Here is a 1,153,433-nt window from a genome sequence, read left to right as displayed (position 1 = left end):
ACATTCTTTGCCAGGACTGGAGAAATGAAAATAAATAAGACATTGTCCTTGTCCTTGAGAAATGGCAAGTGCTGATAGGAGAGCCTTACGAGATCTGATAATAAGGTTCACGAACTCATCCTCGGTATAGTGCTACACACCTCATTCCTGAATATCACTATGATCACCTGTGAAGTACTCCCCGTGGGAAGCTGTGCACTGATGCCAGCGCCTAGTGTACCCTTCAAAGCAATTTTGGAACTCTTTTTCTGGAATGGTCATCAGAGCTGTCGTTGTATTACCCTGATGTTCTGAATGTCATCAAAATGTCTTCCTTTCAATATTTCCTTTATCTTCCAGTAAAGAGAGACGTCACTGGGGGCCAGATCCGGTGAGTAGGGAGGGGGTTACAAAACAGGTATTTGTTTACTGGCTAAAAACTCCCTTTGCTTTTGTTCATCGGTGAGCTCATTCGGGACCATTTTTACACACACCTTTCTCATGCCAAGATTTTCAGTTAAGATTTTCCTGTTTCTCTATTGATGTTTACTTGGTCTGCCATGTTTCTCACAATCAGCTGACAATTTTGACACACAATTTGACGAATTTTTGCAATGTTTTTGTCAGTTCTGCTCCTTACTGGCCACCCTGACCTCCCTTCATCAGTGACGCGTTCTCTTCCCTTAGAAAAATGTTTAATCCATTTGTACACTGCTGTTTTCTTCATGGCATTATCCCTATAAACTTGGACTAACATGTCCCTGATTTCACTTCCACTCTTGCAAGTTTAGCAAGACGTTTAATGTTTGTTCATTGCTCTGATTCAAGCACAGATATTCTCGCCATGGCACACAAAACACACAACAACACTAATGAACGCCACTCAGCAAGATACCACCACATGTCGACAGGAACACAGCTGTGAGACACTGATACTGTACCAAGGTTATGAAACCTTGCTGAGCTGTTTGTACAGAGCTGCCGATGTAAGTGCACATTGGCAAGTTCGTGAACTTAAATGTCAGAGCTTGTATGTACATGTTATTCATTTGAAGGAACCTGGTATATGAGTTTTTAAAATAACCACCCCCACCATATAGTTTGCATTTGTTCCATAAGCAAATGCTTCATTTTATTTACCATTATCTAAATTTCCAGTTTAATTTGCATGTGAAAATAGTCTGTTTTAAGGTACATGGTTACTTTCACAGATTTCCACATGCCAGGGCTGATATTTAGCCAGTGTACATGTATGTCATCATGACAAGTGTTTGTTCTGACTGACAAGTGTCTAAAACATACTTGCTGTTAAATATTTTGAGTGTTGCCCAGACATATACAGATATATCCTAATCTTATGAATGAGGCAAACCAGCTAAAGAAGGCAAAATTAATAGTGAGAAAAACAGTAATAATAGTATCTAATGTTTAATGAGTGCTATGTGCCAAACAAGATAGTATGTGCTGTAATACGTATTATCTCCTTGAGTCCTCAAAACACACTTCATCATATCCATGTTATGGAATAATGAAGGCAGGGAGGACATGCGACTTACCCAATGTCACATAGCTAGTGAGTAGTGAAGGATAGATTTGAATTCAGTCTATTTGGCTTCCAAGTCTGTGCTCCTAAACTATATGCCATTTATCAGGCTGTGCGTCAGCCAAAGAGGTAAAGATATGAAGAGATGGGAAATAAATATTCCCTGCTTTTCTTAGAGAGATTAGAACAGGAAAATTCATTCGTCTTTGGCTGAATGAGGAGTCATATTCTGATATTTTTTCCAGAAGGCAAAACAAAGAGAAGAGCTCTAACCTTAACCTTCATTTCATCGTATTTCCCACTGCCCAGGGTGCAGCCCGATGTATCAGCCAAATTGATCATTTATGTTCCTCCTCCACATTCTGTGATTTTCCTCTTATGCACTGTTGCTCATGCCTTCTGTCTCGAATTCCCTTTCTGGCCGACAAGAGTCCCTAATTCATTCTTCAACGTCCAGGTCAAAAGTTGCTTTCTCCATGAGAACTTTTAACATTGCTCAGCAGCAAGTAATCGCTTCATTTCTTCAACTGCAGCAGAATTTGACTGGTGCCTCTCTGAAGTACATATCGTGTTTTCCCTTGGATCATTGACATGCAGGCTTAGTACACAGTCAGTGGAAATAAGCTACTTGTGTTTAAGTCCCAAATCTGTCACTTGCTACTGTGTGACCTTGTGAAACTCACTTCAGTTTGCTTATCTTTAAAATTGCTATATACCTCACAGGTTTACTGGGAGGATACAATAAGTTTAACATATTGGTATTTAAAGTTCTTAGCATATTGGCTTGCACACAATAAGTGCTATATATGTGCTTGCTATAATTGTCATATTGTCATTGTTATATATTTTCCTACTAGATTTTAAACTTCTTTAGAGGAACACCCATGACTGATTTATCTTTATATCTTTTAATTTGCTTAAAACAATGCTCAGCATGTAAGAAGCGTTCAGTAAGTTTTGTTGATTGAATGAAGAAGAACACAGAGGCAGGAGAACACTTTGATTAAAAGCATGGGCTTTGGAGCTGGCTCTGAGGTCTGGAGTTCCTATATCTTACTCTGCTGCTATGGCCCACCTAATGCCTCTGAATCTTAGCTTCTTTATTTATAAAATGGGGAAAATAATGGCATCTAACTTGCAGGGTGGTTATGAAGATTGAATGATAATCTGTATAAAATATTTGCTCAATAAACTTGTATGGTAAGCATTTAATGCAATTAGCTATGGTTTTTATTAAGCTTTATTCATAGTTGAAAGGTAGTGCTAAGAGGGCAAATCAATGCCTTTCCATTGGTCTTCCTGGAAGCACGAAATTCAAGCTCACACAGCAACAGGGGCAAAACTGCAGCCTGAAATTCTGGAAACTGATGAAAGAGAATAAACAAAAGTCTCTGAACCAAAGTCAAGATTCAGAGTGATTTGTAAAGTTTAACTTCCTTACTTTCTAAATATTAGGTTTAGAAAAGTGAAGAAATCTGTGTACTGTGTTTTACATTTCATTTTGCTGAGATCTGTTTTGATATCTTCTGATGCTTGGCTACTTTATAAAACTATTTCTAATACAGTATATGCGGAGACACATGGTTGCACTTCACTGGGGCCTCGAGGAGGGAGAACCGTCTCAGATCTGAGGGGAAGGCACATCACATCCATCGGGCACCTCCTCTGTGCTTTGCAGACTTCCTCTCAACTATTTTTAAATACATTTTGCAGACAAAACCATGTGAACTCAGCCAAGGCCACAGGGCCAGGCAGTAAGTGTGGAAGGGATTTGAATGCTATTCATCATCTCTCTGCTTCGTAACCTGCTTTCTGTGGAACTTGCTCCACGTGACCTGAGCAGGCCTTTTTATCTCCCTGCTGCGTCCACTTCTGTCTTCAGAGTCAGAGTGTTTAGGACCAGGATAAAGAAAAAGAATCCCCTGGCTCTCCTCAGGCCTCCTGCTATGATAACGCCAAGACCTCCATCAGGTTCTCCCTCGGCCTCTGACCTGTCCTGCTTTCTTATTCCCCCTTGTTACAAACCTCTTGCACAGAAGGTTCCTTACCACGGTGTTGAGGAAGTGCCATTTCCCATGACGAAGTGATTAAAAAACACAAACTGGGTTTATTACTGAAGGCAAAATGATCTGGAAGTTTCCAAATATTGGTGAGTAGACAAGTTGCTCAGGAATCACATAGGGGGAGTTCCTTAAATACAACATCTCAGATCCCACTGCTGGAGAGATTGATTTGGGAGGTGAATGGTGAGGCCAGAGAATTTGAATTTTTAAAAAAACCTTCCCTTGATGATTCTGTCACATAGCCAGATATATGAACTTATGGTCTAAATAAACCTCACTGTCCAGATTAGGGGAGAAACAGATTTCCTCACCACTGATGCAAAGCAAAGAGACCCTTGTTCTTCCTTAGAATATACCTATATGGGAAGTTGTATTATACTGGGAGCCAGAGCACAAGAACCTGAATCAACAATGCCTGAGACTGGCAGTGCGGCTGCAGGAAGTTTTGCGAGAAGCTGCCTGCAGGAGCTAGGCTTTGCTCTGGGTGACATAATGAGTAATAAATCATGGGCTGTGCCTCTAAGCAGTTTGCAATCTCCCTGTGAGAATATTCCCAGCATACATGATAAGACTGGTGATTTGTAAATCATATTAAATCCAACATTATAAACTCAGACAGTAGGATTGGGAATTCAGGGTGATTTAGATTAAATAGTGGATGCCTTCACATAGTGAGACAGCAAAACTGGTTTTAACATCAGTGAAATTTTGGTCACATTCTGAGTGCCTCACTTTAGGGGGACAGTCTCAAGGGACGAACTGGGAGGTAAAGGAATTTGAAGCCCTGTGACTGGGTTATTTAGTCTGGAAAGGTGACTGACATCTGGGAGGTCATGTGAAGAGGAACTTAAACTTGCTAACTGTGGACTTAGAAGGCTGAGAAGTGGGGTGTCTAGGTCCAAGATTCATGAAGGCACAGGTTGGCTTGAAAAAGGGAAGGGATTTCTAACTACTGAGGCTCGACATTCATTTGGAAAGCATGGTACAGAGGGGATTCAAAGGTCAGAGAGAGCTTAGGTTAGGCTCCACCTCTGATGCCACAATTCTAAGGAGGCAGTGATGAGAAAGACAGAGAAGGGAGGGAGTGAGAGAGAGAGGAATAAAAGGGAGCTAGTGAACAAAAGAGAATATGTGAGGGAAAAGTGAGATAGAGCGGGAAGAGGGTTTGAGAAGGGGCACATAAGAGAGCAATGTTAAGGTATTTGGGCAGCCTTGTAGTAGCCATCAGAATTTAGGTTGAATAATGGAGTTTTAACTGGAGTGGAATCTTACGTATCCAAAAGCAGGCTCATATGAGTAATCTAGGGACATGGATGATATTTCTCTTTTGACAGAATACCCTTGAATGTCAAACTGTATGTTTCTGCTCAGTCTTTCCTGAACTTGTAATCACTGCTGCTCTTTGTGTCATGAGAGAACACAGTTGCTGAATTTAAACAGGCTGTTATTTAAAAAAAAAAAAAAAAAAAAATTCAGGAAGCATGTAGCTAACGGAAGAGAGAATAAAGAGGAAGATTTACAATGAATTTACCTTTTTCCTGTCAACCAATAGTATTCTCAAGCAAAACCTGAGGGCATATAAATGTGAAATGTTATTTCAAGTGACTAGACATTTATTTTAAACAGTTTTTCTCTTTAAGCAGACATGGTGAAAAGTGTAAAGTACATCCTTAAACAGTTATAAGGTGTTTGATTATGAAAGAGCAGCATGTAATGTAAGGTGCCAGGAATTAACTTCTTAGGTAATGACTTTGGAGACTTTCTTCTTTAATTATAGATTAAAGCAGAACTTGGCAGAGTCCTTTTGAATCAATATGAAATAGAGAGCGTAAATCAATACAATTACCCAGTATAGTGTAGAAATTCTTAAAAAGAAAAAGAAAATTACAAATTGCGTTAAAGGAAAAATGATTTTTACTTGACAATGAATCCATTTTGACCAAATTAAAAATGGTGCTGTATAGATGCATCTGTACTTATGTAGATTTCTTATTTGTTAATCAGGATGTGCTCCTTTTTCTCTTTACTAAAATGACCCAGGTTTAGAAATCAGTGTTCAATTCTGCCATTAATTAGTGGAAAATTATTTTAATTTTCTAGGTCCTGGTTTTCTTAACTTTAAGAGAGTTGGACTAGATGATCACGGAGAGCCCCAGTTTCTTAAATGTATTATGATTCTCTTATAAGCAAGATTTTTTGAAACTGACTGATTCCAACGAGTTTGAAGAAATATTAACATATGTGAAAGCATTGAAATAAGAGGAGGGACATTTGGTGAAAAAGAGTAAAAGTGTTTATTTGCCTAGAACAGGGATGAAAAGCTGGTGTGGAAGGAAATATCAACTCAACTGGTGGAGTCGTTGAACCTTCTACTTATATTGGATTTCATACTTTGCAAAAAAATTTCTGGTGTATAGTTGTGTTTGAGACCCTTGATAAGGAATTTTTAATCTGAGAGGCAACTGGAAACATTGCAGGTTTTTGAGGAGGATGATATGTTTGAAATGCTGCTTGAATAATTGGTGATTTCTTAAGGTAATATTTGTAAATCAAAACAGTGCCTGACATATCAGAAGTGTTTGTGAGATAAAATAAAATGGATGTTTTGGTAAGAAGAGGGGAAGGCTGGTGGGGAACCACTGCTAATGTCATCTTTGTGCTGAGATATGAAGCAAGTGAAACTTGTTTTCTGAAGGTGCCAAAGGCACTTGCATTTCTCTGGCTCCCCTTGTTTTCTTTCTTTCTTAATTTTCATCAGAAGACCATACGTTTTTCTTTTTCTCTTTTCTTTTCTTTTCTTTTCTTTTCTTTTCTTTTCTTTTCTTTTCTTTTCTTTTCTTTTCTTTTCTTTTCTTTTCTTTTTTCTCCTTTCTAAGTATGGTCTCAGCTAACTGAAGCTGAGCCATCTAGTAATTTTTTTCTTTTCCAAATTTCTTTTTTTAAAAATACAAGAACTGTATAGTATAGAGAACTATAGCAGAGTCCAGAGACTGGGCAAGCTTTTATTAAAAAAAAAAAGCAATTTATCTTGACTAATAACCATAATTACATTTGTAAAATACCTTTGCCATATAGCCTAACATATCCACAGGCAAGATATCTCATTATATTCATAGTCCCAGGAATTAGAGCAGGAAATCTAATAGAGGAGTGATATAGGCAAAGAAAAGCTGATTGGAACGGGTTGAAGAGAGAATGGAAAGTGAGGAGTCAGAGACACAAATTACTGAACCTTTTCAGGGGCATTTTGCTGCAAAAGAGTGCGAAGAAATTAAGCAATAACTTGTGGGGAAAGTGAGTCAATATACAGCTTTTCTTCTTTTTTTGGTTGGGAAAAATAATGTCATGTTTGTGTTCTGTTTGGAAAGATTCAGTAGAGGTAGAAAAATTGATGAGGGTGAAATTTCTGCAGAAGTTTTTGAACAGGGCAAAAGGGGTGGAGTTTAGTGTGAAATCTGAGGGGAAGGAGTTAGATAGGAACGTGTTTCTATCTTAACAGATGGGAAGGCAGAGCATGCGGGGTGATGCTGTCAGGTGGATTAATATGCTAGCTGGAATCTGAGTATTTCAGTACTTGGTAATGACAAGGTTCAGCATGTAACCATGGGGGTCAGTGTTTGAGGTAGGATAAAGGACAAGATGATGAGGGAAGAGGGAGTTGAGGAACATAGCAGCCAGAGTATTAGAAGGATCATTTATATGTGTATTGAAATTGCCGAAACATTAAAACAGGAGTAGTGTTAGAATGATAGTGAACCAAGAGCTAAAATCAGTGAGAAACGAGGTGGGATTGGTCAGGGGGTTGCTGGTTGACAGTAGCAATGACGGGGTATGAGGTGATGTAACCTGATAACTTCAACTTCAAAGCTGGAGGTTTTGTAGAGAAGTAGGATGGAGACTTAAAATGGTAATGAAGAGCAAGGATGACACCTACTAAAGTTATATGTCCAGTGGTCTGATAGCTGTGGAAGAAAAAGAAGGCTCCCTTGTGTGAGCTTCAAGGAAGCAGCAGCCTCATGGGAGACAGGTTTTATTTAGAACAAGGTAGTAAAAGGAACTCTCAGAGAGGTAGACGTCGAGGCAGAAAGTAGAGGGGATTTTGCTGATGACTGAATTCCAGAAAGCACAGCAGACTGGTTTCAGGAGTTTAAGAGGGTTGGAAAGGGGGAAGAAATAGAAGGTGTATAAAGCCTGATGAGTATTGGAATGTGGGTAATGACGGATGATTTTGGAATCTGGAGATTCTTACAATGATTGATATAATCAATTATAAAGGGCTTAAATAGATTAGTGCTGGTGGATTCAAGCAAATGGCTGCAGCAAGGCTATGAGTGTTGGGGAGTAAGGATTGCAATTATTGACATATTTTTTGTCCATAATGGCGTGCTCTGTAGCCAAGTTCAACATGATCTAATTTATGACAAACAAACAACCCTCACTTGCCTGTTGGAAATGCCAACTCCCCAGTGCAAAGGCACCAATGGCTCAGCTTTCAAGCAAAATGTTAAATACTTGGCTGATTTTAACTGGGGAAAAAGCAGGCGAGCAGAGTTTCCTCTGAAGACATTCATCCCCCAGCTACGTTACCGTTACCTGTGATGTTTAGGTAAGAGGTGACAGGAGAAAGGCAGGTATTGTGGGTATGGGTGACTCTTCACTTTTTGGAAGGAAGGAGATCGTCTTCAAGCAATGACACCCAGACATGAGAATGCCGCAATGAGCCCAGATGGATACACTTATAATTTACTGGGAAACCTTCCAAATTTAACAGTTTCTGGTACCTACATGAGAAGCTTGTAACAACTTCGTAGCAAAAGCTGAATGTGGAAAACTTCCTTGGGCATGAATACTCACAACAGTGTTGATAGAAGCACCAAGTATTAGAACTAAGAAGGACCTTAGCAACCACTGGAGATTTAGTTTTGTGGTTTCCAAAATTTTATATTTTTCAGGAGAAGCTTTATTATACTTTATTTTTTTAAAGAAATCTTATGAGGAATCACAGTCTATGTAAAACAGATAAAAATAAAACTGCCTTGAGTGGTTTTTGACATGCTTCTGAATTCCTATTATTTGGTCTCTACCACTTTATGGGAGCTCATGAGTACCTTTGGGGAAACTTAAGGGATTGTGTCACACACAGTTTTGATAAGCATTGATCTAAATGTCTTGTCTTGGCTTGGATTACCCCCCAAAGCATACTGTGCAACAAGGATTTGGAAGCCAGCTGTTTATTCAGGAGATGATCCCAGGGACAACATGTAGGGGAGGGGGAATGACATGGGAAGGGGAAGGCAGCCAGTATGGGGTGCACTAATGCGTAGGTTACACTGTGAAAACCTGGGAAGACAGTGTAGGACATACCTCAGAGTTACCCCACCTAAGGGAAAAATAAACTGGTTTTATTTATGTATCAACTACCATGTGACATCAGTCAAGAATTGCTCCAGGGTGTTAATTCCTTGCCCACTCTGTGTGTGGCAGAGTTCACCCTTGTGGCCAGGGAAAGCCTTTAGGCAGAGAGTTGCATGTGTCTGCAGTAGGAAAACATGGGGGTGCACTGATGGCTGAGTATGAAGGACAAATGGGTGGTGCACCAAGCGTGTCTGCAACATCTTTCTTTTGAAAGGTAGAGAAGAGGCGGTCCTGAGGAGGTAGAACATGATCTCGGATACTTGTTTTCTGATGGCTCATGCTATAAGACAGTCTCCTGTCTCTTAAAAAAAAGCACACCTGTCAAAATATATATGAAGTTGTTCAACAAACATTCATTAAGCACTGAGTATGTGCCAGGCACTATTTTAGGCACTTGCGATATATCAGGAAACAGAACATTCCTGGTCTAATTATGCATGTAATCTAGTAAAAGAGATAAGGCAATAAACCATACATGTAACAAATAAATGAGTTACATAATAAGTTAGAAGGTGAAAAGTATCATGAGGTAAGGGTAAGGGAGTTAAGCAGTAGATGATTGCAAAGGGGGGAAAACAGATTCTGGATGAAGTTTGAAGGTAGAGTCAACAGGGGTCGGGAGTAAGAGATGGCTGAGGGAGGATTGTAATTTTCAATAGGGATGGTCAAGGGAGTTTTCATTGAGGGGCACCATTCATGGGAAGTGAGAGTTGTAGCCATGTGGGTATTGATAGGCAGAGGATTCCAAGCAGAGGGAACAGTCAGTACAAAGGCTTTAAGTAAGGGGCCTATTTTAGCAACAGCGAGGAAACCTGAGTATCTGGAGCAGAGTGAGTGAAGAGGCAAACAGTAGGATATGAGGTCAGAGATAAAGAGGAAGCCAGAAAAATGGGAGGCTTTATAAGACTCTGGGTTTACTCTGAGTTGGTTGGGAATCACTGGAGAGTTTGAGCAGAGGAGTGATATTATCTGGCTTAGGTCTTAAAAGAACCACTTTGATTGTAGTTTTCAGAGTAGACTTCAGGGGCCAAAGGTGGAAGAAGAAAGACCAATTAGAATGTTTCATAGTCATCCACGTAAAAGATGAAGGTGGCTTGACCTAGGGTAGTATTACAGCAGGGGACATAATGAGAAGTGGATCGAATCTGGACAGATTTTAAGGGCAGTGACAGCTATTGGACATGGTTTTGGATGTAGGGTATGACAGAAGAAAGGAATCAAGTATAATGCCAAATTTTTGGCCTGAGCACCTAGAATAGTACCATCATTGAGATGGTGAAGAATGCCAGTGGAGTAGATTTCTGGGGGAACAGGAATCGAATTATGCACTTTTTAGTTTAAGATATCAAGTAGACACTAAGTGGACATGTTGAGTAGGCAGTTAGGTATATGAATCTGGCATTCCGAAGAGCTGTCTGGGCTAGAGTGTGAAGTTGAGAGAAGATAGGAGGTAGATGCTACTTAAGTCATCAAACTGGATAAGATCCCCAAAGAGTAGGAATAGCTGAGGAAGAGTTCTGGGGCGCTACAAAACTTACAGGGTTGAGGTAAGAGGAGAAACCTACAAGGAAGCTGAGACCCGTGAGGCAGGAGGAAATCGAAGAGTGTGGTGTTTTGGAAGTGTCAAAGAGATGAAGACTAAGATCAGAATTAGCACCATTAGCACCGTGGAGGTCATTTGTAACCTCTCCCTGACAAGTGTTGGTGGGGTCACATGGGCAAACATCTCATTTGAGTGGGTTTAACTGAAAATGGGAAGAAGAATTTATGAAAACAAGCATAGACAACTCTTTGGGAAGTTTTGCTACAAAGGAGAGCAGATAATTGGATATACAATATCAGGGGATGTGGGTTTAAAAGAGTTTGATTTTTAAAGATGGGAGGAATAAAACACATTTCTGGTAAGCAAGATCTACTGGAGTGGGAAAACTGATGTGGGAGAAAATGGTGAGAATAGTTGGAGTGATGTTTATGATTGGGCTTGAGGGGATGGCATCTGGTGGATAAGTGGAAACATTGGCTTTTAAGAATAGGATTATAAATAGTTGAACTTTGGAACATGCAGGAATGCAGTGTACAGATACTGTAGATGGATAAAGTACTTAGGATTTTCTTTCTTTTTTTTTTTTATTTAAAGATTTTATTGGGGAAGGGGAACAGGACTTTATTGGGGAACAGTGTGTACTTCCAGGACTTTTTTCCAAGTCAAGTTGTTGTCCTTTCAATCTTAGTTGTGGAGGGTGCAACTCAGCTCCAGGTCCAGTTGCCATTGCTAGTTGCAGGGGGCGCAGCCCACCATCCCTTGTGGGAATCAAACCGGCAACCTTGTGGTTGAGAGGACACATTCCAACCAACTGAGCCATTTGGGAGCTCAGCTGCAGCTCAGCTCAAGGTGCTGTGTTCAATCTTTAGTTGCAGGGGGCTCTGCCCACCATCCCTTGCGGGAGTCGAGGAATTGAACTGGCAACCTTGTGGCTGAGAGCCCACTGGCCCATGTGGCAATCAAACCAGCAGCCTTCGGAGTTAGGAGCATGGAGCTCTAACTGCCTGAGCCACCGGGCCTCCCCCTAAGAATTTTTCTTTTAAAGCAGCAGATTTTAAAAGAAATCCAGCAGGAAACCTAAAGTGTAAACGGCTGCAAAGGGAGCTAGGTGTCTGTTACTAGGTGAAAAATGCTAGATGGAGACTTCTAATGTTTTGGCCAGGCTTAGCACATTATAGATATCTTGGATGACCCAGAGTCTGGCAATTTTGGTCAGCTCGGCTGACTTCCCTCTCAGAGTATATCTGACCAGTACGAATTTAGGGAGCGCAACCAGCACAAACAAAGGATTTCCACTCCTAGATAAGGTGACCATGATTTTGGCTGGCAGAACAATCTGTGGGGTCTGACAAGTGGTTTTCAGTTTTCCCCTTGACACATTGTGACAAAGGCAACGAAGATGACCTACTCCTTGCCAGCAAGCCAGGCATGTGACTGCAAATGATACTAAATTCCATTACTAATGCTAGTGTGGACTCAAGCGACCTCTGTGCGAGGAGTCTGATCAGTGAGCATCATGGCGAGTTCGAAGCTGGGAAAAAGAACTGTTAAATAAACGTTATGTGGCCTTTTGAGCCACCAATGGTTTGATGGGGTGAGATGGACAATGAATCAAGAACTTTTTCTAAAAGAAGGGGCCTGTATGACTCCTGATATCTCCCTCTTCCTCTCTTAGTTCTCCTAGAGGTACAATGATCTCCGGATTCAGACAGAGTTGGGTTTCAATCCCAACTCATTTACTAGTTGACCCTGGGTATGTACCTTAATAATTTGGTGTCAGTTTCTTCAATTGTAAATGGAATAATAACAATTACTTGGCTAGGTGGTTGTGAGGATTAAAGGAGACGAAATATGCAAAAACACTTGGCACATACTTCTTTCTCACTTCCATCCTCCTCATCTCCTGTTCTCTTTAGTTTCCGTCTATTTGGCAATTCCTATGATACATCTTTCCTGTTTAACTTATTAATTATGTCTTCAGAAGTTCTGTGGGCATCACTTTGCACTCTTAGGCTCGGAGGACTTTGGAAAGTTCAATCTTTCAATATTTTATGAAGATGTGTGTTCAGGATCCGCCTTAGCTGTCGCCAACTGCCTATTTGCATGGCAGAGATAACTAGTTGCAGTTTTTAACAAGAAGGAGGTCTTGGAGTACAGTCAAGTGTATTTATCCTAAAACTGGCTCTTAAAACTCTGCGTGCTGAGTTGGACACATGGGGAAGATGACTGATAGGGCATCCTCAGCCCCAGGGAGAAGTTTCCATAGTGTCCTGATACAGTGGCATTCACCCTTCATTTGCTGGATGGGGTAAAAATGGCAGCCAGGAATGGGGTATAGAGATCATAAGAGGTCCCAAGTTTGTGACCTGGGGAGGTCACTTCGATTTAAAGTGAGAGCCATATCTGATGAGAGGGCCTGGAGCTTTTAGGAGTGGGATGAACGACAATGCAATGAAAACAGAGCAAGATTTAGAACCAGAGGACCTGGTCTTTGTTCTTGACTTCAGTACTGATCTTGAGGAAATTTTATAATGTTATTGACCTTCAGTTTGCTCGTCCATAAATCAGAGACAACATAATTTAAGAGCACTGTTATGTGCATTAAAGAAGATATCTGTGAAAAATATTTTGTGGCGTCTAGACTACTGTATAATTGTTAGGAGTTATGATGATATCACCACATCTGTTACTGGTGAAACATATGAGTAATACCTACAGGGGGTCCAAGGGCCACATGAAGCAAGAGGCCTCAGGGGCAATGTCTCTGAGGCAAGGCTGTACCACTGTCTAATATACTTGACATGACTCCTGTTTGGGATTGTGGGACCCACAGTACAGTTGTAATGAGTAACTTGATGTATATTTTGTAGAAACTTAGTCACAGAGTTGAGACTAGAATTTATACTGAGTGATTCCCTGTATCGGGTTAGTCAACTAGTGATAAGAGAGTAGGAATGAGACTATAATTGGGGTAAACACATAATAGCTCTGCAGTAACATCAGTGTGGATTCTTGCATGTCTAGATAGTGGCTTTCCAGAGAACATGAACCAGATAAAAGGCAAATCCTTTTGTAATGAATGTTGACAAGATTTGAAAAAAGAATCAGAGGTTATCATTTTCCTTAGGTCTTATATTCTACACCCATTGTTTAACTGCTGTTGGGATTTGTGCTATTTCCATCACTAGAAATTGTCACCTATTAAAGTATTTATCACCCACTTGTGGTTTTATCCAACAAACACATACTGAACATTTCTGTGCTTAGACTGCTTTGTTAGAGAGCCATGGATGATTCCCCCCCAGCCCACCCAACATTTTGTTATGAAAATTTCAACCACAGAGTAAAATGAAAAGACTTTTTGAACCAGCACTTGGCTTGTGCAATTCTATATCTGAACACATCTGTACTTCTATCTATCCATCAATCCATCTATTGTTCCCCCGAGATACTTAAGCATGCATATCAGAAACCATGGAAGGTTTTAGGGCAGGGGTATAATAAGACTCAAGCTGCATATTCTGCACATATCTCCTAGGAAAATATGGATGTGATGTTCTGATCCTGGTGAATGTGCCCTTCGCATTGCCTTTGTCCTTCCTTCTTTTAGGAGACACAGTCATTGACTAATATGGTGGGAAGGGGAGAGAGTTTCCATAAGGTGACAGGATGGGAATGATCTACACAGTCATGATTTCACACATGTACTGGAAAGATGATACTGGGATGCGATCATGTGGTACAGGGCTCCTTCAAGTTTGTCGGCCTAATTTACCCAGATCATCATTTTCCAAAATGTGCAGCTACTGTTCTAAGAATTTTGTCTGTATTATCTTATGTTATCTTTGCAACAGCCCTTTGATTTGGCATCACTAGTCCCCCTTTTCTGATGTGTATACTGAGTTTTAGAAAGTTTAAGTTACTTGCTTGAACTACTTGATTGGGTGTTGGTATTATATAACTGGACTCAGATTCTGGAGACAATGTTCTTTCCCCTTCATTGGCTGTTGCCCCCAACGGGTACTAATTCTACCACTTGCAAGCTACAGTGCTTCAGAAGGAAGTGTTACAAAAGCAAAGGAAATCAGCAAAAATTGTGTCTCTGCTCATAGAATCCCACAGTCCCATGGTAGCAATTATCCAGTGTTCTTTGAATCTATGGACATTGGTGAGGAAAGATTTCCCTGTAGGGCCGCCTGCAGATTCTGTTGCTGACGTGGATATACACCTCTCTCCTGACTTGGCTTCTGCTGATCTAATTGGCCTCTGTTCGCCAACAGTACACTTTCACACTCATCTAAGGCACTCACTGCCCTTCCTGACCTAACCTTGAAGGTCTCCCAACCTCACCAGGGGCTATAGCATTTTTCCAATGTTCATGTCCTAGTAACACAAGGTCAGATTAGGGATTTGCTTCTTGAGGCCAGTGCTCTCAGTTTATGAGTCAGTTTTGTTTGGTGGTAAGAGGTGGACAGAAATAAGGAGAGCTTATTACTCCTGAGAAATTTATATCTGCCTCTTTTTTAAAAAATTACTATAAAAAACATATAACAAAATTTACCACCTTAATTTTTAAGTTTACAGTTCAATAGGGTTAAGTATATTTACCCTATTGTGCAACAGATCTCCAGAACTTTTTCATCTTGCAAGACAAAAACTATTTACCTGTTAAACAACTCCCTATTTTTCCCCTCCACCAGCCTCTGGCAGCCAGCTTCTATGAGTGTGACTACTTTAGATACCTCATATATTAAATGGAATCATACAGTATTTGTCTTTTTGTGACTGGCTGATTTCACTAAACATAATGTATCTAAAGTTTGGCCATGTAGCATATGACAGTATATCCTTCCTTTTAAGGCTAAATAATATTCCATTGTATGTTTATATCACATCTTGTTTATCCATTCATTTATCAATGGACACTTGGGTGGCTTCCATCTCTTGGCTATTGTGAATAATGAGGCTATGAATATGAGTATGCAAATATATTTTTGAGATCCTGATTTTATTTCTTTTGGATAAATACCCGGAAGCGGCGTTGCTGGTAGTTCTATTTTAAAATTTTTGAGGAATCTCCATACTGTTTTCCACAGTGTCTGTACCATTTTACCATTCCCACCAACAGTGCACCAATGTTCCAATTTCTCTACATCCTCTCCAACGCTTTTCTTCCTTCCTTCCTTCCTTCCTTCCTTCCTTCCTTCCTTCCTTCCTTCCTTCCTTCCTCCCTCCCTCCCTCACTCCCTCCCTTCCTTCCTTTCTTTTTTTATGGTAGCCATCCCAATGGGTGTGAGGTGATATCTCCTTGTGGTTTTGATTTGCATTTCTCTAACGGTTAGTGATACTTACTATCTTTTCATGTGTTTGTTGATCATTTGTATACCTTCTTTGGAGAAATGTCTATTCAAGTTCTTTGCCCAGTTTTAATAGGTTTATTTGTTGTTGTTGAGTTGTAGGAGTTCTTTATATATTGTGAATATTAACCCCTTATCAGATATATGATTTGCAAGTATTTTCTCCCATTCCACAAATTGCCTTTTAACTCTGTTGATTGTGTTCTTTGATCACATCTGCCTCTTTTTTTGAAGATTACTTTCTATGCTCAGTATCAGAAAAGCATCTCAGATTAGTATGTATTATCTACCTCTGGTGTAGCATCTGCTACATTTAACTATTTATCATTTAATTAAGATTTTTAAAGGCAGATACTATGTACTATTCAACTTCCTACCATTAAATGCTTAGATTAATAAATATTTAAAATGAAAATGAAATGAAATTATTCTTCCCATTACCTCTCATCTATATACTTGGCCTTCCTTCACCCAGAGTCAACTTCCTCCCCACACTGGGGCTATCAGAGCAGGCCAGTTTATTAGTTAGGCCTGGACTGGGAGTATTTCAGCAAGGAGAACTCTTAGGAACAGGAAGTGGTCACCGCTCAGTTCCATTGGTGAAACTATTTCTAAAGTCCGCAGACTCTGGTGATTTGACTTTAGCTCTTCATGGGGAATAAAGTGATCATAGTTCAGAATTCTTTCTCTCCCTAAGGATAGCAATATGAGCAAGAGAGTTCTAGTAAATTCCTGGTTGGTCATCATTGGGTTTTCATTTTTGTGGCTTCTTGAACACTTAGCATAGGGCTAGGCATAGAGAGTACCAAAATAGTTCAGGAACTATAAAGAATGTTGGACAAGAAGTAAGAAGATTTGGATTAATCTAAGAGATGTCAGTTACATGAGATATGACCTTGGGCATGTCATTTAAGCTCTCAATTTGTTTCCTTGCTTGTAAAAAGAAAGTTTTGAGCTCTAGGTGTCTTTCAGGTTTCATAATTAATTGGTGATTCTCATAGGCATTTTCCTATTGTTCATGCAATTGAGTGATGACTTGCTTTTTCATCAGATTTGACATTCTAGGTGTTCCTGAATTTGTCTGTAATCACTATCTATATCTATATCTATATCGGTATATTTTTCCTGAAGAGGAAATAGCCAGAGTTGCTAAGGCAACTAATATCTCTTAGTAATCTTCATTTAAATTCTTGTAATATCTGTGATACAGCATTCCTTCACAAAAGAGTACTAATGTTATTTAATAGCTACCTGCCCTATAACTGGTCCTAGAGGCTAATAAATTCATACTAACTATGGCACCATTTTCCTTTCTTTATTGACTCTAGCAAACTCTAATCATGATTTTATTCTAGGTTGACATTTGTTTGCTTAGTTCCCAGATTTTAAGGTAATTGGAGGAACTGATTAAATGATCCCACATAGAGTTGATGTTGATATATTGAATCGCTTTTTGCTTTTGTCCCTTAAATTTTGGAAAATATTATGTTGTGTTTGAAATGTCTCAGAGGTCTAGAAATACTCATAATTTGTTCAAAAGGACTATGAGATGGTATGATCTGGAAAGCAGAGAGTCCTTAGCTGTAGTTGCTATTCCCAGTGGGATCCTGCTGCCGTCAATTATATTAGGGAAGAGTGCAAAGTCATGGCTTGTCATTGCTAAAAATAGTTCAGACACTGGATCAGCTCCAAGTCACTGCTTATGCTGCAGCTGCATACTCAGGCTTGTTTTGCTCCACCTGAACCTAGGGAATACTGAAGCCAGGGATTCAGTCACAAACCTTCCTCTACCCCTACCCCTACCCTGACTCCCAACACACACACACAGCATACACATACTACACCACACCACACTCCCATACATATACCACACAATACCCCCCCCCCCCACACACACACACAGGAACTTTGAGATGTGATGCCTCACTGAGCATCTGTGTGTGGAATAGAAAGCCTATGAGCAAAGGCATGTAATTAAGGCAGCCAACTCGCTGTCAGGAACCTGTAGGCCTCCCTTCTTCCACCTTTCTATATGTGCTTCTGCATATGCTCTGTTCTCAAGGTCTTTGTTTCCTCAGTGCTCAGAGTCTGTGACTGAAGAATTAATGGGTCTTTGTGGTATCAGACATTTCCACCACAACCTGGTATGAATTACCATGTGTCGAGGATGGAGCCAGAGGCCCACTGAGTTCACTCATCTTCTGGGATCCTCTCTGAATGATGCAGCAAGTTATAGCTGTGCTACCTGACAAAAAGTTTAGTTTTCTTTGAGTGACTGACACTCTTTCTATTAGTTTTATCAGCCAAGTCCTTTTCTTGTACTTGAGGGCAATGTTTTTAGGAGCTTTGAATAAGTGGAAGCTTTTCTAGAAATTTTAACTCCTTGTCTTTTTTTATCTAATGCCCTAGTAGTCCGTCTTCTTGGATTTTGGGCTGGGTTTAAGGTGGCAGGTGAGAGATTACATTTCATCTGGAGCATGAAGGCAGTCTCCTTCTGCGTCATTTCATTCATCAGTCCTTAGGGGAGGGCAGGTGGGGGTGAGACAGAGCTCACTGGAAAAATTCTGCGATTTTTAATTTAGACATTTTTACATCCTCCAGTCAGGTGGAGAGTGTTGGGCTGAGTGTGACAAAACCAGTTTTGGCTGATTCTGTACAGTTCCTGCATAGATGGTGTATTAGTTTCCTAGGGTTGTGATAACAAGTTACCATAAACTAAGTGGCTTAAATCAACAGAAACTTATTCTCTCAAAGTTGTGGAGGTCAGAAGTCCAAAATCAAGGTTTTAGCAAGTCCATGCTTTCTCTGAAGGCTCTATGGGCGATTCTGTCTATGACTTTCTCTTAGTCTCTGGTGTTGTCTGCCAGCACTCCTTGGAGTTCCTTGGCTTACGGATGTCTCTGTCATCGCAGAGTGTTCTTCCTGTGGGTCTCTGTCTCTGTCTGTTTCATCTTCTTATAAGAACACCATTCATGTTGGATTAGGGCCCACCCTAATTAAATATGACTTCATCTTGATTACATCTGAAAGACCCTATTTTCAAGTAAGGTCATATTCATAGGCATTGAGAGTTATGACTTCAATGTAACTTTTTTGGGGACATCATTCAACTCACGACAGATGGGTTGGCAGGTGAGGTTGCCATCCACAGTCTTGGACCATCTATCAAAACATAGACAAAAACAAATTTATTTTCTTCATATTAAGATTTATCAAACTTCTTGGATCTGTGGGTTTATAGCTTTCAACAAACATGGAAAATGTTTGGCCTTTATTTCTTCAACTATTTTTTCTATCCACCCTCTCTTCTATTTTTTAGGGACTCCAATTACATGTATTGTAGGTCACTTGAGTGGCACAGATCACTGATGCTCTGTTAATTTTTTTCTGTATTTCATTGTGGATACTCTATTACTATATCTTCAAGTTCACTAATCTTTTGCAATAGCTAATCTGCTGTTAATATCATATGATGTATTTTTCATCTTAGACATTATAGTTTCATCTCTAGAAATTCTATTTCGGTCTTTTTAATATTTTTCATGTTTTTACTTAACACGTTCGATCTTTTTTCTAACTTCTTGAACATAAGGAACACAGTTTTAATAACTTTGAATATCTTTCCTTACTAATTTCATTATCTGTATAATTTCTCCATTGGCTTCAGGTGATTGATTTTTCTTTTCATTATGGATTTATTTTCCTGGTTGTGTGTATTCCTGATAAACTTTGATTGGATGCCAGACATTATGAATTTTAAATTGTTGGCTGCTGGATATTTTTGTATTCCTAGAAATATTCTTGATCTTTGTTGTGGAATTCAGCTAAGTTATTTAGAAATGGTATGATCCTTGAAGGCCTTGCTTTTAATCTTTGTTAAGTAAGACCAGAGCTGTATTTAGTCTAGGGCAGTGTTTCTCAACTTCGTCACTATTGACATTTTGGGTTGGGTAATTTTTATTGTGGAGGGCTGCCTTGTGTATTATAGGATGCTTAGCAGAATCACTTGTCTCTACTCACTATATGCCAGCAACATCTCCCTAGGGTGACCATCAAAAATGTCTCTAGACATTGCCAAATGTCCCTTGGGAGGCAAAATCTCCTGTGATTAAGAAGTATTGGTGTAGGGCTAATTTTTTTTCCCTATCACTGAGGCCAAACTTTTTTGTGTACTCTTCAATGCTGTAGAACTTAGGAGGTTTTTTACTAGTGGGAACAAAAACTATTTCTGGCTCTGTGTGAACACAAAAATGTTTGTTCTTGTTAACTCTTTCAGGTTTATTCATTCATTCATTCATTTATTTATTTATTTATTTATTTTAAATCCTGGCCTGAGGTAGTTTCTTCACATGTGTATGCTTACTTAAAACTCGAGGGGGACACTTTCCAGATCTCCAGAGTCCTCTTACTTTTTGTCTCTGTCTCTCTGGGCAGCTCTATCCTCTCTGGTATTTTTCCCTGCGGATTTTAATGCCTTGGCTTTCCAGCCTCCCAACTCTGTCTCATTAACTAGGAGAATCAGCATGGTCTGCCTATGTTCCCTCTTTTTGTATCACAGCCTGGAGACTCTCTCCAAGCAGTAAGCTGGGCCAATCGTAAAGCTCACCTCATTTGTTTTTTAGGGAATCACTGTTCTTTTATTGCCTGAGGTCTAATGTCTTGAAAAATGTTGTTTTATGTATTTTGCCTTTTTTAAAAAAAGTTGTTTCAACTGGGAGGGTAAATTTGGTTTCTGTTACTCCATCTTGGCTGGGAGCAGAATTTGAAACTACTCCATTTTAACACACACATATACACAGAGTGCATATATGTGTACATCTATGGATACACATATATAGAGTGTGCTTGTCAATGTTTCTAGAGACTCCAACATTGGCTCATTTCTCCTTTCACTTGAGAGCTTTGTTATCCAATATGGGAGCCACATGTAGCCATTTAAATTTAAATAAATCAAAATTAAACAAAATGAAAAAATTTGTTTCTCAGTTGCACCAGCTGCCTTTCAAGTGCTCAGTTGTCACATATGTCTAAAGGGTACTGTAGTGGACTGGGTAGATACAGAACATTTTTATTACCACAGAAATTTATATTGAACACTGCTGCTCTAGAGTCTCTGAAAGAACTAATTCAAGCTTACGACTTTAATTATTATTTGTTCCCTAAGTAAGCTATAATCTCTACTTTCATAGTAGATTTCCCTCCCACATTCCAGGCCTATATACCCAACTTCTCTACATCTCCACATGGCACCTCAAACACATTTTAATCTCAAATTAAACTCATCATGGTCCTTCTTCGGCCCAATTATGCTCATATTCTTTCTCTCAGTGAGCAGAATCATCCACTGCTACCCAATTATGCAGGCCAGAAACTAGACATTTGCTCTCACTCAATGTCTCATCCTATCAGCACTGAGTTCTATCATCTTAAATCTCTAGTAGCACAGGCTCTACTGGTCCACCCCTATTTCTGCTTTGGTGAAGGCCCTTTTGGCTTTCTGCCTTGATTTCTGTGTAGGCCTGTAACTGGTCTCTCTCTTTTCAGTTTCCTGGCACTGGTAAAAATGTTGTAGTGCTACCTAACTTCAAGGATATGGAAGAGTACACTCCTACCAAGCTCCCAGAAGGCAGATAACCAGACTAGTTGTTAAATATTACTAATGACTATCAAAGAGTATAGGAAGATACCTATTGATTCCTTGTTTTTATACTCTGGATTTTGAGTTGATTTTCTTTCTAGATCTGGAGAATGGGTTGATCTCAACTATTTATTAATCTTTCTTGTGCCTAATGTCACCCATCCTTGGCTTGACTAGCTAATGTGTGCAATCAAACTGTCATTACTTTATTAAGCATGGTGGGGCTCTTTAAGCACTCTATGAAAAGAAATAATTGCTATTATTCGATATTCAGGTATCTGCCCTAGAGAATTTTAAGTTGACTTTTCAGCACTTAGCACAGTGCTGGAAACATAAAGGTATTTAAAAATATTTCTTGAGTGAATGAATGTGCTCTGCATATTAAATATTAAGTATTTTATCCTTTCAACTTTATTATAATAGATATTTTAAAAATAGCCACCCCTGGAGAAAAGTGTGGAAGGATTGAAATATTAACACTGATTATTTTAAGAGGTAGAATGGAGGGATAAGGGAGACTCTTAACTCTTTCTTTGAAAAGAGTTTCCTCTGTATTTTTTGACTAGTTACTAAAGGCAATGTTTTTAATTTAAGAAATCCAATGAGATGAAGCTAATTACAATAAAATTTCTCCGAACTCCAAAGTAAAATTAAAATGAACCACTAGCAGCAGCTGGGTTCAGGACTATCTAATTAGATGGGGATCCAGACACTTTCTGGAGTTAAGACTATGGCTAGATAATAGCCCTGAAAAGGGAAGCAGGGAAGACAAAGAGGCGAATGAATGCAAGTGATGGAGAACGTGTATTAATGGTTTTAACTTGTCAACTCTGCCATCATATTGAGAAAGCAGCCATGGACAATATGTGGACAAATGGACGTGGCTGTGTTCCAATAAAGCTTTATTTACAAAACCAGGCAGCTGGCTGGATTTGTTCCACATGCCACCATAATTTGCTGACCACTGTTTTAGAGGAAGGGAAGGATTGAGGTAAAATTGGCAGCAGTCTGGGACCTCACCTATCAGGCCTGCCTGGAGCAAGATGTTCTCTGCATGCAGGTGATTCCCGTGATATGCTCTCTGGTTCCCCATGATGTCTAGCTATACTGATGTGAGGTGCTGATACCATAGCTATTAGACATACTAGCCATCATACTGTCCTTTGAAGGGATGTATGATTAATAAATTCATTCAAACAGTTAAATATCTTAACTAATATACCTTACTTTGGACATGTTCTACAAAGGTGAATTTAGTTGTTATCAACATAACCTTCTCACACAGAGAGTTGATGAGGAGCTGGGGCCAGGCCAGGCTAGGCCAGTGCCAGTCTAGCTACTTTAATGTCTACTCACTTGTTATTTCCCAGTGGGTCTTGCAAGGAGTTTATAGCATCCCTCTGTAATGTCTTTGTGTCTGTGGCTTTGCTGACCTCCTTGAAAAACTCATTGTTTGTCTTGGTTATTGATGTGTTTTCTTTTTCGCAGTTTCTTGCCTGCTCTATCTCCACTTGGGACAGGGTCTCTCTCCTACTCCCTTTGCTCTTCCTCCTACTATTGTGACTTTAAGTTGTCATCTTGTAAAGGGCTCTTATTATCCACTCTCTTGATGCTATTTCTGTTGCCTGGCTGCTTTCTCATGATACTCACTGTAGATAGTTTTTCTTTTTCTGCTTCTCAGGACAATGTAGGCATAGGAAGGATGGTCCTGAGGCCCTCTTCTTAACTAACTCCACAAAAAGTACTCCCATAATTTTGGAGTAAAATGTTTAGGCTCCTATTTATGAGATTTAAGGGCAAAAGAAAGACTTTCCACATTGTTCTGATCGCTCGGATGTTTTGGGGGTCTCTTCATTTCAAGCAACCTTGAAAGATGATAAGATCAAAGAGTTTGTCAGCCCCTGACTGTTCGTAGCTGTAGAAGAGCTAGTTGCTCGTAATTCTTTACTGAATTCCTACAGTTGCTTCTCCTCTCTGATGCTCCCTTGCAAGAGTGAATTTAAGTTTTGATACTGCCATGCTGAAGCCTGGTAGAGGGCCCCCAGGGTCTTGGTTTGTTTTGTCCTAGAATATATACTAACGTTGATTCTGCCTCTGTTAGAGCCCCAAGAGAAGCTCACCCACCCTCAGAAGGTCTTGATAGAGGCAGATAAAACTTTGTTGTCTCTAGTGATGTGTCATGAAATCTGAAAAACGTTCACCTTCCAGGAGAGTTCCCACTGCTGATATTATTTGTGTCATTGGTTTCTTTGTATGGACTCAAATCACATGGTGTCTTAGTTGCCAACATAAACTGAGGAGAAATAATAAAATATTAACCCGCCCTTTTATGCTTGTGTTGGATTGTTCTATATATAGGTAATGTGATGAAAGATCCATTGCATTGAGAGTAAATATTTTACAAATGTAAAGAATCAGAAGATATATAAAATGGTCTCTTTGGGACTGATCCTAGAACATGACTAAAGAGAGGAATGGCCTGATCTGAAGTTGTTCGCTCATCCTAATGTTTAGAAATGAGCACTGGAGCCCAAAATTCCACAAGTTCTCAGCTTGCTAAGCAGCTAAGATTAGTCCAAGAAGGATATAAAACTGTCAAAAAGCATTTCCCTCAGTGTTGGGGAAGAGGTAAGGCTATTACGGGATCCAGAGTTGACTACTGAACTCCATGCCATAGGTCTTGATTTTTAAAATGCTGAGGTGCTCTCCACTCCTGAAAGAGAACATCAGAGAGAAGAAGCAGATGTTATGATTTCTAATTTCAAGGAATGTAGAGGTGCCTTGAATTTGAGGGGGTGACCTGCTGTTTTTAGGTTTGGCCATACATGAGAGGTGTGGGATGGAGCCCTTTCTCAGAGTAGAAGCTTAATCCAAACTGCTGATGGGACTGCGGGTATCTAGTATACAAAACACAGTTGGGGGGATGAAAGGTATCTAATTTTTATAAGAATCATAGAAGAAGCCCAGGGGGTTCAGCCACCTAGGTCCCTATGCTTAAATCTGTTCACTTAAGACATACCTCCAAGTCTAGGTGTAGGATGCATGTTGGGGGTGGAGGGCTTCTATTAGATGAGGGTTTGCCTGAGAATAGAACTCCAGGTTGCATGAGGGAAGGAGGGAAGATCAGTGTCACAGAAGAGTGAAATGCAAAGGGCCCTAGACTCGTCTGGTCCTAGGGTTTTTAGACCTGGCTCTGCCACTTAGCGGCTGTGTGACTCTTTACCTTTCTGGGCCTCACCTTTCTTCCTTTACTGGAAAATGAGGGAGTTGTATTCCATAAATTCTAAGATACCTTTTAGATCTAGGATTCAATAAATATAAAGGGTTGGGATTTGACAGAAAAATTAAAAAAAAACCAGCAAAGAGAGGGATGACTCCTTCAAAAATGCCCCAGATGATTGCTGGTTACCATGGTCCCTACTGAGTATTCTCCTGTGCTTTCTTGGAATTTAATTAATTAATTAATTATCTGTCTAAGCCAAGACCTTCAGCTCTTAAATTTGGGGGAATTGTTGAACAGATGTCTCCTCCCTAGTCTCCCCAAGTTATGACTATGATTGAGTTGTGTTCTTATGTCAAAACTTATCATTCACCTGTCCTGCTACAGCCTGTGTCAAGATTTGTCACTTAAGCAGTTGCAGGCATTACTTGGCTCTCTCTTGTACACCAGGACAGACTCTATCAATAGGTCTAACCAAGGCACAGAGCACAAAAGGAGCTTTTGTATTAGGAATCGTAGATATGTGGGCTGTGGCTCCCTGCTGTTACACTCATGACAGACACAACCTCAGAATCATGCTCAACACAGCAGCCCAATCAAACACTCCCAGTTAAATTTGGCTTATAAAATGAAACTCACATGTCATTCATATTCTTCATCTCAGTATTGCAATGACATCGCTGACAATTTTGTTTAACTCTGTTCCTAAAACATACTGGTTACTGACCCCAGGGAACGTAGTCCTCCATAATTCTTATTAAGGTTTTCATATACATCCATCACTATATCGCTGTCTTTGTTTTGCTGTTGTCTGTGCATGAGAATGATACCTAGACTGTTTGCAGTGACTGTTAGTCCTTACCCCAGGGGGAAACGCACCGCTTCCACCAGCAAATATCTGTCAAAATTCAATTAGTACTATTGATATATAGCAATTGATGAGAAAGAATATGCTGCCAAGTGGTTTCTATGGTTTCAATGACCTCTAGTGAAATTTTTTTTTTTTTTTTTTTTTTTTTTATAGAAAGATGGTGATTTAAGCAGAGCACAACAACGCTTCTGTTATGGAGACTGCAAATGTTTAGTATTTAGATAAACCAATGAAAACACCTGCACCACTATTTTCCCTTCCAAACTTCTTTCCTTCCTTCCTTCCTGTCTTCCTGCCTTCCTTCCTTCCCTCCTTCCCTTTTTTTTTTTTTTTTTTCCAGAACAGAAACTCAACTTAAGGTCAATTCTGACCTTTAATTATTGGAAACAAACATATCTATATATTTATTTTTAAGAAATTTTAGTCCCAATATAATAAATAGCATTGAAGATATCAGCTGCTGAGATTGCATAAAGCAACACTCCCAAACTAAGTATATTATAAGTTTACCTCCTTCTCCATAAGCATAAACTGTTTAGGATATCTTCTGCATCCTACCACAAAGTATGTTTACATGTTAATTTTCAATAAGCCATCAGGAAAAGAATGATTGCTACCTGTTTGAGAAATATAATTAAAAACAAAATCTTCTCCCAACCCCCAAATCCTCTTCACAAAGGTAGGAGAGCAAGAAAACACTTTTATTATTGAATAAGCATTAAGACGTAATGTGCCACACATCACAGACATTCCACTAACAGAGTGCAAAGGCAGAAAGGAATCACGCACCCTTATATATCCAAGTACGCAGATACAACCCATTACATACATGTTTTCAGGATAAACAATAACTGGTTCTCAAGTAAGAGGATGTGACAATACCATTTGTAATATGTAATTCATCCTAACTTTTACTTAATTGGGGTGACTGTGTTAGCTAAATTGCTTTATATGGAGGCAAAACAAACTTCTCATCTCTTTATGACAGGAGGTAGTATGCAACTGGGAGCAAGGTGCCCACTGAAATTGTATTCCTGTCCTTCACTAGAAGCTAGAAGATTGGGGTGCTATCTCCTTTGATGTTTGCATTTCAAACAGATCGCTGCCAGGTCCTTGAGAAAGACATTCTGGGTCATAAAATAGACAAAAGGCCACTGACAAAAGGCCCATCTGGTCTTCAAAAGGATTAATAAACATTTCAAAGAGATGAGAAAATACTTACAATTCTGTTTTCTAAGGTAAGTGCTCAAAGAATAAGGAAGAAAGGGAAATATCTTCTAATTTTCAACAGGGAGATTGTCTTTTTTTCTCTTTATTGCTTTTATAAACTTGATAGCATTTAACATACTACTCAACACATAGTAGTGTCCTAGTGATAGTTAAGTTGAATTGAGATTTCACTTCAGATTTTGGTTGTACGGTAATGTTCACATTGAAATTTTCCAACCACTAGCATAGAAAATCAATAGCTTGAAAAATGTTTGAATATCAATAAGCCAGAATCATTATAGTGTTATGTCTCACTGAATAATGTTAACTGCCTGGGTATGCATGGAATTAGACTAGGCATAAATTACTCAAAAGACAGAATTTATGCCTCCTAGAAAATTATATTTACATCAACATTGCATTTAATAAACATAATCTTTTAGAATGGCAAAGATTTACAATAAATTTTGATATTTTCCCATATAACAACGTGGGAAGGAATAAAATGATTTTACTGTGCAAGTGGTAAACATATTCATACAATCATTGGTGATATACTGTCTATGCATATACTTTATTCAATTTATTGGGGTGACATTGGTTAGTAAAATTATATAGGTTTCAAGTGTACATTTCTATAATACATCATCTATATATCACATTATCTGTTCACCACCCAGAGTCCCTTCTCCTTCCATAATCATATATTTTACCCCCTTTATCCTCTTCTACAACCCCTTGCCCCCTTCCTCTCTGGTAGCCACTAAACTGTTGTCTGTGTCTGTGAGTTGTTGTTTCTTTGTTTCTCTTGTTCATTTGTTGCTTTCAGTTTTATATCCCACATTTGAGTGAAATCATATGGTTCTTGACTTTTTCTGTCTGACTTATTTCACTTAGCATTTTAATCTCAAGATCCATCCACGTTGTCACAAATGGCAGTATTTCGTTTTTTCTTATGGCAGAGTAATATTCCATTGTATATTTTTAATATGTATTTATCCTTAGTCATCTAAACATTTTAGACTAAGAGGACCTAAGAAGGATGAACAAAGCTGTAGGAGCTAGAATGGTAAAAGAGAAGAATCCATATAGAAAATTGTGAAGAAGAAGGTAGACCAAGTATTTGGCTCACCCATGTACATATCCAAATAGACTCTCTGACATAAAGAGCCCTGTAGGACCAAGAAGGAAACGGACACTCAAGAAAGTAAGGGTGATACTGCCAGGGGTGAGAAACCAATTTCACTGAAGCCCAACCCACCACTTTCTTCACTCTTGTTCCCTTGTCTAGAGTTGCGGCTGATATTATTTAGTTGATTTCTTCCCTTTGATATTAAAGACATTTCATTATGCAGCTTCTTTCCATCCTTTCTATGTTTACTTTTTTTACCTTTGTCCCATTTTTTTTCTTCAAGCCTCAGCTTACTACAGGTTTTAGCCGATCTTGCACTATTTTGTTTTTTTGTAATTCTAAGACTTCTTTTGTATTCATACCTGTTAGGCATCTTATTTCCAACTTTTGTACATTTTAAAGATTCTAAGCTCACCAGAAAACCTCCTGGGCATCTACACTATTCTTTTCTTACCTAGATACTTCTCTCCCACCTATTTCCATTTTGAAAAAAATCCCTTATTTGACTATATTGACATAACACTTATTTGAATATATTTCTTATCCTTTTAATCAGGAATTGATACTATGTAATCAAAATTACTTTAAAAATCATACAAATTTGTGAGTCACTTTCTTTTATGGAGACCAGAGTGTGGAATCAATGCTGCCTTTCTTTTAATGTCTTGGACTCTGGCTGCTCAAATAGTGTATATTCTTGACTGGGCCAACTTCCCCTTTTCCCAGCTTTTGCAAAATCCAAGACTATATGGTTCTGACATTTTTGTTTAACCAACTCTTTATTCCTTGTTAGAGAAGCAGTTTCCACAAGTTACTTTTCTATCATTTCAGAGAGAAACGCATTTTGAAAGCAAAGTCCAGAATTTTTCAGATAGGACTTGACCAAATGAGATGTCTTGATTGTTGATCTCCATCACTTGTATAACTTCTGCCTATAAAGTTTTAATCTGTATCAAAATTTAATTAATCACATATTTTCTCAACCTGGTATATGATTTATTGTTTAATTTTGCAATCATTCACCCCTCCCTCCAGCACTGTTTTTCCTAAAATCAAATGATCTGCAGCTTCCTTCCACTCTCATTTTTCTTGTAGGTACATATTGTCTTGACATGGAATTTACATTATCTTTCCTAATGAGCTGTTCCTCTTTAATCTGGTCTCTATTTCCTCTGCTGTATTCTAGCTTTGTTCCCCTACCAAGTGTTAGTGAGGCAGACTTACCACTGTCTACCTCATAAAACTTGTTTTAATACATTTATTATCATGCTGCAACTAACATAATGGGTAGAATCTGTCTTCATTTAAATTTTTCTGTATGACGCATTGCATAAGGTTTGATACATGGGTGATTGATAACTACAAATAAATGAGTGAAGGCACAGCCTGTTAGTCTTAATTACAAATTAACATAATACTAATATTTGAAAATAACTTTTTTCTCTTGTTGAGTCTTAATAGAATAATCAGACAGATAAGGAAGCAGAGTAATTAATCTAGTAGCAAAAACAGGGCAAGCAGCCCAAAATCACTTGACAAATCAGAGACAAAGAGCAAATAGGACTAATATAGCTATGTTTATAGGAATCAGGAGCAAATAAAAAATGGAAGTAAATTCAGGGCAGAGTGATTTATAAACCAAACCTATTTTAGAGAGCCTTTTATAATTTTTTTTGAATCCATGCATGAATAATATATGCAGCAATAGTGAACATAGTGAGTAGATTGTTACCCTCCACACTCAGAATTTTGAACAGAATAATGTCTAATAGCTTGATGCTTTGGACTCTCTAGCTTCTTTTTGCAGGGAATCTTTAAAAGCCCTTTTTAGTTAATCCATTCATTAAACAACTATCTATTACTTACGTGCTTCATTCCTAGGCACTCTTCCAGGCACTGGAGATATGTAGATGAACAAGACGGAGATGGTCACAATTCTCATAGATCTTACATTGTAGAAAGAAAGGGGGTTGGTGGAGGCCAACAATGAATAAAGCAGTAAGTACGTGTATGAAAGCTGTGATATAAATTAGGATGGTGTACATGCTCTGAAAAAAAAATAAAATGGGATAATAGTATAAAGAAAATTGGAGGTGGGATAGAAAACACCACTTCACATTGCATGGTCTGGGCAGATATCTTTGAAAAAGTAATATTTGAGCAAAGACTCCAATGACAAGAAAGAACCAGCCCTGGGGAGATCTGAGGGCACAGGTAGAGGGACTATCAATGTCAAATCCTGGTGTAGAATGAGCTTCAGGCTCAAGAAACTGAAGGCCAGCATGGCTAGAGCTAGTAAATGATAAGAAGATTGGGAGAGGATGGAATTTGAGAGGCAGTGTCTCAGGATGATCTTAACTGTAAGAAATCGAGAACCATGATTCACATTGGTTTAGACAATAAGGAAATCATTTGTCTTTTTGTGGGATGTTTGCAGATAGGGTGGGCTCCAGGGTTAGTTGATTCAGTAGCTCAAGGATATCATCAAAGATGCAGGCTTTTTCCATCTCTTTGTTATGCCATCTTTCGGTAGCTTCTCTCATGATCTCAAGCTGGTTGCAATTGGTTTAGTCATTATATTCAACATGCAGAAGAAAGGGGTCCATGCCTTCTTTTTAGGATGAATGTTTTCCCTGAAGCAACACATCTAATTTCCTCTCATGCATCATTTGGCAGGGTTTGAATCTCATGCCCATTTCTAAAGTAACAATGGTAAGAATGGAGTTACTATGTTTGGTTTTGTTCAGCGGTTCTCAAAGCGTGGTACTTGGAATAGCGACGCTGGTATTACCTGGCAACTTGTAAGAAATGCAAGACTTAAGGAATCAGAAACTCTGGAAGTAGCATCCATTTATCAGTGTTTTCATAAGCCCTTTAGGTGATGCTGATGTAATTCAAGTTTCTTTTTTAGCTTTTAAGCATATATTCAAAGTAGAACAAAATATAAACTTGAGTTCTATTGACAATTGTGACAGCTTTATGTTTGAGAAAGTAAAAGAGAGGTGATTATCAGAACTTCTTCAGGTGAACACAGGCTGAGGAACCTCAGACCACTTTTTCTATGCCTTTGGGGAGAAGAAGAGAGGAAAGTAGATTCTTATTTACATTTGGATCATTAAAACAGTGTCTAGTCTTAGTACGTTTGTGGTGTAAATCAGAAGTCTGCTGGGATTTGAATGAGATTGACTCAAACTGCCATTTCAAGTTGAAACAATCCACTGCCTTCTCAAAGTTTGTAACTTCCCCATAAGCTTTGGCTTTCTATTTTTTAACTTTTATAAAACAGACATTTTTCTTTTAGAACAGTTTTATGTTTACAGATAAATTGAACTGATAGTACAGAGTTCCCATATGCCACCCACCAGTTTCCTCTATTATTAATATTTTACATTAGTATGCTACAGTTGTTACAATGACTAAACCTATTTTGATATGTTTTTATTAACTAAAGGCCATAGTTTATTCAGATTTCCTTATTTTTATCTAATGTCTTTTCTTTTCAGTTCCAGGATCCCATCCAGGCTGCCACATTACAGTTAATTGTTGTCTCCTTAGGTTCCTCTTTGATGTGATAGAGTCTTAGATTTTCTTGTTTTTGCTGACTGACTGTTTTGAGGAGTACTGGTCAGGTACCTTGCAGGATGCTCCTCCAGTGGAATTTATTTGATGTTTTCTCAAGATTAAACTGAGGTTACTGGCTTTGGGGAGGAAGACCACACAGGTAAATTGTCATTTTCATCAAGGGTACATACTATCAACATGATTATCACTGTTGATGTTGACCTTGATCATTGTTGCCTCCCATGCCACGAGGGTTGTGGGGAGCGAGGAGGGCCGCGCAGGGTTAAGAAAAGACAGTAGCCAATAATAGATTGTAAGCGGGGCCAAGGGACCCCAGTCTCAAGGACTGGATGCCCGGAATTGGGCCTACGCATTAGCTTTTATTAGTTAGGTGGGGAAGTAAAGGAGATAAAGCTTGTCAATCTCAAGATCTGTGAATCCTATACATCATGATAGGAAACTGATTCAAGCCAATCACCCTTGCCTGCAGGCAGCTGAACCCTAAGTCTCAGGATGCATGTACTTCCCCAAGGGACAAAACCTTTATGCTTATGAATAGATGGAGAACACACCATGGAATCTCTTCCTTTGCAGGTTGTGGGAAGGAATGCAGCCACTGAGGCAGAGGCTCTCCTTAGCTGGGGGAAGGCGGGGGGCTGTGCCCACCTCTATGTACGCCGTGGGTTCTCCTGTTGGTCACCACTCCACTGAGCCTGGCTTGAGTTGTTCCCCCCACCCCCGACCGTGGGGAATCTTACTCGTCATTGGTTGACCAGCCATCTTTCTGGGGCCAAATAAGGAGACATAAGGTGTAAGCACAAAGGTGAAGCAAAGTCCCTGAAAGGATCCGTCTCACAGACTCTCCTTTCTTTAGGGGCAGGTATGAGGAGGCAGACACATAGGCTGCTGCATGGCCACAGATCATCTTGCTGAAGTATTGTTTCTCGGATTTCTCCTCTAGGGTGGAGTATATACATAATTTATTTGGAATTCTTCTTCATGGGAAATTTGTCTCTTCTCCCCTTTATTTACTCATTCATTCATTTATATTGGTATAGACTCATGGATTTTATTTATTTATTTATTATTTAATTTTATCTTTCAATTATAGTTGACATTCAATATTATATTAATCTCAGGTATACACGATAGTGGTTGGATATTTATATAATTTAAACAATGATCTCCTGATAAGTCTAGTACCCTCTTGGCACCATACATAGTTATTACTATATTATTGACTATATTCCCTATGCTGTACTTGACATTTCTGTGCTGTAGTTGACATTTTGTTAACCACCAACTTATACTTTTTACTTCCTTTACCTATTTCACCCAGTCCCCCAAACACCCTGCCATCTGATAACCATCAGTTTGTTCTCATGGATTTTATACTTTGAGTTACAATCCATCACCACTTTATTTTTGCTCAAATTATCCCAGCTTTGGCCATTGGATCATATGCCCTTTGACATACTTTCATCAGTGTGTGTGTGCTGTGTGCATTTGATACTCAAATTTGAGAACCACTGCTTTAGGATACTCATTTGAAGAAAGACTATATGTTAGGGAGGAAAGCATAAAGATCACCACAGGATCATTGGAAATGTAGGCCAAAATGAAAAATTAGGTGTTGTTCCAAGTATAATTAAATGCCACTGGAAGTTTTACTCAGGGGAGACATATTCTCTGATCTATGCATATTTGATTTATCTGCTGAATAGAGAATAGATTGTAAGGGAAAGAAAGAGTAAAAGCAGACAGGCTGAGAGACCATTTAGGAATGCTGTTACACTTAGAGACAACTGACAATGGTTTGAACTAAAGTGGGAGCAATGGAAATGGTGAGAGCTAGCTCGGTTTGGAATGTGCTTCAGTGATAGAACCCAAAGTGTCAGCTGATGGATTGATGACTGGCATATAGGGGAAAGGGAGGATGGGGGGTTGAAGGCAATGGAGACAAATTCAGGATAAAGGTAAAGAGCAAAATATTCAAGGAATCAAGAGCAGCGGGTGAGTGGTAATGCTATCAAGTGAGGTGGAAAAGCTTGCAGAGGAGCAGGTTTGAAAATCAAGAGTTCTGTGTTGGACATGTTAAATTTGAGAAGCCTATGAAACATACAAGACACATTAGGCGGGCAGCTTGCAGGTTTTGCAAGTAGATATGAAGGTTTGAACTTGGGGAGAGATCATGGCTGGAGATGTATATTTGGGACTGTTTAACACCGAGATGATATTCAGAGTCGCAACTACATGGGGGAGAATTTTAGCAGGCTGGACAAGTGAATGAGGGATAATACTCAGAAGTTAGGCAGAAGAGGAAGACCTAAGAAAGGAGACTATGAAAAAGCAACCAATGGAAAAAATCCTGGAGCCTGGTGTCACAGAAGCCAAGGAAAGAACATGTTTCAGGAAGGATGTAGTGATAGCACTGTAGAATGTTGCTGGGAGATTGAAGAAGGTGAAAGCAGAGAATTTCCCATATAATTTGGCAAGGAGGAAGTAGTTGGTTATTTTGACAAGACCTATTTCAGTGGAGTGGTGGGGATAAAGTTTGTTTGGAGTGGTTTCAGAGAGATGAGAGAGTAACTATCAACAACTTTAATTTTATTGTGTCAAAAGTGGGATACTAGCTTTAAGGTAATGTAGACTCAAAGGAGATTGTGTTTAAAGATGTGAACTGTTCGAATATGCTTGCATGCCAGTGGGAATGATCCAGTTGAGCGGAGTAACATGATAATGTAGAAAAGAGAGGAGATTGTTGTTATTTAGCAGAGAACTAAGGGACTTCAGTCCTGGGTCGTTACATTTCAGCAGGAAAAGAGGAACATAAAAAGGCCTGAATAGTGAGAGGTCCTAGTAACTACAGAAAGTGTACGCCGAAAACAAACTTTAATTTAAATTAAACTTGTATCTAGGACTTGGGCTTGCTCCAGTTCTGACTCTTAAGTATGTAAGTCTTGATAGACATCTTTTCTGCACGTTTCTTAAGCTGAACGGTTACATAAGGATGAATGTCTTAAAACTATGCAAAGAAGTACAAATGAAATTCAGTTAAGTTGAAAACCATCCTGGCTAATGAATTTACCAAGGGGTATTGCAGGAATTAATGACAACAAGCTAGCAGACACAGCATAAATAGGAAAAGAGGTATATTCAAAAAAACCAAGTGACAATTGTAATTGGCTTCTGAAGAAGAGATAACTTGGATCAAATTGAAAGACAGAGAAGGTAGAAGGTTAATTGAAAATGGTTATTTATAGGTTTGCATCTCTTACATTCCTTAGTGTCCAGGAATACAGACAATGTTATGCTTATGTAGGCAAGAATTATGTATTAAAAAAAAATAAGCACTTTCTGGTGATTTTTCAGAAATATGCTGACCGTACCATCTTTGAATAATTGCACCCAGGCCTTCGAGGACAGGACAGAGAGGTTTGTGATTGACAACTTGGACGGAGGGAAGAAAAAGAGCAGGACGATTTCTGGGATGCTGGCAGCACATGTGCCACACCACATCACTAAAGACATGACTCTCCCCTTCCCAATACCTCAATCCCACCCCGTATGCACACTGATATTTGTCTTTCATGGCAAGGAAGAAGGTAGCTATTTTAGAGAAGGGTAGATTGAGATGGTTGATAATTTGGGCTTGGGGGTTAGATAACTTGCGTTTGAATCTCAGCTTTATACTCATTATTTAATCTTTTTTGAGCTTCAGTTTTCTCATCTGTCAAACTGGAATAACAACAATAGTCCTACACCATGGGATTGGTGGGGGGTTTACATCCAATCATACCAAGCATTATGCTGATTATTTTTTTAATTTTTTTTTTCTGATTATTTTTTTAAAGAACATATGCCTTCATACATGAAGAGGAAGCAAATAACATTTGATTACCTAAAATGTCTAAGGTGTTTACTTGTATGTACATTAAAAAATTTATTATTCTTATAACCATTTGAATTCATTGGTTTTATCTTTATTTTATGGATGAATAAACTAAAATTTTTCAAGATTAAAAACTTGCCTCAATCCACTCAACCACTGGGTGAAACCCCAGGTGTGCCTGATTCAACACTGATGTTCTTTCTCTTACCTGATACTTCCTTTCACTCAATCAATTTTGGATGGAGACCAAAAATAAATTAAAAACCCATGATTTTAGAGCCAAGATAATTGTAATTTGTATTTGTTTCAGAATGCTGTTTATCTAGAACTGTGCACTGTTATGCCCACTATGTATTTTAGAAGTGGTTTTCAGTGTTAGCTGTAAATTGGAATCATCGAGGCAGATTAATGCACTGTGGTTGCTTGGATTTGACCTAGAGATTATGAATTAGTTGTTCTGTAGGGTTTAGGCATTGAGATTTCTAAAGCTCCTAGATTATTCTAATGTGCAGTCAAGATAAAGAAGCATTGCACTAAAGGAAAATGTATTCCCTACAGCATTTGTGAGTAGCACTGGTTACTTTATGTTTTGGATCATATAATTCCTCAATATTCACTCTTTCCCCCACAACTGATTGGATTGAGGTTAATCAATTTATGGAATGATTAAAGGCCCATGTCATGCCTTCCTATAAAAAGGTAAAAGGAGATTAATTGAATTCTTTATTTTTTGAAATTTAATTGGGAAATACCAAGAACTGAAGGTTGTAAACTACTAGTTCCCAGACTTTATTGGATGTTAGAATCACCTGGAAGCATTTAAAACTTCCAATGGCTTATCTGGCCTCATATGCATCAAGGCGGAATGTCTAGGGTGAGAGCCAGGCATTAGTATTTTTTGAAGATCCCAGATAATGACAAGGAACATAGAAATTTGTGAACCACTGCAGTAAGTGGTGGGAGCTTCAGCCCATGGTTATGATGTGGAGCAGCATTTCTCAAACTCAAATGCTGATTCTGAATCAGTGGGTCTGGGGTGGGGCCAAAGTTCCACGTTTTTGACAAGGTCCCCAGAGAAATTATTGGTGCCGGTTCACAGACTTTGAGTAGCAATGAGAGAGAGTCTGATAAACTCTGGGGAGAGGCACAAACCAGAATAAGGGAATGGTGTTTATGAGGTTAACAACAAAAGACCTAGAACAATAAAGTGTGAGAAGGCTGGACTAAAGGAAGAGGAGACTGGAACAGATGTTTGTTGAGTTGGTCTATGGATCAGCACTATAGTAAAGATCCCTGAGCTCCTGATGCTGACAATCCTCGAGGTTCCTGGATATGGGAAGACCATTAAGTTCCTGTTGTTCCTTAAAGTCCAGTTTGGATTTCCAGAGTTTCTTGGCATGTGTATTTTTCTAGTAAACCTTCTTTCAGTGAAGCAAGCTGCACCAGAGACTGTTGGTTACACAAGGTGGTTTCCCCTTGGTGTCCTCACTATATGTCATTGGTTTCCTTCAGAGTGAATGATTCAAGAGAGATTGACCAAGATGGAAGCAGCAACGTCTTTTGTGGCCTATGTTTGTCATACACCATCACTTCTATTTTATTCTATTTGTCAGAAGTGAAGTCTAACTAAGCCTTGAAGTCTAACTAAGCCATGAAGTCCAGCCCACAGTCAAAGGAAGGGAAATTAGAATCCACATTTTGAAAGAGGTGTCAGAAATTTTGCGGATATATTTAAACGACCACAGGCATTTACTCTTTCACATAGCTCTATGTTTTAGGGAAGACTGCTTACATTCTCAGTAGGTGGTCCTCAACGTGCATCAAAATCATCATAACTTGGGAACTGAGTATGCAAATACTTGGGTCCTACCCTAGAAGTACTGAATATAAAGCAGCGGATAGAGCTCGGTGATCTGTGGTTTAACAAGCTCTCCAGGTGGTTCTAATACACAGTCAAGTTTGAGAACCGTAAACCGCCACTGGTCTTGGTAATTGACAGCTTCAATCCAGGTTGTGGCCAATTAGCTATGAGTGGTTATATGCTAGGGGCTTCTGGGAAAGCTTTTATTGCGGTGTAGAAGCGGTTGCTGGGTGTGTTTGGGTATGTGGTGTTGAAGTGGCCGCAAACCATCTTGTTACCAGCCTGAGGTGGAAAGCCTCAGAGCGAAAATGGCAGAGCTTTGCAGATGCATGGTTGTGACCCGGATCCACCTTTACAGAAGTTTGTCTGCTATGGACTCATGGCTCGGTGAGTTGATAAATTCCCTCATTGTTTTTGCCAGTTGGAGGCAATGTTTTCTGACACTTGTTGTCAAGACTATCCTGACAGTCTAAGTGAGTACTTGTAACTAAGGTGGTGAGCTCAGTGACTTTTCTCAATACTATCCGCACAATAGAATTAGACGAGAAATCTTTAAAAAATACCACTCATGGGCTCACTTCTAGAGAATCTGAGTGAAGTAGCCCAGCATGGAACCCTGACGCTGGAATTTTTTGATAGGTGGTTCAGAAATGCAGACCGCTTTGAAAACCTTTGGTGACTACTGCTACTGAGGGTCTGTTTGTCCTGGTATTGAAAATAGGTTTTCCCCTAACATTCCCAAACTATCCTAGAATGAGAACTGCACATAAACCAAGAAGAAGGTGGGTAGTATCCTTATAAATGGGATAGGGGTTACTTTTTCTTATAGAGTTGCTACTAAAGTAACATTTACTGGGTTAATGTGACTACTTTTCTAAATTTACAAACTAATTCCTTCTAATTAAGTGGCATGTCCTGAACTCCCTGATACTTCTAGTTTCTTCTCAGCCCATGTGTTCTGGATGGTTATAGGAGCACATTTGTGAGGAAGAATTTCTTGTCAGTTTCTTGAAGGAGTCATTTTTGTTGCTTTTACTTTGCTCACCATAAGAAGGCAACTCCAGCAACACTTCATCTAATGTAATTGAGAAGTTATTTACTGCATAAGTTTTGAATTTTTCTGTTTTCTCCATCTACTTCCTACCATCACTTCTCATTTTGTAATTTTTATTTGAGTCTGAAATAGGCCACTAGGAGATATGTATCAGAATTTTCATTATAACATTGCTGGAAGTTATTGGGTATCGGTGGTAACCTCAATGTCGATCAGTTGGGGAATGGAAAAACAAAATATGGTAGATGCTTTCCATGGACTAATTTGCTGCAGTTAGAAGTAATGAACTAGATGTATATTCAACTGCATGGTTCGAGTTTAAAACTATAATGTTGAGTGAAAAACAAAGCAAAGTCTAGAGCATAATGGAGCTTTTAGAAGTTAGAAACACATTGACCTCAAAATAACATGAATATATTACGTTTAAAGGACTATATACAGTTTTTGTATGTTTCTATGCACATACATAAATTTGAATTTATAGTTAGTATTAAAAACAGTATGATTCCTGTAAGGGAGGAGGAAAAGGAGGAAAACTAATGATGAAGAGGGGAAAAATGAAACAATCTTGCCAGGAACAATAGTGAGAGTATCCCATCGATAGAAGATGATTAAACAATCTTTGTGCCTGAGATTTCCCACCCAACCTTGTAAAGACCTCTAAAACCCTGCGAAAAACCTTGTAGGATTTCAAAATCCATGGTTGAGCTTGACAATTGTTTAGTAAAGAGGAATAAAAAAGACAAAGCTTAAGCCTAAGGGCTTTGTTTAAGCAAGAGTCTCAGAGTAACTGTCTGCTTGCGCAGGCTGTATCCTATATAAGGGGCCAACCCAGGATGAAGGAGTTAAAATGTAGCCAGGGCTCCACTTGCCCTATGGGGAATTTTTCTGATTATAGGAAAACACCACATGGATTAATGGAGCCTCTCTTGCAACTTTTATTTTGGGAGTTTAGTGTAAGCTTCAGGAAAGCAAAAACTGCTTTTCTCATACAGTATGCCAGTACTTAGCTCAATGCTGGGTGTCAGGAGGGTCTCTGGTCCCACTCCCCACACCAGAACGCAGGATATGGTGAGGCCGAAAACGAACACCAACAGAGCCATAGATGGGGGAGTCATACCACTATATTCTCAATGGCGGCTGGTCGAGACACAAAAGCAAACATCCGCCAGTACCCCAATGAGGGGTCTTCCTGCACCCCCATCTTGCTGGCGGCGGGCGAGACACAGGAAGTAGGATCAACACAATCTGCAAGCCACTGTCAGTCCGCTTCTCTGCAACCAACCAACCCCCAACTTGCTAGCTGCAATCTGCACTTGCTAGCTTAGCCATGGCAGTTATATTAGTGGCTAATGGCTAACTGGGTACAGCTGACGGCCAACTAGTCACAGCTGATGGCCACCTACTACCCGAGCCAGTAACTTTCCATGTGAGGTAGAGAGCTTGGAAACTGCTCTCTGGGACTCTGTCCCTACATTGGGTCATGTGGTTAGTTCCTAATAAACGTTCATTGAAAGCAGGAATTATAAGTGTTTGGCATAGTATTTGGGCAGGTTGAAGTTTCTTTTAGTGGAGTATTATCTTGGTGAATCTTGTTAAAGCCTTTCCTCATGTATATGCATATAAATTAAACACACTTTTGGTAGTTTGAAAAAAATGCTTTAAGGAAAACAACTTTATCTTAGTATGGCAGGCAATATGCTCTAGCAGTCAAGGTTTTGCACCCCGGACATGGGCAGGGGCAATTTTAGTCTTACCCCTGGACCACCATCACACCAACACCTGGGAACTTGCTAGAACAACGTTTCTTGGGGTCTTAGCCAGGCATACTGCGTCCAACTCTAGAGGTGGGCCCTCAGCAATCTGATTTAACAGACTCTCCAGGTGATTTTGATACAGGGTAACATTTGACAACTAGATTTGAAACATATTGTATTACCTTTCATTCTCTCTGTCTTTTCTTCTTTTGGGACCTATGCTTTTATTTTAACATTTGCTTGGGGACTCAAAATAATTGCTGTATTCTGACTGTATCTATTTTTCCATTTGTAGATAATGAATAAGATAAGTCTTCTACGGGTTTACCATAGTGAGGTTGGTTTGGGATTCATGGGCCTGATTATACGCACTGTTCAGTTTACTTCCACATATATGGCTGCCCGACTAAAAGACATATTAGAAGAATGTGAAATAAAAACAGTCAACATTTCATTGTAATGAATATTTCTTTCTACTCCTTTATTCAAGTTGGCTATGTACGTTGTTTTAAAATACCCAAATTATGAGTTACTTAGGAAGAGATGGCAAATATTTAATAAGGTCTGAAAATCATGATGAGAAGAAAAATAAACCAATTATTTGGAAATAAGTAAATATTAAGCAGTAATAGTAAATCAGTAGTGAAATAAATATATGCCAAGGAGGCAGTTGGAAATAGTCTTGTTAAAGGGAGGGTCGTTGTACTGAATTGATTATTGAGTTAAGGAACCTTGTTTCATCTTAGTTTGCTTTGACAAATGAAAGCAATGACTACCAATTAATAGGACATACTACAATATCTTTTACTGCCACAGACTGAGAAACTTCTTTGAAGTGAAAAATTAACAGTAATACACCAGTTAACAAGATGTATCATATGTGTATTATCATTGATGCACATAAGTCCTCTTTTATTTTTCCTTTTATATCTCTAACTTACTCCTCCCTTCCGCTTCTTGGGTAATCATTCTGGTGCATTTTATGTATATTCTCCATTTTTTTGGTAAAATTTGTGTTTTGTACACATGCATTTTAAAAATTATACAACATTTACGTATATAAAAGTAGAGAGAAAATTATAATAAACTTTCTGTACTCATTACCAACTTAAATAATTATAAACTCATGGCCCAGATTATTTTATCTATAACTTCTCCCAACTCTCCACTCACCCCAACCCTACCCGGATTATTTTGAAGCAAATTCCAGACTTCATTGTTTCTTATCTATGTAATTTAAATGATATAAATGATATTTTTATAGTATGTTGTTTATTTCTTAACGCTGTTTTTTGGTGACCTACCTTTGTGGTTGTGGGTCCATCTAGTCTATTATTTCTAACTCCTTCATGTTATCCTGTGGTGTATCATATGGTGTATATCCATTTCTCTCGGGTGGGAGTGGGGAATGTGTCTGGATTGCTTTCATCTTCATCGTATCACAAATAGAGCTGCAATAAACATCTTTATACATATCTCTTAAGGGACCTGTGTGAGAATTTGTGATATAGGCTCATGTGTAGAATTTTGAGGTCAGAGTATGTAATTATTTCATTTGATTAAGTGCTGCCAGAGATTGGTGCAGATATCCTAGAGAGCAGTCTGTACTGCATCAGGAACAGTTGGCATTGTCTAGCATTTTCTCCCAGTTTATCAGGCATAAAATGATATTGCATTGTTGTTTTACCTTGTATTTTTCTGAATACTAATAAAGATGACCATTCTTTAATAAGCTTATCAGCTTTTTGGGTTTCCTCTTCTATAAAGTCTTTATAGCCTTTGATCATTTTCCCACTGGAGTTTTTATCTTAGTGATTCACAGGAATTCCTTTGTTTTAAAAAATATGTTAGACCTTTGTTAAGTTTAAACATTGGTAGTGTCTTCAAATCTGCCATCTGCTTAACTCTTTTCATGGTGTCTTTGTATAGAAATTCTTAATTTTGGTACAAATTCAGTTTTTGTGTCTTGTGGTTTGTGTTTCTGTCATTCTAAGAAATTCTTTCCTGCCTTTATCTTGAGGCTATCCTTCCATATTTTCTTTGATTGACTTTCTAGTTTCCCTTTCATGTTTAGATCTTTATTTCATTTGGAGCCCACCTTAACTTCATTTGGAGTTAAGCAGAAATCCATTTTAATTTTCCTCTATTCATGAGTCAGTTTTCCCAGCTCTAGCATAATTATCATCCTTTCACCATTGATTTGAGGGGACATTTTAAAATTACATACTAAGTTTCCATATGTAAATGAGTCTATTCAGCTCTCTATTCCATTAGATCATTTGTCTGTTTTTGTACTAGTACCATACTAGTTTTTATCAGTGTTTATAGTGTATCTTCATGTCTGTTGTGGAACATCATAACATTTTCTTAGTTCTTTCTTTTCAAGACTGTTTGTTATTCATATACCTTTCTTTTCTTTTTTTTCCTCAAAACAATCAGTCATAATTATTTTTCTCTGTTAGCTAGAAAGTCAGAAAGAGCTGGAACAAGAACTCTTTGAAACAAGAACTGAGTTGGAGCAATAACCTTTTCCCCCCTTATAAACATTTCTTATTTCATTATAAATGTTATAATAACTGTCCAAGAGTCTCAGAGTTTAATCCATCATATTTTTCAAAGTTAATTTAACATAACACAGTAGAACCTTGACTTTCAAATTCCTTTTCCTTTAATAGTGAAATAATATTTATTTTATACTACTTTTTATTAAAGTTTTTTTAGATACTATTTTAGATGTACTTAGTAAATAAGTTGTTTTTATTATTAGTTTCAGGTGTACAAAACAATGTAATAGTTAGCCATTTATGCCCCTCACAAAGTGATAACCCCCTCCCCCAATCTACTACCGCTCTGATCTTGTATATAGCTGTTACAGTTCCACTGATTCTATTCCTTATACTGTACTCTACATCCTGTGACTATATATGTATATATTTAATTATAGATGACATTCATTATTATTCAGCTTCAGCTTCAGATGTACACTGCTGTGGTCAGGCACCTACAGTGTCCATGTAGTGGTCTCTCTAATAAGACAAGTGTCCATCAGATACCCTACAAAATCTTTACAACACTATTGATTATATTCCCCAAACTGTCTTCTGCATCCCTGTGGCAATCTGATGGTTACTGATGGTGCTTTCTAATACCCTCACCTTCTCCCTCATCCCCATCCCCCTCCTATCTAACAACCCTCAGTTTTTTCTCTATATCTTTGAGACTGTTTCTGGTTAATTGTTCATTTATTCTATTCTTTAGATTCTACATATAAGTGAGATCATATTGTATTTGTCTTTCTCCATCTGACTTATTTCACTTAGCATAATGTTCTCTAGGTCCATCCATATTGTTGTAAATGGTAAGATTTCATTCTTCTTTATGGCCGAGTAATACTCCATTGTATAAATGTACCACAGTTTCTTAATACAGTCATCTACTGATGGGCATTTTGGTTATTTCCATGTGTTGGCTATTGTGAATAGTGCTGAAATAAACATAGCAGTGCATAAATTTTTTCAAATTAATGTTTTGGATTTCTCTGGGTAGATACCTAAGAGTGGAATTGCTGGGTCACAAGTTAGTTCCATTTCTAGTTTTTTGAGATATCTCCATACTGATTTCCATAGTATCTGTCCCAATCTGCAATCCCACCAGCAGTGCACGAGGGTTCTCTTTTCTCCACATCCTCACTAACATTTGTTGTTTGTTGATTTATTTATGATTGTCATTCTGACAGGAATGAGGTAATATCTCATTGTGGTTTTTATTTGCATTTCTCTGATGCTTAGTGACATTGAGCATTTTTTCATAAGTCTTTTTGTCATCTGTATGTCCTCTTTAGAAAAATGTTTCTTCATGTCCTCTGCCCATTTTTTAATTGGGTTTCTTTTTGGTGTTCAGTTGAAAGAGTTTTTAACACATTTTGGATATTAATCCTTTATCTAATGTATCATTGACAAATATCTTCTCCCATTCAGTAGGATGCCTTTTTTGTTTTATTGATGGTTTCCTTTGCTGTGAAAAAACTTTTTAGTTTGATGTAATCCCATATGTTTATTTTTTTTCTCTTACTTCCCTTGCCCAAGGGGATATATCAGTAAAAATGTTATTAAGGGTAATGTTTGCAAATTTACTTCCTATATTTTCTTCTAGGAGTTTTATGTTTTCAAATCTTACATTTATGTCTTTAATCCATTTTGAATTTATTCTTATCTATGGTGTAAGGAGGTGGTCAATCTTCATTTTTTTGCATGTGTCTGTCCAGGTTTCCCAGCCATGTACCTTTATTTTCTTACACATTTTAGAGTAAATGAATCACTTGAGTCCAGCTAGAGTTTGAATTAGTGTTACGTTTAATTTGATTAATCTGCGGATGAAATAGTATTTTATGATTCCTCTCACTTGTTGATTATGGAAATCTCTAAATCATTTATTTATATCAGTCATATTCTTTGTCCTTTATTAGTTTTTTAAAAATTTTCTCCATAGAGGACTTAGTTTCTTTAAACTAAAGCCTAAGTACTTTTTCGTTTTTGTTGCTATTAAAAATGGTAACTTATTTTTATGTTTTCTAGATGGTCACTTTGATTTTGAGAAATGCTACTGATATTTTTTGGTGGGTCGATTTTTTTGTTTTTTGAATCCAATTTTAGTGAATATTTTAATTTCTTTTAATTCTCTTTCTCCTTCTCAATCTTTTCTGCAGATTTTTTTTTGTAGATACTCAGTCAGACTTGGGAAATTCTTTTCTATTCCTGGATTGCTATTGTTTTCCTTTTGATTCACGAATGGAGATTAATTTTAGCAAAAACAGTTTTGTCTCTGTTGAGATGATTATAATTTTTTTGCTATTAGGCAGTAGTTGGCACTTCTATCTTTGGTACTCTGTATCTTTTGAAAACTTTCTCATCTTTTCCTGTTGTGTTCTAAGTTCTTTGATCTGAATTTCTGACTCCCTAAGTCTTCAGCGTTTGCCATACTATTTATTCCAAATATCTTGATTTTTAAAAAATGCATCTATTGTAACTTACAAAGCTTTTTTTACTGTGGTAAGAACTCGTAACATGAGAACTACCCTTTAAACATTTTTGGTGTGCAATACAGTGTTGTTACCCACAGGCACAGTGTTGTATAGCAGATCACTAGAACTTACTCATGTTTAGTTGCAACTTTACACGCCTCCCCAAGTCCCTGAAAACCACCATTCTATTCTGTTTCTGTGAGTTTCACTCTTTTGGATAACTCAAGTAAGTGGAATAATGCAGTATTTATATTTCTGTGACGGATTTATTTCTCTTAGCATAATGCTCTCCAGGCTCATCCATGTTATCACATACGATTCCTTTTAGGGCTGAATAATGTACCATGGTATTATATATATGAGTATATACCACTTTTTTAAAAATTTATTCATCTGTTGATGGACATTTAGGTGGTTTTCATATCTTGGTTATTGTGAGTATTCCTGCAATGTAATGAACATGGGAGTGCAGCTATCTCTTCGGAATTTTGATTTAAATTCTTTTGGGTATTTACCTAAAAGTGCAATTGTGAGCTCATTGGTTGTTCCATTTTTAACTTTTTGAAGAACTACCATATTGTTTTCTACAGTGCTGGCACCATTTTGCTTTTCCAGCAACAGTGTATATATAAACTTTGCAATTTCTCCACATTCTCACCAGAACTTATTCTTTTTAAAAATTTTTTAAAAAAATTTATAATAGTTGTGCTAACAGGTGTGAGGTGATATCTTATGGTTTTGATTTGCATTTCCCTGATGATAAGCATCTTTTCAGGTATCTGTTCACCATTTATATGTTGTCTTTGAAGAAATGTCCATTCAAATCCTTTGCCCATTTTTTAAATCAAGTAACTTATTTTTGTTTTTGATATTGAGTTGTGGGATTTCCTTACATATTTTGGATACTAACTCCTTATCAGATACAGGTATACCTTGTTTTACTGTGCTTAGCTTTATTGTGCTTCACAGATACTGTTGTGTTTTACAAACTGAAACCAAGACCCTCTGCCAGGTGTCTGGAATCGAATCCATAATATCTCTGAGGTATGCCTGTATGTGGCCTGCAAGTATTTTCTTCCCTTTTGTAGGGTATCTTTCACTGTTGATGGTTTCTTTTTCTGTGCAGAAGCTCTTCGGTTTTGTAGTCCCACTTGTCCATTTTTTATTTTTGTTGTTTGAGCTTATGATGTCATATCAAAGAAGTCATTACCTAGACCAATGTCTTGAAATTTTACTTTGTTTTCTTCTGGGTTTTTTTGTAGATTTAAACATAATACACGAATATTTAATCTATTTTGACTTGGTTTTTGTATATGGTATAAGATAAAGGTCTAGCTTTGCTCCTTTGCATATTGAAATCCAGTTTTCTCAGCACCATTTGTTGAAGAAACGGTCTTTTCCTCATTATGTGTTCTTGGCACCTTTGTTGAAGATCAGTTTACTGTGTGGATTTATTTCTGGGACCTCTATTCTGTTTCACAGGTCTATGTCTCTTTTTGCTAGTGCTGTTTTGTAGCTTTGCAATATAGTTTGATATTAAGAAATGTGATGTCTTTAGCTTTCTCAAGGTCACTTTGGCTATTCAGGATTTTCTGTGGTTCTGTGTGAATTTTAGGAATTTTGTTTGTTTGTTTGTTGATGTAAAAAAATGCAATTGATTTTTGATAAGGACTGCATAGAATCCGTAGATCTCTTTGGGTAATATGGATGTTTTAATAACCTTGCTTCATGTAATATATTTCTTTATTCCCTTAAATATATTTATCAGGGCCTATTTTAAATAATCTATATGTTCTAACCATTTGGTTTCAGTTGATATATATCAGTGTCAGTGTTTTTTTCCTCTTTAGTTGTATATATATTTTTTCACTCACCTCTGATAAATATTAGCTATTATGTGTAATCATGTATGCATACTGGAGAAGAACCAAAGGCCAAGTGCTATCTGCATCTCTCCCTGTGAACGTAAAGGAGAGAAGAGTGGAAAGGTGGTAGTGGGGGAGGTGAGAGTCTGGGCAGAGAGCAACCAAGCACACGAGACCACTGTTTGCTACCACCACCTCTGCAGGCAAAGTTCTGGTCAGGCTTTTGCCTTTAAACTATAGAGATGTTGAAATTAGGATATGGGGGGATTGGGATTAGACATACTTCTCTTGGGGTTTTAGGGAAGTAGTAAGTATGAATTAATGAATTAATTAAGGCTTATCTCCTTTTTTCATAAATTCCTCAACTTAGGAGGGTTTTATGCAACTCTAATTTTATTCTGTCCATGCTGGCCCCTGTGACCTAATGATTTTTATGATGAAAAAGCTGGCAAATGCAATTTGGGGAGAGAAATGAGCAGAATTTAATTTCAACCTATCTTCTCACTGTCACTCTTACCCAGACACTCATCCTGCAGAGAACTTGATCCTCCAAGTACATAAGCATGAGAGAGAAAGAAAGAAAAAGAGTAAGTTCATCGAAGTCCAAGAGTAACAATCTTTTCCATGAGGCCAATAGTGAAAATTCAATGTGGCTATGAGTTACATTTAAAAAGGAAAGTATGCTTGTTTTCCTCAGAAAATTGTATTTCTATCAGTAATAGGACTTAAGCTAATTTATGGCTTATTTGGGGGGCTAAAAAATACAGGAACAATATAGTTATAAAACTCTGCAGAATCTGTCTATAATGTTCTGACTCTGAACAAATTGTGGGTGACATTAATTTGGTGGAATTCACCTGAAGACAGTGATTGGTGGGTGAAGAGAATTGGCAGGAAGGCTACATCTTGGGGTAGATAGGAGTTAGCCCAGGGAAACTGCAGGCCGGGGGGGGCAGTGTGTGGGAGCACAGGATAGTGTGTGGTACATCTGTTTAGGAGGCCACATGTAGTCTAAAAAAAGAGAATGTGATTGGGTGAGAAATGACATTGAGGAATGAAGTTGGGGTCGAATCAGAATAGGCTTTGTATAACATGCTAAGGTTCAGAGCTTTATCTTAAAGACAATGAAGAATCTTGGTAGTATTGATTAAAAGTGAAATATAGCAGACAAGGGGAAATTATTTGGTTAAGTAATATATGTGACTAATATACCTTGTAAGTGGTTTGGACTTATAAAAAGACACAGTTATTTGTGTTAAGTACGTAGGTAAGTATGTTCCGAATATTACATGGGTATATTTATATTTAAATATTATTCATTGTTTATCTGAAATGCATATTTAACTGGTTATTCTGTTTTTATTTGATTGGGAAACCTTATGAATAGGATGTATTAAATCAATAGAATCAGGTGAATATGACCCAGGCAACAACAACTTGATCAGGAAAATAGGAGAGATTCTTGTTAAAGAGATAGTTCTTGATATTTTAGACCACAACAGAGGGAGGATCTAGCTTGGAGTTTGGGAATGAATTTGTGCAAAAGACAGTGACCAAGTACCTATAGTGAGGGGCTCAAATTGTGACTGAACTTTTGGCTGTGAGTAGGTGAGAGCCATTGGATAACTACTTTCCCCTTTCTTCTACTTGGCATATGGCTTGAGATGCATCCTGTGAAGGTCTTCTGGGGTGGATGGAGCAAGCAGTCCCTTGGTGGCAGCCAATTCTACCGTTCCCTGTCCTGGTTCTCCACCCTTCTGATTCTGCTTTTACTATTTGTTCCCTGAGCTCCTGTTGTAAAATAAAGGACTTTTACATAAGGAAAAAATGGACGAAGAAAAACTCTCTACCAAAATAAGGAAAAAGTAACAAGGTAGAAGTAAATCCAAATATTTAATTAATAGTTTCAATAACCAGAGTAAAATCATCAACAAAGAGATTTAGATTAGGTTAAAAGAAATCTTTATCATGTTCATAAAGGCTAATATATGCCAGATGTGTACTAAACAAAAATAAAGCTATAGTTGCTAAATAAAAAAAAAAAAAAACAGTTTTAAGGATATAGAAGATGCCTACAAATTTAAACTTAAGAGAACCTAGTTTGCCCTAAATATTTAAAACAAAGGTGGATAAATCCAAGGAGATTGACCACCATCATAGTCAAATTAGGATTGTGGCAAAATGGACAGCCTCCTTTGCTCTCAGTAAATCTAATTTCTTAAGGCCAGCAAGGAAGGGTGAGACCACCTGGAGCTGCAAGTTGAGAGGGTAATTATCCACAGTCACATGTTGATGTGTCCAATAGAATGAACACTGAAAAATATAGAGTAAAAAAAAAGTCACTACAGACCTTTGGAAAAATGATTTTAGAAGAGAGCCGAAGTCAGATTTCAGAAGGTCTAAGACTAAATGTGAAGTGACAGTGTAGCCCCAGCAAACTCTTGCTTCTCTTTCATGCTACAGGCAGCCAGGGGAACCTTGGCAGTGATAATGAACCTTCCTGGGCCTGGATGTATCATATTGCTATTTCTGTTGCCCTTACCATGCTCAAATTGGGGCTTCTCTCTGAGGCAACAGCTCTTGAGTACCCGGCCATAAGTGAGGCACAAAACCACTCAATTCTGATTTCCAAATTCAAAGGAGAATGTTTTATCCATGTCTATTTTTCTCCTTTAATCAATCACTTGACTAAGTGACAGTGATAGGGGAGGACAGTATCAATCAGGTACCATCAAGGAGAACAAAGAACCCATATCCGATAACTCAACAGAAACAATTTAATATAGGGAATTGGTTCCGTAGGTAACAAAAGAACCAGGGGATTATGCAGAAACTCAGGACCATCTCAGGCTGGAGGAAGGCGCAGAGGAAGGTGGTGGTGTCTAGAATCCTGGAGAGGGCTGCCTATGGGAGCTAGGCCTGCAAAGGGAAGTGCTTTCTAGTGGCAGCTGGAGCCAGGGGTTAAGTAAAATCATTGCCTGACTTAGAAGAGGCAGAAGTACTCTAGTTTTCCCTCCTCACTTCCTCCAGTCTTTCATCGGTGCCTCCCATTAATTGACAGTATCTGGAAGGCAGGGGGCAAGGGAGCTGAGACAGGAGAAGGGTGGGGAATAGATCTGAGAACCAACAAGCAGACGACCAGCCCAGGTAGGCAGGAGTAGAGAATATGTTCCTGCCCTTCTCTCTTGCTTCTGCTCTAGGATAACACTCTTTCTCTCCAGCTAATCAGGGCAGGAAGAAATACCTGATCTTCTTTCTAACCAGCGCCTATTATTTCTATGTCCTACAGCATTTTGAACCTTTGTGCTAAGGTTCCAGTTTTTCTGCAGTCTATCCCACAGCACTAAGTTGTTGCATTACCCATCCATAAATAAAATAAAAGGAGGGCTACCTACTGGATAGTATTGGTCCCAGAGTCTGGATAGGGCTTGAATTTTCAGGTGGGATTTAGATGACATAAAACACAGATCCAGCACATAAAACTGTATGTAGTGATCTAGATGTGACTCACCTGCTTATCAATGAATACATTGTACCTTTACTAAAGGTATCCATCAAAATAATATGGCTCCATCAGAAAATTATACCTCTGTTAAATTAGCCTGGGTTTGCATTAGCTTTTTTAGGTGTTTCAACACAGAGTTACTTGAAGTTTGTCCTCATTTTGCATCATTTACTATCAAGCTTGGCTTCACAAGACATTCTTGGATATTTTATTCTCTTGGTCATAAAACCAAGGTTCTTTTATCTCTATTAATTATCTTTAGGAGACTATTAGATCTTGATTGTTTCCTATAACAGATTTACTATTCCTCCTAGCTTACCCACAGAGTTGATAAACATGCCTTTTATATCTTTTTCTAGGATGTTGATAAAATACTGATGCTGTTGGATTTCCTTAACATTTATTCATTAACTGGCCCTCTTTGGGCATAGTTCAATCAGAAACCTTCCTAGCCACATTTTCTGCCAATCTACATTTCTCCATCCTACCCAGGGATGGGATCTATAACATATCCATGATCTATCAATATCACAAACTTATTTTTTAGGTAAAGCCAATAATTTGACAGGACTTGTTCTTAATGAATTCATACTGCTTAATAGTGATAACTACTTTCTGTAAGTAAGTGCTCAAATCATTTTTTAGCCTATTAGTAGAATGTCATGGAAAAATGAAGTAAAGCTACTGGTCATCTGGTTTCTAGGCCTTTTGTTTCTTTAACCTTTTAAAACCATTTCCATTTTCAATGACTTTACAAAGGACAAAATTAGTACTGGAAACGTATAGGAAAAGTCTTGTAGTATTATGAATTAGTAGTACAGGTTTTCTAGGGGTGGAAACAATGAGATGTTCTTTTCATGTAGGACTTCTTTATTTTTTTGTTTGGAAAACTATAAGGCATAAAGAACAAAGAGAATCACATAGAATTCTATTGTATCAGGCAATGATTACATTCAGTGGTGAGTAAGAGAAACCCAAAAAGCTATGGTTTAAATTTGACCTTTTATATATTTGGTAAAACCTCAAGAGATGGGCAGTCCAGAGCTGGAATAACATTCCATGATGCTGTTGGACCCAAGCTTCTGTTGTTCTGCTCATTTCGTAGCTGCAAGATGGCTGCTCCACCTTCATCCTTCCATGCACATCCCAGGCAGGAAAAAAGAGGTGTCAGGCAGGGGAAAAGAGGTGTGTGCCCACTTTTCTGGCATATGGTGGGAATAAATATAAATTGTCTCAACTTGCGACAGGATTGTATGCACTATCCCTCTGATTTACAAATGAGAAAATGGAGGCCCAATTTCCCAAGGTACACAACTAGTGAAGCAGGAACACTGGGGTACAATTACACATTTCTTTGACTCCCAGGTTCATGCTCTTTCTAATATATTTTATCATTTTACTAGCAATGGTTTAAGTTGTTTTATGACTTTTAAAAGATATCAAAATTCTTGGTTTTTGTCTTATTTCAGGAAGCAAAGTAACCCCCACTCATTCAAAACTAGAATTACCTCATGTAACTACCCCCTCTACCTCCATTTATAACTAGAGTTGTCTCTTCCTGGGAGCTACAGTTGACATAATGTGGGAGCTATCTCAGTTAGGTTTGCCTGTAGGTGACGGGTTGTTAACAGCACAGATTACTGGACCTGATCCCAGATCCAGTGAGTCAGACTCTGGGAGTTAGGTCCCCTGAAAATGCATTTTTAATAAGCTGGACAAGTGAATTGCATGACCATTAAACTTGCAGAACCACTGTACTAGAGGATAATTTTTGTGAGAACACATTTATTCTCTGAGTTGCAGCTGCTTCCCGGTCATAGAGCTCTTGGAGTAAAATTAAGCAAGAGTATCATCCTGTTTTACAGCAAAGAGTTTCTTACCTCTGCTCTGGGAAGTAGTCCCACTTCCTAGAAGCTATGAGGAAATAATTTCTGCTAGAAAACATAGTTGGTGTGACTTGTATGTGTGTGTTTTAGGTAACATAGCATCCTGGCTAAAATTGTAGATTCTGGAGCAAGAATGACTAGGTTCAAATCCCAACTCTTACCACTGAACTAGCTGTAAAACTTTGGGCAAATTACTTACTTCTCTGTCTCACTTTCCTTATCTGTATGGTGGCAATAATAGTTATACCTAACTTATGATAGGATTAGGAGAGTCAATATACACAAAGCACGTAGAGCAGTGTCTAGTGTAAGTTCCCAATAGGTGTTAGCTGTTAATGATGCTTTTACGATGTCATGGTCAGAGTTTCAATATCTGTGTGAATGTCTACCTTATTGTAAGGTCTCTTATCACCTTTACACCTGCTATTGGAAGGTCTCTTATCACTCTGTACCTGATCATCTGTTTTTTTTCCCCTCAAAAGTGGGTGTGCATGTGCACAAATGCATGTAGAAGAGACAGATCTGCATGATCGCATTTATTACTGACAGCTTATGGCATAGAGACTGTTACTGATGAAAAGAACATGTGGAGGTTCTCATGCAGACTCTACTTATAGCAGAGTTCAGCTGAGATCAGTTGGCTGATTCTTTAGCTGCTGCCTCAGAGCAAGCAGGGGTTGGGAGGTAGGTCACGACTTTTCTGAACCTCAGCTCTTAATTGAGGAATATTTGATAGCATCCCTCCTACCATGGAGGAAACCTGAGGCTAATTAAGCTATTTCTGTGGCTCAGCATTTTAAGCTCTTAAAAGAGTGAACTAGGTTAAATCACTACCATTGCAGCCTGTGGTTTATGTAACTACGATGCTTGAAGCTCCCACTACTTCCAGTTTGGAATGTGCACAGTAATCCAAAATGCGTGAAGGTGGGTTAATCATGAGAGGGTGAGTGACTTTTGTGCATGGACAGAAAAATGCACTTTACAGTTTCAGTCCAGTGATTTGATTGGGCAGAAGCCAGAATCAGAGGACTTAGCTCAAGTATCTATTGCCGTGTGTTAAAAGAGAGACTTTCTTCTTGGTGTGATGCTGAAGACAGGTGAACATAAAATGGGTCTGTCATGGTCACGAAGAGGGAATGATAGCACCGTCACCTATTTGTGAGGAAGAAAACACTTTTCCAGGTATTATTACTCCCACCCACCCCATCTATTCTGTGCATTAATTCTGTAACACTTTCATTTTGTCGTATAGCAGCGGAACAATCCTGCTTGGATGCCTTTTAATGATTGGTTACATAAACCTTTGTGCTGCTATGAGGGTTGGTAGTAGAAGCATCATATGGCGGTGACTTCTGTGTTACCTTCATTAGTGACTTCCTTTTTGTTTCCTGTCACACTCACGTATTCCTGATCTTGAAGGGAGGGGTGGGTATTCTGCTTATTCGTTAATGCTGCTTTCCAACCACAGTTCATCTCTCCCTCACCCCATCTCAGGGCTTCTGAAGCATCTTATTGCCCACCCCTCCTTGTAGTAATTTCTGACTCTAATATTCCCTTATATTTTGATGACTTCAGTACCTGATTTACTGTTTGTTTCTTGCCACTACTCTGTCACCATTTGTAAACATTAATACCCACAGGGAGGATATCCATCCAGTGTCCTGGCTTCCCAGTTATTTGAACTCCTGATCTCTACTGTTTCTGTCTCCCACACAACCTCAACCACTCCTCTCGTTTGCATGTCACTTAGAGCATCCCACTCCAACCATAACCTCCTACTTTCCCAACATACTTGATAGGGTGACTCCTCCAATAACTTCACTACCCAGAAGATCCCACAGTTGACCTTACCACTTTGTAACTGTTCATTAACTCCCTCGAAGGGACTTGTTCCCCTCATTTTCCTGTTTAGAGTGCATCCTCTATTACTGCCGTTCCTTAGCATCTGAACTCAACTCCCTTGAGACTTTCTTTACCTCTGCCCAATTTCACACTTTCATCCAAACACCTGAATGAGGCTGGAAGAACAACAACCCACAACCATGCTGACTAGTCTCATATTAAATTAATAAATGCAGCAAATATGCAAGTGAGCTTTCAGTGCTGCCAAACTATCCTATTGCATTGTGTGTGTGTGTGTGTGTGTGTGTGTGTGTGTGAATTCACCCTTCTGCTCTTATCCTCAGAGACTATCTCATACCTCTCTCTCAGTCCCAATACCCCTTCCCTCTCTTTACTCTTTAATGACCTTGTTGCAACGTGAAAATAGAAATACCAGAAGAAAACACCACATCTTCCCTAGCACAAAATCTACCAACATGTATGTATCTGTACCCCTATACTCTGCTTCCAGCCAGTGTTGATATCTAAGGCTTACCTTTCAATTTGTGCACTGGATCCCATTTCCTCTTACCTGCTTAAGGACTTCTTCCATCCATGTACTATTCTGTTCTGCATCACTTCTCTTTAAAGTACCATTCCCACTAACACATGCACATATGATAATATTTCCCATCTTAAAAATGTCTTCCATTTGACCTACACACATTACTTCAATAACAACCCCATTTATCTGCTTCTTTTATAACAAACATTCCAAAATGTTGTTAATAGAAGTAATTTTGCCTCCTGTCTTCTTTTAAATACATCTATTGGATCTTCATTGCACTGAAACTGTTCTTTTCAAAGTTACTGCCTCTTCCCATGTCAATTCTGTTTTGATCTTTCTGTACCACAGCTTGTTTAACCATTAACCAATTAAGTTTTTGACTATTACAAGTAGAGATGCTATGAACATTCATGTAGAGATTTTTGTGTGGACAAACATTTTTATTACTCTGTGACAAATGCTCAAGAATGCATTGTTGGGTCACATGGTAAGGAGCTGTTTTAGTTTTTTAAGAAACTGTCAAACTGTTTTCCAGAATGGCTGATCATTCTATACTTTCACCAGCTATGTATGACCAATCCATTTTCTCCACATCCTCACCAGCATTTGGTATTGTCATTTTTTAAAAAATCAACCATTCTGATTGTGTATAATGTCTCATTATGGTCTTAATTTCCATTTCCCTAATGACTAGTGATGCTGAGCATCTTTTCATGTGCTTATTTGCCTTCTGTATGTCTTCTTCAGTGAACTGTTTCTTTATGTCTTTGCCCATTTGTTTTCCCGGGATATAATATATAATTTCTATGAGTTTAAGTGTACAGTGGGGTGATTTGATAAACATATATTGCAAAGTGATCGCCACCATAGCATTAGCTAACACCAGTATCCCGTCACGTAATTGGCAACATTCAAGTATACAGTACAGTATTAGCTATAATCACCATGCTATACATTAGATTCAACAGACCTTGTTAATCTTCTCACTAGAAGTTTGTATCCTTTGACCAATATTTACCCATTTCCCTCACGCCCAGGCCTCTGGTAACTAGCACTTACTCTGAGTTCAGCTTTTTTAGATTCTACTTAAGTGAAATCATACAGTATTTGTCTTTTACTGTCTGACTTATTTCACTTAGCATAATACCCTCTAGGTTCATTGATGCTGTAGTAAGTGGCAAGATTTCCTTCTTTCTCATGGATGCATAACATTCCATTGTGTATATGTAAACCACATCTTTATCCATTCACATGTTGATGGACACACGTTATTTCCATATCTTGGCTTTTGTCAATAGTGCTGCAATGGACATTATGAGGTGAGTTCATCTTGGAGTTTTCCTCATTAAGTACCCTGCCAAGCTTGGCAATTTTTCTTTCAAGTCACCTTAAATGACTTTTTCTGTTAGAGAGGTTATAAAAAGGGCATTCAAATCTTCATAAGTATCTAGGTACCAGTGATGGCTGAGATACCAATTTAGAACTTGCTCTGTCAATCAGAAATTATCATACGATGCCATCTCATTCTTTCTGGGTTAGTATGTGGGAAATAGTTTGATGTATAATTCTTGTTCCTACCTGCTATTGTCATGTGGTTTTCCATTGGTTTGTAGTGTTGTAGGCTGCTAGCAAAGACAGTAGATGAAATGAAGGAACAAAAATCGATTTTATTCAGTCTATGTGTATATATGCAATCCTGACTGTCTTGTCATAGGAAGGAGTGCTGTAGGATGCTCAAGAAGGAAATGGAGAAATGTAAAAACAATATGTCTGTTCTACTTGAAGGTGAGCTTTTCTTTGAGGAATGGTTAAAATGACCTATCCTCAAATTTATTCCTTGTTCTCTTTGTGGTGGAGGGTCCCCTTAACTAATAGCTTTCATTAAGGCTATTTAAAGCACAGTTTCTTTAATGATTTAGGGGAAAATGATACATAGGAACTCTTAAAGATTTCCTGGTTCAGAAAACCAGAAAAGAATGTGGAACAGAAGTCCAAATAAGAAATAAAAACTATGGTTATGTGAATGTTCTAACTGCCTATTTATAATAATGCGTAATAACAACCCCAAAGTTTAGTAGCTTACCAAAGTAAGTAGCGCAGGTCCTCGAATGTCGTTTTGTTCACGTTGTTTCATTATAACATTGCTGAGGTACCATAGGAACTGAACGCTTGTTCATATCAATGAGCCGATGGTAAAACTGGTTTTATTATATATCATTTTGCTTAAAGTCAGAGAACCTATTGATAACATTAAGTGTGGACGTACTGTCTTTATTTCTCACTCATGGGTTAGTAGGTTTTGCTATTATAGATTTCTTGGGCTTGTCTTGAATTGTTTGGCCTTGGTATAGATAATGATTTGGCTTTGGGTCTCTTCCGTATCTTTTTATTCTGTGACCAGTGGCTACCTGAGGCATTATTTCTCATGGTCGATGGCAGAAACTCCAAGAAGACTGTAAGAGTCTTGCCAGGCCTCCTTAAGACCTCAGCTTGGAACTGGGACACTATCCCTTCTATCCTTATGTTCGTGATGCAAGCAATTGCGTGACCAAGCACATCAAGGGGGTGAGGAAGCATTTGCATACTCTAATGGGAGGTACTTGCAAAGTTATGTGGCAGATGACTTGGATTATGTGTTCAGTGGAAGGGATTGAAGATTTGAAATCAATGAGAATTTCTCAGGTGGCTTCTCAAGAACTTTAGGGGTTGGGAAAAGACAGGATGGAGCAAGGGGTTCAGTGAGGGTAAAGGGCCTCCTATAACTGGCCTTACTACCAACTGTATTAGTTTCTTATGGCCACCTAACAAAGCACCACAAACTGTATGGTCTAACACAGCAAAGTTACTGTCTCCTAGTGCTGGCGGTCAGAGTCCAAAATCAAGGTATCCCCAGGGCCATGCTTCCTCTGAATCCTTTCTTGACTCTTCCTGACTTCTGGTGGTTTGTTGGCAATTTTTATCATTCCTTGGCTTGTAGGTATATAACTCCAATCTCTGCCTTCATTGTCGCATGGCGTTCTCCCTGTGTATCTGTTTTCATACTGCATTCATTTTACAAAGTTATCAGTCCTACCGGATTAGGGGCATACCCGCTTCAGTATGACCTCAATTAATTACGTCTGCAACGACCTTCTTTCCAAATAAGGTCACTCTAAGGTACCAGGGGTTAGATCTTCACATCTTTTTCAACTTTTCTTTTGGTGGGGACACAGTTACATCTATAACATTTCCACTGTGAGATTGTTATGCCCCGCACTGGGCCAAATGTTATAAAGAAATAGAATAAAAATGTGTCATTACCTCAGATACTTTTTCTACTTATTACCAATAGACTTGAGCAAGTGAATTTTTGTATATATGTGAGTAATCATTTATATGTAGATTTATTCTCATTAAAAATACAGCTTTTAAAAATAGTTGGGTCTACCTAAATAAATTTCTGTACCAAGGGAGTCTGAGAAGGGGGTACTTGATTCCACAAAATATTTTTGGGGAAAAAGATACTTTAAGGGATAAAAAAAAGAAGGTACTCTGCTCTACTGGAATTTCTTAATCACCATTTTTCTTGAGTAACACTGTTCAACACTGAAAGCATATAAATAGCTTTAAAAAACTGTTCATTTTTCAAAAAAAACATTTCAGGCACCATAAAGGACAGAGGATAGTAGGTCCTAAAGCTGATTTATTAACCCTGCCTTATCCAATCCATGAATATTCCTAGGATAAACTTTCCAAGGATCTAAATTTATTTTTCTTTACTAAAATACACTATTCTATTGTGTGATTTTCTCCCCCCCCAAGTCCTACCAGTTTTTCGACAGGAAATGTTCATCTCAAACTAAATTAGTAATGCATATACCTACTATACATTTTAGCTCCTTAGCTCCAAAAACTCTCAAATATTTTTGGCAGTCTTCTGGGGCCTAGTATGTGCTCACAAACAGTGTTCTCATTTCTTTTTAGATTTAAGCTGTCTCCCTCTTCTGCTTACTCATTTCTCCTGCCTTTACAGCTGTGCCGAGGACATGCGATCCGTGCCCTCTGGTCCTCACAGGACAGCCTTGATGCTCGTACTCTTAGGATCTCTGCCCATGCGCCTAAAGCTGCCCAAGCTAGCAGTTCCCACATGCTTCGCTTGCCCTGGGGCCTCACTGTGCCTTGCACGTAAAGAGGGAGCATTCCTCTTCTCCACTCTATGCAGCATTTGACCTCTGAGTTGCTAAGGAATACTCTGGGATCCCTTGTCCTTGTGAAACCCAGCTTAAGAGGCTGCTCTCCCCAATGCTATGGAATGCTTTTTATTACTGTGATAAGAACACATAGTGTGAAATCTACCCGGTTAACCAATTTAAGTGCACGACCTCATAATGTTAACTACAGGCATAACGTTGTACAGTAGATCATTGGAACATACGCATCTTGTATAACCAAAACTTTATACCCACTTGAACAAGAGTTCCCTGTTACCCCTTTCTCCTAGCCCCTGGAAACCACCATTCTACTGTTTCTATGAGTAGGACTAATTTAGATACCTCCTGTAAGTACAATCATATAATATTTGTGCTTCTGTGACTAGCTTGGTTCACTTAGCATAGTGTCCTCCAGGTTCATCTATGCGGTCACGTATGGAAGAATTTCCTCCTTTTTAAAGGCTAAATAATATTCCATTGTATGTATATACCTCAGTTTCATTATTTCTCCATGGATGGGCATTTGGGTGGTGTCCATATCTCGGCTATTGTGAACAATGCTGTAATGAACCTAGGAGTGCAGTTATCTCTTCAAGATTCTGCTTTCAACTTTTTCTGAATACATACCGAGCAGTGGAATAGCTGAATGATAATGGTAATTCAACATTTATTTTTTTGAGGAAGGTTCATAATGTTGTCCATAGCAGCTGTGCCATTTTGTGTTCCCATCAATAGTATATACAAGGTTTCAATTTTTGTGACATCTCATTGTGGGTTTGATTTGCATTTTTGCATTTCTCTTATAATTAGTGATATAGAGCATTTGTTTGGTGTACCTGTTGGGCGTTTGTAATTCATCTTTGGAGAAATTATGTAACATTTTGACCTGAGCTGCTAAAATTACCCTCAGGGAGACGGTCTTAAGGGTGTTGCTCCACCTGCTTTCCCCTAATTCTCTGAGCTGTGCACACAAAGTCCTTCCCTTGTTTTCCTTCCACAAAAGCTCAACACAATACAAAGAAAAAAATGAATATAAAGAAGTTAAAACTCAAAGACACCTTCAGGAAAACTTCTGGAGGTCACATGCTAATCCCAATTTATAATTTGTGTCTGAATATCCTTATAGACTTGTCCTTGATCTTTAAAGAAATATCACTACTTTAATATACAAAATGTCAAAATAGATTAACAGAAAAAAAACTCAGGAGTAGTTTTGGGGGGAAACTCTCCCTAGAGACAATAGCAGAGGCTGGGTAAAAAATGCCCAACTCTGAATGAAAAGAGCTGACAGTAGTTGCAGCCTGATAATTTTTGGCTGATTGGTCTAAAGGAAATTTAAAGCTTAATTCCCTGATCTACGAATATGAAGGAGTTGGACTCAAAACCACTACCACTGATATTTTTAGAACAAAATCTGAGATTAGGGTGGGATGAAGAAGTAGGGTGATACAAAAATGTATCATTAACTCATTAACGTAAGCTCTGAGAGTAATCTGGCTCCAGATGCCTCTCCTAATAAGTCCATGAATGACCACAGGCACTTCAGCTTGGAGATACAGGTACTCTCTTCCTTCACCTTTCTGCTTTATGAGGTGAGCTTAGGCTAGTTTCTCCCCTAGACAGTGCCAGCAGAGATCTAAGTTGTGGGTAGAGCATAAGTTCTGTTATATATATATATATATACATATATACACACATACACACACACACACACACACACACACACACACACATATGAAAGCCTGTCATGGCTTTTGTTCAAGTTATAGGAGAACAGTTTTGGCAGTGGGTACACTATCTGGTCTAGTTAAGCTGACAGTAATAGAAAGTTGAAATGCAATGGCAAGGGCAGTAGTCATGTCACAGAGGCAATTTCAACTCCAAAATTCACCCTGTTTTCTATTTTCACTGTGACTACCTCTGCAAGCCATATGACATTTCCTGGTGACTGCTAAGATGGTCTCCAAGTGGGTCTTGTTGTTTCCACTCTTTCTCCCAATTCCAATCCATTCTCCCCACAATGAGTAGAGGCATACAATTGGAATGTAAACATCTCTGCATTACATACAAACCTCGACAGCATTTAGAAGAAAATCCAAAATATTGAACACAGTCTCTAAGACCCTGAATAATCTGGCCCCTGGTTATTCTCCATTCTTATCCCTCCGTACTTCCCTCATTGCTCACTATGACCTAACCTCTTGGTGTTCTTTCCATTCTGCAAATGAATCATTATTGCTCCAAAGCTTCTGGATGTGCTATTCCCTTTGCCGGGAATGCTCCCCCCACTCCCTGTGTTTGCTGTGTGCCTTTGAGTAGACTCCAACTCCTGGCAACCCTGTGAATGAGTGATGTCCACAAAGTCCTGTCCTCAAAAGCTCTCTTTAGTTCCTGTGGACTTAGGCCTATGGCTTCTTTTAAGGAATCAGTCAATCTCATATTTGGACTTCCTCTTTTACTGCTGCCTTCTGTTTTTCCCAGCATCGTCTTTTCCAAAGAACCCTGCCTTCTTATGATTTGCCTGACATAGACCAGCTTCAGTTTTCTCATTTTTTGCCTCTGGTGATGTTTCAGGCTTCATTTGCTCCATGAACCACTTGTTCATCTTTCTGGTGGTCAGGGGTATCCATAGTATCCATTGAGCTCTCTGTCAACACCATATTTTAAATGAATTTAATCTTTTTCCTATCATTTTCTTCATTGTCCAACTTTCACATCTGTACGAGTTCTGACAATTAAGTTCACAAACTTGTAATGATATTGCTAACCTTTTTTTGATATCAGAGGGATTATTCATTATGAATTTGTACCAATTGGACAAACAGTTAACCAAGTTTATTATTTGAAGTGCAGAAAAGGCTGCGTGAAAAAGTTAGATGAAAATGACCTGAACTTGTCGCCAATAATTCATGGCTCTTGCATCACCACAATGCACCAGCTCACATGGTACTGTCTGCGAAGGAGTTTTTAGTCAGTAGACAAATAACTGCATTGGAACACCCTCCCTACTCACCTGGTCTGGCTCCCAATGACTTCTTTCTTTACCCAAAGATAAAGGAAATATTGAAAGGAAGACATTTTGATGACATTTAGGACATCAAGCGTAATACGACAACAGCTCTGATGGCCATTCTAGAAAGAGTTCCAAAATTGCTTTGGAGGGTGGACTAGGCGTTGGCGTCAGTGCACAGCTTCCCAAGGGGAGTACTTCGAAGGTTACTGTAGTGATATTCAGTAATGAGGTGTGTAGCACTTTTTCTAGGATGAGTTCGCGAACTTAATTCTCTCACTTTCCATACATAGTAATTGGAAATACGAGGGTGTGGATGATCTTGGCCTTGGTCTCTAATGACTCATCTTTATTCTTGGTGATCTTTCATAATTCTTCCATTGCTGCCCTTCTGAGTCTCAGCCTTCTCTTGATTTCTTGGCTGCAGTCTCTCTTAGATGACTGAACTAAGGTAAGAAAAATCTTTAAGAATTTTGGTGTCTTTATTGTCTATATTAAAATTGTATATTCTGTAGTCATGATTTTTGTCTTCATGTTGTTCAAATTCAGTCCTGCTTTGGCCCTTGTCTTCTTTCACTTTTGTCAGAGTCATTTCAAATCATTACTACTTTCTGCCAGTAAGGTGATACCATCTACATATCTTAGTTATTGATATTTCTTCCACCAATTTTCACTTCTCCTTCCTGAGTCTAGCCCAGTTTTTCATATGATGTATTCTGCATACAAATTAAATGGGGAGATAAAATGCAACCTCATCTGACACCTTTGCCTACAGGAAACTATTCTGTCTCTCTGTATTCTATTCTGACAGTGGCTTCCCATTCACAGTATAGGTTACGCATCAGGACAATCCAGTACTGAGGCATGCCCAGTTCTTTCAGAGCAACCCATTGGTTTTCATAATCCTCATGGTTAGTGGCTTTAATGTAGTCTGTAAAACATAGGCTAACCTGATATATTCTTCTTCTGAAACTGCCCCCCATGTCCCATTTCTTTTGAATCTTGTCTTAAAAGGCTTTCTATAATTATTCTATCAGTTAGTTAGACTGGATTATGCTGTTTTAACAAACCTAAAACATCGGTAACTTAAAATAACAAAGAACTATTTTTGTTTACATTATTTGTTAATGTGGGTTGGCAGGGGGGCTTTTCATATCTATCACTCAGAAATTTAATTTGAAGGAGGTTTCACCATTGAATGGTACTCTAATTTCAATGTGCCCAAGCTTGTTGCTGAGGCAGGGGAGGAGGACACAGAGGATTGTAAACTCCTTGGTAAAATAAATGCTTCTGCTTAGGGATGATGCATCATTTCTGCATACATTTCATTGGCAAAATGCTGACACGTGTAATTTTAAGGGGCTAGCAAAGCATAATTTCCCATAGGCTTAGAAAAAGAAAAGAACTGGCAATATGGGTGATCTGAACCCTGGTATTGTCTACTACACTCACTATCTTTGTTATTTACTTCTCATAGCACTCTGTTGTTTGATTTTTTAATTGTATTTCTCAGAATTTGAAATTATATTTATTTGTGGGTGTTTTCAATGCCTGTCCGTCCAATGGGTTCTGAGTTCCATAAGGTTAATGTCTATGCCTATTTTATTCATTACTAGTTTACCCAGTGCCTCGCACAATGTCTAGAATACAGTAGCTATTCCATAAATACTTTGTGAATGTTGATGAATATTCTGGATATATAGACTATCATTTGATATACAATACAAAATTCAGATCTAGAGCAAGTAAGAGAGATCCTTTTCTTCTATCTCCTGGGTAATTTGAGTTTTTTTTTGTTTTTTTGTTTTTTAGTATTCCATTTTTATCTTTCCTATTAATTTCTTGTTTTTGGCTATAATTCTAAGTGGTGGCTCTCAAGAATGCAGTGTACTTCATTAACTTAATCTACCTTCAAATAGATCACAATGCGAGAACTTTGTAAAAGTATAATTCTATTTATCCCAACTTCCCATCCTTAGTGCTATTATTGTCACATATTTGACTCTATATGTTTTGTGCCCACCACATGTTGTATTTATTTTGGCAGAAATCAAAATAGTGTGGTATTGGCAAAAAGATAGACATACAGTCATTGGAACAGAATAGAAAATTCAGAAATAGACCCACACAAACATGATCGGTTGACTTTTTAAAAAAAGGTTGATTGAAGATGACAGGTAACTTAATGGTGAAAGGATAGTCTTTTCCACAAATGGTGTCAGAAAATTTAGGTATCCATATGTAAAAAAGTAAACCTGACCCATATTTCATGTGTACAAAAATTAACATGAAATATATTACAGACCTAAATGTAAAACCTAAAACTACAAAACTTTTCCAAAACAGGAGAAAATCTTTGTGGTCTTGCATTAGGCAAAGATTTCTTAGAAAGCACAAAGGTTAAACCATAAACAGAAATAGTATGGATTGGAGTCCATCAAAATTAAACACTGTGCTACTTGAAAGATGCTGGATAAAAAGACAAGCTAAAGACTTTAAGAAAGAATTTACAAAACATGTATCTGCCTAAGGAGATCTATCGAGGATACATACAGAATTCACACTCAGTAAGAAAACAAATATCCCCATAAAATCACAAAATATTTGAACAGACACTTTAGTAGAGAGAGATGGATGACAGATTAAAAGATGTTTAACATCAGTAGTCATCAGGGACTTGCAAATTAAAACCATGATAGGCCACTGCGTATCTATTATAATGATTAAAATCGAAATGTCAAGTTCCAAGAGGATACGGAGCAACTGACAGTCTCAGAGCTCTTGGACTTTCCCGGTGAGAATACAAAATGGCAAAGCCACTTTAGAAAACAGTTTGGTAGTTTCTCATCACATCAAACCTGTACTTATAATGTAATTCAACAATTATACTCCTGGGTATTTATTCAGGAGAAATGAAAACATGTTACCAGAAGGACTTGGTAGGCAAATGTTTATAGCAGCCTTATTCATAATTGTCCAAAACTAGAAGCAACCCAAATTGTCATCAGCTAGAGAATGAATGCACAAATTGTGGTTCATCCATACAATAAAATATCCAAGAATTAAAAGGATTAAATTAGTGATATATGTGACAACATGCATGAATATTATGCATTATGCTAAGAAAAGAATCTGAACACAGAAGATTCCATTTACATAACATTCTGGAAAGGTCAGACTATAGGGATAGAAATCAGATCAGTGCTGGATTGGGGTTGGGGTTGGGGCTAACGATTGACTACAAAGGGGAATGAGAGAATTGCTAACACAAGTCCACATTCTTGTCATTCATCAAACTCTACACCTGAAAAGGATGAATGAGTGAATTTTACCATATGTAGATTATACCTCAATTATACCTCAATAAACCTGACATTTAGAAAAGATTGTGTGGGTATACACATACAACATACACATGCATAGGTATGTATGTGTATGTGCTTATATATGCACATATATTTTTTATTTGCCAGAATGTTTTTCCCACTTGGTATCTTTCCATTGTTTTCTGGCCTTCACTGTGTCTGAAGAGAAGTTAACTTTTGTTCTCAATACAGTGTTCCTTTATGTAATGTCTTTTTTTTTCCTGTCAGTGCTTTGGAGATTTTCTCTTTATTTTCTAGCAACTTGACTATAATGCTCCCAGGTGTGGTTTTCCTTATCCTGCTTGGGATTCTCAAACCTTGTTTATTCTCTACCAATTTTTTTATTTCTTTGCTTCAGTTTGAGTAATTTCTATTAGCCTGTAGTCAAATTGCCTAATCCTTTTTCCTGCAGTGTATTCATTATCTATTATTGCTATAAACCACCACAAAACTTAGTGGCTTAAAACAATAACAAGTTATTATTTGTCACAAGTGTATGAGTTGGCTGTGCATTCTTCTGCTGGGTGCATCTAAGTTCACACATGCAGCTGCATTCAGCAGGTGGGTTGGCTGGAAGCTCAGCTCAGCTGGGAGGGCTGAGAGGGTTATATCTCTGTCCACACAGTGTTTTATCCCAGGCTTCTTCATGGCATGGCACTCTCAAGGTAGCATGCCAAGAGGTTCAATGTCTTTTCAGGTCTAGCTTCAGATTAAGGCCTCGTCTTAGAAGACAGACTATCACTGCTGTTTTTTTTTTTTGTTTTTTTTTGCAAAGCAGTTGCAAAGCCAATTTATATTTAAGGAATGTGGAAATACCCTTTGTCTCTGTAGAGGAGAATGGCAAAGTCATATCAAAAAAGGGTATGCTTATTGGGTTGGGATTAATTCTGGCCATTAACTTTCTATAAGCTGTGTTCAACCTGCTTCTAAGTTATCCAATAGTGTTTTATTTCATATACTCTATTTTTTTCTTTAGCTCTAGAATTTCTATTTATGTCAATTTACATTTCTCTTCAGAAATACCTTCTTTTCATATATTGTACCCATCTTTTCCTATAAATTCTTTAACATTTTTTTGATTTAAAGTCCTTGACTGCTAATTCCAATGAATGGGTCTTCTGTGGTTTTTACTGGTTGTGCTTTTCCTTGATTATGGGTCACATTTGGCTGGTTCTTTACATATCTCAACTTTTAATTGCATTATACATACTATCCAATTTATAACAGTGGAAGCTGAAGTACAGTGATTCGGTTGTTTCTAGAGTGTGATAGCCTTTACTCCGTGAGGTGCTTAGGGTAAAGGGCTAACCATTTAGATTCTTCTCAAATCCAGTTGAACTGGGTAGGTAGCAACTTGAACTAGATTTAATTAATCTCTATTCAGCCAAAATTCCTACCTCCTGTACCACCACAGCTTCTTTGATTTTGATATAACTTTAAGGGTAGAAATAGCTACTGGACTACAGAGGCATTGTTCTATATCCTGGCGGTTTCCTAGTTTCACTCTTAGTGATTATTGTATTTCTTTTAATGGCTGTAGTTTTATGCCAAAACATGTTTGGGTAGCTAGCAAGAAATTGTTTTTGCTGCAATAAAGATGATTTTTTTCTTTATGTGGCCTATGGGGATCCAAAAGATCTGAGAAAGTAAAAGAAACATGGGGAAAAATAAATTAAAATTAATGAATACCTATGGCTAAATGGCATTGCAACTAAATACAACTTTTTTTGTAAAAATTTCCAGGCATATCAATGTAGACAAATTGAGTTACAGCTCTGTATTATAATAATGTAAACTGGTCCCTAATATACTCAGAGCAGATTTCTTGCCTTTGATAGTGGGAAGTAACTCAGAAGGATGTTCTTCTCCAATGGAAAAAAAAAATAGGGTCTTTATTTTCACACCTGAAAGAACCACTTGGCTGAGGGGCCTCATGACTTTCTATGGTGGCTGTGAGAGTAGAGTACCATGCAGAACTATAGAACACACACACACACACACACACACACACACACACACACACACACAGGAATATAACTCAGCGATAAAAAGAATGAAATCTTGCCATTTGTACAAGGTGGGTAGACGTAGAGGGTATTATGCTAAGTGAAATAAGTCAGACAGAGAAAGACAAATATCATATGATTTCTCTTACTTGTGGAATCTTAAAAACAAAGTAAGTGAACAAACAAAAAAGAAACAAACACATAGATGCAGAGAACAAATTGATACTTGTCATATGGGAGGAAGGTTGAGGAAATGGGTGCAAAAGGTGAAAAGGTGAAGGGATTAAGAAGTACAAATTGGCAGTTACAAAATAGTCACAGAGATGTAAAGTACAGCATAGGGAATATAGTCAATAATATTGTAATAAGTATGTATGGTGTCAAGTGGGTACTAGACTTCAGGGGGTGATCACTTAATAAGTTATATAAATGTGTAATCAGTATGTGGCGCATCTGAATCTAATATAATATTGTATGTCAACTGTAATTTAAGAAGAAAATTTTGACATGACATAAAACAACAACAAAAAACCCTATAGAACGCATCTGGAAGAGGAAGGAACTGGGCACCAAAGACTCTGTTTGGCAAAATGATAGTATTGTTGTCCAAATTGTCTTTGGAAATATAGCCTGGAATAAATGTTTCCAGAATGCACAGAGATAATGTTTTTAGGATACATACCAGCTCAGTGCCAACCGTGAGAGTATTGTCTCTTAGAGATTGGTTGGGCGCTACACTACCTGCTAAATGAGCTCAAGTGTGGCTCTGCATGCTCTCCTGCAAAGAGCATGTCTGCTTCTACCTCCCATCTTCCTGTCATCACTGTCCTTTCATGTATGAAATCGAAGCCTTAGTAATGTTGCATCTTTTTTTTTTTTTTTTTGGTCAGAATATGTCACATGGTCCTAGTCCCTAGAGGTCCTGCTCTAGGTTCTTTTCTCTTTTTTTCTCTTGTCAGTGACAATATTAATTATTACCATAGGGCCAGATACTCTTTTTCTCTGCCTTGCCACCCTTTTAAAAGAAGTGTCACTAACTGCTGTGCTACTGGTATTTTGTTATGTTAATCATGCCCATGGATAGAAAGGGCTATAAAGTTGGAGTAAAGCAAGAAATTTCAAGCAAGAGAGAGTCTCAGAAAGTGAAAGGGGCCAGGATATCAATGTTTTAGGAAATGTTTTATTTGGGATTGAGTCAGAGAATTTTGGGGGAAGTGTTGCCATCAAGTGGAGAGTGAGAATGGCCAAGACGGACTAAAGCATTTTAAAGATTTTTGCTGTATATTAAGCAGGTAGTGTAGGGGAGGGAGAAACTTCTCCTCTACCCACAAGGTTCTTTTGGCTGATCTAATAATCAAATAGACATGGGACAGATTAGCAAGAGAAAATGACCACATTTAATTATATACAGCAGTATGGGCACCCCACATACATGAGAAAGTCAGAAGCACCGCATACATGAGAGGTTCAAAGACAGAAAGGGAAAATGCATGTATGTGACATTCTGAGCTAAGGATCCCCTTGAATCTTCAGCGGTGAGAAAGGTCATGGCAGATGTAATTGCAGAAGAGCTGATGTTCAGTAAGAGGTAGTTTGCCCTGACGTATAGGTAGGTCACAAAAGGTTATCTCTGATAATTAAAATTATTCCAGGGAGTTAAGGAAAGGACAGAAATTTCTCTTGATCCTGCAGGGTCTTGCTTGCCTTTAGCTCAAAACAATCCACACACCACAGAGGCCCATCTGGGAACCCCTACCATAGTTACCCCTATCACCACAGAGTTAAATTTTTCAGTTTTTAAAATTGTGAGAATCAAAATTTTCTTTTGACACTGTTACTTGGGGTCTCAGTTATAGTTGGCATACACTTTCAATCGGTACTCTACGTGCGTGCTATAGTCAGTAAGACATGATTTATAATTCCTTCTCCGTAGCTCTCTCTGGAAAAAAACAAAACCAAAAAATTTCCTGCACCCCTTCACTCATGGACAACTGTATTTCCACTAAGAACTTAATGCTTTTTAATTTAAAAGCTTTGTTCCATTTGAAAATGTAGCCTTCACAGGGTTTTAAACTAGTATGAGGTTTTTCTACTTCCGGGTCAGGGATGTATTTTATACTGGTGGCAAAGCATGGGGATTGAGATACCCTAAATTGGGCTTCACAATGCCAGGAAAAAGGGGCAGAAAAGGGAAGCCAGAAAGAAGGATGAGAAATGTGGCCAATTTCACAGCTTTGCCAAGAGCGGGTGTTATTGCCAAAGTGTAGATTCTGGCTGCAAGGCTCTGAAAGCTTATTATATTTTATTTAATATTTTATGAAGTTAGGTCATTTGGGGACATAAAGAAAGTAGGAATGGGGGGGGGGAATGATTAGGATAGGGAAGGGAGTTTTCCATCAGGACTAGTTTGAGCTCTTTTGTTGGGAGTTAATTAGGGAAGACTAACATTGGGCTAATAATAAAAAATAACATCAGTAACATGGACAGTAATTACTATAACGTAGGAGCAGTTATGTGCCAGGCACTCTGCTACACACTGTGCTTCCTGCACAACAATGACGTTCAGTTGTTTAAAATGTATAAACATGAGTTTCTCTGCAGTGCTAGAGGTCCTGAGTTAAAACACTATCTCCGACTTTTACGAATCCTCTTCCTTACTTTTTTTCCTTTAAAAGTTTATTTAAACTTGCTCTGTTGTATGACTCTTTGTAAACTGCTTTAAAGCTTTTCTGAGGGAACAAGAGAGGATATAAATAAATAACCTATATACAAACTAGGAAAGCTACAGTTGGATGGATATTTCTGCCTCTTGCTATTCCTTCTAGAACCAGAGTTTGCCTTCGTACTTCTTTGGGCCACTTAGGAAGTAGCCTTTTGTTATGCCTCCAGGTTACCTTCCTCATGCTCCTCCACATCCTGAATCATCAACTGCTGTCTTCCTGTGAAATGTTCCTTTGGTTATTGCTCATGATTTCTTGTTCTCTAAGGTCTCTTTGACTTTAAATCCTGTGTGACTCTCTGCGCCTCTGATACTATAACTATTATCCTTGGTGGGCAGCATCTTCTAAACACGCTTAGATATTTGCTGATTCTAGGATGCCTAGGAAGATGGGGATGAAGGGTCAAAACAAACAAACAAACAAACAAACAAACACACAAACACTTTGAGTCAAGAATACTTGCTTTTAATTCTCTACTCTCTTTTGCAAGGATTACTCTAAATACTGCCAACTCTCTGGCTTCATCTTCATATTCATCAGTTTTTTATAAAACATAAGCCAAATTTCCATGTGTTTGCATTTTCAAAATTAGTTGGTGGAAGAAGTCACTGAGTCACCAGCAAGCAAGAACATTCCTCATGAAACATGAGATATTAGACGCCATGTAAAATGTGGATGCACACAGATGATGAAGCTAAATCTCTAAATTTTACAGATACGTAAACTGAGGTCCATCACATGTTAAAGGGGCTGACATTGGATGAGGGGGGGAACGGAGGACGGGCATCTGTGCCATGTGTAGTCTTAGGTGAGCCATCTCCCTGCACAGTGACATCCTCGGAGGCAGCCTCATGGAGTCGTGTGGGAGCCATAACATTGGTGAGAAAGTGCATGATATGCTTGCCACTGAAGATAACATCTGTACAAGCACAAAACATCGTTATGGTGACTTGAAGTACTTCATAGCACATATGACTGCTCACAAGCGAAACCTAAAAATATTCCAGTACGTGGGATGTAACTTTGTAGGTGTCTGTGACAATAATTGCAGAACCAGAAATAAAACGGGGGGTACAGAATGTTGCTTAGCAATACAAATGAAAATGGGATGAAAATAGAGTACTTCAGCAGAGGAAGAGTTGTTTACTAGAAGTAAAGACACAGTGGGGGCTGACTTTTCCACTTTAGGGACAGTGATGAATATGAACTTGGTTCTCTGAAGTTCTGGGCTTACCACTGGCACGAGTAAAACCAGAAGGAATCTTTCATCCTTATTTATTTATTTTTTTCCTGAGGGAGGTGTGTGTGTGTGTGTGTGTGTGTGTGTGTGTGTGTGTGTATAGTTGGCCATATGCACTTTGGAGATTTAAAGAGGTTGTTTCCTTTCTCAATGGACATAGCAGCTAGTGGAGGAGAACAGAACCAAAATACATAATATACAAATTACTAAGATGCAGACTCTCTAGTACCATAAGTGAACACATCTCAATGTAAAGGAAATTGAACCATTATATATATATATAAAAAAAAAAATCTTTGTGCTGGTTACATGAAAGTGTTAGTTTATTTGTCTCAAAATTTCACGTGGTAAACATCTGCCAATTTTACAAATGAGGAAGCTGCGGCTGAGAAAAACTGACTTGTCAAAGTCATAGAGTTAGTGGGGGCAGAACCAGGATGCTAATTCAGATTTGTTTGCGCAAAGCTTTGGCTTTTTGCACTCTGCTAAATCACCTCAAGTGGAGTCTCCTGGGTGCTGTAGTCTGCGTTATGGTGACAGATGAATCTGTGCACTGGGAAAGCTTCCTGTAGAAAGTTATTCTTGAATTGGTTTAAAGGACTGCAGGGAAGAGGGGATAAGACAAGGATATTAGATGAAAGTTGTGCTCTTAAGAATGATAGTCTTAATGTCCAGTTGAAATCTCTGATTGTCATTTAGGTTTTCAAAAGTTGATTAGATAGTAAGCACCGTGGATGCAATGATCTCATCTTAAGGTTTTCACAGTTTACAAAGTGTTCTCCCATTAGATACTTGATTTATATTTGTTGATATTACTAGAGCTGCCACCCAGAATTTCAGGGAAAGGCTGAATATCAGAGTTTGCAATGACCAATCTTATAGTCAGGAAGTGAGTTTGACATAGAGTAAAAGTGACAGGAATGGCTTTCAGGATCCAGTTTGATTTGCTGTATCGGTGATAAAAAGGCACAGGTCAAAAGTAAGAAGAAACATTAAAGAAAGAACAAGACATTCCACTTTGGATGGATATCCTTTTGACACTGAAGATAATACCATCTGCAAGCCATGAGTAAAGTTGTCACTCACTGGAAACTTGATCATAACTCTAACTTCTTGCTCAGGACTCTAACTTTCTACATGATTTATAGATGGATTTATTAGAAAATTTGAGCAGTCATTCAACAAATAGCTGACACCTGAGTGTCAGACTCTGTAACTATAGAAAAGAATAAGAGATACATCCCCTTCAACATACATGTCTTGTAAACAAGTAGGTGTAGTGTCAGGTGTTCAGTGTAGTATCGGAAATATATAGGACATAAAGTTAGTTCTGGTGTATCCAGAAGACCCTGAGACAGTCTTGTTGTTGGGCTGAGAGTCTTTGGGGATTAGTCATTGATAATTCTCCCTTCTCTTTGGAAAATTGAAACTACTGTTTCTGAAATGTGGATGACTATTTTCTAAACACTCCATGTCAAGAGAAAATGTACGTTTTTACTCTAAGTGAAAGGAACTGAGAGGATGTTGTGTTCTGACATATGTTTAAGTGATTTTCTCTCTGCTTAGAAATTAATGTAGTGTGCTTGCTACATTAATGTTTCTTAGAAAATTGAGGGAAAATTTCTCTTAGTAGCATGCATGAGAAAACAAATATTAAAATTAGATATCATCTCTATAGATAATTTCTACTCTGGGATAAATAATGAGAAGAGTTCAGAAAGCCTATCCCCTTTGAAATAGACTCTAAGTTGAACCCTTAAATGTTGGCCTTTGGGGAAATCTTTCTGCTCTTATCAGGTATCTAAGACTGCTTAGACTTTTGAAAAGGGGAGTCACTATCACCAGCAGAGGGCTGAGGAATAGATTGGTTAATACTCAATTGGTCTTTGTGTCCAAATTTCTCCTTTTTATAAGTATACCAGTTATATTGGATTAGGTTCCAAGCTAACCATCTCATTTTAACTCGATTATTTCTGTAAAGACCTTATTTCTAAATATGGTCATTTTTTTGAGGTACTAGCTAAGACTTTGTCGAGCTAAGACTTTGTCATATATTTTTGAGGGACACACTCAACCCACAATAGAGAAAATGGAGTTGTTAAATAAGGATATACTGGTGTCTCCCCTACGCTATGTAAAAGAGCAAGTCCTTCACTAGAGAATATGAATATTCTAGTTTGGGAAGAATATCTCTACAAAGGAAGAGTGTTTCACCAGGCTACCCCTGCTAGGTGGAAAGAAACACCTTTTGATTGTATCCAGTGCGTTTTGCTCTGCTGCTGTATTTTTCCAAGCAAATAATGGATTACCTATTAGTTTGTTGATGTATTTCAAACTCAGGAAGCGTATGTCCTGCCCAATGAGCAAAACTTGCCAGTTGTCATGAGAGGCCACACAAAGCCTTTTCTTAAGTTGTGATAAGAATGCATAATATGAGATCTATGCTTTTCCCCAATTTTCAAATGCACAGTACTTTAATGTTAACATAGGCACCATTTTTGTACAGTGGCTCTTTAAAACTTATCCATCTTGTATAGCTGAAACTTTATCCTTGTTGAATAGCAACTTTTATTACTAGATAAACTATATGACTTAGTTTCAGCAGTTGCTTTCATTCCCACAATCCAATTCAGAACCTCCAATCAGATGTCACTGTGTTGTCAAGCTGGTTTCTATTTGCTATTTTATGTGGTTTAAGGCCAAGTAACTAGCCACAAATTTTTGCACAAAATATAAATTTGTTTTGAATGAATATGACACCTGCAAAATCTGCTTGCCTGTCCATTCTTTCTTTTCATTTTAAAAATGTGTCATGGATCTCATGCTAAATAAAACAAGTCAGGCAGGGAAAGATAAACACTGTATATTTTCATTTATATGTGAAATCTAAACAAAAGAAAACGGGGAAAAATTCATAGAGAACAGATTGGCGATTGCCAGAGTTGGGGGTGGGCAGGGGAAGGTGGAGGTGAGAGAAATGGGTGAAGGTTGTCAAAAGGTATAAGCTCTCAGTGATAAAGTAAGTTCTGGGATTAATGTGCAGCTTGGTGATTTTAGTTAAAATTACTGTATTGCATATTTGAAAGTTGCTAAGAGAGATCTTAAAAGTTCTCATCATAGAAAAAATTGTAATTGTGTGGTAATGAATGTTAACTAAACTTAATGTGACCATTTAGGAATATATACACATTTCAAATCATTGTGTTGTGCAATCTTATGTCCATAATTTCAATAAAACAGGAATAGGGAAAAAAACACCAGAGAGGAGACGTGGGACCAAACTGAAAGACCACCAGACTAGTAAACATTGGATGATGTTTACTTTGGAAAACAAAATAAAATCCTCAGAAAATGGGTCCTCATTTCTGGCAGCAAAATAGAACAAATGCCTCAGATTCGTATCTTCAAAACCTTTCCATTGCTGAGCTTTCATACTGTAAAATGTGTATTTTTCCTCATGAGCTCCCACAAAAGTGCTTTTCTCATTAGTTCATTGTCTCCATTATGAACCATCTCTAAATGTTTATTTCCATGTCTGTGAATTACAACGGCATTTAAAACTTCAGTCATCTCTGTCTTTTTGGATTTTGGCCAAGCTCTTTACCTGGAGATACTTAACCTCCTATGGTGCTTTCCTGCAGGTTAGTGTGTCCTGATCATTTTGGTGATGAATGAATTCTGGTCACTAAGAGTTGGTGTGAGAAAAATGTCCCTTTTCTTTCAAGTTCATTATTACTGCCTGAGCTGTTCCAAATAGTTAATTTCCTTCAGACAATAACCTTTGACTTTCTTAGAATCACCATGTTACTGGAACTTTGAAAAAAATTTAACCTGCTTCCTTTCCTGAGTCGAGCTGCAGTCTGAGGAAGAACACTAGGAAAGTGCCCGTCTTCACAGATAAACTTCATCCCTCATTATCACGGGAAGGCCTGAGAAAGCAGCAAGAAACGACTCTTTTGGAGTGCTTTAATCTCTTCTCCATAGCTGAGATTGGTTGACACTTTGATATCTTAAGTTCCTGGGACCACTTGCAGCTCCCACAATCTGTTTTCCATCTTCACTAGGTGTTATCCTGATAACCACCTCACCTACAGTGAAAAAAGGCAAAGGTCAGGGATTTGTTCAATAGCTCTACTGTGTTTAGGCTTCTCTCCTTGTGTTGCCATGACAGATAAGGAGCTATGAAGCTCTGAAACCTCGTTATTTAAATTTTTTTTATTTTTTTATTTTTTAATGTTTACCAGTGATGGATCCAGAGCAGTAATAACAAATGGCTCCCAGAGTTTCTCTGTAGAATGAAAACTCGCTTAGTCATTTGGCTTTTGATCCTGCGAAAAGGCTACAGAAGATTCATCTTGTTATTTTTTTCCCCAGGGCATCAACAGAAATCCTTGTGGAAATTCAGATTTTAGTGTTTGCATTAGACTTAGAAATGTAACTGTAGCTTTTTGCTTGGCAGCGTTGTGCTTATTTTCTAGCTCATGAGAAATAACTCGGTGTTTCATTTCATCATCCTGATGTAAGTGGTCACTCTTTGAATCCCCACCTTTCATCAGGTAAAATGATGGTGTCTGACCTGCTGGTTGCAGTTAAAGCACTGCTGCTCAGGTCCTCCTTGTTTGAGTGGCTTTTCAGAGTGGCAGGTTTCTCTAAGGCGTCAATAGCCAGGGGTTTATCCTGCGATGGATAATGATTAATCTTCACCCACTTTGTGTCTTGTAATAGTCTAAGTAGTGTTTCAAGTAATTCCCTCATTTTTCAAGTCAACCTTTGCTAAATCTTTTGAAACAACAGAATTCAGTTTGGCGACACTGTTTTAAGTATTACATTTGGAGGCTACAAAGGCTAAATTTTCCTTACGGACAAAGCTTTGGCACCGAGTATACAGCCTTAGGTCCCTTCCTACAGAAGGGTTTTCTGTGGCCTTGAGCATAGTATTGCTTTTGTGAGTTTTGCCTGCTTTGGTCTTAACCGTTAACTATCCATGGCAATATTCTTTCAAAAACTAAAGCTTGTATGTCTTTTTTTCGTAGAGCCCATTTTTAAGGTGCCTATTCCTCCCATACTGCAAACCAGAGCTTACACAACAGACCTAAGATTATAGACTTTATCTGGGGAAACTTCGTAAATGATTTCAGCTCAGATCTCCCCATTTGTAAGTGAGCTTGGCATGACAGCAGCATCCTGATGCTGCCGAAGGGCATCCAGCTCAGCCTGATGCCAACCTGAAGACCCTAGAAATGCAGGGCTGACTGGGAATCCTGCACCAATCGAGGTCCTGGTTTGGCAGCCACTCTTGTCCCCAGGCAGCCTGAAACTTGACAACTGGCCTGGAGGTGAGCAGACCTTCCTAAGTAGCAGCTTTGTATAGGAACCTTTTTTCTTGCTCACGAATACAGAATAACAGGCAGGATAGTAGCTTGGATGCCAGGATTCTAGTTGAATGCTATGTGTTTGGAGAGCTTGAATAAGTTGCATAACCTCTCTGGGCCTCAACCTCTCTCTCTCTCTCTCTCTCTCAAATTAGTTTCAGGTGTACAAAATAATGCAATAAGGTTAGACATTTCACCCCTCACAAAGTGATAACCCCTCTCCCCCAATTTATTGTCCCTCTGACATCGTATGTATCTATTACAATTCCATTGACTCTATTCCCTATGCTGTACTCCATATCCTGTGACCATATATATATTAAATTATAGTTGACATTCAATATTATTCAGCTCCAGCTTCAGGTGTACAGCGCCGTGGTCAGGCACCTACACCGTCCACGATGTGGTCTCCCTCGTAAGACATCAACATCTCTCCTTTAATGAAGGAATTGTGTTTACTTATTGTTACCGGCTGTGAAATTCTGCAAGTCCAGCATGCCTTTGGGATCCCATGCAGCTGTCAGAATGTGAAGCTGCTTCTCTTCCTCCACTTGAATGTTAGAAAAATTTCCTATCTTTTAGGAAGTTGCTGGAGGCACAGCATAGATTTCCACATTGACTAGTTTGTTCAGACTGACCGGTAGAGACCTTGCCTTCACAAAATCATTTAAGGAGAGTCTGATGAGAAAGGCATGCATAATATGCCTTTTTAAGTGTCAAGAAGTAAGCAAGGTGAGTAATAATTAAGAGAGAATGCAGAAGGAGGAGACAGAACAAGGATTAGGCATGATTCTATTGACATGGTCTTTTCAGAAATAATGTAAGAAACGGTTTTAAAATGAACTGAAGCTTGCCTGTTGAGACCTAAAGGAAGAACTCTCTGGCATAATAAGTAACTTGGCAAGACCTGAATTGTCTGTCTTATGAGAAAATGATATCAAAGTTGCCAATTCCTAATGAAGTCAGAATCTTTATAGTCCCTGATCTATGTTCCAAAAGTGTCAAAAGAAAGCTGACTAAAGTCTCTGTCTTAAAGGTGGGTTTCAGGTAGAGAAACATGTGACATACACCATGTAGCCCAAGTATGAGTGAGGAAAGGTCAAAATAAACTGCCCATTCCAGAAGCTACTGCCTTGGTGAATCACAGGTGGTAGTGATGCCTGGAGAGGTCTTTCTGGAAAACAATCTGGCAGCAAGTCCAAACGTACTAGAGCAGTTTTGTTTTGATTGGGGTTGGGGGAGGGAGCTAGGGGCTTTGCATGGATTGATAACAAGTGAGCTGTACTTTCAGGCGTCAAAAAATTTGAGGAAAGAAATAAAACATTCTGAGTCAATGTATTCAGCAAGATGTCTTTTCCAGCAAAATACTGCGGGGCTCAAGTGAGGTAAGGAGACCATTCAAGTGAACTATGGAAACAATTGGAATTCAATCAAGTGGAATAGAGGCTTTCCCAGGTTGAACTGGTGGGAAATACACCCAACGGCTTCAGTTATGATGTCCCTTCCTCCTGTTGGTGATTTTGATGTGACAGCCACATACATTATAAAATAAACATTAATGGTGGGAGAACACTAGCTAGCTCCATTTTGAAGTTGTATGCAATAGACAAAGAACGAGATCACAGGGCTGAAAATAAAAGTGTTCTGAGCCAGCAAACACAAACAACCTTCTTTTCCTTTGAAGAAAGCCAACAGACATTGAATGGAGATACCTGTCCTCCAGGTAAGACTTTAGCCAATGGCCTGCAGAAGTATCCTCTCTTGTGAGGAATAGCTTATGGATGGTAGAGCTCAGTACCCCAAGATGTGAGTCCCTTATCAGGAGAGACCATTCACCTTGATTGAGCAACCTGTCAATTTCCCTATAATTCCATCCTAACTATAACTTTAGTTCTGCATGCTGGAGAGAAGGCATCTTTACATAGAGTAAAAATACTTGGGAGAATGCTTTATCCTAAGAAAAAGCCACGAGAGCATTTAGAGAGGGTTTATGGATATATGGATACCATGTAAAAGGAGTAAGGGACATTTACACTGCAACTCTCATGAGTGGATATTTAGTTCCCCTAATGTTAGCAGTAAAAATACATGAAAGTGAGTGTTTTTTAGGGAACAGGAAGTCCAATGGAAGGACTGAAGACATTATAGCTAGTGTTGGGGTAGAGAAATCTTAACCTTTGAGAATGATAGTGCTGGAAAGAACAGAAAAGTTGGCTGACTATCTGGGACTCTTAGGGGACAACAGATGAAGAAGTGACTGAGGATTTGGAGGTACTTAAAAATAAATGAGGTGGCCTAACATTTTTTTCATCTCTCACGGTTCATAGAATTTTAGATTTTAGAGAGCATGAAGGTCAATCATTCGTAATCTATATGAGAGAAGTAAGATCTAGAGAGATTAAGTAACTTGGCTAAGATCACAAAAACCGCCAATGGCAGAACTTAGGGTAGAGCACAGGAATTCCAGTTTCTAAGCTGATCCTGTTTCCAACTTATCCAACTGTACAGCAGTGTTTTCTATTTCTTTTTCTGTTCATAGCTTATATGTTTTGCTAATAGTTCCCTTTAAGCCATAGCCATTGAAGCACAAGGAAAGAATGGAATTTTCTTTTTATTGGCTACTAGGTGTCATCATACTCAGCCCACAGTATTTATCATAACCACTCTCACTTCATTCCCTTCAGTTCTCATCCCTGCTAACCCTCGCCCTGAGCCTCCACTTACACAAGACTTGTCCCAAATGACCAGAAAGTCAATGTGGAAGTTTCAAATTCTGAGGACTTCCCATCCTACCACCCCTTCTCCTGTGGTTGAAAAGAATTTCCTAGTAAGTTATTTTTTGAAACATGTAACTGCCCAGACCTTGGAAGATGCCCTTTGTAACAGAACCTGTAGCTGTGGAGGGAAATGGAAAACAATTGAAGACAATTGGTTATTCTAGAATAAATGCCAAGCGCGTGCGTGGGCCAAGGTGGAAATCTGCATATCGACTAATATTTGATTAACTTCATTATACAACAGATGGTGTACATAATAAGGCACTTATGTGTTTTGTAGGTTTTTTTCCAAATTAGATGAAGTCTTAGTGCTGCTTCTGGAATGGGCAGTTGATTTTGACCTTTCCTCACTCATACTTGGGCTACATGGTGTATGCCATGTGTTTCAGAATCAGTTCCAGTCAGTATACAGATACCAGAAAGGATAACTATTCTGAAAAGTGTTCTTCCATCATTGCTTACTATCTAAGATTTACCATACTTCAGACTCACAGAAGGTGAGTGTAGAGCTGCAAGGGCACTTAGTCATTATCAAATCTAATTCCTTCATTGTATAGGTGGGGAAAGTGAGAAGGAGAATGTAATCTCAGCTATTCTGAATGTATTGGGGTAAGAGAGCCAACTTCTGCTTCCAGAAAGTTCTCATGTTGAATTCCCGCCTTTCTATGCTGAGTAGTTCCCAGTTTTTTGTCAATGGAGGGTGAAACTCTTGAGGCTCATAGAACCATGGCATTTTAATGAAGGTAGAGTGCCCTAGAGGTAAAAGGTCTTGGCCATCTACTCAGGAGTGCGGTGTGGTGAGAAGAGTATAGGTTTTGGAGCCAGATTCCTAGTTCCACCACTTCAGAGATGCGTGTCCTTAAACAAGCTTCTTAGCCTGAAACTGGTTCTTCATGTGTGCAAATGGGCTAACAGTAACTTCTTACTGATTATTTGGAAGCTTAAATTAATGAAAGTGAGAGTGCTGTCATAAACAGACAAATAATGTTAGTTCCCTCATCTGGTCTTTCTGTAGTCTCTCTCCATTGGATGGTTCTGCTGAAGGTCTGTGCTCTGCAGAGGCTCCCTGGGAGGAGTGTTGATGGCAGTCTGGTCTTCCAGAGAGGACTTCTGAGTATTTTAGCAAAGTCTTTTCTTCCATGGCCCAGGTTCCTTTTATGTCTAGGATAGAGATACTGAAGTGGATCCGTGGGAATTAAATCTAATGATCTTGTTAGATTATTATTCATACCACCTTCCAATTTGCTTTCAGAAACTGGAACAGAATACTCTTAACTTTCCTTTAGTCAGTTTTCTCTCAGACACAGGAGTTACTCCCTACCTGCAGCTAATTTCTGTGTCGATCATTGTACCCTTGTTGTTGAATAAATTCACTTATAATCTGTTCACTTTTGTGTTGTAGGGGCTTCATTTTCTCAAGCTTTATGTGTGTTTCCTTTGTTGTCACAAACAGAATTATAATGCTCTTGAGGAAACAGAAGGCATGTTGTATGTTTTATTAGAAATAGTCTCTACATACCCTGTTTCCCCAAAAATAAGACCTAACCAGACAATCAGCTCTAATGCGTCTTTTGGAGCAAAAATTAATATAAGACCCAGTATTATATTATGTTATATTATATTATATTATATTATATTATATTATATTATATTATATTATATTATATTATATTATATACCCAGTCTTATATTATAGTAAAATAAGACCGGGTCTTATATTAATTTTTGCTCCAAAAGATGCATTAGAGCTGATTGTCCGGCTAGGTCTTATTTTCTGGGAAACAGTAGCATGTAGTGTAAGGTATTGTGGGTGACTAAGAAATACCAAGACAGTCCTAACAGTACAGATAGAGTCACATTTGAACTTTGGCTGAGCTAGGTTTCTCTGAGCCCACGCATGGTGGAATTTTTCTTAGTAGAAGGTACAAAGGTGGTTGTTGCTCAGTGAGCAAGTCTACTTAGTTCCATGGCCAGAGTGTGAAACCATATGACGCCAACATGACAAACACCCATGTAGTTTTTCATTCTTTCATTGATTCATTTGTTTGTTCATTTTGTTCATCATCTAGTTTGATGACCATTTAGTTCTTTCTACGTGCAAAACACCACAGTTTGAAGAACAGATAAATCAGTTGAAGATGCCCAGTGTGCTCACATGATGGGGGCAGTCTGGTGACCTCTACATTTTCGGTGTGTCAAATACTAGCATAACAGCTTAGGTTTTCTTCAGAGTCCTATTTCCATACAGATGGGCTCATGTAGGAGGAGAAGTTAATTAGCCAACATGTAGTCTTGATATATTGCTTACATGTGGATGTTTTAATAGTGACCTCCGTTGGCCTTCCCCTGCCATCATGTATCAGGTATACGTGTTGGAGTCTGTACAGGGCATTGGTTTGGTTCCGATATTAGCTGCAGTTCCACTGGCCAGAAATGCAGGGAGGTAACATAGACAGGGAAGGAGAGGGACAGTATATCTATTTCTTACAATATGAATTTCAGCACCTCAAATTTTGATGATGGCAACTTAATACTTATTTTTTATAAAACAACATAGTACACAAGACAATTTGGAAAAATTCAAAATAGACAAAAGTCAAAATACAACAAAAATCATTTAGTTCCATAGCCCAGACTTATACAAAACTAGTATTTGGTGTATCTTTTATAAACTTATATATGTCCTATACATTTGTTCATAAATATGTAGCACCATTTAAAAGGATTATAAAAACAATCGAAAATGAATACTAAAAACAACATGGGGCTTGGGGGAGGTAGAAGAGGGTAAAGGGGATCAAATATATGGTGATTGAGTCTTGACTTTGGGTGATAAACACGCAATGCAATATACAGATGATGTATTATAGAATTGTACACTTGACACATAATCTTACTAACCAGTGTCACCCCAATAAATTTAATAAAATTAAGAAAATGAATACTAAAAAGCAACAGTATTGAATTGTATGAAATAAAAAGTTAGTCTTCTGTCCAACACCATCCCATCCTCTTTTTTTGTATATGCAGTAGTTTTTGACCATTTCTGTTTTTATTCTTATGATACCTACTTTCATAACTCCAAATAATAATCTCATAACTCCATTAGGGATTTATCAGAGGATCCCCACACTATGAAAAAAGACTTAGCTCACGTATACTAATACCCACCTCTCTAATTTACAAATTTTATTAAAAAAACATTGGCTTCCATTTGCTTAATATTATAATTTTAAATAATAAACTTAAGTATGCTTTATTAATCCAATAACCTTAAATATAGATCTTGACTCCTATTAGGTTATATGTATAAACGTGCATCTCTAACAAACCTTCATTTTTATTTTTTTCCACGAGTTGCGTTAATTTATTCACGGCCACAGTTGATGGTTTTGCAAACAACTCCAGGGGGCGCCATTCATTCATAGTTATCACATATTTCTATATCTATTGCCGTAAAATGTCTCGCGGAAGGGGTACTACTTTGTAATTCACACAAATGTTCCGTGTGGCTAACGATAGACAAGACTGATGAATTTTGTGCAGTATATTCTACAAGTATGATGAAGTCTTTTGTCCATATGTTTGTTTATTCTGAAACCCGAAAAACAATAAATATGATAACTTTGTATATTTAGTCACTATAGACCTGCAAAGTGTGGTATGATCCTTCTGGAAAAGTAGATTCCCGTGTGACCAAAGCTCTGTGGCTTGTAGAGGAATGTCCTAAGCATTCCTTGTAAGGAATGTCTTGTCTTACATGCCTTCACTTGGTTCAAAATTATGTTATATTTCAGTTTGCTTCATATTTTAACCATAATTTTTTGGTTCGGATTTTTTTCCCTTGAGTTTTTAATTTCAATTTTTGTGGTTGTTGAAAGCTCATCACTAAATCTTAAATGAGATATTTGTTAAAGCTACTTTCTTAAAGACCTCCTTCTAAGAATGCTTTGATTTTTGTTGTTGTTGTTGTTCTAGTTTAGATCAACTAGGTTCAAATGTCTAGGTCTGCAGTTCTTTTTTTTTTTTTCCTGACGTTTGTGATGATTCCAGCCTTATCCCTCCCTATGGTTATGTTTACCATTTTTGGGATTCCATGTTTTCCTTTATTCTAAAATTCTTACTGTGTTTGCTGGAATACATCACCAAATTTTTTTTTTTTTAGAAAATGTGCATGACAGATAATTTTGAGTTTTTAAATGTCTGAATTTCTTCTCCCATTCCAAAGTCAAAATAAGGAAAATTGTACTCTGAAAGTGCGAAAGTCTTACCTTTCCCCATTGGTTAATGAGTCTTTAAATGTACGAATTTCTTCTCCTATTCCAAAGCCAAAATAAGGAAAATTATACTCTGAAAGTGAGAAAGTCTTACCTTTCCCCATTGGTTAATGTGCTTTCTTTTAAACAGCATGTCTTCTTTTTAACCCTGGGTATGAATACCATGCTGCCAGCCTTCCTTAAAGTGATATGGTTCTGCACCATCATTTTTAATGGCTTCTTAGTAGTCCACTATTTATATAACTAAATGATAATCAATAGACACCTAGAATGCTTAAAAAAAAAACTTTTGCTATAAGAAACAATGCTATATAGAGCATGCTTATCCTTAATTATTTAATAACAGCAAACTCTTATAAGCAGGTTACCGTATGCCAGTATCCACTTTACATATACTAACTTATTAATTCCTGCAATAGCCCTAGGAGGTTGTTACTGTTGTTATCCCCATTTTACAGATGAGGAAACTGATGCACAGAGAGGTTAAGTGACTTACACAAAGTCAAACAGCTTGTAAATGGCAAAGTTAGGATTTAAACTCAGGCAGTTTGGCTCCAGAGTCTCTGCTCTAAACACCATTGGCTGTTATTTCCTTAGCGTAAGTCTCTGGAGGTGAAATTGAGGGGTCACAAAGAGAGCATCCTGTTTTTATTAAAGTAGAAAGCACTCCTGGTAATTATTTGCTAGGCACATATTTGCTAAGCAGTGGACTGTTACAGGTGATGTAATCTGAAGTTTAGAGTTTCATAATGAAAATTCCAAAGACTGGATCAAGAGTGGCTTAGAGGGTTTCTCGGGGTACAGGACCCAGCTCTGAGAATGGAAGGAATTGTATCCATTTACAGTTCTGTTGTGGAAAATTGCGTTCTCGGCTAGCAAAAGTTGATTTTATCATCTCTGCCCTGTAGGGAGCTTTCCGTTGTCCTGTTTATTTCCTAGAGAGGAAGGGCAAAAAATAAGCAGAATAGAAAATGAGTTTGGCTATGGCCTTGAAAGTGCACCATGTTGAAAGTGGCATTTGGAACACCTCATCTGAGCTCGTACTTGTACATGCCACTTTAAATGTGTAATCTACACTTTATAAGATTTTATTAAAAAGGGCTAATATGTTTAGGGAAGTAGAATCCAAGGCAGGGGATGGGATGTTGATGTCTAAAAGCCAAAGGGCTGTCAAAACAACCTTGCAGTTATCTAATATTTATACTGAGATGATATAGCCGTTCAAAGAGAGTTTATTGCTGAGCAGCTGAGCTTGCCCCCCACCATTTTTTTTCTTTTTTTTTAAGAATGAAGGGGATTTGAATGGCTATTATTTATTCACTAGTTTCTGCTGCCAGCCTTCTGTATGCCAAGAGATGAAATTTTCAGAAGCTGATGCTATAAAGAATGTGACAATTCTAAAAAATGTTTGCTTTATCTCTTTATTTGATATCAGCCAAGTGGTAACCATAAGAGACTACTATGGCTGAAGGATTAATTGTAGGTAATGAAATAGCCATTTGAAAGGGTCAGTGTGTTTAAAAAATGTGCAAATAAAGATGCCCAAGAAAGTGTATTTCCAAGGAAACAGTCATGACCTAGAATTACCATTACCAGCCCTGATCTTTTCCTTAGTTGCTGAGTTTTGTGGAGTGCAGAAAATAGTTTTCCTCCCATCTTTCTAAGTCCTTCTTGCTGGACTAATAATCAAATTGAAGAGACAGATCAACAGGAGGAAATGACCGAATTTATTATGTATAAACATACCGAGTTTCCACAGGAATACTGAGACCCCAGGACATATTGGGCCGTTGAGGCTCAGATGCCATTCTGGACAAAGGAGGCGGCAGGGGTCTAGGATTTCAAAGGGAAGGTAGGCAATTCACAGGTAGAATTCAAACATGTGGTGAACAGATTCTTGTTGGGCGGCCCAGAAACAGTGGGACACAGGGGAGTCCAACAAACAGACTTTGCTAGATTTCTCCCTGTCTGCCGCACTTAACATAATTCATCGATGCTAAGGTGAGTATGCTAAGGTTCCCTTTCTGAGGAAGTGTTTTCTCTCTGAATGTTTTTAGGCAGGTAAAGGGGGAGGTTAAAAAGCTCTTCTTGGGCTTTAATTATTTTCAGCTCAAAGTAGTCTGCAGGACAGGGTGACACATTCTGGAGAGACCCATTCTAGATCACCAGAGTTTCAACTCAGGGACATTTACATGTACCGTGTTTTCCCGAAAATAAGACCTCACCAGACAATCAGCTCTAATGTGTCCTTTGGAGCAAAAATTAACATGAGACCAGTCTTATTTTACTATAAGACCCAGTCTCATAATATAATAATATAATAATATAACATAATATAATATAATATAATATAATATAATATAATATAATATAATATAATATAATATAATATAATAAATACCGGGTCTTATATTAATTTTTGCTCCAAAAGACGCATCAGAATTGATTATCCAGCTAGGTCTTATTTTCAGGAAACATGGTATTGAGGGTATTGAGCAAAATTTTGTCTGTGAGAGAATTTTTGCAGAGATATGCATAGGAACATAGAGAAGGAAGGCTAAGGTGTCCCTAGAGAATGGAAAGAGAGAGAGATAAGCTGTATTCTTCAGGGCCAGACTTACTAAAGTAATGATGAGGGGAGATGGCCCAGGCCTATGTAATGAAGCCTCCATAAAACCCCAAAAAGATGGGCTTCAGAGAGCTTCTGGGTTGGTGAACATATGGAGATTAGGGTAGAGTGGTGTGTTTCCAGAGGGCATGGAGGCTCCGTGCCCTTTCCATGTACCCTGTCTTATGCATCTCTTCTATCTTGGTGTTCCTGATTCGTATGCTTTTAAAATAAACCGGTGATCCAGTAAGTTAAATGTTTCTGAGTTTTGTGAGCTGCTTTAGCAACTTAATGGAACCCCAAGAAAGTGTTCCTGGGAACCTGATTTATAGGCAGTTGGTTAGAGTTCAGGTAACAACCTGGACTAGTGACTGGTGTCTGAAGCCTAAGGAGGGGTTGTGGGAACCTCCAATCTGGAACCTGTGGAGCTTATGCATCTTGCACAACTGAAACTTTATATGCGTTGATCAGTAACTTGCCATTTACCCCCTCCCTCCAGCCCCAGTAACCACCATTCTACTCTGGTTCTATGAGTTTGATAGTTTAGATAACTCATGTCAGTGGGATCATGCAATATCTGTCCTTTGGTAACTGGCTCATTTCACGTAGCATAGTATCCTTTAGGACCTTAGCTGCTAATTTCCTGAAAAAAATTGTGTGTTTTTCCATGTTTTTCTGTTTTCTGGGTATATGCATAAGTAAATTAGAAAAATGAGTTTGGCATGCCCACAAATACTCATGAAAAACTCTTAAGAGAAAAAATCAAGGTATTGAATAATATGGGAAATCTGATTCTATTTTGGTTAAAAAACAAAGAAACATACATTTAATAAATTTTACCAATATGTAAATATTTGCACAAGGAAAAAGTATGGAAGGACACATACTAGATTGTTACTATTGGTTACCTCAGAATGTGGGATATTGTAGGGGGAAAATCGGATTAGATTTTCCTTTATATTTTTTTCTGATGTTTCACATTTTGTAATACTAATCTGTTGGAAATCAAAGTACAAAGCCTTACAAATATTAAACAATAAAATGGATGTAAAGTTGTTGACACCCTGTTTCATTTGCCTTCATTCTCTATTTTGTCCTCTGGTGAAATTTCCTACTCCTTCCGTACCTTTTCATTTCCTATCAGGCTTCTGCAGACTGTGGAAGGAGGTAAAGTAGCTCTTTGCTTGTTGTATGGGGATCCTTGAACTGTCTCAGCCTGAAGTTTCAAGTTTCATTCTTGTTTATAGTATATATATAGAGGGTGCCAAAAATATATATGCAGATTTTAAGAAAGGAAGAGACTGCATTAAAATTGTCATACTCAATATATATCAATAACAAAAGATGAATACAAGTCATGTGTATACATTTTTTTGGCACTCCTGGAATGTATATATTTTTTCACTCAAGAATTTGTTTTACAAATATCTGTGTGACTACTATATTGTAGATAGTCTGCTAGGCCCTGGTGATACAATAGGGGAATAAGCTAGGCCCATTTTCTGCCCTTACGGAGGTTACTTTCTGGTGTATGTACCCAAAGGGGACAGGAGTAGTTTCAAGTAGAGGCATTTATTTAAGTTATTGTCTAAAAGGGAAACTGAGCCAACATGTTTAAAGTTTTACAAATATAACAAAACCAGTCATTTAATAGAAGCCTTCTTGCTAAGAAAGAACAAGATTCAGTCTTACCAAAGACTTTAGTGCTTGAGTTTAATTTGGTGAAAATGAGGTTAATATTCTATTATTGGCAACGAATGGCAACCATTATTATAAGCTGTGCTTATGGGGTTTCTGCTTCAACTGAGCGGTAGGCAATACAGCATATGCAGTCTCCGTGGGATGCTCCGAACTCGCAAAGGACATGAAACTTGCTTTAGGAACTCTCCCCCTTCTTGGCAAATGTATCGCACAGCAAAAACTTCATCCGGCTTCATGTAGACCTTCTGCTTCAGCAGAAGTCATCTTAAAATTACTTCCCTATTTACTGCTTCTATTAAAAGTCCTTTGTGGCCACACTCAGTAATCTCCAGATGACTAGAAACACTTCAGGGGCATCTGGTACAATATGCACATTTGAAACATGTTGAGATGTTAATCTCAAACATCTGAAGTTACCCTGCTATCAGAGGACTTGAGGAAATAGTCATGTGGCGGAGAAAAGTACAACTGTAGCTCAGAGAAAAGAGATTTGCGTTTGAGCTGGTACTATGTGGTATATTTAAGAAGGCGGGATGGGAATCCCATCTGCTTTATGTAAGTAAGCCATTCATAAAGCATGGAAACTAGCTGCTCAGATCATATGGTTTGAAGATGATTAGAGACCTGTATTCAGTCTTTCCCACTGCCTGTGTGTGTTTCCTTCTTTTCAGTTTTTAGAAGTTCTGGGTTGAAAAGAAAATACCTGTCAGGAAAAGCTGTGAAAGGTGTTGAACTGGGTGACGAAACATTAGTGGGTGTCTTGCCTCACTCATCTTTCTGGGTTATTGCTGTCTTTCATTGTTTTGAGTTATTTTACAACTCTGAAAATTGTAGAAAACTGATAATAATTGATTCTTGTCCATAGAATTGCAAATTAATTGTGTCCAGTGAAATGCAGTTATTTATTGCCTCATGGATGGCCCATTTTGCATTATTTGCAAATGCATTTCAGAGTTCCCTATTCTCTACTTGTGTGTCTGCTCTTTGCAGTCTCCTCTGAAGTTATGGTAACATCTTACAGGCTCCCTCGTTAATTAAGGAGTTAAATATAATCTGTGATACATTTTTTTTGATATTTGTATGGAAGTCATAATTTAAGCTTTAAAAACATCATCCTTTAAAACACTTCTGGGAAAGATAAATCATTATGTCCTGAAGCATATCCCAAAGAACATTCTACAAAATTCTAGTTCCACTGGATGCTAAGAGGAATTATATGTGAAGATGGGTGACTAGTACTATGATCAATTATAGTTGGGAAATGTAGGATTGAACAAAATCTTCATTGTGGCATTTCTCAGCCTTAAATGCCAAGGTTCAATATTAATCTCCAGGAAGAAGATGTAATTTTCTGAGTTTCACCAAATCACTTGGCCAAGGAATGCTTTGGGGAAGGCACTTTTGAGAAATCCTGCCTGAGGGAGATTTGCTGAGGGAGTGCTGAACCCAGCTTGCCTCTAGTTGGGGAAGGTAGAGAAAGTACAAAAATTGGAAAGAAATGAAAGGAAAGGTGGAAAAAGAGATAAAATGAATGTTACCTTTGTGGACCTTTGTGTACACTTGGCTTGATCAATGATTAGCTCCAAAAGGTGTGCCCACCTCTGACACTTTTGTGATCAGAGAAATGTGTGTGCCCTTTAGCATATATCTTAGGACAGGGACCGCAGACAAGTTCAGTATCATGATGAGTTTTCCTACAGCATACAGGGCCACTAAAGTCATGCCCAAAGTTTGGCTTGATTTAGGACAGACCTATAAAGCTTGCAACCAACCAATTTGGGCAGGTGTGGGTATTTGGAGGTGTGAGGAAGTCTGGTGTGGTTGGTGGAAAGGAAGATCTTTGTCTGTAGCTCCTGGTCATTCCTGAATATCTGGAAGGTTTCTGGGTTTATCAGGTCATCATGCATCCTTGATGGGATTTTGTACCTAGAATTGCTGGGGTGGTGGTTGGGGCTAGGGATTAAGTGACATGAGCTCAAGGAATGCTATTTGCAAGAGCACCTGAAAGGCCTTCTCTAGGCTCTGATTTCATGGGCACACCACGAGTCTTTAGTATCAGTCTAGGCCTAGTGCAGACTTCCTGGCCTGAAAGTCTTAGGGGTACAGATTGTACCCCCAAGCACGTCTCAGTTTCCTGACACTTCTCTGCGGCCCTGGATTGGGCTGAGAATACAGAAATCTGATCGGACAGTTGTAAGATAATTTTCACTGGCAACTTTGGAACCAGAAATGCGTCTTGTGATAATAGATGAATACTTCTCTCTATTTTTTTTTTTGACAATGGAAATGGAAGCTTTATGTAACCTTATAAGTCTCCTGGAGAATTCATGGGTTCCATGAAGCTCTAGGTGTGAAGAGTAGAGAGCTGATTCATGGATACCCTTGGTGGGAGGTGCTGGTGTTGTAAGAAGTAGTAGAGTTGGTGAAGCCTTGCTTGGGTAGTGCTTGAAGAACTACTTTCTCTTTACTCCAGCTCTGGGTTTCCCCTTTAAATTCAGTAGGACACTCCATGAAATTTAGGGCTCTAATTTTTTATTTTCGAGAGTAATTTTTTTCTTGATTTTTAAAATTACTTTTCCACATAATGAAGAATGAATAAATAGAGATAGAATATGTATGGATATATTTGACACCGGGGGGTGCCAAAAAAATGTACACAAGTGGACACTTTGGACAACGTTGCTCAAGCAATAGTTTGTTGTAATCAGAAATGTCTGGACGCTGATGGTAACCACTTTGAGCACCTCTTGTAATTGCAGAAGTCAAACGTGACTTGTATTCATCTTTTGTTATCGGTATATATTGAGTATTACAATTTTAATACAGTTTTCCTTTCTTAAAATGTGTATATATTTTTTGATACCCTCTGTATATATACACACATATAAAAATGTGCCAACCACTACTCATGTTCATTTAAAATATTTTAGAAAATAATGAAAAGAATAGATACAAATTAAATTACTGATTAATCCCATTACATCAAAGTAGCCACTACTGAAAATTTTGTGTATGTTCTTCTAGTCTTTTCCTTGTGTACACATGCATTTTATATATATACATATATATACATATATGTATATATATATTAACTGTATATATATATTAAAGAATTATAACTATACACTATATTGAATTTTTATATGCTGATTTTTTTCTACTTGAATTATCATGATCACTTCCCCATATTAACTGTTGTTCAGGAGTATATGTATTTTGTGCTTAGTAATACATAATTTTGTTGCTCTAGTATAATTTAATCAAATTACTATTTTGTTTCCAAGTCTTTGCTCTCATAAATAATAATCCAATTATCACTCTTTTGCCCAGAGCTTAAATGAAATCTCTGATGATTGCCTTAGGATAAATTTCTTAATGTGGAATTACCATGTCAAAGCTCATGCATCTCTTTCATACTCTTGAATGTTTGGGTCAGATTACATTCTCACCAGCACAGTATGAAAATGCCTATTTCACTAGTACTGATATTTTTATGGCCTGGCCGTAAGACTGTGAGATCGCAGTGTTGGAAAAACTGAGCAGGAAGGTAGAGAAGGTCTTGATGAGTGGATTGTCCTTTTTCTCCCTGATGAGGCTTCACCCTTGGGAAGGGAACATGACTGGAAAGCAACTGTATGTGGTGCTGTCCTATGTAGCCTGTTCCCTGGCTAACAGCCAACTGATTGGGGTGGAGAGGGGGCATCTGGCTAATGGGAGGCTGTGAGTTAAAGGACACTCTGCTCCTGGATACACAAAGCTGGTCACTCTCTGGCCAAAACCCCCCAGGGATTCAGTCAGCACCAGCCTGTCCCTGCATTCCTTCCTAAGTGGCTGAGGCCTGTTTCCCTTTGGCAACTGCTCCGATTGTCATACTCCTTGAGGTGTGCTGAGCCTTCAGGAAGGCAGGAAAGCTGAAGAAGCCACACTCAGAAATAGCAAAATTAACCAGGGGAGGGAATAAGGCCAAGGGTCACATGGTCTCTGTGTCTGCTTGGCTTTCGTTTTCAGATGTGAAACTTGGGCTATGCATTTGTCACATCTTTGATTCTGATGCTTTTGAGAGTGGAATTTTGTACACCTTATTCCTCTGTGTATTCAAGTATTGGTAATCAGTGCCACTTCTACATTATATCTATTTGGTGCAGATGCCCAAGTAGGCATAAAACCTGGTACAGTGTTAAGCAGTTAGTCAGCATAAACCCATGAGAATCTTGTTTGGCAGACTTGATATAATATTTTTCTGCATTCTTTTACTAGGAATTTTTTAATAGGCCAATATTTTGACAAGCTGCTCGTGTGTGTGTGTATGTGTGCGTGCTTCTTTTTAATATAAACTTTTAGGCTCAATTTCTTTAAACTATTTTCTGAAACACAATATTAATTTTATGTTAATTTAGGGAACTTACCTGATCATTGTGTGTAAATACAGGTATAATTAATTCAATAATTTACCGAATGATCCACTAAAAAAAACCTGTATATTTTGTGAATTTGTTAAAATCAAAACCATCTATTTCCAAAATACAGCAAGAGCTTTCATTTCTCTTTTTCCTCCTAGTCTCCATCCCTCCCCCACCAGCCTTCAAATCATGATTCTAGGTCTATTTGATATAAATAAACCAAAGAGAACCAAATAGGTATTACTGTCACATTTTTCGTTAAATATACTTCAAAGGCATTTGCTAATGAAATTAGAAACAAAAACCAAACTTGATGAATTAAGCTTTACTTTTTGCCTCTAACCATAATTGAATTTATTTCTAGTTTTTCTCAAAAATATCAGAGATAAAGAGTAGTACTTAAGGGGGGGTAGCTGTTTAGCTCAATTGGTTAGCACGCGGTACTCTTAACAACAAGGTTGCGGTTCAATCCCCACATTGGCCACTGTGAGCTGTGCCCTCCACAACTAGATTGAAAAAACTACTTGACTTGGAGCTGATGGGTCCTGGAAAAACACACTTAGATAAGTAAAAGTTTGAAAAAAAAAAAGAAAGAATACTGTGTTTCCCTGAAAATAAGACCTAGCCAGACCATCAGCGCTAATGTATCTTTTGGAGCAAAAATTAATATAAGACCCGGTCTTATAATACTTTAAAATAAGACTGGGTCTTATATTAATTTTTGCTCCAAAAGACACATTAAAGCTGATGGTCTGGTTAGGTCATATTTTCGGGGAAACACGGTAGTACATAAACACAACACTAGAATTAAAGGGACCTCAGCAATTACCTAGTTTACATGTTCTTATTTTATAGATGTGGAAACCAAGTGCTGTTCTGAAGAGTGTTTCACATGTAATATCACACTTTTGACTGCACAAAACAAATAACAGATTTGGTTTCACTCTCATAAATTCTCTACAAAGTACTTTCAGTATTTGCACAATGAACTTCAAATGCTTTTTCTTCCTAATGTGTCTTTGGGTTGTCATTAGGCAGCTAAGTTTTATGCATTTAAAATATTGAACATAAGTTCTGGGACTGAAATACAATATACACAATCAAATAAAATGACTTTATTTCAAAAAAAATCTATAGTTTTAAATATGTGTATGTTAAGTATAGTCATTTAGAGAAAGGTTTTAAAAGACACTTAGTCCTTACTTAATACACAAATCATACCAGTTTCTCAAATTTTTGCAGCAGATTTTAGAGACTGGGCACTAATATCCCAAAGGACTCCTCTGAAACAGAAGCTTTATAGGTCGACTTTCTGTGATAGATGCTAGACATTGATTCTTTTCCTTTTATTCCCAGCCTAGCAGAGAGAAAATCATGGATCAATTTACAGAAAAGCTGGAGCTGTTATCAAAGAATTACTTGTACCTAAATCCACATTAGAGCCTCTTTTCCTGACACAAAAATGAGTTTTGTGCAGAAAGGAGTTGCATTTTTGAGACATATTAGGATATTTTTTCCCCTATAATAGTGGTTTAAATGAATAATTGTCACAGTTCATTATGTAGCTATTTTTATTTTAAGTTTTGCTTTGGGAAAAGGGATTATAAGACCTTTTGGTACATTATATGTAAACTTAGTGATGAATTAAGAATGGTGGTAAATGAAAGTCTGTGTTTTTAGATAACTGATCATTAAGTAACTGTGGAGAGGCAATCAGATGAAGGAAACATTGGAATTGGAGAGTGTGAAGTACTGGGAGCCTTTTGAGAGCCACTTTCTAGTGATGAGGGAGGTAGATGTTGGATTTATAAATTCTCTCAGTGAGTCTGATAATGAGCAAAATTTAAGAACTTCTGCTTCATCTTCCTCTTTTTCTGCCAGGCAATGGATGGGAAGATGCGGACTTCATAGGACTCAGGAAATTAGCAAAAACCAAAAACAAAACCCCAAAATGTTTAGAATGTCAAACCATGGCTTTCTCTAACAAAATCCAAGAAAAAGCAGAGAAAAACTGCTTAGAGTATGAATGCAAGATACCCAGTAAAGAAGTACTAGGAAAAAAATCAATGTATGGTTGGAGAAAGAACTAAGAAAATAATTTTCAGTATGCAATGATTGATGTGCTCAATAAAAGTAAGAAAGTATGAAAATGCATTCGAGTTTTCATATTTTAATATTTTTTCCTACAAGACTATCAGTTTTGTCAGAATTGCACAAAAATTCATGCTAATTGTTCAGTTAATCACCTGACTTTTCAGACACAAGGCCATATCTGAGGTAATCGTTGTGATGGCTTTTTCGTCTGCCCAGCAGCTTTCTCCACCCTATCATCACGCTTCTGATAGCACCACCCCTCTTCCTTTGAGGAACTGGTCAAACCTGTTTCAATGGTTCCAATCACACTAAACCTGTAAGTCCCTCCTCCTTAGACTGTGAGCTCTTAGCATGTGACCTCAGAGCAATCAGTAGCTATGTTCTCTGCCTCAGGGAAGGAAACAAGCACACAGAAGCTGGGGTGGGGGTGGGGTGGGGTGGGGGTGTGTGGGGGGTGGGGGTGTGTGGGGGGTGGGCGGGGTGGGAGAGCGAGGGGGGGGGGAGGAATCCGTAATGCCCTTTGAGTCCTTGGATGCAACTGATCTTAAAGCCAACATTACCCATGTCCTTAGGATTTGATTATGTGGTTAAGTTAGTTTGAGTATCTTTTTGTCCTCTGCAAAAATAATTATGATTAATACCTAGTGATAGCTTATTCTGTTTGTACAATTAGCGCTTTAGAAGAAATGTCAAACTTAAATTAATAGAACCGGCTTATGGGAAAGTTGAGAGAAAATATAATAAACTCTGCATGAAGCTTAGAGTGTTAGGAGGAAATGGTGCTTATTTAAGTCCAACTCAGTTGTTTCTATGAACTCTTTGTTGTACATAGATAGGTTTTGGGAAATGTGATCTGACAAATGTACATTTGAATCCATGCAATAAAGAGGTCATATTTTAAGTAAGTTGCTGGAGTAGCCAGGGAGCAGAAGGTCAATGAGAGACATGTGCTTTTAAGTGTATGAAGAACTGTTTATTTGAGGAAATAGACTGGTTATTTTCAACCTCTTGCTCTTGATTTGTTTTATTAGTTACTGGCTTAAACAACTGGCTGGGACAGCTCTGCTTTTACCTCATTTCTTTTTGTCCTTTAGAGTAAGAAACAGTCTTTTTATGGCTAATGTTGTTTGGGTAAAATTTTTACCAAAGGAAGGTGGGTATAGTAGACCAATGGAGTCTCCAAAGATATTAATATCTGAGAGCTATTTCCAAAAATCCTAAGGCTAATACATCAAAAAGTCAGTATGTTTGGTAGGAAACAACAAAACAGAACATCTAGAACATGAGGGGGAGATAGTAAAGGAAGTTTTGTGAAAAGTTCAGAAATTACAACCAGATGATTGAGTGGCACATTTTCCCCCATTAAGCTCACTTGATTAAAGCCAGAAAATTTTCAGGCAGTCAGAACTTCTTTGCACAGATTTTTTAAAAAAATGTTTCCTTTGACCCAAGACATTCTTTCTCAATGCTGATTTTCATAGGGTTAATGAAGTAGATTAAGAAGAAAATAAAACATTTTATCAGATAAATTTGTCTTCGCATTTAAAACCATTTACCCTAGCTTGCCCATTGATGAAGTTCTGTTTTCACCTATGGGTTAATGATGGACAGAACTGTATTTCCCAATCCGGAGTCACCAATTGTCTTGTATTCCTGCTCCTGACATCAGCCTGAAGACTCTCATGTCTGCTGCTTTGTCCTCACATCTATTTAACAAGCCTATTTTTTACTGCCTTCATGAGAAGGCTACCTTGATGAGCTCTGCCCTGGGGGTCACTTACTAGGCTGATAGGTTATCAGCTTAGTAAGGATGCCAGTTTGTGTGGGTAGTAATGGCAGATATTTGTTGTAGGGAATTAAGTTTGTTACATGGGAAGAAAATGGAGTAAGATTTGGAAATGCTAAGTAGACTTGGCAGCACGATGGTGAGCAGTGGCCTTCAGCAGCAGGAAAATTGTGCAGGTAGAGGGCAGACTAAAGGAAGGGATGTTGACTGGCAGGAAAACTGATTTAGGATGATGAAGTTTGGTAAATGCAGGACATGTTAGAGGGCCATTGAGCATCTGGTACAGAGCGTGAAGGAAGATGAGCTAGTAGACACAGGGAAGTAAGGCAGAGGTAGGTTGTGTGGGTGCCGAGGGTCATTTAATCTATCGACTAACCTCCTGATATTTAAAAACAGTAGCTTGAAGTCATGAGTGAAGATTTCTGCATTTTTCGGTAGTACCTGAATGATTTGGATGCCAACCTTCCTTTGACATGATAGTATTTGATTTTATGTTTGGATCACACATTTGGCAGGACAGATATTATTTTTAAAAATATTTTTGTTAAAATATAGTTAACATATATTAGGTTTCAGTATATGCCATAGTTATTCAACATTTATATAGCTAAAGAAGGGATCACCATTATAAGTCCAGTAACCATCTGACACTGTATCACACTGTCACAATATTATTGACTTGTATTCCCTGTGCTGTATATTACATCCACATGACTTAACTTGTTTTATATCTGGAAATTTGAACCTCTTATTCTCCTTCACATTTCCCCCCGTTTTAAATTTTTTCAATTACAGTTGACATTCAATATTATTTTATATTAATTTCAGGTGTACAGCATAGTGGTAAGACATTTATATAATTTAAGAAGTGATGCTCTAGTCTAGTACCCGCCTGGCACTATACATAATTATTACCGTAGTATTGACTATGTTCCCTATGCTTTATTTTACATCCCCATGACTATTTTGTAACAACCAATTTGTACTTCTTAACCCCTTCACCTTTTCACCCTGTCTCCCAAACCCCCTCCCATCTATCATCCTGAGAAATCTAGTACCGATTGGACACCATACATAGTTATTACAATGTTATTGACTGCATTCCTTATGTTATGCCCTACATCTCCATCATGTCTACTGTGCGACAACCAACTAGTACTTCTTAATTTCTCCCCCCTTTTCACCCACAGCCCCAACCCCCTTCCCATCTGGCAACCATCCAAATATTCTCTGTATCTATGAGTTGGTTTCAGTTTGTTTGTTTGTTTTGTTCTTTAGATTCCGCATATAAGTGAAATCACATTGCATTTGTCTTCCTCTGTCTGACCTTCCTCTGTCTGACATACTCCATTCAGCACAATACTCTAGGTCCTTCCATGTCACTGCAGATGGCCAGAACCCATTCTATTCCATGGCCAAGCAATATTTCATCATATATATGTACTAACTCCTCTTCATCCATTCCTCCAATGAAGGACACCCAGCTGCCTCCACATCTTGGCCATTGTAAACAATGCTGCAGTGAACATATGGATGCATATATCTACTCAAAATAGCATTTTGTGTTTGGACTTCTTTGGATAGATACCTAGAAGTGGAATTGTTGAGTCCTTCTTTGTCTCTTGTTATAGCCTTGAAATAGTGATGGCCTTGTTTTAAAGTCTTTAAAATAGCCTTGTTTTAAAGTCTATCTTTTCTGGTGTAAGTATTGCTATGCCAACATTTTTGTTTGTTTTCATTTTCATGAAATATCTTGTTTTAAACTTTTACTTTCTGTTTCTGTGTGTCTTTTGATCTGAAGTGAGTCTTTTGTAGGCAGCACATGTGAGGGCCTTATTTTCTTATACATTCACCCACCCTATCTTTTGACTGAAGAATTTAATCTATTTACATTGTAAGTAATTGTTGATGTCTATGCATTTATTGTCATTTTATTTTTCATATTTTTGATTTTTTTTTTTTTTTTTTTCACACTTTAAAGAAGTCCCTCGAAGATTCCTTGTAATACTGATTTGCTGGTGATGAACTCCTTTGACTTTATTTTTGGTCTGGGAAGCTCTTTATCTGTTGTGAATCTAAATGATAGCTTTGCTGGCTAGAGTAATCCTTGCTTTAGGTCCTTGCTTTTCATCACTTTGAATATTTCTTACCAATCACTTCTGGCCTACAAAGTTTCTGTTGAGAAATCAGCTGGCAGTCTTACGGGAGCTCCCTGGTAGGTAATTAACTGCTTTTCTCTTGTTGCTTTTAAGATTCTCTCTTTGTCTTTAACCTTTGGTATTTTAACTATGACATGTCTTGGTGTTGACCTCTTTACCTCATCTTGTTTGGGACTCTGTATGCTTCCTGGGCTTGAATACTCATTTCCTTCATCAGGTTAAGGAAGTTTCCATCACTATTTCTTCAAAAAGGTTTTCAATTTCTTGCTCTCTCTTCTCATTCTGGTACCCCTATGATATGAATGTTGATACACTCAATGTTATCCCAGAGGCCCCTTAAACGATCCTCAATTTTTTGGATTCTTTTTTCTTTCTGCTGTTTTGATTGGTTGTTTTCTGCTACCTTGTCTTCTAAATCACTGATTTGATCCTCTGCTTCATCTAATCTAATTTTGGTTTCCTCTAATGTATTCTGCATTTCCATTATTGTATTATTTATTTCTGACTGGTTCTTTTTTATATTTGCTATCTCCATTTTTATGTTTCCTAGCTCTCTGTTGAAGTTCTCCCTGAGATAATTGAGCATTCTTATAACCAGTGCTTGGTACTTTGTATCTGGTAGATTGCTCATCTCCATTTTGTTTAGTTCTTTTTCTGAAGCTTTATTTTGTTCTTTTATTTGGGACAAGTTTCTTTATCTCCCCATTTTGGCTTCCTCCCCGTGTATGTTTCTATATATTAGGTAGGGATGCTATTCCTCCTGGACTTAGTATAGTGGCCTTGTATAGTAGGTGTATTGTGGGGCCCAGTGGCACAGTCTCCTTGGTCATCTGAGCCGGGTACTCCAAGTATGTCCTTTGTGTGAGTTGTGTGTGCCCTCCTGTTATAGTTGAGACTTAGTTGGGGTTTGTACATCAGTAGGAGGGATTGACCGTTGGGTTAATTTGTTGTGAGGACTGGCTGTGACTACAGTGGTGGAGCTGTGGTGCAGAGGCTGACTCTGCAGAGCAGGATTCACTTTAGTAGGGCTCTGGTGCCTGCCTAGTCGGCCCTTTGCATGTGTCCTTCTTAGAGGTGGCTGGGTGATGCTCCAGCTTGGTCTGAAGATGGCCACCAGGTGTGTCAGTCCCAGGCCTCCTGGAGGAACCCTGCCACAGGTCAAGTTTAGCCACAGGCTGTGCCCTGTTTTGGAACACCTGCCATGAGCCACAAAGCAATCCACAGAAGGGAACCACCTGTGCTGGGCTTGCAGCTACCACAAGAAGCCAAACTGTGAACACAGATCGGCTGTAGCTAGTGCCAGGCTTGGGGCTGCTCAGCAAGAGGTATGGGACATTGCAAAGCCTGATGCTGCTTGTTTGGGTTTTGTGAACGTTTAAGAGATTTTAGGAATGTCCAAAGCATGAGCCAAGACAGGCCTTTTGTAAAAAAAGCCACTGGAAGCAGCTTGGGTGGGTACACAAGTTGGGTGGGGTAGAGTCTCAGGCAATCCCCAGGGCAGAACAGACAGTAAAATGGTGTTAGCCAGTTTAATGGAGACTCAGATATAGTGGCTGCCTGCATCTGCACTCAGGGAGAGGGGAGGACTCAACAAAGGAACAATGGCTTTTGCCCATTACTCTGTCTGGGAGAAAGCTGCCTTTCCAGCCCTTATTCTGAAGCCAGACAACATGGTTCCTCCCTGTATGTCCCTGGTGCCTTTCAAGCTGCTGCCCTGGTGTTGGAGCTCAGAGAGAGTGAGTAAGTCCATGTGCAGGCCCTTAAAATGATCACCTGGGACTGCAGCTGCCCTCATCTCACTCAGCCAAAATCTCCGTTGGTTTTTACAGCCAAAAGTTATAGGGACTTCTTCTCTCAGCACTGGAACCGTGGGCTGGGGAGCCTGGTGTGGGGCTGGGATACCTCGTTCCTTGGGGGACCTCCACAGCTGAGATATCCCTCCCAACTTTTAACTGCCACATGTGGCTGTGGGATAAGTGAGCTCCCCATCTCTGTCCCTCCTACCAGTCTTGAGATGGCTTTTTCTGTATGTCCTTAGTTGTTGGACTTCTGTTCATCTTTCATGTGATTCTTAATGATGGGTGTTCTATAGTTTAGTTGAAATTTTGATGTGGTTGTGGGAGGAGGTGAGCACAATGTTTACCTACTTTACCATTTTGACTAGAACTCCTTAGGATAGATCTATTAAGGAAATCTTTTACATTTTTAAATTCTCTATCAAACTGTTTTCAATCCCCATGGTCAAATACTGTTTTATTTACTTTCCTAGTACAACTTGTGACATTTTCTGGCCAATAATGTAGTAGCAAGAAATACCTTTTTGGGAGCTGTAACAACTTTCATGGTGCTGTGTAGAATCAGCCGGTAGACTTACTCCACTTAGAAATGACTGATGTGACACAGGGAATACATACAATGCAGTATGTTTCTCAAAGGGTTGACCTCTGACTGCCTATATAAACATCACCTGTATAAGTTTCTGAAAATGTGTGTTTCTGGGCTTTAATCCAGAAAAGACCATATTTGAAAATGTAAAATTTTTAACAGTATCCACAGATAATTCTATTCATGTTATAGCTTGAGAATCTTTAATCTGGAAAATTAATGCATTCTCAATAAAAGAGAACTCTTTTTAAAATCATAATGTTACTATTCATGTTGACTCTTCCTACCACAAAAATCTAGAATAAGAATGGTATATAATTACCCTTATGTTCATTGCTGCATTAGTTACAATAGCTAAGATATGGAAGCAACCTAGGTGTCTATTGATAAATGAATGGATAAAAAAGATATGATGTGTACACACACACACACACACATACACACACACACACGGAATATTACTCAGCTATAAAAAAGAAAGAAATTTTGGCATTTGCAACAACATGGATGGATCTAGAGGACATCATGCTAAGTGAAATAAGTCAGACAGAGAAAGATAAATACCATATGATATCATTTATATGTGGAATCTAAAACAAACAAACAAACAAAAAAACCCAAAAATAAGCAGACAAAACAAACAAAACTCATAGCTCCAGAGAACAAATTGATGGTTGCCAGATGGGAGGGGCATGAGGGGATGGACAAAAAAGGGGAAGGGGATTAAGAAGTACAAACTGGCAGTTATAGAATTAGTCACAGGGATGTAATGTACAGCATAGAGAATATAGTCAATAATTTTGTAATAACTATATATGGTGTTAGATGAGTACTAGACTTATTATGGTGATCACTTTGTAAGACATATAAATGTCTAATTATTATGTTGTCCACCTGAAACTAATGCAAAATTGTATATCAACTGTAATTTAAAAAAAGAGGATGGTATAATTGTCTAACGTTGGCATATGTAAATGGAATGATCTATTACACAAAGTTGTGCTTACCAATGCATCATACGTTTCATGGTTTCTAGGCATAAAATTTTATTAGAATTCTAATTAACACCATACAATAGTTCAAAGGTTGATATGTAAAGCTAGCCGATCCTATTTTCCCTGTTGCTTAATTATTGAGCTTTCTCATCTCACAGCTTGTGATATCATGAATCTTTGCGTTTGGGCTATGTCTCCTGCAAAGAATATTCTCTTGACACAAATTCAAATGCGGACATGGGGATAAGGTCAGTCCCTGCAAGTAGGTGAATATTTTCTCTTCTAAAATTAGGTCACTTAAACTAATGGGCAAATCTTAGCTGCAGACCAGTTTTCTTTGTCTGAAGCCTGTGGAATACAGAAAGGATATACATTGACTTTGATCTTATTATTTCCCTTCCTTTTATTAAAGTATGTTCTTCTTTCTTGAGTTGTCCCAGGAAGACGGTCACCTTGGCATCTATTATGGGCGTTCACTTAGTAATCCACAGAGCTTTCTCCATGCAAAACCTCTGTGACTTTTCATTTGTCTTTCTGAGTCATGCTTGTTCATAGAACTTGTTCTTAAGTTATAAATAAACACAATTTACAATGTTTATATAGTGAACCTAAGGGACAATCCTTAGGTTTTTGCAGTTGCCGCCTGTCTGGTTCTTGCCGTGGGTTTGCCTCAGACTGCCTGTTACAGTAGCTGAGCCTGGTGTGTTCTGACTACAGACTCAGCTCCTTTTCAGACGTGTGTAAACATCTGGTCTGGGTTGATAGTTCTGGCTCCACTAAAAGGAAATTAACCACAGGACTCACTTGGCCCAAGAGCCTAAGTAAGCTCTGTGCTCAACTTGTGATTCGAATGCTTTGATGTCTTTCCTAATGAAGAGTAAGCCTGGAAACTCTTCAGTTTCTCTGACACATCAGTCAGTAGCTTTCATCTGCTTTTTTTTTTTTTTTTTTTAGGACTTTGCTTAACTTTAGTAATAATGCTAAAGGATTATTTTTTGCAGTGTTATTCAATTTAAATTTTGTGGTGCGTTATTCAAAACTTCCCTTTCTTCTGTTTTCATGCATAAGAGTAATGCTAGGGGCAAGCTCTTGTCCAGTGATATATACCTTGTTCTCTTTCTCATGTGAAATAATCCCACATAGTCTTTCCCCTTAAAAAGGTTATTTTGTGGGGAAGAATGATGCCCCATGTTTATCATTCAAAGCTCCAGGGATCTTATCGAGCATGCACACTAAATATCTCCCACAGAGAGAGCCACAAAGACAACCTTAAATACAGTTCACAAATGTGATTACACAGAATTATTTTATATTATAGAAATATATCAATTGCCTGAGGATGATGAAAAGAGGGAGTGATGGTAATAGAAGGGTCTCAGGGCAGTTCTTCCACAAGTTCAATTTTAGAAAAGATTCAGGTTATGCTGAATCTCTCCGTGAGACGTTGGAAAGAGATGCAATAGAGAATCCTTAAATAAGTAATTAGAAGAGCTTGTACACTGGTCTAAAATAAGCCTGAACTGCTTGATCTTCTCCATGACTACAGGACTGGAAATGGATAATTTTATATTTAGTTTGCTCAATTCCTTTTTCTCACCATGGAATGCAAGGAGATATTGGCCAGGGTCATGTTCCCTGCCTATTTTCTCCTGCTCGAATGGCGATTTCAGAGCAGAGGCAGACATGGGTCTGTTGGGTTATGCCACATTCTCAACAAAGATCCCCAAACATTGTCTGATATATCAAGGACTGATTGAATTCTAAGCCTTTAGAATAAAGATCTTGAAACTTATTTTGATCCTGCTAGGTTCCAGTCTTCCATGAAGGAGTTTCACTAAATTCTGGTCTTACGGGATTAGAAGAGATCTGAAGTTTGAGTCCCTTCTCTATCTCACTTACATTCATCCTCTGTGGGAATACTTCCATTGTACTGCTCATCTGAGTTATTTTTCATATGCGATTGGAAAGTCTAGCCCCTAGTTTGGGATTGTATAGAAAGTTCTATGGAGCACAGCAGGGAGGCCAATAGATGCAGAACTTGTCTCCTCTTCAGATAAATAGTGCTGTATATTTATTGAGCTGTGACACCCTCATATATACCATTTTTTTCTTCCTCTTTGCTCATTCTCTTCCCTGTTCTTGACCTAATGGAAAATCCCAATCCAAGCTTCACGTGCCCTTCTCCATTTGGTCGATACAGGAATCTGAAGCTTTTTGAGTCATTTGCTCAAGGTCATACAGATAGGCAGTGCTAAGGCAACAGACTCGTCGATATTCTTGGAACATCCAATAATACTATAAGAAAACAAGCCTGCTTTTGTTCTAGTCAGTTTTCAGGATGTTGTGACCCTTGGATGAGAAACCATAGGTGTCTTTAGGATAGGAAGCAATAGGATTGAGGTGAGGGATGTATTCCCATCCCTCCCCATTAAGGGATTCTCATCCCTTCCCATTAAGAGAAGCCCAAGTAATAATCATGATTAACACATAGTGCTTACCATGTACCAGGCAGTGTTCTAAGTGCCGTATCTATATTATCTGATTTAAACCTCATAAGACCTCTGAGGTAGACACCATTATTACCATAATTTTACAACAAGAAGAAAAACAAAATAAAAATGTTCTGGATTAGGGAGGGAAGGAAAACCATGCCTGGTACAGAGAAAGGCCCCAGGCACAACGGGGTCAACTAATGAAGACACTTGGCTGCTGATAGATTAAGTCCAATTACTTTGAAAATAATTGAAACAAAAACATCCTCAGAGTGTCTTCTAAGAAGGACATACTGAGAAATTGACTGGTGAACATGTTTCAGACATACTCAGTGAAGGAGAGAAATGTCAACTAGGGGACAGAGTAGGACTTCCAGGGTCCACAGCCACAGACCTGGGGACAGAATGATGAGGTGATTGCAAGGCAGTGAAGAGGGACCTAAAGCCAGTGGAGGACTATTTGAGGATCTCTCAAGAGAGGAATTTTTCCAAAGAGAGATCAGGGTAGGACCTATTGACTTTCAGAGGACTACAGAACATCTATTTTATGCATCCCAGGATGACAGGGCACAGCTTGGAGACCTGTTCTGGGAGGGGCTGGAACAGAATGAGCATCCTACGTAATCCCTCAGGGATGCTATTCTGAATTTCCCCTTCATTGAAATTCTGAACAATTACATTAATATTTAATGAATGGGTGAAAGTATAAAGAGAAAGCAATAAACATTTGTCCCTGAAAAATTCTTTATGTCCAAGATAGTTTTGGCTAGATTTATGAAAACAGAATTTTTAATTCCTAAAACTGCTGTTTTCTCAATAACATAGGCTTTTCCCTTTCTTGACGTCTGTGTTATTGTCTGCTGTGAAGTACATCCATATTTTTTTGTCTGCTGTGAAGTACAAACCAACTGAGGTGTTTTTTATTTTTTTGTGGTTTGTAAAAATTGTGGTAAAATAAACGTCACATAAAATTGACCATTTTAACCACATTTAGGTGCATAGCTGAGTGGCATTAAGCACATTCATATTGTTGTGCAATGACTACCATCATTCATCTCTCAATTTAATTTCAGAAAAGACGTGTACTCCCTCTTTGTCCAGCAAGAAAAATCACTCCACTGCGATAGTATCCATTTTTCCTTTGTCTTCATTTCTGCTGTCACTTGAAAAGTATCGATTGTTGTCAAAGTATTTGGCTATTATGAATAAAGCTGCCATTAACATGCATGTACAAGTCCTTGTGTGGACAGAGGTTTCATTTCTCTTGGGTAAATGTCTAACAGTGAAAGTACTGGGTTATATGTCAAGTGTATGTTTCACTTTTTAAGAAATTGTCAGTGTTTTACAAAGTGATTGTACTGTTCTCCATTTCCACCACCAATGTATGAGAATTCCAGTTGCTTCGTATCCTTGCCACGACTCGGTAATGTCAGTCATATTAATTTTAGCCATTCCAGAGGCTACACAGTGGTATCTCATCATGGTTTTAATTTACATTTCCCTAGTGACCAATGATGCTAACACACCTTGCATGAACTTAGTGGCTATTTTTATAACGTCTTTGGTAAAATGTAAATGTTCTTTGTGAGTTCTGTACACAAGTTCTATATCAGATATATGCATATGTATTGTAAATATCTTCTCCCCATTTTTGGCTTGTCCCTTCATTTTCTAGTAATGTCTTTCAAAGGACGAAGACTTTAATTTTGATAAAGCCAAATTTATCAATTTTTTATTTATGTTTTCATGACTTTGTGTCTTGCCTAAGATTTTTTGTCCTCCCCAGGTTCACAAAGATTTCCTCCTATGTTTCCTTGTAGAAGTTTTATGTCTTATGTTTCGGTCTGTGATTCATTTTGAGTTAGTTAGTTTGTTTTTTATTTATTTATTTTAAATAGTACAAGGTAGGGATTGAGCTTTTCTTTTTTCCCCCAAACAGATATCCAGTTGTTATAGCATTGTTCGTTGAAAAACTGTCTTTTCCCAATCAACTATCTTTTGTCAAAAACCAAGTGACCATATGTGGGTGACTCCCTTTCTGGACTCTCTATTCTGTTTCATTGGTGCAAATGTTTTCTGCAACAATCCTATATTGTCTTGATTACTGTAGCTTTGTAGTAAGTTTTGAAATCAGAGAATATTACACTTCAACTTTGTTCTTTTTTAAAAAAAAAGTTGTCTTGGGGAAGAATTGATATCTTAACTACGGTATATTTCCCCATTTATCTAGTTCTTCATTAACTTATTTTAATAATATTTTGTAGTTTTCATTGTAGAGGTCTTGCACATATTTTGTTAATATATAGTTAATTGCTATTCTGAATTTCCCCTCCTCTGTTCTTCCTTTTTCATACTATTATAAAAGGTATTTAAAAATTTTTTTCCCTACTCATCACAGCTACCATATAGAAACACAATAGATTTTTGGTTATTGATCTTGAGTCCTGTCTTTTTACTAAGTTCTTATATTCTAATATTTTGTTTGCTTAGATTCCTTAGGATTTTCTATGTATATGAGCATATCGTCCGCAAAAATTATAATTTATTTCTTCCTTTCCAATCTGTTTGAGTATCTATCATCTATTATATTTGCTTTGTTACACTGTCTAGACCTCCAGCACAATGTTAAGTAGATGTAGTGAGAGTGGATATCATTGTTCTACTCTTAGAAGAAAGCCTTCAGTGTTTTGCCATTAAGTATGATGTTAGCTGTAGATTTTTTTTGTAGATGCCCTTATTAGAATGAAAATTTAATTCTTAGTTTGTTGAACTTTTTTTCTATCATGAATGAGTGTTAAATTTTGTCAAATCTTTTCTGCAATGATTAAGAAATTTTTTTCTCACTTAAGCTGTTAAAACTGTAAATTACATTAATTGGTTTAACATTTGAAAATATAACATTATTAGTATAAAGCCTACCTGGCCATAAATTATTATGTTTTAACATATTGTTTGATATTATTTTCTAATTTGTTAAGGAATTTTGCATCTATATTCATGAAAGATATAAATATTTTCTCTTGATAATGTATTTGACTAGTATTGTATTAAGGTAATGATGGCCTCATAAAATGAGGTGTTCTCTCATTCTCAGTATTTTGTAAGAATTTCTTTGGTAGAATTTGCCAGTGAAACCATTTGGCTTTGTGTTGGACACTTTTTTGGTCTGAAGGGAAGGAAGGCTTTTTAATTATGAATTCAATTTCTTCAGTAGATATAGGGCAATTCAAGTTTTCAAGTTATATACATATATATAAACACACACTATGTATATATAGTGTGTATATATACACACGAAATATATATATATTTGCTTGTGATGGTCCACAGGTCACTGAGTCTCCATTATTTTTTCAGACTTATTTTTCTCTGTGCCTCCTTTTGGATAATTTCTATGGATATATTTTCAAATTTACTAATATTTTCTTCTTCAGTCTTTAATATGTTGGTATTCTAATCTGGCAAAAGTTCATTTCAAGAATTGTAATTTTCATCTCTAAAAGTTCAGTTTGGGTCCTTTGTGTATCTTCCATTTCTTACCATGTTTGTTTTCCTCTTAATCCTTGATCACCTTTCTTTTACATATACCCACAGTAATTTATACTTCCCTTTCTATAGTATCTAGTACAATTTAATTACTCTATTTAAAAACCTTGTATTTATTCATTGTTAGTTTCATGAGGCGAGTGACCAAGTCTGTCTTGTTCACCAAGATACCCTCAGAATTTAACAGTATCTAGCACAGAGTAAATTCAGAAAATATGAAATCAAATAATTAGTGAATGAATGACTTTAAAGAAGTCTGATTTTCTGTTCCTCAAATTCTAATCTCACTCACATGGAAACTTTAACTATGGCATAAAGCTGCCAGAAAATCTGAGAAACAAGGACCAGATTCATCTTAATGATTAGAGTGAAAAATTATTTCTTAACAGCTGGGGTAGAAATTGATACTCTTGGGGAAAAGGTTAGCAGAAACAGAGCTACAAGTGGAAGACAAATCTTCTCACTTAGTAAGTAACTGGAATCTAGTGAGAGTGTAGGGAAAAGGAGAAAGACAGAACACAACCAAGAAAGACTTCTGTAGTTTGGAGCTTGAACTACAAAATAGGCCAAGGGACTTTATAAGAACAAAGATGGCTAATACAGATTTTTAAAGATGTTCAGTTCGTTACAATATAAATCCCATTTGTTATTCACACGGAAAATATATGCCTAAGTGATGCATGCATATATTCTGTGTGTGTGTGTGTGTCTGAGAGGAGATATGAATGAAAATTAGTATTAATCAATTGAAGGAATTGAGTTCCATGTCTAGCAAGTGCTCTTGGGAACAGGGATAACGTACATGGGAGAGCAAGACAATTCATAAACTACTTGAGTGATAAATTGGGGCCAGAGACAATAAGAATATAAGCTCTTCCTGCCTTCCTAGGAGTTCTCAGAAATACTGTGAGGTCATAAGACTTTCTACTGATATCAAAGTGGGAGCTTATGCCAATCTTACCTAGATTTTTAAGCGGCCTAGTAACTAAAGGCAACATCTGAGTTATACATAATAGTTATTATTAATTGGGAACTTATGCTACATATCAGGTTAAGTGCTTTATAAATATGTTATGTTTTAATTCTCTTAAAACCCCTATGAGGAAAACACTGTTAAAACCCAGTGTTAGTGATGAACAGATGCAGCTTAGGGTATTGTCACTTATTTAAGACCACACAACTCGATAAGAGGATATTAGTAGGAAATATTCTGGCAGGTCAATCAAAGACAGGCGATTGAAGCAGTAGAGAAAAGAGGGTAAATACAAAACTACAATTCCTTTTTCTGGGGAAAGGCCCACTAATGGGGATGATTTGACAATCCAATTATTTTAATTTTTAAATATACTCATAGAAGAGTCCCAAGGCTGCTATTATTTCATTGCACCTCCTTGCTCCAGATGCAGCTATCTCAGTGAGGCTGATGGTATGGGAGCTAAGAGAACAGATACTGGAGTTAGAATCCTAGATTTGAATCTGACTCTGACACGTATGGGTATGTAAACTTGTCCTGGCTATTTAACTTCTGAGCTTCAGTTTCCTTGTCTCTAATGTAGAGGACACTCATTAATACTGAGATTGGCTCTTATGAAGATTAAATGAAACAATGAGTATAAAGAGCTTAGCACTGAGCCTAGCACATAGTCAGCACTTAATATCTTACAGTTGTTATATCTCCACTATTGTTTTCCTACTTGATTGAGGGATAAAAAAGATTGGTAAGAGAACAATACTTATTCAGGACCTGCAGTGAGTCAGGCATCCTTTTACATAATTTGTGTACACTATTTAATTTTGCATTCACAGAAGCCCTGTGCTCTGCTCTCTATAAATGACACTGTGCAGTGGAAAAAACTTGAGGTTAAAGGAGTGGTAAAGCGACTTATCCAAAATGACGTATCAATGTCAGGTTGACTATGAACACAATTTTCAGATGAGAAAACTAAGGCTGATAGAAGTGAAATGCATTTGTATTCATATACTCATTTAACAAAGATGTGTTGAATGTACATTGATGCCAGAAGTTCTCTAACTTCAAAGCTTATCATACCCCGCCATTACATACTAGTTTCTCTAAACTGTGTCCGCATTTGAGTGCAGTAAGTCTGAGCACTTTAGGGAGATTAGTGGAGGCCTGAAAAGGAGTCTATTTGAATGAGATATACACGAAATCTTTATGTCTGAAGGAAGAGGGATTTTTTTGGGGAGACATACTTAAGGGGACAATATGCTATCTGTTCCCAAGTCTAGCTCAGGTTGGATCCCAAGGGTGAGACCACTTCCTGAATGAAGGTACTTCAGCCCCCAGTTGACAAAGCACAACCCAGAGTAGAGGAGATGGACCTACTTGCTATACCCATGTATGGAGCACAGGAAAATTTAGATGGAAAGATCACTAAAGAGAATACCGACTAGCTTTATACCTACTTTAACAGGATTCTCATTTTCCTGGAGAATATTGGCAGCTATGGCATTGATGCTGCATTGCACTTCAGGGTTTTTCGTGGGCATTGAGCTTTAAGAGGAAAGGGGCAAGAACCTGGTGAGATTGCAGGAAATCTTGTTTACCAAGCTACAAGGAGCCAGCTCCAGGCAGCATGCCCAAGTGTGTGAGAGGGTAGCTCGGTTGGTGTAATGACCACTGTGGTCAATGCCCCGATAGCATTTCCACCTCTTCCTAATGGGATTTGGAGAATTATTCTCAGATCTAGCAGTGGGCTTGATTGGCCTAAAAGTATTTTCATCCCTTTTGTCAATGATTCATTCAGGAAAGGACATGTAACTTAATGAGATGCAAAGAAAAATATGTTGAGGCTTCTGGGAAAGTTGTCTTCTTCAGAGAGCCTGAAGGGAAATTGGTTTTTCTTGGCCCATGTATAAATGAGGAACCGATAGCCCCAACTTGTTACTGACTTATAACTACAAGGAGAACTAGAATTAAGATAAACCTGTGCCTGGCAGTGGAGACAAAGCATGCAGGTCCAGGATGAAGTAGCTGAAATGGTAGATCAACCAGGTGGAAACTGTTCTACTTCTCCTGTTTTGAAAAAAGTTTTTTTAATTGTATAAGCTGATTTGAGTTGTCTTTTTATTTCAGCTGAAAGCATCCTGATTTAGATAATGCAATTTGACAAAGATTTTCCAATTTTGTTTTTTGCAATTTAGGTATTAGCCAGCTTGTGGTTAACAAATGGGCCTTGGAATAGGAAAAATAGCTAAAATATTTCTACTAAATTAATAGGAGGGCTGTGCTTACATTAAAGATATCTTATTTGAGATGGAAGTAAAAGAGAAAATTATTCTTAGAATTAAGACTGGATGCCGAAGAGATAACAATTAACTTAATGCCTTAATGAATTTTGAGACTTGGTTATTTATGGAAAATGAGGGATAGAATTTGGAGGATTTTAGGAGGATTGTAAATGTTTTAATAGCTACTATTTGAAATGGGAAAAGAATCAGTGAAAGATCAGTGCTAAGAAGCACTGAGAAACCCAGCTGAGGATGGAGGTCATAAATTTATAATGGAGATAATCAATTTCTGTATAAAGTTCTCTCCAGCAGGACTGTCCAAGTGAGAAACAGAAGTTGAAGGAGAGTAAAAGGATAGTAGGAGTTCTCCATAGATGGGGATTGGAAGAGCAGGTGTAGTGGAAGGACAAAGGCCAAGAGAATTAAAGTTTCTAAAAAATATGATAAGTATCACTCTTTTTAAGAATAACTAACATTCTTTGGCATTTTAACTTTCAACAAAGATTTGAAAAATGTAATCTCACTTGATTGTAACAATGATATTGTGAAGCAGGTTACTAATTTTAGTTTACTGATGAAGAATTGGAGATTTGGACATCAAATCAATCACTCATTCATTTAACTCATTTTTTAAACTCTTCTTAAAAAAATGTGTCCATTGTATGCCAGATTCTACTTTGGGCACTAAAAATTCAGACATGAGGGACATGGAACAGGCCCTCAAAGTGCTCACTCTTTGCTGGGAATACAGACAATATAGTAAAACAAAAACAAAAACAATATAGAAAAAGCCATGACTGGATTTATGGAAACACAAAAAAGGTCCCCGCACCCAGGCTATGGAGGGAGAAAAGTTTTACCGGGGTTGGTAACATGTGAGTGGGATTCCAATGAAGAGTGTGAGTTGGCTAGGTAAAGGAAGGGCCAGGGAAAGGGGATTCAATCAGAGGGAGCAGCAGGTATAAAGTTATGGACTTGTAAGAGAAGGATGCATTCTAGCAACCGTAACAGTTCTGTAGCTGGAGAGCACACTGGGAGTTAAGTCTGGAAATGTAGGAAGGATCTGGATCACAGTCATATTGAGGAGTTTAGATATTATCCTAAAGATACCTGGGTTCCTCTGAAAGAGTTTAACAAGAGTGTTTGATCGTATTTGGTGGCAGTGCAGAAGCTGAAGTGTAGGTATTATATACGAGATAGAGAAATCAGGTATGAGATCATTGTGTCTGGTAAGAAATGAATGAGGTTTAGAAGACAGGAAGACTATGAGAGTCATTAAAAAAGAACTGACTGAATTTCATGGTTAAGTGTAGGTAGTAAGAGAGGGAGGAATGTAGTATGACTTTGGAATTATTCGGTGAAGCATAGTGCTTACAAGTCAGGTTATAGGAGGAACTTAGGGACTGATAATTCTTTGCATGCTCTTTCCATGATACCACATTGATACCTGAAAGGTGTCCTCACGGTGTGGCTCCCCAAAGAAGCAATGCTGATGTAATTAAAAGTGGAGTAAAGAACCAACTTTTGTAAAGTCGAATTTTATGAAGAAAGACATAGTGTTATTAACCCATCTGATCAGGCAAGACCTCAGTCCCTGCAAAGTCGTCTTGAGACTTTTGTGAATTCCTCTCAAAACAGCCTGTCAGCAATAATACTGCGGAGACCTTGTATTCTTGTTTCAGCGTCCTTGTGTCTCTTACCCTCTAATCCATATGAAGGAGTTTCAGTATTGTCTGCGCTGGCACATAAGGACACTAGTGTCTGTCCCCAGGGTGCTTTCTTCTGGTGTCCTCAGAGCCACTGTCTTTTGCAGGTGGTGGAGGTGGGGTCTCAATGAAGATAGTTATGTTCTCTGTCTCACTTTGTCATGTGGCCCCTGAGCAGCAACCCCACTAGTGCCAGTAACTCACATAGTCCCTTCAGCCGCTAGTCCTAAGCCCTTTTCTTCTTGATATGTAAAACCAGTCTCAAAGGCTGGATGGGGAGTGTCTCCCCTTCCTGGACTGTGCTAATTTTCCAAATTAGACAAAAGCCCCAAATAGAGAAACTTGAAGCATATAATAGCATGCAAAGGGGTCCCAGAGGTCTCTAAGTCTCCATTAGTTTTACGAAAACTTGGGTCATGTTTGACTCCCCTGAGACATCCTGCTGTATTTCGTTTTCCTTTTTTATCTCCAATCACTACCCCTTCATGTTTCCATCATTTGTGTCTTCTCCTTTAGAATATACTTTTGTATTGAGAGTTGTTATTACCTGAGGGGACATGCCTTCTCCACGGCAGATTCCCGGGGAAGGGAAGAGCATTCTTTATATTAGTTTCATCCGAATCCTCTGGAAATCACTCTGTAAAGATGTTCTCACTATCTTTTGCCTCTTGGGCATCTGGTATGAAGCCGTAGCTGGTTTTCTAGCATATCTTCTTTCTTCATTTTCTGTAACTTTGCTATATTATTCTCAGTATGTCCAACTCATTTTTAGTCCCTAGAGTATTTGTGCTGTAAGGAACACTGGAGAGAGCTCTCTATCCACCTCTCCTCTCTAGTCCCCGTCCATGTATAGATAACCGAGTCCCAGATAGGGCTCCTTGGTGTCAGAACCAGGCTGGTTTGGACTTGCCTGATCCCTATTCCCGTGTACTTCCCAGGCGCAAGAATGGGGGAATATGGATCAAACTGATACTCACAATAGCCCAGTGAGTAAGGGACTTGTGAATTCCTATCACACGTGAGAAAATGGAAACTCAGACATCTCCAAGTTCATAAAGTCAATTGTCAGTGGAGCACTTTTGAATCCATCTTCTTTAGAGTGGTTCCCTCTGACTTTATGAAAATTTGAGAAACTGTGATTTTAAATTAAACTCATAACCTGAGGTCCACATTATCTAAACGTGTTGACAGATATACCACATATAACCACATTTTTTTTTTTTTTAACCAATGTGTTTCCTGAAATCTGGAGATTTATTTCTTTGAATTTGCTTTAAAAGAAATGAACTGTTAATTTATCAAGCCTCAAAAATGCCATTGGAGAAAAACTTTAATAAAAAATCCGTCAACTTGGCAGGAGGATTTTATTTCTGAAAGCTCACCTGTCTTTGCTGGATGAACTTGGAGGCTAGAGACAGTGAAAATATTCAAAGTTTATCATTTGCATTTTCTCTCTAAAGATGGGAAGTTTTGTCTGATTCGGTCTGGTTATATCTTTTATGAAGGGCTGATTGACATGCCTACTTAAAGTAAGAATTTTTATAGTTTTTCATTTTTGAGGGAAATTAGATCTGTTTTTCAGAGTGTGGGAATGTATGAACCTTTCCATCAGCCTCCCGTGTGGTTAGAAAATCCAACCAGTAAAAGGATGCTGCAAATTTAATCCTTTCTAATGAGAAGGAGAATCTTTGACTTCATGCAAACACTGGGTTGCAGTAGAACTGACCTCTTCCCTATGCCACTAGCTAGATGGGTGTCCTTGGTTAAACCTGAGGCTCTCGGGGCCTCTGTTTTCTGTTCTCAGAAACTGGATAATCTCTGAGGTCCCTTCCAGCTGTAGGATATTAAGTTCCTTGACTTTCTGTGGTGTCACCTGACTGTAAACTTAGAGTAGAAGGTCTGTCTTGTCTAGTCAGGAACTGCATACTGTTTCCCTGAAAATAAGACCTAGCCGGACCATCAGCTCTAATGCATCTTTTGGAGCAAAAATTATATTATACTAAAATAAGACTGGATCTTATATAATATGATATGATATAATATAACGTAATACCAGGTCTTATATTAATTTTTGCTCCAAAAAACGCATTAGAGCTGATGGTCCGGTTAGGTCTTATTTTCAGGGAAACGTGGTAGTTGCTATAAAGAATAAATAAGATAATGGATATGAAAGCTCTTTGAAAAACAAAAATCATGAATCAAATGATAGGTATATAATTATTATTTAAGTACCCAGGCTATTTTTCATTTTCTTCCTAAGTAGCTAGCTGCTTAAGTAATAGACTCTTTTCTAAGAAGACTTGATATGAGATGTGCTTTTCTTTTCTTTTGGAAAGAAAAGGATTGCAAGGGGTCGTATTCTAAATAAAGTCTCTAAAACTCTGAATTTTTATTTAAAAAATTGATACAGATTACAAAATGCACAGAAATGAGTCCCACCTCCCACCCAGGGGCTCGGTGTGTTCTGTGTGGCAGGACTGAGCTGCTGGGCTGATAGTCTCATTGAACCAGACATATTCTGGGCTTCTGAAAGGAACAAAGAAATAATTATGTGGGGAGAGAGGCCCAGGGTATGTGTGAGAAGACAAGTCTTAATCAAATTTACAGTAGAAGGAACTATAGAGTTCATCTGGTCAAAGTCCATAAAATCAAATGCCTTTGGGGTTAAGTGGGTTACGTTAGTGAGTCAAGTGGGACAGTGATGGACTATGTTGCACTGATGGGGGCAGCTGCAGCTCACCTCCAACTCACTGATACCGTGCGGGGAACGTGGGACCAATGTCAATGGTACTTGAAGAAAGCTGAAAATCTGGAGTTTTGGGGTGAACTCTTTTGATTTCTAAATGTTGGAGAATATGCTTCAAATGAGGACAAGATCTAGTCTGTGGACGACTGATGTTAGGTCTCTGATCTAGACCAAACCCTATCACTTGAAGTAATATTTTTATTCTTTTATCCACTATCTATATATTGAGTACTTATTATGTGTTTAGAAACTTTCCTAGTTCTAGGGATACAAAGATGAGTAGAGCCCAGTTCTGGGGGAGTCATTCATACAAGCGAGCGTAACCATATAATATGGGGGATTACTACAATAGAGGTGTGTCCAAGGTAAAGTAGGAGAGGACACGTGAATATAATCCATTGTATTAAGTGTCCTGTACCTCTCACCACAATTTGGATTAGTTTACTTTTTAAAATGTACCTTTGCTAATACTTATGCCAGAGGTATAAAAATTCAACATGGAGCCCTTCGACTCCAAGAAGACCCAGAGGAGGGCACTGTCTCCTGGTTAGTACTGTGGAGACCTCCATGCAGGACAGTTCTCCCTCCCTGGGCTTCTCCCCTCTTGCCCATGAATTCCTTTGCCTCTCCAATTGGAAATCCTGGGCTGAGGTGAGAGCAGGCTTAGGGACAGTGATTACTGCTGAAGAGCCACATTCGTGATCAAGATGGTAGAGGTACTGACAACAACTGACTCTTAGAAACTGCTATACCAGCTGAATGCCCCATTGGAACAGGAGTGGAAATGTCAGCCAAAGTTCTACGGCTTGAAACTAATTGAATCTGCACATGATAATGGCCTCAGGATGTCTGCAAGGCTAAGGGACTTTGAAGAAAAAGATCGTAGTATAACTCAGTCGGTTCTTTGGCTTTGACATTGAGACATGTTCTATAGGTGTGAATTTTCTTGTTCAAAATGAAGGTACAGTCCAAGCACTTTGGGTGTGTTGGACTTAACTATCTCTACTTGGCTATAAATTCTATAGAATAGGAAAGGAACGTCCCACTGGCAACTGACTTGATCCGAATAAGCCAGTATAGGTTCATAGTTTCACACATGATGAGAATGGAAAAGATTGTGTTGAAGAAGGTGTGTTGTCAAGTCAAAGTTATTAGATTGGTGCAAAAGTGATTGCAGCTTAACAGGTTAAAAATAATTGCAAAAACCACAATTCCTTTTGCACCGACCTAATACTATTGCCTTTCAATTTCTGCAACTCTATTCACTTATTAAAGAGAACTTGCCATTTGAAAAGAGGAAGAGCCTTAATTTTGTAAGACTAGAGGCCCAATGTACGGCATGCTGCTGCAGGATCATATTTTGTAAAGCAAAGCCTTCTGTGTTGGCATTGTCTGTCATTGCATTGGAGATCCAAGCACAGAAGTGTGTAGAGTTAACAGAAGGAGCACGATGTGTTTGGAAACATTCCAAGATAAATGCAGCCATTTGACCTGGCAAGAACTCGTATCCAAGTGTTTAACTGAATATTCATCAAACAAGTGTCCCAAACCAGAAGTTGAAAAGGATTGTTTCAGGCCATAATGCACAGCGATTGAAGAATAGTTACTACAAAATAACCCACCTTCCCACCATTCCTGAAACGGTCTCTTAATTGGATTATTACAGCAGCAACAAACTCTTCTATGAAGTCTTTCTCCATGATCCTGAACTATAGTTTCCATAATGTTATCATGGATTTAAGCTTTGAAACCTCAAAACATCACAACTAGATTAGCATTGATGCTCTCAGATTTGGGAATACTGCCTAATTAACATTATGCTATCATGGAATTATGCTTAAATTTGAATTTATCTGTGAGGCATACAAACAAACGGAGAGCATAAATATGAAATGTTAATGACAAGTCTGGGAGGGTAAACAGTGAATCTTCATTTCTGATGTTGATCCAACTTTTGATATTGAGTCAATATATGATTTTTAGGTGGTATTAAAAATGATAACCTACTTTAAATTTTAATTTTAAATTATGAGGTTTACATCAAAACCAACATTACACAAATGCACTTTTAAGGAAAAACAAGGGTCACTTTCTAGGCAATGAGAATGGTTTCTTGGCACCTGTAATGCAAGTCATAGTTAATTCAGAGATGTAGACTTGATTGCTACATGGGATTTACATTTAAATTTGAGAGTATTTTATATAAAGCAAAACTACACACCTAGCAATTTTGGCATATTAAGTTATATTTAATATTTTTACCAGAAAGCAGGTGATATTCATATCCCTGATAAAGTTTTTATACAAAATCTGCTTCAATATAGTTTCATCAAGAAAATTAGTTTTCATTGTATTAGTAGCTCGAAATAAATTAACATCACTCTGAAAACTTGCTGATTTAACGCTCCAGAAGTTTTTACTAAGGACTGCTTTTATAAAACTGCCATTGTTTCTAATTTAGAATTTTGTTTAAAATGAAGAGACTGTACTTTCATGAACTGCCCCTAGTATGCCAACAGAAAGTCTCAAGAAAAGTAAATAAGCATCTTTGTAATCATGAGGTGGCTGAGGTAGTGTACAGGATTTTTTATTAAGTCAGTGAATATACGGAGACCTGCAGTGTTAACAGTGCTGTAAACAGTTACTCAGTGCAATGTGTAGACAGAGTCCATCCAGGATGGCTGTACCCAATTCGGCATCCTGTTATGGGTAAATGTGCACTGTAAAATAAACCAAAGAATCCCAGTGTATCTTATACTTTGTAAACCATGTGTTGTAGATAACTTTTCAGTTTTTCCAAAAAGATGATATATTTCAATATTTTGATTACATTGCTATTAATTTTGAGTTGGCAGACGTAATCTGACCAACTACTGTCATGCTTTGGAACTAAGGGACACACATTTCAATAAAATTACTGAAATGCAAAAAAAAAAAAAAAAAAAAAAAAGAAATACAGCAAGGCTACTTTGAAGAAGCACTCCTTAATTTCATCAGGTATGATTATTGTTAAATGAAAGATAACTTTCCTTCTGCTTGGAAAAAAATTATTTTACGTATTGAAAAATAATGTAGGTGAGAACCCCAGAGCACCAGTAATCATAAGCTTTGGGAAAGAATTGATCAAATCATAATACATAATTAATGCTTGTGAAATACTTTACATTTTAAAAGGTGCTTTTTAGTTTTTAAATAGCAGCGATGAATAGTCATAATTGAGAAGTATTTGAAAACACTGGTACCTGAGCTGGTGGGTGGTCCCAGCTGAGCTACATATGGATGAACATGTCTACTGTTGTTTCAAGGAATATGCAAGAGAGAATTTTTCTTTTGACTGAATCAGAAAGGGGGAACTGTGTTTCTCAACTTCTGGGGGGATGACCATAGAGGGACTAAAATGATCAACCCCATAAACCTTTTATCTCTTATATCTTTGGTTCATCAGAGAGAGCTAGTCCAAGGAAATCCAGTAGGACTCAAGCCATTTTTCTTCTTTATTGAACAACATTTGACATGTAACATTGTGTAAATTTAAGGTATACATTGCATTGGAGATCCATGTTGATTGGACACATTTATATACTATAATATGATTGCCATTGTGATAATTAACACTTTTATCACATCACATAATTTTTTTTCTAGTGGTTGGAATAATTAAGATGTAGTCCCTTAGCAAGTTTGATGATTGTCATGCAATATTATAATTCATTATACTATGCATTAGATCTTCAAGCTATTTTCTTGAATGGACATTGGCTGGTGGGGCCTGGGCAGTTTGTACAAGTCTATCAGAAAACAAAGCGTGACAGTAGGGTAAAGAGGGAAGATTTTTCCAGTCTCTTCTTGGAATGTTGCATTTTGCAACTTGAGAAGTGATGCTGTTGGGGATGTGGAGTGGACAGCATGTTTGCAGACATTGGCATTCTTTGGGGATAAAGACCATCAGGCAGTGGAAGCCTAAAGTACTGCCATGAAGTGTATTGAGCAAAGGACATCCGTTGTGGGAGAGCAGGAGAGAAAAGTCATGGCAGCTGCTTAAGGGTAACTGTAGTTGTTAGACCAGCCTGTGTATGTCAATCACCCACAGGCACTTCAGAAATACTGGGAGCCAACAAGGGGGATATTTTTAGATTGCAGATACTCTTCATAATCAGATGAGGGCAAGGGTAGGAAATTGGGTTTGTAGTTGTTAGTATCACTTAATTTGTATTCATAATGGTATGTGGGCTAGGGACATTTAGATTACGTTAAATTTCTAGAGTATATTCACTTTTTGTTCACAGCATTGCTATACCAACACGGAGCACAGGAAGTTTTTGTACCTGCTATGAAAGACGACATGATTTCCAGATCCTATACTTTTCCCCTTGGTTCAGAGAGCAGAAACTCCCTACTCCATGTGGTTGTAATTTTTAAATAGCAGCGATGAATAGTTTGACACATCATTTGGAAAATCAGACTATGTGAATAGCATGGATGCACTAGGGTGCTATCTTCTTAGGTAAGATTTTAGTATACTCTTCAGAATCACTTGAGAAATTGTCATGGGCCTGTGAACATTTGATAGTGGCAAGTTGGCACCATCTGGATATCACAAGATGCTGTGGGGTGAGTCCAGAATTATGCAGTTATGGTTAATACAGAAACTGTTGACAGGTGGTTGCTTGACAAAGATTTATGAAAGCTAGTAAATGTTGGAACATTTACCTTGTAGGAATAGAAGTTATTTGGCCATTTCTTCCCCCATGGGAAAATGGGGAAATAAGCAAAATATAGATCTCCAGTCTATCTTCAAATATGTCCCTGATTCAGAGGTATCGCATCAGTTGTTCCCCTTGCCTGCATTCTAGTCTGCTGTTCCTATCTCATATTTTTCTTATGTACATTCTTATATGTTTCTTTTCCTTCTTCTGATGGGTATCAGAACATGTCATAAAGGTGGCCCTGAATCTTTCCTGTTTTGCTCACCACTTCACCACTGTATTCCTGTCGTAAGGTGAAACTTTGGCAGGTGGTAGGCACTCAAAAATATTTATTGGAAAGTGAATAATTTTGGTACACTGGCAATATTTTAATAGAAAACTTGGTAAACAAAAGTCATGTTAGGTTATGATTTTTCTTTTTATTTAGAAACACTATTTTGAACTAATTTTAGAAAAGTTATGAAAATTCTATAGAGAATTCCCATAAAACCTTAGCCCATCTTCTCCTATTTTAACATCTTACACAAACTTATAGTACAATTATTGAAACCAGTAATATCAATGTAATACCGATACCAGTGTAACATTACTAACTAATCAATCTACATACCTTATTCAAATTGCATCAGTTTTCTTATAATGACCTACATTGATCCAGGAACTAATCTTGAATCCCACATTACTTTTAGTTATTAGGTCTCCTTAGTTTACAACCTGTGGCAATTCCTCAGGCTTTTTTTCGTCTTTTTTTGACCTTGATACATTTGACAAGTACTGACTAGTTTTTTAGAGAATGGTCCCCATGATGTCTTGTTATGATTGGATTGAGGTTATATATATTTGGCAAAAATACCACAGAAGTGATGTTGTGATGTTTCACGCATCATTTTAGGGGGTATAAGATGTTGATCAATCCCGTTACTGTGATGCCAACTTTGAGCACTTGGTTAAGGAGACGTGTGCAAGTATCTTGACTGTAGAGTTACTGTTTCTTTCTCTGTAAAAATAGAAGTATGAAAATCCATCATAAGCATGATAATAAGTATCATATAAATGTAAGCTGGGAGTTTCTTTGAGACTGCAAATATACTGTTACTCATCACACTTTTGCCTAATTTAACAGCCATTGGTGGTTCTCACCTATTTATTACTGTAGTGTTTGCTTAATGGTGATTTTTTCTATCATTCCTTCAACATGCAGTGATCAGAATTCCTCTATAAGGAATTGCTGCACCTTCTCCCCCATTTATTTATCTTTTCAGTTATTTATTTATGTTAGTATGGATTCATGGATATTTATTTTAAGTGGGATATAATCAAATATTATCTTTCTTTTATTGCTCTGATTGTCCCAGATTTTGTCATTCAGAGCTCCTTCACGGTGGCTCCCATTTCCCATCATTGTGGTCCATCAGTTTTTGAGCACTCCCTGACTTTCTGGCTTCACAAGATATTTCAGGATCATTTTGTATTTTGTCAGCCTCAGATCTAGAGTCAATCATTTCCCCAAGGAATCCTGATTCCTTTTTTTGGCAAATGGTGTTTAGAATCCATGATCTTGGCTATAAATTTACTCACTGCTTCTAGGGTTTTCTGCATTCTAGGCCATGAGGAACCATACATACAATATATGTATGAATAATAACACATGCACATACATACATCCATACTTATTTCTGTATCTAGCTTATTGATCTGTTTTTATTAGTTTCAGGTGTACAAAGCAATGAACTGGTTAGGCATTTACACCCCTCACCAAGTGACAGCCCTTCTCAACCTACTACCCCTCTGACATCATATATAGCTGTTACAATACAATTGGCTATATTTTCTATGCTGTACTCCACATCCTATGACTATATATATATATGTATATATATATGATATATATATGATATATATGTGTGCATATATATATATATATATATATATATATATGAAATTATAGTTGACATTCAATATTATTCTACTATTCCAGTTGACATTCAATATTTTTCCATTTTACTTCAGCTTCAGGTGTATAGTGCAATGGTCAGGCATCTACACAGTCTAGGAAGTGATCATTTGGGGTGCTATTAAATTGATAAACTAATTTAGGGAGAAATGACATCTATGAATGGTGTCATCATTTCTAGTAATAGGTTAATTTCCTTCCATTTGTTCAACTTTGTTTTTGTGTATTTAACAATTATCCTTATATAGGTTTTGTATATCTATTAAGTATGCACATTTACTAAGCATGTAGTCTTTGTCCCTATTGTAAATGGAGTTTCTCTGCTATTATGTCTTCCAGCTTTACTGCCCATGTGTTGTGAAGGCCAAAATGCCTTCCTCTTCTGGAGGTGGTTTTAGATTGCCCACAGGTCCTTTTGCTAGTGTCCTCTTCTGCACTCCCAGCAGTTTTTCTCAACCTGCCCTTGTTTGCCACAAAGTCTCAAGGTGAAGCAAAAGTGGGGCAGGATGATTAGAAATTGTGTCCTAGATTTGGAGATTTTTCTCTTTTCTGTTATTTTGAAGTATCTGCTTGCGTGTCCTTAAATTAAGCTGAGTGTGTGGGGTTCTGTAGATAAAGTTTACTGTTCTTGTTCTGCATTGTTTTATGGAGGAAATACTGAGACACAGGTAGCTAGGTGGTTGTCGTCATCTTTGGCTACCTGGAAATCCTATGTTGAATTTTTAATTTTTGAAAAGTTTGAGTCTCAGTCTTGGCAGGATTGTAGTTTATTTCAGTTTATACTTGTGTTTTCTAAGTGTTTCTTTTCTTGCTTTTCCTCTCCTCTATGTAGGCAGAGTAAAATATAAATAGATTAGAACTTAAGCTTGAAAATTTAGAGGCTGACAGAGGCAAAGAACAAGAATAAGGTCTGAAGAGTTGTAGGAGAATAAGAGGTTTGGAGAAAACTGAGAAGAATATGGAAATATAAGTTCAGAGCAGGAGAAAAAGCTTAAGTGAGATTGATAGGGAAGAGGAGGAAAGCAAGGAGGGAAGAGGGCAAGCTGACTTGCTGTGCCCCTTACCTGTCGTCCTTGGGCCTCAGCATGCAGGGCTGTGTCCCCATCTGGTGTGGGGTTGCCTCACTCCCACTCCCTTCACTCAAAGCCGGGCTCTACCTTCGTGCAGATGAAGTCCTTTTGGATCTTTGCCAATGGACTTTATCCATTTTCATGGAGGGAAAACTGTTTTCCTAACAGATGCTCTGAAAATCCTAGGTATATACTTGTCTGCATCTTTTCATGTGCACTGGTGGCACTTATAGGGTGAGAAGTGCCACCATCTTAGTCCCTAGAATCTCCTCTTCTCTTCTGTTGAACCGTGTGTATTTGAGGCTTTGCTTCAATGGCTACTGGTACTTTACTACCCATTCTTATGCTCTTCACTCTCACCTCGGCATTATTTCATTTGCGTTAACTTGTTAATAATTAATGGGCTCTTATAAATGAACCTAATAAATATCAGTCTCTGTGCTAGCAGTCATGATGAACATAGAAAAGAATTTTGTATAGTTAAAACCCTCAGATTTAGTATGAGACAAAGCATAACCATAAAAAATATAGTATAAGGCAGTAAGGACAGAAAAAAGCCTTGACCGTCTTTTCTGTGTTTGTTTTATGCCCAACTTGTGGAAGGGGAGAATGGAGATGGCTTTGGGGAGGATGTATCATCATTCCTATCCCCCTCCCCCCTCCTCCACTTAGTCTTCTTGCTTTAGAAGATTCTCTCCCCGTCTCTAATCTGACCATTGCCCGGCAGTGTCTTTGTTCTTTATCCCAGGTTTCCCTGACCACAGAAACAGGGAAATGGCCTGTCACCATCATTCAAGCCCATTAGTTTCTCACTGAACTCCGTTTGCTCCATCTGGCTGTCTGGAACTATTCTTTCATTCATGCTGGGGGTGGGGATGTTGGAACTGTCAGCCCTGAGCAGGATATTTAACAACTGTTGACCCTTCTGGATGGTGAACCAGTGTATTAGAGACTGAAGGAATCTCGTGAGACAAAAGATATCACCCTTTGCGTCATTTCAAAAAACAGTTTCAGGTAGATTCTCCTAAAGGATATGACTTGGACCTGAGGCTAAGGTGAGCTCTTGTTCTACATTTTTCACCCCTAAATTTAGACCTTGGGGGCAGTCCTGGGGAAGATTAACCACAACGTGTGAGCTCCAAGCATACTCTTCTAGCCTCATAAATAGAGGTTTGAAGTGTAAGTCTCATTACACTTACAGGACAAGAGAGAAAGTAGACTTGCTATCAAAATGGTAAGACCCAAAAGCACCTTATTTTGTTACCATCCCCTCAACCGACATTGTTCTTTGCAATGTTGGCCTTGATTGGGAAGTAGGCTATAGAAAGGAGGACCCACATAGAAACACAAGGACAGTGGAATATGACTCCCAGCCTAATGGAGCCCACGTTAACCTGTATTTCATGCCTATGCACAGCGCTGCCTCTGTGTGTCTCTGTCAGATAAAACCATGGCTGAAGCTGTACCTGTTAACCTTTCATCCTGGGCTGATATGGAAACTTTCTTTTTATTTTTTGTAACTCAGATAATAGCACTTTTCAATAGTTTACCTGGCAAAAAATTATGGACCAGTCCATGTCTAGCTTAATTAGGAAGCTAGCATGTATGTGTAAATTTTTCTCCCCACACAGTGGTTTAGAATGTTAATGGAATTTCAGAGGGGAAGAAGCAGAAACCACACCCACTTTTAAGATAACATATCTCTGGAGGCATCTCATGGACTTCGATGAAATTGTGTAAAGTTCCATCTGCCTGATCTCATGCCTTATATCCTATGGAATGAGGGATGAGGGCAAGCAGTCATAATTTCTCATGTTTATGGAGTCATTTCTGGACTACAGTCCTCTCTGCTTCTTAGCCCACAAGTGGGACTTTTAGGTGTCTCACATAAATGTTTATTCTTTCCAACACTATCTCGAATTCTTTCTGAATTTCAGTTTTCTCTGTTTTCATGATTCTCTGGTGTCTTCTTCTCACAACCTCTTCAGTGACCTTAGTCTTCACTTTCTGACTTAATTTCTTCTTTTCTTCATTCTTGAAACTTTTCTTCTTCACACTTGAGCATGGAATCCAGTCTTTAGACCCTTTGAGTACTTTTGGCTTTTGCTAGGTGTTAAAGAGGGATTTCCTCTTCCTTTATAAATTACCTATGATCTCTATTTACCACTACAATGAGCATTAATGTTTTTCCAAAGTCCAGTTCACAAAAGAAATGAATGTTTCTTCAATTAGCACACTCCCTACAGAATATTTACTCTGGTATTCATGTGCTAAAGTGACATTCACCTTCTTATCATAATGCTTTTATTATGAAATGCCCCTGCTTTAACTGAGAACGCTCTCATCTAACATTTTGAACTTTCTAAGACAATTGGCATAGCCCCTCAATAGACTTTAGTTCCTGAAATTTCTTCCTTGTTTGAAGATGCATGTGCTTAGGTCATCTCAGCTTGTGAACTACCACAACCAAGAATATTTTTTCAAACACAAAGTTTTAATTAAAACGAAAAAGAGAAATTCTTCTCAATCTTTTGGAAATCCCTATAGTTTTGATAGGATGTATATCACCAGCAAGCATGCAGTGAACTCCACTTGATGGTGATAATCATGACTCAAAAGAATTGAATGATTCATTCAAAATAAAATAACTACAAACCATTTTCTGTAGATTATCTGGGAAAGCAGTGTTGCCAGAGACTGAGACTCATCCTTAGATCATTTTCCTGGAAAACCTATCATACTCTGTTGTTCCAAGGTATTTATGCAGTGTACAATGCTTTCACCAGAACCTTTGAAATATATAAGGCTTCAAGAGGTTTAAATTAATGTATTGAATGCCTAGGCTATATGAGCACAAATTTCTAGCTCATTTGGGAATAGTTTGAGTGACGGTAAAACATTAAACAGCTTTCAGTGTATGATTAATTCTATCCTTCTATGCAAATAAAGATAATAGAAATGTTCCATAAGATAAATGTGAGGCAAAAGGAATGTGTTTTTACTCCTCAATGAAAAACAGCGATGTTGCATGAGTAGTAATGAAAACAAGTATCTTGAGTTCTAACTCTTGGTGCAAGGATCCTTCATATATTTTATACCAAATAGAGTTTTATAATGTGTTGTGAAAGGTAAAATGGCAGGATGTCTTTTTTCCCATTGGAAGTTTGAAAGGTTTATGGTTCCAGTCCATTAAGCAAAATTAAGTAGGAAGAAAACAGTTTTCTGATGGTATTTTTCAGTAAGATAGTCAGTAAAACAATAGTGTGCATGAGCAAGCAAACAAAAGTTTGTCAATCTAGACTCACCATTTAGATGAGGAACCAAAAAATGAACCAGAAACAAATAGAAGTACAAACAAAAAACATACAGCCTTTTGAAAGATCTTTGCTGTTATTACTATAACATATAACAGTCAGCAAGACATAGCAGAGAAAACACAGGACCAGTTACAGCTTTCAAATGAATTTGGATAAGTCATCTAACATCTCTGGGAGTATCTCTTCAAGTATTCCCAGTTCACTGCGTTCTCTCTTTTAGGAATTCTGACTAGTTGTAGTCTTTCTCATTCTGTCCGCCATTGTCTCTGATGTTTCTTTCATTCTTTCTATCTCTATCTCTCTGTGCTGCATTCTAGGCAATTTCTTCAGTTGTGTGCACCGCAGAGACAAGTGCTGGCTCATGGATTATTTGTCCATGAGATAAACACAAAAAAAACCAGAGTAAGGAGTTGGAGAGTTTTATGGCCATTGAACATTGTTGTGACATTACTACTGTTATTGTTTTAAATAAAAGTATCAGCCTCCAGTAGTTTGCAAATTTAAAAAGTGCTACTTCACCAGAGTTTGACATACACAGCTGCTTGTACGTACATACGCATTTGTGTGTATTTTTCCTGAACTGTCATGGTGATTATTGTCTTCAGGAAAAGATTGAGATATTGGATCTTCTTTGTGTTTATATCAGTTATTTTCTCTATTTTTAACTCTTCCTGGTCATTTTTGCTTATTTTTCTCATCTCTCTCGTCCTGTTTTTAATCATGTCTGCTCGGCCTTACGTTGTTTCCAATGTGATAGTCATCTTGATAATGGTTTTTAGTTTTCCCGCCCACATTATTTTCCTTTCTTCTCAAGTTTCTGTCTTTATCACTTATTTCCATAGCTTTTATGCATCTTTTGAGCTATTGTTAAGGTGGCAATTATTTCAATACTTTTAATTCAGTTGCTATGTTTGTTGACTTTTATTTTCTCTGTGGCAATATTTTTGTTATAATTTTTCTTAATTTCGTATTCTTTACTCCCAACATTAAAAAAAAGTTGTGACTTGCTTGTATAGCTCCAGTGAATTCTTTGTCATTTTTGAATGAGGTGAATTCTTTCTGCACTATTTGTGGGAGGTTCATGTTAGAAAAGAACCAGAATTATGTTTTAGGCTGGCCACCAGAAGGCTTCTGGTTCACAAAGTTTCTCATAATATACTGTGTGTATGTAAGTCAGTTCTTTTGGCCTTCTCCCTGGTCGTCAACAATTGGAAGCTGTGGGGTCTGGCAGACATTGCACAGACCAGGTCCTTATTAAACTCCAGATATTGTTGGTTTTGCCTTTTGGGTGTGCCACCTACTTGGAGACTTCATGTCTGCCAGCTTTCTCTGATATTGCAGCCTTTGATGTCCTCTCAGCACCTTTTTTTGTACGCTTGTTAGACCTTAGGTCATTTGGTAGCTCTTTCATATATTTTGTTGTTTGAGGGTGACTTACCTAGTTTCATTAAAGATTTCCTTCATTTGTTTCTTGTTAATACTTATTTTTAGGTGAGTTTTGAAAGGAAATTGCCTCTAATTTTGCAGTTAGAATCTGATAGTTTATTTTCTTTTAATGTGATTTTTATGATACATTAGATAAATAGAAAAAGATTCATTTTGTAAAAATTTAGAATACGCCATATTTAAAATTAAAAAAAATTTTTTTTTCAGTTACCATTGACATTCAATATTAGTTTCAGGTGTACAGCATAGTGGTTAGACATTCATATAACTTACAAAGTGGTACTCTGGAAAAGTCTAGTACCCACCTGGCACCACATAGTTATTACAATATTACTGATTGTATTCTCTATGTTGTATTTTACATCCCCATGACTATTTTGTGAATGCCAATTTATACTTCTTAATCCCTTCACCTTTTTCATCCAACCACCAACACCCGCCCACCTGGCAACCATCAGTTTGTACTCTGTATCTATGAGCTTGTTTCTGTTTTGTTTGTTGACTTTGTTTAGATTCCACATACAGAGGGTGCCAAAAAAAATGTATACCCATTTTAAGAAGGGAAAACTGTATTAAAATTGTAATATTCAATATATACCGATACAAAAGATGAGTACAAATCACCTTTGACTTCTGCAATTAGAAGAGGTGCTCAGAGTGGTTACCATCAGTTTCCAGACACTTGTGTTATAGTGAACTACTGCTTGAGCAACGTTGACCAAAGTGTCCACTTGTATATCTTTTTTTGGCATGCCTGGTATAAGTGAAATCATGGTATTTGTCTTTGTCTGACTTATTTTACTTAGCATAATACCTTCTAGGTCCATCCATGTTGTCGCAAATGGTAAGATTTCATTCTTTTTAAGGCTGAGTAATATTCCATTATATATATGTACCACTTCTTCTTTTTCCATTCATCTATTTACTCATGGACACGTAGGTTGCTTCTTGGTTATTGTAAATAATGCTTCAATGAACATAGGAATACATATATCTTTTCTAATTAATCTTTTGTATTTCTTCAGATAAATACCTAAGAGTTGGATTGCTGGGTCATATGGTAGTTCTATTTTTAATTTTTTGAGGAGCCTCCATATTGTTTTCTGTACTGGCTTCATGGATTTGCAACCCCACTAACAGTGCATGAGGGTTCCCTTTTTTCCACATCCTCGCCAGCACTAATTGTTGATTTGTTGGTGATAGCCATTGTGATTTTAATTTGCATTTCTTTAATGATTAGTGATGTTGAACATCTTATCATATGTCTATTAGCCATCTGTATGTCCTCTTTGGAGAAATATCTATTCAGGTCATTTGCCCATTTTTTAATTGGATTGTTTGTTTTTTTGGTGTTGTATGTGTTTTTCTTTATTTTTTATAAATTTTGGATATTAATCCCTTATCAAATATATGATTGGCAAATATCTTCTCCTATTCAGTAGGATATCATTTTGTTTTGTTGATGGTTTCCTTTGCTGTACAAAACCGTTTTGGTGTAGCCCCTTTTGTTTATTTTTTTCTTTTGTTTCCCTTGCCTGAGGAGATATATCCAAAAATATATTACTAAGAGCAATATCAAAGAGTTTACTGCCTGTGTTTTCTTCTGGGAGCTTTATGATTTCAGGTGTTACATTTAAGTCTGTAATTCATTTTGAGTTTATTCTTGTGTAGGGTGAAAGAAAGTGGTTTATTTTTATTTTATTTTTATTTTTTTGCATGTGTCTGTCCATTTTTCCCAGCACCATTTATTGAAGAGACTATCTTTATCCCATTGTATTTTTCTCCCCTTTGTCATAGATTAATTGACCATATACGCATGGGTTGATTTCTGGGCACTCTATTTGTTTCATTGATCTATGTGTCTGTTTTTCTGCCAGTATCATATTGTTTTGATTGCTATAGCCTTGTAGTATAGTTTTATATCAGATAGCATGATACTTCCAACTTTGTTCTTCTTTTTCAAGATTCCTTTGGTTATTCAAAATCTTTTGTGGTTCCACATAAATTTTAGGATTATTTGTTCTAGTTCTGTGAAAAATGCCATTGGTATTTTGATAGGGAATCCATTGAAGATATAGATTGCTTTGGGTAAAATGGACATTTAAACGATGAGCACAGTAAATGTTTTTATTCATTTGTATATTCTTCATTTTCTTTCTTCAGTGTCTTATAATTTTTTGAGTACAGGTCTTTTAATTCCTTGGTTAAATTTATTCCTAAGTTTCTTTGTTTGTTTGTTTGTTTTTTGGATGTAAATGGAATTGTAGTCTTAATTTTTCTTTCTGATAGTTTGTTATTGGTATATAAAAAGGCAACCAATTTCTGAATACTAATTTTGTATCCTGCTACTTTACTGAATTCATTTATCAGTTCTAATAGGTTTTTGGTGGAATCTTTAGGTTTCCCTATAAATAGCATATGCCATCGACAATTAATGACAGTTTTACTTCTTCCTGTCCAATTTGGATGCCTTTTATTGTTTTTCTTGTTTGATTGATGTGGCTAGGTATTCCAATACTGTGTTGAATGTAAGTGGTGAAAATGGACATCCTTGTCTTGTTTCTGATCTTAAGAAATATGCTTTTTAGCTTTTCACCATTGAGTATGATGTTAGCTGTGGGTACACCAAATTTATTAATACCCCAGTTGTGTAACAAAACACACTTATTGGCTCTTTATTGTTATTTTTGATAACTATGTCTAGGTAGGAGCAATTTCTCTATCACCTTTTCTGGGGTACTTCATTTCCTAGTCAACTAGAAGAGTGTGCCATTTACATTAATAAAAGAATTGTATAAGCCAGAGAGATGAAAGCTAAGAAGCAAACAATTTGATTAGCTTGACTTTCTCACCACTATTGTTTTTCAATGTATTGAGTAACAAAGTTCTGTCAGTCTTTTATTAAATATTTTAATATATTTCCTACATCTATCAAAATCCTACTTGTGCTCCAGGCATTATGTTAACTAAGGCCTATGAAAATCATAAAGGAATGACTACTTTTGTTGTTACCTACTTGGCAACTGGCATAATTATGATGACCTGTGAGACTTGTCAGATTAGAAAATATGGGGTGCATAAGGATTCTCTATGACGCATGACAAGTTTCTGTGATACCAGATTTTGATACCACAGAGTTGGATGACTAGGTATTTGACCCTTATATGAATACTGTGTCTCACCAAAAGGCTAGATTCAGATTCCCAGACATTTGTTGGGTGTTTGCTATATACCTGAAGTTTTCACATCAATAACCTTATTTAATCCATATAGTAACTTGCAAGATAAATACTGTTACTCTCATTTTTCAAATAAGAAAAATGAAAGTCAGAGAAGTCGTATGGTTGTCACAGTTACACAGGCCAATTCTTGGCAGGGCTGGGCCTGAACCTAAATTTTTAGACTTCTATTCCATGGCTCCTTCCAGTCTCTCATCCTGCTTCTGGGTGCCTAGTTTCCTGCTATATGACTCTTACACCAAATGTACTCTCTTAGTTCAGTTTCCATTAATTTTACATTAAACTTTAACTTTCTGACTCTCAGCTGTTGTCTGATCCCTAGTGATGTCGGAAACCTCAACAACTTGCTGAAGTTAAGTGATTGAACCTCTTCTGAAGAGGCTATATGGGGTTGGGAAATGACACTTTTCCACTGTTCAATCTTGATGTGCCTGAGGCTGCCTAGATTATTCTTCCATCAGTCCGTTAATATTTTGGGCACTGTGCATGACCAAAGAAAGTTTTGAGGCAGTGAGGACAGTTTAAAGACATAAATGTGAGGCTATCACATTTTGAACAGGTAGCATGCAGGACCAAAAGAATGGCAACTCGACAGAGGGGCAGATGTATAATTATATGATTCTTAATAATAAAGCCCAAGGAAGAAGACTCAGTTGAAGAAAAAAACACACAAGTGATAAAGCTTTTTTTTCCCCCCTCTAGTTTTAGAATCTCAGAGGTGACTTTTAATCGTGCTTATAAGGAAGATAGTCTTTTCATACTTTCTTACTGTTCGTTAGCTTATGTGACTTGATACAAAGGGCTGAAGGACAATGTAGGGGTGTTAAATGTAGTGATAGACCTCTGCTTTTCCTCCAAAATCCTCTAGAGGGCTCACTGCCTCACCATGTTTACCTTTCAGGAGTCATCAGTGTTTGGGGAGCATGTTTGAGTATGTGGGGCAGTTGTGGGTACAGACAAGAAAGGCACATTGCGCTGGTGATTACATTGCACTACACCCTCTTCAATTCAGATAGGTCTGTCTGTGCAGAGGAAACCAAATTCTTCTCCCACTGCACTTTGAGTAAGGGCTCTAAGAGCTTGGAGGTTTTTTGTTTGTTTGTTTTTGTTTATTGAGATCTAAGAGTTACTAACAAGGAGATATGTTTATAAACATAAACCCATGACCTTCATATAAGCTCTCCAAGGCAAAAAAAAAAGGAAGTTAAGGAAGAAAACAGAGGGGACTTCAGGAGCTGACCTGACTACACCAAAGTTTTCTAAGCACCCTGGATACCAGGGTCAAGTTTTGTATTGAACCAGACACACTACTTGTTTTATTCTTTGCTTTCCCTCTGTCACAGGAAGCCCTTAACCTAGGATTTTTAAGGCCACTAAGCTGCTTTTAGAATATTCCTTCTATGGGACGAGGGTCATATATATATATATATATATATTATTTTTTTGATTAAACTTTGAGTTACTTATTGACTTTCCATATCACCAGTCATAGATTATTATGAGTGAGCTGTCATGATTATGATTGGCTACATCTCCTCAGGAACACACAGCACTATTGAGTGACCATGGCATTCTGTGGAGAACTTCAGTCTTAGGTCACTGGTGTTAAGAGCTCCGGGTTTCACATTCCTGCAAGTCCTCTTTGAAATGACTTTCATTTATATTTAATTGAAGCTTGTATATTGCTATTGGTAAAAACCTTGAATTTGTATGCAAGATGCTAATAAAACAGAGGTGACAAAGTGTCCATTTCCTGGCACCCTCAAGTTCTTCAGACTGCTGAGATCACTCTTTCCTGAAAATTTGAGTCCAGTGGCCCAAGTTCCTATTCTACATGTTGTAGGAAATCCAGCTTCCTCCCCAAGATACACAAGGACGTGTAGGGGGTTTGTTTCTCCTGAACACCTTTTGCTCCGGTCTCCTCCATCCAGGGAATTCTTGGTCTCAATATGTTTCTTGTTTCTGTGACTGCTGTTCTCTTTCTGCAACTGTCGTGGTCATGTTGAACATTGTGTCTATTCCTTCATTTCCTGACAATACCACAATAAGGCGATCATGTGTGGCTAACCTTTAATGAAACTTTGGGGAATGGGATCACTGGTGAATGCACAATACCAATTAATGCATAATCAGATAATATGCTATTGTCTGATTAATAGACAACAAGTTAAAATTGAATATTAGATATTGTCCTAAACCTTCATTGATCACTCCTCTCTGAGGAAGGGAGCACTCAGCTATCTTAGGTCCTGAAGCTACACATCATCTTCTATCTCTTTTTCTCTTGAGACCCTCTTCCTCACCTCTTAAGCTGCCAGCACACTACCCTGAGTTGTTGTTATTCTCTTGTTTAGAGATATTTAGGTCTTTACCTCTTTCTCTCTAAACCACATCCCAGGTTTGCTTTTGTGTATTCAAAAATTACTTCAGCTGCTCTGTTTACCCTTATTAATGTAAAACTTGGATATTAAAACTATTCTTTAATATGTCCCAGAGCTCAACCATTCTCAACCAGACAGGGTATATCTGAGGGATTGGTGTGTGTAACTATCACTTATTGAATGTCTCGGCATTTCCATTTAATCTTCTTTTTCATTGTGAAATAAAATATACTAAAAGTACACAAAATTTAAATGCACTCTAATGAAATATTATAATGTAAGCATCTATATAATCTTTATAAAGTAAGCACCTATGTTTCGTGCAGCTACGTCTTGTGTATTTTCTGACTCTAGTATTCCAATATGTGAACATACCACAATTTATTCATTGTATTAATTTGTGTATCATAATTAATAAGGCTGAAGGAATTATTAACATGTTTTCTGGAATACATATACATTAAATTTTGTTTTTGCATATAGTTCAGAGTAAAATTGCTGTTCATCCAATTTAGTCTTCTCAATATCTTTGCAAGGTGGATAGGAAATGAGGGAGATACTGTTAAAATGCAGAATCTGACTCAGTAAGTCTGGAGTGGACCTGAGATTCTGTATTTGTATAACGATCACAGGTGATGCTGATGGTACCTGTCAACAGACCACTCTTCGTGTAGGAAAGATTAACACAATATCATTACATAAATTAAACATAAGACATCAGTGATACTCATTTTTTGGAATCCATATGTTATGGTTAGCTTTGTGTCAACTTGGCTATCGTACCCAGTTGTTTGGTCAAACACAAGTCTAGATGTTTCTGTGAAGGTATTTGTGGATGTGATTGACACAATCAGTTAACTGGAGGTAAAGCAGGTTACCCTCCATAATGTGGATGGACCACATCCAATCAATTGAAGGCCTGGGGGCAAAGATTGAGGTTTCCTGAAGAAGAAGCAATTCTTCCTTAAGACTGAAATATAAAAATCCTGCCTGAGCTTCCAGTATGTAGATTTTGGAGTCAAGACTACAACATCAGCTCTTACCTGAATTTCCAACCTGCTGGCTTGCCTGATCTCATTCTTGCCACCCTTCACAATTGCTTGAGTCAATCCTATGAAGTCGTTGTCATTATCTGTCTGTCTGTCTATCTATCTATCTATCTATCTATCTATCTATCTATCTATCTATCATCATCATCTACTCTATCTCTTTCTACTAGTTCTGATCTCCTAAAGAACCTGGACTAATATAACATACAAACACAAAGAAGAGCAGTAAAACAAAATGCAGTGGTTGCCTGTGGGGAAAAAGAAAAGAAATGAGAATGTGATGAGAGGAGACAGGAAAATAGAGGCTTTGCATGGGTCAGTGATGAAAATGTACCGTGAACTGGGAGTCATTAAGACAAGCTCTACACCTGGAGGCTTAACAAAAAAGAGGGTCAATAGTGAACATGTCCTCAGAAGCAAAAGGGGATTGGACCTAAAGCGCAGGCAGAAGATTGGCTTTAGGTAAAGGGGAGGCTCATCTGCTCTAATAGGAGGGAGAACAGGATAGATGATGCCGCACTTTACTTCCGTGGCTCCCGTTTTTGTAGTTTCTGTAAGATGGATGTCGGAAGCCCATATTGTTTGGAGACCTGAATTGCATAAAGAGGGGTAGAGAGCCTTGGGTGGCCACTGTGCAGTTCTAGATGACATTATAAGCAGGTAATAGCTAACAGAAGGAAAGGAGTCTGGATACAAAAGGCAACTGATGTTCTATTATGACTTGAGGTAAAACACATAAGGAGAATACAAGGCGATGCAGAAGGGGAGGCTACACATTAGTTAATGAAGGAGTGGGGCTTAGAAAGAACCATTATTTAGCTAACTGGTATTTATGCGGTTGTCCTAGAACCAAAACCTCTCTTATTAGGGACAAAGAACATTATAGTAAAGTATTTTTGATGTAAAGGTAAGTAAACATGTCAGCTTTCCCCTAATTGAGCTAGGCAGTTTTATCCACATTTTACAGATGAAGAGATTTCCTAGTTTTATAGAGCCAGTGGCAAAACTAGTATTTGACTCTTAGTTCATAATGCCAAGACTTGTTAATGGGTTTGAACTCTTAAGTTCCGCAGACCCAGATTCAAATCTTTGGCCCTGCCCCTTACTAGGAATGTTCTTGAACAATCTGTCTATGCTTTAGTCCCTTTATCTATAACATTGGAATGGAAATAGTTCTTTCCTCATAAAAATTGAGAATTAAATTAATTAACCCAGGTAAACTGCTTTGCTTTGCTTAGCAGAATGCCTAGCACACACAAACTGCTTAATGCGTGTTATTTACTAATACTAGCTGTTAGAAACAGTGATCCCAATATTAGGAGACACAGAAATTCATTTTTCCACGTATGACCCATTGTGTTCTTGCCTATTTTTCTGGTGACTAATGGCAAGCCTTCTTCGTTCAGTGAAACAAGTGACCTACGATAGTTAAGAACAAAGCTCTTGTTTTGAATCCTTCGGTACTTGACCTCTTACAAAATAAAAAGATAAGAATCATTCCATATTTTCTATCCCTCAAGGTTTCAGTTAAAAATACTTCCATCAAGCAAAGCAGTATTACATGATGAATAATGCATTATGCCGTTTTAGAGACAAGAAAGATGCAAAGGACCAAAGGCATATATTTTGCTACTCAAAATAGTTACCTGATATGTAGAAGGAATATCTAATTTTGACCTCAATCTATATTTTTCCTCTGTTATGTTTATGGATACTTTTATCTGAATCAGGCTTTTAACATTATTTTTGTATAATTGCATAAATAGAAATATGTCACCCTCCTCCCTGTTTTTTTTTTTTTTTTTTCTCTGCTAAGTGTATGTATTAAATCATTGAATTCTTGGTCTCCATTGAAGGTGGTTTTCATATGTGTTATGTGTTGAATTGTGCACTTCTTTCCCCAATTCATATGTTGAACTCCCAAGATCTGGTACCAGCAGCAACAGCTGCTGCTTCTTTCAGGTGTGGCCTGCTAGAAAACTTCAGGTTATTTGGTGCTGGGAAAGTGACTGGGCCACTGACATTTCAATACCTGACTTCTGAGGACAGAGGACAGAAACAGAGGTAGGCAGGACACGATAACTCAGGGAATTTGCCTTTGTCTTTTCTGTCCCCCCCTCCCCCCCCTCCGCTGTGGGAGCCCCAGAGTAGGCTGGAAACAAAATGGCCTGGAGTGGCTTGAGAAGTGTTTCTGGAGAGACGCTACTATAAGGTGGTGAAAAAGTAATTGCAGTAAAAATGTGGCCTTATTTGGAGATAGTCTTTTCTCTCTTTATGGTGGTGATAAGTATGTTCATTACATTGACTGTGGTGATGGTATCACAGGTGTATGCATATGTTAAACTCGTCACACTGTATATATTACACATGTGCAGTTTTTATTGTATATTAATTATATCTCAGAACTGTTAAAATAACTGTAAATATAAAATCAAAACAAAAACATCAGAGCAGAACTTAAGTATCCTATGTGAATTACAGCGAAGTCTTTGCCAGCTCAGTAGTTAGCATGAAGGACTGTCGGGTGTGTTTTAGCCACGGTAAGTCCAGGGCTTGAATTTCTTTTGAACGACTTTTCCTTTGGAAAAACATTAGGCAGGGCTTGATGACATTTCATGAAATTCCTCAGCAATTTACAAAACCAGAGAAGATAGGAATAATCTCTGATGGTGTAAAGAACAGTGTAAGAATTTAAATGCATAATCAATTTCTGGAGAGATACACAGGTACCTGGTAACAGCAGTTCCTCAGGGGACGGTGACTGAAACTTGCAGATGTTGGACCCAGGATATAGTGTCTTTATAGAGACAGTGAATTAAAATGGCATCATTAGGATAGACTTATCCAATATGGCAGATATCCTTATAGAAAGGGGAAATTTAGAGACAGATACACATACAGGGAGAACACCAGGTGAAGATGAAACCAGAGATAAGGGCGATGTGTCTACAAGCCAAGAAATGCCAAGATTTCCAGCAAACCACCAGAAGCTAGGAGAGAAGCGTGGAACAGATTTTCCCTCACAGCCATTGTTGAGAAGGAATCAACTCTTCTGACACCTTGACCTGGGACTTTTACTGTCTAGAACTGTGAGACAATCAACCAATTTCTGTTGTTTAAGCTCCACCCAATACATGGTACTTTGTTACAGTAGTCCTAACAAACAACCTGTGTGCAGTGATTTGGGAGGTGGCATCTTTAGCAGAAGGTTCAGACTTGTTTTTATGTTCCAGCTTTGCCGTACACTAGCTGTGCTACCTTAACTTCAAAAAGTATCTTTCTTACATTGTTATTGGCCTGACCAACAGTCATTCTTCAAACCCACTCATCATCTTCTTTGCTGGCGGAAATTATACTAGAGCCCGAGAATCATGATACTTGCTTTCTCAGCCTCCTTTATTGTCTGAGAGACATAAGGAAAAGTTAGCTGAGGAAGACTTTCTTTCCTCTTAAAATGAGAAGCATGGGATGAAACAGCTTTCTTCTTCCTTTTTTATTTCTTTGGGGGTCAAAGGACATTTGTATAACGCATGAAATGCTTGAAACTGGCCGTCATCTTATCACATGAGGCTAACGGCCAACACACTGAAGATGGCAGGACAGAAAGATGGGAAGCTGACATTGCAGAAACAGTGAACCAACTCTGGACACACCTCGCCCCAGACTTCCTGGCTTTTCCAGGCTCAGTGTTAATTGCCTTGCATGTGTTAACCTTTTGCATCCTCACAACAATCCTAGGGTAAAGGTACCATTATTTTTCCCATTTTAAAATGGAGGAAGCTGAAGCAAAAAGCACTTTAAGCAAATTGCCCTAAATTCTGCATATATGTATTTAACAGTAGAGCAAAGATTTGAAAACCATCATTCTGTCTTCTGAAACTGCACTCTTCACCACCACACCAAAAATGTATAAAGCACTCTCAGTTATGCAGTGCTGAAAGCACCATCATGGACAGCCCCCCTCTAATATGAGAACAAGAGCCCTGCACAGATTTGTTGTGAGGGTTAATGAAATACTAGGCTAAATGCCTGCTGAAATACCTTGTGCACAGTAGGTGCTCCATAGATATTCTAATTATTTTCCATCCAGGAAGCAAGTTGTATAGATTGGAGGAACTCCCAATATTCCTCCCCTCCTTTAGAACACTGGGCCCAGCACTGGAGCCTGGCCCTGGGTGGGAATTCCACTTTCAAAAGTGGCTGTTGGAGTATGGAACTGGGACAGCAACAGCTGCTGCTTCTTTCAGGTGTGGCCTGCTAGAAAGCTTCAGGTTATTTGGTGCTGGGAAAGTGACTGGGACACTAACATCTCAATATCACCTGACTTCTGAGGACAGAAGACAGAAGCAGAAGTAGGCGGGACGCGATAACTCAGGGAATTGGCCTTTGATTTTTTTTTTTTTTTTCCCCCTCTGCTGTGGGAGCCCCAGAGTAGGCTGGAAACAAAATGGCCTGGAGTGGCTTGAGAAGTGTTTCTGGAGAGACGCTACTATTAGGTGGTGCAAAAGTAATTGCGGTTTAAAAGGCTAAAAATAATTGCAAAAACCGCAATTACTTTTGCGCCAACCTAATAATAAAAGGAGCCCGGAGAGGCACGAGGCGCCCTGTTCTTGGATTCTGGAATTCATCCATTAAGAACTACTAATTTTAATGCCACACATGTTGCTGAGATCCACAGTTAGTATGAAAAAGAATGCACAGAGAGGTCTTGACCCTCACACAACTCGGGAAATATGAAACCCTTTCCATGTGCATCATTCTGGTCCCAGTGTGAGCTGGGATGTGGAACAAAGCCAAGTCTTATGAAGACTGAAAGGGACATTACATCCAGTGGCTGTCACTCCTGCATGGTGGGGATCTTGCTCGGAATAAGAAATTCATGTCTCATATACTATATACTGACACCATGGGAATCATTCTGATAAATGTAACTTCGCTCTCTTATGTGCCAAAACTTTCAGGAAGGGATTTGAACCCTTTTTTTTTTGTCATCCCATTCATATCACCTCCTAACCAGGAACAACTTTCTCTTCCTGTCATAGACTAGGTTTTGTTTTTGTTTCACTATTACTGTATCCTGGGGAACAGCTGAAACCCATGACCGATAGCAACTTACCTAACCCTATTAGAACGGTTTAAACATTTCCTCGACAAACAAAAGTCTTTTTCTAAGGGGTATTAATATAATAGCTACTCAAGTACATATTTAAACATCGACTGTCACAATGCTTTTCTGCTTTTTCAAATAGGATGAGAAAAACCCTAGTTGTTTAGTCTTGGACATTTATGTGAATGGAGGTGATTACCCTCGCGGTAATTCTCTCAGCACTTCCAGGACTATTGATGTAAGTGGCTCTGTATAAAAGGATCACAGATAAATAGGCTTTATGAATTCTAGCAACTTTTCTAACCTTAGTCCTTGATTTATCTTACACATTTAGCCTCTTTTCTTTTTACTATCCGGCCTCTGTTCTGCTGTGAAGCAGAAAACCAGGAAACAATAAGAACAATAATAGCTAGTTGCAATCAAAGAGGTGCCAGTTCTGTGCTAAGCACTTTATCTGCACTATCACACAACAACCCTGAGATAGATGTTCTCATTCTATTTTTTTTTTTTTTTCCAGAGGATGAAAGGAAGCCATAGAGAATGAAGTAGCTCCCTCCAAACAAGCTGACACAATGAGTAAGTGGAGAAGTCAGGATTGAAACTCAAAGGTGTCTGACTCTGGAACTCATCATTTTCACTGCTATACTGTACTGCTTAAATTGTGCATGAAGTGAGAGTAACAGTTTTTTGGGGAGGGTTAGGTGGTTTCCTACAAAGTACATTTATTTTAGTCCATGGAATTTGTGACATTTATATTATCCATCCAAAAAGACTGTTAACTCATTTATTGGCTCTAAGGTTTGGGGTATTGGTGTGGGTCGAGGATCAGGGAAGATTTCCTTGAGACTTTGGGACTGATACTTGAGCTTCACTATTGTCATTTATTATACATTCATCCACTAAGCACTTACCATGTGATCAATACTAATAGATGTGAAAGCTTAATAGTGTCAGATGATTTAGTGATTGTCTTTAAGACTCCTTCAACCTCGCTACCCTGTTATAGAATATTCTGTCTTTCTCAAGAAAGGTCATATAGGAGAATGAAGATAGGGTAGAATCAAGAAGAAGGTTAAGAATGGGAAATAGGTCTACTCAGGACTGGGGATAAAAAGAGATTAAAAGGTTGAGTCACAGAAAATTATGACATTGAAGAGAAAAATTAAAGAAAATGCAAATAAGTGAAAACATATACCATGTTCATGACACATATACCATATACCATACCATAATATAGTTAAAATGTCCATACTTCCTAAAGCAATATATACATTCAACACAATCCCTATCAAAATCCTAATGGCATTTTTCACAGAACTAGAACAAATAAACCTAAAATGTATATGGAACTATAAAAGACCTCGAATAACCACAGCAATCCTAAGAAATAAGAACAAAACTGGAGATATCACGCTACCTGATATCAAACTATACTACAAGGCCATAGTAATCAAAACAGCATGGTATTGTTATAAAAATGGATGCATAGATAAATGGAACAGAATGGAAAGCCCAGAAATAAACCTATGCCTATATGGTCACTGAATCTATGACAAGAAAGCAAAAATTTACATTGGGATAAAGACAGTCTATTTAATAAATGGTGCTGTGAAAACTGGACCACCTTCTTATGCCATATATAAGAATAAACTCAAACTGGATTAAAGACTAAATGTAAGACCTGAAACCATAAAACCCTAGAAGAAAATATAGGAAGTAAACTCTCAGACATTACCTGTAGTAATATTTTTACTGATATATCTTCTTGGGCAAGGGAAACAAAAGGAAAATAAACAAATGGGACTACATCAAACTAAAATGTTTTTGCACAGCTGAAGGAAACCATCAACAAAACAAAGACATCCTACTAAATCGGAGAAGATATTTGCCAATGATACATCTGATAAAATTTATTAAAAAACTCATATAACTCAACACCAAAAACCAGACAATCAGATTAAAAAATGGGCAGAGGACCTGAATAGACATTTCTCCAAAGAAGACATACAAATGGCCAATAGTCATGAAAAGATGCCCATCGTCACTAAGCATCAGAGAAATGCAAATAAAAACCACAATGAGATACCACCTCACTCCTGTCAGAATGGCCATTATCAATAAATCAGCAAAGAACAAGTGTTGACGAGGATATGGAAAAAAGGGAACTCATGTGCTGAACTCTTGTGCTGTAATTTGGTGGGATTGCAAATTGGTGTAGCCACTGTAGAAAACGTATGAAGGGTCCTCAAAAAATTAAAAATAGAGCTACCTTATGACCCAGCAATTCATCTTTTTGGTATTTATCCAAAGAAATCCAAAACACTAATTTGAAAAAAATATATGCACCCCTATGTTTACTGCAACGCTATTTACAATAGCCAAGATATGGAAACAACCAAAATGTCTATCAATAGATGATTGGATAAAGAAATTGTGGTACATTTATACAATGGAACATTATTCTGCCATAAAAAGAACGAAATCTTACTATTTGCAACAATATGGATAAACCTAGAGGATATGATGCTCACTGAAATAAGTCAGACTGAGAAAGAAAAATACCATATGATTTCACTTATATGTGCAATCTAATGAACAGAATAAACAAACAACAAAAACAAACAAACAGAAATAGACTCATAGATGCAGAGAACAAACTGATGGTTGCTAGATGGGAGGGGGTTTGGGGACGAGTGAGAAAGTTGAAGGGATTAAGAAGTACAAATTGGTAGTCACAAAATAGTTATGGGGAAGTAAAATACAGTATGGGGACTATAATCAATAATGTTGTAAAAACTATGGTGGAAGATGGGTACTAGTCTTATTGGGGGGATCACTTCATAAATTAAATAAATGTCTAACTATTGTGCTGTACATCTGACACTAATATAAAATAATATTGAATGTCATATATATATATATATATATATATATATATATATATATATATTCATTCATTCACAGGATATAAAGTACAGCATAGGGAATATAGTCAATGGTATGATAATAGCTATGTACGGTGTCAGATGAGTAGTAGACTTGGGGTTATCACTTTGTGAGGTATGTAAATGTCTAGTCATTATGGTGTTCTGTACACCTAAACTAATAATAAAAAATCTGTAGCTAAAAAAACTAAAGGTTGAGTAGTAGAAGTAAGGCTTGAGTCAAGAGTTTTGTTTAGAACAAGAGAAGTAAGGCTTGAGTCAAAACTGTTGTTAGGAATCTAGAAAGATGATGGTTGCTTCTAATTAAAATTCAATAAAGAAGAGATCTAAATACTGACTTCATTCATTTATTCTTTTATTCATGGGCCAGATTTGATGTTAGAGACCATGGAATCAGATTCCTTGTTTTTGAAAGGCTCGTTGTTTTTGAAAAAAATGGAGTAAGTCAATTTTTATATAATGCAATAAGCTAAAAGACATATTAGAGGAATGAACATGGATTTGAGAGTAGAATTAGGGAATCAGTCCAGAAATGTTTTGTAAATGAAATTAGACATAAGCTGGGATGTTAAATAGGAGATTGCTGGGCACTGAGGGGGTAGAATAACAGAATCAGATAAATGTTTCTATCTGGTATGTGGAAATAGTTTGTGTTTGTTCTTTTTACATTTTGTTTGATAATTTGTAGAAATTACTTTTAGTTACAAAAGTAATACAAAACTATTGTCATTGTAAAAATTTTAACTGAAATAGATAAAATCAGCATTCTCTTTTTACCAACCCCCCCCTCCCAGATCCTCTCAATCTCAGTTTTTTCCTCAGCATGAACCACTGCTGTCAGTGTCATCGGTATCTTTTTTTTATTTATTTTAAAGCATAGAAAAACAAATATTGTTTTCTACATTAAAATACAAATAGAATCACAACATATGGATTGTTCTGCAATTTACTTTTTTAAACCTCAATTTTATGTCCTAGATCTAATTTTTTTTTAATACTGCATATTGTGAGTATGTAGAATGTGGGTACAATAATTTAACCATTCCCCTATGAATGGATATTTATTTTTTTCTTTAGTCATTACAAAGAATACTGAAATAATTTTTTTTGCAAATGTGTGCAAGCATATAGAAAACAGAGTGGCATTTCTGGGTCAAAATGAGTGCACATTTAAAATACTAATAGATATTGACAAACTGCTTTCCAAAATGTTACCTCAACAACAACAAAAAATGAGACTACTTATTTCTCCACATCTTTGCCAGGACTCTATATTATCAATCTGAATTATTAATTTGTTTTTGATAAAGTGATGGACAAAATCAGAATTTTTATGTTAATTTCCCTATGGATTAGTGATATTGAGCATATTTTCACATTTTTATTGGTCATTTGGATTGTTTTGAGTTTCCTGTTCTCATTTTGTTCACATTTTTAATATTTGGTTATTATCTTTATTAATTTGCATGGTTTTAGAAAATATGTACACTCATGGATAGAAATAGTTTATTATCTATGGTGCGAAAGTTTTCTCCCAATCTATCACTTCTTTTAACTTTGTTTATGGTAGATTTTGAAATATTCAATTTTTAATTTTTATGTATAATAGTAAAATACATCGGTATCTTCCATTATGGCTCTTGTATTCTTGGATATGTTTAAGAAATTTTTCTCTTCCCTCACTGATATGACCATCTTCTTCATTGCAACAGTGAGCTGGAAATTAATATGGATAGTTCAACCCATTTTTAAAGCTGTAGAATTGTGATGAATTCCTATTAGCACTTATAAAAATAAAACAGAATGTGAAGAAAGAAGACATAAAGAGACTTTAACAACTGTATATTATCCATCTGTTTCTAAGCACTAATTAAATTTTTTTTAGTGAGTTGAGTTGATGAATCTCAATGTTGATTTGACCTAATTTTAAACACTCGTTGAATAAAAGAGAATTCCAGAGAGATGCTAAAGCATTTAATATTATTTTCAGTATTAGTGGCTGTGAGCTCTGTTCTTTTAGGTGCTAGTATTCAACTGCCTGGCTTTCTGTTTGTATCGATCAGTGACAAAGATAATTTCCAGATTTTCTAGGAGAGGTTTGCTTTCCAACTTCAGGTGTCAATGCTGAATTGGCTCTCAACCCTTACTGAAAGATACTTAGCCACAGGATATAAAGTAAATAACATTTCCCACACCATCCTCTCACTGTGAGTGGGAACAAAACATAACTAGATTCTAGTTAAAGTTTTTAAAAATGAATTCAAAGAATGTGTCCTTTAGGAAAAAGTCCCCATTCTTAGATACATATAAAGCAATTGTAAAATCCTAAAAATATCACTTAGTAGTGGACTTAAAACTGAAGCATGTTGACTTCTTGGAGAGAGAGATCAGTGAGAAATAAGAAGTAATTAGCATAATATAGCATGGGGATGATACAAGAATCTGTCTCTGGCAGAACATCTCAGTAGCCCAAGGCAATACACTGATTGGAAAACTGGGCATTGGTTGGGCAGACATTGGCATGAGGAAGATCCAATATGTAAGTGAGCTCAGCAGTGGTAGAAGTATGTCATGATATTAACATGGATCACCTCCCCTCTGATGAAAGGATCCAAAACTGTATTTGGGGTATGAGGAGCATGTAACAAACCTTCAGTAGGGCATTGACAAATGGCAGAGTCTTCGAGTTCCAACCAAGTAGGCTGGAGTTCAGGGCTGGACTTTGATCCCATCAGAGGAATTGAAGAGCTAGTTGGAGAATAAAGGCAGAGGATAATTTCTATTAACTGGACTAATATATAGTTTTCAGCTCATTCACTGTTTATTCATTTAGTAAATATTTCCTGAGCATCTACTATATCACAGGCATTGGGAAGAGCAGTGAAAATAAGACAAAAATCTCTGTCTCTGTGGAGCTTGGATTCTACTAGAGGAGGCCATACAATAAATAAGTAAAATATAGTCTGTGTTACATGATGCTGTGGAGCAAAATGGGGATAGGTGCCAGTGTTGCAATTTTAAACAGAGTGGCTTAAGAGTCTTTCTGAGAAAGTAGCACTTGAGCAAGTGTCTGAAGGAAGTAAAGGAGTGAGGCACCCATCCTTCCAGGGAAGAGGACTTCAGACAGGCAAATATAAAGGCTTCTGAGGTGAGCGAGTGCTTGGTGTATCAGTGAGGATTCAACCAGAGAAGCAGAACCAGTGTGAGAGAGATTTCCTTATTACAAAGATTTGATTGGCTTATGTGATTATGGGGGTTGGCTAAGCAAGTCCAAAACTGTAGAACAGTTAGGAAGGGAAGAGTGTGAATATGTTGGAAGTCCATGGACATAGGTCCAAAGCTATTGTGCACAGCTGGAATTTCTCTTAAATCCTTCTAACTGATTAAATTGGGCCCACCCGATGATCCGGGATAACTTTCCGTACTTAAAGTCAAATGGTTAGCGGTTTTAATTACACTTGCAAAATCCCTTCACAGCAGCACCTAAATTAGTGTTTGAATAAGTAGAGACTGTAGTCTCATCAAGTTGATACATCACGACGGCCATCACAGCAGGTTCAAAGAACAGCAAGGGGTCAATATGATTAGAGGGATGTGAGCATCTGGAAGGGCCAGAAGATGAATCAGAGGTAATAAGGGAGCCATTGTAAGGACTTTGAAACTTGCTCTGAGAGGGATGGAAACCATTGGAGAGCTGTTGGCAGGGAGAGAGAGGATCTGACTAATATTTTAAAAGGATCACTCTGGCACTGTACAGGGGAATAGACAGAGGAGGGCAACATAATGTAACTAGAGGCGATGTGGTGCTGGGCATCTTCAAGAAATGCTATGCACATATTTAGTGATAATGTGTTGTTTTCACAGCCTCACTGGACCATATCCTAGGCTTAACCAGGAAACATTGTGCATTGACCAGGTTATAAGAACTGTAATAGGCACTAGGGATCCCAAACTGATCAAGACAAAGCAATGTATAGCCTTTTGTTTCTCAAGAGTGGTGCCATTTACAATGAGCTTTCTTATTAGTCAGGCACCAAAGGGACTAAAATGTTAGTGATGTTGAATGCATGGTGTGTGGTGGGGTCCAGGTCTTCCTGTACCCTGTCCCTCCTGTGCAGGCTCCTGAGATACATGGTACAGGGGACACTCCAGCCTAGGCATGGATTTTGTCATCTTGATTTCCTGACTTCTTCATTATCCTTTGGGTTAAGCTGAAACAACCACCACCACCATCACCACAAAAATCCAAAGAAACAAGGACCTGACAAAAAACTAGAATGACATAACGAAGTGTGGTGACATGCCACCTGTTGTTGACCCTTAGCACCATGCCTGCTCCTTTTATGGTCACCTCCCTCAGTGTTGCCTGGGAACTACCTTTGCCAGCGTGGTAAAAAGAGATCCTTGTGTGATGTTTGCAAGACAGGAGGGTGGTGGCTAGTCTTCCTCTCGCTGTGGTGGATGCACACCAGTGAGGGTACCAGCAGTGGTGTGGCCCTGGCTTCCTTGGGCTCCATGACTCACTGTCCGTCTCCAATTTTGGCGCAGCAGGCAATTGTGCTTTAGTTGCAGCTTCTTGCAGTTTCTCAGTTTCTGGATAGAGAGACCTTATCCTCCTAACTTAGTTGCCTTCAGCTCTTCTGAAAATTTACCAATGACTTATTTCACCGTGTTATTAAATCGCGTTCCATTGGAAATATGATAGCCGTCACTGACTCAAAGGTCTTTTCTGCCTCTCCTGCGGCCTGGAGAAGGCGCCAATCTGCAAACTCCTTCCTTCCCTTCCTCAGCTGCCAACGCTGGTTCTTCTACTCTCCAAAGAGAAATGGTCTGCAACAGAAGACCACCTCTGTCCAAAATGAAGGAAAGGAAGGGTTGCTAGGAACCTTAGGTGAGGGCAGAAGGTGGTGGGAGAAACGGAGCAAGAGACTTGAGAGTGGAAGAGGAAAGGGAAAATAAAGCCAACCCTTTTAAACTTTGCATTTCTTAAATCCCTTAAACACTTCCTATCCTCAAAGCTTGCGATTTAAAAGTGAGTGGAAGGAAAGAGGAGCGAGTGAGTTGTCTCCTTTATCTATGGCTACACTTTACTTCCTCCTGAACTCTCCCAGACTCAGTGTGTTTTCATCCCTCTTCAGTCTATTCAGTTTTCTTTAGGGGGGATGGTGGGGAAACACACAATATTTCATTTATCCAATATCCTTAGTAACACTTATATATGCGTTAGTTCATATAATTATCTCATATGCTAGGTTTTATTATGTTTTATATTAAATATAAAGAAAACTATTAAAGAAAAATAAAGTTGGGGAAACTTGAGATCTTGCATGGATTCACATAGCTAACAAAAGACAACTTAAGATTTGATCCCAGATACAAGACTTCTAAGTACAGGCTTCTTTCTGTCAAGACAGGGTTGTTTCCCTGGTGGAAAGAAACTTGGATTTGGAAATGGGGCCATGAGTAAATTAGAAGGAGTTCTAGTATATTTTCTTACACTTTATGCCTTAGGAAGAGTAGCATAAACAGTGTTCCTGGGGTGCCCTGCTGAAAGTCCTTTGTCTATAGAATTAAAATAATTGGAAAAATTAAAAAACAAAAATAAAAGATTAAAAACTGTTGTATTTAATTCTGAAACTTGGCTTCAAATTAGCTTACAGGAACCATTATCAATATGGTTTTATGTGTTTACTTAATTCAAGCAATTAAGGCAGCAAAGTAAAATTAATATTGCTTTACACCGTCTTCATTTAGTGATAACGGTTAATGTGCAATTAAATTCCTCCTACTCTTCCTTGCTCGCTAGAATTTTTTGGATTTCAGTAAGTTGTTTATAAATACATTTAACATTGCTTCAAATAATATGCAACTCAGATGTTTACAAAATACAGTCTATTTTGTTTAACTGTACAAAGACTTATTTTGTGGTTGTTCTTTATTTTTTATTTAATTTTATTGGGGAATATTGGGGAACAGTGGGTTTCTCCAGGGCTCATCAGCTCCAAGTCGTTGTCCTTCAATCTAGTTGTGGAGGGCGCAGCTCAGCTCCAAGTCCCGTTGCCATTTTCAATCTTTAGCTGCAGGGGACGCAGCCCACCATCCCATGCGGGAATTGAACCGGCAACCTTGTTGAGAGCTCATGCTCTAACCATCTGAGCCATGAGGCCACCCCTCCAGAAGCTCAACTTCCCCTTGCTCATTGTCTTCAATCTAGTTGTGGAGGGCGCAGCTCACTGGCCCATGTGGGAATCGAACCTGCAACCCTGTTGTTCAGAGCTCGCGCTCTAACCAATTGAGCCATTTGGCGGCCCCAATTTTGTGGCTGTTCTTGATCAGTCTCCTATGTCCACCCTGACCACAGATACAAAAGCAGTTTTGATGTTTGACATGGAAAAGGCTTTAGAGATTGATTTTAATTTCCTTGTTATAGTTATTTCTCAATTTTATTTTTCTTAAAAACAAACCTGAAATCCTTTGAGTATTTATTCTTATTGTATCCTGGGCACTGTTCTAAGGATTTGACCTGGATAAACTCATTCAAACCTCACAGCAATCCTTTGAGGTGGGAGTAGTCATTATTCCCACTTTGCAGATGAGGAAACAGGCACAAAGAGATTAAATGACTTACCTAAGGTCACACATTCAGTACGGAGCAGACCTAGGATTCCCCTCTCAGGCACTTTGACATGAGAGCCTGTGCTTCTAACTGCTGCTCAGAGAGCCTCTATGTTCAGGGCTGTGTTGCCTCAACACTGCCCAGGACGACCTCATGCTTGAATCGAGGTCTCTCATTTTTCCTACTCTTCTGAAAGAATAGGACTTGTGAGTCTCTTAGCTTTCTGTCCTTCTCTTAAAGTTTCCTTACAGAAATTCCACTTGTGCCTTCTTTTCTATTCCTAATTCCTAATTCCTAATTTATTCTCCCTCTCTCCCCCTATAACTCTCTCTATCAGTTTCTTACAGAATTGATGCTTGGGTCTTATACACTATGAATGGAATTCTATTTCGTGAAAAGTCTTAGAGGTAAAGCCTTTGTATTGAAGAACTCAATTATAAGAGACATTCAAAATTAGAGAGCAATTACTGCTGCCATGATTTTTTTATCACTCAGACGTAATGCCAAGAGAACTCTTTCCCTCAAAATACTTAATTTTAAAGTACATATAAACAGCTTTTTATCTAGTTATAAAAATAACATGTGACTGCATGTTATTTTAAAATAACATACGAATATGACTGTATTGTGGAAATTCAGGCAATGCTTAAAAGTATAAAGATTGTTAAAATCACCCCACATTCCTAACCCCCAAAGATAATCACTGTTAGCATCTGCGGATGGAATCGCTGGAAGTACTAATGATGACTGACCCAGCAGCCTCCCTTGAATGTGTACTTCCAGTGATAGGGAAACTATATCGCAGGGTAGCCCACACTCTAGGTGAAGAGCTTTAGTAGTTAGAATTCTCTCTTTGGAAGACAGATGGAAATACTTGGCAGGCATGCATCCATTCTTGTTCCCGCATCTTGGCAGATATCACTAATTGATCATGGTGCTTTATCACTGAGCCTCTAGGCAGACACTACCAAGCCTTATCGATGACATTCAAGATAAAACCTCTTTGCCATCCTTGTTCTATGTTGACACTGGGCCATTAATCTGTTTTGAGGACTTTTGTTCAATTTTCTGTTGATATCTAAGGGTTCTGGGAAATTACTTCTAGGGATACAACGAGCTTTGTAACTTGTTACAGGAATGGAGCGTGACTTGAAGGCTTTTATAGCATCACCTAGATTTTTATCTTTCTTTTCTTTTCTGTCTTTTGATAACATTGAGACCCAACAATTAACAAGACATCTTTGTAAGATGAAAGGCGGTTTCACATTCAGCTGTAACTTATCCAATGCTCACACAGTTTTTGCCTCTATGAGATCTACTGCAGGTCTGTACAGTGCGGGGAAAGCTGGGTCCTGCTCCCAAAGTTGACACTGAAGCCTTGTGAATACAGAATTCTGCAATGATAGGTGCCCACTACAATGCAACTGAGTCCCTTGCTAAGGTGAGCAGCTGGTGTGCCCTTTGCTCTGTGTCGTGTTTACTTGAAGAAGTTCTCTTTCTTGCTTATAAAAGAAAAGTTAAAGAACTGACAGCTCCAAGACTGTGGGTATGCCTCCTTGGGGCATATCACCCCAAAAGAGTATTTGCAGAAGTAAGACCAAGGAGGGGTGGAGAAGTTGGTGTCATCTCTGATTTTCTCTTTCTCTCACTCCCCACATCCAACCCAATAGCAAATCCAGTTCAATCTGCCTGCGAAATTCATCCTGGTTCTGAGCACTTCTCATCAGCCTCTGATTGCCTCTGTTGATAGCTTGGCTTCTCTACTTGCTAGCTGTGTAAGCTTGGGCAAGTTCTTTAGCCTCTTTCTGCCTTGCTTGTCTCTAAAGCGGAAGTAATAAAGCACTAACCTCACAGGGTTGCATGAGGATTAAATGAGTTTAAGACAAGTACTAAAAAGTAGCTGGTATATAGCGTTATTATTTCTATAACCCTAGTTCAAACTACCATCATTTCTTGCCTTTATTAGTAGCCTTCATTTTCCACTCTTCCCCCCCTCGCCCTGGAGTAGTCACACCTGCCTTGAATATTCTAAGTATTCTCTCACCTCAGGATATTTGCACATGCCATTCTCTCTTCTCAGAATTACTTTCCCCAAATCTTTGCATATTTACTCCCTCACTTTATTCATGTTTCTGCTCAAACGTTATCTTTTCAAAGTGGCCTTCCTTGGTCATTGAAACTAAAATAGCCCCTACCTTTCCTTGTTTTATTTTTCTCTATGGCATTTGTCACTACCTGGCATTGCATTGTATTTATTTGTTTTGTTTTTCCCATTGGAATAAGAGCTCTGTGAGAGCAGGGACTTTACCTATTTTGTTCATTGCTGTTATATTGCCTGGATTTCCAGAGCAGACTCTTCAAGTTTATTAGTGACATGATTTTTCATGCTTTTACAAATGTACAGATCATAAAGTATCCGTGTTACAAGGGACCTCAGGGATGAACGAGCTTAATACTCTGGTTTTCAGAAAAGCAACCTGGGGTCCAGAGAGGTGAAATGTCTTTCAGTTCACACAATGACTTGAGCTGAGTTTGGATGAGGATGTAGTTCTCCATAATGTATTGAGGACACTGACTGAGCATCACAAATACCCTGCCTGTATGACGTCTCAGCTTCTGTAATCAGCAGCTCAGGGTATGGGCTTGCCCAGAGAGCGTCCTGATCTTTAGTCATCAGTGAGGATTGTGTGAGCATTGCCCAGCTTTGCACAACTCCTTAAGTGCCTGCTCTGTCACCTTTCCTGTGGGATTTCTTGAGGCTCACTGGTCCGTATTTTCTGTTTACAGATAAACTCCCGATCAGATGGATCTGACTCATACTTTCCTCTTCAGTTTCTCTATTGCTTTGGTGACACCCCAAATTCCCACTTCCCTATTATTCTGATTCCTGACTAGGCCCAGCCCTTGGAATCTCCCCCCACCTTCATCCAGGACTCTGTTCCTTAGTGTGCTGTTTCTAGCCAACTTATCCCCAAAATGCAGGTAGGACCCAGGCTATCTCCTAAGTGTGCCCAGCACTGTGCTAAATGCTGGTAGAGACTGGAAACTTGATCACAGCTTTTGATCAGTTGCCTAAGGAAAAAAGGCAACATTTTTAGCATGGATTACAAGGTCCTTTTTCATGACTTGGATCTGTACCTCAAATCAACAAGTCATGGTGTTCCCTGAAAAAAATGACTGTCCCTCCAATTCCAATCACACAGATTACATTCTAGTCTTTCCCCTCTCCATACTTGTTACTTCCTCTTTCAACATTAAGAAACTTAGCTCCTCTTACAAATTCATTTTGTAAAACACTTTTGATTTTGAAATAAAGTTAGATATGCAGGATAGTTGCACAGATAGTAAAGAAGAGAGTTCCTATATACTTCTCACTCAGTTTCCCCTAACGTTATCATCTTGATTAACCCCGTTAGGTTTGTCAGAAGTAAAAAAAAAAAAAAAAAGAAAAAAAAATGGGTATGTTAATACTAACTTAACTCCAGATTTCCTTCATATTTTACTGCTTTTCCATTGATGTCCTTTTTTCTTTTCTAAGTTCCAATCCAGGACACTGCCTGGCATTTAGCCCTCACTATTTTAAAGCTACTGTGCAAATAGTGTTGGTTCTGCAGCCAGAAGGTGACGTGTGGGCCTGTTTTCTGTGCCCTTTGACATATAAATTCAAATCTGTGGCCTCCCCGAATAAAACTGAGTTTTGATCTCAGATTGAAGTAGAGATATTTAGAGATGTCAAGACACGGCACAAAGAAGTCAATGTGAAACAGGCACTTTTCTTTTCCACCAGTAATAAAACTTAAAGATCACAATATTTTTTCCGCCACAAGAACATGAACAATGTGAATGGTGGCTTTATTATCACTGAGTGTTTTCTTGGGCACATTTTTGAGTCAATTCATGTTTTAAAATTCCAGGCCCAGAAAAAGTGAGGTTGGCTAAGATTGGCAAAGAGAACTCAGCTCCCAGTAGATTGTGGTCGACCCTTTCCCCTGAAATGAGCCAGGCATAGTGCTGAAGATTTTTATACATATTATCTTAATAGTGTAAAACATGTATAGGTGATACTATCCTCATTTTTGGACACGAGAAAATTTAGCCTTCAAGTATTTAAAGTTTCTCAACATGACATAGCAGGCCAGCATCAGGGAGGAGAAGCGTCAAACCCAGATTTCCTCAATTCCAAAGCTGCGTTCCTTCCCACTGTGTCACTTTGCCACTCCCCACCATGGGGTCTGTGAGAGCCACATGTGTATATGTGAGTTTACTTGGAACTCTCCAAGTCAAATACAAAATTAGGATAGTTATGGCAAGTGTTAACAATTTTTAAATTTGTTCTAAAACCTTCTTAGATCCTTGCATGTGTGAACTTATATGTTAGTGAACCACAATTAGGTGTCACACTTTGAAGGGGTTTTGAGCAGACACTTTGTCCTAAAATATAAACTTTGTTATCTCATGCGTAAGCACAACAGAGAGCCTCTATTTTTATATATTGTAGATGTCTAGAAACTTCTGCTAAAAATTAAATAACAGGCTTAATAGAAAAGGATTTATGTTCCTAGAATACTAAAAATATGAATACCCCTACTGGTATTTTGACTTTTAGACATCATGTTAGAGAATGTGTTACAGCAATTTTGTTTAATATCTTTAAGTTTATTCTCTTTCTTGCCAGTGAGGGCACAAATAATTGCTTAAATCTGTTGAGCCTCCAGTTGAGGATAAAGATACTTGGCTTCCAGTATATAGGAACATACTTCTTTATCCAATTTATATGCTGCCTATTATCTTCAGAAGGATACCTAACCTCTTTGGCCCTAATTTACTCATCAGTAAAATGGGATGTAATAATCATACCTACTTGATAGGGTTGCTATGATGATTCGGTACAGAAAATTTGTAAAGCTTCTTTTTTTAAAAAAAAAAATTATTGGGGAATATTGGGGAACAGTGTTTTTTTCCAGGACCCATCAGCTCCAAGTCAAGTCGTTTTCAATCTTGTTGAGGAGGGCGCAGCTCACTGGCTCATGTGGGAATCGAAGCGGCAATGTTGGTGTTATGAGCGCTGCACTCTAACCAACTGAGCCAACCGGCTGCCCCTGTAAAGCTTCTGGAATAGTGTTTGGTGTATAGTAAGCACTACATAAATCATTTGTTAAACATTTCGATAAGATTAGAGCTCCATTATAGCAACACCAGTGGTAATAACCTTCATTGATTTCTCACTACATGCCATATTCCACCTAAGTACAATGGAGGAAAGTAACTTGTCTCAGTTGTACAAACAGCTAGTGCTACCGTAGAGCTAGGAGTCACATCAAGGCTTGGAATCTGAAGCCTCCTCTCCCTCTTTGTAAAACTGCTACTTTGCTGAAAGACGAAACAATTTAACATGCTTCTTCAACTTTGCTCATCTCTTCCTCAAAATGTTTGTCATGCTACTTTCCTTTCCACCTCTGAGCTCCTTCTCTCGTCTCAGAGATGGTGTATCCCCTTTTCTTTCTACCGTGAACTAGTTTTCATTGTGGATAATCCCCTCTTTGGGGACTCTGCCTTGCTAATTTCTCATTGGATCTCCAGCCAGTATCTTTTCACCTGCTCCTTCGCCATCTTCCCCATGTTTAGTCTGCATCCTCACCTCCTGAGTCCAGCATGGCATAGGACTCCTGTTCTAATCCTAGGTCTGCCCCTGGCTGTGTTCATTTAGATACACAGGTTCAAAGGTTCTCAAATCCCCTGCATAGACAGCAAAAGACAACTCCTAGTCTACAATTCATTTATTGTGCAGAATAATTTAACTTATTGTCAAATCTCTCACATCTGAACTCTGCCTAAAGGTGGTGGCCTCATCGTTCATAACCAAGCAGTTGTCTTCCTAACTGGTTGGAACTATAACCATCGTATCATTGACTCTTTTTCCCTTCCTACACATTTTGAGGACACAACGAGAATGACTTAGTGCATCAGGGTGCATATCAGAACATTATTCGATTTATAAGGCTATAAAGAAATGCGTTCTATCTTGTTTAAACTAGCATTTCCTGAATGTATTTGTGCACTGATGCTTTTTTATGGCATTAAATGAATATAGTATTAATTATGGTTATTTAGACAAAAAGAACCAATAGGCAGTGGTGGTGGTGGGGCAGGAGGCAGAGTGCCAGAGGGAGATATTTTAAGGCATTGGCTCCCACAATTGTGGAGGCTGGCAAGTCCAAAATCTACAGGGCAGGCTGGCAGGGGAAGAGCCCCTGCTGCAGTTTGAGTCCAAAGACAGTCTACTTGGAGAATTCCTTCTTCCTCAGGACAGGTCTGACTTTTTTTATTAAAGTCTTCACCTGATTGGATGAGACCTACCCACATTATAGAGGATAATCTGCTTTACAAAGTCTACTAATTTAAATGTTAATATCATCTTAAAAAAAACCTTCACAGAAATATCTAGAATGATGTTTGACTAAATATCTGGGTACCATGACCCAGCCAAATTGACACATAATATTAACTCAAAACCAATTAACCCAAAACTTAAACCAAAGCTAATTAAACCCAAACTGGTATTTTATGGACAGCATATTTCAGAAATATAGACCAACGGGCCTTTAATCCTAGGCTAAGTGGATTGGGACTTTATTCTGTAGGTGAAAAAGAGTTGTAAGTTTTGATTAGAGCTGTGACATGTACTTTGGGAAGACTGTTCCCAAAGTGTCTGTATTTAAGATGGACTGGAGAAAGAAGAGACAAGGTAGGAAGAGAAAAATAGGAGTCTATTTAATGATTTAGGCAAGATGTATAATATTGTGGGATAAGTAGGGGAGTGACAGCAGAAGTGGGGACGGCAGAGTGACTTGCAAAAATATTGGAGGTTGCCACTAAGAGGTTGGATCAAATAACTAGATTTGGAAGCTGGAGAAGGGAAAATTCAGTTAAAATGCTAAGGCTTTAAGCACTGGTAACTGAGACGATAGCAGTGACATTGAAAGAAGCAGGAATATTAGAGGAAGAGCAGACTTTATAGGTGTTGGTAGGCCCTCATAGCTGGATAAATAAAAAACCGTCTGGCTTCTTAATAGATTAACATATGCTTGATAGTTTATAAAGACAATTGAGAGTTGGGATTAATAACATCATGGGAATTCCATGAGAAGAGTACAGCTATGCATATCATTTGATTATTGTGTCAGGCCAAACTGAGTGTGTGTGTGTGTGTTTTCTTCCTAGAGTTGAAGAATAGAATAGTAGAAATTGTCCAGAAAACCAAATGCTCTGTTGCTATCAGCTTTTTGCTCAAACGTGATAAATACTGACGAGTGGACATTTACAAAACCAACCCAGGTTCTCAGTTATCAGGTAGGGCTACCTAATTCATCACAGTAAACATTTATGAGTCTGGGAAAATTAGGGTCAAGAGGCTTGTCAGGATTTGATAAAGGAAGCCACTGGCCCATGGTAATAACAGTTCTATTTTTCTTTTCAATTCGTTTCGCCTCCATTTGTTTTCCTTCTTTGTGGCAATGAGTAAATCCCCAAGCTTGGCTTAAACCACTGGCTGCAACACAGATACTATTTTTTTACACTGTTTTCTGTTATTTTATTTTTGTAAGGTGTCTTTGACCAATTGAAAACCCTCCTAGCAAGTTTGCACAAAGAAACTCTACCAACCCTGGAGCCCTAAGATGAGGGTGGGAACGTTATTTGCATAAGCCTGTTACTGTCAGTGTGCATGGGTTGAAGGAAGTCAGGAAAACACAAGTTAGAGTTAAAAGAGGGCATCTAGGCTATTCCCCTCATGCCACAGATGAGCAAGCAGAGGTCAGGAGAAGTGAAAAGACAGTGTCTAGGGTAAAGGCGGGGCTTGGAGCGGGAAGCGTGTTGTCTGACTTCCAGGCCAAGCATCTTTCACTGTGCCATGATCTAAGTACCTGGCGTTGTGCTAGAACTTAGGGAGGAAGCAACAGATGTCCAGGCATGATATTTGCCCTTAGAAGTATTTGTTTGAATAAAAATAAGTTCTGTAACATAATAAAATGTGCTGGCCCTCATAATACTTCACAAATTGGGAAAGTTTTAGGTTCATTTCTGACAGATCATCTCAGTCTGAATTTTTCCAACAGACTTACAAAACATTATGACCATTGGAAAATGCTTTTCTTATTAAATTCCTAGATTAGGGGTAGGGATAGGACTACTATTACTTGTTTGGCAAAAAAACAAATTGCCACATTGTCCTGTACTTTTCCCAGTTTACCACATAAATGCCAGCACATGTTATGACCTCTGTGCTGCCTGGGATATATCCAGAGAAGAATTAGATTAGTTAGTGTATTGACATCCCCTATGAGTTGTGGCATAGTTTTTGACTCTAGGGAGTGTTTACAGTTGTTGACTTCTGTTGACACCTGTTGTTGAGCTGCAGACTTGTCTATAAAATTTCGCCGACAATTCATGGCTCTTGCATCAGGACAATGTACCAGCTCACAGGGCACTGTCTGTGAGGGATTTTTTAGCCATTAAACAAATAAGTGTGTTGGAAAACCCTCCCAACTCACCTGATCTGCCCCAACCCCCATGACTTCTTTCTTTACCTGAAAATAAAGGAAATATTGAAAGGAAGACATTCTGATGACATTCAGGACATCAAGGGTAATACGACAGCAGCTCTGATGGCCATCCCAGAAAAACAGTTCCAAAATTGCTTTGAAGGGTGGACTAGGTGCTGGCATTGGTGCATAGCTTCCCAAGGGGAGCACTTTGAAGGTGACTGTAGTGATATTCAACAATGAGGTATGTAGCACTATTTCTAGGATGAGTTCATGAACTTAATTGTCCAAACTTGTTTGTGTGTGACCTAGCAGAAAGCAAAGCAAATCTCAACCTATTTAGGTGGGGAAAATATACACAAAAAACCCTTTCATTAGTTTTGGTTGGGATTTAAAATGGGAATTATTTTCATTGGAAAATATGTTGAAGGATTAAAAATGTATGACAGAGGAGTAATTTTTTTGTAAGAGCCCACTATGCATATATGTGCATGAATAGATTATATAAAATGTAAAAGTGGAAAGATGCTGGATTCTTGGCCAAGTGTAGCAGGGAAGCCAAAGCCAGAATTGATAGGGGAGGGACTAGGTTTGATGTCTCCTGGGAAGGATGAAAAACAAGGTCTCAGAAGCCAAGAACTGATATGTCATGGCACAGATTAACAGGGCAGTGTAGGCTCTGCAACCAGGGTTAGCAAGACCAAGAGCAAGTCTAGGCTGGACAGGTGAATAGGATACATATGGCTTTCTCTCCATGGTTGAGGACGATTTAAGGTGGGGTATTAACGGTGCCAAGCTGACTGCAATTGTGAGATCCAGAATTGTTGGGTTTGAGTTCTAGCTCTACTATGTATAATTTTTGTGACTTAAATTTATAATAAATACAATTCATAGAAAAATATCAATTTCTCTGAAACTCAGTATCCTCATTTTGAAAACGAATATCATGATGCTGTTCTGTGTTGTCAATAGAATTAAACGAGATTATGTAAAGTCCTTTGTGTTTAGCAACAGACTTTATGAATGAAAGTTATATTTCACTTGTTATACAGTAAAAGTGAAAGGCTTTTTTAGGTTATATGTGGCCATTCCATTCCAATAAAACTATTGTAAAATAATTATGAATTTTATATATTTCTATTACAAGGTGAGAAAGTGGCACGAGAGGCTGATTCCTTTTCTAAAGTAACCAGAAACTAGTTTCCAAATTTTGAAGACCCGCACTTCTCTTATCGTTTACTCGCTAAATCAGGACGACATAATGACAATTTTTTTTTTTTTTTTTTTTTTGAGTTTAAACACTTTAATAGCAAGTGCTGACAGTGGCAGGCCTCCCTCACCTATGGGTAATTTGGGGGACTAGATGAAGCTGTTGATGAGGTCTCACCAGGCTCTGGGACTCAGGAGTCACCACTACTTCCTGAATGGGGGCATCCCATCAATCTGAGGGTTGGTGTCATCCTCAAAGATGTGGCTGAGGTGGTTGCTGTCCATTACCGTCTGCACATGTTCTGGGGTGATGAGCGTCTTTCGGTGGTTGTAGGCCTCCTTGCCCGCCAGGTCCAGGATGTTGGCCGTCAGGTACTCCATAACGCCAGCGAGGAAAACAGGTGTGCTCCAGCTCAGGCGCTGGAAATAGCGATCTTCTCTATCTTCTCGCAGGAGGCGGTCCACGCGGCTAACCGGGAACTGCAGCTCGGCTCTTGTGGAGCGGGAGAGGGAGTGCTTCTTAGGCCTATGAGAGTGTTGGCGTCTTCTTTTCCCAGACATTGTGTTTTTGGGTGTTGCCCAGATCGGCCCAGCTGGATTGTCCGGCTCGGCTGGGCCTCTCAAGATACCAGTGCTTATCCCTGCTCACTGTATCCCTGTGGTCCAGCCTCTCATTGGTCAAGGAGATGCCTTTGTGACAGCTCAGACTTTGTGATGTCATTGGTGACCACTCGGCCCTGATCAGAACTGGCCTAGACATGTCTGTGATGTGAACCTGATCTCCCTGCTAACCTATTTGTTTCCTCTATCATATTGTAATAAAACCATATTTGCTTCCATTTGCACATTTAAATATCCCTTTTATTATTAAAATTTTTAACTTAAAAAAAAGTGTATCACTCATATTCTTCCCTCTTTTTTTAAAAAATTAGTTTCAGGTGTATAAAACAACATAATGATTAGACATTTACACCCCTCACAGAGTGATAACCACAGTCTTCTACCCATCTGACATCATATATAACTATTATAATACCATTGACAATATTCCCTATGCTGTACTTCATATCTCGTGACTGTATATATTGTGACTACTAATTTGTGCTTTCTAATCCCTTCATCTTCTCCCGAATCATGCAAGCTCCCTCCCCTCTGGCAACCATCAGTTTTTTTTCTCTGTATCTATGAGTCTATTTCTGTTTTGTTTCCTCCTTTATTCTGTTCTTTAAAACCACATATAAGTGAAATCATATGGTATTTGTCTTTCTCAGTCTGACTTAATTCAGTGAGCATAATATCTTCCAGGTCCATCCATATTGTTACAAATGGTAAGATTTTACTTTTTTTTTTTTGAGGCTCAGTAATACTCTACTGTATGTATGTACCACTTGTTTATCCAATTGTCTATTGGTGGGCATTTTGGTTGTTTCCATATCTTGGCTGTTGTGAATAGTTCTGTAGTAAGCATAGAGGTGCAGATATCTTTTTGAATTTGTGTTTTGTATTTCTTTGGATAAATACCCAGGAGTGGAATTGCTGGGTCATAAGGTAGTTCTAGTTTTAATTTTTTGAGGAACCTCTATTCTGTCATCCATAGCGGCTGCACCAATTTGCAATCTAATACTACATGAGTGTTCCCTTTTCTCCACATCCTCACCAACACTTGTTGTTTGTTGATTTATTGATGATGACCATTCTGACAGGAGTGAGGTGGTATCTCATTGTGGTTTTTGTTTGCATTTCTCTGATGCTTAGTGGCGTTGAGCATGTTTTCATGTCTCTTGGCCATCTGTATGTCCTCTTTGGAGAAATGTCTATTCATGTCCGCTGCCCAGTTTTCAACTGGATTCTTTGTGTGTTTTTTTTTTTTTTTTTTTTTTTTTTGGTGTTAAGCTGTATGAGTTTTTATAAATTTTGGGTATTAATTAATCCCTTATTAGATGTATCATTGGCAAATATCTTCTCTCATTCAGTAGGATGTTTTTTATTTTGTTGATGATTTCCTTTGCCATGCAACAACATTTTAGTTTGATGTAGTTCCATTTGTTTATTTTTTTCTTTTGTGTCCCTTGCCCAAGGAGCTATATCAGTAAAAATTTTACTCAGAGTAATGTCTGACAGTTTACTTCCTATATTTTCTTCTAGGAGTTTTATGGTTTCAGGCCTTACATTTAAGTCTTTAATCCATTTTGAGTTTATTCTTGTATATGGCATAAGAAGGTGGTTCAATTTTACTTTTTTTTTTTTGCATGTATCTGTCCAGTTTTCCCAGCACCATTAATTAAATAGACTATCTTTACCCCAGTGTAAATTCTTGCGTTTTTGTCATAGATTAAATGACCATATAGGCATGGATTTATTTCTGCTCTCTTTATTCTGTTCTATTAATCTCTGTGTCTGTTTTTATGCCAATACCATGCTGTTTTGATTACTATAGACTTGTAGTATAATTTAATATTAGGTAGTGTGATACCTCCAGCTTTGTTCTTCTTTCTCAGGATTGCCGTGGTTATTTGGATCTTTTATGGTTCCATATAAATTTTAGGATTATTTGTTCTAGTTCTGTGAAAAATACCATTGGTATTTTGGTAGGGATTGCATTAAATCTACATATTACTTTAGGTAGTATGGATATTTTATTTATATTAATTCTTCCTATCCATGAGCATGGTATATGTTTCCATTTATTTTTATTTTCTTTAATTTCTCTCTTCAATGTCTTATAATTTTCTGAATGCAGGTCTTTTACTTTTTTGGTTAAATGTATGTCTAAATATTTTATTTTTTTTGATGCAATTGTAAATGGGACTATTTTCTTAATTTCTATTTCTGATAGTTCATTGTTGTATAAAAATGCAACTAGCTTCTGAATATTAATTTTATATTCTGCTAGTTTACTAAATTCATTTATCAGTTCTAATAGTTTTTTTGGTGGAATCTTTTGTGTTCTCTATATATAGTATCATGCCATTGGCAAATAATGACAATTTTATTTCCTCCTTTCCAATTTGGATGTCTTTTATTTCTTTTTCTTGTGTGATTGCTGTGGCTAGAACTTTCAGTTCTATGTTGAAGAAAAGTGGTGAAAGTCGACATCCTTCTCTTTTCCTGATATTAAGAGGAATGCTTTAGCTTTTTTCCATTGAGTGTGATGTTAGCTTTGGGTTTGTCATATATGGTCTTTATTATATTGAGATATGTTCCCTCTGTTCCCACTTTGCTGAGAGTTTTTATCATAACTGGATGCTGGATTTTGTTAAATGCTTTTTTTGCATCTATTGATATGACCATATTATTTTCATTTTTTTATGTGGAGCATCACGTTAATTGATTTATGGATATTGAACCAACCTTGCATACCAGGAATGTATCCCACTTAATCATGGTGTATGATCTTTTTAACACATTACTGAATTTGGTTTGCTAATATTTTGTTGAGGATTTCTGTATCTATGTTAATTAGAGGTATCGGCCTGTAGTTTTCTTTTTTTGTAATGTTTTGCCTGGTTTTGGTTCAGGCTAATGGGGGCCTTGTAAAATGAGCTTGGGAGCCTTCCCCTCTTCTGGAGTTTTTGGACTAGTTCGAGGAGAATAGGTGCTAATTCTTTTTTCAATGTTTAGTAAAATGCACCTGTGAAGCCATCTGGTCCAGGACTTTTGTTTGTTGGGAGCTTGTTGATTATTGATTCAATTTCATTGGTAGTAACCGGTCTGTTCAGATTTTCTGTTTCTTTTGGATTCAGCCTTGGAATATTGTATGTTTCTAAGAATTTATCCATTTCTTCCAGCTTGCCTACTTTGTTGGCATATAGTTGCTCATAGTATTTTCTTAAATTTTTTTTTGTATTTCTGTGGTGTCTCTGATCACTTCTCTTTCATTTCTGATTTTATTTATTTGGGTCTTGTTTTCTTATCCACTTATCTACCCTATATATTTTGATTGGAACATTTAATCCACTTACACTTAAAGTGGTTATTGATAGGTACAATAGTTATTGCCATTTTATTATTTGTATTTTTGGTCTTTGTTACTTTGTTTTCTCCTTTCTTCTCTTATAGAAGTCCTTTTAACATTTCCTGTAATACTGGCTTTGTGATAATACATTCCTTTAGCTTATTCTTATCTGGGAAGCTATCACTCCTTCCATTTTAAATGATAGCCTTGCTGGGTAGAGCAGTTATAGGCCCTTGCTTTTTTTTTTTTTTTTTTTTATCACTGATATTTCCTGCCACTCCTTTCTGGCCTACAAAGTTATCTGTAGAAAAATCAGCTGAAAGTCTTATGGGAGCTCTCTTGTGAGTAACTAGTTGTCTTTCTCTTGTTGCTTTTAGGACTCTCTCTTCGTCTTTAACCTTTTCCACTTTAACTATGATGCGTCAGTGTGGACCTGTTTGGGTTTATTTTGTTTGGGACTCTCTCTGCTTCCTGGGCTTGTATGTCTATTTCTTTTACCAGGTTAGGGAAGTTTTCAGTCATTATTTCTTGAAATAGGTTCTTGATTACTTGCTCCCTGTCTTCTCCTTCTGGTACTCCAATGATGCGAATGTTATGCTTGATGTTGTCCCACAGGTCCCTTAAACTATCTTCATTGTTTTTTATTCTTTTTTCTCTTTGTTATTCCAATTGGGTATATTCTGCTACTTTGTCTTTTAAACTGCTGATTTGATCCTTTGCTTCTTCTAATCTGCTGATGATTCCTTCTAGTGTGTTCTTCATTTTTATTGTATTCTTTATTTCCAATATTTTGTTTTTGTTTCTATGTCCTTCTTTATGCTTGCTATCTCTTTGTTGAAATTCTCACTAACTTCCTTAAACATTCTTACAATCAGTGTTATAAAATGTCTCTGATAGGCTGGTTTCCTCCATTTCATTTATTTCTATTTCTGGATATTTCTCTTGTTCTTTTATTTGGGACATGTTTCTTTGTTTCCTCATTCTTGCTGTTACTCTGTTTGCTTCTATGTATTAGGTAAATCTCCTATGTTTCTCAGTCTTTGCTTGGTGGCCTTATGCAGTATGTGTCCTGTGTCGTCCAATTGTGCAGTCTCTCTTATCTCCTATGTGTGTGTTCCAGGAGTGTTGTGTGTGTTCTCCTGTTGTAGTTGAGGCTTGATTGCAACTGGCACTTCAGTGGGTGGGATTGACTCCCAGGCTAACTAACTGTGAGGCTTGGCTATTCCCACAGTGTATAAGCTGCTCTGTGAGGGCTGACCCCTCAGAGGAAGCTTTGCCCCCATGGGCTTTTTTGCCCATGCTGAGACTCCCCTTTGGGTGTGTTGCTTGTGGGGCTAGCCAGGTAGTGCTCTGAAGCTGGCCTCTGGTGTGTTTTTCTGGTGTACCTTGGGAGAGGCTCCCATGCAGGCCAATTTCAGCCTTGCCCATTACTGGTCACAGCTACCTGGTAGGAGTCACAAAATTGTATGTGCTTGGCTGCTGCCTGTGCTGGACCTGGAGGCATGTAGGAGTTACTTTGCTGTGAACTGAGGCTGGCTGCCACCAATAGTGGGCCTGAGGCAGTTTAGCAAAAGGCCCAGGGACCCCTAGGCCTGTTGCCACCCTCCAGTTGCCCGTAAGGCCCAGCCATTGAAAGAGGCTCCTTAGGTGCATGTGTGAGGTTGGTTGACCTGGTGTTGAGACTACCCTTGGCGATGAGGCACTAGCTGGGTGAGGTGGAGTTCAAGGGAGTCACAAGATGTGACCAGTTGTTTTCACAAAGTTAATGCACATTCAGTTCTGATGCCAGTGCCCAGCCTGTGACCACTTTGCACAGCACTCCCCAAAACACTGCAGCCTGCCACCACTCACCTCGGGGCAATGCCTGGTCTGTGACCACTTCAAGCAATGCCCTTAGAACATTGGAGCCAGCCACCGCCTCAGGCACTCGAACTCCCAAGAACTGCCCCAGAGTGGTTGCGGTGCAGTTTTTGGGTCACTGTCCACCACCAAAATCTCCCCAGGCTGCAGCGGATTGTCTTCTGCTTTAAAAGGCCTCTGTGGCTTGTGGTGGGGCTGGCCACCCAGGTGCCCTGAGTGCCCCTGTTAGTACAGCTATAGGTTGGCAGGGTGGGGTTCCAGGGAGGTAAGGGGTGTAGCTGGTGGTTTCTACAAAGTCAATGCACTCTCAGCTCCCACCGGTCTGGGCCCATGACCACCCCACAGAAAATCCCTGAGAACACCATGGCCCACTGCCATCCATCTCAGGCCTGCAGGTTCTCAAGAGCTGCCCGAGAGACACTGCATTGTAGGCCTTGGGTTACTACCCGCCAGCAAACATTTCTGGGCCACTGCAGGTCCTCCAACAACTTCAAACAGGCTTCTGAGCCTGTGGGGCATCGGGTAGCAGCCCAGTAGTTGTTTCCTGGGCAATGTAGCACAAGTTGTATGGGGGGGGTGGTGGAGACTCAAGGCATCACCAAGGCACTATGCATATGCAGATTGCACCAGCCCAACGCAGTCCCAGCCTTGGCCCTTTGGGGAGGGCTTAACACTGAAAAGATGGCGCTTTGCTGTAGGCCACACATGTGCCAGGCTCCATACAGGGACAGCAATGGCTCCTGTCCCTCCAACTCCTGTGCTGAAGCCACACAACTCTGTCCTTCCCTGCACATCTCTGGGCCTCCCGAGCTGCCGCTCCTCCACCAGAGACCAGATGAATGCTCAGAAGCAAGTGAGTCTGTGTGCTGGCTCTACAAAAGGGCATCTGGATTTTTGGCTGCCTTCTGCCACGGAAGACAGATCCTCACTGATTTTCACTGCCAGATGGTGTGGGACCTCCTCTTCCTGGCACAGGACCCTGGACTGAGGAGCCTAATATGGGGCTGGTACCCCTCCTTCTTCTACACCACGGAGGTGTCCCTTCCAGCATTCAACCACGTGGGTTTGGGGTCAGCTCGTTTTGCATCTCCGCCCTTCCTACCAGTCTTGATGTGGCTTTTTCTTTATCCTTAGTTATAGGGGTTCTGTCCAGCTAGTCTTCAGTGGATTCTTGAGGCTGATTGTTCTGTAATTTATTTGTAATTTGGCATGGTCCTGGGATGTAGCAAGCGTAGAATTTACCTAATCCACCATGTTGGACCGCTCCTATAATGACAATTTAAAAGTCAGAATTCATGTATTACTTTAGTGCAGAAATAATTATCATACCCCCTAAAACATCAGTAGTAACTATCATCTATGCATTTTTTTATAGACTCATTTGGGAAATGTCATGGTTTATCAGAGCCACATAAATCAGTTTGCTAGATTTAATTCAATTTTTAAATGTCACCTGGAGATGAGAGAATAATATTGAGTCAGTTTGTGTGTGTGTGTGTGTGTGTGTGTGTGTGTGTGTGTGTGATTAAATAAAAGCAGGTAGAGAAAGCAACGAAAATTTGAGAAAAAAATTACTTGAGCTAGGAATAGATATTGCTGGGTATAAGAACTTGCAAACTTTTAAAAAATGTAGGCTTCCCTTTCTTTTTATACACGTAAGCAATGACAGTTTTTAACTACTGTTCTTTTTCATAAATGTTTCCAGTGTTCTGATGTCCTTCTATTGATGTGCAATCTTTCCCTTGCCACATATTGAAATCCTGCTGGATCAGCCAGGGTAGGGTAAAATATGCTGCAGTCATCAACAGTTTCTAAGTTTCGGTGGTTTACAACAACAAAGGTTTATCTCTCCAGTGGTATCACAGGGCCATCCATTGTTCTTACCCAGTCAGCAGGAGCCCCTCGGCTGCAGATTGGGTTTGGGGTCTGCACAGGGCCTGGACTTGGCAAACTCAGTCCTGACAGGAAGAAAATGTTGGCAAATGAGGTTAGCAAACATGGGCTGCTAGTGAGAGCAATGAAAATGGGGAGGAAAAATTGCTATCTGTGGCCTTGGGAAATTTTCTCTTAGTGAGTTGATGGCCTTTGGTAGTGGCTTAAGGGAGCAGCAAGAGAGTAAAAGAGAGGCCTCAGTGGACATCACTCTGGTATGTGACAGCTGATAGAGTGGTCTCCATGTGGATATCTGCAGGTGTCCCAACCACAACGGGGAAAGAGCCAAGGCAAGCAGAACACATATTTCCACTTCCCTTCATGGCAAAGCAAGCCACACAGACATTTCTGAATTCAAAAGGGCAGGGATATGTATAATTCTCCCCCAGTGAGGAAAATTGTGAAGAATTATAATTGTGAACAATACTCTGATCTAAACTTGAGGTATTTTCTCAAGTGGCATTGAATTCATGAAATAGTTCCTGGGCCTCAATGAAAGGTTCCTTCTGTAGACACCTGTAGTATTTTCTCCCCCTTTTCATGGCAAATGTCATTTTTCATCTTATAGCTACTTGTGAATGTCTTATATTTCTCCTACTAGGCGGTAGGTGAAATATTGGTGGGTATAGATTATACCTTTTTCATTGACCTATGTCTATTAATAGACATTGTACTTAGTGTTTAATCTTCTTAGTGAACTAATGAGTAGGGGTAAGAAAATAGTCTTTTGTGTTTCTACACATGTATAAGAGAAGGCATCTTAGGTCAGTCACTCTCAGGTGTTCTGAATTGGCTAAGAGGGCAGTTTTAACAAAAATGGAACAAAATCTGTCCCTCACTCCATAAGCTTTTAATTCTAATATATATTAAAATACATATATAATATAGTGATATAACTGACAAATGAAATTGTAATATATTTAAAATATACAAAGTGATAATTTGATGTATGTATACATTGTGAAAGGATTTTCACCATCCAGTTAATTAACACTTTACATAGTTACTTTTCTTGTTACTGTTCTCTTAAAAAATTACAATTATGCAATACAGTGTTATCAACTATAGTCATGCTGTACCTTATATCCTCAGAACTTATACATTTTATAACTGAAAGTTTGTACCCTTACAAACTTCTCCCCATTTCCTCACCACCCAGCCCCTGGCGACCACCATTCTACTGTTTCTATGAGCCCAACGTTTTTTTTGGTTTGTTTGTTTCTTTTTAAGATTCCATATAACAGTGATCCTATGCAGTATTTGTCTATCTCTGTGTGGCTTATATCTTTTAGCATAATGCCCACCAGATTCACCCATGTTATTGCAAATGGCAGGATCTCCTTATTTTTAAACTGAATGATATTTCAGGGTATTTATGTACCATACTTTATCCATTCATCCATCTACAGACACTTAAGTTGTTTCTGTACCTTGGCTATGGTGAATAATGCTGAAATGAACACGGAGGTACAGAAATCTCTTTGAGTTAGTGATTTCATTACCTTTGGATATATTCCTGGGAGTTGAATTGTTGAATCATATAGTACTTCCATTTTTAATTACTCAAGGAAACTCCATACTGTTTTTCAGTGTCTGTACCAGTTTACATTCCCACAAACAGTATACAAGGGTTCCCTTTTCTCCACATCATTGCCAGCATATGTTATTTCTTGTCTTTTTGATAATAGACAACCTAACAGATGTGAAGTGAAATCTCACTGTGGTTTTGATTTGCATTTCCCTGATGAGTAGTGGTGTTGTGCATCTTTTCAAGTACCTATTGATCATTTGTATGTCATCTTTTGAGCTATGTATGCTCAGTTCCTTTGCCCATTTTTAAATTGGGCTGTTTGTTTTTTTGCCTTTGAGTTGTATGAATTCCTTGTATATTTTTGATATTAACCCCTTATTGGATGTGGTTTGCAAATATTATTATATCTCCCATCCATAAGTTGCCCTTTTATTTTGTTTATGGTTTCCTTTCCTATGCAGAAGCTTTTTAGTTTGATGTAGTTCCACCTGCTTATTTTTGTTTTTTGTTGTCTTTGCTTTTAGTGTGAACTTCAAAAAATCATTGCAAAGACTGTTGTCAAGGAGCTTATCCCCTGTTTTCTTCTAGGAGTGTTATGGTTTCAGATCTTACATTAAAGTCCTCATTCTATTTCAAGTTGATTTTTGTGTGGTGTAAGATAGAGGTCCAATTTTATTCTGTATATGGATATCCAGTTTTCCCATTACCAGTTATTAAAGAGACTGTCCTATCCCCATTGTGTATTTTTTGGTGTCCTTATCAAAAAGTGATTGACCATACAGCACAAATTTATTCCTGGGCTCTCAATTCTGTCCTATAGATCTATGCCTTTTTTTTTTTTTCTGCCAGTGTCACACAGTTTTGATTACTCTAGCTTTGTAATATAGTTTGAAATCAGAAAGTGTGGTGGCTCCAACTTTCCTCTTTTTGCTCAAGATTGCTTTGGCTATTTGGGGTCTTATGTTAGTCCATACAAATTTTAGGATTATTTTTTCTATGTCTGAGAAATGCCATTGGCATTTTGATAGGGATTGCATTGACACTGTAGATTGCTTTGGGTCATGTGGATGTCTTAACAATATTTAGTCTTCCAATCCACGAACACAGGAGTATTTTCATTTATTTGTGCCGTATTCAGTTTCTTTCACCAACACCTAATAGTTTTTTAATGTATAACTCTTTCACCTCCCTGGTTAAATTGATTCCTAAATATTTCATTCTTTTTGATGCTATTGTAAGTGGGATTGTTTTCTTAAACTGTCTTTTAGGTTGTTGTTTGTTGGTGTAGTATGTTGAAGAGAAGTGGTGAAAGTGGGGCACCCTTGTCTTGTTCCTGGTTTCAGATTTTCACCATTGAGTATGAAAGCTATGAGGTACATTCCATCTATGATTGAGGGTTTTTACTATGATGGATGTTGAATTTGGTCAAATGCTTTTTCTGCAGCCATTGAAATGATCATATGACTTTTATCCTTCATTTCGTTAGTATGGGGTATCACATTGATTGATTTGTATATGTTGAACCATCTAGCATCCCAAGAAAAAAATCCCAGTTGATTATGGTGTATGATCTTTTTAATGTGCTATTAAATTTGGTTTGCTAATATTTTGTTGAGAATTTTTGTATGTATTTTCATCAAAGACATTGGCATGCAATTTTCTTTTTGTGTTGTACCCTTTTCTGGCATTGGTATCAGCATAATTCTCGCCTCATAAAATTAGTTTGGAAGTATTCTTTGCACTTCAAGTTTTTGGAAAAGTTTGAGAATTATTGGTATTCATTTTTCTTTAAAGATTTAGTAAAATTCACCAGTGTAGCCATCTAGTCCTGGATTTTTTTTTTGATGAGGGGTGGTGGTAGTGGTTTTTGATTCCTGATTCAATCTCTTTACTCATAATTGGTTTGTTCAGATTTCATTGATGTTTTCTATTGTCTTTCTAGTCTTTATTTCATTTTTTCTGCTCTGATCATTATTTCCTTTCTTCTTCCTAACTTTGGACTTAGTTTGTTCTTTTTCTAGTTCCTTGAGGTATAAAGTTAAATTTTTTATTTGAGGCTTTTTTCTTTAATGTATGTATTCTCACTATAAACTTCCTCTAGAACTGCTTTTGTTGCATCCCATAAATTATCCATATATTGTGTTTCCATTTTCATTTATCTCAATATTTTTTTTGACTTCTTGTTTGAATTCTGTTTTCACCCATTGGTCTTTCAGAATCACCTGATATTCTTGTCTCTATATACTAAATGGAAATCAAGGAATGGGTGGAAACATTGCAAATGATGGGTCACTAGGGAGGAGAGAAGACGTGCTGTATTTTATCATGTCTTGTTTGGCTTTAGATTGTGCAAGATATTCAGGGCTGTTTACTTATAGCCAGTTAGGCACTACTCATGGCTACAGCTAACCAAAACAACTGTAAACTCAGATCTGAACAAATAAGGTTCTCCTTATTTGTTAGTATTTTCATAATTGCCGCTACATTGAGTCCTATTGATTTTTTAAATAGTTGTCTAGAACAGTTTTAGGTTCACGGCAAAATTGAGCAGAATGTACTGAGTTCCCATATATTCTCTTTCCCAGTCTTATTAATCTTTACTCTCAGGCTTCTTCATATATATTTAGTGAATAGATTGATCCCATAGCAGTTTGGGTTAGTCCTTTACCAGGCTGACCAAGTCCTGAGAAACACAAGGCTTTTGTTAGCAAACATTGCCTGCTCTGCTTGCGAGGCAATAAAGATGAGTAGGCAAAAGCAGAGCCTTGGAGAAATTGCCCACGCCTTAGCAGTAGGTTTCAGGAAGTAGGGATGTGGGAGTGAGAGTGGGCTGGGGAGAAGGCTTAGGTAACTTCAAGAGGATTAGAGGTTTTTGAACATTCCATTCTATAACCTTTTCCACCCCCCAATTATTGTATTGTCTTCATCTTTGCCCTAATTCTTTCTTTGTAGCTAGCTTTCTTACCTTTTCATTTTTCCTCTTGGAAGCCAAAGTCCCTCTTCATTAAATGGATACAAATGTTGAATTTGTCATTTTGAGACTTTCTCTGCTCTTAAACTGTCTGGGTTCACGCTCCATTGGCAATGGCCAACAACTTCCTCAAATGTCAAGTCTTCTTTGAGACTGGAGGCTATACTTAAATAATACTGTGCATATATCCTTTGAATCAGTATAATAACAAGTATGAAAGCTCATAATAGTTCATTAAAAAATGACTTAAAACATGCATCATAGAAAGATACCTTAAATGTATTCTTTCCATAAACCTCTTACCAGTCTATCAATAATACATCCAGGTATTATATATCCATATTTTGAAACAGTACTTCAAGTTTCTAAGTACAAATAAACATTGGTTTTTAACTTTTCTATATCAGCTCCTTAGGAATCTAAATCCAGCTCACTTAACAGAGAGAGAAGTATTTCATATAGGCTGAAAGCATTTGACATAATTTAAAAAGTAAAACAGTTACAGATTTGACAATATATGTGTATAAAATGTTGAATTTGGGAACAGAAAACAATAGTCAGAAAGCACAGTCAAAATCAGTATCTTTGAATACAAATGTTCAAAATATCTATTGAAAAAAAGAAGTTGCTTCTTTTTCTTGAGGTAAGAAGCTACAAAAGGCCATTCTGGAAGAGTGCACATAGAATTAGTGATCACCTGTCATAGATGGCTAGCTAGTTCAACATATGCTAACTGGGAATGTTTCTTACATTATTAATGATTTAAAAAAAATATTTTTATTGCTATTTACGCTCTCCTTGTGGTGTTGCTTTAGGCTTCAGAATGAAGGTAAGACGTTCTCACTAAATAGAATGTAGAGGTTTGAATTTGAAGTATAACAAAGCGTTCTTTCTTTTTGTCTGTAGACGTAACTTGTTTTATTGCACTCACAGATGTTGCATTTTTTTACAAATTTAAGGCAAGACCCTCCACCAGCAAAAACATTACAACTCACTTTAGTGTGGTGGTCTGGAACCAAACCTGCAATGTTTCTGAGGTGTGCCTATATTCTCCTCTGGTAAGAAGTTGTATTTGATGCAGGAATAAATACAGATCCATCTTGGTTACTTGCAAAGAAAATTTTCTTTTTTTAAATATCTTTACTAAATTTATTGGGGTGACGTTGGTTAATAAAATTATATAGATATAGATTTCAAGTACACGTTTCTATAATATGAGGTCTGACAATTAAGTTTGCGAACTTGTTGCAACGATGTTGCTAAACTTTTTTGATATCAGAGGGATTATTCATTACGAATTTGTATCAAAAGTTAACCAAGTTTATTATTTGGAAGTACTGAAAAGGCTGCATGAAAAAGTTAGACGACCTGAACTTTTCACCAACAATTCATGGCTCTTGCATCACGACAATGCACCAGCTCACATGGCACTGTCTGTGACAGAGTTTTTAGCCAGTAAACAAAAAACTGTATTGGAACACCCTCCCTACTTACCTGATGTGACCCCCAATGACTTCTTTCTTTACCTGAAGATAAAGGAAATATTGAAAGGAAGACATTTTGATGACATTCAGGACATCAAGGGTAATACAACGACAGCTCTGAAAAAGAATTCCAAAATTGCTCTGAAGGGTAGACTAGGCGCTGGCATCAGTGCATAGCTTCCCAAGGGGAGTACTTTGAAGGTGACTGTAATGATATTCAGCAATGAGGTATATAGCAGTTTTTCTAGGATGAGTTCATTAACTAAATTGTCAGACCTCATACATCATCTATATGTTGCATCATGTGTTCATCACCCAGAGTCAGTTCTCCTTCCATCACCATATATTTGACCCCCTTTACCTGTTTCTACCACCCCTTTTATCATTATGAAATGTCCATCTTTGTGTTATCCTTACCAGGTTTTGGTATCAGGGTAATGTTGGCCTCATAACATGAGTTAGGAAATATTGCCTGTTCTTCAATTATTTAGTAGATTTTGAGGAGGACAAGTATTAAATCATCTTTGAACGTATGGTGGAATTCAGTAGTGAAGATATCTTGTCCTGGACTTGGGCTTTTGGGGAGGTTTTGGATGATTGTTTCAATTTCATTACTATTGATCAGTCTATTTAGATTTTCCAGTTCTTCATTATTCAGTCTAGGAAGGTTATATATTTCTAACAACTAGTCCATTTCTTCTGGGTTATTGAACTTGGTGGCATATAGTCCTTCATAGTATTCTTGTATGATCCTTTGTATTTCTGTGGTATCTGTTATAACTTCTCTTTCATTTCTGATTTTGTTTGTTTGTGTCTTTTCTCTTCTTTAGTGAGTCTAGTCAGGAGTTTGTCAATTTTATTAATCTTTTGAAAGAACCAGATCTTTGTTGCATTAATTTTTTTTCTATTTTTGTTCTCTACTTCATTTAATCCTGCTCTAATTTTTATTATTTCCTTCCTTCTGCTGACTTAAGTTTCGTTTCATTTTTTTCTAGTTCTTTATCATGTAATGTTAGGTTGTTTATTTGGGATTTTTCTTGTCTCTTGAGATAGGCCTGTACTGATATAAATTTCCCTCTTAATACTACTTTCATAGTATCTCAATACTTTTTATAAGATATATTCTCTTATTTATTTCTATATATCTTTTGATGTCTTATTCTATTTCTTCTTTGACTCAGTCATTCTTTAGTAGCATGTTGTTTAATCTCCATGTGTTTGTGATTTTTCCCTGCTTTCTTTTTTTCATTGATCTCCATTAGAAGGATTGTGGTAGGAGAATATGTTATGATTTTAATCTTCTTAAATTTTCTTTGGCTAGTTTGTGTTCCAACATATGGTCTATCCTTGAGAATGTTCCATATGCACTAGAAAAAAATGTATAGTTTGGTATCCTAGGGTGAAAGGCTCTGTAAATGTCAATTATGTCCATGTGGTTGAATGTGTAATTTTAAGTCTGATATTTCCTTACTGATTTTCTGTTTGGATGGTGTATCCATAGCTGTCAATGGTGTATTTAGGTTCCCTACTAAAGCTGTGTTTTTGTCAGTTTCTCTCTTTAGTTCTGTTAGTAGTTGCTTTATATATTTTCATGCTCCCTTATTGGGAGTATATATATTGATATGTGTTATGTCTTCTTATTGTATTGTCTCCTTTATCAATGTCAATCTTTGTCTCTTGTTACCATTTTTATACTGAAGTCTGTTTTGTCAGATATAAGAATGAATGCACCTGCTTTTCTCTGGATGCCATTTGCTTTGAGTTTTGTTTTCCAGCCTTTCACTTTGTATCTATATATTTGTCCTTGCAGCTGAGATGTGTCTCTTGAAGGCAGTGTGTGGCTGGGTTTTGTTTTTTGATTCATTCTGCTACTCTGTGTCTTTTTATTGGTGAGTTCAGTACATGTACATTTTGGGTGATTATTGATATATGAGGATTTCCTATAGCCACTTTATCTTTTGTTTTCTGGTAGCTTGGTGTCTCCATTGTTTCTTTGGCTTTGTGTTTCTGTAGTTATTTTAGTTTGGTGGTATTCTATAACTTTTTTTTTCTCTGTTTCCTCTATGTTATGTGTCTCAGTTCTGGATTTTTTTTTTTTTTTGTAGTGGTTAGCATTAAGTTTATGTAAAGAAAGTTTCATGTATACAGTTGTCCTTTTTCTTCAACATGCTTCTTGTCTCCATTCCCCTTTGCAAATTCAGACCTTTACTCCCTCCCCTTTTATGTTTGTCATGGATTATACCTGTTTATGCTGTGAGTTCATTTCTGAGTTGCAGTAAGAAATTACCTTATTCTATTTTTCATTTTGGTGTTTTTATCTCCTTTACCCTTTATGTTATGTTTAAGTGTATAGTACCCTATTCTGTGTAGGAGTTGTTATTTCCTGCCTCTGTTTGTCTGGTTAGTAATCTTACTCATAGTTTTGTATCCTTTTGTCTTTTTGTTTCAGTTAGAATGGTCACTGTCAGTATTTCCTGTAATGTAGGACTTGTGAAAAATCCCCTCAGCTTCTATATATCTGGAAAAGTCTTTATTCCTCCTTTATATCTAGAGGATAACTTTGCTGGCTATATTATTCGTGGCTGATAATTTCTTCCTTTCAATAGTTTGAATATTTGATTCCACTCCCTCCTGGCTTGTATAGTTTCTGCTGAAATATCTGATGATAATCTACTGGGCTTTCCTTTGTTGGTTACCATCTTCTTTTCCATGGCTGCCTTACAAATTCTTTCTTTGTCATTAATTTTTGACAGTTTTAATATAATGTGTCTTGGAGAGGGCCTGTTAGGATTGAGGTAATTAGGTGTTTGCTTCTTGGATTTGAAGATCCAGTTCATTCCCGAGGTTCGGGTGGTTCTCATTGACTATTTGCTTGAAGAGGCTCTCTGTGTCCTTCTCCTCTCTTCTCCTCTGGTGTGCCCATTATTCTCACATTACTCTTTCTGATGGAGTCAGATAATTCTTGTAGAGTTCTCTTATTTCTTTTAATGCTCTGTTCTTCCATCTGCATCATTTCCAGATTTCTATCTTCGATATCACTAATTCTTTCCTCCATCCGGTCAGCTCTATTTCCTAAGCTGGCTATTTCATTTTTCATTCCCTTTATTGAGTTCTTCAGTTCCAGAATTTCTATTTGGTTCTTTTTGAAAATTTCAATCTCTTTGGGAAAGTATTTATTTTGTTTGATTTTATTTCTGAGTTTATTAAACTGCCTATCTGAGTTTTCTTGTGTCTCATTGAGTTTTCTCAGAACTGAAATCATGACTTTTCTGTCATTTAAGTCACATATTTCCATGTCTTTAAGTTTATTTTCTGGAGATTTTAAATTTTCTTTCTGAGCTGCTCGTTACCATGGTTATTCATTGTAATTTATGAATTATTTCTCTTCCTGGGCATTTATGGGAATGGATTCTGCAGCAGGTTGATATGAAGAGGTCTTTTTTTTTGTTTTTCAGTAGGTAGTGCTGGAGTGTTTTATTAGGTTGGTGCAAAAGTAATTGCAGGTTAAAAGGTTAGAAACAATTGCAAAATCCGCAATTACTTTTGCACAAACAATATTTTATTTTGTTCTATTCTGGCTTCTTGTGGTGGAAGATTTCCTGGGGAGGTGAGCATCTCCTCTGTGGAGACAGGTTAATTAGCATGTTGTTAGGTAGACAGGGAGGTCTCTGGTGGAATAAACAAAAGGCAGCCATATCCTGAAACTTCAGATTCTGAAATAACACCTGTACTCCAGGACAAAATGTAGCAGTGCCTTGAAGTTAATAAATTATCTCATAAAATTCCTTTTGCCCAGACAAACGGAACACATCTGGTAGATAAGAATGGGTTTGTTAATCCCTTTAGGGTGGGCAAACAGGACAAACCTTGTTGCCACGCAGCAACTTAACTGTTTGTTTCTTTCTCCCTGCCCCCAAAGAAAGGAGAGTCTGTAAGATGATCCTTTCAGGGACTTTGCTAAACCTTTGTGTTTGCACCTTATGCCTCCCTGTTTGGTCCCAGAAAGATGACTGGACAATCAATGATGAGTAAGATTCCTCATGGAAGGAACAACTCAAGCCAGGCGCAGTCGCGTGAGGACCAACAGGAGAACCCACGGGGTTCACAGAGGTGGGCACAGCCCCCCACCTTCCTCAGGCTAAGGAAAGCCTCAGCCTCTGGCTGCATTCCTTCCCAGAACCTGCAATGGAAGTGATTCAGTGAGGTGCTCTCCATCTATTCATATGCATATAGTTTTGTCCCTTGGGGAAGTTGAGACTTAGGGCCCAGCTGCCTGCAGGCAAGGGTGATTGACTTAAATCGGTTTCATATTATGATGTATAAGATTCACAGATCTTGAGATTGACAAGCTTTATCTCCTTTACTTCCCTATGGAAGTAATAAAAGCTGATGTGAGGCCCGATTAGGGGCGTCCAGTCCTTGAGATTGGGGGTCCCTTGGTCTGCTTAAACTCTATTCATGACTACTGTCTTTTCTTAACCCTGTGCCACCCTCTTCGCTCCCCACAACTCTTGTCGCGCAGGACGGACAAAACCTGATAGACAAATTCCAGCAGAAGGCACTAGCTCCCCTTCCCCAAACAGGCAAGGGAAGGTATAAAAGTAAGAGCTTTTGCCTCAGTCAGGGAGAATCCCATTTAGGAATCCCCTCCCATTCGGGAGCTGCAACCCTTTGCTTTTAATAAACTATCCTTTTTGCAATTCCTTGCCTCTCCTTGGTCTATGCATCCATTCTTAGCTTTCGTGAGATATGATCTTGGCAGTCATGGAAATATTCCTACATCACTGTGACCAGGTCACCTTGGTCTCAGGGAACCACTCCCAAGGGAGAATGTGGTAGACAATGGGGTTCTGAGCCCCTGAATTCCCAGTGCTGTCCCTGCAGCCAGATGCAGAGCTGTGCGTCTCAGCAGCCCTGTGTGCTCCTTCTAGGATCAGCCATGAAAGGGAAGGCCAGGGGGGCGGCAGCTGGTGTGTTTGTGGCTTTGTTCACCTCTGAGCCATGGCGACTGTAAGACCACAGATGCCTTGCTCCTATAGCTCCTCCCTTGTCACTGGAATTAGCTGCAGTGTGCATCTGCTGCTCAGGAACTGTGTCTTCAGTTCTTAGGGCTGCAGATATTCTGCTCTTAAATCGGACACTGCTACAGTTTTTTTCTCTGGGACTCACTGCTAACATTGGGAGGGTGTGGGGGGAGATGGTTATGCTCCATCACTTTGTTTTCTGCCTGGCAGTGGGGGCTGTTAGACCACAGTTTTGGCACTTCTGTATTCAGTCTTTGCCCCAGTTGCTGGGTTCAGCTCTATTATATGTGATCATTCAGGCAGCATTGCGGGGGCCACAGAGAATGCACCTGTGGTCTCAATCCTCTCCTCTCCCAGGACCACAGTGAGCTCTGGGCTCAATCCCACGCCCCCGTTTCTGTACTTTTCCCTTCCTGCCTCCCCTGTTCACCTCAATTTGCCCACCTTCAGTTGTTTCAATGTGTGTATCTCTCAGATGTGTTTGTGTTGTGTGGGAAATCCTTTGTTGAATTATAGCTGTTCAATGTGTTGTAAGTGATCAAGGGGGACCCCTCATGCTGCCATGTTTCTGACATCACTCTCAGGAAAATTTTCTTATTTCCTCTTCTATAAAACTTTAAAAAGTTGGATAATCCAATCTGATTTGCTATTTTATAAGTTTCCAATTTGTAAAGTCCATAGCCTCTGAAATTCTAATTTCAGTGGAAATTGATGCATCAGTACAGGTAGCCCCAAAGTGTTGAAACTATGCATTTGAGTGTGTGAACATTGGACAGAAAGTTAAGTAGGGGAGTGAAGACCAGGGAGTAGATTCCTTTAGAAGGGGCAAGGAAAATATTATTGAGTGACACTGTGTGCCAAGCACTGTGCCTATGTTTTGCAGGTAATATCTTATTTGCTCTTCATGCAAACTTTTAAAGTTAGTAACTATCATTTCTATCTTGGAGAAGAGAAAGTTGAGGTTGAGTGAGATCAGGGAACATGACCAACATCATGCAGCCAAACAGATCCAAGATTCCGATTCAAATTTTTTTTTTATTTTTATTTTTTATTATACCTTGCATTCTGTGGTGAAGAGCTTCTGAAATGAAACAGAAAAAAGTTGAGGCAGGATGTTGCAGTTTTAGGGTTTGAGGCAAAGTGATTCCAATGTGGGAGGTTAAACGCCTTGGGCTTTTTTGGTTTTAGTCACTGCTGAGTTATTTTTCCTGGGCCAGTCTAAGTCTCAGTCTATGAGTCACTGTCAGCTCTTTGAGAACATACTTTATACCCATCGTTTTACTAGGGTCATAGGAAGACATCACAATGGCCTAGCACTTGGCACCAGATCTCTAGAATTAGAAGGTAACAGTTACGAGGAAAATGGTCTATCAGCTGACTAAATTGTGTGGCATGCACTTGTGTTTCCTCCCGTGTGGGCTGTGGATGCATAGTGTGGGAAAGTATGCAATCTATGTGCCCATAGGATTGTTTATTTCCTGTGGAATGCTGAAAGTACAACTGCTACTATGCAGGATGAGATATTTTGACGTTAAATGGGACTGTAAGGAATCATTAGTGTAGACAGTAATACATTTTGCAGATGAAAAGTACATTAAGGGATCAGAAAGGAAAGAGGACAAAGGAAGCTGGAGTCATGGGGGATTGCTTCATAGGAGAAGTGGAATTTTTATTGGGTCTGGAAGCTTGAGCAGGATGCAACAGAGAGGGAGACAAAAGACATTTCAGGAGTGTGGAACTACATAAACAGAGGTATACCCTCAACAGTATTCCATATTCAGTTCATTCATAATAATTTCTGTTTTATTCAATCCCAAAAAGAATTGAGGCATATTTAAAAATACCGATTATTACAGCTTAAATAATGTTAAACAGAGAGCTAAATAAACAGTTAAACAGACAGTTAAATGACAGACAGTTAAAAAACAACAACTCTCCAGGAAGGGCTGCCATAGACAGAAAAGTAGGTGAATAACAGAGAAATTGGCCTTCTATTTAGCTCTAATTTCCTGGCAATGAAAGAAAGAATGGGAACATGAGAGTATGCCTGATAAACGGAAGTATACTAATTCTTTAGATGAGATATGATTTTGTGTGCTTGCATTTCAAGAGTTCAAGTTGGGGAAGATAATGATCAAAATGATACATTAGTATAGCAATATTTTGAATGTCATAGACCAGAAACACTATAGGATTGAAATAGTACCTGTTTAATCAGTGAAGGATTCTTGGTTAATTGGCCCCATCCATCTAGCAATCTATTAAAAGTCTCGGCATCATTACCTAATCTTTCCTCTCTCTCCCCAAGAACAGGCTTGGCAAATAAGAGTTTGGCAAACAGTAGATCTTACAAATATTGTTATAAAAAACAATACTAAAACATTTTGTTTCTCTGATATAATGGCTTTGTGATCAGAAAGCAATTTTATAATACTGACTTTGAAATTTCTTTTTTTATGGTCTACCACAAGATCTATACTTGTAAATATTCTATCTGTCCTTATAAAGAATGTGCATTCTCTAATTATTAAATGTGCCAAAAATTAAAAATGCTAACTGTAGTACTTAGATGTTTTATTTACTTTTTAAATATTTGCCTATTTATCACTTACGCAGAAATGTTAACTGTCATACAACGAAGGTAGATTTGTCAGTTTCAACTATAGTTCTGAACTAGGATGGCTTCAGTTTCACTAAAATTTAGACAGGCTCTTTCCTGACTCTAGGTCCCGGATCGCTTTTTTCTTAGAGTATTTACTTTAGAAAACTTATTGTAAATCCTTTCTCTGTCCCTGTGATATATAAATATTTAAAAAGTTTCTTGTCAGTTTTATAATGCAAGGAGTCTTTCTCAAGTACCTGGGGGATGTCCCTTTGAAATACAAACATCAAGGATGATAGTGCCCTGTGTGTGTGTTGGGGGGGGGGGGGGTAGGAGCCTAACTTTGGTGGGTGCCTGGCTCCAAGTTGCAAAACTGCTTGAAGATTCCAGAAAAAATTTACCTTTTCTTTGCTAAAGCCAGTTAGCAAATACGGAAGCCCTTACAATCCTCCCACCCCCTTCCTAAAAACCTTCCCACCTATTGGTGCAATAGAATTTGGACTGCGTTTTGGTCTGTGTCCCCCGTTGCAATAATCTTGAATAAAGTCTTCCTTTATTTATTTAATTTTGTGCAGTACAATTTTTTTCTCTTGTGATGTTTGCAATCAACCTAATTGTAGTTCCTTGTAGATTATCTGACTTTTCTCTCTGACACCTTCTTCTCAGGACCACTTTAATTTTTTGAAGGAGACATTTCCCTACTGTGCAGATAATGTAAATTTGGATTGCATAGCCTCTTGAGAGAAGGTCTTTGTTTACAAATACTCAGGGGAGAAGGTTATTGTTGCTGTTACTTTCCACTCACAGTGTTAGCATACAAGTTTCCCATTATTGCAGGCAGGTGGATTTGTCCTACCCTTTAGGGGTCTTGATTGTAGGTGCAGGTCTCAGATTCAGCACATTTCCCCCACATATGCAAACATTTTGCCAAACCCAAGCCTAGTTTCCTGTTTTCTTATAAGCAGTAAATCCCTAGAGCTCTAATTTCCAGCGTCAGTGTTGTTCCAAGATAGCTCTAGCTTCTGAGATCACTTGTTATTATTCCAGCTCCCTGTCTTTCTGTCTTTGCTTTTTTTTTTCCTCTTTTTTTTTTCACCTTTTGGAAAATTTTCTTTTTCAGGGAATTGGCAATGCATTTAAAGTATATTTGATATAATCTATTTATAGGCAGACCTTGGAGATATTGCAGGTTTGGTTCCATACCACTGCAATAAAGGAAGTATTGCAATAAAGTGAGTCAATCTTTTTGCTGGTGGAGGATCTGGCCTTGAATTTGTAAAAGCTGCAACACCTGTGGGGTGCAATAAAGCAAAGCACAATAAGTGAGGTACGCCTCTATTACCTTGGTACTGAACATAAAATTCCCCAAGTACAAAAAATGGACGTAATGAATGAAAAGTTTGGATTTGATCCAATAGATTATAGGAATCTTGTGAATGATTTTCTATGGGGAATGCAGTATTTTGGACAAGACTGTGGCCTGGAAAGAGGTTTATGAGAGTTTGGGAGTAATAAAAGTTGTAGTGATTAAACTTTGACTAGAAAAGAAAGCATACTGGATGAAGGTGACATGAGGTATTTGATCCCCATATGCCAGGAGAATGCATTGGTGGCATCCTCCCAGAGACAATGGCTTCCATTATAATTTGACATTCAGTACACATATAATGTTTCTAATTCTTTTTCATTATATTAGCAGTAGACTGAAACCCAAAACTGACCCCCATCCCCCTTATTGATGGTTTAGCAGTTGCCAAAAAACAAAGAACACCAGTCCCTTGGGCTGCTTTACTCCATTTCAGGTGCAAACTATTTCTGAGATGTGAAATGGGTCATTTTATGACCCCTCTTCTCCCTTGAGGCATGTTAATGGTAATGGCCTTGCAGTTCCCAAAAAACGTGACACAAGGCTCAGTTACTTAATTGGTAAGTGGTTGACAGCACTGAAGGAATATGTCCTCTTCAGTCTGAGTGCTGCCCCAGAAAATGATCAATAAATAGCATTTTGATATGTCTTACAATCTGTCAAAGCTGAATGATGGAAAAAAGAAACAATTCTAGAGTCTCAAGAATTATAAGGACAGAGGTATGAGGCATATTAATGATGAAAGCAGTTCAAAATTATTTTCTGGTGTGTGTTCATGTGTCAGAAACTTAGACATTTAAAAATCTAATTGGATGGCTATGGAATGAAGATAACAGGTAAGTAGATAAAACAAGTCTAAATTAAGTCTCACATAGGTTCACTTGTTTTTTTTTTTGTAGAAGATTGACAGCAGCAGGTATAAAATATTAGCTCAAAGAGAATACCGCCATGTCTTTCTGGCTGATTGCTTTCTGTGGCTTCATAGAGACACCCAGATTGACATTTTTGACCAGTGTTTGTATTTGGAGATAGTACGAGTTCTTTTGATATTGGATTGGCCACAGCTTGGAAGTGGCTAGACGTGACTATGATTAATGCATGACTAAGACTCGTGAGTACATGACAGCTACAAAAATTCTTGGTTATGTAATGAATTGAGTTGGGTGAAGTCTATGAGTTTCCTGCTCCTCAAGTCTATACCAGTGGTGTCTTCAGGATCTCTATGAGGAGAGGGCTTTTGTCCATCAAGAGTAATGGCCATGGTGCGGTTGCAGGAAGGTTGGGAGGTTCGTTCTAAAGTGGCATTTGTTTCACAAGCAGACTGTTTTAATATCTTGCAAATCAATAAAAATTAGGTATTTTTAGTCATGCTTAGTACAGGATTGAGGAGCCTCAGTGGTCTATATAAAAAAATGTATTATTTTAATTTGGGAGGTCTTAGGGAGATTGATGGAGATAATGAGGGTGTTTACCCCCCAAAATTGCTATTAACATTGCTATTAACACAGACTTAGGCATATCTTTAACATTATGAAACTGGTTTACCCTCACTCTTTTCCATATTTTCTTGCTTTTTTGATGGTGGAATCTTTTGAAATACAGGTTTGGGGGATTAAAGTAATCACGAAGTGATAGGCTAAATGTATCATACTTGGTTTTTAACCATCCAAAGCTCTATATTTTTTCACAGTAATAGATAAATAGGAAAGAATTTCAAGGGATCTTAGAGATCTCCTGGTCCAGCCTCTTCGTGCTGCAATAAACTAACATGCAGAGAAATGACTGAGTTGGTCTCCGATTAGTTATTGGGGGAGAGACTGCTGAATGCTCCTAATATGGATTCACTGATTTATAATATGGATTCACTGATTTATATCTGGTGACAGAACTGAGAATGATGAACACCTTAGGATATGTGGTCATGTGACTAAGTTATAACCATTAAGCTAAAGTGCTATGTAATATTTCCAAGATGGCATGCCCTTCATCCTCATTTTCTTTTCTGCTGAACTATGGTAAAAGATCAAAGGAATGGCTGGAGCACTAACTTCCATTTTAAAACATGAAGACAAGAATCACAGCTGAGAGTTTAAAGGAGCCTCAGTCTTGATGACAGTGACTGCAGAACTGCCATATTGGCACTAGGGTGCCTAACTCTAGACTTGATCACAAGAGAGAAACACTTCTAACTTGTTTAAACCACTGTTATTTTGGGTTTTCTTTCACATGAAGTTGAACCTACTCTTAAATGGTAATCACTGTCTAGTGATTTTTATCACAGTGCTGTAAAGCTCTAACACAGATTTAATCTGTGAAATTATGAGTCATTTTATAATATACTATATTTTATTCAGTCATTAATTTAATATTTCCTTATCTCTTATTTGATGTCAGGCTCTATGCTCTGTATCAGAAGTGCAGAGATAAACCCCCCCCCCAAAAAAAAACAACCCAAAAACAAAAAACAAAAACATAGCACCTACCTTCAACACGCTTGTGGCTTAGCCAGGGAGGTTGATATGTAAACAAATAACCATGACATAGAGTTACAGTAGTTGAAAGTATCTGCAAGTTCTTTGGTGGAATAAAAGAAAAAGTGATCAATTCTGCTTTATAGGTGAGAAGGAAGGTTCACAGAGGAGGAAGTACCTGAGCTGGCCCTTGAACGATTTGTAGGAGTTCTATAGGCAAGAAAGGGGGAGAGGTAAAGTTTTTGTCATAGAAAACTTTTATAAAGACCTGGAGGTATGGTACAGAATGACAGATACGGGGAACTCCAAGTGCTTTGGGGTTGGTAAAAACTAAAGTTATTGAGAAGACAGGAGATTATGCTACAGATAGCCCAGACCATTTTATATCCGGTGAAAATATTTGTCATATCCTACCAGCACTTTACTTTAGTGGTCCATGGAAGAAAAAGGGTATCATCTGTGTCCTGAGCAACATACACTTTCATGACGATTTGTATTTTGGAACATTTGATACTTTTGATTAAATTAAGGAGTTAACATTTACCAAGTACTTACTATATGCTAGAATGATATTATTTATATGCATTATCTTATTTAATGCAGCACTTTCCAGAGGTAAGTATTATTATCACACCTATTTTACAGATGGGGATATTAAAGCTTAGATACAACAACTGATTTGTTCAACATTACATGTTTAACAAGTAATATAGTAGAGATTCAAGTCAGCTCTTTCTCCTTCCAGAGGCTAAGCTCTGATGCATTAAGATTTAATCCACTTGTTTTACTATTCATCTCTCCATCGCTATCATCTCTTTCTAAATCATCACTCTATTTCAGTAAAAGGAGATCATTTATTTGAATATTGGACACATTTAATCTGGATGGTGCTAGTGATATTGACGTTATTACAAGGAATTCAAATATTTCAAAAGTAGATGAATGATCATCATTCACATATTGGTCATTGTAATGGCAATTTAAGACATATTACTAACCCAAATTTGGTGATTTATGAAGACATATCTGTGTGTGTGTGTGTGTGTGTGTGTGTGTGTGTGTGTGTGTGTGCGCGTGTTTGTCTATATAGCTATCTAATTACAGAAACCAGGTCCTGGAAGCAAACTTAGAAACCAATCTAGCAACTCTCTCAAAGCTTTGGGAAACCAGTGAAGTCTTCCAAGAGTATTTGAATTTCTAAATTTTTGGCTCCTTGGTGAATAACACCTGCAGAGAATTTCTGAGTTACAGACATAATTTATTGATGAAGGTAACCAAGAGCCATTTGTAATAGGAGAAAGCATTTGCAGTTATAAATAGTGCAGTCTAATGAAGATGCCAACTGGATGATAATGATTGTTCCAAGGAGTGAAGAGTCACTGCCTATAAAATGATATTTTGGTTTCTTTAGGAAACTTAACTCCTAAACATCTTCATTGGGAAATTGTAATTAGACAGGCTGATGCTGGAAAATGGTAGAATCATTTTGCAGAAGAGTTGGGTCAATGATAAAGACGCAGACAACTGAAACTATGAATGTTACAGAATCCTAGATCTGACCCCTGTACTTTTTCATTTATAATGTTGGAAAATATGTAACTTTTCATTAAGTACCATTTTATAGTCTTTTCTAGTTATTTTATTGTGACCCTTATAACTCCTCCAGGATCATACCTTTCTTGAGGACATTGTGCTTTTGTTTGTTCTGTTTTGTTTATTATTTTTTGTATTCTCATATGAGAACCAAGCTAAGTATTAGTCAAATATTTTTTAACTTAACTCCAAAAACAAAGTCAAACCTATATACCATATAGAAAAAGAATTTACTAAAAATGAAATTAAGAGAAAGATGATATTGTTTGATTCTCTATTATCATTTTCATTTATTCATTTCACAAATATGTATTGAGAATCTGGTATATAAAAGGCACTGTGCTAGATCTTGAAGGAGATGCAGATAGCAGCTATGATCTTCTTAGGAAGCAAGAGGTCTAGTAATAGAAATAAGACATGGACATAAAAACAAACAAACAAACAAACAAACAAACAAACAAACAAACAAAGTGTAATACAAGATAAAGAGAGGAAAGTGCCAAGACAGGGCCTATTTAATAGAATGCCCAGATTGGGTTGTACTAGTTTCAAAATAATGGAGTTAAGATTCTAACTTTACCACTTATTGTATAAATTAGGAGAATTGGCTTTATCTCCTAGTGCTGTGATTCTTCATTGTAAAATGGGGATAATACTTGAATACTAGTTTCTATATTATTGAGTTAAGTGAGAAGTGCTCAGAATAGTGTGTGGCACGTAATTCAGCATTCAATATTTGTTTGTTAATTATCATTAACATTGTTATTATTTAACTGTTAGGATTATTTGGAAAGCTGTACCATGAGGCATGTTTACAGAGCTGTTAGTAGTATGGAGAGACTCAGTGATGTATTTGAAGAAAAACGAATAAATGAAAAAGAAAGATAATGGTAAATGTCAAGAAAAAATGTACAAAAATAGAAATTTTATCATAGTATACTAGTTGGGTAAACAGTAAGCAATATTTACACATTTCTGGCAATTATAAAATGGTAAATGATTATATTGGAAAGCTGACAGGAACAGATTTAAGTGAGATAAAATCCTTATATATCATAATAGGAAACCAACAATAATTTAAAAAATTTATCTAGGGAGTATTGAAGGTTGATGCTGTTAGTCAAGTTTGGTGGACTACATATAAATGAAAACAAATTTTTCTCAAATTGTAAAATCTATTTCTAAAAGGAAAAGACTTAGATTATTTCATTTAAAAACTCTGTGTAGATCTACATATCTAATATGAAGTGATTCAATCATTAAGTATTTGCAACAATGTCAATTATTTAATCATTTAAGCAGTATGTTCTCACCTCATCTTTAGAGAAAGACACAAGATTACGGGGGGAGCACAGGTTCTCTTCCTGTCTACAGGATGAACAGAGGGTTTATTGAAATAGAAACGTGAGCTCAGTTGCTATGGTTTTTAAAATTTTATTTGATTTTTTGTGGCAAATGCTGTGGTTCCCTTCTGTGTGGTGAAGGATCAAAATTTCTGTTAAATAGTCAAGTGCTAGTTCCTTATTGTTCTCAGGTGTCAGACATAAATGACTTCAGGGGATAGATTGAGGTAAAAAGTATTAATAGAATTTTATAATGTTGGGTTGCTGAGCTAGCTTAGTGAAGAGGTGGCTTGAGAGTGTTGTATGTTTTAGAAAATATGTTGAATAATTTTGTCCATAAATATTATAGAAACGTAGTAATTATCCAGAACATAAAGAGTGCCCCTGTTTTCTTCACTTCCCTTTGTTATACATGCAAAAATGCACTCATTTTATGTAGTCAAGAGATAACTCCTAGAATGATTTTGATATGCTATAATTTGACTTTGAAAGAGCAGTTAACTTTCAAGTATAAGGTTTATGGCTCATTTTTCTCACCTGAAAGAATGTCTCACACTACTGTACTCCTAAAATCACTGATAAAAATACAGCTGTTCCTTCTGATCTGAGAACATTAGAATTGCACTATAAATGCCATCAATTTTCTTTAAAAATTTCAGAGAATTAATTCATGAGACAAAAGTATTTATGCTATTCATAATAAGTCAAAAATTCAGCCAGTGTCACCCACCACTTGGTGTAATGATTTACAACATTACTACTTGCTGTGAACAGTGGTAGAGGTGGGTACTTTTATTCAACTTATGCCATCTTTCAAGATTCATGGAATCACAAAAAGCAAAGCATTTTAAATTTCTGATATTGACTAATTAATGTTACTATATTTTCCCTACATATATTACTGTTTTATTACTTTTTAACACATTACAGAGTAAGGGGCCCCAAGCACCCTTCCTTAGGTTATATAACAGGGAAGAGTCAGTTGACTGATTAAATCAACTCTTTTTCCCAAAGAACAACAGTATCGTCTTAAGGAATTTGTCATACTGTGTGATGATTTCCTGTTCTTAGGGTTTCCCAAGATTGCCCACCCACTAAAGGTAAGACCACGCCATTATCTTCTTTGTGTCTCTAGTACATGATGAATTGCTTGGCATCTGAGAAGCACTTGATACATTTCTGTTGAAAGGATAAAAATATGAACAAATAAATACATTTACGCACTTTAATTCACTCACGAAGCATTTGACCTATATTTGCACTAAGTATATACTGTGTGTACACCATGGGCTCCAGATGCCAGGGATTCAGAAATGACTAATTATGGTCCCTGACTTCTAGATGTTCATAGTCCGTGGTGGAGAAATATAAACAGATAAATGTGGTAAGTGCCTGGACATCGTCACATAAGATGTAGCGTTAAATTGAATCGAAAACACTGAGCTGTGATTTGTAAAGCAGAGAAAAAGAGATCAAAGGAAACAGGGAGAGAAAAGATCTGTGTGAAAAGGGAAGAATTGAGTGTTAGTGCAGAGTAATTGGGAGAGAGAATATTGGCAGAAAATATGTTAGGTAAAGCACTTTTTTTTTTTTTTTTGATAGTTAATATTAGTATCTGTGGTCTCCATTCTAAATGAGATGGGAAGATTTTTGGGCTGGTTATCCATGTATGTATGCATATGGAAACATCTCAAATTTTTTGATAAAAATGCCCCAAGTTTGTATATAGTACATTAGAAATACCAAAGTCAAATGACAGCAGTATGAGAGTATTAAAAGAACTTTTATAATTTGGTATAGTTTTGAATACATATCAACAAAATTATGTATTCATTTTGTATTCATTTAATTTCCATTTTAATATCTAAGTCCAAAGTAATAAAAATAATTTTGCCTGAAAGAATTCTTAGCTCTACCAATTAACACCTTAAATTGTGATTAAAAATTTACAAATTACATCTTTCTCCAGGGAGCCTTACATCTGGGGGATATATCCCTTCCATAGACATCTGTTGTCATCTAAACTTACTTCATTTTATTATTCAAACATAACATGTTTTTTTTAAAACCATAATTCTCAAAAAGAAGAAAAAACAGGATATGAACAAGTCTATTGACTTTTTATTATGTATTTGAAGTTCCTGAGCTGAAAAGTAAAACAATATAAATATTTGACTAATTCCATAATTAATAATATCAAAGGTTTAGCTTAACATTGCTGTATAAACCTGGAAAAAAACAACTGTTCTTAAGCAGAAGTGACAATGGGAAATTAATTGGAGTAGTTGCCATCAAATTGATAATTGGGGCTAAATGAGTTAACATACATAAAGTATGCAGAGTAGTACCAGTCACATAGTAAGTGTTTGATGAATTTTAGTCCCTGTTGTTACATAAGTTGTTTTCAACTTGTTATCACACATTATTTTCATAGAATACAATTTCCTTCATAGTTGATAGATTTTAGATTTACCAGAATATGCACTGAGGAGATAATGTAGGTACAAACTAATTTGTAAATTAAAGTGGTATATAAATAAAATTAATACTTTCAGTGGGGAGAGATGTAGTGTTGTCAAGGCAAATTTTAGCACTGGGAATCAGACAAGTCAGGAAAAGCTGGTTGAATGTTGACAAGTTACTTTTAGCCTTAGTGCCTATTCTCAAAAAAATGGAAAAATTAACATAAAATTCACAAGTTATCTTTAAGAACTGAATGAAATAACATGTAAAATATTTTAAGTTTGCAGTGTTCCAGCACAGGAAGGAATTGTTTCCTTTTTTATTCTTATTATTGAGTATCAACGATGTCCTGTGTTTTACTTTTCTATTGTTGTCATAACAAATTACCACACACTTAGTGGCTTCAAACAACAGAAATGTATTATCTTACAGTTCTGAAGTATATTTTATTTTACAGGTGAAGTCTGGTATGGCCTCATGGACTAAAATCAAGATGTCAGCAGGCTGGGTTCATTTCTGGAGGTTCTAGGGGAGACTTCATGTTCTGATCATTTGGGTTGTGGGTGGCTGCTGTAGGACTAAGATTCCACTTCCTTGCTAGGTATCATCCGGAGGCTGTCCCCAGCTTCTAGCAGCCAACCACATTCCTTGGTTCATGGTGCCCTTCCTCCATTTTCAAAAGCCAGAAATGGCAGTTTGAGTTCCTCTCATGCTTTAAATTTCTCTTGCTTCCTCCATATGATTTCACTGATTGCTTCCTCTGCTTTTAATATTCAGGCAATTAGATCACGCCCACCTAGATAATCCAAAATAATCTCCCTAACTGAAGGTTTGTAACCTTAATCGCATATGCAAAATCCCTTCTGCCATGTAAGGTAACATATTCACAGGTTCCTGGGATTAGGGGCCATTGTTCTGTCTAGTACAACTAGGAATTGTGGTAAGCAATGTGAAAAACAAAAACAATGTAACAAAAATAATATTGATATTTAGCAAGCTCTGTGCTAAGTATTCTACATATAAATTTAATAATCAAGACAACCCAGTGAGTAGGTACTAGGATGGGCCTTAGTTTGCAAATGAGGAAACTGAGGTATGAAAGGACAAATCACTTGCTCAAAGTCACCAAACCAGTAAGCTGCGGTTTGAACCCAGGTGATCTAGTCTTCGAGATCAAAACTAACATCTCCTCCTCATTGAATTTTTTTTTTCCAAATGGGTGTTGAGGAGATGGGGAAAGCAGTAATGAAGTGTCACACATAAACACGATGTTGTAATTGTGGTAAGTTCTAGGAAGAAGATGTGCACTGTACTAAGAAAGCCTGAAGTTGAGAGATTTGACCCAGCTGGAGACATGCTAGAACACAATGGCTGCCTGAGTTACTCTGACAAATGCATAGGCGTCAACTAGATAAAGTCCATGGGGGAGAGCATTCCAGGCAGAGGGCTGAGAATCTGCAAAGAGCCTGTGGCAAGAGGGCACTTAGCCAGTAGGGAAAGACTGAAAGAGGGCCATTATGGCTAGATGAGAGGGACTAAAGGGGCATGTAAGACTAAACTAAGGCTGGAAAATGAAGGTGGGAACCAGACCACAAAGGGTTTGAGGCTATGTTAAAGGCTTGTGTTTATCCTAAAAGCTCTGGGAAATAGATTAAGTCCTGAATTACAGGAGCAGATTCATGTTCCAAACAATAATTTAGGCTTTAATAGGGAAAATAGGTTGGAGAAGGCAAGGGTGTTAGCCCAAAACCCCAGGGGAGAATACTGCAGTGGCACTGAGGCTTGATGTTAGGACCTTGGACATGAGCGGCCATGAGGGGCCATGGAGAGATGTATAAGTATTTCAAAGAGATTTGCAGGTGAAATTTAAAAAAATGGGTGATGCACTGAATGTGGTCGGACGATGAGGCAGGAGACACAAAGGCCCCAATGAGTATTTATTTCCTTTTCCTTTCTCATCCTTTTTGGGATTCATTGTAATGTTCTTGGAGTCTTGGAAGTGGTGGTTCTCATTCTGAGCCTCTTGATTCTTCTTCCTTTTCTGGAGCCCCTGATTCTGGAGGTCTGGCGTAAGGCTTGGAATTTGGGGATTAAGAATTTTTTTTTTTTTAATAGACTTTATTTTTTAGAGCAGTTTCAGATTCACAGCAAACTGAGGGGAAGGTACAGAGGTTTCCCATATTCCCTCAACACACACACACAGCCTCCCCCATGGCCAACATCCCCCCCTGGAGAGGGACATTTGTTACAATAGACGAATCTACATTAATACTTCATAACCACCGGAGTCCAAGTTTACGTTACTGTTCACTCTTGTACATTCTTTGGGTTTCAACAAATGTATAATGACACGTACCTGTCATTATAATATCGCACAGAGTAGTTTCACTGCCCTAAAAATCCTCTCTGCTTCACCTCTTCATCTCTCCTCCCCACTAATTCTTGACAACCACTGAACTTTTCACTGTTTCCATAATTCTGCCTTTTCCAGAATGTCGTATGGTTGGAATCATATACTATGTAGTCTTTTTAGATTGGCTTCTTTCACTTAGAAATACACTTTCAAGTTTCCTCTAGGTCTTTACATGGCTTGATAGCTCATTTCTTTTTAACACTGAATAGTAGTCCATCATCTGGGTGTACTACATTTTGTTTATCCATTCACCTACTGAAGGACATCTTGGTTGCTTCCAAGTTTTGGAATTATGAATAAAACTTTTACAAATATCCGTATGCAAGTTTTTGTGTAGGTACACGTTTTCAACTCTTTTGGATAAGCACTAACTAGTGTGACTACTGGATCATACAGTAACAGTATGTTTAGTTTTATAAGAAACTGCTAAATGATCTTCCAAAGTAGCTGTACCATTTTGCATTCCCACCAATAATGAATGTTGCTCCATATCCTCTCCAGCATTTGATGTTGACAGAGTTCTGGATTTTGGCCATTCTAATAGGTGGTTGGTGGTCTCTCATTGTTGTTTTCGTTTTCGTTTTCCTGATGGTATATTATGTGGAATATATTTTCATATATTCTTGTAATCTGTATCTCTTTGGTGAGATGTCTGTTAAGGTCTTTGGCCCATTTTTATATCAGGTTGTTTTTCTTATTGTTGAGTTTAAAGAGTTTTTTGTTTATTTTAGATAACAGTTATTTCTCAGATACGCCTTTTGCAAATATTTCCTCCCAGTCTGTGGCTTGTCTTTACATTCTCTTGACAGTGCCTTTTGTGGTCTCTCTTTTTTTTTTTTCTTTTAAATATTTCACTTGAACATTCTTATATCAAACAAGTTTGAGAAACGCTGGTATAGAAATTGTGTGAAGTCAGTGGTTCTTAGAACTTGCTGCTCATTAGAATCACTTGGGGTGTTTTAAAAATATTTATACAACGGCCTTGCCTGGGACAGTTAAATAAGAATGTCTGTGAGTTGGCTCTGGGCATTGGTGTTTTAATAGGTGATTGCTATACTAGTATGTAGCCAGTACTAAACTGTGACTTAAATTACGATTCTAGAGGGCATCTAAAAAATAAACCTGGTTTAATGTAAAAATAGAAGCATATCAGATATATGGTAAAGATAATTTATAACTCCAAGCAGAGATAAATTATTCAAAGTGAAATTTACAAAGTAGTAAAGGAGCTGAATTATGCTATATCCACTGGGATGCTTCCAACCTTTTCCAAATGAATGTTTAAAAATGATCTGTGCTTCTTTCAGCAGAAATGATTAACTAGTATATCAAATACTATACACTTGTGTTTTCTTTAAACCAGACAGAAAACAAATACATTACATTTAGAGTACCTCTTTATAAAAGGACACAAATCATTCAAATGAAGGGAAAGGAACTTTGGACACAATCATTGGCGTACTCTGAGATTACCCACGTAAGGCAGAACCATCATTTCTGACTTGTAAATTTTTTATTTTGACTTTTCAAAGGTTATTTTAAAGACACTAAAAACTTGCACTTTGTTATTGCATACTGGTGTCCAATGTTGAGAAAGTTTTACATTAAAGCCAAAGCATAAAAATCTAACAGTATGTATAACTACAAAAATGATTTCTATAATAATTAAATTTAAAAATAATAATGCCAAAGACGTAAGATTATCTTCCCATTCACTAGTGACTTACACAGGACAAGCTAGGTATGTGATGGTTCAAAATACCAATCTGAATTTTAAAGATGAGAAAGTCTGGAGGATCCTTGGCTTTTCACTGCAATCCTTTGCTTCCATACTCCCTTGTTCCCCACCCCCCTTTCCCTCATAAAATGTACCCTATTTTTGTGCAGCTTTTTTTCACCAGCATAATTATTTTGAGACTCATTCATGTTGTTGCGTGTACCATTAGTTCATTTCTTACTGTTGGTGAGTAGCAGTCCATTGTATAGGTACACCACATTTTGTTTATTCACTTCTTGATGGCCATCCAGGGTGATTTTAGTTTTTGGCTATTTCAAATAATGCTGCTATGAAAATTATATATAGGTGTTTAAATGGCCAGATACTGCTTTTCTTTCGGGACCTAGGAGCAGGATGGCTGGTTCATGTATGAGTGTGTATTTGAGTTTTAAGAAACTGCCAAACTGTTTCACAAGGTAGTTATACTATTTCACATTCCAACCAACATTTTGTCCAGTGAATAACCCTTCAAATGCCTAAATCAGAATATTGCAAAATTTGGGTGAGGGAGGGGGACCAGATATAGCACTTTTACTAAATATTCCTCTTTCTAGTATGGTTCCTCACTCTGACATTTACTGCGCCCCAGGTTCTGAGACTCTTGGCCTCAATTTTTCCAGAGAACATGTAAACTATTTTCTGGGGGGTTGAAGAAAGGGGAAATCACTTGTTTGCATGGGGTCAGCAAAAAGACATAGAGTCTGCTTGCTCTTGTACAGACTGTCAGTCAGTTCCTGATTTTCAGAGTCATGCCTCACCATTCCTCTCCTCCCCCACCTCTCCACACACATGCACACCTCAGAGGCACAGACATCTCCAATGCTTGAAATTTTCCAGAATTGTAAAAGATGAGTCAGCATATTTCTCATAGGCATCTTCCTTAACATTCACTTAGGTTACACTTCTCTTTTCTACAAAGTCATCATCACTTCATTCATAACTCTATGTTTACAACGTTTGAGAAAATGACCTAGAACACCCTAAGAAGACATTAGAAGGAAGAAGACAGGGCTGACATTTAGCCAGTGTGCATTGTAATGGCTATCCAACTTAAAATACTAAAATACTTTCATACAGATTAGTTATTAGCTGCTACCCCAAGCCCCGTACCCCTTCTGTGGACCTGTGCGTATCTCCTGTGATTTAAAACTGATGAGCTTATGCCTGGCATAGCGGGGGAGGGGGGGGGGGCTTCCAGGATGCTGCTCTAGCATTAACCTCTGTCTGTCCTGATTGGTTGGCACATGTTCTGATCGATCTGTATCTTTTTCCTTTATTCAGCATCTGGTTCTGATTGCTCAGTGTCCATAATATACTGTGTTAAATAATTGTAATATTACTCCTGAATGAAGAAACTCTAACCCATATCATCTGAGGAGAAGTTGGAAAAAAAAAGAAGTAGTAGTGTGAAGTAAAGTAGATTCAGAAAGGATATTTTAATTTCAAATCAAGTAGGACTTGTTGACTTGTTTGAGATAAACTATGGATTTAGGTCTAAGACAGGTTTAATCTCAATATAGACATGAATCTTCTAAAAGTTAAATCTTTCCAAATTTCAAATGAGCTGTTTTATTTATTCCCTAATCTTACCAACTATTACATCTAAATTTAATACCTACATGGAATATACATAACATAGACATATGATTTTTAAGTATACCTGTTAGGATAGCTATTAGAAAAAGATGAGTGGTAAATAAGTATTGGCTAGAACATAGAGAAAAGGGAACCCTTGTACACTGTTAGTGGAAATGTAAATTGGTGCAGCCACTATGGAAAACAGTTTGGAAGCTCCTCAAAAAATTAAAATTAGAATTACCATATCTCTCTTCCAGCAATCTCTTTTCTGGGTATCTGTCCAAAGAAAGTGAAATCAGAATCTCAAATACTACCTAAGTGTCTATCCGTGAATGAATGGATAAAGAAATTGTGGTATATATACACAATAAAATGCTATTCAGCCTTTAAACGGGGGCCCCTGTCATGTGTGACAACATGAATGACCCTGGAGACATTATGCTATGTGAAATAAGCCAGACACAGAAAGAAAAATACTGCATATTCTCTCAAATACGTAGAATCTAACGTTGAATACATAGAAGCAGAGAATAGAGCAGTGGATACCAGAGACGGGGAGGTGAGGAAAATGGGGAGTTGTAAATTTTTATTTACATATCTATTATCTATCTGTCTTACATGTGTGAATGAATATATTCATTCTCATTTTTATTTTTTACCTAACCTAGTGTTTTTGAAAACATGAATTTGTCAATCATGGTGTTGGCACTTTGGACTCTTTTTAGATACTACTTACGAGTAATCTCTGTGTTGGAGATAGTTTGTAGCAGAAGTCTGCTCAGAAGAAGGGAGAATTTATCTGGGCCTTCAAGGGTTCATTTACTTTCCCAGCCTACACATCAAACAGGACATGCAACAAACCAAAATTCTATTTTCAGATTTGTAACATAGCACCTCTGGGGTTGTTTTTGGCAGCCTCTGCAAGTATAAGCACAGATTGCAGTGTCATGTAGCAGGCCATTCTAGAAGTCAGTGGTCAGAAAGGGAAACTGTGATGTGATGTAACTGACTACAGAGAAAGCATTGTCAGAGGAGGGGCCTGAGAAGGGAAGTATTTCCCTGTGGGAGGTAACTCAAGGGATGTTCTGAAAGCTGTGTGGTAGGAGCTTGAGAGTCACAGAATGTCAGCAAGCAGATGAGTCGTCTCCTGGGGGTCTTGGGGCACATGACTGTCATGGGGATATGACTTTCCCTTAATACATGTTTTGTCTGGCTGGCATCCCTTATATTAATTGCTTCCTCACTCAATGTATGCATTTATTAAGTTCCTACCAAAAGGGTAGGGACCTATTTTCTTTAGAAGTTCACTGATTCCCAGGGACCAAAACACAACAGTGATTAAAAGGATCATGTTCAAAAGGTAGCTATCGGTTATTTCTTTTCTCAGCTACACATAAAATGTTCACCTATCTTGATTTTTAAATTAATGCTAGAAATAGAGAGCGGGAATCCTCAGCTCATATCTCAGTGTCAGATCCTGAAATTGAAGGTGTTTAACAAAATGATCTATAGGATTCATTTCAGCTTTAAATTTTGATGGGGGCGCTGTGATTTATTTTCCTAAAACAAGCACAAGGTTATCTAATCAAGCATTGGACTACCTGGTCAAAAACGTGCAGTGGCTTTGAATTGACTCAGCTTTTAGCTCGATAATCAAATACCTTGGATTAATTTGTCCCCAGTCTGTTATCTTCAACTTGCCTCCTACGACTCCTCAATACAACTGCTCCACTGACACTGTTGGTTTCTTAATGATGTTACAAATATCACTTGTTGGTTTTCTCCTCTTTTCTTTGCTATATTCTTTCACCTCCTTCCTGTAACATTTTTGTTTCTTATCCTAATGCTTCTCAACATTCTCTTTTCAGGGACACTCAAACCTTTTAGCCCTTTGGGAAGACTTGGGGCTTTGGAGTGAGAGGAATCTCTGATGTTTACTAACTTAGCAACCTTGGACAGGTTACAGTAACACAGGTTACTTCTCTAAGCCTTATGACTCATTTGTAAAATGAGATTTATAAGAGAATTGGGCTCAAAAAGGTTTTGTGAGGCTGTATGGAAAGCGCTTAATCTATTAGTGGTCCACAGAAGTGCAGTGAATGATGCTGAGAGGTGTTAGTTGTTATTGCATATTTAGTCTTGGTCATAATGGGTCTACATTACATTTTAATTTTACATCAGTTTCAAAAATTCTAGTACTTACTCTTCCTATATTAAACTGAATGTGAATATACCCCCAAATGTCTTCCATCTATGTGAGGAAAATAGGCTGATCTTCATGAGAAAGCAAAGTATCCCTGCATCTGATAGCAAGCAGGCTATTTTACGACCTCAATTCTTTTGGCTGTTTGCCTTAGCTGTGCTTTATTTCTCTGAGAGATTTTTAGCCCATTACACTTCCTCTCCACGCCTTTCTGGCTCACAGTAGTAAACTAGCGTACATGTTACAGAAGTGAGCAGGAATAATTATACCATCCTTTTGATCTACCCTGTTTCTCCGAAAATAAGATCTAGCCGGACAATCAGCTCTATTGCTCCAAAAGGCGCATTAGAGCTGATTGTCTGGCTAGGTCTTATTTTCGGTGAAACACGGTACAAGCCTGTGAGTTTGGAGGTATGTCCTGAGGATACATTCAATGGAGAGATGATTGGTAATCAATCCACCTTGCCTTCTTAGATGGCACTGAAATCGTCTCACTCAAATTCACATAACGAGAAGAGAGTATTTCCAGTGAACTGTTGGGCATTATAATTTGGTGACTAGCTATGCAGAAAAATTGTGGAACATTTTAATGAGACCCCCTGCTATTGAATGCACTTTATGAGCACATTGAAATCACCCTGGTTTCTAAAGGTTCCTACAGTTGTTCCTACAGTGAACAAAACTAACACACTTGAGTGGGTCAAATTTCCATTCAATTCCAAGTTTGGGTGGTCTAGTGGCTTATTTTTGGAAATGCCTAAGACATTGACAGGATTGATTCATAGACAGATTATTTTTTGACTTGGTAATTATTATGTCCACTCAAATTATAGGGTTTTTCTTTTTTTTTTTGCTCTGAATTTTGCCAGGACCCCTAGGACGCATTCCCCTCTGTTTTCTCAGTAGAATGGGATAGGCATTTCATAATGGAGATTACAACTGGGCCCGTAGGTGTTCGTGTTGTAGGAATCAGTAAAGTTTCTCAGCGCTCTAGGCCTGTGAGTGCCATTGCAGTGAGATGGAAGCATCCATTCCTTGCCCAGGATTAGCCAAGCCATCCCTCACCGCAGAGCCCGACAGACACTCAGGCGCTCAGCCATTTCTCCAATCTCTCATTCACCAAACATCATTAAACTTCGGGGTATCTGGCACTGCCCCACGTCCCCATAATGCAAGCGTAAACAGAGCATGTTCTCTTCACTTTACTGCAGCAAAAGTGTGACTTATCACAGCGGAAGATGACATTGGAAGCTTTCCAGCATCAAAACAGTGTGATCTTGGGCAAGTCCGAACCTCTCTAATCTTAGCTTCTTCAACTATAAAATAGAGATAATCATACGTAGCCTGATTAACTTGTCTTCGTATGATCAGATAGGCTAATGCATATGGGAATACTTTATAATAGGCAGTACAAATGTAAGATTTTTTTTTTTTCAATTAACATAGCAAGCTGGTGGTCTGTAAGACAAGTGTTCCTCCTCAAGGATCCAACTTGCTGGAAAACCAGGATGACTTCTATTATGTCATAGGGTTGAATGTGTCTTGTGTCTTTTAAAGCTAGACTCATCCCTCGAACTGTTGTTAAAAAAAAAAAAGCAAATGGACACAACAGAATTTAGGCCTGTCAAAAAACACTTAATAGAAAAAATACTTCCTTTTGACTCTTTAATACTATTAGTTTAATACTGTTTAGTTTTATTTTCCACAAAATGTAAAATGTTTTTGCATCTTCAGAGCTGTATAACTCCTAAAGTCATCCAATGTGCTCCCTAATTTCACATGCTTTGAATTTTTAAGCTCCTCTGTATTTCTCCATTTATTGCAACTTTGAAATTCATGAATACATAGTAATGCTTTCAGATATCCACTTGTTTCCTGAGTAACTTGTTTTTTTTTTTGTTTTTTTTTATTAGTTTCAGGTGCACAAGACAAAGTAATATTTAGATGTTTATCATTTATATCCCTCACACTGTATGAACCCCCCTCCCCCCATCCACTATCCCTCTGATATCGCACAGAGCCATTACATTTCTACTGTCTCTATTCCTAATGCTGTACTCCACTTCTTGTAAGTATATACATATATATATATATATATATATATATATATATATATATATATATATATAAAATTATAGTTGGCATTCATTATTATTCAGCTTCAGGTGTACAGTGCAGTGATCAGGCATCTACATCATCCCTGAGGTGGTCTCCCAATCTCCCAAATGGGACAAGTGTCCATTGGATACCCTACAAAATCTTTACAACATTATTGATTACGTTCCCCAAATTAATTTTCAAAACCCCGTAGCCATCTTGTGGTTACCGACTGTTTTCTAATCCCCTCACCTTCCACCTTATCCCCACCCCCCCACCCATCTAGCAACCCTCAGTTGAGTAACTTGTTTTTTTATTGGTAACATATTGAACTAATGTGATTTAAAAACACCCAGCTTGGTAAATTTGAAGGGCATGACTAGATCTGACCCCAGGGGATATTATTATAAATGATTAATAGGATAGAAAAAGAAAATGCTGAAGGAAAGGGTGCTACTATCATGTATTTGGTTATAATTTATTAAACTTATCTTGCCCAGATTAATTACTGAGTGAATGAATTTTAAAATGTCACGTAAGTAATGTGTCAGAATGAACCTGTGAAATTAAAATGTGGCTTACCAATGCCATTCCCCCTGTTATAAATTATTGACGTTGTGACTACATTAGTGCAGCTGTGTTAATTTCTCTCCATTTAATGTCTGCTTATGGGGATAGATTTACTTATAACATTAATGAACCACAAGGTGGATGGTGAGACTTTGCTATAAGAGTTAATGTGATTTGGAAAAAGCTAATATATTTATGTGAATGCAGTATTATATTTACTTTTCTGTATACTCATCTAGTAGCTAAATGGATCTGAGCCCCTTTGGTTGGTTAGATACCCATACAGAAGAGCAAAAAGTTGGGGCCTGGTCATGGGCGGAGGTTAAACTGGAATGGGTGAAATTATGAGCATGGGCAAAAATAAGTGCGTGGGAATATGTAAGCTGAAACAATCTGGAAGAGTGGAGACACTTTGTCAGTTGGAAAAAGTTTAGGGACAGGGCTTCAGCAAGATGCTGCATTTGCAAAGATGAAATCCTGATAGCTACTAGAGTGAGTTGATCTCATGGGTATCCAATCCATGTGTCACATCCACTGAGTAACATTATATGCATGTATTTAATTCATAAGAATTCAAGTATTTGTAGTGATCAAAACAAACAAACTGACCAAGTTTAAAAAAAAAAGGAAGGAAAAAATTATTTCTGTTGCACAGAGTTTTTCCCTTAATGAGCAGGGTCTCAAGGTCTTATGCCTGTTGTACTGTCAACACCTTGCTGTGCTGAGTGGACCATTAGTATTTAAAGATGGTATTGCTTTAAAGGGACAATGTGTCCTCTTAAATGAAAGCCAAATGCTTCAGGGAGATTGGTTCAAATGCTGGAATTAAAAACCGCAGTGATGCATTTGTTAAAATGTATCAATTTTTTTGCTCTTCTTTTTGGATTTTCAAAGGTAATATTGATGATCTAGTTTTTGCCTTTTAGACTGATGTTAGAACCTAACCTGGGAGTAAGCTGTGGCTCCTCTGTATTCTAATTAAGAAGAAATAGAGTTGGCCAGGACAAGGTGTCTAAGTAAGTCAGATACTGGACACTGCTGGATATTGCAGGTGTAGACAGTGGGTGCTTCAGGTCAGCGGGTAGCTGATAGAAGGAGCAGTCTGGCAGGTCCAGGGTGGGAAACAGGTTTCAGAAATAACAGCAGGTAGGAGAGAGAGCACAGTTACTGGGATTTCAGACTTGAAGCAGATTTCAGAGATGGAGAGAGGAGCAAGCACAGGGAGGAGAAAACAAGAAAGAAGGGCTAGCAAAAGGTATGACCTCCTCATGCCAGTGTAATGGTCACTTGATATTGTTATGTATTGGATGAATTTATGTACCAACTATGTACAATAAATATTTCAGCAATTTCTTTGTCACAAAACCCTACATTTTCTATTCCATATTTAGATTCTTTTGTCCTATTTGTCTTGGTTCTTTAGCTACCTTAAATATATGATTATCTTGGGAGAATCAAGGATTATTTAAGAAATAATCTTGTGTAGTGCATCTCTTGTTAGAATATAAATACATTTGAGGGGAAGTTTTTCTTTGCTCTCTGAAAGACCTTAAGAAGAGAAAGAAAAAATAGAAAATATTGCAAGGATAAAGAAAAAGTACGGCCTAAGTAAAATAACAAGATTAATTTTTTCTTTTAATCTGGCAGGGGTACATCAGAGTTTCCTTAAAGGGAGGTTATTGTTGCCCATTGTTTACCCAAGGAAGCAGACTCTAAGGAGGAAAGAAGTATGCAGTTTCTTAGGGAGAGGTCTTGGGATCAACACCCAAATGATGGTGGAGGGAAGAAAAGGAAGCAGGGTAGGGCATAGGAGGAAGAGGCTGCCACAGGACTCAGCTCTGAAGCTGGGAGAGCCCCTTCAGAGTTGTTGCTTTTCGGGGAGAGGAGTTGGGCTTTGTGTTACCATGCTCCCGTTGCTGGGTAGGGGCCAGCTGGGGAAGAGGGCATCTCCTGAAGGAGGTAGGGAGGGTCTCTGGGCAGTGCAGCATCATAATTGTCCATCTTTTGCCCTCAGATCCATTTGTCTCACGTAAAATCTGGGAGCATCTCCTTCAGGATTCTGGTGGGCCTCTTTTTTGGGGAAACTTGTAAGAGAAAAGTTAATGGGAGAAATGGTAACCTCTGTTGCCATAGCTGGGCTTAAGGCCAAATTCCTTTATGATCCATTCCAGATCCATTATCCTTGTTTAGTCCCTCTGCTGGTTGAGATGGCTTTTGTGTGGGTGGCCAGATCTTCATCCCTGAGGGGACCCTGCCAGTCCCTGTATACCATACCTTTCTCAGACTATGATTGTGGCAGTTGTGGATTTATCAACAAAATTGGGTGAGGGAGTACTAAGATATGCCAGTCACCTGACTGCCCAACATGCTCCTCCCTCCTCCAATGTATAACAGCAGCTATACCTCCTGACAACAAGGTCAATTAGTTACCCTCACCAGGATGGCGAACCTTCCTTTGTTTGTTGTTGGCCCTGGACACTGGATACCCAAAGTACCCAAGCGACAGCCATATCTTACGTCCAATAGGATGTTTGCTCTATCTGCTGGTGGAAGGGGTCGCTCTAACTCTGCAGAGCCCAGGGTTTTGGAAATGGGAAGCATCCATTCCCCTGAGTCTGTCACTGGTGGTGATGATAAATGGGGCTGCTATTGTGTCTGTGCCTTGATTCTGAAACGCAGATATTCTTTCTTTGGGGAATAATGCATCACATGATGGTCATTGATTTGGCATACTAGAAGATGGTGCCCCTTGCTGGCAGGATATTGTCTCTAATCTGGGGCCTCTGCAGTGGCGTCAACAGCCCATTCCAACATACTGTTAGGCCAGCAGCTTCTGGGTAGTGAAGTTATTAAGGATCAGTGGATTTCATGGCCATGTGCCCACAGCCTTATGTCCTTTGGTGTAAAGTGAGTTCCTGGGTCTGATGTGAAGATGTGGGGTGCCCTGCTCTGAAAACCCTTAGAGGGTGGTGCTTATTGAGATCCTATTTAGAATGTGTGATGATTCCTGTGAAAATTACGTGTTGTGTCTTCTGGGGTAAAAAGGGTCCTGTATAGCCAGCTGACCCCCAAATGGTCAATTGATCTCCAAGGGATAGTGTTGTATCAGGGCTCATTATTGATCTTTGTCACATTTAACAGTGTCAGTAGCCAGACAATACCTGTTGAGTGAGATTGTATGCTATTTGGTTCATGCATGCCTTTGTTTCTTCCATAGTACCAGAGTGCTTATCTTGAGCACATGGGAATTTTTTATTTTGAAAAGAGAGTTAAAGGCTTAAATTTCTGTTAATTGCATCAAGACATAACCTTGAGCATTTTGAAACACCTTCCTGCCTTAAGAACTCCTGTTCGAAATCCCCATGGGTTGTGCTTCTGTGAAACACCCAGGGACCCTGGTCTGCTCTTATCAGTTGCCTGTTCATATGCCATTTCCATTTTTTTCAAACAAAGAATTTGAACAATTGGGCATCTTATTTTCAAGAAGAATCAAAATCTGATACTAATTCAGAGTCAAATTTATAATCAGCCTGATAATGATTAAATGTTTAGAGATTTTTTTTTTCCACATTACTAGAAATTGATGTCAGTATTATTCAAAGTTTTTGGACACTGCTTTGTGAACACATAATCCAATGGAAGACTGCTGGGAAGAGCTCCTAGGAGCATAAACAATTTAAACCAAATTTGCCACTGTTTATCAAAAGCCCTGTTGATGGATACAATTTCCCAGGGCAAACAATATACTTTATTTGTCCTAAATTTTTCAATCTACTTTGCTCCACAGTAAAATTAGAATTTAAAACACTGTGTCTGCCAATTCAAGGGAGTTAAATTGTGAGTAGAACTTTGGCTTCCCAATTCTAATGCTTTAAAAAATAGCCTGTCAGTTATAAGCTTCAGGCACTTCCTTGAAAATGTCACTCTAATCACTCTGTTGAAAGAGTGCAGTCTTATTACAGGGGAAGAGGATCCTGATTCACTTTGATGTAAAGCAAAATACAGTCAAAGTTGAGTTAGATAAACCCATGAGCCCAAACTAATCAAAATCCTCGACGAATTGATTTTTTTTGTTGTTGTTCCTGGCCACATTCAGATTTCATGAGAAGAGGGCAAAGAGTAAGATATATTAATAGTTCATACTCAAGATTTTATCTCCCTCCAAAAAATCTTCCAGGGATGTGTGAGCCCTTTGAGGATTCAGTCCAATGTTAGCACATTCCATATCTCCATTCCCTGTGAAGGGCTAATGATGTTTATTTAAAATAATGACTTGGAGTTACCGTAGGACCTAAAATGATCAAAGGAAGATTCAGTAATATTCAGGAGACTATTCCTATTTAGGAAAGAAAACTTGCCTATGTACTTTTTAAAAAAAACTGACCAGTGAAGAGTCGAGAGACTGAGTTTTCCAAATTAACTCGCAGTCAAGCAGATCACGCATTTCTCAAGCATTCTACTCACTTATGGTCTTCCTGTGTTTGAATTAACCCTTACCTCACTTGGAGACATTCACGTCCTGAGAAATTTAGGCAGATTTTTCTTAAAACTCCCATTTCGCAGTTTTGGGGCACTTCTGACTTTACTTCTTTATGGTTGACACTTCTTCCCTTTAAAATTTTTGTTGCTACATGGTTGCAAAAAATATTGTTTATTTCTGGAATGTATGATAAAAAAAAATCTAACCATACCAAACATATAAGAATTTTTGTGGCTCTGGGTAGAGAGCGCATATTAGACAATAAACAATCAGTGACCATCTTGCTGGCCCAACCTGATTTCCACCCTATCTCTCGGGCCATCCCTCACCCAGAACTGTCACAGGATGGCCCTCATCCCCACTGAGTGCAGCACCTGGTCTAGAAGGGAGTGACTTTCTCAGGCTAATCAGTTTTATACCCATCCTGGCCTCCTCCTCTCTCGGCCCCATTGGGTTTTAATGAATAATATCTACATCAGATTGAATTTTTATTTCTTATTAGATGATTATTTTAAATTGCCTCCTCATCCCCCATTCCTTGAAGAGTAAATAGCCCTTGATTTCACAGTTCTAAAAATCTTAATTCAGTTCAGATGCCTCTTCCTACAGATAAAACTGAAACTCAGAGAAGGGAAGTGATTTACCAAAAAAATTCAGCTTACTTTAGAAGCAGGGCTAAAGCCAAAACCTTGGACTTCTGCTTCTTAGGCCAGCACGCCTTTCTGTATATGTCAGTTTTTGCTCCATTTGAAACTGGGATGATTGTAATGATAAGGGAGTCACAGGATTGCCTATACACCTTGTACACTTGTTTATTAGAACTAAAAATCTGAATGTATGCTTTCTGCAATATTTAATCATGTAAAAGAAGGAGAAAAAAAAAAGGAGATAATCTGATTTCCTGTTCTTCAAATCATGAAAAAATACCTCCCACATAATCTTTTATTAATATTTGACATATTGTTATTCTTAGAGTATAAAAAAAATTGCCATAATGCAATTGGGCCTGTAGATTCTGCCTGTTTCTCTCTGTTAGTAGATGCTGATACAAAGCAATAGTTGGATACATTGCATTAGGAGAATAACATGTATAAGAATATCACTTGCCAAAAAGTTTAATGATAGTTATTTTTCTCCCTTTTCTTTTTTCTATTCAGTGCAACAGTGGTTTTTGCAGCTGGGTTTATTTTAGTCATAAGGCAATCAGGTGGCATGAGAGTGTTAAAGAATTGCAGGATATTTATATAATTTACAAAGTGACCCCCCTCGTTAGTCTAGTATTCTCCTCGCACTAAAAATTCTTATTACAACATTATTGACAATATTCTCTACGCTGTACTTCACATCCCCATGACTATTTTGTAAGTGTTAATTTGTACTTCTTAATCCCTTCACCTTTTCCACCAACCCCCAACCGTTTTCCCGTTTGGCAACCATCAGTTTGTTCTCTGTATCTATGAGTCTGTTTCTGTTTAGTTAATTTATTTTGTTCTTTAGATTATATAAATGTCTAACCACTATGCTGTAAACCTGGAACTAATGTAAAATAATATTGACTGTCAACTGCAATTAAAAAAAAAAAAAAAACTGCAGGAAACCAAAATCTAGCAGATCAATTTGAAGACCATATTCACTCTGAATAAATAAAGCCTTTTAAAATTTCCCAACTTTTAATAAAATTTTGACCCCACAGAAAAGTTGAGTAGCAGTACAATAAGGGTACAATAAGGATACATATACCCTTTACCTGTGTTAAATATTTTTCTGGTATTTTCTCTCCCTCCCTCTCTCCACCTCTCCTTTCCTCCTTCCCTTTGTACACACACACACACACACACACACACACACACACACACACACACACACACACATTTTGGGGGCTGCACTACTTGAAAATAAGTTGCAGACATCACGACACTTCATCCCAAAGTACTTCAGATGTCCTTCCTAAGAACAAGGACGTTCTCCTATATAACTACAAAATAATCACAGAACAGATATTTGCCACTGATAATTAATATTATGTAATGTAGAGTTTAAATTTAAATGTCTCCATTTGTTCCTAAATGTTTTTTATATCAGTCAGGGGTCACACATAGAATTTTCTTGTCATGCTTCTAATCCCTTTAGTCCAAAACATAGCTCACTCCCTGCCTTTTTGTTGTTGTTGTTGTTTTGGTCTTTCAAAATGTTGACATTTTTGGAGAGTCCAGACCAATTGTTTTGTGGAACATTCCTCCAACTGGATTTGTCTAATTGTTTCCTCTGGATTAGATTATAGTTAAAATGTCTTGGCAAAATATTACGTATTTCCTATTACATTACATCAGTAAGTTCATAATGTCAGTTGTCCCAATATTGGTGAAGCTATGTGTAGTCTCTTCATTTTAAATATAGCTTTCCATCTTTGTAATTAATAAAAATCTGATGAGTAATAATTGGAGAGTCTATCAGTATCCATTTTCTATTTTTTTTAGCAATCTTTTAGCCTACAGTTTTAGGATTAATTTCTTGCCTGCATCTTGCATTACATTAGTGGTTGCAAAATGGCGATTATTTAATACAGTCCTTCTTCTAGATCAGAGGTCCACAAATTTTTTTAGTAAAGAGCCAGTTAGTAAACGTTTTAGGCTTTCTGGACCATATATGCTTTCTGTTGCATATGACTTTTTTCTTCTTTTCTTTAAAAATGTGAAAAATATTCCTAGCTCACAGACTGCACAAAAGCAGGATGCAGCAGGATTTAGGCCACAGGCAGTCATTTGCAGACATCTGTTCTAGATTATAAAGAAGAGTCTTCTCTTGTAACATGTGGAAGCGTGCGTGTGTGCGTGTGCATGTGTGTGTGCACGTGTGTGTGTGTGTATCATTGTAGACTCATGGATTTTTAAATTTATTTAGTGTGATATAATTCATTATGATCATTATTTTTTTTTGATTCTCAAACTGTGCTAATTTGTCCAGTAGGAGTAACAGCTCCTGTGATTTTAACAGGTGTCCTATTAGTGTTTGGACGCCTCCTTCCTTGTTTAGGTAATATTTTGTTTTCCCCTACTTAGACTTGAACAATAAAACCACCGCATTTCTTTAAAGAAAGCACTTTCATTTTAGTATGAATGGTATTTAGAAAACCAGCTCTAGGAGCTGTATGTGCTCATTTCTACTAAAGTGTCATCATTTCTGTGTACTTTCAGTAAACAGAGCTAGGAGGTGTGTGTATCTGTACATAACTTTTCATCTTTCCTCATTTCATATTTTTCCTTCTTCCATATTGAAAATTTTGGTTCTCAACACTATCAACATGTTTGCTATATCATAAAGTACATGCAAAATAATTTCAGAATTACTACTACTTCCGGCAATAACAAAACTACTAAGCTAATTTCAAGATTTCTTTATATCTCCTTTTTTCTTATTATATACCTTACTTAAGGTGTATAGAGTACTATGTTATTTGAATTATTTTTCCTGTGGTTATCAAATTAATGTATAGCTAGGTAAAAGTTATTTCTATTTCTTTTTAATTTTAGTGTTTGTTTTACTTCATTTTTTTTAACTTAATTTAATTTTCGATACGAAAACTACATAGCTCAAGATCAAAACAATAAAAATAGTGTATACTCAGAAAAGTCTTACTCTTATCATTATCACTTTCATTTATTTCTCATCTACTCTATAGGTAAATATTTTTGTTACTTTTTATTTTATCATTCTTGTTTTTTTTTTTTTTGCAAAAATAACTGAAATTCATGCATATGTGTATAAATGCATACATGCCTAGACACATATTTATTTTTATTTTCATTTTCCATGCATAAGAGCATGATATATGCATCTATATATGTGAGTGAGTGTGCTTTTATACCTTTTCCATTTAACACTATATCTTGAAAATAATTCCTATCAGCTTTTAAGGATCTTTCTCCTCTTCTTTGATGGCCTGCGTAATTCCCTGTTGTGTTAATACAGCTTAGAACATTAACCCAGTCTTCTGTGAATGGGCATTTAGGATTTTCAGTATTTTGCTATTACAGATGAAAACATGAGTAACTACATGCAAATATTACACAATTGTGGAGCTATATTTTCAGGGTAAAATTTTTAGAAATGGAATCATGGGTTAAGGGTAACAATATAGATTTGTTAAGTTTGCCCTTTCTCCTCCATTGTTGATGCTCCATTTTGAATCTCCACTATGAATGTATGAAATTATCTCTTTTCCATATTCTCGTCTATGGGATGTTTACTGAAAATTTAGTTTCAACAAACTAAATTTACCCAGTTGATGGGTAAAATTTTGATGACATTTTAATTTGCATTTCTCTTGTTATGAGAAAGGTTGAACATTTTTCATTTTAAGAGGCATTAATATATCTTTTGTGACTTTGTTGAAGCTTTTGTGCATTTTCTTCTTCTTTTTTTTGCTCAACTTTTAACAGGTCTTTGTAAAAGTGATTAGCCTTTTGTCTCTGTTGCATATTGCAAATGCTTTCTCACAGGTTTTCTACTTTTTAAAATTTTTGTGGTGATTATAAAGATAGTTATGTTTTAAAAATTGAGATGTAATTGACACATAATATCACATTGGTTTCATGTGTACAATATAATGGTTCTATAATGTATATATTGTGAGTGATCACCACAATAGGTCTAGTTAATGTCTGACACCATACATAGTTAACAAAAAGTTATTTTTTCTGTGATGAGGACTTCTAAGATCTACTCTTAACAACTTTCAAATATACAATACAGTATTATTAACTAAGGTCACCATGCTGTAAATTATATCCCCATGACTTATTTATTCTGTAACTGGAAGTTTGTTGCTTTTGACCTCCTTTATCCTTTCTGCCCAACCCCAGACCCCACATCTGGCAACCGCTAACCAATTTATTCTCTGTATCTATGCACTTGTCTTTTTTTAAAATTTAAATTCCACGTATAAGTGAGATCATATGGTACTTGTCTTTCTCTAACTTATTTCACTTAGCATAATGTCCTCGAGGTACACCCATGTTATCTCGAATGACAAGATTTCATTCTTTTTAATGGCTAAATAAAACAATTTCTTTTCATTCATCCATCAATAGACAATTAGGTTGTTTTTATATCTTGGCTATTGTAACTAATGCTGCCATGAACATGGGGTTGCATATATCTTTTTTAATTAGTATTTTCATTTTCTTCAAACAAATACCCAGAAGTGGAATTGTTAGATCATATGGGAGTTCTATTTTTAATTTTTTTGAGGAATCTCCATGCTGTTTTCCATAGTGGACTCACAGCTTTACATTCCCACCAATAGTGCACAGGTTTCCCTTTTCTCCATATCCTGGCCAACACTTGTTATGTCATCTTTTTGATAATAGCCATTATAACAGGTCTGAGGTGCTATCTCATTTTGGTTTTGATTTGCATTTCCCTTATCGCTAGTGAAGCTGAGCATCTTTTCATGTATCTGTTGGCCATTTGTATGTCTTCTTTGGAAAAATGTCTATCAGATCCTCTGTCTACTTTTAATCAGATTATTATTATTTTTACTATTGATTTGTATGAGTTCTTTGTATATTTTGCATATTAACCCCTCATCAGATCTATAATTTGCAAATATTTTCTCCAATTTAGTCTTTGGTTATCAGTATTAATTAGTATTTATTTCTCTTACTGCACATGTTTCTTTATAACTCAAGATATAAAACTTCTGCTCACATTTGCTTATAGTTCTTGTATAATTTCAAAGCTTTTACATTTAGATCTCTGATCAATTTGGTGTTTATTCTTATTTGTGGTATGGATCCACTTTTACCTTTTTGCAAATGGCTATCCAGTTATCCCAATGCCATTTATTAAAAAGTCTAGCTTTTCCTCAGTGATTTGAGAAGGCATTAATGTAATTAAATTTTTATATGTACTAACCATATGTAAGTAGGCCTTTCTATTTTTCTATTCTTCTATTGCTGCCTTCCTTTATTATTTTATGACTTTCTAGTAATTTGGCTTGATTCTTTTCACTTTTTCTTTTCTGTACCTTTTACAGGCTTTCTTCTTTGTGGTTGGCTTTAGGTTTGCATAAAATATCATGCAGCTCTAACTGTCTTTTTTAAGTTGATATTAACTTCAATCACATATAAAATCTCTAGACTTTACTTCCTCTCTGTGCGCTCACATTTTTGTGTTCTTGTTGTCAGTGTTTGCTTCTATTTTATATTGTGTATCCATTAACAATTTTTTTATCTCTTAACTTTAAAAAGTAATTTTTTGTCCTCTTGATATTTTTTTCCTTTGGCTTCCATGACCCTGCACATTACTGGTTTTCCTCTTTTCTCTCAAACTGCTTTTCAGCTTCTCTTGCTGGATCATCACTGTACCTTATTGATAAGCTCTCTTTTTTTTTTTCTCTTTAAACTTTCTGCCTACATGACTTCATCTATGTCAATGGCTCTAAATGCCATTTATATCCTGTTCTGATCACTCTCTATTCACTCCACTGGTGAAGGAGGGACTCCAGGCCCTAAAGAGCATGAGACGGTTGAGCACCCAGTATCAGAGTGGTAACAAGCAATAGAGTGGAGTTCTAATCCAAGATTAAACCCGACATATAGTATTACCAATGCTTATTTGATAAACATCTGTGGGCCTTAGTTTCTTCCTCTATAAAATGGAGATAACTGTACCTTTCTCAGTTCTTCTGTGATGAAGATACATATATTATGACAGGTGTAAAGAAGCTGAAAAAAAATGTTAGCAGAGGTAGAAAATACAAGCGGTTACTTTCTTCTCACCACCATCCCCTTTCTCTAGCCCTGCCTCACAAAATGAATAATGGATGCAGGATTTTCTGTTCATGTCACTTCTTTCCTGGTACATTTAATTTTTCATTATACCCTTAGGGCTAGAGGAAAAGTATTGGACTGAATAATGGTTTGTGATGGTCTCTATTTCTATTGGAAAGTGAGGACATAGTTGAAAGAAACCCTGCTGTGAGTTTTGGAAAATATATTTTCCATGAAATTCAGATATTTGTATAATGAAAAAAACAGTCAGTTGCACTCTACTTCAATTGCTTCTCTATTCACTAAAAAAGAAGAGATTAAGTGGTTGGTCCAGCAATTTAGCTGCCTCTAGCAACAGACACCTCGGTGCCATCAAGACGGTCTTCTTTAGCAAGATGTTTCTTATACAGAATGAACTATTAATGTCATGACAGTTTTCTTGTTTTACAACCCCAGACTGTTGCTGTACTGTTTTGCATAGTCTTGCTTCTGGTAAACTTCAGAGGCTTATAATATGCAACACACCTATAAGTCACCAGATTTTGTAGTGCAAATGATAACTGTAATATTTCAAAAGGTATCATTGTTTCTTTATGTATTTAACAGACTAGAAAATAAAGACAACAGTAGTGCTGATGTCCAAATCCTCACAATGGCCAGATTATAAACTGGATGTGTTTCCAAATTGTTGGTACCACCAGATTTCCTGATTCAGTAGGTTTGGGATGTAGTCCTAGAATTTGTATGTCTTACAAATTCACAGGTCCAGGCCCACATTTTGCCCAGTACTACAGGAGCCTGATAGAGCTCATGTTTTCAGGGAGAGCTCAGCTCAGACATACCATGCTTCCGATACTTACTACTCACTGTGTGACCTTGATTTCTCTATGCCTCCATTTCTTCTTCTGAAAAAGTGGGAATAGCATCACAAGGCTATTGTAAGTGTTACATGGGATAAGGGTCATGGGGTCTGGACTGGTGAGTGTTCTATAGTTTTCAGTGTTTTAAATAATTCTCTTCAATGTTGAATTCTCTGTATGTCTGCAAAGTAGATATTTTATGTTGATGATTGACAATACATCTGTAAGATATAGCTACCCAACCAACAGATGGGAAGTCTGACAATGCAATGCAAATTGAGACTGGCTTATTTTCTGAATGCCAGTGAGTGCAATCTGCCTACTGCATTTTTTTTTCCAACCAAAATTTTATTGGCTCCTCCACACTCTGTACAATATTTTGGCTCAAAATGAACTGCGTAAGTGCCTTGGAAGTTATCAGATAGATCAAATTCTTTTCTGTATCTGTGTTGATTATCTTATCAAATGGGGCCTCTCCTCTAGCCTTCACACTGTCATCCATAGACGTGAAAAGGGAATGCCAGGGCTTTAAATATTCTTGCTAAGAACCTCTCCTCCCTTCTCAGCAACACACACTGCCTCCCTACGGCATCCTGCTTAAGGATCCAGGTCTACTCAGATTGTGCTTTTCAGTCTTGTTTCTATCAACACCCTGTTGTAACCCCAACGTTTCTAAGTCATCCCCCATCACCCATATATATATATCATTTTAGCAATTTCATTATCCATCATTATCCGTCTCCGCCACCTCCGGTCCTTGACCTCCTCTCCTCCAGTGATCATGTCCCTTATCCTGTCTCAGTCACTGACTTCTATGGTTATAACCTAGATGTTGACATTACCAGTAATCTTCCATAATCTTCATTTTAAACATTATACTCTCCAAACACCACTCCTCTTTTTCCAGCTAACTCCGTCTAGTGCTCTGACTCTAAGAATTCTTAAACCCTGTGAAGATCTACAACCCAGTGATTTTATTACTTTTACAATATCTCCACACACTACATGTTCTCAGTTCCACTTTCACATAGAGTTCTTGGTCCATCATTACAATTTCTCCCTTGCATATGATTTCACGGCCTCTTTCTAACTACATTGTATGTTTCCAGAAAATTCTCAAACCTGGCTAAATCCAATTCTCTTCCTGCTTCACAGAGCTAAAACAATGTCCACTGCTTTTGTATCTATATACACTGCTTCTGCTCTTGTTATTGGTGAATATCTGTACCTCTGTTGAAGGCTATCTCCTTTGCTTTTACACTAGATCTCACCCCTTTCAAGGACATGCCTCCAGTAATTGTTCTCTCTCTCTCTCTCTCATCATCATCATCATCATCAATTTCCACTCTTTATTGGTTTATTCAAATGAGCAGTAATATTCTCATTTAAAAATGAAACTTGCTCAACCTCACATTCCTTTCCAGTTCTTGTTCTACTTTTCTGAGCTTCTTTTAGCAAAACTCCTAAAAAAGTTGCCTCAATATGTAGTCATCTTATTCCCACGCTTGTGTGAACGTACTTTATCAGGGCTTATCTCTACCACTCTACAGAAGTCTGAAATTACTACCTATCTTTCTGAGCCCAATGGCCAATTCCTAGTCTTTGTCTTACCTAATTTACCAGCACTTAATCAATCACTTCATTTTCCTTTAAAATCTTTATTAACTTGGCTTTCTGGAGACCAACCTCTGGTTTTCTTACTTTACTGGCAGTTAATTTTCAGTTTGCTTTTTCTTTATTTCCTAGACCTTTGAATGTAGGAATATTCCAAGGTTCAGTCATCACATCTCTACCATTCTGTTTCCATACTCACTAACTAGGTGATATTATCCACTGTAAAGACTACATGCTATCAAAAAGCTGATGAGTTCCAAATTTATATCTCTACCTTTTTGCAGAATGTAGCTTCATACATTTTATGATGTATTCAACATCTTCCTACAGATGTCTAAAAGCTATTAAAATTTATCATGTCTATAAATGAGCCCAGCCACATCATACTTAGTTTCATTCTGCCTTGTCTTTCATATCTGAGTTGATAACATTTTCATCCTTCCACTCTAAGCCCAACACTATGAAATCATCCATCATCCCCACGTCCCCTTTGTCAGCAAAAGCTGTCAGCTCTATCTTCAAAAAAAAAATTTAGAATCTGACCACATCTCACCATTATTATGCGAACAACCCAATTCAAGCAGCATGATCTCCTAGCTGGTTTATTGCAATAGCCTCATATCTGGTCACCGGGCTTCTTTCAGCCCGAAACTATGCTATATATTTTCAATCTGAGTTGTCCTTTAATAACATAAGTCAGATTATGTCGTTTCTCTGTTTAAAATTTCTCGGTGACTTCCTATATTTCAGGGTAAAAGTTCAAGTTTTTGTAATAAACCCTAAGGCTCTAAACATAACAGCTGTGTTCTTTCCACTCTTCATTTAGAGCACATGTGTTCTGGCTTCCATGTTTCCTGAACAAACCACGTGTGCTCCTACCTCAAGACCTTTGTACTTGCCTTTGCTCTGCCTTGAATGCTGTTGCCCCAGATATTTGCATAACTCACTTTATCATACGTCACTTTATCATCCTGACAATAAGATACCATTCCTCCTTGCATACTTCTTTGAATTCTCTTTACCTTATTTTTCTCCATAGCCTTTGTCACCATCTGATAAAATGTGTTTCATATTTACCTTTATATTTATTTACTACCTGCCTCTCATAACAAGAATGTAAATTCCATGAGGGCTGGAGTTTGAGTTCTCCTCTACATATATCCTCAGTACATTGAGCTGTCCTTGGCACATAGCAGGTGCCTAATACCTGTTGAATGAATTGAATTGAATGGGCAAAAGACATGAATAGATAATTCACAAAAAGAGAAAAGTTGGCCCTTAAGCATATAAAAAGATGGTCAATTTCACTCTTACTAAGAGAAATGCTAACTCTAGGGAGAACTTCTGATGAGAAGCAGCATAGTTGTTTACTCTTAAAGTGTCTCTCTCAAAAAATATTTATTAGTTCCAAGGGAAAAGTAGTGATTATACAGTGGTGAATTGGGCCAACACCTTGACTAGGTGATCGAAAATTAATATCACTACTAAAGGGTAAAGGGACATCCTGCACCTCCAGCTGTAACACCTTGAGAAAGACACAAAATCACCTATGTAGTGTCATACACTGGCCCAAACAATAATTAGGAACTTTCCATTAAACAAGAGGATACTGTATTCTTTTAAAAAGTCAACATTAAAACAACAGCAAAAGTTGTGGAAGTGTTTCAGATTAGTGGAGGTTAACTGATATGTGAAAATTAAATGCGGTACCTGACTGCAGATTGTATCCTGTTTTTGGAGAAGACAAAAATCAGTCAATGGAGAAAATTGGATTTTGGATGGTAAATTACCTTATCAATGTTAAATTTACTGAGGTTGATAACTGTGCTGTGGCCATTTACTATCTCTATTCTTAGAAAATGCATGCTTAACTATTCAGGGGTAAAGGGCCATGATACACGTAATTTACCCTCAAGTGGTCCAGAAACAAACAAAAAAATGCATACCCAGAGCACAAATGCACAAATAGTAAAGCAAATGGAGTAAAATGTTATCAATAGGTGAATTTGAGTAAAGGGTATGCAGGAGTTGTTTATTATTTTTGCAACTTTTCTGCAGTTTTAAGTTATTTCTGTATTTGGAATTATTTCTAAATGCAATGTCAAAAACATAAAAATAATGAAATTAATTGAATTAGAAGGATATTATGAAAAAGGACAATTTTGGCCAATATTTTCATTTATTCATCCATCCATTTCCAAACATTTTCTGAGTGCTCACTGGAGGTTAGCATTGAGTTTAGGCAGTGGAGAAAATAAGGAATGTGGTCATTGTCCCGTGGGAAATTGCATAGTGAGAGGCAGGTATTAAACAATAACAGTAAGAACTGTATACATCAAATAGGATAATACTATAAGGAACAAGAGCTGGATGTTGTAAGAGCACTCTTGAGTCACTCTTTAGTGATTTAATCTCTTGGTCATATCTGATTGAATGGAGAAGGAAACTAGGTAAATAAATCAGTTAGAGTTCATGCTGGTCATTCTTCTTTTGTCTCTCCCCCTATCTCCTCTCCCCTGCAGTTCTGTTCCATCATCCTTCTGGTCTCTATAGAATGTATTGCTGGATTTCTCTTGTCCTCTGGCTTCCAGTTGTGTTTGGAGCATGGAGGACAGAGATTTGGGTATTACATCCCTTGCTCTGTTTCATCCTCATCACTATGGTTCTCACAGTGGTTGCATCTTTCTTTAACTATAGCTTTGTTGGGAAACCCCATCCCCCCAGGCTCCTTCTCCTTACTCCCTGAAACCTAGGTGATAAAGCCCTCCTCCTGTTGCTAGATCTTGGGTCCCTCATCCTCCCTTATTTGTTCTTTTCATTTGTCCTCCATCATTTAAACATGTCCTTAATTAAATTCTGCTGAAAAAATAACAGCTGAGTAACCCTTCTGTTTTCTGTTGGGAATTTGATTGATACAGAGACTTCCTCTGTTAATTTGGAATTCACACTAAGATTCATGCATCAATTCCATATTTGATTTCTTAAATAGAAGTTACATGAAAAACTCATGAGAGATGTTTAGTTGTATGCAGTCTATTAATATCTCATATGTATATGAGCTTTTACCATGTTCGTGGTGCTTTCATATGCACAATTTTATTTGATTCGTACAAAAGTGGGTATAGCAGAAATCATTTTCTCCACTTTTTTCAATATGGTGAAACTGAGGTTCGGCGTTTTTTATTACTACAGCAGTAACATTACTCTAGGTCATAATTTTTTGAGTACTAACCAAGTGCTGGGGCATTTTAGTATGGTTAGATGATTTGTGCACAAACGTGCAGTCATCCAGTGGTGAGACCTGGACTAGTAACAAGGTCTTGTGACAGCCTTGTGTGTTTTCCACTATGCCATTGTGAATTTGGGATTTATACACTTTATATTTGATGATGTGTTAGATCTATTCATTAAAGTATATTCAGATTCATATTTTATGCAATAAGAGTTTTATTCTGAAATCCTATTGGAGAAGCAATAGTTAATTTGTGTTAGACTGGAGAAGGGTATGAAGGGGGAGCTGGAGAGATTGACATCAGAACGGCAAATGTATAGCGGGGAGGATGTTACTCCCTTTGTTGTGCTCAGTCAGGCTGTGAGTAATATGGGATGCCTGACTCTCTGAGGCCCTCAAAACTCCCACCATCCTTACCTACTTTAAGTGCTAACTTCTTTGATCCGGGGAAATAAATGATAGCCTAATTCCTGGGAATAAATACTTGTTTTCCAACCTTTCAGAAAAAAAGGCAAAAATATGAACCCTCAGGATGCCTCATGGTATTGGGAGACGTAGTCAACCCAATTTATGATAAACAGACAAGGATAATCTATTAATATCTTATATTTCTATCAGACTTTACCTTATACCCAGTCATTTCATGTTTATAACACTGTTTGATTCTTGCCAGAGTTCTGAGATATAAGTATGAAGGAAATCATTCTTTTTTGTATGGTGAAAATGGGGTGCAGATGTTCTTACTACTACATCAGTAGTAATGCTAATAGCTAATATAAATACTCGTAGCATTTAATGAAATGGAAGGACAAAGCGGGAAGACAGACTGAATTCAGTGACTGGTGATTCTTTAGGAAGCAAGTGGTAGGAAGAGATAATTAACAACTTGTCCCTATAGGTCAGCAGTCAAATTCTTATTGAATACTTAGGTAGGAAAACACTTTGAGCATGGACCTCCATATTTCAATTTTGAGTGCCAGTTATACAGTTTTTTTTTCAATGTATGTAGAGAATTTCCATCTTCTCCTGTGTCAGTTAGTTACTTGTTCTCACAAAATACCTAGAAGGTGCTATCTTTTTATATTTTTTAACAAGCGAGCCCAGAATCCACTGAAGCTTTTTGAAAGATGTTGAAATCAGAGTATTCTGTTTCCAAATTTTTAAAGTGAGTAGATATAGCATTTTAAAATGCTTAACATACTTAGATTATGCTAGGCATCAAAATGACAGTAGAAAAATTTCCAAATTTAATTTCCCAAATTACACTTGTTGAAGTATGACTTTTAAAAAACACCACTTTTTTTTCACTCATTGTTAAAGTACTTTATCTTAATAGGATAAATGAAATGTGTGTATATTTAAAAAAAAAACTGCTTGGGAGCACTGATCATAGAAAAGGTTAAGGACTATTCTCTCTGTGAAAGAAGAATGTATGACTCATCTCTAAGCTTTGCAGCTCTTTTAATTGCTTTGCTATGATAAAAATTCTGTGTGTACAAAACTTTAATGCTCTATCTTCACCTCATTATCAGGTATTTTACATATTTTACTGTATTTTAAAATTCTAATTTTTACACTATTAGCCACAGCATGACTTCCTTTAGTACTTTGTGCATTTTTTGGTTCAATTTTTTTTGCTGCAATTGCTTTCCAATACAGTAAAATAATATGCCATTACCATAGAATAAATGAATAGATGATTAACTGAATGAAATTTAGTTATCTATCTATCTGTCTATCATCTATTATCATTTAAAGATTCTAGTTAAAGTACAACTCTCTCAGTATATCTACTTGTGTTTTTTTATTAAGCCTTATATCTCTTTAAGTTATAGAATATGTTTATGTTTGAGAATGTGATGTGTGTGGTCTTTCATTTGGTGTTTCACACACACACACACAAAATAGGTCTTGATGTAATTTTGAAACAGAACCTAGAAAATATCACATGGTAAGATGTTAGAAATATCTGCTCTTTCATCCAACCGTGTAACAAATCTCCCATATTTATGTAACTTACTGCTTGTTTTTTCAGAATTTCAGCAATGTATCTCTGAAAGCATTATCTGCTAGAAATACATGATAGTTGCTATTATATTCATTGTGTTATTTCAGCCATTTTTATTGCTTCAGGTAAATCAAGGGCTGTCCCCCAAGCCATGCCCCTCTTTTGTCTTGCACTGTGACCTGAGAAATCTCAAAAGGAGCTTTTTAACTTTTTAATTACATTTTATGAAATGTATCTTGGATTAAGAATCACGTGTCTTGTAATCTTGTAGAGATTTCTCTGAAGATTCTGGATAATTAATTTTCAGTGTGGTGATGGTACATCGTTAGCTACTCTTTCAAGGCACAATGTATACCTAAAACAAGGTTCACTTATAGCAACAGTGGATGTAGGTGTCGATCTACATTGAAAATATTCTTGATAAATCCAAGTTTTCTGAGCCTACTTTTTGTCAGATGTGATTAGAATTGTTGTATTTTTATCTCAAAACTGATAAAGAACTTAGAGAAGAAAAAGTATAGACTGTGCTTTTGTTTGTTGCTCTCTTGTGCTTTCGTTAGTTTCATATCTACACTGAGGGTTCTTTTGCCAGAATTTTTAAAAGTTGTTATTCTCTTTGTGAGGGTTAGTTCAGTCAAATCTACACAATACAAACTGAAAATTCATTTAACGAGATTTGCATTGAATGAAATATATTGCACTATATTGAAAACAAGTTCATGAGTGAGGGTGCCACTCTCCTCTTCTCCGTGTGGGAGGATTTCCCCGCCTACTCTAGAGTGGACAGTGCTGGAAATGTGACAGCTGACACACAGAGGTGGTGTTGATTCCTATATTAAATGGAATTTAGTTCTGTGTTCATTTTTATACAAGTGTAACTATAACTGTATGTATAATACAAATTCTGATATTTTATCATGCTGCAATGGATCATCTTGCCCTTCTCCTAGGATATGAGATAACCCAATGGTTGTGCCTGGACTAGACAATTTTGTGTGGGAAAGATCAGCAGCAAATGTATTCAGCTCCAACGAGTCTGGTTCTGCATCTTGGGGCTCCTAATACCAGTTAGTTTGGCCTGTCTTTCGTCTCGCTTCCTCCTTCCCTCCCTTATGGTAATAAGCATTTTTATTTTCTGCTTTTATTGAGATATAGTTGACATACAACATCATATAAGTTTAAGGTATACAACATAATGATTTGACATATGTATATATTGTGAAATGATTACCACAGTAATTTTAGTTAACACCCATCACCTCACATAGTTAACCGTTTTTTCTTATGATAAGAAATTTGAAGAGCTACTCTCTTATCATCTTTCAAATATACAATACAGTATTGTATTATCACCACCACTCTGTGTACATTAGATCCCAAGAACTTACTTATCTTTCAACTGGAAGTTTGTAACTTTTGACCCCCTTCACCCATTCCTCCCACCCCTCACTCCCTGCCTCTAGCCACACTACCAATCTATTCTGTTTCTATGGGTTTGGTGATTTTTTATATTCCATATGTAAGTGAGATCATAGTCTTTTAATCAACTTATGTATTCCTCAAGGCACAAAGTCCTCATAAGACAAATAACTACATACTTTTTACCAGTTACGATTGTTCTCTGAAAGAGGGATGTGTGATTGTGATGTAAGAAATCCCTTGCCCCAAAATCTGTCATTCTTGTTTCAATTTCATAGTAGATTTACTCCACTGCATCAGTAGGAGGCACATGTTCCTCAGTGTATAGGAATTATCCCCCACACAAAACCAAATTTATTTTGCTAACTCTATTCTATTCTGGATATTCATGCATGGATATTTTTCTGTTTTGTTGTTGTTGCCTATGTCAGACCAATTAAGATATAAAAAATGAAGCCACCTATAGCTAATGTAAAAGCATATATTTCCTGCTTGGGTTCACCTTCTCAGCATGAGATTGTCTTCTCTCAAAAAATTCTAGTAGCCTCTAGAAAGTGAAGTATCACGGCTATGACTTAACCATAGTGACTTTCATTATTTCCTGGTTTCTTAGATTTAATGATAACTACTACTTCATGACACTGATGTCCTTCAAAGGCACTGCCATTTAAGCCTGGCACTGTTGCTTCTGCTTTCTGCCAGCCAAGGTTGTCTGTGCCCAATGTCCAGAGAGCTGATACCTGAAATGAGGGCACTGGAGCTACATATTCTCTCTGCAAAGGGCACTGCTACTGTTTCCACCTACTGGTACCATCACTGAGGCTGTAGCAGATTGGTGAGGAGAGGGTGTGCCCTATCCATGTCAAGAAGCTTTATATTTCACTTGAGGACTATAGCTGCACTGTATCTGGACTCATGTAGATGATCACAATATATTAATTGAGGAAATAAATGAATCTTATGGCAAGAAATTACACTATAGGTTTTAATAACGCCATGCTTTTATTTGTAGAATTTAATTGGATTTGTTTACCCCCAAGTTCTAAAACTACTTCCCTCCCAAGTAAGCTTCATGAGTGTAGAGATTAATGCCTCTGGCACCAGTACCACCTTATTTCCTTTCACACAGGCATTTTCTCTAATAAAACCCTTACATGTTGAATCCCATTGCTGTATTTTCTTCTTGGAAGATCATGATTAAAAAATGGGCCATAAGAATCTTCTCAGTCTGGTCCACTGCACCTGATCAAATGTGTGTGCTCAGCTTTTATCAGGATGGAATTTTTTCCCTTGAGGCTCCTTGGTCCTCATGTGTATAAACTCCTGAAATGCTTGCTTTCAAATTTCTTCAGACTTGCCTAGACACCCTGCATCCATAGCCCGGGTATGTGCTAGGGCAATACACGTGAAAGTACAAACTTCTATGATTACTAATGAGATAGTGAAAGACAGGTGACAATTTATGTTGAGCTACTGTGACTACAGAGTTGTGAGATACACAAAGCCTTGTGCTGAGTGCTGGATGACACATTAGAATTGAAGGTTTGAGAAATCATGGATTTAAGCTTTTTCATAAACGATGACTAGGAAGGATGATATTTTTTTTGTAACCCTTGGCATTTTCACATTTATTGCTTTGAGTAGACATAGGCCGTTTTGTAAGAAAAAACAGAAAAGACAAATGTTCTTTGTGAGCAGCAACGTGACAAAAAACATTAGTGGCCAAAATGAGAATATATGGAAGAGCCAAGGGCAAAGTTAATATGATGGAAAAATACTGAGTATTCAGGCTCTGAATTTAGAACTGTGTGGGATAGCTTTCTAATTTATATCGATTTCTGGATTGTATCGGCCTAGTAGCAGTATCTGCTGATATCACATAAATTGAATTTTACCAATGGCAAAATGAAACTTATTTTATTTCAAAATAAAACTGTAGTGTTGTAAATTCCAGTTGAATTAGGTGAGTGAGGAACTTAGTTGAGGATCAGAACAGAAAAACACAATCAACAGAAAATGGGAATTTAGAGAAGGTAAACAAGTAGATTGCAAAAAAAATGTCTGTCACTCACTGTCTGAAAATTAATAATTTGGTCACTTAATGAGACTGAAAGATCCAAGATACAGTGTATTTCCCAAATTCCTCAGAATTGCCCAAAATTGGACAAGTGGCTTTCAGTTTTCATGTGTGCTCTGAATGCATAGTCAATGGATGGTGAAAACCTTTGGGCTCTTTGGGAGAGATGGTCAATCTCATAGTAAAGACACTGGGAGGATATCCTCTTTAGGCCCAGGAGTAAAGGACTGAGGTATTTTCTGAGCAGGATTAAACCTATTTGAGAGTGATCTGAAGGAACTGAGTTATACTCTTATTGTAAGAATAAGAGTATGTATGTGTGTTGCCACCATGTAACTAATCACCTCCTAGATCTAGAAGGGTGCTCCTCTAACTAGTAAGCACTCTGTAGTTTCTTTGGGAAACCATAGCATCATGCCATCACTGGTGCATTTTAACAAGCTCTAAGTGAAGTGAAATGTGGGCACATCATAGGACAAGTGGTGGTACCCAGGACCTGAACTCAAAGAACCATGGACCAGAAGCTAAGAACTGAGTCATAAAAGGATATAATAATTTGAGGAGTACTGCGCTTTGTCTGTCTGTTTGTTTCCTATTAGCCTATTGGGTTCATCTATTTCCTTTTAGGTAAATCTAGGCTTATATTTTTGCAAAGTCTGAGTGAATGATTTTCATTCAGGCTACCAGGCTGTCTAGAAAACGGATCAAGCAAATAGATATATGACCTTTTTGAAAGACCCATTTATTTCTTAAGACCATAAAAATCTCTTAACAAAAATATTAACTTGCAAGTGCAAGGACCATGTTTTTGTGTGTTGAGTCTGGTATATATCACTGTGGGCTGTAAGAAATAGAGCAATTGATTATAGATACTGGTAGGTGGAGATTCAAGAGCACAGTTTTCACTCAGGGTCTGCCAGTGATCCAAAATGGAGGGTTGACTTTTTTTTTTTTAGCTAGTAAAAGCTAGAGAGAAAGAAAAGAAAGGACAGAAGAAGGAAGGAAAAAAGGAAGGAAAGGAAAGGAAAGGAAAGGAAAGGAAAGAGAACCAGATAAAATAAAAATTAAAAGGAAAGAGAGCGGGGGAGGAAAAAAATCATGTATTTCCTCATTTCCCTGCCTAGATATTTTTCATATATCTCAAAAAATTTAATTTGTTATTTACTATCAAGGACAATTTTTAGTCTTTCTCATAATAGGGATCTCTGCTAAGAAGGTTTTTGTCTATTGAATACACATAATTTATGTGACACTATTTCTATTTCTATTTCTATTAAGCTTTCTGAAATATTGAATATAGACTGGGGACTATAATTTCTATTCTTAGAGACTCTAGATTCTAACTTCTGTGTTAATTTGGGGAAGTTAATCCTGTTAACTCTGGAACCATAGTGTAGGATATAGCACTGCTGAAGAGTTCTCTGGATCTGACAGAGTAGGCTGTGGGCCACTGGGCATTACCTTACTCTATTGCGCTTATGAATTTGCTGATTTGTCTTATGCTAGGACCCTCCTAGTCCCCTTGTACAAGGAGGTCATCTGAAGCAGTCATTCCTGTTTCTTTCCACCTTTTGATTCCCTGAGAGCCTAAATATACCCTCTCTGGCTCTTAGACATTCTCTTCTTAGCATTTAGCATGGTGAAAGTAGGAATCAAACTATTTACAAATAGATAGCTATATTATTGTATTATCTTTTAAGTAATTATTTTTGGTAAGCCATGAATGGAAAATGGATATTTGACTCTTAAAACAATGTTCTAAAATTTTATAGTCTCTGAAAGACATGACCTCTTCTAATTCATGTAGTCTAACATCGTGTCTATGATGGGATTCAGCATATTGATCATATAGATCAATTTACGCCTCTGTGAGGGGTAAATTGGATGCTACTGCATTGTATCTTAGGTCTCCTAAACTAAGAGGAAAATGGCCTGAAGTAATTTTCTCTGGAAAACCACAAACCCTCTTCACATTTTAAACTTAGTTGATTTTGAAATGAATATTCCTTGACCCTCTTTCCCCCAGTACAAAGTAATATGTTGCATTGAAAAATCATTAGTGCTTACAACTTTCTTTGAGTAAAAGGCTGTGTTATTACCTTATTTTAATATCAAATTGTTTTTCTTGGTGAAATTGAACTTACATGACATTTGAATAAAATATACAAAATTTTGGCTAAAATCCAGATGTTTCCAAATATTTTGATGTTTATCATTTAGGAAAAAAATGTCTGTATGATAAAAATAACTTTTAACCATTTTTAAATAATGTTTCTTTTCCTATAATTATCTGGAAATTCAGAGGGATGCTAATCCAGAGTCTTTTGGTTGCTATAACGATGAAGTGGCAAAAAGAACTAAATGTTCCGACACCAACCCTCTTTGGAATAGTTCGCTCAGCCACCCTTCTTGAGGTCAACACCAAATGTTGCATGTTAATCCAATGTGTGATTAATTTCAATTTCATTAATCTTGCCACATGGAGTTCAAGAATAAAGCCAGATGCTGCAGAAATATTGTTTAATGTACGAAGTGAAAAAACTTTCACAGATGAAAAACTTCAGTGAGATTCAGGGGTATATTAGGTGGTGATGGGTCAATGATCATAGTTCTTTATGCAATTTTAATGAAAAAAAAGGTAATTCTCAGCGCAAAAATAAAACAAAATAAACGGAAATAGAACTTTGAGCAGGAAAGATAGAAGAAAATAGAGTGGCCTGCTTCTAGACAAAATGAGTGCACCTAAATTCTAGATGCTTGCATACATGTATCACTTATTCATTCATGCCACAGATAGATGTCAGAGTTTAGCCTACCTCCTGGTCACAATATATATTAATTCATGGAGGGAGTAACAAACATTTTATGTGATTTACAAAGAAAATCTCCTTAATCTTATCCAAAGTCACAGTTTAAAGATTCCTGTAGGCTTGGAAATATAGAATTTTAGGATTTCAAAAGATCTTAGCAATGATCTGGCTTGGTCGTTTTGAGGGAAGCAGGGGCCAGAAGCCTGATGTGACTCTTTTGATTATGTTGACATGGATCGGGAGCAATTTGGTTCTGACTCTCAGGACAACATCCCTTGTTTCAGTGCTCTACAGGTGCCAGATCAATCGCCCCCTTTCTTCAAGTATATGAGAACTACTGTGAACACAAACAATAAATTATAGTTATCATAGCCACCATTTGTTGGATGTCTTCTGTATACTCCCCACTTGACAATATTATTTATACATCTAACAACTTCTGAGCTGGTAGCTCTTCATTTTCTCATTTTGCAGATGAGGAAATCAAAGTTCAGAAAGGCAACAAACTCACATACAAAGTAAGTAGCTGAGCCAAGGTCTGGTCTTACCATTTCTAACAGTCTCAGGAGAAGGAGTTTGGAGGAAGAGGAAATATGAATCTTTCAATAAATGTGTAAAATATCACCATGGTGAGAATTTACCTAATGGAAGATTTGGTGTGACTGAGGAAACCCCAATATCAGACATAGTGCTGGTTTTTAACAGTTGGTTAAGCCTAAATTTAGGACATAACACTTATTCTGTGTAATTAAATGTATGTAAAAACCAATATATACCTATGTAGCATTAAACTTTTCTGTTTGCCAAAGACAATTTTACTCTTTTTTTGTTTTATCTCTTTAATGCATTTTTCATTTGTTCATGCATACTGCCCACCCTTTCTGCTATATCACTTAACATATTAATCATCGCTATTTTTAAGTCCTTGTCTGAAAGTTCCAACATCTGGTTCATCACTGGGTCTATTGGATTGGTTGCTTTTTCACTTGATAATGGGTGATTTTTACTTTAGCCTTTTTGTGTGTCTCCTACTTTTCCGTTAAATGACAAACCTTGTGTAAAAGAATGGTGGAGATTGAGGGAAATATTTACTCCTGGAAATTGGCCCACCTCTTCTGTCAAAGCATTAGTGTAGAGAGTTGAGTGAATATAGTTTGTAGTTGAGCTGGGTTTGAGTTTTGTTGTGGCAGTTACTTCAAATACTTCCAGCAGGGGACTGTTGCTCACCCTTGGGCATCGACTTGGGGTGCCACCGAGTTTTTCCCAAAGTTCACTTTCCACTTTCATGATCCACCTTGCATATCTGGGCCACAATGGGAGTCTCTCTCCACACTCTTACCCCTCCCTTAGTAGGAGACAACTTTTGCTGCCATCCTTCTCCCAGGCTGCTAGAGACAGTATGATTTCCTAGCCCTCTCCCACGGTGTAAGGCTTTTGTTTCACAGAATGGTTCAGAAAATGGACATATTTTGTGCCTGTGTACCACCAAAGAGTCTCATTTGGACCTCCTGCTCTGATCCCAGTCTTCTTGGTGAGCACCTGGTGGAGGCTTATGGAAGAATTTATGAGTGAATGCCAGCACCCCTTGTGTCTCTGCTTCCAGGGATTACAAACTGTCACACTAATCCACAGCCAGGCTAAAGAATTAGTTAGTTTGCTGATTTTTTCTTATTCTCTTTCATGGTAGTTGTCTCTTTCTCTTATGTTTTGTCAAAAATGAAACAGTTCTGGTGTCCCATCTCTCTTTTGGAACTCAATTCACCTAATTGTTCTGAAACCTCAGCTCTCTGACTGGCTCAAGAAACTTATGATTTTGTAGATTTTCTACTTTTTTCTTGTTAGAATGAAGCTTTCTATTAGTGGCAGGAGAGACCACTGTCCCATTCATATTAAAAACAAGTAAGTATAAATATCTATCCACTTACTTATTCTTGGGTCTAGGTATTTATGCAATAAATAGCTGAATGAATAGTCTCAATTTGGGTAATTTTTAGCCCTTAAGCACATTCCGTGTCATTTAAAAAATATGTCAGCGTTGCAATGAGAGTGAGTGTTACGTTTAACATAGAAGCTTGTATATATAGCCAGACAGTACTAGGTGAAAATCATGGTTTTACCACTAATTATCAGGGACCATTTGCAAACTGACTTAACTATTTGGAGCAATAGTCTACTACTTTGTATGTAATCATAAAATGGCATCATTTTCACACTACTGTTGTGAAGATTAGAATATACTTGTTCATTCCTACGTGATCATCTATAGTGTACCATATGCCACGGAAGGTGCTGGGGACACAGGGATGACAAAAGGGAAGCAAACCCTTGCCCTTAAAAAGCTTGCATTCTATTGGGAAGAGACAGATGCTAAACACATCAAATAAATTCAGTTCGTAATAAGTACCTTGAAGAAAAATAAAGCAGGGCGGAGGTGGGAGATGTTTTATATTAGGTAGTCAGCATATCTGAATAGGTGGGACTTTTGACTAGAAATTGAATGACAGACAAGAAAAAATCAGCCTTGTGAAGGTCAGTGAGAATTGGAGAAGCCCAATTTAGGCACAGGAAGCAGCAAGGGTGAAGCCCTGAAGTGGAATGAGCTTAGTGTACTTGAGCAGCAGAAAGCCTGGTTGGCGGCTGAATAGTAAGAGAGAGGGGAGAGTGGACTGGGGTAGCTTGGAAAGAGAGGCGGGCGTGAGATTATATAGGGTTTGTCAGGCCAGGTTAAAAAAAAAAAATGTATGTATGCCTGACTTTATCCTCAAGACTGACAAATACTGGGTATTTAAGACATTTTACTTCCTTTATCCTTATCCATTGTTACTCATCCCATGGATGAGTCTATTTAGTCTACCCCAAATAAATGACAGGCAAAAAAGCGATGGTGATACACTGCTCTGAAATTGTGAATTTGGATAGATAAATCTAGATTGAGAACAGAGCATTGAATTTAGGAATCTAAGAATTTTGTCCTCCAAATTGATCCTGATATCAATACTTGTCTCTGTGCTGGCTGCCAACTAGAATTCTGGGCAAAATTTCAGAATGATCCGAGTTTGTGTCTTGATTCCTTAATTCCCTTAATTACCACTTTCCTTTAAATGGTCTTCTGCTTTATCTGATAGATATCAAATGTTATTCATATCACTTCATGAAAGCTCTCATTCCTAGAGCCAATATGTTAATGAGGAAATGAAATAAAATTAAGAGATGAATAACTAATAGGCTTTTAAACTGCTAAGCCCTAGTTCATGTAAACACACTCCAACAAGGATATTAGCAACAAAAGTTGCTAACCAAAATATGGTTATAACTGATAAATGTGAGAAAGATATATATTTTTTAAATTTATTTTTTGATTACAGTTTACATACAATATTATATTAATTTTGGGTGTACAACATAGTGATTAGATATTTATATACCTTACAACCTGGTCACCATGATATGTCTAGTGAGAACAGATATGCACATTTTTTGAGTGAAGGTATCTTGCATATTTAGACTTACAAACCTCAGTCTGTATGGTGACTGAAAAGACAATACATTTAGCATTGTAATAAGTAATGTTAATAAGACATGAAATCACCCTATCTACTTTTCCTCCATTCTCTTTAAAATGTCTTTGCATCAAAACAACAAGCAAACACTTTCTTTTTATTTCCGGATAAAAATAGGCACGCCACAGAGAGAGGTCTCAAATCCATTTTCTCATACAATCCTTTTGTTTCCTATTTTAATAGGAAACTTATATTTCAGAATAGAAACTTAGAGCCAAAACTGAAAAGACAACATAGAGGTATCTCGTCCTATTACCATCTTTCAAATCTGCTCCTCTGTAGTACCGCTATGTCTCTCTGGCTCATCGTTGTCGGGACAAACTCCTCTGGTCACTCCAAAGCATCCAGTGTCTCAAGAGGTGGCCCATTGAATCTTGGATTATTTACTTTAAAGTTCTTCACAGAGGTACACAAACATACACCCCAACCTTATAATTCTCTTGTCTGAAAGTATTTATAAACATTGCAGGTTGGATTCTGATAAATTCACTGTTCTCAAAATGCTGGTGTTTTTCCATCTGTTATTTTATCTTCCTCTTGTGGCTAATGTCTCTTAACCTCATGATTTCTTCTCTGGTAACTTGTGCATATTTATTTTTTTCTGCATTTCTATTGCCAACTTGTCAGCATTGTGATTTTTGTTTGGTAGTAGAGCATAACATATTGTTATTACTACTAGTACTATCACCCAGAAAAAAACAAATTCATTCATTTTTTACCTAAATAAATAAGTACATCTTCAGAGTGAGGCATTAATCTAGGCCCTGAAGGTACAACAGTGAATGAAAAATTTTGTAAGCCAGATGTTCTGACACCTGTCCCCATGTGTGCACACATTTACTTTTTTATGCCCCAAACTTTACACAGGTCTTCTACACATATCCGTATCATATAAAAGTATAATTCCCTTAGTTTTTAAGAGTGAGATATTCTGGAAATTCTCTAATTTATCAATTTGAATTATTGTTATATCATAAATATCAGGGAGAATAAAGTAAGAACCTCTTCATACATTTTTTATTATTGCTGAAAATTGGTCACTTTTTTCCCCTCCTGTAGTCTCAGTAAATTAATCTTCAATTCTGGTGTCTTCAGAGTCTTAGTGCTTTGGCTTTCCACCTCCTCAGTGTGTTCTACTGAAGGTACTCTCTCCTGTCTCAGAAACTCAAAAATGTGTTTGGATTTGCGTTTTCAAAGCAATTTACTCCAGATGACATTTCTGCTCTGAACTGCCTCTTAATTTCTTTTTCAGTTTCTAAGAACGTTAGAATCAACAGCTATTTTATGAAGGTTGGAAACCTCCTTTGCGATTTCTTTGCATAATCCTTTGCTGTCTCTCTTTCTAAATCCTCAGGCTGCATCCTCATTCAAGTCATCTTTTTTCACTTTCATGTGTTACCTTGTTTTTAACGTGAAAAGTATTTCCTCTTTAGTGAAAAAAATCTCCCTAATAGTCTTTCAAAACCGGCAAGTAGAATGTGGTGAATGATCCACAATTGTTATCATACTCTGCTTTTTAATGCAGAAACTTGGAACTCCTAGGCCCTGGTTTTGCTCAGCCGGCCTTTCTCTAGTTACAGATACACAGTGCACCTTCTGGTCAGGTGAGCCTTGTGTTTCCATAGGACTATAAGGGACCCTGCTGATAGGAGCTGTCACATCTAGTTACAAGGATAAAAGGGGCACAAGGACCACATCACTTTCTGTCAGCTAGTAGATTCTCTATAAATATAATTCCCTTTCTACTTATTTCCATTTCTTTTTTAATAAAGGACAGAAAATAATCCTTTTTGGCTCCCTCCACCATTGCAAACAGAATGCAATTCAAATAATTTCTGGGTTCTGATCCATGAGTCCTTGATGTCTAGCTTTCTCAAGCTTTAATTTCTTCTTGTGTAAAATGCAAAGATAACTTTCAGGAGACTGAAATAACAAAAATTAGAGAAAGTGTATATAAAAGTTGGTTATAAATACATACACATATTAGAGATAATGTATTTGAAACATCTAACAGAACATCTAGCCCATAGAAAGCATTCATTAAATGATCAGTATTTATTATTGCAGCAAATGAGTGTGTTAGATGTGTTCCAATTATAAAGTAACATTGGTTGCATAATCTCTTATATCTGGTGTCTCAGCTAATTTTTCTCCTCTTCCAGAAGTTTTATTGATTTTTTTTTTTAAACTTTTGTTTTTTGTGTTATCCTTTTCATTGGAGATACTAGGATTCAAAAAACCGAAATCGTCAAACCAGATCTTTGCTTTACATTTTCCCTTCCATTTCTCTTTTGATTTCTATTTTTTCTCTTTCCTTTTTTAGGTTTCTAATATTGTACTGTTTTTTTCTCTTAGTTTCCATTTTTAAGTGACCCTGATCTCTTGCCTTTTATTAACGAGGGTCTGAGAGGATGGGAAGAAGGAACCTGTAATATGAGGTCTCTGCACAACCAGTCCTCAACAATTAACCTGGGTTTTTTGTTTTTTTCCTTATTGTACTGTTTTTCTGTCTCCTTAAGAAATACAAGCCACAAGGCTCTCTTCCCACACTGTGGCTTCCAAATCTTCCTCCTATCGTTGGTCACTTTTGCCTTTTCCCTGATAGAACTCCCTGATTTAGGAAACTTATAACCTACAAGTGTCACTGTTACTGTCTTAAACATAAAATTAGAATCCATACAAGATATTTGCAACTGGGAAATAAAATTGGCAGGCATATCTGTGTTTCAACTGATTCCTATTACAAGATATTTTCTATCTGACCAATTGATCTCCCTAATTCAATGTTTCTGAAAACTGGCCCAACATGAGAATCACCTGGGAAGGTTTTAAATAATACTAAATGCCCAAGACTCCCCACAATTGATTCAGAATTACTGAGGGAAGGGCCCAGGCCTCTGTATTTTTTAAAACCTCCCCACTTGGTTCTAATGTGCAGACAGGGTTGAGAAACATTGCTATAATGTATTACATAGTCTCCAAGTCTACTTTATTTTTAATTCAATCTCAATGGTTCTAGAACCAAAGAAGTAATTTTCCAAATACTGGTTTTTTTTTGGTTGTGTGTGTGTGTGTGTGTGTGTGTGTGTGTGTGTGTATTTCTTCTTTAATAAAAGAGGAAAAAGTGGAGCTGCTCGGAAGTGAGTGTGTGAAGGTCCACCTAACCAGCATCCCTAGTCTGCCTGTCAAACCCATAAGGCCACACTGTTTGAAAACCTTTAGCCCAGAAATAGTGCTAAGGGTTAGGAATAGCAGCAGAAGGTGTATAGTAAATACATTACCGGGGCATGTGGACATTTATTCCTTCAATCTTGGGTCAACTGGGCAGGACCTAGACAGCAGTACTTCTTAGCCACTTGGCTAAGAAGTACTGCTGTCTAGGTGCTGTACAAACATTCCTATTTTCTATGTAACTTAGGATGTGAAAAGTATTGGTAAGCACTGGTCTAAGAAATCATTTTCAAGTCAATTTTATCACCATAGACATGGCTACAGATTTCACTGCACAAGCCCTACAGCAATTAATAGTCCAGTGAACAATATTTAGCATCTTTAAAAATGTTTTGCAAGGCTATCCATTTCCTGCTTATGTGTTCTTTTGTTTTGCATGCTTTCCGGTGTTTATCAGTAATACTTTCAGAAAAAGTATGGACTGTAATTAAAAATCTACAACTGGTTATAACAGGTGACACTAAATGAAGAATCATTTTCCATCACTATTTCTCAGGATTTCTCAGTGGGTACTAGCCTTGTTTATATGTATTTTTTTTTTTTTGTAACAGAAACCTTTCTACCCAGAGTGAAATAGATTTTTGCTTCTAGCTGGTCGCCTGCTTGCATGAGATTCCCAGCAGGCATGAACACTCTGGGTCATTGATTCTCATCTCATTTCATACATATAATGAATTGCTGTGGGGTGTAGGTTGGGGGTATGAGTGAATTTCAGCTGTCATCTCTAGGGCAGCTTACCCTAGAATTAGATCTTGCCATTTCAAATGCTATTTGTCTTCATTAATCTTTATTCTTGCTCCAATTGTCCTGTGCAGGTAATGTGACCTGAACAGCTTAATGGTGTTCGTGTGCTGGCAGGCTGGCTAGGACTGAAATACAGACATACCCTCCAGACGCCGTTACCTGTAAATCTAAATAATATTCAATCGATTCTTTTGGTATACTTGTTCATTTAGCTTTTATTATTATCTTTTTGGTAATTTGGTACCAAGATTGCTGTTGTATTCCTATTTTATTTTTATAGCACAAGAAGCATGACATGCTCTTGAAATCTAAACCAGTCTAAAAATTTCTGTTTAATTCAACAAGTATTTAATTACACCCAACTATCTTCTGGGTAGTTTTTTTACTAGATTAAAAATGCTTTGAGGTAAGGGCGCATGTCCTAATCTCCTTCATACTTCAATTTTAGCACAGTGGGTAATAAACAGGCCCTTGAGTAAAATTTAATGATAAACTAATGATACGAAGAATACAAAAGAATTACATGTTAATTGTACTTATGGAGTATAAAAATTTCTGCAGAAGAATAATCCCTGGAACAAGAAGCTTTGCATATATTGTCTATTTTAATGTTTTTCACATCATTATGAGGTATTATTATGTTCATTTTTAGATGGATAACAAGGTTTAGAGAGGAGGGAACTTAAATAGGTCACATAATGTATCAGTGGAGATATATTTGTTTAATTTGAAATATAGTTCATACAGAAAGGCAAGATCAGTGTTTGATTCTTTTTATCTTTGTTAGTTTCAGTGTACAAAACAACATAGTGACCAGACAATTATATATCTCACAAAGTGATAATCCCAAGAAGGGCCAACTGACATTGTACATAATTATTATAATATTATTGACTATATTCCCTATGCTGTACTTTATATCCCATTACTATTTTTAAAATTATGGTTGACTTCCAATATTTTATATTAGTTTCAGGTATACAGCATAGTGGTTAGGTATTTATGTAATTTGTGAAGTGATCCGCCCCATAAATCTAATACCCATCTGACACTATACATGTATTAAAATAACATGAGTTTGTTGAAATTTTTCTTTGGGCTTGATCTATCATTTACTAATAATGTTAAAATCTGTTACTATTCTAGTATTTTCCTTTACTCCTTGTAATTCTGTTTCATTTTGTTTAAGGTGTGTTATTAGGATAAAACTTTAAAATTATTATGTTTTCCTGGTTTGTTGAAGGGTTTTATTATATGTAATGAATCTTTTGATCACTAAAATGCCTTTGCTTTAAAGCATGTATGAGCTAATATTAATATAGTTTTCTGAGCTTGTTTTCTTAGTATTTGCCTGGTGTGTTTTTATCCACAATTTTATTTTTACCTTTTTATGTAGTTGTATTTTAGGTGTGGCTAGATGACATTTTAAAATCTAGTTTGATAATTACTGTCTTTTAAATGAAAAATTTAAGCCATTTATTTTTATTGAATTTACCAGTACACTTGGATTCTTTCTTGTCAGATGCCGGTGTGTGCTGTCAACTCAGGATCACTTTAACTTAATTTATCAAAAGTAAGAACATTTACAAGATATAAATATAATACCTTTTTTTTTTCTTTTACCATGTAGGTGATATGAATTCATTTAAACTTATTGAGCACTTGCCTTTGGTCGTAATTGTTCTTGGGAGGCTTCCTCTCCTGCACTTAGAGTCTAGGCCAAGTCAGACAATTTCTCTATCCCCCTTTATTGTAGAGTTTCCCTCCTGTTCCCTACTACTGAGTGCATACCTCATTTGGAATTCTGTATTTATGAAAGGGTCTATCAAATGTTGACAAGACCAAAGGTTTTATTTTGCTCTCTGTGTAGCCATGAAAACTCAAGATCCTGTGTTACTGGCAGTATAAAATCTCAGATTAGACTTTCTTCTGAACACTCCACTCACATATTCAATCAGTAAGTTCTTCTTTCCACTGGGATATCTCGCTGGAATATTTGACACTGAATGTTTCTTAAACTGAACATTTGCTCTGACCTTTCACACTGGATCTCCCTTGGTCTTGCCAGTCTCAATCTCAGTCACTAACTCCACCATACATCCAGTTACTGGAGTTGGCAACTGAAAATTAACCTTGCCCTTCTCTGTTTCTATTGCTGCATCCAACCCATCAGCCAGGTGTATTGATTTACATCCAAGTGTATCTCAAATCGAATTCTCTGCTTCACTCTAGATAAAAATCGCCATCATTTTTTCCATAGACTATTTTAATAGCCACCTGACTGGGCTTCTCTAGAGCCCCTTTAGTCTATCCCCCACACACGGCACACAAAGATCTATTTAAAGAAAATAAATTTGATGTTACTCCTATTTAATGATTTATCGTAATACCAAAAATAAAAACTATATTATTTCCAATGTAGCCCTGTGATATCAGGCTCCTGTATTTTCCTACAAAGTAGATTTTTCCTCCTAAAAATTCCAATAAAACAGATTTTCCCCCAGTGCTGTCTTAAGTGCTCTAGTCCCAGCAGTTCTCATTAGAGAAAAATCCTTCAAACAGCTATGCTAAGAAGCTATATATTCTTTGCCTTTCAGCTTAAATGTCATAGCTCTGACTATCTTATCTAAATTATATCTAGGTCTCTCCATCTGGTCTTGCTATTTATTCTTTTTAATTAAATCCTGATTGTTTTCTTTGTAGTACTTATATTGTGAAGTTATATGTTGTTTGGGGAGTTAGTTTTTTTTTAATTTAAAAATTATTTTAAATGATCTTACCCCTCGTTAGAGTGTTAGAACCTTGAGGTCAGGGATTAGTGTGTTTTGTTCACTCTTATAGTCCCAGTATTACTAGCATATCAAATTCTCAATTTTATCTGCAAATAAAAGGCTTGAGTTATTTAACCCAACTGCCCTTAGGGTTTTGAGGTGCTATACGCAGGGAGAAAATTGTTTTTTTTCCATATAATCCTTACCATGCAGTGGGAATCAGACAATGGCTCCATTCATCTAACCCTGTCTTAGAAAGGAGAAATTCCATTTCTATTTTATAACTTCAGTAATATTCTATTTCTTGTTTCTCAATTGGGTCCCTTTTTCATTTCCATTTAAACCTATATAACTAAGGGTAGAGAGGAAGATCCTGATTTCTACTTTTCTCTAGAGCTTGTCTTCTTTGATGTCCCATGATTTATGACAACTAAATAGATCATGAAGAAATTACTGTGCAGTTATGCCAGGCATCAAAAATCGTAAATTACTTATATTATACATGTCGTATAGGGCATTGTTCTATCTGTGCCTCTGTTAACAGAATTCTGTAATTGGCTCCAGGAAAGGTTGGTTGTCACCATGGAATTCTGTAGCAATTAACAGGTACTAGTGAAAAGTTTTCAGCAAATATATACCCTTTCAACTTTATAATGCTGTGAGGATACAAAATCAAATACCAAATAGAGAATAGGCCAAGGGTCAGTTTCAAAGTTTTTCTGTTTGAGTGCACTCGCATTTTATTTTAATATTTGAATTCTTAATTAATATTTGGACTTTGCAGTAAGAGGCTTTTAAAAATTTTAAATTATTGGTACATTTATAGCTTCTAGAGATGTGACTTCTAAACCTAATATTCTTTTATCCTACTCTGAAATATACATATAAAGTTTTGATAAATTGATTTTTTGTAATACTTTAGAATATAAATTAGGTTATCAATAATTTGTGTTTATATGATGATGTGTCAGTTGCACTTTAGAAACAAGTCAAAATAACGTTATAACTAAGAATTACAGAACAATGTAGGGAATTGTGTTCTAGATTAGAATATAGCAATATATTTCTATAATATTGTATTGAGAAAAATAGCATTGAAATCGGAAAAACCTACGTTTGAATTCCATTTCTAATATTTAACACTTAAGTGACTTTGAGATCCCTAAGTGACACGTCATCTCTCCTCCCAGATTTCTAGATACTTTTCTTTTTTCTACTTAAAATGATAAGTACTACTTTTAGTCCAGGACCAACAACTGTTAGAGTCATATGCTTAGCGGTCAATGAACAGGTTTGTATCATTCCTTTTATTGTTTAAATGACTGCAAATACTTCTGCTAATTTGGAGGAATGACTCCCAAATGTATACTGAATATTAGATTCCCATTCATTTCCATAAATTGACTTTTCTTCAGGGGCATGATGAATGGGAACTGGGGTAGAAAACTCAAATGTATTCCACACACAGGAATTTTTGGTAAAATCAACAATGATCTGTTTTTACTTCTCAGAAGTAGCAGAGCATTACGTTTTATAGGTCAGACTATGGTGTGAATTCTAGCTCTGCCATCTGTTGGTTTATTTATTTGTTTAGGATGAATGACTTGATCCAACATGTGGGAAATGGACTCAGAGAGGTTAAATTCTTGTCTGAAGTAACGAAGTCTTTACTGGTAGTGGAGAGAGGACCTAAGCATTCTCCATTCCACTCCATACTTTAGAAAAAGTCACGTGTATACCCTTTATGTGATCTTAAATGTTAACCACAGAATTTCACTGAAGGCATTTCAGGTATTCTGATAGTCCCATCGTGGTGAACTGGCACTGTTTGTTTGTTTATTTATTTATTTAATTTATTGGGGTGACATTGGTTAGTAAAATTATATAGGTTTCTAGTGTACAATTCTATAATGCATCATCTATTAATATACATTGTGTTGTGTGTTCCCACCCAGAATCAGTTCTCCTTCTATCACTGTTGCTGTGAGTCCCCGTTCCTGGGTTATTCCTGATCCCTGTGTTTTCTTGGTTGTCAGACCCACAAACAGCCTTGTGGGGTGTCATGGTCTGTATTAGGTATATTTTGCTCAAATATTGGTCTTGATAGAGACTTCGACTATTATGGCCACCTCTAATTGGCATCTGAGAGCTGGCCATAAACATTCTTTTAGGGGATTCTAACCTATTCAGGAAGTTTGTCAGTGGCAGGGATTGTATGCGTGATATGAAGGATATTTTCCTAACAGAGTTTCGGAAGCAATGGAAATCAGTCTGACTTTCTGAGTGTACGTTTGTACATTTCAACCAAAATGTATTTGCCGTTCTCCTCTCCCTGTGCCTCTTGATCTAGTAAGCACTGGATCTGACCTGAACTTTATAGCTTTCTAATGCTCAGTGAGTTCTGGAAAATTACTGGCCTCTACAATATTTCTTTAACATTCAAATATCACATGGGGGTAACATATGATTTTTTAAAAATTATTTGTAAGATGTTGTTCAGAAATTTATCAGTAGAACTTCCTACTATCATTGTAAATATCCCTGCTCTTAAATTATCATTTCCATTTAACTCCATTCTGAACTCCATGCTTGTTCTGCAAAGATTTGGTCAGATACCCAGAAGCCGACTTTTTTTGTACTTTAGTATTTCTTTTTAAAAAGAAATGTGTTGCGAGAAACATGTTTTGGCATCACCTCTCCGCACATTATCTGCTGTCCCACTAGCTAAGTGGCTTTCAACTGCTTGGGACATTCCTGGTGAGGAGCCATTGTTCTCAAACTGGCCAAGGAATCCCTCAAAAAGAGACATGCAAAATTCAGTTCTTACTTGTGAGCTCATGCCTCCTACAGAGTTCAGAAATCATGAAAAGTTAATTAAGGCTTTGTCATAAAGAGAGGATGACAATATCCAGTGTTTGGCTGGTGTTACCACCTGCATACACAATTATACTCCCTGTGCATGGCTAATCCAGACCTGTGAGGCTAAGAGACTGGTGCTCTGTCAAATGCTTTGTTTGGTGGACAAATACCAAGGCAGGTAGGAATGGGCATCAGAACCAGACTAACCTGCATTCTAATCCCACAGAGCTCTGCTACTTACTGAATGCTTGACCTTGCTAAATCTCAGAGTCTCAGCTGATGAAGGATGATAATGCTCTTTATTTTATGCATCTGTCATGAAAATGAATAATATAAAGTACCTAAAAGCTTCACAGTTTCTGACACATAGTAAGTACTCTTTAAACAGGAGCAATTACTATTACGGAAAGAAAATAACGCAGTCTTTGAAGATTTCCCAGACTCTGTGTTTCTTGGAGCTTGCAATGTAATCAGAGACATTGTTCCTTCCCAACAAATTGTTGAACAAACTCAAAAAGAGTCTAGAGGCTTTGCTAGAAATAAATGATAGAGATTTATTCAAGGGTCTTAGAGTCCGCAAACTGGAAGCACAGCTAGGTAAAAATCAGGAAGTATTTCAAAAAAGAGAGAAAAGTTAAGAATTCTTGTAGTAAAAAAATACGTTCTAAAGAGTAATCAGTACTGCATTCTTAGACCTAAGATTGGGCCAGGATGGTTATCAGTCGATGCCAGGCAGGCTGGATGATGGATGTCAGGTGGTACAGAAGAGGGGCACCAGGAGGTCTGGTCACGTCTGATAGTCTGGAGAATGTATATTAAGTGGACATACATGTGAGTCCTTCAGGGAATGATCATTTGTCCTGGATACTTGAATCCTTCAGAAGGTAATTAGAGGGTTACCTGGAGGTCCAGATGCATATCTAGGCATTGACATATGACCGGAAATTTGATGTATATACAGACATTGACAAAGGACTGGAAAGTAAAAAAAAACACAAAAAACAAAAACAAAAACAAACAAACAAAAAAATTAAGTTCCCAGGCTAGTTAGAACAAGAATGGAGTCTTTCCTTACGCCTTCACCTTAACCTTATAGTGTTAAGTTTAGCAGCTTGGTTAAAGTGACTGCATTTTATATATTCCCGATCGCTGCTCCTCAAAATGATGGTCATAACTGTGAAGAAACAATTTTTCAAATTCTAAATATTTTTTTCAAAAATTGCTAAAGTCAATGGGAGTAGTACAATATTTGAAAAGGGGCTACTCTAATATACAGCTGAAGTTGACTCCTGGTGGTCAATTAATACCCTTCCATATTAAAGAAAAGCCAGGGTTGATTAACACCCATCACTGGAAAAACTTAATTTGCAGCAGCTACAAATGCACCACTTCTAATTGTACAATTGCCCAGTGGTTCCCAGAAAGGAACGTTCTTATTAGTAGTCAGAATAGATTAGACCTAATTCTAGACCCATCACTGGTTGGATGATCCTAAAGGATGTGCTGGGACAGACTGCAGACCATATGTGCTGGGTGTGTGCTGGCAGCTGCCTGGAAATTCTTCTCCATTTGGAACATACATAAAGCAATAGTGAAGGTCAAATGCCCACTGACATATTCAATCATGATTTCCCAATGTCCTGAAAAACACCTGGATATAGTAATCCAACTGTTTTTAGGACTTTGGATATCATTTTCTGGCATTTTTTCTGTAGTGAGTCCAGAGTGAACTAATAGGCCCACAGACTAGAGTCAAAGGAAGAGTAAATGTCATGTAGGATTACATTTCAGATCCCTGTGTCAATCAGCCTGGCTTAACAGGACCCTAAGAATAAAGTCAGGCAGGAAAAGTAGGTGTCATTCGTGATAGTGGAAACAATATCTTTTGTTTGTGGCTTCCATTTTAGTGAAAAAGATGTGTCTGTGGAAATGATCTCATTCTGTTCCTTCAAAGCTAGCAATTTCAACAATAAGGGCTGGAAATCGTTGCATAGAAATTAATGACATACTGTCTTTGCTGAATATTCTCAGTCTGCCTTTCCAACTTTACTCTCCAGCTTTATTTTGCTCTATGTTTTGGGGAGTTGACCTCCATATTGTATGAACAGGGTTCCACTGCCTTTCAGCTCTTGGTTGGAATGGCCAATTGGAGGAACCAAAAGGAGATGGGGAAGATAGAGAGGTTGGAGTGTTTATTCTTTGGTTCACACTGTGTGTCTCTCTGTTTGAGGTCACAGCTCCTGTTGGGTGACCCTTACTTAGAACTGTCAATGGTTTATAGGAACCATTCTATTTGCTTCCTGTTGTTGCTTACCCCAGGATGCCTCACCATCCTTTGTGATTTCCCTTAACTTGCTCTACCTTTTGTGAATACTCCCTTTATTCAGCAATCTTCAATCATCCCTTTAGAGTGGGCTGTCTGTTTCCTGCGTGCCATTGTTTCTAAAGGAGCTGAAGATAGAAGAAAGGGTGGCTCAGGATAATCATGAATTTCTAGCAACTGTCACTCAATGTCTGTTAGCAATAAGATAATTTAGTAACCTCAGCCTCTATATATTGCTGACTGTTGGCTCACAGCCTGAGAGGAATCGAGCACTAGAGTACTTGGCAGTGTGGTGCTGTGAGCAAAATACAATCTTGAGGAAAACAATACATATTTGGGAATTAATACATTTTTAATTAAACCATGGGGCAAAAAAGAAATCATAAAAGAACATGAAAATATTTTGAACTGAATTAAAATGAAAACAAAACAAAATTTACAGTGCTAATATTTTTGCAGGCTGCAGGTTTAATACATAAAAGATCAATTATATAGTCTAGCAAAGAACATTTAGAAAACAAAATTCTAAAAATTATCATTTAAAGTGACATCAGAAAATAAGAAATTATTTAGGAAAGTTTTAATAAAATATGTGCTTGAAAACTGAAAACTATAGAACACCGCTGAGAGAAAATAAAGACTTACATAAATGTACATGGATCAGAAGATTCAGAACTATTAAGATGTCAGTTCTCTTAAAAATGCTATACAGATTCACCACAATGCCACTTAGAACACTTGTAGTCTCTCTCTCTCTCTCTCTCTCTCTCTCTCTCTCTCTCTCTCTCTCTCTTTTGGTAGAAATTGAGCTGCTTCTAAAATTTACATTGAAAATATAAGGGAAAAAAAGAAAATATAAGGGAATTAGAGTATCCTAAATCATTTTGAAAAAAAAAAGTAGAAGACACATATTACCAAGGATTTCAAGGATTTCTATACTTACAGTAATCAAGACAGTGTATTATTGGTATAAGAATAAACATAGATCAAGAGCACAATAAAAACAGAGTAGAAAATCCAGAGATAGATACACATTGTGTGTATGTGTATGTAAATGGAGATTATATATATAGAGAGAGCATATGTGTGTGTGTATAAATAAAAATAATTTTTAAAAAGTATTTTAATCCTTACACTACACACAAAAATTAATTCAAAATGTATCAAAGACTTAAACATAAAAGTTAAAACTGTAAAACTTCTCAAAGAATGCATAAACTAAAAAGGATAAAATCCTCTTGATCTTAGTATAGAAGATCTGTTAGGACACAAAAAGCATGAACCTCAAAAGAAAAAGTTGATAATTGGAGTAGATTAAAATTAAAAACCTCTGCTTTTCAAAAAATACTCCTGAGGAAATAAATAGGTATGATACGGAAGACCAGGATAAAAGTGTACATATTTGTTTGTGCATGTCTCTATGTGAATATATATATATATATATATATATATACATTATATGTTATATATAATATATATAACATTATAATATATAATATATATATAATATTTTATATAATATATATACACACACACAGAGGGTGCCAAAAAATGTATACACATTTTAAGAAAGGAAAACTGTATTAAAATTGTAATACTCAGTATATACTGGTAACAAAAGATGAATACAAGTGACTTCTGCAATTACAAGAGGTGCTCAAATGGTTACCATCAGCGTCCACACACTTCTGATTATTGCAAACTACTGCTTGAGCAACGTTGGCCAAAGTGTCCACTTGTATACATTTTTTTGGCATCCCTGGTGTGTGTGTGTGTGTGTGTGTGTGAGTGATTGTGTGTGTGTGTTTGTGTGTGTGATATATATATATAATTTTTTTTCAACCCACTTATAAGATAACCCAATTAAAAATGTGCAAAGATTTGAACAGATTTTTGCATAAGTGACTATGCAAATAGCTAATACATACATGTAAATATGCTCACTATCACTGACCATTAGGGAAATGCAAATTAAATCTTCAGTAAGATATGACTGTACATCCATTTGAGTGACTGACTTTTAAAAACTGATAAAAAGTGTTGACAAAGATATGGAACAATTGGGACTCCCATACATTTTTTTTTAAATGTCAAATAATACAACCACTTTAGTAAACATTCTGGAAATATTTTATACAATTAAATAAACGTACATTTACCATAAACTCTAATAATTCCACTTCTAGGGATTTATGCACAAGAAAGGAAAACATGTAACTATTAATACACAAATTGGACCCTAATAAGCATAGCAACATGATTTATAGTAGACAAATGTTGGAAACAATTTAAGTATATATCATCAAGGGTAAGGATACATAAGTTCCATTAAATTGAATACTACTCAATAATGTAAATAAGCGAAGCACTGACAGATACATTCAACAAAGTGAATTAATTTCAAAAACATTAAGTTGAATTTATTCTTTCAAGTCAACACAAAAGATACAAACAGTATATTCCACTTACATAAAATTCTAGAAAAGACAAATTGAATTTATAGTTATAAAGAGCATGTAAATGGTCTTGGTACCAGGGTCAGGAATGGCAGGGTGACGGGAGGGATACAAGGGAACTTTTTGGTGTGATGAAGTGTTTGATATCTTTATTGTGGTGTTGGTTACTTGAGTGTATTTGTCCAAACTCATCAAACTGTACTCTTAAAATGGGTGCATTTTATTGAATGTTAATTATCCCTTCGTAAAGTTGACAAAAAGTAAAATTAAGAATATATATAAGTATTTCTACTGTTTGTGTTATGTTACCAATGAATAACAAATGAAACACTAAAATGAATTTATCATGTCCAGAATACAAGCCACACTATGGTTGACAGTACAATTTTTCTTTTCAAATGAAAAATAATTTACCCTTCCAAGAAAAATAAAATCTTCCAGCCATGATGGATTTTGCTAATTAACTGAGTTTACCTTAAAGTTTCATTACAGTATACTGTTTTTCAGGGGGAGGGGAGAACTAAATAGTAAAAAAACAAGGGTGTATTTTCATGATGTAAAGAGATACTGATAACTTTAGATAACTAGGTGGAGTTCTTCCATAAGATTTCTGTGGGTATTACAAACCAGTTATTTAGCATTCTTTTCTCATATCTTCCTGATAACCTGAAATGTTTTGTTTAGCATTTGTGTGTCTTTCCCCTGTAATCCAAGACTTTGTATCTAATCTGTCACTCAAAAGTTGACCTCCTACTAAAGCATATTTTTCTCATGAAATAATTGTTTTTGCATCTATATTTAAAAAATTTTTCTTTGTAAAACTATTCTTTATGTGTTGTATTATAAAAATGTGTGTGGGGGGCTATTATTACAATTAAAAAAATAAGAAAGCATAAATCTAAAAAGTGATACTTTTCACCTTCCTTTTTTCCTTGAGGAAGTAAACACCATTAACAGTTTGCTGTGTACTCTTTTTTATGCTTATAGAAACATAAACACATATATAAGTTGTTTACATAGAAGGCTAATAGGCAGTCATACTTTATGTAGTATTCTACAACTTCTTTATTTAACAGTATAAAGTGGACATCTTTCTAATGCGTGCGCGCGTAATTGTTTCTGCTGGCTGCAGAGTATTTTACAGTGTGCGTGAACCACAATTTATTCAACCATTTGTCCATTAATGAACATTTGGTGTGTTTTACTTTTTTGTTCTTTTCTATTATAAACAATGTTGCTATAAATCTCTATATATACTCAAACTTTTGTTTGAGGCGGAAATCAAGACAGATCTGAGCATTAATCTGAGAGCCTTCCGCTGTTTGCTCATGGCTTTCAAAAATCTCTGTGCGTAAGGAGACAGAGGTTCTTTTTAAAAATGCTAATTCCTGGGGCTACCCACCTCCCATGATTCTGAGATGCAACCAGTACATTCTACCTTTTCATATGCATTGTTAGTAACTTTAAAACAGATATTTCTGGAATCATACTTTAGGAAACACTGTTCTTAATTATCCTGGGCAAGTTGCATGGCGTTTTTGAGTTTCAGTTTCCTCATTTTCCCACACTAGAGTGTAAAATCCACCAGGGTGAGTAGTTCTTATCTGTTTAGTTCACTCATGTAGAGCCTATAACCATGCCTGGCACAAGCACACAAGTATTTAATAAATTAAAAAATAAATACATGAACAAATAACTGTGAAATGGAACTAATACCTACTGCACAGGATTGCTTTTAGCTTTCAATACAGTAACACATCTGACATTATTGTATACTGTAGGTACTTAGTAAATATGAGCTCCTTATTTCCCCTTGAATTTTCAGTCATGATGGTACACAAAACTCCAGCTGCAGTTCAATGGAGGGTGTTATTTAAAACAGTAATTAGAACAAAAGGAAATAAGTTTGCCATTTCAATGGCACAAACATGATATGCTTTATTTTTTAATGAGAGGGCTATTTAAATCAATCCATACTGTGCCCTTTCTTTACCACAGAATCCATCAAGACGGGAACACTTAACATTAACTTATTTCAATAGCTGTATGAAAGTGTGAAAAATGAGTCAGGAAGCACTATAGTAATGCTGCTAGCTATTATAGGTCAAACTCTGAGTGTGTGTTTATAGAATGCAGAGGGATATTTCTGAGGGTAATGGAAGATCTATTTAGGTTTTAGAATTAGCTAGTTAAAATTTAGGGCAAAACGGATTATTCCAGATAAAATATTATAAAATTATTTATCCGGATATTGACTTTATAATTTTTTTTTGTCCAGGTAGTCAAGACTTCCTTACTATTGTTTACCTTGGAAATGTGTTGGTTTAAGAAGTAACAAAGCTTTGTAAAATTTTAGGTTTGCTAGGTTATGACCCAGAACTTTCACTTTTTCATTAATATTAACTTACTATTTATTTGGGCATTTAACTTCATACTTGGGGAGCTTCTATGAAACAGTATAGTCATTCAAGAAGTTGTGAATACAGTTATATTGCTGGAAAAAAATGCTGGAATGCTAAGTCCCCCAAATAGAAAGTTAAGATGTAGCCTTAAGAACTTTAGAGACAAGATATGCAGCATTTCAATACAATATCAAATCGGTGGTATTGTATTGAAAGAGTAAAAGAAAGTCATAAGTTGGTTTTTTTGGGGGGAGGGATGGCAGGAGGTCAAAATAGTATGCTTTATCATAAAAAATAAAAGATAGTACTTTCAAAGTGTCAGCTATTTCTCTTCAAAAATGAGACAAAGGTGACTTATTTTATACATGAACATAATGTTAGGATCATATTTTCACAGCGAGATAAAGTGGAATGTCATGGAACATCTTGACTAGGCAGACTAGTTAATTTAGTCCAGGTAATTGAGGAAGTCTTTTGGGAAGACGACATGCAGGGAGATGTCACCATGACTGATGAAGGATGTAATTTTATAGAGCTGATGTTGGTTAATGTATCAATGTAAGAAAAGAGGTAAGGAGCTGCATTTTTGCCCTAAGGGGATTATACCCCATTGCCATATGTTTCATCTTGGAGGTGAGACTAAAATTGATGCAGAGAGAAGGTAAATAACTTGCCCAAAGTATATAACTGTTAAGAATCACAATTAGCGCGCGCACACACATACACACACACACACTCACACAAAATGTAATTGACACAATAAAAAAATAAAATCCTTGAAATTTATGACTCCTATTAGATTTATCAATGAAACTGGCTGCTAAATAATCTTACATTATTTCTTAGGTGGAGAATATTACGTTAGTCAGCTGCATGTGGTTTCCTAGACACCTTTCCCATGGAAAGGCTCATCTGGAGTTGATCTGACACCATAGTTGGTGGTTGCCAGTTCACACAAGTAGGCCTTTCTGGTACATTTTTGGTACCCAGCAGCCCTCACCACATTGCCTCTTCTAAAGCCTGTTGTTATCAGGCTAACTGTCTAGATTTGTAACCTAACTTCTGCATTTACTTTAGACATTGAGTGTTTTGTTCACTGGCAGGGATTGTGACTGGATGAGATTGCAACGTATAGTTTAAAACTCCTATATGAGAAAGCAAGTTTGATTTCTTCCTTGGATATACTGAAATTAATTCTGATACCCATGACGAGCAACACTTTCAATGTTCTTTGTGCAGACAGAATGTCCTCTGGGCTCTGATGCAGCATCTCAGAATGTCCTAACGTTATCTTACTCACCACCACTACAGAATCTGTACATTCAGTTTGACTATGGCTGGACCAGTTTGAGCCAATAGGTGGAAACTTGATCCAGATAAATAGACAGGATTAGGTGATGTTACCAGCTGAGATAGCTCAGAGATGGAACAAAAGCTCAGAGATGGAAGTAAGTATCATATGAGTTATAGGTGGTGGGGATGAAGTGAAGAATGCAAGGAGATCAGCCTTGTTAAAGCAAGCAATACATGTGTGGAAAGTGGACTTACTACTAGGGTGGTGGCAAATTTCTGCCAGTATTAAAGGATTGCCAGAAGGCAAGAATTTTCAACGTGGAGTTGTAGGTAGTGTTTCAGAATGGATTAGTAGTAAAATAAAACATAGAGACCAATGTAGTACTATTATCATTATCACATTCTAGGCTAGAAGCAATGTGAATGTGACCTGAGAAGAAAAAGCAAATTTCTAAGCCATTGTTAATAAAAATAACAAAAATTAGTAGTTCATATATCACAAAACTCATAATCAATATGTAACATGTACCTCATTTCATTCATTGGGTCAGATTTGCACATTGGCGAGATAGTTATTGTTATTTGGTGATTAAAAACCAACATGATAAATAAGCTGTTACTGGAAAAGTGGCAAATGATTGGAGGATGTATTATTATACCTGATGCAGACCACAGACTGGACAGTCTACATGGAACTTCGAAAAGGAAGAAAGGCAAGCACATTTTTCTTCAACCTCCAACTCACTCCTTTACTCCAGCTGGACTTCAGATGCCAGAGACCTCCTTAGCTGTCAGGCTGCTCATCCTGGTGAGAGAATTATCCTGAAGTTCACACAATTTTCCAATTTTCGAAATGTTATTACATTACCAGCCAAATAAATTAGACTTGGCTAAAGAACTATGAAAATAATAAGGTGATAAAACTCTTGAAACATCTGACTCATATTAGAGTTTTATATAACTGGCTGCCAAGTAGTGAGTCTTAGATGTTTCTTAGAGAAAGGACCCTTGTCAGGTCACCTTTGGATACCATACTTTGACAAGGAAAGTGTGAATATTTGAGGCTTTCTTAGTCCTGTCCTCTGTGCAGCTGTGTCTAAGGGGAACTTCTGATTTGTTCATTTGATATTTTTTTGCTTATAAATTCAAGAAACTTTGAGAACTATTCCAGGCTCAGGATGCAGAAATGAAGGTTTAATAGTGGAAATAGATAAATAAACACACACATAGGACAGGAAAGAGGAATCTGTTTGTGTGTGGAGTGGGGAAGATACCAAGGTTTCCTACAGAAATATGGTTTCTGGACTTAAAGGAAGGCCATTGGAGATTGACCAGGTGAGAGGATGAAGGCAAGAACATTCCAGGCTAAGGACAGTCCTTGCAATCAATTCCTACCTGGACATATTCTTCTGTCAGGTCAAAGAGATGTTTACAATATCGTCAGTACATTTGACAGGCATTTTGTTCCCTGAAAGCTTTATTTTTTTCTTATTCAAAAATAAGTGAGTTGTGGCTCCACGGGAAGGCTAACAGTGGCAGAAAACGTCTGAAGAAGACAGCTCCTTGGAACACATAGTGTGACTGGTCATAGGGTTACGCCCTCTAAGACATGGAAGAATTGGTGACTCTGAAATGTCAGTGAGTTCACTAATAATTAATTAGAAAGACTTTCTTAACTTAAAGGTTAAGGAAAAGCATAAAAGTGCCTTCTGTAGATTTCTTAAATCAGCTTGTTTGTATTTATTTCAAAGGAGATAGTGTTTATTTGGTGAGGATGTGTGGGATTCCTCACCCAGCAGGGAAGCAGAAACCCTGAAAGTAAGTTGGCTGTCCAGTGGGAAATGCACATTAATCTGTCTCCAAAACAGTGTCTTCAGAGAGCCATCATAGAGTTCAGGAAAAAATAATCTTTGATAAAAAAGACATCTATCTCAGGACTTTGGTTTCTCTTCCTTCCATATTTCAGTGCAGCTTCTTCTGTAAGAAATAATTATATTTGAAAGATTTTTCAGAACCACACACTGACATTAGGAGTCATTAAAAAATAATCAATGAAAAAGGACTTAATATTTCCAATATTAGGAAACAAGTATGTTTGTAATTGTTTAACAAATAATTAATTAGCTTACAAGCTAATCAAGCTAATTAATTAAGCTATTAATAACTTAAATAGCTGTTACAATTTTGTTAGAATTTTTCCAGTTGTTCAATGGTAAAAGACACAATAAAACTTTGACAGCAACTGTCTGCATGATATTAATGAAAGGCCATCTTCAAAGTGTGTGATTTTTTTTCTGAGATGACCTTTAGCAAGTGTCATGCTCTGTTCTCTAGAAGTTGTAGCTCTCATTACATACTTCACACGACCTCAACATCAAACTTCCCAAGTTATTTGTGCATGTCTCCAATCACAGAATGTTCTTTAAACAATGCTCCTATTCTAACATTTCTATTTTGACATCTCCTTTTAGAGTTGAACGCAAATATTTTTTTTCTATAAATCAACAAATAGAAACTTATTTAAATCTATTCAAACACCTTATAAAATCCTTTATTTAAATGCTGTTCAAAATGTAATGTAGTTTTTTGAAAACAAAGTGGGGAGGGAGCCAATATTTATTGAGTGCCTACTTTGTGCCAGGGGCATTATTTGTATTTTCCTAATCAATTCTCAAAACAAACTCATGAAGTAGGTATTGTTCTCTATTTACAAAAGTGGAATTTGAAACAGAGGTAAACAGTTGTCCAAGTTCACACAGTCAGTTAATGCTGAGCAAGGATCTGAGCTGGAGTCTCCATGGTGCCAAAGCTCATCCTCATTCTCTTATTGACAGCACATCTGTCAATAGCAGGAATCCCAAAACTTTAGGGTGCCATGGACTCTCCAACTATGCAGAGAAGCGTTGATATATATATTTATGTTTCAGGAAAACTTAGTGCCTAGCATCTCAAAATTATTAGGGTGGCGCAAATGTAATTACGGATTTTGCAATTTTTAACCTTTTAAACCACAATTACATTTGCACCAATCGAATACTAAAATCAAACAACAGCACATCAAACAACAAACAATAAGACAACCCTCGCCTCACATAAATCCTCATTCCTTCTCACAAAGTATGAGATTTGAGATGTTTTGTCCAGACAAAACTTTTGACTGGTTTTAAAATACCAACCCAAAGTGATATAACTTTAAATTATCTAATTCCAGAAGCAAAAACCAATAAAATTATTTAAACAAATAAATAATACTCCCACAGAATGCTCAAAGACAGGAGATATTTGTTTGAATCAACTCGTTTTCTCCACAGAAGTCATATAATTATTTGGCACTTGGATAACATTTTAGTAACTCAGATCATGTATAATAAGAATTACAAATGCTAAAAATCCTTAAAGAAGTTATGGGCACACAAGAAATGCAGGTGCTCTTGTGGGATGCTTTTTTTTTTAAAAAAATGGATGATAATTAAATATTGTTCTATTAAGCACTTAAACATTTCTGAGTATCTAAGATAGATGTTTTTTATGGCAAGAACACACTGAAGTTAGTAAGAAGGAGAAGGATCAGAACAAAAAAGTAAAGGTCAAAATCAGTATATTCAGACAGGTCAACTCGGTATATTCAGACAGGATTTCAAAATCTCATACACACTATGTGGAAGCTTTACAAGGTTCTTTTATTCCTGAAGATGCACTTTTTATTTCTTTTTTTTTTTAATGTTTATTATCCTGGGAAAAATAAGTTTTTTGTGGACTTTTCTGGTCATTCAGTTTTTCTTTTCTTTTTCTTATTTTTGTGTGAAAGCCTTAACCTTTGCAAAGGCCACTACTATCAAGGAATAAGAGATAGTGTCGTTGGTTCAATTAAGACTCCTTATCTACCTGACAGAATTCAACTGTATTTTTCAAGATAAAAAACAAAACAAAAAACTATCTTTAAAAATTACCCATAATACTAGTTGTAGGGAATGAAAAACACAGAAGAGTAAAATAAAGAAAATGTACATAACCCTAGCACTCATTATTAATATTTTAGAATATTCATTTATTATATCTATTTAATAAGTCTGTCTCCACATATTCATCTATATCAGTGTCTACTAGGTGCCAAGTACTGCATAGGATTGCAATAATTGGTGAAATAGATATAATCCAGGCTCTCAGAGCATCTAGTGTGTGTTTTGGAAGAGGGCACAGATAAATACTAACCAAATAATCACACAAGTATATAATTGCCACTTTGATCTAGTGTTATGGAGAAAAATATATGACACAATGAGATATCATGAGAGGAAACAATTTTATCAGTTAAGTTGCTTGATAAAGAAGATTTGAGACAAGATCTTAAGGCTGAGTAGAAAATAAGATGTAGAGAGGAAGTGTGGAGTAAAGAGAGAAGGGAGGAAAAGAAGTTTCAGGCAAAGGGAGTGATGTATGCCAAGGCTCTGAGGGGGAGTGCAGAAGGTGCATTTGATGAACATAAACATCAGAGAATCTGGAGCATAGAATATGATGTGGAAGAGGTACCAGGGGCAACTATAGTTTTCCTTTTAGGTTGTGTTACTAATTTTGATCTTTATGTAAAGACAACGGGAAACCACTATACTGTTTTAAGCAAAGGACTTGCATCAAGAGCTTGGCTTTTTAGAAAGTCATGCAGGTTGCAAAGCTGCAGAGGAGACTGGAGGAGAGGTCAAATGGATTCAGGTAGAAAGGTTTGGGTAGTAGTACGTAAGGGCTATGACAGTCGTGTAGACCTGGGTGGTACTTGAGAGAAAGAAAAATGTGGGCAGATTTGAGAGCTACTTAGAAGTCTAAATAAATAGTATCTGGTCATGGACTGGGTTTGGGAGGTGAGGGAGATCACCTTAAGTTGATTCCTAGGTTGTTGGCTGGCCTAACTCCGCAGAAGATAATTACTGTGATAAGAAAGAGTTAAGGTAGTCAGATTTGAAGGGAAGTTCCTGAATCCAGCTTTGGGCAGGCTGAGTTTGCTGCTTCATACTTTCATGCTGAAATATCAGCAAGCACTTGGGTTGAATGTTTAGGGTCCACAGTTGTAGTCTATGATGGTAAAATGTTTTTGGGTGTTCTGGGGCCAGATGGTAATTGAAGCTATAGGTAGGGCTGAATGTGCACTGCTGGGATTTTTCCTCTCCTTCCCCCTCCCCATTAAAGTGATGGTGCTAAAAGAAGATTGTCTAATAAACTTGTAATCAGATGTAATTTGTTTTAAATATTTTAAAATATTTTGTCCAATGCATACTCTAAAATTTGATTACCTATCGTATAGAGGAAATCGCACGTATCAGTTAGGATTAGGTTGCAGTCTATATAACAATGACTTTAACACACAAGGGATTATTTTTCTTCATGTAAATGGAGTCTAGAAATTGCTGTCTGGGGCAAGTCTACTGAATCCACAGTCATCAGCGTTCTAGGCTTCGAACATGACTTAGGACTTTAAAGTTGCCTCCTGATCTAAGCTGACCGCTACACGTCCAGCCATTATACCCACATTTCTGGAAGCAAGTATAAAGCAGAAGAGAAAGGGCACTGTCCATCTACAGCTACAAGGGAAGCTGAGAAATATCTTTTAACAGGGTACTTTGCCACCTGAAATAATGTCTATTCTTCTCTTAGTGAGAAAGAAGGGGAGAAGGAATATGAGTAGGCAAATAGATCATTAAATCCCTTTGCCACAGAACACGTGGAAATTGGATTTAATTCCAGGACCTGCTGTCAATGGCCTTTGTTACCTTTGAAAACCCCTTTGTGAAGAATAAATAACATACTGTATGTGAAAATGGTGTTGTGTCAATGTTATATAATTTTAGCTATTGTTATTGTTTCCAACGTGATAAACTCAGTAGGTACTTACAAAGCAGCTCAGTTTTTGTTTTAATTATTGAAAGACTATTTGGATTTCAAAATTATTGTTCAAAAATAAAAGTTACTCTTTTAAAGGTATAAGTATTACTTTTCCGTAGCTATACTGAAATGTAATTTTTTGGCTTGCTTTCCTATTTTAAGATTATATTCTAGGCATTGTCCTGTGGTTTCACAGAATACTCACAGCCATCAATTTTAGTGCCTATATAAAACAACAAAATCATTATTTGTAAATCTGCTATTTCAGTAAATTGTATGAGTAAACAGAGAGCCCACTTCCCTTTTTCTTTGATTCGTGCATTATTGCATTCTTTTAAAATTCCAGAAAATTATCAAATATTGCTGAAAGTAGGAAAATTTGTCTATTTCCTCATTTTAAAGAAGCAGTTTCTTGTGATGACAGCTATTGTTTCACTCCTTATTTTCTCTAAAATTTTATCTCGTGTATTTGTTACATCTCAGTTTGTAGTATGTAATGAGGTGATAATTTTATTTTATATATCAAAGTGATACGTTTTATTAATGGAATTTCTAATACTTGATCTTTGTATTCGTGGAAGAAATTTACTCTGGTAAATAACTTTCTTACAATGCCATTGAATACAGTTTGAAATAATTCACTTACAATTGAAATTTTATTTAAAATTGAGATTAGTCTATTATGGCATGATGGTAATTTTAAGAAATATATATTACTTACCATGTTTCATTCATTATTTAAGCATTTTGCATAATTCATTTAATCCCCTCAGTAACTCCAACACTGGGATATTGCTATTGCCACTTTGCAGATGAGATAGCTGAGACACTATTTCAAGCACAGTGGAAATCAGTGTTAAATTCATAAAGTAAATTGAATTGTTTCCTTCTTTAATACTCTGTAATATTTGAGAAGATATGGGTATGAACTGCTTCTTGAATATTTGCATGAACTCACTAATGAAACCAAATTCCTCCAGAACTTTTAGAGACAAGATTCTTTTATATAATTTCAATGTCATTCATCGTTATAGGTCAATCATCTTTTCTGCATCATCGTGTGTCGATGTTCCTTTGGCAGAAATTGGCTACATGTTCAGTAATGCTGGGTTCCTCTGGAGGAACACAGGATGCCTGCTTTTCTCAGTCTCCCTTGTAGTTAGGCCAGTGGAATGAGGATGGATAATGATATCTGCTACCCCCATGACTATGTTAACATGGTCCATATGACTTCTATGATTTTCTTTCTCTTGTCTAGACGGCTGCAAGTGGAGGAAGGATGCTAAAATCACCGTTAAAGAAAAGCTGCCCAGGAATCAACCACCCATGTTGAGTTTGCTGTGAGTAAGACGTAAACCTTTAGTGTTTTGAGCCATTGAGACTTTGCATGGCTTGTTACAGAAACTAACATTATTTACTCTAATATATTTGGTAAATAAAAGTTTGCCAGAAAGTGGAGGTTTTATCCACACTTTTAAATTTGTTAGCATGGGGTTACGAATTAAAAAAAAAAAAGTCTTTGGGTTATTTTTCTTTTTTAAAAATCATACCTTTCTCATTTCCAATTTTCCTTATTATTTTGCCTATGTTTTCATCTTTTCACTTCGCTAAAGGTGAGTTAATTTTATTATTTATTTTATTACCTTGTAGAGTGGGTCCTTCTGTTCCTGTTTTATTAGGTGTTTTAATCATAAATGGATGTTGTATTTTGTCAAATGCTTTTTCTGCATCTATTGATATGATCATATTATGTATTTTATCCTTTATTTTGTTAATGTGGTGTATCACATTGACTGATTTGCATATGTTGAATCATCCTTGGGCCTCTGAAATGAACGCCACTCGATCATGATATATTATATATCTAATGTATTGATATATTTGATTTGTTAGTATTTTGCTTAGGAGTTTTGCATATATGTTTATCAGAGGTATTGGCTTGCAATTTTCTTTTTCTGTGTTGTCCTTGCCAGTTTTTGGTATCAGGGTAATCTTGGACTCACAAAATGAGTTAGGAAATATTGCCTCTTCCTCAATTTTCTGGAAAAGTTTGAGAAAGGTAAGTATAAAATCTTCTTTCAATGTTGGGTAGAATTCACTAATGAAGCTATTTGGTCCTGGACTTTTGTTTGTTGGGAGGGTTTTGATGACTTTCAAAATCCTTACTCTTGATTGGTCTACTTAGGTTTTCCAGTTCTTCATGTTTCAGTCTAGGAAGGTTAGATATGTCTAAGAATTTGTCCATTTTTCTAAGTTATTGAATTTGGTGGCCTATAGCCTTTCATAGTATTCTGATATAATATATCCATTGCTGTCAACAGGTTATTTAGGTCCTCTACTATAATTGTGCTTTTGTCAGTTTCTCCCTTTAGTTTTGTGAATAATTGCTTTATATTTTTTTGTGCTCCCAGGTTTGGTGCATATATATTGATAAGTGTTACATCTTTTTAAAATGTATCATTATAAAATGTCCATCTTTGTCTCTTGTTGCCATTTTTATTTTGAAATCTATTTTGTGTGACATATGTATGGGTACATCCACTTTTCTCTGGATGACATTTTCTTGGAGTATCATCTTCCATTTCTTACTTTGAGTTTGTGTTTGTCTTGGTAGCTGAGATGAGTCTCCTGAACAAAGCATATAGTTGGTCTTTTTAATCCATCCCTCTACGTGGTGCCTTTTAATTGGCGAGTTCAGTCCATTTACATTTAGGGTGAATATTGATTTATGAGGATTTCGTATAGCTATTTTATTTTCTGTTTTCTGGTTGCTGTATGTCTCCATTGTTTCCTTTCCCTTGTGTTTCTGTCTGCTATTTTAGTTTGGTTGTACTTTATAATGTTTTTCTTCCATTTCCTCTTTTTTATATTATGTGTCTCAATTCTAGATTTGTTTTGTGGTTACCACTATGTTTATACAAAAAGATATATGTACAATAGTCCTTTTTTATTCTGGGCATTTGAGGGATTAAAATCTTTAAGTACTGGTTGCCTTTAACCATTTAGCAGGTTGATAATGGGAGGTCTTTTTGTGTTTTAGTAGATGATATTATAGTGCAACTTTTTGTTTTCTCATACTTGCACTGCTGGGAATTATGGAATCTTTGTGGGCACAGTGTCACGTCAGTTGTGGAAAATGCCCCATATTTCCCAAGGAGGTTGGCATCACCTGGTCACATAGGTCTCAGGGCACCACCCCTGTGGTGGGGTGTGGAGGGCAATGCGGCTCGGGACCTGTGAGATCCCAGAACTGCTTTCTTGTAACCAGAAGCCATCAGCTGCATGGTGCTGTCTGGTGCCCCAGCTGCCTCTACCAGTTTCTGCCATGATGGGTGAGGGAGGGGTAGGTGAGAGGGAGATGGTTCACACATCTGTGGTTTTGCTTTTTCCACTGGGTTTAGCTGCAATGAGCACAGGCCACTCTGGCTGGACTGTTGCTTCTGCCCCTTTGTGACCTGCCTCCATTGCTGTTGTGTCTGCTAAAGCAGGTTGGGCTATGGGAGGGTGAGGGGGAAATGGATTCGCACATTTACAGCTTTTTTTCCCCCCCTGGTGATGGCGGTTACTCGACTACAGCCACCACCCTTTGTACTGCTTCGCTGCCCCTGTGCCCGGGCTCAGCCTCCATATGTACCCATCACTCAGGCTATAATGCTGCCATCTCTGCCCTTCCAGCATGCCCAGTAGGGGTTGTAACCTGACCCTCCACTGCTACCACATCTGCTGGAGCCCTGGCAGGCACCAGTCTGCATCTGAGGCTGCCGTCTCTGACCTCCCACCTCCCCTGCTTTCTCTGATATGCCCATCTTCAGCTGTCTCCCATGGTTCTCTCAGATGTGTTTGTGTGTTCCACAGGGAATCCTTTATTGAACTGCAGTGGTCCAATTTGTAACTTTAGGGGGAGAGAGCAAGAGGTTTTCTCACACTGACGTCATTTCTCAACAAGGGTTTATTTCTAAACTCTCAGAAAGAACCAACACTGGAGGACCACAGCCTCCTTTGGTCGTAAATTTTTAGCCCTGAAAATTTGGTAGGGTGGAGGACAGAGGAGAGGACTGTTATGCAGCTAACCAGTTTACACTTGATTTACCAGTGCTGCGTGGGTCTTGCCAATTTCTAAGATGAAGGCCATGATTATCTGGACCCAGGGAAGAGGCCAGTGATGCTGCTAAACATTCTACAATGCATAGGACAGGTCCCCACAACAAAGGATTATCCTGCTACAAATGTAATAACTTCTCTCATCATTTCTCTTTGCCATCCTCATCATTACAATGTGTGCTAGTTATTGTATCTGAATCATATTTTCTTTTGCTTTTGGCACATATAGTACATGGATGCAACGTATAGATAGAAGTTGTTAATGACGTTTTTGAGGAATTGTTCAAAACATTATGTTGATTCTTAAGTCAATTTTTTGCCCATTTGATGAGTGAGAGGTATTTTGCATTTTTATTGTTTCCATTGAGATCATCTCTAACTATATTTATTGTCATTGGTTTTTCTCTTCTGTGGTTGCTCTTCCTGGTGTGTTTAAGAATTCCGCTAAGTGGTAATGGGGGAATCAGATATCCACCCAAAGATATTTCCTGAGTTCTGTATGCATATGATTGTTTTAAATTATTTGAGTGTAAAGATTAAAGCCACTATATTAGTCTGTTAAAGGGCTATTATAGTTATATTTTTATATAATTTAGAGAAATTAAAAGGAGAAAATAAACCTTGCTTCAAAAAAATTTTTTAAAAGACCAAAAGAAAAACATTAAGCTAGAATTGTCATTTATAAATGTGTCTCATTTAAGGGAAATTCAATATATAAATTATCTTGGAAACCTAGAAAAATATTTATTAGAACAGGTTGTGATAGGGACATCTGATACTTATCTTAAATAATCTTTTATTAGGGTTCCTTTAAATAGGAAATGCTCCAGTCTGGCTTTGAATACTTCATTTTGGCCAAATTTGATTTTCCCGTCTCTTTAAGAACTTCTGATGAGAGGTTCACCTGTAGATGAATAACAAAGCTTTGTCTGTGTGCATCTTATCTAGCAGGAGATAGATCGCCACACACTTTAATGGAAGGTGTAGTTGACAGAGATTGCTGTGAGCCTCAGAGCCATCACTAATTTGGGACTGTAAACACATAAGGCTTTATTCTGGAGGCAACAGAAATACTTATGTCTTGGGAGACACAACAAAGATTGCAGAATTTATAACTATTTCAGAATTAGTACTTGTATTTGATATTAATAGACAATTCACACTACTATTAGATATTTTATACAAAAAGAATAGGTCTAATTAAATAAACACTGCAAAAAATACTTAGCTTAAAATTTTTAAGTGATCAATGTAAACCTATAATGCTATTTATTCATGTGTATCACACTTTATGACATTAATGTGCTCCTAAAGAGCTCCAGTCGATAGTCTATAAAATTATAAATCTAGAGTGAATCCTTCACTAAAATAATGAAACCTTTTGTAAGGTAGGTTGTTATTTAACAACGTTGCTGGTTTATATGTTGAATGCTGAATTTTCTTATGGGGCTTAACAGTATGCAGAAACATAGTTAGATACATCAGTTCTTCCTTATTTTCAGTGTCATTGTCTTGTAATATGTAGCTATTTCCAGGAACACAATTCTTGGAAACAGTTTTTTCAAATTCTAATGAGATATTAGAACCAAATAATGTAAATATTATTCTATACCAATAACGTAAATATTGTTCTACGCAGTTAAAAAAAAGCCTGGCATTTTTATTCCTAAATAATGAAATGATGTTGCATAAATTAAATAAGGAGGCAGAATATACAATAAAGTGTTGCTTGTTCTCAAGACACATCCGTTTATTAATGCATATGCCAGAGGATCACATTGTACTATGCATTTGGAGAAGTCATTAACAAAGCAATTGCCTAACAATTGAACATGAATTAGTGTATCTCACTGGTCTGTGTTTTCACACCCAGTAACAGAATGGTTCTGAAAGTCATGATAACATTCATTTCTCTTCTTAACATAGACCAGCTTGTTTGCAAAACACAATCACTGTAACTGGTTCTTGTTTCTGCATGTGTTGTTGTCCACTAACAGTTATGACCATAAGTTACAAAGTACTCTTCTACAGCCAAGTAAGTATTTAGATACAGACTCTAAAAAGTCAAACCATAAAAATACAGAAAATGCAAGTATTCATAAACTATGTCGTATTCAAAATTCAGCCTACTTATAGTCTTAATGGTCCTCGCTGTACTAAGTTGTTTTTCTAAGCAATTTCTTCAGACCTTATTTTACATTTTTCACTAAATAGATGAAGACATGACTTTTTGCTACAGTGCAATATAGGGATGCTGCATTCAGTATAAATCGTTGAATATTTTTAAAAAGAAAAAAGCATTTAACTGATTATATAGTGCTAAGTAAATAAGGATATAGTCATAACTGTCAGAGGGAAAACACTAACGGTATAGGTACTTATCACAGGTAATTTTAAGAAAAAACCTTCCACTGTATTTCTAAACCATTAATCCCATAACTTTCTAAAACGTGAAATTTTGTAAAGCCAAGACATAATGCTAGACGGCAAATGCATCAAATTACCGTTTTTACAAATGTGATGTGACCTTGGCAGATTTGAAAAACAAAATTTGTCAGTATATCAAACATTGTTAACAAACTCTATTTAGCATTGCTTTGTATAAGTTTGCTTTAATAGCATTTCTTCACAGTGATATTTCAGAAAGGTTGGAAACTTGTCAGCATAAAATATTTCCCCACCTTTTCTATTTTAATTTGTATGCAAAAATCATCACAATATATCTGCAACTATAAAATTACAAATGCTTTCTAGAAGTGACTGCGTTTCTAGTTATGATAGAAAAGGGCATTTGTAAGACATCGACAATGAGGTAAGTCTAAATAAAACAGAATTTGAGTAACAAATCCCTTCTAAGCCATGGGCAATATAAACTAATTTAACAAAGACAACTAATGGGAAAACTCAATAATTGTTTTTCAGTATGCTTAACTGATGAGAAACTAGTAATGAAATAAAATAAACATTAAAAAAGATATTCTGGGTATTTCAGTTTACATCATCATTTTGGCACTTCATGGAACATTTATTACCCAAAGACCAGAAATGGTACAAAAGTTCAGCAGGTTTTCCACATACTTTGTAGACATTGTACGTGAGTACTGGCAAACACTTAAACGTAGTAAAATAAACATTGCCATGTATTTGCACATGCATGCAGGAGTCAAACAATTATAGTTGATGAATTCTCAAAGGTGGTGCCATCAGTATCCTTTTCAAGCACTCTCTTCGGCAGATCTTGTTTCTGATTTAAGTCTTACAAATTCTTTAGCCACATCATCGCTGGTCCTCTGAGAGAGTATTCTAAGGATAGTCAAACCAGTCTCATCCATAGAGACATTTTTCAAAAGAGGATACCACGCCCCATAGCTTCCCTTTTCTGCTATGGTCTGTAGCTGAATTACTGTCATTCCGATAATTCGATCTTCTCGGGCGAAGCAGTAATCCTTAACCGAGAGATGAAGTTCATAGGCCCCTGGGCGGTTTTCATTACCCAGAATGCTGTGTGGATAAAAATACGAATTTTGAGCAAAAACTTTATTTCACCTAGGGATCACTATGGTTCTAAATATACTGTTAAAATGTTATACATTGCTCAGAATATTACATTGGCAAATAGAGTATCATTGTATTTTAATTGTGATGCAAGTATTCTTCACATAGATATAACTTGGAACTCTAACTTGAAAACTTCTTCTTTCCCTAGATAGAGATGGAAATCCATCTAAATATGCTTTATTGCCTTGATGTTAAGCTGGAATTAAAATATTATGTTGTACTTATTTATTGGAAGCAGGGTCCCCCCTGATATAGGGGTCACAGGAACTCAGGTAGGGTGATGGATACCTCTTGGAAGAATTTGTGTGCCATTTCAACATCGGTCATTATAACCTCTTTTCTTTACCTCAGACTCCTGGTATGCTATTATATCTATGGCCTTTTCTCAAGGGAATATATTGCACAGTCTATCATGCACTATTTACAAGATGCTAAATTGGATACAAATCTCCAGAGTAAATTAGTTCCAGCAGAGCCCAATGTTTCAGTGCAATTTCTTCGTGTGGTAACAGTTAGGCTTGCAAGTGTGGGGCTGAGAATGGCCTCTACTAATAACAACCCAAGACAACTTTTCAGTGCACAACTGAACATAATGAAGAAGGCTGAGTGGTGATCTGCTGAGAAAAATTCTCCCCTGTCCTTTTATTTTAATTCCTCAGATATTCTTGACTTTCTAATGAAGGCACATCTAGTCCTCAGCAGTACAAGTTTCCATATTCCTTCATTTTCCAAGTGCCTTTTTCTGATCAAACATTTTGCAGACTCAAACTTTCATTTCTGGGTGACACTGATAACTAAACTGTAGACTTATTTGAGAGATAATGTGAAAGAAAATGGAAGCTGGTAGGTAAGAATAGAAAAGCAAAGTATAATAGGGAGTGAGATCTTCTTGTGAATTAAAATGCATCAAAATGCTGCCTTTCTCCAGAATTGGGTCTTAGTAGCTCACAGTGTTATGTCTGAAATTTTCCATAATTCAAGTATTTCTAGAATCTTTGAGAAGATATTTTGATTGCACCATTTTTTCTTCTTTTTTTTTGTGTGTGCAAAATTTGGAGGACTAGATAGGTGGAATCTGGTGAGCTGGTTTGTTAGCAGGCATTAATTAACGTGATTAATCTGTTAGAACCCTTTTATTATATGTGGTAGGATAGTTAAGTTTTAGTGAGTGGTAAGAGTTAAGTATTCAGCGCACAGAGTGCTGAAAGGTCTCTGGGAAATCATAAGTGCAAAACAAAAACCCAAACCAATAAGGGACTGTTTTGGTGTGTGTGTAAGCCCCTGAGGTTTGGTTTTGTGTCCCCTTCTCTAGCCCCGGGTCACCTCCTCTAGATTTATGGAATTATTACATCTAAATGCAGATTATTCTCAAGTTACATATTTGATATTTCCTCTTGTTTAATAGGCATCTCTTCTCCTGTCCCTATCCTCCTATCTTAGTAAATCACTATCCACCCAATTGCTACTGCCCCAAACCTAGGGGTGATCCTTCATTTAATTCAGTATCAGATAACTTCCATTTGCCATGACTGCCTCTGCTCTCCATCTTTCTCCTTGCATTTTGCAATAGGATGGTGGCCTGTAAGGAGTACCTCAATAGCGTTTTTCTGTGCCCTGGCTTCCAGGTGGTTTTGGCCAAAAGAGAGCCCCATCGGGAAATCAGAAGTAATGATGAGAATAAGGTCAGAGCCTTTATGTTCCTGGCTCCTTGCCTGTGAGGCTGTTTCTGTCTATGGAAGCCCACTGCTCTCAAGGTGGCTGACTACACATCAAGTTTTTACTTCCCCCATTTTAGTACCAGCTCTTCCTCTCTTTCCTCAGGTGCAATAGGAGCAATGACCCGGCAACTACTAGCTGCAGGTCACATCACTATGCCTTGTAGTCCTGTATTCTATTTTGTGAAAGGTCCTTCTTTAACACCCTATCTTGAATGTTCTTGGGAACCTAACATATACTTTTTCTTTTGTGTTTTCCCTCCAGTCCAGAATCCACTGCTATCTCTCGACTACCATCTGGTCAGTCATGCTTATCTCTTGCCTGGACTACTGCAATAGCCTTTTAACTTACCTTGACATATTTGGTCTTGCTTCCCTATAATTATTTCTCTATGAAAAGAATAAAGATGTAAATCAGATTGTTCATTCCTTTATCTGAAAATCCTTCAAGGCCTCCAATCGAACTTGGAATGAACCTGGTCTCCTGTACCCAGATTGCAAAGCCCTGTACTCTGACCACCTCTCCAAACTAATTTAATCTCTCTTGCCCACTATAGTCTGTTTCTTAAATATGCCAGGCAGGTTCCTGTCTTAGAGTCCTTGTACTAGGAGTTTTGCTTGGCCTGAAATGCTCTCAACTCACTTCCCTGCGTGACTGGTTCTTTATTTTCTCAGGTTTCAATGTAGAAGTCACATGCTCAGAAAGGCTTCCCCAAATACCTAATCTAAATGGCCAACTAATCACTCTATTACATCGTCCTGTTTTAATTCTCTGCAAAATACTATGATATGATGAATTTCTGTTTACTGTGTTTCCCAGAAAATAAGCCCTAACATGATTTTTCAGGATGATATCCCCTGAACATAAGCCCTAATGCGTCTTTTGGAACAAAAATTAATATAAGACATGGTTTTATTTTTGGGGAAACATGGTATTTGTTTGTGATTTTGTTTGTCATACATTCTTCATCTCTAGAAACTAACTTCCAACAGAGACCTCCTATTGTATGTACCCGGTGCCTGTATTGCCTGATACGTAGTAGATATTGAGCAAATGGAAAGGAACTAAAAAGATAACCTTCTTCATTTCCCTGGGATGAGTGCTGAACAAGAATACTTATACCTATAGGTTCTGCTTTCCTTAGCAAAGCCCAGAGCCATTCCTACCCCAAATCCCTTAATAAATTTAGCTAGACAGTGGTTATTGCCTTATTGAATACATGAGTTGGGTCATGACTTACAACTGAAAAGTTTCATTATACTTGGGTGACCACGTGTTGCTTTTTGTCTTTGTGCCTTGTTTTCTCTTCTTGTCGGCGAGGTTGGGTCCCAGCATACAAACTTCCACAAAGGGGCGGAACATTGCTGTGGTCTGCCAGTTTAAGTTATTGATGGCAATCACTACAAACCAGAAAGGGAAAGGAATGAAAAGTGTTAGCAGACGAACGTGTGGAATCTTAGTTTCTCCCTTGGGGTCTTAGGAAGAATTTTAAAAAAGGATGGAGGAAGCCATAGCTTGCATTTGATTGTGCCCTAACCCCATGGACAAGAAAATATCCTTGAAGAAAAACCATTTACTCTCTGCAAGGTGCACTTGATGGGGCTGTCAGCTCTAAGCTGTGTGGAGAAAAGGTTGCTGTAATTGAAATGTCATTTGTTACTAATGAAAAGTTATCATTCTTCTTGCTTAGGTAAAAATATGATGTTTTTGATATGTTCAGCATGAAATGCTTAGAAAAATATACAGAGAATAGATTAAAATCTATAGTTTTTCAGAGGAAATGATTATTTTGGTATGTGTGCTTTCAATACTTAATTATTTTACATGTAGAATGAGATCATAATATAAATAGCTCTATTTTTAAAATCCATCATGGATATCTTTATATACTCCCCAACTGCAAATATTCTACTATAGAGATATTACATCTTATATTTAATCACTTATTGTTAAGTACTATGGTTATTTCCTAATTTCAGGCAGCATAACTAATTCTTAAATGTACATTCTCATATGTATACCTTTGCTCATTCTTTGATGATAATATCCATAAGGAAGGGTCTTACAACTAAAAATTCTAATGCAAAAGTTTCTTAAAACTTTGGGTATTTGCTATACAATGGCAAAATATGTTTCAAAAAACATTTAAGACCACTGGCACACCCATTTATGTGTATGCATACTGATTCTACACATAAACTATACAGCAGGGTTACTTTCATAATACAAAGTTACATTGGGCAATGCAACTTTAAAATATATTAGAAGGCTATGGTTTGGATTAAAGTAGCTATTACTTAAAACGACTAAGTATATAATAGTATAAAAATAGAATATGTTTCAGCTGAGCAATTAACCATTATTAAATTTCACTTATAAAATGACCCCTGCATTCAGATTATGCTTTTACAATACCAATAAAGTATACCACTCATTTAAAAGAAATAAAAACTGGTGGCTGGGAATCACATAGAAAAAGAAGTAGATGGATTATGTGAATAGGAAGAACATACTGCCTTATCTAAAATTTGATTGACAAGTTTTGAAGCCAATTACGGCACTAATGATCATGGCATCATCCACAGAGAAAATGTTCAAAATATACAGTTGTGAAATGTAATCACCAATGTATTTAAAGCATGCAGATATTTCGAATAATGTAGGGTAAATATCTGTGCCATTGATTTTTTAAAAATAAAACTTCTGGTTTCATAAAGAAATTCTAAGTATGCCCTAAAATCATTTAATATACATATTTTAAAACAGAAATCCAAGAAGAAATTACATTTTAATATCATTGTAGAGGTCAATAGAATATTGTTGCAGAGGTCAAGGTCTAATGGGCTGTTTGATCTACCTAGACCTAAAATATACCTTTTACAGTGATTTTATGCTCTCCAGTTCCTGGGGTGGTGGTGATGTCCACATGAACAGATATCTGACCCACTGACTCTTTGGAAGAACGACCTGAAAAGAAGCAGAAGTTTACTGGCCTGAGATTTCAGACTACTTAATAATAGACATCTACATTCTCTGTAATAAGGGACTGTAAAGTGTTCCTTCCGAGAAATGAATGGTTCTCTTCATTAATATCACATAACAGGTATGGCTAAATGTTCACTAATTAAATTTGCTATGCAGGTTTGAGACTTGGGAATAATCATATTCCGCTCATTGAGCTAAAATATCAGACAGCATAAGACACTGTGTTAGTATTATTATTGTGAAAAGAACTTGCAGTTGCCTGACTAGGCACTTAATAAAGCTCTATTTAGTGCTTATGTACCGAGATGTGTCATTGCTGGTCATTCCTTTAAGGCCTTTGCTACACTGTCCCATATCAGTGCACTGGTGACACAACGATAGCTCCGTAGAGCACCTGCCCTCCTGAACCCCACAAGACACTAACATAGAAAATATTGCTGCAATATAGTGTGGTAAGTTCTACGACATATGTATAAGGTCTGCTGATGGCATAGTTAATTCTACCCAGGTAAAGTTTAGTCAAGTGTTAAACATGTTGTATTGGAAAGTGCCTGTGATTTGCAGTCAGATAAACTTGAATTCAAATCACAGTTACACCACCACTGCTTCTGTGATCAAAATTTGCTGTATCTTCAAGTCTGTTTTCTCATTTATAAAACAGGGAGAATAACACCAACTTCTTAGTATATACACATTTATGAACATATACATTATTTCACAATTCGAAGCACATGCTTCATTCTTTAATATAGCCTGGAATATCACAAAGTAAATGTTTATGAGCATTTGAGTGAAAATAAATCACTAAGCTGTTTACAAATAATTAAAGCATTTAAAATAATGTTTGGCCTTTATTCCACTAACTGAATATACATAATTTAACCATATTTCAATTGTTTCCAATCCCTTGCTATTATAAACAAATTACAATGAATAATTATTTTTAATATTTACACATTTATCTATAGTACAATTTCTAGAAGTAAAATTTGTCAATTTGGGATTTTAATTTTGCCCCAAAGTGATTTCAATAATTTACACTCTCATATGCAATATCTGAGGTAGCAAGAATCTTATTTTTCTAAAGTAAATGGATAATTACCAAATCTGAAAATAGAAGGTTCTAAGAGACTTCCAATTTCTCACCTCAGAACATCTCAACAGGACCTGCTGAGAACAGCCTGTTCACCACAAGGACCCCTCTCTCTTTACCCCAGCCATTTGATAATAAAAGGATTGAAAAAAGTCATCACTTATTCTTTGCTTCAGGGGGAAGGGAAGTAAACTCCAGGAGAAATACTCCTAAACCCCAAAAGTGCCAGCAAGATGGGCATTTCATTTTTGAATCGGTTGCCCAGTTAGCAGATCACATGACTTGAGCATGGCCAAGTGGGGGACATCTAGCCACAGAGGGTACAAGGACAACCTCTTTAGATTTATGGTTGCTAAGAAGTATGGGGGATGGTCCCTGAATGGGTTTGAAACGCCGGAGTTGGGGACAAGGGAGGGAAGATTGACCATGGGCTATGGTCTTGTCAGGGATTGTCAAAGATGGGGCAAAGAGGCAGGCACCTGAGAGGCATGTGGCATGCCAGTGCCAGGTGAAGTGCAGCAGGAATACGGCTCGAGCCTTGGAAGCATCCATCAGTGCCCCGAGGAGCTATTGGGAAATGAGCCTCTCACCAGCCAGCTCTATCTAGCTTCTACTTCCCCAAAGACAATGAAGTTGAATAGTCCTAACACTATTCAAATAGACAATAACCCCTAAGTAAATAATGACCACTAATGGTCACCATTGAAGTTTAAATAAAGCGTCCTGTCCCTTTCCTCGCTCTTATTTCTTTTCAACACCAGGGAAACTCCCACCAGGACAAAGAAGGAAGGTACACACGAGAGAAACCCACGCCTTCCTCCTCCTGCTCCTAGAGTCACCATGTTACCTGCTTGTAGAACGAGAAGGGAGCTTTGAATCCAATAAGTAATTGAAGCTTTAATGTAAACAGGGCAAGGTCTTAAAACCGGCAAATCACTCGTATGGCGTGGACCTGGACTGTGATACCAGTGAGGGAGCCATGGGTGCGTTAGAGAGTGGATTCCTCACTAGGTGACAGTCTCTTTCCTGGTTCTAGTAGCTTCTTCTTCCCCTTGTCACTGTTGTTTAAGGGAGGTTAGTTTACCATTCCTTCTGTCTTTTTTATACCCTGCCCATACTTTTGTATATAGTTTCTTTATTAACACGTTGCGTATGGATCACAAGAATCTTCACGAGGGATTTAAACCCCGCCGTAGGCAACGTGTTAAATCCTTGCCAAATGACCTTAACTTGGGTGTGCCATTTGATTTCTACTGTGGCATTGATTTATTGAGTTAACATCTTCGACTTTCTCATAACTTGAATGGAAATGCTTCTAGTGTTTTTCCAATTCTCTTAAGTTTTGTGGAACAATGGAACAATCTTTGTGGGGCTGGAAGGCAGGGTTTAAAAGGTAGACCCTCACTACTTAGCAACTTTTATCATTATAGATTTCACAAAGGAGAAAATGCTTGAGGAGGCTATTGAAGGTGGAATTAGAATTTATCTTTTACACAAAGGAAGCAGAAGACATAGCATGGACACACATGTGGAGACATAAAACAGAGTGGCATGTCCTGGACACTGCAAGTAGTTCAGTGTAGATGGAACATAGATGAGGGAGTAGCAAGAGGAAATGTTAGAGAAGATGGCAGTACCTTGAATACCATTTAAAAGTCTTTAGACATTATCCTACAGGTACTGAGAAGTCTCTTAAGTTTTGGGCCCTGAGTGGCATAGTCAGCTTTACTTGAGAAAGAATTCTTCTCTCATTTGTGAGAGAAGGCTCCCTCTCATCCCCCGATTCTCTTCCTCAGAGCTTCATACTTATATCTAATTATACCCTGAATCAAGTCCTAAAGTCCAGCCCTTCACTAGGATGTTTCTGATTACCTTTTACTTTATCTGCGCTGCTGCTCCATGCTGCTATCTTTAGCCTGATTCTTCAAAACTTTCTTCGTGTTCATCAAGACAAACAACATGTGTGAAACATCCTTCATCCATTATCCTATGAAGCCCTGTCCAAATAACTCTACTATAAAATACTTTCATTAAAAAATTCTGTCAACAATCTACAATTATATTCTTGATTTCCTCAATACTGTGACATAGTACAAAAACTCTGGGCAATGGAATCAGACTAGTTTGATTATGAATACGATCTCAGTCACTCATTAACAGATAATTAAAACACCATAAACTTTCATTTTCTTATTTTTATAGCACCTACCTGGGAGCATTGTGGTGAGACTAAAGGAGGTAATTTTTAAAACTGTAGAATATTTTGTACCTTGCTATATACCAGCTGTTATATGTCATATATAACAGCAATCTAGTAAATGGATCCAAGTTTAGTATGATAATAATTCAATTTTTAATAAGAGAATGTTTCAAAGCTATTAAATCCCTTGAAGGTTCATGCATAATGCCTATATGTAAAAATTAGGAAAAAAATCCATGGATGTCATGGTTATCTAGGTCAAAGGCTACAAGGAGACAACTCTAGAATGACTGGAATTCTTCCCAACCTCTTTAGAATTCCTGCTTTCTTAACTGAGACTTTCTGGGTCGAGTAGAATTTTGATGGCAGATGTTTAGAGCTCTCACATGTTTAATAGGGAAAACTCCTCCCCTCTACTATGTAAAACCTTTCATTAAGCATGAATCTTGTGAAATGTGTTTTCTTGAGTAATAAAGGTTTTTTTATTTGTTTCACTATTACTGAAATCATAGTTAATGAGAACGGCCTCTAGCATCCCTGAAAATGCATCCAGGTTGCATATTCGTCTGTGTTGTTTTACTAAGGATCTGAGCCTGCTCAGTGCCTGGCTTTGTGGTTAAAACTTTAATGGGTGTTATATGTATTACTGAGTGCACTAATGTGTTAATGGCTGGTTCCTGCCAGAGTAGACATCAAGAAATGAGGATCAGGCTAGTTATTGATATAACATATTTGTAAATGAGAAGAGCCTTCCATCAAAGAGCTCACCAGGAGGTGTCATTTCTTCACCTGAATTTCTAATCACCAAGGTAATTTAAAGGCTTTAATTGGGTCATTATAGAATTTGAGAGATTTCTATGGTGGAAAATATAAAATTCTAGTTAGAAAAATATGCGAGCTTCTGTTTGGTGCCTTTAGTTATGGAAGGAAAAGCTTATGCTGTTTTAAAACAAAAAACGGCTAATGTGCCTAAAACCTTTTAAAAGGTGCTCTTTAAGTGCATAGATGTAAGTTTTCCCCTTTCACAAAGTGCTTTTCTGTAGCCTTTCACTTATGTATATTCTGTGTGTTTGTGTCTTCTAAAGAGACATGGACAGTTGCATTAGGGAGAAAAAAACCCATTAAAAATTGTACTTATGTACTCAGCAGTGCTTGAACACTTTTGGGAAATCTCCTGGGTGGAAACATTTACTAGACTTTCAAAACGCACATTTCTTCTTCTAACACAAAATGTGGAATTTACTGCTCAATCAAGTCAAAGATAGTCTTGAGAACTGACTGCTTAATGTGGCACAGCCCTAAAAGAATGCAATTAGCAACATAATAGAGGAGAATCAACTGGTTTAAAAGGGTTTATCATTACTGCAATTATTGCTTAATTGTCACGTTATTCATGATTGTTACTTTAGAACTCTAGGTTCCTGATTTCACGGGCATTTAACATAGCATTCACGTTATGCCTTGTTTTGTAGTTAATTATGCAGAGTTTTTCTTCCTAACTACATTTCATAATGGCAGGAAGCCTCTATTAATATTAATAACCCTTATGTCTAATTCATACAATAAACTTGTAATATTCTTTTGATGTATATAAGAAGACCAATTTATATTTAGTCATTGAATATATATGCAAGCAGTCCTCACTTTGCATGGTGTTGACATGACCAGATCCAGTTCTCACAGTTTTGTTCAATAACATCCATCTCCCAACAACACATTCAAATTTCAGTTGTTATGATACATTAGATATGTATCATTGCATAAAGTTAAAACTTTGCTGCTAGTTTTTTAGTCACAAATCACTGTGTAAATAATAGGTATATGTCATCAGCGACCAATTCGATCACTTCTTTCAAAGTCTGTTGGTGATTGGTTACTGTGTATCTGTTCAGTTTATGTACAATAAAGGCCAAAAGGGCCACATTGAGATGGGCAGGAGAGGCAGAGACACACACTCGCCAAAACCTCCACCCCTGGCACAGCCACCCACATGAGGAGGGATCCAAAAACAAACAAACAAAACTGAGCTTTCCTGAGGAGCAAGGGGTTTGTGCTCCACATCAGTCACCCCAACACTTGGGACCTGCACGGGAGAGACACTAGTTCCCAAAATGCTTGACTCTGAAAGCCAACAGGGCTTACATCCAGGAGAAGCACAGGGCTGTAAGAAACAGGTATTCTGCTCTTAAAGGGCAGGCTCACCCCACGACCCAGCACAGAAGCAACAGTATGAAAAGTTATATGTGAAATAAATTCACTTGCTAACCTCAAAGCTTCTGCCAGAGGGGCAGAAATCTATCGAGACTCTCCTGGGATGTAGGAGCTGGCTGGAGCCACATCTACGTTCTCTTTCTACGTTGCCAGCACGGGCACTGGTAGGTGCCATTTTTGTACTCTAACTTGCTAGTGAAGGCAGGCGAGCAGCCCCAAGCCCATGCTTTGCTCCCATGAGCAGCCCCTCCTGAGGCACGAGGTGAGCAGCCTCACCTGGCCATGCCGCTTTCGTGAGCAGCCTGGCCCTACCCACTCTCCTCGCTCCTGCAGCCCCACCAAAGCCAGCATGTATGCACAGCCCACACAAGGAACGCCCCTTGAATGACAGGCTGTGGTGCCAGGGTGAATTACATGTCCAGGCCCCACAAGTCTGAAATAGACTATCTGAGAGACAACCAAGAACTAGGGCAATGCTAAATGACAAGCTTAATCTCCTGCGCAGGGTTACTCCTTCAAACCTGGGTTTGCCTGTACAGAGAAACAATCGTAGAAAGTCAAGCAAAATAAGGGAAAAAGACATATGTTCAAACAAAAAAAAAAACAAGATTAAACTCCCAGAAAAAAATACATTGTGAATTAGGGATAAGTAACTTATCCAATAAAGAGTAAAAGTAATGGTCATAAAGATGCTCACCAAACTCAGGAGAAGAATGGATGAACACAGTGAGAAATTCAACAAAGAAGAGAGGGTCCAAGATGGTGGCAGTAGAGGAGGATGCTGAATTCTGCCCCTCCCAAGAGCAAAATCAAATATACTTGTACATAGGTAGCAATTATTCCTATGAGACAACTGAGCATCGAATGAAAAGCCTCTGGCAACAAACAGGAGAAAGAGAGCAAATAGAGGAGGCTGGGGGGTGAGGGGACTCTCCGGGGGCAGGGAAGCCAGGGAGTATCATTGTTTATGTCCCCCTTCACTGTGACAGGGCAGGCAGGAACTCTATCTGGGGGCTTTGGCCTACCTGCTAGATCACTGCACTTTGCCTGGAATCCTTTTGCCTCTGAACAAAGGGAGCAAGCAGAAACAACAGGGCATCACCGCCCACCTGGCCTCCTTGGTGAGAGCTGCTTCGGGTTGGTAGGCTAGTGCCCCAGGTGCTGTAAGTACCTGCTCAGCTTCAAGTGAGGGTTGGATAAACAAGGAAGTGGCTTCACTTAAACCCCTTTCTTACTCTTATACCGTATTGTGCTTTCCTCCTGTTCTTTGCTCATTATCTTAATGTTATTAAATATATATTTGAAGGAATCCATGGTAACAATAATGGCTACAGTTTTTGACCACTTATGGGTGCCAGGCATGGGTGCTCAGTGTTTTATGTGTAAGATGAAGGTAATGTGTGCATTTTACAGATGGTGAAACTTGAGACCCAGAAGTTAGTCAAAATCAAGAAATGGAACAACCAATATTTGACTTCCGGTCTTCGACTTATAAGATACAGTATATACCATGCTGTAATGCTCATTGAATAGCTTCTCTTCTATTCTACCTGCCCCACCAACCACCTTTTCAACATCAAAGAGGAAAAAGAAAACTCTATCTTAGTATTTTTATTTTTTTATGACATAAAATTTTGCTGAACTAAAAGGCAGAAGAAGATATAAAATTGAAAATTAAAACCATACTACATAGACAGATAGCATCTAGGTATCATAAAATTATGGATAAAATTTATCTTGAATTTGCAATATTTTATATTAAACTGAACAATAATTTATATATTAAACCCCACAGTAATCGTTTGAGTATATATTTTAATTGGTTTTGCTTTCTGAGACTCTATTGTTTTGTAGCTCTCTTTGCTTTATCCTTAAATTTTCTACTGATTGAAACATCTTGTATTGCTACTTTATATTAGCAAGTTTCCATGGCTATAGCATGCTGAATCCTGTTGCTGAGAAAATAATCACTGATGAAGATTTGAGATAAGTGTCAAATCTTTGAAGTAAGTCACTATGCTAGTTGGGTATCCTTTTAGAATTATTTGGAAAGTTTAGTTATGATGTCTCGAAATATTTTAGGATTGAAAATATAGTTTTCAGGTTAAAGAGTGTTGGAAGATGCCATTAGAGCATGAGCTTACCCTTTTCCATTCCTTGATCGAAGAACAAAGTTTCTTCTCTGCGTTACCAGGGAAAAAAGAAGAAGAAGAAGAAAAAAAGAATGTTGGAACTTGAACCTATTTGACCCAATCTCTGTTTTAGAGATAATGATGCTGAGACTAAGAGTCCTGAACAAGTTTGCATAGCTGGGCAGTATCAGTGGCATGTCTTATTATTTTCAGTTAAGGTCTCTTTCTACTGACCAACTGGCTTGCCTCTTAAAAGATCTTTTGGAATCCACATGATCGGGCAGCCTGTCAATAAATAGTATAACTTGGGAAGTAGGTAGGATGTGGATACGACCACTCACTGCTGTTGTTTCCTACTTGGAAACTCCTAACTTGGGCAAAAATCAGAAAATCAAACTTAATCCTGACTAGTGCCTGAGACCTATTTCTAATGTAGTCTATTTCACCTGATCTGTCAGCCTCTCTCTTCCAAAATCTATTCATGCACCACGATTACTAGCAAACACTACTACCTAGGGAAGAAAGAGGAATGAGAAGGATTATGTCCGTATGCCAGTGTGTATTCATACCAGGTAAATCATTATTGGTAGGAAGAGACTAGGGTATGGCATGCTTTGAAAGATGAGAGCTTCAGGACATGCCTTTTCTTCTTGGTAGTCATTGATATAAACAAATGTATTACATAGTAGTCAAGCTAGTACAGATGAGTGTAGTCAGGTGAGGGTCTAAGCATCCCTAGCTTCAAATGGTTGGATCTATCAGGAACCAAATATTGCTTGGAAGTGGCTAAGGGTAATCCAGTTCACCTGTATTATCTGAACAGATTTTCTTATTTGAGGATGAGTAAACATATACAACTCAATAACTGACTTCTTCAAAAAAAATTCTACAGCACAAGAAGAGTAACAATGTTTCAAAGACTCAGGGGAAAACCTATCACTGCAAATAATGGAGCCACATTAAAACGCATAATAAAATCAAGTTTCTTGTAATAAAAAAGTTCTAAATTTCTAAAGAATTCAATTTGTTTCAGAAGAATTAATAAATCACAAACTTATACCATGTATATCCAGGTAAAAAAGGAGGAGGAGGAGAAAGAAGAAGATGAAGAAACAAGGAGAAAGAGGAGGAAAAAGAAAAGTACCCAAGAAGAAAAGAGAAAGAATTTCAGCTGGCCTGTATTTTCCCTCAACATAAAATTCAGAAAGAAACGGAACAATACCTACAAAGATATGAGGGACAACCTGTGATCCCAGAATTGTAAATCTAGCCAAGTACTTTCTCATGTGTGAATGGCACAAAAAGTAATTTTCAAAAATTACAGGGCTAAGAAATTACATACAAAGACGTATTTCAGAGAAGATGACTTGGAGACTTATTTAAACCAAAAAGAACCTAAGACTAGTGAAGTTGTGCTGCAAAAAGCATGGCAGTGAGGATTGGCACCATCTAAATATGAGAATATATTTTATTGTAACTATCAGGTGGATATAAAGTGGGTACATCTCCCATATTAGATTTGAGTTTCTGATGAGAGGCACAGTCTTAGTTCATTTTACATTCCCAATGTCTACCTCCGCACCTGGCACAATAAACAAACTCTATAAAGAGGCAAAAACAGAAATTTGGATGATGTGTGGGTTGAATAGGAGACCAGGTGTAAAGGAGGAACTCTAATGAGAAGGTAACTTTGAAAGGTTTGTTCTCTTGGTTCTAATGTGATATTGTGTAAGTGAATCAGTGTGAAATAATGAAATTATGGGCATATTCAATGGAGATTTTCTTTATCAAACTAATATAATAGCTACAGAAGCAACTTCTTTCCATTTACTTAGCTATTTATCTTACTTTAATAAAATTTCAATTTTTTTCTTAGAGGTTTTATACATATTTTGCTAAATTTATTTGTAGGTATCTTATTGTGTTACTGCTATTTTAAATGAGATTATTTTTTATTTTCTATTCTAATTGACTGTTAATTGTGCAAAGGAATACCATTCAATTAATAGTCAATTAGACTATTGTAAGGAGCAATCTTGTTAAAACTTATTAGTTCTAATAGTTTCTGTATAGATTTGCTTATGCTTTTTATGTAAATAATTATGTTGTTTACTTATAAGGATTTTTTTCTTTTTTAATTCCCTTGCTAGGAGTACAGAAGGAGATGATAACCTAATAATTTTATGTGTGTGTAACCTTGAGATAAAAACTTAACATGGAAAAGTATAAAAAGAGGACCCCAGTAAACTAATTTATACATATAACTACAAAAATTCTAAATGAAATACTGATAAAATGAAAATTTTTGCCATGTAAGAAAAGGTTGGTTTAAACTATCATCCTAATATCACTGAAAAATTATCTCATAAATTCTGAAAAAGCATTTGATAAATTTCGGTGCCCATCCATGAAACAACTCAGATAACTCAGATTTTAAAAATGGTTCCTAAATGTGGTAAGGAATATTTCTTTTAAAACAACAACCAATATCATACGCACATTTGAAACTTCCTTTTCAAACTGTGAGCAAAACAAGACTATGCAACATGAGAATACATACAGTGGTCTGAAAATTTATATAAAGGCAATAATTAAAGAAATAGAAAATAGGATGTGGCTCTTAGAAATGGTGACAATTTTTTGCAATGCTATGCTTGTAGAAAAAACATAATTGAAAAATTATATGCTTTAACAAGAGTTTTTTAAATTAACTTGATAAGAGATAAAAAGCATAAGAAACAAATAGTTACATGATTTTGAATGACAATGTATCATTCTTAAAGCAGCAAAAAAATATATAGGGTGTGTGTGTGTAGCCTGGAATAAACCTAATTGTAATGTGATAAAACCATGACATTTGAATCAAGCATAAAAGAATAATTAAAAATAAAAGAAAACATATCTTTCAAGTTAAGATAAAATACCTTAAGGGAGTCACTTATTTGCATATTTAGCTATAGACTTATTGCAATTCTAATAAAAATCACAAAGTCTTAACAAAATTTTGTATAGAATCTAAAGTTTATTTGGAAATATAATTACAATAGAAGCTAAGAACTTATTAAAAGTAACTAAGAACTTATTAAAACATTAAATAAATAGTAATGAAGAACTTAACAAGAGAGAAAAATATTCTTATAAAATATTAAAGCATTTTGTTAAGCAACAATAATTAAACTGGTCTAATCTTGGACTGTATATGGTCAGACAGGATTGGATAAAAGGTGCAGGAACAGAATTCCAATATATTTAAGATATCAATAACAAAGGAATTATTGGTGGGAAAGGGAAGGATTACTCAATTATTGGCTACTATTTGGGGAGAAACTTCAGTAATTCCTTTATGGAATTTTATTGAAAATATAATTCTAAATACAGAATAAGTTTATAGGAACAGGGTTGGTATTTAAAATATTAATTGAAAGTGAAAAATAAGCTTAAATATTGTGTAATTGGGGAATAAATCAATAAATTATGAAATAGCTATGATTGAATATAAGTATGACATATTACAAAGAGTTTATATCATGTAAAGTAGCTATGTTGAAATGCTATCTGAAAGGAATTCAAATTGTGTATAAAACAAATATAACATGAATATTAAAAATTTAATGATTTCTCTGTTATTTTTTCATTGTTTATAGTTTTGTATTTCTATTGTTTTCTAATATACATATGTTACCTTTATAATAAAAATAAACCTAGTTAAAACAATGTTTAAAAACTTGTGTCAAGAGAGTTAAATTTTATATTTGCTAAACACAAAATTTTTTAAAAAATAGGAAGTTTTTCCAGAATGGATAAAGAAGTTGTGGTATATATACACAGTGCAATACCATTCTGCCATAAGAAAAGATGAAATAGTACTATTTGCGACAACATGGATGGATCTTGAGATTATAATGCTAAGTGAAATAAGTCAGACAGAAAAAGTAAAGAACTATGTGATTTCACTGATATGTGGCATATAAAACTGAAAACAACAAAAGAATAAGATAAATAAATGAAAAAACAAAAACTGATAGACACAGAGAATAATTTAGTGGTTACCAGAGAATAAGGGGGGAAAGGGGTGGTAGATGAGGGTAAAGGGGATCAAATACATGGTGATGGAAAGAAAACTGACTCTGGGTGGTGAACACACAATGTGATATATAGATGATGTAATACAGAAGTGTACACCTGAAATCTATGTAACTTTACTAACAATGTCACCTCAATAAACTTTAATTAAAAAAATAGGAATTTTAAATTCCTGATTATAGAGTTTGAAACAATATATTCACATATTTTTGCAGAAGAATTTGATAAAGAGATTATAAATACAGAATCTTTTAGGATTCTTGCAAGTCCCTCCAGAGATTAATCAGAAATATTTAAAAAAACTCAAGAAGACTTTGCATTGACCTTCTGAGTTTTTTAGATGCTATTTTATTTCTCACATTTAATCATCACTTTTCTTGAATGTACCATCCATTACTTGCTCACTTATTTCACATTTAGTTTCCTGTCATCTCATCTTGCTGCATAATTCTACCGGACAGATCAAGCAGCTCCAATGATCTCTTTTTTAACCACATATATATTTTTTTCCAGTTCCTTGCTATTTGCTAAGTCCTTGGCCTTGACAGGTTGGCTCCCTCCTTGCTGTCCTTTTCCCTTTGTCTTTTTCACTGTCTCCTTTCTGGTTCACTGTTTACTTCTCTGGTTTATTCCTTCTCTGTCTTCTTTGTAGCCTTCTCTTTCTTCGTTCAGCTTTTTGTTATGCGACAACCCCCAATATCAGTCCCTGGATCTCTCCTCTCTCCTTTCTCAATACTCCTTTCCTTGGTTTTACAGTTTCAACTCGCATCTTAACTCTATTCATTTTTAAATCTACATTTCTAGTCCTTACCCTGATCTTCCAATTGAACTCCATTTCTAATTGTCTAGTGGATACCCTTGGTTGATATTTTCCTCTCAGCTTCACCTCATTAAGTCCAAAAATTAACTTACGGTTTTCCCCAACCTCCTCCAGTTTTCAACTTCCCTATTTCCAACCTTGATAACACCATTCTGTCTGCTATCCAAGTTCAGAATCATTGAAAACATGATGAAAACCTGAACTTTTCCTCTGCTTTGTTTGCTGGTCGTAACCAATAACTAAATCTTGTCCATTACGCTTTACATAGTTTATTTGGTTCCATCTCTACTTCAGCATTCTACTCCCTTAGTTCAGGACCTTACTATATCTAGATATTGATGTTAGATTCCAAGAGGTCCCTTTGCTTTCATACACCTCTATTACATTTTATATAATGTAGCAGGACTAAGTTTCTCAAGGTACAGATTCCATACTGTTACTCTTCTCCTAAAACCAACGGCTCCTATTGCAGTGAGGGAAAAAAATCCAAATTCCCTGAGTAACTCTTGGCTTTAGAAATTATGCCTCCATCAATTATAATCAAATTTATTTCTCTTACATTCAACAATATCCCTTTCACAAGTCTTCCTTCCCTATAGGCAAATACTACACCCTCCTCCAAGCTCTACTGTCTCTCCATGGCTTTCCCAGTCACCTGTTGGTCACTGTCACTTGAAGCTACTTCTGTGTTCTTATTCATACCACCCATTTCAGCACTTAATAATACTCTGCTTCATCATGGGTTCCTGTGTGTTTCCTACCAATCAAACGTTATTGTATTTCGAAGTACACCAAGATTAAAATAGTTACAATATTAAATTAAGAAAAAAACACCAATATCCACAATTGGCAAAGCTGGTGGGATAAATGATGTAAGGAAAAGTTAATTGGAAAAAAAGTTTTGGAGTCGCAACATAATCACGAGGCAGTGTACACAGAAGGTAAGAGCTCAGTCTCTAAGCCATGTGGCCTCGATTTGAATTCAGCCTCCACCACATATTATTAATAAATAAGTGACCTTGGGAAGGTACTTAGGCTGTCTGTGCTTCCATTCCCTCCTTTGTAGAACAGTAGTTGAATAATAGTAGTACCTACCTCATTTGAATGATAGCAGTACCTGCCTCATTTGAATAATAATAGTACCTGCCTCATTTGAATATAGTAGTACATACCTCATTTAAATGTTGTAAAGATGAAACGAGTTAGCACCTGTAAGGGACTTCTGAAAGACATTCTGTATGCCAGGTATTTATTTTAATATTATTGTTGTGGTTGTTTATTAAAACTTTAAACTATCTGCCTCCTTTGACCTAACAATTTCTTTCTATGAGTCTGTCATACAAAAATACTTGCTTAAATACAAAAGACATAAATAACTCAAGAAATTAATGGCAACATTTTTTTAATTGTTAAAAATAAGATATATCTACATATACAGAGAGTGCCAAAAAATGTATACATATTTTAAGAAAGGATAAAACTGTATTAAAATTGTAATAATATATACCGATAACAAAAGATGAATGCAAGTCATGTCTGAGTTCTGCAATTACAAGTGGTACTAACAGTGGTTACCATCAGCATAATTTTAATACAGTTTTATCCTCTCTTAAAATGTGTATATGTTGTTTTGTTACCCTCTGCATATAATTAGTAAAACAGTGAGACCATCATCATATATCTTATTATGAAATATGGATCTACATTAAAAGAGTAAAGAAAATTTTAATAAACAGATGTGCATGAAAGAGCAAACAGCCCCGCTGTATGCACATTATCCAGTTTTGGTGGAGGGAGATAGGAAAATATCAGTTTTATGTGGCATCATTGAAGGTCTGGGTGAATAAACTTAAAAGTATACACAGTAGGGATGGAAGCAGCTGAGTACATTAGTTTTTCCATCATACACTTTCATATTATCTGATTTGATTTTAGTGAACATCGGCAACTTATTAATTAAAATGTTTATATACAAAAATAACCAGAAAATTAGAGTAGGAAAATACAGATGATGAGTTCAGTTCAATGATTTAAAATGCCGTGCTTTCCCTATCTATGAGAATACATATTTGACTGATGTGGCTGTCATTTGACCAGGATGTTATCTACCTCACCAAGCAGAGATCATGAACAAATTACTGAATGCAGCATATGAGCAAGTAATTGAACAGTGTTGAGAGGAAAATTGGTCATGTGAGCTGATGGATGGGTGGAGGCAGCAGTGCCCACAGTGATCTGGTAATAGATACTGGGGTGACAGGGGAACAGAGAACTGATTTCCTTAAATAACCATGCTCATGCAGCAGAATATTCTCAAGAAGCAGCAGTAAAAGCCATTTTAAAAAATTAGCTTATGGACAGCAATGCCAACAGATCCCAGAGATGACCGCCGTATCAATATAGGTCCCAGGTTCACAGCATATGGCTGAGACCTCATTTAACACCGAAGACTTCACTGGGGGGGGGGGGGGGGGCAAAACCCTGAAGAAGTAGAGGCTAATGTAGAAATAGTAAAATGTAACCCTCACCATCACTTTGAGGTGACTGCTCTGCTGGAGGCGGGCATACACGAATGACCTCCTCTGCAGAAAAGGCATCAGGGCTTGGTAATGTATTGCTCTGACCTTTTAATCAAAAACTGGTGTAATGAAAAGTAATTTAGCAAGAACAACAAGATAGAAGGGACTGTTATGGACAGAATGAATACCATTTGTTAGAAGAGAAATAGAAAATAGATATGCTTCCACTTCTCAGCAGATATAGTGAACATAGAGAACTTACTGTAAGAAACCCTCTGCGTTTCCTTTCCTTCTTTCCTTTGTCTTCTTTAGTCTATTTTGCTTATTGATCATTATACAGTAGTGAGTAAGACTTTGAAATCTGGGATATGTAAATATGAAGTTCCTGTATAGGCTTTAAAAAATAAATGCAATAAACATGATTTCTTCATTTTGTTATTAATATATTTAAGCAGCCATTTGGCCAGGTGTTGGGGGGAAATCCCCATGAAATGAGTACGTTGCATTCCTTCCTTCAGGACTGCCCTGGGCTGGCACTGTAAGGAGACATGGAATGGAAATATGATCCCATCAGAAACAACGTGGTCTTAAGAGGAATGGCTGACTTTACACGTGAAAGGTCAGAGAGGGGTCTGCCCTCACACAAGTGGCCTCTTATTTTCTGGAATCAAGTTTTAGAACTGGAGAACTGGGGAGTCAGGGGAAGGGGAACACTTTAAGGAGATATCAGTGATCCCTCAAAACTTACACCACCTCTGTCAAAATGAACTGTCTACAAGCAAGTCTGCATCTAAACCTGAAGGTGTTGCCACTGTGACTTTTTTCTGGTGTAAGAATGAATGCAATTTCAGGCTTTTAGTTGTTTTCTTAATTGAAAAATAATTGTAAATAACCTAGAAGTGTTTGGTGCATGGTGAAGTACAGTTTAGCTCATCTATATGATGGGAAATTATATAATCTTTAAAACCCATACTTTCAGAGATTTTTAAATGACACACGAAGGTGTTACATTATTTCATGTTATTAGAAAAAAACCACGCTACATTATGATACACAATATGGATTATACAGCGGCTGGTAATGGTTGACATGGGGACCTGCCAGTCCATTGTAGGAGTAAGAAAAGGCTGACTTTATAAAGAAATGGGCAAGTGTCCAGGGCTCATAAAGCATCAGAGCAGATCAAAGATATGGAAACCTGGGTATCAGGCATTTTTGGCTAGAGGAGATCAAAGGACCTGTGAATAAGTGGGAATAAACACTTAGATTTTGGTAACGAAGACGGATGAAGTGCTATATTCAGGAAGGCAGGTAGAGAAAAGTCACGTGAGCTTTTGACAAGGTCTATTTTAACAAAGAAGTTCTCTGTATCTTTACCATCCATGTGTGAAGAGGTTTGGGATAGAGATAGTTATAGATCTGGACTGGAATATTAGCAACTGAAATGATTTCTATGTACAGCTCAGAATGAGTGCAATACTACAAACAGGGTTCTGGCAGCGATTTAACTGTGGAATGATCACCAGACAATCATCTCTCAATACACAGAATAAGCATGTTCTCCCCAAATCGCCAGTAAAGTGTCAAATAGTTTTCTCATTAAAAATTCAAGACTCTCTGCTTTTAAAAATACATTCACTGTGCTAAAATAAATCACATCTACAGAATGCTAGGAAGATGGCTGAGAGACAGGCAGCCTAATTTTTGGGTCTTCCTAGATCTACACGAAGACATACAGAGCCACTACTTAGTGAACTCCAAAACCCAAGGAAAACATTTCCCATAAAACAGGTGCCAAGGTAGTCCCATGAACTCCTAAATATGAGAATGCAAGAGGCAGCACCAACAGCCACAAGGCTTCTGTGTAATTGGTGTCTGTGTGGAAGAAAACATGGGGACATTTGACAGATCTGAGAACCAGAGAACCCCCAAATTGCTGGAAGGCACTGAAGGCCAATTTGAAATAGCAGCTGGGTTCTGGAGGGGATCTACCCAACCAAGAACAGGTAACTGCCTGGGGAGCGGAGTAAGGACTGAAGGGGAAGGGACAGCCAAGTCTCCGTGACCTCTCCGCACTAATCCTACCAATGGTTTTGCTGAGGGATGGAACTTGAGTCCAGTCAAGCCTCTGCACCCAGAAGCCGATCTGCAGAAGCACAGAAGGACATGTGGAACCACACTCTCCCTCCTCAGTCAGGAAAATCCAGACTTGGGGAGACTCTATAATAAAGCAACCCATGTTCTTTCAAAGATAAATTGCAAAGAAAAGAAATAGATGGAAGAGGAACTTGCAGGGAATTTCCTCTGCAGGGAATTTAAAGGCATCCTTTTTTTTTTTTTTTTTTTTTTTAATGAGCAAATGAAACTGTAGAGTCTAAGGATGTACTCTTGGGTATAAAACTATAAAGAGATGCAAGGGAGTGATTACTATAAAAGTCAGGACAGTGGTTACCTTTGGAGGGACAGTGGGGGTGTGTGGCCGGGACAGGACACATGGAGAAGCTTCTGGGATGACTCGCAAAGTTCTCTTTGCTCACCTTGGAGGGCCTCACCTTTGTTTTATGTGGTTCTCTACATCTATTTATTTTCTAAAGGTGAAAAACAAAACAAAACAAAAAACTTAAAAACAAAATCTATTGATAATCTCCAAATAAAAATATTAAAATACTTTGACTACATGGTGTTAGAATGGCGGTGACCACTTAAAGGATATATGCCTGTGTCTCATTTCTATGAAGCTGGTTGGGGGTAGGGAGACTTCCTACTGTTAACTAGCTTTAACCGTTGCTCACTGTCAGCCCAGTGAAGTTAATCTTTTGTTCTCACTGAAAACTAGTAATAATTGTGTTCATTACTCTGAGTAGTGCGCTAAAGAGCTATCTTGGTAATTAAGGTGTTTCAGAAATAAAGTTAGCCCCTCTACCTTCAGGCTGCAAAGCTCCATGGAAATCACCTACAGTTTTGCTTCATTTGGATGCTTTCTTGGTCCTCAGAGACCAGTAAGGAGCTAATTTCTTCTCAATAGCTGTTAATTGATGGAGTAAATGTTGCCTGTTGAACCAGCCAAGAAAGGGGCTCATGAGGAGAACACAGACAGAAGTCTGGGGAGCTGGCTGTGACAATCACAGGAGGAGCGAAGCAGGGACCAGTGCAAGTCAATCTCATTCTTCTCAGGCAGTGGATGGAGCAGTCACTGCAATAGGCCACAGAGACCAGGCAGTTTCATCCGTATTGTTTCCTTATCGTTGCTTGCTTTCCCTTCTCCCTTTTGGAGGGGACCTGGACTTTAGATAAATGGTAGTAGCCCTAGGATGGCACATGGATTTTTTTCCCATTCTGTCTGTTGTTAAATTTAACAGTGCTGACAAAACTCCTTTAGGGAAGGGTAAAGGGGAATTGAGATAGATGTCTAGACCATTCAACCATGCCTCCCCAAATGAAAGAGCATACTGGTAAAAATCAGGGGAAATCTTGTGCTCTCCGTGATCAGCAAAACTTGAATACTTTTTCCTGCTGACAAAGTCAGTGAAAGTCAGAGTTAGTTTTTATGAGCTGATGTAAATAAGGCAATTGCTACACCACTTTGCCCACCTATTATGTCTTTTTCTTTTCTGCTTGTTGATGACTATCTAAATCCTACCCATCCTTCAACACCAAGCTAGGTCTTACTCCACCTATGTCTTCTCAGCCCATTCTCACCATCAACTAGTCTCTCCCTCCTCTAAACCCATAGCACCATCCTATTAGGCTTATAGGTCTGGCTTGGATTATCAAGTACTTTTGTTTATAGACCATCCCCCCAGGAAGTTATCTTTTCTTTGTTGTTAGAAACCCTATTATACTGCCCTCTAGATTCCCTGTAGTAACATAGCAGAGTTCCTGGCAGATAGGTCATCAAAACACGTTTGTTGCTCAATGTATTTTACTTATCGCCATTGCATGGCATATCACCTGTTCTTTGAAACTGAAGAATTGTTAGGAACAATGCAGCAGTTCACTCTAATATAACTTAATTCCTTAGACTGTAGGTGACCAGAGAGTAGAGGCTGAAGTATTCCAGCTGTGTCAACAACATATAGAATAGTGTTTGGTCCATGATACACATTTAGCTAACTTCAGTACCACAAATGAATAAATGTTCAATCTATGGAGTTCTCTTAAGGTATAAAATAAGTGAGTTGTTTTTTTTTTTTTTCAGAGAGAAAATAATACTTCTCTTATATAAGGAAAAAGTCTGATATGATGAGAAGGATATTCCGTAATTCAGAAATGTTGTTTATCAATAAACACCTGAAAAAAATAAGGCACTAAAAAAGTGAGTTGTACTGAATATTCAGGTGTCAATGATTATTATGCATTCAGCAATTTGAAAGTACTGTATGGACAGATAAACTTAATGGGCCTCCTAGAACCTAATTTCATCTACGTAAATCCATCTTGTTTTCAAGCTCATTGTCTGTTCCAGCCAATCTGTACTACTGTCCATGCCCTGTGAGCATAGCCTCACTTCATAAGGTATATAAACGTCTACTCACAATGCTATAACCTGAAGCTAATATAACATTGTATGTCAACTGTAATTGGAAAATTAATTAAAATATGAAGCAAGATACAAGTTAATCTTTTAAATATCTCTAACTTGTATACTTATTATTCTCTGCAGTTTTACTTGTTGTAGGGGTCAGGGAGAGGCAGGAAAGACAGTCAGAGGGAGACCATATTTTTCTTTAGGTTATAAGTAATATTAAGAAAAGGCCCAGATGTCCACAGAGGACAGAAACATAGATAAAACAGACTTAACACATTCCTAGAGAAAATCTTCCTAGATGTGGGAAAGAACTTTTCATTGTACAAGTGATTAAACACTGACGTAGGCTATCTGGAGAACACACCTAACAACGGTGTTGACAACGATATACTTTCTGTGACTTTTTAAAACATTTGCTAACTGTAGGAACGATTGTTCACTTGAGGTTCTTCCAGGGCCCTGAATTCATAATGGTCAAATATCATTGGAAAATCTTAGTTTGCAAAACTTGGACAGCCTTACCAGAGTTAGACGAAAGGTAAGAATGATTGCAAAGAAATACTGAGGAAATATAAATTACATTTCAGGTGTATAAAAGATACAAAAGCAAAGCAAGAGAAGGGAGAGTCAAATGTAGAGGAAATTGCTCAGTCTTTATCTTTTCCTGACTGTCTCTGAAACGGGCGTAAATGCTTGTGTTTAGCAGAACATGTACTGAATGTAGAATATTCAGGAATTTGTGTCCTAGTTACCAGTGATGTGACTGAGTCTTTAACTTTTACAAATATCTATTTTCTTCATTGATAAGATAGTAATGATCATATTTCTCCACATATGTTTTTAGGATGATCAAGTAAGATCATGAAAACAGATATATTTGATAAACTCTAAAATCTGCTATTACTATAAGATCTGATTATTATTATGAGGGGGGTTAAAGCAGGAAGAAGTGGGGTGGTGAGAAGAATAATAGAATAGACTCTTTTGTGTTTTTTGCAATGGCATAATTGTTGATTTTTCATTTGTTAAATATTTATTGAGCATCAGGCACCAAGGAGTACAGAAATAAACAAAACAGGCAAATACCCCTGCCATCATTTTTGAAGAAAAACAGACTCTTCGAATTCATAAGTATGTGTTTTGGTTTAATAAATATTTATAAATGGCATTATGAGTCATCTATACCAAATGGATCTTGTAAATATTTCCCTGAACAAATACATGGGGACAAATTGCACACCAAGTCCTCCTCACAATGCATATTACCAAATTATAAATTAGAGAAAACTATTTAACTTTTAATTTTGAGTCACAGGTCCTGAAATTGTACCACATAACCTATTTGCTGTGTCTGTATTCTTCCCATTATATCCTCTATCATTATCCTAAAGAGCACTTGGGAAACATTGAGCTATTCTTTACCTGATTGCTTTTAAGTAGAACGACTGAAATAACCATTTTATTTAGCCTAACAGCCTAATGACCTGTGTGTCCTCTCAAAGGCTGGCCTCACTACCATATAGCAAACATCTACTGAGTGCCTGCGTGGTAACAAATGCTTTATGAATGCTTTGATGTGAACTTTAGGAGCTAACTTTATGCTTAAAGCAGTGTCTAATATGGGAGCAGCCAAATCTTTCTAAAAACAGAAGGAAATATTTAGTAAAATTGTAAAATATCAAATCAGCAGACATGGATGCCATTTTTAGAACTTTAATTTTATAGTATTGAACTAAATCAGGATACATTTGCTAAATTCTTTTAGGAAAACTTTAATAAAACTTTCCTAGTGCTGCTTCCTTCAGCTTGATTCAACATAAGAACTCAAATCCACCCAAATCATACATACATGTGCGTGGACATGCCTCTGGAGAGCATAAAACTGTAGGACTACATTGAGGACCTGAACAGGTTTTTTACTCTGAATTTTTAAAATCCCAAAGCAATCTCGTAGGATCTTAGAACCAAAAAGGACCTTAGAGGTTAAAATCTTCCACTCAAGAGTCCTTTCTACAACATTCTTGGAAAGTTTTGACTAGTCTTAGCTTGTCTATTTTCTTTTTTTTTTAAATTTATTTTTAAAATTTATTGGGGTGACAATTGTTAGTAAAGTTACATAGATTTCAGGTGTACAACTCTGTATTACATCATCTATAAATCCCATCGTGTGTTCACCACCCAGAGTCAGTTCTCCTTCCATCACCATATATTTGATCCTCCTGACCCTCATCTCTCACCCCCCTACCCCCTTACCCTCTGGTAGCTTGTCTATTTTCTAACATGTAGACATCAGTATCTAAAAAGGCATCCCATTCCTTTATTGGATAGTTCCAATAGTTAGTGCTTTTTTCCCTAATATTAAACCAAACTCTGTCTTGCTGGAATACATCTAATACCTCAATTAAAAAAAAAAAAATTACTGAGCTCTATGAAAGTTAGATGTAATTGGAAAACGGCTTACATTATTGACTGGATGTAATACTGTGTTTCCTCAAAAACAAGACCTACCCCGAAATTAAGCCCAAGTTAAGATCGGCAGACAGACAGATGCATTTAGGACATTATGACGATGTTCAAGAAGAAGATGACATGACTGTAATTGAATAAATGTAGATTGTTGTACATGAAAAAATAAGACATCCCCTGAAAACATACCCTAATGCGTCTTTTGGAGCAAAAATTAATGTAAGACTTGGTCTTATTTTTGGGGAAATATGGTATAACACCCAGTCTTATTTTCGGGGAAATATAGTAGTATTCATATAGAGTCAGAATGAAAATTTATATAACGTATTTGGTTTTTTAACCACTGATATCATTAATGTTAGCACTCTCCTGTGATATCTCTGATGCATTGTATTAATACATTATTCACTAATTAATCTACTCAAATAATATTGAGTTATTACGTGTAAACCCCTTCCATGGAGGGCCTGAAACAGCAGGAACTCTGGCCTCTAGGTGCTGTGGAATGTCTTCTACCAGAGGATCCGGGCTCCTAAAGGAGGAGGGTTTGTCCTCCAGCCGTTATCTCTGAATGAACTTGGGAGGATTCCTCTGGCATACTGCTGCTGCCCTTGATTTTTGCCTTTTTCTTGGTACCCAGTTCTCCTGCCTCATCTGTGCAGTGCCTCACAGATGATCATGCTACTTGTCCCTGGTGACTTGTCTCATTTGGCCTCAAGTCACAGTTGTGTATGCGTTTGTACACATGCATAGCAGAATATAGCTCCTCAGAGTAAGTCTGGGACATAAAGTCATTTGACATACTCTTTACTTAAATTCCAGTTTGTAGGCGGAAAAAAAACCTTCATAAAACTAAACACTAAAATTGGTTGGCCTCCTGTAGTCAGCTTCCTAGTGGAGACAAGTTATCTACAATCCACAGGGAAGCATGCTTGGCATGTGATACAGGAAAAATTCTTTTTAATATAACACTTGGTGTGTCAAATGAATCTATGAATGATTAAATGTTGAGTGACTAAATAAGTGAATTAATGAACGAGGGACTAGGATGCTGGTAAATTATTGTTGATTGAACTTTAACAATCTGTATAACCTAGTTATATCTCTGAATGATATAAATCATCTAGATTTTGCTTCTATACAGTCACCCTCCCAATTCCTTTCTTCCCAAAGATGAGGAGGTAATATTGTTTTCAACTATATTTCCCAAACACTCCCCAAATGCCAGCACAAATATTAGGCAACATATAAACATCTGTTGAATTAATGTTTATAATCCCCCATCTCTGTTACTATTGTATCCACACAAATAAGTTCTATTAGAGTATATTATATCTTCATTTTACTGCTCATATGAGATAACCAATGGTAGGCTGCTGACAATGAATAATGACTATAGACCCAAATTGGTTTTACTCACACATCCATAGCACCACTCTAAATGTTTGGAAAAAAATAGCTTTCTGATAAAAGCTTTGGTTAGTGGGGTGGTTAGTGGAAAATACCCTGTGCTTGTAGTTGGAAGAATTTGGATTTGAACCACTTAATATCTATGTGACTCATAAACCACCGAATCTCACCCTGTAGCCCAGTCTTCTCCATCTGATATTGGGTATAGTCTCGTCTCCCTTATAGGTCACTGAGAGGATCAAGTGGAATACACAGGTGTGCTTTGCATAATGAACATTTGGACCATAATGTTTGTCTAGGATTCACTGACCTTACCATCTAAGTAACTGTAACATGTACTTGCTAACTTCCACATTGGCTTACTTTAAAGGCAAATAAAAGTTTTCCTTTTCCATTACATCTGTCTATTCTTCCACTCTTAAATTTCTTTATAGTGGCTTTCCTGCTTTTCAACACCATTTTCTTTCCCTTTTATAATGATGTAGGACATGTTGCTCTGTTATAGTTTTACTCTGTTTAATTTGGTTCTCCATTGGGAGTTATTATTTCTAAGGGGGATGCTCTATCAAGTTACCTTGCCTTTTCAGTTAAAGAGAATTCAAGGTGTTTTAAACCAAGGGAATGAAATGACTTTAATTGGAAAATAAAATGAAATGAGGCATAACTGCATGCTACGAGATAGGAATGCAATTTAGAGCTAGAATAGGTATAATGTGTTCTAAATTTATCATAAAAAATTACTTTATAAACATATATGTAGGGTACTAGACTTATTGGGGGGATCACTTCATAAATTACGTATATGTGTAACCACTATGCTATATACCTGACACTAATATAATATTGAATGTCAACTGTAATTGAAAAATAAAAACAAAAAAATTAAAAAAAAACATGTAAACAGCCAAAACGTCCCACCGAAATTGGCTTTTAAGTCATTTACATAATACTATTCATGAACAAAAGCTAAACTGAAAATAATTAAAAATAACCCCTTTTGTTTGGAATAACAGGTAGGAATCCAGTTTCTATGTTCTTCTATCATGTGTCAAAAAGCAATGGCATTTCAAATGAAAGCTAAAACATGAGGAGTAACGTGAGGAAAATGTGTAGGCCTGAACGTTAACTTGGCAAGCATGAATGTGCTTCTGTTTTCTTTCATAAAGGTCCTCATTTATTTTAGCATTCAGTTTTTGTTATTTCTGGTGCAGTTCACACGAGAATCTTCCTCTGAGGCTGTAAAACACATGCTTTCATTTGGAAAAGAACACTTTTATTGACTCCATATTTGCTCTCATGCTTTTTGAGTGTTACTTTTATCTAAGGGTCTCCACTTGGAAACACTGCTAAAACAGACTGCCTGCAGTTACCGTTTGCAGCCAACAAGTTACCCTGAAAGAGCTACTGGTGGCTGCCATTATTGGGAGGGCCTCTGCTAGGGTTCAACAATGGTTCTCAAAGTCTAGCTCATGGACCAGCAGCATCAGTGGCTCATGGTAACCTGTTATAAATGCAAATACTCTGACTCCCCTTCCAGACCTACTGAATCAGAATGTCTAAGCGTGGGGTCCAGCACTCTGTTTTAACAAGCCACTCTTAAATTTCTTTATAGTGGCTTTCTTGCTTTTAGTAGGGTTCCCAGGTGACTCTGATGGGCACTAAAGTTTGAGAACCACAAGTTTACTGCTATGGAAACCCTACATGAGGTGACACATTTAAGTCCACATAAATGGCCAATGTCCTTAGGTCCTTCAGATAGTGCTAAAGGCCATTACCCTATTTAACAATGGGCCAGGCTAATAGCTCAGGGCGGCTTGTAATTCACATTTTTTCCAATTGGTTCTATTCACAAGCACAATGATTTAACCAAAGACTCATGATGAGTTACAAACCTGTCTCTTCTGAAGGGCTCCGATGCAATAGAGACGCTAGTAGCAAAAGTGTTTAAATGGCATTGACCTTCACCTTCTGTTTCTAAGCCACTCTTTTCTTTTGAATGGTGGCTTGCTTCATGACTGTGTTTATCCTCCCTCACTGTGCGACCTTTCCCAGAGCTTGCACACACTCCCCAGGATTCAAACTCACCTCCTGAACGTAGTGTCAGCACTGACTACTTCTTAATTATATCCCATCTGCCCAGGGAACACAGTCAGTCACTTCGTTGAACTGCTATTAACACTGACAGAAATAAATAAAACTTAATTTATCATTTGTCTCTAACAGCTCCCCATTTATACTTCCACATTTTGGTAAATGGTACAGTGCACAGACCTACAGGTTACCTGAGTTTGCCACTCTTTCTTCGTTGTTTGCTTTTCTCATAATGACCTGTAGATTCTTCCTGCATGATATCTCTCATCTGCATCCCTTCTTGTCTATTCCTGCTATTATTATATTTAACTGTAAATAATTAAAGTGCAAAAAGTGTTTCCCAAAAGGTTTTCCTCCCTTCCTCCCTCCCTATGCAAAAGCAGATGGCATGAGTCTCCTCTTCTGTTGGGCCTCTCACTAACTACAGATCTGTCTCCACACTCCTGGGCCTGACATTCAAAGCTCTCCAAGTTCTGATCACAACTTACTTCTTTCATCTCCCCTTCATTCATGCTTCCCTACAGAGTATTTACTGTGGTGGTTCTTATACTCAGAGTCACCCAGAGAGCTGGTTGACACACAGATTTCACAGATTTTGGGGCCCTACTCCTGGAGTTTCTAAATCAGTAGGTCTGGGGGCAGAGGCCCAGGATTTTGTGGTCCTAACAAGTTCTCAGGTGTTCATGAACCAAATAAATGCTTGTGTCCTCTCCCCACATTCATATATGGAAGCTCTAACTTGCAATGTGACTATATTTGGAGATGGGGCCTCTAAGGAAGTCATTAAGATTAAATGGGGTCAAAAGAGTGGGGTCCGGACCCAACAGGATTAGTGCTTTTATAAGAAGAGACACTAGAGAGCTCTCTCTCTACCATGTGAGGACACCACGACATGGCAGCCACTTACAATCCAGAAAGAGGTCTCTCACTAGAAATTGAATTGGCCAGTAGCTCCAGCCTCCAGAACTGTGAGAAAATAAATTTCTGCTGTTGAAGCCACCCAGGCTGTGGTATTGTCATGGTGGTCTGAGCTGACTGACACAGCAGGAGAGCCTGCTGCCTGCTTGCAGCCAGGAAGACACTGAGAAGCACTGCTCTACCTTCCCTCATGGGCCTCTATGTCAGGTTGGCCTCTGTGCCTTCCTGACAGGCCTTCCTCTTCTCCTCCTCTTACCTGAACCTCACACACCCTTCAAAGCTCACCCGAGGCTTCTTCTCTGAAGCCTCCCAACACTCCCGCCCACAGTGATCTCTCCCTCTTCTCCAAGCTTTTAGTACTTCCCTTTAGCCTCATCTAGTATGTAGCATAGGCTACCTTGGGTGATCCTCTTTCCCTTCATATACTTGTTTTAGCTCCTTGGAGCAGAGCATTTTCCCGTGTCTTATACACAGCATAGGGCTTTGTGCATAGCAAGGGTTGAATAAATACATGATTGTTTGGCAAGCATGGCATGTATGGAGAAGTCCATACCAGTAGACACGGCAGGAGTGTATGTGAATCCTTCAGTGTCAGTGTCAGAGGCTCCTCAACCACTCTGAGAACGTCTGGGTAATGTGGGGGTGCAGCTTACCTCAAGGGGAGCACTTGATTACTAGCTTCCTTGCCTGGAGAGCTGCATCCTAAAAGAGTTCCTCTTTTTCCCCACACTTGTAGACAGTCCATCTAATGATGCTGACGAGGATGCAATAAGAATGAACATGTACTGAGAGACTGCTGTGCGCTAGGTGCTTCCTATGTAGGTGTTACCACTGTAGTACTAACAACAAATGTAGGTATCAACAACTGATGGGCTTAGGAATTATTATGCTAGCCATTTACAGGTGGGGAAATTGAGTTTTCAGTGACTTATCCCAAGGTCACACAGCCATGCAAAGGTCAAGCAGATTCCTGGGCCATGACTGCATGGTTCCCTACTCTCCTGTCTTAACCAACACATTGATTTCTTGCCCCTTCTGCTCCTTACGTAAGCAGAGACCTTTATGCCAGAGGTTTCTACAAGCTTGACTTCCAACCTTTAAAGATTTAGGTTTACCATTTCCATGCCACTTCACACAGTTCTTTTTAAAGAGAAACCAAACACTTAATAACAAGGCTTAACTTCTAGTACTCAGGCATAACTGAAGGAGAAAGAAAACATCCCCTGTCTTTTCTTGGAAGTTAGTTATAAAGAGCATATGGAGGTTGTGAGGCAACAGTCTGCAGTTTTCAATTAATGCCACTGACCCCATTGGTCACAAAACCTGTTCTCAGTGAATAAAACAGATGTTATGGCTCAGTGGCTCCAGAAAAATTGTATTGCATTTGCTTTCTTGACTCAGTGATTTGGAGAATGTTTTTCTGACATCTCAGTTTGTCAGTATTTCCATAAAATTCCCAAATAACTGATTCTAGCCTCTGTTTGACTTTCCAATCAGACCTAAAACAAAAATAACTGCAATAACAAAAACAGTGAAGAGCATCATAGTTACTTATGATAAGAAAATATAATTTTGAAACTACCTAGTCTATCATTGACTTAGCATTTGCTTAATTTTAATGAATGCATTACTTAGGTAAATTTTTTCATAAAATAAGTTTCATGAATTATTAAATTACATATACATATATAGTGTATACATGGGTGTAAATATTATGTGTGTGTGTGTATGTGTGTGTGTAGTTCCCTCTTCAGACAATCTCCTACCCACAGAGCCATTTTGAGATCCTTTGGATCCTAAGGAGAAAGTTTAATTGGGCTGTTTATTCTAGCCCACAGTTTTAAATCTGAGGCCCTGAAAGACTTCAAAATCTGTCACTTTTAATTAACTATGCCTTGTTATTCAATTAAACTAATTTACTTGCATCGCACAGTGTGTTCTTCACATTTCTTTTCAAAGGATAATTATGATTCAAAAACAAATACCTGGACATTTTTGAATAATTGGAAAGTGCAGGCAGAAAAAAAAATCCGACCATAATTTCACCACACAGAAGTAAATGTTGCTTTATTTTGGAATCCTATAAAAGAAACGTAGTATCCTAAATCTTTATTAATTTAACAAGATGTATTTCACTAATCCTCGCCTATTGCTCTGCTGGGTTACATCTTGAATCTGCTGACACCTTTCCATCACTATTCCCACTAGCCCAGCCTCTAATTTGTCTGCCGGTTTCTGTCTTATCCCTTCAGTCTTTTTTCCATGCTGCACCCTTGCTCAAATCACTTCAGTGATATCTATTACTCTTGGGTGAAAGGACCGTCTCAAAAGAGCACCCAGAGGCAGTGTGGTATATCAGACCAATAATCCAAAAATCTCTGACAGGCTTTTCATGGTTGTTCTGAGACACAAGTGAGAAAAAGGCATTGGAAGATTTGGAAGATACCTATAAACTACAGTAAGCTGCCTGTGTGAGCGGTTATTAGTTAGAGCTTTGAATGCAATGGCAACTATCACGTGTTTTTTTGTTTTAGAACCAAAGTGATTCAAGGGTTAGTTTTTTTGTTTTGTTTAATTTTAGAAAAACATGTACATTGTTTTCATAATTATTTAAAACACTGTTAGCCTTTAATAGGTAATTAACAGAACACTTTAAGTCAGGAAACAGGGTTCTTTATAGATTTAGATATAGATAGATATGGATATAGATCAATTGATACATATATACATTTATATACATATATATACAAATATACACACACACATATATATGTATATATATATATATATATATATATATATATATATATATATATGCATATCTATCTATCTATCTATCTATCTATCTATCTATCTATCTATCACTAATACTGTGCATGGCCTTGGAATGAGATCTGGTTCTCACCCAACTGAGAAATGAAAAAATGCCCCATCCCCACACACAGATTTGTTGGTTTAGCATAGGTAGTGTTATTAAAAAAATAAAATATTTCAACTATTCATGCCAAAAAAATAAAGAAGGAATGAAAATACACCTGCTCTGACCTAGACACATACTAGATTAGTGCACTAAGAATGATAATTTCCCCATAGCATGACACAGAAAACTGCTTACTCTGTGCTCTGAGGACTGAAATTTTACAAAAATTTCACCAGTGACTCCCAGTTGTCTCAACATGACTTCAGATTTCCAGAGAAAATGAGAAGCTGGGCAATGAAAACTAAGAGAAAGTGGGATCTGGGATTTTGATGCTCTGGCCAGAATGTAATGGAAATAATCCAATGAGTGAAAAGCTAATATACTCTTTTGTGCATTCTGGACAGCTTGGACATCAAAATATGATATTTTCCCTCACTCCAAAGAGAATTATTCTGATGCTTGACTTGATTATTTGAGGTGTTGATCATTGCTGACCAAAATGAAAGAGTCAGCATGGAAGAAAAACCTAGCAGAGCCATGAAGATTGGCCTTTGTATCAGAGTGTCAGTAAAAAACAGATGGAAACTCAAGTAAGGTTTAAGAAAGAGACTGTTTATGAAGGTTGAGGTGGGTACTTAGGGAAAACACAAAGGATAGTTGAGCTGACACCCCTAGTTTGTAAATCATGAAGGACTGAAATAGCTCCTGGGATCCAGAAGGGAAGAATTCTCTAGATGAGGCAACAATTAGAGGCTTAGAGTCAAAGTTCACTGCCTGAATGGATTATCCCAGTGGGAGACTGGAGAATGAGTACTTGATCTCATTCTTTCCTCCCAAAGAGCTTTGGAAGGCCTTCCAATTGGCTGAACCCAATGGGAAATGGAGTGAGAGAGTCCATCCTTGTCATCCATGTAGCCCAGCCTCCTGGGCAGAGAGTAGGGTGGATTAGGAGGGGCAAATGGAAGATGTTCAGCATGGTTTTTCATCACAATTTACCTAGTATCTAGCAAAAAAGCTGGTACGTGGTAAATGCTCCTGAAAATGACTCAAATGACAGGATATATAAAATCTGTCAGTGACCTACGCTGAACAAAGCAGCAGATTAGTGTATTTTTTTCCCGATTCTGTTTGAGTTTCATGTATCAGGTTGACTACCACATCATGATTTCAAGAGTTCGATAAGAGTAATTTTATTCTCCCCATCAAACGTTACATATCCCTTTGTATTTCTCCAATGGCACTTACAGTCTTCTACCTTGTATGAAAACTATTGAACAGTATCAGCAATAAAACTAAGCTTTTTTTTTTTTTCCTAAGGGGACACAGGCACAGAGGCAGACACACACACACACACACTCCCTGCCCCCCCGCCCCCCCTCCCCCCCCCGCCCCCTATCTCCTTCTCTCTCACACTCATACACATACACACTTTAGGTGCTTTACAGTTTACAGCACAGGGCTGTGAACATACTTTCAGTAAAGGTTTGTTGAAAGGTTTCGTAATTGCATCAATTCAAATATGAGGATTATGTCAAATCATAGTTTTAATTTTCTGCATTTCGTTTTCTAGCATTCATTTGTTCTAAAATTTACTAAGCATCTCCTTGTTATCTAGCACTGTACTAAGCACTTAGATTTTAAGGACGAGTAAGTGAGGTCCCTGTCCTCGTAAAGTTCACATTGGGAGAGGAGAGACGTGCAAATTAGCAATCGTGATATGACTCAGTGTGCTACTTCTGCTGGTGGGGAAAAGGGTGGAAAGAGTAAGATTGAGAGGGAAAGCAAAGCAGCAATATCCTACACACAAACACAATAGGCTGGAAGAATGAAATCAGGCCAGGTTAGAAAGGGTTTTCTGAAAGTAGGATGAATTTGCTTACATTTGACTTGGATTCCTACAATGTCAATGCTTTGTTAATATTTAAAAGATGCCCTGGCCACTGAGCATGCCCCATAACTGGGGCCAGGATAATAAGAAACTGGGAAGCAAAGGAAGAAGCCAGAAGTTCGGGGATGGAGTTTGTTATGGACATAGAATAAAAGTATCAACTCAAAAGATGATCTCTTGAACATAAGGGAGATTTAATCATAGTCAAATGAAAAGTAAGAAGGATGAAGTACACCATTTATTCAAAATTAAGGAGAAGAAATCATGGGCTGTAGGAAGTAATGATAATACATTCGGATTTCTTTGCTGATTAAAATAAGTGTGAGCTTGTAGGAAGGGCAGTGTCTCTGCCCCCTATCTACATGACTTTAGCACATTTCTTAATCTATTTGTGACTCAGTTTCTTAACCTGAGAAGTATGGATAATGTTACTGGCCTTGCAGGATTGTAAGGAGGAATAGCACAGCGGTAGACAACTTGCTTGGCTCACAGTATTGTTCAGTGTTACTGTAACCTTATCTAACATTTGCCTTTTCTACTTTGGGAAAGGATTCAATGTATTCAGAACCACAGCACAGCACCACTCCTATTCAAGTTATTTGTGTACAGCTTTTTGATTTTACTGAAGCGCCTCATCCAGCCTTGAATGTCATCAAACTGACTGCAACATTTGAAGAACCAAACCTCATAAGTTCTCCTCCATTTTTCCACTTGTGCCTCTGAGAAATGCTAATCTCTTGTTTTGGAAGGCGGTGCTAGCTAGTTGAATTCTACTGTCCCAGGGATAAGATGGTGGTGAAGACATGGTGAATGGGATTCTGGATCTCGGGTTATTTCTGAAAGGCTTAGCTAAAATGAGAAAACACTTATGACCCTGCTTTCACATCAGTATTCAATTGAAAAACCAAATAAATTTTAATGTTACTTCCTCACATAAACTGAAGACATTCCTCAGCATTGTCTCCCACAGGTAGCAGTTGAAATTGCTGTAGACCTTGGCCCACAAGCTCATTTCTTTATTTTGATGCCAGTTCTTCTGCCAACTACAGATAATTGTTAAATTCTCCAACATTTCTGATAAGAAGAGACCCTGTCCACAGTGAACCATTTCAGAAAAAGGTTTTTATCCTACCTATGAACATATCTTCTATAGTTTGAGGAACATAATTAGAAATAATTAATGCTTTATATATAATTAATGTATGGAAGCATATTCATAGATTCCAAAATGTGAATCTGTAGCTCTCTGATTTCCATTTCAAATGAAAATACATTATACTCCACTTTAGCAGGAAACAGAGTTATTAAAATGACCAAAAGGATTTGATTTAAATTTTAAGAAACTTCAGATAAGCAGGGAGGGACTCAAAGATGTTACTCATAAAAAGTTAAAAAGAGAAGAGATCATAGAAAAAAATTCAATCTCATATATAATAATTTTTATAGTCGTTACATATAATTTTCTTTATGAGCCTGTTGTAACTTAGATGCAAAATATCCTTTTGTGTGTAAAGCTTTTGAGATTTGGGTTCCTCAAGCTATAATAAAATCTCAGATACGGAAACAGAATATGATGCAGGATAGCTCAGCAATTAATCATTCTGTGTCTCATTCCAAATGGCGTTATCCATTGGAAAAAAACTCTACTTAATATGTTAAAGTTTTATACATTTTTCACTGTCTAATACTGCATGAAATATTCAAAGAGCTCTTGGTATAATGAAGTAGCTGTTAGAAAAGCTTTTTTATGATAAATATTGTAATCAAGAAGCAGGAAATGAATTTTGTACCGGCTTTAAAAACTGTAAGTAACATATTCTTGAGAAACAATTACAAAAAAGTATAATTTTTCAAGCTAACTACCCAATTTAAACCATTGGGTCAACATTAAAAGGAAGGATATGCGATAATTGTTACCAATATTAACTTAATTTCTACTCATGTTACACAAAACCTACTACGGTATTTCTGTGTATTTTAATGGCATAGGGAAATCTAAGGCATTTTTAACTACATCTATTCATCAAAAATTGGTGGTGATATGGTGAGTTTTGTTTTAAACTCAAAATACATGTTTTTGTCCCCTAATAAAAATATACTGTGGATATGCTTGACATATGGGAATTTTAAAATTAGGACTACATATACTTTCCCGGACAATTTCTTCATTCACAATACCTTTCTCTTTCTATGTCCTCATGATCCAATTTACCCACTGACCCTCTGCCGTCTCTGTCTTCTCAAGCTGAGCTTTCACCTCTTCTAACACGACCTTTGTGACACCGCTTCTCACTTTTTAATCTAGTGTCAGAGCAGGGTGTCTCAACCTCAGCACTACTGTACTTGGAGCCAGGTAATATTTTGTCATAGAGAGCTGTCTTGTGCTTTGTACAATGTTTAGCAGCTTCCCTGATCTCCACCACTAGATATCAGTGACATGACCACCACTCCCAGATGTGACAACCAGAGCTCTTAAGATATTGCCAAATGTTTCAGGATGGACAAAATTACCCCTGCTCGAGAACCACTGTATTAAAGCAATTGGGGTACATAACTTCTTGTTCATCTTTGAATATATGCCTCATTGTATGGGACTTTGTTCAGAGGTGATAGAAAATATTTGTTAAGAGACTGCAGAATAAGGTGGTGTTTTACTACTGCAGTACATTGCTAGAATAATAACTACATTACTCTTATAAACTGAACATATAGTTTCATTTGAGGACTTAAGAATACTTCTATGTCCATTTTGGATTTGTTTATTTTCCAATATTTGGACTAGAAAAAGGACAGAAGATAGTGTTTTTCCACATTGAGAGATCTCATTTGAACCCTGTGGTTCATAAATTTGTAATAACACTCAATTCCTTGTAATTTCTTTCCTCTCTTTCTTTCTTTCTTTCTTTCTTTCTTTCTTTCTTTCTTTCTTTCTTTCTTTCTTTCTTTCTTTCTCTCTCTCTCTCTCTCTCTCTCTCCCTCCCTCCCTCCCTCCCTCCCTCCCTCCCTCCCTCCCTCCCTCCCTTCCTTCCTTCCTCTCTTTCTCTCTCTCTCTCTCTCTCTCTCTCTCTCTCTCTCTCTCTCTCTCTTTCTTTCTAACTGCTAAAGAAAGGTGACATCTAAATCTATTAAAAAAGAGAACAAAGAAGGAAAAAAGCAAGGTGAAAACACGGAGAGAAAGGAGCAAAAAAAAGGGGGGGAGAGGAAGAAAAAATAAATGAGCAAGATACAGCAGGTTTTCCTATACTTATAAACCCATTTATAAAAAAAAAAGCTGAATTCAAATGAAAAATATTTTTAAAGGAAAGTATACCTTTAAATTTGAAGATAGTAAAAAATAATTCAATTAATAGTCATTGTTTTTTTCCCTTTATAGTTAATATTACAGTTAATTTTCCCACACAAATATACAAGGAGAAAAACAGAAAAGAGAAAGATGAAGAAGAAAATTTTAACAAAAGAAGAAAATGAAGGGAAAATTTAATGAGAATAAAAGAAATAAAATATGAATGCTTTAAAAAACACACTTAGATTTCTAATGGATCCCAACATGTAGATCAATTAAATAACAGTTGATTCAATGTAGTTTTAAACAGTGATTTCCCTGTAGAGGATGAGTTAGACATTAAGGGAACAACAACAACAACAAAATTGCTTTGTTTTACTGATGATGAAGTAAATGAAAACATGTAAAATTTTTCCAAATGATGTTTACTTATTTCTAAGTTAAATTTCATTTAGTTTTGTATTCCTGACTTTAGTAATCATGAAAAAAAAAGCCCCAATATTGGATTCATTCAGAGTATTTGGCCTTTATGCTCATTATCAAGAAGATGTACAAACATTGGTTCAGAGCACTGAATCTAGATCAAGACTGGCTGAATTAGAATCTGGCTCCCCTCTTTCTAGCAGTGTGACCTGGATTCAGATTCTTTCAGAAGCAGATCCTGAAGCAAGCATTCAAGAATAAATGGTCTAGTGGGGAAGAGAACGCTGGAAACACTGATAAGGCACTGGGGAGGTGAGAAAAAGAAAAAGAAAGGAAACCAAAAGAGAATGTGGTATCAAGTTAGCCCTCTGAGGGGGTCTCTGGAGTCTATGAAGAACACGTCAGAGTTGTCGCAACTGAGGAAACTGGCTTTTAGTTTTTTGTTTTTTAATCTGCCAACTTCCTTTCTTTCACTGTTAGAGGGTTGCTCCCTGGGGCATTAACTCTGTGACACCCCAGTTTATCCTGAATGGGCTCAGTATGCTCCTTGGGCTCCTCCAGCAGAAAGTGGCCGGGGTTTGCAGTATGCAGTACTAGCTTATATTTCAAATCTTGGATTTGAAAGATACAATAACATTAGCATGGTCTTTGTATATTGAATTCACAATATATAAGTTTTTAGATGAACAAATATTAAACATAATAATTAGAATAAATATTCATTCATGGGTACTTGATACTGTGCTAAGTGCTAAAAATTATTTGCATAACTGCAATAATATTACACTGGAACTGAGAATTCACTTGGTCATTTTGGACTCTTCATGCTACCAGGAAATCAGGTGCAAAAAGGGGATAATTGATTCTATTACTGTGTTTCCCTGAAAATAAGACCTAGCCGGACAATCAGCGCTAATGCATCTTTTGGAGCAAAAATTAATATAAGACCCGATCTTATTTTACTGTAAGACTGGGTCTTATATAATATAATATAAGACCGGGTCTTATATTAATTTTTGCTCCAAAAGACACATTACAGTGATTGTCCGGCTAGGTCTTATTTTCGAGGAAACATGGTATTAATTAGCAATGCTCATCTGTAGGGCAGAGTACCAAAGGAATCCAAAGAGTGGAACCCAAATTCCTCTATTTAAACACATCCAGCATCAAATGTTCATGGAATAGTATAGCACCTCACATAAATAAAAACCTTGAGAATTCTACTTTTCTGTTTCTCAGTTAAGAAAAACAACAACCCTAGAAGCTCAGGTTCCTTTGAAGCCAAAGAGAACAAGGAATGGATAAGGGTATTTGGAAGTCCTAAGTACAAACTAGGACGAGGGTCAGTTATAGAAATGATGACTGTATCATATATATATATATATATATTTGGTTGTGTCACACATAATTCTAATATTCAAATACTTTTCATCTTATCTCTCATTTCCCTCACTATATTATTAAGGATATTGTGTTGTTGGCTAACTTCATTATTCAGTGTGTGGTAATGAATATTGACATGGGATTGTGATGGAATTAGAAGAGAAGGAATGAATATAAACTCAGAAACCCTGCATCCATTAACTGATGAGACTTTGGCTTGCCTCCAACGTTTGACTGAACAATGGTCCTGTTTGATTAGGCAGTAGTATTCCTCCCTTTTCCCTTCCCCAGTTTGGAAGTATAAATACCTATTTGAGCAGGTGGAGAGGAGAACTGCAGAGAGATGGCAGGTGACAGTGGAGAAACCCCCCCCCCCCATTGTCACCAAAGACGTGGAAAGAATGTGTGAGTTTTCTATGGCTCAAGTGGAGCCCACAGGGGGAAGCTGGGCTTCAGGGGACCCCATTCCAAAGGGCCTGACCTCTACGAGTGGATGTTCAAAGAGCAAGAAGCTATTGCATATGCTGCAGGAGGCAGTCACTGAGGGGTCCCTGAAGGGAGCTGGAGCAGATTCCATTCACCAGGGAGCTGAACAGATAGGAGGGTCTCTAACATTGGGCTCCTCAGAAAGCCAGCATTTTAATGCAGCCATATAGGGGACATTGTAGACGTCTTACTCCTCCTTTACAGTTTCTGCCCCCAAAGTGCTGCAGCAGAGAGGGACATAGAAGCAGGCAGGGAAGGGGGAGCAAAAGGCACATCAAGCTCCATTCACCTCAGGGTCTTGGGCCTAATAATACCTAGCTGGGGACAGTTGGAGGGGGAGGGGATGGCTGGGTAGGTAGGGAAGAGATGAAAATAAGTTTCCACAAAGCATGGTTGAATGTAGCTATTGGAGAAAATGCAAAGCCATTTCATATCTATATCCTACCAATTTTAGTTATGCCCCCAAAAATGCATACTCAAAAAAAGCCAGGAAAAAAGGGAGTAAAAAAATGAAAGAAAGACCAAGACTGAAATAAGTTATGTTAAGTCAGTGAGTTATTAGTATTATGGATCTTTTTATTCCTCACACACCCCATATATTTTAATGTTGCCATATATAACACACAATAAAAATTCATGTGCCAAATTCGTAAGCCAAAATTTATACACATACGTAATTTTTTACGATGACATCTATGCTAAAACATGGGCTGTGTGCATACCCACAAATGTAAACCCAGAAAAGCAAAGCAAAAGTTTTATGTACCTATATTCTCTGGGTGTAAAGCTATAGCACTGTTTATATGATGTATTAGAGCTGCATTCATGTTTATAAAATTCAGAAAATCTTGGATTATGGATTCAGGGAGTAAGGTTTTGAATATTTTTGTATCTCTTGATAACCCCTCATTAGCTCAACTCTTTTCTCCCCAGATGTAAGCTGGGATTGTCTATCATATTAAAAAGAGCATTGGTAGCATTTAATTGGGCACTATCAGAAAGCAGCAAGTATTAAAGACAGGCCAAGCATTTATATGGCACCTACACTGGCATTACTTTTGATGTAGTTAGAAAAGTTAAATATCCACGAAGAAACACCAAGAAGTCTGTAGCATTTTCATCATGAGGGAAAAAAATCTCTATGCTTTATTTTCTGAGGATCTGTCATGAGTGAAGTCCGTGTCCTCTTATTTATGTTTATGATTTCTGTGGTGTGATTTATGATGTTCTAGCGTTTTAGCCTGCATTAGGCTCTTTTTGACTCATGCTGACATTTTCAATAATCTCTCAGAAATGCCAGATCTTAAATGAATACAATTACTAAAATATAATAAATCACAAAGCAACCTGAAAGGAAGGTTATTTAACAGTAATATCCTAGAAGCTTATGAGGTGGGACTTTGCCATGTGAAACAGATCTGAGCTTTAAATAAAATATTTATCTTTTGGCCCATTTTAAAGTAAAAGTTGGAAACTTGCTCATCTAAAATCAGCATAAAGTAAGATTTCCCTTCTGGAAACCCCAGAGCAGACTTTACATTTGAAATCAGAGTTTTGCAATTATCATTTTAATTTTTTTTTTTAAGTTACCAAGACCAGCAAACACTGAATCTTTTCTACTAAATTGAAGAGAATATCACAGTCATGGATATTCAAAACTAGTTTTTACTAAGTTTTATGAAGTTAGACTTACCAAGAATCAACCATTTAGTATTCAGTATACCCTACTGTTATTGAAATTGTTTGTAAAATTATAATTCACGAGTGCTAAAACATTGGTAATTTTCTTGTAACCTCCACTCTTATTGGTTTAATTTATTATAGTAAATATCATTAATACTATTTATAGTAATTTTTTGTGTTGAATTTTCATTAAGTGTTCAGTTTATTATCACATTCAATGTGTTACTTACTCTGTGAGGTTTGAGTGTCTATGAACTTCTTTATCAAGGCATCAGTAGTCTGGGTATACAGACTGAGAGCATATCTCAGAGACTGAAGATCTGGGCTTTTCTCCAAGAAATTCTTTTTGAGGCCATTTCCTCCAGCATGGAAGTATTGCTAAAAAGAAAAGAAATAATGTAAGCAGAGGCATTTGGAAAGAGGTAGTGGAGGAGGGGTTTTATTGCTGTAATAGTAAAGCTCAAGTGGAATAATACAATATGATCCATGAAAGGTAGGTACCAAGAAACAGTACTGCCACATACCCACTGTTTAGTCATCACCAGCTAATTCAGTTCTCTCAATATCTTTGAAATGATGCTCTACCTCCCCCATTCTTGGGGCTGAAGACTTTTTCTCTCATTAAAACTTTAATGAAGCATATGACATCATGAAGATGCAGTGGTCAGAATGCTTTCAAATGACACTTACAGATAATAATTGTCAACTTGGTTATTGACTTCTGTTTCCAGAGCATAAGAAAAGTACTCAGGGTTGCTAAAATTTCATAAGGAAGGTAGCTCTTGGTCACATATTTCCTCATGAGTTTTGATTTTAGGCCAGGTATCTATTAGTCCATCTTCCCCATCCTCTAATCACACAATGGTGCAGATACTGGTCAACCTAAGGATGCAGAGTGGTCCTTAGAAAGTCAACCTCCCCTGAACATTGTGTTTGACAAATGTATTAAAACATAGAGGGTTTTTTGTTTGTTTGTTTGTTTTGTTTTGTTTTTGGCTATTGTCATCCAACAAACGTAAAACACTACAATATTTATAGGTAACATGATAGAGAAGATATATGTTAAATATGCCCTTTCATAATAAATATGGTCATTAAAGGATGTTAGTGTTTTGCATGCTGCAACTATTATGCACGGCATCTCTTTGGAAAGAATATTTAGAGATATGTGATAAAAATAAAACTTTTTTCCCCTCCACCATTTGTAGCTGGTAATATATTTAATTATTTATAATATTCTCTTGATGTTGGAAAGATGTTTTTCTCTTTCTTTCTCTCTCACAACAATGCTAAACTATGCGTTCGTTGCAACGTGGCTCACTATGATCTTTGATCTCACAAAATGACATATTTTGAAAAAGTTCAATAAGTAATTCTGACACATGCTCTTAAATGGATACGTGTATCCCTCTATCCCATTCCTTGAAAAATTCTGAGCTAAAACAATTCAATAAACTAAAAAACCATAATTATATAAATTTTCTTCCCTATTCAAGATGAGGCTTAGAAAAATATTTTGCACATTTGTAGGCATCTGAGCACACTTTTAAATAGTGTAACATAGAGAAGATTCAGGCTGTAGGCCAGAGAAAGTAGGCAATGGGGATATAATTTGAAGACAGACTACTCCAATTATCAATACCATTCCCAAGGAGAAAAAAATTCCATTTCCTTATTCTAGCTGGGTGTACTGTGAAAACATAAGTTGTGGCAAAAGCTATACATGGTTATGAAGAGGAGGCATAGAAAAATGGGAAAAGTCTTTTCTTACTTTTCAAGAGATGACAAAGATACAACATTTAAAATTATTCTACATTAAAAATTGATCTTCTCATAAAAATGTTGAAGTATTTTCACAAGTAGAAAGTATTTATTGAGGATTATGAGTCCAGAATTGTTTCAGGTGCTTTGGTGGATGAAAAAAAAAGATAGTTTTTTATTCAGGAAACATGATATTTAAGGTGGAAGATATTAAATGGATGTATTGAGAGGGGAAAATTTAGTTTGGCCTGGACATTTCTCCTAGAGGAGTGATGGGGTGCTTTCTGGAGGTATGTTTACATAATGAACCAAGGAGCTATCAGATGAAAGAACTCATCCTAAGATTAAAGAGCAGTGGGATAAACTGAACCAAGAATAGGAAGGATCTCTGGAACGAAACATTCTCCCTCCCAATGTTTCTCAGACAAGCTGCATCCAGTATTACCAAACCTGAGAGTACGTGCTAGAAGATTGTAATAAAAAGAAGTATAGGGAGAATAACAAGAAGTCGTTAAAATGGTATTTTGCCATCTCTTGGGACTAATGAAAGTTGTCAAGAAAGATTGTGAAAGACTTTGAAATGATTATTGGGTGTTCTCATAAGTATACCCATCTGGGTTATTTTCACTTTTCATTGTCTCTAAGCTATTTAAAACTCTGTAAATTGTAGAAAATGGGTAATAATGTAAATGACGCTTGTCCATAGAAATGCAAATTAATTATTTCTGGTAGGATGGCACTGGTAGAATTATTGTCCTGTGGCTAGATCAGTCTTGCCTCTTTTTGTAAATTTATTTCAGCTTTCCTTATTGCTTATCCTTATGAGTTGTTCTTGGAATTCTCCTTTGAACAAGTTGCAAGAGCTGTTTCTCTCATTAATTGACGAACTAAGTAACATTTTTGGCATGTTTTACAACTGCATGAATGTTACAATTATACCCTCTTTTAAAATTGTCACTCCAATAAACTTTAATTAAAAAAAAACACACAGAAAAAGAACAAAAAACTGTTAACAGTGTATGTAAAGTAGCATGGGTGACAGCATTCATACAGGTGACCATAATTTTTAGTGTTTAATTTGTGAGGACAGGGCCATGGGCCCTCGGCTCGCCCTGACAACATCGTTGTTAGGGTCTGCCTTCCTGCCTGTTCTTTTCCCCTTAACAAATATTTATTACATGTGTATCATGAGCCAGACATTGTGCTGGATGACAAAGATATGAAGCTAAAGAGGCCCAGTGGTTGCTCACAAAGCGATTATAATTCAGTAGGAAATGTAACCAAAATGCCAATAAATGACTTCAATAATATGTTGCACATGTAAGAAAAGTGATTTGAAATACAGATAAGGGGGAGGCAAACAATTCTATTGGGGAAGGGATCAGTAGAGGCTTCCAAAGAGGTGACATCCTTGGTATTGATCAGTTTATCAGCACTGCCATTTTAAATGTCAGCAGCCCTACACTAGATAAGTCACTACAGTGGACTAGAGAAAAAAGACAATTCCACCGGGGAACCAAGAGAAACCCTAGGCGTCTACATAAGAAGAATTGAGGTGCTTGTAGTTCTCACAATATATTTCTTTGGTATAGTTTAAACTATACTGTTTTGCTACTATCATTCTATTCTTATCACTAAACTTGTGCTGCATGGGAGCTTCAAGTTGCCTCTCTCAGAGAGCCTAGTAAAGTTAAGAGATGGATGGCATTGTATTCTTAAAGACTCAAAATACTTATGATCATATTAAAGGCTCTGAGATCCTCTCTGATAAAGAAATCTGTTTAACCTTTCACTAACACACAGCAGTTCCCCCTTATCAGCAAAGGATGTGGATGTCTGAAACTACAGCTAATACCAAGTCCTATATGTACTATGTTTTTTCCTATACATACATATCCATTGTAAAGTTTAATTTATAAATTAGGCACAGTCAGGGTTTAACAACAATAGCTAATCATGAAATAGAAAGATGATAACAATATGCTGTAATAAAAGTCATGTGAATGTGGCATTATGAAGTAAAATAAGGGTTACTTGAACACAAGCACTGTGATAACAGGACAGTTGATCTGATAATAAAGATCTAAGATACTGAGCGACAAACAGTGTGGAGACGCTTTACAAAGAGATGATTCACAGCCTGCAGGAGGGCTGAGCTATCACCATGATACTCAGAATGCTGTCCAATTTAAAATGTATGAATTGTTTACTTCTGAAATTTTCCATTTGATATTTTTGGGCTGTGGTGGACTGCAGGTAACCGAAACCACAGAAAGTAAACCCATGGATAAGGTGGGACCACTGTACCTGGTTCTTAAAATTATTTGTCTAAAGGACACCTATCACACAGGACATCTATTCACACTCTTGGGGGCACAAGTGTTCCATAGAACGTGATTTAGGAAACCCTACGATAGAAGAATGTGATTAGACCTCATATAATTGAAATATTTTTGAGGGTCTAGAAGACTTCATGGAGGAGAGGAATAGAGTTAGGCTTTGAAGGCATAAACTATGTATTTGTTCTTGAGCCCCTTACAATAATTTTATAGGAAGGCATGTTTTACTATGAAGGCATTAGGTCCTAGGTCTCTGGGACATGAAGACTAATCATGAGGAAAGCCTATGTCTCTCCCTAGAGTTTTAGGTTATGACACTGAACTGGCTTCTGCTAAAGGCTCTAGCAGGATAGTAAGTGGACAGAAGATTCATAGGGGAAGAAATGATGCCTTTGTCTTTTGGGTGCATTGTATGATAGGAAATGTTGCAAGACAAACCTAGGACAGGAGGTAGCAATGTTAGGAGAGAAAACAAGTTGCAATGTGCCAAGAATGAAAGTCTCCATTTAGTGAACACAGATATAAAACATGCCATAGGCTCCTCACTCAAAGAGCAAAGGAAATGACTTCTATGGTTATGTAAATACAAACTTGATGAAATGCTACTTTATGGAAATCTTTTGTACTAGGTTCAGAACCTGGGTGACAGCTCCTAATAACATAGGGAAGGGGCACGAGGACTATTTTTATAGAAGGAATTAGGAGGTTGGATTCCAAGCCTACCGCCTACGTGCTCCAAGACACAGAACTCAGGCAGATGTTCATCAATTGCACAGAGCAAACTATCCAAAGACTAGAGATTCCATTATGACCACTCCTGTAGATAAGACCATGACAAATAAAATACAGGTTGTGCTTTACAAGAGTGAAAAACACCACTGCCCCTATTCTTCTTAAGGTAGTTAAAGATAAACTTACCATTGCTCTTCTATCCTCCTTTTCCGCCATATCAGTGAACTTTTCATGGAAGCAAAAAACACTTATAAACCCTAGCCTTCGGGATGGAGGGTGTCTCTCTTCCACTAGCAATTAGAGACCACCACTGTCTATGGGGTGGCCTGTTTTCTTACTTACTCTCTGCTAAATGAACTTACTTTTACTTTAAACTCTATATTGGCTCATGTTTGAATTCTTTCCTCTGTGAAGCCAAGAACCCTCTTTTCCTGTCACACAAAGAACAAGGATCTGCTTACGTCACCAGCACAGATAATTAGGAGAAAGGAGGGCATAGTCACTGCATGTGCCTTGTCATTCAGAGACTTTACATTCAGTTTTGACTCTTTGCAAGATCCCCTGAAGTAGCAGGAGAGGAGAATTTGTATTTTGCTGAGGCTTGGGTATGAAGGATATAAATATGGGACTGTGTATAGGAGTGAATGTCTTAGCTATTAAAACCCACTATCCATAGCTCAGTGCAGCTGAGTTGATATTCATTAGTTATAACAAAGTATTTTGTAGGGGAATTATAGCCTGGAGGGGAATTTGTGAATGTGGGGTTTTAAAGCTTTCTGGATGTTTCCCTTATGCATGTGGAAAGTGAATTATTCTTCATTTGTTCTAAACAAAAAAACTATGACTCAGTTTCTTATTGTTGCTCTGCAACCTTCAGCATAATCCCCAAACCTCCAGTTTGAACTGTTCAGATGGTTTACTTAGACTGGTGCATATTAGCGGAAAATAACTGGCAAATAACATGTTGGGAGAGGTCATTTCCTCCTCATACAAGAAAGGAACTTGCAAACAGTTGGAAGACCATGGCGAAGTTGGCTGTTGAGTGCTGTGAAGGATCAGGCTGTCTGCTGGGCGACAGTCTCTCTACCCTCAGCTCTGTCCTGGCTGATATTTTCACCATGAACTTGGACAGTAAAGGCAGAAAGCAGGTTTTTCAAATGTGCAGTTGAGCCAAAGCCTGAAGTTATTACAGTGGATGAGAGAATCAGGCTTCAGAAAGGTCTTGGCAGTCTGGAATGGTGGGTCAACATTTACAGGATCAGATGACACAGAGCACATGAAAAGGCCTGTATTCATGATAAAATGTTTACTGCAACATTCAGAATGGGGGTAACTGGGCTTAACATCAGTACAGTTTTAAAAGCCACAAAGATTTATTTGCTCTCAAGTTCAGTGTGATCGAATAAGTGATGGGGCAGCTATCAAAGCTAATGAAAAATTATCATGCATTAATATAGGCAGATAGGTCAAGACAAAGGGTGTGACAGAGCAACAACATTCTATGCTAGTTAGAACAAATCCGGAATATTAGGGTTATTCCTAATTCATTCCTAGGCTCCCTCATTTGTAAGAAATACAAAAAAGTAGAGGGCATCCAAAGGTAGATGAGTAGAATTTTGTAAGGTCTCAAAGACAGGTTATTTAATAAACAGCTGCAGAAAACTTGGGGCAGCAAGATAGTTTGTTTTCAATATCTGCATGGCTGTCATATAGAAAAAGAAATAGAATTATTTATTCGTAGTTTCAAAGGACGGAAGGAGGACCAATGCATAGCTAACGACACTGTAGATAGCATCTCTCAGTATGAGCCAGAAAATGAAGATGTTGGATTATGTTTCCAATTCTGAGATTTTAGAATTCTCTTCACCTCTTTGACTCTCTGCTCTTTCCTTTAAAACATGCTAGAAAATGTAATTCTTCATCTTTCCGCTGTATGATGTGATTTTGCATAGATTACTTAACACAGCATATCAATTCATTCATTTGTAGAATAGGGACAGAAATATCCATGGTGCCTGACTGTGGTGTGGTAAAGATGAAATTAATTACTCCGTCTGGAACAGATTTGTGAACTGTAAAGTTCTCTCTACTTGTAAGAAAATATACTTAATTGGTAGAATCACTCCCCGAACTCTAACCCTTTGTTTCCTGAACACTGACCGGCCAGTCTCCAGCAGTTTACTGGAGTTTTATTTCTGTGTTTCTGTCACCATACCTAATTCCAGCGTGGCAATAGGAAAATAACCCTTTTGTCTGAGTTGCCATTTTTCTCAGTGGAGCCACGCTTTCCTGACTGCCTGGCGGAAACCTCTCAATCACCTCGGGCTCCTCTCCTATTCTTGCTCCAACTTCAGTTGCCAAGTTGCAGTGACTCTTCTCTTCTTGTGTCTTCTCCATCGTTCACTTTCTACTCCTAAGGCCACCACCCTGGTGATAGCACTCCTCATCTATGCATTAAATAAATGTAACTCATCTCTATGACTACATTCTCTAATAACTCAGTCCATTCTGCACATTCTTGTGAAATTTCAATTGCTAAGATGGCACTTTTAGCATGCTATCTATTTTCAAAATCATCAATCGAAAATGTATGGCTCCTGTTTTATAGAATCCCCGGAGGGTGCAAAAACGACCTCTGTACTTTCAATCCAAGCATTGCCTGTTATTTCATTTTACCCTGTTTTACTTTGAAAACCTCCAGTGAAGTCCAGTCCAGGGGACAGAATGGTGTAGTCACTCACTCCTAGCGCTCTACTCTCGTGCCTTTCTATGGTGAAATCCTTTCTCTCTGAGTATGTTTAAGTCATGAGTCTCCCTCCAAGAAAAACCTGTCTTTCCTTTCTAGCCCGTGAACTCCCTTCCGTCCCATCAAGGCCACTCCTCCAGCTTTTCCCGACCTCTTGAGTTCACAGTGGGTGCTCACTCCTCAAAATCACTACCACTTTTTATCTGTGCCCCTTCATTACAGTCTGAGTTACCCGGTTTCTCACTTACACTGTTGTCTAATAAGTTAACATATATCATTATCTAATTTTCAATGTGTCTTTTCCATCTTTTAATCTACACTAGAAACTCCTTGAGAGAAGGAACAACACTGCTTCCCAGAGGGGAGTCTCAGAAAATACTGAAGTCTCTTAAGGGGGTTTGTGCCCTTTATGGTAAGATGCTGTGAACAGGAAACCAAAGGGCCAGAAAACCTAAGCACGTGACCTACTGTTTGGGGGAAAGGATCAGATTTAATAGCTTCACTGAGAGAGAATAAAGGTTTTATTAAGAAAGGTGAGGAAAACACCTGGTGCAGCAGAGTATGTGGTATTGTGGGTTTAATAGTAGAAAGGGGCTCTTGCAAAGTAAACCCATTCTCAGAAAACATGGTAGTTTCTTTTATGAAGAGCTTTCTATATGACAGGAACTGTTTTAATTATGTTATATGTGATAACATTTACTTTTCTGACAATAATCCCTTAAATCCTATTTTTATTCCCATAGGAGAGGACAGTAACATGCACACTTGCGTTTTTCTCTCTCTTAAGCACCCACCATCCTTATACTCTAATTGCCAGTGATATAATACCCCACATAGTTTCAAATATTTTATTTACATTTGTATTGATATTCATTTTCTGATATTTGCAAAGGCTTCCACTCTTCACAGTAATATGTTGGCTTCCTAATGTAAAGGTGTCTGGTGAGGGCCACTGTTATAATATCTGAATGCAGGTTGGAAAGAGCTATGTGCGTATGAAGTATCATTTTCTTTATCTTGAAAAACATCCAGAGATGTTTTTCTGTTTCTTATATTCTTCATGAAATTGCCAAAAAAATAAAGCACTTCAGACCTGGTTGTAATTTGTGAGACAAAAAAATAATACTGCTAAAAAAAAAAAAAAAAAATCAGAATAAATATTGCCTGCGTGCTTTGCAAGACATTCCTTTTATAATCCCAATTAAAAAACTCTCTAAATTCTTCAGCTCTTCACAGTTATCATATCTTTGAAGATCTTTCCCAATCTATTTTTACCCACTGATGGGAACATGCTAATATTTATTCACGAGTTTGCAGGAGAATTTACTTTTTGGTAACATATATTATTTTGGTGGCAATATCCCAACATCATTTTTCCCCTTACAATACCTGAATCATAATTTTGGTAAATTCAGGCAGATGATTCATTTTGTAAACTTAGATAAAATACTAACCTGTTTTTAACAACTAAGGTTTACTTAAAAATATTTGATAGATATTTAAAAAAATTATTTTCTTTTACAACTGGAGCCCTCTTTTATACATCAGATCAGATTAGGCTACTCCCTCCCTTTTGCCAACAAACTGAAGATCAGATTCTTTACTTTTATGTTTAAGCCTCAGTATTTTTGCTCCAATCCAATGTTCCTCTTTTATTCCCTATAGTGCTCAACCATCATGCTATGTTCCACTACACTAGACGATGAAGTTTTTCGGCTTACCCACACCTTCTCACATTTCACTCATGCTTTCCTCTAGGCCTATAATGGCTTTGCCCTTAGCTTTTCCCCAATTTATCCTCCAAACCCCCAATTTTCTTCTTCAGAAAGCTGTTCACTAGACATCCACAGAGAATTCATCAGCCTTTCTGCACTTCTCAGCACTTTGTCCCCATCTATTTTATTTTATCAACTGTACAATTTTTGTTCCTAAGTCAAGACAAGTCTATCTCCAGCCACCTCTTCACTGCTCACCATATTTTCCCACATAAAATAAATCTTCAAATAATAATTTTTGAAGTACAATACTCCAGACTAGGTAATGTACTGTGTCATTCCCATGAGCAGCTGAATTTTAAACAATGCAAAAACTATACTTAAAATGACTTTTTGAAAAAGAAGATGCTGAGAAGCAGCCAACAAAAATTGCCTCCTGAATAATGGAAAGCAGGATGGGGTAGGACCTTCCTCAGGGTAAGAACCTCAGAGCCATAACATCGTAGATCTGGAATCCTGACTATCATAAGTGGTGTTATCTAGGATTAAATAAGAAAGAAGTAAGTAAATTCCAAAGCTATATTTGAATGGTATTCATATTTAGTCCAAATACTTTCCTTTTTACCAAGAAACGCAGATTTCAAAAAGGGTCCTGATTTACATGTTTATCACTTTCAAACCTCTGTATTGCCACTGCATGAAATCAAATACATGTGCCACACACATGGCAGAGTGTCATATTCAGGTCCAAACAACAAGTAGTCCAAGGGAATTTGGAAGGGTGGGAAAACATAAAAGCAGCCAGCTTTTTTTGTTTTCTGGGTATTTTAAACTTCATCATAAAATAACCTGAGGATTGTTCAAGACATAAGAATTTCCTTCAGTCTGGGGATTCATGCTCATGTCAAGAGTACCTGCTGTTGGAAAAATGTCGGTTTCGCTTTGAAAGAAACCCACTTTTCAGGGAATCCCACAGCAGTCCTGAGTCCTCCTAAGATATGGTCTGAGATTCAAAAGCTAAGCTAGGACGCCTTCAAACTAGGGTTGCCCAACTGGCCTCTCTACTCGCTTGCACGTACTGATTGAGTTGTCAGCTATCTGCCTCATTCCCAGCGCCACCTGTCTACTCTTATTTTTAAATACTATTGATTTGGCTGAGTTGGCAGGTGAATTTCTGTTACTTGTACCATGTTCTACTCTTCCTATTTATAGTTGAAAATACATGTGACTGGTGTGACAAAATAATCTAATAAAATTTTTATTATTTAAGAGAGTTAATATTTTTATCAAAACTTGCATAGAGGTTCGAGGATTTTTAATTATTTTTAAATAATTAGAAAATAAATAATTGAAATATAGTATTTTAACTTAGAAAGAACTAATCACTCTGAAGAAATAGTATCAATTTCAGCCTGCTATATTTTACCTATAGTTTGTTAACATTTAGTGAAATAATGTGACATAGAAGCGAGGACACTGACCTTAGAATTTGGAGTTCTTTCTGAGCTCTGCCAATGACTAGCAGCTCTGTGGCCTTAGACAAACAATTGCAACCCCCTTAGCCTCTGTTTTCTCATCTATAAACTGTAAACAATCATTCTTGACCTATCTAACACCCAGGGTATTTATAAGGTTCAGGTGAGATGATATACATACCTGACAGATGTTTGAAAAAATGAAAAACACTATTTCAGTCTATGTCCTACAAACTCCATAGCATTCTCCTCCTTCTTTTCTCACTCCCAGCTTATTTACTTAAACTTGAGCCAAAGGGAATTTAAGGCTTATTTCTTTGGCAGCCTTTGGGATTTAGTCTGGGTAACGTATGTTGCTTCTAAACATTTTTCTTATGAGGTCTCTGCTTGCTTTCTAGTGTTCCCTTTACTGGGCTCCAGGCAGATACTGGGGTTACAATTATTTTAAGTACCGTGTTTCCCCAAAAATAAGACCTAGCCGGACAATCATCTAACGTGTCTTTTGGAGCAAAGATTAATACAACACGTGGTATTATATTATATTGTATTATATTATATTATATTATATTATATTATATTATATTATACCTGATCTTATAGTAAAATAAGGCCTGGTATATTGTATTATATTATACTGTACTTGTACTATATTATATTGTACTATATTGTATTATATTATATTATATTATATTATACCCGGTATTATAGTAAAATAAGACTGGGTCTTATATTAATTTTTGCTCCAAAAGACGCGTTAGAACTGATTGTCCGGGTAGGTCTTATTTTCGGGGAAACACGGTAGTATTTCTCGTTCTCCTGAATTTCTTTGTAGTCAATAGCAGAATTAGTGCTGGATAGTACAGTCACTAGGGGCAAATTTCCGACGCAGAGAAGATAAAGGGAGTCCTAGCTTTGGCTAACTGATGACGAGGCCATTGAAAGCAGGTATCAGGTGAATGCCTTGGCAGATGGGCGGAACACAGGGACAAGAGGGTCTAATAGCAGGCACAGCAGGCCCGGCATGGAGATCTCTGAGAAAGAGGTGGCACCACAGAAGTTGGGGAATAGGGGACTTGGAGACCTAACTTCAGACTCTGAGGCTCAGGAGGACCAGCGTCAGACTCCAGTCCTGGAAGAACAAGATAACGACCGAGATCCACTGACTGGATCCCGGACATCAGGTAAGTGCTAAAGAGATAGGCAAGTGTCTGGTGGCTGAGGCTGAATTGAAAGATCATCACAGACGACCTGGACAGGAAGATGGGACAGCTGAGTTGTCAAGATGCAGCTCCAGGGGGGTTTTCTTGGGGATCAGGACTGTCTCAGAGCTTGGACAGAACTCGGCCTGCAGGTGGTGGTCAGGTGTCATGACCAAGAAGTAGAGAAATGTTGGGATTGGGGACAGGAGCCAGATCCTTGTATGACAGGAGCTTGATACTTTGTATGCCATTCCCTATTTTCACAGAATACATTTTCCTTTCTCTCGAAGTCATGCACTGACCTAATAAAAGCCATGAAGGGCCAAGTTCAGATTCTAAAAATTTTTACTGTTTTTCCTCTTCATGGTGCACTTCAGAGTTCTTTTTCTACTAGCATTTCCATGTCTATAGCTATTAGTACTGCTGTCACTCCAAAGGTCAGTCATTTCTTATTTATATTTTTGAAAATAATTTTTAAAAAGAACTGGTTTTACATTATTTTCCTGTTATTTCTTTTTCATGTTTTCCATTTTTTTCTTCAAAATTACTTTGCAGAAGTTCCATACTTCCAGACAACACTCTTATTGTATCTTTAGAAACTCCATTTCTGTAATCTCACTGGCCAAATTCACACTCCCCAGTTTCCACGAGGTGTCACAAAACTCGCACCTCACAGATTTCATTTTGCTATTTTTGACACTGAAGAAGCAAAAGATAGCCTCTTATTAAGTGCTGACACTGCAGAACAAAAGCTATGAGATGATAGTTCTGTGAAGGTGGCCCATTGTTATACGGGTCAAACTCTGTTTTAATGAAGGCCATTGTCCTGACTCTTTCTATCCAGTGAGACCGTCCTGTGCTCTGCAAACAGCTCCTGGTAGCTGATGCTTTTTACTATACTGTTCACACATTCTGGAGAATCGGTGAAGCATGGAGACACTGGACGTGGCTTAAATACAGGAGATAATGAATTTTTTCACTCTTTAATAAACTTTCACATATAAACATAAAATTTATGTATGTAATTATGAAAACAAAGAACTTCTAAGTTAAATTTTGACATGTGCCCACGTTTGACCCACACTACACTCATTTTTGGTCGAGCTATGGCTATGAAAAACTGATGCACACAACATAATGCCTTTGGGTTTTCAGCAGAAAATTAAATTATTGCGCTTACTAAGAGAGGGGAGAAGATTGATCTTTTAAAAACCATTTCAACAAGCATAGAACACATAAGAAAGAAATTCTGTTAACTCCAAATCCCCTGAAGCATCTCTCTCACTGGGCTTTGGGGATAGTACATGTCTTTCTTTGAAAACATATGTTACAACACAGGCTTCATGCATGTTTTCTAGAGATAGACAAAGGAGGCAAGTACAAGGGCAGAGCAATATGGATGTAATAAAGAGATAGTATGGACTGAATCTGACACACTCTGAAAACGTACCTATCCAACTGTCTATTGTATCCATGGATAGCACAGCTCTACAGACATGTATCTGGTGTACCGTCCTCTGAGGGCACACCAAGGGTTCTGCATGCATATCCAGGGACACTATCACCTCACCTTGATGGTAGCCAGGACCACCTCCATTACAGTGCACTGTCTGGGCGTCAGGCCCTTGGCATCTTCTCGAATCATGTGCTCCTGGAAAACAGATTTACAATTGCTTATAAAATAACCAGTTCATTTAGTGAACAACTATTTTCAAACCATATCTGTATAATCCCCAGATGCAAAGATTTCCTATTTGAAATATATTCTTCCTATGGACACTATTTAGATGATTATTTTGTCCTATATTTAATAAATATTTATTTTGCCAAAAGAAGAAATGCTAAATCGTTTAGTTAAAGGGAAGTACTTTGATTCATATGTATCTTTCTTTTTTTCTCACAAGTTAATGTTAGAAAAAAAAGCAATCCTGGAAAATGTGTCAAAGCTTTTTCACCTTAATTTCTTGCTTTATGTTCAATAACACTAAAGAAAGTCAATATTAGAAGGGATTTAAGAGGTGAATGTTAACCTCTCTCAATTACTACCGATAAAAACTACTTTCGTGTAATGCCTCTAATTTATTCTTTCTTGGATCCTCTTAATGCTTAGTCATTACTAGGAAAAGCCCCCAAAATTGCCTGAAATTGAGTCTGGATATTTTCAATATTTTAAAATCATTTTTCAATATTTTAGAACTGATGTTAGAATTGATGTCCATGTTTTACAATGGATTTTCCTCATTGTTGACTGTGGCCTGTCTCAACCCATTATTCAAAGCTTATTTATGGAAATGACGGTAGAAACATGAGTACAATAATAAAGAGAATAGAAATTTGTCTAAGAGAAAATTTTAAAATTCCCACCCTCCCAAATTAATACACTCTCCTCAGGGCTAGCATTATTCTAGTCAGTAAGAATCAACAAATATTTATTGAGTGCTCATTATGTGCCAGTCCTGCTGTTCCAGGTGATTGATACACATTGTTCAACAAAGAAAGACTTTTGTCCTCTTGGAACTTAAATTCTAACTTTTCCAGGTGCCTTTGTGTGGACTAGAGGAAAAGCCAATGCGGGCAGACAGTTCTGAGAACACCTGGCTTGATTCATGGTTCAGTGCCTTTGGTCAGTAATCAAAGGTGTCTCTTTTTCTGTGGGGCACAGCTCCACCTCAGCACATATGGCTTGGCAAGTGGAACATGGGCCTTATTTCGACCATAATTCTCAACCTTAGCCAGACACTCTATGCAATGCACAAATTGTACAATCACAACTAGGGGCTCATCCTTCCATTCTAGCCCTTATTCTATTATTTAGTAGATGCCACAACTTCCTGAAGATAATTTCTTACTTCTGTAGACTTTCAGTGCCTCTCTTAGAAAATTATCACCTGCTAGGCACTCAATATATTTTTGGTAATTGAATTGTACTTTCTTCAGCATATTGTAGTGTTCAATATGTTAAATGGAATCATACTCCTTTCAATGTTATTGAAACCATGGTATAATGCTTCATGGATCCATGGTACATACTTCTGCATCTCGCTGCATCTTTCTCTGATATAGGGATTTCAACTCAATCATATGAGTCCATTTAATATTTTTAAACAGGAATATTAAATACCCTTTGAGACTCAAAGAGTAATGGGAAATGTTTGCTGAATTATAAGGAGAAATACTTTAAGGCAAGTAAATACAAATATTTTATAATAAATAAATCTGGCTTCAGTTTTGACTAGCTTTACAATGTGGTCACATTATTTTTTAGTAGATGCTGATAAATAATATATGTGGAGCTGTAGAAAAATATAGCACTTGCTAAAAATAATTTTCTGGAATTTCACAATAGCTCATTCAAATAAGAGGATCTCTGAAAGAGGATAGCAATGTTATTGTCCAATGAGTTACTGCTTGCTTGCAGTAAACTCATAGTCTCAGATGTATTTTTATTAATTGGTTTTGATTTTGAATCACCTGTCCATGAAGATGTATTCATTTTTTTAAAAGAATTTATGACAAATAAATCTTATCCCATTAAATAGTAATAGTTGGTTATACATATATTCATACAATATGAAGTTCCAGAAGTATGAGGTAATAAAAAAATATGTCAAACTGTTGAATAAATACTTGCTTTATGAATCAATCCAAAAATCATAGTTCCCTCACTGTTATATTTTTCTTGATTCTGTGTTCTTTTAGTAGAGTTATTTGTTAATATTTCTATGTAGGATTTCTAAATTTATCCCTTAGTACAATTATTTTAAATCACACTTTTCCAGTGAATCAAATCTCCTTTCAAACAAATATATAAAAAATATAAAGACCCACAGTTTAAAATGAAAGAAACAAACAAAACCCCAAAACATTGGTACTGACCTTCTTATAAAACAAGGGAAAATAGCTTTGTAGTATTTCAAGTTTCTTTATTAGGGCTAGATTTTTAAGTTTTTGCATGTGATCTTAGAGACTTTATTGCTCTGTAATTCAAATAATAACTAAATGGACTAATAATTTAGAAATTAAAAAAAATCAAGTGTCAGTAATAGAAAACTATGATACAGAACAAAGTCTTTTTCCATCACCTATGAATAACAAGCTTCAATTTTCAGTCCTTCAGATTATTTCAGTGTTGGTGAAATAAGACTTTTAGGACATTTTATTCATCATTTGCTCTTAGTATATTACAATTAAAAAAAAAAAAAAACTCATTGAAGACATTTGGGGGCTTCAAAGGGACCTAAACTGTTATGTTTTCTGTGGACTCTGATTTTTCCCATGTGGCATGCATATGCCCTCTGGGGAGCCAGTCTCCATCTCACTCAGAGTTTATAAGATTTCAACAGGGCTGAATGCACTAAGCACACAGGGGTGGGTATATGAGTTAAGCCAAAGTAGCATATGGCACTCCCCAGGCCTGGGAATGGCGGTTGGCTTAGGATTGGTGATAACAGTCTGTTAGAGCTGGTGATGTGCCAGTGGGCTTTACTGGAATTCCTTGCATCAATTCACTAGACAATTTCAAGTTCAAAGATGTTAGTCATAGAGCAGAGACAACCATTTTACAAGCAGGAAGGCAGGTTTGTTACTGCAATACATCAAATAAGGAATGAGCAGAGCTGAAAGATAGTGAGTCTGGGTTCTATAACATCATTTGAGGTCCTAATCAAGCAGTGATGGAAACCAGGGTTATCCCAGGACTATATGGTTTCATGTAGCAATAAATTCTCTCCTGGCTTATGTTAGTATGGCTTTCCATCATCTGAAACTGAAACATTTCTAGCTGATGTAACGATCCATTCAGGAAACTGAAGCTCGGGGAGATGGAGTATGTTTCCTAACATCACACAGATGCTAGAAACATAGCCAGGGCCATTTCTTTTGTAATGAGATACTACGCTGTTTCACTTTCATGGTTTTATATGAGAAACTTCAACACTGTATAAATCCATTTTTCAAAGTAGAAACTAGAAATTTTAGGGACGTAATAAAGAGGGATTAAAGACAGAGATGTGAGACACAAAATGATAGTTTGGCCATGACATCTACCTTCTACCTTCCCTTTGAACTATCAACATCACTGAATACCTGTAAGAAACAATTTTTGATGATGGTTATATATTCTAAATGGATTATTGGCTTTTTTTTTTTTTCCCTGAGGAAGGGGATAATGTAAGTGATAAAATAGGATTCTGAAGTTATAGGGCACCTATTTTGTCTCAGTAAGTAATTACGCGGTCAAATGGATTATCCTCTCCTTGTGTTGTACACACAAAACAATCCCAGTGATACCTCACTCTGAGCTGCCAGCAAGTTAGCTCCTTCTGTGAATGCGAGGTGGCATATTCTTTGCAGTTACCATGCAAAGGTAATACATGCATTGTCTCATTTATCTTCACAATAGTCCTATGAACCAAGTGTTGAAATGTTCTGCATCTTACCAATGCAACATCTGAAGGTTAAAAAGGTTAAATACTTTGGCTAGTGTCCTCACATATTTGGAAGCAGCTGAGGTAGAACTGGAACCAAGGTTGTCTGTGTCTGGAACCCATTCCCATGCTACACTATATTCTAATAGGTAGAAATGAAACAAAAACATGTATTTCAACTAGAGGCACAATGTTGGCTGATATGTGGTACATTGAACGAATGAACAGATGAAGGAAATGTAGTCTATAAATACAATGGAATATTACTTGGCCTTTAAAAAGAAAGAAATCCTACCATATGTGATAACATAGATAGACCTGGAGGACATTATAAGTGAAATAAGAAGCCAGTCACAGATGCCAAATATATATTTCAACCGGTTAAGTTCCTATCCTAAAGGGACCGAAACTGGGCTTCCCCGTACAACTGCAAAGTCTTGTGAATGTCAAGCAATAATAAAGGGTGGGATTATGTAGTCAGCAAATTCCCATTTATAATGGAGTTGAATACGATGACAAGTTTAATATCTGCTTTGAGGAGTTTCATTTTCTTACATTAAATTTTTGCCTATAAGACTTCTCTACATTTTACTGGATTTCTATGCAGCATTCCATTTTGCCTTTATTCACCCAAAGCCAGTTTAGTATATGAAAGAAAACATATTCTGTAATTTACTCCCAAGGTAGGAATGCCGAATGCTACAACACAATGCCCAAAATTCCCAGTTGACCTACCAATTGGAAAAATATGAGAAATATGGCAGAAAGTAAAACAGCAAAATTTAGTCCCTAAAGTTTGACGTGACTCATCCTGAAAGCAGACTGTGAGATCACAGACACACATCTTCTTAGCCCTGCATTGCTTCATACTACGACTTGTAGGAGGATGGTTTCTTGCAGAGCTATCGTTAGTTCATAACTCTTTAGAAACAGTACTTTTTAAAATTCTTATTACCTTCAGTTTGGATAATTGTCCAAGATCTTTAGCAGCGATGAAAATCATCTGGGGTCCCTAAAGATACACATTAAAAAAAAAAAAAAAAAGAGGAAAGACTCAGTCTTAAGATCTTTAGTAATAGTCACAGTAGAAGTGTGTTCAAAAGAGAATTTGTTTTATTTCCGTATTATATTTTTGACTGTTATGCCAGATGCCCTTAATCGGTCTGTCTTACAGATTGGGTCAAAGATATCTAGTATTGCTGGCAATATAACTGTCATCATAGGCATTCCACTTCTGAAAATTTCAAGTCTGAGTTACTGAATGCGTTGCTGCTAATGTAGTTAGTTTAATGTAGCATAAGGATGAATCAGTTATCTTTATGTTTTATCAGTTTTTTTTCAGTAGAGGCAACTCCCTTACTTCATTCCTTCCCAAAATAAATCTATGCAAAATTTCAAGATACAGAGCTGAAAAAAGTGGAGCTGTTCCTACCACAATGCTGTGCAAACTACCAGAGACCTGCCCTTTCAACTCCACCGTCAGCTGGAGCTTTTTCTTGGAACTTGAAGGTCCTGGGAAGAGTTTGAAAAACAGCAGAACAAACCATCCAAAGTACTACTAGAATGAAAAACTAGAGGCATGTCTGTTGGTAAATGTGACAGACATTTAAATTTGGCTAAGTTCATTAGTAGTCTAGATTATTTTCACAGTCAGGAAAATCAGCCATTCTGGAGTAAAATTCTCCATTTCTTACTAGAGCTTGTATATTCATTAGGAAATTAAAGACTACAAAGTTCATGAGAACAGCAGCCATGTCTAATTTGTGCCTATATTTTATCCCCAGCACCCAGACAGTGTCTTGTACATAGCAGAAGCTCAAAGAACATTTATTGAATGAATGAGTGATGTAGCTTCATACTTAGAGATCTCAACACTAGAGAAAATTGAGGTGATGGTAAGCTTTCCTAGGGAAAACCTTATATCAAAGCTGAAATGTTGTATATAGCATTTCTGTTATAACATTATGTATTCTTAAAACAAACTCATAGTCTATAAAATTTTACACTAGAAATAGTGTGGCTCAGGGGGAAAACAGTGGGCAGCACAGTCAAAGCTCATGTAATTTTATTACCAAATAACTGTCAAAAACAATAAATGATACTTTGGGAGAGAGCTTAGACAGCTCCCAGGTTGCTTAGTGAGGCTGGTGGCTGCCCCAAGGCATATCAAAAATGCAAAAACAACAACAACAACAACAAACAAACAAAAAACAAACAAACAAACAAAAAGCAAACAAACAAACAACAAAAGAATAGAGTACAATTAAGGGTTGAGAGGATACCTTAAAATGATCCATAGAAGTGAAGATATGAGCACAGGGGAGAGTACCTGACATGTGTGAAAACCATGCAAAGTATATCTTTCTGGCTAGAAGGCCACTGGGCAAGTAGAGCCTTCCCTGCTTTTTAAATTTTTAAAAAAACATAGGGATAAAAGTGCTCCCACCTGTGTAGTAGCGAAGCTGGGTGCTCTCCTTTTCCGAAGTTTATAGCTGTTCTATTATATTCCAGAGCCTCTCACCTAGGACAATTTTCATATACTCCAACCCAACTTCCAGATTTTACTGACATCATTCCCCGTGGACCAATTACATGGTTGCTAACTGGTGTTGCAGAAACAAAATGTGTATGTGTGTGTGTGTTTGTGTATGATATTTGGTTACCCATATATGTAGGCTATAAATGATTATACCACACATTAATGGCATGAAATAAAACTCAAAGTAATTTATATTTTATCACGCACTGCCTGGCAGTAAATCAACAAAAACATGCATCTTTGCATCTTGGAACACTTTAGAAGAAAACATTTTCTATATAATTTCATTGGATAAATGTGGACTAAGTGTGCATGATTAATGGCATCAGTACATATTTTAGTTTAGTTTGGTTTATAATTACGCTTTATTTGCATCACCTGTCTTCTTCATAGAAAAGAATTACTGCGTAACAGGTGCTTTTTAGGATTATTTTTTTCCTTGTTTAGCTCAGGATATGAGAACTGAGATATTTGGCACTGTGTATCCATTTGACCATTGTACAACTTTGTTGTCAACTGATCTTTTTTTTTTTTAAATTTCACCATGTATGGGACAATCATGTGCTTCAAATACACTAAAAGCTGTCTCCTCTATTAACATCCAAGTGGGAAGGGAATAGATGAAAGCAAAATGTAAAGATGAAAACATTCCATACGACAGTGTTGGATTTGTCTTCTTAAATTGTAAGATTTCAGAAAGAAACACAGTAAATCTATTTCCCTGGGAGTGCATAGTAAAATTACATAAAAATATTATGTGTATATACCAGATAACTCTATAAGTTGAACTTTTATGAATTTTTTTCAAGAGATGAAGTTTGACTGTTATTGCCACTATTTTAAAATTGATTTCTATAGGAAAATGCTATTTGAATGATCATTATTAATATATTGTATACCAAACATTTTTTTTTCCAAAATGGACTTAACTAATATTTCATCTGGATTAAAACCATTCATTTAAATAAAAACCAGTGAGATGTATCATTGAAGGTAAAAATCAAACTTTATAAAATACTTACTGTTTGATCTGTTAGAGGAGGGAGAACAACTTGTTTTTCTATTTTGTTAAGAACTAGCTTCCATAGCTCTTTCAAAACTCGCTTCAGAACTGTTTTCTCACAGATTTTTGCTGAGAGACTTAGTCTGAAATAAAATAATACTTATAATCACTTATAAATTTCATATCAAGATATCAACTTATTTTATTGATCAGAAATTCACATTTTTCAATACTGAGATTCAAATACCTAAGTAGGCCTTTATAATTTTCAAATGCTAAATTTCATTTACTGAAAAATAATATAATATCAAAAATCTATTTCACATTATACATTAGATAATTATCTAATTGGTAGAAAATAAATTCAGAGCATTTCTTTCCTCAAACCATTTCTTAAGTTGTCATCAAGGCTCCCAAAGTATGCACATGATTTTTTCATCTACATTCCCAACTTGTATTTACTCCATGCCCATGTTCCTGTTCAGGCCAAACACCAAGGAAACACCTTTTAATCACTACCTGGCACTGAACCAACATCATAGGATGGCGAAAATGCATATAACTTTACTCGACAGCCATAATTTACCAACTTTGTTTTCCAGTTTTATTGAGATGGCACTGGCATAAGTGTAATGTCATTGTGTAAGTTTAAGGTGTACAACATAATGATTTGATACATATGTATATATTGTAAAATGATTACCACAATAAGTTTAGTTAACACCCATCATATCACATAGTTGTAATTTTTTTCCTGTGTTGACAACTTTTAAGATCTACTGTCTTAGCAGTGTTCAAATACACTATGTAGTGTTATGAAGTATAGTTACCATGCTGTACATTATATCCTCAGGATTCATTTATCTTATAACTGTAAGTTTGTACCTTTTGACTACCTTCAGCTATTGCCCCACTTCTCATCCTGACTTCTGACCTCTGGCAACCACCAGAGTTTTTCTCTGTTTCTTCAAGTTCAGTTTTATTTTTCAGATTCCAAATTTACCAAGCTTAACTGGTGTATGGTATCTCTTAAAAATTCTTCTTATGGTGGGATAATGAAGGTGGCATCATCTACCATTTATACAACTTGTGAGTTTAGAAACCTCTTCTGCAGATATTTCTCATACATTACTATGTCCATGTTAGAAGTCAGAAACAGGCTCAGAGAGGTTATGGAGCTTGTTGAAGGAAGTGAAGCTCGGGAGGGCTGAGATTCAAAGTCAGGCTCTCTTCCTCTAAATCCAGTCTGTCATCCAAAGCCCCATGCTATCCTTGATAAATGTGTTTGTATATGAAGGCAGGGCAGCATGTGAAGACATAGTGCTGCATAAATATTTGCTGAAAGTACCATGATATGATACTCAACTCTTTGATACTCCTTTAATAAGAGCTAATCAAACCTGTTTCACAGAGGGCCAAAGGTGAGTCATATGTCAGGGTATGACTCCCTGTAGTGCTGCTAAGTACTGCGTATACATTTGGACTCAGAAATTATAACCTGGGTTCTGGTTCTGAGAGAGACAGAATTTAAATATTTAAATATACAATAAATATTTAAATAGTTAAATTAATTATTAATATTTAAAGGCATGTGACATGTGAGAGGCAAAGGAAGAGATTTCCAAAATACATCTTCATGTAGAAGTATTTCTCCTAATACTATTCTAACATAGAATACATGAAAATGACCTCCTCTGGATGAATAGGAGAGTTGGGGACCCCTGAGGCATATCTTTGGAATCCATAGCCCCACTAGTTTAGAAACCATTCTTTCAAGGTAGCATTTCTAGCCTACTAGTGGCTTTCACCATCTGGACATAGGGGGAAGCCAGCAGATGTGTCGTAGCAGAACAACAGACCCTATCCTCTGAAATTCCTAGGATGTTTTGAGAAACAACAAATCTGCCAATTTTGCAGCAGACATGTAATTTCCATTTTCAAAATGTCTGAGTTTAAGAATCGCTTTTGATTTTATGGTCAGCTCATGTACTTTGCATGCTAACTAACCCTGCTTAGACTGGAATTCAATGGAAAGGTATAAAATCATTGACATGTTTGCAGCTCCACATGGGATTTCTGCCAGCTAGAAATAGAGTTTATAGCTTGTTTTTAGAGTGGTGAAGTCTTGGAGAAATGAAACATAAACAAATAGATGACTTACTTAGAGAGGCTGCACAAAGACAAAGAGAGCCTGTACATTTACAACACAATTTCTAAGGGGATTTTCTCAAAGCCACCTTGAAGACTTTCATCCCTCTACTGTTCATTTTAAATAACAACAAAAACTACAACAATAACAAACGGGGCATCTAACAACTGCTTCCTTAATTTAGTCAGTTAATCAACTTGATAATGTAAGCTACAAAGCATATTTTTTGGAACCTGAGCTGTCTAGAGTCTCTGATGACAGAATCAATTAACCAGAAAATTTTCAATGCTGGCCGTAGCGATTTCCTGTGATACAAGTATAGGCGATCAGATTTTCATGAAAACCTATCCAGCTTTTCTCTCTCCTCCTGGAATGCCCATCCTTCATTTCCATGCATTCAAACCCTATCCACCTTTAAAGACCTAACCCAAATGGAATTTCTACTCATAGTGTGAACAGGAGATTATTATGTCATACCTTACTGTTTTTATTTGCAAACCTTTCTTATTTTTTTTCTACCTAAACTGTTGGCTCCTTGAGAATGGAATACCTAATTTTTTAATACCTGATTTTTTAAAACTCCCCCCTAAAAAGTAGCTATATGGCTATGCATTCTGAATTAGCCCTGAAAATTTCTGCAACTCTTCATGCCTCATGTAATAATGCTTTCCAAAAATTTTAAATCTCTTTCACAAATTTTTAAAGCTCATAGATGTTTTTCTATCTTTATACAGTCTCTTTCTACTAAGAATTAAAATAAATTATATATAATTTCCATATATAATTACATAATAAAGAATAATTCTAAGTAACAATTAAAACTGAGTAAAGTAAGAATCTAAATATACTAAAAATAAGGGTCCACCCACATTATGTATTAGCCCAATTTTATAGATGATGAAATGGATTTGAGGTCCCTCAGCTAGTAGTTGACAGTATCAGGATAACTTAAAACTTTCTGTAGGTTCCACAATGTTTGGTTACAGTATTTACAAAAATATATAGTCTTGCTAATGATAAATGACATATCTCCACACTACCGGTTAGAGTTCTAAAAATAGAAGGCATTCCGGTAGGAGCTTTATTTAAGAGAATCAGGATTTTGCTTTGTCCTACTCTGCATTCACCATCATATTCACAACCAACTTGTGGCATGTTTGTGGGATCCAATCCTGTGTTGTCCACAGAAAAGAGCCAGACAGACAGATAAAAATTTCAAGAGGTTGTATAGGAAGTTAGGTGATAAAATCTACATTAAGAAACTAAAGCTATGAAGAAGTCTTTCTCCCTGTCTTCCTTTCTCTTCTTCCTCCTTTATCACCCTCCCTTCCTCTCTTCTTTCGCTACTTTTTTCTTCTATATCCACTTGCCTGCCCACCTCCTGCTAAGCTATCTAATTACCTGATCACTTATCTTCTAGATATTTCCTCATAGAGAACAGCAAATAAGACTTAATTTGTCTAACAAATACTGAAATTAAAGTGATAGGAACATTAGTCTTATTTCCGCAGTAAGATTAAAAGCAAAAGGAAATGGAATGAAAATAGAAGTCATAAATATATAGAAGGGGTTTTCCCTCTTTTTTGTTTCCTTATCTTTAAAGAAAGGTATTGCATCTTTCTTATTTATCTTGTTCCCTTTGGTATTAATTAATTTGCCACAACTATATTCAATGAGGTTACATCTGTAAACCACCAGTTATAACCCTGGTCCCTTAGTAGGCATTCAAAATTATTTTTTGCTTTTATCTTCTTTTAGTTCTGGTTTTAAATATCACTGTTTAAGAAATCGTGTCTCTGGTTGCTTTAGATAATGGTTCCCAATTGTGGACACATTTTAAAACATAGGTGCCTTGACCTGACTCCAAACTTATGAAATTAGAACTTTCATATAATTTATGCAGTGACCCTTGATTAGTCTAGTACCCACTTGGCACTATAAATGCTGTGTTTCCCTGAAAATAAGACCTAATCAGAAAATAAGCCCTAGCATGATTTTTCAGGCTGCTCATAATATAAAATAAGCCCTACCATATTTCTGCGAAAATAAGACCAGGTCTTATATTAATTTTCGCTCCAAAAGATGCATTAGGGCTTATTTTCTGGTTAGGTGTTATTTTTATTTTTGGGGAAAAGCGATAGTTGTTGCAACATTATTCATTATATTTCCTACGCTGTACTTTACATCCCTATGACTATTTTGTAACTACCAATTTATATTTCTTAATCCCTTCACTGTTTTCACCCAGTTTCCCAAAAATATGTTATCTGAGGAGCATGAAATCCTAAAACTCTCCCCCACTCAGAACAGCAACCTCCTTGGTTACCAGTGTTTATTTCCTCTCCACTTTTTCTTGCGTGTACAAAATCACTCCTGCTTTTTTGTAGTCTAGTAATGGACTACAAGTGTTTTGTTTTTACTCAATTCATGCAATTCTGTAGAAGCCTTAAAAAGACTGTCTTACATACAGGAAAACAATTTTTTTGCTTAAGCCCATATCAGTCAAAAGAGAAAACTGGGTAGAAGACTTACGTTTTGTCCAAGAAGTCCATGAGTGGTCTTAATACAATCTCTGCATCCATTGCTGCACTGTTCTTATTAGATGCAGTATTTCCATTTGTTCTCATTTGATTTAGTTCAAAACCCATCTGTTTTATACACTGTTCAATGATAAGCTGGAAACTAAAAATAAGGAATACAAATACTGTAATAAAAGCAAGCATTTATGCCTTCCTTTGCTTGTGCCTTTTTAATTCAACCCCAAAGAGACTGATCTGTTTCAAATGGTGTGAATTCCCTTGCTCATTAGTTTGCAAACTTATTGTTCAGCTGGAAAAGTTCTTATTGCAATGAAAGCTACATGGACCCACATATGTAAAGTAGATAAAAGTAATGCTCTTCCGGTTGAATTAAATTGAGTGAGGGTTCATTCAGCCCTCATCTCTTGCAGTAATAGCTGAAATGTTCTTCTTAGAATTGTTTGAGAAAATGACTGTTTTTGAAAGATACCTGGCATCTGGGTACACCTTCTTCATTTGGCTTCTGGGACTCCACACCCTCTAACTTTACCGGCTGCTCCTTCTCGATTATTTGACCTCTAACCATTGTCAGACTTAGCAAATAAAAATGCAGGATGCCCAGGTAATATGAATTTCAGACAGTAAGTATTTTTTAGTATAAGTATGCCCCATGCAATATTGGGGACATAGTCACACTAAAATTATCCATTATTTATCTGAAATTCAAATTTAGTGGGGCATATTTTATATTTTATCTGGCAACCCTACATTGTAATCTAGGATCAATCCTTAGACCACTCCATTTCTCTATCAAAAATCACTTTCTTGGCAATCATATCTAGTCTCATGGCTTTCATACCATCAATGTACTGGTGATTCCCAAATATACATCTGTAGACATGACTTCTAATGTAAATTCCAGGCTGTTTTATTAAACTGCCTATGTTACTTTTCCACTTAGAAGTCTAAGTTTCTCTTTTATCCAACATCTAGCCCATCAGCAAATCTTCATAAAGTATCATAAATTTGAGAATCTATTATTACTTCCACAAAGCTACTATAGACCCACCCACCATTATCCTTCATCTGATAACTTATGTAGCATTACTATGTAATAATTTCCTAAATAGCCTTTCTGTTCAACCATCTACAGATACCCTGTTAAAATAGAAACCAGATCATACTCCTCTCTTGCTAAAAATCTTCTAGGGTTTCCAGATCCACTTAGAACAAAACCTAAAATGTATTTTATGGACTTAGTTAAAGCCAAACATAATCTGGAAACCTCCCTGATCTCATTTGTTGAGATTTTCTTCTTGGCTTCGTTACAGTCTAGCCACAATAGCCTTCCGGTGTCCTTAGAATTCTCTGAGTATGCTCTTATTCCATGGCCACTATTATGGTCCCCCACCCCCCATGGAATTTCTCATGGGTTTCTTGGTCTCTCACTTATTTTGGGTATATGCCACATATCATGCCCTGAAAGTTTTCTTGAACACTTGACATGAAATGACATTTCTATCATTCTCCATTATCTTAAAGTTTTTTTCTTAATTACATTATTATTTGACACACTACATAGTTTTCATTTATTTGTTTATTGTCTGTTGCTCCAACTACAGTGGATTCCCAAATATACATGACTTCTAATGTAGGGCAGGGACTTTCTTTTTCAGCGCTACGTATCCACAAGATGTCATATCTCAGACAAAGAAGTTGCTCAAGAAATGATTGAAGGTCTCAATGGACACGTTTCATTCCACCCACCCCTATTGCCTCACCACTCTAAGAATTTAAATAAGTCTGTGAAGAGTGATTCTTAGCATTATTACTATGTTTTCATTCTTTATACCCCTATATTAGTTTTGGTGATTCTTACCAAAGCAACAGCAAGTAATAAGAGCTTTAAATAGTGGAGACTTAGCATCACCATTCCTTTATACTGTCGTATTTCCAGCGACAGGATTAATTATAACACATGTGTAGGCAGGAAAAAAAAAGTATTTAGGAGAATGGGATCAATGAAAAAATGAAAACTTGGGAAATGGTCACATTACTAGAATAGTAATGATTAGAAAGAAAGAGTTCATTTTAGTATTGCAATTTAGTCAGACTCATTCCTCTTCTTCCTCTACACACAAAGATTATAGAATTCATATTATTGGAGAAGTATCCAAATGCACCAATTCCTCAAATTTTACATAGACGTTTAGGAATTTTCACTATATAATGCATCTATTATTAATTAAATAGAAAGACTACATTTATTTACCAAGGTATGCATGCATTCTACAAATATTTAATAAATACTTATTATGTGACAATCTCAGTTACAAGGTGCTGAAGATACAGCAATGAACAAGACATAAAATTTCCTGTTTTTGTAGCACATCTGAGACCTTTTATTTTAGAATTTATATTATGGAAATATTTCAGTTAGCCTGTTGTCAAATATTTAATTTTTCCAGTTTTTGGCTTTGCTATCTAATATAGGAAATCTTTGATAAATCTTAAATGGTCTCAACTTGGATATTTTTCTTGCTCTTTATAACAGGTTTATAAATATTGGTCCATAATTTTGAGCATATAGTCAAGGCCTGATTCTACTTCTACCATCATGTTGGTCTGTTTCCATCTTGGCTCCTGACTTTTCCTTGACTTCTTTTACTGCTGACAACATTCTCGTCCCTCTGGACTTGGCATTTGTATTTGGTTCCTTGATCCTTGGATCTCAGCTTGCCCCTACAGATGTGATTCATTTCTTGGTTCTCTGAATATTTATCTAATTCAATGAAGCACCCTCTTTCATGCTCAGGTCCAAAGGAATCCAAATGTATGACCAGTTGGCATTTACCTGGCTGGACCTGCCTTTGGACATTTGTCTGGTAGTGGTTGTGGGAGAGGGTGATGGGGATGATAGAGAAGGTAAGAAGCGGGGGTGGTAGTGGTGGTGGGGTCTGTTATTCAGTGAGGGGAGAGTTGGTAGATAGAAAAGGTGGGCAATAGAAAAGAAAGGTAAATAATGTTGGAAATTTTGAACTGGTTGATTTACCACTGGGTTATCAGTGATCCTGTTGAGTGTAGTAATACTCACCTTTGAAGTAACACTTTCTTTCACACTGATTCTCAAATCAGTGTATTGGGTGGAAGACAGACTAAGCAGAAGGTATGATACTCACATTCCAAAAATGTGCAAATATCTTCCTACAACAGACAGATATGGTAAACTCCCACCAAAAGCTGGCTGTGTGTGTGGGATCAGGCATATGGAGGAAGGGTTAACAGTGTTTGAGGGAAAGTTCTATCTCCTATTAGTCCAAGGTGAACCAACCGATACCTGCATTTCATCTAAAAATCTTTCGCCTCTATCCATTTTGGGTAAATTGACCTAAAAAAATCTTTTTATTCTATCCATTTTTTTTTTTGGTTGAAAATGTATTTTTTAGTCAGCTTGAATTATTACCAGTTAATAATGACAGACTCTGTGAGCACCCAAAAAGCCAAACACAGAAGAATTCCTATGAAATGTTCTTGAATTCTTTGTTTACTTAATCCAGCCAGCCCCTGGTACCAAATAAATCATTAAAAGAAATGTAGTAAATTAAAAAAAAAAACAACAAAGAAACTTCAAAATATGTGTGTAAGCAGAAACTTAAGTGGCACAAGTTTTGTAAATTTTAAGAACATCTTTATGATCGCACTGAAGGGATATCACTTCGTCTCAGTTCCTAGGTGGGTGCTCTGTGACCATGTCAGGAACCCAGGAACTTGGGCTTCAGATGTGTGGTTTGGCTCTTCCCTGGCTTTACTGCAAAATCATCTTACTTGCCACATACAGTAGAATTATTGAACTGTGGGTTTTAGTAACACCAGATGAAATGGAGTTTGGACAATTAATTATGCACATAATTTTAAAGCTCTAGACTGCTAATTTAGACTCTAGGAAGGGTAGCTCCAGACAAAATTATCCAGTGTGACTTCACAGCATGATCGCACGATCATTATGGACTTCCCTCCCACCCTGTGGAAGTGATGTAGATCTGATTAGTAGTGTAGGACATGAAACCATAGACACAAGGATCTAAGAATTATTCTTTTTATAAGCATGCCATGTCGGTTATTTATTTTAATAATCCTAGCCCTAATTCAATAAAGTATTAAATTCTTTCCTATGTTTATAGAAAAATGAAGAAATAGATACTGGGCAACCAGAGTTTCAATATCTAGGTTAAAATAGCTGGGTTCCTATGAACGAAGCCCATCAAGTGCCCTCCTGGACACCACTCCTTATTTCATAACTGAAGTTTGCTCTGAATTTTTTTCAAATCATAAATTACATTTCACCTTTTGTAATCTGAACATTCTCCCCCATCAAACAAAATAAAACAGCACAAAATAAAAAGTATTTGTTCATCAAGATGATTTGGGTACATTACAGAAAGTAATTTGAATATACTTTTTCTATTTACATTCTAGTTTCTATTCTGTTTAGTCATCTTATTTCCCATAAAGTTACAAACACCTCTAGCTATTCCTGACCTTCTTTTATCCCCCTAACTTTGCTATATAATCTTGATTTTTGCTTTCCTCACTGAAGGCCACAGTCTTTCTTTTGGCTAACCACAATTAAATTCACAACTGGAATAAACAGACTTAAACCTAAAATAACTGATTGAGTGACCCATTGCTAAGTGTCACCCCAAGTCAGACCCAATGAGCCCCCATTGTTTGGGACAATGTCTATCCTTCCAACTCCAGGTAAACAAAACCTTCAAATTGCTTATTAAGATCTAGGCCAAGAAAGCCTAGATCATCCAGGTCAGCTAACGACATAAAATAAACGGCAGAGTGACTACCCTAAGCTCAATACAGCAGGCTGTGTCTCCCTCAGAATGTGACCTGTGAAGGTGGGCTCTACAGAGACAATCAGCACACCCTCTGATACCTGAGAGGAGGCCAATGTGGGATTTTTTTTTTACTTTGCCTTATTCCTATATTTGAGAAAAAATATGAAGCTTTTGATGTCTTTTTCACTTTATTCTCTCTGATTTATAAGTGGCATAACTATCCATAAATGTTTATTAGGAGGTTATCTTTTCCAAAACACAATAATAAGTAATGAGTGGAAGTCAAAGAGCTAGCTAGCCCTCATCGTAAAAGTAAGTTTTAGTTTCATCTGATAACTGGACACATAGTTTAAAATAGTAAGTCAACATTTAGTGAGCCAATATTTCAACCAAGTTCTGTTTGAAATTAATGAGCCTCTTTAAAGGTGTGTTTGCTTTCCTGTTTATTTTAACATTTGATGATGAGATGATGGCCTTGTACTGTAGGACCGAAATGAAGTTTATATAGGATGAACTCTCTCTCTTTAGAACAATACCATAGGCAAGCAAAGATAATTCAAAAAAATAGAGAATATATGAACGTATCAGTAGTTTCCTATGGAGTAATTGTATTAAGACCCCTAAGCCCTAAAACCTAGAATTCTGATTTTATTCAGTTATGGAGTTGGAATTTAGTAATTCGGAAGTGCAACCACCTTGATAGATATGGCATTAATGCAATTCATACTTCCTATGTATGTAAAGATTTTCTCCCTTCCTTCTTCCCACCCTCTATTCTTTTAACAGTCAATTGCTAAGCTCTAAACACTACAACTGCAATAGGAATGAGATATGGTTTCTGCCCTTAAGAAGCATATAATCAGGTGAGGGAAATAGGCAAGTAAACCAGAACTTAGAGCAGTGTTGTAAGTGCTATCCAACTAATGGATACAGTTCTGGGGAGCACATAGCAAGGCATCACTATAAGATTACAGGGTCATGGAAACTTTCCAGAGGAGATGATACCTAGATTCAGTCTCAAAGTTAAACGGATTTAGCCAGTCATCGGAGAGAAACAGCACTGACGGCATGGTTACTATTAACTGAGACCTATAGCCTTTGGATAATAACTACTTAGGCCACTTACCTTTCACCGTAAGTGACGCTGAGCTCATCCAGAACCCCACTGAGTTTAACTTGAAGTTCTTTTAGAATAGTACTAGCTTCAGGATCTAGCTGCAGAGAGACCATAAACCACATTACTTAGGAGTTCTGAGAAAACATACTTTTCTTTTATAAGCATTTTGCTTGTTATAAGGTAACATCAAATTAAAAAAAACAAAAAACACGTGTAATTTTTTCACTTCCTCTTTTTATCTTTGAAATCAAATGCAAAATTTAGAAAATTCTAAATGAACCAGAAGAGGTTTTATCCGTGAAAAAATTGATCAAAATGCATAGCATGCATACAAATAAGAGCTAGATAGCAAAGCCTTTGTTGGCTATAGCAATGGGCTGCAGGGCATAACAACATAAGCTTCAGGACATGGTAACTTCATAACTTAGAAAAACTAACAATACATTAGTGGAATATACATGTTGCTTCAAAGTATATTTTCATCTTTAACATCTCTGTAAATGAATAGGCCCCTTAAAATTTTTTTTTAAATTGGTAAAAATCATTTTTGAGTATTGCATCATGCCTTATTTGAAAGTGTTTTCATATTTTATCAAGAACTGTAATAGGCTAAACCATTATCCAAGTGCTCCAACGTTTCTCTGGAAGTGATAGGCCTGACTTCCCTCCCTGGGTGTCAATTTGCAACTCAGAGCTTAAAATTCAAAGTAGCCTGTTTTATTTATTTATTTAAAACATTTATCTTTAAATATCCAAGTATTACTAGCTTAGAACTAAGCAACTGAGTAAATTTGGGGGCAAAAGAAAAAAATAATTAAATCGAGATAACTTTTTAAATGCTGTTTTTATAGCGCAAACTTTAAAAGCCAACTTTTCTTTTTATCTAATTTCAGTTCTTAAAGGAATGTTAATATTACAAAATAAGTTACACTATAAATAAATAAAAACAAACAAATAATCAATCTATTAACGTGGCAGAATATTTTTATAATTAAAATTAAACATCAACACAAACTTACCAGCATTTAGAAAAATTTATCCTGTTCGTTAATTATGATTTTGCAAATGAGTTGTTAAAACAGAATGATTTATAATAGATGTAGTGTATCAAGCTGATAGAAATTCATGTAAATGGAAATCGAGCCTATTCTCTGATATTTAAGCCAATCTTCCTTTGAGTCTTTAGAAATTCACTTTCCTACCATTAGTACCTATAGTTCTTGCACAAGCTAGTCTATTATTGAAAAGAAGCGAATGTAATAAAGCCAACTTTGGGGAGTAGAACAAATTAAAGAAGGGCTCAGTGTAAGCAATGGAACCTAATAATGACACCAAATGCATATAAGACCCAATATCATTTTAAACTCCTGGGAGCCAGCCCAGAACCCAAAAGTAGTATATACTGATCCTGCAATCATCCAAGAGCATTTTCCATTATTAAGAAATTGTTAGGGAGAAGTATTATTTATATACCTCAGCTGCTGGGTAGCTTTAGGTTGTGTTGACGTGACTGAAAACATTGGATTAGAAATAAAAAAATGTATTTGGCATCGGATATGTTATTGGTTATATCAAACCAATGCTTGATGTTAATCATGATTTAAATCCAGTTGACTGCAGGAGTGGTTAGTTTCTGCCCCTCTATCAGAGCCTACGTGCTTCTTCTGAACTCTTTATATCTTTCTTCTGTCTCTATCATCAGACAGGCTCACAGCTCTTACCTACAGACACAGAGGCTGCTATAACAGATATAGACATCTCTAGGAGTCAGAAAATTAGAATATCCTCGAGTCTCATACTTTCTGAGAGTTCCATTCAGCTACAACTAGTTGCAAAGCAGTGATTCAGAAAGAAAATTAGATAATACCTATTTAAAAAGACCTCACACTGATATGCATTTAAGCACAATTATCCTAATAAACCATAACTCTCCAACCTTTAACCAAGAAAACATATGTGGACTGTCCCAATCATAGGTAACCCAATCATAGGTAACCATGCAAGCTGAATGATTTTATTGTATGTTATTGCTATTGTCCTAAAACCAAGTCTAACCTTATTTCACTTGGATGAAAATGCTGGGGAATAGGGAATGAGAGAGAATCCCCTCCATATGGTCTTCTGCAGACTCCCCACTCCTTGGCAAAACATATGGGTGGTAGGTTATAATTCTCCAGCTACATATCTACCACCTCCAGGAAAATGTATGACAGTAGAGTTCTCTTCAGGAAATGAGGTTGCTTGTTATTTAAAAATCTGTATTTTGTTTTCATATTTGTTTAATATACACATTGAGGTAGTTTGTTCATCTGTTAAGATAATGAACTTAAAAATCATACAAAAATGGTTAGATAAGTCAGTTGAATAAAATCATGCTATTTTCCCATAAATTATTTTAGTCTACCTTAAGTATTCTAGGAATGGATTTTTGTTATCAAATAATTGGCTGTTACTTGAAAATCTGAAACTGTCAAGCTATAGCAATTTAAACGTTGGTTGACAATTTTCATTTCTTAATAGAAGGATGAGTCTCTAAGTAGGTTCAGAGAGAATGCTTGTAATTAAGTCAAAAGAAAAAAAAGAAACAGAAAATTTTTAGCTTCAGTTAAATACCAAAGGTGCCAAAAAAATGTATACACATTTTATGAGATGTTATCTATGTATTACTTTTCAAAGTTGAATTGAATTACGTATCAATGTGTAGTATGACGTTCGTTCAAAAGATGGTCTTAATCAAATTAATGCTAGTGTCATTCATTGTATTACAATTTCAATACAGTTTTTTCCTTTCTTAAAATGTGTACACATTGTTTTTGGCACCCTCTGTATTTGATGTTTATCTAATCTAAATCATTTCATCAAACCATTAAAATCGGAACAGTAATTTTGAGGTCAATATTCAAATTGCAGGTTTTTGCAATAATAATGGGCATAAGAATCACGCTTATCTAATTCCGTGTTTCCCCGGAAATAAGACTGGGTCTTATATTAATTTTTGCTCCAAAAGACGCAGTAGGGCTTATGTTCAGGGGATGCCATCTGGAAAAATCATGCTAGTGCTTATTTTCCGGTTAGGTTTTACTTTGGGGGAAACACGGTTATAAAATAATCTCTTTAGGCAGGAATTTTACCAACTGTTGAGTTCTGCATTTCTTGATATGATCAAATTGAGGACATTTTCCTTACTCCTATAAACTCTCTAAAGGTTTTAAGAAATAATAATTTGGACTTTGAGAGTTCATTGCTTAAATTACCAAAAGCATATATTACAAACTATTGGCCTCTTTGGAAAGATAAAAAGATACCTAAATTTTTTTCACAGTTTTAAATCTTAGCCTAGTTCTGTTAAGTAATATGATATCGAACATCAAAATTAACTTCCACCTTTTTCATTTAATTATTGAATTATTATTAAAAGACAAAAAAGGAAAAAAATTCAAGCATTCAAAAGTCACAGTTAAAACTTCCTAAATTAGACAGCGAAATAGCAGGTGTACCTGAACAACTTAATTGGCTGACAAAAAATAAACAATAAATAGCTCCATGTAACGAGGTATTCAATGAAAATTTAAGAATACTGAATCACATTCTGAGTTTATAGTAAAGCTTGCAAAACACATTTTATCCACATTCTGTGAAAGGTTTGGGAATTCCAAAATCTAGGCTAGCGAAGTGTGGTTCTAATGATCAGAATGAATCTCAGTTATGTACAGGTAGTATCTGAATTTTTACTCCATTGAGATATTTTACACCATTGAGCCGTAGTAATATAAATGACTTATCTGGAAGAGACAGCTAGCAGGCAAGGTATTAGGTTGGTGCAAAAGTAATTGCAGTTTTTGCAATTGTTTTTAACCTTTTAAACCACAATTACTTTTGCACCAACCCAATATTTTATAAGTTCTTTTTTCGTGAGGCTTACTTCTTTTCTTTTAAAGACAATTTACTAATTACCTCCTTTTGCAAATCTTCTCCCAAATGTTGCTCCCCCCAGGCAGTTAGTAGCTTTACCTTCTGCACTAACTATTCTTTTTACTATAACTGTCTACACAATCTCTCTTCTAATTGTTCTCTCATAAATCTCTGTCTTCCATGGCGGAACTCTGTTTTCGGTTTCTATCGAGGCATCAGCCCCAGTGTCCTGCATGCCTAGGCATTTACCAAATATTTGAGGAAGGAGATTAGGGCAGAAGGAAGCATGAACAGATTTCCTCAAAGAAAATCCTGATATCCAGAGAACTCCTCCTTGGAATGATACTTTGCATTGACTATTAATAGAATACTTTTGCACTTGAAATCTTTCATTCCTTAGCAACCATATATTTTGGAGTTAACAGCTTAGTCCTGATTTCAGATATTTGTCTCATTGCAGGACCATGTCAGATTACATCCTGTTACTTGTTTGGTTCAAAAAATATGGTTACCATAACCACACTGCATGTTTGTTTTCCAGCACAAAGTCTTTCCCTAGGGGAGCTAAAGGGGATTACATTTTATTCCAGCTTCTTATTACAACAGCAACTGTTAAATCAACCAACCATCAATATCTTGCTATATATAACTAGTGCATTGGAAAGTGGCATTTAAACTCTTTTGATAACTCAATACAAACTCTTGAAAAAATACGACTTTGTATGGCAGAAGTTAAGGATCTTTATTCGTTTTTCACAGTGTTCATTACTATCTTATTTCCTGTCTCTTTTCTGTAGGCTACCAGGCTGCCTTTCTTCGTATTCAGTTCATCAGTGTTAGGGTTCCATTATTTGTTCATCTAAAGAAGCTCCCTGACCCTCATCTTCACAGGATCAAAAATTTGATCATTAGTCTGGTGGTCACACCCTCCTCATGACTTCTGCAGAAAATCCTTTAATAAATGCTCACTGCACCACTATTGCTATGAGAGAGTAAGTCTCATTTCCAAGAAAAAAATATTATTCAACTTGAGCTCTTGGTTCCTTCTTTTGGATTTTGTTTCAGCAAATATCCTTTTCTATCTTCCATCCCTCCATCATTATTTTTATTACCCCATTCTATAACTGTGCTCAAATAACGTTTATGCTAAAATGAAAACTAGAATATTGAAAGAAAAAACCCAATTTATTTGGAACTTTTGTATCTTTTCTACTCTTCAAATTGCTCAAAACATAAGTGTAAAACTTGTTGCCTCCACATCCTTATTTCTTAAATATCCATTAGTCTGTGGAGTGAGGTTTCTGCTCTAGATACTCTGTTGAAGTGCTCACACATAGGTCACCCACGATCTCCTAATTATCACATCCAATGATTTTATTTATTCTACTTAGCCTGCATTCATACTGTTGTTGATTCTATTTCTCAAGCTCTTTATGTGCTTGCTTCTCTAGAGACTATCTTCTCCCAGCACTTATTTTTCTGCCCATGCTTTGTGTATTTCTTTTGTTGACCTCTTTTCTTCTGTTTATCCATAAATATCAATGTCCTTCAGTTTTCCCTTCCCACTCCTTTTCTTTTCACTCTTTATTCTCTTCTTGAGCAATCATACTCATCCCTACCGTGTTTCCCCGAAAATAAGACCTAGCTGGACAATCAGCTCTAATGTGTCTTTTGGAGCAAAAATTAATATAAGACCCCATCTTATTTTACTATAATATACGACTGGGTCTTAATATAATAATATAATATAATATAATAATATAATATAATATAATATAATATAATATAATACTGGATCTTATATTAATTTTTGCTCCAAACGATGCATTAGAGCTGATTTTCTGGCTAGGTCTTATTTTCGGGGAAACACAGTATGGCATCAACTACCACCTCTATGCTAATGACCCCCCAAATCTATTATCTACACCTTTACCAGGATGCCTGAGCATCATGTCTATATTGCCATGTGCCGACGAACCAAGACTTTGATGACGTCAAGCTCAACATATCAATGAGGGAACTTTTTACCTGCCTATCCTTCACTTATTTGTATTCTGATTGTCTCTGATTTGATTGACAGCATACAATTGCTTAAGGCAGAACTGTGAAAGTCATCTTTGACTCCTCTGTCTCTCCTTTCCACATTCACTTTGATACCAGATATGACTGACAATATCTCTGAAATGTTTTCTTCATCTATCCTATCCTCATTTTCTGATGGAGGATTTTCCTCATGCAGATTATACTACAATCATTTCCAAGTTGTATTCTTGTACCTGTTTTCCCTCTTCTATTCCATCCTAACTGTTCTTAGAGTTGTTTTAATGAAGCTCAAATATGATAATGGTGCCTGCCAACCCTTTCCCTCTCCACCCCCAATGGATTTCAACCAGGGAAGTACTTCCAGCAATTTCTTACAGTCTTGTCTGAGCTCTTGCTATTTGTTTTATTTTGAAAAGATCACTTCTATCCAACCCTTCTCTTTGACCAAAAACTTATTCATCCTAAAATACCTGGCTCAACTTTTTAAAAATATATGATTGAGAAATCAGTGAAAATTCCCTAGTGAATCTAGCAGCAGGTTACATTCCTCAAAATGCCCTAAATTACTTTGTAGAGCTACAATGTTCAGCATGGATCATGCGGTGTCAGAAATAAAAGAATACATGGTCCTCTCTACTGCAAACAACACGCCCACGCTCTACCAAAGCTGCCCTGTTTTTTGTTTCTGTTTTTATTCCTTGAGGGGAAACCTTCCCCCAAGAACTTTCAAGATCATTTTCATGGACAGACTATGGAATTTTCCTATGCCATTCAGGTTGAATGAACTGTTATAGTAGAGGTTTCAGTTCTATAAATTCATGCTTCTAACTTCTCGGTTTCAGAAAGTGAAGAACTTCAGTAGCTGTCTCTCATCCTAATTAAAGATAGCATGCAGTAAATCCAACTGTCATTGCATTTCAAATCAACCAAATGCCTTTGAGATATGTTGTTATGTTCTTCAGCTTAGACAGCTAAAAAAATTGCCTTATCTTTCATATTTCATTCAATATCTTTTATAATTCATTCAATGTAGTTTTGAGTTAATGAATATATAAGAAATTATGAATTTTTCTATTTCCATTTCTCTGAACTTTAAAAAAACATTATCTTCAAACCTCATGTGAGTGACATGACATTGTTTTCTCTTTAACATTTTTTTCTTTCTCACAGAAAACACACACTATCACACTACGGATTGCTAACAAGGTTCTTTTCTGTATAACCACAGGATTTTAGAGCAAAAGTCAACTTCAGAAATCATAGTTCAACTCCCTCTTTTTCATAGGTGGGGAAAACCCAGGCTTAGATAATGTCCCATGCGACATGACGTATTGTGAGATCACATGAGTATTGAAAAACAGCATTCTAAAAAGCTATATTATTTTAAGAAAATTTCTTCCAAAAATAGTCATTAAAAACATACAAACAAATACGATAACTTGACTGGGAAGGAACTTCGGGCTTATGAGCTCCATACATTAGTTGGCTAAGTGAAACTACACAGAGTAGGGATAAGTCAGGAATAGAAGAAACGAGACACAAAATATATGTTCCACTCTGCCAAGTAGAAGAAGAGGGAGGATAGGCTGGGTTGAAGAAGTCAGTTTTACCAGTTTCTGCGTTGATCTATGGTTTGTTAAGGCAGGTGTAAACAAGCAAAGGGGATAATAAGACAAAATAGGTCTCAGATAGAATATGGCAGTTAAAGTAAAACTATTTCTCTCCCTTCTGGCTGTGGCTTGCATTCCCTCATGCTTTCTTAAGATTCAGAGAGAGATTAGTTTAAAAAGAGACTTTTACTCAGTGCAAGAGTGATCCTCTGATCTCTCTGGACCCCTCTAGGGATTGGGGTTAACAAGTGGCACCTGCCTGGGTCAGTATTTCATTTTGACATGGGTCGCTCACCCCGATCCCGCAGCCTCCCTTTTCTTAATTTCACAAGCTTAGCAGTTTGCTGAACTTTGTGTGGTAGTAGTGCTAGAGTCTTAATCATATTTATTAAACCACCTCGATGCAATTTGCCCTCCTGGCCCTCATTATTCTCTTAATTTTCTATTAAGTTCAGTTTCTTTAATTGCAGAGATGGTTGGGAGGAGAAAGAAACAAGGCAGTATCTGCGTGCTGCCAAAATAAAAGCTTAGCACGTCAAGCATTCAGTGCTTCTGGTTATCTGCTGTCATGAAACTAAATAAACTGTCATTCAGCCAAATGACACCTCACCTTTGAGCTTTATTTACAGAGTAAGAGGCTAAGGGTTTGCGTTTATTCTTCGAATTGTTGTGGGATAAAGTACAAGAAGGACAACTTTCATTTGAAGTAGATTTTCAAGTTTAGAAAGTATTGGAGGTTTCCCCCCGCAAACCTTCCCTTTTTAATTAAATGTTTTGGCTCCCTGATGAATTTGGAGTTCTCTGAGGGTGGGGTCTTCATCTCAGTAATTATTGTCTCTCTGTTACCTAATAAAATCTATAGCTCATAATAGGTGTTCAGTAAATAAATGTATTGAATGGGCTAATAAAGGAGTAAATTCTGTCTCCATGTTCAGTGTACTCTAGCCTGTTTTTCATGAAGTGGTCAACCCAGAGGGGGAAAAATGCTTAAAGTGGTCCAGGCAGGATGGAACATTTGGCTTCTAAATATCTCTTTCAACGGGTGCTAAAGAGATCTCTGTTCTAGCTGTTGTTTTCAAAGATCTTACTCCTTGTAAGATTCTGAGGCCTAAGGTATCTGTTTTTATATTTTTTAAAAATTTCTTATCTCAATTCCTGTCCCCTACAGGAACAATAAATATACACATGTAACACTAGACACTTCAGTTAAATAGAAAGAACTTTGCAAATTGCTTTAGGAAACATTTTAGAACTAAAAGGAGGACAGAACACAACTAGTTAAAATTGTTTGTTATCTAGTGACATCTAAGACTAATACTTTACTAATTTTCTATGCAATTGCTGAAAAGAGATACCAATAGCAGATTGATTCTCATTAATTATCAACGAGTGAAGTATATCTCTAGTTGTGTTAAGGAGAAAAGGTGGGACAGATCAGAAACCTGAACATAAAGCTCAGCCTCTTTACAACTACACCACCTCTTTTAATAAGATTTTATATTATATGTAAGCATAAGTCCAGAATGTCAAAGAAGAAATGTTGGGTATTTGTATATGAGTGCAAATGGGACACGTATAATTTGAGACTCATATTATTTAATCCAAATATTTACCTGCGCTATTGCATGCTGTCTCAAGGTCCATTCAAACACACTGAGTCCCATGTGTTCTCAAGATTGAAAACATATTACACAGGTCAGTTAGGACTGGTGCCTGGAAAACACCGAGGGATATTCGGAGCCATTTCCTAATTACCTGGTTGCTGTTCTAAAAGCAAAGAGCAGTGATTCTCAAAATGTGATCCCCTGACCAGTAGCATCAGCATCACTGGGAATTTGTTACAAATGCAAATCATCGGGTCCCAACCCAGACCCATTGAATCAAACATTCTGGGGATGGAATTCTGCAATGTGTGTGTTATGATATGTGTTATTTCCTTTAAAGCAGTGATCTTCAATTCCCTATTGCCCAGCAAGTATAAAGTTGAGAGGATAACGCTAAGTAAAATATGACAAAAGTTAATTTCTGTGCTCTCTGGTCAAGGGTTGCCTTGCTGAAGACTGAGTCCATCCGTCTAAAAGATTTTACGATGAATTTCAATCAGCTACATGCATATGCTTTTGGGTAGTCAGATGCTGTATCTAACAGACACATCAAAATCATCATTAAAAAATGAAAAGTGATAGAGATATACATCTCTGAAATGAAAGAATAATTAAGTTGCTCATTAAAATATATACATTTTTAGGATAGGTGGGGTTATGTTCCAGATTCCTTTGCCTCATTCAGGAAAGGTTACCACAATGAGATGAGCCAAGGGATTCAATCCTTTTTGAGATATATCAAAAATATCACTATTGTTGTATCTAATTAGTTTGCTTTGTAGTCAGCAGAATGAGAGAGTTTAGCTACATAAACAAATCCCCTTATTTCCTCTAAATATCTTAATAATGGCTAACTTCTAGAGTTTGAAATGCTATCAAAAGATTAGCAGGCCTAAGGAAAATTATGGATTCTACCATTCAAGACGATTGTATCAGCACAATAATGTGAAGGAGTAATACATCTTTTGCTTACACAGCACAGTTATAATTCTTCTAAGTCGATTACAAGTTCTATAGCATTTCATAATAAATTATGACTTCCTGAAAAGAAATTAAATTTTGGATTATGTGATTTTCTTTTTATGTACTTGTACAAATTACATTGCAGATCAAGGAAACACAACTAAATCCTTTCCATAAGCTGTAGCAATATGAGTTTATGAAAAAACATGAATGCAGTGTAGGTGTTTATTTGCAATTGATGTGCACTGAAATTATATTCAGGAAATAAGTAAGCTATTAATATAAACCAAAATATATCTGTTTTACTTTTGAGCTATTTGAACTTTTATAGGATAATAATACAATTATTCACCAATGAATGAAAATGATTAGCTGGCATCCTGATAATTATTTTTTTGTTATTGTATTATAAAGGGACAGGTAATACAGTATGGGGATTGTGGTATAAATAATGTAATTTCTACCTCCGGTCAGTCCATACCATGGGTTGGCTATTTTATCCGTTTTAGCATAGTGATTCCCAAAACTGTATGCACATAAAAAAATCACTTGGCATGCTTTTCAATAAACAGGCTCTGGGCCTCATTCCTAAAGGTGACTTTTGCTTCAGGGTTTGTGTGACATTTTTCTTTTTCTTCTTTTTTGAAATTTTCTAGTGTAATCAGAGTTGTTATGCCAAAAGATACTCTTAATTTGTATGCAGGGAAGTGTATTGGAAAATCATTTTATAGGAGAAGAAACTTAGTGGTTTGCTTTTTCCTTTTAATTTTTTTCTAAATGGGGCATTGGAAAAGAACGTGCCCACATGGCTCACAGGGTATTGTTCATGCAATTGTTAACAGCAACTGCTCATGTGACTGCTTTGGGAACCACTGTCAATAGCATCAACCCAAGGTTGTCATCCAGTTAGGCAATGCTTCCATCTTGGATTCCATACAAAGAGAGAATTGTTCCACCAACCAAGGTTTTAAACACTCTTTCTGTTTCCAGAGGTAAAAGAGACCGACCCTGCAAAGAAAGAGCAGCTGCCCCAAACAGGGTTGGGTTAAAGCAACTGAGAGCTACAGCATCATGCAACCAGGCCTGCAGATGGCGCATTGTGCAGATAGTATTAGAGGCAAGCAACACTGTTGTTAGAAGCCAACTAATAAACACATGGCATTCAAAACTATTTTGAGCAAGTACACAAGCAATCATTTGCTAATTAGATTTTTGTAGCAAGAGATGCACATCCTAGCACAGATGGTAGGGGACAAGATTTAACTCCTAAAAGAAGGATACGATCTATGTTGGAAAGTTTCCCTTTGTAATACCAGTCAATGTTTTATAACCAGTTCCACTGTGAAGAAAAACTAGGAATTGACACTAGTATTACATTTAAAGGCCATGGAATAAGCCCATTTTAAGTGTCATATATACTTTTCATATCAAAAAGATGAATTCTGTCATTCTCAATAAAATCCTTTTCATCTTTATAAAAGCTCTGAGTTAAGAACCCCATTTAGATATTGCCATTTATAGATAACTGGATTGGAAAGGCTCTGCTATTATTTTGAGATTCTGGTGACTTAGAGGTGGCTAAGTGTAGCAACCAGCAACTCTAACATAATTCTGTATTAACAATAAAGCTTATTTTCTGTCTGGGAGGCTGTATGTTACAGTCAGACTTGGGTTCAGGTATTGTTTCCTCCTGACATTTCATCAACCCCTGTGCAATGCTGACTGGGCCTTCCTGAAGGTTTTTCTCAGCAGCAGATGACAAGAGATGAAAATTGAAAAGGAGAGAAATGTGCATAGAAAGGGAGATAAGAGAACATGGAGAAGGGGAAAGAGAGGGAAGGAGGGGAAGAAAAATATTTAAATGTAGGAAAGAAAGGATCTAGGATCCATGCTGTCTCTCTAACAAATTACACTCTTAGAGGCTAAACATTCATTTACTTACTTGAATTTTCCTTTAAAATTTTATGTGTGAGGAGTTTAGCAATTGATATTGCGAGAGTTATAAAGGGAGAAGGCACCAAGCTCAGTATATCTATTTTCATAATTTTCTCTGGTAAGAGGAAGAGTTCCATGATATAGCCATTGATTTGCAACCACATTTATAATGTGAAACATACACAGTTGAAGCTGGAGATTTATCTGAAATAAGGAATCCATTTTTGATTGGTGAACAAGCTACCTTGCAACTTTTCCAGTTAGTGAATAGCTTGGCCCACACAGTTTCTTTTTAAGTACAAGTATGATTTGACTGGTTAATTTGCAGCTTAGCAATATATCACTCACATTAGAGTTCAACCTCAAAGACTAATAACATAGTAGTAGCGTTAGGACAAATTTCTGGAAATGTGGAATTTTAAATATAACGTCATCCATAAATGATTTGTGGTCCTTAAAATCCACTAAAAGGAGATAGAATTTCCCACAAGAAATCAGTAATTTGTTCACTACTTTTCAAAAACAGTAAGTGGACTTAAAGTCTGAATATAAAACATCAAAGGGAATCTCCACTTATGATCCCCAATTGCTTGTTCTCACCTAATTCAGCGAGAGAACTCTAAAAATGAGATTGATGCTCTCAAACGGTGCAAAATCAGTAAGACACTTTGGGGAATGGAGCTTTATTGTATTCAAACTAGACTGCGGCTGCAGTGGCCGCACAGCTCACGGAAGTACATTTTTGAAGTGTTGTACCTACACACGTGCATCCTCGTACTGCTCATTTGTAGGATGCTAAATAGCAAGTTCATCTTTCAAAAGACTGAGGTGTGAGGCTGATGGAAAAGACATTGGGGGGGAAATGTATAAATGTCTCCTTCAGGTCAACCTCACATGTGAAGAGGCCCAATCTCAAAAGAAGCACTTTTGGCCTTATGAAAGGGATCTTTGCTCTGAAATCCAACCTAGTTTTATATATATCTCAGAGTCTTATCACAATAAGAAACAATGGAAATAAAACCTAAAATAGATATAGCCCCATATGCTAGCCACCTTTGGGATTGTTTTATGGAGGGGGTGATGGTGGGAGAATGCCAGCCGCAGGAGCTTCCCTCTCAGGACCATCTCTAGTCCTTAATTTCCGGATGCTCACGTTGGTTTGTGAAAGGAAAGGCTGTGGCAGCAGGAGGAGGCAGGTGCGTAGCTAGTATTGCAATGTTTGCCTGATCCAAACAAGCAAATGAGAATAAGTGGGAAGTGCAATGGTCGTTAGGTTTCAGGGGGAAATCAGCCAGGTAAACGATCAGATGCTAACTATCACAAACCTCATAAAAGAATCTTTCTCCTTCCTTCTTCTGCTCATGGAATTGCAAGTCAAAGACATTGGACAAAGACACGACACATTACAGACACAGCATACAAGACATTTTTGATAGACATTTTTAGATGTGAACAATAAATCACCAACATATCAAAAACCACCAGCGCCACAAGACACATTTCAGAACAAACATTGATATCAAGTTGACATTGAACAATATGGTTAAAAAAAATCTGCAATTTGCGGAACTTTACAGATCATTAGCATATGCATATTTAATTGTGTATATATATGTATATGTATATATATATATATACACAATTGTATATATATATATATATATATATATATATATATATATATATACACATATATACTATACAGTACAAAATACTATTGACCCTCTCTCTCCTCCCATTCACATGCTAAGAGATTTACTAAAGTATTCTGTTGTGGACATAATAATCAACTTAGTTGTTAATGTGGTTTTAGATTATTATCATTTCCTCTGCTTTAGATAAACCATGTAAAATATGATTATAAAATCTTCATTACCAAATAGATATGCTGCTAATGATCTCTAAGTAGGTATTTGGTCATTAGAGACGTTAAAAACATACCCACCTCTTTCCCTCCCATGGATTCAAACATTTTTTCCAACTGGACCCGCAATTGTTGAATATTGTTCATCAATATACAGGGCTTTAAATAAAGCAAACAAAAACAAAAAAGGTGTGAGATCACACAATGCAATATATAGATGATGTATTATAGAAACGTATGCTTGAAACCTATATAATTTTACTAATGACAGTCTCCTCAATAAATTTAATTTAAAAAGTGTGAGAATCCTTTATACACTAAATTATTTAATGAGTTTACCTTACATATAGTAATATATGCAACTATCACTGAAGTCCTTGTATATTTGGCAAATAGAGTAATTTTGCTACTTTAAGATTATGCATTTTAACAGTTAAGAATGGACAGGGAAAAATATACTGACCACTTTGAAGAATCAAATATAGTAATATACTTTGACAATAAACCATGGAAGACTTACTACTAAAGTTTCTTTTATTCTTAACATCATGGCATTTTACACTTAGAAATTAACCAAATTCTGTTTTTAAAGACTTATTATAAGAGAAACAGATTAGTTTAAATTTTTATGGTATTTCACTGTTTTAAAAACCAAAACACCATCTGAACTTTTAAAAGTCCAAGGAAATTAACAACAGCAACAACAACAACAACAAAGAAAACGTTAAATAAATTCTCCTTGGCTACAGATGAAGTCCACATGTAGGTATTCAACACCCTTCATTATCTGGTTCTTCCCATCTCCATCTACTGCTTTATCGTTGACTCTCAACTCTGTTTATTCCCTCCAAAACAGCTGCACTTTCTAGATGCTGTGACTTGGCTTAGCATGTGGCCTCCTCACTTAGCCTCTTTGCCTATTTGAATCATATCCATCATTCAGGTTACAGCCTTCTCTTTTCTAGATTGTATCGTTTTGCCACTCAGTTGACATTTGTTTTGCTTTGCATTTGAATTGCTTTTAACTTTCTCACTAGCTGAACTTAAATGCACTGTCCATGTTACTATGTCTTTTTTCACTTCTTTTCTTTCTCACAGAGTACCACACAGAGCCTTACACTTGCTTACAAAATGTTTATTGACTCATTGCTTCCAAGGAGGCAGAAATATAACAATAGCATAAAGATTCAAGGACTATATGCTAGGACTAGACTTTAGAATAGTAGAAATTAATTTATAATTAGAAAGTAAAATTCAGTATAGTTCTAGAATAATTTTATATTTGTTGCATTCTGATTCTAAAGAGCCAGGAGATCAAGGGAAAGAAAAACAGGAAAGAAAGGAAAATGGGTGTATCTTCTGAGTTGCTGGGAAATAAGCCAATAATGAATCAGAGAGAGGCATGCAAAGGACTGAGGACATCTGAGAGGTATTAGCTCTCATCACTGGTAAAATTTTATTATTGTTTTAACCTCATTACTTTGCAGACTTTCTACTTGATTCTGAAAGTGACCACATCCTTTGATTTATGAAACATTTTTAAACTTGTTTCCTTGATTATAATCACTTAAATATTTTATTTTTTAAACACAAGTATCTATTTGTCTCCCACAGATGCTGTTCAGAAATCTGAAGCACATTCCACAAATGATTCTGATCCCCTGGCATGACTGAGAGCCACTTCACTTAAGCTTAGTCCTTTGCATGGCATGTGTTGTCAGACTTCCAGGGGATTCAGTACCTAGACGTAAAGTCAACAAACTGAGCCAACTGAGCCAACAGAGTTTTTTCCACTAGGGGATAGGTTATTATTTGGAGCTTCTTCTTCTTCTCTTTTTTTTTTTCTTTGCAGAGTGGGGAGATTTGTATTCAATTTGGGCAATCCTACAAGGGAGGAAACTAAGATCAAAATAAGACGGTGACTCTTAGTGAAAAACAGGAAGACTACATGGGAGGAAGATATCTCCCTTCTCCCTGTGGGTCTAAGTCAGCTGGGTGGAGTCTTCTTTGCTTATTTCATATTAACATTCAAGCTAATCTTTCTTTTGTACATATAATAGTACTCTAGTACTAGTTTTATAAATAAAAATTCAACTTCCAAACCTTACTAATATGATCATTTCTGATGGAAAAGAGCCAATAAGAAATAAAATGAACGTGAACGCTTGGGCTCACTTGGCATGGACTGCTACTGACCCCAGGTAAGGCTACATAGAAAAAAGAGATGCAGTCATCCAGAGGGAAATAAAAGTCAATATGAGACTTTCCTCTTGGATAAAGCTTTCCCTGAACTTGAAATGTTCAAATTTCAATTTTATTTAATCAATTTATCAGAACATTGCCGAGCATTGAATTACACAAATCTACCTTAAACCTAATCATGAAAAACAGCTTTTACTTTAAACACCTCTATCGTAAAAGAAAAAAACAACAAACACTCATAGTAAAGAGAACATTAACCTCATTCAGAGTATCATTTGTTGATGAGTTAACTTAGATAAAATAATCTATGCCTGAAGTCAAATCGCAATCTTTTTATTTTATATTTTGGCTTTTCCCCTAAGAGACAATACATTTCATTTGATCTAAATCTGGAACAAAGATAGGAACATAAAATACAATGACTATGAAAGTTCTGTTCAAACTATGGTCATTTCTGCATGACTGAAGTATGTTTCTGAGTTGAAAAAGATTTTTTAAAAAGATTTAAAATCAAGTAATTTTGATTTAGATAGTATTGCTTTGCTATATTTTGGAATGTGGGGAAAATAGATAAAAAACTTCTGACACATTTCCTATTTAAAGTGTCACAGTAGAGAAAAAACGATTTGCCACAGACATTTTATATAACTGTTGTCTTTGATTTTACCTCCCAAGAAAGCAAATGTTATGATCATCTCATAAAAGATGTCTGTCTCTTTAAAAATATCTAACTCAATTTGCAGATTAAATAGGTATATTGGCATACATATACTGTGAAAAGAAAAAATATTAAGTTTCAACGTTCTTGATATTGAAATAAATCTGTAACAATAATTATGTAGACACAAATGTACAAAAGTACATCTTCAGTTTTTCTCAGCTGAAAGCACAAACTAAGAAGCTAACTGATAGTCTTTCATGGAAAAGAAAAGCTAAAATGATATGTGACATTTGAGTGAGACTCTAAGACTGGTCGAGATATCAGTAATTAGGGAGAAAAGTATCCAGGAAAGGAAAAGTAAGTTCCTCTGCTGTAATATTTGCAAGATTGTTTTATTATGCTTTATAAAAAATTGATTTTTTAAATGTATAAAATATACAGAAAAAAACAGAGAATACAATAACACTGATTTATAATTCTTTTCTCAGTTTTTAAAATCAAAAAACACACTCTAGAACATTAACACAAGTGGAAGCCTGCAGGGGCCTTTTAAGTGTCGTTTTTCTTTCGGAATGACAGGAATTGGTCTTTGTAATTCACAGCCACCTTTCAAAATCTTCTAATAAAATCAGAATCTTTTCTGAAATTATCGGGCATTGTTTTGATTTTCAGTATGTTACTTTTCAAATATATTATCCTTTAATTACAAATATGCTACTTCAAAAAACACTCTTTCTTGCCTATTAGAGTACTTGTAATCAATGGCAATTAGAGATATCTGCTGAGATAATGAGAGTTTTAATACAATTCCTGGGCAGCATATTAATTTAAAAGAAAGAAGAATCTTCTGGGACCCTCAAGAACCATTAGGACTGACTTACATTAGTGAGCTGTCAGCAAGAGGTCAGTGAGGTGTCAGGGAAAAGACTAGCAGCTTTCTTTAGAATTCTCTTTTAAACTTGCCTGGTATTACTGCTTTTTAAGGAAGGAAATTGTTTTCCTCTTTAAAATAATTTACTGACTTTTTAATACCTTGTTTCAGTGTTTTTTTAAAATTCCTGTAATTTATGAACATATTTCTCTAATATTACATATGGTGAATAAGAAACATTTCACCTTTCACCATAAAATAACATATTATATTTCAAACCACTTTAGTTTACCTTGCTTCTCTTTATACCTTTTATTGATTAAACTGCAATACTGGTTTGGTTTTTATAAAGATTCTCAATCATCTAAAAGAACAAAGGCTGAGTTAATAATTCAGAGTAGAAATTCACCATCATTTCTTACATCAACAATCCTCAATTCATTTGCAAACTGAAAGACCAAATTATACTCATTTTAGTATTGGTACAAAACTAAACCAGTTGGTGTAAACACTAAACAACTTTAAAACTCCCTAGTTCTCGGCTCCAATGTTTTATAATAATGTGGGTTTTCAATTATTTATGTCTTGTTCTTTATTGTCATGGAACACCATAAGTTGCCTGGCATACAGATGCTTTCAACCTTTTTTTGAATTCTGTACTGTCAGCAGTTCATGACTACTAGAGAAGTTTTCAAACAACTTCTTGAGATACCTCTTTTCTATCATCCTGTATGAGAACAGAAATAAAATTTCTCTTGCTTATTTATTAGTTGGAAGAAGTGCATCTCAACTGAGGAATACTTGAAGTAGAGACATTTTTACTTACCACGTTTTCCTTATCACAGTATGAACTGAAATCACTTGATAAAATTGCAGCATACTGAAGCAGTACTTTATTGATAGTCTAGGGGAAAAAAAAGTCAAATGTATCCAAATAAGTACATAGTTTTATATATACACTGCAGAGGTTAATGCTAATCAGGCACTTTCATACATCTTTTTCAACTTTTCATAAGCAGTAATTAAATCTACACCCTTGCCAAAAGAAGGATCTCAATTAAACTATTATATTTAGATGACAATTTGTCATACTTTTGAGTATATTTGGAAGATATTCACATGGATCCATTCCATTTTAATACAATATGCTCCATCACGAAATTCTTTATTTCTAACCTTACTAAATATTCTGAATATATACTATTTTGTGTCAGCTTCCTCGATGCTTGAATACGTATTACCTAATGACCCCTAATGCTCTCTCTCTCTCTCTCTTTTTTTCCTGAATAAATAACACCTTATTTTTCTTTAATCATCTCTCTTGGTTTCTAGTTCCTAACCTTCCACACACATACACCATATCAAATTTCTTTGTGGTGGTCATTTTCTCAACTTCCTCCAATGTTCCTAACTACCTCATTGCAAGTGAGGTCAGAGCATTCCCATACATGTACTTAGCAATGAATATTTCCAATAATTTTCTATAAGGAGGCTTAATCATTAATATCAAAGACCACCTCTTAAAACATAAAACTTCAGCTTTTGTGGTCTCACAATATCTCAATACATTTACCTTCAATTTACTGTTATTTATTCATGCATTATATTTGCTAAAAAATCTTACCTAATCTTTTCCCTTCTAGCTCTTTTCATCCTAATTTCACATTTTCCTTTTGCATCTAATAACTATTTCTGAGCCTAAGGCTGCCCTCTGCTTCAATCATGCAAAACAATGGAAATGAACAAACTTTGTTAGTTACATTTTATTTCAATTACTTAAAAATGTATTGATGAGTTTGTATCCTGCTGCTTTTACTTATATAGCTTTAATTATCCTAAGCCAAATGTGGATGTGGTTTTCTTAGAAGAGAAAAAGCAACAATAACAGGAGATATATGCCATCCCTTTTTATGGAAAAATGACAAAAAAAGCTTTTATTTTTCTTTCTTATATAATGTATTCACCTGAATTTTCTTTATGGCTTAATATCAATTCGGAGAGACACTCCAAGGAGTTAAACGGAAGGCAAGATGTTTAATCTACAAACTTGAATTCACCCAATACGACTATGAACTTGTTTTATGGACTTTTAAGGTTATAATGAAAACCTGAAATTAGGGATGACATGCAGAAAGAAAATCAATACTTTGGGGAAATACAAAGTAAAAGGATAGTATGTGTCACTTAAATAGAAAATCAGCCATGGACTATATAAAATCTTATCAAGCAGCAGACCAATAAATCTAAGAAAACAGATGGCTGATCAGACTGCAGACTGCAGTATCTTTCAAATGCAGCAGTTCACATTTCACTTTAGACAAACGCTGAAAATTACATTGGGACTTACCTAAGGAGTACTAATTCACTCATGCATAGGAACGCTACTCTTAATGTATAGGTTCTAATGATAATGTAAATTGTAGGAATCATTTCACTAAATTGCAAAAAACAAAACAAACAAAAGCCTGACTTTAGGAGCTTGTTGCAATTTCTACATTATCACTTGTTCAAGATAAAGTCTGGGCAGGGACCAGACATCCACACATTCAAGGTATCCCCCAGGGTCTAACGCTTGATTCTACTTCATAGGAAAACCCTGCTCCATTGAATTCCTGCTAGAAGACCACTGAGCCTAAGATCTCACACTCGGGAGCCTACAAATGCGTGTTTATAGCAAGTTAGCATGGGTGTGGGTAAGGAAAAGTGCTCAGTCATGTCCGATGTGGTCTAAGGCTTGTGCCCATAAGAGTTGTGGGTACACTGGCTGTAATTACATCTATTTCTTTACTAATATACAAAGTATACCTTAATGAAAGTGTACATGTACATTTTAGGAGCAACTTCAATTTCACTGTAATTTATTCAACAAGGCAAATCACGATCAGACATTAGTTCTTTAATTAATACTAGGAAGTAGTTACTTAAGATATGTCTATCTAAGTCACGTCTCCAGCAGCAACGTAAGCATCACCTGGCAACTTGTTGGAAATGCAAATTCTCTGATTTTATCTCCAAAGATACAGTCAGCAATTCTGGGGTTTGGTCTGTGCAATGTATGATTTAAAAAGCCTCTAGGTGATACTGATGCAAGCTGAAGTTTAAGAACCATTGTCCTAACTAATGCATAGTAGGGTGGAGGAAACTCTTTAGAGTGAACTTGTTGATGGAAGGGGTATCTAGCTTGGCCTGGAAGGCAGGACTGCTGAGTGTGTGGACTTAGATCATGACTTTGTCTTTGGGGGACTGTCAGCATTCAGAAGTGGTGACAACATAAAGAGAGAGACACAACAGATAGTCTAGTGGGGGCTGTTTGCATCATGTTCTATAACAAAACACAGTTTATATGAAGAGGTAGTCATGCGGTATAGACAGTTCTTTTATGGATGCAGCAAAGGAAGTGCCGAACAGCTCCAGATTAAATAAGATGAAATTTTAATGGGATCCTGGCAGTGAAGGGAGGGCTCCTTCTGTATTTAAAGGATCAGATAGGATGACCAAAATATTTTGCAGCCTCAGGATGCTCTGATTTGACGTACAGCTTCTGGTACAATTGAGTAGGATGGCCATCAATTAATCAAAGTCATTACGATCTCTTGAGCTAATGCCACACTAGTGGGAATAGCCTGTTAATACTACCAGTAGGTTCACCTAGGGTATTACTCTTATAGTCAGTAGGTTAAAAACCCTGGTCCAAAATCCTTCTTTGCAGTCGCATTTTAGGCATGGAACATACAGTGTTAGAGCAATGCAGAGAGGACAAGAAGACTGTGCAGTATCTCTTAAGGGACTTTAGAAATGTCACTTCAGTGTTTTCTAACAGTGTATTTTAATGGATTCACCAAAAACAGAACCCTCCCATGGATGCCTAGGTTTGACCCAAAGGGTAAAAATAAATGCTGAGATTCTGCTCTCTGACTTTCCAATTGATTTCTCAAACACCAGAATTCAGAGGTAATATAACTTGGTGCTTAAAAGCATTCCATCCCTACCATTACTAGGTGGGTGCCTTGTTTCAGTTATTTAAACTTTTTGAGCTTGTTTGTAATTTGAAAAGATAGGGAAATAATAGTATCTATGTCACTGAGGCTGTTGTGAAGAGTAAATCAGACAATATATGTAAAATGATTAATATTAGGTGGTGCTGAACGAATTGTCATTATTAGTTTTAGGTTCCCAGAGAACAAGGACTATTGTGCCTCTTTCACCATAGTATCTCCTTTAGCACCTGGCAAACAGCCAGACTCATAGCCAGGAGTCAATTAATATTTATTAAGTTTTAAGTAGTACCGAAGATATCATTACTTCATCTTTCTCTCTTTTTCATTAAAGTACCCACACTTGCCAAGAGCAGCAGTATAGCCATGGAAAATTCACTGCATACACATGTGCCCATGTTACCACTCATCACAGTTCCTGGATGTACTGCTGTGAAATCTGAAGCTTTTGTTTGGGATCTTGTTCAGTCTTATATATGATTTAGTAAAAACAAATAATCTCGTTACGGTCCATTTTAGAATGCTAACTATTCTGAAATGTCTGCAGACATCATTAATATGTCTTCTCTCCAGGGGATGGTTTAAATCAGTGTAAGTCCCAGAAACAGAATATAATTTCAGTATATTTTGATATAAGCGTCATAATCAATCCCAAGAAGGCTAAGGTTTTCAAGATTGATGATCACATCTAATGACATAAAACGAACTCTGAGAGTCTGAAGTTACTGTGAAATAGCTAATTAACCACAAAGTGCCATTTTTATTTTTATGATTTTAAAAATTATTCCCATAAAATATAATTTATTTTTTCAATAAAAGTTATCAATTTCTACTTTCCTAGAAAATGTTTTTAATTGTTTTTTAATTATTTCCTTATGATAATAATGGGGTAGTATTGAATTCCCATGGATTAAAAATGTTTTACTTAATTGAAATTACTTTTTGTAATAAAAGCTCACATTTCCTCAGTGACACGTGGAGCCTAATTCTTTTCTTTTTGCTTTAGAGGATGTGTTTCCTGAATGTAAATCTCATACAACCCTCTTTGTGACCTCTACCCCTTTGTGCTTCCCTTGAGTCATTTGATTTCAGCATGGCTAGGTTTAGCTTTACAGCTGGAGAAAGGTCAGAGCTACTAAGAGGAGCAGGATGGACTGGAGCCCGAGGCCTAAAAGTTCCAGTTCAGCTTTCTTCTTTCTCTCTCTCAGTGCTTCCATATCTACACCTTATATAACTTGCCACTATTTTGAGGGTGAATTTTAGTTATTTTTCTAATACCATGTGCAATTATAATATTAGGTTGGTGCAAAAGTAATTGTGGTTTAAAAGGTTAAAAATAACTGCAAAAACCGCAATTACTTTTGCACCAACCTAATAGTATGTTACTAAATATATTAACTCTGCGAGTATTTTACATTCTCATCTGATGTAAAATATACTACAAGTCTTACAGTTCCAAGAATAGCATGTAACATACTTTTTTAAATGCTATCCCTAATGACCCCATTTCATTCTTTTCTTGAAAGTGACCCAATATGCAGCTGTTAGTTTAGAAGGCTTAGAGAACTTTTAGAATGATTCTCCTGCAGAGTAGCTGCAGAGTACACTTTAGTGGGAAATTGAAATCAGCTGCTACCAAGAAAGTCCCCTCTAGGAATTATCCCAATAAATCATTTTAGCAATTATCTTTAAAAGTGGGAGGTTGCTTTAGATATAAAGACTGGAGTTCAATATATTTCATAGCAGATAAATAATGTAATACAGTTTAGGCTGACAGCTTGTCTGCCTAAAAGCCTTCATTAACTCCCCATTATCTGAAAGAAGTTCAGCCATTTTGCTGTTCTTCAAGACTCCTCAATGTGGGTCTAACTTTCCAATAGTAGTTCCATCCGTCCTCTAGGAATCCTATGCTTTCTCTTTCTTGGGACCGCTCAGGCTAGAACCCCTGAGTCATAGCATGGTGGAGGGCGAGGAAGATTCTCTCCTTGACCAAACTCTAGCCAGACTTCTCCAAGCCCTCTTGTCAACTAGGCCTCAACATTGGCCTGTAAAGACTTGAACAAACACTAACATAGTTTCTAACACTCAAAGCCACAACCCTAGCCCCACTTAAAGTGCCTACAAAAACTCAAGGCTGTTAAAAGAATTTATAGTTCATTCCATCCAACACCTGAAGATGGGCCCTTATCTCCCAGACTCTGGGGGAGAGTAGGAGCCTAACTCCACGAGGGAGCAAACCCAGGTGAGTTTCATGAACCAACAGCCTCTTCTTGCTTTTTGTAATTTTTCATTTCTCTGACTCTACTGAGCTCCCACGTGCCCCAATCCGTTCTCCCTCATTCTTCCATTAAAATGTCCCGGGACCTCTGTACAAATCAAAGTTGAGTCCAGTTCACTCTGGGTTATTTACTATTGCAATAATATATTATTGATTAAAACCTGTTTTCACCATTTTAACTAGTATCTGGCTGTGTTTATTTTTGACAAGTTCTCCCCTACAGGGTCATCCACCCTGTATCTGATGTTGTGTGAACAGGAAGCAAATCTTTGTGTCAAATCACAGCTTTTCTTGATTTACTTGTTACTCAGCATAAACTATCCTACCACAGTTAATAAAGAGGCTGTCTCCTAATCCTAATCCTGATAAACATGCTGTCAGTGAACCAGATATAAACTCTTCTAAGAGCCAGAGCCAATGACAGTGTCAGGCTCAAGCCTCCTATTCCTTAAGGACCTCAAATTTAGACTTTTTGTGATAATGCAAATGAAGTTATATACCTTTGTGTTTGTGTCTGCAGTTAAAAGCAGTAGCATGTTAAATGTATACATGTTTTAGGGTCTGAATTGTGTCCCCTCAAAATTCATATGCTGCAACCCTAACCCCTAATATCTCAGAATGACTGTATTTGGAGATAGGCTCTTTCAAGAGGATTCAGTTAAAATGAGGCCATTCGTGTGGGCCCTCATCCAATCTGCCTGGTGTCTTTATAAAAAGAGGAAACTTGGACAAACATAAAAACACCAGGGGTACATGTGCACAGAGGAAAGACTACGTGAGGACATGAGGACACAGTAAGAAGGCTGCCATCTGAAGCCTAGAGAAGCCTCTGAAGAAACCAAACATGGTGTCTGTCTGTCTATTTTCTGAGATGCCCCGATTATAGTGTTTCACTGTGTCATAGTTTGGCCCTCCCCTTATGAGTTTTCTGAGGTTAGAGATTATACTTATTCATGACTAATCTCTCAAAGTGGCAAGTAACGTGTGCAAGTGAGGCAATGAGTAAACACTTGAATGAACAGCTGAGACCTCTGCCATCATCCAACCCACAGAGCCAGATTTTTTCTTAGGGCACTCAGACACAAAGCTGTGCAGGTCGTTGCCCTGTTACTCTTGATGTTACGTCACTACCCAGCTTAAACATCTCCAAATGTTCAATGTTTTCTAAATTGTTCAGAAAATTAAGTATAAACTTCTCAACCGGGAAAGCAGAGTTCTTCAAGACCTGAACCTATCTTTGCTCTCCAACGTTTCCCTCCTTCTCCCAGAGAACATATTTTTGCCAGAAGGTTGTTTCTCCCTGCTCTGCACATGTCAAGCTCAGCTTTACCTCTCCCTTCATTCCTGCTATCCCCATGGCTTGGAATACTTTTCTAACTTCACCTTTTTAGTCTGACTGAGCCCCATTTTCCCATGAAACCTCTGTCTATTGCAGCTGTCATTATTTTCCATTCCAACTTACTGTAGATCCCACAATATGAGACCAAAATGGGTCCCACTTCATGCCATCTTCCAATTAGCTCATGTCATGTGCTCTTATTTTTTTTTTTTCCTTAAGAAGGGCAAAGACTGCATCTACGATTTTTAAAAAATATTCTCATATCAGTTTAGTTTCGGGTGTACAGCATATTGCTTAGACGTTTATATAATTTATGAGGTGATCCCCCAATTAGTCTAGTATCCACCTGGCACTATACATAGTTAGTAAAATATTATTAACTATATTCTCTATGCTATACTTTACATCCCTATGACTCCTTTTGTAACTACCAATTTGTACTTCTTAATCCCTTCACCTTTTTCACCAGCCCCCAACACTGTTCCCATCTGGTAACCATCCGTTTGTACTCTGTATCTATGAGTTTGTTTCTGGTTTGTTTGTTTATTTATTTTGTTCTTTAGATTCTACATATAAGTGAAATCATACAGTATTTGGTTTTCTCTGACTTATTTCATCTAGCATAATACCCTCTAGGTCCATCCATGTGATCACAAATGGTAAGATATCATTCTTTTATATGACCAAGTGTTGTCTATCCATTGTATATATGTATCACACCTTTACCCAATCATCTATTGATGAGCACTTAGGTTGCTTCCATATCTTGGCTTTTGTGAATAATGCTGCAATGAATATAGAGGTGCATATAGCTTTTCAAATTAGTGTTTTGGATTTCTTCTGATAAATACCCAGAAGTGGAATCGCTGGGTCAAAAATATTCTAAGTATCTCTATTTTTAATTTTTTGAGGAATCTCCATACTGTTTTCTATAGTGGCTGCATCAATTTGCAATCCCATGAACAGTGCACAAGGGTTGTTCCCTTTTCTCTACATCCTCGTGGACATTTGTTTGTTTATTGATGATGGCCATTCTGGCAGGTGTTCTCATTGTGGTTTCAATTTGTATTTCTGTGATGATTAGTGATGTTGAGCATCTTTTCATATATCTATTGGCCATCTGTATGTCCTCTTTGGAGAAATGTCTATTCATATCCTCTGCCCATTTTTTAATTGTATTACTTGTTTTTCTGTTTTTTGTGTTTTTTTTTTTTGTGTGTGTGTTAAGTTATATGAGTTCTTTATAAATTTTGGATATTAACCCCTTATTGGGTGTATCATTGGCAAATTTAGTAGGTTGTCTTTTCATTTTGTTGATGGTTCCCTTTGCTGTTCAAAAATCTTTTAGTTTGATGCAGTCCCATTTGTTTATTTTTTCTTTTGTTTCCCCGAGGTGGTATATCAGAAAAAATATTACTAAGAGCAATGTCTGAAAGTGTACTGCCTATGTTTTCTTCTTGGAGTTTTATGGTATCGGTCTTACATTTATGTCTTTAATCCATTTTGAGTTAATTCTTGTGTATGGTGTAATAAGGAGGTCTAGTTTCATTCTTTTATACATATCTGTCCAGTTTTCCCAAAACCACTTTTTAGTGGTTTTTACCCCATTTTATATTCTTGCCTCCTTTATCATAGATTAATTGACCATACAAGTGTGGGCTTATTTCTGGGCTCTCTATTCTGTTGCATTGTGCATCCATTATTTCTTATATTTCCCTTGAAATATTTGGTAAAGTAGTGAGCTCTTTGAGAGCCTTCTTAGACTCTAAGAAGAGGAAGAGGTCTTAAGAGGAATCTCGTTGATCAAGATCAATCTGTCTAGTAAGAAAACCAAATTCATAAAAATCAGGGGACTGCTTCGACTCACACCACAGTTACTAGATGATAGGAAATCAGAACTCAGTTTTCATGACTAAGTCCAATATACTTTTCATTATACTACGATATCTGCTAAAGAATACTTGCAATTTGAATATGAAATGCCAAGGCTTATTTTCAGCTCTTAAGCACTACATTTGAAAAGGAAATAATTTGGCCCATTGTGGTAGTATCTTCAATTACAAATGACTGAGTCAATGTGAAAAACACAGATTTTTTTTTTTAAGATGATGAATCCATATATATGAAACAAGAAGTGCATAAAGAAAGTCAGATGACAAACCTAAAACAACCGAACCTATTAATACTAGAATTGGGAATTAAATTGGGATAGTGGTGTCAGAGAAGACATCCTACGAAACAACAGCACTGTTCAGGTTCTGTGCAGGTAAATAATAACATGGGAGAGTCCCGGCAAAGAAAGGATTCATTCCATTTGACCTACCTTTGCAAATCTTCTCATTAAGTGAGATAATGCTTCAGGGTTAGGGCATTCCAGTTTTTTAATAATCTCAAAGCTCTGATTCAGCTGAGTAAAGACATCCACCACAGAACAAGAGAAGAGGGCATGATCAGATGTCTGCTGGAACTGAGGAGAGAAAAGGTGAAACCGTTCCACAAAGACATTAACAGGACTGTGGAGAAAATCTTTATTATTTCACATAAGCAAGTGTATCTCTTATATCATCTACCTTCATTAGGAAGTTCCTTTATTTCCTGGTAATAAAATGCTTATTCATTTTAATATCATTCATCTCCTTTACTGGAAAATGTAGTGGAACTAACATCATGGGGCAGGCTGCTGTTAATTGGTTTCTCCATTGCTGAATGGGGTGACAGGTTCTTTTGGTCTGTCATTACCCAGAGGTATTGGGATGATTTAGCAAGCGGATTGTGGTTCATGACCTCTGAGTTGCTCCAGAGGCATTGGGAGGGTGTCTGCTCCTAATCTTGGCATCTGGAAAGGTTCCAGGTCAAGGGAGTTTTATACGAGTCTGCTAAACTTGTAGATTCTAACTAATTCAATAAGCAAAGAAATCTTGGGGCAAAAGGGTGATTGACTTTTTAAATTTATTTTTTATTTAAGCAATTCTCTAGGGTTCCTATCAGCCCTTTAAAATTGTGTTTTAAGTTTATTTTGGTCATTATAGGATTAAAATAAGCCTTAATTAATAACCATGAGCCTACTAATTCCCATTAGCTTAAAAGAGAGCAGCATGAATGAATCTCGACAACAAGTAATCTTAAAGTAATTTAAACTCACTCCATCTTTTTTGTCTCTTTCCAGTGCTCCATGAAGGAACTCCATTGACACATCTTCATTTTCATCTAGCCACTGCATAACAAAAGGCTCAAACCACCTAAAAAAAATTAATGTTACATACTATAAAAGAGATCATTTGTACATAATTAACGGTGAATACTGCACTTTTCTTATATGAGAGTAATTTAGGACCAACAATCTCTTTTCATTCTTTTTTACAGTTCTGCTCCACAGAGACCTTTCTTTAGCTTTACCTCATCAAATATATCCCCTTCTCTTTTACCTGTAATCTTTCTTCCTATGCTGCCTCAAATATGCTTAGTTCCCAACTGCCACTCTACAATTTCCTTTATAATTCAAAATCCTGTAAAATGTAAATCTTGTGTGCTGTGTCCTCCTGTCATACCATTGTCCCATTTCTTAGTGCTTTACAGTCCCGCTTCCATCCATACCATTCTGGGGCTCACCTTTGACTTCTTATGATGTATAGTACAATTTCATGTTGGGTTTTGTGAATGGTCTAGGTTTCAAAGTTCTTTCTTCTTCCATAAGGATGAGCAATTGTCTAGCAACATATATTTAGAAAATCATCCTTTCCCCTACTGCCTTCAAATGATGTCTTTGACAAATCAGGTAACAGCATATGTGTGGGTTTGTCTCTGGACTATTTTGTTCCATTGGTCTATTTGTTGAGCACTAATACCACACTCTTTTACTAACTGTATCTTTTCAGTAAGTCTTGATCACTGATAGCACAGTACTCCAGTTTTTGTTTGTTTGTTTGTTTGTTTTTTTAATATCCTCTTCAAGATTATTTTGGCTATTCCCTTTGCACTTCTATATATATTTTTGAATGGATTTTTGAATTTGCACAAAAATACCTGCTGGAATTTTTATGGGATTGTACTGAATCTGTAAGTTAATGTGGAGAGAACTATCTTTACAATATGTATCTTTTTAGGAACATTGTGTATTTTATTTAGTTCATCTTAAATTTCTCTCAATAATATTTTATACTTGTCAGAATAGAGGGCTTGAACATCTTTCATCACATTTGTTTCTTGTGGTTTTCATGTTACTTAAATGATATGATTCATATAAAATTTTCTAATTGTGGCTTATATAGAAATGTAATGAACACTTATATAGATGTAGTACTACATTCACTTTTTATAAATACTACTTTCATTTTTTAAGCTCTACTAGTTTTCCCATAGTTTCTTAAGGGTTTTCTAGATGCACAATTATGCCCTATATAAATACTGACAGCATCATTATATGCTTTTACAAATATTATGCTTTTCTATCCCTTTCTTGACTTTTTGAACTGCCTAAAACTTCTAGTGTAATGTTAAATAAAAATGATGCTATCAGCTAACATTCTCATTCTTGATCTCAGGGGGAATCTTTCAAAATTTCACCAATATGTTTGTATAGTTTTTTTTATTTTATTTTTGAAGGGTATATTTTATTAGATTAAGATAGTTCCCTTCTATTCCTAAATTGCTAAATAAATTTTTTATAATGAATTGATGTTGTATTTTATCAAATTATTGTTCTGTTTCTAGTGTAATAATCTTCATTCTTTAAATATGGTAAATCACATTTAATTGCTTTTAAAATGTTTAACTAATCTCATATTCCAGGAATAAATTCCCATTGGTCATTTTCATCTTTTTATAAACCACTGGATTCTACTGGCTAATATTTCAATTAAGTTTATTTTTTAAAACTATGTTCAGAGAGAAACTGGCCTGTAAATTATTCTTATTTGTCATGTTCTCCAGGTTTTAATAGTGAGGATATGCTGACCTCAAAAAATGATTTCAGAAGTATTCTTGCCTTCTCTATCACAGTTTGTATAATATTGATGATAGTCTTCTTTAAACAGTTGGAAGAATTCCATTTGAAGCTCTTGGGCCTAGAGTTTTAGTTGTGACATGTTTTTTAATTAAGGATTTAAATTGTAAAATAATTATGGGCTCATTCAGATTTTATCTTTTTTGTTATGTCAAGTAATAAATTATAGTTCAAAAGAAATTTGTACATTCTATCTAATTTTTAAATGATTGGCATAGATATTCCCATTATTATTTATCTTTGTAAGATCTTTAGTGATGTCCTTTCTCGATAATGAATTTGTGACATCTTTTCCCTTCCCCCATTGGCCTTGCTAAAACATTTTGGTTTTATCAGTCTTTTCAAAAAATAACCTGGCTTTGTAACTTCTCCCATTTTATATTTTCTATTTTATTTTTATTCCAGATCAGATTATTTTCTTTCTCCTACTATCTTTGGATTTAATTTGCTTTTAAACAATTTCTGATACTTATATTAATGGTTTTATCCTCCTCTTTCTTTTATATAGAAGTAGAGCTATAAATTTTCCTCTATTTCCTGTTTTAGCTACAATTCACAATTTTCAATATGTCATATTTTATTATCACTTAGTTCAAAATATTATGAAATTTGCACTGTGAGTTCCTTTGACTCATGAATATTTAGAGTGTTCTGCTTAATTGCCCTCTCTGGTGATTTTCTAATTATCTTCCTGAAGTTGATTTCTGGCTTACATATTTCCACGATAGTTCAAGAACATACACTTTATGTTTCAATCTTTTAAAATTCATTAGATTTGCTTTATGGTCTGGCTGATAGTTTCTTTTGGTAAGTGCATCATGTGCATTTGACAACAATGTGTATTTTGTCATTGTTGAATATAAATTGTAGATAGGTTGTGTGCTTGTATGAACAATATCTATGACAAACTATGGAACCTCTCGGGGATGTAGATATAGATATAAATATAGATATAGATGGATATATAAATATCTCTAAGTATGTTACTCATGTTGTTGAAACTTCTTTGTTCTTACTGACTTTTTTTATCTGATTCATTAATCAACTGCTGAAAAAAGAATAATCTCCAAATAGAATTGTGGATTTATTGATTTTTCCTTTTACACTTGACAATTTTTGATTTATATATTTTGCTGACATGTTATATGGTACATACAAATTTAGAACTGATATCTTTTTGCTGAATTTCTCTTTTAATCATAATAAAATATTTCTATTTCTCAAAATATTTCTTACATTAAATTCTATTTTTTTTGATATTAGTATAGGTCCATAACTTTTCTTTCAATTATTGTTTTCATCCTTTTACTTGACCTTTCTAGACCCTTATGTTTTAGGAGAATAAACTGTAAGCAAGATATTTTGGGGTTTACTGCTTTATCTAGCAGGACAATATTTGTTGACTAGAGTATTAATCCATTTGCATTTAATCATTACACTTAATTTTATGATATATTTCAGTTTAAATCTATCCACTTTCTTACCCCCTCCCCAAATTTCTTACCTTCTCTTTATTATTTTAATTCTCCTTTTTTGCCTTTAAGTATATTTTTTTTTACTTTTTTACCCCCATTATAGTACTATTGATGCATAGCATTATATTATACCTTAAGGGGTTGTATTACAAATTATCTCACACATCTATGACATATTAGAGGCTTTTTAAAATGAGTATTTCACACTTTCTAAACAATTCAATGATATTTTAACATATTAACTCCATTTATTGCTCTTCCACCATTTCATGTTATTGTTGTCTTGGTTGTCTTACATCTTAATTTTATGTATATTTTACTCTGCAAAATAAATGGTTTTTATTCTTTAATATATTACCGTAATTTTACTTTGGTCATTTTCCTTCTATCTGAAGCATAGCTTATAGTGTGTATTTTTGGTGAGGGTCTGCTGGAAATGGGTTCTTTCAGCTTCTAAGTTAGGTCAGTGTCTTTATTTAGCTTTCTTTTTTGAAGGACATTTTTGATGCTTGTAGAATTCTAAGTTGAGTTCCTCCCCCCCCAGCACTTGAAAGATATCAGTGTATTGTATTCTGGTTTTAGTCACTTCTATTGAATAGTCAGCCAACAGTAACTGTAGCTCTGATGAAATGTCTTCCCTTCCTTGACCCCACTACATTTAAAGATTTTCTTCTTTTTGGTTTTAAGTAGTTTTCTATAATGTACCTACAGGTAGTTTTTCTTGCATTTATCCTGCTTAGAATTTATAGAAATTTTTGAATTGCACTTCATGTTTTTCAGCAATTTTATAAAATTCACACCTAGTATCTTTTCATGCATTGCTCTAGTATTATTTTTTTCCCTTCTCATTTTTTGGGGGAGACTCAATTCTTTGTACATTAGACCTTTACAATTTGTCCCACATACGAGTGCCTTGCTCTGTTTTTTTTGCCCCCCTATAACATTTTGCACAGGGCCTGGCATATGCAAGGACACCCTCAATAGGATAATAGAATTCTGGAAAATATCAAACGCTGAGTATTATAAGTCTGATCAAATGTATTTGATAGAGATATGTTTATGAAAATGTTAACTGTTTAATAATGACTTCAATTTTAGAAATATGAATTCTAAGACATTTTCAGTTTTAATTAAGGAAAAAACAAAACTGATTATATAGCTCAGTATACAAGCACCCTCATTTTCCCAATAAAATCTGAGTTTGAGCACTTTTCCAGAAGGTAATCTCATCATGCAAGCCATATTTTATCATGTATGTCTTTTCCTTTAAGTTGACTATCGAAGTGATGCATACTTGGAAAATGCAACACAATTCAATTAAATATGGTTCCCAAAGACATGCACATCATTTAATATTAATTTTATAATAGAAATGTCTGCGTTCAAATGAAGACTACATGAAGGGATTTTAGAGCTGTATAATTCAGGTGTAATTTTATGGGACTTTGAATTGAGAATAAACTTGGGGTTGCAAAGCACTACTTACAAGGAGTATTCAGGAACGGCATCCTTGAAGGCAGGAAGTTCTCGCACATATTCATTATAAAACCATTTCACTTTGAAATGCAAATTCATATAATCGGTGCTCTTGCATAATCTCTGCTTTTCATGTTCTATAACAGATAAAATCAAACATTTAATCAAGTTTGGTTTGCCAACAATGCTGCTGTGGTGCAATCTAATTTTATTAGTATGATTCAAAAAGGAAGAAAATAGTGTATTTGATACAACGCAAAGTGAATTTCTAAAGACAGATCTGAAATTTTACAAAATGCAAAAATCATTATAGGTTCTAAGTGGAATAGGTCAGGCAATAAATAATGAGAAATAACTTGAATGTTCTAATGTGCCTTCCTAAAAAAGGTAAGAAATCTGATGCTGTTAACGAATAATAACATATCAAAAGTTTTCTATTTATCTGTAAGTTTTCATATTTTGACTACTTTTAGCCTGATGCAAAGTGGCAGAAAAAATTAAAACTCTAAGCATGACTAAAACATGAATCAAACTCAGAGGCCTAATCCCTGATTAATACTAGAAATGTCAATGAGTAGATCACATTTCCATCCTGGATATTTAACACTTAAAAAATTAAGGTAGTGAAAAGGAGAACTATGCTGCTTCCCTGAAAATAAGACCTAGCTGGACAAAAATTAATATAAGACCCGGTATTGTATTATATTGTGTTGTGTTGTGTTGTTGTGTTGTATTGTTGTGTTGTGTTGTGTTGTATTGTATTGTATTGTACCCGGTCATAATAAAATAAGACTGGATCTTAATTAACTTTTGCTCCAAAAGACTCATTAGAGCTGATTGTCTGGGTAGGTCTTATTTTTGGGGAAACATGGTACATCTAACTTCTAAGCCAGATGATTTCTTCTTCACTTTTAAGTTCAGCCAAATATATTTTACACCCTGTGGCTTTTTTGACATTTCTTTAGCAGGATTTCCTAATATGTGACTTTTTTTCTGTATTGCTCAAGAAGTATAGCTTAAAACTGGTATTTTGATCTGGGCCTATAGTACTGGAAAATAAAGACAAATAATAGTATCACTGAACATAGTTATCTCTGCTCCCCACCCCCCCCACAACATTAATACATTGGCCAATTGTGACTACAAGCGTAGACACAACCAAATCAAAAATATCCCTACTATACTGAGTTTGAAAGTGCCCTCAGAGAAGCTCTGGTTGAGTCTCTGACTCTCTTTCAAGCCAAGGGCTTTGATTCATGGTAGAAGCATGCTATACTTTATCTTCCAGGCTGAAAATACTAATCGAAGCAATTAGATTGTTATAAATAAAATGAGGACATCCCTGCTTCCCAATACCTGACTATAGAGGGACTTAAATCCAAATGATAAGAGTAAACACAACCCCAAACAGAGCATTTTCAAATTATCTACATAATGATCAGTGCTGGCTCTCCCCCTGCTGCTTTCCCTTATGATGCCTAGTGTCCTTCCACACCTTAAGATCATTTATTTGATCAACTCATAGGTTGGAATTTAATGCAATATAACCCTGAATGCCAGACAAGAGAAGACCCCTATCCTAGGTCCCACATAAATAGCTTGTGGGAATCTGCCACTTGGGATCCCACACTTGGTACTGGCACGGAGCAAGTTGGAGCTCTCAACATCTGCTCTTGTGACTAACACCTCATGCACTTTTGATTAACACCTGCTAAGCCCCAGCGAGACAGTTTGGACTAATCTTTGTTCAATATCCTAGAAATAAAAGATGACTGTCCAAATTTGACCAAGGTTTGTGGATTGCCATTGCTGACAAGGTAAACAGATACTGCTTTGGGGTATGGGAAAGACTTTGAGCTATGGAATCAGTTAGGTAAGAAAAAGAGCCAACTAACTCATCAGGTACTTTGTCTAGAAAGCATAAGTACAATAGATTATTGCATAACAAAGTATTATTTTCAAGTATTAACACTCATTTTCTTTGGCTCGAATTCATGCATTTGAAGGCACTCAGGAATCAATGCAGCATTCAGAACAGGTGCACATGCTAGCTGGGAATATTTTGAATATTAAATGACTCATATCACTCTCTAACTTTGTACATGGGTAGTTCTAGATATAATATACATGGAGCCTGACATTGATTCTCTGCTAACTATTAAATGCCAGAATTGTCAATAGTTTTATTTTTTAAATTTAGATAGAGATTTAGCTCATTAAATTTTGCTTTAGTCAGATGACTTACCTAACTGTTAATATAAAATAATGACTTGAATTTTGTCCTCATTTTAATAACTATTTTTTGAATACTTTAGAAGGAAATAGCTTTCTGAAAATTATATATGAACTATATCTGAAAGCACATCGAAGTAATTTAAAATTTTAAGTTTTGTATTTATATTTTATTTCAAATTACATCTTTTTATATTACATTTAAATGTCTATTTTGAATACAATAACTTTTTAATCCTTTAAATATTAAGAATGTGTGTAAACTGAGATTAGATAGAAAAAAATGTAAGTGGACTTCAGGAAAAAGAAAGGCTGAAAATAGAAAAAAGTTCAAAGATAAGGCATTCTTAAATGTTTTAAAACAGGAAACAAAATGAAACAGAACAGACATCACGTGCCTTGGGAAAGGTTGTATTATTTGACACCACTGTAAATAGAACACAAAATATTTGAAATATTTTATAACTGCATAGTTAGTAATTTTGCTGAAATAAAGGTGAAAATATATATTTTCTAAAAGAAAAATATAATAATTTGACTTATTTATATCTTTAATTGAAAACCCAAACACTCACTGAAAACAGAACACCCAAATATGCATATTGATAATAAAATTACGTTACCTTTGATATTTTGCCAACTTTCAGGATGTTAAAAAAATTATACAATTTTTTATCACATTGATGTGAAAGTTAGGTTATTTGAAGTAGGAGCTACAACACATTTTATATATCAGTTTATTAACTTTGTTTAGAAATTGTAAGTATTTATGTCTATGGCATGTTGTGCTCTTGCCTTTGCAAATGTTAGGGTGAACCTGACTTAATGTGTTACCACTCTCAAGAGTGTTTGCACATTAACAAAATCTGAAGGGAAGGGTAACCCAGTTCCATCAATTACCAGAAGTGTTATTGAGTGTGTGTCTTGTGCCAGTTACTATGTGTGAAGTACTGGGGATATACAAATGAAGGACCTATGTGCATAGAGCTTAAGGAAGAAGGGTGACATGTAACAATACCTTTACTACAGTATAGTAAGTGTCATAATTTGATAGGTACAGGAAGAGGTGGATTTAGTCCAACTTTGGAGGAGATGAATTTAGCCCAACTTTGTGCTTTCGGTGAGTGAAAAATTCAGTAGAGAAATGACTTTCTATTAGTGCACAAAAAGGAATTTGAGTCAGAGAACACGTATTATATAAAATAATTTGAGTCAGAGAACATGTATTACATAAAAAAAAGACTTCTTACTTATAAGGAATACTATTTAATATACAGAGGCTGCCAAAAAACGTATACACATTTTAAGAAAGGAAAAACTATTAAAATTGTAATACTCAATATATACCGATAACGAAAGATGAATACAAGACATATTTGACTTCTGCAATCACAAAGTGGTTACCATCAGCGTAATTTTAATACAGTTTTTTCCTTTTTAAAAATGTGTATACATTTTTTTTGGCACCCTCTGTATATGTGTCTCTTTTGTGAAATTGTATAATGATGTTTCTAGTTAAGACCTTGGGCTTTTTTCCTCTCCCTACTTAAGTTTTTACATGTTTTAGTAGTGAGTTTGAGTGAACCTTAAATTGATGTCGTGCCATAAAAGGAAACAGTTCACCAATTTCTGCCCCTTACAATGAAGTCCCTCTATACTTTGGAAAGCAGGTAAAAGCCACTGTGAGCAGTGTCCCAGTCAGTTGTTCAGGCAAGACCTTAAGTTGATTTTCTTAACCTATTTACACTTCACTTTTCCATAATTGCAGAAATCTTTCCTTCCTCCTTATTTGGGCACTCTGCTCCGAAATTAAAGACTCCCCACACCCTATCTCCAGGGCCCTGCAAGCTCCCTATATTCCCACAGAACCAGGCAAGAAACACTTGTATATGTCTAATGTTCGGTAGTCACACATTAGCCAGTCCACTCCCCCTTATTCTCCACCTCCCAGGTCTCTCCATTGTTGATCGAGATGGGAAAAGGGACAGGAAAGATACCAATTACCTTTTTAAAAGATGAAATCTGGTTTTGCTCCAGTCTAGAGACCATTCATTCTAGTTCCTAAGAATATACCTGATATGATAACTCATCATAAAACTATCAGGGTTTCACCTGTCACTTCGTTGAAAAAAAAAAAAAAAGGAAGAATTACTAATAGTTTCCTCCTTACAGAATTGCTTTCACATCCATAGCAATTAGTTTCTATGTTTTTAAGTCTCATATCTCTCATGCACTATCAACTAATATTTACTGCTCTCTGTGGACAGAAACAGGAGACCGGTAGCCATCTGTTTTCACATTCTGCCAATTCAATAAAGGAATAATTGACACCTTTACATGCATTATGCACTTCAGCTGATACAGCAAGAGATTTTCAGTGTATTGAGTTAGCTGGTGATGTAGGTTTGATCTTAGGGAAAATGAAAACAAAAACAGAAAGGGTGTGTTCTTATAGAATAAGGCCCACCTGTGATGTTTGTCCTTAAGTAGCAAATATGAAATACTAACTGCATTTTGGGCCAAAGTAATGTCATTTCCAGGCTTGCCCTAAAATATCGCTTATGAAAACCTCCCTTTTTTCTCTCATCTACTGGCCACATGCAGAAGATACAGCCGAGGATTCCAAGGAACGAGGGGAATCACACAGCTACTAGGGGGTCTGGGTCCTTGAGCCACTCCTCAGAGGCGAGTTGCCTAGTCACAAAGTAGTCCACCCTTATCCATAGTTTCACTTTCCATGATTTCAGTTATCTGCAGTCCAAAAATATTAAATGGAAAAATTCCAGAAAAAAAAATCATAAATTTTAAATTGCTCACAGTTCTGAGTAGCATGATGAAATCTCACACCATCCCACTCCATCCCGCCCAGAATGTGACTCATCCCTTTGCCTAGAGTATCCATGCTGTATGTGTACCCCACCTGTTAGTCACTTAGTAGCTGTCTCGCTTATCAGATCAATATCAATGGTAGCCCAGTGCTTGTGTTCAAGTAACCATTATTTTACTTAATAATGGCCCCAAAGTATAAGAGTAGTGATGCTGGCAATTTGGACATGCTGAAGAGAAGCCATAAGTGCTTCCTTTAAGTGAAAAAGTATGTATATTTAGGAAAAAAACATAGTATGTATAGGGTTCAGTACTATTTGGGGTTCCCGGCATCCACTGGGGGTCTTGAAACATATTCCCCCAAGATAAGGGGGGACTACTGTACATGCTTTAACGTATACAAGTAAGAAACAAAGTGGTACAGTGTTAAATTGTATGGAGTTAGGCTACATGGGGTTATATTTTGTTGTATCGCAAACATGTTTACATATTAAGACCCATTTATTAAACTCTCAACTGCTCTAACACACACACACACACACACACACACACACACACACGCACACATCAGGCTGTCCCCTTGCTTTGTGGTAGTATATCAGTGTAAGTATCCCTAGCAGACCCCATTGTGAATTAATCCATCATCACATAGGAAACCAGTTAATCAAACTTGTTAAATTCATGTTAAGAAAATACTATATAGGCTCCGAGAGAAGAATAATCATAGAAATAAAGTACACAGGCTTTATGGGTAAAACTTTTTATCTTCCTGCCAGCCTTATTTCACTTGTGGGCTCTCAGCTATACCCTGAGTAGTTATTATTATCACTTAAATGATTCTATAAAAAGTGAGCTGTTATTGTTCCAAAATCCATATGCCTGCTTTTCTCATGTCTTCATATATTCCTCCCATGTGTATAATTATATATTACAAAAAGATATTTCAAATAAACCACAATTACCTCCTAACTACCACCTACCAAACAGCAATGTAAGGGATTATAATATCAAATTCAAAAATATACCTCAAATTATCTTTAATTCTACCTAAATTATCTTCCGCTTAGTGGTAGAACACACTGACAAAATTACATTTATCTCATATGATGTGAATGACTCCTAGAATTTATTTAGCTTTCAATCATTCTACATTTTTAATTTTGGCAACAAAGATTAACTAGCTCATTACATTTACAAAATAAAACATTTAACTAGTTTTCCAAACAGTAGTATGATAATTTTGTATGAAATTTAATCTTTGAATTTCAATGAAAAATATAAATATTTTACTATCAGAATAAAAATGATTCCTTAAAATTGTATAAAGAAACAGCTTGGCAATTTAGAAGAATATGTCTATTTTCCTTTAGATGACATTTACCAGCATTTGCTGAAAATATATTTTCTTCTGAAAATTGGTGTTTACACATGGGGTTCTATACATAATGCAGAAATATACAATTATATATTGGTTATAGGATAGGGGTGGTATACTCTTAACCCATTCTTTTGCCAATGGGAAATTGGCTGCCATAAATCATCACACTGTCATTTTCTAGTTCTTAATTTGTGGCATTATTTTATTGCATAAATACTCTGTTTTGTCCTATAGTAGGTAGCATACAATTTTGTAGGACTCTCTTAAATATCCGTCTGAGAGTTTGACAGCCCGCTCTATCTCTAAGAGGTGGTAATGTGGAAGGTTGGGAAGGAATAGCAAGTAAAAAGCCAGTATTACTGTGTTTCCCCGAAAATAAGACTGGGTCTTATATTAATTTTTGCTCCAAAAGTTCCATCAGGGTTTATGTTCAGGGGATGTCATCCTGAAAAATCATGCTAGGGCTTATTTTCCAGTTAGGTCTTATTTTCGGGGAAACACGATAGGGGCTCAATGGACATGAGTTTTGGGGAGATAATATGCACTCACAAATCTAAAAGCTTATTACCCAGAACTTTGGGTTCCAAAAATAAATACGCATCAGACTTTTGTAGATAACACACACGTATAAACATCAAAGATAACCATAAATTCATGTCAACAATATATATAGATGAGGATCATGCGCTCTTTTTTTATACACTGATAATGCTCAGTCATGTAATTAGAAGTAAAGAAAAAAAAGTATAGAAGTCATGATTTTCCATTGTAGAGCAGCTCTACAAAGGTTTTGTAACAGAAGCACATCTTTAGAGTGAGGAATAGTCTAAAATTCTGGCTGCCAAAGTAAGCTATGTTATTAACAAGGTATAAAGCTTAAATTGATAAAAAAAAATAAAAAAAATAAATAAATGACTACACATAACATGTTAGCAAAAAGTAGTGTGGATCAATGCGAAGCTTCCAGAATGGCAAATCAGCAAACAAGAGAAAATATGACACACAATAGCACATTACTGTAAGCAACTGTCTTAAGAATTAATGAATATAAAGGAACAAATATCATTCATTTTTGTAGGGTAAGGAAGAAGATATTGAAGTTTCTTTCATGACACATTTCTGATAACTAAGCTTCAGCAAAACACTAGAAGAAAAGCCACGCAAAACTAATAAAATATTGTCTTACTCCATGACCACTGAAACTGATGCTAGAAGCAGTTTTACCCTTGAGAGTTGTAGCTGGCAGTGCTATTTATAACTACAACCAGACTCTCAGCAAAATCTCAGAATGAATCCAGGCTCCCCAGTTTCAGTAAACCAGAATGATGTGGGGTCAGACATACTTCACAGACACACTTTCTGATATATCTGCTTAGAATTCTGGTGTAGATCTACAACTGCCAAACCTAGACCAGTGGGGTAGAGTAAGACCAGATCTTTCCAGTGGAACCAAAGCATCCTGAACCCCTTTCTGTGTCACCGAGAACTTGATCTTTTATTTCTGGATAAAACAATCCATTTGCAAATGAGCTTCGCATTTCAATCATCTTTTTTGACTTCACACTTTTCTTTGCCAAATTATAGTACAACATTAAAATTTCCCCTTTAATCTTCATCTACGACACCAATTCCTACATCAGTGAAGTATTTTGCAGCCAAGCAAAAATGTGGAGCTACTGCCAGAACACCCAGAAGAAAGAATATACCATTCCATGATATGACTTGGAAGAATGCTGCATGACTTATCTAAGCCACAGCTCTTGAAAATCAGGAAGCAGTATGAAGGCAGAACCTTATAATTTGGTGCTGTGAAACTAGAGATGAATAATTATAAGGTAAAAAATGTGATGAAATGGGAAAGAGGGTTAAAAAAGACTGAGATGTACAACAGTCTGGAACACGTTGGTAAAATATAGGCACCCAAAGAAGCTATTAGCATTGACAAGTCATGAAGCAAGGGTATTAAAATAAGAAACAAAAACAAGCTTCATTTACATTGCATTTTCACCCAGAGTCCTAGCAATAGATGTACTACAGAGTATTTCCACGAGATTTAGAACTGGGGACTGAAATGAGGATTCCATTCATTTATACAACATATATTTATTGGTTATCTACAATGAACCAGGTATTGTTCTATATTCTGAGAGTGTAGCAAAGAAGAAAGCAGAGTGTTCCTGTCATCTTGGAATTTATATAGAGAGGAGAGACAGACAATAAAAACCACTCAGTTGTAAGTGTTAAACCGCAAAGTAGGAAAAAAATAATGCAGAGTAAGGGAGTAGATGAGCTGAGAATGCTTTTTTCAGTAGGGTTTTCAGGAAAGATCTCTAATGAGGTGACATGAAAGTGGAACTGAAAGAAGTCAGAGAGAAAACCATGCACCATCTCCTGGAAGAGCATTTGAGGAAAATACAGCAAGCGAAGTAGCCCTCAAGCAAAGAGTGTGTTTGACAAGTTCAAAGAGATGCAAGGAGGCCAGTGTGACTGCAGCAGAGACAGTGAGCAAGAGTGGTGAGAGCTGATTTCAGAGAGATGCCAAGGCCGGGTCACACAGAATCTTGTAGCCTATGGTAAGGACCACTCCCCCTAAGAGTTATGGAATAACACTGGAGGATTTTGGTCTAATTTACATTTGTAAAACATCATGTTGGTTGCTGTTTAGAAGCAGGAAGGTATAGAGGAGACTACTGCAGTAAAAGAAACAATAGATGGGGCAGCTTGGACTTGGTCGTCAGAGGGATGACAGGAGGAAGTGATGAGGCAGAGGGTCTAATCTTGGTTCTGTGTCTAACATTACATAACTGTGCCTTTCACCTCTTCCCTTCCCAAGTAAGCTAAGAAGAGACATGATAATAACTTATTAAAATTTTGATTTCTCATACCACCTTTTCTGCTTAGAACCACAGATGGGTAGAGGGATGGATAGATGGATGGATAAAAGAATGTCAAGATTGTATACAGCTCTTTCCCCATGTCTATACCTTTATTTTCCTCATTCTTGCTAAAAATCGAGTGGGTCATCTTTCAGACTGGTAGAGTACCTGTTCAACATTGGTCTTGGTCTAAATGTTTGCTGGTTTATAACTTCACATGGAGAGAAGTCACTGCTGTATGTTAACACACAAGTCTAATTTTCTGTATTAATAAAAGGCTCTGTTTATGTCAATACATTTGTTATTAAGAACTGTCAATAAAATATAAACATAATTTTCCCATATAATTAGATCATATAAACCACTCTCAAATAATCAATTTCATGTATTTCTCAGAACTATGTAACTTTTATGGCAAAATCATTGCTTGTAGCTTTTTCTTAAAAGACTCAAAACTTTATGTATTTCACTTCTCATAGTTTCTTGTACATTTTTTCATTACTTATTTAAATGTAACCTGTAGTTGAGATTAATTTTTAGTATAAAATTGATTTATATCAATTATTACAACATACAAAAATAAAACATAGGGATTTCTCTTTTTGGTAGATTTTAGCTAAGCTATTTTTAGTTGCCATCTGAGTTGCCATCGTTTCTTTATTACTTACAAAGGAAAAAGAAGTAATTGATAAGTCATGAACAAAGGTGAAAAAATGCTTCACTTAATTTATATATTAGTTAGAAGTGATTAAAACATCCTAAAATTTTTATTAATTTTAATTTTATTATTGCTAATGTTTTTTCTCTCTACTTTATTAATAATTTCTTTGGGAATTCTTATTTGTAAAAAGACAATGGCCCTTAAATATGTGAAAAATGCATAATTTCATTCTCATTTAAAGAAAAAAATTTAATGAGATGGTATTTCTCTATCAGATTAAAAAAGTAGAAACTATACTGTTTTGATTTTAAGGGAAAAATTGGCAATGTATGAGTATGTCAAAATTTTAAATGCACAAATCTTTTGGCAATTCCACTTCTAAGAATTCCACTTCTAAATATATTTGCACATATAAACAAAAAGTTTATGTTCAGAGGTATTTTAGCAAAATACTAAAAATTATCTAAGTATTGATATGGAAAGAAATAAGTATGTTTCATATATCCATTCCTTTAAAACAATAAAATTACAACAACGAATGAGGTAGATCTAAATGTGTTTATGTTGTTAAACAAAACAGTGTTTATGTAGTATGAACCCCAACTTACATTGTTAAGTAAAATAGAAAGGTGCAGTGGCATATAGATAACACATTATCACTTGTGTGAAAAAGACATGTACATACAACTATGTGTATGCTTGGAACATTTCTGAAAATACACAAGAACCAGGAAACAGTGATTATCTTTGGGGAAGAAGTTTTTCACAGATATTTTTATGTACTGATGGTTTTAACCATGTACGAAGCCTCACAATTAAGTTCGTGAACTCATCCTAGAAAAAGTCTACATACCTCATTGATGAATATCACTATGGTCACCTTCGAAGTGCTCCCCTTGGGAAACTGTGCACTGATGCCAGCTAGTTCACCCTTCAAAGCAATTTTGGAACTTTTTCTGGAATGGCCATCAGAGCTCTCATCGTATTACCCTTGATGTCCTAAATATCATCAAAATGTTTTCCTTTCAGGGTGTTCCAATACAGTTATTTGTTTACTGGCTAAAAACTCTGGTGCATTGTCATGATACAGGAGCCATGAGTTGTTGGCGAAAAATCAGGTCATCTAACTTTTTCACACAGCCTTTTCAGCACTTCCAAATAGTAAACTTGGTGAACTGTTTGTTCAGTTGGTACAAATTCATAATGAATAATCCCTCTGATATAAAAAAATGTTAGCAACATCGTTGCAACAAGTTCATGAACTTAATTGTCAGACCGTATGCTGCAGTTCAGTAAAATGTTTAGTCAGTAAAACTGAACCTCATCCCTTAAGCAATGGCCAGTGATTGAAAGTACTTCATGTACTAAAGATTTATGAGCACAGAAGTTACACGATGTTAATTACGCTATGTCTAGGGAAATACTTATCAAAATAGTATGAAAGACACAAGATCCTTGGCATATTTCTAGTATCTCAAATTTACCATCAATAGAATTCACACCCGAAAGTTAAAAATACCAGTAAAATATTTTATATCTTTTAATTACATTTAAAACACTACATTTACATAATGAATCTTCTGCTCATATTCATTTATCTAACATTTTCACTGGGTTAGCTAATAAATTTTACTCTTTAGGCGAAAGTCCAAATAGAATCGATATATCCAGGGAACTAAGTAAGCATAGACTTTTATTCTTTTCTCTGACCCTTTCTATGTATTCACACTACATTGTAATGTAATCCAATGTATTATCGATTGTTTATGATGTGTAAACCACTATTCTACATTCTATGGGGACACAAAAGAAGCCTTGCACGTGGTCCCCACATTTAAACAAAAGTATAGAGAAAGACTAATCTACTTTTTGAGTTGAATGGATACACTGGAGAACAAACTGGAGAGAGCAAGGGAGCCAGAACACACAGACTTCAGCCTTGGCTGTATCACTTACTGGCCTTGTCACCTTGGGCAAGCCATTTGGCCCCTAGAAGGCTCAGCTTTTTCTTATGTAAAATGGGATGGTAACTCCTCCTTTAGTTTTCTCATTTTTTTTGTTTTGTTTTGTTTTTGTGGAAAATCCAGTGATATAACATTATATAACTGTCATCACTGAAATATACTTTATGAATGACAGTAATTATAGTTGTAACAAGAATTACTATGTGAGAAGACCATTACAATAACTTGGCTAAAAAGGATCAAAGGCATGGACTAGATAACAGCAGCAGAAAATGACATTGTTTAGTCCATTCTTTACCTGCATTATTTAGATATAATAAATTTTGTAATATTTTAATTTGCTATAATATAAAAATTACAGAAAAGTTGCAAGAATAGTACAATGAACATTGACGCAGACTTTACTCAGACTCAACAAGGGTTAATATCTTGCTAAATTTGTGTTATTGTTTCTATTTCATATATATAGTATATTTCATACACACACACACACACAGAAATATATATAATTCTTTTTACAAACTATGTTAAGGACATATATCAATTTGTACTTTCTTGAACATTTTTTTAGCATTTAGTATTAAATTTTGTCACGTGCTTTTTCAGCATCTCTGGAGATTAACAAATGCTTTTCCTTCTAGTATCTATTAACATGTTATGTGATACTGGATTTCCTAACGTTAAATTAGCCTAAGTCTTAGTCTGTTTGGGCTGCTATAACAAAATTCCACAGACTGGATGGCTTATAGACAGCGAACATTTATTTCTCACAGTTTTAGAGGCTAGAAAGTCCAAGATATCAGTACCAGCATGGTTCTGTTCTGGTAAAGGGCCTTTCCAGTTTGCAGATTGCTGACTTCTTGTACCCTCACATAGCAGAAAGGGCAAGGGAGTTTTCTAGGGCCTTTTTTTTTAATCAGGGCAATAATTCCATTCTTGTGGGCTCTGCCCTCATGACCTAATCAACTTCCAAATGCCCCAGCTCCCAACACCATCCCATTGGACATTTGGTTTCAATATATGAAATTTGAGGGGACACGAACATTCAGACCATAGCATCGTTCATCCTTGGACTAAATTCTATTTGACCATGAGGAATTATTTTCTTGATATGGCTTTGGATTCTGTCTGCTAATATTTAAATTAATGCTTTTGCATTTAATTATGTCAAATTTGACCCCTAAAAAGATAAAAAGCTTAAATAGGTCAATTTCCACAGAAGAAATAAAGTTGGCATATTGTACTTACCTAAAAAATTATCAATTTCATCTAGATTTTGAAATTATTTGCATATAGTTCTGCACAGTAGTCTCATAACTTTTAAAATTTCTTTTGTTTCTGTGATTATTTTTCAGTTGTCATTTTTTATTTGATATATTTGTTCTTTCTCCCTCTTTTCTTGATCAAATTAGCTGATGGCTGGTTTAATTTGTTCATTTTTTTCAAAACTAGAATTTTGATTTACTTAGTGTCTTTTAATTTTCATTCTCTACCTCATTTATTTCTGTTTTTATCTCTATTATCCTCTTCCTTGTGCATTCTTTTTGTTTGCTGTTTTTATTTCCTAGATCTTTAGGTTGAGAACATAATCCTTTTACTTTCATTTTTACATTTTTATTGATATAAATGTTTAAATCTCTGTATTTTCCTCTGGTCAATGCTTAAAATATAGTATATAAATCTATGTGTTATTTTTATTTTTATTATGATGATGTTTTCAATAATTTGAGTTTTTATTTCTTCTTTCATCCAGGAATAGAGGATCTTTGTTTTAATTTTCAGTTAAGATCTTTTTTATTATTCATTTCGAGTATAGAGCATTTTGATCAGTTTTTTTTTTTTTTCACATTTTTACATCATGGAATTTACTACTGCTTTCTTTGTGATATAATGAGTGATCATGAATATAAATTGTGTATTTTTCTTTGTCAGAACATATAACACTTATATACTGTTCTTCCTCTTGTCTCTGTCTTTATCATCTTTGTTTTAGTCTTAGCTTTACAATTAAATTAAGTGCTCACCATAATTCATGTAGCTGGAATTTCCTCAGTCATCTCTTAATGTATTAAGCTCTTTTACTAGTAGATTCCTCATGAAGGGCTGGCTCATGGATATAAAATTCTTGGTTCACATTTTCTTCTCATGAGTTTTCAAAATACTGCTTTACTGTGTTGCCCTGATATATTATTTGAAAAGTCTCATGGCACCTAGTTTTTTCTTTTCTTTTTTTCTTTTTTAACCCTTGTAGAGATGTTCTCTGTGCCTAGAGATCTTTAGGACATTTTTTCTTTTTTTTCTTTTTTACCTTGAAAATCTAATAATTTTACTAGGATCAGTTTCAGAGTTGTCAATTCCAGGTTGATTTTTTTCTAGTATCAAGAGGTCCTTGTTAAAATGTACTCTGGGGGCATTTGTTTGTTTGTTTGTTTGCATAAAGTTTTCCTTTATTACAGTTTTAAATTTACGTTCTATTCCTTAGTTTTGTTTTTTGTTCCTCAGAAACTCCAATTATACATATTAGAAGTTATCACTTAGTACTACTCCATACTTACCTGTAACTTAGCTGGGGACTCATGCTAATGCATTGTTGTATTTTTTTTCTTATTAATTCTTACCCTAAACAAGCTATAATACTGAGATATCTATTTTTATTATGTCAACCTTAGTGTTTATATCAGTGTTTGCACAGAGTAGGAGCTCAAAAAGACTTAGAATAAATGAATTATAATTCATCATTTAAAGGCTAAGGGAATTGGCTAAACAAACTACGAAAATGACAACCTACAGTTAATTATCTTCTGATGTATTCTTGGTGACTGAAAAAATACACACACACACACACACACACACACACACACACACACACGGTTCCAAAAAAATGTATACACATTTTAAGAAAGGTAAACTGTATTAAAATTGTAATATTCAATATATACTGAAAACAAAAGATGAATACACATCACGTTTGACTTCTGCAATTAAAAGAGGTGCTCAAAGTGGTTATCATCAGTGTCCAGACACTTCTGATTATGGCAAACTACTGCTTGAGCAACAATGACCAAAGTGTCCACTTGTATACATTTTTTGGCACCCCTGGTATATGATAATTTGAAGATGAGTGAAGTCACGAAATAGTACAATTCATTTGAAATCTGGAAATTTACCCGATTGTCTTCACTGTTTCATTAGTTGTCTTCTTTTGGTTCATTTATTGCTTCTTTCAAGCTGAAGTACCATACAGACATATTCCAAAAGCAGATAACAATAGCATCAGTACATATTGAAATTGCATGCTATGAATGCTGCCACCAGATATATGTTATCAATTCAATATACAAAAAAATTCTATTGTATAATATAGCAAATCAGCTTCCATTATCCTTGCAAGTGGACAATAAATGAAAATTTTAGTGAAACGTGTTATTATAGAAGTTCTAAGATACAGAGAAAATAAATACATGAATAACTCTGAAATTATTTTTCCTTTAAAAGCATTCCATTTGTGAATCCTTGATACCTTTTTGTCAGTCAAGAAAATAGCCAATAAAGTTGCATTCCTCTTAGCATTACATTAATTTACTCTCATTTTCCACTGAAAAATCCAACAAATTTATCTGAAGCAGTACTACCTAAAATATGTATGTGGTTGCTATGGAGAACCTAAGCTATTCAAATGAAATTTTGATTAAAAGGCTTTTATCCTTAAGATACATCCTTTTCCGAAAGCCATTGTGGAGTTTTCAAAAATATATTTAAATCACATACAATGAGTTTTCATTCTTTAGAAAATAAACTCAAATGGTTAAATCCAAATAAACAAATACATCAATCTGATGCTTTATCTACAATCAGTTAATAAAAATACATTAATTGTAATGTTTATTTTAAAAAAGGGAACAATTTATTAATACTTCACTAAAATATCAATATAAAAATAATTGGAAAACACTTGTAAGGCAGTTGATAGCTCAGAGGGAATTTTTCTATACTAGGAGGATTTCTTTCATACAGGTAATAAAAAAATGAACAGAAAAAATGGACAAAGGTAATGAATGGGAAAAGAAATACAAATGACTATATAGGAAAAGATAATCAACTATATTTATTATTAGAAAAGGAAAATCCAATCTCAAAATATTTTTTTTCACCTAGGAGATTGATAAAGGTTAAGCATATTGGTAATACCTGGTGTCAGCAACATATGGAGAAGTAGGCACATTCACATACCATTAATAGGAATCTTTAATGACATAAGCTTATTGAAAATTACTACTAATTTTTGATTCATATTCCTTAGCTCACTGCTTCTTTCTCTTCAGTATCACTCCTGTTATCATTTTTTGTTTTTGTCTTTTTTTGGTGATCTTAATAACGATGTAGACAGCCTATTTGGTGCCCTGATTTTCAGCCTCTGGCATCCACTTCTCTATTGGACTTGTCCTCCCTCCCACAACAGCCATCCCTTTCCATGGGCATACCTCTGATCATGTCATTGTCAACAAGGGTATTCCCTCCAAAATCTCAATTTCAAGAATTCTGCTCTTTGAAAAACATCCTACTCTTTGATACTACCTTATCTCAGTCTCTTGTGTATCCACTGAGACCTACCTGTTTTTTTTTTTTTTTTTTTCCTTTCTGGCTCTACTTCCTTCTTATCTAACCGAGAATCTATGGCTAATGATTGTAACCTCTCTTTTATGTACGAAGACTAACAATGAAGTTTGCAACCTTGTTGCAAAGATGTTGCTAACTTTTATTTTGATATCAGAAGGATTATTCATTATGAATCTGTATCACCTGGACAAACAGTTAACCAAGTTTACTATTTGAAAGTGCTGAAAAGGCTGTGTGAAAAAGTTAAATGATCTGAACTTTTTGCCATCAACTCAGGGCTCTTGTATCACGACAATGCACCAGCTCACACAGCACTGTCTGTGAGGTAGTTTTTAGCTAGTAAGCAAATAACTGTATCGGAACACCCTCCCTACTCACCTGATCTGCCCCCCAATGACTTCTTTCTTTACTCGAAGACAAAGCAAATATTGAAAGGAAGACATTTGGATGACATTCAGGATATCAAGGGTAATACGACAACAGCTCTGATGGCCATTCCAGAAAAAGAGTTCCAAAATTGTTTTGAAGGGTGGACTAGGTGCTGGAATTGGTGCATAGCTTCCCAAGGGGAGTACTTTGAAAGTGACCATAGTGATATTCAGCAATGAGGTGTGTAGCACGTTTTTTTTTTTTCTTTCTTTAGAAGTTAGAAAGCTTATTTAAGGAGAGAAACACTGGTAGAAGAGTTGCCGGGGGCAGAGGCTAGGGTAGACAGCTGCTGTAGCACTTTTTCTAGGGTGAGTTCATAAACTTAATTGTCAGACCTTGCATATCCTCAACCACTTGACCTCTCTTTGTCTTTGTCATATTCACCTGGCAAATGCCTGCCTGGAATATTCAATTCCTTATCTATTCTGTCCCTCAGCATGACTGGAAGAAATACAACCATGCTCACTGTTGTTACCTAAAACTACAGCCACAAAGCTCAAAAGGGCTCTCAGTATTGACAACGATCTCTACATCTCACTAAGCACTTTCTCTCCTATGCTGAGATTATTATTTCATACCAGTGGTCTTCTCTTTCCACAAACATCCAAAAACCCCTCTCCTCCTCTCATCCTGAGTTGATCACGTAGATTCCACATCTCCCACTACCACAATTACCAATTCGCTTTCTTCTATAGTCATATACTTTGCTTTCCTCCTGCTATTATGGCTTAACTACCTACATTATTATCTAAAGCTAAGTAGTCTACTCGTGTACTGGATAATACCTGATTTCTCCCACTCAAAGACTTGGCTGTTGCAATTATGTACTATCTTTCGTGCCTTATAAATTTTTCTCTGTCCAAATTAATTATTGTCATAACCATAAAAACATATGAAATTTTTCCATTATTAAGTGGATTTATAATCCTGAAATGAAAACCAAAGGGCTTAAATAATTAAACATTATACGTATAAAAACCAAATTAGAGACTAACAGAATTCTTTACTGGGTAATACTGAAGCTAAAAGAAACAACAAACAAAGATAAATTATAATATAAATGCTCACAACAAAAATAATGTAACTTAAGTGGAAAATACTATGAGAAAAATATAGGCATATATTGTTTGAAAAATTAAAAGCTGCATTTTGTACACAATCCATATAGATTTAAAATTAAAACAATATTCATTGAATTGAAAGACTAATGTTTAAAAGGCAGGGATAGAAATTAAAAAATACACAAGAAGTAGTAAAATTAGTCAAAAAAACATAAAAAAAGTTGAATGCATTAGCTATATAAGAAATTCAATGTATAAACAAAAAATGAGGTAGCACTTTATAACTATTACAGCAGCAAACTTCAAATCATTATAATATTCTATTCTGTCAAAGGTATGCTGAAACAAGAATACCCACTCATCATTGGTGACATGCACACTATTGAAAACTTTGGTACATAACTTTGCAGTCCATTTCAAAAAATATACAGTGTTAATCATCTTTGACTCAGTAATTCTACAGATAACTGCCCCAAGGATATAAACAAGACGAAGAAAAGCATAATATAAGAACATTTTCATTGTAGTATTATTTTCAATGTTTTAAAGAATGCTAACAGCCTGATTATCCAAAAAATAGAGGGTTGTTTTAGAAGTTGAAGTTTATAAATTTGGTGGGACATTATGCAACCATGAAGGTGACTCAAACTCAGTATCAATATGCCAAAAATCCAAAAAATGTGAAAAAAATACAGAAAGGTATCTATGCTATTATTACAATTATATAAAATTATGGTTGCACATGTAGCAGGAGAAAGTGAAATGGTATGGTCATGGTTAATTTAAACATTTCTGTTTCAATTAAATAAAAATAAGTTAAATAAATTCAAAATTATCAACAAAGGAACCGGTTTTTATGTACCCAGAAACAGAGAAATTCTGCTTAGATTTTACAGACTTTAATTCAAACTTCAGATTACCCAGGCTAATGAGAAGTGTCACAGGCACTGGGTTGTTACTGCTCTTTCAGGAGTAGTAATATACCTACACGTAAATGGCATTTTCACAAAGGATTAAGTAGCCACTTTACGCTAAGATATTGGACGTAATACTGTTACTAATGGAGTTCCACCGAAGGGTTTTATATTTGGAACAATTCCACGTAGAGGAGAGAGAGAGAGGGATGTTTTTGAGTTTAGACAGATCTTATGCAGCAGGAGAGAGGCAATTTGAGAAGTCCGGCACTTAGGAAGGAATCCATGGAAAAAATGATGTTATCCTCAACTAGTGCAGTAGTGAGTGGGTTGAGAAGAAAGGGAGAATAAAAAAAAAGATACCTAAAAGTGAGAACTGATAGAGCTTTGACTCTGTAAGTGAGGAGTAAGAGGGGAGAACTTAGTCTGATCTGAGGATGTGACTAGAGTTACTAGGCTCAGAGTGAGGCTGTCAAGTACCATAGGGAATGTAGGGAAAAGAACAGTGTTGGAAAAAGGATAATTTCTTGATGTGCTTTTAGGATTCTAGAGGTAGTTCCCCACCATCAACCCTCTATAGAGGTTAATTGCAACTCACAGATGTATAGATCAAAACAGTTCCAAAGGTTGAGAAATTGTACCTAGATAGCAAACCAGAGATCATGTGCCTTTATGGCAAGGGTATAAACATTAAAGTATATTCTATTTAGCATTTTAGAGAAGAAGAATCTGATTATATGAATCCAGGAACTTAGAAAGAGGACCCCTTTTGTTGACTAGAGTAGAGGAGTTAACCACATACAAATCTGTATTTTAAAAATGTGCACGCTTACAATCGATGAGCACAAAGCCTTGGAAATGAGAAATGAATGTTTAAAATGCAACTCTGTTGTACACATGACATTTTCTACTAGAAGGAAAGCAAGAAGATGGCCATCTCTGCATCCTGTGATCCCTTTCCATTGATATTTTAGTAGAAGAGTCAGGGCCATTAGGAGACACACTTTGGGGAATCATTGGAGTTTGGAAGGATTTAGTCATAAACTTTATGCAGCTTAGAATTTACTGTAGGATCATAGCAGCTGGTTGGGTGATTTGGCCTGAGAAACTGACCTGAGCTGGGCCAGTGAAGTAGACATTTTGGTGGGGAGAAGCCATCGACAGGCTTTCCTTAAGAGTAAACTCCATTAAATATTTTGTTAAGGGATTTAACTGGTGATACATTAGAATTTACTTTATGCTATTTCCACTTATAAACACACTCACCCCTGCTAACTAGAGAAATTTATGAGTTTGAAATAGTCAAAGAAAATAAGAGATGTTAGGGCATAAGAGTAATTACTTTTATCATATACTCAAAATGTAGCGATGCCTTGAGCTGCTTTTCAGTATTTTAGGCAAAGAACTGTTTTTAATATCATGGGTTTCAAAAGTTGATTTTAATTATTATCCTATAAAATGTTTAACACAAACTATGCTGGACAGATTCTGGAGAAGGGGGTTCATACACCACTGCTGTGTTCTAACCACCTGTGTGACCTTGGAAAATTATTTACTGTTGCTTGTCACCCATGTTCTTGTTTGCAGTAGGACAGAGTTGGACTAACTTACCTCCTTCTTATGTGTCTTAAATTCTAACTGGCAATATTCTCCTCATAAAAGCTTCCCTATTACTGAACTTCACCCACGGTTTGACTTCTGGGAAAATGGCCCAACACTGACAAAATGGAACATATGGAAGCCCAGAAAATAAACAAACTATACTGATCCAGGAAAGGGGAGAGCTGTAATGTGAACAATCCAATCAATCATAGATGAAATTCAGATTTTATGACAAAAACACCAAATGTTTTGAGAATTACAAGTTTTATAAATTTTGGAGCATCTGTTGAGTGAGTTTCTTTGCAGCTTATGTAATAGATGCAACAACAATATTTAGATGCTGTTGAATATGTATGTTGAGCTTGCCAGCTGGAAATTATTTCGTGACTAAAATATCATGAACATAATCAAACAGCTAAAGATGGACATGCATTTCCTCTTTTGGAACTTTCTGGGGACTTGCCAACACAAAAAAATAGTGGAGGCTAAGTGGTAACCAATGAGGACAATTATCCAAGGGGAAGCTAATTTTCCATTGGGGAAGAAACAGGTTTGTTATCAGATGTGTCAAACTGGTGAATGCATATGTGCATAAACCACACACTCTCACTGCAGGCAGCCAATAGAGAAATGTAAATTCTAAATTTCCAAAGCTACTGATGTACAGGGTCAGTGGTGATATTTAAAATCAGTAGTTTAAAAGAAACAATTTTGTTATATATTTATTGGTTTTAAAGGTTTTCATTAAAACAGATCTTCCCATCCATTTTCAACTGGTTAACTCCTGTTTGTCCTTGTGATCTAAGGTCAAAAATCATTTCCTTGGGAATAGAAGGACCATATCTCAACATAGTAAAAGCCATATTCGACAAACCCACAGCTAACATCATACTCAACAGGGAAAAGCTGAAAGCATTCTCCTTAAGATAAGGAACAAGACGAAGATGCCCACTTTCACTACTTCTATTCAACATAGTATGGGACGTCTTAGCCACATCAGTCAAATAAGCAAAATAAATAAAAGGCATCCAAATTGGAAAGGAAGAAGTAAAACTGTCATTATCTGCAGATGACATACTAAGTATAGAAAACTGTAAGGATTCCTCCAAAAAGCTATTAGAACTGATAAGTGAATCAATAGAGTAGGATACAAATATTCAGAAATCAGTTGCATTTTTACACAGCAATAATCAACTGTCAGAAACAGAAATTAGTAAAACAATCCCATTTACAATTGAAGCAAAAAAAAAACCAAAAAACCTAGTAGTAAATTTAACCAAGGAAGTAAAAGTAAAACACCTGTATTCAGGAAACTATAAGACATTGAAGAAAGAAATTGAAGGAGATACAAATAAATGGAAGCATATATTGTGCTCATGGACAGGAAGAATTAACATCATTAAAATGTCCACACTACCCAAAGCAATCTACAGATTTAATGAAATCCCTATCAAATTACCAATGACTGTGTCTATGAGTTTTTGTTTCTCACTTGTTTGTCTTGTTCTTTTGTTGTTTTTGGTTTATATACCACATATCAGTGAAATCATATGGTTTTCTGCTTTTTCTGTCTGACTTATTTCGCTTAGCATTATATTCTCAAGATCCATCAGTTTAGTGGTTACCAGAGGGTAAGGGGGGTGGGGGATGGTAGATGAGGGTAAAGGGGATCAAGTATATGGTGATGGAAGGAGAACTGACACTGGGTGGTGAACACACAATGGGATTTATAGAGGATGTAATACAGAATTGTATACCTGAAATCTGTGTAACTTTACTAACAATTGTCACCCCAATACACTTTAATTTAAAAAAAAAGAGTCCCCCCAAAAAAATATACCAATGACATTTTTCACAGAACTAAAAGAAATAAAATTAAAATTTATATGGAATGACTAAGCACCCATATAGCCACAGTAATCTTGAGAAAGAAAAGCAAAATTAGAGGTATCATGCTAACTGATATCAAACTATACCAGGTTTGATACACCAGGACTTACAAGGCTATAGTAATCAAAACAGCATGATACTGTAAAAACAAACACACAGATAAATGGAACAGAATAGAGAGCCCAGGAATAATGCCTATAAGGTCATTTAATCTATGAAAAAGGAGGCAAGAATATAGAGTCAGGTAAAACAGTCTCTTCAATAAATGGTGTTGGGAAAACTGGACAGAAACATGCAAAAAAAAAAAAAAAGAAACTGCATTACTTTGCTACACCATATGCAAGAATAAACTCAAAATGTATTGAAGACTTCAATGTAAGATCCCAAACCATAAAACTCCTTAGAAGAAAACATACACAGTAAACTCTCTGGCATTGCTCATATATAATATATATATATATATATATATATATATATATATATATATATATATATATATATAATCTGATTTATTTCCTTGGTCAAGGGAAATAAAAGACAAACTAAACAAATGGGGCTTCATTAAACTACAAAGTTTTTGCACAGCAAAGGAAACCACCAATAAAATGAAAAGACAGCCTACTGAATGGGAGATATTCACAAATGACATATGTGATAAGACGTTAATATCTAAAATTTCTAAAGAACTCATGCATCAAACAACTAAACACCAAAAAAAACAAACAAAACAAACAAACAAACAAACAAAAAAACAAAAACCAAAATCAATCCAATTAAAAAATGGGCAGAGAACCTAAATAGACATTTCTCCAAAGAGGACATACAGATGGGCAATAGATACATGAAGAGATGTGCAATGTCACTAATCATCAGAGAAATGCAAATTAAAACCACAATGAGATATCACCTCACATCTGTCAGGATGGCTATCATCAACAAATCAATAAACAAGTGTTGGCGAGGACATGGAGAAGAGAGAACCCTAGTGCACTGTTGCTGGGATTGCAAATTGGTACAGCCACTATTGAGAACAATTTGGAGGTTCTTCAAAAAATTAAAAATAGAATTACCTTATAACCTAGCAATTCTACTCCTGGGTATTCCAAAGAAATCCAAAATACTAATTCAAAATGATATATACATCCCTATGTTCACTGCAGCACTATTTACAACAGCCAAGAGATGGAAGCAACCCAAATGTCCATCAATAGATGATTGGATAATGAAGATGTGATTATATATATATGGTCTTCAAAATTACAGTCTTCAAAATTACTTCCTCAGTTACAATCAACTCATATTACATAGATTGATGTAATACTCATACATGTATTTTAAGTAGATCTGTTTTATAGAGTGTGGATCTTATAAGAACGGTGAAACAACAAAAATTCATTCCATCAAACTTTAGAGATTAAAATATAAAATGTACTGACAAGTGACACTGCCTATTTGGCACTCTATTAGACATTTTAAGTATTATAGAAAGAGGAGATACATTTTTAGAACTCCTATAAAGACAGAGGAAAAGTATTGCATTTCCAGATAGGGAAAAGAAAATCTTGTGATTCAGAAAAGTAAAATTCGCAAAGGTGGTTGGTCCCCCAATATAGTGACACAACATTCAAGGATATCTGAGGCTTAATTTTAATTATTCCAGGAAATTTGCTCATGTTTTAAAGCTGAACAGAATCAGCTTTGCATATTACTTTTCTTGAGTATATAATTTCACAAAACCAAACATTCACCAAAACAAATTTCCAAATCTGGTACTGTGTTAGCAATAATTATTCTGAATGTACCTTCCTGAGTTAACAAATTACTTGGTTTGCAAGAGCAGTGAGAAGTAGAAAAATGTTAACGTTACTACTTTGGGTATTACCATCTCCTGTCCAGGTTTTCTCTAAGGAGAATTTGCAACATGATTCAGGATATCTGAAATTTCCCGTGGGAAGACTTGGATCAGTAAGTAGGCAAAATCTGTCCTAACCCACGTACCAACCGTTCCCTTGGTTACGTTAACTACTGAATATAATTGCCAAATTCCAGAAGCTCTCAGTGGAATAAATGAATGAAAGACCTCCATTACCCAGCAGGCTCATTTCATTCTGTTTCTTAAAATTCCTGTGATAGTATTTAGTGTAGTTATCAATCTCATGGGCTCCCTCTTCCACGTAGTGGAAAGAAAATGTGATTTAAATTAGCATGCAAACAGTCTTACTGTTTATTTAGGCAAGATAACTCTTTTAAAAGCCATGGCAGAGGAAATGTGATTTGACAAGTAGTTTAATTTTGGTATAGTTTAATTTCTGTTAATAATATTTAATGCTGATTTACCTCATAAGATTTGGAGAAGCTTGATAGGGTAATGAGTATGAGCAAGTAGCACATTTTTAAAAATGTCTAAACTTGTACATGCAGGGCCAGATTCAATATGAAAGGAGCATACAAAGAATGATAATAATATAACTTTAGGATTTCTTTAAATTTTATCACAATTAATCTAAAAAGATTTGATAGCTGATGCCAATTGGGCTCGGTTATCAAAACCTAACCAAAATATTTAAGACGATATCATAATCTGAACACTGAAAAACTAAATGTAATAATTCTTTATCACCCTAAGTTAAGTGTAATAAGAGTTGATAGATCATAACTTGTAAGAGAAGAGTCTACGTAGTGTTTTTTTTCCTTTTTCACAGAAAAAGTGAATGTGGAATCTGAGACTTCTACTCAACCAACATTTCAACATACTATTAGAGTAGAGACTGTTTTATGGGTAAATTAAAGCTATGCCTGAGGATGAAATATGCTCCTAAAATTGAAGTGATAGTCAAGCATGCATTTATTCCTATGTTTATAATCTCAAACTACCTTATTATGTTTGGTAAAATAAAAGTGTTTTAGTGACAAGTGTACATTTCAGTATTTTATATGCCTTAAAAGATAAACTACTATAAAAGGTAAAATACCAATACAATTCATTTTTTACTACCTAAATCAAATCTGACATTTTATCCAGAATTGTATTACTCTTTATTTTCTGATACTTCTAAAGTGACTTGATATATTTTTCTTTAGGCAAATAGAAATAAATTGTAGGACTAGCAGACAAAACAGTAATGCTGTCACTACACTGACTTCAAAGTTTCTTTATCAATTTCCCACAGAGATGGATAAAGAGTAAGAATTAATACATGATAAAATCTGAAATGAATGAACTTGGTTAGACTTAATCTAAGGAAAAAACTAATTAAAATTATACATGAATAAATACAAATACCAGTACCTATTTATAATGGAAATTATCTACCAGTATTTGTTCTCTCTTAATGACTTTGGTATAGAGAAATGATGGGAAAATTACTAGTTATAGTTCATGTTAAGTGTAAACATAACTATGTTTCCATATTTACTTACATGGAACCATCTTTAATGGTTCATAAAAAATAACTGATGGTTTGAGAGAAATAATAGACAATGTGTTAGAAGTATAAATCATTGTATTTTTTTAAAGGTAAAGAGATGGAAAATGTGGGAAGTTTATAAAATAATAATGCTATCACTTGTTGCCTTCAGAGATTTCTCCATTCCTTTTTTTATCATAAAAATTAAAAATATTTATATGACATTGCTTCTTATAAATCACTTTTTTAAACAGAATTTTGAGATATAAGTTATATAGCACAAAGTGAATCAACTTAATGTGCACAAGCAGTGGAGGTAATGGGTACAGGGACTGACTCGTAATGGGTGCAAGATTTCTCTTTGCGATGATGAAAATGTTTTAAATTTAGATGATGACAAAGGTTGCACAACCCTGTAAATATGCTAAAGCACTTTGAATGTTAACTTATTTCATGCTTACAAAAGCCTTTAAGAGTCTAAACTTCAGGGAAAGAGGGCATTCATATGCAAGAAACTTTAAGAAATTATACAAGATTTGAGAAATACGGGGCCAAACAAAAGGAAGAAAGTATATGATGGAACAACTGTTAACTGTTACCCATTGAGTACCAGGCAAAATTAACAATGAAAGCAGCCCTTGAACACTATTTTCAATCTTTGAAATATATTTAAAAAAATCTAATAAAAATCTAGGCTAAACTAAAACAGTATAGGTTATATATAAAGAAGAAAAACACATTCTGGTCTTATGTATATTCCTCTGTTATAAGCTTAAACACCACAAGGCAATAGAGAAGTGGCTATAGAATTCTGAAAGAAAACAAATATGACCCCCAAATTATATACTTAACCAGGCTGTCATTCCAGTGCAAAAAAGAGAGAGATTTTCAGACATGTAGGGGCTTAGAATATACAAACATATACACTTTCTTAAAAAAATGACATGCAGATATATACTAGATAAATAACTAAATCAATAATAGGGATGCAATAAAAAGAAGTCAAGAATAAAGCTATAGTAAACTACAATGCAATATAACATTTTCATGTAAAAAAAGTTTTGGTTAGTTATAATGTAAAAATTAAAGGTACATGTGGATTTGTGTAATATATCAAATTTGTGAAAAATGTAAGTCCATATATATATTATACTATATGACATATATTACATATATTTTATACATATATTGATACATTCATTTATATAACTTCTGGATAATGAGGCTGGGTGATTTTAATGTTCTTTGTGCTACTTTGTATCTCCCAAATTTCTTGTAATTGCTTTTTTCAATCAGAAAAATAGTATCATACATTTTTAAATAGAGAGACCATTATATCATATCCTCTGGTGTTTAATGTAATGTTAAGCTTCATATATTCTAAAAAAAGAAAAAATGAGTATTTTGGTCATTAATGAAACACATAGATTATTAATTTAGATAGGGTTTTTTGAATATGTCTAATATAGTAGTTTTCAACTTATGTTTTACCATTGAACCCTCCATTCAAATGAAGATTTAAATCATCATCATGGTCATCATCATCATAGCTAATGTTTATTGAGCACGTAATAATAGGTGCCAGGCAATTCTCTAACCACTTTGCTTACAGTATCTTATTTAATCCTCATACGAGTTTGATTTTTCAGATAAAGAAGTTGAGGCATAGAGCGAACTTGACAATTGCTCAATGTCACATGGCTAGCAAATAGTAGAGAAAGTATTGTATTAACTTATCTGACTAAAGCCAATGTTCCTTGTCACGAAGCACTCTGTAGAAGGTACCTTCTAAAAAAACCAAAACAAAACAATTGATTCCCGCTTTTTGATATTCACATCCTTGGGGAATCCCTTTCCCTTGACTGTTGACTGGACCTAATGACTTGCTTTTAATGACTAGAATACAACAAAAATTATGATTTTGTGATTGGGTTATAAGAGACCACATGTTCCACCTGCTAGTAGACTCTCTCTCTATTGATTTCTGGGCTTGCACACTTTAATGAAATCATATACCATGTTGGAGAAGCCTACCTGGCAAGGAACTGAGGAGGCAACTAGCCAACTCCTAGGGAAGAAATGAGGGCATCAGTCTAACAATTTTTGAGAAACTGAATACTGCAAACAACATCAGAGACCTTGGAAGCAAATCCTTCACCAGTTAAACCTTCGGATGAAATCATTCTTGGATGACACCTTGATTTCAGCCTTGTAAGAGATCCTAAGACAGAGGGCCCAGCTGAGCCATGTCCAGATTACAGACTGCGGTAGGTAAAATATGCCCCCACTAAATGTTCACATCCTAATCCCAAAAGCCTGTGAATATGTTCTGTTACGTGGCAAAGAGAAATTAAGGCTGCTGTTGGAATTCAGTTTGGTAGTAAGCTAACCTTAAGATAGGGAAATATTCTTGGATTTCCAGATACGCCCAATGGAATCACCAGGGTACTTAAATGTGGAAGACGGAGGCAGAAGAGTCAGTGTCATGGTGATGCGATGTGAGACAGACTTGAATAAATATTGCTGGTTTTGAAAATGAAAGGTGGCAACAACAAGAAATGTGGGAAGCCTCTAGAGGCTGTAAAAGGCAAGGGAATGGATTCTCCTGCAGCGCCTCTGGAAAGAAAGGCAGCCCTGTCTTCACCTTGATTTAGTTCAGAGAGACCATGTTAGACTTTTGACTTATAGCATTGCCTAAAATAATCAATTTGCATCGTTTGAGCACTACCTTTGGGAATAATTTGTTACACAGCAATAAATATCTGCTAGACACACTGTGACCAACAGAGGAGAAATGAGCTGTCCTGGAGTCTTTCTCCCCTAACACCACACTCACCACCAAAGTAGTCTGTGAAGTTGCAACCTTGTGTTTCATAGAACACAATACAAAGGCAACTGATCCAAACCAACTTCTCAGGATCAGTAAGAGGGACTATAATCATTGAGGGAAAAATAACCAAACATTCTAGGCTTCATTTGCATTGGGATCTATTGATAACATCTCTCACATCTGGTTGTACCTGTAAGTTTTTCTAATGACAAGCACGGGATGATATACTTCTTCAGTCTCATACCTGAGTTGTGATTCTCCTGTGCTTGGGTTTTCCTTGCAAATGTCTTATCACTGGTTGCCTTTCTGCCTCTGCAAAATCTTCCCAGTTTTTACTCTTTTTACTTTTTGCCTTTGTGTTCCTCTAAGCCTGAGCAGTGGTCATTGACCATGGTATTATGGCACCCAGCCACCCACATGGTGAGGTGTGAGCTGTGCCACAATGAAGTTTTTGCTCATCACAGTGATGGTACTAAATTTTATAGATAATTTACTTGCTTCTTTTATAAGAATAAATGATATCATAAAGCTTCTCACATGCTCTCATCTGTGGGAGTGGTTTCTGCGGGGAGAGAAAGAGCTGGAGTTTCCTGTAGCACATGGCTTTGTGTGTAGCTTGTCAGCCTTGGCTCTAAATTGGACCCATTTTGAAGTCAGGATTAGCATTTTGGAGCATTCCTAAAGAACCCTTCCAATGACAAGTAATGCACAGTACCCTGTAGTTTCTTGGGGAAATGGAGGAGAAGGTTACCAGCACAAAGCACAGCACAATGTATTCAACTTCCCCATTAGACATCTGTGTTCTCTCTCCAAAGCATCCGCCATGCGCCAAACTGCTCTGTTCTCTCTGGCATCATACTGTCATCAGCTATAACCTCTGTCTTCTTCTTCCACTAAGTTTCTAAAAATTCCCTCTTCTTGCCTCTTAATTCAGCTCTTTTGCCATCTCAAACATTCTGTTGTTATGGGATTGATATGAGTCTGAGGTTTCGCCACCACAGCCATTCACATGTGATTTTCTTAATAGTGTAAAACATATGTACAAGTTGTCTATTATGCTTGCAAAGCTCTGGTTTAAAGCATAAAGGGGCCTTAGAGGGGGCCTTTTCCTTTCTCCTCAGGTTATAACCAGGTCACATTTGTACATATCATTCATCACCCCCAAGAGAACCAACAGGAGGTAATTCCTTCAGAGCATTCTCTGGGAGTCTCCAAATTAAAAAAAAAAAAAAAAAAAAAAGGGCAAAAGTATAGTTTCCTGGGCTCCTTACCAGGAGAGAGTTTCTGGAAAGCTGATTTTATACCAATTGCCATCTCCTTCCCAGATTTGTCACCAAACATGTCCTTTGTCACCAAACATTTTCACTGGCTGGGTATCATCAATCTCCAAACAAAGATTGAGATTCTTGACTAAAATATTACCCCCCAAAAAGTCATAGATATTGTATTCTTTGGTCCCATATGTGTATCTGCATGCATTGCTGTACTTGTGACTGATTTGATTTGATATAATTAAATTTACAAGTTCCCCCATTAAAGTCAAGTAGTTTAGATAATGTTCATATACTCCTAAATCATTTTGTTTTCTTCAATACCTACCAGGGGCAGCAAGGCAGCAAATAACATTTAAGGCCATGATATTTCAATATTTTTTATTTCCTATTTATAATGAGTTTTCCTAAATGAATTTTAGCAATTAACTTTCAATTTGTTATTTTTCTAAACTTTTTTCCCCAAAAAACTACTAATAAGGAAGAAAAATCTAAACCCAGGTTTGTTTCTTTTTATCTTTTCATTTTTTTCCTCTATATTTTCCCAGGTGAGACATGGCTGAAAGACAAATAGCAGAAAAACGATAGAGGAAAAAATGAAGAGCTCAATAGGTACTTTTTATATAAGTGATCATTTACTATGTTACAATATTGACATATACATATACATACTTTGTTTTTGGCAAAATGCTAACTTTATTTTCTTAACTGTACTCTTACGACATTTTTCTCCCGGCACTTATGACCTACTATAGATTTGCATATCAAATGCTCCATTTAAATACCTTGCCCAAGAGATGTGATAGTTAGCCAGGAATATCATAATTAGTCTTAAGAGAAAAAAATTTATGCCTAAATATAACATCCTCATTATAGACATTTAAAAATAAAGAGGTACACAAAAACTGGCCCAAAATTTTGTCAAATTACTAAATATTATTAAGAAAATTATGTATATGCTATTGGTATTGGCAAATTTATAAATATGGAAACATATTTATGTGATAAAAAATATGGTGAATGTTTAAATTAGAAAAATTTATCACATTAAAAGACACATTGCCATTAATCCACCTCAAAATACTCCCCTCCCCTTCACTTCAAACATACTTATCCCATCATTCTTGGCACTTTCTGAAGCAGTTTTGGAAGTCCCTTTCATGAGTGTCTTTAGTTGCGCTGTTGTGGCTGCCTCGGTTTCCTGAAAAGATTCAAAATATTTTCCTTTCACGGTCATTTTGACTTTGGGAAAGAGCCAGAAGTCGCATGGTGCCAGATCCCAGATCCGGTGAATAAGGCGGATGAGGACACACCATAATGTTTTTATTTGACAGAAATTGTCATACCAGAAGGGATGTGTGACATAGAGTCTTTCCATTGTGATCACAAAATATGGTGAATGCTGCTGCTGAGTGCCATCTAATGGAAAGGCACGGATCTTCATTGTGGGAGGTGGCACGTGGAACCTTAGTAATAGTGTGTGTGACAAGTTTCAACTTGTTTGGTGCAGTCAGTCAGGTGTGAGCTATGGTTGAAGAGAAGGTGTGTTTTAAATTGTGCCATAAATCATCTTCCATCATGACAATGCTCCGCGTCACACATTGCTTCTGGTGTAAGGCAATTTCTGTCAAATAAAAACATTACAGTGTGTCCTCATCCACCTTATTCACCGGATCTGGCACCGTGTGACTTCTGGCTCTTCCCCAAAAGTCAAAATGATTCAGGACATTGAGGCAGCCACAGCAGTGCAACTAAAGACACTCACGAAACAGGACTTCCAGAACTGCTTCAGAAAATGGCAAGAAGGATGGAATAAGTGTGTTTGAAGTGAGGGGGATTAGCGGCAATGTGTTTTTACTGTAATAATTTTTTAAATTTAAACATTCACCATATTGTTTGATCACACCTTGTACTTTGTGGGATTTAAGGCTTATGGCACAGTGTATTTTTAAGTGATTCAGATTATTGTTTGACTATCTACCATGTTCTAGGAGTGAAGATTCAACTGTAAAAGAGATTATAAGGTTTCTGACCTCATTAAGCCTATTGTTAAGTTTAAGAGCAGTGTTTTTGAATTGCGGGCCCCAACTCATTAGTGAATCATAAAATCAATTTAGAGTATTATAACCAGAATTTAAATATATATGTAGATGAAAAATAGGATAAGAAACAAAGTTTCAGAGTTTGTCACTTCTATCCTTGTCAAGAATCCATGTTTCATAAAGTTTTAGTTTGGTTTTGTGTCTATCTCTCTATGTGCGTATATTGTGTCATTATAAAAACATACTTTTTACTTTGAATTGTGACCCACTTTTATAGTGTTATACCATGTTTCCCTGAAAATAAGACCAGGTTTTCCATTAAATTTTGCTCCAAAAGACGCATTAGGGCTTACGTTCAGGGGATGTCATCCTGAAAAATCATGCTAGGGCTTATTTTCCGGTTAGGTCTTATTTTCGGGGAAACATGTAATTAGGTTGGTGCAAAAGCAATTGTAGTTTTTGAATTATTTTTAACCTTTTAAACCGCAGTTACTTTTGTACCATCCTAATAAAAGAAAGGGAAAACATTTGTAAATAAGTGAACAAATAACCAGGCTATATAACATGATAAAGATACAGTAAGAGTATGGTGGGGAGAGGGGGTGGTGGGATTACAGTGAGGGATGGGATTGTCATGGTGGGTTATAAGAAGAGGTGACATGTAAACTGAGATCTGTATGGCGAAGAACCTACTACGCCAAGAGTAGGGAAGAGCTTTATAGGTGGGACAAAGAGCAAGAATAAATGCCTTGGTGTGCAAACAAATTTGGCCCAGTGAGAAACAAGCATGAGGGCAGTGTGGCTAGGGATAAGGGAGAGGTCACTGATCTTCATTCAAATATTCATTAATACCAACACTTACATATCATTTGTTCAATAGGTATTCCCTGAATGCTTGGTCTGTGCCAGGTATGCAAGACTCAATGTAACACACAAAATTAACAAAACAGGCATGACCACTGTCTCGAGTAAATTTTTACTCTATAGTAAGCATAAAATTACACAAATAAATGCATAAGTATAAAATGTAATCAGCGCTATGGATCAAAAGTGTATGTTACAGACATACATGTTAAAAATGAACTTCTAGAATGAAAATCTCCTCACCCAAATCCTATTCCTATCTTGCCTTTTGTATTTCAGAAAAAGATGCTAGCATTTGTGCAGTGTTGAGACATTATTTTTGATCCCTTTATTTCTCTTACTATACCACCACCCCCAGACACACAACACATGTAAATCTATAAGTAAATGCTACCTTTTCTACTTTCAGAACATATCTGGCTCTGTACCTTTCTCTATCTCCACAACCTCCGAATAGTTCTAGCAATAGACCTCTTTGCTGTGATAGCCTCTCAAAGAGTTGGCACATTTCTATTGTTGCTTTCTTTTCATCTATTGTGCTCATAGCAACCAGACTGACCTGCACACATTTAAATTAGATCAAGACTGTCTTTGGCTTGTAAAATCTTCAAAAATATTTCCATTTCAATAGACCCAAATCCCCCCCCCCCCCCTTTTTTTTGTTTGTTTTAATAACCATGGCTGATATTGCAGTGTGCAGTCTGGGCTCTACTTCAACTTCACCTCATTCTCTTTCTTTTTGTGATCATCTTTTTTAAACAAATCAAGTTTTAACAGAAGAGAATTTCTACTCCCATAATGGTGAGCCAAGAACAATGAGACGTCTGTACAGAGCCATGAAGCTAGGCTCATTCACTATTAATCACTTACGTCTACACACCAACCTTCTAGAGCAGTGGTTCTCAAACTTTAGCACAAATTAGATTCATGGGGAGGTCCTGTCAATACAGGGATTGCTGAACCAATTCTCAGATTTTCTGATTCAGTAGGTCAGGGGTGGGGCTGGAGATTTTGCATTTAACACCTTCCCAGGTGATGTTGGTCTAGGGAAAACCAGTTTTCTAGCAAGCAAAAGCTCACAACCTGGGGTTCATGGATCCCTGAAAGAAGTCTACAATTGGGCTGCAGGGTTTTTATATATGTATCCCTGGAAGGGTATATGCAATTTTTAAATGTATATGGTATGTGCATGTTTCTTTAATAGAGCTTGCATATTTCATCAGATTCTCAAAGAAGGCCTACAAAATTTAATTAAGGTTAAGAGTAGTGACACTCAATTATGGATATATATTAGAACTCGCCGAAGTCCTGGTTCTGCCATTCAATTGCTGTGTGACTTTGTCAACAAACTTAACCTCTCTGTGCCTCAATTTCTTCATCTATAAAATGGGGATAATAGTGGCACCTACCTCATAGACTTGTTATGAGGTTCAAATAAGTTATCATTTGCCTCTCATTTAGAGCAGTACCTAATAAGTGCTAATTATGTGGTGGTAAATAAGATTAAAAACTTGAGAGTGTTTTTGAAAAGTCTAGGCACTAACCCTGGTGATTCCAATGTACAACAAAGGTTGAAAACCACTGCTCAGCAATGAAGAGAGGGCAAGAGATAGATGAATGTTTTTCTTGAGAGTGTTGGGTTAATTTCCTCTCAGTGAACCAAAATTCCCTTCTAAAAGGTGCTAAGGTAGGAAACTAGAAAGAGCCCTAGCATCCTGTGAGTGAATTTATCTTCATAAAATTACAAGAGTTGGTTCACGCTGACCTTCTTCCTTGTTTTAGAGGCTGAGGGAAAGGAGTGGAAAGAAGAAAATTGGTTTTATCCATGTTGATTGTTACTTTTCTTTAAAATCAACACAACCGATAAAAATCTGTCCTAATATAAAAATATGCTAATATAAAGAAATGGTCAGAGAGGCACATACTATCTATGCTACAGCCAGCCTTCAAGATGATACCAGTGTTCTTTGCCTCTTGGGGTCCACGTCCTCTGGTACTACTCATTATAGCCTACTCTGATACACTCATTTCTATGAGAGGAACACAGCGTGTTGCTCAGGTCAACATATTTTAATTATTCTATGCTCCCTGCCCCCTGAATAAGCTGAATTGTGTGACCAATAAGATGTTGCAGAAGTGACAGAGTGTAACTCTCAGGATGGGTCATAGAAGACAATGTAGCTTTTGTCCTTTCTCTTGCACTGCTCACCCGAGAAGCTAGGTGCCACACCGAGAGCACAGTCAAGCAGTGTGTGGAGAGGTCCTCTCTGAGAAGAAGTGAGGCCTCCCGCCAACAGCCCATAAGGGCTGGTGAGTGAGTCACCTGGGAGCAGAGCCCCCAGCCCTTCAAAATTCCAGTAACTGCAGACTAGGTTGACATGTTAAATGTCACCTTTCAAGAGACTCCAACTCAGAACCTGTGATCCACAAAAATACAACATATTTATTTATGTTTTAATTCATGGAGTTTGGGGATCATTTGTTACACAGCGATAGACAGCTAATGCACTATAACCCTATATCTTATTATTTTTAGAGACCCGAGGTGACAGTTTCCCTTTTGCTATTTTGGTGCTACTGTGGGTGATCTGCTCCTTTTAGTCTTTCCTAAGCCTTTAAGTCCATCTAAGACATAAAGAAATGATTAGTTAGTAAATTGGCCACGCTCTGTGAGAGAGAGAGAAAGAGAACCAGGAACCAGTATCCTGCATTGTATTTTCCTGAGGCTTCACATCCAGAGAGAAAAAAAAAAATGTCGTAATACTCCTGAGCTGTACTAAGCTCAACAGGTAGAGGCCAGCTATGCTCATGACGACAGGGACCCTGTCATGCAGGATGGCATGCGGGAGTCACGCGGTGTCTCTGCTCCTGCTCCCCACACAAGAATGCAGGATGTGGCTAGGCCAAAAAGGAACACCCACGGAGCCATAAGTAGGGGAGTCATATCACTATATTCTCGCTGGTGGCATCTGCCTCTCTGCAATCCGCTCTTGCGAGCTCCCATTTTTCTGCTAGCGTAGCCACAGCAGTTATATTAGTGGCCAATGGCTCACTGGTTACAGCTGACGGCCATGCAATCACAGTTGATGGCCATTTACTACCTGAGCCAGCACCCTTCTATGTGAGGCCAAGAGCCTGGAAACTGCTCTTTGGGGCTCTGTCCCCATAGACCCTGACCTGAGTCAACAAAGAATTTAAATTCTAATACAATCTTAAAAGGAAAATGGGAGAAAGCTCAGTATTTCTTAGGCGCACAGATGGCCATGCTGCCTGTCTAAGCCCTTGAATTGTCCGCATCCATTGTTTTTTATTTCAAAACCAAATAAACAACAGAATTATGTGAGGTATAACTAGAATTTGTTGTTAGAGCCAAAGTTTGGGCAAAGAGAAAATGACTGTGAAGACTTTTATGTGTTACTTATTATATACTGGCCATGCAACAATTTAAAATATCTGAATAGGTAATGCTCTGTCTCTTGGTTCTAATTAACCAGGTCACTGGGCTTTTGAGAAAATCATTTGTATTTACCCGAGATTTTGCCAAAGTTCATTACTGTGGGAAGACAGCATTAAAAACCATTGAACTTAATTTCAGAACACACATGGGGTGTATTTGACAAATAGATTTGCTTATACTATTAGTGAGACCACATCCATAGTTTAAATTAGCTAGCCCTATTTTAGCCATGCAATTACTTTTTGAGTTGGGAGATTTGGGGACCCAGAGAAAGTGGCTGACCAGTTAATTATGTCCTACTCTCTGTTATGCTCATTTCTATCAAAGGAACACAGTATATTACTCAAGTCAACATTTTTAAATTAATTTTACTGAAATAGATTATAAGGTGAGTTAGATGGTTAAAGGTTAAGATAAGTAATAGCATTATTTTTCTTTTCTGTTATTTAGAAGCCAAATATTTTAGTCAGCATGTTCTAGATTAATTACACATACAACGTAACCTCTCTGTCTACTCCAGAAATACAAAACAGTTTCAACTTAATTACGGGGCAGGGGGAGGGAACTGACAGAAAGCAGAAAACCTTGAAATGTATTTACTTTAAGTGTGAAAGGGGGTTCTTGTTTCTTACTTAGGTCATTTGAATTATTGCTGATGCTTTCCTACAAAGTAAAGATGAAACGAGGCAGAGATCCCCTAAATGTCTGAGAAATAACATGTTTACAAGGCGAAAGGCAGTGGGTAATAAGCTTCATTTTAGTTTCCATTTTATTTCCTTTGAGTTTGTGCCCACTGGCCACTTCCAGCTCACTAGTGTATAGCAGGATTTACTTGCAATCCTCACACCTCCAATGTTTAATTTTAATGCTTTTTCTTCCTTATTTTGATCTTATATCCTTTGGAAGAGGATAAACAACATGTCCCAAATACCTTAGGGTATTCAATCTTTGGAAAGCCCTCAGTGTACCCAGAGTTCAAGAGGGTGATAAAGAAGATGTGGGAGGAAGTAAGAAGAAAAAAGCAGAACAAGCAGAGGGAGACAGGGCCGAGATATATCTGTGTACCTTGGTCTTGCCCTGGTTTTCAAGATTTACACTCACTGATATCTATTTCCCCTTTAAATGCCATGGGGGGTTTAACAGAATGCTTTTAGACTTCTGATTATATAGCCCAACAGCTGATTTTTATTAACCAGCCTGTGAAATCAGGTCTATGGCTAAAATTTGGCTCTATCGCAAAAAAGTAGAGTTTCACCATATGTTTTGTGTGCTGTGCTTATTAACATAAAAGTAAAATAAATTGTTACACATTTGAAAGCTTTTGGCTAAGAACTGTATCACAAAGGCTTATCTGATGAAAGGCATCTTGATGAACTGAAACTTATCATGCTGTTGTCCAAATACCAACACAGACAATTAAACGATGAATAATGGACTTCAATATGGAATGTACTGAAAACATAGTTTTCACAATGTGCAATCCCTGGCTTGCATCCAGATAAAAATCATTCTGCATTATATAGTTAACCTACGCGTGTGTTCTCACATACACACCGTGCAGTGCACCTTGGATTTTCATTCCACAATTATTTATTGAGCAACTACATATGTCAGGCTTATGTTAAGAACTGAATGTGGTCAACATGGTCCCTTCCTGCAAAGAGCTCATGTCATATAATTGAGAATGCCACCAGTAAGACCATCCATCCTACTTAAAAACAATAAAAACTTTTACTTCATAAAATAAATATAAAACATGCTGAACAATTAAATATAGAAAATATTGTTATGCAAGGTTTTACCAAAATCCCCAGTTAAAGTCACACTGATAAGATCAATAAAACTAGAAAACAGTAAAGCTAGTTCATATCCACCTTCTACGACATTTGGCAACACTGTGGTACGAGAAAGCATTAACTGTTTCAAAATGCACGGAGGCTTGTTCTATTCAAAATAATAAAGATAAAGAACAATGTAAACATTAGAGCAAATTTATATGTTCTTATTGGTATTTGACTCCAAGACAAAAAAAGGAAAATGACTTGACATAAGTGCAGTATGTGTTTCTATTTTTCTTTTGAGTAGGAGATTAAACAAAATAAGCACGTTTTCCATTCTTTGCAATAGAAGTTCCTTTTCCTCTAAGTGCTCAACAGACTTTTCTGCACCTAAGAATTGCATTCCTGCTTGGCTGAGTCATCAACATTTTCCTTGTCACTCTTCTCCCATTAAGTTTCATGCTAATGAACTTGGCCCAGTCCATTCCCTTCCTCCCTTCATTTCCTTGAGAATTATTTTTCAGTTCTCTTCTTCTTTTTCTTTCATTATTATTTTAATTCTTCTTCTCTTGTCCTCTTTACTTGTAATTTTTTAAACAAAAAGGATTAACAATTAATTTGCTTCTTTAACTTGTGTTTCTTCCATGATGTTATTCCTTTCCTGGTTTGTTCTTACATGGTTAATGCATCCATACCAGCTCTTGCATTTTAACTTTCATTATAAGGCACATATTTCTGACATACTTTAATGTGTTTCAAAACTCATTGTCTGTTTCAAACAATAATGGAAGTACTATGCTGACTATACATTGTCTAGATGAGTCGTTCTCAAACTTCAGCATGCATCGGAATCGCCTGGAGGTCGCTTTAGAAAAACAGCTTGTTGGGCCCCAATTGAAATCAGCAGTTTTGGGGTGGGACCCAAGAATTTGCATTTCTAACATCTTCCCAGGTGATACTGATGCTGTGGTCTGGGAACCGCACTTTGAGAACCACTGGCCTAGTGAATCAGGAAAACTTAAGATGTACTAGTAAATACATTTCGTTTTGCCTTTATTTGGGGAGAGTGGGGGAAAATGTAACATATAATTTCTCCAATGAACAGTCTCATTTATGTATATATATATATCTATATCTATATATCTATATAGCTATATCTATATATGTATATATAAATATATACATATATACATATATACACACACACACACACACACACCTATATGTATACAGAATTCATATTTCAGTTCATGGGTTTATTCATGTGAACTGCCACTGAAAATTTAAATAAATAGAACTTTATTTTTTTGCAGTAATGAGCACTGAGAATTAGTAACCACTGGTTTTGGTTTTGTTTTCATTCTGTTATCCATTGAGCTACACTTGTAATCCTGTGTGAAGATATGTTAATAAAAATTAGTGGGATGTTACAGAAAAGAAGGTGGAGACTGATGAACAACATATGACAGGAAGAGATATTTCACAACTTCCCTTGGAAGCATAGCTTGTACTTCACTGTAAACCTCACATCTATTATGGAAATGCATGAGTGCACACACACACACACACACACACACACACACACACACAGTTTCTGTGGGTAAATGAAAGGTATTTAGGGTTTTGTTTTTCACATCTATAATTATTACTAAACACTTCCTAGAACTGCTACAACCGCAACATGTGGTAAAAATAATCATTGGGTCTACATACCTAGAAAAATGTTCTCCTTTGTTTGAGTGATTATATTAGGTTTGTGTGATTCTGTTGAATTTTGACTGGAAATTAGAGTTTAGGAATGGAACACATGTCTGTGCTTTTGCCTGTTGGCAGACACAGGCTTATATTCATGTAGGCATTCATTGGTTTATACTATTTTTCTATTAAGTGTCAAAGAAAGGGGAGAGAGTAGGGAAATTCATACAAAGATCAGTAAGAGCTTAAAGTACGGTGAGTGATGTATCTGTGAAGTGTGAGACAAGGATAAATGTTATAATAGGAAGTATTATGGGAGAATAGGAAAGAAATACTTATTTCTTTCTGAGAATCTCAGAAAAAACTTAACAGAAGAAGTTTGAGCTTTGAAGAAAATATGACTCTGCTAGGAATGGCAAGTAGGGAAAAGCTTGGGTAAGAGTTGGGGGAGCATAATGCACCATAAGTGAGGCAGAAACTTATATAAGGATTTCAGGGAACTTTTAAGTAGTTGGATGTGTATGAGAAGACTATTGAGCACTAAAATCAAGTACAGAAAGAAGAGTAGGGTATTGCTCTAGGCTATGTTAAGAAATTCAAACTTTATCCAGTGGTCAGGGAGGCATCTACAAAAAAGAACCTTATTGTTGACAGTAAAAGCAGGAAAGATGATGTATCTGAAGAAGGACAGTGATAAGGAGCACAGAAAAGAAAATTATTGAGATTTTTTTTCAGCTATAGAGCTTATAGTATGGATTTGATAGTTAGATGCTGAGGAGAGAAAGAGGTCAACCATGACTTCCAATTTTGAGCTCAGGCCATTGGATTATGATGCTTTTTCTATAATATCCAGAATGTGGACATGTCTTAAAGTAGTGTTTATCTTTGTGGTATTCTGGTTGTCACTGCCAAAGTACCTAAATCTTAGCAAATAGCATTCGAAACCAGAAACTGACTTGATTATTAGTAATATGAACTATAGTATAGAATCTTCTTCAGGCATAGGACATTATCCATTAGAAGCCAATATTTTCATATTTTAGTGCTGTGTTATTTGAGTTATTCTACAGTTGTCTATTTCTGGATAAGAGTAATATTGATGATTCTCAAAAAGATGGGAGAAAGTCACTTGCCATCACTCCTTGGTCAAGAAACACCAATACCCTTTTTACTCATGGGAGTTTCTGTACCTCTGAGGTCTGGTGGAACAGGGGGAAAATACCAAACAGGTTGAGAACCACTACTGTAAGAAAAGGAGACCAGAGAGATCCTTTACAAAGTACTACCAATCTCTGCCCTACCCACAGTCTTTGCAGTATACAGAGGCATTACTTTAATCTCTGTCATTCTAATAAAGTTAAGGTAGATTGAAAGTAGGAAATAGGAGAAGAATGAAATCAGTTATTTCTGGGGAAGTTTTATTTATTGTAGAAATTAGTCAGAAGCCAATCTTTTCTACCAAAGAAATGAGAATCAAGATAAACTGATAACCAAGTGATTTGTAAGGCTAGACTTGAAAATTGGGAGAACACTGCTGACAGGTAGACCACAAAGTTGACAAGTGTGAAATAACAGTTTGAGGTAGACAAAGTATGAGGTAGGCCAGAGAGATGTTAAGTATGAGTCTAGTCTAAGTCAGCTAGAGAAATTCATGGGGACAAGTCAGTTCTTTTGGCACAGCCAAGACAGTCAGCAAAATCAGGAGAGATGTGACCAGGCCTTTGCATTCTCATTGTCTTTGTGACTACAAGGTCAAAGGCAATGTTCTAAATACACAGGGGGGCCTGAGACTTGTATTTGGGTGAAGGGAAATAGAACGAAATCATACTTCTTTGAGGGAGGCCCTAAAAATAAATGTGAGGAGAGTAAAGAACTTTCTGAAGGTATTTGATATGCAAATATCCAAATTCCTAAGTCAAGAGAAGATAGTGCATGAAAACTAAGGGTAGAGTTAATGGCAACAGTTGTACTTATTAGAGTGATGAGATGATGAAAAATTACAAAGGCGGTCCAAGAATCTTCACCTATCGGTGAGGTCCAACATGATAACTAAGCAGCAGACAACAGATCAGTGATAAAAACAAAGTCCAGAACTAATAAGTTACTTTAAGAACGATGTTAAAACCTTGCTGCTACTAAGTGTGTGATACACCAACCAGCCACCTGGGCATCATCTCAGATTTTGTTAGAAATGAATACAATTAGCCCTCATCCCCAAGGTCTACTCAATCACAATCTAACATGATTGCCAGGCGACTAATGTGTACACTGAAGTTGGAGCAGCACTGATCTGGGAAACTTTACTAATATCACGGGATGATGGCTGTGTTTTGCATATTATAATTAATTCCACCTCTGCCTAAGTTAATTAAGTAAAGCAATAATTTTTAACTAACTTGTTTTCAGTGACTTTTAATTGTTTACCTGTTCAAAGATTTATCTGAGATATTGGGAAATGCCCTCGACACCCTTCTCCAATTCCGCCTACCTCCAAACGTGGATGCAACTTCAATACGTGACTTAAAGCCCAGCCACAGACCCCAATTTAAAAACTAGTGTTTGAAAGAATCCCAGGCACTCTTTTACAGAATTATTGCTCAGAAAGCACCTGAATTCTTGTGGCCCCAATCCACCATCCAGGTGCTACCCTGGGGCCTACCAAGGTTTGCTCTGAATGGAGATTGAAGACACAGACCTATGTTACACATCAGCGCCCTGAACAGGAGTGTGCTGATTTAAGAATTGCCAGGCAGCGAAGTTCTACAGATGCCAAGATAAATACACAACTGCAGTCAACTGGAATTCCCACTGAACCATTTCACTTACAGACACCTAGTCATTTTGCTGGTATTATCAACTGTCTCCAAGTTCTTGTTTACTAAATCATAATCCTCTGGATTGCCATATGGCTAGTACTTGTTGAGTGTTTATTATGTGCTAGGAAACTATTCCTCCCTGCCCCAACATCTGTCTGTCTCTTTCTCCTTACAATGTCCCTTGTTTGCTAATCTGGAAACTGACCCTTGAGTACGTTTAATAAATTGTCCAAAATCATACCTAAACATAAACGAAACCTAGCAGAGCCTGAACTCAAACCTAGATCTAAATGATTGCAAAGCCCATGTTTGTATCTGCCAGGGTAAAGACTCTAGAAGTCTTTAGAATAAATTCTTCAGAAAAATTCTGCAAAACCAACTCTATTTCACTATAAAATGAAACACTTCATACGAGTCTTTTGCTTTTTTATTCCTATAGTCCCTCAAAATAAGTTGGCTCAAATCGATTGAGTCAAGTTGGGGGGAAGTTGTTTTATGTTTTCAATTAGATTATTTCTTCTGTAGCAGCTGATGAGTTCATGAAGTAAAGCAAAGAGCGGCATCAAACACCTGCAAGGCCATCAAAGCTAACTGGCTCTTCTCCGTTGACCTGGCTTCATCAGAGGCTGCTCACCTGTTGGGCTCAGATACTGTAATCACAACATGAACAATGCAGCCCAATTCTATAATAACAACAGTCTTTCTGGGTCAGCAGCCTGGAGCACTACTGCATAGCCAAGTGATTTTATCCATTCAATAAGGCAAATAGGGAGAGTAAGAACCTTAGTGTTAATACACGAAAGAGCCCGCTAACGGAATGCTTTTAAGGTGTGCCCTCTAGTCTGTGAAGTCCTCTTAGTCTTCATTTTCTCTAATAATTATTATTCATGGCACATATTAGAAAGGGTACAGTATGTTTACTGAAGCCGCCTATTAGACTGAAATGCTGAAAGCCAAGGAGAGAGAGTGAACAGATCCACCTGCACTTGTGAACACTCTCCTAGGAGTTTAAACCTTAAATGACCCCTGCAGGAGACTGTTTTGAAACTGACAGAACATCCTTCCTTTACCTAATGACAACACAGGTCCTCACCCATCAGCATAGGGCTGAAGAGTTTGCAAAGTACATTTAAGGTGTCATGTGATCCTCACACCGACCAGGGAACTCGTCCTTTTTTTATTTTACAGAAAACTAAAGTTTGGAGAGGTTATGCATTAATTGCCCAAGGTTGTGCAGCTCATACGAGACAACGTTTTCTGCAATTAGGTTTCCCAGACTCAGATCTCTTGCTGCCTCCCAACCTGTAATCTACAAATGTTTAGTTTAAAATTGGAAAGTAGTCTGACCTTATCTCCAAGGTTCTCTGTATTGGGTTGTCACATTTGCAATTTGATTCAAATAAACAAGCAGATACTGAATTTCTATTAAGGTTCAGTGAATACAAAGATGACAAATACAAAAGAAGAAGATGCATAAACCATAAATTGCAATCCAAGTTACCACCTTATTGTATCCATCATACCTTCCTGAAAATGTGTGTGAATGTACCAGTGTGACAACTATTGAATTGTACATTTTAAGTTGGTGAATTGTATGGTATGTGAACTAAATCTCAATAAAGCTGCTATTAAAAAAGCCAAACAAATTAAAAAAAAAAAAATTCTTGTTAAGGAGGAGACTCTTGTCTCCAAAAAGGTTAATATAATCACAAAATTATTAATTACCATTGACCTTGGACCTGATTTTTGATGATACAGTCTCAGGACTTTGAGATACTGTTATTGCACAAACTTGTTAACCTATAATGAATAAGCATCTGATCAAAGTTACAGGTGCTTTACTTGTAGCATTCCTAATTTCATTGTTGTTTCAAACAAATATTAAATATTTCAGCATTACATTTCTAAACATAAATATTGCAGTTACATAGCTTAGATTAAGGCTTCTTTTTATGGGTAAAGGTAACATAAAACACCCAATAATTACACAAACGTTACTATGTAAGCACAGTTACAGGCCCTGCTCAAACAAGATGTGCACCGATGAGCAGGGCCACCTTGGAATGGTTCCAGATAATCAAGTCCCTCGGAAGTGTGAGCAGGAGTTTCCTTGCCCATTGGTTAGCCCTCTGATCCAATGTGAGCCTTTCAATTTATAGGTGAGAACAATGAGACACAAAGCTGTAGACCTTTTGGAAGTTTCCCAACATCACACAGCAAAAGATCACAGTGGAAGTCTCCTCCACCACTGCCCTTTTCACTACTCCATTGAGTTGGAATTACCTGGTAAAGTCCACATTCAACAAATAGTTACTGTTTGTTGAATGTGGACCTGGTAAAGTCCACATTCAACAAATAGTTACTGTTTGTTGAATGTGGACCTGGTAAAGTCCACATTCAACAAATAGTTACTAGTTATTTTCTAGGTAACATTCTAGGCAATATAGACATGTTGGTAAAAATCACAGACAAAATTTTACATTGTGGTGAGGAGGAGCGATAAGAAATACACAATTGAACAAGCATAAATACATAAACAAAGAAAAGGTAGTAATTGGTTTCTATGCACAGGATTAAAATAGATTCTTCCTGGGGTGACTTTAGATCCTGAGGAGGTGACATTCAGCTGAACCCGACATGGCTAATTGAGAAAATTGGTGGGAAGAGAAGCCCAGGCAGTAGACCACCTGGTGAAAAGCCGGGAGGCTGGAATACATTTAGTGTGCCGAGGAAAATACCAGAATCCATAATAGCCCTACATGTTTGACTTAAGTACTGCATGAATAGTGGTGTCAATAATTGCTATAGGGAACAGAGGGGAAGAAGTGGGTTTTGAAAGGTGAGATTCAGAATTCTATATTGATCCTATAAAGTTTGATATGCCTAATAGACATTCAAGGAGGGGCGTGTAGGGGATAGGATGAGGGGAGTAAACACTATCTGAAGAAACTTATTTGCCTAGTGGACTGGAGTTTCCTGTTTGACTTAAGAGACTTGTTGAATTCCAAAAAGACAATCGGAACACAGTGGCATTTCATTACAGAATAAGGAGTTTGTATTTCTGAGCAGTTATGGTATAATCTTAAGGATTAGATAAACCTCTGTATTTGTAGGGTGGAAGACCCAGACTTTACCAAAAAAGGAGGTATTATAATCTATTGAATACCCTTTTTTCCCCCAAATTAGAACAGTTCTGTATGTTCCTTCCGAGTCCTCTCACAGCAAGCTTACATTTTAGCAATGCTAACAAATAGTATTACCATGAGCACAAACTCTGAATCGGTCTTACCTTATTCATCGGTTTTTCATACTGCAGTCAAAATGCTTTTTCTGAGTTGCTAATCTGAAAATTATGTCCCTGATGAAATCTCTTTATGGCCTCTTGTGGCTCTTAGAGAGTCATAACCCTCACCACAGGCCACAAGGCCCTGCTTACTGGTCCCTGCGAACTTCTCCCGCCTCACTCCTTGCTACTTCTTGCTCATCGGGCCTGATAAATTCTTTATTCTTGAATTCACACCTTACGCTACTCTAATCGCCAATGCTTTGTCCTCTACAAGGACAAAACAGAGATACTTCTTGCTTATCTCTGCCCCAAACTAACTCCTACTTACACTTCAGATCTTTGTCACGATTAACACTTCCTCAGAGGAGATTCCTTCAGAAAGCCTCCCTTGCCCCGCTGTCTGAATTCTGATTTAGGTGCTTCTTCTCCAGATACCCCATCATCATCAGCCATAAGCAATCCCCACTGCCATTGTCTGCACACATGTACTAGCTATTCTCCACAGTCTTGTCGGGGTCAGGGACCATGGCTATCTTATCTTGTTCACCGTTGTCCCTTTCACACTGAATGCAGTCAGGGGCATTCGGCATCTAGGGGCTCAATATATGCATTTATTGAATAAGTACAAAGGCAATTTTCTACTAGACTATAAGTTCCTAGAGGACGGAACCCTAGGTTGCTTTATAATTCTGTCTCCATCCTTAAACATAATTTAGTGCTCACAGAATATTTATAGAATTTTAAAATGGAGAGCTCTATTTCCTTTGCTTTAGATTGTATGATTTACATTTTTTGAAAGTGAATTTTTTGGGGAAGAGACTTGCCATTACTGTCCTTGTGCAAGCTCTGGCCATATTTTAACCTGCCTAGCTGTGGATACCATTTCCAAGTCCATGAAGAGAAACATCTGGACTGATACTACTCTTCCACCTTCTCAATATGGTCTGCTTTACTAAAGGAACTGCCATAAAGCAGTCCTGCATCTGAGCATTGTCCTATAAGTAAACTATTCACTTTGATCCTGTGACTTAGACCACTTGATTAAAAATGTCTGCACTTCTTATGGCTTTTAAATACTTTGAGAAATTTATCTTTCTACAGTGTGGAAATAAGTTTGAGAACTAAACTGTTCACAACAATTTTTTTTTGTGTGGTGAGAATACATCCGCCAAGGAATTAATATAGAAAATACACAAAGAACTCATACAACTTAACACCAAAAAAAAGTCTGATTAAAAAAATAGGCAGAGGATCTGAATAGACATTTCTCAAAGGAGGACATACAGATGGCCAGTAGATATATGAAAATATGCTCAAGGTCACTAGTCATCAGGGAAATGCAAATCAAAACCATAAGGATATATCACCTCACACCTGTCAGAATGGCTGTCATCAATAAATCAACAAACAACAAGTGCCAGTGAGGATGTGGAGAAAAGGAAACCCACGCACACTGTTGGTTGGATTGTAAATTGTTGCAACCACTATGGAAATCAGTATTGAAGCGCCTCAAAAAATTAAAAATATAACTACCTTATGAAACAGTCAATGTTTTAATGCATAAATTCCTTACATTTAAAACCAAGAAGGCAAAATCACGATTTAACTAAAACGTGTGTTCTGATAAGACTAGATATTTGTAATTACCTTCTAGTGCATATTTCATATCTTGAGCAAAAAGGGTCCACATAATTTCGGCACTTATTTTTCCCATGTTCAGTTCTTGAGGAAACCTAAAGTGAAATATATACATTAGTGTATCAAAAAGAAGAAAAAACAATTCTTAAATTCCAAAAAACAAATACCTCACTTTAATATATACACAGTAATTATTACATACTTTATAAACACTTTTATTTATGTGATTTCTGTTTCTGAATTTTCCTGGGTAGGGGGAAAAAAGAACAAACTACACACCAGACTGTGGTGATGAAACTATTGAGTGTTGAGAAAATAGGTTCCATTACATTAGTGCCAATGGAATGGTGCCTATAGCTCCCAATGGATTTCTTAGAATGTGTTAGTTTGTGTCTAAAGAGACACTTCAGTTTTATCATACACTCCATCTTCATATGTGTCAGTATTGATGGTACATCAGATGACTGTATATATGTATGTATATATACACACACATACAAAAATTATATATATTAATGAACAAAAAAATCTATATTACAGAACAAAAGTAGCACTCACATTCATTTTTATTTTTGGATCCAAATCAAGAAACGAGTAATCCAATCCTGAATGGGAAGGTGTTACCTAAATAAATAGTACCTCAATATGACCTCAAATAAGAAAAGACCACTGACGTTACAAAAAAACCATTCTAGCCCAACTTTCCACCAAAAGCAAGCTGTGTTTCATCAAATATTCCTTACCAACTGCCACCAATTAGTGTATCTAATAATGTTGATTGACATTTTAAAACTTAAATGTACATTTATCAAATAAAGTCAGAACACTTTCTATGATCAAAAAATTAATACAACTTGAATATATACAAAATTAGTTTTCAATATTAAAGTTTCCTCTACTGATATAAAAATGTCTTAGACAAATAATTTATTTCAGAAGGTTTTATTTGTGAATAGCTTTTAACATCATACAATTTGTAGTATTTTAATTTTTATGTAATAGATATGCAGTAACAAAGTTATAAGAGATATGAAAGTGCTTTTAAGCTCATAAAATGAAGAAATTAATTTTTTGAATCAAGAGTAAACAACATGTTTAATCATTTTACAGTGCCCAGATACCAAAACAAACAAAACAAAACAAACAAAAGGAAACTAAAGAAAAATATCTGTCATAAAAATAGATGAAAATATCTTCAACAAACAATGGCAAATTCAATGCTGCAATATATAAAAAAGGATAATACATCATGAACATGAGAAGTTTATCCCAAAAATGCAATGTTAGTTCAATATTTAAAAATGAATTGATATCATTTAAAAGACATATCAAAAGACTAAAGAGAAAAAACTTTACCATTTCAATAGATGCAGAAAAGGTATTTGACAAACCTCAACATTCATTCATATTTTTTTAAAAAAAATCTGAAAACTAGCAATTAAAAGGAACTTCCTTAACCTTATAAAGAGAATCTCCAAAAACTCTCAGCTAGTATCATACTTAATGGTCTCATACAATATCGGGATCAAGGCAATGATATTTATTTTCACTATTTCTATTAAATATTGTACTGGAGTTTCTAAAGACTGGAAAAAGCAAAGGAAGAAATAAAACTATTTGCAGACAATATGACTGTCTACATAGGAATCTCCAAAAATTACAAAGCTACTGAATAAATTCAGCAATGTCCCAGATACAAGGCCAAAATACAAATTATTGTATTTCTATATACTAGAAATGAATTATTTAAATTGAAATTAAAATAACAGTATCATTTACAATAGCACCAAAAGTTATGAAATACTTAGGTATAAATCTGAGGAAATATGTACAAGATTTTATGAAGAAAATTACAAAGTATTGAACAAACATCAAATAAAACCTGAAAATTGGAGAAATATATTCATGGGTTAGTATACGTACTCAATATGTTAGAATGTCAATTTTTCCCATATTGATTTATAAATTCAATGCAATCTCAATCAGAATTCCAGCAGAATTTTTTGTAGAAATTGGCAAACTGATTCTAAAATTTATATGGTAAAACAATATAACTAGAAGAGCAAAAATGATGTTTTTTTAAAGTTGAAAGTTCACATTCTTTGTCTTCATAGTCACTATGAAACAATAGTATGAAAACAGTTCACCTTCAAATACAAGGTCAATTAACTTTCAATAAGATGTGATACTAATTCAATGGAGAAAGAATAGTCCATTTAGCAAATTGTGCTAGAGTGATTGGATATCCATGTGCAAAAAAATAAACAAACCTCAAACCATACTTCACAATGTATAGCAAATTACTCAAAGTGGATTACAGACCTAAATACAAAATCTACAATTATAAAACTTCTAAAAGAAAACCTAGTAGAAAATCTTTATGACCTTGCATTAGGTAATGGTTGCTTAGATGTGATGCAAAAAGTGTAAGCCATGAAATAAAAAAAAAATTGATAAACTGGACTTTATGAAAATCAAAATATGCTCTTCAAAAGATACTGTTTAGAAAATAGAAAATAAGCAACAGACTAAGAGAAAGTAATCTGCAAAACACAAATCTGATCAAGGACTTGTATCCAGAATACACAAACTACTCTCAAATCTCAATAAGAAAAAAAAAATAAATGAGCAAATGATTTGAATCACACTTCAGTAAAGAAGATAATTAGATCGAAAATAAGCACATGAAAATATGTTCAACATCATTAATCATTATATACTTTCAAATTAAAATTATAATGTGATACCACTACATGTCTACTAGAACAGCTTAAAAACAAAATGAAACCTGACAATGCGAAAGACTGACAAGGATGCAAGCATTCAGAGGAGTTGGAACTCTGAAATATTGCTACTGAGAATGTAAAATATTACAGTCACGCTGGAAAGCAGTTTGCGAATTTCTTATAAAGTTAAATACACATTTACCAGCAGTCAACTCAGGAATTTATCCAATAGAAATGTAATTTACATTTATACCAAAAGCTGTACATGTTGCTTAATTCTTAATTACCAAAAACCACAATCAATGTCTTTCAGCTGATGAACGAATAAACAAACTGTAGTAGATTCATAAAATGGAATATATTAAGCAACAGAAAGGAATAAACCACCAATACATGTAACAATATGGAAGAGTGGCTGACGAATTACACTAAGTGAAAGAAGTTGGACTCAAAAGCATATCTACCATATGATTCCATTTGTAATACATTCTTGAAAAGGCAAACATATAGGGACATAAAACATATCAGTGGTTGGCAGGAGCTTGGGGTTAGGAGAGTGACTACAAAGAAGCTATGAAGAAACTTTTGGGGTACTATTCTATATATTAATTTTAGTGGTAGTTACATAACTATGTTTTGTAATATATTAATTGTTGCTTTTCCTTATTTCCTACCTTCTACTTTTTTTGAGTTTAATATGTTGCTACTTTTCTACCTTCTTAAGAAAGATTTAGATAATTTTTGGCTTTTCTTCCTTTCTACTATGTGTATTTCAGGTATAAATTTCTTTTAGAAATTGAATTTAGAGGCATCCTAAAGATTAATATGTTCCATTTTCATATTTATCCAATCAAAATATTTCACATTTTTAGTATTGAATTCTTCCAACTATTTGGGGATTTCCTAAGTATCTTTTGGTTGCCATTTTCTGCCTTAATTAAACTAAGGTCAAAGAACATATTCTAAAAAAAGAAAATCAGTCTTTTGAAATTTGTTGAGACTTGCTTTATACCCCAGCGTATAGTTAATTTCGGTAAATTATTTTCCATAGTCTCCTTGAAATTCATTCTGTGTATTTTCTTCTGGACTATCTTCATGCTTACTAATTGTCTCTTCAGTTGTGTTCAAACTATGGTTAAATCCATATATTGGGTTATTAATTCCATTTGTTGTAGTTTTCAGTTCTAGAATTTCCATTTGATTCTTTGAGTAGTTTTGAGCCCACTGCTGAGTTTTTCCATTTTGTAATTTAATTACTTAAATATATTAATTATAGTTATTGTAACATGTCTCTAAATCTGACTTTATTAATCTGTTATACTGCCTTATTTTTGGTCTTATGTGTGAAAAATGTACATTTAATTTGTGTGTTTGGATGATGTTAGTATTCTTTTAAAAATTTATTTATTTATTTATTTATTTATTTATTTATCTTTAAATTAAAGTTTATTGGGGTGATGTATGTTAGTAAATTACATAGATTTCAGGTGTACAATTCTGTAATACATTGTCTATATCTCACATTGTGTGTTTACCACCCAGAGTCAGTTCTCTTTCCATCACCATATATTAGACCCTGTTTACCCTCTTCTAGAGTCCTCCTCCCCCCTTCCCCTTACCCTCTGGTAACCCCTAAACTCTTGTCTATGTCTATGAGTTTTTGTTTTCAGTTGTTTGTCTTGTTCTTTTGTTGTTTTCAGTTTATGTACCACATATCAGTGAAATCAGATGGTTCTCTACTTTTTCTGTCTGACTTAATTTCGCATAGCATTAGATGTTAGTATTCTTTCAGAAAGAATTTATTTTCTTCTTGTCGTTTTAGTGTTTTAAGGTTGGGAGAGATACTCTTAATCCAATTAGGGGCTGAGCTCATTCAAAACAGGTCAATACTATATTCCTACTTATGCCTAGGCTGTACCCCTTCACAGTCACAACTGTATGCTTGGGGTGTTTACCAGGACCCACTACTTTGGTGGGGCCTGGATTCCAATTAATCTCCTGTGCTTGTATTCAGCTTTCTCAGTTTTTCAGCTATTACTTTCTTTCTGGTTTCTCATACGCTCAGACTTTGCCTGTAGGTCAATCAATCAGTGCCTCTAGGGGAAAAAGTTGGAACATATCTAACATGTTTTTCTAGTAAATACATGCATATATTACAAAAACATAAAGAAAACTCATGGGTATAAAATATATCAAATCTATTCTAACAGTTATGTTGGCACAAGGGACATAGGGAATTGGATTCAAGGAGGCATATGTACACATAAGCCTTCAAATTTGCAATGCGTTATTTATTTTAAAAAAATCTAAAATCTTTATAAATTTATAAGACATAAAATGAGGTAATATAATACAAATGGCTGCTGATGCATTTAGCATTTAGCAAATAACATGCATTGCTAATTAATTAATGCTATAAATTGAAGGCTGAGCATGTGTTGTGCACTGTGCCAGGACAGATTACATACTACTAAATGAAATGGACATGGTCCCTGCCTCTCTGAAGTTTATAACCTAGTAGGAATGGCAATAAAAACTAATATATGTATATAAATTTATATAAATTTAGTAAGTGCCCTGCAAAAAGAGTACAGGGTGAATAAATTGAGATGGTTGTAGGAAACAGAGTGGTTACATTATATCAAGGGTTTAGAAAAACTACTCATTGTTGGGTCTCATGGCTGTGACAATAACATCTCGTTTTCAGTGGAGAATCCCTCTGGGGCCTCTATAGAAATGAACGTGCAGCATGAACAAGTTTGGCAACTGGTAATTCAGAATTCTGGTGTCAGGCACCAACAGTGACAGGACACTTGGTGTATGCTGTAGGTGATGATGACTGTGCTGACATCACAAAGGGACAGAAAAAGAACAATATGGGGAAGAGGAAAAGGGAGAATACACAGAAAAGGAGAATGAAGGACATCATCTGTCGCTGAGCGGAAACTGAGGAGCCAGATCAAAGCAGGAGAGAAATGAGCCAAAAATATGTGAATGGCTATTATTTTTCTATTCAGTTTCTCACCCTTGCATTGATGTTTCTTCAAGAAACATGGGTTACATACAATTAAAAGGAAAATATTACACTAGAAAGTGCAAATTACTGAAAAAATAAGGTTAGGAGTATATGATGTGGAAGAATGTACTGGTGCTGTCATTTACAGAGATTAAGAAAGTAAGAGTCATGTGTACTTCTGAAGGAGGGTAAAGATTAACTGGTGGAAGAGATAAGGTGTATAACCCATTATGGTTGTAATTACTGTACACATACCACATCAACAACCTCACCCCCTCTTTCACACGAGAAAACACCCTCATGGCCATGCACATCACAAAAAAAAGACTCTCAAAGTGACTACTTCCAAAATATTTTTTTCTTTACTCTATACATGCTTCAATCAGATAACTTCAAAACCGGCAATTGAAAACACAAACTGTTAGTCTAGGGATTTTTTCAGGTGCATAATCAATGTCAAGTTTGATTTCATTCTTGAAAAACTGTGGTTTAACGGTTCTCATCAATGCTATTTTATTTTCGAGATAACATACCTAAATCAAAAGCAAACTACCATTTAAAATAAAATCAGCACGCCAGAAAAAAATACAAAAAGGTAATGGGATAATATCATTTATATAGAAAGAACTGTTATAAATCTATAAAAAAAGATGAACAGTAGAAAAAAGTCTAATGAAATGAACGGGCAGTTGAAAAGAAAAAACACAAAAGCCTAATAACCATAGGAAAAGAGATGCTCAAACTCTCCGGTATTCAAAGAAATTTTGATTAAAATTATAGTGAAATTGTTTACTGAAAAAAATTTCAGCCTAGAAAACATAAAAAAAACCCCCCAAAAAACAAAAAACAAACAAACAAAACAAAACAAAACAAAAAACAAACAAAAAAAAAAACAGAAAAAAAAAAGGCTTGTTGGAATCAGATTCCCAAAAGTTATCTAATGGCTCTATAGAGGCTTCCGATTCTTCTGCTATTCCAATACCTGTGCTACTCCCATGCCCTTCGCTCCCACAACCCAGTAGTCCCTTTTATGGACTGCATCATTCTGATGTTATATGAAACCACAGAATAATAGGCAACTATTAAAAAGAACAAGGTCGATCTGCTTGTATTACAATGAAAAGATGTCTATCAGTGTAAAGTGAACAAAGCACATTACAGATTAATAGTATGCATAATATGATCCCATATTTTACAAAAAATAAAAATTGTTAATTGCATATCTATGCTTACATGTGTAGAAAGTATTAGCTGAAAAAAATAACACTCAATTACTGAAAATTTATATGGCTTGAGTGAGAGGAGTTTTAGTTTTTTATTTATTTTCTTCACAACAGCAATACATAAACATTACAACTTTTTTTTAACTTCATACAGTCCTATGAAGCCGAATAAGATTATTTTTGTGACCATCAAATTAAAAAAAATAATTTGTCTTTTGAAATAAAATCAATGCTATATGTGTAAGATTTGCTATATATGTAAGAATTTTTTAAAAGATGAATTAACATTCATTTATTTCTCACAAAGACCCCTATTTGTTATTAGTATTCTCATTTTACAAATGAGGAATTGGTGGTCAGGATTTGAGTTTTGAGCTGTTTTTCCAAAGCTCATGATCTTTCCAACAAAGAAGAAAATGTTCAATTCTAAGTATCAAATTTTGATACTTAGGAGAGACATAAAGGTAACTTTGATTACATTTATTTTGGACTCAGGATTAAGAAACGTGTACTAAAACATGAAATAAAATAATGGCAGAAACAGAGTTTATGCTTCCTGACTATATTTTTTTTTTCATTTTTTTTTAATGACAATGAAAAAATGCATTGAAAAGATCTTCACAGCTTATTTTTACCTCTTTTTTGTATTAACCTAAGGATTTTGAACTTAAAATATTTACAGTTCAAAATGTTAGCTTTTTATTATATGCGACAGTCCCTATTAAAATTTAAATCTCAATCTTGACTACTTGCTCTACTTCTATGCAGAAGACAATCTTTGGGATCTGAGATATTTTCTGACAACTGTTTTAGAAGAACTTTTGCTTATAGTGCGTTATGATGTGCTGGTTTCACATTTAGTTGTGCTTCCTGTTGTTACCTATGGAGATAATGAATATTCTATGCTAGAAAAATAGAACTCAAAGCTATTCATTTGCTTAATAGTTACACAGGTTCTTCTGAAGTCTATACTTACACTTTTCTACCTCTCTATAATATTTTTGGTGCATCTGGAAATACTTCTCTGGCTCTTTTTTTTACATCCTTGTATATTCTAGTTTAATAAAAAACATCACTAATTTAACCCTAAATCTAGACAGCAAATTTAGTCATCAACTCTGCCACAATCCACAGCATCTTCTCCTTTCCACTCTCCTATGGATTCTTCCTTTGACAACCCTGTGGAATTTGCCTGTCCCTACCCTATTCCTACTGTCAGATCCCTAATTCCAGTCTTTACCCTCACTTACCTCAAGAATGGCAAAGCATGTTAGTTGATCTATTTGCCTCCATCTCTTCTTCTTCTATTACATCCTCTATACCACCACGTAATTTACCTTTTAAAAACGCAGGCCGCAATATTTCAAGCCACTGCTTTAAGACCATCGATTGTCACATATTCATTAATATAAAAAAGTTGCAACTCATCAATATGACTTTTCTGGCCAGTGATGATCAGACCCCAACTTTAACTTCTATTTCTCCTCTCCAACACTTTCCATGCTGTAGCCACCCAGAGTGCTTCTAATTTCTCAACATGTCTGATGTCCTACGCCTTAAGATCATTTTTCCCTGTCTGGTCTCTCACCCCCTCAATTTTCATTTAATCATAACTGCTCTCTTCCTTCAAGTTACAGATCAAGTATCAGCTCCCTCTAAAGTCCTCTGTTGTACTTGAGGCAGAATTAGCAGTGATTAATTATCTGTGAAGGATAAGGGCAAAGAAAAATAAACAATAACTACAAACTGGATCACAGCTCACTTAATATTAAGAGTCAGTGATAGTATTGGTGCTTTTATATTTTGTAAGTTTCATAATTTTATTATTGACACAAGATTTAACTTATCTAGTATGATTTTATTGACATTGGTGTTATAGTTCAAAACTCATGAAGATAATATTTTTCTTGTTAACCAATTTTGTCTAGAATTAGAAAACAATTTTTCTTCACCTAGCATCTCTTTACTACCAGATATTATGAACAGTTATTCCCATTCTCTGTCTCTCTGTCTCTCTGTCTCTGTCTCTCTATCTCTCTCTCTCAACATGATTTAATCAATTCCAGAAGCCAGGATATAATCTAGAGACAACATCTGCAAAACTAATAGTTTCCAAAACATTTTTTTTACTTCTACCTATCTAATGAAAAGAGGGGAGAAAAAATTCACAACCCTGAGCAGAATACAACAGATAAAAGTAGCAAATCAGTACTTGGAGTGAGAGGAGAGACACCAAGTAGTTCTCAAAACAGATTTTATCAAGTCCTGAGTAAGTACTGGCTAGATTTTGTTTCCAACTTTTAAAAGGCCACAAATAATCAGTCCCATAAGAGAGCTTTTTGCACTGTGTCCAAATTTCCTTTGTAGATTTGCAAATATGTACTGTCACCGTGGCATCAATTTTTTTTTTTTTCTGTATTATATACCCAGTACCAAATCATGATTCAAAAGACAAAGTTGTTTTCTTCCAACATTCTCCACAGTGGAATATTTCTGCCTTTTCTTTGGGCTAGCTAAGAAGTCTACACTATCTGCATGTTTGCTGGGGCTTATTTTCTGCAATTTAACACAGTTCTGGCCATTTCCTCGGCATAATCCACAGCAGTACAATGTAATGGTTATACCTCAATGCAATCCAAACGATAGAGATTTGATTTCTCCTCTGCTATTTAACTAATTTACCCAGTGGAGCAGTAAGTAATCTCTTTAAAACTCAATGTCCTCATCTGTCAAATGGGGATAATAATTGTACAATTTGGGACTATTTCTAGGGCTGTGGTAAGGATTAAATGACATTTTACATGTAAATACTTTGTATAGCTGCTGGCATATAGTGAGTACTCAATAAACGCTTGCTGATGACAATAAAATTCAAACTGTAAATGAGACATATAAGAAAATATTATTTAGATTCCATTGATTTCTAATGTGAAAAATTATCACAGAAACTGAATGGAAATTTACATTTCTATTTGCCAGCTTTTAATCTCCAGGAAAAAATAAGTTGCTAATAAAATTAATAGCAATACGCTTAATTGCAAAGGGAAACTTTATGTACTCACAGGAGTAAACTGGTTTCACAAACTTCAGAAATCTCCAGCTACACACTAACAATTTATATGCTAATTTTGCAAATAAATTCCAAACTATGGTACAAGCAGGACTGAAAGAGATCTTAACTTTCCACAACTATTTCCTAACTTGTAGGAATGAATTACTATACATACGTAAATGTTAAAACAAGTACATATATAATGTGTACATTAATTATTCATATTTCATTATTCATATTTTAAAAATAAAGTTGACCCTCATATTGGTCTGAATTTGTAAGGTTTTTCTATACGCAAATTAAATTCTCTAATGTATAGCTCCATCTCTTGATTTTCAATGCAATTGTAACTTAACTTACTGTCATTTATAAAAGGAAGTTTAATGAAATAAATCATCCACTCCAACATGATTTGAACGTCTCCTGTTTTTAATTTGCAGCAATTAATACAGAGCATAAATGTTTGAAACCTTGAATCCTATGAGACACAATAATTTAATAACCCAACTTATTGTCTTGCAAATCTCTTAGTAAAATAAGAAAAACAATCTACTGTCAAAATTTGATAATACTGACTCATTAGTCGCAACAGATGAAATCGGAATCCATTAAGTGTGAAGTATTATTTTGATATGCAAAGCAATAGTTCTGTTATTGTGTGCTATGTATGCAACTGGAGCTTCATGTCAGAGTCAGAATTCAAGAGACATTTAATTTGCTGCGCTCTTTTCACATTTAAAAAAAATTATCTTTTGTTACTACATTCTGCATTTAAGAATACTTGACATGCGTTAGTGCAATCAACTAACAATACCATGAAGAGAGAGAACAGCCAAAAGAATGAACTTTAAGCAGGGGTGACAAGTAAATTATAAACTAGCCTTTCAAGTTAAAGCTGTATTAAGGGGAGCTAAACATATCATAGCACTGCAGTTAAGGGTGAAAGCCAGCTTAAGCATTTGGAGCATGAACTCATCTAACTGAACATTTCCAGTGCTGATAATTTTTCCTTTCATACTTACGTTCTCCTAAACCAAAAACAAGTGGATCATCAATGCCATTTAAATCCAGTCATTTTTTGTACCCCTTCGTTGTTTTTTTATGTACATTTACAACCTAAGGCATTATTTTAATGAATTAGGATCTTTAAAAGCATTAATTTAAATATGAAAAATAAAATTGGGGATGAATCCAGGTAAATTGTTAAAATCAGCATTTTTGTAAGGTAGTTGAAAATGCCAGCGGGCAGTGGCAAAGGAAGTGGAGATGGCCAGAAATAGCCTAAAAAACTTGGGTAATGTGCCTGGGGAGAATAATAAATGGAATTTACTGAATTCAGACAGCAATTTCTCAAACCACCCCAGTACTTCCAGATTAGACAGTTGGGGAAAGCAAATCCTCATTTTTCACTTTGGGGATGGGGAACTTGAGGCAGTAGAGAGAGATGGGACCTCATATGTGGGGAGTGTCTGAGCACCGTCAGGCACTGGGCTAGGTGCTTTACACGCATTAATTATCTCCTTGAATCCTGGTAATAGTCCTATGTGTTGAGTTTTACTTCCCAAGTTTTTAAATGTAGTAAAGAGTCTGACAGATGTTGCAAAAACTTTGCTAAGGTCTGATGGCTCAGTCTGTCTCACTCAAAAATGTTAGACCACTCACTAAGCCACTCAAGCTACCTTTAGTTTTGCATACCTAGCACACAGTGCTTTTCTTTATTTTCACTTACTACTTATGTACGATGGTCCCCCTTAACCACAGGGGAAATGTTCCAAGACCCCCAGTGGATGCCTGAAACCGCAGATAGTACCCAACGCTATACCTGTACACTATGTTTTTTCCTATATATACACACTTATGATAAAGTTTAATATAAATGAGGCACAGTAAGAGACTAACAATAATAACTAATAATAAAATAGAACAGTTGTAACAGTATACTGCAATAAAAGTCAGGTGAATGGTTTTGGGGCCACTATTAAGTAAAATAAAGATTACTTGAATATAAGCACTGTGATACTGCAACAGCTGAACTGATAACCCATGTGGTTGCTAAGTGACTAATGGGCAGATAGCGTATATAGTATGGAGATGCTGGACAGAGGGATGATTCATGACCCCAGGACGGGCTTGAATGGTGTGAGATTTCATCAAACTACTCAGAACGGCGCTCAATTGAAAATTTATGAATTGTTTATTTCCGGAATTTTTCCATTTATTTTAGGACCACAGTTTACTCAGGTAACTGAAACTATGGAAAGCAAGGAGAGGGCTTCTGTATTCATCTCATTCAAAAATATTAAGGTATTTTTAAAAAATTACTATAACAAAATGAGATTTGTCTTAAAGGAGACAAATTAAAGGGAAAATGAAGATATAAAAATGAGGCTACACATAGAAATGTATGCTGTCAGCTTCTATAGTTACTAAATGTAGGCCTCGATTTTGACATTTCTAGCATCTAACCCATAAAGGAAAACTGACCATTTTTTTGTATCCCAATTGCTCAGGAAGTAATGTTCTTCAAAGCAGTGCTTTCTGAGATAAAAACTTATTTCATGGTTTCTCCTGAGGGTGCCAGTATGCACACACTACATATTAACATTTTTTTCCTACACAAAAAATGAACAAATTGAATACATTTTTTTTCTACTGGTTTATATACAACGGCAACTGGTACCATATGATGTATCTTGTACTTTTCTTGTGAGTAATCATTGTTATAGTTTTATTGTTATGGTTTATCTTAACCAGATCCAGATTAATCATTAAAGCATCAGAAATGTTCCGGTTGGACTGAGGGATTGATGCCCATCCTCTTATTCATGGGATCTTTCCCTTACAATTAACCCAAATGGTTGCTTAGATTCTGACTCTGCCACTTACTAGATGTGTGATCTTGGGGAAGGTACTTAGTCCCACTGGGCTTCAGTTTCATCTACTGCAATTTGGGTATGATAATACTGCTGATGTCATTAGAATTAAGTATAGGATGAACTTAAATGTTAAGTTATAAAAATGCTTAGCACAGTGCACGACTCCAGTTAATTCCTTACAGTTTCCTATATGGTGGTGATAATATTTATAACACACAGATATCTAGTTATGCCTAAATCATCTGGCAAATACAACAAATCTTGAAAAACCAAGATGAAACTTTTCTTTTCTGCGTGATGTACAATCAGGGAGACAGAAAACTGAAATCTTCAGAAGTGGTTAAATTAGTACAATTCTTAGTAAGCATTGTTATAGTGGTACTCTTGTGCTCTTAGAGAAATATTCTTATTCTTTCCAGATAATATATTGTTTGGGGGATTTGCAGAGGAAAACCTGATCTGTTTTAAAATTTAAAAATGGCTGTAATTAACATGAGAAAAAAAGTTCAAAATGACTTATTTTCTTTTTTATTACTTTTAGTCAGGTAGGTTAGCCTAGATTTTTAGATTTTCTGATTATCCATTCTCCCTACTGTAAACCCTAGCTCTGCAGAACTGATTGCTTGTCAGAAACAAACTGTTTGCATGTATCCTGATAATTTAAATTAAAGCACTCCTTTATACTTCAACAGCAGTCTAGCTGCAACAAGAGTGGAATATGTGTGTTGTGCCATATAATATCATATTGGGATAGTTATGCTACCTTGGTTATAAGGAACACAGACTCAAGTAACTACAAATGATTAAAAGGTAATTTTTGTAAGCATACTGTCTATAACAGAAAAGTAAGACTAACCTACAGTTCCATATTGTACTAGCACCCAAGGAAAGCTGGATTCAGTCTAACAGGTGGAACCATGACCAGTAGAGTCAGGTCTCAAGGAATCATGGGCAAGAATCTCCTTCAGAGTTGAAGGCAGTGTGGGGAGTGCAGTAAGTGACTGCAGATGGGATGGTCACTCAAGAAGTCCACCCATCCTGCGACGTGGCTACTCTCACCATTTCTGTGTTTCCTTCCAAGCATCCTGTCTCTTCTTTCACTGACAGCTGCCTTCTTCTCCTTCTTTACCTGTTTATCTCCTTCCTGGCTTCTATTTCTATATCATTTTGATTTATTCTTCGTTTTGGATTACTAACCACAGCCATCTCCAAACTTGTAAATTTTCACTGTCTATGCTCCATGTCAACTGTCTCATTCTCTGGATTTCTCAGTCTAATTCCAGAGAGCAAATCTAGTTTTTCTCATTAGGTTACCTCAGCAAAGGACCGGGAGGGGAGGAATTAGTGCCCAGAATGATTTGTGAATGTGGCAGGGACATGATCAGCCAGTTTAAGACCTATGTTTAATTCTGTTTATCTCTTTCCCAATTAAATCTTTGTGACTACATTTGTACATAGGCCTGGAGTATAGAGAATATTCAATACCTATTTGCTAAATTTAAATGATAGTGTGGATGAAAAATGTAAAAAAGTAAATGAATCAGGAAAAAAGTATGCAATAAAAATATTTAGGTTAAAAGAATTAAGTATTTGCCCTATCTTTCCTGTATTTTTGCTTTTCATGGTAACCAAGTAAGCAGCCCTAGTTAATGAAAGGACGTTCTTATTTACAGAAAAATTCTAACCAATCAATTTTGAAAGAATAACATTACAATATCACAATTTTGAAGTCCCTAATGGAATAATTTATTCTGAAATTATTATAAATGAAAGCATCAGAGGAGAGATCAATAGAAAACTTGGGGATGGAGGGATCGATCAAGCTGTCAGCACTGATCAATCTTAGCATCACTGCAAGGGAGAACAATCAGACTTAATGTGTGACCCCCTGAGGTGATGGAGTATGAAGTACACAGAATCACCTGTGTTGTACTCTTGGAAAAAGAAAATAAAAGGAACCTGAAAGTTAGCCTCTGGAGCTAATGTTCAACTATTGGGAGTATAGAATATAGAGGAACAAGTTAAGCCTAACAGAGGCAAGCAGAATGATTCAGAAAGCAGAACACTGTAAAGGACAATGAACATGGATGGCTTCTTTAAAAAAAATCAGTGGCATGGGTAAAACAAAAGGGAAGGGAGATGAACTAGAATGAAAGAGACTTGTGACATATAACAACTATATGTAATGTAGTGCACCTTATTTGAATCCTGATTAAAAGAATGTAAATATAAATAAGCATTTAAAAAAAAAGTGACAATTGATTATGGAACAGGGAGTACATGATAGCAAGGCATTAATGGTAATGTCATTAGTTGTGATAATGATATTGAGATATGCAAGAGAATAAATGTCATTTTTAGAGATGAATAGTGAAGTACCTAGGGATAAAATGATAGAATGTTTGATATTTGTTTAAGATAATTCAGCAAAGAAAAAATGAAAGCCTGTGAGAACAAATGAAGAAAATATTTCAAAATCTTGGTAATTGTGGCGTTTGGGTGATGGATATATAGCTATATAGCTTCATTGCATTATCTAATTTTTAATATTATGAACACTTTTGTAACAATTTTTAAATATAAAAACAACTTAGGTGTTACAATTGCATTGACTCTGTTCCCTATGCTGTACTCCACATCCTGTGGCTGTATATACATACATACATATGTATATATATATATATATATATATATATATATATATACTTATAGTTGACATTCATTATTATTCAGCTTCAGCTTCAGGTGTATACTGCAGTGGTCAGGCATCTACACCATCCGTGAAGTGTCAATTATTATCTCAATAAAACCATTAAAAATGAAAAGATAATAATTTAGGGAAGCCATAGTGCAAGCAAATACATCAATAGCTTTAATACTTTGAATAGCATTAGTTCCCAAACAGAACAGGATATAAATCCCTGATCAAAGTAGCTTAAACTCAATTTCCTCACTGCAGCAAATGAAATATATTGTCTTTTAAAACACGTAATTCAAAAATAATGTTTTTGGTCATCCCATAGCCTTGAGAAAATAAATGCAACATATATCATTTCTACAAATAAAACAGCACATTTTGGAAAATTGGTCTATTTTCTACTTAACACATTGTATCCTCTAATATGTAATCTTAATGCAGAGAGAAAATAAATTGAGTCTTAACTGTATGTATACTTTTAGAGGAAGCTAAAATAAATTACAGACAATAATAAAGTCCATACAGGAACACACAGGAACATAGGATGGAGGAAATATACTTGTGCTTATAGTTTGGTCAGTGTTAGAAAAACAAAGTAATGTTAGAAAAACAAAGTAAAGTAATGTAGAGTCACAATAATTTAAATGAACTGAGACTAATTTTTTCTGAATATTTAAAAAGTAAGATTTCTTACTTTCAATAGTATATAGTGAAACTCCCTTACATTGTACATTTAGTTGATGTCAGTGTAAGGGCCTTTCACTTCTAAATATATGATTTCCTACTGCATAGAATGCATGGAAGTCACACAGACAGACAAATCTCTATTTATTCAAACATAACTCACTATGTACTTCCTTATTTTTTCTTACTATGTACTTTCTTAAATTGATATTTCCTCCTGAATTTATTATCTCAATTAATGGTGCCCCCATAAATATAGCATCTTATCTCTTCCTTTCCCCTTAACATTATTCAGTGCAGTTAATAAAAAAAAAAAAAGAAATTCTTGATTTATCTCTTTAATATTTCTCATATCTGATCCTACCTCTCCATCATCTTATACAAAGTTCTCATATCTTCTCACTGAATTACTGCTGTAACCACTTAACTGTTATCTCCACTTAGAAGAGAAGAAAATAAAGAATAGAAATCAATTTACTTTAAAACCAAAAACAATATAGAGATTTAATGAAACCAAAATGTTTTATTTCAAGAGACTAATAAATATCTAGTCAGCTGGATAGGAAAATTAGAGCGAAGATACAAAATAGCAATATTAAGGATGACAGAGGGAAAATGACTTTGGATCTTATAGACATTAAGAGGATAATAAGGGAATGTCATAAGTACTATATGATAGCAAACTTGACCATTTAGATTAAATGCAAATGTTCCTTGAAAGACACAAACTACAAAAGTTCAATAAAAAACAAGTAGGTTTGGGAGGAACCAAGATGATGGCACAAAAACCTCCTGAACTTCCTTCATCCATGGATACACTGAATGTATGACTATACATGGAGAAATTCCCTCTGAGAAAAATACAGAGACTAGCTGAGTGACTCCTACATATCAGGTGAATGAAAAAATTCCCACATTAAAATAGGTAGGAAATGCCAAGACACAGTTTTGCCATTAACCCCACCCCCAGCACAGTGCCATACAGTTGGAAGGGAATCCCCAACTCCCAGCTTCTCCCTGAAGAGCAAAGGGATTGGACTGCCGACCTAGTACCCCAACTTTTAAGAATCCCACTAGAGGGACGGAATCCTGAAACTCTTAACTCTGAAAGCCAATGGGGCTTCAGTTCATAAGACTCACAGGACCATAGGAAATAAAGCAGCAGTTGTTAATGAGCACTCGAGCATCTCTTGTGCTTAAGCCAGAAAGAATAGGCAAAAATGGTCCTCTCTTAGACTTTCCCTGGAAGGGGTTGGACTGCATATTTTAGAAGCTGCTGCCTGAGGGTCTGGATTCTAATTTAGCAGGCCTTTAGGAATGGCTGAGATCCTTTCAGAGCCCAGGGAAGCCTGTGAGCTCTCCTCCTTATGTTCTCTCCTTAGCTTGCTCCAATAATACAACCAAATTGCTATATTTCCCTGAAAGGAGCTTGTCTAACACCTTTAGTGCTCTAATATTTTTGGCTACCCCTGAGGGACAGGTCCTCAAATTACCTAGCTCTGATAGCTGATGAGGCTTGCATTCACAAGTCCCACAGGAGTACAGAAAACAAATAAACAAACAAAAAACAAAACAAAGAAACAGCAGCTTTTCAATAGGTGCAGGAGCACTTCCTTCTCTCCCCCCCCCCCCACCTGTGGCTATATACAACTGGGCTTAGTGTAGATGGAGCAGGCAAAAATGCCTATCTTCCAGTTTCTCTCTGAAAGGAACTTAATTTCATACTTTCCCAACTGTTGCCTGAGAGAACAGTTCTAATTAGCCTGCATGTAGGTGCTGACTGCTTCCTCCCCTTTGGAACATTGAGAGGTCCTAGCACACCCTCAGCTATGGGAGCCACTAAGAACAAAGACAGAAGTTTGAACTATCACAAAAGTTTGAGAGACAACCAGGAGCTGGGGTTCGGCTGATTAATGAAACCAATCTGTCAAAACTAGGCCCTTTTATCTAAGGTGCAGAAACCAGCACAGAGAGTCAAGGAAGAAACAAGGGAATGGGTTCCAAACAAAAAAAAAGATAAATCACCAGAAACTGATCTTAATGAAATGGAAATAAATGATTTATCCAATAGAGCGTTCAAAATAATGGTCATAAAAATGCTCACTGAGGTGAGGATAGCGATTCATGAACAAAGTGAGAATTTCAACAAAGAGACAGAAGATATAACAGACAAAGAGAGAATCTTCAGAGCAGCAAGAGAAAAACAACTTATTACATACAAGGAAATCCCCAAAAGACTATCAGTGCATTTTCAGCAGAAACTTTGCAGGCAAGAAGAGAGTGGGGTGATATAGTAAAAATGCTGAAAGGAAAAACATGCCAACCAAGAATACTCTACTTGGCCAAGCTGTTCTTTGGAATTGAAAGAGAAAGAGTTTTCCAGGCAAACAAAAGCTGAAGAAGTTCATCACCTTCTGCACAGCAAAAGAAACCATTGACAAAATAAAGAGGCAACCAACTGAATGGGAGAAGATTTTTGCAAACAGTGCATCCGATAAGGGGCTAATATCCAAAATATACAAGGAACTCATGCAACTCAACAACAAAAAAACAAACAACCCACTTGAAAAATGGGCAGAGGATCTGAAGAGACATTTCTCCAAAGAGGACATACAAATGGCAAATAAACATATGAAAAAATGCTCTACATCAATAATCATCAGAGAAATGCAAATAAAAACCACGATGAGATATCACTTCACCCCAGTTAAAATGGCTATCATCAACAAGACAAATAATAACAAGTGTTGGAGAGGCTGTGGAGAAAAAAGAACCCTCATACACTGTTGGTGGGAATGCAGACTGGTGCAGCCGTTATGGAAGGCAGTGTGGAGATTCCTCAAAAAATTACGAATAGAATTGCCATATGATCCAGCAATCCCTCTCCTGGGTATCTACCCAAAAATCTGAAAACATTTATACATAAAGACATGTGTACTCCAATGTTCATTGCAGCTTTATTTACAGTGGCCAAGACATGGAAACAATCAAAATGTTCTTTGATAGATGAATGGATAAAGAAGTTGTTGTATATATACACAATGGAATACTATTTAGTGGTAAGAAAAGATGAAATAGGACCATGGATGGATCTTGAGATTATAATGCTAAGTGAAATAAGTCAGACAGAAAAAGCAGAGAACCATATGATTTCACTGATATGTGGTATATAAACCAAAAACAACAAAAGAAGAAGACAAACAAATGAGAAACAAAAACATAGACACAGACTATAGTTTAGTGGTTACCAGAGGGTAAGGGGAGGGGGATGATAGATGAGGGTAAGGGGGATCAAATATATGGTGATAGAAGGAGAACTGACTCTGGGTGGTGAACACACAATGGGATTTATAGATGATGTAACACAGAATTGTACACCTGAAATCTATGTAATTTTACTAACAATTGTCACCCCAATAAATTTTAGTTAAAAAAATAAAAAGATGTTCACCACCACTAGACCAATAGTTATGTGGATCAATAATAGATCAATGTAGCAGAGAGTACAGAATTAGACTCTCACACATAGTTAATTGATTTTTGAAAAAATTGCCAAAGTAATCCAATGGGGAAAGGATTTTTCTAACAAGTGGAGTTGAAAAGATAAACATATGACAAAACATCCCAAAGGATCTTAAACTCTGTATCACAGCATGTACAAGAAAATAACTTGAAATGAATCATAGACCTCCATGTAAGATATCTAGAAGAAAACCTTGATGTTCCAAGTTGATTTTGAGTGTTGCAAAGATTTCCTAAATAGGATGTAAAAACCCCAAATTATAAAGAAAAAAATAAATTAATTGTAACTCAATAAGATAAACATCCCAATTAGGAAATGACAAAAAGATTTGAACAGACACTTCATAAACAAATATATATGGATTGCAACAAGAACATAAAAAGATGGGTTACATCAGTATTTAGAAAAGTACAAATTAAAACCACAGAGAGCTACCACTATACACCTATGTGAATGGCTACAACTAAAAGTAAAATCATACTAAGTGTTGGCAATGTGCAACCACTTTGGAAAGTAGTTTGGCAGTTTTAAGAAATATTAAACATGTACCTACCACATGACTGAAGGGAAATGAAACCATGTGTCTATGCAAAAACTTGTAAACAAATATTTATAGCCACTTCATCTGGAAAAAAAATCCAAATGTTGACACTAAGCCTAAACCTGATATTGACACATGAATGGATAGACATTTTGTGATATATTATATAGTAGAATATTACTCAGAAACAAAAGGAAATGAAGTACTAAAACACAAAACCTGGATGAATCTCAAAATATTTGTAATAAGTGAAAGAAGTCAGACAAAAGAATATATATATAATATATGCTTCCTTTACATAAAAGGATAAAAACTGCAAATTAATTTACAGTATCAGAAAGCAGACCAGTGGTTTTCTGGTGTGGGTTACACAGGGTGCATAGGAACTTTTTGGGGTTATGGATATCTTCATTATCTTGACTATGGTAAGGGTTTCATGGCTACAGATAGATGCCAAAACTAATCAAATTGTATACTTTAAACATCTGTAGTTTTTGTTGTAGTCCATTATAAACCTCAATAAATCTGATAAAAAAGGGAGAGAGAGACCCACACCTAAAGATATAAAAATACTGTTTAATAGTTTTCAGTTTCAGCGTAATAGTGAAATTTCTATAAGCATCTAGAAACCCACATAAAAGTAATTTAAAAAATGTAAATAAATATTGCTCAAAAGAAATACTCTAGCACATCATTAATCAATGGAGTGGGAACAGCAAGAACAGATACCAACTACATATACGGATTGACTTTAATTTATTCATTCATTCAACTACTACGTATGCCTGGTTTTATACTAGTGTACAAAATAAAACAAACCCCTCCCCTCATGTTTACATTCTACAATTATTATAAATTGTTATCAAATTTGAATAAGCAAAAGCTTACAATGATTTTTCAAAGTCATGATAACAAATATTTTATTCCATAAATTATTTATATCAATAACCCTAGACTACATTCAAAAAGATAAAAATAAGTCCTATACTGTATTAAAGGAAATAAAACTTGTTTTAGCCTGACATGTCCTTCACAAATTGGCCTGAGCTTTCAGATTTTAGTGTACATAGAACACATGATGGAAGATTTATTAATAATGAAGACTTCTGGGTACATATACTTGTCCCTTCTGGGTACATATAGTTGTTCTTGGATGTTATCTAGACAGAAAGAATGATGAAAAGCTAACTGCCTTCCAGAACAAGAGTTTATTATTTAAAAGGGAATTGAGACCCAATGAAAAAATCACCTGGAAGTAAAGGCTTTGGCTAAATTACAGAACGTTCACATTTTTTAAATTAAGAGAGAAATAAAAACACATTATTTAATATGAAAAAAGAAAAAAGAAGACTTCTGTGCCAACTTCAGATTTTGCCTCCATAGATTTAGAATGGAGCTTGGAAACCCAACTAACAGCCCATATAATCCTGACTCCAGGTGTCTGGATTGTCTACTTTGTGAAACGCTGTGCTAACCTCACTGACCAATGGGATTATTAGTGAAGATTAAATGTGATGACACATTGTGCCAATAAAGAAACAGGTGTGAATAAACATCTCATAAATGTAACATTGACCACCAAGACCACACCTCACTCTCCAAATGAGTTCACTTAAAACACTGATTCAATTAAACGAGAAACAAAATGAAATGATCCTTCAGGGTGAGAAATATTTAGAATATCCTAAAAAATCTGGGCAAATATAATAACAAAGATTCCAAACAGAAGGAAGGCATTCAGATTTCCACAGGACTAGGTTTCACAGAAAAAAAGGGACTCCAAACTCTGACATTAAAAACAAAAATAAAAAGCAAAACAAAGACATTTATCTCGTTTCCCTTTGTTATTGCTCAATTTTATACTTAGTAGAATTAGTTTAGTTCAGAATTTAAAATTTATTTTTGCCACCAATACATGTAATTCCTTTATTTCCTTTAATACAGTTACAAAAAAGTCAACCAAAATCTTTACATATCTTTCATGGTATATGATTAAAGAGAATTCTAGGAAACTTTAATTGATTCCATGATTTTATAATGTCTCTTTTTCCAGTCATATCCTGATTTCAAATAGTTGCTAAATGTAAAGAATTTCTTTGATCAAAAATAAAATCCTTTCAAATAACTTTTAATTATCGTTTCTTAGCAGATTTTTAGTTTCATTCAATAGTAATTTATCTAACGGCCTATCTGAATCCAAGGGTACAGCCTTGAAACAAGTTATCGATTTTTCTATCTTTAGGAAATCTACTCTGTCTTTAAGAAAGTTCCAAAGAATAAGTGAGAAGACACATATATGCCACAAAGCTGCCCAGGATGAGCTGAGGACATATCATACATTAAAAGGAAAGATCAAGTCTTGGATCATCAGAAGAGAATAAAAGAGCAAAGTCTCTACAGATCTACAGATGGTCATCAAAAGACACTGGCCATCAGTCAGAAAAGCTGGATATAAGGGAAAAGAGAGAAGAAAGTGAAAAGACAAACCTAATGATGGTTGCATATCAAAGGCAGGACAACTTTTTCCACAATTAGGAGGAATGTGGGGCAGGTGAAAATAGGTGGTTAAGAAGCAGAAAAGGATGAAAATTGCGAGACCGAAATTTATTTCTTCTGTAATTGGAATTTTAATTGGATTCAACGTAGGCAAAAAGTCCCTAACCGTCTTGACCAGTAGTGTCATAGCGAATGAGAAATAATAAAACCGGGGTCTACATAGTAAGTCTGAATCTAGTTCATGTCCTGCTTCATGGTTTGTCTATTTCTGCTATCTGTACTGGTATTACCAATATATCAGGATACTCTCCCCATTAACCAGATTGTAAGTGTGTAGTTTGCAGTCAGCTGTTATTTTGCTTGTATAGCCCACAAGAATGGCATGAAATAAATCCTAAATGTGCAACATTAAAGTTGGACTGGATCTTGAAAATTATCTAGCAATATGTCCTTATTTTACATATGAGGAAACTGAGTCCCTAGGAAATTAGATAATTTGCTGAAGGTCTCATAGCTAGCTAGTGGCATTTTGATAAGTTGATGATTTTAGACTCTTCTAGAGTCTATTCTTCTGCAACAGCTATGAATTTTAATTCATCTGCCTTGTCTACCTGCTCATAACTTGTAAATTCTATGCATGGATGCATAAGCTTAGGTTGAGAAAATGGACTTGTCTATTAAATATTGCATTAAATTTGTTAAATCCAGCATACGCAACTATTTGAAAGCAGTTTTTTTGGACAAATCTTTATTATTAAAAAGTCACAATGAAATATATTTAATACTAGTTCTTTAACATTCTTTTTTAGTTTGACAGGGTGCACTTTTTTTCTTTTGAGACAATGGGATAGTTATGAAAGGAACCAAAGGAAACAGAAAACTTTTCTACATCAAATAAAAATAAATCTTGGGAAATATTTGTCTTCATAGCCAAAGAATCACACTCTATGGGGCTTGAACTGAACATCCGTAATATCACAGAATTGGTATTTACTGAATAAAGTAAAAAAATATTGCTTTCTACTATGACTTAATTTTATAAAAAATTATCTTTGTCATAAGAGCATCATCCATGATTCAAAGATTTTATGTTTTCTTAACTTTAGTTAAATAAAATTCATTCATTTATAAAGCAGTGTACTTACTGATTCAGGACAGGTGTGTAGGCAGTTTTATCCTCATCAATAATAGTGACCATCAGTGTAATAAGTTGGGGCCAAAAATCCAAGTTCTTGGTGGTTGGTCCCTGTTCTTCCCGAGGAATGTCCTGTTTCTTACTCTGCTCACAAGGTCACGTAACATGCAAAAGAAAAGGTTAAATGGTATGACTTTAGTTAGAAGTCACTGTCAAACAGGAGAATCAGAGAAAAGTGTTATGAACAAACTCTTAGATCATGTGAGCTAAAGCCATTAAATTCAGTTTTCCTTTCTTCATTGAATGGAACCCCCTAGGATAAAGTCACATTGACAAGACTTGTTTCTAAGTGCTTTGATTCTTGGGTGAATGTTTCTCTTCCTCTATCACAGTTCAAAAGCTTAGCAATTATTACTGTAGAAATGATTCCTTTAATGTGGCTTCTCCCAAGGAGAGAGACTGAATTATATGCGGACAAAGGTGTGTGTGTTCGCACATGTGTATGTGAAAAATTTATCATGCCTAAATATTTTGTCCAAAGTCATACTGGCAACAAGTGGACAGAACTCAATGCTGCTTGGTTACAAAATCAGTACTATTAAATTCTACATTATATACATGTTACATAAACGGCCTGGAACTCGCTCATTCCACCTATAAACACCTATAGTTAGGTAAAACTTCGCAAGTCTATGTTTCTTCTGTGTGTGTGTGTGTGTGTATGTGTACCTGTTTAAATCATATTTGAATCCTTCTCAATTTACTACACTGAATAAATTCTCCAACTGTTACCCCTAGAAAGAGAGTGTTGTCTGGGATCTAAATTTACATTGCGATGAACAGAGTACAATAACAATCTCGAATGTTTCACATATAAATTCATGCTCAACACATATAATTCTTTTGAACATACTGAGAAGTTATTCCGGTTATTTTGTTTGGTGGGTATTTTTCTTAGAACACTTCTTTCATTTTACTTTTTAAAATTAGGCAAACAGAAAAAGGCAGAGACAATTTTAACTCAAGTATAGAACTAAGTGGGAAGCATACGGCTTCCCTGACTATTTCTGCTATATTATTCACAAGCTTATAGGTTCAGGATATTTGAAAACTTCAATTGTACCTCATAAAATTCATGGGCTCTTTGATATACATTTAGATTTTATCTGACACAATCAACTGCCATATCCAACTCGCACATCTTATCTGAAAATCAGCCAACCCCTGCTAAATGGTTATGTGCATATCTGCTGACAGTTGTCCAAGACATGTAACCAAATTTGGATGGGTCATCACCTGATTATTCTTCTTCTTAAGCTAAAATAAAAGCCTTATATTGAATCCATTTATAATTAGAGATCTCCACACACAGACTATAATGTACTTTAGGGACATGTAATTTCTCAGGGTGTTTCCAAGCATTGTTGATTGATCTTTATGCTCAAAATGCAACAGAGATTAAAAGTAGAAGGGTAAAATTAAAATAGTCAAAAAATTATTGGCTGGCACAAATTACTTCCAATTTCCAGTGTGCACTATAAGCAGCTTTCAAAGGACCTTGAGAACCTTGTATGTCTGGTCCCTGAGAACTGCTTGAAAGTCCTTGTTAGGCTATCCTTTTCAGTTCCTCAGGCATATCAACAGATCTCTAAGAAAAAGGCAGCAATACAAGCTTACAAATACCCAGCTTTGCCTACTTTTAAGTTACATTTTCTATTAAAATGTATTTTGCTTTTGTGAACAGGACTTTATTATTGCCACATTAACGTAATCATTTATTACATTAAGATCAACTGATTTCCCTCTCTATGATGTATTTAGAAATCAGAGAACCTGGTGAGTTGTGAAGGTTGTAGATAAAATGACCTCCTGACCACAGGAGACTATAGAGAGTACTGTCGTTAATCATCACCATGTGCATAGAGCTAAACTATATGTCTAACTTATTTCAAATAATGTGACTAAATGAAAGGGAATAACTATAGATGATAAGTTTAATATCACAGTCACTCATCATTTTGCAAAGAGTGATATGGAAAGGAGGAGAAACTAAACTACATAGTTGACTGTGCATTAATTCCAAATTCCCTTAGCTGTCACAAATTATATTGCCATTATTCTTTTTCATGACATTAGAAGATTATAGATGGTATCATTTTTTTGCATCAAATTCTGTATGTAGCATCAGAATAAACCAAATGGAATGCTGAATCATTAAGTTTTTATTTAGCACACAAGAATTTCACAAATCAGACCTTCCTATCTTACTAGTGCATTTTAAACTGCATGTTTAAAATTATGGGGTGCAATCATGTAGATTAGAATATTTACCTGATTTATTACGAATTAAATTCTTCTAAGTAAGACTTTATTACTATCCTAGAAGTCTACTAGAGCATTTGACCTTGGGGTTGGAGAAATTAGGATAACGGTAGTAGAAATTTTAAAAACTAATAATAAGTACATTGACACAGAGGGTGCCAAAAAAGTGTATACATATTTTAAGAAAGGAAAAAAAAACTGTATTAAAATTGTAATACAATGAATGATGCCAGCATTCATTTGATTAATGCCATCTTTTGAGGGAATGTCACACTACACATTGTTAACATAATTCAATTCAACTTTGAAAAGTAATACATAGGTAACATCTCTTAAAATATGTATTTTTTTGGCACCTGGGTATTTACTGAAACCCTTAAAAGTAAATATTTATTATATTAAAATTTGTATTTACATAATACACAAGTATGTCACTGAGTTATAATTATATACCAAAAGTTATATAACAAAAGTACAAGTTTATAAAATTATGATTTAGTAGATCAACTTTATGTTCATCAGTGTTATCATGACTAAAACTTATTTTATTAATAAACTATTGAGGAAAGAAAGTCTGTGAGAGTATAATGGGGAGAGGATTTTTTGAAAGTGGAAAGTTGCCAGGATGTAGGATCAGCTGAAAAAAGCATCCAATCATCATGTTTACAAAGGATACTTCACTACAAAAAGCTTGTACAGACAAGCTGATAAGGCGTACACTATTATTCCATAACTTCAAATAAGAAAATATGAAGCTATTCCATCAAGAAGAGACCAACATATGGAGAGAACTATTATGAGCAAAAACAAAAGTGTTGCAATAATAGGTGATATCTTATTGGTAGTAAGACTTCTGCAATACTTCTAAGATTGCTGAATTTCTGTGACATTCCATGTTGCTGTTCAATGAGCATCTAACTTTGAAACTCTCTTCTAAGGAGTTGGCCAGACAAGGGTTGTGAGGAGGTATTTAACAGAGAAATGCAAAGGTGGGATGTTTAAATGCAAAAGTACATGATAGACACGTACTTGGAGAATTACTAACAATCTGAGACTACAAGCTCTTGATAAAGTATGTTTTTCCAACATTAGATTTACTGGATGTTAGTGAGTTTAGCACACACACACGATTCATGCTTAAACCAATAAAGACAATATTTCCTTAAACAAAGTTAAATAGGTTATTTCCAGACTTCTTTGAGTAATATGTTAATGTGCATTGTAATTCTCTAAAATGATGGTTCTCAAACTGTAGTGTGTATTAGCCTTGCTGGGAAGGCTTGCTAAAACACAGATTGCTAGGCCTACCCCCTGAGTTCCTGACTTAGTAAGGCCTGAGAATATGCATATATAACAGAGTTTCAAGTAATTCTGGCACTGCTGGTTCAGAGACCAGTTTGACAACCATTGCTCTGAGAGCCAACACTGGAATATTAGGTTTTCAAATGTATTTGAACTTGATAAAGCCTCCACCCCTCTCCTATTTTCCATACTCCATCTTGCAAAATTTTCTACAGAATAAATATGACTTTGGGAAACAAAGTGCTATAAAGATAGATGCTTTTAAATCCGAAAGTACCTTGTGTGTCATGTTAAGGAATTTGCCTTTAAACCACACTTGATGAGGACCATTAAAAGATTTTAAACATGGGAGTATTTATTTACAATTTTTTTTAAATGACTTGGCAGTAGCAGTTAAGTTTAATGAAATTCAACTTATGAAAGAGCTAATAAGTAAAACTGATAGAATTCAATGCCTTGTTGGAAAGAAAGAGAGAGAAAGCAAGTGGCACTATTCAGAAGGTAATTAGGTAGATTGATTTGGAGTTTAAAATGCATTCTAGATTATTTATGTAGATAGAAGAATTCCAAGGTATATGTGGCAGTTGAAATTATGGAGAAATAAGATTATTCCAAGAGAGGGAAGATAACTGATGGCCAGTTGCAAAACCTTAGGGAAAAATTTAAAAAAGAAAAATAGTAAAATTCTAAGCAAAATAAGTCAGACAGAAAAAAGTTGAAAACCATCTGATTTCACTGATATGTGGTATATAAAACTGAAAACAACAAAGGAACTAGACAAACACATGAAGAAACAATAATTCATAGACACAGACAATAGTTTAGTGGTTACCAGAGGGGAAGGGGGAAGGGGGTGGGAGATGAGGGTAAAATGGATCCAATATATGGTGATGGAAAGAGAACTGACTCTGGGTAGTGAACACACAATATGATATACATATATATGATGTATTACAGAATTGTACACCTGAAACCTATATAACTTTACTAACAATTGCCACTCCAATAAAGTTTAATTTAAAAAAAAATGATGAAGCAGAGGCATAGATGGGGGAGTGAGGCCCCTGTCAAATGGGAGAGAATGGGAATGACAGTGTACTGATACACAGGATGATCGGCCTCAAACATAAATGAAGAACATGGTTCCCTCTGAGTCAGGTGATGAAGAGTCTTGCAGATATACATTGTTGATGGTGAGAAAGAACTGCTAGGAGCTTCCATCCCGAGAGAAGAGGAGGAGTAAATAATAAAGGTTTGAAATAACCCCTGCAAGGAATTAGACAAAGGTTTGAGTTGAACCCATGGTGGCACTGCCAGGTAGCTTGGGAGCTCTGTGGAGAGTGGGTCTCTGAACGTATAGTGACACTATTCTGTATCATCATGAGTTCTTTTCAGTACTGGATTAGAAGTCAAGGAAACAGTGTTGGATTTGCTACTGAAGGGCAGGGAATGCAGGAAAGGAGAAAAAGGTTTGAATGTTTGACAAGAATGGTTGAAGTGTTGGGACAAATATTTAATTTGGTCCAGAAGAAGAAAATTGGAAGGGAAGATGGAGGAATAGATCTAGAGGGTGTAGGGACAGCAGATTGTTTGGGCATTTAGGTCATGGGAGTGGGGGACAGGAACAGAGATTAGATGACGGTCTGTAGAGCTGAGGTCTAGAAAAGTCAAGGAAATTGATTCCTTGGGTAAGACAATGAAGCCGTGGTAGCTCTGAAAAGAACTTACAGAATCTGTGTGTGTTTAAGTAAGGGGCTGCTATAAATGTGCATAGCGAGATGGTTTTGGTTCAAGGCAAGTAAGTTACAATTAAAGGTTTGGCAACAAAATTTATAGATGCTAGAAATTTGGAAAATCAGGACAGTGTGGATATAAAGACACATAAATGAAAATAGATATGAGCCTGAATATTTAAAAAGAAAAAAAGCTTAAACTATAACGAAAAAGGCTGGCAAGATAAATTAATATTAAACTGTTAACTAGATATCTCTTATATGTTTGCGACTTCCTTTGACTGAGTTGGCTGTATACATCCTCATATTTCTGAGATTAGGAAGTCTTAGCCCTAGCAGTGCACAGGTTAGAAAAAGGGAAACTCTAGCAATAGTTTTGGAAGCAGATCAGAAAGTTTCAGATGCTCAGGGGAGCTGAGATCCTTGTGAAAAGTGATGTGGATAGTTTATCAGGTAGGAGAAAGAAGACATTTTTACTGCTCTACAGAATCTACAGATTCTACAGAATCAGACAGAATTTCTCCAGGTACCCTTCCCTTATCCCAGGGAAACCAGGTGGAACATTCTTGATGTCAGTGGAACCACCCTCCCTGTTTCTCTCTCCCAGGTACTGCTGCCTTCTGCTTCTCCTAGGTACTGCTGTCTAAGAATACTTCCATAATCTCTAAATGCAACTACAGAGACATCACTTCAGCTCCTTCTGTTCACTCGTCACAACATAACTGTTAGGCGTGAAGACTGAATATACAAACGAACAATGGTCAGAGCAGTCTTTCTAGCAACCAGCCCCGGAAGCCAAACCACAGCCTCTGTAGCAGTCAACCCAGAATGGTCAGGCCACCCGTTTCCTCATATTTTGCCTTCACTGCCAACTCAGGATCAACCAGAGCCAACTATGCTCCCCAAACCCATCACAGAGGATGCCCTTCCAGTCAGCTGACTTCCAGTTGTCCCATGACAACCAGCTCCAATCATATCAGACCTGATGCTTTCCATGATTCTCACTATAAAGCTTTCCCACTTCCCTTCCTGCCTTTGAGTCTCTGCCAAATAAAAGTAATGTTGACGGCCGTTTTTGTTATAGCAAGGTCTGAATAAAGGACCTGTTTGTTCTAATTTGGGTGGTCTTCATGCATTTCCAAACATCAAAGCCAAATATTAAAATCCTCATTTTAGAGATAAAGAAACTGAGCATTATCTTAATTCCTACCCCTCTTCTTAACTATAAACAAACATGTAGACCACTCTGAAAAACTTATAGCCTTTTTTTTTGTTTGTTTATATCCTACATTCCTAGACCTGGTTATGTAGTTTATAGACATGTGACAACCATTACCTCCCATTACTAATACTCAGCTGATTTTTATTTTGACTTATATCTTGAATGGTAGCAAAAGCTTTCAGATAATAAAGTTATCGATGCTTATGTGAAATCCCTACACACTTCCTGAGTTCTTAAGACTGTCACAACTACTCAGCACTTACTTGGCAGTGTGAAAGTTCTAGGCACAGTCAGGGTCTAGTTCTAAACTAATTTCCTTATGTTCCCTCCACTGCTCCCGCCAATTTTAGAGCTTTCTTAATTGACAATCTTTTATCATCAGCATCCTGTTGTCCCAGAAGTTCCTACTAAAGTTACTAATTGATTCTTACTCTTCATGTCACCAGAGTCCCTTCATCTGCTTCTCCTAACTAATGTTAGTTTAATTCCATTCAATTTGGGGCAGTATGGATCATCAGACATGAACATAATAGGAAGAATCAGCTCTTAACTCTTCACAGACTCCCTACTCTGCTTGCACAAACAGGAAACCATCAACTATGGGGTGAATAATGACTTTACTAAAATTCCTTATCTTGCTAATTCTAGAAGGCTAAATTCTTGTTTGACTGATAATCCTTAAGCAAAATGACATGAGGCTCTGAATAAGGTTGAAGGTGTAGACAGGAAGTAAAAAAAAAAAAAAGCAGGATGTAAAAGTATTTCACAGTGGCTTTCACATAGAAGAGGAAGAAAATGAAAGAGGAGAAACGTTGTTAGGACAAATTAACTTAATGTGAGCAATTTAATCACCACACCAGAGAGTTAGTTCTACATCCCCCCACTCTTTGTCAGCTTAGACAAAGGCAGTCAGGCTGAATTCCAGGGTGTTGCATCTGGAGTGGTATCAAGTCGACTCTCCCCAGGCAAGGCAAAAGAGGAAAAAATACAGAAGTTAAAATCCACGCAGAAGTAAATACAATTTTTTTTTTTTTTTCGGTCTCCCTTCTCAACTTTTGTGAAGAGTTCTTAGACTCACCCTCCTTTCTTTATTCTTTAATCACACTGCAGTACTGAAAAGGCTACCTACAACACTTCCTGCAATTTATGTATTCTACAGATGAGGAAAACGAGTCTGGCATAGTTTAAAGCGGTCCATTAAGCTCATATAAGGTCATAAAGACCTTGAAATTTTAATGTTCTCAAGAAAACCTCCTTCATTTTACTTCCCCTACCCTAAAGTTAAAAATTACTCAAGATAAATAACAGACAGTAGATTTGGATTTTGTTTGCAAGGCATCAAGAGGAAAATTAAGTTATTAATCATAGGGTTTTTGACCCCTTCCCCTAATTAAAGAGTTTGAGAGCCATTGCTAAATGAAAGCATTAGTGTTTTTAATTGATGACCTAAGAAATTTCCTTATATATCTTAAGACTTCATATAAATCGGACATCCTTTTTAAGGCGGTGCCAGTATTTCCTCTTCTTTTTTTTTTTTTTGCCTTTGACAAAGTTCAGTCCATCTCTTACTTAGACTATTTGCAAGTTCATTGCCTTTGATTTAGCAACTTCAAAGGTATTTTCTACTATTAATCTTTAATGTCACTGTCAAAGATGCCTTATTCACTCACTGAATTCTACTGAAATATAGTAAGTCACTTAAATTTTGGCCATAAATAGGAGAGATTTGGGGAAGTTAGGCTGAATGAGGCAGGTGCCTGGATTCTCTAATGAACTTGATCTTGCTCATACACTTAATTAATAGCCCTTAGTATTCTGGCTATGCCATGAATAAATCTGCATTAATTTTCATTACAGATAAAGTTGTGCTACCTTTGCCTTTTTGGGACAGCTGGGGCAGAGTCCATATTCAATTGCCCTGATTTATTTTGTAATTTGCTATTTAAATCCATAGCAAAGGTGCTTTGGGACAATGTGAATTGCAACTTACAGAGAATCTAAGAGAAATATACTGAGGAGTGAAATTTGAGACTATTTTCAAAGCTGCCAGTGATTAGTGTTTTTCTATGTCTGGTCCATGTTCATCTACCTCAGAATCACCCGGGTCACTTATTACAAGGGGGTGAGGCATGTAGAAAAAGTTAAAGGGGGTCAAATATATAGTGATAGAAAGAGATTTGATTTTGGGTGGTGAACACAGTGCAATATACAGATGATATACTATAGAATTGTACATTTGTAACCTATATAACTGTGTTAACCAATGTCATCACAATTAATTTAATTAAAATAAATTTAAAAAAAAAGAAGTACATTTGATTTTAGTGCCCCTGTTGCAGATCTACTAAATCAGGATGACTGGAGTTATGGCCTGGGAGATTGGATTTACACAGCTCTGTTCTTCTGAAATTTTGACATTCATAGGAAGAACTTAACTTGTAATTAAGTCAGGTCAAAATAGTCCTCATTTTGTTTAGGAAGAAGAGTGATACAGTTTTTCCTGGATCCCAGTATTAGTCATGGGTTTGCTAAATTTTACATTCTATCCTGATAACTTCTGTTGCACCTTTATATCTGAGAAATTACTGACTACATATAGCTCCTTAATTTTAAGAAAAGGTAGAATAACTTACTGGATATTTATGTGATGCTCCGTCCAGGTGCTGATAGACTGCTTTGGTAGATCCCTTTGTAAATCATTAAGTTTTATATTAACAGTCATTAGAAAATTATTGGTATACTCAAATAGCTTAATATACTGTTGTTAATTGAGAACAAAAAAAAAAGCAACTAGTGTTTTGTTTGTTTGTTTGTTTGTTTGCTTTTTATATTTATTTATTGGGGTGACAATTGTTAGTAAAATTACATAGATTTCAGATGTACAATTCTATATTACATCAACTATCAATCCCATTGTGTGTTCGCAACTAGTGGTTTTAAGTAAGAGTAATTATTGAAAACTAAAATTAAAGTGTTAATCGGGTTAGAAAAAAACAAGGAATTTCCATATATCATTAGAATATTTCATTTTTATTCTAGCAAAATGTTTAAAGAATCTTCACTGGATTTTCTCAGGTTTAGTAAGTCTGAGACACTTGGTATTTAAATGGCCAAAACTGCATTTCAAAGTGTTTGGACAGTCTAAGCGGTTTTTAACAGCACTAAATGGTTCCTTGAACTTGAATAGACCATACATGGTTAAGTGATCTATACATAACTATAAATTGTCATAACTCTGAATGTGGACTTTAAATATACAAATTACTTTATAGCATGGTATAATAGAAAAAATAAGTAAAAATTGAGCACAGAATCAGACTTACATTCTGTTCTCAACTTACCATTGACTTGTTCAAATTTGGGGAAATAATTAATTTCTTCAACTTTGGATTCTTAATATTCAAATAGGAATATATATATATATATATATATATATATATATATACATATATACATATATATGTATATATATATATATTCCTATGTTTCTAATAATTCTTATAATTAGATAGGTTGTAATCTTCAATAAGTGGCATTTATTACCATATTAACATAAAAGGGGAATGTTCACCTTTAATTATATTTTTGGTATATGCTCTGCCTAATTGACAAGGTTCTTGTTAGAATCCCAAGAGAGATGCATAAGAAAGTTTCTTGGATATAAAACAGACAAATAAAAACGAGTGCTGGAGAGGGTGTGGAGAAAAAGAAACCCTCATACACTGTTCGTGAGAATGCAGATTGGTGCAGCCGCTATGGAAGGCAGTGTGGAAGTTCCTCAGAAAATTAAGAATAGAATTACCATATGACCCAGCAATCCCTCTCCTGGGTATCTACCCAAAAAACCTGACAACATTTATCCATAAAGATATATGTGCTCCAATGTTCACTGAGCTTTATTTACAGTGGTCAAGACATGGAAACAACCAAAGTGTCTTTCAATAGATGATTGGATAAAGAAGATTTGATGTATATATACACAATGGAATACTACTCTGCCATAAGCAAAGATGAAATATTTCCATTTCAGAATTGTACACCTGAAACCTATGTAACTTCATTAACAATTGCCACACCAATAAATTTTAATTAAAAAAGTTACTATTTTAATGGATAAACTAATAGTTTTGGCTTTTGCTGTTAATATAAATTAAACTTCCATTAAAAGGAAAAATGTGATACTCACATGCAGGAGGCATTTATTTTCCATTTAAGATAGCTCATCTTTAAAAGAACTCGTAGTACTTAGACTGAACTCAGGAGTACCATGAGAACTGATTTCAAATACATTTTGGCTGTAGTAGAGATTAAAAGATAAATTGAATTTGTCTTGTGTGGTTAAAGAAATAACACTAGTCCTTGTGAGTAAAACTTTCAAGAGAGAAGATTTTAATACAACATAAGGAAAAACTTTCTAAATATCAGATATCTCCAAATGTTACAAACCTCCAAACATTTAGAGGCATGTAAGAAATCCCTTGCCTATATTGTATCGAAAAATTGACCACGTGCCCTGAGTGTATTTTTTATATGCTTTCTATAATTATATGACTGTAACTAAATTAGTAGAGATAAAAATATAATCCACAAGTTTTGAGCACTTGACAGGATGTTGATTAAAATATATGGTTACTGTGTTTTTTTTTTAACAGCTTCACTGAGGTACAGTTGATATGAAAAACTGCATATATTTAATGTAGACAGTTTGATGAGTTTGGACATATGCATACATCCATGATGCCATCACCAAAACAAGGTGATAAATCTATCCATCACCCCCAAAAGTTTCCTTCTGTCCCTTTGCTTTCCCCCTGCACTCCATCCCCCATGGTGAAAACACTTAACATGAGATGTACCCATTAACACATTTTTAAATGCACAACACCATATTGTTAACTGTAAGCACTATGTTGTACAGCAGATAGAAAGAATTTATTCATCTTGTGTAACTGTAACTTCATACCCATTAAACATATGGGTACTGTTTTAAAAGGCTAAAATACATTGTGGATAGCTGTTTACCAAATATGTTTCCCTTTTCCTTGAGAACACAACTAGACTACACAGATAGAGGACTAAAGATGGCTGCAAATTCTTTGATAACACCTTTCATTAAAAGCTATGTCTATTTCCTTCCCTTGACTATGGGTGACTTTGACCAATACAATATGGCAGAAGTGACCTATGTTTCTTTCCAGGCTGAGGTTATACAAAACTGGCAACTCCCAGTTCCTGTCTCTTGGACCATCTGGCCCTAAAATCCAGCCACTAAGCAGATGCCCAAGCAGCCCAAGTAGCCGGGTAGAGAGGTCCATGTGGAGAACAACTGACAGACCTGGTGCAGTTCTCACCAACCAGTCTTCTGGTTTCACCAATAATCTCCTTGAAACCCTTCTAGCTTCAGCCTTCCACCACTCAGTCCTAAATCAATGCTACATGTTTATCACACAGCAATAGATAACCAGAGCTACTGTGTTTCCTAAAGTCTTTTGCGGTTGTGGAAATATGACTGAGTTCTAGCCCATAGAATGTGAGCAGAAGTGTTGTAGCCTATAAGCCTTCCATGTACAATCCTCCATGTTCTTTTCGTCTTCCAGTGTGCTACACAAAACCACAGCCACTTCAGTACCATGTGTGAAACGGTAGAATCACAAGACACAAGGAACTGCTTGGAGGATTAAACAGTTGCTTGTGATGATAATGCCACACCCCTTCAGCTCACCTGATTTCAATGCATTGATGGTGAATAATCACATATATGTTGCCACAGTCTCACATCAAGCACCAGCTGCAACCTCTCTCTGCTTTGCTGCTTGGGGCTTTTTATAAAGTCATAGATGGCCATTCTGTCACACACTGGTTGTGGCCCAGAAATGAGAAGTCAACAGCTCAGCCTCTCTGTTTTAGTTTCCTACGGCTGCCCTAACAAATTACCACAGACTTGGTGGCTTAAAACAAGTTCTTGGTGGCTTTCACAGTTCTAGAGCTGAGAAGTCCAAAATCAAGGTGTTGGCTGTGTTGATTCTTTCTGGAGGCTCTGAGGGAGAGTTTCTTTCAGGCCTCTCTCCTAGCATCTGATGACTGGAGGCAACCTTTGCTGTTCTTTGGTTTGTGTATGTGTAAATCCAATCGGCCTCTATAATCACATGGCCTCCTCTCTCTGGGTGCCTGTGTGTCTTCTTTTCTGTTATAAGAACACCTGCCATTGGATTTAGGGCCAATGCTCATCGCTAGATACTCACCTTAATTACATCTGCAAAAGTCCTTATTACATAGAAAGTCACATGTGAGGTTCTGGGTTGATGTATCTTTTGGAGAGATACCATTTAACCTGCTACTCCCCATCCTCCATTGGGACAATTTAGAGATACATTCTATGGTTTCCCAGCGGGCTACAAAAGGAACAGAGCCTCAGTTGACCGCAGAGATAACCAACTCATCACAGCACCCTTTATTACTTTTCTGTCTTCCTTATATCATCTTCCCTATATACTCAACCTTCTTTCCTGTGATCATGTCTCAAATAAACTACCAACAAGTTTCTCTTTTAGGCTCTGCTTTCAGAGAACCCAAACCATGATAGGAAGAGCCAGTTGAGTATCAAGAACATCCATTTTTTATAGACTTTACATGAGTGAGAATAAAACTTATCACTGATACTGGAATTAAGTTTATTTGCTTTAGCAGCTGATTTAATCTGTAATAATATATACTTATTGTTTAGAAAATTTAAACTCTCCATAGGCTTTTTCTATGTTTTAGATGTCATCCACATTTTCTTTTTGTCCCTGGTATTAGCTTCTCAACAACTTTTCTCTCCTCAAAGGAACCTTGCAACACTATGAATAACCCTTAAATTTTCTCTTCTTAAGCTTAGTTATTTTAATATATTTCAGGAAAGTGATTGTAGATAATTTATCCTTGAAATTGACATAAATAATTTCTCTCCAATACTTAAGTTCCTACAGGTACACTCATCCACGGAAAGGGAATATAATTTCCTTGAAAGAAAGCAGTTGATAGTGGACACTATGCTGCAGCAATTTGAAGTATACTCAGTTTCCGTTTTCAACAGATTAAAAATCCTCTTAAAGATAGAAATAATAAAGTCTCTCACTCCAAAGAGAAAAGACCCAAAGAAATGAAAGAGTTAGATGGAGGAAATAAAATGCTGTGGTTTACAAAAAATGAAATTTTGCTGCAAAGCAGGCATATTTGTTTTCTATTGCTTTGTAACAATTTACCATAAAGTTCGCATCTTTGAACAACACAAATGTATTGTCTCACAGTTTCCATGGGTCAGGAGTCCAGGTGTGGAATAACTGGGTAATCTACTCAGTGTCCCATAAGGCTGTAGTCAGGTGTTGCTCAGGGCTGGGATCTCATCTGAGGCCCAGGGTCCTCACACAAGCTCATGTGGTTGTTGGCAGAATTAATTTCCTTGTATCTACAGAACTCATGGAAGCTTGATTTTCAAGTCCAGCAGGAAAATCTCCTTGACCTCAGAAAAGGCCTAAGATCCTTCTAAAGGGCTTGCTTGATGAGGTCAAGCCTACCTAGCATAAGCTCTCTTTTCGTTAATTCAAAGTCAAACTGATTAGGGACCTTAACTATATCTGTAAAATCCATTTGCCTTTAACATGTAACAATCTAAGGGGGGTTAGTTTTGTTTTATATTTATGGTTTTTTCCCTATTCTATTGGCTAGAAGCAAGTCACAGGTTTGCCCTTACTTAAGGACAAATCATTATACCAGAGCATTGAGAGTTACCTTAGAATTCTGCTAACTTCTTCAGGGTAAAAGTCATTTTAATACTTTATTCAGGAGGGAAAGGATATTAAAAACCTCAAGCTTGCCTTCCTAATGGTAGAATAGATATTCTAAATAAACCTCTCAGTTGACACAACTGTGATACTGAATGAAAGGTTGTCATTTGTAAAATATACAAACATTTTGGAAAACAGCTTGGCATTGTATAGTGAAGTCAATTATGCACATATTCTAACTCTGTAACTCTACTTATAGGCATGTATCCTAGAGAAACTACTGCATTTATTCATCAGGAGACACACAGAAATGTTCAGAGAAACATCATTTATAATAGCCATACTTCCCCAAATTGGAAATTACCCAACTCTTTGTCATTAGAATGTACAAATTGTGATGCATTTATATAGTGGAATTTCCATTGAGTACTGACAATAAATAGCCAGCTGTATGTTGGGTACAGTGGTGCTCTGCTCAGATTCCCTCTTTAGGGCCTAGCACCAACCCCTGCGCTACTGTTAATATTGGCTACTAAAGGCTTTTAGTTGTGCTTTTCACTGGCACTGGCCTTAGAGGCAAGGATCTGATTCACCCAAGGTTACCCTCTTCCAGGAGGCAGTACCAGTGATGGCTAATGCTGTGAGAGAAAGCTCAGTTGCTTTTCCTCAACTAGGGATAGCTTTCAAGGGCCATCCCAGCTCCGGACCTTCCTGTAGGACTGACTGAAGTCTCAGCTATAGACATATTGCAAGTTAGATTCTCCCTTTGCCTGATCAAGCCCTCCTCACTTCCTTACAGGTTTATCTCTCTAGAGCTGTGCTGTTTATACAGTAGTAGCCCACTAGCTACATGTGGATATTTAAATTTATATTTAAATTAAATTAATTCAAGGACTCAGTACTCATATGTGGCTATGACAACTCTATTAGGCACTGTACATATAAAATGCATTCACCATTCTCTAAAGTTCTACTGGACAGCACTGCTTTGGAGCACTCTTAGGTGGAACTTGTATATGCAATTCACTTCAGAATCTGTTTTTAGGGAACCCAGGCTAAAAGAAACTTACGCACAGCAGTACGTATGATTCTAAAACACATAATGCTGAGCAGAAAGATCATACCACAGAATAATATAGTCAGTATGATTCCATTTATACGAATTTAAAAACAAGTAAAATTAGATATTAACTAATTTAGAGAAATATTTATATGTATTAAAACTAATGAAATCAAAGGGATCATTAATACAAACTTTATGAAAGTGGTTATTTCTGGGGACCCAGATCCTATCAGGTTACAAGTATTCGTAGGTGTTCATTTTATTATTTTTTTAAAAAAACCTAAATGTTCACTGTGTTTTGCTTAGGATATTTTTGAAAATAACAATACTTTAAAAAGTAATGGGGGCTCTTAAGAAGAAGGAGATTGATTCTTTTTTATTATTAGTAGAGAATAGGTATAAATAGGATGGAACCCACTAATATGGCATATTGCTATCGTTAAGGAATCTTTCATTGTAAACAAAGCTATAGTAAAGCCATAGACAAATCCTGAGAATCCAAAAATTACATGTGGAAATAACATTAAGGATATCGAACAGAATTCTAAGGCCTATAATTTCATTACATCACGTTAAGACTTTCTATAATATGTCTTACCCACAATATGCTAGTGGACAAAGAATTGTTGATAAAGCTCAGACCAGTCAAAAAAGTTTTCAAATGGGTTGGGTATGTTTATTCAACTTGGGAACTTAACATAGTGCCATGCTGATGGCACAATGGGAGATGGGTAGTGCGTGTGTTAAATTGGAGCTAAAAGCTGCTAGTCTATACATTTCCTTCAAATGCTTGATCATTATCCTAAATAGGAAAATTAATGATTAGTGAAATTTTTTATTTTAATGAAGACTGATATTTTAATTTTTAAGCTTGTTAGTGGATTTATTTATTTATTTGAATTTTAGATTTCTTATACCTATAAGAAATTTAAATGCTTATACCTTATCCAGATACCAAGGTAAGAGACCCTTACTAGAGACCAGAGGCCAGAAAGCTATAAAGAGTCTAAATTGAAATCTATAAATAAAAAATAAGACAAGCTGTCAGCTTAGAAATCAGAATGATCAACTAGAAAATACCAAATTCTTGTTTTGTCAAATGTAGACTGAAAGTCAAGATACAGGAGGGGGAAATTTGAAAATGAGCACTGCAGAAGAGAATTAGGTACCTGTAGATGTCGTCAGGATACCATATAACTGTCAGGTTGCTCATAAAGAGTTTAAGAGTTGAAAGGAACCTTAAAGTTTTCAAATCTTGTTTTTTTCTAGGCTTAATTATAAGTAAGCAAACTCCATCTGTATGCCTAAATGTCTATATTTCGTTATACGGAATTTTATGTAGTGAACTAAATCGTCTGAGGATAATTCAAGGTTCTAAAATTTACGTCAGACTTTGCAAACACAGTCACTAGGGCCTTGCTTTTCTAAAATTGACTATTTCTCAGGGTTTAACAGTCATGTTCAGTAAACAGATGGGATCGGTTCACTTCTATCACTTACTGAATAGGTATAGTAAGCACTGTATTGGTTTTGTGTTGTTTTAATATGTGTGTAGAGAGAGATGGGAGCAGTTAACGTGGTGCTAAACAAATAATAAGTGTAATGGAAATGCCAGATATTAGCTCATAATCCATCAATGCTTATGGCACAGAAAAACTCAGCAACTGACATTAGGTACAACTAATGTGCTCATAAAAAACAAATGTTGCCTGTTATTTCTTATCACCCTTAACAACACAAGGAGAGAATGTCACCTACGCTCACTAAGAATCTCTGAAAAGCAGAGACTCCAATACAACTAACTCTCATTTTTCTTAAAAACAGTAGAAAAGGTTAAGATAGATAGCTAGAAGAGCACAGACAGGTTCTCTTCTCCTTGTGTTCTCTTTATCTTCTCTTTTAGGCATGTGAATTGACTAATCTGAATGCCATTTTTCATTGTCTAGCCACCCATTAGGGAAATAATAAATCAGCAAAATTGTCATAAACAAAGAATTAGAAAAGGGAATCTAAGGATCTTTCAAACTAGGTAGCACATCTGCAAATAACCAAAAGGAAGCTGTGCTTTCTTCCTACCCTATCTTTAATTTTACAGATGATAGCACCCATCCAGAATTTCCTTCTGGATTTATCAATTCATTGGGTAAACATAAAATTTGTGGTGCATTTATAAAATTGCATGGCTCCTTATTAATGCCTGAACCATTACTTACAAGTTTAGTATTGCACAGGGAACAGTAATCTAAATAGTCAATTACCAATTTAGTTGTAAATGTGACTGTTATGCTGGATTGCAATAAACAAGTAAAGAAAGAAAAGGGCTTCAGCAAAGTCAATACTTTTTTGAGGGAGGAAACTCTCCAAATTTACTTTACCCCAAATAATTTCGGTTCAAAACTACCAACATTAAAATGAAACTATAATACCCTCCCATTTAACTGGTAGACACCAGCATTCAACTTTTCTCTGGTTAATAATCATTTAATCCACAAAATCTATTTCTGTAATTTACATCTGGAAATAAAAACACAAAGATGTTCAATTTCATCAATTGTGGTGACTACATAAAATTTATTATGTTTTTCTTCATCTGTAGCTCTGGGAGGTCCTTATAAGGTATATTGAACAAATCATTCCTTCATGGAGGAGATGATTCTAATGGTTCCTCCTTTATTGACAAACTATAGTGAAATGAATCTACAGTTGTTTAATCTACAGTTGTTTAATCTACAGGATAGCAGTGATGCTATCCTGATCCATTCATTCTCTGGATTTTATGAAATAGACTTCTCAGCCTTAATAAAGTAGAAAGGAAAATACTAAAACCACTACTTAAAGTGCCTACTCTGTTTCAGTTACTAAAACAGGAATTTTGTAATCATAATACACTTATGACAATTGCTCATTTAATTACTGACCTAGATCTATTCTGTGTAGCAAAAAGCCAAATATCCCTTGCTAAATGAATTATCTGAATTTAGTGAAAATATGAGGCATGAAGAAGGCACTCATTAAGTAGTTCTTAAGAAAATAAACATAAATTAGGTGTTAGTATCACCAATGTTAAAGGGCAGGGAGAGGAACTGAAACTTAGAAAAGATAAACACTGATTAGGTCATACTGCTTATCCAGTGTTTAAATCCAATTTTGTCAGAAATGAATGTACAAAGTACCAAGAGTCACTTTACAGGGGAGATATCATTAATTTGATTATATTAAGATGATACGAAAGAAAAGGGATGGGGTAAAAGAAAACATGTCTTGATTCCCAATTTAGCAGAAAGAACATTTCTTAGATCTGTGAACAATGTATTCTATAGGTGACATTGTTCTTGAATAGTCAGTAATGGTGCCCCAGTGCCATCTGTAGCTTATCAGGGATCCAACAATATAAGGCCAAGTGTCAGTGGTGAGAAAATCTTGTTAATAGTCACTGAAATATAGGGCTGGGCCTAGGGTAAGGCAGGTGAGGTGCCTTGACTATAAAATTTAAGGGACAACCCTACACTTGCATAATTCAGGGAGTCTTATCCTAGTGGAACTTGGTCCTCACCCAGGTGTAGTGTTGTAGCACAGTGTCAATTTCAACCATTGCTTCGAGTTCCAGAACTGTGTTTTCCAATGTGGTAGCCACTAGCCAAATGTGGCTAAATTTAAATGAAATTTAAAAAATGTGAAATTTGGTTCCTCAACTTCTCTAGCCATAATAGCTACAACTTGTTGAACCATTTGCCCTTTAGAAAATTGTAAGCATTTATTTTGAATTCATTGATTCTATCAGTATTTCTTGAGCAGATAACATGTGCAAGGCACCGTAGGTAGGCAGCAGAGTGGGAAGAAAGGGATTCTCAGATGTGAATCAAACTCAATCTTCCCTTTAAAGGGCTTGTGGTGTAATAGGTGAGCTAAGAGTTGCAAAATATAACAATAATAGGAAGTGGGACAAATTCCCAAATGGGAGTTTAAAGAAATTTACTCTTTGACCTATCTAGACATCTTTATAAAAAATGTGGCATTTAAATTGAGCCTTTAGGAATCGGCAGGGCTGGGAAATGTAAATATATTAGCAAGAAAGCTATATATATGTGCAAAACAGCAGCAAAATATGAGCCATATAGAGGAGGAACTGTTTGGTGTTCTCAGAACATAAGATGTGTAGGAGTTGGCAAACTTTCTTATATTTTGTTGGTACCTTCTGTTCTAATAACTTCTAAGAAAAGGTTTTTAATATAAACAAACTTTAATATAAATAGATTTAGATTAATAAGTAATTTTCATGTCATTAACAGCTGATCTTATACATAATTAAATTCCATGAATTGTAAGGTCTCTTAGCTCTTGAGGTTCAATGATACACAGACAGTTTTATTATGAGAAGATAGCAATGTTATCCCAATACTTCCTGATCTAACTGGGTTTTGGGACCAGTGTCCTGCCCTGTTTTATGGGGACATTAGTGCCTTATCATATGCATGTAATCGAGGGCTGTCCAAATATGCTTTACAGACAGGTTAGCCATTTTTTTAGAAAATGGAAGAAAAAGATTATCTATGGATTTTCTGTAAAATATCTGTGAGAGCTCAGGAACACTTCCACAATAAAACACCCTCCGTTTTCAAGATGATGTTTAATAGAAATATCAGAGAAAGATTTCTTCTCATCAATGTCAAACTTGTTTCTTCCAGCAAACTGGAATTGCAATTACTGCCAGTATCCTGGGTCAAAGAGTTAATCATTTTCAGAGAGCCCCGTAGGGAGGCCAAGATTTCCGACACCATGGGGGCACTCAGGGGATTGGATATACACCTTCTCCTCTGTTTCCCCAACGGGAGATTGCACGGTTAAGCTAGGAAAAGAAATGCCTAGGACTCCAGATGTCTAGGTATCTACATGTCTAGAAACTGGCGGGAACTGTAAGCATTGGTCCCTGGGGGTAGGTGGGTATGCTGTAATAAGTTCCTGTTTCCTGGGGTGATTTGAAAAAAAACAACATATATATATGCAGATTAGATCTATAATGTTAGCACACAAACTTTATAGAATCAAAATATCAAAAGCAACAAAAAACTACAGGTACCAGTATGGATGTGTGTGTATGTCAGTGTGCACATGAGTAAAATATACTGAAATGTTTTCAAACAAGAATGTCTTTTATCCCATGGATCTGACTTTGGACTGGAAAATGAATCAGGCAAAATATAAAGCAGGATTAAAATCCACATTTGTAAAGCCGTTAGGGAAATCTGGAAAGGCTAAACATAAGTACCCTAAAGCTGCCAGCTTCTTTGTAACATTTTGCCATGTTATGGAATAAAATCTGTTGCATAGCAGGTGGAAAATGTATCAACACAATTATGTGTAGATGAAACATCAGTAATTAATTCTGGAAAATAGAATAATCATGACAAAGGATGCTTTTAAAATAAAAATAAGGTCTTTGTATCTGAGAGAGAGATGCTTGATTTTAAAGGGAGCCATTAATAAAAATAGAAAATAAAATAACACACATAAGCAATGTCCCAAATTGCTTTTCTTGTATGGAACAACTAAATAAATTTTCCTATGCCACTTTTAAGTAAAGTGCTACAAAGGTTAGAAAAGTTAACTTAATTCTAAATACCTTCAAAATATGGACATGAAACTGATATAATTTTTTATTTTCTTATAAAAGCCCATGATATTTTTACAACTAAATAACATGGGTAATCCAAGTAGTGAACCTTCAGGGAGACAGAGAGTCACTGAAAAAAGTTCTAACGAATGTTTCTACAATGCTCACAAAGTGAGGCAGCTACTGGGGCCAAGTGATGGGGACACAGTGCAGGCAGGGTGCCTAAGAAATCTGTCACATGAGAACGAACCAAAAAGACTCAGACTCTTCTATTATAAAGACTAAATGTCCCAGGACACAGAGCTAACATATGTAAAACTGTAAATCAACATGGACTTTTATGCTATCCCAAATTCCTAGGTAATACTAAGGGTATCTTGCAAATATGAAAAATACGTTTGGGCAAATAAATCGAAAGGCTACTTTGATGCAGGGCCGTAAATGGGCAGTAACCAGAGACTCGCCTACCCCCAAGGTACTATGAAGATGATGGGAGACTTCCAGTGGATATGATAAGCTTAGCCTCGGAAGGTCACCTGGCCAAAAGGGAAGGGTGCAGAGGGAAGAATCTCAGGGATGTCACTGCATCCAGTGAAATCAAAAACAGAGTGGAGACAGAAAGGACTGAAAGAATCATTACAACTGCCCAGAGCTACGGCTTGTTCTGCAGCTCTGTAGATCTGACAGGGACTTTTTTAATTCCAAGGACGGAGTTTTCTCTGCTGGGCACAGGAAATGCTATCACAATCAGAATGTCAGTGGGGCTGCACCATCTCAGTGGCTAGATTCTTTGCAATTCAGTGAGAACTACTGTTCCAGACACAGTGCTAGAGTCTGCATCAACCTACGGAAATGCAATAGCCTGCCGAGTGGTTATGACCCAGTTGGATTGTTCTTATGTCCAGACAAAAGTCCTTCTAGCATGCTACAATGGGACCCATTCATGGTTTTCTAGCTCACATAACTATCGATCAGTGGGAATCAATCAATAGATAAATGTGTTACAGCACTTTCTAGACACAAATTACACTGAATAAGGTCCATTAAGTCATTTAATGAGGAACACAAATACTAGAATCAGCGCCATATTGCACTTCTGAGGTGAATCTCAGATTTGGTACTTCTATTTTCCCTAAAGGTTTTAGACTTTTTAATTTAGATTCATATGAGTGTGCTCCCTTAAAAAATTACTAAACGAAATTCCTATTGTCCCTAACTAAAAGTACAAACTGTCATCAGCTCAATCAAAATTCAAAAACATCTGCCACTCAAAAAGTGAAAGGAATTGAATTTAAATGTGAACAAAATGGCATTAAGTCCCAGTAGACTCCCTACCCTTAAGAAAAATAAACATTGAATGGGGGCCTTGCCCCAAAACCTAGAACTCAAACAGGGCTTTCATGGAAGCTGATGCCTTTCCATCTCACAGCAGCTCTTGGTATAAATAACTTACAAATCAAAAATATGATTTTTTACCTCCCAAATTGAACTGTTTTCATGCAATTTAATTTTCCTCCTCTTTTCATTTCAGGCCAGTTTTCTGCGTAATGCTTGGGTAGTCACCTTATTCACTTGGGTCCAGAAACATCACGTAATAGAAAACATGTCATAGACTTGTATTTAGTTTTCTTTCATGGATCCTGTTTCATTTTCCTTCATACTGCATCAATTAAGCAAAAAGATCGTTTTCTCATGCTTTTGTTCTCCATTGATGTGTAAAGATCAAGCTAGAGTTTCTAATCAGCATTAGATAACCAGAGTATCAATACTGAGTTGACAACTACTTCAGCCAAAATGAAAGAAACATACATTTTTAATTTGCTTTTACACAATCGTATAATTCTTGCTGTACTTTTTAATATGCTAAAAATAGCTTGTGATTTCCTCTAACTTTGTCTACAAATACCTATAGTTGTCTGAAACGCCCAAATTGAAAGTCATTATTCAAGAGATAAGACTTTAATCTTTCTGTAGGTATTATTCTTACTCAACATACACTGAAGACCTAGGGTGAATTTTTGTAAATAAATTATTTTGGCAAAAACAAGTCAGGTTCCATTACAAAATATAACTCAGCTAGACTACCCAAGTGGCCTTTTAGCTGCTTTTCTTGGCTCCAGTCTCACCTTTGCAAGACCCGTCATTATAAAACACAAATCTGATCATGCCATTACCCAATTCTTAGTGGCTTTACATTTCCTTCCGAACAAATCCAAACTCCTTAACTTGGCTTACAGCACATCTGCTTTCCTCTGCGGCCTTAGCTATTACCAGTGAAAGGAAACTACTTGGAGTCCCTACTACTCTCACTATTGTTAATATCAATAGTGACTAAGCCTTATGATCATCTTGACATTGTTCTTGGTTGGTCACAGTTGTTCCAGCCTTCAGTTCTGAGAGGGATCAAACCCTCATATACCTCTGAGGTTTTGCCTAAGTGGGACCCTCCTTCATTTGTAATACTCTCTTTGGCCTTTTGTCCCTCACCCTGCCCCATTCTTCTTTTTCCTAACATCCCCTCCATGCTTAGCTCTTACTTATCCTTTACACATCTTCTTAGAAGTCACATCTTCCTGAAAGCCTTCCTTGATCCTTCACCACCCGTCCACAGTGCATCACTTGAGCCTCCTATGTGTTCAGAGAACATCCCATCTTTTCTCTCTCAGAGCACTTTCCACACGGTATTGTAATTGCCTTTACTTGTCTGAGTTATGCAGTGAATCAGTGACTTTCAAACATGAGTATGTGAAAGAATCACCTGCAGGGCTTGTTAATACACAGATTGCTGGACACCACCCTTAGAGTTGCTGATTCAGCAGCTCCTGGGGGGCAGGGGGAGCCTCAGATACACATCTATAGAAAGTTCTCAGGTGGTGCTGAAGCTACAGGTCCATGACTATACTTTGTGAACCCTGTGGTAGAAAATGAACTTTGAAAATAAGGCTTTGAGTTATTCACTTTGTCATACGTAGCATCTAGCTTAATGCCTCATATGCAAGAGGAAATACACAAGTACTTATTGCATGGATTGGCAAATGTGGGGGGCTTGAGATCACCCTACACATAGAGATAATGGTGAAGTACAGAAAAATGTATCCTTGGTATTCCCTAGCTCAGTAATTACTGTATATCTGAGTATTTTAGCATCTACCGCTATGACTACTCCATTTGCACATGATCAAATTTTGAACATTGAAATTGATTTAAAAAATAATCTAGATTGTGTACTGATTAAATACAGAATCCCCTCAATCTTCTTTTTTTAAAAAAACTAGAGTCAGACGTCTTTAGGCAACACCACAAATTAGCATAGTCAGGCCTACATGGCTTTTGATGATAATTAAGGAAAGACTAACATTATTTTAAAAAAAAAAAGAGGAAACGTGTTTTGTAAGAAAAGTGTGTTCCAAGAACAAGGGGAATTTATATGTCAACCACAGAATAGTTTACTAAAAAGATGAAAGCATTCATGTTTGTATCTCCCTCATCTGTTTTCTCAGTGATTCTCTCCCCGAGTCACTTTCTCCTCAAGAGTTTACACCTGCAAATTTATCTATTTTTATGATAACTTTTGAGGCTGAAGTATTTTTTTAATATAGGAGCTTGATAAAACCTCTTAATTTCTATTTCATCTTTTAAAACATTTATTAGTGTACAAAACGCTACGAGGAAATATGTAGCACTAAAAATCACCTCCCACCCCCACCCCGCGCCTTTTTTTAGGATTTCAGGTAATGACGATGGAATGGAGGAAAAAAAACCAAAAACATTTCATTTCTAAAGCTGAGCTTGACACCTATTTTCAAATTTAATAATTCATGAAAACAACTTATAAAAGGACTTGTTACATACTGTAAGAGTCTTTTTACAATTTTCCAGTCTGATTTTAGAAAGCAAAGGAAAACAAAGCAAAAATGTTACTGGTTGATTTGATTCTGCACTATAATTCATAGTTAACTTTTATTTCTAAAGTTGCAGTAAACATTACTTTAAAACAATATTTCCATCACACATTACATCAAAATAAATATTTTTAATGAATAAGTATTAACAGTTCCTTGTTCTGGAGAGTCAGCGTGAGAGGCAGGCTTCAGGACTGTCATACATCTAGCAGCCTACAACATTGCTCTCAGGGAACACAGGCCAGAGGACGCCACCTCTGCGCTTTCCTACCTCAATCCAGCTCACCAGTATCTCCCAGAAAGGCGCTTATCCACTGGTGTGGAGCCCTGATTTTCCCCAAGGTCACCCAGGGGACACCTCCAGATCACTGTGTCTGGAGGCCAGTGGGGTTCATGGTTGCAGTCCCACAGGACCTGCATATATATTTAAAAGCTTCTGCCTGAGGGTCTGGCTACCAATTCGCCCGAATCTAGGTGCTGACTGAGACTCCCACCTTTGGGACACTGGTAGGTCTTGTCACACCCTTAACCACTATTAAAAATAAAATAGGCTAATAGACAATCACAAAGGTTTGAGAGACAAGAACTCTATAGGTTCGAGGGACAACTTCGCTAGCAAAGTTGAACGTTAAGGTTGATCTACTACATTAGGACCCTCCTTCAAAACATTTGAGCTGAATAGACATTTCTCCAAAGAAGACATACAGATGGCCAATAGCTAAATATCACTAATCATCTTGGAAATGCAAATCAAAACCATAGAGACAAATTACCTGACACCTGTCAGAATGGCTATTATCAAAAAGACAAGAAATAATAAGTCATGACGTGGAAGTGGAAATCCAGGAACACTTGTGCAATACTGGTGGGAATGTAAACTGGTGCAATCTCTATACAAAACAGGATGGACGTTTCTCAAAAAATTAAAAATAGAATTATCATGTGATTCAGTAATTCAACTTCTCGATATTTATCTGAATAAAAAGAAAATACTGACTCAAAAAGATATATGCACCCCTATGTTCATTGCAGCATTATTTACAATAGCCAAGATGTGGGAGCAACCTTAATGCCCACCAATAGATGACTGGATAAAGAAATTGTCGTACATATACACAATGGAATATTACTCAGCCATAAAAAGTAATAAAATCTTATCATTTGTGACCACATGGATGGACCTGGAGGGTATTGTGCTAAGTGAAATAAGTCAGACAGAGAAAGACAAATAGTCATAACATTTAAAGTATAGAATAGGGAATATAATCAATAATATTGTAATAACTAAGTACAGTAGCATGGCTACTTAGATTATTAGGGTGATCATTTTGTAAGATATATAAATGTCTAATCACCATGTTGTACACCTAATCTAATATTGTATATCAACTGTAACTGAAAAATGACTTTAAAAAAAGAAAAATGACTTTAAAAAAGATATTTTTGTAAAATATATTTTTTCCATTAATAAGCAAGTATTTCTTGATTTCTGCTACTGTATGTGAGGCACACTGCTGTGTGCTATAAATTCAATAATAGTAAGACAGAGTTTCTGTTCTCATTAAACTGAATGTTTACAAGTAATAGGGCATTTTAACACACATGAAAAAATAGAGGGTACTTTTGACCACATGCTACAAGATGGCAAGTTTATATTATTTCTACAAGAAATGGAAAAGTAGAAGAAAGGAGGGCATTCTCCTGTTCTTTAAGAACACAGACTGGAAGTCAGTTGCACATGTCCCTTCTCAGTACTCACTGCACTATTATTTGTAAAAGTGAAGGACTGGAGTTAATATCTAAATTGTGGTGTAATAATATGATAGGCAGCAGTAAAAAATATCAGTGAATCGTTCCAGATATATCAGCATAGGTTCTCAAAGAGTAATACTGAGCTTTAAAAACTGAAGGTCTACCAGATTCCTACCAAACAATAACATTTAGGCAGTCTGGTTCTGGAGTTAGCACATGTAACTATACCACTGTACTTCCTGTTTATAAAATGCAGCATATGAGAGATTAGTGGAGGTACAGAAAATACCACAAATGGATAATAGACACGTATAATAAATGTATACAAAGATGAACCAGAAAGCTAATATCAAATTCATAATAGAGATTGCCTCAGACGTAAGAGGCAGGTGAATTTGATTTGGGAGGGAAACAAAAAGAATCTAAGACTATATATGTGATTTTCCATAGATGGATGGATGGATGAATGGATGGATGGATGGATGGATGGACAGACAGATACTCAACACTAATATATGACAGGAACTAATGTAGCTTCCGAGGACACCTCAGGGAGCAAATGATAGTTTCTTTAAAATAAAAAACAAACATTTAGACTTGAAAATGTTTTGGCTTATTCTCTCCTGGAAGAACATCTATATGAAAAGAAAATCTGTAATCTTGAAAATCTAAAGGTTGCTGAAGGAACATGGAAACAACCTTAAGATAAATTGGTTGTTCTTAACAGTGATTATTACCAAGCTAGAACACACCTATTTTATTATACAAAAAGAGACCCTCTATTTGTGAGATGAGCAATAAAGACTTTTTAAAACTTCAATTTTAAATACAAAAATTGAATAATTTAATTACATTAAAATTGAGAATTTCTTATAAATGTTCACTGTGGCAAACATAAAGAAAGATGATGGATTGTGAAAAATCTTTGTCATGTAAGCTAACAAAGGACTAAGAAACACCAGAATATTAATCAGAAAAAGACAGAAATTCCATTTTTTTAAAAATAGGCACAAGGTAATAACAGGCAATTTATAAAAGCAGTTATTCAAAAAGCTAATATGTTTATGAGAAGATTCTTAAACTCATTATTACTTAAAGAAATATAATTACAACATTGGGCTAGTTCATCATTTAATCTCTCAGGTGTCTTTATGCAAGAGATCAATCACACATGTCCAGCTTGCCACATTTTAATTCTTAGTTTTGCTAAAATGAAGGACAAACATGAAGCTTGGTGATTCAAGCAAAGTAAATGCTGCACCATGAGTCTGTAACCAGCCTATAGAGACCACATTTCTATCTTGTTCTTCTAACTCTGACTTTTCTGTCAAATCTATTTTCCATTTTTATTCCTAGCACTATTTTTATATGGCTCTTCAAAACCCCTTTGGAGTGAGAAAGTATGCCTCCACATTTAAATAATCAGAATTATAATGTGTCTAGCAACCATGAAATTCTTATTTTTGGTTTGAGGCATGAGATCATCTAGAGAAAACTCAGACAAAGCAGATGTAGCATAAATATTAAAAAAAAAATATGTCCTGATGAAGAAAATGAGACATGAAGAGGCTAAGTAGCTCATCCAAGGCCACAAAACTAATCAGCAGTAGAGCTGGAATTTGAACTCAAGGGTTGTGATCAGAGATCACGTTCTTGACCACAGGCTTGGAAGTGGAATTGTTGAAGGAGACTAAGTAACATAATGCTGCTTTTATAACACTTGTTTTTCATTAATTACTTTATAAACCTTACTCTGTGGCAGGAAATGTTGAACACTGGGGCCACAAAGATGATACTCACTTCCCCTGGGGCGAGATGGACGAAACTGACATTACATTATGTGCCTAATGAATTCAGCATGATAAATGCACTGATGGTGACATATAGGGTCTTATGAGCACTGAGAGCAGGAAGACCTAATTCAGCTTGGAGAGGTCCCAAAGGCTTTCTGAAGAAAAGGTCAGATGGACTAGGGTTAGCCATGAGGGGTTGGGAAGATGAAGCGACTTTCAGCAGCTAAAGACAGTGCCGACAAAGGCATCATGAGGGCAGCGTGCTGACTCAGAGAACATAAGGTAGAAATGAGGCTGAAATAAGAAAAGACAGTCAGAGCTCAGATCTTGGAGGGCTTTTGGATAATGGCAAAGAGTTTCGACTTAATCCCATGAATGAATGGAAATGATAGTGTGATAGGACAGTCATATAAATAAGGGTGTATTTTAAATAGTCAGAGTGGCAGGCTGGAAATGAATTTAAAAAGCTATTAGTCAAAATAAGCCAAGTTGTGCTGTGGTAACAAATAAATCTCCAAATCTCAGTGAGTTAATGCAATAACAGATTGTTTCTTAAATGTCTGGAAATGGCCGGATAGCTCTCCTTCATATGGCAGCTGTGCCATCTAGAATGTATCCTTCCAGGTTACTGCTGAAGCAGGAGAGAGAGCTGGGGAATACTGCAGGATGTTTTTAAGGGTTGGGACTAGATGTGACTTTCATCAAATCATCCCATATCTCATCATCCAGGACACTGTGAGTTGACCTAGTACAAACTGCAAAAGGCTTTAGGTAAGCACTGAGGATCTATCATGAAATAGAGCACTTCTTTCAGTCTTGTTTATATCAGGCCAAATATACACAAATATTCTTATTGTATTGTTTGAGGAAAAAAAATTATTGTTTATTCATTTATTCAATTAACTCAACAAATGTTTTGAGCACCTACTATGATCCAGACACTGTTATAAGTACCAGGGGTACAGTGTTATTCATGTTACTTTCCTGCGGTCAAACTCTTATTTGGCTCTCCACTCCCTTGATGAGATGTGCAAAGGAAAGAGTAATAGTAAGTGAGGTGGAAGGTGAAATATAGGCCAGATCCTGTGTCTTACTGGCCATTGTAAGGACTTCAAATTTGATTGAAATAAAGGGACATTAGAACATTCTGTGCAAAAGAGTGACATGATCTGACTTATTTTTAAAAGGATCATTCTTGCTTCTCTGTTGAGAACAGACATAAGGTGGTAGGGTGGACGCATTGACCTCTCTTAGGAAGTTATGTAGTAATCCAAGCGAGCGATGATTGTGGTTCAGATCAGGACAGAAGCATAGAGCTGGTGAAAAGTGCTCAGATTTTGGATATGTATTTGAAGATAAATTATTTAACTTTGAAGATACAATCATCAGAATTTGAGGGTGATTCAGATGTCTGGTGTGAGGAATAAAAGGTCTTCACTTGAGCTTCTGGAAAATGGGGTTTCAGTCAACTGATGGGAGATGAGCCTTAATCATTAAAATTGTTCTGAAATGATTTCAGAAGGGCTCTAGGGAGCATTTTCTAAATTATTAAAATCCTTTGGGTGCTTCCTTTACAATTTCAAGTAATAACAATGCTTACGGAAAAGTTTTTTTCTTAGATTTAAAGCTTAGCTCTAAACATTCCCACAATGACAAGATTTCATATAAAATCTATAGCTCTATCTACCTATAAAGAAAACTAGTTGGATAGTAAATTATGTAACTATCTTTTTTTGAAAGCTAAGTCAGCAAACATTAAGCCTTATTACATTCATTTTTATGTAACTATTTACTTCTTGTCAGAGGCATGTTTGCTTTATGGGAACTGCCCATATTTCTAAATCTCTTATGTAAATAAAAATGGTTGTTATTACTATTAATGATATATTAGGAATATATTAAATAATGTTTGCCACTTTACCTTGGTGATTTGGTTCAACCACTGAGTAGGAGTTAGCAGACCAGGCGCTCATATGCATGGATGTAAAAGATGGTGGTCAATTCATGGTGATAATACACTTTAGGGCCCATGAGAGGGGACCAGTTTGGGTTTGGAGTTACAAGGGGTAGGAAATTGAGGCTGGTAATGTCTGGTAAGATTTATTATGAAATTATGTATGGGTAACTTCTACATATACTTATATGTATAATAAAAGCTTTAATTTTATCTTTTAAGTAAAATAAAGTAAATGATGTTGAAAATGTAGAAGAAGAATTGAAAACGCTTTGTGGGAGGAAGATAGAGAGTAGAGAATAGACAAAGGGAAGCTGTTAGAAAGGCACCCAATGGCACAGTATAAGTGAGAGCCAATTTAATCACTAGAAATCTCAGCGACCCAAGTTTCTAAACTAGAGCACATCTAGCATGGATGATAAGCCAAAGGTATGAATAATTATGTGGTTATATATTGTTTTGCTTATATAATCACAAACATAGCTTTACTTTTTTTCCCTCCTATTTGGCTATGGAATCAATGACTCCAGAAAGATTTAATACCATAGAAACCTAGCTTGAAACCTAACTTGAAAGAGTCTCACTTGTCTTCACCTGACGTATACTTTCTAGAATCTGCCTCCACTCAAGTAACTAGGAAGTTCCATAGGTCATTGCACAGTTTTCAAATCTTTGGAGCAAGTGCATTCTTCAAGGAAGGAGACAGGCAATAGATACTTGTTAAAAAGCTATCTCCAAACCCCAGTTTTATAGAAGTAGTAGCAAATTCTAACATAATATATAAATCATAGCATGCATTAGAAAACTCCAACGCAACACAGAAAGACATATCACACATAGAAAAGGAAGTAATAAGTGAAATCACGTAACCATCAAAGGATTTGTATCCAGAATATATTTTAGAATTTCTACAAATTAATATATAAAATATAAGCAGGCCAAGAGAAAAATCAGCAAAAGATTAATAGGCAGTTCACAGAAGATAAAACTGCAGTGTTCATTGAGTACATGTGAAAAGATGTTCAAACATACTAGTATTAAAATCGTGTCCACCTCTAAAGGAGGAGGAAGGGAGGGGATTGGAATTTGAAAATGCAAAGTGTGATGCCATTTCATGTATAACATTTAATGCCTGTAAACAATAAAAAGCAGAGCAAATATTGTTAAATGTTAACATTGGTCATCTAGATGGTAAACACATGCTTGCTTGATTTCCTTTTGAATTTTGAAATATATCTTAATAATAAATTTATATACTGTATATGACAATTTTATGATCCTGTTCTATAAACATTTTTCCATCTGTCACTTTGATGAGGTAAAATGGTAAGGGAGGCAGTATGAATTAGGGGGAGAACATAGGAGCAGGAGTTAGAATCCTAAATCTAGTGCCAAATCTGCCAGTTGACCACTGTGTGACCTTGAGTAAATCACTCAATTCTAAAACTGAATCCTCACCTGAAAAACTTGAACAATAATATCCATCATTACTAAAGTTACTGTAAGGAGTGAATTATTTCATGTACATAAACATTACTTAAAGAGTGAATTATTTCATGTATATAAAAGTTACTTAAGGAGTGACTTAATTCATGTACATAAAAGTTATTGTATGAAGTGAATTATTTCATATATATAAAAGTTACTTAAGGAGTTCCTTATTTCATGTATATAAAAAGTGGTGCTCAAATGTAAAGAAAACATGAACATTCTCAAAGCCTAAAGTTAACATGAAATTAAATAAACATACTTTCCCATTCACTGTCATTCTGAACTTATAGAAACAGACATTAGAAACAGAAAATAGACACACATCTCTCCTTACCGGATCTATTAGCTGGGAATACAGTTCATGGCAATTGTCAAAAATATACTTGTACGTAGAATCCAGGCAAGCTCTGACACAATCTTTCACCACCATGCTGGCCTTTGGTGGGTTTTGCAGCTCTAGAACCTGACAGACAAATTATTTTCTTAAAATAAAAAGTGGAACACTGTAATGCAGTATAAGCAAATCAAACAATATTCAATAAATGCTTTTAGTTGATTTTTCTATGTTTGGAAAAAATGTGATCTTAGAAATGTTTTAAATGTATAAATATCCACTTTAAGTTTCTGATATGACAAATCAGTGAAAATGGTCATAGTTGTAAATATTCAAATAGAAACACTTAAAGTAACCAGTCACAATATCATTCATTCATTCATTCCATTCAATCATTCAACAAATATTTATCACCTATTATATACCAGACAATGTGATACTGCAATGAATAACAGAAACAAAAGTCTCTTTCCTTGTAGAACTAATTCTAATAGATAACAAACAAAATAAATCAGTAACACATATAACATGATGATGCATGTTGAAAAGAAAAATAAAACAGAGAAGTGGGGACAGGAGGGATTTCACTGGACTAGAATTAACACACAGGATAGCAATAGGGGGCGAACTCAGAGAAGAGGATGGGAGCAAGGGGAAGATCATATATATATATATACACTGTAAGAACCTTAGGTTTGAGCTGGTGGGAGAAATTGGACTGTTTGAGCAGAAGAGCAAAGTGACACTATCTTTTTAAAAAGCCTCCCTTATGCTCCCTTAAGGTGGGTTATGGAAAAAGTAAAAAGACCAGTGATAAGAATAGAGCCATAAACCAGTCAAGAGAATACAGTGGTTGGACCTTAGTGGTAAGCTAAGAGTTGTTATAAGAAATTATGTTCTAGTTAATTTTGGAAGAAAGAACTAACAAGATTTGCCGACAGATTGTATGATTGGTATGAGAGAAGAGTCAGGTCCTGAAGGTTTTGGCCGGATTAACTGGTATAATGCTGGTGGCCTCAATTTAAATGGGTAGGCTGTGCTTGGGGGATCAGAAGTTCAGTTTTGGACGGGTTAAGACTGAGAGGACTATTATGCATACAACTGGATTTCAAATAGACATTTCAGCAAGTGAGTCTGGGGTAATGGAGAAACCTGGGCTAGAGATACAAATTTGGAAATTGTTAATTTAGAGAAGAATTTAAAGAAATGAGACTAGGTGAGCATGGTTAGAGAATAGGCCCAAGAAATAAACCCTGGGTTAGTCTAGCCCTATGACATCAGGTAAATGAGAAAAAAACAAAGTAGTGAAGACCAGAAAAAAATCAGCCAATGAGAGAGGAGGAAAACTCTCCAGTCTGAACTGTAGATTAACTGCAATCACACTCAAAATTCCAACAAGAACTAACATCATCTAAACAATTCTGAAAAAGGTGGAGGACTCACATTATTTGATTTGAAGATTTACTATAAGATTACAATAATCAAGGTAATGGTGAACGTATAGACAATTGAACAGTATGGAGAATCCAGAAACAGACCCAAACAAACATGACTAATTGATTATTTTAAAATGATGCAAATGCCATCCAATGGATAAAAGATCATTGTTTCAATAAATGGTGTTGGAACACGCATATGTGAAAAAAAAAAAAAAAAGAAAGAAAGAAAAAGAAAAAAAAAAAATCCTTGACTCAGTCCTCACAGCTTATTAAAAAAAACTCTCAAAATGGAACACTGGACTAAATATAAAAGGTCAAATAAAACTAATAGGAGAAACATAGGAAATTCTTTTTGTGACCTTCCTTTAGCCAGGAGCACAATCCATAGTTAGAAAAATTGATAAAGTAGACTTCATCAAAAATAAAAATATTTGTTGTTCAAAAGATACTGTTAGAGAATGAAAGGCAAAGAACAGACAGGGAGAAAATATTAGCAAATAAAGTATCTGACGAAAGACTTACACCCAGGGTATATGAAGAATTCTTAATACTCAACAATAAGAAAGCAACCTAATGAAAACTGGGCAAAATATTTCAACAGATTGTTCATTAAAGAAACTCAGATGGCTAATCAGACCAAAAAAGGATAATCAACAATATTTATTAACAGAGAAAATTAAGACCACCATAAAATACTTCACTTCTACTAGAATGGCTAAAAATAGTTAAAACCATGGAAAATGCCAAGAGCTTCACCAAAAGATGTAGAACAACTGGAACTGGAATTCTCATGCACCGCTGCTGGGAATGCAAAATTATACAACTGCTTTGAAAAACAATTTGGCATTTCTTGTAAAGTTAAGCATACATTTACCAAATGATCGAGGAACCTCACTCTTAGGTGTTTACCCAAGAAAAGTGAAAACTTATGTTAACTAAAAGTACTAAAAGTACATACATGAATATTTTTAACAATTTTATTTATTATAACTGCAAACTGGAAACAACCCAAATGGCTGTACATGTGTGTATATATATATATATATATATATATATAAACAAAGAATACTACTCAGCAATAAAAAATAATTGTTGATACACTGAACAAGATGAATGAATAGCTGAAGTGTTATACTACATAGTATATTATTTCATTTACATGGAATACCTTCTGGAAAAAGTAAAACCATAGGGGACAACAACAGATCAGTGTCTGCCAGGGAATGGGAGAGGGTTTGACTGCAATAAATGAGCAGCAGAAGGGAATTCTGGATGTGTACAGAACTGTGCTATACGTGGATTGTAGTAATGGTTATACAGTTACACGTTTGTCAAAAGCAAGAGATCTGTACAACAATAAAAGTGTATATGACTCTCTGTAATGAGGTGAAAACGATAATGGAAGGAGGAAATTTGTTCAAAACATAATGGGAGAAAAGAAATTGGAAAGAAAATGTAAAGACGGCTATTTTGAGCAGTTTTTATGGTTAAAGGTAAAGATGAATTAGGGTATTAGCTGCAAAAGAAAGTGGAGTCAAGCAACATTTTTAAGGTTGGAAAAGTAATAGCTTGTTTGGTGATGGAGAATATCCATCCAGTAGAGAGGGGAAATTTGATAACTCGGGGGAGTGAAGAGGATTGCTGAAGCAATGCTTTAGTACTGAAGAGAGGATAAAATCAGTTGCACAAGTGGAAAAGATGGCCTTTTCTAGAACGGACAGCTAATCAATAGTAGTAATGAAAAAGAAGGAAGAGTATATGGACACAGATGCAGGTAAGTAGGCAGATGGGTGGGTGGCAGGACCATGGGTCAGAGCTTGAGGAAGCGCTCCAATCTTTGATTCTGTTTTCTCAGTGAAATGGGAAGCAAGGCCATCAGCTAGCACTGAGGGTGGAGGAGGAGTTGCAACCTTGAGGCGATTTTGTTTTCTGAACACTGCAAGGCTGGTGACTGAGGAATGGCCGATAGGCGGCACATGGGCTGAGGCTTCCTCACCTCACTCCCATTCCCCCACCTACTCAGTGACAATGGCAGGCATCATTTGTCAACTTGTAAACTTTCCCACTGAGTCTGGATCTCACTGTCATTTTTGACACACTTCCAGTGGCTGCTGCCAGTTGATCAGAATTGACAAAAGTTCTGTTTATCTCATTCACCCATTTTAACCATGATTTTAAACCAAATGAACTTTAATGAATCTGAATGGTTGTTGATATAGTATGGCTTTGTTTCCTGCCTCTCATATTATAAAATACCATTTTTCAGTGCTTTTAGTGAAAATAATCATGGAAAAAACTGAAAAAAATTTATTTCCTTTTTGTTTTCTGTACAGGAATTTTCTGAATAAACATTATAAAATTCTATCCAATATCAAACATTTTCAGTCCATTATCTGACAAAGTAGTTTTAGGCAAGCTTTACATGAATTGCTTGCTACCCAAATTATGAGTTCACAGGACTTGCTATTAAAGCAGAGGAGATATATCTAAAAAGAACTGCCTGCATATTTTGGTAGCTAATAGTTAAATATATTAATGGATTAAGCTATACTCTTATGTAGTCATTGCTAGAGATGAAAATGGAAGTGGCTACATTTGGGGTAAATTTAAACGTGTCAGCTACTTTCTTGCAATAAAGAAGCCAGCAAGACATCTAAGTGAAAACTGAAATAAGAAATAAACTCCATTTCCATTTAACGGTCTTAGAGATTTTTTTTGTAAGTGCCATGTCCATTTACTAGAGAGATTTGTTTAAGATGGTTTTAATTTAAAGCTAAATTTGAGCCAAATGTATCAGAATATCTTGTGTCTAGGATAATTCTTTTTCAACAACCTTACATTGGTAGATTCATTTAATTCAGACAAAGGCAACATAGCTTAATTGCTGAGACTGAACAGTACTGACTAAGAGAAGGGTAAAGCCTAAAAAGCTTTTGTATGACAAAAGAAACCATCAACAAAATCAAAAGGAAACCTGCTGAACCAGAGAAGATATTTGCAAATGGATTTATCTGATAAGGGGTTCAATTCCAAAATATATAAAAACTCATAAGTAAATACCAAAAAATAAACAATCCAATTAAAAAATGGGCAGGGGACCTGAATAGACATTTTCTTAAGGAAGACATACTGATGGCCAACAGGTACATGAAAAGATGCTCAACATCACTAATCATCAGGGAAATGCAAATCAAAACCCCAATGAGATATCACCTCACAGCAGTCATAATGGCTATTGTTAAAAAGACCAAAAAAAAAAAAAAAAAAAGAAACAAGTGTTGGTGAGGATGTGAAGAAAAAGGAACCCTTGTACCCTTGTACATTGTTGGTGGGAATGTAAATTGGTACAGCCACTATAAAAACAGTGTGGTTTTGCAACAAATTAAAAATAGAACTATCATATGACCCAGCAATCCCACTTCTGGATATTTATATGAAGAAAATAAAAACACCAATTTGAAAAGATATATGCACCCGAATATCCATTGCATCATTGTTTACAATAGCCAAGATATGAAAGCAATCTAGGCATCTGCTGATAGATGAATAAAGAAAATGTGAGGCTCACACATAATGGACTATTATTCAATCATAAAAAAGAATGAAATCTTGCCATTTGAAAAAAACATGGATAGAACTAGAGGGTACTATTCTAACCGAACTAAGTCAGACAGAGAAAGACAAATACCATATGATTTCCCTTATGTGTGAAATCTAAAAAACAAACAACCAAACAAAATGAAACAGACTCAGATACAGAGAACTGGTGGTAGCCAGAGGAACAGGAGTGGAGAATGGGTGAAATGAGTAAAGGGGATTAAGGAGTAAACACTTCCAATTATAAAATAAATAAGCCATGGCAAAGTAATGGACAATATAGAAAATATAATTAATAATACTGTGATAAGCGTATGGTGACAGAAAAAACTAGATTTATCATGGTGATCACTTTTTAATGTACATAGTATTGAATCATTATGTTGTACACCTGAAACTAATGTAATATTGTAAGTCAATTATACATCAATACAAAAGAAAGAAACGTAAAACCAGACTTTACTAGAAAATACATGTGTGATGTCACACCAAGACAGTGACAGAAATAAAATAAGTTACCTTCATCCTAAAAAATGTGATACTTGTTAGCAAGTCAACAGTTGACTTCAGGTCTTGCAGTCTTTCAGCGTTGCTGGCAGGAAAGTTTTCCTGGTTAATTAGGAAAGAAAAAATGGGTAAATTATCAGCATTAAGCCTCTGGTGGAAAAATAAACTAAAACTAGCTTTCTGTGAAAGTAAATGAATGTGAACTGTGTAAAAATTTTAAAATATCCTTATAGTATTCTTACAATAGTTTTATTATATAACATTACAGAAAGTAAACAATTTGGAAATATTCTCTTGTTAGTATTTGAAAGCTATACCCTTGCATTTATTCCCATAATGAAATAAAAATATACAAACAATGTTATCAATGCAATATTATTAGGTTATTCATTCTTGTTCATAAAATAATTTTGCTACTAAAAGAGAGGAAGATGGCATATATTTGAAAAATTTTTTTTATAATTTTCTCAAGATGGATAATTTTTCCCAGAAATACTCTGGGAAATTTTACATGTGCTACATTTACTTTTAATCACAAAGAAACTTTAAAAAAAAAAAAAAAATTTCATTGAGGAAGGGGACCAGGACTTTATTGGGGAACAGTGTGTACTTCCAGGACTTTTTTCCAAGTCAAGTTGTTGTCCTTTCAATCTTAGTTGTCTCGGAGGGTGCAGCTCAGCTCCAGGTCCAGTTGCCATTGCTAGTTGCAGGGGGTGCAGCCCACCATCCCTTGCAGGACTCAAGGAACTGAATTGGCAACCTTGTGGTTGAGAGCCCACTGGCCCATGTGGGAATCGAACTGGCAGCCTTCAGAGTTAGGAGCATGGAGCTCTAACCTCCTCAGCCACCAGGCTGGCCCCGCAAAGAAACTTTTTAAAGTTAAAAAAATAAGCCTGCATTACATATTCTGTCTGTGAACTACTATGGATTTCAGCAAAAAGTTTCTGTTAGTGAGATCTGGTGAGAAATATCACATAAAAATGCAGATCTTTAGACTTTTGAAGGAAAGGAAAGATATACTTATGAAAATATTTGATTTAAGAAACAATTTTAACATTGATACATTTCTCATATTAACATGATTTCAGGTTAGTTTTTCAAAGGGCTACCAGGAAAATCACAGCTAACTTTTAGATATTCATTAACATGAGTAGGGTTGGGGTATCTAAATGACAGTGAATGAGGTGGATTCAGGTCCCTCTTGCCGCAAAATATGTTTCTCATTTCCTTGCATAGCAGTTCTTATTGCGTAAGTAGGCCACAGCTCCAACATGAAAGGTGAGTTTGACAAATTTGGCATTACTATTTCCAAAAATATGCAATGAAGAGACTAAAAAGTGAATGCAGAAGAAATACATATATGCAGATATGAAAAGATGTTTAGGATAAACTGTTAAATAAGGAATGCAATAGTTACTACTGTAGATTTTTTTTGGAAATAAAATTTGTAACTAATATATCTGGTAACAGATTTTAATAACTAAAATTATGTGTGTATTTACATATATACATGCACGTATATATATGTATATATATATATATATATATATATATATATATATATATGCACATTTTTTTAATTAAAGTTTATTGGGGTGACAACTGTTAGTAAAGTTACATAGATTTCAGGTGTACAATTCTGTAATACATCATCTATATATCACATTGTGTGTTCACCATCCAGAGTCAGTTCTCCTTCCATCACCATATATTTGATCCCCTTTACCCTCATCTACCACCCCCCTCCCCCTTTACCCTCTGGTAACCACTAAACTATTGTCTATGTCTATGAGTTTTTGTTTCTTCATTTGTTTGTCTTGTTCTTTTGTTGTTTTCAGTTTTATATACCACATATCAGTGCATATTTTGTGTGTGTGTGTGTGTGTGTGTGTGTGTGTGTCTGTGTGTGCATGCGTGCACATGTTTTTGTATGTTTCACCTGGAGGAAAAGTATAGAATTGTTCACGATAAACTCTGGACAGCTTCAGAAAAGCATATTGTACTGATGTAGCATTAAGCAATGTGTCCCCATGGAAATCTCAAAAGCTGGGGCAATATCAGCAGGATATCTTAGAAACAAGGATGAACTTTCAAGATGAAGACTGGGCCACATGTCTATTTCATAGGAGTAAGTTAGAGGAGGGTAACTCAATCAGATGGTTATTAAAAGAATTATAAAAATAAGCTATACACACACAGTATTGTTGCAAGTTTAAGTGTGGAAAGGTACCTTAAGAGGGGACACCTGCTTGCTTACTTAGGGGAACCTTCCAGTGGGACAGGACCCGAGATCCCATAATCAGGATCTTTACTTTTCCATTACATAGCAAATAATTTTTTACAATATGACAAGAAATCATCTGAGTCACATACAACATTTAATCTTTAGGCAAATAATTTTGTACATACCCTATACTTTGACAGGTCAATCCTTAAAGAGTTATGCAACTGGTCCAGCAGTTTTATGAATTTTTCCCTCTGTACAAAGAAAACACAAAATGGGAGAATGGAAATAAATGGTCATTCTAAATGTAGTCCTTACAATAATTCTACGAGTTATTGTTCCCATTTTATAGAAAGGAAGGTTGAAATATATCAATGACTTGTCCAAGATCACAGAGCTGGTATGTGACATAGATTCAGACTCAGGTCTCTGACACCAAATTCATACTCTTTCCAATAAGTCACACTGGTTCTCGGTGGTGAATGAGAAAGTATCTAGAGAATTATGTTCTGTAGCAAGAGTCTAGACAACTGAATTGTCACTGTACTAATTCATAGTCAGGAAGAGAAAATATAACCCACCTCTTTCTACCCCCACACACCACCCCACCTCCCCAGAAATTAATTATAGTTTTTCATACTTCTCCCACCTATGGAAGTGAGAACAACTATTGTTTTTTCAAAAACTATTTCAAAAAGCATTTTCCTTTTGGTAAAAAGTGCAGACTTCATAATCTGAACGGACCAACTGCCTTTAAATTATGTTTATGATTTTGTGCTTAGAAAAGTATAAAATATGAGGCCAAAAATACTGATGCTTCCTTCTGATGCTGTCTCAGTGTTGGAATGACCTCTTCATAGAAGGATTTGAGGATGATAAAAATAAGAAGCTTTGTTAATAAACATAAGGATGGAGTTGTATGGATTAAACAAAGTAGGTAAGGTAAAAACATCAAAGTTACATGTACAAATTTCATAGGTAGACCATTTCACCATTCTGAGTCTCAGATTTCTAATCAAAAATGATAAAATAAAATAGGGGGTAGGAGTAAATGACAGTAAAGATCTCTGCCTACATTAATATTCTGTAAACACTAGCTTGCACTTTGGAAGATAAAGGCGAAAGTGGAAATTTTCCCTAGTTTCACATGCAAGGTGGATTTATGGGGTATACAACGCTTATCCCTCAAAGACACTTATCTTGAAAGTGAGCTGAATATTAACAGGAGTTGATAAATTGTTCCTCAATTGAAATTTCAATTTGCTGAATATACTGCCCTCATCAGGTTTACACATCAGTGAATAAAGTTTGAGTATTGCCTCTGGGTTAGCCCTTATGGAAGCAATAAGGAAGGAGCCTAAGAAATGAACCTTCCCTTCCAAAAGCTTGCCACTTGTTAGGCAGGTAAGACTCTCCAGTAAAGCTACTGGAAAATACAGATGAGTTGAATTCCTTAGATTTTGCTTTCCCATTATCCATCATACCTTACCAGGGGAGCAGGTGACCTATACTGTCCTTTATTCACCTTGTGTCCCTCATCCATGTGGGTCAGTGGCTCGCAATCAAAATAGAAAAGAACAACTATAATCCTTAGTTTATGCCACAGTAAAGTTAATCATTCAATGATTGGAAAAGTCAATGTGTTCATGTCCTATCTCTGACTTCTTTATCTGACCTCTGTGATTGGTACTAATCATCAAGAAAGCTCTCATGACCCTAGTCATGCCCCAAATCAATGGCCCCCTTACAATACGCTGGGTCCCACTGTTCTGGTTGCCCAATATCCATTCATCCAGTCTTCATTACTAATAGATCCTCATGGGTCAAATGTGTCCACTTTGAAATGCCCAACTCCCCAGACCTATTTTCCTCTAGGAATGGCCATGTAGTATGATATAGGCCAACGAGATGTATACAACTTATTGAAGGGGATGGACTCAGCTAGCATATTATCAATGAATTACTATTTGGAAAGATTACAAGAGTGCGCTTGGCAGACAGTATTTGCTGTGTTAGTGTTTGCTACATAATTCTTTTGTCAGGCTTTTTCCATTTGCCCTCTGTGTTTCTCTCCTTTCCTACCTTAAACACAGGCTAGAAACTAGAAGGTAAAACAGCCATCCTGTGGCTATAAGATGAAAAGCTAAACACTGGTAAGGATGTTGGAGCAAGAAGCTAGAAGGGGTTTCCACACTTCACCCTAGAGATGTTTGCCCACCTTTTCAAAAAGTTATAATCCTGAGCAGCTACACTGCTCAGGTACATCTGGACTTAGGTTACATGGAAAAAAAATCTTACTTAGTTAAGCTTGTTTAATTGAGTTTCTGCTTCATGCAGCTGAACAGAATTCTGACTGATACAAATCACACATTTGGTCTTGCTACCTAGGTCGTCAGTAACCAGCTGGAAAATTTACATTCAAGGAAAATAGGAAACTGTGGAGAAAACTGCCAGGCTTGTTGTCACACAATCTCAAACAATATCGGCTGATGTGAAATTAAAAAGTGTGCTGCTGATTGAATCTTCATAGAGAGCATTGAAACAGCAGGACAGCTTGGAATTTAATTTTATCTTCCATATTTCTATTTAACGAGAGTGAGACTGCCCTTGCAAGAGCAGAGAAAGCCTACTTACTACCTGCATATTATGATTTGAGGAACAAAAGAATGGGTGATTAAAGAATGTTTCCCCTGAGGGCCACGCTCCAATATCAGAAACTGCCACGTTATTCGGTTCTTTGCCTTGGGTGGACTACATCTGCATGGTATTTGGTAGGGGTCAAATCAACAACAATAATACCAAGTATTATCAGTTATCAAAAATTTAGGTTTAGTTGGTAAGAATGATTCTAGAACAGGTGTCAGCAAACTGTAAAGAGCCAAACAGTAAATATTTTCAGCTCTATCATCTTTGTCACAACTATTAACTCTATTGCATTGTAGCACAATACCTCCTGTAGAGAATACATATACAAATGGGCCTGGTTGTTTTCCAGTAAGATTTTGTTTATGGACATGGAAAGAGGAATTTCATATAATTTTCATGTGCCACAAAATAAGTCTTCTCTTGATTGTTCTTTAACCATTCAAAATGTAAAACTCATTCTTAGCTCATGGGCCATACAAAACCAGATGGTGGGCAGTTTGGGCCCATGGACAGAGGGGAGGGTTGTGAGTAGGGGGAGGCAGTTGCTATGCCCAAGCGCACTCTTAGTAGTCTCCCTAGGATCCTGGAAACTGGAAGGAAAAGCTCTGATAAGGAAGGGGTGTAAAAACCCCTGTACCATCCTCAGCTTCTCTCTTCCATTCCTTTCTTTCTCAGTATCTCACTCCAATAGTGGGGGGTAGATATAACCGGAAGCTAATGATGTGTAAGCTTTGGGGACCCTCACTCGTTTCAGCTTTCTTGGGAGCCTTCTTAGGTTTTCGTAACATTCGCAAGAATAAGATAAAAATTATTCTGACCTGGACTAGCAAGTTGTAAAATCCTTTTCCAGATCATACCAAAAGCAGTCATTAAAGAAGAACAGAAACATTTCAAATAGAAGTAATACATGGGCTATTTTGATAATTTAATTCATGTTAAATATATGAACATACTGGACATATATTTATATTTCTTGCTGATTTGAGATTAATACGGATACCAACAGAGATACCATAAAATTATAAAATGCTATACAAAAATGTTGCCAATCACAAACTAATAAATGTCATTAATTCAAAGAGTATTTAAGGAGTCACTTCATAGGCAAACTTAAAAAACACTTGAGGTGTTATCATTCACTGACCAAGATGGCTTAGCGCTTCCCCTCAGTTTGGCTAAACTTTAGACAGGCTTCTTTATGACTGTAGGTCCTGACCACCCTTTTCTATATTTAGAGCACTTTCTTTAGAAAGATTATTATAAATTCTTTCTCTGCCTCTTTAAAATGTAAACCTTTTTAAAAGTCTCATGCCAGTTTTACAACTGAGAAATGTCTTCCTCAAGTACCTGGGACCCACTCCTTTAAAATGTAATCACCTAAGATATAGCAACCCTATCTCCCAGGCTCTGTGGGAGTGGAGAAGACTGACTCCTATGGGTGCCAATTAGCAAACACAGATGGTCTTAGCACAGAAAAAGACATTGGCAAACTCAATTCAATATGCTTGACACTTTCCATTTATCAACATTCCCCCTGAAATCAACAGGTACTTTTCCTCTAGTTTATTCTAGCCCTTAAAAACTATTTCTTGTTTCAGTGGAAACGAGGTGAGTCTGAGCTCTGGCCTCTTTCTCTTATTGCAATAGCCTTAAATAAAGTCTTCCTGGATTGTTTGATTTTTGTTGAGTGCAATCTTTGCTTTGACATCCCACATGAAAAAAACATAATAAAAAGCTTTCCCAAGTTTAGTGAAAGTCATTAAACGTTGCATTATCGATGAATTATGAAAGTAAAAGAAACGTTTCTAAAGCATCAGTTTTTAATGTTTGATCAACTCTGCTAGATAAAAGTGTATTATCTTTTTAAATAAAAGTTATATTTCAGAATTTTTGTCAGATGAAAAAGCGATCCAGCATCCATAGTCAAAAAATGTAGAAAACACTCTTAGAGGTGAGTCAGGCAGTTAATGAATGAAAATATTGTGTTATTTTGATGGCATTTTTAATGTCTGTGGAGTCTGTTTTATTATAATTCATTGTGATTTATTTTTATTAGAAATGAATACTAATTTTATATCAAATTTCCTATTGACAATTTTCTATTCTTCTTTTCAAAGAAAGTGTCATCATTTTGCATAAGGTTTAGGCAGCTCAAAAACTAGATCCACCTGTGCCCAGAACTAATCATTTGTCAAGTCATAAAGAAACAATCTCTTCCAAAATGTTTTCCACACTCATTCCCTCCTTTGTCACATCACTTCATTTACTCTAAACCATTGTCTACATGCTGCATCACTTTGTCTTGCTAAGGCTAGCACAATAGCCTTCGCATTTCTACCTAGTTCTTCTGTTTCAATAGCAAGAACTGGTTTATTCATTCCTTCTTTCTTCAGTGTGGCTGCCTGTAGTTTTGGGACTAGAAAACTAAATGCCATATTTCTCAAATGCGTCTGCAGATAGGTTTCTGCAATTATCTTAGTGTGTGCCTATTAGATGCATGCGCAACTGCTACTTTTGCAAAGCAGTTGCGAAGGCGATGGAGGCCCACTTCCTGCATCTTGGTTTAGCTCTGCAGCTAAGTAAAGTCCTGGAGACATTTGCTTCTCAGTCTCTGGCCACTAGCTTTGCTATTTGAAAAAGACAGCTGCATTGGCAATAGAAGCAGCCTTCTGATTCTTCGCCATACTGACAGTAAGGAAACTCAGAGCTTCTCTTGCAAATAAGTTTCATTGTGATATTTTAGGAATTATTACAGAAGGATCCTTCTCCAGTCCTTCAGACGATATTGCAAGCTTCTAATTCTCTGTGCCAAACTCCTTTTTAGTTAAGATTGCTAGGAGGTTTCTATTACTACAGCTGAACTCTGTCTGATAAACATTCTCTCTCCCCTCTGTAATGTTTCTTTTACAGAGTGATCTAAATAAAAAATTGTATCAAATTGTACTCTATGCTTTAAGAATGAGGTCCAAACTTCTTAGGGGGCATTAAAGACCCTCAAAAATTAATGTCAATCCAATTATAAAGCTTCCTCTTATACTTCCATTTTTATTGATTGATTTATTTACTTCCATTTTTAATTCTATCTGCCACCCTCGGTAGGCAAGCTATGTTATACAAACTTCTTTGAACTTATTTTGCATCTTAACTTCCCCTTGTCTTTACTCAAATACCTTCCCAGGCCTAAGGTAGTGTTTCTACAACTTCTTGGACTTTGAAAAATATTACTCATCCCTAAAAGTCCTATTCTTTTTGTCAAGCTTCCATGAGCTTCTGAAGAGAATCAATCACTTGCTTTCTTCAGTCTCAAAGCAAATTTATAACTATGAGCTCCTTTGCACTTATCACATTTCAGGAGTGATTTATGGTTATTATTACACATGGTTATGTGACTATCCCATTAGCGTATTAGCCCCAGACAGTAGAGGTCAGTATCTTCTAGTCCCTCTGCTACCTGCCATAATGCCTTATATAAGGTATCACATAAACACACATTGAATGAACAAGTGAACAAAAAAGACCATATGTAATGCCCCCCCAAATGTTTAGTAGTATATTTGATTTTGCCTGCACTGGCTATGTTAAAGAAGGTGTGTATGCTCAAGGAAAAAAAAACAAAAAACTGAGATAGATAAACATCACTTTTATTAATAATGTATTTGCTATTTTTGTCTTAAGTTAACTAAGTCACTAAATGCATTTCCTAAAGACTTTTCTTCAAAGTTGAAACACTGAACTCCATTTCATGGAGTATTCTTCCTTTCCAACTGTTCAATCTCAACTGCTTCACTAACCAATGACCTCCTAATTGCTAAATGCCATGGGCTCATTTATTTCCCATCTGATTTGAACCTTTTGCAAGAGCTAATGACGCTACATCTTCCCCTTTTCTCAAAATAGTTAACCTTGCCTTTCATAATATCACATTTTTATTATCATTTTCATTCAATTTCTTTAACTATTTTCCTCAGCAAACTTTGCTGTCCACTCCTCGCCACACTGAAGGGTTCTGTCCTTTTCACTTTATTCTTGAACATTTTCATCCAAACCATGAATTCAAGCAACACTTGTACACAAAAAAGTATGAATTTGTAACAGTAATGATTTTCTTTTTAAAAATATTTGTTTGACTATCCTCATAGGTAAAAAAGCTTTTTCCATGGTTTATTTTTTGGAGAAAAATGTCTGGGTTACACCTTTAAAAAGGATAAAGAAGGGCCAATACAATAGTGTTTCTAAGTCACAAGTGACAGTATCAGCTTCAGAAGTCAGGTCAATAAGAAATTTAGGCCCAAAGTGGACGTGGGTGACATTATACTTAGATATATTTGACTGTGCAAATAGCACTGTTTTCAATAGGTAGAGAAAAATATGGTTACATCTGCATAATGAGTCACCAATTTATCACGATGGCATTTGAAGATTTCTTTTTGACCTTGTTCTATATATAATAAGTTATTTCATTTACAAAATGAAGTTTGTTATAACCTTGTTGCTGCTGAAACACTGAAAAGTACTGAAATCAGTTTGATTTCTTTTCTTTGGGTCAGCGTGAAGTAAAAGAGTGTGCTACCTCATTTTCCTCCATGTGGCTTTTATAGGGGATATTAATCATATACACACATCCTCTTTCTCAGTGGTAGAAAGTCTCAGTGTTCTATAAAGTTGGCTTATTCAGTACAACGTAGCCAGGCAGAATATTAAAAGCAAAACAATTTCATAACATTGAATGATTTATGTTACAGGTAAAATCCCAAGACAATAAATACTGTTACCAAGATGAGGTTTTTCATGACAAAACTGTTCTGTGATCTAGTATTGGTCATGATGGTATTTTCTTGAGCTGGCTAGGAAATGTTCTTTGGTGCCACATCTTATAAGAGTCAATTTAGCTTGACAAAAGTAGCTGATGGTACACTGTTTATACTGTAGACATGGCAGTAGAGACAAAATCTTTATACCTTAGTTATAGACAGCACTTTCAGCTTTTACAAACTGCCTTAACGTCTTTTACCTCAGTTTATTTTCATCTTGAATTTGAGAAACATGTTAGAGTAATAATTGTTATCTTCACTGAGCAGCTTAAGAAACTGAGGCTTGAGCAACTAAACTAACTTCCTAATTTTGAGTACACATTCAAACCCCTTGACTCCTAATCCAGACAGTGTTTTCTTCTACTAGTATTGATTTTGATATGTCATTAAATAATATTTACTTTTTCCTTTGATTTTCTCCAAAACATCTCACACACCTCACATACATTTTCTTTTAGATGCAAAGGACAGAAAAAGAATAAGCACAGCAGCACATTTTTTCTGTTGTTTCTACTGGCTTTACACTATTTTATTTGCTGGGTTTCATTTTTTTGTACTCTATGATACATATACCCAAATTTGATTTCTAACAACATGATCAATAACAAAAATCTATTCAGTGAACCACTTTGGAAGTTTAGTGGGAAAAGTAACTATGGTGTCATGGAAATCACTTTCCTGCAATGGATCTTAGTTTCCTCTGAGAGAGAGAGAGAGAGAGAGAGAGAGAGAGAGAGAGAGAGAGAGAGAGAGAGAGCGCAAGAGGGATTAAGTAGGTACAGATAGTTCTCTTAGACTCTTCACACACCTACAACTTTTTATTTAGAAGATGTGCTGTTATCCCTCAGCACAAGTAGGAACCAACAGGAAGAGCAAATGGAGTCTAATACTAGGCTCCAGAGAAGTCAACCAAGCTCCCATTTACCAGGAGACAGTGTCTGCAGTGGCGAATCCCAAATTTGCATACATGTAGAATTTCCTATAAAACATCAACGCTCTCACAAAATGTGTGTTTCCCCCATTGGAAAAGGTCAATCCAGATATGGAGATTTAATCTAATGAAGATGCCTACTGACTGTTATTTCACTGAATGTTTCCAATGAACTTTTAGTTTTAGCCCAATTATACTGAGATAGTCCCTAAGATATACCTTCGGTAATAAAATTCTAAGAATATCTTGAATCCAACGTCTCTTGAAAATGTAACTCCCAAAAGTTCCTAGGAATTTTAAATTTAAAAAAACAATACTTACTCCAAAGTTGGTAGCAGCAAATCGATCTGAGGCAGAGACCTGCACATTTGTTGAGACTGTTGTATGAGCATAGAATGCATTTATATTCGCCAGCAAGGTGCTCATGACAGCAGGGACACCCGGGCACATGTATTTAGAAGACAGACATGAAAAGTGACTGCAAGACAAAAATATTAAGCGCTTTTAGAACAGAAATTAATTAATTCACCTAACAGCATATCCTCTAACATCAGCAATTAAATAATTCGTCGACTACATCTATGAACAGGAGAGAAAACTGCCATAATTTCTAACTGAAAGAGAAAGCAATTTCAGCCTTTTAAAAATTTCTCACAAATGAGCAGTGGCTTACTTATAATGTGATTTTCCAGAGATGTGTGCATAAACCCTTTCAACTGTGAGAGGGTTGTGTGTACACACCAAAAGTACAATTGTCAGTGGAATCCACCACAGATGGGAGGCAGTAGTATCAGGGAATTCTCCTTCTCTCCAGCAACTATGTCACCCCTTATATCAGTTCCTGAAATGCTGTATTTCAACCAGAATGTTTTTCACACTTGTATTCCCCTCCCAAAGATGAAGCAAAAGGCCCTCTTTGAACTGTGCATTGATTGGACAAGTGAACTTAATATCGGCCTTGAGTCTATTTTGTGTGCTTTTGTCATAAAGGATTATCTTCCATAAGCAGTTCTGTTTTTCAAGAATTCTTCTAACACCAGGATTTAATTAAGCAAACAGATGACTAGTGAGGACAGACTGCATTGTGCCAGCTTTATACTTAAAGACCATTGCTGTTAAATCTTGAATAATAGTATCACATGCAGACATCAGAAGCAATACATGTTCAATTGTGTTACTTCTCTCAAGAAAACCTGTTTTATTTGAACTATCACAAAAGACTTGAAAATTGATAGCCCAGCTTATGATAAAAGTGAAAAGATAAAATACACACAGAGGAAAGAAATTTTCAGTACATAATCTGAATCTGTTTCTCTCATGTCTCGGTAATTTATCTTCCACCTAAGCATCAGTGATTTTGGCACTGCTGACACAAACACAATTTACACACGAGTACATAAATAACTGCCCTGAATAGCACCTTAACAGAAATGGACGATGTTCCTACAAATGCCGGCTTCTCTTAGATCTCAGCCAGGCCACGCTCCTGGCTTGTCATCATACTAGCTAATAAAAGTAGGTTAAAGTCTTAAACATGGATCTTTGAGGATCATAAATAACAATATATGTCGTGAGGGTTACATCATTGGTGCACATTAATTATGGAATTAGATTTATCACTGATTGTTTCTTTTAGGTGAATGTTACATATTTTGACTTTATTGTACATTAAATTAATTATAGTTAATATCGATTAAGAATACCACCAATGATATAAAGATATTAAAAGTAGAAATTATTAAAAAGACATTGAGTTAAATTAAAACAATATTAAAAGTAGGAAAAAGAAATAAAAACCCTAGTACTATGCTACATTTCTTTCTTCCCCCCAACAATTCACAAAGGATTATATTTCTTAGACCCAAGGTAGAGGTCAAGAGTTGCAGAATACGCATGCCTAAGTGTAATGACGTGGGGGATGGCAAAAGGAAAACACACACACCTGGGGGAACAAGAGATATAGAAACATCAACTGTGAAAATAAGCTGCTGAGAATCTCATAGACCACAAGCTCACTGTCCTAAGCATGCATTTTCTTTTGAAAGCGATACAAAAGGTCTCAAGAATGAATAATCTTGTCCTTGGTTTTCCAAAAGAATTGATGCCCTCCTAATGCAGACATGATACTTTGTCTTGACTTCTTGTAGCTGCCACCATGTGATTGTTGGTGCCCGATTAAGGTGACAGCAAAAGCTTAGCAGGTACTTTGAGCAGAAATAATGGAGGAACATATGAATATTCTGCTTCAGGGGCTCATAGTGTGAATTTCATAAGTGAAATAGGAAATTTTATATTGCGGATGATGCAATTATTAAACATCGCTCACTGCTTCAAAGCCATCTGAGGGGTAATGGGTGAGACATGGAAAGACTGGGTAGATCAACAACCAAGCTTTGCCTATTTTACACTTTAAGTTGGTTAAGCCAACATCTTAATGATGAAAATGCCCTATGAAATTGTGCTTTGAGGACCTCAAAGCAATATTTTACAACCAAAATGATAATAAAAATAAGTTAAATATGAAAACTTATGGATATTATAGTCAAAGCCATGTATATTAATGTAATTAATTGTGTTACCTTAGTTTAATGCAATCCTTGCTATGCATTTATCATTCATATTAATATATATTATTCACAAAAATTAGAAAAACAGTGAAAATATATTATTGTTCACACTTTAAACTTTTCTTTAAAAAAATAACTTCAATTTATAGCCAAATAGAATTATAATGCTTTCTCTTATTAGAATTGATTAGAAATAGAATTATAATTTATTCTCACGTTTTCCTACTATTTAACCTTTTATCCATTTTTTTATATTAAAGACATCTGGACAGAGTACTCTCGCTTCAATGACTAAACATATACTGTATCTCTGAGATTATTCATGGTAGGGATGTGGAGTAGATTAAAACATGGTCCTGGTATAAAACATGCAATCCCTAATTGAGAGGCACACACAATAAACTCTAATTTTGTCATAAAAGAAAAAGTGCTATTACAGAGCTGTCTAAAGGTTTAGGTGGGCCATGGATAGAGGAGTGAGTCCTGGAGCTAGAGGGCAAAGGTACAAAGCCTGGACTGAATTCATTAGTGGTGAGCCCACTACAGGAGAAGCCAGACTGAAAAGAGTGAGCCAAGGTCTAGAGGATCAGAGTTTATATAATGGCCATGGAAGAGATGAGCGTTTGGTGTCCCTAGAACTTGGTTCAATAAATATTTTTTGAACTTGTCTGATTGTCAGACACTGTATTAGGCATTGGGTATACAGTAACAAATTCACTCACAGATCAGTGGAGGAATCAGTCACACAAGAAGTAATACAGTTATGAGAAAGTTATAAGAAAGAAAAGCATAACAGAATGCTATGAGACACTAAGTTAGAGTATGTATTATAGCCTGGCATCTTGAAATGAGCCTGGGCTCCAGTTAATGCATAACTAAAATAGCCAAACCAAGCATAGGGCTTGTTATCACTGATAGATACTGAGGAATGAAATACCAGTAGTACAAACAAAGGCACAACAGGTAAAAAATAACACGCACAAAATATTGTGTACAGTGTATCCTAGAAGTTTTAGGTGGAGTCCAAATTTCCAGGAGAATCTTCTAGGCCTAGTATGAGCAGAGCCAAGGCAAAGGGGCATGCAGAAGAGTCTTGTGCAATACGTTAGGCAAGGTGAACCCATTATGTAGGTCAAAAGACTTTTTCAAGCAAAACTCAAAATTTTACAGAGTTAATGTAATAAAAAATTATCTCCAAGAAACTCTAGTTGTTTACATGGAGTAGGAAGTGACATCATGAGAGGTGAATTTAAATAGATTAATTTGGTTGGCAGGAGATTTTAGGAGGATGGGTTAAGGAAGGTGAGACTAGAGAAGAGTCCAATTAGGAGACTGTAAAAGTCGATGACAGATTCTGAGCTAGGGCAGTAGCTACAGAGATCGGGAGGAGGGAATGAATTTGAAAAGTACTGAGAGAGGAAAAAAGGTCAAGACTTGGTGATTGATAAGAAGTGAGAGATAGGAAAGAAAACTGGTTAAGTTCCAAGGTTTTAGTTTGCAAGACTGGGTGAATGGTCATCTGCCAAGTGAACTAGGAACTGAAAAGGAGACAGGAATTGTAAGGTGGAGATTATGATGTGGTTAGTTGAGTTGGAGCTTAAGGTGCTTATAGAGCTTCCATATAGGAATGTCCACCAGGTTATTGGAGCTATGGACTGGACACTTAGATGTGGGGGTCATCAGCATGTAGGACTCAATCAAAATCATGAGAAAGAATAAAATCATCCCAGAGTAATTATGTAGACTGAAAAGAGAAGTGTCAGGGAATGGAACCTGGGAAACAATGTATAAGGCACTAGAAGGAAGGAGAGTAAATTCTGTGATGGAGACAAAAATAAATAAATAAATAAATAAATAAATAAATAAATAAATAAATAAATAAAGGAAAGCCAGCATGCTGGAATCAGGGAAAGCATGCGAATAAGAGGTTTGAAGAATAAAAGATGATTGGTGCTATTAAATACAGTGAAAGGGTCTTACAAGGACAGAAAATAGACTATTGGATTGGGCATCATTGTGGTCTTAACAAGTTCAATGTTGGGGGGTAACAGGCGTTTGCACTAAGAGGAAACAGGATGGAAAGTGAGGAGGTACTAGGGACGATCAAGTTAAAGCGGGTAAGGCCAGAGTCGGTTGGTCTCCGGCTAAGGACTTTTGACTTTCTCATGTGGACTATATAGAGTTAGTTGAGTTTCTTTTTTCAGAGGGAACTGACATGATAACATGAATTTGGAAAGATGACTCTGAAATGGTGTAAAGGTAGATTTAAATGAGTAGGTATTGGAAGCAAACAAACAGTTGAGGAGATGTAGACGTACAAAATGACACATTTGTCCTGCTTCCAATATGACTAAGCACTTCGTATACCACAGTTTGAAGGAACAAAATATTTTGCACCTTGAAAAAAAAATCTGAAAATTACAGAATTACACTATTTCGATCTCTAAAATATAAAACTTTGCATATTTCTCTGAAAACTGAACTTTCCTAGTAAGACAATTTTCAACTTGATTTTACCTGTTATAGCTAAAAATTTATAATATCCTCTGAAAATATGAAAACCAGGTGCAAAAGCCACTATTTCCACCAAAAACAGTATAAAAACACCATGTAAACTATGTCACCTTAGGAACGTTATGCTTTTGTATTGTTTTGCTGAGATCTTCTGAAGTGTGACTCCCTCCCTGTGTTTGTTGCAACTGAATATTTCTTTCCTTTCTTCCCCAAGGTCACAGAGCAAGTAATGTGATTAAAAATTGGTGTTTAGGTAATGTATATTCAGAACTATCTCTCTTAACCACTAGCGTATACTTTATCTTAATTTATCCTCCTCCCTCTCTCGTCAATGCTGTGTATTACTTGTGCATGTATCTGTTTCTTCCAGAATGGGTTTAGTGCATGCTCAGTAGTCATCTTATCCACTGAGCCTCTAGCATAGTGTTTTCTTGTGCACAAGAGTGGACCAAGCATGTATTAATGAAAGCAATGTGAGCCAAAGATATTACGTATGAGCTCACTTACCTTGAGTGTGACAGTTCATCAAAACATCCAATAGCTTCGCGAACATTTGGTTGAAGTGCATAGCAGTTAACGCAGTATGATGATGACAGCTTTGAAGGTTAATAGTGCTTTGATTATAATCGATATAGTACTGAGAGCAGTATTTAAAAATTTCCAGAGCACTAGGCATGTACTCGTCTTAGAGAACTGACAGAAATATTTTATTTTCTGAATAAAATCTAACTGAGATGATTTCAGTTAGGGGTATACTGGGAAGTAGGTAGCTGTACATGATTCACCTCTCTAAATCTTCCATGGGGGGGTGCGGGGAACAAAGGATGTCAAGTCATACCAGCACTGGCAATCAGGTTTACCAATCAAACATTTTTCAATATCTGGGAGGGACTTAGCCTAACTTTCGGGTGGCTGACTAGATTAAGAGATATTCAGTGATGAGTATCTAAACTCCTAGTGTATTAACCTGACTAGAGAGGAAATGAGAGGCTATTTCTAGGAAACATACACTGTATACTCCTATATCAGAGATCTGGGGCCGCGGCTGTTGACCAGCAAGGCTCTCAGTCCCTCCCTGATTCCATTCTAACGACTTCCTGAGCCAGTAAATCTGTCTCTTGTTTCCCACACGTCCTCACTCTATATCCATTAAAGACTCTACAGCTCCTAAGATGGTAATACAGCCTGTACAATAGGGAATGGGCAATGGGAGTTGAAGCCAGTTAGAAGAAAGGACTAGAAGAACATTGGGAACAGTATACCCGATACTTGGGATAGTATATCATCTTTTATGTTCTGCTTCTAGCAAGACAAGAATTACAGATTGTTTATATTATCCAGGAAAAAAAAAATCCAGCTCTTATACTTAGAGCACCCACCAATAGGAACAGGTGAGTGTCTTTTCCCAGTGTAAAGGAGAGCTGCATTTGAACAGTCATGGCAAAGAGTGAAACAATTTTAGAGGCTTGCCTTCCAGTTTAAAGGCTGCCAGTGAATGCGGACAACACGCAGGTGGGCAACAAATACTGATTCAAAGGAACCCTGTAAGTTGCCAACAAGGAGGACGCATATACACACGCACACGCGTATACACATATGCATACAGCAAAGACAATCAAAAACTTGGTAGAAAATATTCTTAACTAAAATGGTCACAGTGTTATCTCTAGGTGGGGCTACAGACTTTTTATTTAAAAATATATACTCTGTATCATTAATTTACCATTAGCATAGTTTATTTTTCTAATCGGAAAAAATATATACATATGATATATATTTTAAATGTTAATTCAACCTTTGCTCTATTGTTGATTTTACAAATCTCTTTGTAACTTTGAGCGCCAATAAAAAAATAATCCAACTCTTTTTAAATTTGTGTTTAATTAAAGTTTTCTTTATGCATATTTTTTCTTTTCTAAAAACAAACTATATAACTAAAGTATATAATGTAAAACTGTGTAACATATATTCTTTAAAGTGTCATTAAACACAATTTTTATGGACGAAATCAAACAAGTCACCCATAAAAATATTTTTTCAAAATTTATCATAGATCTTACTAATATCTGTTTAATAAGTACAAGCAAAAAAATACTATAAAATCACTATGAAATAGATATCAGTTTGATTTCACTAAATATACCAAAAATTATTTTTAAAGATATTAATGGAATGATCTTGGTTCATAACTTCCTAAGATAAAATGCAGGAATGAGAATGGTGAAGATGTGAACATCAAATCCAGTATTTCACCTAAGGCTACTTTTCTTACCATTCGACTTTTACATCAGTTTCAGTATCAAATTAGCATTACTATGGTGTTTTTCTTGTAAGCTGATTAAAATTGTAAGCAACAAAATTTTTATTATTTGAAAAAAAGACAACAACATATGTAGATCAAAGTTACAAATATGAGCCTCCTAAACTTGGTCAGATATGTTGCATGCATCTCAATATACCTAAAGACTAAAGACACAATGCTTGGGAAATAGTTGTCATCTCTTAGAACTTATATTAAAATGTTCTCCCCAGAACTAGTGACTGGGGAGTTCAACTATCATTTGGAATACCAAGACTAAAAGTTCAAACATTTGATATTATCAAAAAGTCAACAAACAAGTGTTGCTGAGGATGTGGAGAAAATAGAACCCTTATGCACTGTTGGAGGAATTGTAAATTGGTGAAGCCACTATGGAAAACAGTATGGAGGTTCATCAAAAAATTAAAATTAGAACTACTGTATGACCCAGCAATTTCACTTCTGAGTATTTATCTGAAGAAAATGAAAACTCTAATTGAAAAAGATATATGCACCCCTATGTTCATTGCAGCATTATTTATAACAGCCAAAATATGGAAGCAATCTAGGTATACACGGATAGACAAATGGATAAAGAAGATGTGGGACATATAGAAAATGGAATATTACTCAGCCATAAACAATGAAATCTTGCCATTCGGACAACATGGATGAACCTTGAGGGCATTATACTAACTAAAATAAGTCAAACAAAGACAAACACCATATGATTTCATTAATATGTGGTATCTAAAACTGATGGCTGCCAGATGAGAAGGGGTTGGGGGATAGGTGAAAAAGATGAAAGAGATTAAGAAATACAAATAGCCAGTTATAAAAACCGTCACAGAGATGTAATGCACAGCATAGGGAATATAGTCAATAATATTGTGATAGCTATAGATGGTGCCAGATGGGTACTAGACTTATGGTGATTACTTCAAAAGTTATATAACTGTCTAATCACTATGCTGTACATCTGGAATTAATATGATATTGTGTGTCAACTATAATTAAAAAAATAAAGATATGCATAAAAATTTAAGCATTTGCTATTAATTGAAAATAAACAAAACACTGAAACTCAGAAATAGGATTTACAGGTCACTATGATGAGTATAATCTTTGGTTGGTAAAAATACCTGACTTCTAGAAACTGTGAGTAGGAGCATGGTAAGTTAAAGACAGTACTTTTTGGTACCAAACAAAAGTCTACATTGAACTTGCCTTTTCATGTTCACTTTTAACCCTTAATAAGTAATTAGGCCGTTGGTACAATAAAGGTAGTAGTATGCATCAAAGTACACATTTCTTAGATAATTGAAGGGGGGAAAAGAGAAAAACAAAAGACACATTTCCAAGAGGGAAAGTATTAATCATGGTTAGAGGATGCACTTCTTGAAAAGCGAATAAATGGTCAGCATATTACTTTCCTTTTTGTATGTGTGGGGGGACAATAGAGGGATTCTGGGAGGCAAATATAGAGTTATAGGTACCACGGCATAGAGATGATTCATTCTAATCCTAGTCCTGTTCTGTGACCTTAGAAAAGTAACTTCCTCACTCCTAGATTCAGTTTCTCCATCTGTAAAATGAAGGTCTAATCCTTACAAGCTCTAACATGCCATGCATCTCTGAACACAGATAGCACACTGTGTCCAGTCATGCACGTTACTTCTTCCTACTATCAACATTTAATTCTATCGATGCCCATGGTTAGTAGAGATGACCAGAAAGCAGGGGACAAGGGAGTCATCCTAAAGCATCTTTTGCTTTTTGATAGTTTTCAGCTAACAGGCTTCTATGTGGGTCTTTAATTTGGCAAAGTGTCTGTCTGCCCCTGAGTTTGTATGCCCTTCCTTTATGTGAAGTTACTACCAAGGCAAACTTTCTTGTTTCTAACCATCTCCTTGAAAATCACTTCCTTCTAAATGCTGCAGTTCCAATACTACTTAAATTATTCTAAGGGGAAGAAGGGAAACAGAATTAAAATTACAAGTAACAATTTAGAATGGCTGCAGCAAATGACCCCTTCAAAGAGTACACCTTCAAATAAAAAAGGTCAGAAAATGTTACTGTAATTTCTGGAAATGCTTAACATTTCCCTGCAAAGACTTGATTAAAAACAATTAGTTAGTGATGTTAAAATCACTTGACTTTGCTCTTGCGAGAAAATGGGGTTAGTGTCAAACCAATTTAGCAAATAGAATTTCAGTTCCATGGAAAAAGTTGGAGTAACAAAGTCCAAAAAGATGATGCTTAAATTGCCAGTAATGAGATAGTTACTGGCATGTTTCCAGCTGAAGCAACTGCTACAACACTATCAACCATTAATTCTCAGAATAGTACTGGCAAAATATTGGGAAGTCGTGTACCTCAAATTACACATCTGGATTCAACTCACATGCTATTGTTTTGTAAGCATCTTAATGGAGAAAAAAAAATCATCTAACTCACCTGCCTTTTCATGGATAATTGTACCTAATCACACCCATCTTGTGGTTTTCAAGGGATGGAAATGCTTTTGATTCAAAGGATTTAAAAATCAATTATTTTTTCATGAAAATAAGAGCAGGGTGATTGGAAAGAAGCACCAAAGAGACAATGATTCTTAGATCTTCTGAGGGGCTTTCAGAGAAATAGATGAAAGGAAAGATTATCTGTATTCCTGAAATACACTAAAAGGACATTTATCACATTTGTTCCTGGCAATCAGATTAGCATGCATTTCAGTGATAAGGAAATATTTTATCAATTCTTGCCACTAAAGAAAGACTCTAACATTTATGGATCACTTCTTTGGCCAAAAGTATCACAGCTTTTCATAGATACCATGGATTGCTCGAGGTCAATTACGGAGGTTTGTGAGGGCAGTGGAGTCTGACAGGAAAGTAATGAAATGCATAAAGTTTAGAGAAATGATGGAAGTTGAAGAGCAAGTAAGGATGGGATCTTCAAGCTGCCCATTAGCTTTCTCTGACACCTCATCTGTTCCTAGATTTGGTCTTAGTGAGACAGGTTGGTTAGCATGTCGTTAGGGAAACAGGAAGGTCCCTGGTGGAATAAGCAAAAGGCAGCCATATCCTGAAATGCCAGGTTCTGGAATGTCTCCTTCACTCCAAGACAAAGATAAGAGAAGTGCCTTAAGGTTAATAATTATAAGCGGGGACAAAGGAACAGATTTGAGGGATGGGTTCATTAATCCCTTTAGGATCTAATAGATAAGGGTGGATTTGTTAATCCCTTCAGGATGGACAAACAGGACAAACCTGACAGATGAATTACATTAGAAGGCTCCAGCCTCCTTCCCCAAGCAGGCAAGGGAAAGTATAAAAGTAAGAACTTTTGCCTCAGTCACTGGGCACCCCCATTCGGGACCCCCTCCCGCTCGGGAGCTCTGGCCCTTTGCTTTTAATAAACTATCCTCTTTTTAAAACTCTTTGACTTTCCTGCGTCCATGTTTACATTCTTTGGTCTCATCATGAGACACGATCCCGGCACTCACTCACTAAAAAATCCCCTACATCATTTGGGGACTCACAGAGACATATTCCTACATCACTAGCTTTATGCTTTTATAGCACCTATGCATACTTCCATTATACTGTCTTGTTATTATTTAATTTATTTTCCCTGTTACCTCTAGGTAATGAGCTCACTGGGGAAAAGAGCTATCTTTCATTGATGTAGCTCTGTTGTCCTGTATACTTCCTCTTACTTAGATAAAATCTATCTTCAAAGAAATGGGAGTATTCCTAATAAAAGAGGAAGGTTATGAAGGTACCTGGGGATTTGGTTAAGCATGAGGGGACTTTAAACATCAAAACTGATATTTGGTTTATTTTTCTAATCAAATGATGCTTAGGAAAATCCACAAGAATCAAGCAGTTTTGTTCTTTCTCAAACTTGTAATTGTCATTACTACACAGGCAGGACATTTTTATTTCTTTCTTAAGGCTAAGTTCTCCAATATTTTGTTTTAAAAGGTGTCTATGGAATAAATCAGTTACATCTTCTGAAATGTGGGCTCCATGAGAGACTGGACCTTGGCTTCTTGTTCCCTGATGTATCCTCACTGTCTAGAAAACTTCCTGGCACATGACAGGCATTCAATAAATATTTCCAAAAAGAATGAATGATTCAGTTGAGCAGCACTCTCCTTAGAAAGCAGGTTCATGGCTTAAGCAGCTAAAATAGACTAGTGGTTTTAAAGTAACTATATCCCAACAGTTCTGGTTCAAATATGAATTAAGTTAAGATGGCCAGGGCCAAAGTACAGGTTGTTTGTTAAGCATGCCAATGCACAAAGCACTGAACTAATGCTTTTCTCTCGTTTGGTATTACAGAGGCATGACTCAATAGTCTAACATCATCTCAGGTTTGTGAGACACCTTGGGCTTCATTTTACAATAAATGCAAAACTCATTAAATACTCAGTTAAAATATATTTGCTTGACACAAATCACTTCCAGAAGATGATTTAATCCTTAATGCTTGACAATGAAATTCCATGCATATGATAAGGGTGATGTTTGTATAAATAAATGAAATGCATCAAGAACTCTCAAATTCTCATGATGGAAACAGGTTCTATGCCCAACCTCATGATGCTAAATACCGTGTTTCCCCCAAAATAAGACCTAACGAGAAAATGAGGCCTAGCATGATTTTTCAGGATGACATCCCCTGAACATAAGCCCTAGTGTGTCTTTTGGAGCAAAAATTAATATAAGACCCAGTCTTATTTTGGGGGAAACACGATATGTAGAATCACGTGCTCCTTTGAAAAGGGAACATGCTTTCATTCTGTCATAAACTGGAAAAGTGCTTTTATTTTATTTAGATAGATGGCTCTGTTTGCCATTGGAAGACAAATTCTCCAGGTCCTTGATCAATCACTTGTACAAATATGAAAACTGTTATCCCTTTTCTCCTTCTCATGAATGTTCCAAAACAAAGGACACATTTTTATGCAATAAATGGGGCTAATAAATTTTGCCATCACAGAAGATGCTCTGTGGTAAAAGGAGAGAGCATTTACAGTAAGTAGGAGATACCTTGGAGGACTGGGAAGTTTAGTATTAATGTACGGGTTATTTACCAGCAAAGCAGATTCAGCCTCCTTTTTATGATGAGAAATACACTAGAGGAAAATTTAACAATTTGCAAGCAGCCTCTCTGACTTAATAGACACTTTCCCTTGATTTATTTCTGCTCCAAATCTATCTTCAAAGAAATGGGAGTATTCCTAATAAAAGAGGAAGGTTATGAAGGTACCTGGGGATTTGGCTAAGCATAAGGGGACTTTAAACATCAAAACTGATATTTGATTTATTTTTCTAATCAAATGATGTTTAGGAAAATGCACAAGAATTAAGCAGTTTTGTTCTTTCTCAAACTTGAAAGTGTCATTACTACACAGGCAGGACATTTTTATTTCTTTCTTAAGGCTAAGTTCTCCAATATTTTGTTTTTAAAAATTAAGAGATAATACACCTGAGATAAGCTTGCCGTATCTAGTTATGTGCTGCTGTTGGTTCGTTTTCTTGTTATGGTTTTTGGTCTTCTGAAGCAAGGTTTCAAAACAACAGAAAAATGCTGATTCAATAGGAAACCAGTTTAAATGTAAAGATATGGTTGGTTATTCATCAACTTTTTTTTTTTTTGATGAGTAATTCATTGGCCAACAATAGGTTAGGACTCAAGTTACAGTTCAGTTACAAAAGTATCATTTGGAAAATATGGTAAAAAACAGATCTGAAAGTTCAACACTGAACAAAAGAATGTCAGTACTCTGAAACCTCTCCAAATTATTAGAAATGACCAATCAATATGATATGCTCTAAAACACTTAAATGCAACATAAATGGTAAAACACCTACATCAACTTAATTAAGCTGCTCAGTTCTGCTTTGCTTGCTTTTGACAACTGAAAATGTCTGACATGAAGAGATGTGCCAGGTGAAGTTGAGAATAAATGCAATTCTGCATAACAAATTTTGATTTTGATTCATTCAGTTACAAATATGTATTAAGTTTCTATCAGGCACTCAGAACTTCTTATAAAGCAGTAATACATGATGTGACTTCTCAAGATTTCAATTTGTAAATCTTTGAACAGAATTCAAGTGCCCCTCTAAGTAACTCATTTTATTATCTGTCTTATAAATGATTATACATATAATTATAATCTTATTGTATAAATACAAAATGTATATTTTTATATAAAAACAATTAATTTTCAACAATTAATGATCACCAATGAATAGTAAATGAAGGAATCATATCTATGTTGATGGCAAACATTTTTAAGAGTTATCAGATTATCAAATTGCTCTTAATAATATTTTTTTGTGTATGTCTTCTTGGGCAAGGGAAACAAAAGAAGAAATTAAAAAATGGGATAAAACTAAAAAGTTTTTGCACAGTGAGGGAAACCATCAACAAAATGAAAAGACAGCCTACTGAATGGGAGAAGCTATTCGCTAATGATACATCTGATAAGGAGTTAATATCCAAAATGTATAAGGAACTCATACAACTCAACCACAAAAACAAACAATCAAAGTAAAAAATGGGCAGAGGACCTGAATAGATATTTCTCCAAAGAGGACATACAAATGGCCAATAGACATATGTAAAGATGCTCAACATCACTAATCATCAGGGAAAAGCAAATTAAAAGGACAAAGAGACAATCATTTTAACAGGTGTGAGGTGCTATCATCAATAAATCGACAAACAATGAGTGTTGCCGAGGATGTGAAGAAAAATAGTACCTTATGAACTGTTGGTGGGATTGTAAATTGGTGCAGCCATTATGGAATACAGTATAGAGGTTTCTCAAAAAGTTAAAAAAACAATTACCATCTGACCCAGCAATTCCACTTCTGGGTATTTATTCAAAGAAACTCAAAACACCAATTCAAAAAGATATATGCACTTCTATGTTTATTGCAGTATTTACAATGGTCAAGATATGGAAGAAATGTGTCTATCGATAGATGAATGCATAAAAATGTGGTACATGTATACGATGGACGACTACTCGGCCATGTAAAAGAATGAAATTGTGCCATTTGCAACAACATAGATGGACCTAAAGGGTATTATGCTAAGTGAAATAAGGCAGAGAAAGACAAATATCATATGATTTCTCTTATATGTGGAATCTAAAGAAGAAAATAAATGAACAAACAAAATAGAAACAAGCTCATAGATACAGAGAACAAATTGATGGTTGTCAGATGGGAGCAGGTTGGGTAGATGGTTGAAAAAGGGGGAGGGATTAGGAAGTACAAATTGGCAGTTATAAAAATAGTCATGGGGATAAGGTACAGCACAGGGAATATAGTCAATAATAACTATGTATCTTGTCAGATGGGTACTAGACTTATTAGCGTAATCACGTCTTAAGTCATATAAATGTCTAATTCTAGTTTGTACACCTAAAACCAATATAATATTTTGTATAACTATAATTGAAATACAAAAGATATTATTTAAAAAATTATAGATTGTCAAAAAAATAGCATTTTTTTTCTGGTGAGATGGTAAAGTTTGTACCATTAAAGCAAAAATTGCAGTGGACAAAGTTAGGAAAGGAAATTTTTATTCAAGGCTGTGCTATAAGAAAGATAAACCAGGACTCAGTCTGAACTCAACTCCACTGAAATGAAAGATGCAGAAGGTTTTAAAACTTGAGGTGTGGAATGGAGCGGAAAATTTTTAAGAGTTGGTGTGGGTAGAATCCTAGTCACCTGTTTGCTAATGGGCCTTACCCAAATTAAAACAAACATGTTCTCTTATCCTCTGGACGGGAGGTAGTATTACACCTTGGAGCAAGGGACCGTTAAGCTTCTATCCTCCCACAGACACTGAGAGACAGGGGCCGACCTTCCTTGATGATTACCTTCAAAACGGATGGCTCGCCCAGGTTTTTGAGAAAGCGAGTCCTGAGTTGTAAAACTGACAGGTGTCTTTTAAAAGGTTTACATCTCAAAAGGTCAGAGAAAGAATTTACAGTCATAAGCTTTTTAAAGTAAATGCTCTAAGAAAAGGAAGGTTAGAGGCCTCTGGATTCTGTGAGGATGAAAGTGAGAAGGAGGTCTGGGGCTTTGAGTTAGAAAGATGCCTGTCTAAAGTTTGGTCAAGGCAAGGGAAATGTTAGGGACATCTTGGCATACTTAATGCTAAAAGAAACATTGATTAAATAAAAATATCAATATCAAACCAAAAGTATAACCACAAGTAGACAGAATCTGCCACATACTGTTGTCATCAAAATGCAATTGTCAATTTATCACACACACAAAAATAAGGCATTCTTTTTCCTGAGGCCTACCTGTCTTGCTTTCACTCTTTAAACCAGCAGTTGACAATCTGGGGTCCAGAGCCAAGCCCAGTCCATAGTTTTTGTTTTTAAAATAAAGTTTTATCAGAACAATGGCCATGCCCGTTTGTTTACTTGATAACTACAGCTGCTTTTGCACTAGGCGTGCAGAGTTGAGCAGTTGTCACAGAGATCACAGGAAACACAGAACTGAAAATATTTATTATCTGGCCCTTTACAGAAAAAAAAAAAAAAAATTGCCAACCCCCTGCTTTAGACTAATTTGTAGTGTGAGGAGGGAATTTGTCAAAATTGAGTATTATAAATATGATAGGACCAAATTCACCTGCAGGTCATTTGATACCAATAAGTATCCAAAAATACTGTTTTATTGTTGCTGTTTACATAGGTGAAAAGATAAGAGAAAAATATAAGTGATAAAATGAAGGAGAGATGACTCTCCTCTTTTAAACTATCATAATTTTACCATTTTTCTATATTAACGTGATTGTGCTCAGAATATAAAAAACATGAAAATGAAGAAATCCGAATCAGCTCACAGAGATATTTGCAATAAATCTAACGTGATCCTTCCTTTACTGGGATTCTTTCCAGAAGGTATTATTTGTTTTTGTGCTTTCTAAAAATCTCTTTTGTCAGACCACTTTGTTTACTTTAGACTGTCAATAGTTGCATTGAAATTGCACAATTTTTTAGTAGGTATTCTGCTGAATTATTATAGCCATTGACAAGGGATGCAGCAGATGGCAAAGTTACAGACTCCATGTTAGCTACTCAATTACAAATAGGTATCTGTAAAGGAGTGAGCTCCCTGTTGCTGGATGTGAGAAAGCAGAAGGATGAAGCCACTAGTCAGGATGCAATAACAGGGTTTCCTGATTTGGAGGGAGGTTCCATTTGGTGACTTCTAACCTTCTTTTCATATCTATGAATCTATACATCTTTATTATTTAACAGTAGTGCATTTTGTAAAGTGAAAAAGTACACATACTTCGTCAAAACATTTAAAGAAATTAATTTTTACATATGCTGTTCCAGAATTATGATTGGTGATCAAATGCTATGCACATTAAACTTTGAAGAAGAGCAGTGATTTTGGTGCAATACACATACATCATTGAGATGGTTGAAAATGACTGATTATCTGGGCCAGTATCTATTTGGTTCATTTGAAAATATCATTTGATCATTAATACGAGAGAACTCTCTTCTAATATACTATGTTTCCCTGAAAATAAGCCCCAGTTAAGATCGTCAGCCAGACGGACACATTTAGTACATTATGACAATGTTCCAGAAGATGACATGATTGTATTTGAATAAATATAGATTTTTGTAGATGAAAAAATAAGATATCCCCTGAAAAAATGCCCTAATGTGTCTTTTGGAGCAAAAATTAACATAAGACCTGGTCTTATTTTTGGGGAAATACGGTGTAAGACCCAGCATGTACATTATTGGTTACATATTATACGTGGCATGTATATGAAAAAGTGCACTTAGAATCTTAGATCAGGTTTCAAAAGGTAAACTATAGGCAAACAATCCAATTCTAAATCCTTAAACTCCTCAGTAATGGTTATGTGTTTGTTGAGTCACTTCTGTAGCATTGTATTTACTGTAGTGTTTGGATTCTATGGGTACTCAGTAAATCTTGGTTTTACTGAGTTAGCAGCAATGATATAAATATAGGAAGGAATAATATAGTGTAATGTTAGGGTCAAGAGAATGTAATGGGTCTAGATATGTCCCTGACATTAGTAGGCTTTGTAACTTTGGACAATGCACTTCAATCAAATAGGCATTGGTTCTCAAACTTTAAAGTATGTGAGAATTACTTGTAGGGCTTGTTAAAACACAGATCATTGAGCCCCACCCTCAGAGTTTCTGATTTAGTAGGTCTAGGGTAGGCTGGAGAATTTGCATTCCTAAATTCCCAGGTACTGTTAATGGTGCTAGTCAAGGGACCACACCTTGAGAAAACACTAAGGGCTGGGAAGATAGTGGTAGTGAATTACCAAATCTTTAATACTCTATAGGTAGATGCAAGAGAGGGTAGCCAGCATCAAACTGGCGTATTAAAATACAATTGTCTTTTTAACCAAATTTCATTTGTATTAGAAGGGAGATGGGCACTCTTTCTTTTCCTTCGGATTTCAACAGAGATGTTTGAACACAGATGTTTTATAGTACTTACGTCATTGCTTGATAAATGGATTCAATCCCATAACGCATGGCAAATTCGTCGACTATTTCTTGGGAAGCATCATCAAAGAAAACCTTCCAGGCTTCATCCCCTTTGACCTCTGGGATTTTCACTGCACCATTAGATTTCACTTCAGTCAAGTAATGGAACAGATTCTAAAAGTAAGTGGTTTTCAATTGTTCAGTAATTCCTTAGAATAGGCCGGAAATATTTAACTGTAACTTTCAGTAAATGACACTTGCTTTGTAATTGCATCTAATGTTTCATCAGCATCTATAAGCAATAGGAATAGCTTGGATTTCCATTCTAACTAACCTCATCTTTATGCAAATTTTGACTTTATTTCTGTCTGGTTCTACACAGAATCAATGATTCAAATGTTTCATACATACCAATTCATTTTTGAAGGAAGTGAAAGTTTTTGTATGTAAACATTTGTAAATGCTAGAACATATTTCACACTCATGGGCTCTGAGTCAATGCTAGAGCCCTGGATGAATAACCAGATTTTGGCTATGTTACTACAGATTTTAAGTATGTAAATGATACCAAAGGCTTTGGCTTCAAAACAATGAATTGAGGTTGAAAATGAATGTTTGAGAATTTTGTAATGGAATAACTCACTATGTTCAATTTCTTTTTGCTTCTAATAAGTTTAGAAACTGCTGCATGGATGCAGCCTGGGTCAATGAAGGACACTTTCTTGGATTTCAGTTCTTTTTGGTTCCTGGACCAGCAGAAAAGACTGAAAAGCAAAGCACAATGCCGTGTTTTCCCGAAAATAAGACCTAGCCAGACCATCAGCTCTAATGCGTCTTTTGGAGCAAAAATTAATATAAGACCCAGTATCATATCATATCATATCATATCATATCATATCATATCATATCATATCATATCATATCACATCATATAATATCAAGACCTGGTCTTATAATAATATAATACCGGGATTTATATTAATTTTTGCTCCAAAAGATGCATTAGAGCTGATGGTCTGGCTAGGTCTTATTTTCGGGGAAACATGGTGCTATTTCCCTGAACCCAAATCTCAGTTGCCCACACTGTAAGGCCAGAGTTGGCTCCCCATCCTGCCAGTTCAAGGGATTCCCATTTATTGCTCTGAAAACTTAACCTTTCTTGAAGGAATGATAATACTGGACAGATTGTAGTCAGGAAATTAAGCTTAGGTCCTATATTTAATTACTGTGTAATGTGCAAAAGACCGAAAGACTGTTCCTCATTCCTTCTTTAGTAAAATGGAGTGCAAATAATGAGACATATAAACTTTCATAGATATTAATACATTTAGGAAAAATAATATGCAAAGATTCTCTCAACTGTCTTTTTCTGTGTTAGGTATTTTCTCTTTGAACACAGGGAAAGGTGCATTCCTCAGCTTCGCCTCATATTTTTTGATACATGACGTAAGTGTCACTTGTATCAGAGAAAGGTTCTGGAAACTCCTTTAAGTTCTTCGATGCAAAGTATTCAATGAAAGCTCAAGATCATTTGTCTGTGTGTCTACGCTGAGGCATAGATACACAGACAAAAGGGAATTGGTCATTCTACCCTTTAGATTCAAAATGGGTGGCCTCTACCTCTCTAAGCCAGCCAGGCCCTACTTTTGTGTGGGTATATTCTTTAATACGAGGAGTGGGTAACTACATTCGACACTCTTCATCCCCAGATATGTGTGAAAAGATAGTTAAAATGGAGAAGGCTTCAATGTGCATGAAGGCTTTGTTGTACTCAGAAAATGGAAGAAAATTTACTGTGTATTCCATTGGTTCCCCAAAGCCATTGATACAACATCAATAATTCTATATTTCTAGTTGTAAACAATACTCCTAATTAGATCTTCACTAAAACCTGAACGCTAACTCAGAGTTCTCAAAAACAATCATGATTTGGGTCTTTTCCTACATTATGAAACTACTATATTGTTAATGGTTCCTCAATATTTGCCATGACATTTCTTCAATGAATGCTTTTTAATATTCTTTCCCTCCTTGGAAGAACGATAATTTCATTTGGTCTACTTATTCATTATTGTCTTATTGCCTTGCTTCTTAATATCTGTAGAGGACACCTGCCCTCTCTTCCGGGGGGCAATTCTTAGGCTGTGTGATACCCTGGCTCATTACCACTTTAGTACAGAGTAAGAACCCAGGAACAACTCCACAAACCTAATTCAACTGTATTTGTAAGTCAAATATTTTGTTGTATGATCCATAATCAAGACCAAATTCTAAGTTTTATTATTATTATTATTATTATTATTAATACAATTAAATTTACTTACCTCATGTAAACATGTATATTGTATATGATATGGAGCAACCTTCTCCTCTCCTTTTATTTCCACGTTGATTTTCAATCGAATGGCTCCAGATACAGCTGACTTATCTGTCCGTTTCTCTGAGAAAGCAAAAAGTGGTCTGTCATTTTTGACAATACCATATTTCTCACACAATTTCTCAAAAGCTTGAGAAGAGGCTTACATTGCTAAAAACCTGTTTTTTCTATATCAGGTTTGATTATTATCTAGCCATAATGAGTCTGGTAAATACAATTTGAAATAATGTGCCTATTGTGTCCTTGAGATTGTCAGACCACCTTATAGATACTTCATACAGAAAAGCTTAATCAGAAGACCCTGCCATTCTGATATAAATTTCTGTGTACTTGATTAGTTTATACAATGAAATTAAATTATTTAGGCAATTAAAAGAAATATAACTTAAAGATAAAATTAACCAGGAAAGCATTTTACCTAAAAGGTTCCCCTTTTCTTTCTTTTTGTGCTTGAAAACATGAGTCAAAGCTCTGGCTATAAAAAAAAAGTTATTAATCATTTTCTTTGTTAGTGACTCATAAAGACCTACAGTCTCTGTTTACTCATGAGTGCGGGATTAACTGTTTATTTGAATGGAATTAATATGCAGTTAATTCAGTCAAATAATATGTGTGTGGGCATGCACACAAGTGTCCAAGATAAACTGATCAGTAGCTTTGAGAAATAAAAGCATAGTCACAAAATTCTTAGAGTATGAATGTAAGTAGTGGACCTACATTTGACACTCACATCCCAGAAGAAACATAAAGAGGCAAGCTCACCCATTTCACAAATTTACACAAAGTCAGTGGTAAAGATTTCTTTAACTGACCCTCTATGTATAACTGTATTTTTAGCCATATGTGATAATGTTAAATCATGAAGTCTACTTTCTTCGTATGAAACGTCTGCTGATGTTTTATTGTTAATATTTAATAGTCATTGTGCTATGAAAATTCTTCCCTCAGGACTTCCAGGATCATGAGAGTTTCACTTAATGACGGGGTAAGAGTTGATTCTCAACAAATATTAAAGTTCTGTGCTGGGGCCAAGAGAAATTGCATGCATATCCTAGGAAATTTTGTCACAGATTTCTTTCCAGAGCCCCAGGGCAGCATTACTGGTTCTTTGATTTTAAGTATCATCATCCCAATTGGTTCAGGGGACACAGGTCTGCTTGGATGCCTAGGGCTTCTGGCCAAGTCCTCTGGTGCATGGTGGGATGAATTCTAAGTGATTAGGAAGGAGGAACATTGTACAAAGAATGAAAACATGGTACTCATGTGGGTGGAAACCACTGAAAGATTTTACACACAGCTAAAACCTGTCCTCCATTCCTCCCTTTCTCTCTATTTTGAAAGGTCAAACACCAGCAATGAGGGTACATAAGTACAAACTGTGAGTGAGCAGGCAAAGGCTTCCATGTTGTGTTGCATCCTGTTTTCCTTTCCATAGACTGAAGGGCAGCTTCAGCATGACAGCTGGGTAGCTGGTTTTTCTAACAGCACACTGGCAAACTGAACACTATACCCATGTATGTTTTGTCAAAAAAACAATTAGAAGAATTTCTATTATGAATATTCACTGCCTCAAATGCTAACTTATTATTATAGAAAAAAAGTCTATGTATAGGCAAACTACTTTAATTAAAACACAATTTGTGAGTATGACAGAATTAATGGCCTGAAGTTTATTTACCCTTGCCTAACATCTCTATTTTCACATATAAAGCTATTTAATAGCATAAACAAGATATGGGAAGATGATCATTATAACTGAGGTAAAAGTTGCAGGCCAATAATATAGATGCAGCAATTCTCTTTAAGGAAGATTTCTTTAAAATAAAGTGTTTTTTGATAACGAGTTCTTAGTCTAGCTTGAATTTTGTGTTCAGATAAGTTATATGTATCTCCTTCTTTAAATTATTATGTAATTTAGAGTTTCATTAATTCTATGTGACCTTATTCCTTTTACTTTGTCAAATATTACATTACTTGAAGTATGTAGGTTTTTAAAAACCCAAAAGCACTCTTTAATTTGCTAAAATATACTGATATCCTAAATGGAAACTCTTTGTAATCTTCGAACTATGTAAACCCTTCTTTGATTCACAACCAGCCCTTACAAATTTAATTAAAACATTTCAGATGATAAGATTAAGAAAATTTGGATCATATCCTTACAGAAACTGAGGTTATTCATATATTTCCACTATTATTCAATCATCACTGAAGAGCGTAGGTTATGATTCAATTCTAGTAAAAGTCAAATTAAGACTTATATTTATTTAATTTTTGGTTCCATATTCAAATTTCATTTAAAAATCATGCCGATTAAACATATTCTCATAATTAGAGTAAACATACGAGTAAATCCACACATATACTTGGCTTTGACAGCTAAAGCCAAGTTCATATCACCATTTGAAAGCTATCCAAAACACACATTTTCTTTTTTGCCAAAATTCATTAAGGGACTCAAAGGAAATAAGTCAAACAGTATTAAGTCATAGGTTGATTGTTTTCAATACATTTGGCAAAGATTTCTGGATCTACATTTCATGATTTAAAAATTAAGAATGGGATAATATTTTTCTCCTAAAAGACACCCAGTTGATTCTGTGAAAGACTTTTCTCTTGTCATCTCAAATTTACCAATGTCTTTCAATAATGCTGAATTTGAATAAATAATTATTACCTTTAGTTTCCAGTGAAACTAAACTGCTTAAAGTCCTACAGCATTTTCTAGAAAGGCATTCATTATTTTTTATCTATATGGGCATGCAATACGTGCCACAGATATTCTGGTATTTTATTTAACTGCTTTTCAGATAGTCACCTAGGTTGTACCAGACATCCATTTCTCCACTCAGGGTCCTCACTTCCACAATTGTTTGTCCCAGAAAATCATCTGACTCCTTTTTGAAATGTTGCTTTACTCTGGATTTAATGTCATCATCTTCATCCCACACTCTGACTTTGATTCGATCTGTAGAATTATGGCACTCACTGAAAATAAATGTGGATAAGTTAACAACCACTGGCAACTGCTCTAAGTGGCATTTGATGTTAGCAACTTATTTTAAGTCTATCTAATCCAGAAAGGCATAGCATATCACATAAGAAATGAGACTTCCCACTGACCCATTTCATCCATGGGATGTTGCAGGTATCAGGGATATTGAAGAAAAGTTGTGTTAGCTAAATAATGTTAATCAGAGAAAATCATACCTATTCCCCCTCTTTCCTTTAACTGAACTAGATATAAGCAAGTTTGGGTCAGAAAACTTTGGGATATTTTCTCTATGAAATATTTCTTATTCACAACAGTTATCTACAACAACATATTCATGCTAGGAAAATTCTGCACCATAAATATGAAGCCAATTTTACTGCAATGGGTATTGAGAAAGTGGATGTCACATAGCCTATTTGATAAACTAAAATTTCCAGTACACATACACGTATATTGTTAAGTCCAGTAAAATGAGGACAAAATTCTGGTTTTTAGGAGAAGTTGCACATTTTAGTCCATCCCTTATTTTCAGGTTCCCCGCCCTTGTTGAAGCAAACTTCTTAGTATTGCCCACACATATATGGTCTTTCCTGACCCTATGACTTCTGTATATACTCTTCCTTATGCTTTTCTGCCTGCTAACTAATCATTCCTTAAGAATCAACTAATCACCTGCTCTTCATAACTTTTTCTACAGCTTTTTGAGCCAGTTAATTTGATCAACCCTGACCTGCCAATTTACTCTGTACATGTATTCACTTATATACTCTGGTCTTTACCCTGGGGTTAGTGAATGAGTTCTGAGCATCTCTGAGGTTGGATTAAAAATAATAATAATAAAACACGTCCTCTTTAGTTTCCTTCAATTATGAATATAGGCAACACACCACAGCAGTATTATCAGTACCTGTAAGATTTTTGTCACCAATAAAACCACAGATATTTACATATAAAATTACAAGTGCTATGCAACGTGACACATTACTTATAACTACCTTTACCGTACTAAAACTAAATCGACCTAATTTATCTTATTTTCAATTTTATGTATTTTGTTTTATGCATTTGAAAACTACAATTTTGAAAAAGGATTCATAGTCTTCACCAGATTGCCAAATAGGCTCATGGTACGGAATTTACTTAAGAACTCCTGACAATATACTGTCTCTCCATTAATCACTAATGTAGCACACAAAAAATGAGATTTGAGGTGAGGTCTGACATGCCAGTGTGCAAATCATAGCCCCACTATTTCTAAAGGTGGGAGTTTTCAACACAGAGCATTTTGGCAATGTCTGGGACATTTTTGGTTATCACAAACATTGAAAGGCACTACTGGAATTCAGTGGACTAGGTCAGGGATTTAGACACCCTACTTTCTACAGGACTGTCCACATGATTTGAAACGACCCTAAGGCATGGAAGAAGACACAAAACCTGTTGGTAAAAAAACTCAGTTTGGGACTTATCGCTATATGAAAACACCTACTCTTTTGCATGTTTTACTGGACACTGAAATTTCCTGGCAAACCATCAGTATATAAATCACTAATCAAAGTAAAATTTTTTTGTTGTTATTTAGAACCTTACCAAGGGTTGTTTTCTATTTTGAGAAATTACATTACTGATGTCAAAACCATTCAAATTATTTAAATCAAAATATTTGTATCAGTCTTCATTTGAGGTGGTCACATTCATGCTAATTCCATCTAAGCATGTGTTCATTAAGCTATGTATTCTAGGCTAGTTGTGTCTACCCTTACTTATTAAAATACATGTTAGACTACTTTTATTTCTCCTTTATATAATAGGATTATATTGATTTTTGAAATTATATTGATAAAATTTTAAATTTTGTTTCAGAATTTAAAAAATCATAAATTTTATATAAAAAGGTCACTGGGTCTGACAGTGTTGAGAACTACTATTTCTATGACTTAATCTCTATGAATGTTAGTTTCTTTATCTATAAAATGTGGGAAATAGTATCTATCTTATAAGATTTTTATAGAAAATAAGTGAAATAATGTCTTACAGCAGTTAGCACAGCGATAGACACATCATGTTTGATCTATATTAGTCATATTATTATAATGTCATTATTCCATAAGTTCTTTTAGGAGTTAGAGCCTATGTTTGTTAGTATCTCTATCCTTGAAACAGTTTCTAGCATGTATCTGTCATTCAAAAAATATGAATTAAAAAAATCTGCCAAGTTTTGCCAAAATGAAATCCCTTTTACTATATTTGAAGGAAAAATAGCTTTATCATTCTTACAAATATAACAATTATCAAAAAGTCTCCAGTTTTGATAGATATTTTATTGGTAAAATGAGGTGGAAATGGTGGGGAGGGGGAAAGAATTAATCCATGACACCGTATTCATAGAAGCTTACAACACGCACTTTCAACCAAGTAGAGCAGTCAGAATGGATAATAGCACAGCTGTCTCCCACCTACTTGGAATACCAAAGTATTAAAAAAAAAAAAAAAATACACAGTGAAATCTTTGGCAATTTACCCAAAATTTGTATTAGAAATGACTAAGGTTTTAATTTCTTTGCTATCAAAAAACAGTCTATGTAGAAACAAAAACCCAACTACCAGATCATTTGCCTCATTCTCATCTTAGAAAAAAATAATGAAAGAAAACTTAAGCATATGAGGAAAAATAGTTACCACTGTCATAAACTTAAAACCCAAAACATTATAAAAGCAGAAAGAAGTCCCTTTTTGTCAACTTTTGATAAATCACCAGAGTTCATTTAAGTTCTAGGAGACAGAAATCTAATGTTTTGTCAATGATGTGCCACTGTAAATATGCTTGTGGTTTTGCTGCAGAAAATTTCAATCTCTGCATTTCTCAGTGATTCTATTTTTCATTTGTTAGTTAAGAAAACTTTTCAATTTGGAATAACTTCAGATTTACAGAAAAGTTGCAAATAGAGTACATAATTACTGAATGTCCCACATCCAGCTTCCCCTATTGTTAACATCTTACATTACTATCACAGGTTCTATTTTTTCTTTTTTTTTACACTTGATCTTAGCCAAAAGGCTGAGAAGTGATATTTTTTCTTTTCTTTTTTTTTTTAAGGCTGACCAGTTCCTCTTTTCTTTATAGTTTCCAAAGAGCTGTTTTTGAGGAATATTAAAAAATAAACAATATTTGCTCTTGTTTTAGGTTTCAACCATCAGGAACTTATATTTTGACCTCTACAGAATAAAGACAGCAGTGGGACTGCTGTTTCAAATATTGGAAATTACACGAGGATTTTGAAATGGGTTCTAAAACCAGAGATTTAGTTTAAGATAGTGTAGTGGAGAGTCATCACGTATGAATGCCTAGCATCTTTGAACACACTCTTTCCATTTTGGCTATATCCCTCATCCTCTCAAGACTGAAGTTAGATAACTCACGTTGCTAGATGCCTTTGTAGCTATGGTTCAGATATTTGACCGGCATGCAAGCAACATCTGAACTCAAACTGAGCAAAATGAGGGATTGGCTATATAAACTGGGGCTTTGCTCTTTTGGCATCAGTGGTGGTGGCAGATTTAGTACTTGATGCAGAGTTTCTGGTATTTAGTCCTGAGGGTTGAAAGTATTGGTCAATAGTGGCAATGGTGTTTTCGCCAAAGAAACCCCGTGATATGACTGGACATTGTTTCTGTAAAGTAGCTTCAGAGGCTGGCACTTTGACTTCTCCAAAATTTCCTGAGTGACCTAAAAGTCTACGAAGTAGAAGTAGTCTTTTTCTGCATAAGCTAACTAGAGTACTAGAATAAACTCTATTATTTGTAACTAAGAATACTAATATTGTAATTTTAAAAGAATTAAGGAAGCTGCAATTACAGAACTTAAAATATGGAATTGACTCAGTGAGATGATATGGGCAGACAGTAAAGATTTAATTACCTCAGGCTGGAAAGCCAATGCATTTTAAAATGCAGTAACGAAACAGCTGGTCAAAATGTTGATTGCCCTACCTTGGAACCCCAACCATATGCCAGCTGAAGTTTTTTTATTAGTGTGAATGGTAGAACTAAAATTCAGAATGTTTGCATGTGCTCATTAAATCTTGCCGCTTTCAAAAATGCACTACAGTAGAGATGCACTCAGTAGAGCTAGACAGTCTGTAAGCAGACACACGAGGGAGCACAGCTATGCTAAAAGAGGCTCACTCTGCTTGTGTCCTGCAATATAAATTGACTGAGAATATCTTAATTTGAAACCTTGCAGGGTTGAGACAAGCCAGCTGCTTCTGAACACAAAAATGTACCCACACATGCAGAGGTTTGTAACTGCAACTTCAAAAGGACATAAAACTGTTGCCCCAGGGCTTTTCAAACATCTTTGAGTGACAATGAAGGAGAATTTGATGGTAAAAGTCAGAACAATGGCATTGTAATCTCACCCTGGCATACTATTTTGCAGAGCCTAAAGCAGCAGCCATTAGATTAAGGGAGAGGAATTGGTCAGAACAGAGGAACCAGTAGGAAAGAGTTAAAATTTCTAGGCTTATGAAACCTATCTCCTAAAAGCCTGGTATATTTTCCAGGAAATAGTACTGCCATGTGTGCTTCCAGTTTGGCTGACTACAGCTGTACTTAAAGTAATTTCTGAGTTCTTGAAGCGACAGCAATAGAAAGTGGGGGGTCAAGCAGAGTCTCGTATGAACTAGAAAGACTATATGCCTGGATTTCTCGAGACAGTTCCAATTTGTGGTTACTGTATCTGTAATGCCTTTTAATTATTATTAGAGCTCTATTTTATTGACGTTCACTTTACATGGTACCTGCCTAGAGTGTATGTACTGACAAATTATACAAGGAAGAGCTCCCCAGATATTAACCAAGGACTTAGAGGAAAATGGATAAAAGGTATTCACTCCCCCCAAAAAAGTACCAGGGCCTGCCAGATTATCTAGTCAAGTAACTAACTTCCTCTGCTAGGATAGGAAGTCCTGAGAATACCTATCCAGCAGGACTTTATATTTGCTATCTACTAACAATAGTCATATATTTCCCACTTTCCCTCTTACTGAGTGAGACTTTTAAAATAGCTATTATCTTATCTCCTTCTCTCTGTGTAATAATAAATTGGGATTGTTGGAGGAAGAAGACTTGTCCAAGCATCACAAAGAAACAAACCTGGAACTGAGAGACTACCCAGAAATCCTGGACTTCAAAGCTAAATGCTGCGACTTGGATATAATTTGGGGATTACTTACCGTGCAAGGCAGAGGATGAAATCATTTAAACACAGAAGTAGAAAGTTTGCATGTAACTACTGAACAGTGAAAGAGGTGGGAGGTGGCAGATACTGTAACTTCGTTCACACAACAACTTTTCAACCTCTCTTTTCTGTTTCCTACTTTTATGCAATATCCCAGCCTCCTTTGCACTTAACATATTTCTGCCAACGAGATATGAACAAAAATCTTCTGGTCCTTTTTCTTCTATTTTCTTCTTCTTTTTTTTTTACTCTGGAACATGGATGTAGAACAGTCTTCACTAAAGATGTTACAACAGGAAGATAGAATAGCTTTGTTCTTTGATGGGATAACTGAGTTACCATGTTAGCACTCAGATGCCTATACCTGGAGTTTCTGTTGAAGGAGATAAATCTCTGAATGCAATTCTAATTGAGCCAAGTGGGAAAATAATAAAAAACCTACTAAAATAATTTTCTGATAGTACATGAAATGATTTAAAATAAGTTTAATTTATGGACTGTTACTATTTTTTTTATTTTTATTACACTTTATTTTGTTCCTTAACTAACATGTGTTTTACAAACCTTGACTTTTATGAAAATAAAAAGGTTTGCATTTCAGATGTGAATACATAGGCTCATATACCAAACAACATTTGACAGCAAGAAAAATATCTTCAGATACAATAGAAAATGTATCACATATAATAAAGAGAAAAAGTACAGTCCCAGTAAATCTTATTCTACTAGACCATTTCCAGCCTAATTAATTAACTAACCAAGACTCCTATTTAGTCTACCAGTTAGTGAATCTGCCTTTTTTATCATGAGAGAATAGATATTTTATTGTACAAGCTTTTGATAAATAAATACTGTTAGAACCATTTGCTTTGAATATCTCCTTTAATTAATAATAATTCCCTTCTTATAGGGTAGTTCATGTCTAATTTTATGTTTTTTCATTGTTAAGGGAGGACTGGTTTTGTTTCCATGAGAATAAGATATTTTATTCCTTCCCAAATTAAAGGAAAACATTTCCCCCTTCTGGGATCAGGATTAGTGTGTGTGTGTGTGTGTGTGTGTGAGTGTGTGTGTGTGTGTGTATGTGTGTATTAAGTTTTGTTTTTAATAATTCACAGGTAACATATCTCTGTGGAGCCAATCATTGTTTGTCCAATTTTCTTTTGGCAGCCATCCAAATGACTAATTGTCTTACAATTATTTATTCCAACTTTGCATATGGTCTCACTGCGTATATTTTTATATTTAGAGTTTTCTGCATATGGTTTAAATACATATCTTCTATGCTTAAATAAAACAAAACAAACAAAACCAAAATGCAGAAGTTCTGGTTCAAGATGCCAACATAGGGATATCTGAACTCACCTCTTCTAATGAACACTCTGAGTCTACAGCTACATATGGAACAATTTTCTTGGGAAAAAACCCTAAATGTTGGCTGATCAACAACTACACATCAGGCAAACAAGAGCACCTAAATAAATAAAGCAAATATTAACAGACTTAAAGAGAGACATAGCAATAAAATTACAGTAGAGGACTTTAATACCCCACTTATATAAATGCATAGATTATCTAGACAAAAATAGGAAATATTGTCCTTAAAGACATGTTATGCCAGATAGACATAGCAGATATATACAGAACATTCCATTCAAGAACAACAGAATACACATTCTTCTCATGTGCACATGAACCATTGTCCAGGACAGATCAAAATATGTGGAGATCAAACAATATTCTCCTAAACAACCACTTGGTCAAAGAGGAAATCAAAGGGAAAATCAAAAATATTTTGAGAAAAACAAAAATGGAAATATAACATTCAAAGCATATGGGATGCAGCAAAAGCATTTCTAAGAGGCAAGTTTATAGTGGTAAATGCCTTTCTCAAGAGACAAAAATCTCAAACAACTTAATTTTACACCTGAAGAAAAATGAATCCTACTGTATGGAGAAGAAAGCAAATAACAAAAAGTATCAGAGCAGAAATAAATAAAATAGAGACTAAAAAGACAGTAGCAAAGCTCAATGAAACTTAGAGCTGGTTCTTTGAAAGAATAAATAAAATTGAAAAAACTTTAGCTAGACTCACCGAGACAAAAAGAGCAGGAGCACAAATAAATAAAATGAGAAATGAAAAAGGAGACCTTACAACTGATACCACATAAATACACAGGACAATATGAGACTATTGAATAATTATATCCCAACAGGTTTGTCAACCTAGAAGAAATGGATAAATTCCTAGAAACATACAACCTACTAAGAGTGGATAATGAATAAATAGGAAATCTGAACAGACTGATTACTAGTAAGGAGATTGAATCAATAATCAAAAACCTCCCAATGAACAAAAGTCCAGGACCAGACAGCTTCACTGGTGAATTCTACCAAACTTGTCCAAAAAAAAAAAAAAAAAAAAAAAAAAAAAAAAAAAAAAAAAAACCCGAAAAAAAGAGAAAGAAGAGGGAATATACTTTTAAACTCATTTTAAACTCATTTATGAGACAGCATTACCCTGATACCAAAACCACAAGGAAATGAAATTATCTGCTGATATGCCTGATGAACAAAGACACAAAATCCTCAACAAAATATTAGCACACAGAATTCAACAATACATTAAAAGGACAATAAACCATGATCAAATGTGATTTATTCCAGGGATGCAAGGATGGTTCCACATCTGCAAATTAATCAATAAGATACACCACATTGGCAAAATGAAAGACAAAAGTCAATAAAATGAAAAGGCAACCTACGGAATGGAACAAAATACTTACAAATCATGTATCTCATGATGAGTTAATATATAAATTATATCAAAACCTTATGCAACTCAATAGAAAAAAATATCTGGTTAAAAAGCGGCAGAAGATCTGAATAGACATTTTTCAAAGAAGATATAGAGATGGCTGAAAGGTACATAAAAAAATGCTGAATGTGACTAATCATCAGGGAACTGCAAATCAAAACCACAATGAGATGTCACCTCACACCTGTTAGAATGGCTATTATAAAAAAAACAAAACAAAACAAGCGTTGAAGAGGATGTAGAGAAAAGAAAATCATTGTGCATTGTTGGTGGAATTGTAAATTGGTGCAGCCACTATGGAATAGAGTATGACAGTTCCTCAAAAGATTAAAAATAGAACTACCATATGATTCAAAAATTCCACTTTTGGGCATTTACCTAGAAAAAATGAAAACACTAATTTGAAAAGATATCTGCACTACCGTGTTCACTGCAGCATTATTTATAATAGCCAAGACATGGGAACAACCTAAGTGTCTATTGATGGATGAATGGATAAAGATGTGATATATGTGATTATATATATATATATATATATATATATATATATATATATATATATATATATATTAGAATATTATTCAGCCATCAGAAAAGAACAAAATCTTGCCATGTGTGACAACATGGATAAACCTGAGGGTATTATGCTAAGTGAAATAAGTCAGACAGAAGAGACAAATACCATGTGATCTCACTTATAAGTGGAATCTAGAAACAAAAACAAAAGAAAGCAACAAACCAAGCTCATAGATACAGAAAACAGATTGGTGGTTACCAGAGGTAGGGGTTGGGGGACTCAGAGAAATGTGTAAAGGGGGTCAAAAGGTATCAACTTCCAGTTATAAAATAAATGTTATAGGGACATAATGTATATCATGGTTAGTCTAGTTCATAATACTGTATTGCATATTTGAAAGTTGCTAAGAGAGACCTTAAAAGTGCTCATCAAAGAAAAAATAGTAACTATGTATGGTGCTAAATGTTAACTAGAATCACTATTGGTGATTATTTCACTATGTATACAAATTGACTAATTATGTTGAATACCTGAAACTAATATATGTTGTATGTTACTATACTCTAATTATAAAAGTGAAAAAGTGAAAAACAAAACAAAAACACAAACAAAAAAACAAAACAAAGAAAACCAGAAACAGAAACAGAAACCATCCCTTTAAAGGGAAAATAATCAAGGTGGAAGGAATTTGAAAGGAACACTAATTGTGAAATGGAATATTAAGACTGAAAACTCAAGTCTGGTTGTAAAAAGAAGATTTAACATTTTAAAAAATTTAAATAATAAACCCCCCAAACCTGTCTTCACCCAAATTATCAGAGTTTAACCCATTCTTAGATGGATTGTTTTAACTAGAGATGCCCGTGGATTCATAAAGTCAAGAAAGCCTGATTTCAATTGCAAAAAAGAAGAACTTGCTCAAATAAGCATCCCCTGACGGGATGCCATTACGAAAGTAGTACATAAGCAAACAGTTGTTCAATAATGAAAACTGCACCAAGAGTCAAACTAGATCTAATGGAGCAACTGAAATATACTTCACATGGCAACGAAAAAAGCCAACAGTAAGTGATGTTGCCATAAAAAATTATATTGTTTAAGAATATGTACAATTCTAACTACCTTTTAAGTGTAGCAAATGAGATTCTGTAGTATTCTCAATGATATTGTACCAGATTTTGTTACAGACAAATAAGAGCGATATTAAATCTATTATGGATACATATACATATACACACACATACACACTCATAGATTGAAACAAGCTATAAGGGTATATATCAAAATATAGGTGATAGAATTAGTAAAAACTTTGATTTTTTTTACACTTTTTCTATTACAATCAACAAAATTGCATTTTAAAATATTTAGTATGGTAAATAATCCCATTTTAACTCAGGCTGGAAAGCAGGGCACTGATTAAGAAAATCATCAACCAGGAACCTGCAAGAGCCTGAGGCAAAGCAGCAGCAGCTTTTCAAAGACTAATTAAATTCTCTAGTTACAGCTTAATTCCTTAAACTCTGACCCACCAAATGGATATATTGTGAGGCACTCAATATTCACATTTCCTCTTAGTAATTTATTATAAATTATGTAACCTATTTCTAGGCTATACTGGTTTCTCATTTGTTATTGAATCAAGATCCCCAACCCTATCTTTGAATTCTATTACAGTAGTGGACAAACTCTAAATTCAAAACCCAGTGACAATGCACAGCAACTTTCCCACCTGCATTTATCAAGGACAATTTAATTATGGAAATTAAGATTAAAAAAAAAAAAAAAGACAGTACCCAACATTTTATTTTTGTTTAAGTTTTCTTGCTTGTTTCTTTGTAGGATTTGGGCATTGGATATTCACTCTACAAATCAATGTCATAGAAGATAATACAAATAAGAACAAAAAGTAAATTATATTATTAGCAGTGCTTTTGAAAAAGGAAAGGAGGTGAGGAGGGATTCATGCACTGGCATTTAGGGATGGCTGAAAAAAGTCCTTCTACTGTAATAAGTGATAGAATCAAAAGGCCGGTATGACCTTGTAAGAAACATCCATTTTGCCACCTTCTAGCCCTACAATTCGATCAGGATACCCTGGATTTTTATGTTCTATTTTTATATCTAATGTTTTCTCCCCAGATACTAATATTGAAAAATAAACTTATTTTAACAGCTTTTCAAGAGTTATTATATATTAAAACAGTCTTTATATTAATAATTATGAATTATATTAAAGTAATAAAGGTAAGAAACTTATTTGTTTAGAAAAATACTTTAGTGTCCATTTTGCTGCGAAAGAGACCATTTAGGAAAAGAAATCAGAAAATAGGAAGGTCTGTACAATATCTCTTATAGGTGTTATCTTAAAAACCAAACTCATAAAAACAAAGAGTAAAATAGTAGTTACCAGTGTGGGGGAATAGGAGAGATGTTTAAAGGTATAAACTTGCAACTAGTCGATAAATAAGTACTGGAGATACAATGCACAGTACAGTGAATATAGATGATAATACTGTACCCTGTTTTCCCCGAAAATAAGACCTAGATGTACAACCAGCTTGTTTACAGGAGAATTATCACAGTTCAGAATAATTATACTCTTCTTTTTTGTTGTTCATTAAATATTACAAATATGCATATTCTAATTAGTGGCATAATTATTTAGCTGAAGTTGGACTATTTGTTTGAAGTTGGAAACACTTTGGACATATGTTTGATATTTATTTAACATTTGAATATGGATGTTATCTTTCTAAATCTGACTTTTTTTAAGTGGCAATGCATTTTTTTTCTGAACCTTACTTGTCCATGGAATAAAAAGCTGTATGTCAATGATCTCTAAAGCAAAAGATAACATAACTGTAAAGTGCGTGGAACAGTGTACATTGCTGTTTTGTGATTGTCCTATTCTACCTCTAATATTCCAAGGTCTGTGATTCATGGTATAAGTTATGACTTTTTTCACTTTACTTTCAAAGTCAAGGTGTACTAGGCATGATGGAGAAATAGAACAAGCTTGGGGAAAAAACAACACCTGCCTGATTGAGATTCCATTTGAACCACTTAAACGAACAATATGACTTCAGGCAAGTTATGCAACTACACTGAGCCCTCATGCCTAATCTATTAAATTAGAATGTCAATAATTATTTTAAAGATGATTAAATATATAAAGCGTTTAGAACTGTGCTGAGCACTGAGTAGGTTTTTAATCACTCCTAACTAACTAATGAAGATAATTACATCATTCAAGCATATATATGTATTTTGCCTTTACCAGCAAAGAACAAGTTGATGCAGATACATAAAATAGGGAAAATTTTTATTAGTCTGATTATCAAAACACAGGAAATTGATTAAATAGCTGATGTATACTGACACAATAAAATCTTATTCAACTATTAAGGGTTTATTTGGGGCTCTATTCTGTTCCCCTGGTCTATATGTCTGTCTCTATGACAGTACCGTACTGTTTTGGTTACTGTAGCTTTATAAAATTTTAAGTGTCCAGTACAGTATTGTTGATTATAGGTACAATATTGTACAGCGTGTCTCAGAATTTATTTCTCTTGCTTAATTGAAACTTTTTACCTGTTGATTAGTAATTCCTTACTTCCCCCTTTTATCAGTCCCTGGAATCTACCATTCTAGTCTTTGATTCTATGAATTCGATTATTTTAGATACCTCATATAAGTAGAACCATGCAGAATTTATATTCCTGTGACCGGCTTATTTCACTTAGCATAATGTCCTCAAGATTCATCCATGTTGTTGCATATTGCAAAATTTCATTCCTTTGTAAGGCTGAATAATATTCCTTTGTATGTATATACCAAATTTTCTTTATTAATTCACCTGTCGATGGACATTTAGGTTGTTTTCACATCTTGGATGTTAATAATGCTGCAATGCACATTGGAGTGCTGTATCTTTTTAAGATTCTGAAATCAAGTCCTTTGGATAAATACCCGGAAGGAGGATTAAAGGATCACGTGGTAGTTCTGTTTTCAATTGTTTGAGGAAACCCTGTACTGTTTTCCATAGTGGCTGCACCAAATTGCATTCCCACCAACACTGTACAAAGGTGCCAAGATTACACATTGGGAAAAGATGGATGAGAACTGGGGCCATAGAGGGGTTCCCACCCAACAGGAGCTTAAGTCACGGAGCAGACCCAGACATTGTTGTAAGTGCTGATCAAGGCAGAGGAGAAAAGGGAAGAAATACTCTGGCTTCTCCCTTCCTCCCCTTTTTTGTTTGACTGAAGTGCTTTCTCACGGCTAATCCTAGTGGGCAAGGAAATCTGAGGAAGGTAAACTCCAGAGTTCAGTTCTCTGACATACAGAGCACACCAAAGAAATGTCAGGGAATAAATGGAAAAGAAAACAGGCAAACGACCAACACATATGCCCAACTGATGTCAAAAAATTCTGTAGAGGGATACATAAAACTATACACTTAGCTTGGAGTATTTCTTTGGTTCCTTCTCGCGTTCCTTTCAGTATTTCTCTGTCCTTCCCTGAAAGGTCTTAGCGTTTGCATCTTGATAGATAAACTCCTTAATGCCAAAAGCATTTTCCTAGAGTGTATCATCTATCTTCCTTATTTCAGGAAAGGAAACTGACAAATGAAGAATGATAAACATTTCTGCACTAGGTAAACACACTGAGTGATTTAGAAAGAAAATTATGGGTATAAAAATGCTTTGGAAAAATAATAGTGCTTTATAATTATGAACCATCTTATTACTATTGTATGCTCATATAGACATTGTGTATTAGTATATGGATGCTTTAAAGATCTATAAAAATACTGAGTGTTTTTCAGAAAGATGGAGCATTCCTTTACCAATTTCCATCTGTAATGAGCACAGTTCATATTATTACATAGTTGTGTTCAGTGCATTACTTGCCTTAATGAATGTTATTGTCAACATTTTAATGGAAAGATATTGTTTAGTATTAGTATTTACCTTTAAAAATTTGATGCATTTTCTCTTTGTAAGGATCCACTTTAAATTGTTATAAATTTGGCATTGTACATTACATCACGTGGCATCTTGACTTTTTAAACTTAATATATCATGTACATCCTGACACATACACATGTACATTACTCTTTTCAATAGTTATATAGTATTCCATTATATGGTTGTGTTCTAATTTATTTAATTCATCTCCTATCCAGTAGGAAGTAGATGGACATTTAGGTGGTTTCCAATTGACTGTTTCAGTGCTACACAGAACACGTTGTATGTATATTTTCATGAACTTGTGAAAATATTCGTTTTACAAATTACTAAAAGTGGGTTTTCTAGGTTGAAGGAATATGAATTGATTACATATACATTTGTATACATACATACATGCATATATATACACACACAACTAAAATATCCTGCAGAAAGTGTATATGTGTTTACCCTGTACTTGTTTTTCTATACTTGCATTAATACTGGGTAGTATCACTTTTTAATCTTTGCTAATCATTAACCTACCTTTTCATATTATATTGACTTTTAGGGAACATATCTATCATACATTAAATGATATTTTATACATATATGTATACATATATACAACACAGTATTTGTGCAATACTTTTATCTTTCCCATACCAGTCCATCTGAAAATAAGAAAAAAAAAATGCATGAAAGTGTCCTCATTCCCCACTCTTCTCACATATGAAAGAGACTTATAAAGAGCTTATGCCTATTTCTTGCCAGAGAAAAAGCGTTAAACTAAATAGCTGGAATTTATCTTTGGCAAGATAACAGAATTGTCAGCATTCATTTCTATAGCCACCTAACTTGCTTTCCCATAGATTCTCCCCCTCACCCTTTGGTAGAAAAGAAGACATGCTATTCTCCCAAGAATAACAAGCTGCTATTCTCCCAAGAATCTTTAAAGCAACAATGAAAATGTCAGCAGCAAGTTGCACTTGCAACAGTTGCCTGACCACACTTTACGTGAACACTACACTTGACTCACAAGCAGCAATCACAAAGGTAAATACTATTATCTAACATCCCTTTCATTCCAAATATCAGCAACACAGCTGTGACTAGGCTTGTGGGAAACTTCTGCATTAATCACCAAGGAATTTCTAAAGAATAGGAAAAAAAATGTTAGGGAATCCTACATTCCAATTAACCTTTCCGCTTAAATCAAGCTTCCACCAATTATCTGGAATGCAGCAACTGTACTTAAGAGTTCATAATAATATAATTGGCTATTCTTCAGCCCTCTATGGACTTCTTTGCTAAATGTTATGGAAAATCCAAAGAGAAGAAACCCAAAAAGAAAAAAAAACCAAATACTGCACAAATAAAACAAACCACTTGCCACCACCTGTGGTATTTTGGCATTGGTGCCTATCTGCAAGAGCCATCCTTTATCATCAAATTGCAAACTTAAGTGTCTTGAAAACTAAAGTTGAATCTATACAATTCTAAACACTTAGCCAAACATTTAGATGAAAAGATTAGCCAAACATCTATTTGAATATTTTCAAACTTCCAAAAATTTGTGAAATGAAAATAATGTAATTTGATCATTTAACATTAAACATAGCTTAAATTTAAAAAGTACAGAAAAACCTCCACTATCCCCCACAAGATAAAAAGTTAAGATTGAATAATCAGGTGGAATTTATTTTAATAGCTGATATTACTTTAAGTTAAACCACATAAAATTGCCATTTCTGTAAGTCAATAGCGTCGAATATCAGTAATTTTATATGGCTCAATCTAGTAATAAAGAGTGCTATATAATGAAGTCTTGTTTCTGTCCTAACTGAAAATCTAGTTTGTACTTGGCAAGTTCAAGACATTCTATTAAATAGTCTCTATACCTTTTATGGCATAGACATATGTCATCTAAATCAAAATGATCTTTTCATTAAGTTTATTGGGATGACAATTGTTAGTAAAATTATACAGGTTTCAAGTGTACAATTCTGTAATACATCATCTGTATATTGCACTGTGTGTTTACCACCCAGAGTCAGTTCTCCTTCCATCACATATATTTGACCCTCTTTACCCTGTTCTACTACCTCTCCCTCTTACCCTTTGGTAACCACTAAATTGTCTGTGTCTATGAGTTTCTGTTTCTTTGTCTTGTTCCTTTGTTGATTTCAGTTCTATATCCCATATATGAATGAAGTCATATGGTTCTTGACTTTTTCTGTCTGTCTTATTGCATGTGCATTACAAAACAAAATCTACAATATGATATTGTTTATAAAAATGTACACATACATTTACATATATACACACTTATTTTTTTAAACACAGAAGGATATAGACTAAGATGAGATCGAAATGTATCTGTGTATTGTTTTTCCATTATAATCAACTGTATTTTTCACCTTTCTACATTAAATATGTATTTTTCATTAAAGAAATGATAAAAGTTTTAATTCCTATTATTAAAAAAGAGATTCTATTAGATAAAACAAACAAAACAAACAAACCTAGTACATTCACAAAACCTAGTCTGATTATTAATCAAGATACGAAGAAATTCGTGGTTGTGGTAGTGTGGGAGGGCAAATAAAATTATTGAATAATTTAACAGTAAAGTTGAGGAAGCCCTGGGGAGCTTCAAGATTTACTAAATTTGATTCAATTATGAAATGGCACTCAAGGGGGTCCAATATACAAGTATGGTGATGGAAGGAGAATTGACTTTGGGTGCTGAACACTCAAGGCAATATATAGATGATGTGTTATAGAATTGTACACCTGAAACCTATGTAATTTGACTAACCAAGTCATCCCAACAAATTTAATAAAAAAGGTCTTAAAGAAATAAAAAAAGAATGGCACTGATCTTAGAGGGGATCACTTGGACACTATCAGGAAATGTTTCTTAAGAAACTCAGCCACTCTTCAGGGAACTTCCCATCCCTTTCTCAACAGACAGTGGATTAATTCTGTCTAGTCAAGGAAATTTAAGGATTTTAAGTTCATGTGAGAATATTATCTTGGAATTTGTCCCTAAAGTGGGGGTCAATCAAAACTTTTGGCTTTTAAGGAGTTTCTTAGGGTTCTAGAAAGATAAGATTCATACTCATCAGAGACAGTAGATTTTAAAAAAGAGGATATAATTTTAAATAAGGGGTGAAAAGAGAGCAGGTTGTCAGCATAAAAGACAGGCACAGTAAAAACTAGGAAAAAAGTCAGAGGTACAAGGTGAGGGCCAGATGGTCTTAGATGGTAAGAAAGTTAGCCAGGTAGGTAGACTGCTTTCACATAAGAGCTACTCTAAAGTTGTGTGTTGTACTGATCCCCTTTCCATAAATAGAAAGTGTTCTAACGGGACTCTTTCTGATTGTCCATTGCTTACTACCTGTACTTAAAAGATGCCTCGCTCCAGAGTAGTCCCCAACCTCTGAGATCTCCTGGAAAACCAGTGCATAAATGTATTGGCAACTTATTCTCCCCCAATTAACCATTTTCTCCACAACTTTACTCCTGTATTACAAAATATTTTGGGTTTGATCTTTTATTTTCATTTCAATCCTTGTGACTTAATATACACAAGGATTGAAAAACACAACTGGATTAGCTCTTTCAATTCCTCCTTCGAAAAAAGGTATAAATAAGCATTGGCTTAAAATTAAATATTTAATTAAGCATGCTTTAAAACATTTTAAATATGAACCTTACATTAGCAGTGTTAAAAGTTAGTCTCTCCTTTTCTGATCGAACCAATACACACACACACACACACACACACACACACACACATACTTTATCTGTCAATAAAGTTTCATAAACTTTAATAAACCTATGATGTCAGAAAGAGGCAAAAAAGACACACTAAATGTCCATCCAGAGTAAAAAACAAACAAACAAACAACAAACAAACAAAAACCAGGATGAGTCCTGGTTCTTCTACTTCACTTGTTGTATGAATTCTTTAGCAACAATCTGTTGACCTCCCTGAGCCTTAACTTTCTCATTTGTAAAATGACAACAACAATGATGACGTCAATGCTTTACAGGGTAGTTGTGAAGTGCAATACAAGTGACAGGGGTTAAGATACAGCAAATAGCTACACAAACATCAGTGTCTATAATTATGATGATACTTGCGATAATTTGGGTTTTAGATTTATCTTCTTAATATTAATATTTCTTCAATAAGGTGCTTACTTACCTATGTAGAACTTCTTTTGCTCAGCTTTTTAATATTATCACTGCTTTAAACAACCTCTATTTAGAGATAAGCAACTATTCTATTGTCAAACCCAGACAAGGTGGCAGCACCAAACATAACTGTGCATTCTCCCCTAATTGCCTAGCTATTGATATTAAACCTCAGCATCAGCTCTACTCCAATTAGAATGAAAGATCTATAAAGGGAATCAGTTGTCTTTCATATTTACCAAGGAGGTTGCCTCATACATAAATATTTGTTGAATGAATCATTTCTCTAAAGACTGGTGGAGCTGGTACTGGGGAAAAAAATTACCTAGGAAGTTGGATTTTACATTTTATGGTTCTGGGTCAATAGAAATCTACAAACTTTCAGTTTGGCTAGGAATAGTACTAGTGTGTTGATCTCCTTTTTCTGCCTTCAAAATGGTTCATCCACACACAGGGTACATCCAAAAGCTAGGAGAATGAACCCAATAGAGATTGATTAGCATTGCAGTGTTTCGGTCTTGAAAATGCTTGACAAATCAAGATGGTTACAGCACCCTTAGTAGATATATTTCACTCAGGGGAAATTGCTTCAATCCACAACCCAAATGATTCACTAGCAGACCACCAGGACTTCCCTATTCTCCCCTCCTCACACAAAGCACAATTGATGGGGTCCAGATGTTTCAATCACTGCCTGACAAATAACACATAACTTGTATGGTTTGTTTCATAAAGATGAATCAGATTCTCTGGGTAAGAATGCAAAGATGCTTCCTAGCAGCAAATGCTTGAGTTGGGAGACATATGGTCTCAGGACCAAGGCTGTTATGAACCACATGGAAGCTAATGATACAAAAGCTATTGAGTAGTGATCAGAAATCAGACCAGAGGAGAGAGGGAAGAAGGGAGAGAAGAGGAAGGCAGGAAAGGAGGAGCAGAGTGACAGATCAGAAATGGAGACAGATGGAGAGAGACAGCGAGACAGAGAGAAGGAAAACATAACGGAGAGGCAGGAACAGATAATAATAGAAACAGATAAATAAACAGAGAAAACCAAGGAGGAATAAAAGGGCCAATAATTTCTGCCCTTCAGAGTTCTTGTCGCTTGGCTTTTCTTGGATTCCGGCAAGGGCCTTTTGTGTCCATATAATAAAATTTGTTACATCCTAATTCCTTTTCCATGGGTGGGTTTAAATGTGGTAGGTTCTCTTTTTTTCCCAGTAAGTGGGATCCCTACAGAATGGTCCTCATTGCCCTAAGGGCTTGCTGTTGTAATCAAACTTGTCCCTAAAGATTTGGGGGATTTTGTTTGAATTCTATTTGATCCTCAGTTTAAAACTAAAGTTACATGCTCCTTACATTACATTATCACAATGCTATGTCCAAGGATCTGTCCTGACCTGACATTTTATGGTTTGTTGCTTCTTTTCCTATCACAAAGCTTCTGGTTTTGGTGTGAAGCAGTGATGAAGTAAATGCTATTCTACTGGCACTGCCATATGGATCAGTAATGACTCAGTCTGATTCACTAAGTGAAGGAAGTATTGGTTATGATATCTCCCTATTGCCATCCATATTCACAGTGTAGACAGTGATCAGTTAACAAATTTCCAGTCCCATGAAGTATGACTAAACTCCTTCTTCCTTTAGACAATTGTGGGAACTTCTTGACAAATGACTTCCTGATGCTGATACCACCATTGTAAGCTAGCTCAGACAATGGAGGAAACATTCCCTTCCCACATAGCCCAGGAAAAGCCTGTGTTCACGATCTAGGCAATAAATCAAATCCTTCATTACATTCAGGCTGTCATTTTAAAATATTAATCTGCTTTGCTATGAAGATATTTTAGTTTAATTATAGTATTTAAATAAGCTATCTTCTATAAAGCTTAGTTTATGCTTAATTTATACTCAGCCCTGGGCTGAGCAGCACATGGCAGAGTGGAGAGCCATGGACCTGAGGCATTCTGTGTGCTGTGCATCTGGGCAGCTGTGAATCCAACATGGCTGCCATATGCTTCAAAGGGCCAAGGCAATTATGACTCTATAAACAACAGTATGAGTTTCTGGTGCTTATGTGTTAAAAGGTGCTTTCATGTACACTGTCTCTTAACAATACCTCTATTGAGTCAAGGTGGGAAATATTTTTTTTTTTTTTTTTTTTTTTTTCACATTGCCCACTGTGACACTGAGATTCAAATAAGTTAAGGGGTTTCCTGGAGTCAAGAAACATGTTAGGTCCAGAACAGTTCTTGAACTCAGGTTTATAAACTTGTAGGCCAGATTGCTTTTTGGTATAACATGAAGTCCCTCTTCAAATCAATACTGTCCATAGATCTAGTATAGTTCTTTGCCTATAATAGACACTCAGCAAATGTGGGTGGAACTTAACTCATACCCCACCAAGCAAGTGGAGCTGGTTGTCCAGTTAGTTACATAAGTAGAATATTGAGGTACCGCTGTAGTGCCTGTTAAATGCCACTGTAAATAAAAAGGGGCATGTTTGTACTCCTACCACAGGCATTGTGTTGACTAGACTTTCTATTTTTAAAAAATAATCTTTTACTTCAATGCTTAATACCAATTTAAAAAAGATAACCAACACATGTCACTGTTAAGACTTACATCCGCAGCATAAACTTTTGTTTTTATTTCAGAAATTAACAAAAATGAATCACCAAGGATCAACTATAGAGTCCTGTAGAAAACATAGTATCGATAGATACATAAAATGTAAGTCTCGTAACTCAAAATTTCTCACTAAAATGGGCAGACTACACTGCTGTTTTCTCTCTAGAACCCACTGGGAGAACACTTCTTCCTGAGGTAATGAATGGTTTATGATAAGCATAAAACATTTCATTAACCGTAGCACAGGAAAATAAAATGTCATAGTTATGAATTGATCAAATATACAACTTACTAGGTAGGATCAAAGAACAAGATAACAGGCACCTTAGATTTATGTAATATTTTATCATTTTAAAAGCACTTTCATATACATTATCTTAATTTATCCTCATGTGATATTTTTAAAATTACATGTTGTTTCCAACGCCTCCTAACCCATATTTCTGTCAGGGCTTAGCTGGTCATACCTGTTCTCTGCAAACACTGTCCAAAGTACCCCGTTTTAGAATCGTACATTCATAGCTTTTTGAAGATTAAAATTTCAAACTTTTTTTTAACCCATGGTGAGAGAGGTAAAATTAAAATTACAATTACTTAGTATTTATCTCTTGAGGGCATCAAACTGCCATTAATGGGGGCACAATTAAGCTTTCAAGCAAAAAAAAAAAGAAAAATTACTTCATTTGTATTTTCCTCTTATTCATCAACTTTGTGATCGCCCGCCTTGATCAGTTCAAAAGCACTTTTCCAAGGGAGAATTTGGGTGTGGGAAAAAATATACTTCTTTATTTCTACTTGTATCTTACCTGTGGCTTCACAACAGGTAGCTGCTTTATAGACTTGGCTCTACTATGACCTATCTGAGCTCCAATTTTCTCATTCGTAAAATGAGTTGGATAAAAAAATCTCTCAGATTGTTCACCCAAGCTGAGTTCTCTATTTCTATTTCAGCAGTACTTTCTTTTTATATCATCGTGTTCACTGGCCTTCTCTCAGCCTCACTACTCAGGTTGGAGCTTTTTTTGAAATGGAGTATTACTGCCAGGTTTGCTTTAAAGTACTGAATCTCAGCACAAAGCATTGGATCACAGTATTAATGCTAATAATACAACAACCATGTTTAATGCTTAACAAGTGACATGAGATCTACAACATTATGTCAACAAATATAACAATCTTGGGAAATATGTAATATTGTCCCAATTTTTCATATTAGAAGAGCTAAAGCCCAGAATTTAAGTAAATTGCCCAAACTGCAAACTAAAGCCATGTTATTAATAAGACATAATATTTTCAGAATGTCGGGACATGTTTTTACATTCAGTTTAGAGGGCAGAGCTGTCACGGTACTGGGAAGTATGGATGAGTTCGTTAGTGACATGTATGCATTTTTCGAAATCTGCATATAAATTCACTACGAGCTCACTTCTTCCTGTAAAAGAAAACCCTGACAAAGGGAAATAAGTTTGCAATTCTCATGCCATTTTCATGGTAAAATGAAAACATGCATGGGTAGATTCAATAGGATTACAGGAACCAGCAATATAGATTCTCAATAATAAGAATGGAATCTCAGAGTTCAGGAAACTGGTGACAAAAAGAATTATGTAGGCATTCATTTTGATATTCGAGAAGAAATATATAGAGAATAATTATGAGTGTAATTTCACTTAAAGTTAATAAATATTTTTTACTAAAGTTAAAAGTATTGCGAAAAAATATGCAAATTATATATATCGTGCACAGTAGGGTGCAATCAAATTTGAATTTCTTGTTCCTTGAAAATCATGTTGTTTAAAAAATCGATACATTGTTATTGCTAGGTCGATGATGCCTCCTATCAAAAGGAAAACAGAGGCATAGAGTATAATAAATTATATGGAAATTGCCAGTTGGAATATAGATAACTATACAGTTCAGAGTTCTCTTTTGTGTACTTGCTCTCATGAACCATGAGGTTTTCTAGCCATCTGGTAGAAACAAACACTAATTCTGACCTGAAATGAGCACTGGATACCATCACATCTAGTTCTTTTGGGTGGACCTCGTCTGGGTCTTGCCTCACATACATGCATTTATTTAGCTGATTTCTCAAGGGGGACCTTTTGCAGAATCAAAAAATTAGAATAAGTATCTGTGCTACTGCATTTCTTTGAATGAATGCTTTATTTCACAGTTGGAACTGGCAACCTGTGTGGAACAAATATTTCCAGAAGTTGTATGTATGTTATTTGATATGTCCCATGTTGGCGCTCATGCTATGTTGTTTTTCTTATCAATTAACTTCACATTTCCAGTGTTTCTATTCTAGTCAAGAGGGAGTAATAGGAACTAGAGATTCCTCCCACATGAAAACCAAAAAGTGAACAGAATACATCAAACAATGGTTTTCAATATACTGGAGATCTGCCAATAAATGGCAATGATCCCAAGGAGACAAAAGAGTAATAAAGTGAGGCTCATGATTACTTCAGTTTACTGCGTTGAGGGAGTTTCCAGGCCACTGTACAAGGGAGGGAACCCAGATGAAGTCTATTGGACCCTCTGAGTTAAACAGATAGAACTGAAAATCTGAGAAGACCAAGGCAGCTACAGGTCACAGGGCATACTATCAAAAAGCTGAAAAGAAGGAAAACTCCAACAATCTATGGAGGATTCCTTTTGAACAATCAGCTGAGTAAGGATAAGTAAATGCGTGTGATAAAACTACCCAAGGCCGGGTTAAGGGCCACTGAAAGGGATTATATATAACAGTGGTCAGCACTCCCCAAGGCCAGAAATGGTGCTTGTTTCTACTGGGCAGGCTAGATATTCTTATCGTTCATGAGTTAGTAGACAGAGTACACAGAAGCGTCTCTGCTTCAGTACTGAGGAATAAAATGGCTGAAGCTAAGTACTGTTTCATTCCTACTTAACAAAACTCAAAAGCAGGACCCAAAAAACTAAGCTATTTTCATGTAACTTCACCGTGTCCCAGAACAAAGCTCAAGAATACTTACAGGATGACAAAAAGTATCTAGCAACCATCAAGGTAATATTTATAATGTCTGTCATCCAATATAAAATTATCAGACATGTGAAGAAGCAGAAAAATATAACACATAATGTAAAATGTATCAATCAAAACTGACCAAGAATGGACACATATGTTCAAATTGGCAGTCAAGGACTATAAAAACAGTTATAAGTTTTGCACATGTTTAAAAAGTTAAGTAGAGAAAGACAATGTCAAGGGAATGAGAAGACTAGTCAAATATAGGGAGAAAATATTTTCAAAAGGCACATGTGATAAAGGACTGTTACCTAAAATGTTCAAAGAACTCTTAAAACCCAACAATAAGAAAATAACCTGATTAAAAATGGGTCAAAAACCTTAACAGACACCTCACCAAAGAAGATGCACAGATGGCAAATAAGCATGTGAAAAGATGTTCCACAGGATATGTCATCAGGAAATACAAATTAAAACAACAATGAGCCACCACTACATGGCTCTCAAATGGCCTAAATCCAGAACAATGACAATATCTAATGCTAGAGAGGATATGAAGTGACAGGAACTCTCATTTCCGGTGAGAATGCAAAATGGTATAGTCACTTTGGATGGCAATTTGAAGTTTCTACAAAATTAAAAATACTCTTGCCATATGATTCAGCAATTATGCTTCTTGGCATTTACCCAATGAAGTTGAAAACTTATGTCCACACAAAAACCTGCATATGAATGTTTATAGCAGCTTTATTCATAATTGCCAAAACTTGGAAGCAATCAAGTTGTTCTTCAGTAGGTGGGTGGATAAATAAACTGGTATATCCAGCCAATGGGATATTATTCAGTGCTAAAAACAAATGAGTTATCAAGCCATGAAAAGACATGGAGGAACCTTAAATGCATATTATTAAGTGAAAAAAGCCAGTCTGAACAGGCTATATACTATATGCATCCGACTATAGTTGAACCTTGAACAACATGGGTTTGAAATATGTGGGTCCACTTATACGCATCTTTTCCCAATAAACACAGTGGGTCCCTCTTATTAGTGGGTTTCATATCTGCAGGTTCATCCAATCCTGGATCAAAAACAGTATTTTCACATTTCCAACCACAGTTTCCCAAACACTGATTCCCAACTGTTGGTTTAATAAGCTGATGTGAAGGGCCAACGTTGGAGTCGAAAGTTATACTCGGATTTTTTATTGTGTTGGTTCAGTGCTCCTAAACCGAGATTGTTCAAGGGTCAACTGTATGACATTCTAGAAAAGACAAAATTATGGAGACAATAAAACAATCCATGGTTGTCAAGGGTTTGGGGAGGGAGAAAGGATGAACAGAGAGAACACAGAGGATTTTTAAGGCACTAAAAACACTCTGTATGATACCACAATGATGACAATATAGCATTATACCTTTGTCCAAACCCAGAGAATGTACAACACCAAGAGTGAACCATAGTGTAAATTATGGACTTTGGGTGATGATGATGTGTCAATGTAGGTGCATCAATGGTAACACCTGCACCACTCTGGTGGGGGCATGTTGATAACAGGGGAGCCTATGCATGTGTGGGGGTAGGAGGTCTTTGGAAGTCACTACGCCTTCCCTTCACTTTTCTGTGAACTTAAAACTTCTTTAAAAAACAAAATCTTAATACAAATAAAAGTTAAGTGGAGACATGGAAGATGCATAGATCCAATTTCAACTTCCTGAGATAGAAACTAAAATAATGGAGATGAAAAATAGAATTGCTTGGATTAATAGTAGATTCCACATTACAAAAGTAAAGGTAAGTGAATTTAAACACATAGTAATAAAAATAATCAAAAGTAAAACATAGAGAAAGAAGGAGATAGGGAGTGAAGGGCGGGGGGAGTGACATAGGGAGAAAACAAAAGCCAAACCGTCCGTGGGCTGTGGGACAACTTCAAGAGGCCTATTCCTTGTACACATGGAGTCTCCAAAAGGCAGAGGCAGAAAGAACATTTAAAGACATAATGGCCTAAACTTTTCCAAATTTGAAGAAAACCACTGATCTACAGTCTCAAGTAACTCAAAACCAAAGTACCAGTAACACAAAGAAAACGATACCATGTCACATTATGATTAAATTGTGCAAATGAGTAACACAAAATGCTGAAAAACAAGTGGAGGGGAAAGAAAGACGTGAACAGAGGAACAAAAATGAGGACAACAACAGATTCTTCATTGAAGAAAATGCAAACACAAAAGACAATGGGGAAACATCTTCAAAGTACATTTTTAAAAATGGCGTTCAGCATCATATGATCATTTCACTAGGTGCAGTAAAGGCATTAAGCAAAATACAACATCTATTTCTGATCAAAACTGTCGGCATACTGGGAATAGCAGATGGCTGTCTTAACTGGATAAATGGCATCTGCAATAAACCTACAGCTAATATCATAGTCAATCAAGAATGTTTTCCATCTAAGATTGGGAACAAGGCCAGCGTGTCTGCTCTTATCACTTCGATGTGGCATTATACTGGAAGTCTTAGCCAGGACAACAAGGCAATCAAAATGATATTAGACTTTTCTTTTTGTGTGTGTGAAAAATGATAAACTGATTCTAAAATCTATATGGAAATAATTCAAAGTTTCTAAATTTGCTAAAATAACTTTGAAAAAGAGAAAAATTTGGAACTCTAACACTACCTGATTTTGATTTTGTAGAGTAAAGCTATAGTAATCAAGACCATGTGCTACTGGCATACAGGTGATAAATAGCTCAATAGAACAAAATAGATCATTCAAAAATAGATTCACACATATATGTAGAGCTGAATTGTATTCAATGTGAAACAGCAATTTAGTAGAGAAAGGATAGTATTTTCAAATAAGGGTGCAAGAACCATTGGATATCCATCCATATGCAAAATATAATGAATGTAGGTCTATAATTTTAATATAAAACATAAAACTATAAAACTTATACAAATACAAAAATAACAAAAATGGTAAAATACTTGAATACTTAAATTAAAAAAGATAAAGTACAGCACATAAGCACATGAAAAGATGCTTAGAGTCATTAGAGAAATGCAAAATAATGTCACTATAAGGTACCATTACATATGTATTAGAATGGCTAAAATTTAAGACCGGTCTTATCAAGTATTGGAAGGATATATGTGACCTAGAAATCCCATATATTGGTGGTGGAAATGGAAAATGGTATAACCATTTGGAAAGAGTGTCTTAAAAATTAAACATATTCCTAATACATGTTCCAGCTATTCTACTCTTAGGTATTTATTTGAGAAATGTAAACATATGACCATACAGATATGTATACATAAGTGTTCCTAACAGCTTTATTTTAAATAGCTAAAAACTAGAAACAAACTAAATATCAAGAGTTGAATTCATGAACAAACTGTGATATTTTATTACAATGAAGTGCTACCTAGCAAAAAAAAATAAATGAACTATTGTTAAACTGTACAACATGGCTAGATCTCAAAATAACTGCTGAGTGAGTGGAAACACACAAAAGAAGAGTGCATTCTATATGATTTATTTGTATAAAATTCTAGAAAATGTAAAGTAAAAATACTATCTATAATCATAAAGCAGATTAGTGATTGCCTTGGTTTGGGGGGAGTTACAAGAGATGGCTTCAATGGGGCATTCAGAACCTTTTTGGGTAATGGGTATGTTCAGTATCTTGTCTGTTGTGATAGTTTCATGGAGGTATGCATACCTAAAAACTTAAAAAATTATACACTTTAAATATGCAGATTTTATGTTTTGGCAGTTAGTTATACCTTAATAAAGCTATTTTTAAACTTTCAAATTTCCAACTTCTGAGGAACTGGAAAGTCTAAGGGCATTGTCTCTGCACGATCACATGGCAAGAGAAGCTGTCTCTTTTTTAAGAGTCACTTGCTGTCAGGTTTGCCAAGGTCCCTATCCCTCCCCTTTGTTGCCCTCATCCTGTTTCAGTCTTTCACTTGACTGCCTTAGGAATCTGAATTCATGACTATCGATTAACTTCTTGTCTCCTGTTAACAAAGAAATATTAAAATAGTTTCTTCCACTGGTCTGAAGGAAGAAACCACCCAAATTCCTTAACTCATACTATGGTTGTCCTCTGTTACTTGGTCCCAATGATTTTCCAAATCTATTGCTTAATACTCCCTCCTCCATCAGCCCAAATATACAAGAAGCTCTATATTTTTTACACACTATTGCTCACATTTGCAAACAAGCTGTATGTTTTGGGCTTGCTTACTTAGCATGTTAATGAGATCCATGTTTAAACCATTAACAAAGAGAGAAAAATAAAAAAGGACTGCCTTTAAATTCATGCTTAGGGATTTTCGTTTCTACCAAGTGATAATTGGAAGTCGGTTTATGTCTCTGCAGGAAGGAGTCTTGGAAAGAAAAGAACCCTTGACAGCAAAATGATTTCTTGCTGTTGGGTGCAAGGTATAAGAAGTTTAAAAATAAATGACCTTACAGAAAATGAGAAATTGTAAAATCTATGATGAACCATTTCACCAGTATAGATAGGATGGTATAGATGTGATGGGCCAGGTGATACCCAGTCTTTTTATTGCCTTTAGTTCTAAATCCTCAGATGTCAAGATAGTGCTAAATCAAGTCTGTTAATTCTTAGCTATATTGGGCTAACCCAAGATGTAGATCAGGTTGCAATCTTTTATTTTTTTTCTGCAAAGTCACCCAAACCATGTCACCTTTCGTTGTTGTTGTTGTTGTTTGAAATATTCTTTTTACTCACTTGCTTCCAAGGAGAAGAATAAATAAATATTATGAGTATTGAGTTCATAACATTAGTTTGATTCTTTTTGTAATTTGTATACATACTATTAAAATGAGGTAATCATTGCTTGTATATTTTGCATGCCTATTTTAAAATTATACTCAAATATTTTAATATTTGTAATAGTTTCACATTATATACTTACAAGTAAAACTTCTCATCCCATACTGGATTCAAGTTTCCAAAAATGGTTTTAGTCCTTCTTTTGTTCTTTCCAACTTGAACTGTAACATATGGGTCACTCGACCCTGTTTTGTCTTTTGCCTGCAAGCCTTGTGCAGAAACCACTGAAATAACCAAAATAAACATTTTAATATGAAGATCTCCTCAGAAACAAAAAATAATAATGAAGGAAATCTTTTCTATCACTTTGTCCCTGTGTTTGCAGATGTATCTCCATTGCTTTCATTCTCATGTACAATAGGACTTCAGAAAATGTTTAACAAAATAATGAATACACTGAAAATTAAAACCTTCCTTTTGACTAATATGCTTTTGCCTGTAATGAATAGTAGCTATGTACATAAACATATATATATATGCTATATACTCATCTATACATTGCTGTACATGTATAGAGAAATAAGGCTGCACATGCAATATGCAAAAGGTTACCCAATGTAATTTGAAGACCTGTGATTTAAAATTTATTTATTTGTGAGTTTGCTGTCAGTACTAATCAACTCAACCCAGTAAAAGAAGCATCTTTATTTTACCTTGTGAATACAACATAAGTTAAGAGGCTTGGTAAATCTTCACATGATATATATGCTCTTACTGTTAATATTACAAGCAATTCAGAAGTTCAAATTACTAGACATCACTTAACTCAAATTGTCTTGACTCAAGGATCAATTAGATGAAGGATATTGATCCAGGAGTAAGTAAAACAATATTTTCTTATTAAAAAAAAAAAAGAAAGAAAAAAACTAACTGAAGAGATTATTCAGCGGCAGGCAGCAACAAAGCTAGCCTTGTAAACTGCAGGATACCGATCAGTATATTGTAAAACAGAACCTTCTTCCTCTGGAAGAGCTTTTGATTTAGAACAAGACACAGCTTTTGACTAGAACAAGACACAGACAGAACAAGAAATTATTTCACTTATGTAGTACATGTTTTAGAAATTTGAAGTACAAACTAGACTACTTGTAAATATCGACAAGATTGAAAATTCTACTTGTTTGACCTATCATATTGTTAGCAGTGAGTTCTAAGACACAGAAAAATCTCAATGAGGGATAAAAATGTTAAAGATTTATTTTTACCTGTAATGGTTATTTTTGCTGACCACTTAGATGTCCCATCCAGTACACTCTGTTTGGCCGCCTTTGTGTACTGCACAAAATCTTCCTTAGAAATCTGAAACATTTCTTGAATTACTTCAAACACCTCTGGCCTGTTTTTCTCCCTGATTTTCATTCTTTCTTTCATAGCTGTAATAATGGTCTGAGTCTTGTCTTCGGCACCATGCTTAGAACTCTTTTCTGCTGCTCCTATAATAGAAAAATCAGTGGTGGTGTAAATGTATGGGCAGTTACTTTTTGATGACTTGAGAGGGAGAAAAAGGAGGAGGAATATGAGAATAAATGAATGCTTTCATTCTGAGGAGTCAGAGTAGCTTTTTGGAAAGTATCAGGAGAACAAGTCCTGATGCTGAGATTCAGAACTAACCCTGTGTTGTTGGCAAGTAAATGAACCTCAACAATACCCAGTTTTCTCACTTGTATCACTGGACTAAATCAGAGGTTGTGCAAATATTTGGTTTGAATCTTCAAAAACAAACTTCAAACATAACAAGAAGAACACACACAGTCAAATGTGTTATATAGCACACATATTTACTCAATGGATAACCAAATCAAAATTGAGAAATAGATTGGATATGCATGGTGAATGTCATTCAAAAATCAATATTTTAAATACTTGTGTTCATCCAAAGTGTCTAATTATTTTTATCGGTGGCCTTTATCATAATTAAATGATTAAAATTTTCTTATAAAATGTATACCACCAGTATTATAGAGTAAGATTTTACTTGGAATAAAAGTGATTTTGTTGTTTAAAAAGATTTGAAAGCCACTGGGCTAGATTATCTCTAGAGTATCTGACAGGCCACAGCCTTGAACTTTCATTTTATAATACGGCCACAGTTTTGAATAGATTGAATTCTCACTTTCCACTCAAACTTCTTTGGATTTCTAGGACATTGTTTTTTTCTATGACTGGCCTCGACTTTCTGGGCATTTTTGTTTATAACCCAAATCCTTCTGGCAGTGAAGGATTTCCAAAAGTCCATTCTCGCACCCCTCACCTTCCACCACTACTGGGCAGATACGCTCGATACTCTCTCTGGCCTTTGGATTGCTCAATATCATACATGTAAATAGTGAACCATGATTTTAATTTTCATGGTTCCTTACTGAGTTTGAAGTGAGAAAACAAAAGCCCATGTACCGGTGTCTGCAGGAAGTGCCACTGTTGAAAGCAAACATGTTTTTGAAACAGAAGCAAAAATAGTTTTCCACTATTTTCCAAAATAGTGGAAAAAAACAAAACAAAAACCAAACAACTTGTGTAATAGCTAGTAATTATTCCAATATTCATCCACATGACTGTAAGTTTGCCTAACTTGGATTAATTTTTTCGAAATATATTTCTGAAAATAGACATACTAATATCACATAAAATGTCGAGAGATTAAATGAGATAGTTTATCTGTATAATTCCTATCACAAAGGATAGCCTCAGTAATGATTTTTTAATCTAATTCTGTGAATTTTAAGCTAATTTAAGTATAGAAGCTAAGACCAAAGGAAAAAAGATCAACTATTAACTTTCCTTTTATAAATCTATATACAATTTGACAGCAGTGCTTAAGTGAAAATCTTTATTTATTTGAAAGTATAACATTTGTTCCTTAAAGTGGAAAAAATACATTCATAATAAGGTGTAATTAGAAGTTAAAAGAGATTAATCTTCTAATGGTAGAAAGAACAGATTCTGCCTTTATCTTTTTAAAGAAAAACTTTTGAGGACAAATCAATTTGCCATTCTAAATGCCCTGGTCACCTGTTAAATTATGCTCTAGAACAGCTACGCATTTGTACATTTTGTACCTTTAAGCAATTAAGCGTGCTTGTAATTTATCAATAATGACTTAACTCCATAGTACATAATTCTTGCAAGGCAACATTAGATTAGGCTAGACTAAATACCAGTTGCAACTATTCAACAGGCAGATTTTACTACAAGTATTGGAATATTCATTAAATAGAAAAGACAGTGATGGCTTGAAAAGTTACCTGCAAGATTCAAAACCCCAAATATTTGGTTTGGAAAGGCCATCTTAAGAATGTTCAAAGAGTTAGAAGTGTCCTAAAATTCTGACTCCCTCCAAAATTTCTAAACAACTACTGTTGTGATCATCATTAGTGCTACCGAAGGCTCTAGGAAAGAGTGTTAAAGTCCCCAAGAGTTATTTAATACAAAGTCCCTATGAGTAATATAACAGTGTACCATTGTTATATTGATATTTTGGATTATTTTTTCTAAATTTAGGAAGAGCCATCTGTCAACCACCCACATAATAAGTGCTCATAACCAAATTTAAGGCTGGACTGTCAAGAGGTTTTTCATCCAAAGGAATCAAATCTCTGAACTTAATGTCTGCCTCTTGAATTCTTTTAAAGAATTAATTAGGAAATCATTTTGAAATCCTTCACCAATGCTCTTGATGTTGGAATAGAAGATTTCTACTTGTACAGACAACAGACCCATAAATTAAAATCATCTATCTTGGAGAGTAGGCTAACAGAGACTTGAGTTTAAGCCTTTTATCTGTTATTTCTATCTTTAAAAATGTAATTTTTTAACAGTTCTTTTACATTTTTGATCTGAAGAAAATGATTCAACTTAGATCTGTTTAGTTCAGAGATACAGAGGCAAATTCATAATTAATTTTTGTCACCAATCTACAAGTACTTACCATTGCCCTATTGGGTATCAAACCCACATATCTCACCCTACTCTTTAAAAATAAAACTGTTTCTTAACTAGTTGTAACTTGAATTTCTAGCGCTTTGGGTTTATTATTTTTCTTCAGGCCTATTCTGTTTATCTCAAAGTCATCAGAGATAAATTTGCATTTATATGAGTCTTCCCTCAAAATGTCCACTAGAAGTTCTAGTAGCTTCATTTAAATACAGAAATATGTCAACCACAGATCAAAAATAAATGAAATCAAAAGAGATAATGTACAGTGAAAGCATCTTATAAAGTATAATACATTATACAAATGAAATGCATCATTGTTATTTTTAAAAACATTTAATTGACTGATCAGTCAATACAATTATGAACAACAAAACTGCAAGAGAATTCAACTTTAAACAGGGGCAAACTTATCACATATGTTTCTCTTCTCTATAATTTAATGAGGCAGCCAGTTAGAATCCTTACTTTTTCTTTAATTTTCATTTATTACCCAAAACATATAAATGCCATGTGAAATTCATAATTTCACTACCTACATATGGCAATTGACAATTTCAGTATTTCTTTCAAACAATTGTCTACATACACAAAATAACTGCAATATTCTCCCTTGGTCTCAGTCTCTTCTCATTTCTCTCAACAGCAGTTCCAAAACATTTCTACTCTCTTCAAGTCACTACCTGATTCACATTACCCTCCATTCTCAGTGTGTGATCTTAACTCTTTCTTAACAGAAACAGAGGCTTTCTAAATCAATGGTTCAATTTTCTCCTTTTCCTCACAAATTAAAAAAAGAAGTAAACAACAACAAAGCAAACCTCATTTGGAGCATTAGGAGATTTCTGTGGTGTAAAAATGCTAATGTCAACTTCAAGCAGCTGCCTTGCAAAATTCTTGATCACTTATCAACTATGGACATAACTACCTGAATATACATATATCCTACATGCTAGCCAATAAAGCCAACCTTAATTAACTGTTTTCCAAGAATCTAGCACACTGCTTGGAAAATGGGATACACTCAATATGTAGAGAAGACAAGATATTTCTTAAGGGAACCTAAAATAAAATGATTTGAGCATTTAACTTGGCTCTGGATTTCATTTAATGTGTTAGAAGCTTCTTGTACACTCTGACCATAAGGCCATAATCCTGAAAGAAGAGTAAATTCAATGTAAAATGATAAACATGCTGTGGAATGCATCTTATAAAGATACAAAATACACCTGGCCCCTGGCTTCAGATTTCAAATTTTCTGAAAACAAAGGTTATTTGCCCATCATTAGAAAGCAGGATTTGGTTGGCCCATGTACTTCATACACTTAATAGTCAGCATAAGACAAGGGCATAAGTCCAAATATAAATGGAAGCAATATATCAAGAAAATCACTTTTAAATGAGACAGAAGAGCATAGTAGCTCATGATGCTTTGGATATAGAAGGAAACAATCTTGTGTGTGAATCCTGATTTGCCACTTACTAACCATTTGAAATTCGGCTAGTGACTTTATCTTTGCAAGCCTTAGTTTCTTCATCTGAAAACCAAAAGGAAAAAAACAATAATGCCTTCCTTAGCAGGGTCATGGTAAGGAGTAAGTAAATGAGATGTAAGGAGATCATGAATACAGTTTCAAAATTAATAATTGAATAAGCATAGGAATTTCAGAGTGTCAAAAGGGTTGATGATACAAGCATTTATTAAAGAATTTCACATTAACAAGAAATTTAAGGATTTTAAAACAAGCTTCGGGGAGGCTGGTTGGCTCAGTTGGTTAGAGCACAGAGCTCATAACACCAATGTCGCCGGTTCGATTCCCACTTGGGCCAGTGAGCTACACCCTCCACAACTAGGTTGATGACAACTACTTGACGTGGAGCTGATGGGTCCTGGAAAACCACACTGTTCCCCTATATTCTCCAATAAAAATTAAAAACAAACAAACAAAGCGAATTTCATGATTAAATGACCTGGGAAGCAGTTCCTTGAAAACTCTATCGTGGACAGTGCCCCACCCAAGATCTGCCATGTGCTAAGTGCTCTATGACTATTGGATAATTGGGAGCCAATGACGTGCTTGAAGAGAAAAAATAGAGTTCCAAGAAACTAGAAGAAAAAATATTTATGATAATATTAAATGTTATTGATATTGTAAATCCTACTTATTACTAATAATATTAATAAAGAAATATAATTATTGTTTTGCATTTATAAATCCTCACCTGCATTTGAGGCTCATGAACCCAGAGGAGGTAAGTAGGTGGTTAATATGCACAGAAAGCAGGAAGAGGCTCTGATTCTGAGGCATTTCCCTCTCAAGGAGTCTCTATCTAACATGAAAAACTTGATAGTGTTTCTTTCCTAGTAAAATCATTTAGGTGGGCCTGCTTCCCGTGCCTCTTCCCTTTCCCATGAAACCACATTGTTGGCATTTCCTATCCTTTCCCCTTTAGTTGTTTTACATCCAAGATAATATTAACCGTCTTCTTTTAACATGCCCTAAGTTTTTTCAAGGAACAGACCTGCGACTCCCCCAGTTTTCAAGTCAGCCACCATCTTTTTTCTTATAAAATCAAAGCCACACACCACATTTCTCACTACCAACAAAGGACTGACATTTAACAGAAAGATAATTAGAGGAGCATAGCATCATTTCCCACCCCTGGAGGTGGTCCGTGGACATCAGGGGAAGGTGGGCAAGTAGCCCTCTTTCAAGAAACTGTCACCTCCTCTAAAGTGACTCCACTGTCAGTGAGCCTGGTTCCAAAAACAAACAAAAACCACCCCCCCACACTTATACCACCCTACCGTATTCAATTATCCCATTATTTGTAAATGTAAACTTTTAGAATAACTTTAGAAACACATATTAAAAGAAGACAAAATGAGGACTACAGCTCACAATTCTATGTTAAAGCTACTACATCTCAGGAGTGCTCTCTGGATGCTCCCTTTCTTGAGATTTCCTGATCATTTCAGGGCCCAAAACTGTAATATCTGTCTCAATTAGGGAAACAAATTGAGAAAAAGTACACAATTTTCAAAATATTATTACTATGTAAGTAAAAAGAAAAAGCAAGGGAGAGATGGAAGGAGGAAAGACCTTTTTGTTCTTCTCACTTTTAGTTACATAGATTTCTCACACCTTCTTCAAAAAATAAACAACAAAAAAAGACCCCTAAAATTTAAACACTAGATTTATTTTTATTTCTCTTTTCTTAGATAGCCTCTGACGTCCAGGAACTTGGTTGATACAACTAGTTCACAGTGTCATTGAAGGCTGGCCTGAGGCTCACAGTGAGGCCATCTTGTTCTCCTGTGTGACATGAGCAGGGTCACAGGACACCGACCTCACACATGGTCCCTCTATGACTACTGAAGTGAGACAAACAAGGCGACTTCATAATTTTGTCGAAACAGAGACGAAAGCAGGGTCACTGTGCAAACCACCATATACGCGTACCAAACATCCCCTCTCCTAAGTGACCACTGTTTCTTTACTGAGTCACCTGTTACTAGCTTTACTCTAATCTGCCCTCCTTGTAGGTAAGATTTGTTAACGTGCAGAATCACAGAGGTGTTCTCACTTCCAGACAACACCTGATTTAGCTCAAACTTCTGTTTTCTAATACCTCACTGAGATGCCCTGTGGTTCACTCTTGTATGCTCTCCCTTGCAGCAATAGATAATTGCTACAGGTGTGTTCCTGACGGTCCTTCACTGGGTGGCATTGACAAATATTATTAACTCTTTTCACACTTGTGGAAAATGATGCCTAGAGAGGTTTTAAAAAATTCCAGCAATGGCAGGATGAGACACTAGATCTTTCTCAAGTATCTCAGGACTATGATATATAGATATAGATATAGATATAGATATAGATATAGATATAGATATAGATATAGATATAGATATCCATTATCCATTGCTTACGTTATGTTGAATACTTCAATGGCATGACGTAAGGCGTACTCGCTCCTTTCGTTTCGTTCCCTAACAGCAGCCTACACTAGCACCTCTCGGAGAACCCTCTAAAAATCTGTGGTTATCTGAAAGAATGATCTTGAAACAATTCCATGCTATTTCTAATGTAGTTCTCATGCCCTCATAGGTGGCTTAATCAACATTTATTAAGTAGCTCACTGTGCTGAAAGGTGTGCCAAGTTCCGGGGAAATAAAGACTATGGTCTCCACTCTACAGCAGTGGAAACACAAAATCCTGCTTCTAAGCTACGCGAGTATTCATTACATAAGCATATTTTGTGTAATTGCTGTTGAAAGAGTAGAAAGTCAAAAGTTTCCCCGATATGTGTGCACCTCTATTCATCTAAGTTTTAGGAAATATGTTTGAGGTGAGGGACAATAGCAATTACTCTCTCTTGAGCTCTAAAAGCCCAGAATACAGCTCTCACCCACAGAAGCTGCTCAATACATACAAATTACTGACTTTGTTAAGATATCGTGGTTGCAAATGTAGTAACAAAGACCAAGAAAGAGAATCAATATCTAGTTTGCAGACAGGAGTGCAGCAGCCAGATTTTCTAACATTATAAATTTGCAATGGCTAAAAGTCAGGACACAAAAGTCAGTGGGGAGCACACAGAACAAGAGAACACACCTCACAAGATGCTGCTTTCCTGAACTTTCAGTGAAATATTTACTGTCCTAATGCAAGCATTTGAAATTTCCAGTTAGGAATTAAAATTAGACAGCATATTTATTCAGTGGGACTAGGATTCCTTTTTTGGAAAGGCATAGGAAGTACAGGCCCGCTGGGTGGGGTATCATGGTATTTGCATATTTTTCCAATTTTGAAGTTGTCTCTTTTCTACTTTGAAAAGATAATAAAGAAAAATATTTACATATGATCTCTCTTCTACATGTCTCACTCTGCACACATCCTCATTCCAGCCAACATATACTTTTTTTGCTTTTTTACCCTAGTTTAAAAGTGTTACCATATAATAGTCACAACAAGTTCCTTATTAACATCGTTCAGGGTCACAAACTTCTCTTTCATTAGCTACAATTCTTCCACCATCAAATGCTTTTTCAAAGGAGGAAGGAAGGAAGGAAGGAGGGAAGGAAGGAAGGAAGGAAGGAAGGAAGGAAGGAAGGAAGGAAGGAAAAGAGACCTTTTTAGATAGGACACAAATGAGTTAAAGAAAAGCAGGCAGAATCTGCTACTGCCACTGGCCTGGAATTGAGAGGGGAAGTCAGTTCTCTTTTCTTAAGGATTGATCTTTTTTTCTCCTTTGGTCTCCTCTGTTCCTACTCATCACTCTGCATAGCTGTCAGCCTTGGGCCGGGAAGAGTAAGGTGTAGGAACCACCACCAAGTAAAATCCGATAAAGAGGAGCTGAGATGAGACTGTCTGGGGGAACTTATTTGATGTGTCCATGGGTCTCTGAACCTTCAAAGAAGTACCAAAGCAGTGAATGGGATTTTACAATCACTTGGTTTAATTCCACCTGACTGAAGTATTTAAGTCACAGATCCAAGACTTGATGGGAATGAGATACCGAATTCTAATCAATTTGAAGTAACTTTAAATACTCTCTTTTCCTGCCTCATTGGTCAGGCCATGAGTAGAGTCTTTTGTTTGTTTGTTTTGTTTTGAGAGAGAGAGAGAGAGAGAGAGAGAGAGAGAGAATGTGAATTGCAGAAAAGGATTACCAAAATAATAAGTGTCCTAGAAACCTGAAGAAAACTATTATTTCAAGTATTTGAAACACTGTCATATGCAATAGAAGCCAATTTAGTAAATATTTTTTTAAAGGCAAAATTTGACTTAAAAAACAAAAGTTACAGGGGGCAGGACTTGGTTCAAATTTTAATTTATAAGCTAGAATTTTCCAGTGATAAATTCAGCTGTCTAAATTTCCCCTGGAGTTGGTGTTCAAACAGAGATTGAATGACCACTTTGAGAAAAAACAGAGAAACTTTTTAGGTCTATAGGGGGCTGCATTAGCTGTACCTTCAAACTCAGATTTCTCTTATTTTTTTCACTCTTTCCTTTGCTTTCAATGTTGGCATACATGGAAATATCTCACACAAGGTGTTATTGCAAATTTCTGGCTTAAAGCAAAGAATAAGAGCAATTTCTTAAGGAAATGTCACCGATTCTGTAGGGACGATTTCAAATTGTACTGATAGTTATTGTAGAAAATGGTGAAGTTGAATTCATATCCTTGTAAAACCTTTCTGTTCAGTGCAAGAGAGTATGTATGGGTTTTAGTGAAGAAGTAAGGAGGTGTTATTAAAGAAAATATCCACATCCTAGGGTATATATATATCCATCCTCATTTTTCTGCAATATTTTTTATTCTTCCAATTTATATGTGCATTTTAATAAATAACCTCAATGAAAATTTTGCCTAATTTATTGACCAATATCCAGTAATCCATGGTGTCTTAAGAAATAGAAATATATTACAAAAATGTTCCTAAAGATTAATGAATGGGTGGCATCTCCCTTCTCTAAGACTGAAAGAAGAATGAACTTATTTCTTAGGTATATTGTGCATCTTTTTTTTTTTAAGGGATTTGAGCCATTTGTTTCTAGATGGCAATATTTTTCCTAAGTGTTTTCTCAAACATCACTGACCTAATATGTTTATTTTTTAAGATGTCTATTTTACAATTCATTTTTAAATTAAGTGAACTGAATTTTAGAAGGATTAAGAGATTTTGCAAGTAAGCTGACTGAGTAATATTGAGTTAAGCCCCCTTACTTTTCAGCAGATATTCCTAAATGTATACTTTTTTATTTTTTAAAGAAATACTACTTTTTCTTTAACGATGCATTTATTACCATTAACAGCCTCAATGTGATCTGACTGTGTAGGGAGAAAACTAATCAGGGAGAGACTATAGAATGTGCATGACTATTACTACAAAAGCCAGTTGTGACAATATTTCTGATTTAATCTTTATTTTGACATTTTCCTCTGTCCCTCCTTGATTTCGGGGAACCCAGGCATCTTACACTGATGGCATTCATATAAACAATAAACAGAGGGGGCAATCTTTAAATGTGAAAAAAAAACACATTATTTGCAAATAAAAATTCATGTTTAAATATATTTCTTGGGCAATGCTTTCTTAGTTATTTAAGGTTAGCAGACACGACCAAATAAATGAAGCAGTGAGAAGTCCGTAATATGTATTATAGAGTGTGATGTTTTGGCATTTCTGTATCTAATATAAAATATCAGTACAAAGAATTTTTAAAGACAGAATCGTGCGACTTCATGAAAAGGGAAAAAAAAAGAGAAATATGTAATATACAGGTCTTGTTGCTGCTAACCATTAGTATAGGGTTTTTTCTTTCCTTGATGGTGGTAAAAAGACCTCATTTTCATAACATACTAGTCATTGTGGGGATTAATTAGAAATGCCTGTAAAGCATGTAAGGTTCTTGAAGAAGGCATTATATAAATACAAAACAATATATTTTAAAGTTGGTTTGTTTAGAGAAAGAATTTTTTGGGGGAACAGAAAATTTAAGATAACTTGTCATACAGGTTGATGTGACATGTACCTATTCAGACGTGTGTAGGGATGGAGAGGCCACTGATATTCATTGAACATCTACTTGTGCCAGACTCTTAGCAGAGACTATTTCATTTAGTATTCCCAATAACCCTCTGGGGTAATCTTAATATTCTTGTTCGTTTGGTGGAGGAAAATAAAACCCTGAGAAGTTACAATGCTTGCCCACAGTCACATATCTGGTAACTTAGATTTGTCTTTAACCTTCAAACACAAGACTTCCTAATTCCAAGGCCTGTGTGGGGCTGTAGACAAACATGGCTCCTTCAGGCAGGCACCAACTAGACTTGGGAGGAATTCAAGATGCTGTAAGCGCAGGGGTGTGCCTTACATTGCCCCTGTTGAGGAACACGACTTTAGGTATTCCCACTTACCATATCGGGCTATTATGAGATGAAAGTGAAAAAATAGACTGGAAGTCACTTGAACGTTTTCTACTTGATGTGAGTGCATCTGCCTTCCAAGTACTCACTCTGAGGAGCCCAATAGTGCTGAGCTCAACACCACAGGGAGGCATAACCCACTATATGACTGGCTGGGTGGGCAGTATGCATTCCTTTGTATAAGTGATAGGCGGGGAGAAGTAGCATGTCTTGAAAACCAGCTCTAGAGAACTACTCTCAAATCATACAGGATAAGGCAGGCTCTGTCTACCCCCTTGCTCAGCCTAATCAAGTACTCACTCTGCAAACAGTCAGCGCTGAGGAGGTCCTGACACTTCTCGTGGCACTTCACTCCGCACTCCAAACACTTCATGCCTTGCCGGGCAATGCCCCACAGGAGCCCTTCACACTCATAGCAGTAGGTGGGTGCCGTAGCTGTCCAGACCTCAAAATTGTGTGGGGTGGTGGAAGACATAGGGTAGATTAATGCCTGCAAGGTCTTCTTGAAGACATGCATTTTCTGTGAAGGAGAGAGAAATTACCAAACAAGCCAGAAGTGATGGACAAGCCATTTTATCACTTTCCCTTGAAAATGCTATTTTGGGTGAGTCCTGTGATTACTGATTTAAGTGATGCCAGTAAGCACAGTAACTCTACTCACTTATTCTTCTCGCAGTGTTCTGGGGCCCAATTCAATTATTAGAACACAAAGAACTCCCTAATCTTCCATATTGGACTGGGCTGCACTATTGTGCAAACTTCTTTCATTGCAATATAGAGCTCTAATTACTTGACAATGTCTATGTCCCTGACTTACTGTAAAATCCATGAGGACGGGGATGATAAACATCTTCCTCAAAGCTGCATCAATCCTCAGAGCCTAAGCTAGTCTCTGGCTGGAGATAGGTGCTCAGGAAACATTAACTTAAAAAAAAAATGAATTTATATTACTATCTTTGGTCTAAGTCGGTGCTTGGTAAAATCGTAAAATAGATGAAAAGTATTCTCAATGCTGACCCTACGTGTCTAGAAACATCCTCTCCCATGTTTTATATGCTACCAAGGTCTCTCTCCCGACTCTGTACCCTCTCTGGCACTTCACATCTCCCCAAGCCCCAAACTATGCTTCCTCTATAATTCTTTCTGCAGGGAACTGGTTTCATTGCCTGTCACTTAGGAAGGATCATAGCAACTAATTCACAAGACAGCAACTGTAACCAATAAGGTTAAATGTGGCACTCTCCCATGGTGATTTATATTTTAAAGGGAGATAATTTTTATAGCATGAGGAAAGATTTTCTAATGGCAAACCAATCCACTGAACAAGTAGCTAGGATATCTGAGTTCCCTAGGATAGGCCTGATCAAATAATATTTAAAATGGGTTTCCTTAGTCAGGGACTGTCTTCCATATGTCTCTCCTTAGTGCCTAAACATTGCCTATCACTGTCCCTGGCACATAGTAGAGGTACAACACACTTTTCTCATGAAAGAAATGAATGTTCTGTCACTTAAGAGTCTTGTAATCTACAGAGAGGTTTAAGGTCTCTAAGTTTCATTTTCCTCTTCTGTCCTGCCTATCTAAGGTATTATTTGACAATCAAATTGTATGATGGCAAACATCTTTCATAGACTTCAAAATACTAAATAAATGCTAATAATTGATATTGATAATGGACTTTTCAATCAACAACTGTAGGCCAGTAGAAATAGAGACTTGTTTAGAAGAGGCCTCTAGGGTTCTCATACCCCACCATGCTTTGCGACTTCCTGAGAGAACACTAGAACTCTCTGAAGTTACATTTACAGATAATTTCACACAACTGCCTGATGCATATGAAACATATTTATATAACTCCTGTAAGAGACTAGCTGATAAGCAATGTGAGAAGGGAAGCATTTATATTTTGCGTTAATCATCCTTAAAACTCATTTCAGAATATCTTCCTACAGCATTGAAATGGCCAACTTTCCATTATTTTTAATTCCACAGTATGGTAACAACTTACTTCCCTGTATTATTACACTTTCTTCATTGTATGTTTTCCCAGAATATGTGTGGTAATGGTACAGGGAGATTCCTAGCTAGGGAGTTAAACTTTACTAAAAATACTTCTTAAGTACTTTGAACAACAGGATCCAGCCTTGCTAGTCCATGAGGAGGGTCCGGCCAAAGCTCTTCAAGTGAATCTACAGAGCAGCGGTCTCGTCAAATATGGCAGTAACTCAAGTGGGAGACCCCACGTTAGGGTTTATACAGAGAACAACTAGAGTCATCATTTTCCAAAGACAGCTTATGCCAAGTAAATCTCTTGGGTTTGTTTCATAATGAATATATCTTGCAAAGAACTGTTAAGAGTTCTGTTAGAATTAGGAGCATGTATTATTTATCTTTGCTTCCCCTTTACTGCCTAGCAAAGTGGGCATCTTCAGTACCATTAAAATGAATTGAATGATTCTTGGCATAACAGATCTTCCAGGAGCTGTCCATAGCTTCCTGTTCTCGCTGAGCTGAGGGACTAAGGGTGTGTGTGTGTGTGTGTGTGTGTGTGTGTGTGTGTGTGTAATATAGTATTGTTGGTTTATTCGGTGATTTTTTTGTTTGTCGTAATAGGGGAAAATTAATAATTCTAACTTAATAGAAGAGTGGGAGGGAGTAGAAGAGAAAAAATACAGAAAAAAGTAAGAAATACATATGAACGTAGAAGCAGATTTGAGCAAGGAGTTATTTTTTGAACACAAATTCATATTTTAAGAGTAAGTAAATAATTAATACATTTTTCTAATACCTTACGTTCATTGTCTTTTTATTGAATTCAAGTGACATATATGTTAGTCCTCTAAATCTGTAGGCTACAGTAGGAGTAATAAATATAAGAAACACTTGGTAAAAAAATTAAACATGCTGGAAGAAAACAAATAAAAGAGTTCTGAAAAGATAGCTGAGAAGATTTCTTGAAATGTTTGGTTTGATTTGGTTAAGGAGCCATGATCCATTTCATGAAAAGAAAGAGTGACGCTAATTTCAAAAAATAAGAAACATGAAAAATTTACTAGATAGCATGTTGAAACTCAATTGAATGAGGCATTAAAACAAGCCAATACATAAAAGCTATAATAGCTGGAGGAAAATATTGGATAATTTACTACAGGGTATATATCCACAGTCTCAAGGAATTGATAATGAGTCTTTTTCATTCCTGATTTTTGTGATACAAGCATGTTGAAAATTACTTTAAAATAAATGGCATATAGATGATGTATTATAGAACTGTACACCTGAAATCTGTGTAACTTTACTAATAATTGTCACCCTAATAAACTTTAATTTAAAAAATAAAATTAACACAAAATTTAATTTAAAAATAAATTAATACAAAATTTAATTTAAAAAATAAAATTAATACAAAAAATGTCTTACTCCTGAAAAGCATAAGATAGAATGATGGTCAGTTTAGAAACTCATTAAATGAATAGCCAAGGGAAACATGTAAAACTACGTCTCATAATAGGGGATTCTTACATCTTGGGGAATACTGCATCTCGGGGGGAAAGAAGATGCAGCAAAATAAGACCAAATCAAACAAGATTATAAGAAGGGCAGAGAGTGAGATTTTTGTGGAATAAGGCATAAAAGATAAGAGGCACTGATTGAAAGACAGAAGAAAAGAAGGGGAAACACTAAAATTAGCCATGGACCTGGGAAATGGAAGTCTGTAACTCACCATTAGGAGTTGCATTAAAGGGAAGGAAACATTGTTTGTTGTTATTGTTGTTGTTTTTAACGTAGTGTTTAGAGACGGCAGAGATCTAAGGAGGTACAACTTCTAACAGGATCCTAGCTGAAGTGAAAGGATGGGACTGGGTAGTTACCAAGAGAGGGTCTCTGGCCTAGGTAAAGCAGGAACCGAACATATGGAGAGGGTGGTCCCCAAAACAAGTGGGGCTGTAATTACTGCAACTAGGACCCAAGCACAGAGAGGAACCAGCAATTTGGGAGACTTGCTGCTAATCTATTTTAAATGTTTCTAAACTTTTAAAATCTTCTACAACAAACATGTATCATTTTCTAAAATGTAAGTATTTTCTGATTGTAATAAAATGCATGCTTATTGTAAACATAATTCTAAAATACAAAAATCACCAAAATTTAAGAAATAAAAAGTTTTCAATTTAATTTTTCAGTTAGGAATGGTCTGATGTATATTCTCCCAGTATTTTTTTTTTTTTTAATAGACAGAATGGGAGAATTTTGCAATTAGGAAAGAACCAATAAAGATTTTTTTGGTTTTACTGAAGTGATTTTGCATTACTGAAATAAAAAAGGAGGCATTTTTTATTATGTGTAGATACTGTTTTAATCTGTAGAAAAGAGGTAAGGAAAGTTTTGATTGTAAGCCTTTGTAACCAAGTACAACCTATAGACTACAAGGGAAGGATGCTCATAGTCTACACAAATATTTTGTTAAAAACTATTCCAAGAAACTGGAATTTAAGGTGACTTGACCTACTACATCATATTTGAACAATTAGGACACTGGAAGGAAGTGAATTGCCTCTCCTAGATGAGGAAATTAAAATGAGTCTGAGAAATAAAACAATCAGGCTTCCTGCCAAGAGCAATGACTAGTGTTTTTAGACTACCAGTATTCCAATCTACCAACTGTTAGTACTTAGAACAGGAACAAAGCTCGTCTGCCTCTATTTGCCATATATCATTTCTCTTTTCCCCTACTATGTTAACCACTACAAATTAACTTCTGTTTTCCTCTTCAGCCTGTGGGTTTCCCTCATGGAATTATGAAACCCATGCCTTTCCCATACTCGAAAAAAAAAAAAAAATCACATTTGGGTAATTCCAAGAAAAAGTATGTTTCTTATTTTGAAGCATTTTTTTTTGTGTGTGTGTACTTGATGTGAGCTTTTCAGAAATTAAATCTATTTGCTGTCCTGTATCATTTTGCTATTTCTGGACAAAGTCATCAGAAATATTTCCAGAGCAAAGATTAGGTACAATGTGACCTTTGAAATTTGTTATAAACATGAAGACAGAATAATGGTAGGATAAGTTCCTGAGTATAGAAACAGACATCATTTCAGGACTAATTTACTCAGTTAAATCGTTTTTCTGTAACAGAAAATGCAGAAAATAAGTTATATGCCTATCCACAGAAGATGATCAGTAATTTGTTTTTTCACTTGTATTGTTTTATGACAGATACTAACTATCATTGATGTAAGTAAATTGTGGGGTGAGTCCAAATGCTCTCTAGTATGACAAAACCTGATCTGAAAACAAATTAGGATAGTTTTGTCATGTACTGTAAGTATCCATTTTTCCCGAATTCAAACTTTCAATGAGAATGTATATATATGACAATTAATAATGTCACATTAATAATGGGTGTGGTATGAGATGAGTAATTTATTAAATATGAGGCCAAAAAATAATGTGAATTTCTCCACTGGGGAAAACTTTAGTCATTTTAATGTGGAAAGTAATTTGTATTGCTTTGGAGAAAGACAGAGTTCTTAAAAATCTCCTGACAGAAGCCCTGAAAGAGCTGGAAGGAGGCTTAGTATACTGTAAAAAGAAAGGGAAGAGGGTGAGAGATCACATTCTGCTGTTCCAAACAAAGTAATCATGGAGCTATGGACAACTGTGGGGTGAAAGGAGTTAATAATGAAGATAGTAAGTAATATTTACTACATACTTATGTGTCAAAAATGGTTGAAGTGCTTTCTCTTTGTTATCTTATTTGATTTCCCCAACAATGCTCTAGAAATATCACTATATTCAGTGCACATATTGAAAAACTGACCTGGCAAGATGGCAGACTAAGTTAATATAGCCCACTAGAGAAGTGTTGGAAAAATATTTTAATATGTAAAAGAGCTGAAAAGAAATTCCCCAGGTACCTGAAAAAGGAAGGGAGGAAGAAAGAAAGAAGGAAGGAAGGAAGGAAGGAAGGAAGGAAGGAAGGAAGGAAGGAAGGAAGGAAGGAAGGAAGGAAGGAAGGAAGGAAGGAAGGAAGGAAGGAAGGAAGGAAGGAAGGAAGGAAGGAAGAAAGAAAGAAAGAAAGAAAGAAAGAAAGAAAGAAAGAAAGAAAGAAAGAAAGAAAGAAAGAAAGAAAGAAAAACATAATGCCAGAATTACAAATGTTGATTCCGTGGGAACCCAAGAGATGTATTTGGGATCCTTTTAAACTCCTTGGGCTGGGAATTTGGAGTTTTCAGATCATTTTCAGACGTAACATTTAGACTTGCTTTCTTTCTAATGTGGGCCTTGAGGGTAGTAACGAGAGCCTAAGCATTTTCAGAGCTGTATGTTTTGTCCCCCCCAGAACAGAATTATTAACCCCCAAATTTGAGAAGTATGTTTATTGAATTAATCTATAAAAAGATAAATTCTCATATTGAATTTTAAAATTAACCTTTGTGAGCTATACATAAAACACATTAAGATTTAAAGAAAGGGCTAGAAAAAGTATCAAGGAAATTTGACTTATCAATCTAGTGTAGCTGTATTAATATCACATAGAATACATTTTAAGAAAAAAACATTTAAGAGAGGATTATTAGTAAAAGTTGAAAGAAACAATTTATCAGGAATATAGAAGTCCCCAAACTAATATATCCAACAGAAAAAGCTCATATGGGATACCTACAAAATTGATTAAGCCATAAAACAATTCTCAATTAAGTACAAAGACTAAATATATTATCCATGTCCTCTGAACACAATACAGTAACAAAAATTAAGCCTGTGTGACTTATCTTTGGAGATTAAAGAGAACACTTTCTAAATAACTAATAAGTCAAAATATTAATCAATGGATCATTTATGAAATAATTATATCTCAACAATGAAAACACTGTTTATAAAACTTGTATGATGCAGCTAAAATGTATTAAGAGGAAAATGAATCGTTTTAAATGCATATGTTAAAAGAAAAAAGAAAATTATGTTAAAATAGACAATTGTGGTAGAAAAGAGACAGAAAACCTTTGAAGGTTGAAAAAGGAATAAAATGAAAGAATACACAAGGAATGGACATATTCTCTTTCTAACACTGAGTCATGGCTACTAGGTGTATACATTATTATTTATTCCCTTCACTTATATTGTAAATATTATCTTGTCTGCATGCAATAGTTAATAACAACAATAAAAAATAAGGAACTATACATTCAACTCAATAAATTATAAAAGCAGCATCAGGATAAATACCAAGAGAATAGAGGATGAATCTAAATAAGACAAAGCAGAAATAAATAAATAAATAAAATAAAAAACAAAGAAATACTATGGAGTCAATAAAACAAATGCCAGAGATATTGCTTGCAGTTCTGATTTTACAAGAGTGAAAAAAATACAAGTAAATGATAAATGATAAAAAGATAGCAGCACAAGTTTTATACATAATTATATAAAAAATTTGATATTAAATTTGAAAATTTAGAAAAAAGGAAAACTTTCTGGAAACATATAGATGATCAAAACTGACTCTAGAGTAAATGTTTAAAGAACATGGATACAACTATTATATTAAATAAATTGATTCAGTCGTCAAATAATTACCCTCCAAAAAATTGAAAGATAGTTTTAGTGGCAAATTTTACCAGTCGTCCAAGGTATAGCAACACTTATTTTATGCAAGCCATCCCAGAGAAATGACAAGAAGTTTAGTTCCCCAACTTATTTTATGAAAGTACTTGATTATTGATGACAAAATTGTCACACAGTAAACCATAAGCCATCTATGAACATAGATGCAGAAATTTTATATAATTAGCAAATGTTGAGAAAAATCAAGGCTAAGAGTGTTTCAATAACTTGCTCAAGTTCTCAGAGCTAGTAAATGGTGGGGTTGGGCCAACATTTATCTCAAGCCAAAGGCTGTGATCTTGAGAAAGACAGAAGCAGGACCAATAGCAAACCGTGTAAACAAGATCATCTTTAAGTTTGGTATCGTTACTGCTGGTTCCCAAGTCAGCACTCCCTGGAATCTGACCCTTAGCTGCAAAAGTGAGAGGGAGGCAGTGAAATTAGCATGTACTCTCCGAATACCTCAACACAAGTACCTGCCCCACTTCTCTGAATGCCACCTGCTCTGCCTGTAAGACATAGCTTTTTTTTTTTAAATTCTTACAAACTGTGAGATAAGTATTATTACTTTCATTTTAAGAATGATGTAAACAAGTCTCAGGGCATCAAAGGATATTGATAAGAAACAAGTTCTCGGAGGTACTAAGAGGTGGCGCTGAGATTCTAATTCAGGATCATATAATTTCAACACTTGTCCATGTGGCTTGAAAAGATTTTTGTCCCTGAGCAGGAGTCCAGAGGACTGGATATATATAGGCCTACAACTTCTGGATTCAAACCTGGGTACCAGACAGGTGTTCTGACCTGCTTCCTCCTTCCACGTGATCGCTCTAGTGTCTTGCTGGGAATACAGACCAGGTCTGATCTCCTGATTACTCCCACACTTAGTTTTCCTCACTCCCTTTCATTGGGCCTGAATTCCATCATTGGAAGAAGGACCCACACTCTCCTAGACAAACCAACCCTTACTGAGAATTGACAAATCCTGGAAACATGCCATTAGACCAGCTTTCTAAACATGGTCATCAAGCCAGCTAGAAAAATCAGCTTTCTAGAATCCCTTTTAGGCTTGGTGAATGGGATTCCTCCCTTGACTTGAGTTTCCCATAACGCTCATCTGAGCCTGTCTTAGTTTAAATACTGCTGCCTGCTAGAAGCTTCCATTATGCCCTGTAGCAATAGTGGGTACAAAACATCGTATCTCAGCTCCCCTCCCACTATCTTCCAGTCTCACCACTGCAGAGACTTTTTTAGCCAAATTGTTCATTGCCTTATTTCCAGATTCTGAGACATTGCTTGACACAGAGTAGTCAATTAATATTTGTTTAATTATCGAATTCATTTACTTTGATTGCCCCACTGTTGGGTTCATACCTAGGAAACTATCACTCTGAGAGCAAGAATAAATCTGGGCAGTGTGGTTCCAGGCAGGCTACTGCTGTGGTATCTGGATACTAGATTTTTATTCTTTCTTCTGTTATTAAGCCAGATGGATATGTTCAGAAACTGTAATCGTTAGGGGTTTATTAGACTGAGATTCCCAATCAGCTCCAATAGCTCCTCATGGGTGATCTAGGATTGGTGATGGAGGGGGCACCTCATCATGGCAGTGTGCTTCACCTACTGCCAACAGAGTCTAATGGACTGCTGACCCACTGTCATCTTGCATAAGACTTTAGAGCCCTTTCCTGCTTCGGAAGAGATGACTGAGCTTTCTACCGTGCACCTCTTTAATTACAATAGAATTACTAACATTTGATATTTCTACAAAGCCGGGCCATTTTCCTTTACATAAAGGCAAATATTTCATGCTTTCATATTGAGGATGTATAGGAAGACTTTCAGCAAAGAGAAGTGGAAATGATTCACTTCAACATTTATGTTAGTTGCCCATGTAACCAGTTAATGTGACAGCTTGTCAAGAGTGACGTTTAATATGCCTGTTGTACAGAAGTCATATTTCATTTACTTTTTGAGACATGGGCCCTAGGGAAATGGGCTTGATGAGTTTGAGAGGGAGCTGATGGATACTATTTATTTACCCACCACCCACACAGAAAACTCTTTTGCATAGGCCTTCTGAAATCAAAGAAGGGAAATGACATTAAATTGATGAAAAGTAGATTAACAGTTGATTTAACCATAAAATGAGGGTACACTCCCTGCCAGAGCCTCAGAAAATGTAGTAACATTCCTCTAACTTCTATTGCTCTTCTCTTAGCTTTTCATAGCAATGAGTATTTGTGCTTCAAACCAATTGCCATATTTTAAAATATAAGAAAGGAACAATGGAGGAGCACATCAATAAAAACTCTTGAACTTGATTATTTCTTTGAAAGCAAAAGACTAGATACTTCAAGATTCAGCAAGCAATACAGGGCTTTCTCATACACCAGAGAATGTTTCCCTTCTCTTGAATCCAAACTGTGTTCAAAATATTACACAGCATCTTACAGCTCTGGGAAAGCAGCCATATTCTTTAATCCTGTGGCACAAAGGAAATGCTTTAACTTGCTGTAGCACCCAGATATTCCAATGACTATGTATAGTTTTGCTGATACATGTTGAGATCTAGAAAGTTTGTTGATAAGATCTAGGAAATGTTGGCTATTGGAAGATGACAAGGGCCAGAAGAAGAGAATGAGAAATATAAATGTAAATAATAGTGTCTAAATGTCAAGTGTACAGAAATTTATAACAGGTAATATTTTTGGTGAAAGTTTTATTTTATAAGAATGACAAAGCCACTAAATTTGAGAGAGGTAAAGTATATTAATTTCCATAAAGAAGGGCACAGATAAATTGTTTTGAATAAAAGCCCCCACAGAGTGTCTGCGTGGGATGGAGCTACAGGGCACAACATCCACTGCACATTAGAGCTGACTGAGTTTTAAAAAACCTCTTCTACTCAGGCTAACACCTGACACCAATTAAATCAGAATCAATGGGAGTAAGACCCAGACATGGGTTGTTTTAAAGTTCCCCTAGGTAATGCTGAGGAGCCAAATTTAAGAATCCCTGACCTAGATATTTGCAGCCTACTTGTATCTTCTAATTGGTTTTCATTCAGCAAGAAAATACAAAGCTTCTACCTCACGATGGTGTACGAAACAATAGAAATGAAAATATTTAACCAGAATGACAAACAAAATACAGTACTGCCCTCAGGGATAGCAGTCAAAAAGGAAAGATTTATGCCAAATAATCAAATTAATTGTTATAACAAAAATAATAAAACCAGCAGCTCATCCTTATCATTTCCTATACCCTAGATTCTGCTGGGTGTTAAACATGAATCCACTCTCTTAGTCCTCAGTCTTGTCACCTCGATGCACCGATGAGAGAACCTGGGTTTAGAGAAAGTTACATAAGTTGCCAGATGCAACAAAGATAATTTAGTGGTGCAGATGTGACTTACCCGAAGCAGCCCTCACTCTTAACTATAGTACATTGTGGAGGTTGTGAGTAAAGGCTAGAAAAGCCCAGCGGAGGAAACTAATATTTCAGCCAGAAGGGAAGAAGGACGTTTGGGAAAGCCTCATCAAGGAGGCAAAATTTGAACTATTAAAAATTTAGCAGGATTTTTTTTTCAGGGGGAGAAAAAAAGCTACACAGTGTTAGGATGGAGTAGCCTTTCTAACGATGGGAAAGTGCATGCATGTTTGAGCAGCAGAGGATACTTGTATGACAGGGAAGCTGAGGCCCAGAGGAAACTTGTGTAGGGTCAGCCTCCTCCCATGCTCCCACTTATTCCTGGAATACTGGAATGAACAGTGCAAATGAGGGGCTAAAATAGAATGGTTTTCCACTGGACTGCAATGGATGGATAGTTAGTAATTGACTCTGTACCTACCAGTTCCTCATTATCTAGTGATGCCCTAATCACCATAGCCAGGGAGAGTCCAGACTTCCGGGCAGCTAGCGTCTAAAATAAACAGAATATGGGTTATTGGTACATGAGGTAGTTGCTCAGCTGGATGTAAAAATGTAAGCACACAGACTACTATTGTTCATGTTTCGTCAACAGGGACCTGCCATTTTCATAGTTGGCCAATTCATCCAGAATGTGCAATCATAGAACATTAAACCCGAAAGAGGCCCCTTAGATCATCAAACCCAACCTCTACATTTTACAGACGACAAAACTGAAGTCCCACAAGGCAGAGTGACCAGCCCATGGTTTCCAGGCTTAAATGGGCTTCTAGAAATTTTTTTTTTCCCCCCAAGTTGGTCATGATCACATTCCACCATAAAACATGACCATCGGTACAGAGCGAGCTGATGTGTGTAATGGCCCTGAATCACAATGGTACTAGATGGTTCTTGAGTTGCTCACAGTTCCCTGGAATTTTCTTCCATATCTAGCCAGCAGGTTTTCTTCCAAGGGCCCATTTTATCAATTGAGAATCATTATACCCAGATTTGTTTTTTTCACTCAGTGCTAATAACTTAGGTGATTTCAAATGAGCCAAGTCCCTGTAGTTTCTCCTGTAAAACAGAACCATTATACTGCTCCCACCTGAAACATAGCAATATAATAAACTTGACAGTGCTATAGAAAACTTTGGAAATCAGAAGTTCTATATAGGAATATTAAATCTGCTCTCCCAGTAGGAGCAAAGGGAAATTATAGTGGAATAATGTATTTGCCCATAAATATATCTCATTGTAGCTACAAAGCCGTGTGTCCAGATAAAGTTTAGTACAATCCAAAGTGAGGAAGTCACTCTCACCCATCTCCTCCCTACTGTGCAAACCTATAGATAGCTTATCTCCAAGGGTTTACCCAAGTTGAACTTCCATCCTGACAATTGTCCCTAAAGTTTTGTTTTTATCCTATTTTAGTCTGTATGTGCACCTGTTTACATAAGTTGGTCTGTCTTTCATCATTGAACTAGATGTTAAATTCTTGGAGAACCCAACTTACACTTGTATGTCTCTATTTTTTTATTTCCCCATCTTGCCCTCTTTTATCCCATGAATAAATAAGTACAGTGTACATTTGAAAAGGCTGTCAGATATTAATTAAATAAATTGAAGATCACTTACCATGGCCTGAAGATTCCCAGTGTCAGAGAAAACAAAGTATAAATAGATATAAGAAAGGTGAGAAAAGAGTATAACAATGTTAAATAAACCTAAGCTTTTAAAAAATATTCCACACTATAACGGCAGGACTCTGAGCTAATTGAACAGACATGTCATGTGTTCCAGGATAAGATCTTTCCAGCCAAGATTTCATCTTTTCTAATTTAAACTAAAGTGATGGCTTCTAGATGAAGGTTTTCATAGCAAAATTAAAAATTACTGACATCAAAAAATTGTGGTTTCTGTGGGGGGGGGGGAAATATACTTTCGTGTCATAAATTATTAAGAATGTGCCTCCAGATAAATGTGAACACCTTGTGGATGATAGAAAACATTATTTTTCATGCTGATGGGCTATTTGTTTTTATAATCTAATACAGACCATTATTAATTCTTTGCATCTCTAGATCTTCCCCAGCATATTTTGTTATAGGGAAGTTTGAATTTTTCAGAGTTATATTCAGGGCTAATAAGGTAATAATGACTTGGGAGCCCTGGTTTTCTCTGATAGTGGAACAGCTTATTTTGGTTAGATTTAATCTTAATATAATGGAATAAAAAGTTGATTAACATGATCTGCTTGTTTTATAAAGTGCTTAAGTCTACTGGGTTACGGTGGAGAAGTTAAAATCAAGCCTTAAACTATAAATTAAACTTGTGGTCATTCATTACACTGAACACATCAAAGCCCAGTTGTAGCAGTTCACTTGGCATGCTGTGTGACTTCCTTTTGTCAATTATAGGGTCATTTTAACTCCAGCTGTAATTTCAACTAATATCAAAAGCTGTCAAAAGGTTAGAGTTATTTTCTCCATCTAATAGATTTTAAAGAAATAATACAACACTTGCTAGAATCTGGTTTCTTATATGTTCTAGTCTATGAAGTTACAGGCCAGGTATTTAAGAACAACATGACATCTAATGAAAACAAAGTTAACGCATGCAATCAAAGAGAAATAAGCAGGAATGACTTACCACGTCTCGTACAATAGGTAAAGTTTTTTTCCTGCGGAGATCTGGCATACTGTCAATACCATAAAGTCCCCGCCCAGCCCTGAAAGAGGAAGAAAAGAATGATTTCAATAGGTAACTAACTTCCTAGAAGAAAAATTCCACTATTCCTTGTGAAAAGGCTGTGAAAAAGATGAATGGAGACAAGGGTTTTCAACTGGTTTACAAAGCAGCAAGGATCCAAGACTGTAGGATGGTAGAGTGAGGAGAGACTCCAGCTACCACACATAGTGATCCCTGTCTTCTTAGATGCTTCCCCGCACTGAAACTTTAAAATACACATGGCCTGGTTTGGCCTGTTTAACTGTCAGTGTCGCAGAAAGGATAATCAACATTGTTAGGTATATGGAACTTTGTACCAAATATTTTGGTTTAAGTTGGGTCTACCTGCAATGGTAAAGAAATTACTTTTATTATAAAAATATCATTTTCTGTGTGTGCATGGCATCTTCACAGATTAAACTCCAAAGTGGCATCTTAAGGATCCATAGACACATTTAAAATATTAGTGATTACCCTAATACTAGAATTTCCATGTATCTGAATTTATCCACGGATAAAAGCACAAGATTAAAATAATTTGTTGTACAAGGATCTTCACAGCAACATTTTTTTGTAATAGCAACAAAAGCTAGATAACCTAAACATTCAGCAACAGTATATTGATTAAATGAGTTATAGTATATTATACATGGAAAGAATGCAGTACTTACAGTAATGAGGTAAATGTATATATGTACATACAAAAAAATACTCATAGTATAAGTGAAAGAAAATAAGTGTGCATGTTCATAAGTTTAGTGTGATCCCATATATATGTGTGTGTGTTTATATAGGCACAGAAAATATCTAGAAAGATATTCATCAAATTGATAACCATGGTTACTTTTGTGGAGTAAAATTGGGTGAGAGAAAAAGAGAAGACTCTTACTATGTTATAAATTTGATAATGTTCTATATTTTTATAAGTATGTGCAATTTTTGTAATTTAAAATATATTAATATTTATGTTTATAAAATATTTTAATATATTGAATTTGATCTTTATTGCATCAAAGTTAGTCTTTTTATACAATCAAAGGTGCTAACATCACAGCTGATAGCTTCTCTTTCTGCTCACCTACACTACAAAACTTTTGTTAACCTCTAGCTTAGAGTCAACCTTTTCACCAGAAACAACACAATTTATAACTGGGTGTTAGCTGAGTAGCTCTGCCATTGGAACAGGCTGCCATAACATTTTATAGTCCAGTTTTTCACTGACACACAGATGCTCTCTTTGCTCTTGCCGCTTAGCTTAATAAAGGGAAAATTTGGTTTCACTGGATTTTTCTTAGTAGCCCTGGTCTTAACTCCAATACTTCTAGTTGTACTATGTATTAGCTTGGTGATCTTGGACATTTCATTAAATGCACTAAACAACTCGTGTAAAATAGTAATAAAAGAAAAATATTAATAAAGATAAAATGGCAATAATCTGTAACCTATACGTTTGAAAATGAGGTTATAATGTGATAAATTTGAAATATTGAAACCATTGCACATTAAGTGAGGATGTCAATGATGAACGAATTATGCTTAAGGTCATGTATTCCAACTAAAAGTTACCTTCAGTTTCGATCATAGAATATGGGAAGGAATAACTGTGGGGCAGAGACTGAGGAAAGAAACAAGACAGGGAAAAGATAAAAGATAGGAGGGAAGACAGTATGTGTATGTGTGTGTGAGTGTGTGTGTGTGTGTGTGTGTGTGTGCGCGCGCGCGCGCGCGCGCGCGCACGCGCACATGTGCATACATGTGCATGCCCCAGGGATAGATGACATTTAAGATCCTACCCACCACTGATTCTATGGGAAGGGAGTTAATAGTTTCCATTATTGCCCAGAATAATGCCAATTGACATTGTCAAGGCCAAGGACTGTTACGGTCACATGATAAAGGTCAAGAACTGGGGTCACAGAAAAGCATTATTGGCAGCTCTTATGAACTGCCAGAAACTGCAGAGTGGACAAGGGGAAAAGAGCAATGAACTTCTGTCTTCTTCAGAAAGTGAACCAACTATTATACGAGTATAACTTCTTGCTTCCCTCCTATACTCTTTCCATATACTTCCCCTCTCCCTGCCAGTCCATGCTTGACTCTCCTATTAAAAATATGGGAAAAGGATTATGTGAGTGGGTTTCTGTTCACAGAAGGTAAGAACAGGAGTTTTCCAGTTTTATTTGCTTTAACCTAAGGCTTTCACTCCAAGCAGTTTCTCCTTTCTATGAACAGAATTCATAATAACATATAACGTGCATTAATAAATGTCTTTCCACTTCATGGCAATTTGAAACATTCGATTGTGATAACAGTTGAGAAGGTGATTTATAAATTGCAAAGTGTTATATAAATGAGATGTATGCTTTCTATCAACAATGATTTATTTATTTTCTTTATATTTTCCTTCTTGTGGAACTTTATTTGTTGAGAGCCCGCCTAACCAGGAAAGATCTGGGAGAGACTAAATAACAAAACATGGTGAAGGCTGAAAATATCGGTAGATAAATAAATAATTGACATTCCAGGCAAGAGGTCAAGTTCATGGATATCAATTCAGATCCAGAAGAATATAGTTAGGCTCAGTGATGAGAAGGTCAGAGGGAGTCACCCACACAGGCAATAGCAGACAAGTCTCTCTGAAGGTGAGATCTGATTCTAGGAAAGCTGTTTGACTTCAGACATTTTTGGTATAGCTGATTGAATTTAGCTATCCCGCAAACTAAGTAAGAATAGCTCATAGTTATGTGATGCTTACAGGAGCCAAATATAATGCCAGCAATTATAGCCAACATTTACGTGTATCATTTCATTTAATTCTCAAAAAAACCTAATACTCCAAATAATCAAAAACATCCCCAAATCCAAATCATTGTATAAGAACAGTCATTTCCTTCATTTTATAAGTGAGGAAATGGAGGAATAGAATAGTTCAGAATCATTCCCAAGGTCATTATCTAAGTCAGAGGTAGCAGTGCCAAGCTCTATGAACCCAAGCTGTATGGTTTACCGTGCCCAATTGTTTACATGTTTGGATCATTACATATTTTCAATAATATGAGCTCAGCCTTACATATAAATCCCATTTTATTTTTAACAAAAGTAAAGTTCAGCAACTCAAGCCTAGAACTATATGGCAGAGCTTAACTTCCATTGCAAGACTGTCTTACCTCAAACCTCATATTGTTGATAACTAAACCTTTTTTGTTAGGAGGAAATAAGTTGATCTAGAGGAAATCATCTGAAAAATTTGATCTGAAAAATTTTCAACTTATTTTTAAAATAGTATTATCCTCAGATCAGAAACTCTTTATCAGTGCGTAAGATAGTCCCAATCCTCCCCAAAAGCCTCCTCTCCAGCTATCCACGTATTCAGTCCTTAGGTAAAGGGAGACTTTTAGACTACAGGCATTACAAATAGCATAAAAATGACAAGAGAGCTACATATCTGAAAAGTCAATGATCACATAAAATTGACAATATGGATGCGATTTTCGAGGCTAAATTAAGTAAGATGTGTTCTAATTCAACATTTGTTCTATTACATAGTCTTAATGTTCTCTATGGTTTTATTTCTTAGTTTTTTTGCATAATTATATTAAAAAGAACTTACTAGTTTAATAAAATATGAGACAAAAGTATACTACTATATACCTTGACTCAGGTTCCGTTAATCCTGTTACAGAACAAACACAATACAAATTATCTAGAGGATATATGTGCTGTAACTTTGAAGGTATCTGATATTTAGGTAGAGGAGGTAAAAGCTGATTTTACTAAATACATATTATTATTTTCATCTAAAATTGATCTGATAACCTACTGAATGTATAGGGATTGGAAAAGAACTATGAGGAAGCACCAATAGAGTATCACGTGAAAACTATCAAGCAGATTTTCCAAAGGTAGATCTTTCTGATTATGGAACAAAGGTGTGCTATTTCCACTAGTGGGTGGTTGAGAGTTAATGGGTAATATTCATAGACGAGCTAATTTCCATTAGAAATCAGAAAATTGGTAGACTCTTTTATATCCAAAGGAGTTGTTAAATTAATTGAAGAATACAGGCCTAACAAAACAAATCTTAATGCTTCTATTTATTTCTGTGTTTCCAAGACAATTATTGGGCAGGGTCACATAACTAATCATTTTTAGCATTGTGGAACATTAATGCAATATGAAAGATTAATAATAAATCATTCTAAATTCTTCTCCTGTAATACACTTGCATTCTCTTTGGGACTTTTAAAAACAACTCTTTGTATTTATTTAGTTACTTAATGGTAAACACACAATAATCTACTGTGCTTTTTTTTTTGTTTAACACTATATATTTTGCATACATTTTAACACTATTTTCCTGATGATCATTATATACTTTACTTAATTATTTACCTTCTGCATATTAGGAAATATTATTAGGATATGTTCTTTTCCTTTTTTCACTTTTCTCTTTTTATTTCTATTATTGTCAACATTGAATGAATATTTGTGTATGTAATTGATAATTCAGTTCCCACATACCTAAAGATTTTCTTAATTCCATATTTCATCACAACTAAGACACTACCTATTTGAAGATGCAGTTATATTGTTACAAAATAAAATCAAATTAATCTCTTGACACATGCCTTCTTAGCAATTAAAATTTAAATTCTATAATCATTGTAAGGGCCCTCTTAAAATGACTTCATCTACGTATGACATAGATTTCTGTTATGTATCGATCGTATTTTTCTGTACATAAAAAGGAAAATATAAATAAAATAATTATTCCTTAAACTTCTCATTCAGTGTCCAACTTTTCAGAATACCCTTCAGCTAGAATTGTCAAAGTCTGGAACTTTTTCCAAATTATTGTCTTTTATGCCAGCATTGGTGACTTAGCATTATATAAAATAGTGCTCCATTATTGTCCCAAGAAGCAGACAGCTGTGCTGCAGATTTTGATGTTGGTGGGTTGTCAACTTTACCAAAAGCGTCAAAGGAGACAAACAGGACTCCTGTCTTTCCCCCAAATCATCTTATTTTCTCAATTGAAACATTAAGAGATTGCAATTGTCCAGCCATACCACCAGCAGTAACAATCAAATTACAACACTTTCCAAGGATATTTTTTACAAGAATCTTTTTAAGACACCATCAGTTATTAAGATGCATCTGAGTTTGTTATAAAAATCATTGTTGTGAATTGATAAAATATCATATTTTTGGTACCTGTCTCCCTCCTGAACTTTCCCATTTTTAGTGCTCTATTCCAGGCTTTCCTATTTTAGCTAATCTCTTTCCAACTCAGTATCCTTTATTGCTGACAAGATCTACAACAAACTCCTTTACACCCCAGTAAGGTACAATTGTTCCTCTAGTCTCATCTCTTTCAGCTTCTCTCTCTATTTCCTTTTTCCAGCCATCCCAAACTCCTTGTAGACTTTCAGGGTATCATGCTATTGCCCACCTGTCTATTTTTACTCCATTATTCCCTCTGCTGATACTAACCTCTTTGCTGAGTGGCACTGACTAACACCTGCCTACCTCTCAAATGAAACTTGAATGTAACACTCATGGGTCCATAAGGTAGATGTACATACCCCCTCTCTATCTCAACTAGCTGTACTTCTCTGTGACCTCAAAATCAGGGATTCTCAATGGGAGGCGCTGGGCAGTGAGAGGGGCGAGGGGGGAGTCATGGCTGCTGCCTCAAAGATAGGTTCTCAGCAGCTGTGTGGATTAAAAGGTAAACGTTACTGATAGGAGGATGTCCTACTTTTTTGGTTCAACTGAGGAAGAATAGTGCTTAAGAATAGTTGTTCTAAGTCTTCTGCCATAACTCCGATAAAACTGCATTCTTTTTATTTGTTTACATGGTTGTCCCAACTAAAATATGTTTTCAAAAAATGAGGAAGAATTCTTACTCATCGCTACTTCCCTAGAGCCAACTCTGGCATGTAGCAGGGAAAAATGAAAAGCTCCTTTACACCCCAGTAAGGTACAATTACTTACTGGGGTGTAAAAGTTTAAGTGTATAGACCTTGACACAAGAGAGATTAGATATTAAACAAACCATGGTCTTGGATTAAAAAGTAAGATCCTTATCTGTAATACCTAGAAAGAGAGACAGAAGCCTGAGGACCCAGGAGAATGTCAAGGACCTCACATTAAAGTGGGTTTGTAGGCACAAACTTAGTCACAGGAAGAAGATAAAAGTCTAGTTGGTAGACCAGTAAATATTTTTTAACCGTTATGAATCTCAGTTCTCTCATATGGAAAATGAAAAATTAACTTCCTTGCAGTGCTGTTTGGAGCACTGATTGCCATAATGTTTGTAAGTAGATTATACATTATTGGTAGCAATTATTTTATTATGAACTTGTTTGGACAGGAACATCTTTTGAAATTGATTGTATGTTGACCCAGAACTGCCCTTGGGTTATTCACATTCCACCAAACTAAGGAATAGATTAGTAACAGAGTCTCTGGCAGACGCGAACTTGTAGGTAGCTACTGTTTTTCCCCAAAAGTAAGACCTAGCTGGACAATCAGCTCTAATGTTCCTTTTGGAGCAAAAATTAATATAAGACCTGCTTTTATTTTATTATAATATAGGACCGGGTCTTACGTAATATAATATACGGCCCGGTCTTATATAACACCAGGTCTTATATAATATAACATTATATAAGACCAGGTCTTATATTAATTTTTGCTCCAAAAGATGCATTAGAGCTGCATTGTCTGGCTAGGTCTTATTTTCGGGGAAACAGGGTATCTGCTTAAAGAATTAAAGGAAGAGAAGGGCAGAAAGCCAAAGTTGTAACTGCACCGTATTTTGTATTCCAAGTTCTATTCAGTTTCTCTTCTGCCTCAGCTTTGGTCTTGACGTCTTTCCTCTGCTGATCCCATTTGGTTAGCACCTCAGCCCTGATGATCAAGCATCTTGGCTGAGCTTATGATTCCTTGCCTGATTCTTATTTACAATTCTGGTCCCAGTTATTTTACTTTGTGTCAGAGAAGGGTCTCACATATGCCCCAAGTCTATTTTTCCTGTTAACTATAATCTCTGAAAAACAGTACTTTTACCCTCTGAAATAATTTTTCAAGCCCTGTCACAAAAGAGGCATAAAATTCAAAGCATAAGGCTAATCCTCAGTACTAATCATTCCAGACTCCTCTTTCTCTCAATTAATTACCTCCTGTGATTTCTCAACTGAGGCCGTAAAGTAGGATGCTTATCTTTATTGGAAATGGCATATAGTCCTCTAAACTATCCTTGGTGATATTTTTGGAGGGAACTACATTAGAGACCAACATGCCATCTCTCAAAAATAACCAGTACAGCCATAGTTCCTCTTGCCTTGGCGTGACCACTAGTTCCTTGGTTGAAAATGAGATGAAATAATTGTCTTGAGTTTAGAGTACACGGTTGTGTGAAAAATACACAGAGGGTGCATATATATATATATATATATATATATATATATATGTACACACACATTTTGAGAAAGGAAAAACACTGTATTAAAACTGTAACACAATGAATGATGCTAGCATTCATTTGATTAACACCATCTTTTGAGCGAACATCATACTACACTTTGCTACCATAACTCAATTCAACTTTGAAAAGTAATACATGGATAACGTCTCTTAAAATTGTGTACTTTTTTTTGGCACACCTAGTATAAAATTACGTTCAGTGGGACAACACTGTTCATGTCTGAGAGGCAAGAATAAAATGAAACCTAACTAGGGTACAGCACATTCCTATGTTGCATCTCATGCTCGTCCTTGGCATGTGTTAATAAAATACTTAATGGGCATGTTGAATTGCCCATCGTTTTTATATGGTTTCCTTTCTCTGTCTCTGTCTTGCTTCCCCCTCTTACTCTTTCTCTAGTTCATACCGTAAATGTGTACATGGAGCGACTCCACTTAGTAGGCAAGGCTCATGTTTGTTCTGCTGAGCGCCTGGAACACAGTGGGTGTCAAACTAGTTTTTAAGTGTTCTTGATGATTTCCACAAACCTGTCAGCACTTTCAAGCCAAGAAATCCATTTTAGAACCAATGTTTAGAACCAAAATTTCCCCTGCCAATTATTTTTGGATGTCTCCTTTTTACACATCTGTATTTTTGTACTATCACCATTTTCCCAGTTGCAGAAGTTTAAAATCCTAAATAGCCGCTAACTCTAGTTGTAAAACTCAAGCAACCTAAGAAATGACATATTCCAACATTCTTTTATTTTAGGAATGTAGAAGCTGAGCTGTAAGGAACCGAAATGCTTGTCTAAGATACCCAGATCTTTGTCAGCAAGCTAGACACACTCAGGACTCCACTCATCACTGCAGCTTTATTCTTCTTTGCTTCTGATAGCTGAGAAGTGTCAAGCCTTGTCCGTTTTCCTTCTCTCCTCTCTGTCTGTCTCTCTCTCATTCTCATTCATTTGCATATTTCCTTATATTTAGATTACCACGATTTTGTTGTGGATTTTATTGTGTTATGCCTGGAATTCTTTTCATTGATTTTTCATTTTTCCCCCTTGTATCATTGCTGTTTTTTATTTCACTTATATATTATCCTACATTCATTTCACTTATATATAAGCACACATATATATGCAAGCAAATAGGTTGTTGCTATTATTTCGAACAAACTGTTATCTGTTACAACAATTAAGAATAAGAAAAATGAAAGTATTTATTCTGCCTTTACTAATTTCTTCTTTGATGCTCTTCCTTTCTTTGTATAGATCTGAGTTTCTGACCTACATTATTTTCCTTCTCTCTGAAGAACTTCTTTTAACAAATCCTTTTTTTATTAACCTTTAATAAATTTATTGTTGTGACACTTGATTAGTAAAATTATATAGGTTTCAAGTATACATTTGTATAATACATCATCGGTATATTGCATTGTGAACTGATTCTTGGTGGTGAACACACAATCCATTGACTTTTCTCTATTTTTTCTTTTTTAATTAGTGGTGAACACACAATGTGATATATAGATGATGTATTACAGAACTGTACACCTGAAATCTATGAAACTTTACTAACAATTGTCCCCCGAATAAACAATTCATTGACTTTTTAATTACCAATTTCCTTATCTCCACGTTATCCCATATTCAGTTCATCTTGAACAAAACTGCTGCATCCATATTCCTATAGGTATGTAGCCAGGAGACTAACATAATAAAAATGATTTTTTAAAACCAGTCTGGCAGTGCTATTCATGATGGACTGGAGGACAAATAAAGGAGAAAGAGAGGTCTACAAAGATTGTTGCAGTAATCCTGGATTCTGTAATGGATTCCTTAATGAGGGTCTTGACTGAGGTGGTTTCACCACTTTCTTCTTCAACCCCTTCATTCCACTTTATGAACACTGGTAGGATTCCCAGTTGAAACTGCTATAATATTTTAAAGAGCAAATGACCCCCTTGTCAAGGAGAGCCTTTGCATTAGACTCAATTACGTTCTCCTTTCCTATTCATTTGACCTCTGAACACTCCATAATGCTCCTTGGCACTTTAAGCAGCTTTTTCTTTCAAACACTTGTTCCTTTGAAACATGGTTGCAGAAGTGCTGACTGCCTCATTATTCATTTGTTAAACCTAATGCCATTTTTAAGTTTTTCAACACATAAAAGGATGTGAAAGATTTACTATCCTGGTAGTAAAGGGGATTTCAAGTTCTATTTCCAGTGATTAAAAATGATTTTCATAGAAAACAACCAAATGGTTCTATGTTGTATTACAATGAGATACAGAAGTGAAAACCTGAAATGTAGCTGTTAAACACTCCCCTGAAGTTTTTCTCAATGTTAGGCTTGAGGGGGCAAAGTCAAATTTCGGGAATTCACTTCCAACAACTCAATTACAGTGTGTGCCTTTGGGGTTCATTTCCTTAACAGATTGTTTATCAAGTGGACAAAATAGCCTTTTCTAGGGCTTTCAATTCCCATTACCAAAAACTTTTCTTATCCCTCCAATAACATTATCTGCACCTAAATTAACCTTAGACACTATCGCATGCTACAGAACAGAACATAAATGAAAAATACAGCCCAAAAACTTGGTCATAATTAAGCACCTGTTATTGCTTGAGGAAAAAAAATTCCTTTAATTAAAATTCATTCTACATAGGGTCTCAACTTACAGTGTAGTTTGCAACTCCTAAACCATGCTTCTGTGGCTCAAAGCTATATAGTAAATATGAATTTGTGTGAATTAATGTTCACACAAATGGTTTAAAGCTAATTTTCTTAGTAATCACTCTCTGGAAAAAAATCTCAACATCCATTTATACGCAGTTTATAAAGTACAGTTATTTGTAAATTAATGAAAGACCAGCTTCTTAATATGCTTTACTTAAATGCTATTATATACAATCAAATATTTAATAGCAAAGAAACGATGTTTCTCAAAGCTGAACCTCAGATTCCTTTTAATTATACTGTTCTTTAGTGTATGCTGCATATTTAATCCCCTGAACATTTTTTAACAATCCCTCCTCTATTACTAATGAAACTTAGTAGTAACTGCCGGCAGAGACTAAAGCCATTAGGTGGTTGTCAGACTTTCACAGCCCAAATTCCTCTTATTCTTAGATAACTTTTCTTGAATCCTTTTTACAGTTTGCCTGCCTCATGTTAACAGAAGCACAAAACAGAACCCAGACTTTAGCTCAGAATAAAGACACATGTAACCCTGTGGTCTAGCTTTGATAGGTACGATACTATCAAGAAAGGCTTTGAGGCCCTCCTCACCATAAAGGAAAAAGAATGAAGAGCAAAGAAAAATGCTCTGTGTAGCTCCGAAGCACCCCATTCACATACAAGGCAACCGAGCCCAGCCCTGGCTATATGTTATTCCATGATTGTCTCATTTTTTTCAGGGATAATACAGAATTCTTAGAGTAGAATTAAAATCTAATTTTGTAAAAACAATAAATATCTATCAGGTACAGTTTTAATGAATTGCCAGTCAGGGGATGTGTGTTGGAGAGATTCCAAATGAACCAAACATTCTGGGAGAGGACGTAATAACATTGTAGTTACAATTATATACTTTTAAAAAATGTTTTTCTGACCACTGATTCCTGGTCTGTTACACTCTCCCTCATTAGCTCTGTCTATGCTCTGATTCCCTGGATGTGTGATTTCAAGTCCTGTAGCTAATAGACTTCTGGCAACCATGACCTAGAGAACTGTCTCATGCCTCTGAAAGTTTCAAGCATAAGTACCTGCTACGAGCGGCAAGTTAAGAAGTAGCTTCCCTAACCTATCCAGCCGCTGCAGAATCATTCCTCTGCAACCCACAAAGGTACTCAGAGGAGTGACTGCCCAGGGTTATGTAAGTGACCAGAATCTTATGAAGTGAACAAAACTCAACTGCATGATCTTAAATAACTGTTTAATAGCCAAGACCTATTTGACCATACTATCATACACACATTAAACACTGTGCTACAATTATTTGCTCACCTCGGACCAGCCCCCCAACCCCAGATTATGGACTCCTCAAAAACAGAAACTATATAGAATTTGTTTTTCATTTCTAGTATTCAGCATTAGAGTTTACACATATTAGTATTACTAGGTTGGTGAGAATGTAATTGTGGTTTTTGAAATTATTTTTAACCTTTTAACCCATAATTACTTCTCTTTTTTTTTGCTTTGTGGTATTCTAAATTTTAGTTTTATTTTTTTAATTATTAGTTTCTGGTGTACAAAACAATGTAATAGTTAGACATTCATACCCCTCACAAAGTGATAATCCCCCTCCCCCAATCTACTACCCCTCTGACATCATATATACCTGAAACTGCAATTACTTTTGCACCAACCTAAAAGTTCACATATTACCTAGTAAATAAGTAATAGTAAAATTAATGATTGGAAGAATTCCTTTTAGTTATTTGTAAGGCAAATAAACATATACATTTGAATCTTGAGTAATTACAAATTTAAAAATTGTCGAGGATTTTTTTGTTTTTTGGTCTGCCTCAGGATTTAGAACCAGGATTATTATTCTAACAGGTATGATTCTCTGAAAATTAAAAGAAAAAAATCAATTCATTATTTCTCTAATCCAAAAGGTTGCCCCTACTGTTCTTAGCATAGAAGCATTTTACGCACTGCAATTGGGGGTTAAATAGAGAATTATGTTTTTTGTTTTTAACGGATATGGCTTTCATTTTCAGGTATAGTTACTGGAACTGAAATGGAGCTTTTAGAAAACCCACACTCAACCAAAAAGTAATTACAGTTATTTAAACAAAGACAAATCCATCTAAGTTTAGCATAATGTATAATCAAGTCTGCTAGCAGATTGTCAAACTACTATTCTAGAAACACTTTTTAAACCCCATATATAAAACAAACAAACAAACAAACAAACATAGATCTAATTAGAATGGAAGGGAGAGGGAGCGACCAAACTATACAGATTTGGGGGAATTGGCCGTGCTGAATGGAGAAGCATAAAGAGGGGAGGCCTTCCTCATTCTGTTCACCTCCTCCTCCGAGCTGCTTATAATGTGCATAACTAGCAGTCTTCTTTCAATGTGTGTTGCTTTTGGAGCTGTTTTTAAATGACCAAATAGGATTCTCTGGATTTGGGCAAGAATCATCTGGTCAAAGGTGTGTATATATAATTAGTTGAAAACGGGTATGTTTCTGAATACTGTCATCAACACAAAAATGATAGAAACAGCCACCTGAATTTTTTCGTTGGGTGCATGCCTGCCTGGCATTTGTCCATCATGTGGATCTCTCCTCAGCAGTTTGACACAAGGAGAGCTTAGCTACTTACCTTTCTATGATTATTTCACTCTGGGAGATGAAGTAAAGATAATGGCAGAAAGGTGGCAACCTTCTACCACTTGGCAAATTCTGGTCACAAAGTAAACTAGTTCCTGGAATCATACCTCCCTATGCAAAGTAAAACATTTGAGCCAATGACAATTTAGACCCTGTATAAAATAAATGGGTCTTAGGAGTAAAGAAGCCAATGAGGAGTAATCTACTGGCTCTTACCTTACAGTCTGGGGGCACTCTATCAGGGATGAGCAAACTTTTGCCACTGATCATAATAGTGTTATGTAGAGGCTGGGAGCTAAGACTGCATCCTGACCTGAGTTCTGCTCGCACGCTAGCAGCTATCATGCAAACTAATTCCCTTTGATTTTTCGTTAAAAAAAAAAAAAAAAAAGCAACCATGACTAGATCTGTCAAATATACTACTAGATCTGTCAAATATACTATATCCCAAGAAGTCCTACTACCATTGCACTCATTACCCATTTCATATCGAAGGAGAAAACTGGGATAAAGAGTGGGAGTTCGGGGAATGGGTAGTCGGTACTATTACTTCCATGTTGTCCAATGCAGCCAGTGGTGCACTGAATCTGGATTCATGGCTCTGGAGAGCAAATTGTGAACATCATTGCCCAGCTTCACATTCAGAGACATCATGTTGATAGCTTAAGTTTGGCCATGGTAGAATAACTTAGATCAAGAAAATAAGCACTACTACGAAAAAGGGCCATTTCTATTGGAGAGACAGTTGTAAAACATTTACCAGGATACCCCTAATCAAAAGTCTTGCTAATATCCCCAAAAAGGAATTCCTATAATTTGTCCCTTCACTAACTGAACTACTTTGTTCCCATTCATCTCTCTCTTTGATTGATGTGGGTACTTAGTATCTTTCTACATCACCTTTTGTACAAATATTTGAGTTCTTAATCAGAATCTTCCTCAGAAACTCAATTGAAAGCATAGAGCACACATGGAATTTATAGCAATGACTTCATGATTCTTTGATCAAATTAATTCACTTCAACATCTATTAAGTTCCTGCTTTTTACCTAGACTGCTAAGTCCTATGGAGTGTTGGGAGACAATTCTCCATAGGTTTTCTGAGCTTCTGTACACCCTGTGAGTGAAGACACTGCCTGTTGTTCTAGACTAACTTTTCACAGACGTTTGTGCAGTACACATAGAGACGGTGCCCTCCCTCTGGAGTAGAGGACGAATCTGTGTGCTCTCTATATAGAGACCACAGTAAATATAATGTCTCCCCCTGGGGCAAAATTTGGCTTGGTTTGCTCTTAAAAGATTGGGGCTCCCTAAGTCCAGAAACTGACACGAATCCACTGTATACCTTGCATCCAGCTAGATCTGCCTCCACATTGCTCGCATGTGGCTTAGGAGACCAGAGGAACTAATGCAAACATGGAACTCATTCTAGCTACCAGGAGTAATAAAATCCTGTCTCTCTGACCCAGTAGTCTCACGTCTTCTATCAGCACCTATGAAACTGTGGTAGGCTAAATTGTCAACTAGAAAGTAGAGTAAAATATCAGACTCTTCTTAGCTCCTAACATGGAGGATGTATAAACTTGTTGGGGAGATATGTGATGATATATGAATGCATATAATTATAAAGCACTTAACTGTATATAAGCAAATATATATAATATTACATCAAGTAGCTCAAAAGAGAAAATATTTGTATCATAAATGCTTGAATCTCTCATCATGAAGAAATTTATGATACAACACTGCATTTTATTACAAACATAAATATTTTATGCCACACAACCCTCTTCATGATCACATTTGTTAATTAATCATCTAATTAGTGGCAAAGCAACTAAAGAACCAAGATAGAAATGGCTTTCAACAAAATCACTTCTTAGAAAAATAAACATTTGTTTTGCCAAAAATTTGTAGTAATTTCATCTTGCTTAATTTAATAAATGACATTAAACATTTCTTCATTTTTTAAATTAAATTTATTGGGGTGGCAATTGTTAGCAAAGTTATATAGGTTTCAGGTGTACAATTCTGCAATACAGCATCTATATATCACATTGTGTGCTCACCACCCAGAATCAGTTCTCCTTCCGTCACCATATATTTGATCCTTTTTACCTCATCTACCAACCCCTCCCTGCTTACCCTACATTTCTTCAATTTTTTGAACACCAATATATATCAGATACCCTCTTTATAAGTATTATTTGTAACACTCACAATAACTTTTCAAGTAATAAGTATTATTTCTATTTTATAGAAGAGGAAATTGTGGTTTGGAAAAGCTGAATAATTTGTTCAAAATCAATACAGCTACTAAATAGCAGGAAATTGATTCAAGTAATTACAAAAGTGTCTTACACATACTTTTAATAAAATAAACATACTGATTAACATGTCAGATTCTTCACTCTATCTCTGGATCATTTGGGATAGTTTACAAGTGGAGCATAAAATTGGGGCTCCCAGTTACCCATAATCTCCTCTCAGATATCAAATGAAGTTAAAAAGAAACTTCAAATGGGACAGCTAGCAATACCTTGTTTTCTCCTCTTTGGGGTTCTAGGACATTTTATACCACTTTACTTCTAGGTCTACCTTGACACCCTCTCTCCTCAGACATCTGAATCTCCATACAGCTAAACATTCAGAGTGACAGCAGCAGAGGGGGTGAGGACAGGGGTTGAATACTGGCGTGCGAAATCTCAGGGACACTTGCTATCAGTATAGGAGCCATGACCATGAGGAGAGCAAGGTCAAGGCACTCAAGGTCAAGGGACTTGCATTGTTCATGTCTCTGGAGCCCTAAATCACACAGAGCAAAAATCCTTGTTCTGTTTGGGTTTGACTGTGTAGACAAAAGCTGATAAGCATAAATGTATTGCAGCCAAAATAATATACAAGTGGAGAATCAAAAAGCAATTTTACTTTTTCCTTGAAAACTAAATATAAGGACTCAAAAATACTATAGTTTAGGGCTATTTATTGTATATGATATATAAATTTTTGTTTAAATTCCATCTTTTCAATAAAACTTACTCAATCTTGCACTCTATTGAATACTGTAACCTGTGGACTGCCCCTGCCTACCCTCCAAAATTCACCTCCACTTCAGCACTCCAATTTCCTTTATCCTGCTTTATTTTTTCCCTATATCCATAGTTCTCATGACCATCTTACACATTACATACTCATGTTTATTTTTTATCTGTCACCTTTACTAGAATTCAAGTTCCACAAGGAGCAGGGATCTTTATGTTTTGTTTCCAAGTCCCTTGAATAATGCCCGGCACACAGTTGTTCAATAAATAGTGTGGGAATGAAGGAGTAAACAACCTCTAACTTGTCAATAATAATTATTATTTACGACCTTTTACTATGTGTCAAGTACTATTAGAGCTGCCTTACGCACATCAACTTATTTAATCTACACAATAAATCTAGGATGGAACTACACTACTCTTATCCTTATTTCATAGGTTAGCATACTGAAGTAAAGAGATGTTAAGAATCTTGCTCCAAAATTACACAAGTAGAATTCCAGACCTGAGTTTTGAACCCAGGGAGTGTAGAAGGCTGATTTAGAGCCTATCCTCCTCATGACTAATGTTCACAACAGTGACCACAGACATTTCAAGAAAAGACAAATATTATGTTCCGAATATTTTAAAAAGTCAGAGAGCTATGTAGTCCTTTTGATCAGGATACTAAATCAAAATTATTCTAATAAAATATTAATTATCTAGGCACATAATGGGCACTTCAGTTATGTGGATAATTAAGTATATGGATTATCTAGTCCCTCAAATACTTGGTTAATTGTAGTGGATATATTTGTTTCCATAAGTTCTTCTTCTTTCCTTTCCCTAATCATTTTCCCTTTCTTGCCTCACTGCTCTCCTTCTTCTTCTCTAATTCTTGATAATCACCACATCATTACCATCATCACCATCACCATTAACAAGGTGTCACTGCTACCTTACATTGGCTGACTGCATTGTATGACAAAGTTTCCTCACTGATAAGGTACAATTCAAAATTTTAGTCATAACTTTCATTTAAGGCCCAAGTTCTCCTAGTTACTTCAGATACCTCAGGTTTTACTATCCATCAGGAGTTGGGCTATATTTTAACAACCCAGCACAAGGCTGTACATTGGGAGTTATAAACATAATGGAAGTCACATTACAGACATCTCCCATTCATGAATTGTGTTCTTGCCAGAGAAATTGCATATGTGTGCCAAGGGCCGTTGCCTTGCAGTTTCACCTTGCTGTAATTTTCCACATGTTATTGTTTGACCACATGAGGAATTGAGTCCTCATATTCCCTGTCTCTATTAGAAGCACTGTGAAACTCCAGTTGTTACATTACACTTGCTGACCAGTGCCACAAATGCCTTTACCATGATTTACTGTCTGGTCTAAACAGAATCGTAAGACAGGCATTTCCTTCACTTGATCCTGGTTTACGGCCCAGCTGTGAGGATGACCCACTTTGCCTTACGAAGTACGGAAAAGCAAGAGAGTCCTTAAACACTGTGAGAATTGATTCATGAAGCACGCTCTCATAACTTACCATCAACCACTTAAATGTCTAAACAGAGACAAGTTAACATTTCAATCATTAATCACTTTCTTTTAGCCATGCTGGGCTACACCGAAGTGCTTCAAGAAGGTAGAGCTGAGTTCAGAATAATTTCAATGGAAAAAAAATCCAAACTTTGCTATTATGAAAAACAACTTCCATTTATGTAAATGTGCACTTAATTTGATTGGAGGATGAGGGGTAGGAAACTTAGGATGGTCAATTAAGCAGGGCAAATAAATAACACAAAGAGAAGGAGAGATACTGTTATAGGACAAAAACAAAACAAAACGAAACAAAACAAAAAACAACAACAGAAAAATCAGCTATAAATATTTTTAGAAAGCCAAGTTTTGAGTTTTTGTGAAGAGCATAACATCAATAATATCGGTACCTTTAAAAGTTTGACTTTTTACTACAAATACATTCTGTTATACATTAATACTATAGCACTGATTTCATTATATTCTGCTATCTGATTTCATTATAGGTGATAGTAAATGCTTGATCTGAAATTAAATTATACCCTGATTCCTCAAAGTAACTACTTAATAGTTCAGTTGGAGAAATTTGTCTTTAGATATGCCTAGTTTGATCCTAGACCAGTCATAAATTCTCAGAAGCACAGCTGTAATTTCAACTGATTTAATTACTGCCTTGTCATCTCACTGGTGACCCAATTTTGGAGAGATTCTACAATATACTCCCTTTCTGCATTGTTGTACCCTATGATACACTCTGAGAAGAGTACTCAGAAAGGTAAGGGGTCTGCATGCCAAATCTTACCCTAAGTGGTCGTAGGTGAGGAGTCTGGCTCCTGGTTAAAAACCTACGTGTGCTTTTTCAGGCCTGTCCATAGGCAAGTATGAAGGGTCCGTGTGCCGGCCTCAGGGGAGAAAGCTCTCCTCCCCACACTTAGACTTGGTACATGGCCAGGCCATTGCAGTCTCTGGAGGGAGGTGCAGTTGGAGACTCAGGCCCCCTGGCAGGACATGCTCTTTCACATAGTCACAACCCTAGCCCTGTGTCTTCTTTCCCACGTCTCTGTCTGAGGCTTTGCGCAGAGGTCTTTTTTAGGTGCCTCGGGGTCTCCTCATAGGAGTGGGGGGAAACCTTGAAGATTGAAATGATCATATAATTTTTCTCCTTTAATCAGCTAGTATAGATTAGATAATCTGCTGTTAAATCAAACTTGCATTTCTGAGATAAACCTTACTCAGTCATAATATATTGTCTTTTTAATCATTGTTAAATGCTATTTAATATTGTATTTAGTAATTTTCTATCTATACACATGAGTGAACATGGCCTGCAATTTTCCTTATTATATTCCTGGTCTGATCTGAGCAGCGGTGTTATGCCAGTTTCATAAAATAAATTGGAGAATATTCCCTCTTTTCTATTATTTGCAAAAATGCACATATAGTGGGTCCTTCTAGAGTCTCACTTGTTGCAGGGATCTCATTACAAAGTCCCCTTTTGGAGATCCAGGGTCATTTTTCCTGTGGCCTACATACTGCTAAAGCTTCAATTCTAGGCTCCTGACATCGGCAGATGCCCCCAGGCAGCTGATTCTATATGCTTGCTGCTCTATGTATTTGTACTCCCGTATCGTGTGAAACTTAGGAGGATTTTCCTTCCTTTCTTGAAAGCTCAGCCATACATTTAAGAGGATGATTTTATGTTTTATTTAGGAGATGAGAGTGAGTCATGCTTTTAGCAGGAAGAAAGATAAGCCCTCTCTCCTATTCCTAAGAGAGCTTTATGACCATGGTGAAACAATCTGCTTGAATGAATACAGAGAGGTATTCCTAGAGTTGGTGAGTTGCGGATGAAACAAAGATGCTTGCAATGACTGTGCGGTTCTATGAGAAAGGAGGAGAGCATGTGCGTTTGCAAGGTGGCAGTAATGGGACAAAAGAAGATGCACCAGTGGTCCAGCAAGCTGTGTAGCTTATTTTAAACTAATTCAGCTTCAGTGTATTATAAAACAACAGGTTAATTCGAACAATTCTAACAAACTGCAAAAAAATGCCTCCTCTGCACAATTTCCTTTAGCTTCACTTTCCTGAAACTGTCTCAGACTCTGCCACGTAAAACAAAATAATATTGGTAAACATCCCTGAAAAGAAAGTGTCAATAGAATGGTAATGGGATTGATCTGCTAAGAGTATGGAAACTGAAGAGCAAGTTGTTGAAGATTTTGAATATTCAGAGGAGGAGTTTGGGTTATGGAGTTTGACTTGCTTTGTACCTGTAAACCTTCATGATATTAATTCTTGTATTGACTGATCCATTTGTGGTACACGAGGGGCTACTTCTCTCTTCCTCCCACTTACTCTACCTCTGTGGTCACAAAGTGCTGAGTTGGCTACTTAATAATATTTACTGAACAAATACAGGACAGATAGGCATCTCCATGGCTCTTTTCCAAACTACTGTCATTTTATGTTGGTTCCATATCAAGGTTACAATAAAATGGAAGCTTGGAATGCTGGTGTTTGCAGTGTTAAATTATCAATTGATTATTCTTCCTACCTACACTTTGTCTCTCAGCCAGGCTTTTACTTAGTAATAGAGAACGTATACCTGCCTCCTTTTGAGGGCATAGGTTTTTGCCTCTTCCTGTAGAACTGTTTATTGAGTGGTTAGCCACTGAGGAAATCTAGACTAAAATATTACCTTCCTGATATGTGTAGTATCAGAGATTTTAGGAAAAACAAAAGAAATCAAATACATGCACACAAAACTCTCTCTTAGCATGAAAGGCCAATTAAACTCAATATTCTATGCAGAAAACGCCAATAAGGAAACGCAGTTTTTCATTACAGGTGACAAATGACATGAAGAGGAACTTATCATTTCCTATTTGTGTGGGTTTTTTTAAAATTTTCCTCTTTATTGATTGTTTTCTTCTTTCACCCTTTTTCTCAAACAGCCACGTCAGTGTTTAATGCTGTTTTTAAAAACACATTTTTTATATTTTTATACCTAATCTCAAGAGCAGAACCCCACTCAGAGGCCCTCAGCGTGCCTGTGAGGATAAACATGATTACGTGGCTGATTTAGGGTTCACTAGGCAGAAAACATTTATTCTCCAACATGTGGGGGTGTTGGAATGTCTTCTGTTCCCAGGCAGTATCCTGCTCCATTTCACCTCCGCATCCTAGACTAGACTCCAGTATAGGGGTAAATGCACCTCATGGCATTTTACCCAGAATTCACATTTAAATTTCACAAACTAGCTTTGAAGAAATTTGGATTCAGAAAAGAGTTTTGCATCATTTTGGTTTAATCCACAGAAAAAAAGCAACAATATCAAATTTTTACATATTAGTCAACATAGAAAAGTACCTTAAACCTCACTCAGATATTAATCTAAGAGCTTCAGTTTAAAATTTTTTTCGCTTCTATTTAACACTAAAAAATAGTTTAGTAGTTGCCAGAGGGTAAGGGGGAAGACGGATGGTAGATGAGGGTAGAAGGATCAAATATATGGTGAGGGAAAGAGAACTGACTCTGGGTGGTGAACACACAATGTAATATATAGATGATGTACAACAGAATTGCACCCCTGAAACCTATGCAACTTTACTAACAATTGTCACTCTAATAAACTTTAATTAATAAAAAAAGAAAAAATATTTTGTGATTAAATTATGGATTAATATTGTTCTTTCTACAAAAGCTGGCAAAGACCTTTGAAAAAAAAAAGTTAGACAAATGGAAAATGTTATCATCACAATAAGCAATAAATCATGCCTCTGCATAAGGATGAAAATTAGGAGCATGTGTCAGGGAAAACAAGAAGTAAGCTTGATAAAGTAGGATGTGGCGAAAGACCTTAAAGGAACTTCAAAATATGATCAGCTATATCCATCACAGCTCGAGTCTAAACCGCTATCCTCTCTAGTCTGGATTATTGCAGAGTCTCCTAACTGGTCTCCACAGAGCTGCCAGAGTGATCCCTACACGCGTGTGCCAGATTCCCTAATTAAAATTGCCTTATTGCTTACCTCTGAACCTAGAATAAAGTCCACACGCTGCATGAAGGTCTACCTGGCCCTCAGAGCTCTAGCCTCTGCCTCTCTCCAAACAGATTCAACCACTCCTCCACTTGGTTATAGTATTTGGACTACACTAGACTTCCTTCTGTTCCCCTACTTGGCTAGGCTCATTCCCACTTTTTTTCCCTTTGTTCAAGCCTTTTTCACTCCGATCTCACTATCAAGGTTTAATTCAAACATTATCTTTAAAAACATTCCAAAAAGCACTCTCTAGCACACTGCCGTGTTTTATTTCCTTCACATCACTTAACTCTATCTAATAATCCCTAGTTTGTTTGTTTATCTCTATATATTAGAAGTTAAGTTCCATGAGAGTGCGATCTTATTTGTCTTGTTTGTGGCAATTGCACGAGAGCCTACAACAGTGCCTGAAACATTGCAGGAAGTTAATAACTACTCACTGAATGGACGAATTCAAAAATATTCTCCAATAAGCAACAGAGAACCATTGTAGCTTCTGAGTAAGGGAAATATTTGATAAATTGTTTGCAAACACATGGCAGTTGAGTGAAAATATGATTAGATTTGGAAGAGATTGAAAACAGAATGGCTAGCAGAAATCCACGACGAAGTGCATTATTAAACTGAATTTAAATGAAGAGAAACTGCTCAGAGAATCTATACTGTCAGGGTCTTAACCGGAAGCAGATAACTGGGGTTGTAACTGATAGAGAAAAAGTAAAACTCTAATATATATATAGTTATATATATATATGTGTGTGTGTACATATATATACATGTATAAATATAAATATATATATATATATATATATATATATATATATATATATATATATATATATTCTGTGTATGGGAATTAAGTGAATAAGAAAATAAATGTATTTTTTAATATTTAATTTGCATTTGTAGAACAAACTCATTTTAAATTCATTAAAAATGAAGGAGACCTAAGTGGAAATGAGAAATCAAGTCCAGATATACATACTTAGGAATCAATGCTATATAGATAACAGGGAAATCCTCACAGGAAAATGAATTTCCCTTCAAAGAAGGACTTATACTGAAGTAAGGCTAGGTCACTTCTCACTGCCTCAGTTTCTTTTTCATTAAAATGATAATAATAGACAGAAGTAGATTGCCTAGCTCCTCATTAGTTTATTTGCAAAGGATAAAATAGAAATGGGACAGTAGACTGAAGAGCCAGAGGATGTGAGCCCAGGGCTTTTTTGGTAGATAGGATGAGGAAACAGTCACAAAGACGTTTCCTCTTGTCCTACCTACCAACAGGCTGATGGTGACTCGACAGAAATGGAAGCTTCTAGGATAGAAGTAGATGAGGAAAAGGGAGAAAGGATAAGAAAGCAGTGGGGAGTGATCAGCTTTAGGAAAAAATAAATAAAAAGGGTAAGCCTTTGAAAGAAAGAAGCCATTTTCTCAATGAGGAGGTGTTGACATATACTGGGCAATGGTTGGAAGCTTGTGCCTTATATACATACTCAGGATTCTTAGAGAAGGGGGTCATGGAGTGCAGATATCACGACAAACATATCATGTGGTCATTAGTGGTGATGAAAGCAAATTTAGTGCTGATGAAAGCAAAATTCCTGATTCCTAGGAGACATGGGAAGACTGATCAGGACTTTTTTAAAAAAGCAATTGCTCCTAAAAGTCCAAGTCTCTAACTTTTTTCTTATTTGCCACATATTAAATATCACCTCACTTAGTACTTTATAAAGCAGAATTAAAAAAAACAAGTTTGTGAATACCTGGAGCCCCAGTTGTAATGATCATTAATCTAAGATGATAGATTATTTAGAAAAATAATAGGGGGGCATTGAAAATGTAATGTAATATAGCAGAGTAATTGAGAATATGAGTTTTGAGTTGCTTAGGTTTCTATTTTGAAAATGGAAACAAAACAGCACTTCCTCCTTTCTCCTTTCATATGAAATTAATGAGAGAGAGAGAGAGAGAGAGAGAAGCAAATTTGATAATAGTAGATAAAACCAGGCGATATCTATAATCCAAACCACTGTATATGAGAAAAAGCTGCCAAATACAATGAAGGTCGAATAGGTAGAGGAAGCTGACAAAGTGGTCCTACAGCGACAGCTCAGATTAAACTAACAGAACACAGTGATGAAAACTGGATATGCCACTCGGAACAATAAAGCCAATGATCCTTTCTAACAATGAAAAAGATGTGCCCTGGACACTGCATGATGGTAATGTAAATCAAGGGAGAATCAAAAAAAGCGGGGATTATTCAGACGTAATAATTTCAAGAATAAAATGTTGTAGAAGAAAGTCTACATTGTGAGCAGTCAGTCTAGCAGCTGCTAATCGCAGTTGTCCAGAGAGAGGAAAAAGCTAAAAGAATTCAGGTATACACAGCCCTGTGTCACCAGGTACGCTTGTGAATCATGGAGAAGTTGTTGTTGCCTGGACATTCCTCTACAGGTAGATGGTCCAAGAACTCATCTCTTTTTAAAATAACTGAATAGTAATAATAAAAGAAGACTAACACATGATCAACCCAAGACACTACAAAAGAAAGGTGAAAAGGAGCAGGAGAAATATAAATAGATGACAAGATAGAATGCTACCAAAGCTTCCTTGAAAAAAAAAAATGGGAATTTTTATAAGAACACTATTTTGCATTCAAGAAATATAATGGAACAGTTGCCTCTGTAAAGCAAGTTTCCACAGGAAGCATACACAAGCTTGGAGGATATATAGTCAGATGGCATGTAGAGGTAAATCATTGGAAGATAGAACTAAAGAAGGAAGCAAAGAAGAAACAAAACAGGCATGAAGAACAAAAACAAAAGGGAACAGACACTGCTGAATACACAGAAAAAGACAATCAGGATAAGATTGAGAAGAGTGAACAACTTAGGGTGAAAATAAACTCAGCATATAAAAAAATTACAAATAAAAAAGTTTATGTGGAGGTCCAAATAGGGATCCCATCCATGCATATTCAATGCTCCAAAGGTAAAAAAGTAGAATAATAACAATAGTAATAATAATAGTAGTAGTAATAATAATACATTTTAAGATAAAGTAAAATATCCCAGATATAAATGAAGGTTTAAAACATGTTGAAGATACATTATATCCCAGAAAAAAATAAAAAAGAAAAGAAAAAACTCAAAGTGATCGATAGCAAGCTAAATCTCATTAAAATTACTGAAGTAAGTAAGCCAAAATATTAAGTTAACCAATAAAGGGAAAAAGGAGTTATGCTTAGATGCCTTCACAGCAACATACAGAATGTAGAATTGCTTGTAAATTCCTCAAGAAAAGAGAATGTGATCCAATTTTTTTCACCCGTATTGGGTAATGTGCATTGGTTAATTTAATCTTCATATCATCTTACCTTTTATATGTATTACAGGACTGTAGTTGAAGGAAGGTTAAAATAAAAACAAAAATAAAAAGCTCCACTTCCCGGACTCACTTTCAGATATGGCTATTATTTCGAATTAAGATCCAGCAGTTAATTGCACTTAAGTGAGATTGTGGAGGCAGAAGTTCGGCAGAGTTCATCTTTCTGCCTCTGTAGCAAGCGTGGTAATAGGTTTTTCTGCAACAACATTCCATTTTCTGTTCTCCAGATTTCCAGGTTCAAAGGCAGGTGTGATGATACCAGCAGCAGTGACAGAGTCTTAATTCTGGCTTCGTAAACTTCAAATTACAGCTATGGGTTTATTATGGATTAAATTCAACATTTGCAGTAGTTACCTCAAAGGTAATAACTGCTGTTGGATGATGTCTGTACTGTTCTAACAGTAAGACATTTCTGAAAGCTACGTAAAATACTTACAGTGACTTTTGTTTCTTGAATTCAGTTCTGATTAGTGAACGAGTTAAATTATTGCTCAATTATACAGGCAATAAGCAAATATTTTTTTAAATGTTGAGAATTTAGAGAATACAGTTACATAAACCCTTCATGGAAATAGTAATAAGGATGAATTTCTATTAACCAAGAGGTGAATGGAGAAACTATGGCAAAAGGAATAGGAAGGAACATTGAATCATTTTAACTGTCATATAGACACAACAACAATAAGTACAAACACTATGATCACAAGAAATAATGTAAATATAAGCTCTGAGGACACAAAACGATGTAACTGACAAAAATTGGGAGGGGATGGGAAACAGAACGTGAGTAACATTTTAACTTTGCTGAGCTCATTTTTATAGTCATGGGCGAGGCCAGTATTTAAAGCTGTGTACAAGTTCAGAAATATCTTTTTTAAAAATATGGGAAGAGAACTGACTCTGGGTGGTGAACACACAATGTGATATATAGATGATGTATTACAGAACTGTATACCTGAAACCTATGTAACTTTGCTAACAACTGTCACCCCAATAAACTTTAATAAAAAAAGTTTAAATGATAAAATCATATTTGGATGGTAAAGAAGAGAAAATAGAAGGAAGAAAACAATGTGGACAAAACTAATTCTATCATTACTTATCATGGGAAATACATCGATAATGTCTCAAAAATTAGAGGACTACTTATAGATTAAAAAGATACACTTTGCAAATTACTAGAGTAATATATAGACAAACTACGAAAGGAAAGAAATCATAGGTTATAAAGAGAGAAATCATAAAATGAAAAAAGAGGATAGAACTAAGCCTGTTATACAATAAAAGTAAATGTAATTTGAATATTATAACATTAGGTCAAAAAAGCACAATTCAACTCTGTATTATATACAGAAAGATACACATAGAACAAAATTGATAAATGGCATATATAAATAGTCTTTGCAGCATTGTTAGTAATAAAACAAGGAAACAACCCCGATGTCCGTCATGGTTATTATGATACATTATACAATGAAATATTACGTAGATGCTGCAAAATAAGGCAGCTCTATTAGTACGGAAGAACCTCTATGATAAAGTGAAAAAAAAACCAAAAACCTGCAGAACAGCATAAATTTTTTTTACCACATTTTTACATGCATGATGACATATGTAAAAATGCTTGTAGTGCATAAAATACCACTAGAAAGATACATTAATAAATGGGTAACAGTGGTTGTGTCAGGAAAAGGAATAGGCGACCAAAAGTAGGGGATTGAGAGAATTATTTATCCTTATGTACTTCGCTGCCTTTTTTTTTTAGAGAGGGTGGTTTTACTTTATTTATTTATTTATTTATTTATTTTAATTAAAGTTTATTAGGGTGACAATTATTAGTAAAGTTACATAGGTTTCAGGTGAACAATTCTGTATTACATCATCTATAAATCCCATTGTGTGTTCACTACCCAGAGTCAGTTCTTCCATCACCATATATTTGATCCCCTTTACCCTTATCTACCACCCCTCTCCCCCCTTACCGCTGCCTTTTGAATTTTTGTATATATGTAGTGACTATTTTTTAAACAGTCTTTGTTTTCAAAGCAACACCTTTCAAATTAGTAGGTCTTGGGTTTGAGTCTTGGCTCTGTGAATTACTTGTGCAGCAGTTTATCATAGGACAATGGATGTGTCTTGGTGAGCTTGGGCTGCTGTAACAAAATGTCATAGACTTTTGTTTCTGTTTTTTGTGTGGCTTACAAAAAACAGAAATTTATTTCTCACAGTTCTGGAGGTTGGGAAGTCTAACATCAAGGCACCAGCAGATTTGTCATTCATAGCTATCTTTTTGCTGTAGCTTCACGTGGTGAGTGTTCTCTTTGGGGTCTCTTTTATAAGGAAACTTAATCCCATTCGCAAGGGCCTTGGCTCTCATGAATCTAATCCCTTCCCAAAGTCTGCACCTCTAAATACCTTCACATTGGGGATTCGGTTTCAACACATGAATTTCTCAGGGGACACAAACAGGGTAAATAATATTAATCAATTCATATAATTACATATCTCTCTCTGTCTTTCCAGACATCTGTATCTATATCTATATCTATATTCATAACTGTAGTTGTTCCAGCCACCTGCAGGGACAAGAATACTAGAAATTTGGACCTTATTGACCTTACAATTACCCTATAACCCTAAGTCATAAGTCATTGGTGCACTGGACATTTTCATAGAATTTTTTAGAATAAGTCTGGTCCTGAAATATTCTCACAAATGCAACAACACTAGCTAAAAAGAAGACCATTTCTCTGAAGTGTTATATCACATTTAGATAAATATTTTTTCCATATTATCTAAGTCAATTCTATTTTTGTAGTAGCATTCTTTCCAAAATGGGATTTTTTTTTTTTTTTTTTTGAGGGGGAAATGGGTGTCTATTGGCATCAAAGAATAAAGATGCCAGTAAAACAGCTGTGGGTGGCATTGAAAACTTAATCTACACATGGTCTTATAAACTTTGCTGTAATTAATATTGACTCATAACCAGGAAGCTTCTTGAGTTAAGCAATTCAACATTTCTCTAAATTATCTTCCTTTTATTTTCCCAAAATATCTAGAAAACTGCTTCAAATGCCTCCTTCTTTCTGCCACGGTTGAGACAGCCCCACATCCGAATATACTCTTAAAATTTCCTAATAACTTCGGTTGAAATAGTTACTACTTCTGGAGTTCATTTTCCTAATAGTTATAAAAGATTCAGTAAGCATCTGGTGCTACGAAGGTGCTATTTCCTTGAAAGTGCTATTAAAATAAACTGAATTTTTAAAAACGGTAACATCAAAGAGTTCAATTTTTAAGAAAAGAAATTCTGAATAGAATAGGAACAGGCAAGCTGAACACCCGTATTCTCCAACTCATTTTTCCCTGTATGCTGAGGGAATGTTTATTTTCTGGGTGGGGAGAAAAGACAAATCTTCTGCGTCACTTTTGTACATTGTACCCTGATTCCAGACCCGGACTTGCAGGATGAAGAAAAGGAGCTTCTCACAGCCACAGAACACACGACCGGTAGTACAACAGTTAGTGGGATGCCCCTGGCATTTTACTTATATTTCGTTGATGCAGAAATCTCTGTTTCTAGTAGCAATTGCATTTTGGGAATATTATTTATCCCAAACCAACTTTCAAATCACTAACAGTCCTGATCTTTAATGTATTTTTATCAAAATAGTATTATGTAAGCATACGCATTGTTGCTAGAGAATTTGTAAACGATAACAATGGCAAAGTGAGCTTGCATTGCTTCCTGGGAAAGGTCCCTATTTAGAAAAGACAATAAATGTTTAAGTGTAAGTGATTTCCCCTCTTTGTGATTATGAATTTTAAATTCCTACTACATGCAACTACATAAAGAGGGTATTTAATAAATAGGGATAACCTAGCAATGAAGTTCAAGTGAGATCGGGTACCTAATCCTGGAGCAGAGTGCTTGGCACATAACAGATGCTTAACAAATGATAATTTATACTATATACATGTAATTGCCACAGGAAAGCAGAGGTATAATTAAGAGCTTAGCCTCTGGAGTCAGGGAACCTGGTTTTGAATCCAATTCACAGTTGTACGTATAAGGATTAAACTAGTATTTGCAAATTGCTCAGTAAATATCACTCAAGAATGAATTAAAATATAGTTTGCTGTATTCCATCATCATTAAGTCTTTTTTATAAAATTATTCTATTAAAATTACATATGTGCTCACAATGATAAATAAAAAATTCCTTCTTATATAATTATTATTTGCCTGTTTCCAGTACATGAGTGAGATAAAATCTCAATAAGTATTTCACTTTTACATACATCATCACAACTGGAAAAGTACTTAAATTTTGGGCTCATCCAAAACAAGGTCAATTTATGCCTTTTTATGCTATTAGAATTAACTTCAATTGTAATGACTTTTTACTTAGTTTAAATGATGTAAGGGGAGTAAATATGGTGTACTGAGTGCTACTATGTAGTGATTTTCTACTTGGTTTTAATGACGTAACACTAAACATTGTTTTTTGAGTGCTGCTATGTACCAGGCACACTCTGCTAGATTCTGGGGATCCAGTGGTAAGTAAAAACACACAGTCTATATCTAGGTGGCCCTCAGTGTCTAGTGGAGAGGGATGACACTGATCGAAATAGTACACTGATAGAGGCATAACTGTGGCTGGCTGCGTGACATAAAAGAGACATACCTGATGCTATGAGAATTTATAGAAGAAAATCATATTGTCACAGAGGTCCACAAAAGCTTTCCTGGAGGAGGTGCTGACGGAGATTAGATAGAAGAATAAGAGTTAACTATGCAAAGAAAATGGTAGGCAGACTACTCAGAGCACTGTGTGCGGGTGGGGGTGGGGTGGGGGACGGTATCAGGACAAAGAAGCAGCTGTAGAGAGCTAGACACATTTTAAAGACCGAAAACTCAGCGTGACTGGAACATGAAGAACAGGACTGTAGAGTTAGGGAGAAGTGTCAGGTGTTTTGATGGGTAGTTTTGATACTTACTTAAGAGCCATGAAATGTCATTAAAAGATTTTAAGCAGTAGGATGACATATTCACAATTGTATTGTGAAATAGCCCACTCTGGCCATAGTGTGGAAAACATCTTGGCGTTGGGCAAGAATGGATGTAGTCAGGCCACTTAGAATGTGGTGAAGTCCAGGTCAGAGCAGGGGAGTCGTGATGAAGAGAACAGAAAGATTTAGTAGGTACTTAGACATTTAGATATTTTGCTTTAATTTGAAAAATTACTCAGAAATGGATATCTACCCATTCTCATACATGCTTTACATATATATATAGCATATCAATTTTATAGGTATAAAAATAATGCCAATGCTTTTGGTGTGTGTGCCAGATATCAAGATATTTTGGTGATTAAGGGCAATGTGTATTAAGTAACTTATAGTTAAAGGCTCACTCTTTTTTTGTCAACCACATAATAGAGATTTTCTCCAAAAAACCAAAGGTATTAAGTTGTTCTTATATGGAGATGGTATTAGTCCATCCTTACTGCCAAACCATAACTATTTTGGGGTGTGGATTTATTCTAGTATGACATAAAAATAACAAATTATTCACTTTGCAAAGAGTTACATTTTATGACATAAAGTTGAGATAAATTTGTTTTTAGAATTCGAAAACATGCTGTATAATTGAGATGATATGTTAATACAGTCATGCACTGCTCAACGACAGGGGTAAGTCCTGAGCAATGCATCGATAGGCGATTTCGTTATTGTGTGATACAGCCCACTACACACCTAGGTTATATGGTGTAGCGTATTGCTCTTAGGCTCCAAGCCTGTACAGCACGTTACTGTACAACACAAGATTAAATCAAGCACAAGAGAGAATGATGCAATCAAAAGAGAAGGTGTATGAGGTTGCTGCAGGTATAACAGGGCATACTGTTTTACAGCAAACTTCTTTTTTATAAGTAGAAAGTGTATACACTAAAATAACAGCAAAAAGTATAGTAAATACATAGACCAGCGACCTAGTCATTTATTATCATTATCAAGTATTATGTACTGTACATAGCTGTATGAGCTATACTTTTGTTTGACTGGGAGCTCAGGTTTGTTTGCACCAGCAGCTCCACAAAGACATAAGTAATAAATGCATTGAGAAACGTTAAGCTTCGACATCACTAGGCAAAAGGAATTTTCCAGCTCCGTTATAATCTTAGGGGACCACTGTTGTATATACGGTCTGTCACTGACTGAAACATCACTATGCAGTCAGTGCATACTGTATTGCTAGACTTGATTGATTCCACACATTTTATTCTGTGGCTTAAGACATAATTTTTCAAGTGTTAATTATATACCAAACTTTCTTTTATTTTCTCCACTCACTTTGGTGAAAGAAATTTAAACTACAGAGCAAATTGAGAATGAATCAAACAAAGAAAGAGTAGTAAAAAAAAAAAAAAATCAACATAAGAAAATGACTTGCTTTCTTGTTAACTTTCTTATTAGCATCTGTTACTTCAGAAACTGTAAAACAAGACTAAAAAATCAGACATAACACTTCCAGAGGAGGAGATGCACAGTTTGTATTTCATGGACTATGATGCTGAAAAATCGTCATACTTTTAAATATTTTTATACTTTATAAAAGTTGTGAATCTACTTGCATTTTTACCCCGAACTGGTTAAATATTCTTTTCCCAACTAATTCATCTATTCAATATTTAATACCTGTCTCATGTTTCTGATCCTTTGTAAAGACTTCCATTTCTCACTCTAACAAAAGCCAATTTTCCATTCTTTGTACCCCTGCTCAATCTGGGGTGTACCTCTACTCTAGTACTTATCACTGTGTGCAATGATGGGTCTCCAGTAATAAACTGAAATGCGTTTTTCATCTCACCATTTCTGGTGCCTATGACACAGACTGGCACCTATGTATTAGGTGCACAATAAATAAACACTCATTGCACAGATGACTGATTTTTATAACACAGTTCATCACTGTCATTCTCCAGAATGTAATTTCAAACACCCATATCAGTCAATTTTATAAATAATGTGGGTAATTTTTTTTTTTTTAACACAAAAAAGCAATATACTGACCCTTACAACTTTGTCATTACATGTATAAACATTCAGGCAAGGCAAATAATAATACTCATTTCCTCAGAAAAATGGCTGAAGAATTATGTATGTATTAAAGAAAATGTTTTTAAATTATCTTTTGTTTTGTGAAGACAAGTTTCTATCTCTTGGTTATACAGATTGTTAATAATAGCCTAGTCAGTATTGGATCCAGTTTGTCTAAATTCCGAAGTATTTTCTCTACTCCCCTGTAATATTTAGTGGTAGCTATTTTCCAAATTTCTATCATCTATATCCGTTATCACTTTTTATTTAATATTTTACTTTAAATTAACTTACTTTGTAAGTTTAAATAATATATTTATAAAGAAACTACACTGCTATAATAAATGAAAAACCAGTATGTATTAATATTTTATATTTATTGCCACATCTTTATGTTCTTTTCCTTTCTTGCCCTTTATTAGAGTCAATTTTTTTCCCCTGTTCTCCTCTATTAGCTTCTTTGTGTTATGTTATTTTAATATAATGGTTATTCTAGATATTAAATCTGCCTCCTTGCTTATTAAAGTCAACCTCAAATTAGCACTTTTATCACTCCCTGAACAATGAATGAACCATGATAGTTTAACTCCATTTACACCATATTGTGGGCATTTATTTTATGCTACATATGTTATAGACCACACATGGCATTTTATTTACCTTCTGTAGTCGATATTCTTTTATAACTACATACATATTTTGCTTTCTGGTGGTCTTCAGTCTTTCCTAAGGTTTCATGCTACTATTTGGAATTATTTTCATTCAAGCTGACAAACTTATTTTAGTATTTCTTGCAATAAAGTTATGTTGAATTCTTTCAGTTTTGTTAAAGGATATTCTACTGTTATACAGAATAAAACTTTAGGTTGACTGAAAAATTAGCACTTAAAGATGTCTTATTTTCTAGCTTCCATAGTTTGTTGAAAAGTCAACTGTAAAACTTATTACTTCTCTTTTTAAGATCTCTGACTGCTTTTGAGATTTTATCTTTTTCTTTGGTATTCAATAACTGGACTAAAATGTACCTTAGTGAGATTTTCTTTTTATTTATCTTGCTTGGATGCTGTTGAGTTTTTGAACCTGTGATGTGATGTCTTTAATCATGTTTGGAAACTTTGTTATTTTCTCTTTAAATGTTAATTTTCCACCTATTATCTCTCCTGGGATTCCAATTGCACATATATTTGAATTTCTCACTATAGGTCACATTTTTCTTGTAGTTTTCCTTTTTTCTTTAATTATTCATTTCTTTCAGTTTCATTTAGATATTTTCAATGGGCTAATCTTTATGTATATTTGAAATATCTTCCTCATGTCTGTCCACTTGTTAAACCCATCCAGTGAGTTCTTAATATTATATATTGTGTTGTGTAACTGTAGTTGCCAACTTATATATTTCAATTCTCTGGTGAAATTCTCCATCTACTCATATATTTAGTGTACATTTTCTTCTATTTTTTAATATATTAATAATAGTTATTTTAAAGTCTGTATCTACTAAACCCAATATTGCATTACTTATCTGCTTATTTTGTTTCCTGTGATTACTGGTCACATTTTCTTGCCTATTCATGTATCTAGCAATTTTTTTTTTATTATTATATGTGCACATTGTGTATCAAGGAAACAAAAGCTCTGGTTGATCTTTTATTTTGTTTTGTTTTTCCTGGACACAATCCCTGTTTCCTTCTGTAAGGGACATAGAATGGGGTGGTAAATCACTTCCACATAATCAAGGATTGAGATGGGTCATTGGCTGGCTTGGTGTGTTAGTAAAAAATTATTTCTGATTCTTTCCTGTCCTTCAGGCATGTCTCAGGCTTTTGCCTCCAAGAATAGTAGATCTTGAAACACCTTACCTTATCTCTAAATGACCATGGAAGAGTCAATCTTTGTAGGTTTTGAGTTTTGCTGTTTGATCTTCCAGTCTATGCTACCTCCAAATTTAGTAGATGTCTTGAAAAGAAGATAAACTGTGTGAGGCAGACCTGTCCTCAAGTGAAATTTTATTTTGTCAATTCTTGAAACTATGGGAGAACGTCAGACTCCCCTATAAAGTCTCCTAGTTTTCATCACGACCCCAAAATTCAGATAGTGAACCAGGCAGGGGAAAGGCAGGTAGACTTTTGGAGTTCTTAGAGTTTCTAAAATGTGCTTAAGTCCTGCACAGAATGTTTGTTAATTTCACTTTCCCCTTTGTATAAGTAAAGCCTGATCCTTAACTGAGAATTGTAATTACTCTCAGGGATGAAAACAACAGGTGTCCAACTCTGCATTTGGAAAGGCTTGTCCCTCTAGGCATTTCTGTTCATTTAATCCTCTTTGTTTCACTCTCTCTTATTTTAGAACTATGTATTAAACACAGTCTATTGAAGACTCCAGGGGCTACTGTTCTGTGTATTTGCTGATGCATTTTGTTTCCAAATTTAGGGATACCTCAAAACTAGCGATTTTAAAAATATTCACGAGAAAACCAATTGCTGCTTTAAAGGCCTATCAGGGCTATTTTGACTTAGGTAGGGAAAATCATGGGGAGAAAGGAACCCATTTTTTCTTACAGGGAGTTTCTAAAACCCACTTCAAACAAAATGAATCCACTTTAAATGGTTTTACATATTTAATTTATATCCAATGGTCCATTTAATACAGGATTCTATTGCTTGAAAATCATGCCTGATGATGCTCAAATACATGGTTTACTGTAATTGAAAAAGACTGTAATTTTTCTGCTTAAAAGAAAAATATCATGGTGGACACTAATGGGAATGATGGAGGAAAGTAGGGTATAGGCTGTTGTTTTTATTTATCAAAACAGTGTGCAAAAAGAAAAATTGCATAGGCAAAAAATTCCAGAGTAATAAATGCCTGTATGATCACTGACCACAAACTATTAAAAGAAATGACGAAAGAAAGAAAGAAAGAAAAAAAGAAAGAAAGAAAGAAAGAAAGATTAATAATACTATCTACATGCAGCGTTTCATATGTTATAATGGAAAATCATTATCTTGGGAATAAAATAACAGATGTTTTACTTTACTAACTCAGGAAGAGGCTGGATACACAGTAATTAAATTTCCTATGAAATATTTTAATAAAAATGGAGATTGTTTACATAATCTTTAATTGTCATACAATCAACTCTATAATATAAAGTTTAAAATATCAATATACCTTGAATATAAAAATATGCTTCTGCATGTCTGAACTTTGCAAGCTGGAAGGGAAGTATTTTCAAAGGAATACTACATTTGTGCCCTCACAGGTTCATGAGATACGTACATTATCTTTAGGTTTTCCTCAAGGAGAAACTTCTGCTGTTGCCACCTCCATGTTATCAAGAAATCTAAAAAAACAGAGGTATAAGACCCTCTGAATGAACACTGCCCAGGATCTCTGACTAATAAAATTTCAGCAACTCCAAAGAGCTCGGGGGGGGGGGGGGGCACACTATTTCTAAGATCTATTTAGCAATTCACCATGTCTGTTTTTATACACATAATGATTAAATAAAAACTTGTTTTTGAGTTAATTTATCAGAAAACAGACCCACAGAAGAAAGTACACATTGGAACAAAAGTGAACAAATGAGGTTCTGCTTGTTTCTTTCTGCTTTTCCTCTGAATTGGTTTATGGCCTTTCTTTAACCTCTTAGTGAGGACAAATTGGTGACTCATGCCATAAGTACAATGTAGTCATATTAACACTTATTCGATTATTTAATATGTGTTTATATTAATATAGGGAGCTGCATGTAGTCCTTTCTCAGAGTATAAATTGCCTTCGCCCATTTGTGTGGGAGTGTTTATTAAATCCTGATTTATAAAGAAACTCTTGAGGTATTAAGGAAAAACCCAAGGGATTAATGTAGCCATAATCCTAGTCTACACACATGATACTTCTGGAACTATTACCATCACCACTGCTTATTTTATTTTATTACTATTGATGATAGGACTAGTAGTAGCAGTATTTTATAGAACAGTATCTGTATAGGATCATTTTTCTTTAACCATGTTAACCCTTACACATGTACATGGTGGGATCCTAAAGTATGTGTCCATACTATTAGATATAGTTTAGTTTTTAAGATTGTTCTTCAGAATGCCTTAAAACACTTTGGGTTTTCAGATTTTGGAGCTATAACCAAAGACATGTATTCTTTTGGGATGTTAGGCAACCCAATCACACATCCAGCCTGGTAGTTAAAGATAGTTTAGTAATATCAGTCTCAATGCTGCTGTTTTTCACTTCATAAGGAAAATTACACTCTCTTCACCTTAACTTGATGATTCTTCATTGGTAGCATTTATGCTTCTTTTATAGCACTGTAAGACGTCTTTTATAAACCATTCATCTTTCTGATCCATAGAGCAAGGAGGAAATTATGACTGCATGGTGAGCCAAACATTTAATTCTAGATCTGATATCTTAGCCCTCAAATATTAAACCCATATCATATTTCTGTTTTCAATACTATTTGGTGATATTAAATCTATTCTTCAATGTCAAACTTTCATGAAAGATAGCTCTATAGACTTAAATATTTCATTTTTCACTCTCTTGGTCTTACTGTGGATATCATTAGAATGATCATTTTCTCCTTAAGAACTTTTTCATAAAGGGATTAAGTCTTTCAATAATTATTTCAACCTAATCATTTGATATATATTTGTAGAAATATTGTTATGAAAGGTGAATAGGGGTTAAAGGAGATATTATAAAAGGTGATGGTAAGTTACACGGCCAAAGTAAGCCAGATCTCAAAACTCAAAAGACTGAGGCAGAAAGCCAGAATAGACAACCAAGTCAAAAATTATATAGTTATTTTAATGGGAGATAATAATTCCAGAATGTTAATTGGAATTGGCTCTTATCTTTCAGAAGCCACCAATTCACAGTGTGATTTAGAGATGCTACTAAAACGTGGGAAACATTTTCTTATACATGATTGGAAACACCCATCATAAAATTTAACAGAGGGGAAAAAAATGACAACTTCGGAAGATTGTGGGTAAAAAAAAAAAAAAAAAAAAAAATGTTAGACTGACTGTTCCTTCAAGATTCTTTCAGGATGTTCCAATCTGATTTCATGAAGTTGAAATAAAGAAGGATAATTTAAAAACATAAGAAAAGACTAGATATCTACGTGAGTCTAAAGGGCAGAGAGTTTGGGGAGAGGGAAGCGAAAACATATATGAAACACATTTTAGGCATTAAAATTATGTTCTATCGCAATGCTTCACAAACAAACTATGGTAATGGTCAAGACATAGTTTATTTTTCATTTTTCTATCTATGGTATACCATTGTATGGTCTTATTACTCATAACTAGTATGCAGCTGACAGCATATGATCCATACCCTATTTAATAAGATGAGTCCACCGATCATGAATTTGAATGTGGGAGCACCGGCAAGTCACTATACCACTTTCTAAACCCTTACTCTCAGCTTCCCTGTACCTAATTATCACCTGTAGTCATAAGCTGTTTAACTTAGAGCCTGATTGCTTTCAAATGCTAGCTCATCAACTAAGCTGTCAAAACACCTCCTTTATGTTCTTTAAGCTTATATTATATTTGATGGGATAATAGCTAATAATCTTTGAAATTCTTAAACCCCATCTCTCCATCAGCTTTTCTTTATGTGGAATTTCAAGTTGCCAATGCAATCAAAGTATTACTTTCTTAATACCTAGACCACTGTTTGATACCTTAATGTAGGATTCTCTGCAAAGCGGATGCAGAGCATGGAGCTTAGACTAGAGATCTAAGTGTACCTCAACCTCCCTGGGAAGTCAGAACATAAATATTTGAATCATACTATTATTTGCTGACTTCCGTGGACAGTCAACTTGGGCCTTCTAGTGAATGGAGGTGATAGCATCAGCTGGGTAGGACCTGAGTCCATCAAACCACCAACTTTTATGGAGCAGTTGGGGAGAAAGTAGAAGGGAGAGGGAAAATGGAAGGGTTTTGAACCTTTGCTTCCCTTTTTAGTCTGTTTCTCAGCCAGGGCTGATGAATAGTTTGCTTTTACGTGGTAATTTAGTTTCTGTTGCAGCAAGAAAATACGTGGTAGAAAAGAAAATATTTTGGCTCCATTGGAGTAATGAAGGTTAGCCATGCCTGGGAATTGAGGAGCTGAGCAAAGATAAAGCCACAGCTCACTCTGCTTCTCACTACCACTGGGATCACAATAGTAGAAGCACAAGTAGAAGCACATGAGGTCACCAGGCTTGAGCTCGGTAAAAGGATTTAACAGCAACTGATGAGATCATAATTTAGTCTCATATGTGGTTTTCTCTAAATACATTTAAATTCAAAGTTTGTGAACTCTGGACAATTGGCATCTTTGTGAAACTCAACTCCAGAATACTTCCCCTTTCCTCACAGGCTCTATCTGTATTTATACCCAAATTATTTATGGCTAGAAAGGCAACTTTAGAAGAATATTTTGAACATGAAATGCTGTTGCTTCAGAGGAAATAATGGGTTTTGAATTGTGTGGGTCTGGCACTGGTAGTATCATTTTTATGTGCATTGCTGACTCTTTAGTGTTTGGGACAAGTGGGACTTGGGAAAGACTGAGTCGTGGGTTAACTGAATGCTGGAGATGTCAAAGGAACTCACCTTTTCCAAAGAGCAATATCCTGGGCTATGGATCCTGAAGAAGGAACGAAAAATGCATTCAAGCCTCTGAGACTAAGCATCAAGTAACCAAAGCAATGAAAAATATGAAACAAGAAAGCAAAGAAGTTTGAATTTTAATAATTTGGAAACTCCAGTTTCTACAGAGAGAGAAAGTTAGATGATTTGATTTTAATCTCCCTGACAGAATTTAATAGTAAGAGTTTATACTGTTTAAATGTGGAATATTTTTATATTGCTGGACATTTAGTATTTTGCTTAGATTATCATTTAGACTCTAACTGTTATACTCTAGCTAATTAGGTCAGGCAACATAGTTAGGAATTATTGGTATTGGTGAATTTTTGGTCTAGAATACAGATTGGCCATCAAGTTAATTCAATATAGCCCATCTCACTAGTTCAGTTAGCATGTGGTAGAGCCACGGTACTGGGGGTACAGCCTCATAAATGTGAGAGCTGGGCACCCTAACTATAAACTCAGATTTTAGCCCAACAGATTAAGACAAAGAGTGGAAGAATGTTAGGGAGAGGGGAACATTTATTTGTTCATGTGTACCTGTGAGCATGGTCAACGTATTCTAAAGCTCAGAATATACATTCTAATAACTCTCTAATTCCCTTTTTTGTAGTTTGCTGGAATAATTCAGCTGGGTCCAGCTTCCTGGAACAAGTGGTACAATTCCTTCGGTCTTTCTCTTTGCATTCTCAAAAGTCTGGCAATAGTACAGCCCTAAAATATGTCACATTTGACTTTGAGAAGGAATATAGTGTAGTTAAGAAAGCAGATTCTAGAATCAAACTTCCTAGATTAAATCCTTAACTTTGATTTACAACATCTTAAGTCTGGGCAACTTCTTTAGTCTCCCTGTGTCTCATTTTGCTCCTATTTAAATACGGATACTCATAGTACTTCTCTTGTAGGGTTACTGTAAGGGTTAAAACAAATATCCTGATACATTTAAAGCTCCTAGAACAGCCCTTCTATAAATGTTAGTCATTGTTGTTATACCCCATGTGGGCATTAAGACCTAAGCAATGTTCCCTAATTGAGCTTTAAACGAAAAGTTCTTCATTGGGGATTATTGGGTACTAGGCAGCTCTTTCAACAATAAAATTCAAATCTTATGTGTTGTTTTAATAGGTAAATAGAGCAGAGAGCAAAGAGGGATGATTGGCAAGGTTAGATTACAACATTTCTACATCCCTGGAAATCATTAACATCTCACCTGCACCCCTCACTTGGCAGAGGAGAGATAATTCACAAGAATGTAACATAAGCAATGACTTTATGTCTAGATCTCAGCATTGTCTAATAAAAATATAACATAATAGCCATATTATATAAACTAATACATATTTTATTTAACCCAATAGATCAAAAATATTATTTCCCATGTAATCAATATAAAACATTAAGGTATTTTGCATTTTATCACACCAATTACGTGAAATCCAATATGCATTTTGTACTTAAAGCACATCTCAATTAGGACTAGCTACGTTTCAAGTGCTAAATGTATTCCTATTTAGTGCTTGAAACGTAGCTAGTCCAAATTGAGATGTGCTAGTCACATTCCATTGTGGCTAGTGGCCACCATTTTAGATAGTAAGCTCTAGAGTCTAGACCATCTACTTCAGTTGGCACTAATTTTGTGCTTTGCAGCCTATCTTTTGACTATTAACTGAATATTTTATATCCTATGATGTAATAATGTAGATATTCTAAATAGTTTAATAAAGAAAAGTATATCCTCCAACTTTCTGGAATAAATGAGTTCATATTTTGCTTCTGCTACTTACTACCTGAGTAAGTGGTAGATAATCTCTCTGAGAAGTTCCTTCGGAATGTGGGTGACGACATTTGTATCATAGGACAGATGTGTTAGTGACAGGGTTATACATCCCACAAGCACTCAGTATGTGGTATATACTGAACCCTGTAGATGCCCAGTTGTCTTCTCCGCCATTATGAAAATCTCTATATTTAAATCCTGGTTTTTATCCACCATCCTTGAGTGATGCAGTGAGTTCCAGGGTATATTCGACTTTGACATAGGAAGCTGATACCCTTCCAAACAGTTATTGTTCCCTGCCTTTGTGCATCCACAGCCATGTAGAATTTAAACTTACGCTACCTCTACCTTTCTCAATGCCATCCATCTCCAATGTATCTAATTAGTCACAAGTCCTCTAAATTTTACCACCAAAATAACTATAAAATCTATCCTCTCCTCTTTATTCTGCTGCTACTTCCTTTTTCAGACCCTTGTTTTTTCATAACTGGTATCCCTCCCTTCATTCTCACAAGCTAGCAATTCATTTTACACACTACACAAAGATGATTTTCCTAAAAACTAGGTCTACGTTGTCAATTCTAGTAATTCAACTCCCACAGGAATTGTTTAAAGCTTCCTATAAAAAGCCCACGCCCCTTAGCACAGCATGCCCTTCACGGTGTAGATGCCCACAGCTCCACCTGTCTTCGTGCAAGTGCCACCTGACCTTTATTTTCTCCGTACTGAAATTCATACAGTTTCCTAGATTCACTGTGCTGCTTTATAACTCATTTCCTTTGACAATGCTGTGTTCCTGGCCTTGAAAGCCTTTTCCCCTCTGTGTGAAAAATCCCTATTTAATTTCTCCAGACCTAGCTCAAGAGGTCACACCTACTCCAATAAACTTTAATTTAAAAAAAAAAAAATCAAATGTGAATTTCTTGATAGTATGGAAGGAGAAAGAAAGACAGTTAAAAATAAGATTGTTTCCTTCTAAACTTTAAGAGGGAGGAAAAAAGGTGAATAAAGATGAAATGCCTTATGTAAATAATAATAAAGAAAAAATGCCTTTCAAATTAAAAACAAAAAGAGGTCACACCTTTGTTACTACTTTCTTGATGTAGCCCCTCTTCTCCCTTCTTTCTTTAGTCCACTCTTCCAATAAAGCTCTTATTGATTATTGTAATTATTTGCTTGTGAGTCCATCTCCCCTATTAGTCTATTAGTTCCTTGAGAGCAAGGTCAAAAAGTAATTATGGAATTAACATATGGTCCAGGCTTCATTTTGCTATGTTTAATAATTTGAGACTGAGAATCATAGATTATATATACTGTTTATAAAAAGTTGGTATAAGTACAAGTTGGTTTTAATCCTAGTGTTTCGTTTTATTTCTCGATGCTATAGTTTGTTATAGTCAAGAATATAATTAAATCACACCTGAACCAAACTATTTGCTGAATTTTGATATGAATTAAAACAACAAAGGTATAAGTAAGAATTAAAAGCAAAATTTTCTATGAATAATTTTTCAAAAATAAATAAGAACTGATTATATAAGTGAATAAGCTCACTAGCAGTAAAAATACCCATATTCCTGGAGATGTAATTTGTAAAAACAAATTGTGTTTTATTTCGCAATCATTTGTTTTCCTCTCTTTCATTTATTTTTTAAGTATGATAACCCAAATATCTAAAATAAAGTCAAAGAAATAAAAATAATATTTCTCTATCTTCTATGTAACAACATCACTTTATGTTATGTCTAGAAAATAGGATGAAATACTCATAAGTGTTGCTATATTGCTCTTATTAGTAATTTTGGAATAAATATGGAAGAGAATATCAATAAGTGTCAAGATCCGTATGATATTAAGAACATGAAATCATAGAAACCAATAAGTGATAACATTAATACACACACACACACACACATGCACACACACATTAACCCAGCCACTTATATAAACTGACTCTTTAAAACACTTTATTCAATGTCACTAAAGCCATGTTTCTCCTTCTAACACATTAACTTGACAGCATGGTAAGATGCTCTTTCTTAAGTAGCAGCAAGAATGAATGCTTATTAACCTTACTCCATTGCAAGACTTCAGGGTATATCCACTGATTACTTTCATAATTTATCATCTCTAATTGCCACATTATAAAACAAAAAATTCTTTCTAAAAGCTTGCTATGGCCCAGGTGACTTCCCTGGTGACTTCTATCAAACATTTAAGGAGGAAATATCCCACTCTAATACAAAGTTTTCAAAAATTCAAGACAGAACATTTCCTAAGTATTTGATGAAGATGGTATGTCCCTAATAGTAAACTTAACAATGATATTAGTGGGAAAGAAAACTAGGGACCAATTTTCCTCATCTACATAGGCACAAAAAGTTCTTTATATAATATTGTGAATTCCCCTCCATGTACTAACCAGGCCAGACCCTGCTTAGCTTCCGAGATCAGACGAGATCGGGCGCGTTCAGGGTGGTATGGCGTAGACTATGTATAAATTTAAAAAAAATAATAATAATATTGTGAATTCAAATTTAATTCACCAATAGATAAAAAGTAGAATACATCATGACCAAGTGGGGTTTATCTTAGAAATAAAAGATTGATGAAACATTTGATAATCAATGTAATTCACCATATAAACAAATTAAAGGGAAAAAACACACACGATAATCTCAATATATGCAGAAAAGGTATTTGACAAAACTCAACACACATTTAATAATTAAAAACACGCACACAAAAACCCCCCTCTTCTCTTAGTAGTAAAAGTGCACTTAATAAAGGGCAACTATGAGAAACCTACTGCTAACACACTTAATGGTTGAAAGCCTCCCCTTAAGATAGGGAACAAAGCAAGGGTATACATTTTATCACTTCCACTTAGCATTGTACTGGAGATCCCACTGAGTTAATTAAGAAAAATAAATAGAACTCGTATATGGGAAGGAAATAATAAAACTATATATAAAGAGAACAGGTTGCATACATACAAAATCCTAAACAAGCTGCAAAAATAAAAACTAATTAGTGATTTTTGGCAAGATTGCAGAATATAAGATCAATATTAGAAAAATAAAGTCCATCTCTAATTCTTAGAAACAAAAAATTGGAAAGTAAAATTTTAAAAATTAAATTTTCAACATCATCCAAAAACATGAAATACTTAGAAATGAGTTTAACAAATATTTACCAATACTGTACACTGTAAACTACAAAATTGAAGTGCAAAAAGAAGCTGAAGAAAACCTAAATAAATGGAGTGATAGCCCATGTTCTTGATCAGAACACTTATTTTTAAGATGACAACCAAGTATGAATTGATCAAGAGATGTATTATGTTACCAATCATAATTCCAGCTGGCTTTTTTTGGTAGAACTTGTAAAACTTTATTTGGAAATTAAAAATAAATAAATAAATAAATAAAACTTAGAATAGCTTTAAAAATCTTGAAACATAATAAAATTGGAGAAATACACTATGGGTTGTCAAGGCTTACCTTAAAGTTCTAGTAATAATGATAGGATGATATTAGCATAAAGAAATACAAATAAATCAGTGACCAAGATGGAGAATCAAGAAATTGATGCAACCGTATAAGATCAACTTATTCTCAACAAAAGTACCAAGCTAATTCCATGGGGGAAATGCTAGAATTTTCAACAAATGATGTTGGAAAACTATATGTTAATACAGACAAAAGTAAATTTTCTCTCTTTACACATTAAGTATAAATGGATGACAGGTATTAATGTAAAAGTTAAAATTATACAAACTAGACTTGGTCAAAATTAAAACTTGTACAAGAATGTTTATACACGTTTTACTAAAAATAGCCAAAAAAAATAACCCAAACCAAAGAAACATTCCAAGTGTGTTTCAGTCAAGGATTGGTAATCTGTAGTATAGTCATATAGTGGAATACTACTCAGCAATAAAAAGGGAATGATACTGACATAATAAACATTATGCTGAGCTAAAGATGCTGGCGTCAAAGAGAACTTACTATATTCTCCATTTACATAAAATTCAAGATCAGGTATAAGTAATCATTAGTGATTAAAAGTTGCTCAATGATTGCCCACAGCCTAGAGTTGGGGACTGATCTTAAAGGGACAGGAGGGAAATCTTTTACAATAATGGAAATGTTCTGAATTTTTATTGCATTACTGGTTATATGTGTGTGTCCATTTGATAAAACTCATGGAATCGTATACTTAAAATGTGTTTGTTGTACTGTCTATAATGTATATCCCCATCCTTGTCGTTTTCCTATCCTGACCCTTTGGAAAGAGTCCCGTTGTAAACAAACTTCCTCAATTCTCCTATTTTGCAATGTTTTCTGTCTCCTGTTCAGACCCTGACTAAGTGGCTTACACCTTTAGACAGACCTTCTTCAAGCATCCTCTCAGGTTTCTTACATAAGGCTAGGCAGTTTATACATTAGGTATTTGTGAAAGAATGGAGATTCTGGAAAGGAAGTGGCTTTTAAAACAACAACAACAACAACAAAAACAACTTAGTAAAAATTGACCACCTGTAGTCATTGCAGAACTCTCTATCCGACTACTGTGCCTTTTAAGCACCATCTCTAATCCAACGTCCAAAGGGTTTAAAGGACAGGATACATCACAAATAATATCCTATAAACTGTTCAAATGAGATGGCTATCTCCAAAAAATAAAAAAAATTCTAGGGGGAAAAAGGCAATTAAAAAAACCTTACCTATGTGTTTATTCTGTAAAATGGAGAAATTTAACAGTCTTCCAGCAGCACATATTTGTGGCATTTTTTGAAATCCCACAAAATATATAGATCATATCCTTTTATGTACGTATTTACACTCCCTCCATACTAATTATATTAGTAGATCTTGCCACTTGCTAAATGTGGAACTTGGAATTGATAGTCACCTATGTGCCTATGAGCTAAATGACATTGGTTTTCCCCATTTGTCTTCTCTAACTACCCTGCAGTTCTATGTCTGAAAATTCTATCATCAGTACAGCTCTCTATTCCATTAACATGTTGTATATTTCTCAAATACAAATGCTTCTCAAGTGGAAATCTATTAAATCCTTATCAGACATGAAAGTTATGATAGAGCAAAGGTTTTCTTATTTCTTTCCTTCTAAACATACATAGAGAATGAGGTCTTATCTGAAAAAACCCAGAATATGTTTTGATAACATTTTATTTTTAAAGAAGTGTTTATGGAGTTCCTACTAATAACACATACTGTGCTAGGTGTAGACATATAGTGACTGAGGGGGAAAAAAAAAAGATATCGTCCTTGCTGATGTGAAGTTTACAACCTGTGGGGGAAGAGAATGATATCAGGCGCATAAAGATATAGATTAACAAATAGTGAAATGTTCTGTGAAGCAATGGGTGCAATGAGAGAAAAGGGGGACCTAATATAAACTGTAGAGTCAGGGAAAGCTTTTTAGAAGAGAGGTTCCATAAGCAGAAATCTAAGGTATGGGCCAGAGTTGAAGAGACATGAAAAGTGTGCCAAAGAGCACTCCAGACAATGAAAAGGGCAGGTTTAAAGCCCTAATGCTGTAAAGCGCCATCATCAGATTTGAGGAAACAAAACAGGCCAGAATGGTGGGCACAGCAGTGAGGGAAGGAAAGGGGGTCCAAGAAGAGACTGGAAGGTAGCCTGGACCTTTCAGGTTGTGTTAGGTGTATTGAATTTTGATTCTAAGTTCAATGGGATGCCATTATTTAAAGAGAACACCCTAGGTAACAGCAGGAGTCTGTTGCATAACTATTGGAATCAACAAGATTCCATAAGTATGGTAGTCAGTAATATGAAAAAGACTAAAAAAAATCAACAGGAGAGTATGTTCATTTCCTGTTGCTGCTACAACAAAGCACCACAGATTTAGTGGCCTAAGAAAAGAAGTAGTATTCATTGTTTTGAGGTTTAGCAGAATCTTTTTTCTTAGTCCTTTATCTTAGGTATCTATACTCTATCTGTGATATTTCCATCTCGCTATCACTCCTGCAGAGTTGAATCTCAATTTTCTATACCAGTCCTAAACTTTCACCCATGATCTAGTCCCTCACTCCTAGCAGTCTACCTAACATTTCTATCTGATTATCCATTTCATATTTTTTTCCAAGCTGAAGTTGCTTAAAGCTGAAGTCATGATGTAGTCTCATAAAGCAGTCCCTTTGTTCTCTTTTTGTCATAATATTCCAAGTCTTCTAATTGCCCCATTTCCAGTATATTAATATATTATATACAACTTCCATCTCAACTTCACACAACAGAGATTTAATTGTTTAACTCACTGTTCAAATGCCTTCCCTGCCTCCTCATTGCCTAAAACCGATGTTTTCGTCAAGGAAGGACAAGGTATGCAGGTGATATGATATGTGAAGGAAGGGGAAGGTACACATGGCTTTTCCCCTGCCTTCACAAGATTCTGGTATTTCCTCTAGGATACCACTCCCATAATAGCAAACCAACATATCCTTTGGGTATGTGTAGGTAGAAAAGCAGGAAAAACAAAAACTCCATGTTTCATAGCTGATGTTCAAGACCCTTCCATATATAGCACTGGCCTACCTTCAAAATTCTCATGTCCCAATAATATACCTCATGAACCTTATTCATCTACCAAAATATGACACTATTCCCATGTTCATGCCTAAAATAGGGGCTAAAATACTAAGAGATCACCTTGGTCAGAGGCCACCTTTTCTTTCATGTTTCTTATATTCCCTTATAATTCACTTGACAATCTTATCCCCTCAACTGTCTTCTCAGCTAAATGCAACAACATACATAGGGGAGAGATGGCCTCATACTTTTGCACCCTCTAATCAAAAATGGCTCATAGGATGGACACTGTTTTGCACAAGGTTCACCCTCACTGAAGGTGTTGCCTTGACTTTGAATGATATTATGTAGTCATCCTCCTGCTAAGTTTTTCCTCCCTTCAAATCCATTGATATTCATGTTGTGTCTGGTTTTTACTGTATTTATTTTGCCTGGCTTAATGGTCTCAATAGAATTTGGATGCTAGAGAAACTCGGGAATTATTATATCAGCATATTTACTAGCTAGTTCAACTGTAGCCTGAACAATCGTGAGAATGAAATAGCTAAAGTATAATAAATAAGACACGTTTCCATTAGTTAGACCTTTAATGGTGTGATGCAGAAAGTATCAAGTTTCTAAGCAGTGGTAAGATCTGTTTTCTGCTTTGACTCCAAGAAGTTGGCCTTTCCTGCCAAACACAGTGAACCAAAACCCTGCCCATCCCTCAACATGAAATGACAGGAATAAAAAGGCTTATCTCAATTGAAATGATAAAGTAAATATATAGCTAATGAAAGCAGAAAACTATACTTTAGTACACACGAAGAGGGAAGTTTGTCAGTAAGTGCATGTCTTCACTCAAACATCAAAGGTTTTAGAAAAGGAAGGCAGCCCTGCTAAGGTCTACTTACTGTGGCTACCTTAAAGGGGCAATAAAACAGATTTCCATTCTACCCAAGTTTCTCCTTGTCACTACCAGTATCAGTTCAGTTCAGAAATGGACTCTGCATTCTGCCTCTTCAGGTTCCTTTCTTCTCTGTTCCTCTGTTTTTCTTGAGATGTGATCTTTGGATTTTCAAAGGGTAAACAATCATTGTCTGATGAGATATGTCAAATAAGGGACTGAAGTAGGCAACGACTTTTCTAAGCTTAAATCCATGCATTTTCTCAGGCAAAGTCCAGAGTAGAGCTGCACAGATAAAAATCCATTGAGTAGTTAATTCTCTGAGATCTTCTAGTGAACTAGGCATGCGTTACTACACTGATCTTCTCACAGAAACCCTCTCAGAGGCCAATTGGGGCAGCAAGAGTCCCTTGGATTCCCAACTAGTGGGCAAATAATCCAGGTTTGCTCAATACTTTCCCATGTTTAGCACTGAAAGTCCTTTGTTGTCAAAAATCCCTTAGTCCCAGGAAATCCTATCTGTGGCCACCATGAGCAAAGCTTTTACTTTTTCTGTAATGAATCGTAAAACTATTATTTTTGTGTGTGCTAGGTGAAAGGTTGTGAGGCACTAAATGCTCTTGTGAGCTCACTGCTATGATTATCATCTGCATTTTCAAGAGGTGCATTATGGCTCACAAGTTACATGACTTGCCCAAGCTTACCCAGCTAACCAATGGCAGGGTCAAGACTTGAAACTAGGCCTTCTAGTTCCAAATTGTATGTTTTCACCATTGTATCACATTAATGAGTGTCTTTTGCTCAGAAATGATGTGGGGCTTTTCCTCTCCTTGGGTCCCATTAGCCAAATGGAAAACGTGAAGATATTATTTGCCTTTATTTAGTGTTTGATCTCTAATTTGTATCCTTTGAGTTGTTTGCACTCAGTTGGCAAGTAAGGGGGAGGGTGCTTAGAAGTTTTGCTTGGTTCCCAAAGAAACAGCACAAAGTCTCATATATCCTTTTTTTCTCCTTGGAAGTTTTACAATTAGGATATCTGAGTAAAGATAGTGAGAGAGAGAGAGAGAGAGAGAGAGAGAGAGAGAGAGAGAGAGAGAGAGAGACAAAGAGAGAGAAAGAGAGAGAAAGGGAGACAGAAGATTCCTTCCCCCTGATGCTCAGGTCTTACTGCTGAGTCTGAACTGCCACGTCAGGTTCTTTGTTCCCTTAGATAAGACTTCTCACCGGAATCTCACTGTCCTTCCCTGAATTCTGCTGCCCATCACTTTTACTATGTTAACCCAGTCTTCCATCAAATAGGTCTAAGTCTAAACCCAATTGTGAGTGCTGTCAAAATACTCTCTTCAAACTGTTTAAATCAATGGAGACAAATATATACACTGGAAAGAGTGTTCAGAGAGCTCATCATGTTGGTCAAATCTGAGTTTCAGCTCTGAACCAGATGGGACACTGGTGCATGCAATCCATGGTTTCATTCACTCCTGCTTTATAGCTTTGGTACTGGCCATACTTGATAAAAAGAAATGCATCTCATCAGTAATCTTGGGGAATCTTCTGAAACATGAGATTCTGTAGTTGTCACTCTGGAAAAACTATTTCAAGTATTGTTTCCTGAAGGCATCTTTATATGTAAAGACTATGTGGCAGATGGTGTCACCTTGTGGGAAAAGATTTATGCTCAGATTGTTCTGAGCAGCGATGGCTTCTGCCAATCTCATCGTTTGGTTTTTGCCACTCAGGACCTTAGAGTCTAGGCATCAAGATAATGAGCAGGAATTACAGTGATGTTTATCATGGTTGACAGAGTTACATAAAAGTACTCAAAGCAAAAGAGATGTCTGCTATGCCTGAATGCATAGCTTCTGAAGACTAATGTCTTTCTAAAGATTAAGTTTCTTGTACTTTTGGCAGGTGAACCTGCTCTAGTTAATGAAAACTATATATAATATTGTGAATGTAAATTCATAGTTTCTTTCCTCTCATTTTCAACATCCAGAGGTTATTGTTCAGCCATTTTGTTCCCAGAACCCCTGGATCATTTTCACAAGATACAGGTATTCAAAGTTATAGATATATTATTCAATATCTTTAGTCAGGTATTCAGAGTTTCACCTTACTTATCTAAACACATTTTCTACTTCTCTCCTTCGTATACTCTGACACATTATTGTCCAACACATTTGCTTGCCCGTGATGCTAAGATGCTATTCAAGTTTTTGTACTGCTTCTTGTTCTGCTTTTCTCTTCAACATCCACATATGAAAAATCTAACCATACTTCAAATCCCAATTAAATGCCATCTCCTCCATAAAATGTATCCTGATAACTCCAGATCAAAACTATCTTCCTTTCTTAAAATGTCAGAGCACTTTATCCACTGCAAAGTAAATCACTCTTTACCTTGTATTATAGCTGAGGTTACTGGGTAAATACCAAAAAATGAGATTCTGATATTTTCATGGCAATTGCTATTTTTAATTTTTCCAAGTACTGAAAATATATTGTAAGTGAATATACGAAGTAACATTCTGTCTTATTCAAATTATGAGACATATGTAACTTTAAAGAATATTTATTTGTAGGTATACATGATTATGGTAGATCATTAAAAACGGCCTGATTTCACTCCTCTTATATAGAAACAAGGTTTATTTCTATGTCTTTGGAATCTGAACTGGATTTGTAGCTTGTTTGGGCCAATAAAATGTAGCAAAAGTAATGGCTGTCAGTTCCAGCCTTGGCTTCAAGTGGCTTTGCATGCTTCCCTTGTTACCTTAGAATCCTGTCACTGCCACATGAACGAGGTAGGTCTGGCCAGTGACTTGATGAGTGACACAGTGCAATCTCCTCTGTTGCCTTGACAACAGCCAGACCCCCACAGACATGTGAGAACGAGCCCCTTTCCAGTTGACCATACATGCATAAATGAAAGCAGACAAGATCAGTGGATTCGTTCTTTTCAGTCACTGAATGTTAGGGTGGTTTGGTACATAGCAACCCCTGACAGTAATTAGAATACGATATAATATTAGGATAGGATGTAATAAAATCTTAAGACTGGAAAAAGCTTTAAAGAATCAAGCATCTGATATTTAAATTTCCTTTGCAACATTTCTTACAAGTGATCACCTAAGCTATTTAAATATCTCTAGAAATGGGCAACTTAGCTTTTACAAAGGCAGCTCTTACTGTTGGAAATTTCTCCACATATTGATAAGTGTACCTACCTATGATTTCTCCAATGGATCCATGCTCTGCTTTCTGGGAAGCTTAGGACAATTTTTTTTTTTTTCCACACTGCATCTTTTAAATATTTGAAGGCCTCAAACATATTTCACCTGAATCTTCTGCCTTATAGATTCAGCATCCCAGTTCTTTGGTGGTTTTTCATATGGTATGATTTCCGACCCCCTTTCAATCTGTTTGTTTGATCTGTGAGCTTTCTCTTTTGTGGACACCCTGTTCACGTTTGTTCCCTGAACTGAGCACAGCAACCCTGAGAAGCAGGGGGGCTCTGTAAACTATGGAGCTTTTCATTCCTACTCTCCATGCTGCTCTTCTCTTAACAAACCCTAGGGGTTCTTTCCTTGCAGGTCCACTGCACAAGCACCACAATCTTACTTAATTTGCCACTAGATTCAACGAATACTTTACATTTTTTTCACTCATTGATATTAAACTGTTTTACCTCTCCTCTCTAGAGTCTGAGTTTAAGACTTCCATTTATCCCTGATTGTGATAATTAGGGCTGTTTAGAAACATTCCAGTTCTATTCTTCTTTAGACGTATGAAAGGACAGCGCTTCAACTCTCCCTTTAAACCTAGTTAGTGCCATGTGTTTTTCTTCATCCAATGTAATATGAATGGAACAGAGATATGTCACATCTACATGGAAGTTTTAAGAGGTAGAGCCCATTTGCCACGTCCTAATTTCCCTGCTGTGAAATCATGAAAGCATGTGTGAGACACACCTGTGCCAGCCTGGTTCCCTGAGCAACTATGAAGAACAAAGTACATCCTCCTTCCCTGTATCTATGTGCCCTGAAAATGTAGCATGGGTGAGAAACAAACCTTGACTGATTAATACACTGAGATTTGGTGCTTTGTTACTACACCATAACCTAATTTATTCTGACTGATACACGATTTATACTTCATCTTGCTAGATTCAGATTATTGTGGTAGTATGCTAAGATCTTTTGGAAAGTAATTCCACCATCTAATACTTGGGCAAGAAAATGTGTTGGACAATAATATGTCAGAGTATATGAAGGAGAGGAGTGGGAAATGTGTTTGGACAAGTAAGTTGAAACTCTGAATACCTAACTAAAGATATCGAATAGTATCTATAACTTTGAATACCTGCATCTTGTGAAAATGACTGAGGGGTTCTGGGAACATAGTGGCTGAACAATAACTCTGGATGTTGACAATGAGAGGAAAGAAGCTATGAATTTATATTCACAATATTGTATATAGTTTTCATTAACCAAGATTAATGACGAGATGCATTTCTTTTGATCAAATGGGGGCAGTACCAAAAGCTATAGAGTAGGAGTGAATGAAACCATGGATTGCATGCAACAGAGTGTCCTATCATTCAGAATAATTAGCCTTATGTTACCCTCAAAGCCTACAATCAGATCTTCAATATTTCCATCTAATTCAATTAAAAGTAATCTCTCTGAAGGCAATTTCTGAAGCATTCCATTAAGAGCCTTCCCTGATACAAACCACTCATGAATTATCACACACTGGGCCCAGTTATTCAACCCATTATTAACACATTTAGGTGATATTTTTCTAGGAGAAATTCTGAAAATTTTTAGCAAATACTTTGCTGGAATGTAGGTAGAAATATATCTACAACATTTGATACATAGTTAGAAACCTTATCAGTCCAATACATGATGGAATATTTAGTTTAAAATATAATATATAATTACAAAGAACTGATCCAGAAATAAGCATCATTTATTTGAAAATTACATCCATTTGGCGAAATTCTGAAGGAGTCAAGCCCTGGAATCAGATGGACATAGTTCAAATCTCAGCTCTGACACTTAGTCACTGTTTGACCTTGACTATGGTTGAAGTCTCTAAGCCTCAGTGACCTCATCTGAAGAATGGAACAATTATAACATCTACCTCAAAAAGTCATAACGAGGATTAGAGGAGAATAATGCATAAATAATGCTTAGATGGGGGCCTGTTATATTGTAACCATCCAAAAAGTATTAGTCATTATGTCATTACAATAATCATGAATTTGAGGTATTACCCCTAATTTTAAATGGCATCTAAAATGTTTCTTTATATTTACTCTATAATATTTCATACTGTTCCTAAATGCCTAGAAAGACGAAAAACCAATAACTAGCTTAATCTGCTAGTCTTCAATTTAGAATTGGTTGTATATAAGAATTATGGTACAGTTTTGACAGCAAGCTGTTTAATACTTAAGAAAGTACTAGAGATTAAGCAAAGCTGTTACTTTAAATAAGAAGTGAGTACAGACATACCCCGGAGATATTGCAGGTTTAGTTCCAGACCACTGCAATAAATTGAGTATCACAATAAAGTGAGTATAGCAGTAAAACAAGTCCACAATAGAGTTACAATCTTGCTGCTGGTGGAGGGTCTTGCCTTCAATTTGTAAAACATGCAACATCTATGAAGCATAATAAAGCAACGTACAGTAAAACAAGGTGTGTTGTAATTACAAGGTTATAGAATGATGCTGTTTTGTTAGCAGTGATCATTTTATTGTTCTATTGCACTACTCTGCCTATAAGAGGAAACCTGTATTATCTACCTCCATGTAATATTGTATCCATTTATTAAAAGGTACTGAAAAACTCACTTGATAAATGCTTTACTGGGAAATACAATGATCACGCTCAGTGCTCCTCTTTTTCTTTTTGAAGATGTTCTGTATATGTTAGACGTACTTAATAGTCATATCAATTACATTTTTGAAATAACCAGCAGGCTTAGGAACCATAATATTCATTACAATTGCCAGCTTATCTAGTGGGGTTATTTTCAATGTGTTTTTTTTTTTTTTTTACTAATAACTGGTAATTTTCTAACAAGTGTTTATTCTGCTCAATGTCACAGATGACATTTTCCATAGTTACTGAACTGGCACTGTTGTGAGACTGACTACTTGAAAACTGTCTTCATAAAGGATGTATCACTGATTTTAATTTCCTCAAACACATAAAGTATCCGGAAGGCATTGGAAGATTAAACTTGATTCTGTGTGGTGTATCGCTAAAGATTCATTGATTTTCTAATAAATTTTAGCCAAGCTAGAGACTGAGAGGCCATGATTAAAAAGCTGCTTTAAAGAACCAAAAACGTATAGTATTATTAAGTGCTCGATAAGCAAAAGAACACAGAAAAGTCTTTAGAAAAATATACTTCTACACAGCTTTTTTTTCTTTCTTTTTTTCTCCAACAAATACGCTCTCCTCAGGTTTCTTATCTAAAATTTTTATTTTTCTAAGGCTGTAATGTCCCCAGTAGCTGCTACATTAATTAGGTGGGTCCTTTTGTGGTGCTTAGAGTTAGAAGCAAGTATGACAAGCACTTATTTGAAAGTTGGTTTTGTTTGCTTTTTAAGGTAGACGTTGGAGCAGAGAAAGAAATCCTGAATGGGAGTCATGAGGGGAGGAGGCAGAGGAAGCACCATGTTGATGACCTGAGACTTATGCTGGTGGCCTTTCCTAATTGAGAAAAGCTCTGGCCTCAAGGGCTGGATATATGATAAAATGTCCATCGCTAAAACACTAGTCTTTGGAAAGTGCACCATTTGGCATTCTTTTAAAGTGTGTCTCAAGTACCATGACATGGAGTTAGTGCTCTCAGAAGCTGGGGAAAAAATGAATTCTTGTTGAGTATGATTTGATTAGCAGTTACCTAAAGATAAAAAGATAAAAAAGGTTGGCCCCTTTCTAAGGCGCTATGTTCAGCAATCCCAGCAGGCTCCAGGGCTAGGAACTGGCTAAAGGAAAGTTGCCAGAATTGATGGTGGTTTCCTTCCCTAAAATGAAGACGTTATCTGCATCCTGGGTTGATGTGGACAAGGGGTCAGATGCATCCTCTGCATCTAAAACGCAAACCTATCTTTCTTAAGAATAAAAGTGTGGCCTTTTTGCCATGAGTACAATTTTGGGTTTCCCTTGCCTGCAACCGGGGATAATCCTGAGGTTTCATAACCTTAAGTAATATTAAATAACAGAAGAACAAATGACTTGGTAGACGTTTCTATGGTCAGCCTTCTAAGCACAGAAAATGGTCTCTGTTAGACATCAGCTTTCTTGTGGCTGTGTAAGAACGAAGGAATGTGTTCAGTAATTATTATAAGATGGGGAGTCCTACACAGTATCCCTAGAGTGTCTGTGGGTAATACTCAGATGTCCTTTCTGTGATTACAGTCTACTACTCAGTAAAAAAGACTGTTAAGCTACAATGAGATGGTAAAAAAGATGTCAATCTCTAATTTTATGAAATATAAGCTACTAGTAGCTTGAGCATAACAGCTCTATTTTCTTAATCCTTTGAGGCAGTACTATAAATTCTTTGTTCCTACCCATGTAAGAAAAAATATGCCTACAAGTGATGTATAGTCCATGCCACAGAAACTATGGCATTTATAAGGCTGGTTGAGACTGTAGTAACTATGGCCTTACTTCCATAGGTAATAGGCCAATGTGTGGCTCACAAGGGGTCCGTGATTGTGGTCTTCATGTCTCATAGAGCCCCACACTGAAGGAGTGGGCTAATCTGATCTTTGTGGCTAATATAAAAATGCACGCTAATCACCCTATGATTTTCTAAATAGAGAGGATATCAAGTGTTTCTTGAGTAATTTCCAAGAAATCCTCGTGAAGCTTTCTTCTGATCCTGAACTAGGGAACTGATTACTGGTGGTAAGCCAAAATTTGTTTGTTTGCTTGTTTTTGCCTCAGGAAGCTAAGAGCTTACCAACCAATTCTTAACACATGGGTTTTAGAAAGCGTGTGTAGCCCTGTTGCTGTCAGCTTTCCTAATCGAGAGGCCCTGTGTCTAGGCCACACCTTGCTATAGAGGCTATAATGTGTCTGCATGGTGGGGAGGCTACTGGCAGAGAGCTGACGGAGGACTAGCAGGCCTGGTGCCATCAGTCTGCGGTAGGGTTGGGTCTTCCCTAGCCTCACATGACATTCTTTTCTAGAGGATATAACTACCAGGTGGCATCACCCTGTCTGACATTGGTTAAGAAATGTCAAGATTTTGGTCATCCTGTGAGGGACTAAGCAAGACAACGCCTTTCCTTACTTTGATAAAAAGCAAGGTGAAAGAGGTGACTCCATCATTACAAAAGGTCTCCTTCCAAAGGAAGTAATGATGGCGATGATTAGAGAAACATCTTTAATACACTGTGAATTTGTATCTAGGGTGTCCTAAAGCACTAAGATCTTCAGATCGGAGAATGAAAGGACAACATTTCTTTCAGAATAATTAGAGTAATATTTTATAGACTTGTTTAATGCAACCTTCAAAAGTTTCCCCAAAGTAGAGAAAAAGAGGATTCACAATCAAAAGCAGTGTCTGCTTCATCAACTGGGGTTAGAGCTAATGTGAGAAAAATCCCTCGATTTTTTTTTTTTTCTTGTAAGGGCTTAGTAACACTGAGTTTGGGGGTGCGTTCAGCTGCTTTTAAAACTCACAATACTTCTCATGTGTGTCTTATCCTGAGTCCATGATTGTTTCAAGAATTTTTTTTTCTTAAAGTGCAGTAGACCTGAATCTCCTAGGAAACAATTCTAACCCATTGATCTAAGAGAGTGCCATGCTAAAGCAAGATTAATTTATGAATGAGATCCTCAAATGGGCAAGGCAGTGTCATAAGCTTTATGGAAGGAAACCTAAATGAAAATGACCAATTATTTGCCTTTAAAGAGTTTAAAATCAAGGTGAAGGATACAAATCTTGTTAGATTTATGTAACTTAAATTCATATGTACCACAGGAATGACACAAACAAGTGGGACCATTATAAAAGGTGATAAGACTTCCCTATTGCAAAAAGAAAGAGAACTAGAAATCAAGAAGCATACAAAGTCTGACATTTAAGTTCACAAACTCGTCCTAGGAAAAGTGCTACATATCTCATTTTTAATATCACTACCGTCACCTTCGAGGTACTCCCCTTGGGAAGCTATGCACTGATGCCAGAGCCTAGTCTACCCTTCAAAGCAATTTTGGAACTCTTTTTCTGGAATGGCCATTAGAGCTGTCATTTTATTACCCTTGATGTCCAGAATGTCATCAAAATGTCTTCCTTTCAATATTTCTTTTATTTTCAGGTAAAGAAAGATGTCATTGGGGGCCAGATCAGGTGAGTAGGGAGGGTTTTCCAATACAGTTATTTGTTTACTGGCTAAAAACTCCCTCACAGACAGTGCTGTGTGAGCTGGTGCATTGTTCTAATGCAAGAGCCATGAATTGTAAGCAAAAAGTTCAGGTCGTCTAACTTTTTCACGCAGCCTTTTCAGCACTTCCAAATAGTAAACTTGGTTGTTTGTCTAGTTGGTACAAATTCATAATGAATAATCCCTCTGATATCAAAAAAATGTTAGCAACAGCGTTGCAACAAGTTCTTGAACTTCATTGTCAGACATTGTATTCAAAACCATGTAGAAAAATCCATACTTCACATTGCAGAAATGAGGAACTATTAAACACATTTAAACAGAAAAGTACTATGCTTTAAGGAGATTAGTTTTTAACAGTATATATGTTGGATTATGTTTAACAGTATATATGTTAATTTAGAAAAAGAAATGGATGAAGGAAGATCAGTTTGCAATTACCCAGGTAAAAGGTATTGAGGACTAAAACTAGATTGATGGCAAAATGAATAAAGACAAGTAGAAAAAAATATAAGTGTGATGCTATACGATAGTGGATTATGAAAGTAGACCCTGTTTGCATCTGCAAACCTTTATAATTAACAATCCTTAATCCTAATTAATTTTTATCTAAATCTATAATGAACTCCTTGTGTACCAAATCCCCTGGAAGGAAAGGATCTCTTCTATAAAAACAATTAACTCGGAAAAAAATCAAAGAAAAACAAAGGCTTCCATTTTTCTCCAAAGAGTAACCTTTTACTGTGATTGAAGGAAACTACTGTGGGGGCTGTCATTTTCTTAATACTTAGCACACTTATTCAGGAATGAAAGGGTGTTTGCGTAGGATAAACCATTGACCCAAAGGAGGTACTACAGCAGTAGAAACAGCCATTGTCTAGGCTTAGGAGAATCTCTAGCCCTTTCTTTGAGAAATAAGGAAGTCACTTAAGGGGAGAGACAAGAATCTGATTCATGGCCTAGACAGGAAAAAATAAAACTCAAAGTTCTCAGCTTCCAGATTTAAGACTGCTGCTATGAGAAAAAAATGGGTTAAGAGATCCTGGAGAGTAAGAACAACTTTAGGTTCCATGTTAAATGGCTGATTTTAGGCCCTGGCTAAACATGGAGTCCAAGACTAAGAGCAAGGAAGACGGCATGAGGAGAGTATGCAACCTCCTAAACTTTATAGAGAAATATAAAAGCAATGTCAGAACTATGATGGAAATATCAAGAATATATTAATCCAGCTATATCCATATATTGTGTAATCTAACTCATGTCAGGTTTTACAACAACAAGGAAAACCACTATTTCAATAATGTAAGAAAAAAGGAATTGTTCAGAACTTTGGTGATAATTGACCTGTTTACCTTCATCAAATTATCTGTACAAGGCAATAATTGAACAACCTTGGAAATCACAGTTAAATATTACATATGTATACAATTTTTCTTTCAATTGTACCTGTTGAAAATGAGGTCTAAAAAGAACCTTCCCTTTTTTTATTTGGTAATCTCCCAGTGTTTTCCCCTTCAACGGTATCTCTCCTTTTTTCTCTGCCTCTGTTTTTTCCTCACTTCTGTCAATCACCTCTTTCCTAGCCGGGTTCAACAATCCTGGTAGTGGTTGGAAAGCAGTCACCAGATTCCTGGGGATAAAGAAACAGCTATGGCCTAGTTCTGAACTATGGGCAGGGGATGAAGCTTCTTTCACATAGTTCCATGAGAACAATCCTGCAAGAACTTAAATGACTAGAGAAGAAAGAGAACAAAGATGATGAATATCATTATTCCCAACTATTTGTCTTCTCCCTTATCCCCACCACTGTTTTACAGATTTTCCTGAATTCAGGTGTAGACAAGGCTGGTACCTTGAGACTAGAAAGAAAAAAGAAAGAAAACAACAACAACAATATATATATATATATATATATATATATATATATATATATATATATATGCCTCGAAATGCTCATCATGCAACCAATGAAACTCTAACTACAAATGTCCAGGGAATGGTGAACTTACGTCATATGCAATCAAAGTAATGAAGGGAGTATCATTCTAATTTTTAAAAAGTCATTCATATTTGAGAAGTTACTTGTGTGACTTCACTCACTCAAGTAATTTCATCACAGTGACTTATCAGATGCTGGGTAGCCATGGGCATGTATCACTCAGATATCCCTCAGAGAAAATCTTAGAGAAGTGCATCTGGATGACAATCTTCAGCTACCAAACCCCCAGAATACACTGCAGCAGTAACCCCATGGCCACTCTCCTCAACCTGCTCCCAACCAATGATTGAACATGGTGGAGGTAATAGAAATGACCAGTTATGCTCAATCTAGGACTCCTCAAAGAGGCAGCCTTTTTTCTAAGACTCCCCATTGATCTAACTGACACTTTCTTATAGCCTCATTTCAGTCAGTTTAAGGTTTTTCATACCCATTCTTTCCTTCCCTTTTCCTTTCATAGATGTCAGTCCCATATCATGGTCCAAAGGCTCTTCTTGTCTATTTCTGCTGTCTCTTCACTTTATCTCTGAGATATTTCCTCTAAAAAAGTTCTTGTACTTCTCTAATGTCATTTTGGCATGTGTTTCTGGTCTGACTCTGAGCTTACATATATGACAAAAGTCACCAAACTCCTGTAAAACCAGTGAGAGACGTCAATTGTTAAATTTAATGATTTTACGTAAACATGCATCCTTCCAGCCTTCTCCCTCTTCCTTTTTTTCTGTTCATCTTTATTCTCTATGTCTCCCAATTCCTTTTCCAGAGTCTGCCTAAATTTATTGTGACAGATGGAAAAAATAGAATAAAATTTGGCATATCTTTTCCAGGAACATTTACCAAAAATGCACAGAGAGATGAGTAGAAATCAGAGAGCAGCATTGTTAACTTCATTACCTTGTTTCAGTGTGTATAGATTGTTCTTTCCTTGACACTTGAGAAAGGGAAGGAAATGACGTATGTGATTTGGCTCTGAACTGATGAGGGGCATTGAAGGCAGAGGAGTGAAGGATGCAGTAGCATTGTCATGAAGAAGCAATGACTCCCTATTTTGAAAGTCTGCTTGTCTCAGTTTCCCAGGACAATAGAACTTATACCTTTAGAATAATTGTAGTAATACTTCATTTTATATAAAAAAAAATAACTTCAAAATATATATAGGAAAAGTGGAACAAGAAGCAAATCTTTCTGAAAGAGGCTGTGACTGAAGGCTTTACTTAAATGTATCCTTCAAGATTCTTCAAGAGGAGATAAGCATGCAGATAATGGCAAATTGTCTGGATGACTGAAAATTATCACCCTTTTCCCATACCATCATAATTCCAAAATCCCTTGACAAGTCTTTGAAATAGGCAGTTTCTGGAAAAATGAGGTGGAAAAGATCTATTCAAAATGCAGAGATGAACTGTTTTAGCTAGACATTGCATAGCTTGCACTTAACAGAAACATGGATGTAGGTTAATTCTGTTGCTTTGACAATAACACAAGTCCATGTTCAGACATAAGTTAGGAAAGCCAGTTGTTATGAAGTGATGGATGGCATAGGCAATGAGAAGATGCAGGAACTATAAGATCATAAGCTTAGATACACTTCCAAGATGACGACACACAACATTTTTCATTATTAAATTGGAATTCAACTTAATTATTTTCTAAGATAACTTGAAAAAATGAATGGAAAGGTTATCATTTTCTAGAAAACTTAAAGAAAGAGACAGTATGTGTGGTATAGGGGTTAGAGAGTAATCTATTTATTACCTGAACTTTCTATGGATAATCTATGGTGAACTTTTACCATAGCTGGTACTCATGACATTTAAATCATTGCAACATTACAATAGGAATGTAATTCTTCACATATTTGTCTTAAGGACACTGAAGAATTTATAGATATAATAACATCTAACGTTTATTTGGGAAAAACAAAAATGGTATATGTTATTTTCTAGGAGCTTTAAATTTAAAATTTACATGTTTAATTTAAAATAAGTAACATGTGGATATATTTAATGAAAGATTCATTTTTTGAAGAATTAGAGTATTGTAAAACATAACTGAACTATTTATTTGCCTTAAAAAAAACCACCACATAACATGTATCTAAATTTTGCTTGTATTTCTGTTGTACACAAATGTGTCAAAATGTCAACACTTGTAAAACCGACCTGTCAATTTGTCTGTCTATACTATGCATAAGCTTTGGTCAACACATTACACTTTCAAAATGTGTTATAGGTTTGCTACAGTATAATTTACAATAATGACACCTAGAAATACTCTTGAAAAATTAATTAATAAAAAATGAATATTACAAGCATATTTTAAAATATTTGTTTCACTTACAAATAAGGAAGTGGTAAGTTTTTCAAGACATGTTGTTATATGGAAAAAGGAAAAGGAAAGGAAAAACGAAACTGCCAGTTCCAGAAGCAATATGGCACAGTAATTAAGATCATATACTCTGGAACTAGACTAACTGGGTTTGCATACTGATTTTGCCACTTACTAGCTGTATGAAGGGAACGTTATTTTATAAACTATTTTATACATAGGTTTCCTGGTTTGTAAAATCAAGGTCAAAATAGTACTTACCTCATAGGACCATTGTAAGGATCAAATTAGTTATAATACACGAAACAGTTCTAACAGTATCTGCTACAAAGTCAGCAATAAATCAGTGCTTTTTAATTTAAATATAGAATAGCCTAATTGATGTAAAATGCACACACATACACAATACAAAGCTACTATTTTATATTAACAAATATATATATGGAAGCACACAGAAATAGGCCAATGAACATGTACATCAAACTGATACTAACGTGCGACTATGGGCATTAAAGACGATAGTTTGCTTTTTGTTTTAGTATTTGATGGAAAGCATATAATTCATACATTATTTTTGTAATTAAATTTTAAAAACTTTTATCTGTCTATGAATTTTAACGATAAAACAGTAGAGATTACATTCATGAACTTATTGCATAGAAAAATGATCATGCACATATCGTTAAAGGCAAACAAGCAGATCGAAAGATAGTATTAATTATTAATAGGAACTCGTTTATATAAAATTATGTGTTTGTATTTGTGTATGGAACGATAATGTCAATGCCACTCTGGTTAGGTGATTTCGGCTTCTTTAAATATAGATACATGAACACATAATTCAACATACATACATCAATACATTCTTTTTTAAAAAACACTGAGCTACTTTACTGTGAAAAAAAGAAAGCAACAGTGAAGCTAGCTTATTATAGCATCATGCAACATCTTGCATTCAAAACACATATGTCCAGAGCACAGCCAAGTACCGCTGATGAAGGAATGAATTAGAAAGTTTATGAATGTACTTACCCACCAAACGCCTGGAGAGCAGAGAATTTGGAAGCATCCAAATCATGGCCACTTACTATTCGAGCCTTAAATGAAAAATGAGAAAAAACAAAAGAAAACAAACAGACTTTTAGCATACCGTAATTGTGTATTGGGGGATTTGGGACATGGGTCAACTGCACTAGACACATAACACCTAGTATGACAGATGCTAAGCAGGGTCAGCTCCAAGTCAAAGCTGTTGTGTTTTTGTGAGTGGAGGTTTTGAAATTAGCCGTCAGCATTTAAACAAAAGCACTGGCAGAGTCCAGGAAAATATATCATATTCAAAATACTATTGGCCCTTAAAACTGGATATGTACAGTGAAGATCATGGATCAGTCATGGAGATCATGATTAGCCAGACATAGGAACAGATGCTGAGTTTGACCGTAGCAGACCCCTAGGTTGGCAAGTATAAGCTAAAGTAAGCGCAGCTGGCAAGGGGTAACCTCTTCGTAAATGCAACATATTGGGGGCACACTTAAAGGACAACCAAAGAATGGAAAGCTGGGAGAACATGCACATTTCACAACTAAAACAGAGGAACCAAAACAGGTCTGATATGTCACAAACAAACATGTACAAAAGACAAGATCCCTCAGGAGGGAAGAAAAAGTATGATTTAAAACCTTTTCATCCACAGAACTGCTATCTGAAAGAGAATCAGGAAAAGAAGGGATAAATGTTAGATGGAGTACTTTTCAAGAAATCATTCAAACATATACATGAACAAAGTGTTACTATGTTACATTACTTAAAATCATAAATGAACAGAATTTCAAGACTGAGCTCCAAGGAAAGAGGGTTAGTTGGTCATAATTTAAAGAGCTGAAAATGTGCCAGAATGCTTGAAAAGTATCAAAGGGTGATTACAGGATTAATGAAAGACAATGTGTCATACAAAGAAAAGAACACAGTTGCACAATCAGAAGTCCTAGTCTCCAGCTGAGGCTCTGCCACATAGTAAGCACACAGGGCAAACTCCCAAATTCTCTAGAGTCTAGACCTAACTCTGCAATGAGGTCACTAATACTTTGCCTGTTTGCCTCCAAACATTGTTGAGAGGGTCAATTTAGATAAGCACATGTAAAAGTAAACCTCAGATGACCATAGAAAAATGTCTTATTAAGGGATTATTTATTTATGGCCTCTCATATCGTAAAACATAAGAGGTACAAGACTAATATATTCCATTTTGCGAATAAGAAAAAACTGATGCCTGAAGGGTTTAAGTGACTTAACATCACAAAGCTAGCACATGGCAGAAGTGGGACACAGATCCAAGGCCCCTGGTCCCCCATACACTGCCCTTTAGATCTACTGATTCATGAGTTGATCAAAACAGAGCGAGGTGGCTGGTGTACAGTTCTTTAGTACAATTTATGACAAAGCACAGGGTCAACATTTCTCAGTCTAAATTGCTCAGGGGTCCAAGTAGATTAACAACCGACTAATTTTTTTTTTTTTTTTTTTTTTAACTCAAGTCTAAATCTGCCAGTGTCACCATGGCATGGTCCATTTCCACCTTTCATAGTACTATTGCTCTTAAACTAATTAATTCAGCTTTGCTTATTAGCATAAAGCTGAAGGGACTTCGCTATGAATACAAGTTGGCAGAAAACTAGGGCTGTAGTGACCTTGGGGTTCAGGTAGTACAAACCCCTCATTTTTATAGACGAGCTCCAGAGAGATAAAGATTTGTCCTAGGTCACGCAGCTCAATGATGACCTTTACTGATGAAAATCTGAAATGTATTTGTTTTCTTGAATCATTAATTGTAGATTAATGACCATAACTAAATATTTTTGTGCAATATTTAAGAGATTGTACAACATCTCAGGGTTATATCTTTGAATATAAAACAGGGTAAAGTATAGAAGACCAATCTCATTCATGGCTATAAATATTTTTAAATTCTGAATAAAATATAGAAAATAAAATTCAGTGTTACATCAGAAGAATATATTATATCCATAAAGATTTTATCACAAGCATGATTTAAAATAATGGAATAAATAATTTAATATGATACATCAACTGGTCAGATAATATGTATCTGCATTTCATTAGGTTCCAGAAAGTCATTTGATAAAATTTAAAAACCTATTTTTTTTAAACAGGCAAACTCATTTCAATTCTAAAGTTTAATATGTCCAAAAAAAATCTTACTTTCAGAGTCATCAATTTAAGAATGAAATATTAGAGCATCCCTATTCTTAAAAGCAAAATAAATATATCCACTACCATCAACTTATTTCTGGAAATTCTGACAATATATTAAAACATGAAATAGGAAAAAAACAATATAAGTGCTAGAAGGCAGGATAAAAAGTTGTTATTATTTTGAGGAATTATAATTTTAAACCCAGAAAACAAACAAAAAAAAATTACTTGGAAAGTATTAGGGTTAATAAAATAGTTATCAAAGTGAACATATATAACCAATGCATAAACAGAATAGCAATAGTAAGTTATTTCCCACATACTAGCAATAACTAGCTTGGAAAACAATGACATGAGATCTGATTTCAAATATTTAATACCTGGCATTGTCTCCCATTCATAACTGGCTTCCATATTAACCATCGCACTAAATAAATGTAATTCTAAAGAAGCCATCAATTATATTTCAGCTGCTAAATTTGATCATACATTTCAATTTTTTCATTCACTGATTCATTCAATGTTTTATTCATTCATTCATTGAATGCATATTTTTATTAACTAACACAAACCCTTTTTGTTCACTTCTACTTCTTTCTCGTCCACCTGTTATATATTCCCCTTTGAAACCTTTCTAAACTATACATACAATCACATCTCTTCTCTTTTTAAAACCCACCAATGTTACCCAATGCCCACATGAAAGAAAACGAAATCCGCATCCGCTGCAGGCTCATAGCTCATCAATCCTCATTCACATCCTACGTTTGGGCCACAATTAAGTTCCTGCTCTTTCATCTTTAGCCAAGCTCTTTGATACCTGTGTGCCTTTGAATATTCAGTTTTCTTCCCCTAAACAAGTGCTGCCCATATTCATCTAGCTAACTGCCTGTCAGCCTCCAACACTCAGTTGAAGCATCAACCTGCTTCCTGAAAACTTGTCACTTCTCAGGGATTTGTGGCCTTTGTACTTAAACATGACATACTGTGTATCCCTCCTGTCTCAGCCTCAGCCTTTGCCAGTTTCCTTATCTACAATCCTCTTATGCAGATACAAGCTTCTTGAGAAATTTTTAACCTTCTTTTCTTTACTTCTACCTCATTTCTGAAATATAGTAGATGACCAGTAAATGTTTGCTGAACACTGAATGAACAACTTTAAATAAGCTACACTACTTTACGGAAGCATGTATCTAAAAACACGAATAAAAGAAATTTCTTTCATCTTCCTGTATAGCGAGGATGAACTGTTTCCCAACAGATTTATAGATTTAACAGTGAAAATTCTAATGGCAACTTGTAATTTGAATTACCCTAATTTCAAGTGTAACCGAATTAATAAGTGAAACATCTATGACTTTTTAATATAAAAATTATGAGGAGAGAGTATATACAAATATTAAAAATCTGTAAAAGCTAAAATATTATGGTCTTGGCAAAATAATAGATTAATACTTGTAAATCAGTGAAACATAAAAATAGCTAATAAACCCTTATACTTAAGAATTCAATAAGAAAAGATACAGTCTCATTAAAAACAAAGAGAAATAGTAGTCAAGTGATACTTAGACCATAGACTAAGTATCTGTAATATTCATTTGTATTCTCAGTTCACACATATCCCGTGAAGTTTTAGATGGATTAAATAATTAAATATAAAAGAAAAGCAAGTAAAAGTAGAAAAGAATATTTATTAACCCTATGGAATTAGAAAAAAGGTTTAAACTTAGAGGTAAAAGAAACCACAAAGTTTGATAAATTTGTTATGTCCTTTTAGTACTTCTGTATAGAAAAACAATCAAAAATAAAATATATTTCCTGAAAAGATACTACTTAATATGTTCAGTATAAAAAAAGAACTTACATGTCTATAAAAAAATGACTCTGACGCCCCAATAAGTAAATGCTCAAGAATGTGACTAGATAATTTACAAATTAGAAGGCAACAATGGTAAATACGCATGAAAAATGATCCAATTCATCAAAACTATGCCTAATCATGACTATAAAATTAGCAAAGATTAGAATAATGATGTTCTGATGACGTTAAAAATAATACCCAAGGCTGTTGATGATGTCCTGAATCAGACACTGATGTATGGTTGATGACAGTGAAAATTATAATAATTTCAGAAACTTTTAGTGATATCTAACAATAGACTTTGTTTTGATGAGGAAATTTCTTTTTTTGAAATTTCTAGGAATTCTAAGGAAATTATTTTTGTTATGGATTGAATTGTGTCCCCCTAAATTCACATGTGGAGAGCCTAACCCCCAGTACTCAGGATGTAGCCTTCTTTGGAAATAGAGTTGTTGCAGATATAGTTAGATAAGATGAAGTCATACTGGAGTAGGCTTGTCCCCAGTCCAAGGGGACAAACCTTATAAAAAGGAGACGTGCACAGACAAGGAAAACATGATGTAGAGATTGGAGTTAGGCTGTCATAAGCCAAGGAACTACCTACTACGTAGAAGCTAAGAGAGAGGCCTGGCCAGATCCTTCCCTAACACTTTCAGAGGTTGTATGGTCCTGTAGACACACCTTGATCTCAGACTTTTGGCCTCCAGAACGGTGAGACGATAAATTCCTGTTGTTCTAGGTCTTTATTATATCAGCCCTAACAAACTAATATAATTGTAAATACTGAAAAGAAGTCCATGTGTAAAGATCCTTATTATTATTTACAATAAAAAAATTGGAAAAAGATGTATATGATCAAGGATAGAAGTATGGGCTGAAAATTACGTTCTATGAGCTTGATGCAATAATTAAAATAAGTGGATTTAAAAGACTATATAAAATGTAACAAATGTTTATGTTATGTACACACATATGCATGTACTATATACATATATATAACTATATGCGTATATATTAATATACAGCTATATGCCCATATAAAATTTTACCTGTTACGTATATATGTAGCCAGTACACACACTCACTCATGATGGCTTTGTTTCCTGATGAATTGCCTTTTATTCTACACACAGTTGTTTTGTTTAGTCAAATTCTGGTTAAACCCCTATAATTACATGCTGAATACTTCCTATAATGCTGCTTCCAATGCTCCTTTTCTTAGAAGTCATACCATCTCACAACAACGTCACTTTGCAGTTCAGTGACTTAATGTTGTTAATATATATAGGACCATGGTACATCTATCTACTTTATAGTGAAACATCCTCTATAAATGGGATTAAAGTGAAGTTCTTTGACTGTCTATTTTTAATGTATCAAAATTCCAGAAACGGGCAATTAAATTTTTTTTGAAAACTTAGAAAATATATATTAGGTGAACAACACTATTCAACAATGCTTCAGGGGAACCTAAAAAACTAAAACTCTCAGCTTATAGAAATACACATAATATACGTGCATCTCCTAAGTAATAAGCCCATCAGACATTCTTATGTGAGCATCCCTGAGGAAAAAAAAAAATTAATGTGATTTAAAGCGACATGTAACATTCTTAGCCCTCAGTTTTCCTTCATATGAATATATAAGTGAAATAGGTTTGACCTGTATATATCTAAAGCTTCTAGCTCTAAATTCTATGGTTTTGTTTTTGTATGTTTGATTAATTTCTGTATAACAAGAGCTATTTATTCACTAGTTACCACCAAAAATGAATATTTAAAAGTAACATGTAATGCCTAAATTTGAGATACTTAATTTCACAATTTTTAAGATAAAAGTAAATATTGTGTGTTTTTCTCAATTTTTACCATTATAACATACCTTCTGAAGGAAATTTTAATGGAGGAGATCTAAATTTGTAAACAACAAAAAAAATTAATTCCTATAGTTGTATCTAGCTTAGCAATTTTCTTAAACTTCTTTGCTCTAAAGCCCTTCAATGATAATATAAATCTCCCTCTGGTAATAACATTGCTCACTGTCTGCTTTGGAGATAGCTTTGGCTTATTTATCACTATGCCAAAATATATATATGACTTTAGAGCATATATTGTATGCCTGAAATTTATGATATGGGAGCTGAAAACAGTTCAGACAAAAGACTACTGTTTAGCTGTCATTAACCTTAGAACACCTACTATGTACTACATATTCTGCAAAGCACTTTATCTGTTCTTTTATTGAAGTCTCTCAACTGTCTTGAGAGGTATCAATATTTGTTAGATGTTATCAGGCAGAGAAAGCACTTTGACATGACACATTTCAGTCATAATTCTGAATGCAATGGGGTAGGCACAGAGTGAGAGATTTATGCTAACGTAAGTGATATCTCATGCACTTTCTTGTTAATTTATGGGCTGTGGGGGTAACCTAAAAAATTCAGTCACAGTGACAACACAATATAATATGAATTTATGAAAGATATGAACAAAGTGATAATGGAGCACAGAGAAAAGATCTCCTAACTCTGCAAACAGAAAGGATATTGGTTTTGAAAAGAATTCATGGGGAAGATGATTTATGAATGGATGTTTGTCAGATGAATGAAAGCATTGTTGGCACAGTGAAAAGAATTTGTAAAGGCATTGAAGCTTGAAAGAGTATAGAGTATTAGGAATTGGAACATGGGAGTGTGATAGTAAAGAATTTTTAAAAATGAAAGGTAGATGAATAGAGTTCATAGCATGACAGTCTTTAAATAATCTATTAAGAAATTTGTTATTTATATTATACTCTAAATGCCACACGCATGGCTTTGGTAGTGTGGCAGGTGCCAAAGCAGTCATGTGAAGCGCCGAGGGTGCCCTGGTAGGCTGGTTGGAGCTGGGGCAAGCACAGGCCAGAGTTTCCTGGGGCACATGGCTGGGGGTGGGACAGCGGGGTGGGGTGGAGGGGTAGGTTGCCCTGGTGGGGTCACCTGGCCAGGTCTAGAGAGGGTGTGGGGTAGAGTGGCCTGGGACATGTGGCTCCTGTGGCACCCTGGCAATCCAGTAGGCTCAGGTTGGACTGAGCCCTTGTAAAAGTGGCCCCGGTTGTGCTGTGGTGGCCTTGCAGGTCAGCTAGAGCACTTGGACTTAGCTTCACTCATGCCATCTAGGAATAGGGAAACATAAACAATAATGCTCACTGGCACCTACGGTCCTGGAGAATTCCTGCAAATTCTGAGAGTTCCCACAGTCCCCAGCTGTTTGGCAAGAGCCTTGGGGTTATTAAATAAATTTCCTCCCTATGTGTGTCTAGGTGCCCTTTAAAACCCTGTTCTGTCGCTGTGTCACAGAGCACCCCAGACTGTGCTCAGTGATATGCCTCCCTACTGCAAATTGTCCCCTCAGGGTAGGGTTCCCATGATTACCCCTTCTCTGTCTCTCTTGCACTTCTATACGTGCTCTCTCTCTTTCATTTGTTGTGCAGAAACAAGTGTCAAATTCAAGATTAAAATTATATTTAAGCATCTTTCTGATCATAAAGGCATGAAACTAGAACTCAGTTATACAAACAAAACTGGAAAAAACACAAACACATGGAGACTAAACAACATGTCACTAAACAACCACTGTGTAAATGAGGAAATCAAAAAGTACCTTGAGACGAATGAAAATGGAAACACAATTTTCCGAAATCTATGGGATGCAACAAAAGCAATTCTCGGGGAAGTTCATAGTGATAAGAAACAAGAAAAATCCCAAATAAACAATCTGATTTTACACCTAAGTTACTAGAAAAAGAAGAATAAATAAAACCAAACATAAGTAGAAGGAATGAAATAATAAAGATCAGAACAGAAATTAAAAAATACTAAAACACACTAGAAAACATCAATGATGTGTCTGATAAGGGATTAGTATCCAAAATATATAAGAAAATCATACAACATAACATTAAAAGTAATTTGATTTAAAAAATGGGAAGAACTGAACAAACATGTCTTCAAAGACGAAGATGGCTAACTGATATATGAAAAAAATGTTCAACACCACTAATCATCAGGGAAATGCAAATCAAAACCACAACGAGGTATCATCTCACATCAGTTAAAATGGTTATAAAAAACATAAAGAACAAATGTTGTCAAGGATGTGGAGAAAAGGGAACACTCATGTACTGTTGGTGGGATTATAAACTGGTGCAACCACTATGGAAAACAGTATGGCGATTCCTCAACAAATCACTCATATACATATATACACACATACACTTCATTTTCCACTTATCTATTGATGGACACCTAGGTGGCTTCCATAACTTGGCTACTGAAGATAATGCTGCAATAAATACAGGGGTGCATATCTCTTTGCAAATTCATGTTTTTGTTTTCTTTGAATAAATACACAGAAATTTCATTTCTGGGTCATCTGGTAGTTCTCATTTTACGAGGTCTGACAATTAAGTTCACCAACTTGTTGCTAACCTTTTTTGATAGCAGAGGGATTATTCATTATGAATTTGTACCAACTGGACAAACAGTAAACCAAGTTTACTATTTGGAAGTGCTGAAAAGGCTGCGTGAAAAGTTAAAGGACCTGAAATTTTCGCCATCAATTCATGGCTCTTGCATCATGACAATGCACCAGCTCAAGGGCACTATCTGTGAGGGAGTTTTTAGCCAGTAAACAAGTAACTGTATTAGAACACCCTCCCAACTCACCTGGTCTTCTCCCCAATGACTTCTTTCTTTACCCAAAGATAAAGGAAACATTGAAAGGAAGACATTTTGATGACATTCAGGGCATCAAGGGTAATACGATGACAGCTCTGATGGTCATTCCAGAAAAAGAGTTCCAAAATTGCTTTGAAGGGTGGACTAGGCATTGATGTCATGAATAGTTTCCTAAGGGGAATAATTTGAAGGTGATTGTAGTGATATTCAGCAAAGAGGTATGTAGCATTTTTTCTAGGATGAGTTCGCAAACTTAGTTGTCCACCTTCATATAGGAGAAAACAATGTGAATGAAAATGTATATATTATTGGAAACCATAAAGTCTAGAAGGAAGTGGCAAAAAACTTTTCAAGTGCTGAAAGAAGAGATCATTAACTCAGGATTCCACATTCAGTGCAAATACATCCTCAGGAATGAAAAGGAAATCAAGATACTATAAGACAAAAGAAAGCTATGAGACTTCAAAACCAGTTGATCTACTCTAAATAAATGGCTAATGAAAATTTTCTAAGCAGAAAGGAAATGACAAAAAAAGGAATCTTCAAAATCCAGAAAGAAGAGAGATCATGTTAAAAACAAAACTATGGGTAAATACAATATACTTTCTTTCTACTTTTGAGGTGTCTATATTATGTTTGATGGTTAAAAAAATTTATATTACTATCTAATGTGGTTCTCAATGTATAGAGGAAATGTTTAAGACAATTCTACTCTAAATGTGAGAGAGTAAAGCAACAGAGGGAGATAAGATTTCTGCACTTCACTTCAATTGGTAAAATGTATATATCAGCAGACTTTGATAAATTATCTATCTATCTATCTATCTATCTATCTATCTATCTATCTATCTATCTATCTATATAGTAGGCAGAATAATGGCCCAATCCCAAAATGACCATTTTATAATCCTTTGAACCTGAATATTTTATATAACATGGAAAAGGGGAATTAAATTTGCAGATGAAATTATGTTGTTAATTTGCTGACCTTAATATAGCGATATTATCCAGGGTTATCTGGTGAGTCCAATGTAATCACAAGGGACCTTAAAAGAGGGAGGTAGAAGAGTGAGGTCCAAGTGAGGCAATGTGAAAAAGTTCCACATACTGTTGCTGTTTTAGAAGATGGAGGAAGATAGTCATGAACCCAGAAGTGAGAGTAGCACCTAGAACCTGGAAAAATCATGAAAACAGATTCTTCCCCAAGCCTCCAGAAGGAAATACATCTGTGCTAATACTTTGACTTTAGCACAATAAAACCAGTATCAGACTTTTCACCTTCAAAATTCTCAGATAAAATTTTTGTGTTGTTTTTGTTTATGGCAACTTTTTAAGTCAGATATCAAAAATATATACATAGTGCAATACCTAGAGGAGTTCCTTTAAAAAACTACATTAAAAGATACAAAACGTATCCAAGTAATCTATAGCAATGTATGAAAAAGAAATGAAAACCAGAGAGAACAGAAGACAAAAAACAAAATAGCAGGTTTAGTCCCTAGCATATCTATAGTTACATTACATATAAATGATCTAAATATATCAAATAAAAGACAGAGCTTAAAAAAGTGGATTATAAATCATGACCCAACTATATGCTGTCTTCAAGGAACTCAATTCAAGTATAATGACATAGGTAGGTTGACAGTAAACAGTTGGAAAAAGATATACCACACAAATATTAATCAAAAGAAAACAGTAGTAGCTATGTTATTAGATAAAGTACACTTCAGAACAAAGAAAACTAACAAAGACAGAGAGGCACACTGTATAATGACATAAGAGTCAATCCATCAAAAACACATAGTGATTCAAAACGAGTATGCACCAAATACAGTGCAGCATATGTGATGCGAAACTGATATAACTTAAAGAAAAAGTAGGCAAATCCACAATTAGTGTCAAACTTTAACCCCCACCCTATACTGATAAAAGTAATCAAGGAGAATATATCATGTTTTTGGATTAGAATTCTTAAAATAGCAAGATTTCAATTCTCTCAAAACTATATTATATAAATATTTTATACATTATTTATATATGTACATTTAACTCAATTCTTATCAAAATCCCAGGAAGAACTTTCTGTAGCCACAGACAAGTTATCTGTAAAAGCTATACGGAGGGCAAAGGAACTAGAACAGCTAAAATAATTCTGACAAAGAAGAATGGAGGAATTACTCTACCCTATTTCAAGACTTATTTTATAATTACAGTAACCAAGACTGTGTGGTATCATTGGACAAAATGGTACATTGATTAATTGAACATCATAGAGAACCCAAAAATAGACCCAAACATTTATGGCCAACTGATTTTTTGACAAAGGTGCAAAAGCAATTTAATGAAGAATAGACTTTTCAACAACTGATGCTTGAGCAATTAGATATTTATAAGCAAAAACTACCATCCACAGCCTAAACATCACATCTGATGCAAAAATTATCTTCAAATGAATCAAATTTAAATGTAAAATATAAAATTATAAAAATCTTAGTTAATTTAGGAGAAAATCTTTAGGATGTAGAGCTCAGTGAAGAGTTCTTAATTGTGACAAAAAAAGAAAAAAATAATAATTTGGTCTTCATCAAAATTAAAAATTTTGCTCTTGGAAAAACACTCTTAAGAGGATGTAAAGATAAGCTATGAACTGTAATAAATATTTGCAAACCAAATATCCAATAAAGGATATATAATATATACCCTGCAATATATAAAGGATATATAACATATATCCTGCAATATATAAAGAACTCTCAATACTTGCAGTAAACACACACATGACTAGGAAATGGGCAAAAGATGTAGAGATATTTAATGGAAGAGGATATATGGATGACAAACAAGGACATAAAAAGATGATCACTATGACTAGATATTCAGGAAATGCAAATTAGGCCATGATGAAATGTCTCTACACATCTATTAGAATAGCTAAAAAAAAAAAGTGACAATGCCAAGTACTAGAGAGAATGCAGTGAAACTGGGTCTCTCATACATTGTCTGTGCAATGTAAAGTAATATAGTAATTCTTGAAAATAGTTTGGCACTTCTTACAAAACTAATGATAAACTTAGAATACATCCAGCAATTGTACTCCTGGGCTTTTATCTTAGAGAAATGAAACATGTATACACAATGACTTAAAAATGATTATTTGTAACAGCTTTATTTTAAAAACCAAAAGCTGAAAATAAACAAATGGCCCTCAGGTGACTAGTTAAACTGTGATACACCCTTATCATGAAACACTGCTCAGCGATAAAAATAAAGTATTGATTATTCTCAAGGGTGTTATGTTAAGTGGAAAAGCCAATATCCAAAGGTCAGATATTATATAATTCCATTTATATAACATTCTTGAAATCACAAAATTATAAAGGTGGAAAACTGATTAGTGGTTTCTAGGGATTATGAATGATTAAGGAAGGATGGGGTGGCTGAGAATGACTATAAAAGGTCAGCACAAGGGAAATATCTGTTCTATGAAATAATTCTGTATCTTGAATACAGTGATGGTTATATAATCTACATGTGATAATATGACAGAAACATACATGCATATTGTAACAATGTTCAATTCCTGGTTTTGATGTTATACTCTATATAATTATTGAGAGAAACTGAATGAAGGTGCACATGTGAGCTCTATACTTCTTTTCAATGTCCTGTGAATCTAAGTTTTTCAAATTGATCAGTTTTTAAAAATCAATGACAAAAGAAAAAAAAAATGAGGAACTGGATTTAGTCCAAATTTTAAAGCGCTGCTCTTTGAAAGACATCATAAGAAAATGAAAGGAAAAAGCTACAGATTGATAATATATATATATATATATATATATATATATATATATATATATATACATATATATATATGAAAATAATTTACAGCATTCATATATATGTACATACACCTACATACAAATAGATGTACATACATACATTTGTATACACCTATCTATGTACATATATATGTATGCAGGTGTATACATATATTTATGAATGTTCCATTTAAAATACTATATACTAAGAATACAAATGATCCAATTTAAAATTGGACAAAACATTTGAACACACACATCATAAAATATATGAATGGACGAAAAGCACGCAAAAACATGCTCAACGTCTTTAATCTTTGGGGAAATAAAATTTAAAACCACAATGTGATATCATGATATATACCACAGAATGGCTAAAATTTGAAAAAATGAAAATAGCAAGTGTTAGTATCTGAAGCAACTCAAACATTCATATACTGCAGGTCAGAATGTAAAATTCTGCAATCCCTTTGGAAAACAAGATAGTTCTTAAAAATTCAAACATACACTTACCATATGACCCAGGTATTCTGCTCCTAAGAAAATGAAAATATATGCCCACACATAGACTTAAACACAAAAATTCATAGCAGCTTTAGTAATTATGGCTAAATACTGAAAATAGCACAAACACTTATCAACAGAAGAATTTATAAATAAATTTTGTTATATCCATAAAATAAGCGATACACTGCTGATACACAGAAGCGTGTGTATGGATCTTAGTAACTTTAAAAGAAGCCAGATGTAAAAACATATACTCTGTATTATTCCATTCCATTGCAGTTCAAGATAGAGTAAAACTATTTCATAGTAACTAAAATCAGATCAGCAGTTGCCTAGTATAGTAGGATGGGAACATTGACTGCAAAGGGCATGAGGAAACTTTTCATAATGATACACATATTCTTTATCTTGATTGTGAAGTGGTTTACGTGGGTGTATACAAATATATCAAACTACATGCTTACAATGGACATACATTATATACATCTCTATACCTCAACGAAGTTGAATTTAAAAGTCCATCAGCACAATTCATAATGTTCAAGAGTTGAAGAAAAAAAGAAAAAAATTGCCTCATTATCTACAGTAAACTGTTTTTAATAAAATTAAACACTCAGTCATAGCTACCAAAATAACCTGAAGAACTGAAACTAAGCAAAACTATTTTTAAAAACTAAGAATAATCAGCAATTTTCTTACTTTGATAAAATGTGTCTATTAAAATCATATAGCACACATAAATGATGAAACTTTAGGTCAGGAAGAAGACACACATGCCTGCTCTGATTTCTACAATTTAACATGGTGTTTCAAAGCACTAGCTATTGCAAGAAGGCAAGAAAAAAAATGGACAAAGGCTGAAAACAACAAATGAACTCATAGTCATTACTTACAGACAACACTACTGGCTACATAAAAGTCCGAAAAAAACCAATAGAAAACTAGGAAAACTATTAAGAATGTTCATTAGGGTCACACTCTATAAGTAAGGACAGCACACAAAATTCAGTAAGTACTGTGCCTATTTTTTTAATGAGAGCCAATTAGGAAACAGATGTCCCTAAATTTCATTCTCAATAGTGTAAGGATTTTATGTCCAGAAGAAAAATTTAACAAGTGTTAAGATCTTCACAAAGAAAATGATAAAAACATTTTTGAAAGAGATAAAAGACATAAATAGAAAACGATAGCATTTTTATGGATAAGAAAACTCAATATCTAGAGACATAGTCTCCTAAAATTAATCTAAAAAAGTAGTGCATTTATTACAGAATACAACAGTAATTTTTTTCATAGGCTTCTACAAATTAAAATTTATGTAAAAAAATGAAGGTCTAAGAGTAGCCAAGACAACACTTTGCAAAGGAAAAAGGAAGACCATTGCCCTAGCAAATATCAAGATTAATTAAAAAGCTATGATAATTAGGACAGTGTATCATCACAGAACAGATAAAAAAATTGGAATAAAACAAAGAGCCCCATAATGCAACACAAATACACACACATACACAGGGACTTATATAAAAGAAATAGCAGTACAAAACCATGAGGAATTAATGAAGTTGCCACAACTAATTTCCAAGTGGAAAAATAAAGATAATTTGATGAATTTCTCAAAACATATGCATGGATGCATTTTTGGTGCATTAAAACCTAAATGTGAACCAACTTTAAATTTAGAAATATAGTATACATGATACACACATATATATAGTGCCATCAGATAAGAAACTTTTAGATATGATACAGAAAGTATAAATCATAAAGGATATGATAAATGTATCACATCAAAAGGTTTTTTTTAAAAATGGAGAAGATATTTACAACACATACAACAAACAGACGATTAACTTGGCATCCATACTAAAAGAACTTCAAGAAAAACAACCCAGTAGAAAAACAGGAAATGCATTCATTTCAACATGCAATTCACTAAGAGGAATTCTGAAGAGGAAACATGAGAAAAGATGCTCAAATTCTTTAGCTGTGAGAATTATGCAAATATAGCAGTGCTATATTATTTCACAACCTCTGAAGTGGGAAAAAAATTAAATATCTGAGATTGCCATGTTGCTATGGATAGAAACTTCCATGAAGTGTTCTTGGTAGTAAAATTTAGAGGACCATTTTAGAGAATAAAATTGCAATTTCTAGTAAGGTTAAATTTTGCTACCGTTTTGCCTGACGATTCTGCTTGTAGGTATTTGACATGAAACTTACACATAGTATCAGATTATACATAGAGAGATGTTTAACACAACATTGTTTGTAATAGCAAAATATATGACACAACATAATTGCCTATTCACAAGGAATGGATAAATTTTGGTATATTGATATGGTGAAACATGTTGAAATGAATTAGACCAATAGGCATCAATGTGAATAGTTTTCAAGAACAGAACATTGAGTTTAAAAAGCAAATGGCAGACTTATCTAGTACGGCATCATTTACATAAAATTTTTGAAATCACAAAGCTCCACTTTTACAGTATTTATGGGTAGTAAAATTATAACAACATAGCCTGGAAGGATAGTCATGAAATGTTTTATAGTTATTGTCCCTAGGAAAGGAAGGGGATGAAATTAGAGAGCCAAATAATCTTTAAGGAAGAGCAATGTCTCCTTTCATGTCTATTTAACACCAGACACAACACTCCTCTCTGCCTCCCATACTTAACCCACACACCCTTAAGTATTCTTTGGCTTTCCATTTTCCCCTCAAAGAATGGTTCCTCTGATGATAGGGACCTCTCCTGTCAACTACCCATAGGGTATAGCAGAGTACAGAGCAAATAACATGCATACACACATTCAGTAATTACTTGTTGAAATTAAGGTACTTTGGAACCAGAGGGCTTTTAGAGATCATATTGCCTAGCGATTTTCAAATTGTGATCTGAGAAGTCCTAGGGTTCCTCAGAGAGACTTCAGAGAGCGAGGAAGGGGTTTGGCAGCTAGGACTCTGCACCCACCCACCACCTCTGATTCAAGAACAGCAGTTCCCATTTTATCTGCTGTATTATTGAAGTACCAAATAAAACTTGATTTACGAAAACAGTTCCTCTCTTAAAGGGAGGATGAAAACCACTAGGTTTAAACATTTTTATTTTTTATAAGAAAATAAAAAGTTAAAGTCATGTTGTAGCAAGGCCACAGGGTTCTTTGTTTAGCTGATTTGCTGTTTACAGAATTCTCTGGCACAATGGGAAGCTGTTAAGGAAGGCTGTGTTGGCGCATTTGGTTCCTAATGTCCATCTTGTCATAGCATATAAGAAGGAGGATGCTCCTTCAAATTCAAGTCAGACGTGAAAGGATAATTACGTTTAATTCACCAACACAGGGATTCTGGTATAAATTCAGGGAAGAAGGAGAACGTAGAATTTGCTCCCTCCAATTCTGCACTGCACATCAGGCCTTGCTCTAACGGTCCAAAGAATGAGTCATTGACTGCTACGGGGATAACTTTTAGATTCCTTCAACCTAGGAATAGCCCTGTAGATAAGCATTATGCATTAAAGAAAGTGCAGTGGTGTGTGGGCTTTGGGAAAGCAATTGTTTACTCTTGTCTGAGGTTGCAGGAGGAAGAACTAAGTCACCAAGTTTCATTCCTTCCTCTATTGGCTTGGTAATCTTTAATGGAAGTCACTCTTGAGGCTAATCAGTATTCTTCAAGGAAATCACTAAAAGGGGGGATAACTATATTAGGCACCAAAGCTTGTGAGGAAGAAAATTCACAAAGAACAACTTTGATCTTTACTCCGGGCTCTGCTTAATGGTCTAGAAAACTAATAATCAGTCATTTTCACAAAAAGATGTCATAAGGCTAGAGCTACAGTGATCAGATAAAATTTAATTATACTTTTTTCCTAATGAGTGGACGACTCTTTTAATCATTTTGAAACCAACTCCCACAAAATGCATTGGTTTATTCCTGTAATATCTTCACCCCAAGTCTTCAAATCACAAAAAGCAATCCCACTTCCCAGGTTATACACTGAAGACACAGAAGTTGATTTTGCTTTCAGATCTAATTTGACCCAACAAGTGAAATAATGACTATATTTTTCTATTCTTTCTGGTATAGAATCTTTGAAAAGTACTATTTGACTTTTATAGAATTTCCAAGTTAGGAATTATCTATTAATGTTTCTACTTTGAACAGAAGGACCTGTAACCATACTTGAAGATGATATTTAGAACTGCCTTCTTCTTCCCTGCTTGCATCCAAGGAAGATGGTTTATCCAGGAAGCAGAGTGACTTTGATGGGAAAAGGGTAGTCACAGTTTGAACAGATTTTGTAGGCAGAGGGAAATATATCTCATTATTTTTATCCCAATAATGTATCCAACGATACCCCAAATATACCCATAATATCCCCATCTCCACCCTGGCAACTCACAACCCACCTCTAATCCATAGGTAGGGATTATTCTGAATGAAAATGAAGCACAAAATTATTTGTATTAGTCAGAAAACAGTTTGTAAAAAGTATGCTTCTGCTGGCAGAAAGTTGCTAGCTATTTTTAGCTTTCAGTTTTGTAAAGCATTAGTTGGAGGCCAAGACAGCCACAGATGAAAATGTGTTTAACCCTAAGTAGAAAACATCAGTCATTGCAGACAGTGCAGAAGATAGAGAATGTGGGTGGGGTGTCCCCGGGGGCAGGTGAACAGTATAGGAACCCCACTCTACACAAAGGGACTGAAAGCTGCATCCATATTCCAGGTTCTGACTCTTACTCCGTATATCAGAGTTCCTCCCAGTTGAATGTATAGAAGCAAACCAGCCCAAGATAGAACAGCTACATGGAATGCTTTCTCCTCTGAGTTTGCTGAGGAGTGCCTCTGTCTAAAGAGTTGCTTAAATCTGTAGTGAACCCCATAGCAGGCTCCTTCCCTTGTAGTCACTAAATCGACAATGCAGAGAATTTCAACTGACCATATATCTTTACATCTTTTAAATCTACTGCCTAGGGGCTTAGAAAAGGACAAGCCCCTTCCCTTGATCATCAATAACTACTAAACTTTGTAGGTCAATCTATATGCAACGGGGAAAAAATTAAAGTAAGTTGGTATAATTTGAGACTTGAAATCAAATCTACTACAATACTATGATTATACCAGATAATTTTTTCTTGACCTACATTGTTTGAGATTCTAAATAAAAGTATTATTTAGTAAAATACATGTGTGTTGAAATAACAGAAAAAGTTTCATCAAACCATTGTCTCCAAAAAATTGCTACAGATCCAAAAGGAAAACATTCATTTCTACAAAACAAAAACCAGATAATTCTTGTATTTTGTTAGACACTTGAAAAATTCTCTGAATTTTTTTTCTGTTTTACAATGTGTGGTATCAAAGTCACAGAAACCAGCCTCTTCTTTGCTCATATCAGTTTTCAGTATATTTTAGTATAACGGATTAAAATCTCAATCCTCTCAAGACTCAACTCAAGTTTTCTAATGGGAAGTTTCATTTCAAAGGATGCTTCTGCCCTTTTAATGTAATCCTAGAATGAAAATAAAGAGACCTTCAGAGATGATCTAATCTATTCTCATGTTTCCTTAAAAGTAGACAGATCATTCCAAAGTAATAGGAACAATGTAGTTTAATATAAAAGCTTGAGACAAGACTCCACTTCCAGTAAGTGCTGTATGTCCACTAAATCCCTTTAAACTCATAGCTGAGTTTTCATTCTGTAGGAAAACAGTGCCGTTGAAAGCCAATTCTGCTTCTGTTCTCAGCTGGGTTCCAAATTTGGATTAATAGCATAGATCTTAAAGGCTGCCTTATTTTACTGCCTCTCCTGCAGATTGAGCACCTTCAAAAATATGAACCAGGTGGTCACCTTTATAACAGATTCCATGTTCTAATCCAGTGCCTGGTACACACAAGTTCTGACAATTAAGCTCAGGAACTCATCCTAGAAAAGTGCTACACAAGTCATTGCTGAACATCATTACGGTCACCTTTGAAGTATTCCTCTTGAGAAACTATGCACTAACACCAGTGCCTGTTCCACCCTTCAAAGCAATTTTGGAACTCTGGAATTGCCACAAGAGCTGTCATATTATCCTTGATTTCATGAATGTCATCAAAATGTGTTCCTTTCAAATTTGCTTTATCTTCAGGTAAAGAAAGAAGTCACTGGGTGCCAGAGCAGGTGAGTAGGGAGGGTGTTCCAATACAGTTATTTGATTACTGGCTAAAAAATCCCTCACAGACAGTGCCGTGTGAGCTGGTGCACTGTTGTGATGCAAGAGCCATGTATTGTCAGAGAAGAGTTCAGGTCATCTAACTTTTTCACGCAGCCTTTTCAGCACTTCCAAATAGTAAACTTGGTTAACTGTTTGTCCAGTTGGTACAAATTCACAATGAATAATCCCTCTGATATCAAACAAGATTAGCAACATCAGTGCAACAAGTTTGAAAATTAACTGTCAGACCTCATACTTGTGTATATCAAGCAATGCATGAAAGTACTACAAGTGAGTCGAAAACTACAGTAGGTTATTGGCTTGGAAATATTTTTATTGGTATTTGAATGACTGTTTGAATATAAGTCCTTTATTGTTATAGCGTTTCTCCCCCCACTCCGTACCTAGGTAGCCCTTATCTTTAGTCTTATTCCATTCAATTATTCATATATTAAAAATTCAGATAATGGACCAGGCAAATAGTTGTAATATGAGATTAACATTTGAACCGAAGAAAACTGTCAAAAATATTAGTCACAATTTTCTTTCCAATTAATTAAAATAGAAGTAATGATATGTTTGCTAAATTTCTGATATTGTTCTACACAAAAACATGTATTTAATTTAACATGATCAGATGATGCCTACTGCAGACTAACCTGTAAAACAAACTAATTTGGAGAATTTATGTTTCCAAGAATGTAAGTTCACTCAAAAAGCATCTTTCATTACACACCATAGCGGAACACATCCGAGCAAAGGTACTCCTGAGCCAACATCCCTCTGTGACAGGCTTAGTCTGAAAATTCCAAAAAGAAGGAAAGTTCTTTTCCTGTGTTGCCTGACTGCTCACTGTCAGCACTGCACTAGATTCAACTTTCACTACTGCACAACGGCCATTAAACATGGGCTGACTTAATATTTTGGTCAGTTTAAGCCCGAGTCACACGGTAGGTATCAAAAGTCTTTTCGGAGGAGGAATGGAAGAAAAGACTGACTGGAGAAAGACATTCGGTGGGTAAGATGATATGAAGAGATAGGACATGAAACAGAAAATAAAGGATTAACTTTATTAGAACAAAGAAGGGAAGACTTTTCTGCTGAAAATAAGAACGAAGGATGTGTGTGAACTGATGATTATAAGCTACTTCTTATTCTGAGCAAGTTCATCTCAAGTCGTTCTTTGTAAATTCTCGAATCTGAATCACCTTTTAACAGCAAACTTGAAAATATTTTCATTTGGTGTGATTGTTTAAGGTTTAGAGGAGTTTAGGTGGTCATAGGCATATTTCAAATTCTAGTTTTAATATTTATTCTCTTCAAGAGGACTTAAAGATCAGTAATCATTCATTTTTATAAGACAGGAAATCATCCACTCTGTTAAACCTAAACTCTAGGCTTCCAGTGCTGCCCCACAGATATCATCTCATATTTCTAGAAACATAAGTCTCAGAGGTCTTATAATTCTTTCTCATTTCAAATAAGGGCAGATACTTCTGAAATAAAATCATTGTATTACTTAAATCTTTTGAATGAGTATAGATATCTAAGAATATTGCTATCCCAACAAAACAGAATTATTAGAGCTCGTTACAACTACCGTGTTTCCCCGAAAATAAGATCTAACTGGAAAATAAGCCCTAGCATGATTTTTCAGGATGACATCCCCTGAACATAAACCCTAATGTGTCTTTTGGAGCAAACCTTAATATAAGACCCGGTCTTATTTTTTGGGAAACATGGTATAATGTTGAGGATGCCTCTAGCACATATCGCAGTTGCTGCCTTTTGTTTTTGGTTGTTGTTTTTTTGTTTGTTTGTTTTTTGTCTGTGTGTGTGTGTATGTTTTTTGTTTTGTTTTGTTTTGTTTTTGTTTCAGGTGTACAAAACAAAACAATGTAGTCACTGCCTTTTAAAATTCAAGAGCAAAATATCTACCTAGTGACCTTCTCTACTTGGGTGAGCCTCAGTCATCTTAAATTCAGTAAGTTTAAAATAGAACTGATCTATTCCTCTGCCAATCTTCCTCCTGCATTCTTTTTGTTTAAAAAATGGTAATGGCTTCCACCCAGTCATGAAATCAAAAGCCCTAAAATCATCCTAGATTTTTTATTACATTCATCCTCATGTCGAACCAGTGACAGTCTTGTTGAAACCACCTCCTAAATTCTTCTCACATTCACACTCTTCTATCCAGTTCTGTCATGCTATAGTTCAGATTTTCATAATTTCTACAATAGTCAGTATGGTTTTCCTGTCTCTGGATTTTCATCTCAAGGTATTAGAAGTGGTTTTGTCAGTTGTAGCAAGAGGGTGTTTTATTTTTCTATTCTTTCTCACCAAAGGGCTTTAAAATGCAACATGGAACTTGTGTTTAAACTTGATGAATGAGCCAAAAACTTGTGTCTCTTCTCCCTTTTGTGACTTTAGTAAAGTGATAATAAAAGATTAAAATATACAAAAACCTTCAGAATGAAAGAAGCAATAGGAAAGAGCCTAACGTGAGCAGTTACTATGAGATGTAACTTATTCATATCCCAAGAACTCATGAGAGAAGCCAGACTGTGAAGCACGTGGCAAGGAAGATGGATTGGCAGAAAGGAGACAAAAATAAGAGAATGATTATATGAATACAGCGTTTGGATGCCCAGGTCCTGTTTACCATTAAGCTGTCACCACCTCAAGAAGGAAACCCAAGGTTTGCTCTCATGAAAAATTGAATCTGAGAAGTTATGAACCCAGAAATGCCAGGCAAATGGTGGGAATGAGATAAAATCATCAAAGTTAAATAAATTCCTATATATGAACTCTTGAACTACCAGAGCCCTTGCCGCTCTGCTCCCCCACATGAGCAGACATATGCCCCTCAGTTAAGGGAACTGGAGGCTTCTCCTCTGAACAAAGTGAAGAGCCTCAGACATAAGATACCCAGCAAGTGACATTTGCAACACTTTCAGACACACACACCAGTGAAAATTCAGGCTTATTACTATATTAACCTACAGTGTAGCCCACCAGTTATCAAACCCCACCCAGATGCACAGAGCTTACAGTCATCTTCCCAGCACCTCATTCTTACCTACGAACCAATAGAAAAGAACAATGAAGGAAAAACTGCTGCTATGAAAGATGGACACAAACAAACCAAAAGAGGAACCCAAATGAACCAGTCAATATATGGAAAAGGCAGGAAGCACAACTTAAAAAAAAGCAACTATAACTTCTTTAGAGAGATGAGAAACTATATTTTATCATTAAATAAGAATAAAGTGCTATAAAATGTAACTGTCAGAGAAAAAAGAACTCATATATATATATATATATATAATCTGATAGCTGAAATGAAACTACCTAATTAAAGGACTGAGGAATTGAGTTCAGAAAATCTCTCAGAAGTCAAAACGGAAAGAAAAGGAAAAAAAAAAAGGAAGGAAAATAGAACCGATAAGTTAAAAAAAATTCCAGAGAGAAGAACAAAGAAATTTTGGGGAAAATAAACCAATTCAACATCTTTTTAATAAAAAGTTACTATAGACAAAGACATTTCCAAATGTTTTTGGAAATGTGTGTGTGTGTGGTATAGTGGTGAGCATAGTTGCCTTCCAAACATGAATATGCTTCTCCTCCCAAAAACAGATTAAAAAGTGTCATATAGATGCTTTCTCAGAAAGTTACTGATCTCATTGATAACAAAGAGTCAACCCCCAAAGAGACAGGATCTAGGCAGTATATGTGGACAATGAAAGGAATTCTGAAAATGGTTGCCAACAGAAGTCCAGGATCGCAATGAAGCAGGGACCCAGAACAAGAAACCCAGGCCAAAGTCTGAGGCTTGAGGAGTCTAAGAACAACAACAACAACAAAAAAGACTCCCCACAGTATCTTAAAAGCTCTATGTGTTCAGGAGATAATATTGACAGTTATCTGATAGGCAACATGGCACATGTAGGAAAAAAAAGGAGGGTAATAGAAAATTAAGCAAATAATGGAACAAGGCAATAATTTTAAGAAAACAAAAGATAGTCAAGCAAATAAATTGAATAGATGAGTTTGCAGTAAAAACTACGTGTACAGTCATAATAAAAATAAACAAGAACTATTTCAACAAAACATGTGAAAATACAGAGCTATGAAAAGGGTGGGTGGAGAAAAAAGATGTCAAAGAGTTTAATACATATGTACTATATAAATCAAGAGATAATTATTGATGAAACACAAGGAATGGCAATATAAACACATTATTTTGACATATGGAAGTAAACTCCAGAATCTAAAATACTTTTTGAGAGGTTGCTGTGAAGTTCTGAGAAAAGGAGAGAGGTAAGACCTACTCTAATTTTATTAAGTGTCTTTTAGATCATTGATTAAAACAACAATAAATATTACTTTATAACGTAATGATAACTAGGGAGGCTTAGTTAAATGATAAACTGTTCAACCCAGCTTCTTGCTTCCCTATTAAGTTTGAAACCGTTGTGAGCAGAAACAATATCTTACATGTTTCCTATGTAGTTGACTTCCCAGTGCTGCTCATTCCTTTGTGTGGATTTAAATTTCTGTCTGGTATGATTTTTCTGCTTCCTGAAAGACTTCCTTTAACATTTCTTGAAGCATGGGTCTGCTGGCGTCTTTTACCCCCTGGTTGCTTTTAAGATTTATTCTTTCACAGAAGTAGAAACAACAATCCTCAAGTTTATAAGGAACGACAAAAGACTCCAAATAGCCAACGCAATCCTGAGAAACAACAAAGCGGGAGGCATCAACTTCCTGATTTCAAGCTATATTATAAAGCTATAGTAATCAAAAGAGTATGGTACTGTTGTAAAAACACATAGACCAATTAAACAGAATCGAGAGCCCAGAAATAAACCCATGTATATACGGTCAACTAATTTGACAAAGGAGCCAAGAATACTCAATGAGCAGTCTCTTCAGTGAATAGTGCTGGAATAATTGGATATTCACAAGTAAAAGAATGAAACTAGAACTCCTATATTACACAATTCACAGGAATTAACTTGAAATGGATTAAAGACTTAAGTGTTAACACCTGAAACCATGAAACTCCTAGAAGAGAACATAGGAAAAAAGCCCTTCGCATTGGTCTTGGCAATGGTTTTTCGGACATGACACCTAAAGCATGAGCAACAAAATGAAACAAAAACAAGTGGGACTACATCCAACTAAAATGCTTCTACACAAGAAAACAATTAACAAAGTGAAAAGACAACCCATGGAATAGGAAAAATTATTTGCAAATCATGTATCTGATAAGGGGTTAATACCCAAAATACATAAAAAACTCATCCATCCCAATAGCAAAACAAATAAAAAATACCACAATTTAGAAATGGGCCAAGGACCTGAACAGATATTTTACCAAAGAAGATATACAACCAACCAACAGGTACATGAAAAGGTGCTAACAGCACTAACCATTAGGGAACTACAAATCAAAACCACAGTGAGAGATCACCTCACATCTACTAGAATGTCTATCATCAAAAAGACAAGAGATAACAAATGCTGGCTAGGATGTGGAGAAAAAGGAACCCTTGTGGGACTGTACACTGGCACAGTCGCTATGGAAAACACCATGGAGCTTCCTCTAAAAAAAAAAAAAGAAAAATAGAGCCACCACAGGATCCAGCAATTCCACTTCTGGGAATATATCTGAAAGAAAAGAAAACACTATGTCCAAGAAATATATGCATCCCGATGTTGACAGCAGCATTATTCCCAGGAGCCAAGACATGGAAACAACGTAAGTATCCACTGATGAATGAGTAGATGAAGAAAATGTGATAGATATACACACAATGGAATATCATTCAGCCATAAAAAGAAGGAAATCCTGTCATTTGCAACAACCTGGAAGGAAGTTACTGGGAATTATACTAAGTGAAATAAGTTAGAGAAAGACAAATACCATATGATCTCACTTACATGTGGAATCTAACAAACGTAAACAAAAACACCACCACTCAGTAAAAGAGATGAGATTTACAGTTACCTGAGGCAGGGGAATTGGATGAAGGTGGTCAAAAGGTACACACATCTAGCTATGAGGTAAATAAGTACTAGGATGTATATATACCATGAACACTACAGTTAACAGTGCTGTATGATGTATAAGAAAGTTGTTAAGAGAGCAAATCCTAAGAGTTCTCATCACAAGAAAGAAACGACTTTTTTTTTTTTCTTATTATTTTTGCATCTACATGAGGTGATGGATGGTAACAAAATTTATTGTGGTTATCATTCCACAATATATGTAAGTCAAATCATTATGTTGTACACCTTAAACTTATACAGTGCTGTATGTTAATTATCTCGATAAAACTGAAAAAAAAAACACAAAAATTTAAAAAATAACAGGGAAAGTGAAATCTTTATAATGTTGAAATATTCTATGCAAGAACAGGAGGTGATTTTCCATTTGCTTAAGAATGGTTTGGAGCCTATCAGGAGGGTTAAGCTACATTTTAAAATTGCTCTTCAGTTACTGTGGGTAGTATTGAGTTTTTAGGAGTGTGGTAACATGCAAAATGGAGATAATATGTCACATTCTACGCAGAAAAAAAAGACCAATATCTTAAACGTTAATGTAATTTCCACCTGTGATGTTTTAACCTGCAGCCTGATTGACTAATACCTTTAATGGAATTTTATCAATAAGGATGCCTTGGGCAGCCAGGCAATGCCAGGAACACAGGGTTATTTTCTTTCTTGGATCTTCCTCTCAGGGCTCTGCAGGGAGCCAGATCTTTCCCACCTAAACCATAAACTTTCTTGAGAAAGATAAACAACTTCTCCTTTCTTGAAAGGAGAGAAAGGGAGGATGATATAACCAATGGAGTCAATGATATGAGACAAAAACTTTCAGAATAAAGCGGAGGTAAAAAAGAAAGCACGTAAAGGGCTGTAGCCAGGACAGCAAAGCCCTTGTAACAGAATAATCAGGCTCTGGTATGTTGCAGAGATTTACACACATACACCAACACTTTCTACCCTCACACACACCCACAGAGGACAGAGAATGACAAAAGAATTGATCAAGACACAAAGGTGAGAACACAGACCCAATTCAGCCATCCCAGCTAGAGAATTTAGAGCAAGCCCTTCTGTAAGTGCAGTGTGGTCTTCTAAGCCCAAAACACCTTGATGCATTAGGTTTCTAATTAGTTGTAATCATTTAGAAAATTTTACCCATTGCCGATGCTTGTCATTTTGAGAATATTGCTTACTACAAGTCCCAGTTAAAGAACCTAATAAGGTTACACAAAAATGTAAATCCCGCTGCTCCTACTGCCTGTTAGTCCCTGGCTCAGGGACAGACCCCTGCAGGAAGCATGTCCACAGCCACTCTATCTGGAAAGAGGAAGGCCACTGGCTTTATGACTGATACTCCCAGGGGAGGGGTTGCCTCCAAGCCTCACCTGCAGGTCAGGCATAGTGAGATTCAGGTGAGGTCATTAGGCCTGATACACAGTCCTGAAGTTGTCTAAAGCCTGGGTCAGGAGACCACCCACAGAGGCTGACCTCCCTTCTAGATCCAGGTCTGTTCCTAATTTACTCAGTGACCAAAGCAAACCCTTGCTGAGTCTTGTTTCACCTTTCTGATCTGTCAGATGAGAATAATGGCACGTGCCCTACCTACTGGCATTGAATAAAATGAGAAAATAAATGTGAAGACACATTAGAGAGACTTAAAAGTGCTATCTGAGGGATGTTGCAGAGTGGTTCAGTGAACTCTGTGTTCCAGTACTTTCCAGTGTTCTAATTAGGAAGAGAGAACAATTAGGTAGCTTTCAAATATATTTGTCATGGATTAAAACTATATCCACTCACTCAGGGGCTGAGTCACCATTCTAACCACGGCTGTATGTACATTAGATCATTTAAAAAGGGCTGAGAAATCTCTGTCCCACCAGCTGAAAAGACTTCCAAGCCCCCATCACCTGGCAGGCAGATGGCAGAATGAAGCCACCCCACACTGATGGCGGAGAAGTCTGAGATGGAGAAAGAGGTTGAGTCAAAGGGAAAAGTTATTGCCACTCTGGAAAAGACTCTGTAGACTCAGAGAAGGAGCATCTGTTATATTCAACGAGGGAACCAATGTAATGAAAGGAAGCCTCCCATTTACATCTGTCCCTTTCGGTGGAAGTGTATCTGCTCTCCAAGTTCATGCCCATGAATATAACCATCTTTTGAGTAACTCAATACTTGGAAGTACTTTGTGGTGTAGAGATTTATGAAATGTGTCTCCTACCCCGAAGTCTCAAGTGAAATCACACAGATAAAATAAGCAGTGACCAGGCTGCAGCTGACACCAGGGACTCTGCTCGGACCATTTCTCTTAGACTGACGTTGACCTCAGGTAAACAGGGCCCAGGAGACAATGGCGAGGCTGGAAATTTCGTCTTTCAGGACTCAGCCTCCCATTTCAGGGCGCTTTTCCAAACAAGGGGAGGTGCCCTTTTCCTAACCTCTGTCAGTGCTGGAACAGGTCTTAGTCACTTACACTCTAGAGTGTACACTCTGATATGAATACACTTGGGGTCAGGAAACTTTTTCCTTTGCAGTATAATTTCAGCCTTTTAAGTATGGAAGTGAAAGGTCTTATTTGCTCTTAAGACAATTTTAGTCATCAGCAAATGGGATTTTGTTTGTGTGCGTTTATCTCCCACACTTCTGTGGGGAGGCCAGCCCCAGAAGAAACTAAATTTAGTCATTTGGGGCACTTTGAGATCAGTTAGTTATTTGGGGTACTTTTGGGTCATTTGGGGGCCCAACGGTAGAGAGGAGGGTCTTTCTTCACCCCCCGTGGGCTTGCCACCTTACCTGTTCTCTGTCCAGGAGCTACCAAGACTTCCTCCAGGTGGCTGCTTGCAACGACAGCTCAGCCTCGGTCCCATCCCTGCAGAGCCCTCTGCTCCTGGCTCCTCCGTGCTCTCCTTGGCTCCCTAACTCATCCCCAGTCTCTGCCTCCTCTTCCCAAATAATCCCCAACGTCCGGAAGCCCATTCTCCTCGTGCTTCTCCCTCCTCAGGCCACCTGTCCTGTTTCGGTTTCTCCACCCACCCACACTACCTTATGTAGGTAACAGTTGTTTCCCATCCATGAAGTTACCCACGTGGGGCTGGCTGGAGTGCCTGAGGCTCTCAGCCTGCTGGCCCTTGGATGCTGAAGTGAAGAGAAGGGGGCTGAATTCTCAGTGGGGGCCACTGAAGGGTCAGGGATATGAGTGAGCAAATTGAAATTTGCCCTGGCGCAGGGGAAAGTGGGGGCCTCGGTCATCAACTAGCATCGGGATGAGGTGTGTGCACACAGATGGGTGGGGGACCGGGGGTGGGCAAACTGATGGAGGAAGCTGTTGGCAATACAGGCATACTTGATTTTATTGCCCTTCTCTTCATTGTGCTTCACAGGCGTTACATTTTTTGCAAACTGAGGGCAAGATCCTCCACCAGCAAAAAGATTATGACTGGCTTTTTTGTGGCAACACTATTACCTACAGTATCTCCAAGGTATACCTGTAATTGCAGGTCTTAGAATACCTAACAAAGAGAGAAGAAAAACCTAAAGCTTGCTTTGGGCTAGAAAAATACTACCAGTTGTATTGTTCATAATCTTCCCCCAATCACCATGTATTCTGTTAAATACAAAGTATAATAAAATTATCTTGTCAAAAAAATTAGGTTCTTGATTATTTGTGTTGAGCTATTTGCTTATGATGTGACTTGATGCAGTTTCCTTCATGTTTCTTATGCTTTGCCAAGACGGGAAAACTTGTGGCAGGTTTTAAAATTTTTAAATCTCTTGGCTTTTTTATGGAAGAGATAATGAAAATGTGTCCGTGACCCTTTGTTGAATTCCTTCAGATGGTGCTTTGTCAATCAGAATTCTCCTCCAACCTAACGCTCAGCAGGTCCAGGGTCTCTCCTCCTGTGTTCTAAGCCATTGCAAGCCCAGAGCTCAAAGTATTGTAGCAATGATTTATGTACGAATCTTTGCAGGCATCCTGATGGGATTATGGTTTGACAACTGTTAATGATATACACCTGACAATAATAATTGGGATAAACAGACATCCGTTTTCCATTACTCGTCTATCCTACGCACGTGCATTGAGTGATGACTTGGTGAAAGGTACTGTGAAATATTTCAGGTATGAGGGCTCAATTTATTAAAGAGTGAAAAATGAGTTAGTGTTTATGCCCATATCTCAATGAGATTGTTCTCAAGTATGTAGAGAGATTTAGAAGTTCCTCCTCTAATTATGCCAATGCACCAGAAAGCTCAGTCCTATTAAATGGTAAAAACAGCAACTACTAATTATTAAACACTTACTCTGCAGCAGGCAGTGCAGGGGGAAGTTTGAATCTATTGTCTCTAATTTTCGTAAAGACCTGGAAGGTATTATCTCCATGTCACTAACACAAAAGTCTGACTTCTCCAGATCACATAGCTGGTAAATAGTAAAGACAAGATTCTAAGCCTGTCTTAGGTCACTTAAAATTTTTACATAATATAAATCATACTCCTGCAGCCATTAAAAATTAATCAAGCCATTAGTGTCATTACTTTAACAATTAGTTAAATCGTTTGCAAACCATGTTTCTTTTTGCCACTTAGCAAAGATTTGGGTAAGATATCCTGAAATTAGTTCCTCTCAAAAGGAAGGAAATCCATGTTTTATTATACATCTATGACATAGCAGACAGTAAGCTATGTTATTTCACATTTATTTTCTCATTTATTTCTACCAAAATAAATTGTAAGTTGTATATTATTATCTTCATTTACAAATGGAAAACCCAAGTTCAAGTAAGCGACTCCCCATCAACCAGTTAAGTAAATTGCAAAGTCTGGGTCTGAAGTAGAAGCCAGTGAATATAAAGTCAGTGACTTGACTGTATCCACTATGCGCTATTGAAGCAAAGAAAGAGCCTGAACGATGCTAAGAGGATAATAGTCCTCAAGGTGAAGCTCGCCAGCAAAGGCTCCTGACATCATTGAAGTAAAACAATGTCCTTGCTTTGTCAGTTAATTCTAAAGTGCTGATAGGAGGGGTCATTTTCAGTTACCTGAATTCTCAAACCCATAGCCTGTACCTTAGAGCAATTATTGGCCGTACCACTTACTGGATACATTAAAAACATAAATCCAGTTCCAAAATGGGTCTCCTTTAGAAGACCAAAATCAAACAGTCATAAATATGGGGGGAAAAATAGAGAAAATGAATGAAAAACTTTATTGTACAAAAAGGGCAATATAGAGTTGTGGAAATAATATGACAAACTGTCCATAGAGTTTTTCATCAAATTTGAGCAGATTTTTAAACTTCTATGAAGAACAAAGGGCTGAAAACATCCAACAAAATAATTGAAACTCTAATAAATACATAATAATATATAGATAAAGTAATTAAGGTTGTGGATTTGGTTTAGAAACAAAAAGAAAAGTCTCCAATAGACCCTGTATCTATCTGTCTATTTATCTATATGTATCTATTTATGTCTGTTGATCTATCTACCTACCTATCTACCTACCTACCTATCTTCTAGGTACAAGAGAGAGGTAGCATCATAGATCACTAGGGAAAGAATAGAAGATTGAATAAATTATACTGGGATAACTTTATCTACATATAAAAAAAACAAAATTGGATTTCTATCTTGCGTTATTCCTTTTTAAAGCCCAGATAAATTAGAGAACTATATAAAAACTAAAACTCTAAGATTTTTAGAAGAAAATGTAAGAAAAAATGTACCTCAGGGCAGGAAAAATATCTCCATCATAACCAAACACATCTCATAAAGGAAGAAAATGTTAAATTTTACTACAGTAAATGTAAAACTTATTAAAAATCACCCTATGAGGTTGAAAAAAAAAAGTCACAAACTGTGAAAAGATACAATTAGCCAATTTAAATGACAAGGGATTATAATCCAAAGTATATAAAAAATTCTTACAACTGAGAGATAAAAGGACAAATAGTTTACTAGAAAAAGGACAAAATATATCAATTGACAATTCCATCAGATTGGCAGAAGATAGAAAATTATATAAAAACTTGGCAGGGATATGGCATTACTTATGCATTTTCATATGTTGCCAGTGGGAGTGTAACTGGGTTCAACAACTTCAATATGCAACTTGCCAACATCAAGTTAGTTGAAGATGTGCATTTCCATCATTGGGCAATTAAATACTTCTATATCTTCCTTAGAGGCTCTTTTCTATGGAGACAGGTATAAGACTGTTTATAGCAGCATTATTTTAAATAGAGGAAAAGTATAAAAAATACTTAATATAATTGTAAGAAAAAGTGGTTACTAGAAAGTAGGGGAAATGAATAAACTAGGACTACATGTACCAACATGCACAAAGCTCACACACATGTATTTCAGTGAAAAAATAAGTAGAAAATCAGTTGCAGAAAAATACATCAGTATTTAAAATTTTTATTTAAGAAAATCTCATTATGCGAAGCATTTTTTTATCATTTATGTTCTGACAATGTAATAAAGTTAGGTCTTTATTATTATTATTATTATTATTTCCATTTTATACATAGCAAAATTGAGACAATAAAAAGTTATGAAACTTGTCAGAAGATGCACTAGACATTGTTCAGAAATACATGCATATGTAATAAAAATGAAAATAAAAGTGAAAAAATGATAGGCACTGTGGGGGCAGAGCCCCAGAAAGTTTCCAGGCTCTCGGCCTCACATAGACAGGTGCTGGCTCAGGTAGTAAATGGCCATCAACTGTGATTGCATGGCCATCAGCTATGGCTAGTTGGCCGTCAGCTGTAACCAGTGAGCCATTGGCTACTAATATAACTGCTGTGGCTACGCTAGAGAGGAGAGGAGAGAGAATGGGGGCTAGCAAGAAGATGGTGGCTGGGCTGGCAAGCATGGATGACGGTTTGCGGACAGTGTGGATCCAGCCTCCAGTAAGAGTATAGTGCCACCAGAGAGAATATAGTGGTATGACTCCCCCATCTATGGCTCCGTGGGTGTTCCTTTTTGGCCTCACCATATCCTGCGTTCTTATGTGGGGAGCGGGACCAGAGAACCCGCAGGCCGCCTCGCATGACAGGCACCATATACCACCAGAATGGTGGTTACTTATCAGGAGAAGTGAAATAAAGGTGGATAAAGAGAAAGCACTCACACAATTCAATTCTACTTGCAATATTGTATTAAATTGGGTGGTGGGTGTGTGAGTACTCATTACATTATTCTTTTATATCTGAATAATTCTTATGTCCCGATAATTTGTAATTTTTTAAAAAAATAAAGTGCCCTAAATTGGGGGAAATGTAAGAAAAAGAGTGTGAGAGAGGTTTGTCAAGTAAAGGGGTATGTTCTTGGGCATGTCCCTGACCTTTTACTTTTTAAACTATAAAAGGAAAATATGCTATTGTGTCTTCAAATAAAATAATTCATTTAAATACACTTTGTAAATTATAAAATTGTTTACACACACCACCAGTTGTAGCTTTTTCTTGGAAAAAATATTATTCACCTGTGTCACAAAATAGAGTGGGCTTCCTATCTAGCAAGGTAAGATTTCAGCTCTCAAGGACCTGAATATTAGGTGATGAAAGTGGGCTCTACTCAGTCACTGGGTTCACCCTAAGGGAAAGTGTGAGGAGTGTGAGTGTAGATGTGTGTGTAACTGCACAAGTTCATGTGTGTGTCTCTGTGTATATGTAATTGTGTTATGAGAGTGTGAACGTGTGTGTGTGTGTGTGTGTGTGTGTGTGTGTGAGAGAGAGAGAGAGAGAGAGAGAGAGAGAGAGAGAGAGAGAGAGAGAGAGAGAGAGATCAAATAGCCATAATGGATCGTCAGTGATGGGCATAAAACACCACTGCTGAGCGAAACACTGTGGAAAAGTCTTACTCTCTTAGATTGCACCCTGAGAAAATACCAGTCACAGAGGACAGAATCTGCCTTCCTTCATGAACAACAGTATTGATCTGCTAAAGCAATCAACAGGCTTCCAGCAAGAGACAGGTGCTGCATCTGGTCAATGGATCCTTATTGTTCATGTGACAACCGTGCTGTGGCAACCACACAGCAGAGAATGCTGCACCCCAGGAGGACTCATCAGATTTTCTTCTTTTTATTTTTCTGCCATGAAGCAAGAGTTGCCTGGACTTAGTGGCAGGCCTGGAATTCTTGTTCTTGGCACAGGAGGAGAGTACAGGCAAAGAGAGATGCAGAGGAGGAAAGGCAGACGTTTTCTCAACAGTAGAATGGGAGCTCAGATGCCCTTAATTTAAACAGTTAAAAGGACGTGGCATTTTTTTAATACTCCCAACGAGAAAGTAGAAATATTAGATCTATACAGAAGAGGTATGTGTTATAATTGTTACATATTCGTTTTGCTCTTGCACTCCCACAACAGGAGACGAGTTTTCTTCATGGACAGCACGTTCACCGTTGTGCAGACATGCTTCAAAAGTTAAGAGGAAGCTGGCAGCTGAGTAATGGCTCTGTGCATCATGGGAGGGACGCACAAGAGCAAGTTCTGTAGCAGCAATGATATTTTCAACTTGAAAACCCTTCAGCCAGAACATGAGGCTCTTAAGGTACTCTGACGGCTTTAAAAGTTAGAAACGGGAATTTTACTAAAAGTACTATATAATAATACAAATACTCTCAGTGTAGATTATGCCTCTAGTTCCCAGGGAATTATAGTAAAAAGGATCTGGTAAAAGTTTATATGCATGGTACTTTAATATGGAGGAAAAAATACTAGACTCCAAGCCCTAATACTTTGGTTTCACTTTGTTCATTTCCTTATTTTTATGATTTACAGAAATTTGCTTAACCGAGTCTCAGTTTTCTCATTCATGATATGAGTATGTTTAAATTCCACCTCTTAGACACCTCACACAGAATTCAATGGGCTTCAAATGAGATAATATATGTCCAAAAACTCTGTAATGAAAAAAAGCACTAAACAACAATAGATGGTTTAATAATTTGAGTTGATTCAGTCTACCAGGATTTTTCAATTCTGTTCTTTGGTTCTCTGGGTTACCAGGGGGAGTGTAATAGTGGAGAGGGGAATTAGGAGAATGAGAATGGTATGGACTCCATGGCCTGCCCACACTTGATCTGAAGTAACTCCATTTTTATCTTGTCCATACATTAGAATTATGAATAAGATTGTATTTAGGAAAGAATATAGGTCTTTCTGCTTTAAAAATATAAAGTACAGCCATAAATAGGGGAAGGGGTGGGGGACTGTCACTCAGAGAACAGACCAAAGGGGGGAAAAGTCTCTAATCTAATATAACTCAACATGACAAAAAGAGTAGTAAAAATAATAATAGATTGTAAATCAGGAAATTTGAATTACATCCCGTCCCTGTGCTACCAGCCAAGTATGTGACCTTAAGCAAGTCATTTAACTTGTACAAACCTCTGTTTCCTTACATGAAGGTACTGTGCTCTAGTTACAAAATTATAAAATTCAGTCCTAGAAATATTTGATTTAAGGACTTTCAATATACTTATAAATTTCTCTTTGAATACTCATTAGCTGCTAATGAAAAGTGCTAGGAGGAAAGGGGAGGAGGTGAGAAAAAGAGGAAAGGCGTGTATGTGTGTGTGTGTGTGTGTGAGAGAGAGAGAGAGAGAGAGAGAGAGAGAGAGAGAGAGAGAGAGAGAGAGAAAGAGAGAGAGAGAGATTTAAATTACTACTAAATATAGGGCTAAATTCAGAAAGTGTGAAGCCTTTTCAATAATTTTGGCAGTGATGCAAACTTTGAAGAGCTAATGGAAAAGCTTCTTAGTCCAGTTTGATAAACACCGAAGGCCTGCACGCTAATGCTGGCGCTGCGGTAGGTACTAGAAACACATATAGTACACAGTGTAGTCCTACGTATTCTCATATCTAGTGTCCCTTACAAGTGTCATAACTTTCTGTTGTCTCAGTTTCACTTATAAAATGGGAATAATAGTAATACCTACTTTATTAGGTATTGTTAGGTATATCATTATAAAAGCATAAATGATTTAAAATATATAAAAATAACAGTGCTTGACATATAGCAAGATTTTGTTAAATAAGTTTTAAAATATTACCTTTGTAATATAATTGGAAATCAGGAAGTGAGATGCCCCCAGCGTTATTCTTCGTGTTCAAGATTACTTTGGCTATTTAGAATCTTTTGGGTTCTATAAGAATTTTAGGATTTGTTTACCTATTTCTGTGAAAAATGCCATTGGAATTTTGATAGGGATCGCATTGAATCTGTAGATCACTTTAGGTGGGTATGAACATTTTAACAATATGAATCCTTTTAGTCCATCAATTTGGGACATCTTTACATTTATTTATGTCTTCTTCAATTTCTTTCATCAATGTTTCATAGTTTTCAGTATACAAATCTTTCATTTCCTTGGTTAACTTTATTCCTAAGTCTTTTGTTTATTTTTGATGCTATTGTGAAAGGAATTTCTTTCTTAATTTCTCAGATCGTTTGTTGTTAGTGTATAGAAATGCAACTGATTTTGGATATTGATTTTGTATCCTACAATTTTACTGAATTAATTTATTAGTTCTAACAGGTTTTTGGTGGTCTTTAAGGTTTTCTCTATTTAAGATCACGTCACTTGCAAACAGACACAATTTTACTTCTTTTTTCCTGAATTGCATGCTTTTTATTTCTAATTGCTCTGGCTAAGACTTCCAGGACTGCAGTGAATAAAAGTGGCAAGAGTGAACAACCTTGTCTTGCTCCTGATCTTAGAGGAGTTCTTTTAGCTTTTCACTGTGGAGTATAATATTAGTTGTGGGCTTGTCATCTATGGCCTTTATTATGTTGAGGTATATACCTTAATTAAAAAACTATCCAGCAATTCTACTTCTGGACATTTAATCCAAATGGAATTGAAATCAAAATCTCAAAAAGATAACCAAATTCCCATATTCACTGCAGAATTATTTACAATATCAAGATGTGGAAGCCACCTAAATGTCCATCAACAAATGAATGGATAAAGAAATGTGGTATATACATCCAATGGAATATTATTCAGCCTTAAAAGAGAAGGAAACCCTGCCATTTGCAATACCATGGATGGACTGGGGGATTGTTATGCTAAGTGAAGTAAGCCTAACACAGAAAGACAAATACTGTATGTAGGTCAAAGGGCCCAAAGTTTCAGTTATGCAAGATAAATAAATTCTAGAGGTCTACTATACAGCATAGTGCTCATAGCTAACCACACTGAATTGTATACTTAAAATTTACTAAGCAGTTAGATCTTATGTTAAGTGTTCTTACCACACATACAAAGTAATAATAAAGGGGGTGGAGAGAGAAATTTGAGAAGTGATGGATACATTTACTCTTTGAATTATATACCTTAAGCATATAGAGCTTTTACATGTCAATCATGCCTCAACAAAGTGGTTTAAATGTGTTTTTTTAAATCAAAAGTTAATTAATTACTTAAAAGAAGAGAACAACGAAAAGGAGTACCCAGTGAGGCAGAAGAAAAGCCAGGTGAATGTGTCAAAGGAGCCAAGAGCAGAGCATGTGTTAATAAGGAAATAGTGGTCAATTATTTAGACTTATACTGATAAATTGATTAAGATACAGGCTGATATTTGACTGAATAGAGTTGATTATTGACGTTGATGAGACCATTTCAATGGGTGGTGGTCACAGAAACCTGAAAAAAGAGAGTCAAAAGAGAGTAAAAGATGAGGAAGTAGATACAATTAGAGACAAATCTTTCTTTATGTGAAAGGGAGAAAGGAAATTATGTGGTAGTTGAAGGAGTGTAAGAAGAATGTTTTGTTTTGCTTTTAATATGGGGTATATTAAAGCATGTTTCCCTTTTATAGAAATAAAATATTTGAACAAAATGAGAGTAGATGAGTGAAGACTGCAAGTAGAGGGGAAAGAAGGGCTTTTCTCCATCTTAATCAGAAGGGAAATACAGTGATGGAAAAATGATGAGTTTCTTATCTGAATACTTCTCTTTTTCACTGAAGTATTGGAAATTGAGTTTGGAAATTGGCATCATTATGGGATATGCATATTTAAAAAAGAAGATGTGATATGGTCTCTTGGGGATTTAGGAAAGAATTTTAGTAAGAAGGTGAAGCAGAGATGCTAGGAATGGCTTCTTTGCGGTGCACGGCCATGGGTTTCTACTGATACTACTTATCAAGTTTTACTATCTTCTCAAGTGAAGGTCAGTAGTGCCGGTGAGGGTTAGATTGAGCCACAGCGCAGATTTTTCCATAGGAGGCATGTGGAAGAAAAGGGGACATTTTATTCTTAGTTGCTACAGCCTCTTACACTTGAATACCCTGGAAAGCTCTGTCACCCAATGTGCAAAGAAGCTGGAGATGGGAAATCTAAATCTGCTGTCACTTATTGTGGTTCTTCTCTGACAAAATTGCGCTTTCCAAGCTATGTGAGTGCATCAAGGGGAATCAAATTCTTTGGACATCTTTGGTTAAAGTTAAGAGACTGCTGAGCTATGCTAAGTCTCAAAATAATTAGTCAGGTCAATAAAATGCATAAGATTGTCACAAATTGCAAAGTTACAGAAATGACAATCCATTTTCTAGCCCTGAGTTAAAGAGGCAATTGTGGTCATCCCTAAATCCTCAACTATTTCAAACTCTGTTGACCCACTTTAGCAGGTATTACAGAATAAAAATGGCCTTTAGGAATTTACTGATATTTGATGAAGGTGGAAATCTCTATTAGGAAGATCATTATTTGCAAATTATCTAAAATAAAATATTGAATTTCTTGGTTAAACATGTTTTCTGGTAAGGTGTTTTTAAAAATACGCCTGTGGAAAATTTAAATGCCGTGTATCACTTGCCTGCTGTGACATGACTCAGAAAAGTGTAATTCTTTGTGACACATATATCTGTCTTATGCTGGTATGCCATTCTTTTCTTTAAAATCCATTGAAAAACCCATGTAAAGTAAAAACATACTATCTCTATCCTTGGAAAGAACATAGGGGCATGTGTATAAATAAAGATTGGGGATCTGGGGCTGCTGCAGTTCTAGGAAGATGGGAGGAAAGAAAGGAACCTGTAAGAGTCACCAGACCCAGCTATCCTTAGAAGGGTCTCTGGCTGAGACCATCTGCCATGACGTGTTATTGACCTCTGTACTAGTAAAAACTTGTCATTGACCTCTGTATTCTTCTATAACAGTTAGTGCAAATCTAAACCAATATGGCGGAGAACTTTCATAGTCATTTAGCATATTATGAAATGGGATGCTACAGGGGGGTGACTTACTTTTTTCTTAAAATCCCAGTGTCTATACAAATACATGTTATTGCCTTCACAATACTTATTTTGCAAGCAAGTTACTCCAGCTATGATCTCAATGCTCTTTTAATGAATTCCTCTTAGAGATGGTTTATCAGTCATCTAAGAACATTAGTCTCATCACTAGATACAATTAATTATTTCAAATCCTTTCTGGACCAAGAGGGATGGAGAGGTGAACAGAGAGATAAACCACTAGATGAGTTACAGATAGACCTGAGACCACAGCTCCCTCTGGGTCTACTCTTAGAATTTGCTATTAAGATATGTGAGTTATTTGAACTTCTGGGCCTCCGAGATATTCTGCCTAGAAAACAATCTGTTTATTCCGGGCCCCAGATTCCTTTACAAGTTAAAGAAAGAATAAATGACAAAGTGTCTGAAGGTCATCAAACTACACAGAATACCAGGCATAGTAACTTAACAGCATCTCAAAATTTTCTTACAAAGAGTTGTCTCAAGTTCCCCATTAAAACAACCCATTTCCTTACACATTGATAAGAATGAGGTAGGTCTGTATCTCCTGTCATAGGAAGACCTCTCAAATATATCGTTAAAGATGTTAAAAAAAAAAAAAAAAAATTAAACTAACAAATAGTACATGTGGTAAAATAAATCATTTTAAAAGAGAAATGAACAACAGAACAATGATGCATAGTGAGCTCCCTCAGGGAAGAGGCGGTGACTGTCTTAGCCAACTAACTACATGTATAAATACTTAAAGAATGAATGCAATGTTAGACTAGACCTATAACCAAACTACTATGAGGACACAGAAGAGGAAGGGTCCAATTATCTCTGTTTAGGACATTTGGAGAGGGAAAGGCTATACCCTAACTAAACCTTTTTAAATATCTAATTAAAAGATGGCTAAATGATACATGAATTTATTGTTAAGGTAGTGTGAAATAATACAAAATATATGTACATATATTGGTCTCTGCCCCTGGTTCCTGGCACAGAGCTCCTAAAACCCTTATAATTTCCTAAGTGATAAGCACTCTAGGAACATGTTTTGTTCTACTATTTGGTCTTTGACCCCAGTTTCTGACACAGAGCTCCTAAATCCCATGGAATTTCCTGGGTGATAGGAGCATCCTTTGTTCTAATGAGGTGAGTCTTTGGTGGGCTCCTGGTTAGCCTCAGGATGGTGGATGGTCACCAGAAAAACAAATCCATAACCAGAAGCTTGAAACTTTCAGCTCTAGGAAGAGGAAATGGGGTCGAAGATTGAGTTAGTGATCTATCGTGCCTAAGTGATGGAGGCCTCCGTAAAAATCCCAATAGTACAGGGTTCAGAGAGCATCTAGGTTGGTGACCACATTGACATGTCAGGAGGGTGATGTAGCCCTACTCCATGAGGGCAGAAGCTCCTGTGCTCAGGACCCTTCTGGAACTTGCCCTATATGTTTCTTCATCTAGCTGTGTATTCATATCCATTATTAATAAACCAGTAAATGTGTTTACCTGAGTTCTACTAGCCATTCTAGCAAATTACTGAACCCAAAGAGGAGGTTTGGGGAACCCTGGTATAGCCAGTCTGTCAGAAGTACAGGTGACAGCCTGGCATTGTGATTGATGTCTGAAGTGAAGTCAGTCTTCTGGGACTGACCCCTTAACTTATAGGATCTGATGCTAACTCCAGGTAGACAGTGTCCGCACTGAATTGAATTATAGGACACCCAACTGGTGTTGCAGAGAATTGCTTGATGTGTGGAAAAACACCCCAGGTGTAAAGTAAAGTAGTGTGAAAGTAAAGGAGAAACACAGGAGTGTGTTTTTTCCTGTATAGGTAGAGAACTAGATTCAAACATTATAGATAAAATAGGTAAAACATTAAAGATAAAACAGGTCAAAAGTTTTCCCCTCTCAATCTCAATACCCCACCCACCGAGCAAAATAGCCACAATTATCAATGCATCCTATATCTTTCAAGATAGTAAAAAAGAAGTATTTATATACATTATGTACATAGAAAATTTTCAGGATTTTCTTTTTCTCCTAGCTTAGATCTCTCTTACTGTGTGTTTGATTTTGCCCCTGTCCTGGGAGACTAGAGTGAATGAGCACGTGGAAGAATATGAGATACACTTGGGGAGGAAGGCAGGAGCCAGACCATGTTAAATTTTAGGCAATGGTAAGGAACAGGTGTTTATTCTACATTGTTGTTAAATGCTGGAAGAAGGAAATTGTCATAATAAGACTATGTCTAAAGAACACTCTGGCAACTGAGTGGAGACTGTGTCAGACTGAGGCTTGATTCATACTGAGGAGGGAATGAGAGTTAAAGAATTAGAGGTAGCAAATATTGACAACTAGAGAAGTTTTGCCATGAAGGGGAGCAGGCAATGGGCACTTTTCCAAAGCAGGCTTCCAAATCCAGCACACTCCCCTCTTATAATTTCCCTAGGAGTAATTGAGACCATTGTTTTTAGTCTCTGACAGGTTGGTTTTTCCCAAATAGAGAAATGACCAGCATCAAATGATGGCAGGACAGACCCTGGGATCACTGACCTCACCCAATCCAACTCTCATCTCTAGATTTATACTTTCTATTCCAGCCAGATTTTAACTTCAGAACTGAAAGTCTCAAGTTATCCCTCTAACATGCCAGTATTTGCTGAAGAATACCAGCTAAGGAGAATCTTCCATCCATCGCCAGAGGAAGCCCTTCTCTTCCTTTCCAAATGAAATATAAACTCTGACTCAGCATTCAAGGCCCCAGTGTATCATCCTAAGATCTACCCCCAGTGTCACCTTCACTTACCCTCTGTTCCAGTCAAAGAAGATATATGATTTGCCCCTCTGTACTTTTATTTACACTAATCCCTCCACATAAAATGACCAATTCCTCAACTCTACGTGGTCAGGTTCTATGCGTCTTTCAAAACTCAATACAAATCATTTCCTTTCTGAATTTCCAGCCAAGAAAAGAATCTTTCCTTCTCTGAAATCCTACAGAACTATACTATCTCTTAGCATTTTAATTTTATTCTTTGCATTTTGTTTATGCATGCGCTTGTTCAAGCGCCCCTTCAAATCCCTAATTAAATTAAGCCTTTTGAATATGTCTTGTACCTAATATTAGTCAATAAATATTTATCCAACAAACATTAAGTACAGTGGTGACAGAATGTTAAAGTAAGAGACTTCTTACCGCTGTTTCAACTGAGTACTCTAGGCTGTGCTTTTCAGAAGTTACTATGAATACAAATCACCTGGGACCAGGTTAAAATGCACATTACGATTCAGAAGGTCTGGAATAGGATCTGAGATTCAGCATTTTGTACAAGCTCCCCAGTGAGGATGCTGCTGATACTCAGACCACACTTTGAATATCAATTTATTGAACAAGTGCCAACTATTCCCAAGTGGGACCACAAAAGCAGGGAAGGTTGCTGAACACTAGTGATGTGGAACATAAAATGCACCTCTAGCTTGCAAAAAGGTTACAGTGGTCAAGAGTGGGACTTGAAGTTTAGAGTAATTTGTTAAGAATGTTGCATACGGAGGTTTCTGCCCACGCATCACACCCCAGCCTATGAGAAAAGAGAGAAGATGGTTGTTTATCTCTCAAACTTTGGGAAAGGTCTAGAATGGGACTAAGATAGAGCTTGATTTATGTCCCCTTGAGTTTAAGAGACGCAATGCCTGAGAAAACTAAAGGAAAAGAGACCGCGGCAATCCATCTGCTGAAATGGACAGTGTTCTTCAGGGCATGGGGTGCTTCATGCCCAGAATTTGTCAGACAAAGGATGTGTGAGTGTTACCTATGGTGCAGCTGCGATACATTGACAAAAGTCATTGTGAGGTTGTCTTAAGTGTTGCTCCAGAGGGCCATCAGAATGTATCTGGATACCTCATCAGAAAGATACTGCAGCTGTTTGGATAGATCCCTCAGAGATGGTAGAGAATTTAAACAAATAGCCAGAAGTCTTGCATTTGGCCCTACCAAGAAAACAAGAGTGAGAAGTCCCCAGTAATGACAGGTTTCTCCAACAACCCAAGAGAAAGTGATTCAGCTTTAAACACTTGCTAAAACAGAGGTAGCCCCATAGGCCTAAACTGAAGGGAAGGGAGAACATTAATAAAACTCTAATAGAACATTTGCTTATTAAATGGGAGTGGGTGTTTCAATCAATGCACTTGAGATAGTTTGGTAAACTAAAATATTCTAAGAACTTCTTGTGTTATCTGAGGATAACATAAAAGTCAGTGACATCTGCCCAAGTTTTCATCTAAGAGAGTGGGAAAGAAAAGTCCCAAAAAGTTTGAAAGGACAGCAGGAGACAAAAATAAAGTTACGTTAAAGTTTCACCCTATGTGTCTAACCTGCTTAAAGACATAATGACACAGTGACTTCAAAGCATGATATAAAAGGCACAAATTTATGAGTTCCAGTTGGCATTAAAACTAAGCCAGTTAAACACTATCTTAACTTGAAAAGTGATGGTGTTAGACTGGGTCTTCCAAGGAGTCACTGTCAAGATGGAATTTATTAGTTGCCTAAAGATTTGTTAGGGAAAATATGGAGGGAGACAGGACGGGCTAGAATTGCGGTCAGAGATGCAGAACTGACCCTGACCCTGGGGGAAGGAGAGAGAAAGGGAAGCTTGGGTAGAAGTGTCTTAGACAGCAGTATACTCTAAGTGAATCTGGCAAAACGTTTCGAGAGACCTTATGTGAAAGTCATTTGTCAGAGGAATCCCATTTCACCTAGCAAGAAGGTCTGTCTGCCTTTGCACATCTGCCCTGCTCAGTCATTGATTGGTATAGCCCACGGGAAGCATGGCCTCAGCGGAAACACAGTAATGAGTTTCGGAGCACAGCAGCTGGTGCTGTAGCTGAATTATGCTCCTCATAGTCAGAGATCCGATCAGTACATTTTCATAACTTCTACAGTGGTTATGCAGATTTTCAACTTATTTACCTATTTATTTTTGCCATACGGACGTTGAACTGAGAAAATAGCATTTTGAAGATGAACCGTGGCTTGCTCATGCTGTCATATTTTCAGAAGGTATTAGGTTGGTGCAAAAGTAATTGTGATTTTTTTTTAATCCTTTTAAACCACAATTACTTTTGCATCAGCCTACTATTATTGAATTACTCTTGGACAATGTATTTATAAGGCTAAATGTGACTACTTCTCTTCATCAGAATTGAAAGGGTGTTATTAATGTGGGCATACACTCAGAGTCAGTCATATCGAGTCCAGAATATATCTAAATTAGAGTAGGAAGAATCTGAATATGGCTTCCCAAAGACTTTCATAGCACGCTAAGTCAGACCATCGTGGCGCCCTCTATAGCATTTGGTAATTATCCACTGAGATGAACAAGATGTTAAAACACAAACTCATTTAAAAATAAAAGATGTTTTCATTAAACAGTTTTTTTTCAAGAGATCATAATTAATATTCATCTTGACAGAGGTAATAATCTATGTTTACTATTAGTTTCTAATCATCAAATTATACCTTTATGTAAAAGCAAAGGACAATTTAAGAAATAAGACCGATGCAAAGCAAACACAACTAGTTTAACTATTTAGCCATATCTAGATAAATGGACACAAACATAAAGGACGCTGGGGGAAGTGAAAAATTCAGTACTTTTGTCTATGCAGTACAAATAAATATGTCAACATCCTTGACAGATTCAACTATTTGTTTGGAAACAGCCTTTGATTGTACTGTCAAAATAGCCACATTAACATATTTGCAAAAAAATATTTTACCCATAATTTTTAGCATCTCGTAAACATAGCCTTAGGGATGAATACAAGTTGGAGTACAACTGGTAATCAAGGAGAGATGCCAAATAAGGACAGGACCCTCAGGAACCCAGCATCATTGGGCATGGATGAGTAAAGATGAAAGGGAACTAAAATACTCTAATCTTGGAAGCTAAGGGATCCTTCAAGACCATTTCACCTTTGCCTGAGAGGAAGATATTGTCAGATCTTTATTTTCTAACCAAAAAAAAAAAAAAAAAAAAACTACCCCTACCTTTGTCACAGAAAAACTTGAAATTTAAAAACCATTTTCCATTGAGGTATCCAATGAAGTACAGTTGGCCTTTGAACAACATGGTTTTGAACTGTGCAGGTCCACTTACACATGGATTTATGCTATCAATAAATACAGTACAGCACTGTAAATGTATTTTGTCTTCCTCATGATTTTCCTAATAACATTTGTGTTTCTCTAGCTTATTTTATTATAAAATACAGTATATAATACATATAATATATAACATATAAAATATGTGTTAATCAACTATCTATGTTATTGGTCAAGTTTCTGGTCAAATATTCCAGGCTATTAGTGGTTAAGTTTGGGGGGAGGCAAAACTTACATGGATTTTTGACTGTATAGGAGGTCAATCCCCTAGCCCCTGTGTTGTTCAAGGTCAACTGTAAAATCAAATCCATACTAAAAAGCAGATTGGTGATGGTGTCATAGGTAACCGTGTCCCCTATAATCCCATTACACCTTGTATATACTTCCCTTTACAGTATATTTCCATTTTATATATTATGTATTGTTAGAATATCTGTATCCCCAATAGATTTATAACTATGTTAAAGGTATTAAGCATTTCTTTTCAATTTCTTTACATCACCAGCAACTAGCAGTGTACTTGGTGATTAAGAGGAAGGATTTTTCCAGGTGTAAATCTTGGCTCCAACTGAATGTATTTCCCTGAGCAGGTCAGAAACCTCTTCAAAACACAGTTTAAAAGAGGGATTACAAGACTACCTCACTGCGTTGATGTGAACATAAATGGAATAATGTATGTACTGATTTAGATGTACCAGATGTAGTTCTTACAATATGTTGATAGCTTATCACTACCATTGTTATAGTTTTATTTTTTTTAATTATACCAGGTCATCTGTAAATATTTGTTAAATGAATGTTTCTGGTGACCCTATCTGCCCAGTAATAGCTCCTAATTTTGAAGGTTCATAACAAAAATAAATCATATGGAATGCCTGACTCCATAACACCATACCCTGTCATCCTTGAATTATTTGTTCAGGTAGCATCTTAAATCAGGCAAATCACAGCCCAGGCCTCAAAGGGTGGCAACATGAGAGGAAGAAATTAAAAAGACATAACAACTCTCTCCCCAGCTCCTCAAAGAGAGATTCCGTGTCCAGACTCTTAAGTCCAAGAGGTACAGTAAATTTTAATCCAATGCAAGCCAATATTGATATCAAAGGACTGATATCTAAGGAAAGAAACATGGTTGGATGCATAATAAGCAAAGCTTGTCAATAAGAGAACACTAAAAATTAAAGAATAAATCTCAACAGGAATATGCTGGCAGCAAAAACCATGCCAAATGGAAAATTTTAAGTCCTGTGCAACAAAAGCTCAATAACGTGCCCGTGATGCCTCCTGAAAAGACTATCAGCTGAAAAACTTTAAGATCCAATAAAGTTTTCATAAGAGAACAAGTTCCAAAATAAATACTCAGACATTGACAGTTTCTCTATATACTAGCAATATCCAGTTAGAAAAGATAATGAAAAATATCTCATTCAAAGGAGTAATGAAAATATACAACCTATAGAAATAAATATATCAATAAATATACAGGAACTATAGTCATAACCTAGAAAACTTTACAGATAGAAAACAATCTTTAAATAAATGTGAAAATACAGAATAGTGGGGATGACAGGATTCACCATTTATAAATATAAACATAAATCAACTCTTCCCAAATTAACTCACAAATTTAAAGCAGCTCCAACATACATTTCAATGGATGATTTAGAACCTATGAAAACACTCTAAAATTCATCTGAAAGAATAAATGGGGAAAATAGTCAAGACAAAAAATGGATTGAGGCTCTACGTGGACAAGTGCAGGATGGACGAGAGCTAATTCTAAGCTGAAAATCAGAAGCAGGATCAAACCAGCAGCACAGAGTAAGAGATCAGAGTGAGCCAGAGGAAGCCAGTGAGGAGGGCCATGGTGGCTCCTCGGCAACCAACTCCTGCTGGCCTTTATGGGAGGTGTGTGATTCTTGGGCATTTTAGTTTGGCCTTTAGAGGTTAAAGAAACAAAGTCATGTGGGCACCAACAGCATTCTCACTCTTCTGAACAAAGGCTCCAAATTCTCCTACATGTTCCTCAATCTATAACGATCAGGTCCCTACCAAAATGTGCCAGTTGCATCATGCACTCTCCGTCATGAGGGACAGAACCAAGTTGATGATTCCCAGAGTTGATGCATCTACCTAAATCTCAGGCAGCTTTGCCCAGCTATGGGGACTTCCAGCTGACAGCTTCTCCTCATGTTCTGTCATCCACCATCTCTACAGAATATCAACATCCAGGTGGAAAACGGGGGAAGTTAACTCCTGTCCTTCAGATTTTTTTCAAACATTTCAGTGTTAATGTTTGGTAGTGTGCAGAATAAACTTCTTAATGACTGGCTAAATATAACTTAATTGGTTAATAGCATGAACTTGAGCCAGAGAGAGTGGGTTTGAATCCTGACTCTGCCACTTTCTAAATGTGGATGGTGACGTAATTTCTCTAGGTCTATCTTGGGTTAACTGGGGTTACTATCTTGTAAGAATGTTGTAAGGATTATAAGCAAATATAAAGAGCATTTAGAACTATGTTTATTGCATAGTGTTATAAAAGCATTTGTTCTTATTTTTATTTTAAATAAAATATTTACTGTCGGGTAGACAAAATTTCTTGTCCTTTCATCCTTAAGCCTTTTTGCTAACACTTATTTTTCTACAGAAATGGCAGGGTCCTAAGCAACAAATCTTCAAACAAACAAAACACAAAAAAACAGTATCTGAAGAAATCCTTTAGAATGGCCTGCAAGGACCCAGGAGAAGGCCCACACAGAATGTATTCTCCCCATGCAATCCTAAAGTGGTTCCATTTTCAGTGAACTGATGCCCTTTGTCCAGCATAAAATGATCACTTGACATTTGCAGGCGATACACACCCTCAGAGAAAGGACTTACACCAACATCAGACTTCTCTGGTACATCAGCAAAGGAAACAGCCCCGGATGTTTGTGTCAGGGCCAAAGTCCTCCCCAGTAATAGGGGTCAGAGCTCAACTGTGATTCCTGCGCTCTCATGCATCCCACTCTGAAATGAAACTTGGCATCGGGAGTCCTACAACCTGGCGATGGCCCCACACCCACAGGAGCAAGAAGGAGGTGGGAAGGGGAGACATTTTAATGAAGCAGAGGAGAAGGGTGCAACCAGGCTGCTGAGAATGTTTGAGGGCATGGAAGTGTGGTGAAAGATGGGACCATGATAGCATTGCCAAGCCCAGCAATAAGTTTCTGGAATTTCCGAGGATGTTTTTCTCCCTAGCCCCAAAGCCAGGTGGGTCCATTCCCAATTTTTGTCTGTTTCACTGCTGTGGAACTAGTTCTTTCCTGTGTTCCCCACAGTACGTTAGAAGGAAGAGTAAATTACTCAGGACAAAAGCAGAAACTGTTTAAGTCCGCATTTATTGTTTGCAATATGAGTGCTGAGTCAAACTAAACATGACGTTGTCTCCACTCTCTACACACTTAGAAATAAAGATGAAAAGGTAGACTGAGGGCATTCATTCCCTTCTTAACCCATAATCCTAACTCCCATATTGAATTTAACCTTAAAAGAATATTTGGGAGAAAGGGAGTAGCACCCACTGCTAAGAGCTACAGTCCAGGAGCAGGTAAACCTGTTTGTAGCTAAGCTCTGATTTAAACAACACAATATCAACAACAACAACAACAACAGTGTTTTGTAAGAAAAAAATAAAATTCCTGTAAATCAGCACAACCTCCATCCACTTAAAAGCATTTCTTGTTTGGAACAACATCTATTAATAAATCACGTTTTGACCAGTGCTAAGAATGCTGCTCTCCCTTCACAGTCAGAAATAACGTGTTCTCCTTCTGCCCACCTTTTCCTAAGTGTGGAAGTCTGACTTGCCTCTCACTGCAGGTCAGTGGTACACGGCAAGGATGGGGGAATGGGGGGGTGGGGACGTGATCCCTGGGGACTGGATCTAAGAATTAGAGCTGTATGTTCACCACCCAGAGTCAGTTCTCCTTCCATCACCAGATATTTGATCCCCCTTACCCTCATCTCCCACCCACCACCACCCTTACCCCCTGGTAACCACTAAACTATTGTCTGTGTCTATGAGTTTTTGTTTCTTTGTTTGTCTTGTTCCTTTGTTGTTTTCAGTTGTATGTCCCACACACAATGTGATATATAGATGATGTATTACAGAGTTGTACACCTGAAACCTATGTAGGTTTGCTGCCCAAAGGACTTTAATTTAAAAAAAAAAAAAAAATTAGGGCAGTGAAAGGAGAGGATCTGAGTCATCGAATAAAGAAAAAGGAGCTTACATCTTTCTCTACATCTATGCCTAATGTGTTTGTTTGTTTGTTTGTTTTTTAAGGACAATTCAGTTGATACACACACTATAGGAACACATTTAAGGCCATTTTAAAATCAACAGATGTGCGTAATATTCTGGATTCCTAAGATACATGGGTATCATTTGTACACATTTCAATAATGTATTTAGAACAGATGGATGCGTTCTTAAACATAGCATGTAATTTTAAGCAAATAAAATTACATTCTTTTCATTTGGTCTACATTTTGACTAGTTTTGTTCTAAACAATATTGGAAATTGTGTCTAAGCTCCTTCCCTCCCAATATCCATGTTAACCAGAATTGATTCGAGTAGTTGGAAATTGTTTGATAATTTCCTCAGTCAGGGAAGTCCCTGGTAGAGATAAAAGCGTTGATCACTAGAGCAAATGAGCTTGAAGAAAATGAAACAGAAAGTTGTTTTCAATTCAGCTTCTTGGGCTAATCTATAATAACTCTCCTTTGTGCATAGACAAGGCTCTGCCTAAAGCAACTGCTGTGTAGGCATCTGTCAGAAGTAACTGAAGCAGTTTTGGCACAGGAAATCCACCTGTGGTGGTGACATTTATCAAACTAATTTAAATCTGTAACCAGCATAGCTGAGGACTTTAGGGAATCTCTGACAATCTCTGTGCACCATTTAGCATATGCTCACTACTGAGAAAAATAGAAATAAAAGTGATCACAAATATTATAATAAAAATAGAACAAACGGAGGTTAGAATGAGTGGGAAATTCAAGGTTGCATATTACAACTTAATACAAAAGATAACTTTCTCACAACTAGAGCTTTGCAAAAATGCAGAGAGAGACAGACAGAGTGAAACAGTTTTGTGAGTTAATGAGCCCCCCAACATCAATTGTATTCAAGTACAGGTTAGAAATCCATCTTGACTCCTAGCTTCCTTCTAAAAGCATAGCACACACAAAGACAAATCATACATCTTCAGAAGTTAGAATCAACGCTATAATATTTCACACAAAACAAAAAAACAAACAAACAAAACCAGACTTTAAGCCTGGTCCACTGTCCAGACTAGAATTTATTAAAATAGTGCTTGAAATGAAAACAAGAGAAATACATCAGAGGAGGTGAATGACACTTGTCTGAATCAAGCACATTCACTCTATGTTGCTAAGAGACAAGAAATAGTTTTTCCAGCGATGAAGCACTGGGGTAGAAAATTAGCAGCACCTATGGTGCATGTGAAGTCAATGGTAACGTCTCCAAGTTATAACAAATAAGACACTTTCCATGGCAGCACACTGCTGAATTTCAAGAGATTTAAGACTCCTTTTTTCACCACTCTACCTCCCTTTTATGAACTCTCATTTTAGGCAGATTATAAAACAAACACAACAGCTCAGAAGAGATTTATGTTCTTCCTTTGTTCGGGGACTATCAGACCCATCTAATCTCCTGGCCCTTTGACTAACATTTTATTTTGAGTAGGCTAGCAGCTTTGATTTTGTCATTTTGTTGACAAAGTTTTGGTTATGCCATGTGACCCTTCAGGAGATAGGAAACATCATTTCTGAGAGTCTTAGAAATAGCTCTCTTCAAACAGACTTTTTTGGATGTTTCATACTATCTCCACATCTTTATCCCTGCAGATTCTCTTAAAACATATCATTCCATTTGGAGAGAGAGAGAGAGAGAGAGAGAGAGAGAGAGAGAGAGAGAGAGAGAGAGAGAGAGAGAGACTAAACAACTCTCCAGTTCTTCAACAATAGTTTCATAATTGTTTTTTATTTTAGTTTGTTTTTAAGTATTTTTAATTGTGCAGACAGAAAAGTACACTGCACAAAATAGAGTTCAAAAATGATCATAGCGTGAATGTGTAACTCCCACACAGGTCAGAAAATAGAATGTCGCCAGTACCATTGAAGCTCAACTTGTGCCTCATCCAAATTACTCCCTTCCCACTCCCCCAAAGATAACGACAATTCTGACTTCTATGTTATTCACTTCTTCCTTTTCTTTTTAGTTTTACTATGTGAGCTGGAATATTAAGTCCTATAATTTAGATCATTTTTTGAACTTATATAAATGGAATCATACAGTTTGGCATTATTTTGAGATTGGCTTTTTCCCCCTCAAAATTATGTTTCTGAGATTCATCCAAATTGTTTGTGCAGCTGCTTTTGAGTCATTTTCATTACGGTAGAATGAGTTTTCTCAACCTGGGCACTATTGACATTTTGGGCCAGATAATTCTTTGTTAAGAAGGGTTGTTCTGTACACTGTACGGTATGATAAGTATCCCTGTCCTCTACCCACTAGATGCCAGTAACGGCCTCCATACTTAGTTGTGACAACCAAAAATCTCTTCAGACATTGTCAAATATCCTCTAGAGTTCCAAAATGCCCCTACCTAGAATCACTGCTGGAGACTATCTCACTCTATGACTATACCATAATTTATCCATTCTACTGTTGGTGGACATTGGGTTGTTTCCATTTGAGGTTATTAAAAATAATATTACTCTGAATATTTTTATTCATGTCTATGTATTATATGTTCATATGCAGGTCTGGAGGCAGAGTCAAGCTTATATGGTATGGGTCTCTTTAACTTTGATAGTTAAAGCCAAACTTTTTCTGAAGAGGTTGAACATATTGACATTTCTATCAATAGTCCATGAACTTCCACACTTGCTTCATACCATCACCAACATTTGCCAATGGTGATCATTTTCTTTTGTGTTTGACATTTAATAGTATTTTACATTAAATTCAGGTGTACAGCATAATGGTTAGACATTTATATAATTTAAGAAGTGATCCCCTGACGTGTCTAGTACCCATCTGACACCATACATAGTTATTACAATATTATTGACTATATTCCTTATGCTGTACCCTACATCCCCAGGATTACTTTGTAAAAACCAATTTGACTTCTTAATCCCTTCCCCTTTTCCACCCACCTCCCAACCCTTACTCCATCTGGCAACCATCAAAATGTTCTCTGTATCTATGAATGTTTTTTCTGCTTTGTTTGTTTGTTTGTTTGTTTGATTCCACATATAAGCAATATCACATTGCACCTGTCTTTGTCTGACATACTCCATTCAGCACAATACCTTCCATGTCCATCCATGCTGCCACAGATGGCAAGAACCCATGCCCTTCCATGGCTGAGCAATATTCAATTGTATATTTGTACCACCTCCTCCTCCTCTTCATCCATGAATCCATCGAAGAACACCCAGGCTTCCTCCACATTGTGACCATTGTAAACATTGCAGCAATGAACATATGAATTTGGGTTTCTTCAGATAAATACCCAGAAATGGGATTACTGGACCCTTCTTTGTCTGTTGTTATAGGCTTTGTTTTAAAGTCATTTTGTCTGGTTTAAGTATTGCTATCCCAACTTTTTTATCGTTTCCATTTTTATGAAATATCTTTTTCCATCACTTTACTTTCAGTCTGTGTGTGTCTTTCAATCTGAAGTGAGTCTCTTATAGGCAGCATATGTAAGGGTCTTCAGCCACCTATCTTTTGATTGGAGCTTTTAATCTATTTATATATAAAGTAATTGTCAATAGGTATGTAGTCACTGCCATTTTATTAATAACTAATTGATCAATTTATATCTTAAAGAAGTCCCTATAGCCTTATTTATAATACTGGTTTGGTGGTGATGAACTCCTTTAGTTTTTTTCTTGTCTGGGAAGCTCTCTTTCTGTCCTTCAGTTCTAGGTGATAGCCTTGCGGGGTAGCATAATCTTGGTAGTAGGTCCTTGCTTCCCTTCACTTTGGATATTTCATGACAATCCCTTCTGGCCTGTAAAGTTGCTGTTGAGAAACTAGCTGACAGTCTAATGGGTGCTCCCTTGTAACTGCTTTTCTTTTGCTGCTTTTAAGATTCTCTCTTTGTCTTTAACCTTTGGCATTTTAATTATGATGTGTCTAGGTCTGGGCTTCTTTGGGTTCATCTTGTTTGGAACTCTGTTCTTCCTGTGCTTGTACGAGTGTGTCTATTTCCTTTACCAGGTTAGGGAAGTTTTCTGTCATTATTTCTTCAAACACGTTTTCAATTTCTTACTATCTCTCTTCTCCTCTGGCACCCTATGATATGAATATTGGTATGCTTGATATTGTCCCAGAGGCCTGTTAAACTGGCCTCATTTTTTTTTTTTTTTTTGGGGGGGGGATTATTTTTTCTGTTCTGACTCAATGTTTTCTGTGACCTTATCTTCTAAATTTCTGATTCAGTTCTCTGCTTCATCTGATTTACTGTTCATGTATTCATTATTTCAGTTATTGTATTCTTTATTTCTGACTGGTTCTTTTTTATGTTTTCTATCTCCATTTTTATGTTTCTAATCTCTTTGTTGAAGCTCCCCCTAAAATTACTGAACATCCTCATAACCAGTATTTTGAATTCTGTGTCTGGTAGATTGCTTGTCTCCATTTTGTTTAGTTCTTTTTCTGGAGCTTTGTTCTGTTCTTTCATCGGGACACATTTCTTTATCTCCTCATTTTGGCTAACTCCCTGTGTTTGTTTCTATGTATTAGGTAGGACTACTATATATCCCAGTATTAGTAGAGTTGCCTTATGCATTAGGTCTCCTTTTGGGACCAGTGGCACAGTCTCCCTGGTTACCTGAGTTGGTTGCTCCAAGTGTGCCCCTATGTGGGTTGTATATGCCCTCCTGTTGTAGTGGAACCTTGGTTGTTTGCACATCAATGAGAGGGACTGACCCTTGGGCAGACTGGTTGTGAGGACTGGCTGTGACTACAGTGGAGGAGCTGTGGTGAAGGGGCTGACCCTATGGAGCAGGATTTGTTTTAGCAGAACTCTGGTACCTGCTCAGTTTGTCTTTTGGGTGTGTCATCCTCAGAGGTGGCCAGGTGGTACTCTGGCTTGGTTCAAAGCTGGCCACTGGGTGTGCCAGACATAGGGCCTCCTAGGAGGGGGTCCCACCCCAGGCCAAGTTCAGCTGCAGCCTGTGTCCTGTCTGGGGCCACCTGGCATGAGGCACAAATCAAACCGCAGATGGTGGCCACCAACCCTGGGCTTGGAGGTACCTGGAGAGGCTAAGCCATGACCTAGTGCTGGCTGTTGTTAGTACTGGACTTGGGGGTGATCAGCAAGAGGTATGGGACACAGGGAAGCCAGATGGGGACTGCTCTCCCTAGCACTGGAACCCTAGGCTGGGGGTGTGGCTGGGGCCCCTAGCTCCTCTGGTGGGACCTCTGCAACTGAGATATCCCCCCCGATTTTTAATGGTCATTCCATGTCTCTGCCCCTCCTACCAGTCTCAAGGTAGCTTCTGTATGTCCTCATCTGTAGGACTTTAGTTTAGCTAGACTTCAGGCAATTTTCAATAATGGTTGTTCTGTAATTTAGTTGTAATTTTGATGAGGTCATGACAGGAGGCAAGCCCAGCATTTACCTAATCCACCCTCTTTCTCGGAAACCACAATCATTTTCATTTTAACTCTCCTGGCATGCAAATGTATTTAATTGGTAGTTTCAATTAGTGTATCACTGATTAATACAACTGAGTACCTTTATTTGTATATTTATTGGTGAATTGACAGACCTTTTTGTGCAATGCCAATTCATATCTCTTGCTCCTTTTTCTATTGAGCTGCCTAATTTTTAGAAATTTATTATATATTTTGAATGTAAGCTCTTTGTCAATTATATGCTTCATTAGTCTGCTAGGGCTGCCATGCAGAATACCACAAACTGGATGAATTAAGCGACAGAAACTTATTTTCTTATAGTTCTGCATGTTGGAAGTCCAAGATCAAGTTGCTGGCAGGGTTGGTTTCTGGTGAGATCTCTCTTCCTGACTTGTAGACAGATGATTTCTTACTGTGTCTTTCTCTCTGTGTGTGTGTACCCCTAGTGTCTCTTCTTCCTATAAGGACACCAGTCCTACTGAATTAGGTCCCTCCCTTATGACTTTTTAAAAAAATTTTAATTACCTCCTCAAAGGCTCTATCTTTAAATAGTCACATTGGGAGTTAGGGCTTTAATATATGGATTTGGGGGAAACACAGTTCAATTCATAATGTATGCATAGCAAATATGTTCTGTCACTTTGTGGATTTCTTTTTCACCCTCCTAATGCTATATGATGAATAGAAGGTCTTCATATTAGTGGTAGTCATTCATCAGTCTTTTCTTTGTAATCAGTGCTTCTTTGTATGTTAAATCCTTTCAAAACCAAAAGTCACAAAGATAATTTTCCATATTATTTTTCAGAACTTTGTTGTTTTGCCTTTTACGTTCAGATCTACAGTCTAATAAAATTAATTTCTGTGTAGGCTGTGAAAATGGGATTGAGGTTTATTTTTCCCATACAGATATCTAATTTAACCAGGATTTACTGAAAATATCATCCTTCCCCTACTGCTCTGTAGGGCCTACTTTGTTGTTCATCGAGTGTCCATAATACATTGGTCAATTTCTGGGTTCCTCAGACTCACTCATTGTTCCATATTTTTATTCTAGGATTAATACCACTCTAACTTTATTACATATCTTAATATTCAGAAAGCAAACCTTCTCACTTTGTTCTTCATCAAGAATGTCTTGGAAATATTTATCTATTGGAAGTACAAACTAGTGTTCGAAGATGAAATTATCTGATGCCTAGAAATTGCTTTAAAATATATCATCAAAATAAAAGGGGAAATAGAGGAAATAAAATTGACAAAGAGTTAAAAAATGTTTGAATGTAGGCAATAAGTACATGGGGGAGTCATGTAATTTTTCTACTTTCATGCATCCTTGAAATTTTTATAAGACAAAATAAAAAATCTTTTCATATCTCAAAAAAATGTATTAAATATTCTTGACCCTTGCATTTAAAGAGAGCTTGTTAACTATAAGCCACTGACTTGTACAATTTGAATAGGCAAATTGTATGCGTGCTTTGTATTTTTTACATATACAACTATATCTCCTATGAATAATAACAAAATTCTATTTTTCTTATGTATTTTCTTTCTTTCTTTCTTGCCTTAATTTAATGGCTAGGATCTTCAAAACACCGTCCAGTTGGAGCAGTGATAACAAATGTCCTTCTGTTGTTCCTGTTTTAGGAAAATTTTGAACATTTCACCCACATATGTCACTTGCTGTATCATTTTATAGATACCCTTCATATTAAGGAAGTTAATTTTTTACCAGTTCACTGCAGGTTAATAAAAAATGGATGTTGGTATTTATATAATACTTTAAAAAGTTTTATCTATTGAAGGGATTATATGATTTTTCTCCCTCATTTTGGTAATTTTGAATGCCATCTCTTATTATTTAAATGTTACCAAACCTGTGTCCTTAGAAGAAACTCAACTTCATGATACATTATCTTTATTACATATTATTAGGTTTGGTTTGCTAATATCTGTTTAGAGTACTTGAAGTTATATTCACGAATGCTATTGTTCTTTTTTATTTTTTTCCTGATAATGCCCTTGTTGGGTTTTAGTATCAAAAATGTGCAGTCCTCATAAAATTAACTGGAATGTTTCCTTTTTTTCAAGGAACTAGAAGAATTTTTAAAATTTGGCATTATTTGTTTTTTGAAAAGTTAGGTATAATTTTCCACCGATGCCATCTGACGCTGGAGTTTTATTTGTGAGAAGATTTTAAATTACAGATTTAATTGCTTTCATTGTTACTGGACTATTCAGACTACCTATTTCTTATGTGTCAGTTATAATAATTGTATTTCTCTAAGTTTTTTGTCTTATTTCATTTAAATTTTCATGCGTATTGTTGTAAGTTTCATAATATACTACAATGATCTTTTAAATGTCTGAAAAGCTTGTGGTACTACCTCTTTTAATTCCTTGCTTTGGTTATTTTTTTCTCTCTTTTGTACTTGATCAATTTCACCAGGTGTTTAGCAGTTTTATTAGTCTTTTCAAAGACTCAACTCAGATTTGTTAATCCTATTTTTATATTGGTTTTCTTGCTGTTAATTTCTATTTTTATCTTTATTTCCTTCTTTCTTTTTGTGTGTGTGTGTTTTTTCAAATATCTTGAAATGAATGCTTATGTCTATGATTTCAACCACTTCTTTTTTTCAACATCCATTAAAGACTATAAACTTTTCTCAAAACCTGGCTTTACAACATTCCATGGTTTTTATATAGCATTTTAAATTATTCAGTTTAAAATATTTGCCAATTTTCATGAAAATTTTTTCTTTGATCCAGGGGTTATTTAAAATAAATTATTTTTGAATGTTTTATCATGGAAAATTTCAAACATATATAAAACTTGAGATAATAGTTTAATGAATCCACATTGGGCTCATGATCCAGATTCAACAATTATCAACTCATGGGCATTATTTTTTCTTCTTTATCTCCCTTCAACTGCTGCCTCTCAGGACTATTTTGAAAAATGTCATTGGTAAATATTTCATTTGTAAGTAGCTTAAAATATAAGAATTCTTTTAAAAAACATACTGATGATAATTCCTTAATATAACCCAACATTGAGTTGGTTTAAATTTTCCCCATTCTCATAACTTAGTTTTTAGAGTTTAATAACCAAATAAGCCATGGTATAACTATTTCACAATTGATTGATATATCAAAAGTCTACTTCTTAATTTTCAAACTTATGTGGATTTTTAAGGTGTTTTTATTTCTTGTTGAATTTCATGTTGTCTGAGAACATACTCTCATTTTATTTCTTTGGAATTTGATGAGATTTATCCTATATTTATTTAAACTTTGAAAATATCTCATGGGTACCTAAAAAGAATTTGTATGTATATTTTGCAGTTTGGGGTTGCAGTGATCTAAATATATCCATTAGATCCAGTATGTTGATTGTGTTTTACAAATCTTTAATGTCCTTACTAACATTCTTCCTGCTATTTCTACCAGTTACTGAAAGAGATGTATTCAGCATCTGTCATTCTGACTGTAGTTTTATATGTTTCTTGTATTCCTATCAACTTTTGAGTTGTATATTTTAAAACTAAGTAATTAGGGAAAAATAAATTTAAAATTATTTACCTGGTGAATGGAATTTTTATCATTATGGTGTATCCCCCATTATCTTTAATAATCCTTTTTGTCTGAATGTCTTCTTTTTTGTAATATTAATATAACCAAAATAGCATTCGATTGACCAGTATTTGTATGCTACTTCTTTTTCATCCTTTTACTTCCAAACTTTCTGAGTCATCATGTTTTAGGTGTATCTCTTTACATGTCTAAAAAATGGCAATGGTAGTAGAGAGTATAAGTTCAGACCCAGGATCCCTGAATTTTGAAAATTTGGTGGAAAATAATCCAGACAGGAGGCTAGGAATTTGTAAAACTAGAAATCAATAGTTTAAATAAAACATTTAATTTAAGAAGAAAAGAAGATGGGCATCCCTCCAGGTTTATTGTTCCTGAGTTATAAAAACAACTGATAAGCCCATAAAATAAAATTGCAAAAAGGGATCTTTGAGAGAATCTAACCCCACCCATCCTGTTACTCTTGAGGAACTTAGACCCAACTGACTAAAAGGAATAGAATAATAGAATAGAGAGTACAGAAGCAAAGAAAAAGTTGATGATGAAAGAAATTTACACAGACTTATTTGTTTAGATAGTGATTTCTTATTTAGTAAGTTGGCTTGTAATTATTGTTATTAAATTTAATTAGATATGGAACCAATAAAGCAGCAACTCTGCACCAAGTACTGAATTAGATGTTTTAAGAATGAGTCTTGCTGAAGAAATGCAGTTTGCAAGTAAGAAGATACATTAAAAATGCACCTTAAGAAATTTTATTTAATAATCTGTATTAAGAATGCATATTTAGCATTTTCTAAGAAAGATATTCAATGAGAAATAGCTTATTCATGTACTTATGCTGGGCAGTCCTTCCCTTTATTTCCCCCCCTCTTACCTCAAGCTATTTGAAAGTCATGAATATGGGGGGATGGGAGTGTCACACTTGATGGTCTTCTCAGAAGAACCCTGGACTTGTTGCCTAAAGACCAAAATCTGAAACCCAGTTTAACCACTGACTAGACATGTGACTTTGATAAACCATTCATCTCTCACAATCTGTTTTCTTATCACAAGTATGGGGATAAAACGTCCATTCTACAGATTAGAAAAATATATCAAAATAATTTGTAAAGACCATTACACAAATTGAGTTTTATAATCATTTATCTAAATCACTCTAATAATGTTGAGTTCTACTTTCATGGAAAGAAAGCAGGTAGAAATACGTATTCAGTTACATACATCTCTTTCCTCTTCATCCCTTCTTCATGGCAAATAATCTCACAAAATTTGACCTAAAACAGAACACAGTATGAAGTGAATCATGTGTGCGCATTTGTGTATGTGTGGGGTGGGCGGTAATGATAAGGAATTCCAATTCCTCGTTCCCTTACATTGAAGCAAACTAATCATGAATTAGAAGTAGACACTTTATCTCCATTGCTGTCACCCTTCCAGGCACCTGGTAGAGAACTGAACTACTTTTATTTCAACCATTCATTAGACGTGGTGCTTTCAGGGAAGGGTAAACATTAAAAAAAATAAAAAAAATAAAAAAAAATTGTCTAAATAGTTTCTACATTTACAAATGAAAGAGGAGGAAGCGTTTACAAGGACATTAAATTAAATGTAAGAATCTAAGTGAGGAAGTAACTTGTGGCCTAGAAATCTAGAAGATTCTGCCTTAAACTAGCTGTGTGACTAAGAAAATTACTAAGCACCCTTATGTATAATATGAAGCCAATTAACAAGATGATTTCTAAGATCCTCTTCAGTTTTCAGCTTAAAAAAATGATTATAATTTGCATATTTATGTATCTAATATTTGGAAATTATTCTCTGCCAATATTATATCTGGAGATAGTAGTAGTTATACAGAGAATGATTTTAACTATGAAACCATGATGAAATGCACACTGATACTTCTTTTAATTGATCTAAATTACCTAAGGGTTATTTGAATAATAAATTGCAGTAGGGTTGGCCAGACTGATATTTCCCAATAGCTGCTCAATATGCACCTCTAATAGTACTAACAACCATCATTTATGGAACGCTCACTAAGTCTGAAATGCTGGGTAAAGTAGTTTATTTATATCCTCTTCCTTAATCCTTGCATTACTCTGTGAGTGGTAGTAAGATATTCACAGATAAGAAATTGAGGCTTGAGCCACTAGTAAACATTGGAGCATAGGTCTGCCCAACTCCAACTACACAATATTGATGATACTAAAAACCTACATCACCAATAAGACACTTTAAGGTGATTGATTCTTAAAGAACTGTGAATAGGAAGAGGCTGTGCGTCTACTATTGTTTAAATTGTTGGCCAGCTCTTAAAGGTTTGGTTAGTAAATTTATTATTCAGTTACATAATTACACCTACAAGTAGTATAATGTTCTTTTATACAGATCAGCCTGAAAGACTCGAAAGTGCACATTACCCAAGAGAAATGACGACAAAGCTCTCCTGTTAACAGTTTCTAGATAATTCAAATCCCTTTCTCAATTTACATCCACCTCCCCCCAGCTCAACTTTCCATTAAAATCACTGCTGTATGAAAAAAGAAAATGTAGTGGCTTGAAAGCAAGGGGAGATAAAAAAGGCCCTGCGTTGTCTATGCAAATCAAGACCCATGTAATAGTGACACAGCCAACTCCCAAACTGTTCAGGTGATATTCATAATTTTCCTCTGTTCATGACCTATTGGCTCCATTTAGTAAGAAACAGGTGTAAAGAACAGCCTCAGCATTTATCAGGGCTTTTTCTAGACACTCTGATGGAGAATTCAGGTTGCCCTAAATTTATGTTTGCCATCAATTTTATCTATAGATAAACAAGACTGCAAAATACCTATAGTGTGGAAAGTAGAGAGTCTCAAAACGGGATCTAACAGGCGTATTTGGGGCTGGAGTTTTGACATGCTTGAAATAACAACTGAAATTGCAGACTGCATTATCTCAGAGCAAATGCACCTCTGCTCTCCACCCTCTGCTTCCACAGATCAATCATACTGTGTTTCCCCGAAAATAAGATCTAACCTGAAAAGAAGCCCTAGCATGATTTTTCAGGATAACATCCCGTGAACATACGCCCTAATGCGTCTTTTGGAGCAAAAATTAATATAAGACCTGGTCTTATTTTCGGGGAAACACGGTAGATGAGCCATAGATCAGGCTCTTCATTTCCAATCTTGGAATTGAGAACACAGTGGGATATAAAACCTATGGTCAAGTGAGAAGGGAGGAAAGGTGAAGGTTGAATTCTGCAATGGAAAAAGAGGATACCTCAAATTGTAACAGAAGCAAATCCAAGGTCATCTTAGGAAACCAGGTAGAGGCAAGACATGGGAGAAGGGCAATCAAGTCAGAAGCTCGAGAAAATGAGAGCAGCAGGGACTGTGTGACCAAGAACAGGACAGAGCCGGGGTTGGCAAACTTTTTCTGTAATGGGCAAGAGTATCAATAGTTTAGGCTTTGCAAGAGATCTGGTCTCTGCTGTAACTATTCAACTCTGCCATTATAACAGCTGTCGAAAACATGAAAATAACTCAGTAAGGCTGTTCTACTAAACTTTATGTATGGACACTACATTTAAATTTAATATAATTTTCACATGTTATAAAGCATTATTCTTCTTTTGATTTTTGTTTTCATCAACTTTAAAATGTAAAAAAAAACATTTGTAGGTCATGAGCCTAACAAAGAAGCAACAGCTCACATTTGGCCTACGGGTGAGTGTTTCCTGTCCTCTGGGTCAGGGTAAGGCATTCAGAAATGACAGTACAGAATGCTTCTGTGTGCTTAAAAGTAGACACTTAAGAGGTGGTTGTAGAGAAACAACTCAAGAATAAAATACATGGCATAAACATTTTAAACAACAATACAATAATAGAAAATAATAACAATAACCATTACTTATATAGATCTTATTATGTTCCAAGCATGGCTCTTTACACATATTAAATACTTCATGAAGTAGGAACTATTATTATCCCCATTTTATAGATAAGAATACTGAGCCAATAAACATAAAAGCCTTCAGATAGCCATCCACAAGGCTATTTATGCAATTCTGAAATCCTGAAAGTTTAGAAACAGAAAAAAATTGATTGCAATACCCAATTTGCTCTGAACTGATCTGATAACAAAGTCTGACCTGAATTGACATGTGGTTCAGAAAACTGGAAAAGACAGAATTTCTCCCATTTAGGGTTCACATTCATACATTTCATGGCAGAAATATTTATGTTATTTAGGATGCTGACCCAGACCCTGCGAGACTTGTTCCAAAATAGTAGACATATGAATAGTATTACCTTTCTAAGGTTTAAAAAATTTTGACTCTCCAAACATATCTGGTCTCACAGATATTTGATAATGAATTGCACGCCTATTCATATGCTCTGCTAAAGTATGAATTGATTCTGATGAATGATTATGTGGTCTAGTAAAAAGAAAACTAGATTAATAGTCAGGAGTCTTTGAGTCTAATCCATCCTGTTACTAATTAGTTGGGATCTTAGAAAATTTATTTCACCCTCTTTGGGTCTCATTTTCCTAATATTACCAGGGGTTATAAACTTAAATACACTTCAGCACAGGCAAAATATAAATGGAAGAAGCAAAGCAGCTGTAGCTCCTGGGAGGGCAGAAGCTTCAGAAAACTGGAAAAGACAGAATCTGACTTTTGCTATATGAACATGCATAGCTGGGATCTTCTAAAAAATTATTGTGAGAAAAAACAAAACCCAGATTTTTGTATGAATTGACCTACAGTTAAAAACAAACTATGCAGGTCAACAAAATAGGTCTTTAGACTAAATGTGATGTCCATAATGCAATCCTCAACTGCTGATGGGTTGTAATAATGTTTTATATTACATTCAGACTCTAGTTCCTTTCCCTGGTGGTGTCACCTGCAGCTGAAATGACTTGCCTTTCCCTTAGCCTGGTAACACTTACATCTTCTACTTAGTTTTGGAATGGGTTGCCTTCCATTTTGTTATCCGTTCATATTGTTTTGTTTTTCATCCATAATTAGATTATAAGATCCTTGAGGGCCCTTGAGGGTGGCGATGTATTCTCTGCATTTCCATAACAAGTGGCACAGGGCCTTGAACACAGCCGGGGCTTAATGAAAACATTTGGATTGATGTACAACAGGCTATAAATAGCTCAGGCTAAATCAGAACACCAAGTCTGAGTTACTTGGGTTCCTCCCTGCAAATGGGAGATGTGATAAAAGGACCTATTAAGGGCTTTGGAATCCAGCAGACCTAAGCCAGAATGCCAGCTCCTTTGCGTCAAGCAACATGACCTTGAGTTACCACATAACTTCCCTGAGAATCAATTTCTTCATTTGTGAATAGGAAGGTTAGCAATACTTAATTCTTTCTGTGGATTAAATGAAATAATGTATAAAGTATGCAGCATTTAATAGATGTCAGTACCTGCTAATTCTGTTTCTTGCTTATGTCGCCTAAGAAAGAAAAAAGTTCTTACAGAAGATTGAGAACTACTCCTCTTACGACAATTCATCATCTACAGAAAACCAGGTCCAACAGCTGCTGCGGAATCCCCGGGGGTTAGGCATACTGCAGGGTAACTGGAGACATAATCTAACTCCACAGTGCATCTTGTGTGAGTTTAAATTAGCTACGATTTTTGAATTGCCTAGAAAAATCATTATTTTCCCTCAAAGCAACCAAAATACCTCTGCAAATGTGAAGCCTGTGGCAACAGGATATTTTCAGCTTCAAAAAAAAAAAGTTTCAGTCAAACTTGGTAAAGTAAAAGCCATGTGTGATTTTCAACACATGCATCAAAGAACTGAGTCAAAGATGTGGATCCCAGGGTTCTTTTATGCAGAAAGTACTAAATTTGTAAAATAAATAGTTTCCTTAGGAAACCATGTGCAGCGGTTCAGTATTCGTAGATACACTCGTGGTGTTTTTAATGTCTATCCACACGGGCTGTATGAACAGAAGATTGACAATGACTGCGATAAAATGTCATAGGCTGTTAATCATAGGATCTCAGCAGAGAAAGGGACTTTAATAGCTACCTCCTCCAGCTCTTATCGCTACAATTTACTCAGTGTGGTCCTGGAGCTGCTTAAACACTTTCAACCTGAAAAGGAACTTGCTCTTTCCTGGGATAGATAACCTTTCTCATATTGAGAGGAATAAAACTCAGACAAGATCAGCTTCCTTAGAAAAGCTTTCTATCGTCCCTTAGGTCTCTGCAGATATACAGGTTACTTCAATGTATCAGCATCCATATCTATATGCATAGAAAATATATCCCATTGTGTTCCCGGAATTATTTAAGGTGTGATAGATAATACTGAATAAGTCTAGTGCCTTTTTTTTTACACGCTGTCATCTTGATGGCAAAAACCATGCAATGAACTTTATTTCAGAATTCCTAAAACAGACATAATGTCCTGTGCACAATGACCTCTCAATAAATATTATTCACTAATCATGTAGTTTGTCCTGATTATGGGATCATAAATGTAAAGGAAAAAAAATTGCCTATACTTCAATGACCAGTTCTGAAATTAAATGACTATGACAATGACAGCAATTCATGTATTCATTCATGGTTATGTGCAGCTTATGCTTCGTCATTTTTGAAAAGGAAATTATACATTTAGTATGGTCTGACTGCAATATTTAAAGCAGAAATCCAGTTATATCCTTACAGCAATGAGGTAAAGACAACCCTTTCTCCTTTAGCAGTAAGCAACACACTCTTCTTGGAAAGAGCCAGATAACAAATATTAATATAGGCTTTACTGGCAACTACTCAGCTCTGCCATTGTAGAGTGAAAGCAGCCATAGGAACATGTAAATGAATGGTCGTGGCTATGTCCCAAATAAAACTTTATTTACAAAAGCAGGTGGCTGCCTGGATTGAGTGCCCAGGCACAGCATGTTGGAATACTGAAACACCATTGGTTGGGATTGAGGAGAATGGAGTTCTAGCTGTGGTCCTTCCTCTAGCTACCTGTATGATGGCAAGCAACCACTTCACAAATGTGGGCTCTTCATCTTTAAATGGAGCAAATCAGATGATTTTTAACTGAATTGCAGTTTCAAAATCTCTATGAGCCATTTCTCAAAATCTCTCAAACAGTGTGGCTATTGAGTTATCCAGGTTGCATTGCAGCCACATTCAGTACGTTTCCCAATGGTTTTCCCTAAAACTGACCAATGGGGTTCCTGAAGGCCCCCCCACCCCAGAAAATCAGTGACCAATGTAGGTGACAGGAAGGACAGGGATTTCTCCTTCCTTTGGAAAGTGATAGAGACTGACCTTCACAGCTTCTCAATAACCACATTCTAGAGGTACCAGATGTAGCAAGTATAAATTATTTGTTGTTTATCTGAAATTTACATTTAACTGCACATCTGCTATTTCCTCTTGCCACATTATTCCAGTTCTTTATGTGAGAAAGGAGTCAGACGGTAGGCACCTTTACAGTTATATTTTTACATGGCTTGATCTCATTACACTCACAGAACTCCACCTGTTGGGGAGAGGGAGCATTATCTTTATTCCAATCAGAGAAAAGCTGAGGAACAAGGACTTAGGAATCATCCAAGGTCAGAAGGTGAGTGACAAATAAGTCTGAATAACCCCTCGTAACTCCAGACATATACAAACCTTTGATTCACAATGGAATTAACATCTACTTTGCACAATAGGCACTCATAAAGATATACCTATCGAAAGTATAAAACCTCCATTTTCCTTTTGTTTTGTTTTGTCTATGTGGTGCCAACATCTACAGTTATTTCCCAAAACAGTATTCAAACGAGTTATCACTGGGATAAATTTTACCTGTCACAGCATAACTTAGTGACTGAAACAGTGAATTCTCTTTCTCTGGAAGAAGGCAATTTTTTTAATCAATTGAAGAAAGTCAAATATTTAACAATTTTATAACCTGTAACACATTAATTAAATCTAAGAATAGAGACTCCCAAGTTAGGTGTGAAATGTGTTGCACTAAAAGACAACCTAATAGATACGTTTATCTCCCCTGAGATAAAGCAAATAATTAAAAGTCATTTTAAATATGGCATTGATCTAAATATTCAATAATGTTGATATAAAGATCTCCTTGAGGTAAAAGCAATTACTTGAGACAACATCGCTTTCAGGAATACTCAACTACGATTAAGAAAATAGTCATCAAATTGAACTAAACAGGGATATAGAGGAAAATTACTGTCTTAATAATCTTAGAAACTGATTTACCTTCAGAAGTATCAGCAGCATCCAGAACTATAAGCTAAAAGATTGTCAAAACAAACAAATCTTAGATGGAGTGAGTATGGTAACACCTTAAATTAGCATGGCAAAATCTATTCTGCCTAGATTTAAAACAACCAAATGCAAATTTCTATATTTTCTTTCAACATTAATGCCTATACTTCAATGATCAAATTTAGATATTTCTGTGGGAGAAGCTCCACCTTCTGGAATACTGTGCTGGACGAAATTTGGTGGACATCCTAACCCTAACGTGTCTAAGAATTCCTTTTTCCCACTTCTCAATTTGGAGTGCTCAAATATCCCCATTTCTGGTTTCCAGTTCTCAGAGGAAAGAAATGGTCTGTTAATTTGGTCACTAACCTCCTGGAAATGGCCGTCAAAAGGTATAGAATGTGTCTTCCTCTCAGCATCACAAATCTCACTACAGTGAGCCTGTTTCCTCAAGTGGGGAATGCTCTGGGGAGACCTTGTGGTCACCTTGGGGTGGGGCTGAGGCTGGATGACGTATGAAATCCTTGGCTCATGGAACATCTCTCTGTATCTATTTAACATAATAAGTATGCAGATAACATCGACTTTGAACATGAACTTCCAAGCCTAGGGAAAAAAACAGTGGGGATAAGATGGGCTGGCTCTAAACAAACATAAGCCCCCACTCTACTAGGAAAGGACTTCAAAAGACTACCTCAGATTCGTTGGAGAAATTAGTCATCAGAGAAGGGATACATTTTATCTAGTGCCTGTTGCATACTAAACTATTGACCATAATAAGAGGAGACAGGAAAAGTCTTAGACCAAACCTTAATAAATCTACAATTTAGATGATCCATGAGCATCTTTTATTAACACCAACCATAATGTGAAAACAGCTATTCCCAGAAGTTGTTCTACGCTTCACTCTGCTTACAGGGTTAAGGGTTTTTGGACTTTTTTTCTATTTTCTCAAGACTAGCTCAGGGATGATGTAGATGCCTGATCACTGCACTGTACACCTGAAGCTGAAGCTGAACAATAATGAATGTCAACTACAATTTTATATATATATGTAAGCTAAAAGATATATATGTAGTTACAAGAAGTGGAGTATAGCATTAGGAATAGAGACAGTGGAAATGTAAGGGCTGTATGCGATGTCAGGGGGTAGTAGATGGGGGGACAGTGGTTATCACTGTGTGAGGGGTATAAATGATAAATATCTAACTATTACGTTGTTTTGTGCACCTAAAACTAATTTAAAAAAATAAATAAATATAAAGAATCTTTCGGAGACAATATGTTTTGCTTTTTTTTTTTAATCTACCAGAATAATCTTTGTTTTAAAAGTGGTGAACTCAATATATTTACACACAGAATAAAGTTAAATTATTTATTTTATCCAAAAAAAAAAAAAAAAAAAAAAAAGACTAGCTCATGTAGCATTAAATTCATAAAGAGAGATAAGGTAATTCAGATCTCCAGAACTTTACATGGAACATCCATGCAAATTGATAGTAAAATTTGTGGGTATGATTAATGAATTATTCAAGAGAGAATGATTAAATTTAAACTGGGCCTGCATTTTCCCCTAGCTAGCAGTATAATAACTTAATATTACTTCCCTTATTGGAAGTTAATAAGTCATTCAGTAACAGGTATGGTAGAAGGTAGCTAGATATTCACCACCAACATTTCTTCTTCCTTGGCATGTAGGAAGAGAACATTTCCCAACTGTCACTTGCAATTACATTGGGGCTATAGGACCAGCTCCGGCCAGTGGAATGGCCTGGATCCTCCAAGTTCCTGTGACGTCCTTGACTTTCTCCTACTAACTGGAAGTAGAGGACTGCAAAATGGTGACACGCCCCTAAAGAAAGTGCCCAGATGCCTGTTCCCATTTGGAAGCTAGCCTCCTGAACTATCATGTGAACCAGAAGGAAATCCTTGTTGTATTAAGCCACTGAGATTTTGGAATTGTTTGTTACAACAGTTTACCAGCATTACCCTGACATCCAGGAATATAGACCCAATATTGTCAGACATCTTAGCATGCCTCATCATGGTAAAAATAGTTTCAGATCCAAAAGGGGGCAGTGAGAAATTGGTCAACAGTGAGGGCTGGCAGCAGAGGTCACATAATGCAGGAAAACAAAACACAAGAGTGTAGATGGGGATCTAGGGAAGCTGAGGCTGTTGGCAAATCAAAGGCAGAACTAGCAGAGGTTGACACAGCCGTACAATCTATCCTGGAGCTGGCTCCTTTGTTAGGACTGGGAAGGAAGCTACCAACAGGGAGAAGAGACACTGAGGGTTTTCATGACTGTTCTCGGTGTTTGTGTGTCTGATCCAGGCTAGCAGGTGAGTTTCTGTATAGCCAAACCCACTGACATGTATACTGCAGCCCAGAGCTTGGGAAAAGACACCATCATTTGCATATCTTATTTGGAGGCCTAGATATTAGCTCAGAATTCCAAAGGTGCCATGAAAATGGAATGAATGAATCTTAAACCCAGGCAGGTTTCTAAAATAAAGGTAATACTAATCAGCTAGAAATCCTTGTAGAATGAATCTATTTATTTACATATTTCACTTCTCAAATAGTCTCATTCCTCTCCAATGTTGAGAACTTGCTTCAGTGAAAGCTTTCTCACCTTGGTGATAGTCCACAACGGCAAATTAAAACCTCTAAGGTTTTGGCAAGCACATCCAAAAGATGGAAACTCTTCAATTAAAGCTCACTTCCTGAATGTAAATTACACAGTATCTCTAGTTGCTCCTATGTAACTGCCCTTAACAAGATTTTAGGTGATGGTTCCTGCTGATAGACTGAGAGCAGAGGAGCAAGACGCACAGGAAACGGGGGAGGGAAGTGACGTGATGGATGTGAGTAAATATGTATTAGGAAGATTTCCATTTAATTCTTCTGAATAACTTCTGGTGTGTGTTAGCATTATTGGGAAATCAGTCACATTGCATTTGTTTCACTGCTCCCAGCTGCATGTTGAATGAAGCAGTGCAGACTCAGTATGAATTTGCTCTTTGCTGATCCTAACTAAGGGAAGCAGAGTATAAATTTGACACATAGACAGACCTGCCAGCCTCCTACTGTAACTTCCACAGTGAGAAGAAAACTCATCATGGTCCCCTCTTCTCCTCAGAAGTGAACTTTTGTTGTTGTTGTTTTCAGGCTTCAAGAGTGTTATCATTTCTTTATAATCATTTTAGCAACAAATTGACTACATTTATGTAGAGCCAGTAGGTCTACCCATAGGCAGAAATGATAACAGAAATGAAATCATGGAACGACCATGGAGCCATGGATCTCTGTTTCACCACAAAGTAGCCCTATGACCTAAAGTAGAATCTCAGTAATTCTCTGCCCCTTACCTGTATAGGCTAAGCATCTTTTATGAGAGCAGTTTCACCAAAAGTTAGATATGAAAACTCATATACCTTAATAACCTAAAGGAAGGAGAGGAAACTGGGGCAAGAAGATGGTAAGAAGTTAGACACAGAGAGAAGCAATCAAGTCTTCTCCATCCAGCTCTTTTTACAGTTGGCTCTGGATCAGATCTCAGAAATTCATGGGAGGCAACAAATAATAGTTGTTCTCTCCATGAAACTCCTATGACCCTTTATTTCCCCTAAAATCCCTTATTTCCAGGTTGTAGTATGGTTATTTGTCTGCTGCCCATTTCCCCTCATCCTCCATAACAGCCTCTCCAAGGCAGCCCTTGTTTCTCCCATCTTGGCGTCCCCTGAATTACCGTGGTGGATCTCATTAGCATTTTCCTGCACACACACACACACACACACACACACACACACTGTGGGGACAGAGCCCCAGAAAGCAGTTTCCAGGCTCTCAGCCTCACATAGAAAGGTGCTGGCTCAGGTAGTAAATGGCCATCAACTGTGATTACGTGGCCATCAGCTGTAACCAGTGATCCACTGGCCACTAATATAACTGCTGTGGCTACGCTAGCAGAAATTGGGGGCTAGCAAGAAAATGGTGGCTGGGCCTGCAAGCGGTGGCGCAGTTGAGGGTTGCGAACAGTGTCTCCAACCCAGCCGCCAGCGAGAATGTAATAGTACGACTCCCCTACCTATGGCTCCGTGGGTGACCTCACCATGTCCTGTGTTCTTATGTGGAGAGCAGGAGCAGAGATCCCGCATGACACCCAGCAGGCCGCCCTGCATGACACACACACACACACACACACACACACACACACACACACACAAAATGTTGGTGGAACTCAATGGAAGCATAGCATTTCTTCCACACACTTAATATAAAGAGTAGTCATTTTTGAAAGGGCATGTTATTCTCATAGCATTTAGTGGGTACCTAGAATTTATTCATGAGAAACATCCCCTTTAATTTTTTTTCCTCCATGCAATGGCCAGAAAAATACTAGTTTGCTTCCCATGCACTTCCATCTTCTGAATCCAGGAATAAGATGGAGAAATAGGCACGCTGAAAACAACAGCAACAACAAAAGACAACTATTCTTCACTGAGAGCTGATAGTTTTAAAAAGAATCTAAAATAAAAGTGAACACCAGTACAGCAGGTCCTCAAATAACATCATTTTATTCAACATTGTTTTATTATGGCGATGAGAAAAATAAAACTTGAACTCCCCATGTCTCCATTGGTTTTCTCCAGTTTCCTCCCACATCCCAAAGATGTACATACTGTGTTTCTCAGAAAATAAGACCTAGCTGGACAATCAACTCTAATACATCTTTTGGAGCAAAAATTAATATAAGACCCGGCCTTACATAATATAATATATAATATAATACAATATAATATAATATAATACCGGGTTTTATATTAATTTTTGCTCCAAAATATGCATTAGAGCTGATGGTCTGGCTAGGTCTTATTTTCGGGGAAACATGGTATTAACTTAACTGACATGTCTGAATTGTCCCAGTCTGAGATTGTGTGTGTGTGTGTGTGTGTGTGTGTGTGTGTGTGTGTGATGCACCCTGCGATGGATGTGCTTCCTGTGTAGGATGGTTTTTCCTGCCTTGTGCCCTAAGCTTCCAGCTCTGGCCACACACGACCCTGAACTGGAATCAGCAGGTTGGAAAATAATGATCTTATTTTTATTACTATTTCTAAAATGCATGTATAGCTCACATTTATTTCAATGTTTAATATTAGAAGTGTTTGTGGTCTTTGTTTAGAAGTGTAGGGATGTTTCTGTAATAAGAAATATGGCATAGGAACTTAACACTTCTTTACATCAATTAGTCTATGGCAAAATCGGTTTCATTATATTTGTATATAAGTTGTTCAGCTTAAAGCCACAGTTTCCAAGAACCTATCGATGACGTGAAGTGAGGACTGACTGTATTTGCTTTGAGGTGCCGTCAGGCCCTCTGTCTCCCTCCTGGTGCTCCCTGGTGCTCTGTGCAAGCTCACCCTCCCCATCCTCCACTCCTATTCCCCTTAAGTCCCACACCTCCTGCTTAACCTCATGCATGTCTTGCTTTGGAATTACCCTTTCTTTAAATGAAAACTCTCATTTTCTTTAGATAGCTTAGCCGGGTTATAGTAATAGCTAATTAAGCTAATTCATCTTACATTTATGACTAATCACCTCCCCATATACTCTTTAGCCTACTAAGTGTTTCCCCCAAAATAAGACTGGGTCTTATATTAATTTTTGCTCCAAAAGACGCACCAGGGCTTATGTTCAGTGGATGTCCTCCTGAAAATTCATGCTAGGGCTTATTTTCCAGTTAGGTCTTATTTTCAGGGAAACATGGTAAGACATGTTTTCTGATTAACCCTAATTGGTGAAATTTCAGTCAGTCTGGAGGAGATATTCAGGGATAAGAAGGAATCCTGTGGGGACAGAGCCAGGAGTGCAGTTTCCAGGCTCTTGGCCTCATGTGGAAAGGTGCTGGCTCAGGTAGTAAATGGCCATCAACTGTGAATGGATGGCCATCAGCTGTGGCTAGCTGGCCGTCAGCTGTAACCAGTGAGCCATTGGCCACTAATATAACTTCTGTGGCTACGCTAGCAGAAAATGGGGGCTAGTAAGAAGATGGTGGCTGAGCTAGCAAGCGGCAGCATGTGGATTGCAGATTGCAGAGAAGCGGATTGCTAGCAAGTGAGATTGTTTGGCAGAGACAAGTGGATGGCGGGTTACGGATAGTGTGGCTCCTGCCTCCTGTGTCGCCAACCCAGCCGCCAGCGAGACTATATTTGTATGACTCCCCTACCTATGGCTTCGTGGGTGTTCCCTTTTGGCCTCACCATGTTCTGCTTTCTTATGTGGGGAGCGGAACCAGAGACCCCGCAGGCCACCTGATACCTTGCACGACAAATCCTCTTTCTTACACTAAGGAGAAAACCCAAAACACAGATTTTTTTTTTTTTTTTTCAATCGATCCCAACACAATTCTCAGGCCTATCCACGACAACAATGAAAGAGCGCCTTTTCTTTCTTCTCACCAACTTCCTGAAACAAGACCAATGAATCCTCCTAATGACAATCTTGTCTCTCAGTGCAAGGGGTTGTGGGAAAACACCTGGGACAGCTAGCCTTACACCAACCTACAGCAGGACCTCTTTCTCACAGTTCCCAGTGTTTGCAGCTATAAATCATTATACAAGTGATTTTTAAAATTTATGGTGGATCAGAATCACCTGAAATTCTTGCATAAACAGACTGGTATGTGCCACCTCCAAAGTTTCTAATTCAGTATGTTTAGTGAGGGTGAACATTTGTATTTCTAACAAGCTCCCTGGTGCTGCTGATGCTGCTGGTCCCGGGACAACATGCTAAGAACCATCGCCTTTCCATATAGAAGGAAAAGAACATGCCAAAAGGAGGGAAGGTATACTCCACAAAGAGGTGTAAAAGAACACAATGTGTTTAGTAACGGTGACAGTTTGTTTTCCCTGGAGATTAAACTTTGTGGGAGATAGGGGAAGGAAAACGGAGTTGAGGGAATTTGGAGCTAGGAGCGAATGACCGTATCAGTTTAGAATGTGGTGCTGTGATTGCCCTCTTAGCAAACGGTGACCTCCAAGTTGTAAGGAGAGTAACACAGAGCATGGGAACTGTTGAAAGATGTGTGCAGTCATCTTGAGTCATTCCCTGTCTTGGCATAAACCAAGAATCAAGTCACTGCTGTCTACTACAGGTGGCCTAAATTCTGAGATGTATTTTTTAAATTTATAAACATCCATGACCCTGATATAACTGACATACCTATGGTAAGAGGGAAGGGTGAAAAGGTCTCTACCTCATGTACTTCCCAGTACCTTCACCTTCCTTCCTTCTTGATTCTTTCTTCCCCTAAGACATTCAGGAATCTTCATCAGCCTGTATTTATACTGAGCAAGGCCACTGTGCATGAAAAATTTTTGTGGAATGAGATTCTTCCCTCTACATTCTCTTGTCCCTATAGTGGGGCACTGATACCCTCTTTTCCTCACTGTCTTGCTCCCCTTGTTGTCTCCCACTTACGCCTGCCTAAGAAGCTTCCTGCACCATTTTGGTAAGAAGGGAAATAAGACTCTAAGATGTGGACGTGTACATAGGGGGTTATATACTTCCTCAGAGGCCTTTAGTCTGGTCTTTGTTCCTCAACCCAGCTTTCCCAGAGAGAGATCTGGTATTAAGGAAATTAGACAGTGGTCCAATTAGTGAAAAAGATTTCTGGTCTAGGGCAAAATGTAGGCAAGTTTCCTAGAGCAAAAAGAAAGTGTTTCTTCTGTTTGTATAACCAAACTGTATTTAGTAGAGTACTGTTTTTGTCTAGCAATCTGGATTCTGAGGGAGCACTGTCTCATATTGGGTTCTCCCAGAATCAGACCCTAAAGTAGTTTAGTTGGGAGACAATTCTAGAAAACAATGTTAGAAGAGTGGGAAAATGAGAAAGAAAAAGGGAGGAAGCTAACACAGAAAAGTTAGCCCCATGGGGAACTGGGGCTCATTTCTGTTGGGAAACTCTAGAAAGCGGTATAGAACACATCTCAGAGTTGCCCGACCTAAGTGCCAGGAAACTGGGGGGTGCATCTACTCAATTCCTCTAGTCATTTGTGAAGGGCTGTTCCCAAGATGTGAATCCCTGACATTTTTGGCTTGTCCTCAGATGGACCATGCATGCTCCTTCAGCCAAAGAAGTCATACAGAGATCTACTGAAGTTAATGGAGGATGTCCAGTGTGTGTTGAGAGAGCACCCACAGCTCTCCTACGGTCATCGTGGGATTTTTCCTCTTCCATAATTCAGTTGTCCTAACATTTCTTGGTGTCAGTTATAAATTGTACCCATTGGAAGTAATACAGATATTTCAGTTTCATGACCTTTTAATTTATATTAGCATCACCTTAATTCTGTTTTATCCATTATTTGATTGACTTTATCAACATTTTCCTAGAAAACGTATGTAGGAATAAATTTTTCATGAAAAATCAAATACTACATATGCCAAGATGTCTTAAAAACCTTGAAATTACTTCTATAAAACAATCAACTCAGAGAAGTATGCTCAACATTTTCCAAATGCATACTGAGTGTAAGGGAAAAAAAAATCAAATACCTACATTTGCATTTTGTCTAGACATGGCTACAGACTAAAATCCCTCAGTTGATCAGCTTGAAGTACCAAATAAAATCTCTGTCAACATAAGAGTATTTACTCACGTGTTTTGTAGTAGTACATATCAAAAGAACATTAAAAAAATTGAATCTCAAGAAGTATATTTCCCCAAGGTAAACACTCACCAAAGTATAATTAGTTACTTTGGTATAACTTCACTAGGAAAATGACAGAAAACAGGACAGGGCAAAGTTGGTAAGGACCAACTCCTAAGTTGCTAATTTGGTGTTAAAGGAAATCCAAATGTATAGAAATGTAATTTTTTCTATTTGTATTTTGTTCACGTACTACCAATGAGTTGTTTAACCCAATTTAGAAGTGTGGTGTGAGTACCTGGTTATAACAAATTAATTATATGGTATCACATTTTAATGAATTTAATCAAATCAATTTGCCTTTGTAGACAAATAGTGATTCTTGTAATGTAACATGCAGCATAACCAGGTTCAACACCTAAAATAATGCCTATTTATCTGTAGACCATAAATATAAAATAAGTAAACAAACAAAACAATCTAGCACTCTTGCTGAAACAATGCAGGGCAGGCCATAGTTGGTTCAGATGTTGCAATAGTTGATCCCACTCATTGGGCAGCATACATCTTGATGCTCTTGAGCACTAAAGAAAAATAAAAATCAACTATGCAAAAGTCAATTGAGTTTATGCCTAGCCTTCATCAATAGCCAACAGGATAAAGTAAAAACCAAAAAATAAATATTTTGGTGAAAATGTTATTAGAATTCTCATCTAGATGGCAGGGTATAGGAAAAAAATACATACTTGAGATGAATAATTGATACTATAATATGCCTTTATAATTGAAAATATTTTACTTAGTCCATTGTAGAAGTGGTAGAGAAATTGGAAAGTTACTAAGAAGTGAAGAAACTCTATCAAATTTGGATCACATGTTCATACTTAAATTATAAAGTATAAATGGATGCTGAACATCCAGTTTAATGAGCCTAGCTTCAGGATTCTGCAAAAGTATCAGACCTTTTAAAGTACAAAGTCCTTGATTCATTTAAATCTGTGCACACAATTCTGTTTACACCAAATCATGCAATGAATATTTCAGAGGGTCCAGACCTAAGACAATCATTGTGATAGGAAAATGCAAAGATACACCAGTCACGGTCATTGCCTTCTAGGAGCTTACAGTCTAAGAAGGAGAGATTGACAAGAGCCGCAGAGTGTTTTGGTACTCCATGGAAGTATCTATAGGGCAAGAGGAGGCCCACAGAAGGGAGCCATAAAAGCATAGGTAGGCAGGGAAGCATTATGCCAGTGGAGCTAAATGTTCACTGGTGGGGTGGGGGGGGTGGGTTATCTTTGCATTTATGTGTCAATCAGTCCAAAATTCTTAGCACACAGTTCAGGTTAAGAACGAGAGAATTTTTTATTCAATTGGATTTCTATTTTTTTTTCTATACCCTTTTATTTGATAGTAACACTTCACTGAGCATCCTATTTCTGTCACTGGATAACTCTAAAATCAAATAAATACTTAAAGAAGACAAAAGCAAACCAAAAAGAAAAAAAATGGGGGTGATGGTGGATAGCAAAGCACAACCTTTAGAATTCCACAAGCAAAATAACCGATAACATGAACGTCAGCATGTAAAGAGTTAAATATTAAAATTTAAGATAGAGTCTAACAAATAGAAAGGCATCCCTTCTTCTTGGATAGTACTTCTCAACACCATAAATATGCCATTCATCATTTATCATTCTATGTATATTGCAATCTCCATGAAAATACCAACAAAAATTTTTGAGATTAATGAGCTGGATTTAAAGCTCATATAAAACAACTTAGAAATAGAATAGAAAGCCAGAAAAAGAAACACCACAGAGTACATAGCTATCTGGTCAGCTGCATGCCTTTCCAGATTGTGAAATACATACCAAAACCTCTATAAATGAAAGATTATGACATAGCACATGAACAGAGAGACTAAGCAGCGGGGAAAAAATAGAAAGTCCAAAATAAAAAGCCCAAGTACACATAAAAATTCAGTATATTATATTATAAAGTTGTCAACTCAATCCACTAGGTTAAATATACATGTATATACATTTTAAATACTGTTGGGACACTGGATAGTGATTTGGAAAATGATGAATTGGATCTATTCCTTATACCATACATCAGAATTTACTCCAAATAAATCAAGGATACAAATGAAATCATAAAACTATTAAAAGAAAACATGGGTCCATTCTTTTAGAACTTTGATACAGAAAAAAAAAATATTTGTAACTATGTCTAAACTCCAGATGCAATAAGACTGATAAATGTGACTATATAGTATAAAATTTGGCATGGCAAAAAAAAAAAAAAAATCACAATACATAAAGAAAAAGGAAAAACTAGGAGAAAATATTTGCAACATATATTACAGGGAAAGTACAAATAATCAGTATAAAATATACTCTTAAAGGTTAAAGGAAAAAGCCATTATAAAAATGGACAAAAGAGTGTGAATGGGCAGTTTACAAAAACAGATTTACAAATAACTCTAAAATATGTGAAAAGTTGCTTCATTTTATTCATAAGAGAAATGCACATCAATTTTACATTGAAATATGTCATACCTATTAATTGGCAAAAAATATACAAATTTGACAACATGCATTGTCAGTGAGGATCTGACAAATCAGGTATACCTATATGAAAAATCACTGTTTACATTATACCTACAAACTTGAATTTTCAGTGATAATTTCACAATTTATCAATGTTAAGTTCCAGTGTGTTTTTATTTGACAATGTCAAAAATGAAACTTTTAAGGACAAAAAAATTCTGGCAATTATTTGTATCTAGGGCTCCAACACCTGACTCTGTAGTATTGCAATTTCTTATAGTGCCAAGCTCCAAGTCTATCCTGCTAAATTGAGATACAAGACCAAGTTTTGAAAGAGTATCATCTCCATAAATCTTACCAAATAATCCCCTTCACCACTGATAGCACTATACTCCAGGACAGACAAGGTTCAATAAGGATGAAGTAACAAAATGTTCCATTGCCCAGAATCACACCCAGCAACAGCCTCCTTCAACACATGACATCAAATTACTCATATGAAGCCAGATGTTTTGTGTGCATATGAGAATTCTTATTCCATAGCTTTTCTCAGAACCTACCTTAAAGTTAAAACTCTTTAGGCACCACTGTCTCAACTATGAGAAAGTTAATCCCTGTGCCAATTAGAAATACCATGGGGGATTTTAGACTGCAGCCCTGAGGAGCAACATGGGGTGCTTGTGAAAATGCTGAAAAAGAGCTCTCCTATGAAAGTTCAAGTCACCATAGCTCCCAGGGCCTGTTCTAGAAAATTGGTCCAACTTCTCCTCTGCTGTTATTTAAATTTCCTCAGAAATAGTAGGCTAACTTGAAAATAAAAGCCAAGTTAGAACTTAGCTTCTAAAATAATACGAAAATGTATTTTAGGGAGATAAAAGAAGGAAAAAGTAAGCCAATAACGATAAAAATAAAATCTAAAATACAGGTAAACACCTCTCTGATTTCTGAATGAGAAAAATATTTTAAACTTAAAAAATAAAGACACAATAAAGGAAAATATTAATATATTACCATATAACACAGACAATTTTTGGATATCAACAATTAAACAGGAAATATTTAATTAGAAAAATATTTTCCCCAAATATAACAGATTAATATCCTTTCTATGTAAACCAATAAGGAAACACTAAAAGAACATAAAATTCTCAAAAGAGAAACTATAAATGCCAAAGATAAAAAGAAATGCTCAAGTTCTTCAAGATGAAACTTCAAAATGCAAATAAGGCTAAAGCAGAGTACCATTTATTTACTTACAATTCAAAAAGATCTCAATATAGTAATACGTAGTGTTTATCATGTACCAGTTACTCATCTAAGTGTTTCAAAGGGGTCAACTTCATGGTGACGGAAGGAGAACTGACTGGTGGTGAACACACAATGTGATATACAGATGATGTATTACAGAATTGTACAGTTGAAACCTATATAATTTTACTGACAATTTTCACCCCAATAAATTTAATTAAAAGTAAAAATAATAAAAATAAGTGCTTTAACTATATTAAACTATTTAGTCCACACCACAACCCTATTAAGTAAGCAGTATCATTTTCATCATTTCTGGTTAACAAATGAAGAAAGTGAGGCACAGATGAGTGAAGTAACTTGTCTAGTCATACAACTCATAACTCAGAGAACTGCTGTTTAATCCAAGCCAGTTTATAGCCAGATACATGCTCTTAACCACTATGCTATGCCTCCTAGTCAATGGAAAGCATATGGTGAGTCAGGAATATTCCTTCATTACTTGTTAGAAGTATTCGGAGACAAAAATCTCTGGAAGACAATTTCATATGTATCTGTCAAGAATCCTGACAGTCATTTTTAGCCTTTGTCTCAATACTTTGACTTCCAGAAATCCATTCTAAAGAAACAATATTTAAAGGAAACAGATTCATACACAGAGAAGCTCATCACAGCATTATTTACATTCACCAAAAGAAAATAGGAAATAATCTAAATGCCAAACTTTTAAGAATGCTTGAAATAATTACAACTTATAGAGATAATGGAATATTTGACAGCCAATCAAATAACATTTCTTAAGAGTTTTCATGATAATATGAGAACATTTATGATATAATGCTAAGCAAAATGCAAAATGCTAATTTTTATGAATGCTATTATTTGTATTATTTAAAAATACAGAAATTTGTTTATTCAGATAATTAAGCGAAACAAAGTTTCCTGCTCTGATGGAGCTAACTTTTAGAGAAGGAGGCAAACAACATAGTAAGTAAGTGGATTATACAGTGAATTAGAAGGATAACGACAACTGAGAAAAACAAAGGAAGAGCAGGATGATGAGAACTGGGAATTCTGGGCTGGTACATGCAGGTTGCAAAATTACATACAGGCAAGCCTCACTGAGCAAAGACTTAGAGGAGGTGGAGGATTTAGCCATGTGAACACCTGCGGGAAGAGCATTTCACGCTGAGGGAACAGCTAGAGCAGAGGTGTAGGAGTAGACGCTGTCGGTACGCTACCCGTATTCCAGGGGTGCACCTCTACACATATGGACACAGTTAACTGAAAAGCCCTGTTGCTCACTTCCTGCATGTCCCTATTTTCAGGCCATGGAATATGCTCAGTCAGTACATAAGACAATCTAGAAATTAATGGCCCTGAAATCAGGACTGGACCAGTGACAGCCAAGTAGCTGATTGGATAAATACCCCCAGAGCCCCTGCCATTGGGTGGGATGACTCAGAGGCATGTTCTACATTATCTCCTAGAGCAGCCAGCGTTTCTCAAACATCAGTCAGGACATAAGAATCACTTGGAATCCTTGTTAAAATGCAGATTCTGATTTAGTACGTCTGGGGTGGGGCCTGAGAGTCTCATTTTAAGCAATTCCCAGGTGAGGTCAATGCCAGCAGCATTCACAGACCACACCTTAAGGAGCAAGGTCCTAGAGCTGTTCAGTGGGCTTGGGCCACAGCAAGAACATACCCTTTATAGGCTTCCTTCCCATCCTTGGCGTTTCTTCTCTCCCACACAGTGTTCACTTGGTATCACCTTTGGAATAAACTAGTTGCATTCACCTGCCTTAGGGTCCTCTAAGTAAAGCCTATGCCATGCCCCGAGGTATAGGGACAGACAGAATCCAGTGTGGCTGGGGCAGAGTGATTGAGGGGCTCAGTAGTAGGAAAAGTAAAAGAGTTTGTAGAGGTAACAAAAAAATATGATATAGGATTACTGTAAGGGTTTTGGATAGCAAAGTAAGACGAGGCGCCATTATAGAGTTTTTAGCAGAGGATGGATGACATGATGACATACTGTAAGGTTAACAGCCTCATCCTGGCTACTGGTGAGGGTCAGGGTGGAGACAGGGAAATCAGGTTTGGGACCCCTGCAGTAGCCTAGGGCAGACAGGATAGAGGCTTATTATGATGGTTGCCAAGAACAAGAGGTAGTAGACATGCGAGGAGAAATTAGATTCTGGGCATCCACGGAACGTAGTGAAGTAAACAGTTGGATCATAGCAGTCTAAAGTTTGGGAAAGAGTTCTATAGTAGGAGATTTTAAGTAGCTGTCACACGTGGCATTCAAAATCATTGGACTGAATGAAATCACTCAGAAAGCAAGTGTAAATAGAGAAAAAGAAAGAGTACAAGAGTTGAAACCTGGAACACTTTAACCTTAGGAACAGTGGAAGTCAATGCACTCAAAGTTAACAGTAGCCTGTCTGTGTGGATGGACTTTGGATGGTGGTTATTTTTCCTCACTGGCATTACGTTGACTTCAGTGTTATGTCTGTGGAGTCAAAAACCTGAGGGACATACAGAATCTGATGCCATGCCATTTATCTCATTGCAGCTCTGCCAGTTGGGAACAGTATGAAAAGAACACAGAATTTCAACAACACAAATCAGGCAATAAAGTTAAATGAGATTTCAAAAGTACTCCATATGTGTGGGAAATATCTCATGGCATAAAAAGAAAATGTGTTTTGAGCCAGATGGGAAAACATTAAAATGTACTAAGAGAATCAAATAAGTGTAAAACCTAAGCAAGTCATGAAAACAATGACAAACAATCTCAATGGGAGTGGACAGAAATGTCACATAACAGTAGTCTAAACCCAGGAGAGGACAATGTTTTCTATAAGACATGGAGTCTCTGTTGTTATAGCAACTATAAAAAGCAGGTCACTATAGGTAAGTGACACAGGGGGAATCAAATATTATATGTAGGCCCCAAATTGCCCATTGATTTGTGACCTCAATTGGCCTTAAACAGGGATATTTAGATTTTAGTACAGAGATGATAAATCAAACCCATAATTAGAAAATTGTGTTAAGTTCAGGAAATTGGTTTCTATACAAAATAGAAACAATCTGTCTATATTTAGTAGTTGAAGTACTAGAAATGTTTAAGACAATTTATTTTATTAAGCTACCTTAAAACTCAGAATTTTAAATTTAAACATAATTAATTTTGGAATGACGATCTTAGTTATTCAAAGAGAATTTAGATAAGTTTCTAAAAAGTGTTGGGATGTTTATGAGTACTTGACATTTACCTTAATTATACGTTTAATATATTATATTTTAAAGAATTATTTACTCACTTGGGAAAGTTCTGTTTATCAGTCAATTATAGTGCTCAAAAAGAAAACCGACTAATGTATAAATACAGTTTTAGAAGTTTAAAATTGTTTAGCTAACTTCATTTGTAAATGAAATGTAACATTAATTAAGGCCTCTTTGATTTTAAATGATTGTGAAAATTTGCTACACCTATAAATAGAATAAGATAAATGAGTTGAACTTAAAAGCATAAGAAAAACTATCTTTTAAAAATGTATAACTGTAATAAATTGAATATCAATTTTAAAACAGTATATGTAAATAGAATTCTTTTACTCAAAAGCTGTCCTCAGAGACACCAAAAAAATGAGTTACTTTTATACTTCCCACTTTTTGGTGAAAGAATACAGATTCATTTGTATTTGTCACATTTCATTCAATAAGTATATACAACTTTTATTCAGAAAAGGTATCAAATAGGACGTACACAGGAAAAAAATGAGTTAACCAAAATGCTAAATGTACTTTCCCCAAATACTGTGGTAAGCTTAACTATTTTGTCTTTAACTGCTAAGTGAATAGCATTGGAACACTTATAGAAGAATTCATGTGTAAGTCATACAAAATGGACAATTATTTTTTTTAAAGTAAACACTACATTCAAAAACAGGCCAATCTAATCTCTAGTGTTAGAAGTCAGGTTAGTGGTTACTCTATCAAATAGATATCAGCTACTACATTTGAAATGAATATAGATGCTTGTGTAATTAATAAATCATAAATTCATTTCAATGTATAAATGAATTCAGTTATTTTTTACTGTAAACAATAGATGCTAAAATAGCAAAATAATTATTGGCATTTGTTTGATTGCTTACCCAATGACAAGCATTATACTAAGGATTTTAGACCTATTTTTATTTCTACACAATGACCCAATGAGGAAAGTATTACTATTACCCCATTTTATAGCTGAGGAAGGCAAGGAACAGAGAGTTGAAACAATTTCTCCAGGGTACATTATGAAGAAACGCAGAGTGAAAAATCTAGGTCTTTCTGACTATAAAGCACTTTTAACCACTTCACCGTGGTGCCTAAAAGTACAACTACTTTTGAAAGGGAAACCTGCAAAATTATGTGAAGGCTTGAAAGGGTAGCTAGTACTCCAAATAGCTGGAAGCAGTGATGTTAAATTTGACGCAGCTATTTCTCTTTCAAGGAGCCTTCAAGGCTTAGGAACACTGTTTCAACTGCAAAGCACAGAGTACACGGAATAGGTTTCCTCTTAATTATACGTTCTTCAGTTTCCCAGACAATATAAAATAAATCGTATTTAGTCTTCATACCAGGCTCAGTTTCTTGGCAGTCTGACCTTCATGTGGGCAGAGTAGCCTGCTTCTGGAAAATAAGTAAAGTAAGGGCAGAAGGTTTATTAGCTTAGTGATTCTCCTTGCTGTATCCAGTGTTCTCTCAACCGAGTCATTGGTGGTTTTTAAAAGTTCAAACAGTCATGGAAATTCACAGGTAAAAGAAGTGTGGAAGTTCTCCATTCTGCTCGGGTCTTCTAACACCTATAATTAGGTTACAATTTAGCAAACTGCTCCAACTCCCTAAAAGGAATGGCAAATTATACCAGATGGAAGAGGAAAGGGAAGAGAATTTCATTTCATCTGTGCTGCTAAGGAGGGATGTAGGACAGGGACGCAGAAGCCTCGCAACTACTGCCTGCACAAGCTCGGGCCCAAGGCTCCATCCTGCCCTACTTACATACATGGCATGAGGTCAGACAATCAAGTTCATGAACTCATCCTAGAAAAAGTGTTACATACCTCATTGATGAATATCACTACAGTCACCTTCAAAGTACTCCCCTTGGGAAGCTATGTACTGAAGCCAGCACCTAGTCCACCCTTCAAAGCAATTTTGGAACTCTTTTCTGAAATGGCCATCAGAGCTGCCGTTGTATTACCCTTGATGTCCTGAATGTCATCAAAATGTCTTCCTTTCAATATTTCTTTTATCTTTAGGTAAAGAACAAGTCATTGGGGGCCAGATCAGGTGAGCAGGGAGAGTGTTACAATAGTTATTTGTTTACTGGCTAGAAACTCCCTCGCAGACAGTACCGTGTGAGCTGGAGCAATGTTGTGATGCAAGAGCCATGAATTGTTGGCGAAACGTTCAGGTCATCTAACTTTTGCAGGCAGTCTTTTCAGCACTTCCAAATAGTGAACTTGGTTAACTGTTCAGTTGGTACAAATTCATAATGAATAATACCTCTGATATCAAAAGAGGTTAGCAACATTGTTGCAACAAATTCGCAAATTTGTCAAACCATATATATAGGGTCTGATATATATATATATATATATATATATATATATATATACCCATATATATGTATATACATATACATATACATATACGTATATATACGTGTATATGTGTGTGTGTGTGTATATATATATATATATATATACATATATATCAGACCCTGTATATGGTCTCTCTCTCTCTCCCCCCATATATATACATATATGTGTATATATGTGTGTATATATATATATATATATACACACACACACACATATATATGGAGAGAAAAAAATATATATATATACACAAATATATATACATATATACACATATATATACATATTTGGAGAGAATATGTATATAATTTAGTATAGCTAAACAGGTTATTACTGCCATATTGAAATGTGATCCCAAAAGAAGCATGTAAAACACTGAAAAAGGATTTTTGAAAGTGCCAAGTATGAGATCCAGTTCTTAATGCCTTTAGGAAATTCCTAACCTCCCTGGGCCTCAGTTTCTGCCTCGGTAAATTGAAGGGTGTGGACTAGACCAGGATTCCTCCACCCGAGCCGGATAACTCTGTGCTGTGGGTGTCTCCTGGGCACTGTGGCAGGATTAGCAGCATCCCAGTGTCTTTCCTCTAGCACCCAGCAGCAGCCCCACATTATCACAAAGGCCTCTGCAGTTTTAACGTATTAGGATTCTGGGGATAATTGAAAGCTTTGATCAGTGACAGACAACGTCTGATTAGTTTAACAAATCCTAAAATTGTAAGTTTCTTTGGGAACGAATACAAGACTGAAGGTATGTGGGGTGTCCCTGGAAAGGAAAGCGGTTGTGCTCTGGTGGCAAACCCTCAACTTGGCTTGCAAGCCCTTAGCATGACGATAATTCTTTGTCCCAGATGGCCAGCCTACAAAATCGCTGAAGTATTACTACCAGAACCGCCTTTTAAGACAGAAGAATTTATGATCACATCTTCATCTTTTCTATCGCTTTCCGTCAGCCAGAGACTTCATCTAAAAATGCAAACCCTTCTCTCTTTGATTTACCATGTTTCCTCTGTGTGAAACGTCTCTGTGAGTAGCTCAGACTTTTGGAGTCTTGTCCTCGACTCTCTCTGCTTCCTGGCATCATGCTCTCATCCATTCTCATTTGTGTCACTGACATCTTGGATGATGAAAACCTTCTCATCACCTGCAGAAATCAGCTTCCACAGGCCCCTCTGAGTGATGGTGCACACAGGCGTTTCCCAGTCAATAAAGCCAGAGCTCAAGTCACCTCTTTAGTGACAAAGGTGCATGTATCCAGCAACCGGCTTTAGATTTAAAGTGGTTGGAATAGGGGCAGTGGAATTGGAAGGGAGCTCCCCATGCAGATGTGTCTCTCAATTGGAGACAGTAAGTTCCTATGTAGTCAGGCAATTAGCAGTATGTTCTGGGTGCGTCTAAGATCTCACTACCATCACTCAGGCATTATGGCTCGTTTGCTGTTATTATGCACGTAATAATACATGCTTATGATTTTAAAAAAGAAAGGAAAAACATAGGGATATATTTCTCACAAATAGGGTCACATATCATGTGCTATTCTGCATCTTGGACTTTTTTCAGCTTACATCGCAAGCATCTACATGTCTCTAACTCTTATAATGACAATAGGGTAATCCACTGTAAACAGTACCCCTTTTTAACAAGTCTCCTTTGACGGATGTTGATGTTGTACACTGTGTTTCATATGACAGTGCTGAGATGAGCAGCCTTACATGTGTATCTGAAGCATCATTCATAAAAGAAATAATGGAAGAAAGGGTATGTTTATTTAAAACTTTGGTTGATATTGCCAAATCTTCCTTGAAAGTGGTTGTACCAATTTGTACTTTTCTGGGGGGTATTTTGAAGAGTTTTGTTCCAGACTTCTGGGACAAAGTAAATTGCAGGTGATGGGAGAAATATAAATTGAATTCCTTCTACCCTGGTTCTTTCATTCTATGGTCTCCTTTCCAATTTTAATATCTTTTATGATACATGCAACAAAGTTGCACTTAACTACAGCAGGATGTTCTACAGTCAGTTTCTAAGGAGGAAAGCCTATGTAGTCAAAAGTACCTTTGGAAACATGTTGAATAGCTCACAAAGTACATAGTGCATAGTTTTGTGTCAACCAATTTGTACATTAATTATGTATTCAAAAGTGATAAATGTGTAGTAATGTGCAATGCAAATCAAGTAAATATATGCAAAGTAGAATTTCACATCACTATGTTCTTAAAGAAATAATTTTTATTTCAAGGATATACTGGCACTATAACAAAACTAAAGAACTTGGAATTACTGAGGTAAATAAATAATTCTATTTCCCATCTAGTATTAGTCTAGCTGCCTGAAGAAAACAGAATTAAGGCCAGTGGTTCAAATAAATGTCTTTAAGAAAGGAACACATTATAGAGGTGTGAGCTGGATTAAGGGAACAAAATAGGGATTGTAAGGTCCCCAGAGAGTCGATATAGCGGGATATGGTTACTGTGCCTGGGATTTAAGTACAAAGGGGAGAAAATAGAGTGCTCAGCGCCCAGTGAGAGCTGCTATGGTGGCCGACAGAAGCTGTGAACTGCAGACAGCTGCAGCTACAGGCACTGAGGCAGGGACTGAGAAGAGATACACTGACCTCCTTTCCCTTCTGCCAACTTGACCAGAAGCCAAAGAAAGCAAAGGAGACTAGATGCAGTAAGCAGACGGCAGCCCCCTGGGTCAGAGAGCAAAGCACTGAAGTCCATTAAGGGGCAAAAGCTTTCAATGAATTGATAAGAGGAATCACAGGCACAATCTCTCTCTCTCTCTCTCTCTCTCTCTCTCTCTCTCTCTCTCTCTCTCTCTCTCTCCCTCTGCCCCCACATTTGATCTGAACTAATTCAATGAGCCTATAACGAGACTCTACTGTATATAACAGGGTTTTACTAGAGAGCTCACTCCTGTTGGGTGCTTTCCTAGCCCACAAAAATAAGCAGTCAAAGGACATATAGGTTGCATGTGCTCAAGAAGGTCAGTGTGAGAGTTTTCAGGAGGTTGGTACTTTCTAAAGGTGCTAGCTCTCTCTTCCATCACTCCATGTGCTGCCATTCGTATATATACATATGTATATGTATGTGTATATGTGTGTGTATGTGTGTGTGTGTATATATATATATATATATATATATATATATATATATATATATACACATACATGTAATACCTGTTGTGTAATACCTGGATTTCAGCTTCTCTCATCTGCAAAACATGCAAAACAAGGGAATTGGAATACAGGTTAGGAGTTCTCCAACCTGGTTGGTCTTCAGAAACGTAGGGAATCTTATTAACAATACATATTCCCAGGTCCTTCTCCAGGCCTATAGAATTAGAATCCTCAGGAGTGAGACCCCAGAACCTTTGTATTTAAAATTCACCCAGGTACTGATGGCATGCATCCAGGCTTGGGAAAAAACTACTCAAAGATCTGCCAGACCTATTTCAGCCCCAAAATTCAATGGCAATAAGATAAAATTAGAAAATTAATCTAAAGAATGATTCTTCTTATCATTCAATAGAGAACATTAGGAATTAAGACACAGCCAAAGTAATGATGTTTCTCTAATCTCATTCAAAAATGTTTTAACAGTTCCTTTTTTTTGGTTTCCATTTTGGGCATTTTCAGATTCTCATTGTAATATTGGTAAGTAGAAGTGCATTGAGTATTTTACATTTGTGTTTCTTCTTATAAATTAGGTGAGAGGCTCTGAGGCAATTAGTTTTATTATTAATTGCATGAATACCATCATTAAAGGAACAACTATGTTAATACCGTGTAGTAGCATCTTTTGATTGTTAACTCAGAGGCAGTTTTATAACTGGCAACATGAGGAGACCCACTTTCTAGTAAATTCTTCAGCGCAGTTATCTTGTGATCTTGGACAAAACATTTAATCTCCAGGCTCCTGTTTCCCTCAACTGCTAAACGACAGAATTGGCCTGAATGATTTAGAAACATCCTTATTGCCCAAAAACCCGAGTGTAAGAAATGCCACATTACACATACATGTCTTCCTTTGTTTTCTGCTGTTGCGCTTTAGAGGAGAGAGTCTGGGTTTTCAAAAAGACCAGATACCTTGTCCTAAAGGTTGGGACAAATAAACATCTCTTTAATACTTATTTGCACTTCAAACCTGAGGAATCATTCCCCAATGAAATGGGGAAGCCCAACAGGATGGGCAGAGTTTCTTTGAAGAGTTGGCTTCTAGTCCTACCCACGCATCCCTCAGATTTATTTAGTTTTGCAATCAAAGGAGTTATCCATCTGATTTTATTTACGTTGACATAGAAATGACCTCCTTCCTCGCAAACTACTTTTCTTTCTAAACCATTGCTACTCACACTGAACAATGCCAGAGAAATCAAAGCCACCAACAGAATCAAATTACAGTAATACACGAATATACTCATAACTTAAATAATACTACTCAGCACGAAGCAATTGTTTGACGCTGAACTGCACATTAGATCTATTTCATCCTTCCATAATCTTCCTCAGCTTTTACACCATACAGAGCCATGTCCTTTCCTTAAGAAAAGGAAATCGTTGTATGAGTAATCAATACGCCACTAATTGTTGAAGTTGTGGACAGAATGATGAGTTACCTGAGCAGCTGGCAAGAAGCATCAAGCCCTCATTGAATAATTCAGTGTTATAACAAACGCAATTTATGACAAAGTTCATCAGTGACCTGCAAAAATTGGTTTTCCTTAATAATTGGTTTTCATAGTAATGTGACCATATTAACATACTTGCTAGTGTACTTGACTGTGATTACGGTTCATTTTATTCAGCCAGATCAAAGGTTTACTGTATTTAATCCTTATTTCTGTAGCGTCTGTAAAAGGAATCAATGAAAACCATGTCCCCAGTGACCTGTAACGGTAGGTCATTATGTATGCATTGTGCATTCACACAGGCATCCACACACACGTGTGCCCCTTCACAAGTGTTTGGACATAAATAATTCTCTGGTTCTTCTTTCTCCATCAGTCCTTCTAACTCCACCTCAAAATGTAGAAACTTCAAATTATTCAAAAATAATTTTATCCAAGCCCAGCCTTATGTGTGCTCAGCTGCTAAAATGGTGTGATTTCAGGATATCTGGACGAGATCTGCTCTTCAACAACTATATCCCACCTGCTTGCCAACGCCTAAAACGCCTTCATCAGCAGGAAAACCTGTCATTGTATAAGGGAAAAGAAAAAGCATAAAAATGCAAACGTCCCCAGGAGATGCAGCTTATTAACTGAAAATCAATTACAGTAAATATCAGAGTCATTCTACAAAGCGATGTTGGGAAGGGCAGGGGAGGATAAAGCAGAGAACAGGTGACTACAGGACACTTAATCAGAAGACACAGCACTGCCAGCCCAGGAGACTGAGGGTAGGAGTGGAGGGCTGGGGGTAAGAACAGGATGATGAAAGCCTCATTCACTTCTACACAATTTTGCCCTCACGTTTTTTAACATATACAGAAGTGTTTTTGCTCACTTACTACCATCACTAACAATAATTTCTGACCCAGTTCACCTTACTGTCTGAGCTCATTTCTAAGGCCCCTTAAACCTAGGCATTCTGACAGCAATTAGTTAGGTCTTTTTCTCTACTGCATTCATATTGTTCACAACAGGTTGTATAGTAATTAGGAACAGGGGCAGGTATTAGAACCCTGCTTATGGTGAGTCCGTTAGGTAAGTGACACTAAGCTTTATGGCCTCAGGTTCTGTTATCGCATCTGTAAAATGACTATTAATCATCATGACCTCCGGTCTTAATTTGGGTTCCTCCAAAAGTACAGGCTGGGACAAGGACAGGAGGGTAGGTAGTTTCTTTGGAAGGTAGCCTCGGAAGCAGGAGTGAGGAGCAGGAAGAATAAGGCAGAGAAGGAGAAAAAGCCAAGTGAAGGGTTCATTGCTGAGGCTGCTGCTGCAGACAATACTCCTATTGGCAGCCATGACAGCAGGGTTCCAATACCTGCCCCTGTTCCTAATTACTATTTACTCAGCTAGACCTCCAGGGTATGAGGTGTGATCAAATAATACAGTGAATGTTTAAATTAATAAAAAAAAAATGTACCACCCTTTGCTTTGAACACACTTATCTCATCGTTCTTGCCACTTTCTGAAGCAGTTCTGGAAGTCCTCTTTCGTGAGTGTCTTTAGTTGCACTGTCGTGGCTGCCTCAATGTTCTGAATCGATTCAAAACGTTTACCTTCATGGTAATTTTGACTTTGGGGAAGAGCCAGAAGTTGCAAGGTGACAGATCCAGTGAATAAGGTGGATGAGGATACACCAGTAATGTTTTTATTTGACAGAAATTGCTGTATACCGGAAACATGTGACATGGAGTGTTGTTATGATGGAGGATGATTTATGGCACACTTTAAAACACTTTCTCTCAATTGGAGCTCACACCTGACTAACTGCACTGAACAAGTTGAAACTTGTCACACACTGTTACTAAGATTCCACGTGCCACCTCCCATATTGAAGATCCCTGCCTTTCCATTGGATGGCACTCGGCAGCAACATTCACTGTATTTTGTGATCACAACAGAAAGGCTCCATGTCATATCTCTTCTGGTATATGGCAATTTCTGTCATATAAAACCATTACAGGGTGTCCTCATCCACCTTATTCACCGGATCTGGCACCTTGAGACTTCTGGCTCTTCCCCAAACTCATAACGACCATGAAGGTAAACGTTTTGAATCAACTCAGGACATCGAGGCAGCCACAACAGCACAACTAAAGACACTCACAAAAGAGGCCTTCCAGAACTGCTTCAGAAAGTGAGAAGAATGATGGGCTTAATGTGTTAGAAGCGAGGGGGAGTATTTTGAGAAGGATTAATGGCAATGTGTCTTTTACTGCAGTACAAATTTTTATTTAAACATTCCCCGTATGTTTTGATCACACCTCATACGTTCTCCCAAAGGCTACAGAATTTATGTAACAACTGCTGACCATCCGTGGCTGAAGGTTGCTGGGGGGAATCCCTGAACATAAGATGGACTTCAAGGGAGAAATCTGAAAGAATGCAGATGTCTGATTGAGGTGGGAGGCTGTCAGTGGAAGAGGACCTGAGTTCACATGCTGTAGCGCACCCCAGCTGCAGCTGCAATCAGAGGAAGGCGCAGGAGGGTCACATGGAGTTACTGAGACATGCGCTGCACCTCTCGAGGGTGCGTGGAGACTTAAATTGAAAAATGTATGCAAAGTATTATCCTCACATCTATTATGTAGTTTGGGTTGAAAAAATGTTAGTTTTTATTTTTAATGTTATGACTTCTTTTTATCGTCTAAGCTTATTAGTAGTAATAACTATCTGTGAATTAAATCATAATAAATAATAAATAGTAATTGTCATTAGTCATCCAGTTATAAATTATCTTGTCTGTGTCTTCCAATTATAACTATGATGTGTATCACAGTACAATATATTTAGGTAAGTGCTAATAAACATTTTTAAAAAATCAACAATTGAATAATGATATTTGGTTATAAGCCACAATGCCTCTCACGATACTTAGCTCAAGAAATAGTTTTGAATTGAACCAGACTGTAACCCTAAGAAGGAAAGAATCCATGTCTTTGCATCTTGTGTTTCCTCCCTTCCCATGGCCCTAATCCTGAGCTCATCACACTTTTAGCAATCAATAAATGTTGATGGACATACCTGGGTCTCTATGTTGAAATTGTCCCAAGGCAAAACACTTAACAAGCCAGAGAGTTCAGACAGTTGCATGTTTTTATGTTCCATGAAAACATCAATAACTGTAGCTATTAATATTGTATGGAACAGCTTATGCCAAGCTGCCTGTGGCCAGAATCTTTCAAGGATTCAAACCACAAAAATAATCACATAATTGGTCAATTCCCAAAATGCATTCTGGATGGTTATTTTAGTTCAGTTAAGAAATATATAGGAAAGTAATTGAAGCATTTGCCTTCTGGCTCATATTTCTCAAAAATAGTTTAAGATCAAAGGAAGAAGTCTGTATGATTTTTAAGTAGGTTGGCTCCCTACATACTGCTTTGGCTGAAAAGCTATCTTATTTTTACTTACTTTATTTTTATCATATAGAGATACTATTATCATTTGCATTTTGTCAGTGAGGAAAACTGAGCCACAGAGAAATTAAACTTGCTTAAGATCATACTTAACTTGTAGGCCAACTCCAGAGCCCGTGCTTTTAACCGCTGTGCTTGGCTACCTCATTGCTGGTCACTGGTGGGCACCGGGAGACATGCCCAGGGTACAGGGCATAGTCTTTCACTCCCAGGAGCTTACAGCCTAGTGAGGGAAGCTACAAGCAAGCAGGCATTTTCAATATAATGGACTTAACCACTTATTTGAATCTTGTCCTAAAAGTACTATAAAGGTATTTTTTTACATGTTGCAGATATGTGTGAATTTCTAGATGCAGAGAGGTGACAAATTGGGGGAGAGAGTGGGGGGAGCAGGGCAAAGAGACAAAAAGACTAGTTAGGAAGTTCTAGCAATAGTTTAGGCAAGTGATGGCAGTTGCTAGAACCATGGTAGAGACAATGGAGATTGAGAGAATTAGGAGGTAAATTTGTCACGGCTTATTAAATAATTGATACAAATTCAAAGTCCTGGGTAGAAGCTTCCAATTAGCTACGTCTAAGTCACGTGCTCAAGCCACGGCTGCTGGGGTGAGAAGGAACTCCCAGCTCCCTTCGGCTTCTGCAGCAGGACAAAGGGCACTTCTTCCCTCAAAGGGCTCATACACTCAGGAACACCAATAAGAAATGAATTCAGCGTCTGGGAAGCCAAAAATAGACCAATGTCCACTACAGTGTGACCTGGAAGGAGCCAGAAAGGACGGCTCTCTGATCTGAGCAAACAGGTGGAGCCATTTATTGGGATAAGAAACTCAGGAGGAGAAACAGGATTAGGAGACAGAGGAAGCAAAGAGTTGAGTGTTAGGCACGATGAGTTTGAGACCTGCAGGATATCCTACCTGATGCAAGTTCTACGATTCATTATGGCAGTCTCTTTTAATGGCTTTCCATGGTTACTAGGAGGAAAAAAAAAATCCCCAGGTGATTCAAGAGACTCAGAAAAATATGGCCCCTGAATATTGCACCAGATTTGTCTCGTACTATTCTCTGCCTTGCTTGATGGACTACAGCCATACCAGGCTTCTTTAAGTTTCTCAAATATGTCATGCCACTTTCCACCTTAAGACCCTGGTCCATGCCATTTCCTCTGCCCAGAAGGCTCCTTTCTCACTCTCTTAGCTAATTTAATGTGTTCATTCTTCACAGCTCTCGTCAAATGTCATTTCCTCAGTGAACTATTCTTTAACCTCCACACTGTTATATGCAATCTCAACACTTTGTATTTACTTCTATAGCAGTTTCAATGTTTAAAATAATATATCTGTGTATTTCTTTTAATTTAAATTCATCTCACCCACTTAACAAAGACCAAATAAGATTTGTCACAACTATATCCTAGATGCCCAGCCAGGCAATTAGATATTCACTGAAGAATGAGTGGACTAGGGAGTGAACTAATGACTAAAAGAATAAATGTATATACTAGACTACGTATGGAGTGGTTAGATTTAGCATAAACACTGATTTGGGACCATCAAGGCACAGATGCTAAATGAAGACAGTGGAGCAAATGAAATCACTCAAGAAACAGGGAAAGGATCTGTTATTAACTATCAAGCGTTTCTTAATGTGATCCATGGACCATCCTACATTGGCAGTAACTGGAGATTAGATCAAGGAATTCATATTTTTAACAAGTAGTCAGTCCCAGGTGATTCTCACACATTCTACAATCTGAGAACCACTAACTTTGGAAACCAGCAGAGAAACACTCTTGACCCAGCTGCAGAAGTTTGTATTACAGACCAGGTGTCTGAACACTGAGAACAGAGAAGCACCGATGTGCCAACTAGCTAAGAGCATGCTGTTGTGCTGAGAGCACCAGAGTAGGATTTAGAAGTCCTTGGACTAATACCTGGTCCCCTCCCTTGCTGGTTTTACAACCTACATAACTACTGGTAATTGTCCTGAGGGAACTGAGACTTGGGGAGGTTGGCAATTGTCTATTTCATTGATGTTTTATGAGAATTAAGTATACGTAATAGTTAAGTTTTAAAACTATTAAAATGGCTTTTTGTGTTTAGAAAATGCAAAGGGAATGTTGATCATCATGGGAATTTCCTGTTGGTTGTCTTCAGATAGTAAAATGCCACTGTTAATCATTAAGAGAATTCACATTTTCTGCGTGTATGCATGCCAAAGAGAGCGTGTGTGTCTTTAAGTGCAATCACTGAAAACCAGAAATAGAAAACTAAAACCAAGGGCTTTCCACAAGACATCACTAAGTATCAGAAAAAGCATTAAGAAAAGGGGAAGCTTAACCTATATCTCTCTGGGAAATAAGATCCTATTCAATCTGTCATTTCTCGTTGCCATTATTATATACCATCAACAATTTATTTTATCACAAGTTACACAGAAATGACACCTGTATAATCATGTTGCCTGTAAAAATATCATATAAAATGGGACAGTGGTGTGATAGCTTGAGTGATGGTTTATGATTTTGGAGAATAGCTTGTAATTGTAATTCTGCTGACTACAATTACTGTTGGGTAAAGCAACATTTTGCCACCTCAGGTCTCTGTCTTATAAAGTTGAATATCAATACTTGATTTCTGAAATCTTAAAGCTAGGCTGCAGTGAGCAAGCACATAGAATCTGGGAACAAACTGTCTAATTCTAAATCGTGGTTTTGCCATATATTGGCTTTTTTCCCTCCCATAGTTAAGTTACTGTGTCTCTATTTCTCATCTATAAAATGTAGGTAATACTAATACCCATCTCACAGCGTTATTGTGAGGATTGTTTGACTTAATATGGTGTAAAATATTTAGAATAGTTCTGACACATAATAAAGGACTTAATAAATGTCACCCATTATTCATCTATGTATCTTACGGGGTTCTTAAGAAAGACTGTGTGTGTGTGTGTGTGTGTGTGTGTGTGTGTGTGTGTAAATGCTCCATTTTTAAAAAAATGCCGACACAAACATCAAGTTTCACACTCCAAGCAGGACTATCCTTTGTAAAGCACTGATCATGGTTGAATTGGGGCAGGAGTGGATGATGATTTGAGGGTAGTGAAGATTGTCGGGAGGAGTTGGGAGAGACACATTTATTCTAAGTAAAGTGACATTGCTCAAGTCTTTGGGACCCTTTGAGGTTGCCAACAGAATCATATCACAGCTGTTTGAATCTGCACAGTAATAGTCATTTTTACCCTCTGAGAGTTTCATCTCTTATTTGGAAGTAGCTGAGAGCCAGCATGAACCAAGTTTGACAAAGGCGTAGTTGACAAGATTCCGTAACATACTTTCCTTAAGAAAAGAAGAAGGGGGGAGGGGCTGCAGGAGAAGGAGGGGGAGTAGAAAAAGGAGAAGAAATACACCATATACTATAGGTTGAAATAAGCCATAAGGAAGAAGTCCATTAATGCATCTAGTTCTGTCTGGTCTTTTAGGCCACGGAGGCAATGTAAGCTAATACCTTTAGCATAGGGGAACAGCTCTATTTGGGGTCAGGTTATCCCAGCAAACTGAGACTCAGCACCAAGTCATTCTGCCTGCACTTCAGGCTCAGTCCTTGGACGCCAGTGGAACAATTAGGCTTTTTACCTGTCTTAGAGATTCATTCCTGACCTTGGACCCCAGTTCAGGTAATGAGGTCACCCTCTTGATGACCTATCTAGTATATCAATCCCTCTGGGATTTGCTTTCCTCCTAACAGGTCCCATTCTGGGGTGTTTACAGCCTTCTCTAACCCATAGCCAGGTAACCAAAGCCTGCCAGCAAAAAGCCTTCCTGAAAGCAACTTCCTGCTCCCCTCAAGCCCCAATGCCCTTTGCTCCTGGCTGTTCTCTACCTGCCCAACTGATACCCAGTTAGGCTCTCAGATACCTTAGTAGTCACCTGTGGTCTGAGGTATATGCTCCAGGTGGCAGGTTTTTATCTGCTTCATTGGATTTCCTCTCCTCGCACATTCCTGAGCTTTTCTTTCCCAAATCCTGAATCACCTCAAGGGAATACCTATTCTAAGTCCTAGCACCTCCCATTCTAACCTAACCAATAAAAATTGATTAGGCCATACTTTGTTGTATCTTGTACCAGAGTTCAGTTTGTTTATCTTATTCCACATAGACATTTCTCAAATGATTCATAATTTCTATAGACTGCATCTCTCTTGTTTGAACTTGCAGGAAGAACATTAAAACATGACATTAGCAAAGCAAACAAATTAAAAATCTATTTATCTGAGATTTTTTATGTAACACCCTCTTGAATCTCTGAAATTTGGAAACTTGTCCTACAGCCTTTGAGGTAATACTCCGACTATAATCAGGAAATCACCATCTTTCATTGTCAGTTAATATTTCTCTTGGACAATGTGTGACATTCTTAGCTTCCCTACAAAGACAAGTGTTCCAGGTATATAGTTTTGGAGCCAGTAACACTTAAAAATAAACAAATCTTTGAACCCTACAACATTTCATTTTTCATGGCTAGTCTTTGTTTTTCTTGTGAATTTCTTTCCTCCCTTATGTAAAGTGCTTTCATTCCTCAAAACTACTTACTGACACTTCTTCACCCTTACTAAAGCCTTTTAATGTGTCAATTGTCACCCTTTCAGATATTCTAAACTTTCTAAAAAGGTGATACTATCTCTTAGCCCAAACTATTATCACTCACTTTGTGTTAATAGAGAGCTACTTACTACAGCAGCTAACACAAAACTGGATGACCTTGAAAGTACAACTTACAAGCTTAAATGCATGAGCCATGCCCTGTCATGACTACACTTGCCCACACTTCAATGGGATGTCATGGAGAGGGTATCAGACTTTGTATTCTGTCAGCTATACATCAGATTTCATCAATACTCTTAGCTGTGTGAACTTAGACCTGCTTTTGTTTCTCTGAGACTCAGTTGTCTCATTTGTAAAGTAGAGCTAGTATTACCTCTTCCCAAGATTATAGTGAGGGTTAAATATGTACTTAAATTTACTAGACCTGAATGGGATAGGAAAGCATTAAATATGTGTTGATTGCCTTCCCTTTCTCTTAGTTCCATTTCATACCAGAGTATACTTTAAGATGTTTGGCTCTACTTGGAACTAATCTCTTCTACACACCACCATTACCTATCACCCTTGTCAGTGTTCTTTGAGTCTCAGTACTGTCTCCTAGAAGAATTAGCCTTTTGGGCTTTGTATCTAGTAAGAAGTAGAGACACCAGATGTTTCTGCTGCCTCTTGGGACCCTCACAGGTCTCCTTTTTAGATCCCAGTCGTTTTCAAAAACCAAGTTATATTATAGGGAATTCTAGAGTATATAGAGTTAAACAATACTACGCCAAAAGTGTATTGCTATGTACTGCATTTTAATGGAACATTTTATAAATGGGTTGCCTTCCACTATTACCAATACTGCTATACTTGCTTTGAAGAAAGATACAGTAGTAGCAGTAGCAGTGTAGTAGTAGTAGTAATAATACAAACACACCTCAAACTTGCAAAAACAGATAAAATATAGCATGTAGGATGATAGGGATTTATTTGTTGGCAAAATTATACATTGAGTGGTTCCTATAGTAGAATCTCCTGGGACTTTTGAACTAGGTGATTTCTAAAATTTTAAATTTACACACACCTTTCAAGAAATACATGTATGAAGACCCCATCTCTCCTGACCTGGACTCTCTGCAGTGAGACCCAGATACACCCTAAAGTTTGAGAAGCATTTCTTCATAGATTAGGGCCAACAAGGTCCAAACACTTACTTGACATACTTATTTTTCTTAAACATTAAGCCTGAAATTTAAGTAATTCTGAAAAGGTTTTTGGAGATGTGTAGGTAACATAACCATTGAAAGAATAGCTAGCATTCTCACAGAGTGAGATGTGAATCAGAGGAAGTAAAAATCATGTTTTCACTCTCAATTATGTTTTCCCTATTATACTATATTAAAATTTTATAATCAACAATGTTCTTTTAATTGAAAGAAATAAAACTAAAGTCTATTTGGATTCTAAGTGTTCTCCATCTTATATGGAACAAGATAGCCCAGCAACTTAGAGAGAAGGCTAACATTTATTTATCTATTCGACAACTATTTAATGAAGATTTACTCTATACCAGATGGTGGGGCAGGCTCTGGTATTACAATAGCAATAGAATGAAAAATTCACTCATTGACCTTGCAATGTAGCCTAGTAGAGATCTACAATAATCAAATAATTATACAAAATTTACAACAGTGCGAGGTGCTATGAGAATAAAGCACTTGAACTGACCTAGAATTCATGAGTCCTAATTCCTCTAAACTGGAGTAAACCAATTAATTTAGCAATTCCACATCTAGGAATTTATCCTACATACATGGTATCTCAGTAGCTCACAGATAGATAATGGAGTTGCAGTCTTTGTGAGTTTGTAAAAAACTTAACTGTTCAATGATAGGGGACTAAGCCAATAATTTAGGCAATAACTATATAGTAAAAATCTTTGTGTCATTAAAAAAAATAATAGGTAATAAAATGAGACGATCTTTCAAATACTATGTATTGCATGAAAAAAAAAGAGGTGCAGAACAACATGAATACATGACAGGCTAATACCATTTATATTAAAAGAAAATAAAGGAGTGGATATATTTATGCATACAGAGAGTCAAGAACAAATTATCTTTCTCTAAAGAATGGGAGGAGCTATCTATTTCATATTTCACTGAAATTTGTAGGATTTTGTTTTATTGTGTTTGTGTGTGTGTGTGTGTGTGTGTGTGTGTGTTATTTACAAGGGCGCATATAATTCATAAATAACACATTCAATTTTGGATACATATCCCTGGGCTTCATCATATGACCATTACAAAATTAAAATGTTTGGTGATAGGATCCGAATAATTTGTAATTTTACACCAACACTATGGGAACAGTGACTGCTGTACTACTAGAGCTGCTAAATGATTCTAACCACCACCCAGGTTGGGAACCAGTGGTCTAACATAATAAAGTACACTCTGAGGAAAAAATTTTACATTCAAGTTCCTATACTTATCAAGAACCAAAATATTTCCACAAAGCTCTATAACAATTCTGAAAACAAAATGTACATCCTGATAAAAATATTAGTACTTATGCTAATTGTAGATGTCACAGTGTCTTTCAGAATCTACAGAAGCCTGGAAATGACATTTGAAGTCAAAACAAGATTTTTGATCTGCTAGAAAAATTTACTTTAAACTGACTTTAGACTCTAATTCAGGTAAAGAGTGTTCAGACTTCAAATACATCATCCTGCAAGCAGCTATTGTGCAATATTTATTGGGCTCCACAAGTCTTAATTTATAAGATGAACCAAGCATTTGAAGAAAAAAAAGAGAATTAACTATTTCATATCAAAACCCCAGTGCCTTTCATATTACCACTAATTTCTCAAGAAAATTCCTTAGTTGAGATAAGTCTCGTGGCTAACACTGCCCTCCATTTTCAGTCATGTTTTTCCACCTTAGAATATAAATAAAATAACCTTTGAAATGAATGAGCACATGGCTGCTCTAAATAACCAAAATAACCATCCATTTAATTCTAGATCCACTCCTTACTAGCTGTATGACATTGAGTAAGTTACAAAAGTTTTCAGCAACTCAGTTTCCTCACCTGTAAAATGGGATAATAATAGAATCAAATTCATAGTTGTGGTGTAAGAAGTAAAAGAAGTAAAACAGATAAACTGCTTAGAAAGTGCCTGGTATATAATAGTGCTCAATAATAAGCTTTTATCTCTAAACATACTTCTGAACTCTCAGAATATAATTTCATAATCTTAGCAATTGAAGTCACTGTTTGGATTCACCTTTGACCTCAAATCTTGTACCTTTTATTTAGTATCATGCTTCCCTTGATTCAGGCATCCATCCAACACATATTAACTCAGTGCCATCTCTGGATGAAGCATTGGTCTAGGCACAGTGTAAATGAAAGGATAAAAAAGACAAGATCTCTCACCTCTAGATTAGAGTGGAGTGGAGAACATGAAAAATGTGCATAGTCATGACATAAGGTAGAAGCCCATGCCATAAGAGGCAGGTATATGGGGATTCAGAGGAGACAACAGTTAATCCCAGTTAACAGGTGGTACAGGGCTGGAAGTGGGGCTCAAATAGTCACCGCCATGCTGTGGGGTTCAGGTCAGCTACACCAAACGTGCCACTCAGCAGTGTCCAGAAACACGGGAAGACTGTGACCTCATGGAGCCTCTGGCTACACACACTCTCAGGTCTCTCCCCACGGGCACGCTGCTCAAGGAGAAGGTTCTCAGAAACACCAGCACCAAATACCCATGTATATAAACATTGGGGTCTTTAAAATTCTTCTTTACCAGGACCCGGAAGACAAAAGTTGAAATGAATAAATCAAATTTATGAGCTTATAATTCCATTAAAGCTTTGTCAGGGGAACAGCATCCCACATTGTTTACAGCAAAAGCTCCACAGTCCTATCTTGCCAGGTTAGTAATGGAGAAAAGCTAGCGCTGCTACCTAGTGGTACCTGGATAGTCATGGAGAGAAAACTATGTTGGCATTTTCCCAAAGCCCAGTAAGCAGATGGCCATGGACACAAAATCTATCCTGACAATTCACACCTCTTTGGGATGCTCTGAGCAAGGAAGGGGACTGACACAAAATGCCCTTTTTTGGCTGCCCTTCCTCCTGAGGCATATTGGTGGCACAGGAGGGGGACAATTGCCTGACTGCTGCCAAAAGGAGAAGAGATGGCCTTTAAAATCTAGGCTACTGCAGCCTCCTGGGTAGTCAATCTGGTGCCTTTCAAGCAACCAGAGAGGCATCTTAAAGATGTGTGTCTGATTTCCTCCGGGATATTTGATACCTACCAGATTCCATTCAAAGCTGGCTCGCAGTATAACAAGCCGAGCTCTAAGATGGTGGAGGGGTGTGAGTCCTCCGTAGCCAGGCCTCGTATGTCGGATAAATGGCACAAGATTGTTTGACCTATTTTAGCAGTTCGTTTGTGTTTTCTAAGGATAAGTGCCAGTGGATAACTGGGTTGTTAGCTAGTTTAAGTGTCATTAGTGTTACCAGTAATAAACCTACTTTGCAGAGGTTTACTAATTTGAGTTTTTTAAAAAGTTGATCAAGATCCATTTTTTTCTGAAACTTATCGTCTTGTCACATTTATAAAATTGCCAAACACGTCAGATACTTTAACCCATTGGCATTAAAACATGCATTTATTATATCACAACAGACGCACTCACACGTACACACACACATGCTTAATCTTAATATGCCTTTGAGCAGACTTCTGTGAATCCACAGTAAATAAAATACAATGTCAAACTGCTGGCCTATATCCTAGGAAACTATCAACTGAGTTTTAGTAAAAAGGATATCTAACTATTAAAAGTTATTCTGAAATAAAATAGATATTATTCCAGTATTAATTATATTTACATGAAATTTTGACTACTTTGCAGTTCCAAATCAGTTTTAAATCTATTTGAGAAGTCTACCGTGATAAAGAAATCACAATCAATTCATCCAAGATCCCCTTGATTTACATTGTTTTTTAAATAAATTACATAGAATGTGCTGTTTTAAGTAGACAGATTTTTAGAGCAGAGCACCATATTGTTATTTCAATTGTCTTAGGGCCTAAAATAGCTTGACAATAAAGGTATCTAGTTATTCAAAGATTCACCGTATCAACCAGAAAATGGCCAGTTTGGAGTATTGTCTGATCACAATTATGTCAAGACAAAGAAGCCATAATCAGTTACTGGCTGAAAAAATTATTATATTATTTCATGATAACAAGCAACACTTGATCACTTAAATATATACCTTTATGAAACATATAGAGTAAATATTTTAATTAAAAGTAACAATGTTATAATCGAGGAAAGCATCAATAATATATAATTCATTAAAATTAAGATTATATCAAATTATCCCAAAGATAAAAAGTGATAAGCGTGCAAATAAAATAAATGGTAAAGGATTGAGGGAAGCACAGAAGAAGTTTGGTTAAGGAATTAAAAGTAAACTTTTTTTTTTTTTTTTTTATGTGCACTACTTTTCAAAAGAGTGTGATCTCAAATTGTTCCCCTGGGAAATCAAGTAAAATTGTTAGGTAGGGTACACTTTCATTTCCATAATCATCAAGACACTTCTACTTCATTCTTCAGGAGAATTTCTCTATCGTCTTACTGACTCCTCCTCAAAGAGTGACTTGTGATCACTCAGGCCTGGCCCAGGGCTCCACTGCCCTCCTTCAGCTGCATCAACGGGTAGTGAGGAAGTCTGCAGTCCTCCATGGGACTAGTTAAGGTTGGCCGTGCAGACCCAACTCTTCCTACTGGCAGGCCCCGACATGTAAATTTGATGGAACAAGAGTGATAAATCTGGGAGTCTATTTTTCTTAATTCTTTAAGATTAACTATACCATTTCTCCCCATTATGTAAACCTAATAGTACCAAAGACTAGGCCCTAGGCTGTTCTTTGATTTCACTCATCCTTTCTTTGATAACTGATGCCACAAAGCTAATTAATATAAAATGGAATTTACGACTAATCCTAGAAGAGAAATCTTAATCCATAGAGTGTAGGGCTTATTTCAGTATGACCTATTTGAAAACACTTTGATTATAAATCATCAAGCCCAATTTTTCAGGAGAGCTGTCTGGGCAAAATAAAATCCTTCTCAGAATAAACATGCAAATTCCTTGCAAATAAATTCTTTCTACCACAAATAAACACAGAACATCCTCTAAATGTTAAAACACAATTAGCTCATAATGTATCATTTAAACATGAGTACCTCCGGCCAGGATCTTCTCTTCTAATTCTGCCATTTGCTTCTTATAGGCTCTCAAAGCTGCTTCTTTGAAAGAGGGACGGATTCTCTTTGGCTTTGTGATTTCCACTGGCTGTTCAGGGATGTTTTGATTTTCATCTTCTTTTATTTCCATGTCAGTTACTGTTTCATTGAAGGGTTCCAACTCCCCTTCAGTAACAACATCATCTACCTGCCCATCGTAACCCTCATCTTGTGGAGTTTCATAAGGTGTTTCATAAGAAGGGTGATCGTATTCTTGCATTGGCTCGTCTGTTTCAGTAATACTAGTCCTATTTTCTAGCTTAGCAAGAACTTGTTCCATCACTTCAACATAATCTGTTTCATTACCCGCCACTGGTTCACTGTAGTCCTCTTCCTCTTCTGCTTTGTAGTAATAAGGCTCTGTGTAAACATCAGAGTCCAGGGTGGTACTTGATTCATTTGCAGTTGATTGGGATAATGTCAGAAATCTCCCCATTAGGGAAGAGCCACTGTCCTCATACCCACTAAGACTTTGTGTGCTTTTGTTCCATACCACTTCCAAGGCCGATTTAGCTCGCTGTAGTGTAGATCCAAATTTTGGGAAGCTGAAAGCCTTATCAGAAAGGTCAATGCTTAATCGACTATGCCACGATTTGGGTGGGGCATCCTCCGAATCATCACTTTGCAATTCAGTCTGACTTCGATACATTGTGGACAACTGGTTTTGATTTTGGTACAAATCATTAGAATTCGCTTCCTGATAAGAATCATATTGGCCAATCCATTGTCCTTGTGGTTCATTATCCAACCCAGGGCATGGAGATGAGTTGTCATCTTGGGTTAGGTCATAGCTCTCAGAGTCATCCTGAAGGTCACTGTGGCACTTTCCCAAGTCTTCTAGTTCTTTATTGTAAACATCTAGTTGTTGATCAGACAGACTGTTTGTGTCATAATCAAAAGCTTCCTGGGTGGATGAATCTAAACCTAAATCAGCTCCTTGCTCTACTTGATTCCATTCCTTCCATGGAGAAAGATCCTCATGTAAAGAGAGCTGAGAATCACTGTAATGGCTTCGGTCTCCAGATGCACATACCATGCCATTACTCATCCCACTATCCACAGTTTCTGTGTTCCCAATTTCACTCTGCCTTTGGACACCCTGAAGAGCCCCATTCAAAAGTAAATCCTGAGGACTGTCATACAAGGTATGTGTGCACTCCTGTTTCCTCTGCCAAAGTTCCCGGTCTGAAGATGACAGAAGGGAGCTTCCATTAGTTCTAGTGAAAAACTGATTTTCTGAAAAATCTTCTGAGTACGATTGACACAGTTTGGAAAAATCTGATTCAGAACGACTAAGTTTCGGAGTAAAAAAATCACTCTGTGAGTGCCAGAGGGGCGTTGCATCTGCATAATGGGTTGTGGTTTGTTTTTCCAGGTCATCCAAGTCTGGCAATTGTGAGGAAATTTTACCATAATCTGATTTATTTGAAATTCTGCTGCTACTAGCAGTTTTATTCTTGGCTCTTGCATTGTGTGATTTTGAACTTGACTTGGAAACATTTCCCTTTGTTGAAAACTCTGACTTGGAAAGTACAGCATAATTGTTTCTGTTGAGATCAGATTCCAGCTCTCTATCACTGTCATCAGGTAACTGCCAATTGTTCTTCTTGATTTTGGGCTCAGGAGTAGATAGCTTTATATCCATGCTTTCATATGTCTGGGAGGATGGTATCCCTCTCTCTTTTCTTTCTCTGATGTCATGAGTAAGAATATCTGTTGAGATTCCGATACCTGATCCTTTGAGTTTATATGATTTTTTTAAGACAGAATCCCTTTGCTGAGGGGTTTCAAAGTACACAAGTATGGGTCGAGGCTTTGCGTTTGGGCAGTCCCTTTGGTGTCCTATCCTCTGAGCAAGTTCAATTTTAATAGCATTCGGTGCATCTGAAAAACCCATTTTATCTATTAGAATTTGGTACACCACACTTTCAACATATTCGAATCTTTCTTCGGGAACATTTAAAAATCTCAGGCTTGCCTTGCTACCCATATGACCTAAGTGTTTAATATAATCATGGATGTCCCTGGTTTCCCTCCGAGACTGGACAAACCCCGTACGTAGCTGTTCAATTTCACTCTGTACGACCTCCACACTGCTGGAGATCTCATCGATGGAATGCTTGAGAGCATTGACATGCCCTCGTAGTTCAGAAAGTTCTGTTTCGATCTGACTTATTCCCTGAAGTTCCTTAAAGATCATTTCCATGACATCATGTGTTTGGCTAATACAGCCAGAGGAACTGAATCCTGGCTCCAGGGCATTTGTCTTTGGGTTTCGGGCAGTTCTGTCCAAAGATTTGCTTCTTATTCCCCAGGTTTTCTTCATTGTGCTCAACTCAGAATCTGAGGAGACACAGTCTTGACTCTTTTTCCATTTCCTCAGTTTGCGTAAAGCTCCTAGTTTTAAGCTGTGCAGAGTGCGTTCCCCATCAGAGCTGCCCTCAGAGGGTGCCAGGCTGCTGGAACTCTTTCTATTACGTCTAACTGGCATCATGTGTGTTGGTTGTGCCTGGTTTTCTGTACTACTCCTTAGTTCATTGAGTGATTCTGGGTAGGAACTCTCAATTGAGGATAACTCTTGAAGCAGCTCCTCATCACTGTTGGTTACGTTAATATTTTTTTGTAGGCCGTTGGCAATGGCTACTCGGTAACTGAATGTTGGGGAGAGGGAAAATTCTTTGTTCGCGTCATCTTCTTCAGTGGATAAGTTGCGAGTGGATGAACACTTAGCAAGCTTCTTTACAGTGCTTTTCAAGGTATTAGAAAGTTTGGGGGTTTTGGTCTGGCCAGCAGTAGGGAAGTCTTGATCATTTTTCTGCTGACGATTTTCTTTTTTTTTAATTGTATTTCCCAATTTCTTTGTAAACATTCCTTTGCAAAGCTTATATATGTAAGGTACAATCAGGATCTTGAAAAGATTAGCCACCATGGAGAGCAATTAGTGCAAGCTTTTCTACCCCAAAGACATAAAGAAGGTGTCAGGGTGAGGATCTGTAAATCCAAGGCAAGCATCACTGTTCAGATGTTCTGTGAATCACTGAAAATAGTGGGAAGGGCAGCCGTGGCTCTGCCACAGTGTCAATGTTCTGTGAAAACCAGAATCGAAGCTCCATTTATGAAAGACATTCTCTCTTGGAGGAGGGGTTTCATGATCTCTCTCGTTTCCACATGACTTCATGTAGTGTCTAAAAGAAAGCAATGTTAAAATGAGGATCAGAATTCAATTCTAGATTTACCCCTTTCTAACATTTTCCAAAAGTATTCAAGGTACACAATGTATGCAAAATTACAGGGGTGGGGGCAAGGGAATATCTGAATGTCAACATACAGTTACTTTTAAAACAACTATAAAGCAAATTAGTACCTATACCTATGTTTAAATTATAATTTGATTTCTAAATTAATTATTGGTGGAAACAATTGAAATGGTAATAAAAGATGATGATTATTTAGAAAATGCTGTATAAGACGACAGTCAAATTTAAAAAGCTATATTGACTTCACAATATTATAATTCCCACATTATTGCTTTTCCAAAATTACATTTACTTAGACAAATATAAGTTTTTAAATTAAAATGTATTCCTCCAACCCCAGACATTTAAAAGACATCAAATTAATATTACCCACGTACGTGAGGCCTTTTCTTATTTAAATAATCTTTAACTTTTCTAGGTATTCAATGATTTGGAGTTTCTTAAATAATGATTAAAGTAATCCAAGTAAGAAATATTTAATATGACAAAATAAATATCAATAGGAAATATATCTTGTATAGCCATCAAATTTGTCAATAGAATATCATAAGTTGAAAAGGAAACAGAAGGTTATATCGAATTAGGCATTATAGCAACAAGAAATCGAAAGGAAAATATATTTGAAAATGCATAATACATCCAAGTTTTGAGAGGACATGACTGTAGAGAGCAGATCCATCCTAACCAACTAGTGCAGCCTTGTGGCAGATGGCAGGAAACCCATCCCCAGGGTAAGGACCGGGTTAGACACAGGTACCAAATCACAAAAAGAAATTGTGCCACAAATACAATGTGCCACAAATACAATGTGCCTCCAGAGAATCAAGAATTCGTCAGATATAATTCATTTTATGATTTGGTGGTTTATACGGCAAATGGCCTGACAAGTAAATAATCTTTATGATGGCTAATTTCTTGAATTACAGCAAGAAGAAGGAGGAGGCAGGGGGGTGCAGAAAGATTCCATTAATTTTGCTGGTTCACTAGCAGCGTGCCTTGTATGTGATAGGTATGCATATAAAATCTTGTTAAATTTAACTTACGATTTTATTGTAGAAATATATCACAGAATAATGGTAACAGTCAAAAGCCTTTGCTGACATTGGACTACGTATTTCAGTAGATAAATAATCTATTTGATTCTTTCAAGAATACGTCATAAACTACATATTGTTTTAGGAGCCGGGTGCCTATCAGCTCCCTCCACTTGGAAATCTGCCATTTTCACCTCACTCAGGCTCTGCGGGGACCCGGGGAACACATGCTCTGGCCAGGAGCCAAGCTTCACGAGAGACAGGGTCATGCAAGTGAAAAAGGGAAGCAAAAAGATGGAAGAGAGAAAGAGACTGACTAAAGAAGCCCAGGTCTTCTGGGTTTCATAAGCTGTCCGAGTTCAGTTCCTCTTCTCTGAAACAATTTGGTGTTCGTTCACAATTATTCATACAAGCCTGGACTTGTTTTCTACTAATAAAAATGCCAAGGAATTGATTCCCGAATTAAGTTTAAAATATCTTTCTCGTACCCCATGTGACCTTCCTTTGTGGAGAAAAGACTTTGGAAAGATAAGTAGAAGTAGGACAGATAAATTATTTAAAAACCAACTTTGGTAGAATAAACAGTTCTATGTACTAAGCATTCAATCTAAGACCCAGGGTCTCCCAAGCCTAGAAACAAATACCTACTTTTTGTTTAAATGAAAGCAGTGATTTTGTCAATGCTTCTGATATTTTCATGAAATTATATCTAGACTTCCTGACTGCATTACTCATTCAGGACTATTGTTCTAGGCAATGTTTGTTGAAAAAAAATTTGAGCAGGAAAATTTTACCTGACTCGAAGTCCTGCCTCACAAAACACAAACCCAAGGGGATGCACCCACTGTTGCACATACTAATTCACTTGCTCTATATTCCAACCACAAAGAAAAACATATTGTTCACTAAGGCTCCATGCTTTTTAAAACCTCAGTGACTTTTCTGTTCTCTTTACCTAGAATATCAATCTTGGCCAGTCCTCCCTGTCTGTAAAAATTGTATTTAAACTGAAATCATCTGTCCTATGAAAACTTCACCAACCACCCAAACTGAGATTTTCTCTCTTTTTGCTACACTCTTCACAACCCAGTTCATAGGCATTCTAATTTCTGTCTCCATCTGCTGGACTATGTCCTCTTTAAGGATAAAAACTATGACCTGTCCAATTTTAAACATCCTGAACCCAGCACACATAATAAACACTCAATAGATGTTTATTAAAGAACTGGTCCAATGGGTACAAAGTTTCAGTTATTCAAGTTGAATAAATCTTAGGGATCTATAGCATATTGTGTATAGTTAATAACACTGTGTTGCATACTTAAAGGTTTTTCGAAGAGGGTAGATCTTATGTTAAGTGTCCATATCACAAAATAATGATAAAGAAAAAAGGAAAGGCAGGAGGAAACTTTTGGAGATGATGGATACGTTCGTGGCATAGACTGTAGTGATGGTCTCACAGATGTATACTCACGTCCAAATTCATTTAAAAAAATAAAAGAAAAGAATTGGCCCACATTTCAGCTATTTACCAAATGTCTTCACCTATGTAGTTGCCCAAATTAAACTATATCCCCGACTTAATCATTTTCATGAATTATTAATCTCGATTAATGTTATCGTATTGATCTGCTTACCCAAGACATATACCCAGGAATCATTCTAGATGAATGACTCCTGAGTACATTCTAGATTGATATCATTCTAGATTCACATGACCCAACCCTATCCACACTTGATGTAAATATATCACCTCATCCCAGGAGTAATGCCTTAGTTTTGAACTGCATAATTTCTCACTGGACTATTATAACTGTATCTTATATGGCTTTTCTAACTCTAATTTGGCCTTCTCTCAACTCCTCCTAAGATTAATATATTCTTAAAAGATATAAATCCTCCTACTCAAAACACTGTCCGTCTTAGCAGACTCACTTCCACAGTCACATCTGCCCCAGCCACGCTGAAGTAGTAACAGTTCCTTGATTATCATATTGTTGCCTCACAAATGTGCCTTTTTTCATGCTTTTCCTTCTGTCCCCATGAATATCCCTAGAATATCTATCTATTTATCTATAGTTTAGGTAAGATTTAAGTCTTTGGGAAGAAGATCTTTTAGAAAGATTAAAATGCTAGACTATGTTGTTATGTGAAACCTTAGTAATGACATTTATTATTAACTATGTGCCAAGCACTATGTATGTAATTTTCTAAAATTTACCTCATTTTCATTTCACTCCCATAGTAAGTGTGTGAAATGAGTATTATTTTTCCAGATAAAGAAGATGGGGTTTAAAGTTTTTAGGAAACCTGACTTAGATCATGCAGTTACCAGGTAACACAGCTTTGATTCCAGATTTTGACTGCAAGTGTGTAAACCCCAAATTAATATTAGGGTTGAATGGGGAATACAATATATTTTTTGCAGGTTTATCAACAAATTCATCTTGTAAGAGATCTATTTAATATGACTATAAGCCTAGGTCCTCTCGCGGGCTAAAAGAGCTAATGAACTTTTAAACAGTCAGCAATTTATTGTTAAATAATTACCATAATTAAGTCAAAGTATTCCCAAATCAATAAACAATTTTATGTTTCTTATCAAATTCAGGAAAGTAGGTAAACGGGGTATGTAGGTGTTAATTTGCAAGAGAGAAAGAGAGAGAGAGAGAGAGAGAGAGAGAGAGAGAGAGAGAGAGAGAGAAGACAGGGAGACATGATCTGACATAGTCCGACTCGGTCACCTCCCCAGCCTTGCCCTCTCCACTTAAGCCTGATGCTTGGCTTCCAGTCCTTGACTCTGACCTCCTAGATTGCCACCTTTGGCCTAGGAACCCTATGTGTATCACCTGCATGTCTGACCTACTATTCTGCATCTGCTTAATCCCTGCCCCTAGCCCTATAGGTAACCTCACTTGTCCCGCCCCTTTATTTGCATCAAGTTTGCCCTAAACTCAGGGACTGTGCTAGGATTGTAATTAATCCCCCACCAGAATAGAGCAAGAAAGACTGATTCTCACTACAGCACCGCCTCAGCAGTGAATACCCTGTACTATAGGATTGCTGGTTTACATTTTTTCCCAAAAATACATAAAAGAAACACATAAAAATGGTTCCCCAAATAGCGGTTCAACAGTAAATTCCCGGTGGTTTGGAAAGTCCTGACAGAAAGTTCCCATCAGGTGGAGGACGAGCTGCTGCGGCAGAGAGGGAGTGAACCTACCCAAGTGCACGGAGGTTCCTCGGAGCGAGACGGCCCGTGCACAGCACTGACCAGCACGCTGACCATGCAACTTCATACACACAGCAAAGGAGGACACCAGGGAAGCTGAGGATGGAGGGGAAAGCTAGCCACACCAAGAGCTAGTGAGGAGCCGTAGGGACTGACGAAAGGAAGCCACAGAGGAGTTGAAACCAGGCAGGGGATGAGAACATAACCGGATGCTAAAAATCAAGTTTTCAAAAGCCTCTTCTAGAATTTTTGCATTGGATAAATAAAAATGCATACCTGTTTTATATCTATTTTTTCATGTGCAGGTATAAAAGAACTGTATGCACAATATAACTGACAGTCACAGGGGTGACCATGACGATGAAAATTGCTGGAACACAGTAACATGTAAAATGATGTTCTTGTGAATGATTCACTTTTTTTCCTTATGATAAGGCAAAAAGAATAAACCAATACATATTAATGTTTTCCAGCAAAAATGATCAAGCAAGAAAGTGACTAATAGGCTTATCCTAAGCTAGTACACTTAAAAAAATAATAATAAACAGAGACTTATTTCTCCAAGAATAAAGGCCAGATAATGTACGTCCTCCTTAATATAGTTAATCAGATATTTTGTGAATTTCTGCATTGAATTATAGCCCATCTGTATTTTTTACTCACTTTTATCATTGCTCTTTGGGTTAGGAATAAACAATGACATCTAGTACTAGTATTTCTATAAATACTTGGGAGTCTACAAAGTATTTTGTGTGTATCAAGTCATATGCTCTTCATGGTAACCTTGTAAGAGTATTATCTCCATTATGGTTAGACACGGTGAATCTCATAGATGCTAAAGTAGTTGCCTGCATCTCCTGTTCCAAAGCTTCCTTCCTTCACTGTAATAACTTACATTCTCCTTACTTTAGACCTTTAATATTGCAGTAGCTTACTGATCTCCTAAAGTAATATTCTCCATCATTCCAAACCATCCCATGAACTGATTTCCGTCTAATCTTTCTTCCTTAAATGTCATTTTCCTCTTCTTAATCTCCTACTAAAGACTATTTCACATCCTCTACTCTGGGCCACTCATGGTTCCACGGATCCACTAAGCTTATTCTTTTGTGGGTGGTTTCTTTTATACTTGTTCTTTACTCTGCCTGGAATGTCCCCAGCTAATCTGGTCTCAATCTTCAAAGGACAGATAAACACTAATCTTTTCCACAAAAGTTTAAGTCATCTTTTCTTTTACCTACAGTCCTTATAGTCTGAACCACGATATTTAGTCCTTAATTAATCTCTTTAAACTATTTACCAAATAGCTTTGTACATGATTTTCCTTTTTAATATATATTATATACCGAACACTTTCTTGAGTGTTCAGTGTAGCTTTCTATATTAATGTTTGGTAGCAATCTCTGCAGTAGCCACTGTTATTAATCCCCATTATACAGATGAAGAAACTGAAAACCTGAGTAGCTAGCCCAAAGCCACACAGCTCAGAAATGAGGCAGCTAGAATTGCAACCCAAATTAACTGGCTTCAGAGTCCATTACACGAAGTAAATCTATAACAAGAAATTATGAATATTGCTGACAAATTGTACATCGATTAGATGCCCATATATCTAATTAATGAAATCTAAAGAGCTCTACACTTTCAGAGTCTCAATAAAAATGTGTTCACAAAGTATTCTTTATAGATGATTAGGTGCAACTAGCTCACTTTGTTCAATTATTTCTACCTATCCAAAAATTAATTCTGATGCCAAGAGCATATCCTTAAAAGCAACACAATGGGAGAGTAATTAGTGAAAATTTCAGACTAATTTCTAACTGACCGATAAGTAGATGGAAATATCTTCTACCACATTAATTCAATTGCTGGGAAAATGCAAATTGAAAACCAAAATGAGATACTATTTCATACACACAAAAATGACTGCAATGTAAAAGACTGGCTATACCAAATGCTGAAGAGGGTGTAGAGAAACTGAAACCTTTATATATTACAGAGCACAATGTTAAAGAATATAATCACTTTAGAAAGTTTTTGAGTTTCTTATGAAATTAAACCTACATTTACACTATGACTCAGCAATTACATTTCTAAGTATTTACCCAAGAGAAATTAAGACATATTTTTTCAAACAAAATTGTACGATAATTTCTATGGCAGTTTTATTAATAATAGTCCAAAATTGGGGAAATATCCATCAGGAAAAGAATGAATATAGAAATTAGAGTATATCAAAATAATGGAATACTAACCAGGAATAAAAAAGAATCAACCACTATTACATGTACACCTCAAAAATATTATGTTGAGCAAATGAAGCCAGACAAAAAGAGTGAGTATGCTATGATTCCATTTATATTAAGTTCAAAGCAAGACTAACCTGTGGTAATAAAAATTTGAAAAGTTGTTGCCTATGAAGGGTGAGCATTGACTTGAAGGTGAAGGAGACATGAGAAAACTTTTGAGGGTGATAGAAGTGCTCTGTATCTTAATTGGGGTGGTAGGTACGTTCAGTTTTCTAAATTCTTCAAATTAAATAAGTCCTATTCCAACGAAAATAGGTAAATAAAAATATAAACAAAAACATAACATGTACGTTGATAATGGAAGTAGCACATGAGAAGCAATTTCATGAAATGGTGGAAACTGGTTTAATTAATTGTTGTATAAAAATTAGGTCTCCTTTTAGTTGCCCCATTTCGTGTCATTTCAGAGCATGCAGCACACAGAAAAAGTAGTTGAACAATGCACTCAAAGACATAAAGTTCTAAACAGAAAGACAACATAGTTGGGCAACAAAGGTTCTTTAGACATTCAGCCTCATCACAAAGACCAGGCCGCAATTCTCATATCTGCTTGGAAATCCTCTAGTTGACATAGAAAAGCCTCCTTGACTAAGGACAGATTGAAGCTATCCAGTCACCCAGTTGGAACAATTTCAGTGAGTCTTCAGAAAGATATTTATTTCAAAGCTGTGCATCTCGAAGATACAAAAATCTCTTCTTTCCAAGGGTCATCTCTCCTGTGCTTTTGATGGACTCATCACCTCTAAGGTAATGCTCCAGCAATTACCTCTTCTCTTGCTCATATCATAAGTCTCTTTCTCTCTACAGGGTCCATCCAAGCTAAGCAATAAGTATGTTAACATCTCATCCAATTATAAAACAAACAAACAAACAAACAAACAAAGGATAGCCTCCAGCCTTCCTTCAACAGCATCACCTTCTCAGGCTATTGCACCTTCCACCTAACTCCTCCAAAGCATAGAGGAGACCTGCTGTCTGTACTTTCTCATGAGTCCATCTTCAACTTCTTGCTGTCTGGTTCCAATCCCATAACTCTACTAAAATTTCTCTTTTGGGGGGCATGAATAATATTTGTATGAAACCTTAATAATATTTGTATAAAATCCCCAAGATTAGGTAGCCTCTCTGGACATCGCTATTTTAACCGGAGTGGTCAAATAATGAAAACAGGGCCAATCAAATTTTGTCTCTTGGGAATTGGGAGTCGGAACATGGAAACTCTCAGATTTCTAGGCATTTCAACAAGAAAGCAACATAAAGTTCCGACCTGAACAGTCAACTTTTAAACTTTGTAAAAATTTAGCAGTGAAAACGTATTTTAAGTAAAAGAAAAGAGTGCAGACAGAGGGTCCAATGCAGAAAGGAGAGAACATATGAGCACAGAAGGAGTTTGTTTCTGATTGTTCTCTGGGCCTAGGTCTGGGGCCATTACTAGTTTTGTCTAAGGTATGGTAAGATATCATTTTAAATAAGTGTTCTTCTTTAGAAACAAGCCCTAACAGGATCGTTCACTGGTCTGTCTTCCTCTTTCCAAACTTCTTTTATTCCCCTTTCTTCTAACAACCAAATCAATATATTTGCATCTAGCTTCTCTTCTTTGTATTAATTCCTATTTATGTGTTGACCAGTTTGATCTGAATGATCATTATCATCTCAAATACAATATTTCATCTTTATTCTTAAACTATAATATTCTCTAAGTTTCTCATACAGTACTTATTAACAAACCCAACATTCTTTTATTTATATGACTGGAACTCCAGTTTCCTCTGATTTCCTCTATTTCTTTCTTCCAAACTTCTAACCAGTTCTAAATCTTATAATCCTTAACTTTACAATTTCTCTCATTCCCTATACCTCCAGTCCATTTCTAGATCTACTATTTTGGTTCAGGCTCTCATCAATAGTCACTTGCGGTCATTATCTTCATTTAGAAAAGAAAATTCATGACAAAAATTAAACATTTTTATGTATTCCTAAAATATTCCAATTATACTATACACATTAAAAAAAAAACATAATTTTACTTAATCTCACCTCAGACTTTTTAACTTGATTACTGATATGACTTCCTAGCTGTTCTTCTCACCTCACTGATTATGTATAACTCTAGATGTGTCTTTGTTCTGTAGTAAAAGCAAGAATTTTAAAGTTTAATGAATGTTGCACAGCGTGGCAACAGACCAAAACTTAGAGGCTTACATAATTAGTATCCTTCCTCCCCTTCCCTTTTGAGTATTAGAGTCAGTGCAATTCTCCTCAAACAATGGAACTTGCTCTGATTCTAAATCTTGGGTGAAAGTCAATTACTTATGCTTCAAAGCATGCAAGAAAAATGGGTATGACACTTATAACCAAAATTAAAATTAGTGTCTCACTAAACAGAGCTGCAATTTCATCCTTTTCCTGTTATCACAAGGTGCTTTTAAAGAAATTCCATAAAGAAGTTATTTCAAAATATCTAATAAAAAGACATATTTTAACTTTTTCAGCAAAGGTAGAACATATTCCATATAATGATAGGTAATACATGCCCCTAGTAAAACATTCAAAAATCAAGTAAGTTCTTTAAAACTTTCTTATATTTTTATTATGGTATGCTAAATTATACATGTAAAAGTCTCTTAACTTAAAACTAAATATGCTTAGCATAAGCCAGCTCTTACCTCCAAGAGCATTTTGAAATAAATAATCATAACAGATGCAGTTGGTAATTATCTATGGGAAATCTAGGTGCTGGTGTAATTGAAATAAGAAAATAGAAAGAAATTAAGAAGGGAATACAAATTTTTTGCTTAACTAATAACCACAGAGGTAAACATATACAATGTCTATGTATCCAAATTTAAGTTTTCCAGAGTCCCTTCTCACAAAAGAAGGTAAGTTTTTCTTCCCTCCCACAAATCCACATTAAGCTCAGACTCTGGTTATAGTATCTGTTTGTCAGCACTCCTCTCCCAATGTAGCTCAGACTCTACTTAGGCCTTAAGGAAAGCTCAAAAAAAAAAAGACCCAGAAGAATGCAGTGGGAAATTAGAGAGACTGTTTTTAACACCCAAGAACCTCAATCTGTTAATTTTTAAAAACATTAAAAAATATAATATTTAAAAATAAATTTTTAAAAGTAATCAGTGAGAAAGCCCTCTGAGTATACTTCTGTGCCTCAGGAGGAGGAAGGGCAGAGAAGCGGTACCCCAGAGAGCACACACATTCTGTATACCCTCAATATTAAAATCAGTATAATCTCAATTATAATATTTGCATTTCAGCCTCCAATCCAAGTCTACCGTCAGAATCAATGGAAATGTAAGGTGTGGCATAGCTGTGGTGTGCCACACAAATATTGGCTTTAGGACTGTCACTCATTTCTCCAACTGCTAAGAGTGTTTTGTTAATTCCCAAAGACACATCGCTGAGTCACTGTCTGACACTGGCCATGGCCAAAGGGTTATCCCCCTGCCTTGGCGCAGCCCAAATTCAGTGACTAATTGATATGGGTGTTCAAATGCCTAGCACCTTGACTTAACACAGGGGCCATCTCAGCATCAGAGCTTCCAGTAGGATTGATTGAGGCCTCTGTTGCAAATGCATTGCATTTCACTTCTCCCTCTACCCAATCCAAAAGGAGACAGACAGAGAGAGAGAGAGAGAGAGAGAGAGAGAGAGAGAGAGAGAGAGAGACTGGCTGTTTCATAGTTTGTTTCCCAGGGAACCTGACTTAAGAAAGTTGGTAGGTAACAAGGGAGAACTGAGAAAGTAACTCTAAATTGAGATATTTGATCTGGATCCTCTCTGTTGGACTGGCAATGAGAACCTAATCATTGATTCTGTGTGGAAAACTGATAGCCTATGCCGATCCGTAGCAAAGCAACTGTTAAAATATTCATGAGTAGTGGACTGGAGTGAGAAACCAGTGGAAGGGAATTAATTCATGTATACAATGTCTCATGTTATTTCACAGGCTGAGGAGAGGAAGTGATTAGCACAATGGAATAGAATACCTGTCGCTGGGGCCTCTTGATGTACTGGACAAAAACAATGAAAGGCTAAGAGTGTTAATCACCAATTTACAGCTAAGTGTAAAGACAATGGCAGTTCATGTCATCAGATAAATAAACTTTCAGCTCTTGCAGCAGATCCAGGAATTAATTATGAGAGAGGCAGAGCTCCAGAGAAGGTTTAATTCTCAAGGTTAGATATGCTAAGGTCAGGGCCTTAAATAATAAATAAATAAATAAATAAATAAATAAATAAATAAATAAGGGACTCTATGTCATGAGATGGGGACATCTGGGAGAATTCACTTAAAATTCTTGAAGCTGCAGATTCCCCGAATCGTCTAGACTGTAAAAGTGACCTGCTCCTCCCAGTGAGAGGCTTACTCTACACCCTCACATGAAGACTTCTATTTTTAGAAGTCTCTGACTTGCAAGAAAATCTGTGTACCATCCACTGAGATTGACCACAAATATCTGCATGGACCATCAGAACAGTAACTAGGATAAAGGCAACACAATCCGGCCGAGCAAACGTCAGGTCTGCTAAGGGAGGAAAGAGATTATATGTTAAAGAAACTATACTCGCATGTTGAAGAAAGAGGACCTCGCCAACATATGTGCTCCACTAAGAACTGAGAAAGACTTATAAACTGGATTCTGTAGGTGCTAGATCAATGGGGAGGTATGTAAAGTGAATGTCAACTATAATTTAAAAAAAAAAAATAGTTATGGAGATATAAAGTATAGCATGGGGAATACAGTAAATAATACTATGTACAGTGTCAAATTGGTAATAGACTTCTTGGGGTTATCACTTTGTGAGGTATATAAATGTCTAATCACTATTTTGTTTTGTAAACCTGAAACTAATACATTTTTTAAAAGTTAAATAGGGAAGAATTTATTGCTATGGAAATACTCTCCTATAACACTGAATTTAACACCTGGCAAGAACCATGGGAGTTAATATTAACACAAAGCTATGGTGGTTCTTTGAAACTTGGAAAAAATTTTGGCCTGCACTGAGTAGAAATAATATAGCAAATAGTAGAGAAAAAGATCAAACAGTAGAGAAAGAGATCATAAGTCTCAGAGAAGTGGATGTGCTAGAGTAGATATACTACGTAAAGCCAGTAACTCATCAGCCAAAAACGTTCCATGGGAAGACACATCAGTTACCAATGTGATAAGTAATGGTAAGATCCTCAGTGATATCACTGAGTAGCTCAGGGGTAGCTATCCTTAATAGGCCAGGGATGTTACAGAACTATGCCCTGATAACAATGGCAACGATAGGATCCCCAAAACAACTGAAGTTAGGTAGTAGCATTTAACTATCAGAAACAAGGTGGGTACAATGATCATAATAAGCTACAATGTTGGAGTGGCAGCCATGAGACAACTTAAGAGAGAACTATGGAGATGACTGATGAAATGCAGTTCCTACAGGTTAGATAAATGCACACTACTCAACAGATAATGTTTAATTTATACAAGCAAAAGAAGTCATGGATAGATAATCAGAAGATTGAGGATAACCTCCCCGATAAGAAGATAGATCTCTTGCCTAGTTTCTGGACCTGAGCCAGTACTCAAATCCAGAGCCCAATGACTGAAGGAAAGACCAGATCTCTATAAGGTTTATACCTTCATCAAAGGAACCTATTTTGGGACCATGGACTCATCCAGAGCTAATTTTTTTCAGTCTTCAAATGTATAATTGGAATGAACATGTGGTAGTTGGCAGAACCTCCACGTTGATTCCTTGGCCTGATAAGAGCTATCATAGTGGGGAAGACCAAGATAATAAATAAAAACATCAGCACATCCTGGGACTGCAAAGATTAGTACTATTGACATTTTAAGTGATAAAAGGGCAGTCGTCCGTGTTTAATCCATCTCTCTTAGTTCACCAGATTTGCTCCTTCGAAACCTGATAGATCCTAGTGGATGACAGTGGACTACCACAAACTCAACAAAGTGCCGCCCCAATTGCAGTGGGTGTGCAGATGTGGTGTCTTTGCTAAAGCAGTTTAACACAGCCTCAGATACATAGTATGTGACCACTGAACTGGCAAATTTATTTTTTTCTATCCTTATCAGGAAGATGGCTCAGAAGCAGTTCACATTTAGTTGGGCAGACAAGAATATACACAGCCCCAGGGATGTGTTCATTCTTCTACCATACACTGGGTCCTAGACCATCTAAGTGTTCTGAAGAACATCACATTGGTCCACTACATTGAAGATATCCTGTTAACTGTATCCAGTGAGAAAAAAAAAAAAAAAATGGCAAGAAAGTAAACAAAAAGCTGAGGCACATGAGTTCCAGATTAACCCTATGAGGATTCAGAGACCCACATCAGTGCAGTTTTTAGGGGTATTCTAGAAGATATCTCCTTCAAAGTAAAAAAAAAAAAAAAAAAACTAAATCATTTATTTTCACATCCAAAGTATGGTAGCCCCTTCAAGTTTTGGAAGTAATAAAATCCATAGTTGGAAATACTACTCTGACCTATCTGCTGGTGATACGAAAGGCTGGCATGGCTTTGATCCTGTAGACAGATATATCTGTGATGATAAAGTCACCTTGGGGAATTTATGGTTAGCCCCACTAGGAGAATCAAATGTTGACCCTGGATTCTGGAGAAAGTTTCTGCCATCTGCAGTAGAGACTTATATACTATTTACAAAAATATTTCCCAGTCTGCAATTGGGTTCAAATATGTACAGAGCACTTGAATATGTGGCATCAGTTGACCATGCTTCCAAAACTACCTATCATGAGCTGAGTTCTGTCCAACTCACCAAATCATGAGACTGGGTAAATCGAATAGCAATCTGTAAAACGGAAATGGTATATCTGGAATTATGAGACATGGAAAGAATCACGGGGCACTAGTAACCTGCATGAGTATGTGTCCTAGAGCTTAGTACCTAGAGCTTTGCACTGTTGTTCAACAGTTAATCCTTGAACAACGGGTTTGAAATGCATAGGTCCACTTACATGTAGCTAGTTTTCAAAAAACACCTGTACTGTTTTCAGTGGTTGGGAGGCTAAGGATGTGTAGGGCCAACTGTATGCATTGTTCTATGCCATTTTACATAGGGGACTGGAGCATCCGCATACTTCGGTATCTTTGGGGGTCCTGGAATCAACTCTCCACAAATACCAAAGGACAACTAGGTTTTTGGAGTCAAAAGTTATATGCAGATTTGTGACTGCATGAGGGGTCAGTGCCCCTAACTCTTGCATTGTTCAAGGTCAACTGTTTCATATGTCTATATTTGTATCTCTATCCTCATTGGAAGATATCCCTTATGGACAGCTAAGAGCAGGAAAAAAAATCTGAACTTAGTGTATGGATGGGTTATCTCAGTATGTGGGTGTCTTAATATGTGACAGTCCATGAAAATGGACTACTGCTACACAGTCCCACTCAACGTGGCACTGAAACTCAGAAAATCCTCCCAAAGGGCAGCATTTGAAATGGGTTACCTGATCATCCACTTTGTGTGGAAAGAGAAAGAGCCCACGGTAAGAATATATCGGTTGGCTAATTTCTCAGGAGACTGTAAAAAGGAAAATTGGAAGATAAGGGTCAAAGAAAACTAGGGAAGAGGCATGTGGATGGCTAAACGGAAATAGCTTGAAGTGTGAAATTGTTGTGTTGCATGTTGAGGCTCACCAGAGAGCATCCATAGGGAAGTAGCAATAAATAACCAAGTAAACAGAACGATTTGACCAATTGTGGTTGAAGTGGAGATTATGCATGGACTCAAAGCCTGGGCTCCTATTCACCAAGGCTGATCTAGGTAATGCTGCTGAATATCCAACCTGCCAGCAACAGTGACCAATGCTGAGCACTTGATGCAACATCTTTCAAAATCAAGTAGCCACTTGATAGCAATCGATTACATTGAACTTCTACTCTAGAAAGGGCACACAGGGCAGTACTTCACTTTAATGGGAATCAACACATCTTCAGATATAAATTTCACTTTGCCACCCACATAATTTCATCTCAGACCAAGTGGACTACTTCATAGTAGTGGATGTACAGCAGTGGACTCACGACCTCTGGTTCCCAAAGGGGGACGGCTTCTATGAGGACACATAGTCAAAGGACCAGGAAATCTTAAAGCATGATGGCCATCTGGTCACTTTAGACTTATGGCAGGAGGAACTGACTTTGATTATCAGAAGGTAGGGCTGAAATTACACAATAGGACCAAGGAGGAAAATGTTCGTCACCTAGATAAGCCACTGAGGAAACTCTTTATAATCCCTTTCTTGATTTGATGGTAAATGGATAAGAATGGCAAAATGACCAAGGGCTCAGACCTCTTAGTAATGATAACCCAGGTCACCCCATGAGATAAGCCACCTAAACCTGCAGAGGTTCTAGCCATGGGAGGAATAGCAGGGAGGTGATGTGTTGTGGTCTTGAGAGTAGAGTGGTCTTGAGGGCTCTAGTTCATGCCAACAACCTTCTTTCTGTAAGTTTCCCCCAGGAAAAGAGACCAGCACCTATTCCAGATAAAACATATAAAACAAGTGGGTTTGATTGGCATACACGGCAGACTATAATGGAGGCCAGGGTGTAATACCTTCAGGGCCAAGGTCCTCATTCCCCTGAGTCAACCTCTAGGAATGGCCCTCAACTGAAAGTAGTCTCGGTGCCTACATTGGCACAGATATCAGTTCACAGCTTTTTCATCCTGTCTCTGAATATGCTCTAGTTTTGACCTTTAGACTATATAACTCCAGATCTACAAAATATATTATCTTTAGTTTCACATCACACGTAGCAGAGACAGCTGATGGGTAACAAAGAATAATAATAATAGCTGCCATGTAATATTTGCTTGCTTTGTTCTAGGTACTATATGCTGAGTATGTTAAAATGTATCTCATTTAACCATTGCAGCAATCCTCTAAAAATTGTATTATACTATTCCTCTTGTAGAGAAAAAGAAACTGTGGCCTGGCACAATTAAGCATCTTGACTAAGACAGCAATTATACAGATGGTGTCAAAAAAATGTATACACATTTTAAGAAAGGAAAAAACTATATTAAAATTATACTGGTGGGAACTACTTTGAGCACCTCTTATGATTGCAGAAGTCAAACGTGACTTGGATTCATCTTTTGTTATCAGTATATATTGAGTATTACAATTTTAATAGTTTTTTTTCCTTTCTTAAAATGTGTATACATTTTTTGGCACCCTCAATAGAAAGTGATAATGTCTGCAACTGAATACAGGATATAAAATTCCAAAGCCTTCCCTTTATATCACTATGTTATACAGGTAAACTTCAAAGTAGGAAAAAAAATACATACTTATGTCAGGAAGAACCTAATTGAATTTAAACTGCCTGATTATCCATTTAAATATATTATTAAATATGTTAAATGTAAATGTTGTAAATATTCTACTGAAAAGGCCTATATTGGTATATTGTACATCACTTAAGAAATCATTCTTGGTGGATCTGTATTAGAAATTGCATCTCCAAGGCAGATTGTCCATGGCCCAGCTATGTTCAAGTACGGAACATAATTCTAAATCAAAGGTTTTCTAACATCTGACGGAGCTCTCGGCCAGTTGGTCTGAGCCTTGGAGCTGAGGGGCACAGAAATGCCTGGCACTCAAAATACAAATTTTGTGAAGTAAATAAATTTTGCTCCCAACAACTTGGCCTTCTCTTTGGTCACCTTTTCTGCCCCACTTAATGATTCTTTCCTCTGCCTGAAGTATCCAATCATTCAGGTCTTACCTGGCCTACCACAACTTTCAGGAAAGAATCTGATGACTAAAGATGTTAATAACAGATGCAGCCTAAATTATTTATTTTTCTGGAATAATTAGAATTTTAGAGTAACAATGAAAGCATTAGCATTCTGCAGGGGGGGAGGATTAGGTTGTTTTTGTTTTTGTTTTCTAAACATAAGAACTTCATGACCCTGAAATCTAACCAAATAAACAAAAAGTACTTTGCTACTCCTAACACACCAAGTTTACTTTCCTTTAAACTATTTTTTCAGTCTCCACAGGTTCAAACTTTACTAGCAGTAAGACTATAAATCCACCTGCACAATAAAAAAGAAAGTACAAAGAAAATTTATAATTTTTGTAAGGTAAAATATATAATTTTGTGCGGTAGAAAATACATGGACATTTATCTCTACTGAAAAAAATGTTAATAAATTACAAATTTTTACCATATAACATTTAGGTGTGACTCCAATATGTCCCTTATATACAAATATAACTAAGAGAATGAGACGCAAAACAGGTATGCTTTAATAGAAAGAGGGATAAAAAAAATAGAATGGAGAATTGGGTTAAGGTGAGGAGACAGAGATATTCGTAAGTAGTCATGGCTTATTTACCTTTTGGACAAGCTGATCCCCTTTTATGAGTTCTTCCCCAAGTAAGTAATCCCTACCTCGTTACCCAGAACGATAGTGCTGTTCGTGGTTTTTACAAATTTAGTTATGCATCAATGTAGGCAAGTTCATACTTGAAAAATAGATTAGTAATGGGTTGATACTTGCTTTACAAAGATATTTAGCACAGTTTTCTAGAAAACAAAAAAAGTCAGCTCCCTAGAGAATTTAACATTAATACTAGCTTGCAGATATTTTGGAAACCCACATTTTGTATACATTTATAGACACCTGAATACATAGTCAGAAAGAATAGTCCCTCTGGTTGTATTTGGCTGTGTGTTTGTATTCAACAGTAAAACGAGAAAGGAAGAAAAGAAAGAAGGAAGGAAGGAAGGAAGGAAGGAAGGAAGGAAGGAAGGAAGGAAGGAAGGAAGGAAGGAGAAACAGGTTTTACATGGCATAATAAACAAAATATATAATCCTGTATCTGTCAAAGAAGAAATCTATATATTTAATGGAAAAATAGGTGAAGCATGAGGAATTAGTTTTAATTCAAGGCCATTGCCCTGCCTTGGTCTCTTTAGAAATTATTTTGACTAATAATTGTTTTTTCAATTTTTATCCCTGAATTTCTTACCAGGCTATTATTTCAGGCAGAGATCAAGAAAGCTTGCCTGTTTTTTAACACTTAAGCAGTATTTATCAGAATTTGTTGATACTTTTCCAAGATTATAATTGAGGTTGCATAACTTTACCTTCATTGGTAAATGCAAATTAAGCCAGGGTTCAGGTGAGAAATATCTGATCACAATTGGAAGGGTAGCTATTTATTTAACAAATTCCAAAATATTGAACAATATGCTGACATTAGGGAAACAGCTCAGTTTACTCTGTGATGTTCTGCTCACACCAAACATGGCATTTCTCTGGCTTCTCTCCCTAAGGAGGCTATGAGTCCCTCCTTTGAAAAACTATACCAGTACCTTCATGGTATTCTACACAGATCGGGTTACTAGGGAAGATGAAGAAGCGAAAGATATATTTGGGAAAAATTAAACTAGCTAGAAATTGGATTTGAACTTTAAAAAAATTAAATACCTACAGTATGGAGATATCAATATTTTACTCATTCACCCAACAAATATTTATTGAGCACCAGTTATGTATTGTGACCTGCACCGGGGGTCTCAATGGTGAGCGAAACAGCAATAGCCCCTGCCCTGTATAAGATCAGAACGAACAGGGAGATTCATTTAAAAGAGTGATTTCAATAAATGATAGTATTTTCTTTCCAACCATTTCCACCAGTAAGTGACTCCTTGATGTCTACTCCGTGAAATTCAGATCCACCAACAATCCTGCTCCTCACCACATAATCCCTGCTTTAACCCAAGACATCTTTTTACTGCTTTGCTTGAATAGAATATACTTTAATGCCTCCTTGCCAGACTACTAACATTTTTGCTATATGACTCTTATAATTCCTTCCTTCCACTTGTAGTTCATATTTAGCCCATGTTCACTACTCCGGCAATCCCACCCCCCCACACACACCAACTTAATTCACTCCTTGTGTAATAATTTGTGTTCATGTTTCTGTCCCCCAATAGATGTAAGAGCTTTTGAAGGCAGGTCCTCTTTTTATCCATTTTCACATTTCTTCTGTAGAGCCTAGCTAAGTACTCAAAGTCATCTTATATATCAGAAAAAGTTTGTTGTTCTCCACTCACACGGACATTGTTATTTCTTTTTGCCCCACAAGCATTTCCTCTGCCTTGAATATTCTTGTTGACCACTCATCATGATCGATGTCATCCCCGTTCCTTCAATATACCGAGAAAAACTCTTTTAAACACTACCTTTTGTTATTAATAATGTCAAACATGGGAAACTGCTGATTGGTATCCCATCAGAACCATTTTAATTCTCCAGGATTTTTTTTCCCCTCTGCAACTGAGATAGGTAAGCATTCTAGTTTTGTTGCACATAGAACAATGGCACAATTCTTGTCCTCAAGGAGTTGACAATCTAGTGAAGAATGGAAGAAAATGCAGGTACAGGTCCTGGGAATTCAGACCAGACCAGCTTGGGGAGAGGAAGGGGCCCCTGGAAAGGCCAGCCTTTTGGCCTCTGCACAGGTAACCACACATTAAAACCACACAGACACATCTTGCATGGCATTGAACTTGCTTTCCTTCTCCTGCAAAGCTGCTCACAGTCCTGTAATTAACCCAGAAAGAATCCCCTAGACTCCAAGTGTTTTATACCTAGTCTAATTCGGACAAAGCAGCAGCTCAAAATGCAGGAGATATATATATATCAGAAAGATGCGGGAGATGTCCCTCAGGGAGCCTAAAGCATACAGCAAGAGAAAATGTAAACACAGTCACCTTGCTGTGCTGGGATTTCTGAAATGTAAATTTTGTTGGCATGTGTCAAATTCAAGCTTGGTTTTCTTCTGTTGTCTGTCACACTCCTGCCCCACCTTCTTCCACAGCTACCTGCTGAGTCCTCAGGATGCTCAGACTCCTGTCAATAGTCATCTAAGCAAAATGTAATTAAGATAAACCTACTAGTATTCAGAAATATGGAAAATATACTGCCTTTCACACATAGAGTTGATGTTCTAGTTCGTCTTCAGTAGGATGCTAGCTTTGAACCACTTTTCTGGGAAAAGAGATGGATTTTGCAAAACAGTAATTGCTTTTCTATTCCTCTTTATGACCAATTGTTTCCCTCTTACAAAATGATGTGCTGGGATCCAGGTATGTGTCTTGGGTCAGCATATTTCCCTCAGTACTAATAATCAATCCGTATAGGAGTTAACTTACTTTCAAAAGGTCATTTCTACTACCTTTCACACCAAATCAATAGAATTCTGATTACCCAGCCAGCCATCCCTCATTGCTACCACTGTGTTATTTAACTAAATAGAAAATGCCTATTTCTCCAAAATATCTACTTATCAACTTGAAATAATCAGAAAGTATTAAATAATAACCAACTATGCTAAACATAACTTAACACTTGAAAATGGAAACAATCACTAAAGGGAATCCTTGAGAATCTTCCATGCCATCATAAAGAATGTATGGTTATTGTACAACATTGCAGGTATGACACTTTAACCTAATCTGTAAGTAGCATGATCATGTATAAATATCTATCATATTATTCTTGTTCTAAAGCTACTGCCACACATTAATTTATCAGTAATGTTTGAATTTCTGATAAATAAGAGTTCACAGTATCTCTCGATTCAATTTTATATCGCTTGGTTTTATCACTCATTAATATTCACAGACATATGAGAATACAGTTTTTTGTATTAAAATATGAACAGGTATTACTTTTTGGTCTATTTTTTATCTGGTATTAAGCAGAACAATAAATCATTTGTCCTCAAGGAGTTTTAGATAACTGAACTAAGAGATTATGTTCACAATAAAAAGTGAGACAATATGTAAATTAACTGAGAAACAATTGAAAAACAGACATCCAGAAATGGTAACTACTATAACAAGTACTTTCTCAGTGCTCTTATATTTTATAACTCTAATTAAATTTGACATTTGAACTTTGTGTCACCTCTAGTGGACTTTTAAAATATTCTGCGTTATAAGAAACATCATCTCCATTTTCATGGAAGGAAGCTTTGTATTTCAAACACAGCCATCAGCAGATAACATTTTGTGGGTAGATCCTGAAGGGTAAACAACTGGAGCCAACTATGAGATAAATTAATCAAGGCTTATAGTGTCAAGTGTCTTAAAAGGAAGGTAATATAAAATCTAGAAATTCACAAGGAAAATCTACAAAGCCAAGCTCAAGTTCTCTCTCAGTAGATTATAGAGTTGACCGAATATTGCCCTAACTAGTTAATATTCCCTCCTCTTAACATCATCATTAAGGAATTTAGAAATTTCAAGCTCAACCAAGGAATTTAAGGAATATTTTTGCATTCACCCTTTTCCGGGAAACTGTCCTCCAACATGAAATATAGCAGGTGAAAGCACCTGTCTGTAATCAGCTACACTGCCTCCTATTTCAAAATAAACAGATGCTATAAGAATTCCTTCTAGAAAACTACAAAAGACCACTAGGAATTCCCTGGATTTCTTTCCTCGATTGTGATTATTGCTGATCCACTGGGAGCTAGATGCTATAAAGCAGAAGCCAGGGTGTGAAAACCAATAAGGTGGATACCAGTTGGATGTGTTACAGGACTAAATAGAAGAGAGTTAAACCACAATCTACATTATCAGCTAAAGTTAAAAGGGGAAGATTTAGATCAAAGGAAGTGAGGGAGGATACAGAGCTACTAGTGAGGAAAGTATTATTTGTAGAAACACCAAACTGAAAAAGTTGCCTTTAGTGTGAAAACCCCTGATCAAGAACAGGATGACAAACATGATAGCAAATTGACACAGACCTGTAATGTGGCATAATTCTGACCTAGATGAAGTCAGTCAGGCAGCCCCCCCATTATTAATTGTTCATCTTCCACCCCTCTTGAAACTCCCCTTCTTCTGCCTTTCAGTGGTTTGTTTATCAGCTGCATGGGCACTAGATCCTGATATTTCCCGCAGATTCTGAGTGCTTCCTAAAGTCAGAGCCCTGAACAATGAGAAAACATCAGGGTCACCGGTCATACTTAATCTCTCTGCTTTCTCCCAGGACCATTTCACACTGGTATATTCTTCACGAAACCCATATCGACTCTGATATAGAAAATCATTAAAACATGTTACCTCAGAATACTATGAAAACACACTGAAGAATATTAGAATATCAGGGCCCTTGATTTCATCTAAAACAAGGTGTCCAAAGCTATTCCAGTTTGTTCTAAAATGTAGTTGCTGAGGTGACCCCTACCGTAAGTGACAGTAGAGGTTTGAGTTTTTCCTTTTTTCTTTTTGTTATTTCCTATTTTGTGTATCAGTCTCTCTCCTTCCCTTACTAGTCTTTTTTGCTAATAAAATAATATCATAGAATCCAAATTAAACATAAAAGTAAACAAACGTACTGAGCATTCACCTTCTATACACAAGACAGTGAGGAATATAAACATAACTACAATTAATAATAGCCATCACTCTTTGGGCACTTAATCTACATTATTTCATTTAAACCTCATGAAAACTCGGTGAAGCAATGCTTCCTATGGTGCCATTATTTTCGAGTTGAGAAGTTAAGATGAAGAAATATTAAGCAACTTGCCAAAGTTTAAACAGATATTTGACGGGTTTACAGTCTTGCTAGGAATTTTTTAAGTTACTGAAACAATAAAGATTTAAACTATAGGTCAATATCAAGGGAGAAATCTCACAAGAAAGTATATAATGTGTTAGTAAATTAATTGTACAAATGATTTGGCATTATATAATTGTATAAAATTTCAGTATTTGGAAACTATAAGCAATCTGTTTAATAGGGGCAGAGATTGGGTAAGGAATTAGAATGAAGTAAACCCAGGAAGGCAGTCTGGGATCTGGCTTACAAGGTGTTTTTTGCCACATTAAGTAGTTTTGGATTTATTTCATATACAATGTGGTGTCCTTGAAAGTTTTTGAGCAGGGAGTGACACGTGGCACGATCAAAACACTTTCAGGACAATGAATCTGGCAGTGGTATGCAGAACAGATGCTCAGAAGACAGGCTCATGACAGATGACACAATTGGAAGATTAGAGCAGAATTCTAGTCACAGTGATAAGAACTGGAACTAAGGTGGTGCCAGTAGAAGGAGGAAAGAAGGCACGGCTGGAAAAGGTGTACAAAAGAGAAAACGAGATTGGGTGAGTCATGAATAGGGTCATGAGAAAGGATAAGACAATGAGGATGACTTGAGATCTGACCCTGAGAGACTGAGAAAATCAGAAAAAGGAGTTGTTTGGGGAAAACTAGAAGAATTTAATCTCTTGACTTTGGTGAGATATGTAATGTCAGTCCCCTCAATGAGAACAGACAGAGTATCAAGAGAACTGCTTCCACTCGAGGCTTAATGGAGGAAAATAATTGATGTACGTGTCTGTTGTAATTTGTTGTATTTATCAAGCTTTATATGTCTTATAATTTGCTATTTTAAAAAATATGTTCTTCGTTTACTGTCTAGCCATATTGTAACATTTTATTTGGTATTTAGCACCACCTTCTAATACTATGGATTACTTTCTAAGAAGTAACTAGAATTAAGTTTATATATATAAATATATGAAATTAATCTATATAGTTTGCTTCTTACCAACCTTCTTTGAAATTAGGAAGGAAATACAAATTTTCTTAGGTTCGAGAATCTTCCCTACTTAAGTTTGCCCCTTCAGTCATGAGAGAGGCTATAATTTCCTTCTTTCTAGCATGTTCTTATGAGTATGCCCATCCAGAAGGAAAGACAGCTGGAAGGAAAGAGAGTAAATCTATCCAAATTACTAAGTAGAGTACACACATATCCTTTGTTTTTAAAAGCTCTCAATAAAACTGTTCTATGGAATGACTCTTATAAAATGAGTAGCTAATTACCCGAACACCATTTGTTTCTTGTAACAAAATGACAACATTTCAATATCTATCAAAGATGCAGCAAATATTTTATGACTCACAAATACAGTGTTTTATACGAAATATGCAATTAAGATGGAATATGATTAAGCCAACTTATCATTGCCTAGTTGTACAAAAGAAAACAAGTTGACACCTTTTTTTTTTTTAAAGTTCTAAAAGGATTGATACTGCTTCTTCAGCTTGTCAGGCAGATTAATGATATTTATAAATCACTAGCCTCATGAGAAGCAAATCAGAGTCGAGTAATTCTGTAGTGACATTTCAAATGGAGTCAACCCTATAGAGTCCACATTATGTAGATTTTATAAAATTTCAGAGTCCGAGAAGTAGAAGGGGTTCTCATTAACATCAAGCCAATAGTCTTCTTTTACAGCTAGGAAAACCGACGCTTAGAAAATGACAGCCCAAGTTTACCCAGCCAATTGGGGACTGAGCCAAGTTTTGATTAATTTCATTATTTTCTGCCTGATAGCAAAAGCACTGGACTCTTGTTGGACTGTGTGCATTAATTTTCTATTTTTTATCTCATTGGCCATTTTACCAAATAGTTCTCATTGATAAAAAAAAAAAAAAAAAAAAAAAAAAAAAAGCAGTTGTTTAGGTTTTCTCCACTATGTGCTACTTAACAATGATTTGATTTAAAATACATTGTTCTTCCTGCAGATTTTCTACAATCAGCTCAACAGTGTCCCTTCTCTCAGAATCGTGCCTCTGTGATCATGCCTAAATCATCAGTTCTTCCAAGTTGTAAAACAGAAATAGTCATCCGTGTCAGACAGCTACTTTTCTTTTTTCATTCCCTTAGATTTATTATGCCTGGAAAAGCTACTTCTAGAGTATGTTATTTCAATATATAAAATACATGAAGCAAAATATTTTTGTGCAAAACATTTTTGTCTATCAAGAAAATATATTGCATCCATTCTCAAGAACCAGAATGCTCAGAAACAAAGTATGTTTTTACCCTGAACATAGGACTTGGGCCAATGGAGACCGGCTGTTGGGGATAGAGACAGGCTGAAGGTGGAGGTGTAAAAGTCTCACAGAGACAAGAAAATATCTGAGAGGGAAACCCGTATTCTCTGATTACTCTTTTTTAATACTTGAAAAACTCTGAGTACAATTTATAATGTTGAGTGTCTATCTTGCTAACCAGCATGTATTTCCACATAATACTTTCTTAACTTCCTATGTAGGAAAAATAATATGAAACTCCCCTATTAAGATTATAATAATTTCTATGTGCTGAGGCTGAACTATACAATATAACTAGGACGTGCAAGAGACAGGAAACATTTATGCCTCCTGGATCACAGCCATTTTCACAAGAGAAGGAGAAATGAGTCAGTGTGTCTTCATTTCTACTTCTCTGGAGGACTTTTGATCTAGAGGTTAGAATACAACCTGTCTTCCTAAAAGTGCCTTAAAAGACTACAAGTGGAGCTAACAGTGCTGTGACATCCATTATCTCCACAAGGACTGCAGAACCGGGTGCTCTGTCTTCTACATGCTCCAAAGCTACAGACTGAGAGGGCTGTTAATATCCCACCTGCCTTTTTTACGCTGGAAGGGAATTGGAACCTAACCATTCAAGCACAGACAACTCAAGATCCCGAAAGGATCTTTAACAGCAATGACAACAAAAGATGCAAATTTAGCTCCTTAAATTTGCAATTATTATTTGAGTGATATTAATTTAAATGTATGTTATCAAATAAGTTAACATTAGGTTTAAACCATAATAAGTTAGAAAGTGGCTTTCTATTTTTAAAAGTGCATTTTACAAACAAATTTTGCATGCATTTAAAATTTCTAAAATGTCCAGCTGGAAGCAGAAATATCTTTTCTCAGGTGGGAATGTGATACCCATGTTTCAAAAGTTCTGGAGAAAGTCTTTCTGTAGCAAAGGCTATGGGATGGAAAGAATGAATAACAGAAGCTGATAGTATTCAAACTGAAAGACAAAGTACAGGTGGCACAGTGTCTGAGAACTCAGAAGGGCATGTGCCTTGCGTGAGCTGAGATGGTCAACAGAAATGAAAGTGCCAGGAGCACTGGGAAAAGGTATTATGTCAGAAGGGTGCTGATATTCAAAATAACAGATTTGCCCTAGATCAGTAGAGACATGAAGTGCATTCCTTTCTCAGTGACCCTTACACACACACACACACACACACACACACACACACACACACACAGAGTATAATTTATCTTTGAAATGGGAATTACCACAGTTGTCATCTCTTTTCAATGATCCATAGGTTCTTAAGTGAGTGGTTCTGTGCACCACACGCTTCATTACGTCATGTGTAAATACTAGAAACCATAGAAAGGTGTTAGATGGCCTAGGAAGGGAAATAGTTTACTTTGTTAATAGTAGGCACATGGAAAGTGAATCCTCTAGGATTATCTAACACATTTACCTCATATTTCACCTGGGCATGGATTTATCCAAGCACAAGGTAATGCCAATTTCTGGAAGAAGATTCCAAATCTGTGTGATGGAAGTCTAACAGCAAATAAACCAAATGCTAGGAATAAATCCATACCTGCTTATCCACCTTCAAATCCAAGTCTATAATTCTGTTGAAATTACTTTCTCAGTAGAATCCCACTGTGGTTTGAAAAGGCAACTTTGTATGTGAGAGTTTCAAATATTCTTTCAAATAATATTAGGTCAGTTCATTCATTAGTTTGAAAAATAATCATTTAATGGATTCAGTAAAATTACCGTTGTATCATTGCTATAGTGTTTCATATACAGATATTGTAACACTCCTCAGACAAGATGTCAACACAGAAGACACACAAAATGTTTTCCACACCCTACGAATGAATGTAAACTCAAATCATTCTTCTGGCCCAGGAATTGCTTGTAGTTATTTTTCATATTGTGACATTGTTGTTATTATAGTAATGTGTGGAATTTTGAAACAACTGATGTCCTGATTGTGTTGTATGGCCCACCTCAGTACTCTGGATCGCTGCCATTTGGTAAAATAGATGTTTTAGTTTTAAAAGAGCAGGATGGTGATTTACTTTACAGTATTCACAGATTATAATTTAAACTCTATTGACCTGCATTCTATTGCTTTTTTGGGACTTTTAAAATCATAAGAAAGAAGGACCAACAATAATTAAAAGTCAGGGTCCAAGAACATTGGTATTAACTCTTTGTATTAGTGAAACACTTAAAAAAAAATCTATGAAATATTTTGATACATACAAAAATGTAGCAAACTTTCTCATTCTCTTGTTTCTCCCTTCCTGTAAAACTCATTTAATTTCGGTACATGTATGTTTAATGTATCGCCAATTTTACCCACTTTTATGAAAATAATGTATTGAAGTGTAAAAGATAGCAAGATTATTTTTAAAGTACTACATTTATTATTAATTCAAAAATGAGACAAATTTTTCTTTTTAGCTTTTAAAGAAATGCAGAGTATTTCTAAAAATTCATTATTATGTGCTACCCACCCACCTTTCTTTTTTCTCTTTAAAAGCCTAATAAGGAAAACTGATTTTAAGCTTTGTCATCTAGCTTAGGTCCTAAAGACAGCCAACATTACTATCGTTCCCATATCTGTCTTTCTCTTTATTATACAAGTACATCGATGATGTAATTGCAGAAGTTAGGGTTCACTCAAGCCGTTGGAGCAACGGGATTTTTTCTTTTTTTTTTTACTGTCTCCTGAGGCACCATAGAACAATTGTAAAAGAACGAAGTACACAATTTAAGCAATTCATCTCTTGAAAGCAAATCTGCAGATCTTCATCTTAAAGGACTGATCAGGAGAGGGAAATGCAGAAGCATTGGGGAAGCTCAATTCGCTCCAGACAGGAGGCTGAGCTGGAAAAACACTTGGGCGACACAATGATAGTGCATGACATCTTGGCTTTAACCCCTTCCTAGAAGCCCTCAACTTTTCTTTTTTGTTTGGCTCTAATGCCGCCCACCCCTCAAATCCCAAGGGACTGGGAATTTTCCTATCCTTTTATCCCAGCTCTGTTTGTCCACAAACAGATATTCCCCTGAAAGTTGAGCGGAAACGAAGCAAGTCATTCATCATTCTGCATTCCGCACGGACTGAAAAGTCCGCGATTCTTAACAGAACCAACCATATTAGAAACACAGGAGAACTGAGCGTTTACAAATGCATCAACTACACTAGGAGAACCCCATGGTCCTGATTCAAAGTGCAAGCAAAAAGAATCAACAAGAAAAGACAGATACAAAAATGACATGCAGAGGAGGCAGCTCATACCAGTAAAAGAGAACATACCTGAGGGATTCTCCTTTAAAAAAAAAAAAAAAATGTACACACCAGCTGGGCTGTTCCTCCCCTCCTTTTGGGGTGTATGTGTATTCCTTTCAGGAATACCACTCGCGATCGTGTTTCTAGTCTCGTTTCCTTTCTGCAGCCCCAAAGAGTTAGAGCAGGAGCGGAGGCTGCGTCCCAGCGATCAGACTCAAGTGCAATCAGGCATGCCTTTGATCTACAACGGTGTCTGTTCTTGTCAATTCTCTCGTGCTCCCTGGGCAGCCTGCAAAGCAATTTTACAACTTAGCTGCTGGCACGAAACTGCCTTTCCCTCTCCTCACTGCCAAATGCCTTCGGCAGCGCGTTTCTCATCCCTATCTCTAAGAAAGCAAAATGGGCTGTCTTCCGTGCGTTGACCAGCGCCAAGGCTCATCAGGGCGAAGAGCAGCGCCGCTGAGTGCGTGCGGGGAACTTCCGATAGCGCGGCCGCGGCTTTGGGGAATGCAGCACTGACGCTGCGACCGCCGGCCTCCTCTGCCCCGAGCACCTCGGCTCCCTCTGCTGCGACCGCTACTGCTGCACAGAGCAGCTCCTCCACGCCGAGCTACAGCCCTTGCTCACAGAAGATGCACCGTGGTCGCTGCCAGGTGTGGCTCTCACCACCGCACTGACAAGTGACTGTGTGGGGCGCAGCCTCACCACCGGGGACAACGCCTGGATGCCGGCAGCTTCCTCAGCCTAATTTTCCCTTTATCACCAAGTGATGACCTAGGGGACGATCCTGTGGCCAGTTCTACTAGCCGCGTTTGCAGCTCCTTGGATAACACGGATACTGTAAAAACATTACTAGTTTACATGTAGTTGGCTATTGTTTGGAAGCATAAAAAGCACACTACACACAGTATAATTCCCAATTCGTCAGAGAGGCAGCTAATAGGACCCTGTATTTAAAGGGAGGAGATGCTGATATCTCATCCGAGGTGGTTTTCTGCTTCTTCTTTTTAATGGGTGGAAAGCCATTTGAAGGTGATTCCTCAAAATTTTGAATTAAAGACACACACAATCCAAATGGAAAATGGTGGAAAACAAAGTGATACAAAGGTTTGGCTTTTCACTTAAGAATAATGTCTTTCCACTTGACGTTAGCATTTTAAAGAGCTGGCTAGGAATTGAATGAGATTACTTTCTTTTTCAGTTTTTCTGAGTAGAGGAAGTGAGGGGAGTAACAGCTCTCACTTTTTGCCAATAAAGCCTTTTCTATCCTCTAAACCTGTTGAAACAAACAAACAAAAAATGTATTGGATCTTAAAATAGAGCTTTAGACAAGCTCAAATCCTGGAGTAATTTGTAGGTTTTAATCTGCATCTGGCCTGCTGACTTACTTCTTCTATTCACTCGTCTTTGCTTGTTAGAACATAGGAAGATGTTTCCAAAACTGAGGGACAGTCAAATAGCTGCTGATCTCAAACAGTCTAAGAATATACGTCAATATGTGTGGCATTTTCTGGTACGTTTAAGGATGAATATGCCTTGACCAACTTTAGAATTGACTCTACCTAAATATTTAATAGATAATAGTTGCCAGAAAAATGAACTGTTAAGCCTGATGGAATATTTTTGGCAAAACACATCCCACCTTCTACATGTGACAACCAATAAATAATACCTCTAGGATTAAAAAAAAAAAAAAAATTGTCTCCTAATTTAACACAATATATGTGCCAGGTGCTGGTAGCTGAGCCCTCCTGCTCCCAGCTCTCAGCCCCACCTTTAGCCCATAATAGCAGAGCTGCCTCAATCTGCTGCTTAAGTGACTGTTAATGGATTTGAGCAGAGGCTCAAGGTCTAATGAACTTCAACAGCCAGCAAACACTGAGGCAGTGTGATCCCCAGCTTTAGCCTTCACCAAAGTGGCTAGTAGGATAAAGCTCTGCTACCTTCAGCTGTAAGCATTCCACAGTCGCAAGGGAAAACTCATGCGACCTACAAGTAGATGATAGGGCAAAACTTGACTCCGTTATACAGAGAAATTTAGGCTAGTCAATACACTGCTTTGAAGAATGCTCTTGAATGCACGGAGGAAAAAGCACCTTCCTTTTTAGGAGAGCAATACCCAGAGCAAAGTGCTGAAGCTATGCTCAGCTAAGAGCACCCAGCACCCAGAATACTGCAATGGATATAAATTCTTGGTAAATGGGGATAGAATTTCAGTGGTCTAAATGTTTAAACCTATAGAAGGAAATACAGGTAAGGTGATCCTAACCCTGAGTAGTCTCCAGAATATGTACATAGTGCAATGGAAAAAGGAGTGAAAATATTGCTCTAATTCAAATACTCTCATAGAGGAAGTAACAGGGGTAGTGATCACCAGTCTTTGCTTTAAAAAGAAGTAATGTTTCATGACTGCTCCAAGGCAAGTGTGTGAGTTCTGATAAATTTACTGCTCAGCTCTAATCATCAGGATTCTGGTTATATATTTCAAAATGGAAATTGTTTACATCTCTGAAAGTGTCAGGAATCATGTAACTGAGGGACATGGCTGATAAAAAAAATAGGTCACTACTGGAGAGAGTGACAGAGGTTTATGGCTTTATTGATGTGCCGGGGCACCAAAATCCCTAACAGAACTTTCCTGGCTCTTGACAGGCAGTTTTCGCCTGCTGAGTACCCGATCTGAAAAATGTATAATCACGATAATATGAATATAGTAATCAGAGTCTTACACACTCTTGTCAAAAAAACACATTCTATTTCTGCAAAGAGCTTTTAAATTCTTGGATTAGTACCATTAAACAATACAGGATAGGAAATGAACACATGTATATAGACAACACACAGGTACATGCCCCAAAACTTACAGATTGATTGATTAAGACAATAAGGTCATTTCTCCTCTAAATCTTTCGGCACCAATTTTAGGAGAAATAAAACCTCTAGGGTACCATTCACCTCCCATACCACACACTAAAAATTGAGCCAGACCATTTACTTTATTTATGGTTCAGGTGGGAGAATAGCAAATTGTCTGGGTCATTGGTCATTTTTAATTGGTAATAAAGCTTGACTAAATCAAAAGGGTCAAGTAAAAGGGTCTTTCTTGCATAGTTCTGTTACTGCCTGTGCTCTTGATTTTAAGCCTAGAGGAATTCTTGCAAAAGCATAAATTGACCTTGTGTACATCTATTGTACTTACAGCTTTCTCAAAGACCTCACTCTTTATTTCAGGAAACTGGTAACCAATCACTGGACCTCACTATTTTTTTTTTAAAACTGACTAGCATTGGCTCTCTGTATTCATTCAACTGAACTGATGGTGGATTAACTGTCAAGATAATTGAGGGGAAAAAACATGATTACATCTAAAACAGCAAGTTGGTATTTCTGGCTTTGTATAAATGAATAATAAATAGAACAAATATTTGGGAATAAACCATCCAATTCTATTTTGAAAAATTGCAAAATGTTGATTTCATGATAGTAAAGAACACATGAATTTCTCTTAAATTAAAGTTTTTTATTAAATTATGGGTTACTTAAAAAATTGTACCTTCAAGCGGAAGTAACAGTGTATAACTTTGCAGACTAGGTGATACAAAGCACGGTAGCTCTCTCTTTGCCCACTCTCTCGGTTTGCGTACTGTGGGGAAAGTTAGTTGTCCTGTCATGAGGATGCTCAAGTAGCCTAGGAGGAAGCCCACAGGGCAAGGAACTGAGGTCACCTGCCAAGAGTCAGATAGGAACTGAAATTCTGTGCCAACAGTCATGCTCATGAGCCATTTTGGAAGCTGACCTTCTAGGCAAGCTGACCCTTCAAGCTTTGAGATGACTGCGGCCCCAGCTGACATGTTCATTGAAATCACCTGAGCTATTCCTGAATTTCCGACCCACAGAAACAGTGAGATAATAATCGTTCATTAAGTAAACATAAATGAATAACTAAATAAAAATGAAATGGAAAGGAAAAAAAAGAGAAAGAAAGAGAAATGCACCTTTGGAAATTCCAAATGAGGAATTACATTGACTATTTAATACACAGATTTAAGTGCACCTAAGTGTTTTAAGATGTAAAAGTTTTAGGTTCAGAGATTTCTGGTCAAGATGGCAAAGTAGGTATAAACTCTGTTCCCACCCTCTCTCACGACAACATTAAAATTACAACTAAACTACAGAACAACCATCATTGAGGATAGCCTGAAGTGCAGCTGAAACTGAAGCCCTAAACCTAAGGACATATAGAAGAAGCCACCTCAGGACTAGTAAGAGGGGCAAACACGAGGAATGGGCTGGTCTCACACCTGCATGTGACCATTAAAAATCGGGAGGGCTATCTCTACTGCAGAGGTCCCACCTCTGTGAGGGCTTGCAGCTGCACACCAGGCTACCCAGACCAGGGTTGCAGTGCCAGGGAGAGAAGTCCCCACAACTTCTGGCTACAAAACCAGTGGAAATTGTGGTTGAGTGAGACTAGGGTGGCTACAGTCCAAGTGTTCCTCTGAAAGGGCCGGCACATGGACTTACTTGCTGATGGATTCACTTGCTCTGAGCTCTACCACTGGCACAGCAGTTCAAAAGGCACCAGGGACATTTAAGGAGGAATTGAGTTTTCTGGTTTTAGGGGAAGGCCTTGAGGGGCAGCTTTCTCCCAGACACAGGAGTTGGCAGAAGCCATTGTTTCTTTCTTGAGCCCTCCCCTAACTCCCGGTTTGCAGATGCAGGCAGCTGCCATATCTGAGTTTCCATCAACTGGGCTAACACTGTTCATCTGACCCACTCCAGTAATTCTGAGACCCTGCCCCACCCAACTTTCAAGCACACCCAAGCTGCTTCCAGTGGCTTTTCCATATAAACGGCGTGCCTTGACTCATACTAAGGAGTTTCCTACAATCTCTCAAAGGTTCACAAAACCCAAAGAAGAAGAATCTGGCTTTGGCATGTCTGGTATGTCTGGCTGAGCAGTCTTAGGCCCAACACTAGTCACAGCTGACCTTGGTTCACAGCTTGACCTCTTGAGGCACCTTAAAGCCCAGTGCAAGCAGTGGCCATCTGTGGATACCTTTGTGGCTCATGCCAAGTAGCACTGGGCAGGACACTGGCTATAGCTGAACTTGGCCTTTGGTGAGTCCCCTCCCAGGAAGACCCCAGGGCTGGCATTCCTGGAGGCCAGCTTTGGACACAGCTGGAGCATCTCCCGGCTGCCTCCAGGGATGACACAACCATAAGACAAATGAGTAGGCACCGGAGCCCTGCTAAAGCGAATCCTGCTCTGTAGGGTCAGCACCTGCACCACAGCTCCTCCACTGTAGTCATGGCCAGTCCTCACAACCAATCAACCTGAGGGTCAATTCCTCCCATTAACGTGCAAAGAGCAACCAAGGCTCTACCACAATAGGAAGGCACATACAGCCCACACAAAGAACACACCTGGAGTATCCAGCTATGGTGACCAAAGAGACTATGCCACTGGGCCCCACAGGACATCTACTACATAAGGTCACTATACTAAGACTGGGAGACAGAGCAGCCCTACCTAATACATAGAAAAAAACAGAGGGAGGCAGCCAAAATGGGGAGACAAAGAAACATGTTCCAAATGAAAGAACAGAACAAAGCTCCAGAAAAACAACTAAACGAAAGGAACACAAGCAATCTACCAGACACAGAATTTCAAACACTGGTTATAAGGATACTCACTGATCTCAGGGAGAACTTTAACAAAGAAATAGGAAACATAAAAATGGAGACAGAAAACATATAAAAGAACCATTCATAAATAAAAAATACAATAACTGAAATGAAGAATACATTCGAGGGAATCAACAGTAGTTAGATGAAGCAGAGGCTAAAATCAGCAATTTAGAAGATAAGGCAGTAGAAAACTCCCAATCAGAACAGCAAAAAAGGAAAAAAAAAAATCCAAAAACTGAGGCCCATTTAAGGGGCCACTGGGACAACATCAAGTGTGCCAACATTCACATCATAGGGGTACAAGAAGAAGAAGAGAGCGACCAAGGAATTGAAAACGTATTTGAAGAAATAATGACAGAAAACTTCCCTAACCTTGTGAAGGAAATGGATATTCAAGACCAGGAAGTACAAAGAGTCCCAAACCAGATGAAGACAAACAGGTCCACACCAAGACACATCATAATTAAAATGCCAAAGGTTAAAGACAAAGAGAAAGGGCCGGCCCGGTGGCTCAGGTGGTTAGAGCTCCATGCTCCTAACTCCAAAGGCTGCCGGTTCGATTCCCACATGGGCCAATGGGCTCTCAACCACAAGGTTGCCAGTTCAATTCCTCGAGTCCCGCAAGGGATGGTGGGCTCCGCCCCCTGCAACTAAGATTGAACAGGGCACCATGAGCTGAGCTGCCGCTGAGCTCCTGGATGGCTCAGTTCATTGGAATGCGTCCTCTCAACCACAAGGTTGCCAGTTCCATTCCTCGACTCCCACAAGGGATGGTGGGCAGTGCCCCCTGCAACTAAAATTGAACACGGCACCTTGAGCTGAGCTGCCGCTGAGCTCCTGGATGGCTCAGTTGGTTGGAATGCATCCTCTCAACCACAAGGTTGCCAGTTCGACTTCCGCAAGGGATGGTGGGCTGTGCCCCCTGCAACTAGAAAACGGCAACTGGACCTGGAGCTGAGCTGTGTCCTCCACAACTAAGACTGAAAGGACAACAACTTGAAGCTGAACGGCACCCTCCACAACTAAGATTGAAAGGACAACAACTTGAGTTGGAAAAAAGTCTTGGAAGTACACACTGTTCCCCAATAAAGTCCTGTTCCCCTTCCCCAATAAAATCTTTAAAAAAGAAAGAAAGAAAAAGACAGAAAGAAAATCTTAAAAGCAGCAAGAGAAAAGCAATTAGTTACCTACAAGGGAGCTCCGATAAGAGTGTCAGCTGATTTCTCAACAGAAATGTTGCAGGCCAGAAGGGATTGGCACAAAACATTCAAAGACATTAAAAGCAAGGAACTATAACCAAGATTACTCTACCCAACAAAGCTATTACTTAGAGTTGAAGGACAGATAAAGAGCTTCTATTCAAAAAGAAGCTAAAAGAGTTCATCAACACCAAACCAATATTACAAGGAATGTTAGAGGGACTTCTTTAAGACAGAGAGAGAGAGAGAGAAAGAGAGAGAGAGAGAGAGAGAGAGAGAGAGAGAGAGAGAGAGAGAGAGAGAGAGAGAGACAGAGAGACAGAGAGACAGAGAGACAGAGAGAGACAGAGATAGAGAGAGAGAGAGAGAGAGAGAGACAGAGAGACAGACAGAGAGAGAGAGATCAAAAACATGAATAGTAAAATGGAAATAACTTACATACCTATCAACAATTACTTTAAATGTAAATAAGTTAAACGCTGCAATAAAAAGACATAGGGTGGCTCAATGGATAAGAAAACAAGATCCTTACATGTGCTGCCTACAAGAGACTCACTTCGGATCGAAAGACACACACAAACTGAAAGGAAAAGGAAAAAGGTATTTCATGAAAATTGAAAAAAAAAAAAAAAGCTAGGGTAGCAATACTTATACTAGGCAAAAGAGACTTTAAAACAAAGGCCATAACAAGAGACAAAGAAGGACCCAGTCATCTCACTTCTGGGTATTTATCCTAAGAAACTCAAAACTCTACTTAGAGGGATCATGTGCAGCCATATGTTCATTGCAGCATTATTTACAATGGCCAAGAAGTGGAGGCAGCCTGGGTGTCCCTGAATGGATGAATGGATAAAGGAGGTCATGCATATATACAATGGAACATTACTCAGCCATAAATAAAGAATGAAATCTTGCCATCTTTAAAAACATGGGTGGATTTAGAGGGTATTGTGCTGAGTGTAGTAAGTCAGACAGAGAAACACAAATGTCATGATTTCACTTATAAGTGGAATATAAAGAAAAAATAAACAAATGAAACAAACTCTTAGATTCAGAGAATATTTTGATGGTTGCCAGACAGGAGGGGTTTGGGAATGGGTGAAGAAGGAGAAGGGATTAAGAACTACAAAATGGTTGTTAAAAAGTAATCTTGGGGATGCAGGGTATAGCATAAGGAATATAGTCAATAATATTGTCATAATGACGTATTACAGTACGTCGCATACTACATCTATCAGGGTAATAGATGGGAGAGCGGTTGGGGGGAGGGTTAAAAAGATGAAGAGATCAAGAAATACAAATTGGTAGTTAGAAAATAGTCATGGGGATATAAAGCATAGGGAATATAGTCAATGATAACTAGGTATAGTGCCAGGTGGGTACTAGACTAGTCAGGGGGATCACTTCTTAAATTATATAAATAGCTAACCACTATGCTACACACCAGAACATAATATAAAATAACATTGAATTGAATGTAAACAGTAATTGAACATTTTTACACCTGAACCCGAAGCTGAACAATAATGAATGTCAATTACAATTTATATATATATATATATATATATATATATATATATATATATATATAACTATATATATAACTATATATATATGTATATATATAACTATATATAAATATATATATATATATATATATATATATATATATATATATATATAGTTACAAGAAGTGGAGTACAGCATTAGGAATAGAGACAGTGGAAATGTACTGTCTGTGTGTGATGTTATAGGGATAGTGGATGGGGGGAGGGAGGCTGACACTGTGTAAGAGATATAAATGATAAATGTCTAACTATTACATTGTTTTGTGCACCTGAAACTAATTTTTAAAAAAGTTAAAATATAAAAATAAAAATAAATAAAATAAAAGGGGGGAAAAAAGTGAAGGGGAGTAAGAGGTTCAAATTTTCAGGTATGAAACAAATGAGTCTTAAGGATGTAAAGTACAGCATGGGGAATATAGTCAATAATATTGCAATAGTGTGGTACGGTGTCAGATGGTTGTTGGACATATCATGCTGATCACTTCCTTAGGTACATAAATGTTGAATAACTATGATGTACACCTGAAACTAATATAATATTGTATGTTAGCTATATTTTAATTAAAAAAAAAAACTTGGAAAAAAAGAAAGTTTTAGGTTCAACAAATTCAGTAACAAGATGAGAATACTATACTCCCCTCATCAGTGTTGGTAGTTCTCATCTGTGCCCTCTAAGCACTTTTATAAACTGTATTAGTTTACTGTAAAGTATATTAACTATTAATTTACTTATCTGCTTGCCTTTCCCTGCTAGATAGACTGTGATCTCTTGAGGAAGAAGACTATGGTTCATTCTTTTTCATATCACCAACACCCAGCCAAAGGCCAGACTCATGAAAGGTAAGTTGAGTGAGTGAGTGAATGAGTGAGTAACAGTGTGCTTAGTAGAGCACAGAGTTAATGAGGCTAAGGGCATGGGTTGCATCCCTGTGTAGTCAATTAGCATTGTTCTATTTCTTGGTCCAAATAGCACCTTTAGTTCTCTCCAGCTGTCTCATAAATGTATGCCAGAACAAACCTAACTACATATTCCAACAGTGGTTGAGTCAGTAACTCAACAGTAATGTCTAAAGTTTGTTTAACACCCTTATACAGTGTTGTTACATATATTTTCTCATTTGATACTTATCTTTAAAAAACTGCAAGACATTACAGTAGTCTTCTTATGGTCCCCATACTAAAATGTTGAAACGGAGACTCAGAAACGATGCATGACTTACCTGATTGTACAGAACTTGTAAGTGGTGGAGACTAGATTAGAAATCAGGTATTCCATCTCTACTTCAAAACGAGTTCCACCTCATAGTTAGCTAGTAATAATTAAATATATCAAACTTCTTACCAGATAGCATCGTCATTATGTTCTACTATTACTAACCTGCCCTCCACTCATTGTGGTGAAGTGTTCAGGAATAATTTTTTTTAAATATTAATAATTTTTTAATCAAAGTTTTATAATGCCCAAGAGCCTATCTTTGATTCATAGCTCTGCTTTTCTCCCTCTCCGGTCTTGCACCAGTTCTGTAACCTCCCTGAGTCTCAGTTTCCTGTATTTGTGTGTACTATGTAATTAATACGTGTATTGCTTTTTTCCTTTTCCATGTTTTATGGATTTCCAAATGCAAATTTCAACATAGTTTGACAAAAGCAAAAATTATCCTTTTAATGGTTTATATTTGCTTGCTAAATGTTTTGTGTTCACTAGACATTTTTACATGCTTGGCAATTAAGTTCATATATACATTGAGATATTTTGTTCAATATCTGAAGGAATAAATGTCTCAGATAAAATATTTATGCACACAGTGATAAATAAATGATTCTTGGCTTTTTCTTTCTACCTCAAAAAACAGCAATGATCTTTTTTCCTCTCTTGAGAAGATTAAGGGTGTAATTTTGAATCATATTACTTGCCAGTATTTCAGGAGTTACTCAATATGTGCTGATGGCTCCAAAAGCCGTGTAAATGACCTTAATAGAAGCTCCATGCTGACTGCGTGAGAATCATTATTGATCACAAACTGCCTAGACTCAAACTTTGTGACGATTTACACTTTGTCTAACAGGTTTTTCAAAACTATTTGGTACTAAAGAGATTTTAATTGTGCAACTTCTGGTTATAGCGATGGTTCATGCCTCAGACTAAAAGTCCTTTCCACCTAACTTAACAATGCCTGCAACATATATAAACCATGAAACAAGTCAGAACATATTTTTGAATTGGTCTAAAATTGCATCAAAAATAGATCCACTTAGAGCATTTTATTTAATATGACTGGGCATCGTATCCTTCCTCTTCATGGCATTTCATGTTCTGCTCAGTTTCCTGGCTGTTGTCTCCAGAGGGCACATCCACACACTCTGGAGAGCCTGAAAGAGTAAAACCAAAACCAAAATCTTGCTTCCTGGTTTGAAGCCCGGGAGAAAGGCCCTCATACAACTATCAGAAGGGTTGACTTTAGGTCATGTGCGAACTACATAAAGTTAATCTTCAGAGACCTTCATTTTCCAGGTCTTTGCCCTTTTTCATTTCTCCTTCATCAACTCTTTGGTTACTTTAGCTATTCTATTGAGAAAAGGCTCTATAAGAAACTAAACCACAATGAGATATCACCTCACCCCAGTCAGAATGGGTATCATCATCAAGACAAATAGTAACAAGTGTTGGAGAGGCTGTGGAGAAAAAGGAACCCTCATACCCTGTTGGTGGGAATGCAGACTGGTGCAGCCGTTATGGAAGGCAGGGTGGAGGTTCCTCAAAAAATTATGAATAGAATTACCATATGACCCAGCAATCCCTCTCCTGGGTATCTACCCAAAAAATCTGAAAACATTTATCCATAAAGACAAGTGTGCTCCAATGTTCATTGCAGCTTTATTTACGGAGGCCAAGACATGGAAACAACCAAAATGTCCTTCGATAGATGAATGGATAAAGAAGTTGTGGTATATATACACAATGGAATACTATTCGGCGGTAAGAAAAGATGATATAGAAACATTTGTGACAACATGGATGGATCTTGAGAGTGTAATGCTGAGCAAAATAAGTCAGACAGAAAAAGCAGAGAACCATATGATTTCAATGATATGTGGTATATAAACCAAAAACAACAAAAGAACAAGACAAACAAATGAGAAACAGAAACTCATAGACACAGACAATAGTTTAGCGGTTACCAGAGGGTAAGGGAGTAGGGGGTTGGAGATGAGGGTAAGGGGGATCAAATATATGGTGATGGAAGGAGAACTGACTCTGGGTGGTGAAAACACAATGGGATTTATAGGTGATGTAATACAGAATTGTACACCTGAAATCTATGTAATTTTACTAACAATTGTCACCCCAATAAATTTTTTTAAAAAAGAAACTTACTCTATGTTGTACATTAATAAAGTACATCACATGGGAGAAAGAGGAAGTTAAGGCAATGAACCCATGGTCTTTTGAGAATAACTCTGACAGCACTTAAGTTCAGTTGATAATTTTTATTTACGGGGCATTTATAAAATGAGGGGCAATAAGGAGTATCTACCCATTCATGCGTTTGTTGTGAGGATTAAATGTGTGAAAAAATATAAAGAGCTTGACAGAGTGTCAGCCGTTATTGTCATCATCACCATTACCATGTTTTAACAGGTGCTGGAGGAAGAGAAGCTATACCTCTGGAAATGGTGGAGAGGAATAGTATCTGATAGCATCATATAAAAATTAAAAGGGACATAATAAAAGTCTCCTTCATGTAGATAAATTTTTAACCAGTTTCCAACTATATACCTTGAAAGAAGGTAAGTATTTTTTTAAAGAATCCCAGAAAGGTCTTACCCTGCTGAAAAGTATTACCCTTTTACAATACCTGAAATTCTAACAACCAGTGGAGACTTATTTTTTAGATTAATAAATCATCCTATATTAAATTAAAAATAGTGCTACCTGCAAATACTTTCTCCCATTCTGTATGTTGCCTTTTCACTTCACTGATTATTATTTTTTTTTATGCTCAAACATTTTTAAGTTTAATATAGTCTCACTAGTCTACTTTTTGCTTTTGTTGCCTGTGCTTTTAGTGTCATACCCAAGAAATCCAACATCTGGAATCCTTTTCCTTGTGTTTTCTTTTAGGAGATTTACAGTTTTTGGTCTCACATTTAGTCCAATTTGAGTTAATGTAATCCATTTTAGTGTAAGGCAAAGGTCCAGCTTCATTCTTTTGCAAGTCGATATCTAGTTTTCTTAACATCATTTGCTGAAGAAACTATTGTTTCTCCATGATGTGGTTTTAGCATTCTTGTCAAAGATCATTTGACCATATGTGTGAGAGCTTATTTCTGAACCCTCTGTTCTAATGCATTGGTCTATATGTCTTTATCTGTTAAGGGGTTAATATCCAGAGTATATAAAGAACTCCTATAACTCAGTAACTAAAAAACAAACAACTCAGTTTAAAAATGGGCAAAGGACTTGAATAGACATTTCATTAAAGAAGATATACAAATAGCTAACATGAAAATATGAAAAATATGAAACATATACAAATGGGAAATATAAAAAATATGCTCCATATCACTACTCATTAGAGAAATGCAAAGCAAAACTACAATGAGATAGTACATCACAGCCATTAGGGTGGCCATTATCAAACCCTAAACACACACACACAAAAAGTGTTGATAAGGATATGGAGAAATTGTACCTCTTGTGCACTGTTTGTGGAAATGTAAAATGGTACAGGCACTATGGAAAACAGTACGAAGTTTCCTTTCAAAAGTTTCTGCTCAAGGTAGAAGACAGAATGCTGAAACTGCCTCCATCCTGAGATACTTGAGAGGAGGGAGCATCCTGAGATGCCTCATTTTTCTTCTAATTTGCAAACACAAATACTTGTAATGGTCAGGAAGGTCATGTGAATGGTTAAAGGATGTTGCATGTGATAAAATTCAGAGAAGTAGGACTGCAGGACACTGCAGAGCACAGACCTCTGTGAAAGGGACAGCTGCTTAATGAGAGGAGGGTTAGATAATAAAATTTGCTTGTTTTTCAAAGTCGGCCAGAAATCTGGAACTTAGTGCAAAAATAAATAAATAAATCTGTAGATTCTTTGCAGTTTCCTGGCCACCAGCTTTTGATTCTTGCTATAAAGCACAAAGAGATTAGAAATTTGGATCCTCTCTTAATTCTAAATTACATTCAAAAAGAGGACTACCTCCTCTTTTCTCATGGAGAGTCCCAAACATAGGACCTTCTGGGGTCCTGGGACTTAGGATTTTTCCTTAGCCGAGAATCTTTCTGGTGATGCTTCTCCTCAGTATCAGTGGCCTCCATGGGCCATTGTCAGTTTATAGGCTTTTATTCCAAATGTTCCTCTCATAGAGTTTCTGTTATACTGAGACCATCTTTCCTTTGCCACCCAATGTCCTGGTTTTATCTGCCTCCCTCACTTTGTTCCCTGGGTTCTTCCTCATCCTGTTAAGTACTTGATATCTTCTGTGTTTCTGCTGTTCTTATTGGAGTCTTAGATCAAGAAAAGCCTTCTAACAACAAGGGCTCCAGCCCCATTCACTAAAGGCAACTGTGAGCTGAATTTTAAAATTCATTTAGAAACCAGTTAGCACAGAAACAATCAGAATCCGCTGGGATTACCCAGAGAAATTAGTTTCTATAGTATGGCAGAATGCAGTCTTTTTTCTCCTCTGATATGCAATGAGTCGGGCCACCTTCCCCTCTGGCCCAGAGCACAAGTATGTTTTTCCCTTTGTGTCTAGACTGATGTCTGCAAAGACAAGAGAACAATCCCACTTTACCATCAGAGACATCCCCATCACGCACAGGGTGCATGTACAAATCCAAAGCCAGATAAGGTTATTGGTTTTTAGCAGTTTCTCAAAGTTAAATATGCAAAATATTTTGAGAAACAGAGGTCACAGAAAAAAAAAATGAAGCTACCCATATAAGAACGAAAACTTTATATGATCCACAAATAATTCTTTTTTCTGAACAACCCATCACCATTGATACTGTTTCATATGATTACTATCTACACAAAGGTATCAAACCAATTTCAACAAACTGGCTTGTACCAAATACAGGTATTTATATTCAAGACAGGCAAATATGTCATTAAAGCAAAAGAAACATTAATATAATTTATGTTTCTCCTCTCCCTCCTGCCTTCACCTTAATCTGTATGATAAAATCAGTCCTAGTTCAAAGACTAGTTCAAAGGAATACCGCTTAAAACTAGACAGAGTGACTATAATAGCAAAACCAAAACTCACAGACAACCAATAAACAAAAACAGTTGACGAGATATCTTCATCCCAAAATATAAATGGCTTTAAGAGGCCTCGGAGTATCAGCTTTTGTGTGAGAGGAAACGGAAGGCAATGACAAGGGATGTGAAAGACCTGAGAAGAGAAGAACCCAAACACAGGCACTAACTTGAAAGCACCGCAGGTCATTTGAGAACATCAGCTGCATACTTCAAACTCAGGATGACGGCAAAACTATGTTCTTAGAACTAATTTTGTGGAAAAGTGAGTAATAGAAAAGAAACACATCAAATCCCATACAAAGTTGTTACAAGAAAAAAATATATATACATAGGACGTAGAATAATATCCCTCTAGAAGGCAAAAATGTGATAGAAAAATAAGCCACAAAACAGATTTGGAAAAGAAGTAACCTAATATTTCAAAAAAGCTTAACAATTTTAAAAGAATGATATAAGATATGAAAGAATAACAAAAATTAGAATTATAAATAAGGTTACAGACCTCAAAAAATAGAAATAAAAGCAAACTTGTTTCAGAAATGAAAGAACCCAAAGTTTATAAACACAATTGATATTACCTTAATAGAAATATAAGTAAAAGGAATAAAATTGTTAAGTAAAAATATAATATAGTTTTAAAATTCAAGATAAAACGACAACTAGAAAAGTTAGGCAAAGAAAACCTAACATACATGTAAAAGGAGAACCTGAAGAAGAAAAAACAAAAAAATAGTAAAAACTTTAATTCTAGGAAAGTTTCCTGAAATTTAAACAACAACTACAAAAATATTTGAAATGTGTTGTTTTGAGCGGGCATACTGCATGTTTGGGAAAATTAATCCATAAAGGCCAACACCCGCACATATTCTAGCAAATGATTTGGACATCCAGACAAAAAGATCAAGTTACTTATAAGGAAAAATATATAATCAGATTGTTTTCAGACTTTTTGACGTTTTATGCCAGAAAGCAATGGAGTGACAAAATTAAAATACTTAAGGAAACAGTGTAAGCTATAAATTTGATAGTCAGACAAAAAGACATTCCAGGATAAAGAGTGCAAAATGCTTTACACATATAAAAACTCAAGGGATATTATTCTTCTGTCTCATCCTGAGGAGTATACTGTAAAAAGAGCTTCAGATAACCAAAATGAATGGGGACATGTTCCATTAAAAACCGGTGGTACTGAGCATCAATTATTAACGTCATAAAAAGAGAGACTATCAGATGTGCCTTCTTGTGGAAAAGTATACACAACCACCTATGAAATAGTTCTACCGAAAAAGATTGAACCTGAACTTAATCAAGCCAGTAGATTCAACTGCTGATTACTGGGAAATATGAATCACAGAATGTGTTAACTATGCCACAGGGATATGATCAACATAATCTAAAATGTAGGAACTCGATAAAACAAGTAACCCTTCAACAATTTCTTAAACAAATACATTTCAAAAGAAAAAAAAAAGAGAATCTATAGATCAAAATGCACTTAAAAGATATAACAAATTTAATGTTTAGATATTATTTGGATTCTGATTAAAATGGAGGAGAAAGGAGGAAGAAGAGGAAGAGGAGGAAGAGAGAAAACCTTTAAGATAATTGGAAATCGTAACATCCAAATGTATATTCAATGACATTAGAGAATCATTGTTAATTTATGAAGCAATGGCATGGAAGGTTGTGTTAAAAAGAGTTCAAATATTTTAAAAATATATGCTGAAATATTTAAGAGTAAAATGATGTAACGTCTGAGATTCGCTTCAAATTAGGTGGAAGAGGCATGGACAGGGGTATAGATGAAAAATTAGTCATGGATTCATAATCATGGAAGCCAGTTGATAGGCACATGGGAATTCATTATAATAATCTGCCTACTTCTTATATGTTTAAAATTTTACATAATAAAACACAATACGAGTCATCTTATGCCTAATGATTTCACTGTAAAAGAACCAGTTTATTTTGGGCTACATTGCCCCTTGAGTGTAAATGTCCCAAATATTTCTATATCCTTACACATAAAAATTATTTGGGGTTTATTAGCATAATCAGAGAGAAAACATGTAAGATGATTAGCATTACTTTCCTGTACAATTGCATTTGCTTGTTTAAAAGAGGTGCATCTGGGGGCAGAACATAACCAAAATTATCTCAGCCTTCAGAAGATCAGAAAACATTTCTAAACACTATGAGACATGAGTTTGGAGGGTCCTGATGCAGTATTTAGCAAGCTTCACATAGAAAAATCTTGATGCCAACTATATTATGACAACAGTACTATAAAGGACAAATGCACCTCCATCACTGGGTGTGGAGGGAGTCTTTTCCAAGGTGCCGCCACCCAGAAAGCATGGGAATTCTGTAATCATCTTAGCATGAAATACATGTATATGACTCTGGCTGACAACATGGCTTTAAGCTATGCTACCATCTCCCTCCAGAAACCCTGGCTGCTGTCACAACCTCTGAGGTGCCACAGCGTCATAACTTTGCTGGTTGCTTGTCAAATCTTCACCTGGTGCTGACTCTAGATGAGATGCTATTTCTAAAACACTACTTGGAGTTTTAGAGAAGTATGGCATTTCATATATCATCTTTAATAATAAAAGTGAAGTCATGGTTCAATGTGGTAGCTTTCTGGCTCACGTAAGTAAGCCGGCCTCTTTTGGTTACATGTGTATTTAAATACCGCAGAAGAATACCTGAACATCACTTTAGAATTTATTTCACCTGATTGAGATGCATTACGTACCTTCAGAGTGCATAGAAATATAGAATACTCAGTTATTATATGAAGACAGACCATTTTCATCTACTTTTCATAGATACCCATAGGAATCATTCTGTACAAATAGCTGTAAAAATATAATATTGGTGTTAAATTCTTAGACTTCAGTAATTCTTAGACTTAAAATACTATTTCCAGAGTGTTCAGGATTTAGGGAGACGGATCAACCATATTGACTCTTTTCAGCAAGCTGACGAACTTCGCTGCAAAATTGTTAATTTGCTCCCAAACCCTTTTTTATAAAGCAGTGTGATTTAATGGTCCCCTGAATACACAGTTCAGGATGAAGAGGTAGGTAGTCTTTCCCGTGAGAGGTATCAATGCTCATTCCACTCCATAAATGTGTTGGTTCTTTCTGATTTTACTTCCTGCCATTGTAAGCCATTTTTGCTTCCCAAAGCTCACATCTTTTATCTGTCAAGCCTCCAGTCTGTAAAAGAGCAACAGGGAAAGACTATTTCCTTCCAGAACAGATGGGCCTGTTTGTGATTTGCCAAACTCTGAAAGATATGTTCTTCCCTGAATCCTGCCAGAAAGAACTTGGGTGCTAAAATAGATGCAGAAAAACCCTCTATCCTGAGAGAATTGTTTGACTATAAATTATATTCTGGATATAAAACCACCCAGCTTGTTTTATTTCCATTTCCATGTGCAGCACTCAATTCCCCTGACAATGTTTTAGTCATTTCAGGTTTGTGAACCGTGAACTTCAGTCATTGGCTCCATATTCCTGTAGATTCACCACTGCTAACTGAAATACACATCAGACTTCCTTGAGCATCTCATTTGTCCTGTGGTTCTGCAGACTCATCCTATAATAAGCTTTCCCAAATCCAGTCTTAGCAGGGCTTCTCGAATGGGTTTCTATTACTATTTTGGTGTGTCTACTTTTCCCCAGAATCTGTACTTATTGATAGTGACATATAATACCAAGATTTTACCCTGTGGCTGGAAGAGCTAAATCCTTTACATGTAGTATCTCATTCAAGTATCTCAACAACACAATGAAGTAAATACCCTTATCACCCTCATTTCACGGGTGAGGAAACTGAAGCTCAGAGAAGTCACATAATTTGCTTCAGGTCACACAGCATCAATGGGTTCAAACTCAGGTCGGCTTGATTTAAGTCAAAGCTTTGTGCATTCTGTTATGCCAGGATCTTTTCTCTCAAACTTAAAGAATTTTTACAACAAATGCTTGGGTATAATTTTGATGAACTAGGAAGACACCAGTTGAGGGTATTCATATAACAGAGGAGGTATAATTTAAAATCTGAAACTTTTTAAAATAAGATCCACAAGATAATTAAGTATATGTGTGCGAGTACACCTAGGGAGCCTGTTTATTAGCCTCTGTGAAAGGGAATGTCTATCTGAGCCTTTCTTGTGGCTAATGTTCGCCCCCTGCTGGCAGATCTAATCTGTGTTTCAAAAGAATTCTCTGAAAACCAGAACCATATTTTCTGTAGGGTTGTTAAAACACAATCTACCTTCTGTCAGTTTAGAATTAGGAGAGCAAAATCAGCTTTATGACCTCCTTAAGCCAATGTGGCAAAATTATGAAATGCAAAGAACTATACAAATATGCTCTATTATTATGTCTTGGCAGGTGAGGATAACTTGCTGCCTTTGATTTCTAGGCTGTCTTTTTGTCATGTACAAAAGATGGTAGATGAACTCTTATTAGTTATTCCCTTCATGTGATTCTGATGAGGGCAGCAGAGGAGAAAAGACTGATGTTTTAACTAAGGGAAGAATTAATTAGAGCAGAAGCTCTCTTCTGATTCCATTTTATGTAAGTATGAAGAAAAAAAATCACTATTAACCTTGGCATTTGTTCCAATGCATTCCTCTCTTCACTTTAATAATGCAGTACTCTTTTTTTTGCAGCCCGTTTCCTGATGAATGCTGCAACACTAATTTGAAACAGTCAGTATCTTATAGTTTTAACTGCTTCTTGAGACAGATACTGTCACTAAGTTTGCTAAACTGTCCATTGAAGCTAAGGAAATCGGTTAGACACATGCTCTGCAAGAAATGGGGGTGGGCTCCAAGGATAAGAAACTCACACTTACACACATACACACACACATACACGAAAATAAAAAATATCATATCATATACTTAAAAGAAATCATAAATTTGTAACGGGCAGTGAATATATCAACATATTAATTTACTCAATTATCATCAGTATTTTAAAGGGCAATATCTAAAAATAATTAGCAAATTAGTAGCTTTCAGTCTGTGCTTCCTGTTCGATTTTTCATGAAATGATCTATGCATTTGTTTGTTTTCCTCAATAAATTTGATAGTGTAGAAAATGATATTCCTTAATCCTGAAAAGTGCTAGCTAGCATTGTGAGATATTATCTTGATACTAGAGTTCAGACAAAAAAAAAAAAAAAATGACAAGGAACTAAGATTACTCCTAAAGTCTGATAATATAAGCAGAAGTAAAGAAATAAGGAAATGCATTAAAAATAAGAAAGAGGAATAAATGAAGAGTAGGAGATGGATTTGTAATTCTTATGCCTTTTTACTTCTCTCAAATTCTTGACACTGTGAGGTTGGTGTGTAGATTTCTCAGGATGATGCATCATACAAAATATAGTTTATCCTGCTACAGTACATATTTGTATAAGGAGCATTATCTCATATGTTGGTGGTAAATGGGATACTGGTTACAAGGTTTTCAGGAATACCTATTTTGTTACAGCGGTAACATTACCCAAGGATAAAAATGATTTTTTGTGCTAGGCACTTACATACATTAACCAGGCTCCATCACCTGGGACGCTCTGTGACACCAGAGAATTGTCCACTGACTGTGGGCTGCAGCAAAACCTCAGGGATGAAAGAAAGGCTGAGAGGGCAGGAGACGTGGGGCCATCAGAAGGAAGGCAGTCCCTCAAAAGGTAAAATTTGCCCATCTATACATTTTAGGAAAAAAATTAAATTAAAAAAATATACATATATGTTCACACATACACACACTCACACACAAAGAGAAACTTTTGAACTTAGAAAAATAATTTTGTAATGTACCCATCACTAAGGATAATTTTAAATACCTGCATTGTATTCTTTGCTTATTATGTAATATGCAAACCAGGGAGTCTCACTCCTATGTGGAATCAGATGGGAGCGGGGTTGGGGTGAGTGAAAAAAGGGAAGGGATTAAGAAGTACAAACTGGTTGGTACAAAGTCGTCATGGGGATGTGGGATACAGCAAAAGGAATATAGTCAATAATATCGTAATAACTATTTGTAGTGTCAGATATTGGAATGATGGAATGGAGGGGGTTTGGGGGGCAGGGTGAAAAAAGTGAAGGGACTACGAAGTACAAATCGGTTGTTACAAAATTCATGGGGATGTAAAGCAAAGCATACAGAATACAGTCAATGATACAGTAATAACTATGTACAATGCCCGGTGGGTACTAGTCTAGTCAGGGGGATCACTTCTTAAATTATATAAATCTCCAACCATTATGCTGTACACCTGAAATTAATACAAAATAATATTAAATGTCAACTGTAATTGAAAAATTTAAAAAGCTGGGGAAAAAGGTAAGGGGAATAAGAGGTCCAAATTTCCAGGTATCAAACAAGTCATGGTCATGTAATGTACAGCGCAGGGAAAAAGTCAATAATATCTCTGGTGATAGCGTGGTACAGTGTCATGTGGCTGCTGGACTTATCATGGAGATCACTTCTTAGGTATATAAATGTTGAATAACTATTGAGTACACTTGAAACTAATATAATATTGTATGTTAGCTATGTGTTAATAAAAATATTTAAAACAAATTATCTAGAGAAGATGTGAGGGTGAGAAGTTGGCTGCTGAAAAGATACCTGTGATATGTAACTTGATGGACAAACGAGATGACAATAGGGTTAGTTAAAATGGATATGAAAGGGATAACTGTTAAAATGACAAAACTAAGCAAGTTATGTTCCACCTTCCAAAAATAATCTACTTCAGGATCCACACTGTATGGTTGGTTAGTTACTAATGAACTAGTAATCTGAATCATTTCCAGATACATCCTTATATCCCATTGTACTGATAACATGTCCATAGGACTCTCAAATAAGAAGCTGTATTTTTGTCACACTTTCTTTGCACATTCCAGTAGATAGCTCTTGGGCTTCTTATTTAGAAAGACTTTCCTTCAATGGTACATCAATGGCCTAAAATGTTTAATCAAACTTCAAACAGAACAAAGTACAAAAAAATATTTCAAAGAATAAGGACACTCTGATTTCATTCCTTTGATCCTATAAAACCCAAGCTATGATTTAGAGGAAAGAAATATAGTGTGGTGGGCTGCGTACTTGTCAGTCAACTATAGTATCCTGTACAATTCTTACAAAACCCTCTAAGGTAGTTGTCACCTCATTACACTGATAAAGAAACTAAGACTTAAGTTATTATCTGATTGAGGTGACTGTGGCAACTGGAGATCTCAGCCCATATCTGATTCTAGTCAGATGCAAATGGTTTTCCAGTAACTGCATGAAATGGGTAAAAATGACACAACTACTAAGAAACAGTACATTACCTTAGTGACTGAAGTTAGCCAGGGTAGGAGGGTTTGATCTCAGTGTTCTAAGTATAAACTATTTTAAAAATGAGAAAAACAGGGAGTTTTAAATGCTGCCTTCTAGCCACTTCACTACATGTATTAAAATGTCATAATTTTTCTCTTCTACAATGCGATCTCTAAAGATTTGCTTCTTCAATTTAATTTTATTACAGTGATACCCAGCTCAGACTTTATAATGACTTCCATGGAAAAATATAAATGGAAATTCACTTTATGGAAAAAAAAAATTGGCTGTAAGATTTATTCTGATCAACATGTATTATCTATATATATATTGAGTTTCCATTTTCATATTGCGGTTTAGACTCTGTTTTCTACAGTGAAACAATACACAAAACACAGGCCATGAAATCTCTGTCAAGTAACACTGTACACAGTCATGCACCAAACTGGGTTAGAAAGCCTTTCTTGAGCCCTGAAACCCAAAGACAGCCCCCTCAGACTTATAGATCTGTGGGGAAGCTACGAAATGTGAACGGAAAATCAGCAGTGAGGGTTAACCGAAGATGACCACCAGTGTGACCATGAGTGAAGGTAAGAAAGAAGACCTCCTCTCCGTACGACGAAGCATCTGTATTAGATAGATGCACTCTACTTTCCCTCAGACTATGAGCTCTGTCTCTGAAAGTAAGGCAGCACAAACCTTCAAGACCAGGTGCAAAGGCAATAAAAGTGAGCACAGGGGTTAATTTCATTCTGGTCTTGGCAGTGGAGGAAACAGGACCAAAGAAGTCTCCACATTAAGCAGTCATTCCGAACCCTGAGGTTGAGTCCGTCTGAAATTTAGAGTGAACTTCTGGAGAGAAAGGACATTGTGATGTGTGTCTAGAGCTGTCCAAGGCTGAGGTGGTTCTGATTCCTGAACACCTAACCCCAATCCTTTAAGCACTGTTATAGCTAGGGTGAAGAAAGGAGACTGAAGGACAAACCCTGTCTAAAATTCCCTGCCTCTCATCAGCTCTCTTTAAGCAGCGGCTCTATAAATTTTCATGCCCCTTTTTATGCCCCTACTGATTTATATGGGAAACATAACTTAGCATTGTTTCACTACCTCTTTAAAAGTGCTCTGAAAATAAGGAACAAGGTCGTCCTCAGTTTTCACCTTCTGCACACACCAAAACAAAGTGGCTAAGCTCATGCTGGGTTCTTTAACTCTCGTTTGCTTCCTGAGAGAGCTGTTTATTGATACCTCTTTCTTTCCCACCAAACTGTGAGCTCCTAGAGGGCAGGGATGGTGGTGTTTGCTGCTGCCTTCCACACAAGGTTTAGCACCATTCCTGGACTCTCCTGGGAAGTTCAATACATGTGTGCTGACTTGAACCAAATTTTAAATAAGGCCAAATTCCTCTCTTTCCCTTATTCACTTAATATGCTATTATTGAATGTTGAACAATAACCACAGAAAGAAAACAGTGTTTATATCAAACTAGTTAGAATCTGTGGGATATAAAACAAAGTGATAAAGTGGGGAGGATTTTTTTTTTTGGTAGTACAATACACATAACATAAAACTAACCGTCAGCTTCATTTAGTACATTCACAGTGTTGTATGTTTAAAATTACATTTAAAGTATTTTCAACAAAATAAAGTATTTACAAAGAAACACACCACCACCTTTAAAAACACAAAACACAACTTTGGAGAACATTTTCATGTCTGGAAATTCTCACTTTGCGTGTTAGAATATCAGAGTAAGGATTGACATAATTAATATACATGTAGTCATAGTATATGTTCTTCAACATTTATTTTAGTGATAAAATGCTCCTATGAAGGCAATATCGGAGTATTATGAGCCTCATGGGTAGTACTCAGAGCTCCTAAACTACTCTGTGAACCTGGAGATGCAGGGCTTCCGTGCCTTACACAAACACACATACACACACGCACACTCTGCAGGGTGACTTCACCAGCCCCATGAACCACCCAGCCAAAAATGCTGCCTTGCCGTTCCATGCTCTCCTCAACGCTGATGATCTCCTCCATTCTACTTCCACCATGCGTTCCCTGCACCATATCATGCCATCGTCATCAGCCAGAATTCCTCCAACCACACAATCACCGTCTGCTTAGTTTCCTCTGGTTTTCTTGTTCAGCTGTTCCCCAAGTAACCGATCTGCAAACTCAATGAGCCATCCATCTCTCTGAGCCCCTAATTTTATCCCCCTACACAAGTTTCTCCTTTGTTTTCCCTTGATAACTTATGCAGTTTATAAGCCAAGACCCATCATACCTTTCCAATACACTAAACCTCTTCACCCCTATGTTTTGTTTTGTACACAAACATCATCTAAGACACGTCATAGTGAAGAACAGGAGTCTGGAGCAAGACGGTGTATGTCTGTTTTAAATGAATGAGCACTTTGAACATCTAGCATAATCCCCACATGTTATAGGCCGTAAATACATATTTGCTATGTGAATACCCCATCCCTTCATATCCTTAAATGGGTGAAATCTTTTTGAAAATGCCCAGCATGAAGAGGCATCAGGATGGCGCAGTTAGGTGGCCGTGGGAATGCAGACCACCCAGCTGATTATGCATGTATGTAGCATTGGCAGTTTCAGTACCAGCTCCCCTCTCTCTGTGCACTCCACCTGCCCAGTATTCCTGAGCTGCTGCCACCATCCACTACAGTCCACCACATCATGGCTACCCCAGATGTCTGTGGAGAATACTCTGTTTTTAAATGTTTTGGAGATGGGACTTCAACAGTCTTGTCACTTTGAGTATGTTTCAGCCAAATGTAGATTGCTCCAATTACCCACACCATTTTGGCCCGAGCAGTTTCAATTCTTCTCATTTCCTAGTTCCTTTCATTCTAATGAAATAACAGGAATACAGCAACTGAAAAGTCATGTCTCTTACTAACCCTGTCTGTTATATTTTGTATTCCTTAATTCAGCACATTCAATGTTAAAGATTATTTCTAGGTTGCTCTTTTCCCAGTATGACTTTTTTATCAGTTAGATTTGATAGCTATAACTCTTTGGAAAAAAATATAACTTTGATTCCACTGTATAAAAAGAGGTAGAAATCTTCACAGAGCAGTCCAGTATCTATGTCTACACAGAAGATAATTATCTACCATAGATAATTGAAGAAATTATCTAGATAATTCATATTCAAAATATATATTTAACTGAAATTCCTTTGTCTTTAATGGCAGTGATATTTTGGTACTTCTGCAATTTAACATATATATGCCAATTCTCTTCTTATATTTGCCAAAATATCAGAAGTAGAGCCAAGAAGTTGAATTACAGGTGTCCTAACCAGTTCACCTTAGTGTTATAACTGGACTGTGAAAATATACTGATTTCTTTTTTTTTTTTAAATTAAATTTATTGGGGTGACAATTGTTAATAAAATTACATAGATTTCAGGTGTACAATTCTGTATTACATCATCTATAAATCCCATTGTGTGTTCATCACCCAGAGTCAGTTCTCCTTCCATCACCATATATTCGATCTCCCTTACCCTCATCTCCCACCCCCCACCCCCCGCCCCCCTTACCCTCTGATTTCTTGATCTTTCTGATCTTTAGCATTGATCTTTTGTCTTGACTTTGTTACCACCATAGATCATGAGAGCCTTAAAGAAACAAAATAACAGTATACTGGCACTCCATGTAAAGCTAGAAGCATATCATTTACTTATTATAATTATTTGAGATATAAACATATCTATAGCATTTGCAACTCATATAAAGTTTGTGAGAGTGAAATATCCTATCCCTTAAACCCACATACACCAAACCATTTAGGAGAAATCTTACTATTTTTTATAAGCTTGTCCCAGGAGCCATCTAAATTTATAGTTCTGTAACAGACAAAAGTAACTCATAACTTCCGTTTGAAGCCTATAGTACAAGACAAAACCAGAAAAGCTCACTCTATTGAAAATGAACAGTAACATCTAATTTGGGATTTCACCTTCAACAAAAGAGGCTGTATAATAGCTGGAAGAGCCCTAAGACTTGAAGGTGGAGCTTTGGGGGTCTAAATCCAGGTTGATCAATTTATAACTACGTGTAACCTCACGCAAATTACTTTGGAACTTCCTGGACTTTAGTTTTCTATATTCATTCAATTAACACTTGCTTCTGTTGCAAATATCAGTCACCAAATTTAAAAAATAAACTTAAATTATACCAAACATCTATTATGTGAAATTTCAATGCTAAGCAATAATAATTTAAAGAGAGACACTGTCTCTGCCCTCAGAAAGCGCACAGTCTAGTCAGATAAAAAGACAATTAAAACATTGTGTCAATATACCAGGGATGCCAAAAAATGTATATAAGTGGACACTAGTCAACGTTTCTCAAGCAGTAGTTCGCCTTCATCAGAAGTCTCTGGACGCTGATGGTAACCACTTTGAGCACCTCTTGTAATTGCAGAAATCAAACATGACTTGTATTCATCTTTTGTTACCGGTACATATTGAGTATTACACTTTTAATACAGTTTTCCTTTCTTAAAATGTGTATACTTTTTTTGGCACCCTCTGTAGATTTAGACATATGCTATGAGAATACCTATGAGAAAATAGCAGAGAAACACCTGGCCCAGACTGTGGCTGAGGACGTGATAACAGCTTCTGACAGGATGCGTTAACTGAGATGGCATATGTAAAATATAGTAGTCATACTCCTACAACCCATCACCACAAGAAATCCGGGCTCTGTAAACAACGAGTAGGAAATAATGAATGAGAAAAAAAAGGAGAAGATGGTGGATGACCAGGAGAGCTATGCTGCCCTGATGCTCCTTCCAAGTGAAGGTCAGAGCCATGCATCCTTCCCTGGCTGTTGTGTGTCCCTCCATAGTCACAGCACATGTCTGTTCACACCCAATTGCATTTGGCATCTGTCAGCTAGTTAACACAAAGCTCTGGATTCCGCCCTGACATTGTTCCAGGGGATATAAGAGCAAAGAGAGCTTTGTGATGAGGAAACCTATCATTCCTGGATGGCTTAGAGGCAATTTAGCAAAAAAACCAGAAAGCCCTAAGATCTTTTCATATCCCTTTCGATCCTGATTCCACAAGCGAAATTCATGTCGGATGTGTTGGCAAGTATAATCACAGACGCTACGGGACATGTAGATTATATCTAAATGTCTGTTCTGCCTGTCAGTCACTGCCCGCAATTTGTAATGCATCTATTTTTAGAGCAAACTTGTTCAAGTTTTAGCCAAGTCCAAAAAGGAAAATCATTATTTTGCTTGCCTTATAATACTCTTGGGTGTTGCCATAATGTTGCTATTCCAGAAATCCCCCTGGGTCTAAAGATTCCTCAGGGTTGAGTTGGACAGAAGCTGGAGATTCGTTGCTAATGTGCCTTGACTTTTGGGGCCATCCTAAAGGGAAGCCCCAAGAGCACAGCGTCCACCTGTCACCCCGCCCTAGTTCCCTGCCTACTTGTTGTGCTCTTAGAAGGAAAGCCATCAATTTCTCATTTCCCTTGGGATTCAAGAGTGCCTGCTTGCATCAAATTAATGGAGGTTTTCCATATAGGAATAAAAACGGTATCTCTGATCATTTAATCATGTGAATTCTCAAAGTGCATTTCAAAATTCTCTCATCGCATCAAAGTCTGAAGCACAATATAGAAAGAAGCCTAAATGACCCCTTGAGGGCAGCTGTTGTGAGGTGCTAATTCAATAACAATTTGCTCTATTCACTCCACTATTTTACAATGTTTTGAACATAGAAGTGACACATAATTCACATTTTCACTTCACATAAATACAAGGCACTCCAGCAGTTTTATTTCCATTTTGCTTGTTCTTCACCAAACTTCTCTCAAAGAAAACAAAATCAGACATTCTAAAAGATTGTAAAATTTTGCAATTTTTATTATATTAGGTTGGTGCAAAAGTAATTGTGTGTTTTTGCAATTATTTTTAACCTTTTAAACCACAATTACTTTTGCAACAACCTAATATATGTCCTGAATGTTATAAATGTTAAGTCTCTCTGTAAATTTGGAGTAGGAAGGATATAAGCTTTGAGTCCCTGATTTCATTGCAATTTTATAAAGGTATCAATTTGCCTGAGTCATCTTTTATTCCTAGCTCCCAAACAAGTTCTAGCACAATGGATTCCTAACTTGGTTATGCAGTAGAAACTTTTGGGAAGCTCTTAACAACCCTGATACTCAGGTCACAGCCCACCAATTAAATCAGAATGTCTAAATTGGCAGCCAGGCAACAATCAATATTTATAAAAGATCCCACAGTGTTTCAAATAGGCATCAACATTTGGAACCACTGGCCTAATACAAAGCTGGTACTTAAACATTTGATAGTAACTGATAATATAAACTCATTGGTAGGTGGGAGGTATATTGATGAGGAAAGAGAAAATGAATGGCAGAAAAATTCAGAGTTAGAAGCCCTGAGTTCAAGATCTAGCTTATTTATTTCTGCATAACATTGGGTACACCAATCATAATGATATAGGATAGCTAGCATGTCCATAGGTAGACAGGGAGGTCCATGGTGGAATAAACAAAGACACCCACATCCTAAGTTTTAAAATCACTCCCTTGCTCAAGGACATAATGTAACAAGGCCTTGAGGTTAATCATAAAATTCCTTTTGGCCTGACAAACGGAGCAGATCTGATAGATAAGAGTAGGTTACTTTGCTAATTCTTTTAGGCTGGGCAAGCAGAACAAACCTGGTAGACGAATTTCATTAGAAGGCGCCAGTTCCCTTCTTCAAACAAGTTCCCTTCTCCAAAGAGCAACCCTTCCCCAAACAGACAAAGGGTAGGTATAAAAGTAACAGTTTTTGCCTCAGTCATTGGGCACCCCCTCATTCGGGACCCCTTCCGCTCGGGAGCTACAAACTCTTCTCCTGCCTGTAATAAACTATCCTCTTTTAAAAACTTTTTGCTTCTCCCTGGTCTGTGTTTCCGTTCTTTGGCTTCACGAGACATGATCCCGGCCCACACTCAGAAACCGCTGGCAGATCCAACATCACCTACATCAATAAATTGTATAAATCTATTGCCTGTTCCATAAAATTGAAATAATAATATTGTCCTAAAAGTAACACCATCATATTAACCACCAATACCACATTCACTTCTTAACCATATTATGAAGCTCCCACTTTGGTTCAGGTATGCACAACTTTAGGGCAATAACCATGCTTCTCCAGGCCATGTGTCCAAGGTCTTCAGAATCCCAACTCTTTAGAAAAGATTCCTCTTTTCTTCTCAGAACAATGACTGCTCACAGAATGGTTCACTGCATTGTTTGCCTTCAGAATATCACTTTAGCTCCCCCACTAGAAGCCTCAGCATTGCCTAGACTCCCACATGGTCCTACAGCGGATGTGTGAACCAAAGAGGCATATCATCTTCTGTAACCTCTATCCTTTGTTCTTCGCAGCCAAAGTTTTCCATTTCCTGAGACGTAGAAGATAAATAGCACCTTGAACCAAGATAAAAATCCTCGTGACCAGCTGGTCTCTAGCTCGGCTGGGACAGAGCCAAAGGAATCACTTGAACTTGCCTCAAGATGGATTAACTTAAGGGAAAATGTCCTAGTAGTGAAGGTTATGTGCACTTACAAACAATAAAAACAAAGAATGTAATACCCTTTTCAGTGTTACCTGTTAAGTAACTTTTCCCCAGCATTTGGTAGGGAAAGGAGTCTTTGAAAGGTAGTGGTGAAGCACATTGGTTTTGTCGTCAGAAAGAACTAAAGTTTCATCCTGGCTTCACTACTTGCTAGTTTAGCTAAGAAAGTTGCTCAACCTCTCAAAGCCAGCTACCATGTCCTGGTCTGTGGGATTAGGAGACCAAAACATACTTTACAGAGGCGTTGTAAGGAATAGGGTGATCATATCATTTATCACTCAAACCAGAATACTTTTGAGAGTGAAAACAGGTCATAAATAATAAACGGATTAAATTTTGTTTTTGTTGTTGCTGATACTTTTTTAAACCAGGCAAAGGAAAAAGGGAAAAGAGAGAAAATGGCAACTTATTTTTTAAAAAGGAAAAAAAAGGCAAAGAGACCTGCTCTAAGCAAATTACTTGATGTCTCAAAGTCTCAATTACCTGTCTAAAAATACGAATAAAATTGTCTACTTTACATGGAAATCATAAAACATAAATTCATAAATATAAGGTGTGTGCCATATGGTGGTCTCTCAATACCTTATCATCTTTACCCAACTCCTTCTTTGTATTTTAAGGTTAGAAGTTGACATCGTGATGACTTTCAGTTGCCTGACTGGGGTTAATGTGGATTTTTTTCCTCCGATGTGTACTGATAGAATATACTGAAGTAAGAGTATCACAGATGTTTCTATTATAGATACATTGTATAGATACATTTCTGTATTGACATTTATATCTTCTCCCTGCTTATGTTTCTGACATTGAGGATAGTGGTGCCAAAAAATATATATATATATATATATATATATATATATATATATATATATATATATATATGAAAAGAACAAAAATAGATAGTGGAGATTTTTAAGGTCAAATATAATTTTAGCTAAACCTGAATTTATTATAAGATACCATCTCCTCTCAAAAAGAATAAGTTCTTGAGTATCAGTTCAACCGTCAACATTTTATTGAGTCTTTATTCAATGGCCCTCAGACTTCAGTATACATAATAATCTTTTGAGAGCTATATTTAAAATGCAAATTCCCAAGCCCTCCTAATGAAATCTGATTCAGTACTCTGGAGCAGGGCTCTAGGGATTTGCATTTTTGCAAGCCCTTCAGGTAGCCCTGGTCTGATGCTTCGAGAACACCATCTCTTTGACATCCCAGGTCCTCTGTTTAGGATTCAGGTTAGAGTCCTGCAGTGCTTACTATCTTCCAATCCTGGAATATGTAATCAGATTTTAGTACTATGGTAAATACTAATGTAGGTCTACACAGGGTGCTATGGGGAAATAGAAGAAAAAATGACGCAGTACTCCAGATTTTAATTAGACAAATCTTTGAGGACTCATCTTACACAAATTACTTCACTTAACTTTCAGTTGGCTTTCTTATATCACTCTTAAAATAACAGACATATAAGCCTAACTCAAAACCAAAAGAAACCTGTATGGATTTCCTGGGTTACCTCAATGAATAATTCCTAGTCATGTTAATTTGTCAATCTCCCTTCCAACAAGTAGGAAGTGGTCTAGGATTTAGGACATTAACTAAGGATCTGCTATGTAGCCACAGACTTTTTACTCAAATAAGATTAGAATCTCACGTTTTGCAGGACTGTAGCCATCTCCAAACTGCACCAAGAGTGAGCAATCCAAAATATTCAAAACTCCTTCAAAGGTACCAGCCTCTTCACTGCAGACAACCATAAAGTAGTTATTAAATTTAATTGCTTATTCATTTCTCCATACCCCTCATTAGAGCACAAGTCCCTTAAGGAAAGGCACTGTGTCATACCCTCTGCTATATCCCCAACACCTGGAACAACACCTAGCACAAGATACGAATCGGTAAATTGAAAAGCAGGAAATACCTTCACTGGTTTAATAAAACATAATTTCCAAACTCGTTAAGCACAACATCTCAGGCTCTGAATTCCTGTCTCTAGTTTTATTTCATAGCATTCCCCTGCCTTTCACTTCACCCTAAGATCTCTCTATACATTATACACTGTATATGGCTTCACTCTTCCCATCTCCTCTACTTGAAAAACTATTTCCTCACCTGACTAATTCCTACACATCCTTCGAGGGTTATTTCAGTCCCATCGTCCCACCTCCACCACTTCTTATTTAAATGTAAGAGCTCAGAAAATAAAAGGGCTCTGGCCCTAGGTTGCTAGGTTATAATAAATACATTTATGTTGGTCTTTAGTGCCTATGATAGCTCTTTCTTTGGTAAAGGTTTCCAAAGGAGTCCATTCTTCTGAAAGCATTATAATTGTTTTCTGTCTTTAAAATCTCCATGAGAGTCACCTTCAAAAAATAACATTCAGTAAACTGACACGTTAAATAATTAAAAATAAAAAGAGTAAACAAACAAGAATTATAATGTTAGAAAGTCTAAATAGTTCCTACCTGGGTAGTGTTTCCGATGGGAAATGTTTTGAAATCAAGATTTTGAATTTGACCTATAACCTAGTCTTTTTGTTACTTTCAGTTCGTGCTCATTTATCTGTAGAATATCTTTACCTAGTTTCACTACAGAATTACATAGCAAATCAATACTGCTGACAAAGTTAAAACTATAGCATACTGTTTATTCAAGAAATACTGTCACTTTCCAAAATTTACATCATAATGTAGTTCTGAAGACAAAGTTATTGTAATACCATATACAAGTTTGTGTTTTAGATGTTTTTCTGCCCATCTGTTCCTTTGTAGTGAAACCTGAAGTTCATCTTCTAAGCTTGTCAATCCTTCACCATCATCATAGAGCAATTCCCAGTCAATAGCGATACCTACCTCATGCAGTCACGATTTCTGCAGTAGACATTCAACAAGAGCCTCTGATGGGTACAAAACATTGTATAAAGGGATGTGGTGATAAGATCAAAAAGAGTTAGATGCTCCTTTCAGGAAATAAAGAGAGCTGCACGGCCATAATAAGACATATGAATAAATATCTCCCACAAGAAGTGGAAAGTAATCAGTGTCATTATGAAGGACTAAGATTTCAGGAAAAGGAGACACTACTTCCAGTTGGGAGAAGATTCAGAAAACATTGTAAAGGAACTGAACTTTGCACTGACCATTGAAGGACGGAGATTGGGTATAAAAAGGAGAAGATGCAAGAAAGGATATTCTAACAACTGAAGACTGGTTTTGAGCTGAGGGCTGATAAATCAGTGCTCTACTTCATTTGTTCATTCATTCAATTAACTTCAAATGTCTCCTATGGGCCACAAAATACTATGCTTTAAGTATAAAGTGATGAGTAAAAGTGATACAGCCCCTGCCTTAATGGAGCTTAGATTTTAAAATCCTCTATCCATCTCCTCTCATCATTTTCACTTTGAAAGTCTGGGGCAGTGTCCAACCCTGGAACTCAGCAGAACATAAATTGAGGAGTCCAGAGCAGGTCATATAGATTGCTGTTAATTGACGGCACGTAAGTCATCATTGTAGATTTGAGACCAAGTTTGTTATACTTACATTTGAAAAGATAGGGAACAAAAGAGCAAAGATTGACTATTTCATGTGTTTGCTCACATACAAAGTGTTCCAAGCTAGAGACTTCATCACAACTACTAGACTCTGTACTAATGACTTTTAAAAATGAGCCAAACAAATTAAATGATCAAAATAATAAAATAACTAATTCATTTTTTTCTTCTTGGAGCATTAAGAAACCACAACAATTAGGAAGACTGGAGCCATCTTAGGATGACAGACATAAGCTATTTACATTAAATATAAATCTATTAAATGCAAGTCATGTAAATATACCAATTACAAGACAGATATTGCCAGAGTGGGTTGAAAAACATGACCCTATTATATGCTGTCTGCAAGAAACTCACTTCAAATATAATAATATAGGTACATTGAAAGTAAAAGAATAGACTAAGATAATATGTAAACATTAATCAAAAGAAAGCAGGAGGGGCTATAATATCAGATAAAGACTATAGATTTCGGTACAAAGGAAGTTGTCAGACACTGAGAGACACTGTATAAAGATAAAAAGGGTCAATCCCCCCAAGGAAACAAAGCAATACTAAATGAACACATACCAAATACAGATCTGCAAACTACGTTAAGCAAAAACTGATAGAACTAAAGGAGAAGTAACAAATCCACAATTACAGTTGTAGACTTTAGTCTACCCTCTATAAACAACAGAGAAAATAGACAAAAAAAATAAGCAAGGACATAGAGGAATGTAACAGCAGCATCAACCACCAGACCTAACTGATATTTGTACAACAACCCCCCATTAACAGTAAAATATACATTTTTTTCAAGAACCCACAGAATTTATACCAAAATCGGCAGATTATGGGTTACAAAGTATCCTCAACAAATTTAAAACAATTGAAATTATAGTTTATTTTCCATCCACAATGCTATCAAACTAGAAATCAATAACAGAAAGATAACAGAAGAATCTGCAAACATTTGGAGACTAATAGTTTTAAATAGTCAATGGATCAAAGAACAAGTCTCAAAAGAAATTTTCAAAGTACATTGAAGCGAACGAAAATAAAATGCAATATATCAAAATTTGTGGGAAACAGCTAAAGCAACATTGAGAGAGAAATGTATATCACTAAGTGCATACAATACAAAAGAAGTCACAAATCAATAACCTAAGTTTCCACCTCATAAACCGAGTAAAAGAAGAGCAAACTAAGCCCTAAACTAGCAGAAAGATGGAAATAATAGAGATAAGACCAGAAATCAATAAAATTGAAAACAGAAAAACATAGAGAAAATCAATGAAACAAAGTGCTTGTTATTTGGAAATAGCAATAAAATTGACAAATCTCAAGCAAGATTGACAAAGAAAAAAGAGAAGACAAAAGCTACCAATATCAGGAATGAAATAAAATATCACTACCAACTCTACAGGCATCATAAAAAATAATTAAAGTTTACTATGAATGATTTTTCACCATAAATTTGACAACTTTGATGAAATATACCAATTCCTAAAAAAATATAAATTACCACAACTCATCCTACATTACATAAATAATTTTAACAGCCCTATACTCTTAAGGAAATTGAATTCATTAATTAAAAAAACTAACAAAAGAAGTTAATCTCCAGGCCCAGATGGTCTCAATAGAGAATTCTACCATACATTTAAAGAAGAATTAACACCAATTCTACATAATCTCTGCAAGAAAAAGGGTCACTTCTTAATTCATTTTACAAAGGTAGTAAAACCCAGACAAAGCTAGTAAAAAAAAAAGAGAGAGAGAGAGAGAGGGAGAGAGAGAGAGAGAGAGAGAGAGAGAGAGAGAGAGAGAGAGAGAAAAGAAAAAAAGAAAGAAAACTACAGACCAATCTCTCTCAGGAATTTAGATGCAAAAATTGTTAACAAAATAGAAGCAAGTAGAATTCAGCAACATATAAAAAGAATTATACACAATGAATAACTGGTATTTATTTCAGACCTCAAGGCTGGTTTAGTATTTGAAAACCAACCAATGTAATCCACTATGTTAACAGCCTAAGGAGGAAAAAAAAAAAAAAAATCTCATTATTATATCAATAGATCCAGAAAAAAAGCACTTGAAAAAAACAAAACTAACCATTCATAGTAAAACCTCAGAAAAATAGAAATAGAGGGGAGCTTTCTTAACCTAATAAAGGCCATCTTCAAAAATCATGGAGCAAACATTATATTTAATTGTGGAAAACTGGATGCTTATGCCCTATAATTGGAAACAAGGCAAGGGTATTTGCTCTTACCACTCCTGTTCAACATAGCACTGGAAGTTTTAACCAATTAATAAGACAAGAAAAGGAATTCAAAAACATACATATTATACAGGAAAAAATAAAACTGTCCCTGTTTACAAATGACATCATTGACTATGTAGAAAATCTCAAGGAATCTATCCATCCCCCTCCTGCTCCCCCCCAAAAACGTGATACATCCGTACCACAGAATGCTACTTAAGAAAAAAATATGAATTGTTGATGCAAGCAATGGCCTGGATAAATCTCCAGGCATTTATGCCAAGTGAAATCTCAAAGTGTTACTGATTTAATGATTCCATCTATATAACATTCTTGAAATGACAATTTATAGAAACATAATCTATATGAGTGATCACCAGGGATTAAGAAGTGAATGGAATGGGAAGAAAGTGGGTGTGACCATAAAAGGGCTACATGAAGGATGCTTATGAGAGGAAATTGTTCTGCATCTTAACTGTCTGATTATCAATATCTTGGTTGTGATATTATAACACAGTTTTTAAGATATTACCATTGGGAAAATTGGGTTTAGGGTACTTAAGATTTATCTGTATTATTTCTTACAACTATATGTGAATATATAATTACCTCAAAAGGGAAGCATAATTAAATTATGCACAGACCCTTGAAGGATAAAACTATGTCTTTATTGAAAACTAGAGAGACATGTGCTTACAGTAAATAATAAATTGTCAATTCTCTCAAAATTGCTTTATGGCTTCAAAGCAATTCCTATAGAAATTTCAACAGTCTTTGTTGTTATTGTTGTTTAGGAGCCTGAGTTACTAATTCTAATGTTATTTGGGAATTACTAAGAGCCAAGAATAGCAAAGACACTTATAAAGGAGAAAAATAAAAATAAAAAATAAAATAAAAGTAGAACAAATGGATTTTGTTCTATTAGCTAGCAAAACTTATTACATAATGTTATGATAGGAGAATATGATTTTGGCCTAAGCATGAATAAATTAACCAACTAAGTGGAATTACATGTTCAGAAATATATCCACCAAAAGTTGTTACATGAAGAAGCATCATCGCCAATTAATGTAGAAAGATAAAATGATTCAATAAATTATGTCAGGGCCATTGGCTATTCAAATGGGGGGGTGGAGATAAATAAAATCAGATCTCTAATACCTACATCAAATCAATTCTAGATGGATTAAAGACTTGTCATGTAGATGACAAACTTTAAATTTAACTATACAATGTAGTCTAATTTGCTTGTGCTCTCAGGGGAAAAGAAGATTTTATACATGCGATACCAAGCAAAAATTCAGGATACTGATCACCTGAAAAGGGATCATGAAGACGGACCAGGGTAAGAATACACAGAGTCAAATGCACTGGTAATGTACTAATTCTTAAATTAGGTGTGTGGTGCATGGGTATTTTTTATTTCTCCCCTTCTTACCTGATTTATACTACATATATTATTTTACGATTTTATGTTATATAGATTTTTTGTGGCTGTAGAACCAGACATAAAAAAGAAAAACAAGTAAAAGTCTCATTTCCTTGCCATGGAAGAAGTCATTGAATATCCCTTAAACAAATGAACAGAGGAGAATATAGCTAAAGGCTGAGAATTACCCCTCCATGTATTACCATTTCCTGATCTGGAGGGAAAAGAAAAAAAAGTTGTGCCCTCATTGGTAAGCAATTTTCATAATGGGTGGCCCTTCCTCCTCGAATCAGGAACCCTTGAAAAAATTTAAACCAGTGGGTGGGGAGTAAATAAATGTAATTTAAAAGGGGGGATGGGAAATAAGGGAAATTGTGACAATGACCACACCAACAATGGATGGAGTTGAACTTTCTGGGTGATGTTGAATACTTCCCATCTCTGCATCTCAGTTCCTTCATGTGCAAAATGGAAATGACAATATATACCTCTTAAGACTACTTCCAGGATTGGAGATAATGTCAACTTTAAATGTATAACTCTTTAGACATAATTGACCCTCATTGATTGGTAGTTTAGTTTGTTATTATAGAACTTGAATTTATCTTCTGACTTAAGAATAAACTTGTCATAAATATATTCACTCATTCCACCATTTATCATGCATCTACTATTTCCTGAATTTTTTTTAGGCATGAGGGATACAAAGATTCAAAGATGGGGGAGAGGGAATAGGTGGGGAGGAAAGAGCTCTGTTACAAGAGACTGTCAGATCAAGTATCAGTAGACAATAATAGATACAAACAAGTGCAGTGAGGTTGGGCGGAAGTTCTTGCAGAAGGTCTGTATAGAGTATTGTTGGGTAACATCGCAGGAAAGATTTCCATGTTGAGAAGATTTATGAACTGTGCCTTGGGTGTTCAATAAATAGTCACCCAGTAGACAAGGTTGGGAAGAGTGCTTCAAGCTGGGAAAGCAGAGGGAACAAAGACGCAGAGGTGTGTAACAAACATGGTGCAGGCAGGGAACTGCAGTGTGCTGACCGGATGTATAAAGGTGGCTGGAGAAGCATAGAAGTCAGATCATATAAGACTTATTAAAACCTTGGGAATCATCCAATAGTTCAGAAGTCCACACAGCAGAACGTATCCACCGCCCGTGCTATTGTATCCAGTGTCGGAGTATAGGAAGTAAGAATGTTACAATGTCTAATTATATTTATTTTCATCTCATGCTTAATTTCTAGTTTATATATGTTTTATAATATATTTGTGTAGTAATACATGTTGATATTTTATAAGTGAATAAATATACATATATTAGGGGTTTAAGTTTTTCCTCTACTGAGGAAGTACATTATCAACAAAGTTTAGAAACAACTGCTACTAAAGTACTATGCAGGGCTATAAAGTAATGAGATTTTTGCATTAAAAAGTCCTCATGGCATGGAGAGATGGGGCCCTGGAGAGTATAGATTAGAGGCAGGGTCACCAGGTAGAACGTCATTGTAATTGTCCAGGCTGAGTTGATGAGCATCTAAACTACTGCAGTAGCTTTAAATTGGTGAGAAGGAAGGGACTACTAATGGAGGATTTTATGAAAAAAATATTAACAGGAGTTAGTCACTTATGAGATAGAAGAGAGAAGGAGAGGGAAGCATCTAAATGATTCCTGTGTTCCTTGATTGGGTGACTAAAGGGATGGCAGCTCAAACATGGTGACTGGGACATGGGGATGGAAAAGGCTTTGTGGAAAACACAATGAGCTCCACTTGGAGATATTTAATTGTGAGATTCTTCTGCGACAATCAGATGGACATGTTTAGGATAAAGTTGGATATGTGGATTTTAAAGTTCTGAGAAGAGATCTAGCCCGGTGATGAATATACATGGGGGTTACCAGCTTATAGTCAGAAGCCCACACAAATGACCAAGAAAGCCCAGAGAGTAAAAGGAATAAAAAAAGAAGTTCAAGGACAGAAGCAAAGGGGACTCCAATTGTTAAAAGAAAGATATAAGAAGAAAAGACAGAAAAAGAAACTCAGAAGAAAAGAGCTTTGATTGCTAGAAATAGTATGAGCAAAGATGGGCAGCATGGAAGTCCAGTAAAGGACAGATGCATGAAGAAAAGTGATTTGTCTAATTGCCTGGGGTAAACAAAATACCCTTGTTCATCCTTCTATCAATGTTATCAAGTATCCATTGAATGCCTGCAGTTAGAAAAACCTGCATTAATTTTGATGCCACAGGATTACGGACACAGACTACAATTTAGAACAGAATATTTGTGAACAGTATTCTCAACAGTAAACATTTTTGTCTGTCATGGAACTGTCGGAGGTCAGCATTATTAACTCAGCTGCTAGGATATGATAAATTAAGAGCAACATGAGGTGCATGTTATGGATAGTTAAAAAACATTGACGCTGATAGTGGTCCAGATGTTAACAAAGGATCAAGTCAATCATCTCCATTTTGGTCAATGACTTCATTCTCACTACATGAATCACTGACGATACTGTAACACTGGGGACCTGGCTCTACTTGTAGCACATATGCTGCACGTGGCATTAGGTATACACATAGTTCCTACCAGCAAAATAGGAAATTATTTTAACCAAAATAAAACTCAATGATTCCATGCTTCCTAAAAGAAAAGTCCCAGGAGACAAAACTCACATACAAAACTCTTATACAAAACTCATCCAGGTATACATTTTGATTTATTTGTCTTAACAGTTTGTTTTGAAGCTTAGGCTAGAGACATAAGCCAGAAACTGAGTGCCCTATAAGCCAAACCCTTACCTTAGGTCACACAGGAAAGCATAAATGATCAGGAACAAAAAATTCAGAGACAATTTACACACACACACACACACACACACACACACACACACACTTTGTAACACAAAGGATATGATTAACAATCAAAAGAAGCAAAAACAAACAAAACAGGCCTTCCTGCTTGAGATGGCAAGCGCATCTCACTTTATCAGAAGTCACTGTCATGAAATGGCATTATACAGTTGTCATCTGCTGGTTCTTTCCCTGGTAAACCTCTTGATTAAGTATCTTTTCCAATTAGGCACTTTCGGTTTAGGAAAAACCTATTAGACAATGACTAGACAGGATTTTTCATTTGACATGACAAAGTGCTCCCTATAGAGGTTGACTGTAACTTTATTTGGGTTTAAATCTTACTTTCATTTCCTTGCTGGAGAAATTTTAACACTGAAAAAGTATCTTAAGATCTCAGAACTAAAATGCATGAGGGCAGCAACTATGTCTACATTGTTTATGGATATTTCCCCAACATTGACCTAACATTTAGTTGGCCCTTAGTAATTGCTGAATGAAGAGATTAGAGTGCCGTCTTAAATCTGTACGTTATATTGATTCTGTCAGGTAATGAGTATAACATGTGCGTACAGAGGGCAAAGATACAAATAAAATTCGGCAAAGGTTTCTGAGAAGCAATTCTCTGCACTACAGATGGACCGATAGGATTCTTTTTAATGCCAGTATTCTGTCTATTCAGTGCACTACTGTGCTAGAACAAGCCTCAGCAGCCCTCTTCCCAGAAAATCTATGTTTAATGATGGGGTTGGTTATCTCCAAAATTGGCCACCAACAGTTTCACCCATCCTTCTAGTCACAGGCTACGCTTCCCATCAAGAGGCAGAGATTTTTTCCCCTCCCCTTGAACTTGAGCTAGCCTTGTGATTTACTTTCATAAACAGAATGCAATGGCAGGGACATGTGTGAGTTCAGGATGTAGCCATTAAGATCACTGATAGCACCCACTTTTGTTTTCTTATAGTCAACTACCATGCTATAAGGAAGTCCATGCTCTCCTCCTGGAGAGATTGGTTATGTGGAGAAACCCTGGAAGGTAAGACACCGTGTGGGGAAACAGGCCATATGAAACCCTGAAGGAGAACCGAGGTGGCCCAGCTGATTGTCAGCTTTGAGGCCTAGACCCGTGAGAGAGGCCACCTTGGATGTTTCGGGCCAGCCCAGTAGCCAAATAAACGCAGCCAATTGAGTGACTTACTGGAACAGAAGGACCACCAGTCAACCCACCGAATGGTGAGAAATAATAAATTATTGCTGTTTTAAGCCCCTATGTTTTAGGTGGCTTCTTACACAGTAATAGATAACTAAAACAAATAACATTACTGTCCTCTCCTTCTATGTCACCATTAGTTCCTCATGTTTTTCTTTGTGATACTTTTCTCAGAAATTCTACCATTTCCTTTAGCTATAGTGTTGAAACCAGTTTCTAGAATGAAGAGCTATACTTAGAATATACTGATTTCTAAAACTTTCCAATACCAGATAACATGACTTATTATAATGGAGACAGTCTGTCTCTAAAGTGTTTATAATCAAATTCACTGTACTTGAAATATTCAAACACGTGGTAGGTTTACTCTTGATATTCTGCTGATATTTAAGTTGTCAGTTCAAGAAGAGCAAAGCCCAAATTTAATGTAGTCTGTAACCACTGCATGCACCTAAAAAAAAAAAAAAAAAATCACTCAGGTATTAAATTTTTTGTAATTAGATGTGTTTTTTTCCCTTCCTCTGTCATTCTAAATTTCAGTAGGAGATGCTTTAAAATTACTTAGGTAGTTATACTCATCAAAATAGTCTCTTTCAGCATCTTTATATAACGGCATTTCAAAATAATGTGGTACAAAGAGGTAAACTCTCTCAAATCTCCTGGTGAACACTAAGGAGGATCCTTTTCTTCAGTGACTTCTGTTAAGATGTAAAAATCTGCATTCCTTTCTTCCAGGCTGAATTTCAGTGCGAGGTCTTCCCAAACAGAACACAAGGGGCAAGACTCACTCCTGAAATTGTTCTTCCACTGATACAAAGAATACTTTCTACATTGAGATTACTTATACAACAGGTGAAATACTAAGTTACACCTCCTAGTACTGTGTGAAAGTAGCAATGCCTCCAGGAAAGCGATAGCCTGCCCCTCGAAAGCTAACTATAAACCACACCATATTATGAATCCCAGCTGCAAGAGCCAACAGTGATAATTTCCCATAACAAAGCTAAAAGTAGATATAATCAAGTGTCCTCACAGGGCAGTCTAAACAGAACCTTCCTTTTGAATAGTCAGATATTCTATGTGCTGAAATGCTCAACATGTAGATATGTTTTATCTTTTCTTTTTCATAAACCGTTATTTTTGCAGGTGTCAAATTCTAATTGAGCAGTTACCTATGCCTGTTTCAACTAATTGCTGGCAGAATACACTGATATGATTTTACTCATTCTATCATTCTTGAACACATCTCAATATCTGGTTCTCCCTAGAATTCTATTCCAAGTCCTCTGCTCTTCTTACATTATGCCAGCAGAGGCAAACTCAAGTATCTACATCTCTGAGCCAGATCAACTCAGTAAGGATCCTTTTTAATTTCCCTGGGCAATTGCATACATAGCCAGAGTTCCAGTTGTGACTCCCAAATCTATATTTCAGACTTAGACTTTTCCTTTGAATTCCAGCTCTATATAACCATCTTCCTTCCATGCATGGCCACCTGCATATTCCACAGCTGCTTCAAAATCCACATGACTAATTGTATTTCTCCTCCCGTTCCTGGTCCAGTACTTTCTGTCTTGTTCATGGATTCACTACTGTGTTTCCCCAAAAATAAGACCTACCCAGACAATCAGCTCTAATGCATCTTTTGGAGCAAAAATTAATATAAGACCTGGTCTTATTTTACTGTAATATAAGACTGGGTCTAATATAATATAATATAATATAATATAATATAATATAATATAATATACAGGTCATATTAATTTTTGTTCCAAATATGCATTAGAACTGATTGTCCAGCTAGGTCTTCGTTTCGGGGACACACGGTACTTACTATGACACCTGAGATCCGTAACGCCTCTCCCTTATACTCCAGTCAGCCCACAGTAAATACTAGCAATTCTACCTCCAAACACATCCTTTGAACCCATCTGTCCTCTCCCTCTTACCTCATCAAGGCATCATTTCTTGTCTGGACTCTTGCACCTGTACCCCAGTTGGTCTCCCTGACTATATAGCCTTGCCTCCTCCCCAATCCATTCCCTGCACAGTAGCCAGGATGAACTTTCTAAAACATGGAACTAATCCTGAGAGCCAATATAGTGGAGTGGTTCAGAATGTAGACTCTAGAGCCTATGATGAATCCTGGTTCCATTGCTTATGAGCTGTGTCAGTTTGGAAGTGTTACTCAACCTGTCTATGCTTCACTCTCCTCCAAAGTTAACTGGAAATACAAATAATATCTACTTCACCTGATTGTTATGAAGATACAATTAATTAACATTTATAAAGCTCTTAGAACATTGCCTGGTGTATAGAAAGTGCAATATAAGCATTTGTTAAGTAAATGGATGTCACATATCTGCTTAAAATGTTTCTCTAGAAGTAAGTGCTTACTTAGGGGAAGTCACCCTCCATAATCTAATGTGCCACCTGCTTACCTGTCCAGCCTCAGTTTACTCTGTTTATCCCACATAAGAGGAGAGTTTTGGTCATAGCAAACTACTGGTAGATCCCTAATCCTGCCCTGCTATCTCAACCCGTCCTCCATGCTCTTCCCTCTGTAACACCTCTATCCCAAAGGAAGCTTACCAATCCTTCAAGCTTCAAAGGATCAGGTGTCTTCTTCCTCTGAAAGCCCTTCCAGACTCACTCACACCAAACTACTCACTTACTTTTTGTCCTGTCCTGGGATCTAGCAGATATCTCTATTATTCCATTGATCACACTGCCTTGCAATTACATTTTTGTCAAGCCTACTTCCCCTACCAGCTTACTCTTTGAGGTCAGGAACTGTGCTGTGTGTCCTTATATCTTTAATGGATAACATAGTATCTGTTATGGAACATAGGATGCAACAAATGTTTGTATTTATTTATTCTCTATGTTCTCTCCTTTCTCCCTCAATAGTATCATTAGTAATAATATCTTACTGCTTTAATATTCATAAAACATTTTGAAACCACATCATTTTATTTTGATCCATAGAATTATGGATCAAAATATATATATCCCCTCTTTACTAGTGAGAAAACCGAGGTCTCAGAAGTTATGTGGTTTCCCTGGAATCAGACAGCCATTATTCAAATCCAAGGCTTGCAATACCAACTCTTGTTTGTGCATGTGTGTGTTCATTTGTTTATTTCACAGTCACAGACCCTCCCTTCAAGATGACCATTTTGTACTAGTGACATTCTGGAAAATTAATGATACTGCCCCTTCCACCTCTTCCAAAAAATATCTCTGCTTTAATGTTTATAAGATGCATATCTCCTTATCAAAAAAGGCAACTAAACTATTTTGTTTTAATCAATAAGAACAGTATTTTTCCTAGTCAAATGCATTTTTTTTTAACAAATATGTCTTGTAAATTCCCAGATGGGTGTCATTGTAAAATATATTGTGTCCCCACAGCGGTGATATTAAAATACGTGGGTCTTATCCAAGGACACCAAGTCCTTGGAGCCAGATAACAAAGACCGGTCGGTGACGCCGTTTCATATTTTATATACCGAGGCAGGAGTGGTCACAAAAACAAAGCCTCTGATCAGGCGTGGAGATTTTTCATAAGATCTAAACAAGGAAGATCTTTCTTTAAAAAATATTTTTGGAGACACCTGAAGATTAAGCTCAGAGCCAGTGTCATTGGTAAATAATAGTCCTGTGTTTACGTTTTCACTGGGGATTGTTTCTCCTGACACCACAAATTAAATGAGGTAGCCATACTTTCAGAGCCTGCAATTGTACCAGGAGAGCTGTATGTTTAAAATCAAAACAAAAGGCCTAGCCTGCCTTTCCAGGGAGTTTAAGAAAGGTCACAATTTAGGATGCAAAACACTTCTATCCTGCTTGTCTAAGGGGCTTTCTACCAACCCTCTAAAATGATTTTTTTAAGTGCATCTTATTTTTTATTCCCTGGTTGCATCTAAAACTTCACATTTTATGTTATATATTTCTTCTTCTTATTATTATTATTATTTTTACTTTTTATTAAACTTATTGGGGTGACTGTGGTTAGTAAAATGATATAGGTTTCAAGTGTACATTCCTATAATACATCATCTATATATCACATTGTGTGTTCACCACCTAGAATTAGTTTTTCTTCCATTACCATGTATTTGACCCCCTTTACCCTCTTCTACCACCCACCTCTCCCTTTACCCTCTAGTAACCATTTAACTGTTAAAATGACTTATTTTCTCACCTCAGACTTCCTTCCAAATTCATGTATATGGCAAATGCTAATCGCCACAGAGAAAACAAGCATTTCCCTTGGGAAAGAAAGGCTATATTGCCAAACACAGACCCTTCATGGTTTGACATTTTGACAGGCCCCAAACAAAAACGTCTTGTTTTTGTCTCCTCTTTATAGATTTCAGGGTTTAACTTTTTGCAACATGGAAAGATATAATATGATATGTTTTAGTTCATCTATATTTTAGGAAAATTTCTACCCCATGAAAGACTATCTGAAGTAAGAATTTGATGTAATTGCTACACACACTTATCCTTCCATTGAAAAAACGAATAATGCAAACAAATTCCCTTTGTTCTGGGACATTCCCCATGAAACTAAGTGCTACTTTCTCTTTATAAAAATCATTGACTGAAACAATACTCTGCACTGTACACCTGAAGCTGAAGTTTAATAATATTGAATGTCAACTATAATTTAATATACATAGTCACAGGATGTGGAATATAGAATAGGGAATAGTCGATGGAATTGTAACAGCTATATACAATGTTAGAAGGGTAGTAGATTGGGGGAGGGGGTTATCTCTTTGTGAGGGGTATAAATGTCTAACTATTACATTGTTTTGTGCACCTGAAATTAAAAAAAAAAAAAAGTGACACAAGGTGCACCACAAAAAACAAACAAATGAAAAAACCAATACTCTGATTCAATATTTGGCCCAGAACAGCAGTGAAAGCACAGTTTTCCATTGATAACTTAACTCCCATCTACTTTGGGATTCTGAGTTATAAGCAGGTTCATAAACACATATAGCCATATACCCTCAATGCATAATTTATAAATATTAGTCCATCTTAAAGGGGAAACATTAATTTTTTAAATCAAGTGTTTATTTACTTGTGCGTAAAGAAGTCAAATTTTGACTGTGATGGTACTCAGATGATTCAGTGTTCAAAAGGCTATGATTTAGCCAAGTAAAACACAGACTTTCTTTAGGATTAGGAAAAGATATCTCTTGCTTTTGAATTTTCTGACTGAAAACCAGTATGTATGGCACATCAAGTCTTCTGAACTTGCAGTGAAAAGCAAAAAATTATTGAGGGTAAACTAATCACAAGATTGTAAACCAATGTTATTGTCTAAATTGTACCAAACTAAAATTACTCTTACTAAAATTACTCTTAACCACAAGTTCTTATAGGTTAAGCAGTAGTTCAGTAAAGAAGGGGAAGGAAGGGTAGTATTTTATCCCTACCATAGTTCACAAACATATAAATACAAATGAATATATCAATTCCCCCTGGGAAGTCTCTACCAACATAATGCTGAAATAATGTTAATATTATAGAATGAAAAACCTCCAGAACTATGCACAGAATGTCTTAGTAAATGATAACTATGGAAATACGTCTCATGTATTTCACTATTGATAATTGCTTCTGGTAAGTAATGGGCATTTTCATTATTACATCTATACATAGATTGTCAAAATATCAAGGGTAGAAAAGTTCTTACCTATATCATCTTTTTTGCCAAGTTAAAGAAAGGTTAAGTGTTTTATTGAAAAGCACACAGTTAATCACTGAAATTAAAAAGAATACAGCTTAGATTTCCTGATGTCCATTTCAGTTTCTTTCTGTATCACTGCATGTTCTATTGTTGTAAGCCAATAGTTTATAGTTAGAGATGGCTTTTGTAAGATATAAGAGTGATCGTTTGAGGTCAGAGGGTCATGTAAATAAAACTCATAGATGTTATTTATTTCCTGCTTAATGTCAGAAGGAATAAATCCCTGAAGAAGAAAACATAGAGCAGGGGAATAAATTACTAACGTGAAGGACAAGAATGGAGGCAAATATGAAAGACCAACAGTTAGGAGAGCTGGATTTTATTGTGATTCATTCTTGTTAAGTGGTCATGAACAGTGGTTTGCCTCCATTTGTTTCCATTTTATCACCTATAAAATTGAGCCAATACCTTGCTGGGAACCATTTACTTGTATGTTTTTTGGTCTTTGTGTGTGAATGTATATTGCATTTCTAAAAGTATTATACTGATTAAACATCTCCTGGGAACCTTTTTTATATATACCACAATTATTACTCATGCCAATCTCACACATATCATACCACCGTGTTTCCCAAAAAATAAGACCTAGCCAGACAATCAGCTCTAATGCGTCTTTTGGAGCAAAAATTAATATAAGACCCAGTATTATATCATATCATATATCATATCATATCATATCACATCATATCATATCATGTTATATTAAAGGCCTGGTCTTATATTATAGTAAAATAAGACCGGGTCTTATATTAATTTTTGCTCCAAAAGATGCATTAGAGCTGATGATCCGGTTAGGTCTTATTTTCGGGGAAACACAGTAGTTAGTTCCAGTGTAGAAATGAGCAGACTTATTACAGTTTATGTGACTTACCCAAAGCCACTTATCTAGTAGGTTACAGAGCTTCAATTTTAACACAATTCTTTTACCCATTGCTTTTTCTGTTAAAAACATCTTTAGATTAAATAACCCTTAAAAGCTGTCTTGTTCTAAAACTGGACTTTTAATACAATAAGAAAAATGAAAATGCTTTAGAAAATCTAAAGAGCCCTGAAAATATGAGGTGGCCATAACACCTTCATTAATCATATCTATCCACCTGTATGGACCCAAAGCTCTACAAATTTCACCCATCACGGTCCACATGCCAAAGTGAGAGGGCAGACATTTTGATTCCTTTATAGCCCAGAGAAGATTAAGTTATGAATAGCCATAATTTGTTCTGACATTTAGAAAGTTGATATCCCACTAAAGAAGTTATTAGATTGGAGAACTCTGAAAATAATGGATGTTTAAATAATTTGAATTCCTTTCATAGCCAATATATAATCTCTTCAGTGCTTTGGCCAACTTTACTGTCAACCAGAATATTTACATCTGCTTTGTTTGGCTCAGAAGTTGTCTTGAAAATGAAATGCCTTTTATGGACGTAAAGTCATAGATGTAAGCTATGTAAATAATATGGTAACTCTCTTTTTATTGAATATAAATGGAATATTATTTCTAATAAGCATATAGAGATCAAGCAACTTTGAAGATTTTTATCAATATTAGAACCCATTTTTACAGTAGCAATGGAAAGTTTGCTGAATAAAAATAATAAAACATTGACTCTATTCTTCCATTCACATCCAGAGTAAATACTCTAGAGCCAATGCCTTCCTAGCACAGAAAACAGAGGATACCTCAATATCCGTTACCCTTCAATTACCCTGGAATGGCTTTCTTATTTCCACAAGACTAGTTCAATGTTCTCCCCATTGCTTAGAAAACAACCTGGCCCCCTGTTTTAATTTTTGTTCACCTTTCACAACTAAGCTCAGATGTTATCCTCAGAAAATTACCCTGAGCCTTTTGACTAAGGTCACTTCCCATAGTTAAACCCTCATGGCATATACATATTTTATTGTTATAGCTATTGCTAGAAGTATGATTTATTATTTATTTGTACAATTGTTGGATTAAAGATGACTTCCTCACTAGATTCAAACTCTAAGAGGACAGCGACCATGCCTTTTGCTCACCATTATATCCTCAGGGCCTGAAGAGTGCTTGGAACATGAAAAACACTCAATTTTTTTTTTTTTTTTTTTTTTTTTTGAGAGAGAGAGACTAAATGGTTCTCTCCTGGAGAAGACTCTATCCACTCGCAATTGCCATGCTTCATATCCTCTTCCAAATTCTATGTCGGGGGTCTATTCATAAAGGGTCTTATACATCAAGGAGCTAATGGTTTTTATAAGAATAAAACAATCCAATTAACAATTATGAATATAATGTAACTTTTTTAACTTGGTGCCAAGAAAAGGGGAAAGGTGTGCACAAAGTAATATGCTGTAGTGTTATCTTAACAATAAGAAGAAAATAACCTTAGTATCCAACAAGATGAAAATGGGAAACCATAATACATCTACTCAGTAGAATGCTATCTATACATCAAAAAGAATAATTATGAAGATTATGTTACAGAAAGGAAAATGCTCAAGTAAATAAAGCTAAGTGAATAAGAACAAAATTCAAAACCATATATTATCTTCTAGTATACAAAGCATATGTTTATATATAAAGATTGATTGGAAAAGAACATAGAAAAGAAAAGCAACTCAATATGGGAGTATTATACAATCATATAACCTTATATTGATAATAAGATCATAAGTGTGGTAAGAGAATAATGAATAATTTTATTTTGTTGTACTATTATTTGTATCAAGATAATCATCTAAATGTATACATAAATAAATACTCAGAGGATGACTGACAAATATTTTTCACAAAAACTTTAGATACTTACCTTTAGAATACTACATCATCACATATGGGGCATATTTTCCAATGTAAAGAACAACTGGGTTATGCATTTGAATGAAGATTGAGTAGCAACAGACTCCTAATCTAGCTCTTGGAAATTTTGATTTACAACTACTGGGCATAGGTAGCTAGAATCTAAAATTAACATTGTTCCAACAAAAGATTGTGTCAGCTTCTTGAGATATTACAGCATGCCTCCAATCACATGATGGTATTGGAGATGGACATGTGTTGGCCTGGAATGTAGATGAGCTTAATTGCTTTCTGTTTAGAAATCAGTACCCAAATAACCTCAAGGATCCATCCACGAAGAACCTCTCTCTGATTCCAACCAGGGAGCTAAGTTGTTATCCAACCAGAGAAGTTCTACCCTAAGAGCACTGATTCACTGAGGCATGCATGGTCTCCTAGGAAAACAAGGAGGCCCTTCTGATATTCCTACCAAAAGCTAATGCTTGTTCATGCTGCGCCAGACACATCCCTGAGCATGACAACCCTGCTACTCCATTTCATCCTCACAGCAACTCCACAGGTTCAGCATTACTATTGACCCCCACTTTTTAACAAAAGGAATCGAGGCATCATAATGGGTACATAACTTGCCCAAGGTCACAGCACCAGTAAGTGTCCAAGTCAGGAACTGGACCCAGAGCCCACACATGTAACCACTACCCTTATGCTGCCATGAAAATGTGAGATTTGCAGAACTTTAGAAAAACGAAATGGCAAGTTAGAAAATACCTGTTTCACTTCTATATTATTAAATTCATATGACTTATAGAGCATATTACAGCACTACAGATGATAAGAAACTAAGATTGGAGAGGAAAAGAAATCCCATTGTTCACTTCCCCCTCCTGCAGAGGCACACCCACCGGCTGTGACTGTAAAAAGTCCCTCATGTCCCCATCTTTCTAAAAAGTACTCTAAGGCACTATGCAATGCCCACACAAATTTGCAAACCCATGACTTATACTACCAGATAAATCCATGGTGTGTGATAGAGGCTCTCCGATGACAGCACCTGCACAAAGAAGCATCTGGCTTCAAGATCTTTCTTTATCACCAGCCTTTGTCTTGGAACATAGCCAATTGCTGAGTCCCTGTGGGTCCCAGCAGTCACCAGGCAAGGGGACTGTGCAATCTCCAGTAGCCCCAGACAGTGTGTAATATCAGCTACAAGGGCTGGGGCAGTCCCGTGCTCAGCACTGACTTGGCTGTCACGCAGGGAACAGACATAAACAAGACTCACTAGTCAGGGATAAAAATATCAGAGTCATGGACGGATGCTGGCTGAGGGAGAGGGAGAATAATTTACAAACTACAAAAGGTTGAAGGTTGAGATGTGATTTTTACTTCTGCCTTAACCAAAAAGATTGTTAACAAACTGTTAACAAGTGTGACTTGTGACAAGAGGGTAAAAAAAGAAGAAATTCTTAGTAAAAATTAAACAGTTGTTGACAATGGGAGGAAGGCAGCTGGGCCTGAGGCCAAATACCTGCTCCTCTCCCTGGAGCTGTAGCTTAGCCTATGAGAGTAGCTCAAACAGGGCTCAATACACCACTGATTTGAGTCCCTCTTGCTTTGGCAACTGAGTGGCTTTCATAAGCAAAAACAAAACAAGTAAGACAAAACAAAACAAAACCCAGTAAGTCAGGGTTGAAAGTGAGTAATCATTCATCATTATTAAAATAGAATTAGAAGCCATTCACATCTTGAGCAAATAAAATTCTGGCAGACTTGTTGGGGGCAGAGGGAAATTTTATTGTAGAAGTACAGTATTCACAGTTTTTGCCGCAGAGCCCCACTTTCCCTTCTGGGTTCTCTTCTTTTGATCCCACTGGTTCCTCCACTCCCAGCCCCCAGGTCTGTCCTATTCTCCTTAAAACATGCTAAATTGAACAATACTGAACAAAAACCCTTTCATTATTTCTTTTCTCTGAGCTAAGACAAACGATTGTGTTTTAAGTTACAAAAAATTTAGGAAGGGCATAAAAGGAAATGGTAACCAAATAATAAAAATAAAATATTATTTCTCAAAAAAAAAAAAAAAAATCCATGAAAGTAGCCAAGAACTGTACATAGCCTCAAATTCTGTTGTCCTAAGCCTAAAAAATTGGTTGCACTTTGTACATTTCTTGCCTGTTCTACTTTTCTATCTTCTAGAGAAAAAATAACTGATTTAAAAATGTATGAGTAAGTATGGATGGGGTATGAAGAGTTTAGTAGGAGAAGATGGATGGAAATCAAGAGGCCCTTTCTAAGTTGTCCCACTTCAGTTCACAGTCTGAATTACCACTGAGTTACATTTCTTTAAGTGTAAAATTTCCCCCATGAGTTTTGAGATGCTCAGTGGCCTAAATCTTCACCAATGTCTAGCCTGTTTTCAAACAAATGACAACTATTTGTTATCTAAGAACATACGCTCATTCATATGAATAAGTTCCCTCCTGGGATCAGTGAGAAAACGGAACCCTCTTTTCTCTTTTCTTATTTTTTGTATTTTCTTTATTAAAATCTTTGAGAGTGTCGTACCTTCCCACTTTGCTCTGGTTTCCAAACTTAAAAGCATAGGCAGTTGGGAGGAGGGTGTCTGATACCATGGGACTAGCCATACAGACACTTGTTAAAGGATTCTGGGAGGCTCAATTGGATGAAGTCACTTCTCATATTCAAGAAGTGAGCTCACAAAAGTCACTGCTTGGGCGGCCAGTTTGCCCAGTGGTTAGAGCGCAGCGGTCATAACACCCAGGTCGCTGGTTCGATTCCCACATGGGCCAGTGAGCTGCACCCCCCCACAACTAGATTGGAAACAACAACTTAACCTGGCGCTGAGCTGCGCCCCCACAATGAGATTGAAAAAACAGTGACTTGACATGGAGCTGATGGGTCCTGGAAAAACACACTGTTCCCCAATATTCCCCAATAAAACTTTAAAAATATAAATTAATTAAATTTTTTTTTTAAAGTCACACTTTGTATGTTTACAACCTACATGATAACCAGAAATGATGATGTGGGGATGAGAAAGGATAATATTCTCTCACAAAGCTTTCATATTATATTAATTTAAATATTAAATTCACCAGAACGAGGCTGAGAGATAGAAAGATAGATAGACAGACAGACAGACAGACAGAATAAGGATGACATTCTCATACTGTGTTTAATACCTAATCATGGTCAGATCATCTGATTCTTTGGGGTTTTTTGGCCAAATTTTAACTTTATTCGAAGAACCTATAACATTGTTTCCCTAAGTGTGATCTGTGAACCACCCGCCTCAAAGCCCCACAGTGCCTGCTACAAATGTGGATTGCCTGACAGCAGCCCAGCTGCAGTGCTTCAGAATCTGTGGCGATGGGATGCGTAATGTTTTATAAGCTTCCTGACGATTCTTAAACATGCAGACGTTTGATGGTTCTCACATTGTAAAGTGCATCAGAATCACTTTGAGACGATTTATGAAATGCATATCCTCAGGACCGGGATTCAGTAGCTCTGAATTAGGCTCAACAATCTGAATTTTTTAGAAAAACCGGTAATCATGAAATAGAAGCCCATTTTTCACAACACTGCATAGAGTTTCTAAGTATTCAGCAAGGCAAGCAGTTCTGCTTCCCAACCCTGATTACTGACAGGTCTCAGTTTTCTTTGTCTTGCAAGTTCTGGCCTTTCCCATTCTTTCTCTGGCTCTGTCCCCAGTGCTACTTTCACCCCCATCCCACCGCCCTCTACCATCCCTTCTGTTCCAGGTCAGCCTATTCTTTAGATTCAAGTACAGAAGGAAACTGCATCACAGAATGAGGATATTTGAAGGAAAATGCAGCTATAGTAGAGACAACAAAGAGGATTCTCATTGTTCAGGATGTCCTTTTCAGACAGATCATTCTGTCCCACTCTCAACTGACCTGAATACCTTACCACCAGGCCCTACTTTGGTTTATATTCTTAAAGCTAGCACCCTCAGTCCACCCTCCAAGCTCAGGTACAGCTAATGACTTAGGTGGTGCTTGGTGACTGCCCTGGGCTGTCAGGTCTTCTGTTATGATTCCCTGAACTGCAGTGAGTCTGGAGGTCAGACCACCCTGCTGTACTGTTCCCCCTTACAATCATCTATGTCCAAATTACAAGGTTTTTTTTTTGAAGCCCTTATTTTATAGTCTTTTTTTTTATTTCAAAAGTATAAGAAATATAATACTACATAATACTATAACAGAAATTTGGGGATATAGGGAAATTTGGGGAAATAAATTTTTTAAAAAAAGGTATATTAAAAGTAATCTATGCCCTTTACTCCATTTTACAGATAATGAAACTGAGATAGAGAGAAATCATTCCATCAGTATTTTTTCATTTTTTAAAATGGCCCTGCACGATGTCATCTCTACTTCACATTATCTTTCCTTTCTTATGTGATTCCAAGGTCTAAATATTAACTCCCTATCTCAGATGAAAAATGCATTCTCTCTCTTTTCTTTCACTATCCCACAGACACCAAAGCAGCTCTCAGAGAGGACTTTTGTCATTCAATACTGTCTTATTCACAGTCAGTTGGGCAGCACAGATGATTTCCTGGCTGGCCTAGACTTGAACACAGCCCTTCCACTTCCAGTTCCCCAATAGCAGATCATGCCCGCTTTCCCATGTCTGCTCTCAGGCACAGAACATCGTTGGACAGCAGTGTACCTGGTCTGATCATTGCGAATAGCTTGGCCGCTGATTGGAGTTGCCTCTCTGTGGATTTGACTGAGGGCAATCCTTCAGTCCAGGAAGGGCAAAATTATCTGGTCAGCCTGTGGCCATTCAGTTCCACAGGGAGATACCATCACAATCTTAAATTAACGAAGAGGACTCCGATCAGATTTATCTTTCTCTGGCTGGATTTTCAAATTCCGGAAGCTTAATTAGAATGGAAATTATTTTCTCTTGAGAGATTGTACTCTGAAATATTTCAAATGACATTTGATGGATGTGCTTCTGATTTATTTTGATAGGCTCCATCAAGGAATCCTGAGATGTGGAACAATATGTCTGGGCCCTTTTACTTACACTAGGACATTTTAATGTGTTACATCTGTTGGGGTGAAGGCATCTTGAAATCTGAGTTGATTTGCTGTCATTCAGTCTGCATTAGCTTTACAGTTCCAAACTGGGGACTAATATCTATATATCATCATAACTTATTTTAATTTTTTATGAAGATTTTACTCATTGCGTTAGAGAATACTTTTTAAGCAAACAAATGATAGTACTGGCGTTATCTTCTCTTTATTTCTAACAGAATAAAACTTTCAAATTGGCAATGTGATTTCCAGTGTCATCATCCAAAGGTACTTTTATTAGGACCCGTGTCCCAGCATTCCAGCCTTATCACTGTCACCTTTGAAGCATCTACTGCTTCGGATTCCTTTTCCTCTAGCTGTCCTATAATCCATTTTTACACTGTTATTTCCTTCCTTCATACCTTATATTATTATTCCAAAATGAGTTTCAGTTGCCTTCTCTGCTGCTGCTGTTATCAGGATCGGTATCTTACTACACTGCAGCCACTATGCATCCTCGTCCTCCTAAATCCCCTAAAGGCCCCTGACCAATCTCTTCCTGCATTGGCTTCTATAACTATAAATTTCTTGCTTCTGTTGATATTGCCACTGAATTAATCTACCCCTTGGAACACTGTATTCCCTGTGCTTAGCATATAGGAAGTGTATAATATGAGTTAATTAAATAAATCAGACTTGTTAGTCCCAACTATTTTCTGGTGCCCCATCTGTCATTACAGTTGGTCTCTTCTCTTTCTAATTACTCTTCATGCTACTATGTTAGATTTCTGCTTCCCCAAACCACTCATGATAGGTCCTCAAGTTCCACATTCACTAGCTGATAACACTATTCCTTTCTTCAGTGCCCTTTCTACCCATTTCAGTCTTTCTTCTCTTCCATGACTGCAAGTCTTTGGGCACATGTGGCAACTCTTTTGAGGTAGAAATTGGGCTGCAACGTCCTTCAATCTGTCTGTCTGCTGTCTCTAGAACAGTACATCTAGATAGGATTAGGGTCAAGACGTATTAAAGGAACATAGAGGACAGGTAGGATGAGTCCACTGGATTTACACATAGCAGATCACTGGGGAGCTGAGCCAAACTTATTCCAGAGGAGTAATGACTGTGGTGCCCAGGAGAATGTTGGAAGTGGAAAAAGTAAAGGTAGGGAGTTAAGACCATTCTTTCAGAGAAACTTGACCATGGAAGGAAAAAAAAAAAGAGAGAAGAAAGAATGCAAGTAGAAAGGGAAATTAGGATGAAGAAAGGGTTTTTTAATAAAACAAGTTCTCATATGGTTATAAGCTATGAGAAAAGAATGATAAGAGAGGAAGATACTGAATGTACGGAAGACAGAGGGATGGCTGAGACAGCATGATCTGAGAGGATATAGAAACAGACGAGAGCTAAAACACAAGTGGAGGTATTAGCCTAAAACAAAAAGGTAATTTCTTTTATTGAGGCAAGTGGAAAGAAATAAGAATGAGTGTGGCTACAGGTAACTTTGTAGCTAAAGAGATAGAAATCCTCAATTTTCACTTTAAATAGGAAGAAAGTTCATCTGCTAAGTCATTGGCAAGAGAGAAAATTTGAGGAGACAATAGAGACATGGAATCAATTACCTTAATTTTTTTTTTTTTAATAAGAATATCCAAATGTTTTGGACGCAGAACAATATGCACTAAAGTTGCTAGTAGCACAGTAAATTGGCAAAATGTTTTAGAGCATCAACTTGGCGTTAAAAATATTAATATATTTGCATCTAATGGCCTCATTTCTAAGAAAATAATTCAAAATACAGACAGAAGTTTGTGTACAAAGTGTTCACTGCAACATTATTTATTATGGAGAAAAAAAATTGGAAACAGCTTAATTGTCTAAAGATAGAAAAGTGGTTAATAAATTATGGGAAATCCAAGCAATAAAAATCAATGCAGACATTAAAACAATGCTTACCAATAATTTTTAATTTTATGAAGAATTTCTGTTATGAAAAACAAACCAAATGACTTTTTATGTTAATTAAATGTTCCATATATGAAATATAGAAAGAAAATGTCTATATGTATAGAAGAATTGTTTTTCCATTCTTATAAATACTTTTCAATATTTTACAAGTTTTCTACAGAAGTGTATATCACTTTTGTCATCAGAAAATACATAAAAATGTTTTTTTTAATTGGTAAATTATTAAGACTAGTGTTGGGGAAGAGATAAAAAGGAATATTTGCTAAGTGCAAATGAAAATGAAGCTAAAGTGGGGGAATGAAGTGATGATTCCTGGAACTCAGGTAGTTAATGGCATAGGACATTTTTGAGTTAGCATTGCAAAAGTACAAAATAAAGGTTGAAGATTTTGGCCTCAGATAGGCTGAACATTTAAAAATCGGTCGTTTAACACAAAAGATATGCATTTTGGATCCTCCTTGAAAAAAACCGGAAGCTCAGTGAACACTGGGCCTGCATTGTTATACAATAATAATCCCCTGGACATGTCCTGTGGCCGCCTTCCTTAGATGAGTTATAAGACTGTAGTTACCCATAATACTCACCACCATACCCTCTTATTTTCCTGACCGTGAGATCAAATGTCAGTTGTCTTTTGTCATCACCCTTGCTTTCCTATGTTTTCAGTAAATAAGTGTTTACAATAAATAAATGTTTTTCTGTCACCCTCTCTAGTAAAACTGGAATTAAATAAATGTAACATCTGTGGTACATTGTGCTAAGAGATTGAGATGGCATCTTAATAATTGGATTCAGTCTTCGCTTTCAGGGGACTCACTCATAAATAAAATAGGCTAAGAATATATTACACCAACCTTATGATAATATAAAAAATAAGACACATGTAGCAGAAAAGAAAAAGCGTTGTATGGGCTGGAGTAGTGCTTGGAGGGGCAAGGGAAATTTAATCATGTGCAAATGGGTTATAATTCTTAGTGGGGGGGAAATAGCAATGAGAGACCGGAAAGGGACTTTCTAAAGGACAGGGAAATCAGTCTTGCAGTCCAGGGTTCATTTTGGGGAACAGTGGCTAACATGTTTGTATAAGGAGAGCTGGGTAAGAAAATTAGTATCTTGGAGCTCTGCTCTTAGAGGAAGCTATTGTGAACACACAGAAGAAAGGACATGTGAAGGTACAGCTACCTAAAGCAGCCATCTGCAGGCCAGGAAGAGAGCTCTCACCAGAAACTGACTATGAACCATGCTGGCTCTCTGATCTTGGACTTCCCAGCCTCCAGAATTGTGAGAAAATAACTTTTGGTTGTTTAAGCCACTCAGGCTAAGGTATTTTGTTACGGCAGCCCAAGCAGACTAAGGCAATGATGTCCTATGTTAGCCAGAACAGAAGTCGGTCCGTGTTTAATGTTTTTTCAGGGACCAGAGGTTTCTGTTTCCTTGGATGATTTTGTTTTTGTCTCGTCTGTTGATTTTCTGTTTTCCTAAGGACTCTTTCTTAAATAATCTGCATCTTGCAGCTTTTAGCTGTAATGTGCTGCTATTATACTGGAGCCCTATTGGTAAGGTGTGGGGGAGGCAAAGTTTCTACAGTCTTATGGTTAAATCTTGGTCTTTTTATGGACCTCTGTCCTTAGTCTATGACCTGCACATGTGTTCTTAGCCCTGGGAATATTTCAAAATGGTTCCTTTCCCCCTCACTCTCCAGAAGCATGAGAAGATTTTTCTTGCATCTTCGCTATGAGGTTTCAAGTTTATGGCTTTAGTGGATTGTGCTCCAAATCAGCTGACTTTCTATACTCATCTGTCGGGTGTGGTTTGCTCTGTGAACTAAATGATCTGATTGGTCCAAGAATAGTCATTTATTTTCAGTTAGTTCAGCATTTTTCTCATTAAGAGTATGGGAGTGATGACTTCCAAGCTTTTTGTATGTCAGAGCTAAAACCAGACCTGTTCATTCACTTTTTATATAGGGCACTGCAGTATCGGAGCTTTATCAAAAAACTTATATTTTTCTCAACACAATTCTTGAAACTTAGAACTTATTGGGGTAAACAAAGATGAGGGAATACAGTGCTTGAAAAGCTTTCAATATAATAAAGATGAATAGAATAACTACTAAAGTAACTGTGACAGAAGTTAAAATAAGATGAGTGAGATTCCAAAAATGGAATTTTTTTCCAATTCAAACAGGTAGTTCAAGAATGTTTTCATACAAAAAGTGACGTTCAGCTGGAGGGGAGAGGGTTCTATGATGCAATGCTGCCAAGGAGGGATTAAAGAAGTCTGAGGGACAGTAACCCTGAGCTTTAAAACTGTATTTAAGGATCTTGTAGGAAAGAAGGAAAAGGGGTCTTAGGAAAGAGAAGCTTCTAGGATGCTCTTTGGCCTAAAGGGTCATGAACAAAACTAAGAGTGAATAACCTACTGGGGCTGACATATGCTTATTTAACTATGCTAAAGAATTCCTAATGCTTTATTTATTTTGTCTTAGTCATTAATTACTCTGTGTTTCTGGAATCGCTGTGCGACCTAGAAAGCAAGAGTCAACAAATCCACTCCATTCCTTTGGGAACAAATACCAATTCAGGAGTCTAGTGCCACATAATACACAACGAGCTAAATAAATTAATAAGTATCTCATTAAAACTTGGAGGAGTAAAATACTAAAATGGGTTTCTTTGAGCAAAGAAGGGTTTATTCCCCATTACTACTAATTTAAGATATGTAAACTATTATTGACTTTCTCTTTATTTAATAGGTTATTTTTAATGAGTATTAAATATATTGATAAATACTTTCATAATTCATAAGTAACTTCGATAATTTAACCGTTTGTCCTATAATTTAGCATATTCTTAAACACAAAATGGAGGATTTTAGAATAGTAAACCTCATGACTAGGACATGGGTACTTTTGAAAACAATGTACAAAATATAAAACCCAGTAGGTAAGTATATTATTTCTCCTTTTTGGAAGCTTTAAACTATATAAGTAACATGTCATATATATATATATATATATATATATATATATATATATATATATATATATATATTTTTTTTTTTTTTTTTTTTCTTATCAATAGTCTTATTAATATAGAACAAAGATTATTTTTAAAACATTTCTATTTGGTTACTGAAAAACACATAAAGGTCCTTTAAAAGAAAAGGATTAATCCAATTCCCCCTGGCTTTTCTTTCTTCAAAACTTTCTCTTTGATGAGGTTGTATCAGTAGAATGGAAGCAGAGTAAACTTCACAGACTTGCACACGGTTGATACTAAACAAACATTTGATCTGATGAAATCTGTAGCCAGTTTGGACAGGACCAGCCTTAGTAGGGAAGTCCTAGAAGAGTTTTGGGGCAGAAGCCCCTCCCTGCCTGGTCAGCCCCTGAGGACAGAGGCAGAGAGAACTCGTGGGTGACTAAGAAACAAAGAAGGGAACTGTAGAGAACGGGAGGTCCAGAAAGAGGAAGTGGAGAGGGGGCTCTGCAGGCTCTGTAGGCTCAGCACCTACAGACCTGAGAGAAATGGCAGCAAATCCCTGCCCCACAGTGGAGTGAGGCAGTCACCTTGTGGCTGGTGGGACCGCTGCTAAAATTTTATGCAGGATAAAACATAAAAATTGCTCCTTAAGGCCCGTTTATTATTATTTTAACCAGTTTGAGAAACATATTGATTCCTGAAATATTTTCAGCTTAACCTTCTTATTTTACAGAAAAGGAAATTCAAGTTTAGAAAGGTGACATGAATTACGGAAAATAAAATAAAATGAATAATCTATGTTCCATTTCATAGAAAGGAATGTCTTTTTAAACAAAGACTAGGAACATACTATACTGGCTGTGTTTGGGGCTCAGGTGTTGCTGAGTCGGGTACAGCTTACCATAGGTGATGAAAGCAGGAAGGGATGGGATAGAGAGAGACAGAGAGACAGAGAGAGAACACAATGGTGAGGAATAGAATCCTTTTTCTTTTCAAGTTCAAGTGTGGAACTATCAATCCGACAAAGAATTAGTCAGCTACTCTAGCCAGCTGAATTTTTTTCTCTTGGGAGTCAGCACAAAGACAAAAGAGATATTACCTTGGTTGTTCATCAGACCACCAGGTGGAAGAGTCTACTGGGTCTTTGCCAAAGGAGAAAAAGTGTCACCCTCTCATGCTCACCGGGGAACCCTGCAACAAGGAGTACATTGTTCACCAAAAATCTGCAGTCACTGAGTAAGGTGTGAACGATGGAAACTATAGGAACCTATAGATTTCTAATTTATTCTCTGTGTAATAGTGTGAATTACCATTCTTTGATAAAGAGATAAAATATTTCAAAGATTAGTGAAGATCCTTATTAGGATTTCTGAAGCCAAGGTTCCTATCTGACCCTCATAGGGTAAAACTAATGATGCATAGGATGGCAAGACCTGGGCCCCAGGCCCTTGGAGTATTCGGGGGTAGCCTGGTCATTTACATAGATTCAGTGTCACCTAGATTCAAATTCCAACTGTACCCAGTTGGGCTAGTGTGATCTGGAATACGTCATTTAACATCACTCTAAAATGAGAAAAAATTCCATACTTCATATAATTATTGTGGAGATGGATTGAGATAATACTTGTGAAAATTTCTAACATATTTCTATGCACATAATAAGCACTCAGTGAGCGTTTTTTCCTCCTTTTGCACTCATGCAGTGAAGTGTCCTACCAGCAATATCTTAATGTGAGGCTGTCACATGAGAGCCTTCTAAGTACCTTTAACTCTAAGGAGCTGCCAACAATGTGGGGCAAAGCAGGTAGATGCAACTCGCCTAGGTAACAAGGCAGCAGGTGTCCTTTGGCAGCTTGGAACAAAGCCTGCATCAGACCCCTTCGGACCGTGATACCTTCATGAGACTGAATGTGAAATGCTTAAAAAAGGAATTTGTTTCTTGAGCTGCAGAAATGGGAAGTAGGGAAGAACGTGGAAAGGTTCAATTGTGTTATGTGAAATACATCAGGGCAGTCGAAGATCTGGGCATTTGTTTTCAGCTGGAGTTTCAATCAGGAAGTTAGTATTTCAGCAAAAAGGAGTTACGGTTTTTGTTTAGCCACTAGAGTGACATGTAACTGTTCCCATTCCCACATCCGGAACACATAATGGGGCAGAATATCAAACACAGAGCCCTAATAGCAGAAAGCCAGGAAGTCCTAGCAACAGACAAGCCCAAAGAGGGAAGCCTAGTGTGTTAATACATAAAGATATTTTAGAGAGCAGATTAATGGAAGTCAGAGTCCCTTAAGCAGTACAACTTGTGATGATGGTTTGTTACCCAAAATCTGAGCTTTAAGCACTTCAGATTGAGGCTGAGAGGGTATCGTGGAAGGAGAATGGGATTTGGACATTCCTGAGTTTTAATCACAGCTCATATGAGTTCTGACAATTAAGTTCGTGAATTCTTCCTAGAAAAAATGCTACACACCTCATTGCTGAATATCTCTATGGTCACCTTCCAAGTGGTCACCTTCCAAGTACTCCCCTTGGGAAGCTATGCACCAATGCCAGCACCTAGTCCACCCTTCAAAGCAATTTTGGAACTCTTTTTCTGGAATGGCCATCAGCACGGTCATCACATTACCCTTGATGTCCTGAATGTCATCAAAATGTCTTCCTTCCAATATTTCCTTTATCTTCAGGTAAATAAAGAAGTCATTGGGGGCCATATCAGGTGAGTAGGGAGGGTGTTCCAATACAGTTATTTGTTTACTGGCTAAAAACTCCCTCACAGACAGTGCCATGTGAGTGGTACATTGCCGTGATGCAAGAGCCATGAATTGTTGGCGAAAAGTTCAGGTCATCTAACTTTTTCACACAGCCTTTTCAGCACTTCCAAATAGTAAATTTGGTTAACTGTTTGTCCAGTTGGTACAAATTCATAATGAATAATCACTCTGATATCAAAAAAAGGTTAGCAATATTGTTGCAACAAGTTCGCGAATTCAATTGGCCGACCTCATAAGTACCACTGTACGATGATGCTCTGATTCCCTCAACTTCAAGCTGGTAAAATGCGCCCTTAAAGAACTGTTGAATTGTGGTACTGGGAGCAGAAGCAGAAGCAGCAGTGGTAATAAAAGCCAACCGGAGGAGAAGGAGTCCGAAAGGTCAGTAGGAGCTAAAACCTCTGGAGAAATAATTCCAAGTCAACACCACTCAGAGAATACCAAGACTTGAGGTAGGGAAATCCCACTATGTTGTTATATCCAAATGGCAGGATTGAGGCCAAAATAGTAGCCTGGTCAAGATCAGGGGCCAACTGGAATGGAACGGAGTGGAAGCAAGAGTGAAATAAAAAGGATACGAGGAAATTAGTGAGAAAACCGCTAAATGAAGAACCAGTCTGCCTGGATCACAGCTCTGACACTAGCTGACCACAGGACCTTGACTGGTTCCTTCGTTTCCCTGTATCTCAGTTTCCCATTTGGAAAATAACAGGATTATGTAGTTGACTTGAACCATCCCTTCCAGCCTTAAGAACTCTGTGAATCTCTTTTATTAAATGCTCTAACAACAGCGATGGTCTTGACAAGCGTCATGGATGACTACACTCAGCTGTCCACAAGACCTGAAGCATTTCATTCATCCACATCGAGGCAACTCAAAAACTTGAAAAAAGGAGACAGAAAATGGAAGAAATCTACCCTCAGACTTTCCTTAGGAATTTTCCCCCAGAATCACGAAAAGAGATAGATACCAATACCCTGAAATATTTTTATATGCTTATACAACTATAATAATGCTTTAAAGAAGTATAAGCTTTCAAAGTCAAAACAAAACCTATTTTGAAAGAAACACCTTACTCTTCAGGTTTATGTACTTCTTAAAGGTAAAACGTAGCCTGGGAATTTTTCCTCTGAGATTTCTGCAACAGCCAAAAACAAATATAACTCCGTTGACAAATAACAGTTCTCTATTACGACTTAACAACAACAACAACAAAAATCTTCTCATAAAAATTTAATCTTGGGAAAACATATATTCTGCATAAAACAGCAATAATGGAACCAATAGCTATCATTTCTGTCATTTACACATTTAATTGCTTTACCAACAGCTCTATGAAAGGACAGGTGATAAACCCGAAATGGCATTTGGCTCTCTCCTCTTGGGTTGAGAAATTTAAAGTAATTCTTGAATCTGATGCAAAAATAGACTATCATCTATTAAGAGTTATCTTTTGCTTGTGACTCCACCCAAAAATCGGAGACATGTACTCCACTTGTCAGCCCTTGCAGGGCTATGACTGATACCAAGAGGAAATATTTCAAAGCAAAAAGCAATAATATTTGATGTCAGAAGTGAAAAGAAACAAATTGCTCATTTTTGATTCTCCCAAAGGTACAGCCTATGACCCATATCTACCACCAGCTGCCTTCCTCTTTTCTAAGTCTGGTATTCACCTATGATAAGTTAATATTTTTTTTTTTTTAATTTTAAAAAATCAATTGCAGGTTCTCCATTACATCGTTTCCTACAAGACTGGTTTTCTTAGCTGCTGTTGCTATATAATTTTTCCAAAATTTTGTGAGTATTTTTTTAAAAATAGGTAATCAGAAGTTGTCTACTAAGAAAAATAGTAATATCAGTGGAGAATAGCATTTTTCTAAAGGCTGTCCAACTATTTAATGCTTAATAACCTCTGTAGAGATTATGCCAATACATAAACTGTTTCTTAGATATATCAGTTGAACAAAGTTTTTGGGAAAAAGTGGGCCAAAATCGCCAAATCTATATTCAATGAATGTAAATTATGCCTCAATTAGCTCTGTTATCCTATCAAATGGTAGAAACGTGTTGAAATGTGAAAAAAGTGTTAAAACGTCTTTTCCCAAAGGGCCATACAAGCCATCAAGGCTTGCCAATATGAACAATTCTGATTCTCTGTCATGAGACATATGTCAGACATGTTATAAAATAAATTGTACACAGACACACAAATAGAAATAGAAATGAAGACTCTGGATCACTCGGAGTATCGTGAGTAACGAATTACGGTATGATAGCCTTAGATAAATACAAAAATTATTAAAAGCAAAACTACTACAGAAAACATTTCCAGACTTGCAAATCCCAAAGGTAATACTACATTTGTAAATAGAACTGTTCAATAAAAATCAAACAGTTTTGAGATTATGGAAGACTTTGAGTAGTTCATAAATCTAAAACATATTCAATAATGTTAAATGTTTTAATATTTTATAATAGCAATAGCTGACATTGGCAGACTATAAATGTCACCATATTTGATACCTTAAAATGTATTATCCCAATTAATTGTCACACAACCCTCATAGCTAAGTATTATTTATACTCATTTTATAGAGGTAAACTTCCCACAATCATGCACATTCTGGGCATCTTCAAACCAACTATTTCTTCCTGTCTCCTTTGATGCTTGTTTCTGGCCTTTCTGTTCCTTCAGAACTGATCTGTGCTGACTTTTCTATCAAAACTCAAAGACATTGTTGATCACAGAAAGCTAATTAGTGTTAAAGTGATCACAGAGGTTAGAGGCTTGATGTACAGTCTTAATAATATTTGTATTTTAACAGGGTCCTTTATGGTTTTACGTAACTAACGTAGATATATCCCATTTATTGGAAGCCATTGAGAGGTGTTTGAGAACATAAGCCCTCTAAATATCCCCAAATAACTAAATGTATTGCCCAGGACTCTGACTTCAAGTGACAAAACTACCTTTCAAACCTCACAATTTCCATGACAAGAAAGAATTGACTAAAGAACTTTCTAAACAGATGGTTAAAAGCTCTGATTGGCAGCTTAAGTCAGATGCCCACTGGATAATAGAAGTGTGACCAGGGCAGAGGAGCAAGACGTTGACAGCCCTTATTCATTCCTTAAAGGGTTCTCTTTCCTTTATTTCTCATTCGTATTAATCTGGCTCAAAGTGACTAAAATGTATGTATGTACAGAGGAGCAAAACTCCTTAAAAATTTACATGAATTTGATTTCAAATGTCTGCAAGTCAGAAGTCATGATCCCAATAGAAGCTGAAGCTTTTTAAGTTTAAGGTATTTAAAATGACAACTTTGACATAAGGATAGGGTACAGTTCCACAGACTTGGACACAGTTTCAACTCTAACACTCCCTAACCATGGAAACTTGAGTAAGCAGCAATCTCTCCGACTGGTATGGCTAATTTGAGACGCAGAAGAAAGATACTTGATAAGTTCCGTGTCTCCCCCTTCACAGAGCCAAACAAACAAAACCAATTAGATTCAAATTTACATACACACACACACACACACACACACACACACACACAAACCTACACGCATGCATCCTCCTACTGCCTTAGAGGAGTTAATACACGCAGTCCTTCAAAGATGGGCTTATTCTCTGCTGTGGCTGAGACAGTGCTGGAACTTGACTCAAGCTGTGATGCATTAGACAAGGCCAAAGGTACTTGGGATGATACAGAAAAAAGATTGCTTCTTTCCTGTTCCACTTCCAATTCAGCCTCAAGTTCCTTTTCTCTCTTGACATATTTCTTTATTGCCTTTGAAATTCAGCTCTTACTCACAGCCTCCTTCTTTTATTCATGCACATAAAAACCAAGCCATTGTTATCCTAAAACCCATTTGGGTATTCTCTAAGGGGAGTGAGCAGCGATGGTGCTGGGAGGGGGAGTGAACAATTGCCTGCATCTTATTTTGTCTGTTATCTGGTGCCATGTCTTAAGCTAAACAACTCTGTCCAATCCTTCTTTTCCAATGATTTCAGTGAAGGAAGAATGACAAAGCAGCTTGCTTTTAAAGCATGGAAAAAGAGGTCGTGATTATTCCTCCTAGAAATCTCATTTCAAAGACCAGACTGGGTTATCCTGATTATAGATTAGGAGTCCCCCAGACAGCCCCCAGCTGACCTCACAGAAGTTTCTTGAAGTGAAAGCCCTTTCATGCTGTCACCAAAACGCTGACCCACAGTTGTACTCGGAAAGCACTGCTCACAGTCCTCTCTGAAAACCAAACATTATTGGGCTATATCTTCAGCCCACCGGAAAACAACTGCAAAGCTGCTGCAGTACAAATGAACTTCTTTGAAATTTAAGTAATTGGTCAGTAAAGTTTATTCCGGATGAATATTGATTTGCCATACAGTTTCTTTAATCTTTATAATACAGTTTTTCAACCAGCTTTCTAGTTCTCAGATCTGAGTAAAATTACTCTTCATCCGGAGCTCTCATTATGCCATTTGCGGACTCTTTCTGTTCCTGGCTCTGCTCCTGGTCTTCCTGAGTGGCTATACCAAAAACTGGAAAGGATAAGCGAAAAAAAAGTGTAGCAGGGAGAACACTGGTAAATCTCTCAGAGGGGATGAATTTTAATTATAGCCTCACTTCCTTCGAGCCATTTAATATTGCAGGGTCACTTTCCCATATCTGTAAAATGGGCACAGTACTTTCCCTGTATATTTCACAGCGTTTTGTAGGGTGCCATGGTTTAAACAAAAATGTCAGTCATCCTTGATAAAATGTGTTTCCTAAAAACAAAGGAAGAAAAATCACACACACAAACACACACACACACACAGCATAAGAAATTTATTTAAAAATTTTATCATATCTGATACATTCAACTATATGGCTTGTGCATCACTTTTTATTAAAAAAGAATCAGAACTTATTTTCAAAAAAGGTCACAGGTATACTTAATAGACCTACAAACACAAAGCTCACTATTTACTGATAGTCTATAAATAACTATTAACATAAAGGCTTTTTCCACACATACATTTAATAAAAACTGAACCCATTTAAAATCATGGAGGAATATTTTCTGCACTAAAAAAAGTACGGTTTTACTTTTCAATATGTTACTTTTTCAAGATAATCAAAATGTACAAGGCATCTCTTCTTCATAAAGCGAGTTAGGAGGCAGCCCTCTTTTCCAGGGACCCATGGCCAGATGTGACTTACCTGTTCACACACAAAAACTGATTTAAAATGAAAGTCAAAGAGCTCATGACATAATATATAAATGGTCCTAAATGTCATCACTCTTCCAGGAATCAAATGGTTTGTATAAGCACATACATTGCTCCACAGGTTCATTTATCAGCTGCTCCCATGAACAAAACAGCACAAGTCTTTCAGCAATACAACAGGACACATCTATAAAAGTCATTCATTTCCTTAAGTGATTTCAGAACTAAATTGCATTGAAAAATATCGTGATTTCAGGCAGCCAACTCTGCCATTTAAAAAAAAAAAAAAAAAAAACCTTCCAAATATCCCTTACTTACTTTTGTAAAGCAGTGTGTAAAAGCACACAGAGCAGTGCACACAAAAGCCACAAGGCTATGGGCGGCCTCCTCAGCAGGGCGGTGCAGTTGGCTGCACAGAAATCCTAGCCAGGTTCTACAGTCATACAGAGAATTAGCAAGTCCTAGTATAGTCCCAAAGAAATCTGACTGAGCGTCACATCACAAAATCAGAACATGGGGGGAAGGGAACAGAAAATCTATGTACCTGACTCTCCATTTCAAAATCTGATCCCTAGAACCTCTCAAAGTTGATCAAGGTAAAAGGAAATGCTGTGCATGAAAATGCTTTGTAAACTGTAGAGTCCTATATAAATGCGAAATATTATTACCAAGTAGATCTAGCATGTCAGAGGACACTGGTTTTGGTTTCAAGTATAGTGAGGAAATGATAATAGTGGGCAGTTCAACAGTTTCTAAGATGACTGCAGATTTTAATTATTCATTTCCAAATGATCTGGTCCCTTATGATTGTGTTCAGTTTGAATATTGAAATTGCAGCAACCAGAACACAAAACAAAACCCCTCAAAACTAACCAAAACAGAAAAACAAGCTTCATGAGTAAACAAATGTGGTGTATTTACAAAGTGGAATCATACTCAGCACCGAAAAAGAAAGCAGTATGATACAAACAACATGGATGAATCTTAAAAATTTTATAACAAAAAAAGCCAGATACAAAAGACCACATACTATATAATGCCATTTTATGATGCTCGAGAACACTCAAAACTTATCTATAGTCGAGTTGTATACAAAATCACCAGAGTTGTGCAGAGGGTGGTACCGACTTGACTGGAGGTAGAGTAAAGAAACTGTCAGCCGAAGGAGATGCCCTGTATCTTTACTGCATATTGTTCACCCAGGTACATACATGTGTTAAAACTCATCCAACTCTACATGTAAGATCTATACAGTTGCCTATACATGTTTTTATCCTCAATGTATTTTTCCTCTCTTTTCTTCTCTCTTCTTGTTTCCTCTCCTCACCTGTCCCCCCTCCTCTCCTCTCTCTCTCTTTCTCTGTTTCTCTCTCTCTCTCTCTCTCTCTCTCTCTCTCTCTCTCTCTCTCTCTCTCTCTCTCCCCCCCTCCCTCTCTCAGTCCCCTCTCTGCAAAGACAGCAGCCTTTCTATTTACCTTCGTCTCTCTCCACTATCTTTCCTAGTCCCTGAGGAAGTAAAGTCCCTTCTCCTTAATTTCTATGAATATTGACCTAAATTTTAAACTGGATTAACCCTAGGCAATCCTCTGAAATTCAGAGCAGAAACTTCCCTGAACTAGATCCTGTTTTCCCTGAGCCTGAGATCCTAAGAGCTTCTGCTCACCCTCGGGGAGAGACTATGGCACTGAAGGGATTGATGAGGCAGGAGACATTGGAGGTAAAGGAGAACAGGAGTCTTTTCTAGCTCTGCTACGAATCACCTGAAATATTTTTGAATGATTCAGCTAATCAAACTGATTAATGATCTTAATATGATTTTTTTTAAACTTGGGCTTTATTATCCCAGAGGGAACTTATCTTGACAGCTTCCTAAATTATCCAGGGAAACCACTTCCAGAATCTCTAGGACTATGTACGTTATCCACCAGGTTAACTTAACTACTGATTGAAATTATTGCACAGAAGTATTTAACAGCCTGAGACCTAAACTCTAGTCAGTGAGCAGTCCTTCAGAAGCCATGGTGTTATGTAACAACCCCCACAGAAGTTGTTGGATCTTAGACCAAAATAAAATCCAAAGATGAAATAAATTGCCTCAATGATTCTTGAACAATATACCATACTTGGACTTTCAGAAACACTATTTACCCTTTAGGTCAAAGAGCCAAGAATTCCATTCATCTATTAATCTAGTCCACTAGACATCAAACAATGAAACAGATGACAATGGTTATCTCTGGGAAGAGGAATCATAGGACGCCTTCCCTACCTTACTCACCTCTATAGTTGTTTGTTGGTTTGTTTTTACAATTAGTATATTGTTTTTATAATCACAAAAAAGACTAAAGATGCAATAAAAAAATACTTCTAGGATGAGAAAGAAATGTATGGGTAATTATAACAGCCTACACCCTTTTGTTGCTCATATTTTATTAAAAACGTAAACCTGGACAGATGTGTCAAAAGATAATGTTATATAATAAAAACCATGCAGAACAATGACAAAAAATCCTGACATTGACAGCAATTTATACTCTTCTTATATGATTTCCAAGACAAGATGCTGTGTGAGCACTATGAGACTTAAGACTTTTATAGAAGAAATCAATCCTTATCTAAATCATTTTCTTAATATTTTAATATTCTACTTATATAACATGGTAGATAAAATGGGGCAGCTGAATTGCTAGGCCTATTCATTATTCCTGCAAAGATCAACATAACACTGAGTGAATACCTTAAGCTTTCATTTTAAAATATAATATTGAAATAAGAAGATTCAATTTTATAAAGGACTCAATTGAGATGGTGCCTCCCTGAAATTCAGCAGAAGTTTTTGTACTTGCGCTTTATGGGTTTTAACTTTCCATCGAATTAGGAAAATAGACTCCAATATACTAATGAGTAAATTTAGCACCATATTATACCAAACGCCTGCACATTAGACTTCAAAATGCAGTATGATCAAAAGCTAAAAACAATCATGAATAATTCAGATCACCTCATATATGTCAGAATAGAAAAAGAAAGATATTTTATTTGGAACAGGAAAGACTATTCAGCATAAAAGGTCATTACATGAGACCAGAGCCAAATAAAAGTATTTTGGAACACATATCCTGTGCTCAGGTATCTGAGACAACTTCTTTAAAAATGTAAAATGATATAACATGATTTAATGTCCCTTCCTCATTACCTCTTGTTACCTCCAAAGATGTAACACTGAGTATCCAAACAACTCTCCATGGACTGCCTGTCATGCCTTTTGTGTGACATACAAAAGATACAAGGTACAACCTGAGGTCTCTAGTGCTTGAGTAAAAATGCTACAACAGAAAAAATTAGAGAACACAGGACAAAAAAAAAAAAAGAAAAACAAAAAAGAAAAGAAATAAAAAGGGATTCCTCCTCCTTAATACACCAAAGTATCTAAAAACGGGAGGAAGGAAGAGAGGACAAAAAGAGCAGGCAATATATTACCACCCTGAAGATCTCTGGGGACACAGATGCATCCTATTAAGTGGAAGGGAAAAAGTAAGACTAAAGATTAAAATTTTAGTAGAAGGAATTTTTTAAGAACTAGACTGATCAAAAAGTCATGGAACCTGATGAACTTGTCATTTGATGAGCTTTAGCTTGCTGAAGAGAGTGATTGGAGAAAATAATATGATTTCAGGTATGTTCCCCCAACAAGATTATTTATAGTTATTGTTAATCTAGAGGAACAATGAGAGATAATATTGGAAAGGTAAACTGAGTCTAAATTGTGAGTATCTTGAATTATGAGCACTTGAAATATATCCTGAAAATAAGGGAGAACATTCAAGTTTCGAGAGCAGGTCAGTACAGACCTTCAGGAAGGTTAATTGGGCTGTACTGTGTAAGGTAGATTAAAGATGCAGAGCTGGAGACATGGAGCTTGGAGAGGAAGTTGTTACAATAATTCTGATGACTCATAGTCATGGGGCTTACACCTGAGTGATGGCCATTGAAACGGAATATAAAGGACAGACAGCAATAGTGTTTTACATGCAGAATATAAAGATCTTGACAACCATCTCAATCTAGGGAGTAAGAATAAAGGATAATTAACTTGAAGTTCTTGAATCTAGTTCACGATCACCATGGGCTGCTGCTACTACTACTACTACTACTACTGTTACTCCACACACACACACACACACACACACACACACACACACACACACACATTTAAGGGAAAGAAAACATGCACGAGTAGTGGTATTTTAAGAGAAAATATGAAGAGATCAATATGGCCTAGAATCATTTCTCCTTTCCAACTCATCAAAAAACTTCCTCACTCCCTATGCCACAACTTTCTCCCAAAGATGCTGCTACTATAACCATTCATTCTCCCTTTCTCTGGGAATGGAGCTGGTCCATTACGGTAGAATTTACAGAATGCTGAGGCAGAGAGGTAAAGAAGACACATGACTCATTGAGAGATGTAGCTGGAAGTCCGGAAACACAAATGCTGAGTCAGATTTCCTGAATCTTAGATCAGAGGTCATTGTAATGCATCACAATAGGTGCTTTCTGTGGGTCCCCTGAGCATTTCTGGCTTCACCCGCACCACATACCCACTGTATGAACATTCCCAACACCGACAGCTGCAGAAACCAGCACCAGGGAATTTTTTCCTGCATAGATATTTTTTGGGGGTAGCTGGTACGTAATTACAAGCTGAATAGTTAGAGCACAGCACTCACCTTCATCATAGTTACTCTCCTAACTTAACTGGTAACAGGCTTGATGTTAGGCTGGTCCATTTAAAGTGCTTGTTTGAATCAAGATGCTAGGTGAGCATGAAGGAAATCAATACTTCTGAGGTCTGAATTCACAATTTCAGACCTGAACCCTGGCCATGGGCTGAGGCCTAGAAAGCCTCATGGACATCTGCTGCTCCCTCCTAATTGCACCCGTTTATTCAGTCATCCAAGATCCACTTATTAAAGGCCTACTTTGTGCCAGGCATGGTGCTGTCAGCTGGAATGCAGCAATAAACAAATCAGATTGGCCCTCAAGGAGTTCATGGCCTTGTCAGGAATACATCAGACAGAAAAGCAGACAGTTATACCTGATATAAGCAAGCAGAGGTTGCTACAAAAGTAATCAGCTGGCGTAGACTTAGAATTCTCAGAGAATGCTTTCCGAAATACAGACACAGGCTGAACCTGAGGGAAAAAGAGGAGTCAGCCAGGAGGGAGCAAGAATTAATGCTTCAAGCACGTGCTAAAATTCCAAGGCAAGAACAAACAAGGCTGAACATGGCAGAGCATGCAAGGTCAAAGAGTATCACTGGAGCCTAGAGAATGGGGGAGGTGGGGTTCGCAGGGGAAGTGGAACAAAAATAAGGAGGCCATTAAGACATTCTAAGAGCCATCTCATAAATGAAGGTCTTTGTAATTGAAGACCTTTGTAAAATAATTTGACAGGGAATTCAAGGGCCACATTACAGCACTCAAATTTATTTGGGGGACAGGTAACTTTGGAGGTTTAATGAGAATAAATTAGAATCAGAGGAGAATATTACTGACAGCTAGGAAACTAATTGGGGAGAATGAAGATGACTTGTGGTAGTGGAACTGGGGAGAAAGGAATAGATTCCAACACTGTTGTCACAGGCCTTGGTCTTAATTATAAGTGAGGAATGAGGGAAGGGATATGTGAGCAAAGGTAAGGTGTGATGATGGTTCAGAGCAGACTATAGTTCTCCCATTTATTAGCTGTGTGGCCTTGGTCAAACTTCTTAAACCTCTCTCCCTTGCTTTAATCATTTGTAAAATGTAAATAAAGACAAGACCCACCTTACAGAGTGCTTATGAAGATTAAATGTGATAATGCACATAAAATGGTCAACAATTACCCGGTACACATTCGAAGCTTGTGCTAATTAGGACATAGGCTCAGGGCTATAACAGATGACTAAGCAAACTATGTTTCCTTAAATAAGATAAAATGGATTTTTCTGGTATAAGCAGTCCATAAAAGACAAGTTGGATGGCCAAGGACCCTTCGATTTTGATGCTATGCCGTCAGTGAGATGATACACTCATCTACATGGCTCAAGACATCTCCATTCCAGCTAGTGGGAAAAAGAAAAGGAAAAGGGGAAAAGGAATGGTATATACAGCTAAAAGGTAGGAGTTTTGTCATAGAAAAGGGGAGAATACATATTCGGGGGACAGTTAGCAACATTCAATGTATCTCAATGTTATGTAAAAATATAAATTAACTGCTTGAAGGAGAGAAGCAAAGTAGGAAAAAAAGCATTTCTGGTGGGTGAGACATGGTGAACTTAAGACATAATATTTCCAATGTTTCATTGAAAGAGGATTTAGACAAAACAGTGTTATATAAAAATAATGAGGAAACCGAAGGATTTGATCTCTGCGTAATATGATATTGCAAAAATTAAAGTATTTAGAACAAAGCTACAGGATTCCACCCCCGAAATATTATGAATAAGCTGTTTTCAAGGAGACGGGAAATACTATATCCTAATATTGAAAGAAAAATGAGTAAACCCACAAGGGAGTTTCTATGGATTCTCCTTTTATGAAGCACTACATAACATCATGGAGGTAAATAATAATGGTTTTCCTCTTATGAAATGTATTCAAATGAAAACAAAGTGGGAACGTTTATGCCACTTTATGAACATTTCCTTTTAGGTAGTTCATGAGCTATGTGACGTCTCCTCTGGGACTCACACAGCCTCTAAGCAGGTGGGGCTGGCCACTTGATGATTGCAAAGGTCTTCTGCGCCATGTGGCAGTCCTCTGTAACGGCAGGACCTCTGGTCATCCACTGCCCTAAAACTTCATGCCTTCCAACCCCTGTCTCATCCACTGCAGGGGACTACCAGTTAGCTGTCTCTATTTTTGATCCTTCTTGCTTTTAAATCTGCCCATCGGTAAAGTCTCTAGAGAAAACATCAATTTTTCCACATCCCTGAGTAATGGCATCAAGTTTTTAGCTTCAAATTTTAATTTATTTTCATTTCTCCAGACTATATGGGTTATTTTTAGCTCTTTATGATTTGGCCAAAAGCAAAAATCAACAATTTTAACTGCCTGTGGTTTCACAAGAGGAGATAAATGACTTTCTGTGAACAGGGCACTTTCCCAAGCAAGAATACCCTGTACTTCAGCAGAGATAAGGACCCTACTGGGGCAGTCTGCATGGACTATTAGGTCTCCACGCATCTCTCGTCTGGCCTCTGCAGCACAGTTAACATGAGCTCAGCATTCAGCCTCCAGATCCAGGAAAGAAATCAGGGTTTGATCCTCCCATGGATCATTGTACCTACTTTCTTCCTTTAAATTAGTCCTGTTGTTATAAAGAACCATAGACTACCAGTCCGAATGGCTCCTGGCTGTGGTTTCTTTTTTGTTTGATTGATTGTTTGTTTTTAATCAGTGCAAGCATGTAATACAATTGCTTCTCCAATTGCTAGTGAGGTGGTAGTGCACTAAAATGTCCTCTACTCCTCCCTGCCTCCTGCAAATCCAGTCAGGTGGTCAGTGGAGATTTCTGGGGATGAGAGAGAGCAGTAATTTGGCCATTTTCTATTCAGAAATAGATTAATGTAATAAAGGTTTGTAATATAACCTTGAACAAGGAGGGGAAAAGTGCACCTTAGCAAAATAATGTAAGTGTTATTACAGGAAATAGGATCCAAATCATAGTAATGGGCAGGAAGGAAATCAATCCTCATGGTGGCAAGGTGTGTTTATTCTTAGACACTTTAGGAAAAGCCATCCACTGTCCACAGGACCAGGCTCTCTCCAGATCCCACCCCACCCCTCTCTCAACTACTCAGACCTTTTCCATCTGCAGTTCTTTTTTTTTTTTTTCCCAGAAGAGAAAGCCATTGACATTCCGTGGATGTCTTGAGGCTTTGGAATTAGTAAAAACAACACAACAACAACAACAACAAAAACTAGTTGTAAAGTTATTTTCATTATTTCGTAAAGAAGTGAGGGCACTAACAGAGGGACAAACATAAAAAGAGCTTAGGTACAGGGAGCAATTGCATCAAAATCGAGCACTGTTAATGTTTTATCTGATAGTTAAAAATTGTATTTTATTGTAGTTTTCATTTTTGTTCCTATTATTACTACAGATGACCATGTTTTCTCATGTTTATTGTTTACTGTTCACTTCCATTTCTCCTTCTGTAACCGCTCATTTATATCCTTTGTCCTGTAGTCTGATGTTAAATAATAGTAATGAGAGTGGATATCCGTGTCTTTTTTCCTAAATGTATTGGAAATTCCTCTACTGTTTCTCTATGAGTATGATTTCTGCTGTTAATTCCTGATAAAAAAAAGATGTTCCTCAGAAATGGATATTGAACTTCATCAAATGCCTTTTACGGTACCTATCATGTACTTTCCTTAATTACTGATATAGTAAATCAGTTCAATGGATTTCAGAATGCTGGGCCATCCTTACAAATAGAATTGAATGACAGTCAAACAAGTGCCCTTCAAGCTTTTGTGAAAATGAATATTTCTGAAGTCCATCATAAGGTTTGATATCTTTTCATCTAGAGTACTCAGTGTTACCGTATAATAAATAATACAATCTAGGAAGAGGGTATCCTGCAGGTATATCGATATCTATAATTCTCCAAACACTATTGGTTTCTACAGGCCAATCCTTTTCTAGTGAAAAAGAATTTTTTAGCTCTGAAATATTTAAAGATGTAGCCAATGCAAAGAGAATATTGAAAGTTTAGAACTGAAATTCACTTGCTACGGAAACTGCCTGAGGCCTGTATTACCATTAATATTTCTTTGACTGAAAGCCATTATAGTCGAATAATTATGCAATAAGTCTGCACTGCAAATCAATGGAACTCATATTAAATACCTTTCCTTTGAGGGGATTGAAATAAGAATGGGATTGAGAGTCAACAAGGGGGAAAGCATTTGTTGATTTTTCCTGTTTAAAATAACTTTCTTTTCTTCCCCCCTTCTTCTAGGTTCATTAAAGATACTGCAAATAAGTAAAAAGAAAAAAAATGCCTACCTATAATCTCACCATCCCCAGTAATAACAGATATTGCTAATTCAATGTACATATTTCTAATCAGTTTATATAGACATGAGTATTATTTTTAATTGAAATTCTGTTTGAATTAGTGTTTTAGGTTGGATTTCCCTGGAAGAAAACACCTTGATGCACAGATACAAGTAAAAGCAGTTCATTTGAGTGATGATTAGCTCAAAAGCCTTAAGATCTAATAGATTTGCCTTCCTAGGTTTTGAACTTGCTTGGGACCTGTCACCTTGTTCTTTCCAATTTCTCCCTTTTGAAATGGCAGTATTTATCTTATGCCTCTCAACCACTGTATCTTGAAAGCATATATCTTGTGTGGTATCACAGGTTCACAGACGGAGAAGAATTTTGCTTAAAGATGAATCATCTTGAATCCTACCGCCATCTGATTTAGATGATATTTAGATGAGACTTTGGACTTTAGACCCTAGAATTGATGCTATAATGAATTAAAGGTTTGGGGACTGTTGGAATAGAATGAGTGTATTTTGCATGAGAGAACATGAACTTAGGTGGGGGGTGGCCAGTGGTGGATGCTATGGACTGAATTGTGCTCCCCCTCCAGATCCATCCATTGAACCCTTAACCTCCAATGTGATGATAATTGGAGATGGGGCCTTTGGGAGATAGTTGGGTTTAGATGAGGTCATGAGGGTGGGGTCTTCATGATGGAATTAGTGCCCTTATAAGAAGAGACACCAGAGGTATCTCATTCTCATTTCCTTTCTCTTTCTCTCTCTCTCTCTCTCTCTGTCTCTCTCTCTCTCTCTCTCTCTCTCTCTCTCTCTCTCTCTCTCTCTCTCTCTCTCTCTCTCTCCTCTCTCTTTCCTTCCATGTAAGGACACAGCCAGGAGGCAGTCATCTGCAATCCAGGAAGAGAGCTCTATGACAACCTGACCATGTTGGCACCCTGATCTTCGACTTCCCAGCCTCCAGAACTGTGAGAAATACATTTCTATTGTTTAAGCCACCCAGTCTACAGTCTATGGTATTTTGTTATAGCTGCCTGAGCAGACTAGTCCAGCTGGTTTAATTCTAGGTTTGAGATCTGATTTCTCCTAACCATACACTGGCTGGTGCAGATGTATCAGGTGAGAATTAAGTTGGAGGGACAAGACAGCTGGACTGGTAGATAGACGGGAAGTTAATGTACACAAACTTTAATTCATGCAAAGCAGGAGACAGCACAGAACTAGGCAGATATAGTTCTCCCTTTTAACTCTTCCATAGACTACTCTGAGGTGCCACTCCCCGTTACAATCCTCTGGGAAGTAGTGAATGCCAAGCGAACACGTCCACTGAGCAACCTGCTGGGTCTGTTTCCACCTCACTGTGTTTCACGGCTTTCTTTGTCTCGCTTTTCTTTTTCCTCTATCTCACCGCACACATGTTCACACCTCTTTAGGCAGCAACATTTTATTTAATTATTGCCTCAGGTTCACTTTCTAGAGGACTGAGATAAGAAACACATTTTTTATAAATTTCTTTTGATAGAAATAGTCTAATGAACTTACAGGAAACAAAAATAATATATGCAAAAATTACTGAATTGGGTCATTTTATGTTTGAGATGACTATTCAGTTACCATTATCTTTTCGATTGTAAGCAATAAAGTTCCTATTTATAAGCTTGTATAAAAGCATGGTCTGAATAATAAAATATGCTTAATTGGATTCATGGCTTTTAGACAATTATTCCCAAATACCATGAATTGACAAAGTATAAACATGATAGGAGGTCTCAAATATAGAATCCTTGAACAGATTCATTTTAAAATTTATTACCGACATAGATTTATTTTTTTAAAAAACTAAATTGAATGTGTAAATAATAGGAAATAGAGAGAAATAGCTAATGGTATAAATAATAAAATTAAAATTGCAAATGCCCTTATTCTATAATGTGAAGTATCTCCACCTTACAGTGAATGCTGAAATGTGCTGCGAAGATTAATTTTAACAATGATAAATCTGAAGCCCCAAATTTTGGTTCAGAAATTTAAATGTACAAGAACTGCATAAAAAGAACCTGCTTTGACAGCAAAGATTAAACCTAGGGATTTTAGCTGATCACAAAATTTACATGAACACCTTTAAGAATCTAACCCAGTCTGACATTGTCTTAATAAGAGCATTTTCTCCACATGACTCAAAAGAAGTAGTGTATTAGTCTCCGTTTTGAAGACTGTTTTCAGGAATATTGTGTCTAGCTTTCGGAGTCAATGTGAATTGGAACACCACTAAAGTTGTTAACGTATTTAGAAAAAATAAGTCTAAAAGATTAGGAATATGAGAAACAAGTCATATGAAAAGTAAATGGTCAAAACAATTAGGGATATTTAACCTAAAGAAAGAAAGATTAGACAGCATGGAAGGATCTTGAGATTATGGTGGGTGAAATAACAGACAGAAAAAGTCAAGAACCGTACGATTTTACTTATATGTGGGATATAAAACTGAAAACAACAAAAGAACAAGACAAACAAATGAAGACACAAAAACTCATAGACACAGACAATAGCTTAGTGGTTACCAGAGGGTAAGGGGGGCGGGGGGTGGCAGATGAGGGTAAAAGGGATCAAATATATGGTGATGGAAGGAGAACTGACTCTGGGTGGTGAACACACAATGGGATATATAGATGATGTATTACAGAATTGTACACCTGAAATCTATGTAATTTTACTAACTACTGTCACCCTAATAAATTTTGATTAAAAGAAGAAGTAGTAGGAGGAGGAGGAGAGAGAGGAAGGAGGAGGGGGAAAGACTCTTGAGGAATTTGACAGCTATCTTCAAACAGTCGAAGGACTAGCATTAGAAAAAGATATAGACTTACAGATTTCAGATAATCCTAAGAGAGCAATTTCTAATGATGATGCTTAAGCTAATGTGGCAATGGCCTCCTCATGACTAGAAGTTTCCAAATAGAGGTTGAATGACCATTTGATTGAAATATTTTTACTATGTATTGTGAGTGGAATGGTGGGACAATGATCTCTATGGTTCTCTTCAACTCTAAGTTAATTGATGGAAGATCTTCAAAACATCTTTCTTTAATTTTGAAAATTTCAGGTTATAGGAATAACCTGTACAATATTATTGAAAAACACAATATTATGTGACTCTCACCTCAGTAAATTAGTTTTTAAGTAATAAAAAACAGAACAACAACAACAACAAACACACACATCTTCAAAGCCTAAGAATACTAGACAACTGTATTGTACAATGAAGCAAATGTATTCTTCTTTTAACTGTCATGGGCAACAAAGAAGCATTAATATCTAGGAAGAGAAGATGCACTTGCTGATATAACGAGCAGACCTGAAATGTGATTCAGGTGGGAAAAAATATGTCTGAGATTTGTTTTGTTTTGTTTTTATCAAAGCTGGGCAAGCACAGTTGGGGTGGGGATTCCAAGGGCAAAGGATTAACGCAGGGATTTCTCACCGTAAAACAGCACAGAATGACAAAGCCAAACCCTGATAGAAAACTCAGGTCACCAAAACCAAGAGTGGAATCATAAAGATTACGCAATGGAAAGACATCACAAGCAGGTATCAGAAATGGGGTGTGGAGTCAAGAATCTGGCCAGAGAGATAAAAACAGCGTCTGGGTAACAGCCGAGAGTTTGTTCCCTTGATACCCATTTAGGTGAAGTTTTCTGAACATGAGGTTGGAAGTTCAAAGCATGAACTATGAAAAATAAACATGAGAGAGAAAAAGAGAGGGGATTTGTTTTATAAACTGTTCTTCTCCAAGACTTGTTCCATATGAGATTGTAACCTTTCTTTTCATGGGTGTTCACATATCCTCTCTTTTATGAAAAATTATAATTGCGGATACTTTTATTTATTTTTTGTTGTTGTTTAATGCTTTCACTGGCGATAGGAAACACTAAGAAACCTGGGCCAACCTTTTCATTTGTTTTCCTTTCAATTTCACCAGTCTGTGAAATTTTGAAATAAGGCTCAGAATATCCATTCATGTGTGAAATTTGTTTTTGTGAGGTAATCAAGGTAATATGTTAAGTTTGGACTGAAAAAAAGAGTTTAAAAGAGTCAATTCATCTGGCAAATACAATCAATAACTGTACAAGTTATTTCCTTCATCCCACAACTTTATTAATGTTTAAATACTCAAATGTTTAAGATAACATCAAAATATTATAAAAAATACATAGAGGTTTTTTTTTTCATTTTGTTTTATATTGTTTTACTGTGGTTATTAACTGCTTTGATGAAGGCATTGTAACTAGCTTTATTGTTCTGTGAATAGCACATGCTCATTTGCAAAATGCAATACGGAAAAAGAAAAAAAGACAAAGTTAGTAATTTTCAATATTTAAATTTAGCCGACTTCAAATATTAAACATCATTGCCTAGGAGAATTTCTAAATGCATACAAGAACTTCTTAATATTTCAATCTCAAATAAAATATGTCTATGGCATAAAATTATAGTTGAAGCATGCAACTGTGACTACGTCCTGCTGAGTGTTTATTCCAACCATTATATCAATTCTTTTGAGGATTAAAATAAATCATGAATATGAGCTCTGTGCATATTTACACTTGTAAAATGTAAGAGACAATGTGTTAGCCATTAGGCCACAAGCAAGCATTATTTTTCTGAATCTGTTTCCAAATCTCATTATGAGGAAAAAATGAGACAATGTATGATATTCAACTGTGAGTTATTTTATCATTGAAAATTGTATCAGTCATGTCACAATACTAAAATGAAATCAAGCGTAATTGAATTTGATAATATTTCTAAACAAATGATTCAAAATCTTACAGCATTTTATATTATCTTCAGTTTTCATTGTGTGCAAATGTGCTATAAAACAGTGCCAATTGACAAAATACTAGTTAATATATTGCCTACTCTCATTTCTATCTAACCACCAATATTATAGATGTACATATCAAAATTGAAGAAATTAAAAGTGACATATACCATTCATGTAGAACATAAAAATACCATTTTTTCAAGAGCCCAATTAGAAGACCCAAAATAACGTCTGTCATTTTCTTATACTAACATATTCCAAATTAAGAAAGCAGCATGTTAACTGTAAATCTTAATTTATGAACCGCCTTTGGGAGGAAATAAATTCTGGGTGACTAAACTGTTTTAAAAATAACTTTACATTCATTATTTTAAGTAGTATTGAAGAAAACCTTCACATCTGCTCACCACTGTACTTTCAGCCTAATAAGGCGTCACCTAAAAAGAGCTAGTTTATCATATAACAGCTATATTAAATCATTTCATTTTTTCACACAATTTTTCTCCTAATACACTGCCAGAATCTCAGGAAGAAATGGATATTTTCTCTGCATAATTTTCTCCTAGCAGACTGCCGCTGAGAGCAAAAGTAGGTTAATAATAGATGTTCAGTGCCTCTTAGAGCATTACTGGCGTTAGGCAGCACAGAACTTGGGGTTAACACAGAAGTCACTTAGGGTCATTCTGCTGAGTAGATCTATAATAATATTTTGCTAGAAATCTCTTCCATGGAGTTTGAAAACTTTAATGTCTTCTCTCAGATTTCCAAAAAATTCCCAGGAGTTTACATTCCCAAATCTGACTCGGAGTTTCTCTTCCCAATACTAGCTCAGGTCAGGGTAACCTTTGAATCTCATGCATGCTAATTCTGTTCTGCCAGATGTGGAAACTAACACTCTTCCTTAATTTCTACAAAATTCACTTACTTATTTATTTTTGCATCTAGCAAAGTCTACTAATTATTTGCGATATTAGAAGTATTTACATCACAGAAACACAAAAAACTTAACATTTCGTATTAGGCAGTCTTCTTTTTCAAATACCATCACCTTCCTTATTCTTTTCCCCTTCCCCTTCCCTCTCCTCCTTCTTATTACTAATTCCCAGTGTTTAAAAATCTATAACCTGGCTCCAGCCTGTCACCATGGTATTTTATGCTATATTCTATCATCTTTTCCTCTTCTATGCTATTTCTCTGTCTCTTTTTCCTGTTAAGGGATTAAAATAGAAAAAGCTCATTTTTAAAAAAAAATGTAGATTAATTTCAAATGCCTCTTAACACCATGACAGTATAAAACCAATATCCAAGTAAATCATTTCGGATTCAAAAGTGTTTCTCAGTTTAAAGGCTCCCATCTAAAATTCAAAATTACTTGGAATAATAAAACCTTAAGTTACAATGATTCGAATATCTCCTGCTGAATGAACATGAACAAATTCTCTGGAGAGGACTTCGGGCAAGTAGCTCCTACCTAAGAATACACATATCTCAGGGAGTTGGATGCATAAGCCAAGTCACAGCATAGAGTCAGAAATCAAAGTTTATGAGCCCAGGATGTGTTTGGTTTGTGTGTTCATCTGAGTCAAATATTCCTATCTTTCTCTTATATGTTCAACTACTACTTTGTGGGGCAAATCGGTTATTAAAATTGTCCTTTAAAGATCGAGTGAGTTCTCCAGCAATTTACTGAGATATATAACACTCTTTTCTCTATTTCACCATTAGCAACCCAAAACGCAGATAAATTGATTTCCACTTTCAATCATGAAGGAGTACCGGAATCTAAAATTAACCAACTACCATAAATAACTAGAAAACTAGAAGAAATACAGAAAAAATATATATTTTCAAATATTGGACTGTAGTTAGTGTAGGGCTGTTATGTCAGAGAGAAATAAAACAAATGAGATAAACCTTATAATTGCTCATACTTTCTACCTTAAGGCAATTTCCATGCAATGACCCGGAAGTGACCGAAAACCACCTAGAGAAGGAGCTCAGATTTCAGTGAAGAAGAGGTGGCTAAAATTTCCAAGAAAGAGTACATGAGAGATAAAAGCTATGCACGGAAAAAGTTCTAGAAATTCATTTTGGGGTCACCTTAAGTCTGTGGCTGAATAGCAATCTGCATAATGTCTGACAGAAGACATTAAAGTTTTCTGGTTGGCCATGAGGCCAAACTAGAAACAACTTCTAGGGAAAGAACAATTTGCAGAAAGCTGTAAGATGAAAAATTCCCACATCTCACATATAGCCTGGAATCATTCAAGTTCCTAACAGCCAAAGCAAAAGGCCTTAGTGAGCATAAAGTATATTTATTAGAAACTGCATAAAATTCAGGCATTAGAATTGGGGTTGAAGTGTAGACTATCCTATATGCACCCTAAAGAAACTTTAAAACAAGCCTCAGAATGATCGAACTGACACATGAGTTAATCTTACTGTCTCCAGAAAAGTCCAGCACCCTTTACAGGAAAATAGCAAAATCTATGCATTTGATAACACAAAATTTAAAATGCCTATAGGTTTTAAAAATTTACATCATAAGAAAAAATATTTTTTAACTATGTATGGCGATGGATGTTACCTAGACTTATGGTGGTGATCATTTCACAATATATACAAATATCAAATCAATCATTACGCTATATACCTGAAACTAATATAATATTATATGTCTATTTGATCATAAATAAATAAATAAATAAATAAATAAATAAATAAATAAAATTTCTAGCATCCAACCCAAAGCAAGTAGATATATGAAGAAACAGGAAAAATGTGGCCAATAACTATGAGAAAAAACAATAAACAGAAACTTACTTAGGCTTGACAGTGATTCTGGAACTAACAGAGAAGGATGTTTAAACAGTTGATTTAAATTTGCTATACATGATCAAGAATGTAAGAGAAAAATGAAATTAATGAAGGGAATGTAAGATAAAAAAGAACAAAATAATGCTTCAAGAGATACCAAAGTAAAATTTCTGAAATAAAAACTTCATAGGATAAGAACAACAGATTAGACAATGCAGAAGTAAAGATCACTGAATGTGAAGACATAATAATAGAACTTTCCAAAATGAAGTACATACAGAAAGAGGGAAAAAGAAAAGGGACTGAAAAAACAAATGACTAGAGTCTCAGTGACATGTGGGAAATTATCAAAAGATTTAATAAATCAGCAACTGAATCTCACAAAAGAGAGAAAGGAGAAGAGGAAAAATAAATAATAATGATAATAATGAGGAGGGGGAGGTGGAGGAAGAGGAAGGGGAGGAAGAGGAAAGAAGAGAAATAATGGCCAAAATTTTTCCAAATTTGATGAAAATGATAAACTCATAAATCAAATATGCTCAATAAATCCCAAGTTGAAAGACCATAAAGAAAACCCCTGAAGGCTCATTATTATCCAATTGCTAAACGCTAGTGGTAAAGAGAAAAACATTTTAAAGGAGCCAGGAAAAGAAATAAATTATTTCAGTGCAACAAAGAATGACTGCAGATTTGTATCAGACACAGTGCAATATAAAAGACAATCAAACAGCAATCTTTAAAGAGATTAAATGGGGGGGATACTCAATCTATAATTCTATATCCAGCAAAATATCTTTCAAAAATTAAGGCAAGCAGAAAATGAAAACAGACCTGTACTACAAAAAAAAAAAGTTGAAGGAAGTTCTTCATGCAAAAGGAAAACGATGCTAAGAAGAAACATATCTACAAAAGGGATGCTGAAGGTGATAAATATTTGGGCAAATATAAAAATACATAGATTTTATTCATTATTTAACCTCTTTAAAACATGCAGCACACCTCCATTATTCCCGCATGCCACACTATATAGTGCAGGCATGTTCACGCATGTGTGTATGTAGCGTACTGCTTATCCTGTTTGGTCTCTTGCCGTCGTCAGCACGGCTCTCAGTGCTGCTTGATGCCAATGTCTCATAAGTCCCTGGCATGGCATCTTTTAGAAGCTCAAGGGATACCCTTTAGAGAGAGTTGGTGCTTGCTACTAATCAGGGTACACTTTGTGGAACAGAACATATGAATCTTGTGACCCATCATCCAATGGACTATCTGAATTAATTAAAAGTGAAAACATGCAATGAGAAACATATATATGGTGATTCAAAGTAAAAACAATGTACTGTGGAGTGTATAACCTATGTAAATTTAAAATATATGGCAACATTGTTAAAAATAGGGTGGATATTAACGTATAGTGTTATAAGATTCATAGCTTACATACAAAGTTATATAATATTTTTTGAAGGTAGACGATGGGAATTAAAAGTTTCATATTGTAAATCCTAATCACTAAAAAATAAAATGAGAAAATGTAGGTACTATACCTCTGTACAGTAATAGTAGAGATAAATGTAATCATAAAAAGTACCCATTTCAAAAGAAGGCAGGAAATAAAGGAAAAGGGTACAAAGACCAATGTGGCACATAAAAATAAATAACATGAGAGATTTAATTCTACCTTAAATGTAATCACATTAATTTTAAATGTTTAGAATATACCAACTAAAAGGCATAGGATATCAGATTGGATGCAAAGGCAAGACTCAATTATATGTGATCTAAAAAAAAATTCACCTTAAATATAAAATTATTGATTGAAAGTAATGAATAGTTATATAATGCAAACATTAATTATAAGAAAGCTGGAGTTGCTCTTAATATGAGATAACACAGACTTCATCACAAGAAATAACACAAAGAATAGAGAGAGAAATTCCATAATGTTAGAGGGGTCCATTTGCCAAGAAGAATTAAAATTACTAAATATGTATGTGACCTAGAACATAGTTCCAAAACACATGAAGTAAAAAGCGAAAGAATGACACAAGAAATAGACAAAACAGTAATTATTTTAAAGTCGTAACTATATTTGGAGATGTCAATACATGGTATTCTATACCAATTGGTAGAACAAGGAAGCAGAGAAACCAGTAGAGATATTCGAGACCTGAAAAACACCAAGGACCAGCTTGGCCTAATTGACAAAGAACATTCTGTCTGATAACTGCAGGCTATACTTCTTTTTTACACATGCACATGGAATATTCACCAATATTCACCATATACTGATAAAAAAACAAAAGAAAAAAACAAATCTCAATAAAAGGAACAAAATCATACCACTTGCAATTATATTGAGCAATAAAACAGAACCTTACTTGGAAATTCCCCTAACATATTTGTAAATAATAAATCACAAGTGAACTTAGAAAATATTTTAAATGAATTAAAATAAAAACCCATCACAATATAATTTGGGGTTATAGCTATTAACTAGAAGCAATAATCTAAGCTTCTACCTGAAGAAGCTAGTAAAAGAAGACCAAATAAAACCCAAGGTAATTAGAAGGAAAAGATATATATATATATATATATATATATATATATATATATATATATATATATATATATATCTTTTCCTTCTAATTATATATATATATACATAAAAGCAGAAACCAGTGAAATAGAAAACAGAAAAATAATAGAGAAAATCCATCCAAAAGATGGTTATAAACCTCTAGCTAGACTGATTAAGAAAAAGGAATGAGAGAGAGAGAAAGAGAGTGAGAACACAAATTACTTATGTGAGGGATGAAATGAGTGGACATCACTTGAGATCCTACAAACATTAAAAGGGTCTTAAATGAATATTATAAAACAACTTTATGACCATTAATATAACAACTTAGATGAAATGTCATGTGCCCATCCTTCACCAATCGCTTTAAGGTTATTGAGTGTATTGATTGGCCCACCTTTGCTTACCTGTCTACCTCTGTCATTGGAGGTTTAGATTAACTCAAACAACATGGATTATGAATGCAAGAGAGGTACTGAGTAGGCAAAGAAAACATATGTCCACTCTACCTCAATGATCCACGTTTAACCTTACTATTTCATGCTGGGCATTAGTACCATTGGGTAGCCCCTGTCTTTAAGTCCATTTCTCTACATCAAAAGGCTATGTCCTACCTACCTAGGAAAAATGTAGAAAATTAGGCAATGAAATACCTTGCCTAGTTCAAGCTTCATGATCTTTCTAGTGTCCTTTAACACTTCCCACAATTCTTGACACCAATTCATAACTGGTGAAAGTTAAAAACCTTCAAGTCGAGCTCCATCCAAATTCTAGGGTCAATCTTAAATTTGGTTCATGGAAAGTTAAGAAATTTTAAAATGTTTAGCATGAAGCCTCTCTAGCTGATTGTTGTTTTTTGACCTTGGTTCCAAGTGCATCTTCCTTGGACATTGTCTTTGTCCCAGACATCATGGCCCAACACTGTACTGATGTCCCAGTAGGCTTAGCTAATACCTCTGCCTCGTATTTCTAGTACCACCATTCTCAACCCTCAGCTCTGGTAGGGCCTTACCCTTGGAGACAACACTTCTGAAGCAGCTCCTGTACTCACAGTGACTAAGCCTTGCTCTCCTGCTGAGACATTTTGGGATGTTCCTGACTTTTCCTCACTTTTCCATCCTTTCCCTCAGTATGGATACTGTGTGTCACCAAGATGTAACTAAAGGCTCTTACTAAAAGAGCTTAGAATTATTAAATGCTCTACCTTCCTGGAAACTTTATTTCTGAAAATAAATTGGGTTAGGATAGAAGGGATATCAAGCACCTTTTCTGTACAGTACATTCTGTGCAATATTTTTTAATTTGTTATTATTTAAAACTACCTAAACATGTCTTAAAGTGAATCATATCACCATATTGATACATGAATGTGCCTGGCTTTGGCTCTGTGAGGAACCTAAAACACTACTTCATTTAAACTTCAGACAACTCTACAAGGTAAATACTACAACTCTCTTTTTATAAGTGTGGAAATTAAGTAACTCATAAATTCATAGATTGATAAAATTCAAAATAAGTTTTTGGCATCACCAATCTCATGAATTCATTACTTATAATGTATTACTTATAATAACTTATTATTATAAAAAACTATTAAATAAAATATAAGCAAACAAACCAAAACAGAGTCCACCATAAGATTTCAATTCTACTTACCAAATGAAGAACATTACTAAATGCTATGGGCTATATGTTTGTATTCCCCCAAAATCGTATGTTGAAATCATAACCTCCAAGGTGATAGTATTAGGAAATGGAGATTTGGGGGGGTGATTAGGTCATGAGGCACAGCCCTCATGAGTGGGATTAGTGCTCTTATAAAAAGAATCCCAGAGAAATCCTTTGCTCTTCTGACCATGTGAGGATGCAATGAAAAGAAGGACACGTATGAACCAGAAAGTTCGTCCTCATCAGACACTAAATCTGCTGACACCTTGATCTTGGACTTCCCAGCCTGTGAGAAATAAATTTCTGTTGCTTATAAGCTACCCAGTGTATAGCATTTTGTTATAACAGCTCAAATGGACCAAGAGAACTAATCTCATGGATGCATTAGTTATGTATTCAAACTTCATCACATTAAGCAATATCATGTAAATGTCAAGACCTGATGAAATCATTTCAGTATAAAGATTCTGCCCAATAAAGGAAAAATGATGCTGCTTGAAAGTGTCAATTGGGTCTGCTCCAATTCAAACATGTCTCATTAATAATACCTAAAAGAACTCTATGAATTCAGGACATTGTGGGAAACAAAAAGATTCATGAATAGAACTTCATCACCTTATGGACTGCATCACATACAATTTACTGACAAATTAAACAAATGTATATAGCACACAATCAATAAATACCGTGTTCCCCCCAAAATAAGACCTAACCGGACCATCAGCTCTAATGCTTCTTTTGGAGTAAAAATTAATATAAGACCTGGTGGTATATTATACTATGTTAGATAAGACCCAGTCTTATATTATAGTAAAATAAGACCGGGTCTTATATTGATTTTTGCGCCAAAAGACGCATTAGAGCTGATGGTCCGGTTAGGCTTATTTTCGGGGAAACAGGGTAGTTGAAATTATATTGAGCTTTTCATCCCAGACCAGTGCTTGGCATAGAGTAGGCATTCGATAAATCTCACGAATGATCAAAACCTTGAAGGTATGATGAAGCAGTATGCTGCGGCATTCAAAACCTACTCCATATTAAAAGACATTATTGAAGTCTGTAGGCAAAATGGGAGGGGTGTGATTGTCTTCATTCAGGCTCTGCTACATAGTCCCTTCTTCTATGACTCTAACTGTGTAGTTGTGTACTTTTAAGCCTATTTGTCTGTTTCAGTTTTCCAAAGTGCTCTAAACTGAACGTTCTGTCATGATTTTTTACAGGACACATTTGGAGAGCTTTCATTGAGATTGCTTAAACGTCAGCCTGTATATCAGGCTTCACGCTTCATCACCTGGATTCACACCTAAATTATTCAAATCAATGTACGATCTTGAGAAATTCGAACCCCAATGTGGTAACAAACTCTAGCAAGTCTTCCATTAGCACAAGGCCATATCCCTAGGATGTCAAGTCCCAGCCCCCTTAGAAGGCCTGCCTGAGAAAGCTCAATGCTACCAAAAGAACTTGCTGTTCGTTCAAGCCAAAGCCTGACTATGGGCTCCTGATCTCCTTTTCCTCCATCTACTTTAGCAAATTTGTAATTGTGTATTTTTTCTCTATCCCTTAATGATGTATCTTCTACAACCCAGGAATGTCTTTCTCAAAGACCTGAGAGCCATCCTTTTGAAATGTAGTCATTAAGGAAGAGCCCATCTCCAATTCTTTGTGCCAGGGTAAGCGCCTAACTTTGGTAAGTACAAGTTAGCAACCACAGCTGACCTAAATACATTGATCAACCTCCCTCCCAACCAATATCTTCAGTAATTTAAAAGCTTCCCACATTTTGTTTCCACAGAGATGAGCTCAGTTTACACTTAAGTCTCTCCCCTATTGCAGTAACCTGACTAAAATCTGTCTTGCCACTCCAATAAATGTCCAACTCTGTTTCTCCTTGTTCAGGGGTCAAATTTCCTTGTCTCATATATAATCTTCCCTTCTACTTCTAAGAAAGTTTAAATTATTAGCAGTGGTCTTCCCCAGCTTTCTGATTCACAATCAGCATACTTGTACACACTGATACATACTTTTGTCTTCTTTCTTCTGATTTCAGAGGTGCTATCTTTCCTGTTCAAGACCAATACATTTACATATGCTCAGGTATCCATTTATTTTTCTCTCAGCTGGGACCTATCTTTATCATTCCCTCCTTTTTTATATCACACGTCCTTTAAACTGGCTTCTTCTCAGCCTACCAACATACTCAGGGGCTTCCAAAGTGAAAAAAATGTTAAGCTCTCTCTGATCTTATGTTCTACTATTTACATAAGATTTCCCTCCTTGTCTTTTTAGCCATGATTCTTCATGAATTATCTCCACTTTTCAACTCCCATTTTTTAATATCTACCCACTTCTCATTTTACTGAAAGACCTCTCAACAAATCTCATGAAAACATGCTCACTAAGTACTAAGAGTTTCCTAAATGCTGATCCCAAGGGCAACTTTTTGTCCTATTTTATTGGGTCTCTGTGTTGTATTTAAATGTGCAAACCTTTAACACATCTCTGCAATGCTTCCTTTACTCCCTTGGCTCTGTGAGACTTTGCCTTCATTTTTATTCTCTTTCATAGACTCTTCTTTCTCTACATGTGTATAATATATTGTCTGTAGATTTCTAACCTTGGTCCTCTTCTCACCTTTTGGTCCCTGCATGAACAATATCACTAGTCTCATGATTTCATTATTTACTGTAAAAAATAAATAAAATACAAGCAAATAAAGGGGGGAGGGGTCCACCTTTAAAATGTCAATTAATCTACCAGATAATTAACCAAATTTATTTTTTGGAAATAGGAATATTAAAATGGCAAAAAAAAAATCAACTGACAAACATCTAATGGGCATGTGACATCAAAATCAGATATGGCTGATCTTGCACCATTCTATTTATGAGCAAAATTCTAGTTATTTAGCAAATTTTAATTAAAAGTAACGTGTGTGTGTGCACATGAGTATATTAACGATGCTGGTATTCAGAATTTCTTGAGTTTCAAGTGACAGAAATTCAATTCAAATTGTTTTTTGAGAAGTTAAGGAGTACATATTGCTTGGATCAAGTGGTCAAAGTGTGACATTCTCTCTCTCTCGGCTCAATTTTTCTATGTGTCACATTGATTTTTGGGCTGAATGTCCTCAACTGGTAACAAAGATGTCTATCAACTCATACTTATATATCCTACGAGCTAAGCAATTATATCTAAAAGAGAGTACAGTTCTGTCAATATATTCACAGAAGTTTCAAGAGGGGTTTGCAATAGTGTCGCAAGTCCACCCTAAAGAATCTAGTACGACCAGGGGTGTGCAGAACTCTATCTAGTTTTGAATCATAACCTCCATCAATGGTCTAAGGAGATTGTCAGCCTTATCAGAAAATTATGGATTGAGAAGAGTGGAGAATAGTTTCCCAAGGTAAATCAGGGTGCTGTGTTGCCAGAAAATTCATCTATGATCATACTTCACATCTGAAGACTGATTTTTTTATCTTCTCAACAATAGAAATTATTTAGACTTTATGAATGAGCAAAACAAAATGCAGGGAGATAAATTCAAAGTCACATAGTAAAAAGCAATATTAATTTACAGCTCCCACTTTAAGGGCAATATTCTTTACACTATGCAATGATTTTAATTCTCCTGCTCAGTAAGAATAAGAGACTACATTTTTCCAGAGTGTGAAAGAAAAACACTTTACTGAAAGCTTAAATTTATGCAAATACAAATATATAGTTTTGTGTTCTCACATATTCAGAATATAACAATGGACAACACAATAGAAAGCGGTATTAAGACAGTCATAGAGTCAACCTCTTAATGGACAATTCCACTTTTACCTTGGTGTTAACATATATGAAAATCTTCTCCAAATGGTCCAGAATTTCTTCCAACCCAGCTCATGCCAAAGTCTACAGGTAAGAAGCAGCAATTCTCTGTGCAAAGCTTGATATCATAACATCACCATGGCAACAATATCCCTGAAGAAAGGAGATGCAAATTTTGGATCTGGAAAATTAATCAGTTTCAGTGACAATTTATTTACTATCTCTGGCAAGTAGTGCAAATCCACCTAAGATCCCTGACAATCTTCCGGTGTTTATTTCCATTAACACAGACTAGAGATCTTGTTAAGAAAACACATTTTTCCCAAACTAAAATCACAAACTTTTTATTCCTAGGGCATTTTGCAGGAAGTACCCATTTATCACATGTAGTATAAACTTTTTTTTTAATTGCATAAAATAGGTAATCTTTCCACATATTGTTTCTCAGCGATCTTATTTTTTGACCTGATGCCTTAAATGTCTATTAGTTGCCATCAGATTTATGCTTAATAAAAATGTCTTGAGAAAGAAGATGACATGAGTAGAGAATAAGAAAATCCACTCAAAATATATTTTAAAGAAGGAAAAAATGTGTACTTTTCAGCCTAACCTGTGGCTGTAGCTGTCAAGACCCAATTGAAAGAAACAGAAGTTCATTTTATTGAGATATGGCAGGATGTAGTGGAAAAGGCACAGACTGGAATAAAATAAATTGGTATTTAAATCCTAGCTCCACTGATTGATAGACATAAAATGGGCATGTCTTAACAGCTTTTAATCCCAGTTTCCTCATGTAAAATAGTGATTAAAAATATCCCAGTTTTCTAAGATTATAGAACACATTAAAAATGATGTATGTTTAACTGCTTGGCACACAGTACATGGTCAGAAAAAGACAAATAAAAGCAAATCATTGCTGTTTATGATAACCTCTGTACTTAGTTTTGCAAACACCTGAGCTCCTGAACTTTCACTTCTTGCTCACTTCTGACAACTTTGAGCCTGGACTGACCCTCCCTGGCACTTATGGTTACTACACTGAAATCCTGGCACCTAGAATGATGTTTCTTTGAGCCAGACTATACCCTCTACTCTGCTCGGCTCATAGATTAGTAATTATGTATCTTTCCCACTCACATCTGGTCTTCTTTGTCCTCCCATCCTTGAGGGCTCACACTGACACATCCTCAATGCCTTGATTCAGAGCCAAAATGGGATCCATAATGCTAATTGAAGAATTACAAACACTATAAGACCTGGACATCAAGGTAAAAGGAGTTTGCGTTAACCACTAGCTGCTCACCACCATTTTGAACCCTGTCCTCAGGGTCCACCTCCTATGCCTGATACCTTGGCTTACGGATGCTCCAATCTTGAAAGCCTCCTCTTTTTTCTATGCTCTCTATGTGGCTCTCTAGTTTCACTTGGCTAGAACTAGATCTTAGCTTATAACTTTTAAGAGAATATTTTTAATAACCTCCTTCATAGCAAGCTCTCTATAAATTACTTAGTTTAGCTCATTATCGCTCCATGGTAGATTTGAAATTCTAATGAGATGCTTCTCTGAACTTTAGGTATATAGTAGCTATCCTCAAGCTATTTCTGCATACCTGAATGACAGATTATGCATTCTTCTTCCTCTGAGTATAATTTCACATAGAAACAATTATCTATGCTTAACAACAAAGATAGAAATATCAACTGCTATTTTTTATATAGTGTTGAAAAGAGGGGTCCTATCAAGGATACCCAATTGTGAAGTTGGAGACGCTGCTCTTTCATCCTCTTAAAGTTCATTTGGTTGCAAGTAACAAATTACTGGAAGTATTTGCAGTTTCCATAAACCTAGAGATATGAGTCTTAATGAATGGAAGAGGACAGTAAAAGATAGGACACAAATAATAATCGTGTTAGCAATAACCTATAAAATGAGAGGCCAGTGATTCTCAAGTTTTAACTTTTCTAAAGTTCTCATATAGAGTTATTAATTAAAAGACATATATATATAGCAAAATTAGACTGGCAACATCTTAAAAGTAATATATAAAATTTTCAAACAAAGAAAGTAAAATAAATAAATAAATCCAATGAGGCAATATGGGGTGGGGGGGCGAAGGAAGCAGAGGATAAGAAAGGAACAAATGGAAAGCATCATTTAAGATGTTAGAAATAAGCCCATATACCCACAGCAATCATAATAAATGTAAGTGAACTAAAATAGCAGTTTATAAAACAGAGATTGTCATTGTAGGTACTAAAATTTATATGCTGTTTATAGGCGTCAATGCTAAAACAAAGACACTGAAATGGTGAGAAAAAGGATGAAACGTAGTTAAGCTACATTTTATAAGATAAAATCAGCTTTAAGAATAAGCATTCTTAGTAATAAAAAATGTCACTAGATAGAATAGTGAAGAAGTTCTAAAATTACTTTAGATATGTTATAGAACTGAACAAATAAGTGATGTTTTGGGGAGCCAGTTTTCTCACAGTGGAAGAACGCACAAACACACACACACACACACACACACACACACACACACACACATACACACACACACCCCACATACACAACAAAAATATACATAAACACATAAACACATGCCTACATAGATATTTTTTAAATCATGGAAAAAGAGAGAAGCACAAATATAAAATAATTAGAATCAAAACAGATCATAGCAGAGATATAATCATATTTTGAAGATAATAAGAAAATATTTTGAATTACTATGCCAATGAATTTGAAAACTTGAACAAATTTATATTTTCCTGTAAAATTACTTATCAAATGTAACTTAATAAGAAATTAAAAACTATACATATCTGAAACCAAAAGTAGTTAAAATTCTACACCCTAATTAACATCAATGCACCTACCATAGGAGCACCTAACTATCTAAAACAAATATTGACTGACACAAAGGCAGAGATTGACAGTAACACAATCATAGCAGGGGACTTTTAACATCCCATTGACACCAACGGACAAATCTCCCAGACAGAAAATCAACAAGGAAACAACAACCTTAAATGACACACTAGACCAGATAGATTTAATTGATATTTTTAGAACATTTCACCCCAAAGCAGCAGAATATACATTCTTTTCAAGTGCACATGGAACATTTTCCAAGATAGACCACATGTTAGGCCATAAAACAAGTCTCAATAGACTTAAGAACACTGTAATCATACCAAGCATCTTCTCTGACCACAATGGTATGAAACTAGAAATCAATTATAAGAAAAAAAAAAATCTGAAAACACATGGAAGCTAAATAACATGCCACTAAATAATAAATGGTTCAACAATGAGATCAAGGAAGAAATCAAAAGATACCTTGAGACAAATGAAAATGAAAACACAATGACCCCAAATCTATCAGACACAGCAAAAGCAGTACTGAGAAGGAAATTCAGTAATTAAGGCCTACTCAAGCGACAAGAAGAATCTCAAACAGTCTAACTTTACACCAAAGGAACTGGAAAAGCAATAGCAAACAAAGCCCAAAATGAGTACAAGGAAGGAAATAAAGATCAGAGGAGAAATAAATGAAATAGAGGATGAAAAACCAATACAAAAGGGCAATTAAACCAAGAGCTGTTTCTTTGAAAAGATCAATAAAATTGACAACCTTTAGCCAGACTTATAATGAAACACAGAAAGAAGACCCAAATAAATAAATTCAGAAATGAAAGAGAAGTGACAACAACAAACTCCACAGAAATACAAAAAAAAAAAAAAAAAAAAAAAAAAAAAAAAAAAAATTCAATAAAATACTACAAGCAATTATACACCAATAAATTGGACTACCAGGAAGAAATGGATAAATTCCTAGAAGCATACAATCTTCTTAGGTTGAATGAAGAAGAAACAGAAAATCCGAACAGACCGATTACTACCAATGAAACTGAATCAGTAATCAACAAGCTCCCAACAAACAAAAGTCCTAGGCCAGATGGCTTCATAAGTGAATTTTACCAGACATTCAAAAAGAACTACAACTTATTCTTCTCAAACTATTCCAAAAAATTCAAGAGGAGGAAAGGCCCCAACCTCATTTTATGAGTCCACCATTATCCTGATTCCAAAACCAAACAAAAGCATTACAAAAACATAAAGAAAGAAAACTATAGGCCAATAACCCAAATGAACATAGATGCAAAAGTCATTAACAAAATATTAGCAAACTGAATTCAGTAATACATTAAAAAGATCACACACCACAGTCAAGTGGGATTCATTCCTGGCATGCAAGTTTGGTTCAATAGCTGTAAATTAATTGTGATACACAACATAAACAAACTGAAAAATAAAAATCATATGGTTATATCAAGAGATGCAGAAAAGCATTTGACAAAATCCAGTATCTATTTATGATAAAAAAAAATAAAACTCTCAACAAAGTGGGAATCGAGGGAACATATCTCAACATAATGAAGTCCATATATGACAAACCCATAACTAGGGCCATACACAATGGGGAAAAGCTAAAAACATTCTCCTTAAGATCAGGAATAAGATAAGGATATCCACTTTCACCACTTCAATTCAACATAGAACTGGAAGTCCTAGCCACATCAATCAGACAAGAAAAAAGAAATAAAAGCCATCCAAATTGGAAAGGAAGAAGTAAAACTGACATTATTTGTAGATGACATGATACTGTATATGGAGAACCCCAAAGAATCTACCAAAAAACTATTAGAACTGATAAATGAACTTGGTAAAGTAGCAGTATACAAAATTAATATTCAGAAATCAGCTGTATTTTTAACACCAACAACAAATTATCAGAAAGAGAAATTAAGAATACAATCCCATTTAAAATTGTATCAAAAATAAAATACAGTACAGTACAATACAATAATACAATACCTAGGAATGAATTTAACCAAAAAAATAAGAGGTCTGTACTCAGAAAATTGTAAGACATTGAAAAAAGAAATTAAAGAAGATACAAATAAATAATACATACCATACTCCTGGATAGAAAGAATTAATATAGTTAAAATGTTCATACTACCAATATATAGCAATATATAGATTCAATGCAATTCCTATCAAAATACTAATGGCAATTTTCACAGAACTAGAACAAATAATCCTAAAATTTATATAGAACAGTAAAAGACTCCAAATAGCCATGGCAATCCTGAACAAGGCTGGAGGTGTCATGCTACCTGATATCAAACTATACTACAAGGCCATAGCAATCAAAACGGCATGTAATTGGCATAAAAGCAGTCACATCGATCAATGGAACAAAATAGAGAGCCCAGAAATAAATCCATACCTATATGATCATTTAATCAATGACAAAGGAAGCAAGACTATAAACTGGGGTAAACACAGTCTATTCAATAAATGGTACTGGGAACTGGACAGATACATGCAAAAAAAGAAAAATAAAGAGAGAGAGAAAGAAAGAGGAAGGAAGGAAGGAAGGAAGGAAGGAAGGAAGGAAGGAAGGAAGGAAGGAAGGAAGGAAGGGAGAATAAAAAGAAAGGAACAAAAAGAAACCAGACCACCTTCTTCTTCCATATACAAGAATAAACTCAAAATGGATTAAAGACTTAAATGAAGGCCTGAAACCATAAAACTCCTAGAAGAAAATATAGGAAGTAAACTCTCAGACATTACCTTTAGTAATATTTTTATTGATATATCTCCTAGGGCAAGGGAAACAAAGGAAAATATAAACAAATGGGACTACATCAAACTAAAAGTTTTTGCACAGCAAAGAAAACCATCAACAAAACAAAAAGACATCCTACTGAATGGGAGAAGATATTTGCCAATGATACATCTGATAGAAGCTTAATATTCAAAATATATAAAGAACTCATATAACTTAACACAACAAAAACCAAACAATCCAATTAAAAAATGGGCAGAGGACCTGAATAGCCATTGCTCCAAAGAGGACATACAGATGGCCAGTAGACATATGTAAAGACGCTCAACATCACTAATAATTAGATAAATGAAAATAAATGCATATCTGTCAGAAAGGCCATCATCAATAAATCAACAAACAAGTTTTGGCAAAAATGTGGAGAAAAGGGAACCCTTGTGCACTATTAATGGGATTGCAAATTTGTGTAGTCACTATGGAAAATAGTATGGAGGCTCCTCAAAAAATTAAAAATAAAACTACCTTATGACCCGGAAATTCCACTCCTATGTATTTATCCAAAGAAATATAGAACACTAATTCGAAAAGATATATGCACCCCTATATTTACTGCAGCACTATTTACAATAGCCAAAATATGGAAACAACTGAAATGCACATCAATAGACGATTAGAAAAAGAAATTATGTATACGTATACAATGGAGTATTACTTTGCCGTAAAAAGGACTAAAATCTTACCATTTGCAACAACATGGATGAAATAAGTCAAACTAATGAAGACAGATACCTTGTAATCTAACTTATATGTAGAATCTAAAGAACAGAATAAATGAACAAACAAAACAGAAAAAAGACTCATAGATACAGAGAACAAACTGATGGTTGTTAGATGGGAGAGGGGTCCTGGGTGAGAAAGGTGAAGGGATTAGGAAGTACAAATTGGTAGTTACAAAATAGTTATGGGAATGTGAAGTACACTATGGGGAATAGAGTCAATAATATTGTAAAAACTACCTATGTATAATGTCAGAAGAGTACTAGATTTATCAAAGGAATCTCTTCATAAATTATATAAATGCCTAACCGCTATGCTGTATACCTCAAACTAAAATAAAATAATACTGAATGTCAACTATAATTTTTAAAATATAAGTAGCCACAGGATATAAAGTACAGCATAGGGAATATAGTCAATGGTATTGTAATAATTATGTATGATGTCAGATGGGTAGTAGACTCGTGGTTATCACTTTGTGAGGCGTGTAAATGTCTAATCACTATGTTCTTTTGTACACGTGAAACTAATAATAAAAAAATTTAATTAAAAATAGTTAAAATTCTAACCATTACACTAGTAATTTATACTAATGTGCAAATGTTTTTTACAAACTTTTCTAGAGAACAAAAAAGGAGCAAATCTTCACTAAATTATTTTATGATCAGACAAGAACAGTATGAGAATGAAAAATTATAGGTAATCCCTCTCACAAAATAATGCACATATCCTAAATAAAATGCCAAGACAAATTTTAATATATAAAAACATAGTTCATTATAATCAGTTTGAATGCCTATTAGAGACGTTAGGATGGTTTAATATTAGGCAACCAATTAGTGTAATTTTCCACATTAATTTTGAAGAAAAACATATAGCTATCTTAAAGGATGAATTAAAGCATTCAATAAAATTTAACATCTATTTATAGTAAACATTAAGTCTAGAAGGGAATTTACTTAACCTGATAACTACATATCTACAAAAATCTATGGTAAACATCCCAACTAATAATGGAAAAAAAAAACAAACAAACGCACATTTCTTTAAAATCAAGAATGATACAAGTATGCCAATAAATTTGCTGTTTTGAAAAGTAAGCCCTGTAAAAAAATAAGTAAATAGAGGAATGAATAGAATAACATGTGTGATAATTTTATGGAGAAAATTATAAAACTTTTTGAAAGTATTAAAGAAGATAAATAATGGATAAATATATCATGGTTATACATAGGAAGATAATAGTTAAAGAAATTAATTTTCTCAAATTGATCCATAAATTTATGTAGTTCCAATCAAACTCTGCCAGTGTGGCAGAGTAAAGAAGATGGGAGACAACAGACGTTTGGGCAAAGAGGAAGATTAAAACAGCCCATCCTGGAGGCATGTGCAAAAGGCACCGTGGGCAGAAAAGAGTTAAAGACATTTCCTGCTGTCCCAGTCTGCACTGTTTCATTGCAAAGTCACATTCATAGAGTTTTTGTTCTTTTGGGAGACAAGATAAAAAGTAAAAAGAAAAAGAAATGTTAGAGCAAATAGTGTTTTCTGGGGCAATCTCTTGCAGCACTCTCTTCTTGTCCAGAATGATAGGAAAAAGATCAATATCTTCTGTGAGAACACAAGAGCCCCTCTGTGGTTTCATCAAATCCCCTATGATAGGTCTTATTGCAACAGATCTGTCTCTCTCCTTCCTGGCACTTAGCATAACAGCAATTTTGAATTTTTAAAAACATGATTACTTGATTTTCTATAATGCTGGACTATAAAAACCACAAGACCAGAGCTGTGCTTGTTTTTCCTACCTTTGGGTCTTCAGCACCTAACACAATGACTGCCACATGAATATGTCTCAGAGAAGAGCGCATAAATGATAACAGTATTATCAGCTAAATAGCTACATACATTGAGATACACTGTCTTATATAATCTTTACAACAACCCTATTTTACATACAAGATAGCTGAGTCTTTGAGAGCTGGAAAATAGCAGGTTTAAGATTCGAATCCAGGTCTATCTGCTTTGCTGCAGGTACAGTCTTAGCTGTACCATGTTATAATAATATCCATGCTCTTAACGGAAAAGGGGGAGATGGTTGACAGAGCAAGTTTGCAGAAATTGCAGGGGATGGAAGCAAGAAACAGAATGAAGAATCATTTTTAGCAAGTCCCTCTGACACCAAATGGAGAAGTGCAGAATTCTTGCCACTGTCTATTCTATAATGACAAATTGGGAATTACTTAAATATCCAAAATAAGAAAACTGTGAAGTCAATTATGGCACACCTGTGTGATGGAATACTATTTAGTCATGAAAATTCATGTTTTATAAGAAAATGGGAAAATGTTCAAGATACTTCATTAGGTAGAAAAGGCAGATTATAAAATAGGCTACCTACTGTATAACTCAGTTTTCTTGTTAAAGTATATTTTTCAATATGTTTTAACAAATGGCACACACACACACACACACACACACACATACACACACACACACACATTTTAGGAGGATACACACCAACATGTTAATAATGGTGTTATAGGTAGTAGAATTATGGATAAGTTTAATTTTCCTATTTTTTTATTTTTCTGTATTTTCTATAATTATCATATGCTACTTTTAAATTGTTACAAAAATAAAATAGAATAAACCAAAATATTAATTGTAGTAATAATGATTTTCTCTGTATTGTAAAGTAATTGTTTTATTTATGTATTAATACTCTGTATTTAAAAATAATTAAAGCAACAAAAAAGATGTGTAAGACTGAAATAAGTTAAATGTCCCTTTCAATACACTTTCACAACACTCAAGTTGCAAATAGAATTACCCTCTGTTTTCTCCCACTCCTTCCTGCTGCCCAAATTGATGTTCTTAGCAACTACTTACAACATACATTCACAGTTGCATTCATTTTAGGATTCCAGTCATTTGTCTAACCTATGGACCCAAAATATGGGCCCTAAAATAAACAAAAAGTCTGCCTCCATAACATCGCTAACATCCCTGAGTTCCTATGTACGTACTCTGTTTAGCTTCACAGCCAATATTTGCCTTTTGGCTGCCCTAGGTCCTGGCTTCATCCCCAGATTAGGTCTTGGCCTCTGTAGGAGTCAAACAACTGCTGAAAACAGAGACTTAGAAGCCAAAAGACCGGCAAAGAAGAGCTTGAAGAATAAGCCGGTTGCTTAGCTAGCCACCAAGTTGGCTCTGGCGGAAGGAGGCAGAACAGAGGCTCCTGTCAACCATCAATGGGATTCCAGGGTGGACCACAGAACATCGCCATAAGCTGCAGGGAGTTCAGAGGTGGGACTGTTCCAACACTAAACCTTGACGACAACCTCCCTACATTTTTTCTCTTTTGCTGATGTTCCATGAGGATCTTACATTTTATCTCCTGCTCTCATAGTGCTTTCTCCTTTTCACACCCTTCAAGGGTTACTGTCACTATTAGCAGGTAATCAAATTCCTTTCTGCCTTGTTTACTGTCCCAGTAGAACAGGAGTTAGCCTAGTTCCCCTAAAAGTCTATACCCAGGGTAGTGCCAGCCTGAGAGGTTTATAGGTCCTAATAGGATGCTCCTCAACCCTCCTACAAACTCTATGGAAACCAGAGCTCCTAGGAAGCCCAAGAGATTTGCTAAAATCTGAGGTTTACCTCACATCAGCTTTCCCATGTACATAGATGAAAAGTATTGTGTAACAAAGAACAAAAGAGTGTTAAGTAAATATGTAGATGTGGAGTACTGAGCAATAAAAGACAAGGAAACAGCCAGTCCTGGGAATCAGAGGCAGCAGTTTCAATACAATCCTCCCACAATCCCCATCTCTAAATGCAAGTGGGAGAAAAACCTTTCCCAATGGAATCATTGGGTTAATCTAGCATTTTGTTTCAGAAAGGGTTTCCCCTTCCAGAAATGTCCTCCATTCTCATGTATTATTTTACTCTTAATTTAACCTAAGCCAAATATTTAATTTTAATACTGCTCCACCTAGTTTGCTGGGATATTCTATATGTCTATGCATTTAAAAATAAATTCACAAGTAATCCTTGTGGTGTTAGAAACGTTTAGTGTCTTGACTGTGGTAGCAAATACATGAACTACAGAGATAAAATGTGTAGACATTAACACACACATGCATACCAATGAGTACAAGTAAAACTGGGGAAATCAGAACATGATCTCTTGACTGTGTAAATGTCAATATTTTGGTTGTGATATTATGCAATATTTTTGCCAAAAAAAATGTTACTTTTGGGGGAAACTAGGCAAAGTGTACACCATATGTGAACCTGTAATTATCTCAAATAACAAATAATCTTTAAAAATAATAGTGAATAAAGCTGACATCCTGCTAAATAAAACATTTTATCCCCTTTGTTTTTAAAATGTGCTTCATAACTGCCTAGAATTTCAGGTTCAAATTTCATATCCTCTCATTGCTTGGAGTTTTGCAGAGGAGTGTGGCTACCCCAGGATATATCCATGGGTATTTTAAGGCACCCATCCCAGATGCACCCCTCTTTCCTTACCTCCCCATGAACTGCATGAGATACCTCAAATGTACACTGTAGGTGACCAGTGGAACATACAAGCTCCATCCACACCCCTGCCCCTTCTCAAGCAGCCCCTCCTTGGCTATCTTGGGCAGGCTCAGAGCCCTAGATACTCAGAGCTGGTGTGTAGGCGAGGGGGGTTTGGTGGGAGGGGGGAGGGAGGACACTGCACCCTCTGGATGGGAACCTCTCCTTGGTCCTGCTAACTCTTCATACCTTGAGAAGGGGCATAGTCAAAAAAGGGCAGAATGGGGCCTCTCTCATGAAAATCTAAGAGGGATCCAATCATTATTGCCATTTTATAGATAACAAAATTAAGACTTAAAGAAATTATGCCGCAACAACCAATAACTGGTAGTCGCAAGTTTCAAGCCAGATCTGTCAGAGTGCAAAAGCCTACTGGAAACATGAGGAAAATGCCCAATTTATTGCCTTTAAGGAGTCTACCAAAGGCCTCCCTGTCTCCTCACAGCTGCCGTAATTCTGAGCCACATGTACAAGTTGCCTTTCTCAGGATTTATGTCATTAATTTAATAGGACAGATTAGCATTGGAACTGAATTCAATTCAACAGGCATTCACTGAGAACCTAAAAGACAGTCATTTAGACACTGCTCATTATCTGCAAGACCAGCTCATTAATCTTGATTAATTCAGGTACCAACACTACAACATAAAAAATAGATGCTAAACTTAAATATGTGCATTACACAGTCACCATTATAAAGAGTAATGCTTTAGCAGCCATGCTTGAGACACTTTCATGCATTTTGCTCTATTTTTTTCATTATTTCCAGAAATTTCTCTCTAGTCCTTAAAGAATAAATTAATTAGATAGAATGATATACAAAACTCACCCTCCTTTCCTCCCCAGGTAGGTAGAGGGAAAAGATATAGACACAGTGGAAGGTAGACAGTGGAAAGAAATGAAAGTGGAAGAGAACAATAGAAAGTTTAAGAGTTAGAAATGCTTTTTTAAATTGTCAACTATAGCCCTCGCAGGGCGTCTCACATGTAAACTTTAAAAACATTCAGACATATCTTTGTTCTTTCTGGTTAGAATGTCCTAGTCTGTTCCTTCAAGTGTCCCCCATGTTTTCTACTGATGGAGTGGTTTGACATGGGGGACTGACTTCACCCTACATTACGCTGAGTGAGCTGAATGATCCATCCTGTCAGCTGGGGGGAAAACTTCTTCTTCACACTCAGTGGGATAATAAGTGGGATCCCCAGAAACAAGAAAGGAGGGTAACTTCTTGCCACAGTGCATCATGGACATTTATCACATATCTCCTTTTTTTTTTTTTAAGGAATGCGCAGTTTCATGTGGGGATCGAACTGGCAGCCTTGGTGTTATCAGCACCACAGTCTAACCAACTGAGCTAACTGTCCACCCCCTCACATATCTCTGTTAACACTTATTTGTGGAGAGGAGGCTGTAAGAAGAAAACATAAACTTCCAGGTATGGATTTGGGGATCTTTTCTGGCAAACCAAAAGTGCATTTTTCTGGACTCTCTACTACATTTCATTTAGATAAGACTTTGGAGTCAGAAATTTCCAGGTAAGAAAAGTGTTACTTTAGAACATAGAATTGTACATTTAGGAAATCCTTCTCAAAGTAATGAATTTAGTCTGCAGAATCCATGAATGTTAAGCTACTTAAAAAATACAAAGCAAAGTCACCTGCAATTTTTTCCTAGTAGAAAGTATGCTGGAAGTGAAGGAAATCAGTCGAAGGCATGAGCTGGACCACAAAGGATAAAATAACTGGAGAAAGCAGTGGGTAACGCTGAGTAAGGGGACCAGAGCAAAGACGAGGAAGCAGGACTGTGGGTGATGAATAACAGTGAGGCAGAGATGGGTTTTCTAGACTTGACAACTGCGATAGCCAAGAATGTGTCCTGTCTCCACACTGACCTGCTCCCTCCTATTCTCAACACTGCCACAAAAACCACCAATGGCTTCCTATCTACTTAAAACTGAAAGACTTACCATGCAACCTCCCTCCCCTCACCCAAGCCTCTCATAATCTAGCTCTGGCTATTTCTTCAATTACATTTCCTATCATTTTTTTCCCCCGAGTTTATCCCACTCATGCACTTCGGTCAGCTTGCTATTCAGCAAATATCTCAAGCATGTTCCCACTTCCACAACTTTGTGCTTACTCTCCCCTCTGTCTGGAATGTTCTTTCCCTAAATAGTCAAACAACTCCCTCCCTCAATTATTCAAATTCCTATTCAAACTTCCTTAACCACCCTAGCCAAAATAGCACATACATTCACCTAAGTTGCTCTTTCCTCCTATCTTTCTTATACCTTCACAATAAGAGTTAGTAACTTTAGTAACTGATGTCATGTTTGTTTATTGTCTGAACGCCATACTGGCTTTAAAATCCATGAGACAGGGACTTTGTTTAGATGGCCTCTGTGTCCTCAATACCCACAACATACCCAGCATGAGGTGGGCACTCAGAAGCATTTGTAGAATGGAGAAATGTAGTAGATTGAGTGGTTCATATTGGAAATTATGGGAGAGATAAATGTGGCCAAATAGATGAGACAAAAATCATCAAAAGACTTAAAACATAAGATGCATTTAGATATGGAGGCAACGGGTTTTCTGTAGAACAGAATTCAAGCTCCAGGACCTGCATAGTTCCTAGCACACAGTAAACCATTCACAAAATATTTTCATGTTGCTCTTATGTTGTTTTTTAAACTAAACAGAGAAATTCCTCTTTTGTCTGTGGAGGAGAGACTGTTTGAAGACATGAGTGCTGCCTGACCCGCAAGCTGGACCCGGGCTAGAAGGGAGATTGCTTCCCGAAAACCCCCCTTGGAGACTGTCTCAATATAACTGATATCTGTTCTAACAAACCAGTCCCCATCCCCTGCCTCTCTTTATGTGCTGGCTCCTGGAACAAAGCATTGTTCTCACCTGGTCAAGCGTGTAAAGTAATTTCCTGTACCTGGTTGCATTCATTTACTAGTTCTTATGACTATCCCTTCCTTTACCTTATATAATTCTTTGGTGCCTGCCAAGCAGGGATCCATTTCATCTTGCAGCACCTTGTATATAAGTTTCTCTTAATTATTAATTACCAAACTGGAATGGCCAGCCTCTTTCTTAGGTCTTTTCTTGCCTTGCTCTTATGGAGGTAGATTTTTCAGTTCTCTAACCTTTCTCTAGGTCTGCATGTACTAACACTGTCACATAATAAGGCAAGGAATATGCAATCACCCAAATAATAAGATTAAAAGTCCCTCAGTACCTCTTCACTTGTATAGAACTTGTGAGCAGCTGTGGACTGAATTGTTCTCCTACAAAAAATTTGTATGTTGAAGCCCTAACTCCCAATATAACTACATCCGGAGATAAGGTTCTTAGGAAGTAATTAAGGTAAAATGAGGTCATGAGGGTGGAGCCCTAGTCTGATAGGAATGTGCTCTCATAAGAAGAGAAAGAGATATCTCTCTGTCTCTCTATCACTCTCTACCATGTGAAGACATAGCAAGAAGGTGGCCATCTGCCATCCAGAAAGAGAGCCCCCACCAGAAACCAAATCATCCAGTACCTTGATCTTGGAATTCCCAGCCCCCAAAATGGTGAAAAATAAATTTCTGTTGTTTAAGTTACCTAGCCTGTGGTATTTTGCTACAGTCACTTAAGCTGACTAAGATAGGAGTCTTTTGATAGCTCTGTTCCACAAAATGTTAGAGCTTCTTTCCTACTGAAGGACTCTTCTAGGAACTCTACTCTGAGTGCAACAAACTCTATTCTGGTGATGGGTAGTAAATGGGACTGTTTCCCTTTGAGACACTGATTCTAAGTCACATATCTACCACTGAGGCATCCAGCATAAGGTCCCCACTATAAATGACTTCTGAAAATGCTTAGGGAACGATTTCTAATTTCCCTTAGGACAAACATCCAACTTTCAGAGCTATATTGTGCTTCCTCAGCTGCTTATACCAATGTTCTAAGACACTCTAGAAAAAGCACTTTAAATGGCTTCCATGATCAAAACAATATTTCTAAGTAACGTGTTATCTGCATATTTTACTACAGAAAGTAACAATTTTGTCATAAAAATAATTAAAAATGAATTTTAAAAGAAAAGCAGGAAACACATATACACACATTATTATATTACAACAATTTTTTAAAAATACATGAGAAAAAAGCATAATAGCAAATCATCAGCAGTTGTCCTCTTGGATGATGTTAGCTAATGCTTACTGAATACTTTCTAGAGCCAGATGGTTTATCTGAGTGATTCAGTTCATCTCACAGCATCCCTATGGTGTATTACTACCCACATCATCTCTATTTTACAAATAAAGAAATTGACGTACAGGCAAGAAAAGTAACGCTTCCAAGGTCATATCGTTAGTTGGTGGCACAGCTAGCTAATCTAATCAATTAGACCCTAAAATCTATATAATGCCAAAGATATGGTATTTTATTCCTTCCACTTCCGCACTTTTTATATAACACGCATGTTTTACTCCACTTTTACAACGAAAAAGATTAGATACTCCATATTTCTTGTTTGTCATGCAGAAAAATAAAATAGTATTAAAGAATCAATATACTAAATTTAAGGTGATGTACAAATATTTCCTAAAATTACAACGTATTTTATAGAATTCTGACTTGCATGAATACAATTCCATTGCCCATTTCTTGCTGAGACCGGTTTTATAGAACAGGCAACTGCATATTTCCTGATGGAATGACCCATACCTTAGACGGATAGCCTGCTGTGAGCATATCTGCAATCTGAATCATACTTTTCAAAAGAATTAAACTAGAAAAAGAAAACTACAGTGGCATGAAGAATGTGATTTGGCAAAGAAATTAATGGTGAAAACATTTTACCTTTTTAAAATCATTACTGAATTCTACTTAATTTTTAAAATATTATTTTCTAGGAAAAGTACATCGCATAAAAAGTGTGGATTTTTAAATGTTATAATTTTCTGAAAGTGATATTAACCCTCTAACTAGGAAAAATTAAACAAGATACCATGGTTACATTAAAACTCAATAACTACAGGACTTTTTAGAAAAAAAATATATATATATATAAAGAGAAAGGAGTGTATCAAAATCTATGTGTGATATATATTCTAAGAGACAGTGACTGTAAGTTCCACTTTACATAAGACCCAGTTAGATACAGATCTAAGGAAAGCCATAATTTTGAGTGAGTTCTGGTAATACAACCAAAGCAATATCATACTCTGCTACTGTCCATGAGGCAGTCTGTGTCTCACGTACATGTTTTGTATAATCTTAAGGAGATCAACAATTTTTAAGTTTGCTCCCAATCGACAATACATCATAAAAAAATACGCATATGTTGGAAACAAGATAGAGGTTTTAAAAATTCTTTCTTAAATATTTATTCAGAGTAGAAAAAGATACATCTCATGAATTGTTTTGCTAAAAGATTACTTATTATTTTAGTTGAATGGCAGTCCCCTGCTTGTTGTCACTCAGCCACTGATCCCTTATTTTACATATCCTCATCGTTCGTTTCTTAGGTTTAAATGAATAGGAATGTTATAGATTCTCATGTAAATAGTATACCTTTTATAAGCACATACTTATAATGACTAATATTTTCTCTTCTTTGTTGCTTTTAATTTCTACGAAGTTGATTATATTACACTCTTAATCTCATTTTAACTATGGGTATAAAACGAAATGTTCCCAAATTACCTGTTCTGAACTAGAGAACACCAGCTTTGTTCAATTAGGATGGATTTTCCCATCTCAGATGTTGATAGGATGTGCCTGTTTCGTCAACTTTTCCATCAAATTAATTATATACTAATAGTTTCAATCATGAAACGATATTACAAATGTGACTACATATACTAAGTCTTAAGGGTTCATCTCTCTACCACCCTTACCAAGGCATATCTGAACAACCTACATAATTGAAATTTGGCTACACAAAAAAAAATCCTAAAGTGCACAACAGAAACAGAACTAATACTCTCTTTCGTTTGGGGGTCAAGTAGAGGAGGAAGAGTCTATGAGGAACCAAGAAATGGTAGCCAGTGAAGTAGGAGGAAAAATAGGAGAGAACAGCATTATGGGAGACAAGAGAAAAAAGTTTTTCCAAACATCTGAACAGCACCTTCTATTAGCCCATATCTAAAATTTGCTATATGTAGCAAAAAAAAAGCTTTAAATAAGAAACTACAATAATAATTTTGTATAGAAAAAAAGAGAAAAGATTCGGCCCATTATTAAAAGGACATTTAATCCCTTTACTTATTAATCTGGTATTTATTAACCAGAGGTTAATTTGAGGGCTTGTGAACTGAAACCAAGGAGGAGAAAGATGAGAAAGCTGTTTCCAGATCTCTCAGCACTCCAGGCTCTTGAATAACAAACTTAAAAGAACCTTCATTTTCAAAGCAATAGTCACGTCAGATCATGGCTTGGCCAACAAATGCCAAGTTTAACATTCAGAAACATGAGAAAAAGACTAACTAAAAACACAAGTAGGAAACCAGGACAGAGTGAGAGGAGGATAATGGTCCCTCTCTCTTTACCACCCCCACTCAATTACCATAGACATTTGCATGAAGTAAAAGAGTACATAAGGTAAGGCCAAGTACACATTAAAAATAAGAGGTTTATTTTTTTCTGTTGAAAATAAAGAGATTCCCCTCTCCTTTTTGATTTTCTTTGAGCAGTTTTAGAAAACTATAAATATTATCTACTCTCTTTGAAATGTATATAAATCCCTTTGAAGACTAGATTGGCATTTTGTCAGCTATATGATCTAGGAATGTCTTTCTCCAGGACCTGGAGCCATCTCTTTGAAATGTAAACATCAAGGGAGACAGCACTTCTATCTCAGTTTCTGTGGGAGGGTAGGAGCCTAACCTCCCTGTGCCCCTTGCTCCAAGTTGCAAAACTACCTCCTGTCATAAAGATAATGACAAGTTTGGTTTTCCTCTGGAGAAAGCCGGATAGCACAGGTCGTCACCTCAATTATCAAATAAGGTTAGGATAAACTCTGTGTGACAAAAAGGTGTTGCAAAGACCTCTTACTTGAGGATTAGTGATCGTTTATTTTGAGAGCATGCATGCAATGGCAGTATCTGCTTGGCTATGTAAAAGGGGGAGATACCTTTCTGTCTTTGCAGTCTTAGTTGATTGCCTGCAATGCACATCACACTCTGTTTTAATTCTTATTCAATAATAAAGTATCCCCTTTTCCAACTAACTTTGTGGAGAGGATTTCTGGGTTGGGAGAAAATTTTGTTTTTAAATATATTTCCCCAACAATACTCATTTACCACTTAAATTAACCATCCCCCTTAATTAAAATTAAAAAACAACAACAACAACTAAAACCTTTTCTATTTGTGAAGAGTGTTTCCTACTAAGTGATAAAGGGGGAAAAAGGTGTTATAGAAACTGGATTATGTACAAGGAAATTTTGTGGATTTTTAATGCATTGATTCTGACCAGATAGCTCTCCTTATTCTTTTTCCAAAATAATACATTATGTGACATGGAAAATACATAATGAGATGAATTATATAGCAGAATAAATTGTTTTAAATTAAAGGAAAATTTCAAACACAGCCAATTTTTTATTTGACAATTAAATAAATACGTATTGAGTACCTTCTATGTTCTAGTTGCTGAGTAGGCAATGGGCTAACCAAAGAGAATAAGACAGATACTGTTACAAAGGTCAAGCTCAGAGTCAAGCTGGGAAGAGACTATTGCACCTTTAATTTTGTCTAAATAAACAGCAATAACCAAGAATGTCTTAATCCTGGATAAATAATTTATAATTCTAGCTACAGACTTTCCCCCATCATTTCGCTTTCACTTCATATTTTAAGTGTTTATCAAATTATGATGTGAAAGGGGGCCAACACACTAAATTGTGAGTAGGAATTTAAAATGCAAAAAGTTCTATGTGTTTAAGCTATGAAGGAGAATACTTTTTAATAAAGTGACAATTTTGGATAAGAGTCAGCAAGGTTTTCTTAAAGAGAAGCATGAACAGAAAATCTAATTCCAAGGCAAGTCAAATTCAACCCTTTGCCCATAAATTATGGTGAAAAATTGGAGGAAACATAACAAATGTAATATCTGGGTCTTCTATTTGTCCTCGAAATGTACTGAGTCAGATTGAATTCTTATTCCAAGCAGGGATTTATTTTTAATCAAGGATGGAACCATATTTGAAATATGTCTATGTCCTGAGCTAAAGCCATAATTGCTATCTATGGATCACTTGGATTTTTTCATTCTTTGGAACTGTGAAAAGCAGTGTCTGAACTCACCTCATTTCATACCACAGTTGTGCAGCTCTACACATTTAAGTGCAAGATTGAAAAAGTCTTCAGACCTGGTTTGAATTTCTCCTCTGACACTTGTGCAACCTTGAGAATTTTAAGTAATATTTCCAAATCTTGTGTTCCTCAATCATGAAATTAGGGTAAAACTTATAGTACTATTATGAGAATTAAAAAAAAAAAAAACAATGCGTAGAGCATGATGAAATATGTGCAATCTCTGGTATGAAGGAGAGAATCATTAAGTATTAATTTCCTTCCATTAATTTAAAAAATGAATGATTCAGGATAGGCTAGGTAAGCGATTCTCAAACTTTCTGGCCTCATAAATCCTCTATACTCCTAAAAATAATTGAGGACCACAAAGACCTTTTGTTTATACGGGTTATATCCTTCAAATTTTACCATATTAGGAAATAAACTAAGCATTTAAAAACTATTTATTCACATTAAAATTTAATAAATCAAGACATTATAACATTAAAAAACAGTTTTTGAAAATTACCTACATTTTCAAAAATAGTGAAAATCTATGACATTGTTTCACAATTTTGAAAACACCTTAATTTCAGGCTTAATAGAAGACAACTATTAAGTGCAAAAGGAATTGAGTTTAAAAGGTTAAAAATATTTGCAAAAACCGCAATTACTTTTGCACCAACCTAATACATTCTTAATATCTGCTTCTACATCCAATCTATTTTAATATGCTGTTTTGATTGACCTATATAAAGAAAATCTGGCCTTACATAGATATGGAGTTGGAAAAGGGAATAGTATTTTAATAACCATTCATATAATTATGGATATCCTTCTTTGAAACTATCCCAAAGCCCAACAAATAGCAGCTTTTTTTTGTTGTTGTTAGTTGCAATGTGAAATATGAAGCCATATTGTTTAACTTTTCATACTCTATTGTGTTAATATCCACTGGTCTATCTTATACTTTGAACCGATCCTTTACTCATACATGACTTTATAATATCATACATTGGTCATTTGTAAAATATCGGTTCATGAAGGTATGAAGATGATCCAAAATCGATACTTTTTATTATACAATGAAAAACCATATTTGTTATTATAGCCAGTGATCTCATCAGAAAAATATCTAGTTTTTGGAAAGCTGTCAATTCATGCAACAAATACCACAAGGTACTAGTAAAGTTTCATAAACGAAAGAACTATAGAAATGCAATGTATTATTTTTTTGTGCTGAATTCTACTAATGCTAATCCTAGAAATGTCCATTTTAGAATAATAGCAATAAATAAGAAAATATCCTAATAATGTATATTTGCTATATATACTAGCTTATACTTCTTTTTTCAACTTAAGAATACATCTGGAAACACTCCATGTCAGTTTCTAGAGATAGACCTTATTTTAATTTTGGGCTGCAAATAACTCCATTTTATGGATGTGCCATAGTTTATTCAATCATTCCCTGTGGATGGGCATTAAGGTTATTCCCAGTCTTTTGTGCTTATAAATAATGTTGGAATGAATAGCCATGTGCATATTTTGTTTCAAAGTAATAAAGGTGTACATTCCTAGAAGTAGAATTGCTGAGTCAAAGAATACATAAAATATGTGGTTTTATTAGATATTGCCAAGTTCTTTTCAGAAGGGTTCCACCATTGTGCAATTATCATCAGCAATATGAGAGTGTCTGCTTCTCTACAGCATTGCTATCAACGTGCATAGACAAATGTTGTACTTTTTGATAGGTGAATATATGGTGGTGTTGTTTTAATTTTCATTTCTCTTGTTAATATGAAGTTGAGCATATTTTATATGTTTAAGAACCATTTGTAAATATTTTTTCTATGAACTCTGTAAACTCTGTACTCATATCTGTTGCCCCTCCTTCCACTGAATATTTTGTCTTTTTTCTTTCTTTCTATTTTTAAAAGTTTATCATATTTTAAGGAACATACACATACATACACATACATAAATATATAATTATTCATTTATCTGTGGCAAATATTTTGTCCTGTATGTCATTTGACTTGGCCTATGATTCTTTTTTGACATGTAAAAAATATTTTGGAAGGACATTTATCTATCTTTTATTTCATCTGGATCTTTAATCATAGAAAATCATTCAGTTATAAAGTTATACAAGAGGTCGTCTTAATTATAAAGTTCAAAGGAATCCACCACAGTTTTCCTCTAATTTATATTTTTTAAACCTTTTTTATACCTTTGATCCATTTGGAGTTTATTTTTGTGCATGATATAGGGTTTGGATGCAATGACTACCAAGAGTTCACAATACCATTTATTTAAAAGTGCATCGTTTCCCCCAGAGATTTGATAGCCAAATGTATTATATAATATACTTCTATGTATATTTTGTTATGTTTTGGGATTTGATATTCACCCCATTAGATTATTATGCACCAGTACCATAATGTTTTAATTATAGAGGCTTTGTAGTGTGTTTTAGTATCTCGTAGGGTTAGGCCTCCTCATTGTTCCTTTAAACAAACAAACAAACAAACAAACAAATAGGACTTTCACAGCTATTCTTGCAAGTTTGTTTTTTTTCATATGAACCTTAGGATGAATTTGCCCTGCTCCAGAAATACTGGCAGTATTTCAGTTGGGCTAGCAGTAAATGTATGTGTTAATTTGGGAGATAATTGACATATACATGTCATTGACACATCCTATCCATGAAGAAGGAACGCCTTTTAATTAGCTGAAGTCTATTGTTGTGTCTTTCAAGACTGCTGTCAAGTTTTCCTCATGTGAGTTTTGTATATTCTTTTTAGGTTTATTCCTACGTATATTGTTATCCTTGAGACTATTCTAAAAAAGATTTCTTTCTTTCTTTCTTTCTTTCTTTCTTTCTTTCTTTCTTTCTTTCTTTCTTTCTTTCTTTCATTATTATTATTTTTAATCTGTTAGGAATAACCTTACTTTGAATATAAAACCCACCGATTACATTTCTCTTTGTTATAAAATAATTTTACTTCAGCAAAATAGTTTTAATTTCCCCCCAGGGAAGATGGATACCGAGAGCTGAGTGGACACAAAATTATTTTACCATTCTGGAGAAGGCAAAATGTACCATCTTTCTACCTTGTACGTAAGCTCACTTTTCTAAGGGTTTTTTCTAGATCATCTCTGTGCTAGATCAACACCTAGTGGCTCACTCTGGTATAATCATTGGTAGAGAAACGTGATCAAGTCTGTTAGAGAATTAGAGACTACATAGTAACCTTCACACATATTTGAATGTTAGATAATTTTACACATAATAAACTCTTACATAATCTATGGTAAGAAGAACAACAAATCCAATTAATGGATATTAATATAAGAATCATAGCTCTAAACAATAAAAATTTCCTTTTGAAATAAAAATTTATAAATGTTCACCATTTTAGACGTTCTACCATCACAGAATAAATCAATTTACTTTATTAGCTCCCTACCAACTGTATGTAGTTGCCAAATATTTCAGAAAGAAAAGTGAATAGGAACAGCTCTGGTTTTGGAGGCAGACAAACCTGAAGTTATATTCCCGCTCCTTCTGTTTTCTTAAGCAAATTATTTAAGCTTTCTGAAACTCTGTATCACTAATGTTTGGAGGGAAACAGAGGGAACATTTTTTTTCCCTTTTCAGGTCTTTAGGAGCACAGAGAAGAGCAATCATAGAAAGGAAGATAAGCACGAGATCAAGAATTCAGGAGAAGGGAACTAGAGGTGATAAAAAAGCAATGCGAGCTACCCAGGAGTCTCTCCCCCATCAAGAATGCTCAGACAGATGGTATTCCTTATGTGCAGGGAATGGGGTACTCCATCAACCTGAAATCTCATAAATCAAAGGACATTTAACCAGTATCTAAATCACATAGATACTACAGAAATGTTGGTTCTTTATTCATATTGACTTCCTTTTTCCTAATGAACAAAATTTAATAAACAAATTAACTGTTTTGTTATTTTTGGTATCATTTGACTTGAAAAGCCACAAAAATCATGTAAAACATTAAAATATCAAAGTACAAAGTTTGGAAGATGGTAGAAACACAAACACACATGCACACACCAATTAAAACTTATAATAGATGAATTCTTATAAGAGGTAGAAATTGAAACAGAGTGAAAGAATCCTAATTTTTGACAGTAGAAAATATTGTCCAAAATAACAGAGACTAATGTAAAACACAGATTGTTTTATTTGTGAGATGGCCCAGTATTCTGATTTGATTGCAAAGTTATGTCTATAACTAAGGTAAAAATTATTCTGACACTTGTCAAAATGGTAAGGAAGACTTTATTCAGGACTATTACAGTAGCTGTCAAGACTATCACCATAGGGGAGAAAGACTGGGTTCAACTCCAAATAGAGCAAGGACAAGTGGACACTTATAGCCAACAAGCAGAGTGAGGGAGTCAGTGAGTGGATAATTACTGAGGGAAACATCAAAGGTAGGGGAATTCTTGCTGAAGACACGTCAGGGAGCACCCATACCAGGGGTGGGGGATTCTCGCTAAACTGAGTCAGCATGATTCTTTCTAAAGCCAGACTAAGTAGGCCAAGCACAAGTCCCAAGGATGAGGCCTAGTTGAAAGGATGGGTCCAGAAGAGTCTGATTTAAAGTTTGATTAAGGAGAGTGTTTGTCATAACCCTCTATCAAAAACTGTCACCATGGGCGATATCTGAATGGATGCTATTCGAGAATTAAGAGGACCCTTACATGACCCAGAAAATGACCATGTATTTTAAGTGTATTTGTGAATAACCATACTTTAACAGAGTACTTTAAAAGCTGTATCGTAACTAAGCAGTGAGAGAAAAATTCACGTTATATAGAAAAGTGCCTCTCTCACGTAAGCAAGAATGTAGAGAAATATGAAGACCTGAATTTCATATTCAATCCTGCCTGTCTCAGCCCCTATATTAAGACATATCACCAGTTTATATACGCACTAGCTAAAATAACCTAATTATAAAAGGAAGGCTAGCCATTTTGTTTTCTATGGATCTACGATGTCAGGGTGACATCTAGTGGACAGATAGTGCTATATGTCTAGCAAGACTAAAAATTTCTGACTCCCAGTTCTTCAAAATTGTGAAAAAATTAAAATTTCAAAAGGAAGCGGTGCTTCACCTGAGCATAAAAACACATGCTTAACCCCATACACAAACTTTTCAGGAGTGATCCTCATAATTGAATGCCTCGGTCTAGAGCTCCCACAAACACTGCCCACTTCTAGGAAGAAGCATGGCTGTCAATGAAAAGTATGTGTTAAACGATAGTTTTTAAAGAGGGTATAATCATGACCACCATGCAGATATGAAATGATGCTGTTGCCTACACTTAAGGAACTTTGATAAAACGAGGGTAATACCTAAAACAATTCTTTTGTAATTTCAACATATCCTTTATAATCCCTTTCTTCCTTATTTCCTTCAATAAATATTTATGGAGCAATTTCTATTAATATACATGAAACACTTTCTAGGCACTTGGTATTCAATGTGAAAGAAAGACAAGTTCCCTCCTCTCATGGTGTTTTCCTAGTAGTGAGGGAATGCAGACAACTAACAGGTAATAAAAAATGCAAGTCAATATTCCTTTTAACACTTTTACATAACAATTCCTCATTTTTTCCAAAACCCAGGACCTTTACTTTCATGCCACAGAGATTCTCTACCTACAATATATTCCAAAGTAGTATAATATGTATATTCTAGTGGCATTTGATGGTATTCAAATTTTAGCTCCACCTTTTGCTGGCCAGGTTAATTTAAGCAAGTTACTTAACCAAACTGTACCTCAGCTTTCTTTTTTATTAAATGGTTGTAACAGCATCTACCTCATAAAATTGTGGTGAGAATTAAAGGAACATTTCAATGTATCTTATGACAAGAGTATCTGATACACAGTGTACAATAAATGCTAACTATTGTCACTAATTGTATTAGTAATAATATTACAGTATTATTATTGCTTATATCCTTGATTTTCATCACCTTTTGGAAATGCTTGGGTCTTGTATTAATAATTTCTCTCTTGATTCAATCTCAGAGAACATGTACTGTTTATTCATTTATTCAGTGAATATCTATTAGGTGTCTATTATTTGCACAGCCGTGGTACTAAGCACTGTGGATCTAAAGGTAAAGAAGATACTGAAACGCAGAAAAATAAAATGCATGATCAGTTCATGAAACCGCCAACAGTGAAATGTGACTAGAGCATAAGGTGCAAGGTGGCAAGGCTTAATGAAAGGTCTATATAGGGCGACTGAAGTCACGTCATGAAAAACATCTTCCAAATCAACATAGAAGATTGAATACTTTTCCAAAGAAAATGGGGAGCCATTGGGATTTCTTAAGCAGAAGAGTGACATAATTTAATTTGTTCCACAAAAAATCAATCTGGCACCCATGTGGAGAATGGATTGGAACTTGGAGAAAACCAAAAGGCAGGACCCGGGTTCAAAAGCTAGCACAGTATTCCAGGTGAGAAAAAAGTAGGTAGCGGCATGGGGAGAGAGAGGAAGAGACAACCTTGACAGACATCTACGTACGGAAGGTGGCTGTCTCCAGACCTCACAAGCCTGCGGCCAGCCTGAATCACACCAACTCTTCTATTTTAACCTTGCTAGCTCCAAGCTTCACCTGCTTAAGCAGGACTTTCCTTTCTCTGTACAGTCTCTCCAAAAGGTTTATGGGAGATTATAATGAATTTCTCACACATGCTCATAGAACAATAACAAACACAAAAATGTCAGGGTGTCCAAAGCCGGGTAGGTCAAGCAGTGATGTGCAATAGAGCTTGTGAGGTTTTCAGGACACCTCACTGCATTTCATTTTTCCCCAGGGAGCACACATGCTACCAGGATAGCTGAGCTGGCAGGAGTTCAAAGACGAGTCACTACCTGGAACCTTGTACCACTCGAAACCTCAGTCCCTGTCGCTGGGTCAAAATGCAAGATACCATCTCTGCTTCTTTTTGCAGTCTAACTCTCTACAGTCTAACTCTCCATTGGGTTGTCCTTTCCGAACTCAAAATGTGAAGAGTTCATGCCTTACTTCTGTCAGTGTCCTCAACACTCATGAAAAGTAGGAATCAGAATAGTCAGAGGTCAAGGAGGTAAGGGAAGAAGGAAGGACTAGCTCTACCCACCAGCCACATTAGAATCTAGTTATAAACCAGCTGAAATTCCCATTGCACTCCAGATACAGCAACCCAATTAAACGTAGAATGTAAGGGAAAGAGAATAAGCAAGGAGGACTCCGAGGTATCCATCTGCCTTACGTATCTGTAAGTTTCCATTCACACACACACAAAGCCGAAACTTACAGGAGGAGAAGAAGATATTTATGTGAAGATGATGGAGTCAGTTTAGGACACACTTCATGATCTAAGGATCAGAGATCCTCCAACCAGGATGTATATCAAAATCACCTGGGAAACTTTAAAAACTGTATCTGGGAAATGTATTGGGGCCTGGTTATCTCTCTTTTTAACAAATTCCCTGAGATGATTCAGAAGTCTGGAAAATATCTAAAAAAACCACTGTTAGGTCATGAGACCATAGTGGAAAGCCATTTAGTGTATAATTTGTAGGCTGACTCTGTTTAGGCAAAGCTGCTTGCTGACTTGGTGACATAATTTGGGGTTTCCAGAAGATATTTTTACTTCCAAATATCTATCTCCACATTAATTAGATTTCAATATAAAAAAGCAGTCCATTAATTCATTTAAGACTTTTAATCTTTAAAGCTCCCTTAAAAGTCACCAAAATAGCAACAGTGATTGTCTCTAGGTGAGGGTGCTTCAGGCAAGATTAGTAGTTGCAAGCACTGGGAAAAAAAATCTGATTGTTTTAAACATAAAATAGATCTATTTTTAAATATATGAGGAAATTAAAAGAACCTTAAGAGGGGGACGGGCATAAAGGGCTGAAGAGGCCAGCTTAGGAAGCCAGGAACAGTGTTTAAAATCACCCCAAACCAGGTAGGTGAAGTCTGCACTGCCCCAGCCATGTCTGAAAACTCCCGCAATGTGATGAATACATCAACGTGCAGATTCAGGAAACTCAGTAATTCCCGCCCTCCATTGAACTGGGCAGTAGGAAGGACAGCTGGCTTCACCAGTGTCCCCTGTGTCACTGATAGGGCTTCCTCAGAAGTCAGAGAGGCTGCACCTCCTACCAGGGTGAATTCTTTCCTGCCCCTGCCTCCCTGTGTCTTCAGATCTCAGTTTGGGGCAGAGCCCCAGTCCTGTGTCCATACCTCAGCCAAAAGGGGATGTCGGAAACCAGCATTTCTCCCTCTACAGTGAAAGAGGTACAGTAGGTAGGCAGCCAAAAAAAAAAATAATAATAATATTTTAAAATGTTTACAACAGTGAAATTTTAGGTGATGTTTTTATTTTTCTTTATGCTTTTCCATATGTACTATATTTTATAATAAATAGTATTCTATAATCAGAAGAAAATTAAATAAGCTCTTTACGCTAGTGTTTCTTTTTTCAGTTCTTGGAACCAATTCTGTCTGGTATCATTTCCCCCTCTAGTGAATACAGGAGGAAATACACAGGTGGATAAATTGCCTGTTTGTCTTCTGATCTTTCTAGAGAATACTGTTCGAGTTAAATATATTACAATTTTACTTCATACATGAGTAAACTGGGACAGAGAGATAAGACACCTGATACACGAAGGTCACGTATAAGATAACGGGAGAGCCAGCCCTCCAATCAGAATATCTCGACATAGGCTTCTATTTTACCCATTTCAAAGACTATAATGGGCAGCATTATGACAAGATTTGAGGTGCATTCAGAGTCCCTGCGTCAAGCCCTTGGTTTCTGAATAGAGACATATAATGAACTATGGCTAAATAGCTCAGCCATTAGTCCATTCACTCACTGGCTCTGCGAACTTTGGCAAGTAACTTAACCTCTCTTTACTGCAGTTTTTCTGTTGCAAAATGGAAATAATAATAGCAGTTTCCATAGCAGTTGTTTGTAAAAAATAAATTAGTATTTGCAAAGAACTTAGAACATCCCTAGTACCTAGTAAGCACCAAATCAATGTTTATGGAATAAAATGGGCAAGAAATAGGGCAGAGGTCTCATTTTAAATTGGGCTAAACTTTGCTGAACCTCCAAAAAGAGTTCATTGACTGACTCCTCTGATAACGGTGGAGTAGCTTGGATAGATCAAATTATCCACATCTTAAAGTTTTAAAATTTGAACATAATTATTTAAGAAGAAAACCCATTACAGACACTAGAGAACAATCAAAAACAAGTAGAAACTGGAGGGAAATCTGATCTGGAAAAACAGGAATTGCACCTGGTGAAATTAGGAATTTGTAGTTTCTTCCCTGAGGACAATCCCCAAACTGCGTTGCTGCTCAGGGCAGCAGAATGCCAAACCCTTACTGCTGTGAAGCATCAGAGGCCAGAGTTCAGGGTTTGGAGCGCAAACAGAAGAGTTTGGAAAAGAAGAGTCACTTAGGGGATGAGTCCCAACCTGTGGCCTGAAATGTTGGTCAACCATTAAACCAATTGGGAAACCACAGAGGAACTAGTTAAAATGGAGGAAGGAAGGAAGGAAGGAAGGAAGGAAAGAAGAAAGGAAGGAAGGAAGGAAGGAAGGAAGGAAGGAAGGAAGGAAGGAAGGAAGGAAGGAAGGAAGGAAAACAAAAACAAAAAACCAAACAGAGCTGAAAGCTACAGCTCTGAGGGAAACGTCAGCTACTGACTGAAGAGGGGACAGAGTATGTGGCTTTGAGTCCAGTCAGGTTAAATGTTGATTAGAATAAAAGTCACTCTGCCATATATATACTACGTATTATTCATAATATCAGGTATCCAACCAAAACTCAGTAAACATGCAAAGAAACAAATATGTGATCTATACTCAAGAACAAAAGGAGACAGGATAAATCCAAATCAAGATGATCCAAATGATACAATTAGCAGATAAGTTATTTTTTGTTTAAAGTAACACATATAAATAAAAGGAAACACTAAACAAAAACTGTTCCTCTTGGCTGTAACAGTGTTCCAGACTTCCCCTGTTTTTGCTAACCTGGCTAATTTTGAGGAGTTGCTGGTTACTGGTCAGGTACATTGCAGGATGCCCCCGTTAGGAGTTGTCTGTTTTTATCATGATTGTACAGGAGTTACGTTTATTTTTTAAGTACAGTTTGTATACAATATATTAGTACAATGTAGTGATTTGACATTTATATACCTCACGATGTGGTCACCACACTAAGTCTAGTAGCCATTTGTCACCATGCAAACTTATCACAATATTATGGATTATATCCCTCTATATCTTTTTCACTCATCCCCCACTTCCCTCCATAAGTTTGTTCTGTTTCTATGAGTCTGATTTTTTTTCTTCATTTCTTTTGTTTTGTTTTTAGATTCCACATATAAATGAAATCATATGGTATTTGTCTTTCTCTGTCTGACTTATTTCACTTAGCATAACACCCTCTAGGTGCATCCAGGTTGTTGCAAAGAGCAAGATTTTGGCATTTTTTATGGCTAAGTAATAATCCATTGTATGTATGTACCACTTCTTCTTTATTCATTCATCTATCAATAGACACATAGGTTGCATTCATATCTTGGCTATATGTGAAACATGCAAGGTCTGTGTCTAGATTCATTATTTTGCATATAGATGTCCATTTGTCCCAGAACCATTTGTTGAAAAGATTATTCTTTATCCCTTGAATTGTCTTTGCTCCTTTGTCAAAAATCAATTGACCATATTTATATGAGTGCATTTCTTGGCTCTCTATTCCAATCCATTGATCTATTTATTTATTCTTACACCAATACTATACAGAGTCTTGATTATTGTATATTTATATTGCAGTCTTGAAGTTGGATAATGTCAGTCCTCCAATGTTGTTCGTCTTCAGTATTGTGTTGGCTATTCGGGGTCTTTTGCCTTTCAATATAAATTTTAGGATCACTTTGCCCATGTCCATAAAATAACTTGCTAATATTTTTGCTACAATTGAATTGAATCTGTAGATCAAGTTGAGAAAAACAGACATATCTGCAATATTAACTCTTATTTATAAACATGGAGTACCTCTCCATTTATGTAGATCTTCTTTGATATCATTCATCAGAGTTTTGTAGTTTTCCTCATATAGATCTTACACATATTTTGTTATATTTAGACCAAGTACTTCATTTATTTACTTGGTGCTAATGAAAACAGTATTGTGTTTTTCATTTCAAATTCCACTTTATAAGTGGAATATAGAACAGCAATATTAGCCTTGTGTCCTATGACCTTGCTATAATTATTAGTTCCAGGAGAGTTTTTGTTGTTGTTGTTGTTGATTCTGACTTTTTAGGTAGACAATCATATCATCTGCAAAACAAAACTATTTTATTACTTCCTTTCAATCTGTATAACTTTTCCTTCCTTTTCTTGTGTTATTGCACCAGCTATGACTCCCAGTACAATGTTGAATAGGAGTGGTGGGAGTGGACGTGCTTGGCTTGTTACTAATTTTAGGGGGACAGTATTCAGTTTCTCACCAATAAGCATGATGTTAGCTGTAGGTTTGTTAGATGTTCTTTATCAAATTGAGAAAGTCCCCTCAACCCTAGTTTGAGGTGAGTTTTATCATGAATAAGAAATGAATTTTGTGAAATGCTTCTTCCACACCATTGATATGATTGTAACATTTTTCTTCCTTTACCTGTTGTTGAGGTAGATTGCATTAATTTATGTTTGAATGTTGAACTAGCCTTGCATACCTGGAATAAATCCTACATGGTTATGGTGTTCAATTCTTTTTATACATTGTTAGATTTGATTTGCTAATATTTTGTTGAGGATTTTTACATCTTTGTTTATAAGAGATATTGGTCTGTAATTTTCTTTTTGTAATACCATCGTGTGCTTATTTCTGAAAAAGAATGTAGAGACTTGGTATCATTTCTTCCTTAAATAGAAGGTAGAATTCAATGAATTCAGTGAAACTAACTAGGCCTGGCGTTTATTTTTTTGAGGTTATTAATTTTTGATTCAATTTCTTTAATGTAGGCCTTTTCAGATTTTTTATTTCTCATATTATCTATTCCCTTGTGTGAGTTTTGGTAGCTTGTATTGAAGGAAATCAGAATACGTCACCCCAAAATATGCCTTTTTGACATAAGAATCATTTTGAGCTGAAGGCAATTAAGAAGCAGTAAAGATAGGGAAAACTGTTTCTATGCCCTCTTTTTCTGCCTAAATATAGGATATACATTTTCCTTTATAGAAAATAAATCTAGACTCTTCTCAGCCCAGAGATGGTACCAGAGGAGTCAGTAGACAACATTTACTCCATGAGTTTCATCCCATATATTTACTTTCCCACTGTTTGCCACCCATGGAAGCCTAAAAATCTTTTTTTCTGTCTTGTTGTTACCTCTATAAAAATTATTGTTATTTGGCTAAGATGCTATACAAGCCAGAGTTCCAAACCACCTCTTTGAGTTATTCATCTCTAGTTTTTCCTATGTAAATATGAGGTATACATCAATAAACTTGTTTGTTTTGCCCTTGTTAACTTGTCTTTAGTTACAGAGCCCCAAGTCGATAACCTAAGAGAAGCAGAGGAAAAATTTTTTCCTCTCCTACAGTATCTTTCAAGTCTATTTCATCTAATTTATCAGAATGGGCATTGAGTTGTTCATGCATTCATTTATTATCCATTTAATGTCCATGATATTAGTATTGATACCTTCTCTTTCATTTCTGATATTAGTAATTTGAATCTCATCTCTTTTTTCTTGGTTGTTCTGTCTGGCTCGAGGCTTACCAATTTTATTGTTCTTTTCAAAGTATTAGCTTTTGGTTTTGTTAATTTTCTCTATTAAGCTACTATTTTCCATTTCTTTGACTGCTGCTTTAATTTTTATTATTTCTTTTCTTCTATTTGAATTAGGCTTATATTATTCTTCTTTTTATATGTGGAAGTTTAACGTGATTTTCAATTTATCTTATTTTCAAATATATATGCCTTCAGTGCTATAAATTTCCCTCTACGCACTGCTTTCACTGCATTCCATAAATTTTGGTAAGTTGTATTTTCATTTAGTTTAAAATAGTTTAATATCTCTAACAAACTTTGATTCATGTCTTATTCACTTAGAGGTGTGTTGTTTAATCTACATCTGTATATCTTTGATTTCAGTTTGATTCCACAGTGGTCAAAAAAGCATAACGTCAATGATTTATATTATTTAAAATTTTAAGATGTGTGTTATGGTCTAGAACATGGCCTACTTCTGTGAATGCTCCATGTGAGCTTGAGAACATGTAGAATGCTGTTGGAGGAAGTTTTCTATAAATTTAAATTAGGTGCAGCTGACTGACGGTGCTGTTTTGTTCAACTATATCCTTACTGATTTTCACCTGATGGGTCTATCAATCACTGAAAAGGGAGAGTTGAAGTTTCCCGTCATAGCTACAGCTTTGTCTATATTTCCTTGCAGTTCTATCAGTTTTTGCCTTATATACTTTCATGCTTTATCATTAGATACTAACATGTTAAAGAATTATTCTGTGTTCTTAGTGAGCTGATTTATCTTTATGTAATGCCCTCTTTATCTCTAGTCATTTTCCTTGGTTTTAAGTCTGCTTTGTCTAAAATTAACATAACTACTCTTATCTTTCTTTTGATTAGTGTTCATGGTATGTCCTTTCACCTCTTTTATTTTTAACCTATCTGTGTCTTTATATTTAGAGTGAGTTTCTTGCAGACAACATATAGTTGCATCTTACGTTTTATTCTACCATGACAATCTGTGCTATTTAATTAGTATATTTAGCGCTTCCACATTTACAGTGATTATTGATATAGTTGAATTAATATGTACTATAGTTTTAACGGTTTTTATTCGTCATACCTGTTCTTTGTTTCATTTTTTAAAAATCTTCTTTTTTTTCCCCTTCTCTGGTTTTTAATTGAGCATTTCATGATTTCATTTACTCTCCTCTTTTATAAAGTCAATTATATTTCTTTTCCCTGTTTTAGTAGTTGCCCTAGAGTTTGAAAAACACATTTGCAGCTAATCTAATTTTACTTTTCAAATAACACTATTCACAGGTAGTGCAGATACCTTTTAGTGGTCCTATGTCCCTGGGCTGTGATCTTCACAAATGTTTATTAGTCTTTTATTTGCTCCCTTTAGGTGAGACAGGAAAGCTAGAGGGTCAAGAGTTGGCTTATTGCCCTACCTCCAAGTAATATGAGGCTCTAATAAAGCATTTTTTCCTTGCTTAAATTAAGAAGGATAGGCCATGGAGTCTGCTCTGGGAGAATTTCACTCTCTGCCCCAAGTGGGATTTACCTCAGATATATACCTTGAAAATCTGGTAGGTTTCTGGAATTAAAACCTCCAAAACTATGGGACCCTCAGCCTGGGCCTCTGGTAGTTTCTCATTCTCAAGATAGTCAACACTTGGACTACAAAATTCCTCATAATCACCACTTAAGTGCTCTTACCCGTTGATGGTTCCAGTGGTTTCGGTTCCATGTCAGCTGATCTCAGATGAGATTCTCTGTATTTCCTGTCTCTCCAAATTTGAGGGTGTCCATTGTCCTATGACCTCAGTTCTCCTATGCATGTAAGAAAAAAACTGATTTCATTCCTAGCTCTTTATATGTCAGAACTGAAACCCAAAGTCTCTTACATGTCTTTTAATCTATAATTTTTCCCTCACAGTTTTTCTTCCCTCACAATTTGTTGAGGAAAGTGGATTCCCACATTTTAAACTTTGCTGATTGCCTTCTCATGAGACTTTTCACACATCCTTCTGGCTTCCATATTTTCTGGAAAGCTAAAGGCTTGATTAGGTTCAGCTCTGATTTATGGTATGACTATTTTACAGGGGTGTTGTGTAGTTCCATTAGGAGGCATACAATGTCTAATTCTTTCTCTTTGTGTGACATTAAGACTGGGCAGTAGGTTTGCTATTGTCAGCCTGATCCACCATTATAAATCTCCCCATCAGCAATTCACCTAATGGTTTTAATAGCCATTGATGATCATGGCCTAAATCCCATTATTTCATTAGGAGTTCAGTGGTGATATTCTAATTCTACTACTGCTTCAATATTTAGTCACTGAAGTTCTTTTAAAAGGTCTTTCCCAAATTAACCATTTGGCACCCTTAAATACTATTTGTACAAGAAATGCGATTAAAAAATTGCTTGATTGTATCACTCCATTTACTAGTTTTCAGAATAAAGCATTGATTCAATAACATCTTCCAAAGGTGACGAATGAGAGTTTTTGTGTGTATCATTAAGAACTAATGGATTTTAACATATTTGATTTGTCTCAATCCATTATCATTATTATTCTTTTTTTTGTTGCTATTATTATCTCATCTTTGGCAGTGCATCCCCCTTCAAATTGGCTCTAGTGTCCATTTGACATGAACCCAGTTGTCTCTAACAGCTTTCTTGTCTTTCATTATGACAAGATATCTTAGATACATTTTTTGCATTTCCTGGCCCAGAATTCATATGAGCCATTTCTCCAAGGATCCCTACACTCTCCAAGCCCTACACTCTTAATATGAACACCACATACAAGGCAGTTTGAAATATCAGTGATGGCAGATTGAAACTTGCTAATATTTGATACCATTCTGTTGGCTGTCTGCCCTTAATTATACACCAATATAGGATGTTTATCAGAATAACAAATGCCATTACTTGAGATATTTCTGTAAAACAAAGTTAATGTCTCAATTATTTACTTGTTTCAAGTAACATTCTATATAACACAATTCCAGTTAACCACAATAATATTTATCTATCTCTGAAAACTAACTTTGTGTTTGCTATTTCTGGCGACCACTTATTGGATAGTATTATTTATACTTCTGTAATATTAGCTCTCCAGCCTTATTCCAACTTTCACCCTCCATAAATGCACCCCTTTTCTCCCCCAACACATTTAGATCTTATTTTCAATTCAATTCCACCCAAGTACCCAACACCCATTCTAGACAAACTGGTCAATTAATGCATGGAATTCTCAACCTCAGATGACTTCTACTATTTAATAATTTCCTTATCCCTTTCATATTCTATTATTTTTCCATGAAAGAGAACATGTGGCCTGCTCTAAGTGTGTACACAGCAATAATTTGTCCCTCTCTCCCACTTCCTGACAATTTTATTCACTCTCTTGAGCAATGCTTTTCAAGCTTTATTCTGCATGGGAATCCCCTGTGGTCTTGTTAAAATGCAATTCTGATTCAGTAAATATGAGGTAGGGGCCAAGATTCTGAATTTCTAACAAGCTCTCAGTGTGCAGATGCTACTGGTCCTAGACCAGACTTTGAGAAGTAAGGCTCTACTCTGCTGGGGTTATATGCTCCTATGAGGAAATATTCCATACACACACCTTTCTCTGGTCATCTCTACTCTTATGCTTGACGATCTTCCTCCCTTACTTCATCTAAAACAAAAGATTGACAACATCAGGTGTGAGCTTGGACAATTGATAACACTACTACTGTTTTGAAAGTGAGAAATCTACTACATCACATGATACAGATTATTTGGCATTTCTTCTCTTCGAAAAGGAAAGTCTAATTCCCCTTCCATTGAAAATAGACCAGCCTTAGAGACTTGCTTCTAAAGAACTGCAGAGAAAGTGATGTGACTTCCAAGTCTAGGTCATAATGGGATTACAGCTTCAGCTAACCTCTCTTTGGACCATGTACATTTTCTGTTTATTAACTTTATTATTCCTGTGTCCTTTTTTGTAAGCTGTCTCAAATTCTGTTAGAAAATAGAGGAGGTATAAATAAACATTGATTTTCTGTTTCTCAACCATTTTCCTCTGCATTCTCATGTCTCATTTTATTTTTCAATTCTTTTGTGTTGTCTCAGAAAAAATGAATGTCCTATTTCCTTTCCCTTCTCCAGTATGTTTATTCTCTTACCACCTGACTCCTTGTCATCTGATTTTAAATGAGCACAGAGTTCTATCTTGAGCAAACCTTTCATTGAAACCTTTCAATGAAAACTCTTTCATTACTACTGTATTTATTACTTTTTTCATAGTCAATCTTCTGAAGAACGTTTCACTTCTATTTTAATGAGGCCCAAAATGAGTTTTTCACTTGTATAGAGAAATAGAATAGCTCGTCCAAAGTAAACATGCGAGTATGGTTGGTGCTTTAATTTAATGTAGAAGACCATCAATACCATGTTTCCCTGAAAATAAGACCTACCCGGAAACTAACCCTAGCATGATTTTTCAGGATGACATCCCCTGAACGTAAGCCCTAATGTGTCTTTTGGAGCAAAAATTAATATAAGACCCGGTCTTATTTTCGGGGAAAGATGGTAGATTTTACTATTGTTACACATAAAAAAAATTCCTCAGTCATCTCTCAAAAGCCCTCTTTAATAATTGCATATATCTCCAGTGACACTCTTTGCCCACGTATCCTTTAGCATTTGTGAAAGCACATCTTTTTTCAAAATATTGTTAATTATATTTCTGACATTCACTCAGATAGAAGTTAACACTATATACGTATTGTTCACCATTTGGTTCAGTACATTATCTTTGCAGAACAAAGCCTGGAGATGACAGAAAAAGTGACATTTTTCATTACTATTTGTGTTGTGTGTACAATGCAATAAATTCTCCCTCTTTGACAGTCTTCATATACTCCGAATTAACATCTCCTCAGTCTTCACTATGACAACATCTGTCCCCAGCAGTGATGAGCACTAATTAGGAGTATTTGTTGGAGACAGGGGCCTGTCACTGAATGTAGAAGGGAAGATAGGAACTGTTCCAAATTTGCTCCAGGATCAGAAATATGTTTACAACATTGATGGGAATGGATGTGATGAATTTCAGAAGAGTATCAGATTATATGTCCTGCATCTAATAACAAAGGGTGTTTTATGAAGGCCTAATTTTTAGAAGCTGATTACTTATTAAAAATTCTATCTTTGGAATTACCAATTCTCTTCTTAAAACCATTCAATGGTTGCTTCTTTTCCTCAAGATAAACTCCATGGCCTGGCTTATAAGGTCTGTTTTATCCAGTCTCAACTTTGCCTCTTCATTCCTTCGTTTCTCAATGGACAGACAAGCCTGTCTATGTTTCTGCCAAACTAAACTACTTCCTTTTCCACAATTTCAAGACAGTTCCCATGTAACCCAAGCTTTGCAGGTGTTCTTTCTGTCTAGATTTTCATCTCCTATTCTTCTTACCCAAACCCTTTCTTACTACCTGCTACCCTTCAATTATCAACAGGATACCAACCTTCTAGAAGGCCTACCTGACTACCCTCATTGCTTTTTCTCTATAATCATATAGATTCCTATCATATCACTATGACCACTGTATTGAATGTGTCTGAGGGGAGGGATCATTTTTTTCTTCTTTTAACATTATATCTCCTGTATCCACAGAACCTAACACAATTCCTGGCACATGATACACACAGTGAATGTTGTATGTTGAATGAGAACCGCACATTCATTCCTTTCAGTGCTTAAAAACAGCACATTTTATACATTTGAAGGTAGGTTTTGGTTTTCTAAAGTAGTCAAGTTATTTAAATTAAGTAGGAAAATAAAGCAAATAATCGAGTTTAATAAAAGCATTTTTCGAGGAATAAATAACTATTCCTCCCCTCACAAAGAAGTTACAACGGCAGAGTAATGAGCCTAATTTTCTTACGTAGTTTTTGAAATGACACTAAAATCACACCCCAATAAGGATTTAGTGTGTGAGAACTAACATCTGGGGGGAAATGAGAACATCACACCTTAAAGAAACTTGTTTGAATAGGACAACTTTCCTTTGCATAAGGAGAAGTTATGTAGAGAAGGGGTTCCAGTGGCAAAAATCCTGGAATGGAGTTCCAAGTCTGGTTCCGGCTCTGGCACTGGCGCCAGGGAAATGACCTTGGGGAAAAGATTCTATCTTGTGTTTCCTTCCCCTTGGCAAAGCAGTGGACTAACAGTACTGCTTATCGGGCACTGCTACACTGTGGGTGTTCAGGGTCCCTGAAACTGAATGCAACCTCAGGCATTGTCACAACTAAAAATGTCCTCAGTGGAGAACTACTAATGATCTTTCCAGTCTTTACTAGTCTGTTATTCTACAAAAGAAGCAGAGGCTTCTTAACTTGATTAGTTTTTTTACAATCATCACCTTTATTTGTTTCCAGGAGAAGTCTTAGGAGGTTCATTCCTTTTCTGAATGTGAATCTTTCTCGTAATTTAGGCCCTGCTAGGATATCTGAAATTTCATCAATAGATTTTTAATCTGGATTAAAACACTGATATTTTAGGACTCTTGTGCATGCCCTAGAACCCTGAGGGACTCAAACTAATGTCTTTATCTGTTACCTAGAAAGGAATAGAGGAGAAAGGACTAATCAATAAGAAAAATAGCCTAAAGTTAGGAAGATCTTGATGAGGATTGGGGAATTAAGATATTTCCCTCTAAGGAAGAGACATAAAGGTAGTAAGTGCAGAGATCGACTAGTGCACCAGCTAACAATATTTTAATCCACTGCTAAGGGATACAGAACACTTCGATTCCTCTTGCCTTTCCTATGTCACAAAATGGAGGCTAAATAATAAAAATGAAAATAAAGAGAGAGAGAGAACAATGCTAGGGGAGTACAAAAGGAGCACTAGAACCAAGAAGACGACTGGAGGGAAATTCTTCCTAGACTTTCTAACTATCAGTTTGAAAGGATGTGTCTTAGATTGTAAGACAGAAGTAAGGTCTTATAGACTGTCCATTGCTTTTTCTCCAGCATGTAAAATATAATATGTCTACTAAATATTTGTTGAGTGAATAATAAGAGCCTAAATATTTCTTGATTGTTCTATTTGAATGTACATCAGCACCTTTGGCCTATTACCGTGTTTCCCCGAAAATAAGACCTAGCCAGACAATCAGCTCTAATGCATCTTTTGGAGCAAAAATTAATATAAGACCTGGTATTATATTATATTATATTATATTATATTATATTATATTATATTATATTATATTATTACATTATATTGTATAAGACCCGGTCTTATTTTACTATAAAACTATTTTATATTAATTTTTGCTCCAAAAGAGCTCATTGTCTGGCTAGGTCTTATTTTCGGGGAAACACGGTACCTGCTTTGTTTTTACTCAGAAATGTATCATGAACATCTTTTCAAAACTATAAACAAAATTTTGCAACATCACTTTTGCTACACAACTTAATTCATCTCCTAGAGTCAGACAATCACAAACACATTTTTTGCTACAATTTTTTAAAAATGCTGCATTGAGATCAACTTTATGGCTAAAACTTTGTGTAATTCTTAATTATTCCCTCAGGAAAACTTTCTAAAAATTAAATCATTGGGTCAAAGGGCAGATGTAGTTTTAAGACATTTAGTACATATAACTAAATGCCCTCCAAAAACATTTTACCAATGTTCACTCACAACAGCAAACATGAGTGTGTGCCTTCCTACTATCATTCTGTTTTATTTTGTTCCGTTTGATCTGCAAAACAAACAAATTCCCAGCCAGCAAACCATTTTAATTTGCATTTCTTTGACTGTTAGGGGGATTAAGCAAGTTTTTATATATCTACTGAATATTTGTGTTCTGGGTAAAATGTCTGTTTATTCTCTTTGCCCATTTTTAAATCGGGGTATTTGTTTTACTTGTTTATTGGACCTCATTTGTTGATTCGTCAGACATTTATTTAGCACCTATACTATTTTCTGAACACCATGCTCTGCTTTAGGGATATAATTCAGTTTATGATCAAACCAATTTTGACAATCTCGAGGTCCTTCCAGCTTTGGCCCCTAACCCAGTCCCAGGACCAACACCACATTTTAGGTTTTTCATGACAGCAACAGTTTTAGCTACTGCTATGGACTGAAAGTTACGCCCCCCTAAAATTCATATATTGAAATCTAATGATCGAATTGGTGGCCTTCGGGAGGTGATTAGGTCGAAAGAGTGGAGCACTCTTGGATGGGATTAGTGTTCTTAGAAAGCAGACCCCACAGAACTCCCTAATCCTTACTGCCATCTGAGGTTACAGCTAGAAGGCACAGTTTATGAACCAGAAAGTGGGCTCTCACCTAACCCTGAATTTGCCGGTACCATGATGTTGGACTCCCAGCCTCCAGAACTGTGAGAAATAAATGTTTGCTGGTTATAAGCCACCAGTCTATGGTATCTTTTTATAGGAGCCCAAGTAGACTAAGACGACTATCTATTCCACTTCAAATGTTGACTGCTGCTTTAAATGTCCATCAGTTTATTGTGTCCCTCATTCTGGCGCTGACTGAGCTTAGCAGGGCAGTTCTACTGGTTTTGCTTAGGATTTCTCATAAGGATGCCATCAGATGTTATCTCAGGCTGGAGTCATTTGCAGTCTGTAAGGGGACACTCAGATTCCTTATCTTCTTTCCCTCTTCATGTAGCATCAGGTCTCAGGGCCTCTCCTTTCCACAGGAATGCTCCATGTGATCTCTTCACATACTCTCTGGAGCAAAGTTGTTGGACGTCTTGCATGGCAGCTCAGGACTCTGAGCACAAAAGTGAAAGCTACCAGGCCTTCGTAAGTCTCAGGCCCAAACTGGCAGAGTCACTTCGGCCACTTTTTGTTAGTTAAGCAGTCACAGAACTGGCCCAGATTCAAAAATAAGAGAAATAAACTCTCTCAATGGAGGACTGACAAAGAAAGTGCTGCCATCTTTAATTCATCACAGATCATTGGGTTTTCACATAAGTTGGAAATATTTTTCCAAGTTTGTCATTTGCCTTTTAACTTTGTTTCTAATGGATTTGATATAAAGATGATTTTTAAATTATACATAGTAAACTTTATCAGTATTTTTCTAGATGATTCCAATTTCTGACCCACACACAGAATACTCTTCTCAAATAAAAAACAAACAAAAAGATTATCATGGTTTGTGTGGGGTGGGAAAGTGAATGGGTGGATGGAATATGGATGGATTTTCATTTCCTTGTTAATCTTTTTGTGTGTGTTTTTAAAGATAATAAATGTGTATGTTTTTTATGTTTTCATTCTAAAAATAGAAGAAAAAGGAGAAGAAAGAGGAGGAGGACGTGAAAAAGTAGAAGAGGTAGAGGAGGAAGAAAAGGTCTTTACCAGACAAACCTTTTAAAATATTTACTAACTCAGGAAATTTTGTAGTTTCATTGTTTTTTTGAACTGCTAAATCTTTAATTCATTTGAGATTTATTTTTATGATCTGAGTGAGGATCTAAACTTAATATTATTTTACAAGTGGTTAACTAGTACTACAAGTTTAGCTATTCACTTTAGTATATAACAAATGTATTAAGCACCTACTATGTGCTAAGCACTCTGGTGATCACTGAATATATCGTGGTGAAAGAAATTGATTCAGCCACTACCATCATGGAGCTTGTAATCCAGTGGGGAGGGGGACAGATAAATAAATAAATAAATAATCACAATTTTAATATGTGATAAAATAGATAAACAATGGGAATAGAAACTTAGAACCAAACAGGGTATGAGGTGGGAGCAGAGTAGAGTGAAGAACCAGAGAACATGAAAGGATGATTAGTAAATGAGAGTGACAAATGGAAAGTGATCTGTATTATTTCTCAAAATGGAAAATTGAGAACTGAAGCGAGTTTATATTATGCATGAAATGAGCTGGATTCAGTTAAAAGGATTAAGACATGGAAGATAATCCAAAGAAAACAACAGCTTAGGATGACAATTAGGGTTCATCTCAAAATAATATGCAGAATTGTCAAAGGCAATGCTCAATCAAGAGCAAATGATTTCTATGCACCGTCCTTTCTCTGCTATTTATGCATCCTCTCCTTTTATTGTATCAGTTAAAATTATAAGTATGAAAGTTTCTTGCAGAAGCACTATCCAAATGTCAAGCATTGCTGTTGTTATAAATTGGAGTTCAGTCCTAGTTTGTGAATTGATTTTCTCGGATCACATATATATGTTGTACTAGGGTACTAACTATAGACTGTTCTGTTCCTTGACCCTTTCTAGGATGTTAATATAATTAAGTTCTGGGAATTAACCCTGCCTTCATGTCAGAGTGTGCTAAAATCTATGGGACAGTTTTTCTTCTGGAATCTTCCATTTACTGATGATTAAGGACACAATGTTGCAATCATTTATATAGACAGCTGAGCAGAATTCAAAAGGAGACTGCAAAACCCAAACTGCATCTGGGTCATTCACTCTATAACATTGTCTCAAGTAATTACTGTGCTCTTTCATGAAGCATTTAAATCATGAAAAATAACTAAGTGTGGTCACTGTTGTCATAACAACTTCAAATTGCTTCAATGTCTACCTTTTCTAATATCCAGAAAAAATATGTTTACTTGTCTTTCCTAATTTTGCTTTCAATGTAGGCACTTCCAAAACATGAAGAAACATATTTGACCTTGAAATCAAGTGTTAGAAAAAATAACCTGTCTAAACTGTTACTTCTCACCTAAAATATTATATTATAGGGCTGCTCGATGGCACTGCTATAATCAAGAATCTGTCAACATTTTTTAAGTTCCCAGTTTCACAGACTTATAACTTCTTTAAAAGTCACCCAAGGATCTTTAATCTTACTGTCAGTTCAGGAAAGAACACACACAACACACACACACACACACACACACACACACACACACACACACACAATTGGTTATCTATTCAATTTTCATTTTTGAGTCCAAGTGTTTTTCAAAATATGTGTTTATAAAAAATATTAAGTCCTTGATTTGAGTAACGAGCAAGAAGTCACTAGCATGATCTAAATCTTCATAAAGATGATGTGGAGTGGTCGGAAGACCACTGGCTGAAAGGTTGATATTTTAGACCATCTCTGTCATAACAAAATGCACAACCTATAGGGAATCCCTTAACTTCTTTTTTTCCCCCAGAGGCATAAGACCACAAAGGTTTATTTTTCACTCAAGCTGCACGTATATTTTAGACCAACTAAAAGTTCTATTTTACCTTCAAATACACATACTTGTATACACATAACCACCATGATTTTCAGTGTATGTCAACATAAGCAATTTCATACATTAGCAGGCACAAAAACAACAGCAACAAAGAAGCTCCGCTAAGAGTGACCATAAGGAATTATGCAAAAGGTCCTCATTTCCTTAACTTCTTAAGGCTTCCATTTTCCTAGCTAAAATGTCACGTTGACTTGATAATGTTAAAAATTCTATAATTTTAATTGTTCGGCCTTTAGCTGAGTAGCATAAAAATTGAAAGTTCCATATTTCCTTCCCCAATCATTGATCAGAAGGACAATTTTTCAGTCTCTACAAGTCTTTGTCATTGTCAGATATTTTCACAATTTCCGTATTACACAGTGTTCGTTTAGGGGATTATAATCTAGTGAAAGAATGAATGTGAAATGTCAACAGGAAATGCTAAATTATTATTATACACTTTGGGTTTAAGTTGTAAATGACAGAAACCTACTCTAGAAATGTCAGCATAAAATTAATTTCTTACAGTATATCGTGAGCACCGCCAAGGACAACTAACCGTTTAGAACTGTTCTGCAGAGATGTGGATGCCATTGCTATTGGGCGCAGCCAGCAGAAGTCATCACTGCTGCGGGACCTGGCTCTTACCATCAGAGCCACCTCCACTCTTCCTTTTATTGCTGAGTAGTATTTCAATGTATGGACGGACATCACACAGTTTGTATATTTGCCAGCTGAAGGACATCTGAATTGTTTCCATAAGTACTTGCATGCAGTATTTTGCACGCACATAAATTTTCACTTATCTTGGGTAAATGCCTGGGAGTAGGTTTGTCAAATCATAAAGCAAGTGTATGTTTAACTTTGGAAGAAACTGAAAAAGCATTTTGCAAAGTGTCTGAATCATTTTCCAATCCCATTAGCAATGCATGAGAATCTCAGATTCTCTGTATCATCACAAGAATTTGTAAATGTCTATTTACTTATTTATTTTTTAATTTTAACTATTTTAATAGTGCTTTAGTGTTATCCCATAGTGACTTAATTTTCATTTCTTTAATAACTGTTGTTGAACATGTTTCATATATTCATTTTCTAGCTGTAATTGTGTGTGTGTGTGTGTGTGTGTGTGAAATGGCCAAATATTTTGGTATTTTAAAAAATTCAGTTGTTAGTTTATTTATTACTGAGCTTGGAAAGTTCATTTTATATTCTGGAGTCTTTCTGTTTGTTTTGTTGAGATGGGGTGGGGTCATTCAGACAGGTAAATAAGCTTAGTAAGTATTTTGTCATGATTGAAACAGAATCCTGGGAGAGCATGAAGAGTAGGTGGGAATAATTGCTAGAGGCTCATAAGAGGCTATAAAGAGGCATCGTCATTAAATCTGGCTTTTGAAGTAAGAGGCAAATTGGTTAAAATGGGTGGGAGGCTGTGATGGACAGAGAAAAGAATTTGCAGGAAGAAGTATCTGTGAGAGATCGAGGAAGCATGGAAGAACATGGTCCATTCTGAAGTTGTAAGAGGTTTAATGCCATAATGTTGGCACTTAATATTTGGGTCAGGGCAGAGAACCAGCTTTTTGTCTGGTTTAAAGGAAAACATAATTAGTTTTTGTTTGTTTTTTAAGTATGTAACCCCTTTGTCTTTTAAATGTTAAATTTAAATGTATTTGCTTAGCTCAATCTGTATTAATCAATGTATTGCCTTTCTATCACTTGCTACTTGTATCTAATGATACATCATTTAACAACTTTGGTCCTCAATGTTCTCATCTGTAAAATGGAGATAGTATCTGCCTATGGCAGTCAGAGTTTTTAGTTGTCTGCAAAAGAAAGCAATACTTGCTGATTTAAGCACAAAAAGATTTATAAAACAAAATTGGATCTCTCTAAGGAAACAGAAAAGTATGTTTGGATGTTATGCAGTCATGACAAAGTCCAAAATCATACTGCAGCATTTGGTACCATTGAGGTATCACTGCCACCAGTACTGGGCACAGACACTGCTACCTCTGCTGCTAAATGGTTGAATGCAGCTTCTAAAAGCATTACACTGTTGCCTCTGGAAACCGGATGTGGTTGTGGTACTCTCACCTCTATCACCAGGATATACAGAGGGTGCCAAAAAAATGTATATACATTTTAAGAAAGAAAAAAACTGTATTAAAATTACGCTGATAGTAACTACTTTGAGAACCTCTTTTAATTGCAGAAGTCAAATGTGACTTGTATTCAACTTTGGTTATCGGTATATATTGAGTATTACAATTTTATTACAATTTTAATACAGTTTTTTCCTTTCTTAAAATGTGTGTATACATTTTTTTGGCACGCTCTGCATTTTGTCTGAGAATGTGAATCTGATTGGCATAACCTAGAACGTGTGTGCATGTCCTGTGTGTGTAACGGAGTAGAAGATAGTAAGCAATAACACTGTTTTTACATGCATTAAAACCATCAAAAGTTATTTTTTATGATTTCACAGATTGACCAAGTTAATTTTTTTACACATTACTTGTATTCATATTTTTATTATAATATGTCAGAGAATCTATTCTGATTTCAAGGTAAATTGCCACACATCATCCAGGGATATTTATTTTATCTGGTAAAAATCTTTCAGTGCTTAAATTGGAGAGGGCGCTGCACTGGATAACATCTTATCACCAAAGAAACACATTTCAACAATAAATAAAATATTTGTCCTTTCGTTCAAATACCTGAAACCTACCATATAGAGATTAACAGAAATCATTGACTTGCTATACCCTTGATGTGGTGAGAGGAAAGGGAGGAGGTGTTTTTGTAGTTCAAGGCAGTTTAATGAGAGCACAAAGGTATTCTAGAGACACAAACATAAATATCTTCAGTAGTCAAACAAGTAATATAAATGGTGAAGACTATAGGGCATGGCAAGGCCTGTGATACTCAAATTCAATTTAAAAAATAACAATAATACCAGGCTAGCCAAACAAAATACCTGCAAGTGCCCAATCTGTCTCTCAGCTGCCAGCTTGCTCTTCCTGTTGAGGTCTATAAGGTCTGACTTGCATTTTTTTTTTTTTTTTTTTTTAAGTCTGATTCTGAATTCATTAGTTTTGCAAAAAAAAAAAAAAGATACTGATCTATCTATTCCAATTCTCCATTTTATAGACAGGAATGATGCAAAAAATGGAATTTGGAGGGTCTGTGTCCAGCTTAGTCATAGATAAACAAGTCTTATCAGGAAGTCTTATTTAAATCATCTGGAAAAGGATGATTCCTTGCAGTAAACTATTTCCAGAACACAAATGAGCAGGAAGCCTTGTTTAACTCTTACTGTTTTCCAGCATTACAGGGTTTGGGTCAAGTTCAACACTGTCAAGGATGGCATTGGTATACAGACCAAAAAAACTAATATTATATAACACTTCAACCTAAAAGTTCATTTTTTCCCCCTTTTTTTACACTTCGTGGGCCCTAAAAGTGTCGAAGGCCCTGGTCTGAGACTAGGGTTTCCAGGCAGGAAACCCTGGGTTTCCCGCCCATTCTCAAGAATTTTTTTTGCTTTCCTGTTCCGGAATCCCGAGATATAAACTGTTTTCTGTTCTCCACTATGAATCGTTTCCACAAAGTGACAGCTGATACTACCAACCACCTGGGTTCAAGAAGCCAATTTTCCCTATTTCCTGACCAACTTTTCTTGGGATTCAGGAACGGAAAAGCGAAAAAAATTCCTGAGAACCGGCAGGAATTCTCGCCTGGACACCCTAGCGATAAAGAGGAAAAATGTCTAATAAATACATTGTGAGTAGTACGTTTATTTCCCATTGTGGGTATTACTGCGTTCAAGGATCCAATTTTCCCGATTTCCCGACCAACTTTTCTCAGGATTTGGGAACGGGAAAGCGAAAAAAATTCCTGAGAACGGCAGAAATTCCCACCTGGAAATCCTATCTGAGACCCAGAGAGACTGAGGGCTTTTAAGACCACAGAACTAGTCACCGCAGAGTTCATACAAGAGGAACCACATCTAGGACTCTTTCCACATCTGCATCTCTATGAAAACTGCAGACTGTGCTCAAAAGGTAAAATGAAGACTTAGGGATGGGGCAGGGATGGTAATATTAATTTTGAAATAAGATCCTGCAGACTTAGAAGTCAAGGACAGGTGTGAGAAGTTCCTGAAAGAACTGGGGCCTGGAGGCACCTTAACAGTCTGTTACATACATGCATGTTATCACTCAACATTTACTATGTATTTACTATGTGCTTGAGCTGACAGTCAAGCACGGAAGCCATTGCAACAAGCAATTTCAATAAGTAATGACAAGTGATATGGCAGAGGAAGTGAGGCATCTTGAGAGTGAACCACAGGAGCACGGTAACCTGTCAGGGGGAAATGAGGTTCCAGGTGAGCCAAGAATAGGAACTCACCAGTCACAGAGGATCGCGGAGGTGAGAGGCCTTAATCAGAGGGATTTCACACAGGAAGATCCAATACACGTGAACTTTGACCTCAGAGGACCTAAAACTTGTGCCTGGCCAAATATCCTTAGTATCTGGGAAGTCAGGTATCAGTGAAAAGGGAGTGATTAAAATCTCTCCCCACCTGTTTCTGGGACTCCAGGACTAAGTTGTCCAGAGCGTTTGGAAGGTAAAGTAAACTAACCGAGGAAAAACAAACTGTCCCTCCCATTTTTCGAAACTACCCAGTCTGTTGTGGTAGTTGGCCCACTCATAATAGATTGGGACTCTGGTTTTCATGTTGAATTTTCCACTCCTTCTGGACATCAGGAATCTCAGTTCCCTGGAGGAGGTGCAGTCTCCAAGGGAACTTCCTCCCATCCCTTATAGAAAGTCTTGGGGCTCCCAGTCCCTGCCAGTGCTGGGGGCTGAATCACTGCCACCTGGCCTACCTTGAATTTCCTCATCTTAACACGAACATTCTTCAACCCTGGAAGGTCAGGGCACCTCGAAGGCTATGAGCCAGACCTGTTCAGACGCCACCGCCAGGAAGAGAGGGAGGGAGCGGAGGGAACTCAGGAAGGTGAACTGGTCCTTAGGGCGGCAGAGGCTGGAAGGAGCCGGTGAGCGCGGCCAGGCGGAGCCGGAGCTGGGGTGGGAGGGGCGGAGGTCCAGAGAGGGAGCGGGGGTCAGTGAAGGGTTTGGGGCGTGATCCGGGCGTGGTCTGGGCGTGACTCCAGGTCCAGAGGGGCCGCCAGGCCGTCCCGCGGTCCCACTGCCAGGCTACTAGCCCCCGCCGCTCCGCAGCTTCGCGGTTCGGGTGAGGCGGGCGCCCGGTGGGCTCGGCTCAGGCTCCCGGTCCGAGACTTGGGTCTCCGGCTTCCCCCTCGGCCACTCGCTCTCAGAGCGCGCGCGGGAGAGGTGTTTGGATACCGAGGAGCGGGGAAGGAAGGTGAGCGCACGTCCTCTTCTTTTGATGAGTTTTGCACGTGGGAAATCCCCTCTTCAAACTGTTGTCCATATGTAACAGCAGTAGTGACCGAAACCACGCATCTGTCAAATCGGTCCTTTCGCGCGCGTGCGCGCGCGTGTGTGTGTGTGTGTGTGTGTGATAGAGGTGGGGGTAGGGACTGGTAAGAGCCCCGTATTCCTACCTGTGGTCCTGGGAGGAGAGAGCCCCGGAGACCTTTAGGGACCCGCGGTTCACTATTAGGAGAGTTTCTTGAGACTCGGAAATCGAACGTCTGTGGAACCAGAATCCATTGAACTAATTCCAAGTTGAGCTTCTGAGCTCGGAAAACCATCTGGTGGACGTGAGCCAGAGCAGGTGTAGCAGCTTGGGGGGCCGTCGCGGGAGGAGGAACCGGCAAAAACTTTCTTGCGGCGTGTCTGCGGCTGAGCCAGCAATAAAGAATGCGGCCACAAGACTTGTCACTTGTAAAGTTGGACGAGGGGCAGGAAAATAAAGGGAGGGGGGGGGCATGTCTACACTGACGAAAAATCTGGGAAAGGTTTTATCACTAGGAATACTCCCTTTGCAACGGGTGCTTCTTTATTCCGCCTTCACTCATTAGAGCATTTTGTACATTTCTAAGGTTCCAACGAGGATGCGAAGAGAACGTTGCAGTACAGTGACCTTAACTTTTTCTTCCCCTCCCAGTTTTATGCTGAAGGAGTTCAAGGTCACTTATTGGAGATTAGTCACCTGTTGGGACTATTTTTACATGAAGAAAGTGTTCAGAGTTTATTCCTTTTATCCCCTTTCCTACCGGCCTCCCCTCTCACCACACGCTGCTGTTTATTCTCCACCTGGAGAGAAGAATACAGCCACTTTTGTCATAAAAATACTTGTGGTTAATTTGGTCTTGTGACTTTTGTTCCTTGGCCTTCCTTTAGTTTCTTCAATATTAAAATGCACCACTTGTGTTTTCAGTAAAGAAAGCCAGGAGCTGGAGGAGAAAAGAAACTCCAGGAAGTGGTCTAGTAAAGTGATTGTTACTTTTTTTAAACTGCAGATATTGGGACTCTGTTGAATTCCAATACTTTCACCTCTTTTGGGGGAACATATTTTAAAATTATAATTATTCTGTCAACAAACTATCAACTATTCAGCCTCTTCCTGTGTGAAATCTACCCAAAGGAGTGAATGCCTTAAGAACTCTGAGGTTCTAGTTAACAGAGGCCAAGTGTAATAGAACAGAAGTGTGTTTACGTTATGGAATAACTTTATGGAACCTTGAAAATAATGGTATTAGGAGCATGTCGAGGTTTCAATATTGCTTTATTCAGATGTCTTTGTGGCTTGAAAAGTCACTTATTCTTTCTGTTACTGCTCACGATATGTGGCGTCTCTTAATATTTCTGGCGGTGCATGATAAAGGCCGTATCTCTGGAGCCCTGTTTTGAGTGTATACTTTTCCCAGTCGTTAATATTTTTAGATTTAGTTCTGCTCTACACTGAATTGGAGGCAGGGAGACGGGGTCGGGATCAGGACTAAAAGATTCTGTGCAAAAAATTGAGTTCTATCTAGTACCAAATTAACTTTGAAGTCCTGAAAAGTCCCGAGATTAATTCTGGGGTCCTTGCAAGCCTCTTAACATCTGTGTGCCATTTTTGTCTTTAAGATAAAGAAATTGTCATTGGTCTTAAAGGATATTCAAGTCCCACTGAACTCTTCTATAAAAGGCAGAGTCTTATTTCTAAAGCTGGGTCTCACAGCTCTAGAGGGTTATCTCTTCTAGAGTTTTGCTTTCATTTCCAGAGGGTGTCCTAACTTTCTGGGCACTGTCCCTGCCCCACCTAAGCAGGCGTGAGCATGAGTGGTTAAGAGTGTGAGTTTTGGAGACTGATGGATCTCTTTCCATTTTCTAGCTCTGATTTTGAACAAACTACATATATTCTCCAAGCCTCATTTTCCTCAAGTTTAAAATGCAGATAATAATAATGGCTACCTAGGTCATTATGAAGACCAAATGAAGTGATGCACATGATGTAAGTAGCACAGTGTCTACAACTTAATGGTAGTGTTAAAAACAAAATTCAATTGAGTACATTGGAAGATCTAATTGGCTTTATTAAGAGATTCATGAATGGGGTAGCATCCCATCTAGCAACCAGAAGTGCTTTTAAGAGTTGTACATAATAAAAGGTCTTTATAGGAAGTAGAATAGGGCAAGTGAGTTATTAACACAAAAGCAAGGATGATTTTGGAGCTGTGACATGTTTTTTTGGGGGAAGGGTTTTCATCCTGCAGATTGCTTCTTTCTATGGGGTAAAGGGAATGGAGAGGGCATGCATGACAGATTACCTCATTGTGTTGACCAGAAAATTCCAGACTGGTTAAGGTTATGTTTCTGGGAGTGTTGCAACTGCAATTACATCAGGTATTAAATCTAGGTTTGATATCATGGGCATTTCAGCAAGAGTAACACCATTATGGGTCTGTAGTTTTCTCTTTTGCAGTAGGAATTGTTTTCAACAGTCATCCTTCCTCTTTCTTTAATAACATGAAATTTAACCTGAAGAAATGTAAAGTCCTATGTGTGGGTATTTAAAAAAATATGCAAGTACAGGATGAGGAAGTTGTAATTAGTCAGTCAACCTCATGGTTAATTGATTGTATGTTTTCCCTGAGTCACCAGTGAGTTGTGAGGGCCCAGAAAGCTGATACAATTGTAGGCTGCTTTAGTAGAAATTAGAATGCATTTCTATAGCCAAGGATGTTTTTTTCTACATCTGTCTTCTGCTTTTTGTGTAGACCTCAGACTTAACGCGGGAGATGATGATTTACAAACTGATTTGTTTAGGGGAAGAAAGGAGAAGAGAGGCAACTTTCTCGTCTTATATTTATTCAGAATGAAAACATTCTTTGACTTGCTCCTCAACATTTTTTGACCTCTTGGTATTTGTTAAATTCCCTAAGAGCAGAATGCAAGGGGGGGGGGAAAGGACATGTTTCTGCCTTCCAATCACTTATAGTATAGTTCAGGTAACAGACAGTAATAATTATAGCACAGTGATAAGAGCTCTGATAAAGGTAGAAAAGGGAATGATGGGAGTTGAGAAATTCTAAATATCAACCATGAGGAGGCTCAAAGGAGTTAAAATTTAGTTCCAGTTTTGTAGGTTCTGTTACTGGACCAAACAAGGTCCAATTACTCAGTCATTGTCAGCCAAAGGACAACTCTGAGAAGATTTTATGAGATGGAACATACTTTATGGTGAGCCAGCAGGCAAGGACACATGAGGGGGTGTCAGTTCCCAAAGCAGTGTGTCCCTGAACAAAGGATCGGATTTGTCTTTATTCAGGGAAATCGTGCATTAACATTGAGGTGAGCTCTGTCATCACATGTATAGGTGGGGACATTCCTGCACATGTGCAGTTAGGAAACATGCCTCTGCATACATTGAATGTTCAAAAATGGCGGAAAAGCTGTGCCCCTGGGAGGAGATTTTAGCATTATAAAGAGGGTATAATGAGAATAGTTCACGAGGAGGCCAGTAAAGTCTCCTCCAGGTCTCTTCAGCCAGCTTCCCACAGTTTGAGCTGGATTAGTGCCTGGTTCTGCAAATCGTCCTGGGTTTATCCCTGAAAAGACTGTTGGAGCATTTGTCAATGTAGGGCATGGCATAGGTATGGAAGAAAGTTTAACTAATTAAGTCTCAGCCCTTCTGTTAAACTCTTAGCAAATTATAGGATATGGTTACACAAACCTTGTAACATCCAAGGTGATCTAATTAGGTGGGTTTACAGGTCAATCTCAGAAAAATTATGAATTCTAAGTTAAAGTCTATACTAGGCTACCAAGACTGTGTGTGTGTGTGTGTGTGTGTGTGTGTGTGTGTGTAGGTATATACCCAGTTTTGTAAGAATTTGACAGGTGGAAATGCTGAGAAAGCGTTTCAGGCCAAGGAGGAAATTTGTGTAAAGGTATTATATAGAGTGAGACAGCATGACAAATGCAAATCGTGGCATACTGTCCCAGTGCTATCCCATCTTTCACTGGAGGCGAACATTAGCAAATTATTTTACCTCTCTGAGATTGTTTTCTCAAACATAAAATAAGGATCGTAGATTATATTACATTATTAAGTACTGATTTAATCATCAAGTCTCTCCTAAAAGGTTACCTACCTCAACTTTGTTGGAAGACTGAGTGGCATATAAAACACGGGAGTGTCTGATGCACAGTTGACAATCAACCAGTGTGGTTCCCTCCACCCATCTTATTGTTTTGTTAGAGAAAACACAGCACTACTCTAATCCAGCCTTGAGTAAAGATGGGATTTGTGATTTTTATGCATATTATAAATAGTAGACCAAGAAATGCTGTAACTGTTCTGATTGTTTAGAATAAAGTATAAAGTTATATACACGTTCACAACTGTTACCCCAATTCCCCAACCCTACAGGCTTTCCTTCAACACACTAAGGCTGTGTTGTTAGCCTATGTTTTAGGGCCTGTTTAAGGAGTGTGCCCACACTGACAGTTCTTTGCTGGTAAACGTTAGCATTCCTGCATTTGCGTGATAGGATCGAAGACCATTTGAGGTCCTGCTTCATGCTCCTGTCATTGTTTCAGCCTGAATTATTGAAGTGCATCTTAGAAAACATTTTTGATACTTGGTTAGTTATTTTGGAGTGCCAAAAGGCAAACTGAAAAACTTGAGAGGACTTTGTTATAGGATTTTACCCTCTTGTGATTTTGCTTTGGTATTGTTAGCTCTTAAAATCCTTTTAAATTTGGAAGACTTTGCTTCAAAATTACAACTTGATCACTCATGAGTTATCCCTCTTGTAAATATTTGGGAGGAAAAAAATGTCCTCTACCCTTCTAGGTTCTTCTGGCTAGTCTAATAATCAAATTGACGTGAGACACATTAGCAGGAGAAAATTTACAGTTTAATAACATGTACACTTTCTGTATACATTGGAGAGACCCAGGAACACAGAGTAACTCTTGAAAATGGTGGAAGCTATCACCTTAAATACCACTTTCAGGTAAAGACAAAAGATGATATCAAGGGTGGGGTATGAGTTATGGGAGGTTACCAGGAAGAGCACAGCAAACATGAGTAAGATTGTTTTGCAGATTTAAAGCTAGGTCTTCTCCATTGATAACAGCTTCTAGAGATTTAGATATCTTTCTAGTACAGTGGGGGAAACATTCTTACAAATGGACATTCCTCCTGCAAAGGGTCAGAGGTGGCAAACTCTACTCCTCTTAAAAATTTTGTACGAATTTGCAGAACAATTGAATCTGTAGAGTATTCCCCTTTTAGGCCCTTCTCCCACCTGGATTTCAAAGGAAGACCTCAGGTAGATTAGTAGCAAAGTCCTACAGAGCACGGAAGATTACTACATGCCATAAGAATTTAGGCAGCAAAAGAATTTAACTGCTGTAGGTTCCAGTCTTTGTAGGGAAAAGTAGTGGGTTGGGGCCCAGGTAAGGCCTGTTTGCTGTGGAAGGCCCACGATCAACAGATCCAGATCAGGCCAGGTATTGGCCTTCTCACTAGGCCACGCAGACTGGGCCCTGAGTAAGAAGTTGTTGAGGGACTTGTTCTTTATGGTCATTCACTCAGTAAATACTGCTTTAGTTCATCCATTAATTTGAATATTCCATTAACTGTGCTGTGCATGGGAAATGCTGAGATTGATTCAAAATCCGTAGCGTCAAAAGTGAATAAGAATGTCTTTGAAGAGCTAGTGAAAATTCGAATTCCTGACCCTTATAGCTTAGAGGCTCTGATTTATTACATTCAGCTGGAGGCCCAGGAATCTGCATTTTAATAAGCCTGGTGGTTAAATCTGGTACTGATAGACACTTTTTTCTTTTTTAACCAATGTTTTTCCAGACTCTTTGGAGACTAGAGTAATCTCTCCATCTAAGTCTTATCATTGCTGTTCAAGTGTCTAAACAAACCCAAACTCTGCCTATAACCAAGTCCATTTACCTTTCTGTTGTTTTTAATCCATAAAATGGGGACTTGGATTGGATTTCTATGAATTTCCATGATGTTCCTTAATTTTCCCTCCTTTGGATATAACATCCAGATTAGTCTAGAAGAGTATTCTTACAGATTAAGGTCCCTCTTTGAATAAATGGACTGTTGAGTGAGATCTACCCGAAGTTCTGTGAAATCCTTAGACTCCTTTCAATATCAATACACCCTTTGTCTTTTGCTAAATTATTTAAACACCAAGGCCATTAGACGGAGGTGGCTCTAATGCCTTGGTGGCCTACATAAGCAAACCCAAAATTAAGCTTTTAAATGCCTCAAGGTTATGTCATTGACCTTGTCAATTGAATGGCAAACAATCATAAACAGCCAACTAGGTTTTCAGCTATAGCCAGTCAGTAATTTCCTTATGCTGTTTCTGCCTTTTCTCTATAAAATCTCTCCCTTGTCTCATCCTATAAGTGGAGTGCTCTAACCACTTCCAGTTTGGGGCCTACTGATTCAAATCTATTGCTCAAATATTGCTTGAAATTTGTAATATACCACAGTTTATATTTTAGCTGTTCATTACCACCTTCTTACGTTAAGAAGTTTAATGGATGGATGATTTCAAGAGTATGAACTTGAAAACATTTGTTTTATAAAGACCTGGTCAGAGACTAAGCTGCCTTAATTTTTTTCTTTTTTTTAAACTGTAGGTATAAATTACCAGCTGAATATTGCAGTAAAGTTCCTTTTGAGAAGCTCGCTCCTATCCCCTCCCCAGACAGGGTTGAGTACAGTCTCCCATGAGTACTCCATATACTTTGTGGGAATCAGGCCTCAGCCTTTCTCATTCTGTGTTGAAGGAGGTTCTATGGTCTGTCAGCATCGTGGACCAGGAACTAGGGCCTTCCTCTCAGTCTCAAGTGGTGACCAGAGTAAGGCACACAGTAGGTGCTTTGTAAATACTTGGTAAGCTAATTAACCACTACTTTCAAAACCTCTGTTAAAAAAAATCATTTATTTTCTGGTACACGTTTTATAATTTTCTCTTCTTTTTTAAAAGAGAAAAACTCTGAGCTGATTCTATATGCTTGCTTTACAGAAATACAATGTAATTCAGTTGAAATCACTATTTAGAGATTGAAAATAAAAATAAATTTTAAAAGTATTATAATTTTTTTAACAGAAACAGTGACTGTGATTATTAATACCCCATCATGCCATGTGCGCACACTGACACGTATTTCCCCTCTTCTTGAGGCCCCGAGAGGTGAGCATTTGAAGTATCTTTTTTTATGTACGTTTTGATTTCCTATTGAACAATAAATACAAACAGGAAGAGCATTGTTTTTGTTTTGTTTTCTGGGAGATGACAGAGATAAACTAAGTCAGAGCAACGCTCTTGAATAGTTAATGTTTGTCTCCTGAAGGAGGAGAAAATTATTTTCTGCCCTCCATGTTGATGTGTATAGAACATGTGTTCTGAGTAGCTGCTGTATTCACTGCCTCTTTTTCCAGTTGAAGTGCAACATAAACTATTTTAATTAATATTGTGCCACCAAAAGGGATTGAAATAGCCAATTGAATTCTGCCAAGATAGAGTCTTTTGATGAAAACATATCTTTATTGATTGTGGATGAAGAAAATCATTCTTAAAATGAAATCCAGAGAAAAATCATATCCCTCAGAGAAAATTTCTGAGTGGCAGGCTGAGATTAACATCATAAAATTGAATTTGTGCTGCAAGCCTTTGATGTAATCAGCAGCTGGGAGATGGTGTTGCCCTGGCTGTGCTCCCTCTGATTGTGGTGAATTATTGTGTGGAATGAAATAAGTGTTTCTGGTGTCCCTCCTCCAAGAAATACAAACAAGGCCTTACTAGGTAGTTTCTTGCTAGTTAAATGGCTTGGATCGATTCCAGGCCTTTTGGGCTCACATACACCCGTGAATTATAGGACTTGGGCATTTATTTATGCCCTGGAGACAGAATTTCTTGATCTCACTAGACAGTGACTTCTTTGATCAGTAGAAACCTAGCAGAGCAGAGACAAGAAGAATCCCCCTGGCCAGGGGACTTTTTTTTTTTTTTTTTTTTTTAGAATAAGCAGAGGCCAGCACTTATTAGAAAGTGCTCCATTTACCTGATTTCTGTTGGCCTATAGGTCCAGTCTACCCTTTCCCTGTCACCCTTAGCTACCTCTGTGACATTCACTGTATTGAAATCATCGCTGTATGGAAATCTCACTTTGTACTGTGAATCTTGTTCCATGACAGCAGTGTTACAATGTTTTTTTGTTTGTTTTGTATTAAGTCCTGATGATTTGAAAACACTCTTGCCCATGCATGCACTTCTACACACGTAATGAATAGGTTTTGTAGGTTAAGTAGAGAACCTACTTACACATTTACCCTCTGATTAAAGAATGATTTGGCACCTTCACCACCACTATGGTTGAACCTCAGTTGTTTTTCTTTTGTTTGGTTTTTAAAGAAAAAGGTGGACTGGTTTGTCTGTAAATGGGAACTGTACACTGTAAATAGGTAATGGTGTCATTACTGTGTATTCTCACTCTCAAGCTCTTTGAAGATGAGCGTGAGATGGTCCTTGAAGTTGGACAGATTTCGGGTGTAATCCTTGCTAAGGGATTTAGATTCACCAAGCTTCCTTTCTTAATAGCACTAATGGTGGGCGTATAAATTAAATGAGATAATGCATGAGAAAGCCCCCAGCACAACATCAGGAATGCCCGTGATTCTAGTTACCATTCAGTGAAACACTTGTTGAAGTGAATTTCCAACACTGTCTTAAGACTGGGAAAAGGAGGAAAGGACAATTAGGTAGAAGGTGGGTATGCATTCTGAATAGGATAAGTGGGAGGAGCCAGGACTAGAGAAAATGCTGAAAAGAGGTGAGGTAGGGGAATGTCAAAAGGAGATCGGACTTGCCTTTGCTCATGACAGAAAACCCACACAGATGAGAAGAATGATTGCAAACCTTCTCTGGTGTTTTGAAGTCATGCTAGAATGGGCTGGAAGTCCCAGAAAATATCTGTTTTAAAAATTGAATATTCCAGTAAGGCTAAGGTTGCTGTGGATTATGACCTTCAAGTCCTGTCCCTCCTCTTCCACTCTTTCCACACTACAGTGCAATTCTGCCTTCATAAGCCTTCTTGATGTAAATCTACTTTGACCAAGGTCCTGCTAGGATCCTGCAGTGTGAGGGATGGAGGCGTTCCCTGACAGAAGTGTCTCTATTTTGTGGATAGCCAGAAACCACTAGAAAAATGGGCATTAGGGTGCTTATCCAAACAGAACTCTCTGCATAGGTCCATAGCCCTGCCTCTGGGAGTGTCTTCCATGTTTATTCTGGGAGGGAAAGAGGATTGTTGTAAGGGCAGTGGACTGACTTCCAATGTCAGCTGGGCTGAAGTTGGGAGAAGGGAAGTAGATGTCAGGGCCAAGGAAAGAGAAATGGCCCATGGAAAAACACAGAATATTTTTAGGAGAGAGAGCGGGTGTAAGGGATTGGCCATCCACAACCATGGGAATGAAGTGAACTTTGCTCTTGTACCTCAGAAATACCCATCCCATCCTACTTTGCATCAGTTATTTACTTATTTATGACTTGACTTATACGTTATGAATTCCTAGAGGTCAGAAACCTGTGTTTTTTCACTTTTCACTTACTAAGACTTTTAATAATAACCTGTTAAATGAATAAATGAAAATAGTCTTCTCACAGGGAGCTTATGTCAATAGAAAGGAGATCTGTTACACAAAAAAAGTAGAGAACAAAATTTATTATATGACCAATTGTGTGTTTCAGACTAAAATTGAAGTATATGCTTCAAGAATTGATAAATGCATTATTAAGCTGTATGTTCTGACTAAAAAGAGACAAAATCTATTGGATGGTGTTTAGGAGGGCTGCTATAACAAAGTATCACAGACTAAGGGGCTTAAGTGATTGAAATTTATTATTTCACAGTTTTAGAGGTGAGGTGTCTGAAATCAAGGTGTCAGCAGCGTCGGCTCCTTCTGAGGGCTGTGAAGAGGAATCTGGCCGACATCTGCCCCTAACTTCTGGTCAATATTTCACGTTCCTTGCCTTGTAGAAGTATCCCCATCTCTGCGTTCGTCTTCACATGGCTCTCTCCCTGTGTGTGTCTTTCTCCACGTATCCCTGTCTGATACGGACACCAGTCATACTGTATTAGGGGCTACCCTAATCCAGTATGACCTCATCTTTGTTTAATTGATTATATCTACAATGGCCCTATTTCCAAATAAGGTCACATTCTGAGGTACTGAGGGTTAGGACTTCAACAAATAAATTTTGAAGTGGGATCAATTCAACCTGTAACAGACGGACAAATGGTAGATTTTGTTCTACTTGTTAATTTGTTACTGACGGAGTGGTATCTTCAGCTCTGCTGCTTAATTCCCTTAATAGGTGGAATCTACTGTAAATTTTGAATAATAAAATGAAGGATTATAAACGACAAGGATTCTACTTACTGTACTACTGTTTACCCAGCAGGATTTACACACAGATTTTAAGATTAAAAAAGTCTGTCAATAATAGCAGCTAACATTTATTGAATGCTTAGTATTTAAAGAATTCTATGAAGTACCCAACTTAACTCATATCAACCCTATTACATTAATATTATTATTTATTTACATTTTATTGATGAGGAATCCAATATGGATAGAGTAGAAGAGTTGACATACCAATCCAGGCTGATTAACTGTAGGGCTTCACCACTTGGTACATAGTTTCTCCTTAGTCTTATTACAGCCTGGTAAATTAGATATTATTCCCATTTCATGGATGAGTAAAATAAAGTTTAAAGTAACAAGGGACTTGCTGGGTCACAAAACCAGCAAGTGTATAAGATTTAATGTTATCTCCTTGAGGAAATCCTTCCCATGTTTGATTTCAAACTCCACTTGAGTTTCCTCCCCAAACATTTTTGCATCTACCTTACATGGCACTGACCACATCTTTGGTGACTCAGGATGTGCCTGTCGCCTTAGACACCAGTGAGTTCCTTGAGGTTTGTGACTGTCGTTGTCTTTCTTGTCTATATTCCCGGATCGTGCATAGTCTCTGGCACATAGTAAATACTCAGTAAATATTTGTTAATTAGATGTATATAAGTAAAGGCAAAGGGGCCAAGGAAAAGGGAGACTAGTTGAAGATACAAGAAATAAAGGTTAATAAAGGGAGGAGTAACTGAGATGACAGAAGGTGCAATTTGGGGTGAAGATAAAAATGTTAGTATAGGAGATTAGTATGGATATGTTAGAAAAATAAGCTAAAAATAACGAAAAGTTACAAATAGTGAAGTGATAAAAGAAAGCTCACTCATGTCTAATCTAAGTGCCTGATTTTCTTGGTTAATTGGAAGGAGGAATCATCAACTAAGAGTGTTTGAGTGAGAGGAATTTCCAGGGTTGGGGTGAGGTTTTGAAAAGGTTGAGGAAAGGAATTCACTATGGGAATGGATTAGAGACATGTTTCTCAATATGATTTTAGGTAGTACACAGCAAACATTTATCGCAAGTAACATAAGTACTTATACAAGTATTTATTTTAATTTATGTATTGAAAAAAAATCTAACCAGTACATCATACTCTTGGTTTTATGGATATTAATGATTAAAATAATTCTACAGGAAATTCTTATATAACTTAATTTAGTTTAAATAAGTTAATATTTAAAATAAAGTGAATTAATCTAAAGTAATATGTTAGGCAAATAGTTTTACAGATTGTACTTAGATATGGCAAAAAAAATGACTCAAGATTGAAAATAGGTTTACATAATTGAGATAAAAAAACTTATTTTATCTAATAGCAGGGATACTTAGTTAAAACTAATCATCAAATGATTGAATTGTAACTACTTTGAGGTCTAGAACTGTTTTTCTGTTTGTTGGTTTTTTTGTGTGTGTGTTCTTGGCAGCTTAACCCATCTTGTTCAATACTTTTGGCTTTCAATAAATATTTGTTGGATTTATTTAAGAATGGACTAGAATAGTGGTATTTTTAATCATGTTAAATACCTTTAAGTATAAAAAACATTTTGTAAAATTCAGGGTTTAATGTAGAATAAACTAAAAGAAAACATTCCACTTCTTAAAGCCTACAACTAAAGTTTTAGACAAATGGATTGGAGATCCATGAAGTTGTTCACCGGTTGAATATAAAGTGAAGGAGCCACCCATAAAGAAATGCATTGTCCTCATATTTCTTTTTCACCCTAATGTTCTCTCTTTGACAATGTCTGTAAACGGAACACACTTGACATTAATTTGGCTGTGTGATTTCAGTTGCATTACAGCTAATGAGCAAGGAGGTGAAATATGAAGGTAATACAGTACATTGTGAAAATCTCTGACTCATAAGCCTGGGAAAGCTGAGAACTGTGATGGAAACCTCATCTGCATACTGCTAGGGAGGTGATTCCATGGCTGTTTTGTTTTATACATGTTCCAGATCATGGGGGTTTGGAGTTCAGAGCTTAATTTGCATATCTGTTTAAATTCTTCCCTTGATTTCTGGGTTATTTTACCTACCAGGATATTCCCTAGCTAAAACACATCAGAGATTCTTAAGGATCAGTTACTCATTCAATATTGGCTAAGGGTTAAATCTGAAATAGTCATGCTCCACTGAGTAGACCCGGTGGAATTTTATGTGTAATTCAAATATGCCTTGGGCAATCTTTGACTTTATTAAAACTTTCTTTTTTCTTGTCTTCTTCCTTCTTTTTTTTTTTTTTTTTTTTTTTGCCTTTTCTAAGGAGTGATCTGATTACAACCTGTTGATAAAATAAGACCTTTGGCTTCAGGCATTTGCAAACATACAGGTTTTTGGGGGACTAGGCTTCCTTGGGCTGAGACCACACCTAGCTGTGCATGGAATCCTGAGGTGCTTGCGTCATATTCCCTTGTGGTTAAAGTAGCTCTCACTGTGACCTACCCAGACACCCAGATACTTTAGCTTACAATTTATTCTCCCTCTTTGCCTGCTCCTAATTTTCTGCCACTTAGACTAGCTAGATCTGTGAAATCTGCCAAACTCTGATCGCTAATCTCTATTTGTTTTTTCAACATTACTAAGGTATAATTTACATACAATAAACTGTACCTATTTAAAGTATACAGTTTGATGGATTTTAACCCCCCAGGCTCTTGTAACCTAAGCTCTAAATTTAGAAATAAAACTCTCTCCGGGCTGTAGATGACCAAGTATCTTTTGTGAAGTAAAGAAACGCAAAGTAATTCACTTGTGTCCCTCACAGCATCCAGATTAGAGTTTTGAAGAAAGTAAGTGGGATTTCCACCTGGGAGATGGGATTCAGAGAGATCACAACACTCTAAATAGCAGATCTGAGATTCAAATCCAGATCTGCTTTCATTTCAAAGCTTGTATTGTTAACTGCTACACTATTTTTACTTGCCCCACAGTTGTTACTCTGTTCAGGAAGTTATCGTCATGCATGGTGACTGAGGTCTTCATGGTATTTTTTGGTTGGCCGTCCTCAGTCAAGGGGTTTGAGATTTGTCTGTCTTTTAGGCTAGTGAGGCCGACTCAGTGTCTGGGCGTGTCCCTGAAGAAAGCTGTTTATGACAAGGTAAACAATTCCAATGTCCAGTAGTCACCAGCCACAAAACCACATTTGCATCATACCCATTATTTTGTTAGCCTCTCTTAACTAAGAGAGATAAAAACAAATTGTTACAGGGAAGAAGATGAAGGTGAGAAGGAGGATGGGAACTATAATGGTGTGTTGTCTTTTCTTGCACTTGCCAGGTAGCTTATTTATGGAGAAAGGACTAGGAAGTGTTAGCCTCGTTTTGAAAGGCAATGGAGGCCACATTGGAGCCTGAATGCAGAAGAAGTTTTATTGTTGTTGTTTCGCTTGACTTTTTATTTTATTATTTTATATGCTTTTTTTTTTTTTTTTTTTTTTTTTTTTTAAGAACTACCAAAATAACAAAAAAAATTGCTTAGCTGATCACTAAAATTTTCTGGTGAGAAAGTCTGGGTCAACTTTGTCATGGTGCGTAGGGGGAATGTTCTGGATGTTCTGGGTCTCGCTCAGCCAATCTCTTCCTGGGTTACTTTGGACAAATAACCAACTCTCCTGGACCTTCATTCCCTCATATGTAGAAGGAGGAAGCGGGTGATAGGGATCTCCAAGTCTCCTATCGGCTGTCGCCTAGAGTTGCCAGTGGTCCTAGAATGTATATAGGATACCCAGTTCAATTTGGATTTCAGATAAACAATAAGTAAGTTTTTGTAAGATGTCCCATGCACTAGACAATAATTGTGTGAGTATGTGTATATTCATGTCCTAGCTATTTCTTAGGACATACTTATACTAAGAAAAATATTTGTTCATCGGAAATTCAAATTTAACTGTACATTTTGTATTTTTATTTGCTAAATCTGGTAACAGTTAACAGCTCTCAGCATGACTACATCACCAGGAGGCATATTTCTTAGTCGCAAGTACGGTTTTCTCAATTGTAATTGTTTGTACTCTCTGCAGCTTTAAATGGTTTATGTTCCCAGACAAGTTTTCCTTAATTCAGTGTTTCCCATTCTTTTTCATTAAAACGTAAATATAGAAAATGACTATATTTGTACACATACTGAGGCTTTCAATGTCTCGCCCCCCTGATATCAACTATTCACAATCCAGTATGTGCTATGACACGGGGATGGAAAGCTCTAATTTATTTAATTTATATCATAGTCAACCATCCGTTATAGAAAGGAAGCACAGAAAACACTATTGTTAAAATCCTGTTGTCAATGAACATGAAAATAGTAAATATTCTGCAGATTTACTACAAGAATGGGCTGTTTTAATCTGTAAAGTGAGCTCATCTGATAAAGATCCTTATGTGGAATATCAAGCTGTCACTAGTACCTTAAAAATCAATATTAAAATGAGGAAAATCATAATGATTTCATGGAATATGGCTTTTTCCAGAAAAGGAAAATGTTCACACACTTCTTGTATTTTGAATGACCAAAAAGCATTTAAATAACAATGTACAAGTGACAGTCTGAAACCTCTCTTATTTAGAAACAAAATGTGGGAATTATAAAAAATGAATGTCTGACTTTATTAACCATAAAAGGTAGGGAGTCTAAGCATTATGGCACACGTGCTGTTTTGGTCTTCTTTGACATGTACCTAAATTTCAATCTATATTTAAATATGTTATATATAATGAAATAACATGTTTAAATTTAATATTATGCCTTTCTTTTATAGTTAAGTATAAATTGAATTTGTCTTTATATAAAATTCAACTGTATCAAAATCTGCCTTGTCATATACACCTTAATATTTACTAGATGTAAAATAATGTTATTAAAATTATTTTTCATTAACTATTATTAAGAAATGACAAAATAATAAATATATATGTATTTTATTATATATACATATATGTGTGTATATATATATATATATGAGAAAGGGGTTTCGAAAGACTATTATTGAAGAAGGGGACAAAAATCAAAAGGATATGAAAGTTGATGAAACACCAGCTCTTCTTATAAGTCACAGCATATTCTGATCTGTGTTCCCATAGCACTTACAAATGTCCAGAGTATTGTACTATGTTGTTGCATAGTATTAAAGCCACTGTGGGAAAATTGGTGGGATATATCTATCTATATATATATTATATACACACAACTATCATATACATATAATTATATAACTAGTGAGTAATTTATTTACATTGGCATTCCACCTATAGGCTATGAATTTATTGAAGTCCATCTTATCTTGAGAATCTATTGTGATATCTGGGTAAGTTGCAGTCAACAAATTGTGTAGAAATTATTTCAGAGTGGCTTATAAGTACAGTTTGTGCATGTGTGTGTTTACATTATTTCAATAGCTATAGTGATTTTATACATTACAAAATACAATTTCAAAATCTAAAGTGTCATACTTGGCGCTATGACTTGGTACTATGACTAGATTCAAATGCGGGAAATTTATTTGACTTTTATAATATAGTCTGTAACTTTATCCCACCTATGGAAGTTTTTTTAATGTCCATTTTTACCCCCAATGGAAGTATTTTCTAAATTGCCTTTAAATAGACCAGATTTAGAAATCATTTAAGGGCCTATAAACATCTATTCATAGTCTTGTTTTAGACCTTCCAAAGTATTATTCAGACACTCAAATTTAGGATACAACAATTATAAATTGAGGGCTGTGATAATCCCTTTCCAAAGATTGTACAACTCATCTAGACACATAATTACTTACAATGGGACATTATATTTCTGTCTGGTGCATAATTTACTTCTCCACATCAGAGTTTCCCTCTGACTTACAGACTCCACAATACATTGTTTTTTCTTCGAGATTTATTTTTGATTAGAGAGATTTCTGGGAAATTGTATGGGGTCTCAGAAGACGTGGATTTACTCTCCTATTGATAGCAAGACACAAAGTTTCTGGGGTTACTTTTTAAATTTTGCTGCAAAATAGAGAGGGAGGGAGGGAGAGGGAGAGAGAGAGAAACTGAAAAAAAGTGATTTCTGAGATGTATAACCTTTTAATCGGTACAATTCGCCGAGTGTCTCAGAATCTCCAAATTGGAAGTGATTTGAAGAGTTATCTAGACCACATTTCTCATCGTCAGCTTTCTTCTAACTGCAGGGGATTAGATTAATGACCCGCAAGGCCACTTCTTGCCCTACGTCTAGATTGTGGGAAAACTCCCATAATGTAAGTAATATATGCAGGGTATAATGATAGTATAATATGTATGTTATACCCATAGGCTTTTATGTACATTATTGAGTTTATTCCTCATAAGAATACAGAGATGTAGCCAACACAGGTGATGGTCTCCTTATTTTACAACATATTATCTTTATAATCTGGAAATAAAGATCATTAGTGCAATAGCAGTCCTAGAACCATATCCGAATTCCAGATCTGTTTTCACTACATTTACCATTCTGGATTGTTCAGGATGAACTCTGCTTAAGATCTGATTTCTTGTGGTTTTGGTCTTGGTGCTTTTTGTTTTCTAATTTGGATGTGTTAGGAATCCTATGATAATTAAGGGTTTTAATCTATGAAATGCTTTGACTTACTTGATTTTCTAAACTCCAAGTGCCTTGTCTTTTGTTAGGTTCTAAACATTTGCAAATATTTGCATGTGTGGCTGCTTTACTGGCCATGAGTCTTTAGACAATAATGTATACTTCCATTCATTTATTCATTCAGCAAATAGTTATTGAATGCCTGCCTGTCCTAAACCCTTTTCTGGGCCCTGAGAATGTAGCAATGGACACATCAGACAGAAGCCCCTGTCTTTGGAGGAGAAATTAAAATCTAATGAATTTGAAATGAATTTAATAGGAGTAAAAATAAACCAAAAGTATAATGGTGCAGAGGTTTGCTATGGGTAACCATTGCTATTCTCCTGGGGTATGGGAGCTAAAATTAAAATAGTAGTAATTTACTGAATACCACTCTGTGTTCTACATTACATGTGTGTTCTCATTTCACCCTCACAATACTCTGAGCTAGGTGTTGTTATTATTCCTGTGTTATGAGAAAACTGAAACTCAGAGGGATTAAGTGAGTCACATTTAATTGGAACCCGACTTCAAGTTCATACTCTTAATCAACTCCTTCCCTTTTATAATAGAACACAGAGCTTAAAAATAATAAAGAAAAGAGTTTATTCAACTCATGTTTATTATTTTCCTGTTCAAAGCACTGTCTTTCAGGCACTGTAAGGAATGTGATAATGATTAAGAAATGATTCCCATCTTTCACAAAGGATATAAAAGGAAGAAGCATCAAGATCAGTTTGATTAAAAGAACATTTATTAAACACCCACTATGGGCCGGGCGCTATATCAAGCAAGGCCCAGTCTCTATCTTCTGGGAATTGTATCATTTCATTAGGGAAACATCAGTGCAAGGCAGATAATTTTAAGGGTGTTAACAAGACCAGAATTATACAAAGTGGCCGGTTATTGGATAGACCAAATATTGCAATGATTCCAGTAAGAGAAGTTAATTTTCCAGAGTAATAGGGATATAGAGAACTCACCTCAGGAAGTATTTATCTTCAGGATAATGTTAGTTAGTTAATCATTACAGATATATTAACTCCCTGGCAAATATTCCCCAAATTTGATTCTGCCCCAGTTCTCCGTAACCACCTAGACAAATTGCCTTGACTGTAGTTTCCTAGGGAAAGTTAAAAAGGTGGCAGGTGAGTCCTTGGACGTAAGCCAAGTACGCCTTGCCTGTGGACAAAAATGCCCAGTTTCCTTTGGAGCAGTGTGACTGAGCACTGCTTTTTCTACCACTTCCTTAGTTCTGAGAAGCACAGGTGAGCCAAGCCAGGAGTGGAGGTCAAAATGCAAATTGTTTTTGAATGGTGATTTCTGTTGTAATGCCAGAGGCTATGGTGAAAAGTTAGGAGTGGTGTTTCCTAGTAGCAGAATGTTAAAGCACACCTATGTGGGTCCTTCTCACTACCAGCTTTGTGATCTTCACTTATATCCCGTTTGTCTGATATTCGTGGAATGAGCTGTTCCCCCAAAGCAAATGTTCTTGATCAATAAACCCCATCTATTTAACTCTTTGCCTTAGAAATTGCTAAAACAGCTATTTTCTGATTTTTTGCCTTCTTAAACAGAGTATGTTGGGCTTCTCATCATCTTTTATTCAACCAGTCAGTACCATGATGGGTAGCGGTTGTTCTGGGTTGAACTACCATCGAACCCTCAGAAGTTTGGGAGGTTTGGGCTGATTTTCCCTGACATTAACAGCCCTAAGACTGCCATATTTTTGTGGCTCTAATGACAGGTCTTGTGGGTTTTTTTGTTTTCTTTTTTTTAGTATATGTGCTGCCGAAGCGAGCACGGGTTTTTTGTTTTCTTTTTCTAAGCTGTGACTCACTTTTTCCCAGTGCTTGCTTTAGTTGGGATGTTCCTTTTTTCTTTGCTTCTTGCTCCCTTCCTCTATAATCTGCTGATTTGAACACAAGTGGGCTGTTACATGAGCTGTCATTTCACTTAGCAGAATTTATGTGGTCTGCCCTTTGTGTTTTCATATGTTAAAATTTTACCTGCTTAAAAAGAATGGGATTATATCAAACTAAAAGAAACCATTGACAAAATAAAGAGGCAACCAACCGAATGGGAGAAAATTTTTGCAAATAACGCCTCCGATAAAGGGCTAATATCCAAAATATATAAGGAACTCATACAACTCAACAAAAAACAACAACAAACAATCCAATTGAAAAATGGGCAGAGGACCTGAATACACATTTTTCCAAAGAGGACATACAAATGGTCAATAACCATATGAGAAAATGTTCAAGGTCACTAATTATCAGAGAAATGCAAATAAAACCACAATGAGATATCACCTCACACCAGTTAGAATGGCTGTCATCAACAAGACAAAAGTAACAAGTGTTGGAGAGGCTGTGGAGAAAAAGGAACCCTCATACACTGTTGGTGGGAATGCAGATTGGTGCAGCCGCTGTGGAGGGCAGTGTGGAAGTTCCTCAAAAAATTAAGAATAGAATTACCATATGACCCAGCAATCCCTCTCCTAGGTATTTACCCAAAAAATAGGAAAACATTTATCCATAAAGATATATGTGCTCCGATGTTCATTGCAGCTTTATTTATTGTGGCCAAGACATGGAAACAACCAAAGTGTCCTTTGATAGATGATTGGATAAAGCAGATGTGGTGTACATATATACACAATGGAATACTATTCTGCCATAAGAAAAGGTGAAATAGTACCATTTGTGACAACATGGATGGATCTTGAGATTGTTATGCTAAGTGAAATAAGTCAGAGAGAAAAAGTTAAGAACCAAATGACTTCACTGATATGTGGATATAAAACTGAAAACAACAAAAGAACAAGACAAACAAATGAAGAAACAAAAATGCATAGACACAGACAATAGTTTAGTGGTTACCAGAGGGTAAGGGGGGAGGCGGGTGGTAGATGAGGGTAAAGGGGATCAAATATATGGTGATGGAAGGAGAACTGACTCTGGGTGGTAAACACAAAATGTGATGTATAGATGATGTATTACAGAATTGTACACCTGAAATCTATGTAACTTTACTAACAGTTGTCACCCCAATAAACTTTAATTAAAAAAAAAAAAAGATTGTACCTGCTAATTCCCCAAGATTACACCCAATATAAAGGTTTTGTTAAAATGGTAAGTGTGTGTGTGTGTGTGTGTGTGTGTGTGTGTGTGTAAAGTTTTACTCCCCCATTTTTAATGGTCACAGGTGTATTTCTGTTTCATATTTCATGTTCATTCAGTCTAGTAATTTACATTTCTATAGAAAGTATTTATATTTCACTTAACCATTACAAATTGTTGACATACAGTTATTTATAATATTTCCATTTAAAATGTTTGGTTATGCTCATTTTCTCTTTATATTATTTTTTTGGAGTCTGTAATTTCTTCTTTATCAAACTTGCCATGGATTTACTTATATTATTTGTTGTTTCAAAGAACTCGGTTTTGGTTCTGTAGATTTAAAAATATATATTAATGTGTGCTCTTGTTTGTTTTGTTTGATTCTGCATTCTTTGGATTTACTCTGCTCTTTTATATAAGATTTTAATTTGGACATTTAGCGCATTATTTTCCATCTAAATATATGCAATTTAAGGCTATGATTTTCTTTCTAATGCAATACCTACATCTGGAAAGTTTTATTATACATAGTTTTCATTGTCTTTTGGTTAATAATAATCTAATCTTCATTATGTTTTCTTGGTAGTCCAAGGAACATTTAGAATGAATATATATATTCATTCTAAATGTTCCTTGGACTACCAAGAAACATATATATATATATATATATATATATATATATATATATGCTGGTGGTGTCCAAAAAATTGAAAAGATGTTATCTTAAAATGTGTATACTTTTTTTTTTTTTGGTACCCTCTGTATATTTGAGTTTCTAAATATTTAAAGTGGGAACATTTCAAATGTGTGTTTGTGTGCATATGTGTTGGGGGAGATGGATTCAGATTTTTATCCATTAAGGTCAGATAATGTCTGTATGACAGTAATCCTTTGGGATATGTTGAGAGTTTTCATGGTCTAACATGGTCAGTTTTATAAATGTCATATGCATCATTTAGTAGAATGTTTTAATTTAATACTTATAAATGCAATTATGCATGCAAGTATTTTATATCTTTATATCTTTATCTGCTTGATCTATTTATTACTGATTATGTACAATCTCCCTCTGTAATGGTAAGCTTATCGACTTTTCTTTGTAATTATGCAAGATTGCTTTTTATGTATTTTGAGGCTCTGCTATTGGGTACCTAGAGATTGGGGACTGTTAATCCCTTTCTGGTGAATGATATACTTAATCATTATACTCATATAAACATTATATTGACCCTTTCCCCCATTAATGCTTTTACCTTAAAGCCTAGTTGTCCAATATTACATCAGTTTTCTTTTATTACTATCTGCCTGGCAGATCCTGTCCATCCCTTTATTTTTCATCCTATCTGTGTTAATACTGTTGGAATTTTTTGTAAATAGTTATCCTAAGATATATTCTAATTGAGAATCCTTGTCTTTTAACTAGTGAGTTTAATTCATCTATTGTAAATTTTGGTATGTTTGAATATACCATTTGGTTTTGCATTTTCTATTTTCCATACTTTTTTGCTTTAATTATTTTTCTTCTATTGGATTAATAACTTTTTTTCCTTTTTTCTTTTTTTATTTTACCACCCTTCTGTTTGGAAGTTACACACTATTTTTTTTTAATAGTGTCTTGTCATGAGTTCTTACCTTAAGAATATTTAAAGTTAACCAGTATCTCTGCTCTCCTCTCATGCCTGCAAGAACATTTGAATAATTTAACACAGTTTCCACTTTTTCTAGAACTTTAATTTACCTTTTTAACCTCCCAATTAATTATACTCGAAATTATTAATATTATTTTACAGATAAGGCACATTTAGACTTACTTGTATGTTTACTGATTTATTTGCTTATCATTGCATCTTGTATTCCACTTTATTCCTTTTTTGTTTATTTAATACATTTTTCATAAAGTACATCCTTTCATAATTATTTCAACACAGTCTGTAAATGTTGTATTCTCTCAGGTCTTCTTTGTTAGAAAATGTCTTTATATTGCCCTCACTTTGAGTGATAGCTAAGTATAAAAACTTAGGTTGGCATTTACCTCTCTTCAGCGTTTTGCAGGTAATATTCCAGTAGCTTCTGGCCATTATTTTGCCAGAGAAATCTGCTTTGAGCATACATGCTGTTCTTTTTTGAGGTCATTTCATTTCATTTATTTTATGCTTTGCATTTAATATACTATAGCTTCTCTAAGATGTGTTTTGGTGTCCATTATTTCTATTTTAAGCATCCCAATGCTTACTGGATTTTTGAATCTACGTTTTCATATCTTTGAAACATTCTGGAAAATGGTAGACCCATTAATTTTTTAATATATTTTTAAAATAATCCCAGACTTATAGATGAGTAATAAGTATAGCACACAGAACTATTTTCATGAAAACTATTTGATAATAAGTTGCCCCATCTTTTAAGAATACTTAGTGCGTATAGAATAAGGATATTCTCCTATATAATCATGATAAACCCTTCAAAATTAGTAAATTAACATTAATATATTACTCCCATTCAATCCTTAGACCTCATTCAAATTTTGCCAGTTATTAAGTCTGTTATAGCAAAAGAAACCAGTCTAGAATTTTGTGTTACATTTAGTGTCATGTCTCTTGACATTAGTTGGAGCAATTTCTTAGTCTTTCTTTGACTTTCATGACCTTTTGACATTTGAAAATCACAAACCAGTTATTTTGTAGAGTCCTTCAATTTGTGTTTGTCATGATGAAATTCAAGTCATGCATCTTTGGTAGCAATATCACAGAAGTGTTCTTCTCATTGTATCCTATCAGGTGGCCATTAATTTTTTTTTTTTTTTTTTTTTTTTTTTTTGGTGTTTACTTTCATCATTTGATTAAGGTGATGTCTGCCAGGCTTTTCGTCTGTAAAGTTACTCTTATTTTCACCCTTTGTAAATAGTAATTATCAGTATGAACTCATGATTTCCTGTGTTATTCAAGGAGTTACAATCTATTCCTACATTATTTATTTTGATGTTCAAATTGTCCATAATTTGGCCAGCGGGAGCTTCTATAAGTTGGCTTCTGTGCCCTTTTGCCCTTTTTGGTATGTTCCCCTCACTCTTTCAGTACTTCCTTGCTTTCTGCAACAATATGCTCCTGTATCATTGTGTGTTTCCCCTGCTTGGAGTCTGGAATCAACCAATTTCCCAAGAAACCCTGGTTCCTTTTAGTAGAGAATAACAATAACATTGAGAAGGTGCTAAATGAGTTCATTGCTATTGATGCGTTGCTGCTCCTTGACCCTCAGAAAACAGAGATAAAAAGTGTGTGTGCGCGTGTGTGTGTGTTTGTGTATTTACATCTCACATCTACATTTATTTCACGCTGACACTCTTGATTCCATTTCAGCGTCACAGAGACCATTCTATTTTCTTCCTTTCTTTGTTTCGGACAGTGAGAAACCTGGTTCCCGTTATCCTACTAATATATTAATTATTTGACCAATTACTCTGTAAAACTGGTGCTATGTCCTCTGCATGGATGCCCTCCTCATCATTCTATGGTTTCATCATCCCATGTGAAGCTGTCCACTGCCCCCACGTGGGAACACCATGCTCAACCCTCTGTATTCCTTTTCTGTCTGGTTACACATTTGGGCAGTAGCCCTCCTCACCCCACCAGGACGTTCTGAACGTCCTCCAGTGCTCATGTCTCCCTATCCTCCTGGGCTCTAGCAGTCTTTGCCAGGCTGTCCGTATAAATGGATGTCCCCCTCACTCTGCCCAGCTTCCGAACCTCCTGTGCGAGTACCTCCTTACCCAGCATGAACCCCATCTTCCCCCTGCTTGGGCTCTAGTACTCCACATTGGGTCTCCCTTTCATATGAATACCCTTCTCACCCTGCACAGGCTTTGATCCCCACACCAGGGCCACTTCCTTCAACATCCCCACCCCTCTTAGCCTCATGACACCCTGTGTTGAGGCACCTCATTGTGTGAACTCCTCCCTTACCTTGCTCAGGCTCCAACACCCGGTACAAAAGAGCCTTGTGCACACTATCCGTCTTCACACTGCTTGGCCTCTGAAACTCATGCCAGGCTTGCCGCGTGTTTGGACTCCCTCCCCGGGTTCTGGCGCCGTGAACACCCTCCTCATTCTGCTTGAGCTCTCTCCACCTGATGGTTTTATGACTGAATTCCCCAGGAAGGGAAACGGTTCTACTTTTTTCTGAGCTTATATGAGAAAATTGTTAGGGGTTTTAATTCTATTATCTATACCTCTTAATATCTCTGACTAATCTTAATCTCTTATTTTTTAATTAACATTTTCTAGTTATTTACCACTTCTTGCTGTATTCTGTGTATTTTCTTGAGAATTATATTTAAGTTTATTACTTCTCCCTTCACTTGAGTCTATTCTGATTTTTCCTCTTAATTTACATTTGTTTTATTTTGATAATTATATTTTATTTCTAGAAGTAGAATTTTTTTCTTTTAAAATACCACCTGTTTATTTTTTTATAGGCTGTCTTTTTTCTTAGCGCTTCAAATGTCTTCTATTGTCTCTTTAATAGTTTATAATAATTTCATATGTGTGTTCTTTTTCAATATGTTTTTAGATTGTTCTCTTATCATTGTTCCTGGGGTATGGATTCCTTTCTTTGCTCATGGTTTATTATCTTTTTCATTGTTTTGTAATTTTTTATTGTGAGCTTATTTGTTGCTGGAGTTGTTTCTATAGAAATTCCGTGCGGTCTTAGTTGTAGAAGTATTTTCTACAATGCTTAAAAAAAACACAGCTTTATTAAAGTATAACTAACATGTAACATACACACACACACACACACACACACACACACACACTGAAAATGTGCAGTTTGATAAGTTTTGACATATGTATGCACTAATGAAACCATCACCACAATTAAAATAATGAACTTGTCTACCGTCCTCAAACGTTTCATACCCCTTTAAAATCTTACTGTTCACAGGCAACCACTGACTTGCTTCTGTTATTATAGATTAACTTGGATTTTCTAGAATTTTAGACAAATGGGACAAATTTGACAAATTTTAGACAATATATATTCTATTTAGTTTTTTTCACTTAATATAATTATTTTCAGATTCATCCATGTTGGGTGAACCAACAGTTTATTCCTTTTTACTGCTGTATTGTATCCCAGGTGTGGCTATACCACAATTTATTTACCCATTCACTTATTGGTGGACATTTGAGTTGTTTCCAATTTTTGGGTATTACAAATAAAATGGCACACATAAAATGGTAGAATTCTTTGTGTAAACATATGCTCTCTTTTTGCTTGGGTAGGCCTAGGAATGGATTAACTGTGTCATGTTGTAAGCATATGTTTGATTCTTTAAGAAACTGTCAGATTAAAATTATTTTCCATTGTACATTTCCAACAGTAAAGTATGAGTTCCAATTGTTCGACATTCTTAAAACTTGGCATGGTCCTTTTTTTTTTTTTTTTTTTTTTTTTTTTTTTTTTTTTTTTTGAGCTATTCTAAGAGGTGTGTAGTTTTTATAAAAGGCTTTCCAGTGGTATCACTGACCTAGGAACAAATATTTACATGGATTTCTTGACATGAAGATTCTGGCATTACATACAATGATATTTTTCACTCCAATCCTGTTTTGTGCTTTATCTTTGGCTTATTTTTCTTGGGAGATTTGCAAATAAGCTTTCTTATCTTCTTGAATAGTGTCGGAGTTTCTCTTGTTTCATTTCATTGAAAAAGGAAGGGCTTCCTCTCCTTATGTGGGATTAATGCTTAAACTCTTAGCCAACAGAGCCATGTAATAACTCAGCTCCAGTTTCAGATTCCTCTTAGATTTTAACTGCTTGGAATTTCCAAGGCTTATTTGCAAGCATGGTCACAAAGCAATGATTAAAACGAATCTTTAAAAAATATATAAAATGCATTATTTCTCTGTGTTTGCAGCACAAGAGGTCCAAGTTCAGATTACAGTGTTATTGAAACCAGAACTCTTTGGTTAGCTTAGTACTGTGATTAATATGAGGTCGGACAATTAAGTTCATGAACTCATCCTAGAAAAAATGCTACATACCTCATTGCAGAATATCACTATGGTCACCATCAAAGTACTCCCCTTGGGAAGCTATGCACTGATGCCAGTGCCTAGTCCACCCTTTAAAGCAATTTTGGAACTTTTTTTCTGGAAGAGCCATCAGAGCTGCCGTTGTATTACCCTTGAAGTCCTGAATGTCATCAAAATGTCTTCCTTTCAATATTTCCTTTATCTTCAGGTAAAGAAAGAAGTCATTGGGGCCAGACCAGGTGAGTAGGGAGGGTGTTCCAATACAGTTATTTGTTTACTGGCTAAAAACTCCCTCACAGACAGTGCCGTGTGAGCTGGTGCATTGTGGTGATGCAAGAGCCATGAATTGTTGGTGAAAAGTTCAGGTCATTTTTGTCTAACCTTTTCATGCAGCCTTTTCAGCACTTCCAACTGGTAAACTTGGTTAACTGTTTGTCCAGTTGGTACAAATTCATAATGAACAATCCCTCTGTTATCAAAAAAAGGTTAGCAACATCGTTGCAACATGTTCACAAACTAAATTGTCAGGCCTCATATGTATGGTCCTGATATTCTGAATTGCAAAGCTGAGAGTATTTCCTATAGAAATCTTGTTTTCATGGTGCTTGGAGACTGCAGTAAGAATAGTACAGCTATATTACAGATTACATACACTTATATACTGGCCTAAGAATAAGCCATGGGGAACTAGTTACTGAATTCCAAACTGAACTACAAGTAAAATTTTGAAAGTAACCAGTATGTGGGTTAAGAACTGCCCACGAGTATGTTGAATTTGTGTTGATGGTATCAATGCTCGTGTGTGTGTGTGTGTGTGGGGGGGGGGGTCTGTGTATAATTTAACATATAAATAATATGTACCATAAGTTTTAAAAATTTATATTGGTGCTCACCCTGTTTATGCTTTAGTACTAGAAGTTTTACAGGAGAAAACATTTTTATTTTCTTAACTTTCTCAAGCCAAATGTGGGTAGCAAGCTTGGTATCTTCCTCCTACCTTTTATCTTTGACACTTTTAATGTGATTGAACATTTACTACTAAGTTACAGGACACAATTTATTAATTTATTTTAAGGACTTAAAGCATTATGCATTCCCAAATTATTTGTATTTCTGAAAAGCATGCCTATTTGGGGAAACATTTGACTCAATGTTTCACAAAATGTAATGCACATATCACTAGGTGATATTTCAGATCATTTTTGGTGGTACACAGGCCCTTGTAACTAACATATGAAGGTAGTAATTTCATGAAAATCATTGCTTAGGAAGATACTAAATACAAAAATGGGTCAAATAAAAATGATTAAAAATAGGATAGATGGAACGTGAATCTGACAGAAATCATGACAGTCATACATCAATCTTTGAAAACTAGGAAACACTGATTTTATGGAAAAGGTTTACATTTTAATAGCAAAGTTGAGATATCTGTTAGCTGAGGTGATATTTCTGAGGAGAGAGAGTCTGCAATGCTGTTTTTCAATGATAGTGTGTATCCAGACAGCCCTTCTCTTCTTGAGAGTCCCTGCTGGGCTGTGGAGAGCTCAGGGTCACACCCAGTCAGAGCTGCGTGTGGTGTGGGCAGTCTGCTCCTGTCCTTCTCTTCATCGGCATCAGTAATCAATGATGGAAGTAAAAGGCGTTCCTCTGTGACAGATTAACACTGGCTCCATGGTCATTTCAATGTCTAATGACTCCCGTCCCTAACTGGTGGGGAAGCTACCCATCCCCATACCTCTGGGAGAACACCTCATTCACATTTGTATCATTATAAATCCACTTGGTGATATGATCGGTTCCCTCAAATCTAAGGAGGATGACTGTACATTTCTTCTCTTCTCTGTGTTTCCAGGATTCTCTCACCATGAGGTCCTCCCTGCAGGTGGTGGCACTCTGGGGAAAGAAGGCCCCTTCCCACAGCATCACTGCCATCATGATCACTGATGACCAGCAAACAATTGTGACTGGGAGTCAGGAGGGTCAGCTCTGTCTCTGGAATCTATCACCTGAATTAAAGGTTAGTGGAAACTATTCATATTGGAACAGGCAACGCTCATAAAAATGAGCATAGCTTGCTTCTTCTGTCTACAGTGACGGTGGAAGGTTTGCATGATTGTCAGGCAGATACTTACTAAAGTCATAACTTGGTTTTTCTTCCGGATTTGGAGAAAAGTGAAGTATTATATGGTGGATCAAGATCATATCAGAAAATTCCATTATGAATATTGCTAATCTTAGCGACCAGCTAAGTATGATCACCCTTTAAGCTATGCTGAGTTTTACTATTTCATATCCTGAATTATATGTTTAAGTAACTGAACTACAGACATGTAAGTATAATTCTAAAAATTATGGCTCATTAATCTAAACAAAGGGCACCCTTGAAAACGACTATTAACTAAATGAGTAATATCTTAATTATCTGGGTGTTTCTGTCAGGTGGCCTTCTTGCTATTCTTTTAGTCTCTCCTTGCTTGTGATTTTTACAGATCACATCAAAAAGCTCTAAATCCAATTTGCTATTGTCGCTCTCCTACTTCAGAACCTGACCTCATCTAGGATTTGGCCCATTGATTAGCAATTAATTGTCCCTGTCCCAAGTCATAAACATTTAACATATTGGAATAGATATTTGCTTAGCTCTAGCAGCCTCTAGACCCAATTTGAACATTTAAACTAATGATGTACTTAAAGTATACTGCCCTCATTAAGTAGCCTTTTAAAAATCAAAGACTGTTTTTAGCCTTTAAAGTTTGTCACTTTAAAACCTAAATTAACAATTAATTGTAATTCTATTTTATAGTGTAATTAGTTAACATCTCCCAGCACTGAAGGACTGCCAAGAACTGCAAAGCAGGGCAGCTCAGCTCAATGTTCATGGACATTCCTGAAAGAGGGAACTGGTATTATTGCAACAGTTGAACTTTGAAAATGGTGGTCTTCACATTTATTATCTCTTATAGTTTAAACTCAGACCCCTAAATGGCTTAAAAGGCCTTGCTACTCTTTTTAATGCTGAAGTGTAACACTTTCTGGCTGGAATAGTCTTCTAATATGTAGGTTGCTATAAACTTAAGAAATTTTGAATCCTAGCCTCTGTATCTTTTTATATATAGTTCTGGTATTTATTTAACATACATTTATTGAGTGGATATTATAAGTAAGGCAGTCTGCTAGGTACCTGAGTTCAAACATGAATGAGAAGACCTGATACTGGCCGCCCAAGAGACTGTAATAGAAGAAAGACAGAGGCTAATGCAGTGCAGTTATGTTATAACACAACGTATTGGAAGGAGAGAGTGGTCTGTACTGCATCTTCCCTGGGAGACATTATGCCTTGCTTTTCTTAGGAGGGAGTCTTTTGCTTGGGATTATAGCAGTGGTTCTTAATAGAGAGTGATTTTATCCCCCAAGAATCATTTGGCAATGTCAGCAGACACTTTTGGTTGTTACACCTGGAGGAAGGAGGATGCTACTGGCATCGAGTGGGTAGAGGCTAGGGATGCTGTAAACATCCTGTAGTGAACAGGACAGCCCCTCACAACAAAGAGTTATCCCATCCAAAATGCCAACGGTGCTGATAGTGAGAAATCCACAGTTGGAGATACAGTGTAGGAATGGAGTGCAATCGGTGGAGGGGGAAGAAACAAGGGGAACCATTGAGATTTAAGTGGGGGACTGGATCAGCTTTGTGTTTAGGAAACTTACTATGAGGACATTGTGAGAAAGTTAGTAACACGAATAAGATATTGATTAGTAGGAATGTGAGATTTTCCACGTGAGAGTTCCCCTTAATATTTCTATGGCTGACCATAGGGCCAGAAAGAATGAACATCTTCTCTTATTTTTCCTGTAAATCTCACCCCTCCATGTCAATGGATCAACTATTAGCAGGGAAAACTCTAGGCTTTTCAAAATCATGGGCATTCTTGAGTTCCCAACAAATCTTCTTGCTATGTGTAAGACAGTCAAGTGAGTGATCCATTGTTGATATTTTAATGCTTAGTAGTTTAATTTGATTTTTATTTGAAAAAATGTATAAATAAAGGCATAGTTTGGGCAGGGGAAGAAGAAAGGAAGCATTGAGAACATGGCAGATTGTAAGAGAGGATGTAATTATGTGGGTGACGAAGTAGCTGTAGGACAACTTGAAGCCAAAGAGCATATCAGGGGGAGGGCAGCAGGAAGGGGAGAAGGAAGTTTCAGGGGTTGGGGTGTAAAGTGCCCGGAAGAACCATTTATTTCCAATTCATATTACATTTGGAAAGCTCGTTTCCCTCTCCAAAAGGATTTCGGTAAGAGAATACATCCGGTTTTATGATCTTAAACACTCTCTTTGCCACCATGTAAAGTGGAAAGAAAAACAAACCTAAGAACACTTATGTATGCAGTCATTAGACAAGTTACACAGACTTTTTTGTTCGTTTGTTTTTGTTCTAGGTGTAAATCCCTCCCTCAAGTTTCTCAGAGTCTAATGTAGGAGACAGACTTGTTAATAGGAAGTTGTAAAGCAGTAGAGTACGTTCTGTCTCTATTTATATGTGTAATCTATGTATATCATATAAGTGGAATCATACAGTATTTATTCTTTTGCGACTGGCTTATTTCACTTAGAATAATGTCCTTGCAGTTCATCCATGTTGTAGTGTGTGTCAGAATGTCCTACCCTTTTAAGGCTGAGAAATATTCTATTGTATGTCTATACCACATTTTGTTTATTCACCCATGCGTCAACAGACACTTGGGTTGCTTCTACCTTTTGTCTAATGTGCTGCTGTGAATCTGGGGTACAAATATATGTTTGAGTCCCTGCTTTCACTTCTTTGGGGTATATATCCAAAAGTTGAATTTCTACATCATATGGTAGTTCAATTTTAAATTTTTTGAGGGAACTACTAAACTGGTTTACATAGCAGTTATTCCATTTTACTTTGCCACCAGTAATGTGCAAGGGTTCCAATTTCTCCACATCCTCACCAACACTTATTATTTTCTATTTTGTAATAGCCATCTGAATCAGAGTAAAGTGGTATCTCATTGTGGGTCTGAAGGGAAAAGCTTTCTGAGGATGATGTTTGATCTGAGTTCTAAAGGATGTACAAGATGTGAATAGGAAAAGAAGGTGGGAGGAGACTGCAGACAGAGAATAAATGTGTGTGAAAAACATGAATATTTCACCTTCAGGGAACTGGTAAAAGTAGGTGAGTAGGCCTCGAAGATAGAGGGTAAGCTAGAAGTGAAAGGCACATCTGGAAAAGATGGAGCAGACCCAATAAGGAATCTGACATGCTGAGGAGTTTAGATTGTTTTAAGAGCAAGAGCTAACACTACATGCTAATTAAAAGTGATGTTATTAAGGGATTTGAGGATGTTTCATGCAAAGAGATGATGTAACACTATTTTATTATATTAGGTTGGCGCAAAAGTAATTGCGATTTAAAAGATGAAAAACAGTTGCAAAAACCACAATTACTTTTTCACCAACCTCATATTTATGATTCAGACTTTCACTGGGTATTAAAGTGAAGGGCATATTGAAGGTAGGGAGAAATGAGATAAGGGACAGGGATTATGAGTAGCAGACTCCTATAGCTTTTTAGTCAAGTAAGTTTTTGAGCATGAACCAAATCAGTGGTAAGGGGACCGGAGAGGAGAGGAAACCTGGAAAGCTGTTAAGAAGAGAGAACAGAGAGAACTGAGCAACAGTTGGATGTGGGGTAAAGGAGCAGGAACAGTCAAGGATACCTTTCAGATTTTGGGGTTTGAGTGATGGATGGGACTGGTTGGATAATGGTATCAGGGGTATTTGTATAAGGAATAGAGGGGATTAGAGAATAGGGAGGGAAAGAAGGTGATTTAAGTTCTGGACACCTTGGGATATCCACATATTCATCAGAGGACTGGGTACACATCTCAATCTTTACCTGTCCATGGTTGGTGAGATGGCAGGGTGCAGAGAGAGGTTGGAGAATAAGTCTCCCTGTGCTGGGCTTCTCATCACATGCCTAGGTGATGCATGCTGCTTTCAGGCTCAGGGTCGGACTCCCAGAGCCCTCTAGCTTCCCCGGAACTTTGTGAGGTCTACCACTGAGGAGTTCCTCCAAGTCCCATGCTAGGAGCTTCCTCATGTGAGTCTCCTGGTATTGATTGCTGGTATTTATCACACCTTCAAGCATAGATAAAGATGAGGAGAACATCCTCTCAGATATGTTCCCTTAGTATTGGAATGTTCTGTTTTCTTCCTGCTTAACACTCAGAAGGAAACATAACAATGACAAAATGAAGAACATTGATGTTGTATAGAAAGAAAGAGTGGAGATATCTGGGTCAAGTTCTAGCTCTGATATTTACCAACTCTTTGTTATTGGACAAATGATTTATATTCTTTGAACCTCCGTTTCCTCACCTGTGAAATGGTGATTAAACAATGTTCATAGTTGCACACGTACCAGGAATATGGTAGATGCTTTTCAACTTGCGTGTTCTTTTCCCTTTCCCATCTGTGCTACTGGAAATACCTGGGGTGGGGCGGGGGGCAGGGAGCCATACTTCACAGAGGTAGAGTCAATGAATAGCAGTAAATATCTCCTGGATTTATCATAACAATGACAAGGCGTGAATGAAGAATGCTTTTGTTATCCTTCACAGCAGTTCTAAAATATGATAAAATGAGGAAACGATAGTGAATGGTCACAGCTTACTCAACTACATGTGGTGATTTAGTAGCAGAATCAGGACTTCCTGTGAAAGGCAATGGTGTTCCATTCAGATATTTTGTCCATGGTGGATTTTCTCTGGAGGAGGGAATATTTGCAAATTAAGCAATTCATTGCTTAATTTGATCTGCAATATATTGGAAATGGGGTTAAATTCATAGGAGTATGCATTCCCAAATGTGATGATGGGGAAACATATCATGTGTTTCTGAGCTGGAACCTTCTGGATTTCTCAGGGAAAAAGGTAGAGTTAGAACTTGGGTTGTAAGTGATTCTGATCAACCACAAAACTCTCTTTGTAGAACTAGAAATTTAGTCTGATAACAGACTTTTTAAAGAAGTATTTCTGATTATGATAGAAATAAGATGAAGGCAGAGAACAAAGATTTGTCCTCATTGATATGGTTGGGTTATCATCTACATACATCTGTGTTTGCATAGTTCCGAAAAAAACAATATTAATTTATTTGGAAATTAGATTTTTATGACTTATGAGACACATTTTATTAACCACAAGTTTTCTACTTATTTAAATTAAAATTTTAGCCCCTTAATGACAATCCCTTCTCCATTTTAGGGGATCTTGCATGTTTTCTGTTTTATAGTTTGATTTTTATCATGTTTTACAAAATAATGAGGAATAGACTTCTTTCACAAATGAGATAATGGAATGATTAGCCCTTAGCTCCATATTTTTAAATTCCCAGATGGAGAAAAACACTGGCATTTTAAATAATAGATCACTTGCAGTTTTATTTTTAAAATAGAAAAGTTAATATAACTATTTCAGAGGCAAGAAGCCAAATAAGGTATTATAAAGGTTACAAAAGATCTTTTCTTTGTGCTTTATAAACTAATTTCTGAATTCTGAAACTTGCATATTAATATTCTATCATTTGAGTCACACTTGTGCATAATAAATGTCAACACTGACTTTTATATTTAAAACCTAGATGTTGTAAAACAGGTCAGGCAGTCTTCTAGGTTTCATGATGGATACAAAACCAAAAACAAACACATACAATTTGTACAACACAATGCCTTTATTTAGAAGTTTATTATTGTGTGGGTTTTGATATGCCATGTTTCCTAAAACTTAAGTTCAGCAAAAACATAATATAATAAGATTTCCTTATCATAGTTGTGAATATACTGGGGGTACCAAAAAAATGTACGAGTATACAAGTAGACACTTTGGTCAACATTGCTCAAGCAGTAGTTTGCCGTAATCAGAAGTGTCTGGAGGCTGATGGTAACCACTTTGAGCACCTCTTGTAATTGCAGAAGTCAAACGTGACTTGTATGCATCTTTTGTTATTGGGGTATATACTGTTTTCCCCCAAAAATAAGACCTAGCTGGACCATCAGCTCTAATCTGTCTTTTGGAGCAAAAATTAATATAAGACCCAGTCTTATATTATATAAGACCTGGTTATATTATATATATTATATTATATTATATTATATTATATTATATTATATTATATTATATTATATCATATCATATCATATCATATCATATCATATCATATATCATATCATATCATATCATATCATATTATAGACCGGTCTTATATTATAATAAAATAAGACCGGGTCTTATATTAATTTTTGCTCCAAAAGATACATTAGAGCTGATGGTCCAGCTAGGTCTTATTTTCGGGAAAACACAGTATTGAATATTACAACTTTAATAGTTTTCCTTTCTTAAAATATGATATACTTTTTTTGGCACCTCTGTATGTGTAATGTCATGTTTATATTTTCAACTGAAAAGTTTATAGCTGTTTAAAAGCTTACTCTCATCATTTACAGATTTCAGCAAAAGAACTTCTATTTGGTCATTTGGCTTCGGTAACGTGTTTGGCAAGAGCAAGAGACTTCTCTAAACAGCCCTATATCGTTAGTGCTGCTGAAAATGGGTAGGTACGGTGTGTGGGACTTTGTATTTGTCTCCATTTCCTCTCCGTTTTTAAAAACTGATGGGATACAGAATTCTAGTATCTCATCTAAGGCCAAAGGAAACCTTAGTGATTAACATGTTCCTTTGACATACAGGAAAATTTAGATCTTGAACTGTTGAGTAATTTGTGTAATGGTCCCAAGGAATATAATTAATACTGACTCCTAATGTTTAAATATCCCAACGTGTGTATCAGGCTGTGTGGCAGACTCACTGTGTAAAGGATACTGGCAAATGCCACCTATCATAGAATTAAAAATGGAAAAGTCTGGGTGCTTGTCTTTTTTCATGTAGTAACACACATTGAGCTTTTAAGGAAACCCATCCAAGCCTTCATAGTTTTGTGAAACAATTTAATAGTTGCAGTCTTCATGTTGTGCGCTTGTCTGAAATTATAAAACAAACAGGAAAGGGAGATAATTCAATTGTAAGTGGAACGGTGGGAGAAAGAAGGGAAAGAAACAGATGGTGATTTGGGTGTTATTTCATAGAAATGTGGTTTGTTCTGATGAAATAGAACTTAGTTGTAGGAAAAAGCCCCACTGATGGAAGAGCTACTAGGAACTAGACTCCACTGATGAGTTATTTGCCAAAGTGTACTCAGGAATGCGGAATCAAGTTAGCATGTATTTGTGCATAAAGGATTGGGTTACTGGTTTAAACAAAAGAACCCCTCTTTTGATTTTAATCTGAGGAAAAATTATATAGCTCTGAATTCTGAGAACCAAAAGAATGAGGAATCAAGTGGCCAACTTGTGGAAACTAAATAGTTTATAATAAAATGGCTAGAGGAACTGATATCAAAGAAGGACCTATTCTCATAGCTTATACCAAAGCCATAATTGTTATACTTAGATTGAGTTTTGAATAAGGCTAAAGTGAAATGTCTTAGTACATTCTTTTTTAACAATGGCCAATAACTTCCATATAATAGGGATGCTACAAAGCCTGTGACACATGGTGAAATATTTATTCCCACTCTAGAGCATTAGGGGGATGGTGAATTTTTTTCTGAGACTACTTGGGGAACTGAGAAAAGTAATAGCTACCATGTTTCCCCGAAAATAAGACTGAGTCTTATATTAAGGTTTGCTCCAAAAGATGCATTAGGGCTTACATTCATGGGATGTCATCCTGAAAAATTATGCTAGGGCTTATTTTCTGGTTAGGTCTTATTTTCGGGGAAACACAGTAAGTGAGAAACAGAGCTGAAAAGTAACTGAGTTCCAGCTTGAATTTTTTGTCCATAGTGGTCAATTTCCAGAAAAAAGTCTAGGGTTATGGACATATTCTTGATGATAGATTAATTCATCTATATGAGCCATATAGTATGATTGTTAAAAAGCCAAGGAGTCTGGTTTGGTCTTCCTTTTCCAGTATGATTTGAATTTTCTAGAACTGTGTTCCCTTTGGTGTCCAAAACTGGGCCAGCACCTATCATATACTTATTTCAGCTACTGTGTACATAACATATATAATTCTAATATAACATATTCTAATTTAGTAAATTATTACATTTACTAGGCTTGGCCTATTACCCCCAAACAACAATGATTTTTTTTTTTTAGTTTTCAGAAGTCCCAGGAAGTGACTATGGGCTTTGCATTTCTGCCTCTAAGGGAATCAAAGGGGACCCAAAATTACCTCATGACTCAGTTTTTCACTTCTTCCCCAAAGTATTGTGTAGGCATAAATGTGTATGCATACATCCTAAGATGCAGGAATCCCAGTAAACTGTAGGATAAATAAAAGGAAATAAACACTTGGAGACCTGATGATGAAATAACACAATGCTAAAAAAAAAAAAAAAAAGAGTGAGAAAGAGAGAGAGAGAAGATCCTGAAAGTGGTCAGTAAGAAAAAGTATTATTTACAAAAGAATGTTAAATAAACTGAGAGCTGACTTCTCAACAGTAAAATGAAACTACACAGTGGTGAAATATCTTCAAAAGGTTGAGAGAAAATGTCAGTCAACTTAGAATTATATCTTGAGAAAAAAAAAAAATATCTTAAAAATATGAACAAAAAATAGTAACATTTAAGACATACACTGATAAAACTTATAATCACTGCCAACAGACCCTCTATAAAGAACTAAATTTTAAATTATATGCTTCAGTAAGAACAATGATTTCAGAAGGAAAATCAGATGGAAGAAGGAATATTGAACAAAACGCAGCAAATATTTAAGAAATTTAAATAAACACGGACTATAAGACACTATAATGTTTATGTACACTTCCCATCCCCACCCTCCCCCTACACAATCCTAATGGACAATTGCATATAATAGTATAATGATCAGATTCCATGTATTCTGGTTTTTTAGAGGTAGGTAACTTAATCAAAAGGTGTTGATTCACTTTAGACTTTAAGCTAGATGTGCATGGTAATATTTCCAAGGTAGCTGTTAAAAGAACAGATAAAATAAAATAAAAAAAGAAAAGAAAAGAAATAGAATACATAGTAACTTCTAACTTAAGAAAAGAAAAAAAGAGTTTAATTCAAAGAAGACAAAAATAAATGGGACAATTAGAAAGCACAAAGTAAGATAGTTGAAATAACTGAATAAAACAGCAATCTAAATTATATGAAGGGACTAAACCCTCCAGTTAAATTACAGAGATTGTCAGACAAGACAAAACAAAAAACAACATAAAGACATGGAAAAGTTAAAAGTAAGTGGGTGGGGAAAGATTTATTAGATGAATGCTATCCAAAATAAGGTTGATATAGCTGTATTAATACTTTATGTTAACAAATATATGTAGTTAATAAAACTTTAAGGCAAAAAGTCTTGACACTGATAAAGAGGATCTTTTTTTTTTTTAAAGATTTTTTTTATGGGGGGAACGGAACAGGACTTTATTGGGGAACAGTGTGTACTTCCAGGACTTTTTTTTTTTTCCAAGTCAAGTTGTTGTCCTTTCAGTCTTAGTTGTGGAGGGTGCAGCTCAGCTCCAGGTCCAGTTGCCGTTGCTAATTGCAGGGGGCACAGCCCACCATCCCTTGCGGGAGTCGAACCGGCAACCTTGTGGTTGAGAGGACGCGCTCCAACCAACTGAGCCATCTGGGAGCTCAGCGGCAGCTCAGCTCAAGGTGCCGTGTTCAATTTTAGTTGCAGGGGGTGCTGCCCACCATCCCTTGCGGGACTTGAGGAGTTGAACTAGCAACCTTGTGGTTGAGAGCCCACTGGCCCATGTGGGAATCCAACTGGCAGCCTTCAGAGTTAGGGGCATGGAGCTCTAACCGCCTGAGCCACCGGGCCGGCCCCCTAAAGAGGATCTTTTTACTTATTAATAAAACTTTCAGTCAACAGTAAGAGATAATACTAGAGAGAGAAGCAGTTACTCAGGCTTGTTGGACACAGCTCTTCAAACCTGAGCTTATATCAGATCACCTGCAGAGCTTGTTTAAATGCAAATTTCTGGGCCCCACTCCTGAAGATATGGTTCAGTAGGTCTGGGCTAAGTTTCGAGGATTGCGTTTCCAACACATTCCTGGACAATGCTGATGCTACTATTTCAGAGAACATATTTGGAGTAGCAAGTCCCCTACATTTAGGGCAGTGAGGTCAAGAATGACTTGGGAAACTCAATGGTGATGACACCATTCATTGAGAATAGGGTACAAAGGAGGGAGGATGTGTGTTTTTTTTTTTTTATTGTTCCATTAAATTTATTGGGGTGACAATTGTTAGTAAAATTATATAGATTTCAGGTGTACAATTCTGTATTACTTTGAACACGAGACGTGTGCAGTCCTGCAAGTCATCCAGGTGGAGACATCTGATAGTTGCATATGGAAATCTAGAGCTCAGTGAATAGGTCTGGGCTTCCAACATCATATAGATGCTACCTGAAGTCATGGGACTAAATAATTAAGCTAGAGAGTGTGAAATGTAAGAATGCCTAAAGGAGAAATCTAAGGAACGCCAACATTTAAGAAACAGAAGAAGAGGAACCTGAGAATGCCAAAGGAAATCCAAAAGTATAGTGCAAGCAAGAGAAATCAAAGTTTGAAGAATATAATGGATTTCCAATTCAAGATGGCAAATGAAACATTCATGTTTATCTCCTCTCCATGTAGACACTTCATTAAAATTTGAGCAAAGCAATAGCAATGTTATAAGCACACAAATATGAGAGTAGGAATTAGGAATAGGGCTAAGAGAAAATAGTGTTTTTCTTTGTGATGACTGATTGATTTATCCACCGAATGAATTTTTATTGAGGTGTTGAGAAGGGGATGTAGAGTTGAATAAGAAAAAAAAGGCCTTTTCTCAAAAGGAACTTTTGGTGGGCATTTAAGTTTTCTAATTTTATAAGTTATAGATATTTGCCTCCGGTTTTTTTTCATTGAAATAAAAAAAGTTAAGTTTTAAAATTTTGGATATTGTCAAATTTATTTTTTTATAATTAGAAGTTTTTAATCTATGTACAAATGAGGAACAGTACTTAAAAAGAACAATATGCATTTTAATAGCTAATTTTCATGTTTTCTTATTATGTATTATGCATATTGTACAGTTCCAGCTAAAATGTCAATGCTACTTTTGATACAAAACAAATTTGCTTTTTCTTTTTTTCTTAAATAGAATTGATAGGCAAAAAAAATGTCTTTTTGTTTTGTGATATTGTATTGTTTTCATATTTAAAATAGAAAATAAGATAAGCAAAAAACAGCGAAAGCATTGGAATTCAAGAGAGTCTAGAAACATTAGTATTACTGGGGGAGCTTTTACTGATACGCAGGCTCCAACCCTGGAAAATGGGACTTAATTAGCCTGGTTTGATGTCTGGATTGAGTCCCAGACATCAGTGTTTTTTAAAAGCTCTCTGACAATTCTAATGTAAAGCAAGAGTTTTGAACCACTAGTTTGGAGATAGACTTACCTAAAAACAGGTTAACTGACCAGGAGCTTTTCAAAACCCCACATGTGAGGGTCCCAACACAGATCAGTGGAATCAGAATCTCTGAGGCTAATTTCTGAAATATTCACAGGTGATTGTTGATGTACTGCTAGAGCTGAGAACCACACTGATACACTCAAATCCCTTATAGAGATAAAACGTTACATTGATGACTGCTTAAAATTCTATTTTTTTTACTTTTGACATATATTTCTTTACCTTTGAGATCATTTTTTGAATTTCTACATTTCTCCCAGTCTTATTTTTCACACACACACACACACACACACACACTACACATTTTTTCCTGTTATTGAGTTACATGCCTCAGTTATTTTTGGAATAAGGTTGGATATAAACAGATAATTAATTAATATTTTGTTTCTAGAACATGGTTTCTCAGCCTCAGTACTAATAACATTTGGACCACTGGAGGATTCTTTGTTGTGGAGGACCATCCTGTGTGTTATGGGATGTCTAGCACCTCGGCCTTTGTCCACTAGATGTCAGTAGTGTGTTCCTAAATTGTAACAACCCCAAAATATCTTTAAACATTTCAAATGTCCTTGTGGGGGGGTGGGAGGGGGCATTACCCCAGGTTGAGAATCACTGATTTGGAGATTGAGTCCCGGTGTTTGGGTAGAAAAACAAAATAGCTTGCAAATGACCAAATACGTTTAACATTATCAGTCCATATCTTTTGTTTCTTAACAGCAGCTTCTCCCTTAAAGGCAATAAAGCTTTCATTTTTCTTCCAAGGAAAATTTTGCTTGTATGTCAAAGCTCTCAAAATAGAAGAATATTACCAAACAATCCTGAAACAGCCATTCTGGTTTTTGTGGACAGAAATCATAGTGATTTAAACTGTCTTACACTGGATGTATTTTTGTAGCTGTATTTCATAACTGTGTCTATCTCTTTGCCACATACATGTAACAAAGTCAGAGCTTTCAAACGATGAGAATTTTCTAGACATTAAGTGGCAAGGATGATTTCAGGATTTCAGAAGCAAAGAAATAAACCCTATCCGTGATAGACCAAATGTGGCCTCTTGGTGGCACTGTTTATTTTTTAAAACAATGATACCTGAGCTTCGCAAGATCAGCAGTTGATGCATTATGCTTTTCAGAATATGTAGTTTAAGTTCAGTGAAATAAACCATTTTCAAGAGGATGCAGTTTCCATGGAAAGATTGTTGTACTGACACTCTAACAAGCTGTGATGGCTGTATCCCCACAATTTGTTGTATTTCAGGTTGGCGCTAAGGTAAGTTTTGTAGGCTGGCGACAGGGTGTAATTACCCAAACCAAAAGACATAGGTACAGTATGTCATCCCTGCTAACGACTACAACATTTTCTTGCCCAGTAATCTGTAACAAAAAGCCACATAAACGATCAAGCTGCATTTAAGTGTAGCACTAAAGAAAAACTTGGTGGCACAAAAATTATTCCAGCCAATTGAGTGGAAATGACAGAGAATAATACAAAGTTATCTCTGGTAGGGAGATGTGTATTTGGAATGTCACCAACGGACAGTGCTTGGAGAAGGCCACGCTACCTTACAGGCACACTGCAATCTGTGTAAGTACATTCACTTCCTTCCTATCCGTTCTGGCTCCTACAACTTCAGCACACTGCTGTAAACCCATTTGAAGAAATGTCCTTTGGAGGACGTTCTTTTCTTGAATTTTTTATTTTGTCATTGAAGTAGAATATCGTCCATTTTCATCTGTTATTTTGACTTTTTGCTTCCCCGAAGTTATTGCTCAGCCAATTTTTTTTTTCTGAGTCTTTTATTTCTGTATCTCTCAACATAGATAAATTTGAAAGACAATTTTATATTTTTCCTTAGGCACACTCACAAAATAAGCACAGACAGCAACACACAGAGAGATTCTGTTTTAATGACATGCTGTTATATAAAGCAAAAAAAGGGTTTATTGCTTTGTTTTGTTTTGTTTATTACCTTGTTTCCAATTCCAACCTTTTTTGGGAGGATAGGTTCTTAATTTCTTATTTATGAAAAGAGAGCTAGAGGCATAGCCATAACTTGTATAATCACATTCCAATATTTAAAACTGATTTTGGCTTTTGGTAGATAGACGCCAAGCACATGTATAAGGGAGTTGCATGATTCCAGTGGTGCTGACAGCGTTTTTCATGTTTCACTCATTGCTTTTAGCATGGATGACCTGCATTGCAACATGCACATACTCCTTTCTGGGACCACAGCCCTGCTCAGTGAGAGGTCATCAAGTGCAGAATATATTACTCAATCTTTAATAAAAGTCATTGTCAGAACTTATTTGGCACAAGAATTGCTTCAGGTGCCCTTCAAACACTTTTATTTCTTTTCATCATGTAGCAATGTTGCTAGGAAAAGGAGCCTGGTTTTTGTTGTTGTTCAGTTCTACACAGCACTCCAGAAATAGTACACTTGTAAGCTTTCCATGATTTGGAATAGAGTCCTTCTTCACCAAAGATCCCCTTTCTCTAGAAAAACGATGAAATATCAATGAGACTAAAGCGCAAAATCAACACTTTAGAAGTATGGAATAACTGAACTAAAAGAAATTTTAGTTGCTCTTCATCGTAATACCTTAATTGAATAAAAGATAACACGAAAATCCAGAGAAGTTCCTGCCACAGCCAATATCATGTTAGTTGCAAGTGATAATTAAATTTTTGCTTGAATTCCGTTTGCATAGTATTACCACTGCTCATTCCGGATGACAGGAGAAGGCTGGCTTCTATGCTGTGGGGAATATCAAGACATTCTTATAATTGATGCCAAAACTTTGACTCTTGTTCACACTTTTACATCGTATCAGTCTCCTGATTGGATCAACTGCATGTGCATTGTCCACTCTGTCAGAATTCAAGGTAATAGTTAGATATTATGTGAGACTAAGATTGCATATAAAAAATATCAGGTCGGAACCATTTGTTAAATTATTGGGCAAGAGTTTAGAATGAATCTTTATGTTTACCTGTTAGTGGGGGTAATTCCTTAAGGCAGATCAAGAAAAACTGAGCATACCCAGGCCAGTGGTTCAAGTTATTGGAAATTTAGCGAGACGTTAAGACGGAGTGGAAAGAGGAGAATCTGTCTTTCCAACCCCCAGTTTTGCTTGGTACATTTTAAAAGTGACAAGTAGGTGTTTGTTTGTTGTGGATTAGCAGGACGCTTGGAACTTTTGTCCTGCTGTACCTTCTAGATGGAGTAATGAATTCAGTTTCTGTAATGACCAACTACACAGGAAAAGGAAGCCTGGGTCCTTACTGATTTCTGAACTAGGAAGTATAGTATTGCCAAAATGATGGTTGAAACGCGGTTCTGCCTTTAGTGGTGCTCTCTTATTCCATGGGGGTCACGTTGAAATTTTAAAACAAATTTAAAATGTGATCTAAAATCTTTGTCTTAAAAAAGCAACTAAACAGAGTATTTCCATCTACATATCCCCGCATAATCCTTGAATGACTATGAAATAATCTTTAAAGCAACCAGTTTTAGCAATGGCCAGTTGATATGCAACCTTTGCTGTTTCTACAGAAGATTCTCTCTTGGTCGTATCAGTAGCTGGTGAACTCAAAGTGTGGGATCTCTCTTCATCTATCAGCAGCATTCAGGTTGGTTTGTGAAACTCTCTTTTTCTCTAGTTTCAAGCATGTTTATTGAATTTTTTTTTTTAAGTTACAGGGATATTACATGCTTACTGTCAGAAGTTAAAATAATATAGAAGGGTATAAATTTTACCTCCATGTACTTCCCCCATCCCTTTTCCTGCTTCCAATGCCAGGGGTGGGCATTGGTAACAGTTAGATTGTGTTCTTTCATCCTTTTCTCCATGTATATATAAATGTCTTTATCTACACGTGCACACACACACTGAGTACATTTTTAATTGAAAATGCAAGTCATAGGAGAATATCTTTCAGTCCCTTACGGTAGAAGACCCCCTTTCTTCTGGGTGTGAGTGGTGGCAGGGAGATAGATCACTATGAACAGCTAGGGGTCATGTACACTGGGGGTCCAGTATATTCATTCAACTGCCTGCTAGCATCAGGCTCCAAGTTGAAGTGATGAACAAGAGAACAGTCATAGTATTTGTTTTGGTGACAAAATTGTTTTGATCGTCCCATGGAGCGCTGGGCTGTCCTTAGGAGTGTCTTCGTGGAAGAAGCCATGAATCGTATTGGCATACTGAGCCTAAGAAACACACACCTGTCATTTTCAGAAACTGAGACTAGAGCATTCTATATATTCTATGCTGGCCACTCTTCTACCTTTTCAAAGCACTTTGTGTGTTTTTCTATTATAGTGATTAAGATACCACAGGGTTTTTAAAAAATTATTTTCTTTCTTTTTTGGGGGGTGGAGGAGGGACGGTTATATTTCTGCCATGTCTGAAAGTCAGTAACTTATTCTTATCTTTACATTCTCAGCATCCAGCTTCATCCCCCACAGGATGTTTGTTGAATGATTGTATGTAATGAATCCTTGAGTCCAGATGGGTTGCCTGTTCATGCGTTCTTTTGTAAAGTAACTTTTTAGTTCAGAAAACTTAAAAGGAAAACTGGGGTACTTTTCATTTTATAATAATGGTGTGCTCTATTTCAGGAGTTCAGGGGAGCAAATCTTCTGATACAGTCACATAAATTACCTAGAACTAGTACTAAAATGTTTCCATTCATTTTGAAGGAAAAGCAAGATATCTATGAAAAGGAATCCAAATTTCTCGACTCGCTGAACTGCCGAACAGTACGATTTTGCACATATACAGAGAGACTTCTATTGGTGGTATTTTCTAAATGTTGGAAGGTATTATAAAATAACATAATAAATACCAGTGATATATAAATATATTTTTTCTTGTTCAGTGCAACAATTATACGAATATGACTTAAATGTGATACAAACTCTTTATAACGTTATTACCCGAGCATGGATGACCTATCTTTTATGAATGACTTTTATTAGTTTTCCATTCCTCAGCTGTTTTGCTTCTCAGGATATTATGTAAGTAGTAGTCTATGCTCATTTTATTAATAACAAACCATATTAATACTGAGCGTTTATCTCTAGATTATTTTCAAAAGTTGGTGCTTCCCTAAATTTTAGAATTAAAAAGAAAACTCATACTTTTCACCTACCTAAATTGATCTCATTTATAGATTTTTTTTTTCTTTTCCTGCTCTGTCACTACATTTGTTTTTAGGGAATATGTATACCTTTCTTGTAAATCTATTCATTGATGTCTCCAAGAAGAAACAAAGAAAGTTACCATCACTTGATAGCATCCTTTTATCTTTTAATGTTTGATATACCTGGCTCAGTTAACAACACAATGTTGTCTTACTTACGTGCTGATGTATTTTAAGTGAAAATGTAAAGTGTATGGTCTAACAAAAGATTTCTGCTGTATAAACCTTTTTTGTGTAATAAATTTTGCAAATGTTAAAGTTGGACGATCTGTATGGAAATGATAAAATTACATAGAGATTTTGGGGATTTTTTGGTCTCTGTGTTTCATGGACACTTTTTGGAATGAGATAGCTAAATAAAGTTTATCCACTGAAACTTACCTTAGGATACATATGAAAAAATAAGTACTAGTAAGATATCTTGATACATGAGTATAGTGTGGCCTATCATTGATACTTCATATATTGTTGCATTAATGCTGTGATCTCAATAGTCTTGATAAGCACAATTTATCTTTCATCTCATTGGCAGATTAGACTGAAAGCTTTTGTTAATGTGCACCATTCATTTTGTGTTTTAGGTTTATGATTACTGTGATTTTTCCCTTCTATGCACTGAAGTCACTAGAAGTGGGCAGTTCTTTGCTGGTGGAGAGGTGCTTGCTGCTCACAGAGTCATCATCTGGACAGAAGATGGTCACAGTTACATCTATCAGCTGCTGAACAGGTGGGCTCAGATGGGCGCAGCATACAAAACATTCAGGTTGAAAATGAACTTTGGGAGGTTTATTATGGAAAAATCCCTGCATGCTGCCCATGATCAAAAACCAGAACAAAACAACTTTGGCACTAGAAGATTTACTCTGGGCTTGGTAGGCTTCCGCCTTTGTATAAAACAGCAGGGGAGGAAGGAATGAGATTAACCATGTATAACTTGTACAGCTGGTGCTGGGTTTTCAAAAAGTCACTTGTAATTATTAACCCAACAATTTCTAACTAGAATTTAGAAACTTGAATGGTACCATCCGGCTTTTGAAAGTGGGAGGGGAAAAAAACGAATAAAGGACCCCAAAGTTGTAAACTTTGCTTTTTATTTTTTGCCACGCAGTGGGCTTTCAAAAAGCATATACCCTGCTGATGGAAGAGTGCTTAAAGAGACCATTTATCCTCATTTACTGTGCTCTACTTCTGTGCAGGAAAATAAGGTAATGCAAGAAAAGAGGGACTACCTCAAAGCTGTTTCACTCTGTGTCTTAGATAAGTGTTGCTTTGTCTGTAACAGAGTCAAGATTGAAAAAAACTGAAGAATCACATCAAGTTGTTAACAAGAAAATCAAATCTAAGTGTTCATAGCTACTGAAGAGAAAACTTTGCCTTTAAAAAATCTATTTTTTTCAAGTCTGGTTGAACAATACATATTTATTACAGAAAATTATAAATGTTTTAAAAATCAAAGGAATTAAAATTCCTAATTTGCCACCATAAATAGCCACCATAAATATTGCCACCATAAATATTGTAAATATTTCTTATTTTATGTATTTACTTAGTTCAATTGGAAATTTTTCAAATATTTGAAAAGTTTCAAATTAGTATAATCACCACTCTTACATGTACCCTGTACCTAGATTCATCAATTGTCAACATTTTGCCGTATTTATTTTTTATCTCGGTGTGTGTGTGTGTGCGTGTATACACATATATAAAGAGGGTGCCAATAAAATGTATACACTTTTTAAGAAAGGAAAAAATTGTATTAAAATTGTAATACTCAATATATACCAAAAACAAAAGATGATTGCAAGTCATGTTTTGACTTCTGCTATTACAAGAGGTGCTCAAAGTGGTTACCATCAGTATAATTTTAATACACCTTTTTCCTTTCTTAAAATGTGTATACATTTTTTGACACCCTCTATACACACACACACACACACACTTTTCACTGATCCTTTTGATAGCTGGTTTGATACATTATTAACATTTTGATGTATCTAATTTTTAAACTTTATCAAATGGTTTAAATTTACATCCTATTTTATTTTTTAGTTAACTATATATTGAGATCATTTTCACATGTGTTTATTTCTTCTTCTGAATAAATTTTCTTCTCTAAACAAGTATAATTATGAATCCTGGTAGAGAATTGAGGATATAATTGTGAGCTTTTACTCGACTGAATTATATCTTTGACACTCTATGAAGCCTGGAAATTTAAGCACTTATTTTATTATAGTAATATTAACCAAAGTGTTTTCTTTTAACCTATTGGACTTAGTCAACAGTTAATTATCCAAAAATATATTTCATGGATAATGGAGTTTTGAGCTATTGATGTGTCAACCAGGGAAGCATATTACTTTTTACAGAGTGATGGTTTGCTTAATTAGACATCATGGCTGTTGGAAATCCTATAGTTCAGTGACTGTTCCTTTAACATATCTGTGAGGTTTTGATGCAAAAGCTTGATTAAGAAACTGTCATCCAAAAATGAGAACTCCAGGTACCACTGGGGCCTAGGCAAACTTTAGAATTATGGCATCCAGCAGTATTTCCAAAGTCATTTGTGGGCGTCCATAAAGCTTTGGGTTGCTGTTGATCACAAAAGCAGTAGTGCCGTTTACTCAGAAAGGCATTTTTAGTTACTTTAAAAAGACCTGCCTTTCTTCCTTTTGAGCTCCAGAATGCATTTTTATAAAGCGCAAATTCCCCTGAAAGCTAAATAGGAACTTCTAGTCTACTGTAAATATCAATATATACATTACTATGAGGAAAAAGTATGGCAGTTAAAAATTAACTTAAAAAATACTAATCTTATGAAGTGCTACCTTACATTGTTTCTCAAAATGTGCAGATAAAGATTTCTGGGTCTTCTATCAATAATTGTTATTGAGACAACCACGGTTGTTTTAGTATTTTAAAAGTGGGAAGTGTTCGGAAGCCAGTGAGATATGAATAGGATAGTCTGAAACTGAAAGAAGATGGTGTACTCAGCCTGGATAAAGGGTACTCTTCCGTGCCCTGTATCCAGCCAAGAAATTAAAGTCAGACATTGTTCTTTTTATTCAAACAACACCCATATTCACTAAATCACCCATATTCACTAAATATAAGACTTCTTAGTCGCTCTTGCCTTTAGAAGGTAATGAAGGCATTTTGGTGGGGTGGGGAGATGAATTTGATAGTCATAATGAGCTTAGAAAAGAGTGCTGTGTAAATATGTAGTATTGACTGGACTATTTTTTTTTTTTATCAATACCATAGAATTAAATTAAGATTTGAGAGTCACATGTTCTCAGAATTACTATTGGTGATGTAGGGAACATAGCTGCTGATGGAGTTGTAGTAGCAAGAATAGGGATTCCGCCTTCCTTCCAGTAGCTTTATAAGAGTCTCCCTGGCTTCACATCACAGCTGATGATCCCTGAGGCTGGTGGCAGGGCACCTGGCTGTTAAGATGGGGAGCTGGGCTTCCCAGGGTCTTAGCTGAGAAGAAGGACTGCAGCGCTGAGGTGAGAGTAACTGAGATAGAAACAACCTGAGGGTTGCACATAAGAAATTTGAGTGCATGAACTAAGGGTAATGACAATGGTGATAATGATAGGGAACTATTTTTGAGTCCTTACTATTGTCAAACATACACACGGTATGTTTGCATCACTTCCCACCATATCATTTGCATCACTTCCCACCATGATCTCATTTTAAAACTGAGGTTCAGAGAAGTCAATTCCCAAAATTTGAACCCAGGCAGTTCAGCCCCAGAGTCTGGTAATGGGTCTTTGCAGTGAGTTTCTCAATTATTCTGAAAGTATACAATAAGAATGGTTAATATTTATTGAGTATGTTCCAAGTGCCTGGAACCATTCTAAGTGCCTTCCTTTTATCAACTCATTAATCCTGACAGCAATCCCACATAGTAGGTGCCTTAGCCTTCTTTCACAGTTAGGGAACATGAGACAGAAAGAAGTTACGTAAATTACCTGTCAGGTAATTAGCTCTTTTAATGGAGTTCATACGTGCTAAAACCAGGATTTGAATCCAGGCCATTAGCCCAAGAGAATTCACTCTTAATGACTATTGTGTTACCATTTGGAGGATGGGTACTCCTTGTGATGGGTACTGGGTCCTGTGATGAAAAATCAGAATTCATAGAAGGGGCTGTGAGCAGGTGTGCAGGTGAATTGCAGAAGTAGAGTGGGAAGGAGGATGGAGGTGTTAAGGAGTGGGTGTGAGCAAGTGAGGAATGGCAGTGAGAAGCTGAGGGCAGCAGAGATAACAGCAGCACAGGGGGTCTGGGCATTAGGGACAGCACGCGGAGCTGCGAGAGAGGAGCTGTGTGCCCCCCCCCCCCCAACGCCAGTCATCCTCCAGACACTGTGGAGCTTCAATTTTTAGGTTCCCAAAGTTTGAGAGAGTTTGAAAAGCCAACTTAACCAAATTTTATCAATACCATTCCAACATATACAAAAATGATGGCCATGAGAACTCTTAAGACCCCAAATGGCCTTCTGAATCTTAAAACAAAACAAAACAAAAACAAAATAAAACAAGATTTATTCAGAGAACTTGCTTCATTGGAGCTGTTTTCCCTTCCACAATGTTCTCATTTCTTGGGACCATAGAGGATTACACATCTTGGTTGGATGGTCTTGGATTAGTTTCTTATTCTCTTTCTGTCTTAGTTTTCTTATCTCCATAACAAGACTTAACAATATTTATTTACTTTCTAGCTTTGTTGTGAGGATTAAATGTAGCAGTATTTCTGCCCTTAATATTCTCTGAAGATACAGAATAGAATTTTTCCACTAATGTCCCCAAGTCCAGACCTTCAAATATACTTTTGACTAGGAACTGACATTTTCTTAGACTTCTTTAATTCAAACACCAGCACTTGGCTTTCTTTTCAGGGTGCCTTTTATTTGTACATCAAAGGTAGTTTTTATTTTTCTAATTTTACTCCTTTGTGCATAATCTCTATATACAAGTCTGCCCAAAGAACATCTACATTGCACTGAGTAGTAGGGAGACTCTAGACTCACTAGTGAAAGCATGTCTGTCAGAAAACTGATGCCCAACAGTCATATTCTGCCTCAGCAAAATTATAACTCTCTCTCTATAAATATATGACATTTATATAAATTATAAATATGTGATTCATATTTATATTAATATAATAATACAAACATACATTTTTAATAAGTTAATGGATTCACTTTTGTTTTCCTTTGTGAGTACTTGGAAAATTTGGATTCAAGTATGTTAAATCTGAAAAATGGTCAACAGAAAGTGGAAAGCATTTTAATAACACAAAATTACCGTGCAAATATTTGTTGTTGCTATTTTAACTGACAATTGGAACTGAAGAGACCATAAATAAATCAGGTCTTCTTAGTGGACAGTAAAGTATTATCATCAAGATATGGGCTCTTGAGTCAGAATTACTGGATTCAAAAACCCATTGCCCTCTAAATCACCTTAGATAAATCAAGCCCTTCACTCTCAGTTTATTCATCTGTAAAGATAATGATAGTACCAGCTTCATGGGATGATTGTGAGCATTGTTTAACTGAATACATGTAAAGCTCCTAACAGTATATGTAATACATACACAGAACATGTTCAATAAATGTTAGATATTCTTATTAACTCCCTGAAGTCTAGCTGATGATATCACTTCTTATTTTATAAAATTTTACTTTTCTTGAGTAAGAGATTATAATTACTTGAAATTTTTGAAACAGCAGAAATAAATGGAAACTTTCAATTTAGTTCGTCTATGAAACCTTGTTCCTCCATTGAGAAACAGTGACTGTCATTTTGTGCTTAGATATTTTCCTATATAAACAATAACTTTTTGTTTGGACCAGAGCCTTCCCTTTGTCATGGGCTACATGAATGAAAGGAAAGAGCCTTTTTATAAAGTACTTTTCTCTGGTGAAGTCTCAGGAAGAATTACTTTGTGGCATATCCCTGATGTTCCCATCTCCAAGTTTGATGGTTCCCCTAGAGGTAAGACAATTTCCATTTCTAATCACATATACTACAATTCATGCTGGCAACAACAATATAGAGTAGGCTGACACACCATACTTACGTTTTTTTCAATTTGTCATGCCCGTGTGCTTTCTCAACCAATTTCTCTATTGGGGTTAGTACTGCTTCTTGGGGCAGCAAGCACAGGGATAAACTTGGGCACTAAATTTTGCAATGTGAATGATTTAATATTTGCTTATTGTAATTTCTCTTAAAATGAAAAACTGAAACCATCAAAGTAAACAGTACTGTGGAGAACCTTCAAACTCCTAAGACTATGTGTTCCACATTGAGGAACCCATCTTACTCTTTTCACCTTATTTCAAAATCAGTGTATCGTCTCCATGAATCATTGTCCGGGTGTCTGGACACAGCAGACACAGGGTCCTTAATAGTTGCATTTCTAAGCACACATTTCCATTAGTTACCGTTTTCATTGATATTGTGTACTTTTAGTGTTTCTGTCCCAAATGTTTTCAAAATGATTTATTGAGACCTAGATTAATAAGAAATGGGTCAAGAGATAGACTTAGAGTTTGGTATGGTGTGTGGAAAAGTTTCTTACAAGTCAACTTTAACAGTTAAAAAGTGTATCATGCCCACTACTGAGCCTGCGTCATGGCAGCTCTAGGATTTCTCATGTTTGTTCTACTTCCAGCGGTGGAATAAAATGTGTTGTCCACCTTCTTTATCATTAGAACCGTAGAACTTTATGAAAACTCTCAGAGCTAGTCTAAGGTTTGGGATTGAGATTTACACAGTCACTGTGGCATGTGTACTGCAAGGTTGAAGAGGCCCTTTCATAGAGAGGTAGGTTGGCTTCAACTGGCCATCTTTGCTCCTGGATGCCAAGCCTCTCCCACTTCTGAAACCTGCCTGAGGCCCAGTTCAAATGCTTAGGTGGTCAGCTACCATGTTTCCCTGAAAATGAGACCTAGCCAGCCCATCAGCTCTAATGTCTTTTGGAGCAAAAATTAATGTAAGACCCAGTATTATATTTTATTATGTTATGTTATGTTATGTTATGTTATGTTATGTTATGTTATGTTATGTTATGTTATGTTATGTTATGTTATGTTATGTTATGTTATGTTATACTATACTATACTATACTATACTATACTATACTATATTATATTATATTATAAAGACCTGATCTTATATTACAAGACTTATTTTACTTATAGTAATATATTACAAGACTTTTTTTACTTATAGTAAAATAAGACTGGGTCTTATATTAATTTTTGCTCCAAAAGATGCATTAGAGCTGATGGTCCAGCTAGGTCAGGGAAACATGGTATATAAAATGGTAATCAGTACTCTTAGTAGCCATAGATAGTTGCCTGAGGTTATGGTATGATTTTGAGATATTCCTACTCTTAACAGTTAAAGAATAAATTTCTTCCATTCACCTCACACAACTAAAAGACCCCCAATTTTCCTTCTTAACATTGCTAAGGCAAGTAGAGAACTCGTGAGATTGGTCCACCATTCTATATCACTGTAAGAGTTTCTCAGTTCTTTTCAGTTGACCTAAGTCTAAAATGAATGCACTAATGCACATCTATGCTTCTGAGGATACTTGAAGGACAGAGGACCAATAAAGTTGCACTTTGAGTGAAGACAGTGGATGGCAGGGGAACTTTTCTGCCTATAACCCACTATTAGGATGGCAAAGGAGCCTCTATGTACCCCAACAGACAGTGTCTTGATAATGTTTTCAATATCTGTGATGACTATATAAACCAAATTCTCCCTTTTTGTGTGTTTTCCTTTTAGAGATACCAATAACTACTACCTGGACCCTTCAAGATAATTTTGATAAACATCATATCATGTCACAAAGTATTGTTGACTACTTCTATGGGTTTAAAGATGGAGCTGGAACTGTGGTAATCACTTCATCAGAGTATGTTCCAAGTCTTGATAAACTAGTATGTGGCTGTGAAGATGGGACAATTTTCATTACGCAGGCTCTGAATGCTGCCAAAGCAGGTCTTCTGGAAGGCGGTTCTTTACTAAAAGGTCATTGAATTTTATTCAACCCTATTTATTTATCTAAATTTCAACTTTAAAAAATCTATACTAAGAACATTGCCAAAGCTTAAAATATTTGCTGGCATTTTCTAATAAAAAATGTGTACATTTTAATTATACATATTATATATATATATGTATATATAATACGTATAGTATATACATATATACATAATATATATATATATACACATATATATATACCGGGGAGCCAAAAAGTGTATACATATGACTTGTATTCATCTTTTGTTATCAGTATATATTGCGTATCTCAATTTTAATACAGTTTATTTGTTTCTTAAAATATGTATACATTTTTTGTCACCCTCTGTGTATATAGATAGATAGATATAGATGTAGATATAGGTATATGAAACATTAAAACATGCATATATATATATATATATATATATATATATATATATACATGTTTATATGTGTAAATATATATATATATTTAATATATATTTTTAAAACCAAACAGAAAGTCATACAGTGAGAAATATGTTTCTCTTTCCTTGATCTTTCTGTTTCCTTCACCAAAGGCAACTGCTAGTAAGTTTCTTTATATCCTTCTCATATTTTTCTATGCATATAAAAGCATATACCAACATAGCAATATATATTCTTTTAATTAGTTTGTACAAACAGAAGCATATTCTACACATATTTACTGAAATGTTCTTAAACACCTCTCAAAATGTTTTAGAGCACGTTCTTTATGAGCCCATTTAAAATGATTAATAATAATTTTAATTTGTAAAAATATTAATTGTGTTTAAGTTTTTCTAGTCTTTGGCACTAAGACAATGCAGAATTAGCTATCTTTGCACATATATGTGGGTATATCTATAGTATCAATTCCCAGAATTATTAGATCAACATTTGTGTATATGTTTAATTTTGAAAATATGTCTAATAATGTTTTTCAACGAACATGCATCAATATACATGTGTATCCACTAACAACCTACGCAAATACCTTCCCCCCGCCCCCAACTTTAGCCAACTTTGTGTGCTATTAAACTTTTAAATATTTGTCAATCTGGAGAAAAAGGTATCTTCCTGTTTTATTTATTTTTTCTTTCTTTGTTAATGAAATATAAGTATGTTCTTATATATCTTTGTGCATTGTAATCCTGAATATTTATTAAATAAATACTGTTGAGCAGTAAGTTGTCTTATGTAAAGGAAGAAAAAGTAGGAAATGGTTGAGACTTGGAGATGTGTATCGCACATCCTTATGGGTAAAGACCAAATCTCACTTAAGAAAAAAAAAGATCTTGTTACATTGTCTACTATTGTTCTCAGCTTACTTTGGCTACTTAATAAAACATACTACCTTGGGATTCAGTGACTGAAACAGAGTAGTGAATAACAATGAACGAATGGCTGCTGTTAAAAGTTAGTGAAAAAGCTTAAGACCTTAACATTTTTTACCAAAGCTGATTTGTCTCATCCAGAAAACAAGCAGAAACTTACATTTGACTTGTAGAATCTGAATTAATATTCATCTTGCTTTGCTTACAAGATATAAAGTGAGGATATGCCTGATGAATTAGAAACAGCTAATGATTCTTTAATGGAAGTAACAATGACTCTTTGGGACTCATTTTTAATTTGAATAAAGAGAGTTTGTGGTCTGTGGTCCTTTCCAATTTTTTTTTAGGTTTGGCTAATGAAGAAGCAGTGTGGAAACTGGGTGTCAATAGCGCTGTGTTCTAGTACAGCTATGGTATGAAATACCCAGTTTCCTACCAAGTGCCAGTACTAAGAAAATTATGGGCATTATCTTATTTATTCTACCTAACAGTCTTGTAGAAGTAAGTGCTATTATTATCCCAGTTTTTTAGATGCAGTACCTGTGGCTTAGAAGGTAAACGCAACTCATCTTTGGTAACACATCTAGTGAGTAACAGACCCAGAAAAAGCCAGATTTGTTTAACAGCAAAGCTATGCTCTTAAAACATCATGCTGTGCTTTTTCATACTTGGATTCAAGTCAGCTTAACCTCTCTGAGCCTCAAATATTTTATCTGTTAAATGAAGAAGTAGAGTTAGGTAACCTCTAATATCTTTGAAAGCAAAAACTGTTCTATGAAACTTTTCTTTTAAACTAGACTTAGTCATGCTAATTTAAAGGACAGAGGTAATGTTCTGAGATTATTTTTGTAGAGGCAAAATGTTCAAATTCATTTACTCTTTTAGAACAGTGTTTGCTATTTTATGCACTGGTATTGGTAACTGGCTAAAATTCTTAAAGAATTAGTAGACTGAAAAACCAGCATCAGTGCTTCATCAAAAGCACGCTCTGGCTGATGAAGAGGCACTTGCCTCTTGAGATGGTCCAAGAGTTGTTTATTGATTTTTTTAGCCAACTGTCTAGCTTTAATTATATGTAGTTTTCTTATGTTAAACATTTATAAAATACAATCTCAGGACTATTTCTTGAACACAAATAACTTTTGTTTTATTTGGTGCTTGGTTGTTTTTCAGATTCCCTTCCTCACAAAGTTCTCAAAGGCCATCAACAAAGTGTTATTTCATTACTTTACCCACATGGTCTCTCTTCAAAATTAGACCAAAGTTGGCTGGTGTCTGGGGACCAGGACTCATGTGTCATCTTGTGGAATATCTTTACTGAAGAAATTTTGCATAAATTCTTTTTGGAAGCTGGTCCGGTAACAAGTCTTTTGATGTCACCAGAGAACTTCAGAGTGAGTTAAGATAAAGAGTAAAACATATCACATAAATTTGAAAGTTACATAACATACAACTAGATGATTTTAATTCATTCCTTTCTAATATTTTATATGAATTTTATTATTACAGCTTATACAAGTAATTTGGTTCGAAGGCAATGGTTTTGTCAATTCTTTGCTTTACAAAAGTTAGTTAATTCTCTTTAAGTACTTATATTCTTTTATTTTTCCCCTAGATCTGTCTCTTAATTTTTAATGGAATTATCTTTTCATTTTTAATAAAAGTAATAGACACTTGATGTAAAAACATTTCAAATTTATAGGAATCTACAAATTAGAAATCAACTTGTGCCTTCAACAATTTACTTTTATAGTAATACTGATAATAACATTTTCTTTTTCTTAAATAGATTTTTGTTTGTTCTTTCATTTATTTAGCAAGTAACAGCCTTCAACAAATTTATAAGCATCTACCTATGTTGGGCAAAACCAAATACAGTAGTCCTCGGTTTTCGAACATCTCTGTTGACGAACATTTTGGTTTATGAATGCCATAAACCGGAAGTAAATGCTTTGGTTTTCGAACACGACTCAGAAGTCGAATATGTCACACAGCTTCCGCTGAGTGCGAGATCCTGAGGCCTAGCTGTCAGCTGTATTCGAATGTTTCACAGCTCGTGGATTATGTTCGAAAACCGAGGTACCACTGTACTTTCAGGTATAATTTTGTAATGCAATGTGAACTTAAATTCCATAGAGCTGATATATTTGTTAAAATATGAACAACCAACTTTTGAGTTTCCTACATTTGTAAGTTAGTTGATTGGCTTATAAAAATTATTTCGCTGTAATAATATAAAATAATCAGCTCCATCGCAAACTCAGAGAAATCTTACACTATATTTTTGCAGTAAGACATAATAAAAGTCATATTTCAGCAACAAATAATTTAAGAAACATTGAAATAATGTTAAGTGACTTAAAATAAAACCTTACATGTGGTGATTTAGATATGTCTTTTTTCCTGAGGTTCCCCTCTTTTTTCTTTTCTTTCTTTCTTTTTTTTTAAATATTTTTTTCTCTCAGCTCTAAGACATAAGTCCAAGTCAGTTGCACTCCTGACCCCTTTTGCTTCTGCCTCAGTCATAGATAATTTAACTCTAAGGATCAGGACCCATGCAAACCAAGTCAGATAAAAAAGGAGGTTATTGAAACGGCGTAAGAGGCGATGTTCAGACGTCCATTATGAAACCCTACAGCAAGGACCTACTGGAACTTGAACTTAAATACAGAAACCAAGGTCACTCCTCGGTTCTCCCTACCTCAAAAGAGCCTGCTTTTCTGCAATTGCTCCGTTCTCTTCTCCCTATGACTTCTTTTAGCTTTACAATTCAAATGCCTGGAAAAACGATTCTGATTGGCCTAGTGTGGGTCTCTAATGTATGTCTATTTGTGGCGCAAGAATCTGTGTTCACGTGTTGGGTGTATGTTAAGTTGTGTGTATTAAGTTCCCTGAAGCACATTGGGCTGTCCATCCATTCTGAGGATGTGGGTTGAGCAGGTTCTCCAAGAGGTAATATTGAAGAGGCAGTGCCATCTTCCCCATTCTATAAGTCTAGGCTTTCCCCATCTCTCTCACCTGCTGTTTTGTGATTCCTCCCCCTCTCAGGATTTCTGTAGTCTCCTTAAAAAGAATTAGGAAAAATAACACGTTCCCCGATGCCCCACAAAGTGTCAATGATGGGCACTGGGAGATTCTCAGGGGATTACAATTGATGCTTTAAACATAGCAGCTGAAACTCTGGCTAGTTGATGTAGTGAAAGTAGGAGCATCCGTACAGCAAGGTGATGAGAAATGAAACAGAGGAGAGAAGAGCCACTCTGCACTTCTCTCCTTCCCCCGCCCCATCCACCCACCTGCATTCATGGGTGACTATTGCATGGCTCTTATGGTGAGGCACAGAGCGGCCCTATACACACCTCCCAGGTTAGCCTCAGCAGGACCCATCATGGATGGTCTTTGTCCTAACCTTTGCGTTCAAGGTAACCAGATGCTGATTTTTAAAAAGTAATCTAAGAATCTTTGTCCCATGAGTCTATTTTTGGTCCTTGTGTCTTTGAGACTGTACATTCATTGGGAACTATCTAATGCTTACCTCTTTTAGATTGTGTCTACATTGAGTTTCCTGTTTGGATTAGAATCTGTATAGTTCTGGGAACAGCACCAAATCACATTTTGAGGCTTTAAGTGGAAAATACCAGCTCATGATACTCTTGGGCCTAAGCTTGTGTCTACAAATAGCTTCTTTTTGTGGCAACAAATTAGTTCTGGGGTTTATTTTATTCTGCGTTACTTCCGATGTCTGCCTCGCAGCCTCAATTTGCTGAGTGATAGTCAATCAAGTACTTCGTTTATCTTATAAGTAGATCTGGACTGGAATTCTCCTTTTCACTTGCATCTCTTGACCTTCCTGATAGATTGTTGAGCTTAAAATCTACTCAGTGTTTAAAGCTCCCATGTAGAATGTTATGTGGAGAGGTGCTGTACAAAGCAGAAATGTCATTTTGTAAATGGGGCTTTAACAAAAATTTTATGTTACTAGGGGGAAAATCTGACTTAATTGTGAAGAACGTATTTGACTCTTTACTATTTGCTTACAAAGAATGCTGTTTTGTTTTGTTTTGTTTTGTTTCCATAGCTGAGAAGTAATCAGGTAATTTGCTGTGTGTGCAGTGACCATTCCGTGGCTCTCCTTCACCTTGAGGAGAAGAGGTACCTCTTTTGTGCCCGGAAGCACCTTTTCCCTGTGAGGATGATAAAATGGCACCCAGTTGAGAATTTTTTAATTGTTGGCTGTGCAGATGACTCTGTTTACATCTGGGAGATTGAAACTGGTAAATTGAAATGTTACCCCTTTTCATCCTTTATATATTTATGCATGAAAAGCATTTGGCTGGATGGAGAATTCCAGATAATATGTGGTGATGACCTTACTTGCTTTAACTTTTGGTTGGCCTGGTGTTGAAGGTGTGTGTGGAAAACAAAACGCAACAGCCCAAGTCAGATCCTGACCCACTGATGACTCGCTGACAGGGCAGAGAACAGGAATGAGCCAGATATTTCTGGAAGCTATAAATAAAAACATAAGTTATCTACTTTAATTATTAATAAGAGAGAAATTTAGTGTCTTACTAGTCTAAAATTATCATTAAATTCTGCCTTCTTCCGCATACTCAGCTCAGCAACATTTTGAGTTAATTCATGATCGGTAATAATGGAATATAATTAATTACAAAACTCCAAAAAAGTTGAGTCAGGGAAACTGAAAACTGAGTGGCTCCACTGAACTTTTGATTTCATAGCGAATGTATGGTTTGGACCTTAATGTTTTTAAGAAAGTGTTGCTATGTAACTTGAGAGTGTCACATTTCAAGCAAATGCTGGAAACACGTCAAATAAGGTGAGGTAATTAATGAATGTAAGTCAGGGGAGTGCACTGGAGAGTACATTTCACTGAAACCATTGCATGATTTTTATTGATTAATCAGTGGGGTTTTTATGTTGGGTGTTATTAACAGACTGGATAGTTTATAATATTATAGTTTAGAACCATACTTCACCCAAATAACTGCTATGTTCTTTACATCTGACTTTCATGTGTTGATGATGGTGGCTGATGTACTGGTATGTGGCTGGGGCAGCATAACCTGCCTGACATGTGTCCCTTGCTTTGACAGGCTTTCGTGTTCATTTTCCCATTAGATTGTCACAACTTCTATGATAGGAAGAAAAGGCCTTATTCTCCATTTTATTGATACGGAATTTGTAGCTCTGATTTGTCATGCACAAAATCACACAGCTAATAAGTGATGAACCAATATGAGAGGCCCCGTTGTTCTTTGCGGGATATACACAAAATTAGGAGAGTTTTAGAATTCGTAGGTAATCTATCAACCTGAGTGACAGTTAAGCATAATGGATAAAATAGGCTCTACAACCTCGGCTTGCCTCTGGACCTGCTAAGGAAGAGCTGTATGTAACTTCCTCGTCTGTGCAAATCGGAGTAATAGTGCTGCCTTCCTGTTATGATTTAAATGAACTAATACCTATAGTGCTTGATATCTTTCTATGTCAATAAAAAGATGTCTATATCGTGTTTCTGTCACTCTTCTGGCAGGAAACTGAATTCAACCCAGGTGGGTCAAATGAAGAAACTTTAATGCAAGGTCTATTTGTAGGTGTGTGGCTAGGAATTAGGGAACAGAAAAGGAATGGATAGTGAGAACCCCGTTACCCAGACACTGGCAGTATCTAGGGCCAAAGTGGCAAAAGGAGAAAACAGTGTTGCTGGAACTCAGAACGAGCAGAAGCTGAGGAGGAGAGGTCACTCCCTAAACTCATAGAAGAGAAATAGCTCCCATCAGAGGTGCAGGACTGAGACAAAAGGAGAGTTGGGGGAAATTCTCTTTTCTCTCCTTCTGTACTCGCCTCCATTAGCGGAATTCAGCTGGAAGTCTGAGGAGAAGGATGGTCAGTTCCAGGCAGCAGCCAGGGGCACAGAGCAAGACACAGAAGAGGGGGGAAGGGATGGAGTAGGTTGTCAAGTAGATGATACTCAGCATTGTGGCCATTATGGACACAGTGTACTTCAACTCGGGAGGCTCCTACAGAGGGTTATTTATATTGTTTTCTACAGAAAACTTTGTTTTAGAATGGCTATATCCAATAATATGGACATGTTTGGTGCCAAATTAACTTATAGAATATTATTCCAAACGAGACCGTGAGGCTGTTTATCTCTTGGTTATTTACATCGATAGTTTGTAAACAACCTTAACTCAACCTAAGATGGAGCTTGTGATTGGTGAAAATGATGCTAATAATTATACCAATGCCCTCACGTTTGTGATGTGCTGCATCACTTTGTCAAAGCATCCTCCCATTGACGATCTCATTTTGAGCCCCACGGCGCTCTGTGGAGGCGGCTGGCTAGCAGCCTAACTTTCCTCATTCTTTTAAATAAGTTAGTGTTATTCCTTTAAGTCTTGTGTCTGGTATGAGCTTTGTTTTGTGTTTCCTTTAAACTCTGTAATTCCAATTTTGCTTAAAATTTAATGTTCTACTTTTTCTTTCCCAAGCTGCATTTCAGCTAAGATGCTCCTATCATGTTTATTGTACTTGATTTATATTTTATCCTTCTCCTATAAAGGTGGAAAATTCCAGAATCAGGAAGCTTTGCATTTATAGTTTCATAAAGTTAGGGGGGAAAAATTCCGCTAAGACCAAAACAATTAGACTGAAAATACATCTATGAGGGCACAGAATGTGCTTGTTCACTGCTGCAACTAGCATGTGAATGAATGAATGAATGAACAAAGGAACGATCCCAAATGGTCTTGGGCTTTCGTAGATTGAGTACAAATGAGTTCATTTTAACATTGGCCAATTGAGATGGCTCTTCGATCATGGTTACTCAATTGTAGCTATGTTCTTAGCTTTCTCCTCCAGTCTCCCTGGAGTTTCTGGAGTTCACAGAGCATGTCTCACTCACCTCCTCAGGTATAAGTAAGTCTGTGTATTTTCTACTCCAGCCAATTTTCCCTGGGCTTTTGCCTTTCAGCTTTGCTACAAGGTTCAAACTTAGTTCCATGTGTGAACAGACCTATTCTTTACTCCATTTCTCTAGCACTCTGCCTCCTCTGAATACATGAAGGAGGAATAAATTGACACTAAGGCATTTATCAGATCTTTCAGCACTAGAGCAACTCCAGAGTTCATGGAGAGAAAATAGGAGGTGTCAGTGGGATAAGGATTTGGAGGAAAGGGGCCTAGAACTAGGAAAAAAAAAAAAAAAAAAAAAGGCTGAAGAAGAGGCGCCAAAAATAATTAATTCTCAGCTGTGCCAAAAGTCCTGCTTGATGGAAGTTTGGAGGGGTGGGGTGGATGTAGGTCAGTTCCTATCACCTTCCTCCAGGCATGGAGGATGGAATATGATTCCATAAGTTTTTCACAAACACTTTATAACAGCCTACCCCTACTTTATTCATAAATCTCTTTGGTAGAATGTGCAAGTATATTCTAGAGCCATGTACCCCATGCCCATTTTATCTTGAAATCGTAAGAGGCAGTTCTTCATGTGACAAGTGGGATGGCCGGATGCATACCAGGGCGAGGTTCAGAATCCTAGATGGGCATGTCACTCCATGGAAAAGGTAAAAAGCGAAGGAGAGGAAGATTCCTGTCACATTGAGGGCCCTCATCTTCTGGCTAAAAATGCAGAGCTGCCAGGGTGGGAGTGATGAGGGCACCTCGTTTTGCTCATTGATTTGCTGCTTGTCCCACGATGTTTGGGCCTGATTAGGAAGGGAAAACATCGGAGATGTCATGTTGATGAATCTTTGAGTTGCCACAATGTGTTTGGCACTGACAACTGTGGGCAGTTTTGTCACCCTCATTGCTGTGAGACACAGAAGGATAATGTAATACTAATTTTTTTTTCCCTTAAAATGCACACCAGAAATAAATGCCAACTCTGAGCACATTGTTCGTTTTACAAATTGAATTTAAATAATTTTGAGGACTTTTCTGTTCACGGTAATGGATTTACATAGCAAAAAAAAAAAAAAGAAAGAAAGAAAGAAAAAAGAAAGAAAGGGGGAAAAACTTGTGTAATGAATTTTTTGTGTGTTAATATAATAGTATTGTTATTGAAGGTGTTGTGTTAAACTTCTGGCCTGTGTTGTGAAATACGCCATATTAAGCAACTGGATTTTTTTTTTGTGGGAAAATGAAATCTTACTTGCTTGAAAATAAAACACTTCTTTATAAGATAGTTCAGGAAAGCATTTTTGTAAAGGTCTGGATAGTAAATATTTTCATCTTTGTGGGCCATGTGATCTGTGTTGCAACCACTGACGTCTGCCCTTGTAGCATAAGATAAGCCATAGAATGCATAAAGGAGTGGGTGAGGCTGTGTTTCAATAAAACTTTATTTACAAAAGCAGCCCTAGTTAATAGACCCCTAAGAATGATGATAGTTATTTTTAAAGATCATCATTTTCATATACCTAATTCTAAACAGTTCACAATTTTTAATTATACTTCATTGACTCTATGGTTATACCCATTTTACGAGGGAGGAAATGGAACATAGAGATTGTTTGAGTCTGAAGGTCCCCAGGCTAGATGTTGGGCACCTGCACTAAAACGTGTATCTCTTTGTCTTGTTCTGCTGTGTTCTCTGTACCATACAGCAGGAACACCTCTTGGAGACGGAGGTCAGCTTTTTGAGACTGTCAAGCAGGGGATTAGATAAGAAAAGCTCTGAGAAGAAAAGAAATGGCTGCCAGGAAACCTGCTACATGCTCTCCTGAAGGAGAGGATCTCTGGCTATCTCTCAGAGCTTGGCTCTCAATTTACACATAGGTCTAACAGCTCTGGTCATCTGATTTCTCAGATGACAGATTGGAAACAGCAAATTGCAAGCGGGGAGACTGTTAGTGGCAGACATTCTGATAGCAGAAACGACAGCTGATGGGAAAGGGAGAGAGGCAAAACTATGTATCTCTGCTCAAGGCTGTCTTTCCTTTGCTCATGGGAAGATGGTCACCATGAAAAAATGCTGACATTGTTTCCCCTGCTCAGGAAGCTCTTAGATGTGCCTGCACAGGGTATGGGCAGCCTCCAGTCCACTTCCCATGATGCCTGCTGTGGAGCTGGGCTTTCTCTTTCTCAGGCATTTCTGACTCCAGGAGGTATATTTAAGTGTATTGATTATATCCACAGTGGATTCCACACCTAAGGAATCTCAGAAGCAGCTTGGGGCCTGGAGTTCAAAGGGACTGAAATCTTTGGCCAATGAGTAGGTAGAATGCAGGGTGTGTGTGAGGCTATTTTCGTTCATTTTCTTCCTCTTCCTGCTCAGGTAATGTGAGCTGTGTGACAGTGAGCAGAAAGCTTGACTACTCCTATAGCATGGCCTGAGGACCCAGGCTCTGCTTATGATACAGTTTCTGTGAAAAAACGCATTCTGAGTTTTAAAACAACCATATAAACAAGCCATTGGAACTAAGTCTATGCATATGAAATTGAGGAAATAAGGAAGAAGATAATACATTTAGAGTTATTTTCACCACCGGTGTTAAATTTTCTCTTAATCTATTTTTCTTAGTGAAATTAGCAGTTAGCTAGAAAATTATTAAGTAGGCTATGCCATATAAATGAAACATTTGTTCTTCTGTGGTTTCAAAGTACACGGTCTTAAAAAGAAAATTAAAAAAATAAAACCATTAAAGATAAGATGAGGTTTTTCAACTAATAGATAATAGGCCATATTTGCTAAAAAATATCCAATGTTCGAACTTCTACTGTAGATCTGAGTTTGCTTTAATTGCTTATGGTGAAGGATATAGATACATGCAGGGCACAGTTTCTCAGAAATATGCCGTCACATTTTCCCCAGTAGAACAGTCGTGTGGTTAAATTCTTACTTTGCCACACCACAATAATCACACAAGGTCACTACATGGGCAAGTAATTTTCTAGTCCACAAGTTTTACTTGGTTGCCTTTTTAAAAAATAGTATCTAGTATATGAAATAAAATTTTAAAAATTCCACTAGTTACCAGCTATACCATGCTGAGGGACAGTTTTGCTTGGTTTTGTCATCAAGGTTACTACTTTGTAAGTAAGGGGTAAAGTTACATTGTGTCAACTGCCTGGTCAGCACAACCAGGGTATGACTTTCATTATATGCATGTGAAAGGTAGGTTTGGGGTATGCAGTATCTTGCAGGTAAGATGCTTGTAGTCTCTCCAGTATATCATTCCCTCAAAGCCACATTATTTGTTGTGGTAGATTACAGATGGAACCCTCTTGGGGGGATTGTTATTACTCAACATGTATTTTTGGTTTGCTGCCTATTTTTTTAGTCTTTCTTCCTTCCTCCTTGGCCCGAGTTATCACTACACCATAATTTGAGATTTTGATTCATGTAGTATTGTGTGTACACGTGTGAGTGCATGCTTGTGTGTACATGTGCGAGTGTATAAACTTTGTCTGCAGTTTAGCTACTACATATTTGCACAATTGTCAAAGTTTTATGTCTTGAGTAGGAATTAGTATCCAGAGGGGTGACAGCCAGGAGCCCTGGCACTCAGACTGCTGGGTTTGAATTCTTGCTGTACCTTTTCCAATCTATATTACCCCAGTCAACTTTGAACTCTTCAAAGACTCTCCATCTCCTAAAGGCATTAGCACTGAATAAACATTAACTTATTTTTATAAAGTCTTCATATATTACCACACCAGTTTATACTTAAAGTTTCACTGGCCCTTGTTTCTTATTTCCTTGTCTCCATTCTAGTGGAGCTCAACAATTATTTCTTGTTCTGATGAAATATGAAGGATACTAGAATTATTACATATGGCCTTCCTCCCTAAGGAACTTTCAGTATAATCAGGGAAAAATTGTACCTTTGAAACAGTTTGAAAAAATATGTGATGCCATATAAGAAAGTGGCACGTGGAGTATGCCCAAATGTAGTGATGAGTATTCCGAGCTCTTGGCAGGTGGCTAGGGTGGGGGGATGGGTAAATTAGTGTAGAGGAGACTTCTGTTATGTATTCTCATTGCCCAGTGTAGGTTCCCTCTTATACTTACAATTTCAGAGTTAATATTTGTCCTTCTTGTTAGCCTAAAAACACTTACACTGTTCTATCCCCAGAAGCTAGAACAGCACTTGACATGTGCGAAGAAATCAACAAATATTTGACTTTAATTGGAAATGAAAGAAATATTTAGCTTCTGTAAGCATAAGTTTTTCCATATGACTCATTGTTTACTTATAATGTCTCAAACTAGCGTTATTTCCTAGTATTTAGAGACAGCACATTCTGTCACAGTTAATATGTACACTCTTTGGCAAATCACAAAGTTGATCAGAACCTTAGTTTCTTCATGGTAATGATGAGATACTTAACACAACATTGCAGAAAAGATGTAAGAAGTTACTATATGTGAGAATACAGGCTTTATTTTAATTAAAAATATATGTATATATACATATATACCACATGGTTGCTCTAATGAAACCAGAGCAACAAAAGAAAAATAGATAACTGAGCCTTCATAAAAATTAAAAACTTGTGCATCAAAGGACGTTACTAAGAATATGAAAAGATAGCCCACAGAATGGGGAAAGTTATTTGCAAATCATATATCTGATAAGCGTTTAATATCCAGACTATATAAAGAATTCTTACAACACAACAAAAAGGCAAACAACCCAATTTTATAAAGGACAAAGGACTTAAAAAGATATTTCTTCAAAGAAGATATGCAAATGGTCACCAAGCTCACGAAGGTTATCAACATCATTAGCCATGAGAGAAATACAAATTAAAATCACAATGTGATACCACTTCACATTCACTAGGATGCTTACAATAAAAAAAAAAAAAAGAAAATAAGTTTTGCCTAGGATGCAGAGAAATAGGAACCCCATTATATTGCCAGTGAGAATTTTATAAAATGGCACAGCCACTGTAGAAAACAGTTTGGCAATTCCTCAAAAGTTAAACAGAATTACCATATGAACCACTTCTAGGTATAGATCCAGAGAAATGAAAACATGTCCACTCAGAAACATGTATAGGACTGTTCATAGTAACATTATTCATAATTGCCCAAGGTGGAAACAATCCAAATGTCCATCAACAGATGAATGGGTAAACAAATTGTGTATACATAAAATGCAGTATTGTTTCACTCTACCAAAAAATGAAGTACTGATACATGCTACAATTTGGATGAACCTCAAAAACAGTATGCTAAGTGAAAGAAGCCAGGCACAAAAGATCACATATTGTATGAGTCCATTTATATGAAATATCCAGAATAAGCAAATCCATAGAAATTGAAAACAGACTAGTGGTTGTCAGGAGATGAGGGGAGGGGAGTAGGAGAGTGATTACGTAATGAGTACAAACTGTTCTTCAACGGTGATGAAAAAGTTTTGAAACTCTAGTTGCACAACAGTGTGAAATAATTAATTAAATGCCACTGAATTGTACACTTTGAAATGGTTCATTTGTCTTATTTCAATTTCACCTCAAAGAGAAAATACAGATCGTATAAAGAAAACATTTTAAAAAGCAATTTAATCCCAACATTTGTTGATAATCCTTGGTGTAATAACAGTTGGTGTATTATATGTTCAGCATGTTTTCCTTTTACATATTAATCTACACAAACATGCTTATATTTATTTTTATATTGCAGAAGTCTTTTGTAAGGGTTACCCAATGATTCATTCATCATTTTCATTATTAATGTAACACCCTGGGAGGTGTAATGAGACGTTTAGGAAGCCATTTCCGTTTACTAGCTCCACAATCCCAAGTCCCTTTCTTTAAGGGCTTATGAATCCTAAATGATATTAAGTATTTCTGTCCATTTGAATGTAGGGAACACTTTACAACGGTACTGGCAATACCTGTGACTTTGTCATCATTAGACGTCACAGACATTTTCATATCACATCACAGTTGTCACCAGCATCTCCAAGTGTTATATTTATTACTTCCGTAAACTTTCAGGTACACCTCTAGTTCTCGTTATTTACTATATTAATAAAGAAGCATACAAGTTTGTTTTTAAAACATTTTGATGATTGTATTTCAATATAATCGATATCGTGTATGATCTTATGTATTTTATTAGCAACATTTTGAACCGATACTGTGAAAAAAAGGTTCATTGGTTTCCCCAAACTGCTGAAGGGATTCATGGCATGGAAAAGGTTAAGAACTCCTGTTAGTCTAAAAGATTTTTTAATGTGGTATACATCAAAATTACTCATGGACTTTGCTAACAGTTATCACCCCAATAAACTTTAATTAAAAAAAAAAATTACTCATGGTATATGGTAGGGAAGTATAGGTCAGTATCTGCCTTTTCTTTAATAACAGAGGAAAAATATAGTAATAAAGAGTTTAACCTTATTTTCAACCAAATTAAATCCAACAATTAACATTGCATCACTGAAGGGAGGCATATAAGTCTAACTGTATAATTTTTTTAAATTCAGTATAAAGTCTTGGTAGATACCTTCACATGCATGTGTGTGCACGCGTGTGCGCACACACACACACACACACACACACACACACACACGTGAACATATTCTCTCCCCTCCCCTCTCCCCCCACCAGCAGAGTAGTGTTCTATAATTTAATCCAGTGAACATGGACTTCCACTTTGGTGAAACTATATAAATGTTAATTTGATCTCATAATTTTACAAGTTTTTAAAGGTGTGGAAATTCCAAGGATATAGAAAAATTCAAGAAAAAAAGATCTGCATGGAGTAGTTTCTGCTGTGCTCTTTAGAATCCAGGTGTCACATTGAAAGTCTACTGACAAAAGAAGCACAAATAATTTTCTCTTCCCAAATTTGGATTTGTTTCTTTCTCAGTCCTTATTAATTTAAACATTTGAACAATTATTTACATTTTATTACAGAACTATATATGAATGGCTCTATATTGTTTTTAGATACCAGGATTATTTTTAAAATAATACATCATGCGATTAATTTTTATCTGGTAAAGCACAGGTGTGTGTGTGTGTGTGTGTGTGTGTGTGTGTGTGTGTGTGTGTGTTTTAATTATGGTATATTCAACTCCACCTTTTTTTAAATCTGGCATCTTAATATATGCTGTGCATGCTACTGTGGTATCTCTAGGATGTCTTTGGAACATTTTGTATGCTCAGAAACAAATATGAAAATCAGTATAATCTCATTCTAGTAATACAAATAAATATTTTCTGCTCTTAAAACTACTTCCACCAATTAATTTGCACCCTTCTCTGCCCTTATTGTTTGCCTTGTCAGTTGTTATCTTCTTGGGTTTTACTGTAGTAAAGAAAATACTTGACTGTAATGAGTTTTAGCTGATTCCTGCAGTCTGATTACACTTTTGGGTCAAGTGCTGGCTGGATATGTTTGTCACATGTCTGCATTTAGTGTTCTCAGAGGCTTATTCTATAGCAGCAGAAAGAGGCATGTGTCAGGGTGGCTGTTCTGTGGCTCCTCCTTAGCTTGGCCCCTTCTGTGAGCATTTTATACGGACACTTGGAAGGTTAGTGGGTTTCACAGCTGCCATGTTTGGTGAAATAAACCCAAAGGAGCCATCTGCCCCTCCCTATGCTGCCTCCTTTCAATTCCCTAGCAACTTCCCAGTAGCCAGCTGCCGCAGAAACGATTGGAAAAGCAAGACTCAGTGGACTGTAATGATTGTTATTCTCTGGGAAAGTAGAGTCTCTGATTTGGCTGAGCGATGAAGGATATTGGATGCCCTTGATTCATCTGAGTGTATCAATAATATCCAACTTGTACCATTAACTGACTTGTTAGGATTTGATGGGAAAGGACCTTTGTGTTCTAGGGATGAATCAGGTGAAAACAAATACAAAGGTCAAAGAATGGTGAGCAGAGAATTTGACTTTGGGAATGTCGTCAGATTGTATCTTGCATGCTGCAAAAAATGTTGGTTGCTACCATGTTTCCCCCAAAATAAGACCTAACTGGAAAATAAGCCCTAGCATGATTTTTCAGGATGACATCCCTTGAACATAAGCCCTAATGCATCTTTCAGAGCAAAAATTAAATAAGACCGGTCTTATTTTCGGGGAAACACGGTAATCTCAGCCTTGTCAAAAAGTCCCGGGCATGAATTGGCCCAATATTTTCCCTAGTCCTATTCACAGTCAAGTGCAAGCAGATTTCAGTCCACTCTCGGCCCATGTGCTGAGAAGACAAGGGGCTTGCTTCAACTACTTGGAAGGAATTAGGGTACCAGAAGCTCCACTGAGGGACACAGGATGTCGTTTTATAGTTAGTTCATTATTTGAGCAAATCCTAAATTGTTTTCGTAAATTTATGAGGTGGATTATACTTTATCCTGACAGATCAAAATTGAGAACTTTTATGGGTTGAGATTCTAGGAAAAGAACTAGAATACGAAGATTTGACAATTTACCTTTAATCCGTGGTTTACACTGGAGATTAATTTTCATTAGTTATCACACTTTTTTCTTACTTCCAGAAACATCAACTATAAGTCTAATTTGAAAATCCCATTGTTACATGTTCCCTATTTTATGTCTGTCAGTTAAAAACTATGTATTCTTATCTTCATTTCTTAACAACCATGATTGTGTTCCCAAGACTGGTCTGTTAGCAAAGCTATCCCTCATCAATGATTTTATAAAAAGAAGTTTTCCTTTCGTTTGATTTGAAAGAATCTTTAGTACATTACAATCTAATCATAGATGACACAGATAAAACAAGCAGCAAGAGGAGGAGTCGAGAATTAGATGACTCAGCTTAACCTGTATATGTGTAAGGAGAAGTCAAATTCATGAGCAGATATCCTGTGCTCTACAAAACTGAACATCCTACCAACTCATCAGAGAATTATTATTTTATTAATAATAAATTTTATTATTTTATTAGCAAATTTTATTAGCTCTGGCCTCCTAGCTATCAATTATTTTGAATACAGGTTTTTGTTTTGGTTTCTGTTTTTTCATTTTTTTGTTTTTGTTTGTTTTATTTTTACCACAAAAATTGTTTGTTTTTTACCACAATTTAAAATCTAAAAAGCTCTGAAAACAAGGGGTTAAAAAAGTAGTTTGTGGTAAAGCAACAAAACAAACCTTAATTCACATGAGGTTATTTAGTCTACTATGTGTGAATATTCCTTTTTTTTTTTTCTTTTGCTGCAGATATATGACATGTGTGATTACTGTCTGCTATCCCAGGCCCTGCTATAGTTGTTATATGTGCACTATTTCATATCTACAAAATCTGAAAAGTCCTGAATTCTAAAACCCTAACAGTCCTAAATGTTTTTGACATGAAATTGTGGGCTTCTATTACCTCTCTCTGTCATTCTCCCCAGAGTAATGGATAGTTTTCTACAAAAACTGTCTACAGTATGCTCTATATCTTTGTTTTGTTGCCTCCCGTTTATTTACCACACTGTAATCTGGCTGTTCTGCTTACACTACTCCAATGGAACTGTACTTCTTAAGGTTACTTCACTGCCAAGTTCAGTTGTCATTCTCTGGGTTACAGGTACTTGACTTGTCTGAAATTACTGTCATCAATGTTGTCTCTCTCCAGTCTTACATGATACTGTCTTCTCCAGATGGTCAGTAGCCACTCTTTCTCAGGTTGTTTTACTTCTGCATGCTCTCTCTCTATTATTCCCTGCATTTATTCTCAGTGTACTTTTTATTTGTGTTTTTCTTGGGCTATCTTATCAATACAGATGGGGTGTGTGTGTGTGTGTGTGTGTGTGTGTGTGTGAGATTGTGTAAAATATAACATCACATTTACCATTTAAACTATTTTTAAGTGCATATTTCAGTGGCATTAAGTACATTCACATTGTTGGGCAACCATCACCACCATCCATCTCTGGAGCTTTTTCAGCTTCCCAACATGAAACTCTGTACCCATTAAACAAGTCTCCATTTCTCCCTTCCCCCAGTCCCTTGCAACCACCATTCTACTATCTGTCTCTATTAATTTGACTACTCTAGGTACCTTATATAAGTTAAGTCATACAGTATTCATCCTTTTGTGTTTGACTTATTTCACTTAGCATAATGTCCTCAAGGTTCATCTGTATTGTAGCATGTGTCAGAAATTCCTTCTTAAGGCTGAACAATATTCCATTGTATGTATATACCATTTACTTCATTCATTCATCTATTGATTGACTGACTCTTGGGTTGTCTTGACTACTGTGAATGATGCTGCTATGTACATAGATATACAAATATCTCTTTATGACCCTGTTTTCAATTCTTTTGGGTACAAACCCAGAAGTCAACACAGGTTTCTTAACCACATCCTGAGAGGTGAGGTGTGACATACTGTGGGATAGGATAAGCAGCCACCCACACTAGAATTTTTACTTTACAAAGGCCACAGTATGAAGGGAGAGCAGGTCATTTTCTAATTTCAAATTAGGTAGGACAAAGTCTGATGCCAGAAAATCTATCTATTCTACAAGGCTCCTCTCATAACATAAGGTATATGCAACTACATACGAACCACCTAGAGGATGTTGAATTTGATGCTGAACTACGGTGATGGTGGTGAGAAGAACTAGAAATGGCTAAAGAAGAAGAAAAAGGCAGTGGTTCTCTAGGGTTAAGAACCCACCAAAGACCCTGGAACCAGTATAGCCAGTCTATGAAAGTTCCCGTCTGTAATTCCAAAGGCCATTATTGTTTCTTAGCCCCAACACTCAACAATATTTAGTGATAAACTTGGATCAATTGAAAGATAAACTATGTGCTACATTTCTTGTAAGCCTCTAGTAAAACATGGAATTCTATAACATAGTTCACAGATATCAAAAACACTTAAAATGAAAATGTTATAGGGCCAGATGGATTGGGACCTTCATCATCTTTTACATGAACTATTGAAAAATTTCCTGTTTACCTTGCTAGTTAAACCCTTTCTTCAGTTCTCTTCTCCATATTGCCAAACATTAGCTACTTTAAACTCAACCCTGAATATGCCACTCCCCATGGCGCAAGGTGGAAATGTAACTCCACTGCAGGGCAATCCTGAGTTTGCTGTCATATTACCACCTACCACCCTGTCCTAGCTTTGTTATTAAAACACCTTCCCTAACCACCCTCCCAACCACAGCATACACAAATACTCTGAAACGTATTCTTTCTGACCCTCAATTTCTTTGTACCTTGCTACATTGTTTTAAGAATTAAATGTGAAGTACTAAGCAAAGTACTTTGCACTTAAAAGTGCTCAGTGGTCACCAATAGCAATTTTGATGATGATGATAGAAGGAAGAGAAAAAAATATGTGTATTTTACTTGTAATCCTTCTGAAATACTTGTGTGTTTTAAAAGGCATTTTTAAATATAGTATATGATTGTTCAATCTCACCGGCTATTTAGTGAATATCTTCATGGTTCCTACTACTCAGAAAATGAGAGTAGGAGAAGGGGTTATAAAAAAGTATGAAATGTTTAAACAAGCTTTGTATTTATTTGTATGATTTTATGCATTTATGTGTTTAATTTTGTTTGTTTGTTTTTGAGAAGCAGGACTTTATAAAATAGTGAGAGAACAATAAAAGACTTGAGTTCTGAATCTGTGGTCCAGAGCAAAAGTACTGCCACAAGTCCTGGTTGTATTAGTTTCCTATTGCTGTGTGAAAAATTACCACAGGTTTAGCAGCGTAAAACAATGCCCACTTATTACCTCACAATTCTGCAAGTCAGAAGTCCGGGGAGACCTCAATTAGGGTCTCACAGGCCAAAATCAAGAGGTCAGCCAACCTGGCTCTTAACTGGAAGCTCTGGAGAAGAATTCACTTCCAGGCTTTCGAAGGCCCTTGGCAGAATTTCATCATTATGGTTGAAGGTCTGAGGTTCTTGCCGACTGCCCGCCAGCTGTCACTCTCAACTCCTAGAGGGCACTCTCATCCTTGTAGGTGGCCTCTTTCATCTTCAAAGCCAGGAACTTTGCCTCCTTATGCTTTGAATCTCTCTGACTTTCCATTCTCCATCAGTTGGAGAAAACTCTCCTTTTAAAAGGGCTCACTTAATTAGGCCTGGTCCACCTGAAAGATCTCCCTATTTTAAGGATTAGAAACCTTAATCATATCTGCATTGTCCCTTTTTGCCATAAAATAATCACTAAAGTGTTACCTATCATATTCACAGGGGAAGGAGTAACATAAGGATGAGGGTCATTGGGGGTTATTTTTAGATCCTGCTATTATATTGGTGCTCAGGTAGGATAGTTTCTGGAGGCTCCCATGGGTAAGTGAGTCCATGGAGTGGAGTGAAGAGATGGGAGAAGCCTCTTGGGTCATTGGGTGCAGAAATATGTGAAATTTTCCAAGTGCCACGGGGAAGCCGGAACTGTAGTGAGGGTACACCGAGAGTTGGTGCTTTCAAAACAGAACCCTGACATACCTGCTGGAGCTTTCATCACCCATTCTTTTCCTAAGGGAAACCACTGTGATGTCCCAAGGGGAAACTGATTGCAGTTAAAATGTTTTTGTCCTTCCACCTCTACCATATCCCCTGAAGTCCCTGCAAAAAAAGGTGACTTTCCATATGACTTCACCTCTCATCCAACATCTTATTAAGGAGACTGTACCCCAATTTTTCCTTTTTCAATTATCTTCCTCTTTCCAGGCAAAATTCTTGATCAACTCAGCAAGATATTTACCTAATCAAATTAATTGATACCAGAGTGAATAAAGATAGAGTCAGATCTCTTCAAGGATATTGTATCCCCTAAGAAACCTAACCTTCAACCAAGAGCATCAGAGGAAAAAAATTCCATTTTTGAAATGTTTAAAATTTAAAAATAAGCATACCTCGTATAAAAAACCCAAACAATACAGAGTGAATGACATTTTCAATACTTAGAATTGGTACAATTTTAATGTTCTGTATATAAGAGGTAATTATAAGCTTAATTAAAATATATTCTTTACATCATAGTACAAAAACACTTTTCCGTAAACATTCACTTATTAAATTGTTTGTAAATTGTATTCAGTTTTAGGGATGTTAAAAATTAAAATTTAGTCATAATAGACTCCATCATGTTAGCACATGTTTAAGAAGAAAGAGTATGTAATAAGTAAATGCCTTATCAGGAAAACCCTAATTTAAAATTAGCGCGTTATTTGTATTCCTTATATATCTCAGCACTTTAAGCCTCTATGTATTTTAATCCTTTATTTTCCTTTCACCCCACCTCCACCCCTTTATTCTTTAGACGGGAGGGTTGAGTGTGGCCCAGCTGATAAATTCCACTGTCGCTCTGAATGTGCTGGAGGCAGTGGCAGAGCTGGGGTTAAGGTCACAGTGGTCAGGGACTTTGTAAAAATATGTTCTATATACCCTTAAGGTATAGACGGTTGATGTGAAGCCAGTCCTGAGTTTGCTGTCATATTAGGACCTTTATATAGAGCAAAATGAGCCACATCCTCGACAATCTATTTTACAGCTGAATTTATTATAATCAGATGTATTCAGGAATGAAGGCGTGTGCTTTTATGCCTAATTTAATATTTTCAGATTCATTCCTTTTCCCCACCCTTCCATTATTTAACAGTTAGCTAAGTTTGATTCTTTCAGGATCTCCTGTCCCTGGTCAGCAACCCCCTCAGTTATACATTTTCTGGAGTAAGATGCAGTAATTGTGAAATGGTTTTGTTAGAAATGGGGCACCAGGTAGATCTCCATACACTTCTGTGAGCCAGGCAATGAACTTCATGTGTAGCTGGAGGTAAATGATAAATCTTACGACAGACCCAATGGTCAGACTCCTTGATACATGGAATTTGATTACAGCTTCCAGTCAGCTGTTTTATTGAAACCTGATGTTAGGAATTTGACTACTAAATTTGTTAGTAAGGCCTTTTTTTTAGACTATTTTGTTTTAGAGTCATTTTGAAATATAACTTCTTCTTAATCATTGCCAATATCATGGTGAATTTAGTGAAAAAAAAAAAAATGCCTGCCTGATGTAGAAAAAAGACCTAACTCTGTAATGTTCTTGCTGTTAAGTTTGTTCGCGTAAGGACAATTTCTATTCATTACTAATCACATATTAGGAATTATTTACCACACTGATTTTTTTTTCACAATCTCAGAATAAGTAGAATACTTAATTGAAAATGTCTTATTTTTGTGAAACAAATTGTTTAAAATTTGTTGGTTTACAATATATGTGATTTTAGGAGGGTAGGAAGATTTTATGTTTCTGTAGTAATGCAATTTCTAGTGTTCTTCTGAGGAAAAGTGCCATGAGTTATAGTAAGTTAATTACTGTCTCAAATATATTCGTGTATTATTTTTAAGTTAATAAAGTGTTTTCATGCAAAGTGATAAAATATTAATCCATTTGGGTATTGTTTTTGAACCTTAATTTACTCCTAATCCTTTGGAGATGGATTTATCAAGTGACTATGATTTCTTTTTTTAACCACTTCTGTCCCTTTTGGGATAGTAGCAATTACTTTTTCTACACACTTAGGAGACCTAGTTGTTAAGTTGTGGGATGGAATTTGTCTGGCGAGGACTCTCAAATATGTACTTTAAAGCTATGCGTTAACTGAGAGTATGCTATGATAATTTTATTGATTTTGAAAAGATGTTTAGATAGAAGACAGCAAATATTAAATATATGGGCAAATTACAACGGAAATAAAATTAAGGAACCAACTTCTGGCTATTTGGAAGAGAATCAAAGTATAAACTATTGCTACTTTTTCTTCCCTTTTTTCATGCCGATATTCAAATCTATGACACCGTAAGTCATATTTTATCACCTAAGAGTGTTCTCTTTACCATCTGCCTTGCTCTTCTAGCACAGTTGAAGGCAGCATCCATCGTGGTACGTGTCCTGCTTTAGGATAACGTGATATTTCAAAGTCAGATTTCATAACAGGCACATTACAAAGTGATTATTTTTCCTATTTAAAAACAAAAGCACTGTAGGCACCCTATAAATATTGACACTCCCAATGCATTTAAAAATACAGCTGTCTTTTAGCAACAGACTGATTTGCAAGAGCTAATAGTTTAGGATAAAACAAATTATATCAAAACTCATATAGTAAACTAACAGAAAAATGCATGCTATTCACTGGAAAGTATCTTATACAATGAAGAGTTTCCTTGTGATAGATTTTGTGGTGTTTTTTGCAAAACATTTACTTTGAGGGAGGAAATGGAACTGTCACTTTCAATAATATTTAACTCAGACATGTCTCTACGTCTTTACTTACCATGTTCAGATTGCTCCAAATGAAGAGTGTGAGTTAACTTGATGTAGCACAGTACAAAAGGGAAAAAAAATAAAAAAAGGTCTAATCATCATTGCATTCACATTGGAAAGCAAAAAGTCTCCTGAAATTTGAAGTTAGATTAAGCAATTTTGTAAACCTTCGGATTCTGACATTTCTTTACTATCAGGAAGCAGTGACTATTCTGTCTCTTGGGACTAATTGTCCAAAGACAGTTTTATTACAGTTGTAAAGCGCCCCCCCTTGGACCTCCTTGGGGTCATGCCCTCCTCCTAGTTTACTGTTTGTGCTGTTGACTCTTGCAACTATTTAATAATATCCCTGAAGTTATGTAAATTCCATAACTTTAGGGCCATATTTAAAGGAACGTTCTGCATTGCAAGTGAAATATTATGCTGTACTGATCAGTGTCTAATGAGGAAAGAAAAATAGCCAGTAATTTGAACAGAGAAAATTTAACATAAACAATTACTATCACAATGATTTTGAATATCAGGGATTGGTGAATGAGAACTAAACAATACAGGAATAGCAAATTAAGGAGCAGCCACTCTCCTGGAGCTGAGACAGGCTGCCTGAGTAAGAGCTTCTCCCCAGAACTAAGATTCTCAGCTTGCTGGGGAGGTCACAGCTGTAGTCCCTGCATGGTGGATGAGCTGCTGTGGTGGGGGTGTGGTGTGGTAGAATTTGCCAGACTTGTGCCCTTTACGGTACTGGGTAAGGCTGTGCACAGCAAGACGTCTCCCTGGGGGCACTCTGTTATGAAAGCATCCAAAGAATCTCCCAGGGGAAGCTGTGGTCTGCTAGGTGCTGCTGGCTGTCATTGCTGCAGGAGCTGTGGGGGTGGGGGGGGGGGAGGAGCCAACCACATTGCTGCAATAGAACATATCAGAACTGAGGAGAAAAAAATCCTTTCTTCTACTAGGTCTTTCCAGCACCTTTTATCCCTAAAGGTTACCATTACACCAGCTAATAAAAGAAAAATGTTACAAGCCCATTTCCATTTTTCCATAGCAAGCAATGAGAGTGGATTTGGAACTAAGAGATAATAAATTAATAACTGGCATACATGGGAATCCCTATCTATCCACTCACAGGTTTTTGACTAAGGGCTTTCAAAAGCTGTTGTCTTGAACTTACTAGAAAATCAACTTATTATTTTCAATATGTAATTTACTTGTCTATGGTAAATTTTAAAGAAATTGACTTATGTAACCACTCCTTATGTTACATTTTTGCTTTAACCAGTTCTTTGAAACAAAATAATCTATTTTTCAAGTATGTTATAATTAATCATGATGGAAACTATTGTTTACAAAGCCATGTGTCCAATATTTTGTTGGAATGGGAGATTTTTAGTTTGCTGTGGAAATAGCTTATGTGTTACTTTAAGTATTATAGCAAATTAGTTTTCTGATGTTTCTTGCCTCTGCACTAGCATTACATTCTAAGTAAGCTCCAGGGGGACCAGGTTTGACTCGTTCTTGTTTACTGTGTGTTGCCAGCATCCTGCATAGTGAGTGGCACATAACAGGTGCTAAGCTGATTAGTTATCTGTGCATGAATGAAAATGGAGCACAACTGCCCAAGACTGTAGGTAAACTATTTTCATCACTGAAAAATATAAGAAATACCAGAACTAGGTATGTTTGTATAAGACATTGGTTATAGAATAATATATATGAATATATAAAATATATAAGACATATATCATATGTGTTAACGTATAACACGTTATTTCCCAAGAATTCTCAAAACGTTTAAAAATATCATAGTTTAAAGAGCCACAGAAAACCTGTGATTAGAAAATATCTATGGTGATATCATATTCAAAGAAAGATTCTTTATAAAGGCAGTGAGTTTTATCAGAAGTCTCAGTTACACATTCTGGACTGTGGTCATTTTCAAGTAGCAATAACGGTTATCTTTGGTTTGAGAAACGCTTCTTATTGTCATCCTTGAGAGGAAGGATTTCCTTCATGTTGATGCCAACTTCCTTTGTTGAAGACATATCAGTCTTGATGGAAACGGACAGCTTAGCGAAATAATGTTTATTATGTTTTATACATTAAAGATGTTAATTTATACATGTAGGAATGTTGTAATGAAAATAGATCATTATTAAGAGACTAGAGACTAACGTTTTTCCCAATATTTTAGCATAGTATTTGTTACTGATTCTCCAAATCCAACACACCAACGCATGGTAGTTTAGTGGCTGTAAAGGAATGAGAGAAGAGAGGAGGAGAAATGAGGACTGGATAGTCATAATCTTCAAATCTATCTATTAGGTTGGTGCAAAAGTAGTTGCAGGTTTTGCAATTATTTTTAAGCTTTTAAACCGCAATTACTTTTGTACTAACCTAATATCTACCTGTCTAAAGACACAGTGGTGTCGAATCATTATTTCTGTTTTCTTACTAAAATTACTTTAAATTGGTATTTCCTTAATACTATCAGGAAGAATAATCTTTGTCCTTCTTAGCAAGTAGTACAACTACTTCTTTCTCATTGGTAAGCAAAGAACAATATGAAATAAAAATCTGTATTTAGGTTGTATGTCAAGTTAACTTTTCTTAGCTTCTTTACTTAGTAGGATATAGGTTATATATTTAATATGGTATGAATAATGCAAATGAACTCACAACTCATATGAGAAAACGGTCATGATTAGTTCATTTTTACTGAGTTCGCACTGGGCATATGGCATTGGTAGTGTTTTCATAAAAACACTAACTCTTTGTGAATTGTTTTCTGATACTTTTGCTCTGTTTTATACTTGTTCCTTTTAACATTATGTTGAACTTGCCGACACTTTGAAATTCTGAAACTGCAAGAATGGCAGAGAAGAGGACAAAGGAACTTTTTTCCCCTTCTAATAACATAAGAAATAAAGGCCAAAGGTTTTATCAACTACAATTCCAACAATAACAACAACAACACCCTAAAATGGCCTGCATTCATGAATCTGTGAGAGCCCTTGGGTGAAGAAGATAGTCATACAAATCACCTGTGTTCTTACTTGCCCTATCACTGAAGTTATATGTTGCCAATAGAATCCTTTTAAGCCTGGGAACCCAAGCAAAACACTGTGAATTCTCTGTTGTTTGTGATTTGGAACGCTAGGGGACAGCACTAAAATATTTCACAGTTTTTGGTTATTGATCACTTGCATACTGTATAATAAGTAAGAGATTTCTCTGTTAAAGACTTTTGAATGCCCTGGTGACTTCAGTGGATGAAAAAGCACAAAGAGAGATGAGCTTTTGGAGTCCATGATTTCAGCCTTTGTAAGATCATAATTTGAATAATTTAGAGAAAGCTCGCAGGCTGTTGTTTATTTGCAAGAAAATAGTAAGGCGTGATAAAGAATTGTGATTTTTCTGTTAAAAGTGTTTTGTTCTTTTCACTCTTTGGGGTAAATATTTTGTATCAATTTTTATTTCTAATCTTATTTTCCAGGCACTTTGGAAAGACACGAAACGGGAGAGAGAGCAAGAATTATTCTTAATTGTTGTGATGATTCACAGTTTCTAAAGCCTGAATCTGTATTTTCAGTTGCCTCAGAGACACATAAGCACAAAAGTGTAGAACAGAGATCCTCCATCTCCTACCAGTTTGGGCCAATACCTTGCCCAGGTCTGCAAGTGGAGGCTTCATGTAAGGTAAGTTCAAATCCAGCTGCTGCTTACAAACAACGTTATCAGCCCTAACTAAGAAGTTATACGCCTTCATAAATATGTGACAATCAATTATCAGCACAAAAACGAGAACTCAGGTGTGATTGGTCTACCAGACACATCTACCAAGTGATCTTAGGTAAATCAGGGTAACTTTCTGAGTGCTGATTATTCTTGGCATAGCGTTCTTTCTGACAAAATAGGTTCTAGCTTCTCAAAACTGAGCCAATGCTATATTAACTCTTTTTTAAAAATATTTTTATATTAACTCTTCAATTCTTGATGGTTTTCCATGGAGAAGAGAAAAAAAACAAAAAACAAAAAGCCTGTATTCTGTGGTCTGGATCCATTTTTTTTTTTTTTTTCTTTTTCAGTTGAGAGTATTTGACTTCTTTTTATAATGCAAGTTACAAATAAACCCAAAATGTGTCAGAAAACTGGATCATCATATGGACAATTCTTTAGATACATTCTGCAAGTAACTCTAGGCTCACCAGCTTTTTAGGCTTCCAAGCCTCAGTTAATACACAATGAAGGAGTTTGCATTTATTTTCATAAACCAAGTCAACAAGCTTCACACAAATTTGGATGAGCTTTTTTATTTTTCAGTTCTAAATGTAATATAGTAATTTAATTTGATTTCTTTAAGGGACTCTTCCATCTTTTTGTCATCCACACCTCCATGTTATCTCCTCACTTTGTCATAATTATGTCATTCAGATGCATATATTTACTGTAGTATTTTTTCATGTAAACATTTTCATATTACATATTTCTTTTTAATGGCTGCATCATATTGTATATACTGTATATATACCATTTACTGATATGAATTATTTTTATGGCTTAATATTTGGATTGTGTTTTATGTTTCACTTTTCTGAATAACACATCTCTGGACCTAAAGCATTTTTCATATTCAGTCTTATTTAATAGGATATATTTCCAGAAATGGTATTTCTAAGTCAAATTGTAGCTTATTTTAACTTACATATTATTAACATTTTCCATTATTTTAATAATACAAAGACTGTTACAATGCCATTAATAAAGACTTTAAATAAAACTTCATTTCATCTCATGTACATATATAGTTAGAGGCAAAAAGATGTGTCATCTTCAAGAAAGATAGCTACTCAAGCTATGCCTCAAAGTTGCAGGGCTAGGTGGAGGCACCAGCATGTTACCTTCCGCTTTTTAGTGTTAGAGACTTGATTTAGATTTTATCAGCCAGGCCAGGGTTTGTTAACCTTTTGAGAACTGAGTCACACTAACCAAACACCCAAGAAATGAATACATAAACTAGAATGATCATCATTTAATTTACAATGATAAATATAACTGCAATTCTGTTCGTAACTCAGCACATTCTTGCTATAGCAAAGCTACAGGGAGTGTGGGAGAGGAGGGAGGTGGAATTATCTAACGGGGTCCTAGATGGGCATGGAGTCATGGGGTGTTCATTCACTGAGCTCCAAGGGCCTAAGGCAGTCACCCCTTTCAGCCCATTCGGGCTCTGTCTGCCTTGTTCAAGGCTGATATACATTAAAAACTTCCTACATTTTGGATTTCTCTTTTTGATGCTCTATGTAGTCCACCTACTTTTGTTTATACTTTCCTCCTTCGGATGTTGAAACCAGTGATTAGACTACAGCTATGTTTTTGTGTTGTTGTTTTTTTCTTTTCTAGTTTCATCAACTTGTTTTTAGGTTTCCCAAGACTGTTTTTCATGTTCTTAACTTGAAATATGTCATGTCGTATAAGGACAATTATATCAATATGATAAAATTGTGACATTCACAACTGAAGATGAAAGTCTAAGATCTTAGTCTCCTACGGCAGGAAATTGAACCACACTTACGTATTATAAGGTTGGGATAAATAAAGCCCAGTGAGTGAGCCCAGCTGACTGCCAAGCATTCCCATCGTAATGTGGCTTCGTCGCTCTCTATTCATAATGGAGTGTGCGTCTTCTAGTGGGGATTATATGCTAGCATAGTTCATGAGAACGTGGAGATGTCTCTTGACTCGTGCATGTCCAATGTCTAGAGTCTGCAGGAGCAAATCTCATTCAAGTGCCTATTTTACTACTTTAATTTCCAGAAGGTAAACTGATTCCTATTTTTTCAGTTTCTTTAGAGGATCTTAGAGCTATCCTTTAGACAGTGATTAATGATATAAATAGATTTCATTTTCTTTATATAATTTTGTTTCTTTCCTGACTTCAGGAAGCAGTAAAATGCTAGGGTCTCGGTTGCCTACTCTTAGGCTGATACCCACTGTATTTCTTAGCTGCTGCCCTTTGCCTTAGAGGACTACAGTTTCCAACTTTCAGCCTCTACAGAGCCAGAGAACCGAATTAGACAGGACTATCACCTCCTTTATTTCCATATGCTGTACTTCTAATATTATTGAGCTTACTGTTAACTAGTGACAGTAAGCTTTCATATTTGTGTGTCTCTTAATTATATCTTCTCCAATTATGCCCTGTATATCTTCATTTCATCCTCAGAGTTAAGCCATTGAGCTCGTTTTATCCTAATCTTCTTTTATTTATAAAATTTGGTAAGCATGAGATTTCAAAAGTACTTAGGAATTCTCCATTCTCTTATCGTTAATATTGTACCATACTTCGTGAGTTTTCACCAGGAAAAAAAAACAGTTTTCAAGTAGAGGACCTAAATCATACTCATTTTAGAGGTAGGAAAATAAGCTTGTGAAATTCAGCACTGAGATTACTCTGTTTCAGGATTTTCTTGTTGTGGATTTTATGAGACACAGTGAAAAAGTTTTGAATGGCAGTGTGAACAATTTAAATGGAAGAAAGCAGATATGATCTGTGTTGTGAGCTCTTTCTGTTTGGCAGTATTTACAGTTTATTAGAATACTCTATTCACATTTTCTTCTTGCATTTGAAGAGTGCATATGGATTTGGGAAAAGGTTTTAAAGAGAACAACAAATACAATAAAACTTTAAAAAAAAACAAGTTCAATTTGAACTGCTAGAGGAGTTGAATTTGTGCAGCTAGACAAAGAAAAATCTTTGGGGGTAGGAGAGGACCAGGATTTTAAAGGATTTAAAGGAATACAATATTATATTAGTGATGGGAAACTGCTTTTCTCAGATTCTACTGTGGATAAAACAAGATAGAAACTGTTTAAATTGCAGTGGGAGGAAATTAGCTTCAAAGTTGGAAATAAACAACCTTATTAAAATCATTTTTATGTGGCCGAGGTCTTTGTAGCTTCATTTCATTTTAAGGAGAGAAAACCTATTTTGTCTGTTGGCTGGTTGGTTTTAAATTATTTTCCTGCATTTCTTGTCTGTAAAATGATTAAAAGGATAAACCGGATTATTTAACTGCCACAATTTAGACCCATTGTAGTGTCATGGGAATGTCTTTTTAAAACTGATTTTCTATAAAACAGCTCCCCCTAGATGCTTATTTATAGCTGCACTATTTAACATGGTAGCCATTAACCATGTATGGCTATTGAGCAGTTGAAATTTGGCTAGCACTGCATGTTAAAATGATATTTTGAATATATAGGGTTAAGAAAAATACAAAGGGTGCCAAAAGGATGTACGCACATTTTAAGAAAGGGAAAAAAAATGTATTAAAATTGTAATACAATGAATAGACGCTAACATTCATTTGATTAACGCCATCCTTTGAGTGAATGTTATATACTACACATTGCTATGTAATTCAATTCAACTTCGAAAAGTAATACATAGATAACGTCTCTTAAAATGTACGTTTTTTGGGCACCCCAGTGTATTATTAAAATCAGCTTTACCTGCATCTTTCATATTTTTTTAAATATGGCTACTATGCAGTTTAATATTGCATATGTGGTTTGCGTTTTATTTATATTGTGCAATGTTGAACTAGACCAGGGATAAGTAAACTTTTTTGTAAAGGAAATATTTATGTAAATATTTTAGGCATTGCAGGCCAGATTTTGACTGTTGTAATTATTCAGCAGTGCTGTTGGAACATGGAAGCCACCACAGACAGTTCTTAAACAAGTATGGTTGTGTTCCAGTAAAACTTTATTTACAAAAACAGGCAGTGGACCAGGTTTGGTGCTCACTGACCATAGTTTGCCAATTTCTGATTGACATAGTCCTCTCTGGACTTGGAGATCATAAGGTACTAGGAAGAACTAGCAAAAGAGCCAACACCTTCCCTCTCCCTAGATATCTGAATTTTTAATAAAACATATCCCAACTTCTTCAGCACTATGTGGAATGTAATCCAAAAGACCTTGTATCAAGTCTATTCCCTAACAGAATTCATGAAAATCTTATGTTTGTAAATCTGCCCTTTGTAGAAAACAAATGTGCACATTATAGCTCCTAATCCAAGTAAGATTTTTTAATGGAATTGTCTTTAATTAATTCACTTACATGTGCATCTTTATCTAAACATATAAAATGGATTATAAATAAAGGATGCATTTACTTTTATATATTCCAGTTGAGCTTTCTAGAAACATGCTTGTAATTTTTTAACCTTTAGTTGACCTTAGGGTTTGTCTATTTGGTGCCATTTGCTGAAAAATCTTATTAGAGCTTTATCCTGCTACCTAGTGGTGCACCAGTAGAAAACTGGACCACACTACTACTTATTACTTCATTAGCATGAAACGTTAGTCCTTTCATATTTTTTGACACAAAAAGTTAACCAAAATAAAACCAGAGTAGTTTCTAAATGGTAAGATTTCAAAATGTCACCTGCAAATTTACATGTATAAATATGAAATAATAATGCATTGCTGCAATATTACATTGTTGCAAATTATCTCCATTTTTATTGAACTATCTATATTTTTATTGTCAAAACTGAATCACTATAGGAAAGAACACACAATATTTATTTGAAAACAATTGTATTATGTAGGGATAAATCTTCAAGACAGAATGAAAATTTTCACTTTCTTGATCAGTAGTGAATGTTTGATATGCTCGTTTTAATGGAATAAACAGCACATAACTGTTTTTTTCTAATATAGAAAATATTTTGCATTGATTTTTTATAATTTTAAAAGAAAAATAGATTTTTATTATTAGACATGCAAGTCCTTCATGAAAATATAGGAATTTCTCTCTGTAAACATTGGAATAACGTTTTTAAGTGTTTAGATTTTGTAAATCCCAACTTAAAACTATATTGCCTAAATGATAAAACACTCTTCCTAGTAAGATAGAATAGAGAAATATATTAATTCAATAGTGGAGATATATACAAGGCAATTTGCTTTTTGAACACATGTGAAGTGATGCAAATTTTTGACAGTAGAACCACTTCTCATAAGTATTATATATGTATGTATATTTTATATTTTATAAAAAAGTATATATGTATATTATATACATACATACATATATTTTATATGTATATAATATATATATTAACTATTATAAAGTTAATTAAAATTTTCCATAATACTTAAGACTTTATTTTTATAGCTGCTTTAAGAAGAATGTCCTTTTTCTCACTTTGTGGTATGAGTTTAAACTTTTTTTGGTAAAAAGTTACCTCAATGTTGAGGAAAACTATGAAAAGCATATCATATCTTTGTTTCAAAACTAATTTAGGAGGTCTCAGAGTAACTCTGAAAAGTAGGAAATGCACCATTAAATGACTCCAGCTGTCCCCTCACACACAGAAGCAACTTTGGATTTCCTCACAAGACTTCAAAGCCTTGCTTGTATCTATACATTCGTTGGCCATGCAAACCAGAAGCACAAAGGAAGAATGCTCATATTTCACGGTGCGTGGCTGGTGGAAGTCCTGCATTGTGCCGCACGTGCCGGTGGGGAGTGCCAGGGACAGAAGGACACTGTTCTAACTCGCGTGACAAATGTCGTTAACACCAGATCCATATTAATGTTGTCAAGTTCCCTTGATGTATTTAAACAGATTTTAATTATTTTCAGCGTCCAAAGGCCTGAAATATATAGCCTAATAGTTCTTCAAAGAAAGCTTACTTAATGTGTGAATGTAAAACCTCTCATAAAAATGAAACTTTTACATTGGCCTTAGTCATTGACATAGGTTATTCATCAAGTCAGCAATTTGTGTGGCAAAGTGCCATTTGAATAGTGTATTGTTAGGATACTTATGGTCCACTTGACAAGGGCTCTTGCTGTAAATAGTGCAATTTGACTCCAGCTGTTAAAGAGTGGCTTTGACAGCAGCCAAATAGAATGGAGATGCCTTACTGCACCGCGGAAAAATCAATATTGGTTTCTTGTTCATAGTAACCTGTTCTTTTCTCTTCTGCAGATTTATAAACAACCATCAAGGGTTTATAAGTGGAAGTTTAAATATTATTTTAAATGTAATTCACTTTGAGTTTCAAATGAAGACTTGTGATAAATGGTACAAGTGCGGAGTTTTAGGATATTATTTCCACCCCCTGGTTCATGTTTAGTCACAATTACAGTTCAGTTGTGTTTGGATTCTCCAGCTTCAATAGAAAAGAATTAGTGTTAAACATGGACTCAGAACCGTGTGCCTATTGTATATTGCCAATGCAATTATTCTTCTTTTTTATTTCCTTATCAATTTATCTTCTGTGTCCCTCCCATCTTCTCTGTGTGTGTACCTTTTTGTATAGATGGCAGGGTTCTTTGTAACAGCACCCATAGCAACACCCACAGATGTTGACAACCAGTAATGTCCTCGGTATTGTCCAAGATTTCTCTAAAGCAGACCTTGCTGGTTTTGAAGAGTTTTCTAGCAGTTTTCAGCAATTCAAGGTTGCTATGATACCTGACTGGCAGTAATAAATGTTGAATCTAATAATTACGATAACTACATGCAAGGGATCTTTTTTCATTGCATTTCTCTACTGTTGCTGTCTGTTATGTTTAAGATACAGTGGAAGAAGTCAAATTATATACTCAAGATGAGAAAATAAAAATGTTTCAGGAGTTACCTTGAATCCTGATATTGAATTAAAAAAATTCCCAGGTATAAAAATCTTTTAGCTGACTGTTGATTTCCCAGGATTGCAGATACAATTTATTTAGATCATTTCTAGTTTTAATGGAATTTGATTTTGAATTTTTTATGTTGTTTTCCTGAGATGTCATAAGTTTTCATGTAAGGTGTGCTGAGCAGGATTTGAAAGAGCTGTCATTTGGAACATGGAAAATGCTGAGATAATGTGTACTTTCTCAAATGCCTTTTTCAGTGAAGGCTGTTAAAAGAGCCATCTTCCTATTACTGACCAACTCTGCATTTATTGAATTTGTGGCTAATATGGCAACTGAAAATTCATAAAGCTGAAAATATAATTGTGTGCAAAGACTTTAAGGCTAGTTCAAGGTCAGTGTTATTGTTTTTATGATTGCTGATAGGCAGTTGTGATTTCCACCAGAGAAAGGGTTTGTTCTACTTTGGTTTTAGCTGGCTTCAAAAGTATTATCTCTTCCGTTAATTCTAAAGTAAACCTTTTCACTAAATAAATATTTGTGTTATTTTTTTAGTGCTAGATTTAGCCTAGATTTATCTCAGTTTCATTCTCTAACCCTGCAATATTCATTAACCTTGTAAAAAACATGGGCATATAAGATTATAACTTTCTTCTTGAATTAAACATTCTGATTATACTCATCAATTGACTGGTGGGGTAGGGATTCTAGCATAGAAACATGAATACAAGTTAAACATAAAAGACATTATAATTTTGTATTTAGCTTACTCGAGGGACAGTGTAGCGTAATTTATTAAGCATATTTTTTAAATTTGCTTTCATTTGCATTAATGATTTTATACAGATATTTTAGAAACTATGAATTTTGTAATCATGTCTATCCTATATTACCCACCCATAACCATTTAAGGGCTTTTTTTCCTCCCTCATTTCTTCTCTCCTTTTCTTTCTTTCTTTTTTTTTTTTTTTTTAAATTTATTGGGGTGACAGTTGTTAGTAAAATTACATCGATTTCAGGTGTACAATTCTGTATTAAATCATCTATAAATCCCACTGTGTGTTCACCACCCAGAGTCACTTCTCCTTCCATCAACATGTATTTGATCCCCCTTACCCTCATCTCCCACCTACCACCCCCCTTACCGTCTGGTAACCACTAAACTTTCTTTCCTTTTCTACCTGTTTTCTTCTCAGTTGTAAATTGTTTTTGCCTTTTAAAACCTGTGACATTTCCAAGTATGTTCAGACCCAGCTTTTTGTAGGACCCAATGATGGACCTATTCAATATACTGATAAAGGTCTTTGTCTGCTGGGATAGAAATTCACGCCAGTGGACTTAGATGTTCTGTTATTGAGCAACTTGTTGGTTCTGATTAAAAGGTGATGGTAAATGTTACCCCTTTATAGAAACTTGGTTCCCTCGGTAATCAAGTTGTGGTCTCACATCAGTAATATTTTATGTTTATATCTTATTTTTGATGACTACCCCAATGGATGATATTGTCAGGTGTAAAAAAATGAAGTTTGCAGAAATTCAAATGTTGAGTTAACCAAACAGGTTAGTGGATTATCGCAGGAAAGAAAAGAAGGAAAATAAAGTCTTTTTTCTTGAAAGCTGATAATCTCACTTATTGACTGAGACTACCATCTGGACCCATTAAAAGGAACCCCAACAGGAACAGTACTTCTGTCCCAATGACTTATGTGAAAACTGGTCCTAGGAGAGCAGCAAATGCAAAAATGTAACAGGAAGCAATTCTCAGGGGGGAAAAAAAAAAAAAGCATTTATTCTCATGAAATATTTTCCCTTTGTTGGTAAAAACAAAATGTATTAAGACATTAGCTTTATTCATTGGAACTACGAGTGTGAACTCATTGGAAAATATATCCAGCTAATATCCCCATGTATTTTTCTGAATTGCATTTTGATAGTGACATCCTGGAGGCACAATGAGTTCTCTGCATGCGCAAGTGGCATTAATACAAATAGTGACACAAATGACATTATTTGTAATTTTCTACGTACTGCAAAGCTCATAGAAACGGATGTTTGAATCCTAAATGAACATGTCCTGGAAATGGCTGTTGTAATCCTAAATTAAAATACCTTACATAAGCTTTTGCTCTAGCTATGATTATTCCTACCAGATGTAAAAAATGGCCATAATAGGCTGCTGTGAGCAGCAGGGACTTCGTATGCACATGTTGAACTCCGTGCACATCCACATAGGACTGAGCATTTTAGTTTTTGTTGTTGTGGTTCTTGTCTTCACATATTGTCCAAGACATGATGGGTTTTTTGGAAGCCATTATTAAAGTTTACAAAATACAACTTTGTTATTTTCTTCCCAGATCCCACTAGAGGTCTGTGGTTATTACAAAAACCTTGGCCTGGTCCATTTACTCTGGTAGCAAACGTGTAGTTTTCCTTTTTGCTCCTTGAACTCAAATATGAATTTGAATGCATAAAGAGTAGTAATGGCGGGGTACAGGTTCACCAGACCCTTTGTTTCTAGTTTTAGCATTGTTAGAACAGTAAGTGGTCAAGTTACCGGTTCTCTCCTTTTCCTTTCTTTACTTAGGAATATTTTGGAGCCCAGTCTTGACTGAATCATATGTAAATTGGTTCTTGTCTCTACTCGCTTAGCCCTAGTGTAACTGAATCCATTGATGGATGGACTCTGTAACCAGGCTCCAACCTGACAAATTTCTCTCACTGCTGGGTTCCCACGTTGTGCTGTCTTCATTTCCCCACTCCATTTTCTTGAACATTCATTGCCAACGAAGCTTGGGATCTAGTGTACTAAAAATTGGATGTTTCTGTAGTCCCAGAATTTCAGAATTCCCTGCTTTTGCTGTGATTAGTTGACAGGATTTAACTTTTGCTTGGATCTCTGAATTTCATTTTTTCTGTCTGATCACTAGTATAGTACACCTCTTAGTATACCTCTTCCTTCCAGGTTGCCTCTCTAGGAACAAAATCCTTAATCTCTACTCTCACTGATGACCACTCTGGGTTCTTCTGCCTGATCCCTTCGAGATGATGGTGTTTTAGTTTTCTTTTGCTATGTTAACAAATTACCACCAACATAGAGGCTTAGAACAATACACATTTATTATATCACCATTTCCCATGTTCCATGAGTCCGGCATGGCCTGGCTGGGTTCTCTGTTCAGGATCTCACATGCCGAAATCCAGGTATGTGCTGGGGTTGCTATATCATCCAAAGCTGAGCATTCTCTTCCAAGCTTATTCAGATTATTGGCAGAAAGCAGTTCCTCATGGTTGTAGGACTGAAGTCCCTGTTTTTTGTTGGCTGTTGACCAGGGGCCACACACTCCTTGCCACATAGTCCCCGTCATCCACAGTGGAGTCCTTCTTGTGTATGAAGTCCCCTAGTACTTTGAATTTCTGACTTGTCCCTCTGCCACCAGCCATTAAAAAACTCTGCTTTTAAAAACTCCATGTGATTAGGTCAGAACAACTCAAATAATCTACTTTAAAGTCATCTGGTTTGGAACCTTAGTTACATCAGCACAATCCCTTCAGGACAGTACCTAGCTTAGTGTTTGGTTGAATAACTGGAAGAAGGTATATTTCATCAGGGTCTTAGAATCTTGGGGCCAATCTTCAAAGTCTGCCTACAGATGAGAAGTCATTCTAACTCAGAGTGGCTGTTATTTTAGGACTATTACCCTCTTGTTCTGGTTCTGGAACATTTAACCTCTGCCTAAATGTTCTGATTATGAGTAGCTATCATGGTACTCATCGTTTCTGAAATTTGAATCAAGGCTCTTGTTTCCTTTTGGGACCTCTTCAGCCTATCTGCTCCTTCGAGGAGTTAGCTTGTGCTCTAGCAGATCTGTCTGTCTTATCTCTCAGGCCAAACCCTGTTCGGCAAAAATCATAGTGTGGCATTGATCATGTGATCACATAGCAGACTATGGAAAGAATAACATGGTCCTGTCTCTTTCTACATGATTATCATGATGCTTAAATTAGAAAATAATTTGACAGTTGATATGGTTCTCCCAATCTAAGAAGTTACCTAAATTGAGAACTTTCACAAAATGTGTTATCATACGATTGGCCGTCCAACATTTGTAACTACTGGGGACCTATCTTTTATTCAACTCTGTCACTTATAATTAAAGTCAAGTTGATAGATGGTAACAAATTGTTTGTCGTTAATATCTCTTAAGCATATTTTGTCTTTATGCCTTTTATGTTTAGTTATGCTAATGATCAGCTTAACCAATCTTTACAACATACATTTACCTTAAGCATGACATTTTTTATGTTAACATGGATGTCTGGAATTTGTTATGAGAGTAGCAGAAAACTACTAGCTTTGAGTATATTTCATAAAAATTTTATTTGCTTTTTTATGACAATTCCATTAATCATGACAAATTATGCCACTGAAATATAAATCTAACTTAAAGGATCCACCCTTCTATCTTACTCAAGGGAGTAGTTGGGATCAGATAGAGCAGATTCAGTGAGATGCACCAGGAGTGAGTGCTCAGATAACAACCAGACCCTCAATGATGGTTTGCTTCACTGTTCTTGAGGCCCAGTTATGGGGCCACAGCTTGATGGTTTTTTGCCTTAAACTAATATTCTATATTCCATTGATGCTAGGACTAAGCTCTTGTATTCTAAAACATGATATTATTCTTTATCAGAATTCAGTTTTGTAACAGGAAGTAATTATTAAAATCTGTTTATCTTTTACTAATGGATTAAACTTAAGGATTTGGGCCCTTATTTATCTATCTGGGGAAAAAAAGCGTGTTTAAGTGGTACTTAATTCATAGGCAAATCATAAAGTATAATAGGACTAAACAATATAATCTACAAGATACTCAGTACTTCATTATGTATAAATGATACAGCATATCCCTTAAAACATTTGCCTAATATCTTCTTGATAAATCATTTAATATGATTGCTTCTAATTCCCATTTTCAGGATATGCTGAATTTCATTCAGAGTAAACATGCAGTACCACATTATAATTAAAAGTTTCCTCACTTTAGAATTAAAGCAAGTGTAGCCAGTAGTTAATGAGTGATATTTAGGGAAACATTTTAATTCATTTTTGTTATCCTGTGGTGATTTTTTCCCCCAAATTCTAGACACCTTGATGCACAATCAAAACCTAGAAAATGTCCTCTTTAATATTTTAAAATAGTCATAAAGTTCAAATGCTAAGTAGTATTATTATTAGGTAAATTTTATCATATCTCCTAAACTGGAACTCTACTCTTTTCTTAGCAATAATCTTTTCTGAGTTTTAGATTTGATTTTGACAGTTGGGGTAAATGTCCTGTAAGATGATACAGATTCTTCAGCTATATGATTTTCCAATCTGTTGAACTCACATCACAGTTTACGAATTAGTCTTTTTAACTTCTATTGACATGACCTGCATGGGAAGAAAAGAGGCTCAGAAATGGACATTCAATTATTATTAATCTGAGTTGTACTTTCCTCAGAATAAAGTCTAAAATTATGAAGTGTACATGAAAAATATATTGAAAAATATCAACTGTAGATTTGGGACCAGAACCCAGATTTTTAATTCCCAGCTACTTAGTCTGATGAAAGAAACATATAATCCTCTGACTGCTAGTATTCCTCCAGACTGCTTTCTCTCTGATTCTTTACCTTGATGCCTAAACTTCAATGTCACTTCCCCATAAAGTAGCCACCCACCTTCCATTCTCTTTCTCAGTATCATTTTTATTTCATTTTTTATCTTCCACACCCTTCACGACAGTATAAGCTCAAAGGGGCAGTAATCTCCTTTACCAGTTTATCACAGTATCATCTAGCACATGTCTGACACAAGGCAAGCATTCAGAAACATTTGTTGAATAAACGCATGAACTGAATACTACTAAAGTTTAAACATGAAAAATAGATGGTAAGAAAATGGAGGATACTTCCACTTTCAGGGAAAAAATGAAAATGACTGCCAGAAGGAAAAAAAAATACATGTTTGTCATTCAATTGCTTTAAGTCCACTTAGGATTTACATGTGACTTGAGTTTACAGAGGGGAGTGACCTAGCAGAAATAGTCAATAATGGCAAAGAGGCTATTAAAACACAACAGCTACCCCACTGATATTTAGACACCAGTCCCAATCAATTCAAAAGTTTATAAGCTATATCAATATTTAGACTATTCCAAACCAATTCAAAAGTTTATAAGAAAAAAAATGTATTAAACACTGGTGATGAAATTTCGGATGTTTCGCATGTGGGGGAGGGATGATTCACTATAGGCAAGATGGGCACAAGCCGATATAGAGTCACAAAGAAAGATTAAAAGGCAGCGTGGTTATATGGTTTCTTAAACCAACAAAGTTTACATTATTGCCCGATTCCCTTGCTCTTAAATCTCAGGCTCCTTTTTCTAGTAATAAAATTATCTAAAATAAGCACTCAAAAAATAGCCTCAGGATTGTAGTGTATATCATGGGCCCTTTGCTCCCCTTAAATAATTACTTTACTAAGCCCTCCCCTCAATACAAACACCCTGAAGCCAGCAACAATCTAATCAACAGGTTTGTAATAACTTTTAGAGATATAAGTGTAATAAACATGAAGAGGCCTGACTTATGTTTCATTTCCCAGATGCAAAGTCTTTGCCACAATCCTGCTCCCTCAAGTGGCAAACATCACTTCCTGCTTTCATAGATCATTGGAAAATTGCTGAACTCTCCCTCTCCTCAAAGGTTGGTGAGGAGAGGGCTGATTCCACTTTGTCATGTGTATGACAGCAAATGCTCTTCGGTACCTCCCTATTGTGGGAACACAGGGCGATGGGCTGGATTAGCAGTGGCAGGAGACGCTGAGCCTCGAAGGATTTCCTCTTCCTTGTCGGCTTGCCTCCAGGGAGAAGGTGTCTCAGTAATTGCAGACGAGCCTCGTGCCTGCTCCTCCGTGTAGCTGCCCTGCTGACTCTGCTCTCTGTGCATCTCTGTCTAATCTCATGTACCGGAGATGTTCTCCCCTTCACTTATTCAAATCCCACCAGTACTACAGCATCTGCTAGTAAAACACTTGTAAATTAACTATGGATGACCTGGTTACTTTACACGTATTTATTTGTTTTTGTCTTCTCAAGTAGGCCTTAGGCTCCTTGAAAAGAAAGAACTGCTCTGTCAGCATAGTACATAAGTTTTGTCACATGGGATAGAGAACAGAATATTTATTCAGGAAATATTCATTGAATACCTACTGTGTACCAACCACTTTCCTTGATACTAGAAATTTCAACAAAATCCTGGCGTTCTTGGCACTTCACATTTCTCAGGAGAGGTGATACACCAGAATTTAAAAACAAAACAAAACAAACAAACAAAAAAATAATGCCAGATAGTACAAAACAAAAGGCTCTGTAGGGAATTGATGACAGGTAGTGTGTGTGATAGGCATGCCTGGGGATTTACTTCTAGGCTGAATGGTCAGAGGTCAGAGCAGGTAGCACTTACACTGTCTGAATGGCAAGAAGCAGCCAGCCTCTAGGCAAAGCAAAAAGCCTAAAGTAGGAATATGTTTGATGTAGGCAATGGAGTCGAGAAGGCCAGTATGCCTGGAGAGAAGAGCGTGGGGAGAGAATTAGAAGTCCATGACTGGAGTGAGGGAGGGCACTGTGCGGGGTGTGATAACCCAAAGTACAGAGCTAGAGTTCTAGTTTAAGTACTAAGGGGAGAGTCTCCATGGTGTTAGTCAAAAGGAGTGATGGGATCTGATTTATGTTTTGAAAAGATCACTTTGGTTGCTATGTGGAAAATTGGACTAGAGAAGAGGCATGTGTCAGGAAGAGGAAGCTATTGCGTAATTGCAGCGAGAAAAGGAAATTATTAATTGGTGTTGAGTTTTTGAACACCAAATTGACAAAAGCTGTGATATATGTGCTCTGGTAGACCTAGATCTCAAAGTCCACTAGAACCCCTGTAGATGGTGAGACTGATGCTGTCTGTACACAGAATGTAGGAAATAATGTTAGGTCTAAATCTTAATGGATGAGTAAGATTTTCCTTTGGGGAACAGCAGATCCAAAAGCCCAGAATATAATGACAGGTGGTGAGTAAGGGATTGATGAGACGTTGATATGACTGGAGATAGAATTACAGTGGGAATGATGGAAGACAACTGTGTCCTTTAGTCCTGCCGGAAAATGAAAAGAAGTCTTTGAACCTGGCCTTGGACATCTGAGAGCAACTTATGTTTATAGTGGAAAATCACATAAGTGATACATAAACAACCAATACAACCTTAAGATAGAGTCCTCTATTAAAATATAACTTACCTGAATCAAGGGGATTTAACACCTTAAATTGCATGCTTTATATTTATATTGTGGTTTTGGCTAGGAAAAGAAAGTTTTGTATACACTTAAAATTCCTCTTAATTTAGAATAGGCCAGCATTGGCAGGCTTTTTTCTGTAAAGGGCCAGATTGTAAATATTTTTGGCTTTGTGGACTATAGTCTCTGTCACAGCTACTCAACTCTGCCTTTGTAATACCAAAACAGCCATAGATGATACATAAACAAATGAATAATTCTGTGTTCCAGTAATATTTAATTTACAAAAAACAAGTGGTAGGCAATGTTTAGCCTGTTGGCCATGGTTTTCTAACCCCTGCAGTGCGCAATACTGTGATTAGATTCCAATATAATTCAGTGTAATAGGCCACAAGAAGAAGAGTAGAACTTTCCACTGGAAAAAAAAATGTATTTGGTTATTGTCATTCACACATATTCTTGTAATGTCCCATCTTTGCTAAAAGTTGTAACTGTTTTCACTCAGTTTTTGAGCCCTGGTTTCTGAAATCTGTTTTGGCTTTTGGGTTATTTTTGTCTTCTTTCCCCAACACTTACTTCTTCAAGGTAGTCTACAACCTTGATCTTGTTGATCAATTACTACGTAGATATGTGGCAATTTATTGTTGTACGGTCCTTGGAAAGAATTTGTGTCCTCAGTTAGGCTTTTATTAACTTTATATTAACTTTATATTATACACTTCTTTTTTCTTTTTTAGGTGATGGTATTCTCTAAGTATTTATTTCAATTTAATAAATATGTGTTAAATTGAATTGACTAAGATATCTAGTGACAAAGACATATACCAATAGTTATTCTTTATGTAAATACACATAAGAATCATTCCAAACAGAAGAAGCTCATTTTGTTTGTTTGTTTGTTTTCCTTTGGTCCTTTTGTCTTAGTGGTAAACCAATTCTGACTAAGTCATTTTTCTTCAACCTACATCCTTTCTGACCTTTGGGCCAATTATAAGCTTATTAGTATGATGTTTTGAAAGCATCAGCGTGATACCACTGACTTACATGTCATAGTTGGGAAGCAAAGGTGTTAGGAGTGAGTCAAATTAGCATTTCTACAGCACATCTCTTTTAATTAGTTTTCATCTCTAGGGGGTGAGTTCAGAGTAATTTAGCAACACATACTTGTTATCTTAATTGACAATTATATACAGAGAGAGGTACAAAAATTGATGAAAACAGTTGCTATTTAAAGAGAGCATATAGGACAAGTGTGTATCTTGCCACATATAATTTAGCCTTTTAATGAAATTGCTTCTGAATTTGATATTGAGTACTTTTTTCTATTAGTGTCATAAACCAAAGTTGAATTATGAAGTGTTTATTCAAACATTTCCAACAACCTTTTAGAAATGGGGTGGGGGAGCTTTCTGAGTCTCCTAGTAACATCCAAGAGAAAAATAAGGCACATAAGCATGAGAGATCGCATTTTCTTCTATAGTTATTTTGTTGTTGTTGCTTAGGATTTTAGAAAAAAATATAGCTAACATACAATATTATATTAGTTTCAAGTGTACATCATAGTTATTCAACAGTATCGACCTGGCAATATACATAGTTATTACCATATTATTGATTATATTCTCTATGCTAAAGAAGTGATCACTATAAGTCCAACAACCATTTGACACCCTACCACGCTATCATAATATTATTGATTATATTTCCTATGCTGTACATTATATCCCCAATACTCACTTGTTTTATATCTGGAACTTTGAACCTCTTATTCCCCTTTATTCTCTCCCCTGTTTTTTTTTCAATTACAGTTGACATTCAATATTATTTTATATTGATTTCAGGTGTACAGCATAATGGTTAGACATTTATATAATTTAAGAAGTGATCCCCCTGACTAGTCTAGTACCCACCTGGCACTATACATATTTATTACAATATTATTGACTATATTCCTTATGCTATACCCTACATACCCAAGATTACTGTGTGACAACCAATTTGAACTTCTTAATCCCTTCCCCTTTTTCACCCAACCCCAAACCCCCTCCCATCCGAAAATCATCAAAATATTCTCTGTATCTATGAGTTTGTTTCTGTTTCATTTGTTTGTTTATTTACTTCTTTTGATTCCACTTAGAAGTGAAATCATATGACTCTTATCTCTTGCTGTCTGACTTACTACACTCAACACACTACCCTCCAAGTCTGTTCACGTTGTCTCAGATAGCAAGATTTCATTCTTTTTTATGGCTGAGTAATATTCCATTGTATATATGCACCACCTCTTTATCCATTCATCCATTCAGGGACACCCAGATTGTCTTCATATCTTAGCAATTGTAAATAATATTGCAGTGAAAAAATGGATGAGCACATCCCCTCGAAGTAGGGTTTTGGGTTTCTTTGGATAAATACCCAGAAGTGGGATTACTAAATCCTCTTTATCTCTGTTATATAGTCTTTGTTTTAAAATCTATTTTGTCTGATATAAGTATTGCTACCACAGCTTTTTTTGTTTGTTTCCATTTTCGTGAAATATGTTTTTTCATCCCTTTACTTTCAGTCTCTGTGTGTATCTTTCAATCTTAAGTGAGTCTCTTGTAGGCAGCATATGTAAAGGTCTTGTTTTCTTATCCATTCAGCCTCTCTATCTTTTGATTGGAGCATTTAATATGTAATCCATTTACATTGAAAGTAATTGTTTATAGGTATGTAGTTATTGCCATTTTATTATTATACACATATATAATAATGGTATTATATTACATTATATTACATTATATTATATTATATTATATTATATTATATTATTTTATATAAGACCCGGTCTTCTATTATATTAAAATAAGACCAGGTCTTATATTAATTTTTGCTCCAAAAGATGCATTAGAGCTGATGGTCTGGTTAGGTCTTATTTTTGGGGAAACACTCTCTCTCTCTCTCTCTCTCTCTCTATATATATATATATATATATATATATATATATATATATATACACACACACACATATATGTATATATATATATGTATATATGTATATATATGTATATGTACACACACGCACACAACACACACAAAACGGGGGTGACCAAAAAATGTATACAAGTGAACACTTTGGTCAATGTTGCTCAAGCAATAGTTTGCCGTAATCAGAAGTGTCTGGATGCTGTTGGTAACCACTTTGAGCACCTCTTGTAATTAAAGAAGTCAAATGTGACTTGAATTTATCTTTTGTTCTTGTTATCAGTATATATTGAGTATTACAATTTTAATACTGTTTTTTCCTTTCTTAAAATGTGTGTGTTTATATATATATATGTTTTTTTTTGGGGGGCGCCCTCTCTGGTATATACAGAGGGATACACATACACACGCGCAGGCACGTTTTTTCGTCTTAAAGAAGTCCCTGTAAGATTCCTTGTAATACTGGTTTGGTGTCATTTTTTTTTTTTTTTTTTTTTTTTTTGTCTGGGAAGCTCTTTCTCTGTTCTTTGATTCTAAATGGTAGCTTTGCAGGGTAGAGTAAGCTTGGTTGTAGTTCCTTGGTTTTTATCACTTTGAATGTTTCATGTCAGTCTGTTCTGGCCCGCAAGATTTTTGTTGAGAAATCAGCTGATAGTCTTATGGAAGCTCACTTGTAGTAGGTAACTAACTGCTTTTCTTTTGCTGCTTTTAAGATTTTCTCTTTGTCTTTAACCTTTGGCATTTTAATGATGATGTGTTTTGGTGTGGGCCTCTTTGGGTTCATCTTGTTTGGGACTTTCTGCACTTCCTGGGTTTGTATATCTATTTCCTTCACCAAGTTAGGGAAGTCTTTGGTCATTATTTCTTCAAACAGGTTTTCAATCCCTTCCTCTCTTCTCCTTCTGGTACCCCTATAATGCAAATGTTGGTATGCTTGATGTTGTGCCAAAGGCCCCTTCAATTGTCCTCATTTATTTTATTTTATTTTTTGGATCCTTGTTTTTCTTTTTGGTGTTCTGATTGTGTGTTTTCTGCTACCGTATCTTCTAAATTGGTGATTTGATTATCTGTTTCATCTAATCTTCTATTGATTCCCTGTAATGTGTTCTTCACTTCTATTATTGTATTCTTTATTTCTGACTGATTCTTTTTTATATTTTCTATCTCCATTTTTATGTTTCCTATCTCTTTGTTGAAGTTCTCCCTGAGATCATTGAGCATCCTTATGACCAGTGTTTGGAACTCTGTGCCTGCTCGATTGCTTGTCTCCATTTTATTTAGCTGTTTTTCTAGAGCTTTGTTCTGTTCTTTTATTTGGGACATGTTTCTTTGTCTTTTCATTTTGGCTGTCTCCCTGCATTTGTTTCTGTGGATTTGGTAGGGCTGCTATGTCTCCCAGTCTTAGTAGAGTGGCCTTATGTAATAGGTGTGCTATGGGCTCAGTGACGTAGTCTTCCTGGTCACCTGAGCCAGGCACTCCAAGTGTGTCCCTTGTGTGGGTTGTGTGTTTCCTCCTGTTGTAGTTGAGCCTTGGTTGCTGGTTACATGTCAATGGGAGGGAGAGAGATCACATTTTGTATGGTGGAAAGAGTACTGGAATGGGATAGACAATTTGAGTGTTAATTTCAACTTCAATCAGTAGTTTGGTTGATTAAATCAATGGCTGAATGACTTTGAGTTAGTCACCAAGAATCTCATGACTTTAACTCAATCACCAGGAATCTCTTGGCTATTGTGATGTCGGAAGAAATATTTTGGTCTTCATCCATTGTTTCTGACACACAGCTCCTAAGACCTTTGGAATTCCTTAAGTGATAAAAGCCATAAAGGTGTCTTTTGTTAGTCATAAAAAGCCTTTTCAACCACTTGGGAGTTTATGCTAATGAGATGGTTTTTGGAAAAGCAGTGGATAGCCTCAGGGTGGGGGCTGGTTGCCAGAGTACAGAAGTTTGAGTGATGGTGGTAGAGTGAGGAATAGAGAAGAAACACAGGAATGTTTTTTTCTTCACAGTTATGTGTCTTTCTATCTATTCACCTACCTATTGATAGCAAATTGCATAATGTCTAGATTAGGATAAGCTAGCAACAAATAATACCCCAAATAAAAATAACCCAAGCTTACTTTTTGCTTACTCCATGCATCAACCTGAGGTCAGAAGGGGGTCTCTGATCTTGATAGTCACAGAGACCAACCTAATCAAGTAGAAGCCATGTGCTAGGGAGGGTAGAGAACAGGAAACATTTGGTCAATATGCTGAGGGCTACAGATATTAATTTCTAAGACCATTATCTACAAAATTCTATGAAATTTTGTGGGAAAGTCTGTTTCCTTCCAGATTTCTACTTCAAAAAGTTCAGAATATTGTAGATGTTGTGATTGTGGATGATTTTAATTTTCTTTTTGCTTGTCTATATTTTTAGTATTAAGTAAGTAGTATTAGCATTGTTTATTAAAGGCAAAAACAATAGAACAAAAGCTATTTTTTTCTGTATCTAAGTATCACATTCAAATGCCCCTTGTTTATTTTACAATTTTCTAAAAAATGCATGAATGTATATAAATATTTTTAGTCTCTTCAGTAATTCAGAATTTGGTGTCTGAGTTAACATTTCATGTTCTGTAATATTATGATTTTAAAATAATGAAACATATATTTTCACATATCCTGACTGATTTATATTTTTTAGTCTTTCTGTGTGTAGAAGTAATTCTACCCCTTCACATTTTGTTTTTGAGATCTGGCCGGATTTATCCAGCATTCTGATGGAGTCCTCACCATAGGTTTCCACCGCAATAGAGTAATCCATTCTATATTGTCTCTAGGGCTGGTGATGCCCTACATTTTGGAAGAATTTTATTGGCTTCAGTAGAATGTTAAATAAGTTTAATAGTAAAGACCCTTAATTATTCCTAGCTTTTTTTTTTTTTTTTATCTTGGCCTGGGCTGCTATAACAAAATACTATAGACTGGGTAGCTTGTACAAAAGAAATTTATTTCTCACAGTTCTGGAGACTGAGAAATCCAAAATCATGGTGCTAGCTGATTTGATATTTGGTGAGGCCCCTCTTTCTGGTTGCAGGGCTATCTTTTTACTGTATCCCTGCATGGCAGAAAAAGGGATAGCTATTTTTTTCTGTATCTAAGCTGGGTCTCTGGCCTCTTCTTATAAGGGCACTAATCCCATTCATGAGGGCTCCATCCTTATAACATAACTACCTCTCAAAGTTCCCACTTCCAAATACCATCACATTGAGATTAGGGTTTTAACATGAATTTGGGGACAACACAAACATTCGCTCTATAGCATCTGGTTATATGGTTTATTTTTCATAATTCCTATGTGGCCATACCTCACCGTGACTTTTCTTTTCTCTCTCTCATTTTTTTTTTTTTTTTTTTTTTTTTTTACGAACACTCTCAAAGTCTTTCCCTGAAGTTGATTTCTGTCACATCAGTATTTCATTTCATTACCTGAAATGGAGATTGTGCTGTGCATTTGCTTTTCAGAATTACTTATAATACACTGAAACTTTAAAGCTGTTTTTTTGGTTTATATTACTTTTCAGATGTTGAGGACACACTTGTGGTTGTGGTTCTTTTTAGTTAGGGAGGATATATGTGTCTCAGACAGTCAGTAGACATTTGGTCCTGTCCAAACCGCCTACAGAGACATTTGGTCCAAAAGATCCTCAGCTAGCCCACTGAGGCAAGAATGGTTATTACTGTCAATACATCCACAACACAATTATTGAACCAATTAAACAGTTGTTTTTTTAATGTATTAATCCCGTAAACCAACAGTATAAATGAACATTATGGGCTATTTGAACCCAGGGATGTTTTCTAAGCATGGCTGTTTCTGATAGGACCAAATATCAAGAACCATCTGACATGGACCAATTATGCTTATGGATATTTTTGATAGGACCAAATTTGAAGGACCTTTTGGCATGGATCAAATGTCTCTATGGATGTTTTGGACAGGACAAATATCTTGCAAGGGTCCCTAACCTTTGTCTTTTGTTTGTTAGCCAGTTCCCAATCCAGGGTGACCTGAAACATTCCTTATGACCACTTGGTGATTTTGTTTACCTTCTTATTTCTGTTCCTCTGTTACTTCCTCTATCACTTTTCTTCAAAAGTGGTGAATAGTTTAACTCTAAAGCAATTATATGTGTTATTTCTTACTTGTCTGCCACCAAATCTGTTTGCCTTACAGAAATTTAGTTGATTACTGAGAGATTATTTTGGAAATACCATAACAGGATACTATTAATAGTTGCATGGACTTTATAAGTACAAAATATTGAAATAAAAAGTTTTAAATGATTTAGTAATATGCTTATGATTGGGATTTTGGTTATTTTGTTTGTTTACTACATTCGGAAGTTTTTAAGAATTGGAACTAAATATATTGAACTTGAAAGTTAAAAAAAAGTATCTCTTTTTTTCAGTCATTTAAGACATAGACTTATAGAGTTATAGATGCGATTTACAGGAAAATAGTCACATTTGAGGAGTGATACAGAAATATAGATTGTTTTTAAAATGGCACACTCATTGCCATCTTCCTTTCAGATAGTGTTGCCACACATCCAGTTTCACTGAGACATTTCTAGACATTACACTGGACATGCCTATGTTCCAATGTAATTATGAAGAGTACGCTATTCGACTCTCAAAGTGGCCTGGTTTGGACAATAAGTTATATGGTTACTTTAAAGGAGTCCAGCCTTTAGTTCAAGTGAAGACAAATATATACATCTTCTACTTTAGGTTAAACAAAATATTTCAAAATACTTTAATAATCATGATAATATACTAATACAAACAGATTAAAAAAGTATAAAGCTGATGCTGAAACATTTTCCTTTCACATCCAGATAAGGTTACGATACCAGAATTTCCTTCAAGCAAATGAATGCCATAGTTTAAGACAAAAATTATATCTAAGGCAAATTAAAATCGTTGTTTTTGCTTCATCCAACACTTAGTTTTTCTGTGTCTAGTATAACTTTCTTGATGCATCATTAATTTAAGAAGAACATGCAACAGTATCATTGCACAGTAATGAAAAGTAAATAAACCCTGCATTTTTAAATGGGCTATTATAATAGTAATCAAAATTTTAAACCCTTAGTTGTGTTTTACAAAATTCTGTTATTCCTCAGACTTAAGAAAACAAAACGTACAATTTAAAAAGAAGCCAGCCATTTTGTTCATTAGCCAGAATCAGAGTATGTACTTAAAACTGGAGGTTTTGTAGGCTCCACTAACAATATTTTATACTCATAAACCAGTTTGGAGGCTGAAACACAATTTCATTTCTCTTTATATTCTAAGCTTTATAATGTTGCAGAAAGCGTCCATGTGTTCAGCTGAGATTGCTTCAAATAGTGAGTGGTCAGAAAGACTTAGATGATAAAGGTCAAAAGCCACTCTTGACCCTGTGATACTTGCCAAAGCAATTGGAGCATTGGGACTGATATACCGTTAGATACAGTTCACTAAAGCAGGCTCCGCGTTAATTGGTAATGATAGCAAGAATACACAGTTAAGTTATTGCTGAAAGAAAACAAAAAGTATCCAATATAGTAATTTATTACCAGTCAGTGGGTTTCCCCTGCACTAGGTTGTTTTACCCCTGCAGTGGTGAGAGAAAGCAAAAAGGTACTCTAACACTTAGCTGAAAATGGATGCCCTGCTGATACCAGGGATGCCTGGTGGACCCATGATTGCCGGTGCCATTAGCTTGGTAATGTCATCTCTATTGTAAACTCAGCTCCTCGTGTTCTTCCTGTGTATCAGCTGCAGATTGAAGGCTTTCTCCTTTGTCTTCTATTTGTGCTGCCAATCACGCTGCTTTCCACTGGCCCTTTGGAGGGTGACAGTTTTTATTACCAACAACTATCTTTAGCAACCCTAGGGCTCGATGGGTCTAAAAATGAATGGCTGGCTCTTTCATTTACACTTTGTTGTTTGAGTTACACATTGCTGAGATATTTGTTCATTCCTATCATTCCACCAATTCTTTTCTTTATATTTTTATATATGCTTATAAAAATAAAGACATATATGCTTTTTGTAACCATTACATCCCTACCTGCTTATGATTTTCTATACAATTAAATCACTTGTTATATAAGATGAGATGTATTTGGTGCAATATGAGCAAAGCCCTTTGTAGATCTTTTTCATTTAGTCAATCAATAAAAAAAAAAAATCCTTTAAAAATAGTTACTGGTTTCTGTCAATGAAGATAAAATTCCCATAGAAAAATATAAATGAGCTCTTTTGAACATCTAGACTTTTTTCCATAAAAATACCTTAAGATAAACTACATAGCACTGAGAAAAGATAGATTAAAGGAAAGAATTTCCTAATTGCAAGCACAGACATGGTAAAATAAATTTTCACTTTTCCAATTGTATATGGGACATGTGATATGTGTTTTTGGTTTGTATTTCTGTCTGCTTTAAAATAGCCCCACCTTTACAGAATGAGTGAAAATCAGTAAGTATATGGATACTTCTACATTCCTCAAATACTTGCGTTTACCTCAAAGATCACTTTATTTCATGACTGATACTCCATTTTCCAAATCATGATTGAAATGTATTACTGAAATAATAATGTAGAAAACAATATTAACTTAGCATTGATCATTAAATACAACACTTAAACCTGATTTTGTTTTCATAACTGAGGGTCCAGGTGGTATATTAAAAGTTTGTTACTGCATAAATCCTTAATGGATATAGTCTTTCTTACATTTAGTTTGCATATATAAAAATAAATGATGTGTTATTATAACTCTCCATAGAAATGTCTTTTTAATTAAAGTTTAGCTGTTTTAGGTTAGATCATGGAAATTAATAAATTGTTGAAAAGTGTTATTTTCTCTCTTTCTCCACACAAACACACACAAATTTCAGCAATTATCTGGGGTTATTCGCGACTAAAACTAGATCTATGAGGAGCTAGAAAGCTCTAGACCAGAGTCAGCCTGTCCTGGAGCCTGAAGTCACCAGGCTCTGTGGACTATATTTGATGACCCCAAAGGCAGTTTGGTGGGATGCATTTCCCAAGCCATCTAGTTTAGAAACCATAGTGCTTTGCACTTCAGAACAAGTAGGGACTTCAGCTTTGAGTGCTAGAATGGAGCTTTATCATCTTTTCAATGACAGGTAGAGGAAGGCATTTCAGAAAGAAAAAAATAAAAATTCCTGTTTCTGCACTTTGAGGAATTGTTTGACTAGCTGAATTCAAGTTTTCTACTTAATAAACATCGAAGTGTTATTACATTAATTAATCAATTAGCTGCTGGTATGGACACCAGGCACTCTTTATGCCCCACGTCATAAATACTCATAAATCAAAGAATCCTTAAGTCAATATCTAGCTTAACTCTGAGTTGAAATTTTTAGACCAAATAATTTTAAAGTAAAATTATGTGAAAGCTTTTGCCATGGTTAAATGTTTATGTATCATTATATTACTAACCATTTTTTCATGTTTCTTCCTAAATTGTATTTTCTACCCTAGAAACAGCCAGAGGGCAAGGCAGCAGACAAAAAAGGAGCTCTTCCATCAGGAGTGTGAGTCTTGTTAGGAAAATAACTAGTGTCTTAGGGTAAACCAGTGTGGGATTCTCCGTCAGCTAATGGAAATGTGTATTTTAAGGGAGGTAGCAGAGTTCCCAGAATAAGGTGAATCCCAATGGTAAACAGCCTTCAGAGACAAGAAGGTAGATAGGTAAAATAGCATTTAAGTCATGCTTTCCATGAAATTTTTATGTGGTTGTGTATATTAAATCAGTTAAAGTAGATGGCATGTCTTGATATATTTGAGAAGGGAAAATATAAAAGCATTTTCTTTTCCTGGACATCATGTCAGTAATTTGACTTTTCAGGTATGGTTTATGTTGTAATTTAAGGCTTTCCAAAATACAATGTAGCAGTATTGGTTTTCACGTATCACTAATGGATCAAGGCTGAATTTTAGGAAATGCGTGCTTGACAGTAGTACAGGGAGGACCCTGACATTTATAGATAGTAAACAAACCTCTCTCACTCTTCAAACTTCAGCCTTGTGTTAGCCTGCATTATTATGATGCTGTTCTAGACCATATGATTCCTTTCTAGACCATAGAAATAAAATGTGTGTATGTGTATAAATTTATTTCACGTAGAAATGAGATTGTATTATACATGCCGCTTTGTTAAGTCAGAAATATTTGGCGGACATCCTTCTATATCAGCACGTGCACATTATCCCGGTTAGATGTTTAACAAAGCCTCCAATAAATACTACTTTAGTTTTTTCTCTTTCAGAAAATCTTTGATGGGAAAGGTACTTGGGATTATATGGTCATATGCAATCATTAGTAGTTTATGCTGTTAAAAGAAACCTGGTAGTCTTCCATTTACCTGAGGTTACTGCATAAATCAAATTTAAATGACAGGGATTAAAGAGGGGTGGTTACTCACATAAACGGACCTAGGAAACCATTTCAACTTATCCAATGTTAAGAAAAAAGTATGTGCTCGCTTCGGCAGCACATATACTAAGAAAAAGTATGAATCAAATGATTTTTTCAATGAAACACAGCAATACTCATACAGATTTAATTTATAATACTATACCATTCCTACTATTATTGAACTTTTTTTTTCCTGACAGTTTTAGCAAATGCCAAAGGTTAAAAAAAGAAATAAAAAGAATGAGAATGGAAAGGATGAAACAAATTACCTTTATTCAAATATAGTAATAGTGAATATTCTATATTAAAAAGTATGAACGGAACAGAAAACCTAATAAGGCAAAAAATGAAGTTAAGCATAGTAGTGCTGAAAACAAAACTCATATACCCATACAAAAAACACTACTTTGAAAATATAACGAATATAAAAATTCCATTGATAATAGCAGTAAAAATAGAATATATAGGGATACCTTTAATAAGAAATATGCAATACTCATATTAAAACACGTTTTTAAAATTACTAAAAGATATGAAAAATATCTTGATTTAATAACATATTGCAATCCCAGAGGGAAAGCCCAGTATTTTAAAGATGAACATAGTCACAAAATCTATACAATTAATAACAATAGCTTTCAAAATCTTTTTGGTGGGTTTTTGGGAACTTGATGAGTTGACTAGAAAATTTTTCTAGAAAAATAAATGTATAAAACGAGCTAAGAAAAAATAGGAAAAAGAGGAATGATGTGCATGGGGTTTCCTTCTCAGATGTCAGACATCTCTATCTGTCACCTGTCTGTCTATCTCTCTCTCTGTGTGTCTCTCTTTCCCTCTCCCTCTCCTCTCCCCAGCGCCCCCATGAGTCCCTCTCCCGATTTACCTATCTGCAATAGAGTGCAGTAGTGTTTCAAGAACAGACAAATAGATAAATGAAAAAGAAAAAAGAAGAGTCCAGGAAGGAGCATGCATATAAATCATAATTTGCTTATAGGAAAAGATGGTACTTAGAATCCTAGAGAAAGTTGATAAGTGGCTTTTGTATAATTGAGCGTAATTTTTGAAAACAATAATAATATCCCTTCTGTCTACCTTTAACAAAAATAAACTTCAGATGAATAAAAGTTTTAAACATAGGAAAATAGATTAATAGAAGAAAATATACAGTAATATTTTTAGTAATTGGGTTGTGAAGGACCTAACAGTGGTAAAACTTATAAAATAATGTATATATATAGTTTTTGCTATTTGAAATTTTTTTTAATTAAATTGTAAAAACCCCAAATCTATAAAATGTAAATCCTAATGAGACTTGAAAAATATTTGCAATATCTTTATATACAAAAGGTCTTACAAATTGATAAGGAAAAGTTAAAAATAGTGAAATAGGAAATTAGACAAAGATTAATACTAGTCTCAGAAAAATACAAATACTCATTAAGGTTTTCTCAGTAAAAAACATCAATGCAAATTTTCTATTATCAGATTTATAAATTTTAAAAGAAATACTGAACTCCTCAGTGGTATGACAAAATAACTTATATACACTTCCTTTTGGTTGAATTGTGTTTTGAAACAACCTTGCTGAAGCACAGGCTAACAATTTAACCAACAATTTCACCCTGAAATTCTCTTTCAGAGAATTTTTTTAAAGAACCAGGAAAGTGTTCTATGATTTAAAGCATAGATATGTTCAGAGAACAGATAGGAAACAGTGGTTTCCATTTGTAACTGATGGAAAAATGGCTAACTTACAGAACACTTTTGTTCTTTTCCATATTACCCCAGATTCTGCATCAATAAGATGTTGAGGACACATAGTCCAAAGGCAAGGCAATGACATCCAAATATACCAGGACCCAAGAATGGGGGCACCCTAACTGGGTAGAAGCTCTGGGTAGAGGGGAACCCACTGACGGAGGAAATCTGCTAGGGAGCAGGTTGACTTTTGACTGACCCTGTAATTAGGTGCTTAAATGGGCTAGTGTTGTGAGACACTTATTTTTCACTTAAGCGACAGTTTCTTAAGTGAAATTCTCTGGTCACATAGAGGTTAGAGATGGGCTTACGGAAATGTGCAAGGTTAACACACAAGGGCTGAATTCCAAGTTACCATAAACAAAAGCGTACTGAATGATTTTTTTTAGAATGTACTGGATTTTATTTGTTATTCTTCAAAAAGACCTGGAATAACATCTTCAAACGTGATGTGTCAGTATTGAATAGTCACTAGAGGGAGAAAGTGTTTCCACAAGAAAAACTAGTGTTAAATGTGATAAACATGTTAACATATCTTGATTGGTATTAGCACATTACCCTCTAAGTGCAGTCAACGTTTCTAAGGTTGTTTTGAATAAGGCAGTGTAAAGATAGGATGGCTAAAACTTCAGTTAAGGGGACTAGATGTAATATATATGGCCATTTAAGGAGAGAAGCTGATTGCCCCAATCTCTGTGGAAAAAAAAAAGTCACTGTCACTTTACCCAGATATGGACCAAGACTAAAAGGGTACCCCAGGCCTTAGCGAGAAGGACCCTGCAACACCATGACAAGCTTCTACCATGATAAATCCCCAGTGTCTCCATAAAGGGCCTATTTATTGGGTGACTGTACACGGGGGGGAGGCAGAATAACCAAACATTTAGGACTAAAGGACTAAAGGACATAGTTTACCTTGATTCCAGAGACCCAAAACACCATCAGGGCTCACTATTAAAATGGGGCTTACAGGCCATAGGTGAAGCGATGGCTAAAGTCCAGTTCTATTCTGTTTATGTATTTGAGAATTGAAGAATGACTCATGAGTGGGCCTGTGGAAGGAGAAGTGGCCCAAGGTGGGGAAAAAAAGTTTCAATGTAGTTAGTTTGGATATTCATTTTAAATACCTAGGTAGTTAATTTCAAAGGTTTTGTTTTTACTATGCAATCACTTATCGTATTTGTGTTTTGGTATGGTAGATCCGGTTATGATTGACAGATACAAGCATTGTCATTGACAGATACAAGCATTTTCGACTGTTTCTAGAACTGCATGATGACAGTAAAATAGCTTTAACTGGGATGTTGGCTTAGAAAATTTCCACCTTTATTGACAAAAACTTATTTAAAAAAATTGAATAACACGCCACTGCATTTGAGACTTTAAAAAAAGTTTTATGCAGAATAAGTAGCAGTACAGTGTAACTTGAAGCCAGGCCACATAAGTGTTTGCATTGAAGCAATAAAAGAAAAACAGCAAGCAGCCCCAGCAAGAGGTTGAATTGTATTCCCTAAGTTTGTAAATTGGTTGCTCGGAGCTTTGATTTCATTTTCCCTAAGAAATAATAGCAGCAGGGATGCAAAGCGTGCTTGGTTTCTAGGCCAGCTCACTAAAGTTCCTTTAACCCATGGTATTAATGACATACGATACTCGTATGTTACTAATAGCAGCATTTTAAACTCTACAAAGTCACCCTTTACAGTGATTTTGTAAGAAAATATATCCTAAGCTCCCACCCAAGAAGAGGAATTCCAGTGCCTTCCTATCTGCATGAAGGCAGGGCTGTAAACAGCTACGTGAACATTGCCCTGAAGCACCATTAATTTATCATTTTCCTAAGTGTAGGGATCTACCTAGGTTTGCTCCATAATCTGAGCTCTTCTGAGTTGAAAAACAGTCTTATAAACATAGTTGTGTTTCACTAGTTCTTGCCATATAGTTATTCATAGTAGTTTTCTAATTTGCCTCTACTGAATTTTTAATATAATTCCATATTTCCTAATAGTTCCAATAAACTATTTTTCATTCATTCATTTTATTTTTGCTTTTTTTCTTTCATATCTCCTCGGTCATTTTTATGAATGTTGTTCCTTCAATTTTTCTTTGATGATTACTTTTTCATTCCATTCTATAGCACTTATTTTGTCTGGAGTAAATATACGTCTCAGCTTTTATTTTTCAGCTGTTTGAAAACATTAAACAGTTGTTACCTTTTGTATAAAATTTACAGTATAACCATCAAATAATTTCTGTAACCGTGTTCAATACACAGATAATCACATTTCCTCACCCCCCCATCATCTGTGCCACCCCTTACTTGAAAAATTTCCATTGTCAAATCTTTTGATGTGAATACTTTTCCTTGAATATAGATACATATTCTGTCATTCCTAATCTTTTTTCCCTGCATAAATTCACACTTGCAGTGCATCAACTGTGACTTCTAGTTTTTGTTTATTTAAAGCATAAAAACTGAAAATGTGCAGGTAAGCAGAGTACAGAATTCTTGCATATTTTTATGATTATTTTCCAGTCTGTTACAATGACCTCTCCCATACCTAAATAGCCAGTGGTATTTAGAGTGACTCATCACCACGGGTTTTTTAGATGACTAAACTTTGTTTTCTTAGGGACTGTATTTTACCTCAGTTCCTCAATTTTCACATAACTTATTAAAATATGTATTATAATTAAAGTTATAAGTGCACATGAGAAAAGGAGGTTGAGAGCTGAAAGAGGTGATTTTACTGAAAAGCAAATATCTTTGTTCCTGTGTTTAGAATGCAGAAAGTAGAAAGTAGTCTACAGGTGGTCTGAGGGATTGGAGACTATCAGTTAACCTGATGAGTTAGCTGTTAAAAGGATGATTATTATTTTTTAACTTAAAAATGATACTAAAATTATTAAAATAATGCAGCATTTTCTATTGCACAAAATTTAGATTACGATTGCCAATGTACACTAATTCTTTAAATGACTACAGAATGAATCGAATGTGTTTTGTTTTGTTTCTAATTGTAGTGCACAAAATGTCACCTTTTACTACTTCATGTTTGAATTTCACAATGAATAATGAAGGCAGAGTCATTTTAGAAAAGTATTTAAAGGATAAGGAACTTTTCCACAGGCTCTCTTACACACTTTCAATTAAAATATTTTTCATTTGAAGCATCTTAATTTATCCTTCACTTGTTAACTTCAGTTGTTAGCTGGATCTTTATTTGTCAGTGGCATTGAGTGTGACTTGGATAGTCGACATCACTGTCCGGATTCTGTGTAATCCTGCATTTTTAACAGTATTTGCTATCTATTATGCAGTTGAATTGCATGATCTAATAATCAATCAGAACCTGACTAATGAATGGGGCTGGGCCTTTATGTTAGAAAGGGAGCAGGGTTTGGGTACTAATTTTATATGTTATCAGTTCATTAGTGAATATTTTCATGCAGTGATGACTTTTCCTTCCTTACACATCTCAGTGAATATAGTGCTTTATAAAATAAATGCTTAGTTCATGAGGATCCCTTGTATAGCTTGGAAATGACAAATAACAAACATTATTCCAGTCTTTGAAAAATTTAAGTGGAGGATGTCTTCTAAAGAATAATCAGAAAAAATAGATTTGGGAATCCTGACTTGGCTATTTTTGAATAAATTACTTCTCTATCCCTTGTTTTCCCTTAGTTTAAGGAGAGGGGGTCAGCTTAGATAATTTCTAAACTCTTCTTGCCTTAACATAACTAAGTATCTAAAGTATTTTTGCAGCTCTTATCTATATGTTTCATTGCTTAGTGTTTAAATATTTGTACTAGATCTTATTACACAAAGTCACAAAGGTGAGAAGATGAAGGTAGTTTTAGCATTGTTTTACCACATGTATTTTGTGGTCGTGGTAGGTTGGGCAGGTCAAATCCTTTACAACAAACTCAGTGGGGGATCCACTAATTTTCAGAGAGAAGTTTTATCAAAACGTGTTGTTAGTGCATTTCTACCTTCAAAGGCAGGGAGTAAAACCAGCCTTGTTTAACCATTTTCCCTTTGTGAGTCAGAAAAGAGGCATAAGCTGAACATAGTAGGATGAAGGGAAACAAAAATTGACTTAAAAAAATAGAGAGAGAGATGTTAGACTTATACCTTCAGATGTATTACATTTTTTCCCTCCAAACTTTTGGGTCTTTTTGTTTTTCCTTGTTATATATCTATGGGGTAGTTGAGAAGTTGAATTTTGTGTTGTTTAGTTTTACTTGTCGTTTATTCTTTGTCCTTGCGGGGAATAGAGGAATAATTTCTGCCCGCTGGCCATCTGGGATTCTACTTGCAGACTTTCTGACTGGTCGCTTTCCCCAAAGGCTGTGTACTCCAGACAAAGAGCTCAGTGCTGAGTGCCTCTTCCTACTCCCCACCTGCTGTTCCTAGCATTCATATGTAGATACAGCAGTACCTTTATACTCCCCAGCCTCACCAAAGTTCAGAGATTGGAATGGAAGATTGTCCTTTCCTGCTACCCTCCCGCTCTGCAGACTGTAAATAACACCACCCCTCTCACCTGGACTTAGAACTTCAGGGAGTAGGAGTAAAAGTGATGTGATACCCTTGAAAAACTAGCACCTTCTCTATCTATGCAAAGCCTGGACGACACATTTTGAGGAATTATCTATCAATCAGAGAACTTTCTGTAAACAACACATGAACCAATAAAATTCATATTTAACCCTCACACTTAAAAAAATGTTTATAATTAAATTTACGGGGGTGACATTGGTTAATAAGATTATATGTCTCAAATATTTGCAGTTACATACATGGAATGAAATACTTTTTGTACTTGATTATTTGTTCTAGACTTTTTTTTTTGTTGTGACCAGATTGATGGATGTTTCTAAAACACTTCTGTTATAATGGTGGTTTAGATATACTTTATCATGGTAAAAGTAATATAATTATATTTTTGCAGAACATCATTCAGTCATGATGTAGCAGGCTACTTTTGTCTGAGGAATATATTGTATATAGGTAACATAAATATAAATAAGGTTAATATTTACTATAGCCTTTGCTAAGCATTACTAAATATTGTGCATACCCAATCTAAAATATGTGAAAACTCAGGAATTGCTGTTATAGGCATTCATTGTCATTCTGTGTTACTTATGTCCAAAACAATGGTAAATACTCCTTTTAAAGTCCTTTGGTGACATGACTTTAACAATATACTATTTTTTAAAAGAGTAAATTTTAATGATAATAGGCTAGAATTATATTTAATCATTTTAGTATATTAAAACATAACAATGGTTTATACTTATAATCTAATAGACTTGTTTCCAAATGGAAAACAACTTTGCTGTATGCCTATGTTAAATAAATTTGGAATAACATTTATGATTTGAAAATACTAGAAAACGTCCAGTTGCTCTTGAGGCTTAAAGTGAATGTATTTAGGGACAGACACAGGATTTTTGTTTACAGCAGTGCAATGAGCCTATTGTAGCTGTGTAGGTTACAAAACAAGAAGATGAGACCCCACCGGGCAATGTGCATATTGCCAGAATCATTGTTAAGATTTTGATTGGCTCAGTAATTGAGGAGGTCTAGACACTATGGCCAGAGAAGATTATAGCTTTGGGGAAGTGGAGATGCATACGAGGGCTACATGCATGGTTTATACATTATTTTGTATGTACTGAACATTATATAATAAAATAATGTAAGAAACCCTTTTTGCTAAATTAGTAGGAACTGAATGGTGTTATTACCTTAATTTCACTTGTTGATTACTACTGGTTGTAAACATTTTTTTCATATTTTAATCTCAACATTATTCTTTGGCAATTGCTAGTGATGCTATTTGCCCATTTTTCAGTCTATATAGTTCTCTTTTTATTTTTGATTTGCAAAAATTATTTATTAATAATTATACTAACCCATATACAATTTTATTGGTAGAAAATTGTGTTTTTAAGTTAATCCTCATTTTGTTTTTTCATCTTTAAAATTTTTAATGGTTTGTTTTTTAATTTTTTTTTTATGATTATAAAATAAATGCATCATCACTGCCAAAAAAATCCAAAACTAAATTTAAAGAAACCCTAAAGTGTAAATAAAGATTATTTTAACCTCTTCTTCCCAATTAACTGTTAACATTTTGGTGCATGTCCTTCATAAATACAAACACACACACAAACACACACACACACACACACACACACACACACACACACAAGATCTGACAATTAAATTCATGAACTCATCCTAGAAAAAGTGCTACATAAACTTATTGATGAATATCACTATGGTCACTTTCGAAGTACTCCCGTTGGGAAGCTATGCACTGATGCCAGAGCCTAGTCTACCCTTCAAAGCAATTTTAGAGCTCTTTCTCTGGAATGGCCATCAGAGCTGTCATTGTATTACCCTTGATGTCCTGAATGTCATCAAAATCTCTTCCTTTCAATATTTATTTTATCTTCAGGTAAAGAAAGAAGGGGTCAGATCGAGTGAGTAGGGAGGGTGTCCCAATATAGTTGTTTGTTTACTGTCTAAAAACTCCCTCACAGACAGTGCCGTGTGAGCTGGTGCATTGCCATGATGTAAGAGCCATGAATTGTTGGCGAAAAGTACAGGTCGTCTAACTTTTTCACACAGCCTTTTCAGCAGTTCCAAATAGTAAACTTGGTTAACTGTTTGTCCAGTTGGTACAAATTCAGAATGAATAATCCTTCTGATATTGAAAAAAGGTTAGCAACATTGTTGCAACAAGTTTGTGAACTTGTCAGACCTCGAGTGTGTGTACAAACATATATATGCAATACACACACACACACATATATATATATATATATATATACACATTTGTGTGTCTATATATAAATGTGTAAAAGTATATATTCACACACACAGTTTTATTAAAAGGAGATTTTTTTTTTGGCCATATAGAACACATTTTCCCCCATTAAATGTAGTTTTACACCATTTAAAAATATTTAAACGGTAATACATTGTATGCATATGCTAATCACTCACTGAATAAATATTTATGGAGCCCCTTACTAATGATGTATTGCAGCATCATTTTATAGGCATTGGGAACAAAGCAATGTGCAAAACTCTTGCAAAGGTGGAGTTTGAATGCTCTTGGGGAAAATACACAGTAAACAGATAAATGTTCCAGATAAGATAATCATAAGTACTAGGAAGAAAAAAATAAGCAAGGAAGAAGAGAGAGTATGGATTGGCATGAAGCGATGTGGTACTCCAGGAAGGCCTCATAAATGAGCAGGAACATACCTGAAGTATGGGTGCCCACCATACCAATATTTAAGGCAAAATCATTTTAGATAAGAGAAAGAACAAATGTCAAGTCCACAAGGTGAGCCTTTAAAAAAACCAAAGCAATTTGATGTTGGTTAACATTTAGGTTTGGAGTGACCATTCCTCTTAAAGATTTCTAAATTCTTGCAGGTATTCTAACTGTTCTTCTCATTAATGTTCAAACCTACTTTTTCCCTGTTATGTGTCTTCATGGCCATATTGATAGGAAGATGTGAAAGTGAATCTGATGCCATGTTACTCCATAGGCCTAATTTATATATTTTTTAGAGGAAAAATAAAGTTTTAGAAAGGAAAAAAAGTGTTTAAAGTGTATTAGCATATAGACTGTTTAATTTAGTGGGGAATTTTTACAGCTAAGACAAAAATATATTAAAATGACTTGCCTTTAGTTGTACTGCTACTTAATACTTTCTGTTTATGTCATTTTAATATCATGGACCATTAATAAAATCATTTAGAAAATAACTTTGACACATAGGATTTTTGTTTGTTTGTTTGTTTTAATTTTCCTTAGGTGGCTGATGCCAAGTCTTTCTCAGGTCCTTTTAATGTCCTACCTGTGAAGACAAGATGGAGTAACATTGGCTTTCATATCCTTCTATTTGACCTGGAAAACCTTGTTGAACTTCTGCTGCCAACTCCAATCTGTGATAGTGACCATTCCAGTTCGTTCCATGGTAGTGAGATCCTGAGAAGAGCCAGAAGCACAGTAGAGAAGAAAACATTGACGCTGAAAAGAAATAAAACTGCTTGTGGTCCTCTCTCAGCAGAGGCACAAGCTAAGCCTGGTAGTGAAAGCTCAGCCCAAGGAGATAATTCGATAACATTCTTAGAAGAAAATGATGGCATTAAAAGGCAGAAGAAAATGAAGAGCTCCAAAAAGACGCATCCTAAGCCATCAAGAAAATTGGATGCCAACCTCATAATAGATGCAGCTAAATTGCTCCTATCTTGCCTGTTGCCATGGGGAGTGGATAAAGAATTAGATAATCTCTGCATTAAGCATCTCAATATTTTGAAGCTTCAGGGTCCTGTTTCTTTAGGACTTGCTTCAAATGAAGATCAATTCTCATTGATGTTGCCGGGTTGGGATTTATGCGATGCTGAAATCAAAAAAGACTCTTCAAAAGTAAATTTATTTTCCAGAAAAGTTTTGGATTTGTCAAATAAATACACGTCCACTCTTCCAAATCAGCCTGGGATGCCAAGAAGACTGGAAAATAATTGTGATTCTTTGCAAGAGTCAAACACTATAGTTTATTTATTGAGAAGAGTATTTTTAGTTAACAAATTAGTTAACATGCCTGTAGAATTGTCATGTGGAATTGACAGGTAAGACATGCCTAAAAATTTTGACTATTTCTTTTTGGGATGTTAAAAAGTTATCATTATTTGCTATATTCAGCTCTCTAGTCTCCCTCCTCTTCTTCCTTCCTTTCTTCCCTCAGATGAAGAATAAATATGCAACAACTCCTTTAGCTCAAAACACATTTAAGGAAATATTCCTTTTAATTTGGGGGATTGGAGGACAATTGGGCAATAAATCTGTGTTTTACAATTTATTCATTCAAAAAATATCCATTGCTCTCATAATATGTACCAGGAAAAGCAGAGTGCTACATGCTGAATGATTCGATTGATTGATGGATCGATCGATGGATAGTTAAGTACATAGATTCATACACACCTTGAAATCCATTGTACTTGCTGTGAATTAAGTATGAACAAAGAACATTTAAAGTAAATGCCCATGATGATATATTTTCTACATCATCAGGAAGATGATATATTTTATATATCATCAGGAAAGTAAAAGTTTGAAAATTTCATAGCTCAAATCCCATACTAGAATAGAAGAGACCATCTGTAATTAATTTATATAAAGTATAGTTTAGTAATAATAGCTATTGTTTTTGAGTGTTTAATATTTACTGTTCACCATGTAAGCTTTTTACATACATGATTTCAGTTAACACACACAGCAAAGCTGGGTTACAGAACTATTATTTTGCACATTTTATAGATGAGAATATTGAGGCCTATGGAGAGAAAGTATTAACCCCAAGATTAATTCAGCTCCTTGGAGGCTGGTACAAGGCTGAGCACCAGTCTAATTCCAGAGCCTGATTAATTACTAAGCTTGACTCTTGTTTACCCTCTCCCATTGCTAACATTCAATGTAGTTTTTTCATAGTTGATATTAGAGGATTTAATTGAATTCACTACATGCTTACTCAAGATGTACTTAGCACTAGCCTACAATGGAAATATAAATAAATTTCTCATTTGGATGTGAACTCATTTAAATGATAAAGATAATGCACATGAAATGTGTAGAAAACACTGAAATAAGGTAAAGGAACTAGGACAAACATTTGTAGTACAGGTAAGTATAATGGTCAGTGTAAAGAGAATAATTAGGGTGAGAGGAAACCATCAGAAAGCCTTTATAGAAGAGAGAGTGTTTGAACTGCTCGCTACAAGGTGGTAAATGGTCCTTGACATTTCTGTTCTTTGATAACTCAGGTTAACAAATATCTGTGCCAGGCACTGTATGGTAGACAGAGTTTGTGACCTCAGTGAACCTACAGTCTGGTAGCAAGTCCATATGGATCACATAGGATTCAGTACGGTGCTTCCTGCCGTTATAATGCTTCTATGCTTTCTGTGCTACCACCGGGTGGTCTGTGTTCTGTTCAGTGGCCCTAATAATGAGAAAACATAGACTGGCACATTTTTGTACTTACTTATCCTCCATTTTCCTCTGTTTATTTTAAATTTTATTTCATGTTTTAAATTTTAGATAGGACTCTTTTGCTTTTCTTTCTATTACTAAGAAAGTTAACATAGCACCTAAAGTATAGTTTAAAAAATTCAGTCACCTTGGAGCCTGAAAACCTAGGAATGAATCCTCGTTTTGTGGTTTCACCAGCCATGTGGCTTGGCACTAGGCACTTGGCCCTCTGGGCCTGGCTTTCCTTGTTTACAAGATGAGGTGGGTGGGATAGGGGATCACTTTCTTCAAACTCTTAAAATCTTGGGCTGCTAACAAATTATATTTGTTTGCCTCATTATGATCCCACAAGAGCATAAGGGACACCTGCTTGCCAGAGGTGTTCCTTCTGAGTTTGTTCCTGATTAGGAAGCACCGGATGAAGAGGATGTGTCTTGTGCCCTTAGGGGAGAGTATGGACTGACCTTCAGCGTGCCTTCCATTAAATGGCCTTAAAATCATTCCCACACATTAGTTAATTCTTTACAAAACTCTTAATTAAAACAAATGACTGAATGCAGGTGTCCAAATTCGAGACTGCTTCCCTAAATCAGTCACTTCAGCTTTGAGTTGCTGTTAGAGAATACATGTCCTTTTTCAAGAAACCAAAATGATGTGTATTGGATTTGTCATACCAAATCCTTCCAACAAATTTGGCCATTTCACTGTGGTTGTAAAGGCTCAGAAATCCTCGTATGTGTAACAACTGGGCACATGACGTAACTGAATTTTAAGGGAAGAGCTAACTGCCTCTGAGAGCATCATCAGACAGTATCTGGAAGTTGCTGACTGAGTCACGGGATTAGAGTAAAACCTGCTTCCATCAGGTCCTGATGGTACTTGGGGAGAATTCTTTGGCAGATGTCAACATATTAAGATTCAAAAATTGATTGCATTAGGTACAAATTCCAAGACCTAAAGTAGCAAGGCCCTTTCTGCACAAGTGGGTCACAAGATAATTCTGGTAAACCAAGATTCACAATTTAATTGGGATTAGATTTTAGATAGGAGGCAACGTGGGGGAATAGGATTCAGCAAAGAGATTCATGTGGAAGACATTGCTTAAAATAATCTGTGTTCACTTCCCAAATTTGTTAAAATGGTCCTGCACGCATATGTTTATTTGTCAAAATGTTTTTCACACATTTTTACTAATATCCTTTAAATCTTTTTGTCAACAGTTCTTTCAAAATGGAACCGGTACATAACAAGGTGAAAAATCCTGGGAATGATATTTTGCATATCTCAAGCTTCTACAGTTACTTACGAAATGGTAAAGAAGTTACAGATATATTCTGATTTTTTAATTACTTCCATGATATAAAATAACTAGTATTTCTTTAACTGGATAGCACACTACAGTTTAGAATGAGCAGTGTATCTATGTCTGCATTTCACATGGTTATAGTTTTATATTCTGCCAAAATTGAAATATATATGAATTTTTGTATTAAGATAAATAACAAGACATGTACTGTGATGGATTTCATCAATTGATTGTTGAAATGCCTGGAAGTCTGAAACTTTCTGAAAGTCTGAAATACTTGGATATTAAATTAAGGTCATAAATGATTTATGAGGAAGTTTATTGCATCAATATCTTTATCATCAAATAACTGACGTTTATATTAGGGGATTTTAGAGTTAATTCATGTAATGGTCCTTGAAATCTTCTGAGTGACAATCTTGGTGTTTAGATTTTCTTTTGATGCCAAATGGCTAATTCATCCCCCAAACCTGCTTCTTCAAATCGTTGACATATCAGTAAATGGCAACTGTATCTTTCTAGTTGTTAGGGCCAAGAGTTTTGGTGTCATTTTGACTTTCCCTGTCTCTCATGCTCCACATCCAACCTTTCAGTAATCACGTTCATTCTACCTTCAGAATATACCCCAGATTCTGACTGCTTCTTGCCACTACACAGCCGCCCTTCTTGAGCCTTAATCCCCTCTTGCCTGGATGACAATGGAAACCTCCTAACCAGCTCTTTGCTCCTACTTTTGGTTCCTACACTCTATTCCCAAGCAACCAGAGTGATCTATTCAAAACTAAGTCAGAACATCATGCTTCTGCTTCAAAACTTTTCAGTGTCACTCTGAATAAAAGCCGTAGTGCTTAGGATAGCTCACATGTCCCTATGTCACCTGGTTGTTCTACTTATGTCATTGTACACTCTCCCCACACCTTCCAATCTGATCTCATCTCTTTGTACACATTCCCTGCTTTCAACGGTCTAGCTACGTTGGCCTTCTTACTCTAACCCAAATGTGACAGGCAGCTCTTAGGGCCTTTTCACTGGCTCTTTCCTCTGCCTCTTTCCCCAGATTCCACAGAGGACAGCCTGCTGCCCCCCACCTCTACCCTGCATTTTTCAGTTCTTGCTCAAATACCATGTCATCAATGAAGGTATCCTCCCTTCTCCCAGCACACCCCACCCCTTTCCCTGTTTTACTGTTTTCCACAATCCTTTTCACTATCTGACATACTATATATAATTTTCTTCTTTTGCCATCTATCTCCTGCTAGTAAAATGTAAGCTCCATGTTTTGGGTTCTTTTTCTTTCTTTTTTTTTCTCTTTATGACAGTTTTATGCACTGCTATGTTTTCAGTTCCTAGAACAATGCTTGCAAGGAATTAAGCAAACACTTTTGGATTAATGGATAAATAGTGAATAGAACAATGGCTTTGGAAGTAGACAGCTAGGTTCAAAACCCTGTTCTGCCACTCGCTACTTATGTAACTTTGGGCATGTCTTTTACTCTTTTAAAAGTTGTACTTACTACATTTGTAAAATGGGAATAAGATTCCAGACTCGATGTGCATGTTGCCTCCAAAGCTGTGAAGTATATAATCAATACATGGGGATAACCTGAACCAGTACATAGGGGCCCTCTCAGGGCTATTGGAAAGAATCTTTGGGATATTTAAAAGTGGAAGTTTATAGTAGCTTCCAATTACTGAGTGCCTAGTATGTTCCAAGAATTGTGCTAATGATTTTACATATATTGTCTGAATCAATGTATAAATGACCCTGCATAGCAGGAGGAACTACTGTTTTACCCTTTGAAAAACTGGGGCTCAGGGAAGTTAGATGACTTACTCATAGCCATAAGCAGAGGGGTCAGGATTCCAACCCAACTCTAATTCCAAATCCCTTGCTCCTTCCATTATATGAGGCCACGTCTCACAGTTATGATTACAAGTAGTGTCTCCCGATGTGGCTTCCAGTCTGGGTTGCCTGCCTTCTCTAGGTAGTAGTCCTTATTGGGGCATTTATCCTCATTTTCATTTTTTATAACACTCAGAACAGGATTAGAATTTAAGGCATAATATAGATGATTTCTTCAGAGACCGACAGAATAGCTAACCAGAGCCAAGGAGGCCCCAGCTTTTCCTCTGACGGCCCCAACCAAAGCAGCCTGAGCAACTACTGTTATTACTTATGAGTCTCCCTGATGTTGAGAATTGGCATTTATAGCATTTAAAATCCAGTTAGGTGCTAAGGAAATGTGGTTTTGTGTTTTAATAATTGGAAGATGAGACGTAAAGGGAAGGAAGACATTCATTTCAAACTAGTCTATAAAGTCAAAGCCTGAAGAATAAAACAATACTCTGAGGTACTCATTCCAAAGGTTTGACAGGAACCAGTACCCACTTTGTCAGCAGGAATAGTGACTAAGTAATATTGGTAAAGCTGGGATGTTTTCTTTTTATCTTTCCCCCTTAAGTTGCAATTAATTCTTTTAATTCACTGATATTGCCAAGAAAAGTCGGCTCTCATTTCTACCACATATTAAAATTTTAACATCACATTAAAGTACACTGTGAAGTACCCCATGATGCCAGTAAGTAGTTACAGTTGAGACCAGTACTTACCTCTTTGATGGTAGAGTCACGAGGTCAACAAAATGAGAGGAAGAAAGGAGAGAGATCAAAAGAAAATGTTCTCTTACCTGCTGAGCTCATGAAGAAATGGAAAACAGGACTTCAAAATTGTAGTGCTCTATCGTACTTACATGTTTTATGCACTGATCTTGGTCATTTCAAATTCATATTATACTTTCCTTTAGGAAAAAATAATGATATTAATGAGTCAGACATTTCTTATACATTTCTTTCATGTTCTCAGTTTATATTATATCGAATACCTTCTAACATATCTCACTTGACCACTAATGTGATACACACACACACACACACACACACACACACACACAATCTATTAATAAAGTAAATGGTGATTCAATGAAATACATATTGGACTAATACTAATTTAAATATTTAATACCAGGATTTAAAACATATATTAATACATTAATTTAAATAGACAATTATAGTAATTTTCCCTCCAGCACGAGCCCTAATCATCCTTTCTTATCTCATTCCTGGGAGCTGGCACCTAGATAATATATTTTATTCATCAGAAAGCCTTAATTCATTGATTTTTTTTTCACTTGGATGATAATATGTACATTTTCAATTAATGAAAAGGCACTTATGAAGTGCTTTTTTGTGTAGGAACCTGCTGGGCACTCTATGGATCAATTTAAATAAAACAAGACCCAGCTCTTTCTTGAAATTTCACACTGAACATTAAGGCAAATAGATAGAAAGGACACACAAGAGGGCAAATTTAAAAGAAACAATACATAACAAAATGAGGCAAATTAAAACATAAGTGCTACACCTATTGATCAGAGTAGTATGGCTGGGTAAGGACAAATCAAAGGAAGTCTTTTATATGATTTCTATGTGAGAGATGCAATGTACAATTTCAGGAACTATTTGTATAAGGAAGGAATTGTAAAATTTGGTGGTCTGTTTTAGGTGAGAATATCAGTCATTGCTTTTTGTTGAAAAAAAAAGTACAAAGATAAGTTTAAGGTATAATGATGAATTTGATTTCATTTGAGTATGTACTAGTATAATTGTTAGAAATACATATAAATTAGTTAATGGTTCTCGACACTATTCATGAAAATTATCTGAGGTACTTTTACAAAGTACTCATGCCTGCCCCAACCTCTCCCTGAGACCAATTAAATCAGAATCTCTGGAAGACTGACGCTGGGCATTAATGTTTGTGAAAAAAATCTCCCCAGTGATTCCAATGTGCAGCTGGAGTTAGGAACTATTGGGGTGCATCCATTTTTAATACTTTCAAGATATAAACATGTTTTGTACATTTCTAGGTAAAAACGAATCCCATATACCCGAAGCTGACATGTCACTTTTGAAGCTAATTTCCTGTTGGAGAGACCAATCTGTGCAGGTATGACACAGTTCATATTCTTGTAATTATGGAAGCGTTTCTTGCTGGTAAGATTCATTCATACTCCCCTTTACTTGAGAGAACAAGGAAGTACCTCGTCCTCATAAAATGTCCTCCCAGGGCATTTTGTTTAACAGGCCTAATGCAGAGAGTAATAATGAGAAGAAAGGTAGAAAATACCATATGGAAGGATGCACCAAGTTAGGGGGTATGAATAGGGATTTTTATGTTGTTATTGGTAACTTATTGTCCATTAAGATTTCAGTTTGTGGCAGAATTGTCTATTATTTTGTTTCTAAATGTGCCATGACACAAAAGTCCCTAGGCTTGGGAATTTGGTGCGTATAACTAGAACCATTTATCCTTCCTAAGAATGTTTCATCTGTGGGCTGATTTAGAGAGCCGGTTTCCTCAATGCCCGATTTAAGTCTTTCCTCTTTTCAGGTCCTAAAAACTAAGTGCGTAGCTTTGTACAGTGCGCAATAAATATCTCTTCATTGATTGGATGAATATTTATTGGGACTTTATTCTTCTTTATGAGCTTAATGAATGTAAAAGTTGTAAGATGAGAATAGCACTAACTCCAATTACAAATGTTATTCTTGGTTACAGGGAAACAAAGAAAGTTAACTTAGAATTGTGCAGTTGACACCATAAAACCAGATGAACACAATTGGAATGGCTATTGAAACTTATTACCATGGCCTACAAGTTTCTACATAATTTGCCCCCAACCTAACCTCTTCACTCATCATTCTCCTTCCTGTTTGTGATATTAACCACATTGACCTTTTTATTTCCAGAACACACAGCGCTCATTTCTACGTCAGGAACTTACTGTTCTCTTGGGCAGGAATTCTCATTTTTCCACTCATCATTTGGGTCTTTGCTCAAAAGCCAACTCCTTAGAGAGCTCTTCCCTGGTCATTCCATCTAATATTGCTACCGTACCCTCCCCAACCCCGTATTTCCTGTCACCATCACATTACCCAGTTTTATTTTCTTTGTTGTGCTTGCTTTTAATGGAAATTATACCATTTGCTTTTTTGCTTGCTTATCTTATGTCTTCTCACTGTTATAGAAGCTTGCTGAGAGCAAGGACGTGGTCTCACTCACCCCTCCGACCAATGCCCAGAAAAGCAGTAGTGACAGTAGCCAGTCAATAAATATTTAATGAGTGAATGAATAGTTATGCAAAATGCCTCTGTGATAATGAAATGACCAGCATATTAGCAATCACACTAGAAGAGTCTTATTAGAGGTGAGATTCCCCCCCACCCCAGCAGCCAAAGAACTCCTCAATGGGGAAAAAAATCCTTAAGGAAAAGAATTCAAGAGAACAATTATCCTCAATTACTCTAAATAAAAATCTTTCGTAGTTGTTCATTTGACCTTCGAAGAAGTTTTAATGTGATTTGAACATGTTTGGACTAATGGATCTTTAAGATTCTGTGATTCTATAACCTTGTACAAAATGCTGGCAGCAGTACAAATATTCCCAGAGCATTTATTACTCACTCTAAGGGAAGTCCAAGCTTCAGTTCTCCGCTCATCTCTGTCACTAACCTGATGAATGCTTCTGGAAGATAGGTTTAACTTGATTATTTATTTCCTTCATGTGTAAAGTGGGAAAATGAGAATTCCTAGGCCCTTCAAGAACAACAGAGAGTTGTGCAAGTATCCATTTAAAGGCTTCATTAACCAATCCTCAAATTCCTAATAATGATCTTCATTTAAGCAGTTAGTCGAATTATGTTTACACGAATCTACTTTTTAATGTGTTCCAGGAACACTATGTAGTAATGGAATGCTACTGTAAAGTAGAGCAAAATCCAACTTTAGAAATTGAAGGGTGTTATCTTGAAGGGAGGGGGTAAAAACGAGTTACTTTTACAGATAAATGAGTTTGTCTGGAGATTGTCTCAGTGGCTTCTCATACATGAAACATGCCCAACATAGAAATAAATACTGGAAAAGCAACAGCGAGGTTTTGGGGTTGCTAATTTTCATGTTTCTGAAGCTGCACTAAAGTTCTTGGGATTTTATAATCTAACACCAGTGGGTGACATATGACATTTAGGCCACCAGGGAGAAATGTGGTTTTTCCAGGAGATGTTGCAAAAACATGAAAGGCCAGTGTGAGCCCGAGTGTTGGGAAAATGCTTTTATACCAGAAAATCTGGACATTGGCACTACGAGCAGGCCGTGGGGGCTCTTATGAGTTCTCAAAATGTTCTTTGCTATTTTATAGTAGTACTTTGCTCTTTCAAGGTGTTAGTAGAAAATCCTGAAAATGTTTATCTTGCCTATGGCACAGTAATGAGCATATGGCCCAGATTTGTGACTGTCTCTTTCTAGCCAATGGATTTGTAAACCTTGTTTTGAATCACTGCATATTCCCACATAAGAGTGTAATACTTTGCATATCTGTATTTTCAGAGAAACTTATTTATATGCATCTGGAAGATAGCTTTATAGCCATAGTGCTTTCAATTCTATCTCATTATTAAAATCACAAAATTATATAACATATTGTCTAAAATTTTTATATTTGGGGGGGGTAAATGTTATTCCTACCATCTGCAAAAATTTACTGTATTTGTATACTAGAGAAACTCAAGTAATCATAGTTAGAAATTATCAATAAATTCTACTTTCCACAGTTACATTTTTAAAGTGTACAGAATCTATTTCAATTCCATTAGTATTTATTAGTGCCCACTGTATACCAGATACTGTGATAACGTTATTACCTGCTTATAAGATGTACCATTTCTCTGTGAATTGGAGCCATACTTTACTGATTTCACACTGAACATAAAGTATGTATTTTGAGTCTATTTCCAATGGGTATGTCCCATTCAGTATTCACTTTTAAGTTTTGTGGCTCTGAGTATCCTACTTATTACAGTTAATGTGTTTTATTCTGTTATTTTTGCTTCCTCTTATCTTCAATGATATATTAATTATTCTTATAGTATGCATTTGTAGTGCCAAATATGTCAAAAAGCTGCCAAATTCAACAGTTTAAAAATGTGGTCATGACATATAAATCTAATAATTAGAAATGTCAGATGAAATTGTATAAATCCCTGTATATTTTTAAGAAAGAATATTGATTCAAGTTACTATAGGCTATTACAATAAATCCAGTGGGCTAGAGGACTTTCTCAATCACACTTGTGGTGTTCCTCAGAGGTAATAATGATCCCAGTGTGAAATGGCAGCCATAGTCCCATGTGGGCACATGGCCAAACTGTTCATTCTGAGGGATCGACCATGATCTGGACATACCATGGGTCTGAAGATATCCTCCAATATCCTCCTGATTTATAGTTATAGACAGAAGCAAGTTTCACAAAGGATTCTGGAATTGGACGCTCTCATCCTAGCTTCTCTGTGTCACAGATTTTGTTTTATAAGTGAGGACATGAAGTCCCAGAGTAGTATGTGAATTCGTCCAAGGCTGCATTTGTAGTTACTGTTGTAGTTGGTTCAGAAGCTCAGGCCTTCTTATTTGTGACTCAAATGAGCTCTTTTTACCACCTCATCTACATCTTGGAAGCAGTGCTATCAAATAAAACATGACAAAATGAAAATGAAATAAATTCAGTGATAGAAAATTGTTCATGAATAGTTAATATAGTTTGCCCCATCATATGCTATCCATAAATAAATAAGCACAATTGATCTATATTGTGATATAGACTAGTGTATGTTGGTAAACATTATATCTAATAGCTAATGTATCACATCATCATGATAGATATTATTAGGCATGATTTAACAGTATCATGCTATGTAGAACTATAGGTTACATTCATGGTATGAAATAGCTGACACAGTGTTGAGTATCTCGTCACATGATATACAAAAGTAAGCATTATATACCTGTATTGTGACAGGTATATAATATCTACCGTATTAGTAGATATGGTATACAATAGTAAAGTCACTTCATTCATTAGCCTTTTTTCACAACCTAACCAAGCATTTGAGTATGAGCATGGGAGTGGGCAAGAACAGGAGCCTGATCAGGGATCAGGAAGCTGCTCTGATATTTTTTGGAAGCTTCCTATATTAAAGGTCAAGGCTCCTTCTGGCCCAGTAGTTCAGTAAACATCTGCCATCAGCATCAGCTCTCTGACAGCCCTTGGTGCCTAAAAGTCTCACATGCCACTCTGACACATAAAAGCAATGAATATTAATATTTAGATTAATACATGTCCTGGTTTTGGAATCAGCCTCTCTACATCACCAGTCTCAGCTGATCTTGTCCCAAAGCCCAAGCTCTGAGACATCCTATAGATAAACTAGGGATAATGCAGAGGGGACAATGGCAATTGTGGAACATGAGTCATCTTGACAAAGGGTGGGCTTTACAGAGGAAAAGGAGCAGGCATTCGAATGTGGCTATATGAAAGATTTAACCGTTAGACATAGAAGGATAATGGGTGGATGTCCCAAGTTCACCTAGATCAGTGGTGCCCTTCCTTTGCTCTCACTGATTCAGCACTTGGCTTTCCTTGAACTTAACTCCTGGATCTTGTCTCATCTCTTTCCAGGAAGAGGTTAAGTAATACTCTCATCACTCGGTAAGGGGCTAGAACCTTGGGAGGGCACATACTACAAAGGACACAGAAGCAAGGTTTGTAAAGTCTGTCCACCAAGTCTGTATGGAATTTGGGATGTCATGTCTCAGGTTCTACATTTAAAAATGAAGATACTAGATTAGATGGCCTATGACAAGCATTCCCTTCCCCGTACACTCAACCATAGGTTCTTGACGAGGTAGGTATGTCACATAATTGGAAGGCACATATTGCAGTCTTTTAAGCTATGTAAAGCCGTAAACACAGACACACAGTTTAGTGAGATTTATTATTAAAGTCTTCTCTTTAAACTTTTGTATTAAACCTAGGTTAAATAATGTGTTTTTAGTTACATAGTGCTTTAGAGCTAGATATTTGAGGAGCTAAACTTGTCTTTAAGAGCAATATGATATATTCAAATTATTTTTCTCTGTCATCTGGTAGAAATGAAAATATCTTAGGAGAAAGAATACAGAACTCCTTTCAACTTTCCTTTTAGACTCTCTTGTGGTTACAAAAGAACAATGTGATGGTTTGGGTGCCATTTCTCAGTATCCATATTTCAGTTATTTCAGATGCTAATTCTAGTGGAATGGAACATTGCAATTTATGTGAAAGCTATTTAAATAAAAATTCCAGCCTTTGGGTTTTGTGCACAAGACCCCAAACATTTGTAATAATTCTAAAAATAATTCATACAAAACCACAAACTTAACAGGTAACTGAAGCAATACAAGCTGTTCTCTTGGCGGAAGTTCAACAGCACATGAAGACCTTGAGAAAGATACCAATCAACAGTCAACCAGAGTCCATGACTGAGAATGGTAACTATGAGATGATACAGATACCGCCAAAGATGGAATGGACCGAGGAGCTAGAGTTACAGTGTGTTACAGACAATTTGCCTCCGCAAAGTAAGTGCAAAATTCATTGGCATGCTCTTTCATCAAAATTGTGGTTTTTTTATTATTTAGAGTGTGTTGAGAATGAGTTCACAATATATCATTTCTGCAAAAAACCAAGCCAAGTGCTCTTCTTCTGACTTATTTTGCTATCAATTTCCTCTTATAATTGTCAAGTTTTTAAAGAACTTCTCAATTCTGTTATATTCAGTATGCTCCAAAACAAAAACTTATACTATTTATAAAAAATGTTTTGAAGTGATTAAAAGTGAAAACAGGATTAACAGCAGTAGCTTAATGGGATATATACATTATAAGGATACCCTGATGACAATGGGCCGTTTGTTTTCATTTGGTGCCTTGATAATAGCCATGTGCCTGTTTTTTTGTGTGTTTTTTTGTTTTGTTTTGTTTTGTTTTTCTCTTTGGGGAATAAGAGACTAGTACAAACTAAAATTAAACTGGTTTATAGTTGGACCACTTGATTTTATAATATATTTTATCATTGTAACTTTACAATGATAATATTTATAGTTTATGGCTATCAAGTGAATCTAAATTTCTGCTGTAAATTGTTAACTAATTTTTCAGCCATTAGTGTGACTTAAAGAATAAACAAATAAAAAACAGTAAAAATAAGTTAAGTACAAATTTGATTTTCAAATTTATTGGTAAGCTTTTGATGAATAAACTGATGTTTAATAAGGTTTAATGTATATTTTTGTCAGGAAAACATATTACAAATGTACATGTTCCTGGTTGTTAAAAAATTGTTAGGTACTCAAAAAGAGATTTTATTTATTTGGGACCCAGAGAAATGTTGCTCTAGTTAAAATGTTAAATCTTAGAAGAGATGTCATTCTTAAAAATGTATTCTATTTATTTCTTTTTATTATTTCTATAAGATTATCCTGATTGGAGGGCACTATGTACTGAGAGAGGATATAAAGCAGAAAAAGCCTTCTTTAATGAAGGCCAAAAGCAAAATAGAGATCCAGATTTCAAGTTTAGATATTAACTATCTTTTGATTATTGTTGAATGATCCTTTGCCAATGTTAAAAGAAAATTTAGGGTTAGTTTGTGATAAGAATTAGAACACAAACGTGCTAATGCTACTTTATATTTTGGTAGATGAAATTTAGAATATATATTTTTTAAAAAATATAACATATTCACAAAGTGTTAACCATATTTTTTTGGGGGAAAAACTACCTGTAGGACAATATTAACTGCAATAAAATGGGAAACACATAACACACACTGAAGAGGAAAAATTTCAAGCAATATTATGTTGGATGTAACATTGCCTTTCCCCTCTCCCGTTTAGAAAATATTTATTATTATTTTTTAACTATTCAGAGGAACTTAGAAAAATGACAGAGAAAGTTTTAGACCTTTATTTCAGTGGTGTGCTCTGCATTACTTGATGGAATTTTTAAAATAACTAAATGAAAAAAGGTGTTTCATTCATTTTAAATATCCTGATTCAAAAGTTAAGGAGACAGTGTAGGTCCTAGTCACTGGGTGTGATTATTCCTCAAATTTTATAGACAAATTTACTTAGTCCCAGAGTCGTTGTACTATATTATTTACCAAGTATTCTTATGATAAAAGGTTTACGTTGCTTAATTTTATCAGGTTCTTGCTCATTTATCCTCTGTGAGCTCCCCTTCATCCCCTTTTTATTTTAAAAAAATGTTATTCTTAATTTAATTTCTTTTATTCTTTCTTGGTTTCTTGGTTACTTGATGCAGCCTGTTTGTAAATCATTTGGAAAGTAACATGATGGTTTTATTATGCACAGATACTCATAAACTTCTTTATGCCAGGGCATAGTATGTTTGGTTTATTAGCATTATAGTCATATGGCAATAATAGATAAGGACAAAATAATAATAATAATAACAATAATTGTGTTCTTAGTATACTTCAACACTATGCTAAGTACTTTATAAATGTTACCTCACTTTTTCCTTTAATTCGTATGTAATTCCCATGAGACTTCAGTCTCTGATTTCAACATTTGAGTCATTTGTGTATTTTCATGTCCGTGTTCATGGAAATGAAGTTTCACAGCTGAAAAGAACAACTCTGAAAAAGAGAGATTCCTGTGGTGCTCTGTAGGCTTATCCTGAGAAATTGCCTCTGTAATTTTTTAATTTGACTTCCAAATTATATATCTATCTCATATACATTAAAATAAATAGTATTTGACAACCATACCAGCTATCTCGAATACCACCAGTGGTGTATATCTTGCACTTTGAGATTTACTTCCTATTGCTATCCCATTTGTTTAGTGAATAAACTAAGACTTAAAAGAGGTTATGTGCCTTGTCTATAGTCAAAACATTACTAAAAACAGGGCCACCTACTCAGATATTCTCTTAAACACTGTGTTCTTATCCAGTAAACTGCATTTTCCATACTGGCAGCTTGAACGAAATTCGCTCTAAATCAGCTTGATCTGAAAATTGAATAATTTATTGAGTGGTTTTCTTAGATTTTTATTCCTCTCTCATAAATCATACTTTCTATTGCCAAAGAAAATGCAGAGTGTTCAATCATTGCCATTCAGCCTTTATAATAAAGAAAATCGCCAGGTTTCTTGAACTATTTGTACATGAGATGCATCTACAAAGCAATGGAAATCAAGTGAAATGAGAGTTGAAGCATAATGTGTGTTTGAACTTTATAATTTTATGTCTTATTTTTCTTCAGTGTTTTCACTTGTTATATTTCACAGCACGTATTTATTTGAGATCTTAATATTTGCGTATGGTATTTTATGAGAGAGTGGTAGATTTTATCTAAGTTTACATTTTTATAATGATTACATTGCTATCTTCTTTAAATCTCCTTAATAACAAATTGTACAATTAACACTCATATTTGAGACTAAGATTTATTGGTATAAAACCAGCAGTGGTTTCTTTTATTAAAGTACATTTCAAAGTTATTTTGCTTTATTTTTTTTTAATGTTATTGGGATCAGTTTAAACAAGTGCTCTAAATTGTTATATTAAATAAATTGATTTAAATAGAAATGGAAGCTTTGTAGATAAAACTGTCATCTTGGAATTATGGGCGGAATTTAAATTCACGTTCAACTGTGGTTGTGAAGATGATGCATTATCTATGGGTATTGCAAATAATCTTTATTACATGAATCATTTTCAAAGACTTACCTGCAAAATTAAATAATAAAAATGTGCTCTTAGTTGAAATAAAACCATGCCTTTGTAGTAAATCAAGGAAATAAACAGCAGTTCAGTGGAAAAGTTTTGTGGCCCCGGTGGCCATCAGCAGGAGGACTGGCTTGGGACTGGCTGCCTCTGCCTGCTGAATTTCTCAGAAGGAAATCTGTCTCATTGTGGAAAGGCTTTGATACATAGTTAACTACTTCACAAGGAAATTCTTTCTTGACTCTTCAGTTATAATAAATGCATCTTCCACCACCCCTGTGAAGTCTCCAGGCTAAGTGAGAACTCCCCAGAAGTCATTTAGGAAAGGTCTGTGTGATACAAGTGAGCAAGGAGCAGAAAAGTAATGGGGCCACATCATGGAAGGCCTTGGATCTCATAGTCAGGCCTTTGGCTTTTTCTCTGAGATGGGACACCATTTGAGCAGACAAATGGTACATAGTTTAATGGGATCACATTGTCTGAGGTTCAGGAGCCAAGGACAGAAGCAGGGGGACCAGTTGGGAGGCCGTTATGCTAATCCAAATGATGACGACTTGGAACCAATATGGTGGCATGGATGAAGAAAGTGAAATGTAATCAGATTCTGAATGTATTTTGAAGGTATGATGACAGTATTTGCTGATGGATTAGATATAGAGGAGTAAGATAATGAAAATGTATACTTATATTTTTCAAACAAAAAAAATTGATACGTGGAATGATCGTGGTGTGCCGACTTAATTCCGATGTCAGGTAGTGCAGTTTTGCATATTGTATTCCAAATATTCTGAAGGAAGTGTGGAAGACCCATTCCACGGAAAGCTGCCCCTGCTGGGTTCAGTTCAAGTGTTCCTGCTTAGATGACCTACAGATTTTATTTCATAGTATTAACTAAACTAGCCCTTAGTAAATAGGGAAGAGTTTCCTGCCAAGAAACTGTAGATTGAAGACAATACTAGTAATGCAAGCTTAAGTAAATAAGCTGTAAATGGTATTGCCAAATGAGTATTAAGCTTTATCAGGAGATATGTGTGTGCATATGTTTGTGTGTGTGTGTGTGTGTGTTAATGTTTTTCTTTTGAAATTTCTATTGTTGTGTATTCTTTATATACATAATGTTGATATACTAGTAGCATGTATATTATTTACAAGCAAATATGTATGCATTGGTGATGCATACTTCAGGGCTTTTCTTTGTTATTTTCTGCAAGAAAGTATCCCAACCACAGCATTTGGGTGGATTGAGCTAAGTAAGCAGATGTGATAAGCTTTTGGTTATGCCGGGTGGTAACTTGATATTCTATATCACACACTCTGCTGTCTCTGAAACTTTAAATAATTCTTTATGCATCGCTCTTCTATATCTCTCCTCCATGCCTCTGCACTGATCCAAGATTTGGGGATACCACAGAGAACTAATTGGAAATCTCCAGTTGAAGACACAAACTAGCATCAAGATAACCATAAAAGTGTGTCAGATGCCACAGCAGAGGCTATAGGAGCATAACAAGAGGCACTTAACTAAGTCTTTGGGGTCAAGAAGCCTTCTTAGAAAAACGATGCCTAATCCATGGTCTGAAAGGTGAATATGATAAAGCCAGACAAAAAGCTGGAGTGGGAGAACGTAGCTGTTTGCTAAGACCACTGAAGCTACCTATGCTGCTCTATTGCTCCCAAGAATCATATAATTAATGAATGAGGAACCTGGACATTAGAAAGAAACCCATGTCTTTAATTTCCTCTCTGGAGAACATGTGGGTCCCCTTTGAATCTCATTACGCCAACACCTTTCTTTCCCAATCCTCAGCCTTCCAGGATAAGGATGATAATTACAATGAAAATAACAACCACTAACGTTGATATGGCTTAGCATGTTCTAATTGCTTTGTATGCCTTAAGTCATTTGATCAGGCAAACAAGTCTATGGGGATAGGTCGTATTGTTATACCCATTTTATTGATGAGAAAACAGATCAAAAGAAGTCATTTGCCTAAGGTCTTATTAGCAACAGAGCCAGGAGTCAAACCCAGGCAGCCTGGCTTCAAAATCTGGGTTCTTCATCCATCAGTATCTGTCATTGCCTCCCAATTAACCACAATTCTCCTTCACTATTTCTTAATTCAGCAAATATTTACCAAGTGTCCCCTATATGACAGTTACAGAGATAGATGTTACTCGGGTTGGGGATTACAAAGCAGCAAAAAAAAGACCCCAGATATTTGGCATAACAACAGAGGAAAGATTGCCTTGAAGAAGTTAATCAGCAAATATCAAATAGCTAATTTCTTCTAACCTTGGGTGTAGCGTTATAATCTACTCCACTAAAAATGTACTTAATACTAAAGACTTGTATTTGGAATATAATTTAGATAATTATAAGTTTTAGAGGTTAAAAAATAGAAAGTTTTACTACTGGGAACTGGAAGTACCAACTGGTAAATCTTCGAAATGAAAAAGATTTGGCACATACATTTTAGTTGAAAGGATTAAGGGCTGGCAGTGTGGGAGGAAGAGAGGAGGAAATTTGAATTTTCATTTTTATAGATTAATTTGAATCCTGTGATAGACAATCTTACTTAAATATCAAGATTCACATTTTAGATGAAGATGAATTTATATATGATAAGCAAATAAATTATTTAGTACCTAGAATATATTACGTACCTTTCAAAAAACACTGTTGTCATTTGGGTTTAATATATGTCCTGCCTTATTTTTAGCTCCTTATAAAATTGATGGAGAAATTTCATCATTTTCCTTTTTCCCCATATAAATTCTTCTGAACTTCTGCACTGCCTCTGCCCTCTGTGTATCATCTTAAAGATTACATTGCCTTAGAAAGACTGATAGAGTTCACTGCTCTTTTTCCAAAAGTAGTTTCATCTTTCACAGAGATTGAGATTGATGATTTTCATCTTGGCATATGAAGAACTAGAGTATTTCATCGTCTCTTTTCCTTGTGAGCAATCAGAATGCTAACCTAGCCCGACTGCACAGAGACGGTGGCGTCCAGGAATTGAGTTAAATATTTCCTTGGTAACAGTTGTGCAGGCACCACTTTATTGATTATTGTCTGCATACCCATTTAAATTTATTGACAAAGAAAAAGTGATCTAGATTCTGTCGCTGAAATCGATGTGTTTTGTGCTATTGTTCTCCCAAGCTGAGAGTGGCCTCCCAACACTGACCCCTCAAGGACAAGGGTCAGGTCTATTTATCTTTTTTCCTCCCATCACGTAGGGTGGTCCTTCACCTTGTAGCTGGTAATAAGTGTTTATTGAGTAGATGGGTGAATGGATGGACTGGGGGAGAGCGTGTACAAAAGACTCAGCTAACTTCTAATTAGTAAAAGAAAGAGGAGACAAGCAAAATCTTTAGCTGACTGCTTTTCTTTAGCAGCCAGATATAATTTGGAATATACACTAAAATTGTGTTTTCTAAGTGTCATCATCCTGGGACCATGTGGTATACACACATCAGGCTCACAAAAGAATTAAAAATAGATACATGAATGAATATAGTCTGTAACCATTTAGAATGCTTCTCCTTCCTAACAGCTGATTATTTGGCTGTTCACTACTCACTTTGTCATGATCTAATTTCAACCTGATATTTTTAGAGAGCCCCGAGCCTACCCTGAAACTTGTCTTCTTGTTCCTCATTCAGCTCCAGCTTCTCCACGGAAGTATTTAAGGAGCTGCTGTGTCAAACACTGTTTCCTCAGTACAGTGGTACCTCGGTTTTCAAACGTAACCCACGAGCTCCGAAACGTTCGACAGCTAAGCCTCAGGATCTTGCACTCAGGGGAAGCCGTGTGACATATTCGACTTCTGAGTCGTGTTCGTAAACCGAAGCATTTACTTCCAGTTTACGGCGTTCATAAACCAAAATGTTCGTCAACAGAGATGTTCGAAAACCGAGGTGCTACTGTATTTGGATTCACATCCTGGGTTCTGACTCAGGGTCTCTCTTTGGACTTCTGGCTGATTCCTGGTCACTAGGTAGTAGCCCTTAGGCTGCAAACCTGGAGCCCTCTTTACAACCTGGCTCACCTGGGTCAGCCTTCTCCCTATTGACTGCTTTCCTGGGAGTTTGTGTGATATCAGTTGTTCCTCCATCAAATGTAATTCTATTAACTAATATCCATCTTCGTTCCTCGTTCTGGATGTAATTTTGGTATGCCTAAACTCCTTGCAGGGTGGGTACTGCCCCATAGGGGAAGGAAACTGCTGTGGGAGGGACATTTGGTTTCCCCAGTCACAGAAAAAAGACAGGAATACAGTCAGTTATGTATTCTCAGCAAACAGCACAGTTTCTGGCACATGGCAAGGCAATTGTTAGAGAAATGGTGGCTGAAAGAAAAATTATCCATTTGTTTCCATGCAGTTGCAATATCCCGTTGCATCAGAATGTCATTCGCCTTGATGGCCGCAGGCTTATTTTCCCATTATAACTCAGCACTGTATCTACCCAATTTACAGCCTTGAGACAATTTGGATAACTTCAAAACAGCTGTTACTAAGTGCTTATTATGTCTAAGGTTCAATGTAAGGTACTAAAATTTTAGATTATATCAATTTCTACACTTCTTGTATATCCTTCAAAAATAGTGTATTATCATCTGTCACACTAATTGTTTGTTTATTTGTCTTTTTTTCCCACCTCTCTGAACTCCTCGAGGGCATAAGTTGGAAGTTATTAATTTTGTGCTTCTAGCAGCTAATGTACCACGTGGCTCATGATGGGTGCTCATTAAAAGCTGCCTGAGTAAGCAGATAAATGATAAATGACAATGACAGGCATGTATCAAAGAAGTCTGGTCTACGTAAGGCACAATGGAAGAAATGCTAAATAATATGTTAGTCCGCAGGTAGGAAGAGAATGGGAAAGATCATTATAAGGAGGATGGTTTTTTTCTAAAGTGTTCATCCAGAGGCATTTTTTGTAAATGTATGTATTTAGTTTAGGAGCAATTTATCATTCTAGAGAACCACCAGGAAAAAATTAATGCCGACAGATATTTGAAGGCAAAAAAAAAAAAGGTAAAGCACTTATTTTCAACCCCCAAGAATAAGCTACAAGAAATGAAGACCATTCAAAAAAGAATTGTTACTTTTTTTTTTCCTTTTACCTGCTACAGATGAATGTGGGCCCTTTATTTACATCTATGCAGGAACGCCTGTCCTCCAGCCAGGTGGCCCCGCTAACCCCAGGTACTGTAAAAGCACACCTCTTAGCTGACTATACATAAGAGCATGGTGATTGGGAACACAGCTTCTCAGGTTTCTTCTCATCAGGATGGGGTCAGTCTTGAAATTTTAGAAAATTTAAGTGTAGTGGTTCTCAACTGCTCTCAATCCTTGCATCGACTTTAGAGTCAATATTTGGTAATGCTCCGATTATAATCCTAAAATGAAATGCCTAAGTTACACAACCTATCTGCACACGTAATTTACATACAAATTTTAAAGGAAAAACAAAGAGTAATTTATAGTAAAATAGTATGTGTCTCAGTAGGAAAAGCTTGGACATGACTATGCTAAAAGATTTAATAGAATGCCAACACATCCCATCACTGAGAAGACGACAGTTACTAACGCAGGTCCCTGCATGTGTGTGGTGGTGCAGGGGTGTCCAAATAGATTTTCTTGGTAAAATTCTGGACAACAGCAGCAGCAAAACATGGCCATTCCCTGATATACAGGACAGTGGCTTTCCTAGAAAATTCAGGGTACATTAAACACCTTGAAAGATTCTTATGTGTAAAATAAAGTTAGGTTCTAGGCTCAGGAAATTATAAACATAGCTTCCACTTCCACGAATGCCCAGTGGACTATTTGGAAATCAATGAAATATCAGGACAGTTATTCACTGTGAAGGGCTGTGCTGAGCATTGCAGGGCATCTGGCAATTCCGGTCCCTGCCCACTAAGTGCCAATACGTGTCTCCACAGTCACTGCGGAAACCAAATGTCCCTCACCACAGCAGTTTCCTTCCCCGATGGGGCAGTGCCCACGCGGCAGAGAGCCACTTCTGTCAGGACAGCAATTCTCTGTGTTCCGAGGCCTGTCTTTTTTCTGTCTCTCTCCCCTTTTAAAAATACACAGGGAGACGAAACCACATCGTAACCCCAAAGTAACTCATGAAGCTCCTTCCTTAGCTATGTGTTTGCTCCTTCCCTTGCGCTCCACACACGGTTTTTATACTTTGGTCATAGTATCTCCCAGGCTGTGTAGTAAGTCACCCAATTGCAGTTCTGTCTCCTCTGTAACAAGAAAAAAGCTCCGTGTCCTATTCTTTCACTTTCATCTTTGTGTCCTCAAAGCCTGGCTCCGGGCCTAACACTGAGTCAGTGTCGCTGGCTGATGGAATGAATGGTGCCTGGTACTGAACTACTCAGCATTCCCCAAGGAAGTCATTAAAGAAAACTCCAAAACTGACAACTGAAGTTAAATCATTATTTTACAATACAGGATAAACACAGTACAACTTAGAATTTAAAAACCAGGTTAAAATTCTTTCCCAATCTGTGAATTGAACAAACTGGAAATGAAAATAATGGATGGATAGTGTTACACAGGTAGGTTCAGTAAATGATTGGGAACATAACCAAAACTTTGGCTTAGTATGTACTAATTTTTGATACATCTTATCCTTCAAGTACAATAGCCTATTAGTACTTAAAGTATACTAAGATGATTTTTTGAGATGTTCATAATCCCCTTTGACATATACAAGGTATTCCCCTTGGTGTCTCTGCACCAGAGTAGGGAATAACCAACCTGACTGATCATCAAGCTGGTGGGTCCAGCCAACCATCCATCCATCGATTTGCTCTACCTCTTTTGAATATATGTTAGGTGCTCTGTTTCCCAAGCACTCTACTAGGAATATGAGAAGCATCTGATAGAAACTACTTCTACTTTCCAAAAGGTCAGGTCCTTTATACATAATGAGATCACAATGCAGTATGAGATACTAAAGTTCACATTGCTATGGAAACATGGAGAGCCACCAACTGCCTGGGGATGATTTGTAAAGGCTTCACACAGGAGTAGACATTCATATGTGTTTTGGAGAATCATGGTGTGGCAAACTTGGAGAGATGCACTGCTTATGTCCCTCTACAAGAAAGGACTACTGGCCCAGGTGGCTGACAGCTTGGAAGTGTGGCTGGCTGACAGCTTCCAACTTTTGGCATCTGGTTCCATCTCTGCGTTGGAGCAAAGGTCAGACTCTTCTTGGGACAATGACTGAGCAAGGTGGTGGTACAAGGGTCTAGCTCTTTCTGGTCAATACAGTCCTCTGACAGCCAATTTTGTTCTGGAGTTTTCATTGGGCTGATGGAGACTAATCCGTTCTGCATAGTGAACAGAGAGTTCCTTACCCAGTTCTGATTTTGCCCTTATTCTTTCTCAGGTACATTTCTAACTCCATCTTAACACTGGTTTCTGGGAGGACCCAACTGACACCAGTGAGACAAAGCTTGGTGTGAGAAGTGTATTTCAGGCAAAAGTAATAGTAACATGAGGACAGACACAGAGGCATGCAATATCGCCTGGTCAGGAAATGGGGATAAATTTAATGTGGGCAGGATATAGAATGCTCCAGTCTAGATCTAGAAGGTGAGATATCTAGAATGTAAAGTTTCTGGTGTGGGGCTTTTTCCTGAAAGATAAAGAGAGCCAAATAATTTTAAGAGAAGTGAGACATTTCAAGTGCAAAGTGGAGAGTAAGTAAAGCAGGAGATACAGAAAACCTTTGTGTCCAAATTTTGTCAGAATATCTCTCTGTTTAGTATTTCACTTGTAAAGCAGTACTTTTTTTTCTTCTTCATTTTTTTATTGCTAGATTATTGAGATGGAACTTCAGTACTTCATGTCCTACATGGAGAAAGTACATTCACATTACATAGAGGAGAGAAATTTTTCCTCCCTGCTTTTAGACCAAATAACACCCAACGTCCTTCAGAATCATCAGAGTCCAGATCATGTCAGCAATACATTCTGAGTTGGCTGTAGTTCTTGGTGCTAATTTCAAGTATATGTGTCTATTACCTCAATCTCCCACCCTCCTTGAATCAGTTATTAAAATTTTCCCAACTTATACGTTAATTTTTGGTCTGATTTCTCATCTCCTTTGGATGCATTTGTATCATTTACTATTTATTGACAAGTTTGGGTGTTACTATCCATTTTTTTTCTTTGTGTATGTGTGTGTGTGTGTGTGGATTTATATAGACATTATTGAGCTCCTTTTTTACAAACATCCTTAACTGAAACATTAAGTAAAATCAGGCTTATTAAGTATTTGCTATTAGATATTTTCCAGGAATAGGATCTATTATTTCTCTTTACCACTTAAAAAATCTTGATTTAATGAATAGAATTTTAGCAAAGCAAGGTAACTAAATGTACTTTTCTGTGTGTTTATATTAATATCCAATGAATAATTTCAAAGGTTAAACTTCATGATCCATCTCTTCAAGCCATCTACTTAAGTCTAGCGTCATTACATCACCTGCTTCCCTTATGCCATTGATTTATGTTTCTTTCAAACTGCTGAGATTGGGCAGTATCATTGATTTTTTATATGGCATACCCTGCACTATGAAACCGTGTTTCAGGAGGTAATGGCAAAATACCTGTAACACAGTATAGAATTGCCTGCTCACCTGTGTGCACCAGTTACATACATACCCATTAACATTGTCTGGGGTTCTCATTATACTGAAAGGGAATGAAAGGTTTTAATCAGTCTCTTTTTCTGTAGTAAAGATGTCAGGAACTCTCTAGGTAATGATAGTACTCAGATACCATATGTGTGTGTGTGTTTAATATTAAGGAATGCAAAGGAGATTTTAGAATTTTCTTAGGGATCTCAAGGTCTCTACTATAGCTAAAGTCCATTCACAATGTGCCCAGAAGAAATGGCCATTTCAGTGCCCCCAAAATATCTATATATTTGAACATTATTTTCAGATACTAAAACAATATTAGGTGGACTATTTTTAAATGATCCTTTTCTATTACTTACATCACCCTACTTCTTTCAAAAGGTTTTTGGCATGTGTCTTTTTATTTCTCTTTACAGATATCAAATGAAGTGAGACATTGCCTATTGCCTATTTCAATGAGAGGAAAACCATGCACGGTAGACTTAAGTACGCGTAGCTTTGCTGTGTTGAGACAACTTGTTGGAAGATGACCTTAGACTAGAATTGCATGCTCCTATTTGTTCATCTCAGATTATTTTATGTAAATCACACTATTTCATGGGGCATCAATAGAGGATAGAATTCACAAGACTAATTCCATTTATTTATGAAAATTGATGTGTTTCCCTCTATCTAAATGCAGGCCTTTCCCTAGAAGGATATTGCCATTTTTATGTTTTCAATGGCTCATTTTAAAGGAAATATGTTACACATTAAAAAAAATGAGTTAAACTATTGCTGCTGTAATGGCAATCCACTGTTATGATATTCATATTATAAAAGCCAACTATTAGTCAAAAATATAGTTTGATGAATGTACTATGTTTATAAATTGAAGGTAGTCATTTCATTTATTTTATAGTAAATTTGCTTTAAATATTAGTTTATTATATGTGTTTGCTTATATTACAAACATTTCCAGTAAGCAAACACAAATCATTTTTATATTTAGCATTTAAGATGTATCTTAACTTGACCATTAAATCATCTATTAAATATTCAATTAAAGTGGGTTTTGATCCATTTTTTTAAATTAGTGGTCAGGTATTCAGGGAAACAAGCTTGCAAGATATTTCTAAAACACAATTCACTTCATTTCTTGTTCTGTATGTTTTGTCAGAGAATGCCTTAATGTAACAGAAATCAGATTTGGTGTGTATTTTTACACCAAATCAAATTGTGCAGGCGCCACCCTCAGCTTTCTCCAAAACATTATAAAGGATAAGATTCCACCATGATATAGCTCAAGAAAGCAGTACAGCCCTGGAAGAAGTCCGTACGTGGAAAGTAAAGCTAGAGGAGTTGTTTTACTGGAAAACCACATGTCTTATAAGACCATTACAGAACTGGATTAAAAAAAATAAGTTTACTTAGCTGAGTTCTGTCTCTTTCTGGAACCTGTATGTAAAGCATATATGGTTTTTCTAGTTACTCTGTAGGCATAAATCATAGGTCTAAAAGGTACTGGGGGAAAAATGTAAGAATGAAACTGCAATATAGTAGTGACTAATGGTATAAAGCACTTAGATGCTCCAGTTATAACAACTATATGAAGAGGATGAAGGCATCATAAGTCATTGTATTTATTACAATTGGCAGGTTTCCCTTCCTAGTTTTATTGAATATAGTTTTACTTTCCCTGTCCTCTCCTTGCCCAATCATCATTTTCCCAAATTCACAAGGCATAATTATAAATTTCAATATTTTTAATCTATTCTTTTAATGTCTAGCAGTAATCCAAAATTATTAATTTTTTTAATCAAATCAGAAATGGAAAACATCAAGTAAACCTTCATAGGCTTTTTCTGGTATAAAGTGCTATTTTAGAACACAGGTTCAAAAATTTTCCATTTCTGATTCCCAAAGGAAAGAGTTTTGTGCTGTTCTCATATACATAGTTGCTTAAATATCAGAAAGTTACTGTAAAATAATTTCTATGTTATGAAGTGGATTCGGTTGTTTTCTCCTTTGTATGGGATCTTCCACACAGCCATAGTTTAGAATTTGCAAAATATTAGAAAAAGTAAAGCCATTCCATCAATAACTTCCATCTCATGTGTAAAGCATAAACATTTCTAAAGATTTTTACCAATGACTAGCTTCCTTTTGTTATTGGCGAAATTATCTAAATTGGTGCTTTAAAACTTTTGTAAACATCTAAATCTTTTGTAAAAGTGAAGTACTCAAATTGTATCTTATTTTAATTTTAATAATTTACATATTGCAAAGTTAAACACTAAGATCAATGAATTACGAGCTTTGAAATTAGACAGAAGGATGACAGTCACATAAACTTTTTATCTCAACATCCATTTCATTTTGGTAGATTGCTTTGGCTAAATTATTGTGAAAAAATACGAGTCATCTGGGTAAGCACAACAGCACTTCAATAGCACTTGTTTGTGTAATTTTACAAGTGGAATGCCTACTACTAACATTAAAAAGTGAAGCTATAAGGGGTTGTTTTACTGGAAAACCACGTGTCTTATAACACCATTACAGAACTGGAGTTAAAAAGTAAGCTTACTTATTTTTTAATAAGTAAACTTACATACCAGCTCTTTAATCAATGATATCTTTATAAATTTAAATATAGGCACAGAGATTAGTCTTGGATCTGCATTGAAATGGTTATTTGTTAGTATAAATCAGTGTGTTTATGGTTTCCAAGTTCATAAAAATTAGTATAAAAATTCTCCTTTTAAAAATCACAGTTCTTTAACAATAACTCAAGTAAATATTTTAAAGAGACAATGTGGATTAGACGATTATGTAATTCCCTGTGACAAATGCTGAGACCCATGGGAATGCAGGTTGGGAACCACTGGACGGTCACGAGGAGAGAGGTTATCTCATTTCTCTGTGCACCTCTGCACCTAGTACAAAATTGTGGCAGTGCAACAAATATTTGCCTAATTACCCTAATTTTATTTTTTTTTCAGTCGTCACTTTTAGTTGTATGTTTTATTTAAAGAAAAAAGGCTCATCTTGTGATTTGAATAGTAGGACTGTTGTCTGACTGCCTTGTTTTAAGACTCAAGTGATAAATCGCACACTGTGTCACCCCAGAATGTGCCCTTAAGTTTCCCAGTGTCTCAGTTTAGTGCCCAGCTGGTGCCAGGCAAGTTGCTGACTTACACAGAGAGAATTCCAGGAAGTTGTCGGAGTGGGCCGTTTTCCAATAATGCTCCCTGGCAGGAATCAGTTCAAGGCTCTCTTACAAATGGCTATTACACTGAGATCATGATGAGATTTCCTAGAAGTACACGCAACGCTTTTCACTAAAATTTTTTATTTGAAATTTTTTGTAAAAACGGAGGTTACCCCCTGCATTCTTAATGCCACATAAACATTTATCTGTACATTTTAGTGTCCCCTGAAGATATGAAAGTGCTTAGATCTCTTGGTGACATTCTTTATAAAATTAAATATTGTTTTCACCTTGCATCATTTTGTTTTAGATGTTAGGCTTAAATTATACTGGATTTTTATGTCTTATTTCATGATGGTTGAAGAGCACAGGAGCACTAAATTATTCATTATCTCTATTAATTCTGTCAATCATCAGCAGTCACTGAGAGTTTATGGTGGGCAAATGTTGCAGTAAGTACTCTAGATGCGGGCAGCCATCTTGGGTGATCTCAGATTAGACTGGCCCGTCAGAACCTATGATAGCACCTGCCATTGAGGAATCTAAAGCACATAAAGTTCTTCATGAGAGATGTGATTACCATGTTACACAGGGTGAAATTTGAGTGTAGAAACACATAACAGAGTCCTCAGTTCTATCTTGGACTAAGGACTGACTCCAGCTATTTGGCCCCCATTCCTTGGTCTTTCTGTTATAGGTATTTGGTGTTCACACGATTTTGAATGTCTTTATGGGGGTGGGGATGAACGGGGTTAGAGATTAATATAGTACTTGGCATATGAGTAGTACTCAGAGAAAGGGCCCATATGACCTTTGAGTCAAGATCATTTGGAGGTCATTGAGACTAAGTCCTTTGTTTGTCTGCCTAGGAACCTGAAGCTCAGCGAGGCCCAGTGACTTATGGAAAGTCATACAGCTAGATAAGGAGTGAGACAGTATCCAAACCTAATGCTTTCCAATATTTGTGATTTTTTTTTTTCCAAATGGCCTGCTGATCCCCATTTAGTATTTCTTTCTTTTCCTCTGGTTGCTCTTATTGGCCGGTCAAGCTTAATGTTTTCTCCAGTAAGTGGCAGATAAGCCCCATGCAAAATCATATGGAAGCCAGGTTGCATTCCTAGAAGTTCCACTTGATGGTCTTAGCACCTCTAGATCTATATAAAACTTAAATGGAGGGTGCCTTTTTGTCTTTCTCCCCTTCTTGTAGTCTCCCATATTATTCCAGCAAGGATATCAACTAATTCTGGTTAATGTATTATTAGAGTAACCTGTCCTACAGGCAGTTGTCTGCAATGGGTAAAGTGATCCTATGAAAACAAATCTGTTCCCATTAACTCTCCTATCTGAAATTCTTAAGTGGTGCAGTGCCCACCAAGGGTTCTTCTTGAGGTTCAACTAAACATTCACACTCACAAGGTGAGCACACCACACCGGGCACCTGTCTGCTCAGCAGGAAGCACAGCTTGCAGGGCGGCAGCAGGCCTTCCTCATCAGGAGTCCTTGTGGTCGTCCAAAGTCAGCTGTGGAAGTTGTCCTGCTTTATAGCCTTATGTCTCTTGCAACAATTCTATAGGCATGGCTTGCTAGGTCTACTGACAGGGATGCCCAAAGCTATGATACCAGGTTTTTATGGTTCATTTATAGTTCTTTCTAGTCCAGATGCGATTTACTCATGAGGGATTATTTTCACTATCAGCAATGCCACCCTGCGATATAATTGGCATTTTGCCTTCATCAAGTTACCAAAGAAAACTAGCTAGAGATAACCAAAGTTCTTATGCAGAAAGGGAAAAAGTTTGTTGTTGTCATTTTTATTTCTTTAAGCACACAAGGCTTCCCTTTTTCTCTTTTGATAAAGTAAATATTAGTTAAATAATTCACAAGAGTCAATTTCCACTGGCCGTTGATGTCTCTCTAGTCTCATCTTGCCCACTTGTACCCTCTTTGAACTCTATAATTCAGCCAAACCAAACTCTTTCATTTCCTCCAAAGGACATATTCCTGAATGGCTTTCAACCTTCACATATTCTATTCCATCTTTCATTTATTTCTTTTGAAAGTTTTGAGTGCTTTCCATGAGCCAGGCAATAAGCAAGGCCCTGAAGATACAACAATGAAAAAGACAACCTTATTGAGTCTTCAGCCCCTGCCTGAAAGTCTTTCCCCTCTCCCACCATTGCCTTAGAATTTTACATTCTGTGGGATGCCCTCACTGTCCCAATGAAATAGCTTAGGTGGCCCACCCTGTCCTTCTGTCACAATACTAACCGCCCTTGATTGTCATTGCCTGGTTTTTTATCTACCCCCCATGAGACCGTGAACTCTATGTTGGGAAAGGAAGGACTGACTATGTCTAACTCGCTCACCGTTGTATCTCCAGTGCCTAGGCCAGTGCCAGGTACCCAGCCGACGCTTGATATATATTTGGTAAACAAATAGGTGGGTGACAATTCTAGGAATTCTAGAATTGCACTATATTTTTTAAACCACAAATACTATATCTCTAAAATTAAAATTTAAAGCCCTGTTATAAGAAGGTATTTTGGGAGCAGATGCCCACCAAAATCTATGATATAAATGGACTTCTCTTCATTTAAAAAATGGTACTTATAAATTAAAAAAGCAAAATAATAACATAGACAATGGAGTAAATAAATTTTAAAATGTTGATTACTCACAATCAAATCACTTGAATAGAAGCAAACTATTATAACTGGGTTATTACCAATTATTTAAAACCTAAAACCAATGTTACTATTAATGGACAGATAATGAGGGAGAGTTAGGAATGGCTTTAAAATCTCAAAAACAAACCTAAGATTCTTATCCTTACTTAATGTTGTTTTTGAAGTTTGGCCTGGTAGCTAAAGAAAAGAAATTGTTTTCCATTAAGATATCATATACAGATGCATCTGTGAGGATAAACATCCTTTCCTGGAACTATTTTTCCTGGAATTTATCACACGAGTTTCAATATAGAGTAGTAACAAGCCAGACAGTAGAATATGCTTCTGACCAGCTTTCTAAAAGGTACAAAAATGCTCCTAAATATGACATTTTTTTTTATACCACCATCTATAAAATCAAAGAACTTGATATTCAGCCATAGCTCAGAAGCCGTGTCTTTGATGGACTGAGATAATGTGGTCTAAGACATTATTTTGTGATGGTCTGAGAGTGCAGGGATAGAATTTGGAATCGGGTAGGTAAATGGATAGTTAACATGCCCATTTAGGCTTTTTCTCTCAAATATCAAATATCTTAAATGAGCTTTGGAGAGGTGCTGGACCACATTCAATTTGTAATCAAATTCCCTTAATAAGATTTTACACTGCAGAAATTCTTGGTGATTAAAATGAGAACCATAATTTTATGAGTCAGGTACTGAGCAAACTTCTTACATAAGGATAGACAGCACCCTGGAACCCAGCCATGAGTAGCCCGGATGCTTACAAGTAGCATCTTAGTGCTTTGGAAGGAGCAGTGGATGTTTTCATGCTTAGATGCATAGTAGTAATTTCTAAAGATTGCCAGGTCTGAGGGCCCTATAGCGCAGGTTCAAACTGGCCCCCTATATATGTGTTCTGTTTGATTTACACAGTACTTCATGATGATAAATACCAGGGGTGCCAAAAAAAAAAGTATACACATTTTTAGAGATGTTATCTATGCTCAAGCAGTAGTTTGCATAATCAGAAGTGTCTGGACGCTGATGGTAACCACTTTGAGCACCTCTTGTAATTGCGGAAGTCAAACGTGACTTGTATTCATCTTTTGTTAGCGGTATATATTGAGTAATACAATTAATAGAGTGTTTTCCTTTCTTAAAATGTGTATACATTTTCTTGGCACCCTCTGCACATCAATCAATCAATCAAACAAACAATAAGACCTTCAGCCAACCTTTAAAAACTAGGCGATGTTCTGGATTTCTGGCTTCTCATGAAAAATATGAAGAGAGGCCACAATGAGCTGTCATTTTGGTGCAACCACGGTAGGCTGGAGCTGAGTAGTAGATGGTTATAAGAGACAACCTTTTCAGAGTGGGTGTGTGCTCTTCAGGTGGTCTCAGTAGCACCCAAACCTGCTTTATTCAGTTTTCACTGGGTTCCTAGAGGAACGTGAGTTTTTGACTTGCTCAACATCATGAAGCTTTAGCTTGAAAAATTCTGAGTGTGCATCTTTGTAGGGTTGGAGGAGGAAAGGCATAGGAAAGGAATTAATATTTAATGAGCACCTAAATTTGACCTAATAAGTAATGAGCACTGCACAAGTTTCTATATATATAAAAAGGAATAAGCACAAGGAATACTTTCAGGTGCGTCCTTTGCTTAGGGCAGGGGGAGTGGCTGCCCTGAAACTACCTGCTTATGGAGAGCTTTCAGAGGCCTGGGAGGCACTATACCTTCCTTCTCTTTATCGAATATCTTAAAATTTAATCTCAAAATGTTTATCTCACGGATATCTCAAAGGATCTGGGAAAGATGCCAAACACTGGGCACTCCTTTCAAGAGTAATTACCTTGGGAGATGTGGAGAGATGTGCCCTCATTGACTTGTCTCTAGCTAAACTCTGGTGCTTTGAGGGATAGCGCTTGGTACACAATCTAGAGAGGCTTAGGGACCTGATGAACTAACAATAGCACCATGTCATCAGGGCTATTTTAGGACTCTAATTATAGCACAATTCTCATGGATGAGTGGAGCAGGCTTAAAGCTGGTGTGGGACCTCTGTGTGAAAGGTTTTATGTGCCATACTTAGGTACTAGGACGTTTTCATGTTTGTAATTTAGAAATTTCTCAGTATGGTAGAGGGGTCAAAAATAGAGACCACAGAAGGGAAACCGTTTGTCTCGGTGGGCTCCAGAGATGTCGTCTTTCAATCCTGCAGAAGGCTGTGAGTCCTACCCTCTGAGATAGCTGAATGAGCTGATTGTATAAGTTTAACATTAGCAGTTAAATATCTGTGTGTTATGGGTGCTTGATAGTAGCTGTTCAAATGCACAGATTAACCCTTAATCCAATTATGGGCATCAATACTCAAATTCAAATTTTTATCATTCCCCAATTTTAGTAGCATCGTAAACATCCTGTGTGCTTTGTTCACATCTAATTAATTTTGGTTAACAACTTTGTGAGCTGGGAAATATTATCTCCACTTTACAGATGGGGAAATTGAGTTTAGTCTCTCTCCTAAGATGTATGGCCTGTTTGCATAAAAATAAAAAACAATACACAGACTCAGGTTGTACCTTTCAAATATAATGTTTTAAGACTTTTAAACCCTAAGTTGATTTTTATTCCTGGTAATAAAGTTGGGTTATTACATTTCAAAACAGGGATGTTTGTGTTAGTAATTAAAACTTTATTTGCAAAACAATCACAGTTTTATTTAGTGACGGAGCATGTAGCCAATAGTATTGATTATCATCTAATACATAAAGTGTCAGCACCAAGATATAAAGCATCTCCTTGGCATATTGTGGAAACTGGCCATGAATCACTTCCCTTAAACATCAAAGATTAAGTCCACATTTACACATGAAAGTACATGCTCACTTGGCAGTTTTCAAATACCATTAGTAGTGATTCTCCTGTTAAGTTTGGAACCTGTGATATGTGAGTACTCAACATGTAAAAAAATCTGCTAATTTCCCTGTATTGCTTTTGGAAATGTGTATCAAAACATATGTGTGTGTGTGTGTGTGTATACACACACATATATATACATGTATATATATATATATATAAATTACATATATATACGTATATGTGTATACAAATTTAAATACACACACACACACACACAAACACACACGGTGCCAAAAAAATGTATACACATTTTAAGAAAGGAAAAGTGTATTAAAATTGTAATACTCAATATATACTGATAACAAAAAATGAATATAAGTCACATTTGACTTCTGCACTTACAAGTGGTACTAACAGTGGTTAGTATCAGCATAATTTTAATACAGTTTTTTCCTTTCTTAAAATGTGTATACATCTTTTTGGCACCCTGTGTGTGTGTGTGTGTGTGTGTGTGTGGTATTTATTTTTTAGCAGCCTGTTTAAATGCATTCTAGGACAGCGTCCATTGGAAGTTTTCCTTGCTTTGAAGTGAGGGCTTTGAAGTGATGTGTAAATTGTTTTAATTTCACCCAGCACCACCACCATGAATCCCTATGTAATCCTTCTTCGCTCCCCATATCCACTTTTCCAGATCTGAGTACAGAGAAAATGAATATATCCTATGGAAATTCTCTGTTAATTTGTTTTATAGAAGGGGAAGAAAAATGAGGAGAAGAAGGTCTAGGTTTTAAGTCATTTGTTATATAAAACTGCAACATTTTGCATTAGAAATTATATAATGGGAGAAACAGCTTTTCAAGGAAATCATGTCGATACTAAAGCAGTCTCTTTAGGAAAAGTTTTTAATAAAATTAAATGCATTAGAAACAAATTAGAATATCTGGAAGACCCTAAAGCTACATCATTTTTCCCCTCTATTCTGAGATACATATTTCTCCACATTTTATAATTTCTGAAACCTGAGTGGCTCTTATAATTAAGACTACAAGCTTAATTAGAGTGAAGAATTTATCTGTATTATTCAGCCCCTTTCCTTAGTACCTAGGTCAATGCTTGTCAATACTAGGCTGTACATAAATATTTGTTGAATGAATGCATGAATCTAAGTTAAGGACAGTTGCTAGTTGCCCAGAGAATGAGTGTCACTGCCTCTGCATGAACTTAGCCATGTGTAGAAGGCGTCTCTTCATTCAATTTTCACCTTGTTTGAGTTCTTCGCATGCGTATCACTGCTTGTGGCTAAACTTTAAATTGTTTGGATTTTTAATTGTCACATAAAATATCTTCAGAAGGGTTACATTATGGTATAGAAGTGAAACAAATACTGCCTTGTACACAAAAGACTGCCTGTTACACATAAAGGATATGATTAAAGACAATAGAAATGGGTAAACCTTTCACGAGAGATCATCAAATTTTCAAACTGGGGATATCCTTATAACTGTCTCATGCATTATAATGGACTAAGAAGTTTCCAATGGACTTTCAAGAGGATCTGTTTAATGTTCTGGGATATATCATTCAATTAAAGAAATAAAAACAAATACAAAACTATGACATTAAGAAATGTAAAATGCAAATGAAATAGTTGATGTTAAAATTGATAAAGTTGAAATTACAAGCAAGAGTCATTGGATGAACATCCAATGACATTGTATTGAAAGGCAACAGCCAAAATTGAATCAGAAAAATCCTAGCCTCTGAACACACACAGGATTAGACTCCAACATCATTAGATATTAGAAAAGAAAGGGGTGCACATTGTGTGAATAAATATATTGTGAATTGATACAAAATGTGCACAATTAATGTGGAATTTTTTCAGCCTAACAACTGTTGAAAAATTGCTTAAAACATTTAGAACTGAATAGTAATTTGGGATGAAGTAAATACATACACACACCAACATGCCCATTTGGGGGGGTGACATTTGGACAAAATGAGGTACTTAGCAAAAAAGGAATAAAGTTATCTCAGTGGATATTTGAACGTTACAGAAAAAAGATAAACAGTTTTTTAACACAGCATTTGCTACCAGAGTTAGTTGGCACTATTTGGAATCCATGACCATGAGAGAGAGTCTCCTGAATGAGAATTTGCCACCTCTACCTTCTCTCAACCCCAACTCTAAGGGCACTGGTATTCAATATAGCAGCATAATGGTGCTTTCTTTTAGTTGTATTTCCAATTAATAAAAACCCAATCACTGTGGAAAATTCATACTTGTGGTGAAATGATAGAAAATGTGGTTCTCTGAAAAGGACAGCCTTCATTGCTGCTAGATGCTGGTGAATGTCAGGAGTGTTTCCAGAAGAGTGATACCTGGAGCACAACATGGATAGTGACGAAAGACCTGGCTTCCCCCCACCCCCCACCCCACCCCCAGTATCAGTCCAGCACTGGCTGCAGAACAACCCAGCGAGGTATGCAACTCCCGGGCATCTGTAGTCAGGTTGGCTCCTATAATAAGCCCACCTGTTTCCAGAGAAAGGTCAAGAGTTTCTTGCTGCACTGTCCCCATTCTCTCCCACAGGAAAATAATAATAATAATAATAATAATAATAAATAATAATTTTGATGAAGTCTAGTTTACCAATTTCTTACTTTTATGGGCTGTCCTTTTGGAGTCAAGTCTAATAACTCTTTGCCTAGCCCTAGATCCTGAAAATTTTCTCCTATTTTTATATTAGTGTTTTGTTTTTGAAATGTAAGTTTTCAATGTGAGAGAAACATATACAAAGAAAGAGAAAGAGGAAGAGTGTGTCCCTAAAAAAGCATGTTGTCCTTGAAGACCAACTTCACTTCTACAGAGTTGTTGAGTGTAAATCACCTTTATACACCTTTCCCTAAAGACCACAAAGACTACCTACTTTAAATGTTCATTGTTTTCATCCTTCACCATTAATGCAAAAATAAATAAATAAACCTAAACAAAGAAAAAAGATATAAAATAAAGCAAATTATATTTATCTACTCACATAATGGCCTCCTGGCAGGACATGATGAATGAGAGCATTACTCTTATGAAAGCAAACCTGAGAGCTCCAAGAGGAGCAGCTTAATTAAAAATATAGCAGATATACCTCTTTAAAGATATCCGGGTGGCTCATACCTTGTGGCGCCTACATTCTATATTTGGTATTGCGAGTGCCAATAAATGCCTCATATAAGCCAATGCACAGATATTAGATGGAATTTCTGATCTATGGAATTCTCATGACTCGAATGGATGGGTTAGAGTGTGACTATTCTATGATGCTATGAATCTGGGCTCTGTATTCAGTACCGTGTTTTAGCCAATAGACACATGCTACAATAGTATTACAGTAGACAACTCTTAGGGTGCCTGTCTGGTTGACATTCCTTTTCCCACAGCCTTGTCCAGGACCTTCCAGAAAACCTGGACTTCCATTGCAGAGGTATGAGCTACTGGCCATGGGACCTCGTGACCCCACTCATCTCTAATTAGACCACTAGTGGGTAGACACCTGGGACAAAATGAGATTTTCTGTCCCAGTAATTGGAAGCTGGGAATGTAGAGGCCCAATGCAGTTTCTGTTTAATGTAGATCAGAATGACCACATAATGACAAGAATGGGTTGACTATAGTAATTCAAAGAATAGAAGGCCCCTCTGCAGAGAGAGAGAGAGAGAAGAATGATCACCTGTGCAGATAGGAACAGACCATAAGGCCTATAAAAAGGAAAGAAAACCTTGGACTTGTATGTATGTTTCAGTAAAATCCCCAGTACGCTTAAATACTCTGCATTCTTTCAGTTCTTTTAATTACCCTTAATACAGGTTGGTAAATTGAATATTGTTTTACAACTTAAATATAATTAAAAACTCCCCCCACTCTTGGTGCTAAACTCCAAAAGACAATGGAAATTTGTATGTGCCAACAGTATGTTCGAGTTATCCATGCTTCTAATATCTGTTGTATTGGTAGGCGCTAAGTGCCCTACTCCTGGAAAATAATAAGTCTACATATGGAGCTGTGTGATATTTGAATGAGATGGTCTATACTCCTGCTAGAGATGATCAGGAGTGCTTTAGAGCAGGAATCAATGAGGAACTTTGAAAACCATAAGGTGGAAGAGTGACTAGAGGAAATAGGAATATTTTCCCTCAAAAAATAAAACCTTAGCATGGGAGACATGATTTGTCGCCTCCCTGGTAAAATGGGGGAAGACTTTTGGGATTGTTCCATAGGCCAGAGCCAGGACGCTTGCTAGACATATAGAGAGATGTATGTACAGTATTTAAAGAAGAATATTCAAACTCTCAGGTCTGTTGAATGGTGGAACAAATGGTCTGTCCCATTAGGTAGTAAGAGTCCTGTTATTGTTGTTCAAAAGATGGCAATCAAAAAGTCAGCGTCACTGATTGAGGTTTGAGATTGGTTAGAAAATCCCTGTGTTTTCACTGCAGAGAAATTGATTTCGCCGTTCTGAACTCCTTATGGATCTGTAAAAACAAAGGCTTACGTGCTTAAGAGGAACTGCTCTTTAAAGCTGCTGTTGTTTGTCCCAGGGCCTCAGCACCAAATGATAATAATACTCACGATAATAATAATAATAAAGCTGCTGCTTTTACACACATACACATATGCATGGTTCCCACATATGTGATTCACATATTAAGTGGTAAAGAATGCTTTTGCATTTGATATAAATAAGTCCACCTGTTTTTTAAAATCAGATATTCATTGACTAATATTTAGAAATGAAGTAGAGCTTAGTTAAAATAGACTTAGGAGAAAAAAGTGCCTAAAATAAAAGTTTGATTTGGAACATCCTAATTTTGTTGTTGTTTATGGAGACTATGTTGTGTTCAGGATAATGAGCAATTATGTTGAAGGTAAAACTTGATAGAATGAAGGGATATTGAATTTTAAATATTTCTAATAAAACTTAGAAATCATTATTTCAGTGTTTTTATCTATTTACAAAATATGAAATCAGGCCTATTAATTAAAATTATTTATTAAAAATTTAGCTATTAATTTACTTAAATAGTAATAGCATATATTAGACACTTGTTTTTTTCAGACTATTTTAATATTTCAATTTTATTTATATACTTCTTGAGGCTTCTGTTTCTATAAAGCCCAGTTTAAAAACCATAAAAATGTGCTTATATTTTATATTTCAGTCCAGTCATAAATTTTCAGCTTAGATATAGTCGGCTCAAAAGAGGAATGTGATTTGCTAATATTTGTAATTTACAAGATGGATGTCTATAAACTATGAAACAAGACAATCAGTCCCATCTGTCCAGGCTATGCCATACACTAGATATGCCACAGAGATTGTCCAGCCCCTTTCAGAGAATATACTCCCTTTTAAAAGAGGTCTTTTTTTTTTTTTTTTTCCTTAGGAGGGAGTTGGGGAGAGTAGGCAGGTTGGAACTTCTTGAGAGGGAATCCATCAGTTGACTGACAGTGCCTACATATTCTTCCCCCCAAATATATTGTATGAACTGCATATTACCCAATCTAGGCAGTCTCAGAAAATCTATACTCATTTCTCGATTCCAAATGTGAAGGTCCCCCTTAAACCTAGAAGAGTCCTGGAAGGATTTACAGGGAAAATATAACGAGACTGATTTTCTAACACGTGTTAGACACACAGCTCACATAAACCTTCGGGTAGCCCTCCATAGATTTATACGAGGTGGTGCAGGAGAATTCTCCTAGCCATTGAGTGCAGCTCTCCTGCTTCTGAGTTATGTCAGGTACATAGGAATCACTCCCAGACACTCTCCTGAGACTATAGCCATTGCCTTTAAATCCTCAATTTGACACTTTTCTGCATGGTTATCAGAGCTTTAAAGAAATGTATCAGGACTTTCAGCCAGTTTAGGAAAAGTGATTTTCCCCTGGACTATCACCTCCACGAGACAGCACTGGTGGGGATATGTTAGTCACCTATCCTTTCCTTGTGTTTGGGAACATTTCATGCACATTACTTTCATAATATATGAGAGATCTTAGAAATAAGAAAAAAAGAAAATTAATAATTTATTTGTAAAGTAATTCTAAGTGGTTTTCCTTTAGTTTGCTTTTATTTGGCTTTGGAAATAACATTTTCTTCTGGTTTTCTTTCCTGTCTTCTCATTTCTTGATTCATCCTTAGTCTCTTTCATGTTCTTCTCGTATGTGGCCCATTCCTGAAACGTGGCTCCCTGGGTGAGCTCCTCCATTCTGGTGACTTCCCAGCATAGTGGCTGTATGCTGATGATGCCCCCATCGACATCTCCAGACCAGACTGGTCTCCTGTTTCTCAGACAGTAGAGATACCCCCTACTTCACCGCCCACTGGCACCTCAAACTAAAAACCAATTTACCCCGCCCACACCCAACCCTTGCTTTCCAATTGTAAGTCTTCTTGGGTTCCCAATCCTGCAGACAACACTGAATGTTCTTTTTCTTTATGCTCCATAGCCATTCAGTTGCCCAATTCTAATTCTGTCGATTCTACTTTGACACATTTCAAATGCATCCTTTTCTCCATCCTTAACAGGAGTTTGAAATGGATAAAAGCACTTGCTCTGAACTAATATTTCCCCAGATTTGAAACTTAGTTTTGCCATGTACAACCTGCAAAACATGCACAATTAGTTAACTTATGAGCCTTAGCTGTGTTTTGGTTTTGGTTTTATTTATGTTTTGTCTGAAATCAGAAATAACTATCTCTATGCATCAATGTTGTTGTACGTAATAAATGAGGTAATGCAGTTTACATGCTCAGCATAGATTCTGTCATATAACATATGATTAATAAAGATCCTTGTCATTCCTCGTAATCCATACCAGGTTATCTCTCGCTGGCTAACTGCTGCATAGCTTTCTACCTGCCCTTCTTGCTTCTTGTCTTACCTACTCCAATCCATCCATTCCATTGCAATGAAAGCATTTCCTTCTAAAATATAAGCCTAACCAGGTCATTCCTCTTGTTAAAACCCTTGATTTACTCCCCCATGTTCTCAAGAAAAAGGTCAAAAGCCTCTTTGGAGAGTAAGGAACCAGTCTTTTCGTACCTTGCAAATGGGATTGCAATTTAATACAGCCTCATGGAGAACAATTTGGCAAAATCTACCAACATGTTAAAGGCTAATGCCCCTTAACTCCAAAATACTATTTCTTGGAATTTAGCATATGTGCACATGTTTGAAATGACTGAGGTACAAGTTTATTATTTACAGTATTGCTTATAAGAGCAAAATATGGGAAATAAGCTAATTGTCCATCAGCAAGTGAATGGTAAAATACATCGTGGTATGTGTATATAATGGATACTATGTGCAGTGTTTACAAAGAATAAGATGTGGTTCAATCTCCGAAGTATATTATGTCAAAAAAGCCAGATGCAGTACTGTCCAGAGTATACCTTATTCTTTAATTTATTGGGACAGTGTGTTAAAAATACATATGAATACATTCTTATATGTGCATTTAGTAGCTATGGAAAGACACACAAGAAACTTGTTTTCCTTCTAGAGAGAAATGGGTAGCTGGGGAGAGGATAGAAGGGAAACTTTTCACTGCATATTCTTTATACATTCTGTTCTATGCACATGTTCAAAAGTAAATTATTAAAAAGAGAAACAGGTGTCCTTCATGATAGGCTCCCTCTAACTTCTTCAAATGCACTTCCTATCTTGGGCTCTCGAGTTTCTTCACTGAGCTGCCAGACTTCCCAAGTGCTCCCTCATGCCCGCTCCCTTGCTGGGAACACTAGTTTGCTCTCATCCCTCCACTGTGCTCAGATTATGCCTGTGAAGTTACTATTTCTTCACCACTTTTTCCCAAAACCTTTTCTGGGATTTTAAGATTGAGTTAAATGTTTTTCCTATATTCCAAAGCACCCGGCACTCTCCTTACACTTCAGAAATTCTCTTGTAGACACATTGACCATCGGCATTAGAACCATCTGGAGTGCATGTTGAAAAGGTAGGTGTCTGAGCCCAGAGCTAGATCCATTGACTCAGAAGCTGGGTTGTTGGACCCCCTAGAATTTACGTTCTTGAGAAGGTCCCGGCTGGTTTTTCTGCACACTAAGCTTTCTATTGTACTGGCCTGTTTTCTTGTCTGTCTCCTTCCACTGGCTGTCAGCAAGACACAAGTTTTTATCATTTTATACACAAAATGAATAAATATATGGGTGTTTAGTAAATGTTGAAGGAATGAAAGTTACCCTCCTGAATAAGACATTGGCTAGACCAGCAAATATTCTTATGTTACCAAATGTGGACACTGATTGTAAGAACAACCAAGTGGCTTACTAAGGCAATACAGAATTCACTGTCTGAATTTACTGGCACAGAAACTGGAGTCAGAGCCAGGCCTCCTATTTCCTGTGCCAGTCTTCGTTTAGGGCTGTTTAGCTGACCTGGAGATAATTTCTTTAAAGTTAAATTTTCAATTTCTGCTCCATTAATCTTGGGAAAGGAAGCCCAAGAAATCATGTCTGCCAGGTGATTTGCATGATATCTTTAGACAGTTCTGAGACATGAGAGCACAGCACCCAACTAGAAATTTTCAATAGGTATATGGAGAGATTTCAACTTTTTTAAATGTAAATATTTAAATTATGCGGAACAGTTGACATTTCAGGTTTATTTTCTTAATAGTATATAACTACTCCCCCATATGAATTTGGCTCCGAAAAACTTAATTATCATATTGGGTAATTCTAGCCATGCCTAGATGATAGTCATTAGACACCTTGTTTAGTAAATTCTGTTGCAGATAAAGGTGCCAGAAATAAATTAATGACTGTTATAACAGCTGGGCTTTCTTGGTCACAAGAAAAATACCTTGACATATTTTTTGACTCTGTGATTGGTCTACATTTCAAGGGTATAAATTAATCTTCTGAAGATCCTAAAGAATATCTTCCCTAGACACTTCACTTATACATCAAGTTGGCCATGTTAGCAATCTAATCACAAACCTGTAATTCAGTGGACAACAATTTCTTATTGGGAACAGCATAGCGGCTTTTACTATCATTTAGGTCAGCCCAAGATTGCTGATGCACCGTATGTTTCAGGCCAGGGATGATGGATGGCAAGCTCAGATGCCCATCCCTAAGTGATTGGAAAGATTGAAGACACACAGTTCACTTAAGCTTGCTTACTATTACATCAAGTAATCAGTGTGATAGGCAAGCCTGTGCTCTTTATGTCATCCAACCAACTTTCTGCAGGAACAGTATTTCACATTAAAAAAAAAAAATCTTAAGAATTGTGTTCCAGCTGACATTCCTGTGACCAGATTAAACAGCTTCATCTCAGACCTGGGTGTTAATGAACATTTTAAAAATATCTTTGTTACAACAAGCAGATCTTGCTTTTCTTTATTTTACCTCTCAAGTAAAGTACATGTGTCACGGAAGTTATAAGTGTAAGGCGCAAATTTGTTTCTTTTAAACTTCACTCAGACCACAAAGAGAAAGAGCCTGTTAAAATAATTTCATATATTCTATGCCTGATTTCCAGTTTAATAAATTAGTCTGCTTGTTAACTTTAAATCATAAAGTTGCAAAGATTTGTCTTTGCTAAAACTGATTTATGTAAATATCATCCTCTGAATCTCCTCTGACCAATAGCTAATACAATAATTTGGGTCATCTTCCTAGCTACTATTTCTGTTGTGTGGGAAATTTCTTTCCGAAAACGATGAAGGAAAACCAAGCATATATCTTAAATTGTCAATTTTGCACTAAGAGCATAAATCACTGAGATAAACTCGACAATATTTGCTTGCTTTTATTGTTTCAGACACTATAATTTATAACTTGAAGCAAAACATCTCATGGAATAATTAAATGGATCTTGATATGATTTAAGTAACTTAGGAAACACAAAGCAGAGAAGACCTTAAAATTGTTCATAATTGTTCATTTAGTTTCTAAACAATGTCATAATGTAAGTTTCTTTGACTTTTAGAATAGTTGCATTGCCTGCCATCACACACCTAGTCTAATTTTAGCTTTGTAGACAAAAGAATGTTGAAGTCCATTTATCTCTTGGCAGTGGTTTGTAGCAGGGGATAGGAAATCACTTAGTTGAAGTTTATTTTATTATCAATTCTAACTAGCATAGTTTACCTATCACCAGTCCTCTGCCCCTTCTTTTCTATTTTTATTTATATATACCCTTTCTATTTACATAAATGATTTGAGGATGCTCATAAAGAAGACAGGTAACATACCGTGTTTCCCCGAAAATAAGACCTAACCGGACAATCAGCTCTCATGTGTCTTTTGGAGCAAAAATTAATATACCGGGTCTTATTTTACTATAATATAAGACTGGGAATATAATATAATATAATATAATATAATATAATATAATATAATATAATTAATATAATTAATATAATATAATATAATTAATATAATATAATTAATATAATATAATATAATATAATATAATATAATATAATATAATATAATATAATACCAGGTCTTATATTAATTTTTGCTCCAAAAGACGCATTAGAGCCGATTGTCCCGCGAGGTCTTGTTTTCTGGGAAACGGGGTAATAAGCTCCATTACAATTAACCCAGCCCCTTGATTCTTAAAGTGCGGACCAGCAGCACCAGCACCCCCTGGAATCGCCTTCAAAATACAAGTTCTTGGCCTCACCGAGACCTGCGGAATCAGCAACCTGTGTTTTAACAAACTCCCCAGTTTATTCTAATTCACACTGCAGTGCAAGGCCCAACTTTTCTTTCTAGAGTCTAAACTAAGAAATAAGTATGTCGTGTGTGTGTGTGTGTGTGTGTGTGTGTGTGTGTGCACGCGCGCGTGTGTGTGCGCGCGCGTGTGTGTGCGTGTGTGTGTGTGCTGGGAAGAGAGGTATCAATTAAGAGAAAACCATTTCACAGATTGAGAAAAGCTGCAAGAATTAAATCCTCCAAGAGATTGAAGAGTGTAAGCTCCATAGCCAGACACAGGGGATTTTGATTCGTGGGTGTCCTGCTTCTAATAAGCTATCTGACCTTGATCAATTTCGTCAACCTCACCTAGTCTCAGGTTGCTTACATGTAAAATGGGGGAAAAATAACATTGCTTTGAGAGTTAAATGAAAAAATGTATAAGAAAAAGCTTACTATCGTGACCAGCATGAGGTATGTGCATATTTTAACTTATTTGTTGCTGTTAATATAAACTGATAACTAATATTATAATTTACCCCATTTGTGACATCACGGATGGATCTTGAGGACAGTATGCTAAGTGAAATAAAACACACAGAGAAAGACAAACGCTGCATGGTATCACTTATATGTCTAATCTTCAAAAAACAAAAAAAAAACAAAAACAACAAAAAAGTCAAACTGAGAAACAAAGTAGAAAGCTGGTTTACAGGGACTGACTGGAGGGTGGAAGAAATTGGGACAGGTTTGTAAAAGGTTACAAACTTTCAACAGGAAGATGAATAAGGTCTAAGGAGCTAATGTAAAACATGATAACTATAGTTGCTAACACTGTATTGTATAATTGAAATTTGCTAAGAGAGTAGAACTTAAATGTTGTCACCATAAATGAATAAATAATAATAATAAATGAGGTGATTGATATGTTAATTAGCTAGATGGGGGAATCCTTTCACAATGTATACATATATCAAATCACCAAGATGTATACTTTAAATATCTTTCACTTTTATTTGTCAATTATACCTCAATGAAGCTGCAACTTTAAAATATATTATAATTTACCTTAAAATGATTCATGTTGACTACTTTAGCTTCCTAGTGGCTGCTGTAAAAAGAAACACAACAGATTACATGGCTTTGATTAGAATAGTGGTCCCTATCTCTGGATTCCCATTTGAATCACCCAGGGAGCTTTTACAAAATAGCAGTGTTTGGGCTCTTCTGTCAGAAATTCTGATTTAATGGGTCTATAGTGGAGTGCAGGCATCTCTGTTTTTTAGGAGGTCCTCAGGTTAACCTAAAATGCAGGCAGGATTGAAAACTACTACATTAAAGCAGGGCTTTTCAAACATAAAGTGCATATGAATCATCTAGGGAACTTGTTAAAATGCAGAGTTCTTACTTTTGTGGGGTGAGGGCTTAGCTAGTCTAAGAATTCCCCAGGTAACAGGTACTTTGAATAACAAGGAATTCAGGTATTGGGAAATATGCGAGTTCCTAGGGAAAAACAAACCTTTTTGGGTTTTTTTTTTTTTTTTTGGTTTGTTTCTTTTTCCTTTTAGTTGTAAGAGAAAATAGAGGCAGAATGCACGAAAGTACGTCCTTGTTTTAGGTAGAGGAATTCTCTCATTGCTGACAGCTTTAAACAAAGCAAAACTATGTTATACTTTGAGTATATGTTTTATAATTACTTGGCTTTATATTTTTATATTTGGGATACACATTTGGGTTCTGGACAGATTAATAGCTTTCACTATCTTTTCTTTCTCAGGAAATTTTACAATAGAGTACAATTCCTTATTTTCTTTAGAGGGAAGAGATCTAATACTAGGTTTTGGTCACACACTTAGGTTGTAGAAATAAATATATCCTTATCTGAATTAATTTCAGATGAAGTCCTTTTTGTTAAATGTACTATATTATTTTACTCATTTATTAAAGAGAGCATTATAAATGTTCTGAACAGTGCAGTTTATGATACTCATAATCAAATAATAACAACTCTAAAATGTCAATAAAGGAATAGAACTTGAAGATTCATGATGTTCTCATCTCAAACAAAGGACTACGGTAATATCTTTAGAGAGTGAACTCTGTTGGGAGTGATGTGTGAAGAGATAGTGTGGAATAATATATTCTTTTTAAATGATTCTAGAGCAAGTCTCTCTTATTTTTCTTCACTCATTCTTGTTCTCTCTTTTTGAGGACACATAAATACAAATAACTATTGAAGAATACAGAGTGATTATTTTGAGATTAATAAATTTAGTTGAAAAAATCAAGCTAGGAATGAGGATCAGAGCATTTTATTATTTCCTGTTAATAAGTGCCTTAGCAAAACAAATGTCAGTCACTGAAACCTAAAAGCAACTGAAAAATTGATAGTCTTCTCTTAAACAATCCCAAGGGTCCTTGCCCTATCTAAGACATTTTAAAACATAAAATGAAAATAAGAATAAATACAGCATCCTCAATGAGAATAAATAAATAAATAAATAAATGCAATATCTTGATTCTTGAGAAAAAAATCAGCTTGCATATCCGGGTCATGGAGTGAACATCCTTGCTTGTGACCTTTTGAAATTACATGTGAATGAATTAAAAAGCGGGCCGGTCAGCTCAGGAGGCCCACCATAACACTCTTCCTTTACACCACTACGATTAGAAGATTTGCTGGTAAGGACAAGTAGAGAATCCCAGCTTTTAATCAGTACAGTCTTCTGTCCTTTATAGGAAATCTTTTAAAAATATGAGGATAGCAGACCCCCTTATGTTAAACACAATGGCTGGTTGGTCAAGTCAACCATGTGAATCAGAAAGTAGCAGAATATGGAGCAAGGTGCAACCTCAGTCTGGGCTGTAATAAAGTGGCTGTTCATCTGTGGTCAGAGAGCACCATGAAAGACCTTGAGTTCTTCCATTTTATTTTTCAGAAAGCCATCGGACAGCTTTGCATCATCTAGCTCTATCAATCAAGGACCTCAACCACTGCTCACTGCTGAAAGCTTTCCTGTTTGGCTCTGTTTTTTCACAGACAGCTCAATAACTTGTCTGTGGAGCTGTGATAAATGTGTCATGTACTTCTAAACTGTCTCTTTAACACTGGACTGCATTTCAACTTGTAAAGCTTGTGACTAATTGCTTGTATCAAAGGCTTTTTATTTATTTGTAATGATTATCCAATAGGCTTATCATTTATGTTTCTCACTTCTCTTCATGAAGTGGTTTTATTTTAAAGTTGCACACAGCAGACTGTCAACGAACTTCTAAGGTAGCAGCTCTTGCTCAATGAATAAGCTGTCAAGTTAAGAGAACATAATTGGCAAACCCTAGTATATAACGAGAGCAAGTGCAAACTCCTAATGATTTTTCTTCCTCTTTTTGTGATCGCTGCACATCAGCCATAGTTTTAAACACGAACTTTATGGCCACCTACTGTGGCTGTCTGAACGGAAATTTCCTAATAGTTTTGTCCCCTTGTGTAAGGACAGTAGTCAGGATCACAAAACCTTCTTATGTGGGCACAATTGCCAGTTTCCGCTAAAGAGGCTCAGAATAGAGCTATTATGGTAAATGAATAACTTCTCACTTTGAAAGAAGGTGGTTTTTTCAGATCAGGTTGGAGGTCAATGACGGGGCAAGGAAAGGAAGCTCATATTGCAGCTGTCTGCAAATGAGCTTTTCCAACAGATACTGTAATGTAAAATAAGAGTCTATTGGAGAGGCTGATCTTCCCCTAATCTTTAAAAAACATATTTTAAAAAGAAAGGAAAATCTACATTTGAGTTTTCTTTGTACTTTTGAGAAAAAAAATCCATACAATTATCATCGTTAAAGATTGTTCAGATTGAGAATGAAAAGTATGTCTGCTTTCTAGCCCATGGTTCAAAGCAAAGGAAAATACTAAGACAGTAGCAGACTCCGTATCTTGCAATCCTAGAAAAAAGTGCTAATTCTCAGGCAGAAAAATACAATGACGAGTTATAAGTGAATACCCATTTAAGGGTGCTATTGCTTTTGATTACATTTCTGTTGATTAAATGCTTGGTTTGGTTCAGACATTGGTAAACTGAAGAGATAACTGCTTGTCTGCATGTCTGAGATTCTAACTCTCCATGAAAGTGGTTTTAATAAAAAGTCATACACATTTTAAATATGCAAATAGAGTAAGTTAAAAAGTAGAAAGTCCCATTTTTTGAAATGCAGAAAAAAAATAGTTTCATTAAGAGACTTTAATTTTGAAGCCATTTTCTTGCCTCACTGGAAAAGATCCTATCACACAAATGAAATCAAAAGGCAAGTGCCATTTATTGCTGTGAATCAGAATAAGCCAGCCTCACTCATTGGTTGTACTGGAAGAAAGAAGTTGCACATAAAATCAAAAATCATCTACATAAGGTTTTGGAATGCATTACACAGTCCTCTCTTATATATCAACCTAGTGAGTGGACTTTAACTTTTTTGAATTTATAAATTAGGAAATCAATTCAACATTCCATTAAACATACTTTAATGGAATGTTGAATTGCTAAATCATCATTTTGAGGGGTAATCAAATAATCCTTATTCCTCCTTCACTCCAACCCTAAGCCATTTCCCTAAAGATAAAAAATAGAGGATAGTATCTACAGAATAATATTTAATGAAGTTTCAGTTGTCTAATGAAATTTGATATGTAGAATTTATAGACAGTTTTTAAAGAATTTGTTTTTGGTTTTGTTTTGTTTTTTGTTGTTGTTTTTGTTGTTGTTGTTTTAATATCAGGGCTGCCTTATCCTATACTTCTACTTTGGTTTGGCTTGAACAGTTAGTGCCTGCTGGAACAATCCCAAAAAAACTGCTAGGTGATAGGAAGAGGTAATCTGGAAATAAATATGTCATGGATAATGTTTAAAATGTGAACAATTAAGGATATACTACTACAGGATAATTGTTTGCTATCAAGATTGGATAAAACATTAAAATAATATTAGAGTCCATATTCCTATTATGGAAGGAGCAGTAGATTCCAGAGCACATTTATGGCAGAAGTGGAGCCGTGTCAATCAGTGTCCATGGGAAGTCAATGGATTGTGCTCTTGCCCTGAGCGCTACCCCACTATTCCATAGTTCTGTTAGGTTGGTGCAAAAGTAATTGCGATTTAAAAGGTTACAAATAATTGCAAAAACTGCAATTACTTTTGCACCAACCTAATACTATTGCTACTATTTTATCATCAACAGGAAGAAGTCATTCCTACCCACTATTCCATATAATCCAAACACAGCAGTAAAGATACTAGAAGTATTTTCTTCCTTCAGATTCATATACCAGGATTATCTTTTCAAGCCAGTCTCTGCAAAGGCAATAAACTGCTTCCTCTAATGTTTTCCATTGCCAACATTATGGTTCAGCTCATTTGTTTTCATGACCCACAAAGCAGACAGCAGGATCTCCAGGAGGAATGTATCTGCTGCTTCACTCTCTTCCCTCTTCTGAGTTTGGCTCTGGCTGGAGACCATTTTCATTGTGGAGGAAGCCCACGAGACTGGTCCCCCTTGAGTGAAAGGCCCATCAACTGGTAGTGGCTCTCACAGTAATATGTTGAGGAGTCTCACTATACATCCGGGCTAAGAAAGACAAGCTGCCATGATCGATTAGTGATCTCTACCATGGGCAAGTGATGGGAGCTCCAGGGGGGAGGAGTCGGGGAGAGACTTGACAATTTTGCAGGTACTGAAGTAGGAAATATACTTGGCACATCTGTAGAAATGTACTTTTATATATGCATGAGGCAGTGTGTTAGCTGGACGAAAACTAAGTTTAAATCCTTGAACCATTACATGTGCCTCACCTTGGTTAGCCTCCTTAAGCTTTAGTTTCTTTATCTATACATTAATAATAAGAAATTAATACATGTAAAATATTTTTTGAATTGTAATATCACTGTACACATATTAGGTACCATGTTTCCCCGAAAATAAAACCTAGCTGGACCATCAGCTCTAATGAGTCTTTTGAAGCAAAAATTAATATAAGACCCAGTCTTATTTTGATATAAGACCGCGTCTTTAATATAATATAATGTAATGTAATATAATATAATATAATATAATATAATATAATATAATGTAATGTAATACTGGGTCTTACATTAATTTTTGCTCCAAAACACACATTAGAGCTGATGGTCCGGGTAGGTGTTATTTTTGGGGAAACATGGTACTAACAAATTATCTCAAGGCTAACAAGAACCTTGAAAATTATCTAGTAACATCCCCTTCATTTAAAGGTAAAGAAACTAGCTTCATGATGGTCAATGGCCACTTTCCCAAGTTCACAGGGCTGGACTTGAACTCAGCCCAGATCTCATTACACGAGATCACAAAAGATGCCCTACCGTGTTTCCCCGAAAATAAGACCTAGTCGGACCATCAGCTCTAATGTGTCTTTTGGAGCAAAAATTAATATAAGACCCAGTCTTATATTATATTATGGAAGACTGGGTCTTATAGTAAAATAAGACCAGGTATATATTATATTATATTATATTATATTATATTATATTATATTATATTAATTATATTATATTATATTATAAGACCGGGTTTTATATTATCTTAAAATAAGACCGGGTCTTATATTAATTTTTGCTCCAAAAGATTCATTAGAGTTGATGGTCTGGCTAGGTCTTATTTTTGGGGAAACACAGTATGAGCTTGCTCTTCTCCATTCCGGACTTAAGGCAGACATTTCTCATCGATCAAGGCATTGTTTCATGTTGAGTCCAGATCCAGCATTAGAAATCTTCTCGACATATCCTCCCAAGCAGTTGCTGTACTCTTTTTGGATGTGGCATGTGAGATGAAACTCTTAGCCATTTAATGTCTACGCAACCCCGAAGCTCACCCCACATAAGTTTACGTATAGTGCTCCTTACTTGTGGTGCTCTTTTTATTGTATTAAATGCACAGTCTACTTGTTTCTCCAAGATTATCTGGCATTTTAGAAAAACTTAATAAATGCTGAGCACAACATGGCTCCCTCCACTTAGAAAACAGGAAAGAACTCCCTAGCCTTAGAGAATTAAGTGTAATGACATTATAATTGTTCATTTTGCTCTGGTTGTTGTAGCACTGCCTCTTGGCATGTAAGCTCTCTGGATATAGCCTGCTTAACTAAGAGCAATAAAGTAAATTGCCTTTCAAAATGTAGTTTCTTCCTCTGACTGAGACAACCTTGGCAATATTCATTGTTTAATTGTTGAAGTCAGACTCCTACTGTCAATAAACCTTTTATTTTTCTTTTCTTTTTGCACCTATTCAGAGGGAAACTCTTTCATTGTTGCCCTATTAACCTGAATTCTTCATGCAGGTTATTGTAGGTGTGTGTAATGTGTGTATTGTGTTATATGTGCAATGTATATTATATGATATTAGTGAATAACTTTTCTACATGTACTCAGCATGATTTGTACCAGTAATTTACATTTTTGTAAAGACCAGATTTATGCTATGTTTTGAACTAGGAAATTATGGAATATCTGTATTTTTTGTCTGATTTTAGCTGGCTTGATTGGCCTGCTATTGTGAATTGAGTCCAGTCGAAATATTGCATTTTGAATCATCAGAAAGGATTCTTCATGATTTCTCAATGCAATTATATTTATTCTTTGAACTTTTATCAGTCTAGGCAGTTTACTGGGCTGGGTTCACCAGATAATTGCCAGCTCGGTGCCAAGTCAGCCTTCTTCACATGGATGATTTGGGTGATATAGGTGACAGTTGATAAGTCAGTTCTATCCATCCATGTACAGGAACACTGAAGAATGTCACTCTGCTGATTTCCAGACCCTACGAGAATCAGTGCTTCTCGAAACACTTAGGTGAATTCTGTGAACTAACAGATAAGGGGGAAAAAAAGGGACTTCATTGCAACATAATGGAAACTAAAATTAATACTTAGTTCTAAAAATAATACTCTATAGTTTTTTTTCTTATGTTGAAAATTTAAATGGTTTCACCATCATAACTCATATCCTCATACTAATGTTAATTTACTCAATTTTTAAAAAAAATTAAATGCTGGTAAAATGTTTTCTCCAAGAGATGGACATTATATTAGCCCCATTTATACATTTGCCTCTTCATTATTCCTCTGTTAAACATTTACAGTGGCAAATAAAGGACAGAATTATTATCTATTTTCTCCACAGAGAAATGATGGAATATATTCTCACCCAAACATTCATCGTCAAAGAAAAGGTGTTTAAAAACTTAGTGTATATTTTGATTTTGAAATAGTGTAGTGTAATAGAAAATATCATACGATAATAATGTAGAAATATGGATTCAAATCTGAATTTACTTTGCCATGTTTCAAAGAAAATTACCTTATTCTCTTTGTTTTCCTGTATTTTGTAAAAGGAAAATTGTAATAGCCTCTTTTTCAGAAGGAGTGCTATGTAAGACTTCAGGTAATGGATGTAAAACTTGCCATCTCTCTTACAAAAGTAATACTATCATGAAGAACTGGGAAACATTTTTTTTTTTTTTTAATTGCATAGCATGGATCCAGCAAAATATCAAATAACAAATGTAAAACAAATAAATCAAACTTCATTTTAATTTACTTGCATTGTGGTGATAGGGTGGAAGAGTGGGGGAAATGAAAGATTAGGTGGTTTGTTGTTAGATTAACAGGCATTTTAAAACTATAAAAAAAAAATACCACAAATAAATACCACATGTATTACCTCATTAAGAAAGGAGGGATAAAAGTGAGAAAGAGAGAAATGAGCCAAAAGGGAAAAATTAATATACATCCAAAAAGAGAGAAGGATGAAAATGTTACAAAATGATAGCCCTAAACTTGTGACATTTTAATATATTATAGCTGAAGACCTTTAACTACACCTTGCCTTTTACTAATTATAGGAATAAATCAGGATATTATCTTTAATCTGCCTAGTGCCTAGATGAAATTAAGTCAAAGGCCAGGGGTTTCTCACCCCTGCCCTAGAGTTTTAATGTGGAATTCTTTTCACTGGTCTTCAAAAATCTACTAAACGAAGCCATTTGGACCAGATTTTCTTGCAGTTCTGCCAGATGAAAACAAACTTAATTGTTGTCTTGTTAAACTGTGGTTTCATTTTGCTTTGTTTTTGAGTAAGTGGACTGGATCATTTGCCTCCCCTTTCCCCTCATCCTGACCCAAAATAGTTCATTTAATGTGCAACCTCAGATTAGCTTTGTAGGAGAAAGACGGACTCCAGAAAAGACTTTATTCAAGGATGCACCTGTTACCGGCCGTCATCAACCACTGGATGGCTGGGAATGTAAAAGTACTTCATAAATGCAGAAAGAGAGACCAGTGCATCGTCAGCATATACATGCATATGATTACCTGTTTAGATAAGGGCCAAACAATCCTTATTGAGGGAAAGAAGGCAAATCGAGGCAAAGGGGTTTGGAACAAATGGCATCTGAGGCGGCAGGCTTTGTTCTTATAAGACTTGCTGGTTACCTCTGGTGCTCTTTCTGTCAGGTTTTTTCTTTCTTCGCCGCCCTCCCTGTTCTTCCTTCTGTGTATATGAGTATTTATCTCCCACTGTTTCTGTCCTTTGTCTCTGTCCTGAAGTCTCCATGTGTCTGCCCCACCTCTCTCACCTCCACGGAGGGGTGAGTGCTCAACTCCAAAATGAGGATACTAATGTCTGCCCTATATTCAGTGGTGTCATGGAGCCAGCTAGCACCAGCTCGGGAGAGCCAATTGTCTTCCCAGCTCTGTGTTCAGTGACATCACTTGGTAGTTTGAAGTTGGTTTTGATGGGAAGATTTGAACTACAAAAATTAGCAAATGGTACAAATTAAGGTTTTTGGTTGTTTTTTGTTTTTGTTTTTTTTAGAGCAGATTGGTAAACATTTACCAGCACACAACTGTGTATGTTCCACATGAGTTTGTAGTGAGACTAAAATTTTTTAAAATATGATCTAATGAGACGAAGAAGCTACACAATACCCATCGGTGTCATTTTATTCTTGTCAAGCCTGTAATTCACTTCTCCTATATCACAGTTCAGCTGGAGCCTGTCTGTATAGCAGTAGTATTCCATGTTATTAATTAGAATGTGACCTCACTATAAATCTAGGTCAAGTGCTTTTACTTTGGAAAATTTGTGACTTTGTAGAAAAGTTCAATATACACAAGACAAAAGGTTTACACGTAATGCAATGATGCTTATCAAGACCCTGCACACCAAAAGTGTTCAATATGCATTTATTCTGTTGATTCAGAAATATTTATATAGCTTAACACTGCACATCTAGTTATCTTCTCTAAATATGAGGTATGTGTGCTATAAAATAAAGGGTAAAAGTTACAATTTTAGACGTAAGTAAGCTCATTCCCACATTCAGAGAATTCTCAGAAGAGCACCTTGCTGATAACATAAATGAAATACATACAGCAAAAGGAGCTTTTATTTTTTTTGTCATAGCTAAAATAATAAAAGAAATTAGAGTTAGAAGCTCAACCTTGGCCAATGCTTCAGTTTCTACTAAATTTTACAGCTAAGTAGAAGAATTGGGAAGCAGGAAAGGACCCTCCTTAAAAGAATAGAAATACTTTATCATATCTCTTTACCGGACACAACAGCTTTAAAAATCCATTCTCTCTGCTGCTGCATAACACGAAAACACGGCAGCACCTACAACCTGAGTTGAGACAGCTCATTAGCTGAGCTGTCTATGAGCATGTCTGCCATCAGCATCTGGTGAAAGGGGAAACACTGACCCTGCCAGATATGGGTCACAAGGTCAACAGGTCTCATTTATTATTCAAAATTGCTTTCTGACCTTTTATCTGCTAGGTCAAAGGACGTTGTATTCTAGTTGGTTGAATTTTTTAATGATGAAACCACTATCTTGCCAGATAATAAAATTACTTCTCTCTCTACTGGGCAATATGATTTTTCTCCTCCCCTATCTAAACGTGCAACATTCCGAATCATTGGCTGTGGGAAGGTTCTCAAAAGAAAACCATTAGCTTTAATTTGTCTTTTAAAAAAAAGATTTCTAGAGATTTAAGTGATATTCACTGTTGGTAGAGTTGAAGTCGCTTTCTTGGCTGTGATTTGGACCCTCTAGCCCAGGGGTGTCCAAACTGCGGCCCGCAGGCCAACTGCGTCCGCAACCCATTGTTAATTGGCCCGCAGCAAATTCCAAAAATGTATTTAGTTTACTTAAATAAACCAGGTGAGGCAATACGTACTTCACCTCATGTGAGTGGCCCGGCTGTTTGTGTATTTTACCGCATATGGCCCTTGGTGAAAAACATTGAAAAAAGTTTGGACACCCCTGGTCTAGCCCATATTTAGAATTTCATCACTTATACAGGACTTCTGCTCTCCACAGGACTGGGACTAGCCAGGCTGATTCCACCTGAGTTTGGGTAGTCATAGGTTTCCAAAGCAACAGAGGGTGAAATCAAATGGCATTTGATATTTACTGGTCAATATTTGCTTCAGGAAGGAAATATGTAAGAGACAAATGTCTTAACATGTCTTCCAATGCCTAGGATATTTGGGAGCATTCTTCTATATCATACAGGTTTTTCATCCAAGAAAGAGTTTTCTAAACCACTTTGTTATTTTCTCTGTCTCGTCTCATAAAACATAAGGAAAGAGAAGCAGTTAAAAACCCACTCCAGTAGAGAAGAGATTTGAAAATATTCAGACATCTAGTCTATCCTATAAAATTAGCTGTAAACATTTAACAAGCAATATTGCAGAAAATTGAGACTCCTTCAATAGCAGATTTGGCAGCTGTGCAAATAGGCAATGTTTCTAAGGAATGATTTTAGCTTCTGTAGAACAAAAAGTCAGAGGTCACATCGGTCCTGCCCTTGAAGCAGATATATGAGATGTGACCATGTGCTGTGTGACACTGTGTATGATGGATAACTCTGACAAGCTAGTAAACAAATAGTGGAGAATATGTGGCATTCATGAGCCCAGTGAGGCATTACTATACTATACATCTGAAGTTACAACTCTGATCTTGGATATATAGCTTTGTCAACAATATGAAATTACCTGATATTGACTCTGTGTCTTTGAGTATTTATACATAATCGTACACACACACAGACATAGAGATAGATGTAGAAAAATTCACTTGGGGTTAGTCTAAAAATGTTAGGTGACACTTAATGGGGCATTCCAAAGAACCATACTCTGTCTTTTCTCGGAACATATTCAGCAGCAGATTGTCCAACGGTCACTTCATTCCTTCCCCACCCTGATCTCACAGGACCATGATACTGAATGGACACCAACTGCCAGTCAGAGTCAGACGCTTCCTGCCGAGCAGAGCAGATAGCATTTGCAGGAGAGAGAGAGAGAGAGAGAGAGAGAGAGAGAGAGAGAGAGAGAGATTAACTATTCTAAGTTTTCTTCCACATCAGATTTATCTCCCTATATCTGTGTTTACCACCCCTCATTGATGTCTTTCATTAACAGAATCCTCTTCAAGGGAGTTTCAACCACTGGTTCCCTGTTCTCTTTGTCCAGACCATCTAATGTCTGAATTTTAAAATGCTTTTTTTATATGGTAACTCTATAACTCCTAAATGGGATTCTGTTTTGTGTGTGTGTGTGTGTGTGTGTGTGTGTGTGTGTGTGTGTGTTTTGTTTTTACTTAATTTGTGTATAGCATTATAATTGTGTTTGCACAGGGAAGCAAGTTTATGGTAATAAATGTGTCCAGTTATACTCTGGGGAAGGGAGATACGACTTTCTCCCTTTATTCATCTCCTTATTCTGTACATAGTTGCTTAAGGGCACCAGAGAAGGTGCTAGAAGGAGGAAGGTAAAGATCACATTTTGCTTCTAAACCATTTTTTACACAGCAGTCAAAACGATCTTTTAAAAATGGAAGTCTAATAATGCCACTCCCTGCATAAATTATTTTTATGTTTTCTCATTGCAATTAGGATATAACACAAAACTCTTAACAAGTTCTAGTAGGCTTATGGTTGGACCCTTCTGCTTCTCCGGCTTCAGTCCTTACCAGGGTTTCCCCATTTTCTGTGCTCTGGGTGCACTGACCTTACTCGAGTCCTGAGACTCGAGTCCTTCTTGCCTCAAAACTTTCACAGACTTTTGCAAGGCATGCATTCACCCTGTCATCTTTCCCATCACGCATTCCTCACCTAATTTCTACTACCCAGCTTTCTGGTCTCACTTTAAAGGTCGCTTCCTTAGAGAACCCTGACCTCCAAGCTTGACGGTGTTCACTCCATTATTCATTCTCATAGCACCCTGCGATTTTCATTCAGATCACTTATTTTCATGTGTAATTAGTAATTATTTATACTTTTGTAATATTTATGCATTTATTTTATGTCTCCCAGGAAGAGTCTAAGCTTCATAAGTGATAGAGATCATGTGTGTTTTGTTTACCACTCCATCTCCAAGACTTGTACTCCAGGACCTGTCCAAAAGTCGGTGCTCAATTAATATACCTTGAATTAATGGTGCTTTAATTCTTTCTTCTTTATTTATAGCACTTCTAGAATGGAGACCTATTTATCAAAGAAGACATTGTGTGTACAGAAAGTTTCTATCCATTTCCCTAACCATTCTCTATGGAGGAAGTCAAAACATATCTTTTTTCTGTGCTGGACCAGGGTAGTGGTTCAAAGAGGCTTTGAACAGGAAGAAAGAGTAAGTTTTATATTTAATTTAATGCTTAATAAGTAGAGGTATGGAGAGAATATTATGTTGTAATCCTAGGCTCAGAGGCTCTGATGAGTTCTCAATTAATATTACAACCGTCATTGTGCTGTGGAAACTTGAGCTCAGTTGGTGGCTTGATGAGTAAACCAGAAATGGTCAAGACCAAGAATCTACAAACTACAGTTTGTGGGACGAAGCCAGCGTGCTGTATGGTTTTGAAAATAAAGTTTTATTGGAACACAACCACCACCCATTAGTTCATGTATTTTCTGCGGCTGCTTTCATGTTACAGCTATAGAGCTGTGTAGTTACAATAGGAACCATATGGCCCACAAGTCTACAATAGTTACTATCTGGCCCTTTAAGAAAAAGTTTGTTAATCCCTGGTCCAGACCTTTGAGAGGGGGTTATGTCTCCTCATGCCTACTTCCTCAACACTTATCACAGTACTTGCCACCAAGCACTGTTCAATAAATAATGATTGCATTTAATTAAACTTAGATTTTTCCGGTTTAATTGAAATTCTGATTGCGGAGCTTGTATTACTAAGGAGGACACTGGCAGTCCACCCAGGAAGATAACTATGTCTCTTCGTGAATGAAAAGTATCTGCATGAGTGAAAAGGAAAGCAAATCATGACAGTTGGGACGGATAACTCCTGGAACTCCTAGGACCTAAATCTGAGACCTAGGGTTTGAGTACTTGTCTTTATAAATGATGTTATGGAGTTGGACCTAAGAATATGGCAGAAATCTGGGCAGTAGATCAGGTTCAAGGCTAGAGTGTGTACAGGAGGGATGAGCTGGTCCCAGGATTGGGAGCTCTGTGGTGACCTGTCGTAGGCACGGAAAGAGGGGAAAGAGAACAGAATGATCATGATCGTCAGGTCCTGAAAGGAGGGAATTTTGAAATCTGTTATAACAATAGACTCTTTGCCTTCAAGAAGTTCACATCTAGGTGGAGAAAAAAAGGCATACAGTGAGAAACGTTTTGACGATAAATATGATTTGGCAGAGGCACAGTATGATGGGAAGTCGGGAAGTGGAAAGAGGTACATGGACTCTGGCTGCTTAGAACAAGGTGTCAGTTGCTAACTTTTCTTTCTACAACGTTTTTGTGGAGCAGAAGAAAGAGATATAGGAGGGAACATTTAAGAAGCACCTGCTACACGTGCTCAGTACTGCAGCAGGTGCTTTAAATAGATTATCTAATTTCATCACCGTGGAATAGCTGATGTCAGCAGCTCCCAATGCTGGCTGCTAACCTGGGCTTTACATTCCACCCCCGCCCCCAACTCTGATTTAATTATTGCGAGTTGGGCTCTTCATAGGTACGTTCATAAATTGTCCCAGGTGATTCTAATGTACAGTAGGTTTGCAGCCTCTGGTGTTGATGATAATTTTCTCACCATTGTTTCTGTGCAAATCCCAGTATTTGCTGTGGAGGAGAGAGAGAGAAGCCAGGAGATGAAGGGTATGTCGAGACCTCAAATCAGAATTCAAGTAACCTTAACAGAGTGGTTAGAGCTATCATTCAGCTATTAAATTATAAAAATGATCTTCCTAGGATCTCTCTTAACCTCTTTCTTAATTCATTTAGATTGGAGCAACTAACTGTTCCTGACTCAGTTCCTTTATGGTAAAATAGAAACACAGATAACTCAATCCTTCAGATACTGCTATGTGTAGCAATAAAACACAAACCCATCTTTTAAGTGATCTCTGCTTCCATAGCTCTTCACCCTCATTCATACAAAGCTAGACAAGCCCTTCAAAATGACTCAAACCAAGCGTGGAGTGTTGCTTCGTGATTCTCAGATCCAAGCATGCATCAGCTCACCTGGAAGGCTTGTTAAAACAGAGTCCTGGACCCACACACAGAGTTGTTGATTCAGTAGGTCTGGGGTCTGGCCTGAGGTTTGCATGTCTAACAAGTTCCCAGGTGATGCTGAGCTGCTGATGCAGAGACCACACTTTGAGGACCCGTGATATATTGGGTGCCTAAGAAGTCAGTGGAAGCAATGAAGATGTGGGCGGGCCTCCTTCCCTATGTCATCTTTTCCCACTAACCACCTGACATACATGTTTGTTTCGAGGACTCCTGATTTCTACTTGGGCCATAGATAGAATAAGAGCGCACCCTTCCTGTCCCGCAAGACATGCGGGCTATACCCTTCGCTACTGGTGGGGCCTGCGTTGCTAGAACTAGCCCAATATGAATACTAACAAGTTCATTGCTTTTGGTAGGAGAGGCATCACATTCAGAGGTGGACACAGCTAGATTATAAAACCAAAGCCTAGGTGACTTTAGGAGCACGTACCTTTATATTGGCTTAATTAACCATTAATGTGCTCTTGTCAAAAATCACCTCTCCTTTCTTTGTCAGTCTATGGCCTCCATGTCTTTAAACAAACAAACAAACAAACAAAAAACAACTCTTCCAATCAGCTTGTGTTTGAAACCAGCCTCTTTTTTATGGCTTTGACATTGATTGTATGTAGGAGTAGGTCATGTTACTTCAACTACCTTAAGTTTTCATTTCTTCCTTGACAAATGGGGAAACATGGACCTACTTGGCAGGGTTGTTTTAAGGATTAAAGGGCATCATGTATATAAAGAATGTGTGCGTGTGTACGTGTAAGTGTGTGTCTGTGTGTGTGTGTGTGTGTGTACAACCAAACCTTCTGAAAATTGAAGGTAGTAATTTTTAAAGAATCTGTCTGCTGCATTCTAGCTCTCTTAAGAAACAAGATGATCTGACCTCCCTTGCTGCACATTCCAAAGCACTCTGTCGTCCCCCAGCATGACCTTCATCACACAAGATTGTAATTCCTTGTTCAATGTCTCTTCCCTATTAAACTGTAAAATCTGTGAGGGCATCAACCTGCCTATCTAAATGTTGAATTAAATAAAAATCCCTAAGAATAGACAACATAATTTTGCTGTTCATATTTAACTGCCACAAACGCTCCGTACCTGTTTATGTGTGTGCTTTATGCTCAGGACACAGCTCTGGGTTCTCTTTCTTTTCTAAGTTTCCCCAGATTCTTTCTAGAGCTTCTTTCCCAGCCTGTCATTCCCAGCCTTCTTTGTGCTAGTATTAAGAAGGTGAACACAAACAAGTAAGCACTATTTGCATTGCTGTTCATGCTCCTCTCTCTCTGTTGACTAAATTCTAAAAATGCCTTCTGTAATCACTTAGGACCACAAGTCCCTTTTAGCAAATGGCTCTCCCATTTTTCAGTGTACAGAACTGTTTTCCTTTTTTTTCAATTTCATAGTCACTAGTAAACTACTAAACAATATGTAATATCTTATAATAAGGCTATACATTTTCCTTCCAAAAAAGCACTGTTTATGATATAGCCAGAAAAATCATTAGTATTCACTACATAGAGTCCTCAGAGCTTACTTTTTCAGCCCCCCCCCCCCAATTCTCATTGCCTTTATAAATTAGTAAATGGAGCTTATCAAAGATTAATGCCTTGCTTTCTTTTTTTGGTGACTAACTCTCTCTTCTCAAAATCACTTTCTTTGAAGTCAGCCGAAATTCTGCATGGAGGAGGCACAACAGGAATTCCAAGCCCAGGGTTAGTGTGATGCAAACTAAATATGCTGCATTTTAGAGTTGCAGTCCTCACAGCAGGCCTGCTCTGCTCACTCCACAGGAGGAAGGCGGCACTGGCCATTTCGCTTCTCTTTGGGGAGTCTTACCTATGAAGCATACCATCCCACAGGTACATGTATAATGGAAGGAAGGTCAGGAACAGGGTGAGGGCTCACACATACTACTTTATCTAAAGGAAGGAAGACTAAGGTAAGAGATGATTAGTCCTTAGTCCTATGCTACTATAGGGAGTGAACAGAGTTGATGAATGCCCCATGGCCAGTTTGATATTTGTCATTTTGCGTTGGATAAGTTGCCTCACATTCACCGTACGTGTAGACTTATACGGCAGGCAAATCCAAGTGGTCAATTACAAAGAAGTCCTGCAGCTTATCATATCAACCTGGGAAATCAGTGACATTTGTCTTTTTTGTGGCCAACATTCGTTGCTGCCAGGAGAGCACCCCGTTTTCTTCTGCATTTCTACAGAGACAATTCATTTGTCCTCCCACTTCATAGCCATGGCTGCAGCACCTACCACTGGATCTGCTCCTCTCTCATTAGGACAGTGTGGCCAAGAGGTTGTGGGTGCCTGTAGCTCAGCCAAGCAGGTAATTTTCTGAGGCTCAGAACTTTAAGCTGAGGAAGGCAAGGGCAGAACAGATGGATGACATCCATTCATTCCAGGCATGGCATGTTATAGAGATTAATGCAGTTCTTGCTAGGAAGAAATTTTGGATGTTCCCTGTTCCTGTCTGCCCTGGGCCGGGTTTTTCAGTCTGCCCTTTTACCCTATGGTGAGTATGCTGCTTGTAAATGGTCAGTGTTTAGACCCACTGACACCTGAAACATAGAGATTACGACTGAAATACAGAAATGACCAATGAAATGCAGAGATTGATCACCACTGTGTGCCCAACACCTCTCACAGCCTGGCGCCCAGTCAGCACTCAGCGGTGATGGAATTAGTGACACTGTAATAATAATGTTTCAGCTATTCTGCAATGTTAGAGCACGAAACATGCTAACTCATTTCTAATAGAAATCATTTCTACACATTTTGATGAAAATACTCTGTTGAAATGTTATGTTTAAACACTTTATGTTAATTTTTTGGTCTATTTTCTCATGTGGTAATTACAATTCTTGGGAGACGTGGGAGGGTAGGCTATTGAACACCAAATCATGAGTTCAGATCTACAGTCATGCTCTTTCTCTATAGTGAAATCTCTGTGATGTAACATCTCTGAACTTGTTTTTGGTTTTTTGTTTGCTTTGTTCTGTTTTTTTTTATGATCATAGGCCATAGAACTATTTTCAGAAAGTTCAATAATTCAATCAGTTGCTCAAAGCTTTTCCTTACAAGAATAAGGTATATCTGGCATTTATTCAAATCCACTTTTGTACCTTTTAAGGATACTTTAGAGTTTTCCTCATATAAATCTTTGATCTTTCGTATTATTTTTAAAAATTATTATACATACAGCCATATTTTTCAGTATGTCTTCTAATTGCTTTTGTTCGTATTTTTTAAAACTATTGATTTATATACCATGCTATTTTACTAAATTCTTTTTTTTCTTTCTTGAAATGGTTTATCCACAGATTTTTGGGTTTTCAAGATATAGAACTGTATCTTCCAATTTCAAAAAGTTGCTTTACTTCTCCCTTCCCAGTTAGTATGTCTCTCATTGTTTTTGTTTGGCGAATTGCATTGATAAATACTTCCAACACAATGTTATATAGTAAATGGAAATAGTGGGCATCCTGTTGTGTTTTTTTTTGTTGTTTGTTTGTTTGTTTAATATTGTGGGAAAGTCATTGGTGTTTCTATATTAAGTAGGACGCTTGCTTTGGGACTGAAGTATATGTATTTTATCATATCAAAGAAATATCCAACAAGCCTATTTTATTAAGCATTTTTACATAAATGGATGTTAAATTTTGTCAAATGAGTTGTCTTTCCCTGTTTCTGTTATGGTAATTGTCCATTCGCCTTTTTGATCATTATCAATTTTTTCCATAAAATTATTCCTTTGATCTAGATTTTCAGATTAAATTGTATAAAGTTGAATACTGTTATCTCAAAACTTTTTAAATTTTTCTATTTATAGCTATCCCTCCCTTTCATTTTTGATTTTGTCTATTTGTGAATTTTCCATTACTTTTTAATTAGATTTGCTAGTGGCTTCTTGGTTTTATTGACAATTTTTTTTAAAATGGATTTTGGAGTTCTGTCTTGTTTCTTCTCTTTCACTGTGTTGTTCTAACTCATTATCTTTATTCTTTCCTTTTAGTTTATTTGGGTTTATTTTATTGTTCTTTAGCTACCTTTTTGCATCTGATATTTAATTCATTTTTAATTTTATTAATTAGGTTTTTAATGCTATAAAATGTCCTTTCCTAGATGTAGTAATTGTGCATGAATTTCATGGATTCTGTTATGTTAGACTTTCATTATTGTAATTTTATAAAAGGTCTTCAATTTTGTATTGAATTTCCATTTAGAGCCAAGAGTTATTCAGTATTATGTTTTGAAAGTTTTGAAATTTCTAGGTGGAAAGATGATTTTGCTTTTGCTATTCTTACTAACTTCTAGTTTTATTGCATTGTGATCAAAGAATATTGTCGGTGCTAATTCTATTTCTTAGACTATTGGGGGATTTACTTTGGAGTTTCAAATGTGGCCAGTTTTCATGAATGTTCTATGTGCACTTAAAAACAAGGTATGCTATCTATTACTGGCATTCAGAGTTTGATTATTAGATCTACCTTATTGGTTTGGTTGTGTAAGTTTTCTATATACTTGGCAATATTCTGTCTCCATCAGCTACCTCAGATTGAGACAGATGTGTCAAAGTTATCTATTATCAGTTTTTGTTTCTCTTTCCACTTCCTGTAGTCTGTAGTAGAACCCTTAGAAAAGGTTTATTGGAATCATATTCTATAAATTATTGCATGCCATCAGCTTGCAGCCTTTATAGTTAAAGGTCAGTTTTGCTGGATAGAAAATCTTAGCTCAAATTTTTCTTTCCCTGAAGTTTTAAAACATGTTACTCCTTCATTTTCTGGGGTGAACTGTTGTCATCAAAATCTTATCACAATATGGTTTTCTTTCCCTTATAAGTAACTTAACCTACTTCTTAACTTAACCTACTTCTTATTCTATTTCTATTTTGAAACTTTGTTCATATTTGTAATATTGCTATTGTCAGTAAGTTCATATTAATCAGATGTCATGGAGTATGTGTTGGAAAAGACCAAAAGCAAGGAAGGCACTACTTAATACCTAAATGTACTTGCTAAGATCTTGCCAGTCACCAAGTGTCTGATCCAGTTATTTCAGCTGCCAGAAGAAATCAACCATATAGTGATCTGATCAGTTTTGTGATCTGTATGTATAGGGGCAGGGGAAACAGCAGTAAAAATATCTGGATAAAACTAGATATGTTTTTTTTTTTTTTTGCTGTGGCCAGAGTTGGATATAAAACAATCTTATCTTACCAATAAAAACAAAAAGTTTATGATTTATGTTTATGAAATATAAAATTGAACTGAAATAAACAACTTTTTCAACTTTGTGCTTAATTAGAATGGTTGTAAGCAGGCCTTTTTTCATAGTTTAACCTGATGTTCAAGGAAAAGCTTTTATTGCCATTATTTGATATGGTATTTTACGGTGCTGTTTACCCTAGAAATGAGAGAGAAGGAAGGGAAATATCAGTAACAAGCAAGCCACTATTTCTGATTTAGTTTTGTACTTCATCAAATGACCATCTTCCAATAATGTTTCTGTCTTTACTGAGCTGAGCTGGATTAGACTTTCAATTTCAGTACTAGCACTTGCTATGTGAATGGAAACCAGTAAAAAGACTGGCAGTCAAGGATGATGCATAGCGATGGTGAAAAATCTGTGCTTAGTTTGCTTGCCTTATGAAAAACCCGTTTTACTTCTTTCTGTATTCAGCATGCTTGATAGGAAAAATAATTAGAGATGACTTTATGCAGGATTTTAATTGGTTATCGATATCATCAAATGAATACAAAGCCACATGCCTCCTTAAACTATTACTTTTTAATGGGCCACTGCCATTATCTTCTAGAGTTCTACAATTTTAAGTTAAGTTCAAGATTATATAACTATTTAAAATATTTCTTTTATTATTAGGTCAGAGAACTTGTAAATATTACTATTTTGTTAGTATACGATGTCTTAATATGAAGGCTGGACATCTTATTGCCATTTACACATTTCTAGGCAAAGACATATACAATAATAGTGATAATGTTGGATTAATTAGGCCTTCAGCTTGCTAGCCACTAGTCTTAGCACTTTTCATGTTTTAACTCATTTAATTGTAACACCAATTCTACACATCTGGTAGAATTATTATTATTAATCATTATGATTGTTACTATTCGGTAGATGTGGAAACTGAGACACAGAACTATTAAGTACCCTGACTACAATTACCCAGCTTGTGAATGAGCCAGGATTTTATTTGAATTGGCTATTTTAATGGTATATGGATAAATTTCGATAATGACAAGCTATTTATCTTTCAGTTATGAAAGCTGTCTTTTTTAGCAGAGTCCTAAAACTGAATAGTGATCTTAAACAGTATCTGTTAAAGGAAACACTTATAAGAAATCAGCCAATTATAAAATAAAAGCAATTCTTTCAACATCTAATCATACAATATCTCTCAATTAAATCATCACTCTTAGAAGTAGAATCCCTGTATTGCCAAGTACAAGCCTTGCCAAATATCCAGACACAATCACGGGCTTTAAGGATTACAAGTCACATAATAAAGGATAATGACCTAAAATTAAGCACACCGATATAGAAAGCCGGGACTGCCACGCTCTGTATAAGTCAGCAATCTATTAGATTTAACGCAAGATTAAGGAGCTGTGTAACCTGCAATTATGCTGCTTTTCATTAAGAAAAAGTATGATGATGGTACTCAGTAAAATTCTCCCTCCTATTTACCCCTGTTTAATTGGATTGGGGACTGCTTAAACATCGTTGAGTTGGAGCTTATAAGAAGATGATCCCAGCTGTTTTTCAAAGCTTAAGGCAGCAGGCAGACATCACGATCATGTCAAGCCTCATGCAGAAGCCTTAATCCTACTTTTTCCCATCAACCAGCGACTGCAGCCCACTGTTTAACCTTCTAAGTACTAAATGTGCTTTGTCACTGGTTGGGTAGATTTGCCACTGAATTGTTATTGTTTAATGCTGTTAGCTTCACTACCATTAAAGGATCCTCTCAATTCCCTCTGTCTTTGAATACTGACTACATTACGGTTAGGATTCTCAGTATTTTATGCCTTAATTTTAACATAGTGAGTGGTTTGCCCCAGTTCTAAAATGTCAAATAGAGAATAGTGACTTGTCCATTCATCCACCCATTTATTCATTTGACAAATATCAAGCTGTTTTGTGTGTTTCTCAAGTTTTATGATAGATATGGGAGAGCAAGCATTGAGATGGTAACCAACTAGCCCCACAGTCCTGGCCTGTTAGCCAGCTCTTTGGACCTCGTTGCTGCAAGTAAATAATTTGGAGTTCTCTTTTACTTGTTTTTTTCTGGCTACATTTATCCAGTCTAAATACCCAGCATCTTAACCTTCGAACTATCAGCTATAGTGTTACCTACATCAACAGTAGCTTCGTATTTAAAGAGTGAAGGTTAAATGGTCAAATGAGCTTTCCCTACAGCTGCACATGCTACTTGGATGGTGATGCACGTTCTTGTCTCTTTTCCTTTGGAGGGTGAGTACTACAGGGAAAGGGGTGTGGCTCCCAGATTTGTCCCCACGGCAGCGAGCAGCCAGCAGAAAAGCAGACACAGTTAACGCTCAGCGGCTCAGTCAGACCAGTCGAGCAAGCTCCCAAGTCCCAGCTGTGCCTCTTGATGTTTTCTGATTGCACCTACTCCTCAATCTGTGAACTGTTTTCTGGACACAGATTCATCAAGCACTGCTGCTCTAAAAACGCACGCAGGCAGGCATCCTAGGATATGCCATTATAAGCTGCTGCCAGGGGATCTTCTAGGAGATAAATGGAATCTGTGTGAAGTAAATTAGTGTGAACCAGTCAATCTGAGTGTCAGCCTTGAGCCACTTCCATGGATAACTAGCTGGCTGACTGGAGGCCAGGGTCTTCTGCCATAGGTGGGTGGGAATCTCTGAGATTTTATTCCACAGAATGGGGGGATGTTGGAGGCTGTTTATTCTTGGAAGAAGGCCAATGTGATCTGTGTTTTAGATTTGTCAGTCTAAAGCTTTTTTGTTTACCTCCCTACTCTGGCTGTACTGAATGAATGCCTCTAAGTTGGACAACTTCTTTCCTGGGGGAAATATGAGAGAAATGCCCTGAAAAGAACTGCGTCCTCCTTGCTGGAGCTACCATTTTGCAGGCTCCCAGTGTGCTGTGCTTGGTCTGAGCCTTCTAAGATCTTTAGGGTTTTAAGATAAAAAAATTATCATCGTTTGGCAAAACGAGTTCAGTCCAAATCTCCTCTCCCTATGTGTTTTTGAGGAATAAATCTGTGTGATCTTTAATTCATGACGAGAGGGAGATTCTATGCAAAGGCTGATGATCACAGTTCCCTGTAGATACCCAGTGTGGCAAATCAAATTTTGGCCATTAGAGGATTGAGGGAAAGCCCCTCAATAGCAATAGAATGAGAAAACCTTCTAAAATAACTTAACTGGCCCAAGGAAAGACTATAGAGGCAAAAAAAGGCACATGAATAAATAGATCTGTAAGACTTATTATTTAATATGATTAAATAGTAAATGTAAATGGTTCTATTATGTAAAAATCATGTTTCCATAATTCAGTATACCTTTAGAGATCATAGTCTGTTCTTACATTAAGATCACAAGAATTCATTTTATCTAGTTAAATTATGACAAATCATCTTTATTTCTTTTTTCCTTTATTGCATTAATAAAAATTTTTATTACCTCCCTCTCTGTAGAATGAAATACCAGTGAGATGATTAAGCATAGAATAAAAATATATAAAAGGGAGTGAGAATAAATTTAGGCCTCATATTTGGGCAAAATTTTTAAGAGCATTCCCACCTCCACCTCCATGAAAGCATTCTGCCTTTAATAAGAAGTAAAAAAAAAAAAATTAAAAAATCTGTCTTGGAATAAGAATTTGGGCAAAACAGTAATTGTTTAAATATTCAACAAATAAGTGTATTTTCTTTTTCTGGTCTCCTTTCCTAGACTTATGTGTCTGTAAGGTAGCTTTTGCGTACTTTATGTGAAGGTACAAGCATTATGGCGTCCGTGGAGACACATTTTATATATAAGATGTATTTCCGTATATAGTGTGCCTATGGATGTTAGATAGCATGAATCATAGCAAAGATCAAACCAAACGCTTTAAAAATTGAGTGACCCTTTCCTTGAACTAATGAAACAAAAATGGGATGTCCTGTGAGAACAAAATTTGTTTTATGCCTGTACATTGAGCTCAGAGAAATGGAATCCCTAGGGTAAATTTAACTTTATGATTTACGAGGGGAAGGGAAAGAGAGTGAAAATCAGTGAATTTTCCCTTCTGTTGTAGGAGATAGGTATAATATTTTGCAATGTATGACTCTTATTTTATAAAGTCCTTGGATGAGAAGGAAAGTGAGCATTGTATAAATGATGCTTTGGCCTAGAGATTTCTCTCTCAGCATGGTTCACCCAATGTCTACATAATCTCAATCAATACAGAGAAAGTAGACTTCCGCAGCCATCACTGTCCATAAGGAATCTGTCCCATGTGCATGAGACTCATGTTTGTGGAACAAGCATACTATCTATGAATTTCCAACTATTTGAGGTAACTACGGCTGACAGACACTGACACATTGGGTAAGGCCTATGATTCTTCTAGCCCAGTCTTCTCATTGCAGCATTAGAGCTTTCACTATAGAGAAGCAAAGTTGTCCTCATGAAGTCAGCCTCAAAACTTCAAGATGTGCCTAAAATATCTTTCTGCCTTATTAATGTAGCCCAGTGAAACAGTCAGACATGAGAATGCAAGAATGAGAAAAAAATAACATAAGCCAAATAAAGTGATAAGAAACACAGCAGAGGGGAAAAAAATTAATGTTAACTGGTGGTGATTTGATGAAGACTTCATGGAAAAAGGTGGCATTTAAGCTGAATCTTGAATAAGAGGGAGGTTTTGGCAAGGAGAGAATTGGAGATTGGGGTGAGAGAGGCTACCTGAGCTGGGCATCTTCTCAAAAAGCACTGATGTGGAAAACAAATGGCATATCTAGGGGACAGTGAGTGGTCTCACCCAGCTATAGTTTATGATGTCAGAGCCTAAGGTGGGAGGGTGGCAGCATCCAATGAGAAACCTTTAAATGTGAGCTGACTTTATAATGAAGGGCTTCAAATTGGTGGCTCCAGAATTCTCCATTGCTGACTGAAGAGAGGTGACTGTAGGTTTTCTAAATAGAAGCCACATGATCAGACCATGGTTTTGGGGATATGCTGTGTCTCAGTTTAAAGGATTACTGCAGGGAGAGATGTGTTTTATCAAGATATTAAAATAAAACAGTGACTCCAGTAATGAAAAGCAAGGTGAGAGTATAATCATCTTGAGGGGGTTTAGAGGAACTAAAGGTTAGAAAATGGCAGTCATAGGTGTATATAATTTCTTTGCAATTAAAAAAAAAATTATCGACCACATTCTTCTTTAGATTTATTTCCATACTGGAATCTTGGTCTTCCTAATTTCTGCCTGAGATATTCTGATACTATATAAACTCCCCTCCTCCCTGCTTCCTCCCAGACCTTTGGTTGACCTCTTAAGTTCTATTGTGTCCTGTGTTGGCTACAATCACTGGAGACACATGCAGGGTTCCAGGTGCAGAGACTTCCTGGGCTTACTTGTTGGTTTTCTTGTGGTTGATGTATTGCGTTGACCACCCCCTTCCTAAAGTGCCAGGCTTCTGTTAACCATTTGCTTACGTTTTTACATTGGCTCATGTCCTTGAGTCACAGCAAATGATAACTCAGAGCCATGTCCTTGTTACATATATGTTGGATGATGTTTCCTTTAAATGTTTCCCAGTATTTGCTATCCTGAAATATGTACACAGCATGGATTCCTACTGATTTGAACTTACAGTTGTTTCTATAGTTAATCAAATCAGTTGATGTTTCACAACTCAGGAACCCTTAGTGTTTTCTTGAGCCCTGGAGATTATACCATGGATTCTCCCAAACAACTTGTAAAAATTTGAGGAGTATTTTACAGTAATCTAGTTTTGTAGTGTATTATCTAGAAATATTTGTTTGTATCTTACCTTTTGTTTCCTATTTCTTAGTTCTCTAAGTATGATAATATCTCTTTTGTATTGAACCTAGTTTTCTGAAAGTCTCATTAGGTAAAGGTTGCTGGTTTCCCTTTATCCACATGCATGCTTGCTCTTTAAAATTTTGCTTTCTTTAGGTGGTTCCTCTTATCCTTTATTTATAGATGCCACCAGCTTGTCTAGTCTCCACATGAGATTCTCTATTACTTATCAAGGTCATTTCTACATTTGGGGCAACCATCTTTTAGAGATATTAATACAAATATGAGTCCTGACTGACTGTTATGCAACAACACAGCTTGAGTAGTTGAGAAGGCATCTTTCGATTATTTATCCTCCAGAAAAATTAATATTTTGTAATGGGTGGCTACATTATATGCATGACTATCAGAAGCAATCGATGCCAACAGACCTCTATGCTGTCTGTTTCTGGTGTGAGTGCATGTGTGCAGTGGGGGGTGTGAGAGAATGCTCCTTGCTGCGATTACACTGTGAGACAGTGGTAAAGCACATTATCAGCATCCAAGCATGTCTTCCATTCAATTTCAGTAAGTTCTGAAGTATACGAACATGTCATTTTGATGTCATTCAAATAAAAGTAAATGATATTCAGAGTACCCAAGCCTACTGATACAAAATATGGTAACTCAGACCTTTTCTTCCTTGCATCCTTCTTAATGTTGACAAAGAACTAGAAAATGAAGGCACAGTCTAGATAATTTGATTTCCTTATTTTCCATTTCCTATCTAGGAGATAAAAGAGCTGACACTTGACTAACCATCCGAGACAAAGGTTTTCCCCTGAGATAGAGACGGCTATCAGCTGGGAATTTGAGCCTGCCTGCCAACCACTGTCCCCATGCTGAGGGTGTCATCTGAGGCTTGGCCTATGGAAGGGTCGCTGCTCTTACGAATTCCAATGGTAGTGCGATATGACAGTTTCTTCTCCCACTGATTCAAAAGGAAAACATGTTTGGTCTATGTTCTTACAGATAACTATAGACTTTGCTGGGGTCCACATTGCCGTTTGCTATGAATCCGCAGCTTAAGTTCATATACAAATCATGTTTCTCTCTAATCTCAAATGCTAGCTTAATGCTCTTTTGATTGAAGGGCCTCTTTTGTTTTCCTGACCTTCTAAATTTTCAAATGCAAGCTGGGAAGTTTACTATAAACTGCTCTTAGGATTCTCCCTTTAGTGATTGTTCTTCAATTTATCAATACATAGGGATCTATTTGTTTTCTTCTTGGGACTCTGTTCCTGCTTTCAACTTCCTGAACTTCTGAACAGTAAAATTAATGCATTTCTGTATTTACTAGAGGATTTGGTCCTTATGAGAAAAGTCAAATGACTTTTGAAGAAAATCTAAACCGCATGAGGAATGTGAAAGTTAATTTCCATTAGAACTCATCAATCATCTATACTTCCTTTTAGTGAGGAAGGAAGGGGTCCTTTCAGGTAAGAGTCCCTTTGTCTTGAATAATTATCTCTGTGCTTTAACACTTTTTTTTTTTTTTTAATTTATTGGGGTGACAATTGTTAGTAAAATTACATAGATTTCAGGTGTACAATTCTGTATTACATCATCTATAAATCCCATTGTGTGTTTATCACCCAGAGTTAGTTCTCTTTCCATCACCATATATTCGATCCCCCTTACCCTCATCTCCCACCCCCCACCCCCCACCCCCCTTACCCTCTGGCAACCACCAAACCATTGTCTGTGTCTATGAGTTTCTGTTTCTCATTTGTTTGTCTTGTTCTTTTGTTGCTTTTGGTTTATATACCACATATCAGTGAAATCACATGGTTCTCTGCTTTTTCTGTCTGACTTATTTCGCTCAGCATTACACTCTCAAGATCCATCCAGGTTGTCACAAATGTTCCTATATCATCTTTTCTTACCGCTGAATAGTATTCCATTGTGTATATATACCACAACATCTACGTCCATTCATCTATCGAAGGACATTTTGGTTGTTTCCATGTCTTGGCCACCGTAAACAAAGCTGCAATGAACATTGGAGCACACGTGTCTTTATCTCTAAATGTTTTCAGATTTTTTGGGTAGATACCCAGGAGAGGGATTGCTGGGTCATATGGCAATTCTATTCGTAATTTTTTGAGGAACCTCCACACTGCCTTCCATAACGGCTGCACCAGTCTGCATTCCCACCAACAGTGTATGAGGGTTCGTTTTTCTCCACAGCCTCTCCAACATTTGTTACTATTTGTCTTGTTGATGATCGTTGATGATGCTTTAACACTTTAACATAGAAAGCTGGGGTTGAGCTTGCTGATTTGACCACTTTATTTCTCACATCTAGAAAATGTCTACCAAATTATAGATAAATATGAAAATGATAATAAATAATATTTTCCTGAGCTATTTCCACTCTGAATTTACTCAGTCATGCTCAGAGGCTAAAGTTGTGGCAATTATTTTGATCTGATAATAATAATTAAAAAATAGGCGCCTGTTCATTACTTATCACCTGTCTCCCTGGAACACGGCTTGCCAAGGAAATGGCACTCTGAAAGAGCACATAAAGAAATCCAAGCCCACCTCTCATTGGTGACTCTGAGAATTACCCTTTCTGTTTGGGGGGCGGGGGGAATGAGGAAGTGCAGCAGAAAGAGGAGAAAGAGTTGCATCATTCCCGTTATTCTCCTTTCCTACTTCCCAACTTACACTCTGTCATACTTTCTCCATCCTACATCTAAGATGTCTGTGTCAGTCTGAGAGTTTAGATAATTTGATTAGAGTTGGTTTTCATTCCAGGCTTGACTAAGACAAATAACTTAATGGGCCGTATCCTTACATATAAAAGAAATAAAAAGAGTTGGGATTGTACTGATTCTCCTTTTAAAAGATTTGACTTGAAGAAAACACAGTTCCATAGGAACACCACACGCTCCATACCCCTGTCCGTTCATTGGATAAACAATAATTGAGAACTTCTCAGTGCCTGGGACCCTGAAGCCAAGACAGAGCCAGGCCTCAGAGGAGTCCAGTGCACATGCAGCCTAACCGAACCCAGACCATGGCCTTAACTTCCAGGCCAGGGCCTGTCCACTGCAAGTGTGCTTCTTGCAATTATTACCTGGACCCAACTAATTTAGTTTAAAATGATTTATTTTGTACTGAAGTTCATATTTGCCAAACTGATTGATGAAGAGAGGGATTGTTCAAAGAAATGAATAGCATAAATATGATTCTGAGAAGGGTAATGTATAACATTTGGTAAAACATTTGGTTTTAAAGATTTTTTTTTTTTTTTTTGCACCACTGGTAAACATCTAATGGACAGTTTTCTATGCCGAGGATTTCCCTTGTTTGCTCTCAGGAGTTGGCATCCTGAAGGCTCAGTCCTTTCTTGGTCATCTTTCTACAGGGCTGCTCACCCTGACATGGCAGCTACCCAAGTCTTCTCCGAAGCTGCCCTGATTTCCTCCTCGGTCCCTCAGTCAGATCGGACATCACCAATGGTAGGACGGTAACAGTCTTACTTACTTCACAAGGGGCCTCAGAAGGCCTCATTATTTATCAGGCTAGTGTAGTCACCACTATGCTCTTAGTGTCCTGTTCAATGATATATCGAGTAGGTGGCTGGTGATGGAGTCTGACCTGGCAGAATATTTGAGCCTCGGCGCCAGAAGATGTCAAGGGGGTTGTCCAGTCCGACTGTCTTATTTTATTAATAAAAGTACCTGAGTCCAGGAAAATGAAATGACATGGTCAAGGTCACACTAGGAGGAGTAGAGGTGGAATTTAAGCACAGATCTTCTGGGTCTTCTTATTTGAGCTTTTCCCAGTACAACGTATTTCTCCCCTGGGAACTCAGAAATTCATCTCTATAGTGAAATTATTGATGTTTATTTTTGTTTAAATGATTTTGCATTGAGAAATAATACAGATAGGGTCTTCCTCATTATGTAGGCTGCCTATTGGCATTGATAACAGATTTTGGGAGGTATTTGGGTTTGAGCTATAAACCCTAGGCTTGACCTTAAGATTTCTCCCTTAAACTACAACTGAAATTAATCATTGCTTTTTTAATTCTTAGGACTCCTTGTCACTCAGTCATTTCCTAAGTAGTTCGAGTACGTACGAGCCTTGTACCTCACATTAGGCTAGAAATGTACTTGCTTGTTTATCGGCCTTACTAAAGCAGCCCCTTGGCTCAAACATCCTGGGTAACAGAGGAATTTCTGTATCTGAGAGGAACAAAGCAGTGTTTTAAAAGATTCAGTAAATAATACCTCTTTCTCATTCACGTTTATCTTGCCCCAAATTAGTTGGGTGATCTATCCTTACATCTCCCCTGTAGAAGTTAGCTACAAACAGATTTTTTTTCTTAGACTAGTCAGTCATTTGATCCTGTGAGATATTTATATTTCAAAATATTTAAATACAATGATAACTTTAATTCTATACATCTATTAAGGATACCAAAATAATACTCTTCACAGCACTTTGGAAAATTCATTTCTTTACCAGTTAAAAAATATGTCATCCTTAAAGCAATTCATAATAGAAAATGCCACCCAGAAAATAATGTTCCACGCTCAATTACAACTGAAGAAAGATAACAAAAACATTTAAGTCTAATGTTAGCTCATCTTGCGGAGCTTGTCTATAAAACTATTATTACTTAGTTATAAAGAAACATTAGGTATTTTATTTAATTCTAGGTATCACTACCTGATTTTTTTTTTTCTAGTTTTCAGTCCATGCTGAAGACAAAGTAAGCCTGAAGTCTGATGCAGGATGGAGCTATTGCTATTCAAATAGAATCAAGAGGTCTTATCACTTGATTATCTCCGAACAGATATTCTTTAAGTAGGGGTAATATGTACATAGTTCTTTAGCTAGATGCGTTTTTCTGCTAAGACGTTTGTCCAGAGAGAACCACTTTGTAAACTGAATTTGGGCTCTGTTCAAAGGACATCCTCTTTGTTTACAAATGTGGTGTTATCACTTAAATTCTTTTCACGGATAGCACCTCCCTCTAATTTAAAATATATTGATTTAAAATATATTACAGTCTTTAGTGATCTGTGAGTATTGCATTAGTATTTACTTCTACTTGAATTTAATGTAGTTTTAGGTTTTGTTTTGTTTTCTTGAGCCTCTAGAAAGATTTTTTTAGTTGATTTCACACTGACTCCTTCAGATTGGGAAGAGACCTAAATATCCACCAAGGAAGTAATATTGAGCTCAGGCCTTTGACTTCTTTTCCAATGCTCATTTCACAAATCCGAGTGGTCTTTTAGTCTTTCCTGACCTCTGCCAACTGTACGTTATTTTTATGCCCTTGAATAAGATTTTGGTCTGAGTTTTATCTTCTACTAATGTGGTTTATTCTGTTCAGTTGACCAACTTTTCAAACTGTCATATCTTTTTATTCATGATTTTCCTATCAATAACTCAAATACATCCAAAAAATTTGTACATGTGATAGGTGGGATCTATTTTTAAATCACTTACAAGTTCTTGTATTGGTTCTCATTATTTGGACAGCAGATTTTACTCACATGGTAAATGATACGGATTTTTAACAAAGGCCCTCTCGATATAGACTACATACTGGCCTAGCTTGGAAGGACAAGCTTTTATTCATGGAAGAAGATGGAGATTTTTGTCAGTGGTCATTCTCTTGTTAGTGGTGAGGAGATATTTCTTAGAGTTATTTGCTGCCTAGGCCTAGCCACCTTTAAGAGTTAATAGCACCTTTCTGCAAATGATTTCAAAACGAAGAAGGGAATTTGTAGAGCTTAACCAAAACCAAAATAGAGTCTAGAGAGACATGGAGGAACAAAACCACTGATGACCCTGTCATCATGTTTGTTTTTTTTATAGAAAATCCTTCCATGGAGTCTTTGTCATATAATAGTCTGGGTTTTCTTGTTAGGTTGTCTTAAATGTGGTTTAAAAACTACTGATTTCATATTGTCTACAATGAAACCATTTGTTTCTTTAGGATCTAGAAGAATTAGACTCGTTAAACACACCATAGTCAAATACATCCATACAAAGTACGTGGACTTCTCCCTCTCTCTAGCTACCAAAGATATTACAAAGATATTTAGAACACTGGCCTTTCAGTTGTCAATATTTTGAGGTGTGTGATGAGTAAATGGAAGAGCCGTACATCCTTCAGTGGTAGAACTGTCAAGAAGAGTTTGTCTTTTCTGTCCCTCACCGCTCCCCTCCCCCCTGAACCGCCCCCACCAATGCAGACTATTTCAGAATCCATTACAGAGGAAATAAACAGTTGATTTTAAGTTAAGGATGAGCCTAGCAACCGTCTGCACTATATTGACGTCAGAAGTCTCTCTCTGCCAAGCTCTGAAATGCATCTTCAAAAACTACTGAAAATATCCAAGAACTTTAGTGATGAGCTACAAATGGACTTTGGTATTGATAAATAAAGGTCAATATGTATAGTGAAAGGACAACTTACTGTGATAAATGGGCCCACCATCAGTAAAGATCAAATTATTGACTATGTAGGGCTAGGAAAAACCTGTCTATAGCTAACTTCTACAGGTGAGAAGAATCAGCCACAACAGCAATTCAGGTAAAGCTCAAAGAGACATGCAAGGAGAATTCATTAAAAATACATACAAAAGTAAGCAGCGACATTCTGCTAAAAAATACATTTGTGGCACTAGGCTAATGGATTTCTTTGGCCATGCCGGTGTTCACACCTTTTTCTTTTGCCTTGAATGAACTCCCTTTGGGCTACCCATTTTCCCTCTCAAGATCTAATTCAAATTTCACTTCCTGACTATCCTATTGCATAGGGAATTTTCTCTGCATTTCTAAAAATCATGTCACTCTTAGAATATTCTAATATTCTCCTACTGGTTACTTTTCATAATACTTCAACTAGATCACAAGTTGTATGAGGGCACATTAAAAGTGCCTTCACTTTTTTACTCTTCACATGGTCTTGGCACAGAGCTCTCCCCATAATAAGCACTAGATCAATATTTGTTGATTTCATCGTTTGTGAAACGATTCATTAAAGGAGCCTTGGTCACACATCATGTCAGAGTTTAATAATGAAACATCACAGGAAACACCCAAAAGAACAATTGCAAAGATTAGCCTATCAAACAAACAAACAAAAAAAAAAAACCAAACAAAAAAGTGGAATGGCAGTAAACCTCTCCAATGTCTGTTGTTCCCAAGTGACAGAATGTAGGTGTTTATTTTACAGGATAGGTAATTGGATACTTTATAAACTACCCAGAAAAAAATGGCAAATCTTGTACCATTTCAAATTCAGAAGCTACATTTTAACTAAGCAAAATATCTGAAGAATAGCCCTCTCTACTCTCCTACCCTCACACAAACCACACCCTCCAACATCAGAGGTGGAGACAAAATTAGCTGCCTGACACCCACTCCTATGTTTAATGAAGATAATGCCGCTAAGACTACATCTAACGTGCTGACTTTTTTGAGAGGTTTGGGATGCTAGTTTGGACTGGTAACCACTTTACTGCCTCTAAAAATGGTTGCAGGCATTTACTTTGTTGTTCTAATACGATGTTCTCTTCCTGTTTGAGGCCCCTGTGTCTAGAACAGAATCTTGTTGGAGGAATGAATAAATAAATGGGTGAAAGTTTTAAATTATGAAAGAATAATGTATGGGATGACAAGTGCAATGCATTTGCCCAAATAAACACAGGTGCTACCTCATTGGCTATTAGTAATAGATTTAGTTGGATGATTAATTCCCTATTATAATTACCAATGCAAATATTTCAGAAAATTAACAACATATGGATAAAAAAAAATCATTAAAACAAGCCAAGAGATCTTGACCAATGTAATAATATTTCACAACTTTGATGCATTTAATTATTCCACTGAAACATTTCACAAAAATCTACAGATTCAAACATAATCTGTAAGTATGATCTAAACTGAAGAAAAGTAAAGGCAGCTACCCCAATAACTGCTTAGGCCATACGTGTCATGTCTTTTCTTCCAAGTCACAGACTCTCCCATACCACCATTTTGCAAATAAGCATCCTGTGTCTCAAGTGTGCTTAAGTAAGAGACTGAATGGATCTAGTTGAAAATAGTTCAAAGCACATATTCTCTTGGAGGTACATCTAGCATGGTACCTCTGCTTCATTCATTCATTCATTCATTCATTCATTCATTCATTCATTCATTCATTCTACAAATCCTTCAAGAATACCTTCAATGGCCCAAGGCATACAGATGTAAATAAAACAGACATAGTACCTACTTTCTTTTTTTTTTTCAGAAAATTAAAATGCACGAAATGAAAACTTGGGTGTATTTATTTAAAGTCAAAATGTTATATTTTTCTCTCATATTTTGTTCCCAAACAAAAGGTTTTAAAGATGCAGTGAATTCAAACTCTATACTCACACTTCCACGGAACAGAGAACTGTCTGTTCTGAGAGCACTGGTGAAGAGCTCTTTGGACCAGAATTATGTTACCAGTCTCCTTTACAGCGTGTATATGTGGGCCTCGGGTTCTGATCATTAGTGCTATGCACATTCCACGAAAACGAGTCAAGGAGTGTGGGAGGTGTGAGCTCTCCTAACGCTGATGTGGACCTCCAGCAGCCCTCCTTGTGTAGCTTCTTGAATGTGTGAAGTAACACCGTCTCCAGCCTCTGCATTTGCTTTCTCATCTCCTAATGGAGGTTTAGGAACAACAGCCCAGTCCACTTCCCTGTGCCAACAAACATATTATTTCATGTGTGACATAAATGTATTTATTGTATTTAACGGCTTACAAATAATATGTGTGTTATCAAGACCTGAGGAGACAATGGTGGTGTTTACCACAGCAATTGGTGATAGACAAAATTCCAGTGTAGTCAATGATATCCATATTTATATTGTTTGGCTTTAGATAAGTAAGTGTGACATAATTTAGATTATTACAGGCTTGCTTTGTTTTGCTATTCACCGAGTTGCATCATGAAGACAATGTCCACTTTTCCTGACAAATGTTTCCTTAAGCAAATGTAATATGGAAATATGTTACTTATGATGATAATGTAGACCAAGTAGTACAACTTGTGGAAAAATGTGGAAACTTGAGTCTGTGTTTCTCTAACGGAACTAGTGGTTGTAACGTGTTTATAGGGAATTTTAGATTCCTGTGCTAGCTTCTGTTTCGGTTCATCATTCCTACTCAGAAAATAATATCTCGTGACGAGTTGTCTGGGGACCTACCATTGAAAACACCAGCCCTCCTTATTATCATTTGCAATGTATTCATTCCATATTTTAGAATTTATTTTTATAGGGCTTTTTTTTTGGCATTTGGTACTATAGTTTTTAATTTGCTAAAAGAGAACCAAAATGCATAAGAAGTGTTCATCAGCTATGACTTGTACGACAAAAGGCACAATTGCACCAGCCTAGTACTGGTCCTTCTAATTGAGTAGTCTGATGTTCTCTCTGTGTCCTATTGCCGTTAATTGACTATACTGTTTTAGATTTATGCATTAAAAATAGGATTTCTGCTTCGAAGTGATCACTTTGTTACTTTGTAGCTTTTAAGCTGATGCCATGAACTTATTTTTCTTCTAAGATAAAGTCTCATCTATAGATTTTTCAACTAATTACATGTCTGCCAATACATACTTAGAGGATACATTTTATTTCAATTTATTGTTTGTATTTGCATCGTGTGTCCCTGGAAATAGCTGTGGAACTGAAAGGAAATGTTTTAATGGTATTTATTACTACTTTTTCATCACTCTCTTCTCTCTCTCTCTCTCTCTCTTTCTCTCTTTCTCCCTCCACCCCTCCCCCTCACCCCCACTTTCTCTCTCTCTCTTTTTAATAGCTTCAGCCAGTCTGGTCAAGCATGACAGCAACTCAAACTCGGCAAACTTCCAAGACAACGAGGACATGCCTGACAGATGTGTCGTGGAAGAGTCTGAGAGTCCAGGTGAAAGCCATTTAAAAATAGTCAAGTATAAAATGATAAATTTGACACAGCTTTGGGGTCCTTGGAAGGGGGTGGGGGGAGAGGACATTGTAATGCTCTTTTCTCTTAGCAGCTGCACTGTCAAATTAATGGTCACCTCCGGGGGTCACAGTGTGGAGCTGTTATCTTTTCCTCTTTCATCAAGAATTCAGTTGGAGGAAGTACAAAGGCTTTATGACTGAAAAGGGAAGCTGACACTATTAGTTCATTATCATCAATTTTAGGCTAAACTGGTTAATACAGGCAGAGATTGGAAACTGGAGAAATGGCAATATTTTAAATATTTCAAATAATGGGATCAAGCGGAAGTGGAGAGTTAGAGAGAAAAGAGATACAAATTGTCATCATTACAATCGAAATACCTTTCTAAATATAAATAGGACTCTAACTGGGATGAGAGGATTTTAGCATAACAGTAATGGACTAATAGATATTGTCAACTCTTCAGAATAAAATGAAAGAAAAGAAAATAATAACCTTTCCTCATGCAATAAAATTTACCCACGGTCCAAGTTACTTATGTTTGTATTTCCTTTGTAGAAAGAATAGACAGAAATATACTGGAAGACTATGGCCAGGAACACTTAAGCATGGATATTCGTTTCTGTTTTTCGCTGTATTTTGAAGTATGCCTGGTCTTAACAACTAATTGATTAAAAGGAAAAAAATCTTGTGAAAGTTGGATGACATTCCGGGATCACTACAAAGCCATAAGGCGCTAAAAGTTACCTGACGATTATGAATGAAAGAGTTAACTGTCTCCCCCCACTGAACATTTTTCTTTCTTATTTTCTCTGGCTGCTGTGTACCCTCTACCCTCTTGCATCTTTGTGTGCTGATCCATGTATCAGATTTTTGATTCATCCTCTCTGTGGCCTGTCAGCTTAGTTAAGAGATTTCCAAATCTTGTAGCCTTCGCTGACAGGGGGCAGCTGCAAACAGTCCCCTGATCCTTCCCTGAGGAGAGCTACTGAGATTTAATTTTCAGTGAAAGGTGCAGCCTGCAATCTATGTCAGGTCCCCTAAGTCATCTCGGAACCCCAATAGGCCCAGTGGCGATGGCATTGCATTTCAGTCCCCTCCACTGCACCAAGATTCCTCAAAAGATGGACTGCTGCTATGTGTCCGTTCTCGGCCACACTTCTGCTTTCCCACCGAACTGAGAAACGGCATCTTTAACAATGACAGAAATTTTTAATCAGCACATTAACCCCAACCCTGCCATAATGTCTAAAAGATAAACGTAGATCAGTCCCACTGTGAAAGGGAGAGGGTAGCGTTCAATTTCTCAAAAAAATTATTTAAAAATTACTTTTCATTTTGACTCAAATTGCCTAATTTTGACTAGGTTTAAGTCAAACTGTCTTAGGAAACAGTTTTAATCTCAACCATTTCATCAGGCTGTTACATCCATGAGTCCAGCTTTTATCTAAGTGTTCATCGTTTTGGCAACAATAGGTCAGCTTTATGCCATTACAAAACTAGAATAGATTTCCATCATCCTTCAATATGAGTGGAATTGTAGAGAGATTCAAATATAACATAGCCTATCTAATTGAAAACATAGGTGCTGATAAAGAATCTTAACTTAAAAAGTGAGTACGATTCTATGCATCGGACATCATTAAACTGGTAATAAAGAATGAATTACTCTGGCTTTTTCCTCTGTCCATTCCTGCATTTTAAGACATCTTGCCTTGTAGGCCCAGAAACCTCTGGAGAGTTCACTACTGGTCTCACTGCCTTCCACTGAGAATTTGTGGCTTGGTTGTCATGGAGACATCGTATTTCTCCAAGAATTGCTCATATTGATCCGTGGCCAGGCGTAAATGGCCAAGTGAGTGTGAGGAATAAAGGGGGCTGGGCAGTCCTATAAAATGACCAGGGCTTGTGGCTTGGAAATAAGCTCATAGCAAACACTTAGGTAAAAAGAAAGAAGCAGTTTTATTTTGTTTCAGGATTTCTTTCTGCACTTTGGGCCATTGTCTTCTTTCACGATGAACTGAAAGAAACTTGTTAGTCACTTGTCATGTCAGATCTTTGGTGCTTGTCCTGACACAGCTGTCAGCCTTCCAGCTCTGTGCAGTTCAGGGACACACAACAAAGAGGCAATGACATGAATTATTTATTGCTTCTTGTGTGGATAAAATTCTGTGATAAGAAATTAAGACACTTCTGACAGAGGCGCTTGTTTAGTAAGAAAGATTTTGATGAGAGAGTGCATTTTTTTTTGAAGTATGAACATTTGAGAGGCAAAATTCTTAAAACTGGAACTGAAGGAAGGTACCTGAAATTGGTGTCATAGAGGGACTTTCTTGAACTGTGAAAATATGACTATCTACTGCTCAATGTCCAAAAATGAACTTAAATATATCAAGTCATTCAAATGTAGGGGCTCTAAAACTACAAACATTACTTTGAGGTTTAGTTACCTCTCGTTACCACGTAAGAGTGGTGTTTCCCTGGAAAGTATGCTTAACTACCTTTGTCAGAAGAAAAAACAAAATCTGGGTTTTTTAAGTCATAAGCTTTGGGAAGATGTCTTCAAACCTATAGAGGTGCCTCAGTAGCTAAGCTTATAATTGTATTAGTGTATTCCTTATTTCTTGTATAGAAGGAAGTGCGTTTAAATCATGAATGTATCATTCTCACCATTTTTACCTGGAATATTATCACTCATTTAAAATTCCTTTTAACATTTTTCATGTACATGCAAAAATCCCCCTTTTACAAAGTTGAATGTGGTCAGTCTTCTAGCTTTAATGGATATTGGCCTTAATATGGTTTTATCTATGCAATTCTAAATGACTAACATGTTTATTACATCATTTTAAATGAATAGACCAGGTATTCGAACAGCATATAGAAAATGAAAACAAAAAATCATTTTTCCATTCGAGCACAGTTCAAGAATATTGTCTCATCTATTCTTTTCAAATAGTCTTTTCTTTGTAAATATTCTAAACATTATTTTACTTAGGCTCGTACTGCTTCATCTTGCTGATACCAACTCATTTGCAGATGCTGAGAGCAGGGGGAATTGAAGCAAAGAAAATCTGAAATAGCTTTTTTAAATGGCAAAGCTTTTTTAAAAAAACACATTGATATAACATTTTAAAATGTCATTAATAAAACCAAATTTTAGAAGTTATGTAAAACAGACTGACTTCAGTGATTATATTTGAATACAACGGATTTGAACTCAGTCTATGGAGTGTTTATTTTTCCATTGACATCACTGCTCTCCAGTCCTGAACTGATGGGATGACCCATTTGTAAATGGGCTGCAGTGTGCATAGAGGTCACAATTGAGAGGCCTGGTGCAGTGATTGTTCCCCTGGTCTCTAGAGCACTTTACCTTATTCATCGTGCCATTGTGATCTCTTTATTGGTTCAAGTTGTATATACCCAGGTGAGTGCCTGCAGTCCATTAAGGTTGGCAAAGCAACTTTAGACCAGAGCATTCTTGTTACTCTGACACTGCTAGTGAACCTGGAGGCCTTGTTTGATAGGTTAAGGTCTCCCTCAGCTGTGTCTATTCTCTGGAATAATTCATTAGCCAAGAGTTTCGCCTCGCAGGTGAATCCCAGATTGAAGTTTCTGGCTGAGGCTCTCTGAAGGCTACTTGCTTCTTCACTGACGTTTATACTTTCCTGAAACCTGTGGGAATAACTTTGATGTCTAGTAATAGAAGCATTGAGACAACATCATGAACTTGCAGCTCCATTTTTGATATTTTAGGGCCATTAGGCTTTCTTTCTTTGTCTCTTTAAGGTCTGGGTTGCTTCTAAATCTGAAAAATGCTATCACAAAAATAGTGCAGTTTAGTCTTTAGCTGGCTAACTTCTTGTTTACGGTTTCATGCGGTGATTAAAGCTCAATTCCCATTCTCTAGGATATAAAAAAAATGGGTTTCTTGCCCCTCATCTTTTCACTCATGATGATAAAAAATTTAGTGTGATATTCACAATTTTTATCCAAGTATTAATGAGAGACCTTGAGCTTTTAGCACCTTATTGGCTTGGAAAATTAAGAATTTTACTTCCTAGTGCACTACGGCCAGTGCACTGAAATACAGCTCCAGCTGAAAATAGTAGTGACAAGAGAGAACTTGAAAATACCAAAAAAAACAGTATTCAGATAAGCATTTTCACGTCATTCTGAAGTAGTTTATAATCAGTATGCATTCTGCCCTTAATAGAACATTTTAGTGGTTTTTACATAGCACCTTATGTGTGTAGATCTATATACATCATTGTCAATCAATAGTGCATTTGCATGAATCTGATGAGCAAAACTAGATTTCTCACGGTTTCCAGGGGATACTACATTGTGGAAAGCCACAGTGTTTTGTTTTGCTTTTTTTTTTCCTTTTGCTCTTCTGGCTCATGAATCACCAGCAAAAATCAGGTAACAGAAAGTAGGACAGATTCGGGACGGGAGTGTTGGAGATGGCTGCTGATGATGATGCACGAAGCAGAAAAAGTGTGGGATGTGTGAGCCTCCCATCCATCATAGCCTGCGGGAACACTCTTCTTATGGATAGTGCTGAAAAACGCTCTAGAAGTAAGAACAATTTCAGTGGCAAAAACATACCCTGTTTCCCCGAAGATAAGACCTAGCTGAACAGTCAGCTCTAATGCATCTTTTGGAGCAAAAATTAATATAAGACCCAGTATTGTATTATATTATCTTATATTAGACCCGGTTTTATATTATAGTAACATAAGACTTGGTCTTATAGTAAAATAAGACCGGGTCTTATATTAATTTTTGCTCCAAAAGACGCATTAGAGCTGATTGTCCAGCTAGGTCTTATTTTCGGGGAAACAGGGTATAAGCTCTTTCTTCTAGTTGTGTTTAACTACATAAGTGTTTTAAAAATTTTACTCAAAGGGAAAAAAATGTAAGCATCAACCTCATAACTTTTAAAATATGTAAAGTTCTAGGTGACTAATAGATTATTATATATATTGTGTATGTTATACGATATTGAATATTGGTTTAACTAAATCAAATAATCAGCTTTTTGAGTCTTTGCTAGCGAGATTGGGAGTTACTATACATGGTCACATCATTAATATAAATGTGTTTAGAAGTAATTAAGTAAAGCACAATGTTCTCACTAGTTTGATAGTCAAATTAATTTAAAGCAAGTGATATATTTTAGCCTATAGTAACAAGCATCCAAATAGTCTGAGAAATAAATGTTTTTTTGGATTCTATAACTCAAACCATTTTTCAACTAACTTTTAAACATTTGACCCTAAAACTGCAGTTGTGGGTTCTCTAAAAATAATTCAGCTCCTTTAAATTTATAAAAAATTTAATAATTTCAAACCCAGTTCATCTTGTTAAAAATTTTCATCTTTCTTCGCAAAGAAAAATAACCCATATTAATAATGTGTACAATTTACGTGGGCCTGGTTTATAAGACAATATTTTTATTAACATATTTTATTTCAGAATAGAAAAGAAATGTAGAAATTAATAGTTAATTCCTTTTTTCCTTCCTTTCTTCCTCCCTCCCTCCCTTCTTCCCTTCCTTCCTCCCTTCTTTCTTTTCATCGTTCCCTCTCTCCCTTCCTTCTTCCTTCCCTTCTTTCTTGTTCTTTTTTATTTCACCATATAACCCAAAATACTCTGTTTTTTTTCTAGGTAAGCCAGGATATCATTCATGGATAACAAAGATGTGCTTCTGCAAGCTGTGCTAAACTAAATCTCATCTCTAGGAATTGAATTAGGACAGATGAAGAAACCCAAATAATGTCATTTGTTTATCATCGTGTATAAGTTATATTGCTATTGATCAAGATATTAGGTTGTAGATTTCCTAACACTTTAGCAAGAGCAACTACAAGTATAATTACTGATTGAAAATATCAACTTTCCTAATTTTAGAAAATCATTGTCTAAATCATCCTGTATTCCTGTTTTTTACTTTTCTTTTAATATTTCCAACAAGGAATGCCAGCCCACAGATACAAATTTAACACCATTTTAGATTGTTTCTGTCTTTTCAGTTCCTGAATTATATAATAAGCAATATTAAAACCACATTGCTTTTAGACAATGTAACACACAATGCTTTTAATTTTAATGTTGTTTCAATGTATTTAATCTAAAACTTTACCAAATTTATTTGTTAGGTTAGGACATTTTGTTTTAGTAGATGCTTTAATTCCGATCAATCACCCTGCAGTAAATCTCATCCCTAAGGATGAAATGTTGTCAACAAATAGCCAGTTCCATTTAGTCATCAATTAGCCCAAATAAGTGATACACAATATAACTGGGACCAATCTTGTGCAGTCAAGTTAATTCAGACTTCTAATGACATAGAGGCTAATGTCTTTAGCTAAAGGAAGCTCTTGTTGGCCGTATAAATGTGAACTAGGGAAGGGGACTCCACTTATAGCTCATCACAATTGATCCTTATGAAATATAAACTCTCATAGTTCTTTTCCCAGAAAGAAGCTTGACTAGCAGAAATTCTTAAACTAAAATATGCAAAGTAATATAAATAGGAACAGATATGAAGTGCTCATCTATTAAAACCCTTAGTGATCTGATTTATGTGCTGTGATTTCTATTGTTTAATTCCTAGATTTATAGAAAATTGTCAAAGATTATTTGTGTGCATATGAGTACAAATAGTGCCAAATCCATAGAAAAATGGAATTGAAGTGTTGTGTGATACCTATATCTATCTATCTATCTATCTATCTATCTATCTATCTATCTATCTATCTATCTATCTAATAGGGAAGTTCCAGTCACTTTAATTCAACAAACAGTTTTAGGTCTTGTGCTGGGATGCAGTGGGCAAGGGAGAAAGGGAGATTAGAGAAGAGAACTATAACATTGAAGTAGCATGGGCCTCTGCTCTTAAGGAGCTTATAATTAATGATTGATGTAAATGAATATGCCTGAAAATAAACATCATATGATTGTGATTCCTTTAAAGTAGATAAAACTGCCTGTTCTTCTTTCCCCCTCAACTATGATATCATTGCTTGAAATTACTAATTACTTTTGAGTTGTACTTCACAAACAGATAATATGAATAATCATGGAAAATTGTCATCCTTTTAAAATGGACATATATGTTATGGAATAGCCGAAAGCTATTTGGAACAAGTTTCAAAATAAAGGAAGGTAGCAAGCTAGGCAATGGAATACAATTTGTTGCACGCTGTGTACTGACTCTGAAGGCCATTACAAGGACTCCCCAAAACATCTTTAATAATGGCAATATCAGATAAGAATATGTCCTTTCAAAGGGGCAATTTTAGTAGTTAAAACTTAATTGGATGTTCAAGTTTTACTGTTTATTAAAAATAAGCTTTGTTTATATAGTTGTGTCCTATTATTCCCTTTTCAAAGAATAATAAAAATAAGTTTAAACCATTGCCAAATTTAGCATTTCTTTAGGTCTAAGAAATCAATAGTGAATCCTTGATAAATATTTTATTATATCACTACCTATAGGAAATTACAATTGGCAAAACACTGACATTACTAAATGAGATATTTAAGACTTTTTTAGCTAAAATTTAATAATTTGGATGCATGACTAATTAAAATATTTTATCTATATGAATTCTGGAGGCCAACACCATTAACTATCAAAACTCTTAACTCCAAAAACTAAATTTTAGAGATAGACATTTAAAGGATGTTCGCTAAAACACATGTGCAGGTATGTTTATAACACAAATCGACTAGTCTGTTTAAAAATGATTTCTTTTTATTGATTTATGTTCAACATGTTTTAGTAATTTCTGTTGTAAGAACTTGAGGTAGTAAGTTGCCACACAGTTAATTGGATCAACCACATAGTGACCCTAACCAGTTGGTACCACAGCTAGAAACTCAAAACTCTCTGCCTCTTGATTGGGTGTTTGTCCTTTTGATGGCTTAGCCTTAAATAACAAGTGGAGGAATTGCATTAGTGAATAAATGTGTTTGTATCCAGCCTTCCTTGTCATTCTAATAAATAATTCATTAAAAAATCATCTTTTGTTTCTTTTTTGGCAATAATCTTGGTGATATTTATGATTATATATTTCCCTCCAAAGAATATCATATTTTAAAATTTGTGAGGGATATAAATGATAAATGTCTAAGTTTTGCTTTGTCTTGTGCACCTGAAACTAATTAATAAAAAAAAAAAAAAAAAAAAAAAAATTTGTATGCGAGGATTCTTTGCATTTATTCATTGTTTAGTTACACACGAGCTCTAGTGCCAACGACAGAATCTGGAAAGAATGTAGGATTGTGGGCCGAGGCCTCATTGCCATGTGTCCAGGCAGTGTTCCTTTGTGCTTCTCAGAGCCTCACTTCCTTGTCTGTACGTATAGAGAGTTCCCTCACAAGCTTCATGCAACGACACTCCACGAGATCGCTTATGGAAAGCAATCTGAATACTGTAAAGCACTTCAAATATATGGTACCATTTATAGTATTATAAACACACAACTAGAGAGGTGGACTCAGGCCTAAAACATTCTGTTGCTATCTTAGAATGTAAGGTAAAGCTACTTTGAACATGTCACAATTAGAAAAACGATAGGAAGACACTTTGCTAAGGGGGTCGGGGGGTCGGAGATGAGGGTAAGGGGAATCAAATATATGGTGATGGAAGGAGAACTGACTCTGGGTGGTGAACACACAATGGAATTTATAGATGATGTAATACAGAATTGTACACCTGAAATCTATGTAATTTTACTAACAATTGTCACCCCAATAAACTTAAAAAAAATAAATTAAAAAAAATTAACATTCTATCTCAAGATGGTAGTATTTTGAGGGTAATTTTTTTTATTTCCTCTCTTATACATTTCCCTTCAATGTTCTGTATTAAAAACATTTTATAATTATTCAAGTGAACATTTAGAAAAGATAGTGTTTCTCTTCAATCTTTAGAGGGCACATTATAATAATTGAATTTTGAAAATCAAGTTTTATGCCATGTGTTTAAAATGAAGGCTCAGAATACATTAATCCAATTGATTTTAAAGTCTTATTTTCATAGAATGAACTCATTCATGTAGTTTTAAAATTTTTTGTATTGCATACATTTTGATTATGCAGCTATTTTAAAATAGTGCTATATGCCCTTTGATTCTCCACAAATGTTGTTTTACATGTAAAGTGCCCAAAGGTAAAATATTTCAAAATTAACTGTGACAAGAAAAGTTGCAGAGTTAAATCCTTCTTGAGTAGATATCTTTCTGATGAAGTTACGTGGTTTCATGCACATTGGTTCCCAGACCACTGCCCTGATTCCATCAACAAGGACACTACAGATGGCATGGAGAAGAAAAACGTAAACCAGAAATGAACTAAGTTTCCCGGTAAGACCGTGCCACTGAAAATTCCCATCCAACCTGTGACCCCGGGAAGACAGCATTCATGCGTCCTTTTCTCTCATTGGCAGGGCAGGGATTGGGGAGCGCCCTCAATCCCTCCCTCCTCTCACCCTCCTTCCAAACATCTCAGACCCGATCTTTATTTAAAGTTTTGATATCATGGATTTTTTGCGTTAATCTGATTTTCATACATATTGTATTCAAATATATCTGTGTTGATTACTGAGTTTTTTGCCGTCCCCTAGTCTTAGTCCCTACTTGTTAGGTCTGAGACAAAGTCACCTTTATCCCAGAAAGCATGCTGCAGGTAAATAGACTGTGATAATTGCATCATTATGAGCATGATTGTAGTGATACAAATGGTATGAAATAGTTCTTTTAAGACCCTGTGAAAACTAAAGCTATAGACCATTGAAAATGTTTGAAATGGCTACTTCTGGTGTACAGAGGGAATTGTTGAGCACATATGGTTCTTTGTTTTGACATTGTTTCCCCAAATGCCTAGTTTTTCACTGCACAGAACATGTTCACCCATTTTAGGGATCCTTTCTGTCTTCAACACACTACTTAATTGGAAAGGTAGCAGTGATTTTTTTTTCAAGGAGACAAGGTTTTTAATAATTAATATTATATATTTCAGTACAACATTATGCCTAATTCTGCAAAGTGCCAAATGCCTGCAAAATTCCAATATTCATAATACTATGCAATAGCTGTGATGGGTTGGTACATGCTTACAAAACCTATTATTTATTCAGTAAATTATTTTCATTGCTATTATCTATAAAGTCATCAATTGGCTTTTCGATCTTACATGTGTGTTTTCTAGGGAGAAAGTGCTTTCACAGAGGTTCAGTAACTGCATCATGGACTCAGATTCTGATGCCACCTCAGATAAAAGAACAGTCTATGATGTGTTCTTGACATATCACAAGTTGCCTTTAGACTTCTAAAGAGGTTTCCTGTTAATTCTGCAGTGGCAACTACATTTCCTATCAGAATTAACCTGTCTGATGTATATCAAAAAATTCTTACATTTATATTATCTCCATTTGCATCAATTTATAGTTAGAGTGAACAGAAGAAACATGGAAAATGGAAGCCATTTTTCCTTTTGTATTTTAGAGCCTGCGGGGTGGTAGGGGGGAAGAAAGCAGACAACAACAACAAAACCCTGTAGCACAGTGACACTAAGAGCCTTCAGCATCTCCCTGAGACAGTCATAGCCATGGGGTTGGATTAAGTTGCACTTGGGACTGTTTTTAGGATAAGGAAAATTCCCTTGGATCAGCCTCTATGTCAAATAAGCCATGTATTCCCCACCAATCTAAGCAAAACCATTTGGTCCAACGTTTGCAGGAATTTGAGATAGGAAGTGAGGTGAAATTAACACATACTACTAGCATTTCAATTGTCATTGGGATAGTCAAATAAACAAATTGGGGAATTTCTAAAGTATGTTTTCATGGACAGTATCCTGCAGCTAGCTAATGCCTGACCAGAAAGGTGTTGGGTTTTGTTTGCAGTCTTCCTGCCATGTAGGTGGCAGCAACACTCAAGGCTAGAAATTTTCTTTCACGTTCCCTTAGCTCTAGTCCAAAGCATATTCTTACTAAAAGTCTTTGTGGAAGAGAAAAGGTTTAAAGTGTAGAGACAAATTTCTCCATGTCCTCACATATCTCTAAAGCACTATTTTAAGGTTGGGCTAAAGTGGTTCCCATAATGCGAAAACATTCATCATTTCCCTTAATACAGAAGTCATATTCTGCTCTCGCACATGTAGGTAGTATTAGGCTTCTGTTTCTTTATTTACTAGGATCTTACTTCTTTACCATCTCCTTTCAGGCTAAAGCCTTTCTCTGAAGAAAAAGGAAAAACATAGTTTTATTCCACTACCACCAAAGCTTTTCTGGAAAACAGTAAAAGTCTGTCCCTTTATTCTTTGTAAACATCTAAGAAGCCAAGGTATTTAGTAAATGTTAGAGGTTTTCCTTTAGTCTTCCAAATGAAGCCACTTTTTCTGGTGGCTGCGTTCAAGTTGGTTGTGTGTACAAATCAAATGAAGTCCAAGCAGAGAGGCCCAGGGCACCTGACAGAGAGGCCAGAAGACAAACAGGACAGGCACTCTCAAGCAGAGGGTGTTGAGTCATTTGGTGGATATGGGTCACTGCCTTAGAAAGCTGGTGCCTCGGGACCCAGGCAGGAATGACACCAGGAGGCCCACTTTTATGTAAATAAGTTTGCTCTTCTTAGTACTGGAAGCTGATGAATAAGTGTTTCTTCACCCTGGCATTTTGCTAAGCCTAGGACATATTATAGGAAACAAGCAGCTTTTGTGAAGGAATCTTCAGTGTGTCCTTTTTACTGAGGGTTGGTCCTCATGTCCAAAATACCAGAAGAATATACACAATACCAGGCAAAGGCAAAGAAGCTAACAATGAACTTCCCAGGCTAAGAGGAGGGTCATTGGATGCCTCGGGGTAGGTGAGGACAGGGTTCTATATCAAATACCTTTCGATCTAGTTTTCACTGTTCCTCACTTTTGTCCTTCACATCCTCAATGACTTTCCCCTAATATCTGTGTAGTGTAATGCAACTATTTGGCACTGTAGCAGGCATTGAAGATGGAATCGAAAGTACTGGCATTGTGTCTGGAGCTCTTTCAATTTCTTACCAGCTGTTTTGACATTAGAAGAGTAGTTTCATCTAATACCCTCATTTTTCTCATCTATACATTGGGAATAATAATTCCAATTTCTCAAATACGATATGCATGTACTATTATTATTGACTATAATATTACAAATAATTGAAATGACCACAATCAAAAATACCCGATTAGAATCTGAATTATAGACCACTGCAATGGCTCTCCAGTGCCTGAGCAAGCTTTTTACTCCGATTGGTGACAGCAGTTTGGCATGAACAAGCTAAATAGGTTGATTTAATGAAAGTTTCTTCTTTTAAAATATTTTATGTTAACTGAGTACTCCCAGGATCAAGGGCTAGTTTCAAAGTTTTCAACAGTGTATTTAAAGGTCAAGGCTTTCCCCATCTCAGTGGGTAATAATAAATAGTAAATGGATTTTCTCGTGGGTCCTGAAAGATAGTCCTCAGGAAATGTTTTATGTTTCAGATTGGGCCAAGCTATGGCCCATCTAAGGTTGTACAAAATGACAGGTAGCGTCCCTCTTGACTTCTATCAGTCTTCATGTTGTCAGATGACACCAAAAACGGTGTTTCTGTAGCTTTATATGAAGATGGTGAAAGAGACTAAAGCAAAACATCTAAGTCCTTCTAAAGAGGTTGTGTGTAAAGCAGACTGCATATCAAATTCCACCTTTCCACTGAGGATGGTATATATTAGAAATGTTTTCCTATTAGGCAAAAACGTGAAAATGTGTGAACTGAGCAGAAAATCTGAGTCTGGAATGGTTAAAGTGGAGGCTGACGGAGGTGTTAGGGGCATCAAACACCTGGAGACGGATGCTTATCTTTGTTTTTATTTTAATGAATCTCGGTAAAATGTCTGGTGAGAACTCTGCCTCTGCTTCTGTCCCTTTCTTTCCCCTCTCTCTAAGTGGAAAGAAAGAATATTGTTTAGGAAGGAGGTGGGGGGAGGAGGAGGAAAGGTAGGCAGAAGGAGCCGGGGGAGGAGAAAAAGAAAAAAGGACAATGACAATGACTAAGGATTTTCAACAACACGTTGAAAATTAACACGTTGCATATGGATCACGAGAATCTTCACGAGGGATTTAAACCCCACTGTACACAACGTGTTAAAGACACATTTATTTGCACTCCCTCCTGAAGTCCCATTGAAATAATGGAATAGAAGACAAACCCAGGAGAAAAATAGAGAGTGGGAAAATGAATAAGAACAGCAAACTTAAAAACTGGAAAGCAAATAAATGCCATCAGGGATAATGCTGGGAAGTGAGCTGATTGGTGTTGCAGAGCTCCTTAAGGCTCAGAAATTGGAGTCACCTGTGACCTCTGAAAGGGGGGGTACAGGTGTGACTGAAATAGGAAAACCGCTTAGAAAGAACAGCTAATATCTTTGATTCCCACCCCATTTCTCTCCCCAGCTGATGTCTGGAGTTTCCCTCCCTAGACAGGTTGAATAGGAGGGATTCTGGACTCAGGACACCAGGACCAGCTGAGGGTGGGGGCATCATCCTGAAAACGAAGGATGGATACAAATCTGCACGCTGATGGCCACACCCCCACCCCAGTTGCTTCTGCTTTGCTCCCCAAATGTTGATAACCATTCTCATTTACCCTGGGCAAGCATGATTCTTTTCTGATAAAACAAACAAACAAAACAGCCTGAGGCCAACAAGCACATGAAAAGATGCTCAATGTCACTGATCATTAGCGACATGCAAATCAAAACCTCAGCGAGTAACCATCCATTAGGATGGCACCTATCAAAACAATCAGAAAAATCACAAGTGTTGGTGAGGATGTCAAGAAATCAGAATGCTTGTGCCCTGTTGGTGGGAATGTAAAATAGTGCAGGTGCTACAGAAAATGCAAAATAGAATTACAATCCAGCAATTCCACTTCTGGATATATATACCCAAAAAAATATCTGAAAGCGGGATCTCGAAGAGGTATTTGTACTTTCATGTTCATGGTGGTATTATTCACAATAGCCAAAAGATGAAAGGAACAAAGTGCCTAACAACAGATGAATGGATAAACAAAATGTGGTATTTACATACATGAAAAATTATTTAGCCTTAATAAGGAAGAAAATTCTGACACATGCTACAACGTGGATGAAACTTGAAGACATTATGCTAAGTGAAATAAGCAAGTTGCAAAATGACAAATACCACACGATTCCACTTATATGAGGAACCTAAAGTAATCAAATTCATAGAGACAAAAAGAATAGTGGTTATTACTAGAAAGTGGGGGAGGGGAAGGAACAGGAGGAATAAGGAGTTGTTTAATGGGCATAATGTTTCAGTTTTGCAAGATGAAGAAGTTCTGGAGATAGGCTGCACAGCAATATGAATATACTTAACGCTTGTCAACTCTACATTTAAAAATGGCTAAGATGGTAAATTTTATGTAATGTATTTTATCGTAATTAAAATTTTTTTTTTTTTTAAATATCAGCCTGAGAAAGAAAGATCTAGAGATGCTGACCCCTCAGGCTCCTTCAGTGAAACATCAGGGCCATATAACCCCATGGAAAAGCCCAGCACGCTAACCTGCCTAGGGACAGTAAGTAGTTTTGTACCTCACTAGTTGGAAAGCCAAAGATCACCAGATATAGGAAGAAAGATTTCAATATGAAAAGACAGAGATCAAAATAAACAAGTAGAAGACTACAGCAAATAAAGGCAACAGGGTGCTACGAGAAAATTCTAAAACATCTATAATTAACATAATCAGATGGACAAGTGAAGAAATTACCTTCATGAAACAAAAATAGGCTATAAAGAAAAGAACACTCACAAAGTTAAAAATATATGATAGCATTCATTTGTTAAAACAAAAAAACAGTTTGGAGGATATAATTGAGGAAATCACCCAGAAGTGGGAAACAGGAAAGACAATAAGAAAATTTAAAGATTAATTCAATTAGAGAAGGTACAGTATGAGAATTCCAGACAGAGTAAACAGGGAAATCAGAGGGAAGAAAATCATGTAAAATAAAATCAAGCAAACTTCCCAGAAATGACGAAAACGAATTCCACATTGAAAGAACCCATAGTGTGCTTGTTAAAATGTATGAGAGAGACCTACACCAAGGTAGTCTAGTGAAAGTTCAGAATAGTAGAGAAAAAGAGATAATCTTAAAAACTTTAGAAAGGTGAAGGAAACTTTTGACCAGTGTGAGTGATAGGAAATCAAATGCCATTTGACTTCTCCATTGCAATTAAGGATGACAGAAGAAAACGGGGTGATGACTTAAATATCCTAATGAAAACCATTTCCACTCTGGAATTCTATACTTAGTCAATCTATCTGTTTCACTCTTCCTCATAAAACTACTGGAGGATATGATCCACCTTCAAAATGGAGGCAACCAAGAAAGAGCGGCACATCCAACATAGGGAAATGAGAAGATTCCCTAGAGGATGGTGAAGGTAGATTGAACATCTGCTGCTATATGCAGGCCTCACACGCAACCAGGCCAGTTGTCCAGGAAGCAGAGGATTCCGGTACGGAGGTCTTCAGGATAGCAATGAAACTGGTAGATTATCTAATAAGTCTGTACTGAGAGGGGTTTCAGAGTTCTATCGCTGGGCTTGGTAATGAATTAGTGACAGCTATTTGTATGACAGGAAATTAAGGACATGGAAAGAGAGAGAGAGGACATGTGATCAAAGTGTACTATGTGGCGCAACTGTGAATAATACAAATAATAATTATTATAAAGTAATACTCTGACAAAAAAGAGAATATAAGTATCAGGAGGATGAGGGAATTATGTGAGGGGAGTAAGAATGGTAAAAAAGAAAGCTAAGCCCTCGTCCCCTATAAGTCAATAGAATATATGTAATATAAAATATATAATTATATACTGCATATAATTACATTGCATTATTGTATATAATTATATACAATATGTAATTATATAATTCTAAAAATATAATTATATATTTTATATATGTAGAGAGAAAGCAGCTAAGGAATCACTAAAATTGAGAACGTCAATTAACCTGAAATAGTAAGTAAATTCTGACTTTACAAATGTTGCTACAGCCAGTGTTGGTATATTAAGTTTATTTACAGAAAGCTTAACTAGAATCTTTGACTATCTCACTTCTGCTTGCCCTGTATGTGGTCATATGTTTGCATCTCTGATGGTTTAGGATCATAGCTTAAGAAATTACCTGGGTCATATGGTTGCTCCAAACTCCACAGTGACACCGCCCATTTAATGCTGTCCTACCAGGGTCGGGCATAATCCCGTCTGTGGAGTAATCCATCAGGCATGGCATCTAGGCAGGGGATTTTTCTGCACATCTGGCCACAGCTGTTAATGATCCTCCTTTGTAATGTGATTAATGAGTGTAATGTGTGATTAATGAGGGTGAGGTAGTGAAACTAAGCAGCTGAAAATGATATTGCGTATGTAGCGATTCATAAGGTGTTCTTGGATAGCATCTAAGAGTATTGGTCAAAAATATTCTAGGCCTGCATAGCTGTCCAGTAGACTCGGAGGCCATCTATGCTTCTTAAAAATTTACCGAATGTTCTTAGAGAAAAGCAAAACAGTATTAAAAAGTGGCCTTAAAATAGCAAACTGCAAATGTGAAATTTCTCTGGCATCTCATAGTTTATCTTTAAAACGTTATGTAAATTTTGCATGTGTATACATTGATGGTTGCTAAATACAATTTTAATAGCTAAAATTTACTGAACATTCCCTGGGTGTGCTGCACCTAATTCTTTATATAGAGTTTCTTATTTACTCTTCAGAGACTTTTTTATGAGATAGCTTCTATGCCTATTTTATAGATAAGGAAACAGAAACACAGAAAGGCTAAGTAATTTGCCAAAGACCATGCAGCTAGTGAGCAATGAAAAAATAATTTAAATGTAACAGTGTAGTTTGTATGCATTCAGGCTCTGCATTCAGACTCTTTTCAATCCTTGAATCTTTTATAATTGCCAGACTTACCTGTGGTTCCCAGTTTTTCATTAGGGGCACAAGAACTACAATTTGAAAAGTATGAATCTAATTTATCGACTGCCATTCATTATGTCAGAAACTAGTGGAATCAACAGCAAGAATGTCACCACTTTTAACAAATATTGATTAGCAAATTATTGATTTGATTAAAAAAGAAACAACAGGTATTGGCATAATCCTCACATTAATACTGTAAATATCTTTGTGTCAATGACATGGAAGTCCTTAGTGGAGGGTCACTTTGGAAGCAGTGGGCTGGGTCTAGGTCTTTTGTTTCATACTCTACCAGCTTCTAAAGCACAGGTTGATGGTATTTATTAAGCGTTTACCATGTGTCAATCACTCCAACAGCTCCATGTGTGATATTTGATTTACTCCCAAACACAACTCTTTGAAGCAGGTATTATTTTCATGCCCATTTTACACATGGAAAAATGTATATGGTATATGGGAGGATAAATAATTTGCTTAAGATCACCCAACTAATGAATCGTAAGACCAGGAGTCTTGCAAGCTCAGAGATTTGGACTCAGCAACCTGTGCTTTTAACTACTATCTTATTATATTGCTGACCACTTTCACCACCTTTGTCCTCTTCTGACAATGCAATAGCCAAATTTAATAGTTATTTTCAACCCTCCATTTTTAGATGTCTTTGTCAGTATACGCTTTCCCATATATTCCCATGTGATAGAACTTCCTTGTCATCCAAGCTAACTTGCTGAAACACATCTCAATCTTTCACTCCCTTTAATATAGACCAAACCCCCTTAGCTGGGTTTGTGGAGCTCTTTGTACAGTATCCCTTGCTTTCTATCGTCTTATAATAATAAATTAGTGAGGATTACGTTTGCTGCTATACTATAATAAAGGCACTATAAGAACTTGAATCAGAAATGAAATCTATAAATTATTGAAACTCCATATACCCTACTGTATTCAGGTAATGATTTGTACATAGTGTGATGGATTTCAAGATGTAAGTGCCCGATATTTAGGTGCCTTTTAGATTAAGAAGCGTGAATTTCAGTCCACAGTCTTATGCATGCCAAAAACTCAATCTTATTTTCTCTATAAATGAACTTAATTTTTATTTTAGATTTTTCCTCCTCATTTTTCCAGGTAGAATGAACTTAATTTCAACCAGTTGAGGCTTCCCACTTTTTCTTTTATGTTGCCTTTAAGTTTTGAGGGCTTCGGTAGATGACCACATAGTTTTTAGTGCAAAGTAGGACAATTTCCAAAGTGAGAATGATTGCTATTTAACAACTATGCCTGAGGCAACCAGCATAATCAGGAATATCCCGGGCAAATGGAGATAAATAATGTCAGTCTAGTAGGAGAGAGGTGTGGGTGTCTAGGGAATATTCATCTGTTGTATTGCTTATATGTTGCTAGCATGTAAGATACTAGATAGACATACCAGATAGACAGATAATGTTACATCCAGATACACAGTGTCCAGAGGGGAAAAAATATTCTGCCTCATTCCTATCTGGTCTTGGGTCATCTCAGCTGCTGCCATTGTCTTTTCTAGCAATAGGCATTTCTGGTCTGGCTCATCTTCAAGTTCTTCCAAACCCTGCTGAGGTGGACAAAAAAAATTGACTCTCCTGCACTTCACTGACGTGGAACACGGCTGTCTCAGGCATTTCTACTCAACCATGTCTGAGTCATGATCATGCTGGGACATTCTGTGGGGTTTGCAATCCTCCTGAACTCCACCCAGAAATCAAGAGAGAGCTCTTCACTGTTCCTGAATTCTGAATTCTATCTCAGGTTTCTATTCTGCACTCCACCCCTAACTAGAAAACAGACTGTGGGTGAGACACAGGATTGCTTTTTAAAAATCCATCTACATCTAAGTTATTTGTCTTCTTCACTTTGCCCAAGTAATCTTTACCTCTTCTGCAATAAGACGGCTTGACTTCTTATCTATTTGTTCAGATTTATTATTTGTGACATAAATATTATACCCTGGTATTATAGGGCTAAAAATTTTAAAATGCAAAAGTCTTATTGAAACTGAAAGGTGTTTTTAGCTCATATGTCTTGCCATCTTTCCCCAAGACATTGAATACTGCTGACAGTAAAGGGGAGGAAGTAAAGAGTATAAGAAACTGCAGAGAGTAATACAACCCAAATCCTTCATAAGCATAACAAGATACCAATTTTTTTAATCTAATGAAGACAAATTAATTCTAAAGTAGAAGAAAAGGCTATGGCAGTTGTGATGGTTAATTTTATACTTGTATGTCGACACGGCTAGGTGATGGTGACCAGTTGTGTGGTCAAACAGCAGTCTATGTGTTGCTGTGAAGACATTTCTCAGACACGTTTAGCATTTCAATCAGGAGACTTTGAGTAAAGCTGACTACCCCCCATAATGCAGATGAGCACCATCTAAGCAGGGGAAGGCCCTAAGAGCGCAGACTGAAGTTTCCTGAAGTAGAAGGAATTATCCTCAAGACTGCAACATAGGAAACCTGCTGTAGTTTGCAGCCTGTTGTCCTTTCCTACAGGTTTCAGGAAAAAAAAAAAAAAAAAAGTAGGTGGCAATACTAAGAAAGTATAAAGAAATAAATGAGCTTAATTTTAATAGTATACTGTATTAACCTTATGTATTGAAAATCTCATTTTAACATATAAGCAATATCAAAATAATTAATGAGATATTTTATATTCCTTTTTTCATACCAAGTCTTCAAAACTCTCTACGGATTTCATACTTATAGCATATCTCAATAGAGACTAGCTACATGGCTAACTAGCTAATGGCTAACACTAGACAGTGCAGATCTAGGCTACAATGTGTTGGACAGAGAAGATACTTCTGCGCACTGTGGTGTACTTACAGATTATTAGAGCATGGACATACCATATATTTGAAGTTGAAGCCTTTGATCTGACTCCCTCATTACAGGACTAGAGAAACTAAAATTCAGAGAAGTCAAATGATTCTCAGGAAGTTATTATTTATCAGAGTGGGCAGAATCAAGAGAGCAATCCAACATTTCCGATTTTCATCCTTAGCCTTTAAATAAAGTCACATAAAAATCATAAAGAACAATATGTTAGACAAAGTATAGTATCAGGATTTCAAGACATCAAACACTCCAACCACATGGACTCAAACCATAACACAGGGAATCCCGTTATCTGACAGGACAAGATTCCCGGGTGGATTGCTCAGAGGCTCAACAGGCTCATCAGAAGTCCCAGTTCTTCTCTTCCTTCTGCTCTGACGTCCTCTGTGTCAGCTTCCCCTCCCAGGATCCCTCAGGGTTGCAAGCAGACTGTGTCAACTCCAGACAAAACCTCTAGCAAGAAGGATGTGCAGAGGGAGAAAGGAGCAGTCTCTTATCTAGGAGGGAGGAAACCTTTTCCACAAGCCTCCAAACAGCAGAATTCCTCTCATCTCAATGTCTAGGACTGGGGACATGCGCATTCCTAAACCAATCACCAACGAGATAAATAGGATTACCAGTTTTCTCCTAGATTAATCATTTGAGAGTAGAAGAAATGTTGGGGGAACCAACCACAAACGTTACCACACCTCTGATTAAAATCAATAACTGAAAACCAATTGTAGTAGAAATATAATAATGTCCATAAGCCCAGAAATCTATAAAGCACTGCCTTTTACTAGCTCCAAACTCCACTTGGGTTTAACAACTAATAATTCAAATATGCATGAAATGACCCGACGGATATCATGTTTATATTCTTGATATCATGTAAAATTTCTTGACTGACACGGCAGAATTAGAAGACAGAAAGCTCTCACTATGTTAAGACAGAGCTTTAACAAGGCTTTATTAAGGGCTTACTATGCAGCAGATACTGGTTTAGTCACTACCACGTACACTATTTCTGATCCTTATGGTCAATCACCCTGTGAAATGACTGCTAATATCATATCAACTTAGCCTGAGTCTCAGAGAAGTTAATAATTTCCTCAAAGTCGCACATCTTTGAGATTATATAGAGCCCATTTCCAAATCCAACTTTTTGACTCTAAGTCCTATTCCTATTCTATTAGTTGACTATTACACTAGTACATTTTGTTAGCTGAGTAGCTTAGGTTAGGAGAAAACACAAGGTATGTTCTCTTCTTTTCTAATCTTAATAAATAAACTTTGTGGAAATGTAACCTGAAGAGGGCCCATAAATAAATCCCAAATGGAGAAGAATTACAGGGGAAACACAGTATAAAGTAGAGGTTGGCAAACTACAGCCCAGCCGCTACCTGCTTTGTAAATAAAGTTTTATTGGAACACAGTCATTTGTTCACATATTGTGTATGTCTGCTTTCTCTCTACAAGGGCAGTGTTGCGTAGTTGCAATAGAAATTCTATGGCCTGCAAAGCTGAAAATATTCACTATCTAGCCCTTCATATAAAGGGAAGCTCTCAGAATTTGAAATCAAGAGACCTGAATTTGAAATCTAGTTCTGACTAGATTTATGGTGATATACTCTCGGGCATTTCATTTAACTTTTCTGGAGAGAGTTTCCTTCTCTGAAAAGTAGAAATCATGTCTGATGAGAAAACGTTTCAGAATTATATAAGCTAATGTATATGATAATTCCTCGTAATTGAAAAGTTGTGGCCAGTGCATGTGAGTATGAAGAGTAGTTTTGTCAAGTCTCAGAGGGCGAGAAAAAGGAAAATCTCATTTCTCTGCTTTACTGAGATTTTCCTAATGCTAGAGTAGAAACCTAAGTGGTAGCCACACTGTAATAAAACAAACAGGGATGTTTAGCTTCCCAAGGTAGCACTATTTGCCCAGCTGAACAACAGCTGATTGTGAAGAGTGCAATGACATTGGGGTAAGGTGATAGGCATATCTCTCTAGTGGCTTCTTATAGGTGTTTGATGAAGAGAAAGGAAGGCAGCACAGCTGGGTAGCACAACTGGCCTCTCCAAAAAACTCAGGGCCAGATGATTGTCCTAAAAGGAGATTTCATAATTAGTTTGAAAACATAAGCACATCACATTATATTGCATCTTCTACCAATAAAATGGTATGTGCATGTTTACAATTATTATTGTCGCACTGTCAGAAGATAACAGCACTTATGAGTTTTAAAAGCAAAAATGATTTTTAAAAATTTCTTGTGGGCTTTGTTTATGATGCACTCGTGGAAATTCCTTGACTTTGCTGTTGACCTTGACCACAAAAAAAAAAAAAAAAAAAAAAAAAAAAAAAGTTGTCTTGCTATTTTTAAGCCTGTTCAGCAAATATCTTCCTCTCTTCTTCAAGGCCACTCTGGATTATGGAGCAAAAAATAAAAAATAAAAACTATAAAATATGGAGCAAAGTAGAGCAAAAAGGGCCACTTACACTGCTATTCTGACTGCTATTACCAGCAATAACTATCATCTCTAAGCTGTTCAACAGTGAGTCCACACCAATGAGTGGGAACATTTTTCATAAGTGCTGTATAGTAATATCTGACATGAATGTAGCACTTTTCATCTGTAAGAATTCCAAAGTGCCACGTGGAGTATTCTGGGATCACTTCATCTCCTAAAGAAATACAATAGTCTCTGCAGCACAAAGAGGCAACCCTTCCATACATGTAATGTTCCGCAGGCTTGGTGTTCTTTGGGGGAAGTCAAGAGTAAGTATGCTTTACTCTCTTAGCCCCTCCAGAACTTAAGTGACTTTTGCTCTAGTTTCACACACGCAACCCACGGGCCCAAAAGATAAACTCTCCAATTTCTATCTTTCTGCTTTAGTTGGAATGCCGATTCTTGGGAAACTGTCGGGACTTGAAGAAATCTTACTTATCTAAGTGCTGATTTGTTCTGACTGCTTCTTATTTATAAAAGAGTTTGTGGAAAATAATTAAAACACAACAACCGTAGAAATGCCTTTGAAACCTGAACCTTTACTAATACCTAGTTCTGTTACTTTCTAGCTGTAGATTTGGGGTAGTTTTCTTAATTTCCCTCAGCCTCATTTTTAAAAATGGAGATGCTAATACCTACTACAAAATGAGCCTACAAATTTAAAGTGACTATCACAGCAGTCGGGATAGCGCAGGTGCAAAATAAGTTTTTCTTTATGTCCTTGATGTGTGGTCTATAGGAAATAGTCCACGTCCATTGATTAAATCAAGGTGGGGGGTTAGCGAGTGAGGGTTCCATTATTTCTTAATAGAGAAGTTAACTTTTAATGGTAATGCTATGAATTAGGGGTCAGGAAATTGATTTAATAATCTTTGGGTGTGTCAGTTACTTGATGCCTCCAATTAACCCTGTCCACTAAAAGGAAAAAAAATAATATCCCCTACTCTCCTCACTAAAGACCTAGGAGAAATTGAATAGTGTTTGTGATACAGTTCTATTTCCTTGGAAATGGTATCATGTAAAGATAATGCAATATTGTTGACCAAGACCAGATTAGAAAGAAAAAAACATGAATGGGAGAAAAGGATTCAGAAAGGTCATATATTAAACGTTAGATTTTATATATATATATATATATATATATATATATATATATATATATATATATATAAAATAAAGGTTATATTATATATAATATATATTATATATAATAAAGGTTATATTATATATAATATATATTACATACATATATTATATATAATAAAGGTTATATTAAATATATATAATATATATATATTAAAGGTTATATAGATGAAAAGATGTACAAATGCTATCTTAGAATGACCCCTCATCACTCCCCTACCCCTCATTGTAACTGTTCAGAGTAATGTAGAAAACCAATAGAGGGCAAGCCAGTAGAGGGTTTTACTCGAGTATGTCGTATATGAATTTAGCAAATATTTATTGAGAACCGACTATGTGCAGAGTATGATAATATTTCATTCTTAGATCAAACTAAAAGCTATTCAGTTAAACTAGTATCCCTTGATATCTACTATGGACTAAGCACCATGCTTAGTTTTAGGACTGATGAGCTAGAAAAACGAAAAAACTTCATCTTCCAAGAAAATGGTGCACATACATATATATACTTGTGTAATAGACAACAAGATGCAAAATGTATAACATAATTGTAAAAGGCATGAGGTCTGGACTTGGCTAATTGTTAAAAAAAAAACAACAGCTTGACCATTTAATAGCTATTTGACTTACTTGAAATTCTATTTTTTCATAATTCATAGATGTTTTAAGCACAAAATAAGTTCAGTAAAGGTGCTTACAAAGGCCTGGCCTACAATCTTCATTCAATGTATATTAACTGTAAAAATGTTTGTCATTATTATTTAGAAATAATTGGAAGTAAAATGTGTTTAGAACAATGATTTTTAACTGGGGATTATTTTGCCCCCCAGGAACCTTTGGTGATATCTGAAGATATTTTGGGTTGTAAAATTTGGGGGTGAGGAGGAAAAGACTACTATCTAGTGGGCAGAGAGAGACCATGGATGTTGTAGAACATCTTGCAGTAAACAGAACAGCCTCCCACAACAAAGAATGATCCAGCCCAAAGTGTCAATAGTTCCAAGGCTAAGAAACCCTAATTTAGAGAAAAGTGTCTATCTAGCTAGCTATTTATCCTTTCCTCCATCTATCTATTAACAAAAACTGGTTTTGAATCACCTAAACGAACTTAATTAGCGTTAGGTTGGTTGAGAATAAAAAGCAAACTACACCTCTAAAGTGAAGTTCACAGAAAATATAAACCCTAGAGAGTGAGAACAGAACACAGAATCCAGCAAAAAATCTCGGTATTGCTGGTGATCAAAAATTGAAGTCCATTATTATTAAGACATTAAACATAGAAACAGGGTATTGCTATTGGAAAGTATATCAATATTAATGATACTTGCTACTCTGTCAATGAAGCGAGAACAGAAGGAGAAAAAAAAAAAAAGCCACCGAAACAGAGACCACTAAGGCCAGTGAAACTCACATGGAGAGTGTCGCGTTTAATACCCAGCCTGAAGATCCTGCTGCTTTACTAAAGAGCAAACGAGAAAACCTGACGTAACATAGAAAGAATTTCTGGTGTAGTGGGTCTTCTGTTCCAGTACATAACTCTTTTGTGATATAGAAGGTGACAAAGAGAAAGAGGTAACAATACAGTCAGTCTCCCATGGGGCAGATGGTAGGTAGAGAGACTGTGAGACAACTGGTAGCCAAATATCTGGTCTTGGGAGGGCAGGAAGCCCCAGGGAAGCCGCCAGGAGCCAAAGGGATCCCAGTGGAGTCTGTCTAACCTGGAAAGAGTGAATGCACAGGGAAGGGACAGGATCAGTGAATAATGCTTTACGTAACTGCAGCACAGAACACTGCAGAAGAGAAAGGGAACCTGGCTAGGATGAGGAGTGTTGGACAAAGGGGAAGTGACCCATCTTAGGAGGATTTGTCGTCAGTAATATGATACATAGGCATTAAGTCAATGTAGAGAGAATTCCGAGTGCACTTAGAATATACACAGAAGAGGAAAGATCATTTCAACCATCTGAGACAGAAGGACGGAGACATTTCTCGAAATATTCCAGCCCACAGGTTTTTTACCCACTCACTGTGCTTTTGGAAGAGTTGGCAGTCAGACTTAGTAGTTTTGATCATTATTGGTTTTCATAGCACATTCCATAAGAATGTACAAATGCAGAAAATATTGAGCCACTGCTATAAGCTTAAACAGCTTCCAGTATTTAAAATCAGAGTTGGGGGTACTGTGGGATGGGCTACAGTGTTGACGGTGACATAGAGGAGGGCATAGAGAGACAGGTACAAATAATCTATTAAACTGCAAGTTACAGTAAAATAAATATTTTAAGTACAAGTAAGATGCTCTAAATCTTGAGAAGAAAAGTTAAAAACGACTAAAGGAATTGTGGAAAATATCATAAAAGGGATGACATTTGAACTAAACTTGTATCTTCCTATACGATGAAGATATTCTCAAGCAAACCTCATTTTGATTATAGCTTAGCGTATGCACTTTTACAAGTTGATAAGTACAACATAAATGGAGCCTGAATTCACAGTCTGGAACCCAGAGAGAAGAGAATTCAGAAAAGAGAAACACCATCAGTGTAGCGTGAAGGAACGCAAGTTGGACAAATCCAGCAATTATCCTGATCAAATCTACCTTAAGAGAAGAAAATGTCAGCGCAAGGAGTTACTATAGAGATGAGTATGAATGAGCACTCATGAACTTCCTTCATCAGAGAATCTTTTAGCTATCCACTTAGCTCCCAGTTAGAAGAGAGCAAAGAGGCCACTGGCAGGCCTCCTAATAGCAACCCACAGCAAGGGAGGAGATAAAAAAGCTGTACAAAGCATCTGTAGCACTTGAAATCTGGGGCCACTTAATGTAGATGCAAATAAGCTCTTTATGCCTAAAGGTCTTATTTTATTACATAAATTGTGAATTAATTGATGTTTGTAGTAAAGACTCTGAGTTGTTGAGAAAGGCTTAAATATTAGGCAGTAATTTCTATTTAATAGCTAGGGTAATATAAAATATATTTGTCAGGCGGGAGACCCTGCTGGGTCTCTGGTCCCGCTCCCCACATAACGCAGGATATGGTGAGGCCAAAAAGGAACACCCACGGAGCCATAGGTAGGGGAGTCATACCACTACGGTCTCACTGTAGGCTGGGTTCACACTGTCCGCAAACCGCCATCCACGCTTGCCAGCCCAGCCGCCATCTTCTTGCTAGCCCCCATTCTTTCTCTCTCTCTCTGCTAGCATAGCCACAGCAGTTATATTAGTGGCCAATGGCTCAATGGTTACAGCTGACGGCCAACTAGCCACAGCTGATGGCCATGCAATCACAGTTGGCCATTTACTACCTGAGCCAACACCTTTCTATGTGAGGCCGAGAGCCTGGAAACTACTTTCTGGGGCTCTGCCCCCACAATATTTTATTAAAATAGGTAAAAGAGACTCCTGGTTTTTCCAGTTCCACATTTAAGGAGCTTGCAAATTGCCACTTTGTCTTACCAACAAGTCAAAAGCTGAACAAACTGAAAAATCAACAACTCTTCTTGGACCCATGAGAAAGGGGAGGAAACAGGGCAAACCTCTGTCCCTGAGATTGGAGAGAGAGGCGAATACAATCACAGCTAACCAGAGCAGAGACTCAGGGGTGGAAATTGCCAGGGTCTCTGTCCAGTGGTAGAAAAACCTCAACTATAATTGACAAAGTGCTGGAGGCTCAGTGTGGACAAGTCTGAGAGCTAAAAACTCCAAGGGACCCAGTCACAGGAGGGCCCCTAGATTATTGTGAAACTTAGCTTGCCCAGAATCCCCTCATACTTCTGGCAGGTGGAGCGGAAAAGAAACCATTTTGAAATACACCTGGGCATTCTGTTTTCCTTAACAAGGCCTGCCCCCAGGAGAAAGAAATTCCCCAGAGCCTCACCTGCTGGGGTATTGTAAGAGCTTAACTGACATGGGGAAGAGAATCCTTGAAAATTGAAAAACAAAGAAAATAAATACTGAGAAAAACAGAACAGAATATCCAAGGACGATGGGACAACTACAAAAGGTATAACATGTATGTAATGGGACTACCAGAAGAAGAAGAAGCTGTGAAAACAACAGAAGAAATATTTGAAACAATAATGATTGCGAATTTTCCCAAATTAATATCAGACAACAAACAATAGATCCAGGAAGTTCAGAGAACACCAAGATGGATGAATAGCAAAGAACTACATCTAGGCATATGATTTTCAAATTATAGAAAATCAAAGATAAACAAAAATCCTGAAAGAAGCCAGAAGAAGAAAAAACTCTTACCTATAGAGGAAGAAAGATAAGAAAGATGCAAAAATCCTTAATATTAGCAAATCAAATCCAAAAAAGTATAAAAAGAATTATACACCACAACCAAATGGGACTGGGATTTATCCTCGATCTGCAAGGCTGGTTCCACATTTGAAAATCAACTAATGCAATTCATCACGTCAGTAAATAAAAAAAAAAATACATGATCATATCAATAGATGAAGAAAAAGCACTTGAAAAATCCAACAGCCATTCATGACAAAAATCCTCAGTAAACTAGGAATAGAGGGTAACTTTCTCAACTTTATAAAGACTACCTACAAAAAAGCTATAGCTAACATCATACTTAATTGTGAAAACTTGAAGCTTTTCCACTAAGATAAGGTACAAGGCAAGAACACCCCTCTCACCTCTCCTTTTCAACATACTGGAAGTCCCTGCTAATGCAATAAGACACAAAAAGGAAATAAAAGGTGTACAGATTGAGAACGCTGACGTAAAACTGTCTTTGTTTGCAGATGACATGATCGTCTATGTAGAACATCCAAAAAAACTGAAAACAAAGAAAAAAAGTCCTCCTAGGACTAATAAGGAATTAGTTTCAGGATATAAGGTTGATGTACAAAAGTCAATTGCTTTCCTATATATCAGCAAGGAACAAGTGGAGTTTGAAATTAAAAAGTCAATACCATTTACATTAGGACCCCAAAATATGAAATACTTAGGTATAAATCTAACAAAATATGTACAAAATCAATATGAGAAAAACTATAAAACTTTGATGAACAATGTCAAAGAACTGAATAAATGGAAAGAATACTCCATATTCATGGATAGGAAGAGTCAATATTGTCAAGATGTCAGTTCTTCCCAACTTGTCCTATAGAGTCAATGCAATCCCAATCAAAATCCCAGCAAGTTACTTTATGGATATAGACAAACTGATTCTAAAGTTTATATGGAGAGGCAAAAGACTCAAGATAGCCAACACAATATTGAAGGAGAAGAACCAAGCTGGAGGACTGACACTACCAAACTTCAAGACTTACTATGAAGCTACAATAATCAAGACAGTGTGGTACTGGTGGGGGAATGACAAACAGATCAATGGAACAGAATAGAGAGTCCAGAAACAGACCCTTATAAATATAGTCAACTGGTCTTTGCAAAGAAAAAAAAAGCAATACAATGAAGCAAAGATAGCTCCCTTAACAAATGATGCTGGAACAACTGGACATCCACATGCAAAAAAATTAATCTAGGCACAGATCTTACACCCTTCACAATGTATTAGATCATTTTTAACTTTCAGCTCTGAGCATCCTTCCTCTCTCCCCAATGCTGGTTCTGTATTTCTCAGTCACAGTCCATATCATACTGTTTCTTTTTTTCTCCTTCCCCTGACTTGAGTTCCTGGAGGGCAATGTAGTGCATCTTAGCACCCAGTGTTTGGCGCATAGTAGGTAGTCAGTTCACTGGGAGGGTGGATGGTTGGAGTAGATAACGAGTCAATTATTAATCTGTCTCTCAGCTCCACACCCAACCTCCTCTACCCTCTTTGTGTTGGTGCTGGGACAGAACGATGCAAACTACATTTCTGCTTTGCCGGGGGCTGCATGTCAGGTGTGTCTAATAGGTGGTGCCAGAGGGAGACGGCGAGGCTGCTGGGATAATAAAGGACTTGCTCCTGCCTTCCTGTGGTTTCCTGTTCTTGTCAGTGGCACCTCAGCCTCATTTCTTCACCCCGGTAGCTGTCTGTGTCCAATAGCAGCAGCTGAATCATGTTGGCAGTTTTCCCCACACATGAAAAACCAGCCACATAACACCCCTCAAACAGCCCAGCTGAGCAGGGCCCCCTCCTCAAAGACCTGACTGTCACTACGGGGGCCCTTCCGCCAGGCTTCCCAGTTGGAACAGTTGGAACCTCTTCCCTTGGTTTCCTCAACCCAAGGCTTGAAGATGCTGCTTGCAATTGCCACCTCTGAAATACCCTGGAGTTCTCTTTTGCTTTTTCAGTTCTTCAAAACGTAATTAACAAGTCTTTATATTAAATTCACTCTGTTCGAATAGCTAGTGTGGCTTTTGTCTCTTGCCTGGAGCCTGAGTGAAGCTGCAGTGTGCCCCCCCCCCCCCACCAGTATATCCACACGTGTTTCCGGTGTGACCTTGGATGGATTTCTCCTCACTGTTGGCTGCACAAATGAGACCCAGGCTCATCCGTCAGTTGTATCCTACCTCCACTAACTCCTCCATTTATTGAATAAGCCTGTGGTATTTCTGCACAGGTCTCGGTGGAAAGGGGGACCAGCTTTCAGCAGTTTTAAGCACGGCTTTTCCCCTGCTTTCTGTTATTTTGTTCCCCGTCCCATCTCAAAGGACTCACAGCCATTTCGTTGTAATTCAGGCGTCCAAAGTACCCTCTACTCTCTCTCACTTTACCTGCTTCCTCTAGGTGCCCTGTGTTCCACAAAATCTTTACAGCATTTTAAAATTTCCTCTCATATTTAAAAGCATAACAGAGGGACAATAATATTGTCTATCATTTATTAAGCATTTACCATTAACCATACAGGTGAGAGATCCTCCCTTAATCCTCAAAACAATCTTATTTCATAGATGAGGAAGCTGAGACATAGGTACACGGTCATTGGCTCGGGGTCATGGATGAAACCAAGACTCGGCTCCAGGAAGACTGACCTATTTCTTTCTTAATGACCATCAGAGTAATATTAACTGGGAAACATCTCACTTGTGTTTCAAAAGATAATGGGGCTCTGAGGTTTTAATTAGAATTACATTTATTGTATTGTGTATATAAAGTATACATAAGCTCTAGATTTTGAGGGGCATAAATATATAGAATTTTGGAAAGAAAAATTCATCTGTGAGGCTTTTATGCAGCACTGCAAAACCGGAGGTCACGAGTGGGGGAAAGGAGGTACTGTCATAGAAAAAATACATATAACTGCCCATTTCTCTTGGCAGTACCTGGATGATTGCTGGCTCCTTGGCATTAATCACATGTCAGAAATTACCTTCCCCACACCTGACATTCTTACCTTGACAACTTTTGCCTCCTTGCTCATGAGTGATGGGATGATGGTTAGGCTCTATCCATCATGCATTTTGATCAGACTGTCATCCCTGGGTGACTCACATCTCCTGGCTGGGACTGGGCCCCAAAGATGTCAGCCCCAAAGTGATATCTTGTGATGGTTGAGAAGATGGTTCTGGGAGCAGATTGATGGCAGTCAGGGTTTGCTGTATGTCAGCACCAGGTTGCTTGCTGTGACACATGAGCTGTGCACTCATATAAAAGAACAGCATGAAGACGATGCTGGCCTGGGCCTACCTCTAAGCATAAGGATGAGCCTAATTGGGTAGGTGCTCAGCTGTGCTGCATGGAGGGTCAAGGACGGGTCAGAGAAGGACAGAATTCTAAACTAGTAGGAAGGCAGAGTTTCCATGTTGTCTGAACAAATGACTCAGAATACCTATTGCTGCCAACCTTGGAAATGAAAGAAATAGAAGTAAGAGAAGGTTTCTAGGGCTCTGAAAACCAAAGAACCCCAAAGGAGAAGAAAGATTGGGAGAGTGAAATCGTGAAGATCTAAGAGGGCCTCTCCTTTCAGAGGAAATAATCATCTGCAGCTAGCATTATACTCTCTGAGTAATCTCATAATTTAAGGTCAGTAAAATCCTTCTCCAGTGGGGAAGCCCAAAGGCTTTATTTTAAAACAACAACAACAACAACAACACAACATTTTACAGTGTTTCTCATCTTTGATCAACATTAGAGACTGCTGCTTCCCCTCCTCCTGACATGCTCTCCTCAGTATCTATCATTCAATAACCTAGACCCAGCTAAAATTCCTTCTCCAGTCCCAAATCTTTACTGAGCCATTCTTACTCAAATTTATTTTGTACTTTTGGCCTTTATTATATAATTCATAAATTATACTTCCATACTGTACCTTAGTTACTGGGTGTGTTTTATGGAAACATCAGTTTTTATAAACCTGCCATCTGCGTATACAGTTATGTCTGTATCATCTCCCTCCTAGTTGATCAGGAAGCCTCTGAGATTAGGAATTATATTTTATTTATTTGGGGTTCCCTTGTACTTAGCACTAGTGTATGTTCTGGGAATGTGTATTGACTAATGATATTTATGCTTTTGTCCTCTAACACCTAGCACAGGGCGAGGAACCTAGAAGCTAAGTAAGAGCTATTGACAGGTTCAGGTAGGGACTGATGTCTGATTTAGAACTGTGCCAACAAGCCTTCCACATGACACATTCTGCATCTCTTTCTAGATACACAGATGCCTTTTCTATTCTTGAGGTCACAGGATCCAACAAATTGAAAACATTGCTTAGGCCTCCCTCCACCAACTCTCTGCAGTTGAAATGGTACCTGTTTCAAATGCCACTTACAAAGCCAATGATAATACGAGAGCTTGATCTTCTTGACAGCAGAGAAATGTGTTGGCTTTCCCAGAGTGCTGCATTTACTGCAGTCTTGAGTAAACTTGATTCTTCTTTCCTTTACTACCTCTATTTCAAGCTCTCTCGCTTGGAAAGTAATTTCTTTGGAATATTGCCCAGCTTAACAAGGGACCCCCTCTCCTCTTTTGGCTCCTGATGTTGTCCTTAACCTGTGTGCATAATTTCTCACTCTTCTAAGGCTTATCTTTTGTCCACTCATTCTGTTCACTCCCTCACTCATTTACTCACACATTCATTCATCATTTATTAAATACCAGCTCTTGCCACTGACCCTCCTAGTTTTACTCTATGTGACTTTGGCTTTCTCTGTGACTCAGTTTGCTCGTCCATAAAATAGGGATAATAGCAGTGACCTCCGTATAGGGTTATTGTGAAGATCAAATAGTTTGTGTGTATGTTGTATTGGTTTATGGATGTAGCACATGGTACTTCCTAAGGATTCATTGTTTTTATCTTCAGAGAGAATGGCGCCAAACGCATTGAAAAGGAAATTCTAATCCTCCAGAGAATCATTTTTTTCTCCCTTGAATCTAAAAAGTATGCCAACAATAGATTAGTATTTCCCAAATACAACAATCACACTGCTCTCCCACGAAGCTCTTCCTGCTGCAGAAGGAATAGAGCATTAGGGCGCAGGGCTGGCTCATGTGAAAACCCAGATGCTCAGCATAAACTCGGCTTCCATGGACCACTTGCTCATTTATTGATCTGCTAAACTGCCCATTGTCAGATAATTTACAAGTACCTCTATCTGTGATCATGATTCCCTGCTGGGTTACAGGAATGGAAAATCTGAGCGGCAGAGGGATATAAAGATACAAAATAAAAACATCAAGACAAAAAATGAGTAGACATTGAGCCAGCATTCCCCAAAGTGAGTCCTGACAAAGTTTTGGACTATTATATAAGGAGAGAAGGGTCCATGGTGAAAACATTTGGGAAACCTGACATTTAGCAGGTCAACCTTCCCTACTGCTGCCATCCTATTCCAGGTTTTGAATCACCTCTTGTGGATTTGCTACTATAACCACCTGCCTGGACTCTCTGCACCTCATTTTCTTTCCCCTTCTAGTCCAATCTTTTTATTCTTGCCAGAAGAGTCTCTCTAACACATACATTTGATCACACCACTCCCTTGTTTGAAGCCTATGGTAGTTGGTCATTACTGAAAGCATAGAATCTACATTTCCTGTGGTTTACAAAACTCAGGATCTGGGCCATAAACCATGTTTCCCATCTCCCCTCCAGTGCCCCTCTCCACACCCACCCTGCACTCTGTTCACACCGGAGGTTCGTCTTCCTTGACATCTACGGACACCCATCCCCTTTGTTCACACCATTTCCTCCTAGAGAAACTCATGTAATCCTCACAGCAACACTATGGTACATATCATCATCCCATTTAACAGTCAAATAAGCTGAGGCGAACAGTTGTGAAATAATTTGGCCATAGTGACACAGGTCATAACATAATTGATTTGAACACAGGCAGTCTACTTGTGGAGCCAATGCCTTTAAGCCTTAGGCTTTCCTGCCTCTGGGAAGTTGACAGGTAGAGAAGCTTCTTTCTGTCCAAATGTACACGCTCTTCCTCCACCCAGAAGAATGAATAAAGTATCTTATTACATTTTCTCTCACCAAGTATATACATATAATGTTACACGTACATATACCACACTTAGCGTTTTCAATTGTAATGCTTTTTTAGTTGTTTGCCGCACAGGACTGTGAGATCCTTAGGAACAGAGACCCTTTACAAATATTCTGACATCCATCTCTATCCTAAGAGCCAGAAACAACACCTGTTTCACGTGAGACACTTACATCTTTATGGAGGGGAATTAAAATGACTCTGCTTGAAGGTAATGGGAGGCCATGGTAATAGCTTGGTTATGATTTCTGTCCAACAGTTTCCAGACACACAACTGATAAATGCAAACCCCTTGTCAAAAATGACAGTGTCTGCTAAGCTATGTGCTGCAAGCATAGAGTTTCTAAACTGTAATTGTTGCAGAGGGATTTAAATGGAACTTGAGGAAATTTCAAGAGAGTGCACCTTAGTCGAGAACTCCTTCCCCTGAAATGGCCTTGGAAAACCCAGTTTGGCTTCCTGTCCGAGACTTCCTGGTGACTTCTAACAGATATAGGTGTTTTTGGGATGCAGTGGCTCTTCCACAGCCCTTCCAACATCGGACTCGATCACAAGCCCCTAGATGTGGCTCCCACTCAGAGTTTCATGTCACATGAAGAGCTCTCCCACAGTCCAGAGTGCCTGATTCACCCCACATATTTGACATCTACTGAGAACCTATTTTAGGCTCTGGGCTTAGGCCAAGTATACAAAAGTGGACAAGACACAGCCATTGTCCTAAAAAAGTTCACAGTCTCATAGAAAGCAGGCAAGGAAGTCAGTATCATGGTATGTCACATTGTGGAGCCATGTGACAGATTCCTAGAGAACTCCTGTTCTCTACTAGAGAAGTCTCTAACCTTGTGGGGATTAAGGGACATTCAAAGTAGCTTTGCAGGGGAGGTGATGCTTGGGCTGGAACTTTAAGGTAGCAGGAATTAGTCAGAAAAGAGGGAACCTCAATTGCACTGTTATTCTACCCCCATTTATCTCTTGAATGACTCCACAATCATCCCTTTTTTGGTCTTCCAGAATAGCCTCCTAAGTTACCGTTCTTCTCATTTTGTCTCTTGTCTTTCTCTAATTCATTTATCACACAAATGCCAGAGCAATCTTTAAAATATATATATTTGTGTTTTTCCAGGACCCATCAGCTCCAAGTCAAGTAGTTGTTTCAATCTAGTTTTGAAGGGTGCAGCTCACACTGACCCATGTGAGGATTGAACTGGCAACCTTGATGTTAAGAGCACTGCACTCTAACAAACTGAGCTACCCTAACCGGCCACCCCCAAAGCAATCTTTTACAAACATAAATTGAGTGCCATGTGACAACTTTACGTAAGTCCAACTGATAACTTCTCGTTGCATTTGGAATACACCTCCCTGCGATGAGCTACAAGACCCTGCTGGATCTGACATCTGGCTTGTCCCTTCATCTTCACCTCGCACTGTGTCCTCCACACCATGCTCCAGCTACTCTGGCCTTCATTCAATCCATGGAACCTGAGAAAGTCTTTCCTATTTAAAACTGGCATGTGTTATTTCCTGTGTCTGGAAATCTTGGCGTCGGGTCTACACCGGGCACCTCATCCCCCTCATTCCCTTTTAGCCTCTATGGTAACACTCTGGTTTTGTTTGTTTGTTTTGCTTTGTTTTCCTTTTACAACACCTGTCACAATCTCTAGTTATTTTCTTTATGTTTATTTACTTGTTTTTGGCAGAGAGGGGGTGTGCTCCTTGCTATCCGCACTTGACCATAAATGGCATGAAGCCCTGGGTCGTATTGTCTTGCTCACCATTTTGGCTCAGCCCTGGGCACTGTGTGTGGCCCCCAGCAGAATTACCCAAATATTTATTGAATGAATAAAGAAAGGCTTGGGGGGCTTGTGGGCACAGTCCACTTAGGAGCTATGATAATTAACTGTGATACATCTGTGGTGATGCATGGATGTGTGGGGTGTCAGGACAGAGACTGAAGAGGCAGGCAAGGGTCAGGTTGTGAAGTAGTTTCTATGCCATTTGGAGTAATGAGAACGTCATCCCCAAATGATGGGAAGCTGCTGAAGAATGGTAAAGCAGTGTCCTGACACATAATGAGGTTTTGGCGTTTTGTCCAAGGTCACCCATGTAAGAAAATTTGACCTTGGGAACAAAGAATGCTTAGCAATTGCCCAGTCTCTGTGTACTTCTGCAGGATTTTGAAAGGAAATGCTGCATTCTACCATTAGCCTAAAAACAGCTATTGCATCTTCTTCCTTGCTAATTGCTATATTGTTGCTTTTTGCTTTTTTCTAATAAGGGACAACTTTGGGAGAAAGAGTAAACAAGACAATTTCTGATCTTATTTCTTAAACGGTGCAATAATTTAAGAGAAAGTATCACCACTGTACACCATTCTGTGCCTCCATTCCCACCTGAAACAAGAAAGAATTTATATGTAATCATTTGTCATTTTCACACTCTGACAAACCCTTTCCATATTTTTATTACCCAAACACTGTAAAGTGTACAAAATGCACATGATATAGTGAAGATTTTATGTTGCTTTCCAAATCAACTCTACTGCAAAAGAACCGAGCAGGCTGCCTCCCAGGATGTATTTATACAGGATTGGGATAAAATGCAATATATTCTGGATTCTTTCCCTGTCTAACCCCCAATTATTTGACCAATAGGTAATTTTCATTATTTGTACTTGAAATGTCGTTTCAGCTTTACTTGGGAAAGCCATCTGATCTGCATATTTTATAGGAAAAGCAACATGTTGAATCTGAATAAAAAGTATTTTTGCTGGACAATATTTATCCAAAAGTAAATTACAAGAGAGTCATATATGACTGACCTGAACGGAGTCCTGTTATATCCTTGAAATGTAACTGGTATAGAGTAATTGAGCAGTACTATCTAAAAACCTGTTTGATTAAACTAAGACCACAAGATAAATTTTCTACCACATTTATATCTAATTCCTGACAATGAATTATATTTTTCCTTTTACTCTTTTACTCCAATGTTTGTTTAAAGAATTCTACTAGTAGTTTTATTTTCTATCAAATTTAAACAGAATTGAATACCAAAGTTTTAAACCTAAGTTTTGATTTTTAGTTTTTATTAATTTTTGTATCTGAGATACTTCCAATACCTCATGCATCCCCCTCAGAATCTAAACAGTCCCAGAAATTACCTATGAATACTTAACTCAACCACCTCCTTCCAAACTCATCCCCAAAGCAGAGAACTTACACTATTTGTTTGGGGACAATTTCTTTTCAGGATATGGATCTGTCCCTTGGGGCAGCACAACACACCTCTGCTCTTAATTGTCTTGTCAGCTCCTCCAGTTGGATGCATGTCAGAGAAATCCCTCTTCTATGCAAAGCTAGAGAAATTCAGGCTCAAAATGTCAGACTCCACCAGAGCCTAGTCACATATATTTTATTTGAGCCTAAATGCTTATTTGAGCCTTAGATTTTACAGGAGATTAAATATATGAATCTGTGAGGCCATGCAAAGCTTAGCTTTTAGTGCTATGAAATTCTCAGCGAGATTCAGACATTGCTGCTACAGTAACATGTGACCTCACTGAAGTAGTGCCCGCAAGGTAGGTCAGTCAGTCTTTCCACCAACACTGAGCATGCTCTTCAGTCTGGAAGAGCTGAAAGTCTACATCAGGGTAAGTAGGAGGGATCCAGACTTCACTTTGCACTTTCATTTTTCAAGAGCAAACCTGTTATTGTCAAGTAACTCTGAAATTCCACTTTGAGATGAAACTGAAATTGAGCTCTGAAAACCACAATTGAAAAGCACCAAATTACAGGTGAATTTATGTCTAAATACAAGACTCACTAGCTTTCTGATAATTCCTGATGGGCGAGGAGGGGGAAGTATGTGCACAGAATCCAGGACGACCATGTTCCCTCCCCGCCTTCTCCAGTCATAACTTCATTGACTTGCCCAGCATCAGGGCATTTCGCATCCCACAAAAAAAGTGTGTATCTTCTATTGGCGACTTCTATTAACATTATCAACAGGGCAAATATTAATATTGAAACTATCTTCCACACATTTAGCCTAGCTAATAAAATTGAATGTTTTCATTATCTAAACAAGATGATGAAATGTTTCATTGAATATGAATGTGTAGAATGAAACTAGAAGGTAGATCACAGATTTCACATCAAAGACAGTACCATATGGCGATGGGAGAAAGACACACTAAGAAGCCCATGGCTGCATTACGAGAAGGAGCCATTCAATTCCAATAAAGCATTTTGGGAAGCAGGAGATTTTATGTATCTCTTATTATAAAACCCTTTCTTAAGTGGACCCAAATATTTGACTACCTCGGAAATGGCTATTGTTGATATTTTTTTTTTAGCTCTCATAATCAGAAGATAGAAATTTATCTTAAAATAATGACTGCTTTTAATCCCATGGTAGAGCCAACTGCACGTTAGTCAATTAAGTAGGCCCTGCTAGGAGGTGCGTTCCAGGCTGCAAGGATAGCAAGCAGTAAATGGCTACTAAGGTGTGTGCCACGAGAGAGGCCAGTGTTGGACACTTCCCACTGGCCTCTTCATGCCCACTCTGCACCCTTCTCCATCCTGCTCTGTGCCCTGGGAGGCTGACCCATGTGGACAGCATCAGCAGTCGCCCTCGCCCACTGGCTTCCAGTTGGCTCTGCCAGTGAGAAGTGATATCTACAAGGTGACAGTGGATGGGAGGACAATGGGGACAAGGGAGGCTTCCCACAGCTCCATCCCTGCCAGGTCAGGGTGGGTTGGCTTGGTCTCTCTACCAGAGGCCCAGCTCCACGTAGTGTTTCTTTCCAGACAGTGACCCTCAGTAGATTTTCGGAATTGCTCTTGTCTCTTGTTTCTTCAGGGTAGTAACTGCACCCGGTAGTATTAGACCCTTCTATACAATTTATTTTCCTAAACCCTGTCCATATCTTTGAAAACATTTCCTATATTACACTCAATTCAATTATGAAGTTTGAGTGTGCCATTTCTTTCTTGCCGATAAAAACACCAAAGGGGCTCATGAAAGAGCAGCACAATTCCCTTCTCAGGAATGTGGCAGGGTCACAGTCTCTTTGCACAAACTGTTTTTTTTTGTTGTTGTTGTTATTGTTGTTGTTGTTTTAAAGGTACTTAGATTTTTTTCTGTAGAAGTTTTAGGTTCACAGCAAAATTCAGAGGATGGTACAGAGGTTTCACATATACCCTTCACCCTCACACTTGCGAAACTTCCACCATTATCAATATTCTCCGTCAGAGTGGCACTGGGTATTCTATAAAAAGAAACACTGTAATGGCACATATGTGTCATTACACATTTGTCTCAGTCCTTAGAATGTACAGGACTAAGAGTGAACCCTAATGTAGATTATAATCTTTGGGTGATTATATCAATGTAGGTTCATCAGTTGTAGCAAATGTTCCACTCTGGTAGGGATGTTGATAATGGGTTTCCTACACATGTGTGGGAACAGGAGGGATATGGGAAGTCTCTATACCTCACCCTCAATTTGCTATGAACCTAAAAGTTCTCTAAAGTAATAATAATAATGTCTTTTTTAAAAAAACTGACAATTCTTCTTAAATTTCAAGAGTTTATAAGAAAATCAAGGACATCTATATTTCTACTGTAGAATAAATTCTTTTTGCCTAAGTGAGGGAAAATAAGAAAAAAACTGAGAATAAACCCAAAATATATCGCAAAACAATAAATTCCTGTTTTCCTACTGGTGGAAGTGTTCAAAAAGCTGGTTTAGTTGGTCTGAAAACAAGAGAGAAAGCTCTGAGCAGGTTGCTTCACCAGGGGTCCTAAGACCCAAGAACATCTGGAGTAAAAGGTATCTGAGATGTTATTTCCTTAAATCCCCTTCTGGTGCTTGAATACCTGCAGTGACAGCTCTGCCAAACATAGCTCAGTACATTTCTAGTACCTGGGAGCTCCTACCTCCCGAAGCAATTCATATCAGTGTGAACTGATCTCATAATTTAGAAAGCTCTTCCTTCCATGGAGTCTTCATCTGCCTGTGGCTCCCACCCACTGACCCCAGTTTGACCCTGGAGGGCAACACAGAGTGAGTCCAATCTGCCTTGCCCCAATGTGAAGACAGCAATCATGCTCTCTCTACGTTTTTTCATCCCCAGGCCCAAATCCCTTGGTCCTCGCCTCGTGGTGGAGGCACAATCCTCAGGACACATATGATACTTATTTTATCAATGCCCTGAATTCAAAACTGTATTTGCGAAATGATCAGACAAGCATAGAATGGTTGATCCTGAATCAACCCTTCTACATTCCGAATACTGTATTTCTAGCAAAGCAGCCTCAGAGTACATTCTTTCTCCAACAGCCCATAACACTGTTAAATGCCAGGGGTGGGAAGGCATGGCTCTTAATATGATGAGTTAACAAATCTTGGTTTGGAAGAAGTTTTACAATATACCGAGATATGTAATGCACCCTATCAAGATAGACAAAGGGCTGAAATGATGGTAAAGGCAGTAGCAAATAAGCTATGAAATTTGGAGATTCCTTTGTGAATTCTCATAAACCAAATTCATGGTAAAGGGGACTCACATTTAGCATCCAAAGCGCTGTGACAATTTGTCTGTCACCCAGTGCTGGGTCCCCTTTCCCTGGCATATAAGCTGGTTCAGAAAGTCACCAGCCAAGTTCTGAAGTCAGAAGACCCGATCTGATCCCACTCACTGAGCCCCTGAGGATACAAGTCATCCTCTGGAATTATCCTCCATAAATTGGGGATAATGAACCTTCCTGAGCTGTGATTATGGAACGAGAGAGTGCCAGGGACAATAGCCTGTGAACGCTAAACTCAGTGCAGACAAGTGTGTCATGTGCAAGGGTGAGAGCAGGGACAACTGCAATGGCGCTTTTTCCAAGTGTCGGATCAGAGGGGACGTTCTCTTGTTATCTGGTGATATTTCTGACCATTACCTAGTCCAAGTCCTGAGACACATTTGTTTTTCTCTGTCTTTATATAAAACACTGAAAACTTGATAATGGGGTTCAAATTATTCCATAAAATTATGGGATTTTTTTCCTTGCCTCCTAAATGACCCATTTACTTGCAAGGAGATTGGTCATTGGTGAAAAGCTAAGCCAGAAAAGAAGGAAAAGTGGTTATACATCTCAATTCTCTCAGCATTGAACAACTACCCCAAACCATCCCAGGGCTAGAAAGACGCATTATTCTAACATTCTGGCTATGCTAGCAATTGAGTTTATAACTACCCAGCAAGGCTTTTTTAAAGGCAGTCTTCTTCACGCGAAGGGAAGGTAGTGGGAGGCATCTCCATGATGCGCCTTGAGTGTTACATGCATGCAGGGTGCGCTTGGAGTTCAGCTGGGCACAAGTCCACAAAGCAGGGCTTTCTGGACGACAAAAGGCAGTTGTCTGTACCAAGGAGCGGTTCACTGTCACCTTCTCCACGGCCATCAGAACCAATTTATGAACAATAGGGATATTTTTCCTTCTTTTTTTTTTTTCATGGGATAGATTCTGAATCTGATATTTTCTATTTAACTGGGTGAAGAGCTCAATGGAGTCATACTAACCCCAATTGATATTTTACAGTTTTCGAGTGAAACTGAATCTCGTATGGAGTGTTGAAAACACTCAGAATGATGGCTGAGTGCTGCTTCTAGTCTTAGTAGGGGTGTGGTGTACAAGGTCAAAGACATTTTCTGCAGCAGTAGTGTCATGATAGCTTAGCAGCACCATGTTACTTAGACCAGGCTTGAATAAGTAAGGTGAACTTACGTTCATTTTCTAGAAAAAAAGAAGTGTTATATTTGTAGTCCAATTCCTTTTCACACTATCTCATCTGATTCTCTGTACACTTTATAAGATTGCCAGTATAGGAATTACCACCCTCTTCTTACAAATGAGTAATCTGAGTTCCAGAGTATGAGACAGTGGTAAGCTCACATAGAGACTAGAATATAAATAGGTTTTCAAAATTTGGGGGGAGAAATGATTTAAAGAATACACCAATGAATAAAAGAGCAGCCGGCAACAGGCACAGATAGGACGTGAGGCTAGGTTCCCTGACTCTGGGTTCCAAGAGTTTTCCATTACACCAGCATCGTGTAAATGAGAAGAATATGTGAACTGTTTGCAAAAAAAGAATCTCCGCTAAAATTATGTGTAACATCATGTTATAATGGACAGTATGCTTCTGATATTAACTTTCCAACTTTCCTCAGTATAAAATAGGTGAAATCATTTTACATTTTCTTTGGTCATTACGTTTTTCATTACCTGCATATTCCGTGTTCTTGAATTTTGTTACATGCCATTCTGCGCCTCACTTACAGCTTACTCTTGTCATTGGCTTTTCATAGCAAATATAGAGAATTCTCAGTCTTTCCTTCAGCAATTGTGCCTGGTTCAGATTTTAAATTGATTTTTTAGCTATGTCATGCTCTCTCTGCTGGTGTTTCTACCTCCACAATTCACGATTCTCGGTTTTTCTAGTGCTACAATCCCATTTTCCATCTTTGCATTTTGTGATAGGCATTTCTGTATGTGTGCTGCCTTATGGAGTACTGGGGTTGGGGATGGGGAGGTCATACTTGCTCTTTGGGTAGGGGACACTTCAAACAGGTCTTAGAATAAAATAGCCACTACCTTGTACATAAGTCATGGGCATTAACGGGATCTCCCTCTGTCACCCACCCAAACTTTGACAGCAGGCACAGTGGGTGTGTCGTACTTAACCAGCTCACAACCACAGCCCTCCCAACTACATTAGAGCTACAAAGAATTCCAAAATGTAGCATATGAAGTAGATCCTTCCCTCAAGAAATTTATTACATACCTGGATTTGAAGACTAATCACACATTACACACACAGAGAGCAATCCAGTACCACACCATGTTGTATTTATCCTAATTTAACAAAGAGTTAAGAAAATGGAGGGAAATCTGTGGGCTGAAGTGATTGGTAAAGGGTTCTTGGAGCCTCTGGAGCAAAGTAAGATCTTCAAGAATAAACTGGATTTATACAGGCACGAAAGTAATAAGGGTCATCACGAATAGAAAATTAGCACCGATAAAGAGTGTCTGGGAAACACAGTATGTTCAAGGCCCATTGAGCAGTTTTGCCTACCAAATGACAAATTGAGAATTTGAAAGTAAAATATGAAAGAAAGAAAAAGTCAGGAAAAAAAACATAAAGACAAAAAGGGATAAAAATAGCGAGGAACCATTGTTCCTCTTCCTGGAAAAATGAAGTGACATGAGGCCTAAAGTTAGAAAGTTCCACCTGGAAGCTATACCCATAAAAGTCCTTTAATCTAGAGAGGATATAATCCAAACTTGAATAGATAACCATGGACTCCTGACGGTTCATAATCTGGCCTAACCTTTATCATTGCTTTCTTCTCATTCTAGTATTTGAGATACAGATGACTTGGTATCCCAAACATTCCATGAGTGTTAATGACCCTCTGCTTTTACTTCCCCTCCCATCTTCTTTCTTCCTTATATTCTACATATTCTTCATGGCTTCTCTCTAAATTCTACCATCTGTGTATTTATTAGCAGTTATTTATTGAGTATACACTACAATGTACTATGTACCAGGCAGTAGGAATTTTTAAAAGAATAGATATGGATATAGATGTAGCTATCGATGAGAGAGAGAGAGAGAGAGAGAGAGAGAGAGAGAGAGAGAGAGAGAGAGAGAGAGAGAGAGAGAGAGAGCAGTTTCAGGCTTGGAATTGGCACCTCACTTCCAATGCATTCTATTGGTCAAAGCAAGTCACAAGGTCCTACCAGGGAAATAGGCTTCACCTTTTGATGGAAGGAGTAGCATAAGTGTTTGGGGTTGGGAAGAATTGTTGGTGGCAATCTTTGTAGACAGCTTATGAGAGCCACTGATAGATCAAGTTAATATGATACAAACTGACCATTGCATTTAGCCACATGGTGGTCATTAGTCACCCCGTCTAAAGTATTTACAGTCAAGCAAAACATGAATGAATGTCAACTGTAACCGAAAAAAAAAAATAATAATAATGAAAAACAAAAAAGAAGCACAAGATAAAACACAGGCACCCCCTGAGAAGGCTTCAGGGAAGCAGTGTCCTCAGGGAAAGCTTAGCTTTCAGTTAGAGCAAGAACAGAAAGGGAAGATTGGGCACCACTCTCAGGCCTGGCCAAGCAATGCTCCTATCCTGGGCCAAACAGCAGAGGACTCTGCTTTTATCCCTCACTGTCTGCACTCCAACACGTGGAGCAAGAGGCCCGTGGGCTCATGGACATGTACCCACTCAGAGCTGACATACCTCTTCTAGACCACACGCTAGGTACCAAGACCCAGAATTTCCTGCCCAAACATCCTTGAGCCCCATTCCGGGTCTGTGTGTGCTCTTCTCCACTCCATCCTCCTCAGGACTGAGCCACCTGCCAGATTCCAAAGACATAGAGATTCTTCCCAATGCAGGATACAGCCGGGATGGGAGCAGAAGAAGGGCTGCTTTAAGGCAGGAGCTGGGAGCTGGGGCCTGCTCCTCCTATGGCACCGTAGCAACTCCCCGAAGTCTAAATTTAAATGTGGTCTTTCAGATGGCGATTAAGTTGTATTTTTCAATGCACACACAGATAAAACATGACTTATTTATCAGTCTGTTAGCTTGATTTATAACTTTTAACTACTTAGAGTATGCTACATAGGCCCCTATTTCTGCTCTTGTCAGGGGTACGTGGCCCTGGGCAAAGGTTTGAGAAGATAAAAGATTTGGCTGGTGTCAGAGTCCAGGAACCTTTTTCCTGTGTCTCCAAGCAGAATTAATGACACACTCGTTCGGGCTCTGGTTAAATAGTGATTGTAATCCAACTACTAACATAGCCCTTAATCTATTATGTCATAGTTATACACTTATTATATTTCCACGGGACTGTGAGTTCTAGGAGGGAGAAACTGCACTCTATGGGCTTAGTTAGCCCTTGGACACAATGTCTGGCACATAATGGTCATTAAAAAAAAAGAAAAAAGTTCATAACGATATAAATTAGATCAGATAAAGTCCAGAAGCATCTACGAGTCCAGACAAGGTGTGTTTCTGTTTTCCAGATGATGCTGAAGAAATAGCACAAATATAAAAACTGAACTCCATATATGCATTTGGTTCTGTCCACCCTTCTTCAGATTTTCTGCTTGGATTGGTACTAGAAATCACTGTTTTGAATTTTAATAGCAGACACAATTTTAAAAAGGAAAACTCTTTGGATGATTTAATGTTGCTTTCCCTGAAGTGTCTGATGCATGGTGCCCTTTCCGTGGGCATCCCTATTGTGGCACTCCTGCAAGTAATTGATGTTGCCATTTCAGATTAAGATGAAATTTTGGATGTCAGCTCTAGACTGCTTCAATGGCTGCGATCAGTTAGCTCTCAGTTTACCAATTTGTGTTCCCCTGAGTTGAACGGTAAAAATCCTTGGTAGTTTACCTGAAAGGCCATTGAAGATGACGTATGGGCCGCAGCACACAATATTTCTTTTCTGTACTTTATCTAGACAAATAAGTGCTTATAACTCTGGATTCAGCAAAGACTGTTTATTCTTCAGAACTGACATCCCATTAAAAAGAAAATAAAGTAAGCATCGGGATTAGTCTCCTAAGCTTCCATCAAGTCTTTTGCCATGAATGTCTGTGTGTTTTCCCCTGTCAGCTCCTGACACCCCAAATGCATTTTTCTATAGAAGATAATGTCATGTTACTCTTTTCTATCCTCCCTGCATTTGCCATTCTTCCCCTAACTCTCTCACACACAAAAATCAAGCCATAGACCTTAAAAATAATAACAAAAGAATACGAAATAAAAGCTCTTGTGTATTAAGAGTAATGAACTCCCCCACTCCCAACACACACACACACACACACACACTCAAGAACTTTCTACTCATTGCTATTAGGAAGGAGAGACACGGGGCACAGTTATGCCAAGCACAACATTACAGTGACTTTAGGGGACCAAGGAGAGGGAAACGTTGAGAAAAAAACAAAACTCTATTTTACAGTGCTAAGTGAATTTTACTCGGCTGGACAGCTTCTTTCTTAATATCTTTTGTCAACCAAATCAACCTTTCAGTGATCACTTCTAACAAATGAAGTCAGAGAAACAAGAACATGTTTTGGTCAAGTAATTATAAGGCAGTGTGTCTAAGTCTTAGGTTGCAGGAGGAAAGAGAACTTGGAAAACGACATGTTCTGATAGGTGGGTCACCAGCCAGGATCTGGGGGATATGGCTTTTAAGGTCTGGATCTCATCTGGAATGACCTGAAACCTACCTTCTAGTACTTTTGAGATACTATAATGGTAAATGGAAAGTTCTGTTCTCCGTCAATCGGAGGTAGGATATTGTGATTTCAACATGAGAAGCCCTTTGGGATTTTGTATTTTGAGGGAGAAATAGGTATCTCTCTCAATCCTCCTTTGGACTCCACACTCTCAGACTCCACATGAGGTAATGTTATTCTAAGGGGTAATTTTATGTGTCAACTTGGCTGGACTAAGGGATGCCCAGAAAGCCGGTAAAACAATATTTCTGGGTGTGCTTGTGAGGACGTTTTCAGAAGATATTAGCATTTAAATCCATGAACTGAGTAAAGCAGATGGCCTTCCCCCAAGTGAATGGGCAGGAATAGAACAAAAAGGTGAAGATGGAGTTAAATTGTCCTCTCTCTGTTTGATCTGGGACATCCATCGTCACTGGCTTTCCTGGTTCTCCAGCTTGCAGAAAGCAGATCATGAGACTTCTCAGTCGCCATAATTATGTGAGCCAAATTCTACATAAATGTACACTTACTTTTGTAATATAAGTATAAAAGTACACTTATATTATTATTTATATATGTGCTTCTCTGCAGAATCCTGACTAATACAGTTGCTTATTATCCAGCAGTGATTGGCAGCTGGGAAGCAACTGGTGTTGAGTTCATAAGACAACCAGCCATGGGAGTGGGCGGTGCTTACCTAGCTACCTTCAGCCCACATCCCTCCCATTCTCCCTATCATGAAGGAGGTGAGTTATACACACCTTGCACACGTTGCCTTTTTAACTTCTTAGACTGAGACCTAGAATTCTAGGACTGGGAGTAACCCTAGTCACCATGTGAGTGATCGATCACCTTCCCTTTTACAAGGAGGCACTAAACTGAATTAGATAATTGTTTTACCTAAACCTTCCTCCTCCACATCTCCTTTCCGGAGTGGGTTCCTTAGAGCAGAAAGTTGTTTCCCAGCACCTGGAAAGCTCTGCCAGGGCTTCTGTCCCCCATGGGACGTCAGGGCAAAGGATGAGCCAGCCCCCATCTCTACCTCCATTGCCTCCTGTGCGGCCTCAGAGCCCCAGTCCAGTGCTGCAGAGACTTCAGGACTTGGCCAGACACCGACGTGAGGGCAACCGTCAAGCAGTGTGGTGCGGTACAGAGACGGTGGACCCCGGGTTTCAAGGAAAACACATGTAGGGAGCAAGCAGGAATGATTACTAAAGAATTTTAAAAATCTTACTGTTGCCTGGTACTATGGATTGAATTTTGTTCCGCCCAAATTCACATGTTGAAGCTCTAACCCCTGATGTGACTATATTTGAGATAAGGCATCCAGGAGCAATAAAGGTTAAATAAAATTTTAAGGGTGGGTCTTAATCTGGTAAAACCAGTGGCCTTATAAGAAGAGAAAGAAATCACTTAACATAAGATCTAATCTCTTAGCAAACTTGTAAGTATACGATACAGTGTTATTAACTATAAGCGCAACACTGTACAGTAGATTCCTAGGACCCATTCATCTTGCATAACTAAAACTTTGTACACTTTGACTAATGCCTCCCCATTTCCTCCTCCCCAACCCTTGGCAACCACATTTACATTCACTGCTTCTATGAGTTTGACTATTTTAATGAAGTGTTCTTATCACACATGCACAAAACAAACAAACAAACAAATAAATAGGGTGGGAGGAAACTTTTGGAGGTGATGAATATGTATATGGCATAGCCTGTAGTGATGGTTTTATGGATGCAATATTTTCTCCAAATTCATTGAGTTGTATACATTAAGTACGTATATGCACAGTCTTTTGTACGTCAGTCATACAAAAGTGGTTCAAAAAAAAAAGAAGGGGGGAGAGAGAGAGAGAGAGAGATTGAGAGAGAGAGACAGAGAGAGAGATTGCGAGAGAGAGAGAGACAGAGAGAGAGAGAGAGAGAGAGAGAGACAGAGAGACAGAGAGACAGAGAGACAGAGAGAGACAGAGAGAGAGAGAGCACGCTCTCCATGCATATGCACCAAGGTAAGCCTACGTGAGGACATAACAAAAAGGTGGTTGTCTACACAAGCAAGGAATCTGGCCATGCTGTCACCCTGGTCTCAGGCTTCCAGCCTCCAGAACTGTGAGAAATAAATGTCTGTTATTTAAGCCCCCCAGTCTATAGTATTTTGTTGTGGTAGCCACAACTGATCAAGTCATCTGGTTTCTGAAGTCTTGTAATTGCTGATTCCTCATCAGCCCCACTTGCCAAATGCACCACCTTGAAATTCTCCTCTTTCAGCTCTTACAACTAATGTGCTACAATAGTCAGGAGTGACTCTAGACATTTACTAGCTGTGTGACCTTGAGCAACACACTTAACTTCCCTGTGCCTGAATTTTCCCATCTGGAAAAGCAGGTTAATAATAGTACCAACCTTGCAGGGTTGCTGTAAACATTAAATTAGTTCATGAACACTAAGAGCCAATGGCAGATAATAGCAGATTGTCATCCCTGGAATGTAAATCCCACAAGGGCAGGAATGTTCATCTTTTTTGTTCCCTAATGTACTCCAAACATCTGAAAATCTGTCTGGCACATAGTCACACTCAGTAAATATTTCTCGAATGACTGAATAAATAGTCCTCCAATCATCTTTGACCAGCTTTCCAAATCCTCTATAATTTGACCATATTCAAGATTTCCAGTCATATTTTTCCTCTATAACAAGCTCAGGAATGCACAGCCATGACTGAAATTTTCATATTTCATTTTTCTTGTTCTATTTCTTCTACTTGCAATGTCTTGCCAATTTTCAGACTATCCCAGCCTCCTAAGTCCTGTCCATCTTCAAGACCATCTTAAACTACACTCATGTCAGTAAATGTTTATTGGATTTGATAAGCCATCCAAACTTCCAGAAGGTTCCTCAGCTCCCCTCCACATACCCTATCTCTTACAAAGGTGAATGTGTATCACCCCCACTCCCTGCCATATACACACAGCCACAAACACACATTTCAAAGGCTCTTTGAGAAACCGGAAGTGGGACTCTCAGGGTTTTACCTTCTCAGACTCTAAGAGCCCTCTCTGCTCTCAAATTGAAACATCCTGAAGCATGGTTTGGGTTCCTTGAGCACCTCCTCACAACTTTTTCAAGGGAGTTCTACCTTACCAGGAGAGAACAGAAATATCTAGACAAGGTTATCATTTATTAGCATTCAGTGCTTCAATTTGGGGGCGGGGGGCGGACTTTTCCAATACTGTCTGAAATAGGAGAGACCTAGAGTGTTGTAAACTTAGGACTGATTCTCGCTTCATTGGAGGCAGTACTCACAGCTAAAGAAGCTGCTCCTGACACCTTCCTTCTTTTCTCTGGACTCCGCTGCACAAACAAGCTCATGACTGCCTACCCCCTTGCTGGAATGGTTAGGGCTCTTTCTACTCCCAAAGATATCAGAGACAACATCAAAATCACTGAGGAAGGGACAAGAGGACAAAGAACAGAGACTATCTGAGAGGTCTGAGTCCTGCAGTAGCTTGGTCTCCCACAGAATTTGGGTGAAGAGGCCTGTTATGAGTTTGATATACTTTCATTTCCTTCTTTCTTCCCTGACTCTTCTGCTACCTACTCCCACTCCTGAGGTTCCCCCTTCATAAGTTTGTTTGATCAAGTCCTGAACCTGCTTGCACAAACAGAAGTTGGAGGGTAAGCACACTTTGTTCTCCTGGGGGAGACTAGAGGCCCTTTCCTAGAGGCCAGCGTCCCTCAAGGGAAGCAGTGACGTCACCTCTGACAGCAATGATCTCAGAGGCTTTCTAGCTCCTCACAGTTGTAAATGGATGCGTTCCGAGGGCAGGAGTCCTACCTGCTGCAGCTACACATGCCTTTTCATCATAGTAAATGGAGGAGTACAGTCTAATGGCATCAAGAGACCCGAGGCTGTGGCTATGAAGTCAGCCCAACCCCCTCTCCAGCCTTGTCTCTCTTTTGTCCTTTAATTTCTGAATTAAATGGTGCATTGGCGAAACTTGATGAGTATCCTAATTAAAGCATCTGAAATAGTTTTTTCTGCCAAAATATGCATACCAACCCTCTGTTAACTCCCAGAGAAAGTGGACATCATGCCAACCTACACTGATTGTACGTATTCCAGTGTACAAAGCACTTTCACTTCTTTTTCTACAGATTATACTCATAATAACCAACCCCATGAGGGAATCATGGAAACTATTATTAGCCTTTTTACAAATAAAGATTCTACGACGGGTTGACTAAGTGATTTTGGTTTGTAAGTTGCAGAACCAAATCCTCTGTTGAATAAATGGAGGTAAGGGGCTATTAGGAAGGGAGTGGGAAAAGGTAAATAGACCCCACTAGAAGAATTATATCAGACATAAACCAGGATCTGATTTACCTCATAAGTATCAGAGTGATTTAATTGATATGTAAAGATTTCTGAATGAAATAAACTCTACCAATCAGCTTTCTGTTGTCTTTCCATTTACTGATAGGTTGCCTATATTTTTCTTGCTACCATGGACATACTACAGCCAGAGAAATCCAACCTGACAATATTATGTCACGTCATGTCATATCACGTCATCATATCATATCATATCATATCATCATATCATATCATATCATATCATCATATCATATCATATCATTTTCCTGTGTAAAACCCATCAGTGGTTTTACATTGCTCTTAGGATAAAGTCCAAGCCTTCACAGGACCTTTAATGAGTGCATGATCTTGTCCCTAAAGGTCTGTTGCTGCCTTATCTTACCTCCTGTCCATCCTCACTCTCCAAACCAGCCACACCTCCGTTCCTTCAGTACAACTCCTTCATAACCAAGCTCAAGTGATATTTCCTCACAGTACGTATTCCCTGACCTTCCTGACTAAGCCAAACAACCTTATGTAGGTTTGCATATTCCCATGTGCCTCTCCTTGGAGGGCTTAGTAATTTTATGTTTATTTGTGTGATTAGTTGATTGATGTCTCTTTCATCATTTACGGGGAGAGGTAGAGGTGTCTGGTTTGGCTCACTGTTGTTTCCCCGTACCTACCACCACATCTGGCACACCGTTGACACTCACTAATTAATACCGAATGAGTGAATGAATGAATGAATGAATGAATGAATGAATGAACAAATGAGCAAATGGAGAGTGAAGATGATCTTTCAAACTAATTA

At 36.4% G+C, this 1,153,433-nt stretch overlaps 3 protein-coding genes, 1 long non-coding RNA gene, 1 other non-coding gene and 1 pseudogene across 9 annotated transcripts; 3 read left to right on the top strand and 3 right to left on the bottom strand.

Annotated features, from left to right (window-relative positions):
• The first annotated feature begins 116,294 nt into the window (after positions 1–116,294).
• On the top strand, positions 116,295–117,239 carry LOC109455485 (cyclin-G1 pseudogene; annotated as a pseudogene).
• Positions 117,240–132,843: 15,604 nt separating this feature from the next.
• LOC141570919 (small nucleolar RNA SNORA25) lies at positions 132,844–132,973 on the bottom strand. Its single transcript, XR_012495361.2, has one exon. It is a non-coding gene; the product is annotated as a small nucleolar RNA SNORA25 (small nucleolar RNA).
• Positions 132,974–159,370: 26,397 nt separating this feature from the next.
• On the bottom strand, positions 159,371–159,727 carry LOC109455481 (histone H2A-Bbd type 1-like). The gene has a single exon (XM_019747065.2). It carries the CDS (start codon positions 159,725–159,727, stop codon positions 159,371–159,373), a length of 357 nt encoding a protein of 118 aa, XP_019602624.2.
• Positions 159,728–259,009: 99,282 nt separating this feature from the next.
• UNC13C (unc-13 homolog C) lies at positions 259,010–764,010 on the bottom strand. Of its 3 annotated transcripts, none has more exons than XM_074327724.2 (33): positions 763,096–764,010; positions 731,958–735,202; positions 629,199–629,221; positions 628,549–628,613; positions 565,851–565,929; positions 563,641–563,712; positions 552,480–552,699; positions 541,517–541,744; positions 540,394–540,535; positions 511,899–512,068; positions 509,028–509,143; positions 506,714–506,877; positions 489,105–489,261; positions 480,581–480,649; positions 478,184–478,273; positions 472,629–472,757; positions 440,394–440,527; positions 416,423–416,508; positions 368,890–369,016; positions 364,069–364,165; positions 363,250–363,393; positions 354,141–354,218; positions 349,662–349,739; positions 349,042–349,071; positions 335,659–335,747; positions 329,699–329,848; positions 325,037–325,160; positions 322,431–322,487; positions 317,620–317,700; positions 304,313–304,460; positions 265,435–265,527; positions 263,801–263,960; positions 259,010–260,787 (listed from the first exon to the last, which is right to left on the bottom strand). In XM_074327724.2, the coding sequence occupies exons 2-33, from the start codon at positions 734,944–734,946 to the stop codon at positions 260,502–260,504; spliced, it is 6,675 nt and encodes a 2,224-aa protein (XP_074183825.2). In that variant the 5' UTR covers positions 734,947–735,202; positions 763,096–764,010; the 3' UTR covers positions 259,010–260,501. The 3 variants fall into 3 exon arrangements, with proteins under 3 accessions (XP_074183825.2, XP_074183826.2, XP_074183827.2); XM_074327725.2 differs by having other exon boundaries at positions 763,138–764,010; XM_074327726.2 differs by lacking the exon at positions 349,042–349,071 and having other exon boundaries at positions 763,096–764,009.
• On the top strand, positions 757,913–866,182 carry LOC109455492 (uncharacterized). Of its 2 annotated transcripts, none has more exons than XR_012494750.2 (4): positions 757,913–758,046; positions 772,281–772,366; positions 840,618–840,710; positions 864,930–866,182. It is a non-coding gene; the product is annotated as an uncharacterized LOC109455492 (long non-coding RNA). The 2 variants fall into 2 exon arrangements; XR_012494749.2 differs by having other exon boundaries at positions 840,611–840,710.
• A 37,777-nt stretch (positions 866,183–903,959) lies between these two features.
• On the top strand, positions 903,960–1,110,031 carry WDR72 (WD repeat domain 72). Of its 2 annotated transcripts, XM_088797215.1 has the most exons (20): positions 903,962–904,222; positions 932,381–932,545; positions 939,060–939,166; positions 945,622–945,700; positions 946,828–947,002; positions 947,673–947,749; positions 948,822–948,941; positions 949,906–950,051; positions 950,433–950,529; positions 955,195–955,336; positions 957,143–957,388; positions 959,896–960,116; positions 962,801–962,996; positions 984,450–984,652; positions 1,020,997–1,021,814; positions 1,024,437–1,024,528; positions 1,028,449–1,028,528; positions 1,033,839–1,034,034; positions 1,101,870–1,101,974; positions 1,107,672–1,110,031. In XM_088797215.1, exons 2-20 carry the CDS (start codon positions 932,393–932,395, stop codon positions 1,107,725–1,107,727), a joined length of 3,309 nt encoding a protein of 1,102 aa, XP_088653341.1. In that variant the 5' UTR covers positions 903,962–904,222; positions 932,381–932,392; the 3' UTR covers positions 1,107,728–1,110,031. The 2 variants fall into 2 exon arrangements, with proteins under 2 accessions (XP_088653340.1, XP_088653341.1); XM_088797214.1 differs by lacking the exon at positions 1,107,672–1,110,031 and having other exon boundaries at positions 903,960–904,222; positions 1,101,870–1,103,238.
• The last annotated feature ends 43,402 nt before the right edge of the window (positions 1,110,032–1,153,433 follow it).

The sequence above is a fragment of the Rhinolophus sinicus genome, chromosome 3 (genome assembly GCF_057876585.1).
Source record: "Rhinolophus sinicus isolate RSI-liver-muscle chromosome 3, RSI-T2T, whole genome shotgun sequence".
Taxonomy (NCBI): domain Eukaryota; kingdom Metazoa; phylum Chordata; class Mammalia; order Chiroptera; family Rhinolophidae; genus Rhinolophus; species Rhinolophus sinicus.
The sequence above is the reverse complement of the archived record's forward strand: the minus strand, read 5'-3'. Positions and strand labels throughout refer to the sequence as shown.

Excerpts from the sequence above, each read along its gene's own strand:
- LOC109455481 (XM_019747065.2), bottom strand. The coding sequence starts at position 159,727 with ATGTCTGGGAAAAGAAGACGCCAACACTCTCATAGGCCTAAGAAGCAC.
- UNC13C (XM_074327724.2), bottom strand. The coding sequence starts at position 734,946 with ATGGTGGCTAATCTTTTCAAGATCCTGATTGTACCTTACATATATAAG. Across the intron at positions 509,144-511,898 it reads GGATGTCTGGTACAACCTAG|AGAAACGGACAGATAAGTCA; the intron begins GTGACTATCTGA and ends TTGCTTTCTCAG. Across the intron at positions 317,701-322,430 it reads GACAATTATCCAAACTGAAG|GAGCACATGATTCGAGAAGA; the intron begins GTAATAAGAATT and ends TCTGTTTTCCAG.
- WDR72 (XM_088797214.1), top strand. The coding sequence starts at position 932,393 with ATGAGGTCCTCCCTGCAGGTGGTGGCACTCTGGGGAAAGAAGGCCCCT. Across the intron at positions 947,003-947,672 it reads CCACTCTGTCAGAATTCAAG|AAGATTCTCTCTTGGTCGTA; the intron begins GTAATAGTTAGA and ends CTGTTTCTACAG. Across the intron at positions 984,653-1,020,996 it reads AAGTGGAGGCTTCATGTAAG|GTGGCTGATGCCAAGTCTTT; the intron begins GTAAGTTCAAAT and ends AATTTTCCTTAG.